This window comes from Phyllostomus hastatus, unplaced genomic scaffold, assembly GCF_019186645.2.
Source record: "Phyllostomus hastatus isolate PE091 unplaced genomic scaffold, TTU_PhHast_1.1 phas_scaffold_1674, whole genome shotgun sequence".
In the NCBI taxonomy this organism is placed as follows: Eukaryota; Metazoa; Chordata; class Mammalia; order Chiroptera; family Phyllostomidae; genus Phyllostomus; species Phyllostomus hastatus.
The window spans coordinates 14,872,967-16,026,399 of record NW_025334011.1 but is presented as its reverse complement, the minus strand read 5'-3'; the positions used below and the strand labels follow the sequence as shown (position 1 = coordinate 16,026,399).

Genomic DNA, 1,153,433 nt, shown 5'->3' with positions numbered 1-1,153,433 from the left:
TATTAGACTAAGAATTAAGAATATATTAGCCCTACAAGAAATACCTTTCTAAGTTATAAACAAGATTAATTTTAAAGTGATTTATTTTTCTTTCCCTGTATAATATTTTTCTGGGAGCAATTTTATTTGCTTTGAAAACTATCACCACTGGGTATCTTAGAAATCTCTTGATTGCTTGTTCATCTGTTTACAGCCCACCAGTCCCCCTGCCTGGCCCCTTATATATTCACAATAGAAGATCAAATTTCTTTTAAACAGGATGGAGAATACCCATAAAACAGAGCAAATAGCATAAGAAACAAGGCATTCATCCATTCTATATCGATTTGTTGTTTTGTTTACATATGCAATGACTTTATTCCTTAATGCATTTTATGTGGTTCATAAAACCACATAAATTACAACAGGATTAAATAACAACTGAAGGAACAGAAGCCCAGGGAAAACATGGGTGACAACATCAGAAAACTGGGGGAAGATTTAATGCAATGAAACGCTTACAACATGATCTTGTGTCCTTGCTGGAGGTTGCCTCAGATAGTGTCCAGGCTCCAGAGGGCCCTGGCACTTGTCACAAGGTGCCTGGGATCTCTAAGATATTAAAAGTCTTGAGTTCTTCACCTGGGCAGCTTTCCTGTGTCCTTGCCTGTGAGATAGTTCTTCCATGGGGCATCATAAAGAGAACAGTGTGTGAGAACAGGCAGTGGATGAGTAGTGCATACATCCCTCAGTGAGGGCCAATATTAATAACCAAGGCCTAACTGAAAAAAAGAAAAAATAAATAAAACAGGTACAGATGAACATGGTTCAAATCAAAACTTTCTCAGGGTCTGACTCCATCTAACTGTTTTACTGAGAATATCCAGAGCAACATTTCTGAGTCTGGGGGGAAGTATGGACTCCTATAAGAATAATGGCAAATATAAATTAGGCCCCTAATACTGCCAGGCATTGTTTGAAGTGCTTCACTCAGATAACCTGAAATTATTTTGATTGCTCTGCACAACAACCCCAGGAATAAATGCTGTTATTGCCCCCTGAGGCAGATTTGGAGGCCCTGAAAGGTAAGTCACTTGCCCAAGGTCACACAATGGTAGGATGAGGTATACCTCTGGCAGTCGGAGATTGGCCTGCTCTTAACACTGTGCAGAACTACCATGTTCTGTATCTTGAATAACATGATTAACCCCATCAGGTTGTCTCTCTAGAAAAATGCACACATGGACATAAACACAAAAATTTGCATTTGTCTTTACAGTGTTCATATACTCCCTAGGTTTCTTCCAATTAGATTAAAAGCCACTGCTTGTGAAGATTGAATGATCATATGATATTCAGAATATACTGGGCAATATTTCTCTCACCAGGACATTGTGAGATTAAAGAGCAGGGAGCTGAGAGCCCTGGATAATAGCATCATTTGGGGTGTAGACATGGGGGCAGATAAAGGACAGGTTCATAAGCTTTTAGGATCAGGTAAGATGTGCATAAGGCAAGAGTCCTTTCATGAAAACTGAGGCTACTGAGTAGGTGGTCATTCTCTCTGCACAAGCAGAGAAGTGGGCTAGGCAATACCTGTGGAAAATGTCTGGGTGTTTGCCACATCATATGTATGAATGAGTATTTGAGACCCCACGGTATTTTGCCTAAATAATCATTTTAGCCAGGAAATATAGTTCCAGTGGCACAAGGTAGCCAAATGAAAATTTCAATAAAGCAGTTGCAGTGTATATTCCTTTTAAGTGGTTGATTTTCTGGCAACCTCCCTATATGAAATCTCTGCATATTGTGCCCTCAGAAATCCGATTTTGACCTCATCTGTTAAATAGAATTAATACATATGAGCAATTAAAGGTTGGGGGACACCTGACAATGATGATGGTTTTGATTTTGGAAGAGTTGATCTAATGCTGTCTTTTCTGCAATTTCCAAGTGTCTATTCTCAAATATCTACTGAAGCCATGTCTCCCAACAATAAGAACAGAGGAGAACCTTAACCCTTTTTCCTATCAGTGATATTGAACTTAACCAAAAGTAGTGTGAAATTATTGGGCTATCACCTCAAAAGAGGTGGTGGGAAACACATCACAAGAATCTAACATGTTAGAAGACTGAGCAGGCACCTGACTCTGACCCTTGATGTGGTTTGTGAAGCAGATTATGAGTGAGCATTAGTAATCATGAAGCAATATTGAGCTCATAGAATTTCCTTAAAAGAATAATGCTGGTTATAGCTCACAATATGACATACACTCTTCTAACACCTTTGCCTGGCTAATTTAATTTATTCTGCACACTGCATGAAGTAGGTACTATTATTATTATCCCTGTTTCACATATTTAGTAACTGAACCTCTTGTGGAGAAGCATTTTTCCAGTCAGATTTCTCTATAAGGTAATCAGGGTACTTTTCCATGTGGAAAAGCTGGACTACAGTTGACTCCCTGACCTAAGGAGGCAAATTATCAGAAGGAAAGTCATAAAGTTTAGAAGTGATATCCAGTAAAACCATGGGCTTATAATTTGGAGCAACAAATAGTAACCATCACATAAAAAAAATGAGACAGACTACAAATGTGTTAGTAGTGCTGTAGTGCACTGCCCAAACCCCCTTCAAGGCCTAAGGTAGGCATGAGTCCACCCCCAGGCACTGGCCTCCTTTGCCAAGGTTATTCCACTTCACAAGGGCAGGCAACATCCTATGACTGGTCCACACTGGGTGCAAGGGCTGTGCCCACATGTCTCAATCTGGGACACCTCTGAGAGGTCACCCAGTTCCAACTGAGGCCTCTTTTGAAACTGAATAGCAATTCAGTTTCTTCTTCTGCCATATCCTGTTGTCCTCATGACCATGGTGTTGCTCCCAAGAGCACTCTTCAATAAATGTCAGGCAGACACATTTTGATCTCAGAATCCATTTCTTGGGAAGCTTGACCTATGACATATGTCTTTGTTTATAATATTTCTTCAATTTTAAGTCAATGAAAGATTGCTCCCTCATTTCACATAGGATGCCTATTAAATTATTTTAAATGTGTAGATCTATTTTTCTTGTATCCCACTGCTTGATGGAAGAAATACATCTTCAGTAGCATCTTGATGAAACTACCATAAGAATGCTATGATTTTACTTGACGAATTTGTATATATATACACATATATAAGGGCAAAGACACTGGTGCAAATTCATACAAATATATCTGCATTTACATAAAATCATTACATATTTCTTCATGAAATAATGGTATAAATACAAACAATAATATAGCCATAAATAAAAAAATTTACATACATAAAATCATTATATGTAACTCCATTGACATACAGACATAAATAGAAATAAAAATACAGACATACAGACAAAAACAGCCAGGGACAGAGATATGGCTTTTTATTGTTGGACCGTGTTTTCAGCCCAACACTTCTTTTCTTCACTGCTGGTACTTCACATTTATCAAGAGGACAGGTGGACTATGTCCTTCAAATATGGCTCAAATCAGTGTCTGGGATACTTGATACTCCAGGTAAGGTTATAGTTCTGTGCTGCAGATATAATGCAAAATCCTGTGGGGCAGTGAATATATCTCTCTTTCTGAGCCCCTTGTGAATTGGCTTGCTTTCTGTAGAAGTGAACATGATAGGGAGCTGGGTGAGAGGTACCTGTGGACATTCTGAATTTCTCTTTGTGTCATTGCAGGGCAGGGAAGCTACTCACTTAGGTGCTTTGCATTTGTTAACATGACACACAACCAGGGTTTTTTTTTTTTTGCCCATATGAATAAATGTTGAAGTTTTCCTTGGGTATGATATGTTTTTGTTTTTTAAACAGACTATGTTCACAGGCAATATGAACAAGAGCCTTGTCCTGGTACTTCTGTCAGTCTGCATTGTGCTCTGAGGTACTTTTCCAGTGCAGTGCTGGAGGTGTGCCCTTGCCAGTCTTTCATGCACCAATGGTAGATGTTCACAAGATAGCTGGCTAAATGGAAGTGTGTAGTCTGAGCAACAGATCACACTACATCATTCCTATTAATCCTCTAGTAAACTAACCCACTTCTTATGTATTGGATGAAACCTCAATTTGAACCCACAGACCAGGGCCCTGGAAGAGGACACTATAAGGCAAATACTATTAGTTAAGATCTGCTAATCAGATCAGATGGAATTCTCATCTGGGTAATTCTCCAGACTTTAAACCCAGAGATGCCTGAGAGTTGATTGAGGGATGTGTGTGTGTGAGAGAGAGAGAGAAAGAAAAGTGAGGGGGTATGGAATGGGAAAGGTGTGCTGAATAAAATGTCATTGATGAGTTATGTGACAATATTCCCACAGGTAAAAAGGATGCATACTTAAGTGCAAATTAAAAGTTATATATAAACAAGTCCAAATTAAAAAAAAAAGAAATGAATGATAAAATGTGAATGATTTTTCTTACACTAAATTGGCTAATAGCATAAAAGTAGAGACTCAGATGGTAATTTTTCATTTCTTAAGGTCCTGCCCTAATTACTAAAACTGTATTTACCATGGCGATAACCTTCTATTTTTATATTTATCAGCCTTCCTAAACATACCATTCTGCATTCTTATGAATCGTGCTGTGAAAAAAATTCTCAAAACACACTTCTGGGTGGGTTTTTTAAAAAATTGGTATTCACATTTTATATTCTGTTACTTTCCTCTATCATCTCTTCTAAGAATAATGATTTTTTTTTTGCTAGCCTAGTTGAATCTTCCTTCTTAGGTTTAAACCAACTGTCTTTACTCTTTTGAATGAGTTTAATTTTCACTGCTACATTTTATTTTTGCCAACTCTTTGAAGATTGCAATCAACTCCTTTTTGGTCTTCAATGTACATTTTCAAGTTATTGATTCACTTGCTGTGTGGTACATAAATGAAGCTTACAAGTGCAATTTCTTTGGTTCCTAAGGTGTTTTTTTTTTTCTTTCAGCAGTTCTCTGATGCCCCAGCAATTCTGACTCTACATTCACAATATCTTGGCTCATTAGCTGCTAAGATTTGTTTGTGCACAGTAAACTATATTTCCTTGCTCTAATGAAGTACACAAAATTTAACTGCTATCTCCTCAACAGCCCACCCTTTCTAAAAAGGGCAGAACATATGTTTCTTGAGACCAGAGAACTAAGCCCTGAGAACTTAATGAATTCTAAGGTACTGTCTACCCAGGACTGCTGCATCAGTGGGAAATTCAATAATTCACTTCAGCTGGGTCAGTTTCTCCTGTATGCACAGAACCTTTCTGGCTTTTTGTATGAACACTTTCACTCTCCTGCTTTGGTTGTGTTTTGTTGAGTGCACTGATACTCGGTGACATAGTCAACCGTGCTTTCAAACCCCATTTTGCATTTTCCAAAATGGAATATTCATTCATAGCCAGAATGAAGAGCTCAAAATATTATTATTGAAAATAGAAATTGGATCTAGATGCCGCCCCTAAGTGAAGTTTCTTAAATTAAAGATGTGACACTATATGGAGTGTTGGGGGATGACTCCTGAGCTGTAGTATGGGGTGAGGGAATTTGGGATGATTGCAGGTAAAGTTTGGGAGTCAGAATTTCACCTGGATGTGTAGTTTTTCAAATAGTCAGGTAAAGAGGTTGACTTTGATTTTCAAGTAAATGGGTGCCAGTTAAAGGCAATGTGATCATATTTGTGTTTAGAAAGAGGACAAATATGACTGATTGAGTTGATATGAAACAGCTTTCTGACCTTTCACTTCAATATACAAATTTCAATAAAATATAAAAATGTAAATACCTAGGCCAAGCTCAAAATAAAAAAATGGAAATCCTCAACTCAGAAATGAAGAGGAACTCAAAGCTAGATTAGTGAGCAGGATCTGAAACTTAAATGGACCATGAGAGGAAGCAATAAAGATGTAGGCCTGAACACCTGGGCAATGGAAGTCTTAAGTCCCAAGGAGTGAGGTGTTCAGGCCATAATCACAGATCTAAGCTCTGTATGCACCAAACCAGGAGTCAGAAAGGGCTACCTAGGCCATTTTAAATGGACTAAAAAACTGTATTAGCTCAGAGAATTGTTGATAGAGATTGCCATACATCTGGAGCCACAGGGAAACATATCACCAAAGATTAGAACTTCAGGCTATTGCTATTGCAGATGTAAACACTTTTGATATGGCAGGAATCCCAATATTGGGTTATTATTGGGTTATTTCCCAATATTGGAAAATTAACATGAAAACTATCCTGGAGCAGGAGAAATTAGACCTGTGGCAGAGCCATCTGCAACCATCATATTGGTATTTTTTTCCAACAGAACTCTAATGGAAAACAACCCCCAATGAAAATGAGCTCACTCAAAAAGCACAAACCATATGAGTATCAATGTGCTTCAGAGAGGATTAGAAGACCCAACAAAGGGTAGAATGTAGGTTTCAAGAACTAGAAATGATTGAAAAACCAGAAACATCAACATGAATGTATTAAGAATGTTCAAAGAACTAAAGGAAATCAGAAAACCATAGGGCAAATATAGCACTGTATAAAAGTAGGTGTGAAGTAGGTGTGTGTATTTGAAAATAACCAATTAACTTTCTAAAATTAGAACTGTAGACATTTAAGTTTTTTTTTTAAAGTATATGGTCTTAATAGTATACCAGACACATACAAAAAAGTGGTGAATTGGAATATTAACTTAAGGAAATCATGGAGAATTTAGTGCAGAAATTTAGAGATGGGAAATAGAGAAAAGAAGAGAAAAGTAGACCACACTGAGAAAAGTCAATACATGTCTAATCCAGGTTCCAAGAGGAGAGAAAATAATGAGACAGAAGCAATATTCAAAGTGATGATAGTGCAGATATTTGAGAATTAAAGTGAAGGAGCACACTGGGTCCTGATATGATCAGTAGAAAATAAAAGTATAAACCCACATAAGATACATAACTATGAAAATGCAGAATATCAACAACATAAAATTGTATAAGCTTCTAGAGAGAAAAGTAGCTAAAAAAGAAGAGTAGTTAGAATAACAGTATACTTTGTATCTGCAAAAAAACGTCACAAGATGACAAAATAATATCTTTATGCAGAGGAAAAAATAATTGTCAGTCTAGAATAGTATATCCAGAAAAATTATTATTTAATAGTGAAGATAAAATAAAGATAATTTCTGATACAAGGACTAAGAGCATTTACTACTATGACTTCACATTTGAAAAATGTCCCTCAGAGAGTAAGAATCCAGAAAACAATAGTGAATGAAGAATTTTGTAAATAGGCATGTAAGTTAAATAATATTCAAAACATCTAATTATGGAGATTTAACACAAAAGGTGGACATTAACTTAGACAGTAATAACATAAGATATGGGTGAGGGGCAGAGAATCAAGTCCTTGTGTTACTTAGGAAATTAGATACACCAATCAAATCTAGGCTTACTAAAATTAGGATTACATTTGAACACTTGTAGGCTAAGTATTGAATATTATAAGACCATAAATAGAATATATAAGATTGGGAAACAAAAGATTATAACAGAAAAATAGGAAGAAATAAAGAAAACTTGATTCAACAAAAGAAAGGTAAGGAGGGAAAAGAAAGCAAAGACAAAACAACATAAATTCAAAACAAAATAAAATGGCACAATAAGAATAAATGCGTAAGCAATCATAATAACTACTTTGAACATACCTTGAAAAAAACAAAGGTTCTCATAGATAAGCTATAAATTTGTCAAAATTTAAAGGATTGCTAAATTGAAGTTCAAATTATGTAAACTAACTGTGAATATTATATAATTTCAACAATTTAAAATACTTTAAAAAATAATATAGACCATACAATGACTGCTGGGAAGATAGCAGAGTATAAGTTCCACGAGTCCGTCGCTCTACCTAGATAAAAATGGCACTGACAGGATCTGCCCAATATAACTATTTTGGAACTTAGGATTCTATTGAAGGCTTAGATGGTAAATCGAGGTGAATTTTGGTCAATTTCCATTATTAGCATAGTAACAGCTACCCATTCTCCAACCCTACCTCATGGCAGGCAGCTGAGCACCTGATCCAGGAGCAACTTGCCCACAGCTTGTAGGAGCCAGGATGGGTGGAAAGGACATTGTCTTTCAAATTACAGGGATCTGATCATTGGTTGCTGCTCTTATCTCAAAGGTGCAGACAGAGAGGCAGGCAGCCATTGCTATTGCACCTTCTCCTTTTATTGCACTTTATCCTACTTCTTTAGTTGAAGTGACTTCCAGGGAATTTAAAGGAGCAGGGTCCTTTTATTTCCCTTTCTTTATATTTCTCTTTTCCCCTTTTGGGAGCCAGAAATTGAAGAATAGAACACTCAAAAGCAACTGTATACACAGGGGAACTTATAAAGTCACTGTATTTGCCCAGGGAAATGCAGAGGCTCAGGCCAGACCTGAGAAGACATTAAATCTTAACTCAGTCTAATACTTAACAGTGAGTCAACCTACAACAACCAACCAAACAAAAACAATAAATAAAAGCAATAGAAATCAGCAAACCTGGAAGAATGGGGAGAATTTGCCCTTCATTGATGAACTTATTTCTAGAGTTACTACATTAGAGTTAACTGTCCAGTTTTCAACAACAACAAAAAGACACTAGGCATATAAAGAAATGGGAAAGTGTGTCCTATTCAGAAAAATAAATAAATAAATCATTGGAAACATACTGAAAAAGACCTGATGGAATATCTAGTAGACAAAATACAGCAAAACTGTCATAAAGATGCTCAAAGAACTAAAGGAAGATGTGGAAAAAACCAAGATGACAATGTATGAACAAAATAGAAATATCAATAAACAAATGGAACACCTAAAAAGAAACTAAAAAGAAATTCTGGAGTTGAAAATACAGTTACAAAATTGAAATTTCACTAGAGGAATTCAAAGGCAGGTAAGAGCAGACAGAAGACAAAATCAGCAACTTGAAGATAAGACCATGGAAATTGTCTGAAGAATAGGAAGAAAACAAGATTAAAGAATAGGAAGAAAACAAGATTGAAGAAAAGTAAACAGAGGCCAAGGGACCTACAGAACATCATCGAGGAGGGCCAGCATACACAATGTGGGAATACCAGAAAGACAAGAGAGAGAGATAAAGAGGCAGAGAGAATATTCAAGAAAATAATGGTTGAAAACTTCCCAAATTTGATGAAATACAGAACAGAAACAGTCAAGAAGCTCAACAATCTCCAAATAAGATGAATTCAAAGAGACTTGCACTGAGACACATTACAATCAAACCTTCAAAAGACAAAGACAAAGAGAGAATCTTGAGAGCAGCATCAGAGAAATGACTCATCACATACAAGGGATTCTCAATAAGATTGTGAGCAGAAACTTTGGAGGCCAACGACAGAGGGCTATTATATTCAAAAGTGCTCAGAAGGAAAAAACAAAAATGGTTGACCAAGAATTCTTTATCTAGCAAAACTGTCCTTCAAAAGTGAAGGAAAAATGAAGACATTCACAGATAAACAAAAACTGAGTTCATTATCACTAGACCTACCCTGCAAGATATGCTAAAGAAGTATAGCTGATTGAAATGATAGGACACTAGAAAATAACTAGAATGCCAGTTACAGTGAAAAGACACTAGACAATGTCTTGAAGCCATATGAATAAAGGTCTCATTATAGGTAAATGAATGGGCAATTATAAAAGCTAATATTCTTGTAATAGTAGTTTTGTAACTGCATTTTTTGTTTTCTACATGATTTAATAGAAGAAAACACTATAAAAATGATAGATAAAAATTAAAAATTTCTGGTTAATCTTACCATTAAGAGAATAAAAAGGCTAGCAATCACATGGGAGATGTCTGTAAGGCACGTATTTCTTAAATATCTACTATTTGGAATCTATAACTCCTATAAATTGATATAAAAAGGAAAAACAACCCTGTAGGTGCTGGGCAAATAACTAGAACAGGCATTTCACCCAAGAAGGTCAAAATATCCCATAAGTATAGAAAAATTGTTCAACATGATTTATCAGGGAAATAAAAGTAAAAGTATATGATATACTCACCATAATGGCTTTTATGAAGGGGAGGGTCAGTACCAAACATTGGTGATGATGATGAGCAACCAGAACTTTCATTTACTACTGGTAGGAGTGTAAGGGCAGGAACTCTTTGGAGGTATCTGCTGAAGCTGAACATGCAAAAACCAAATGACACACCAGTTCCATTCTAGGTATATGCTCAACAGAAATATATACATGTGTGTTAAAATACCTGTATAAGAAGAGTTACAGAAGAATTATTCACTATAGTTTAAGCTAGAAACAACCTGAAGTTTAACATGTAGTACATACATAAAATAGGATACTATACAGCAATGAAAAATACCTACCAACTGCTGCATGCAACAACATGGATGAAACCCATAGATATAATGTTAAATGAAAGAAGTCAGTACAAAAGAGAACATGTATACATTTATTTTATCTATTGACTGATTTGTTGGTTGAATAGCATTCATAGAACATTCAAAAACAGGCAAAATTAATCTAAGATGATAATGGTCAAAACAGTAATAATGGCAGATAATGACTGGGAGTGGAAAGGTGCATAGGATGTTTCTAAAGTTCTAGCAGTGTTCTTATATCTTAATCTGGGGGGCGGAGATTACATAGGAGTGTTCAGTTTGTAAATATTCATCAAGACATACATTTAAGATATGCACTATTTATTTTGCTTGTCATACTGTTACAGAACAGACCAAGGGGGGCCTGGGACGATATACTATTATTTAAAAGGCCCCCAGGGCCGTCATGTCCGCCACCCGAGGAGACATCTCTCAATGCCAGAGATTCGTGAAAAGGAAAGGAAATGTTTATTTAATGCTATACGAACTTAAAGTAGTGACCTAATGTCTTTATCAAAAATCCCAAAGTCCCTTAAAACACCCACAAACACAGTCACAGTCCTTCCTTCCTTCCCCCTTTGCCCAGTCCAGAGTACCATATCTTAGGAAAGGAAATAGAAGTCCATGGCTCAGACAGTCCTCTGGTTCTTCCCAGTTAGTCCTCCATCTCGACTGGGAGACCTCCCTGGGTTCCCGGCACCCTCAGCTGAGTCACCGGGATCTCTGCTAAAACCACGTGGTAGTTCCCCTTCTAAAGCTGTGGGGGTCCCCACTCTGTCCAGGCCTCGTGGTTCTCCCTCTCAGGGCTGCGGGAAGGGGAGAGTCCCCACTCTGCCAAAGCCACGTGGTTCTCTCTCCTAAAGCAGCATGGTTCTCCTCCTCAGGGCTGTGCATGGTTCTCTCTGGGATGCAGGAGTCTCCACTCCGTCAAAGCCACGTGGTTCTCTCCCAATGGCCGCCAAGTCTGGGTTTTAAATCCCCGCGGCCAATCTTCCTCTGCAGCCTCATTTCCGACTCCTCCCACACTCGGCTTCACATGCCGGAACTCGTATCCTTCCAGCTTTACTGGGCTGCCATCTTGAGTCTGGGCAGGTGTGGCCCCATGTCCTGGAGCCAATCTTCTCCGAGCTCCCACGCAGGTGCTGTAGCTTGGGGGATCTGCCCCAGTCACGTGTTGGTGGGGAAGTTACTTCCATTCCCCTGGCTCAGAGATGATCACAGCTATTTAACATATCTAAGCGACCAGCCAAAGGCTATAGATATGTTAAATGACCATGCCAGAGGGTAGCTGCAAGACTGTCGCTATGCAAAACAGCTCTCAATGGTCCTGCTCCATTTGTCCCTTCCCCCAACCCACACCCTGGGTGGGGGGTATGGAGACATCTTAAAATCTCCTGGACACCTTAAGTTCTGGACCCCATTTCAAATGTCCATTTGGGGTCCCCCGTCTTGGCTGCACCCTGTAACAATACCTCAATGATAAGGTTAGCAAAGGAACAAATATAAAATACACACAGCAATATTATATAGTGTTTATAAATATGTAGTATATATACAAGGTCTGTCCGGAAGGCATCCAGTCATGTAATAGGAAAAAGAGACATTTATTGAAAAGATACAAGATACAAGGAACATTGTACACAGGTTTCCTTCAAATTAGGCATCAGTCCCCTTCAAATTAGGCATCTTGAAACCTCACACAATTCTCCCAATCACCATCAGCTGCTCTGTTGTATTTTCCTGAACTTCATAGATGGTCTGAAATCTCTTCTCTTTCAAAGGTCACTCTCCATTGGTTTTTAAAAAATAATTTTCATTACTTTTTAGTTACATTTATTTTTTTGCTTTGTTTCATTACAGTCCTTTTTTTAAATGCATACATACCTTGTCCTATCCTTTTCTCTCTCTTTTTCTGTTATCAATCTTTAGAGAAGGTCTTCATGTATATAATGGTTTGAGCCTATTTTTCTCACTTACAATTTTATAGTGAATATTTTCCCATATTATTCAAAATATCTGGAAAAGATCACATAAAGTGGCTATAAATTCATGATATAATTTATGTAACATAATATATTTAATCATTTATTCTTGCACATTTATAAATTGCCTTTCTTATTGTGGTATTACCATTAAGGGTTAGTGAACATGCATATAAACATCTTGGTTGAAATAGCAAATTCTTTTCTTAGAATAGTTAAGAGACAGCCTTACTGGGTCAAAGGACATTAGCATCTCTCTAGACTGAATGCATATTGCTTTCCAGAAATTTGTGCCAACTAATGCTGTCCTAGTCAGTGTCTGTTTCATTGTATCTTTGTTGGTATTATTTTTAAAAACCAGGTAGTCACTGTTGGACACTTCTCCCCTTTGGAGCCCCCCTTCCTTTATTTATTTAAACCTGAGAAGTGGCTGCCAATTCTAATATGAGCAGTTCCTCTGGGAAGCCCTATATTCCGCCAAAGCTTTCACAGGATTACTGTGACTTCTCATTGACTTTGCACTTCATTTAAAATAGTGTAAAAACAATTACCAGGTCATTAGCAAGCACTTTTTGAAGGAGTTTCAAAAAAATCTCTCATTGAGATGGCTTGTGAGCTGGTGGTGGTTTATTTTAGAGAGAAAGATAGACAGGAATAGTTAACAGAAATGAATAATTTAAAGGCAAGTATTGAGTTTTGGGAAGTATGCGTGGACTGACCGTCTCACTAGATTTATGTGATCTCCTTCAGGGCAGGGCCTCCAGCTGACTGGCATAATGAGAGGCACTTAACAGCATGATCCCGGGCAGGCAGATCAATATTAGAACCCAGGCACTACCATTTTCTGGCTGTGTGACCTTAGGTTGACCTTAACTGTACATGAAACACTAAGCATAGCTAAGCACATACTAGATTCTCAATAAATGTTAGCTGTTTTCCATTGCTCTTCATTTTTGTGTCCCCAAAAGGACAGCATAGACTGGGGATAGCTGATAAAAGGGACTCAGTGCAATTATCGTGAGTAAATGACAGCTCTGAAAAACCTAGAAAGAGTGTATATGGAAGAACCCTCCCAATTTTCCACATTATAAGCTGCTCATAATCCTCCATTTCAAAACTGAGCCATCCCATGTTTGAAACTTTCCTAAGCTATTATCCACTTACGCTTCCTTGGTGAGATTTTACTCTGAAATAAACCATTATTTTACCCTGTCATGTTTCTATTCTTATGGGGAATGCATTGTGCTTTAGTTGTGCTATTTTAAATCATTTAGCAGATAACAAAAAAAAATCACTTAGAGTCTGATTTAATCAAGAGGCACAGGATGAAGTGTGAAAACCCAGTGTTGTTCTGACCGCTGGCTTTATTGAAAGCTGCAAAAAGGTATAAATTAAGTGACCTTTCCAGGTCAGGATTTTATGGCTCTGATAAATTCCCCAGGTTTAGCAGTTGTCAGTAAAAAATAGTTGAGTGAGAATATGAAGATCCCATCTCCCCAGCTACAGCTTTTTCATGAGTAGATGAGATAATAGATTTGAGAGTGCCTCCAGAAAAGTAAAGTTTTATAAATCTAAAACATTACTAATTACTATGTGGAAGCTAGAAGCACAGCAAAAATATGAAGGAATTAAAACTGAGGCAAATATTTTTTTATTCTTTATAAGGTTTTAAAGCCAGAGTGATTGTTAAAGCTTTTGTGGTCTTAATCTCTCACTTTTATGTATATAAAAAAGGAGTAAAGTGACTATTGCAACCACATTTTCAAAACCAAAGTCCCATTACTCTCTATAAAAATAATGGATTATAAAAATTAATAATTTAAAATGTTCATAAAACACTTACTTTTCTTCACAATATAAGAAAATAGCAACTTACATTCATGTAGTACTCTTATAATGAGTTTGAGTGCATTTTAAATGTTGTTGTTGTAAGGTAAATTTAAAAATTCAAAATGAGAAATTTCAATTATGAAGGCTTCATTAGAATTGATCATTTTAGTGCTTTGAAATTATTTTTCCTGTATAAAAATGGGACATTTTAATTTTCACTCTCCACACTTAACTATAAGTTAGCCAAACAGCCTCTTCTTTTGAATTGCTTGCAAGGTGGGTGTGATCTAGCCTGGAGATTGATTTATGTTGAAATTAATAAAGGTTAATGAAGTCTTTTAGGAACCTCCTTTTTTCTGTGGAGTCTCATACATAAAGTTAAGCTAAGTCCCTTAAGCAAAACTTTAAGACATGTATTTCTTGGTAGCCAGTATTTGTATTACCTAGAGCTGTAAAAGTCTTGTATATAAGATATTGAGTGGCATTTTGAATATATAAAAACAAACACTAAGTTGCAATTTTTTGCATATATTAACTTTGATTCTTAAGATGGGCAGCTTCCCACACTCACTTGTGGATGACAGTGTATTTAAGACACATGGACAAAACCAAAGGGGCATATGGTCAAGGGTGGGAAGTGAGGATGGCTGGGATGGGGGAGGGTGGTGGGGAGGAGATGGAGACAACTGTACTTGAACAACAACAACAACAAAAAATAGAATTGTAAACTTGAAATCTATACAATTTTATTAACCAATGTCACCTCAATAAATTTAATATCATTAAAAAAGATGCAATTCTCCTTTGTTCAACTCTACTTGGAAGGGCTGAAGAGTGAGGAAGAAATCTAGACCACTTTAGAGAGTTTTGGAAAATACTTATTATAGCATTATAAATAACTTGAAGAGCAAGTGGACAAACTTTTGTACTTTTTAAAAAATATATGTTATTGATTATGCTATTACAGTTGTCCCATTTTCCCCCCTTTATTCCCCTCCACCCTGCACACCCCCTCCTACCCACATTCTCCCCCTTTAGTTCATGTCCATAGGTCATATATATGAGTTCTTTGGCTTCTACATTTCCCATACTATTCTTAACCTCCCCCTGTCTATTTTCTATCTACCATTTAAGCTATTTATTCTCTGTACCTTTCCCCCTCTCTCCCCTCTCATTCCCCTGTTGATAACCCTCCATGTGATCTCCATTTCTGTCATTCTGTTCCTGTTCTAGTGGTTTGCTTAGTTTGCTTTTGTTTTTGTTTTAGGTGTAGTTGTTATTAACTGTGAGTTTACTGTCACTTTACTGTTCATTTTTTATCTTCTTTTTCTTAGATAAATCCCTTTTCACATAATAAGGGCTTGGTGATGATGAACTCCTTTAACTTGACCTTATCTGTAAAGCACTTTATCTGCCCTTCCATTCTAAATTAAAACTTTGCTGGATAGAGTAATCTTGGCTGTAGGTCCTTGCCTTTCATGACTTGGAATACTTCTTTCCAGCCCCTTCTTGCCTGTAAGATCTCTTTTGAGAAATCAGCTGACAGTCTTATGAGAACTCCTTTGTAGTTAATTGTCTTCTTTTTCTTGCTGCTTCTAAAATTCTTTCCTTATTTTTAACCTTGGGTAATGTAATTATGATGTGCCTTGGTATGTTCCTCCTTGGGTCCAACTTCTTTGGGACTCTCTGAGCTTCCTGGACTTCCTGGAAGTCCTTTGCCAGATTGGGGAAGTTCTCCTTTATTATTTGTTGAAATAAGTTTTCAATGTGTTGTTCTTCCTCTTGTCCTTCTAGCACCCCTATAATTTGGATGTTGGAACATTTAAAAATGTCCTGGAGGCTCCTAAGCCTCTCCTCATTTTTTTTTCTTAAATTCTTGTTTCTTCATTCTGTTCTGTTTGAATGTTTCTTTCTTCCTTCTGGTCCACACCATTGATCTGAGTCCCAGTTTCCTTCTCATCACTATTGGTTCCCTGTACGTTTTCCTCTACTTCACTTAGCATAGCCTTCATTTTTTCATCTAATTTGCAAACAAATTCAACCAATTCTGTGAGCATCCTGATTACCAGTGTTTTGAACTGGGTGTCTGATAGGTTGGCTATCTCTTTGTCACTTAGTTGTATTTTTTCTGGAGTTTTAATCTGTTCTTTCTTTTGGGCCTTTTTTTTTTTCTCAGCACACCTGTTATGCAGTAAGGGGCAGAGCCTTAGGTGTTCACCAGGGTGAGGCAACCCAAGTTGCTATGTTGTGACACTGTATGTTGGGGAATGGTCTGAGAGGAAATAATGGTGCTTGCTTCACTCTCTGCCAGTGTTCAGTCACTTCCTCCTCTACCCACAATCAAATTGGGCCCTTCTGGTGCTGATTCCTAGGTGGGTGGGTTTGTGTATGTTCTAGGACCCTGTGGGTCTCTCCAACAAATTCTCCTGTGAGGCTGGCAGTTTCTCCTACTGCCACCTCAACCCCCAGAGATGTTTTCAATCAGTGGTTTGAGGCTTTATTTCCCCTCCCTGGGGCCCTGGGTTGAGTGGTCTGTTTTGTTCCCCAGCTGTTCCTCCCTGTTTATCTTCACAGAATGTGGGACTGCCCGCTTCACCAGTCACCACCTCGCTGGGTCCGCCAGCTGCAGCCTTGCCTACCCCACTCCACAATCCACCCCCTCATTGGGTCCCCCAGCCCCCACCTTGCCGCAAGTCCTCTCTGCCAGGCTGCCCATCTCCACCCCTCCTACCAGTCTGGATAAATATGTCTTCTTTAACTCCTTGGTTGTTGGACTTCCATACAGTTCGATTTTCTGTAAGTTCTGGTTATTTTTTTGTTTTTAAATTGTTGTCCTTCTTTTGGTTGTGCAAGGAGGCACAGTGTGTCTACCTATGCCTCCATCTTGGCTGGAAGTCAGCTTTTGTACTGTTTATCAGTAAATGTAGACACCTACTCAGGTGTGAGCACTGCAAATCGTCCATTGGGCACTATGCTTTAGGCAATAGAGCTGGGCACACACAGATTCTGGAAAAAGAAGCAAAGGCAAAGAGAGAGAAATGGGGAAGAGATGACTTGGGTCTTCTCAGGCTACAGCATATATCACTATCCTTGCTACTTTGAACTTGAAATGACAATGAACTCTGCAGAATATGCATTGCAGAGGTAGGTACTCAACATCAGATAATCCTGCAGAGTTGGGGAGCAAGACGATTCTTTTCTCCTTGCAAAAAGACAAAGTACTAGTTCTTCTAAAAGCAGTATTCTAAGACTATGACATAACACTCATCTTAAATGATTTGAAATAATTTTAATTGGTACTTACCTGGGAGTCTATATCAGTTTTCATTTTACCAACTCTCAAAATGGCATAGTGAATTGCCACTCTTCAGCAGCTGTGAAAGTATGATAAGACAGGATGATGTATACAAAAACAATTTCTTCTTCAGAAGAATTCATCCAGAAGAATCGTCAAATTACTTTTAAATGGCTGTAGTTCTTACTGAAACAATGTGAGAGAAGTGTAAAGCTTCACTTTCATTATGTGACCTTGCTATTTGGTTGTCCTATCATAGGATGATGGAATGTGTTGGAGCTGAGACATGCTTTAGAGACAGTCTTCTCTAAAGCACTCACTTTTGCTTTTTAAATGAATTAATGGAGGTCTAAAGAGGTTAGGCAACTTAAGGGATATAAAGTAAGTTAGAGGATAAAACAAGCCTTCCAGAATCCAGAGGATCATAAGAAGACTGAAGGATGCTCAAAATTTCTTTAGTATTGAAGGACAAGGGAGATAGGAGCAATGGAGAGGACAAAATAGGTGGCTAAGAGCAGTATCTCATGATATTGTTTAAAACTTTGAAATACTACTAGTCTCAATTTAATATTTTAGAAGAGATTTGGGATAATGATGTAGGTTTTCTATATAAAGTATAAGGGCCAGGCTCTCATTCTGAACAGCTAACTGGTAAGGGCTTAAAATAGATGAATTAGGTCCAAGGTGAAAAATATTTTGCATTAATTTAAAACCTAAAATTTGAGTTAATTCATATTTTCTTGACTCACTCTTGGTAGTCTCTCCAGAAGGAGGAACAGGAAGGGAGAATCAGCAATCTGACACTCTGGGTACAGAGATCAAAACACAGGCCATTCTGTGACAGAGGCAGAAAACCAAACGTCTGTCTGCTCCATAGGATCTTACTCCTTAACTTGTCTGATGGTCACACAGACAAACTGAATCAGCTGGGAAGAATGAAGGGCCTCGGTTGCCTTGGCGATGATTTGGCCTTTGGCAGGGTTTAAGGGCAGGAAAGAGGCAGATGAATTGGGTGGAAGGAGCTGCTGGCTAGACTCTTGAACAAATCACTCACTATTATAAGCTCTCTTGACAAATGTCATGACCTGGTGACTAGTTTCTTGACATATGAGGAATTTTCTAATAGCCCTGGGATTATTTTGCTACTATTAGTATCAATAAGGTAAAAATGTGAGCTTATAATAATTGCATTCTAATAAAATATTCCTTATATACTGAATGTGTTTAAAACAATTGTCATTATGGGGGTTCATATTATTTTATGCATATAAAGCCATAATATCCACTTTAATACCTGGATTATTTGTATAATATTAAAGCATTCTTTGAATTTATTGAGGAAGGGATTGTTGAGCAGCAATTCTGTGGCAAAGGAGAAAACATTTATTTTCCTTTTCTGGTTTAGTAACACAATTTAAATTTTAGCAGGGCACATGGCCACCATGATAAAAGACTACATCATCCAGGGTACTTTGCAGCAAGGCAGGGCCACATGACTAAGTCCTAGTTAAGGGGAGGTTAGCAGAATTGTTGCTTGAGACCTCCAAGAGGTCTTCTAAAAGAGAGTGGTGTGGCCTTTCTCTGCCCCTTGTCCTTACTGGCTGAATTCAGAGGGAATGGATGGAGCACTAGAGCCAGCTTGAACCCAAATGTAATAGGGAGCAGACGGGATATTGGCCCATACCAGCTTTGGATCCTCTGGTGCTAGACTTCTTTAAGTGACAGAAAAATTAATGTCATTCTCATTTAAGTCACTATGTCTTGGCAATCCCTGGGTATATTCAGCCAACTATAATTCTAAACCAGCAATTTGCAACCAGTATGCTACAGTGATTTTTAAAACATGCAATATCTGACTATTTAATCAGGGACACTGACTTCTTTTCCCTTAGATTGTCAAATAAAAAAATGACAACAGCCAACACAACAATAGCCATCCAGAGTGAATAAATCAAAATTTACCTCTTTTTTTTTGGTCAGATTGGCAAAAAATGTAATATATTTTTTTGGTGTGCTGCAGAATTTTAGTAATTAGTTTATTTGTGCCATGAGATGAAAAAGGTGTAAAATCGCTATTCTAAACAATACACACCTAAAATATTTAGCCCATAGAGAAAAGCCATCAAGCAAAAAGCTTTGCCAATAGACACACAAAAAATATGTCATTGTACATGGTAATTTGCCTTTCTGGTTTAAAGTTTTCTGTCACCCTATTGAGCGATTGAACCAGATTTCGCCTTACAGGGTATAAGGGCAGCCTTGGGAGAAATGTTAGAGCCTGGGTTTCATGCCACTTGAGTCACTTATTGGCACTATGCACTTGAATAAGCCATTATGGCCTTGCTTTTTCCCTCTGTGAAATAAAAATTCTGGGCTAAGTGGTCTTGAAAATTCTCCAAGCTTTGCAAGCTAGAAATTGATAAACTACTCATTTCATTTTAAAACCATTGAAACTGATTCTGGCTGTAATATGTGCAAATACAGGGTCCAGCAGAAATAACGCCTGCTTGAGTATGGTTGGTAGGGTAATAATATGGGTGTCATAATTTAAAGTTTTAATTTGCACATTTCACCTAAAATGTCCTATGGTGTGCTTATATGTTATATTCATATGTGTTACAGAGTTACATGCTTATGATTTTCTAATAAAAGGTTTTGTAATAAAAAGGGGCATTATTTGTGTCAGGCCTATATATGTTAACAATACTTAGGGAGTGCCTGGTATATGTAGATGACCATCCAACTTTTCACTGTATGGGATGGGATATATATCTGTTGAGAGGAGGATGACCACAAAGTTTATTTTTAAGTAATTCACATTCTAATCATGTAGAAAAACTAGGGAAACATCAAGTCATAAGAATTTGAATGACCTATGTCTTCTCACTCCTGGTTCAATGATACCTCTTCTATCCCATGCTTCTTCTCTCACAGGATCCCACACATTGACAGGGGTCTACTAGCTATGAAGTTTGTAGTTCTTATTAAATTCCCCCCAAAATATTTAATGCCATGAAATACAGTTCCACTCTATTATTACCCATCTAAACCTAATCAGCTTGCCATGATACTAGGCATTTAAACACTTTCTAGTAACATCAGATGTACTTCATCTCACTTATAAAGCCACATGTCACTTATAAAGCTACATAAAGAAGGGCAAAATATTCTGTTATCAACTGAAAGCACATGTGTCACAAGAGTTGGTGGGACAACTAAATCAGAACAATTTTTCTGGAGGAGGTGAGTTAACTAAAAATTCTATGGAGGTGACAAATGGAAGTTGTCAGAGAGGTGAGGAATTTGTTTTTTTTTATTTTTTTATTTTAATCATTGTTCAAATACAGTTTTCTCCTTTTTACTCCCAATTCAGTCCCCCCTCCCACCCTCCACACGTCCCTTCCATTACCACCCTCCCCTTAGTTTATGACCATGTGTCCTTTAACTTTGTTCCTGTGAACCCTTCCCACTGACCCCTTAAATTCCCTCTTCTCTCCCTTCCAGTCACCATCAGCCTGTCCTCTATTTCAGTGTCTTTGGTTATATTTTGCTTGTTTCTTTGTTTTGTTATTTAGGTTCCTGTTAAAGGTGAGATCATATGGTATTTGTCTTTCACTGCCTGGCTTGTTTCGCTTAGCATAATGCTTTCCAGCTCTATCCAAGCTGTTGCAAAGGGTAGGAGCTCCTTCTTTCTTTCTGCTGCATAGAATTCCATTGTGTAAATGTACCATAGTTTTTTGATCCATTCATTTACTGATAGGCATCTTGGTTGCTTCCAGCATCTAGCTATTGTAAATTGTGCTGCTATGAACATTGGGATGCATAGGTTCTTTTGAATTGGTGTTTTAGTATTCTTAGGATAGAGTCCCAGCAGTGGAATTGCAGGGTCAAAAGGCAGATCCATTTTTAGTTTTCTGAGGAAGTTCCATACTGCTTTCCATAGTGGTTGTACCAGTCTGCAGTCCCACCAGCAGTGCACTAGGGTTCCCTTTTCTCCACAACCTCTCCAACACTTGTTGTTTGTTGCTTTGTTTATGTTGGCCATTCTGTCTGGTGTGAAGTGGTATCTCATTGTGGTTTTAATTTGCATCTGTCTGATAGCTAGCGATATTGAACATCGTTTCATGTGTCTTTGGATTTTCTGTATGTCCTCCTTGGAGAAGTGTCTGTTCAAGTCCTTTGCCCACTTTTTAATTGGATTCCTTGTCTTAGAGTGCAGTCTTGTAAGTTCTTTATATATTTTTGAGATTAAACCCTTGTCTGAGGTGTCATTGGCAAATATGTTTTCCCATACAGTTGGTTCTCTTTTAATTTTGATACTGTTTTCTTTAGCTGTGCAGAAGCTTTTAATTTTGATGAGGTCCCATTTGTTTATTCTTTCCTTTATGTCCCTTGCTCTAGGGGACACGTCAGTAAAAAAGTTTCTTCGTGAAATATCTGAGATTTTCCTACCTATGTTCTCCTCTAGGACTTTAATGGTATCACGTTTTATATTTAAGTCTTTTATCCACCTTGAATTTATTTTTGTATATGGTGTAAGGTGGTGCTCAAGTTTCATTTTTTTGCACGTGGCTGTCCAGTTCTCCCAACACCATTGGTTGAAGAGGCTATTTTTATTCCATTTTATGTTGCTGCCTCCTTTGTCAAATATTAATTGACCATAGAGACTTGGGCTTATTTCTGGGCTCTCTGTTCTGCTCCATTGGTCTATGTGCCTGTTTTTATGCCAGTACCAGGCTGTTTTGATTACAGTGGCCTTGTAGTATAGTTTAGTGTCAGGTATTGTGATCCCTCCTACTTTACTCTTCTTTCTCAAAATTGCAGCAGCTATTCGGGGTCGTTTATAATTCCATATAAATTTTTGAAGTGTTTGTTCTATGTCTGTGAAATATGCCATTGGTACTTTAATAGGAATTGCATTGAATGTGTAAATTGCTTTGGGTAGTATGGACATTTTGATGATATTAATTCTTCCAATCCATGAACACGGTATATGTTTCCATTTGTTTGTGTCTTCCTTGATTTCTTTCCTCAGTGTTGTGTAGTTTTCTGAATACAGGTCTTTTACCTCTTTGGTTAGGTTTATTCCTAGATATTTTATTTTTTCTTTTTGCTATTTCAAATGGGATTTTTTCCTTGATCTCTGCTTCTGCTGTTTCATTGTTGGTATACAGAAATGCCTTTGATTTCTGGATATTGACTTTGTATCCCACTGTTTTGCCAAATTCATTTATTAGGTCAAGCAGTTTCTTGGTAGAGGCTATAGGATTTTCTATGTATACTACCATGTCATCTGCAAACAGTGACAGTTTTGTTTCCTCCTTTCCAATTTGAATGCCTTTTATTTCTTTTTCCTGTCTGATTGCTGTGGCTAAAACTTCCAGTACTATATTGAATAGAAGTGGTGAAAGTGGACAGCCTTGTCTTGTTCCTGATCTTAGTGGAAAAGATTTTAATTTTTGGCCATTGAGTATGATGTTGGCTGAACGTCTCTCATATATGGCCTTTATTATGTTGAGGAATGCTCCCTCTATTCCCACTTTGCTGAGTGTTTTTATCATGAATGGGTGCTGTACCTTATCAAATGCTTTTTCTGCATCAATTGATGTGATCATGTGGTTTTTGTCTTTGCTTTTGTTTATGTGATGTATTACATTTACTGACTTGCGAATATTGAACCGTCCTTGCATCCCTGGAATGAATCCCACTTGGTCATGGTGTATGATCTTTTTAATGTATTGTTGGATGTGGTTTGCCAGTATTTTGTTGAGAATTTTAGCGTCAATGTTCATCAGTGATATTGGCCTGAAGTTTTCTTTCTTTGTTGTGTCTGTATCTGGTTTTGGAATTAGGATGATGTTGGCCTCATAAAAAGAGTTTGGGAGTCTCCCATCTTTTTGGATTTTTTTTTTAAGATTTTATTTATTTATTTTTTAGGGAGGAAAGGGAGGGGGGAGAGAGAGAGAGAGAGAGAAACATCAATGTGCAGTTGCTGGGGGTTATGGCCTGCAACCCAGGAATGTACCCTAGCTGGGAATCGAACCTGGGACACTTTGGTTCCCAGCCCACACTCAATCCACTGAGCTACGCCAGCCAGGGCTGAATTTTTTGGAATAGTCTGTGAAGAATAGGGGTTAGCTCTTCCTTAAATGCTTTGTAGAATTCTCCTGTGAAACCATCTGGTCCCAGGCTTTGTGCGTTGGGAGTTTTTTGATTACTGCTTCAATTTCTTTAGTTGTTATTGGTCTGTTCAGACTTTCTGCTTCTTTTTCATTGAGTTTTGGAAGATTATATTTGTCTAGAAAGTTGTCCATTTCATCTAGGTTTTCAAATTTCTTGGCATACAGCTCTTTGTAGTAATTTCTTACAATCCTTTGTATTTTTGTGGTATCCGTTGTAATCTCTCCTCTTTCATTTCAGATTGTGTTTATTTGGGTCTTCTCTCTTTTCTTCTTGATGAGTCTGCTTAAAGGCTTGTCTATTTTGTTTATCTTTTCAAAGAAACAGCTCTTGGATTCATTGATCCTTAGAATTGTGCTTTTAGTCTCTATGTCATTTAATTCTGCTCTGATCTTGGTTATTTCCTTCCTTCTGCTTGCTCTGGGCTGCCTTTGTGTTGTTCCTCGAGTTCTTGTAGACATAGGGTTAGGTTGTTTGTTTGGAATGTTTCTAACCTTTTTAGATGGGCCTGTATCGCTATGAACTTCCCTCTCAGGACTGCCTTGGCTGTGTCCCATAAGTTTTGGGTTGTTGTGAGTTCATTTTCATTTGTTTCCAGAAACCTTTTGATTTCTTCCCTAATATCATTCTTGACCCATTCATTGTTTAATAGCATGCTATTTAATCTCCATGATTTTGAGTGTTTTGGGTTTTTTCCCTTGGGGTTGGTTTCTAGCTTCAGTCCCTTGTGGTCTGAGAAAGTGCTTGGTATGATTTCAATTTTCTTGAAATTGTTGAGGCTTGTTTTGTGTCCTATCATGTGGTCTGTCTTTGAAAATGTTCCGTGTACATTTGAAAAGACTATGTATTTAGCTTCTTTGGGATGGAGGGCTCTGTATATATCAGTAAAGTCCATTTCATCAAGGGTATTGTTCAATGCCACAATATCTTTGTTGATATTTTGTTTAGAAGATCTGTCCATTTTTGATAGTGGGGTGTTAAAATCTCCCACTATAATTGTGTTGCTGTCCATATCTTTCTTGAAGTGCTCTGAGATTTTCTTTATGTATTTCGGTGCTCCTATGTTGGGTGCATATATATTTACAATATTTATGTCTTGTTGATGGATTCTTCCCTTGAGTATTATGAAGTGACCTTCTGGGTCTCTCTTTATGGCCCTTTTTTGGAAGTCTATTTTGTCTGATATGAGTATTGCTACCAGGCTTTTTTTTCCTGTCCATTTGCTTGGAAGATTTGTTTCCAGCCCTTCGCTTTCAGCCTGTGTAGGTCTTTTATCCTGAGGTGGGTCTCTTGTAGACAGCCGATATGTGGGTCATTTTTTCTTATCCAATCAGCTATTCTATGTCTTTTGATTGGAGCATTTAATCCATTTACGTTTAAGGTTATTATTGATAGGTACTTATTCATTGTCTTTTATGTACGCGTGTTCCTCTCTCTCTCTCTCTCTTTTCCCTCCCTTCCTTAAAGCAGTCCTTTTAGAATCTCTTGCAGAGCTGGTTTGGTCGAGGTGTATTCTTTTAGACTTCTTTTGTCTGGGAAGCTTCTTATTTGGCCTTCTATCTTGATCGAGAGCCTTGCTGGATATAGTAGCCTTGGTTGCAGACCTCTGGTTCTCATTACCTGGAGTATTTCTTGCCATTCTCTTCTGGCTTGAAGTGTTTCCATTGAGAAGTCAGCTATTAGCCTTATTAGGGCTCCCTTGTATGTTACTTCCTTTTTCTCTCTTGCTGCCTTTAAGATTCTCTCTTTGTCTTGAAATTTTGTCATTTTAATTATGATGTGCCTTGGGGTGGGTCTCTTTGGGTTCCTCTTGATTGGGACTCTCTGTGTTTCCTGGATTTGTGTGACTTTTTTCTCTCATCAAATTAGGGAAGTTCTCCTTCATTACTTGTTCAACTAGGTTTTCGATCCCTTGCTCTTCTTCTTCTCCTTCTGGTATCCCTATTATACGGATATTATTACATTTCATATTGTCTTGCATTTCTCTTAATCCCTCTTCATTCTTTCTGAGCCTCTTTTCCTTTTCTTGCTCTTTCTGGATGCTGTTTTCTACTTTGTCCTCCAGCTCACTAATCCGATCTTCTGCTTCATCAATCCTGCTTTTCATTTCTTCTACTGTGTTCTTCAGTTCAGAAATTGTATTCTTCATTTCCTCTTGACCTTTGTTGAGAGTTTCTATTTCCTTTTTCATGTTCACATAGTTTGCAGTGAGATTGATGTAGTTTCCCTCTAATTTCTGAAAGCTCATTGTGAGTTCATTGAACTTCCTGGTAATCATTGTTTTGAAATCACTGTCTGATAGTTGAGTTGCCTCTATTTCATTTAGCATTTTTCCTGAGGCTTCCTCGTTTCCCTTCAATTGGGGGTTGTTTCTTTGTTTTCTCATTGTTCGTGGGTTTCTTCTTTGTTCTTCTTGTTTGTTAATTTGATCTGTTCTGATTCCCTGTAATTATGGTGTGAACTTCTGTGGTAGAATATTTGTGAGATTCAGTGGTGCAGTCTCCTTCATGTGTCCTGGTGTTCACAGCTTCCCCCTACTCTTTTTTGTGATCAGTTGGAGGAGTAAGGCAAAATGGTTTAAAACAGCAAGACAGTATACTATGATATTTACTTTAGCAGCCAGTAGAGAAGAGATGGATTGTCCTTTGGCTCCTTATAGTGTGAACTGTGACCCTCCACCCCACTATCCACGTTTTAGAAAGGATGGAAAGAAGGTAAGACTCTTATTGGGGACGAGAGGATTGTTAGTTGGATCTAGAAAGCTGTGAGGCTGTGGGAGGTCAGATTCTAAGGTAGGTTGGACTAAAGATTAGTATATAGGAGTAGTGAGTAAAAGAATAGAGATAACCCCCACAATAGTATAGTTCAGAAAATTGCAAAGTGGGCTGAGATCAGGTAGGGGGTATTGAGAAGCATTTACAATTGTATAGACTAGGTCTTACTAGCAGTAATAGTAAAGTGACAGTCTTGTGGCAGAATAGATGAGGTCTAGATAACAAGAATAAAGAGTATAGAACCTTGAGAGGTGTATTAATGGAACACAGATGAAGGATAGTAACTTATCAACACCTTGTGACTGAGATACCAGGGGGAACCTATCAAATGACAGTATAACCAGCCAAGCAAAGAAGATTATACAGAAAGAAAAATAATACCAAAATATTATTAAAATAAAAAATGTCATAAAAGTGAGAAAAAGATAATACAAATTTACAGTAACTTGCAAGATTAACAAAAAAAAGGAAAGAAAAGCAGAAGATGTGGTGCAGGAGAGATAAATTTGGAGTGGAAAGAATAATATTAGGTTGAATGGAAGAGAAACATAAGGGATTGCGAGATAAAAATAATAAGAATTGAAAAATAAAAAGTCACATAAAACACAAGATAAAATCAATCAACCAACAACAGCCAGAGAAACCAAACAAAACCAAAAAACAAACAAACAAAAAACCAAAAAAACCTCTTGTTGGTTTCTAACTGGCCAGACTAGTTTTTCTGATCTTGCTGGCTTTAGCTGGCTGAGGGACCTTTGAAATGCTTCTCTCTCTCCCAGATAGATCTCAGCAAGTCTGTCAGGTACCCTGGGCGCTCCCGAACACACTGGCTCTCTGGATCTCACTTCCACGTTCTTCCGGATTCCGGGGTCCTGCAGGGTTCCAGCTCTATTATCTCAGGAGGCACCCACGACGTTTTGGGATTCACTGCGCCCTCCCTGGGGATCGTAGAAGGGCGTGCCCCTCCCCCAAACTTTTGGGATTCGGGGTCTAGGATCACCCTAAGTGCCTTGCCTCGACCCTTCCGGTTTTAAAGCACGCAAGAGTCAGTCTTCCCGACGGTGCACGAGCCAAGCTGTTTCCAGCTCCGTGTTCCCTGCTGAACTGCACTCCGACATGGTGTTGGTGCCTTTCTCAGCTCCCCTGGTCGGGCTGGCTGGAAATTTCTGAGCCACTACTGTAGGAACGCACCCAGCACCACGTCCCTCCTGGGATCACAGCGTGTAATTCGGGAATTTGTTTTAAAGGGTATTTGCAAAGGGACCAAGGTGACAATAACCAAACAGAATGTGGCAGATGATGGCCAGGTTGGCTTAAGTGGAGTACCGAGTGGAGCTGTGGGGAGTGGAACCTGAGAAGGTTCATGCCATTCTTTTTGTGCCCTGAGTCTGTTTAGCATTAAATACTCCTTTTAAGCCCAGTGTTTGCGTATGTAAGGAGCTCATGCAGAATAGAGAGAGATAAGAATATGACTCTGGTGGAAGTACTTTTAAAGATACAGAGCAAGGAAGGACAAAATCATTGCTGCAAGAATGCATCCCCTTTGTACAAAAGCTATTCCATTTGCATATTTAGGTTTCATGCTTCACTTGTGTGCTTATGTGGTGTATGAGATAAAGTTTCAGAAGAAACTTAGAATTACTTGACTTTTGAAACTTAAGTCAGCTGTGACTTTCCACTAATAAAGTATCTTTATGGGCTTAATTTTCTTGCAACAGGGTGTGTGTGTGCGTGTGTGTGTGTGTGTGATATTTAATGGGAAGAGAATAAGTAGACAGCTGATTTGTTGCAATGAGTGCATTTAAGTGAGTGTATCATTGCTGAAATTATTACAGATATCTGAAGTGGAAAAACGTCACTGTGTTTAATGTCAGCTCCAGTCTCTTGCTTTTACAGCACAAACCTGCCCGACAGAGTCATGACAGTCCCCAGGCATTGGTTTGGACACTCATGGAAGTAAAGCACATAGCCACATGTTCAGGTAACACACTACGAACTGCCTACAGCAAATTGGATCCACAAAATAAAAAGGAACGTATGCATTCACACTACAAATCAATGTCAGCACTGGTTTGTTTTTTCTATCGGAGTCATGGAAACAGTTTTCCCTCCCAAGTCTTCTTCCAAGCTTCTCTGAAGTCTTCTTCATGCTGGGCAAATACAAATCACTGTATATCATGTTACTGGACATGAATCTTTTGCTTCTCCTGGGAATGATGAAGCTGATACTGTAGCCAAGGTATGTGGCTAGAAACTGTACCTGCCAGCCCCTCAGGAAGGGGAGTAGCTCAATGGCTACACCTACCTCTTATTGCTGGACAAAAGACCATGAGGTCCACCATCAAAACCTGGGGAAAGTTTGGGTCTGGGAATCCTCTTCCCTCTCCCACCCCACACAGATGTGCAACATAGTTGCCAAGAGTGACCAGCCACAGGACTGCTACCCCTGCCGGTGCTTTCCCAGTGGTGGCAGTGGTGAAGGCAGCAGAGGTGCTGCACCAGAAAGCTCTGTTCAGAGCGAGCTGATCAGAAGAGGCAGGGTAAAAGATAGAAAATTGTACTGCAACAACAATTAAAATAAAATTTAAAAAATAAAGGAAGAAAGAAAGAAAGAAAGAAAAAGAAGAAGACCTTCTTCTGTGGGGACCCCTGCGGGTGAGTAGTGTGCACTGCAGTGCCTGAGGGCCAAAGCCTTGCTGAGCTTTGAGGTGGCATTCCAGAAGGCTGGGCTGTGCTGGAGCTGTTAGAGCTGGCTGCACAACCTGAAAGGCTGCAAGAAAGCAGGCTGGAGCTGGCACCCGGAAAGCACACTGATGGGGAGAGGGCTAGAGAGCCACAGTAGAGGTGGTGGGCTCCACACAGTGCAGGTGAGCGTGGTGCAGGTGAGTATGGCCCTGTCAGTGCGACCCAGGAGAAGGTGGTGGCCAGAGCTGCAGGAGAGGCACAGTGGCACAGGCAGACTGCTGCGGGGGCCTGAATGCACTGGCGGAAGAGGCAGTACAGCCACCGAAGGAGCTAGAGCCTGCAGCAAACTCGGACCTCCTAGTGCCTACACACCAGAGTCGTTGCAGGTCTAAATTATCTGTTCAAAACCCCGGGGTTTAACCAGAAAGGCCTGTCCAGTGTGTCTAGAGGACTATTTGGCTGTGCCACTAACATTGGGCCAGTTCTGGGGTGGGAGGCCAAGCTGCCAGGAGCCCGACCATCCATCTGCCGGTGATGGGCCACTCCACGATCCCCCTTAGGGGCACTTGCTCCACACTGTTCTGCACTGAATCCTGTCGAATTCTGCCGACTACAGCAATTGTGTTGTGACATTCAAGGCCTGATAGGTTCAGTGTTCGGGAAGATGGAAAAATATTCATGGAGCCTTGGGGATGCTTGGCATGCCTTTATTCAAAGGTGGGCAATCCACACATGCTACAAGCTATGTGTCTCCCTGCATGTCTCTGCATGGCACATTGCATGTCACCTGTCTCCTTGTGTGGCACATGTAGTGCCCCAGCATGGAGTCCCTACCTCAAGTACTAGAAGCAAACAAAGCTGGCTTCAAGCCAGAAAATTATATAACATAGCATGATTCCGCACATGCGAGCCCACTTCATGTTATGGGAACAGTTTATCAAACTCAGTCTCAAGGCTATGAAAATACTTCTTATCAGGCCCATTCAAGGTTTGGGAACCCTACTTCCCTTAGTGACCCAGACACCTGGGTGAGGAAGCTGGGTGAGGACTGCCTCCATTTCCCCTATGCATATCCATCTCTTTGGCTAGTAACAAAGCCTGACTAAAGTTATTTTCCATGTTTCTGGCAATTTCCGCTTTTAACTCCTCAACTGCTTTTAACTCCTAAAATTTCTGGGAGCCCTGAACTCAAGGCTCTAGAGTTTGTGCTACCTAGAAGAAAGAGATGAAATTTGCCTCATTATTCCTAGATCCTATTGCAGTAGCAGGAAGAAGCATTTAAATTCATATTTTAATAGATTATTTTGCCATTTCATATTATAGGAATTCATGGCAGGTAGGAAGAAAGGTGGGATTTTTTTTGATGAGTGGAAAATTGTCAGAATTTCTTGTTTTTATTGATGTTTCATTTCATAAGGTAGAAGAAGTTTCTTAAGATCAACTTCTTAAGGTCAATGTGACTGATAAATTGAGTCAATGAGCAGAATCAACTGTCTGTTTCTGCTTCCATTTATACATTTGGGTTAATTATTCTTCTATTCTGGTAGTGTGGTGGAGGATAGTATGTCCTTTGAATGCTCGAAGAAGCAAAATGTTTTGCTTAAGTCTCTTAGAGGGATGAGAAGTACTTAGAAAAAAAGGAGTTTTCTTCCTGGAGAGTTGTATGAGAATGGGAACGAACCAAGTGTTGACAGTAATGATGTGTGCTTTTAGAATGAGCTCCTCTAGATTCCTGTTTATCCTTTCATCTGAAAACATAACAATGACTGAAAATCAATTAGCACATGCACCACATATCCCAAACAGCCTAAAGTAAAGATGAGGGAGACTTTTTTAAATTAGGAACCACTAACCCATGAACCTCTTCTCCCAAAAGTAAGCTGGGTTAAATACTACATACATACATTGCATGAATCGTCTATTGTTGCTGCCACAAATTTAGCAGCTTAAAATATCCATTTGTTATCTCACAGTTATGTGTATCGGATGTGCTGGTACAGCGTACCTCAGCTGGGTCTTCCCCTTAGGGTCTCACAAGGGCAAAACTAAGGTGTTGACTGAGCTGCTTTTCTTCCTGCTTTCAAGCACATTCTGATGGTTGGTAGAATCAAATTCCTCGTGGTTGTAGGACTAGGGCTTTGTTTTCTTCCTGGCAGTCAGCTAGAGGCCACCTTGCCTCCTAGAGGCTCTCTCTAGTCCTCAAACATGGCCGTCTCCATTATGTGACTCTTTCCATCTCAGAGCCAACAAAAGCTTTGGCCCCTTCTCACATTTAGAATCCCCTTGACTTGCCCTTTTGCAGTGCCTCTTCTATCTCTAGCTAGAGAAACTTTTCCACTTTTAAGGGCTTATGTAAGTGGATTATGCCACCCTTCCCCCAGATAATTCAGGATAATCTCCTTCTCTTAAAGTTTGTAATCTTAATCAACCCTGCAAAGTCCCATTACCACATAATTTAGCATATTCATAGGGTCCAAAGGTTAGGGTAAGGATATATTTGGGTTTTTAGTCTATCTACCAAAATGTCCATTTGTATAGAAAAATAAAATATGCAACTGATTTTGGTTTTTAACTTAGGATCAATGCAACTGACCCTAAGTTAAAAACCAAAATATATATAAAACTATTCAATAACAGTAACAATAAACTTAAAATTTTATTTCAGTCACAGGTAAAGGCAAGTTGGGATGGGCTTGCCAGAGTAGAGGCAACACATAATCTAGAGGGGAGAATTTACTTTAAAAAAGGGAATGGGGGAAAAGGAGAGAGCTTCATAGATGGAGGATGGCAGAGCCATGGAAATATAGCCAAAACACAGGTTTGGCTGCCTGCTGCAACAAAAGCCAAACTCAGGTGCTGGTGCAAAAGAAAGAGGTTTATTCAGGTGCCTGAGAGAATGGCAAACTCCCATCTCAAAGACCATGTTCCCTTCCTGCTCAAGCCCACAGTTCTTATAGAGATAGGGAGAGGAGGGCTTTATTTCTATCCAATTACCTTGCTATTTTTTGTTTGCTCAGGCCCTGTCCATTCACTTTTCTGGCCCTTGGCCTGCTCATTTTAAGAACCTCCCCCTTTGCCATCTTGGCCAATGGGAGAGACTCTCTGGTGCTCCCTGACTGAGATATCAAGGTTATTGGTGAAAGGGTGCTGCAGGACTGGCTGTTGGGTAGCTTGGAGTTGTCATAATCCTCAGTCTGCCACCCAGTGCTAGACATGGCTCCCACACATCTGGTGCCCGCACAGCTGGGGGAAGTGGTTGGAGTCTTCCAGGAACCCCTAGATCCCTGCATTCCCATTTCCTCTGCACAGCTCCCAAGCAGCCTGCTCCTCTAAAGTGGCCAGCCTGCAGGGCTCACTTCACTGCCCATGCTCTGTCTGTGGTAACAGAAAAAGAAGAGAAAAAGGGAGGGAGAAAGAGTGGGAAGGAAAAGATGGAACTAAAAAGAAAGATAGAGAGATGATAGAGGATGGACAATATATAAAGGTTAAGAAAATATATAACTCAGTTTGTGAGAAAGGGCCTAGGTCAGGGTCTGCTGTATTGGACTCACCCAGCACCTGAGCTCTCATCCCACAGTGGTTTCTGCTCTAGTGTTGCCCACTTCCTATCCCAAGCAGTCTGGGCATGGGCAATACCTGCCAGAATCATGGAAAATGAGGTGGTCCGCATTGCCAAGAAAATGGACAAGATGGTGCAGAAGAAGAATGCAATTGGAGCATTGAATTTGCTGAGGGGCTTAAGAATATTCCCATGACCCTGGAATTATTACAAATCTCTGGATGTGTTTTGGAAGCCCCCTGTAGAGTTAGGGCCATAATCATTCAGGAGAGCCTGGCTGCTCCTCCCAGCCTTCAATGTGTCATTGCTACTGACAAAGAATTTCACTACAGTTTCAAAGCTCTTCAAGATTTTCTTAAGGCTTTGGTTCAGTTTCGAAGCCCAGAAAGTGCTCCCACAATTACCACATGTTTCAGTTTGGACAGCACTGCTATTTTGGAGTTGTCAAAATGCTTCCAGGAGGCACTTTGATTTAGTTTGCAGTACAAGGTCCTTCAGAGATGTCAGAATGCTACAAAAGACTGCAGGTACTTTAAAGTCTACACACGGTGAAAATGATCAGTGCCTTCTGATGAAGATGGAGGCATAGGGAAACACAGATTGCCTACTTGCACAACCACATCAAAATAAAAACTAAAATATAGAACAACAATTCCTCAGAACTGTCTGAAATTGAGCTGAATTGATGTCCAACAACTATGGAATTAAAGAAACCACATCCATCTAAACTTGTAAGAAGGGTGGAGACATAGAACGAGCTGGTCACACATCCACATTGGGTGGATAAAAATTTGAGAGAGATATCTTGAGCTGGGAAGAATCTCAGCCTCATACCAGAACCCCCAGCCCAGGGTTCTGGTGTCAAGAAGATAAATCTCCACAACTTTTGGTTTCAAAAAACAGCAGAGATTGAGTTAGTAAAAGAAAGTTCTGGTGTCCCAAGGGGTTCCTCTTAAAGAACCCACAGACAGACTTACCCAGACTCACTCCCTGTGAGCTCCAGCACTGGAGTAGCAGCTTGAAAGGCATCACTGGCATACAGGGAGAAAGTAAAGTGTCTGACATTGAGGCAAGAGCTGGGGGACAGCTTTCTCCCAGACAGAAAAGTGGACAGAAGCCATTATCCTGTTTCTGAACCCTGCCTCAACAGAGCCACAGAGCCAGCAGGCTGGTGCCATATCTGAGTTTCCACCAACCAGGATAACACTGTTTGCCCCACGATGGAGATTCCTGAGACTTAGTCCCACCCAATCTACTTTTCCATATGAATGGCTGGTCTTGGCTCATGGTTCACAACTTCCTAAATCCTCTCAAACAAGCAACAGCCAGCCTCAGTGAGCCACCAGTCCCTGTACCTCTTAATAAGTGGCCCCAACCTAGCACTAGCAGCAACCAGCCTAGATTCACAGCTTGGCTTTGCCTAGGAAATCTCCAAGCCCAGCACAAGTAGCATCCAATTCAGATGGCTTTGTAGCTCCAGCAGGGTGGCCTGAGGCAACACATAGGTGAGGGCTGACCTTGGCCTGTACCACCTGGGATACCCCAGGGCCAATGCACCCAGTGGACCACTATAGTCCATGTAGGAGTACCACGACCCTGCCCCTGCACAGGTGATCCTCCACAGACGGTGGAGGTTGGTGGTCAGTGGTCAGAGCCAGTCTTTGCAGCTGACGCTCTGGGAAAATCCCTCTGATTGATCTGCCAGCAGCAACCAAGGTTCAACTGCAAGAGAAGGGTATCCTCAGCCCAAATGAAGGGCACATCTCGATTACCCAGCTTGGGTCATAGGAGAGGCTGTGCCACTGGACCCTTCAGGATGCCTACTACATTAGGCCATACTACCAAGACACAGAGTCAAAGTAGCTCTACTTAATACATAGAAACAAACACAAGGAGGCTGCCAAAACAAAAGGACAGAGAAACATGGCCCAAATGAAAGAACAGATCAAAACCCCAGAAAAAGAGCTAAACAAAATGGAGATAAGCTATCTACCAGATGCAGAGTTCAAAACACTGGTTATAAGGACACTCAAGGAGTTTAGTGAGAACCTCAAAAGCATAAAAAAAGACCCAGTCAGAAATGAAGGACTCACTAATTGAAATAAAGAACAATTTACAGGGAAACAATGGTAAAGTGGATGAAACCAAGAATCAGATCAATGATTTGGAATATAAGGAAGCATAAAACAACCTATCAGAACAGCAAGAAAAAAAGGATCCAAAAGAACAAGAATAGAGTAAGCAGCCTGTGGGACAACGTTAAACATTCCAACATTTGCATGACAGGGGTGCCAGAAGGAGAAAGAGAAAGAGAAAGAAATGGGAAATCTATTTGAAAAAAATGGTGAAAGCAAACTTCCCTAATTTGGTGAAAGAAATAGACATGCAAGTCCAAGAATCACAGAGGGTCCCAAACAAGATGGATGCAAAGAAGCCCACTCCAAGACACATCATAATTAACATGCCAAAGGTTAAAGATAAAGAGAGAATCTTAAAAGCAGCAGGAGAATAGCAGTTAGTTACCTACAGGGGAGTTCCCAGAAGACAGTCAGCTGACTTCCCAAAAGAAACTTTGCAGGCTAGAAGAGACTGGCAATATTCAGCCATGAAAAGCTGGGACCTACTTACAGACAAGATTGCTCTACCCAGCAAACATATCATTTAGTATCGAAAGGCAGATACAGAGCTTCCCAGACAAGAAAAAAGCTAAAGGAGTTCACCATTATTATATGAAATGTTAAAAGGGCTTATTTAAGAAAAATAAGATCAGAACTAGAACAATAAAATGGCAATACATACATATCTATCAACAATTAAATCTAAGCAACAAACTAAGCAAACAAGAACAGAGGCAGAACCATGGGTACAGAGAGCGTTTTGATGGTTGCCAGATGGGAGGGGTGTGGGGGAGAATGGGTGAACAGGTGAGGGGACTAAGAAGTACAAATAGGTAGTTACAGAACAGCCATGGAGATGCAAAGTACAGTATAGGAAATGGAGTGGCCAAAGAACCTATGCATAAGCCAGGGACATGAACAATGATGTGGGGATTGCCTAAGGGAGTAGGGGACGCTGGCTGGAGGAGGGCAAAGGGGAAGAAATTGGGGCAACTGTAATAGCATAATCAATAAAATATCATTCAAAAGTGAAAATAAAAAGAATTAAAATGTTAAAATTTTAAAAAAGTAAGTCTAGTTACCATCTCTTACCTACAAGATTAATACACAATTATTTACTGTATTCCCATGTTGTACATTATATCTTCATGACATATTTATTTTGTAACTGGAAGTGTGTACCTCTGAATTTCATTCTCCCAGTTTGCTCCCTAATGCCCTTCCCTTCTGGGAACCTCCAATATGATCTCTATATCTGAGCCTGGGTTTGTGTTATTTTTTTTAGATTCCACATATAAGTAAAATCATGTAGTATTTGTTTTTCTCTGTCTGACTTATTTCACTTAGCTTAATGCTCTCATGGGCTGTCTCTGTTGTCACAAATGAAAAGCTTTTATTGTTACTTATAACAATAAATTACTGAGTAATTTATATATATATATCCATTTATATATAAATATATAGGTGTCTATACACATATATATGTATATATACACATATATAAATGTATACACATACACACATCTAGTTTTCTTCCATAATTTGGCTATGGTAAATAATACTGCAATAATGCTGCAATGAACATAAGGGTGCATATATCTTTTTCAATTAGTGTTTTTATTCTCTTTGGATAAATACTCAGAAGTAGAGTTGCTAGATTACCTGGTAGTTCTATGTTTAATTTTTTGATGCATCTCCATACAGTTTTCCATATGGTTGCACCAATTTACATTCCCATCAACAGCGCACAAGTGTTCCCTTTTCCCCACACTCTCACCAACACTTGTTTCTTCTCTTTTTGATAATTGCTATTCTGACAGGTACAAGGTGATACCTCAGTGGTTTTGGTTTGTATTTCCCTGATAATTAGTGATGTTGAGCATGTTTTTATGTACCTACTGGTCATCTTATGCATTATTTTTAAAAAGTTTACTCAGATCCTCTATTTATTTTTTATTTAAACTTTGTTGTATTTTTTCCATTACCATCTAGTCCATTGATATCACCTTCCTCCCCAGCAATCACCACACTTTTATCCATGTCCAAGAGTCCTTATTCCTCTTTGCTCAATCCCCCTACTCCATAACCACTTCCCCCTCCACCCCACTAGCTGCGACCTTTTCTCCATCCATGAGTCAATCTGTGTTTTCCTTGTTAGTTCACTTTGTTCAATAGATTACACATATGAGTGAAATCATATGATATTTGTTTCTCTGACTGGATTATTTCACTTTCATTTAACATAATATTCTCCAAGTCCATCCATACTGTTGCAAAATGTAAAATTTTCTTCTTTTTTATGGCCGAGCAGAATTCCATTGTGTAAATGTCCTATGGTTGTTTTATCCACTCATCTATTGATGGACGCTTGGGCTGCTTCTGTATCTTGGTAACTGTAAACAATGCTACAATAAACACAGGGGTACTTTTGTTCTTTTGAATTAGTATTTTAGGTTCCTTCAGATACATTTCCAGAAGTGGGATAGCTGGGTCAAAAGGCAGATCCATTTTTAATTTTCTGAGATATCTCAGAAACCATACTGCTTTCCACAGTGGCTGCATCAGTCTGCATTCACACCAATAATGCACTAGGGTTCCCTTTTCTCCACATCCTCACCAGCACTTGTTGCTTGTTGATTTATAGATGACAGCCATTCTGACAGGTGTGAGATGGTATCTCATTGTGGTTTTTATTTGCATTTCTCTGATGATTAGTGACATTGAGCATCGTTTCATGTGTATATTGGCCATCTGTCTATCCTCTTTGGAGAAATGTCTATTCAAGTCCTTTACCCATTTTTAATTGGGTTGTTTGTTTTTTGGTGTTGAGTTTTGTAATTACTTTATGAATTTTGGATAGTAACCCATAACCAGAATGTATCAGGGAATATCTTCTCCCATTCTGTGGATTGTCTTTGTATTTTATGGATGATTTCCTTTGCTATGCAAAAACTTTTTAGTTTGATGTAGTCTCATTTGTTTATTTTTTCTTTTGTTTCCCTTGCCTGGGGAGATACATCCAATAAAAAGTTTCTACAAGCAATGTCCAAAATATTGCTGCCTGTGTTTTCTTCAAGGATTTTTATGGTTTCAGGTCTAACATTTAAGTCTTTGTTCCATTTTGAATTTATTCTTGTGTGTGGTATAACAATGCCTAGTTTTATTTTTCTGAACATATGTGTCTAATTTTCCTAACACTGTTTATTGAATAAACTATCTTTAGTCCATTGTATGTGCTTGCTCCCTCTGTTGAATATTAATTGACTATAAAGGTGTGGGTTTATATCTGGGCTCTATATTTTGTTTTGTTGATCCATGTGTGTGTTTTTATGCCAGTACTAGGCTGTTTTGATTACTATGGACTTATAGTATAATTTGATATTAGTAATGTGATTCCTCCAATTTTGTTTTCCTTTCTCAAGATCTCTGTTGCTATGCAGGGCCTTTTGTGGTTCTATATGACTTTCTAAAATATTTGTTCTAGTTCTGTGAAATATGTCACTGGAATCTTGATGGGAATTTTGCTGAATCTATAGACTGCTTTGTGTAGCATGGACATTTTAATGATGTTAATTCTTCCTATCCATGAACACAGTATGTCATTCCACTCATTTGTATATTCTTCAATTTCTTTCTTCAGCATCTTAAACTTTTCTAAGAACATGTCTTTGACATCCCTGGTTAGATTCATTTCTAGGTATTTTATTCTTTTTGAAGCAATTGTGAATGGGATTGTTTTCTTATTACCCTTTCCGTTAGTTCATTATTGCCATATAATAAATATAAAAATGCAGCTGATTTCTGGATATTAATTTTGTATCCTGCTACTTTGCTGAATTCATTTATCAGTTCTAGTAGTTTCTTGGTGGAATTTTTGGGTTTCTCTATGTACAGTATCATGTCATCTGCAAATAAAATGTTTTACTTTCTCCTTCCAATTTGTATGCCTTTTATTTCTTCTTCTTGTCTGATAGCTGTGGCTAGGCCCTATAGTAGTATGTTGAACAAGAGAAGTGGAAACAGACATCCCTGTCTTGTTCCCAATCATAATGGGAACACTTGTAGTTTTGCCCACTGAGTGTGATGCTGGCAGTGGATTTGTCATAGATGGCCTTATTATGTTTAGGTATGTTCCCTCTAATACTACTTTGCTGAGAATTTCATCACAAATGGGTGCTGGATTTTATCAAATGCCTTTTCTGCATCTATTGATATGATCATGTGGTTTTTATCCTTCATTTTGCTTATGTGGTGAATCACATTTATTGATTTGCAAATGTTGTACCAACTTTGCATTCCCAAAATAAATCCCATTTGATCATGGTGTATGATCTTTTTGATGCATTGCTGTATTTGGTGTGCTAATATTTTGTTGAGGATTTTAGCATCTATGTTCATCAGTGATATTGGCCTATAATTTTTTTTCTTTGTAGTATCTGTATTTGGTTTCAGAATTAGGGTAATGCTGGTTTCATAAAATGAGCTTAGGAGCCTTCCCTCCTCTCAAATTTTATGAAATAGTTTGAGAAGGAGAGCTGTTACTTCTCCAAATTTCTGGTTAATTCACCTGTGAAGGCATCTGGTCTGAGCTTTGTGATTACTACTTCAATTTCATTAAGTGTAATCTGCTGTTCAGCTTCTCTATTACTGATTTATTGTTGAAAGTTTGTATGTTTGTAGGAATTTATCCATTTCATCCGAGTTGTCCAGTTTCTTGGCATATAATTGTTCATAATGTTTTCTTAAAATCCTTCGTATTTCTTTGGTGACAGTTGTTATTTTTCCTCTTTCATTTCTGATTTTATTTCTTTGGCTCTTCTCTCTTTTTTTCTTGATGAGTCTGGTTAAAGTTTGTCAACCTTTTTTATTTTTTCAGAGAAACAGCTCTTGGATTGATTAATCTTTTGTGTCATTTTTTAAGAATCTATTTTGTTTATTTCTGCTCTGATCTTTATTATTTCCTTCCCTCTACTCACTTTGGGCTTTGTTTGTTGTTCCTTTTCAAGTTCCTTTAAATGTGAGGTTAAATTGTTTATTTGAGCTTTTTCTTGGTTTTTTTTTTTTTTTTTTTGAAATAGGCCTGTAATGCTATGAATTTTCCTCTTAGGATTGCTTTCCCAGTGTCCCACAGATTTTGGGTTATTGTGTTCTCATTTTCATTTGTTTCATTGTATCTTTTGGTTTCTTCCTAGATCTCATCATTCACACTCTCTCTGTTTAATAATATGTTATTTAGCTTCCATGTCTTTGTGTGTTTTTCAGTGTTCTTGTGACTGATTTCTAGTTTCATAGAGAAGATGATTGATATTATTTCAATCCTCTTAAACTTATTGAGACTTGTTTTGTGTCCTAACATGTGGTCTAGCCTAGAAAATATTCCATGTGCACTTGAAAGGTGTATATATTCTTCTGCTTCGGGGTGAAATGCTCTGAAAATATCAATTAAATCCATTTAATCTAGTGTACCACTTAAGGACACTGTCTTTATGTTGATTTTCTGCCTGGAAGATATGTCCATTGAAGTCAATGGTGTGTTAAATCCCCAACTATGACTGCATTTCTGTCAATCTCTCCCTTTATTTACATCAAGATTTACTTTACATATTTAGATGCTCCTACATAGGGTACATAAATGTTTACTAGGGTTATATCCTCTTGTTGCATTGTTCCCTTTATTATTATGTAATGTTCTTCTTTGTCTCTTACTATAGCTTTGGTTTTGAGGTTTATTTTGTCAGCTATAAGTCCTGCTACCACAGATTTTTTTTTTCTTTTCCATTTTCAGGAAATATTTTTTTCCAACTCTTTACCTTTAGTATGCATCTTTCAAACTGAGTTGGGTCTCTTGGAGGCAGTATATATATGGGTCTTGTTTTCTTATCCATTCAGCTACATTTTGTCTTTTGAGTAGAGCATTTAAGCCATTAACATTTAAGGTGATTATTGATAGATACATATGTAGTGCCATTTTATTGTTAAACAGTTTTCCTCTTTTTTTAATTTTATTTTTATTTTCTTCTTCTCCTTAAAGCAAGCCCTTTAATATTTGTTGCAGTACTGGTTTGGTGTTAGCAAACTCCTTTAGCTTTTTCTTGTATGGAAAGCACCTATTTCTCCTTTGACTTTAAATGATAGCCTTGCTGGATAAAGTAATCTTGTTTGAAGGTCCTTGCTTTTCATCACCTTGAATATTTCACACCACTTCCTTCTGGCATGAAATATTTCTGTTGTGTAATCAGATGCCAGTCTAATTAGTGCTCCCTTATAGGTTACTACCTCCTTTTCTCTTGTGGTTTTTAGGATTCTATCTAAAAGCCTTGTCTTTAAGCCTTGCCATTTTAAATATGATGTGTCTGGGTGTATGCCTCTTTGGGTCCAACTTGTTTGGGACTCGCTGAGCTTCCTTGACTTGTGTGACATTTTCTTTCACCAGATTAGAGAAGTTTTTGGTCATTATTTCTTTAAATAGGTTCTTGATCCATTGCTTGCTCTCTTGTCCTGATATTCCCATGATATGGATGTTGTTATGGTTCATGTTGCCAAAAATGTTTCTTAAGGTCTCCTCATTTTTTAAAATTCTTTTTTCTTTTTGCTGTTCTGCCTGGGTATTTTTTTCTACCTTGTCTTCCAAAATACTTATTTGAGTCTCTGCTTCATCTAACCTTCTGTTTATTCCTTTCAGTGTATTATTTATTTCAGGTATTGCATTTTTTAATTTCTGATTCATCCTTTCTTATGTTTTCTATGTCTTTTTTTCATGCTGTTGAGTATCCTTATAATTATGACTCTAAACTCTTTATTTGATAAATTCCTTGTCTCCATTTCATCTAGTTCTTCTGGAGAATTCTCTCATTCTTTCATTTGAGGTCTATTTCTTTGTCTTCCTTTTTTGACTGCTTCTTTGTATTTTGTGTTTTAGCTGCTAAACTAATCAGGCAACAAACTGAGCAGTTTTAATCTAATCAATACATAATCAGCAGTCAGCCTTAAGCACCACAAGGTGGGGCAGATTAATTCTTGCAGACAGGGCTATTGCTTTCCAGAAGGCTGATGCCATTTAGGAGAGGAGTACTCTGCCTAAGAGAAATGGCTCTGCAGTATGGGGAATGATTCAGCACAAGGATCCTGATAGCTATTCTTCAATTCTCTACCCCCAGCCACCAACCCTAGAGTCTCCTCAAGCACCTCTAGTCTTCTCTGCTCTCCTTCTGCCAGAGCCCAGGGTAAGTGACTGCACATGGAATTTTGTGTTGGCCTTTTAGAGGCTCTCTGCCTTTTGCCCTGGTAGGCAGAAACCCTGATGTTTTTCACAGCTGAATATCATCTGGGTTCCTTTCTTGTTCTGTTGCTGTATGCTGGGGAGCCCAGCCTTGGGTTTAGACCCTACATTTCTCAGGTAGAAACCCCCAACTGCTGAAATATTCCTCTGGAACTTCAGCTGCCTCCCGTGGGAGTCCTGCTAGCCCTCTCATGCCACCTCTGCCCTCTGTACCAGTCTTGTTGTAATGAAGTTGTCTCTTCTGTCTGTCCTTGGTTATAAGGCTTCCCTCCAACTAGTGTTCAGTTGGTCATTAAGGATTATTTCTCTACAATTTAGTTATAATTCCAGATTGGTCCTGGGAGGAGGTTAGTGTAGCTTCCACTTAATCCTCCACCATCTTGGATCTACTCCTCTGACTAGTTATAATCAGATTTATTTTGTTATTGCATTATATGAGTTCTTTACATATTTTGGATATTAACTCCTTATTGAATATGTATTGTAAATATTTTATTTTATTCAGTAGGTAGCCTTTTCATTTTGTTAATGTTTTTCTTTGCTGTATAGAAACTTTTCAGTTTGATGTAGTACCATTTGCTTAATTTTGCATTTGTTGCTCTTGCCTTTGAAATGAGATCCAAAAAAAAAACAGTGTTAAGACTGATGTCAAAGAGCGATTTTCTTTTATTCCACAAAACATACAACACAAAAGATTTTTGCTACTCTTGAGAAGAGTGACTAACACTGAGCTCTTTGCTGTAAAACCTTTCAAGTAGGAACATTTGCTATTGAAATGACAAATGTAATATAAATAATAAAATTCCATTGCCTTTGGCCTTGTTATAAAATTTAAAATTTCTACTATTTTAATACCTTATTTAAATCATATAAAACTTTTCTAAATTAAGTGCTATTATTGCTCTAATTTCATACATAAAACATAGAGGACTTATCTAAACATTTAATAAAAATATTTTTATTATTGCTTTAGCAAAGGATCATATAAAACATTTAAACTTTTTTTAGTAGACCATGAGGGTATTAATGAAAAAATTTGAAATATAGCAAAACAATATAAAACAATAATAAATCTGAAGAAAACAAGTATTTTATCACAAAATTAGGGTTCAGGTTAGACTGGATAATGAGGATGAAGTTAACATACTAGCATACTAACCATCCAAAAGGTAAGGAAATGGTAATGAATAATTTTTTAACTTTGCCTGTGTACCCAAAACTGTGCTAGGGATTTCACATTAATCTCATTTAATTTGTTTCAATACCATCCCCCAGGCATCAGAAAGGTATCAGAAAGGATGAGCAACTTGTCTAATGTCAGCTGCTAAGAAACAAAGCCAGTTTGGTCTGCCTGCCTAACTTCAAAGTTTGATTTTTTTTTTAAACCACCCTGCCATTTCACTAGGCCTAGGCAATGCACTCAATTTTAATCTTTGGCAAATTGGATATTTCTTTTATTCATTATTTCCTCAAGATATTTTAATCCAGAATAACAAACATATTATCTAGGACTAAACTGTAGTACATGAAAACCAATTTTATTTAAACCAATATTGAAACTATCTCATAATCAAATAACTAGTCTTGCTGAAATAAGGCAATAGCTGTATATGTTGTCTATTAACCAAAAGCAACCTGCAAAACAGCCTTATTAAAGCCAGTTAGTTTTCTATTGGTCACCTGCTCTTTTATTCATCTCCATCATTTTATACATGTATTCATCAATATAGATTAATCAGCAAGCAAACATGAAGACCACTTCTGAGAATGTAAAACCATTTAAAGTAGACCCAAATGATAAGGAAAATCTGAAAATTTGATGTGAAAAACAAAAAATACTAGAAAGCATATTTTGATTTAATATCTAAGAGATAATGAGTTTTCATTTTTCTCCCTCCAAAAAGCATAAAATTACATTTTAAACTATGTGCTACACAATGATATATTGAGAGGAGAAAGGAAATTTAGGGAAAAAAAACACAGCCATTATCTAATACCAATAACAGAATTTACAGACTGTGAACACCAAAGAACAAGAGAAGAATTTAGGAATTAGAAACTTGGTTAAGGGATCTGAGTCAGTCCTTGATAAATTTCATGTATTTTGTAGAATTCTGAGGCCAACACATGGAGATGTTCTGATAACATGTTAAAAGCTGCCAACTAATGGTAATCAGTTAATGTACATTACAAATAGAACCTATTAAGGAAGGATTACTATATAATATGTGATCCAAATAAAGACATTTATGAGCATTAAAGGGGTGCTACTATTAAATGTGCCACAACAATGAGTGTAACTTAAAACTGTCTTATGAAGACTAGAAAGTATAGTCACTCCAATAGATGCCCTAAATTCCCAAAGACCTTCAATTAACCTTCACTTTAAAGTTTACTGAACTTTGTTTACATGTCTTCTTACATTTATTTCCTCCTTTACATATCTTTATATATTTTCAGTTTTAGAGTATAATTAACAAATAAAAATTGTATATTTTTAAGATGTAAAACATGGTTTGATGTAATTATACATTGTGAAATTATAATCAAGTTAATAAACAATAATAAGATGAGAACACCTAAGTTCTACTCTCTTAGGAAGTTCAATGACATCTTATGACAATACAGAATTACTAACCATAATCATCATGCTGTATGTACATTAAATCCCAAGAACTTACTCATCTTATAACTACATGTTTGTACACTTTAACCAGTCTCTCCCCATTTTCTCCATGACCAGCAATTGGTAACCATCATTCTACTCTCTGTTTCTTTGAGTTTGAATTATTTTAGAGTGCACATATAAGTGAGATCATACAGTTTTGTGTCTTTCTTTCTGGCTTGTTTCACTTAGCATAATGTCCTTATAAATGGCAGAATTTCCTTCTTTTATATGGTTGAATAATATCCCAGTGTGTGTCTGTGCGTATGTATCACATTTTCTTTATCTATTCTATTATCAATAGATACATAGGTTGTTTCCTTGGCTATTGAGAATAACGCTGCAATGGACAAAGGAGTATAGAGAGCTCTAGATAATTTTTAGAGATACTGATTTTATTTCTTTTGGATAATTATATATATTCTTTTTTAAAGATATTTTATTGATTATGCTATTACAGTTGCCCCAATTTCTTCCCCTTTGCCCCCCTCCAGCCAGCGTCCCCTACTCCCTTAGGCAATCCCCACATCATTGTTCATGTCCCTGGCTTATGCATAGGTTCTTTGGCCACTCCATTTCCTATACTGTACTTTGCATCTCCATGGCTGTTCTGTAACTACCTATTTGTACTTCTTAGTCCCCTCACCTGTTCACCCATTCTCCCCCACACCCCTCCCATCTGGCAACCATCAAAACACTCTCTGTACCCATGGTTCTGCCTCTGTTCTTGTTTGCTTAGTTTGTTGCTTAGATTTAATTGTTGATAGATATGTATGTATTGCCATTTTATTGTTCTAGTTCTGATCTTATTTTTCTTAAATAAGCCCTTTTAACATTTCATATAATAATGGTGAACTCCTTTAGCTTTTTCTTGTCTGGGAAGCTCTGTATCTGCCTTTCGATACTAAATGATATGTTTGCTGGGTAGAGCAATCTTGTCTGTAAGTAGGTCCCAGCTTTTCATGGCTGAATATTGCCAGTCTCTTCTAGCCTGCAAAGTTTCTTTTGGGAAGTCAGCTGACTGTCTTCTGGGAACTCCCCTGTAGGTAACTAACTGCTATTCTCCTGCTGCTTTTAAGATTCTCTCTTTATCTTTAACCTTTGGCATGTTAATTATGATGTGTCTTGGAGTGGGCTTCTTTGCATCCATCTTGTTTGGGACCCTCTGTGATTCTTGGACTTGCATGTCTATTTCTTTCACCAAATTAGGGAAGTTTGCTTTCACCATTTTTTTCAAATAGATTTCCCATTTCTTTCTCTTTCTCTTTCTCCTTCTGGCACCCCTGTCATGCAAATGTTGGAATGTTTAACGTTGTCCCACAGGCTGCTTACTCTATTCTTGTTCTTTTGGATCCTTTTTTTCTTGCTGTTCTGATAGGTTGTTTTATGCTTCCTTATATTCCAAATCATTGATCTGATTCTTGGTTTCATCCACTTTACCATTGTTTCCCTGTAAATTGTTCTTTATTTCAATTAGTGAGTCCTTCATTTCTGACTGGGTCTTTTTTATGCTTTTGAGGTTCTCACTAAACTCCTTGAGTGTCCTTATAACCAGTGTTTTGAACTCTGCATCTGGTAGATAGCTTATCTCCATTTTGTTTAGCTCTTTTTCTGGGGTTTTGATCTGTTCTTTCATTTGGGCCATGTTTCTCTGTCCTTTTGTTTTGGCAGCCTCCTTGTGTTTGTTTCTATGTATTAAGTAGAGCTACTTTGACTCTGTGTCTTGGTAGTATGGCCTAATGTAGTAGGCATCCTGAAGGGTCCAGTGGCACAGCCTCTCCTATGACCCAAGCTGGGTAATCGAGATGTGCCCTTCATTTGGGCTGAGGATACCCTTCTCTTGCAGTTGAACCTTGGTTGCTGCTGGCAGATCAATCAGAGGGATTTTCCCAGAGCGTCAGCTGCAAAGACTGGCTCTGACCACTGACCACCAACCTCCACCGTCTGTGGAGGATCACCTGTGCAGGGGGCAGGGTCGTGGTACTCCTACATGGACTATAGTGGTCCACTGGGTGCATTGGCCCTGGGGTATCCCAGGTGGTACAGGCCAAGGTCAGCCCTCACCTATGTGTTGCCTCAGGCCACCCTGCTGGAGCTACAAAGCCATCTGAATTGGATGCTACTTGTGCTGGGCTTGGAGATTTCCTAGGCAAAGCCAAGCTGTGAATCTAGGCTGGTTGCTGCTAGTGCTAGGTTGGGGCCACTTATTAAGAGGTACAGGGACTGGTGGCTCACTGAGGCTGGCTGTTGCTTGTTTGAGAGGATTTAGGAAGTTGTGAACCATGAGCCAAGACCAGCCATTCATATGGAAAAGCAGCTTGGGTGGGTCCGTAGTAAATTGGTTGGGGCAGAATCTTTGGGGATCTCCAAGGCAGGTCAAACAGTCTTATCCAGGTTGATGGAATCTCTGATATGGCATCAGCTTACTAGCTCTGTGGGAAGAGGATTTAAAAAAGGGATAATGGCCTCTGCTTGCCTTGATGGCCTCTCTTCTCTATATGCCACTCGTGTGTTTCAAGCTGCTGTAGCAATGCTGGAGCTCAAAGGAATGAGTCTTAGTAGGTAAATATGTGTGTGAGTTCTTTTAGATGAACTGCTTGGGCTCCAGAAATTTCTTTCACCAACTCAATCCCTGCTGGTTTTTCCAGGCAGAAGTTGTGGAGGCTTATCTTCCTTGCACTGGAACCCTGGGCTGGGGCCCTGGTATGGCGCTGGGACTGCTCACTCCTGAGATATCCCTCCAAAATTGTTATGCAGCACACATGTGTGAGGGACAAGCCCATTTCATGTTTGCAGACCTCTTACCAGTCTGGATGGATGTGGTTTCTTTAATTCTGTAGTTGACAGACTTCAATTCAACTCGATTTCTGATGGTTCTGGGTGATGGTTATTTTATATTTTAGTTGTAGTTATGATGTGGTTGTGCAAAGAGGTGAGCCATATCTGCCTATACCATCATCTTGACCTGAAGTCCTAGACTTATTGTGGTTTTTATTTTGCAATGTATACAAATGTCAAAGCACTATGTTGTATATATGAAACTAATATAATACTGTATGTTAATTATACTTCAATTTAAAAAGAGGAAAATCACTTTGATTGATGATTTGGCTCACAGTCCTCCTGTGGTTCCTTCATTACCTCATTTATAACTCCTTCAGAAATGCCCTTGTTCATGGTGTTGACAACAGACAGGCTTTGCTCCAGTGTATTTGCTGTCCCCCGGGTTTCTTCCATGCCAGGTACATAAAGAGCTCCCTTTGGTTCACACCTGCTGTTCTTTGTTGTTGGGTCTATTGTCATTTTAAAGCTTTTCTTGGACTCTTTATATGCTCAAATGGCAAACTTTCTATTTTTCAAACATTCCTACTCAGAATCTTGAGTTATGCTCTGGTCTAGTTCCTTGAAATGTTTTTTTGGCCCAACTCATTTGTGGTTATTGAGCACTGAGGGGTGATATTTAAGTCCCCTACATAGTATTTTCATTCATTGAATTCTACAAACTTTTACTGCTCTCCTCCTATTTAGAAAAACTCAGTCTTCCTCTTGTGTTCCTCCTTCACTCTCACATGGCTCCCACCCTCACAGTGCTTTGGGTGCCATACATAAGTCCAAGTTGTCACATATGCTTTTGGTCAATCAGCTATAGATCCCTGGTTCCAACAACCCCCCTCCTGGAGTTCCATTAACTTGCTAGAGTGGCTCACAGAACTCAGAAAAATAGTGTACTTACTAGATTACTGTCTTATTATGAAGAGATATAACTCAGGAACAGCCACATGGAAGAGATACATAGGGCAAAGTATGGGGTAAGGGGGCAAAGCTTTCATGTCCTCTTATAGTGAGTGACTCTCTTAACACTTTCACATGTTCACCAACACAAAAACTCCTTTAACTCTGTTCTTAAGGATTTTTATGGGGAATTCATTACAGTCATGATTGATTAAATTGTTGGCCATTGGCAACTGATTCAAGCTCCATCTACTTTCCCTTCCCCGGTGGTTGGAGAAATAGAACTTAAAGTTCCAATCCTTTACTCACATAGTTGGGCCCCCCGGTAGTCAGTCCCCAGCCTTCTATTATTTGGGGGCTTTCCAAACTTCACCTCATTAACATAAGACCTCTTTATCACTCTCACCACTTAGGAAATTATAAGGGTGTTAGGAGCTCTGTGGCAGGAATGGGATGGTAACCAAATATATATTTCTTACTATAAATCATAATATCGTTATTCCTAAGTATACATTCCTGTTATGGGCACTATAGGGAAATAAAAGGTGAATGTGATTTGGTACATGACTTCAAGCAGCTTAGGAATTGGGTTAGAGATGAGAAGAGGGGATCAGGAAGTGGATTTGGGAAAGCGAGGCAATATAACTAGTTTAGGAAAGGTACAAGTAATGTACTCAGTGAGCCTGGAGCAGTGATGCTCAAACCTGGCTACACAGAAGAATCTCCTGGAGGGGGGCAGTGGTAAAAATCTTAGTGCACATGCTCAATCTCAGACAAATTGAGGAGCATTAGAGATGGAGGCCAAGGCATTTCAGTGTGCAGACACAGCTGAGAACCACTGGCTCTTTGGCAAGGTAATCTGGAAGTCTTAGATATATTTGTTTCCATTGATTGCATGCACCTGTTTTCTTGCTCTGTATTGGATTTTGATGACTACCAACTTCACTCTTGGTAGGGCCTTGTTGAGTTAGTATACACTCAAAAAACATTTGTTTGTTGATAGATGAATGCCCACATTTTTACTGCTGCCCTTTATTGAGAATCTACTATGTTTGGGGCACTAGTGGGAAGAGAGCAGCAAGTACAGTTGTGTCTCTGTCGGGATGCTATTGCCAACACTGTGCTTTCCCCTCTATCAGAACCATCAGGGAGTTTGTGAACCAAGTAGATTCCTAGATCCCCCCTTATTACTGAGTGCCTGGGGTTAAGTCCAAGGATCTTCTCTGTTTACAAGCTTCCCAAATGGTTCCCAAGCACATGAACTCCTGAAAGCACTGAGTAATAGCACGTGAAAAACCAGGATGAGAGGAGAGAACTGTGTGAGGAGTGCTGTGGGTACCACCACAGAAAGGCTGCCTTTGGGGGAACCAGGAGGATGCTGGGAGAAAATGGCCTCTGAGTGGGGTCTTCAACAATGACTATTTGCTCACATGGAAGGATTGGAAGGGAGAACATTTCAGGCAAAAAGAAGACTGTCAAGTCATAGATAGAGAAACGAACATGGTAAATTGAGGAAGCCAACTGTGAGGGGCCTTTTGTAATTTTAAGTTAATTAGCCTTTATTAATTTCTTAAATATTCTAAGCACTGTGCACAAGGAGGGTGGTAAATTGCTCAAGGAAAAAATTGTTTCCGGGCCTAGCCTTGAGCTCTTGTTTGATTCACTGAGCAATGCCCTATCAGTGCCAAGCTCTGGAAGTCTCCCCCAAACCCAAGGCATTCTTGATCCAAGGTGTCATAAAGCCACACCTGGTGCACCACTGTCTCTGCAGCAAAGGCACAGACTTCTGGCTCGTATAGTTAGGATCACCTCCCTGATGCAGCCCTGACAGCTGAGTCAGGACTCCCCATCTCCAAACCTCTGGAGGCCCTAGAAGGAGACAGAGTCTGTTCTGGGAAGGTGGCCATGAGGGTTGGAGGGTAACATGCTCATGGAAGTGACAGCTGGTGATGCTCTGAATTTGGTTGTTTGGTTTTATAACACTATTAATGCTGCGCTATACCCATTAAGACTAAAATAGGTACACCTGGAATTCTAACCACTGTTTATAACCTTTTGTCTAAAGGAAAGAGTAAACTATGTTCCAAAACCAAAATTTTTTTGAGTAAAACTAGCTATTTATTAATTACTTATTATGCGTCAGGCCTCAAATGCTCTGAGCTGGACATTTACTTCTTATTAGTCTCACCAGCCCTCTGGAATGTGAGGTATTATTTCATCTGTTCTACAGATTGTGCAGCTTGTAAGTGACAGAAGTGGGATGTGAAGCCAGGTGCATATAGCTATTAGAAACTGAGTTTGTCACAACCATGCCAGGCTACTTTTGGAATGTAGCCTTTTAGTAAATTGGTGACTTTCTCTGCCTTCTTATTTTATGTACATATCTCATAGTATCTTGCAGGCTTTGCTGAGTAGTTAAAAATAAATAAAATGCCCCAGAATAAGTAGGAAGAAAAATACTGCCCTCTTTCTTTTATCTTTCTCAGTGCTCATTGCTGTATACAGAATCCTTTCTCCTTAGTTCTTCTGCCTAAGAATGCCAGATGAAGGAGTAAGATGAAGGAGATGAAACTGTAAGGCTATTGAATTTGGCAGGAATTGCAGCTAAGGTTGCATATCAGATTATTCTGCTCCAAGGAGTGTTTTTAGATACGGCAGCTATAGGATGATTCTGGTTCTGTAAAACAAAATTTAGAAGGTGAGGATGAATTCAATTGAATTATGAAAATAAGTGCTATTAATAACTAAGTATACCCCTTGATTATCTATTTTTCCCTGATACCTAGATAACTGCTTGGGCTTTGAATCTTAGTCTACACCTGGCCATTTAACTGTGCTAAGTACCCAAAGGGCAGGGTAAGCTGTCAGCTCTCTCAGTTCTGTTTGCTGGTATCATGTCAGTAGAAACACAGAAACCTCTTTGGTGAGAACTTGTAGTTGAAATATGCAAAAGGGGAAAATTTCAGAAACAAAATTCCTTTACTGTGACCTAGAGTTTCAGTGATATTTAATTATTATATATCTGCTCCCTTCATTTAGAAGTTTAATTATTTGTACGTCTACAGTTTTCTGGTCAATGTCTTGACATTTAACCCGACTGTTTTATATTTATTCATTGGATAGTCTAAGCACATTCTCTTTCTAAACTATTACTATTTATTTTATATGATTCAATTTTATCATATTATTTATTTATTTTTATTGTTGTTCTATTACAATTGCCCCAATTTTCCCCCATTGCTGAGTGCCTTCCATGTACCAACTATTGCATTTGTAATCTTGTATATATAGTAACTTCAGGTACCAGAGTTAACAAAGTATTGCATAGCTGGTAGGCATTTCAAAATATTTGTAGTGAAGATATGAATATACATGACCTCTTAGTAAAAAGAAATTAATTGAGCTTATGCTGTGAAACTAAATAAATCAGTGGGAAGAAAAATGGTAGCTTTACTAGCGGAAGTAATTAGACCAAAGGCTTTTTCTCCATTGTACTAAATTGCTGCTGTTTGTTTCTGAATGGCTGATAATGTTTAAATCTCTGAGCTCCCAGATATTTACTACTTTGCCAACAACATTTTCTCTCTCCAAGTGTTACTAGAAAACTAATCAGATGCAGAGATCGATTTCATGACAGAATGATTCACTAGTTGCAATCTTCTGTAAAACCTCCCTTCTTTAGGCTTAAGGTAAATTATCACTTCATGGGTCTTTGCAGAAAAGCAATTCTCTTTGCTCCTTAAAAAGAAGAGTTCTCTGCACTCAAATCTGTTTGGAGGTGAAATGTTCCACCTGTGCAACCCTGTGCTAAGGTATAAACACTTCAATGACAGCCAAGTCTAAGAGAGTAGCCCCATCAGTTAATTATATGGCCATTTAAAATAGCATGTAATCAAAATGATACAACCTTGGTGGAAGGTGACCTTGTCCAGGGCTGTCTGAGAAGAATTCAGTTGTAGAAATTAGCGTACTTGCCAGTGACCCTGTGATAAAGGGTCCAGGACTTTCCTTTTAGGAGACTTCACTCTGCCTGAACTGCCCACCTGGACCCCAAGTACCAGTCTTCTGATGGACAACATGGAGTTCTCCCCTCATGGGCATGTGTAATATGAGGGGTATATCCAACTTACTCTTATATACATATACAATTACATATATATGTATACACTTAGTGACCAGAGAAAATACTACACAGACATGAAAATGGCAGATTTCATGTCAAGGCTAGAAGTCCTCTCCAATGCCTACAGGTGTTGAGTATGGCATGGAGCTCATGGTGAGGGAAAGGCATGGGGTGGGCAAGAGACCCAGAGCCCAGAGCTGAGCTGGCTCCCATTTCTAGAGTTTTACTCCAAACAGCTGGGGACCCTCCTGATTTCTGCATGTCACCACTACTGCCACCCTGTCTCCATAGCTGCTCTGTCATATCCTTGCTTGTGCACTTCAAACATTATTATTATAAATGTAATATATGTATTGATAATAAAATTTAAATAGTACAGAAATAATAATATAGAAAATAAATATCTCCTCCCCCAATTGCATCTTCGATCTCCTTCCTTTACTCTTTTTAGTTCTTCTTGTGGTTCCCTCCATTGTCACCCCAGGGAATGTGCTAGATGCCTTCACCTCTTGATACATCAACTTCAAACAGTATATTGACTCCCTGCTATGAAAAAATAGGAATTTAGCATATTTGTAGTATTTCTTCCACTCCTAAAAAGTTTTAGTTTTAATTATCCATTTACTAATTGATTTTATAACTCTAAATAATATACTTACATCCCTTTCTTAATAATCAACCTTAAGTACTATATTTAGATTCTTCAATATGTCTTTATGATGGGAATAATTATTAATACCTATTTTATAAGGCTGTTATGAAGAATAAATTGGAGAATGCATTTAAAGTGTTTAGCAAGAGCCTGGTGCTAAGTGAATTCTCAATAAATTTGGCCAGTATTCTGTGAGGGTACTCCCTACCCTTCAACTCCTTACTACCCTCCCTAAACATCTGCCTCAGTCAGCTGGAGTGTGACTTTTACATGATCAATGTTGATGTCATTTACATTCCCAACTGTTGTTTTTCTTGTTGGCATGAAAACAACTGCCTGACTTTGCCTCATTATGAGGGTCTTCCAGATCATGAATAGCACTGTTTGTTACATTTGAAGACATTCTTTTTGGGAACTTGCCTCCACATTCTAATTTGGACTATTTTCTAGATCTGCTGCATAGTCATCACCCTAGTTATCTAAATATAATAATAAGGGAAGGCCTCATTGAAAAAGTAATATTTGAGCAAAGACCTGAAATAGGAAGGGAGAATTGTAGGCAGAGGAAACAAGTAAAAAGACCTTGAAGCAGGAGCCCCTTTGCAAGGGCGCCAGTGGAGTGAGCAATCAGGGTGGAAGCAATGGAGATAAGGAGAAGTATTTTGAATATAAAACTAAATGGATTAGATATAGAATAAAATTGACATAGAGGAAACAAGGACAACTCCAATAATTATCTTCTAAGCAATTGGGAGGATGCGTTGTTGTTTACTAAGGCAAAGACTGGGGGGAAGATCAGATTTGGGCTCTAAGAGGTAAAGGAAGATGTAGCGGGAAAAGGAAGAGAGCAACAGTTCATTTTTGGAAATATTTATTTAGAATGCCTACAAGATATCCAAGTGGATGTGACATGGAAAGTTGGATCATGCTCAGGAATTTGGTACAGATGTGTAATCCGGAAGTTTGAACATGTGGTAGTTGGGCCATGCATGAGTGCAATCATGGAGAGAAAGAATATAACCAGAGAAGAGAATAAATAGGGCTGAGGGTTCAAGCTCTGGATGAGGCACACATTGCAAGGTGGGGAGAAATGAACAGGAGCCAGTAGGAAGCAAAGAGGAGGTCAGCAAAGTATGAGAAGTTAGGAAGGAGTGGTTTTTGAGAAGCTAAATGAAGAAACCATTACAATAGGAGAAGGTAAATGAACTGCAAAGAGCATTCAAAAAAGAGAGGAGGAGTGATGAAACATCAAGTGGTAATAATGGGAAAAGAATAAAAGGGATGAAAACTGACTGCTGGATTTAGTATAATGGAACTCATTGGTAAACTTCATGAAAGCCAAGTGATTTTTTTAATAGCTTCTCTAAAGAGAGACAGGGGACCAACCCCAATCCTTAGGGCATTTTTATTCCCAGAGATGATGAATATTCTACCACCTTCTAGCATCTGCATTAGCACTCAGCAGGTCTGTGCTTAGCCATTGATGTTTCTGCTCTGCTCCTACTCCAGGGTGATATTTATTTCTTTAAAAGCCTGGCTATGTTGTTTTTGCTCTTTTTCTATTTGATCACATTGGCATGCGTTTAGGGAAGTGGCAGTGCAAGAAAATATGAATCTACTATACCACTTTGACTAAAATTTCTTTTCCCTAAAGCTTCAACTTATTTACTAAGTGTGTGTGTGTTTTGCTGGCCTTACCTAATTCACCATTGAGGTTGTGATTTTAGGGATCACTTTCTCAAATGGAGATCCTTTTCCTTCTTCATACCATGTACAACTCGGTTGGTAAAGTTAGTGTCTCATCATACCACACTGTCTCTACCACTCATTTTTCCTTCATTTTGTTCACCTCATTTGATATACAATACTCTGTTCCTCCTAGTTCTTGTCCCTTATCAAACTCCTGGTAACTCCCTCTTATGGGCTGAATTGTGTGGCCATCCCCGAATTCATATGTTAAAGTCCTAATTCCCGGTACCTTAGAATGTGACAGTATTTGCAAATAGGGCTTTTAAAGAGGTAATTAAGGTTAACTGAGGTCATTTAGGTGGATCCTAATTTAATATGACTGGTGTCCTTATAAGAAAAGGAAATTAGGACACAGACATACAGAGGGAAGATCCTGTGAAGACAGGGAGAAGACAGCTACCTACAAACCAAGGAGAGATCTCAGAAGAAACCTGCCTTGCCAGCTCCTAGATCTTGAAATTCTAGACTACAAAATTGTGATAAAATAATGTTCTATTTTATAAGCCAACAGTGCATGACATTTTAAAGCAGCCCTAGCAGACTACTATACCCCACCATTCACAGAAGATCTGGCACTTGGCTTACAAAAGTTCTTTCTACTCAATGTTCTGCCTTCCTTCTGGTTTACTTCAGTGTTGGTGGAAATGGTTCACTCAATAGTGTGGTAGTTTAATTATATCTGAGGTCCTTTTCTACTCTACTCAAGCCAAGCCCTCCCAAAGCCATTCTTTGGTTTTCACTCAGAGCTGTTTCACTATTGAAATGACACGTATTAACCTTTCCAGAAATTTCACTGAAATACTGTTTTCCTTCCTTTTTTCTTTTTTAATTATATTTTATTGATTATGCTACTACAGTTGTCCCAATTTTCCCCCCTTTGCTGCTTACCAATCAGCAGCAACTTCTCCCTCAGGCAAACCCCACACCATTGTTCATGTCCATGTGTCATTAGTATAAGACTGTGGCCACTCCATTTCTTACCCTATACTTTATATCCCCATGGATATACTGTAGCTACCTATTCATACTTCTTAATCACCTCACCTCTGTACCCATTCTCCTACACCCCCACCTCATCTGGCAACCATCCAAATGCTGCCTGTATCCATGATTCTGTCTCTGTTCTTCTTTGCTTAGTTTGTTTCTTAGATTCAATTGTTGATAGATACATATTTATTGCCATTGTATTGTTCATAGTTTTGATCTTTTTCTTAAATAAGTCCCTTTAACATTCCATATTATAATGGTTTGGTGATGATGAACTCCTTTAGATTTTTCCTGTCTGGGAAGCTCTTTATCTTCCCTTTGATTTGAAATGATATCATGGCCATAGGTCCCTGCTTTTCATGATTTTGAGTATTTCTAGCCAATCCCTTCCAGCTTGCAAAGTTTCTTTTGAGACATAGGCTGACAGTCTTATGGGAACTCCCCTGTAGGTAACTAACTGCTTTTTTTCTTGCTGAGAAAAGACTTTCTCTTTAACTTTTAGCATTTTAATTATGCATCTTGGAGTGAGCCTTTTTGTGTCCATCTTGTTTGGGACTCTCTGTGCTTCCTGGACTTACATGTGCACTTCCTTCACCAAATTAGGGACATTTTCTTTCATTACTTTTTCAAGAAGGTTTCCAATTTCTTGCTCTTTTTCTTCATCTTCTGGCACCCCTATGATGCAAATGTTGGTTGACTTGAAGTTGTCCCAGAGGCTGCTTACACTAACCTCGATTTTTTTTCAGATGCTATTTTTTCTTGTTGTTTTGATTGATGATTGCTTTTTGCTTTCTTATTCCAAATAATTGATTTGATTCTCAGCTTTATCCACTCTACTGTTGTTTCCCTGTAAATTGTTCTTTATTTCAATCAGTGAATCCTTCATTTCTGACTGGATCCTTTTTATGCTTTTAAGGTCCTCACTAAATTCTTTGAACATCCTTATAACCAGTGTTTTGAACTCTGCATCTGATGGATTGCTTATCTTCCTTCTGCATAGTTCTTTTTCTGGAGTTTTGATCTGCTCTTTCATTTAGGCCATGTTCCTTTTTCTCCTCTTTTTGGCAGCCTCCCCACATTTGTTTCTATGTATCAGGTATAGCTGCTATGACTCCCTGTCTTGGAAGCATGGAATAATGCAGTGGGTGTCTTATAGGGTCCAGTGGCACAGCCTCCCCTATCACCCAAGCTGTCTACTTGAGTTGTGCCCTTCTTGTGGGCTGAGCACACCCTCCTCTTGTAGTTGAGCCTTCATTGCTGTTGGCAAGTCAATGGGAGAGATTTACCCATGCCAGTCAGCTGCAAGGACTGGCTATGACCACTGACCACCAACTTCCACCCTCTGTGGAGAATCAGCTGTGCATGCACAGGGTAGTAGTGCTCCTACATGGTCTGTAGCTTTCCACTGGGTGCCGAGACTCTGGATTTTCCTGGGTGGTTCATGTCAAGGGAACACCTGACATGTGTTCTGCCTGGGGCCACCCTGTATGAGCTATAAAGCAATCTGAGATGGCTGCTACTTGTGCTGGGCTTGGAGATTCCCAGGAAAAGCCAACCTATGAATCTAAGAAGACTGCTGCTAGTGCAAGGTTGGGACCACTTAGCCAGAGTTACAGGGGCTAGGGGCTGAGGACAGCTGTAACTTATTTGAAAGCATTTAGGAAGTTGCGAAGCATGAGCCAAGACCAGCCATTTATGTGAAAAAGTCTCTGTTAACAGCTTGGGTGAGCCTATATGTTAAGTGGGATGGAGTCTGAGGGAATCTCCATGGCAGGGCAAATGCAAGCCAGGTTGAAGGAGTCTCAGATATGGCTTCTGCCTGTTGGCTCTGTGAAGGAGGGTTCAGAAAAGGGACAACAGCCTCTGCCCACCTTTCTGTCTTGGAGAAAGCTGTCCCCCAGGTCTCATTTAGTGCCAGACACTTCAGTTCCTCCCTGTATGCCACTGGTGCCTTTCAAGCTGCTACTTTGGTGCTGAAGCTCAGAAGGAGTAAATCTGAGTAAGTCTGTGTGTGGATTCTTTAAGAGGAAATGCCTGGGACTCTAGAAGTTTCTTCCACTAGCTTAGCCCCCACTGGTTTTTGCATCCAGAAGTTATGGGGAATTTTCTTCCTAGCACTGGAACCCTGGGCTAAGGGGCTGGGCTGGTGTTGGGCTGGGACTCCTTGTTCCTGAGATATCCCTCCTGAATTTTTATCTACCACACGTGGATGTGGGAGCAGCCTGTTCTGCATCTGTGCCCCTTACTAACAGTGTGGATGGATGTGGTTTCTTTAATTCCATAGTTATCAGTCTTCCATTCAACTCAGTTTATGATGGGTCTGAGTGATGGTTGTTCAAGAATTTAGTTGTAATTTTGATGTGGTTGTGAACTATGTTTACCTATGCTGCCATCTTGACTGGAAGTCTTGAATATTTTCAATATACCAGTTCTTCAGCCACTTTAGCATAAATGTTATAATCTTCTAGACTGTCTCCCTGTTTTTCAGACACCTATTTTGTGACTTGTTTATCTGCTTGCACTTAAAATTTCCCCCTCACATAAAATATTGGCCTGGATTATTTTATACAGATCCTTTTCTAATTTCCCAAGTCTGGTGGTCATTGATACATATTTGACTGTGCTGCATTGTAAAAGGATCTTCTCTCCCATCATGCATTAGTGTGAAGAGGAATTTATGCTTTGATAATCTGATGCAGCCTATAGATCATTCCTTTCCAGAAACAGTTCAGGAAAAACTTTCTTTTCCGCATTTGTATGGTTGCCACAGACTCTTCCTTCTCCTCCTCTTACAATAGATTTTTTTTATCCCAGGTATGCTGCCTCATCACAAATCTGTATTTCTCACCTCAAACAGTTTTGAAAATGAATGTGTCTAGGTATGGAAAAGAAAGGTAGTCTTTAATTTGGTAGAAGTGGGTAGGAAGGAGGTTCTCCCTGCTGCACAACATAGCCTCTGCATGTTGCTTTCCTCATTTTGATCAGAGAATGTTCCCAAACCTGAGGCAGGCCTGCTCCATAGAGAGTAGTGGAAATCGCCTCATATCCTCATCTTGTGTTGTGTCAATGCTTGGTTAGTATATCTGGTATTTTATTGACAGCATTCCCTATTGCCACTACTATTGTAATTATGTGTTTCTTTCAGTGTAGTTGTATTTCAATGAGAATATAGAAAAGGGTATATAGGAAACCACTAGCTATTCTTTTTTTAAGTATATTTTATTGATTAGGCTATTACAGTTTTCCCATTTCTTTCCCCCCATTATCCACCTCCACCCAGTACTCCCATTCCCTCCAGCATTCCTCCCCACCCTTTTAGTTCATGTCCATGGGTCATACATATAAGTTCTTTGGCTTCTCCATTTCCCATACTATTCTTAATCTCCCCCAGTCTATTTGTACCTACCATTTATACTTCTTTAAAAAAATTTTTTAAATACAGTTTATTGATTATGCTATTACAGTTGTCACATTTTCCCCTTTCACTCCCCTCCACCCTTCACACCCACTCTCATCCACATTTCACCCCTTTAGTTCATGTCCATGTGTCATACTTATAAGTTCTTTGGCTTCTACTTTTCCCATACTATTCTTACCCTCCCCCTGTCTATTTTCTACCTACCATCTATACTACTTATTCTCTGTACCTTTTCCCCTCTCTCCCCCTCCAATTCTACTGTTGATAACCCTCCATGTGATCTCCATTTCTGTGGTTCTGTTCCTGTTCTAGTCATTTGCTTAGTTTGTTTTTCTTTTTGTTTTAGGTGTGGTTGTTAATAATTGTGAGTTTGCTGTCATTTTACTGTACATGTTTTTTATCTTCTTTTTCTTAGATAAGTCCCTTTAGTATTTCATATAATAGGGCCTTGGTGATGACGAACTCCTTTAACTTGACCTTATCTGAGAAGCACTTTATCTGCCCTTCCATTCTAAATGAAAGCTTTGCTGGATAGAGCAATCTGGAATGTAGGTCCTTGCCTTTCATGACTTGGAATACTTCTTTCCAGCCCCTTCTTGCCTGTAAGGTCTCTCTTGAGAAATCAGCTGACAGTCTGTAGGTAACTGTCTCCTTATCTCTTGCTGCTTCTAGGATTCTCTCCTTCATTTTAACCTTGGGTAATGTAATTATCACCTGTCTTGGTGTGTTTCTCCTTGGGTCCAACTTCTTTGGGACTCTCTGAGCTTCCTGGACTTCCTAGAAGTCTATTTCCTTTGCCAGATTGGAAAAGTTCTCCTCCATTATTTGTTCAAATAACTTTTCCACTTGCTGCTCTTCCTCTTCTCCTTCTGGTACCCCTAATATTTGGATGTTGGAATGTTTAAAGATGTCCTGGAGGTTCCTAAGCCTCTCCTCATTTTTTCTGAATTCTTGTTTCTTCCTTCTTTTCTGTTTGGTTGTTTCTTTCTTCCTTCTGATCCACTCCATTGATCTGAGTCCCAGTTTCCTTCCCATTATTTCACTTAGCATAGCCTTTATTTTTTCATCTAATTTTTCATTTATTTTTTCATCAAATTCAACCAATTCTGTCAGCATCCTGATCACCAGTGCTTTGAACTGTGCATCTGATAGGTTGGCTATCTCTTTGTCACTTAGTTGTGTTGTTTCTGGAGCTTTGATCTGCTCTTTCATTTGGGTCATTTTTTTTTTTTTTGTCTTGATGTACCTGTTATGCAGTAAGGGGCAGAGCCTTAGGTCTTCATCTGGGAGGGGCAACCCAACCTCTGGGTTGTGACACAGTATGTGGGGGAAGGGTCTGAGAGGGAACAATGGTGGTTGCTCTGCTCTCTGCTGGATTCCAGTCCCTTCTGCCACTTCCCCCAAGCAAACTGGGCCTTTCTGGTACTGATTCCTGGGTGGGTGGCTTGTGTATGTTCTAGGACGCTGTGGGTCTCTCCAAAAAACTCTCCTGTGAGACTGGGAGTATCTGAGCACCTCAACCCCCACAGGTGTTTTCAATCGGAGTTTTGAGGCTTTATTTCCCTGAGCTGGACCCCTGGGTTGCACAATCTGTTTTGCTGCCCAGTTTCACCTTGTTTATCTGCACGCAAATGCAGGACCACCTGATCTGCTAGCCGCCTTGTGCACCGCACCCCTCCCCACAATCCAAAGCCTCACTGGGTCCACCAGCTGCCGCTTTGCCTCAAGTCCTCTCCACCCAGCTGCCCCACTCTGCCCCTCCTACCAGTCTGGATGAATATGTCTACTTCAACTCCTTGGTTGTCGGACTTCCATACAGTTCAATTTTCTGTCAGTGCTGGTTGTTTTTTTGTTTTTAAATTTTTGTTGTCCTTATTTTGGTGGTGCGAGGAGGCACAGTGTGTCTACCTAAGCCTCCATCTTGGCTGGGAGTCCCATTTATACTTCTTATTCCCTGTACCTTTACCCCATTCTCCTCTGTCCTCCTCCCTGCAGATAACCCTCCATATGATCTCCATTTCTGTGATTTTGTCCCTGTTCTAGTTGTTTGCTTAGTTTGTTTTTTGTTTTTTTAGGCTCTGTTTTGATAGGTGTGAGTTTATTGTCATTTTACTGTTAATAGTTTTGATCTTCTTCTTTTTCTTAGATAAGTTCCTTTAACATTTCATATAATAAGGGCATGGTAATGATGAACTCCTTTAACTTTACTTTATCTGGAAAACACTTTGTCTGCCCTTCCATTCTAAATAATAGCTTTGCTGGATAAAATAATATTAGATGTCGGTCCTTGCTTTTCATGACTCTGAATACTTCTTTCCAGCCCCTTTTTGCCTGCAAGGTTTCTTTTGAGAAATCAGCTGATAATCTTATGGGAATTCCTTTGTAGGTAATTTTCTTCTCTTGCTGCTTTTAAGATTCTCTCCTTATCTTTAATCTTGGGTAATTTAATTATGATGTGTCTTGGTGTGTTCCTCTTTGGGTCCTACCTGTTTGGGCTCTCTGAGTTTCTTGGACTTCCTGGAAGTCTATTTCCTTTGCTAGATTGGGGAAGTTATCTTACATTATTTTTTCAAATAAGTTTTGAATTTCTTGATCTTCCTGTTCTCTTTCTGGTACCCCTATGATTCAGATGTTGGAATGTTTAAAGTTGTTTGAGAGGTTTCTAAGCCTTTCCTCATTTTTTTGAGTTCTTGTTTCTTTATTCTGTTCAGTTGGATGTTTATTTCTTCCTTTTGTTCCAAATTGTTGATTTGAGTCCCCATTTGCTTCCATTCACTGTTGGTTTCCTATACATTTTTCTTTATTTCACTTTGTATAGCCTTCACTTCTTCCTTTATTTTGTATCCATAATCAATCATTTCTGTGAGCATCCTGATTACCAGTGTTTAGAACTCTGCATCTGATAGGTTATCTATTTCCTTATCACTCAGGTCTTTTTCTGGAGTTTTGATCTGTTCTTTCATTTGGGCCCTACTTCTTTGTCTTAGCACATGTGTTATATTGTAAGGGGTGGAATCTTAGGTACTTGCCAGGGTGGGACAACCCACTTCACTACATTGTGGTGCTATATTTGGGGGAATGGTCACAGAGGGAACAATGCTGTTTGCTCAGCTCTTGCCTCACTTCCCACAGTGAATTTTACCCTTTGAGTTACTGCTCTGGTGGTAATTCCCAGGTGGGTGGACTTGTATACATTCTAGGACCCTATGGACCCCTCCAATGGACTGTCCTGTGAGACTCTTTCTGCCACTGTTGCAACCCCCACAGATTTTTACAGCCAGAGGTTTTGAGGCTTTATTTACCTGGGGTTTGGAACCCTGGGTTGCACCATGTGTCTCACTCCCCAGTTGTTCCTCCCAGTTTATCCCCACACAAATATGAGACCCCCCTGACTGCCATCTGCTGCCTCACTCGCCAGGTCTGCCAACCATAACCTTGCATCCTCCCTACCCCAGCTGCCCATCTCCATCCCTCCCATTAGTCTGGATGAATGTTTCTTCTTCAACTCCTTGGTTGTTGGACTTCCATACAGTTTCATTTTCTGACAGTTCTGGTTGTTTTTTGTTATTAAATTGGTTGTTATATTTCTTTTGGTTGTTTGAGGAAGCAAAGCATATCTACCTAAGCCTCCATCTTGGCTGGAAGTCCCATTAACTATTCTTTATCTTAATATAGAAGTCTGTGTTTTTCTTAGAAGTTACAGAATGTGGTTTTAAAAATGATAGGGTTAATAGAAGGAAAAATATAGAATGAAGAATTAATGGTCTTTTTACATTGCCTTCAAATATATCATGTAAAAAAACCTTAAACATAATTGAACTTTTATGGATGAAAGTTTTTCACCTATTTAGTACATTTTAGATTTTTTAGTTGATGAAAGTAAATTCCTTGTAAATTATAGTCCATTATCCCTAATTCTTAAGTATTTATAGGTCAGTTTCAATCATTAAGGAAATTCATGGAAATGGACATAATAGATATGATCATTAAACAGATAACATAAAATATTGGTTTCCTAGAATTCAATAGAACTGATAATAACCCTCTTCATATTTGTCTACTGGTAGCTGCATTTTTATGATACTTCATTTCAAGAGGAAGTATGGCATATTTGTTAAGAGCATGTGTCTTGGCATCAACTATCTGAATTCAACTTTCAGATTCACTAATTACTAGCTACAGGTATTTAGGCAATTTCACTTAACTTGTCTGTATTTCCATTTCCTCGTGTACAATGCAGCAATAACAATGGTATAGTCTACATAAAGTCAATATAAAGATTAAATAGGTACATAGGTGTAGAATTTGACATATGGTAAATACTATGTATGTGACTTTGATTAGTAGTTCTTTATGATCAACCTAGGACTGGTGATTCCTACTGTAAAAGTGATGTTTTTGATAAGGTTGTGCAGAAACCTGAATGTTGAGAAGGAACCTGCAATATGAAGACTAGAGAAAAGGCATGCAAAAAAAAAAAAAAAAGAAACATCAACTATAACAACAACTGTAAATGTCCTGAGATAGGAATGAATTTTCCATGTTCAAGGCAAACAAGACCTGTGGAATTGTATTGTAGGGTGGCAGTAGAGTGGGTCACTGTCTTTAATGTATGTCAGTGCTCTTTATTTAGTGCATCAAAATGGTTAATGCATGCTGCAAAGTACCCAACTTATTCATGCCAAATCTACTATATATAACAGCAATTTTCAACTAGTAAGCTGCAAGAATTTTTAAAACGTGCAGGATCTGACTATCTAGTCAGGGGCACTGACCTCTTTTCCTTTAGGTGGTCAAATTTAAAAAAATGACAATAGCCAACACAACAATAGCCATCCAGTGTGAATGAATAAATATATACCTATATTTTTTGGTCTGCCACAGAATTTTAGTCATTAGTTTATCTGTGCCATAATATGGAAAATGTTGAAAATTACTGGTCTTGGCCAATGCTGAAGATGCAGCTCATCTTTCGAGCCCAAAAACCTGGATCTCTCAGACCTCCATGTGGCCTCTTAAATGTCAAAGACAATTCCCTTGAGTCACAGCCAAGCTTTCTCCATCACAATCTTTGTTTTTGGAGTATTTTCCAAAGCAAAAGGTAGAAGGTAAGAAGCTGAGGGAGGCCTCCACTACAAGGACATTTTGTGTGAAACTCTTTATAGTTATCTGTGAAATGGATTAAGCTGTCTAGTGTTATCAGTGCAAATGTCTCAGGTTTACCAGTGAAAGAGACATAATTTGGGATTTGAGAAATTTTGATTTCTGATTTTATTGCTATGTAAATCTTTTATCACATGTGATAAAACTATCCTGTAAGCATCTATACACCTTTTATGTTTTTTTATTAAAACTCCTAAATCTTGGTTAAGCAAAACAGTGATATCCCAAGTAAAAGTAATTTTGTAGAACAACTCAAAACCTTTCAACTCTCTCCCCCCAAATAGAGTCAACAAACTAGAGAAGTTACTTCTTTCTAAATTTTGTCTCTTTTTTAACTTCCAGATCTAATAGATGATTTTCATCCCAGAACACTCCCAACTGTGATTACTTAAAATCAGTTGATATCCTTCCCTGCCTTTCTGTCTGATTGTGTCCCCAAGTTTCCAGAAGCATGCCCCACTTCTTAGCCCTTCTTAAGGTTTTACCCTTGAGGAAGATGTCTTCCATTGGCCCCTCCAGAACCGCTCCATCTTTCCTCACTCCCTTTCTACCTTGGGAGGCTTACCTATCAACCAGAGTCCTTGCCATTTGACTTCCAAGTGGATTTGACCAATGGGGATACCCAAGAAATATTAGAAAGAGAAGACTGAAGTCAGGTTCCTGTTGATTGTCTTCAGTGTCACGTGATAGTTGACCTTTTTCTCTAGGAAAAACCTGGTGGTCTTTTTTCATGAGCTTGTCAGATTTCCTAAAGAAGGCTCAGCTAATCTCTTCCTAATCATATAAGCCTGGCTACAACATATATCAAGGAAGAGGGCTTGAAGTTCTCAACTTTCCATAAATAAACTTATTTATTCAGTGAGGTACTCTATCCCCAATTGTGCCTGCAGTCCTCCAGTCAAGAGATCTTGTTTCACCCTCTGTGGAGTATAACCTTACATTGTATGTTGGTATGGAGAAGTGGAGCAGCTAAGTAACTATAAGATATGAAAAGGAATAAATGAAGATTTAACTGCTTTTTAAATATTTTCCACTCATCCTTCTATATTTCACAACCCACTTTATCCTCACTTTCAGAGAACAGTGTCTCAATTTCTTGAGACTTCTGGTAGGATCTGGCATGTTCTTTGTGTTGCTCCTTTGCTTTTCCTACCAGTTTAGTCCAGCTTTCTAGAGTCTCCAATGGTTTTGATCTTCTGTTGCTTTCTCTCTGTTAGTTTATGCCTTTTAAAAATTATTTTACTTTTGTTTTAGTAGAGTTTTGGAAGACAGTGAGATAAAAACCTATTTTCAATCAACTATTTTTAACTGGTGGTCTCTTACTCTTTTTCAGCATACTAAAGATACATCTCCCTTATACCACTAAAATACCCCTTGCTAAGTGCCTAATCACTTGTGCTATCATATCCAAAATGCAGGTCTCCTTCTTATTTTACTTGATATTTTAGCAGAATTTTATTATGTTGATTATTCTTTGAAAGAGTCTATATTATGATTTCTAAGATAGCACACTCTCCTGGTTTTTTCCATCACTTAAGTCCCCTCCTTATCAATATCCTCTGCAACATAAGGTCAGGTCTAGGCCCCCTTATCATCTCATTCTATACCATTTCTATAAATATCCTTATCCATGCTTCTGCCTTTGGTTTCAACCAATTTTCTCATAGTTTCCAATTTATTTCTCCAGCTATATATCACTTCTGAACCCCAAATGCCTACCTAGCATCTCCATTTGAGTGTCTCAAAGGAAACTCAAAATCAATATATCTAACACCAAGCTCTGAAATTTCTTGCAACATACAAAATACAAACATCATCTGACCTCAGATCATAGTTCCCTTCTAGCAATTCATATTTCAGTGAATACACCATTATTCTGCAGCTTGACAAGTCAGGGAGTCATCCTTAACACCACTCTGTTCCTCACCCTGCACATCTAATACATCTCAACTTTATCTTGCTTTTACTTCCCACATATATACTGAGTTCCTACTTTGAAGGCTTGTTGTCCGCCCTGGAGAATTGCATGGTTCTATAGCAGACTTCCTGTGAACAAGAAATATACCTTTGTGTATACCTAGCAATGAGATTTTGAAATTGTTAGAGGTCACAGAATTATTTAACTTATCCTTTTGTTATCCTCTTATCATCTTTCTCCCTTTCAATTGTTAGCTTGAGTAGTGGAGACATTGTATGTATTTTTTGTGTTCCCAGAACCTGATATAATCCTAGTACATAGAAAGTGCTCATAAGTAAGTATGTTGGGTGAATGAATGAATAAATAAAAAAGACAACATAAAAGTTAATGTTGTTTTCAATACAGTTCCTCAAATGGCTTGACATAAATGTATAAAGGAGTTATTTTTTTGCTATAGTTTATATCATTTTATCAATGGGAGCCTTAAAATATATAAATCTTCAATTGAGAAATAACAATTAGTGTGAGAAATGAACTAGAAGCTGGCATTTAGTTGTATTTTCTGGAAACCAGTTATCATTTACACATGCAATCATCATTCATCCAAATTCTGATGTATAGGGAGCTAGTTCTTGTGAAAAATTATTTGCTCACCCTGTCCTTACAGCAAGAAACCTGGATCTGTGTTAAAATAAGGGGAAATGAGACAGGTGCTCTAAAAGGGCCTGGAGTCACACTGGGTGAATAGAGTGTTATTCCACGAATCCCTCTATCTGACCTAGAGTCACACTTGGTGAATAGAGTGTTACTTCAACAATCCCTCCATCTGAAAGTTCATATCAGGATAGCATTCTAAATACAGCTGAGCTTCACACTTCACTAACTGCTTAACAGTGCTCTCACTGGGTTTTGTTATCTTCTAGCTCTATGGCGAGCTCCTGTCTCATTCCCTATATTGATCAGGACTTTCTGTTCAAACCTACTCTCAGCTGTGATGGTCTAAGGTCTTTCAATTTGACAGTCTCTTGGTTGACCTACATTTTCTCAGGGGTCCTCTGCCAATTTCCAGGTGCTTATAAACATTTATACATACACAGACACATTGTAATCTTGGCTTGCTTTCTAATCTGAACAGCCTATAAATCCATCCTTCAGAGACTGCTGTGAATTTTTTATTGTGTACTCAAACCAGGAGACTATTTTTAAACCCAGTTTACAAATTGGACTTTGTAAAATGAGGTGGACCAAAATCTAGCATTTACCACAAGTACATGCCTGAAAGTCCACCCCATTAAAGAGTTTTTAATTAAAAAGAACAACCCACAGGTGCCTCATTGTTCTAGTGTACAGGATCATTTGACAGCTTTGGGAGGAAACAGAAGAGTTTGCTCCATGGTTAATGTCCTCTAGACAAAATTAACCCTAGCAAAGAGCTGGGCTGGCTATTAGAGGCTAAGGTAATTTTGTTTGAAGTGCCACCAGCTCCTCACTTTCATTTCATTAAGTCTTCTAGAATGGCAAAGAAAAGAATAATTATGGCCTCAATTCTTTTATTTCCTCTCTACTCCACTTTAATACAAATTTAAAGAATGCCAGCTGACAGTACCATTGTTGGGGGAAAGCCAGACGCAGATGTGTAAATAGGGAAAGGGTAATTTTTCTCTTCACTGCTACACAATGAGCTTCGTGAAGGAAGGAACAAAGATTAACACACCTTCATTGGCCCTGAGCCTGGTAGAGTATATCAAATGCAATAGCCTTTAGATCAGTGTTTGTCAAATGAAATTCACATAAGATTCTACAATGCTTTAATTAATAAATTATGATCTCAGAAGGAGAAAGTCTTGATGCTTTATTAACTTATGGTGGATTTCAGTGGTCAATAAATTTTATTCCTCAGGCTACAAGAATTTCCTTCATCACCTTTACTGAATGTGTTGTCCAATAAAGTTGGTGTGTTTACATTTATTAGAGGAAAAAGGACAGGACTGAATAGGAGGCCAGAGATAGAAAGGAGTGGCAATCAAATCGTTAATTAAAGAAACCATTTGTCAGAAGCAAAGCTCTGTCATTAACAGTGGTGATTTTTAGCTGTAATTAAAACAGTTTTGTAGTTATATTCATGCCTATGTGCCCTACAGTAGAGCACACAGGCATGAATGTAACTCAAGGCAAAGTCTTCAAGGCTTTGTATCAGAATCACCTAGGGAATGACAGTGGTTGGTCAAAGGCATTTAATCACAAGCTCCAGGCCTGGGACCCAGGAATTTGTATTTCATAGTAAGTTGTTTGTGTGTTTCTGATGCACAGATAGTTAGGAAACCATGCTGTCTCACCTTCTCCTGTAGGGAAGTCATGGGGAGTGTTCTCCAGAATTTCCATCAGTTGTTGAATGAATTAGAAAATGTAGTATAGACTTCCAGTCAAGATGGCAGCATAGTAAACATGGCTCACCTCCTTGCACAATCACATCAAAATTATAACTAAACTATAGAACAACTATCATTCAGAACAGTCAGAAATCAAACTGAATGGAAGTCCTGCAACTATGGAATTAAAGAAGAAAACAACAACAGAATTAAAGAAGAAACCACATTGAGATTGGTTGGAGGGGTGGAGATGCAGAATAGCTATTCCCATACCCACATGTGGTAGATAAAAATTGTGAGGGATATCTTAGGAACAAGGGGTTCCAGCCCCTCATTAGGGCCCAGAGCCCATGATTCCAATGCCAAGAAGATAAGTCCCCATACTTCTGGCTGTAAAAACCAGTGTGGATTAAAGCTGTCTGAGGCCTCCAGCTGCTGGAGTCTCAGGTGGCTCCTCTTAAAGAGCCCACACACAAACTTACTCAGACTTACTCCCTCTGAGCTTCAGCACAGGGGCAGCAGATTGAAAGACATCAGAAACATTTGGGGAGGAACAGAATTGTCCATCATCAGGGTGATAGCTGGGGGGCAGGCAGCTTTCTCCCAGACAGAAGTGCTAGTAGAGTCCACTGTTTCTTTTCTGAGCCCTTCCTGCTAAGTTTCTCCAGATCTGGCACAGCAGCAGTCAGCCTTGGCTCACAGCTTGGCCTCACCTGTGAACCTCCAAGCCCAGCACAAGGAGTAGCCATCTGCAGATCACTTTGTAGCTTATACTGTATGGCCCCAAACAGAACATGCTCAGTGGCTAAACTTGGATGTGCCAACAACAATCAAGGCTAAACTACAACAGGAGGGTGTATATTGCCTTCACATGGGCACACCTTGAGTGTCCAGCTTGGGTAATAGTGGAGGCTGTGCCACTGGTCTCTGTAGGATACCTACTACATTAGGCCACTCTACCAAGCCTAGGAGATGTAGTAGCTCTACCTAATACATAGAAACAAATACAGAAGCTGCCGGAATGAGGAGACAAAGAAACATGGGCCACATAAAAGAACACAACAAAACTCAAAAAGAAAGAACTAAACAAAATGGAAATGAATCTACTAGATGCAGAGTTCAAAACACTGGTTATAAAGATGCTCAAGGAAATTAGTGAGGACCTCAATATAAAAAATTATAGTCAGGGACGAAGTATACATTAATATAAATTTAAAAACCATGTAAAAGGAATTAACAGCAGAGTGAATGAAGCTGAGAATCAAATTAGTGATTTGGAATATAAGAAATCAAACAATCAGAACATAAGAACCAAAAAAATTTTTTTTTAAATGAGTATAATGTAAGGAGCCTCTGGAACAACTTCAAGTGTACCAACACTCACATCATGGGGGTGCTGTGAGGAAAAGAGAGAGAACAAGAAATTGGAAACCTATTTGATAAAATAATGACAAAAAACTTCCCTAACTTGGTGAAGGAAATAAACATACAAATGCAGGAAGCACAGAGAGTTCCAAACAAGATGAAGCCAAAGAGACCCACTCTAAGACACACTATAAAAATGCCAAAAGTTAAAGACAAAGAATCTTAGAAGCAGCAAGGGAGTGTCACAGGTTCGAGTCCCAGTCAGGGCACATGCCTAGGTTGTAGGCCACCGCCCCCAGGACCGTACATTGATGTTTCTCTCTCTCTCTCTTTCTCCCTCCCTTCCCTCTCTAAAAAATAAACAAATAAACTCTTTAAAAAAGCATCAAGGGACAAGCTGTTAGTTACCTAGATAGGAGCTCACATTAAACTGTCAGTTGATTTCTCAAAAGAAACTTTGCAGGCTAGAAGGGATTTGCAAGAAATAATCAAAGTGATGAAAAGGGTCCTACAACCAAGATTATTCTACACAGCAAGGCTATCATTTAGAATCCAAGGAATGATAAAGAGCTTCCCACATAAGAAAAAACTGAAGGAGTTCATCACCACCAAACCAGTATTATATGAAATGTTAAAAGGTCTTCTTTAAGAAGAAGATAAAAAATATGAATAATAAAATGGCAATAAATACATATCAATCAACAATTGATTCTAAAAAGTGAAATAAACAAGCAGAACAGAAACAGAATCATAGATACAGAGAACTTTTTGATGGTTATTTGACCATCAAATGCCATAGATACAGAGAACACCAGATGGAAGGGGTGTCTGAGAGATGGACAAAAAAAGTGAAGGGATTAAGAAATATAGATTGGTAGTTACAGAATTGTCATGGGGATATACAATACAGCATAGGGAATAGAGTAGCCAAAGAACATATATGTATGACCCATGGACATGGACAATGGTGTAACGATTACCTCAGGGAGTTGGGGTGGGGGACTAGGTAGAGGGGGCAAAGGAGGAAAAATTGGAATAACTGTAATACCATAAACAATAAAACATAAAAAGTGTGGTGTATGTATATGCACAATGGAATATTATTCAGCTATAAAAAGAAGGAAATCTTGACATTTGCAACAATATGGATGGATCTTGAGGACTATTATGCTACATGAAATAAATAAGTCAGGGAAAGACAAATACCATATAATCTTACTTATATGTGGAGTCTTTTAAAAAGTCATGGGGATTTAAAGTATAAAGTGGTACTATAGTTAATACTGTATTGTATATTTGAAAGTTGCTAAGAGAGAGTAGATCATAACATTCTCATCACAAGAAAAGATATTGTGACTGTGAGGAGAGGGGTGTTAACTGGACTCACTGTGGTGATTATTTTGCAATATGAAATTTTTTTCAGAGTCATAGGTGGAAAAACAATGGTCCAGCCTTCCACTAACCACATGCCTTGAGGAATTCTTTGCTCTGGTACCTCAGGGATAACCACTGCCTGCAACTGTCAGCTGTGGCTATATTGATATGTGGGCTTCTTCAACATACAAGCAGCTGTTCGTCAATATTTTATATTTAAATCTGAACTTCATTACTTTTAGCCATGGCATATTACTAAGTTTTCAATTCAAAAAACAAGTGCAGTGTGTTCTTCAGAAAAGGTTATATGCTTTCAGCAGAATTTCTAAATATACAAATTTACATTTTTGAGATTAGCCTCATAAAAGCATTGCTGTATTTAGACTGAAGTGTTGAAAATGGCTTTCCTGTGATATTTTTGGCAGCCACTATAAAAACAATTACTTGGGGTCACAGACGTGTAAGCCTTTTGCTTCTGATTTAGAATATCACTTAGACTTTCAAAGGCATGGACACCCACTGTCATGTGTTCATGTTCCTGATGGCATTTGCAGCCTTGTGCTAAATGTCACTTGTCTAGGTTAGGAGGGTGAGGGTGAGCACAAGGCTGATGCACACAGTGGCCCTGCCTTTCCCACGTGCTCACTTCCATGCCCCCGCCTTTGCTATGGGGAACAGCTAATAACTGGGCCTCACTCCCCACCCCCACCCTGGGCAGGGCCATCCTGTCTTCTTGCTCTCTTCTCCCTGACTTGCTCTTCCTTGATGCAGCTGAGGTAAATGCATAGTTTTTCTTATCTTGGCAGTAAACTCTAACTGACCTTAATAGTCAAATCTTTAAAAATTACATCTCTGGTTTCCTAGGTGATAATTTAATATCATTGCTTCTTGTTTCCAACCTACTGGGAAACTATTCCATTTCACTTTGGTCTTCTTTTTAGTGTGATTTCCATTATATAATCCCCATCAAAACTGACTGGATTTGCTTGCCACCTGTAAAACATATAATGTTTAATGACCTTAATATTACACATAGCAACAAAATGTCTATATGCAGGACCAGTCCTGTTTAAAATAGTTTAAATGAATAAAGTTTTGGAGTTAAGAATTGTTTTTTAGGCACTTCTTCTGTTGCTTTATTTATAAGTACCTTAAGCATCTAGTCTTTTTAAACTATGCAAATACATTATTACTTAGTAATAAAATAAAGAAGGGAATTATTATAGCACTTGTAATGCAGACTGTAACCATCTTTATGATTTGCTTTCAGCTTGCTATGGGTAAAAATAAAGGTCAAAAAACAGTAATTTTCTAGAAAATTATTTTATGTCTTTTTTTTTCTGGGAAAGGGTTTATATTCCTGTGTTATTCAAAGGACCTGAATCTTCAGAGTTCTTGGAAAGGGCTATGGACTGAATGCTTGAGTTTCCCCAGATTCATTTATTGAAACCTAGTGCCACTGTGATGGTATTTGGAAGGGGGGGTGGCATTTGGGAAGTGTTATGTCATGAGAGTGGAGTCTTCATGAATGAGGTTAGTGCTCTTATAAAAGAGACCCCAGAGAGCTCCCTACCTCTTCTTCCATGTGAGGACAGAGAGAGCAGATGGCTAACTATGAACCAGGAAGTTGGCCTTCACCAGACTGAATTGCCAGTGCCTTTGATCTTAGACTTCAGGCTTCCAGAACTGTGAGAAATAAGTGTTTATTGTGTAGGCCACCCAGTCTATGGTATTTTTGTTATAGCAGCATGCACAGATTGACAGTGGAATAAATATATTTTGTGTAATAACAAAGGCATGAAACCTGCATGAAGAAAGGCAAATGTAGTGAAATTTCAAATTAATTTGGATTAATTGACAAAATTAACAGACACAGGAGGGGTTGTGTTAGTCATTTTATGAACTCTGAACTGTGAGGATGGCAGAATGGACTCCAAAAATGTCCATGCTTGAATCCCTGGAAACTGAAAATATGTCACACTACCTGGCAAAGAGAACTTTGCAGAAGTAATTAAGATTACAGATCTTAAAACAGAGAGATTATCCTGGATTATAATGAGTCCAATCTAATCACAAGAACCTCTAAAGACAAAGAACTTCCTCCAACTGGAGTCAAAGAACTGTGGCATAAGGGGAAGTCAGAGGGTAGATGCAGCCTCTGTGGTGAGAATGCTCATGGCCAAAGGATCTGAGAGAGAGGTGCCCAACTGACAGTCAGCAAGGAAACAGGGACCCCAGCTCTACAGCCACATGGAAATGAAATCTTCTAAAACAGGAATAATGTTGGAAGTGGATTCTTCCACCACACACAAGCCAACAACTTAATTTTGACCTTAGGGGATTCATAGCTGAGAAACCAATAGAGTCACCAAAATTTCTGATGTACAGAACCATATGAAGCAAACTGTGCTGGTTACAGCTACTACTTTTGTGGTAATCAATGATGACAGCAATAGAAAACAATAAAAGTAGGTAGCCTGGCACCCAGCTTGAGAGTTTGGCTCTAACTGACCAATACTGTAAGGATCAAATCTTTTTACTACTTGTGAATAAGACTAAGCCTACTTAGACTGCAGGTTTGAAACTGGGCACCAGCTGTATGTAGGTATATTCAGAGTACCCTCCACACTAAGTGCTTCCCAAATTGTTGGGTAGCATGTTACACCTAATTTTCCTTCACCTTCTTTCTTTTGTCCTTATAGCTGGATTTTTTTTTGCCTATGTGGCAGGTAATAAAGAAAAATATTAATGAAAATAAACATATTTAGGTGAACTTTGTATAGATTATAAATAGGGCTATTGTGCATTTATTGTTAAATATTTAAGTAAAGAATTGCGGGTCAAAATTGGGAATAGGGAAGAAATAGAAGAGAAATAGAAATGAAAAGTTGTTCATATTGACACATATGGGCATCAGAGATGATTCACAAATGTCCATGATTCATGTTGACCAAACACATTCTCTCCCTGACCAACTATATAGCTTTATTTCCGGTTTTGTCACAACAGGCCTCTCAGGAGTTCCATCTCCTTCTGTATTATAGTTTAAAATGTAGAGAAATTTTGTGATTATTTGTATTGTATCCAAACAGTTTTGAATAGAAATTGAAGTTAGTAGACAAGAAGTTCAGGTTATAAAGGTACATTGATAAGTTATTAGGGAAAAATCCTCTCTAATTAATCCTACTTGTACATATAGACATCACAGCTCCTCCAGGGCACCTTTGGGTGCTCCAGTGTCCCATTTGTGGTAAATGCATTAGATTTGTGGTTCTCAATCTAGATATACTTTATAAACGTTTGAGGAGCTTTGTGACCCTATCAGTGCACAGACCCCATGTTCAAGTTTCTGAATTAATTGCTTGGGCCAGAGGTATTTATTAAAGCTCACTTAGTGACTATAAAGTGAAATCAGAATTGAAAACCAATGGCTTAGCCAGAAACTAAGGCATTAAACAGTACAGGGGTAACTTAGATGAGTTTTCCATGACTCCTAAATACAAGTGATAGAAAACCTCATTTTTAAAAAATCACATCTGAATTTTCTATTTTATTCATAAAATTCTCTGGAAGCTATTGGAGTAAGGCAGTGCATAAGTCATATATAAATAAAGTTAATGGGCAAAACCCAGTTTTACTAGAGAGATTTCTGTCTGTGTGTGCACATGTGTGTGTATAAGAGAGAGAGAGAGAGAGAGAGGGAATATAATATATTTTGAACTCCCCAGAGACCTGGTTATCTCTACATGACTTTCTGTTTCAACCTTCTGTCACTCCATATTTTCAGATAAAGTATTACTCATTCCTTTCTTACATTTTTCTTCTTGAAAATTCCTGTCTACTTCCAAAACAATCTCACTCTGACCTCTTCACTTGTACAAAGTGTTTCCTGGTTGACCTCAACCCATTATTTTATGAAGCTTGGGTGCTCTGTTTTTGCACTACATTAGTTTGTGCTCCCTTGAATATTGTGTGTGTGCACATTATATATGCACAATTAAATTATGGTTTTCTTGGGATGAGGCACACAGTCTCCCAGCTTATTCCTTTAACAAATTTTCATTGAGCTCCTACAATGTATCAACAACTGTTCTAATTTGTACAGATGTTATAAGGGAAAAAAAAGAAAGTCCCTCTTCTCATGGAGCTTGTATTTGGTGTTGGAAGGTAATCACTGAACAAGTAAATAGATAGGGATGGTAATAAATGCTATGAAGAAAAATAAAACAAAAAGAGCAATAGAAAATGATGGGGTAGAAGAAATGCTGTTTAGAGTAAGTTGATCAGAGAAGGTGTCCAACAAGGGAACATGACAGAACTGTCTCCTGCCCTTGGCTGTTGTTACATTCCTTGAAAAATGGTCAGTGTTTACATATGCTCTGCTCTTAAGCCATTGAACTGAGACTCTAAGGAGGATAAAGTTGCCTCCCAACTGCAGATCCAATGTCTATTTTCACTACAGGGTGGGGCAAAAATAGGTTTATAGTTGTGAGTACCACAAAACAGAGAGTTTATTCTTGTATTATTATTTATTAATTATTGTATTATTTTTCCATATGAACAACTGTAAACCTACTTTTGCCCCACTTTGTATTTATCCTTCCAGATTCTTGGCAACACTTAACAATGCCTTTGACCATGGCTTTCATTTTGAAATTCTCTTTATCTGTTCATAATAAATTCCAGCAAATGTTTGCTCTGTGGCCCTGAGCAAATTGGTTAATATCTCCATTTATCAGATTCTGCATCTGTAAAATGGAGAAAGTCATCACAGCTGCATAGGTTGTTGTGAGAGTCATCAGTGATAAATACTCAATAAATATTAGCTATTGTTATAGCCCAAACCCAATTCCTTACATTACATACCCTTCTCCCACACCTGCTTGCTCCTATGGTAGTAACATCACTATTTAATACAGAAACTTTATAGTCATCCTTGGTATTGAAATAATATTTTAGATTTTACCTTCAAGATCCTCCTTTTTTATAGAAATGAGATCCACTCATTTCTACAGCCACCACATCTTCCCTCTGGGTGTGCCAGGCATACACACACACACAACTTTGTCACTCTGCTTTGAGCTACTCTATCAACCTCCAAACTACTCTTTATAAACTTTCCTTGGATCTTTCAATAGTCTCTAGTAATCTTACTGCCTCTCTCTCATAACCACACACACACCCGTTTTCTTTTAATTAACTGTTTGCTCTGCCAGCATATAACATTTTCACATATGGTCTCTTTGAATATTCTCACAAACCTTGTGAAGTAGGTATTATTACCCCATTTTCTGGTTAAGACACTGGAACTCAGAGGAATTAAATCTTGCATAAAAGACCACACTCCAGTAAGTGGTAGAGCTGAGATGTAAACACATATCTGCCTGATGTGAAAGCCCAAACTCCTAAACACTATGCTTCTACAGTCCCCTGGAATGAGTTTATATTGACAGTTTCACCTCAAATCATTTTTATTTGTGTGCTTCAAACCTTTGATGACCCTACATTGAGTACAGGGTGAGGATATGCCTTTCAGCCTGGTGTGAAAGGTCTTTCATTATCTGGTTCCAATTGACTTTTAAAATTTAGTTGATTTATGTCTTTATTTTCATGCACATTTAATTTTTATATACTTTCAGTTTTATTGTGATACAAAAAAAATTTGTATCATTCTATTTCTGTTTCACTCTAGCCCCACCCCCCTTTTCTTCTCTTTCCCAACACACACACACACACACACACACACACACACACACTCACACACTCAGGTATTTTAGCTTGGTGCAAATTCTTCCTTAATTTTCTCCATGTTCATACTAACTCTACAAATATAAATACACATGCATAGGATTTATGTTTGTCTGTAGCTATGGAAACACCATATACATATATTAATTAGGGTTATCCAGAGAAAAAGAATCAGTAAGATGTATAGACTCACATAAAGAAAGGGTTAGTTTAAGGAATTGGCTCACATGATTGTAGGCACTGGCAAGTCTGAAATTTTCGGGCAGGGCAGCAGGCTGGAGACAGAATTCCTTTTTCCTTTGAGGACTTCAGTCTTCTCTGTTTAAGGCCTAAAATTAATTGAAGGAGCCCCACCCACAGTATGGAGGGCCATCTGCTTTACTCAATGTGTATTTAAATGTTAATGACATCTAAAAAATACCTTCACAGCAACACCTAGGCTGTGTTTGCCAAATATCTGAGCATCATAGCCTAGACAAACTGACACACAAAATTTAACCATCACAATACTTTTCTGTAAAACTAGCTTTTTCTCACAAACAAGGCATCACGGATACTATTCCATGTCAATATCTACAGATCTAGCTCATTTTTTAAATAGCTGCATAACATTTCCTATTTTGCATATTTTACATATTTTTAACAATGTGACAAACCATAATTATTTAGCCATTTGTCAACTAATGGATATCCGGTTATTTTCAGAGATTTCTTGGGGAGGGGTTCACTACAAATAGTGTTCCACATTGCAATTTTTTTACTAGATATTATTGGATTACTTTTTAAACTGTAGTATCCACATTTCCACCAGCAGCAAGTGAGAGAAATTTTTCCTTTGTCCTGGCTAGCACTGGGATTTAGTGTCCTTTGTCCTTTGTAATTCATGTCAATCTTTTGGATAAAATATGGAATCTTATTGTACCTTTAACTTGTATTTTCTGGATTATCAGTGAAGTTGAGCATCTTTTCATTAATTTATTAACCATTTTGACTCTCTTTTATGAATTTTATTCTCAGAATTTAATCATGCTCATTCCTTGCTCATTTTTGTATTGTAGGTTTTTTCCTGAATAATTTATATATTATAAACCTAATGTTAAATATGTCATGTGATTTGCAAATAATTTTTACAGTCTGTCATTTGTCTTTTGATATTGTAAAGTCATTTATTATGCCCAATCTTCTTAAATTTATTTTTATATTCAAAATTACTTTTTGTTTTATAGCTTTGGATATTTCTATGTTACAGAAGAACTCTAAATTTCATTTTTGTTTTTAATTTTAAACATATTTTTAATTAATCTAGAATTTATTTTTGTATTCAGTGTTTGATGAGGTCCAAATTTGTTTTCCTCAAAATGGTTACTCAATGATGCCAGCAAAATTTATCGAACTTATTAAATTTGAATTTAGAGGAAAAGGGACTAAATAAGCATCCTTCCCTAAGTTAAAATATCATTATTGTCACGTATCAGTTTCCCATGGATACTTGGATTTTTTCTGAATTCTTGATCAATCTGTTGTTTCTTTGTTGGTTTGATCAAAAAAACTTTAAAATAAATTTTACAGTTTGTAAGGCAAATCCACTGCCTCCTCAATCTCAAACATAATGTGCTCTATTCCTCACTCTCATTTCATAATAAATACTCTTAGAGACTTATTCTTCCATGAAAACATCAAATTACTTTACCTACTTTCAAAAATTATGTAAAATAACCCACCATACCAAACCAAACTTGCAGCCCTCTGGGACTCTACTTATAATTGCATTATATTATATCTTATTTCAGGGAGAAACACCACTGTCTTCCTGAATTAAATCTTTCCATCTCAATAAAAATTACATATTTGCTGAACCAATATTATAATAGTTACTTCATGTTGAGCAAGTTTGAAGAAAAACTCCCCTATTGGGTCTGAATGATTTTATTCCATTGATTAAAAAGCACTAAAATAAAAGTAGGTGAAAGTTTAGCAAAATAAAAATTTATATTTTAGCAAAGTCCTCTCTTTGCTAAAGACCTAGAATGTCTTGTTGTTATGCCCACCCTTTATTACTCCAAAGGGCAAGAAATCCCCTACCTAATGGGCACATAGGCTAATTTCTTCAGGGGCTGCCACTGCACTCTGCCTGGCCGACCCCACAAGCATCCTACAGAGGCTTAAAAGGGAGGGAGCTACAGAGGTTCTCTGATGCCTATCCTCCTCATCTATCTGTTCACCTGAGTCTCCTGGCCTGACCACACCATCTTCAGGCCTGTGTGTTGTGTAGACCATAGGCCCTCCTGAGGCAGCAGAGGCAACCTGTGCAAGCTTGGTGCTACAGAGCTCTTGTGCTTGGTGCAATCACAGTATACCCTTCCACAAGTTTCCTTATTTCCCTTTGGTTTGGGCCTATTTGTTTCTGTGTTTTTTACCCTTTTTTAACCACCTCCCCAAATACCTCCAGACTACATGGTTTTCTTTGTCACTGAGAAAGAAGCCCAGATGGATAGCTGCTCAGTTAAGCCAGTCTTGGCATGAAGGATTCAAAGACAGACCAGTAAATTGGCTTGAGCAAAGCCTGTGCAAAGATTGCCCTGACCCAAGGGCATAGTGACACTCAGTCCACTGCTCAAATATGCCTGGGCTCTGGGAAGAACAGGCAAGTGTATTTGCCTAAATTTCTGTCCTTATCTTTATATCTCTTTGTATGGGGATTTAATAAAAAAAATCGTCCATCTGTCACCAAACCATGACTCTCTTGGCAGTCTGCCTGTGTCAAGCTGCAGTGGTTAGTTCCTTGTTTCTACTGAAGGTTGACATTTTCCAGCATCTGCAGCCTAGACATTGAGCAAATAAATGGCTGTCGATTCACTCAGAAGGAAGATCCTTCATCTCTCTTGTGACCTACAGCTAGGACACAGGGCAGGGCCTGAGCTGTCTATCCTTATTAATGAAGTCACCCAGCTCTCAGGCCTGCTAAACAGCGAGAATGTTTGCAAAAAAGCACTCTGTTGAATGTGGTAGCTAATAAAAAGTTAGCCCTTGATATCGCTAGTTGGGGCTATACTTTCCGGGCATATTTTTGAGTAATATTTGAAAAACTATCTTCCCTTTAGAAAAGCTTGAATGCCTTTTATAAAAATAGACCTGTCCTAATGTCAATTTCTGCCTGAATAAAATTGAATGAATATTAAACATTGCTGCAGGCCATCTTGTCATTGGAATTAAAATTCTCTGTTATAATAAATAATTCCATAAAAACACAGATTATGTCTAAGCAATGCTGAGCTCAAATATTTTGTAAATGTATTTTAGTTCAGGGTACATATATTTGCAGCTTAATGTGTGAACATGAAATGCAGTTTTTAGCATATGTAGCGCATATTTTGAAATAGCAGTATAGCCGCCCACCTAGTAAAAGGTGGCCCAGTGGCTAAATGGGGAATAGACGATTCTTCCTTGTGGGAGGGTGGTAGATATCTTGGAGGCAAAGTGAGTCACATTCAGCACTACAAAGCTGTTATTCACTTGAATAACATGTCAGGCTTCTGCTGAGGGAAATGTGATGTGTTGTATAGAGCAGTGGACTCAAATCAGCAGACTTGGTTTCAAGTAGGTGGTAACTTTGCTACTTGCTAGCTCTGTGACCTCAAGCTATTTATTTTAAGTTTTCTGAGTACCAATTTTACAACTACTAAAGGGAAGTATCAGGCTAGGCAGGAGTTCTAAACCATGTTATTTTACACATTGGTGTGTCTCAATTGCTTCTGAGGTAAATAATTTATTGCTACTAGAAATAAAGTCCTGACATTTGCAAACAATTTGTGGTTGTGGCATAAGTAAGTTTAGCCCTGCAATGTCATTCTCACCAATTCTCCTTGTGGAGTGGCTTCTTGGGAGGGAGAGAAGAGTGTGAGTTGTAGCTGCCACAGTAGTGAGACAAGCACCACTGCCACCAAGAACTTACAAATGAGCCATTTTATTTTTCACATGCCTAAAAATGTTTTCATGGAAACTACGTCCAAAATGTTTGGATATTTGCCTTCCTTCCTTCCTTACAAATATTTCTTGTCAGTATTTTGTATCTTGGCACAGCATGAAGAAAGTGATATCTCTTAAATGTGGTTGCCCTTGTGAACTGCTGGGCTGGAGTTTCTCTTTAATTCCTTCCAGTTAACTATCCTCCGTGCAGTAACAAATGAGGACTTTGACTTGTCCAGAGTGGGGTGGCTGAGGAACAGATGCTAACTATATCCAGAGATGAAACTTTATCTGAAGGTGGAAGCAGCTCTAGAATGTTTTTGCTGCTCTCCTGATACTGTTTTTGCTACAGGCTGCTGAATCATAGAGACTGACTTCCTGATGTTTGAGTACTTTGACTTTCAAATTTCATATGTTTATATTCTAGATATTCTTTGCCCTAAGTCTTCTTAATGTGGCACCAGCCATAATGAGTCTTATCCCTAATCCACCCCTGGCCCACCTGCTCCCCCCAAACACACATACTTTAAGAAATACCAGTAAATGCATACAGCAACACCAGGAGTGGCACTAACATCCAGGGGAGTGAGGACTCAACCTACCTCTGGCCAGGACTTACTTACTGCTTACCCTGTGCCAGGCAGGGGATTAAGTTTTATGTACATTATTTCATTAATTTGTATAATTGTATGAGGTAGGTGATATTAATATCCATATTTATAGGTGAGAATGCTCAGGCGTAGAGAAATTAAGTAATTGACCCAAGAGGTAGCAACTTGCTAAGATTTGCACCCAGGCAGTCTAGTTCCAAAATCGATGGTCATGACCACTCTCCTATACTGTGTCATCAGTACTCTAAATTAACTGACCTTCTGCAGCCACTTTCTGATTGTCTGTTAAGCCTGAGAGCTTACTAAGTCTCCCTAACCACCAGGGGACTAGCTCTAGAGTTGGTCTGGCTTATCGGAGGCAGTTCCATGACCTACAGCCTCCTTCCCAATCTCTCAGGTGACCCTGTACAAAATAGAAGTTCTGTCCTCTTTGATGCTCATTCAAGCTCTTTGATGGAATTTGGATTTTGCTCTTAATTTTACCACTGAAGAGCCTTCAGCACATTTCAAATGCCCTGTTTTGAATACAGACTCTATCATGTATCCTCAGTCATGGCTATTATTAACCCAAACATCTCCTACTTCTATCCTTATATACCCAAATTGATCAATTACAAGTTCACCATGCCTTCCTAAGTATGGGGCATTTGGATGACATATCAGTCACCACTCCTTCAACAGAGAGGTCTTTTTAAGCTTCTGTCCCTAACTTCAGAATGTTGGGAGGATTCAATGACTACTATGAAAATTCAGTGGCAACCAATAACCATTGGTTATTTGGGTGTTGCCAGCAGTAGCAACACCCACTTGTCATTTGAAATTTCCCATTCAAAATAACATGCATTGAGGATCTCCAATATGTCAGGCACTGTGCTAGGCCCTAGGGATCAATGACAATTTGTCTTAAATTTGTCCACAAACACTTGCAGACTCTTTTGTGCGAGAAAAAAATGCCTTCTTCTCCACTGTTATTCAGCTTTCCTGAGAAGGTCAAATGACCTCTTTGTTTCAGGATCTTTATATGATTCTGTGTTCCCAGTTGGGAAATTTAATTCAGGAGGGATACTGCCAGTATTTGTGGTCAGAAATTGTAGGAGCAGCAGGGTGAGACCATGTGGCCTGGAAAGTATAAGAGGAGCAGAGGAAAGTGATCCTTGGTACCTTCCAAAGGCAAGGGCTTGAAAAGGAGGAGAGCATGACACTAGGTCAAGTACATTTTCAAGCATTTAGGAAATGTAGAAAGAGAAAGAAGTTTAAATACAACTGGTAAGTCTCACTCTCAGCTTGTAGGAGAAAAAGTTTGCTCTCGGGGAATTAGAGGGCAAAAGCTGCAGGGACTGACTGCGCTGCCTGCTTCGTGCCTCCATAGGGCACATCCCCCCCACCCCCTGCAGCCAAAGACAGCATTGCACTAGCCTAGCCAAGACTGCAGAATTTCATTTACTGCTAAAATATCTCCAGTGACTAGTGTTCACATTAAGGGAAACAATTAGTAAGTTAATTATTTGGTTTTTTCCTTCCTTTTCTAATTTCAAAACTGCTTTGTCTTGATCGGTGGCCTAAGCACTTTAATGTGCTCACCAAGCTTGCTTCCAGGGTTCTCCACCACAAGGTTAGCAAAACTATAGCCTTTCATATGGTAATTGTCTTTCTCTGATTGACACTGCTCTTAGCACAGATCATGCTATCAAAAAAGGTAAGATTCCTTCTTTTTTACATAAAATCAACTAACCAAAAATAGGAACAGATTTAGAGAACAGATTGATAGCTGTCTGAGGGGAGAGGAGATGCTCAGTTGAGTGAAAAAAGTGAGGGGATTAAGCAAAACACAAACAAATAAACAAACAAACAAAACTTCTTAAGACACAGGCAACAGTATGGTGATTACCAGAAGGAAAGGGGAATGTGGGGAGAAAAAAAATATATATATAGCATTTCAGAAAACACAGCTAAGTAAAGAGTTTGATTTCTAATGACAATACTCAGTGAAGCTCTTTACACATATATTAACATACAATTAATTTTTAGCCTAGAGACAGGCATACAGAGATATTTCCAGTTGCCCCTCCCAGAGTTTATCATTAACATTCAGGTCATATTTTCAACCTTTCAGAATGAAACCAACCCAGATTAAGCAAGTAAATAGCCTAAAATGAAGTACCAGTAAGTGACGAAAGTTTGTTACAAAGCCTATGCATTTTACTCAACTAGAAATGTAAGCCTCTCACTGGAAGCTTAAGTGAAATTTCTAACACTTCTATGCGATGTGGTCACATGTAAGGCAGAGGGCCCTGTGGCAATCTTCTCCATAGCAGGCCATAGACCAAAGGACTTAATAAACCCCAGCTGCATTACTGCATCTTGTTTGAGTCTTCATGGTAATTTCATATAGGTGTTTATAGCTGCAGGCAAAAATTTGTGTTTTTTTTGTATGATCTGATGTGTGAAATTCTATTTATTACTTTTAACATTTCTAGGACACTTCCCCTAGGCCCTCAGTCAATGGTTCCCATCATGGGCATCATTCTTTCCATAGCTAAAATTAATGAATATTCCTGAGTGAGACAAATCTGTAATTGACATGTTTATATTAACAATGTGCAAGCCTTGCTATCTTGAGAAGTTAATATACTTTTGCTTAAAGTAATTACAGTCTCCCTAGGAGTATTTGGATAGGTTACAGTGAGCCATATATCTTTTGCCTTGTCAGATATACACAATTGTCTTTAAAAATTAGGAAGCTAATGCTATTTGACAGCTTTTAATAAATGTTCACTATCAAAGACTTTATCATTAGATATAGATTGACAGTTGATTATAAAATAGGCTTTTTAAAAACCTCTCTTCTTATGTGGCTAGCATCTGTTTTGTGACATAGCAAATAAACACTGGTATAAGAAGATTCATATTGTGATGTCTATGTTCCTGCTGGAGGGGTTCAGACACACAGCGAAATCTTGATTTGCAGCCACATAAAGGCATTGGTTTGCCACTGTTTCTTGTCAGACTCCTACAGAGGCACCGTGGGAGCCAGATTGTCCAGGGCACGTGGTTCAGCTGCTTCTAGAGCAAGTGCAGACAAGTTAATGGTAACACAGATATGTATTGTCACAGTAAAGAGGCACAAGTGCCCTCTGCTTTTTTCCTGGCAGGAAGACGCTCAAACAAGACTGACTTGGGAGACAGCTTGGCTCTGAGCAGTGTGAGACATTAAGTCAGATCGCAGCAAGAATTCCAGATGTCATTTATATTGAAATAACATACTCTTCACATACAGCACTTTTGGGAGGAGACATACTTATATGCCAAAATGTTTTATCTATATCATCAGACCAGTGGATAGCTTCACAAAATGGTGTTTAATTGCTGGTTGGGTCAGCTCTTCCGTCTTGCTTAAAGTGATCACATTATTTTTCTCTTGATGTTATATAATTTCATTTCCAGAAGATAAAAAGATCTAAGCATTCATTCCACAAATATTTATGTTCATGTTCTAGGTTGTGTTTCAGATGCTGAGCCCTCTTGAGCTGCATTCTAAGGAAGAGGGAGAATTAATAATCAATTGAGTAAAAGATGTGGTGTGTCAGATTGTGGTGAATGAAATGGAGTGAAATAAAGCAGGGAACAGGGGTAGGGCATGCAGTGTGAGGAAAGAGTGCTATTTTAAATAGTGTGGTCAGGGAAGTTCTTCCTAAGTAGATGATATCTGGGCAATTAATCAAAGAAAGTAGGGAGCAAGCTACGTGCATGTCTAGGGAAAAGTGGTAGAGTTTTGGAGCAGGATGGTAGTGACAAAGATGGTGAGAAGTGACAAGGTCTCCAATTATTGCGGAAGTAGAAATGATAGGATTTTGACTTCTGGCCAAGATGGAGGCATAAGTAGACATGCTATGCCTTCTCACACAACCAAAATAAGAACAACAAAAATTTAGAAACAAAACAACAACCAGTACTGAATTGTATGAAAGTCTGACAACCAGGGAGTTAAAGTAGACACGTTCATCCAGACTGGTAGGAGGGGTGGAGCTGACAGCCGAGTGGAGAGGGGTTGTGGCAAAAAACAAAAACAAAAACAAACCCCGAGGCTGGTGGACCCTGGGTGTGTAGAGCAGGAGCTGGTGGACCCAGGCATGCAGGCGGCAGTGGGCAGACCCAGCAAGGCAGTGGATTGTGGAGGGGCACGGCATGCAGGGCGGCTGGCTGACCAGGCAGTCCCACATTTGTGTACAGATAAACCAGGTGATACTGGGGAGTGAGACAGACCACTCAACCCAGGGTCCCAGCGCCAGGAAATAAAGCCTCAAAACACTGATTGAAAACACCTGCAGAGGTTGAGGCAGCAGTGTGAGAAACTCCCAGCCTCACAGGAGAGTTCATTGGAGAGATGCACAGGGTCTGAGAATGTACACAAACCCACCCACATGGGAATCAACACCAGAAGGACCCAGTTTGCTTGAGGGAAGTGACAGAAGGGACTGAAATCTGGCAGAGAGCAGAGCAAACGCCATTGTTCCCTCTCAGACCCCTGCCCCACATACAGCACCACAACACAGCAATGTGGGTTGCCCCGCGCCGGTGAATGCCTAAAGATCTGCCCCTTACTACATAACAGGCACACTGAGGAAAAAAACAATGGCCCAAATGAAAGAGAAGGTCAAAGCTCCAGAAATAATACAACTAAGCGACGAAGAGATAGCCAACCTATCAGATGCACAGTTCAAAACACTGGTGATCAGGATGCTCACAGAATTGGTTGAATTTGGTCACAAATTAGATGAAAACATGAAGGCTATGCTAAGTGAAATAAAGGAAAATATACAGGGAACCAATAATGATGGGATGGAAACGGACTCAAATCAATGGAATGGATCAGAAGGAAGAAAGAAACAACCAAACAGAAAAGAAGGAAGAAACAAGTATTCAAAAAAATGAGGAGAGGCTTAGGAACCTCCAGACCATTTTTAAATGTTCCCATATCCGAATATTAGGGGTACCAGAGGAGAAGAGGAAGAACAGCAAGTGGAAAAGTTATTTGAACAAATAATGAAGGAGAACTTTTCCAATCTGGCAAAGGAAATAGACTTCTAGGAAGTCCAGGAAGCTCAGAGAGTCCCAAAGAAGTTGGACCCAAGGAGGAACACACCAAGACAGATGATAATTACATTACCCAAGGTTAAAATGAAGGAGAGAATCCTAGAAGCAGCAAGAGATAAGGAGACAGTTACCTACAGACTGTCAGCTGATTTCTCAAGAGAGACCTTACAGGCAAGAAGGGGCTGGAAAGAAGTATTCCAAGTCATGAAAGGCAAGGACCTACATTCCAGATTGCTCTATCCAGCAAAGCTTTCATTTAGAATGGAAGGGCAGGTAAAGTGCTTCTCAGATAAGGTCAAGTTAAAGGAGTTCATCATCACCAAGGCCCTATTATATGAAATACTAAAGGGACTTATCTAAGAAAAAGAAGATAAAAAACATGTACAGTAAAATGACAGCAAACTCACAATTATTAACAACCACACCTAAAACAAAAAGAAAAACAAACTAAGCAAATGACTAGAACAGGAACAGAACCACAGAAATGGAGATCACATGGAGGGTTATCAACAGTAGAATTGGAAGGGGAGAGAGGGGAAAAGGTACAGAGAATAAGTAGTATAGATGGTAGGTAGAAAATAGACAGGGGGAGGGTAAGAATAGTATGGGAAAGGTAGAAGCCAAAGAACTTATAAGTATGACACATGGACAGGAACAAAGCGGGGGAAATGAGCGGGGGAGGGGATGTGCAGGATGGAGGGAAGTGAACGGGGGAAATGGGACAACTGTAATAGCATAATCAATAAAATATACTTAAGAAAAAAGAAATGACAGGATTGTGGCTTGAGCATCTAAAATATGGAATTGTCTTTTACTGTCATGGAGAGAACAACAGAAGCAAGTTTGGACAGGGTAGGCTTAGGTGTTCTGTTTTAGATCTGTGAAGTCTAAAATGATATTAGACATCCAAGCACAGAAGTCAAGTGGGCAGTTGGATATTCCAGTGTGGAGTTCAGGGGCAAGATCTGTGATGAAAATATGGATTTGACAGCATCAGCTCTTAGATGGCATTCAAGGCTATGAGGCTGGATGAAACCATAAATGACAGTGATTTTCAACCAGTGTCCACCCCAACCCTTAGAAATTCTCTTATTGGTCTGTGGTAGGTCCCTGGCATAGGCATTTTCTAAAGCCTCCCCAGATGTTTGTTAAATGTGTTAGGTACATTTGACTTAGGGAGTAAGTGTGGTTAGAGACAAGAAGGCTATTTAGGGTTGAGGGCATGCTAACATTTAGAGGCCAAGGAGATGAAGAAGAAACAGCAAAGACAAGGGCTGCTGTGAGGCAGGAGGAAAATAAAGGGAGTGAGGGATTCTGGAAGCCAAATGAACACTGCATTAAGGAGGAGAGAGTGATCAAATGTATCATTCTGTGAACAAGTCAAATTAATGAAGACTGAGAACTGACCATTGGCTTTAGCAACATGAGTTCATTGATGGCTTTCACAAGAGCTATGTAAATGGCTTAGTGAGGCAACAGCTTGACTGGAATAGATTCAAGAGAGATTAGAGGGGAGAGATTGGAGTGAGTCCTTTAAACACAACTCTTTCAACAAATTTCTTTATAAAAGGGAGCAGAGAGGTGGGGAGGTAGTGTTACAGAACAAACAAGGGGGGCCTGGGACAATATACTATTATTTTTAAAAAAGCTCCCAGGTCCATCATGTCTGCGCCAGAGGAAAGACATCTCTCAATGCCAGAGATTCGTGAAAAGGAAAGGAAATGTTTATTTAATGCTATACAAACTTAAAGTAGTGACCTAATGTCTTTATCAAAAATCCCAAAGTCCCTTAAAACACCCACAAACAGACACAGTCCTTCCTTCCTTCCCCCTTTGCCCAGTCCAGAGTACCATATCTCAGGAAAGGAAATAGAAGTCCATGGCTCAGGCAGTCCTCTGGTTATTCCCAGTTAGTACTTGATCTTGACTGGGAGACCTCCCTGGGTTCCCAGTACCCTCAGCTGAATCACCGGGATCTCTGCTAAAACCAGGTGGTGGTTCCCCCTTCTAAAGCTGCGGGGGTCCCCACTCTGGCAAAGGCACGTGGTCCTCTCTCCCCGGGCCACGGGAGTCCCCACTCTGCCAGAGCCTCGTGGTTCTCCCTCTCAGGGCTGCGGGAGTCTCCACTCTGTCAAGGCCGCGTGGTTTTCTCCCTCAGGTCTGCAGGAGTCTTCACTCTGCTAAAGCTGTGTGGTTCTCTCTCCAATGGCTGCTGCATCTTGGTTTAAATCCCCCGCGCCAATCTTCCTCTGCAGTCCCATTTCCGACTCCTCCCACATGCCGGCCTCACATGCCAGAACTCATACCCTTCCACCTTTACTGGACTGCCATCAAGAGTCTGGGCAAGTGTGGCCCCAAGTCCTGGAGCCAATGGTCTCCAAGCTCCCACACAGGCTGTGTAACTCAGGGGACCTGCCCCCCAGTCCCACCTTGGTGGGGTAGTTACTTCCATTCCCCTGGCTCAGAGCCTGGCCACAGCTATTTCACATATCTAAGCGACCAGCCAAAGGCTATAGATATGTTAAATGACCACACCCGAGGTTAGCTACAAGGCTATTGCTATGCAAAACAGCTCTCAAAGGCCCTGCTCCATTTGTCCCTTTCCCCAACCCACACCCTGGTGGGGGGTGGGGTGAAGACATCCCAAAATCTCCAAGACACCTTGAGTTCTGGACCCCATTTTAAATGCCCATTGGGGATCCCCCCTCTTGGCTGCACCCTGTAACAGTAGCTGGAGGGAAAGCTGAGAGTAAGAGGGTTTTATTGTTTTAAGATGGGAAAAATATAGCATACTTGCATGCTCTTAAAAATGATCCAGTGGAGAGGGGGAAATGATGAGGTAGGAGAAAGGAGGGATTGGTGGAACAATCCCCTTGGGTAGGGAAGAGGGGGTGTATATACAATGAAGTTAACTCTCGATGGGGCATGGTCACTTGCTCTGTGGTAACAAGAGGGAAGATTTGAGGCCATGGGCCATTTGCAGCTAGATGAATGCTTCTCAAAGCAGGTGCTGAAGGATGTTCTCTTCTGATTGCTTTTGTTTTTTTAGGGCAATAGGAAGCTAAGTCTTCAGATGGGGAGAGGATGGGATGGAGGGGTAAAGGCTTGAGGAAAGAGCAAAGTATGAAATACACATTAGGAAAATGAGTAAGTGAATGGACAAGGGAAATGTAGGTGTGATAAGCAGTCCAAGGACAACAGTTTTGGTTTGAGACCAGCAGCCTGTTTGTGTTTATGTTTCCCAGCTACATTCAGATGCTGGCCTGGTGCATTGGACCTGGGTTTGACCAGGTGGAGTCTTGGCAATGGTGTGATTTCAACAACAAACCCTACAACATATGCTAGTTGGGAGAAAGTGAGGACATGAGAAAGGTGAAGCATAGTGAAAAAGTGGTAGTATTTATGGATTGGAGGTCTGTATAAGGTCAAAAATTGCTGAAGCCATAGTTCTTGTAGTTCATTATGATATGAAACTGTCTATTTTGATGAAAGATAAGCATATTTATCACTGAAGCTGATTTGACTTTGAATCTTCTTAATTAAGTTTTCAACCATTAAAATTAGTTAAGTTATGCAAAAAGGACCACAGCTTTGAACATTAGTATGCATTCTTTCACTTACAATTATGAAATGAATATATTAGTGTATAATCTAAAAACAATTAGTGATGGCTAGAATACATCTTAGTAGTCTGTCTCTTGTAAAGTTATAAATTGCCAAAGACAGAATTAAACTATCCTGAGCACTTTTAAAATATTTATGCTTCTTTGTAACCCCAGTGGTTTAGGAAAATGATGACAAACAACATAATGTATCTCTTTGCTTATTTTGTAAATCACTTTAATTTTGCTAAATTGCTGAAAAGGGATTTACTGTGGTTAGAAACACTTTTCAAAAATCTAACTGATAAAATTGTGTTATATAAGACTGATGCCCAAGCTATATAATGTTTGAACCTGATAATATTTTGTCCATTACACTTCACAGTTTTTATGGGTGAATGGAGATTTAGCCACCTCAAACATAACCTACTGATTTTCCCTTCCATTACTGGAGAAGGCAGCTTGATGACTTGCTCTGTGCCCCACTTCCCTGACTGAATGAGGAGGACTGATTTCCTCTAGCACTAGGACCCAGTGCGATGGTCTTATGTATAGCTGCCCTCCTTGGACACAACCTGGTGGCCATGTCAATTTCCACCAATTCTATTGATTGTCCTGGCTTACATTCTGGGCCTGAGCTCCAGCCTGCATGCCCACCTTCCAAGATGTGATCTAATCATGTCACAAGTGTGTGAGACCACATGCACTTCTGTTGTTTGCCTCTTTCTTTAGGATAAAATATGGTTCCAATTCTGCAAATGGAGCACCTTTTTCTGGTCTCAAATGTGTTATAACTTTCACCACCATCAAGGGTAGACTAAAATTTTGAATAAATTTAAAAACAATCAAAACATGTACAAAAATCTCCATAATGTTGAGGTTTATTGATTGCTGGTTAGGATGAGATGACTCAATGTTTGCTTCTATTTCTCAGTTTGGGAATTTTGTGACCACAGTCTTCTCCTACACTGAGTCTCTTGGTCCATACCAGTAGCACATGTTTAAGATCAAGGTGAAAGTATTCACTATCTTTCTCAAGGGTTTCAAGTCTAGGTCCATTCTCTTGCCTTCAAAAGAGATTAAGCTGGAGCCTAAGTGAGACTACTAAGGTGACTCTGGATTCAACTATACATCCAGTGCTTAGTTAACTCTATTTGAACTTCTACCATGAACTACTATGCTTACTTGTAGGTTTTTGACAAAAGTAGTATATCATCTGCATATAGTATATAATGCTAGATAGGTTGGATGTCTGAAGTTTTTCTATTTGAATAATGGTGAAGGAAAACTATAGCTAGTCCTTAATTTTCATGTATAATGTGTTCCTGAGGATGTGAAAAATCAAATGTGGGAAAACTGAAAAATAGATAATGTTACAAAGAACTTCTATTTCTATAGAGATCTTAATAATTAAATTCCTAATTACATTTTACCTGTAATTTTCAATGACACAGCTTTAATATTCAAGATATATTCTTTAATTTTGTTCTTCATAATTAAACAGACATCTTCTGAGTTCTAATAAGTGTTTAGCTGAGGCTAGAGATTTGCTCTTTCTGTTAATCTATGTCCCTACCAATAATATAAGAACCTTCTTTTTTCTGTTTTTTCTTTATTCCTATGAGATAATCTGGACAACATGTATTATCATACTCACATTCTCACGTGAACCTCACTATACAGATGAAAATGGCAACACCCTGAATATGAGACACTGTACAGCAGACATTTCTGCTACACAATGATTTGGGAGGTTTATTCATTCACTCAGTATCAAAGTATGGTGGTTTAGGGGATCACAGTTACATAATCAATGGTTTCATGTAAACCAGATATATCCCTGCCCAGGATGGACAACTTACACATTTCCTAAAGCAGACTGTGTGAATAAGGGAGAAAAAAGCATTGAAGGGGAGCTGGGACACTGCAGCTGATGGGGGTTAGAAGAACAGGGTATGAGGTGTTCAGATTCATCTAGAGTGGTGGTTGAGAAATATGACCCTGTATTCCCTCACATTTGAATAACATTTTGTTGTTTTCCTTGGTATAGTATCTGGGAACAATTTGTAACCATCATTTTGATTCACATTTACCTATTGATTGATTGACTCATGATTGGGAAATAAATTGTCACAACCATTTAAAAGAAACAAAGCCTGAACTTAATTCTATATTCACTACTTAAGGCAGCAAATGGCCTTTTGGGGAGTTACTCCCAGCAATAATTCTTACATTAAGTATGTATTAAGTACTGGAATGTCCCCTACTTCACTTTGGGTCTAATCATGTTTATAAACTCCCCTCTTTTCAGGCATTACATACACAGGAAGATATTTCTGTGATTCCTCATGAAAATGAGTTAAAGTATGAAAAAATTTGACGTCATAATTAAAAAATTAATTTGAAAATAATTCCAAAAACTTGGGAAAAGATGAGACAGAACACCGGTTAGCTGTGGAGGTGAAGAGTTTACACTTTTAGAATGTACTTCACCAGGAGTGCCATGTGACACTTTTACCTAGAATATTTGCATTATAGTTAGTAATATCTGAGCTCATGCTCCAGTTTTTAAAAAACAACTCAAAGGATCAAAGGCAGGGGCAGATGTATTTCTTGAGTTATTATGGTCACTTTGAGAACCAACCAAATAACACTATGATTTACTGAATTGCATTTCCTTAAACTGAGCAAAGTTGTCATAGACCATTGGCCTGAACCAAAAAAGAATTGAGTTCTGGATTCAATCAATGTCCTAAGGCAAATAACCTAAAGGAAGGTCCTGAGACTAGATGATATTTCAGGTTCTAGCTTTCAAAAAAAAGTGGGATGCATGTGAGCTATTTGTATCACTTGCTGTAAAAAATTTAAAAAAAAACTTTGCATTAGTTGTATACAAAAGAAAATGTCAGTATGCTTTTCTTACCCATTTTTTATTATCCTGAAGCATGAAAGTGTACCCTGTGGATGCCCAGATGTTTGACCACTGGAAATATGTGGACAACAAGAAAGGCCATCAGTCTAATGACTGCCTACATGTCCATTCTCAGAGCAGCAAGTGGGAAAACCACTGTCTTAGTCCACATCATCCTTGTCTTTTAAACCAATTTAGTCTGGTAATACACTGTTATTTCAATTATCACAAGAGCAAAATTATTTTTCTAGGTAGGGAGGGCTCTCTCTCCCTGGTAGCTGGACTGTTATCCAGGGAAGAATAAAATTCAACCACTATAATACATAATCTCTTGCTTTTCCAGTTGCCGCTGTAATTTTCCTGTTACAGGCACTGATATGTGGTAGAATTAGAAGAATTATTCTAGAAGATTTGCCCTTTGTTGCAGGCTCAGGTTTGTTCCAAGTAACTTGCATACTAGCATCCTTGAGATGTTCTTGGGAATAGTAGAATGTCTGGCACCTGCTGATTTCCTCAGGTTACTAATGACTGCAGGTCTTGGCAGTTACTCATCAACTCTAGCACTCAGTCCTGAACTCATTTCTTGGAAATTTAACTTAAAACAGAATTGTTTGGGGTGGGCCACCCTGCCTTCTTTCCTTCTCTCTGTCTTATTGCACCACACTCTTCTCTCCTGGTTGTTTAAATTACTATTTTCTAGAGAGGGGTATTTCTACCTCCTCCAGCCAAAGACTGGGTATTCTTTGAGTTTTGTAGTTCACAGCGCAGTGTTTTAAAGCACCTAAGGTCAAAAGTCTAGATGGGGATGATGGTGGAAAGTAGATTTGAAGATGAGGGACTTTACCATGGGGGAGTCTCAGATGGAAGCAACATAAGGAGCAAATTGGAATGACAAAAGCAGCTGTCACCAGCTTGTTTATAAACTTGACAACCTCCATAAGTTCAGGAAACGTGTCTTGTTCAGTTTTGTATCTTCAGCACAGAGCCCTGCATTTGACACTTAGGAGATAGTTGATACACATTTGTTGTACTGAACAGAACATGGCCAAACCAGGGATGGTGGTGAACTATCAACTGAGTACAATTGATGATGAAACACTGGGAGAAGGAAGAAAGTAGACTTCTCACCCTTCTTTTATCCCCAAACATCTCTCTGCTGTATCCCTGTTTGAATCTGTGTGCTTGCATAACCCATTTGCACAGTGAGCTCTAAGTTGAACTGTATTTCATATCATTGAAATATTAACAATTGTTGTACCTATGTTTAGTGGGCTTGCATATGCAAAAGTGCTTAGACCAAATAGTTATTTCCCATGATCATTAGCAAATGCAAAGTCTTGCCTGCTATTTAAAATATGACTTGTATTTCCCATTCCTCTGGGGATATGAAAGTGTTGGTGCTGAGCGTGGCTGCAGGGCCTGCAGCTGCTAAAAGATAAATCATTTTCCTGATGTTGGCTTCTGTTTATCATCTGCCTAGACTTTACAGAGTCAAAACAAGAAAAGGAGAAAAAGCTAGCACTGTAGTGAGCTTTCTTGATTTCTAGCAGACATGAGCACCAACTATCACTATTGCTAACTTTGTGGATGTCAACATGGGTATCTTAGATCTGAAAACACATTTCTTTGAATATCTGGTGTCTTATATTTATTCAGAAGGATTGTCATCAATGTACATGTATGCCTGACCTTACCAGTCAGTGGCTATTTCATCAAACTCCTTTCTGAAAGGCAAAAGGTCTGTATTAAGCACTCTCAGAAAAGGTGATTGCAGAAGTGTACATATTGGTCAGAGGCCAGCATGCTCTTTGGAATTAGGGATCAGACAAGGAACCTGCAGGGTGTTGGTAAACTTACTTATTTTTAACATGCTCACTAGGGTGCAGCAGTGAGAAGCTATGTGTGTTCTCTGTGGTTGCAGCTATCAACCACTGAAAGCCGAATGACTGACTTAAATCAAGGACAGCTGAACAACTGGGAGAGACACAAAGTCTCATTTTACACATCTGCATTATCTGAGACTGGGTAGTTATGATCTTTATTATAATTTAAAATATTTCTTTTTTCTAAAAGTGTGATTTGATAACAGATTGGTCATTATTAAGGTACTACAAGCTAGGGACCCTTTTATTTATTTATTTATTTTAATTTTTAAAGGAATGTACAGCTACAGTTTGAAATTTTGGACTAAAATTCCTCAACTTCTGTACAAGTAACATGTTCACATGTCAATAATATCAATAATATAAGGGATATGAGTCCCTTTCTAATTTCATATTTACCATTAAAATATTTCTGGCTGTTTGATAAAAAGATTAACAGCCAGGAATCCCAAATTTTAGATTGCATTGCCATGTTCTAGCTTTCTTACATTGAATATATTATTTAATCCTTCTGAGCCTCCATTTACTCAATTGTAAAATAAATGGATAATGGTGTTTTACACCATTGTTTGATGATCATATCCCTAAATTATGTCAAACTATTTCTTAAAAATGTAAGGCATTATATATAGATGTTTGTGTTTAAGAAGATATGGATGCTGAAAGTGTATTATGTAACTGCGGGAGGCTGGTGTTTGCTTTTAATCTCTAAATCACATTTCTTTGAATTTTTTCCACTACTGATGTTCTTATAAGAGAGTTTTTTAAAAAGTAAAGAAAGAAGGAAATATAGCTATAGGCAACCATTAGGATAAGCTGGAATCTGTGTCTAAAGAATGTCTTTTCACATCTCTCTATCCTGCAGGTTCAATATCTATAGTCACATAAGAAAAACAGAATTATATCTGCAATACAAACTAGTCCCGAAATTTGCTTATACGACTATAATCAGACTATAAAAGTAATCTTTTTAAGTAATCTCTTTTATATCACATTTTAATCTTTTCTTTTAAATAAAAATCTACCTTGTTGGGCTTCTGTGATGATTCAGATGTGATTGCCCTGTAAGAACCTGAAATTTAGAAACCAACTAAGAAATTTTACCAAAGACTTGAATTGTATTGGCTTTTGGAAAATATGAAATAAATGTTATACAGTTGCTGGCCAATCTTTAGCAGAATTTTACATTTGCATTTAAGTTGGAAATTGTTTTTGTGTAGCTTTCCAAACATTTCCTACCAGTCTCACATAGGATGTCCAAATCATATTCAAGCAGCAGCTTTCTAAACTATTTGTTACTTTTTAAAAAAGATCTCATTTATTCATTTTTAGAGAGAAGAGGAAGGGAGGGAGAGAAATATCAATGAGAGAGAGAAACATAGTTTGGTTGCCTCTCATACACGCCCAAACTGGGGACTGAACCTGCATCCCAGGAATGTGGCCTGACAGAGAATCAAACCCATGAACTTTTGCTTCTCAGCTACCATAGTCAGGACTACACTGGTCAGGTCTATTTGTCACTTGTTTGACTAGGTTTCCACCTTAATGATTTTGAAACATTTTCTCCTCCTCTAATTTTTGAAAGAGTTTGTGTCACATTGATATTAATTTTCCTTAAATGTTTGATGGAATCCACCAGTGAAATCATCTGGGCATATACTTTTTTGTTGGAAACTTTTTCATTATAGATTCAAATTCCCTAATAGATATAAACATATGCAGATTTTCTATTTCTTCTTGAAGTAATTTTTTTTGGCAGGTTATGTCTTTCCAGGAGTTTATCCATTTTATCAACATTATTAAGTAGAGAGATAATTTTTTAATTGTTTTTATGGATTTTGCTATTACAGTTGTCCCAATTTTTCCCCCTTTCTTTCTCTCCAACCAGTAACCCCCACTCTGTTGGGCCATCTCCACACCATTTTTCATGTCCATGTCCGTGCATATAAGTTCTTTGGCTACTCCATTTCCTATACTATACTTTATATCCCCATGGCTATTCTGTAACTACCCATTTGTACTTCTTAATCCCTTCATCTCTTCAACCATTTCCCCACACCTCATCCCCATCTGGCAACCATCAAAATGTTTTCTGTATCCATCATTCTGTCTCTGTTCTTCTTATTTGTTTAGTTTGTTTCTCAGATTTAATTATTGATAGATATGTATTTATTGCCATTTTTTGTTCATAGTTCTAATCTTTTTCTTAAACAGATCCCTTTAACATTTCATATAATAATGATTTGGTGATGATGAACTCCTTTAGTTTTTTCTTGTCTGGGGAGTAATTTATCTGCCCTTTGATTCTAAATTATATCTTTGCTGGGTAAAGCAACCTTGGTTGTAGGTCTCTGCTTTTCATGACTTTGAATATTTTTTGCCAGTCCCTTCTGACCTGCAAGTTTATTTTGAGAAGTCAGCTGAAGTCTTATGGGGATGCCCCTGTAGATAACTAATTGCTTTTCTATTGATGCATTTAAGATTCTCTCTCTTTTTTTAAATTTTATTTTAATCATTGTTCAAGTACAGTTTTCTGTCCTTTACTCCCTTCCCAGCCCTCTCCCCCTCCTCACCTCCCTCCCATTTCCACCGCCCCTAATTTTTGTCCATGTGTCCTTTGTATTTGTTCCTGTAAACCCTTCCCCTTTTCCCCTGAAATTCCCTCCCCTCTCCCCTCTGGTCACTGCTAGCCTATTCTCTATTTCAGTGTCTTAGGCTATATTTCACTTGTTTGTTTGTTTTGTTGTTTAGGTTCCTGTTAAAGGTGAGATCATATGGTATTTGTCTTTCACCACCTGGCTTTATCTTCATTTTAATAATGATGTGCCTTGGAGTGCGCCTCTTTGCGTCCATCTTGTTTGGGACTCTCTGTGCCTCCTGGACTTGCATGTCTATTTTTTTCACCAAATTAGGGAAGTTTTCCTTCATTATTTTAATACATAGAAACAAACACAAGGAAGGTGCCAAAATGAAGAGACAAAGAAACATGGCCCAAATGAAAATATAGATCAAAACTCCAGAAAAAGAACTACGCAAAAATGAGACAAGCAATTTATCAGGTACAGTTCAAAGCACTGCTTATAAGGATGTTCAAGGAACTTAATGAGGACCTCAACAGCATAAAAAGATCTAGTCAGAAATAAAGGATTCACTAACTGAAATAAAGAACAATTTACAGGGAAACAACAGTAGAGTGAAAAAGCTGAGAATCAAATCAGTGATTTGGAACATAAGGAAACAAGAAACAACCAATCAGAACAGCAAGAAGGAAAAAGAATCCAAAAAACCAAGGACCGGGTAAGCAGCCTGTGGGACAACTTTAAGCTTTCCAGCATTCACATCATAGGGGGACCAGAAGGAGAAGAAAAAGAACAAGAAGTTGGAATAAATTCTTAATAATATTTTCTTATTTTCCCCTTTATAATCCGTAGGTCTTACTGTGATAGTCCCACTATATTCTGCTATCATTAATTTGTTTTCTCATTTTTTAATTAGTCTTGGTAGTTTATCGTTTTTATTAATCTTTTCAAAGATGAAATGTTTGTTTAGTATTTTCTTTTTTATTATTCTTGTTTAGTATTTTCTATGTTTTCTTCACATTAATCTCTGCTCTTTATTTTTTCTTTCTATTGACTTTGCATTAATTTGATCTTCCTTTTCTAAATTCTTTTCTGTTGTTGTTGAGTTTATTGTGGTGACATTGATTAATGAAACCACACAAGTTCAAGCATACAACTCAAGACCTTTTATAAATTCTTAAGGTGGACACTTAGATAGTAGATTTTAAGTCTTCCTTTTTTCAAAGTAGTCATTTAAAGTCATAAATTTTTCTCTTTTGCATATTTTTATGTGTTGTGTTTCATTATTCTTTATTTTGAAATGTTTTCTAGTTTGCCTTTGATTCCTTTAATCCTAGATTATTTAAAAGTATATTGTTTAATTTTTAAACATTTGGAATTTTTTAGATGTATTGTTACTGATTTTTAATTTAATTCTGTTATAATTAGAAGAAATATTTTGTCTCTTTTGAAACTCCTTGTTTTATTTTAAAATTCAGCACATGGCCTTTTTTGATGAGTAGTTCATGTGCTATTAAAATAGATACACTTAGCATAATGCTCTCCAGTTCCATCCACCCTGTTGCAAAGGGTAGGAGCTCCTTCCTTCTTTGGAGTATTCCAACATGTAATGTACGATATTTTTTTGATACATTCATTTACTGATAGACACTTAGGTTGCTTCCAGCACTTGGCTATTGTAAATTGTACTGCTATGAACACTGGGGTGCATAGGTTCTTTTGGATTGGTGTTTCAGGGTTCTTAGGGTATAATCCCAGCAGTGGAATTTCCGGGTCAAAAGGCAGTTCCATTTTCAGTTTTCTGAGGAAACTCCATACTGTTTTCCACAATGGCTGCATGAGTCTGCATTCCCACAAACAGTTCACTAGGGTTCCCTTTTCTCCACATCCTCTCTAACACTTGTTGTTTGTTGATTTATGATGGTCATTCTAACCGATATGAAGTGGTATCTCATTGTGGTTTTAATTTGCATCTCTCTGATGGCTAGTGATGCTAAATATCTTTTCATATGTCTCTGGGCCTTCTGCATGTCCTCTTTGGAGAAGTGTCTGTTCAGGTCTTTTGCCTATTTTTTAAATTGGGTTGTTTGTTTTACTGGAGTGGAGTCATGTGAGTTCTTTATGTATTTTGGAGATCAAACCCTTGTCTGAGGTATCACTGGTAGATAAACCAGGTGGTAAAAGATAAATACCATACGATTTTACCTATAAGTAGAACCTAATCAACAAAATAAACAAGCAAGTAAGATATAAGCAGAGACATTGAAATTAAAGACAAATTGACAGTATCAGAGGGGACGTGGGAGGGGATAATGGAGCAAAAAAAGGGAAAGGGTTTTCAGGAAAATCTATAAAGGACACATGGACAAAAACAAAGGGGGGTAGGATCAAGGGTGGGAAGTGGGGATAACTGGGGTTGGAGGACTGGTGGGGAGAAAATGGAGACAATTGTACTTGAACAACAATAAATTAAAAAAAAAACAGATACAGCTCTAGCTGGCATGGCTCAGTTGGTTGTACATTGTCCCACAAAACCAAAGGTCACGGGTTCAATTCCTGGTCAGGGCACATGCCTGTGTTGCAGACTTGGTCCCCATGGTGTGTGTGCAAGAGGCAACTGATTGATGTTTGTCTCTCATATTGATGTTTCTCTCCCTCTCTTCCTCCTTTCCTATCTTGCTAAAAAAATAAATAAATAAAATATTTTAAAAATCAATAAAAAACAGATATGTATTATGCATTTCTTGGATAAAATGATCTGTGTATGTCAATTAGGCAAAGTTACTGGATCACATTTTTGGATCTTCTTTACCCTTAAATGATTTTTCACCTACTCTATCTATTTACTGACAGCAATATAAAAAGACTCCAAATATGATGTCTATTTCTATCTTTAATTCTGTTAATTTTAGCTTCATGTATTTTGAAATTCTGCTATCAGTGCACATGAATTTAGGATTGCTAGGTATTCCTGATGAATTGTTTCTTTCACCATTATGCATTCTCTCTCTTTTATTCAACTAATAATTCTTTTGCCTTGAAGACTGGTAGTAAAGCTTGGTAGTAATATGGCCTCTTTAACTTTTTTTTATGTTTACTTTTCACATAGAAATCTTTTCAAACACTTTCACTTTCAACACACTTGCATATTATATTAAAATGTATCTTCTAATTTAAAGCACATTGTCTAGTTGGATCTTTTATATACAGTTTGGTAATCTCAGCTGTTTAATTGCATTGTTCAATCCATTTACACTTAATGTACCAGTTCATATTATTTCTAATATATATCATGCCATTTTTTCCCATTTTCTTTCTGTTTTTGCTTTCTCTGTTATTGCTTTACTATCTTCTTTTGGGTTCATTGAAAAAGTTTTAAATTTCCATTTTTTAAAGCTATTTTTGTTTTATTATTTTTAGTGGTTGCTCTAGGACACATAATACTCATCTTTAATTTATCCATGTTCCTTTAGCTTTATTGTTGTACCTCTTCACATTCTCTTCCCACTTACCTCTTTCTACTCACACTTCATGCTTTTCACTTCATAAATTTAATTATCTTACATTAGTATAAATAATGTAACTATCCATGTAACTATCCATTTCAGTACTTTAGGCTTTTGTTTTCATTTCTTTTATTTCTATATAAATTATTAACCTCATCTTACAATGATATTATTATTACTTTAAATAAGAAGTTGTCTTTTAAAGAAATTACAAGAAAAGTAGTCCTTTATATTCCTCTGGGATAGAAATGAATTTCCATCATTTTCTACCAGTTCTCAGTTACATCTAGTATCATTTTTCCCAGGCTTAAAGTAAATCCTTAAGCCTGCTGGTAATACATTCTCATAACTTTCATTTATCTTAAAATATATATATTTATCTTAAAATGTACCCTGTTTTTGAAGCATATTTTTATTTTATATAGAATTCTGAGTTGACAATTTTACTTTTCTTTCAAAACTTTAAAGATGTTTTTCAATTGTTTTCTGGCCTTTATTTTTTCTGTTGAGTTTCCATAGTTTGTATCATGGTTCTCATATACATCTTTTTCTCTGGCTGTTTGCATGATTTTCTCTTACTCTTTCTTTTTGAATTTTAGTAATGATGTACCTAAGTGTGATTTTCTTGTATTTATCCTGCTTGGGGGACATACTGGCTTTCTGGATCTGTTAGTAATTTTAAATTGAATTTGGGAATTTTTGGCTACTATTTCTTCAAATATTGATTTACCATTTATCACTCTCTCCCATCTGTGATTCCAATGACACAGATATTGAGCTATTTGATACTATCCCTGAAACGCTGTTTTTTTTATTTTATTTTAATCTTTTTATGCTCTGTTCTTCCAATTGGGTAATTTCTCCTGGTTTCTTTTTAAGTTCATAAACCCATTTCTTATTTTATCTCCAATATGCTATGAATTTTTTATCTAGTAAACTTTTCATTTGGTCATTGTACTCCTAGAACGTCTCTTTATATATAATTTTCATTTTTCTTCTGCTTTTCTCCTCAGTTGACTTATTATGACCATCTTTTTATGTTCCTGAATGTATTTATAAAAATGATCATAAAGTCTTTGTTAATTCCAACATATCGGTGGCCTCAGGGTTTGTTCTGTTTGTATTGGTTATTTTTTCTCTTGACAATAGGAACCATTTTCAGTAAAGTCTGACTGATATTGGAAGTTGTAGATGATATGGGTAGAAACTGGATTCTATTTACTTTCTCTAAAATATATTGATTTTTGGTTTTGTATGAAGTTCAATTTCTGAATGATCTTGTTGAACTTGTGTTGAACTTTCTTACACTTTGTTAGATTGGGTCTGTGGTAAGCCCAAGGCATCTCCTAAGCTCTTCAAGTTGACAAATCTCCAAACTCTTGACTTCCCTGTGGATCGCGATGAACTGCGGTTTCGGAGATTATAAAGACAGGCATAGTGGAAACCTTACTTTAAGTTATGATTTTTTTTTCCTAAGACATAGCCCTTTTGGTATTTCAGTAGTGTCAGTATTTTATACTGGGATATTATTGAGGTCTCTCTTATCTGATTGAGCCAACTCCAAAATCTACCAGCACTACTTGATCTCAGTATCTCTGTTGGTTCTCAACCTGGTAGCAGCAGCCCTCTGGTAAGCTTTGAGTATTGTTCTGTGACTGCTCAGGGCAACCTTGAATAATGGCTTGTAGGGAACACACATTTAGACTTCTAAGTCCATTTTCCCATTCTCTTCCATCTCTCCACCTTCTAGGACACAGCCATTCCGGTTTCAATAGCTGCAACAATGTTAAATTCTGATCTTTGCCTCCTCAGATCAACAGAACTGCGATGCTTTGCTGGGCTTCCAACACCTTGTGTGAGGAAATTGCCTTCAGGCAGAACTCCAAGATTTTTATGGGGCTCACCTCATGGGTTTCTCTTTTCTCAGAGATTGCATTCTTGTACATCCTCTTATCCATGGCCTAGAAGTTATTGCCTCATATATTTTGGCTAGTTGTTTATGAAAGAATACATGGCTTTGTTGAGGTTAAAAGTTGAGTCCCTAAATTCTTTCTATAAATGTATTTTATCTGTTTTTTCCCTTCCCTTCTGGGTGTTAACTTTCTCTTATTACTTTTCCAGTTACATTTCTCTCTCCAAACTATTTATTTTTATACTTATTAATTGAAAAAATTAGTTTCCTTTTGAATTCTTATTTGTTTGATTTTAAGAATGAAAATCACAGGATGTTTGGAAATTAAATAGTATTTATTTCAACAAATCATTAATCAAAATATACAAAATACCTATTATTAAGTATTTAAATGTCTGTTCCATTTGAAAATTCTTTTAAATATTGCTTATGAGATAGTAATATAAAGAGATTTCTTTTATGAGAATATAAGTAACACTTAAACAAATAGCACTTTTTACAAGATTTTCCTTTAGTGTGTTTTTTTCTAACTAATGGAAATGAAATTATGGTAAGCTGGGAAGGTTGTTTCTAATACCCAGTGGCATGCTTCAGAAGCTTTGTTGAGAGTTTGTTTGTTTGTTTGTTTGTTTGTGGTCCATCTGGTCTAGCTGAGTAGACTCATCTTTCATAATATGCTTGGTGTCTGCTGGCCTTAAGACTTGGAGTCTTTTGACCCAGCAATTCCACTGCCGAGACTATATCCTAAGAACCCTGAAACACCAATCCAGAAGAACCTATGCACCCCAATGTTCATAGCAGCACAATTTACAGTAGCCAAGTGTTGGAAGCAACCTAGGTGCTCATCAGTAAATGAATGGATCAAAAAACTGTAGTACATTTACACAATGGAATTCTGTGCAGCAGAAAGAAAGAAGGAGCTCCTACCCTTTTCCACAGCATGGATGCAACTGGAAAGCATTATGCTAAGTGAAATAAGCCAGGCAGTGAAAGACAAATACCATATGATCTCACCTTTAACAGGAACCTAAACAACAAAACAAACAAGCAAAATATTGAATACCTAAGGCACTGAAATGGAGAACAGGCTGACAGTGACCATTATACTAAGTGAAATAAGCCAGGCGGTGAAAGATGAATACCATATGATCTCACCTTTAACAGGAACCTAAACAACAGAACAAACAAACAAGCAAAATATTGATACCTAAGGCACTGAAATGGAGAACAGGCAGTGACCAGAGGGAGAGGGGAGGGAATTGCAGGGGAATTTCAGGAGAAAAGGGGAAGGGTTTACAGGAACAAATACAAAGGACACATGGACAAAAATGGGGGGGGTGGAAATGGGAGGGAGGTGGAGAGGGAAGGGTGGGTGGGCTGGGAAGGGAGTAAAGGACTGAAAACTGTACTTGAACAACAATTAAAATAAAATTTTTTTAAATAATAATAAAATAATTAATAAAAAAAAGACTTGGAGTCTGCTGACAAACCTTGGCCTCTCAATAACAGCAATCAACCTTTGAATTAAGAGTTTTTGATGGCATGAATTAAGCATTAGTTTTCATTTTCTTCAGGAAAGAGAAATCTCATGGACAACTGGCATAGTGTACCTCATTTATTGTGTTGTGTCTTTTAATAATGATGGCTTACTTTTAAATTTTATTCAAGGTTCACCAATTTGAGATAATCACTTTGTTCTGTGCTATTAAAAAAAAGATACCTCAAGTAAGAATTTTGATGGAATTAGGAAAAAATAAACCCACAACTTAAGATAAGAAATTACATCATTTAGAAACCATGATCTGGTAGTAATAGGAATAGAGTCCCTATTTCTCCTAGCTAATTTATGGAATAGAAAACATGGCATTGGAGTTTTTTTGTGAAGTTGAAGAATAGCTCAAAGCAAATGGCAAATATGTATTTCCTTACTCTATTTATAGGATCATTTTTGTCCAATTTATTTTTTGCTGCTTTTGTTAATTTTATAATCATCATTGACACCATTAAATTTATATTAGATGCATCTTTAGGATTTTTTTCAACAAGTAAAAAAAATTACTTCTGAATAAGTTTGTCATGCTTTTATTGACACTTACACTACATGCACTGTAAGTTCTTTTTGTATATTTTATCCTCTTTCTTCCCTCACCATCAACTCACCCCCAAAAGTCATCACCTGAATATAATGCCTTAGCTTCAGGCTGTGGATCAAAATCTTGCTGGTGGCCAGTACAGCATGTTTCACTCTTTGGTAAATTCTATCTGATTCCATTTTGGCCTCTTGATACCTTTGACCCATTTTACAGTTGGATACCTGATGATGAGGACTTGTGAAGAATAATTTTAAAAATCAAACTCCTGTTTTACTGCTGTAGTAGCTTTGGGGGGAGTAGGATCCCAAAGATTGAATTAACTTTTAGGGAAGCCTTGAGTGGCCAAACCTGAGTGACACTTGCCTTCTCTGCAAACACACCTTTAAACTTGAGATGCTTTTTATGACCAGTTATAAAGTCTTGAGTTTTTCTGAGATGTGGATTTTTTTTTACAAAGTTGAATCAAGTGAAAGTAGAGTTTGTACATTAAAGCTTTGATTGAGGGTCAGTGGCGATTCATAAATTCCACAGATTAGAAACTCTAAATGGGTGCTCGGGAATTTTGCTGGTTTAAGTTGTTAGTTGGTCTCTCTTCATTTTGATAAAAACAGTTGTGGTCAGTTTAATGCTATTAAGAGGCATTCCTACATTTCTTTAACAACACTTTTTTGGGAAATAAATGGTGGGTTTTTTGAAGGTTTAAGAGTATGAACCAGCATAGGCATTCATGAAATTATACTTGTTTATCAGAGTCTATTTTAATCACTTTATCAGTAGAAATAAAGATCTGATGCAAGTAATGTTACTCTCTATTAACAGATACCATAGATTGAAAATGACCTAGTCAGTGCATCAATTCAGGCATATGATCTGGGGGTTCTCAACTTTCTTTATTCTTATTTAACTTCTGAATCAAAATAAAATTATTTTGCTCTTTCATCTGCAACAGAGGCCCTAGTTGTCCTATGTGACTAAAATTGTCTAAATGGCACCTCTTGGTTTGATCTTTCTCTTTGTTCATCCACTGCCCTTTCTGCTCTTAGCTCCTATCTGAACTATACACAGGCTTTGCTACTGCTCACTGACATAAGAGGAATGGACTTAGGACTTCAGGAGATGAGTTTCTTTGATGGTGCCCAGGGCTGAGCATAGGAGCTGCAAACACTCATAGATTAGACTAGCTATGGAACCAGGGTGCACAAGTGGATCACAGTCCTTTCTACTTTGAAGATGCTTTTCTTTAGGCCCCTGGGAGCTGTGTGAAACTGAGGGAAATGAAAGCTAACTGGCAGGTTGGAACCCTTCCACTGTCTCTAAACTTTGCTGAACTCTGAATGATAACAGGGCAGAAATTCTTAGTTTTATTGACATATAGATTTATTGACAAATCACTGTTCCATGTAAAATAAAAAGGGTTATTCTTTTGTTAAATATAAAAAACCTCTTAAAAATTTAATGGCATATTATCAAATTCAATTTTTAAAAGTAATCTGACATGAGATTACTTTTTATTTAATAGTAAACAATTTTTAAACAATTTTTTAGAAAGTTCTCTTATGGATCCCCTATTGCCCTTCTTTTGCAAATAAAGTTATTTTCTGGGTTAGACTAATGGAGTGTAGAGAGAAATGGCCAGAGCATCTATGATATGGCTGTTTCCTCTGGTGCCAGAGTTTAGCTGTTGCTAAGGGAGTATAAGAAAACAGTAGCTACTGATATTCTATTGATAGGCTGCACATAAATTCTGACTCTAACCAGGCAATTGGGTGCCTCATTGCCACCCAATGACTTTCTAACCTGAAACTCAGTTCCATGTATTTATCATGTGGATCTCAATTCTGTCATTCATACCACAACATTTTGGCTTAAAAACAAAGTTTATATATTTGTAAGATGTTATATATTATGCAAGTATAACCATCAAACTGTGTCTAACATCCAATTTAAGGGTTAGAATATGATTATCATCACTGAAGGCATTTATATCATGCATCACCTTACTTTTTATTTAATGCTTTAACATAAATGTTTGTATCTCTAAGAATTGTATGGTAAATCTGCAGGTGTTTGAATTTCACAGAAATCAAATTATACCCTGTATATTTTTTTGCAATTTTCTTTTTAATTTTAAGTGTTTAATGGTGGTAAAATGCACTTAACATAAAATTTACCATCTTAGTTCTTCTCAAGGGTTCAAATTAGTATTAAGCATATTTATATTATTATGTAATCAATCTCAAAACTTTTTCATCACTCAAAACTGAAATCCTGCACCAATTAAGTAACTCCTCATTTTCTTCTCCCTCTAGTTCCTACCAACCACCATTCTACTTTCTGTCTCTATGAATTTGACTATGTTATAGACCTCATATAAATGGAATGATACATTATTGGTCTCTTTGTGGCTGACTATTTCACTGAGGATAATATCATCAAGGTTCATTTATGCTATAGCATGTGTTTAAATTTCTTTCCTGTCCTGGCTGGCTTAGCTCAGTGGATTGAGCGCAGGCTATGAACCAAAGTGTCACAGGTTCGATTCCCAGTCAGGGCACATGCCTAGGGTGCAGGTCATGACCCCCAGCAACCCCACATTGATGTTTCTCTCTCTCTCTTTCTCCCTCCCTTCCTTCTCTAAAAATAAAAATAAAATAAAATCTTTAAAACAAATTTCTTTCCTGTATAAGGCTTAATGCAAGTTTCTTTTTTTATGATATTTTTTATCTTTATTGTATATTTTCCATTACCATTTAGTCCCTTATACTCCCCTCCCCCAGCAATTACCACAGTGTTGTCCATGACCATGAGTCCTTTTTTTTGCTCAATCCTTCTATCCCCTAACTCACCCCCTCCCCACTAGCTGTATTCTGCTCTCTATCTATGACTCTGTCCCCATTTTCCTTGTTAGTTCAGTTTATTCATTAGATTCCACATATAGGTGAAATCTATGGTATTTGTCTTTCTCTCACTGGCTTAGGTCACTTAGCATAATCTTTCTTTTGACCCACTAAAACACTAAATCATACATATAGCTAAGGTTGATTAATTTTCACTGCTATATGTATTTCCTTCTAAAACTATTCCATAACTTATTTGTCCCTTCAGTTTTATCTGGACTTCAAGTTTTTTTCCAGGATTGGTTTGCTTGCTTACTTTGTAACCCACTCCCCTGGAACAATCTTGCTTGTGGCACCTTGCTCATATTATGTATACGTGTGCAAGGGTTTTTCTAGAGTATAAACCTAGGGGAGTACTGAGTGATAGAGTATATGCAAGGCCAACTTAATGTCCAAAAATGCTTAAACCAATTTACATTTTTGTATGAGAGTTGCTTCATATCAATGCCAGTGCTTGATTTTGCAGAATTTTTAATATCTGCCAATCTAGTGAGTGTGAAATGATATCTCATTGTGCTCTTATTTTGCATTTCCTTGATTGCTAATGAAGTTGGAGCATCTTTTTGTATGTCTGATTTGAATCTTTAAATCTATTTTTGGACTAACAGAAGAAATACAAGTCAAGGGAGAAAAAGAGAAAGTGTTCTACGTCCAAATGTGAACTCGGTAACTATATAACTCCATAATTGATAATGACTCTGGCAGCTCTTGCTCCCATTGGAATAGTTTAAATGTAGAAAAGAAGCCCTGCCCTTGAATCCCCTGTTAAATGACTTTTATCCATACAGTGCTGCCCACAACCTTTGAATAAAAAGAATCACACAGTATAGTAGCTGGGCCTTGAGAAAGCTCAGAGGACCACACACAATAAATACACACATGTACACACACATAAAAATACCACACACAATAAAACAAAAGTTTCATAAAACAATACTTTCATTTACTAGGTAAAATATTGTTTGATATTTTTACTCTTATTCTAGCCTCCCACCCACCCTCCCTTCCTTCTTTCCTTTTTTCCTTTCATTCTGATTTGCACCAACCAAATGGATTTCACAATCCACAAATATGGTGGTTCTCACCAGGGGCAATACTGTTTCCAGGAACTATTTGAAATATTTGTGAGATGTTTCCTGGCATTTATTGGTTAAGAACCAGAGATGTAATAGTCCCAAATAATGAGGAATTATTCCTCATATCACAAAACTTTCAATATTGCTAGAGGTCATCATTGGATATTCATGTAGGTTTAAAATAAAACTATACCTAAGAAAGAACTTCTTTTCACCAAGTACATATTGATGTTTTAATATACAATATGCACTCTGTTATAAAACTTGTAGTGATCTGTCTTATAAAGTAGTGGTATATTTGTAACAGACTTCACATCTAGTAGTCACTGCATTGCCAAGCATGTAGTATTAGTATATGACCTGCCATCTGAAACAGATGTCAGGAAGGGGTTTCTTATTAAGTTGCTGCTGAGAAAGTTCCTAGGTGGGGTTGGGCCTGTAGAGTGGGCCCGAGGGTCTGAGCAGAGTGAGTAGGTGGAGCTTGTCTGTGCAGACCTTCCCATTTGGCTTTCTGTGTGTCCTCTGGAACATTCTGCCCCCCAACCAGAGTTTAGAGATCGAGTTCAATCATCAAATGCCCTTCCTTGACTTTCTTTGGGTCCTGAGAAAGCTTCAGTTACTTGTTTATAGTCATACAGCTAAGGGGGTGCTGGAGGGAGAACCCAGGACTTCAGATACTCAAGGGCAGTCCTTCAAATGCACCAGGTGACTTCTGAAAGGGCCCTTACAGAGGCTTTGCCATGGACTTCTGAAAGCAAATAAAGGTAGGGACGGGGGCATAGCTGGCACACGGGAGCTAGAAAGAGCCCTTCTTTAATGAAAAGGGGGAGGAGCTAATGACAATCTCATTAATCAGACCGTAGAATCATTATCATCCCCCAACAATTTTGCAACATTGAACAACAAATGTGAACCATTTCTCCAAAATTCAAAAACTGAGATGCAGTGACAGGGAAGTGCAAGCAAACATACACACATGCTCACATACACACTGAACACACAATCTTATTTCCTGATCTCTTCACAACTCACTACTTTCTTAGATTAACCAGATGTGAAATAAAGTGGATTTAAACAACAAAGGAGAAGTTATTTTTGTAGATGTTTGAGCTTTTTAGCTGTTATGTGTGATTTCAGTTTTTTATTTGGGGTAAAACTATTATTAGGGTGACTATCTTGATTTGTGCATAGTAGTGCAAGTACCAAAAACATTTCATAAGTTCCTCCTCAATTTGCAATTTCTAATAGAATTGTGTCAAGGAAAGTAGTTCTGGGAAGACTGCTTAAATAAATTGATTATCTCCAGGACTCAGCCTCCAACATGCATTTACTTTCACGATTGCTGTGAGGTAATGAGCCTGGGCATAGGAGAGCAGTCTGTAGATGATGACAAGAAAAACTACACTTCTTATTACTGGAGTCCAACAGGTGTGTGGATATTAACAGAGGAGAAAAGTTGTGCTTAAGGGCTGATGTAAAATTCCCTTATCTTGGCTCAGTGTCTTTGTAATAATGATCATGTAGACCAGTGCCACCATGACTGAATTCCCTTTCATTTTATGAATGCCTTATTTGAGAACATGTGTAGTTTAATGGCCTAAATTCTATTATAGGGAGAATAGTTATGAGAAAAAGACTTTAATGATTCAAATATTTATACACTGAGGTACTGAGACCACAAATGGACGTGAAACTGTCCGAGGCAGCTTAAAGCCCTTTCTAGATGTCTATATATAAATAATTGATATGAAAACTGCATAGCTTTCTTTCATGCATGTTAAAGCAAATGACCTAAGGACCTTCACTGGGCTACTGCTTTGCTTGAGTTATTTAATGAATAGGCTGCATCTATATTCCTTTCTCCTTCTTTTATTTTCTCTTTGCCTCTTTTCTCCTTTTTTCTTTTCTTTCTTCAACAAATAATTATTGAGGGATAACTATGTGTCTGTCTCTCTTTTGGGCTATGGAGAAAAAGCCATGAGCAAGGCATAATTCTCTTCTCATGAAGTTAATATTTGAGAGGGAAGGGAAAACATGGCAATAAATATGTGGAGATCATTTTGAGGAGTGATGAGTACTGTGTAGGAGTGTAGGAATGATGAGTACTGTGTAGGAGTGTAGGAGTGATGAGGAGGGATGGGGCTTGGCAGTGCTGCCTCATAGGGCAGTCAGGGAGTCTCTGAGGAAATGTGAGTTAATGACTATGAGAAGAACTTGAGGGAATAGAATTTCAGGAACAAAGAAGAACTTAAAAAAAATAGAAAGCAGGGGGCACATTTAGTTCAGAGAGCCTGTGTGGTGGAAGCAAAATCTAAAGTGGTAGTGACATGAGCAGTATGAGAAGGTGGGCAGAAACTTCATCACCTTAGGTTTTTCTGCTGCTGAGGAATTCGGATTTTAGAACCTATTGGTGTATTGTCTTGTATCAAAATGTCCCCACAATTTGCATTTCATCTTCTCAACTACACTTCCTCTAATTTCAAGGCCAGTACTTTCCCTTCAGAACTGGTGCCCTTACTGCCTTGGTGGTGGTGGCACTGCTTTCTCCTCACTTTCCTCCTACCTGTCTCACTGCTCTGTGTCTGCTCTTTCCTGGATTCCCTTCTCAACTTACCCCTTAGGTGTTGCTGTGCCCAGGTATGATCCTCAATTATCTCCTTTCTCTCAACACCCTCTCTGACCTCTTTTGAACCATGGTTCTTATTACCACTAGTTCTCCAACCCAGCCCTGACTGAACTCATGGGCCAGCTGGACATCTACTGGGAAATGTCTTGAGTGACCCTTGTACTCTGTTCCTGTTCCATGTTCAACCCCAAACCTACATCTTCCTCCCAAGGCTCTGAGACTCAGATACGGCAGTTTGTAGTTTACTGTCACCAACCCAACTTTTTCCCCAAAGGCACTTCACTGAAGAACCTGATCCATGAAACTCTGGTCACCCACCATATGCTACCAGCACACGAAGATGGGCAGAACCCCCTGGACTCATAGGTGAGACTGAGAAAGTAAAATATGAGTATGATGAAGTTCAGGCCAACCAATAAGCACTCAGAGGAAATAATGGGGAATTAAGAATGTGTTTAAAAATTATAAAGGGCCAATCCAATTATTTTAAAAAAGGAAGTTGAGCAAAGGTATAACTTGGGAGAAGAGAGAAGGGATAGAAAATGGAAGTTATGCAGGGAAAAAAACCCTGAAGAAACAGTGGACAAACTAGTTCAGAACCTTAAGTGAAAGTGCCTTCTGAAGAAACAGAGAAAAGTGAGAATGCTAGATGGAAAGAAAAGAGTAGGCAGATTCCCAGAAAAGCCTCAACACAGTCTTGACTACTAGACCCCCGGTAATAGGTCCAGCTGTCCCCTACTGGCCACTGCAGACATTACACCCTTTGGGGAAAGGAGTGTGATCTCCCTTTAAGAACAATTGAAAAAATGAAATACCCTGAGGAAGAAAATTAAATCCTTGGTAAAGAATCCTGAGGTGACAAGTGTCTGAAGCTGTTTGTTGCAGTAGGACATTATCTTAATCTCTGACCACACGTGTATGTAGCCAAAAGCCCAAGGGTGGGTCATTGGTGGGATGTCTCACCAGCCCTGAGCAGTATAATGGGTGCTGGCCAAGAGAGAACTCAACTCCCTGGTCCAGTCCTTCTTAGAAGGATGCTCAAACCTGATGGGTCCACTGGCCTGGAGTTATAGATGGAGGACGTCAAGACTTTTTCAAGGATCTACTGCTCTGTACTAGTCAGGATTAGAGTCATATACATAATAAAGAAAAAATTATTTGTAGTACTTGTTAAAATGGTAAAGAAGACTTTATTCAAGGGGGACTCCTACAATGGGCTTTTATATAGTGGAAAGAGATCAGACTCAACTCCAAATACAGTAAGGAAAAGTAGGCATTTATGACCAAAGAGCAAGTTTGGGGATTAGTAGATGGACAATTGCTTGTCATAAGTAAGCTGAAATTTCAGGGGTATAAATGACCACCTCAGGTCCCCAACACAATTTAGACTCAAGAAACACTTAAAGAATACCTACAGTGTGCAAGGCACTCTCACATACTTCCACATGTTATTTCATTTTATCCATATAAGCATCCTTCAACACAGGTATCAGTATCCCAATTCCCAATGTAAGAATATTGAAAGTAGAAATACCTGGCCAAGGTCCCATCTCTGACAAGTGATAAACCAGATTAAAGTCATCTGGCCCCAAGTTCAGGGTATTTCTATGGCTCTGTAACTCTACAAATTTCTAGGGCTGACTTTATTATCTACCTGCCTCTGGGCCCTTTATCACTCTGAAATGCTAAGAAGATACCCCAAACAACCTCAGTTCTCTACACATGTCTGTGGGTATTTAGAATTAGAACTGTTTTTAATCATTTGCAGCTTTATAACTCTGTCATTGAGATGCAAATGATTCACCCTTTTCATTTTACCATCACGCATAAGAACAGATGCTATAAGAAGCAAAGATTTTTTAATGTATTTGTGGTAGTGGTGTGTGTGTGTGCATTCAGGGATTTTGTTTCTCTGAGTAACCATTCTCTTCCCTTACCCAACCCCAAAATTAAAAATAAATAAATAATAGGTGTGAAAAGAAAATTTTATTTATGATGGGCATGGCAAAACTGGGCTGCCCTTACCCAGTGTCTCAGCAAGACATTTGATGGAGCTGGTCTTCTCTTCCATGGTGAGGTGAATATCTAGACTTGATATTAATTATTAGGCCATTAAGATAGGTGAGGCTGTGCAATGCCTTCAGCTGACTTCTATGTAGAGCAGATCTTTGACATTGGTGAGCAACCGGAATGAGACTGCCTGGTCAATGACCACTAGGCTCTCTGCAGTTATGAGTTAAGTTGGGAGAGCATTTACTGCTTCAGTAATGCCCAATAAAAGGCAGGATGGGCACAGATAGAACCCTCTACTCTGCCTCTGCATCATCATCCTGAGATGCAGCCACTTAGCTGCCACAAGGAGGTGTGGTTTCTTGATACACTTACTCCCTTATTTATCTGCTCATTGAGGCTGCAGATTTTATTAACAAAGAACAAAGCCCCCTTTCCAGTTTTGAGGTGAGCTTTAAGTACAGATACCCTTGAGGGAGGTAGCATTGATTACAGTAACAGGGAGATAAATGGTTCCCAGTGAGTTAGGCCTCAGGTTCTGACAGTTTGAGGTAGCCTATTAGAGAAGGTCTGGCAGCACCAGAAAGAACCATTGGGAGGCTATGAGATAAAATTTAAGATAGTGCATAGTAAAGTAAGTTGTTTGCCTTTCAATATGATTGGAGGAATGTAATACATGTTCCACTGGAAAGAACTGGAGCAGGCATTAGGCACTGGAAGCAACAGGAGATTGGGGATGCCAGCCATTCAGGTGCCACTTCATCATCCTCTGTAATCACACAAACACAATCTCAGCCTGTGATGGCCAGTCTGAGAATGCCACTTTCTCCCCTGAGTTGTCTGTATAGCATCCAACACAGTATGGCCAACAGGAGAAAACCAAAGCAATGTGATTTTCATTCACTTATCCTTAGGAACGAAGGTCATTCCTCATAACTGTCTTCTCAAGACAGCCTGTATGTCACAATGACATGTTACAGCCAGTCTGAGTCTTAATGGAGACCTTTTTACTGAGAAGAACTTCACTGAAGGCTCTGCATTAGCCTCTTTTACCGCAGGGCAGATAAAGGAGCTGTCAACCTGAATCACATCCAGAGAACAGACATCCTATTGAGTACATGAGTTTATTTTGGCAACGAAGACTAGGAAAGCTCTGTTGTACTGTTTTTTTTGTTTATTTGTTTGCTTGCTTTAACCTGATGCTTTTCTATTCCTAACAACAGAAAAGGAGACTTTCCCCTGCTTCAGTATTATCTCTGCCCCCACAACTTGCCTTATGAACTTGCATGGGGGTCTAGAGGTGCTTTTTGAATGGAAGTGAGGAGGATGAAGAGAGTGGGAAGATGTATTTTAATTAGAGGAACAGGGTCTGGAATGGAAAGTAATTGGTTGGGAAATATCCTGAGGCCATTGGAAAGTCCAGGGTTGGTGGAGCATGAGACAGGCTTCCAGGAAAATTCTGGCTTCCAAAATAGTGTTGGCACTTTTGCTTAGTATATACTCTGAGAGAGAGAAAATCAGCCAGGCTCTTCAAATAGATGAATAAAAATGTTATTTCTCCTACCTCTTTTCAAATTCTGTCTTTGCATATTAGGAAAGGAGAGAGGCAAATAGAGAAGCATCTTTGGGGGCTAGGATTAGTAGGAACGGCTTCCCATGCCTTTGACCTACTGTCCTCACACATGAAGGCAGAGCTGGTCCATCTGTGTGCACCCATTCAGCCCCTTAACCAACATTCATGTGAACCTCCTCAGAGCCAGACACTACTTAGGTGCTGGAGATGTGGCAGTTAACACAGACATACTACCTACACACTGTAGGGTTGGGACATAGCACTATCGTTACCAGGAATGCCAAGTGATAAGAGAGGACCCAACCTAGGTTGACAGATCAGGTAAGACTACCCTAGAAAGAGGATACTTGGCCAAGTTTGAAGGATGTGTAGGCCTTGACCAGGCTTCCAGGTAGGGAGCACCCTTCTAGATTGAAGAAAACTCCTTAAAGGGGGAATGAGACTTAAAAAGGGGGCTCGCATGAGGGTGTGCCAGGGAAACATCTAAGACCAGTCACCATTGTACACACTTCCATCTTTTCCTCTGTTTTGGTACCAAGTCCTGATGTCAGCTCATACTCAGATGCCACAGTAAGTTATCTTCCTTTACCCTTTGGTCACCCCAGCCCAGGCTTGGGGACTGTGGGAACACCTGTGATACCCTCTGTGCTTAGGTCCATTCCAGAAAAGGAGGAAATAATTGCCAGGTGTGCTGCCTGTTTGGTTATGTGTGACAGGTGGTATGGCCATAGACACATTCTGCCTATTTCTTAATTGAAGAATTAAGTAATATATCTTAGAGAGAATGTCTTGAATGAGAAGAAAAGAAATTACAGGTCAGACCAGAAATAATCAACACTGAAGGGAAAGTAGGAGAAGGAGAATTTCACAAAAGAAGGGAAGCAGAGAAGAAGGGAAGAGAGGAGAGGGAGGGAAGGAAGGAGGAAGCAAAGGAAATAGCTGGAAGACAGGATGGAAAGCAGGAAATGCAACTGCATAGAAACCAGGGGAAATGTTCAATGATGCTGGGCAGTCACATAGCTAAGAAAAGAGAGGCCATGACAGGATTTAGAAACAGGTAAGTCATCAACAGCTTGGGCAAAGTCCACCTGAGTGGTGCTCCTGTGCTTATATATGGGGGACAAAGGGAAGGGAGGGTGGTAATTGAAGGAAGTCATGTGAGGCTTTTTATTGTTTATTTTTAGTTTTGTGGAGACACGGATGTGTTAACTTCTTATGAAGAACAGCAAAAGAGGAGGTAAGGGGAAAACTGGTGAATTTAAAATAAGGTTCAGAGTTGAGTCAACCAGCATGCCAAGCTGGTTTCTTCATTTGGGTCAATGTGTCCTGGTCATGTAAGATGTCAACTCTAAATGAAGCTGGGTGAGGTATATGTGGGAAAGATGCACTATTTTTGCAACTTTCCTGAAAATATAATAATTTTTCTGAAACAAAAGATTTCTTTTAAAATGAGTTATTGGGGAAAATGCCTGTAGAGATGGAGTGAAAGACTAAGAACAGAGAAAGGAAAAAACTGGTCAGAAAGCAAGGCCAATGAATGACCAGACCTAGGAGGGCAAACTGGGCAAAGAAGAAGCACATTTGAAGATTTGACAGTGGGAAGGTTGAGGCTGTTTCCTATGTGGCATCTGCTTTCTCTGTCAGACAGAAGGTACTATTATTAACTAATTTGAGGGAAAGGGGAAATGGAATGTTTGGGGAGTGGAGATTCCTTTAAAAGCCCGGTGTATACTGGGACAGATGAATGCCTGGGGCAATGTAGAAGAATGTCAGTCCCCTGGAGGGGTTCTAGGCACTTTACTCTGTGCCTTTACCAATATTTACACTGTCAATGAGGAATGTCCAGCCTCTGGTTTCATGTACCATGGTCCAGGTTACTATCATCAGATTGTCCACTTACTCCATCCTAATGAAAAAATTCATCTAAAAGTGAACTTAACTCATGTCCAGTGAGGGTGAGTGAAATTTCAGTTGTCTAGATTCGTAGTAACTAACAGACTGTGTCTATTAAACCTCATTTAAGCTATGGGTTTGAGGGAATTTTAGTTGTTTGTTTATATTTTGCCTTCTTCTTTGGCTCTGAGCAGTTCTGATCCAACCATGCTCAGAGGGTCCCTCCTCTGAATGCCCAACATCCCACCAGGCAACGCTTGCCACTCCTTCACCGAGCACTGACACCTCTTTACATAAGTTTTGATTAGAGGTAGCCTCATCTCCTATTGCAGTCCCTTACTTGTTTATTTAATGCTTTTGAGCTAAAACAAAATGAATACATTATACTTTTCAAATGCTTAATATAAAAATACTTCCTATTATTACTGGAAATGGTAACTAGGGGGCTTCTTACCTATATAGCTTAGAACCATATTCTGATACCCAGGTAAGCTGAAATTTGAAATTGTCAGCTTAACATTTTTCTGTTTTTCTTCTTATAGGGTAGAATATATACATACTATTTGGGCCCCAAATTTTAATGGATCTAGTGGAGGAAAAAATCAGATAAAGACAGCATTGCACAGAGACCCTAAATTGATTCAATATGCAAAATGGAAGACTTACTGATTTACAGTTTCCAAAATTACTGTTTCACACCATAAAGGAACCACTGTGATTTCAGTCCAATCCATAGTAAGAGCAGTGGAGCTTACAGGACAGGGGAACACTCAGATCCTTATTCCTCACTATGAAATCTTTAGAGTGCTTGTACTGTGAATGCAGATGCTCCTCAACTTGTAATGGGGTTACATCATAACAAACCCATCTTAAGTTGAAAATATTGTAAGTGGAAAATGCATTTGATGTGCTTAAAGTACCAGACATCATAGCTTAGCCTAGCCTACCTTAAAGGTGCTCAGAACACCTACATTAGCCTACAGTTGGGCAATTATCTTGTTTCATCTCGAGAGTAATTACCGTTCTCTTTTCATGAGGATCAAGAGACACAGAAGGGCATTTTGTAGACATGTTGGGATGGAAAACACAGACACAGTATCCCAAATAAGTGGGCACTACAGTACACTAAAACTATCAGTTGTTCACCCTCGTGATCACATGCATGACTGGGAGCTGTGGCTTACTGCTGCTGCCCAGCTTCAGGAGAGCACTGCTACCTCAGGAAAAGATCAAAAATCAAATTCAAAGTATGAGTGCCTATCACTCATAAAGTCAATGTATTGTAAGTCGGGGGCCTTCTGTACTTGGCAGCAAGCCTACAATCTAGTCAAAAGAGGGCAGGTGAGGTAAGACATGGAGATTGCAGACAGCTGTGGAGCAACGGCCAGGAACAGGTGTGTTTGAAAGCCATGGAGGATTAACTAACAGATCAGAGGTCTGACACGAGGGACTCTGGCTATATGAATGGAAAGTGACTGAGTTTTAGCTGGGAGATATTAATTCCCAGAGCTTGTCTGTCGCAGGCAATATGAAAAGTTAACACAAAAGAAGCAGCAAGAGAGTTCTGAGGAGGCAGCACAGGGCTCTCTCCAACTGTCCAAACAGCTGTCGTGACAAGTCATTTCTGGTTCCTGGTCCCACAGCTCATCCCAAGTAGGATTAGCAACAGAGGGTGAGGAAATAGGTCCCATTGTCTAAAACCAGAAAGGGCCTGTGTCTCCATCTTACCTCTGTGTCTGATCACTTGATTACTCTGTTTAAGTTCTTGATATGTTTTATGTATAACTGTACAGATGCATGTGTATATAGAATGAACTAGACCAGTTTCAGGTTAAATGTGTTTAGATCGGATTCACTTTTTTTTTTCAATTAAGAGGCAACACATTTTTCATTCCACAATTCTTAGAGGAAAAAAACCCAGGAGGCTAATGAAAAATTGGTTCATCCCATCTATGTGAAAAGTAAATGGAAAAACAAGTAATGGCAAATGGATCTTGTCATAACAATGCAGCATAACTGACCTTCCACCAGTCCTTTTTGGAAACTGTTTTAAGCCATGATAATCTTTCCATGAGGTCTGCTCCAGTGGCTGGTCACAGATGAGACCCCTTGGCAATGTCACCATCCCACCATTGCTTCAGCAGGATGGTTCTTATGAGCCCTGGCTTCATCGCAGATCTGCTGCCGCTGTCAGGCTGCCACCAAATCCTGCTCAGGACAAAAGCAGCTAAGTCCAGGGTGCTCTCAGAATTGGATGGAGCATGCATAATTTTGCATCTCACATATAGTGGTAATTTTGTAATCTGTAAGAATTTAAAGAACAATGTACAGTCTGTGGCAACAATCGCACCTCCTACCACCCTCCCCCACCACACACAAAAAATAGTCCTCAGAGAGCACACTTCCTGAGAACAAATATCAGTACAGTGTATTTTGTACCATTGAGACTACTATGGAATCAGCACTGGGTGTCCCTGAGCCTGACTAGAAGCCAGCCATACAGGTCTTCAATGTGCGTGTGGTAGATGAAAGCAGATCTCTGAGGAGTAAGGTGGTGGGGCCAGGTGGCATCAGTAACTGATGCAAATGACTTATTGTCATTCTGTGATATTGAAAGAAATAGAAATGATCCCCCCACTCCCACTCCTCTACTCTGTTTATTGTCATTGGTTTGGGACTATCTGGGTAAAGGTTTATCTAGTTGAATGGTAATCCCAGATTCCCTAACCAGGAAGGTGCCAAATGTTAGCAATGTATGTTTGAAGCTAGAATCAAAATAAATTTGAAAACTTATTCACTTACCTTGGTCACAGCCCTACTTCTCCAAGTCCCTAATAATTATGACTATGGATATACAGGTTCACTCACTCTTTAAGCAAAGATTTATTCATACTTACTAAGTGCTCAACCACTGTCCTAGACTCTGGAAACAAGTGAATCCAAGAAACCAGATAACTACCTCACAGAATGTGGTCTTAAAGTGATTAAACATCAAATTTGTAAGAACCTATGAGGACATTAAAACTAACTCCCTGTTAACCTAAGATTTTTGTCCCAAACCCCCAAAGAGAACTGACCTGAATCTAGAGAAGTCTCTGCGAGAAGGCTGGGAAAACCAGATATTCCCCCCCACCTGCCTCTTTTCCTCTTGACCACCTAGTTCCTTTGTGGTTTCTCCAGAGCAGAGTGCTCCATAGAGCTCACAGACTTCTAGAAGCAAGGAGGTTTATGGGACACACCCAGAATGGCAGGACTTCCACAAAAGACACATCCAAGGGTCAGTTGTCCAAGAGAAGACTCTAAGTTGGGTGACCTTAAAGAGGCCTTTCCATGTGGACATGAAGGTCATGGAGCCTGTGCCCCACACCCAGCAACTGTAGGACAGGAAAGTCCTCAGATTTGACTCTGCTTCATGTCAGTACTTCCCACCAATGAGGGGACTGTCAACCATTTTATGCCCCAATGCACTATGGGAGGAGTCGGGTGAAGGGAAGAGGGCCTAGGTAACCTTTTCCAGGATTTCATATGGGGCCAACCTTGTGGATGCAAGTCCAGAGGTAACAATTGGACACTGTCTCTTTCAGTCTCTAGTCATCCTGTTCTAGCCTATCCTCTCCTTTGGGAAGGTCTGTGACTGGCTGGATTGATTAAAGTACATTCCATTTCTAGTCTGATAAAACTCTATTTTAAAGGTGATGTGAGCTATTTTTGTGGCCACAGATTCAGTGATTTCTCTGAGATCTTTCCGGTCAATACTTACTGTGGGTAATCAGACCACATTAGACTTGGTCTCAGAATGATTAAATGTCAAGTTTGCTAGAACCTTTGAGGGCTTTAAGACCCTCTTCCATTCCCAAATTTGTCACCTAAATCTCCTCTGCCACATTCTGAGAGGTTGTTATCTGGCTTCTTTTTGAACATAGTGACAGGAATTTTTCTACCCCAAGTTGGCCGAGTCATCTCACAGCTCTAATAGTTTTCCTGTTATTTGAACCCAGTTTCACTTTATATTAAACTTGTTTCCATTTTAAATACAAAGCATTACTTTTTTCTTTATATAATACCATTTCAACAACTGGCACATTTGTCTCTGGTAAAGTGCATGTGGTGGGGTTTCTATGCTCAACCAAAATGAATAATGTCCCTAAGGGACTGGGTCAGAAAGACAGAACACTCCTTTTCTGCAGCTGGAGTGTAAAGCAAACAACTGCAGGCTCCTTATAGCCCTATTTTCTGATCCAGTGAGCAGATTCTGTCAGGAAGAGCATTTTAGTTTTTCCTGGCTCCATGTACTTGAAAGATTTAGTTTGAGATTCAAGCACATTGTTGTCTTTTCCTTCTTGCATGGTTGACATGGTATTACATATCTACTCTTACATAGATATTTCATTTACAGTGAAAAATATCTCTTAAACTTTGCTAGTGGAATCAGAATCCAATTACCAGAAGACTCAGACCAACCTTATTTAAAATACGTGATGCTTTTAGATGAGTGCTGAGCACATTCTTTGCACATCCAGTGATTTTCTTCCGGGAGGGTGCTCAGGGATGAGCAGATTCTTCTTTGCAGAGAAGGGAGAGTCTTGAAGAGAAGGGACAATGTTGCAGTGAAGTGCTCATTGCCTATTCCAGATAGATGCCAGTGTATTTGGTTCATAGCACAACTTATTACTAGCAAAACTTTGTTATTTAACAGGTTGTTACTGTGTGTATCAAGAGATGAAAACATCAGTTCAATGGACATTAAAGTCTCTAAGAAAGTTATTTTTAATATTATTTATTTATTTCTAGAGAGAGAGAAAGGGAGGGAGAAAGGGAAAGAAACATCATTGCTTCTCGTGCACCTCCAACTGGGGACCTGGCCCACAGTGCAGGCATGTGCCCTGACTGGGAACTGAACTGGTGACCCTTTGGTTTGTAGGCTGGCACTCAATCCACTGAGAGACACCTGCCAGGGCTAAGAGAGTTATTTTAAGAAAGAGAATATTGCTGAGGAATATGCTGATACGGGATAAAGTAAAGGGGAACTTTGCCAGAACTAAGGCTGCAAAAAAGATGTATTTCTTAATCCAGTCTGTAATAACAAACATCATAAACTGGGTGATTTATAAAAAGGAGATTTACCATTCATAGTGTTGTTTTAAGCCTAAGTGTGTGGTAATTTGTTACAGCAGCAATAGGAAACCAATACACGTATCTTTATGTACTTTCAAAAATAATTAGAGGAAAACTGAAAATCTTGAACACTGATCAAAGGAAACTATAATTACCAAATGACCAAAGAACAAATGGAAAATTCTAATCATAAAGTGTACAAGTGGATTTTGAAGCTTCTGCATAAGAAGAAAATGTAAGATTAATATCTGTATATTATAAGATTTGTAGATTATACAAATTTTGTGACAAAATGAGAACAGTAGTAAATCAAAGCATCTTAGAAGGAAAGTGACTCTTAAATATCATTGTATCCATTCTCCCATATCATGATAAAGGAATTTGGACATGGAGAACTTCAGAAAATAGTTCAAAGACACACACAAGGCCATAGCAAGCTGGGACCACACCTTTGCTTCCTGACTCCAAATCCCTTCCTTTTTCTCCTTTTTTTTTAAGCCAATGGGCATGAATATTTATTGATGTACCAATTAAAACATTAAAAATTTTAAAATATTTTATTTATTTAGCTTTAGAGAGAGGGCAGGGAGGGGAAAAGAGAGCAAGAGAAACATTGATGAGCAAGAGAAATATCGATCATTTGCCTGTTGCACATCCCCTGGCCTGCAACCAGTGACCTGACCTGCAACCCAGGCATGTGCCCTGACTGAGAATAGAACTGGTAACCTTTCAGTTTGTGGGATGATGAGCCACACTAGTCACAGTTTTATCCTATTTATTTTAACTGTCTGGAAATTTTTACTTTAACAATAAAGTATTTTTTCTCACCTGACTTTTCGTAGCAAGTCGCAGAAAGGGGTGTGTTTGTATGAGTGCAGCCAAATGTTATCTGTAAGTTAAGGTTCTCCTCCTGTTCTCCTTAATATTACCTAATAATTATTTAAAGTATAACATGGAAATAATATGAAAATTAGTGTTACATAAAACTTTCAGTAAATTAGAAATAAAATTTTGAAGCATCAAAATTGAATTTTATTTTACTGTAAAAGCAGGATGGTATCACAGAGTGAGATGCTCATAAGTGATCCACAGTATGTGAGTTTATGAAAATAAAACCTTAAGGAAGATAAAATGGTTAAGGATTAGGCTTTGGGGCAAATATATTTGATATGGGATTTATAAACCATTTGTCCTGTCCCAGAATAAATGCTTCTGAATATTTTCTGCTTTGCAACCCCTGAATGTAATCTGGGTTTGATGTCATGAATTCTGTAGCACAAATACATGTATAAACGGATAGATTATTCTGACCTCCCAAGACTGTCAGTTTGTTTTTCAGGCTCAGTTGCGAAAACTATGTGACAACCAACCAAATGTCACATTGAACATAAGGTTGAGAACTCACATATAAGAATAACTATAATGATAATGACCAAATAAATGGTTTTTAAAAAGTTAACCATGTACCTTCTTCCTAAGCCAAGCATGGAGGACCAGTGAGATGCAGCAACTAAACCACAGTAAACCAGCCAACATGAGTTCCTGATAAGTGTCTTGCCCTCTGTTTGAAAGCATAACGTAAAAGACAAAATGGTTAAACAATTTACCTCTGTAGACTTAGCCAGCTTTTACATGGTCATCAAGCAATTCAGTGCCTTGTTGAGACACTGCTTTTGTATTTCATACAAGCCACATCTAGAAGTACTTGCTGAGTAGTGACATGGGGTCACCTGAGAGTACGTTAGGCTTGGGAGGGCCATGATCCAGACCTACGTGGTTCCCAGTTCTTTATTTTTGGACAAATAACAGGTTCTAGTTGAAAACATTGCTTTTAACACCAGCCACCTGAGAAGGGAGCTTCCCAAAAATTGCAGTGTTGAACTTTTAGTTTTTAGTATGGTGATAGATCTTTCTCTTTATAAATGACCACCAATTTAATAGTCAGTTTCTTCATTATTTATTTATGTAAGCATATGGAGTCATGACTTAATAAGTAGCTATCTTTAATTTGTATAGAATTTATTAAGGTAACATAGGTTAATAAAATTATATAGGTTTCAGGTGTACAATTCTATAATGCATCACCTGTACATTATATTGTGTGTTCAGCACCATAAGCCAGTCTCCTTTTATCCCTTCTTTACCCTCTTCTACCACCCCCTATCCCCCATTTCCTTTGGGTAATTAGCATGTTGTTGTCCATGTGTGTGTGTTTCTTTGCTTAATTCTTTCACGTTTTTTCACACAGCCCTCCTGACAGTTGTCAATCTGTTCTTTATATCAATGAGTTTGTTTCTATTTTGTTTATTAGGTGTTTTGATCATTAGATTCAACATATAAGTGAAATCATATGGTACTTGCCTTTCTCTGATTGGCTTAATTCACACAGCATAATACTTTCCAGGTCCATCTATGCTGTCACAAAAGATACTTTTTTACAGCGGAGTATTATTTCATTACATAAATGTACCATAGCTTTTTTAGCCACTCATCTACTGATGGCCATTTGGGTGCCTTCAAAGCATGGCTATTATAAATGACACTGTCATGAACATAGGGGTGCATATATTCTTTTGAATTACTGTTTTGAGTTTCCTCAGACAAATTCCTAGAAGTACAATCACTGGATCATAAGGCAGTTCCATTTTTTAATTTTTTGAGGTAACTCCATACTGTTTTCCACAGTGGCTGCACCAGTCTGCATTCCTGCCAACAGGGTATCAGGATTCCCTTCTCTCCACATCCTCATCAACAGTTGTTGTTTGTTGATTTATTGATGATAGCCCTTCGGACAGGTGTGAGATGATACCTCATTGTGGTTTTAATTTGCTTTTGTCTGATGATTAATGATGTTGAATATTTTTTCATGTGTCTATTGACTATGTGTCCTCTTTGGAGAAGTATCTATTCAGGTACTTTGCCCATTTTCAATTGGTTTATATATTTATTTCTGGTGTTGAGCTGTATAAGTTTATTTATATAGTTTGGGAATTAATCCCTTATCAGATGTATCATTGGCAAATATGTTCTCGCATTCAGTAGGTTGTCTTTTCATTTGGTGATGGTTTCCTTTGCTGTGCAAAAACTTTTTAGTTTGATGTACTACCATTTGTTTATTTTTTCTTTTGTTTCCCCCGCTATGAAAGATGTCCAAGATTTTACTGCCTATGTTTTCTTCTAGGATTTATATGGTTTCAAATCTAACATTTAAGTTTTTGATCCACTAGAGTTGATTCTTGCATATGGTGTAAGAAGGTGGTTTAGTTTCATTTTTTTTGCATATAGCTATCCAATTTTCCCAACATCATTTATTGAATAGCTTATCTTTACCCCTTTGTATGTTTTTGCCTCATTTGTCAAATATTAATTGACCATAAAGGTGTGGGTTCATTTCTAGGCTCTCTGTTCTGCTCCATTAATCTATATGTCTATTTTTATGCCAGTACAATGTTGTTTTGATTACTATGATCTTGTAGTATAGTTTGATATCAGATAGTATGATTCCTCCAGCTTTGTTCTTTATCTTCTCAAGATTTCTGTGGCTATTTCAGGTCTTTTGTGGTTCCATATAAAGTTTTGAAATATTTATTCCAGTTCTGTGCAATACACCATTGGTATCTTTATAGGAATTTTATTTAGCTCTGTGAAATATGCTATTGATACCTTGATAGGAATTGCATTGAATCTATTTGCTTTGGATAGTATGGATATTTTAATGTTGTTAATTCTTCCTATCCATGAACATGTTATATGCTCCCACTTATTTGTATCTTATTCATTGTTTTTTCTTCAGTGTCTTATAAGTTTTGGAGTACATGTCTTTTACATCATTGGTTAAATTTATTTCTGGGTATTCTAAATGCAATCATAAATGGGATTGTTTTCTTAGTTTCCTTTTCTGATAATTCATTGTTTGCATATAAAAATGCAAATGATTTTAGATATTTATTTTGTATCCTGTTATTTTACTGAGTTCATGTTTCAGTTCTAGGAGTTTTTTAGTGGATTTATTAGAGTTCTCTGTGTACAGTACCATGTCTTCTGCAAATAATGACAGCATTACTACTTCTTTTCTAATTTGGATGCCTTTTTTTTTCTTGTCTGAATGCTGTGGCTAAAACATCCAGTACTATGTTCAATAAGAGTGGTGAAAGTGGATATCCCTGTCTTAGTTCTGATATTAAGGGGAACACTTGTAGTTTTTTTCCATTGAGTATGATGTTGGTGGTGGGTTTGTCATTTATGACCTTTATTGCATTGAGGTATGGTCCTTACATTCCCACTTTGTTGATCATTTTTATCATAAATGGGTTCTAGATTTTATAAAATGTTTTTTCTACATCTATTGATATGACTATGTGCTTTTATCTATCACTTTTTTATGCACTATATCACATTTATTGATTTGCAGAAATTGTACCAACCTTGTATTCCTGGTATAAATCCCACTGAATCATAGTATGTGACATTTTAATGTATTGATGGATCTGGTTTACTAATATTTTGTTGAGGATTTAGCATCTATGTTTATCAGGGATATCTACCTATAATTTTTTTCTTTGTAGTGTCTTTTTCTGGTTTTGAAATTAGGATAATCCTAGCCTTATAAAATGAGCTTGGGAGTCTTCCTTCCTCTTGAATTTTTCTGGAATAGTTGGAGGATAGTGTTTGTTCTTTAAATATTTGGTGAAGATCACTTGTGAAGCCATCCAATCCAGGACCTTTGTTTGTTGGGAGTTATTTGATTAACACTTTAATTTTATTAGTTTTGTCTACTCAGATGTTCAGATCCTTCCTGATTGAGTTTTGGAAGATTGTATGTTTCTAGGAATCTATCCATTTTGTCCAGATTGTCCAATATGTTGGCATATAGTTGTTTTTAATATTTTCTTACAATCCTTTGTATTTCTTTGATGTCAGTTGTCACTTCTCCTCTTTCGTTTATGATTTTATTTATTTGGATCCTCTCTCTTTTTTCCTTGGTGGCTGTGGTTAAAGGTTTGTCAATCTTTTTTTATCTTTTCAAAGAACCAGTTCTTGGTTTCATTGATCTTTTGTATTGCCTTTTTAGACTCTATTTCATTTATTTCTGCTCTGATATTTATTATTCCCATTCTTCTACTCACTTTAGATTTTGTTTCTTGCTTTTTTTTCAAGTTCCTTTAGGTTTAAAATTTGATTGTCTATTTGAGGGTGTTTTTGTTTGTTTGTTTCTTGAAAGAAATCTCTATGAATGTTTCTCTTAGGGCTGCTTTCTCTGTATCCCATAGATTTTGGATTATGTTCTCATTTTCATTGGTTTCAAGGCACTTTTTAACTTTTCCCTTGATTTCATTGTTAACCCATTCATTGTTTAATAACATATTATTTAGCCTTCATGTCTTTGTGTGTTTTTCAGGTTTCTTGTGTGATCCATATCTAATTACATACCATTGTGATCAGAGAAAATGCTTGATCTCAGCTGTTTAAAAATTTATTAAGACTTGTTTTGTGGCCTAACATGTGTTCTATCCTAGAAAATGTTCCATGTGTAGTTGAAAAGAATGCATGTTCTGATTCTTTGGGGTGAAATGTTCTGAAGATATCAATTAAATTGATCTTATCTAATATGTCATTTAAGGTGCTGTCTCCTTGTTGATTTTCTGCCTGGGAAACCTATCCATTGATGCCAATGAGTGTTAAAACACCCTACTCTGACTGTATTATTGTTGATCTCTCCCTTTATGTCCATCAAGATTTGCTTTATATATTTAGCTGCTCCTATGTTGGGTTCATTAATGTTTGCAAGGGTTATATATCCTTGTTGGGTTGCTCCCTTTACCATTATGTAGTGTCCTTTGTCTCTTACTATAGCATTTATTTTAAAGTCTATTTTGTAAGTTATAAGTGTTGCTACTCCAGCTATTTTTTTATTTCTGTTTGTATAAACTATCTTTTTCTGTGCCTTTTAGTCTGTGTGTATCTTTTGTTCTGAGGTGGTTCCCTTGCATATAGTATATATATGGGTCTTACTTTCTTATTCACTTAGCTACCCTATGTCTTTTGGTTGTACCATTTAAGCCATTTACATTGAAAGTATTGTTGATAGAAATTAATTTATTGCCATTTTATTCTTTCAACTATGTTCTTCTTTTTTCCCCTCTTCCTAAAGCAAGGCTTTTAACATTTTTTTGCAGTACTGGTTTGGGATTAAAATACTCCTTTAGCTTTGTCTTGTCTGGGAAGCTCTTTACTTTTTCTTCCATTTTAAATGATAGCCTTGCTGAGTAAAGTAGCCTTGATTATAGATTATTGGTTTTTATCACCTTGAATATTTCATGCCAGTCTTTCTGGCCTGAAATGTTTCTATTGAGAAATCAAATGATGGTCTAATTGGAGCTCCCTTGTAGATAACTACCTGCTTTTCTTTTGTGGCTTTTTAGGATTCTCTCCTTGTCTTTAAGTTTTGCCATTTTAATAATGACATTTTTGGTATGGGCCTCTTTGGGTCCATCTTGTTTGGGACTCTCCAAGGTTCCTGGACTTGTGTGTCTTTTTCCTTCAACAGGTTAGGAATGTTTTCAAGCAATATTTCTTTAAATATATTCTCAAGCCATTGCTCTTTTTCTTATCCATCTGCCACCCCTATGATGCAGACATTGTTATGCTTCATGTTGTCCCATAAGACCCTTAAATTATCCTCATTTTTTAAATTCCTTTTCCTTTTTTTTTTTAGCTGCCCTGATTGGGTGTTTTCTGGTACCTTGTCTTTTAATTCATTGATTCATTTCTCTGTTTCATCTAACCTAGTGTTTATTCCTTTTAATGTATTCTTTATTCCAGATACTATATTATTCATTTGTAACTATTTCTTTTTCATGCTTTCTATATACCCTTTTATGTTTGTTATCTTTTTGTTGAAGTTCTAAGTTTTTTGAGCATCCTTATAATCATTTTTTAACTAGTAAATTGCTTGCCTTCATTTCATTTATTCTTTTTCTAGAGATTTTTCCTGTTCTTTCATTTTGAGAATGTTTCTTTGTCTCCCCACTTTTGCTGCCTCTTCTGTTTCAATGTGTTTGTAGATCTGCTATGACTTCTGTACTTGGTAAGGTGGCCTTATGTAGTAGGTGTTCTGTGTGTCTTAGAGGCATAATCTCCTTGATCACCCAAGCTGGGTGCTCCAGGAGTATCCCTTATGTGGTTTATGTGTGCCCCACCATTGCAATTGAGTCTTGATTTCTACTGATCTGTTTGGGCAGGAGTGGACCTTCAGGTTGGTTGACTGGAAGGACTGACCTGTACCTCAGTGTACAAACTGCTGTGCAGTTGCTCACCACACAAAGGGGAGTTACCTCAGCAATGTCTAGCACCTGCAGAGATCTCCCTTTGAATATGCCACTTGTAAAGCTAGTTGGATCCTGCTCTGATGTTATCTGAAGCTGGACACTTGGTGTGTTGGTTCTGGGCCTTCTTGGATGGATTCTGGTGCAGACCAATGTCAGACACTGTCTGGGTCTAGCTCCGAGAAACCTGTTTGGAGCTACAAAGTGATCCACCATTTGTGTCTGCTTCTGCTTGGCCTGGGTGTGTGAGGGAAAGACCAAGCTGTGCACCAAGGCCAGCTTTTACCAGCACTGGGCTCTAGGTCAGGTCAGCAAAAGGTCTAATTCTGTCTGAATGCACCTGTTGGCTGCCTATTAGGCTCAGTCACTGAAAAAGCCTCTGCCAGTACTTCAGTTGCATTAGGTAAGTTCTCAGTAAGTCACCAGGTAGGGACAAGTGCTGTTTACCATAATGATACAGGTACAAATTTGGTGCCACTGACGGCTATGAGGCTACGCTGAAAATGTCCCAGGGAATACCAAGTCTAGCTGCCACCTAGTGGATGCTCACACACATTTGTGGTGGGGCAGGGTATCAAGGAGTCAGGGTGAGGCCAGCAGAGTTGATCAGGCTCAAGCAGATCAAGATTTGGCTGTGTGAAGGCAGAGCTCTGTACTGCTTAGGCGTGCAAGGGAAAATGGCCCCCATCCTTATGTCCTTGTGCCACACAGCCCAGTCTATCCAGGATTTTACCAAGCACCTGAGCTCAGTGGGGGAGCCACCTAGAGGGAGAGCACCTAGCCAGTTGATCTCCCATGAGGGGGAGGTGCCAGTCAGGCTTGGGGGAAGATGTGGGGAGTGACTTTTGCACCAAAGCCACACAACTGAGTCACTGGCATCCCCTGAGTCTGCCCTGACCTCTATACAGTTACCCAGGCAGCTGACTCCTCAGCAGGGCACAAGCTCCATTGGGTGGGGCTACAGAGAATCCAAAGAACAGGGTTTTGCTTTCTCCCAAACTGATACCACATGGAGGGGAGTGCTCCACCCAAGAAAGACAGCATCTACAGTGTGGGAGTATAATGCAACACAGAGATCTTGGCATGTATATCTTCAGCTCTCCCCCCGACAAATCCCTATCTCTCCTCATGTGACTCTAGTCTGCTGTGCCCTCCCTCCACGGGAGTCCAGGGTAAGTGGCTGTGAATAAGATTTTGTGCACTGTCCCTTTAAGAGCATACCTGTGTCTCTAGCAGACTCCTATCTCTTCCTGTTGGATAGAATCCCCACTGATTTTCACAGCCAGATGTTATATGGGTGCCCCCTCATGACTCTGGTGCTCTGAATTGGGGAACCTAGCTTGGGGTTAAGACCCCATGCTCCTTATGAGGAACCTTTTCAATTGAGATATACCTCTGGTATCTCAGCCACCACCCATGGTACCAGGGCCAGCTGTTTTCACATCTGCACCTTTCCTACCAGTCTTGATGTGGATTCTCGGTAGATCCTTGATTATAAGACTTCTATTCATGCCTGACTGATATGGGTCAGTGGATTGAGCACCAGACTGCACAACAAAGGGTCACCAGTTCAGTTCCAGTCAGGGCACATGCCTGGGTTGTGGGCCAGGTCTCCTGTAGTGGGCTTGTGAGAGACAACCACACATTGATGTTTCTCTCCCTTTGTTTCTCCCTCTCTTTCCCTCTATCTTAAAACAAATAAATCAATTTTTTAAAAAAAGACTTCTATTCAACTAGTCTTCAGTTGTTCATTAAAGTTGATTGCTCTATATTTTAGTTGCAAATCTAGTTTCATCCTAGGAGGAAGTAAGTGTAACATCCAGCTACTCTGCTGCCCTCTTGGATCTCCTGTAGTAAGTCATTATTGAATTCCTCCTACATGCTAATTTACTATTCTAGGCCATGGGGTTAAAGTATTCAATAAGGCATAAGAAGGTCCTTGTTCTCATAAAACTTAGAGCCTTTGGATGTGGGAACAGTCATCAACAACAATGAATTATGTGTACACACACTTAAGTGGTGCTTGCTATCTGTCATGCTTCCAATAGCCTGATGAGGTGGATACTGTCATTATGTGCATTTCATGATAAGGAAATTGAAGTCTTGATCTTCAGGGATCCCACAAGTAGTGAGGAGTTTGGATGCAAGTGCTGTGGCTCCAGAGTCTGTCTTTTACACCTTCACATGGAAAATTAAAGCCATCACTGCTGAGTGGCCTCTTTAAACTGAGTGGTCTCAACAGGCCTATCTCTCTGAGGACATGATCAAAAGCTGAGGTCTGAAAAACAAGAAGTCAACTGCACAAAGACTACAACAAAGAACAACATGTTCAAAGGCTCTAAGACACAAATAAGCTTGGCATGATAGAGCATCAAAAAGACCAATGTGGCTAGCAAGTCAGAGGGAAAAAGTACAAGATGAGGTGCTTATGAGGAGGTCAAATCAGGTAGGGCTTCATAAGCCAATAAAAGGAATGTAGACATTTGTTATTTTTTTAATAATGCTATGCCAAAAAATAAATTTCAAAACTTGCATTTACTGTTGATTATTCATACATATTTTTTCATAGTAACTACCATAAAATCTGCACCAATAAGAAGAAAAAAATGTGGGCACATTGCAATAAGGGATTTTAAAATCAACTTTTGGATCTTTGAAAATGAATACAAAAAATGTCTGGCTTCTGTAACATCTATGTCATCTTACACAGTTATTATCTAAATATTCAAACTGGAAAGTGATTGGAATTCTTAGCAAATGGTGGTAGTGCTTCAACAAGAGCTGTGTCCACAGTTGTTCTATATTACACACTTTTCTACTTACAATTCTATAGCAGACATTTTCTCACATCTGAATGTTTTCAAAATTGATTTGCATTTTACAATGAAGTTGTACATGTGTATACTATCAAAATAATTGGCAGCATTTTTCAGAAGATGTAATTGCTGCATCTCACTGGGGAAGGGCACTATGAAAATTGAGTTATTTACAATTCCAGCAGAACCCAGAGTCATTGGAATGGATTGTTCCACTGTATCTGTGACTTCTTGGAAAAGAGTTAGATGTTTAAGGACATGCTGCCTTTTTATTCATTACAATCTAGCTCTGTCTGAGCTAGAGTTAACATAGTTCCCAAAAGTTAACATAGTGTAAAGATGGTGTTCCTAAGGTTAAGGCCTGGATTCCATGCCTTCAACTATCACTCAGCCTTGTGTGTTTCACAGCCATAGGTGGACACTTCATATTGACCCTGTTCTTCCTTAAATGTGTCCCTTGCTTTTGTATCCCAATGGATCCAAAATTATATGGAACTTTTAGTTCAAATGCCTCATTACTTTTTTCAAAATTAAAAGATCCATAACACATCTGAAGTCTGATGGAAGTATTATTGTCATATAAAATGTAGCAGCAGAATACTAGATTAAGTGCTTTTATATACTTTTCTACAGTCCCTATTTCTAGGCCATGATCTAACTGACCCTGACTGCCTCTCTCAGATATTAATTATAACAACAACTAACATTTATAGAGTGTTTCATGAGAGTCAAGCACCATGTTAAGTTCTTTACTTGGATGCCTTGAGTATTCCTACAACATGCTGGATGGTATTAGAATTTCCATTTTATAGATGAACAAACTGAGTCTCAGAGGAAAGGAGTAACTTGCCCTCAGTCACATAACCACACAATGGCAAACTAGGATTCAAATCTAGACAATTCTAGGTTTGTCCCCCACTCACCTCTGCTCTTGTCTTTCATCCTGTACCTTGAAATACAGATGCCAAGAGAAAGAAGATTCACTATGTCAAGGCTACTCCATTTAATTCTTACCTAGACCACCAAGTAGACTGTAAACTTCTTGAGACAGAAATTGTGTTTTGTAGTTCTTCTGTGCCCTTCCTAGTCCCTGGGAAAAATCTCACAATAATTACAATGTTTTGCATGTGTGATGCACTCCTGTGTATAATGTACATCCATGCTTTTGACCCAAACATTCAGGAAAAAATCTTTCATTTTAATTTTTTAATTCAATTATTTATTTATATTTGGATATTTTTGTATTATAAAGGAATTTTAGCATTTACTTTTTAACATATTATAGTACAAGAAATTTTATGTAACAAATTACCAAACACAAGATCAGATACAAGGTATTTCAGGCACTACCCATGTATAATAAGCATCCATATTTTTCCCTCAAAAATTTGGGCAAAAAAATGCCCATTATACAAAGCAAAATATGGTATTGGTGGGTGGATTATTCCTCTTCAAGTGCAAGAAGCCTTATCAGATTTTCCTGAAAGTGACAACTCACCTACAACAAATCATTACCACTTTTCCTTCCCATTGGTGGTGTTAGATGTATCTTCCAATATTTTATTTGAATATAGGTCATATCTGTAATTTCTTAGAATTGTTGTGTATTTGTTGGCATCCTGGCAGGAAACACGATGATTCATTCAACTGAGCGATCAGGAATTTTGTAAAGGTGAAATGTTATGGTATTTGTCCCTCACCACCTGGCTTATTTCACTTAGCATGATGCTCTCCAGTTCCATTCATGCTGTCACAAAGGGTAGGGGCTCCTTCTTTCTCTCTACTGCATAGTATTTCATTGTGTAAATGTACCATAGTTTTTTGATCCATTCATTTACTGATGGGAATGCTGGCAAAGGTGTGGGCAAGATTTCAGGAACACAGAAAAGGATCGTGCAGTCCTCCAGGGCTAATGGCTTCAGGAAACTCTCATCACCTCTTTGCCTGAAATGCAAGGGAAGTCTAGTTATTGGACACCAGAGAGAGTAGAATGGAGAAGACCAGCTGGCAAAAGCTGTAGCTGTTGGTTGAAGAAAACTGCATCAGCCCAGCAGAGAGGAACAAGAGAATAAAGACCTTGGTTTCTCCCTTCTCCCACCTTCCTCTCTTGCCACGTCTGCCTCCTATTAGCTGAAGATAACTGCAAGCCAAGGTTCAAGGAAGCCCTTACTGAAGTCCTGGAGTCAGTCTCCTGGTCACAGATAAAGTGCTGAAGGGTGACAGTACATTTGGTGGAGGCAAGCAGACAATGTTCCCCCCACCTTATGAGAAAAGCCAAGTGTGTAACCTATAAAATTCAGCTGAAGTGATGACAATATAGCTCTCACTACTCCATGTAATAGTCATTCATTAAACAACTAGTGGTTTATGTTCTCACAGGTGCTAAGCAAAGTGGATAAATTCAGCCAGATTCATCTGGTCTTTGAAGTGCAACTTGAAGAATCTTGGAAACATTAGGTCTTCCAAGACACTTGAGCAATATAAGACATCATCAACTCAGGGATCTAACACAACTTTGAAGAATTTTATACTTGGGAGGTATGGAATTACTATAAAATTTTACACCCAGAGAACTCTCTCAGATACCATTGAATCCTATCCTTATGGGGAATTTTCTTTATGAATTTTACATAGTAATATTTTAACATCTTTACCCCATACCATTAATATAACATTTATTTTTACACTAAAATACATGAGTTCTGAAGTCATTAGGCATTATCTTTCTTCAAAGTAGCAAAATAAAAGGTAATAACTGGTGGTCTGGTTTGTGGATTATAAAAGAACCTGTTCTACACTGAAATGAGTCTCTTTAATGTGTATTGACTTAAATTAATACTTGTGATAAAAATGGAGCAAAAATAAATTTTATAAGTTGCCTGGAAGAATTAATGAATATTAAAGCAAAATTAGGACTGTTTGTAAATAATACCCTTGTTTTTTGGTTATTACTTTGATGGGTGGATTGAATTTCATAAGAACCTACTAGAAACAATTAGTCAATTTACTAGAACTACAGGCAGTATATATAATGTAAGTGCTGTAGAGGCATTGTATTAGCATTTCAAAACTGTTTATGATTGCTATTATTTTGCCTGTTTCACTTCTTGTGTAATAAAATCAGCATATTTTTTGCTGAATACCATGAAACAGGGGTCTTTGGCACATATTCCATGTTTACATTTTCCCTGTAAGCTATTTAATGACAGTCTGAAGGAAAAGCTGATGATAGAAGCTGATAGAATCTCAAACTAAAGGATATTATTTGAAAAGCCTCAAAGGGCAACGCTGTCTTTGCTTGAAGGCTGAATTAGTTTGTGAGAAGAATGTTTTGCTTTGAACTAGGGCTTCTGGGAGGCAGGTCATGCTCTTAGCTTGGTGACCAACCCTTGTGCCTTAAAGCAAGTCTCTCGCCTCACTGAGCCTTCATTTCTTCAGTTGTGAAATCATTATACTGACTTTTCATGGCCACCAAGTCACTTTCTAGCTTGAAAATTTCATAATTTTCTGCTAACCAAAATATAAAGTGCTGTTAGAGTATATTTTGTAAGTTCTCTATATAGTACATATTCAAAACAAATACACATTAATTTATCCAGCTTCCAAAGTTAAGTTTTCCATGAATATTGATCAAAGTGTGGAATCAATGACTTTAAAAATCTATTCTCATTCTTTCTCATTCTTCTCAGTCCCTCCATATCTTGTTGGGGCTTCCCTTTCACTGAACCCAACTGGAAGCCAGAGGTCACAGGAGTCCATGGATATAGCCCATATATGTTGGGAGCTAAGAGAATGGTAGAGAAGGGTGGAGTGTAGGTTGAGGGTCAAGGGAAGATAATTTGGCACACCACTGTGTTGGTAAATTTATGTCCTCCAAAAAGATATCTTTACATCCTAACCCTGTTATCTGTGAATGTGACTTCATTTGGAATAAGGTCTTTGCAGATGTGATCGAGTTAAAATGAGGCCATATAGAAAGAAGCAAAGTGGGCCCTAAGTTTAATGAACAGAGTCTTCTTAAGGAAAAGCAGAGGGAAATTTGGACATGGAGGATACACATAGGGAAGAAGAAGGCAATAGAACAATAGAAACAGAGGTTAGAGTGATGTGGCTGCAAACCAGGGAATAAGGGTTGTCAGCAAACATCAGAACCTAAGGAGAGCCAAGGAGGGATCCTTTCTAAAACCCTTCAAAGAGAGTGCAGCCCTACTGCTACCTAAATTTCATATTTCTAAGCTCCAGAAAAATAATTTCTGCTGTTTAAGCAACCCAGTTAGTGGTAATTTGTTATGGCAGCCCTCAGAAACAAACACACATAAAACAGCCAAGTTATACTGTACCAGTTATAACCCAGCTACAGTTAAATTCCCCCTCCATTTGATTTTTGGGTTGTTGTTAAATGATCATAGCCCCAAAGTTGGGTTATATATAATGTCATCATAGGGATAGGAATGTTTGGAAGTGAAGGGGGGAGAGTTACCTACTAAGACTAAAAAGTGGTTTTCTGAGACTTTGGGCTAGATAACACTATGCTCACCCAAATAAATGCTCCCCTTACATGACTACTCTGTGGCATATGACCAATCAGCCTTCTCCTGGTTTCCCTGGGACTCATTCCTAGAACCTGTCCTCTCAACTCCCTGTGACTGACCTGGCTTGTACTTACCCTCTTTCAGGTTCCACCAGCTTCACCATATGCACTGAGCAGTGCTGCCTCAGTTCTCACTGCAATCTGTGGCTCTCCAGCCCCACTAGCTAAGGTTTTAAATGCTGCTTTCCAAAAAAAAAAGGCCAGGTTATAAAAAATTGCTGATAGAAAGGTCCATGAACCAGCCCATTAATCCCTTCTTTGCTCCCCTGCTTCCCTACTGCACCTTGCTTAATTTGCCATCATCTTTAATAAGTAGGAACTTCTGCTTCAGGGCAAATTGAAGGAATTGGTCTTAGGTTTGCTCCCCCCCCACCCCGAAACAACTAATAAAACTGGAGAAAATATAAGAAACAATGTTTTCAGATATTGAGCGGCAGGCAGTGATTCCTGAGAGAGTGGAAACAAATGAGAGGAGCCATATCATTGCCTCTCTTTATTTCCTAGAGTGAGTTTCCAGACTCCAGTACAGGGAAAGGAAACTAGACAAAGCCCAGGAGCCCAGAGAAATCCTTGAATTGAGAATATAGAGTTGGGAGTTCAGGACAGTCAAGGTGGATAGTATTTACAGGACAAGGTACTGGAGAGGAAAGAGCTTGGTCGAGGTGAGGAGAGAGAGGGAGAGCCCAATATGACCAAATAACTTCACTTTAAGTATTTAACCAAGAAAAATAAAGTACATGTCCATAGGAAACACTTCGTAATAGCTGTATTCATAATATCCTCAAATAATGTAATTTTCACCAATAGGAGAATGAGTAGACAAATTGTGATATGTTCAAACAATGGAACATAACTCATCAAAAAAAATAAATGAAATATTGATACCTGCAACCACTTGGGTGAATTTCAAGACCATTAAGCAAAAGAAGCTGGACACAAAAGACTCATTAGTACATCAATCCATTAACAAGAGGTTCAAAAAGAGACAAAACTACCTTGAAATGTAGAAATTAGAACAGTAGTTGCCTAGGGAATGAGGTGAGCGAGGGACATACAGAATTCTGATAAAAATATTCTATGTTCCAATTAAAGAGTTGGCCATGGGAGTATATATGTTTATCAAACCACAACAAATTTTACATTTAGTAACTTTGCAATATAAATTTATCAAAAATATTCCACATATCAGGGTACTCCAAGAGGCTATAAAATTCTTTTGTTATGCAGGAGAGATTTTTGAAAGCAAATATTTCTTAATTTAAAATAAATGGGGGATTTGCTGGAACTGGGAAATGATTCTACTGTGTATTTAGTTTCTAATACTAGCAATAGTTATTATTTCAAGGGTCCACCTCTGTAGAATTCTGCACATAGGAAATGAGAGGGCTATTAACAAGAAAGAAGTCAAATGTCATCTGAAAGCTAGTCATAACGATTTTCATGTCTTGGGTAATTGGGAAGCCTGGATTTTATACCGCGAGACTATTTGACTATGGAACCTAATCTAGTGGTTAGTAAACCTTTTATATAAACCACACAGAGTTTTGGTTATACCCATTTTATGAAACATAGTTATCCCTTCTTCTGGTCAGCTTCCTATCCTTCTCCACAGTTTCTGCCTAAAGAAAATGTACCCAGGCTCTGTGCCTCCAATGTATGTTCTGTTAAAAAGGAAAAAACCCAGCAATTTGGTATATAGAAGAAAAGTTCATGACTAAAATCTCATTAAGGCTTTCTGATTTCTTTCAGAGACTAAGATTGTGTGTTTTTAAAATTACGCATGTATTTATTTTAAATTCACATATTAGCCATACACACAGCAACTGTTGTGTTTAAATTCATCTGCCTGTAATAAGCACAAATTTTCAAGCACATAAAATTGATTTCTTCATCTTTCAGAGAAATTAAAAAACAGTAATGTAGAACAGCACTGTGTAGAAATGATTACTAGTAAGTGTTTTTTTTCATATTTCTTTTCCTTTTTTTACTATTCTAATACCTGCAGGAAAACATCATCATATAACTGTATATATAGACTTTTGAGAGCCCTGAAGAACCCAATGGGCAAAAAATTTGGATAATATTCTAGTTTGAAAATGTGATGGTAGGAAGACCTTTGGAATGACCACTCTATTTATTCCTAGTATAATTCCAATATATACTCATTCTATATAAATGAATATGCACATAATGAATATACACATGTACACATAAATGAAACATTTATGACTGGAAATAATGTCATTAAATAAAAATATTTCAAAAGAGCCTTTGTTTAGCTAGCTAAAATCAAGATTATGATTTTGAAGCAATGAATATTAATCTCATTAACTAATTCTCCATTTCCATGACTTCTAATCAGAGTAATCACATTATGTACAGTCCTTAAATGAATATTTCAAGTTTTTCCTTTGGCCAAGCCTATAAATTTCAACTCATACCACAGCTTTTTACCTAATTACCCAAAGCAGTAAGAATAGCATGTTTGTATTTCATAATCCTTCCTTCCTTTCCTCGTCCCTTTTTTTCAACAAGAGATGGTGACAACAGTCAAGTTAAAATTGTAAAATTACCATTAAATCCCTCCATTCCTTCAATATATTTTTACTGAGTACTTTCTTATGTGGTGCCCACCATTATTGGTAAGGGTGTACAGTAAGAAACTAAGTAGGCAAAATTCCTGCCTCCATGGAGCTTATACTCTAGTGCAAGGATACAGACAACAAACAAGATAAGAACATATATGACACCATAGGTGGTGATAATAACAGGGAAATTTAAGAAGAAGCATCTAGGTAAGAAGAAGTATACCTGATCCAATTTTGAATAATTGAGAAATTACTGCATTTCCATCACCTCCCAGCCCTGATAGAGAAGAGAATCTTTTTCTTTAAATCATAAATCCTTCCAGCACTGATCATTTACTCAGTTACCTTTCACCAATTGCAACACGAGTGCAGACTTTCCAGCATGTTTGTGACCTAATCTAATAATTTCTATGTTCTTATGTATTTCTTATACACAAAATTATATTGTATGTTGTCAATTTGTTTGACATTAATGATGTTGGTTGGATTGTTTGTTGCTGGTACCAATGGAAACTCACAGAGATATGGACAGTTAGTCTGTCAGTAGATAAGGGCATAGAGTCCAAAGAAAACTGTCTTGATTCAGACTTTACCTCTCACTGGCTGTGTGACCCCAGGAAAGATCCTGAATTTCTCTGTACTTCCATGTCTTCAGCTATAGAATGAAAATGATAATAGTACTTACCCAGTAGGGATGTCGTGTTAATGCATATATAAAGTATTTTGAACAGTGCCTAATTGTTTATTAAATAAAATGATACAAAGAATGACACTCTTTCAAATGTAGGTAGAGTTGAAGGTTATGTTCATCACTACACCCGAGGTTGCAGGTAAATGCTACTACTTTGTTTAATATCCTAGGGTGATAATGGATTTAGTGCCATTTCCTGTAAGATTTAAAGAGACAATAGATGCTGTGTCTCCTAGTTATGCTGGTTTTGAATAGAAAACTGAATCTTTATATAGCAAAAAGATTTTATTTGTTATTTACTCTTTATTATAGTTTACTTCCATTAGAAGGTATACTCCATGAGGGCAGGATTTTGTTTTTATTTTGTTTTTGTTATTTGTAGATCTAGCCCAAGTGCCTAGAACCTAGAACAGTGTTAGGCATATGATATGCATTCAATATATTGGAAGGAAGGAAGGGAGGGAGGAAGGGAGGAAGGGAGAAAGGAAGGAGGGAAGGAAGGAAGGAAGGAAGGAAGGAAGGAAGGAAGGAAGGAAGGAAGGAAGGAAGGAAGGAAGGAGGGAAGGAAGGAAGGGAGGGAGGGAGGGAGAAAGGAAGAAAGAAAATAAATAGAAGTCTGAGGATCCAAGTTTAATTCTGGCTTACTCACCAATGGTATTAAGGCTTTATTACATACCTATCTGTAAAATTTACTCATTTTTGGATTTTTTTTGAGTTGTCAATCTGTATAATGTAATCTTCTAGACTGTGATCTCTTTGGTAGCAAAGATATAAAATGGCCATAAATAATGCAAGATAGATAGAGCTAAGGGTTCTGAAATGGAAAAAGAAGATAGAGTAGTAAAGTGGAAGAAGACTCCATATTGGCCTTTTATCTTTTAGGGATAGTTGGGCTATTTCTTATGATCCTCCCATGAAATCTGTTTTAAATAATTCTTTTGAAAATTAAGTAACTCATCAAGTTCACAAACACCATGAAACCCTGACATAAAACTCATGGGGATTCTAGTAAATTATGATGATACCCTCATATGCAAAATCAAATGAGCAGTAAGAGAGTTGTTTTCTAGGGGACTCCAATGAGTTTTTTTTTTTTACCTTCTAAACAGCTTTTATTGAGATTTAATTCACACATAATACAATTTACCCCTTTAAAGTATACAATTCAACGGATTTAAATATATTTGCTGATTATGTGCTGCCATCACTGCAATCAATATTAGAAAATTTTCATCATCCCCAAAGAACCCTATTAACAGTCACTTCTTATTTCTCCTCCACCCCCAGCCCAAGGCAATTACTAATCTACTTTTGATCTCTACATTTTCCCCTTCTGGATAGTTCATTGAAATGGAATCAAACACTACATGGCCCTTTGTGACTAGTTTCCATCACTCAGAATAATGTTCCTAAGGTTAGTTCATATTGTAGCATGTATCAGTGATTTATTATTTTTTCTTTTTAATGATTTTTTAATTACATTTGATATACAAAATTATATTAGTTTCAGATGTCCAACCCCATCCATGGTTAGACATTATATAACTTATGAAGTGATCACCCAATAAATCTAGTACCCATCTGATACCATATATAATAGTTATTACAATACAGCATTGGGCAAAAGTAAGTTTACAGTTCTGAGTATGTAAAACACAGAGCTTATTCTTGTATTATCAATTATTTATTTACTATTGTATTATTTATTTATATTATTTGCCTTATTATTATTGCCATTATTTCTTATTCTTACTTATAAATATCTTTTAGGTAATGATGGCTGATAATTTAACCTACTTATGCCCACCCCTGTATTATTGACTGTATTCCCTATGCTGTACTTTATATTCCCATGACTATTCTGTAGCTACCAATTTGTATTTCATCCTTTCACATTTTTTACCCATTCCTCCAAGATCCCTCCCATCTGGAAATTATCAAAATATTTTCTATACCTATGAGTTTGTTTTATTCAACTTGTTCATTTCTTTTGTTTTTTACATTCCATATATAAGTGAAATCATATGGCATTTGCCTTTTTTTGTCTGTCTTATTTCACTTAGCACAATACCCTCTAGATCCATTCATATTGTTGCAGATGACAAAATTTCATTTTTTGTGGCTGAATCATATTCAATTATACATGTGCACCACTTCTTTTTTATCCATTCATCTATCGATGAACACTAAATTGCTTTCATATCTTGACTATTGTAAATGTTGCAATGAATATATAAATGCATATATCTTTTTTATTTATCATTTGGGTTTCTTTGGATAAATATCCAGAAGTGAAATTGCTGGGTTCTTCTTTGTCTCTTACTATATGCTTTGATTTAAAGTTTAACGTGTAATATAAGTATCATACCACAACTTTTCTTTTTGTTTCATTTGCAGGAAATATCTTTTTCCATCCCTTTACTTTCAGTGTATGTGTGTGTCTTTCATTCTGAAGTGAGTCTCTTTTAGACAGGATTTATACAGGTCTTGTTTTGTTATCCATTCAACCACCATGTCTTTTTACTGGAGTGTTTAATCCATTTGCATTTAAAGTAATTGTTTATAGATATGTACTCATTGCCACTTTATTATTCATATTTTTTTTATCTTCTTTTCTTCCTCTTCTTAAAGAAGATCCTTTAACGTGTCTTGTAATACTGGCATGGAGGTGGTGAACTCCTTTAGCTATTTTCTGAGAAGCACTTCACTTGTCTTAAATGATAGCTTTTCTGGGTAGAGTAATCTTGGTCATAGGTCCTTGCTTTTCACCACTTTGAATATTTAGTGCCAATCCCTTCTGGCTTGAAAAGTTTCTGTTGAGAAATCAGCTGACAGTCTTATAGGAGCTCCCTTGTAGGTAACTAACCATTTGTCTCTTGCTAATTTTAAGATTCTCTCTTTGTCTTTAACTTTTGGTATTTTAATTATGATGTGTCTTGGTGGGGGCCTCTTTGGGTTCACCTTGTTGGGATTTTCTGCACTTCTCGGACCTGTATATACATTTTCTTCACCAGGTTAGAAAAGTTTTCAGTCATTATTTTTTCAAATAGGTTTTCAATTCCTTGCTCTCTCTCCCCTCCTTCCAGCATCCCCATGATGTGATTGTTGGTACACTTGAAGTTGTCTCAGAGGCTTCTTATACTCTCCTCATTCTTATGGATTCTTTTTTGCTATTCTGATTATGTGTTTTATGCTTCCTTATGTTCCAAATTGATGGTTTGATCCTCTGCTTAATCTACTCTGCTTTTGATTTGCTATAATGTATTCTTCATTTTAGTCAATGTATTCTTTATTTCTGACTGTTTCTTTTTAATGTTTTCTACCTCTACCTTTGTTTCCTATCTTTTTGTTCAAGTTCTCACTAAATTTATCCCTGAACTTTATTTAGCATACTTACAACCAGTATTTTTAATTCTGTATCTGGTGAATTATTTGTCTCCATTTTATTTCATTCTTTTTCTGGAGTTTTGTTCTGTTCTTTCATTTAGGACAAGTCTCTTTGTTTCCTCATGTTGGCTGTGTCCCTGTTTCTATGTATTAGGTAGAGCTGCTATATCTCCTGGTCTTGGTAGAGTATCCTTATGTAGTAGATGTCCTGTGGGGCCCAGTGGCACAATCCTCCTGGTCACCTGGGTTAGGTGCTTCACATGTGCCTTTCTTGTGTAGAGTGTGTGCACCCACCTATTGTAGTTGAGACTTCATTGCTATGGGCATGTCAATGGGAGGGATTTACTCCACAGAAAATTGACTACAAGGACTGGCACTGGCCACAGGGGAGGATCTTCTGTGCAGGGGCCAAATGAATGGAACAGAACTCTTTTTAGTGGGGCTCTGATGTCTGATAGTCTTCCCCTTGAGTGTGTTGATAGTGAACATGGTTGGGTGGTGTTTCCTCAAGGTCTGAAGCTTTCCAGGAATGCAGATCAAAGTCAGCTGCTACCTGTGCTTTCTCCAGGGCCACCATCATGAGATACATAGCAATCTTCACATGGCTTCTACTTGTGCTGGGCTTCGAGATTCCTGAGAGAGGTCAAGCTGCAAATAAAGTACAGCTCCTGCCTTTCCCAGGCCTGAAACCACTTAGCAAGAGGTACAGGGCATGCCAAAGTCAGATTCTGCTTATTTTAGAGATTTTAGAAACTCTTAAATATGGGTCAAGACAGGCCATTTGTATGGAAGAACCACAGTCTAGGTGTACCCACAAGTTGGGTTGGGCCAGGCCAGGTCTCAGGCAATCACCAGGGCAGGGGGAATGTGTTAGCCAGGTTGGCAGAGACTTAGCTGGCATTCACCTGCCAGCTCTGGAGGTAGGAAGGAATGGGGCTCAGCAAAGGAACAATGGCCTCTGTCAGCACTTCTCTCTGAGAGATTATTGCTTCTTCTTCAGTCCTTGCTTTGAAGCCAAACTATTTAGTTCCTTCTTATATGTTCCTGTGCCTTTCCAAATGCTGTCTAGATCTCAGAGTGAGTCTAAGTCTGTGCATTTGCCCTTTAAAAGGATCACCTGGGGCTCCAGAAGCCCTCTGTTTCACTCAGCCACAATCGTCACTGGTTTTTACAGCCAGAAGTTATAGGGACTTTTCTTCCTGGCACTGGAACCTTGCACTGTGGGGCCTGGTGTGGGGTGGGACCCCCCACTGCTCATTGGGGATCTCCACAGACAAGATATCCTTCCTTACTTTTAACTGCCACACCTGGGTGTGGGACCAGCCTGTTTGGACTCTCTGCCCCTTTTACCAGTCTTCACATGGCTTCTTCTATATATCCTTGTACAGAAGTTATAGAAGTTATGCAGAAGTTATAGAACTTCTGTCTGATGAGATTTTGTAAGTCTGATTATTTTTTGTTGATTCATCTATATTTATACTTCCAGTGGTTTTTACTTCTCAGAGTTATTTATGCTATTTAATATTTAGATATTTACAAGATAGGTGGCACATGCATAGTGAGAACTTATTTCTCTGTCAATGATTACTTATATTTGTACAAAAAAACATTGCAAATGCATTACATTCAGATACCCAAAATAAATTCAGCTATAGATTTCATTTACCAGAAAAGTCCACATCAACATTTCTTTTTTAACCTTTTTAGATTTAATCTTTACAATATTGAAAGAAAGGCTGTCATTTTTTAAAAAGTAACTCTAGTGAGCATATAATACAAGTATACTCTGAATGAAATATTTTACATGAAATAGTTGAAAAGTGTTCAATTTTGTACATATAAAGTAACTGAGAAAAATCAAAATGAAAAAATTATAACTTCATAATTAAAATTACCTAGGTTGCTAAACTTTAGTTGAATTGTGAACTGAATAGAGTTGGAGAACACAATGACCTTGAATCAGAATTATAAGAGTTAACATTTACTGAACACCTTTTATACATCAGGCATTCTTCTAAGGCTTTTACATACTTTAATTCATTTGATCTTTATAAAAAACCATAGGAGTTTGATAATTTAATTATTTCAATCATATAAAGTAATAAATCAAATGAGAGGCATTAAAGGAATTGTACTCTTCTAGGTCTATTAAGTGGCATAGCAAAAATTTGAACCAAAACCCCTCCCTCTTTAATTCTACAACCCTAAATGACCCTATGCCAAGTGCATTGACCACCAAGCAAATAGTGGCTATATAGAAGAGGCAATGATCGAGCCTCTGTCTATAAAGTTTGGGACTTTTCCCCCATAAGATTACCAGGACTTTTTTGGTAACCTCTATATTGAAGTGCAATGAAAATTCTAAGAATGCTTTACAAGAAGACAGCAGCTATGATACAATTCAAATGCTGAATGTTCAAGTATTTCAACATTTTTTTCTTATACATTTTGAAAGTGTTAACTTTATATTGCATCAGTTCTGATCCATTGAGGTTTTAAAGAAATAAATGACAAGACTCAATCACAGACAGGAGAATGTGAGGAAAGAATCATTTATTAAGTACATAATCAGCAGGCCTGTGCTAGGGCCTTTACTGGCGTTTTCTCAGATTACATACAAAGTAATTCATTTATTCATTAATTCATTTACTGGGGATAGTAACAGAAGTGAATTTTGGTTTGGAATATTGTAGATGAAAATAGGGTAAGGGTAGAGACTGGTGAGGCTGAGGTAGTGCCCAGAGATATAGAAGGAGATGGAGATAGAGATGACTTTTGGTTGGGGATGGGGATGGGATGAGTTTAGAGACAGTTAATCACCATCTGACCTACTGTACATTGTACTTATTGGTTCATTGTCTTTTTATACTTACTAGAATATAAGATTCAAGAGGGCTTCAATTATTTTTTGTTGCTTTTTTTTACTGCTGTATTTCCTACAGTCTAAAATGAAGTCTAACATGCAGTATGCATAAATACTTACTAAATGAATGATTTCATAAGTATTCTTTTTGCTGTGCCAATCACTTCACTAGTGTTGGGTTGTCCATGATAAAAGAAATTTCTCTTGCTCTTAAAAAACTTGCAGTTGAGGGATGAACACATAAACAGGATATTACCACTGATGTGACCAGTACTAACTACTGTGAAGACAGGAATTCAAGAAGCACCTGTGTGATCCATTAAACCTGATCCTATCCTAGAGGAGCAGAATAGTGTTCTTAGAAGAGGCAAAAGCACCTAGGCTGAGGCCTAAGGCAACATAGGAATCACCAGAAAAGTTGGGAAGAAAGATGTTTTAGAGGGAATAAAAAAGGTAAAGGCTAACAAGTAAGAGGAAGCATGACAGTTTCAGGGAAATCTAAAGTTGCTCTTAATGTTCTTGTTTTAGTTTTGGAAAAAACTGAAGGTAGAAAAGTATAATAATCGGTCCAAGGTCACAAGGAATTAAGATTCCAACTCAGTTCTGTCTGCATTCAAATGGCACAGCTCTTCCAATGTGCCCTAGGTATATGACCGTACAGATTAGTGTCTCCTCGTGTATGAAATGCCCTCCTCCTGTTTATGTGGCTATAACTTTCCAAATGAAAAACATTGTCCTCATTTCTTAATATTTAATGTATTCCTCAGAAAAGTCTAAACAAACCTTTTTGGTCTTTTTCATGTGATGTAGACTGAGACCAAGCTAAACAACATATAAGAGGTTGCATTCACATTCTTAGGACACCAGACAGTCATTTTGTAGATTATATGTTTAATCAATGTAGATTACATTTAATCAATGCAGCTTAAAAAGCTGAAGAATTCACATGCCATCTAAAAAAAGCTGATTTTCTCCTAGGAAATAACTTGTACATAGGGGTTATCATCTCTGTGCCAAGAGAATAATTGCTGAACAATTGTTCCAAATTCTGTAATAAGCAGAGACTAAATGATGGAAGATTGGGCTTGTGTCCAGCCAATACCATCTGTGCCTGCAGCACTCATTTTACATTACCTGTTAGCCAGCTTTGCCTTCTTCTGAAGACTTCATTTCTCCTTGCCCATAGAGCCACACATTATTTGAGTTGGAAATGTTTCTGTCCTTTTATTTTACATTTCTACTATAATCATCACCACCCATGTGCCCTGGACCATTCTGCCTCCCTTCATCTTTGTGAGCTCAACAGGTGTCTCACAAAGGTAGGAACATAGTGAACTTCAAGTCTGTAAAAGGCAGCTTATTGTGATCTGTTCGTGAAACCATGTGGGGCTCTGATAATGTCCACTGCTGAGAGAAATTGCCTCTAAGAGCTACAAATGACAGTTCTAAATACCTGGAGTCACCTGGTGACCCAAGACTTCTTCTATCTTGGCAGTATTAATAAGACTCTTTAGCATTCATCTTGGCCATTTTCTCCTATCTAAGAACAAGGTACTAAGATTTGGAAAATGTGAGTCTCAGCTTTAGCTCCTCCATTTACAATTTATTCATTTTCTGCCTTAGTTTCCTAATCTGTGAAATGGTCATAGTAACAATGGATTTGTCCTACTTTATAGTGTCATCATGAGGAACTAATGAGATAATGTGAACAAAACTTGTAAACCAGAGACATTCTGCAAATGTAAGCTGTTAATATTACTATTATCATCCAGACACGGAGATATAATTGGGTGGTTTCATTTCAACTCTCCTACTATGACCAGCCATCATTTCAAGCAGAAGACTTGACTCAATGATGTAGAAACATACTGCTGAGTGTCACTAACACCACCAAATCACTTGGACTGCCTTCATTTACAAAAGTGAAGAAAGGCAAAAACACAAATTTCAGGGACTTCAAATGAGTGGGTCTATTAATGTTACTTCTTGTCTACTTTCTGAGAGAAGACAGTTGAGATGTTCTATAGTTCTTTTCAATGATGTCTCTAAATATTATTAAAAGACTAACTTTAGGACTGAGTTCTTAGCAAACATGTTTAAGAGTTTGGTTTCTAGAGCCTTCCCAATGTTCCAACAGTGTTTAGTTAGGATTGTACTTAGTTATGTTACAGGAACAAATTAATCTTGAGAACTCAGTGATTTAACATACTGTAAGTTTATCATATATGTGAAATCTGATGTAGATTAATAACAGTTCTCCTTTATCCAGTGTCTCAGAAATTCAAGCTCCTTCCAACTTGAGACATTGCTATCTCAAATGTGACTTCCAAATTGGCCAAGGCAAGGGGAAAGTTAATAAGAAATTGAACTCCTACTCTTCACAACAGTATGGAAGGAACTAGAGAGTATTATGCCAAGTGAAATAAGCCAGGTGATGAAAGACAAATACCATATGATCTCACCTATAAGTGGAACCTACTCACCAAAACAAAGAAGTGAGTAAAATAGAACCAGAGACATAGAAATAAAGAACAAACTGACAGTAACCCTAGGGGAAAGGGGAGGGGGATAACAGGAGAAAGGAGGGGAAAGGTCAAGTCAAGGAACATGTATAAAGGACCCATGGACAAAGATAATGGGGGGAGGGGTTAATTGAATGTGGGAGGTGGGGTGGGGGTGGGTAAGGCAGGGGAGAGTAATGGGTGAAAATGGGGACAACTGTAATTGAACAATAAAAATCATTAAAAAATTGACACATCATCATTTAAATGCCTTGGAATCCATGTGTCACCATCATTTCCATCCATACTTCAGTAGCTTTGCCTAAACTTCCAGAGTCTGGTGAGTATAGTCCCCTCGTGTTGCCAGGAAGAAGGGAAGAACCAATTAGGAGAAGCATTAGGGGTCTTGATGGTACCCAGCTCCAAATGAGTTTGGACGAGTTAGGTTTTCTTATGTATAACCTAACTGAAATAATAATAGTTTCTACCTCATGTGGCTATTGTGCAGATCAAACAAGGTAACGTACATAAAACACTTAATATACCCGGCACAGAGTAAGTATATAATAAATGTTAGGTATTATTATCATTGTTATTGATTAAGTGAATGACCTAATAGTCAATTGTATTTGTAGTGATGAAAACACTTCATAGTGGAACTCTGAATTTCTTAGTGGAGAGCCTTCAGCACAAGAATCACTTCATTTCCAGGAGACTTTGACTTTTCTTTAAACAACTGTTAAAATATTACGAGTCTTATAATATCTAGATGAAACTCTTCCCTTGCTATGAAACCAATACTCTCTTATTTAGGCCAGTTTTATCCAAAGGCCAGATGAAAAGGCATTTGTGTGATAATGTCAGCTGTTTGAAGTGTTTGTCCTGTTCTATAACCATCGAACAGGAACATGATGTGATTTTTTTTTTAGGAGGCTGTTTTATTTTGTATTTAAAATCATCTGGAGCTTTCTTTCTCTAATAAGTCAGTTACCACAAAGATTAAAGCAGGTTAACCAAGTAGGCAGGATAATTTTTATGAGTTTTGGCCACTGGTTCAAGAACCTCAATGAAAAGAGAGGGAGGTTGGGGACCCATGCCCTCGATAATGTGCAGCAGGTTTTTCAGAAACCCCAAAATGGGGCTACTCACCTTGATCTTCCAGTTACACACAGTTTTTGTTTAGATGCTTCCAAAACCCTCACTGTTTGATCCTCAACAGGTGAAAGTAGCCACTTCTGTGGATATGTAAAGGTAGTTGCTGAAGCAGTTGGAGTAGCAGCTTTGTATTAGGGAAGATGGCGGCGAGGTAGGAAGGACCAGATTCCACTTACCCCTACACACAGGAGAAAAACCTAGCCGATCTATGGAGGAGGAACAGAGCAAACAGCCAACAGTACCCTGGCATATATGAAAATAGACCAAAAATTGTAGTAAACATTGAAAAACCAGACTGTAAGGGGAGTGCTTCAGAACAATTCGGTCCCAAGGACCAGCACAGGGACCAAGGTGGCTGCAGCCCTAGGCCCGACGCCCACCGGGTCTGCCACAGGTTTCTGGGGAGAGAGCCAGGTCAACTGATCCCTCCCCAGCCAAACAAGTTTCAAGCAGCACTGGGAGAGACCTGGTTGCTTGAAGTCACAGAGAGGGGAATAAGGACTAAATGGCAAACACACAGGGGCTGTGAGCACCCACAGAGTCTGTGGACGCTGGTTGGGCAGAGTTGAAAGTTGCATGGTGGTAGGCCCTGACCCCAATAGTCCCTCGTCTGGCTGGAGAATTGGGCTGGATGAGAGGCCAAGCCACAGTACAGAGTGGCAGGCTTGAGTAGGAGGAATTTATCAAAAATAAAAAGTGAAAAGAGACACTGTTTTGGGAATTCTCCTGCAACAATCTCTCTGGCCTCCTCCCCACTGAGCCGGGCAGTGATCCTGTAGTAGTGTGGGAATCCCTGTGCATCCCCATAGCACTGGGAAGGATGCACTACCAAACCTGAGGAGCTGGAGGTGGCCTGGCTGAGCACATGCACCCACAACCCGGGGAGAGTGTGCTCTGCAGTAGGCCTGGATTCCACACCCAAGGCCCTGTGGAGAGGTGCCAGGCTAGCCCTAGGAAGAGTGCCTGTGAGGCTGCCTGAGTGAGGATCAGGAAGGGAGAAAAGCCCCTCAGCCTGCTGCAGCCAGCAAGACCAGAAAAAGCAGTGTGGCAAGTTTGAAACAAGCAAGAGGCTTTTTTTTTTAAGTAATTTTTATTTTTTAATTTTTATTATTTTTTATCTCTCAATTCCATTTTCCTCTCTCTCCTTCTTTCTTGTTTTATTCCTTCTTCTTTTCTTTCCAATTTTTATCTCTTCTTCCTTCCTTCTTCTGCTTCTTTTTTTTTTTTGAATACCCACAAGTGAGACAAAAAAAACCTGGAACTGTGAAAAGACGAGAGTTGGACCCAAAGAGGGGGAATCCCAACAGCTGAGACAGTGAGACAAATCTCACTTTGCTATTACAGAGAACCTACAAGTTCTTGCATATTTGTATTGTTATTATTTTTTCATTATTCTTACATCTTTTATTATAATAGTATTTTTGTATTCCTCTTCTTTCTGTTTAGTCTTCCTTTCTTGGCTGGTTATATTGTATCATGTGACAGGTTTCCCCTGTTCTCTCTTTTATAGTGCATTGCTAATTTACTGTCCTTCACTTCACTTATGTTCCATTAGCACACTACTCAAGGTCCTATATTCCCTATTCTTGTTATCCAGATCACGTAGATTCTGCCATATGATTATTGCTCTAATATTATTTTAAATAATAGCTGTTCCATACAATTGTAAATACTACACAACACTTTTCCCAGATCTTAGCCCACTGCATGGTTTCCTGAACTCTATTACTGTAGTGGTTAACTCTATTCTCTCACACACTACACCTATTTACTATCCTTTACTCTCACCTTACCTCAGATTCTGACCTCCCACAACCTCACTGCCTTATAGATCCAACTTACAACCTTTCCCTCCCCAATGAGAGTCTTATCTTTTTTCCATCCTTTCTAAAAAGTGGCTAGCTGGGTGGAATATCATGGTTAACACTATACTTAGCCAAAAGATCTCCTATCTCTTCTCTACTGACTGCTACTGTAAATATCATAGAATACTCTCTTGCTGCCTTAAACCATTTTGCCTTCCACATCCAACTGATCACAAAAAAGAGTAAGTGGAAGCTGTGAACACCAGGATACCCGCTGGAAGAGGAAACCCAACAACAAAGGAACCACCAACAGATAACAACAGAAGAAGGTGAAGGAGGGAGTGGAAGCCACACTAAACTCAACCCAAGATCTATCTGGAAATACAACTAAATAGTGGAGAAATTACTCAGAACAAACAACTGAATATGAGCAAGAGAGAACCCTAAAAACCTTCTACACAAGAAGAACCAGCTTCAACACAACCTGCCCTCACGAGCAAAACAAAAAATACAAGAGGTGGTGGACAGAGTAACCCTCATTTAACCAGCTGGTGGGAAGGACCCACTAAAGAAAGACCCAACAACAACCAAAACCCAAAGACAAGCACAAAGCCAACTTAATGATAGCCCAAGACCAGTGAGCTTGGGAGATCAAGGAGACTGCACCACTGAATCTCACAGGAATTCCACCACAGAAGTTTACACCATAAACCCAGGGAGCCAGAACAGATCAATTTAAGAAGCTGAGGCTAACAAAAAGAGTCTCACGAACAATGGGAAGACAAAGAAACAATCCCCAAATGAAAGGAAAGGAGGAAGCCTCAGAAAGAATGCTAAATGAAATAGAGGCAACTCAACTATCAGATATTGAGTTCAAAGCAATGGTTATCAGGAAGCTCAATGAGCTCACAGTGAATTACCAGAAACTGCAGGGAAACTACAATGAATTCACTGAAAACTATATCAACATGAAAAAGGAAATAGAAACTCTCAACAAGGGCCAAGAGGAAATGAAGAACACAATTTCTGAACTGGAGAACACAGTTGAAGGAATCAAAAGCAGGATTAATGAAGCAAAACATTGGATCAGTGAGCTGGAGGACAAAGTAGAAAAAAACACCCAGAAAGAGCAAGAAAAGGAAAAGAGGCCCAGAAAGAATGAAGAGGGGTTAAGAGAAATGTAAGACAATATGAAACATAATAGTATCTGTATAATAGGGATACCAGAAGGAGAAGAAGAAGAACAAGGGCTAGAAAACTTATTTGAAAAAGTAATGATGGAAAACTTCCCCAATTTGATGAGAGAAAAAGTCACACAAATCCAGGAAACACAGAGAGTCCCAATCAAGAGGAACCCAAAGAGGCCTACTTCAAGACACATCATAATTAAAATGGCAAAATTCCAAGACAAAAAGAGAATCTTAAAGGCAGCAAGGGAGAAACAAGAAGCAACATACAAGGGAGCCCCAATAAGGTTAGAGGCTGACTTCTCAATGGAAACCCTCCAAGCCAAAAGAGAATGGCAAGAAATATTCCAAGTAATGAGAACCAGAGGCCTGCAACCAAGGCTACTTTACCCAGCAAGGCTTTCAATCAAGATAGAAGGTCAAATAAGGAGCTTCCCAGACAAAAGAATTCTAAAAGATATACCTCCATCAAACCAGCTCTGCAAGAGATGCTAAAGAGACTGCTTTAAGGAAAGGAAGGAAAACAGAGAGAGTGAGAAGAACACAGGTATGAAAATGGCAATGAATAAGCACCTATCAATAGTAATCTTAAATGTAAATGGATTAAATGCTCCAATCAAAAGATGTAGAATAGCTGAATGGATAAGAAAGCATGACGCACACATATGCTGCCTACAAACGACCCACCTTGGGACAAAAGACCTACACAGACTAACAGTGAAAGGCTGGAAACAAATTTTCCAAGCAAACAAACAGGGAAAAAAGCCAGGGTAGCAATATTCATATGTCGTAATCACTGGCCGGCAGTGACCACGGAATGCTGTAGACGGCTCATCAACACGCGAGAAAAATATACACAGAGACAATCAAGTCCTGTGGGGAAGTAGAAACAAAATGGCCACTCTCTCTGGTGGGGAGACCGTGCCATCCCCACGCCAGAGAGCCTTTTTGTTGGTTTCATTTGCATAAGAAATTCTAGGAAGTAAGGATCAAACAATAGGTAACAAGGAAGTCTGAGGGCCTATTTTGAGTCAGGGTCGAAGAGCTGCAAAAAACTTTAAGGAACAAATTTGCTTCTTCCCTGGATGCTTATCATTCAACTGAGAGCATTCTAAACAGAGCAGGTTTCACAGGATTTTACACATTCTTTCTTAGGCCTGATCACCCGGGGAACCCACCCTTTCAGCAAAGGGCAGCATCACCCTGTCATTGTTTCAGGCTTAGGTGGAGCAAGGGAACTAAGGCAACTGAGAGATAAGGAGATTTCCTTCCAGATGATGAGGACTCAGGCTATGTCAAAGCCAAGGGGCGAGGGTCCATCACCCGCTTTTGCTGTAGCCCCCAAAGTCCTTTCTTAGGGGCCTCCCATGTGATCGTGCCTGTCTTAGATTGTTCCCCTTTGGGGAATCTTACCTGTCACTGGCTAACTGGCCAAGCATTGGGGGCCAGGCAGGGTGGAGTGAAAGGAGCAGGAGCGGTGCTCCTGCCAGGGAGATAAGCTTTTGTTTCCTTGGTGGCTTATGGTCCAAGTTCATTCCCTCAGCCTTAGCCTAGGCGGGGGTTACAGCTTCTAATACCAGGCAGGGCAGTTCCCAACACTCCTATCAGACAAAACAGACTTGAAACAAAAGGCCATAAAGAGAGACCCAGAAGGACACTTCATAACACTCAAGGGAAGAATCCACCAAGAACACATAACATTGTAAATATATATGTACCCAACACAGAAGCACCCAAATACATAAAGAAAATCTTAGAGAACTTCAAGGAAGATAAGGAGAGCAACACAATTATAGTAGGGGATTTTAACATCCCACTGTCAAAAATGGACAGATCTTCCAAACAAAATATCAACAAAGATATTGTAGCATTGAACAATGCCCTAGAGGAAATGGATTTAACTGATATATAGAGAGCCCTTTATCCCAAAGAAGCTAAATACACATTCTTTTCAAATGCACATGGGGCATTTTCAAAGATAGACCACATGATAGGACACAAAACAAGCCTCAACAAATTCAAGAAAATTGAAATCATACCCAGCATTTTCTCTGACCACAAGGGACTAAAACTAGAAACCAACCCCAAGGAAAAAACTCAAAACACTCAAAATCATGGAGATTGAATAGCATGCTATTAAACAATGAATGGGTCGAGAATGAAATTAAGGAAGAAATCAAAAAGTTTCTGGAAACAAATGAAAATGAACACACAACAACCCAAAACTTATGGGACACAGCAAAGGCAGCCCTGAGAGGGAAGTTCATAGAGATACTTGCCTACCTAAAAAAGATAGAAACATTTAAAACAACCTAACCCTATGCCTACAAGAACTTGAGAAACAACAACAAAGACAGCCCAGAGCAAGTAGAAGGAAGGAAGTAACCAAGATCAGAGCAGAATTAAATGACATAGAAACTAAAAACACAATTCTAAGGATCAATGGACCCAGGAGCTGGTTCTTTGAAAAGATAAACAAAACCAACAAGCCTTTAAGCAGGGTCAGCAGGGAAAAAAGAGAGAGGACCCAAATAAACACAGTCAGAAATGAAAGAGGAGAGATTATGTCTGATACCACAGAAATACAAAGGATTATAAGAAGTTACTATGAAGAACTACATGCCAAGAAATTTGAAAACCTAGGTGAAATGGACAAATTTCTAGAAAAATATAATCTTCCAAAACTCACTGAAAAAGAAGCAGAAAGCCTGAACAGACCAATAACAGCAGATGAAACTGAAACAGTAATCAAAAAACTCCCGACACACAAAAGCCCTGGACCAGATGGCTTCACAGGAGAATTCTACAAAGCATTTAAGGAAGAGCTAACCCCTATCCTTCAAACACTATTCCAAAAATTCCAAAATGATGGAAGACTTCCAAACTCCTTTGATAAGACCAGCATCATCCTAATCCCAAAATGAGATAAAGACACAACAAAGAAAGAAAACTTCAGGCCAATATCGCTGATGAACATTGACACTAAAATCCTCAACGAAATATTGGCAAACCACATCCAACAATACATTAAAAAGATCATACACCACGACCAAGTGGGATTCATCCCAGGGATGCAAGGATGCTTCAATATTTGCAAATCAGTAAATGTAATACATCACATAAAAGCAAAGACAAAAACTACATGATCATATCAACACATGCAGAAAAAGCATCTGATAACGTACAGCACCCATTTATGATAAAAAAAACACTCAGCAAAGTGGGAATAGACAGAGCATTCCACAACGTAATAAATGCCGTATATGAGAGACTTACAGCCAACATCATACTCAATGGCCAAAAACTAAAATCTTTTCCACTGAGATCAGGAACAAGACAAGGTTGTCCACTTTCACCACTTCTATTCAATATAGTATTGGAAGTTTTAGCCACAGCAATCAAACAAGAAAAGGAAATAAAAAAGCATCCAAATCAGAAAGGAGAAAACAAAACTGTCACTGTTTGCAGATGACATGAGAGTGTACATAGAAAATCCTATAGATTCCATCAAAAAACTGCTCAACCTAATAAGTGAATTTGACCAAACAGTGGTTACAAAGTCCATTTTTGTATACCAACAATGAAACAGCAGGAGCAGAAATCAAGAAAAAATCCTATTTGATATAGCAAAAAGAAAAATAAAGTACCTAAATACTTTATTTAGCTTAGAATAAACCTAACCAAGGAGGTAAAAGACCTCTGTACTCAGGAAACTACACAACACTGAAGAAAGAAACCAAGGAAGACACAAACAAATGGAAACATATACCATGTTCATGGATCGTAAGAATTAACATCATCAAAATGTCCATACTACCCAAAGCAATTTACAGATTCAATGCAATACCTATTAAAGTACCAATGGCATATTTCACACACATAGAACAAATACTTCACAAATTTGTATGGGACCATAAATGACCCGGAATAGCTGCTGCAATTTTGAGAAAGAAGAGCAAAGTAGGAGGGATCACAATACCTGATACCAAACTGTATTACAAAGGCACTGTAATCAAAACAGCCTGGTACTGGCATAAAAACAGGCACATGAACCAACAGAACAGAACAAAGAGCCCAGAAATAAACCCAAGTTAATATTTGACAAAGAGGGCAGCAACATAAAATGGAGTAAAAATAGCCTCTTGAATAAATGGTGTTAGGAGAACTGGACAGCTACATGCAAAAAAAAAAAAGGAAACTCGACTACCAACTTACACCATAAACAAAAATAAATTCAAGGTGGATAAAAGATTTAAATATAAGCCATGGCACCATTAAAGTCCTAGAGGAGAACATAGGCAGGAAAATCTCAGATATTTCACACAGCAACTGATAATCTCCTAGAGCAAGGGACATAAAGGAAAGAATAAACAAATGGGATTTCATCAAAATAAAGAGCTTTTGCACAGCTAAAGAAAACAGGATTAAAATAAAAAGAACCAACTGTATGGGAAAACATATATGCCAATGATACCTCAGACAAGGGTTTAATCTCCAAAATATATAAAGAACTTACATGACTCTACTCTAAGAAGACAAGCAACCCAATTAAAAAATGGGCAAAGGACTTGAACAGACACTTCTCCAAGGAGGACATACAGAGGATCCAGAGACACATGAAAAGATGTTCAATATCACTAGCTATCAGAGAGATGCAAATTAAAACCACAATGAGATACCACTTCACACCAGTCAGAATGGCTGTCATAAACAAATCAACACAAAACAGGTGTTGGAGAGGTTGTGGAGAAAAGGGGACCCTAGTGCACTGTTGGTAGGATTGCAGACTGGTACAACCACTATGGAAAACAGTATGGAATTTTCTAAGAAAACTGAAAATGAATCTGTCTTTTGACCCAGTAATTCCACTGCTAGGATTATATCCTAAGAACCCTGAAACACCAGTCCAAAAGAACCTATGCACCCCAATGTTCATAGCAGCACAATTTACAATAGCCAAGTGCTAGAAGCAACCTAGGTGCCCATTAGTAAATGAATGGACCAAAAAACTATGGTACATTTACAAATGGAATTCTATGCAGCAGAAAGAAAGGAGGAGCTCCTACCCTTTGCCACAGCATGGATGGAGCTGGAAAGCATTATGCTAAGTGAAATAAGCCAGGCAGTGAAAGACAAATACCATATGATCTCACCTTTAGCAGGAACCTAAACAACAAAACAAAGAAACAAGCAAAATATAACCAAAGACACTGAAATAGAAAACAGTCTGACAGTGACTAGAGGGGAGAGGGGAGGGAATTTCAGGGGAAAGGGGGAAGGGTATACAGGAACAAGTATAAAGGACACATGGACAAAAACTAGGGGGGGTGGAAATGAGAGGGAGGTGGGGGATGGCTGGGGGGGTGGGCTGGGATGGGAGTAAAAGACAGAAAACTGTACTTGAACAACAATTAAAATAAAATTTAAAAAATAGATTATCACACAAAAAGTGAAGAAAACACTAAGGATGACAAAAAAAACACAAAAATGAACATATACTGATTATGTGCTTTGTGCTTAGCATTTCACATGTCATTTTATTTAATCATCTCAGCAAGTGTAATGATTAAATATATATTAATCCGCTTATGTATATTAACTCATTTAATCTACACAACTACCTGACTGAGGTAAAAGTTATTATCCTATTATCCCTATTTTACAGAAAACAAAATTGAAACACTGAGTCATTAAGCAACTTGCCCAACATTACATAGCTAGTGAATAGCAGAATGGGAGTTCAAACCCAAGAACTGTGGTTCTTGAGTCCTATTTGTCCTCCGCTCAAGGTGATAATGTTATAAAGTGCAGTGCCTGCCTATAGTAGGGCTTCAATTAATACACATCATTGTCATTAACACTTTTCCACTCTACATTACTGGCATGTATTAAGACACCCCTTTGGGGTGTCTTCTCTCCAGAAGGAGCAATCTAGCCTGGGGACCACTGACCATTGGCCTATGAATGACTCTTCACTCCATTTATCTATTGGAAGTTTCCTCTCCCACCCTTTCTGTGGTCTTGGATTCCATCCTTCAATAGAACAGGCATTTGCCATTTCACTGATCTTTAAGGAAATCACATTTGGGATAGGACTGTTTAGGGTGCATTAGTCTGTAGTATGTAAGTTGTGCGCCCCATGGGAGGGCTGCGGGTGATAAAATTAAGGAGATTAAGGAGTCAAATCATGGCATGTGAGAAGACCATTCATGCAATCAAAAGTTAGCTAGATAGTACAATTACATAGAAATTTTATCATATATTTGGATTTTGCTAATGAAGAGCTTCCTATAATCCTCTTAAATTGATTAGCCATTGTTTTTGTTGTTAGCCCAAATTGTTAAGAATGGGTTCCCATTTCTTTTCCGTTCATCTTATCACAGAAATCTTAAGAGATGAAGAGAAGTGTTATTTTCAGATGAGCAGTTAAATGGATAGGAACAATAAGAGAAGATGTGAAAGGCCTAAAAATCTTTGGATTAGACCTGGCATCAATGGCTCTGGAGGAAACACTGAAAGAGGGAAGTACTTGCTAGCTGAACCAGAAAGATGATTAACTATATTCACTACAGAGAGCAGTCAGAGTCATATGAAAATGTTCTCCAAACCTCCAGGCAAAAGCAAAGACTCAGTGAAGACAAATAACTCTCTGAGTCATTTTGTTAGGTGAATCCATAAGGGATCTATAACTTATGAATACTTGCAATGGCTCTATTTTAATCCTCTTTCTAACACCAATTTAAAAAGGAGAAGTCCAGGTTAAGTGAGAAAGTGGCCTTATAGGATACCTATATGCTCTTATATCTTGTGACAGATTCTTACCCCAAATTTAAGACCTAAAACATATGCAACACACACACACACACACACACACACACACACACACACACACACTTGTTTCAGCAGTATTGTATATCATATGAACTGCTGGGTATTTGGTAACTTAAGGGAACACTACAGTAGTTCAATTTAATACACATCCTGGAGACATATTATATTTGAGGCAGTAGGCTAATTACCTCAGTACATTAAAAAAGATATGTGCAGTAGTCATCCTGATGAGCCTACTAACCCCCATCTAATCAGTTACCAAATCCTGTGAACTCTGCTGTGAGGACTGCCCTTCCTCTTCACTGCCTTTCATTGCCACCATTGGCCCAGGTCTGCATCACCACCCCAGCCTCTCACAGGCCCCCGCCAGGCCTCTTCCCTCCCTTTAGACAGCAGTCTGCCTTTTAAAATGTTAAGCTCATCATGTCACTTTCCCACTGAGAATTCTTCTGTGGTACCCAGCTGCTCTCAGCATGACCAGGTTTGCCTCATACCTTCCAGAGCCCTGCATCCCCACACTCCCTACTAGCTGCACTGTTCTTGTCACTCCTCTGCCATTTCCTCAAATGAGCCCTGCTCCTTCCTTCCCCTTCCTGTCCCTTCCTGCCACGTGGCCTTCACACATTTGCTTCTATGTCACTGTCCCTGGCTTCACCTGGCTAGTGCCTGTGCTCCTTTTGACCACTCTGTACTTTTTTCATGTCTCTACCACTGCAGTTGATTTACATACTTAGTTGTATAACTAAGTCACAAGTCCTACAAAAACAAACTCACAGTCCTCCACAGGGAGGTGGTCAATTGCTGTATCCTCAGTTTCTAGCACAATGCCCCACACAGAGAGATGCTAAATACTTGTTGAATGAATGCATGAAATAGTGCACCACATTCAGAGAGAAAAAGAATATTTGCAACTAGCTTAACATAAAGGAAAAGGAAAGAAATACTGTGGGGCACAAATAAGAAGGCCATTTATTCCCTGTTATATGGGTAGAAGGATTGAGCGAAAAGAAAAAAGGACTCATGGACAGGCACAACAGTGTGGTGATTGCTGGGGGAAGCAGGTATAAGGGGACTAAATGTTAATAGAAAAAAACACAATAAAGATTTTTAAAAAATAAATAAATAAACCAATGCTTCCAAAACTTAAAAAAATATAGACTTTTAAGAATAAGAAGAATTAAGATATGCAAAAAAAAAAATAAAAAGGAAAGTCCTTTCCTTCAAAGATAAGTACTTGGCCAAAAGCAGGCAAGCAACTGACACTTTTGAGGAATGGTGAAAAGTCTATTAGAGCAAACACAAGGGGACTTTGGTGGGTGTAGTGGCAGGTGGCCAGAAAGGGAGGACTGGAAGGCAGCCTTGAATGTCACACCAGTAAGTTGGGGCATCCTTGTCAGAGACAACAGCATAGCCCCAAATGATTTTAGCAATGATGAGAATAATCTAGTACAAAAAAAATAGAAAGAAAGAAAAAAAGAAAGAAAGCTGGAGGAACTAGGCTAATGGTGAGGGGACTGAAAACAGAAAACAGAGTCAAGGGACAGTGCAAAAACCAAGGTTTCCTTTCCCATTGAAATCAAATACAAGTTTAATATAAGTTGTTGAGTACAACTGTAACTTTTTCTTTGTGAATGATTCATTCATATGAAACAACTCTTTCTACCTTTTGAGAGAAATGAAACAGAGAGACAGAGAAAGATTTTTTGGTTGATTGTTTCAGTGGCAAGAGAGATGAATTTAAGCTGACTAATTTCAGCAACAGGGGAATTTATTGGCTGTTGTGCCACAAAAAAGGCCAGTTTACTGCTGGAGGCTCTCTTCTTGTCATCTTTCATCTCTGTGTTACTCTGGGTATTAATTTTACTTTCTCAGGCAAGCAGTTCCCAGACTTTTTCTTACTGTGGTTGTCACCACACTTCCTTTAATGCTATTCAAAAATTCCTAAAGAAGGTCTCTCAGTGACCTAGCTGGGTTGCACATACCTTTCTGGGGCCTAGAAGAGGTGTTCTGTGCTAGCTGCCCTCTAGAACCATAAACCTGGTATTGTGTGAGGGGGTGGATCTCTACATGAAGAGGGCTTCTGTTACGGAAAGAAGGAAAAGGTCTGGGGAGATAAAACAAGAGAATACACACACACACACACACACACACACACACACATAAAATGATATACCATAACATATATATAAAACAAGAGATGCTATATATATGATATATATTGTATATCATATATAACTATATATAAGATATATATCTTATCTTCACCTTTTATATAAAATGTGTATATATATGTATCAACATACAGCATCTACAGTGCTATTGTCACATATTTGGGGACTGTAGATCAGCACAGCTATTTATATATCTCTTCCTGCCATTCATTCACTTGTCTTATAATAATTCAAAATATCTTTTCCAATATACCTTGCTTGCAATTTGGAGAAAACAAGAAGTCATATTTTTTCCTCTTATGAATCTACAGTTTGCTTAACTAAAAGATTATGTTCTTTTTAAAATAAAATTGGAGAGCACTCTTTTTATTCCAGAAATAAAAGAATATTTGTGTAGAAAAGGGAATAGTTGAAAAGATTGTTCTTTTTTTAATATAATTGGAGAGCACTCTTTTTATTCCAGAAATAAAAGAATATTTGTGTAGAAATGGGAATAGCTGAGCACAATATTTTTGCATCTTCTGATTCTACCTTGTTTCAGAGTTTAATAATATCCTAGATAGGCAAGGGGAAATAAATAAATGGAACTAATATTTCACTTAAGAAATTTAAACAAAGCAAAGCAAATAACCATTGCATTTCTGAGAGTCTAACCCTCATCTGGTTTGACACACCCTAATGAGTCCATTAAGTCTACGGCTCAAAATAATCCATTGAAAAACACAAATGAATATGAGCTAAATGCTTAATAGTTTATGATATATTTCCTGTAATCATTCTTACATTATTTATTTTATAATAGTGAAATAGGATTTGACAGCTGTGTAGCTGAGCAACTATATGTAAGGGCATGTCATTTAAAGCATTTTGTATTTAAAAGAGACATCTTGATATTCTTAGGAAATCAAAGCCACTAACATTATAATGCATTAAGAATGTTCAAATTCTATTTTTATGGATTTTAAATGATAAGATTTTTACAAAGCCTCTAGGGTATACTAGAATTTGCATTGGAAGCCATTCTATGGAATTCCATAAAAGTAGGGATTATCATGGGCCAGTGAGGAATTTTGTAGAATTCCATAAATGTGCAATTTCTATAAAATAGCATATTAATACACTTTATTTATCTTTGTGTCTTTCCCATCTTCTGCTTTTTATGTTACTTTCTTACAGTTACATTTATATTACTTTCTTACAGTTATATTCAGATACAAATCTATACATTCATTATATTTCATATGACTTTTTGAGGGCCATGTTATCTAAAAATAATACTTGAAATGGCACTGAGAAACAGTTGTGATGCCATCAGCCAACAGTGTCATGGCTTGAGAGCAGGTTGAAATGGAGGCTTTCAAACATTTCTAAATAAGAAGATTATACAGCAACAAATTTCATGATAGCTTCTATAATTAAAAAAAAATTATTTGGCAAGTTTTGCATTCATAGTTGTCTCTGGTTCCTTCTGTGTGTACTGAAGATTTGCTGATAAAAACACACTTTTTCATGTGTTATTATATGTATAAAATATCATAAAATAACCACTGTGCCTATTACTTTTTAATGTGACAACAAATTAAACAGATCTAATTAAGTGTAGAAAAACTGTACTTTCTGACAGCAGCTGAGCTAAGATGGTGTTGAGTTTACTCAGGCTGCTATAACAATGTATCACTAATGGGGTGGCTTAAATAACAAATTATTGTCTCACAGTTCTGGAGGCTAGAAGTGCAAAATCATGGTGTCATCAGTTGGATCCTTCTGAGAGCTGTGACTGAAGGACCTCTTCCAGGCCCCTCTCCTTGGCTTTCAGTAGGGGCCCTAGGAGAGGGCCCTCTTCTCCTTGTGTCTCTTCATATTGTCTTCCCTCTACATCACTCACGTTGGATTAGATCCCACTCTAATGACCTCATTTTAACTTGATTATCTCTGTAAAGACCTTAACTCCATGACGACAGTGCCCATCCAGGAAAAGGCCTGTGCACATGTCCTCTGGGAAAGTGTGGCCACATATCCTGAGGGCCGCATTGATATGTTTCATACCCACCTGTGTGTGGTCTCATCGGCACATGTCCTACAAGGCCTCCTGCTCCTAGATCAGTCAATGGTAGTAGAGTAGAGGTTAGTTTAGTGCTTGAGAATAGAGGACCTTGTGCTTTGGGTGCCTTTCCCTGTTTCCAGCTAGTTTCCACCTAAGGGTCTGGCTCTATAGCTGTGTGTGAAAGAGGCTGAGAACCCACTGAGGTGTAAGTAGCTAGAACTCTGCTACATACAGGCATAATAACATCAGTAATTTACAGGATTGCCATCTTAAATGCTTAGAGGTCTTTGGGGACAGAGAAAGTGGAGGGATGCAAAGATGATAGAAGTAATTGGGCTTTTAAAATAACCAACACATAAGCATCTTCAGCACAGTGTAGGTGAGAATACAGCTTTCTCAGGTGACTGGAGTTACATAGGGTGTGGTTTTCTAGCATGTGAGGCTGAGAATACATGGAAAGAAAACACCCTGCTTTGTGCTCAAAGGGTCTCTGCAGAATTTTCCATCCTGTTGCCCTAATATTCTTAAAAGATGCTCATTCAATTTCAGCAAGGGAGGGTAACAGTATCCCTGTAATTGACATTGATTTAATATGGCTTGTTCTTGACCTGCCATGGTGATTTCAGGGCCATTGCTGCTAGGACATTGCCTATCTGCAGTGCAGAGCTGGCTTCCCGGGAGTATGGTCCAAGCAGTCTCATAGAGCTGGGAAGGCCTGCTCCTAGCTTAATGCCATGCAATTTCCATCTGGAGAGTCTTACTTCCTGAACAGGGCCCCACATTTTCTTCCAAGCACACACACCATCACCTCCAGCTTTGATGAACTCACGGGGGATGTTCTTTCAAACTTTTAAAGAAAACATAGTTTGGATGCTCTATGAACTTTTCTATGGCATAAAAAAGAAAGAAACTTCCAAATTCTCCTTGCAGGGCCAAGAACTAAAAAATGTTGATGACAGCAAACACACACAAAAAATCTGCAGATCACTCATGTTTATATATATGAATGCAAAAATATGAACTTTAAGCTCACCAAATGCAAGTCAGCAGTACAAAAATAAATTGCCACAAACAATGAGATTAATCCCAGGATTGCAAGGATAGTTCAACTTTGTAAATCTAAACAAACAAAACTTGGTTTTGTCTTTACCATATACATACAAATTTTTACTCAATGTAAAGGGTATATGAGTATTTGGGATAGTATGACTCAAATATATGCTACATAGCTCCAGAGAGCTACTCCAAGGACAGGGCAGTTGTTTTAAAAAATAGTTGTGAAAACAAATAATATTTTCAAAATTATGCCTCACATCAATCCAAAGGCATAAGAGCAAAGGTTACTTCTCACAGGGCAACTATCTCTTGTACTACAGAGTGAGAAACAGCAGAGATTTCTTTGTATAATAATGGTTGAGGATTTTCTAGAACACTGAAGAAGTCAGTTAGACATGCATATTCTAATATTATGCTTAAAACAGAATGCAGTGACATTTTCTTTTGAAGACAGAAATAATTCAGAAATCCCAGAGTCACTCTACTTGTATTTAACACAGTTTCCAAAAAGTTAGCCAAGGTAATAGATGGAAAAGCTTATATTATGTATTATATATATATATAATTAATTATATATATCTATATAGTATAATTTATACATATCTATATATTACATATTATATATAAATAACATATTAAGAAAAGAATGATTTTTAATTATTAACAGATTATAGGGTAAGTGGAGGCAGTCTGACTCCCTCATCCAGGTGTCTGGGTAACTAAGGGAAGCAGTGTTCCCATGGCCTTGGAGGGGCCTCATAACCAGTGAGACTGGGTCTGATAAACTGTTCCCATAACATGAAGTGGGGTTGTATGCAAAGAATTATGTTATGTCATGTAAAGCTCTGGCAGTTTTCCAGCTTTGTTCCCCTCTAGTACTTAAACAGGTAGGGACTCCCTGCTGGGGTAGATGATGAAAGGCACACTCAAGAGGACAGGTGCCACAATGAGTGCCACACTGGGGAGCAAGGTCCATGACCTGTGCCACACAGAGACATTCAGACAGACACGCAGCTTGCAGCGTGCATGGCTTGCTTACCTGTGAATAAAGGCCTGTCGGGCATCCCAGTGGCTCTGTGAATATTTTTCCATCAGCGTGAACACCATGTATCTGACTGGCCTTGAAGGGTCACAACACACAGATATAGAGTATATTAATGTAAGACTGTATTACACAAAAGAATCAAAGGAAAAACAGTAACATCAATTAGTAATTCCAAAAGAACTACTGGTTATAAATTTAACCTATAAAACACAAATATGCATGCATGTTTTCTCAAACACAAACCAATCATGAGAGGATAAATATAATGGAGAAAAAGAGATCTCACTCATAACAACAGCAAAAACATACACAAGAGCAAACTTTAAAAAAAATATACAGGATCTTCATGAAGGAAAACTTAAAAAATATATTGATGGACAAATAAGAATATTTGAATACACAAAATACACAACTTGTCCTTAGGGCAAGTCATTTTTTTAAATAACAATTTTTCTTTAATTCTAATACTAATGAGATATTTTTCTAGGACCTTAAGAAATAAATCTGGAGAAATAAACAAGTGATCTTAGCCAGGCTACTTCTGGAAAAGAAGAACAATGAGAGTGGTTATCAAATGGTGAGATATTCAGAAACTGAAGGAAATAAAATAATTTAGTATTGAAAACAAAATAGAAGATTATTGGCATAGAATAGAGAGTCTATAAATAGACCTACATTTATGAAATATTGCTCATGCTTAAAGTGGGATTTGTAATAAATGAATAAAATTAAATAGGTCTTAATCATTTAAAAAATAAAGCTAAATCTCCATCCTGTTTGTTATTTCAGAGCAAACTCCACATGTATCAAAGTTTTAAATGTAAGAAGGAAAATCACAAAATATCAAAAGAAAGCTTAGGTTTGTTTATTTCTAATCTTGAAGTGTGAGAACCCTTTTTAAGATGATACTAAACACAACATCATAATGGAAAAGATTTTAAAAAATGAAAACAAAGTTTTAGAAAATTACATGACAAATAATAGTTAAGAAAGGAACACAAAAGGAGACATTTACAACCTATATATCAAAGAAAACATGAATTTTTAAAAATTTCCATAAATAAATATAGAAACAAGTTCAAAGAAAAAATACAGATGGTCAATAAGTAAATGGAATGATGCTTAGAATTCTTCATAACCAAAAAAATTTATTTTAAACAAAAATATATAGATTTCACTAATTAGAATTCTAGGTAGTATTGGCAAACATGGGGAAATAAACATTCTCCTCCACTGCTGGTATGTAAATTGGTACAACTTTTGGGGACAATTTGGCACCATAGTTTCCCTTTGAAGAAGTTATCAAAGGATATTCTTATGAAAAGAAACTCACAAAACAATACCAATGTATGTATAAATATGTATAAACATGATTATGCGCACATATATTGCAACATCAAATTCAAGCATTCTGTGTCCATCATCAGTAAAATAGCTAAATATTGGACAGTGCATCTATAGGCACTACCAGTGAGCTGTTTAACAGTAAATGAAGTTGGTAGGTAATGCTTAATATGGAGGTTCTCTATAGGCAGGGCTAATTTCCTTTCTTTTTTGGCTCATGTACACTTGCCCAGATAATTTGACTTCTGGAAAGCAAATACTACCTTCTTCTTTTTTGTTTTATTTCACAACTTTTTTGTTAGATAGAATGTAAATATCATGCAATTCACTAATTTAAAGTGTACAGTTCATTGATTTTTAGTATATTCACAGAGTTGTGCATCCATCACCCCATCAATTTTTGTCCTCTTCAAAAGAAACTATAACCATTAGCAGTTATTCTTTACTACCAAACAACCTCCCAGCCTCAGACAACCACTGATCTACTTTCCATCACTATCGATTTGCCTATTCTGGACATTTCATGTAAATGGAGTTAGGCAATATAGGATCCTTTATGACTGATTTCTTTCATTTAGTGTTGTGCTTTCAAAATTCATCCATCTTGTAGTGTGCATCAATACTTTTCATTGCCAAATAATATTCCATTATATGAATATATCAAATTCTATTTACTTATTTATCCTTTCATGGATATCCAGATTGTTTCCACTCTTTTGTTCTTATGAATAATGGTATTATTAGTATCTGTGTACAAGTTTTCCTATGGTTGTATCTTTTCATTTCTCTTGGGTACCTACCCAAGAGCAGAATTTCAGGGTGGCATAGAAGCAATATGTATATACAGCATTTTGAGGAACTGCCAAATTGTTTTCCAAAGTGCCTGCACCATTTTATATTCTCATCAGAATGCATGGGTGCTCTACTTACTCTATATCCTCTCTAATGCTTATTGTCTATTCTTTATTATAGCCATCTTAATGTGTATGAAGTGATATCTTATTGTGGCTTGAACTGAATTTCCATTGCTAATTTTTCAACTAAATCATTAATTTTTTGTTACTGAGTTGTATGGGTTTTTAATATATTCTGGACATGAGTCCTTTATCAAATATTTGATTTTCAAATAATTACTCCTATTCTGTGGGTTATCTTTTCATTTTCTTAATGGAATCATTTACAGCACGAAAGTTTTAATTTTGTTGAACTCCAATTTGTCATTTTTGGTCACTTGTGCTTTGTTGTTTTATCAAAGAAGATTTAATTCATGGTCACAAAGATTTACTCCTATATTTCTATCTTAGAGTTTTGTAGCTTTTGCTGTTATATTTAGATCTATGATCCACTTTTAAATCAATTCCTACCTACGGTGTAAAAAAAGTTCAAATTACCTGGCTGGCGTAGCTCAGTGGATTGAGCACGGGCTGGGAACCAAAGTGTCCCAGGTTCGATTCCCAGCCAGGGTACATTCCTGGGTTGCAGGCCAGAACCCCCAGCAACCGCACATTAATGTTTCTCTCTCTCTCTCTCTCTCTCTCTCTCTCCCCCCCTCCCTTCCCTCCCTAAAAATAAATAAATAAAATCTTAAAAAACTGATGGCTTTAGGAGTAGGTTTAAAAAAAAAGTTCAAATTAATTTTTTGCATGTGAATATCCAGTTAATCTAACACCATTTGTTGAAAACACTGTTCTTTCCCCAATTGAATTGTCTTGCCAGCATCACCTTCTGAATATTGTAAAATCACTGTTGATTGATGGTTGATGAGTCTTTATGACTTTCTGTTAGACAAAAATTTCATTCCTTGTGAGAGAATTCACATTACATTTCATGAGAAAATTACCACATAACTCTTTGTTACACTCCAGCTTTCACACACATTTGTCAGTATTAAGAGTGTTGGAATTGAAAAGGCTCAATTTGAAAAACATGTGTCTTTGATTTTTCTCTATCCATTATAAAATTGTGATACCATTTTGTCAGCTGATGTTGATGATTTAACAGTTTTTTTACATCCTTATTATTTATGACACAGGAATTAAGGATAGGAGAAAAACAGGTCTTAGAGAGGAAAAACAAATTATTGAAGAATTTTATCCTTATTATTATAATCATACCTATCATCTATTGAACATTACTCTGAACACTATATATTATCTGATTTAATCCTTAAAGCAATCTATTTTACAGATTAGGAAACTAAGATGAGAAAGATTAATATCCCCACAGTCATGCTATTTATAAATAGTAGAACTGGGGTTAAAAGCTAGATCTACCCAAATCTAAAGTTGTAAGACAGCCCACTGCCCATTCCTAAATAGTTCTCAGCCTCACAGAGGGTTCACCGTGAAATTCTATAAAATGGCATCATGTGTTTGGAGAACAAATATATGTATATGTACAGATTAAAAACAATTATTTTGCTCACATCAAGGAAGACCAGGTAGCAAATTCATTACTTGCCGAATATACTTCAAACCAGTACACTGCTTCCTCATGCAAAGATTCTTCCTTATCACTGTTGTCAGAGGTAATAAATGATGAGAAGCTGTGACTCATGTTGCAAATCTGTTTGCTTCCATCAAGTCTTAGGTTTCACACCAATCTCAGTCAACAATTTTTTCCTATGGGACCAACTTTGATCAAGAAAGAAAGTGTGGTTTGGAAACACTCTCATTTTACCTATGGAAGGAAATGCAGCAACATTCCCATTGGTACTGCATGTTCAACTCTCTGGAACAATACTAGAATCAGATGTTAATCAAAGAGCCTCCAAATACATAATCAGTTTTTTTTAAGTTGAAAATGAAAAAGGATGTGACAAATATAGAAGGCAATTTGGGTAAATTTATTGGCCAAAAGAAAGAAGCATTTGCATTGACTGTGTGTATACCTCATATTTAAAAACAAAGATTTAAAGGCTTAGTGCTTAGCTGTAAGGCATCTCATTACTCAGCATATGGCATAATGAAGGTTTTATTTGAGGTAGAAGAGTAAAAGCATGTGTTTTGAAAAGTTTGGTTTGAAGTCTACATTCAACAATTCCTAAAATGCTAACCTTGGAGAAATTATGAAACCCCAGATTTCAGTTTCTTTGTCTATAGGAAGAGGATGCTATTAACTGTTAAATAGATAGTCTGATCAGGGACATGGCTTTGTACTTATTTATACCAAGGATAAAATCCTATTGGGTAAATAGCTATCCTCTCTGAACCTCAGTGTTTTCTTTAACAAATGGAGTTATTAATACAAGTTTGTGAAGATTAAGATAACATGTATAATGCACATGGAATTGAACTTGGCTGCATGCTAACCAATACATGCACTATTTTTTGTTTATTATTATTACAACTATGACTACTCTTCCCACTACACAAAACACCTAGTACAATGCCTATCATGAAGCAGGGAGTCAGTATATATTACTTTTTACCCCACTTTATAGTTTGAAAGAATGTTCATAATTTTAAATATTATCCTTCCCTCCTATGGACAGGCATTTCCTCTTTGTCCATTATGTAAATGTAGAAGACTTATGGTTCATGAGTTGTGGGTGTAGCTGTGTCATTTCTTTCTTTTTAACAGTTAAACTCAGAGTTCTAGTTTATTTCATCCAAGTACATTGCAGAAAGCATGCCTGTCCTGCATCAGTGATTCACAGAGCTGCTCCATTAAGAAGTAAAGAAGCTGAGGCAATGTCCTGCCAGTGCCCTTTCTCCTACATGGAAAATATGTAATTCCAAATAAGAATCTCCATGGAAGCCACTGACCCCAAAGATAGAGACCATTTTTAACAAAGAAGTTGGCTCCTAAAACTTTCTTTGCCAGCTGATTTTACTGCACCCTCACTCCTCTTGTCTGGCTTCCCACACTCTTTTCGAACTGGAAGTGAAATCCAGACTCAAAGAAATGCCTGGCTGGCAAACAGGCAGGACACATTTTATAAAAAGTAAGTGTCTGAAATTAAGATTTCAACCTGCTGTCCCCACATCAGCTTCTCTCAGCTTTTACTTTCTACCCTGAAATGAAGTTGGAAATACAGAAAGTTCTTTTGAAAATAAGAGGTAAAAAATGAAGCACTTCCTTGCTTCTGAAGAAAAACTCTGACCAGTGCTTCTTAATGTTCTTATATGAGTCAAAAGGAACTCACAAAGGGGAATGCAAATCATTTACAGAGCCTTGCTAGTGCAAACTCCCCACACAACCACTGGACAACATGCCTCCATACTTTATCACAGTTCTGGAGAAAGGGATTTTTGTTCCTCTTGTTTCCCTTCACTTTTGGAAATGTCAAAATGGATTTCTGTGATGAATTATCTAGAAACAGATGATTCTATGTGGTTCTTAGAATCCCATGCCCCATTCCCTGTTTGACCCATTGCACCCATTTTCTAGAAAACTTATCAGGGTTAACCACGCAGTTTCTAGAAACTCACATGTGATGTAGGGACCACTTCCACCTGCAGTTTCACTTTTGACTCATTATCTGCAGATCCAGAATGAATGCAGAGACTCCCTGCTCAGTGTCAGAACTAATGAGATCAACCAATTAAATTCATTCATTTTTAGATGAAGAACTGGGTAGAGTCTTGGGGAAATAAAGCAATTAATCCACAGTCATACAAGCAGCTTGTGGCAACACTGGGACTAGAAATGATGATCTTTCTTCATCATTCCAGACTGGCCCTCCTCCTGCCACTAAGCAGTGGGAATTTACTGAGTAGCAGCTTGCCTGGGCATATTCTTCCTCTACAAGATTATAAATGGTCTATTCTCAAATGAACTGCAACTGTTCAATTGTTAGTGACAATTTAGGCATATTAAAATATGATAATTTGTGCCCAAAGGCACAACTATTTCTAGGAAGACGACACATACATCTATGCCAAAATTCTCCCTCTTGACTCAGACTCACATCATATTTTGTATACAAGATAATATTCCTCAACACTCAATCAGTGTGAATTCTATGAGTATCTTGTATATGCTGACGACTCTTCTAGGTCATGTAGATATTGGAGGAAAATATTATTGATACAGATTCAGAAGACTGAAGATGCCTGTGGAGGAACTTCGAAAAGGAGTCCAAAGGCTATGGTGCCCAAAGACATGCTGGATCCTGCAGTGTCTATGGCTGCCAGTGGGCAAGTTGGGAGCAGGACAGTCCCAACGCGGATGATGTTCTATCCCACTGACCAGATCAGGGGAAACTCAGGATGTTTCAAGATGAAATGTGCTTTACTTTGTTTAAATCAAGACTCTGTGTGTGGGTTTAATTTGTGCAAAAGGAGTCCAGGGGCAAAGTCATTTGTGATCAGAGAGCTAACCCCACAAGACACCACCTTCTTTGTCAGCAGAATAATAGCTAAAAGATAAGGATGATTATGACTTTTAGTCTGTGAGCTTTCCTGCTGATGGAAATCTTTTTCATGTGTATTTTATGTCTAAATGGAATGATGAGTAACCTCAAAAAAACATTGCCTCTAGAATTAGGCCCTTCTTGGTTCTATAGAATGATTCATGACCCAATGCTTAAAAAGAATTTTTATTTAATTGTAAAATGAAGAGCATACTTTGAAATGATTCAAAGTTTGTCAAAGTTCTTTTCTTAAATGAAGTGTTGTCTTCCAATCCTAGTTTTTAGAATGTTATGAATTTATATAAATTTGAATTTTATAAAGCACTTTGAATCCCCTGCTTAGAGAGGAAGGGAAGGCAGGTATCATTATCTTTACATTATAGATGAAGAAATTAAGCTTCAGAGAGGTTAGGTGACTTGTCCAAAGTAATACAGATAATAAGTGGCAGAGTTACATAAAAGAAGAATCCAATGGTTTCATTCAGTGCTTTTTCTGTCACATTCTAATGGCCTAGTGTTAGAAGGAAAAGGAAAATAAGTAAAATAGAGGCAAGGGTTAGGACTGATGGATACTTACTAAGGTTACCCAGCTTCTTTAAAAGTGAAACAGTTAGAAATGACAATCTACTCTATTTTTATATGTTTTAAAGCTCTCGCCAGTGTTATATAAAATGAAAAATTAATGAACATCTGTAAACAATTTCATAGCCCAGCTCTCTGGAGCCACAATTTAAAGTTAGTTATTTTCTATATTAATAGCTGCTCCCAAAGATGTTTTCTTTTAAATTAATGCAGACACCAGGTAATTTGGAAGAGACCAAATAGACCAGGAGGAGCAACTCGACTTGTTCACTCAGCAGCCCTCTAATTTGAAAAGAGCACTTTGGGAGCAGTTACTACCATTGAGACCTTGTCTGCCATCATTAGATGCACACAAGCTAATCCTTAGGAATAACATCCCCTATTTCTTAACCTTCAGAAAAATGTGTGGGCTCCTAGTAAATGTAGAATAGAATTCCATTATCACAATACTCCCACTGAGTTTCTATTCCACTGCTCATTTTTCAAACATTTTCCTTAAACATGACTGCTTACTACGCAACTGATAAGAGAGTAGAATGACACATTCTGCTCACCAAATAGCAATGATCATCAACATGGTGATTTCAGATGAAGAATGGATATGTCCTAAGTCTGAGAGCCAAGCTTAATATTCAGAGATTCTACAAATTCTCAAGTCATGTCTTTATTCTGGAAGAGCTGAGGCTGCAACCTGCCCTCCTTTAACTTTTAGCCTGACCTCCATCAAGGAAAGAGAGCCTCCTAAATGTTCCCAGGTTTATTGCTCCCCTCCTCTTCTGATGCAAGACATAATTATTTCTTTGAGCAGGAAACACAGGAAATGTGTGGGTATCATTTATGATACTGGTTTGAAGTTATTCTGATGAATTAACCTAAATTAAAATGGAATTCCTTAAGTGAAGCATTTCATGTTGAATTCAGGTCAGGCCTACCTCCTTCCCATACATCTGCAAGTCTGCATTTGAAACACAACATTATGGAGACTCAATGGTCTAGCTGTAGAACTAATAGGCTCCAAACATTACCAGAAATAAATGTACCACATGTACATTTACATACATAATGTACACATGTTATTTTACACACATTAGTTATATACTAATACACACATAATATCCATGTGTTATTTTACACACATCAGTTAAATACTAATATACAATATTCAGTTTAACACATACATAAAAAATGCAAACTAAAAGATGAGATAGCTATAAATAGGTATTGTGTTTTTCCTGTACTTTAATGAGTAATATTACATCCTTCTTTAACCAAAGTTTTAAAGTTCTCTTATGAGGCCACTGGACTACCATCATGTTCTAGCCATCATTTTCTCTCTAATGGCCCTGTGCAATATGGTAGGGAATTTCAATGCACTTTGTTTGAGTTTTTACATACTTGTTTTTTTTATAAAATAGTTTATTGATTATGCTATTACAGTTGTCCCATTGCCCCCCCTTTAGTCCCCTCCAACCTACACACCCTCTCCTACCCACATTCCCCCCTTTAGTTCATGTCTATAGGTCATACATATAAGTTCTTTGGCTTCTACCTTTCCCATACTATTCTTTCCCTCCCCCTGTCTATTTTCTACCTACCATTTATGATACTTATTCTCTGTACCTTTTACCCCTCTCTCCCCCTCCCACCCCTTCACTGATAACCCTCCATGTAATCTCCATTTCTCTGATTCTGTTCCTGTTCTAGTTGTTTGCTTAGTTTGCATTTTTTTAGGTTCATTTGTTAATAGCTGTGAGTTTGTTTTCACTTTACTGTTCATATTTTTTTATCTGCTTTTTCTTAGATAAGTCCCTTTTACATTTCATAAAATAAGGGCTTGGTGATGATGAACTCCTTTAACTTGACCTTGTCTAGGAAGCACTTTTTCTGCCCTTCCATTCTAAATGATAGCTTCGCTGGATAGAGCAATCTTGGATGTAGGTCCTTGCCCTTCATGACTTGGAAGACTTCTTTCCAGCCCCTTCTTGCCTGAAAGGCTTCTTTTAAGAAATCAGCTGACAGTCTTATGGGTACTCCTTTGTAGGTAACTGTTTCCTTTTCTCTTGTTGCTTTTAAGATCTCTTCTTATCTTTAATCTTGGCTAATGTCATTATGATGTGCCTTGGTGTGTTCCTCCTGGGATCCAGCTTCTTTGGGATTCTCTTAGCTTCCTTGACTTCCTGGAAGTCTATTTCCATTGCCATATTGGGCAAGTTGTCCTTCATTATTCATTCAAATAAGTTTTCAATTTCTTGCTCTTCCTCTTATCCTTCTAGCACCCCTATAATTTGGATGTTGGAACATTTAAAGATGTCCTGGAGGTTCCTAAGCCTCTCCTCATTTTTTTCAAATTCTTGTTTCTTCATTCTGTTCTGGTTGAATGTTTCTTTCTTCCTTCTGGTCCACACCATTGATTTGAGTCCCAGTTTCCTTCACTGTTGGTTCCCTGTACATTTTCCTTTATTTCACTTAGTATAGCCTTCATTTTTTTCATCTAATTTGCAGCCAAATTCAACCAATTTTGTGAGCATCCTGATTACCAATGTTTTGAACAGTGCATCTGATAGGTTGGCTATTCCTTCATCGCTTAGTTGTATTTTTTCTGGAGCTTTGATTTGTTCTTTCATTTGGGCCATTTTTTTTCTCAGCATGCCTGTGACATAGTAAGGAGCAGAGCTTTAGGTGTTCACTAGGGTGGGGCAACCCACATTGCTGCATTGTGATGCTGTATGTGGGGGAGCGGTCTGAGAGGAAACAATGGTTCTTGCTTTGCTCTCTGCTGGTTTTCAGTCACTTCCCCAGCTACCCACAATCAAATTGGGCCCTTCTGGTGCTGATTCCCAGGTGGGTGGGCTTGTGTATGTTCTAGGACCCTGTGGGTCTCTCCAATGAACTCTCCTGTGAGGCTGGGAGTTTCTCCCGCTGCTGCTTCAACCCAAACAGGTGTTTACAGTCAGAGGTTTCGAGGCTTTATTTCCCTGCACTGGAACCCTGGGTTGCATGGTCTGTCTTGCTCCCCTGTTGTTTCTCCCGGTTTATCTGCACAAGAATGTGGGACTGCCCACTGACCAGCCACTGCCTGGCTAGGTCCACCAGCCACTGCCTGAACCTCTCTGCCCTGATGCCCATCTCTGCCCCTCCTATCAGTCTGGATGAATGTTTCTTCTTTAACTCTTTGGTTGTCAGACTTCCATACAGTTTAATTTTTCTGTCAGTTCTGGTTATTTTTTGTTTTTAAATTTGTTGTTGTCCTTCTTTTGGTTGTGTGAGGAGGCACAGTGTGTCTACCTGTGCCTCCATCTTGGCTCGAAGTTTACATCCCAATTCCTACATGCCTGTTACTTGGCTAGCAAAGTGAGCAAGGCACATGGATGGTGACAGAGCCTCATGTTTTCAAATACCTGGAGCATCAGACAAAGAGCCGTGGGATGGAGACCCACCTGTATCTTGTCTTCAAACATATGTTTCAAAATAATGACTGTCAGTCTTGATTAAATTGCACTTTGAAACAGAAAATAGAAGAGAAGACAAAATAGTATACTTCCCAACATTCCTTAGATTTATGAACTTGAGATTTTAGTAGGATCTGAGAAGTAATTTTATGGGGGTTTTCACTGAGTCCTAGAGAGGTGACATAACATGCCCAAGTCAACATAGCCAGTCCCAGTGAGTGAGCGGCAGATCTGCTGCTCAAATCCTTCTGTGCTCATTCTCACTCTAGTATAATTTATAATTTAAGGTGGAGAAGAGATGGATTCCTGAGGCACAGACAACCCCACATTTTATGTTCCCTTAACTTCTTCTCTTCTTGTCTTTCTTCAAGGAAAACATTGTAATAAAATTTTATATGTGGACTCTTTTTATGATTGAAAATACTTTCTTATTTTATTGTAAAGATACAGAAAAGCACACAAGACACATTTTTTGGTTTGTTTTTTCCAAGAGGGAGTTAGGATCAGTCTTGCCTGTCTCTCAGCAAATTAGGTGTGCTTGCCTTTCTCTGCTCTGCTTCTCTCCCCACTCTTTTTTCCCAACTGATTTTTTAATCTAGAAGCTAGCTCACAGGATCACTCTCAAACTCCTCCCTCCTGGCCTATCTATCATGGCTATGGATGGGCTACTGCAAAGTTTTTGAACTGGGATATTTCTTTGCTGATTTTAGCTCATTTTCTATTTTTTTAAGTTGTTATTTTTACCCCTTGTCTCTTTGCTTTGCTTTCTGGAAGATTTCTTTAACTTTACCTTTCACCTTGGCTATAAGTTTTTAAAATGTTAGCTACTTTATTTTTCAAGAATTACTTCACATTTACTAATTGTTTCTCTTTTATAGCATCCTGTCTTTATTTTATGACTACAATATTTTCTCTTTTTGTCTCATATTAAGAGCAAATATATTTCAAGTTTTCCTCTATTCTTTGTAGTTTGTCATTTTCCACTGTGACCTTTCTTCTTGGTGTTCATCTTGGTCTCTTTCTTTCAGGCAAGAGGCTTGCTCAGTGTCTGATACCTTGGTTGTGGGTTGTATTTGAGACAGGGGCACTGAAAAAGGCTTAACTGGGAGTTTATGGAGAGACGACTAACTGTGCTGACTGGTGAGCATCACTGTCAGGTGATCAGGGGACTGATCAAACAAATAACAAATGGCATTATCTGTAGACTGTCTCTCTGAGGCCTTTCTGATTCCTCAGAAGGGAATCACCTAATTTAACTGACTGCCAACATTCTAGAAGCAGGTCTAGGTAAGGAGTCTGAGAATTCTATCATTTGACATGTGGAGTTTTACTTTATCCTATTTTGAGTCATTCTCTCCATGGCAATCCTTCACTCCACCTGGGACTTTGAGTCCTGAGTTCATCCAGGGAGAATACCTCACATTTTCTGTGGGCAGGGTGTGTTTGGTGGTGGTGGTGGGGACGGGGGTTGTAGATAGAGAAACAATAAGATAACTATCTTGTAAGGTATCAGAGAAGTCCTCTACTCTTTCAACCACCCCCCTGCTTTGGTCTTGTCCCCTCTTCTGTACCATTCCCCTTTCCTGATAACTGGTGTTTCCAAGAGTGTCCCCGTCATGGGTTCTGCAGGGTTGAATTGTCTGGCTGCTTATTGGCAGGTCCCTTGGTGGGCACTTGAATCATAATTCTCAATCTGTCACCACTTCTCCTTCCCTTTCCCCTCCTTAATATTTGTTAAAACTTCCCATTCATTACTCTTTCCTCCCATTTTCCATGCCCATATGGTTAATGCTTTTTTAGGTTTTAAGAAAGAAAGGAGATAAATGGATGTACTTAATTTTCTATTTTCAGTCTAATATCAATAAGCTTCATTTGGCTTCTCAATGTGAGCCACTATCTCCATAAAGTACCTTCAGTTATATGGTCAGTTGTTCATAGTTTAGTAAAATTTTTTAAATAAAACTATATTTAAGCCAAAGTATAAAGAAATTTTTATGTGCTAGTAAACCTTTTAAAAGACATTTCTTGCTCCAATAGCAATGATTTAAAACTGGTGAAGAAACATTTCAAAAACTTATGGGACACAGTGAAGGCAGTCCTGAGAGGGAAGTTCATAGTGATACAGGCCTACCTAAAGAAAGATAGAAACATTTCAAACAAACAACCTAACACTACACCTACAAGAACTGGAGGAACAACAACAAAGATAGCCCAGAGGAAGTAGAAGGAAGGAAATAACCAGGATCAGAGAAACATTAAACAAGATGGAGACTAAAAGAACAATTCTAAAAATCAATAAATCCAGGGGCTTGTTCTTTGAAAAGATAAACAAAACCAACAAGCTTTTAAGCAGGCTCATCAAGAAAAAAGAGAGAGGACCCAAGTAAAGACAATCAGAAATGAGAGGAGAGATTATGTCTGATATCACAGAACTACAAAGGATTGTAAGAAGTTACTATGAAGAACTACATGCCAAGAAATTGAAAACCTAGGTGAAATGGACAATTTTCTAGAAAAATATAATCTCCCAAAACTGAGTGAAAAAGAAGCAGAAAGCCTGAACATACCAATAACAGCTGATGAAATTGAAATAATAATAAAAAAAACACCTAACACACAAAAGCCCTGGACCAGATGGTTTCACAGGAAAATTCTACAAATCATTTAGGGAAGAGCTAACCTCTATCCTTCACAGACTATTCCAAAAACTCCTAGACAAAAGAAGCCTCCTAAACCATTTTTATGAAGCCAGCATCACCCTAATCCCAAAACCAGATAAAGATATAACAAAGAAAGACACTTCGGACCAATATCACTGATGAACATAGACACTAAAATCTTCAAGAAAATGTTGGCAAACCACATCCAGCAATACCTCAAAAAAGTCATATACCATGATCAAGTGGGATTCATCCCAAGGATGCAAGGATGGCCTAATATTCACAAATCAATAAACGTAATACATCACTTAAACAAAAGAAAAGACAAAAATCACATGATCATATCAATAGATATGCAAAAGCATTTAATAAAGTACAGAACCCATTTATGATAAAAACACTCAGCAAAGTGAGCATAGAGGGAGCATTCCTCAACATGATAAAGGCCATATATGAGAGACCTACAGCCAACATCATACTCAATGGCCAAAAACTAAAAGCTTTTTCACTAAGATCAGGAACAAGACAAGGATGTCAGCTTTCACCACTCCTATTCATCATAGTATTGTAAGTCCTAGCAACAACAATCAAACAAGAAAAAGAAATAAAAAGCATCCAAATTGGAAAGGAGGAAAGAAAACTGTCATTGTTTGCAGATGACATGAGAGTGTACATAGAAAATCCTATAGATTCCACCAAAAAACTGCACAACCTAATAAGTGAATTTGACCAAACAGTGGGATACAAAGTCCATATCCAGAAATCAAAGGCATTTTTGTATACCAACAATGAAACAGCATGAGCAGAAATCAAGAAAAAATCCCATTTGATATAGCAAAAAGAAAAATAAAGTACCTAGGAATAAACCTAACCAAGAAGGTAAAAGACCTATACTCAGAAAACTACACAACACTGAGGAAAGAAACCAAGGGAGACACAAACAAATGGAAACATATACCATGTTCATGGATCATAAGAATTAACATCATCAAAATATCCATACTGCCCAAAGCAATAAATAGATGCAATGAAATTTCTATTAAAGTACCAATGACATATTTCACAGACAGAACAAACATTTCAGAAATTTATATGGAACCATTAACAATCCCAAATAGCTGCAGCAATATTGAGAAAGAAGAACAAAGTAGGAGGGATCACAATACCTGATATCAAACTGTATAAAAAGGCCACTGTAATCAAAACAGCCTGGCACTGGCATAAGAACACACACATAGACCAATGGAACAGAATAGAGAGCCCAGAAATAAACCCATGTCTCTATGGTCAATTAATATTCAACAAAGGGAGCAGAAGCATAAAATGGAGTAAAAATAGCCTCTTCAACAAATAGTGTTGGGAGACCTGGACTCTACATGCAAAAAAAATGAAACTCAATCACCAACTTACACCAACACACAAAAATAAATTTAAGGTGGATGAGAGACTTAAATATAAGTTGTGACACCATAAAAGTCCTAGAGGAAAACACAGGCAGGAAAATCTCAGGTATTCCACCCAGCACTATTTTCACCAATATGTCCCCTAGAGGAAGGGACATAAAGGAAAGAATAAACAAATGGGACTTCATCAAAATAAAAAGCTTCTACATGGCTAAAGGAAACAGCTTTAAAATGAAAATAGAACCAACTACGCGGGAAAACCTATTTTCCAATGATACCTCAGACAAGGGTTTGATCTCCAAAATATATAAAGAACTCACATGACTCCACCCTAAAAAGACAAGCAACCCAATTAAAAAAAGAACAAAGAGCTTGGACAGACACTTATCCAAAAAAGACATACAGAGAGTCCAGAGACATATGAAAAGATGCTCAGCATCACTAGCCATCAGATAGATGTAAATTAAAACCACAATGAGGTACGACTTCACATCGTTTAGAATGGACATCATAAACAAATCAACAAAAAACAAGTGCTGGTGAGGTTGTGCTGAAAAGGAAACCCTAGTACACTCTTGGTGGGAATGTAGACTGGTGCAGCCACTATGGAAAACAGTATGGAATTTCCTCAAAAAATTAAAAATGGAACTGCCTTTTGACCCAGCAATTCCACTCCTGGGATTATACCCTAAGAACCCTGAAACACTAATCCAAAAGAACCTATGCTCCCCAATGTTCATAGCAGTGCAATTTACAATAGCCAAATGCTGGGAGCAATCTAGGTGCCCATCAGTAAATGAATGGATCAGAAAACTATGGTATATTTACACAATGGAATGCTACACAGGAGAAAGAAAGAAGGAGCTTCTACCCTTTGCTACGGCATGGATGGAACTGGAGAGCATTATGCTAAGTGAAATAAGCCAGGCAGTGAAAGACAAATATCATAAGATCTCACTCTTAAGTGGAACCTAATCAACAAAACAAACAAGCAAACAAAATGTAACCAGAGACATTGAAATTAAGAACAATCTGACAGTAACCAGAAAGGAGGTGGGAGAGGATAATAGGAAGGGTTGGAGGGTTTTCAGGAACAACTTTAAAGGACACATGGACAAAACCAAGGAGGGGATGGAATCAGGGGAGAGAGGCAGGGATGGCTGGGGTGGGGGACAGTGGTGGGGGGTAAATGTAGACAAGTGTACTTGAACAACAATAAAATAATTTTAAAAAATAAGTAAATAAACTCAAAAAAAGCAACAATACCTTGAAAATACAAACTAACTGTACTTGTTGGAATATGTATTTACCTCCCTAAAAATAAGTATATTCTGTGACAATATAATGGTCATAAATCTCAGTCAATAGATAGATAGATAGATAGATAGATAGATAGATGTCAGATAGATAGATAGATAGATAGATAGATGATAGATAGATAGATTACCTGAAAAACCCTTAGCAGCAGTGGAAATAACCAGTGAGTCCTGAGATCTAAATATATAGTCTCAAGAGTTCAAAATCAAATGTGACTTGTCCTTGAAGGTTTACATTTTATCTTTAAAAATAGTGGTAAGTTGTATCTTATTTTATATTAGTCTTCTTTTTCTTCATAACAAGCAACCTCAACGACCTCAGGACTTACGATAGTATTTTTTTTTCTCGCTCTTGGCTCTGTGGGCTGTCACTGTGTGGACCTGGCTGAGATAGGCCAGCTTTGACCAAAGCTGTCTCTTGGGTTCAGGCCTGATCCACAGGACTTCTCATTGTTCTTGCACCAGCAATGCCCCAGGGCATGTTCTACTTATGGCAGATAGAGGAGTGCAAGAGGCCATGCCTGATAAGGCAAGTATCACCTCTGGTGTCCTTCTGATGGCGAAGAAATGTCACACAGCTGGGCCCAAAGTCAGTAGGGCAAGATATATATTTTGTTTGCTCTACTATATTGCAAAGTCACATGCCAAAGGAAATAAAAAAGTGAGACAAGTAATCCACTTAATCACAGCTTTCCCTCTTGACCACAATTATTTACCCCCACACATAAAATATATTCACCCCCATGCTAAGGCTCCCCAAAGCCTTATCTAATCCCAATATCAGGCTAAAAGTCCTGAATCTTATGAACTTATGACATCAGTTCCAGATGGCACTCCTCTTGGTTTGGAGACTCATAAATTAAAAAGACAAGTTATCTGTTCATCCCTTATGCTCATACACATGCAACTACATACATAACATACAATGGTAGAAGAGGAAAAGGTTAATGCAACAACATTTAGCAGATCAAGAATGCAAGGCACGTAACAGTCACTAACCCACTGTAATTCTGAAATCCTACTGAGAAAGTGTTACCATGTCATAGATAAGGAAGTGGATCCAGCTCTGTGTCCTCAGAGCAGCTTTCAATACATTGTTCTCCATTGCTCTTGGCTCCCTCCCCACCTGCCAGGAGTTCCTTCCTTTTTGATCATCATTCATAGCCACATCTGAAGAGGGGAGTGATGACATGTCCTACCTGGTTGCTGAGTAACTTTCTCTGCCTGATCCCGGCTTATAGACTGTTGGTTGCCCTTTGGTCTTTCTATATCCTGTCAAAGGCTTTTAATTAAGCCTGGCAGTAGTTCTGCCAATATAATTATGCCAAAAGCTATGCACATGTTCAATGTATTTGACTCCAGTTACTTCCATGTTTTTGGGCATTGATCTCTTCATAGACTTAATTATAAGTCCTTTGAGTTTAATAGGTTTCTGAGGAACCATACCCTTAATCTATGTAGAAGCACTTTTCCAGTTAAAACCTTGTATAGGAGACATTTTAATCATTTAAGGTGCCTTTTAAAATGTATGATTACCAAAGTCTTGGGTTCACATTTGCCTTGAGACTGTACTTTAATGGGAGTGCCCAAGATCAGGTCTTTTCCTGAGGCAGAGTCTCAAAGGCTTATCTTCAATTTGTTTTAAAAGAGTTTCATTTCCCAACCCTACACATCTCAAAATTTCTGGGCTCTATTCTGTTTACAAACTGGGCTTTTCTGAGTTCATGTCACCCTTATAGTACCTTACTAAAGGAACCAGCTAATTCTTCAATATTTTGCCTCAAAATTTTCTCACCCAACACAAGTTATTATAAATATTTCTGTGCTCTGAGTTACTAGAGGACAGTCTTACTGGTTTAACAATTATAAGCATACCTCATTTTACTGTGCTATGCTTTATAGTTCTTCATAGATACTACCTTTTTTATTTAATCTTTCTTTTTTAATTACTTTATTGTTGTGCTTTGTTGCATTTTTTATTACCATTTAGTCCCCATGTACCTCCCTCCCCACAGCAATTCCCACACTGTTGTCCATGTCCATGAGTCCTTTTTCCTTTTTTGCATTTTTGCAATAAATTGAAGTCTTGTGTCAACACAACATGAAGCAAGTCTATTGATGGGTGCCATTTTTTTTCAATAGCACTTGCTGACTTTGTGTGTCACATTTTGGTAATCCTTGCAATATTTCAAACATTACTATTATTGTTATTATAATGATGTTTGTTATGTTGATAGGTGATCAGCAATCTTTGATGTCACTGTTGTAACTGTTTGGGGGTACCACAGAGCACAACCATAAAAGATGGTGAACTTAATCAATAAATGTTGTATGTGTTCAGACTGCTCCACTAACCAGCCATTCCCTTGTCTCCCTCTCCTATGAGACACAATATTGGAATTAGGCCAATTAATAATCCTACAATGTCCTCTAAGTATTTGAGCGAAAGGAAGAGTTGCATATCTCTCACTTTAAATCAAAAGCTAGAACTAATTAAGCTTGGTGAGGAAGGCATGTCAAAAGTGAGATAAACCAAAAGGCAGGCTTTTGATCCAATTAACCAAGTTGTGATTGCAAAGGAAAAGTTCTTGAAGGAAATTAAAAATGCTACTCCAGTGAACACACAAATGATAAGAAAATGAAACAGCCTTATTGCTGATATAGAAAAAGTTTCAGTGGTCTGGATAGAAGAACAAACCAGCTATGACATTCCCCTAAAACAAAGCCTAATCCAGAACAAGGTTCTAATTATCTTAAATTCTTTAAAGCTAGCAGAGGTTGGTCCCTGAGGTTTAAGGAAAGAAGTCATTTCCATAAGTGAAGCAGCAAGTGCTGTTATAGAAGCTGCAGCAACTTATCCAGAAGATCTAGCTAGGATCATTAATGAAGGTGACTACACTATACAACGGATTTTCAATATAGATAAAACAGCCTTACATTGCAACAAGATGGCATCTAGAAATTTCAAAGCCAGAAAGAAGTGAATGCCTGACTTCAAAGCTTTAAAGGACAGGCTGACTCTCTTTAACAGGCTAATACAGTTTGAGTCAATACTCATGTAATCAGTCGAAGCCAATGCTTATTTATCATTCCAAAATCTGAGTGCACTTAAGAATTATGCTAAATCTACTCTGCCTATGCTCTGTAAATGGAACAACAAAGTCTGGATGACAGCACATCTGTTTCTGTTTATCACATGGTTTACTGAATATTTCAGGTCCATTGTTGAAACCTACTACTCAGAAGAAAGGATTTCTGTCAAAAGATTACTGCTTATTGAGAATGCACTTGGTTACCCAAGAACTCTGATGGAGATGTACAATGAGATTAATGTTGTTTTCATGCCTGTTAACATCCATTCTCCATCTAATGGATCAAGGAATAGTTTTTACTTTTAAGTCTTACTATATAAGAAATAACATTTTGTAAGGCTATCGCTGTCATAGATAATGATTCCTCTGACAGATCTGGGCAAATTATATTGAAAATCTTCTGGAAAGAATTCCTCATTCTAGATTCCATTGACATTCGAAATTCATGGGAAGGGGTCAAAAATATCAACATTAACAGGACTATGGAAGAAGTTTATTCCCAACTTCATGGATGACTTTGAGGGCTTCAAGATTCAGGGGGGAAAGTAACTGCAGATGTGATAGTAACAGCAAGAGAATTAAAATTAGAAGTGGAACCTGAAAATTTGACTGAATTGCTACAATCTCATTTTGAAACTTTAATGGAGAAGTTGCCTCTTATTAATGAGCAAAGAAAAGTGGTTTCTTGAGATAGACTCTACTCCTGGTGAAGAAGCTGTGAAGATTGTTGAAATGACAACTAATGATTTAGAATACATAAACTTAGTTATTAAATCAGTGGCAGGGTTTGAGAGGATTGACTCCAATTTTGAAAGAAGTTCTGCTGTGGGTAAAGTGCCATCAAATAGCATTGCATACTACAGAGAAAATTGTTTGTGAAAGGAAGAGTCAATTGCTGCATCAAACATCACTATTGTCTTATTTTAAGAAATTGCCAGTCACCCCAACTTTCAGCAACCACCACCCTGATGTCAGCAGCCTTCAACATTGAGATAAGACCCTATAAAGCAAAAAGATTAAGACTTGCTGACATTCACATGAAGGTTAGCCTTTTTATTTTTTAGCAATAAAGCGTTTTTAAATTAAGGTATGCATTAATACATTTTTAGATGTAATGTAATTTCACAGTTAATAGACTACAATATAGTGTAAAATAACTTTTATATATACTAGGGAACAAAAAATGTGTGTGACTTGCTTTATTGCAATATTTGCTTTATTGTGGTAGTCTGGAGCTGAACCACAGTATCTCTGAGGTATGTCTGTATATAACATAGTGCACAATTCACAACTTTCTATTTTTCTATAATAATTTGGTTACTGCCTGTCAGCTGATCTCATAGCCCATACTGCATATATTGCTATTACTAGTACCTTACTTCTAGGTATCAATTCCTGTATTAGTCAGTGTTTGCCACATAACAACCAAAATCAAAGTCTTAAAGGGTGAAAGAGCAAGTATGTAACTTTGTTTGTTTATTTGTGGTACTTTGGATTTGCTTGTCGTGGCTCCAGGCTTTAACCTGGGTTCAGGTCTGATACACATGTCTCTCCATTCTCTTTGGACCAGTGACTGACTACCTGAAGCATGTTCTCATGGAGGATTAAAGATGGTGATCAGAAAAGTATGATGATTCATAGAGCCTCAGGTCAGAAGGAGGTTACTGTCAGTTCTTCCCCCATTCTCTTGTCTCAAATCAATACCTGGTCTACTACTCTGCAAGTAACATAGCAGAAAGAAAGGGGAAAATGAGACAATCCAATTTACAGTGCATTTTATGATGTATATTTGTTTTAATGTAATTATTTAAATATTGGTATCCTGAAAACTTCAAGTACAATCAATATTCCAGAATTATTCCGTGGATTTGAACACGCTTGAAACTTTACCAAGTGCTCCTCAGGAGTACATATTGTCCAATTTGGAAAGGAAAGTTTCATAAAACTGTGCCTCCAGCATTGGTAGGCATAATCATCTTGCAGATCACTTCTAATACAGATTTTATGATTCTGTGACAAAAGATGAGGGAATACCAAAAACTTTATTCAGTTCACAAGTTTGCCTTAATTTGATCTGAATCAAATATGTCACTTCTGAGATATGGCCTAATATGTTTGTTCCCTATCTTCCAACCACAAAATTTTTAGGACTGAGAATAAATGAAAGAGGAAACCTTTCTTTAAAAACATATACAGAGTGTTCCCTACATGTACTGCAAAAAACAAACAAACAACAAATACAAGGATACAATGTTCTTTTACTTATTAATTCAACAAATATCTTTTATGAATATATCATATGTAAGATGATGATGCTCATGTCTAAGGATATGATTACACAGTGGCTCACAAAGTGTGGTCTAGGCACTCTGAGTAATCCTGAGAAATTTTAGGGTGGCCTTCAAGGACCAAACTACTTTCATAATAATACTGAAAAGTTATTTGCATATTTCACTCTTGTTCTTAATATCTACTCTTTAAAAACTTTTTTTATCTTCACCCAAAGACATTTTTTCATTGTTTTCAAAGACAGAGAGGGAGGGAGAAAGAGAAACATCGATGCAAGAGAGAAACATAGGTGAGTTGCCTACTATACACACCGGTCTGGGGATCACACACACCCAGACCAAGAATAATATGTGCCTGGCCTGGGGATTGTACATGCCTAGACTGAGGATCAAACCCTGCAACCCTTTGGTTATGGAATGACACTTCAACAAATTGAGCCACCTGGGCCAGGGCCATAATATCTTCTCTTTTTTTAATTAAATACATTTCATTGATTGTGCTATTACAGTTGTCCATTACTTTTCCCCTTTGTCCTCTTCTGCCCAGTACTTCCTTCAGCATTTCTCCTTTTAGTTCATGTCCATATGGGTTGTACATATGAGTTCTTTGGCTTTTCCATTTCCCATACCACTCCCAACACACTGTTGCCTATTCTGTACCCACTAACTATGCTTCTTATTCCCAGTACCTTTTCCCCCATTCTCCCACAGCCCCCTACCCACTGACAACACTCCATGTGATCTTTATCTCTATGACTCTGCTCCTGTTCCAGTTGCTTGTCCCGTTTGTTTTTGTTTTTTTTTTTAGATTTCCTTGTTGATAGTTGTGTGTTTGTTGTCATGTTACTGTTTATAGTTTTGATCTTTTTTCTTTTTCTTAGATAAGTCCCTTTGGCATTTTATATAGTAAGGGCTTGGCGATGATGAACTCCTTGAGCACTACCTTGTCTGGGAAGTGCTATATCTGTCCTTCAATCCTAAAGGATAGCTTTGCTGGATAGAGTAATCGTGAATGTAAGTCTTTGCTTTTCATTTATTTGAATACTTCTTTCCAGCCCCTTCTTGCCTGCAAAGTTTCTTTTGAGAAATTATCTGATAGTCTTATGGGAACTCCTTTGTAAGTAACTCTCTCCTTTTCTCCTTCTGCTTTTAAGATTTTCTCTTTATCTTTAACCTTTGGCATTTTAATCCTGGTGTGTCTTGGTGTGGCCCTTTGGGTCCAAATTGTTTGGGACTCTCTGAGATTCCTGGATTTGTTTGTCTATTTCCTTTGCCAGATTGGGGAAGTTTTCTTTCATTATTATTCCAAATAATTTTCAATTACTTGTTCTTCCTCTTCTCCTCCTAGCACCCCAATGATTTGGATGTTGGTACAATTAAAGTTGTCCCAGAATTTCCTAAGCCTCTTCTCATTTTTTTTTAAGTCTTGTTTCTTCCTTCTTTTCTGGTTGAATGTTTATTCTTCCTTTTATTCCAAATCATTGATTTGAATCCTGGCTTCCTTCCCTGTATTATTGGTTCCCTGTGTATTTTTCTATATTTCACTTTGTGTAGTTTTTACTTCTTCCTTTATTTGGTGGCTACACTCAAATCATTTCTCTAAGCAACCTGATCACCAGTGCCTCAAACTCTGCACCTGATGGTTGGCTATCTCCATGTCACTTTGTTGTTTGTCTTGACTTTTAATCCATACCTTCATTTGGGTCTTATTTCCCTGTCTCTTTATTTTGGCAGCCTTTCTATGTTTCTATGTATTAGGTAGAGCTACTTAGATTCCCATGCTTGGCACACCTGTTGTGTTGTAAGGGGCAGAGCCTTAGGTATTCACCAGGTGGGGCAGTCCACTTCCCTGCTTTGTGGTGCTGTATATGGAGGGGGTTCAGAGAAGGAACAATGCCACTTGTTTGGCTCTTGCCCCATTTCCAATCACTTCCCCCTCTTTCTATTAGTGTCTGCCACCCTTCTGGTTGCTGCCCTGGTGCTAATTCCCAGAGTGGGTGGGTTTACAGACATTCTAGGACTTTGTAGTCCCTTTATATGGACTCTCCTGAGAGACCAGCAGTTTATTCCACTGTGCCCACCCCCACTGGTTTACAGCCAGATGGTATAAGGCTTTATTCTCCCATTGCTGGAACCCCGGGTTGTATGGTCTGGCTTGCAGCTGAGATCCATCACTCCCCAGTTGGTCCAGTTTGTATCCACTGCATGTTAATATGGTGCTACCCATCTCACAGGCCACCACTGCAGCTGCCTCTTTGCCACCATCTGCCACTGCCTCATAGCACCACACCGTGTCCTCTCTGTCTCTCCTACTCTTCTGGATGAATATTTCTTCTTTAAATCCTTGGTTGTCAGATTCCACACAGTTCAATTTTCTGGCAGTTCTGGTTGTTTTTTGTTTTTAGATTGGCTGTTAACCTTCTTATGGCTATCCTTTTTGTTATGGTTGTGTGAGGAGACAAAGTGAGTCTACCTGCACCTCCATCTTGACCAGAAGTCTGCCCGATATCTTCTCCTATTAGAAGATAGGGAAACTGACACCCTCACAGTAACCTGAGTTGCTGCCCCCACCCCACCCCCGACCCCACCACACCAGGAAGGAAGAAGAGGCTGGAGTGGAACTCTCTTCCTGCCAAGATGTCTATTGGTGTGCTGATTAAGATCCTACATGAAGCTGAAGGTCACATTGTGACATGTGAGACAAACACCAGTGGGGTGTATCATGGGAAGCTAACTGAAGCAGAAGACAACATGAACTGCCAGATGTCCAACATCACAGTCACATACAGAGATGGCCAAGTAGCACAGCTGGAGAAGGTATATATCCATTGGAGCAAGATCCACTTTCTGATTTTGCCTGACATGCTGAAACACTCACCAATGTTAAAGAGCATGAAGAATAAAAACCAAGGCTCAGGGGCTGGTCAGGGAAAACCTGCCATTTTGAAGGCCCAAGTGGCTGCAACAGGAAGAAGAGAAGCAAAGATACATTTATCTGTTGAACAGAACTTTTTCCTCATTTTTTTCTTTCAAGTTATCTAAATGGAGTAGAGTATGTTCTTATGTGTATGTCCCAGGTGTTCTTTTTTTTATCCTCACCCAAGGATTTTTTTTCATTGCTTTTAGAAAGAAGAGGGAAAAGGCAGAAAGAGAGGGAGAGAAACACTTATATGAGAGAGAAACATCAACTAGTTGCCTTTTGTGCATGCCATGATCGAACCTGCAGCACTTCAGTGTGCAAGAGGATGCCCAACCAAAGTACACAGGCCAGGGCTGTCATAAGTTTTCTTTTGACATATTTTTCTTTAGCTCAATGGAAATATCAAACTAAATAAATATGGTTGTTATTTATTTCCTTTTGAGAAAATAAAAAAAAAGAGAATCTATATTTCATTATGCTGGACAATAAAAAGATTTCTAAAAATGTAAAACAATGTCACTCTTCACACAAATTTTTAGTTCTGTTTTGGAAAAATGCAGTTGTTTTTTCATAAGAATGATCATATTTCTGTTAATATGTAATGTGTAATATGTAATGTAATATTTAAATGTATTATTTTTATTTTTAAATGAATTAATAAATTAACACCATCAAATGTTCACAATTTTAATTTCTCTATGGTAAATATGGATAAGTATAACCCAGAGAAACAAGAGCTCTTATTGGTATCCTCTAGAAATATTAAGAATATAAAGGATCCTGAGACCAAAAGGTTTGTGAGCTGCTGTGAGAATAAATGAAAGCAGCATGGATCCTTCCCTTTCGGAGCTTGTACGAATTAACTGTAGGGTCCCCAGCAACACTCCCTTCTATGCATTACTCACTATCATGAGGGCTGGGAGCCTTAGAACTCATTTCCTAGAATCCTTTGCCTGGCGGGTTTCAGATTAGATTCTGCCAATGAGATGCATTCTCACAAGATTCGGAAAATAGGCAGAAGCCAAATTGTTACTCCATGGGCAAGTGTCTGGGCTTCAGCTGATGTGAGATTTTTCTAGCAGCTTTAGATATTGCTATAGATACTAGTTTGGGTGATTTCTGCAGCTATGATTATCACCAATAACATTCTGTGGTTCCAGAAAGTTCCTCAATTTCTTAAAGCTAGTGGCAAAGTTTCATTTTTCTCCTACCCTTTCAATATTTTTGTAACCATTGAATTCCCTTATTTATATCCCTTTCTGCTGGGAATACCTGGAGAGATATTGTTTTCCTGACCAGCTTACTTTGTAGTTGGAGAGTCAAACAAAAACCAAATGAACATATAAATTACAAAATGTACATGGACAATGACAAGTACCCCAAAAGAAATAAAAATTAGTGTTGTAATACAGACTAAAAATAGAGAATTTAGGTTTTACTTTAGGTTAAAAAAGTGTACATATGAGCACTATATAATTTGTTCACTTATATTGATGAATTGTATCTGTTTTTATATTTTTTAAGAAAGCATGCATTGGTTTTTTTATTTCAATGCATGAGGAAATAAAAGTCACAAAATTATATCAGAAAAAGTGACATTGACTTTAAGAAGTTAAAACTAGTATTTTTTGCCACAATAATTTGTGAATGTGTTATAAAATTTTACAGACTATTACTATATGGAAATGTTATACACAGAAATTCTTGGGAACATAGTTTAGAATCTTGTTATATAATTGCTTAATATAAACACTTTGACTTGATGTGAATAATGAAAAGCAAAATTTCCAATAAATTTTATTTTAATTTCCTAAATAATTTCTACTTCATTAACTCTTCTGGAAATATCAGTATAATCTGTTATAGGCAACACAACTTCTAGTGATTGGAGAAGAAACCTCAGATTACAGCCACAAAATATATAGTACCTCAGCTTTGCAGAAATAAATGAGCAGTGTTCATCATCAGTAATTATTTGATTTAAATATTGTGCCAAATTTATAAGGGAGACATAAATGTTGCAATCATAGTCATCAGATAAAATGGAGGCCCTGTGTGTGTGTGTGTGTACAGTTGAACTATGCATTGCTCACTATCACAAAGGCTGGAAGCCTGAGAACTCATTTCCTACAATCCTTTGCCTAGGTGGTTTCAGATTTCCTTGAAACTTAAGCTGTCTTCCTGGGTGTACTAGACAAAAGGATGTGGCATGAAGGCACACAAATTTGTCATTAGAAACAGCCTTAGAAGTCAAATATCCAAATCAGTTCATTTTCCAGGTTTCAAACACTGATAGGGCTAGAGGCTTGTCCAAGGGCACCCCCAGAATGTAGCTACTGCCTCGTCTCTCAAGTAGTTAGTGGAGCCCAAGACCCACTGGCCATAGAGAATTTCCAGAGCTCAGCTTTCTAGGATTTGTACTCTGAAAACAATAGACCTTTAAAATTTTTTCTGAATCTGAAATTTACTATAATGTTGTCAATAGTTTTGAATAACTGCATATTCTTCCCTAGAGATTATTGCAAGTCCCTTGCTTCTCCGCCTCACTTCTCAAGAGAAAACTTTTAGAGACTTTTGGAGGAAACTGTGTTTAAAGAAATTGAAGATAAATCAACTTGTAGGTGTATTTCTTACATTTTAAATTAGGGATTGTTATTCAGGAAGCCTCTGTGCTGTACTAGGAAGACACTTGGAGTAGGATCTACCTTCAGATAACTACCACTTAACAAATAACACCCTACCTCTTTGTCTTACAGACCTGGGAAGAGAGCACTAATGTTCAGGGTAATCTAGTTCTGTTGGACACATGAGTACCTGCCAGTTACTTGACTTTGTTGAGCCTCAGTTCCTAATCAGCAAAAAAAAGGGGTAGTCACACCTAATTGCTAGGACTGTAGAAGGGGTAAATCGATAACTGACTGGTAAATGCTCCTGTCAGTGCCAGGTACAAGCTGGGACTATGTCTCAGTTGATTCTATGTCACCCTTCTCATTATGCCACATGTAATGAATTTTAGAAAAAATAGGAGTTGGACATATTGCAAAAGTATCTTTATTGGCACTAATTCATTGGTTATAAGCAATAGAAAGGAGAGACCAGAACTGTTTAACTAAATGTGTTATCTCCTAATCTCAAATGGGAATCATGGCACATATTTGCCAACTAAGCAGGTGCTACAAAAAGCATCATACAAGTCAAGGGATTGAATTTTCATCTTTTTATTTGGGAATTCTGCTTAAATTTTTCTCTTTTCTACTTTTTTTCATTAAAGCCTTAAGAAATCATTTTATTTCTTTCCAGTAATTATCAATATTAATGAATTAATAGCCTGTTTAAAAAAGGAAGTGACCTCATTTATTTAGAGTCAATCGAAAGAATCCGTATTCTTTTTCTTCTTCAGTTATGGGTACTTCTCCTTTCTTCTAATGATGAGTCATATCTGAGGGTGCTGATATACAAAGATTATCAAAATATATTCAAGAAAAGTGTGCACCTTATTTTTTTGGAGTTCCCCCCACCAAAAAAGGAGGCCCATCTGTTCAAAGCACCACTAGTTTTGTAAAAGCTAAGTTACTGTAGGAGAAATGACAGAGCCATGATCAAATGAAAGCTAAGGACCTGTATTCTACTTATTTTTAAATTGGTGCTCTAACTCATTTTACAAGAGGTCCTGATGAACAGATAAAATAACTGCCTTCTTTACCTGGTAGCAATAGGTGTTAATGGGCATTAAACTGATGAATGGGGTGAAAGCCAGAGAAGAAAGAAAGAGTGATAGAGAAAGGAAGAGGATTATAGACAATCTAATATTCCAAATCCCTTCTTTTATAAATGAAGAAATTGAAGGCAAATGAAATAAAGTCACCACACAATAGAGAACCTACCACCCTTGAAAAATCAAGAGTTTTGATTTGTCTGCACATTAAAAGCAAAGAGGAAAAGGGAATCCTTACTCCCTCCTTAAATTGGGTTTAGAACCAGAGTTGTTAAGTCATTCTGTCTCTGTTGATTAGGCTATTGAACTACTAAGGTTGTTTCCTAATTTCTACTAAACATTGTGCTTTGAAAACCCAGTCTGTATCTTTACAGGAAAGTAAAGGTCAAGATCTGCAACCAGCAATAGCCTGAACAGCTTTAGAGCCACAGACAGCTCTTTTGTGTTGGGAAACTATCTTTCTGCAATCTTGTTTACAACGACTTTTGTTAGTTCTCTCATCTGTTGTCTGTTTACTAAGCACTCAAGATATGCATGGGCTTAGTGCTTACAGGCAATATAAAAGTAGAAGGCAAGGTCCTGAAGGAGTTTACAATGTAATTAGGAAATAGATGGGTGGAGAAGTGAAGTGACAGATCTTGTACCCTGCGTATGAGGAGTCAGTGCTGAGGTTCAGGCAAGGGGGTGGCTTCTGTCCACTGTCCTGGACTTAAGCTGAACCAGATGGGGAGCTGCATTCTGGAGAAGGGAGAGCATATGCACACACTTTAAATTAATAATATACAGTATATATGTCAGGATCAGAAAGATAATCTGTTGGGGGAAGCAAGGATTCATGGTGAGGAATAGTTTAAAAAGTATATTTTATGGAGACTTGAATACCAGGATGAAGCCCTTTCTATTTATCTCTTTGAATACAAGAATCCTATTCGCTACAATCCTATGAATAAATAACCTATTTATGGTGGACATTAGAGAAGGTAAATTGCCTTGTGATCCAAGAATATAATGACATGAAACCAAGTAGCCTCATTTCTAAAAAAACACATCTTTTTATGAGCCACTTCTCTGATAAAATTATTTTCCTGAATCTGAAATAGTATAAAAGAATACACTCCCTAGATGGAGGCATAGATACACACACTGTGCCTCCTCCCACTACCAAGATAGGGACAACAATTTAGAAACAGAATAACAACCAGAAATGACAGAAAATTGAACTGTGTGGAAGTCAAACAAACAAGGAGTTAAAATAGACACGTTCATCCAGACCAGTAGGAGGGGCGGAGTCAGGCAGCCAGGTGGAGAGGCAACGAGGCACAAAAAGCGGTGGCTCTGGGTACAAAAAGCATCATGGCATGTGAGACTGCAGCGGCCGGACCCTGGGTGCGCAGGTGGCAGCTAGCAGACCCCAGGTGCAGGGTGGCAACTGGCAGACTCAGCAAGGTTGGAGTGTGAATCAAGGCACTGCGCACGACCCAGGGTCCCAGTGCCAGATAGAGCTTCGGGGCACTAATTGAAAACACCTGTGGGGGTTGAGGTGCCAGGAGAGGCTCCCAGCCTCAAAGAGAGTTCACTGGAGAGACCCACAGCATCCTAGAACATGCACAAACCTACCCACATGGGAATCAGCACCAGAAGGGTCCAGATTGCTTGGGGGAAGAGGCGGAAGGGACTGAAGTCCAACAGAGTGGAGCAAGCACCATTGTTCCCTCTCAGACCCCACACCCACATACAGTGTCATAACCCAGAGACTGTGTTTCCCCACTCTGGTGAACACCTAAGGCTCCACCCCTCATACACAACAGGCACAGCAAGACAAAAAAAAAATGGCCCAAATAGAAGAAAAGATCAAAGCTCCACAACAAATACAACTAAGCAACCAAGAGATAACCACCCTATCAGATGCATAATTCAAAGCACTGGGGATCAGGATGCTCACAAAATTGGTTGAATTTGGTCGCAAATTAGATGAAAAAATGAAGGCAAAACTGAGTGAAATGAAGGAAAATTCAAAGGGACCCAAGAAGGACAAGAGGAAGAGCAAGAAATTGAAAACTTATTTGAACAAATAATGAAGGAAAACTTCCCTAATCTGGCAAAGGAAATAGACTGCCAGGAAGTCCAGGAAGCTCAGAGAGAACCAAAGAAGTTGGACCCAAGAAGGAGCACACCAAGGCATATCATAATTACATTAGTCAAGGTAAAAATGAAGGAGAGAATCCTAGAAGCAGCAAGAAATAAAGAGACAGTAACCTACAATGGAATACCCATAAGACTGTCAGCTGATTTCTCAAAAGAGACCTTACAGGCAAGAAGGGGCTGGAAAGAAGTATTCCAAGTCATGAAAGGTAAGGACCTACATCCAAGATTGCTCTATCCAGCAAAGCTTTCATTTAGAATGGAAGGGCAGATAAAGTGCTTCTCAGATAAGGTCAAGTTCAAGGAGTTCATCATCACCAAGCCCTTATTTTATGAAATGTTAAAGGGACCTATCTAAGAAAAAGAAAATAAAAAACATGTATAGTACAATAATAGCAAACTTACTATTATTAACAACCACCCCTAAAACAAAAACCAAAAGAAACTAAGCAAACAACTAGAACAGGAACAGAACCACAGAAATGGAGATCACATGGAGGGTTAGCAACAGGGGAGTGGGAGGAGGAGAGAAGAGGAAAAGGTACAGAGAATAAGTAGCATAGATGGTAGATAGAAAATAGACAGGGGGAGGGCAAGAATAGTATGAGAGGTGTAGAAGCTAAAGAACTTATGACACATGGAGATGAATTAAAGGAGGGGAATGTAGGTGGGAGAGGTTGTGCAGAGTGGGGAAGCATGAAGGGGCGTAATGGGACAACTGTAATAGCATAATCAATAAAATATATTTAAAAAAAATACACTCCAAACCACAACATTGAAACAAATGTAGTTTGGCTTTCTAAGTATTTACTGTTATTTCATTGACAAAATTGTCTTGGCAAATACACATTCAGAAGTGTACACGAAAAATGAAAGAAACTAAAAATGTAATGGATATGACAGAACCACAGGGAAATAGACAGGAAACTTGAGTGCCTAATAAACATGTCAGTATTCTGTGTGACTGAAGTAGAAGGAGGTGCCTATTTCTTAGTGACCTCTTAAAGTCCCAGGTGAGACCTGAGAGAAAGGAAGGTGATGCAGGCTGATGAAGGGAGAGCAAGTAAAAGAAATAAATTTGAATATGTTCATGGCCTAGTTGAAGTTGAGAACCCACTGGGATAAGGGATGGTCCACATGAGATATGTTTATTTGGCAGATAACAAAGGTCAGGGAATCAAGTTCCATCATTGTTCTTGGAGTCCCTCATGCTGGGATAAGAAGGAGCATGGCCCAACCAATGGTTGAAGGAGCCTTTGGTGTCAGAATATGAGTTATCATGACACCCTATCGTTCCCTATTGTTCACTGTCAAGCTGGGCATCCCTATTGCCTCCTATGAATGGACCAGAAGAGTCTGTTTGGGGGTTGTGGCAGGGTCATATTCTGCCGAGCCTGAAATTCCTGAGGTGGCACATGGAGCTCAGGGACAGGGAGTGAGGGGATGAAGAGAGGACAAACCCACTTAAGCAGCCAAATTAAACTGAATCAGCACTGCAGGGCAACAGGATCAGTGATGTCAGCTTAACTTCACTGGGTTTATATGTCATTTGAGAACCACCTGTGATCAATTTTCCCTGAGGACATAAGCACTCTGATAGCTTCATTTTCATCTCACCTATGTAAGCTGATGAACTAGCAAGCCTCAGGAATCCCTTTATGGCTTTCTCTCCTTAATCATCTTGGGCTACTTTCTCAGCACTCTAGTCATAGTTAGAAATAGGCAGCACCTTCAGGAACTCCAAGAGTTCAAGGGTTTGCCTGTCTAAGACAGCCTTTTTAATTTTTACTTTTAATTTTTAATTTTTTTGGCTTTTTTGGAATTTTTTATACTTTTAAAGATTGTATTAATTTATTTCTAGAGAGAGGGGAAGGGAGGGAGAAAGAGAGAGAGAGAAAGACCAATGAATGGTTGCCTCACACACAACCCCCACTGGGGACCTGGCCCACAACCCAGGCATGTGCCCTATCTGGGAATCAAACTGGCCACCCCTGGTTCACAGGCCAGTGCTCAATCCACTGAGCCACATCAGCCAGGGCAATATTTTTTATTTTTAAATAAAGAACAAACTGACAGTGACCAGAGGGGAGGAGGGAGCAGATAACAGGGGAAAGAAGGGGAAGGGTCAAGTTGAGGAATTTGTATAAAGAACCCATGGACAAAGAACAACAGTGGGGGGTGGGGATTGATTGTCAGGGGGAGGGGAGGGCAATGCAGAGTAATGGGGGGGAAATGGGGACAACTATAATTGAACAATAAAAATCATTTTTAATTACATTTGATGTACAATATTATAATAGTTTCAGATGTACAAACCTGTGATGAGACATTTACATAACTTAGGAAGTGACCACTTCAGTAAATCTAGTACCCATGTGACACCACACACACTTGTTATATTATTGAATATATCCCTTATGCTGTATACTTCACATCACCATGACTATTCTGTAACTACTAGTTTGTACTTCTAAAGTCCTTTACCTTTTGCATCTAGCCCCCCAAACTGCCTCCCATCATGTTGCACGTGGGTCACCGGCCAGCAGTGACCATGGAACACTGTGGATGGCTCGACGATAAACACGCGAGAAATAACAACACATGCACAGAGACAGACTAGTTTCTGTGGGGAAGTAGGGACAGAATGGCCACCCCCCCTAGTGGGGAGCGCGCTGATTTACCGTCCATACCTGCTTTTATTAGGCTCATTTTGCATAATAATTCAGGTAAAGTACAGTACTCATTAGGGGAAGTAAGGAATTATAGAAAACAAAGAACTCTGCCGGTCTATTGAGTTGGGGGTCAAAGAGCTGTAAGACTGAGGAACAAAAATAACTTCCTCCTAAGACCCTTCTCATTCAACTGAGAGCATTCTAAACAAAGGAGGTTTCACAGTAATTTACATGTTCTTTCTTAGGCCTGATCACCCAGGGAATCCGCACTTCTCAGTACCGAGCTGCACCACCCTGTCATTGTTTCAGGCTTAGGTGGAGCAAGGGAACTAGGTAACCAAGAGATAAGGAGATTTTCTCCCAGACGCTGAGAACTCAGGCTATGTCAAAGCCGAGGAGCGAGGGTCCATCACCCCCCTTTGCTGCAGCCCCCCCCCCAAGTCCTTCTTTTGGGGGGCCTCCCAAAAGTGATCGTGCCTGGCTTAGGTCGTTCCCCCCGTGGGGAATCTTACCCGTCTTTGGCTAACCGACCAAGCTTTTGGGGGTTCAGTTATGAATAAAGCAGTAGAAGCAGCATTCCTGCCAGGGAGACAAGCTTTTATCTCCTTGCTGGCTCACGGTTCCAAGGGCGTTCCCTTAGCCTTAGCTAGGCGGGGGTTTCAGCCTCTGATACCAGTCAGGGCGGTTCCCAACACCATCGGGCAATTATCAAAATGTTCTCTGTATCTATGAGTCTTTTCCATCTACTTGTTTGTTCATTTTGTTTTTTCAGATTCCACATATAAATGAAATTATATGGCATTTATCTTCCTCTGTCTGACTTATTTCACTTAACACAATACCTTCTAGCTTCATCCATGTTGTAGATAGCAAGATTTCATTCTTTTTTACAGCATATTTTATTGATTATGCTATTACAGTTGTCCCATTTGTTTCTCCCCTTTGTTCCCCTTCATCCTGCACCCCCCTCCCACTAGCATTCCCTGCCCCTTAGTTCATGTCTATGGATCTTACATGTAAGTTCTTTGGCTACTCCATTTCCTATACTATTCTTACCTTCCCTGTCTATTTTGTAACTAGCACTTATGCTACTTATTCCCTGTACCTTTTCCCCATTCTCCTCCCTCTGCCTCCCCACTGATAACCCTCCATATGATGTCTGTTTCTGTGAATCTGTTCCTGTTCTAGTTGTTTACTTAGTTCACTTTTGTTTTTGTTTTTTTTAGATTCCCTCGTTGATAGTTTTGAGTTTGTTGTCATTTTACTGTTCATAGTTTTTGATCTTCTTCTTTTTCTTAGTTAAATTCCTTTAACATTTCATATAATAAGGACTTGGTGATGATGAACTCCTTTAACTTGACCTTATCTGGGAAGCACTTTATCTGCCCTTCCATTCTAAATGATAGCTTTGCTGGATAAAGTAATCTTGGATGTAGGTCCTTGCTTGTCATCACTTCAAATACTTCCTTCCAACCCCCTCTTGCCTGTAAGGTTTCTTTTGAGAAATCAGCTGATAGTCTAATGGGAACTCCTTTGTAGGTAATTCTCTTCTTTTCTCTTGCTGCTTTTAAGATTCTCTCCTTATCTTTAATGTTGGGTGACTTCATTATGATGTGCCTTGGTGTGTTCCTCCTTGGGTCCAATTTCTTTGGGACTCCTTGGGCATCCTGGACTTCCTGGAAGTCTATTTCTTTTCCATATTGGGGAAGTTTTCCTTCATGATTTGTTCAAATAAGTTTTCAGTTTCTTACTCTTCCTTTTCTCTGTCTGGAACCCCTATGATTCAGATGTTGGAGCACTTAAAGTTGTCCCAAAGGTTCCTAAGCCTCTCCTCATTTTTTTTTTTTGAATTTCTATTTCTTCTTTCTGTTCCAGTTGGATGTTTATTTCTTCCTTTTGTTCCAAATTGTTGATTGGAGTTTCTGTTTCCTTTCCTTCACTATTGGTTCCCTCTATATATTGCTTTATTTCACTTTGTGTGGCCTTCATTTCTTCATTTTGTGACCAATCTCAATCAATTCTGTGAGCACCCTGATTACCAGTGTTTTGAACTATGCTTCAGATACATTTTCTATCTCCTCATTGCTTAGCTCTTTTTCTGGAGTTTTGATATGTTCTTTTATTTGGGCCATATTTCTTTGTCTTGGTGCACCTGTTATGTTGTAAGGGAGTGGAGCCTTAGGAACTCACCAAGATGGGGCAATCCTCTTTGATGCATTGTGGCGCTCTCTGTTGGGGGGGTGTCAGAGAGGGAAGAATGCCACTCACTTGCTCCATGCTAGCCCCACTTTCCAACGAACTCTCCTATGAGATTGGGAGTTTCTCCTGCCTTTGCAACTCCCACAGTATTTTACAGTTAGAGGTTTTGAATCTTCAGTTTCCCAGCCAGCCAGCCACTCTTCACCCACCCACACAGTCCACCACCTTGCCTGCCTGCCCAGCTTCCCATCTCCGCCCCTCCTAACATCCTGGGTGAATGTTTCTTTAACTCCTTGATTGTCAGAGTTCCATGCAGTTTGATATTCTTGCAGTTCTGGTAATTTATTGTTTTTAATTGTTTTGTTATCCTTCTTTTGGTTGTGCAAGGAAGTGAAGCATTTCTTCCTATGCCTCCATCTGGGCTGGCCCTCCAGATTAGGGGAATTTCAGTCATTATTTCTTCAAATAGGTTCTTGATCCCTTGCTGGCACTCTTCTCCTTCTGGTATTCCCATGATATGGATGTGTTACATTTCATATTGTCCAAAATGTTTCTTAAGTTCTCCTCATTTTTTAAAAAATTCTTTTTTATTTTTATTTTTCTGCCTGAGTGTATTTTCTTCCTTGTTTTCCAAATCACTGATTCAATTCTCTGCTTCATATAACCTACTGTTTATTCCTTTCAGTATATTATTTATTTCAGACATTGCATTCTTTATTTATAACTTGTCATTTTTATGGTTTCTATGTCTTTTTTCATACTGTTGAGTATCCTTATAATCATTACTCTAAACTCTATATGATAAATTGCTTGCCTCCTCTTCATCTAGCTCTTCTTCTGGAGAATTCTCTTGTTCTTTCATTTGTGATCTGTTTCTTTGTCTTCTCATTTTGGCTGCTTCTTTGAATTTGTTTCTGCATATTTGGTAGATATACAAAGATTCTTGTGTAGGCTTTTGTCAGATGCTGCTTGTGACTGGACCTGGTCAACAGAGCTCTCAGTGATCCACAGCATGTAGCTCCCTCTGCTGGGCCTGTTTGTGTGCAGGGAGAACCTGGCTGTGCACCAGCATCATTATTTATCAGCACAGGGCCTAGGGAAGGTCAGCTGAAGTCCACTAGAGCTCCCAGAGATCTCCTTTAGTTGTGAAAGTAATCCATGATATAGCCTCAAGCTGTAATCAGCCCTCTGGCTTAAGTGCCCCAGTGTGGGGCAGAGTGATTCCTGGGGGTGGGTCCATTGCTTCCCCTCAGGCTGATGCCATTCAGAGAGGAGTGTTCTGCCTGAGAAAGTGGCTCCTGCACTATGAGAAATGACTCAGCACAGGGATCCTGGCTGCTGTTCCTTTAGTTCTCTCCCCAAAGCTACCAACCCCAGACTATCCTCAAATGTGTCTAGTCCACTCTGCCCTCCCTCTGCTGGAGCCCAGGGTAAGTGGCTGCAAATAAAATTTTGTGCATTGGCCCTTTAAGAGGCTCTCTGAGTCTCCAGCCTTCCCTCCCTGACAAATAGAAACCTCACTGTTTTTCACAGCTGAATGTTATCTGGGTTCCTTTCTGCCTCTGGTGCTGTAGGTTGGAGAGCCCAACTCAGAGGGTTTAGACCCCAAACTTCTAGTTGGAACCAACTCCTCCCCAACCCCCCAGCTGCTGAAATATCCCCCCAGAACTTGGGCTACTGCCCATGGAATCCCAGCCATGCTTCTCTTGCCTCCTCCATACTCCCTTCCAGTCTCATTGTAGTGACATGGTTTCTTCTGTCTATGGTTATAAGGCTTCTCTCCAGCTAGTGTTCAGTTGGTTATTCAGGATCATTTCTCTACAATTCAGTTGTAATTCTAGATTGGTCCTGGGAGGAAGTTAGTACAGCTTCTACTTACTCTTCCACCATCTTGGATTTCCATATCATTCATTTCTGACTGGTCCTTTTTTATGTTTTTTATCTCCATTTTTATGTTTCCTATCTTTTTGTTGAAGTTCTCACTGAGATCATTTACTATCCTTATACTCTGTGTTTTCAACTCTGCATCTGGTTAATTGCTTGTCTCCATTTTATTTAGTTATTTTTCTAGAGTTTTGCTCTGTTTTTTTCCTTGGGACATGTTTGTCTCCTCATTTCAGCTGAGTCCTTGTGACTTTTTTTTTTTTATTTATTAGGTAAAGCTGCTACATCTCCCATGCTTGGTAGTGTCCTTATGTAAAACGTATCTTTCAGGACTCAATGACACAGACTCTCTCGTCACCTGAGCTAAGTGCTCCAAGTGTTTCCCTCTTTGTGTGGTCTGTATGCACCTTCCAGTTGTAGCTGAGCCTTTGTTGCTATTGGTACATCAGTGGGTGGGATTTACCCCCAGGCCAGTTGGCTATAAGACTGGCCACAACCACTGTGGAAGATATGCTGTGCAAGGGCTAACCCCATGGAGCAGAACTCACTTAAGTGGGGCTCAGGTACCTGCTGAGCCTGCCTTTAAGCTGGTTACTTATAAAGGTGGTTGGGTGGTACTTCAGCATGATCTGAAGCTGGCTACCTAGGGCACTGTCTCTAAGGCCTTTTGGAAGGTACAGGCCAAGGTCAACAGCCACCTGTGCCTTGCCCAAAGCCACCTGGCATGAGTTACAAAGTGATCTGCTTATGGCTACTACTCATGCTGGGCTTGGCTGGACGTGCTGAGAAGATGCCAGGCAATGAACCAAGGTCACTGCCTCTATTGCTGGGTCTGTGGCCACTTAGCAAAAGATACAGAGCATGCAGAAGCTGCTTGCTTGAGAGATTTTAAAAGGCAGAAGTATGACAGCTTTTATCCTTTTTTTTAAAGAAATGCTGGATAGGGGTGGTTCTTCTAAGTACTTGGATCTCAGCCCCATCCCCATAGGCATTCAGCACAACAAAGAAATGGTCCTGAGTTTCAAATCCCTCCTGCTTCATCCATCCAGTGGATGGGGGCACACACCAAGTTTTAACAACTGTTCCAGTTCATGAGTAGTTTTGGGGAATCCCTAGAGGGAAAGTGAGGACTGGCAGTGACAAAACCAGTTCTCTTTGGGCTAACCTAGTAATGACTATGCTGTATCCCTAACCAATCCTGGCCTAGAAAAAGCCTCCTGTTTAAAAGTCTTTCCTGGCACCTAAGCCACAGATTCATGACTACTAAAGCTAAACATGGCCTTAATGATCTTTTAGCTGCCATATCATATCTGGGTTAGGGGTGTGGGTATGTGGAAGTGTGAGGGATGGGGAGTAGGTATGGCTGATAATAGATAACAGACTTTATGCTGATTTTAGGACTCAGAACAATCTCACTGCTAATCACCATTTCACATCTGGACTGTCAGGGTTGCTGGGTTCTCAACTGGAATCCTAAAATTCCCCTATTTAGCAGTTTGCCTTTCTCCCAGGACAGGGACAATATATGAAAGTTGAGGAGGAGCTTGAGATTAAGTTTATAAGTCTAAACTGAAGAGCCTTTTGAAGGTGTTGCTATGGAAACCAAAGATCTTTCTGAGTTTCACTCAAAGACTGATAAAAGTTTCTGAGCATAGTTGAACATGACACCACCTGGGGGCAGTATGACTGTGTCCATTACTCATCATTTCAGTCTTCACCAAAGTCAGATCCAAACCACGCAACATTTTCTCTCCTTGTGCAGGAGCTTCATGGAAGCATTTAAATTTTAAAGTTCTAAGAATGTTCCCAAATCATGAAAGCATCATTAAAAGTAGGTTAGAGTTTGTCCCTTATAACCAAAACCAAATTCAGTTTTATTGGGAATATGTGGCCATTTTTCACTGGTTTCACCATCTGAAATAAGAAAACATTATTTTAAATTATATAATTCCCTTACTCTGAGCTGTCAAACAAAACACTTGCTTTTCATTTGTCTTGTAAAGCTTTGCCTCCAATCCATGTTATTAAAATTTAAAAGTATACAAAAGTGGCCTGGTATACCAGAGACAGATTCACTTTCAGATTATTATTTGTGTTCATCTCTGGCTGTGTGTCAAGCAGTACCCTGGGAATGAGGTGGCTCCTACCCTCAGGGAGCTTACAGTCACTTAAGGGTCAGATAAAATAACAGAAGAGCCAGTACCCTGGCACTCTTCAGCTTTTAGTGAAAAACTAGTTAATTTACAAAATGGAAAGAAGAAACACGATAAACTCATTTCTGAAACCATCACAGTTTAGGGAACCTAATATCTTCATAATCTCAGATTATGGGGTAATACCTTTGTAGTAAATTCTCTACTTTATCAAATCCATTATAGTCAATTATGGCACATGTGTGAGTGTGTGTGCATGTTTATGTATGTATTTAACAAAATTGGGCTAAATGGCTTCTTAATTCTTAAAAGAGCATTTTTCCCTTTTCCTAAAATTTTCAATAGTTCCTAAGTAAGGTTTTCTCAGGGAAATTTTGCAAATATATGATACACAGGAGTAGGTACAGGTTGAAATGGCAATCCAGGAACTTCCTCATAAAAGTATTGAGAAGTTTGGAAGAACATGGAGTTTCAGATTGAAACAAATACAATAAGGACTATGTTATTAACAAGGTGCTGCCTTCTTGCCTGATGTGCCTAACCTCTAATTAGTTAAAAAGCAAAAGTGAGCCTTGATTTTTTTGGCAAGGTAAAATGTAAGGTTGAATGTGCTCAGCACAGAATAGAGAATTATAAATTCTGACTCCTGGTCCCAGGTCTATTACTGACTTTGGAAAAGTCTTCTAACCTTTTGTTTCTTATTTCTCTGGAGTAAACTGGAAGTAATAACATGGCCCATCTCATCGGAGGCTGTGATGAATGTTACAAATGATGGGAATCTTTTTTTATTGCAATGCAAGGTTCATGCGAACCCCTAGCAAAGGGGCATGTGTCCTATTTCACAGAGGAGACCTCTGCCTCCCTCTTTAATCCATGTTCATCCCCTGAATATGTTCAGAAGCTCCCAGAATGTCACCTCGCCCTCTTTACCTCTGTGTGAAGCAGATTAGGTCATATCAAAGACTTGAAAGTGCCTTATCTTATGTTTGTCAGGAGCAAGAACTAATAAAGTCAAATGATTGCAGTTGTGTTTGCTCCCCTTCTTGCCTCAGGGTGACAGGGAAGGTTTTGGGTTTGAGGGGCATAGGGGAAAGTGGCTGTACTATGTAGGAGGTAGACAGTGTACAAGAGAACAAGAACATTGATTGGAGCAGACCTCTTGAGGTGGGTTTCTCCTCACTAAACAGTAACATAAAAACAGGAACCCACTTTCTTTTTCACTGTATACCCTACAATTGGCACAGTTCCTGACACAAAGTAGCCCTACAATGAATGTTTGTGGATGGAATGGTAGAGAAATAAATCAACTGAAATTGTTAATAGTCACACTAACATGCTTAGAAGCTGTTAATGTTAACACGCTTAACATTTTCCATAAAGATCTAAATAATAATCATTAAATAATTGGAAAAAAATCTAGTCAATTACATCTCAATTTGCACATAAAATTAAAATTTAATACACTCAAAAACAAAATTTTAAATTTCATCTTTGTTGTTCTGGAAGTTTTTTTAGCAGTCAAATTTTTCTATATGCCTGCACATCCAAAGTACAAAAGGATGAAGAGAGACACCTGTTTACCCACTTATATTGTGGAGTTTCCAACCAAATCTAAATAGTTCACAGGGGAAAGTGTAATTTCAGTCAGATGGATTTTATTCTTGTTTACTCCAAAACATCCAAAGCATTTTAAAATGTAAAGGTATAAAGAGTAGATACAGAAGCTTTCAAAACCTGCTGTTATTTCTTAGAATCCCTGTATAACTTGAGAATTGAAAATAGCATCGTTGAGTGGCCTAAGCTTTTTCAATTTAGAGATGAATCCCAAGTCTGAACTACAGGTGATTTGCCCTGGGGTTTCAGTGGTTTGTTCTTCCAATGCTCTGTTAGGAAGAAGCAGCCACATATCAGGACTCTCTCTACCAACTTACAGAAAGTTCCATCATGAAAGGAAAAAGAACTTGGTAATATTTAGGGAGAAGAGTTATATTGTCTCAGATCACCCTTCTGTCCCCAAAAACCTATTGTCAAAGGGAAAATAGATTATTGCTTGAAAGAAAATGTAGGTTTGAAGTAATTTTCAAAAGAAATCACTTGCCTTTTTTTAATGACTTGGATCCATATTCAATAAAAAAACTTTGCTAATCATTTTTCCTAATTACTTTGGCTGGCTCCTATTTGATAAAAAAAATATATATTACGAAAACTGCAGTGAAGTGTAAGTTGTTCTCCCATGTAATTAGTTTGTTCCAGGAGCTCATTTTTATTACAAAAATAATTTGTGGTAGGTAGTTATAAGGGAGAGGCTCAAGCTGGATAATATTTGCTATATGAAATCTTCTCTACCATGACAATTCATTTTATTTCTCAGCAGTCCAACATATCTTTTACATCTAACCCCAGATATATGGAGTTCACGGTGTGAACTGAAAGCATTGCCATGGTATCCTGGAGGGCTTCAGGCATCAGTGGCCATGGGTTTTCTTCCAGAGAACCTGTTTCTGGGACCCTATTTCTCTTTCCTGCCTCTCTTCCCCTAGTGGGCGATGACATGGGCAATCGAGGGACTGGTGAGGATGGAAGGAGGGGAAGCCTTGCCTATACCTGGAGTGACCAACCTTTTCTGACACTGGCTGGTTTGGTTCATGATTCCCTGAAGGCACGAAGAAGGAGGGGAGAGGGTGGTGCTTTCATTTTATTTTAGAACCAATCTCTGGCTGGTGCTCTGGACCCTGTCCATACCAACCCAACCCAGGAACTTTCAACTCTTTCAGTTTTATCCTCTATTTAGCTCTTTCTCCTTTGCCTTCAAACATGAGGAAGCTCATTTGTATTTTAAAAAGAAGACTAAAGCTTACCAATGTCTTCAAACAAATGTCCTTTCACTGGTGCTCTTCTTCCTTTGTGATCCACTTCCTAACTTTCATGTATAACACTTTGTAGTCTGGCCCTATCCTGAAACACCTTTATTTTTAAAATGTTAATTCAATAACATCAGACCTCAATACAGAAAAGAACCCCAAGAGATGACCTGATGTTAATCCATAACTCCAAGCATCAGTGGCCACACATTTTTTCCCAGAGAACCTATTTCCATGACTCCATTCCTCTTTCTTACATCTCTCTTCCTCTCAGTGCCAATCTGATGACATAGCAGACAGGTGGAAGGAGAGCCAAGTGATGCCCTTGAGGTAATCCCTCATTGTTGTATATTTTTAATTTTTTATTCTTACCCAAGTATTTTTTTTAATTGCTTTTTACAGAGAGAGGAACATCAAAGCAAGAGAGAAGCATCAATTGGTTGCCTCCTGAACATACCTGTACTCAGGATCGGATGCGCCTGGACCATGGGTCTTACATATCTATCTGGCCAGCGCAAAACCACACAACCCAGGCATGTGCCCTGACTTGGAATGGAATGCACAATCTTTCAGTTATGGGACAATGCTCCAACCACCTGAGCCACACCAGCCAGGGCTGAATTCCCCAATTTTTAGACAAGGCACTGAGGTCAATAGAGGAGACCATGCCTGAGAATAAACCTTGCCAAGTTTTCTCATACTCTTCAGTCTTTCAACTATATATGATATATTTGAAAAGCCAGTAGGATTCCATGACCTTATGTTCTCAATATAATTCTGAACAATATGGAAGAATTGGTTAGGAAGCTGGATTGTTATAAAAGATCTCAATGATTCTGTAGATCAACAAAAAAACTATCATAAGTAAAGGGTCTTCACATTATACTGAAAATCCTTTTATTCTATAAATAAAAACACAAACATGGTTCTAATAGAAAACAGTTACTATTTAAAAACAATTTGGGAGTTCAAGATTTAATGTTTCACTGGGTTTTTTAATTTAGACTCTGGAAATATGTCCAAGAGAAAAAAGGAGACATTGACTAAGTTATAGTGTAACAGGCAATATAGTTAGGTGTGTATTCAAATATGTAAAATTGAATCTCTCTCAGTTGGGTTGTTTTATATTCACATTTCTGAGAATGAGTCTATCACTAAAATTGCCATACATATTTTCTTTTTTTCCCATTTTTCTTCCGGCCACTAATATTAAACAATGTTACAAATCAATGCATTGCATGTTAAAATAAGGATACAGATAAAGTGGGTCACATGGTTGAATGTGTATCTGGTAGTATTTGCTTTGTTTAGTCAGTTGATTTGAACAGTAAGATTCAAATGAGAAAAATGAAGGCTGTGCATTTGCTCTGGGGAGAGTTCCCAACTGCAACAAACAGACGCTGACCTGGGCTCAGACACTGTGGCCCCACAGAGTTTGAACAGCTAAGGCCAGGTGGGCTCTGACAATGAAAAAACTGGAGCAATGACCAGGGTAAGGCCACTGACATCCCTTGCCACCCCTACTATGTCAACTGTCCTGTTGTCTTTGAGTCTTTCCCTTGGGTTTTAGAGAGGAGCCCAAGTCACTTGCCTGGACCCTAGCTTCCAGGACTGCTGAAAAGTGATGGGTGGAAGTAGAGGAAAAGAACTGAAGAAGGTCTGACGCTTTCAGCTCCTTTAGATTGGAGGACAAGTGGACAGGTTTTTTCAACAAACCTGTACACTAGAATTTCCCGTCAAGGGGCAGGGGTCTTGAATTTTGAACAGCAACTCCCACCACTCCCCTTCCCCATATTCAATATAGATGGAAAATATATTAGAAGACTCTGGCTAATAAAAATTCCATGTGCACTCTGCTGATTAATTAAGATTGCCCTGGTGCTCATAATACTGTTGTAAAGCATGGTTAATATATTGCAATAATTTCTAGCATTGTGTACCTTTTTAATCCAACTCAGTAAAAAGCACACTTTTATACAGCTGGCTTCAGGCGTTGAGGAATCCAACATATGTGTTGTAGGGTATGATGTCACTTCTTGAGCTTCAGATATCACCCTTGCTTCAAATTAAATGAGCAATAAGTAGCAAAGACTTTAAATGCTTTATTTAATAGGAACTAAATTAACAAAAAGCCCTGATTTTTAGATTCTTCATATAGTATTTCTTTAACTCTGAATGTCATCAAATATTTCACATTTTAGGAGAAATTGCATCTTACATTCTTGCATCCTGTCTAGTTGCACAGCTGGTTTGGATTCCTCAAATGAGAAAATTTGACTGGTAGCTAGGGGGCCAGAAGGTGGAATGCTGTTGTAAAAAGGGACGAGTTTCCACAATTGCTTTTCTCAAAAAAATATGTGCTGGTATGGGATTACTATTTGATCATTAATGTCACCTTTTTTTTAAAGATTTTATTTATTTCTTTTTAGAGCAAGGGGAAGGGAGAGAGAAAGAGAGGGTGAGAAACATTGATGTGAGAGAAACATTGGTCGGTTGCCTTCCACACATGCTCTGACCAGGGACCAAACCTGAAACCCAGTAATATGCCCTGACCAGGAGTCAAACCGGCAGCCTTTTGCTTTGTGAGAAGATGCCCAACCAACTGAGACACACTGCTCAGGGCTAATATGTCACTCTTAATTATAGGATGTTTTCCATATTTCTGCTCCTGGTGATAATTTGCAATAGTCAAACAATAAAATTTCATTCATTCAGACTTGGTAGTATTCATATCCTTATTATCTCAAAGTCTTTACATTTTGAAGTAATTTGGAGTTCAGGTGGTTTGAAGTCAACATTTACTAAGTAAACTCCCTTTTTTAGAATCTCACACTGGGCTGCAATTTCACAGTATTTCAAGGGACTTTTTACTTTATCTGAAGACAAGATTTTTAGGTTAACATCAAGTACTTAAAGGTACTCATTTACTTTTTAACTGTTAAGGTGTTCATTTATTTTTTAACTCAGTTAAAACTCCCACTTGCCCATTTTTCATGTAAAAGTAATAAAACTAAAATTATATCTATTTGAAAATATAGTATAATACACTTTTTAATTTCCTAACCTAATTTGTCTGAATTCACTGGATTTGACCCTAGAGAACTTTTCTACAAAGCTATCCAAGCAATTTATTATTATTATTATTATTATTATTATTATTTCCCAACATAACCCATTGACCAACAAGTATTTCATGATGTACTTTCCTTACCTGTTGCAATATCTGCTCTTTTCACACACAATTTGCCTTATTTCCCATACAAAACATTTTCATATTGCCCTTCTTTTGTCTCACATTTGGGGATATAAGTAGAAAAGGGAAAGAAGAGAGTGAAATATCAGCCATTGGGGCAAAGATTTTTGGGAAGAGGAGCAGAGAAGACAAATACAGATGTTTGGAACAAGGATGGAATTGGGCCAATCCTGCAGGAAGACAGGACCATGAACCTCAGAATGAGAGGTGATTGGGAGGCTGATATGGTGTCATGAGAAGTCAGAATGATGAGATTCAAAGAAAAGAGGGAGATGGTGGGAACAGCTTGGGACTTTTTGTTCCAAACAGTAAATTTATTCACACAGAATTGTTAACTATTACATATACAGAAACAGAAAGCCATTGGCATAATGGGCTATGGAGGGAGGCTGACATGGATTTAGGAGTCAGGCTCTGCCACTTATAATGTGATTTTTGGACAACTTACTTAATGTCGGTGAGCTTCAGCATGCTTATCTGTAAAATGAGGCTAATAGTGCCTCCCTCATAGGGTTGTCCTAATGTGTGGGGAGTAGTGCTTGGCATCCAATACAAGTTATTTAGTGCCTTTATTATTAACAAAGCAATCAAATAACTGTGCTGAAAATATTACATTTAGTAAAATAATCACTCCTTGGTGTGGTTGGTGATTTATGTAAGCAGAAAGGTTCCAAACTTTGAAGTTAGGCTGTGTTTAAATCCTGTGTTCACTGCTTGCTAGAAATGTAATTTTTAATCTTGAGACTCTTTTCTTGTGAGTTATGGGGCATTGATTTTACCTTTCTCAGAGAGTGGTTAGGATTCAAAGTGATATTAATGAGCTTAGTAGAGTGCTTTATGAAAACGCCATGTAGTTGATATATATAGTTATTTTCAATTTTCAGAATTTCATAATGTTTTTGTCATTCAATAGCTAGCCTAACTTAGTGTGGTGACTGGAAGAAAAGTTGCCACAGTATTAAACAAAGAAAGAACCCAGAGTAAGTAAAAACGTACATTATATCACTGTGAAGTTGTAGTGGAATCAGCAATAGAATCTGGGAAACAGATTAGCATAGCTGGGGGGACAAGTCTCCCCAGCATTCAAAACTAATTGAACTCAGCACAAGAATAATTTATATTATATAGCTATAACCAATATTTTAAACACAACTATTTAACATGACTATTTGAGTCAAGATTCAATAATATGTTTGTGATATATTTTAATTGTGACACAATTCAAATTTTAGTAATATGGATATTTAAAGTCAACACTCAGTTTGTGACACATTTTAATTGTATTTTATGTCTTTTTTTCATAGTTTCATCCATGATTTTTTTCCTACAGATATGTGTTTCTCTGGATCTTAAGAAGTGTTGTTATAAACAAAAACTTCCACTTGAGGAAATGTTCTAAAGGGATTTACTATTCCTTGTGTGCCCAGTTCACCAATATGCATCAACTAAACTCACCATAGCTTCTGGCAGTGAACAAATGTGCTGATTATAGGGGAAGATAGCAATGTCAAGTTTAATATTCTGGAGCTTCTTCATGATCTTGGAATCTTCCTCCACAGAAGTAGTGCCTTTTGGTCTCATCCATAATGTCAAAATTTTTATGTTGGGTGACTCATGTTCTTGAGTTGCCCAGCCTCTCCCACACATCTTCAATCTCATGCTTATTTCCCATTTGTTATGGCTAATAGAATCCAGGCATCTCTCCAAATGATACAGCAATCACAGCTGACTGGTCACTCTTGACCAAGGGAGCAGAGTGGAGAACTGGAGATGGTTCAGTCTCTCATTCAGCTTCTCTGCTTCTCAGTTGACTTCTCTTGATTTTCTTTAGTCACCCAACTACATAAGCTTGTTCTTATTTTCATGAGGAATCTAGTTTAATGTGTTTACTTTCCTTTGTAGTATGCAAATAATATTTTGTGGATAACTAGAAGTTAAAATGTCTAACTTTGGGCATCTTGTACAAAGGTGCATGTGTGATCACAAGGCTACACACACATTCTGGGCTACACATCATATATATACTTTTCTACTCTTTGTTATTTCTGTGGTTTTTTTCAATCATCATGAATTTTTAATTACTCAGTTAACAGTTACTTGGTGGAAACAGTGACATTATTATATGCTTTTTTTTTTCAGATGGAGAGACTGAGGTCCTGAATTTATACTGATTGTGTTCTGCTCTATGTGTCCTAGAGACAGAGGGGGAGCCTCAGTCCAGAGCTCCTCATTATCACCCCAACGACTGTACTGCTTATCTGTGAGTGCCCTTCTTCACATTTTCCTTTTTAGATGATATTTATCTTTTATTAAATCATAAAATGAACATTTGTCATCTTGACAGTGAATGAAATATGAGCTACAGGCTTGTCTATACAACTTGGCTTCTGTTAACTCCCTCCCTGAGCCCAGGGGAACACAATGTCCAAGTTCCCCCACTGTCTACTTGTGCTAGTGTGCAGCTCTTTTATTTATTTATTTATTGCTTTTCCTTCTTTGAGCTTGCAGGCAGTACCATTAACATATGTGTTTCTACTCAGTCAGTGCTTTGTAGTTTCTTATATGCCTTTCTTTGTGTTCAGCCTCTGGCTTAAAACCATTGTAATGATTAAAGAGTAAGAGAATGCTCAAAAACACAAACTTTTAGAAAACAATGTGTAGACCTGTGTAGGTATCTGATGCTGTGTCTATGGAATGAATAGATTGAATCAAAATGAGAGTCCCTTTTAGGCTTACCAATAATATGAATTTGATTAAAGTCAGAATCCTCAAAAAATAGCAAGATAAATTTGTCAGTTTCCTTGAGGTCCTTTGCTTTGCCCAAATCATCTATGTAGGTAGACCTGCATGTCTTGAATGATGAGATGATAAAATTGTCTCCTGGCTTTGGCTATATTCATTTGGCCCAAATTCTGATCATAAATCCTTCAGTTTGATATTTTACACAGATAAAAATCATTTCCATTTTGAATTTTCTCCCATTACAGAGGTCCTCATACAGCCCTCAAATTCTGACACCACGCAGTAAAAATTTGGTATTTGATCCATAGGAAGGTAGGAAAAGAGAATAGTTAGATCCTGTTCCAGTACAGTCTTTATTCAACTTGGATTTTGCTTTAATGAGCAATGTAAATCAACATTCAGGCCCACTGCAGATCACCTAAGGACATCATGATCCAAAACTCACTAACAAAAACTCATCAAACTTAGTTTCAACAACTTTAGAATAGGGAACTCATGGCTTCTGTGTTTTCACCAGCTGTGTCACAGGAAGTTCCATGAGTAAGGCAGGAGTCAGACTTGCAAAATAGCTTCTGAACTCAAGGAACCTAAGAGTGTGTTTCCTGTCTTTGACTGTAACAATGTTGGTAGAACACCATCTGATGAAAGAGGGCATGTGGATGCGAGATTTTGTGCAGCTTGAGAGCTGGTTAGTAGGTCCTGTTTACTCTCAGCCAGAAGCTGAACTGGCCTCAGAAAGGGAGTTCAGAAGTCCCCTTAGCTCCTGGTGATTTACTCTGATTTCCCTCTGTAGGCATATGGAGTTGATTTTCTACTGTCTCTATAAATACTGTTGTGTCTGTCTCTCTGCCAAACCAGCTACCTTTCTCACCCCAGGGAGAAGCAAGAGATCAGACATTCCTACACTGTGGCCCCATTAGACACTATAAGGGGAGGGAGCAAGTTTGGCAGTCAAAATGATATGTGTATTTGAATCTTGAAAGAGCCGGGCTAAACTGGAGTCAGTGGGCTCCCATAAATAACCTGTGTTCCTCTTTGTGTGGTTTGGACTGGAATGTCTTTCTCTTTAGAGTTGTACAAGCAAGCAGAGATCAAAGAGTCAAGTGTTTATGGATGTGTACTTCATTACAAGGTCATTGTGTTCAGTGGGAGGACTTTGGCAAAAGCACTAATAATTTCCCCCATTACAATTTTGTTGCATGGATTGGAGTTGGAGGGCATTGAAAGAATTTGCAACTACTTTAAATAACTTTTTAAACAGTAGGGATGAAAATTGACTTTCAACAGAGGGTTAAAACATAACTGGCATTTTTTTTAGGGAATGGAATGTGGTAGGAGGAAAGCGGAAGTAAAGAAATTGGTTATCACATGGAATGTGGTTCAAGAAGAATAATAGAAGGCAGAACAGTATCCTGTGAAATTGATTTACCCTTGGGTAAGCATTATGTGGAGCCTTTGATAAACAGAGCAGAACATATACAGGATTTTTTTTTTAAAACCCAAACTAGATAATATATTTGAAAAACAGGTTTTGAAGGAGTTTCCTAGAATGTAAGGGATAAATGTGTTTCAAATTACAGCACTGGTGAAGTTAACAATCCCAGGATTACGGATAATCACAATGATACAAAATAATAACAACTATTTATTCAGTGTCTACTGTGTGCCATGCAGTGTATGTGATATATTTTAATCCTCCCAACTAAGCCCAAGGAGGTGTTGTCATCTCCATTTACACAAAGGATATCAGGACTCCAAAAGGTTGAAGTGCTTTGCTCAAGGTCACACAGTCATTAGGTGGTAAACCTAGGATTTGAATTGAGCCCTAGAATGAAATGGAATGGCTACCACTTAGCCTATAGTTAGTGTTTCTGGTTCCTCACTCCTCCTCTGACCTCTGTGGCAGGAGTCATTGGAGCTCTTTTGCCTTCTGAGCTGGGGAGCTTTACTCTCAAAGAGCAACCTCAATCTGAGATGGCCCCCATGGAGGTCAAATAAACCATCTATCTTCAAGTCTCACCTTTTTGCATTCCCATTTCCTCACCTAAACCACCCCCCACCCTTCACCCCCATCTTCTAGAACTGTTACTGATCACACAGGCCTTCCATTGGGAGTGTTCTATAGAATGTGTGATGAAGAAAGCACTTCAAGGAAATATTTTGTAAGGTCTATTGCCCTTTTCAGGGGCAATAAAGGACCATTGTTGGGCTTCTAGTTTAATTTGTATACAATGTGTAAAACATTTTCTTTGAAAGAAAATCAGGACCCTGAGTGAGTCTGTTTGTGTGGGTATGCTGTTGGTGTCTTATCCATAGGCAGTCGAACTTACCACTGACACCTCATACATTATATGGCATAGGTACAGTTTTGACCTGGTGTTTTCTACATGAGTGCTAGGGACCATATATCTAGTAAAAGAACTACTGTCACCTGCTGAATCAGTTACAGTGATATCTGAGGAAACATTTCTCCAAATGTATTATTGTAATGGGAATCATGTTCTAGATTCCCATACTTCATGTTACTTTAGTTTTAATAAAAGCTGAACTATATGGATATTTTTTAAAAATATTGATTGATTTTTAGAGAAATACAGGAAGGGGGAGAGAGAGGGAGAGTGAGCTGAGAGAGACAGAGAGAGAAAAGTATCAAGCAGTTGTTCCACTTATTTATGCATTCATTTGTTTATTCTTGTATGTGCTCAGACTAGGTATTGAACATGCAACCTTGGCATATTGGGGTGATGCTCTAACCAATTGACCTACCTAGCCAGGGCTGAACTATATGAATCTTAAAAAAAAAAGTCATGTGGTATAATGTAAAGAACTCAATGCTTAAAGTCAATATAAAGTCTCAATGGCTATGCAATTCCCAGAAGCTCTGTCCTTGTCACAGATGAAACCTGTGTTACAAGGATGCCCTAAAATAAAATAATCCAGATGACTGGAAGCTACATTCCTTTACAAATGTTACCTTCTTTCTCTTATTTCAAGGTTGTTAGCTTTTGTTCAACTCATCTCTTTATGCCATCTTTTAAAAAAGTAGTTTTAAATGGTCAGAAATAGAAGCAAATAATCAATCAATTCTCTTTTATTGATGTAATTGTGAAGCAATTGAAAGCGTCATCCAAAATCCTGTGGCTCTTCCCTCCTCCAATTTGTCTTGAAAGATTTCACACATTCAGTGTAAAAAAAATGTGAGTCAGCCTTCTCCAATCCTGACTTTAGGAGTTGCAGAAATCATCTGCCAGGCAGCACATATGTTCTTATTTCTATGAGAGGAAGAAAACACATTTGTTGAAAAGAAATGGAAACTTTAAAACCAGTTGAGTTGTAATAAAGACACTTTGCATTTTGCTAACTTCTTTGCCCCTCTAGTGCCTGACTGTTTTTCTGTCCCTGGTCATGAGGCATCTGTCATCCTAAACACTCCCTCCCTGGGATGTGGGATCCTGCTGTCGATGGAGGGGATCCCACAAGGGAAGTTCAGAATGACCAGAAGATAAGCTTATGATGCAGAAATAATAAATCAGCACTTCTTTAATGCAAGGCACTAAAAGACTGTAAATCCACTTTTTTATTAAGATCTTGTAACAATTCAGTGTAATAATAAACTTCTTTAATAAATTCCAGTCCACTTAGCCTTAGCAGGCTAAGACACTTGGCCAAGGTCACACAGCTAGTGAGCCAGGCAGAGATACATAATAAAACCTTTCCATGTAGCATTACATGTGTAACCTTGGCACCGAGGAACAGGGACCCAGGGCTACCAGCTGCAGTTGTGGACAACACACCAACTTGGTTGGAGTGCGTGCATCAGGCCAGGCAAGGGTAAATGACGTCAAGTGCTTTTCAGTATGGCTGTGGGGTATGTTGGACTTCAGAGAAAAAGGGATTTCTTCAAAGGTTGCCCTCATTTGCAGCCACTGTGAGCCTGCACCCTCTTTAGTAAGCAGGAACCTTACTCTCTCTCCCAAGCATCTGTCACATTTCGCAGGCACGGGTCAAGCAATTAAAAGCCACAAGGGCACTCACTGCTAGAAGGCATCCTTGAGAGGATAAGCTACAATATGGACCCGGACAGAACACTAGGTTTCCTGCCAGCCACATGCAAAAGTCTATGCAGCGAGAGGCATACTGTAAAAACACTCACAAACCCATCCCCATGGCACAAACCACCAGCAGCTGACCTGTGATCCTGAATTCCCCAAGCTGTGCATCATGTCACTACAATGGAACTCCAGCCAGTGCTTCTGGGGGAATATTCAACATTACCTAACAGGGGCTTTTTCTACCAATTTAAAAGGACAAATTGATAAATTGCAGCTAGAATTACATTAGCAGCTGCAGGACATTCAACACTTGACTAAGCAAGAGGTTTTTCAAACCCTCTGTGACAATCTTGGCTGGCTAAACCAAAAAAATTGGTTTGATGGACTTAACCTGAGAGTGTGGGTCTTTGGAGATGCTGATTTCTTACTGATTCTAATAATGCTTTGTGTACTTCAATGCACTTGCAAATTATTTTCCCAGGGTCGTATAAAAGACCAGCAAGTAGCAAGCTTTGTGGGATCCACCACTATAGCGGTCTTAACTAAAAATAAGGGGGGTGCGGGTATAGGGAACCAATCTGCATGGTAATGGCGAATGTAGCCCAGTCCTGATTCAGAAAGCTGGCAGGAGCAAGGTGGCACACAGGAGACAGGCCCACAGATAGGCTTTCCCATGGAGAACCAGGCCTGCATTGTACCTAGGCTATTTTGAGGCTTGCTTTTGCTAAAACCCCCTCACCCTGAATTGAGACAGCAAATGTTTATTGCATATCTTTAAAGTAACTTCCTAAAGTCTGTGCTAAACCTCCCAAGGATGGAGTGTAACCAGTTCAACTACTTTTTCTCTTGCATTTGCAACATCCTTTTCTTTGAAGTAATCAGCAACATCCTTTCCTTTGTTATCTGTAAAAGGTAACCACCTACAATGAACCTGTGTATAGACCATCCTCGATGAAATGTGCCCAGAAAAGTGATAAAAGCCTGACCAGGCAAGGGTCGGGGCACTCTCTCACTCAGAGAGTAGCCACGCTGTCTCTTTTTCTCCACAGGACTTCTGCAGTCCATGTGAATTTGTTTGTCGCAGCCATAACACACAGATCCCGCTGGTCAGAATCTGCATCATAACTTTACGCAGATGCTGGAAGATACTTTCTCCTTGGCACTTGTTTCAACAAACATACACATGAGCCCCCAACATCTTAAAGGGGCAGACTCCTGATTTCCTTTGTTTTAGCATTGCAAAAAAACAGATTCAAGTAAGTTTCTCTTGCAGCAAAAGAAACCAGCTACAGGAATGAGAAAACTCTCAACTTAATGCTGTACTTAAGAAATTTTAAACTCACTTCATGATGCTTTGCTCTTCCTCATCTCTCACTGAAGCAATTTCCTTCTTCAGTAATTGGTATTTGGTGGTTCTTGTGAACTGCCGGTCAGTGAGTTTTTATTCATTAAATGGAGTGAGTACACACTGATGTGATGGAAGAATCATGGCAGCTCCACACAAAACAAAGACTTTTCCAAACCAGCATTTCTCTCATAACATCTGGCAGATGTTTCATGTGGGTTTTCTTTACCCAAGTTCCAATGGCATATTTTATGTTTAGAAAGAATTGAGAGTGACATTTCATTTGACTAAAAAAAAAAGTCAAGAAAAAAGAAAGAACTATTTCTACATTTAACAAAAACCCAAAGTCATCTTTAAAAATACTTTGAAAGTTTATTTCCATTTTTCAATCTAAAGCAAACAGACCTAAGGTGTTTCTGCAGACAGGTGGTGCCAGTTGCAATTCTGCTGGGAGTCCTTGACACAAAGATCCTGTTGACTTTCTGAGACTATTTCTAGATTCATCATCACAAAGGACTGTGAAACATGGTTTTAAACTCCCATTGAAATGGATCACAATGTAAATCCTAAAGAGAAAACCAGGCCTGGTAAACACAAGATCTTGGCTCCCAGTCAAACCTCACCATTTGAAACCCCAGCTCATACCTTTAGGAGAAGTCCCCACCCTCCACACAGCAATCCACTCCATGGCTTCCTTGATTCTCCTACAATTCAGCCAATAAGCAAAAGCTCAGTGAGTGTCATTTTGCAGGATGAAGAGAGAGCAGCAAGAAAGGAATTCCTCAGTCACAGAAAACCGAGGTGTTTGATAGTAAGATAGGAGTCTCTGTCTTCAGGATTACTGTGGAAAATTCACCCTTGTGCCTTTGAATTAAGGATTTCCAAAAGTCAATACTGAACTCTGTGTTTAGTGCCTGGAGTCATGCAGGCCTGGGAATTCTTTTAAACATCAAAATTTCCAGGTGAATGTAATGCCCATTATGATGAACTGAACTTAGAAGCACTTGAACAGACAAGAAAATTTAAGGCTTTTAAACATGGTTTTAATAAAACTTTATACTTTGGCTGGATGAGCTGTCATTGATTTCCATATGCCTCAGTCAGTAAAAAAAGTGTCTTTTAAAACTGGAACTTTTTTTTTTTTTGGTCATTGAAAGCATTCTAATCCATAAAATTGTTATGACTGAGATATAGTCAACCTTCATTATTCAGATTCTGTATTTGCTGATTCACCTACTCACTATGATTTATTTGTAATCCCTACAGACAAACACAGAGTAGAGAAAAATTTGAATCATCCAAAATGCACACACTGTCCCCACTGAGGTCCAATAAGGTGACACTTTGCTTCCTTGTTTCTGCTCATACTGCAAATGAATCCTTTTCACAGTGTATTTAGTGCCATGTTTTTCACACCCTCGTGCTGTGTGTTGAGGACTTCACTGTTTAAAATGACCCCCAAGCAATATGTCCCCTAGAGCAAGGGACATAAAGGAAATAATAAACAAATGGGATCTCATCAAAATAAAAAGCTTCTACATGGCTAAAGAAAACAGCATTAAAATGAAAAGAGAACAAATTGTATGGGAAAACATATTTGCCAATGACACTTCAGACAAGGTTTTGATTTCCAAAATATATAAAGAACTCACATGATTCTACTCTAGGAAGACAAACAACACAATTTAAAAAATGGGCAAAGGATCTGAACAAACATTTCTCCAAAGAGGACATAGTAAGGGTCCAGAGACATATAAAAAGAAACTCAGCATCATTAGCTATCAGATAGATGCAAATTAAAACCACAGTGAGGTACCACTTCAAACCAGTCAGAATGGCCATCATAAACAAATCAACAAACAAGTGCTTGGGAGGATGTGGAGAAAAGAAAACCCTAGTGCACTGTTGGTGGGAATGCAGACTGGTGAAGCCACTGTGGAAAACAGTATGGAATTTCCTCAGAAAACTAAAAATGGAATTGCCTTTTGATCTGGCAATTCCACTGCTGGGATTATACCCTAAGAACCCTGAAACACTAATCCAAAAGAACCTATGCACCCCAATATTCATAGAAGCACAATTTACAATAGCCAAATGCTGTAAGCAACCTAAGTGCCCATCAGTAAATGAATGGATCAAAAAACTGTGGTACATTTACATGATGGAATACTACGCAGCAGAAAGAAGGAAGGAGCTCCTGCCCTTTGCAACAGCATGGATGGAAATGGAGAGCATTATGCTAAATGAAATAAGCCAGGCAGTGAAAGACAAATACCATATGATCTCACTCATAAGTGGAATCTAATCAGCAAAACAAACAAGCAAGCAAAATATAACCAGAAACATTGAAATTAAGAACAATCTGACAGTAACTAAAGTGGAGGTGGGAGGGTGGAATGGAGGGGAGAGGGTGAAGGGTTTGCAGGAACAATTATAAAGGACACATGGATAAAACCAAGAGGGGGAGGGTGGGATCAGGGGTGGATGATGGGGATGGCTGGGGTGGGGGTGAGTTGGGGGGAATGGAGTCAACTGTGCTTAAACAACAGTTTAAAAAAATAATAAAATAAAAATAAAAATAAATAAATAAAATGACCCCCAAGCAAAGTGCAAAAGTTCTTCTCTCCAGTGATCTCGAGCACAAGGTTACAATGTGCCTTACAGAAAAAAAATACATGTTAGATGAGCTTCATTCAGGTGTGACTTACAATGCTGTTGGCCATGAGTTCCATGTCAGTAAATCAACAATATACATACTAAATAAGATGTCCTTAAACAGAAACATACCTACAACAAGGTCACGTATTGATCAGTTGATGAAATGTGACCAGAGGCCCTCGTGAACTGTAACCCATATTTTCCCCTAGTGTTACAGAAAAGCGACTCAGACAGCATCGGAGTTTGCGAAGTGGAGTTTTATTCACACAGGCAGACCCAGAGGAGATTGTCTCCAAATTCTGGGCTCCAAGCTCAGGCTGGGGCTGCTTATATTCTTGTTAAAAAGGCAGAAGGAGGAGGGGGAAGGAGAGCAGCTGCTGAAAGTGGGCATACAGAAGTAGAAAGCAGGGGTTAGCGTCCGACCTTGAGATAATTGCTTATCTGGGAATGCCTGCTGTCTGAGAATGGCTGCTGTTCAGCTATGTCCTGTCACAGTTCCCCCTTTTGATGCTATTTACCCCTTTACATCACCATATACTTGGCTATACGGCTGAGGTGCTGGGTAAGGTTGCAATTGCTGATACTGGTGTTGGTACTGCTGGAGAGCTAACACTTTGGCAGCTGCCCTACGAGTCACCGTGGCCTCCAGGCGTTGGACCAAGGTCTGGAGAATGCAGGGTCCCATATGCTTGACACCTCCAGGTCTGGTATCTTATGGTCCTGGATATCACTCCAGTCCGATACACCTTCCCTCCCCAAACGCAACCCGATGGCACATCAGTGGAGGAACTGAAAGCTGACCCTGGGAGATAGTAAGAGACCACTCTACCACTAAGCATAATCCTATGCCCGGGGGTATTACATTTGCAGGCTGGGGCTGAGACAGGGGCCACATTTGTCAAGTGAAGCATACAATAAACCCAAATGCAGAGACCAAACAGAGATAAACTATTCCTAGGGTGATCTGCTCCACAGGATTCCATTCCGCAGGGGCCACAGTCACTAGTCCAATTCCCAATACTCCTGCGAAGGTGCCAATCAAAGTCAGGTAGGTACACTGCAGAACAATGGTCCATTCCTTGGTGTCTTCTTTACTGGCTGATGTCCTCTGGAGCCTCAGCATGGGTAGCCTGGGTGCAGGCCTAGTCCTCGGGTCCTCAGGATCTGCTGCTGCTTTGGCCCGGCTGCAGTGGATCCAAGGGGTGATTCCTGCAACCTAAGCAATGCTAGCAGCAGCAAGTCCATCCAGGGCAGTCCAGTTTCCTGGTAAAATTTAGCTAAGGTTTCTTTGAGAATCCAGTTCATCTGCTCTTCCTTCCCAGAACTCTGGAGTCGATAGGCAGTGTGTAGTTTCCACGTGATGTTCAGAAGTTTGGCTGTTTCTTGTACTATTTGTGAGACAAAGGCCGGCCTGTTATCACTTCCAATGGTCAGAGGCAATCTGTATCTCGGGATGACCTCTCTCAGGAGGGCTCAGGTGACTTCCCGGCTTTTCTCTCTCTTGGTGGGGAAAGCCTCAACCCATCCAGAAAAGGTATACACGATCACCAGGAGGTATTGAAACACTCAGCTACGCCTGACTTCAGTAAAGTCTATTTGCAGGTCTTCAAAGGGTTGTTTACCTGTATGCTGTATCCCCGGCCTCATCTCTGGGTGCCCGGCGGTGTTGTTCCAAGCACATGTTAGGCATTGTGCTGAGGTGGAAGCACAAAGTGCTGCCAGGTTGGGGAAATAGAAATACCTCTTCAGCAGATTTTCTAGGGAGGTCTTGCCCATGTGAGTGAGGGCATGGCACTGCCTTACAAGATTGCTTGCTTGCCCTTGAGGTATATATATTCTCCCTTCTGTCAGTCACCACTATTCCGCAGTCATCCACTACTGCATACCCAGCGACTCTCCTGCCCTCAACCATATAGCTGCTCTCATCCATGTAGTAGGTGATATCAGGTCGGGCCAGGGGCTGGTCCCAGAGGTCTGGCCGGCTGGCATGGACCTCTTCAGTTACCTCGAGACAGTCATGGTCTGGCTCTCTAAGTTCTGCCGGTAAGCAGGTAGCTGGATTGACTCGTTTCATGGTCTTAACATGCACCCTCGGGTTTCCTTGGAGGATGCCCTGGTACTAAGTCAGTCTAGGCTTCGACAGCCACTTATGCCCCTGCCTGGCAAGGAGGCTGTTCCCCAAGTGTGGTACGTGAAGACAGATTTCTTGACCTAGAGTTAACATGTCTGCCTCTTGCAAGAGGGTCATGGCAGCAGCAACTGCCCTCAGACAAGGCGGCCAGCTGGTGGCAACATGGTCCAACTGCTTAGACAGATAAGCCACTGGGTATTGTCATGGTCCAACAGGCTGGGTCAGGACCCAAGGGCTACCTTGTCTCTCTCATGGGTGTACAGATCAAAAGGCCACCCCGGATCTGGCCGTCTAAGAGCAGGAATATCACCGAGGCGCCCCTTAATATCTTGGAAGGCTATCTCTTCATTTTCTCCCAATTCTAGGGACTTAGTGTCCCCTAAAATGATATACACCCTTGAAGGGTCCATTTCAGATATACACCCACTTTAAATTTTTTAAAGGACAATGGACGAAGGTCTCATTTTCTTGTAGCTACTTCCAGCTGGACATGGATGTTGTCCTACCTACCCGTGGGTCAGGGGTGCCCTGAAGGAGGGGGAGTGCGTGCAGCACGGAAGGAGTCCTTCCTGTAAGGGGAAGGACCTTGCAGAATCCTGGTCAGTTGGCTGTCACCAGGAAGTCTCAGGCTTGGTGTCCAAAAGCTGGCATTACTGGACCATTGGCATCCTGGTCATATTCTGGAGATGACAGATTTGGAAAGAGTTGGAGGGCACAATTAAATCATAACTATTAAATGACAAAGGCAGGAACTTAAGTAAAGAATGGCTTATCTGGAGGAAGGTGTACAAGGCATGTTACACCTATCCAAAACTCTTGTGGTCCATTATACTTAACTCGGGCTGAGGGGAATATATTAGGATTTCCCTCCTTTCAATATCTGAATCCTTCCTGTCCATGCCATCAAGACAGAAAAGGGAAAATCAGTTCTAAAGTGAAGCCCACAGATCGCCCGAACTATTCACCAACCCAACCACTTAGTTCAGCCAAACCACTGAGTTTCAGGGGGCGATGATGAAAAATGGGCTCCTTAAGTGGGACCTATGTTGCAACCAATCACTCAGGTAATGAAGTCATAGGCATATGTCCTATAAAAACAGAAGAACACACAGGTTTAATTCACACAATAATCCCCAAACCAGTCTCTGTGCCTGTGAGACTGTCTTTTGGGAAGACGTTCAGTTGCAAGGTCTTTCCTGAATAACATTTAGCAATGGCAATTTGACAGGTCATCCATACCTTTACAAATGTAAATTGTACATCTTTGGTGATATTACAAACCCAGTTTCAACTTTCAAATGAAAACAAACTTTCAAGATATTTAGCTGCGCCATTCTGATGTCCAATACTGAGCATTTCTATGCCTTACACATTCCATCACTAACGCCACATAATTTCTTCCTAAAACTTTCACTTTTCCACTTATTTTTACAGTTTCCCACAGACCTTCTTCATTTACATATCTTATACTTTCTCATTTACTTTCCTACAGAGTGTGAAGTTTCAACCTTCCCTGGAATCCTCAATTTCCTTTTCAGAGCAAATACAGAGCAAAATCCAAAACACAGAGTACCAGAACAATACACAGGTAGGGGCATTCTCTTGCACCAATGCGTCCATTGGTGCCTCGAAGAGACATGCTCCTTAAGGCCCGGTCTCTTGGCAGAGACATGCTGCTTTGCCTCTGGCTGAAATACTCATCAGCCCCAAATGACCATTCCTGGGTCCCAAGTGGCAAAGGCATTCTCCCCAACTGGTTACAGGCGACCTTTCTTAGATCTTACAGGTGACCTTAAACAGGTCTTCAAGTACAGAGGGTTTCTGATCAGAAACAACACCAATGGCAGAGACATGCTCCCTGCATGATGAATTCTCCCCATCGGTGCTGACAGACAAGGGAAGGGACTCACGTGTCACCCACCTGGCCTCTCCTCTCGCGAGAAACTTGGGTCTGTCTTGGCTAAGGCTGCCCAAGTAGAATTCGGGCTAAACTCCCAGCCGTTATGCCGTAGGACAGACCGAGGAACCACAGGTTAAGGCTCACTCATGCTCTGTAGGCTTCTTCCAGTGGAGCAACAGACACAGTCATTCACACAAGCACACAGAGCTTATCACATTCCCACCCACCCGAACAGTGGGAACCCTGCCTGGGCCTTCCCGCCTGAGGGGTGATCAGTCCCTCCTTCCACCACAAGGGTGGGCCTGGTCCCTGGGGCACTTACCAGATAGGCACCTTCCCAGATTTCACCAGTTCGCACCCCGCCAGTCCGGGTCAAAGAGGGGTCCAAGGGCCAAGCCTCCGGAGCCCAGGATGTTCAGGACCCGAAATCACCGGGGGCGCACGCCTCCTTATCACTGCCAGGCCCCACCAGCTGCCCCAAGGCTGCCTTCACCAGAGGCAACAGCTGCTCGCGTGAGTCGTTTCCCAGTCAGGGAGCCAAAATGTTACAGAAAAGCGACTCAGACAGTGTCGGAGTTTGCGAAGTGGAGTTTTATTCACGCATGCGGACCTAGAGGAGATGTCTCCAAATTCTGGGCTCTGAGCTCAGGCTGGGGCTTCTTATATTCTTGCTACAAAGGCAGAAGGAGGAGGGAGAAAGAGTGCATCTTCTGAAAGCGGGCATACAGAAGCAGAAAGCAGGGGTTAGCGTCCAACCTTGAGATAACTGCTTATCTGGGAATGCCTGTTGTCTGAGAATGGCTGCTGTTCAGCTATGTCCTGTCACACTAGGAGCAGTGGTTCGATATCTGCTAATTCGGTGTTCTCATGGATGTTACAGGCCATAAGTACTGCAGATAACAAGAACTGGCTGCATTTGATTGAAAGCTCTGTTCCACCTGCTTACTCAAGTGGCTCTGTTGTGTGCAAACAGTCTTCACTTAGCATCTCAAACGTCACCGCAAAATGTCCTGCTGTGCTTGACACCAGGTTTCAGGCAAGTCAGGAGTTACGTAGATAAGTTGAAAATCCAATGACTCTAACACATGAGGCAAAGAAAGAGAAGCTGGTACTGGAATGCAAGGAGAAAAGGGAAACTTAGCCATAGGTCATAAACAGAGGTGGCCATATGGGGAAGGAAGTGGAGGTGGATGAAGAAGCTGAAGAAGACATCTGAAAATAGAGGATAAGATAAATGTGTTCATAGTGAAACTGAGAGACAGTACCTAAAACAATGCTCTTAACCATGGCATGTGGGGATGTGTCATTGTCTGAGAGTATTCAACATACTCCTCCTACTGAAGTATAGAACAGGAAAACTAATGTGCATAAAATGTCATCCGTTATATTTTCTTGAGAAGTAGTGGGTGAGATGTCAACACATTCTGCAGAACTTAATGACATGGTTTTTATACAAAGTGAGCTTTGTTTTTTTTCTTGCCCTGTGTAAGGTTGTGACTCTTTGTTTCAAGGCTACCCAAAAAGACAATTTTGATTTTGGATAAATATCATCTGCAGAACTGTTTCACTTAAGCCAGGGACACTCACATGCACTTAAATTAATGGAATTTAATAACCTATTTAATACACTATGGCAGAAGAGACCTTTTTACTAGATAACTTAAAAAAAACTATGTTCTCATATTCATACAAAAGCTAATTTGTTTTATCGGCAGAAAATAGAGTTTACAGTTTGAAATAAACAAATCATTGCTTTAAACAGTGTAGGAGAAAGTGCACTACTTCAAAAATAATTGTTTGTTTATAGGCATTTGCTTGTTGGAAACAAAAGGCGAAATGAGAGCTCCTCTATCATTAGTCTGTTATACAAAGAAATGAGAAAGTATGTACAGGGACCCACAGTAGAGAGAATTTCCCATAATTCCATCTGGACATGATAAATTGTACCATTTTGCCACTTAATGGTATATTAGATCAATACAGCATCTGACTCATGAGCTTCATTTAGAAATCTCATGTCAAATGGAAAAACACTTTTTTTTGTATTTTCAGGAAAGATTCTTAAAACTTTAGGAAGAATCAGTGCAGTTGAAATATGGCCACGTTATGTCCTCACACGTGAAAAATAAACTATTTTTTCCTAAGAATTTGCAAAGCACTTTGGGCACTAAGAATTTCTTTAAGCGGTATTAAAATCACATTGTACTGCTGCTAATGCATAACAGTCACACCCAGCTTTTATTGTTTTGAAAATTAAACAAAATAAGACACAAAATCCATACAACAGAAATTAATGCAAACTTCTAAATAAGTATTAGCTATTATAATAGTATTGTTTCAGTAATTTTTGACCCTAAAATAGTATGCAATGATCAAAGTTATCTTAAACCAAGGGTCATTTTCTTTTGACTCTCATACAAAAAACATTGTCACTCATGAAACCTCTTAGAACCAAGAATGTAAAAGATAAGAAATGATGAAGCACAAAGAAATTTTGAAGATTGCAAACACCCTTTCTTGAATCCTCCAGAGATTCCCTATAAGGGACTATGCAGTGATTTTGCTAGTCTGCATTATTTGTTTCGTTGTTCAGGGTAATTAAAACTCACTGCTATAACAAGCAACCTTGAAATCTCAGCAGCCTAAATTAATAAAGAATTATTTATTGCTCATTTCATATTTATACTAAGAGTCAGGTGGTTCCTCTGGGGGTTCTGCTGTAAATAGTTTCATCTGGTAGCTTCCCCACTCTCAGTGGAAGGGAGAGAGTTTGTATGACTGTTTGGGATGTTTATGGCCAGGCCTAGAAATAGCAACATAACTTTCATTCATATTCTTCAGACCAGAACCTAATCCTAAGGCTACAATGTAAGTTGAAGGTGTTTGGGGGAAGTGTTGCCTTCCTGTTTACAAGTGGAAAAGAACCAGAATATGGTTTTTTTGACTCATCAGGGATAACAAAGGTTTAAACTTCCCAGTAGGCTCAGTTTATTCTTAGTGTGTCATTAAATGGAATTAGCAATGGATTATAAGAGAAAAAAAACATCATTTGACACCATAATTTATGTACCTCAGCATGCATGGTTGATATTGGCCTTAAATACAGTTGAAGTTTCAATCTGTCAAGAAGTTTCCCAGATCAGCTCAGCATACCCTCTAGTGTTGTGGAAAATCCACCCACACGCAGAGAGATAATGAAGCACAAACTTTATTACCCGGGGGCCCAGAGGGGGTGGTTAACATCCAAATCCTCTGAGCACCGATCCTCACTCTCCCGGGGGTTTAAATAGTCCCGGGCTTCCTACCTACGTGGCGAAGCAAGGTTACAGAAGCCAAATGCGGAAGTTAGGTCCAGCTACCTTATATGGGAGACAAAGAGAAAACTCAGGAGGAATTTGCAGAAGCTACAGAGCACAGGAGCTTGTCATGGGAGTCTGTGTATGACCTTGAGTAACTGGCCGTTGCTTTGGTTATGACTTGTCAGCTTCTACAGTCCTGTGTGAAATTTTGCAAGTGTTACAGTTACAGAGCATAAGAAACTTTTGGAGTTTTCTTTTCCTCCTACACTAGTGATCCTCTCATCTATGTTGTTATTGTGACATTTAGCAAATATTTCTTTGATGTCTTTATTCTATTTATTGCACCCATTATTTTTCTATTAGACTCTAAGTGGCTTACATATACTAGTGTATAGTATAGTATAGTATAATAATATAGTATAGTATAGCGTAGTCTAGTATTATATACCATCATGTCGTGTAGTAGTCAAGGACACAGGCTCTGCTGTCAGACAGCAAGGGTTTGAATCCTTTACTTACTTATTCACCCCTTTTTACCCTAGTTTCTTCATTAAAAATAAGCATAGTTAACTAAAGTATATAGTTCATATATTTGTTATGAGAATTGCACATGATAAAATGTATAAAAGCACTGAGAGTAATAAACATTTAAAACACATGTAGTAAGTCCTTGGGAAGTAAATGTAATTACTAATGCAATGAAAAACTATGAATTTATATTCTTAAAACCTCTATTGCAGCTAGCATATAAGCCTGCCCACAGTAGGTTACAATAAATGTTCACAAAACCTATTTTGATTGATGAACTACAGTGTGTACTACTTCCAGGTAAGTATTCTTCTCTAATATATTTATTCACAGTTCCACATATGCCAGGCATGCAGAGGGGCCTGGCACCCACTGCTAGGCCATGTAGCATTCCACACTTGGACATGTGGTAGGCCCAAGGCTCCACCTGAGCTGGAGCAGGCAGAGCGGCAGCCTTGGTGGGACCTGCAGCTAATAGGGCCACACCATAGAAGTAGGCGTGGGTGGCTGGTAAGCATCTGCCATCAAGGCCTCCATTACAGGGGATGGGCATGGGGCTTGCAGCTGAGCCACATGGCCTCCCAGACCTGCCAACCTGGGCCTTCTCCCCTTCTGCTTTCCCAGCCCAGTGCCACCTGAGCTTCAGGTCAGGCAGGCTCTGGAAGAGCTCCCAGACCACATGGAAAGCACTCCATGGAGAGCAGAGAGAAAGAACTCCTACATTTCTGATAGCATGGGTGAAAATGGAGAATATTATGCTAAGTGAAAAAGCCAAGCAGTAAAAGACAAATATCATATGATCTCACCTATAAGAGGAACCTAATGAACAAAACAAATGAACGAGCAAAATAGAACCAGAGACATGGAAACAAGGAATAGAATGACAGCGACTATAGGGAAGGAGGGAGGGAAATAAGGGTGGAAAGGAAGAGAAGGGACTAGTCAAAGAACGTGTATGAATGACCCATGGACATGGACAACAGAGGGGATTGACTGTGGGAGCCAGTGGTGAGCTGGGCAGAGGAGAGCAAAGGAGGAAAAATTTGGACAACTGTAATAGAACAGCAATAAAATATTTAATTAAAAATAAAAATAAAAGTGAGACTATAAAAGTAAAAAAAAGAAATTTAATAAATAGATCTTAGAAATGAGAAAATTTCAAAGAATGATAAAAAATTGATGGAACTAATAATCAATTATAGCAAGGTTGTAGGATACAATATATTGGTATTAAATTATATTATTATTAATCAGTTATATAAATTAATATTAACTCTATACAACATATATTAATTACATTTAAATTGGTTAATAACCAATTATTAAATTAATTTTGATATGGATATTGATAATAAAATATATCTTGCTGTCTATTAATTTCTTGGATTTAATGTTGATTTTATATTGACTAATTAAATTTATATTTATAAATTAATTAACATAAAAAGTTGATTGTTTTCTTTTATACCAGCAATAAACAATTGAAATTTGTAATTAAGAACACAGCACCATTTATATTAACACAAAAAAAATAAAACAATTCATGTATAAATATAACAAAATATATACAGAATCTATATGACTAATAAATGTAAACTCTGATGAAAGAAATCAATGATCTAATAAATGAAGAGAGATTTTATATTCATTGGTAGGAAGATTTATATTATTAAGATTTCAGTTTTTCTTAATTTTATCTATAGATCTAAACACCTGCATTCAAAATATACAAAGAACTCCTGAAACTCAACAATAAGAAAATGAACAACCTAATTTAAAAATTATCAAAATATCTGGGCATACACACTTCACCAGAGATGATATATACAAAACAAATAAGCATATGAAATTATTTTCAACATCATTTGTCATTGGGCATTTGCAAATTAAAACAATAATAAAATACTATTACACAACTAATAGAATGGGTAAAGCTCAGAACACCAATGACAACAAATACTGGTAAGGACACGGAGCAGCAGGGACTCTCTTTTGTTGCTGGAAAATAAAATGGTACATCCACTTTTGAAGACAGTTTGGCAATTCCTTACAAAGTGAAACATGGACTTACTATATGGTCCAGCAACCAAACTTGTAGTTATTTACCCAAATAAGTTAAAAACTTAGGTCTGCATAAAGTCCTGCACACAAATATTTATAGCAGCTTTTTTCATGATTGTCAAAAACTGAAGGGAACCAAGATGTCATTCAACAGAGGTGTGGAGCAACAAATTGTGATACATACCTACAACAGAATATTATTCAGTGATAAAAGAGAAATGATCTATCAAGCTATAGAAAGACTTGGAGGAAACATAAATACATCTTCCTAAGTGAAGTAAGAAATTTTGAACAGGCTGCATACTGTATGATCTCCTATAAAAGACAAAACTATGGACAATAAGATCAGTAGCTGTAAGGTGAAAGAAGGAAAAGGGGAGGAGAATATGGATGAATAGGTAAACAACAGGGATAATTAGGGTAGGGAAATTACTCCGTAAGGCACTATAAAAGTGACAAAAGACTCTATGATTGACAAACTGCACAGCACAAATTGTGAGCCTCACTGTAAACTATGGACTTTAGTTAGCCATAATGTATCAGTATTGGTTGATAATTTTTAAAGTACCACATTAATGAAAGATGTTGATAATAGAGAAAATTATGTGCAGGAGGATGAAGAAATATGGGAAATCTGTACTTTCTGTGTACTTTTACCATAAACCAAAAACTGATCCAAAAAACAAAGTCTGTTAAAATGTTTTAAAATATTCAATAAAAATTCAGGATTTGAAAGTAAAATAATGAAAATTAAAAATCTTCTGGATGGTCTCAACTGCTGGTTTGAGATGGTAGAAAAAATAATCAGTGAACTTGAAAATAGACCAATAGAAATTATTCAATCTGAACAACTAAGAGAAAAAATATCTAAGAAAAATTAACAAAACCTCAAAGACCTGTTTAACAACATCAAACATACCGACATTACATAGTGCAAGTGCCAAAAAGAAAAGAAAAAGTGGAACAGGCATAAAATTAATGGTCCAATACTTCCCCGATTTTTTGAAAACTATAATATTAATGTACAAAATCCAAGAAGTTCAATGAACCCTAAGTAGAATAAAGTGAGAAATAGAGATCCATAACTAGACAAATCATAGTTACTGTATTGGAAAGACAAAGATCAAGAAAAAACCTTGAGAGAAAAAACACACATCAAGTTTAGGTGAATGACAAAATAAATAATATGTAACATCTCATCAGAGATAATTGAGATCAGAATCTGGTATAATGGAATTCTAAATATTTAAAGAAAAAATGTATCAACCAAGAATTCTATGTCCAGCAAAACTTCAGGAAAACTTAGGAAAGTAAAGACATTTTCAGATGGCCAAAGACAGAAAATTCGTTGCTCACAGATCTGCCTTACAAAAAATAATGAAAAAAAGTAATATGATAATAAATAACCCAGGCAATAATTTAAATTCAAAGGAAGAAACAAAGAGATTACAAATATTAAATACAGTGTTCCCTTGGTACTTGTTATTAATTCATTCTGGAACTCATGACAAGTGCCAAAACTGATGAATACCAAATAAGAAGCATTTTCTCTTGTGGGGCAGATTTGTGACTCATACCAGTTCTAGCCAGTACAAGTTCTGAGCAAGTGTCAAGTGCTGAAACATTTTTTTCTTGTCAAAATGTAATGAGTACAGGGCTTGACAAGTTCTGAAGCTGGTGAGCACCAAGGTATGACTGTATGTAGGTAAATGTAAACACTGCTAAAATGCTTTTGTTTTTTCTCTTAATTTTTATAAAAATCATAAAATTGTATAAATCAATAACTTAGCACTGTATTGGTGGGCTCATAACACCTGTGCATGCAATATATATAACATAATAGCACAAAGTGGGGTGAGGGATAAAATTATATTGAAGTAATATAATTTTGCTAGAATTTAATTCATATTAACCTTAAGATCATGATAAATTAAGATGAATATTATAGCCCAAACAGCAGACCCTGAGAAATAACTCAAAAATAAAGTTTAAAAATAATATAGTAATTGATAGTAATTCACTAATATTTCTTTTTTCTTTTTTTTAAAGATTTTATTTATTTATTTTTATAGAGGGAAGGGAGGGAGATAGAGAGAGAGAAATATCAATGTGTGGTTGCTGGGGGTCATGGTCTGAAACCCAGGCATGTACCCTGACTGGGAATTGAACCTGAGACACTTTGGCTCGCAGCCCGTGCTCAATCCACTGAGCTACACCAGCCAGGGCTCACTAATATTTCTTAAACACAAAAGGCAGTAAAGGAGGAAAATAGGAAGAAAAAGATATAAAATATTTAGAAAGCAAATAGTGTCAAGAATAAACTTGTTTTAAGAAATATTTTAAATGTGAATAAGCTAATCACTCAAATCACTGGCTATAAAAAGTAAGGATTCAACTATATGCTGATTACAAGTGAGTCAACTTAGATTCTAAGAAATACATATATTGAAATTAAAAGAATGGAAAAAATTATACCATGCAACACTAACTATAAAAGAACTGAAATGACTGTAGTATTATAAGACAAAGCAGACTTTAAGACAAAAAAAGTACTACTGGAGAAAAAGTTATTTCATAATGTTAAATTAGTTGATCAGGAAGGTATAATAATTATAAATGTATATGTATCTATCACCAAAACCTCAAAAACATGGAGCAAAAATTGGAAGATTAATAGGGAAAATAGACAATACCATAATTATAGTGGCAAATTTCAAAAACAAATATAATGGCAGATTTCATAGAGAAAAGACATTATCCAAAAAAGAACACCACCAGTTTGTCTGATATGTCAATTACAATGGGAGCCATATACAATGGAATAATATCTTTAAAGATTTGAAGATAAATAACTGTCATGCTAGAATTTTATACCCAGCAAAGTATTTTTCAAGAATATGAGTAAAAGGAAGACATTTTTTCTAAATAATGAAAATCTGAAAGCATATTCTACCAATAGAACCTCAGTAAAGGAATGCATTTAACATACATTTGAATGACAATTTGAGATTTAAATATTAAGATTTGCTTTTTTTACTATGTGTGGTATACTTGAGTAATTTTTTAAAATATTTTATTTATTTATTTTTAGAGAGGGAAGGGAGGGAGATAGAGAGAGAGAGAAAAACATCAATGTGCAGTTGCTGGGGGGTATGGCCTGCAACCCAGACATGTACCCTGGCTGGGAATCGAACCTGGGACACTTTGGTTCCCAGCCCACGCTCAATCCACTGAGCTACATCAGCCAGGATACTTGAGTAATTTTTAAAGTCACTTATATTGTCATGGAACAACAACAAACAAAATATAGAACTTGAATATAATATCCCTTTCAAAAAAACAATCAATATAGGCTATCTATAGCCTATAGATATAGATTATAATATATCTAACAAATATAGATATAGATTGTAATATATCTAACAAATACACATGATTTATAGGCTGTTATAAAACATGATTAAAAGTCTTTATTTAAGTCTTTTTAAGTATATTTTCTTGATTATGCTATTACAGTTTTCCCAGTTTTCTCCCTTTATCCCTCCTCCTCCCTGCATCCCCCAATCCTCAAGCATCCCCCAACCTCAGTTCATGTCCATGGGTTGTACATATAAGTTCTTTGAGTTCTCTGTTTCCTGTACCATTTTTGACCTTTCCCCATCTATTTAATGCCTACCAGTTATGCTTCTTCTTCCCTGCAACTTTTCCCCCCATTCCTGCCCTCCACCTCCCACTGAAAACCTTCCATGTGATATCCATTTCTCGGATTCTGTTCCTGTTCTAGTTGTTCACTTATTTTTTGTTTTTGTTGTTTTTCTTTCTTTTATTTTTTTAGGTTCATTTGTTGATAGTTGTGAGTTCGTTGTCATTTTACTGGTCATAGTTTTTTATCTTCTTTTTCTCAGGTAAGTCCCTTAACATTTCATATAATAAAGGCTTGGTGATGATAAACTCCTTTAACTTGACCTTATCTGGGAAGCACTTTGTCTGCCCTTCCATTGTAAATGATAGCTTTGCTGGATAGAGTATACTTGGATGTAGGTCCTTGCCTTTCATGACTTGGAATACTTTCCAGCCCCTTCTTGCCTGTAAAGTTTCTTTTGAGAAATCAGCTAATAGTCTTATGGTCACTCCTTTGTAGGTAACTCTTTCTTTTCCTCCTGCTGCTTTTAAGATTCTTTTTGTCTTTAATCTTGGGTAACTTAATGATGCTGTGCCTTGGTGTGTTCCTCCTTAGGTCCAACTTCTTTGGGACTCTCTGGGCTTCCTGGACTTCCTGAAAGACTATTTTCTTCACTAGATTGGGGAAGTTTTCCTTTATTATTTTTTCAAATAAGTTTTTAATTTCCTGCTGTTGTTCTTCTCCTTCTGGCACCCCCTTATAATTCAGATATTGGAACATTTCAGGTTATCCAAGAGGTTTGTAAGACTCTCTTTGCTTTTTTGAATTCTTGTTTCTTCATTCTGTTCCAGTTGGATATTTATTTCTTCCTTTTGTTTCAAATCATTGATTTGAGTCCTGGTTCCTTCCTGTCGCTGTAGGTTCCCTAGATATTTTGCTTTATTTCATTTTGGGTATCTTTCATTTGTTCTTTCATTTTTTGACCAAGCTCAATCAGTTCTGTGAGCATTTTGATTACCAGAGTTTTAAATTCTCCATCAGATAAGTTGGCTATATTCCCATCATTTAGCTCTCTTTCTGAGGTTTTGTTCTGTTCTTTCATTTTGGCCCTATTTCCTTGTTCAGGGCCCCTGTTAAGTTGTACGGCAGCAGGGCCTTAGGTATTCACCAGGTAGGGCAACCCTCCTTGCTGCACTACTGGTGCTGCCTGTGGGGTCTGGGAGGCACAGAGGGAACAATGCGGCTTGCCTGCTCAGCTCTATCACACTTTTCAATGAATTCTTATGTGAGAATGGGGAGTTTCTCCCACCTCAGCATCTGCTGTAGTCCACAGCCACCTCTGAATCTCAGTTTCCCCTTAAGTCAACCCCTCCCCTGCAGGCTGCTGCCTCACCACAGCCTGCCCCGACCCCATGGTCTGCCACCTCACCTCAATTTCTCTCCGTCCACAGCCTTACAGATCTGGTTGTTCTGTTTGACTGTTTCTTTAATTCTGTGGTTGTCAGAGTTCCATGTAGTTTGATTTTCTGGCACTTCTAGTTGTTTATTGATTTTAGATTAGTTGTTATCCTCCTTTTGGTTGTGCAAGGAAGCAAAGGGTTTCTACCTAAGCCTCCATCTTGGCTGGAACTACTGTCTCTTTAAGTCTTAAATAAACATGGGAACCAATTTAAACAAACAATGGTAAAACTATTAACAAACTGACAATTTTAGTGAGAATGATGTTTAACTTGAAAGTTTTTTAAAAAAATTTAGAGAATTAAATCTTGAATCCCATTAGCATATAAGTGAAGAGATGATTCAAATAACATTTCCTGGGATCCTGTAATTATTCTGAAGAAAGGGGAAAAAAGAAACAAGAAAAAATCAAACTAAATTAAAAGAACAAAGTATGAGAATAGAAATAAATGAAAATATATCAGTAATTCTAATCCTTGTAAATGAAGTGTTAATGAAATCACTGCATTAAGAGCTGAAAGGAGAAAAACTATGGTTATGTCAAAAGATACAAAAAGAAAGATAAAAGTTCATAATAAATTCATCTATCATTCATGGTTAAAACTAAATAACTAGAAATTAAGGAGATGTATTTAACCAAAAAAAAACCCCAGAATCTACAAAAAATATACAAAATGCTACAACCACATTAAAATATTAAAATAATTATTTTTATAATCATGAACAAGACCCAAATATTCATTATCACCATTTCCTTTCAGCATTGTACTAAGGAGCTTTGTCATCACAATAGAGAAAGGAACAAAAATGCCATTATTTGCCAATTATCTATCTAGAAAATACAAATGAATTCATATATTATTAGAGTTAATAAGGCAGTTAGCTTTAAGATTTCTTTTTATTGAAGCCTTTTATCAGCTTAAAGAAGTTGCATTTTATGCTTACTTTACTGCAAGTTCTTATTATAAATAACTGTTGACTTTGGTCAAATGTTTTTTTCTGGTTCTACTGGCATGATCATACGTTTTTTACTTAATTTAGTCAGTTAAAATGGTATATTACCTCAATTGCTACATTCAAATTGGGAAAAATGTTCTTAGAGACTTTTGTACATATATATTCATGATAAATTTTGATCTATAGTTTTTTTTTCTGACAATGTCATCTGACTTTGGTATGACCGTAATTCGGCCTCAAGGAATGAGTTAGGAAAAATTCCCTTGCTTCTATTGTCTGGAAAAGTATGGATAGAATTTGTGTTACATTTTTCTTAAATGTTTTTTAGAATTCAGCAATGAAGCCATCTCAGGCTGGAGTTTTTATCCTGGTAAGGTTTTTAATCACCAATCTGATTTCTTTTATAAATACTTCTTTTATAAGCAGTATTGCCTATATTTTCTTGAGTGAGCTCTGATAGTTTATACCATTAAAGCAATTTATATACTTCATCTAGGTTGTTGATTTATTTAATATACAGTTATTCATGACAGTTACATTTGTAGTGATGCTCTCCCTTTCATTCTGATATTGGGAATCTGTAATTTTTTTCTTGATTAGGCTGACTACAGTCTCATGGATTTTATTGATCTTTTCATAAAATTAGGTTTTGTTTGCATGGAATTTTAGCATGGCTTTTTTTGCTATTTATTCCACTGATTTTGGTTTCTATTACTCCTCTTCACATACTCTTTAGATATAATTTTTTCAAGGTGGAAGCTTGATTGTTAAAGTTTGAGATCTTTCTTATTTTCTGGCCAAAAATACCTGTAATATAAGCCTATATAATATCATATAATTCTGTAACTTTCCCTTTAGGTGTATTTTAGCAACATAACTCAGATTTTTATATGTCTCATTTTCATCTTCATTCAGTTCAAAATATTTTATAATTTTGTCATTATTTCTTCATTAACTCATGGGCTATTTAGACATTTGTTGTTTAATTTTCAAATATTTGAAGATTTTTTAAATATATTTCTGCTATTAATTTTTAATTTAATTATGTTATAATTAAAGAAAAACTCCATGTATTTATAGATTTCTGTGCAGCACCCTTTTGTGCTATTTTGCTATAAAATGTGTGCTTTTGCTTTCTGAACTCTGTCTCTTCAACTTAGAAAAGAGATGGCTGGCCTGTGTCTGGGTGTTCCTTCACTTTACTGTGATCTGGACATTCTCCCTGACAGTTACCTGGGATGTTCAGGCTCACCTCATTTGTTTTTACTCCCTCAGTAATCACTTCTCTATCCTGTGTATTTTACAGTGTTGAAAAACATTCTCATATATTTTGTTTTCCTAGTTGTTTGGAGAGAATAGGTAAATCTGGTCCCTTTTAGTACATCATTGCGAGAAGAAAACCAATAAGCACTTAAAGTCTATTGTGTTTTTTCAAAAAAAAATAACAAACAGAGAATGTAACTCTAAAATGACACTTTTTACAGAAGCAGATTCAAAATAAGGTAACTAGGAATACATTTAACAAAAGATGTGCAATTTGTAGATTATAAAACGTGATGGAAGTGATTCGGTTAGTACCCAAATGGAGAGAAATATCATGTTAGTGGGTAGGGAGACTCACCAGAGTAAATTTATTTGTGAACATTTTTTTCCAGCTTTACTGGAATATAATTGACATATAACATTGTGTAAGTTTAAGGTGTGCAACATGTGTATTTGTTACACTTACATATTGCACAGTTACCATCACCACAGCATTTCCTTTGCTGTGCAGAGGCTTTTTGGTTTGATGTAATGTGACTTGAATATTCTTTCTATTGTTGCCTTTGCTTTTGGTGTCAAATTCAAGACGCATGTTAATGAACTTACCCCATCTTTTAGGAGTTTTATGGCTGTAGGTCAACATTTAAATCTTTAATCCACTTTGAATTAATTCCTATGTATATTGTAAAAAAAAGTTCAGCGTCATTTGCTTGCATGTGACTACTCAGTTTTCCCAGCACCATTTATTGAAAAGACTACATTTTTTTCCTTTCATTATATATTCTTGGCTGCTTTGTCATGGATTAATTGGCCATATGTGCATGCGTTTATCTCAGGGCTCTCTGATCTGTCCCACTGAGCTGTGTCTTTTTTTATGCCTATAGTGTACTGTTTTGATTACTGTAGTTTGGTAATATAGTTTGAAATCAGGAAGTATGAGGTTTTCAGCTTTATCCTTATTTCTCAAGGTTACCTTGGCTATATGGGGTCATTTGTGGTTCCATGCAAACTTTAAGATTACTTATTCTATTTATGCGAAAAATACCATTGGAGTTTTGATAGATATTGCATTGAATCTTTAGGTTGGGGAAGTATGGGCATCTTAACAATATTAATTATTCTAATCAGCACAGAATATCTTTCCATTTTTTCAGTCTTTTTCATTTTTTCATTAATATCATGTAGTTGTCAGTATATAGATATTTCACCTCCTCAGTTAAATTTATTTCTAATTATTTTATTCTTTTTGATGCTATTGTAAATGAGAAATTTGTCCTAATTTCTCATTCTGGTAATTTGTTGTTAGTGTATATAAATGCAACAGATTTCTGTGTATTGATTTTGTGTCTTGCAGCTTTACTAAATTCATTTATTAGTTTAAACAGTTTTTGGTAGAACCTTTAGAGTTTCCTATACCTAACCTATCACCTGAAATAGAGAGTTTTACTTTTTCCTTTTCAATGTGGATGACCTTTATTTGTTTTCTTGCCCAATTTCTTTGGCTAGGACTGCCAGTACTATGTCGAATAAAAATGGAGAAAGTGAACATCCTTCTCTTATTTCTGCTCTTTGAGGAAATCCTTTCTGATTTTCATTGTTGAGTATGATGTTAGTTGAAGGCTGGTCATATATGGCCTTTATTTTGTTGGGATATTTTTTCTCTATACCCAGTTTGTTGACAATTTTTATCATCAAAATATGTTGAATTTTGTCACATTTTTTCTGAATCTATTGAGATGACCATAAGATTTTTTCCTTAGTTTTATTAATGTGATATATCACCATAGTTGATTTGCAGATGTTGAACCCTGAAATAAATCCCACTTGATCGTGGTGCATGATCCTTGTCTTGTACTACTGAATTCTCTTTACTGTAGTTTTCTTTTCCTGTATTGTTCTTATCTAGCTTTGTTATCAGGGTAACACTGGCCTCATAAAATGATTTGGGATTATTCCCTACTCTTTTGTTGTTTGGAAGAGTTTGAGAAGAATGGGTGTTAATTCTTTAAATGTTTAATAGAATTCACCATTAAAGCCATCGTGTACTAGACTTTTCTTTGAATCAATGAAAAATTTAATAGTTTTCATTTTGCATGGAATTTAGTAAAATGTATATAAATTTTGCATGTAAGTACAAAGGATTAAGAATATCTAAGACAGTCCTTAAGAAGACCTATTGCCAAACCAGATATCAGGATTTATAACAAGAATCATTCACACAATCTCTGTGGATAGATTGGATTTCTAATCCTTCCTAGATAGCTACAGTTTATTTTCTTTGTATTAGTTTCTTAATCTATATAGTGACAGTGGCCACTTCAAAGGGTAATAATGAGAAATAAATGAGTTACCATATAGTTAAGTACTTGGAACAGTACCTGCCATATCATAAATGTCAAAATATATTAGTTATTTTATTACTATTTAGCTCTAATTATTAAGACAGCACAGCACAAAAATAAACAAATAGATAAACAAACATATTGAAGAACCCAGAAAAGACTCACACAAAGTGGAAATGAATAAATAACAAACCTGATATTTCAGATCCACAGGAATGGTTGGTTTATGGTGTGATATAATTGAATATCCTTGTAGAAAAAATTAAAAAGGGATCCTTTCCTCACACTAAAACAAACCAAAGGTTCTTCAATTGCAAAATGTAATATACTATTCAGTGTAATATATTCATGTTATAGACCACTATACAAAGTGAAAACTAATGAATTACATTAAGTCAAGTATATACATACATGAATCTCAAAAAACATAATGCTGATCCCACAAGTAAATTACAAAAGACCAAATACTATTTGAGGTCATTCATATAAAATAAAAAAGTAAAACAATACATATATTGTTTAGAGATATGTAAGCATTTATAAAACTATGAAGAAAAACAAGAGAATCATTAAAACTAAATCCAGGGAAGCTGTCACATCAAAGTCCAAGGGGTATGCGGCTAACTGGGAGCACTTATAAGACTTCAGATTCTTCAAAGTTAATGTCTTATCTCTAAAGCTTGGCAAATGGGTACATGTGTGTCCTTTGTGGGTTTTTTATCTTTACACTTTAGTATGTATCCTTTTTACATTTTCTGTATTTCAAAATCTTAAAAAAATGATCTGAGGAGTACTTTAAAATCTAAATATCATTTGTGGCATATCATTAGTTTTCCACTCCTATAAATGCTACATTTCATATTTTAAAATTTGATACTGTGAAATACACTCCTTGCTTTAACCTATTCTAAGTTATAAATATTCCATGAAGAGCTTTTCCAAAATACAGGCTTTCCATGGGCTGGAATTAGGGGTCTCCCATGGACATAATAAGAGATATCAAGGAAGAAGCAGTAAGTGAAGTGAACTGAGGCTGTGAAATGAAGTTAACATGTAATGGAAAATAAACTTGTATTTCATAGTTTTCTTACCTGTGCATAAGTGGGTACATTTTTTGTCTATGAATTATTTTTTTAGGGAAGAAAAGAATCATCTGAATAATCCCATCTTGAGTTGGAGATGCAAAACAAGGCAAACAAGACATCTATAGAGCCTCATCTGGTTTTGTAAATTAGAAGCATCTACAAAAGGGGAAACACTAAACCTCTCTTTAAGATACATGCTGCTCTGTTTCTCTACATGAATATCAACTTTTCCTGGTTTGAGAACACGAGCCTGCAGAGATATGAGGGTTATAGACTATTCTCATACAGCATGGCATCAATCTTCCTTTCATTTACTCTACAGAGTATTCACGAACTGGTGTGAGCTTCTTTTGCTTAATAAAAACAAATGCAGGATGCTCAATGGATCTTTTATTTTTCATTTAGAAAAAATGCAACACTGGTACAGGAACTTCTATAACATAATTCAGGGTAAATTTTGGAAAGTCAGAGTGAGTGAATTTGCTCCTAAGGATTCTAAAGCCATGGGGGAATTCCTTCTTCCCTTTGAGGAGTGTGTGCTATGCCTTTCAAGGAAAAGGGAAATAAAAAGCCAGAGCCAGAGAAGCAAAGAGACAGGAGCAAGTTCTGAAAAGGTGCTTTCTGGGTCCATTTGAGCCTAGCTCATCACTATTAGAACAGTAGTTTGCATTTACATCTGTTAAAGTGGGGGAAAGACAATGGAATTAAGTTCCCTTACAAGGGCTTTGCATAATCTGTTTGCACTGTGGTTATGTGACCACTGTAAGGGGCCTTGTTGGATAAACTCGGCAACCATGGTGAACCTCAAGGAGAAACCATATCCCTCCTCTGGCCACGGAGTGACTTTGGCCATCTCATTAAATCTTCCTTGTAAAAACAGGATTTTCAGCTAGGCATGACTCTGGCTACAGAAAGTAGGCAAGAAGGAGAAGGCGGACCATTGTCTAGCCCTTGTTTCACAAGGAGAAATTAAACTACCAACTGTAGACAAATATGAATTTGAATAATTTTTGAGATAAAATTTATTGATATACAATAGAAACACCATTTTGACCATTTTTAAGTGCACAGTTCAGTGGCATTAAGGACATTTACACTGTTGTGCAACCATCACCACCATTCATCTCCAGAACTTTCTCATCTTCAACTGAAACTTTGTTCCCATTAAACACTATTCTCCATTCTGCTTTCCCCACACCCCTGGTAACCACTGTTCTACTTTCTTTCTCTATGTGTTTGACTACTCTGAGCTATAAGTGGAATCATGCAATATTTGTGTATTTATGACTGGCTTATTTCACTAAGCATAACATATTCAAGTTCATTCGTGTTAAAACTATGTCAGAATTTCATTCCTTGTTAAGACTACATAATATTCCATTGTATGTGTATACTGCAGTTTGTTTATCCATTCATCTGTCAATGAACACTTGGGCTGCTTCTACCTTTTTGCTACTGTGAATAATACTGCTATAAACATGAGTGTACAAATACCTTTTCGTGTCCCAGCTTTGATTTATTTTGGCTATATATTCAGAAATAGAATTGCTGGATCATATGGCAATTCCATATTTAATTCTTTGAGGAAATACCAAGACCACTCTTCACTGTCCACAATGGTTGCACCATTTTACATTCCCATAAAGAGTACACAAGGGTTTAGATTTCTCCACATCCTTACCAACATGGGCTATTTTCTAATTTGGTTTGGGTTTTTTATTTTTATTTTTTGTAATATCCATCCCAGTTGCTGTGAAGGTTTTGATTTCATTTCCCTAATGAGTGACCTTGAGCATATGCTCACATGCTTATTGGCCTTGAATAATTTTTAAAGCTGTGTAATTTCATATTCAAAGAAAAAAACTGTTTCTTAATTTCACATTTCACTACTTCTATTTTTGGTGGCTGGTTTCTTTATTACTTTTATGTAAAATTTACTGTGGTTTGAATAAATAGAAAAGAAAAATGTAATGTGTAAACACATTTAAAAAACATTTATGTTGTCTTTTTGATGTATCACATCTTTCAAATATTTAATGAATGCACTTTCACTCATCCTTCATCAAAAGTTAATCGAACATTTAGAATTTTCCCAGTTTATCATACTATTAGTTTTATTTAATTTTGCTCATTCACATCATGATTTCTCCTACTACCTATCACCATTAAATCAGAGTATTTTCAAGCCTCTGGGAAACCAGAAAGGAATTCTATAGATATCTCAGAAAAGCAGCAGGTGTCTGTTGGCTAAATGTCATCCCATATTTCCACAAGTGCTTGGAAGTTCTGAAATAACCTCTTCTTAGTTTTTCCTTTTTTAAGATTTGGCTTTTGCTAACCTGGAAAATTCAATTATGTTAGATGTGTTATAATACTAAGAACTTGAGCAAGATAATTTGAAATTATACAAATGAAGGCCCATCAATTTTTTAAGTTACAGCAGAAGAATTAATAAGTTCATCCACAGTACGGATAATCAGCATGGTGTTGCTTGTCTCCTTCAAAGTATTCATTGGTTTTGTGTTTTCTTCCTCTGTGGAACTATGTAGTTCTAATCAGGATTCATGAAATGGAGGGAAGAAAAATTCCCATTACCTTTGTCTCATTTGCATTTTAGAGTAAGTAGAATGTACTGCCCATTATAATTACAAGTATTTAAAACTTGTTGGATAAATCTATGTAAACTATTGTTACTAATAAGTCATAAGAATACCTTGTATGTGGCCCAATGTTTTCAAGTTGCTTTACTTTAAATTATGTATCACTTCAATAATATCACCAAAGTCCAGCCTAATAAGAAATAGCTTATCTTTACTTCAGAATTCTACTCTTAAATATAAAATTTTAACTCACACTTAGAGCCAATATAATTCTTAAAATGGCACATGGAAAACCGTCTGTGACTAAAAAATCTCAGCCTCCGTCACAACCTGGCTGTCTGACACATTTTTGTACAACTTTTTCAAACTGTTTCTAAATCTACTGTTGGTTCAGATAAGTCATTCTGTCTTCCATGTATGGGAGTGGTTTGCTATAAAAACCAAGAAAGTTCTTCTTGGCACTGACAATTTTATAACATACCAAAGCATGTCCTAAATAATTTTAAGATTCTTTTACAATATAGAAGTGCAGATGGGTGACATCATGGTGTAAAGCAGCTTTTATTCAACTCATAAAAAACCCCTCTTAAAGGATTCTTAGAAATTAGAGTTGTTAAATCAGGAAATCTCTCTGTAGCATTTAAAGTTTAACAAGGAAATTGAGGAATCTGATTACAAGCTTTTGTCTTGAATCTATAAAAAGTGAAATATTTTACAAGTTGACAATATAGATTTAGTTATCCTAGGACTCAAACCATGCCTCATTTCAAGGCAACTTGTATAACTTAACCATTGGTAAAAAAAAAAAAAAAAAATGGAAAAGCCCGAGATAATCCAGCTAAGCCGAAGAGGTTGTTACTCCTGTCCTTGCTAAGTTGTATAATTAACTTAGAACCAATATTGGCTGTTCATGGAGAGAGACCATCATGAGACTTACTTCAAGTCTCTGAACATGATGGAAGGTCCAAATAGAAGAGTGAAGTAATTTGAGAGACTGTTTCATACAGATCTGGAGCCAGAATGCAAAGTGTGCTCATAGAGACTCAGAGTGAGGCAAGGAGTCAGAATGAAGTTGTCATTCACACATAATGGTTAATTGGCAGCTATATAACAGGAATCAACAAACTACATTTGTGTTCATCCACCTGCTTTTGTAAACAAAGTGTTATTGGAACACAGCTCTGCCTAATCATTTGTGTTTTGTCTGTGGTTGCCTTCACACTGTGATGGCAGAGTTGAATGGTTGCAACAGGAATCATACAATTCTCAAAGCTGAAAATATGTACTGTCTGGTCCCTTACAGAAAATGTTTGCTGATCGTTGCTATAGAAGATTCTACGAGGATAACAAAGCAGTCTTTAGGCAGGAAAATTGGTAACTTATAACCCTAAAAAGTATTAACTTCTATGCATGTGTTATTTTACAATTGTCAGAGTGTTTTCACTTTCATCATCTCACTTGGTCAATGCCACAACCTTGTGACATAAACAGAGAAGATATTGTGGCACCTCTTACCAGGTGATTTGGTCCTGGGAGGTGAAGTGACTGCTATGTGAATCACAGTATTCCATTCTAGCAATGTGGGTAGAGTGAGCTGGGAAGTCAGACAAATCTTACCAAGTTGTTTTGCTTGACATCTGGTCAGAAAATGAGGTCAGGAAGCAGGGATGGGAAAGGTCGAGACAGCTGGGAGATGCTGATGCTCAGGCACCTAGACTCCTCACCCTCTAACTCTCTCTCACTGACCTCCTCCATGGGTTGATTGGTTCCACATCAGAAGCTGCTAGCTCACACAGTCTAGACTGCTGCTCACCCACCTTCCCATCACCATGGGATGCTGTGCTTCCAGATTGGAGTTGCTTGATTCCTGTGATGCTAACCTCAGTAACACATCTCATGTTGGGACTCCTGCAGCTACAGAGCTGTGGTGCCTTTTGGGACCTGGCACATGGCATCTAAGAAAGCAGAGGTACTTTTCCCACACCACCACTGTGACTAAACAGTCACTTTATGTTCATACTCAGAGTGCAGTGTGGTTTTCAGTCAGACTTTGATTTTAAGAGCAGAGGGAAGACACTGGGGCCAGATTGACTGAGTTCAAGTTCCAGCTTCAGTACTTATAATCTGCAAGACCTTGGGTGAATTTCTAACCTCTGAATGTGAAAATTTATTCATCTGTAAATTCATCTGTAAACCCAATTCTTAGGGTTATTGTAAGGTGTAAATGTTTTATAATAGAAGAGGATTGCATATGTAAAAAGTGCACAATAAGGGTTAACAATTGCTGTTAATGATCATTACTGTCTCAAGGAGAGCTTGGGCCCTGCACCAGCCTGTATCATTTCCATCTTTCTTATCTTGGGGTACTTGCAGCCTTTCCGTCCTTGTGAATTGTCATCTATAATTGGACATGAATCGTTATCTACATTTTCTCACTCACCCAGGGGACATTCAGGTTGGGATAACCCTGTCCCTGTCTGCAACACTAAGGTGCTGCTACACTGGAAAGACACCAATCATTCCAGTTTCTGAGGGCAGGGTGGCTGCCTGGGAATGTGGCTGTGGCCAATTCAAATCTCCAGATCATGGAGAGAGAGAAAAAAAACTAGAATTAGTTTTAGTGCATAGAATTCTCATCATGCAGGGTTTTTCTTATGGACCATGAAGAAATAAGGGAGAATATTCCTATTAGGTGATCTTACTTTTTATGTCAAAACAAGAGAAAGCATGTTTGAAGCCTAAAGGAGGGGTTTAGGTTAACTACAAGGAAGAAGCTAGTAAGCATGGAGATTTTAGGTCAGCTTATGCTTTCAGGATTTGGAAAACAGAATTCTCTGAGGGGTGCGAGGAAGCTCTGCTTTAAGTTTTGCTGAACCGGGAGAGCACAGGAGATGCTTTCCAAAGAGCCAGACCCTAGGTCTGGATTGAAGAACCAGTTAAGGGTGGGTGCCCGCTGATGTTAAATCCTGATGGGAAAGAGGAAGCTGCAGATTCTCTCATAGACTATAAGAGAGCCCAGGTGAAGGCCAGCCAAACACATGGTTGCAGTAGGCTTTGTCCTTGAACCAGCCTCAGGGAGCAATGCCCCAGCAGCCTCTTCTTAACTAGGGTGACCAATGATCTTCCCTGGGCCAGGGCTGCTCAGGCTGTTACAAAAGCAGAATTGAAGAGCTATAGCACAGGATCAGAAGCCAGGAGGAAGGTTCATGGGAAGAGCTAACTGATTTACCCAAGCCTCATAGTCCAAACACTACAGTGTTTTCTGTTTCTGTTTTATGTCAGCAGAATGCAGATTACCAGGAAAGTGTGGGAGCTAGAGGTATCCAGACAGGAAGCTAAGTGGAGATGTATGGGGGAGGGGTCAGGGAGGAACAATAACACAAAACAGTGAATAATTCCATAGTGATAACACTAAAGGTGGTTCAGCAATAGGTTCTAAATCCAAAAAAAATCATGGCTGGGTTTGGAATGGACAGGGTAAATACAAGGAATTTTAGAGTAAGAAGAAAACTTCTAGCCCTGCCCTTACTGAATGGGCTACTGAAAGGACGATCGGGCCAGCTCCAGAGGTACTGACCTGAGCCTGTGAGATTCAGTGAGAAAACTAGTGTGCCCCAACAGAGGTCATCTCCAGCACATGTTGGAGTCTTGTTACAAAGAGTCTTAAGGAAAAAGCCAGTGTCAAAGTCCAGAGTGCTGAATCCCACTGTGATTAGGTCATTGTGGGGAGACGCAACCAAGAAAGGAAGCAAGCAGAGACAAAACCCAAGAATTCAAAGTAAACCTGAGTCTAATGGTACAGCTGAGGAATATCATAACCTGGAAGTGCTAGGCTCTGGAGTAGGTGGGAAAAGTGCTTGTTGGTCACAGGAAAGAAATTGTGTACTGTAGATTAAGGCAGCTTTCTTGGAATAAGCATATAGATATGTACTGTTTTCCAGATGAAGCTAGGGTTTGTTCTGCACAGGCTGACCTTTGCCCTGAGGCAACTCACAATTCCAACAAGATCTTTGTAATCAATTGACAGTTTCTTAGTCTTTGGAATCAAACTAATGATAAAATGTCATAATCTCTACAAACTCTCTTTTTTCCTTTTTTGCTTGGCGCTAGGAAGCTCAGAGCCAAATTTGTTATCTGCCTTTAGTATGGAAATACATTTGCATATTCTGGCTTTTCTTGGTCTCTATTATTATTCAGTTCTTCTTCTAACTTCATACTAAATTCATTCTAGTATGTGTTTTGTTAGCCAACTCAGATCCTTTCTTAGAAAGGAGAAAAAAAACAAAAAATTAGAACCTGTCTTCTTTATTTCCATCTTTCATTTTTGTAAGGATTTTATTGGGCTGATTAGGGGTTACATTGCCAAGCAAATGCTTCTGTGTCAACTTTCTATTTTTGTCCTGGATTAAAATAAAATATACCCGTTGTTGACCTAGTGGCCTGAGAGCTTGATAGACCCTGTGAGACAAAGTATCCCAGGAAACATCCACTGAGTGGAGAGGAAAAATGTTGAACCGTATGTTCTTCAACATGTTTTAGAGTATTGACCTTATGGATGAACCAACACTTTTTACATGGACACATGAGTTTTGGTGAAGACATGTGAAACCCATTTCCTGAGTGACAGAAAATATATGTGTCCTAAGTATTACAGCTGAAACCAAGCATGTTTACTGAAACTCCAAGCAGGTGACAAATGAGATGAGTTTGGTGTTCTCAGAAAGGTTACCTAGAACCCCCATAAGGGAATCACCACACAGGCCGCTCACAGCAGATGGTCTCTACAAAATGGAAGGGGGAAAAAGGAGTGAGCAGCCCTGCTGGTGGCCTGCCTCATTTAGGTGTAGCAGTCCCCAGAAGTGTGACCAAGGAAAGTCCAACCAGGCAGCAACTAGCATGAGCACCGGGAAGGGAGATGACCTGGAGTGGCTCCCAAAGCCCACTGAACATCACAATCAATCATCTGATAATCACTTTTGCAAATTGCTGGGAGCCCCCGCTGGGCTGTTCCCCAACATTTGAATCCACTGGGTCTGAATTGAAGAAGCTTCAGGAATGTTCATTCTTAGAGGTTCTCAAAGGGGTTCTAGAGTCTCTCAGGTTTGGAAATCACCATAGCTTAGAGGCAGTTGCCCTCAAACCACCCGCCCCCACCAGCAGTCCAGGCATCTGCATCATAATGACACTTCTGGGTGGAAGGAGCATTAAAGTAAGGTGAGAATGAATGAATCCCAACTGGGGGGTGGCTTCCTGTGTAAGGAATAATGGTGGAGGAAGAGCTGTGTAAGGACATGTGGCGGAGGCGGGGGGGCGGTGTTGCCACTGTGCATTAAGGTAGTGAAGAAAGGACAGACAGACAATATGTGGATCCTGGAAGAACCACTGCACAGAGCCAGGTGCCACTCAGCACCAGTTCTGCCCTCTGTAATAAATGGGAATTCTAGAGGCTTCTTTTGCTCCTATGTAGGAAAAGTGAAATGTATGTTTCTTTTTATCTCTTCTATAGGTCCTTGTCTATAGTAGGATTAACTGAATGAAATCTTTGAACACCATGTTTTGGTCACACAAAGTACCAAATTCTGTGTTGAGGGAAGTCGTATACATGGCTAGTACACACTATTTTGAGGAACATTAAAAATCACATGTCTTCTCTCTGTTGTGGCAGATAGCTTAGTGTGGGGGGCTTCCATGGGTTGAAAACCTCGGAAGAATATAGTTTAACCCTTGTGATTTTATGTGCCTACTTGGCTAGGTTATGATGCTCAGGTGTTTGGTCAAATGCTATTCTAGATGTCACTATGAAGTTATTTTTAGATGTGAGAAATATTCAAATCAATACACTTTAAGTGAAGCAGATTATCCTCCATAATGTGAGTGGCCTCATCAAATCAGCTGAAAGCCTTAAGAGAAAAATACTGAGAAACATTAGTTCTGAAGAAACATCAATTCTGCCTCCAGAATGCAACAAAAATTCTGCCTGAATTTCCAGCCTGCAGATTTGGGACTTAAGACTGAAACACCAACTCTCCCCGGAACTTCTAGCCTGCCAGCCTGTTCTACAGAATTCCAGCTTGCCAAACCCTGTGATCATATGAGCCAATTCTTTAAAATCTCTCTCTCATCCATATATTATATGTGTGTATGTGTGTGTTTGGTGGGGTGGTTCTCCTGAGAAACAAACCAATAAGAGAGATAGATAGACAGCTGGACAGACATAAACAGGATGTATGTTGTATACATATATGCATTTGTATATACATATACATAAATATATGTGCATGTGTTTATATATCTAAAGTGTAAGTATATATCTATATATGTATATCTAATGCTCTCTCTATATGTATAATATATATTATATACATGTATACATAAATACACACATGCGCACATAATACCCAATCCCTACCTCTGGAAGTGGCCTGTTGCATAGTCATTTTCTTTTCCTCTTCTTTCTAAAATGGATCTAATTATGCTGGACTCTGCCAGAGAATGAAAACACACAATGATGAGCCATAATTCCTTTCCTCCAAAATGCTTGCATCCACATCATACAGGAAAGCTACTTGTTTCTAATGATGTTAGGATGCAGCCACACTTCTTTCCTGGCCCTGATCCTTCCAGTTGGTTTCCAGACAAAAGTCTATTGCCATGTACCTCAGACCCTCAACAACCATGTGATTTGCATACCCCAGGGTCCAACATATGTCATTGTTGGTTATTGTTCTGAGACATGAATTTAAAATGTAAGCCTGGCCTTTGAAGTGGTCATTTTGATGGTGAGTAAACTTTTATGACAGACGGTTTCTACCTCCCAACACAACTCTAATGCTCTCCATTTGGCTGTCTGTGACGTGGTCAAAGTTAGTTTCTTTATGAAATCTATTCTTGAAAAGAAAGCCAGCTGCTAGTGCTAATGAATAAAATGAAGAAATTCAAAGAGGCCAAAGAAAGTAATGTTTCTCAGAACTAAAAGATCATTTGGATAGGCCCTGGACAGGTGGCTCAGTTGGCTGGAGTGTCAGCCTGTATATAAAAAGTTTGTGGGTTTGATCCCCAGTCAGAGCACATATCTGGGTTGTGGGTTCAATCCCAGTTGGGATTTGTATGGGGGGGACCCAATCAATGTATCTCTTGCTCTCTCTATCTCTAAAATCAATAAACATTTTTTTAAAAAGAGAATTTGGATAAATTAAAATATGGACTTCCCTATTTGGACAAAAGTATTGAGAGTAAAGGAGTCACTTAAATTTGGTTGCTAGGCTTTACAGTATTTAATGGGATGCATCTATGATAGGGCAATATTTGCAAAAGTAGTGGCTATGACACATGCAGGGGACATTCCTCATAATATCAAGGGTCTGCTCTCACATTGCGTTCTCCCAGATCCAAAGTCAGAAATGTGATGTTATCATGGTTTCTCTGGTCTTGGTTAGGCTTTGATTATGTAACTCTGATATTTCATAAGACTACTAGACCTTTTGGAAATAATTAAAACTGCATTTTTGGAAGGACAGTGTAACAAAATTCAGTCATTGAATGCTACAATATGCCAGACGTTTGTCACTTTAGGTGAAACACTGTACCGATTTTACTGATTAAAAAAGACTGGCTCAGGGCTGGGTCCACATTTAGGATTTAGAGGTAAAGTCAGGTCCAATTCACTCCAAAATTTATACTCTTTCCAGTGCTAAGTAGCTGCAAGCTTATTAGCTATAAATGGGGAATAGTATGGTGTTTACACTTGGAGTGGAGTTGTATGACTTCATAGGCTCAGAACCATTTTATAGTTCATAGAGAGCTTGTGTAAACTCTCTCTAAGGGAACATGCAATAATTGCAATTGGCAACAGTGTACCCCAAGTCTTAAAACTCACTGAAATGGGAAACCCGGAGGAAAACGATTGTCCTTCGTGGGAAAGAGGCTGTGTGCTCCTGGTGTGGGATATGTGCTTAATGGGTGGAAGGATTGTTTTTAGCCTAGAAAAATATGGCCTCCTGAACACGCTTATTTTTGCATCACGACTATTGTTCTTTCAGAAATGGAATGCAAGTATTCATGTTCTCATTAGAATAAAATCTAAGCTTTCTAAAAGGTAAAATAATCTGTCTCTTCCTCAGAGCCCCTCCTCTCACATACATACACACTCACACACACACACATCCCACACCACATCACATGAACACACAACTCTTCTTATCAGTTAGTAGGTACCCCGGGGCTGGCCATACAGGTATGGAAATTACATTCTTCTCTGTTCCTTCTTTTCCACGGTACCATGTGTGTTCTCTAGGCAGCAGGAGAAGTAATTACATAGATGGGCATTTGTTACACAGTCAACTCTTGGAATATAATAGAAGAATGTGCTAAGGCGAGGAAATATTTGCTTGAACTAATGCCTGGAAACTGAGCGTGATATGCACTTCACAGTAATATAAACCCCACCATCTGGCTTATTTTCCTATATTGTACATGAGTGGGTGGGGTAATATTTACATTCTTTTTCCCCCTCTAGACTGTCCATTGTCATCTAGTCTGTGCTTGCTAGCAAGTAAGTTCCCTGTTTATTTTAGTGTGTGTGTGTTATCTGTATTTTACATTTTCTATTCCAAAATCTGCTGTTCATTCGAGTTGGAGCATTTACCATTACAAAACTGTCACCAGCATCTTCGAAACACATTTACATTCCACAGGTCTAGTAAATGGGCTATGTGGCTGCACGATGCCTTTTAAAAGAAACCCGAGTGCAGCCCAGCACTTTCGGTCCAGCTGCGCTTTATACTGGAATGGTGGCAGTTGAAAAGTGAAGCTCAAAAGATTTTTAGAATCTGCTGCCCCAGCAGGTAACATTCTGGGTTCGTTTAGTTGTTGTGTTTTCTGCTGTTTAAAATGTCCAAACCTTCTCGCTTGGCTAGACCTTTCTTTGCTAATGCAGCTTCTAAGCTGCCATCATCTAGGAGGAACGATTTGAACAGCAAACAGAAAAAAACCAGTTTAGATGAGAAGATTTTGAGAACTGGAAGCGAAGGAAATTTTGTCAAACAGCAGCAGGTGCAAACAGCAGCCACTCCTGCCCAGAGGAAGGCTTCCACAAACAAAGGTAACATTTTACACCAGCCTCTTTTGTCAGCCTGTGCTTAGAAACTTCTTTCTTAATAATGTTGACAGGTAACTCTCAAATGAATGATACTTCTTGTGGTTTCGAATACTTATCTGTGTGTGTGAGTGTAACATTTTCTAAAATTCTAGAGCATGTTGCTAAAATAGCCAGTAATTAGGAGGTAATAGAACTTTCTTGTATTAATTAAGGAATGAACTTTCTCCTATTAATAAATAGGAGAAAAACTGACTGTTTGCACATCTCTTTGAGAACAGCAGGTTTTACCCTTGGTTCCATTTCATGGTCTTGCAAAATCTGATCGTATATTCACATAAAGTTTCTTTTTATTGCTTATCTATGTGACAAGAAACAAAATTTGTTCATTCAATTTTTTCGTTCAATTTTTTACAGTCTCTTTTAAAAATAAATTTGTATCTGAAATGATAATCTGACAGTATGGTTCCTTGCCAACCATGACAAAAATCTCTGCTGACATTGTTACCTGGGGCATTTAAATGAATTTTTCTCGGGTGGATATCAGAGTGTTTCACTTAATAAGAATACTGTTGAATATTTGACCAGGAACTGACAAATTAGTAACCAAATAAAGCTATCTATTATTTTTGTGTATATAATCACAGAAGGCAATGATGTCATATCTTAAAATGTAATAATTTCCTCCATTAGACCCAGAACCAATATTAAATCACTAAGCAACATTCATAATTATTATTTTAATGCATTTTGAGCTCTCCACCAAAAAATATATTATTTGGTGCTGTGATTTTATACTAAAATTAAAAATTGTTGTAATACTCATTGTTATAACTGGAAGTTTTTATTTTATAGAAAAAAAATAAGTTAACTTTACAGTTTTAATCCTGACATCTTCTTCATTAAAAACAATTACAAATGAATATGCAGTAATACATTTTGGTGCTATGTACAATTTCAAACGTGCAAATCTGTCTGGAAGTTTTTATTATTTTCCCTTAACTTACCATTGTTTTATTTGCTATCATCAATCAAATGTTTGTACATAAACTATTTTGTTGACCAAAATAATTTTTAAAAGACATATACAATGAACACTGAAGAACTTTGTAAGTGTTGATGAAAATTGCTTACTGAGCTGAATTTTGTCTGCTTAAAAGGAAAGATCTCTGATGTTATAATATGTCTAAAAAAATAAGGGTCTAAAAGATTCTTCTAAAAATGTGTCTACTATCTCAACCACAACAAAGTCTAAACATTTATATGGAGTATTTATATGTGTCTGTGTAAGGTGTGCTGAGAGGAAATTTTTAAACAGACAATCTAAACATAAATTCCTATTCAAAGATAATTTGAAATACTGCCCTTCTTTTGACAACCTGTAGGAACATCTTTGAATAAATTTAATGGGTGAAAATAGGTTTTCTTTGATGACAGATTTGATTTGGGAGTTTATTAAAAGTCATTTGAAACCTGGAGTGATTATCAACATGCAAGGTAAATATAGATAATGCACTTTTTTTTGTAAAGAGAAAAAAAAACACGGACAGGTGAAAAAAATTATAAAGCGATGTGTCCTTAGTATCTCCCTGAGAGGTTTCTGGCTGTTCAAAAGTGAACATTTCATTGCAACAGTTTTGAAATTGGCAGCAAGACTGAACATTGTGAAAGATAACACTGGTCAGAATGTACATTTGTTTTTATTTGTAATCAGAATTCTTTTTTCAGAACCATACATGAGTCATATAGTACCAATAGTAATTTTTAATTTTGGAGAACAGGATTAAGATCCTATTTATAGAATAGCCATGTAGTATTAGGATTTTACTTAATAAGGTTTTCTTAAAATAAAAAAATCTAAATAATGGTCATGGTATCTCAGATTTGTATTGGGCTGGTGTTGTGTTCTCAACCACATTAAGATGTTGGTGTTAGTTTTTTAGAATGTTTATTCCATTTGGTACACAAGATTTAGTTTATTTATGTAGGTTCTCACATATATGTTTTTCCCCTTTGCATAATTTGTTTAGTAATGTTTAGTAATATTCTGATATATTTAAAACTTTTTGTTTGTCTCTCATTTAGTTTACTTTTTAAATTAGTGAAGTGACATTTCTCTTCACCTGTTTCCCATGTCCCACTTTCCACCTCTTAAATCTTCTGTACTTTTGTTTTCATATTTAAAAGGTTGATAACAATTTTTTTGTTGTTATCACAATTGTCTTTATGGTTTGTCCATAGACTAATTCTAACAATTGAAAATCAGTAAAGTGTGTAACTAATAAGACCTCGTAAATATTTTCATTGTTAAGTCAAAAAGTTGCTATTATCATTTTCCCTTAAAGTATTTAGTTTTTCCCTCTCCTTGGCATTTCTAATCCTCCCAAGGACAGGAGAGATGCAGTCATATTCATAGAACCCCCTTTTCCTCCAGACTCATGTCTGTATTCCTCGTCCTTCTGCCCTACCCTTTTCTGATTGATTTTTAGAACACCTGGACAGGTGTCTCTTGGCTTATTTCTTTATTTTGCTGAAGCACATTCCCAAGAAACTTCCTAAGAAGAGCTAAATGGGAGGTAAACATTCTGGGTTTTTAACATGTCAAAGAGTACATTTACTTTTTTCCACATTTCAATGATAGTTGGGACAGGCATATTTTAGACTGAAAATAATTGTTTCCTCATAATACTTAAGTCCTTTCTCCATTACTTTTTGGGATCCAGACATGTTGATGAGAAATCCCACATCATTCACATGTTCACACATTCCTTTGTAGGTGATTTTTTGTCTCTCTTGACGCTTTAGGGATATTCTCTTTATCCTTGATGTTCTGAAATTTCACTGAAGTATTTGAAAGTGTGGATTTTTTCCTATTCTTTTTATTGGATACAGATGAGTCCTTTTAATTTGAAGAATAATAAACTTCGGCTCTGTGAATTCTTTTTTATTAATTCTTTGATCATTTCTTCCTTTCTGTTTGCTCCAGTGGTCTCTTTATGGACCTTCTATGAGTTGGCTGTTGAATCTGCTGCACTTACTTTCTGACACTTTCTTCCTTGTATTTTTAGTTCCGTCATTTTCTGTTATTCAGATTTTCTTGACCTTATCTTCCACCTCTTCTGTCTAATTGTGATCATAATCATATTTTTAATTTCCAGGAAGCTTTCTAATTCTGATTATTTTGAGACCTAAATATATTATGTTATTTTCTGTACATAAGCAGTAGATCTGTGTGCTTTGTGTATCATAAAGTTATCTTTGTCCATCCCAGTTTGACAGTACCATACATGCCCATTTAGTGAGGCTAGTAACCACATCACTGTGATGTTAGTGTGCTTTTCATTCTAAGCCAATGGCCTAGAACAGAAGGGCCTGGCCACTAATGGACTTCAGGACAACAGGACAGTAATATCTGTTACCCATGGAGAACTTTATTCCTCATGAAAACCCACCAAATGAAAGAACGTTGGAGTGTGTGTTAATATGTGCCAACAATTTCATTCAGGATGAGTCAAAATCTAAAACTGTTTCATTTCTTCCTGAGTTTTTTATATTCTCCTGAATTCAGTTTAGGTATATTTTCCCCAAATTGTTTTATCCTCATTTTATTCATTCATTCATTCATTCATTCACTTGGTATCTTAAGTGCTCTAAATAAAGAAAAGCATTTTTCTAGAAGTGGACATGAACACTGACCACTCCCTTAGTTTGAAAATAGAGTTTCCATACCCTGTATATTTGTGATGATGATGATATCTAAGCTCTATTGAGCTCTCTCTTCTGAGACAATATATGATGTCATATAATCCTTACAACAATCCTATGACATAGTACTACTACTTCCCCTATTTTGCAAATGAGGAAACTGAGACAGAGTTCCAGTCATTTTTCCAAAATCATGTGCACAGAAAAAGAAGTGCCAGAATTTTAATTCTGGCAGTTTTGATACCTGAACTGACACATTTCACCACTGTTAAAGCACCTGAAAACACAATCTGTTCATCAAAACAATTAATAAAACTAATCAAAACCTGTGATTGGGTAGTTTGGTCCCTGAATAAAACTGTCTAGTGACATTCTGTAATTCTGAATATGCTGTTCTGGTTTCACCCTATTTATTTGTTGCCCAGAGTTGGCATTTCTTACACAAATCAAAGAAAAAAGGAAGAGAACAAATTTAAGAATTAATCCATTTATTACAATACTATAAATGTTCTCCTAATACTGAGAAATGAAAGGATATGTTGAATATGGGACCTTGCAATCCCATTGTGTGCGCTGATGATTGTACAGTTGAGTGGGCACACGCACACACAAATACTCTGCATACAATTTAAGAAAGGCTCTTCCATCACACATGACCTGGTGGTACAAGTATAAGCCTTAGGCCAAAAATCACTCAAGTCCAATTCTTTCCTAACACAGGCTGGCCTTGAGCAAGGCAATTATCCTTCCTGACTGAGTTTTGTCAACCATTAAAGAATAATAATATGTGCTTTATGGGGAGAAGTAGTAGTAAGGATTAATGACTTAGTTACTGCATGTCCAGTGCTTCAAAGGCACATGGGCCCTGTGAATACTCTGAGTCTTGTGCGATGAGGTTTCTATTTACTTTCAGTTGCTGTGGAAGGTAAAAACTTATTTTTTTACAGATCTCATGCATGTACCTAACCAGGAAAACACCTATGCTATTCTATGTACAAAGAATAACCTCACATGTATCTTATTTACCATAGTGAATATTGATTAAGATTTTCTATGGATACCTGCTGCCCAATATTATCCACCTCTATAAGTCAAAAATATTAGTAACAGGGGCACAAAAAGTATGTTTTCTCTCTACTAGTGTGCAAATTCATTCTGGATACTACTGATGACTGCATTGACATTAGGATCTTGCACATTAAACTCTTACACAGTGAAGTAGCCTGAAAGGTAATTGTGGGTATAGATAGATAGTGTCTCTAAAAGTTGTACTTAATGTACTGCTTTTTCCTGTAACAAGCTGATAATATCAGTAAACAGTTATCACCCCCTGGTAAGGCCTGCACTTTGTTTAGTATATTCCAGAAGCAACAATGGGTTTGTACTCATCATTGTATGTTCCTTTATCTGACTGTTTTTGTGATGGATAACATTAATGTTTTAGTATTGCTAAGGTCAGGGGCACAGCATTTCTTCAACAGAACAATAGTAATTTGTGCCTACAGCTACAAAGTTCATAGTTTTGGCTTAATATTGATATTAGTTAGTTCAGAGTCATGCATCACACATCTGTATAGGCCAATAAGTCTCTCTCCATCCTAGTTCTGAAACTTACATAGCTTACCCTGGATGTTGTTTTACAAATGAAAACTAAACATATTTAATGCTGCTTACCACTAGTTAATGGCTATTTTTTCCAATCAGGTATAGTATGAGCTCTGACTATGTGAATATTAAAAATTAACACTTACTTCTAGAATTCTCCTTATTTTCCTTTATTAATCTTATCTATATTTGTCTTTATCTAGTAATAGATGAAAAATAAGAAATACAAGTAACATGTATTTCCATATTTCATTTTCTTACCTGATTCCGTTAAAATTTAGCATTTCAAAAAATGAGTATGAGAACACCACTAAAAATTAATTTGGGTTTTTTAAAACTAATCTGTGTATTTTCAGTTACATTGACATCTACTTAGGCTAAAGACGTCAGTGACTCATAGATCTGATAAAAAGAAAAATTAAATACATTTGCATTAGAGACGCATGGGCCACTGAGGATAAAGAGAATTGCACTCTCAGAATTTTAGAGTGGGATTAAAACTTAAAGGTCATCTAATTTATCCCTTTTAACACAATGGAAAGTCTAGGGTTACTTTTTTTTAATATATTTTATTGATTATGCTATTACAGTTGTCCTATTTTCCCCCCTTCACTCCCCTCCACCCTGTATACCCTCTGCCACCCATATCCCCCCCCTTTAGTCATGTCCATGTGTCATATTTATAAGTTCTTTAGCTTCTACATTTCCCATACTATTCTTACCCTCCCCTATCTATTTTCAACCTACATTCTATGCTACCTATTCCCTGTACCTTTTCCCCCTCTCTCCTCCTCCCACTCCCCTGTTGCTAACCCTCCATGTGACCTCCATTTCTGTGGGTCTGTTCCTGTTCTAGTTGTTTGCTTAGTTTCTTTTGGTTTTGCTTTCGGTGTGGTTGTTAATAATTGTGAGTTTGCTGTCCTTTTACTATACATGTTTTTCTTTATCTTCTTGTCTTAGATAAGTCCCTTTAACATTTCATAAAATAAGGGCTTGGTAATGATGAACTCCTTTAACTTGACCTTATCTGAGAAGCACTTTATCTGCCCTTCCATTCTAAATGAAAGCTTTGCTGGATAGAGTAATCTGGGACATAGGTCCTTGTCTCTCATGACTTGGAATACTTCTGTCCAGCCCCTTCTTGCCTGTAAGGTCTCTTTTGAGAAATCAGCTGACAGTCTGATGGGAACTCCTTTGTAGGTTACTGTCTCTTTATTTCTTGCTGCTTCTAGGATTCTCTCCTTCATTTTTACCTTAGCTAATGTAATTATGATGTGCCTTGGTGTGTTTCTTCTTGGGTCCAACTTCTTTGGGGCTCTCTGAGCTTCCTGGAATTCCTGGAAGTCCATTTCCTTTGCCAGAATGGGGAAGTTCTCCTTTATTATTTGTTCAAATACGTGTTCAATCTGTTGCTTTTCCTCTTCCCCTTCTGGTACCCCTATAATTCGGATGTTGGAATGTTTAAAGATGTCTTGGAGGTTCCTAAGTTTCTCCTCATTTTTTTGAATTCTTATTTCTCCATTCTTTCCTGTTTGGTTGTTTTTTTCTTCCTTCTGGTCCACTCTGTTGTTTTGAGTCCCAGTTTCCTTTTCGTCACTATTGGTTCTCTGTGCATCTTCCTTCATCTCTTTTATGGTAACCTGCATTTTTCATCTAATTTGCGCCCAAAATCAACCAATTCTGTGAGCTTTCTGATCACCACTGTTTTGAACTGTGCATCTGATAGATTGGCTATCTCTTGGTCACTCAAAAGTCCTGGGGCATTGATCTGTTCTTCTGTTTGAGATATGCCTCTCTCTCCTTTTTTTTTTTTTTTTTGGTCTGGTCACTCCTGTTATGGCGAGGGGTGGAGCCTTAGGTGTTCACCAGGGCTGGGCACCCCAGTCGCTAGATTGTGATGTTGTATGTGGTGGTGGGGGGGAGGGAACAATGGTGGTAGCTCCATTCTCCTGGGACCTCAGTCCCTTCTCTGGGATCCTGGGTTGCGCGCTCTGCCCTGGTCCACAATTGCAGCCTCACTGGGTCCGCCAGCTGCCGCTTGCTCACTCAGGGTCCACCCACTGAGATCTTGCGCGCCCCAGATGCCTTATGCACTCCCTCCCGGTTGCCTTATGCGCCCAGTTCTCCCTGTTCTCCACGCGCCACAACCCACGCCCGGCTGCTCCTCTCCGCCCCTCCTACCAGTCTGGATGAACGGGTCTACTTCAACTTCCTGGCTGTCCGACTTTCATTCAGATAAATTCTCTATCAGTTCTGGGTGTTATTCTACCTCTAAATTGTTGTTGTTCTAATCTTGGTTGTGCGTGGAGGTACGGTGCGTCCACCTATGCCTCCATCTTGCCAGAAGTCCTAGGGTTACTTTTTTTGATCAAGACTAAAGGTGCATTGGCCCGAACCAATGTCTTCTAACTCAATGCTCTTTTCCTTTTATATATATTACTCAGAAAGGCAAAAACTGCTAGATTTTTAGGTTTCCCTTCAAATGTCCACTTCCTTGATGTGGACTCCTCTTGATCTCCGGTGTGTAATGTCTCTTGTACTAGGCTACCTACACTCCTAGTTCTCTGTTATTACTTGCTTACTGAAGTACAAGATGACTGGGCAGGGAGTAGTGTTCTCAATGCTCTCAGTGGTTGTGCTGATTCTTTATTGAATTTTATCTATGTAACTAAGCTATAACCAGGGCTCATTTAATACTAAAAAGTTGTGAGCAGTATCTCTTATTATGTATATAATACGCTGATTTGCTTTTGTTTGCTTATCTTTAATGGACCTGATAAAGAAATATATTTCTTAGGTTGATAAAGTTAGAAAACCATAAAATAATTTTCTGTTTCTCCTTTTACTAGAGTTGAAAATTAAAATAACAAACTCTATTTTTACAAATATTTTCCAAAATCTGCATTACTTGATACCTTCTAAAATTTAGATCTGTGTCCCAGTAATATTTTTCCTTCATAAGGACCTTAAAAGAGTGTATACAATCACAAATGAGAAATTTTGCCAACCTCAATAGAATATTTTACCACTTAAACTACTTTTTCACTTTCATTCCCTGAACTCAGATTTTTACTTTGTTGTATTTATTGCTTCCAACTTTAAGTTTTCAAGTCTAATGCACTGCCTTATTTTCAAAATACATCTATTCTATTGGATTTCTTTATGTGATCAGAATCTGGTAATTTGAAAAATAATCAGAATTAGCATAGGTGAAAAAGTGTGTGATTAAATGGTTATTTGGGGATATAGTTATAAAAATTCTCCCAAGCAAATAAATCATCTCAGTACATCCTTATATGATGTATATGTTCTTAAGAATAGTTTCATTAATCTTGGCCATTTAGGAGCAAACTATCATGAGCCTCTACCTGTCTGTCTGCCTACTAATCTCTTCTACAATCACTTAATACTTGAATCGTGGCCAGAAATGGGTAGGATGTGTGTCTGGGAATTTGAAAATCTAGACAGAATAAACCTTCTCCTTAGTAATGCTGCTGTACCAGGTTAACTATTACAGTTTCCTGAGTTAATGATCTCTAGGATCTTAAGTAAAAACATCCACCCATGTAGTTTTCTCCCCTTTGTGCAACAGGGAAATTCAAATGGGTCAGGTCAATTTTGTTTCACATGTTTCCAAAATGTACAATTACATTACCAAAATTAACTAGAGAAAAATCATTTCTTATTTTACAAGAAACATCAATGAAATATATTTGTCAAAGTTACAGATTTTTGGTTATAGTTTATATTTCTTGGTAATTCATCTTTAGAAATATCAGACTTTAAAAAAACTCATTATTTAAACACATTTATTCAGACAACAGAATATCATGCTTATATCTGACAGTTTATCATACACATCATGAATATGTAGAATATGCTGGTATATTGTAGGTTATATACTCATTATTTTGAAATTAATAAACTTAAGAATGTTTATTTCACTATATGTTAGATGTACATTAGATTGACATTTTTTGAGCTAGTGTTTTAGTACTTGATCCTGGTGTTCATGTTGTTTTCTGCAAATACCATTGTTAGAGTGCCTTTATTTGCCAGTGCTGCCCCACCCCACCAAAAAAAATACCCTCATTGACCATCTACTGTGTGTCTGGCATTGTGCTAAATACTAGAAGAATTTAAAAATACATAAAACATGGTTATTGCCCTTGAGGAGGATCATATAATAACTGTGATATCCAGATTATCTGGATAACTAAATAGGATTTTCTGAACTATTTGTGTACAAAATTGTATGAGTGCACAGAAGAAGCAGAAGGCACTATTTGTAATGGGCTTTTACCAGGGAGGGGACAAGAAGCACGATAAAAAACTGTGTTGCATTTTAAAAATGCAAAGTAGAACAGTATTGGTTGAGTAAAAGAAAACTGGTGAGGAAGAGGTGGAGGGAGGGAGAGGGATATTTGAAATAATGTGAAAAGAGAAAAGGATATTTATTTTTTCCTTTCTTCAATGAACAGTTATTGGGCTTTTACTATGTGTTAAGTGTTGGTCTAGACTCTAACCAAGTTGAAGGCCATGATAAATGAAGGCTGTCATTCTGTAGGGTTTACTTTATAATGTGGGTTCTATGACAAAAATTAAACAAGGCAATGTGATAAAGAATAATGGGAAGCAACACAGGAGCAGGTTCTGATAAATAAGAGTCCAAACTTCTATTTTTGATATTAATGTGGTTTAAGAAGCAATGCTAAATAGGAAGTTAAAGACCTGGATGCAGAAATCAGACTATTTGTATGGGCAGGGACTTCACATACAAATAAATGTAGGTAAATGCTATTTAAAACCATAGGACTGAGTGACATCCCCTAGGGAGGTAGAAGGATGAGAAGTATACAAAAGGGATCATGGCCTATATCTGAGGACCCTAGGCTTCTCCAACATTCAGGGGTGAAAGCAGGAGCAAAAGTAGAACTAAAATCTTAAGACTCCTGGACACCAACTTGAAACTTTCTTTTTAAACTCCAGGCCAAAGCATTTAAAACATTCCCTCCCAACAGAAACAAATGCATTTATGCCACATCTGTGGTGGCAAATACTCCAAGCATGAATTTATTTTGCAATGTTTTATACTTAAAATGAGGCAGGTCTTATAATCTAGTTCACAATACATTGTTCATTTAACATAACATTATTTTTAAATGAATTACCATTATAATTAAGATTTTTTTATCATGTTTATTTTTTAGAATAACAATGAAAATGATTTTTATTTTTAACTTTATTTTTTATTTAGATGCATTTTATTCATTTTTTGACTGCCATGTATATATTTTTTCTATCATGTTTAATTTATAGCTTCAGGTATCCACAACATCTGGTCACTGGGAGTATCCCTACTCCACTTTAAGAAGAAAGACTCAGCAAAGGGAGGCCATTAAACATCCTTACATACTTATTTGTAATGTATTATTTGTATCACATAATTATTTGTATGGTTTGTTAGTATTTGTATGGCTATCCTTCATATATCCCTAAGAGTACATTTTTTGTTTTTTAATTATGAACTTCCTTCTCAAAAAGTGAGGACTAATTTGCAACTTCAGTTTCTAGCACAACATAATATAAAATTTCATGATGAAATTTCTATTTACATTGTTAGAGATTTATGAAGATGTGTCATAAATATGTAAAGATAATATATTAAGAAAATATCAGATTTCTTTATTTTATGTATTTTATTAAAGTTATTTCACAAGAATTTTTTAAAAGCTGTTAACTAGAAGAATCAACAAATAATAATTGAAAAAATCCCTAAGAATAATATACATATATTATGCACATCTCATTTTTTAATATATTTTATTGTTTATGCTATTACAGTTGTCCCATTACCCCCCTTCAAGCTTCCCTACCCTGCACACCCTCTCCCACCCACATTCCCCACCTTTAGTTCATGTCCATGTGTCATAAGTTCTTTAGCTTCTACACTTCCCATACTATTCTTGCCTTCCTCCTGTCTATTTTCTACCTACCATCTATGCTACTTATTCCCTGTACCTTTTCCTCCTCTCTCCTCCTCCCAATCTCCTGTTGCTACCCTCCATGTGATCTCCATTTCTGTGGGTCTGTTCCTGTTCTAGTTGTTTGCTTAGTTTCTTTTTGTTTTTGTTTTACGTGTGGTTGTTAATGTGAGTTTGCTGTCCTTTTACTATACATGGTTTTTTATCTTCTTTTTCTTAGATAAGTCCCTTTAACATTTCATAAAATAAGGGCTTGGTAATGATGAACTCCTTTAACTTGACCTTATCTGAGAAGCACTTTATCTGCCCTTCCATTCTAAATGATAGCTTTGCTGGATAGAGCAATCTGGGATGTAGGTCCTTGTCTCTCATGACTTGGAATACTTCTGTCCAGCCCCTTCTTGCCTGTAAGGTCTCTTTTGAGAAATCAGCTGACAGTCTGATGGGAACTCCTTTGTAGGTTACTGTCTCCTTATCTCTTGCTGCTTCTAGGATTCTCTCCTTCATTTTTACCTTAGCTAATGTAATTATGATGTGCCTTGGTGTGTTTCTTCTTGGGTCCAGCTTCTTTGGGGCTCTCTGAGCTTCCTGGAATTCCTGGAAGTCCATTTCCTTTGCCAGAATGGGGAAGTTCTCCTTTATTATTTGTTCAAATAAGTTTTCCACTTGTTGCTCTTCCTCTTCTCCTTCTGGTACCCCAACAATTCGGATGTTGGAATGTTTAAAGATGTTCTGGAGGTTCCTAAGCTTCTCCTCATTTTTTTGAGTTCTTATTTCTCCATTCTTTTCTGTATGGTTGTTTTTTTCTTCCTTCTGGTCCACTCTATTGTTTTGAGTTTCAGTTTCCTTCCCATCACTATTGGTTCCCTATGCATTTTCTTTCATTTCTCTTATCATAGCCAGCATTTGTTCATCTAATTTGCAACCAAAATCAACCAATTCTGTGAGCGTCTTGATCACCAGTGCTTTGATCTGTGCTTCAGATTGGTTGGCTATCTCTGGGTCGCTTAAAAATACTGGCTCTGGGGCTTTCACATCTGTCTGAGCTATTTTCTTTTTTCCCCCTTTGGTCTGGTTGTGCCTGTTATGTATGAGGGTCATAGTCTTAGGTGTTCACCAGGGCAGGGCACCCCAGTCGCTGGGTTATAACATTGTATGTGGGGGCAGGCTCTGAGAGGGAACAATGGCACCTCCTTGGCTCTCTGTTGAACCTCAGTCCCTTTCGCTGCTTCCCCCAAGCAAACTGGGCCCCTCTGGTGCCAATTCCCATGTGGGTGGGCTTTTGCACCCCGTGGGACTTTTCAACGACCTCTCCTGTGAGGCTGGAAGTCTCTCTGTGCCTCAGTCCCCACAGGTGTTTTCAATCAATGTCCTGAGGCTCTATTTCCCAGCGCTGTGATCCTGGGTTGTGCACACTGCCTTGCTTCACAATTCCCACCTCGCTGGGTATGCCGTTTGCCACCCCTCAGCCGGCGTCTGCCAGCTGCCACTTGCACGCTCAGGGTCCACCCACTGAGATCTTGCGCATCCCGGATGCCTTACATGCCTGGTCCCAACACTCTCTGTTCTCTGCGCCATGACCTGAGCCCACCTGCCCAACTCTGCCCCTCCTACCAGTCTGGATGAATAGGTCTATTTTAACTTCTTTGTTGTCCGACTTCCATACAGTTCAATTTTCTGTCAGTTCTGGTTGTTATTCTGTTTCTATATTGTTGTCCCTATCTTCATTGTGCAAGGAGGCAGTGTGTCTACCTATGCCTCCATCTTGTTCGGAAGTCCCATATATTATGTACACCTCTTTACCTAAAAGATGTTCAGAGAATGTCCTCTCAGGAGAGTAAAGTTAAAAACACTGGATTTTTAAAAAAGTATATATATAAATATATATAAATTGTATATAAATATATATATATTTACATAATGCCTGGTTGATCTGCCAGGAAAGTAAAGGAATAATTCTTCAGAAGCACAGATTTTTCAGAATCAAATTCTGAAGAATTCAAATCATATATATGATCTGAATTCAGATTCAAATCGTATATATATGTATATATAATTATATATAAATAAATATTATATATATTATATATATAGTGTGTGTGTATTTTTTATATATATATATATATATATATATATATATATATATATATATATATATATATATATATATATATATATAATACCTGGGTGATCTGCCAGGAAAGTGAAGGAATAATTCTTCAGAAGGAAGGAAGGAAGGAAAGAGGAAGGAAGGAAGGGAGGGAGGGAGGAAGAAAAAGAGGAAGAAAGGGCTTCAATGCAAAGGAATAAGTGAAAGCTGGAGCCTTCACTTGCTGTAGTGATCTCTGCCAATCTCTTGTGGCCTAGAGAATTTTAATATACATAGTCAGTAAAGAAGAAGGAAATCCTGAGAGCCAAGAAGGATGGTAGTCATTTACAGCCTTCTGCATACAGCCAGGGTGACATCACCAGTGGATGAACAAGAAAAGATACCTGCAGAAGGACACCATGGAGAAAGCTCTTAACCTCACCTCAATGTAGAGAAGAATAAAATAAAAGAATATTCTAAGGATGTCTAACTTCATATTTGCACTCAGGTGTTCTTAGGGCCTATGGTAATATTATTGTGGATGAGGGAAAAAAAAACCACTCCCCACACCACCCCCCAATACACAGAAGCTTAAAATTTTATTTAATGATCCCAACTTGATAATGTCCCCAGCTGCCTGGTGGCAGATAAAAATCCTCTTAGAAAGAATGTATTTTATATCAGGTCTATTAAGAATCCCTACAGATAAAAGTCCAAAAACATAAGCTCACAGTAAAAATTTGCTAGGTACATAAGGAAACAAGTGACCATGAACAAGAGTCAGGAAGGAAAACTAATTCTACAGAATGAAATCTGCATAAATTACCAATTTTGGACTTATTAGATATGGGATATAAAATAAATGCATTATGTGTATTTAAAGACCAGATTCTAACAATATTGAATAAAAGATAATATTTAAACAATAGATTTTCTAGACATAAAAAACATAACTGAAGGTAAAAATTCAATGGTCTTGCCAAATGGTAGACTTGATACAATGAAGAGGGAACTGGTAAACTGGAAGGTAGGCTTGAAATTCCTAATACATCACTAAGAGAAAGAGTGATGGGAAATACAAAAAAAGGGTTAAAAGATATAAATGATTTGGAGGAGGGTATAGGGAAGATAAATGGTGATAAAAGGAGACTTGACTTGGGGTGGTAAACACACACTACAGTGTACAGGTAATGTGTAGTGGAATTTTGCACCTGCAACCTATATAATTTTGTAAAGCAATGTCATCTGAATAAATTTAATAAAAAGAAAAAAGATATAAACAATAGAGTGAGAAGGTCCAGTGTAAATCCAATTGAATGTCCAGGAAGAGACCATACAGAGACTAAGAGAAAGGAATTATTTGAAAAGATAATGAATGGTTGAAGAGTGGATAAAATGACATTAATATCAGAAGTCAGAAAATCCAAAAATTCTAAGAAGAATACATTAAAAAAATGAACAACCCACATCTAGACATTTAATAATAAGAAGAAGCTCTTTAATTTTTATCCAATGTGGAATGTTACAATCAAACTGTAATTAATTGACTGGTATACAACAGTCCATCAATTTTAATAAAATGTGTACTGTGTAGACATGTCTATGGACAGTACATTAATATATAAATCAGTTACTAGTTTTTGTTATAATTGGGCAAATTACATTTGAGAAATATGCATTTTATAGCACATCTTGTTTCTTGAATCACCAGAAATACAATAGTTAAAACTTTCAATATAAAGCTTAATGTTTATACCTTGTTTTCCTATTGGACAGAGAGGGGAACATTGGTGCTAATTTGTTCAATTTTTGCTGAAAGTGTTTTCAACTCACTGCCCTTGCATATTATCAGTGGAAAGAACGGTTGATAAAAGGAGAAGTCTATTTATAGAACAATATGCAAATGTATTAGAACATAGAATTCTAGAAGATATTGTTTTATATTCAGAGCATGTATTTATATTACTGAAAGCATGTCTCTATGGAATTAACTAGTATTCAGGTTGCTTAGATGACATCATGGTCTTATTAATAGTTTTAAGGATATTTCTATAATCATCATTTCTTAACTATTCAAGGAAGTAGATAATATACCTACTAAATAAATCATGATATCTCTTAATATAACTAATGAGTTCAATTAAAGGGAACGTTGTGTTATCGACTAGAGATTTAGTACTTCCCTTAATAGACAAACCCTAATTACTGAAAATAATATAAAGCTTACTTCTTTTCCAGTTACCCATCTAAATAGCTAGGAATTCTAAGAACTGTATAGATAATAATGTAATGTTCTTCTCTATGAATGAATCAGAAGTGGACAAAATATTAAAATTTTTGTTTGTAAAACCTTCACTGGGGGGTGGGAATGGTGTCAGAAGTACCTCAGTGCTCACTGGTTCATTTATACATTTAAAACTTTATTCAACTAAATGTAATGCACTTAACATGGGTTGTCATAAAGCTAACTTTTCCCTTTCCAGTTGTACTCAGGTATCTCAGTATTTCCCCAAATCTAAGCCTTAATTGCTCAGTGAAATCAGCAAAAAAAGAAAAAAAAGAGAGAAGAGGATTAGTATTTTTAAATCTTTCTTATAACTTAATATTTTATTAAATAGACACCATGCATAATGATTTCTGACTCTGAAGCACGTATTTTGAAAGTCACATTTTTGCTTCATCGATCTTTTAAAGCCAAATGACAAGTAGAAGATGAAGTACAGTCTGGTGTGGACTTACACAAGATGAAAAGTGTATTTACACTGTGCTGAACACTTAACTAAATGCCATTGGTCACCAGATGACAACAAACATGAACTGTGATGCAGCAGTGACCCTGAAAATGCATTATTGTCTGTCATCGTCGGAAAGTAGGTGCAAAAATATGGTGAGTTTTAAGGAAGGAATGAGGAGTTATGGCACCAAGAGACCTAGAGAAGAGAGATGAGAAAAATATATTTGCAAAATGACAAAAATAATAGAATATTATTTTGCTTATTACTTCACCATCTTTTAACTCAGCATACAGAATCCTTAATTAAGAAATACTTCCTCAGCAGTATTTTTTAATAAATTTTACTGAAAAACAAAAAGGGAAAATGTTTATTGTGCTTCAATAATAAAAACCCAATTCCAGAGAAGGATATCTTGAGAAGCACTAATTTAGGGCAGACAGTCTAAATGGAAGATGGGTCAAGTAATCAGGAAAGAAGAAATAAACATTTTTTTCTCAAATGTATAAGATAAACATAAATGATAATGATAATTTTTCATGCTTCTATTCAGATGTTTAAACTTTGGTTCTCAAGAACATGTTTCTTTTGTAGGGACTGTTGAGAGGCAGTGTGTGCTGCCTAACAGATCTGGTCAAAGAGCCTCATGGGTCATTCATAGGTCAAATGCAAGGGTCATTGCTGAGCAGCCACCACCACAGAAGTCTAAATTGTGCTTAGAACATGGATAATCCAGCAAGACTTTGAGGAATGTTGAAAGAATGATGTGAATGATGTGATCAAATTTATGCAACCAGGGTATCTTTGGAAGCAGTTTGAAGGATTGGGGATGGAGATTAAGAATACAGGCAGAGAGGAAATAAACCTAGCAAAGAACCCTGTCAGAAAGAAAACTCAGTTCTGGAACTGCCTCAGCAGGCTTAGGCAAGCAAAATCAAGCTCTCTCACTTCATAAACTTTCAACCCAGGCCTGAATTACTGAAGGAGTTGTGAAGCTAAAGAAGAGAAGTATGAAGGAACCATAGTTGATGTGTTTACACAGTGGGATGAAGGAGTTGAAAGAGAGGAAGGGATTTAAACATTTCTGCCTGGGGCAACCAAGTGGGTAATGAGCCATTCACAGAGCCAGGGACTGGAAGGTGCCTAACAGCTATGTGGAGGAAGGTGCTAGAAACCGTCAGGGGCCTATGGAGCTTGAGGCATCTGAGGAGCACCCAAATAGCTGGCTGCATGGAGCTGAAATGAAAGGGTTTTGGGCTACACATACAAATTTGGAAGTTACCAGTTTGTTTGAGCTTTGGATCTGGATAAAACTGCCCAGAAAACATGTCACAAAGGCTGAGGACGAGAGACTGGGGATTTCAGATGGTTGCACTCAGCTGCACTTTGGAGGAGGCAGTGATAACCCAGAACAAGTTTACGATATAGAAGACAGCTCGAGGACTGGGAGGAGTGCAGGATGAAGAAGACTATTCCAATATGAGTGTGTCATGAGAGGTTTGGACTCCTCTGTACTTCCCAAGGAGAGCTAGGGCCAACTAGGGAAAGTTAATGGAAGGGCTTTGAGCTTAATGTAAAAGAGACCAAATAAATAACTGGAGGGCTACAACAAGCAGACAGTCTGCCCCATGAAGCAGTGAGCTTCCCGTCACTCAGCCAAAGGGGGGACGAGGAGGAGCAGAATTTCTGCCTTCGGCATAAAATAGAATTACACAGGTTTTCCTGCTTTTTTCCACTGGAAGATTCTGGGATAAATTGACATACAGTAAAATTTCAGTAAAACAGAAAATAGGTGGACAGTCCCAGTAAAGAAGTGTTTTGAGTTTGTTTCTGAAAAATAAGTTTAAAAATGCTTTTGGTATTGCAGACATTTTCATTTTCTGTCTGTATTTACTTCTGTGGCCCCATTCCTCTCCAATTTTCTCCTCTCTCTTCATATGGTTCTCCATAAGAACCTATCAGTAATAATCTCAGTGTGTGACATGAAAAATGTCAAAGAAACTGAATAAAAATGGAAGAGCTAGGAGAAGCAGGTCATATGACATTTCTTTGAGGCATGTAATGTCTTCCTTTTTTTCTTTTCTTCTTTTTTCATGTTGTCTGGAATTCTCATCCCATCTCCTCCAGTGTCTGTTAGTACAGTGCCCTGCACCTTCCTGTCTTCTATCTCAGAGGTGTCTGTCCTTCATGTGGGTCCTAGGAAGCTGAGAAAGTCCTTCTGTCCCTCCTAATCTCAATCTCTCTCTCTTTCTCTCTCTCTCTCCCCACCCTCTTCTCTCCCTCCCTACCTCCCTCACACACACATACACACATACCCCTTCCTCACATGCTCAGGCCTCAGCACTCTCTGCCCCTTCCCTGTTGGTGTTCAAAATGCCACCACTGGATATCTTTTAGGATTTTTGCTCCTGGTAAAAAGACATGCTATTGTTACCGAGCACAGGTCTGGCTATCTGCCACAATGAAAGTCAAGCTCATGAGACAGATGCTGGTGAGAAGGAAAGAGGTTTGTTTAAGGGTCAGCCACCTGAGAAGATGAGAGACTATCTTCCCAAAGCCTATCTCCCCACATCTCAATATAGGCAGAGTTTTTTATAAGGAGATAGAGGGAAAACAGAACAAAGAGATCAAGGGGAGAGGGTTGAGAGTTCTCTACTGCGGGTACTATGAGTAGAGCGGCACAGTTCATTCTATAAGGCCCTTGAAACAGGTCAAGTGATAGTCTGGTGTGTATCTTCCTGTTTTTTCTTTGAAGGTCAGCATATCTCCTGGAGCTGGGATGCTTGAAAGTCAGAGTTTATATGTTGTGAAGTTAGTTCTCAAGATTGTTATACAAACATACCATCTATCTACAAACTACATATTAGTCAAAGTCAGCACTCAGAGAAACAATGTCAAAATAATTGTGGGGTGAGTTACAACATTTTTAGAACTTATTTTGAGTTTTTCCTTTCTAGTTTTTCCTCCTTTACTTAATTGTCACAGTGGTGATTTGTTTCAGTAGTGATATATTATTACATATTTTGAACAATGTAGGTCATCAATTTGTTTATTTTATGTTCATGTTATTGTCTCCATTATGGCTTCCCTAATGACTGGCAAATGTTCATTCTATCCCCAAATCTAAAAGCATTGCACTCATTCTTATTATTGTGCTTATTAACTAACTTTTTGTTTTAATTATGAGAGTTATTACTAAAGATGACCTAGCCTCTCAGAGAAACCTGGGAATTCTTCTGTTAATCCAGACAACTGGAGACATATTCCATGGGGAACCACTTGTAAGAAGGGGACCTTGAGGGGCATGACTGACATTTAGAGGGGCCTATCCACATATTGGTTTCATCATGACCTAAGTCAGAGACTGGTAGCCAGCTCACAATATCCCTCAGTCACAGCCAAACAAGTATGTCTGTCCTGTGAATTATACCAGGCTAATGGGGTGACTTACGGTTGAGCTAATCTACAAATTGATATTGAACAATAGGCCATGTTTAATACTAAACACATCTACTTCATGGAGAACTTATATTAAGCAGAGTAAAGATATCGGGGTTGCCCCATTATTTGGCAATTCGGCTGTGGACATCAGTAGACACCTTTGCATTTTGGCCCTGATGAAAAGGCATCAACCCTGGGGATTTGTTGCCTAGACCTCTACCCAGAGGCCAACCAGCTCATCCTTTTGTTTCTGGAATTTAGGGTCTAAGAAACTCAGGATAGTGGCTAGTAAATCCTTTCTTTTACTCTCTTTAGAAACAGAAAGACTCCCTGCTGCTGCCTCTTGGTCATTGTAGGAGTCACATTCACTTCCTTATGCAGAGAATAGCTCTTTTAATCTCCACAGCAACCACAGTTTATGATAAGGAAACTGAAGCTTAGAAAAGTGAAGTGCCTTGGAAGAGATGGGAGAATGAGTGAAAGTGGTGAAAAGAATTAAGAAGTTAACTACCAGTTATAAAAATAGTCAAGTGGATGTAAAGTTCAGCACAAGGAATATAATCAATAGTATTATAATAACTACGTATGGTGTCAGATGGGTACTAGACTTATCAGGGCGACACTTTGTAAGGTATATAAATGTGCAATCACTATGTTGTATACCTGAAACTAATATAAATTTGTATGGCAACTGCAATTAGAAAATAAATTAAATTTAAAAGAAGGGACGTGAAATGACTTATCTAGGGGGTCTCAAAATTAGAGAGTTGCAACCTGAACTCAGGGTCCTATATCTCCAGCATCCATGCTCTCTTCCGTCACAACCAAAAGCATAAAGTAAAGGCCTGTTCTCTTTACTGTGCAAATACTAGGAGGGAAAATGGCAAGGAGACTGAATTTTTGAGTTCAGAAATTTTAAAAATTTCTTAATAAGCTAAAACTACTTTTTAAGAACCCATAGTAAAAATACTATTTAGAGGAGATTCAGTTGTAAAGAACAATGATAGTTACAGGAGTTATTTAGGGAGGAATTTGGCCCAAGGATTTGAACTGGGCCTTGGGTTTGGGGACCAGCCACTGTCATAGAGGGGAAGCTCAGGTGGAGCAGTACTCTGGGGAGCCTGAGATGTCTGGGTGCCTGGAGAAAGATGGCTGATGAGGGCAGAAGTTGTTCTTACTCAGCAGCTTTCACTTAAACAGCAACTTTCTAGGATTTCTTCCTAGCAAAGGCCAAATCCATGTGCTTTAGACTGCACTATTTTTCTCTCAAGGGAGAATTTTCACCCCGAACATTCACAGCAGTGCTGATGTGTGGGCAAGTACTTGGGCTCTAATCTTATTGTTTCCTCCAACTAACTAAGTGACCATTCACCTCTCTCACCTTTCACCTGGGTTTTCTCTTGTAAAATTCAGGGGCCATGGGATATCATTGTTGTCTATGTTTCCTTCCACCACTTTCTTATTCAATGAGATAGAGATCAACACCATGTCACTTTGCATTCCTCTTGCACATGGAACACACTAGAGAATTATGTTAACCCCCTTCGCTCCTCTTTTGATGCATCACCTCATGAAAGGATTATTTACCAAGTGTCCATAATGTACAAGGATTGTGGGAAAATACAACTATGAAAGATATGTGATTAAAGAAAACAAACACTGAAATGTAGAGAAGAGATATTCTGTGATGCATAACTGTGAGGTTAAGAGTACAGGTATAGTTTCGGGACAACGAGAGAGCCCTAGCCACCTACACCCCCAGGCAGGGCCATGTGAAGCTATTGTGAGGCCACGAGGCAGCTCTGAGCACCAGAATTGGGTTTGGGTACTTTCTATCCACAAAATTAAGCTCATCTTTATAGAATTTATGTTCTAATTACAGTTGTCATATGATTTTTTTCTCTGTATGACTAATAACAATCTCCATTTCCCTTAGAAAATAAATGAATTACTAGCATTTACCCTTTTGTAGCATTATATTATCATTTAAAGGAAGATAGCCTATGTAAATACAAATAAGATATCTGATTATTCCCATTTCTTTGATATACTGATAGATGCTCCCCACAAAAGAACTATGTTTGATCCTAGGTGAGAAATTACCCGTTCCATGAGAGAATATTTTTTGTGCCCAAATTGATCTTTTGCAAAGGGAAGTGTCACCCTCATATTGGTCATAGATAAATTTTGAGATGATGGCACAGCCCACATCTGCATCCTTGTCACACACAGACATGGCCCCCTGTAACAGTATTTGTGTCCCTGATGCCAGGCTGTAAATGACACAACTGAAATCAAATACTGATGTGACTTATAATTTCTTCTGAAAATTTAGAATCGAATCTTAGAGATGATAGGAAGTTTCTGGTGGTTTTTAATCTAGAACATCCTGGCACATCCAAGTTTGGCCCAGTGCATAGAATCAGAAAGACAGTTTATAGAGAGAGAAATAAAGAGACATGCAGAGAAGGACCGATGAGACAGACAGAGACAGATGAGACTGTTGAGACCAGACTCTCATGTGGTTTCTGTGCTTCCATTTGTCTCAAATGCCAATACCCCCACATCCTGTAAATCTTTCTTTTTGTTTAAGCTAGTGTCAATGGGTTTCTGTTAGTACAACCAAAGGATCCCTCATTAAATATCCTGATTTCCAAGGCCTTTTTCTTTTCTTATTTTTCTTTAAAGCTTCTTGTAGGTGTATCAGATCTCATGAAATTTTAACAGAGTGAGAGATGAAGAGGTTTATTCTGTTGGTAAAGGCTGCTGACTATGTGGACTTTTCTAAACTTGGATGATTCTGTAAGCTGTTTGGTTGTTTATCCAATGCTCCCCAGTCAATGTTTGTCCTTGGTTTTATTTGTGAGGATAGAGGAAGAAGAAGGGACACTCTGTCCTTGGCATGACTAGTATTGCTCGGTGGCACATCTGTTTTCCTAAGTCATTAATGGGTCCTTACGGAAGTCAATCCTTCCTCAAGCATTAGGTCAGCGCTCCTGATTAGAATCAGCATCAACCACCCATGAAACTAGAAGCTTCCTCTGTGATTTATTGTTACAATAAAACCTCACTAATTACCCATAATTAGGATGAAAAGCCCATCTCAGTTTTAAGATTCTAAAATAAGCAACATTTAATTTCTTCCAAGTTTGCATAGTAATTTAAATTAGGTTAACCAAATACATTTGAAGTAATACATAAATAAAAATTATTTCTAGATGGCACATCAACTTAATATATTCATTTTGGGTATGTAAATCATCTTTTAGGAACAGCTTGTCCTTTCAGGAAGGCAATTTAAGTATTCTACTACCCTCTGATAGTATTAATAGTTTAGTAAGTGCTTTTTCCCATTGAAAACACAATGATTTACTTAATCCTAACACTTGTCAAAATTATTTTTAAACAAGTAGGGTCTGAATTGCAGAGATTATTATATTTTTGGATCACCATAATAATGATTAAGGGAACAAACAGTATGAGTTAGAGTGTCACAAAATCCTATTTTGAAGCTTTCTACATCTTTCCCAAGGGTTGACATTGCAGTTGAAATGAAATTGATTTATTTAAGGGCCTAGTGGAATGGTTGTGTTGCAGATGTGCTGAAAATCACTTCTCCTACATGTTTGATAATGCCGTAATCTTTACACCATAGTCTCAATTTACAAAGAGACAAGGGCACATGCAAATGAGCCTGTGATGGGATGTTTGGTGTCCCATATCATTTCTCCTGATGTTTCTTTGTTGTTTATGGGGTCTAAAGAAAATGAGCTGGGAAGCCAGAACTGATGGTATAAGTAGAAATATCTTAAGGGACTTCACTAATCTCAGGCTTTCAGGAATCTCTCTTTAGGACACCTGATGTGAGCTGCGCTGGGTTCTCAGGCACAGAGTTTTCATTTGTTCTCCATGTGGGAAGTGGATAAAAGTAGGAAGAGAGCTGAACACAGCATCTGCATTGGCCCTGGGACAGTGACTACTGAGTGGTCTGAGAGCCTGACTGACACTGGCCCTTTATCTCCTGGTGAAGCATGCTCTCACCTGGTTTCTCTCCCTTCCTATTGCATTAGATGCTTTCAGCTTTCTGCCTTGCTTCTAGCCTGTGCCCCTGAAATCATCTACTCAGTCTAGAAGGACAGAGCATGCCTGAAAACTAAGGCAGGTTTTCAAAACCTGTTTGAAACTGCCTATACTCTGGGTTCCTTTCCATAGAAGCAGGAGCTGTATAGCCTTGCCCAGCTGAGCCCAGAAGCTCATCTTTAATTCACAGGGTCAGGTCTGCTTGAGGCATACTCTTGGCAGATCTCCGAGCCAGTTAAAATGGGACTAAATATAGCATTGGCGTTGCCAGGACTATAAAGGAAGAGAAAGAGAAGCTTTCTGTTGTTGACTGCTTTGAGCTTTGTCCCCACTCATAGTTCAGCTCCCAGTAAGCAGTGATGGGCAGGCTACAGGTACCATCACCCAGGGCAATATCTTGTGCTTGGCCAGGGCAGCAGCCTTTGTCCCAACTCTTTTGGGCTTCAACATTTTTTAGTGTGTTTGTCATTTGTTTAGCACTGTTGCTTCCTTTTCACAAATTTTCATTTTATATAAAAGTAAAGGCTTGTAAAATATCAAAATCAAGTTTTCCTGAAGAAGTAGGACCTAGTGTTATGGGCGTAGCCTTTCTTCCAGTGCCACTCCACTATTGTTGCTTCTGACGCATGGGCAGTCTGCATGCCTCCTGTTCACAATGGGCACATGGCCCAGAAGACCTTGCTGGGCACCACCCTGCCTGATTTCTAATCCAGGCCCCACTGTTCCCTCTGTGTAACTCAGGCAAACTACTTCCTCTATCTAGGCCTTGATTTTATGAAAAGTATAATTAAATAAAATAAGAGGAAGTGCTTAATAATTGCTAGTTAGCTTCATGACATAAGGTTTGGGATAATATACAGACCTGTATATCTCCTGGGAGAGAATTAGTCTCCATTTTCTTATCTAACACTTCTTTGCAACAGAAAGATAACACTTAACATTTTGAAGTACTTGGATAAACATCTCTCAATATTTTGTCCATCAAATGTTAATTAAATTATGCTTGCTTAATAGGTAAGCTGACAGTAAATTTAAAGCCAAATGTAAATCTAAAATTATGACATTAAGAAGTTGCAACTAGCAAGATATGGGTGAGGGGGAGGGAGAAGTTGAGGCTGTGCCTCCCCGTTTTTCTGCCTTGTGTAGTGGGTGGGTGACGGTACTGATCACTTAGATAGAGATTACAAGGGAAGGGTGTGCCAAACAGGTTGATGATCCATCTATCTGAGGACCTATTGCATTTCAGGTGTCCATGGAACATCTAAAGGAATGAATATCCAGAAGCTGGACATCAGAAGGGAAACCCAAGAACTGACATAGTGCTGTAGTTAACAGTTGCTGAGTTCTTTGTGCTTCCTGTCTCCATGTATCTGCATGGTCCTTCTCCATGTATCTGCATGGTCCCCTCCATGTATCTGCATGGTCCCCTCCATGTATCTACATAGTCCCCTCTCCATCTTCCTCAGGTCTCTGCCCAAAATGTCATCTTTGCAAAGAAATTCTCCTGGCCACCCAATTTTAAGTGGCAATTGCCTCCTACCCAAACATTTTTTGTCCACCTTCTCTGCACCTTCTGCACCATATTTTTTTCCATAATATATAGCATATCTAACCTACCATATATTTTATTTATTTTGCTTATGAGAGTCTATCCATTAGAAGTTAAGTTCCATGGGGGCAGGGATTTTTGTCTGTTTTGCTTACTTCTGTATCCCTACAAATTAGAACAGGCAGTGCTTACATATAAGTACCTAATAAATAGTTGTTTAGTGAGAAGATGAGCCCTTGTTGGGTACCCAACACTAAGTGCTTTTCCTGTGTTATCTCAGTTAATCTGGATGAGGGAAATAAATGTAGGTGACATACAAGCTCCATCATTAGTAATGCAAGCCATTAAAATGAATGAGAGCTGCAGGGAGAGTGTTTAATGAAAAAAGAGAAAAGGACCCAGAACAGAGAAATAAAGAACATCATCCTTTTAGACAGGCAAATGTGGAAATGGACCACACGTAGGAACCCAAAAAAAGCCACTCAGAAGACAGGTGGAAAACCAAGCTGCTGTAGTGTTGTCAGGCTAACTAGGAAACATATCAAGAGGGAGAAAATGCTCAAAGGTGTTGGATGCTGCAGAGAGGCCAGCTTAGATCAGAAGCAGAAAGTGACTAAGGGAGATGAACCAGTAGAACCTGACCACCGTCACCTCTGCACCTGACTCATTTCTGACTATCCTCCTACAAAAATGGTTAGATTTGTTTGTATTACTACCTCCTCTGGCAAAGTATATTGCAAGGATTAAATGACAGGGTTAACTTTTCAGCAAAATGTAGGTGCTGTATATAGCTCAGTGGTTCCCAGACTTTGGAATGTCAAAAACTGGTAACATCTGAGAAAAAACATAGGTCATCACTGAAATATTAGACTGCCTTGCCAGCCATCTAGTCATTCCTCTTCATTCATATAGAGAAATTTGACAACTGAGAATGAATAAACTCAGAATCATTTAGCAGACATGAGACCCATAAAATAAGATTTTTAATTTTGGCTTGGCTCCTGGTCCTCAGTGCATGCTAGAAATCCTTTTGGAAAAGGCATGACTTTCAGTCCTTTGCCACCAACAACTTGCCCCATTGTAGGCACTATTATGTGCCCTGCTGCCTCATTTGCCATAACTCACATCTGTGAAAATCTGGACTGAATCAGATACAACAACAGGGATATCCACTGGTGCCAAGGAGTAGCCTGAGAAGTCTTTAGCACCTTTGACCCATAATCTGAATCAGCCTCCACACTCCATGTTGCAGGTAAACATACAGTTATATAATCTCAATTTAACATCGTAAATCCCCTGGCCACTCTCACTGCCCAGCCCCCACACACACCTGACACTGGTCAGGTGAGATTCTATGTGATACGCTGTCTGTTGTTGGGTGCTAATAAAGTTAGGCTTTAAAAAGAGGAGATTACTAAAAACAGGGTGGAAGTAGCTTTAAATAGAAGCCTCAACAAAGGAGGCTTTTTTCTAAGGCCAGCTCTGCCTTCAGGGATTGGGCAAATTAAGGATGCTTCTTGTGCTTCTGTCAGTACTGCAAACTAGCATAACCTCCCACATTTTTGGAGAGAATGGTTCCTTATCCATTATCAGATTGACATTAGCCAGGATATTTTAATATCAACAAAGGTAAGTTAATGATTATTAGCCTAATTATTTTGTATATCCCCATAGGAAGTTTCCATGCATACAAGATTTTAAATAAGGAATTTGTCCCGATTGATTTTGTTGTTGTTCTTTTTCTTTCAAGAATCCTAAGTTTTATAAAGGATGCAATCTAAGTGAACTTGGAATAAAGCTGTAGTTTGATATTTTCTGGCTAATGTTGAATAAATGTCATAATTTTGTGATTTAATGGGAAGCATGTTTTTTTTATGTAGTAGATATGCCAAACATTAATGAAGAGAAGAAGAGAATGATTGAGAAGCACCATCTTAAGCTCTAAAACATTGACATTGGCATTGAAAATAGAAGTTTCTAATTACCAGGAAAAGGAGGGAGATAGTCCCAGACATGAGAATAGATATGAGATCCTTGCTCCCAATTTTCTGTGAGAGATTCACGAGGTGACCTTGACCCAGCAGTTCAAAAAACTCATGCCAGTGACATCTTCATGTGTTTAGCAGGGACTGTAATACACCTTTGCGAGAGTGGCAGTGAGGTTTCCAGCTGGTGCTGAGGTGTTGTAACTGTCCTGTGATGACATGGCCTTAGGTCATCCCCATCACCCCACTGTCTTCAAAGGCTCTCAGTGGAGGCCTTCATCTAATTCGGAGATTCATACATGATATTTGTTATTCAAACTCAGCAAATCTATCAATCTTTAAATGAAAACCACTTTATAGGAAAAGGTTTAATACTAACTATGACTTAGAGTGGTGAAAAAGTCAGTCTGATTTAGTTAGAAGTATGAATCATAGAAGAATTTTGAGAAATGTAGTGTTATTACTTTGACAGATTTATAATAACTAAGATCAGGTTAAATCCTGGCCTAATGGCAATTCTTTAAGAAACTACTTAGACAAAGCTCTAAGAATGGTTTGTTTTTGACGTATCATCTTTGTGTGTTTTCAAAGGTACTTCTAAATGAGGCTTCTTGAAAACTACTGTCTTATATAATTTAAACATTCTTCTACAACCATGTTTATCTTCTTCGTTTACTAAGCATTTACTTAGTTAAACTTTACATATGTTTAATGTTAAACTTTACATATGTAAAATGTTAAGTTTTACATATGTTTCAAACAATTCTCAAACTCTTAACTGAAAAGGTCCAAATAGATAAAGTTTTATTATTGTGATTACCTTTTATCCCTGGTTTTACTTACTCACACAGTGGGTGGTAAATATAATAAATGTTTTAACTAATTAATTAGTAAGTGAATGAATGGCAAAAGGCCGTAAATTCAGCCCTCATACCCTCACTTGAGTCCATGAACAGAAACAGAATCCCTAATTAATACCACCTACAAAAGCCATCTGTACAATCCAGGCTACTATCTTAATCCATTCAGCCTGCTATAACAAAGTGCCATAGACTAGGTAACCTACAAATAGCAGACCTTTATTCCTCTGGAGCCTGGAAGTCTGAGATCAGACTTCTGCCAGCATGATTGGGTTCTGGTGAGGGCTCTCTTCTGGGTTGTAGATGCCACCCTTTCGATATGTCTCACGTGGTAGAAAGAACTGAGAGCTCTCTAAGGTCTTTTCAGTAAGTGTGCTAATCCCATTCATGAAGGCATGACTCTCATGACCTATGTACCTCCCAAAGCCCCACCTGCTGATATGATCACACTGGGTGTTAGGATTTCCGCATATGAACGGGGTGGGGTGTGGGGGGTGGGACACAAACATTCAGTTCACAACAGCCATGAAGGAAAGCATATTACTGCTATGTGACATGGGTGGGGTCTATTCCATCATGGCAGTCTTCCTACTCAGGGTGACAGATCTCAGCACCCTTTACATTTACATGTTTAGGAGTTAGGAGGAGTTGGGGGTGTATTTGTTTCCTGCCTGCACAGGAGTTAGAGTACATTGTAAGTAATTTTATGTCATTTCAGAGCTGTGTCAGGCTCTATGGCTTCCCATGATGCCGTTTTCCCTGGTAAACGGACCAGGGCATCTGATGGTTTCTCAAGCCAAGTAAATGGACCACCCACTATTGGCAGTCACACAAATGTCCTTTCACACAAATGGGCTCACTGGTCCATTCCCATTCGACATTTCTCAGTGACCCTACAAACTTATTGCATGGGATAAACTCCAAGAATTACATTGAGAATGAATTTAATGAATTTTCCCTGGAGAAGAGGCTTTTGGCTTTGGGAAGTCAGAGATGCCAGTAGACATGTGTCTCTCTGCCAGCCAGGCTCAAGGAATTATCTCCAAACCTGTGTTCTTCAAGGAGCTGTGTTTTACTGCATCTTGACCACTCTGCCTCTGCTTCCTCCATCAGGGAGACCTGCCCATTCACTGAGGTTCAGAAGATGTAGACATTTTCTTAAACATGTCTTTTCTAGACCTTCCAAATAGAGCTAATCTTCCCTTACCTGTGAACATGTGCTCCTCATGACACCAATCCCATTGGATTCTAGTGTCTGCTTTCAGGTCTCTCCCAAAGAGCACCTGTGACAGGGGATAGACAGTTGATGCTAAGGATTCTAGAAGGAATTTCTCTAAAGTGTAAGCAAATTCATTTCTAGTGCAGCAGTCCTTCAACATTGAGGCTGAGAAAATCAAAGCAATAACCAAAAGTCATTAAGACACTAGTCAACTGTGTGGATTATTTTCAAATTCACAGCCCAGGATCCATCTGCAGAATTCTTCCTTGATTATATTAGACTTGTGGCTGTCTCCAAGCCTTTTCCAAAAATAAGAAATTATGTTTCCTGACTTGAAACCCCTTGCCTTTTCAGGTACATTAAGATGAGATTACCATAGCAAGTTCTTTTGTATAGAACTATTCCACAAAACATTTATTGGTTCCTATGAGTTTTTAAGATATTAAATCTGATTTCCAAACCCTGACTGTGTTATTATCAGTACTGGCTCACAGGTTGCTCTGCTGCAGAGCAGAAAGAGGCTGTATGGAATCTGAATGATTGGCTGGTGTCATTTCAGATATTCCCTGAAGGTCTTAAAACCGGAACTTCCTCAAGAACATGCCCAGCAACTTACATCATCATGATTTTGGCTAATATAAATGCTATTTTTCTTACTGTGTCATTATTGTTCCAACTGTTTTCTTCTTAAGGTTAGAAATAGGTGAGGAAAAAATATAGCCTGTTTTACTCATTAATGAGTCAGAGAAAAAGTCATCACTACTTCTAATTATCAGGGGTCAATGTCAGGGTCTCTTACAAGGAAATACATTCATATCAAGGAAGCTATCTAATATGCCAAACTGTACAAAGGCAGGGAAACCTTCATGACCATGTACATACCTAAGTCCTTTGACCTGAAGCTCTTGGTAATCTGGTGGAGTTTTTTGTGACATTGAGACCAAACTTTGAATATAATAAGAGTGTTTTTGTAGAAAATGAGGCAAAACATACCTCTGGGGATAAATATTAACAATCTGCTGAACTTGTAGCTTTGCTTCTTTTCAATAACACATGCTTCCTCACTGCTGGACAAGCAAAGGGGACTGACTGTCTCCTCCAAAAACATCATTTGGCTCTTAGAGAACAGCATGATCTTGGCGTAGTCATGAGACAGTCAAGTTGGGGTCAAGGGTTTATGCAGGTGAGTAGTGTGAAAGGTCTGAATTTATCTCCTCTTATCACCAGTGAGGTCATTTTAAGGTCAGATTAGGGCTTTGAAGGGCTCACAGTTTCCTGACCTCTTAGTAGAACACAGGGGGCACCTCCTTCTAATCAAAAGCCAGTCCCTCCCACCCTCTCGGATATCTTACTATCCCTTTCCTCTCCCACACCTGTCTCTTTCTCTTATCTAACCTCCCCCTGTCTGCTTTCTCCTTTCCACCATCATTAAACTTGCTCAAGTCTTTTTTATCTTTGCCTCCCTTCCTTAGCCTCATGGCTACCTCCACCACAGCCCTATTTACTATCTCCATGTCAGCCAAAATTCCCTAAAGCATTGCTCTACACTTATTATATATCAACCTTCTCACTTCTCTTTTACTTCTTAACTTTCTACCATCCCATTTTGACCTTACTACCTAACCAAAACTACAAAATTATTAAGATATTCATGATTATAAAGTTAAACAAGTCCTTGCCATATAGCCAATAATCTCATTCCCAAGAGACATGAATGCTTTCCTCACTGCCGATCACTACATCACAATCCCTTTGAATCCATATATTATTTCCTCCTTTTCCACTGACTTCCATGGTACTACACTGGTCCAAACCACCACCGTCTATTATCTATGCTACACTGCCCTTTGGTCACTCAGCAGCCTCTTCAAACCTTCTCCACTATGCAGCAAAGGTGATCTTTTAAAAACAAATAAATCATTGCATTCCTCTGCTTCAAACCTGCCTGTGGTTTCCCACTGCTTTTATAATAAAGCCCAAATTCCTCAGCACGTCCTACCAGGCTCTGCATGGTCTGGCCCTGTGACCTTCAGCTTTTCTCCCCCACAACCCTTCGCCTCGTGCTTCCCTGTATCTCTCTGCATCCAGGTGCACCAGCTTTCTTTCCTTCCACAGATGTATCAGGCTCTTTCCCACTTAGGCCATTTGCGTGTGCTGTATCTTCAACTTCACCTGTATTTCACCAACTAACCATTATTCACTCTTCAGGCCTCAGCTTGAATGTCTCTTCTGGGGAAACCTCTCATTACTCCAGACACTAGCTTTGCTTCCCTCATTCTGTGATTTTATAGTTTCTCTTTCTGAGCATTTATCTTTCATATGAACGCCCTTCTTCGAAAGGCAAACAGGAAATGGGTCTGATTTTTCACTGCTGTCTCCCTAAAGCTAAGAATGATGTAGGACCCACTGCAGGTACCCAATGAATATCTGTTGGAAAGAAATAAAAATTAAAAAGGTTAATAATGCACAGCCCAACACATAGCATATAGGTAATGGTGAGCCATTGAAAGCATCAGTTCATGCAAAGACATGGGGGAAATGAGGGAAATGGTATCACTTTGGAAGTCATGTGCAGGGGAGGGTGGGAAAAGCTAAAACATGAGATTATAATGTAATATAATAGATGAGGCATGGAGTAATAAGGGTCAGGAATAGAATGGTGCCAATAGAAATTGAGAGAAAAAATTATAGGATTTGATAACTACTTGCATTTGGAAATGAGTAACAAACATGAAGATTCAGAAATCAGGGTCTGGTGATTTTTGAAGGAATAGGAAATTAAGAAATGAAAGCTGGCTTTTAGAGGAAGCCAATGATGTCAGGTCAATAAATTGTCATCAGGACTGTAAAGACTACAAAGAAGAATTCCAAGTCGCCTGAAAAGCAGAAGTCATATTTCAAAGACTGTCTGCATACCTTTTCCAAATCAGGACCGTCTGCCAGGGAAGCTGAAGTGAAATTGTTTATGCAGATAATTTTCTCAGCAGGTAGTCTCTGTTTCTTCAGGGGGAATGGAGTGAGGCCAGACTGCATATCATATGCAGTCAGGGCCACGGCACCATTGGGGAAGTACCTGCATTTTTCCAGGGACACTGCCTGGGACTGTGAGCAGATTTCCAAATTCCAGGGCACCATATCTACCCTCCTGCTGGCATTCCCTTGGGCTGCCACTGATCTTTGGCAGAGGTGACCTGGAAGGAAGGGGAATTAGCCCCAGACAATAATGCAGTGATGTGTGTGTGGGTTATGACCTAGTAGATTCTGCTTTTCTGAGGCAAGGGGGGAAGCACTATCAGTAAGGCACATGGGATCCTATGGAAACAGAAGCTGAGAGGGCTCAGGGGCATGCGGGACTGGAGGAAACATTCCAAGGACCTGTAGCCATCAAGGGGTGAGATCTCACCAGTGTCAGGGGATGGCACTGTTTGCCTAACTTAAACTAAGAGGAAATATAAAGAGTGATTTTAGACTTCAAAGCATAAAGGAAGATGATTGCCTGAAATGTGGAACTGAAATTTGCAAAAACCCTAAGAGGGAAGAAACCAGTACCGTTCAATGATAAAAACCAGCTGAGGCTCTGGATGGATTGCTCTGGGTCTCTACAGAGACCAGAGGCCCAAGTTAAGAGCCCAAAGCACTCTAGTGGAGCAAGATCCATGCCAAGGAACTTTCTCTGAGCTCTGGGGGGAGATGCAGAGTGGGTTTAAGTTGGACTCCATAGGGTCAGTCTTTGTTCAGGTTCCAGACCATTTGTCTAACAGAGAGCAGCTTGTAATTCTCATCTGTGTGTGTATGTATGTGAGAGAGAGAGAGAGAGACAGAGAGAGACAGAGAGACAGAGATAGAGAGAGAGAGACACACAGACACACGGAGAAAGAAGACCTCAGCTGGAATTCATCCAGGTTCACCTTGGCAGAAGTTCAAGACCACAGTGCACCCACATTAGTCCAACATAGTTGAAAAAACAACAGCAAGACAAACATTAAGGCTCCGCCTCTAATCCTGCCCCTGCATCCCACCCTTACTTAGGCAAACCCGTTTCCCAGCTCTCAGGAGGAAAAAGGGAAGGCCCTTTTGTTATACACTGCAAAAGTCACAGATCTGAGCCTCTGTTTGACTAACGTGTGCCTTAATTGCCTGCTACTAACATCCTACCTGGTCAGAGGGTTACTGTAGCTGCTAATACTCTCTTAGATGTGTGTGTTGTTAGATTTTTTTCCTCCTCTCCTGTCCTTACTCTAGCAATCGACCTGCAAGATCTTTGTGCTTTATTTCAGTGGTCTTCAAATTTTTTAGGGTTTTTTTTGTCATGACTCCACCACAAAACAGACATATGGGGCTGCTATTATGGTAGTTATGTTAGTAACAAGCCTGCAGTTGTTACTCTACTTGGCTGGTAACTTTGGAGGACAGCAGGGTGCACATCTGTTTCAGGACTAAGAATAAAAGGCTTCTCTACAGATGGTAGCCTTTTGGGTGTATGTTCTAAAGGTCCCCAGAGAAAACCTTCTGAAACTCATGGTGCTAACTGGGGAGGCAGGATGGTGAACTCATAATGTGGAGAGGATTAATTTCCCCCAATACGTTCCACACTTTGGCCAGAAAATTACCCACAAAAAGACTGGCAACAAAATAAACATGGCTGAATGTTGTCAAACTACAGTATATTCATTCTCAAGTCTATCTACTGATCCTCAACTTTTATAGTAAATAGGATAACATTTTCCCTCAGTGACTTACATAATGCTAGCACTTAATACATAAAGTGAATATTGCTTTTAGCAAAACTGTCATTAAGTTTGTGTTCTGGCCTGGTTTAGAGAGGTATATTAAAGGCAAGAAATATCATTAACTTTTCTCTCTTTGAACTATTTTAAAAGGATATCAATTCTTATAATAAAAAATATATCTCCCATACACTGCAATTATGTTATCAAGATCTAAATTATCCTAGATATTTTCCTTCTCCATTTTTTCCATTTAGTGTCAGTTTTAGGAAAATTGCTTTCTGACATTTTCCTCACAAAATAGACTAGGAAAAGAAAATTTGGCTACACATCCCTGTTATTAGTTATTCTAAGGAAACACATGCAAAGACAACGTCTAAGGGACCCAGGGTGAATGTTTTCTATCAGGAACTTTCTAACCATTTGGTTGGGTATTTTAGCCCTGCTAACAAGCATTCTTTAAGCTTTTATAGTTTTTCTTTTTCTCAAAAACAATATGTTCCACATGTTACTATTGCTCAAAAGAACTAAAACAACAAACTTTTATTTGTCCTATCAAACCACAGTAATAGTCAAGGTCAAAATACAGTCACTGCTTGAAGAAAATAGCACCCCTGTGTTAATAGCAGATATGCTGCAGAAACCCAGGGATGGGACCACTGAGGAGGAGACAGTCAGCAGTGTACACATGATAAGAGCACAAGTCTCACATTTTTTCCCCTAATGGTTATCAGTGGGGTTTTCTGATATGTTTATAAATTACTCACAAAATTCTTCAGCAAATTCAAATATGGATAAAAGGTTTTGTTAAAATTATTTTGAAGTGTTTAAATATCATTTCTGTGCATGCTTAGGAACCCACCCAGTACATTCATTCTTGTGGAGACATGTCAGCACCAGAGGATACTTAATGTCAGAATATGAATGTGATTTTTTTTAATGTTTGCAATTTTCATTTTTTCATGTTTTGTTGGCACATTATTGTTACAATGCTTGGGAGCTGATTATAACTTAAATTGAAGGCTATAGTCATCAAGGTATTCTGAAACAATTCAGTGATTCAAATATACCCATGCAAATATTAGTTTGAGCCACATGAAATTGCTATCATTAAAGTCATTTTGCCTATAAAAATGACAATTTCATAATGTGTAGCCTAGTATTTTTCACTTGGAAATTGGTCATATTGTACTTTGAATTATGTTTTGTTTTTTCCTTTTGTACCTTTAGATTTTGCCACAACAGTTTATCTTGTATATTGAATTCTTTGTGTAAAATATGCGCCATTCAGGGAGTGAGGATGGAAAGTGACTATTAATGGGTATGGATTTCCTCTTGGGGTGATAAAATGGTCTGGAATTAGATAGTGGAGATGGTTGCATAGGTTTATGTATACAATATGTAAAAATACCAAATTGTATAGTTTAAGAGGGTCAGTCCTATGGTATATGGGTTGTAGTTCCACAAAAATGATTTAAAGGTATGCAGACTGGGAAGGAAGAAATAAAACTGTCTTTGTTTGCAGATGACATGATCATCTATCTGGAAAATCCAAAAGAACTAATAAAAATATCATGTAACTAATATGTAAATATAGCAAGGATGCAAAATACAAGGTAAATATACAAAAATCCATTGCTTTCGTGTGTACCAGCAATGAACAATTGGAATACTTAGGTAAAATTAAGTACTCGGGTAAAAATCTAACAATATACACAAAATCTGTATGAGGAAAACTTTAAACTCTGGTGAAAGACATCAAAGAAGATAAACAAATGCAGAAATACCTCTGTTTATGAATAGAAAGACTCAATATTGTTAAGATGTCAGCTCTTCACAACTTGATCTATAGATTCAAGGAAATCCCAATCAAAACCCCAGCAAGTTATTTTATGTATATCAACACACTGATTCCAAAGTTTATATGGAGAGGCAAAAGATTTAGAAGAGCCAACACCTTATTGGAGAAGAACAAAGTTGGATGATTGACCCTGTCTGACTTCAAGACTTTCTATAAAACTGCAATAATCAAGACAGTGTGGTGTTGGCAAAATAACAGATAAATAGATCAATGGGACAGAATAAAGAGCCCAGAAAGGGATGCATATAATTATGGTCAATTGTTCTTTGACACAAGAGCAGAGACAATGCAATGAAGAAACAGATGGCACTGGATCAGCTGGATATTCACATGCAAAAAAAAATCATCTAGACACAGACCTTACACCCTTCACAAAAAAATGACTCAAAATGGATCATAGACATAAATATAAGATGTGAAACAGTGAACTACTGAAGATAGCATAGAAGAAAATCTATGGCACTGTGTTTGGTGATGACTTTTTTAATACACCATCAATGGCATGATCCGTGAAGAAATAATGTTGTAAGTTGGACTTCATTAAATTAAAAACTTCTGTTCTCTGAGATACTGCCAGAAGAATGGAAAGATAAGCAACAGAAAATATTTGCAAAAGATACAGCTGTTAAAGGGTTGTTACCCAAAATATACAAAGAACTCTTCAAGTTCAACAATAACAAAAAACAGTTAAAAATGGGATGAAGATTTGGACACCTCACCAAAGAAGATATACAAATGGTAAATAGGCATGTAGAAAGATGCCCCTTATCAACTGTCATGAGGAAACTGCAAATTACACCAATGAGATCCCACTGTATACCAATATTATAATGGAAAAGAGCCCAAAACACTGACAGCACCAAAAGCTGGCCATTGTGTAGAACAACAGGAACTCTCAACCACTGCTGGTAGAAATGGAAAATGGCACCGCCACTTTGGAAGACAGTTTGGTAAACATACCATACCATACAGCAGTTGCACTCCTTGGTGTCTTCCCAAGTAAGCTATAAAGTTTGTCCACACAAAAACCTGCACATGGATGTTTGTAACAGCTTGATTCATAATAAGAAAAACTTAGAAGTAAACAAGATGTCCTTCATAGGTAAATGGATAAACAGTGGTAGAATCCATACAATGAAATATACTTCAACGCTAAAATGAAATAAGCTATCAAATGGTAAAAAGATATAGAGGAAACTTAAATTTTACTAAGTGAAAGAAACCATTATGAAAAGGCTACATCCTGTATTCCTGTATAATTGCAATCATATGACCTCTAGGAAAAGCAGAACTATCAAGACAATAAAGACATCAGTGATTTCCAAGGGTTTCGGGGAAGGAATGAATAAGCCGAACACAGAGGAATTTTAGGGCAGTGCCTCTATTCTTTATGATACTATACTGGTAGGTAATCATACATTTATCCAAATGCATAGAATGTACAACACAAGAGTAAACCCTAATGTAAACTATGGACTTGGTATGATAATGATGTGTCAGTGTAGATTCATCAATTGCAACTAATGTGATAGAGTTACCACTCTATCAGAGTGTCACCACTCTGATGCCAGTGGTGACAGTGGGGGAGGCCAAGCATGTCAGAAGGGGAGGGCTGGGTGGGGGAGGGCAGGGGTGTATGGAAATTCCCTGAACTTTCTGCTCAATTTTGCCATGAACCTCATTGCTCTGAAAAATAAAATGTACTGTAACCACATAGAAAAATGGTAAATTTGTTTATTTTCTTAATTGGTAAAGCAACATTTTGTTTAGGATACTGTGTATTTCAGTTTGCCCACTGCAGAATCTTGCCTGGAATAATCAGAGGTTTCCCCTAAAGACATATTCCTGTATGTTTCAATTTTTGAAATATTTTTCCACTTGGAATTTTATGAAGACACCAAAGAAAGTGTTGAAAATGCCTAACACTCCCCATCATAGGTGGTTTGAATCACATTACTCCATGACACAGTCGGTGGTAGAATAATTTGCTCAGGCAAAGGCAGGTGTGCAGGTTCATCTAGGAGAGAGTTCAGAACACCCTGCAGGCATCCCATGTCATGGTTGGGTAGAGGGAAGTAAGGGAGATGCTTTAGGAATAAGCAGCCACGAAAGTTCCAAAAGGCTGCAGGTTTCAGATTTGACCTCTCACCCTAAGGCAGGCTATTCTACCTACCAGGTGTAAGCAACTGGGTAACCTTCTGTTTATAACAGAAGGAAATCACACATCTTCAGAAAAATACTAACCTCTGTTGAGGCAGAGATGGAAATGCTGGGATTACCTCACAGCCAAAGGTATTCAGGTGGCAAAAACAGGTAAGGATGCCTAATAGTCATGGTATTAACTAGCTTTCAAAGACTGAAGGGTTCTTAAGTCTAAAAAGACACAGTCAGCTGCATGGTTAATAAGTGCTGGAGGGGGAAAAATGTGGTACTTTTAGTTTTAAAAGATGCTAGCAAAACACATCTTAGAATTTGCTGCTCAGAAAGTCTAGCTTGAATCCATTGTGAAATAGTTGAAGAAATATTAATAGAAAAGAAAGCTTTAAGCCAACTAAAGGTGAGAAAAATGAGTAGAAACCATGTTTCACTAACTCAATTGCCTTTTTATGGAATGATAAAATTAATGGACAAAGAAAATGCGATAGATGTAATATATCTGAATTCTCAAGAATCAGTTATTGTTAGGTCACTGCAGTTTACCTAGTAAATCAATCCAAACTTGCCAAAAGTCTAAATATCCCCCCAAATTACAAAGTAGATGGGAATCTAGGCAACATCTAATGATGAATCATGGAGGAGACTTGAGGAAAAGCAAAATACTCTCAAAACTGAACTCCACTTTGTCACTCTGCATTAATGATCTGAGAAGTGGGATCGACATCGTGAGTAACAACAAAACAAACAAAATGCTACTGTGGATGTTTAAATTATTTAATGCCACAAATGGAAAGAAACTTACCAACTCTTTTGTCTATCTTCCCAGTTGCCATTTCCTTTTCCATTGTTATAACTACCTCGTTTTATGTAGTTAGTTGAGTTTATTAACTTTTCTGTTGAATTGTGGTCTTGTTTTTTTTTTAAGATTTTATTTATTTATTTTTAGAGAGGGAAGGGAAGGAGAAAGACAGAGAGAGAGAAACACCAATGTGTGGTTGCTGGGGGCCGTGGCCTACAACCCAGACATGTGCCCTGACTGAGAATCGAACCTGTGATGCTTTGGTTCACAGCCCGTGCTCAATCCACTGAGCTACGCCAGCCAGGGCTGAATTGTGGTCTTGTTTTTAAACATACTTAAGTTTGCTGGATACATTGCTGAACAGTGTTTACACTGATCCACAGTGTTATGGTTTCTGTATGGCTCCTACTTCCATTGTTAACACTCTTGGTGGAGTAATTGTGATGAAGAAAACCAGTAGAAAGGCAAATAGATGGAAAGTGGGGGAGGGGTGGAGAGAAAGCTAAGGGGATCTAAAATCAACCAAACCCCAGAAGGACATTCAGCAGGAAATAATGTTGAAAGGAGAGAAAAAAGCTTAAAAGTTAAAGGAATAATAATGACCAAAATGATTGATCCAGGAATAAAGCAAGTACTTAGGTTAGAACAAATCAAGTTTTAGTTTTCTTAAAGTGCATATTCAAAATGAGGTAACTTGAAAGTCAACATTCAAAATCTATCTCACATATTTTTTGACATGACATATTTTAGTAATTTTTTCCTTTATGAATTCTTATGACTTAAATATTCAGATTTTTGTAGCTACAATGGACATTGCATTAGTATCTTTAGTGACACATTAATGTTTGCCAAGAATGATTGTTTACACCAGTAGTTATTTTTGATGTTGACTGCTTGGTGCAAAATGCAATTCTTACATTTTATGGGAATATAAACTTTATTGCTGTCTCATTACCATGCAGAAGCCAAATATGAACAAAAAAAATAGCATTCTATATTAACCTTCCAAAGATTGGTTATGAGTGACCCAAGTGATTATATTATAGTTCAATTAGTGGAATAAGAAAGAATACACAGCGTCAGTGCTGCCTGATAAATGTAATTCTCTCATGGCAAGATATGTACAGTGAAAGATGACGTAAGAGTTCTGATGGAATGGCTTTTTGTCTAGTTCCTAATGCAGTCTTCTCTTCTATGCCCATAAAAAAGATATCTCCGTCCTAAGGCTATATTTTGTTGTAGAATTTTGGGTGTTCATTTTGGGGGGGGGAAATACTAACTTCTTCAGCTTTAAGGAATTAGATCTCACTGAACTAGAAAAATAGTATCTAAAGTAGCTTATGTTTTAAATTGTGAAATGTAAAAAGTCATCATATTACATGAGTGAAGCAACATTAATTTCAACAATTTGCCTGACATTTTTCTCCTCTGCATGAACACTTGTCCTTTGCTGGTGGTACTGCAGAACTTTTCGTGGCAGAACAAAATCAAAGGTGCACATTCGTGCAGAAAAAAGATTATAGATGAAAAAAAGTTTTACATGAGGAGGTTGGCATTTTTGATGGTTTGTTTTGGGTAACTTATCGACATTTCCCTGTAAATTTAATATTTCCTGGCAACAAATGCATTGAAAGAAAGATGTCACTTGATATGCAAGCAAGATACACAGAGGCACTGTGAGCGGTAGGATGTGTTTGAAGGTGTAACAAACTTCAAGATCTTTCATATTCTTCCACGATGGTATGGTTAGTCACCTTTAAGTCCTTCTAACCTCACATTTCTGTAGCTGGTTGGCTCAGCTTCTGGGAACAGACAGCTTTGAGGCCAGGATGTTTGACTTCTGTGTAGACCAAATCACCTTAATTTGTATGAAATGCTCAAATCTGTACCCTCGTGTCATGCGTGGAATAGTGTCTACACCAGAACTTCAGAATGTGACCTTGTTTGGAAATAAGATATTTGCAGATATAATTAGGATAAGGTCATGGTGGCTTAGGGTTGGACCTAAATCCAATGACCCTGTCCTTAGAAGAAGAGTAGAAGAAAAGGAAAAAACACAGAGACACACAGAGGAGAAGACTATGCAAAGACCAGCGAGGCAGAGATTAAAGAATGCCTAAGAAAGCCAAGCTTTGCCAGTGCCCACCAGAAGCTAGGAGAGAAGCACAGGACGGATTCTCTCTCAGAACTTCCAGAGGAAACCAGCCCTGCCACGCCTTGATCTGGGACTTCTGGCCTCCAGAACTCTGAGAGAATAAATTCCTATTGTTTTAAGCCACCCAGTTTATAATAATTTGTGCCAGCCACAGACAAACAATACACCAATACAACAGCTTGCTCACATTTTACCTGTCACATGGATATCCAAGTGAGAAGATAGACAGGTTATGCTCGCAGGTCCAACAGATTAGTAAGGAAAAGAATGCATCTTCACAATTAAAGTTTGTAACTGTGGTGCCCAAGTCCATCCCTGCTAAACAGCAGCTCAGGCTCCCCACTCAAAAAGAACATGTCCAGGACATGAAATCTCAAAATGCTGCTAAATTCCACCACCTCAACAGGGCAAAGTCTGATGATGAAACAGTTAAAAAAGCTCTTTAAGAAGGCAGCTTCTTCATCCAATTGTGCCCTTGATTAGGAATGAGTATTATAGAAGATAACAGCATCCAATGTATTTTAAACCTAAAGGGAATTTTGCTTACAAAATCATTAGTGCCCTGGTCAGTGTGGCTCAGTTGTTCGAGTGTTATCCCATATACTGAAAGGTCACAGTTTTGATTCCCAGTGAGGACACATACCCAGGTTGCTAGTTCGATCCCCGGTCAGGGTGCTTAGTGAAGGCAACCAATACCTCTCTCTCTCTGTCTCTCTCTCTCTTTTTCCCTCTCTTTCTTTCTCCATCTCTGTCCCTAAAATGCAATGAAAATAAAAATGTCCTCAGGTGAGAATGAAAAAAATATCATTAGAGACCTGGAGGGTCAGGTCAAGGCTGGGCCTCCCAAAACGGCTCCAGACACAACAACCATGAGCAGAGCTGGTTTCCCTCTGTCATGACCAGGAAGATGAGGACCAGGGAGCCACTAGACCAGCTGTCGAGTCCTGGGTTGTAACACTTGAGGCAATATCCAGAGAATTGGAAGCTATTGCCACAGCTGCTGACTCAAGGAACACTTGTCCTTGCTCCCCCCAGAGTGGAGGGTCTGACCCCAGAACACAGGGCCAGCTATGTACTTTGAGCTGCCCAGTGAAAAATGGAAATGTTGACATCCAAAATGGAGTGAAAAATTAAAATGCCCCTTGTTCAAAATTATTAATAATCAGGACAACAACAATAACATCCACAAGTGTAGGGCCCTTCTGGTCTCAGGGCCCTGTGTGACTGCTTTGGTCACAGCCTGTGAAGCCAGCCCTAGCTGTGGGCTGAGGAGCCATGCTGGCCTGCTCACCTGCACCTTCAAAATGGATGTGTCCTGTGCTACAGCTCTTCCCCACTTGCAGCAGGACCGAATTCAAGTTTGTGAGAGTGTGTAAGACTAGCAGAACCCTGTGCAAGGGTGTCCTTTTCAGCTACCTAGGCTCTACCTTGAAGGAAGCTCTCTAGAAGGAGTTGCAGAAGATGCTGAGTGAGCCAATCTACTGTATCCACCTCCGTGTTCAAACTCCAGAGGCACAGATAGCTGTCAGCAGAGTAGTGTGTTCTCTTCTCACTCTGTGGTTTTAGGACCCATCCTGCTCAGTCACGGCTTTTTGTTCACAACACCTGCTGTGCAGCTGACAAAATAACATGTGTTCCTTCTTTCGTGTGAGGCATGTGCTGGCTGCTGGGTGCTGGGGGTACAAGTGGTGGCTAAGAAGATGAGGCCTCTGATCTCTAGAGTTTCCCTCAAATGGGTGGAAATGAAAAATTAACATGTGAAATGGAAAATTAACATGGGGACAACTAAAAGAGGTGATTTCAGACCACTGTTTCTGAGGCAGATTTGCTGTACTTCCAAATACATCTCACAACCATTCTCTTCCCTTGAACACCAATGGCACGATTTTTTCCCAGCCAACACTCTCCTCTCAACTGATCTGCTTTTCACTTTTACCTCCCTCCAATCCATTCTGAGAAATAAGGATAGGGAAATCCTTTAGAAACACAAACCAGGTCACAGACATTCCCCTGCTAAACTTGCCTTGCCCTTGAAAAACTGACCCTCCTCATCGTTCCTACAAGGCCACACACCATCTGGTCTGTGACCGTCTCTAACTTTCCCCACTTGCCCACTAGGCCGCACCAGTGTCCTTTCTGCTTTTTGGGACATACTAAGTTCCTTCCTACCTCTGTGTTTGAGCTCATAGCTTTCCTAGCTCACTATATATAGCCCATCTCTTCACAGCTTCCAGGATTGGGCTAAAGTGTCACCTTCTCAGAAAGGTTCTCTCTGACTACCCTATGTAGGACGGAATCCCCACCCAGTTACTCTTTAGCATATTACTTGGCTTATTTCTCCCCAAACACATATCCCAGTCTGAAATTAGCCTGTTTATATGTTTCTAGGCTTCCTTTTTCTGGGCAGGGGCCAAAGCTACCTTGCTTGTCGGATTCAGTCCTATGCCCCAGGCTTAGTACAGTGCTTGGCACTTAGTTAGCAATATTTGGAAATGTTCTGACTTACTGTTGCATTGATGAGTGAAAAAATTGCTACATTTTGGGGCCTGGAAAGTTGAGTCAGCATTCATCGTTCAATAAAAGAGCAATTAAACTTAAAAGCCAAATAGTACTTGGGATGGCTGTGGAGTTTGGAAAAATCAAAGCTGAGAATTCAAAGTTATGGACAGTAATCCAATCATGCAGGTCAGCTCTTCTGGGAAAAAATTCGCTGGCTTTGCGGTGAAAAGGCCAGGCCAAACACTGCCCAGTAGAATAGATGATCTCACACTTGTTTATGGATTGTTTGAGGACTGTTCTCTTCCTATTTACATGGTGCAAGTTCTTTCAGTGAAATCACTTATCAATGAGAACAGAGACTGTGTCTTTCTCCAGTGGCCCCCAGGAGCACCAAAGTGGCTCCCTTCTCTGATCCAAGGTCTCTAAGATGGAAGACACTAATTGCTGGGCAGTATAGCTACGGTGCTTCAGGTCTTTCTTTCAGACTCAACTCCCATGGTCTCCCTACAGCAGCAGCAGGTCAGGCAGCTGTCTGGATTCCTAGGCACCAAGGAGTTTCCTGGATTCAGGACCTTCAGTTTTAAAACTGGGAAAGTCCTGGGAAAATTGGGAGAACTTAGTACTCTTCCACCAGAAAGAAAGTGTCCACCTCATTATTTTTCTCAAAGGAGGGCCAAGAAGCCCTCCTACCACATGGGGGAGGACATTTGAGTGATCAACATTTCCCTAAATACTTTTAAGATGATACTCCTGACTGCACAATTCAGAAAAATCAAGCCTAAGCATGTGTGGTTATCTAGTGACCTTCTACCATACAGAAGGTGGGTCTGCATGCTTTATATGTAAGGGGCTAGATAGTAATTATTTTGGGCTTTGGGGGCCACAGAGTCTCTGTCATAACTACTTAGCTTTGCCATTATAATATGAAAGCAGCCATAGACAACATATAAACAAATGGATGTGGCTGTGTTCCAATAAATCTTTATTTACAAATACTGGCTAGGGGCCTGATTTGGTCCATGGATCATAGTTGTGGACCTCTGATGTAGACCATCCATTCAGAAAATTTTGAAAAAAAATTTATTAAGCCCACAAAAGTTTTCTTTGTCTCCACCACAGAGCGGCAGTCACTCCACATACAACATACACATCTCCCACATACCCATCTTTACCTCCTTTAATCATTCATGCTGGTGCTCAGTGGGGCCTATGAAAACATTTGCCTCACAAAATAAATTTTTGCATGGAGACATTGACATGGAAAGAAAGACCACATAGCAGTTATTTCTAGAGGGATGCTTAACATCAGTTTGTAATAAAAAGTTGAATATGGAGTTGGAGCAAATTATTAGGATAACTGAGATTAATACATGGTTAATGCTTTGTTAGTGGAATTGCTAGATTCATAGGGGACACATACCCATATGGGCAGCAGTGACTTGACTGTTGATGGTGGGGAAGGAAGTAACCCTGTCATCTGCAGGACTTTCAAAGACAGGCTTTGAGATATCAGTTGTTTCTGTTTCTGTTGTTCAAACTAGAGAGTATTAATCCGTGGGGTCAGGGGGTGGGCCTCTGTAGCTGTGAGTAGCTTACATGGAATGCTGTTTTCCTCATATGTGCAATTTAATATTCCTTCACCAACTAGTGTCTTTATAACGTATTTTGAAATGTTCTGTCCTCTGAAGTGCATTGTCAAGTGGGGAAGGGCTGGATGGAGAAAGAACACCCTAGTAACATTTTAAGTTAATTTTACGGAATGTGCTTATGAAGTGCACACCTGGAGACCATATATCAGATAGGAAGTCGAGAGGCGAAGGTGAAGAGGCAGGAAGGAAACAAATGTGGTAAGAAACCTGTATTTCAGCAGAATGTCGTTATGGACACTTATCTGCTGCTGGAGGTAACATGTGATTGAAACAAGGACTGACAAATAAGGCACTGACATACTGTTGACCTGCTTCCTAGGAGTGGCCACTGTTGCTGGGTTGTTGCGGAATAACAGCGTTCTCTGCCGAGCAACAGCAGTGCCTGTGGGCTCATTGCTGAGCAGATAGTGCTGAGTCTAGGAAACAGAGCGCCTTCACAAGTAAATTCCACACCCCCTCGAATTTGTGCCTCAGTAGGGAAGCCTCAGCAGGAAATCCTCCATATGTTTTCCTTTACTACAAGGAACTTCAGAGAGTGAGTTCATTTCTCTCCAAACATCCTCGCATTGCTGTAAAAAGCACTGGCTGGATGATGAGAAATGTCACCCGGACGCCTGCACATGGAGCTGGGGGAGCAGTTACACTTCTGAACTAGAGAGGAGTTTTGGAGCGATTTTATTTTTCCTTTGTTGCTTACATTCTGAACTTCATGGAACTTTTTTTAAAGGATAGACTTTTCCCTTTTTACTACTTTCCAGTAGAGCTGTGATATTTGGGGAAACACATATAAGAAGGAAGATTTCTTAAAGATTTGTCCTGTGCAAAATTGGAGTACACCCTGAAGACCAAAGGAGGATAGCTCAGATCAGGGGCTTTGCTCTTAAAGAAAAAAACCAAATTTGAAATTCAGGATTACTTTAAAAATATCACTGCAAGTAAGTACTGTGTTTGTTGTCCTTTTTTCTTCCTTCTTAATTGCCTAATAATCATATTTTTGCATATTGTAATCTTAATGAATTTATCAGTTGGATTCTAAATATAAGTGCAATGATTTGCAAATACATAAATTAATTAGAAAATGAGGTATTGAGTGTCCTGCTCTTAACACTATTTAGCAGGTAGCAGGTAATATTTATAGTAATGTCTATGTTTTTATGCCAAGAGTCATGTAATTTCATTAATGTTTCCAATGAATATCTTCTGCTTCATTTCCTCCAGTAATATAAAATGTATTTTAGATTGAAAAATGAGTAAGTAAAAATTTATTCTGAAAGGAACATCGTTGCCCTAGCAAGCAAATCAACTTTTGTCACCGTCTCTGTAGTACTGAGATAAATTTGCTGAAGAATCTGTAAATCTAGGGGAAAATTCACTAAAACTGTGACTCTCATAAACCCCTTTTGAAAATGCTGTGAAATCATGTCGCAAATGTGCAAAAAAAAAAAAACGTACTCTATTGCAAAAGGTCACTGAAACATTAAAATATTTCAGCCTCTGTTCCCTTTTGTTGATTACACTATTAAATGGAGCTCCAGCTGTGCACGTGTTGGCACCTGCTCAGGACTCCGGGAATCAGGGCTGTCAGGCTGCTCTAGCGGGACGTGGTTGGACAGTGTGCAAGTAATCAGGGGAGCAACTAAATGTGCCCAAAATATCCTACTCCTTCCTGGACTCCTAATTCCCACCCCCATCCTTCAGCCCTCCTTCCCTCCTTATGTGGTAGCTGTGAATCATGACTTTGTTACAGGACAGGTTGTGCTTCCTTTCTCAGAAATCGTTTAGGGGAAGAGCTGGCTGCTTTCAGAGTGTTGTCTGGTTGCCATTCAGACAAGAATGAATACAGGAGTGGTCTGTGCTTCCCCGCTTCCCCCAGTTTACCACTGCAACCATCATCCAGGCCACAGCTCTCTGTAAACCAGCTGGTCTGAAATGATGCATTCCATGGAAAGGTAACAGTGAAAGCCTCTTCCGCAAATGGAGAGTGTTGCATTTTTCCCCTCCAACGTGTCCCCTGCACCGCCCCCCATCATTACATACTGTCTTCCTTGTCCTCAAAGAAACGTGACTCCTCTGCCTCATTGGTTGCCAAAGCCAGTGCTCCCAGAACTGTGCTCGTTACTGTTAAAGATCTCTATCTGCCAGACCATATGGTATTTTCATTTAGGAGAGTATATGATTTCAGCCCTATAGGTGTTTTTTAAAAATTTTCCCCCTACATGTTGTGTGGTAGCTAGATGTAGTCCAAGGGCAAAGTCCTGTTGTGAAAACCTTCTGGAAATGTGAGCAGTGATAGTGTAATCTTGGGGGGCCTGAGAGGGAGGGGTGATTTAGTAACAGAAAGGGAGCCTAATGAGTCTGGTCTTCACCATCCAAGATGGTTATTGCTTTCAGAAGAATTACTTGCTTTCTGATTTAGATGTGCTTAAAGGTCAGTGCTTCTTTCTATGGGGCATGGCAGCTCTCCTTACGCATACTGGCTACCTACCCACCAGCTAAGGCAGCTCTGGTGCTCAACTCCACTTGTCGTGCTCCTCTGTCATCAGCTAAGAGAATGTTCAGTAGATGTTGCCTTCTTTAAGTGGCCTATTATCTACCTGATACATGAGAGTGAGCCTAATAGACATCTGAAGTTATCCTGAGTTTTGGATTATCCTATCCAACTTTTTAACATTATATGACAGCGTATGAGGAAACTGAAGCCAGTGTAGTGACATGGCTCACAAATTAGCTGAACTAGAATGAGAATTCTGGACTCTAGCCTCCATATCTGGTGCCTTTTTTGTTTACTTTTTAGTTCTATGTCTAAAAATTGGATTCTTGAATGATTAAAAAATAATAAAGATATGCCCCCATGAGTATACCAATTGCATTGCTCTTTTGCTTTTCACGTATTTGAATATAAAATATCTCAAATGTACAAAAATAAACTAATAGTTATCTGCAAACTCCCCACCAAAATTAAATGTTATTTTGCCATCTTCAGTTCAGATAACTTATAAAATAAAATGAAACGCATAAATTAAATCAAAGCATCACTTCCTTTCTTTCCCCTTCCTTCCCTCTCAAGATAATTATCTAAGTTTGCTATATAATATTCTCATGTATATTTTAGTAATTTTACTATGTGTGGGGGTGGGTGGGTAATAAGATCCAGACATGAAATATCTATATGTGGTTATATCTATGTGTGGTTATACTATTGTTTTGTGTTTAAAATTTAAAGATATACAACATTGCCCATATAATTTAATAACTTCTTTTAATTTGACATTGTTTTAGGCATGTGCCCACACTGATACATAGGTGTCTAGTCCGTTTACTATCACCGCAGGACAGTACACACAGTATACATGATCCAAGGCTGTTTGTCCATTTTCCTACTGAGGAAATGTGGGTGGTCCCTGCAGTTTTTGCTATTTATGATGGTGCTGCAGTGATCCTTGAGCATATCCCCAAAAATTGTGCAAGAATTTCCCAAAGGGAGTCACCCAGAAGTTGAATTGTTGAGTCATAGGAAAGCACATGTTCACTTTACTAGATGTTACTAAACTGCTCTCCAAACTGTATTGGTTAATTCAACTACCAACAATGTTGAGCATATGGAGTTTGAAACTCCAGCTGCAGAAAAGAATCACCTAGGGAGCTTTCTAAAATTACCAAGGCCTCTGTTCCACCCCAGACCAATTAAATAGAAATCTCTGGGGAGGCAACCCAAGACTGGTATTTGTTTAAAGTTCCCCAGGCGATTCTAGTGTTCAGGGAGGGCTAAGAGTCAGTGATTTAGCATTTCTGTTTCCCCATGTCTTTTTCAGTACTGGGTATGATCAAACATTCTGCTTTGCTAATCTGATGGGTGTAAGGACTTTCTAATTATTAGTGAAGCTAATATATTTGTGTAATACTATTAAGCATTCCAACTGAAAATTATGTGTATATATTTTACCCATTTTTCTCTTTAATTCTTTTTTATTGTTGATTTATAGGCACTTTTTAAATATTCTGGATAGTAACCATTGGGGGCATATGATTTGCAAATATCTTAGTCAATAACTTAGTTTTTAAGTTGTTTATACCTTTTATCATATGGAAATTTAATTTTTTAAAATACAGTTAAACCTGTCAGTATCTCCCTTTATGGTTTGTACATTCAGAAATCTTACATATTTTCCCACAAAATTTAATAGAACTATTTTTGATCTTTTCTTTGAAAAATTTTACAGCTACTTTTTCTAATGAGATCATTAATCAATTTAGAGTTTAGATTTCTGTATGGTGTGATGTAATGATCAAATTGTATCCTTTAATATATAAATAAGCAATTGTCCCAATGCCATCTATTAACTAGTCTCTCTTTTCTCAGAGACATTTAATGCTGTTGAGCCTCCATGTCTTTATAATTAGATATAGTTTAATTATTATAGTTTTATAATAAATGAACCCATTTTTGCTATTTTTCCACAAATGTATCTTGCTTATTCTTGAATATTTACTGTACTATATGAATGTATATGCATCATCATCTCAGGTTACATAAAAACCAATGTTGGGATTTTAGTTACAACAGCACTGAATTTATAGATCATTTGGGGGATGATGTCTACATCTAAATATCAACTTCCCTCATTCATGGACATAATGCAACTCTCCATTTATTTAAGCTTCCTGTCATGTCTTTCAATATATTTTATAATTTTTCCTGAAAAAATCTTCTGGTTTCTTTTTTAGATTCATTGCTTGGTACCTTGTAATTATTGTTGAAGTGGTTGATTTTTATTGTAAATTTTATTCTTTTTCTAAAATATTCTAATTATTGCCTGTTAATTCATAAAGAAAATAGATTTTTGTTTAATTCTTGTTTCTTACCATGTTAAACTCATTATTTGTAAAAGTTAGTAGGTTATTTAGATTTTCTAAATAAGCATTCATATATGCAAATAATGACAATTGTGTTTGTTCATTTGTAATATATCAATATTTTAATTGATTTGGTTGAGTATAAAGTAAATATTCAATTTATTTATATTTAAATATTTATTTCTTTTCCTTCACTTGCTATTATGGTTAGGACCTCTTATGCAATGTTGAACAGAAACATTGACAGCAGACATTTTGTCCCAAATGTTATGTTAAATGCCTTTGACTTACTACCATTAAGTATTACATTTTCTCAGATTTTTAGGGGATGATATCTTTAATCAGGACGAGAAAGTTTCCTTTTATTCCTTGTTTGATCAAAGGTTTTATCAAGAAAGTATTTTGAATTTTATAAGTATTTTCTGCCTCTTTGGGGATGAATTTTTGTTTTTCCCCTCTTTTTATGCATTAACTAGTGAATTTATGTTTTCTAAAATTAAATCATTCTATTCTGGGGTAACTCATATTTGGTCATAATTTTTAAAATATTCACTCAAAATTTTGTTTGCTAATATTTTACTTAGAATGTTTATATTAAATGAAACTCACCTATATTTTTTCTTGCTCATTTTATATCAGGCTTATCTTTTTATGAGTTAAAAAAAGATTGTCATCGTATTATATTCTATGGAAAAGTTTATATAAGATTAAATTAGATTATTAGAATTTTATTTCAAAAGATGATAGAACTTATCTGAAAGAATTCTAGCAGTGTATGTATGTAACTACTGATTTAGTGATTACCTTAACTAATGATTCAGTTTCTCTCATTATTGTTTGTCGTTTTCTCTTCCTTCTTGAGTAATTTGAGTTATATTTAAAGTGAATTGACCATTTTAGCTAGATTTTTTAATGTATTGACATAAAATTGTTTCTGATACTCTCTTTTTAAAAATCCCTGCCTTACCTGTAGTTATGCCCCCTTATCCATACTAATGTAAGTAGACATGTTTGCTTACCCTTTCTCCCTTTTTAAATCTGTCTCTCAAGACTTTTATTTATATATATTTTTTTTTAACTAAGAAACAATTTTGGGCTTTCTAGGACATCTCTGTTAATAATGGGCAAATACCTTCAACAGCCAAACAATAAGTTAGTTGAGTATATTATTGCAGATTGGCAGATATTTTCTCTCATTCCTTTAAAAATACTTTATTGATTTCTGTTACTTATCTTTGCTTTTTAAAAGTCTACTGTTGTCTAATTGTTGCCTTTGGAAAATAATTTGTCTTTTCTCTCTGGTTGCTCTTTTTTTTTAAGATTTTATTTATTTATGTTTTAGAGAGGGAAAGGAGGGAGAAAGAGAGAGAGAGAGAAACATCAATGTGCAGTTGCTGGGGGTCATGGCCTGCAACCCAGGCATGTACCCTGACTGGGAATCACAAAGCTGTGACACTTTGGTTCGCAGCCCGCGCTCAATCCACTGAGCTATGCCAGCCAGGCTATTGGTTGCACTTAATATCCATTTTGTCTCTGTTGTTTTTCAGTTTCACTAAAATGTATCTCACTGTGGATTTGTCTTTTATTTACTTTGATTTCTTCTTAACTCATGGCAATCATATGTTCAATCAATTCTGGGACATATACAAGCATATACCTGAATATTGATGCTTCATACTTCTATTTTCTTTCTGAAATTTATTAGACTTGTCGAACTTTTTGTTCCTTTTATATTTTGTCTTTTAAATTATATTTATCCCTTTATCTCACTGTGCTGCATTCTGAGTTTTTAAATCCGTTTTTCATACCATTGATTATGTCTTCAATGATGTCTAAACAGCTGTTTCACCTATCTATTGGTTTTTTTATTCTTGCTAATGTTCCCATTTCTAAATGGTCTACCTACCTATTATTTTAATACTTCTTTTCATACAGTTTACATTCCCTTTAGTCTTAGTCATTTAAAACTGATATTAAATAGTCTGTTTTCTTCATTTATCCAAAGTTCACAGGATTCAGAGCCTCCTATATGTCGTATCTGGTGATATGAATCTTCTGGTGGATTGTTTCTTCATATGATTTATAATTTAGGATTATGAGTTTCTCATTAGTAGAGAATACTGTATAAAAATATGTAGCCAGAATGGATATAGCCAGCCCTTCAGAGACATTTTGCATTTGTTTTTGCTTAGTGTCCTAGGATAAATTCTTAGGCTAATTTTTGGATACAGATGTTCCTGGACTACACATAAACCTGAGTATGAATTCTGAATGTATACTATCTTTTCCCTTCACTAGAGACAGATAGGCTTCATTATTGTGTCCATGTGCTGGAACATTGTCAACTTGTTGCTTCTCCACATAGGAATTTAAATTTTAATCCTGAGCTCCTAGGTTAATGAGACCCATAAACTCCCTTAATGCAAATTATAATCTGTTTGAACCATTACCAAATTGTTTTTTAAATGCCCCTGTCTTAGACCTGGTTCTCGCTCTCTCTCTCTCACTCTTTCTCTTGCACACACAAGTGCCTGTGTGTGCACATTTTCACCCTTTTGTTGCAAGCTCAGTATTGCAGTTGAAAAAATAATGGTTTATTTCAAAGCATTTGTAGTGGGGAACTTTTCAGGTTTTCTTTTCCTTAATTTTTTTTTATTTTTTACAATACAGTTGTCACACAATATTATATTGTTTCAGGTATACAACATAGTGATTAGACATTTATATAACTTATGAAGCAATCACCTTGTTAAATCTATTATGCAACTAACATTATATACAGGTATTACAGTATTATTGACCCTGTTCTGTATGCTGTACTTTACATCCTCATGACCAACTTGTAACTACCAATTTGTATTTCTTTTACTTTAGTTTATTGTTTTTCAATTGGAGTTGACATACAATATTATATTAGTTTCGGGTACAATCCAACAATTTGACATTATATAATTTCTAAGTGATCACCTCAAAAAATCTAGTGACCATCTGACACCATATATAGTTATTATAATATTATTGACTATGTTCCAATTCCTGGTGACTATTCTGGAACTACCAATTTCTACTAACTAATCCCTTCATGTTTTCACTCATCACCCCAAGCCTGCTCTCACTGAGTAACCATCCAAATGTTCTCTCTATCTATGAGTCTGCTTCTGTTCTGCTTGTTCACTTTTGTTTTTTTACATTCCACATATAAGTGATATCATATGGCATTTGCCTTCCTCTGTCTGATTTATTTCACTCAGCACAAAACCCTCTAAGTCCATCCATATTGTGACAGATGGCAAGATTTCATTGTTTTTTATGGTTGAGTCATATTCCATTGTATGTAGTACCACTTCTTTATTCATCCTTCTATTGAGTAACACTTAGGTTGCTTCCATATCTTGGCTATTATAAATAATGCTGCAATAAACATGTGGATATATATGCCTTTTGACTTAGTATTTTGGGTTTCTTTAGATAAACACTGAGAAGTGGAATTTCTGGGTCCTTCATTGTCTCTTGTTATATATCCTTTGTTTTAAAGTCTATTTTGTCAGGAATAATTATTGCTTCCCCATTTTTTTATTGTTGATGTTCCATTTTCATGAAATATCTTTTTCCATCCCTTTTCTTTAACTCTGTGTCTTTCAATCTGAAGTGGGCCTCTTTTAGACCACATATATAAAGGTCTTGTTTTATTAACCATTCAGAATCTGTATGTCTTTTGATTGGAGTATTTAATACATTTGCATTTACAGTAATTGTTGATAGATATATATTTATTGCCACTTTATTATTCATATTTTTATCTTATTTCCCCTTCTTCTTCTTCTTAAAGAATACTCTTTAACATTTTTTATAATGCTGGCCTGGTGGTGATGAACTCCTAGGTTTTTCTTGTCTGAAAAGCTCTATATCTGTCCTTTTATTCTAAATAATAGCTTTGTTGGGTAGAGTAATCTTGGTTGTAGGTCCTTACTTTTTACCACTTTAAATATTTCTTGCCAGTCCTTTCTGGCCTGCAGTTTCTGTTGAGAAATCAATCAGCTGACAGTCTATGTGAGCTCCCTTGTGGATAACTAACTGCTTTTCTCTTACTTCTTTTAAGATTCCTTCTTTGTATTTAACCTTTGACATTTTAATGATGATGCACCATCCTGTGGGCCTCTTTGGGTTCATCTTGTTTAGGACTCCTTGCACTTCCTGGACTTATAGGTCTATTTCCTTCACCAGGTTAGGGAACTTTTCTGTCCTTATTTTTTCACATAGTTTCTAATTTCTTACTCTCTCTCTTCCCCTTCCAGCATCACTGTTTTGCAAATGGTAGTACCCTTGAAGTTTTCCTTTATACTATCATTGAAGAGGCTCCTTATACTATCCTCATTTTTTGGATTTTTTTTTTTATTTTTGCTATTTTGATTGTGTGTTTTTTGCTTTCTTATCTTCCAAACTGCTGATTTCAACTACTCCACTGTTGATTCCCTGTAATGTATTCCTTGTTTCTGATTGCTTCTTTTTTATGTTTTCTATCTCTTTGGTGAAATTCTCACTGAGATCATTGAGCAATCATTATAACCAGTGTTTTGAACTCTGCATCTGGCAGATTGCTTGTCTCCATTTGGTTTAGTTGGTTTTCTGGAGTTTTGTTATGTTCCTTCATTTGTTTCCTCAATTTGCTGCCTCCCTGTGTTTCTTTCTATGTATTAAGTAAAACTGCTACATCTCCTGAACTTGGTAGAGCTGTCTTTTGTAGCAGATGTTGTATAGGGTTTAATGAAACAGCCTCCTTGAACACTGGAGCTGGGTACTACAGGTGTGCCCTCCCACCTGTGAGCTGTGTGCACCCTCCTGTTGTTGTTGAGCCTTGATTGCTGTCAGAACATCAATAGGAGGGATTTTCCCCCAGGCCTATCTTCTGCAAATACTGTCTATGAACACAGTGGAGGATCAGCTGTATAGGGCTGACCCCACAGCACTGTACTTATTTCAGCATGGTTTTGTTGCACATTACATTTACCCCTTGAGTGTGTCTTTTGTGAAGGTGGTTGGGTGGTAAATTTCCCAACCAAGAACCACCCAAGTGCAGTTCAAGGTCAGCTGACACCTGTGCCTTGCCTGGGGCTACCAGGCATGAGATCCAAAGTGATATGCAGGTGGTTGTTACTTTTGCTGGGCTGGAGGTACCCAGGACAGGCCAAGCTGTGAATCAAAGCCATCTTCTTCTAGTGCTTGGCCTGGGGCCACTTTAATAAGAGGTATAGAGCATGCAAAAGCCAGATGCTGCTTAATTGAGAGATTTTAGGAGAGCAGTAACCATGAGTGAAGATAGTCTGTTTGAATGAAAAAGACACTGGAAGTGGCTTGGGTGGGCTCACAAATTGGGTGGGGCAAAGTCTCAGGAAATCTCCAGGGTTGGGCAAACACTATTAGCCAGGTTGACGGAGACTCAGATATGGTGCACACCTGTCAGCTCTATGGGGGCAGTGCTCAGCAAACGAACAATGACCTCTGCAAAAAATTCTGTCTGGGAGAAAGCTGCCTTTCCAGCTCTCCTTCAGATGCCGGACAATTCATTTCCTCCGGTATATTCCTAGTGCTTCAGCACTGGATCTCAGAGTAAGTGAGTCCTAGTAAATACATGCATGGACCCTTTAAGAGGAATGCCTAGGACTCCAGTAGCCTTCTGTCTCATTCAGCCACAATCCCCACTGGTTTTTACAGCCAGGAGTTTTGGGGACTTCTCCTGGCACTGGAACCCTGGGCTGGGGGGCTTAGTATGAGGATCAGACTCCTCATTCCTCTGGGAGGTCCTCTACAGCAGAGATATTTCTCCGGGTTTTTATCCTCTATATGTGGGTGTGGGTCCTGCCATTACCTATCTTCACCCCTCCTACCTGGCACAGTGAGGCTTCTTGGTTATATCCTTAGTTACAGGACTTTTGTTCAGCTAGATTTCAGGTGGTCCTGAATGATGGTTGTTCTGTAGTAAATTTGATATGGTTGTGGAGTATTCAAGAACTGCATTTACCTATATCACCTTCTTGACCAAAACTACCTACCAAAAAATTGGAACAAGACATCTGAGTGTTGGCTCTTTGAAATTTAAAAAAGAAGTGTAAGAATTTCACACATCATATTCTCCATGCAAGATTTTCTTGCTAGCTTCTGTAGAAATGTTAATGTTGAAAAAGCTGCTTGTAAATTATTAAACTAATGTAACCCCAAATGTTTTGCTATATAACTGCTGAGGAATTTCATTCCTTTGAACTTCCACAATAAACTGGACCACAGCCCGATGTGTTGAGAATAACAGGGTGGAGCTAGGCTAGGACTATGCCCTACTTTGAGAAAATTCCAGGGAGTGTACTGTAGAGGAGCAAATATTTCTGAAATAGTGCAATCATCTTTTGATTTTTCTTACTGAGAGACCAAGAGAACAACATTTTAGTAAAAAATCTAAGCCCTTTCTAGCTCTAGAATTATCTGATTTTTCTATTACCTTAACACATTTCCTTGACAAATCATGTAGCCTATGTATAATTTTGTGTCCAAATCCCAGGTATAAAAGTTGCTCAGCCTTCTCAAGATGCTCTCCAGTTCTCTCTGTCATAGTACCCCAGCAAGGCCACAGATATAAAGTAGATTGTATTCATCTCTTTTGTTGTTAATATTTCTTGATATAATTTTTCCACCTAATTTTTATGCCATGTCAAAATAATGTGTTGATTAAAGAGAATGTTAATTATTGAACACTTTCTAAACATGACATATTTCAAAATATATACTGTTGGAAGTTTTCATTACTTCCACTGAACATGCTATAATTTTGAGATATTTTGCCTCAAAATTCTCTTTGGAAGCAACAAATTAGTAATAAGTCAAGAATACAACACAGTTGAAATAAAAGCAAAAGATTCATTAAAAAAGTAGAGCAAATATTCTTTCAACACTTGATACCTAGTTTCTGAAACCTCCACACATTATTTTAGATAAAATATATAAAACAAATTATTACAAAAATAAAGCAACCCATCTCTTAGCTGAATTTCATTCTGTTTGGTTTGAGATGGAGTCAGTTGTCAGCTGCATGATCAGAGCACAGACGCTGAGTTGTTTTATTTTCTTAATTAAGAATTATCATTTCAAACCTTGTCAGTGGTTTACAATGGCAATAATCCCTACCAGAACAGTTGTTCTTCTAGATCCTAAGTGGGTTGCCAGATCATTAACCTTGAATTGACCCCTCATGGTCACAAGAGAGATATACAAGGGTCAATAATCATTTCTAGAAAATTATCATATGTAGGCCTAGATTATGCAACTTGCCTTTAAAAACAATTGTAATGTGTTTGTCATTTAAAATGGCCAAGGTCAGTAAGGGTAATGAAAATGTTTAAATCCTTATCAGTCAGAATGGAAAAGGATTGGCTCGAAAAGTGCTGACCTCAAAATTTTTGTGCTGCTTTTGTTGGTCCTATCTGCTGATGCACATGATCTACTGATGTGTGGCTTGGCATGCCATAGAGACTTATTCATCCATGATATACTCAAAAGGGGCTTCCGGGCCTCTACATCACTGTGGCACATTCCTCTAGGCCTCTACAAAGCTTTTAATTGGCGTCTGTGACTAATGAGCATGAAGTCCCAGGAGAAATGGAGCACAGTCTTCCATCACCCATTAGGACAAGCTGCAAGCTCCAAGCTTATCAAATGTAAACCAGGAGAAGCTGGAGCCAAAAGCTTGAGATAAAATAGGCCCTAATAATTTCATAAATGGCAATAATAAATCTCAGCCAAATTACACTGTAAGTTTAGCATAATTACCAAAGCTATCATAGCCAAGAACCTTAGCTGCCCTTCTATGAAAGGTAACAGATCTCTTTTCAGGACAATCCAGATTAACCCTATTTTACCTAAAGTTTAGCCTAAGGACATTTCTCCAAGTAAACTTAGTTTTCCCCTCTTTGTGTAGGCAAGCAATCTCATTCTGCCTGAGGTCATGTGAGATGAAATGCTGATGAGAAATGTACTGAGCTGATGAGAAATGTATGGCAAACTCTGATGCTAATGGTTCTGCCTTAGGATTTCTGATATTTTTATTTTTTAATTTAAAATTTCAATTATGTGCCTTGCTGTAGTGCAATAGAGGAGTAAGTTGATTAGAGAAGAAGCAGAACAAAGAATTCAGTGTTGGGAACCGCCTTGACTGGTATCAGAAGGTGAAACCCCCACCTAGCTAAGGCTAAGGGAACGTCCTTGGAACTGTAAGCCAGCAAGGAGACAAAAGCTTATCTTCCTGGCAGGAATGCTGCTTCTGCTGCTTTATTCATAACTGAACCCCCAAAAGCTTGGTCGGTTAGCCAAAGACGGGTAAGATTCCCCACAGGGGGAATGACCTAAGCCAGGCACGATCACTTTTGGGAGGCCCCCCCAAAAGAAGGACTTGGGGGGCTGCAGCAAAAGGGGGTGATGGACCCCCGCTCCTCGGCTTTGACATAGCCTGAGTTCTCAGCATCTGGGAGAAAATCTCCTTATCTCTTGGTTACCTAGTTCCCTTGCTCCACCTAAGCCTGAAACAATGACAGGGTGGTGCAGCTCGGTACTGAGAAGTGCGGATTTCCCGGGGTGATCAGGCCTAAGAAAGAATATGTAAATTACTGTGAAACCTTCTTTGTTTAGAATGCTCTCAGTTGAATGAGAAGGGTCTTAGGAGGAAGTTATTTTGTTCCTCAGTCTTACAGCTCTTTGACCCCCCAACTCAATAGACCGGCAGAGTTCTTTGTTTTCTATAGTTCCTTACTTCCCCTAATGAGTACTGTACTTTACCTGAATTATTATGCAGCATGAGCCCAATAAAAGCAGGTATGGACGGTAAATCAGCGCGCTCCCCACTAGGGGGGGTGGCCATTTCTGTCCCTACTTCCCCACAGAAACTAGTTTGTCTCTGTGCATGTGTCGTTTTTTCTCGCGTGTTTATCGTCAAGCCATCCACAGCGTTCCGTGGTCACTGCTGGCCGGTGACCCACGCGCAACAATTCAGTTGTTACGCATTTATTATATTTGGTCAAGAATGTCAGATATATAAGGCCAGTAAAAATCAGTAAGAAGTGGTTGAACTTTTCTTAGCTTAAATAAATTGAAAAATATGCTGCATCTTTTTTACAGTGTGCTCTATACTCAGATGCATCATTTTCATATTATATCTGTTTTGTTTGTTGCCAACAAGATCATAAATGCAAACACGGGCACTGAAATCAAGTAGCAGTTATACTTTGAGCTTATTGGTTGTATTTCTTAGATTAGCATCTGAGAAAAACACAATTTAAAAACTGTAAAATAAATCAGTAAGTTTCAGGGGTGAGGGGAAGAGGTCATGCTTCTTCACTAAATCTCAGCATTGATGTTTGAAAGACACTTGGAGGTCTCATTTGGTAATTGGTATTACAGACTTTATACTTCTAAGTAGCACAAGTGACTATAGAAGATATTTAATAAAATATTATAAATGTTTTTAAAGTATATACTCATTAATTTTAAAGTCTGAAACTGTTATATTCTTTCCCAAGTCCTATTGTTAGTCTTGATTTTAAATAACTATCTCTCTACCATAGAACTCTACTATTTCTTGTCCTATAGATCTGTATCTTTTCACTTCTATTTATCTATCTCATTTACTTTATAACTTCCTTTCACCCATCCCTAGAAACTTGGCTAGAACTTTATTTCATCCTGTCCAGTTTGTCCATTCACTCTCCAGTTTTGCCTTGAGCTCATTGTTGCTCTTAATCAGGTCCAGATTCATAATCACAGGTCTCCTGAATCTCAGCCCATATACCCCATCCCACATTATCTCTAACTGCTGCCTTCCTCCTTTCCAATAAGACATGTAACCTTAGCATAGACAACTATTTTAGAAACTTCTTGATCATTCTCTCCTACCATCTCTCAAACAAAAATGTTTCTGCCTTCAGTGTGCAAGTTATAACTCAGCCTTTCAATGGAAACTTCCTTGATTGGGACTCCTGGGTTATTTGAAGTGTTACTGACCTCAAAGACAAGAAATAACTTAAACAGCCCTTATTTCCTATATATAAACATGTGTAATTGGCAAAGCTATTTCATGATTTTGCTGGATACAAGATTATAGGGTACTTTAATAAGGCAGTTACCAGGTATCATACCCTGTAGCATCTTGCATGTATTCATGAGCTTTTAATTTGCATAATCAACATTACAGCAGTTGGTGGTGGTCCAGCTCCCTAAATTAACTTCTAGAAAAGATATACCTAGAATGTAGAGTTGACAAAGTAACATGGAGTTCCTACATTATACTCTAAGAATTGGACATTATAAAGAAGCACTTAAAACAGATAAATCATCCAGTTGCTCATAAAAATCAAAACAAAGTCCACTGGAATTACCGTTTTTATGTCCATAGTAAGTTCTCAATAAATATTAAATATACTGTCATTGGAATGTGTCAATTGCATATCATTAATCACCATCATCCACTTTTCCAACAATTTTTCTATAAAACCTCAAGAATGCCAAAGGCCATTATAAAATCAGTGCAGCAATTGGTGGTTACAACTCTTTAAACTGAAGTTCTTTAATCTAGGGGTGCAAGTTTCCATCTTCCTTTAGTATCCCCGAAAGACAAAAAGTGATTTTTCAAGGATGATATAACAATGATAATGGTTCTTCCTCATAGAGAAATAAGAATACATATCTTTAGATTACTACATGAATAGTTAAAACATAAAGTTATTATAGTTGAGTATTATTGAATATTGAAACAGATAATAGTGGAAAATATGCAATCACCTTCCTTATATTTTATTTAAAATAGGATAACACACTGAGATCTGAGATAGATTTGGAGACTAATTTAAACTCTACAGACCTTGAATTTTACACTTGTCAGTAAGAGTTACCTTGTTCTTTGATTACATGGTGTTTCTTTTCAGGTATTTTTAATTTTGGAACACTGAAGCAAAGATATTGAAATTTAACTTTGGAGTTTAATACATATCTTTTGCCAGAGACATTTTACTGATCCTATGTTATTTAAAGGCCAAGTGGAACTGTTATGGTGAAAATCTGAAAAGAATGTCAGAACTAACACAGTATGGAGATCACATTTTCACAGAAATAATGATTCCAAGTCTTGTAATTTAATTTGCATGGTTGAATAAACTTGTCTTTCTTCTACTCCAAAAACACAGCCTATCACATCCTGATCTACAGCCCTTAGGAAAAGAGGCCAAGCATTTCATAATTATGCACACTCCATACCTTCATACCCAATAATAATTTTTTAATTAGAAATATGAATTATGAGCCTATAAGCCTGCATTTCTGAGAAAATGATGAGGGAAGGAAAGAACTGTTCCATATATTTCTTTTAACTAAAAATAAAATCACTTAACCTAAAAAGAGAAATCGGTCATTTTTCAGATGGGGGTATGTGAACTGTCACAGAAAGGAATATATCGTGTTACCTGGAACTTGAGGAAATACACGTTGGGCACTTTCTCAGGGGAGTTGGGAAAATTCATTCTAGGAGAGTTTCCTTAGCTTGCTTCTGTGAGTATGTAGAGCCCTCTGTGTTAATGGACATAGTTCCATAAAAACAGTCCCCACATCTCAGTGGCTTATCAATATAAAGGTGTTTATTATTCAAAACATTGTTCAATGACATGAGGATGAGGACAACATGAGGGCTCTGCTCTAAGCTGTCACTAATGGACCCAGGCTACTTACAATCTATGGCTTTGCTATTTCTAGGACTCTCACCTTCTCTGCATTCAGGCCACCAATGGGAACATATATCACAGAGGGCTTCACAGGAGGTATTCTGGGGCCAGACCTCAAAGTGATATGTGTTGCTTCTGCCCTCTGCCCTTTGGCCAGAACTCAATTATACATCCTCATGCAGCAAAGGAGACTGAGAAGTGAAACCTAGGTGGCTACTAAGGGGAAAAGAAATAGGATTTGATGAACACAGAGCTATTTCTGTCACATCTTACATAGTTTTGAATTGGGGTTAATTAAGAGGGTCTGTGAAAAAGCCCCCTGTAAGTCCCGAAAGCTAGTAGCTGTAAGAAAATATGGGATCAAGTGTGCCCATTCCAGGCAGCTGTAGCTGCTTGTTGTCTATTAGGAAGAGTGCTCAATTTTAGATGCTCTGAGGGGTATAAGATGAGTTAGATACTGTCTTTGCTCTCAGGCAGTAAATAGTCTCCTAAAGGAGTAGGCTGTTTGTATAACCAGCTATGTTCTAGCTTGTGAAACAGGATGTTAAATTGCAAGTTTCTGCTGAGACTTCTAGTTTTAATAGGAAATTTCAAAGTAAGATACCAGATCAAAGTGTAGATTTTCAAAGGCAAATCAAGAAAGGGCTCTATAATCTAAATTTTTCTTAGCTCCAGAAAATATATAAAAGGTCCCTTAAAGTGAAAGTTGAGAGATTTCATGAGGAGAATTCTATTTTTCTAATTAACTTTATTCTCTACCCATATGCTGTATTCTCCACCCATATCCCAATCTGCTACCCACCTATGTTCTAGTAACTGACTTCAACAGGACCATTTTGAGAACTTGACACTTACTCTCAGAGGCTGGGAGAGGCAACACAGAGGCTAATTTCTCCCTCCAATCTGAGAAACCTGGTATAACTAACTAGCTATCCTGATGGCAGGAGCAAAGGAAAGCTGTTGCTGACTTGAAATCGGCCTGACTTACAAATTTGTTTGATAAAAGGATGGGGGGTGGCAGGGTGTAGCATTCTAAATTCTGTTCAATATAGCCATCTGGAGGGGCCATGAGACCCCAGCAGAGAAAAGCTGGAGGTGGAGCACCAAGTCCCCAAGTCTGAGGAAGAAGCCATCAGCTGCAATAGAGCCAACCACCAGAGTCAGCCAGTCAGTGTGGGAAAACCCTCTGAAGTGGTCTTAGAAAGAGTCAACTTGAAATATTGGCCACACTCCCTTATGATTCTATTATCAAAAAGATCTTTTCTGTCCCTCTTATCAGTCTTTCTTACTTCAGCCATGGAGATGGAAGTTGGTCAAAGAAATCAGTTAGTGAAGATGGGAATGAGGAAGCCAGAGGAAGCCAGACAGTTTCTGTTGAAGGCAGCAACATGCCCACAGGCAGCTCAGCTGGGAGATGGTAAAGCTCTGCCTGGTGGTTCAAGTGTGGATGGGTACTGCACTAGGCATTCTAAGTTCTGAATTAAGACTGTGTTTTGTAACCTACAGCACAGAATGTTTTCTGAACTAGGAGTAATCAGAGAAATCATGATATTGCCAGAGTTTTCATCAGGGGCAGGCATAAAGGCACAGTAACAAGCTAAAACAATGTTTTTCTTTTTTATGCCTAGAGCTGACATAGCTGATCTGTTCAATGTGCCATTTATATCTAAATTCTAGTGAAGGCCCCCAGGAGAAGTACAAATAATGTGCTCTGGGAGATCTAGCTGTGTGAAGTGTGCCTAAGGAAAGGCAGTGAGGAGAAGGCAACAGACCTTAAAGGGGCAGGAGATGGGCAGGAAAGGTGACTGATGGAGCTTTGTTAAAGGCATTTCTAGCAGAGCAACCAACATAAAAAAGCAAGGAGTGTGTCAGTGTAGATTCATCCTTAGTAAAAAATGGCGAGTGATGCTGATAATGGGGAGGTTGTGCACGTGTGGGGATGAGAGGTAATAAGAAATCTCTGTACCTCCCTCTCCATTTTTGTGGTAAAGCTAAAACTTCTCTTAAAAAGTATCTTCAAAATAAAAAGTCAAGGAGACAGAAAAACAGCAGATGCATATAGAGTAGCAATTAGTTCCATTTGGCTGAAGCTAAGCATGGGGCAATAATGGAAAATGAGATAGAAAGTGTTGGCTTCCAGCTTGGGTAAAAGATTTCAGGCATGCTTGAAACCTTAGCAGGGAGTCCTCAGAAAAGGTAAGAAATCAAGGACAAAGCCGTGACCAGGGCAAAAGGAGAACCTTGTAGTTGGGCTGACCTACACGGGAGATATACAAATGTCTACCTTCCATTGTCTGCCTCACAGTGCCCAGTGAGGTATGGGACACTAGTTTTTATTCAGATAAATCAGATTGATTTCTGAGGGAGGGGTGGGGTGTAATGTGGTAAGTGTGGTGTGAAAACAAGGAACTGTAGGCAGTGGGGATGATAAATTCAGTAAGCTGTACTAGAAAGTAGTCATTTAATCTTGGAGTAGGTTTTTGGGGAGTCAAATCTGCATAGATAAGAAAAGCTTCTTTCCAGACAGACAGCTCCAAAACACCAGTTCTATGGTCGCTGACAAGTAATTGAACTTCTCTAAGCCTTTGCTTCCTCATTTGCAATATGGTAATAATAATGCATGATAATAAAATCCACATCCAGCACATTGCCTAGCACAGATCTGGTGACCAGGAAAAGCCTACTCCCCTCTCTTTTCTTCAAGGGGAGAAGGAGCTTGGAGATTGCTGATAAGTGGGCTGCAATGCAGGTTATGGTCTTCATCTCAGCAAGGGAACTAGAGAAAAAATCCAGAACTTACTGCAGATGCTTTGTTTCATGGACCAGCTATCAGTGGGAGTTGGGGGAGGCTTTAGGTCAGGGGACGTTAGAGTCCCTCAAAACTGAGCTTAGGGCAACACCCCCACCCCCCATAGCATTTCTGAGTCTGCTGGCCTTGGTGGGGACTGGCTCAGGGAGGTGGGTGGGGGGAGGGGATGGGAGGCTTAGTTTGCAGATCACAAGTTCTCAATATTTTAAGGTAGTCTGAAAAGCAGAAGAAAACTGGAAAGAGAAAAGGAGATGTGCAAGCCAGGGAGTTTAAAAGTTATTCTGATGCAATCACAGGCTTTTAAGAAGGGCAGAGATGGAAGAAGGGGGATACCTGAGACCTCACATATCCATGCAGCTGTGGAGATGGCAAGGGGAGCAGGTGGGGCAGCCCAGAGAGTGAAGACAGCATGGGCCCTGGCCAGGAGGCATAAGGGAATGGTAAGAATCAGGACACATGGGCTCTAGTCATAGTTCTGCTGCTCAGCTTCCTGAGCCTTGGTTTTTCCATCCATCAAATGGGCTTACAATGACACTTCACTTATCCATAGGCTGTGATCAGAAATGTCACTTACCCAAAATTCAGCCAAAACAGAAAAGTAAATGGAAGTGGACTTTGGACAGTCCGTGTTGACATTGTTACAAACTTCATGTTGACAGCATGAGACAGCACTCTGCTCCAGTTTATTCATCAAGGACTTTATGTTTAATTTGGGCATGATTTTAAAATATGTTTAGCCTTCTAGTTACTCTTTCCAGAGAACTTAAAATATAAATAAAGAGGGAACTTCAGAATATGAGATGTGAATAAGACCAAGCAAGGGTAGAGAGCCCACCATAAAGAGAGGTAAAAGAAAGCAAAGGAATTGTTTTTGAAAGAGTAATATGGATCCATTCAGTGTAGTGAGAAAAAATGTTTACACCTTCATATGCTCTGGGGCCTATCTGTATTTGTGCTATAGTTTCTGAACTCTGCAAACATCATTGAGCAATTGAAGCTTGCAAAGATAATTCTGAGTCATCAAGAAATGGATAAATTACATCCTGAAGCTTCTATTGTATAAAAGACAGGGGAGGGGACTGAAATACGTTTTTTAAGTTCTATTTAAAATTTTACAATTTAAAAATGTGAGCCTCTTAAGGGGCAAGTCTTTATTATATGAAGTCATTTATCCAATAATTTGTCTTTTGTAGGTCACGTATTCTTATACAACCACAGTATGATTATAAACATACAGCATGCTTTTATTAAAAAAAGAAACAGATATACTAGAACATAGTCAAATGAATATTCATCTTGAAGGCTAAACATTGAAACTGATCATTCTACTTTACTGAAAATATTTTTGTGACTTGTATTTATTGTCTCTACTGCCTTTTAAAAATTTTTAAAGATTTTATTTATTTATTTTCAGAAAGATGTGAAGGGAGGAAGAAACAGAGGGAGTGAAACATTGATGTCTGAGAGATACATCAATCAGTTGTCTCTCGCATTCCCCCAACTGGGGGCCCAGCCTACCAGGCACGTGCCCTGACCAGGATTCAAACTGGCAACCTTTTGGTTCGCAGGATGGCACTCAGTCCACTGAGCCACACCAGCCATGGCTCTACAGCCTTTTTTAATGGGTTTATAATAATATAAAACAAGAGCCTTTTTAAAAATGTAATCCTCACCCAAGGATATGTTTATTCATTTGAGAGATAGATATCTATGTGAAGAGCAACATCGATCCATTGCCCTCAGTACACATCCTAACTGGGGTGTGTAACTGGGGATTGAACCAGAAACCAAGGATGTGCCCTGACCAGGAAACTAACGGGCAACCTTTCAGTGTGCGGGAAAATGCTGCAGCCAACTGAGCTGCTTGGCCATGAAAACAGCAGTCTTCTTACTTTAGAATCTAAAGTTATTATTTACAAAGAAAATCACCACCAATGACCATGTATTTTGAGCTTGATTTTCTAGAAACCCTTAGCTGAGCCTTTTACTTATTTCATACAAAAGGAGACACTGGCTGGCCCTTGAAACTAAGTCAGAGTGATACTGAATTACCCATATTATTTATTTTTTGGTGCTTACAAAATCATTAGGCCTACCCTAAAGGTAGAAATGTTGCCACTATTGAGATATTTTTTTAAGATTTCATTTATTTATTTTTAGAGAGGGGAAGGGAGGGAAAAAGAAAGGCAGAGAAATGTCAATGTGTGGTTACCTCTCACATGGCCTCCACTAAGGACCTGGCCTGCAACCCAGGCATGTGCCCTAGACCAGGAATCGAACCAGCAACCCTCTGGTTCACAGGCCGACACTCATTCTACTGAGCCACACCAGCCAGGGTAAGAAGATGATTTTTTTTAATGTGCCATAAACTCTGGTGCAGGGTCCCAGGTGAAGTGTAAATAGTGGTTTGAGCAATGAAAACACGATTAAAATAAGGTAACTCCTTTGAAGGGGACAGCATTCATTTAATAAGTAATCCTGACATATTTGTTTTTAAAATGCACCACATGGAATCATATTTGATAGAGCATTGACATTAATCCCTTTACAAAAGTAAAAATATCACTGTCATCATCATTCTATTGGAGGCTACCTTGGAGCCATAAGATTGCCAAGACTCAAGTTCACCCTCACTGCTGTGGGCAGGATTATAGTTCTCTGCCTGCTCCGCACAGCTAGGGGGGTTGATGACTGAATCTGGCTGAGACCCAATGACTTGGAGATGCCCAGGCTTGTAGCAAAGCATTCCTAGGCCCTCAGGAGGGCACTCTCCCAGTGGTGATTCAGAACAAGGAATGACACTTTGCAAAGAGCATGATCTTCTGCTCCACCTACACCTTCTTTGAAAGGCCAGACAACATTTGCACAAACCTGCTTTTCTCAAGATGTCTAGCACCACAAAGGTGAGCCAAGAGCCAAAACTTTCTGCCCAGACTTTGTTTTAAGTTGTTATAAACTTAGTTCATCTTCTAAGCATGTTATTTAAAACATAGAGCAAAATCATATTATTATATAAAGTATTATAAACCATTTATTACCCTACTGGGATGTGTCAAGCCTCAACCTGAAAACAGTAAAGACGGTATGTTGTATTTGGAAGGTCAGCATCAAAAATATTCTATTCATCCTAATGACTATGAAGAGTTAAAACTTAATGATCTGGTTATTCCCTTATTAAACTGATGCCAGGACATCTCATTAAAAACATTCCTTTTCTATTCCTGGTCATAAAAAGCAAAGGTTTAAGTAGACATGTCAGTTCATATTTGGCAGTTCTTTCAAATGTACAAATGAATTCTGTTGGAATTGTTTTAATCACTAAGAACACTTGTTTTGCTTTAAATAACATAATTTCAAGTAGAAAATTAATATAGTCTTATTATAAATTTGAAAACTGCAAAACTATAGAAAAAATTTAATAAAAATTCCAAAGATAAGCACTATTAAAAATTGGACACTACAAAAGACACTGTTGAGAGAATGAAAAGGCAAAATACAAAGGGAAAAACATTTTTTCTTTTATGTACATTTTTAAATTATGTAAATCACATAATTTACAGAAGACTCATATCCAGAATTAATAAAGAACACTTAACATTCAACAGTAAGACACCAAACAACCTGGTGAAAAAACAAAACAAAACAGGTAAATGATATGAATAAATACTTTACCATAAAGCATGTATGGATGGCAAACAAGCATCTATAGATGATAACAACGTATTTAATGACATCAGTCTGTGTAGAAATTCAAATTAAACCATGATAAGAGACCACTATATGCCTATTAGAATGGGTAAAATTTAAAAGTCTGACAATACCAAGTGTTGATGAGAAGGCAGAGCAAGTGAGACTCATATCCTGCTGGTAGAAAGACAAAATGGTACAGCCACTCATTTTGGAAAACAGCTTGGTAGTTTCTTATAAATTTAAACATACGCTCATAATATGGTTCAGCAATCCCACTTCTAGGCATTTACCCTAGAGAAATAAAAACTTGTGTTCACACAAAAAACACTTCACAAATATTTACAGAAGCTTAATTTATAATCTCCAAAAACTGGTAACAGCCCAGATGTTCTTCAGAGGGTGAGTGATTAAACAAACTGTAATGCACACAGGGAATGGTCCTCAGCAATAAAATGAAATGGAGTTTTGATACATGCAACAACTTGAGTAAATCATAAAATAATTATGTTCATTGAAATAAGCCAAACAAGCCCTGGCTGGCGTAGCTCAGTGGATTGAGCTCGGGCTGTGAACCGAAGTGTCACAGGTTCGGTTCCCAGACAGGGTACATGCCTGGGTTGCAGGCCATGACCCCCAGCAATCTCACATTGATGTTTCTTTCTCTCTTTCTCCCTTCCTTCCCTCTAAAAAAATAAATAAATAAAATCTTAAAAAAAAAGAAATAAGCCAAACAAAAAAGTTTACCTAATATATGATTCCAATTATATGACATTCTCAAAAAGATAAAAGTACAGTGACAAAACATCAGTGGTTCAGGGTCAGCGGATAGTGTGACCACAACCAGGTAGCAAGAGGGAAGTTTGATGGGTGATAAAACTTTTAGATATCCTGGTTGTAGCAGCAGTTACATCAAACTACACGTTTGAATTCATAGAACACACCCACTTAATCAAAGGTCCATTTTAGTGTATATTAATTAAAAATAAAATAAATAGCCCTGGCCAGGTGGTTCATTTGGCTAGAGCATTATCTTATACACCAAAAAGTTGCAGTTTGATCCCTGGTCAGGGCACATACCTATGTTGTGGGTTCCATTCCCTGACAAGGCACATATCTGGGTTTGATTCCCCTATCTGGGTGCATATGAGAGGCAACTGATTGATGTTTCTCTCTTATTTTGATGTCTCTTTCTTTTTCTTTCTCTCCCTTCCTCTCTTTCTAAAATCAATAAACATATCCTCTGGTGAGGATTAAAGTAAGAATAAAAATAAAATAATAGCATGAGTATGTGTATGTATAAGGATTTTTATGAGAAAAGCTAATGTTGCTATTAAATTATGACAGCATAAATAATTTTTAAAGTGGTTCCAGAATTGTAGTTGTCTTCATTATGCTACAGCAAGTTTGAAAGCAACAGCCACATTTTTGCAGGAAATAAAAATTGTCCTTTTCTCCCCTTGCCAATTTAGAAATCTTTATTTTGTAGTATTCAGAAAATCACAGAATTTGTCTAGCCATCCTAGATACTAATCTTTTTCATGGAGTGACTGAGAGTGCCAGCATGTAAAATTTGAAAATAAGTACTTGATTAAGAAATTGAGTTCTTATTGGTCTCCTGAGGATTCCTTCAGTAACAAAATGATCCAGTACATAAACAGGTGGAATGTTTGCTTTCCTGGGATTATAAGTGGTCAGAGGTCAGAGCACAGAGGAGTTAAAAGACAGCTGTGGGAGAGAGGAAGGAGAATTTCTGGATCAAAAAGCATCCCATTCAAAGTAGGGACTCCCATTGTGTTGAAGAATAAGCCTGCCTGCTTGGTGCAGAATTGCATAGCAGGAAGTTTTTTGGAGGGAGAAAGGATTAGTGAACCAAAATGTTAAATTGAAATAAGTGGGTGTTCTACCCTGGCTATCTACTCAAGCCCCTCAGTATTCAGTGAGAAAGCCACATTTTCTCTGCTAAAGTGTGTTCCAGCTTGAAAACCTGGTTTAGGAGAAGTGTGTGGCTTCCTCTGAGTTGTGGCTCCAGCACAGGACACGTCTGTGACCTGTGTTTAGGCTCCAGGGGTCTTTGTGACTTTGTGGCAGCCACTCTGAGGAATGAGAAGTGAGAGATTTCTTTGAGGGAATATTGAATCTTTAGGTAGGCAATTTTGGCAAATTTTAAAACTTTGAATATCTTGATGATAAATAAACTTTAGATGTATGGTGGACAAGAACAAAAATGTGCCCTGATTAGCATGGCTCAGTGGATCAAGCACCAGACTGAGAACCAAAGGGTCACTGGTTTGAATCCCAGTCAGGGCACATGCCCGGGTTGTGGGCCAAGTCCCCAGTAGGGGTTGAAATGAGAAGCAACCACACATTGACATTTCTTTCTCTCTCTTTCTCCCTCCCTTCTCTTCTCTCTAAAAATAAATAAATAAATAAATAAACAAATAAATAAATAAATAAAATCTTTAAAAAAAAAAGAATGAAAATGCCTCCTTTTCCAGAACAAATGAATAAACAAAAGGGGGGGGTGCGGTTTTAGTGTTGCTTTTGCCATAACATTTAAATATCTGTGTTGGTTGGGTAAAGAGTTTATTAGCACTTTTCTTAACCCTCAGATGATTTGATTGGAAAGGGTCAGATCATGACTCTGGAGTATGTCCACAGACTTCTGAGTCCGGTCACTGAAGTTTTTAATCAGGCCCTCCATCCTGTCCTGTTATTTCTTCCTTCATCAATTCTGACAGTGTTGACCCAGTAGTGGAACTTGGGACTAGGGTCTTATGGCCCTCAACAAGTAGGAAGGGGTATGGCAGAGGTTTGTTTCATGGCACAGAGTGGCAGGGTGGGAAGAGTTTCCTTGCAGTTGTTTAGCTCCCAGGTACCTGTGGGGATTCCAACAACAGTGGAACCAGTGGGGCATCAGTAGCTCTTGCTGAGCTTGCATGCTTTAGCAATTAGCTCCTGCCTTCCTGTGTGTATTTCAGGATGGGATGGACATCCCAGAAAGTAAGAGCTTATGAACTGTTTTGTTGTTTGTGATTCATATTAATGGAGAAAATTTCATATTGGAAAGGACAATTCTGTAGGAAAGCTAAATGATAGAGAAGAAGATTGGATGCCGGTGATTTTGAAAAGTTCAGGAAGTGAGAACCTGAGAGAAGCTGCATGAGTTGAGGGAGGAGAAGCAATCTGTGTTCAACTTTTTAAATTTTCAATCATAAAAGAATAAATAACTCAATCTTAAAATGTGCAAAGAGCCTAAACAGACATTACTCCAAGAAAGATATACAAATGGCCAACATATGTATTAAAATGTGTTCAATATCACTAATCATCAGGAAAATGCAAATTTAAACCACAGTGAGATCACCGCCAGGCCTATTAGGATGACTAGTATCAAAAACAAACAAAAAAACACCAAAACTTTAACAAGGCTGGTGAAAGTGTGAAGAAAATGGAACTCTGATACACTTTTAGGGAATCTAATTGGTGCAGCCCATCTGGAAAACAGTTCCTCAAAAAATTAAAAATAGAAGTACTCAAATCCTCCCCCAACCACATCAAAATTTTAACTAAACTGCAGAAAAACCATCATTGAGAACTGCCTGAGAAATCTTGCTGAACAAGAAGTCCTACAACTAGTGATATAAAGAAGAAGCCACATGGAAGCTGGTAGGAGGAGTGGAGATTCAGAAGGAGCTGGTCACATACCCAGCTGTAGCAGAAAAAAATCAAGAGGGATATCTCAACTACAGAGATCTCCTATGAGCAGTGAGGGGTCCAAGCCCCACACCAGGCCCCCCAGCCCAGGATTCAGTGCCAGGAAGAGAAGTTCCTCAAACTTATGGCTATAAAAACCAGCAGGGATTGTGGCTGAGTGAGACAGAGGGCTTCTAGAGACCCAGGCATTCCTCTTAAAGGGACCATACATAGACTTACTACAACTTACCCACTCTGAGCTCCAGCCCTGGGGCAGTAGCTTAAAAAGTGCCAGGGACATTTGGGAGGAACTCAGTTGTCTGGCATCCAGACAACAGCTGGAGAGACAGCTTTCTCTTAAACAGACGTGCTGGCAGAGGTCCTTGTTCCTTTGCTGAGCACTCTCCTCACAGAGCTAACAGACAGACACCATATCTGAGTCTCTATCAATATGGCTAACAATGTTCACCCCTGTCTGGAGATTCCCTGACACCCAGCCTCACCCAACTTGTGAGCCTAACCAACTCATTTCCAGTGACTTTTCCATCCAAATAGCCTGTCTTGGCTCAAGCTGAAAACTTTCCTAAAATCTCTCAAAGGTTAACAAACCACAAATAAGCAGTATCTTCCTTTGGCATGCCCTGTACCTCTTATAAAGTGGGCTTAGACTTGGCACTGCCTGCAGCCAGCCTCGGTTTGTAGCTTGGCCTTTCCCAGGCACCTCCAAGCTCAGCACAAGTAGCAGCCATCTGAAGATTGCTTTGTATCTCATGCTCAGTGGCCCTGGGCAGGGAATAGGCAGTAACTGACCTTGGCCTGCACTTCCTAAGAGGCCCAAGCCAGCACACCCTGTGGACACTTTCAGACTGTGTGGAAGCAACAATCAACAACTTCCAAAATCAACACACTGAAGAGGTAGACTCAAAAGCACCAGAACCCCCCTGACACAAGTCTTTCTCTATGGGATCAGCCTCTGCACAGCAGATACTCTGCTGTAGTCACTGACAGTGCTTGCTGCTGAATGGCCTGAGAGTAAATCCCTTCCATTAACAGCAATCAAGACTTAACTACAACAGGAGGGTGCACACAGTCTACCTGGGGGAGTGCCTGGAGCACCCAGCTCAGGTAACCAGGGAGGCTGTACCGCTGGGCCCTATAGGACACTTACAACCTAAGGCCACTCTCCCAAGACTGGGAGATGTAGCAGATATATCTAATATATTGAAATAAACACAGGGAGGCAACCAAAATGAGGAGACAAAGAAACATGGCTCAAGTGAAAGAACACAACAAAGCTTTAGAAAATGAACTAAACAAAATGGAGACAAACAATCTACGAGATGCAGAGTTCAAAACATTGGTTATGAGGATGCTTAACAAACTTAGGGAAAATGGAGGGGAACTTAATGAGAACTTCAACAAGGATATAGGAAAGATAAAAATAGAGATAGAAAACATAAAAAAGAAGCTATCAGAAATGAAGAATACATTACAGGGAATCAACAGTGAAGCAGATGAAGCAGAAGATCAAATTAGCAATTTGGAAGATAAGGAAGTAGGAAACACAACCAGAACAGCAAAAAGAAATAAGTGAATCCCCCCAAATGAGGGTATTATAAGGAGCCTCTGGGACAACTTCACATATACCAATATTAATGGTGATGTCAGAAAGAGGAGAAAGAGAGCAAGAAATTGAAAACTTATGTTGAAAAAATAATGACAGAAAACTTTCCTAATGTGTTAAAGAAAACCCCAAAGAGGCCCATAACAAGACACATCATCATAAAAATGTCAAAGTTTAAAAATGAAGAAAGATCCTAAAAGTAGCAAGGAAAAGCAATTAGTTACCTGCAAAGGAACTCCCATGAGACTATCAGCTGATTTCTCAACAGAAACTTTGTAGGCCAGAAGGGATTGGCAAGAAGTATTCAAAACAATGAAAAGCAAGGACCTACAACAAAGATTACTCTACCCAAAAAAGCTATTATTTAGAATAAAAGACAGATAATGAGATTCCCAGACAAAAAAAACCTAAAGGAGTTCATCATCACCAAACCAGTATTACAAGATGGACTTTAAGAGGAAGAAGGGGGACATATTTAAAAATGTGAATAATAAAATGACAATAAATACATATCTATCAATTATCATAAATACAAATGGATTAAATGCTCCAATCAAAACTTATGAAGCCTGAATGGATAACAAAACAAGCCCTTTACATATGTGGTCTAAGAGAGGCTCACTTCAGATTGGAAGACACACAAAGACTGAAAATAAAAATATTTAATGAGAATGGAAACAAACAGGGAAAGCTAGGGTAGCAGTACTTATACCCGACAAAATAGACTTTAAAACAAAGAACATACAAGAGACACAGAAAGACCCAGCAAATCTACTTGTTGCTATTTATCTGAAAAAAACACAAAACACTAAATCAAAAAGATACATACATCTATATGTTTATTGCAGCATTATTTACAATAGCTAAAATCTGGAAGCAACTCGTGTCCATCAATAGATGAGTGCATAAAGAAGTGGTGTGTGTATGCAATATGACACAGGCATAAAAAAGAATGAAATCTTGCCATCTGCAACAACATGGATGAACCTAAAAGATACTGTGCTGAGTGAAATAAGTCAGGCAGAGGAAGACGAATGCTGTATGATTTCACTTATACATGGAAGTCAAAAACAACATAAGTGAACAAGCAGAACAGAAACAGACTCAGAGATACAGAGAACATTTGGATGGTTGCTCAGTGAAAGTGGGCTTAGGGTGATGAGCAAAAAGGTGAAGGGATTGAAAAAGTAGAAATTGGTAGTTCCAGAATAGTCACAGGAATGTAAAGTATAACATGAGGAATATAGTCAATAACATAAATATGTATGGTGTCAGATGGGTACTACATATATTAGAGTGGTCACTTAATAAGTTATATAATCCTTAGTCACTGGGTTGTACACCTGAAACTAGTATAATATTGTACGTAATTTGTAATTGAAAAATAAAAATTTATTTAGAGCAAATTATATCAATTAATTAACCAATAAATATAAAAGAACTATTATATGATCCAGAATTCCAATTCTAGGTGTTTATCCAAAGGAACTAATCAGGGTCTTGAAGAGATGTCTGCACTCCCATGCCCACTGCAGCATTATTCACAATAACCAAGACATGGAAACAAGTCATCAACTAATGAATAAATAAAGATAATGTGATATATACATACATATGAATATTAATCATTCTTAAAAAATAAGGGAATTCTGCCATTTGTGACAACATGGATTGACATGAAGAATGTTGTGTTGAGACACAATACTGCATGATCTCACTTATATATGGAATCTAAAATAAGCAAACTCACAGAAACAAAGAATAATGGTGATTACCAAAGGCTGGGGTGTGGAGGATACCGGCCAGCAGTATCCATCTCAGCTGTGGATGTTCGTCAACACACGAGGAAAACATACACAGAGACAACCAGGTCCTATGGGGGAATAGGAACAGCAGGGCCACTCCTCACGTGGGGAGCACCTTGGCCACCCTCTCTCCTGGAGGGTGCCATGGCCACTCCTCACGTGGGAGCATGCCACTTGACCATCCTCCCTGGTGGGGAGAGCACACGGTTCCCCCTCCGGAGAGGCTTTTTACTGGTTTCGTTTGAATAAGAATTCAGGTAAAAGCTCATTACTCATTGCTAGGAAGTAAGGATCAAACAATAGATAACAAGGAAGTCTGAGGGCCTATTTTGAGTCAGGGTCAAAGAGCTGTAAAACTTTGAGGAACAAACTTACTTCTTCCTTGGACCCTTATCATTCAACTGAGAGCATTCTAAACAAAGCAGGTTTCACAGGATTTTACATATTCTTTCTTAGGCCTGATCACCCAGGGAACCCGCCCTTTTCAGCACAGAGCTGCACCACCCAGTCATTGTTTCAGGCTTAAGTGGAGCAAGGGAAGTAAGGCAACCAAGGGATAAGGAGATTTTCTCCCAGAGGATGACTCAGGCTATATAACAGCCGAGGAGCGAGGGTCCATAACCCTCTTTTGCTGTAGCCCCCAAAAGTCCTTTCTTGGGGGCCTCCCACATGATTGTGCCTGTCTTAGGTCATTCCCCCCTTGGGGAATCTTATCCATCATTGGCTAACCAACCAAGCTTTGGGGTTCAGTTATGAATGAAGCAGCAGAAGCAGCGCTCCTGCCAGGAAGATAAGCTTTTGTCTTTTTGCTGGCTTACAGTCCAAGGCCACTCCCTCAGCCTTAGCCTTGGTAGGGTTACAGCTTCTGATATCAGGCAGGGCAGTTCCCAACACTGGGGGTAGCAGAGGAATGAGGAGATGAGAGCCAAAGGATATATATTATGGTTCTTCAGAGAACAGAACCAACAGGATCTATAGGGAGATATATAAGAGGAGACTTATTGTAAACATTGGCTCATGTGACTATGGTAGCCAAGAAGTCTTACAACCTGCCATCTGCAAGCTGAAGAATGGGAAAACTGTTGGTGTAATTCAGTTTGAGTCTGAAGGCTTGAGAACCAGAAACGCTCATGTCCAAGGACAGGAGAAGGTGGATGTCCCAGCTCAAGCAAACAGAATACATTTGCCCTTCCTCAACCCTTTTGTTCTATTCAATTCCTCAACAGGTTAAATGATATGTACTCATACTGGTGAGGGCAATTGTCTTTACTCGGTCTACTAATCCCAGAAATAACGTTTAAACAGTTCTTGGGGCATCCCTTAGTTCAGTGAAACTGACATATAAAATTAACCATCACAGGGTACAAAGTTTTAGTTATGCAAGATAAATTTAAGTTCTGGGGATCTATACAGCATAGTGTCTATAGCTAATAATACTGTATTCTACACTGTACTTAAAATTTACTAAAAGGGTAAATCTTCTGTTAAGTTTTCTTACTACATACATCAATAATAATAATAATAGCAATTATAAAAAAGAGAGTAGGAGAAGATGTGGGGAGATAATGGATATATTTATAGCCTTGATAGTGAGGATAATTTTATTGAAGTATATTTATCCCCAAACTCAGTGAGTTGTATACATTAAATATGTACAGGTTTTTTACATATCAATAATACCTCAATAAAATGGTTTATTGAGTTTGAATTGACAGTGACCAGGAGCAAAAGTTTGATCCAGATATTAAGAAACAAGTTTTGATTTGGTTCTTAGTATCTGATAGATCTAGTATCCATCTGACACCATACATATTTATTATAATGTTATTGACTATATTCCTCATGTTGTACTCTACATTCCTGTGACTATTCTGGAACTACCAGTTTCTACTTCTTAATCCCTTCACCTTTTTGCTCATCACCCCAAGCCTGCTCTCACCCGGCAGCCATCAAAATGTTCTGTGTCGAAGATGACAATGATTGGCTTGGGGGGAGAAAAGACACAATTTATTGACTATATTGAAATTAAATTTTGGACATATAGAAGAGTCCTGCATTTCTTATGACTGGGATCAGTGTACCTGCAAACAGAGGGCATTCTCGCCCAGGACCAGGAAGACCCTGCTTGAGTGCATGGGCTCCCTGTTCTATGAAGGCAACACTGTCTACCGGGAATGAAACATGAGCCATGTATGTAATTTTAAATGTTCTAGCAGCCACATTAAAAAGTACAAAGAACTGGTGAAATTAATTTTAATAATATACTTTATTTAACCTAATATATCCACACTACTAGCTTAGCATGTGATCGCTATTTTTAAATGTTAAGGAAAAATGTTTTTTAAAATGTTACTAAGTTTTTTTGCCCTTTTCTTTTCAAAATCTAGTAGGTATTTTGTACTTCAAGCACAGTTCTATTCAGACATTAAATGATCATCAGAAATACTTGGTCTATATTTAGATTTCATAAAATTTACAAGTGAAAATGTAGATTTACATACTCAAGTTTTTCCAAACATACCTAAAAGTTTTCTAGTACGTGAATGGAATATCAGTTTTCAAATTTAAGTTTATCAGTTGAGGGATCCAGACTAGGTGATCTCTTTCTAGTCTAGTTGTCTGTGGATCTATTTTTTGCTGAATTACATGATTCAAGATTCTTTGTCATGGGCTTTATATAGGTAAGATAGTGTGAAGGCATTGTTCTCATGTGGATAAGGTTTCCCTTTGTCTAGAACACAGGTGGCAAACACAAGGGCCCACGGGCTGAATCCAGCCCTCCACCTTGTTTTATTAGCCCAGCACCTTGTTTCTACCCGGTGGCAGTGCTGAGCTCTCACTTAACTGTTAAGGAGTAGTTACATTTATATGGTCTTAAAATTACATTCAGCTCTTTAAAAGCAACCATGAGGCTGATGTGGCCCCCCCATGAAAATGAGTTTGATACCCCTGGTCTAGAAAGATGAGGACAGCAACAGATGGGACATACAGAAGAGAAGGAGAAAGAATGAAGACTCTGTCGAGGAGATGATAAGACCTACTGTTAGAAAGATAAAAAAGAAAAATAGTTCTACCACCATCTTGCATTCCTATAAACTGGCAGTGACCATGGGTCAGAGTAATTTTGGGCCATGAAGCTGCCAACCAGAGCTGGGTCCCTGTCAGGATTTTATTCCCTCAACGTTGCTCCCAAAGTGAAAGCCACAACTGCCCGTACCCCTGCAGGAGTGCCTCCACATCCTTAGGACTTTGAGTTTACCATATTACCAAATGGTTAGTGACTGCTTCCCTGGAAAACTATGCCCCTGCATCAAGAATTGGTTTGCTCATTTAAGTAGGCAGTAGGTACAAGAATTCTAACAATGTAGGAAGCTGTCATTTGCTTCATCTTGCATTGAGTTGGACTGTAAAACAAGTATTATCTTTCAAGATAACTCATGGATTGTAGTGGTTGGTGCTAAATTGGCTTCAACAAGGGAAAACATGGCCAACACTGTGGAATACCTACGGGATGATGTCGATACACTCCATGTAGAATGGAGTTCTTGCTCAGTGTCACCACAGCACCTGAATTTCATCATTGGGAGGTAGCTGCCCTTCAGTCTCAGCTCAGGATTGACAAAGCTAAGGCTTTTCAGAATCCACAGGCCCATATCATTGAAATTTTTCATGCTGCAGCTTACTGAAATGCCTTTTATTGTCCAGACTATAGGACTGGAAAGGTGACAGCAGATGAGTTACACCACTGTGTTCAGAACCACTTTAAAATTGCAAGAATGGCTTTGATTGGACTTGGTATCAATCATCCTTTTCTGAAGCAAGTTGCTGAATAGTTTCTGAACACGAGGGCTGGGCTTAGTTTATCTGGTGCAAAGGGCAGATACGGTGAAGGTGAAATTTGAGAACAGAATGGAGACAGTCCCATCCATGCTGCTTTTGTAGCAGAAATTGTGCCACAAAAAGTGCAGAAGCAAATGCATTTAGTGTTCTCCAGCATGTCTGAGGTGCTGGGTCACATGTTAAGAGGGGCAGCAATGCCACCAGCCCTCTGTACCAAGCTGTTACCAAGGGGATTCACCATCCATTTGACATTCCCACTTTTTTTAAATTTTTATTTTATTTTAATCATTGTTCAAGTACAGTTTTCTCCCTTTTACTCCCATTCCAGCCCACCCACTCAACCCACCCCACTTCCCTCCCATTACCACCCTCCCCCCAGTTTTTGTCCATGTGCCCTTTAAATTTGTTCTTGTAAACCCTTCCTATTCTCCCCTGAAATTCCCTCTTCTCTCCCCTCTGGTCACTGTCAGCCTGCCCTCTATTTCAGAACCTAAACAACAAAACAAAGAAACAAGCAAAATATAACCAAAGACATTCCTACTTTTAATGCCAGTTACTCAGACTCTGGACTTTGGGATTTATACTATCGCACAGGTTGCAGCCTCTCAAGATGTTATCAAGGCTGCCTACAACCAAATAAAAACAGTTACTCAAGGACACCTTTCCAATACAGATGTCCAAGCTTCCAAGAACAAGCTGAGAGCAGGGTACTTAATGTCAGTGGAATCTTCTAAGTGTTTCCTGGATGAAGTCAGGTCTCGGGCCCTTATTGCTGGTTCATACATGCCACCATCCACAGTCCTTCAGCAGATTGACTCCGTAGCTGACACTGATGTCATAAATGCTGCAAAGAAGTTTGTTTCCAGCAAGCAGTTGACGGCAGCAAGTGGAAATTTGGGGCACACACCTTTTGTTGATGAGTTGTAATACCGAAACAGGTTGCAAGGAAAAGCTGGATGTTTTCTCAACCCAGAGCAGCCAACACATGAAAGTCACAAGTCTAATATGTTACATTTGTCTTTTTTTTTTCAATGAGGTGAAATATTTTAGACTATAAATGCAGGAAATTGTTCCCAGCCAACCTAAACTCAATAAAACATTCTAAGTGTTAAAAAAAAAAAAAAACCTACTGAAGACAAAAGGACAGAGCAGCTGTCAATCTTGAATACCTGAGAGTTTGTAGAGAAGAAAGCAGTATGACCTCTCATGGTATCATGTAATCAAGAGCTGTTTCTGCAAAACACAGTTTTCTTGTGAGTTTAATATTTTAAAAAAAGACTGAAAAAACATCCGAGTACTGTTCCTGATTCTAAAAAATGGATACATATATAGAAAGAGATAAAAGAATTTATTACTAATGTCAAAGACCAGAACTACAATAATTTCAGTTCAGGGGAAAGACATTAATCTAAAACATGCCAAAACCATTTTCTTACACTATTAAGAAGCAGAGAGAAAAAATAGCAAGGAGCAATTTACTGGTTGTCTCAGGTAGATTCCTTAGGGTTGGGAAGAGCTGAGACATGCAGTTTCCTTTTACTGGAGAAAGTTCAAAGTTAAATAGAGAAATAAGGAGGGAAGTATCTCCGTAGCTGTAGAGAAACACTTCATGGAACAGGAGAGCCATGCAAGATGGACTGTAGCGACCCTCTGGATACCACAGCCGTAGTGACCAGGTTAGCTTGTCACCCCTTACCAGCAGATGTCCATTTCTCCCCAGGCTGTGGTCCACCCTTTTGGGGACTCAGTGACCTTCTGTTTCTGCTTCTACTTATTGTACTGCTATAGTTCACTAACTACCCCTCCCTTTGTGTCCTGTATTCAGCCTTACTGAGACCCAAGCTTTAGATTGGTTCATCCAGTCACTATTGAGATGGTGCATGAAGACATATCTGGCATCCTTTTTGGCTACTAGCAAGCCTTTGGATCAGGAGCTGACTGCTGATAAAAACAGCTCTGGCTAGGATCTCAGGATCGTGTTTTGCAGCGCTCCAATCTGTCATGTAGAACTCTTGGCTTCATTGGACATGAGTTCTGGGCATGGCAGATATTCAACGGATCATAACATCTCAGCTGACTTAAGGTCAAGTCTGTAATCTAACTCTGTAACAATTAATGCATGTTAGCTATCTGCATCATTAGACTAGATCCAAATCAACATAATCTGCATAGAAAAGTGAGACAGCAAAGGCTCCAGCAATAAATAACTAGAATTAATCAAAAAAAGTTTTATTAAATTTTTTTATTTTTATTTATACATATATTCAAATCTTTAAGCACTTTTTAATATTCAATGAGGGACTAAATTTTCAAAGTTGGCATCTTATTTTGTCAATCATCTAGGACTCATCAGTAATTCAGAAGCTTTTAATTGATTGATGTTAGAATACTGAGCAAATGAATATTTAAATAGCATCTTTTGAGAAGCAAAAGGCAAAGGGAGATAAAGGAGATGATACTAAGCAAAAGTTAATGTAGAGTGAGCCCTGCTGAGAGCAAAAGAATGCACATTTTAAAACATGTTTGTGAGTCTTACATCTGGCACTTTTATGGTTGTTTGCAAAGATGAGAGGGGCAACTGTTACTGACTAAATTTTGTGATTCGTGTAAATTCACAAAGAGAAAGCAGTGTAACATGTGACTGACCTTTTAAAGTAAGAAACTAAGCAATCCTGGTGTGTGGACCAGCAGCACAAAGCAGGATGTGTAATCAGTATCTTTACTGAATAGATAGGAAGGAGATGATGCATTATTGAAAGATGTCTTTTTATAGGTCTAACTTGCAATGGCAGGATTTGGAGTACAATGGCAGATCAAATATCTTTAGGACCATTTCCTACAGTCCTGGTATTTTTAGATGTTTTGTGCTTACTTCTTCCTTAGGTCCTCCTGGCCTGCCTTTCAGTGTCCTGGAAGTTACTGGGTATATCTTCTTTTCTCTGTTTAACCCCACCCCTCTCCTTCCTCACTCACATCCTTTATAATTTATATATCCTGCTTCTTCATGAGTTTTCCAATCCTAGACAAAGAGCTATTTATGATTCCCAAATGGTCACAATGGTTCAATAAACAGGGAACTTATCTGAGTGAATAATTATCATCTTGTCTGGGTGTTCATACAGATCAAAGAATGCTTTAGAACTTGATCTCATATGAAATTGAACATTTAAGAGGCTCTATTTTGGAACTGCACAGAGAGAGGAATGTAAGCTAAGTCACCCCCAACGTGAACCAGCTCATGTTCCAGAAATCTACACCTACAGTCTGCATCTATTTTATCTCTGACACCAGCAGTTGCCTAAATAGGTCCTGAATTGTTAGAAAATTGGGATAACAGTTTTAAACAATTTGGTCAAGGATAACTCTGTTATGTTCTTTATTGTCTACTTCACTATGACTTCAAGGCCTTGCTCAAGAACATATCCAGGTATTTATTATCTGAAATTAACCAGGGACTTACACAAGCGTATAGTTAAGCACTGTACACACCCATGTACACAAGACTCCTTCCTACAAGAGCTATTCTTGCAATTAGTTGTTATTTAAAAATGACATAAACAAGACTTCAAGAAAGGCAAAGCCAGAAAATGAGTGTTCACGGGATACTGGTATATAAATTTATTTATTTATTTATTTATTTATTTATCTCTCTCTCTCTTCCTTTCTTTATTTTTGCCTTCGTAGGAATTTTAGCACTTACCAAATGAAAAAACACAAATATCTACATGTAGTAAGAATCAACCATTATGTTTTGCATTTGTAACATTTGGTCAGGAAAGACACAATGATGAGGTCACACAAATGTTCCCCCTCTCCATAATTTTTTTAGCAACTCTCAAAGAATTAAGTGGTTTGAAGAAAATTCAGAAGCTACTCATTCTCATTTATGGACTACATTTCTATGAGAATCCAGACACTACCACAGAAATGCCAATTTGATCTGTAGAGGAACTAAGTCCTTAATTGGGCACAGTATAAGCATTATCAAGCATTTCTTAATTCCCCAGTTGAAATAACAAACAAGGAGGACACCAATGCTCCAACCTTTGTCTGCTAAATCTGGTGGAAGGACATTGGCCAGTATGACCCATCTTTCCACTTCCCAAAAAGCACCCCATCCCATCTCTCATAGATGAAGGGAGAAAGAAGTCACAAAACAAATAGCACAAAAGAGAGTTGCCTGGAAAATACTTGGTGCTTCTGTTGGAATTTGAGAGTTGCTCTGTCTCTTCAACATCACACATTGCAGCCTGCAAATTTGAGTGTGCTAAAGAATCACTTAGGGAGCCCCTTTAAAAAATGTCCCTGAAGATTCTGATTCCAATTTGAAAGATTTGGTGAGGCACCAAGGTCTGTGGTTTTAATTATCCTTTCTCTGTAATTCTGGAATGGTGTGAATAATAGCTTCTGCTGGTTGATAAATATGGAACACCTTGTTCTTTTTCACCTGTGTTTTCATTGTGGAGATCACACAAGCACCCTTGTTTCCTTTTGCCACTTTACAAATTGAATATTTTTATTTCTGTAATTCAGTGGGGATGAAGGAATGAAGGGCGGCTTGTCTTTATTTCTCTAAATACACTTTGTTTTGCAGGAAAAGAAAGACTCTTCAAAGTGATCTACACTGTCAATTCTCTAGAGAGAATTCTCTTAGAGAGCTATTAGAGAACTATTCCTAACCTCGAAAGCACTACTTTGGGAATTCTTGGAAGCGTCCAGTTAATATATCTGAACTTTGAGGAGTAAGTTGTCCAAATATGTGCTATTGTCTAAACAGTAGTAAAATAAATGGTCATAATGTCAGAGAAGAATGTTCACCAAAATCAATTATCATTAGACATTTAAAAAAAATTTCTACTCTGCGCCTATTCGTTTTTCGATTATATATTTGAGAAAATGCAAAACAAGTATTAAACTTAGTATATGTATTACCAAAATGCTGATTTTTAAAATATAAGGTTAAAATGTGTTTTAAATATAAATAGTTGCTTTTGAGCATATAAGCCCAAAAGAACTAGGGATAGTCTTCTCCAGTTTCCTAAAAATAAGTTGCCTTTGAATAAAAACCATATATGGAGTACTTATTCCCTAAAAGATAATTTTTTTCTTTTTTGGTTTTAAATTGCTAAAACTATTTTGCATTCTTAACTACAGCATTCATTACTATGAATAGGTTTAAATTTTTTCTTGCACATATTTGAACTGAGTTTTCTCAAACACTTAAGTAGTATTATGAAGAATTGCTACTTCTGATGCTAATATTTTACATGTAAATAGAGATAAGTTTCTAAAGCTAAAGAGAAAAAAACTAAAGTTAAATTTAATGTCTTTCCCATTTATTTCTTTTTAAGTGCATGGAGAAAAGATACGTACTACTTTTTAACTGAATGTTTCCATTGCTATGAAACATTCATTCTGACCTCAGACCTTATTTTTTTGTGTGTGTCTTAAAATAATATGGAAACTGCAGTGAGTTTTTATTTTTGTTGACAACAGATAAACTCACTCTGTGCTAAAGTGAGAATCTTGGGGTTTTGTACACATCCTGCTTCCTGCCTGGATTACGTTTCCTCATGCAAGCAGAATTGAACTCTCCCAGGTTTTATAGACACGTGGGCTGAATGATTTGATAGAATAGACAATTTTAAAAGGGTCATCAACAAATTTTTCCTCCTCAAGAGCAACAGTTTTTTTTCATGTAAGAAAATAGAGGCAGCTTATTTATGAACAGATATTAGATTTTGTGTATGTGAGTTTGAAACATCTAGAGATAAGGGAAAAAAAGCAGGGACAGATTTTTCTTTTACATAGAAATGAAAGATATTCTGTGTTTTTCTAAAACATTCATAAACTCCTTTTAGAAGGCAGTAAGATCTTGTTCATTATGTGTCCCTATTTAAGCAAAGAGCCAACTTTGAGAATGCATTTAAGAGAATGATCAAGTCTTGCTTTCATATCTCCCAGGAGCTGGTCTGATTCTAGTTCCAGCAGGGACTGTGGGCCAGACCAGAAAAGATGTTCAGGGACAGAAGGACTGGCTTAGAAGCAATCCTGGAGGTTCCACTGATTTTCAGGTCTATTCTCCCTCCACCTCTTCAACTACTCTTCCATTCAGTTGTCTGGATAGAGTTCAGATATAAGAGCCCTCACTTGCCAGGAGCAGCAATCAACATAAATTGACCTCAGGGTGGCACAGGATAGGGTAATGATAAACAATTAATTACGCAATGAAATGACTAGGGATAGTTCAGCATCAGGTATGGCTGTGCTCATGGAAGCTGTCATCCAGAATCTCTTCCCCTCCCTCCATCTCTTTGTGCCTTCTGGTGGCTTTATTCTCAATAACTGAATAATCTGATAGACCAACAATCTAAAAAGGGCATGAAGTTCTCAGTAATTGAGATCAGAGACTGTTATCACTCCCAGGAAACACAGAGGCATCAGGACTGGCCTGGGTGGCAGTCTTGCACATTATGGGTTCCAGTTCACACTTGAGATAGAAAAGCCTGTTATTGAAAGAGGCTAGGAATAAGAAGAACTAAAGAGTGAGGCTTGGAAGACTGGAAAAGCTGAGACCAGACCTCCAGGTCCTAAGGATTGAGGCCAAGGGTCAGAGGCCAGGTATGCTTGGAACTAAGCTGTAAAGAACTAACACGGGAGGGAGGCACACTTGGGGCTGGACCTAGTTCAGCCTAGAAAGAACAGAAATGTCCTAGTTCTTATAGCTATTGTTTGCTTACTTTGGTTGTGGGGAATTGGCAGAGGTTACTAAAGACGGACATCACATACTTTACAATTTCACACTAGTCTGGGCTACTCAGACTGAATTTTACATATTTTACCTCATTTAATAAAAATCTAATGTTAAGGATAAAGAGACAGAAGCTTTTTAAGAGACGAAGAAAGTTGCCCAAGGTTACTTGCCCCAGGCAGGGCTAGCATCTGTCCAGCGGAGGGATTTTCCTGGAGTTCTTTCACTGAATATCTGGTATACTCAACATGACCAGCATTCTTCAAGGTTCTACAATAGAAACTGGAAGAAGTATGCCCCACCAATCCAATGCCTCATGATACCTGTCTAACAGAGGAATGGTGCTTAGGGAGTGATGCCATCTGGGTGAGAGTACTTCATGAGGACTTAAAGGCTCTCTGCAGAGAGAAGGCTCTCTTACCTCAGGAAGAATATGTCTGCTTTCCTTCATGCTTGAATTCCTCCTAAATTTTGTACAGTGTAACACTGAGGGTTCTATGCTAGATGAACTGCTACCTTTTTGTGTCCACTTACCAGAGAATTATAGCCTGTGTTACACAGACCCAAGGGAAGGATTTAATCCGATGTCCTCACTTTATAGGTTAGGAAACTAAGGGCTAGAGATGATGGATGGATTATTAGAGGCCATACATAGGTTAGTGGCAAAGCTAAGACTTAATTATAATTCCAAATCCTGTCTTCTTTCCATACTAACCCCAACCATTTAAGTTTCATGTTTAAATGTCCAAATAGAAGTCCCTTACTGTTAGTCAAAGTAGTCAAGCTTGTGTGATTAGGTTAGGTCTAACATTTTAGCTTAGAATAGTTTTCTTTCCTTTTAGTCTTCCTCCCTCCCTCCCTGTTTCTTCTTAGCTTCCACCATCTCTGGAATGCTTTGGTTCTTGGATATGGACAATAGAACTGTCTGAGCTTCTCAGTCTCTCTCTCAGCATTTAGTGTATTATGCAATGAGTGTATGATTTTCTTCTGATGTGATTTTTTTGTATTTTAAACTCTTGTTTGTTGAGTGTATATTTGTTGTAAATGCCCAGATTGCAAATGGAAGCAAAATATTATAAAAGTAAAATATTATTATTGCAGTAAATATCCACAGATAGAGTACAAACGCCCATTCCCACCTTCATTTCCTTTCCTTCTCATTTACTGGGTAAGTACTTAACCTTCTAAAACCTTTCCATGTGAATCAGTATGTAAAATATTTGCTGCATGTGTCCAAACTGAAAGTTAATGAATTACAAAAATTCTTATTTTGTGAAATGGCATTTTCTATCTCTCTATGCACGAAGTAAATAATGACTTTGAGTGTAGTGATAGTCTTTACAAAGGAGAGATTATGTTACTTCTGTGAAACTTCCAAATCCCCCTCACATCCAGCAAATCTCCTTTTGGACTAAATAAGGCAGAACATATTATGCCTTTTTCATCTATTGTCCAACACTTAAATAAACTTTACTGCCTTGTACTTCCTATTTCCTTAAAAAAAGTAAAAGTTCTCTTGGTAAAGAAAGATTGTATGATTTGTTTCAAACACAATGCCAAATCTTTTAGTAAGAAGGGAAGACTCTAAGATTGCAATTTTTTTTTCTCATTAAAAACAGTCTGTTCCTAGAAATTGTGGAATGCTGGCAAGATTTTTCAATAATGAATAAAGAAGTCTCATATGACTAGTATAGAAAAAAAAGAGAAAGAAATTCACTCATTCTGGAGTTAAAAATAAACCTGAGAACAGTTTTGTTTGAAAAAAATAAATCCTTGAAGGTCTACAAGTCTGACTTTAAATGGTGCCTGCTGGGTGCAAGTCTACTCTTCTTGGGTTTAGGGCCTTTTGTCACATTGATGAGCGGTTGGTTACCCTTAAGTCAGTTGGGTCTTCACAGGTCCCTTTATCCTTTCTCGCATAAAGTCTGGCTGTGGGGGTGTCTGGTTCACTCTGGGGTTGATTGACTACAGCTGGCCTTGGAAGCAAATGTCCCTTCATATAACATGAAGAATTGCAAATTCCAATACCCCAGGATTCCCTAACAGCTGAAACAGCAGCCAGGAAAGAGTTAGTTTATGCTTTTGAGGGTAAGAATACCACTTGCGGTTATGTCTGTCTGGAATCTTATTCTGCGTTTTCTAGAGACATTTAACTTTAAACACTGGAAGTAATACAAATATATACTGTGGTTACATGGTACTATACTTCCTTCAGAAGAAGCTTGGGTTTTACACATTTTTATTTTTTATTTTACTTTGGTTTTAGGAATAAAGTAACATAAATAAACATGCACATAATTTATAGAGATGGGAAGACTGAGCCAGTAAATAATTGCCCTATTATAATCTAATCAAGATTGGGAGTTGAGTGAATTCCACTGATCTGTACATTGTTCTTGAACTTCTGTCCTCCCTTTGCTAGATCACTGCCTTTTCACTGAATGCTTTAATATCTGATTACAGTCATGGAAGGACTGGGGCTTTGGAACTAGCTGATTATGTTTCAGTCCTGGCCTAGTGATGTCTTAGTTGTATGATATAGAGCTCCCTACTCAAAGCCTTAGTTTGTTCATTATTTTTTTTAAAAAGGATAATTACTATTCTCCTGGCTTATTGGGGACATTAAATGGGTAATATAAAAACAGTTAGTGCTCTGTGATGCCACTTACATGAGGCACCTAGAGGAGTCAAATTCACAGAGACAGAAAATAGAATGGTGGCTTCCAGGGGCTGAGAGGAACGAGAATGGGGAGCTATTGTTTAATGGGGTACAGAGCTCAAGTTTTGCAAGATGAAAAGGGTTCTGCATATGGATGGTAGGTTGCAAAACAATGTGAATGTATTTGATTCCACTGAATGTATTTAAAAATGGTTAAGATGGTAAATTTCATGTTACATGTATTTTCCACAATTAAAAAATGAAAGCACTTTGTACATTGCCAGACAACTTTTGTTAACCTGCCACTTCTGTCTTCTTTCTTAGTCTTTCTTTTTTGCTGTGGACAAATGACTGACAGCCACTAAAGATCTGATCAGGGGATATCTGGAATTGGGACTACTTGGGTAAATACACATAAGAGGTGAGGTTAGATCTACTGCTCAGAAGCACAGAATCACAGATAGTCAGGGATGACATGAGTTCAAAGGATATCTGAGTCTCACATTTCCATGTTAAACACATGAAAACTGAGATCTAAAAAAATGGGTTTTGGCCTAAAATGACACAGCAAATTAGTGGCAGAGCTGGAACCAAAACTCAAGATTACAAACTCCTAGTTTTCATCCCCCAAAATCTTGGAACTGCACACATCTCTGGGCCTCATTTGGGCCACTCTGACCTCAAATGGGGCTAAAGGTTTACTGTACCCTGATTAGACAACTTCAGAGACTAGAATAGAAAACACTCCCTTTCACAGACAGTTTTACCTAGTTTTATTGAGGTAAATGAATTATAGTAATTGCACAGATTTAAATTGCACTATTTGAGGACATACAGAATATTCAACTCTTCATTCAGTTAAACCCATCAACCTTTTCTTGGTGATTTGTTCTTCCACTTTGAAGTTGAAAAAGTCTTTCTCTACCAGAGTTTATTAATCATTTATTTTATCTTCTAAAAGATAAATCATACGATTTGATAAGCCTTGGCATATGTGTGTGTATATGAAACCATCACCACTATCAAGATAATGACACATCCATCACCTGCCAAAGTTTCCTTGTTCCCATTTTTAATGTCACTCTAAATCCTACCTTATTACCAGGCAACCACTGATCTGTGTCCTGTCACTATAAATTAGCTGGCATTTTATAGCATAAATGGAATCATATACACTCCATTTTTGCCTCCTTCTTTTACCCAGCATGATTATTTTGAGATTCATCTATGCTATTGCATTTTTCAATAGTTCATTCCTTTTTATAGGAATAATAGTAGTAGTCTGTTGTTTGGATATGATAGAATCTGTTTATTCATTTAGCTGTTGACAGATATTTGGATTGTCTTCAGTTTGGGGCTACTAGAAATAAAACTGATATGGACATTCATGTAAAGTCTTTGTATGGACTTGTGATTTCTGTATTGACCATGAATTTCTGATGTATTGACACCTGGGTAATCCTGGAGAGGTTGCCCTTCCTCTCATGTGCATCTTTCATATGCAAACTAGCCAATTCAGAGCCTATCCCTGCTACACCTTCCCCTCCCACCCCCACCCACCCCCAACCACCTTTTTTATGAGCTCCTACCCTCTGGACCACTGTTCATCTGACCTAATCAACCCAGGGCCAAGTATTAGGCAACTAGGAGCTGCACCTACACCCTGGAGCCTGCTAGTCATTCAAATCCTAATTCTGCTTAGCCTGTTTACCATGACGTATCCATTCCTTCTTGCAAAAAAACACAGGAAAGTCTCTTGCCCACATTTTTCCCTCACTTCCTCTGCCTCTTGATCAATGTTTCATGGCATTCCAGAACTCCTGTTTTGAGGGAACAGTGAGGAAAACTTCCTTCCTGGCACTCATTTCTATGTCTGTAAGTTTAACTGCACCTGAATAAAAATATTCCAGGTACATTTTAAAATACTTTCATTGCTCTTGAGTAAATCTTAGTTGTGGATGGCTGAATCACATGGTAGATATATGGTAAAGTTTTGAAGAAACTACTAAACTGTTGTCCAAAGTGCACCACTTTACATTCTCAACAGCAGGTATGAGGGTTTAGTAGCTCCACTTTCTCACCAACACTTTTGTAAGATCAGTCTTTTTAATTTTAGCCATTCTAAGAGCTATGTAATACTTTGTGGTTTTAATTGCTTACTCTTAGTAAAAATTAATGTTGAATATTTTTGTGGTAATTTGCTATCCTTATATCTTTAGAGATGTAGCTGATCAAATCTGTGTTCACTTTTTTATTGGAATGTTTGTTTTCTTATAGTTCAGTTTTGAGAGATCTCTTTAGATGCAAATCCTTTATCAGATATATGGTTTGTAAAGATTTTCTCTAGTCTCTGGTTTGTCTTCTTTTTAACAAAATCCTAACCTGGGAATATGTTTATTGATTTGAGAAAGAGAAAGAGAAACACCGATGTGAAAGAGAAACATCAATCGGTTGCCTCACATACAATCGGTGTCCCGACTGAAGATTGCACTCAAAAACCAGGTATGTGCCCTGACTAGATATGGAACCCACAGCCTTTTGGTGTATGGGACCATGCTCCAAGCAAGTGAGCAACCCAGCCAGAGTTGGCTTGTCTTCTTGTTCTCCTAACAGTATCTTTTGATGAACAGAAATTTAAATGTTGATGAAGTCTATTTTGTCAATTGGTTCTTTTATGGATCTCATTTATAGTGTCATATCTAAGAAATCTGCATGACTTAAGGTCACAAAGATATTTCTTCTCTGTTTTCTATCAGTTTTGTGGTTTTAGGTTTCACATGTAGGTCTATGATATATATGTATGGTAGGACTTTTTTTTTAATCTGGTGCAAAATACCAATTGAAGTTTTTTTGTTGCTTTTTCATATGGATATACATTTTTTCAGCATCATTTGTTAAAAAGACTATTCTTTCTCATAGAACTGCATTTGTACCTTTTTCAAAAATCAGTTGACTATATAAGTGTAAGTCTAGTTCTGGATTCTATATTCTGTTCCATTGACCTATTTGTCCATCTTTCTGTTAATTCCACACTCTCTTGATTGCTATAGTTTTATAATAGCTGCAGAAACCAGACAGTGTTAGACTTACAATTTTGTTCTTGTTCAAAGTTGTGTCAGCCATTCTAGGTCTTCTCCATTTAAAATACATTTAGAATCATTTTGTCAATGTCTACAAAACAAAAAGAAAAAACCTTTTGAGATGTTGACCAGAATACACCAATTTGGGAAAACTGACATCTTAACAATATTAAATCTTCTAACCCACAAACATGGTATATATTTCTCATTCACATAGTTCTTCTTTAACTTATTCTAAGCAATGTTTTATAGTTTTCAGTGTACATATGTTGCACATATTTGTGAAATTCATCCCTGAGTATTTCAGTTTTTTGATGCTATGCAAATAGTGTGCTTTTCTTAATTTTAATTTCCAATTGGAAAAAGTCTGTTAGGTCAAATTTGACTGCTCTATTTCAATAGAGAATGGTAAAACAATGGTTTCCCTCTTCTGTTTTGGAACCTATCTCTTTCAAGAAGTTTTTACAATTGAATTTTCCTCTTGGCCATTCAAAGTAAATGTGAAGAGCCTAACAATGAGGCTGAAAATGTAACCATCTCATGCAAAGGAGCTAACTGTGTTGTCCTCTTTAATAAAACCAGCTCATCAAACTGAGTATGTTAGATTTCTAGGGTTTGTAAGAATTCTGTGAAGAGTATGTAATGGGGATGAATTACTTTTGCCATAATAACTTTAACTTTTCCACTTCCGACTTTATTATAACTAACTTTGAAATACTAGCCTGGTAATCCTCAAAGTCTTTGAATTTATCAGCATTAATTATAAGGCCCCCACAAGTCTATAAATTCTTATTTGAAAATCCAGCTATTCTATTTATAATTCCTGGGAGCACTTAACTTTCAGTTCCTCACCAGTAAACTTTTCAAAAAGGCAACAACCTCACCTCTGACATCAAGTCCTTAAAAGGAGTGAATGAGCAGCTCTGTCTTTTCAAAGAAATAACTGTCTTCAGCGGGTGTCTCGTGGTCTAAATCTGGTTGGATCTCTTCACCTTCTCTTCCGTAGAACTCTTATTCTCTCAGAGCTCCGAGGAAACCCCTTTAGCATAAAATATTAAAAACAGAAAGCAAGTAAACACTCCTAAAAGTATTTGCATTTCAAAATCCTATGACTCTAATGCAGAGACATTTATTGTAATGATGGGTTTTAAGTATGTGGGAGTAAAGAACTAAGAATGGCAAGAAAGTTTTTCAATATCCCCTCAGATCTTATTGTTAGTTGTACCTTTTGGGAGCTCTGGTCTAACCTTCACCTCTGACTATATGAAGGCTGAGCTCTAACTCCTGAAAGACATTACTAATGCACAAAGACTTTTCTGTCCCTATATCCCCAACCATGTAACAGTAGACTATGGTTTTCTTCTCTTCCTGCCTCTGACCATTTGTCACAGGAAAGTTGAGAAGGTAGCCCATGCTATGCATGCAGTTACCCTAAAGAAAGTTCCCATCTAGGTTGAATTGGTATTATCACCGTTATCATTATCCAGCTCCTCCCTGACCATGCCAGCATCTCAGTAACTGGCATTATTTGGTGACATTTTTTAAGTACCCACTGTTTAAAGTCTCAAATGTTCTTCAATTCAGGAGTTATTGTGGGGAACCAGGTAAGACTCCCACAGAATAAAGGGGAGCATAGACCCTAATGCAACTCTATTCATATGTGAGGAATATTAGTGAGAAGGAAATAAGTAAGAAATCATACTAACTAGAAGCATCACTTTAGGAAAGTTTTGTAAATCTAGTGAGCTCACACTGAACTCTGAGAGTGGAAAGAGACATAGTTTATCAGAAAAACAAGGGTGGGTTAACTCAAGTTATTTTAAGACATAAAGCATATCAGCATAAGTATACCCCATGTCCTAAATTTCAAATATTTTTGAAGTGTCTACATGCCTGGAACTAGTTAAGAAAATATGAAATTTGAGTTCTCTGACAGCTTCAAAAACTTTTCACAAAAACAAGGGCAGGGAAAGAGTAGCCCCTAGAAACTTCCAGTTCTCCAAAAGCATGAAAATAGCAGCAAAAGATTTTGCATATTTAACAGAAGTCTGCCTAAAGGTATGCTTTGTATTCACTTTCCTCCTGTACATCAAACTACTGCCATGCCTTTGTTCCAGGTTTTCCTGCAGAAGTTGCCACAAGTTGTCCTTGAGGAGGTGTTGTTGGAATTTGGCAGAGCCACACTCTTACCTCTTTATGCTGTTGGCAAAGACTGAGCCTAGGCAGGGCCTTGAGCAGAGCAAGTGTCTATCTGTCATTCTCCGGTGTGAGGAGGGACAAGATTTGTCACTGTGTTATACAGCCTATCATGTGGTACTAAGCGTGGTTTAGAAGAATCAAAGCCCTATACTTGTATCGGTTATCTATAGCTATACAAAAGACTGCCTTACAAAATATTACCCTAAATAATAATTATTATCTCACAGTTTTTCTGTACTGAATCTGGGAGCAGTTTAGTGGGGCAGTTCAGGCTCATAATTTCTTATGAGGTTGTAGTCAAGCTGTCAGCTGAGACTATAGTCATATGAGGCTGGAGGACCTGCTTCCAAGCTCATGCATGGGCTTGTTGGCAAGACTCAGTTTCTTGCTAGCTGTGGGTTGAGCATCTCAGTTCCTCACCATTTAGGCCTTTCCATAAGCTGCATGAACATCCTCATACTATGGCAGCTGATTTTCCCCACAGTAAGTGATCCAAGAAAGAGAGACCAAGATGGCAGCCACAATCTTTTATAAATTAATCATAGAAGTCATACTGTCACTTCTGCTATATTCAGTTGGTCCTATCGATCAGGGGTATCAAACTTATTTTCACCAGGGGCCACATCAGCCTCATGGTTACCTTCAAAGGACCGAATACAATTTCAACTCCTTAACTGTTAAGGAGTATATACATCTATATAGTCCTAAAATTATTTTGGCCCTTTGAAGGCAACCACAAAGCTGATGTGGCCCTCAGTGAAAATGTGTTTGACACCACTGCTATAGACCAACCCTGGTATAATGTAGAAGGTTATAACACAAGAGTATGACTATCAGGAGGTGGGGATCATTGGGGGCCATCTTGGAGGCTGCATCCCACAACACCTGTGATCTAACTATACTGAGAACACAGCTGGCCCTGGTCTTTGATATAATGTATGTCAGGAAACATGTCTTAGATTAGAGATCCTGCAATAACTTGCACGACTAATGGACTGGCAGTAAAGATGTTTGGATTCAAGTTCAACTTCACAGTTATAAATGCTATGTTGTTTTGGAATTATGCTTAACCTTTTTGGCTATCTGTTATCTCATGTATAAAATTAGAGGGTCATCATTAATGGTCTCAAAGATATCTTTCAGCTCTAACATTCCATATCACTAAGACATACACCTTTTTGGGCATGAATGATATGGAAGCAATTTTGTTTAACAAAATGGACAATTCCAGTGAGATTTCTCTTATTTCAAAGTAATAAACCAAGTAGAGAAATGGTACCCTTAAGCTTTCTTGGAAACCATTTTTTTCCTGTCATTATCCATACTTAATTCTATTAAGTAAGCCTCACAATAATGCATTTTTATTTGTATAATGCTTTAAGATGTAACACACATTTTAATATTTGTGAGAATGCATTCATAAACCCCACTAAGAAGGTACTGTGGATATGAAGCCTTGAAGCTCTGTTCTTCCCTTGCCTGGTGGGTGATGTTTCTAAGGGAGGCAGTGTGGCCAAAGCCACAATTCTAATAAGGATACTCCCTGGTACGTGACCCAGATGAATTAATGAAAGTGCTTCATCATTGCTACAATTTCTAAGTCTAAGGAGACAGCTGTAGAGCCTAACATGTACAGGTTGGACCAGCAGCAGACTAACAGTGGAATGCACAGTAGAGCTCTTTATCTCCTGTACTATCCTGGAACAAGCAGAGGACAGAGAGAAACATCTTGGGGCATTTAACCTTGGGATGAGAATGGGAAAACAGCCCATTCACTTACTTCTCTGAGATTCCCTGAATATGCTGAACAGGCTCCCACTTCAGGGTCTGCCCATTAGCCCTGTCTGGGAATCAGTTAGTCCAGTTCAATGATCTCCTTTACAGATAATCCTTTTTCAGCCACCAATCTTAAGTGGCGACCTTTCCCCTGCAATCATTCTATGCTGCATTTTACTGTCTCAGAGCACTTAGCACTATCTAAAATCACCTTACTAGCAGCCTCTGTAAAGTGTTTCCTTACAATAGAATGTAACCTGTCTGAGAGCGGTAACCTTTCTGTTCTGTTTGCTGTCATATCTCCAGTGCCTACAGCAGTTTCCCAGGGAGAGTGGACACTCAGGAAATATCTGCTAAATGAGCCCTGGCTGGTGTGGCTCAGTGGGTTGAGTGCCGGCCTAAGAACAAAAGGGCCGCTGGTTCAATTCCCAGTCTAGGACACATGCCTGGGTTGTGGGCCAGGTCCCCAGTAGGGGGTGCGCAAGAGGCAACCACACGTTGATGTTTCTCTTCCTCTCTTTCTCCCTCCCTTCCCCTCTCTAAAAATAAATAAAATAAAATAAAATAACAATAACAATAATGTTCTGTGGCCAAAAAAAGAAATATCTGTCAAATGAATGAATGAATTGGTCAGTCTCTAGAGGCTTCTGGTTTGATGGAGGTAAGTTTCAAGAGATAGTTAGATAGCAGTATAAACAATATGAACAGGGTCTTTTTCCTATTCCCTTCTCATTGGCAACTAAGGACTGAATCTGAGAATACAAAGGCTTTGGATATCCCACAGGGCTTTGAGGGGGACAGGCCCCGCTACCAGAACCAACAGTGCCCTAGGAAGTGGAGAAGAGAAGAGGGCTGTTTCCTGAAGTAACCAGGACCACTCCATGAATGAAGTGTTTGTTATAAAAGGAATCACCTCCCTGGGGGCAGGAAGGGTGCTGTCTCCTTCCTGAAGCCAAGGGAAGGTTGCCTTGAAGAGAAAACTACTTGCAAGAGGAGAAGACTGACACCTCTCTTGTGGGCTAGACATCTGTTTAGGTTGCAGGCCAGCCAGTCAGCTCCTGTACCTTGTTGACTTGAGGAAAGGAAGCAGAAGAAAGGTGACAGAGCAAAGCCATGAAAATAACTGGCCGTGAGGCCAATGGTGCTTATGGTGGGTGAGATAGCAAGGATGGGTGACATTTTTACCTGGGCTAGGGGTAGGCTGGACCATATTGAGAGTTCTCTGTTAGCAAACAAGGACTCTCAAGTTTCTAAGAGGATGCATCTACAAAAGGGAGGTAGGATTGCTGCTGTTAGTGGGAGCTATGGAGTGGGAGAGGTTAGAGGCCTTATCTCCTACTCCAGACTTTGTAGACTCTACAAAGCCAGCCAGAAACTTGAGTCAGACACCCAAGGTCCACATTTGGATCCTGTCACATAGTAGATACCAAGAACTTATCAGTATTAGCTCAAGAAGCAAAGAAAACTACCCAGAGAGGATTTTCCCAATTCCTTCTCACTGCCCCAGATCCACTGAGGAGCCAGATTTGGGGATTTTAACCAGAGCCAGACCATGCCATTTCCCCTTCAGTGTCCCTACAGCCATGGCCCAGCGTTTGCCAAGGATGGAAGGAGATGAGATTTAAATTGCATGCAAGATTGGAGTTTTAAGCTGGCCTTGACTTTTTATTAAGGAAAAGTGACCAGAAGTCTGCAGGCTCTAGCTGAGATGTCACAAAGGGGCAGGAAAAAGGTATTTGGCATGGTTGAAAGCTGGCTGGAGGACAGAAACTAGGAAATAGAAATGAATTAAACCATTCTGTGTTTTCAACACTGAGTTCAGGTATCCAGTCACCTAGCTACAGCAGGGAAAGGCAGGTCAGTGGACTTCAGTGAGTGAGTTTCTCAGGCAAGCATTTGCTTTTTCTTTGGGTGAGCTGTTACTGGTTTCTGTCCGAAGATAAGGTGACAAGATGGTTTATGAAATCCATGATTCAAGACACACCCTTAGTAATGCAAACTCAGTTGCCCTTCTTTCTTCCCTGTACTCTCTGTCTAGGAGAGGACAAAAAGCTAATTTTGGGAAAATCAGTTTCCTGTAGCTTCGAAGGATGTTTTTAGACCTTTGGGCGAATCTTTTTTTTTTAATTCAAAGATACTTTTTACTAAAGCTAAGTGGCTGGACTGAGAGCAAACCACCACCCTCATTCCCTCCTTTCTTGATGAATAAATTACCAGGAAAGCCTGTGAGACTTGTCCCTGGGAGGACTGACTGAACCCCATGCAGAAGAACCCATTTGGTTGTTGGTAGCCAGAGAAGAAAGCTTTTTTGTAATGGACCCATAGCTGAGTAAGTTAAAAGTTCAGTGGATAGCTTTCGATTTTACCTACTCTATTTTTAAAAGGAAAATGCATTTCTTGAAGGGTAAACAAACAAACAAACAGAAAACACATTTAGTTTGAAGGGGAAAAAGATATCTAATGACAGTAAACTGGTAAAACTCAGCTTTGCTCAGACCTCTCTAATCTGTGTTTTATGATGGCTCTGCTCCCAAGAACCCCTTTCATCCTCCTGATAAGAAGCACCGAGTAACAGAGTAACACCTACCGGAGATATTAGAATGGTATGTGTGTATGAGTGTGCACATGTGTTACTTTAGATGTAACAAAAATGTGAAGTAAACAATACTCAGTATGCGTTATTTTCAGAATTATGTGGAATTCAAAAACCTCATTATGGCATTTGTAAAGTCATTTGTTGTTTAACAGCCGAACTCCAGGTGTCTTTTTCTTTCCTGCAGTTCTGTACCATCTACCCAAAACCTAGTCTGAGATAGAAGGCCTCTTGCCCGTCTCTGGCAGTCACAGGCTGGTCGTCCTATCACTTCCCACAGCCTGAGGCTATTTCCATCTTTGCCCAGTACTAACAACTGTGAAGAATCATTGGCTTTCATTATGTGATTATAACCATCGATGAATCCCTTTCCTCACTGAGCCTACTCCCCTCCCTCACACAAAACCAGTATTTTCTAGTCATCATTTATAGCAGTGATCTTTAAGGTATGCCGCGAAAATATTAAAAACATGCAATACCTGACTATGTAGTCAGGAGCATTGACCTCTTTTCCCTTAAATTATCAAATAAAATAATGACAACAACCAACTCAACAACAGCTGTCCAGTCTGAGTGAATCAAAAATAGATCTATATTTTTGGTCAAATTGGCAAAAAACATAATATATATTTTGGTGAATTGTAGTAATCCATTTACATGTGCCAAGAGATGAGAAAGGCTGACAATCACTGCTTTAGAGAAAGTACAGGAATTAGGTTCTCTCTCCATTGTGAGTTGCCCTCTTTTGGTGGAGGACGCCGGGGTACCATGCTGGGAAGGCATCTGAGCTGGTTGTGGTCTGGACTCAGCAGGAAGGGAAAATACAATGGATGGCAAAAGAGTGGGAGTTGAGACATATTTACAAAGCCTCTGTCTTCCCAGATCTAGGCACTCTCTCTTCCCTTAAAGACTGACCTTTGTTCATGGATGAAATGCTACAATCCTAATTTTGGCAGATTCTTCACTCTAAGACTGCTACTAAAATTAGACCATTGGGGTGTCTAGGGGTCTGTGACACAGGGACTAAAAATTATAAGATTTGAATTATTAGTAATAATAATAATGATGGCCATCAATAATTGGATTTCAACTAGATGCTAGGTAATATGTAGATGTAGGAAAGGGCATATAATTTCCAATCCTTAAAAACTACTTATAAGGAGGGAATTATTTTTTCAGATGAGGAAACTGAGGCTTGAAGAAACTTGCCCAAAGACACATGAGAGGAAACTGACAAGCTGGGACTTGATCCTGAGTTTGTCTGACAAGAGCATGGCCTCCTTCCAAAGGAAACTTTTAAGCACAAGCTGAAATACTGCAGGCCATTTCCTCTGTGCTATGGAGTCCTTTTCAGAGAGGTGGGGATGGGGAGCATTCTCTCCCTATATGGGGTTCCTGCATTTTCTTTTTTAAGAAAAACCTGGCAGACTGAATAGCTGATTAGCAAAGAATGAGACTGTTTTCTGTATGATAAAGTGAGGCTGGAAGAAAGAGCAGACTCACCCATATATCAGAGGATTTCCTGCTGTTCCCCCACAGCAGCCGAAAGGGCTGCCCCTATTCAGTGCATTCACTGAATCCAGTCTGGGCTTTCCCAGGCCACTGTCTGACATTATCAGTGTTCACGTGTCAGCCTCAAAGACACCCTGCATTCCACAGCACCGGCCTCTCAGTTCCCAGAGACATTGTTTTTCTTCTTTCAAGCAGAGGAAAACCTCACAGTCTGAAGAGGCCATTTGTCATCTGGATCATCATGGAGCTGCTCTGAAGCTCTATGTTCTGAAGGTGTGTTCAAGTTCACTGTGCCTAGATGTGCCTGCCAAGCACACAGTACAGGGGCTGCAAGGGCTCATTCAGAGGCATAATTCACAGATTCCCACCACAAGTGGGGCCTGGCAAACCAGGCAGGAAGGTCAGCTGCCCACATGAGCTCAGTCAACTCTTCAGAAGGATGAGATAAAGCAACAGTTCCAAAACTCTTCCACACTTCAAATTTTTGTGCTATGTCTATCTTCATTTATTTATCTTTAAATTGCCAACGGCATTGAAACTCAAAACTCTGGGCAAGAAAGTCTTCAGTAAATATGCTATTACTTTTCATCACACTTCACATAACATTTACAAGACGGTAATGTTCATCCCGTGCAGGCCCTTCCTGGCCATGTTCTACCTCTCTGGGATTTATCCTCCCTGCTCCTCTCTCTTCTAGAGACTTCCTTGGTGCTTTGTATATTTATTAAACATGCTGTACCTGCGTGTTTGCTGACTCTTTTACCTGGAACCTTTTCCCTCTTAGTATCCACACGGCTTATTTAGGAACCTAGAATGTTAACAGTCTCATCAGAGACCCAGTCCAAAAGGCTAGCTCCATGAGCATAGGGAATTTATTGTGTTCCTTATTGTATCCCAATGACTGTAGTTATTCAGTAAATCCAGAAAGTCATGATGAATGAATAAATTAATACTGATCAGAAAAAGATGGTAGTATTCGATCAACCAGCAAGTCAGCCAGATTTCATTGACTATTAACCTGTTCTGGGTTCACTGAGCTAAGGATCAGCATCCTAAATTGCCAGGACTCTGCCAGGTAGGACGGTGCTTCTCTGAAAGGGAATGAGTTTCTCATCATTTCAGTCACCAGCTTGTTCTGATGGCAGCCCATATGTGGCACTTCTGGCCCTGAGCAATTTATGAGACATTAAGTACCCAACACTTATAAAAAGTAAAAATCTAAAATCACCACAAAACTAGTTTGGAAGATAATTTACTAATACTCAAAAGCTTTAAGGGATTTTTTTCCAGAAACAGGCTATGTTTAATAGCAACAGTTGACTATATTATGCCAGTCCATTTCTCTGCCAGCCATGGAAAATGTACAGATTTTGTCCTTGAATAGAGACTATTGCGGCTGATTATTTATGCATATCCATCCTTTATAGGAAACCCAAGTTAAATGATATCTTCCATTGCCAGTCTGTTTCTGTCCTAAATACAGCAACATCGAGAAGATTTTATTTCATGTTCAATATTTTTTGCAGAATTTGCTGCTCTTTGCCTGGTAGCAAGTTGAAACTTCAGAACAGGGAAATAGAGTTACTACTGAAAGCAGGAGAGGAAGGTGGGAGTCTCCAAGGGACTGGCCTTTGTGTTAGATGAATGAGTCTTTTTCAGGTATCTCTGTTCTTTGGTGTTTAGAGGAAATAGCAACACTCTTCTATCTATCCCCAAGTCCATTGTGTGAACTTTGCCTCATTTGGGGGCTCCATTATTTTCCTGGCTGTGGAGTGGAGAGTCAGCGGGGTTTGCAGAAATGCACTGTCTGGAGCCATTCCCAGGGGAGGCTCTTCTTTGGCGATCTTCCTCATAGTACAGTCTGGGGAGGAGCACTCAGTCAATAAGTCCAAGTTCATGACAGAGAAGGACAAAGGCAGCAGTGAATGGATCTAATGGTCAAAAGACCCTCAACACTTTAGACTATTTGTTCATATCTCTACCACCTCCGATGCCCAGGTAACAGAAGATTAAAGTTGGCACCATTCATTTCTATTTTGAATTGACTGGAGCTGTGTAATATAAAAAATGTCCTATAAACTTGAGGAAAAATCTGCGTGGATTGAAAGTTAGTATGGTGCATAGCTGCAAGATATCCTCCCTGGAACTGCATTGTGAGTAAAGAGGTTTCATGTCCTGTGGGTGCTCCAGGTCTAATATCCTCTCAAAGAAGATTCCAGATGGAACCTGACTTGTTCAGGGTACTGTTCTGCTCAATAATGATTCACGGAAAAGCAAAAGTTCCAGCGTAATTTTTAAGCACTTTTTTTAAGCCTTACCAACCCATGCAGGATAGTTAAAAGCTAAGATTGACAGAATTCATCTGCCAAGAACAAACAAGGTGTCAAGCACTACATTCATTCACAGACTTCTCTTCATTCAATCAGAACTACCCTTGGCCACATTAGGAACTGTTCAAATGTGAATGCTGACAGTGGAAAGTTTTGTCACTGGCATCATCGCCATCATTTATAAAACCAAAGTATACATTCCTGACAAGAAAAACCACAATAAATATTTTCATTTAAAAGATCTCCTGAACAGAGAATATAGCATAGCTGGAAGGGACTTCAGTAGACTAGAGATTTATAAGGGTCTCATGAAATGTGTTTTAAATATATAATCTTATAAACATGTTAATGTAAAGCTTTCAAACTATTTAAAACAAAATATTGTTTCCCTTTAATAATAATGAAAATCAATATCACAATCCAAAGTAGAGCAAACAGCTAGGAGATACTGAAACCTTCCTGTAAGGCAGGACCTATGGAAAGCAGTTTACATGCATTGTTTTTATTTAATCCTCACAACATCCTCTGAAGTTTAGTGCTATTATCCCCATTTTACCAAAGAGGAAACTGAGGCTTAGAGGGGAAATGACTTGACAAGTGTCAAATAGTTGGTATGCAATGAAACCAGAAATTAAACCCTAAACTGTTGGCTACTACATGAGTGTGCAATTCACACAGGGTAGTATATGAAAAAAAAAAATTGAATACAGTTGAAATTCTAGATTTGAATTGAGATAGAAGCTGTTTGAATAGGAGATAAGAGTTTGCTGTAACTTGCCCTGAAATTGTGAAAAAGGAGAAAAGTGTTCAAGGAAAACCTGTCAAATAATTTGGTATTCCTAGAGGAGCCACCACCATGCCAAGAGGAAGAGGCAGGATAAGTAGCCTGCTCCAGGATTCTGAAAGAAGACAGACAGCTCAGTTAAAACTTCAAGGACAGTCTGTGTGGTTTTTAAGAGCCCAAACCCTGAAACCAAACTCTCTGGGTTCAGGTTCTGTGACCTTGGGAAAAGTAATAAGCCTCTCTGTGCCTCTGTTTTCTCATCTGTAGAACTGAGACAATAGCAGCACCCATTTCATTGAGCTGTTGTGAGAACTAAATGAGTCAGCAATTGTCCAGTGGTTAGAGCATGCTAGTCACATAGAAAGTACTTTATAAGTGTTGGCTATTACTAGTCTCCACATAGTAACCCCTTGTTTAAGACTCAACAGTAAACCAAAGAGTCAGTGCTCTTCATGATTCCCTGTTTGTCCACAAGTTCTAACTCTGGCTCTCCATGCTTCTATGTCTAAAGGTACTTAATTACTCACTTCCATTTTCTCCCTTTGACATGATCCTTTAGTCCTGTTTTCATATTTCTGGCTCATTCTTAAATGAGATGTGGACTTTTCCTTTGTTCTGCACCAAAAGAGTAAGTTTCAATGGAGATAATTCATAGAAGTACTGTATAATAACTCAAAAGTTATCATATTTTACTGTGTATAATGCACACTTTTGCACAAATTTTTTAGGGAAAAATAAGGATGAACATTGTACATGGATAGTACTAATTCCATACTATATAAAGGATGTTAATTCTTTAATTTATGCTTATGCATTACTAGTATAACTATACAAAACAATAATCATATCCATATGCAAAATAATACCCCAGAATACAATAATCAGTTTTGTTTCTATATATAGAAATAAATAAATAATTGAATTTAAAAATTAAAATGAAAGATTTTTTTCCTGAAAGTTTGGGCCAAAACCATGGGTGTGCATTATGCATGGCAAAGCACAGTATATAATTTACAAAGTACCACCCTGATATATCTAGAACCTATCTGATACCATAGTTATAATATTATTGGCTATGCTGTACTTTACACCCTCATGATTATTCTGCAACTACCAATTTGTACATTTTAATCCCTTCACCTTTTTCACCCATCTCCCCAACCACCCTCCCATCTGGCAACCATCAAAATGTTCTCTGTATCTATGAGTCTGTTTCTGTTTTGCTTGTTCATTTGTTTTGTTTTTTAGATTCCACGTACAATTGAAATCATATGCATTTATCTTTCTCTGACTTATTTCACACAGCACAATACCCTTCAGGTCCATTATGTTGTTGAAGATGGCAAAATTTCACTCTTTTTTATGGCAGAATTATATTCCATTGTCTACACACACTACCTCTTTATCCATTCCATTATTTATTGACACTTAGATTGCTTCCATATCTTGGCTACAGTAAATAATGTTGCAGTGAACACATGGGTGATATAAGTGTATTTATTGCCATTTTATTATTCATATTTTTTTCCTTAAAGAAGACTCTCTAACATTTCTTGTAATACTGGTTTGGTGGTGAGGAATTCCTTTAGCTTTTTCTTGTCTGGGAAGGTCTTTATCTGTAATTCAATTCTAAATGATAGCTTTGCTGATTAGAGTAATCTTGGTTGTATGTCCTTGCTTTTCATCACTTTGAATATTTCTTTTCAGTCCCTTCTTGTCTGCAAAGTTTCTGTTGAGAAATTACCTGACAATTAAGAGAGTTGCCTGGTAGGTAACTAACTGCTTTTTTTTTCTTGCTGCTTTTAAGAGTCTTTCTTTGTCTTTAACTTTTGGCATTTTTGTGAGGATGTGTTTTGATGTGGGTCTTTTTGGATTCAGCTTGTTTGGAACTCTCTGTGTTTCTTGGATTTGTGTGTCTATTTCCTTCACCGGGTTAGGGAAGTTTTCAGTCATTAATTTTTCAAATAGGTTTTCAATTTCTTGCTTTCTCTCTTCTCCTTCTGCCCGCACCCCCCCCCCCCCGCCATGATTCAAATGTTGGTGTGCTTGTTGTTGTCCCAGAGGCTCCTTGTAGTATTCTCATTTATTTTTATTCTTTTTTTCTTTTTGCTGTTCTGATTGGGTGTTTTCTGCTTTCTTATCTTCCAAAATGCTGACTTACTCTCCACTTCATCTACTCTATTATTGATTCCCTATAATGTATTCTTCATTTCCATTAGTGTAGTTTTCATTTCTGACTGGTTCTTTTTTATGTTTTCTATCTCTTTGTTGAAATTCTCACTGAGATCATTGAGCATCCTTATAACCCATGTGTTGAACTCTGCATCTGGTGGATTGCTTGTCTCCAATTTGTTTAGTTCTTTTTCTGGAGTTTTGTTCTGTTCTTTCATTTGGGGCATGTCTCTTTGTCTCCTCATTTTGGCTGCCTTCTTGTGTTTGTTTCTATGTATTAGGTAGAGCTGCTATATCTCCCAGTCTTGGCAGAGTGGCCTTAGGTTGCACTTGTCCTGTAGGACCCAGTGCAGAAGACCTCCCTGTTCATCTGAGTGAACGCTCCTTGTGCACCCTGCCACAGGTGGACTGTGTGCACCCTCCTATTGTAGTTGAACCTTGATTTTTTCCAGTGGGAGGGGTTTACCCCCAGGCTACTTGGCTACAAGGACTGCTAGTGACCACAATAGAGTATCTGCTATGCAGGGACAGACCTCCCTGAACAGGACTCACTTAAGCAGAACTCTGGTGCCCCCTGAACCTGCCCTTTCAGTGTGCCAATCATGGAAGTGATTGGATGGTGCTCCACCATGGTATGAAGCTCCCCACCAAGTGCACTAGCTCTGGGGCCTTGTAGAAGGTGCAGACCAAACTTAGCTGCTGTCTGTGCCTTGCCCAGGGCCATCTAGCATGAGCTACAAAGCAATCTGAAGATGGCTGCTACTTGTGCTGGACTTGGAGGTGCCCTGGAATAGCCAAGCTGTGAACCAAAACTTGCTGTAGCTAGTGCTGAGCATGGGGCCATTTAGCAAAAGGTACAGGTTACCCAGAAGCCAGATACTGCTTGTGTGTGGTTTGTGAAACTTCGAGAGATTTTAGAAAAGTCTGCAGCATGAGCCCAAACAGACTGTTTGCATGGAAAAGCCACTGGAATTGTCTTGCGTGGACCCACAAGTTGGGTAGGATGGGGTCTCAGGTAAATACTAGAGCCAGGGAACAGTGTTAGCAAGGTTAATGGAGTATCAGATGTGGTGCTCACCTGCCGGCTTTGTCAGGGGAAGGCTCAGCAATGGAACAATGGCCTCTGCCAGCAATTCTGTCTGGGAGAAAACTTCCCTTCCAAGCCCTCGTCCTGAAGCCCAACAATTCACCTTATCCACATACGTCCCTGGCACCTTTTGAGCTGCTGCCCCCATGCTAGAGCTCAGAGCAAGTGAGTCCTAATAGGTCCATTCATGGGCCCTTTTTTTCAATCCTCACCTGAGGATAAGTTTATTGATTTTAAAGAGAGAGGAAGGAAGAAAGAGAGGGAAACATTGATATGAGAGAGAAACATCAATTGGTACATCAATATGTACCATATGCACCCCTTCCAGGGGTTCAACCTGCAACCTAGGTATGTGACCTGACCAGGAATCAAACCCCGCAACCTTTTAGTGTATGGGACAACACTCCAACTCACTGAGCCACCTGGCCAGCACCATGCACAGACCCTTCAAAAGAAGTGCCTGGGTCTTCAGCAGCCCTCTATCTCACTCAGCCACAATCTCTACTGGTTTTCACAACCAGAAGTTTTGGGGACTCCTCTTCCTGGCACTGGAGCTGTGAACTGGAGAGCCTGGTGTGGGTTTGGGACCCATTGCTCCTCAAGGGACACCCCTGTAGCCAAGATAGCCATCTTGATTTTTAACTGCCACACGTGGGTGTGGGACCAGCCCAATCTGTGTCTCCACTTCTACTAGTCTTGTGTGGCTTCTTCTTTACACATTTAGTTATAGGAATTCTGTTCTGCTACATTTCAGGCAGCTTCAAATGATGGTTGTTCTGTATCTTAGTTGTAATTTTGATGTGATTGTGGGAGGTTCTGAGTACTGTGTTTACCCATGCTATCATCTTGACTGGAAGGCCTCCATTTCCTTCTTAAGGAAACCACATTCTCCTAAGAAGAGGGTGTTCTTGCTCTTGGCCCACAAGGAAATAATTTACATGAGAACATATTGTTTCCACATTGTACATCTGGGGTCCCAGCTCTGCTGAAATATTAAGGTTACATAATCAGACCACTGACTATCATAGTCTGAAATATCTGCATTCAGGCACTACTTTAGTGCATTTTTGTCTTTTTTCTGCTTACATTTCACTGAGTAAAATGCCCATTGTCTGCTCTCTAGGTTAAATTAAAGTCTCCAATCTAAGGATCTGTAAACTTCTTATAATTTTAATTGATTAATTTTAAAGCTTAGGTTACAATTTCAGGGAATTTTTTAAAAAGACTTTATTTATTTGTATTTAGAGAAAAAGGAAGGGAGGGAGAAAGAGAAGGAGAAAAACATCAATGTGTAGTTGCCTCTCACACGCCCCCTACTGAGGACCTGGCCTGCAGCCCAGGCATGAGCCCTAGACTGGGAATCGAATCAGCAACGCTTTGGTTCACAGGCTGGCACTCAATCCAAAGTCACACCAGCCAGGAAGGGCAGGGAATCTTGTTTAAAAGTACAAACAAATATGTACCCATTCACAGGCACACATACATGTGTGGAAGGAGTAATTTAGGGACAGAATGTTGATGATATGATATAACATTTAAAATAGTCACTATAAACTTCTTTTGAGGGAGACTGATTAACAGAGTTTCTAATAGTTAACACAGGAGCAGAAGGAAATGATGACTTTGACAAGCAGAAAGCAGTGGAAGTGGAAGGTGTCATATTTGGGATATACCTTTAAGGTAGAATGAAAATAGCTTACTGTGTAAATTGGATATGGGATATTAGGTGGAAGTGATTTTTGTGGAATATTATTCAACCATAAGCAGAAGGAAATCCTACCATTTGGATTTCCTTCTGTTTATGATTGAATACTATAGATGGACCTTCAGGACATTATGCTAAGTGAAATAAATCAGAAACAGAAAGACAAGTACTATATGAGCTCACTTATTTGTGGAATATAAAACAATCTGAACTCATATGAATAGAGAGGTGATGGGGCGATGAGGGGAAATGGGGAGATGTTGGTCAAAGGGTACAAACCTTTAGTTCTAATAATTTCTTGGAGATCTAATGTACAGCTTGGTGACCAGAATTAGCAACACTGTGTCATGTACCTGAAAGTTATGAAGAGAGATCTTAAATGTTCTCACCACCACCACAAAAAAAGAAGAAGAAGAAGCTAATCTTTGAGGTGATGTATGTGTTAACTAATCTTATTATGGTAATAATTTCATAATATATACATATATCAAACTGTCACATTAATACTTTAAACTTACACAATGCTATATGTCAATTGTATCTCAATAAAGTTTGAAAAGTGTTTTTAAAATAGTAATTTGGGGCCTGGACAGCCTTATGAATAGGGGGTTCTAGGTACTGTGGTAGGGTCACTAGAGGAAGATCAGGTTGGGAAAAGGTGGGGCTGGGAGTGGTAAATTATGAATTTGGGGGGGGCATGTTAAGTTTGAGAAGCCCATTAGATACCCAAGTGGAAATGTCTAGGAGACAGATGTACAAGTTTGAGACTCAGAGGAGAGATAGAGGATCAAGCAAAGGAGACTTAAAGGGGGCTACCAGTGAGGAGAGAGAGGAGAAGGAGAGGTGGTGTTCCAGAAACCAAGTGCAGAAAGTGTTTCAGAAGGAAGGAGGTGATCAGTTCTCTCAAATGCTCTGAAAGCCCAAGTGAGACCAGGACTGAGAGGTGACTGTTGGCCTTCTCAAGGTGAGGTTGGTCATGCTGACCTTGGTGAGAAGGTTTGCTGGGGATGTGGTACAGAGATGAAAGCCCAAGGAAGTGTAAAGAGACCTATGGGGGGTCTTAGTCGAAGGGTCTGAGTGTGAATCAGAATTAGGAATACACGCAGTCTTGGTGTCTTTCTGAATTTCTAATCATCTTTAATAAAGGTATAGTTCTTTGACATCTTATAGAGGAAATACTTTTGAAGTCATTAGAGCACACAAAATATATGTTTTTAAAATGTCAGGAATGAACACTATTGCTGAAGTTTTAGAAGTGGAGAGTTATATGAGTGATGAGTATTCTATTACCTCAAGTCACTAAATGCTTAACCATTGGGATATCAGGTGGTGGAGACAGCCTTTAAAAGGGTACTCTCCCACTTATGCGCCATCCTCCCTCCACCTCCCCATCCCTGCCTGGTTAGGGCCTGGCTGGCTCCCCTTATACAGGAAGGAACTGGATTTTACACTCCTCAGAGGTGTTGGGGTGGAAGTGGCAGCTGCCCAGTTACATGGTACTAGAGGACAGAAGGAAAGCATATTCAAGGTGAATGGTGGAAGTAAGGATTAGGAACTGAAGAGTGAAATCAAAAGGGGATCCATAAGCCAGGGGGAAAGTGGGTGAGAAAAGAAAAGAAGTGGTGCAAAGAGATTCCTGAGATGGGAAGCAGATGTACAAAGAAGGGTTTTTATGAGCTCAAGACAGCTGGGCCTGTTTATAGGGACCCCAAGAAGATGATCACCTATGGTACAGTAGTCCCCCAATTCTGAGGGGTATACATTCCAAGATCCCCAGTAGATTCCTGAAACTGCAGATACTACCCAACCCTAAATATACTGTTTTCTTCCTATTTATACAAATCTTTTCACTTAACAAAAAGCCTTCACTGCTTCACTTTGGCATATCCAAATTGACAACATCACTACTCTTGTGTTTTGGAGCCATTATTCAGGAAATAAAGGTTCCTTGAACACAAACATTGTGATACCGGACAGTTGATCTTATCACCAAGACGAATACTGAGTATCTAGTGGGCAGGAAGTACCTGCAGGGGTGGACAAAGGAATGATTGACATCCCTGGAATAATGGAGGGGGACAGCCCAAGATTTCATCACACTACTCAGGATGACATGCAATTTAAAACTTATGAATTGTTTATTTCTGGAATTTTCTATTTAATATTTTTGGAGTGCAGTTGACCATAGGTAACAAACTGTAGAAAGCAAAACCATGGATAAGGGGCAACTGTTATAATAGTCTTGGGAGGTAAGACTTACACATGCCTTATAGGAGCATCTCATAGGATGAGATTTGTGCTATTTGGAACTGTTATGAGTGTATTAAGTGCCCAGAAAGGATATGTTGAAAACATAACCAGATCCATGCCTGTGAATGTGACCCTATTTGGAAATAGGGCCTTTGTAGGTTAATATGTAGTCATACTGGAATACAGTGGGCCCTAATCCACTATGACTGGTGTCCTTATAATAAAAGTACAATTCAGACACAGACAAACACAGGGAAGATGGCCATGGGAAGGTGAGGCAGAGATTGGCATTAATGTGCCACGTTCCAGGACAGGCATGGTACGATCAGAAGCTGGAAGAGCCAAGAAAGAATCCTCACTGAGAGGGTATGGTGGGATCCTGACCCTGGCAACAACCTGACTTCAGACTTCTAGCTTCCAAAACTGTGAAGAACTAAATTTACCTTTTAAGCCACCCAGTTTGTGTCACTTTGTAGGGACAGACCTAGAAAACCAGTACAGGAACTATAGACATTGTGATATAGGTAAATCTGTATAATAAAGGCATTCTACTATTTTGACAAATGTCTAAAGGATGACTTTAAAAAAAAATTCAACACAAAAAAATTGCACAAAATTCAAATCAATGCCTATATTTATTTTTTCCCAAGTAATTAGGCAGATTTAAGGTGGTGGCGAAGGCTAGCTTCACTTGATTTCCAGTGAATAGTGTTGATGAGTCAGGACCATTTACATCGTTCAGAAAACAATTTGTAAAAAGCAAAGTCTGAGCGTCATGTTTACTGAAGTGATGCCATATGTTGGTTGATTAACAAGTTGTCAGAATATTAGAAGTTCTCGGATGATTGCAAAAAGGAGCATCTGTTTGCTGAAGCTTTTATCTGATGTGTGTACAGATATCATCAGGTTTGGCACTCTTCCCAAATATCAGATATAAATTCCTTCAGTATTTAGCCTTTGGAGAGTAACACTGGTGTACTGGTGGGGTTTGAGATGTTTATTCTCAGGAAAGCAAACAAAGTGAGGCCAAAGAGAGGCAATATACACATAAGAGTACTATGTGTCAATCAGAGTCTCTTTTTACCATTATACCTACATAACCTACTACCTAATGTTTACTTAAATGTCACTTGCATGGTAATTTAAGGAAAAAAAAGATTGGATCTCCTTGGAAGCTCTTTATTGTTTTACTTATTTATAGGCTTTATTATCACTTTAATACCACTTTGATTTATTCATCAGTTTACTTATTAAAAAATTCTTTGTACTTACAAAGTGACTTACAGATTGCATTCTCCCAAGCTATAAAAATAGCAAGAAATTGTATTCCCATTTTACAGGTGAAGAATCTGCCATTCAGTGGAAATAAATCCACCTGTCTTGAAAGTGGTAGAACCAGGATACGAGGCTGGGCCTTTGAGCTCCATCTCTGCATTAGCTGCAAATTCTATACATAGAGGTTCAGGAACTGGCTGTGGGTGCTGTGACAGGCTCTACTCAGGGTGACATTCAGAGTTTCCCTTTGTACCTTTTCATAACCCCCTATGATTCAGTCAGCCGCTACATATTAGATTATGCTGTTCTACTTGCAGCAAGCAGATTCTGTTGGGAAGGAAAAGCTTTTCTCTACTCTCTTAGGTTTCATGTGTGTGGGGAGGTGGGCTGTGAATTTAGCTGGCAAAGAAAAACACATTAACAGGAGAAAAAGAGGGCAGATTTTATTAATATTTTATATGAACAAAAGTTCTCAGAAAAAAGTAAAACTCAAAGAAGTAATTAGACTCAGGAGTGTATATCCCATTTAACAAAGACTTTCCTTTGTTTGGGCTTCAAGGGACAAATAAATCGTGGGAAAATAAATAGGAAATATGTAGATGAGGAAAACTAATGAAAGATAAGGGTTATTTTAGCAAGGTGAGTGTATGCATACTTATTTGGTGCTGACTCTCTCTCTAGGGATAGAGTTGCTCTCCTGTTCCTGGTACACTGGGGACACCTTCACAAAGGGAAAAATGTGGGCCCTGCTCTTAGGTAGAAAGGAGGAAAGCAGACAGTTCTCTTGTGTCTGCCATTTCTTAATTGCTTGCAGTTGAAAATGATCCTTATGCCAAAGTGGCATATTCTGGAGGGGCATATCTTCATCCCCCTTGATTCCTTTCCACCACTGATCAAAGCCAACATGAAATAAGTAAGGTGGGAAAAAGAACCTCTTCTTATATCAGCTGAGTTCAAAGTTAGACTTATATTTCAGTTGTTCCATTTTCTTTGAAATTGCTCAGCACTCATGGTCTTAGAACAAGTGCTTCTGTGACATGACGTGCATGTCGCCTTTTTCTTTAACCTTGATTTTTTTGTCCTATATTTTTATAACACACATGAAGGCTACATTATGGAGAAGTCTTTTAGTGCTTCAGGAAAATGGGGCATCTTATGAAAAAGAAAGTATTTTCATTTTCACAAAGTTTAACCTTTTATTTAAACCTCAAGTCAGGTGTAACTTTGAGGAATTTGTTCCTGTCATACCTTTGTGTACTTACTGTAGGGGAAGAAAACAAACTTACTTTACCCTCTTGCATTCAGTGACAAGGGCTTGTAAATTAAACTGACAGAGGATTAGCAAAAGAAAAGCTTTATTTCACATGCATACAAGGAAGCTCACATTAAAAAATTGAAAACTCCTAAAAGTGCTTAGGCCTGGAAGCTTATATATTATTTTATCACAAGGTGATAAATTGTGGAGAGGTGACAAGATAAAGGAAAAGAGGAGTGGGCTTCTAGTGGGAATTAATTGTAGAAAGGTAAATGTATGGGAGAGGAAAATAAGGATTTCGCAAAGTTTGTAATACAGACTCAAGTCAGTGATGTATCCAGTGCCATCTCCCCTTCCTGGTATAAAAGAGGAATGGGGGATACTCTCACCAATAAACATTTATGCCCTGCTATTAGTCAGAAAGGGGGAGGGCAGAGAGCTTCTCCTATTTCCTTCAGCTCAAATAATCCATATGCGCAAGTGGCATGTTTTGAGGAGGCATATTCTGGTCCCCTTCATTAACTTCAAGGATCTCTACAGCCAGGGCCTTCCCTATATTTCCAATCATCTCCCCAACCACTAAATTTCTGAGCCTTCTTTTCAGCAATGTGCTTTTGTGCTGTACCTCCCTTCCACTGAATTCATGCTCCTACTTGCATATCTGTCTACAATACTATTTCCCCTACTCTTCTTTCCAACATGACCTATTTATTCTTCAGCATAAGTGCACACTCAGTTTCCTGTTTTAATGTCTCCTCACACTGCCAGCCACAGCAAGTGGCTTCTTCTTCTAACTACTGTGGGCTATCCTTGTTGAGGAATTAATTAGACAATCTATCATTTAGTCCTTCAGATTTTCAATGGTGATTTGAACAGTTACATAAATCTTCTATTGTTATTTAAGTTCCCACATTTTGCCCTTTTTTGTCTCTTTAACCTCAGTTCTGCTTGTCTCACTTGCTCTGTGTGACCTGGAGTAATGCCTTCTAAAATGTGAGCCAAGGACAATCTGCATGAAAATCCCCCAGAGTTCTTGTTGACAAGGTAGATTCCTGAGACTGATCATGGTTCTGCTAAACTGCCTTCCCAGGTGACTCTTCTGCAGAGTGAAGTTCATGAATCATTGACTTAGCACATGCCATTCAGTAATTTATTCATTCAACAACTCTGTGAACACCAGTCAGGTTCTAGGTGCCAGGGATACTGCAGTGGTTGAGGCAGACATGGTCCCTGTTATCCTGGAATTTCTAATCTGGTTTTTGAAAATGACAATGAACAAGGATGTAATAGTATGATGTGGCTTATAAAGGAAACATATAAAGAGCTGTAGGAACATTTAAGAGGGGGACCTCACCTGACAGGGCAGGTGTGAGGGAATACTTCCTCGATGATGGTAAGTTGGGACCTGAAGGAAAAGTAGGACTTGGTAACGGGAGAGAGGGAGAGGAGGACAGGCAGAAGGAATCACAAGTGTAAAGTGCTGAGGTGGGTAAGAGCATTACCTCTTCTTTGGAGGCACAGGGAGCATGACTTGAGCACTCAGGCAGAAGAAAGTGATAAGAAAGAGCTGAGAGTTAGCATGTGGTCAGATCATTCACATCCAGGAGGCCAACCTAATGAGTTTGGAACTTATCCTAAGGAGAGCTGGAAGCCATCAAACTGGCGTGGCATGATCAGTTATGTCTCCCAGGTCATTTCACTTGTAGAATGGAGCAAGAGTATACCTGGAGAGACTGATTGGGAAGCTTTTGCAATTGTCCAGGAGAGAGCAAATGGTGGTTTTGTCTAGGATGGTGGTGGTAGGATGGATTCAAATGGTACTTAGGAGATAAATTAGATGGGAGGAAGTCATTAATTAAATATTGGGGTGAAAGCGAGGTGTCAAGGCTGTCTTTTATTTTTTATATTGATAATAGTTGCTACAGCCAAGTAACACTGAGAAAGGTCTGAGCTGAGAGGACAAAATTACAAGTTCAGTTCCAGGTACACAGATTTGAAGTCCCTATGAAACATTCAGGTGGAACCTGTCACGTATTTTTCATATTTCCCATGGAAGAGGTAGAATTTAAGTGGGCTTGGAGAGAATTGTGGAATTTAGATGAGTACCAACAGAGATCCAGTTAGAAGACCACAAATATGTTTATCTATCACTCACTGTGTTTTCTTTTTGTCTTTTTACTTGATATTTGGTGATCAGCTGATTTCAGAGTTCTTATCTTTAAAAGTGATTTTTTTTTTCTCCAAGGAGATTATAATGGCTTTGGCTGTTTGTTTTAATTTTGTTTTGTTTATGAAGTGGGTTGGGTCAAGAGTACTCTGTGGGTATTTGTTCCTTTGGCTGAGGGTGGGCAGGCTTACTGGAGGTATGTGTGTTCTTTAAAATTAATTTGTAAAGACAACTTGTATTCTTCTTAATGTCACATATTAACAAGTTATGGATGAGCTCAGTTATACTGAAAGGTGAAGAGAACTTCCATGAAGAGAACAAATAAAACAAGAACTATGTCATTGTGTACCGACGTTGTAGTGTTTCTAGTGAAAATTCATGTCCAATGAGACTTTAGGAGACTCTTCACAAGTATGCGTTGGTCTTTGACAAACATGCACTCTAGTAATGCAGTGGTTCACATTTGATATGACCGTTCAAATACAGCCTAATTTCCAGGAAAGAGCAGGTAATGGAGAGCTGTGGATTTGCCTCTGCCCTCTCTTCCTCTGACTTTTCCTCCCCTTTTTCTGTTCATCATCTGCTTCGAATTCATCTTCACAAAAGAGAGTAATGAAGAAAAAAGCAGTGGGGCTAAATTATTCTGTGTCTTAAAAATAATTACCCCCAAAGCATTATTCTTTCAGTTTTAAAATTACATGAAAGGCTTTATGACTAAGCACGGATGATAGGTTGTAAAAATAGGCCATTGGGCTGGTCCTACATTCCAATAAGAGAAACCTGTCCACAGATTCCTGAGTAATGCTTAACTCGCTTCTACTTGGTTATTCTTAGCAGCAGGGAGCTCCCTCTCTATTCTAGGAATCAACCAATTTTGTTCCTAAAACCAATTAGACAGAATACTTTTTCAATAATGAATCAAAATGAGATAAGCCCACTCACTGACACTGGTTCTGCACCTCAGAGCAACAAATAAATGTATTCTGCACTCCTTTCATATATGCCAAGACAATTGTCGTGTCTCCTCAAACCTTCTCCTCTGCAAACTAAATATCTCCAGTTATCTCAAGTACATTTTCATAGGGCAGAGTTTCTACATTCTTTGCCATCTTTATAAAAATGTGTCTTCTTTAGGCCCTCTCAAGTGGCAGACACCTACTGCTTAGTGACACCCACACTGACCAGCGCCACATACAGCATGACTGCTGCCTCTTAGCTGTTCTTGGGCTCATGATTAATGACCCTTTAGTTTTCTTTTTTTTTTCAATTTTATTTTAATTGTTGTTGCAGTACAATTTTCTATCTTTTACTCCCACCCCAACCCACCCACCCAGCCCTCCCCTCCTCCCTCCCATTTCCACCTGCCCCTAGTTTTTATCCATGTGTCCTTTCTACTCATTCCTGTAAACTCTTCCCCCTTTCCCCTGAAATTCCCCTGAAATTCCCTCTCCTCTCTTCTCTGAACTCTGTCAGTCTGTTCTTTATTTCAGTGTCTTTGGTTATATTTTGCTTGTTTCTTTGTTTTGTTGTTTAGGTTCCTGTTAAAGGTAAAATCAAATGGTATTTGTCTTTCACTGCCTGGCTTATTTCGTTTAGCATAATGCTTTCCAGTTACATCTATGCTATTGCAAAGGGTAGGAGCTCCTTCTTTCTTTCTGCTGCATAAAATTCCATTGTGTAAATGTACCATGGTTTTTTGATCCATTCATTTACTGATGGGCACCTAGGTTGCTTCCAGCACTTGGCTATTGTGAATTGTGCTGCTATGAACATTGGAGGCATAGGTCCTTTTGGATTGGTGTTTTGGGGTTCTTAGGATATAATCCTAGCAGTGGAATTGCTGGGTCAAAAGGCAGATCCATTTTTAGTTTTCTGAGAAAATTCCATACTGTTTTCCATAGTGGTTGTGCCAGTCTGCAATCCCACCAACAGTGCATTAGGGTCCCCTTTTGTCCACAACCTCTCCAACACTTGTTGTTTGGTGCTTTGTTTATGATGGCCATTCTGACTGGTGTGAAGTGGTATCTCATTGTGGTTTGAATTTGCATCTCTCTGATAGCTAGCGATATTGAGCATCTTTTCATGTGTCTCTGGATCCTCTGTATGTCCTCCTTGGAGAAGTGTCTGTTCAAGTCCTTTGCCCATTTTATAATTGGGTTGCTTGTCTTCTTAGAGTGGAGTCATGTAAGTTCTTTATATATTTTGGAGATTAAACCCTTGTCTGAGGTGTCATTGGCAAATATGTTTTCCCATACAGTTGATTCTCTTTTTATTTTAATACTGTTTTCTTTAGCCATGCAGAAGCTTTTCATTTTGATGAGGTCCCATTTGTTTATTCTTTCCTTTATGTCCCTTGCTCTGGGGGGACGTATCAGTAAAAATGTTGCTATGTGAAATACCTGAGATTTTCCTGCCTATGTTCTCCTCTAGGACTTTAATGGTGACATGGCTTATATTTAAGTCTTTTATCCACTTTGAATTTATTTTGTGTATGGTGTAAGTTGGTGCTCAAGTTTCATTTTTTTGCACGTAACCATCCAGTTTTCCCAACACCATTTGCTGAAGAGACTGTTTTTACTCCATTTTATGTTGCTGCCCCCTTTGTCAAATATTAATTGACCATGGAGACTTGGGTTTATTTCTGGGCTCTCTGTTCTGTTCCATTGGTCCATGTGCCTGTTTTTATGCCAGTACCAGGCTGTTTTGATTACAGTGGCCTTGTAGTATAGTTTAGTGTCAGGTATTGTGATCCCTCCTACTTTACTCTTCTTTCTCAAGATTGCAGCAGCTATTCAGGGTCATTTATGGTTCCATATAAATTTTTGAAGTGTTTGTTCTATGTCTGTGAAATATGCCATTGGTACTTCAATAGGCATTGCATTGAATGTGTAAATTGCTTTAGGCAGTATGGACATTTTGATGATGTTAATTTTCCAGTCCGTGGACATGGTATATGTTTCCATTTGTTTGTGTCTTCCTTAATTTCTTTCTTCAGTGTTGTGTAGTTTTCTGTATACAGGTCTTTTACTTCCTTTGTTAGATTGATTCCTAGATATTTTATTTTTCTTTTTGCTATATCAAATGGGATTTTTTCCCCTGATTTCTGTTTCTGCTGTTTCATTGTTGGTATACAAAAATGCCTTTGATTTCTGAATATTGACTTTGTATCCCGCAGTTTTGCCAAATTCGTTTATTAGGTCAAGCAGTTTTTTAGCAGAATCTATAGTATTTTCTAGGTACACTATCATGTCATCTGCAACCAATGACAGTTTTGTTTCCTCCTTTCTGATTTGGATGCCTTTTATTTCCTTTTCTTGTCTGATCGTTGTGGCTAAAACTTCCAGTACTATATTGAATAAAAGTGGTGAAAGTGGACAACTTTGTCTTGTTCCTGATCTCAGTGGGAAAGATTGTAGTTTTTGCCCATTGAGTACGATGTTGGCTGTAGGTCTCTCATATATGTCCTTTATTATGTTGAGGAATGCTCCCTCTATTCCCACTTTGCTGAGTGTTTTTATCAAAAATGGGTGCTGTACCTTATCAAATGCTTTTTCCACATCTATTGATATGATCATGTGATTTTTGTCTTTGCTTTTGTTTATGTGATGTATTACATTTACTGATTTGTGAATGTGGTACCATCCTTGCATGCCTGGGATGAATCCCACTTGGTCATGGTGTATGATCTTTCTAATGTATTGTTGGGTGCGGTTTGCCAGTATTTTGTTGAGGATTTTAGTGTCAATGTTCATCAGCAATATTGGCCTGAAGTTTTCTTTCTTTGTTGTGCCTTTATCTGGTTTGGGGATTAGGATGATGCTGGCTTCATAAAAAGAGTTTGGGAGTCTTCCATCATTCTGGATTTTTTGGAATAGTCTGTGAAGGATAGGGATTAGCTCTTCCTTAAATGCTTTGTAGAATTTTCCAGTGAAATCATCCGGTCCAGGGCTTTTGTGTGTTGGGAGTTTTTTTATTACTGCTTCAATTTCTTTTGCTGTTGTTGATTTGTTCAGGCTTTCTGCTTCTTTTTCATTGAGTTTTGGAAGATTTTATTTTTCTAGAAATTTGTCCATTTCACCTAGGTTTTCAAATTTTTTGGCATACAGTTCTTCATAGTAATTTCTTACAATCCTTTGTATTTCTGTGGTGTCACTTGTAATCTGTCCTCTTTCATTTCTGATTATGTTTATTTGGATCCTTTTTCTTTTTTTCTTGATGAGCCTGCTTAAAGGCTTGTAATGACCCTTTAGTTTTAAACAGAGGACAACAAGTGGAAACTGAGGGATGCATGGAATGTGTGTTGTTTTTGGAGCTCTGAGACATTCCAAGGCAGGTAAAATGACCGTGTTTGGTTTATAAAAGAGTGGATTTTTGTTGAGGGACTTGAAATGTGCTGAATCCCAGGGGAATTACTAGGTAATAAGTGGGAGGGGTTTTGAATCTCATTAGAGTAAAATGGGAAGATATTTCCCTTTTTCACTCTTTATGTGGCAGTTGTACCTTAATCTGCTTTCAGGAACAGCTGTTGCAGCAGATGTTCTTTTTAGAATTTTTTTTTGTTTTTGTTTTTTAGTATACCTAGCAAATTCTTTTCATGAAGAGATGTTTATGAAAGCCCAGACCTTTTTTCTAATGCAAATAAACTTCCATTTGTATGGAACCTTCCAACTGTCACCCACACTGACAAAGCACCTTCTGAGGGTACAGTCCTGTACCCCAGTGTATGGAGGGTTTTGCATGAGGTTGAGGCCCTTTCATCACCTCACCACACTCAGTGCACTGGCAGCTGGCTAAGACAGGCTTCCAGGTACCGGGGAGGTCACTGTTCAAAACACTGGGACTACTCTTTCCCTTCAGCATGCCAGTGAAGATTCTGGTATTGCCATGGGCCACCACCTAGCCTGGTGTTCCTGGTATTGTAAGAATGAGCTGTTTCCAAAGTCTTTCTTCTGTCTAGATGTCTTTTGCCAGAAGAAGGCAAAAGTGGATGAGTTCCCACTCTATGGCCACATGGTGTCAGATGAATATGAACAGCTCTCTTTGGAAGCCCTGGAGACTGCCCATATTTGTGCCAACAAGTACACGGTGAAAAGCTGTGGCAAAGAGAGCTTTCACATCTGAGTGTGGCTCTACCTCTTCCATGTCATCTGCATCAACAAAATGTTGTCCTGTGCTGGGGCTGACAGGCTCCAGATAGGTATGCAGGCTGCCTTTGGAAAGCCCCAGAGCACAGTGGCCAGGGTCCATATTAGCCAAGTCATTATGTCTATCCTCACCAAGCTGCAGAACAAGGAGCATGTGACTGAAGCCCTATGCATGGCCAAGTTCAAGTTCCCTGACCACCAGAAGAGCCACATCTCTAAGAAGCAGGGCTTTACTAAGTTTAATGGGGATGAATGTGAAGACATGGTGGCTGAAAAGCAGCTCATTCCAGATGGCTGTGGGGTCAAATACATCTCTAATCATGGTCCCCTGTTAAAATGGCAGGCTCTGCTCTCGTAAGTCTCTGCTTCCACCTTAACACCCACCAATAAATCCTACTTCCTGTCAAAAAAAAAAAAAAAGACTGGGACTAAAGGAAACAGGAATGTTAGCCCCATAACTGGGGGTATTAGATTCAAAACCAGGAGGAGCATATGATTGCTCATTCTCTTGTTAATCCTCACTACTAGGTTTTGAGACCTAGTCCCATAGATGGTCATTAAAACAAAAAGGAAATCACAGACATGCTAGTGAATCCTGCTGTTGTCTGGTGAAGGGGCAGAGTATATTATTTCAGAAAATATTTTTTCTCTCATTACATACAGTGTATAGTATAGATATGTGTTACATTTATAAAATAGAGAACTCTGTACATAACCAGAGAAAAGACACAATGCTGAAATAATATTTTTCATATCGCTGACCTAAAAGCATAACCTAAAGTGAAAAAGGAGACCTCAAATAGAAACTCCTCTTCCAGTTTCTGCTCTCCATTTATCTATGACCTAAAAGGAGAATTTTTTTGCTAAAGAGTAAACTCTTGGGATCACCGTTTACCCAACTGTCACTGTTGTAAAAAGTCTTCCCACCTTCACTGTGTACCCTGGAAAACCACAGGTAATGTTCCAATGTTTGAGTAACAGTCATGCTCCAAGAAGATGCATCATGTGTTAATGCTATAGTGTAAGGGATTCCAGTTGAACTCAGGTACAAGTGCGTATACTGGCACACAACTCAGTTCCACAGTGTGGTTGGGAAAAGCTTAATCCTCTAAGACATTCTCTTTAGCATGCTCCTTGCAAATCCTGTCCCTTAGTTGTAACTGAGTTACTTTATTATCCATCATTTATTTTAATAAGTAACCTGTGCATAGTAACCTAATGATTAAAAACATCAGAGGTTTAATTTGTACTTCTATTACCTGATTTACCAGCTTTAAGGAATGCTTTCTGACCCTCCATCTGGAAAACTAGAAAATCAACATGTGTACTCTAACTTCAATTCTCTCTTCCCTTCCACTTTCCAATATGTGTGAGCAATATTGTCATTTGTTGTCTTAGTTTTACTATTAAATGGGTTCTGTCCTCAAGGCAGCACTTTCACTCTAGCTTTTCAAATCATCTCTTGGGTGACTGGGGTGTTTCTTCTAATATTTCTTCAAAAGGTTTCACAGAAAGTATTTTCCTGTGTTCTTAAAACTGGAAATCCTTTGCTTTTATACATGAATGACAGTGTTGTGTGTAAAATTCTAGAGTCACACTTGACATCTTGAAAGTCTTTGTACTATTACCTGCTGCTTTTCAAAGTTGGCTTTTTTTTTCTTATAATTTGGTCCACACCCATTTTTTCTTAGTCTATATTTCAATCTGTAGATTTAAATCTTTTTACTTCAGAACGCTGAAGTAAAAAGTTCAGAAATACCTCTTGAATTATGTTTGGGTATATTTGTACCTTTTTCTCTTACTTGGTCTTTTCCAGAGATATGTATTACTTAGAAAGTCGGGTTGCCTTTGTTTCCTCAACCACAAGTCTTTATCTAATCACTTTTCACTTGTTTTCCCCCAGTTAATTTTACTCAGTTTCCTCAAGTCTACACTCTGACTGAGATTGAGCTTCCAGCATCATCTCTCCTCCTTTTGTTCTCTTCCAACATTGCTTCATTTCTTTATTTCTGTGCCTTTGACACTTTCCTCACAGCCCTCCTCTGCCAACCCAGCCAGGGTCTTTAGGATCTGTCATACACAATTTCTGAGAACCTGATCCCATCTTTCACTCAATTTTTCCTAACCCAAGCTTCCTTCCTTGTCACAACATTATGGGTTCACTGAGCCCCTTTCTGTCATTCTTTTCTTTTTCATATTTGCTCACAGAACTTAGTGCTGACTGAGCCAGCCAGAATTAAGGCCCCTGCAAGTTTCTTCCTCTCCTCTTATTTCCAAGCCATCTATTTCCCTTCTCAGTTTGGAAGGTCCAGCTTTTAGAAAATATCCCTGTCTGTATGTGTCTGTCTCCTTCACTAATTAATATGTTTTGTACTTTTTAATTGTTTTCACCTAGTTATGAAGGAACCCGTATTAGCAGAGAAAAGAGCACAAGTACCTGTGGGGATTCAAGTGTGGGACCTGAGGTGGTTGACTTCACGCATGCAATTGCAATTTCTCTGAAGCCCAGCATTTTATCTTAAATATAAGGCAATATTTTTATTCAACTTCATAATGTCTGTTTGTTTTAAATATTTAAAGTGCTTTAAATTACTCACCTATTAAATTACTTAATCCCCCCATCTCCAATCTTTGAGTAAAATTGAAGCCTCAAAGCACTAAGCCATAATCATAATGAGGTTTCAAGTACTTTCTCACAGGCCACTGGGGATCCTCATGACTATGAATAACTCACATGTTAAGAGGGGCCCTTCATTTGCATCTCTGAATCTCTGGCCTGTAGCATAGTAGCAGCTGCATATTTGGCAGTCAGTAATTGTTTGTGAAATTTACTGGAATTGAACTTGCAAGATTTCTTTGCTGCATTCAATAGACTGCTATCTATTTCAACTTATTTTTGGGCATTCTAACTAAAATGCAGTTGTTTTTTTATACTGAAAGATAGAGGTGAGGCCTTAAAGAATCAACAGTAATGTGTGTTTATACTGTGGTGTCAAGAGTCAGCTACTGAAACAGGTGTTTTCTGGTCATCCCTTCCAGCCTCAAGGAGACCAGACACTTGTCTTGAACTCCAAGAAGGGAGTATAGCAGACTGGGAGCATAGGCTCTGCAATCAAACTGCCTGATTGCAAACCTTGGGATCACCCCTGGCATTTGTGAGTCTGCAGGCTTGTTATTTGAGCTGCAAAGTCCTCATTTTTCTCACCTGTAATATGGGGGTGATAATTATACCTACCTCAGAGGGTTGTGAAGAAGAATAAATGATGCCGCCTATGAAAATGTTCAACATAAGTCTTGAAACTAAGTATGCACTTGTTAAATGACAGCTGTCCTTACTACTAAATGGTAAAATGAAAGGGTACAGCAATCACAGGATGAGCCAAAATTGTTCATTTCAAAATACTTTGAAAATATGACCCAGACACTAGTGAGCAGCTCCAGGTAATAATGCATTGCCTTGGTGTAAAATGTCATAATTCCCATAATGAATATAATCATTAAAAGTCTTTTCCCATGCCCACTCCCCACACACACCATGCACATAGACTCTTGCCCAGAGGTAGTAAAACAGTTAGTGGAGGACAGTTTTGCCTATAGGTCGTGTACTGCAGCCATTGTTCATCCTTACTTCTAAAGCCTGAACACCTGCATAGCTTGGTGTACATGGGTACTGAACTACCTCCTCAAGGTAGAAAGATAAGCAGCATTGGATTCACACTGAGCTTTACAAGTTAGCTCTAGGGCTTCCCCAAAGCAGGATTGCCCCAACTCACAAACATAAGGAGCCCAGAAATTTCTCCTGCTCACAGATTCCCCCTATTTCCTCATATGTCCTGGGAAAGCCCAGTGCTATCTAGGATTTCCAGAATTAGAACGAGCCATTGAGGACGTCATGTGTAAGTGCAGTCAGGCTGCTGACTAGTTATTTTCTTAACGTCTTTCATCATTTGGCATCTGCTACAGGAAACACCAGCCAGAACTCCGCAGTTAGCAACCATATGGATAGAATCTATAAGAAAATAATGTATAATCCATATCAGCTAACTGCTCTGAAGAGCTGATTTCATGGAGATAGAAGGATAACAGGGTTGTAGGTTTGTTATGCTGTCCTCTGGAGAGTTATCAGGCAACCTTGCACCACACAGTCTATTTTTTAATGGCACTGTTTCATTCTGTTAAATGTGAGTTAAAGACCCTCATTTTCACCTGATTGTTTTGGTCAAGGATAAGAAACATTTAATGGGAAGAAAAGTTCTTCATGAGGAGAAATAGTTATGGTTTTGAAATTACTTCAGAAGAAATTCAGATCAGGATTGAAGACCAAGGCACTGAAATAATCACTGTGACCTTACCTTCCAAAACCATCCCCACAGGGTTAAGTCCTTCACATGCCCCTGCTCATGCTCATGCTTTTAAGAGAAGCACATTTGAGACAGATGACATGGGGCTGTGCTAGGGTCCTCCAACCAGTGCTAAAGGTCACACCCAGCTGGGGACTAAAGTGATCCTTAGTGGATTAAAGAAAAGCATAGGGTCCAATGAGTTCTGTGTTTGTGACCACAATTAGCATTAACAATGACTGGGGCAGTGCTTACAGCAAGACCTTGGGAAGCTTATATTAACAATGGCTAAAAAGCTCTGGATTCACAGTAGCCAAGACCAGGAGACAACCAAAGTGTCCAATGGATGATTGGATAAGGAAGATGTGGTACATATATACAATGGAATACTACTCAGCCATAAGAAAAGATGAAATACTGCCATTTGTGACAACATGGATGGACCTTGAGAATATTATGCTAAGTGAAATAAGTCAGTCAGAAAAAAGTTAAAAACATATTATTTCACTCATACGTGGGTTATAAAACTGAAACTCATAGACATAGATAATGGTATAGTGGTTACCAGAGGGGAGGGAGTAGGGGGCAGTAAAGGGTAAAAGGGGCCTAATGTATGGTGATGGGAGATGATTTAACTTTGGGTGGTGGTCACACAATGCAATGTACAGATCCTGTATCAGAAATGTACCTGTGAAACCTACATAATTTTATTAACCAATGTTATCTGAATAAATTTAATGAAAGATAATTAATTAAAAAAATTTAAATCCCAAAAAGTAAAAATAAAAACTTTCTCAGGAAACTTTTTACTTGTCTCAGACAAATCTTGCAGCTCTGGCTTTAAAGTAATCCTGTGAACTTATCTGGAGAGAATTTTTGCTGTGAAGCAGTAGATGTCTAATAACACATTTGATGCCAGTGTCCAATTTAAATAGCTCCTTGGCAGTGTTGCTTCATGATCCAAATGTGGAGTCCTGTGTACACAGTAGTGAGGCTTGCCATCTGTCCCACTGAGTTATAAATACAGCATTAGAGATTTCATCTTTTCCGTGGTCAGGTCACATAACACTTGTCTTCCCTTAACTATAGGGGAGAGCTCGCTAAATTGTTGCTACTATACCTGAACAAAAAAGATGGCTTCAATTGTCTCTCCTTGAGGAAATATGTGAACTGCAGAGGCACTCATCCAGATAGCTCTATCTATGTCAACAGTAGATGGGAGAAAGTGTTCAATTCTTAACAGTGGAGGTATTACAGCAGGTCTCAGCTCTCAACAAGGGCATTTGTCCTGTCTTGGTGTTTTCTCCCCTTCAGTGTTTTCTTAATCAAAGGAATAGTCACATTCATGTACTTTGGTTTGTTGAATTAAAGAGAATTTAAAAATAAGTTGGTTAGGAAAAATGAGAGGATTATACCCTACACACATAATCCTAGCAGAAGCAGCATAGACTGGAGGTGTTTTCTGGGCTCTACAGTCTGACTGCAAGTTTGAATTTCAGCTCCTCCCTTTCCTGTGTGACCCTTTCCAGTTAATGAATGTCTTGTTTCTTCTTTTGCAAAATAATAACAATAACAACAATAATAATAGCATCACCTTCTCCCTAAGGCTGTAAAGAATTTAAACAATGACTAACACACACCAGGGGGTGCTTTCTGGTTTCAGAATGTCCCATATATAATACTACTTTTCCTACAAAAACTTACCCAAATTCCAAGCAAATTAATAGGTAAACAAAAAAGTAAGAAAGAAAGAGACTAGCACCAACTTACACCATACACAAAATAAATTCAAAGTGGATAAAAGACTTAAATATAAGCCATGTCACCATTAAAGTCCTAGAGGAGAACATAGGCAGGAAAATCTCAGGTATTTCACATAGCAACATTTTTACTGATACGTCCCCCAGAGCAAGGGACATAAAGGAAAGAATAAACAAATGGGACCTCATCAAAATGAAAAGCTTCTGCATGGCTAAAGAAAACAGTATTAAAATAAAAAGAGAATCAATTGTATGGGAAAACATATTTGCCAATGACACCTCAGACAAGGGTTTAATCTCCAAAATATATAAAGAACTTACATGACTCCACTCTAAGAAGACAAGCAACCCAATTATAAAATGGGCAAAGGACTTGAACAGACACTTCTCCAAGGAGGACATACAGAGGATCCAGAGACACATGAAAAGATGCTCAATATCGCTAGCTATCAGAGAGATGCAAATTCAAACCACAATGAGATACCACTTCACACCAGTCAGAATGGCCATCATAAACAAAGCACCAAACAACAAGTGTTGGAGAGGTTGTGGACAAAAGGGGACCCTAATGCACTGTTGGTGGGATTGCAGACTGGTACAACCACTATGGAAAACAGTATGGAATTTTCTCAGAAAACTAAAAATGGATCTGCCTTTTGACCCAGCAATCCTGCTAGGATTATATCCTAAGAACCCCAAAACACCAATCCAAAAGGACCTATGCCCCCAATGTTCATAGCAGCACAATTCACAATAGCCAAGTGCTGGAAGCAACCTAGGTGCCCATCAGTAAATGAATGGATCAAAAAACCATGGTACATTTACACAATGGAATTTTATGCAGCAGAAAGAAAGAAGGAGCTCCTACCCTTTGCAATAGCATAGATGTAACTGGAAAGCATTATGCTAAGCGAAATAAGCCAGGCAGTGAAAGACAAATACCATATGATCTCACCTTTAACAGGAACCTATGCAGCAAAGCAAATAAACAAGCGAAATATAACCAAAGACACTGAAATAGAGAACAGGCTGACAGTGACCAGCAAAGAGAGGGGAGGGAATTTCAGGGGAAAAGGGGGAGGGTTTACAAGAACCAGTATAAGGTCACATGGACAAAAGCTAGGGGAGGTGGAAATGGGAAGGAGGTGTGGGGGGGGTGAGCTTGGGAGTAAAAGACAGAAAACTGTACTTGAACAACAATTAAAATAAAATAAAATTTAAAAAAAAAAGAGAAAAAAGACAATTGTAATGTACTCTTCATAAACTGAAGAAATTATGTCAATAAAACTATTTGCCTGGTAAAAAACAAAGAAAGAAAGACTAAAATAAAGCCCTGGCTGGTGTAGCTCAGTGGATTGAGCACGGGCTGCAAACTTGTGTCGCAGGTTCGATTCCCAATCAGGGTACATGCCTGGGTTGCAGGCCATGACCCCCAGCAACCACACATTGATGTTTCTCTCTCTCTCTCTCTCTCTCTCTCCCTCCCTTCCCTCTCTAAAAATAAATAAATAAAATCTTTAAAAATATATACATATATAAAAAAAGAAAGACTAAAATAGTAGCCTGTTTACTAATAAAGCCAATGATAAAATACAGCTTAGGGCCAGGGCAACAGTGGGGTGCAATGCAGAATTAAGCTTTCTTACCAGTTCCAGATACCTATGGACCGCTGCAGGCCTCCCTCCCAACATGGGATCCCAGGAAGACAGAGATAGAGACAGAGACAAAGACAGAGACAGAGAGTTTAAATTTCACTGGGCATACCCTGTTCCTCCATTGGAAGGGTAAGGGATGGGACAGACGGATGGGGAAAACTCATCCTTGGAAAATCAAAGGAAGAAGTGCCTCTCTGCTAACGTGATTGCTCCTTGTGAGCAATTATAATTAAACTGTGGACACTTCATGCTTAGCCCACATCATTATGTAGTTGACCTAGGGCCAACAAATGCTTCTGAAGGAGGGAGTGCTATATATTTGCTATTTGTTTTCATTAAAAGTCATTTCCAAGGAGACTATGCTAACTTGCCAACCCTTATATGACATTTACCTACCTATCCTGGCCTTTATTTTTACTCTGCTCAACTCCCAAACCAGAGGTCCGTAGAGCTCACTTGGACCTTCACACAGGAAAGCTGTATTGATTTTATGCACCTGTTCTTTCTCTCCAGCTGTCTATCCCTCCATGCTCCTCAGCACCCTCTGCATTGTGGGCTTCACACCATTTCCCCAGACTTGGCGACATTCCCCGCAGCTTGTGGAGGGGTGTATCTCAGGGAGACCAGGGAGACAGGGGTAAGTGGGGATTGACCCACGGGCCTTTCTGGATCACAGCCTCTCCACTCTTTACAAAAGAGTGCCTCTACCCCAAAATGGGTGAATTTGCTATTTAATTCAATTCAACAATTAACAAAAACTGGAAGTCAAGGACAATGGGATGGGTCCCCTCCCCCACCTCTTCCTGCTGTGTCACCATGGGTGGGCTAAGTTCCTCTGTGCAAGGCAACCCTTCCCTGGGTATCTCTCTCCACACTGGGTAAGTCCCCTCCTCTTGCTCCTTCAGGCCTCAGGAAGGTAAGAATCCCATTCCTACTGCAGCTTCCATTTCGACATGTTCTGAAGCACACCCACTCTTTGGGAACACTGAGGTCCCTTTATTAAACTCCCTTCTATTACTCGTTCACTGTGCCATCCCTTCTTACCCTGCCTGAACAACATTAGGCAGCTGGCCCAGGAATATTGTCCTTGTTTAAACTGCAGCTCCAGTTGTCCTTGGGTGGTGGCTCTGAGTGTGTGAGCTGCCCAGTCCAAGGCCCTGAGCACACAGGCATTTATGCAGGAGGCAGCCATGAACCCACCCCATCCTGAAGGCCCTGCAGGTATCCACTGTAGGAGTGGGGGAGTTGAGGGTTTTATTATAGGGCACCCACCTGCAGAAAAACCAATAAAAATATAAGGGGAGGTGGGGTCAGAGAACAGTAGAGCCAATAAAGTGATGCATGAAATGCTGCCAGGAAGGTAGGAACAATGAAAAATCTGATGATATCAAATCATCAAAGGACTATTCTCTTTTGTGGAGTAGGTGAAGAAGGAGGTAAGGGAGGAGAGGGAGACAAAGATAAAAGTGGACCAGAAAGGGAACAATGGGATTTTTTTTTTTACAAAGAACTATAGCTTTGCCAACTCTACTATTTTAAAAATATGTATCTGTGTTGTATTTCTGCTAGGAGCTGATCTCTGTGCTAAACATGGAGGACATTAAGATGAGAAATAAAGTGGATCTAGTCCCTGCCTTCCAAGGGCTGGAAACCTAGTGCAGTGGTTACCAACCTTGTCTTCACTCCCATATACAAGCACCTGTATAATGACCCCTCCTCCCAGGTGATCCAATCTGTCCCTCCCTCTGGCCCTCACTGAGAATTGTCCATCCCATCCAACCTACACACTTAACCTGGAATGCTAGGCCAGTGTGAATAATGTTGCACCACACAGGTAAAGGTGGTCTCGGAGGCACTGCAGAGGAAGCAGGAGATAACACTGAAGCCGGATCTCGAGTCAGGAGTGTGATACAGGTGTAGAAGTACGTAGAGGAAGAGTGTTCCAGATGGAGAGGTAGTCTAAGCCAAAGCAGCGAAGTGACCAGCACCTGGTACATCCTGCAAGAGCAAGTGTCCTCATGCCCCAGGCAGGGAGGGTTGCCTGATTTAGTGAATAAAATAACAAATTTTCCCCCGAATTAGGGAAGACATATTTAAAAAATTCCTCATTTTGCATCTGAAACTTGAATTTTCCCCGGCTCTGCTGCTTGCTGCGGGGGGCCTCTGGGCATAGCTTGGCTGACCGGAGGAGCATGACCACCCTCACAGCTGCTGGGCAATTACACAGGAGGCAGCTCAACCCAAAGGCAGCACACAGTCCTGGCTGGTCGTTCGTGGGAAATTCCTCCTGAATGTTTTCTGTTTTGGTGTTAAAAGGATTATGATAAAGTCATCATTTGCTAAAAAGGAAAGTATTACCAAAAGTGGTTATTTCAAATTGCTCGGGGCTGAAACTGTCCTGCCATACCAAGACTGGGGACTATTAGTACATAAGTATCTCATCACAGAGTGTACTCCTAAAACTAATATGATGTTGTAAGTCAACTGTAATTTAACTAATTAATTAACTTTTAAAAAATGCTGAGGATGCTGCATAGGAAGCATGGACGTTTCCACCCTGCAAAGGGCCACGCGGACATCCATAATCAGGCTTTTGACTCTCTTGCCCTCTAGTGGCCAAATGCCTGAACAAGGGTTTGAGTTCCCTCTGGTTAGTGCCCCATCGCCATGGAATCCTGCATTGCTCTAACTCCGCAGGAAGTGACATAACTAAGAAAAAGTGGGAAGTGCAGGTGCAGACAGATCATAAGCCCAACACCAGCCTGACAGGTGCTGCGATCCAAGGAAGAAGTGTAGAATGCTGTGCTGCTCTCCTGTAGCCTCTTGCTTCTTCCCCCGTGAGGCTTGTCAGACTCTGGGGATTGAATCTATGCAAGGTTGACTTTCCGTTCACTCATTATTCAACAAACATTTCCGGAGTGTCCAGTGTGGGACAGGCACTGTGCTTAGCACTGGACATAATACCTGACATATTTCATTATGATTTGGAGTTAAACCAAAAAATTTGCACAGAATTCTAGAGATTGAACCCAAGGTGAATTGAATACACCTCTAGGCACAGAAATTTTAGAATTGTAAAACGGTCTACCTGAATAACACATTTTTACCTGAACTCTAATTTTTCTGCCACATCTTTTCTTTATAACTTACACATATCATGTCTTTTTGATAAGTGGTCATTAGACTTCCTGACAATTATTTTGAATCTGGCATACAGCAATCAATCAAATTGCACACAATACAAAACTAATACTATATGATGTGCCCGGAGCCAGTCCTAAATTTGTGAAAAAAGAGAGTCTCAGCAGAATATTGACTTTTTTCACCCTTTTCCTGGAACATGTGATACTGAGTTACTGGCATTGAGAGGATGTACCAGCAGCATTTTTATTAGAGCAATGAGGGTATTTGGAAATAGCTGGGTCTATTTGTGGTGGTACTAACTAAACTAAATCAGTATAAAAGCCTAGGTGGGACATGATGCATCACTTGAGTTTGTCCAGCTGTACAGAGTCATCTTCCTACCTTCTGTTACCCCTCACTCAATTCATCTGTCCACCATGCCAATATACTTCCTAATTTTTCCCTAACTCAGTGTAGTTTTTTTTAACCCACTACCTCCTTAGTTCAGATTCTGACACCTTTGCTCCTAAACTATTGTAATAGACAATTTAGTGAAGCCCCTTTTCCTGCTTCTGGAAAATCCATTCTAAACATGGATTTATCTAAAACACAAATCTATCATGTCACAGCTGCTTTTATCCTGTGCCTGGCTCCACAGTGCTTACAGGATAAAGGTCAAGCTTTGTGTGCATTGAATGCCTGAGACTGCCACCTGTCCAGCTATGTCCACCATCACTCCCATCATTCTTCCCAACATGTCCTGCTAGGGTTTTGCAGGCACTCTGAATTCATTTGTGGACCTGTTCGTTGAATATCTAAACATCTAAATCTGCTTTTATGCTGCATTGCATATGAGTTTTCTCCTTTATAAAACCAGTAGCGCTGAGGTAACTAAATCTCATTCTAAACATGTTATGAATCTGTATCAACTGTGTTGTAAGAGTCCCATTATCAGTGAGTAGTATATTTATCAGATTCCAGAGGCTTCCTGCCCTTTCATCTTCTACCCTCCAGCTGTTCAGAGCTCTCTAGCTTATTCTCTTTGTGTGCCCAGGATTGTGTTCATTGGATTTTGACATCAGCATAGAGATGAAATGCTTTGGTTACAAAGATCTGTTATTTTCTTTCTTTTTTGGAAAGATTACTAATGGGGTGAGGGTGGGGCAGGATTCCCAGTCTTTCTAACTGGAGGCACAAGATCTTCCCCAGCAGATGCTTCCTACAGTGTCTAAGTTTCTATGTATCCTAATTTTCCAACCAGCCTTGCAAACCTAATACCACTGGGCATGGCTCATCCAAATCTATTCTTAATATTTTTATTATGTTTAGATTACTTAGGTCACTGCATTGCATTTTTGTTCATAGCACTGCAAACATTGAAGAAAAGTGCCCAAATAAACACCCTGTGAAGTAGAGAAGTGATAGCTACCCATACCACAGTAGAGAAGGTATAGAAGTGAACTGAACCCTGGCTGGCGTAACTCAGTGGATTGAGCGCGGGCTGCGAACCAAAGTGTCTCAGGTTCGATTCCCAGTCAGGGTACATGCCTGGGTTGCAGGCCATGACCCCCAGCAACCGCACATTGATGTTTCTCTCTCTCTATCTCCTTCCCTTCCCTCTCTAAAAATAAATAAGTAAAATTTTTTTTTTAAAAAAGAAGTGAACTGAAGAATTCTAGGGGATTTTGCTGATCTGCCCAGCAATGTCACTTTCTACCAAACCCAACAACTTTAGTCACATGTCTGAGTTGCTCAGGGATCATGACTCATATGGGGATAATAAAGGTTTGTTCATCATATTGTAACCAAGATTGATAGAATTGTCTATTGCATTCTATTTATTCACTTACCACACTTATATGGCACTTCCAATGTTCCAGGCACTGTTCTTTTATCCTCACAACAACCCTATAAGATAGAGACTGTTATTGTTTCTAGTTTATAAGTAAGCACCACTTTTGCACAGCAGGCAAGTGGTGGAGCAGAGACTCAAGCTGGAACTCAGAGAGTGTGCTCCCTCCATGCTGACTTGTTTGTAGAAATAGTAGCAGCTCAAGGTGGCTACAGCCATGTGGTTCCCCTTAGAGCTCAGGGTGTGCTCCACTCAGCCTCTGTGTAGAGGTGAGGCCTCAAAACCCACAAGTCTGAAGCCTTGTGTATAAATTCAGCATTCACCCTGATGGGAGAACACCAAGAAAAAAGCAGAGCTAACTCTCTACTCCCTTCCACTAGGACAGTTGGGGCAGCAAATGGAAGAGCTGTTTAGGGAGGGAAGGGGCCCCGGCATGTGTTGTCTGGCCTCACTAATATGAACCTGTGTTATCTGGGAAATGCTGTGATAGAAGAACTGGAATATCAAGTTATAATCGAGAGGGGTCTTAGTGTTTACATAGCCTAAAATCTTCGTTTTACAGATGAGAAACCCTGGGGTTGGGAGAGGTTAAAAAACCACTGGTCCCAGATCACACAGCTCAAAGTGCGCATGAGGCTGCATCTGCGTAAACTGAGAACTTGAATAAAGCAGCACACTGTAGACTACTGGCTTTCTGCCTTCGTTTGGTTATCTTGGATTTCTTGTTCACTAGGTCACATTTGTTATTGTCTTGTTTATTGAGTAAACAGAGGTGCTGATGTGATTGACCATCTACATAATTTCTGTAGAATAATGACTCAAACTTGTATGTAATTGGGTGAGCATTAACTTGGGAGAACATTTAAACCAGGACAGCTTGCAAACCCTTTGCTCTCATGAGTGAATATGGAGAAGTTGGAAGGGGTAACAGAGGGGCCGTTTTCCCTGACTCTGGTGGTTTATCACAGAGTCAGGGAAATTGCTTGTTGCTCATCTCCCTCACCCCACCTCCCTATCTCCATTCCATTCAGCCTCCATTGTGCCAACAGAAGCACTTTTCCAGAGCACAGATTTAGCCCATTCACTTCTTGTTGCTTACTCAATCCAATTTAAACTCATTTGAAATACAGGAATCCCCAAAATTGGCCCTTATTTATTTTATCGGTTTTCTGCCAATCCTCATCCCTACCATTTTAAAAAATGTCTTTATTTTTTGCCATTATTTCCTCCCTTCCCCCACCCCACTCACTCCCCAGCACATATTACACTCATGCTCTCTCTGGCACTGGCTATTGTACTTGGGGTTCTCTGGGTTGAAATGCTCTTTCCCCTGTGAGTCACCTGCTGAAACTTGATTCATTTTTTGAGACCATGTGTCCCCTTCTCTCCCAAGCCTTTCCTGTTCTTGGCAAATGTGGCTGCTCCTTCTTCTCTGTTCTTTGTTTGTATCTCTATCAGAACCCTTCTTTTTCTAAGTGAACATATATCTTCTTAGTCCATGGTTTAATCCCACCATGTCAAAAAAAACCCAAAAAACAAAAAAACAAAACCGTTTACTCAGCATCTTGACATGTGAAGGGCTGTGGTAGGAGCAGGGGATTCAGAGATGACTAAAGCTATTCTTACTCTTTTGAGAGCTCATAATTTGAGAGAGGCTCACATATAAGCGAATAAATACTGTGCAGTGTGACAAATGTTTACAAATCTATGTTTATCTTACAAATTTCAGCACTCATAGCATCCACCAATGACAAATTAGTGCTCACTGATATTCTGAGCAAATGAAGGTGAGCATGAATGAGGGACAGATGGATTAGTCATCTTTTGCTTAAAACTGTACTCCACACTGCAGCATCTTCTGAGGCAATTGTAAGAGTTATATAAACAAAACATTTTACTTTAAAAAATAGTTTTGTATTTACTATATTATATATAAGAAAAACATGTAATTATTTATCAAACCCATGCTTTTTAAAATAGATATGAAGTCAATACTAGTACACTAATATAGTGTATCAATTTGATGACAGAAAACAAATCCTGAAGTTTGAGATAGCTGACCTGAACAAGGTAATTGTTTCATTAGCCTTAGGTTTTCCCCTTTTCCTGAATCTGGTCTACATAAATTCACCTTTAGAAATTTTGGAACCTCTTGAAATAAATTGTTTTATGGTAATAATTTGTAACCAAGGGAAATCGTTAACTACTTAAATCTTTAAAAAGACAAGACAAAGAACACTGTGTATGTTTTGATGAGAAACCAAAACGTACTTACTATATGTTTCATTTCAGAAGTGATTCTGTAAACTCTCTACTTGAACATCCTGATGTTCACAGGCTGTGACCTGTTTGGGTGACAAGGAATAGACCTACCTATGGGTTGGGTTGTTATTTATATGAGGAAGTGAGAAGAACAGGAAATGGCTTTCCCAGGCCTTCTGAGCAGTTGGACATGGCTCTTTGACATTTAGGGTGCAGCAGTCGGGACAAGAGGGTGACAGCAACTCTGGGAAGCCAGCAGGGGTCTGTGCTCGTGCCTCATTCCGCTGTTGCCTGCCTGCCTGCCTGATTCTTGCTCTGTCTGCTGCTGCTCTCTGCCTCTTTGCTTCATGGCTTTTTGCTTCCTAATGTCTCTGTTTGTGGGTCTCAGCTGTCACCCACCATAATGCCTGTATTTGGGGTGACCAACTGAACACAATTTTCCCAGCACTTTCTTGGTTTTAGCACCAAAATTTCTGCATTCTGGGTACACCCAAAGCCCTGGACAAAGGGGACTGACAATAGTCAACCCTAGCTGGACCTTTTTTCCACACATTTCATATTCAAATTCTGTCAGAAATAAGAGGAAAGATCTGATTGGGTCTCTTAGCCCCTCTCAGCACCTGTGCTCTCCCACCTCCAAGCCTATCCCTGCAGACCTGACCAAGCTCGGGGTTGGGGTGGCACAGAGAAAAAAAATCTTCTCCATCATTTTCCTCAGAAGAGGCTTGTGCTCAGGGCAAGTCTGGCAATACTATCCATTCCTTTCTGGTCTGAGATGTCAGTTTGTACACCAGTTTGACATTTGCCAAGGTCCTGGGGTTCTTACGCACATTGGGTGGGGGTGTATGTGGAATGGGTAATGTATGCATATAGTGGAGCAGGTAGGAAGTACTCGCCATGTCATTGTTTTGAGTCCAGTCCTGTGTTATGCAGGTTAGACTCCTAATACTGTGTTAGGGACACCCTGGCCCAGCCTCTCATTAAATTGTATCCCATTCAACCTCATCCAGTCAAGAAACTGTCACATTTGCAAAAGGGAGTATTTAAAGAGAAACAGCATAACCTGGGAAATGATGAATTTTAAGATCTAGTCGCAGGTTGGGACAAACACAAAATTCCCCATGGCTAAAATTCAGAGAAGCTGAGCCATAGAAGAGTTGGTTAATGTGGGGTGGGGGGTGGGGGGGACCTTCTTCTACCTCCCTAATTTCAGTACACTATCCTCCAGCTTGGCTCCAGAAATCAGATCCTTCATTAGTAAAACTGCTTTCCCCATCTGCAAGGAATAGAATCCCCCCCCCACCCCTTTAAATTCTGTGAACTGGGATGGGGAGAGAAAAATGGACTCACTGTAAAAATACTTAAGTGCAGAAGCACATGATTGGTTTTCAAGAACTGACTATAAAACTAAAGGGTGAGCGGGTGTGATGAGGAAGCTGGAGAGCAGAGATTCCAGGAGCAGGCTGCAGTCGCGCTCCGCGCCTTGGGAGCCCGGATGCTTTTGGAATCAACCCTCGAAGCCCCTCTCTCCCGCGCTCGCGCCCAAGAATCCTCTGAGTGCAAGGAGCTCCGCAGCCTAGGAATCCCCTCCTCGTATATTCAGAAGCCCCCTATACCCAAGGAACCCCGCGTCCCCACGGCGCTCAGGGTCAGGGTCTGGAATGACAAGGCGCGCCCAGCACCTTCTCCCAGTCGCAGCGCATACCTACCAGCCTCCAGAGGGTGATAGGGAAAGCAATGCTCTTGAACTGACCCTTCCATTCTCTGTTGTCTGTGTCTCTCTTAAAAATAAAGTTTGTGACTATTACTCACTAAGGCTAAAAACTGACAAAAAAGTGAAAAACAAACAAACAAAAATCTAGATACGTTATTGAACTAAGTCTATTTTAGAGTTTATTTGGCAGAGAAGTATATAGAGGCCGTCAGTGCAGCTTCAAATGAGATTCCCCTGCCCTGGTGGGGAAGGTGAGGAACTCTGAGTTCTAGAGGTGGGGGCAGAGGAGAGCAAAGGGAGGGAAACAATAAGGAAAAACTCCCCTTCTTTCAGGACCCCAGGAGGCATGACACAGACCTCTTTTTCTTCTGGATCCCCATCACCTCCAGGGCCCAGCTCTCAGAGCCAGGAAACCGCACCCCTGTGTTGCACCCACCACCACCGCCACCACACCCAGCGTGTGTGGCCAAGCTTGCACACCAGCTCACTTCAAAGGCTCTTTCCTTCACCTGACTGTGTGCAGGCTCCGCTCCGTGTGCATGGCTGATCCTAGCCTCATCTCCTCAGGGAGACCCACCCATCTGGGATGCTCATGGGATTAGGGGACCAGCACGCAGGCCAGCACACACCAGGTCTCATGAACAGAGAAGGCCCTGCTGCCTGGTGCCAAACAGCTTGTCCAGCCGAGCCCCCAAATAGTACCAGGCCCCAGGCTATGGCTGAGAAGGGAGTGAGTTAGGAAAATAGGTATACCTTTCTCTTTACCTTCCCTGACTTTGTTCTCCACTTCAGCATAGTAAAAAGAAATTAGAATAATTGAGGGGTCCCCAAGGGCAGTTGTGAGAGGAGAAGATAAAAGATCTTAAGTAGTCAACAAGTGTAACTGAGAGAAGGCCAATTAGGAGATGGGAGAGTTGGGAGTGTGATTTGAATGAACTCTCCAAGCCTCACTTTGCTCATCTGCAAAATGGGCGAAGGCAATCCGGAGATGTGAACCACATGATCCCAGTTTAATGGCTCTGTGATTTGTTTCCGTGGCTCTTGCCTCCTCCACAGCTTACTGCAGCCTTGAGGGTGGGCATGTGGAGAAGGGCCAGGGCAGAATAAAAGGGCCTGGAAATTCCTTTCCAGTGAGGCCTCATCAAAGACTGTTTTCAAAGGGTTCAGAACGGTACCGCTGGGTGAGGAGGGAACAAGCAGGGTGTTTGTACCTGTGGAAGTTCTCACATTCTCATGGCTCCCACCCTGGGCCTTGGAGACCTCTGTAACAGGTCATGGTTTGGCTCACTCTGGGATATACAAGTTGCGATTTTTGCTTAAAAACTGCCACCTGGAATCCAGACTTGGTCTGTGGTGACCAGTAGCAAAGCTGAGCATGGGTTTCTCCACGATGCACATGTGGCAGCCCCAGCTATGGTGCTCTACAGACAGGGTCTTTGCTCTCCATCCTCTTCCGACTTAAAAGAGATGAAAAGAAACCACGATAAAAATGAACATCAATGGATTCTCTTGAAAAGAAAGCAAATATGCTTAAAGTATTAACACATTGGCTCTAAGTGCAGTTCATATTTATAACCCCATGAGGAATTTGTATGGGGTGTGGGAGGAAAGTTCCAAGACATCAGAATAGGGAGACATGAGTGGTGGGGTCTCGGGGCCACCTCACTTCTCCTGGAAGCAGCTGGGATTTTAAGGTCAGCAAGTAAGAGCGGGAAGTTGGGTTACCTTCTGAAGAGAAAGCTTGAGAGAAAAATGGTGGCCTAGTTCCCTCCTGGTCACACAGGAAGGAAAATTCTCTTATGATGGATGAATCATACAAAATGTCATACAGTGGAATTTGTTTCCTGATGTGAAATTGTTGGTGAGGCTTCTCATACAGCTCAAAGGAGGTTCACACCTTTAATCCAGGCTTAAATTTCTCCTGTGAGGTCTGTGTCGGGAAACTCAGACAGCTAGTGCTGCCCTGCTCATTGCACACTGGGAAACCTGAGGAGCACTAGGGCTTATCTTGGACTACACAGAGGTGGCCATCTGTGCTGGTCTGCCAGGAACAGCAATGGTTTCTGCATCTTGTCTTACTGTAATTATTAATAGTGTCTCCCTTCTCTGTCACCAGTCCTTTGGTTTACATTTAAGTTTAAGGTCGCCCTAGCCAGCTGACACACTGCTGGCAAAACTAGGACTGAGGACCCTACATTTCATTCACCAGATTATCCATTTAAGCAAATATTGTCAAGTCCTTAATTTCTGAATTACAGGGGGACATACAGCAGTGTGTCCTTAGAAAGGAGACCTGTAACACATCAAACATGAGACCCCTGGTTGAAAGATTTTTGTTTTGTTTGTTTTTTACTTTATTTTGTTTTGTTTTCCTTTCATGGTTATCAGTGCCTTTGAAAATCACATTCTATGTTGTCAGCAAGCATTAGTTATTTCTCTTGTGTCCTGATGTCAAATCATTTTAAGCTATCTTGTCCTTGGGACTTAGAATTTTTAAAAAATTGAAATGTAGGGTAATTCCACATATGCTTGGTTCTTGCAATGATTTCTCTCTTTAAAAATTTACATGAAGGAGGTTGATATGCTTTTCACAGCCCTGTAATTAAATTGACCTGCTGAGACATCGTACGTAATAGTTTATGACTCTTATGATTAATGTCCATCATGACAGATGCCCCTTTAAGTTGTATTATGAAAACCAACAGTGACCTAGCCCTGTAAGAGTTTAGGTCTGCCTGCAAAATTGCCATTTTCACTAACAGCAGTCTTTTATCCCATCTCTTGTCTTTCCATTTAAATGACACTTTTTTTGTGTGTTACTTCATTTTGAGTTGTGAATTACCAACATATGGAGCCATTAACCAAGAAATAGTCTTGCACCTTCCTTGGTTAACAGAAATGGAGTTGAAAATTTAGCCTCTGGTATCATTATTGCAGCTCTCTAGATAACTGGAGGAAAATCAAATTTCAACTTCTTCCCGCTTCCCTTCTGCCTTTCACAGCAAATTTCAAAGGATAGCAGTAGGCAGATTGGTTTGTAATGGCAATTTTTAAACCCAGAAATTACATTAAACAGAAAACCATGGTACTTCAAATAGTATTTCTTCCAGAAACATCTCCACAGTAACAGCAATGACAACAATAGTATTTTCCACGAAAGTCTGAGTTACTGAGCTTATGTAGATTGCAGAACTCAGTTGCTGTTTTCCAGAGACCCTTCTCAAAGAAAGTGACACTCACAGCGAAAAGTTTTGAGTAAGGTCTGTGTGCTTTGGGGAGAGATGTATGCTATCAATGTGAGAACAGTATCGCCACAGGGGTTTCTCAAACTGTTTCAGTTCCAGTTCTCAAGGAGGACAAAGGGCTAGTAACGAGTCCAAAAGAAGCTTTCCCCTATAGAATGGCCAGGAAGTTGAACTATTCAAGAGAACACGTTGTGCTGTAATACATGTCTATATTTCATGGTCTTTGACGATTTATGACAATTAGCTTCACTGGAATGCCTTTCTGCCTTGTGCATTCCACATAGAGTTTTGCTTGAGGAATATCTATGAAGGCCACAGGCTGCTTTGCCTGTGGGGGAGGGGAGGGTCCCAGCAGTTTGACCACGTGGTCTGCTGAAGGGGTGCCTTGGGCCGCCAGGAAACTAACTGAATTTCGGAACTAGTGAGAGAGCTTCCCCATTTTGACCAACTGGGGATCAACTGGGGATCAACAGGACCCTGAAGGGCTGTTCTCACACTTTCCAAACAGCTTCAGGAAAGCATAATCCACATTTTAAAATGGATTATTTTTTCTGCCTGGATTGAGATAGGAAGTTCCACCCCTCCTTGGGGCAGGGCAGGCTGCTATCTGTTGTAGGTACATTCTGGTCTCTTTTATCCTGGTTTTTCTTTTTCTCTGTACTGTGTCAAGTGACAGGTAGGAGCTGCTGGGAGGGGCTATTCACACACTGAAACAAGCCCAAGGCTCAAGGACATCTGGTTTAGACTGACACCCTGGGGTTGCAATCTCTCTCTTTCTCTCTTCTTCCTCAGCACCCTCCAACCCCCATCCTTTCTGACAATACTTTGAAGACAAATACACAACGGTTCTACAAGGTCAGGCTAATGTGGGCTTGGGAACTCGACACAGATCCCTGCTTCATGAACATTTTACACCTGAGGAGATAGAAAGGTTAAACAAAACAAGATTCATCTGGCATTCCCCTGTGGGCCACTAGTACAGAAACTGTGTAAGATTAGTTCCTCCTAAAAGCAAGATTACCAGCTAGTTCAGTTGCAAAAGCATGGAAGCCTTGAGTTATCTCCATTATTAACCCAACTGCGCACATTCTTGCTGCCAGGCATGGCTTTAGCTTTCTGGAAGATTCACATCTCGGATTTCAAGGAGGATCCTGTTAGGAGTTGAGGGTCCTCCCCTTCCTGATGTGAGTTTAGCTCACTCTGTGGCATGCCCACTTTTCTTTTGGTCTGTATCCTTTGTCCTTTAGGGGCTTCCACATCTTTTTGTCCTAAATGGCCAAAACATGTCCCCCACACTGCCAAACACACAGGTGACTCAAGGTCAGAATCGGGAGGATAGGCCAGCCATTGTTCTGCACAAATTTTTGATCTAAATGAATCTAAAACCTTGCCCAGTTAGCCTGTAAATAGGGTCAAGGTATGGTCAGCAGGCTAACGATTGTCCTTTCCCCCCTCAAAAGCAGGGGCCCCTACAGATGAGAACAGCACACTTTCCCTACTAGTGGTTGGTTGTGTTACTTTCAGATAGCTGGAACAGCAGAGCTGATGTCGCTTAGATGATTTTCCCATCCTTTTTTGTGAACCTTGTGCCTATTTTCACTTTCCGGGAAATTTGCCAGTTTTTCAAGGACTCGGTAAAGAATATAGTAAATACTTGTAGGTAGTTTAGGAAAAAGAGTAAATTGGACATACCTCTCTGCCCATAGCATTTTCGTTGCCTTTCAGATATCTTAAAGTAATTAACTTGAGAGATTCAGAAGGTTGGTTTTACCAATTTACTTTTCTGATCCGTGGTGTGTGTGTGTGTGTGTGTGCAGGGGAAAGGAGAGGAGTCAAAGTGTAGGCAAATAAGTAGACTTTCCAAAGCCTAGTTTAAGTGATTGAAATGGATTGTGTCAAAAGTAAACAACCTCTGTGTATGTTAATCAGGCTCCAAGCAGTGCCAGAAAGTGTTTACTTAACATTCAGCATATACTCTTTCTAAATTTTTAAAATGGGATTTCACTGAAATTTGGCACTTCAGCAGTTGGCTGTTTATGAATACGTGTATCAACTTGTTTGGGAGGCTGATTCCGTGTCTGAGATTAAAGAGACCAGAAGGTTCTTGCGGGTGATCTTGTGTGTAATGTTTCCCACCCGCTGGCTGCGAAGTCTCAGCAGTTTGCAGCGGTGGAGATAGGCAGTCTGGGTCCCGGGGAGGAAGGCCCATCACCTGTTGGGGCGTCGGGAGCGCGCGGCGCGGGGCCGACCCTTGCGCGGCAGGGGCGGCGGCGGCCGGGAGCACAACCCCAATCCTCTGGGACCGGCCGGGTGGGCGGGAGGACGGACGCGGGACGCAGGCACTGGAGGATCTGCGCTGGAACGCACTTTTCTCCGGCCAGAGAGACTTTGCAAGGGAGTGGAGAATAGTTTGGGGTGTGGTTTCGCACCATTTCCTCCTCCCCACCCGCGGACCCCTTCTAAGAGCTTTCCGAGAGCTTTCAGAACTACGCTGGGAAGTTTAAAGAGCATAGAGGAGCTTGTGCTGTAGGCAGGGACAATGGAAGAAAATGAAAGCCAGAAATGTGAGCCGTGCCTTCCTTACTCTGCAGACAGCAGACACATGCGGGGTAAGTAACAGACTCATTCAAAGATGGAGTTACAGTTACGCGTGCCCCTCGCCGCTTGCTGTGTTTTATAACTGGAGATGGGGCGCAGGCAAAGAAAAGGCGTATTTCTTGTGATGGTGCGTTTTCAAAACTGAGTGGAGAGCTGTGACTTCTTGGGTTTGACTCTGGCAGGATTTTCTGAAGCAAAGGAGTGGCGTGGTGATGTCCTATTTGTAGCACAGTAAGCAGTCAGTAGCTGATGTATCTCTTGGCAATGACAAATACATCGCTAAAAGCAGCTTTTCATACGCATTACTCCAGCCGCGGGAGAAAGCAGTTGCTTCTTTGAAGCTCTGTCTGGGGCGGCAGCATTTCCATTCATTGGTTGGGGGAATCCAGGAGGCAAATGCCTCGTGGATGCAAGTTTTGTATTTTCAAGTTAAATCACGGAGTTGGGAGATGTTTCATTTTCCAGATCAGAACAGTAGGGGTGCAGTGTATATCTCGATGATAGATGGAACTCTGAATCTTCTGTGTGTTTTAATTCAAAAGTTGAGAGTTGTGAGACAATTTTGGTGAATTTTCCCTGGGCAGTTTCCCTTTAATTGTTTTTATAATAGACTTGTCTTTTCCGTAGGGAATTTCCAGAAGCTTGTGTTATTCCAAAGAAATTTCACCGAGAAACTGGGTACAGAAAGGATTTATGTGCTCTCCAGTGTCTGACGTGTCTGATGCCAGAGCCTATCCGATGGCATCCTACAGGCAGCACGTTCATAACAGCCCCGTGCCCCAGGTTGATCCAGGGCCCAGTTAGTAACTAAAGGACTTGCTTTGGGGGCAATAGTGCTGTGCGTAGGAGTAGGGATTATGCACAGGGGAAAAGGTGTGTGTGTGCTTTTTTTTTTAAGACTAAAGGGAAATAACAAATGACTCATCCACACTGAAAATGCAAAAGTAAGCCAGACAGAAGAAAATGCAATTACAAGGGATAGACACCCCCTCCCCCAACTGAAATGCAGGGAACTTTTAGGTTTAGTTTAGTACACCCTGGAGAGTCAGAGACTTAACATCTATCAGTGTAGGCGTTCTGTTTGCACTTCCAAAGCAGAGCATTCTCCTTGAAGGCGCCTGGTCGGTGGGGTCCAGCAGGAGATAAGGCTCCCTCCTCTCCCTCTGCCCCCCCCCCACCCCCTTATGTGATAGGACAGAATCCTAAGGCAGGAAATTCAGCCTCTGGACCTTTGCTGAGATAAATGACTTGGAATCTAGATGGGCAATTATAATAGGACCAATTTAAGAAATAACTTTCAAACAAACACAGCAATTCAAAGATGCTTCCAAGACTGGAGATGGTCACAATGAGAGAGTATAATCATTTTATTCATTATTCATTTGTTCAATGAATATCAAACACCTGTTATGTGGTAGTCACTGTTTTAGTTGCTGGGTTCCAGCCGGGAACAGACTAGCCTTCATTGAATTTGTATTCTAAGGGCTAAATTTGGGCGGATGGGGGCAGTAGAGACAGATAATGAGCAAATAAGTAAAAGATATAGCATGCTGGATGGCAGGGTCGCTAGGTTTTGCAAATAAAAATGTAGGATGTCAAGTTAAATTTGAATTTCAGATAAACAACGAATGATTTTTTTTAGTATTAAGTATATTCCATAATATTTTGGACATACATTAAAATGCTTCATTATTTATCTAAAATTCAGGTTTAGTTGGGCATCCTGTATTTTATGTAGCAACCCTGTAATTCTGTGGGGGAAAATTAGGCAGGGAATAGGGAGTGCATGGGTGGGTAGGGGGTGGTGAAACTACAGGTAAGATTATTAAGGAAAACCTCATTGGTGTAATATTGGAACAGACATCCGAAAAAGATGAGGGAGGGAACGGCAAGGACATGTTCAAAGAACGAACAGCAAGAATGTGGGAAACAGATGGGAGGAAAAGAGGTTAGGAGGTAATCCCAGGCCAGACCACATAGGGACTGTGACAGTGTGGTGAGGACCTGGGTTTTTATTTTAAGGGAGGTGGGCAGCTGCTGGCAGGTCTGACTTGTCCTGGAAAGTGTAATACTGAGTGCTGTACAGAGAATAACCCAAGTGGGAGTGGGGAGGGGCAGGCAGGGAGGCCAGTTAGGAGGCTTCTGCAGTAAAACAGGCAAGAAATTGCACTAGGTTGGACCAGCAGGTAGTAGAGCAGAAGGTGGTGATAAGAAAACAGTCTCAACATGTGTTGAAGGTTAGGCCAAAAGAATTTGCTGAGGGGTTGGATGTGGGACATAAGAGAAACAGAGAAGTCGAAGATGACTTCAAAAATGTTTGTCAGCACAGCTGCATGGAGGAAGTTGCCATTTTCTTGAATGGGTCAGCGTTTGAGGGGTGTAGATGAGAAGGTGTTTATGGCTGGGAAGTGGGTGATGTGCAGAAAATCTTTTGGATCTCTTAGGAATGACAAGGTTATCAGGCATCCAAGTGGAGATGTTGATTACAATTTGGGTATTTGTGACTGGAACAGAGAGAGGACTGGGGACTCTGAGAGACACGCTAGGATGGGGTGCACGTGCAGAAGGAAACATCCAGATGTCCTCTGCCACACTCCAGCAGTCAGAGGTCAGGGAGATGGGAAGGGGTGGCTGGGGAGGTGCTGAAAGGGGGATAAGAATTCAGGTTAGATCTTTAAGATCCTGTTGAGTTCTGGATCACAATGGTGTTGAAAAGGAGTATGGCTTCATCTTTAGTTATTTGTTCAGCACAAGGACCATACACTGAGGCCCACATCATCCGTCCATCCACTGTTGTCACTGTGATGTCCATTCTATTTTTTATGTGTATGTTTCACCAATTACAACATGATATTGCATGTATTCATCTTTGCATTCTCAAAACCTAACAGAACATCAGACAAGCTGAAGGCACTGGATAAATACTTGTTGAAGAAAGGCTAATCATACCACCCTAGGGCTTTGAGTTAATCAATTACAGCAGTAGATAAGGACCTCTTGGGTGATCATGTAACTTATTGTCCAAACTGAGACGCTTTTGTGAGTGAAAGGGAACACTATAAATAATTTCTCTGGGACAACAGTTGTAACCCAGATCTGTTTTGACAAACTGGGGCATATGGTTGCTTCAAGAACAGTTTTTAATCAATGGGATTTCCATGACTGAATAGGCAGGCTACTATGTAAATAATAGGGTGTAAGTGTACTGCCAAGTGCATTATATAGAGCAGGCACTCAATAATTATTGGTTAAATTCGAATCTAACTATATCATGTTCCCTTTGAAGGCTATGGGCCCCTCAGGGTGGTCCTTCGGTGTTCCTTGGGATGCATATATCTGCCCACCAGCAGCCTGGATGTGTCTGCTTTTGCTCTACCTTTTAAGGTCTTAAAACCCTATACAGATGAAGTGCTGCCAGCTACCTGCTTGCCTCCCCCACCTCCTGATCTCTCTAGCATTTTCAAACACTTAGTGTTACCCTGACTGGTATAGCTTAGTGGGTTGGATGTTGTCCTGCAAACCAAAATGTCACAGGTTCGATTCCAGGTCAGGGGATGTGTCAGGGTTGTGGGCCAGGCCTCCTGTTGGGGATGTGCAAAAGGCAACCAACTGATGTTTCGCTCCCTCTCTTTCTTTCTGCCTCCCTTCCTCTCTCTCTAAAAATAAATAAATTAAGATCTTTAAAAAAACCTGGTAAAACATTTTTTAAAAAAAGATACTTAGTATACACAATGGTGGTAATCATTTTATAGTGTGTAAGTGTAGCAAATTATTAATACATTGTGCACCTTCAACTTGGATGATATTATATCAATTATATCTCACGCTGGACAAAAAAATAGCATTGGCAGCCCCACAGAGTGCAAGCCTGCGAAGTCCAGGTAGTCAGTCAGGTTTTTGCTCAGACATCTCCTGTAAAATTTCCCCCTCACTCTCTGATCCTCATCCTATTTTAGTCTTCATAGCACTTATCATGACATGACATTTCTAGTACATATTATTTGTTTGTTATCTGCCTCCTTAATTATAATGTGGACTCCATTATGAGGGAAGGGAATTAGGGCTATCTTGGTCACCACTTCACTACATTTCCTAATTCCTTTCAGTGTACACAGCAGGCATTCACATATTTTTGTGAATGAATGAATGAATTAATCAACTAACAAACACTTGAGACAAAATGTTTTTCTGAGCGAGGAAGGAAGGGACTCTACCTATTTTGCCTAAAATCTATACGAGATATGCTCTTCTTTATTTACTTTTTTTCATTCCAAAGACAGAGGAAATGGGGCGGGGGAGAAAGAGAGAGAGGCAGACCCTGATATGTCGATATGAGAGAAACAGTGATGTATGGATGTGAGATTGGTTGCCTCCCATACATGCTCCCCCACCCTGACTGGGACCAAATCCACAGCCTAGGCATGTGCCCTGACTGAGGAATCAAACCTGCAACCTTTAGGTTTATAGGATGACACTCCAACCAACTGAGCCACACTGTCCAGGGCCACACTTACATCATTTTTAAAGGTTTTTTAGAGGAATGTAATGGCCTGGTTTTAGCTGTACCTTTTCTGCCCATTTGTGTATGGTGATCTGTATGATTTTAACACAGGATCTGGAAAACTGGTGAATCTTGTAGACCCCGAACAGAATATGTGATATATATTAGTCAGATAGACTGATTGCTAAAATAGCAATCTTTGTGGTTTAGCATAATCAAAGTTAATTTCTCAAACACAGTAGAATATAGCTGTTCCTGACCAGGTGGGTCTCCTGGATGGCCCACCTTCAGGCTGACTCTGGGACCCAGCCACCTTCTGTCTAGTCATGACGTCCTTTCCCAAGGCCTAGGAGACTCCCCCTGGAGCTTTTGCAGTCACCTGCCCCAAGAGGAGAAAGAAAGGGCACGGAAAATTATTCAGGAGGTCCAGGGGCCAGATCTAAAGGTGGCCCACAGCACTCTGCCTGCATTGCATTGACTGGAATTTGTACAAGGCCCCAGATGGGTGAGGGGCACAGCAGCGCATGGTCTTCCAGTGTGTGCGGTGGGAGGACATTATGTTGAATACACAGACAGACAGAACACCGCTGCTGCCACGATGGGCCCAGAAAAATTGTCCAACTGACAAAACAGCAACTCCCCATGATGTTCCTGCACACAATTTAAAAAGCTACGTCTTAGAGGCAGCTAACCCGAAGCCACTATAAAGAAGCGAGGGACTCCTTTTTCCCTAAGAGGCTGTGGCCTACCTAATCTTGACCAGGGAATAACATCTCAGGGAAGCCTTCAGTCCTGTCACTGGCTCTCAGAAAGAGAACAGGAGTGTGACACCTGACTGACACAAGGTCCCAGTTCCTTGTTGCAGGCCAGCTGACACAGACAAAGCAGCTTGAGTTGTGGCCAGGAAGCCTGCCTTGGCAGCTCCTGAGGTCACCTGCCCGCTGGCCAGCTAGCTGTGTAGATGACCCATATCCCCTAATCCTGTCTGTTTAGTACCCACCTCATTCCCTACTTTCTCCTTTTGCCTTTCAGAATGTGTACATCCCAGCCAGAAAGCCCGTTGCATCTCAGAACAGTGTCTCTTCTAGCACTTCTGCCTTCCTTGTCCCAACTTCTGCTCCAGGCAGTGTTGAGGGAACTATTTTCTGCCAAAGCTCCTGTTTTGCTGTTTGTCTGGCTTGAATGGAGCTACTAGGAGGAGTTGCTCCGGGTTGTGCAGAGGCTGGGAGGGGCAGGAAGGGGAAACTGGAAGCCTTGTCTTCATACTACGGCCTCCTTATTTGTTTGACATGGATTCCCAGAATAGCAAACAAGTAGACACTCCCATATTTAAATGTTAGCACCAAAGCATTCTGGACAAGAAACAGGACTGTATTTCTGTTTTGATGGCTGGGATCTTCTATTCATGTGGATAATGAAGAATTGGCAGGACGCAGATCTCTGACTCCATGGCTGTGGAATTGTGATGAAACAACCTCCGCCTGCTCCCTTGCTTGTTTGTTTCTATCCCTGTTTAGTTTTCTCTTCAGTTAAGAGACCACATTCTCCCCAAGTGACTGGAATGGTAGAGTGGTCACTTCTCCCTCAGGCATGGGATTGGCAGCTGGTGTGCTGTTGCTGTGGGTGCTGGTGACGGTGAAGCAGGCCCTGGTGGTGGGGTGGAGGCCGATGGGGCCGACAGAGCTGAAGCCAAGTGCGAGGCAGGAAGGTGGGACCAGAGGAAGGAGTGGACTCCGAGGGCTAAGGGCCGTTAGACACAGACCGTGCCTTTAGACATTGGTGCATTAACCACTGATGCCACTTGCTGCTTTCCTCCAAATGGCATTGAACCTTGTTAAGCAAATGGAGACGTTTTAAGAGGAATCCACAAGAAGGAGGAAAAATGGAAAAGCACTGGAAGGTTGATGTAACTGTCCCAGTGCAAAGTGTTTGGAAAGATTGGGGTTTTAGAGAGTCAGTAATTTGGGGCTGCTCAGAGGTGAATGCTGACAAAAGATTGACTGACTCAACCCCCATCCCCACCCCTACCCCCTGCACTCCTTTCTCAATTTACTTCAAAGGGGAAAATGGGAAACTCTTCAGTCTCCAAGGGGCTACTGTTCTGGCCGTCTGGCTCTCTTCCGAGGGGCCTTGGATGAAACAGAACAATAGTTCTTGTGAGTCTATGTGACAAAGAAAGTCAGAAAAGGACCTTTTCAGCTCCTGTTGGTATTTGAGGGGCTAGTGTTTATCCAGATGGGTATATGTGGATGTTTGTGTATTATGCCCATGTAAAGAAATCACCTTTCTAGAGATTCAGCCCTGTGCATTAACTTAGCTATCCTGGATAATTTTTAAATATATTATTTTAATGAAGTTAAAAAGTAACCTTAAAACTCCCTTTAAAAGTTAACAGTGTTATGCCCTGGTGGTGGCGCAGTTGATTGGAGCATCATCCCATATGCCAAAGTTGTGGGTTCAATCCCTGGTCAGGCACATACAAGAATCAACCAATGAATGATTAAATAAGTGGAATATCAAATTGATTTCTTTCTTTCTCTCTCTGTCTCTCACCCTCTTTCTCTCAAATCAATAAATATTTTTTAAAAAAAGTTAATAGTGTTAGGCCAGACATACAACTTTTAGCTAATACAAAACTCATGTTCACATGCACACTCAAAGGATGAAGCTAAATCTCTTCAGATTGTACACGTTTACCAGCCTGAGATATGGCATTTTCTGCATCTAGCTTTATTCCATAGTTTCTATTTCTTCTGCATTTTAAAGAAGAGATAACAAAAAAGGTAGCCATCATGTGAATCCATGTAATAAGATGGTAAGCAAAATCAATAAAATTACAGTTTATGTCCCAATATCTTTTTAACCAATAGTTCTATCATCATCTTCTTTTTCTAAATCTACTGCTGAGACTATTGAAAAGTAGAAGAATGAACTCTTCTGGCTGGTTTTTCCCTCCCTTTTCTCATCAAGTGTCTGATGGAGATGCAGTAATTAGCAATGTAATGAGAAGTGAAGGGTAAACAAGAAGAATTATTCCCAGAATGTGCATTTAGGGGTGGAAGACTGGAACAGGAAAAGCAGCCTGAGATTAAAATATTCTCTGTGCCTAACAAACCTCAAGTTCTATACACAGATGTTTCTAAGCAATGGTGGAGGAAACTGTCGGCGGTGTTGCCTTCTGCAGAACTAGTGCATACCTAAGTTCTGGGCACCTGTTGCTTTACGTCACTGGTGTGAAGGTTTGGCTCCCTGTTTATCTGAGACTCAAATCTAGAACTCTCAAGTATTGCATCTCTTTTCTACACATAACTTTTAAAGATAAATAATAGCAAATAAGCTCTCATTGGAAACTTACTTTAAAAAATATTGTAGAGTAGCTTTAAAGCCTTTAGAGCTAGAAGGCTGTTTGCATACCTAATGCTAGTCCAACATCCTCCTTTTATTCATTAAGAGAGTGAGGCTGAGAGAGGCTAACTTGTTCGTTCTAAGACTAGGGTTAAAGGCAGGCAGGACTCCTGAGACCCAGCCACATGCTTTTTCTAGGGGGTTCAGTGGACAAGGACATTTTTTCTGTCTGTCCCTGTATTACTGTTTAAGAACTGCTCCCTGTGACAGAACCTGAAGTGCTTCTGAATGCTCATTACTTTCTCTTCCTATTCTGGTTTTAAAAGGAGTAACTCCCTTTTCTTAGTTAACTGGAATATTCCACACTGACACCCTAGTCACTGAGAATGAATGGAGAGGCCCTGTTCATGTCCTGCCCTCCAAACACTGCCATTGCCAACCTCCATGCTAAGTAGAAATCAGCTTGTCCCAGGCCAGGGCAAAGATAGGGTGTCTAGGTCAAGGCCTTCAAAATGACCTTTTCATTGTGTGATTCAGATGAAGTCCACTTCAGGAAAAGTGTGTCTAACTAAGCCTTTACGTTCCTTCAATTATTACCTATAATAATATTCTTATTTTTTAAAGATTTTATTTATTTTTTTTTAGAGAGGGGGAGGGAGGGAGAAAGAAGAGGAAAGAAACATCACTGTGTGGTTGCCTTTCATACATGCACTACTGGGGGCCTGGCCTGCATCCCAGGCATGTGCCCTAGACTGGGAATCAAACCAGCAACTCTTTGGTTTGTAGGCCGGTGCTCAATCCACTGAGCCTCACCAGCCAAGGCCCTATAATAATATTCTTATGCTTGCTTGGTTTGTGCTAATAGGGGGAAATTGAACTTGCAAGTGGTTCACATGTCAATTATTATAATAGGTACTTTTGATCTTGGAGATGAAACAAATATTTCAGAAACCGCCTTTAGATATAAAAATATAAAAATTAGCCTTTTTTAAAAAGTCAGTCTTTAAAAAGATAAAAATCTAAATATAAAAATCCTGTTATCCATGTGATGGAATTAAAAATAAAGAAATAATCAGAATCACTGAAGTTCTTTTCTCCAATTACAGATGAAGTAAGGGGTAACTCAATTGCTTACAAACTCATCTGACCAAGTTTCTCATTTTGAATAACCTCAAGGGAAAAGTCAGAAATAGCACAGTTTTTGCTTCAGCATCTTCATTTCTAAAGGGCAATTTTTCATATTTCTTCATTGTTTACTTTTTTCCTTCTTGACACACACACACACACACACACACACACACACAAAATCTGCTAAGTTATATTCATACATCAACAGCTGCCACAACCCTTTCAGTATTCTGTAAATGAGATTTCTAGTGTGAAATCATTAATTGTGAACCATATTCATATATATATATATATATTTTTTTTTTTGCCTTCCAGAACAAGGAAAAAGCAATTTGCATGTAACGTCTTTAGAAGATGCAGAATGTCGCAGAACCAAGGAACGCCTTTCTAATGGGAACAGTCGAGTTTCAGTTTCCAAGGCTTCCCGAAATATCCCAAGGAGACACACCCTAGGTGGGCCTCGAAGTTCCAAAGAAATACTGGGAATGCAAACATCCGAGATGGACAGGAAGAGAGAAGCTTTCCTGGAACATCTAAAGCAGAAATACCCTCACCATGCCACAGCAATCATGGGCCACCAGGAGAGGCTGAGAGACCAGGTACGAATGTGCTGCTGTTTCACTCTGCGGAGCTCATTCTTTAATGAACATGAGGGAAAGCAAAGTGAGCTTCAGTTTAAAAGGGAAAAAAATAGTTGAGTGGACCGTGCCCACCAATGAGTTGTTCCAAATCTCTAGAAGAGAGACCCAGAGAGTGGGCAGTTCCCCCAAAAGAGAGTCGTCATGGTCAACCACAAATACATCTGAAGTGGAGGCAATGAAGGGGTGTTATTTGACTGAGCAAAGCATAGTACTAATGACCGTGCACCTTGTTAGCACTCAGTGCTTAGCACAATAAATGAATGAATATATAAATATCTGTTCAGGATAAAACAGAATGGAGAGGGATAAGCCTGTGATAAACTCCTTTTCCTTAAGAAGCTGATGTTAGGGTTTTGTTTCTGCTCAGCTTTTTTTTTTTGTAATCATAGATATTTCCCTTTCACATGCTTGCTTTCTACTGTCTTCACCGACCTGTTTCTCAGGTTATCTTGACAGCCAGAGAGTATCACCCAGCTGTGGCTTGGGATGTTTTTGTTTCTTGGCTGTGTGATTACTTTTTAGCCGATAGGAGATGGGAGACCTCCCCGTCCACCTCACAGACATGTTATCAGATTGAACTTTCCAGATGGGGAACATAGCAAAGGAAGCAGAGCACTTAGTGATTTGGGTGGTCGGGGAGGAGGGCAGGCTTTTATTGATTTGGACACTCCAGGTAGAGAGACCAAGTGCAGTGTTTTAAGTCTGCTATCTTGCCAGTTAGTTACAAAAGTGATGTCTAACTAACACAGATTTTGAATATACATGGAAGTGGAGATTAGCATCAGCCTGAATAATTGAAACCTATGCTTTACCCTTCATATCATTTTTTCCCGTAATTTAACCTTCTATGAAATCTTTATCAGAGGGCCTAAAACTGTGACATGTGCTTTATGGGGTGTGTTTGCTGTTTGTTCACATTGCCAAAGGCAATATAGACCTAGAGTAGAGTAAAGAAACAGAATCCTGCTTGATGTAGAGTTGTGGAAATTAATTATGTGGGAATTAAGGAAAGGAAGGCCAGCTTTTCATTTCCAGCATACTGGTACACCTTGCAGCTATTGTGGGTTGGGTTCCAGGCCACTGCAATAAATCGAGCCATAATCTTTTTGCTGGGAGGAGGTCTTGTCTTTCAATTTGTAAACAACGCATCTATGAAGTGCAGAGTGAAGCACAGTAAAATGAGGTATGCCTGTATATAGAAACTATGCCTATTTTCTATTTTTAATTGTATTTATTCACTTCTTAACTTTTCCCAGTTGTATTGAGATCTATCTGACATATAACAAAAATACCCCTGTTTTCTATTGATAATAGTCATGACCCATTTAAGTAATGGAATTAATATCTCTCTCTGTGTCATTTTTTGTGAGATACCCTATTTTATACAGAGAACTTCAGATTGAGGAAACTCAAACTCAGAGCAGTTGTAATTACATGAGTGAGGAAGGAAAATATCTTTTTAAAGTTAACATGTATTAATTTGCCTGTGAAATATAGGAATTAGTCTGTCAAAAATGGTGTATTTTCCATGTCAAAAATATTTCAGTTATTGTTGTTACCATTGTTATTTGTGATGTCACGATTATTGCTACTACTATGGTGGTGGTGGTTTCACTGAGGACAATTACATGGCAGCCCTGGCTGGTGCAACTCAGTGGATTGAGTGCCAGCCTGAGAACCCAGGGGTTGCCAGTTCGATTCCTGGGTAGGGCACATGCCTGGGTTTGCTAGCCAGATGCTTAGCAGGGGGTGTAAGAGAGGCGACCACACGTTGATGTTTCTCTCCCTCACTTTCTCCCTCCCTTGCCCTCTCTCTAAAAAGAAATAAAATCTTAAAAAACAACAACAACAATTACATGAGGAGCCTAAATGTAACTGGAAGGTTGTAAAGGGTGCATGGCATCAGATGACAGGGAATAATGAATCTAGGTTGGAGGTCTGGAGCTCTGATCTCTTTGTCACATGCATTTCTGTCTTAGGTGTAGTCCAGCCAGGGCTGGTCAGCTGTTACTTTGCTGGTAATTCAGGATGAATTTTTGTGGTTTCCAAGATGCCCATCCAAAAGTGGAAAGATTTTGATGCATAGATCTGTGTATACATTTGTTACTCCACTGTTTTGCTGCAAATGAACCCTAACAGCATTGTAAGATAAGCTCAGGCAATGGTGTATGATGGTCCTATGAACAGCACTTTATCTAATGCCTTTTTCTTTCTCTTTCTCCTACCACTCATTTCCTCTTTCCTCTTCTCAGTGACACCCTTTGTTTCTCCCTGACCTTCTGACAATGGATTATTCCAGGCTTCCTTTGCAGGAAGATACATGACCAGCCGTAGGAAGGAATTGAAATAGCACAAGTCTAATCCATTTCTCCAGATTCAGAATATCAGGTACTCATCTGGTGGCCACTTTCCTGGCTGCTTCCCAGAGAGGTGGCTTTATTGAGAAGAGTGCCACTGAGGGAGTTTGAGAATAAGACCTGGAAAATGCTGTATCTAGCACCTTACACAAAATATTTTTTTTAATTTTTACTGAATTTATTGGGGTGACACTGGTTAATAAAATTATGCAGGTTTTAAGTGTACAATTCTGTAATACATCATCGGTATACTGTATTGTGTGTTCACCACCCAAAGTCAAGTCTCCTTCCATCACCATTTATCCCCCATCCTCCTTTCGCACCGGTAATCATCATGCTGTTGTCTGTGTCCATGAGTTGTTTTTTGTTTGTTTGTTTGTTTGTTTGCTATTTTTTGCTTAATCCCTTCACCTTTTTCATACATTACACAAAATATTTTGATACAAAGGGAATCTAGGTTCTGATTCTTTGGTATTAGGCATAAGGAAAATTAGAACATATCTTATATTTCAAAATTTGAATTTAAGCACTGGAAGATTCGTGGTTGAAGACTTATATTTGAATCTTTGAAATTCAGTCAGTCACAATTTTCTAAGGTCTAAATTATTGAAAAGCAAACACGTTTCCTTAACTCCTTTCCACTGTCTTCAAAAAATGCAGATGACCACTACTGCAGCATAGTGCTTATCTGCATAACAGTAGCTGCCAGTCATTCCTGACTCCCCCAGCATTCTGGGGTGGGGCTGTCAAACTGTGATATGTATTCCCTGGCTGCTCTGGCTTTGGCTCTGGAGTCAGGCAGGACTGAGTTGGAATCCAGCCACCATTCATGTGCTAATTGTGTGATTTGGAGCTAACAACTTAATCTTCTCGAAGTTCCCTCATTTGTCAAAAGATAGTAATAACTATACCACAGAGTCCTGAGAAAGAAAGTGATGGATCCTCTTGCTGTTACAATGGCAGCTCTTAGTATTACAGCATTCTGGTGTTTAGTCTCTGGTGTAACAGTCTTGGAGTCTCTATTTTTAAATTGGTATTTAAAGTCATTTTATTTTTTCATTAACAGAAATTTGAGTTACCCAAAGATTATTTTTCCCACTGACAGAACAAAATTTATTCTATTTTTGAAATTTATTTGTATTTTTCCTTCATGAAAAGCTAAAAATTTGGACTTGTTTGACTTATTCATTCTACATATATTTATTTGGCACTTACAATGATAAAGCCATTGTGAGGGATATAGTGAGGCATGACTCCTGCCTTCATATCAGTAAAAGAGATAAGACGTTCAGGTGCCCAGATTAGTCTTTCAAGACGCAGCCTAAATGTCACACCTTGCTTACTGTTTATAACATCTTGTGGTGCTGTACTGTCACATATAGTTATGCCTTTATTGTACATTTCTTTATGACTTTTTCTTCCATCTAGAATGTGCTTTTGGAGGACATAAACCTTGTCTTAATCACCTGTATAAACTCAGCATTTAAAGGGGCACACAACCTAAACTGGGCATGATAGTTTTTGTTGCAGGAATGCATGAGCCAATACTTTTAATACAATTAGAATGTGATAGGTGCCATTTGAGTGGTACAGATAGAGAGGAAAGCCAGAATTTCCAGTCTGTGGTCTTTCCATTTGTTGTTGACCTTGGTGTTTTTGCTCCATCTGCCTTTAATTTTTCTAAAGTTTTGGTCACAGATTATGTAGATCACATGGGTCAAGTAATAGCAACATTTCATGGTTATTACTCTAAAGAGATAAATCTTATTCAATGGCAGAGCCCTTGAGGTAACCATAGAAAATAGATTCCTGCATATATTTTACATTGAAAGTTACTTTTCTGAAATAGCTCTAAGTTCAGAAAGGTCTTGTAGTTCAGCAGTCTCTCACAGGCATGGTCACTGTGTAACTACAGTTTGGAAATGCCCTTCCTTCATGTCTTCACTAATAAAGAAATAGGTGTCCATCTGGCCTCTCACCTACACTAATAAGTTTCTCACTCCTAGACTCAGAAATCCTCCTGAAAATAATTTTTCTATCTTTATTCCCAGTTACCCACAAAATTTCTGTTTAACTTAACTAGGTCTATAGTACCTGGTTTGTAGTTACGATTAGTTTGTGTGTATTTCTGTATCTAATGTAGTCAAGTATTAAGTATAATGTGGCTCTAGGAAGAAAGAGGAATACATTTTAACTTAAAAGTCTGATATGTTTTTTTATCCAATACAAAAAGTAGGAGAGATATTAAGGAGAGTTTTCCTTTCACATGAATATCTTGGAGGCCTACAGTAAGGAGAGACAACCAGGAACAATAAGACTCTCTGAAGTGCTGTCACTGACTCCAGAAGTCCTTGTCCAGTTCCTTTCCTCAGGCCTCTTTAATACCCCCTCATCAGCCAGCCTCTCTTTTGTGTTTGTATGGAAATAGCACTGGAGCTACTTTCTCTGTGCTTGGTTAATTTGGCACCACTCACCATTGTCTACTATAGTCCATGGTATCTATGCGGAGGTGTAACTATGCTACTGATTGTGAAAATGAAAATAAGGAAAATATCTATTAGTTGTTTTGGTCATAAACATCCCAAGTTCTAGTTTATTTTACTCTTTTTTTAAATTTTATTTTAATCATTGTTCAAATACAGTTTTCTCCTTTTTACTCCCAATCCAGCCCCCCCTCCCACCCCTCCCCACTTCCCTCCCATTACCACCCTCCCCTTAGTTTATGACCTTGCGTCCTTTAAGTTTGTTCCTGTGAACCCTTCCCACCGTCCCCTTAAATTCCCTCTACTCTCTTCTGTGGGCACTGTCAGCCTGACCTCTGTTTCAGTGTCTTTGGTTATATTTTGCTTATTCTACTCTTTTAAACTACCTCTAAAGAACTTTATTAATTGGTGAAGAGTTGTTCTATGGAATTTGGGACTGGAAGCTTTGGTAAGACTCAACATTATCCATTCCTTTGACTGACATCTTCTTTTCAGGAGGTGTATACCTGGTTTTGTCAGAATCAGGGAAAATGACATAGTTAAAAATCAGAACAAGAGAAGTCTTAACTTCATTTGAATCAGAGGACCAGGTCTTAAGAAGCAAACACTACTTCACGTTGGTAGGATACAGGCATTTTTACTACTGTTCCACCAAAACTCACTGAAAACAATTAGGAGTATTAATGTAACAGGGTGCAGCCAAGAGTGGGGGCCCCAAATAGGGATTTGGAATGGGATCCAGAACTCAAGGTGTCCAGGAAATATTAGAACAATATATAGGATGTCCTGCCCTCTCCCCCCTACAGGTTTGAGTTGGGGGAAGGGACACGTGGAGCAGGGCCATTGAGAGCTGTTTTGCATAGCAACAGCTTTGCAGCTACCCTCTGGCATGGTTATTTAACATATCTATAACCTTTAACTGGTTTCATAGATATGTTAAATAGCTGTGGCCATGCTTTGACCCAGGGGGATGGAAGTGACTTCCACCCAAGATGTAACTGGGAGGCAACTCCCTCTGGCTATGGTGCCTGCATGAGAACTTGGAGATGATTGGCTCTATGCCATAGGGCCACATCTGCCCAGACTCACTATGGCAGCCCAGTAAAGCTGGAAGGATATGGGAATGCTGGCAAATGTAACCGATTGTAGGAGGAGTCGGAAATGGGGCTGCAGAGGAAGATTGACGTGGGAAGAACCACTCAACTTCGGCCAGAGTGAGGACCATGTGGCTTTGGGGTACTCCCTTTTGCCACGTGGCTTAGGAAGCAGGAAAGACTTTGCCTGGAAGAAAAGGAGTGAAAGGACTCTTGCTGGTGGGCCATGAGAAGGTACCACATGGCTCTGGATTAACTGGCAATCTTGGCGGCAACACAGCTGATGGTGCCGGGAGCCTGAATCATGGACTTCTGCTTCTTTTCCTGAGATACGATACCCCAGATTAGGGCAGAGGGTGAAGGAAGGACTGTGTGCATCTGTGGGTATTCTAAAAGACTTTAATATTTTAATGAAGACATTGGGTCACTACTTTAAGTCTATAGCTTTAAATAAACACTCCCTTTCCTTTTCACAAATCTCTGCCATTGAGAGATGTCTTTCCTCTGGCAGTGGGCACAGCAAACCTAGTTGGGGGTCTTTTCAGTAATAGTATGTGGTACCCCACCTTGGCTCTGTTCTGTAACATTACTAGTTGAAATACAAGGGGGAAAAAAACTGCATCTTGAGTAAAACAAGGAAATGGTCAGGACCCATGGAATGGCTTTGGGAGACTAGGGAGTGTCTTAACAGAGATCCCCTTATACACAGAATGTATAAAGAAAAGTAGAGTTAATGCTGGGGTGGGTGGAGGTGGAGAAGAGTATGGGGAGATAAATGGTGATGGTCAAAGACTTGATTTGGGTTGGTAAACACACGATACAGTGTACAGATGATGTATTGTAGAACTGTCACCTGAAGCTGTATAATTTTGTTAACCAGTTTCACCCTGATAAAAGCAAATTAAAAAAAAATTAAGAAGAGTTAAAGGAGGAAAGTATGCTACCAACAATATTGTGATCTTGACCTCATCTTCAATAGACAGAGCTTTATGGATAAAGAGCAAGATTAATAAAAGAGAGGAGGGAGTGTTACCAGATAACAACGCATCCAGCCACAGAAAGCCTGTGAATTAAAAGCTTTACCGTGAGCCTCAAAAACATCAAGGACAAAACAAGTAACATATTTTTGTGGTAAGGGTATTTGACATCAGAAACCAGAAATGAGGGTACAGGCTGACTTGGCTAACTCTTCCCTTTTACATGCTAGTTTCCAGTGGCTATCCATTCAAATATGAGTTATAATAAAAGAGGAACCAATAGGCAACATGAGCCTTAAAACTGACATATTAAACAGGATAGTCTTGATTATGCTGCATAATAAATAAACCCTGTGGGTGCTGGTGGTTTCTTGTGTGTGTGCATGTATGTTATGATACAAAACCACTTTATTTTAAAACAAATTTTAAATTATATTTATCAATTATGCTATTACATAATTGATAAATATAATTTATGCTATTACAGTTGTCCCAGTTTTACCCCCTTTGCCCCCTTCAACCCAGCACCCTGCAGTCCCTCAGGCAATTTCCACACCATTGTTCATGTCCATGGGTCATGTGTATAAGTTCTTTGGCTACTCCGTTTCCTATACTGTACTTTACATCCCCATGGCTGTTCTGTAACTACCAATTTGTACTTCTTAATCCCCTCACCTTTTCACCCTTATCCCCATATCCCCCTCCAATCCAGCAATCTTTTTCTTAAGTAAGTCCCTTTAACATTTCATATAGTAATGGTTTCATGATGATGAACTACTTTAGGTTTTGCTTGTCTGGGAAGTTCTTTATCTGCCTTCGATTCTAAATGATATGTTTGCTGGGTTGAGCACTCTTGGCTGTAGGTCTTTGCTTCTAGTCTGCAAAGTTTCTTTTGAGAAACCAGCTGACAGTCTTATGGAAACTCCCCTAACTGCTTCTCTCTTTCTGCTTGTAAGATTCTCTCTTTATCTTTAACCTTTGGCATTTAAATTATGATGTGTCTTGGAGTGGGCCTCTTTGCATCCATCCTCTTTGGGACTCTGTGCTTCCTGGACTTACATGCCTATTTCCTTCACCAAATTAGGGAAGTTTTCTTTCATTATTTTTTCAAGTAGGTTTCCAACTTCTTGCTCTTTTTCTTCTCCTTCTGCCACCCTTATCATCCAAATGTTTTAGTCCTTGAAGTTGTCGCAGAGGCAGCTTTCACTGTCCTCATTTTTTTTTTTTTGATTCTTTCTTCTTGTCCTGACTGGTTTTTTTTGTTTTTATTATTTGATTCTTGGCTTCACCCACTCTACAGTCATTTCCCTGTAAATTGTTTTTTTTATTTCAATTAGTTTATCCTTTGTTTCTGACTGGATCTTTTTTATGCTATTGAAGTCCTTGCTAAGTTCCTTGAGCATCCTCATAACCAGTGTTTGGAACTCTGCATCTGATAGATTGCTTATCTCCATTTTGTTTAGTTCTGTTTTTAGAGTTTTGATCTGTTCCTTCATTTGGACCATGTTCTTTGTCTCCTCATTTTGGCAGACTACCTGTGTTCGTTTCTATGTATTAGGTAGAACTGCTTTGACTCCATGTCTTGGTAGTATGGCCGAATGCAATAGGTGTCCTGTAGAGTCCAGTGGCACAGCCTCCCCTACCACCTAAGCTGGGTACGTGAGGTGCATCCTTTGTGTGGGATGAGTACTACCCCTTCCTGTAGTTGAGCCTTGATCACTATTGGCAGGTCAATGGTAGGGATTTGCCCAGGCCAGTCAGCTGTAAGGACTGGCTATGATCACTGACCATCAACCTCTGCTCTCTGTGAGGGATCAGCTGTGCAGAGGCATGGTTGTGTTCTGACATGGTCTATAGCTGTCCACTGGGTGCACAGGCTCTGGGTCTTCCCTGGTGGTGCAGGCCATGGTCAGCTCCCACCTGGGTTCTGCCCAGGTCCACCCTGGACGAGCTATAAAGCAGTCTGCAGATGGCTGCCACTTGTGCTGGGCTTAGAGGTTCCCAGACAAAGCCAAGCTGTGAACCTAGGCTGGCTGCTGCTAGTGCTGGGCCTGGGGCCACCTAGCAAGAGGTACTAGGGCTGGGGCTCACTGGGGCTGGCTGTTGCTTGTTTGAGAGGATTTGGGAAGACATGAAGCTTAAGCCAAGACCAGCCATTCATATGGAAAAGGCACTGTTAATAGCTTGGGCAGACCTGTAAGTTGGGTGGGCTGGAATATCCAGATTTCCAGGGCAGGGCAAACAGTATTAGCCAGGTTGATAGAGTCTCAGATATGGCACCAGCCTGCCAGCTCTGTGGCTCTGTGGGGAGGCTTCAGAAGAGGGACAATGGCTTTTGCCTTTCTTTATGTCTCAGAGACAGCCGTCCCCCAGCTCTGCCATTGATGGCTTCAGTTCCTCCCCATATGCTACTGGTGCCTTTCAAGCTGCTACCCCAATGCTGGAGCTCAGAGGGATTGAGTCTGAGTAAGTCTGTGTGTGGTTTCTAGAAAAGTAACTGCTTGGGACTCCCGAAGTTTCTTCCACCAACTCAATCCCTGATGGTTTTTGCAGCCAAAAGTTATGGAGACTTATCTTCCTGGCACCGCAACCCTGAGCTGGGGGTCCTGGTGTGAGGTTGTTACTCCTTGCTCCCGAGATATTCCTCCTGAATTTTTATCCACCACCTGGATGTGGGTCCAGCCCACTCTGCATCTCTGCCCCTCCTACCAGTCTGAATTCATGTAGTTTCTTTAATTCCACAGTTGTCAAACCTCCATTCAACTTGATTTCTGACACTTCTGAGTGATGGTTGTTCTATAGTTTAACTGTAATTTGTATGTGGTTGTTTGAGGAGGCAAGCTGTGTTTACTTACGCCTCCATCTTAACTGGAAGTCCCTACAAAAACATTTTAGAGGAACTGTACTTGCAATGACTTAGTGATTCAGGCTACTTTCATTTTGTAATGATGCCATCTTAACACATGGATTACAAGTCACATGGCAGAGAGGGAGCAAGAGCGATAATGGGTTGTATACAAGCTCTTGAATGTGTTAGCCCAGAAGTAGCATATGTCACTCTCCTTCATTGAAGCTCTTGGTTCTAGCACTTGGTGGGATGTTTGGTTTATCCAGATTTTAGCTGTGCAATCTGCTGTAAGAAAGCAATCCCCCATTTACTTGTATTAACTTTTCCAAATATAATTAAAATAACATTGACTTTGTTGTACCCATCTGTACAATAGTATCAATTGCATTTATATGTAACATTTCATATGTAATATATTAACAAATTTATATCCTTATGCAGTGGCATCTTTGTGATTCTTTTTTGATGAATTTAATTGTATCATTGCACAACTATCACACTGGATTACTCCTCGCATTGTAGATTTTAGGATATCGATTCATACCTCGGGGAATAGATGGTAGTCCCTTCAATGTGTATGAAAAATTCCAAATTAATCAGGTTTTTGTCTATCACAATAGTCTTAACCCTGATATATATTTGAAATTCACAAATATTCACCTACATTTATGGGTATATGTATCCAGGAAGCCTGGAAGCTGAGGCTAATAGAACTAAAGACCCACTAGGAGCATAGACCATTGAGTGAGTGGAGGACTTCGCCATGTGAAGAAGGTCTGGGGGAAAGGCTAGTGTTGTAGAAGGGGTAGGCTTGAAGAAATTGTATGTGTTTTGTAAATAAATACATACATAAATGAAAAGTCTATAAACTATGTTAAAGGAAAGAGACTTAGCTAAGAATTTTCTCTTTAGATTTATTAATTTGTTCTAATCCAAAGGGGAAAATGATGGGAGAATTGTCATATTTAGTAGTAGAAACCATTTAGCTGTTTGAAGTGATGACGAAATATGCTTGTACAGATCAGAATTTTTTTTTCTAAACCTGAAGGGAAAATGAAACATCTTGGCAATTAAGAACTCTAATGCAGTATACGCAGAACAAATTACAATAGGAAGAGGGAAGAAATACCTTACACAGACTGCCATGAACATGGAGAATGTTAGATAGATATTTAGCATTTCTTTAGCACTATTTTCTCAGCTACTATTTATAGTGGTGAAAAAGAGGAAAAAACTGCAAGGAGAACCTATTGTTGGCATCATCTAAAATTGTGGCACTGTTGCTCTTTACATTTGTTATTCCATCTTCCCAACAGCTCTCTCGAGTAGGCACTATTAGTAACTGTCCTTAACAAAATGAGGAACTGAGCACAGAGAACTTAAGTCTTGTTGAAGGTGACATGGCAAGGAAGTGGCAACACCAGGATTTAAATCCTGTTATCTGGTTGAGGGGACCTCACTCTCAACCTACAGAGTAAACCATTTCTCTAATGAGTGACAGAATCAAAAGACATTCTGAAATGCTGAGGAAACAGAGAAGGACGAGAATGGGGGACCAGTGTGCCCAGGGTGAGTAAGTATAAAATTTACTGGTGACCTAGAATGGCTGAAGAGTCAGCCTCCTAATTACATTGGCCCTTAATAATTCGGGGAAGAAAAGGAATTAGGCACTAAAGAAGCAGTGGCATAAATAGTGGTAAGTCTCTGAGAAGGTGAAAAATTGAGAAAATGTTATTCTTGCCAGAGCAACACTTCTAAGTAGAAGGACTATGGTGGCCTAATAAAATTGCAAGTTGTATTTAGAAACTTTATATAAGCGTATATGTGAGTGCTTAATGAACTACTAGACACCTGTGAATAAAGAATATGATAAAATTGAAAGAACCAATATTAAAAAACGTCTGATTCTCAGAAATACAAATAACCTTGGCTATGTCTAAGGGCAATCAGAAAGCCATCAGAAACAATAGGCATCTAAATTTGGGTATGATGAGAAACAATAGTAAAAATATAAGCAGAAGGAGCAATCTAATGCTTAACAGATGTTGCTACTCAAAAGACCAGATGAGGGAGCTAGCTTGGAATTGTTTCCCAGAGGACTGATATTTTGAAATGCAACTTAAAAGATGTTAGAAGTATATTTTAGGAGATTTGAAATATTACATAATAGGATATATTGTGCTAGGGACTCAGCAATCAATAAGACTAAATTCAAGGGGTTGCAATTTTACTTGCAAAATTAACTTCAAGTTGACATTAATCATACAAGACATAGAAAAAGAGAAAAATCCTAAATGGGGATCATTCATAACACATGGCTTTTGATCCATGTTTAATTGGATGCCACCAACCGCTGTGTCAGCTTTAATTTTAATTAGTGTTGTAGAAGAGCAAGAGAACTCATTTTGAGAACGGTACTATATTAAGAAGAACACTACAAAAAAATAAAAATCAAAATAAAATTTTCCTGGAAAACCTGCTTAGGAATTCCTGAGAGTATGTGGGAAACTCCAGGGGAGTCAGGAACCTAAAGCTATGCAGAGGCAGGTGACACTTGGGAAGCAGTAATCAGCAAAACCTAGAGTAAATTGTCACCAAATGAGACAGAAATTTTGATATTGAGGAATTCCAAAAAGACCAGTGTGATTCAGTCCAACACATTGATATAGAACTCATGATGAAAATGTCTCAATTGCCTTTCCTCTCCTCACTCATCAAGTTCACTTCTTTGTTACTATTCATTCTTCCTCCTGCAGGTGTTTTCTTGGAACCACTTAACCACTTAATTTAATTAAGTGGTTATTTGTTGGGGATCTACACTATGAGCTCCTTGAGCACTGGGCAAAGCACAAAATAACCCACCCCGCCAAGGATACCTGTCTTTGGTGGGAAGAGTAGTAACTTTGGGGTTCAGTTTATATATGCTAGGACACTTAGCAGTGTGATTATAAGCAAGTCAGTCCATTTCTCTGCAGCTTTTTATTAACCATAGAAATGAGACAGGCAATACTGTAGTGCTGAGGATTAGATGCAATGTCTCCACTGTAACAGATCTTGAATGCATGCTAAAAATCTTCTCATTAAGGGGAAGGCATTCGAATTGGGAAGTCAGAATCAGTACCTTTTAGGGCAGCATGAGACAGTGTGCATTCTAGATTGCAATGATCTAGACCAGAATTTTGTAAAAGTATGTTCTGCAGAATCCTAAATACCAAGACTGTTAGTAGCTGTTCAGAGAGTAGGGAGAAGGTTTCTAATTTGGGAACATTCTTGGTTAACCCAAGTTAAATGACTATGTTGCAGGACTGGTCAGATCTTTCTCTTATATGTGGAATCTAATGAACAAACTGCACTATCAAACGAAAAAGAGGCAGACTCATAGATAGAGAGCAGGCTGACAGCTGGGGATTGGGGGTGGGGTAGTGGGGTGGAGGGATTGAGCAAAAAAAAAAAAAGAGAGAGAATGCACGGATGCAGACAACAGTGTGGTGATTGTTGAGGGGAAGGTGGTGGGTAGAGGTGACAGATGGTATGGGGGGATAAATGATAATGGAAACAGTACAATAAAAATGTAAAATTTAAAAATAAATAAGTTTAAAATAATTTTATTATTTAAAGAACTAACAATAATACATTTAAAATAATAACTAAAAGGTGTTGCAAATCTCAGGGAGAGATTTGGGAGTAGGTGGATAAGGAATGACATATGCAGTGTTTTCCTAACGTATTCCAAAACAATATTGTTTGCGGGGGCTCTTGTGTCATGGGACACATCAGGAAATGGTGGTATGATGTGTATTTTAAAGCTTCCTGGGGTTCAGGGCAGAGGGAGAGCAGGAAGGGAAATTTCACACAGATCAGAATTTGGATGGAGTCTCTTGGAAAGATAGGAGACTTGTCCTAATTATCTGTTTCCTCAGCTGCCTGGTACATAGTAGATATTCAACAAATATCTGTGACAAAGCCATTGACAGATTATGATTTAAATGAATAGAATGAAGGCCTGGAGGCTTTCAGTTGGAGAAGGGAGGACATCAGAGACAACAATGAGACAAAAATGGAGGTGGTTCCCTCATGAATGAACAGAAGGCTGGTCCGGGAGAAGCAGAGTGACCTTTGGAGAAGTGGGAAGTCAGTGGATTCAAGCAGAGGGAAACCAGGATGTGCTGGATCTTGAAAGTCAAGCAGAAAGCTTGGACTGACAAACACAGGGCACTTTTGTAGCCTTGAGTATGAAAGTGGAATAAAGCAAAGTTTAAAGGTTAGCTTTTCAGTGCTAGGTAGGCGGTTCTCTGTGAAAAGCCAGGGTACTGGCCTGGGAGCAGTTTCAGTGCCCATGATGCGGGGGCCAGGCCCAGGGGCTGGAGGAAAGGGACTCAGCCAGAATTGAAGGAGGACACATCAGATTTTCGGATGAAAAATGGGAATAACTTGGTGAGTGGATATAGAAGGATGAAAATCTGAAGAGCTGCAGCAGGGGCAGCTGAAAAGGCGAGAACACCTGACCAGGCACCCCAGGATCTGGGTTCTGATTCTCACTCTGCTCCTACCTGTGCTAGAACCTTAAGCAAATCATTAAACTCTGTGTCGTGTGTTCACTATGTGTGGAACTGCCAAAGGACTAGAGGCTACCACTGAAGTAACATTAGTCAACACTACAAGAGGAATGGGTGCAAAAGGACACCGCAGTGTTACCTCACAGGATCTGCTGATGGGGATGGAATTTGAGGGAACAGATGTGGTCTGGAGCTCAGTGGATTTTTTAGGAACATTCTGCAGTGTCTTCCTTTTGAAATGCTCTTAGATTTGTCCTCTCGCGGCCCCACTTCAGTACCCATTTCATTTTGCATTCCTATCTCAGCATCTTTTTCTTATCAAGCCTGCCCTTCTTTCTTCTCCTCCCCTAATCTGAGGGTTTTCAGGGTGTATGCTGCAAACCCCACACAGATGGGAAGGTAAATTGTAAACAGTGTAATGCAGTGGGGCTACCAGATGGAGCTTTGAACCGAAGCATTGATTTTGACAAAGTGCAGAGTGAGGTGCTGCTAGCACACTGCAGTAAGAGGCTTCACGTAGTGTCATACTTGCACCGATAAGTATTTCCAGGTTAATGGAATGTGCAGGGACTTTGTTTCATGAGTACTTACTGAGGTTCCATTTAGGGCAGTCAACAGTTCTACTCCAACAGCACCGAAATTCGGAAGGAACAGGTGGGTGATGTGGTACTACAGACAGTGGTTGTACATGAGACATGAATGGGTCGTATGTGCTGTAATTACTGAAAACTGTTTTTATATTTTGGGTTCTCAGTCTTCCCTCTGTCCCTCCTTTCCACTTTCTTTGTTCTTCTTTCTTTCCTTTCGGTTTTTAAACGTTTCAACTGGACCAGAACATTCTCCCATACAAAAGTGTGAGAACCATTTCCATGTGTCTTTCCGCCTACTTCATGCAACATCTGTTTTACTTCTAGTTAAGTACCAAGAAGTTTAGTGCCCATATAAGCTTCCAGAGAGCACATGTCTTTTCTGCATTCCCTAGTGTTTATCTGTTTTATTAATATTTTCAGAGAATCAGTTTATAGTTATCCTTTTCAGATTATTATTTGCTTTTATCATAACTAATTGTCTTTTCCTAGTGTTTAAAGTTGTCACTGTCTTTTATATTTTTAAATGAGTAGTATGTGTATTTATTTTTAGTATTTATTGTTTACTAATAAAGGCATTTAAGGGCATATAATTCCTGACACCAACTTGCAACCTGTCCTTCAGTTTTGTATGAAATATTTCCTGTTTCTTTGCTTTAAAGAAAGTTGAAATTTTCCTGCTTTGATTTTTTTCTTGGATTTGAGGGATGCCCAGGAATATTTCATTTCAAAGTATTTGAGATTAACATTACTTATTTATAATTTTATTGGATGTGATCAGAGAGTGAAGCCTGTATAATTTGTTAGTTTTCAGTTGTTTTATGGATTGACTTAAAATTTTTTCTTACGACTTGTCAAATACACAATCAATGTTTGTAAGTTTTCCATAAATATTCATAAAAATTATCTAATGTATATTATACATATCAGGTTTGTTGTTTGTGTCATTCATTTCTTCTCAGTTCTTATTTGTTTTGGCACTGTTTGGTTCTAAACAAAGTGTAATAAAATCTATCATTTTAAATGTATTTTTATCATGTTCTTGCATTTCTAAGAATTTTTGCTTTATGGTTTGTTAGTTGCTTTTTTCTTTGTTGCAAATTTATGATGCTCAGCTCTTCATAAATTATGTTTTTTAAAAATTATCAAATGACCTCTTTATTTTGTTTAATGTTTGTGCACTTTTTAAAATACTAGCATTATTACTCTTGCTTTACTTTTGATTGCATTTGTCTGATATATCTTACCCATCTATATTCAACTTTTCTTTATTTATAATGAGTATGTTTATTAGAAACTACATATAATTTGGTTTTGTTTCTTTAGCCCAGTCAATTAGTCTTTGCTTTTTAATGGTAGAATTCAGTCCACTGATATCTGTTATAATAACTGATGAACTTGATTATATTCCTTTATTTTAATTTGACAGCAAATATGTCTATTCTTCTTTATTAAACATAGTCATGCTCAGGAAGTACTAAACAATTACTTGAGTTTCAGTCTTGACGAGCTGTATTTGGAAAGACAGTAGGCACTCCAAGTGAAAATGACTGCTAGAAAATTGGAAGTAGAAGACTAGAACTTAGGCCAGAAAACAAGACTGGACAGTTGCAAATAGGCATCATCGGCACTATTAGTCAGGGTTCCCCAGAGATACAGAACCAGTAGGTTAGACAGAGAGCGAGAGTGAGAATGGAAGAGAGAGATGGATTTAGTTTCAGGAATTGGCTCACATAATTGTAGGGAATGGCAAATCTGAAATCTGCAAAGCAGGCTTTCAACCAGGAAGTTCAGGGAAGAGTTGCTGTTGCAGCCTTGAGTCCAAGATCTGCAGTATTGAGGCATAATTTTTTCTTCAGGATCTCTAAGTTTTTGCTTGTAATGCCTTCATCTACCTGAACAAGACTTAACCACACTCTGGAAGGTAATCAGCTTGATTCGCTATTAATCACATCTAAAAAATACCTTCACAACACTGTCCAAACTGGTGTTTACCAAGCATCTGGGCAACATAGCCTAGCCAAGTTGACACATAAAATCAACCATTACCTCAGCACCATAGAAAAAGGTGACTAAATATAAATGGATTATTTCTAAAGGGAACAACAACTACAAACAGAAACAGGGCCTAAGTTCAAGGACTTAACATTAGGCAATTAATTACCATATTTGGTTTTGATTACTTCACTCAGAAATCCCTATTCTTTTGATGATAAAGTGTGTTCTTGACATACAAAATGTATAATTATTTTTTCTTTTTAGTGTTTGTCAGTTTTTCTTTAGACCAGAACTTCAGATATGCAGACATTTCTTGAGTGTCTGCTGTTTCATTTGTCTTCTCTGCTTCTGTGGTATGTTTGTCCTGGGGTTATGACTTATAATATGTTAATCATACCCTGTGTAGTCCTTACAGGCCTCCATACAATTTAAAGCTAAACACATACCCCTGTTCTACTGTTACTGTGCTGATAGAGTATCCCAGTCTGGACTATTCCAGACCCTGTCCCATCTGTTGACTTGGTATATCTGGGAGGATCTGCAGAAGTCTCTGTTTACTCTTTGTGATCTAATATGTACTTTCAGGTTAGTTTACCAATTAAATCCTTCTAGCATGGCTTAGTTTAGTTAAGATTTTAGTATCTCCAATGGCAAGCAATTTTATTAAACTAGCAATCACAGTGCCTAGTGGTTAAGCAAATGTGTTTTGAGTTTAAATCTTGGGTCTGCCTGGGTTCAAATTCAGACTCCAACACTTAGTAGCCATGTTGAATTATTCAAATTACCTAACCTCTCTGAGGCTCACCTTCTCCCTCTGTGATGTGGGGGATATTAAATGCTCTTGCATGATACTATAGTTGTGAGGCTTAAATGAAATGAGGATTGGTTATTTTAATTATAAAAATATTGCCCTGACCGGTGTGTCTCAGTTGATTGGGCATCATCCTACAAAGCAAAAGGTCACCATTCAGCTCCCAGTCAGGGCACGTGCCTAGGTTGTGGGTTCAGTCCCTGGTCCAGTCCCTGGTCAGGGTGTGTGTGAGAGGCAACCCTGATTGATGTTTCTCTCCTGCATAGGTATTTCTATATTTCTATAGAAATATACCTATATTTCTCTCCCTTTCTTTCTCCCTCCCTTCACTTCTCTCTAAAAATAAAAAAATAAAATTTAAAAAATAAAATTTTTTCTACCCAAAGAAGTATTTCTTTTCTACATGCAACTTCTAACTCATGTTTTTTTAAGAAACAAAAATTCAGGCCACGAATGCTTAACTACAACCTCTTTTGCCAATTATTTGTATTCTTCTATTTTCATGGACTTTTTCAGTGAGCAGTTTTCTATGTCTCTTATAAAATGGGTTTGATGAAACAAATTCAAGAGAATCTTACTATCCAAGTCAACAGAGATACCTCTGATGTTGCTAATTTAGAAATAAATTACTCCATCTGCATACATTTAGAAATAAAATACTCCATCTACATGCATTTATTGTGCTTTGACTTAGTGTGGTGTTTAGTTGCTGTCAGGCAAATCACAGTGTTATTGAAGCTTAGTCCTACTTGATAATTTCCTTAGAGACTTTTGAGAAAATCATTATTGGACTGGTCACCTCTAAGCAAGTTTTGACATTTCTTCCCAGCCCCCATTTGTGTTGTTCTTGCTGAGATTGTTGTCGCCCAAAACTTTCCCCACTCTAAATATTTCAAGATCCTCATATCACCATAATGATGTCATTGCTGGTTACAAATCTTATATAAGTCTTTACCTCTGCCTGCTGGCCTGCCAAAGAATGGGTTAATCAGGTTGCTGTCTCCTCTGAGTTATTTCTGTGACTACTTCCATTTGCCTGACATTCAGATTCTGACTCTTCTCATACTTTTTCCCAACTTGAATTCAGTAAGTAAAAGCTGAGATATTAGAATTTCCTAAATATCTCAAGGGGAAGATTCAGCAAAATTGATAACCACTCTGACTGCTAAGTCAACTTTAGCAGGCTCCTCTCTCTAATGGAACTTGGAGGAGTAACTGCAATTGAGTTGTGCTCCACCCCATTTTTGGGTTTCACTGAATAAAGCCTAGATTTGGTTATATCTTGTTTGTGTTTGTTTCACATTGTGTTTATGCCCCACTAGGTAAAGTACAAGCGTGGGCTTCATCTGGTTGTATTTTCACCTTGCAGAGGCGGTAATTGAATCTCTAACAATGGTCTTGCTTCTCAGGAGTGTTTCAGCTTGTGCTGCTATATTAAACCAGGTTAGTTCTTGGGTTCCCTTGGAAGGTAATGTCCTATCTGTTGATGGTGAACTATGGCAATGCAAAATTTCAACAACAGTCAGAGGAGGGGATCTGAAGCATTTAGAATTCCTTTTATGGAAAGAGCCATTCTGAGTTTTTACCTAGGATCCCTCTCCCTGCCCACACCTGGGCAGGCTCAGCAAAGAGTGGAGGCTTGTCTTTGCTGTCTGACCTTTGAGGACAGATGTTGCCAAGACTATTGCAGTTTACAGCAGATCTGTGGCAAGTTAAAGCAGCTTCCAAACACTGCAGTGTTGTGACAGATTCTGCTGGAGGCTGCCTAGCTCATTCCCACTGAAGAAACTTCCTGCTAGCTACAGCTTTTGACAGCCATTTGATAACATAATTATAAACTTTCATGGGTTTGGAGCAAGTCCCATTCAAACCTTTTGGTACCCCCAGGTCAGCAGTCTTGAACTTGGGAGTGTCTGCAGTAAATTTCGAGGTGAGAGGAAGAGGGCTGAGCCCAGTGTCACCAAGATGGGTTGGGCACAAATTTGGCAGAAATTTGTCCAAAGTTTTGTTAAAGGGATTCTATAACACTTGGGTAGTTAAAAGTGGATGGGTGGGTGGATGAAGAATTGAAAGTCTTAGAGCCTATTGACCATTCCCAAGAAAAGCCAAGAACACTGATTTTGATGTTGTTCTGGTAATTTATACAAGCTAGGACAAACATGCCAAAGATGTATGACAGGAAAGAGTTAAAAAATTCTCAACATGTTCTCCTACTATCTCTGCATGCCAGAGGCCAAGGGAAAATGTACCCGCACAAACACACACACATTTCAGCAAGGAACCTGTTTTGCAAGTTTTGCTGGTAAAAAAGTAGGAAGGGGTTGCTTGAGAGCAGAGTGGAAAGCCTTAGAAGTATTGATTGAAGGTTTTTCAAAACCTACATTTTCAACGTAACTTTATCCTTCAGAGAGAGGCACATGTGCCACTGTAGGTTTTTCTTCAACTGATTAAGTGCATTGTTAGACAGGGAGGGGCAGATTAACGAATGCCTATAATTTTGATCATTGTTTTCTACAAAACAGCTCAGGCTTTGAAAATGAAGCCATCATTCTTGGCTAAGTTTTTGCCAACAGCACAAATTATACTGTGCAGAGATCCAAAGCCCCTAAAAAGGTTTCATTAATGAACAATTTCAGATGATTGTTTAAGTCTTTGCCTGACAGGTACTGTTGGCACAGAGACAGGTGGGGTTAGGGTTTCCATGGAGATTTATGATGTCATGCTTGAAAGAGCATGTCAAGACAGCCAATTTAGCAAGTAGCTACTCAAAAAGTCCTATAGGCTAGAAGTAGGTTTTATGCAAATGACAGGAGTTTCACTGGGAAAAACAGCAAAAGAAAACAGTAGAGAGACATGGAGAGGGGTTTACCTGACAGCTCCGAAGGATGACCCTGGAATCCATTAGAGACGAAACTTCCAGAAGAAAAATTAGATTTTGTACTTTAACTGTCGCCTCACCTGTGGAGCTCTGAGTACAGGTAAATATGTGCTTTTTCTTCTGAGTTATTGCCAGAAATTGTTTGGAACATTGAGGTCTGTTTCTCTGCATTGTTCTCTTGGCAGGAAGAACCGAATCAATAAGCACAGCTTTCCCACACGGAATGTTCGTGCTCTGGGGCTGTGTTTTTCAGAGCTTTTTTATTGAATGAACTGAGATTTTTGAATAGAGCTGAAAAACAAGTGGCACATTATGCATTATGCTGATTATGCCCTGTGAATAATGCTATAAAAATGCCATAGATAAAGGTTAGAAGGATGATCTGGGACTTGAGATACATTATTTGTTTGTAGATTATTCCCAGGTTGTTTTTTTTTAAACTCTTAGAACAGACCTGAGTTGGGAGTACATGTATTTCTTATTTTCGAGTCTTAAAATGCTAAAGATAAACTCCATGGAACATTACAAAAACAGGCAGGTTTATTGCTGCTGCACTTTCTTGGTGTGTGTGTCTGTATACTTCTCTCAGAAAGGCATTTCACAATACCAGAAAAATATCCTGTTTGAGATATCAGAAGTTTTGGACTTGAGGAAAGCAGTACTTTGTATATTCTAAGAAGACAGATAAAGGTTCCTGGGCTGGGGGATTGATGATGGTTGTTTTTAAAGCCTTGCTTCAGAAAGGAAACCTTGCTTTGGTGGTGGCATGGATTTTCTGTTTGCATCAGTTACTAGTAAGACTGAGTAAACAGTCTTGCCAGTGATATGGATGTGATAAAAATCACTAAAGGTAGCTGTATACCCACAAAGTTGACATAGAGGGGTTAGTATGGGGACACAAGGCTGTGATGTGAGTAGCTAGGCCTACCAAGTTTAAAAAGAAATGAAAAGCATGTTTGCTTTTTTCACACACTGCGTAAGGTTAAAGCACAGAATTAAGAGGCATTTAAAGATACCTATGAAATGGGAATTGGGGCTTTTGAAAAGCAAAACTGTTTAGGAGCAAATGGGCAAGCATTAAAATATTTTTAAAACTTCCTAATATGTAAGAATTCAAACCTCCTGAAATTTGTGTCAGATAATGTGGATTAATTTATACTCTTATTAGATTATTGTGTTACCGTAGTGATTGCAGGGCAGTTGAGTGATGAAAGAGCAGCCCCCCTCACGGGGGAATGCCTGGGTTCCGATTCTGGGCTTCCCCCCTAACTACTTGTATAACTTTGGGAAAGTAAATGAATGTCTTCAAGCCTCAGTTTTCTCCTCCATAAAATAGGGGCGATGATAGTGGTATTGTGAGGATGAAATGACAAAATCTTTGTGGCAGAGGTCTCTGCATTCAGGCTCCACACACATTAGCAATTGCTTTTATTTGCTACTCATGTGGCAGTGGACTGTACGGAGTGTTTTCACATCCTTTATCTTATCATTGCAACACCCCGGTAAGATTAGCAGAATCTTTTTTTTTTTAAATCCTTACCACAGGATATGTTTATTGCTTTTAAAGAAAAGGGAAGTAGGGGGAGGGTGGGAGGGAGAGAGAGAAAAAGAGGGAGAGAGAGAGAAACATTGATGTGGGTATGAGAGAGAAACATGGATCTTGTACATACCCTGACTGGGAATGGAACCCACAACCTTTTGATGAACAGGACGATGCACCAACCAACTGAGCCACCTGGCCAGGGCTAGCAAAATCTTTTTGTTCCCCCTGTACTGATGAAGAAACTGTGACTCAGAGAGATACTGAAATATATAACACAATGTACTGCCATTCTATATTTTGTGCTATTTTTTTCTCATTTTAGGGGAATAGAATAAAATCAATGTGTTACTGCAATAATTCCCAACAGGAGTGATTATTTCTATAAATTAATTAAAATAAAAAATATTAAGTGTGTCGAAGGAGCTGGGATACTCCTGGTTTTACATAAATTATGTGTGAGACTTTCTCTAGGTAGGCTGTGGAAGTGGGATTAATTTACTTTTTTACGGCACCTATTGATAGGACCTTGAGTTACTTCACACTCTTACAATTTTAACTCTTACCTGCCCCTGATGCTTCTTGGTCCTACAAGAAGAGTCAGGTATGTCTATTACAGGTATCCTGACTGGGAAACTGAGTCACCAAGGGCTGTGGGAATCACAGGAAGCAAGAGGTTGAACACACTGTCTTCTTTTATAGTCTAGGTGTTGGCACCTCTCCCCCTTGTCTACATTCCAGGCCAAAAACAGCCCATAATTATGTTCTACATCCATTGTATGTAAGAGACAAATATGTTTTTCATTGTGTTATTTTTAGCAGCAGTGTTTCTAGCCAGAGAAAAGCACTCTATTCATTCCAGAATTTTCCTGATGACTTCTTCAATTTTTCCAAATTTTCCACCTCAGACTGTTCAGAATTGTTCACATTCTACACCCCTGGAGGAAGTTTCTTAGCAGGAGTATTAGATAGGCTCATCGAGTGGGATTCTTAAGGTGTTCTGATCTCTGAGCTGCTGGGGCTGAACTCATTCTGTCCCAGATACTGTAAAATTAATTAACTGTGGTGATAAGAATGGCGTCAGGCTGCACTGGGGACTGCAGTTCCCGGCACTGGTTTGGGGCACGGGAAAACACTCTGGTTATCTCAAGTGCAAAATCAATGTATCTAAAAGCAAATATTTATTTGATTCAAAGTGTCTATTCCAAATATGAACCACAAGGCAGCACGTTAATAGTAGAAAATAGTCATGGAATCAAACAACCATAGGGTGCCAAAATTCCAAATAGGTTTAGAATCACTAATAAATATTCTTACACATTTTTTTTTTACCCACAGACCCTGTTTTAGAAGTCCATTAGAACTTTTTATTACACTTAATTGTTGTATTGGTAAGAGATTATCTGTTGATTAATAAGTGGTGATTGCATTTAGAAGTCTGTTTTGTGTCTAGCAGGTTTTAGTGAAGGTCTGTGGAGTCAAAAGCTCAGGGTGCACCGTGATTCGAGGGCCAGATTGTCTGGATTCAAGGCCTGCCCCCATTCTTACTAGTACAGCTTTTCCACTGAAGAATATATGTAGGTTTAATCATATCCCTAATACAGTGTAGCATCAAATTTAAAAAGCCTCTGTAACAGAATTAGTGATCTCTAAAAATTATATTTTTCTTTTTTAAAAACTTTAGAATTTCTATGGAAACTATTTCTTCAGAAAGAAAGGCACTAAAATCTCCCAGCTCAGGAGCTGGGATTAGCACTTCCTCCTGGGCAGACAGTGCAGGGTTCCTCTGGGTGGGAGGGAAGCACTTTCAGAAACTTGTTCACAACTCAGGGCCCTGTCATTGCTATTCATCTATTTAACATGATCGAAATACTCCTGTTTGGAAACTGATGGGGAGTACTTTGCAAAAATCTAGTTTTAAAACAAAAGTCATCCTGGAAAATGGTGTCATCCCAGACCATGTTGCTTTCAGATGTATGGCCTCAGAAGGGATGGGTGGTGCTTTCCTTCTTCAGCAATCAAGCTTCACATCACCTTTTATTCCCCCAGCCTTTTCTTAAGCAGGTAAAACCATAATTTAGTGCAAGCTAAAATTCCTCAGGCCGCCTGGGTTGGGGATTTTTTATTATGAACTGTGAAGTGCAATGACCTGACTCTGCTTATGCATTTGGCCATTTCATATTTCAGGGTGGAACTTCCTCAGATGTTGTTCCAGTATTGGTTACTTTTTTGTAAACTCCCCAGCCTTTGGTTTTAACTTGTAACCATTGAAGAGAGAAAATGTGGGGAGGGAGAATTTTGGGGGGAGGCACAATATCAAGGTAGGCAGGATTCTGAGGTTACTAAATCTATTTCTTATAAAACCAAAATGTCAAATTCTCCTTAATCCATGGTTACAGTTGTGACATCTGCGCAACTTGAGGCATTAGGACCACTGGGCTGTGGTGGAAAGCATGAAATTCAGGACAGCGTTGGTTAGGAAGGGACCTGGGAGGGACAAGGATGGAAGTAGGGATAAGCTTTATCCTAATGACAGGAACTCTCCTGCTTGTGCATCTGCATCAGAAAACAGACTTAACAGGCATCAGAAAGAATTTTGAACAGCTTATTTGAATGAATGACAAGTGCAAAAATAAAATATTGCACAGTGGTAGAAACTCTTCTCTAGAGATCTCACAGCAAGGCATGTACAGCAGACTTTGTGTGATGGCGAGAGTTCAGTCAGTGCACAGGAAAGGCAGCTGGTAGCTTCGGGGGCCTTAGGTCCTCAATGGTGGTTTCATTTCCCACTCTTCATGTCATTGCATGGTCCTCTTCCACTCCTGTCCACCTGCTCGTGATTAAGCAACAGAAATGATCATGGAATTTCCCACAAACGGTTTTTCTTGGTTAGTAAATGCAGATGATCACGTCATCCCCCACAGACCCGATGGTGGGGCTGTCCTCGGAGCTGTGTGCCCAGCCCTCCTGGTGCCCTGCTCTGCTCTGATCATGCAAGGAGGGTGCAAAGACCCCATCTTGGAGATGTTGTTACAGGCCCATCGTTGGCACTGTAAACTATTCAAGTAGCACTTTCCTTGGGCTTACTAGACTTGCTGTTCAGAAGCAAAGTAGGCTGCTGCCTCACCCATGTTTTGGAATGGTCAAGGAAACAGATTCAGATGACCCATTGGTCATTTTCAGTCTTTGACACTAAGAATGTTTGTAAATACCCCTGAGAATGTCACCTGGGTGTCAACTCATGTTTATAGCAATTAGTACATGTGTGCTGTTCCAGCGGAAAAAAATTTTTTTGATCATCTGTTTGAATTTCACTGAAGGAAGGGTTGCATGAGCTCCCTTCATCTTTAACTTTATTCGAATCTTTTTTCAGTTTTAAGACTGCAGAAGAAATCAACTCCAGTGAATTGCCTCATTAAAGATAATTTTCTGTCTCTCCTTTGTGGAGCTTGTATGCCTGTGTGTGTGTGTGTGTGTGTGTGTATGTGTGTGCGTGTGTGACTATGTTTTTGGTGGCAAGAACAGCACAAACTCTGACTTAAAACTATTCTTTCAGAGCAGTTGTAGTAGTGGCTCCACAATACATTAATTCGACCCCTTTTGATTGCTGTGCCAGTTGCTTCATTTTTTTCCCCTTCTGTTACGAACACAACTGTGATGACCTGTGTAATGGTGCATGTACCAGCAAGTCTGGAGGACAGATTCTTAGGTGGCGAGTTACTAGTCTGTTACTACTCATTTACTAGGATTACTAGTGTTGAAAGGTATTGCCCAATTCTCAATACCATTTGTTGCAGTTATTACAATATGTGAAACAGACCCCATGTGTAGGTAGGGATACATAACCAAGTAATATTAAATAAGCAATACAATTTACAGAGCAGTATAGATAGTATAATACCTTTTATTTAAAATAAAAAGGCTGAATCCTATTTGTATGAAAAAACATATCTTTTTTCTTTGTCCTCATCTATACACTAAAAATTTCTAGAATGATGCCTAATAAATTAAAGGATTAGTGAGCTAGTGAGGACAAAAGCTTTTATTTTTAATTTCTGGACTTCTCTACTACTTATATTTTTATCATATGTATATATTAATGTAAAAGTCTAAAACTAGTTACAACAAAACAGTTGCCCTGGATGGGATGTATGTTCTTCCAAGGGAAGCCAGCAGTTTCCAGGTAGGCTGTGGAAGTGACTTTCTTCATCTCACACACCAATCCAGAAGCATGTTTGTGCTTTGACATAGTTGTTCCTTGAGAAAGAAAGGGACCCTCTTTTTATCCATCCTTACTGGAGCAGTCACTTCTGATGGCATTAGTAGTCTCATTGCCAGCCACAGAATCTTCCCTAATCAAGTTCATTCCAACCAGGATTCCACTTTTCTAAATAAATGCTGTTTGGGGTTCTGAGTACCAGGTGTGTTTTGATTAAATATATTTAAGCTACCTGAAGTTTTCAACAAAAACAGTAAATTCACCTTCCCTGTTGGGTATCTTTTTACTCATTGTATAAAACATTCACTTAAAAGTCAAGTTTATAACTAAACTTAATCTTTTGTCAAGTTATGGGGATCAATTTTAGATAAAGAGAACTTAGGTTTTCATATTAACACTGTACTGATATACTATGATTCAGTTTCTTAAATGAAAAAGAAATGTTTTAATATACAGAATATTTCCATTTGAAAAAAACTTTTTTTAAACAGCAAGACAGGTCAGAAATAGATTCATGGGATGCCTTTTGAAAGAAAAGAAACAACACTTCTTATACTCTAGGATCACTGAAGAAAGCTTCAGACATTATTTAAACTCCAATTTCTTTTTAATCCAGATGCACAGAGTGCATTAAAACTACAAGTGTAGTAGATTTGATATACATTTCTTTTGCACAAATCAGTACATATTTTTATTGTAATTAGACTTTCCTTCCTTTCTCCTTTTCAACAGCTACTTTTGAAACTTCACGTTTTCCCACATACATGCTTTTTCTACTTTATAAAGTATCTCAGTTCTGCAGTTAATTGCAAATACTTGCAAAAGGAAACAAATATAAAAAAAGTTTCTGAATATGGTATTTTTGAATAAACATATGCTTGATATTAGTTTGTAAACCTAAAAAATAATGAGGGATAACTGTGCTTAGAGGAAAAAGGGAAGCGTAGGTGCTATGATGTGCACAAGGAAAGCTGTAATTCAAGCAGCCTCATTTGAGAGAATATAATGACCATCGTTTCAGGTCACTTTAAGTCTAGTTGAACTTTCTCGATATCATTAGAAAAATAGACCAAGCTTCTTATGGCATAAGGTAAATATAATATTTCCCCCTCAAATATTTATATATCACTAGCTTTTTAAGACATATACATCCAAATCTCAAATGGCTTACAGGGAAGTTTTTTTTATTGTATTGTATGTGCCAACAATACAATAAAAAAATTTCCCTGTATGCTTTCAAACCACTGTGAATAAGTACTAGATTGCCCACAAGTATTATTACTTACTATATGCCTAAAACTTTCACACAACTTTTCTTGTATAGTCCTCTAATAAAACCATACAAACAATATGTATAAATAAGGAAACTGTTGATTCTCTGGGCAACAGGGGGATTTGAACCAAGCAGTTCTGACACAAGCCAGGGGCATTTTGATGGGATCCCTGGGGTCTTCACTTTGAGAACTTGTTCATTTTCTGAAAGTGGATTTCCAAAAAGTTTTATCACTCAGGGATTGATTTCCTTCTTGCCTCTGTAGCCTCCTGCTTTTACAATGCCTACTGTTTTCGCCATTTCAGTGTTACCCCAAAGGGTTGACGTGGAGAAACAGAGGAGGCTGAACAGGGATAGGTTTTGCTGCTTGTTTGCAGTACCTCTGAAGTCAAGCCTGGAGCTGGCTTGTCAGGAATGTGCTTATTAAGCAACCTTCTTCCTGGCATGAGAGGAGGAAAGCTACATGCCTCAACCAAATTTCTTCCTCCAAAAACCTGCACTCCACAAGCAGACCTCTGGAATTCACCCCAGAGAAGCAATGCTTGGTGATTCCTAGATCTTGGTACACAAAATGATGTTGCTCACACGTTTTGCATAATAACCCTCAATGCACTCACTCCTGTTGCCAGTATTTGTTGCCGGCATTTTTATGCGTGATTGTGAAAGTTCTCACTGGAACTGAAGGGACAGATTGGGCAACGTTCATCAGTAAATTCCTTGTACCAGAAAAGTATAGGTCAGAGGTCCCAGGCCTGGGGCCAGGTTCTCCAGAAAGGCCTGCACAATGACTTCTACAAATTTTGGTAGGCCACCACAACTTGGTAGAATTAGAGTATTACATAAAAATCAAAATTTTTACATTGTAAGGAGAGAAATCAGATGATCAGAAAACACTGGCCTCAAATTCCTTTGTTGAAACCCATTAGAGCAGCTGCCCCATTAAGATGGGCCTACAGGTTCTCAGGTTCACCACAGCCCCCTAGTCTCTATCTCACACCCATCTCTCTTACCTGCTGACTCCTATCACAGCCAGCCCTACCATCTTTTGTAGACCTGGTCCTGTGAAGTGCTGGTGTGAGGTGGGAGGAATCTGGCCTTTGTTGTTGGGCAGAGGTAATTTCAGGAATTCATTCAACCACTTACTCTTTGTGTGGTTTTGGGCAAGTCATTTGATCTAAGGAAGCACCCATTTCTGCAGCCAGGTGATTTGCAGATGGGAGACAGAGTGTGACTAGTACCTGGCCCAGTACCTGGCCCCATACCTGGCATGAAGCAGATGCTTGAAACATGGAAGCAACTACAGTTGACCCTTGAACAAACAACACAGGGTTAAGGGGCACTGACCCTTGTGCAGTTAAAAATCCATGTGTAACTTTTGACTCCCCCAAAACTTAACTACTAATAGCCTACTGTTGACTGGCTATTACACAAATTTAACACATTTTGTATGTTATATGTATTATATGTATTCTTGCAATAAAGTAAGCTAGAGGAAAGATACATTATTAAGGAAACCATAAGGAAGAGAAAATACATTTACAGTATTTATTGAAAAAACTTTCATAGAAGTGGACACATGCTGTTCAAACCGTGCTGTTCAAGGGTCAACTGTGCAATGGAAATATCTCACAAAACATTTTGTGAGAAGGCCTCGGTGTCTACCAGTGAGGTTCTTAAATATTCATCGAGCATTCTAGGTGGTAGGGACCTTGCAGCTGCTACAGAAAACATCCTAGCTTTATGGCGAATGACACTAAAGCCAGGGGAGTTCACTAATCCAAGATTACTCACTTGCTTTGGGGCAAACAGGTCTAGGGTCAGTGGTTTTCAAACAACCCACGAAAAGGCCTCAGAGTGTAGTCAGAGAATTAAGTAGGTGAAAGTGCATCTTGAATTATTAAAATTAAGAATAAGGTAATTTTGATTAGTATGGAGGTGGTACAGCTACGTATGATCATTGAATTTAGAAAGAACAAACTAGCATTCATTTGTTCATACAATAAATCATTCTGCACAGATTGAATTTCTAGTTTAGACAGGCCCAGCACTTGGCAATGGGAAGACAGTACTGGGCAAGAATGACAAGGCCATTGCCTCCAGAGAACTTAGCATCTAATGCGGGAGGCAGAGGAGAAAACAGATATTCAGATGACTTCAGATTGAGATAAGTGCCATGAAGGCAATAAAGAGGATGACGTGAAGATGAGCCAGTCCCCTGCTACACAGCCAGGAGAGGCACAGAAGTGCAGGACCCCAAGACAGGGAGGAGCTTGTCTGTTTAAGGTCTCAGTCGATCTAGGAGAGGTGGCTGGGGACTTAGTAGACCACCATAACAAATTTGGATTTTTTCTTAGTGTAGTGCAAAGGATTTTAGGCAGAAGAGTGATAGAATGTTTGTAGCTTTTGTTCAAACACTGATTTTATGGAAGCCCTTTTTGGATGGGGGTGGGAGGTTACTTTTAACTAAGCTGGTCTCCCCTCCCTCCATCTCTGTGACTGTCCCCAAAGGGCCCTTTGGCACTCCTAGGCCTTGCGTAGCACCCCGTGAAGACCCCAAATGGAGGAAGTTTATAGAATCCTGAGGATCTGTGAGTTGCTCACACAGGGTCTCATGTCTGGTGTACAGAAATACAATCCTGTGTTCTTGTTATTAACCCAAAGGCTGAATGCTGGTATTTCTGTTCTTATTTCTTTATTTTTTTTCCTAATTCTCAACACTTTCATTGGGTCTCATGTATTCAGAGTGCCCACTCTTAGGTCACTAAAATATTTACTGTCAACCACAATAAAAGGTATAAATTGATGCAGTAGTATTTGAAATGGGATACATGTGTCAGCATGCCTGAATTGGGGGTTTCTCAATGACATTATGTGACATCTAACCTTTGCCTTTTCATCTGCTGTCAACTGCAAAAAGAAATCATTAGTTCATATTTCAATCCAACTCACTTTTTTTTCATTTTGTGGAATTTGATTTGAGGTATGATATTACCAACTGTCAAACCCACCAGCTCCCACACAGAGTCCATTGGCTGCTCCTGGCTCAGGCCAGGTCCTCAGGTCATACCCCACTGAGATTTGCTTAACACCGCAGAGTAGATCAGGCAAGTCCCACTGGCACCTTTAATACTGGATATTGTTCACCTTGGGCTTGTTTGTAAAAACTATGGAAAATTATGGTCAGCAGGAAAGGCCAGTAGGTTTCAGCCTACTCACTCACATTACAGCTGAGGAAACTCAGCCTCAGAGGACTGATGGGACTTGTGTCAGCCGCATAGGTATGCGGAGGGCCAGAGTGAGTCTGGGGTCCAGGTTTCTAACCCCAAGTGACCCTTGCACCCCAGCACGTGTTCTTTGGAGATGGTTCTGAGACTGGGCAGGTGGGTTAAGTGGCACAGGTCATGCCGTCAGGAAATGGGGGTAGGTCCTCCAGGGTGGCTTTCAAGCATTTGGATGTCATAGCCTCTTTCTTCATTCAGTTGTTCTAGAAGTTCCAGCCTAGAGGGTTTTGAGACAGATAATGGCCACAGATGAAACATACCATGACTGCACTGCCTTTCAGGATGAAGCAGTTTTACTAAACACTAGTGTTGAGATTCTTGGCAATTTGGCCTTTGCCTCATGATGGTAGAAACTTAGTAAATACGCTTTGATATGAAAAAAGTAAAGACCTGTCTCTTAAATACGAAACTGCATGTGAATATGAACTGCTCAAATGTGTGCTGATGAACTTTAGTTGGCCCCATCCCACTCCGGGAGACTCTAATTTTTTTTCATGTGTGGTGTGTGGGCCGAGCCCCTTTGGCTGAGTGAGAAATATGGAAAAGAGGCACATTCTTGCCCTCCTTTTTGGTATCCACATCTGGGTTTACCGAAACCCCACCCCAGCTGCATTTGCATAGCAATGAAAAACCGGTATTTTCTATCATGAGTCACACTTCATACCCTGGGCCCCTGTCTGACAGGGGTGTGCCAGGCCAGCTTGGGGAAACATGGGCGCAGCTAAGGGTGAGCTGAGCGTGGAGGAGGCAGGGCCTGCAGCCTCTGGGCCAGGCAGGTGACCGCTAACGTCCGCCTATGGATTTGGACATGGAGCCTGCGTGTCCTCCTGAAGATCGTCCAAGAAAGGGAGGCAGCTTCCTGAGTTTCTGCTGTCAGGGGCCCTGCACTGCAGCAAACGGGAGTGAGGTACAAAAGGGGGGCAATCAGAGGGTCGCCGCCCCTGCCCCGGGTCTCTCCTCTGCTGTGTAATGCCTCCCTGACTTCCTGGGCAGCTCACCTGGCCTGAGCTGCTGCTGCCCATTGACTGACTGCCAAGTGAGAGCAGGAGAGGGCCCTGGGTCACATGGTTTCTTTTAAGTAAATTCAGCTTCGGTGCAGAGGATGATGGCCCACAGCAGTTAAACCTTGTTAATGATAATTAAATTGTTTTTCTTTACTCTGAAAAATCTCTTCATTTTCTGTACAAAGGCAGGAACCATTTTTCTTTGATTATTCAGAAGGTATCCGGGTAAGGTGTAAAATTCAACATACCTTGTTGGACTGTGGATTAAGCAGTTTGTGGGATTCTGATTTGCAAATGCTACACAGATTAGAAATCTAAGTGCTTCCAGTTAAGAACTTTGTTAGAAACAAACAAACAAACAAACAAAAAACGGCTGTTTGTTCCTCTTCTGTCTTTCCCTTTGGTTCTGCCATAGTGCTTTGGGTAGGAGTCTCTTAAAACACGCATGACTGCTTCTGAACTAGTCTGGATGAACTTTTCAAAGCATGGAGGATGTTTGGCATGTTCCATCTTGTTCCCGACTTAATCCCTACCCACAGACATTGCCGATATGCCTCAGGAGCCCATGCAGTGCGGGCAGCAGAAACCTTAGCTCTACTTCCCAGTACCTGAGAAGTAGACCAGCTTTATTTCCATGAGGAAAACATTTTCAGACACTGGAGGCTGAGGTTCATAAAAAGTAAAAAGAAAAGCTTCAAAAACGAGAAGTCCTAACATGGACTCATTTGATGAGTTTTGTGTCTGGTCTGTCATTTCATGTGCCTGTCTTCCCACTGCCAGAATTAAGATGTTCTGAAAAGGAATCTTAGGAAATGTTATCACAGTTACCAAGTTTGATGTAGGAACAGAAAGTGGGGGAAAGTGAATTTTCTAGAAGGAACTGAACCAATGGTGCTTTACAAAGGCCCAACTTTTAAATTTTAATAGAAATGATTGACAATATGAGGATTTGGATTGTGTGTCTGCTTTGTTGTGTGTGTGAGCATTGGAACATTTTGTTTCTTTCTCCTGTTGCTCTCAGTCATGGAGGCTGGCCTGGTGAGCCTCCTTCAGACATTTTTGGGCTAAGGCGATACTGAGCTGTCTGCACAAGGGCTAGGGGTTGAAGTATAAGATGCTGTGTCAGTAGAAAATAACTACAGGTCATAGGTAGGAGAAAACAGATGCTAGTCATTTATATAGAGAAGAAGAGAAAGGCCCAGGGATCAAGGATTGTAAAGTTTGGGCTGGACAAAGCAAAGGGGTTTGGGTATTCATAACTGTATTTAATCAAGATGGTCAGGAAAAATGTTAGCCCTGGCTGGCGTAATTCAGTGGATTGAGCGCGGGCTGCAAACCAAGACATCGCAAGTTTGATTCCCAGTCGGGGCACATGCCTGGGTTGCGGGCCAGGCCCCCACTGGGAGCCGCATGAGAGGCAACCACACATTGATGTTTCTTTCTCTTTTTACCTCCATTCCCCTGTCTAAAGATAAATAAATAAAATCTTTGGGAAAAAAAAAGATGGTCAGGAAAAATGTTTTTCAGAGATGGTATGAATGGACTGTGGTAACGAAATCCACAGTTGTGGTATTGGTGGCATGATAGCAAGGACAGAGCAATGACTTCTACGTGGAGACTCGTTCAGCCAAAATAGAGGATGTGAGAGTATTCTGTTTTGGAGAGGCTCCTTCAGTTTCTATTTGTCTAATAGCTTTTTAAAACTTGGGTCTATAAAGAAATGAAAAGGAAGCTATTGTTTATTAGAGAAGTGGCTGGCAAGAAGCAACAAGCATGTTCTGAAGGGAGGATGGAGCTGCACAGGTGGGAGGGGCCTTGGAACCACACTCCGAATTCCCCTGAGCCGATCGGAGCAGGTTCACACAGATCCCCCAGATGTGAGAGTGTAGCCCAGGTAGGGCACAGGACCTTCTCCTTTCTCATTTTCTTCCTCTCTCATCAAACCTGAATCAAACTGGGCCTCTGATTCTGTTACAAAGTCCCAAGACCCGTGTCTCACTGAGTTCCCACCTAGTTAAGTCTTCGTCTTACTCTGAGAATCAAAACTCACTCAGATCAAAATCTGACTTAGAGAATCAAAGAACATAGGAGCTGAAATATATATCCAGTCAAACCCCCCTCTCCCCTGAAATGAAGATGAGGTCAGTGAGGCTGAAAAGCTTGGGTGACTTACTCAACGTTCCAGAGAATAGCCAACCCCCACCCATCTCTAGTTTATGACCTTTCTTGAGGAATAGCAGATAACTTAGGAATCTCAGGTAGCTTGGGCTCCTACCCTGATGTCCCTGCCCTTTCCCAGTATCTGATTTCTGCTATGCCTTGACCTGGTTCAGGCCCTGCTTCCTGACTCCTCTTCCTGCTTTTGCTTCAGGGGGCCACACAAGGTAGCACACAGCAGCTGAGTGACGGTCCCTCTGAGGAAGCATGTTTCCCAGTGCTTGTGCATCACTCTGTGAAAAACTGGTGGTGATAGCCCTGGCTGGTGTAGCTCAATGGATTGAGCGCGGGCTGTGAATCAAAGTGTCACAGGTTCGATTCCCAGTCAGGGTACATACCTGGGTTGCAGGCCATGACCCCTAGCAACCGCACATTGATGTTTCTCTCTCTGTTTTATCTCCCTCCCTTCCCTCTCTAAAAATAAATAAAATTAAAACAACAATAACAACAAAACAACAAAAAACTGGTGGTGATATAGTAGTCCTCCTCTTACCTGCCGGTTTGCTTTCTGTGGTTTCAGTTACTCCACAGTCAACCAAGGTCCAGAAATATTAGATGAAAAATAAATAATTCATGTATTTGAAACTGCGTGCTGTTCTGAGTCTATACTGCCCAGGCCTGAATCGTCCCTGGGTTCCAGCATGTCCAACTGCAGACGATCCACACTTGTTAGTCACTTAATAGCTGTCTCGGTTATCAGATCAACTGCTGAGGTATCATGGCACTTGTGTTCAAGGAACCCTTATTTTACTTAATAATGGCCCCCAAACCATTCACATAACTTACTGCATTATTGTTTTAATTGTTTTATTTTATTATTGTTATTAATGTCTTACTGTGCCTAATTTATAAATTGAACTTTATCATAAGTATGTATGTATAGGAAAAAAAACATAAGCATATGTAAGATTTAGTACTAGCCATGATTTCAGGCACCCATTAATGGCTTTGGACTGTATTAGCCCACAGATAAGGGGGTGCTCCAGGACTCTATGAGAAGTGTTATTAGCCACACAAATTTCTCATTGGGGAAAGAAGAGTGTTGTAGATAAAAGGGAAAATATTATACTTGATTATTTAGTGTGTTCTCCAAACCCCAAGTGTAGAAATATATACACATATACATATACACATACACACAGTAGAGCAGGATATTGAAACTTCTCACTGGCTTTGAAATCTGGGGCTGCCCTGGCTGAGGTGCTCTATCCAGTAGGTTTGAACATCGTCCCAATACACCAAGGTGATGGGTTCTATCCTCAGTTAGAGTACATACATACAAGAAGCAACCAATGAATGCATAAATAAGTGGAACAAATTGATGTTTCTTTCTCTCTCTCTCTCCCCACCCCCTTTCTCTTCCTCTCTCTCCCTTTCTTTCTCTAAAATTAGTAAATAAAATTATTTTATTTTTTTAAAGAATATATTTTCAATATTGTGCTATTTTATTTATTTATTTTTAGATTTTATTTATTTATTTTTAGAGAGGGAAGCAGGGGAGAAAGAGAGAGAGAGAGAGAAACATCAATGTGTGGTTGCTGGGGGCCATGGCCTGCAACCCAGGCATGTGCCCTGACTGGGAATCGAACCTGCAACACTTTGGTTCGCAGCCCGCGCTCAATCCACTGAGCTATGCCAGCCAGGGCAAAAATATTTTTAAAAAGAAAGAAAACCTGAGGCTAATAGTTGTGCTCTGTGAAAGGTGAATATGAAAAAGCAAATTTCTGAAAGGTCCAAGTTGAGAATGGGGGCCTGTGACTTTGGGTACAGTCTGTCAAAGTTGAGGATTAGGAGGACTAATATGAGGGGTACAAATACTGCTCAGAAGCAATTCCTGTCACCCAGAGCCTTACAATTTAATGAGCCTGTAGCTGCCTATCAGCCCTGTGTCATCATGAAGGTGATAGCTTTTCCGCCAGGCTATTTTTCTCTAAAGCCCAGGGCTCAGGGGCAGCTCTTCCCAGATGAACCACTGTCTGATTCTAGCAGATGCACATGGGGGGAAGCTAAGCTGCTGCTTCCCTGTTCAACTGTGATGAGGTTCTAACTAAAGTCAGAAATCAAGGGGATGTGTTTGCAGGGGAATCTGGTGATTTTTAAAAATAGAGTGGTCTGCCTTTGTGTTTGTATTGGGGAACATTTCTTTCAATAGGAAAATAAGGGTGAAGTTTTTTACAAATTAAATGTTGGCAGTTTTTCATAGTCTTTCCTCACTGAAAGCTTGGAATTACCCTAATAGGAAATTTGTTAAAATACTTGGCACTGAAAATGGGCCCTATGTGGGGGTCCTTTCTGGAAAGTCCTGGAGTCTGACACTGTACTCTGTGTTTCCCCACCTTCTCCCTCTGGGAGCCCTGGAAGGTGGCAGACTCACAGGGGAGCCTAGTGATGGGCCCATTACTGGGTTCCCACCTCCAGTCACCTGCAGAGGGGTCACTTCCAGGCTGATACTGACTATATTCTTTCTCAGCGTTTCCCACTCCCCTTGACCCTTCTTTCCCAAAAGGAGAAAGAGGAGGGTGTGAGAGGAAAAACAAATGAACTCCCACTGCCTTCACTGCCCTGCAGGCCCAGCTCCCTACACACACAGACACACAGACACATAGACACACAGACACACAGACCACAGTGAGGTTGAGATTCTTTGTCCAGTGAAACCGGATTCTGAAAGGCCAAACCATTCTGGCTATGTTTTGGCTCAGTTGCTCAAAAGAGCTCAGGTGTCTGAATTAGAAATTTTCCTGTGGTTGTAAAATTTGGTACTGCAGATCTGTCCCTTGTGGGAAACTAGGGGCCTTCTCTGGGTTTGTTTTTCTCATCCTGTAAAGAAACAGAGAGGTTTAGGCCTCATTGCGAGGGCCCATGTAGGAAGGAAAGATCACTTAAATCAAAGTATTCTCATTGTACAGTCATAACTGGATTTCTCGTGTGTGTGGCTCCAGGTAGAGAGATAAAGTAGAAGAGAGATCTCTGCAGAATTTAGGACCATCATGCCAAAACAAGTGGTCATGCTTCAGGCTCATTTCCACACATGTTCCTTAGAGAGGCTCCCTAAAACTGGCTAGGGAATCTCTGAGAAGAGACACCATGGAAAACAAAATGGAGTAGTCATTAGTCCCTGTTGTATTCACTCACATCACAATCAACTTTTAAATTGTGAAGTTGTTATACTTTGAAAGGCACAAGCCTGTTTAAAAAGATAATTTTGATATAAAATTAGTCTACTAATTGCTTTATCTAGACTACAACCTTTTCTCTAGACTTGACAGAAATTTTTGTATACTGGAATGTTATATTATTTATCTTGCCTCACCTGTTCTGTGAATGGATGTGACTTTTTACACTTAATTTAATTTAACTTTTTTACCTAATCTACAGGACTGTCATGAGGAAAGGTGAAGTAATAATCGAGTCATAGAATTGGAGGTGGAGGGTCAAATGCCTTTTCGTAGAAGAGACCTAGTTACAGAGCTATAGGAAGTGTGTAATGTTAGTTCTAGGTAGTGGTTCTCAATACCACCACAACATGTACCAATGCCTCTTTGCTATTGTACATGTCCCTAAATGACTGTTGCTATATAAGTTTATCTTTTAAGTTGATTGTATGGAATTCCTTTCCAGAAGGGCATTTAATCTGCAGCATAGTTCTACAGAAGTGCATTTAATCTGCAGTTTAGCCAACCTACTGAGCTGTGATTTTTCTGATTTTTTAAAAAATAAGAAATGGGTCTTGAATTCTAATTCTGTACATGGGCCCTAGTGAACACTTCTCTCACTAGGTATGTGGTACAGTATGTGAGGGGACCTCTTCCCCTGTGCTGTGAGTAGAGAAGCTGTGTTATTAGTGAGGGACTTCCTGAGGTGTATAACAGGGTTGAGAAGAAGAAACCTCTGTGGTGATTGTCTGGGGAGGTGGGGGGACAGGGAGATGGGGAGGGATTATCAAGGAGCAGGGTTGGGGGGGTGACTCTGTCTTTGAAGAGGGGTGGGTGAGGTTGAAGAGAGCGGGTGGGGTTGCTGTGCGTCAGGTCGGGTACTTTGCCAGGACCCTGCAGACAGATTTGGGGCAGTTGGTGACTGGAAAGAGCTGTGGGACCTGTTGCCATGTGTATTGTCCAGGAGGGACATTTGCTTGAGTTGAGCCATGGGAAAAATCTAAATTTAGAGACCTGAGCTCTTTCCAGCAACTGAGCCAAGAAATAGTAGACAGAATGATTTGGCCTTTGAAAATTCAGTTTTTGACATACAAAAAGATCCAGTTTCACAGAAGAAAGAACCTGCTCAACTCTGTGAGTATATGGAAAAGAAAGTTGACATAAAAGAATCATTTTAATGTATTGGATCTATATTTCAATGTTTTATCCAATTTTAGTTATCTCAGAGGATTAGGAGGGAAAGGGGGCAGACAAACGGTAACAGAATGGAAAGGTGAAAAGAACTGGGGATGTTATTGAGAAGTGGGCTGACAGTGATGTATTTGTTGTCTGATAGTTTAAGAAGGATTGCTCTGAAGAGGATTCGGATATCATTTCACATGTCCATAGTGAGCCCCACAAGGAGAAAAAGGCTTTTAAGGCAAAAATATTGCTGGATCAAGTTGTGAGAGTTGATGTAATAAAACATTGGCTTATGTTACCAACTGAATAGGTATGTTGTTGGCATTTTAGAGGCTGGATGATTATCTGTTTTAAATATTTGTGGGAGTCCCAATTTAAGGGGCTAGGGAAAGTGGGAGTTCCTCCTTATTAAAGTACTGTTGAGTAAACTTGGTATGGTGGATGAAGGCCAAGGTCTACTCACACATAACATGCACTCAGTGGGAAAGCTCTTCTGTCTGTGTCTTGGCACCTCCTTACGCTGAAGTCATTCGCTCCTGTCTTCCTGCTTGTCTGTCCTGACATACATGATACGTGAGCGTGTGCATGCATTCCAGGGTTCACCCAAAGCCTGGCATGCTCAGTCACCCTGCCTTCCTCTTTCCCCCTCTCCTCCCTTTCTTTCTATATATAAATACACAAGAAGATTAGCATCTATTTATAAGATTTCCAGTTGTACTTTAATAACAATTCACTGCAACTCCTGTTTGCTTGTGGTCAGGAGAGAGATGTCTCTATGAAGGAGCTTAGAATGGAAAATATGTAAATGATGGCCAATTTGAGGGAAAGAGAGGTCTTGAAAATAAAGGCTCAAGTCATTTCATTGTGCTTAGCTGTTGCAGGAAATGCTTGCCCCCTTCCTGATTTCAGCCCACTGCAGGGGCATGTGAATGGTGTCTCTAATGTCTTACTTACAGAAGGGACCCTGGGTTCTTGAAGGCCAAAACTCACTTTCGCCTTCTGCCACTTCTGCTCTCACTGACTGACTCATCCTGATTCTCAAAAGGCATCCTGATTCTCAAAAGGCATTTTCAATACCAAGTAAAGATAAATGAGCTATTTGTCTCCCATGTGTGTTTTGAAGACTGGCCACTAAGCATTGAGTGTTTTGTTCTGTTTTGTTTTGTTTTGTTTTGTTGTGTTTTGTTTTGAGGAGCAGCTTCTTTCTGAGGCCTGCATTGTTACTGACTGGCCTTACCCACCTGAGTGCAGTTATGTTTATATTTCTGGTTGTGGGGAGCCTCTAACATTTTTATTAGGAAAATATTTTTTTGGTCCATTAAACAATAAGTTTGGGAGTATTTAAACTTTTCTAAGGAATTACAGATTTAGTGCTAGATACACACTCTATCAATTATACACTTCAAATCCAGGTAACAAGCACTGGGTGATTTTTCTTTCTCTGCTCTGAAGAGAGTGGACTGGGTAGAACATGTATAATAAAGGTCAAAATTGTGTGAGTGCTTGAAAGTCAGCCTTTCCCTGTTTTTGTTTTATCTCTGAGACATGCAGGGGGACAGGAAAAAGATGCCCTTTCTAAGACTCTACTAGTTAAACACATGCCCAAATGGTAATTTGAGAAGAGGGTGGGCAAGATGAAACAAAAGCAGACAGCTTCAGATATTATCAGGTTGACACAGTTGTGGAAGGAGATGAAAGGTGAAGTCTGTGATAAGGTGTTGAACTAGTAATACCAGATTTAGAATTTAAAAAAAGAAGAAGAAGAAGACAAGGAAAGCACACACACAAAGGGAGTTGCACAGAACATTCCAGGAAATCATTGAACTGTAGGTGATAACATGCTTCCTTCTTTTCCTTTAAAGATTTGTTTCAGAGAATAGCTAGGGTAAGAGCTTGCATTATAAAACAATATGAGGAATTTGTAAGGAACAAGGAAAGGAACTATCTGACATGGCATTTATTATCACCAAAGGTGTGTTGGTCTTGATAATGCAGATGTTGGCCATGGCCTTTATAATTTATCTGGACTTGAAGACTGTACCTTCAAAAGTAATGCTTAAATTGGCCTTATACATGGTTTCAGGTCCACCAACAATTCATTCAAGTCAGATAACAATCATCTTGATAATGCCACGATGTATGTGTGTGGTCCTTTAGGAAATATGAAGAATCCTTTTGTAACTCATAACTTTGGGATCATCATCCTCGTATTAGTGCATACTCCTTCATCCCACAATATATATAACACTTGCTGTTCCACACTCAGCCTTCCTCTTTAGCTTTCTTTGTTAAGCTCCGGTTTTTATCCCAAAACAAGGTCTGAACAAACATTCTTCTTTCCTGAAGCAGCTGTGAGCTGAAAGAATGTAAGGTGAAGAGACTCCCCACCCCCCCTCAGGCATAGGTGTCTGTTTCCCATCTCAATGCCTTTATCTCTTTTATCTTCATTTAAAAGTTTTTCTTTCCCTTTCTTTTCTTTCTGCCTCTATTCACTGAATAAAGAGATTGTGCATCTCTATTGTTCTGGACATTGTTCCGGGCAATCTGGTATACCACAGACCACACCGGGACCACAGTGAGCAACACAGGCAAAGTTTCCCTTTTCTTAGGGGGGAATAAAATATTACATAATTACAAGGATAGTGAGTGTTAAGAGAAGATAAGAAGTGTTTTTAGTGGGGGAACTAACCTAGTCTGTGGGTAGGCTCTGAAGTCAGGGAAGTCTAAATAAGTAAAGCCAGATTGGAAATCAAAGAATTCTAGGATTTATCTTTAGAGGAAGGGAAAGAGAAAGCAATACAATTCCAAAGGGAAAAGGGCAAAAGATGCTTTGTCTTATACAGAACCTTGGAGGCCACATTATATTCAACTCCAAGGCTGTGGATTTGTGAAGACTGATCATGTTTTAAATTGGTTGTCCAAATGCTTCATCTATTCTCTTTCTCTTGACCATTGTGCCACTCATCAGCTAACTGCCCCTGTGACTGGATGACAGGAATCAAAAACGTCTGCGGGTGTGCCATTGTGACCATGTGACTAGCTGTAATGGGAGGTGAAAAGTTCAATGAGACTGAGTTATTTACAATTTTATATTGGTCCCATTCTCCATGAATAAAATAAAATAAATTCTCATTAAGCAGCCACTAAGAGCCAGGAATTCACGTATCTGATGGGAACATCATGATTAATAGAGACCTATTATGTTCTCAAGAATCTGTAGTCTAGCAGCAGAGACTCGTATACACAGAAATGGTGGAATAAATCTTCTGCAGGGAATATGAGCGAGGCGTTATAGGAACCCAAAAGAGGAAGGAGTTTGTCCCGTGTGAGGGAATCTGGAAGGACTTCAGAAAGAAGGAGATGTCTGAATTGATTTTACAACAATGATATACTGTTAATATAGCTAAATATGTTTTTTTAAGAGTCAAATTATTTTTGTAGTTAATGCTTAATGTGAGTAATAATGTGTTAAAAAGGGGTAAAAGCACCAATTGAAGCAAACCTGTTTTCTTTTCATCTAGGCATCATACTTGCTATTGTTGGTCTAGAAACAACATTCTGCTCACACTGCTGCATGGTTTGCCTAACATTACACAGTTAATGGAGGCTTGAAATTTGGGTGTGGGGTGAATTTTCATAAATCAAATCTCATTTACCATAACCTTATATTTAATTAAGGAGATGGTATGCTTTCTGAATGCCTATAATTGGCAGTGGTAGCTCACCCCTTAACTGTTTTTGCCCTAAACCCACCTTCTCCAGCAGTGAGTTAATCATCAGTGAACTTAGACTAACAGGAAGTTATTAGGGGTGATGCTACTTAAAAACAAACAAACAAAGATACTGTCGGTGAACAGGGAAGGATTCCAGGAAAGATCATTGCTCCCTAGTTCATTTGTATAAAAAGGTCAGATTTATTATACTGGATTTTCATAAAACTGGGAGAACTAACAGTTCCCCACATATAATATGTCCATAACCTGTTATAGTTGAAATTACTCTTGATATGTAAAACTGCACTATACTTTACCCCTGCCAATTAATTGACTTGCTAACCTCCTGCCAAGATTTGTTGCTTTTAAAAAAGATTGCTTTTCCCTGGCTGGTGTGGCTCAGTGGATTGAGTGCTGGTCTGCAAACCAAAATGTCACTGGTTTGATTCCTGGTCAGGGTACATGCCTGGGTTGCAGGCTGGGTTCCCTAGTTGGGGGTGTATGAGAGGCAACTGATTAGTGTATTTCTCACACATTGGTATTTCTGTCTTTTTCTTCCTTCCTCTCTCAAAAAAGTAAATAAAATCTTTTAGAAAAAAAAATGATTGCTTTAAACATTCCTCAAAAGGCATGTATAAAATTACACTTTGGCAGAAACATGAAGGCTAATATTTGGGTCTGAGTACTCAAATGAGTGCAAAATGAAGGCAAAATGAGAGGGGCTGTTTTTATCTGAGAGAAATACTGCTTTGGGACAGGAGACCTTTGGCCTTTGTTCTGTGCAACCCATGACCATAGAATAGGCTTGGTTATCTTAAGAAGTTCTGTCTTAGGTTCAAACAATGCACACATTTTTTAAAGATTTTATTTACTTATTTATTTTAGAGAGAGGGGAAGTTGTGGGGGTGGGTAGAGGAAGAGAGAGAAACATTGATTGGTTGCCTCTTGTATGCACCCTGACCGGGGAAACCCAAAACCCAGCCCTGACCACAAATCAAACCAGTGACCTTTTACTTTGTGGATGACACCCAACTAACTGAGCCATACTGGTCAGAACAACCAATGCAGATATTTATTAAGGGGTACTTTTAGAAGTAGCAAAGTGCCAAACCATTCTCCCTGAATGCACCCCCTCCCGCTACACACACTTATAGATTGCATCTCCATACTATCTAAAATACTAAATAAATCTCAATTCTGTGTTTCTAAGAGAACATAAAGATTAAAAGACCATGAGAATGCCCTTAATCTCTTCCCTCCCTCACATCACCTACTGTAAGCCCATAACTAAAGCCTGTATGAGCACAGTTAGGGAAAAGTCTCTCCCACCACAGAAGAGAGCGGTGGGTAATAGAAATGGAATGGAACTCAAGTCAGATTGCTGAGTTCTGGATTTCGCTATACCCAACTCACTAGGCCTGTCTGTTTCCCTAACAGAGGTATTGGCAATGGACAATTCTTAATACATACATTCATTCTTTTGATTTCCAAAAGAGAACAATTTTCATCGTCTTTCCTAATATAGCTTTTAAGTTTTAAGCGATTATATTGGATGAATGAGCAAGATTGCTTTTGACACAGAATAAATTTGGTCACTGAACACTATCTCTTTTAGGTCTGGGACACTTGCATGAATTCTGACCTGTGCTCACCCACTAACCAGGTTCTGATGACACTCTTCTCCTTGTTACAAGTGGGCTGTTAGATAAAAATACTTAGAAGCTATCTGTCCATCGTCATAAAGACAATTTATGTGTACACACTCCATTGAAACAGTCTATTGCATGAGGAATGGCATCTTTTGTTATTTTCAACTTTTTTCCAGTTAGCGAACTTGAAAAATAAAGATGATGAATTAAGCTACTGCATTGTGAAGTGTAGCTTTGACTTCTTTCTTTTGATAATATTCAAGAGTAATTGTGGCATGTGCTCCTTGCCCCAATTTCCATTTTAAAGGAATATTTCTTTGAACTACAAAATACAACATATAGTTCTCTGTTCTGCTGAGGGGAAATGGGTGAAATTGCCAGATTTCTATGAGAATCATAGGGTTTTCAAATCATTGTGGGGAAAATTATTGAGGTTCAGTGTCATTGGGAAAAGCATATTCTTAAATTTGCCTGTAATTTTTTTAAGTTGGTACTTTGGTGCTACTTTCAGAGCACTTTTACATCTTTGTTTTCTAATTTGGCATGAAAATTATTTTTTTAAATGACATTTAATTTTAGGATTATTTTTTATTTTGATTGCCATAAAGTATATTTTGAAGAGAAAAATGACACATTTTGGGGTAAGAAACTCAATTACATTGAGTATTATAATCACTTCCCTTGTCATGAACTTTAGTGGCTATAGATATTGGGAAAATCTCACAATATAAATAACATGCTGAATCTTGATTAATATTCCAGATTATGTACTAATTTTAGTTCTAACAATAATCATTTTATTAGTTAGTATTTGCTTTTTACTAAGGGAATAGAAAATAGGGATAATGAAATTGTGCACATACAGTCATTTTAACAAATTTTTCCCTGTGCGTAGCTCATTCTGTTATGGGTATACAATCTCTTCATAATCTCTTCACATAAAAATTGTTTCATTCAAAAATATAACCTGACATCATGCAAGATAAAATAGCACTCATTGTCAGGTTTGTGTAGAACTTAACCATCATTTTAGACTGGACACAAGAAGCACAGAGGGACCAAGGCCCTTCAGGACATTCACAGAAGAGAGAAATGTTGTGGGGTGGGCTCTGGAATGGAGAGGCAACCTGGCGTTTCTCTATCCTCAACCCAGGAATGACATTGGAAGGTACCCCAGGCTTCCTTCTCCCTTCTTTCCACATGACCAGGGCCCCCATTCCTGTAACAGATGGCACTGTGTTTAGGCAGTAAAATTAGATAAGGGAGAACAACCAGGAAAATCACTACTCACTGAGGGATAGCAATGATGCTCACCACAGATCCAGGTTAAAGGGAGGAGCCGCAAACCAGGAGGCAGGACTCCTATTTCTAATTTGATGTGTGACCTTAGTCACTTAAATTTTTTAGCCTCAGTAATTTTACCTATTGAAAAAAAAATGTTCCAATTACATAGACGGTGAAATGATGTCTGAGTTTTCTTCTCCACCTCTAAAATTCCTCTAGTGAGTGAGTGACACATTGATAAGAGTAAGAATTCCCCAAGCCACACTTTAGGGAGGGAACCCCACCTTCGTCAACCACCCCATCATTGTTGAGTATAGAATAATACCGTGGGTGACAGTCTAATTCTGGTCAAAGTGAATGTGCACCCACACAGCCTGGCCACGGTCCAGCCAGACGGAGATAGCTGTTACAATGGTAACAGATTTATTCAATAATTGTCTTTGATTTTTATTTTACTTATTTTTTTCATAGTAACCATTAACAGCCATCCTGGAATTTCAGCTGAGATCTGTTTCCACATACTCTTCACTGATCTCTGTGAAATAAATTATATTGAAGGGTTTTCCTCTTGTGAATTATTTGCCTGGAGGAAAAATTCTTAACTTTTTCTTCTAAATGCATGTAAGAATAAAGTCTTCTTTGAAAACATTAATGAAAAGAGCAAACATGGGAATAGCTTTCACCCCGACTCTTTCCCTGGTGTCCAGGCTGTGAGAATGGAGTCTCTGACCGCCGGAGGAATGCCAGGGGACTCCCACTGTGTCAAGGGTGTGCCCTTCTGCCTCTTAGACAGCTGGTCTGTTGATTATTCATGGAGATCAGGCTTTGGGAAAAGAAAATATTAAAAATTAGTTCATTTATTTTATTTTTACTGTTGACACTATTACAGATGTCAAAACTAATTCATTTTCTATGAGTTCTTTTAGCTACACTAAATATATAAGCAAGAAAAGCTGGCATTTTCTATGTGAGATGTGTCTTTATTTCGTCCAACTCAGGGGAGAGAGAGAATTAATTATGTTTAGAGACTGATAAAGCTCTCCATGGTTACTATCAAGAGATCAAACTCTTATTAACTTTGGCAAGTGTGAACAGGGAAGAACACTTGAAAAATAATGATCAAATTAAGTATTACTCTTTCCTTCATTCTCCTTTCTCTAGAGACATTTTAGAGAGTTCATACTAGGCATGAATAGTCTTCTTTGAAGCAAAATATACCCTTGCAACTTTCATTTCATAGTTTTTAAGTTCTTTCTTTCGAGTACTTGAGGCCAATGACATAGCAGAACCTCTCACATCTAGTTCACTATCCCAACCCCTTCAACTCCTATATATTTATGACATTTTTCTGTAGTTTGAAAATGGACAGTTCTTCTTATTTGCTGTAGTGATGTTCTATAAAGTTCTTGCAAACACTGAATTAGCACTGAATTTTTTGGTGAAAAATTTTCACCTAAATTTCCTAGGTAAAATACAGGGTTAAGTTCCCGTGAGCTTCTGGTCGCATTTTGGTCAACCAGTCAACACAAAGCCTTAATTTCTGTGTGTTTCTGGTTAAAAACACCTTATGTAATATATGGTGTTGATTCATTACCATTGAACCCATAGCCAACAGCTATAACTCATGCCTGAAGGAAATTTATCTAAGACAATTATTTTGTCCACAAAGCACATCACAGCCTTCTTGTGCTCAGGAACACTGGACAGTGCCTCAGCACACTTGGGGGCCATTTTAAACAGTGTAATCATCCCCACAAAAAAAAAGGCAAAAAAAGCGCAAAAAATATATGTGCCACTAAATAGCCTACAAAAAGTACACCTTTTAACAGTATGAGAGCTGAAACGAGAAGGCAGAGAGCATCACCTTGCTGGACTTAGCTGAGTTCATGCTCATCAGCAACTCAAAGTGTTGGCTGCTCTGCATATCAGCAAATAACTGTAAAGTGCTGGGAGTATTAACTTGGGTGTCACAAGTAAATTTTAGCAGGTAGGTAAGTTTGCAAATGCAAAGTTTGTGAATAACAAAGATTGATTGTAAAATACAATAGCTTCTAATGTTTTTTGTTCCCCATTGGCATAATGGCTTTTGTTTAAGATACAGGTGACAGTAATGCTACTGGCTTTGCTGACTTTTAGCATCAGTGTAATTTGGTTCTTAATAGGATTTTCAAAAGTAGAGTCCACTCACCATTTTGATGTGGCACAACAGACTGTGCCGCAGGGGTCCTGGCTGTTACTTCTATCTTCTTGGCTTCTTTTACATTTTTATCTAATGTATCCTTTCAGACTCAGCCCTCTGGTGACTTTGGCAGTGTTGTCATGAACTTTGGAGGGGAGGCAAGCTGCTCCCAGTCCTGACCATTTCTTTCTGCCAAGTCCTGCTCAGATTATGGAGAAGTTGAATTTAATTCATAAATTCAACAGCTTGAGTACTGTAGATCTTGCTATTATTTGGTGAAACTACGATTGAATTGGGCTGCATGGTCATTGGAATCAGGTATTCATAGTGTTTTACATGTTACTATTCTTATAGCAGTACAAATGGAGTTAGGGGCTGTTTGCATATCATCTGTCTTATTGATGTTGTTGAACAAAACACAGACACATAAAGGGAATTATGTGGCATTGCAGCTTTGATGTACTTAGAAAAAGGAATGTCTTCAGAAATGTAAAAGGCAAAACAACTTACATTTTGTCTAGTTATGCCTGGTTTGAAAGCATCCCTTACAATTCCCAAGATAGCTATTAAAACCTGTGGAAATCTGGGTTTGAATTTTTCAAAAACTTTTCAACCAATTCAAATGTTTTGTCCTCTTACAGTCCCATCCCTAGTTTTGTAGATTGGGAATACTTGCTATGTTCAAACCGTATCTTAACTCTTATGTGATTAAAAGCTGGAGACTTTTCAAATGCAGGCTATGTCAGCTCTAAGCCCGGATTTGTTAGTTCCAGAGGAGTGGCTTTTTCTGGATGGCTGAGTTTACTTCCAAGAATGCAGATGTTTCTGCGGTAGATGCTGGAGTGGCTTCCACATGCAGTGGAGCCTCAGGGCCATGGCAGGTTTCCTTTCTAAAGGGAAGCCTCACAGAAGGGCAGGGAGAAGTTACTGGGTGGCCTTCTGATGGGAAGACACTGCCTACTTGCTGTCTAGGTTTTCCTGTGATACCTCCTGACTCATACTCTCCTGAGACAGACAAGGGCCACAGGACAGCAGCTCGTGATTCCAGCTACCAGATAGGCCTTGAGTTCAGTGTTCCCTGTACAGAGCAGTTCGTGCTGGCCTTTCTTCCTAATGCTTCTGGACAGCAGCCGTGTGATCTGCCCCTTTGTCCTGGGGATTCATGGTCTTGGCAGCTTGAGGAAGCTGTCATGGGGGAGGGGCTTTAAAGCATGGTGACACTATCTCTTAGGCTCTGTGTGACCACAGTGAAGAGAAGCAGGCTCTGAGGAGCCACTGTGGGAAGGTCTTTTTAGGCACCATGGAGAAGAGCATTCAAGCGCAGCAGGGGTGGAAAGGGTCGGGCCAACCACTGGCTTCTGGAAAGTCTTCATTTTTGAAAGACTGTTGGGTGGAAGATGGATTAGAATTACTCTGGGAGGTCTGATGCATAGAACTCTGGTCATTGTGCAGGGGCCACAGGGAGAGGCTGTGTTGCTGTGAGATAAACAGAAATTTTGAAGCTACACAGACCTCCTTTCCAATTCACTTATGTGATGTGTGACTTAGAGAAAGCTGTTTAATCCCACTGACCTTCATCTGTAGAATGTCCAAAAATAATACAGAGTTGGCAGAGTTGTGTGGGTAAGAGATCATGTATTTAAAGCATCAGGCAGGGTACAGCCATGCAGAGGGCATTAGGTAAGTGGTAGCTCCCTTATGCTGAGCCATATTCACCATTCAGTGAGCACTAACTCAGGTCTGGGTGTTATGTTACGCACTGGAGAGACAAAAGGAATAAAGGAGATAGCAAGCAAAAAGGTAGTTAAAATAAGACCATGAGAAGTTCCATGATAAAAGAAGCTGGTGACATGAGAATGCACTGAAGGGGCTCCTAACTCATACTGTGGGGCTAGGAAAGTTCCATGAGGAAGAAGAATCTACACTGGGCTGTGAAAGATAAGTTAGCCAGGCAATCTGAGGGAGGGCCGGCCTTCTAGACACACAGGAACACATGCAGAGGTCTGGAGGGAAAAGAGAGCAGGGATCCTCAGTGCAGCTGAGCAGAGGTCAAGGCCCCTGGCTCAGGTATAATGGGATGTGTCAGGCATCAGGGTGTGGTCAGAAGTGGGTAGAGAAAGGATGAGCAGAGCCAGGAGGCCATGCCAAAGAGCCTAGATTTTATGTTTAAGGGCAGTAGAGAGTCATTGAAGGGTTGTAGGCACACATTTGCTTTTAGAAAGGCTATTGGCCTCAGGGTGAAGGTGGGTTGGGAATCTAGGATGCAGGGAGCGGTGAGGGGGGTGGGTGTGGTGAGGGGTTGCAGGACAACAGACAGGGTCATGTGGTGTTAGGTAGTTGCAGTGGGCAGTGATATGTGAGTGCAGGTTGATCCAGGGTAGTAGTGGTGGCAGGAAGGATGGAGAGAAGCAGGTAGATTTAATGTATCTCTGAGAATATAGGATTTGAGCTGTCCTAACTCTGCCTCACTTCCCTCTCTCACTTTGCAAACAAAATAGAACAAAAAGAGTTCTATTCTGCAGGTAAATACAGTTGTTCCTCATTGTTAATGGTCCTTTCACTCACATGGCGGACAATTTAATTATAAATTTATACCTCTGTTGCTCTCCACGTTTGCAGGTAGGGTGCAAGAATAAAACTTAGCACTTAAAGTACTTGCATTTATGTTCACCTGTCTGTTTTGTGAAGACTTCCTGTATGATTATCAGCGAGGATAAATCCTCTGTGTGCACAAGAAAGGAGACTTCTTAGCATTCACTGGTGTCCAGTTTAACAACATCTTAAAAAAAGTCTGTGCTGCAGTCCCTGAGCCGGGAACGGCTGCACAGAAACCATCCAGAATGCACACTGGGAAAACTGTGTTCTGTCTCTGAGAAACTTAGTTGTATCTTATTATCTCTAAATTGCATTTCTATTTGAGACATTTTATTTAAAGTAGTTTCTGCAGAGGAAATTGGCAGAGTTAATGATCTAGATCTTTGGAAAGCTAAGAATATAAAGTGGATGCCGTGTCCAGCACTTTAAATTCTTTGCTAGGTAACTCAGACTAGAAGGGCCTGCCCTCACCCTGAGCCAGAGCCCCTTACGGGGCTTCAAGTTACAAGTTCATGTCGCCATAACATGTTGGGATTTCACATATTTCTGATTTACAAGTGTGCAGGTTATATACTTAGAGATTAATGGACAGGTCAGAGATGAGGTGGTGTTACATTCTTCATTTATGTTTGAAGTTCTGGTAACTAGGGAAGCAAAAAAATTAAATTTATTGAGGTAGCATTGGTTAATAATATTATACAAGTTTCAGGTATACAACATTAAAATTTGTTATCTCTATAGTCTATTGCATGCTCACTACCTTTCCAAACTCTTCTTGAGTCTTAGGCAGCTTCGATCTCTTTCCATGGAGTTCAAGTTGTTTCAGGCAGCTTCTTGGCCTTTTCTCGGAAATTTTGTATCCATACATCATAGGTGGGGGCAATTTCCTAGTTAGTCTGTTTGGGCAGAATACTGAAATGCTGTGGTTTTTCCCAAAGCCATTGGTCATCTTGTACAACATCTGCCTATCATGTGGACTCAATGGTTTGCATTTTTGACTCTCCTCATACTCTGCATATCTAAAGTGTACCCGATCACGATATGTCCTTTCTATTCCTACCCAGACTATGCATTTCAGAAGGGATTATTCTAAATCCCAAGATTCAGTTTTGTTAGGGTGGACATCCCTAGGTTTTGTGGAGTGGCATTAGTGCTAATTCTTAAGTTTTTCTTTATTCTAGATTAAACAGTTAGAAAAAATATTTAAAAAATACTCCCTCATAGGCTCACTTCCAAGGGGTAATCTTTGTTCACATTTTTATTTATTATTTTAAGTATTTTATCAGTGCACATTTTTAGACAAAAATAGGATATTTTGGAACACTCCAATCTTTTAAAATTGTCAACATCTTGAGTATGTTCTCAAGTCATCAGATTAAGGAATATAAATTTTCAACTTCACTCAGATCTCTTAAACTAAAAATTTACCCTACTTTAGTTTTCTGATTTCTTTGCTGCAGCTCAGCAAACCCCAGCCTTAGAGACTGTCTTCAAGTAATCAATGTAAAATCACCTTTCCATAATACCTTTAGAAATGACTATAATTCTTTTGTCTTACTCATGCCAGGGATGTCAGATTAATATGCGATGGGCAACTAGAGCCCATTATTTATTTCATTCAATTGTAGAAAATCCAAGCTGGATATGTAGCATGTCAAAACTGTCACCATTGGCATCAGAAGCATTAATTAGTTATGAATTTACAGAGTGTCCCCTGACCAATGGAAAACTATACTGTACAATCCCTGCTTTCAAGGATTTACCACCAGAAGTGAATGAACTGGTTTTAGTCTCTCATATATATATATATATGGCTTTGGCATAACAGGAGCCAGGATTGCCCCTGGTTCCATCACACACAGGGGTGGCTGGCTAATGTAAACCACCAATGCTACCTCAAACCATGAGGTATGTTCATCTAGAAAAGTAGATTAGAGTCTACTAAGTCCAACAGCTGGATACTTTTTGTAGACGAATGGGGTGTGACCACCAGCATGCTTTACAATGTGTGCAGATAGAAATTTTCCTCCATTGTGTGGCCAGCTCTCAGAAGCTGAAAATTGTTGACTATGAGGAACTCAGGCAGCTGAATCTGCTGCAGGTGAGCTCAGATTAATGGGGATGATTAGGCATAAGACAGGGTAGAAGTAGGGGCTTGTGCCTTCTCCTCTGATCCCTTAGATCTGAGTCTTGTATCTATACCCTTCTCCCCCCAAAAAGATTTGCAGGGTCCATCATATGCTTTGTTAGAGCCAAGAGCATAGAGCATCCTTGATTTCAAAGTCCTTTATTAGCTCAGTCATAATTGTTTTTAATACATCACCATGAAATCTATAATATTACTCAAGTAGAGGTATTACCACTGAACCAGGGGCTATTACTGATTAATGAGTATGTGCAAAATTTATCTAGAAAATGAAGTCTCCATGAAAAAGAATGATTTTTGCAAATAAGCATATGAGATATTATAAACCAAAGTTATTAATTCTGCATATTAAATATAAGTGGCTATTAAAATATTTTACTATAATTAAAAAGAACAACTAAATTAGAGCCTATCGTTAAGAACTCAGAATTAGTGCAAAAACTTATAAAACTACAATATAGTAAATCCAAAATAGAAAATTTCCCCAATTAACTCTTGTTAATAAAGCCTTTGCTTCTTTTTGCAGCACTGTAGCAGTGGGGGGGGATACATGTTATTACGGTAAAAAAGTAAAAATAAAATTGCTAGTGGACAGAAAAAACAGAGGTATTGAGAGGGTTGCAGCTCTGCTGTTTCAAGGTAGTTCTCTGCCAAGTTTAATGTTTGACTTTTTAAAAACTCATTTGAAAATTCATGATATAGAAGGCTCAGTGAAGAGTCATCTTGTTGAAGAAATGACTTCCTGAAATAGAATGAATACATGAGCCCTCACCATTTTAATATGATGGAGCGCTTTGGTTCATGAGGGTAGGTTTGCAGATGGGGGGTATTCTTCCCCTGTGCTCAGGGGAAGATCTTTGCCCATTTTCCAGAGAGAAATGTTGAAGTCTTTCAGATGAAACAATATGAAATTGACATTTAAATACATCAAAAACAGCTCAATAACTGCAGTTTCTTGTGGTTCATGCTAATGAATTCTAATAATGTAATAGTAATAACAATAATGGGTTGCTTGTTTTCTTATTGTCAAGTTTTAAGAATTCTCTGTATAATTTTACTTATATTTCACAACCAAAATATTGCACACATTTTTAAAAAGATTTTATTTATTTATTTTTAGAGAGGGAGGGGAGGGAGAAAGAGAGAGAGAGAGAAACATCAATGTGTGGTTGCTGGGGGTCATGGCCTGCAACCCAGGCATGTGCCCTGACTGGGAATGGAACCTGCTACACTTATTGTACACATTTTAAGAGACCTTAACTTCTTCATTTTGCAGAATTCCTTATTAATTGAGAATAAGGTTTACCCTCCCTCCATTAATACAGGTTAGAAGATTTATTCATTTAGTTTCAACAAGTATGTGTGTGTGTGTGTGTGTGTGTATTTGTACACATCAAATGGGCCAAAGACCCTACTTTTAGATTCAGGAATGAAGAGTCAATGGAAGGTATTAGTATCAATTTCATTTGATGGTAAATGAGGCAAAAGTTACAAGGATATTATCCCCATAATATCCACTTCACCCTGCCTTGCTTTGTGTGGCTCAGTGGATTGAGCACCAGCCTGTAAACCAAAGGGTCACCGGTTTGATTCCCAATCAGGGTACATGCCTGGGTTCCAGGCCAGGTCCCCAGTAGGAGGTGTGTGAGAGGCAACCACACATTGATGTTTCTTTCCCTTGCTTTCTCTTTCCCTTCCCCTCACTCTGAAAATAAATAAATAAAAAAAAAATATATATATCCACTTCACCCTTTGTTGATTCTGGCTACTTGGCACTAATTGAAAGGGCCACCTAGTCAGCCCAGTTATTTCACTTTAAGTCATAAGTAGGGGAATTATAATCATATTTGATTTAATCAAATATTGCAGACTCCCCCATCCATGCCTGTGGAGCAGGATTATGGCATCTTGCCCCTTACCTTCCAGAAACTTTTCTCACGTGTTTCCAATTAGGTTGCTGAGGTCAGTGAGAATTTTTGTGAGTGAAAATGACCACATTTTTATTTCAGAAGACTTAAGCTAAGATTACAATGACGGAAATAATCCCAGACAGTAGATGCAATTAAACACATTTTTAAGGGGAAGATTGTTTGTATTTTTATCCCCCCACCCACCCACAGCTCATTATAAAAATACTATATTCCTTCATGCCTATAGTCTGAACTTTATAACTTCATTCTGTGAATGTGGAAATGAATTTTATAAAAATTCAAGAATAGTTTAATAGTGTTCTTTTTGCCTGTTAGTAGAAATGGTTTGACATATGTAAAGAAAATAGTTGCTTGGCTCATAATTTAACTGAGCTGGATATCTGACCTCTGATATTTAGAAAATCCCATACTGCCCTTTCTGTCACCAGTAATTGCTCTGAATTGTGCATGTTGAGAATTAATGAAATAAAACCATGATTTGATTCTTTAAACTGGTTAGAATTTTAATGTATATCTCAATAATATGGGAGTTGTTTTGTTTTGTTTTGTTTTAAGTTCACTCTGGCATTTGGTAGCCACCAGAGAAGCACATGGGTTTGTTTGGAAGGACATTTTAGGTGAATGCTAATAGCCTGGAGAAGAACTGAGTTGGCAGAATATAATCCTGCCAGTTGAAATTCAGCCAGCCTTTGAAATTTATTCTCATCTGAAAAGTACTACAGGACTTTTTAATAACAGTAGCCATGATTTGCGGGGAGCACTCCCTAATATTCCTCTAATTATTCATTTGCCAAGATGACTTATTTACTTGAAAGCTAATTGTGATCAAGGTTGAAGGACATGTTATGATTTCTTTCTGTGTATTATTTTGATTTAAAAATGTCCAAGTATATTACTGAGTATTTTCCTATTTCACAGGTTAGTAAACTGAGAGACATGATTTTGATGGGTTTAAGCTCTTGAAGCTAAGCTTCCATGAAACTTTATCTCCTATTTCCTGCAGTTCTTACAAGGCAGCTGCACTGTAGAGCATTTTCTCTGAGTCCTACTTCTGTTTGTAAATCCTACTTCTGTTTGCCATTCCTTCAACAAATGTATTAGACAGCAACCACCTGCCAGGCAATGCAAGTGCAAGTGTGGACTGTGCTCAGCCCATGCCCTCAAGTCTAGTGGGGGATATGGCACAGGACTGCTTGTTCCATAGGATGTAGGTACTACCCAGGGGACAGAACATGCAGTGGGACCTTAGACTTGGGACCCCTAAGCCTGGAGGGAGCAAGGAGACGAGAAGTGTTCTGGACCGGGGAAGGCTGTCCGGAGGAGTTGACCCTGAAGCTGATTCTTGAAGAATGTGTCAGAGCTTGCCAGAAATAAGAGTCAGGTGGAGGCAGGGAGATTGTGGTGCATCTAAGAAGTGGTCTGTAAATAGTCTAATGAGCCCGCAGCACAGCATGTGGATGTGGGGGTGGGTGGAGCCCAGGCACGCTGGGAAGAGAGGGAGCTGGGGCAGATCACTGAAGTAGCTGGCATTGGCTGGGTTAAGAAGTCTGGACTTCATCTTGTGGACAATGGGAAGCAACTGAAAGATCATAATTAAGGAAGTGGCATGATTACAAGTCCAACAAGAAAGGTTCAAGCTGTATTTTTTTAAAAAAGCTGCTTCTAGATGTCCTTCATGCTTATATAGCTGTTGCATATGAGAGCCCTACTGTATGACGAGGCATGCCCATGCACTGTTTGTCTGTACTCCTTATCCCTTTAGCTCTATTGCTTTTCTCTGCCTCATCCCATTCCAAGTCCATAAACATGACTAAGTCCAATATTAGAAATAAAGTAGTAATACTAAGGCATTAGGGATGTTGCCATCACTGTTGTATTCAGCAACCAAGAAGAGGTCATTCAAACTTGGAAAGAGCCATTTCAGTTGAGGGACAGGAGCAGTGGATCAGGAACTGATTGGGAGGCCAGGAAGGTTGAGGCAGCAGAGTGTATGTAATATAAAGGCTCTTTCTGGAAGCCTCACTATGAAAAGCAAGAGTTAACCACAAAGGACTGTAAGAAGTATATGGGTCCCCTAAGGAAGCCTGAGAGGAGGAAATCTGAAGGCTTAGAGTGAGTTGGTGGGTGGATTTGTTTTCCATAGGGGAAAGAGTAGGAGGAGGGATGGAAAGGTCTTTTCTGCTGTTGGAGAAGGAAAACTGGAGGTTGGGACTGAATGTTGATGAGATTGTCTGTGGCAGTGTAGGAGGTTGGAGAAGGCTTGTGGCATGCCTTTGATTTTTTTCTTTTTTCTTTTTTTTAAGATTTTATTTATTTATTTTTAGAGAGGGAAGGGAAGGAGAGAGAGAGAGAGAGAGAGAGAGAGAGAGAGAGAGAGAGAGAGAGGGAGGGGGAGAGAAACATCCATGTGCGGTTGTTGGGGGTCATGGCCTGCAACCCAGGCATGTACCCTAACTGGGAATCGAACCTGCAACACTGATTTTCTTCAATGAAGATCTCTACTGGTAATGGTAGAAGGGGCTGGTGAGGGAGGCAGGAGCCTGACAGAAAAGACAAGGTTGGAGGGAGTATTTGTGTGGGAAGGAGAGGGGAATGTTGACAAGGATTATCACTAAGGCACTGGGAGGGCCCGGCGAGGTTGGATACCACAAGTGGGTAATGGCCCCAAGCAGCAAAGCTGGGAGTTTTACCCAGCAGTGCACAGAGAAGGTCCGTGATACTGGGACTGGCTGGATGTTGAGGTTTGGTTGTGTGTGTGTGGGAGAGGAGAAGTGGCTAAAAGAGTGGAAGGTTTTGAGGGAAGTGTGGGAAGCGATGGATAATGCTATCCAGTCTGTTTAGGATTAGATAGGTAACAGTGAGGGGACTGAAAGAAGACAAGCTGGAGTCAGAGCAGGGGATTGTGAGAACAGAAAGGCTATGGTCAGAAGGAGGATAAATAGAACTGTAGTTGAAGATTTGAAGGTTTCAGACACAGAGCAGCAGTTGTAAGCAATACTAAGCTCCGGGGGATGTCTGTTAATGTGAGTGGAGTGCCAGCAAGGACCCTTTAAAGAAAGTAAGAATGCCACACAACCTGGAGACAGAGGTGTGAAAAGCCTTTCACACCTTGTCCTGAGGGCACTGAAGCGCACAGGATGTTGACAGAAGTCAGAGTGAAAAGAGAGAGTGGGAGTGGGGCTTGGAAACCGTCAATGAACAATGGAGTTATTATCCGATGGGAGTAAAGCTTAATATCACTGGAATGTGCTCTTCTGTAGAAGAAAGCTTCTTACTTGCATTAAAATATTAAATGTAACTCTTAAAATCTGATTTTAATCACAATTTCTCACAGTGGATCTGAGAGTTTTGGAAAAGATTAAAAGTGCCCAAAACTAGGAATCTGTTGGAATTTTGAAAATATCCTGAAAACTATGCCTGTAAATATTCCCTGTCATTCATCTTTCAGGTGGTTTTATAGCTTCCAAAGACAGATAGTTCTTTCTCCTTTGCTGCGTTTCCCCTTACTACAGTAATACAACAGGAAGAAGGCTTCAACAGAGCATAACATGAACAGATATCACTCTTAAGACCTTTTATTTTGGGAGGATTAAAATGTATCTAGTAGGGATAGCAAGTTGTTCTCTTTTTAAATCTTGTTTTCTATCCGTCACCTATGTGGGTTGCTCTGTTTTATATCAGATTTTATAGACCCCCCCCCCAATATTTACTGTAATGTTTGTTGGGATAGAAAACACAGCCCCTGAGCTTGTCTTGTGGACAAGAAGAGCCAAGCTACCTTTCTGGCCATGTACCCATGGCCAGTCCCAGAACCTGAACCCCCATGAGCAATTCCCACTGGTTTTGGTCTTAGAAAACTTGGACCAATCCTTCCACCACTTCTCTCCTTCTTCCATAGTGGGTGGGGGCACTTCTAAGGCAGTCTGTGGGGACAGAGACTCATGTTCCTGTTCACTCATGAGCTCCTATCAGAAGTATGTTTTTGGTCAGGCTGCACCATTTATTTCTATGTAATACAATGAAGTTGGCAAACAGTATTACAGTATTAACCATTTCATCATTCTTGTCTACCCCGATTTGAAAAAGAATCTTACTAAGGATTATGTTTTCCTTGCAGATTATTTTCAAATCAACAGCTATTATGTAAATATGAGGAATCCCAAAAGTCTGAGATTTTGAAGGCTTGAGGTTCATCTTAAAACCACATGTTAAAAGTTCTCATATATATAACAGGACTTTAGCGAACACAAGGTCATATGTTGTCCCCTATCTCTGTAACATGTATAGAAAGCGTCTGTCCTGAAATCAGATGAAACAGTATTGAAGGACTTGTATTCACTTGCTTAAAAATTGAGTAACACTCGTAACATTTTGTCTGGGTCTCCAACAGCTGCTTGGACGAGTTCTCTGGCTCTTTTCTGATCAGGAAAGGCTCACTGGACAATTAATGGAGATACAAATAAGAAAATAAAACAGTGAAAACAAGCCAAAGTTGTTGGAGATTATTATGACAGTACAACAAAGGGATCCCCCAAATTAAGTTGGTATAGTTTGGAGTTAGAATTAACTTGTCACAACAATTTGCCCTGGAAGTTGTTTAACTGGTGGGAAACTCCAGAAGATGGGTCTGGAACTGAACTGGACCAATTAGGACCAATAATCTGGATCTCAAGTGTCACTCATTTTATTCTTCAAGCCACAAACTCAGCTCATCCAAATACCCATTACTGTGTCCTGGCAGCTCATGTTAGTCATACAGACTTTCCTGAAGACCCCAGTGGTTCCAGCTGTAAAGGTAGCCCACTTGACTCATTCACCAGAAGTGAAAGGGGTTTATTCTGTATAACTGTAAACAGATTAGGGAGAAGGGTGGGGAGGCAGTGGGGGTTCTTACATTATACTACACTTAAATGTATCCTGTTAACTTCTTAAAATCCTGGCAGAATTTGCCACAGACTGTTTATGGTACATTTTTGATATCTATTGGAATGTAATTTGTACCTAATGTGCTGAGTCCAAAAATGGACAACCCATTGCACTGTCCTGTTTTCTTGGTAAGAAAGACTGTCAGGTTGTGGTTGAGGGGACCATTTCAGGAGCTCAAAGTCTGAGTCGAGTTCAACAGTTAGGATACCGCAGCCTGTGTGTGAGACAGCCTTGTACAGTCATTCCTGGGAGTTCTTGCTGTGGGTAGAGAGGGGTACAGACACTTCCTTTGATTAAAAAAAAAAGGTGGTCTAAAATACTCTTATTTAATACATTTTTTTCTTTTTAATCCTCACCCAAGGATATGTTTATTGATTTTAGAGACAAGAAGGGAACTAGAGAAACACAGATGTAAGAGAGAAGCATCAATCCCTGGCCTCGCCTGTGCATCCAGACTGGGGATCGAACCCACAGCCCTTTGGTGCATGGCACAACGCTCTGACTGAGTCACCCAGCCAGGGCAGACATTTAGGACTTTTGTTGCACTATCCTGTGAACCAGAAATCTGCCTTCTGCTTGCTATGTGCTGCACTTCCAAATGCACCTAAATGTATGGAAGGAAGCCTTGGTTAAGGATAATAACTAAATGAGCGCTCTCTTGCCTTTGCTGCCCCTGAACTCACTGCTTTCCTCCACCCTTTCTCTTTCCCTTCTCCCACTCATCAGAGGAAAGTACCTGGCATTTTGCATCTTTAATTCTATACCCAGGAAGCAACACATATGCTCAGGGACTTTTTCTCTCACGTGTACCCAGGCATGTTGGGCTTGGCAGCCGTCAGGATTAGGGGAGTTCTGTGTAAAAGCTTCTTTGTTGATCTCTGCTCTGAGCACACACTATGGGTTTTAGTGGTCCAGGGTGTCTTGTGTGTGGGCTTCAACCTTTGAAGCCCCTATTGTCTGTTCTTCAGGTCGACCACACCATCAATGGTGTGTTTGATTAGTAGCCTCTCTTTACTGGCAACTCACTTTCCAGAGCTGATATGGGGTTTCTCAGTCCTGAGCACCCAGTAATGAAACCTGGGACACAGAAACCCATGCAGGGTCTGTGTTGTTTCTCACAGCTGCCCTTGTTATAGTATCCCTTCGTCAAGGTGGGGCGGGGGAGTGGTCACCTTGGCACCCCACCTTTGTCATCGTGGTTCAGTCAGTGTTCTCCTATGTGATGTCCATGTCACTCTTTCCCTCCACTAGGTTCCTTCAGTTCAATTCTTAATTAATTGCATACTCAGATATGTACTTCTTCTAGTAATCAGCCACCTGAAGCCTCCAATTTTTTCTGTCATTGAGATGGAGACTGAACAACTGGCATGGCACATGTCCCATCCACTGAAGGGCGTGCCATTTGCTGTTTATCGTGCTGTTCCATTAGGCACGTTAATGGCTGCTAACACGCACTCACACCCAGGAGAATGTGGACTACTGAATGTGTAGTTCAAAAACAGAAGTGTATTTGGTTCACCTGTTTCCTTGACAGAACATGGCTCTGCTGCTCCGTTTTCTTATCAACAAACTGCTTCAGAGTGAAATTATTCCTTAGAAGAATTTTCACTTAATTAGGATTTAGAAAGGAACACCGCAACTCTAAGATCTGTTTGGTCCGCTACCATACTTCAGGGGCTCCTGTGGTCTCCTGCAGAGATGGGAAAAATCAGTGGTTTGAAACCTGAAGATCCAAAAGTGAAGCATCATTTGAACATTGTCCATGTTACGAAGATATTAAATCATGTGGACCCTGCTTGTTAACATGGGAATTAGGGATTTAAAATTATATTTCCCACCTAGCAACACCTTACATTCTCCCATTCTGTAAGCTAGTGTTTTAGAAGTAGCCTTTCTAACTCTCTTTCAAAGCCAGATGCTTTTTTTCTGGAAATGCATCTCTTCCTGGGGTGACCTAAACCAACACAGACCGAGACACTGGAGTAAGAGGAAATGTAGTTAATGACGAAGACCACCTCTACTGAGGATGAAAATGACTGATTTAGCTGGGACGTTTTTCAGTGATAGCACACTTAAATCTTAAGTCTGAAAAAATCACATTTCCTCATTATTTCCTATATAACCAAGGAATGAGTCTTCCGAGACCATCATCATATAACTTTTAATTAATGTATCAGTTTTCTCCAAACCCTTAAAAAGAAATGCTTATAATTTTGCTTGTCTAATCAGGAGACAGTAGATCATTATTCAAAGTAAAACCCGATGTAGGAAATTTAGGGTAAAAATGGCTCAGAATTTCTTTTTCTTATCAAAGATTTATGGCTGTCTCTATTTTAGGCCTTCTTCATCCCTCTCTGGGACTGTTTCAGCAGCCGTTCATTGGTCTGTCAGCCTACTTCTCTTCCTGTGACCCTTGTTTTTGTCACTCCTGATGCTCTGCAGATAGCTGTCACAAGCCCCATTCTTGATGTCCTGACTGCATGTCCCGGGTGCTCCCCAGGCTTCTCTCAGCTCGATTCACAACTTCATCTTCCATCATTTTACTCACACCTCCTACAGTCATTACCTCCAAATAGGACTTCTCTTTCTTCACCTGAGCATATCCTCCTGTTTAATTCTGTCCTTTTGTTGACACTGGTCCCTCTCACAGGATGTGTTCTCCCAACTCTCCCCTGCTCCCTTACCCCGCCATGGCTACTGCCCAATCCTAAGGAACTAGCCTACTGCCACCTTCTTCATCATGTCTTACCAGACACCCAACCACCCTGAGCCAATGTCATTCTTTGACCTTGAACAGCACCTTATCTGTTGTATCTCTTAAAGCATGGAGCTCTTTTATTTATTTGGAAGGTATATCTCCTCATCAAAACTGTAAAGTAATTTTAAAGCAGTGTTCATATTTAACTCAATTATTTGATTCCATAAAGAGCTTTGTTACTCCAAATATGGTCTGCTTGTCATGGGAGGGGGAACGGGCCCAGAGCAGGTCTGCTTCAGGCTGGACACAGCACAAGTCCAGATGATTTGAAGAGTATGTTTATTAAAGCTGGAAACAGCGAAACAAAGAAAAGGCCTAGGGTAGAAGAAGCATCAGGAGCAAGCCTTGGTGGTGCTCTGCATTGGCTCCCGAGAAACATTCTAGGAAATGATCCAAGGCAGGACTCTTTTAGCTCACTGAAAATTCAGAAGGAAAGGGGCCTTGGAGACAGGTTTGGGGGGTGGGGTAAGCCCAGGATGAGGTGCTGCTGCCTGCTGCTCCCTTGCTTACAAGTCTTGTGAGGACCCTTAGGACTTAGGGTGAAAAGGTAAAAGATACACACCTGGAGAAGAAAGGTGTAAGTGTGCTCCAGAAAGAACCCACTCTAGGTCTTTGTCTTGAGGGTTCTTATCTGTTTCCTAAAGGCAGGAATTTTAGGGGAGGATCTCGATAGAATATTTGTCAGCTAATAAGGAGACTTACTCCCCTAATTTCATCTGTCCTTGGGTGTGTGATTGGCATAGATGGCACTAACTGGATTCCTCTTACCTATTTCCCTGAGTAGGATGATCTAAGCTATTTCCGCTCTGGTTGGGGAGGAGAAATATAAACCACCTATTCTTAAGTGTCCTTGGGTAGGGAAGATAGGATTTTGCATTTTACTAGTTTTCCTATTCTACTCGTCCTGGTTTATGAGCCTGTCTCATGCTGACCAACAGTATCAACACCACCTGGGAACTAGTTAGAAATCCAGAATCTTAGTCCCCATCTCAAATCTGGTGAATCAGGAATGACATTTTAACAAGGCCCCATAGGTGGTTGCAATATACATGAAAATTTAAGATGCTCTGTTATATTACATCACACAGAACCTCATGTGAGCAGGTACCCCATGGATATCTGTTGAATGACTAATGAATGAATAACACTGGAAGTTGATGTAACTGAGCAAATCAGGGCTTGGCTACGTGGTACCTTGACACATGACCCAACAATTAGTGTTGAAGGAAACAGGTTTTTATTAACAGAGTTCCAACCTCAGGGCGGTTGAGAGTACTCCTGCTCAGAGCCCTGCTCTTCCACAAGACCCTGCACTTCCCTTGCTTCCTAAAAGGCTACAAGCTAAAAATATGCCCAAAAGTTCCCCATATCCTTATCTGCTCTTAAACCAGCTGTGCAAACAGGTCTCCACCCTCTCTGGAATGTGCACTTATGGGTTTCAGAGGCACCATCCTCGCAGCAGCTCTCTCCTTCAGGATCTGGGGGTACATTGTCCTCATCCTCCATGTAATGGTTCAGGGAAACATGTGCAGTCTTACACTGGATCATCGTGGAATCTAGGAAGGCACACATCCCACGAGAGTGGCTTCTCTGTATGTCCTTCAGAGAAGCCGATGCCTGCACCTCAGCACTCCTGTTCACAATTCAGCTCCTAGCCTCTCCCACAAATCCATGCTTGGTTAAGCAGGTCCCCACACAGCTCCATCAGCTCTACCACTGTCTTTTCCTTCTTACTCCAGACTTCACTGCATGCTCTTACTCCAAACCCAGTAGCTTCCCCCTTATATACCAGGCCTCATGGTCAACTCCCATCTACACCCTTTCAGAACACGTGGCTTCCTTCCTCCTTTTCAGCCTGCGCTCATTTTAAATGCTTGCAGAACTTCCTATGTGACCTCCTATCTGGCCCTTCCTATGATGTGCCATTTTTGCCAGTTCCCCCATATCTTTTACCCTCTTTCAGCTGCCATCTTTAGTCAGGCCAAGAGTTCCCAGAGACTCAGGGGCATTCAAGGTGAGCATCTGCCCTCTGCCTCTCACACAGGCACTACATATGCTACCTCTACCTGCGCCCCCTCCCTCGCCCCCGCACTATGTCAAGAGTCACTGTCCTTTCTTAAGCTCACTAGCCTTTAGCCCTGGGTGGCAGGTACCTTTAGTAAAGGCATGGCTAGTAACTTGCCATTGTTCTGCAAAATATTTTTCTTTCTTTTTAAAATTTTAATTGTTGTTCAAGTACAGTTTTCTGTCTTTTACTGTTATGAAAAATATTTTAAAGCCGATTACCCACTTCCCCTACCCCAACCAAGGGTTGTGGGGTTTTTCTCCCATTTTCAGGGAACCCTTGCTCTGTACTCTGCATTACATTGAGATTGTTCTCATTGACTTATGGGAAAATTTTCTTGTAATCAGACATAAAAAATGTGACCCACCATCCATCACTTTTCTGTGACCATTTACAGTTTAAATAATGAAGTCCCATTTCTCCCTTTAAAATCTGATTTGTTACTTTCAGGTCACCTTTGGTAGTTTCTTTCTTTCTTTCTTGTAATGCCCCCACAGGGCAGTATTGGCCTTGGGTGAATAACTATAGAGAGAAAGCTTGCTAATTGGGTCTAAATATAGGTTATGTGCAAAAACAATTTCCAGCTTCTGAAAATAAGCACTTGTAAGGTATGTATCATTTTGTCACCTTAGCAGTTATGTTCTTCAGGGCCAAGTGAATGGCAACCAAAGGTTAGGAGGATGTTCTCTGTCACTGTGTCACAGTTCACACATTCTTGCTAATAGACAGAAGGGGATGACAGTATACTAGGATTTTTAAAGCACTAAAGATTTGCTATTAAGGTACTCTTAGCTTTCTGGAAATAAAAGGAAAGTGGGGAGAAATATGTAAAGTAAGGAGGAATATCACCTACAGATTATAGCAGACCAAATACCATCTACCCTGGCACATTGTGGAAACTTGTGTGGCTATATTTGCTTAACTGGGGGGTGACATTTTCATGGGCCAAGAATAGGGATGCTTGATGTCCTACAGTGTGTAGGATTGTCTCACATGAGGCCATGACGTGAGAATATCTGACCAGACATTTTGGGGGTGGAAAAGTGTCTATATTACTAGAATATTGTGTGTGTGTGTGTGTGTGTGTGTATGCACACAAACACATGCATACAAAGAGCATTTTAAATACGTGAATTTTCTAGGAATGCAGTTACCATATTAATTGAGAGGATGTTGGTCTTTGTTTTGTTTATAACTTTACTATATAGTTATTTCAGAAAAATAACATCACCCTTTCTCTCAGTCTGCCTGTGTAGCTATTGAATTTACAAGGAATCTACTTAGAAGTACCAAGCTCCTGCCTTCGATGTCTTCTTTTGGAGCTGTATCCGAGATTTACATATTGAAATGCATCTTATTTGTTATGAATTTCTTTTTATTTTTCCTTTACGAAATAGGGCATTATATTGATTTTTTAAAAAATGTATGTGACTAGACAAGTTTTTTATTAATTACATCTCAGGCTATAAAAAGAGGTGTTAGATTTGATAGGTTTGAGAGTCTCTCTGGCACAGACAGCCTCATTAGTTCTGTCTAAGACAGAGAGTAACAGCCAAGGCCCAGGCTCAGAGTATATGAATAGGAACCGTCACATCCCACATGAGAGAAGCTGAGAGGGAATGAGGTGTGGGGCTGCCAGGGAGAGGATGAATGTACTGGGCGGGAGGGGCAGAGCTTGAGCTCAGAGGTTAACCCAGCATCATGCTGTCCTCTGCCAATTACTAGTGGGTGGGCTTGGTCACCCTCCTGAGCTGACTTCTGGGGATCCTTGCAGGGTCAGAGTGAATATTAGCAATAGCAATCTTGAAATACTTGTCATAGCTGTGATGTGCAGAAATGTTACAATTTATAAATAATGTATGATAACCTACTATCATGTGACTGAAAATGAATAATGAAGCTATACTGGTACACTGGCTTCCAGAGAAATTGACCAAGTTTTCTACTAATACTCAGGAACAAACTGGGTCGAGGATCCAAGATCTAGGTTCTTTAGGTGATTATCACACTAACACCCAGCTGCAGGTAAAACTCCTGACTTGAAACTCTGCCTCTAAAATCTCCCGGAGTCCACACTCTTGCCTGGGTGGGACTCTTCCATCAAATTACACCCAACATTGTACAAGCACCACAAGCCCTCAAGCAAACCTGTGACTTTCCCCTGGCAAATTAAGTGTCTTAGGCATATGTTATTTTTTTAACAGTCTCTGCAATTTTATGAAGGAAAAAAAGCATGAGAGAAAACATTTACACTAGTGCTGTCTCCTCTCCTTCAATCATACCACATCCCCCTGGGCACTAGACCTTAGTCCAGCAGCTGTGGGAGCTTTCTCCGTGGATCACCGTCAGCTCCTTAGGAGACTTAACTGTAATGACGTCTCCCCCCATTCCAACTCCCCTCCCCAACCAAGCCATTTGTTTTCCCTGTCTTTGTGTCTCCAGCAGCTACACAAGATTTGAAGCCAGCAACTACTTTTCTTACATGTTCTCCACTAGTTTGTTTAACTTCAAATGCAAGAAGTGTGAACTTTAAAGTATTTCACATCTTTTTAAGAACGGTTTCACTTTAACCGAGGGGAGCGTCACCAACCCTGTACTCCAATTCTGATGCTAAAGATATGCAAATAAGGGTGCTCAGCTGCCCTTTCACAGTTTCCCAGGGACAAATTGGGGGTGGGGTAGATTCTTGGAGAATCTTTGTAAGACAATGTGAGTTACTATCTTGCATTAAAACTTTTTTAAATGATAAAGAAATGTATCATTGCTTTGTAGTGCTAAGAGTCACTGCTTAATCAGTTTACTGGTGGGAGAATTATTGCAGATTTCTTTTGAAAGTTAAGTGCCGGTCAGGTCATTTACCAAGTAACCATGTGGCCAACTGAGTCTATTCTGACCTTTTTGACCCTTCCCTTTCTTCTCTTCTCTATCTCTTAAGTCACTTGTCACAACATGTTCTAAGAGGTTCGTTCTGCCCTTGTCTTTGGCAAGATTGTCTTTATTTTTTTAAGATTTTATTTATTTATTTTTAGAGAGGGAAGGGAGGGAGGGAGATAGAGAGAAACATCAATGTGTGGTTGCTGGGGGTCATGGCCTGCAACCCAGGCATGTACCCTGACTGGGAATCGAACCTGCGACACTGCAAGATTGTCTTTAATTAAATGTGGTATAAATATATCCCTCTCCTGTCCTATTATAAAGGCTTCTCTCTTAGCATTTCATGAGTGGTTCCCTAAGCTGTTGTGTGCATTGGAGGGGCATCATCTTTCTTAATGCTGCCACTAAGCTTTGGCATCTAGGTCAGATCCAGTGCATTTAGGTGGGTAATGCCCCCTGCTCTGACATTTCTGTCTGGTCTTTGTGTGTTAGAGTTGGAGCCAGGTCACTATTTCTGTATCAATGACATTTCCATAAGGCACTCATTAATGAAGTGTTAAGAACACCAAAAAAAAAAAAGCCTTAAAAGTGACTAAAACCTTTCCCAAAGCATTTAATATTAAGGGTGTTAACCTTTCACATCTCTTTTTAACTATGAGTTGATTATGAAGCATATTGAGTGACTCCAAACCAAGGTAGTCTGTATCTGGAAAACTGAAATTTAGTTGCAGGCTGCACCGTATCACCACAGTCCCACATCTGGCTTAGCCCTCAGTGCTGCAAGCACCTTCTACCATTTTCCAAATAGTGCTAGCCCTTCCTCCCCACCTTGCCCAAAGCTCAGTCCTCTCCACCTGCAGAAAATCTGGCCAGGTTCATAGTCATCCCAGCTGGAAGTGATTTGCCATTTTCTGAATTCCAAGAGAACTTTTGCTTGCGGTGAGCAGGGGGAGGCAATGAAAGTTTTACATTTAGTCTTTTAAATTCATTTTTATCTTTCTCAGTAAAATACAAGATAGACTTCTAGGAGGCAGACGGTGACTAGTTGAGCTTTCACTCTGCAGTGTGCCCAATATTGTGACTGCCTGTCACCGTCACTGCATAGTTTGTTCCAAATAAATCAGATAGATATCACTTCTGCACTAGCTATATGCAGAGTTTCCTTTTTAAAACAGAGCCCTATGAAAGAGTAGCTCATTGTATAAAAGAAACTTTCAGAAAAAGGCAGAGGATTCTTTTTAACAGGAAGCGTTCCCAAGCAAATGAGTGATCTTTGATCTGGAGTTACAGTTATTCTGTACATATCTCTCTTCTCTCTCATTCTTTCATTGATTCAGCATATATTTAATAAAGGCATTTATGTACCACTGTCTAGATGTGGGCAGTCATGAATGCTACAACATGCCTGCTCTTGTAGCACTGACATTTCTGAAAAGAGGCAGTTGGTGAACAAATATAAGAAATAGCATATGGTATAAGGACTATGAAGAAAAATTAGACAGGATAAAAGACATGGAGGGATGTGGGGTGCAGTTGATAGAGAATCGCTATTCAGATGAAAGGACAATCTGAGCAGAGAGCAGAAAAGTGAGGGAGGGAGGCAACTGTGTGGATGGATATCCAGCTGCAGGAAGAGCCTGCGGAGGAGAGGAGCCAGCAAAGGCCTGGAGGTGTGACTTCCCCTGGGGTGTCTGAGGGTCAGGGTGCTGGGAAGCAGTGTGGCTGGAGTGTACTGAGGACTAGAGTGGGGGTGGGTCTGGAGTCACAGCTGGACAAGGTCAGGTAGTAGACCAGGGTAAAAACTTGAGGTTTTACTTTGAGTAAAAAGGGAAGTCATTGGAGGGTCTTCAACTCTTACACTTTTTATTAAAGAATGGCTCGGGCTGCTGTGTAGAGTGGTCTGCAGTGGGGTAGGTCAAGCCTGGAAGCAGGAAGACCTGTAAGGAGGCTCTTGAATGGCCTAGTGACTGTCAACAGGGGCCTTGCCCAGTGTGGTGGCCTGAGGGGTGAGAAGTAGTCATATCCTGTATCAGAGTTGATAGGGTTTACTGCTTCTGAGCATGGAGACTTGTGAGAGAAAGACAAGAGTTGAGAATGATGATAAAGTTGTGGACTCAGCAGATGGAAGATTCACGTTGTTGTTGTCTGAGATGGGAAGGTCTGAGGGAGGATCAAGTGTGGGAGACAAACTCCAACTGGGCTTTGGATGTGAGACATTTGAAGTGCCTGTTGGGTATCCAAGGCTATTGGCTGTGAGCTTCCCTCCTGAACTGTGAGTCCTTGGATTCAAGGTCATGTCATGGTCTTTGTATTTTCCAATTAATTCGAAGAAGTTCTTGCTCACAGGACACCCAAGACTTGTGATCTAGTTAATGGGTTTAGATCTGCACATGTGGGGGCTTTCTGAATGTCACCTGCAATCTCACTTGCACATTTTCTCTATATTTTTTCTTCATCACAATCTGTAAAAGCAGAGAAAAAACAATTGGAAAAAAACTGCTATATGAAACTTGCTGAAAATGGGTAGAACCACAAATGATGCTGACAGGAGATTTAGAAGTGCACAATAGCGAGTACTCAGACCAAATATAAGTAAATTAGCATAAATCATCCTTCTCTGATTTCTATGCTGATTTTATCCAAGTTGGCTGACTCAACAGTTGCTTCTGTGACTACAGCTGTGTGATTCCTTCACATTTTCATTTTGTATGGGAAAAGTGTTCCAGTTTGTCATTGCTTCATCATGTGCGATATTATATTAGGAGTTTTTTTTTTTTTGTCCTGACCATATGGTGAAGAAAAGTCTTACAACTGACCCTTATTCTTTTGAACCAACAACTTCATCTGGTTTCACTTGGGGATTTGTTTTAGATCCACTTGACATTTTATTATTTTTCTTTTGGGTCTTCCAGGCACTCTTCTTAGAGGTTTGGAAGTGTTTCTCTCAGGAAACTTCCTTATACCTGGTTGAGCCTTGTGGGATGGTCGGGGTTCCAGGTGTAGGAAGACCTCACTTGGAGAGGGAAGAACAAGTGAGCAGGTGCCCACTTTGGCGTGACCGCAACATGGGCTTTATGGAGAGTGTGAAAAGAACTGAGGCAGAAAGGGCAGGTGACAGGAAGGGAATAAAGGTCATTATGGGCTATGCTAAGTAGCATAGAAAATGAGGAGTGTCAGAAGTTTAGAGTCAGAAGTACTATGACTGCCATAAGAAGAACCAGTGGGAGGTGAGGGAGACAGGTCAGCAGCTTCTTGGTGATGAAGGCAAAAGATAATGAAGGTCTTATACATTTCTTAGAATAGTAATTAGCACACATCTAGTGCTATATAAGTGCTCATAAAATAAAATTAAATGAATGAAAGCAGAAACATTTTTAATGGAGAGGAAAACACCAAATTAGAGAGACATTTTACATGTAGAGTTACAACATCCACTTGGATGAGCACTGATGTCATTCCAGGATTTGGAGCAGGTGGAGTAGGTGGAGGCTGAGTAGGGCCACAGTTCTGTCTGGACACATCCACTTTGTGGAGCCCATGGAGCATTCATTAGGCAGCTGGAAATACAGCTCTGTGGCTCAGCTGAGACATTAGCCCAGAAGAACTCATTTGGAATGTGGTTAGAAGTCTTCAACATCTGATAATCAGAAGGAAAGAGGTCACCCAAGAAAGGAATAAAGCAAGGGGAGGAAATGGCCAAAGATGGAGTCCTGGGAAAACCGTACTTGTGGGATCAAGTCTCTGTGGTAACAGGGCCCTACCACTGATGCTGGAACTAAAAAGGAGGAGCAAGTTATCGACAAATATTGGTTGATTTAATCTTTTATTAAGATCTTCTGGCTAATCGACTGGTAAATGTCCCAGGAAAATATTACATTATTATTGTTTTATTTTTAAAAAGACTATAAACTATTTGATCCCCCTTCAGGCAGTGCCAAATGGTGCCAATGAAAACATCTTAACAAGGTACCTTTTCTACCATGAAGAGGTACCCTAACCAGCTTTGAAGTTCAGTCATCACAGAGGATAACTGTATGTTGGCTTCCCCTGTAAGGCACCAGCAATTTTAACATTGGGCATTGCTGTTCTATTCTTAATGTTGTACAACACTCAGTGGTACTGGAGACTTTAGGAATCTTAAGGAGTTGAAGTAGAGCATCATTTCAGCCCAAACCTAGATGTCACAGTAAAAAAATCAAACAGCCTTGTCTTGGCTTAGTTGGTTGGGGCATCATCGTCCAATGCACCAAAAGGTTATGGATTTGATTCTCGGTCAAAGCACATACTTAGGATGCAGGTTCAATCCCCAGTTGAGGCATGTACAGGAGGCAACTAACTGATCAATATTTCTCTCTCCCACCTTTCCTTTCTCTCTCTAAAACCAGTAAAGATATCCTCAATGAGGATTAGAGAAAAAAAGTCAAACAGCCTCTTACCAGCAAATGCATTCCTGAAAGATATCAAGGAATAATCAATTCCCACATTGGTGAATTCACTCCAACACTCTCAGGTCCTTAGCATGGTATTTAGAACAGCTACTTTGGCCATTCGGTGTGTCTTAGTGACTTCCAGGAAGCTGTCAGCCTTTAGAAGGAGTGATTCTCTGAAGCCATGGATCTCATAAGGAAAGGCTGGATGCAAATCACATCCACACGTGGGAAACAGTGCTTTCAGCAGCAGCATCTTCCAGGTGACAAAAATAACTCTGCTGTAGTCAGTAGTCCTGAAGCGAGGCATCCTCTTTCACTTCCTGTTCTCTGTTGATATCCTGCAAAGGAACATTTTGTCTTCCACAGTTTGGAATGTGATGTGTCTGGTCTCCCTTCTTTAACTGGCTGATATCTGCTTCTCGTCCTGTCTAGTATTGTGAAGGTCCTCACCTCCTGAACACTTTCATTTTATGTTCCTCAAATCTGTTGTTCACTCAGACAACAAGTGTTTGACAATGACCTGCCAAGCACTAGCCTGCACATTTGTTCGTACTTTTCTTTCTGTCATTTCCCCACTTTTTAGGCCTAAACTGTTAATTGCGAGGCAACAGCTCTCATGTCAGAGATTCTCTTAAAAGGCTTACTTTATTTTATTCTCCCATCACTGAAGGTTTTTTCAGGTCCTACATTCTGATAATAGATCTATTTTATGCCAAATATCAAATCAGCTTTTAGATTTTGAACATCTTCACAAGTCTCCTTTTTGAAATCTTTATTGACTAGTGGATATAATTTCTTCTTTTCCAGTAGCTCCCGGCTGAGTTCCTTCTCAAGCGCTCTTACGTTAATAAGCCTACACCTGTGAGCACAGAGGGGTGGATGGTGGGTGTTGTTAATCATTGAGAGATGTGGCTGCGTTGGTGTTCCCTCCTTTGTCAAACTTCCCATTGTCGGACCTGGCAAAGAGCTTAAGCTCTGTTGAGTCCTCGCTGGTGTACACTGCTTGACCACAGTCATTCCTTCCCGTGGTGACAGAATGGAGCACATCTCCTGCAGCACACTGGAGCAGGCAGGCTTCCTCACTCACTGGAGAGAAGAACCTCCCATGTACCTGCTAAAATAACTGCTTAGGGGTTTGTCTTTGAGGCAAACAAAGGAATGCAAGTCTCTGCATGGGTTATAGGATCAATACCTAAGTCAGAGAAAGTTCTTGATTTCGGCAGCCATATTTAACTGACCAATTACATGTAAAATTTTAAAAGAAAAATATAGCCTGAGATAATTGGATACAATAAACCAATCAATTTATCAGTTATTATATATAAAACTTGTTGTTTGGGGACACTTTATTGCTCAGCAGTGTGAAGGCTTCCCTTTTGAACTCTCTTGGTTCTTCTTCCCCATATCATTTCCTCAGCCTTGTCTCTTCTTAGCCTCATGTGCTAACTGATAGCACATGTGTTTCACAACAGAACCTGGAAAAGGAATGTGTATGGGTCGCGTATGGAAATACCTTTCCAAATTCCATACACCATTAGATAATACACTGGCTAGACCGTCAGCAGTCACCCTCGAAAAGGGGAATTTGGATTGGAAAGGAATCAAAGGGATTGTGGAGCTCATATAATTGACTGCAGTTAAGCAATAATAGGGTGGTCTGGAAAACTGGACAAAGGCCAAGTTCAAAATCACAAGCAATCCCCCCTACCCTTTTAGAATGAGGTGAGTTCTTCTGAATGGAGAACAGAGCAAGTCATCAACTATTGTAGGTTTAATCCAGACATGGCTCTGAAAGGGACAAAGATATTGAATCCAGCCAGAAAAGCCTACATTGATCCATCATAACCATCTACACAATTACCTCTTTATCTTCCCTTTCTTCTCTCTTAGAAACAGGGTTCTCAAATAAATTTTGTTGTATCTGGTAGATATCAGTCAATGTCTGTGACTCCTTCATTTCCTTTGTCCCTGTCATTATGTCTAGCATAACATATTTGTTGAATGAATGAATGTTGGATGCCTGAGTGAATAGCAATAGTGTCAAAAAAGGGAAAATGTTAGGGAGTGGAGGAAAGTATGAAAACAACAAATTCTAGTTTTAAGGGTAAGGAGTGTGCCTTCAATGCCATAGGGGAAGTGATATGATTTGAGTGTGAAGCTACCAACCTCTGTATTTCATAGGACAGACAACCATGACAGATTACACACACACACACACACACTTCTGTGATCTGGCAAATGTTGCACACTATATCACATTGTAGAATCCACAGTGTACCTTTGCATGTGGAAGTCTCTGGAAAGACTTGCAATGAAGGTAACCTGGTTAAGCTTTATTAAGCTTTATAAGTATTTCACTCATCTTTTCTCTCAGTATAGTTGACCATGAAACCTGGATTATATCTGTTTACATCCATAACCCACTGTTCACATTTTGGCCAAGGCTAGCAAAAATTTACAAAACTATCATAAACTTGAGTCCTGCTGACCTGAGTGTGATTCCTGGTTTACCACTCACTGTGTAATTCTGAATCAAATTAAATGAGCCCTGGTTTCCTCATCTGTAAGATAAAGATAATGTCAATTTCTCAAAATATGAGAAATGGATCAGGTAATGCAGGTAACCCATTCACTGTGCACCCAGCAAATAGCCAGGGGTAGATCCCCCCTGGCTATTTTTCACGCTGATGAACTGCATTTCTCTCTACCACACTGGTACACCCAAATACAGCCTATTGTCCTTAACCTCTATGGCCAGTGGTAGACAATTGTCATTTATGCTTGTTTATGTGAATAATTATAGCAGGTCCTCCAATAATGTCTTTTTTTAAAAAAAAGATTTTATTTATTTGTTTTCAGAGAGAGGGGAAGGGGGGAGAAAGAGACAGAGAGAAATATCAATGTGTAGTTGCCTCTCGTTCGCCCCCAAATGGGGACCTGACCCACAGCCCAGGCATGTGCCCTGTCAGGGAATTGAACTAGCAACCTTTTGGTTTGCAGGCTGGTGCTAAATCCCCTGAGCCACACCAGCCAGGGCCAATAGTGTCTTTTCATTCAATGTTGATATGTTAAAATATTGGTAAGATGTCATAGGAACTTAACTCTTGTTTATATCACATAGCCTATGGTTTTATTACAGTCATTTACCTTAAAGTCACAGAACCTATCCATGATGTTACCATAGTCTTTTTTTATTATCATTATTGTTTCCCCAAAGGAAAGCTATGGCAAAGGGCTCATAGTTATTTTGCACTTGGTGGTGCTATTGCCTCCAAAGTTCTAGCAACATTATTTCCCTATTTTTCTCCTTGACTCCCTTATATTCTTCTAAATTGGATATTAAAAAGAAAAAGTCTGTCTGGAAATGTCTTTTATTAACCTACCAAGTAAATGGCTGTCTCAAACTGTACATAATAAGAAAAACAGCCATGAACATTTACTTTGCTTTTACCATGTACCCACACTGCTCTAAACTCATTAGGTGTAAAAAACTCAATTAATTCTCACAACAACTCAGTGAGTGCCCACTGTTATCTGCGTTTTGCAGATGAGGAAACTGAAGCTTTAAGAGTAACTTGCCTAAGCTGATGAACAATGGTGACAACTCTGGAGTGACAAGAGCTCATGCAGATTAGCACTTAAAAGGATGAATTGAAGATGAACTTTGAGGTTTTTGTTTTCTTGCCAAGTCTAGGTGAAAACGTTTCATTTTTCAGGAAATTATACACACACACACACACACACACACACGCACGCATCAATTATATATATTTGATATTATATCAAATATATCAATTATATATTATATAGCAATGATAATATATCAATTATATATATATATAATTTATATATATATATAAAAATTTATTATAGGGAATTGACTCACACAATAATGGAGGCTGAGAAGTCCCCAAATCTTCAGGCAGCATGCTGGAGACTCAGAACCAATGGTGTAAATTGCAGTTTGAAAGCTGGCGGGCTTGAGACCCAGGAAGAACCAATGTTTCAGTTTAAGTCCTAAGGCAAGAAAAACTGATGCCCCAGCTCAAGCAGGTTGGCAGAAAGGGTTCCCTCTTACCTCTGCGTGGGAGAGTCAGCCTTTTTGTTCTATGCAGGCCCTCAATTGATTGGATGAGGCCCACCCACAGTAGAGAGGGCAATCTGCTTTACTCAGTCCACCAGTTCAAATGATAATCTCACCCAGAAAACACGCTTACAGACACAGCCAGAACACTGATGAAGTGTCTGGGTGCCTTGTGGCTTAGTCATACTGACACAAATGAACCATCATATATCCTAAAGTTTTGCATCACAAAGTACGCATCTTTCTCTCTAGTGTCTATAGTTTTAAGCAAGAGCAGCAGAGTCCAGTGGGGTCCTACTGAATTCAGGGACCTCATTCCCAAAGTCTCCCCCAAAATTCAGCCTTTTCATGAGGTAGAACATATATAATTGTATATTGGCCAGTATTGAAAAGTCAGTTGTTTAAAGTCTGAGCAATTAGTTATAAAGTTTGAGCAGGGGCCTCCTTGAAAGAAAACTGCTGTTTTCCCAATGCCAGCAATCATAACCAGTGATCCGGATTCTCTGGGGTGATCTATAGTGACCCCAAATTGAGATCTTTGTGCTCTGCATGCAACCCCAGGAGCACATATATGTTAGGTGATAGCCTGTGTCCTGCGACAACTCAGAGAGTGGGTAATACTGGTTTATATTTGGAGAGATGAGAAAGTAACCCCCCCCTTTTTTTTTTTTGCCAGCTACTCTACTGTTCTCTAAACCTCTTGAGGACAATGAGAGCTGAACTGGTCTCTGAGCATCAGACCTCACCCTGCATGCTGGAGTCAAATAGTAAATATTGGCCGAAGGACTCAGCAGATGTTTGTGATCTACTGTGCTATGTTTGCTGGGGAAACAGTGATAACATGGGGAAAGACCCAAGGAGTGATATGGAGCTGCTCTCTGAGTGAATCAAACATGCTGAACACGTTACCTTTCTTAGTTCACGGTTTCAGCTCTGTGTAGCTATTTCCACCTTACTACCTATAACTGATACCATACTGGGTGGTCCTGCAGTGATGGCCTTTAAGTTTCAGTCAGGGTTCCTTGTATATCGTGAGAGATACCTAGAGTCTAGAGTCAGGGTGTTACAAATTATTTGGGGGCTTCTTTTTGTCATCTGGGGAAAGAAAGTTCTTCCAGAAAAAAAGGTCTCCCTTTCACTCTCTGAATGTGAAAAAGAAATGCAGTTGGGATGGGTAAGGTCTCATTTTAGGCTAGAAAAGAGAAGGAGAGACTTGATATGTAACACCAAGCTTTGTTCAGCAGTGGAGACAGGAGGAATTGAGCAGGAACACAGCTGAGTTTTGAAGACTCATTGACCCTATGGCCCACCAATAAGAGGTTCTCGGCCCTGCACATTGGACTCTCCTTCTAGTGAAATTTGATTTTCCAGCCTGGGCCAGTGGGTTGGATTCTCTGGCTGCATAGGGTGACAGGAGGCAGAGCAGATGATATCAACACCACAGGTTATTTGTGGAACCTTGGCCTTCTCCTCAAGACAATGCTTTTCCTCCAAAGGAGGGAGCACTTGCTGACGGCCAACAGGCGTGCCCGCTCTCTGAGCCTTTCAGTGCAGGGGCGAGGAGAGGAGTCCTGCTGATGGGGGTAGTCTGAAAGTCGTTCCAGGGAAAATGGATATAAATAGAAATGCCTGGAAGGCTGAATGTGTTTTCTGCTGTGGGAGGGTTCAAGTGGGACCCTAAATCATAGATTTTCTGAAAATAGTACTTCAGACCACACTAGGTTTGGAAACTGGAGGGAGATACACACTTCCATTGAACAACATATGAAAGGAAATCTATAATGACCAGTGATCTCCTCCAACGAACCTCTTGATGAACATCAACAGGGCAGTGGGACCTATTTTGCAGTTTTCTTGTTTTTAGGGAATGGGGAAGGATAGCCTTATAAATGTTTCTCTGAAGACGGTGACAGAGCCCCGGTTGTCATTGTTGGCAGAGCTAACAATGAAGTTGTAGTTCTGTTTGTTGACAGGCAGGCACTGACATAAACACAGGATAAAATGCTCTCACTGGCAGGCTTGAGAAGAGTAGCTGTGTGATTAAATGTTCTTATTTCCAAGTGAGCAGAGTGGCTGTTTTCAGAGGAGCCCTTTATATTAAGAGGACAGCCCATCAATAGTCTAATTAAGAGGAAAGGGGGGGGGTGGCTGTGAAAGTACAAGTGGGTTGTGCTGTTAAAGCTGTTTGGGTTTAGAGCTAAATGGAGCTTTTCAGTATGAAGTGGATATGAAACTGTCGCTTGTTTCATGTCAGATGCCCTCCTACAGAGGGGGCTGGTTTTAGATAATGATTGTTTTGCTTCATCAGGATACCACCTAGAGACATGCTTGTTTTGACTATTTTGAGATTGCTGAAAGTTGGTGAAACAGCCTTGTCAGAGAGGATTCTTTGGATAGGTGTTTTCCCATCCAGTGACAATGCACAGCTTAGAATTGCTGATGGGCTAAAGGTGATAGGTCGTGACATTAGAGCCAAGTGTCGATTTTTAGAACTGCTGGTCATGGTTTTGGTGTGTGTCCTTGGGAAGGAGGGAGCCAACCTTCTTCACTTCTGACAGAAAACTAATCCTCTTCAAGAGAGGTTCAAAGACACCCATTATTTCATCCTTTCATTAAAAAAAATAAATTCTTATTGCCTTGACAACCCTGATGCAATTCCTACCATAGTTCTACATGCATATTATAAAATAAAGAGAACCAATTGCATGACTTCACAGAGGACTAGCCGCACTAGTCTGTGGTCACATTTCAATCTAAAATGTAAGCATCTTGATAACATGAAGACTCAGGTGGGGTTGACTAAAGACCATTTGGCAGAGGAATAATCCCGCGGCTCAGCCAAGTTGTATAATCTGTCCTGGGTAGCACTTAAGCAGGTGCTTTGAGCACAGATATGTGCCTGTGTGTGGTATGAAGGCCCATCCTTCAGTTCCAGTTAGGTCCCTTGGTTGTTGATGGAGGTTCAGATGTGATATTTGATGATCTCTACTACCACTGTGCACCTCCCATGGGACTCAGCCATGCCCAGAAGCATTGATGAACAGCTGAGCAGAGAGGCGAGTGGTGGGGGCAGTAGAACAGGGGGTGGTATACGGGAAGCTTAACAAGAGGGGAAGGTGGTGCGAAGCAACCAGGAGCACCTCAGGTACTGATGTTAAAGATAACTGCAGAAAGTCAATGCTATTACCCTGAAAGAAAGAGGATGAAATTTGAGGCCCAGAATGAATTTTTTTTTCCAAAGGTGAAAACTAGCCCAAGAGTTTCACAGAATATCAAGACAAATAGGAATTTTTCTCTGTCTCTGACATATCTTCTCCTTCCTACTTATAGGAGATAGAAACTCAGGACTAACTGTGGGAGTGATTCTGAGTGTTGGAGACTATTTGAAAGGAAGGATGTGGAGCTTTGTCTAATCATGAAAACAGCACTTTTCTGTTTTCAAAGGGCAGACTCACTCCTGTGCCCATGAGGCCTCTTGGCACAGGGGATCAGCCAGGTCTGCCACCGGGCTCTGAGCCTGAGAAATGACTGCAATTTCATCTGATGACAGAGTAGGAGCTAAATATTTTAAAAATGTGAACAAGTGAAGTGGCATCAGCATATACTTCCCATGTTTTGTTATTTATGATGGTGTTAACTTTTGATCCTTTAAACAGTATGTGGAAGGAAGTTTATCTTGATAATATCTAAAAGTAGGAGGACAAAAACTTGTCAAAAGAGATCTGATATAAATAAGATTATTTTAAAAAATAGCTCAGCCAAAAATTCTTTCTTTGAACACTTTAGGTAGTCCTTTCTACCCAAAGGACAAGTGCTGAGCTAAAAACTCTTTATTATTTTTTTCCTTTTTTAAAAAAATTGTTCAAGTGCAGTTGTGTCCATTTTCCCGCCACCACTTTCTTCTGCCCCACCAACCCCCACTTCCCACCCTCAATCCTTCCCACCTTTGGCTTTGTCTATGGGTCCTTTATACATATTCCTTGACAACCCTTCCCTTTCTTAAACTCTTTCTTGAAACACTTTAGTAGCCCTTTCTACCCAGTCCAGAGCACCTCCAGCTGGTGCTTTTAATAAGTTCAGTGTACATCCTGATGATGTAGGAGATGCCCAGTTTCTTTCCCCTACTTCACGTGCTGTTACTTCCATAGGTACTTCTCAACCTGGGCTCTTCCTCGGTTGCTGGGTTACTGTGGTTTGAGTCCTATCAGAGTGAGCTCAGCTGCCAACAGCAGCTATTCTGTAGTGTTATGTGGAGAGTAGGACAACTAATTACCCTGTTCCAGTTTGCCAGTACAGAGGGGGTTCCTGGGACATGGGACTTTCAGTTTTTAAATGGGAAAGTCCCGGGCAAACCAGATGAATTGTCACCCTGTATGGAATAATGGATTTGACCATGAACTTCAGCATTACATTTCAAAATATTAAGCGATTGACATTCTCAGTGTTCCTGAACCTACTGGACAATGCAGAGTGCAATTGTTCCCAGAGTACCCTGTTTACATACCTAGCCAACTTCTATATCTCCTCTTAATATTCTCCTTCAAGAAAGGAACTCCAAAGCAACTCTGGAAGGTGTCTCATTGGCTTTGGCGACTCTGTCTTCTTGCAGACTGGTACAGAGAATGAGCTTGGGTGCCAGAATACCGCACCCTCCCCTGCCCCCCAGCCTCCTACCCCTCCTTCAGCCAAAGTGTCACCACTTTCATCTCTCAGGAGAAAAACGTCACAGCTCAAAAATTTAAAAGCAATATATTTCCAAGCCAGTGACTAGATGCCTGTATGTCTCTTCAGGCTCTAGCATTCTGAGGTCTTCCAGGAAGTGTTCCTCACTTTCCTAAGGCTTTTGAATAGAATGAATTAAAGAAAACTGCCTGTTCAATGGGTTCTGTGATAGTGTGAGATACTCACTGTGTGGTCCTTTTATTTTTAGTAATAGTGTTGGAAAAATCAGGTTATGTTTATTCTAAGTGTCTCAGGGGGCTTGTACAATTGTGTAGTCTAGAAAACTGGAATTATAAATTATTATAAATGACTACCGGGTGGAGAAATTCATATAACCAAAAAGACTTCAATGTATAAGTCAGCCTATAGGTTTTCCACTTGTTCATTGCCCAAAAATGTATACGTTGGCTGAAGAGAATAAACTGAGAAAGCACTTTCACAGAGATGTATAAATACACTGAACTGTGCTGTACTTTTGTCAAATGTGTTTTTATATCACATTTCTTGCTTGTCCAAAAAGCCCCAATTTTGAGTTTGTTTCTTTTTTGCTGCCTTCATTATAAGCCTCACAGGTTGGACCTGTTTTTCAGTTAGATAAATACTTCCTAGATTTTAGTATTAACCAAACTTTTAAAGACTTTCTGTGAGCTGTCAATTACTTTTCACCATTGATGTTAGTTTTCAGGAGAAGACTGAATTTTTCCCCAGGGCTGTGGACATCGCTGGGTATGTTGAGAGCTGCTAGGGTTCCTCCTGGAGTTTGAGGCCCCATTTGGCTACTTTTGTGGCAAATCAACTGCCCTCTGTGAATAACTAGCTCCACTCTTTGAGAGAAAAATGACATTGATATTGTAGAAGTACAGTTCTATAAAATATAATTATGTGTGGTAGAACATCTTTATTCAATAGAGCAGATATAGCCAACAAAAACTGGAAGAATACAGGACATAACATCTGGTGGTTTTCAGCTTTAATTATGAGAAATAAGTGAGAAAGAAAGTTTGCAAAGTCTTTTGCACAGTGGTTGTTGGCTATCTTTTACTCTAAGGTTCAAGTGCTCTCGGGAAAATAGATAAAATGAATGTTTTTGTTATTTCCCCCTCACATTTTCTCCTTTCAGTTTTTACTTTATAAGGTCGAATGTTACATTTGCCTTTTAAGCCACCCACAGACTCAGCTATTTGGGTGAGGCTGGATTCTGTACTCACTGGGACAGAGGCTGGCTCAAGTTTACTCTTAAGGGATGGCTTTGCTATATTAAGATTCATTTTAATGAAATCTCGGCCTACAAAATCTTTCATTATAGGCAGTGTTTTAAAATTTCTTCCATGGCCAGGTGGCTCAGCTGGTTGGAGTGTCATCTCGTAAACCAAAGGTTTCTGGTTCAATTCCCGGTCAGAGCACATACCCAGGTGCAGGTTCTATCCATGGTTCCATGGTTGCTTTCACACCAATGTTTCTCTCTCTCTCTCTCTCTCTCTCTCTCTCTCTCTCTCTCTCTCTCTCTCTCTCTCCCTCTCTCTCTCACTCTCCCCCTCCCCCTTACTCTCTTCCTAAAATCTATAAAGATATCCTTGAATAAAGATTTAAAAAATTTTTTTAGCCCTGGCTGGCATAGCTCAGTGGATTGAGCTCGAGCTGCGAACCAAAGCATCACAGGTTGGATTCCCAGTCAGGACACATGTCTGAGGTGCAGGCCACAGCCCCCAGCAACCGCACATTGATGTTTTTCTTTCTCTCTCCTTCTCCCTCCCTTCCCTCTCTGAAAATAAATAAATAAAATCTTAAAAAAGAATAAATATTAAAAAAAGAAAAAGAAATAATTTTTAAAAAGATTTTATTTACTTATTTTTAGAGAGAGGAGAAGGCAGGGAGAAAGAGAGGGAGAGAAACAGCATTGCGAGGTTGCCTCTCATGTGGCCCCCACTGGGGACCTGGCCCACAACCCAGGCATGTGCCCTGACTGGGAATCAAACCAACAACCCTTTGTTTCACAGCCTGCGCTCAATCCACTGAGCTACACCAGCCAGGGCAAGATTTAAAAATTTTTTAAAAAATAAACTGTTTTTTTTTCTAAATCAGAGAATTTTCCTTATAAAAACATCTTTGTCACCAGGCTGAGTACTTTCCCTATCCTATCTTGACTTCTTTTTCTAAATGTGAAGACATGAAAGATGTTAAAAAATAAACATTTTTCCCCTGAAAAATTATAAACCCATAATTTGATTTTATTTTTACAATAAAATATGACAGGTAAAAATCATTGTGTTATGCTTCAAGGGAGTGCCGTGAGGAGGGTGGATGGGAAAGAGGGGGTGGTGAGGATTAAAAAATACATACCTGGAAGTCAGCTTGACAATAGGTTTGGCAGAGGAAATAAGAAATTAAATTTTGGAATGTTGGAGATAAGGTAACTGGGAATTCTCTTTGGAATGCATATGTCTGTTGACAAGCATTGAGAGTATGCACGTCTGGAATTTGGGAATACTATCTAGGCCACTTCCATGATGGGAAGGGCCTGAGACTAGCACAGGTTAGTCCAGCGGGTGGAAGTTTTGGAGTGAGCCTTTAGCTCAGCACTTGGACTAGACCCCAGCCAGTGGTCTTCAAAGCCCTGGGGCCTCAATTGATAGTGGGTAGCCCTGCTTTAATTCAGAGCCAGTTCCCAACCAGCTTTAAAACCATGAGTCTTTGCCAAAACACTTTAAGTATCTGGGCATTTTTTGAAATTAATTTGCCTGCAAGAAGATCCATATATCCAGCTTTGTTAGCTGTACATTCAGGTAAGATGTTTCTGTGATATAACTAAGGCCCATATTTTGATACAGCAAGGTGACAAAATGAAAAGGTAGAGTAATTAAGTATATAAAACTCCAGATTTTTTGCAATTACTATCATCTTGTAACTGGTTATTCCGTTAGGTAAAAGTAGGATTCCGAGAACCATGTGACTGGAATCTGTGGGCTTATAATATGATATGAAACACTATTTGGTGTTCATTTTTATTTTGAGGAAAAATAAAGGTCAAGAAAGCATTCTATTCCAAGTCTCCAAGAAGGTTATGTTTTTAATCCTGCACCACAGAAAATGCAAAGAAATTTGTAATCACACTTCATGCATGGAGCTCTGCAAAGGAAAAATAAATTGGTACCCATCTACTAAAAACCGTAAATCAGACATAGAATGCTAATCACAGATAAAAATTGCATGCTCCGTGCTGATTGCTCTCTCTGTAGTCTGTTGTGGACAATTAAGAATGTAGATCTTAGGCTGGCTGTAGTGTTTTTGAAGAGTGACTCCAAAGCCTAAAGTTAATTTTTAAATTCTCCTAATCCTGATTTATACTTTTTTGTTCCTTTTTGGTTAAAGTATTATCTTCAGGAGACTTGTATTAAACTGTAAGTTACTGCCTCAGGGCAGCTTTCCTAGCACCACAGCACCAAAGCATTTCTCAGCACAGCCAGAGCTACCTAATGAGAAAATACAACCATTTTTATTGTGTATGAAGAAAATGACCTTCTGGGGCAGTCATTGATTGATTTAATGGGGTGGAGAGGTTCCTAGGGGCTCAGCATTAGTTATTTACCTTCTCTCATTCTCATCGGAGTCACCTAGGCTCATCTTAAAAGCCACAGAGGAAATGGTACAGCTGCTACGAGAAAACAATGTGACAATTGCTCAAAAGATTAAAAATAGAATTATCATATGACCCAGCAATTCCCCTTCTCAGCATATACCAAAAAGAATTGAAAACGGACTCCAACAGATATTTGTACACCCATGTTCATGGCAGCATCATTCATGATAGCCAAGAGGTGCAAGCTATCCACTGGTCTGTCAGTGGAAGAATAGATACACTACTATGGTATGTTCATGCAGTGGAATAGTATTCAACCTTAAAAAAAAAGGAGATTCTGTCATTTGCTACAACAAGGATGAACTTTGAGTACAATATGCAGAGTGTAATAAGCCAGTTACAAAAGGACAAATACTATAGGATTCCACTTATCTGAGGTACCTAGAGTAGCCAAATTCATAGACACAGAAAATAGAATGGGGGCTACCAGGAGCTGGGGATAAGGAGAGTAATTATTTAATGGGTATAGAATTTCAGTTTGGCAACATGCAAAGAGTTCTGGGGATGCATAGTGGTGATAGTTGCACAACAGTGTGAATGTACTTAATGCTACTAATCTGTACACTTCAAAATGGTTAAGATAGTAATTTTATATGCTGTTTATTTTACTTCAATTAAAAAAACCCCAAATGACAGAGGAGTGCTGCACCATAGACATTCAGTTCCAGTTAGTGTGCAGCAGGGCCAGGCTGCAGCAACTAGTGTAGTCTAGCCACCAGGGGTGATCTCTGGAGAGACTGGACCCAAGTAGGGCAGCCACACACCGCCAAGTGGCAAGAGGGGAGAGCTGAGCACCAGGAAATAGTGAGAATGGCAGGTGGGCCACCTGCAGCAGGGAAGAAGACCCTGACCACTGCCTTAGCCAAGGAATTGTTCCAATGAGGGTGATTTCAGGTATTGTGAATCATTTGTGCATGTGGGCCAGAAGGGTGTTTGAATCACATCTGGGCTACTGTCCTTCTAAGCAAATAGAAGGAGTGATGTCTGTCATGGAGACAAGATGGAGAATAGGCACAATTTTGGTCTTGGGCCTCACCTTGCTGGTTGCTCAAGACAATCTTGAAGATAGTGGACACACATCTACTTTCTGCTTAGGGTGAAGTAGAGATAGGAAGGAAGCTCAGAATGAACACACCATACTACTTTTTATCCCAGTGATTTGTGAGTGAATGCAACAGCGGTTTTAGATGCTTAAGAAAGAGACTTGGTGATGTGGTTTGCAAGTGATTCTTTTTTTATTTGTGAGAAATGCTTCAACCCTCTTTTTTTCCCATGAGCCTGGACTTCTCCTGGCCCAGAAGCACCTTATTGTACATTAGATTAATGAAGTGACCTATGTTTCAATTCAGTTTATACACATGCACAAAGGGTTCTATGCGTTCTCCAGTGGCTCACCAAAGCAGACAAGCCTAGCTCAGTTGAGTAAATCCTTCCCTGCCATGGGAAATTCCTGACAATGCTGCATGTCTCCTTCACCAGAGAATTCTATGGAATCAATAATAGCTAGCCCCAGTGTCTCTACCCACGCTCTTTATTGAATACAATTCATTTTGAGTGACCTTTACTTTTCAGTAATAGTTCTTTATTTGTGGAGTGCAGATTGCAAACAATTTAATCAGCCCCCTGGCTTTTGGCTATTAGTGTGTCATCTGCTTTATAATGCCACTGTACAAACCAGCTGTGCTAGAAAGGAAAAAACGATTGACGGACTAAATCTTTTCCTCTGGAAGAAAAATTTGTGGAGCATTAAGATTGTCAAATGACAATGTCTTTCTTTGGTTGTGTGTGTCTGTGTGTTTGACTGAAGTGTCATATTTCTTCCTTAGTACCTGAGAGTGATTCTTGTTAATGTTAGAATTATGAGCAAAAAAATTTGTAACAACCAAAGAAGGAATAGTGTGCTGGTTGGGTAGCTCAGTTGTGATCAGAACATCTTCCCCATACACCAAGTTTTCGGGTTCAATCCCTGGTGAGGGCACATACAAGAATCAACCAATGAATGCATAAATTAGTGGAACAACACACTGGTGTTTCTCTCTTTAAAAAGAAATAAATAAAAATTTAAAAAACTAAAAGGAATAATAATTTTAATAAAATGTAAATTTCATTAAAAATAATAAAATGTTACAAAGTTAAGCATTAGATCTTAGGCTCAGGATCCACTATAAATATGAAGAAAATGTGGATAGAGGTTTGAGAGCAGGGTGGGAATATTAGTAAGAATTCTTGGATTTTTCTTCCCAAGTCATGGCTCATTAGTTGTTTACTTTGTAGTCATGCTTCCTCACTAATCTTTATTCCATGTCTTGGACCCTACTTTTTAAAAAGGTGATGTGACTTGTTTGTCAGGTCTCACAAACTTGTACTGCTATTGTGCTAATTTCTTGGATAGATACCAAAGGCTTTCATGTGTTCGTGATAACGCTTACACTTGTTTTTATTCAGAGATTGCTTGAAAGAGATTGCTTTCTGTGTTGACCATGAGCTTGACCATACTGGCTGGGCAGAACTTGTGTTGGAGAAAGTGACTGTCAAGGTGCTGGTCTATGGCTACCTTCTCAATATGAAATAGTGCTAGGGATTCTCATTTCCATTTTACCAAAGAGCAATGCCAAAGCCACCTAACAATAAGCAATAAATTTACATTGCAGCTCTGACTTGCTTTCATGTTTCAACACTTTCTCATTAGAGGTGTGTGGGGCAAAGGCAGTGTTTTGTATGTTGCATTTTCTTTTTCCTTTCAGGTTTGGATCTTAGCTTTTTGATTTCAAGGAGAAGAGCTCTGGCAAGCTATGGCAGGCTGGCTATCTCTGCTGACAGCAGTTCCTGAAGTTATGGATAAGTTGGGAATATTTAGGGGGAACATACGGAAGCAAGATGAGAACAAAGGGTGTGTGATTCCTGGGTGGGCACCTAAGAATGACAGCAGGAAGGTCATCTTGGTCTCAGCACTTCAGGCTACAGGTGAGGTCCCAGAAAGAACACAGGTCCCCCAACCAAAGCTTCATATACTTAATGACAACTCAGTCTCTAGTCCCCTGATCAGCTGACTTTAACACCACAGTTTGGATGGATTATTTTTTTAAAATTTTATTTATTTTTATTATATTTTATTGATTATGCTATCACAGCTGTCCTGACTTCTCCCCTTTTGCCCCCCTCTTCCTAGCACCCCTCATTCCCTCAGGCAATCCCCACCATTGTTCATGTCCATGGCTCATGTGTATAAGTTCTTTGGCTTCTCCATTCCTATACTGTGCTTTACATCCCCTTGTCTATTCTATAACTACTTATTTGTTCTTATTCCCCTCACCTCTTCACCCATTCCTCCACAGCCCCTTTCCATCTGGAAACCATCACAATGCTCTCCGTATCCATGAATTTGTCTCTGCTCTTCTTGTTTGCTTAGTTTGTTTTTCAGTTCAACTGTTAATAGATACGTATTTTTGCCATTTTATTCTTCATAGTTTTGATCTTCTTTTTCTTAAGTAAGTCTCTTAAACATTTCATATAATAATGGTTTGGTGATGATGAGCTCCTTTAGATTTTTCTTGTCTGGGAAGCTCTTAATCTGCTCTTCGATTCTAGATGATATCTTTGCTGAGTAGAGCAATCTGGGCTGTAGGTCCCTGCTTTTCATGCCTTTGAATATTTCTCACCAATCCCTTTTAGCCTGCAAAGTTTCTTTTGAAGAAACAGTTGACAGTCTTATGGGAACTCCCCTAACTGCTTCTCTCTTGCTGCTTTTAAGATTCTCTGTCTTTAACCTTTGGCATTTAAATTATGATGTGTCTTGGAGTGGACCTCTTTCCATCCATCGTGACTGGAACTCTCTGTGCTTCCTGGCCTGCATGTCTATTTCCTTCTGCAAATTATGGAAGTTTTCTTTCATTATTTTTTCAAATAGATTTCCAATTTTTTACTCTCTCTCTTCTCCTTCTTGCACACATATGATGTGAATGTTGGACCTCTTGAAGTTGTCTGAGTGGCTGTTCATACTATCCTTATTTTGGGGGGATTCCTTTTTCTTTAGGTTGATCCGATTGTTTTTTTTTTCTCCCTTATGTTCCAAATTATTGATTTGATTCTTGGCTTCATCCACTCTACTGTTGTTTCCCTGTAAATGGTTCTGTATTTTGAATAGGGTATCCTTAATTTCTGACTGAATCTGTTTCATGCTGTTTAGGTTCTCACTAAGTTCCTTGAACATCCTTATAACCAGTGTCTTGAGCTCTGCATCAGATAGATTGCTTATCTCTGTTTCATTTAGCTCTTTTTCTGGAGTTTTGATCTGTCCTTTCATTTGGGTATGTTTCTTTGTCTCCTCCATTTTGGTAGATTCCCTGCATTTGTTTCTACATATAAGGTAGATCTGCTTTGACTCCATGTCTAGGTAATGTGGCTTAATGTAGTAGGTGTCTTGTAGGGTCCAGTGGCACAGCCTCCCCTATCACCCAAGCTGGGTACTCAAGGTGCATTCTTCATGGAGGCTGAGTACACCTTCCTCTTGTAGTTGTGCCTTGGTTGCTGATATAGATCAATGGGAGGGATTTATTGAGGCCAGTCAGCTGCAAGGATTGGTTTTGATCCCTTACCACCAACCTCTACCCTCTGTGGAGGATCAGCTGTGCAGGGACAGGTTGGTGATGTTCCAACATGGTCTGTAGTTTTCCACTGGGTGTGCTGGTCCTGGGGTTTCCCAGGTGGTACAGGCCAAGGTCAACCCCCACTTGTGTTCTGCCAGGGGCCACCCTCCTGAGCTATAAAGCAATCTCAGTTGCTACTTGTCCTGGGCTTGGAGATTCCCAGGCGAAGCCAAGCTATGAATCTAGGGTGGCTGCTGCTAGTTCCTCACTGAGGCCAGCTGTTACTTGTTTAAAAGGATTTAGGAAGTTGTGCAGTGTGAGCCCAGACCAACCATTCTTATGGAAAAGCAGTTTTGATGGGTCAGTAAATTGGGTGGGGCAGAGCCTCTGGGGATCTCCAAGACAGATCAAACAGTGTTAGCCAGGTTGATAGAGTCTCAGATATGGCACCAGTTTGCCAGCTCTATGGATCTGTGTAGGGAAGGTTTAGAAAAGGTACAATGGCCTCTGCCTGCCTCAATGCCAGGTACTTCAGTTTCTTTCTGTATGCTAGTGGTGCCTTTCAAGGTGTTCCCTTGGTGGTGAGCTCAGAATGAGTCTTAGTAGGTGAGTCTGTGTGTGGATTCTTTCAGAGGAACTGCTTGGGGCTCCAGCAGTTTTTTGACCTGAATGAATCCCCACTCTTTTGTTTTGTTTTTTTGGCACCCAGAAGTTGTGAGGACTTATCTTTCTGGCACTGGAACCCTGAATTGGGAGTCTGGTGTGGGGCTGGGACTTCTCACTCCCAAGATGTCCCTCCCAAATTTTTGTCCTCCACACATGAGTGTGGAACCAGCCCATTCCACATCTCTGCCCTTCTTACCAGTCTAGACGAATGTGGTTTCTTTAATTCCGTAACTTTCAGATTTCCATTCAACTTGATTTCTGACAGTTCTGAATGATGGTTGTTCTATATTTTAGTTGTAATTTTGATGTGGTTGGGCAAAGAGGTGAGCCATGTTTGCCTACCCTGCCATCTTGACTGGAAGTCCCTAGATGGATTCTCTTATACTTCTCAGACAAGCAGTCAGTTGATTCTATAATTCACCAGTTTGTTTTGTCTGGCTATAAGATTGGAGAAAATTATACTCTTGATGCAGAGTGAGGAAAACAAAGTAGTAGGTAATGGGGTGAAAGTTTTGCTTGGTGTATGGTTATACATGGCCATGTATGTACACACTGGCAGAATGATGAAGAGAAGAAAATGAAGAAATGCACCAATTTTTCAGTTTGCCTCCTAAATTCAATTTCAATATTTTGTTAGTCTTTCTACCTTGTACCAGGGTTTTCTTCTATGAGTTTACGTTACTTGGAGTAGATTCTGTAGGGCTAAATTCGCGATCTAGTTCCCCAAACCCAGGGCTCATGAAATTATTTGAGCTTAGAAGTGGGCAAGTATGCACTGGTTAAGTCACTTGCCCACTCTGGTTGCATGCTGATTTACAATAATGACTTTCAGTGACAGGTAGATTGCTTATCTCTCTCTGACACACTCTTTTGGATAATTCATTGGAACATTGTTTGAGAAAACTCTAGAAATATAAGTGGGTAAATAACAGATATTATTTGTATAAGGCCATTAAGCATAGTTGTGTAGGTTTTTTTTCTTCCAGCAACTTTAGCTGCTTATTGCAAATGGTTGGTTAGGTTGAACCTGTATTGATTGCCAGGCTGGTGTAATGGCAAAAGAGAAGGACAAAGCTGACGAAAATATTTGCAAGGAATTAATCGTAAAGTTGGACACAGAATCTTCGTTGGGTTTAGAGGACAGTGAGCACATGAGGTGAAAGGTGGGTAGAGAATGAAGGATAAGATCCATCAAGGGTGAAGGAATCATTGGAAAGGGGGATGCTGGGTAAATGTTTTTGACTAGTTTCATCCATATGCCTTTCAAATGACTGTGTGCATTGATTAGACTATGCCCTATGTAGCCAACTGTCCTGACAGCACATAGGGGTGGGGCAGAGAAGGACAGATGTCTGTCTATATAGACAATAACCAAGCTCCAGTATCAGGGAAAAACTTGGGAGTATGGTGTTTTGTTTTGTTTTGTTTTTAAGGAGACATCACAGGTGCTTTATTATTTTTTAAATTTTTTAATTTGTTTTTAGACAGAAGGGACAAGATGGAGAGAGAGAAGGAGAGAAGCATCAATGTATGGTTGTGTCTCATGTGCCCCACTATGGGGACCTGGCCTGCAACCCAGGCATGTGCCCTGACTGGGAATCGAACCAGCGACCCTTTAGTTTGCAGGCTGGCACTCAATCCTCTGAGCCATAGCAGCCATGTCGGGAGTATGGTTTTATTTAATAGACTTTGTTAGAATTTGAAAGATTATATAAGTTTTTATTTTATTGTTGTTGTCTATCAGCCTTTATTAAGTTCAGGGTTAATATAATTTTTTAAAAGCTCAGTTGTTTTTTAATAGATTTAAAACAAAATCTGTCCCTTTTTAAAGTTTCATTTTTTACTGAATAAAAATAAAACACAAGCACAGGTAAGATTAATATTTTGTCTTCTGGAAAAAAATTTTTTAAAAAGTACATCACAACCATTATAGAAAACTCAGAAAGTTCAGAAAGCATTTTTAAAAATCTTGGTATATTTTAAAATAGTTTCTATTTCTTAATGCCCTGTCATTTTATTTTTTAATGGCTGTGACATACTTGTTATAATTTTTAAATATATAAAATTGTCATTGTTATTATACATTATAATCTTTTCATGTTTAAGATATTATTAATAACTTAGCCAGGAGCCCCAGCACGAGACTACTTTAAGCGGTCAATGTGTTAATGAAGGGGCCCTGACCTGTGCCCTTGACTTTGTTGAGGTCAGTGTCTCCATCTCACCGAGTTCCAGAACTGCCTGGGAGAAAGTATGATTGTGGGGGCTTTCGGTACCTGGGGAAGTCAGAGAACCTTACTTTTTAACCAGTTTTTATTTCTTTATCTTTTTCAAGTTCTTTCATCATTGCAGATACATCTAAATGTGTCGATGCCGTTAGATGCTTTATGTTGTACAGTTTCCTACAGGCTCTCATTATACTCATCACACGTCCTAGGATCATGTACTTCACCAGGATCTCACAGTTAACGTCTTATAGAAGAAAACTTTTTAAAAAAATATATTTTATTGATTATGCTACTACAGTTGTCCCATTTACCCCCTTCATTCCCCTCCACCCTGCACACCCTCTCCCACCCACATTCCCCACTTTTAGTTTGTATCTATGTGTCATAAGTTCTTTACTTCTACATTTCCAATACTATTCTTGCCTTTTCCCTGTCTATTATCTACCTACCATCTATGCTACTTATTCTCCATACCTTTCCCTCTCTCTCCTCCTCCCACTCGCCTGTTGCTAACCCTCCATGTGATCTCCATTTCTGTGATTCTGTTCCTGTTCTAGTTGTTTGCTTAGTTTGTTTTCATTTTTGTTTTAGCTGTGGTTGTTAATAATTGTGAGTTTGCTGTCATTTTACTATACATGTTTTTTATCTTCTTTTTCTTAGATAAGTCCCTTTAACATTTCATATAATAAGGGCTTGGTGATGATGAACTCCTTTAACTTGACCTTATCTGAAAAGCACTTTATCTGCCCTTCCATTCTAAATGAAAGTTTTGCTGTATAGAGCAATCTGGGATGTAGGTCCTTGCCTTTCATGACTTGGAATACTTCTTTCCAGACCCTTCTTGCCTGTAAGGTCTCTTTTGAGAAATCAGCTGACAGTCTGATGGGAACTCCTTTGTAGGTTACTATCTCCTTATCTCATGCTGCTTCTAGGATTCTCTCCTTCATTTTTACCTTGGCTAATGCAATTATGATGTGCCTTGGTGTGTTTCTTCTTGGGTCCAACTTCTTTGGGACTCTCTGAGCTTCCTGGACTTCCTGGAAGTCCATTTCCTTTGCCAGAATGGGGAAGTTCTCCTTTATTATTTGTTCAAATAACTTTTCCACTTGTTGTTCTTCCTCTTCCCCTTCTGGTACCCCTATAACTTGGATGTTGGAGCATTTAAAGATGTCCTGGAGGTTCCTAAGCCTCTCTTCATTTTTTTTTTTGAATTCTTGTTTCTTCCTTCTTTTCTGTTTGGTTGTTTCTTTCTTCCTTCTGGTCCACTCCATTGATTTGAGTCCCAGTTTTCTTCCCATCACTATTGGTTCTCTGTGCATTTTCCTTCATTTCACTTAGCGTAGCCTTCATTTTTTCATCTAATTTGGGACCAAATTCAACCAATTCTGTGAGCATCCTGATCACCAGTGCTTTGAACTGTGCATCTGATAAGTTGGCTATCTCTTCATCACTCAGTTGTATTTGCTGTGGAGCTTAGCTCTGTTCTTCTGTTTGGGCCTTTTTTTTTTTTTTTTGGTCTTGTCACACCTGTTATGTATGAGGGTCAGAGCCTTAGGTGTTCACCAGGGTGGGACAACCCAGTGGCTGGGTTGGGATACTCTATGTGGGGGCAGGGTCTGAGAGGGAAAAATGGCACTTGCTCCACTCTCTGTTGGATTTCAGTCCCTTCCGCCATTTCCCTGAAGCAAACTGGGCCTTTCTGGTGCTGATTCCCATGTGGGTGGACTTGTGCACATTCTAGGACCCTATGAGCCTCTCCAACAAACTCTCCCATAAGGCTAGGAGTCTCTCCCTGTGCCTCAACTCCCACAGGTGTCCCCAGTCAGTGCCTTGAGGCTTTATTTCCCGGTGCTGAGACCCTGGGTTGCGCGGTCTGTCTTGCTCCCCAGCCTCACCTGGATTATCTGTGCGTGAATGTGGGACTACCTGGTCAGCCAGCTGCCTTGCACACCATGCCTTGTTTCATAATCGCCGCCTTACTGGGTCTGCCTGTTGCCACTCTGCACCCGGGGTCTGCCAGCCACTGCCTGTGTGCCCAGGGTCTGCCCACTTCCATCTTATGCACCTAGTGCCACCGCTTTTTGTGCCTCAACCCCTCTCTGCCCCACTTACTGGTCTGGATGAATGTGTCTATTTTAACTCCTTGGTTCTTGGACTTCCATACAGTTCAATTTTCTGTCAGTTTTGGTTGTTATTTTGTTTTTAAATTGTTGTTGTCCTTATTTTGGTTGTTCAAGGAGGCACAGTGTGTCTACCTATGCCTCCATCTTGGCCGGAAGTCCTTTTTAGGAGGAAACTTTATATCACAAAAAGTGTCCTTGCTCCTTCAGCCTCTCACCTTATAACAATTAAAGAGAGTGCTATTATTAAATTTTGATGACCAAATACTTTGGTCTAGCTCATAAAATACAAATGTTTGTGGTAGCCTAGTCTCAGAAAATGTACAAAAACTCTTTATAACCCAGGAGGTGTAGTTATATAGTTCATTTTTTCCCAGTGTGTTCTAATTTCTCAAATGTAAAGGTAGGAAGATCATGGTTACCAAAAAGAAATAGATATAAACAGTGCTGTATTATTTATTGTCATGCTTCTTGATTTGTCAGTCATGTATTATCACAGACCAAAGTGAATTTTCCTACTCTTATGCTTTTGCATTTTCTCAACATGCCTATCCATTAAAAGGTTTGAAATATTCTTATTTTCCAATGAGTAGTGGAAAACTAAATTGCTTTTGGACCCTTTAATAATTAGGTAAATTAATATTGCCCCTCAAAACTCATACATAGGAAAGATACAGATGACGTAGACTAGTGTTTTGATGGTAACTAGGAAGGAAATTGATATAAAACATCTGATGGTTTGTAAATTATGTTTCATAATTTAAGCAGCAGAGGAAGGTGGTTAATTCTTCTCTTTGTTGGAAATGTTTTGTGCTTACCTCTTTTAATTTTCCTTTCATTGGATTATAATTGCTTCTTGGTATTTTGAAAAGACAGCATATAGTTTTTGGTTTTGATCTGTTTTTTTATTTTTTTAAAGGATGAAAAGGCAGGCTCATCACATTTTACTGGAATGCATGCAAGTTAGTTGTAGTCTTTTAAATTGGATATTGCTTCTCTTTTGGTGAGAACTAGCCTGGGAATTGTCAGCATTTTAGAAAACCATTTCCTGGGTGCTCTCTTCACTGCCATGGTACAAAGTCAGATGCAAATGTTTCAGAAGTGTTAGTTCAGTAAACGAGCTTCACTGAGGTGCCCAGACCAGTCTCGGCATGTTTAACAATCTCTCCCCAGCTGTGGTTACCTGTGTGACTAAGTGTTTTCACTATTTTGTTAGTTGATATAAACTCCCCTTTCTGTGTAAATTTAAGGAATTGCTCATTGAGTCCTATGTTTTACCTATGTGCTCTCAAATACCCTTCGAAATATGTAATATTTTTATTCTTTTTTTACTGATGAGGAAGTAGAGTCACAGAGGGTTTATATGACTTGCCCAGGATCACAGCTAACAGATGGCAGAGCCAGGATTCAAACTCTATTTCTATCAAGTGTAATTGTAAATCTGTATGTTGTTAATTCCTTCATTCCCTGGATTCTGGGACCTGATGTTATTCATCTGCTGCATATCATCATAGTGCACCCTGTTCTGAAGGCTAAACGCTAATGTCATCTCTGTGTGCGACCTTGAGATTCCCTGACTGGGACCTGGACTGGGCCAGTGGGCAGTGAAACCGCTCTAACAGATATGCCAATGTATTTATTTCTTATTTAGTAGGGAAAAATTAATAATTAAAATGTTATGTTTTAATCATTAGTAGATTGCCACAAGGGACTTAAAACAGTTTTGGAGCTCCACCATTAACAAAGAAATTATAACAGCAAGAGGCTGTGCAAGTGCATTAAGGGAGTACTGTTTTATGGATTTGCCTAAAATACAAAAATTAAGGGATAATGGGGGCAAAGACATTTCTCTCCCAGACTTAGAACCTGTTGGACTTGTCTAATGTATAACTTACCTAAGAATTTTAAAATGTGTCATGTTTAAGGACAGGTAGGGTTTTGCCCTGGCCAGGTGGCACAGTTGGTTGGAGCATCATCCTGTTTCAGGTTGGATTCCCAGTGAGGGCACATATCTTGGTTGTTGTGAGTTCAATCTCCAGTTGGGGGATGTGTGGAAAGCAACCTATTGATGTCTCTCTCTCTAATCAGTAAACATATTGTTGGGTGAAGATTAAAAAAAAAAAAAGCCATGATCGATGTAGCTCAGTTGATCGGGTGTCACCCTGAAAAGCAAAAGGTCAATGGTTCAGTTGCCAGTCGGGACACATGCCTGGATTGCAGGTTTTGTCCCCAGCCACAGAGCACGCATGAGGCCACCAGTGGATGTTTCTCTCTCACATTGATGTTTCTCTCTCTTCTCTTCCTTTCTCAGTTATAAATAAATAGATAAGTAAGTAAGTAAGTAAGTAGGGACTTGAAAAGTAAGACTATGTTACCATTTGCACAATTCTTTTTGTGATTTTAAGAGGACATAAAAGGACATCACACAGAAAGCTTGCAATTTCAGAAACAAAACTTTAGAAAAAGCAGAGGGAATCTTTTCAAGGAATTTTGACACAGACCTCTCATTTAAGAGGCGCCATGGACAGGGTTTCTGAACATCTGACCAAGTTGAAGACCTGGATGGTGCCAGGGATCTTCTTGTCCTCTTCTGCCTTATAACCCAAATAAACCTATAGAGAAACAGCAGGGTCATTTTGGAGGAGAAAGCAGAAAAATCAATGAAGATGGCTGCCCTATTTTAAAATAACTATTCCAAATGCAGATATTAGATTGGCATCTAATTGTGAAAGATGCTAATATTTCTTAGAATCTTCACTGGCTAAAATTCATCATTAATAAAGTTGAATTTGTGAAAGTGAATTTCAGGTATTTTTAAGTGAAAACTATCACTACAGCAATTGACTGGAAAAAGACATGAGAATCCAGTGGTACTAACTATGGCTTTAATGAAATTCAGTTAAAGGAAACAATGAGAGTCCATTCTAAGGTAGGGAAAGTAGGAGGAAACCCAAGGGGATGAACAAAGAACTGCATGAATAGCTGAGACCCAAACTAGAATCCTACAACAAAGTCAGGGCTGGCAGAGGGCCAAGGAAGAATCCAAAGACAAAGCAGCAGAGTCAGGTCAGGGAAACTCAAAGCAGGAAATGAGAAGCAACTTTCAAAACACATCAAGGGAAATATTCTTCAAATACAGCAGACGCAACAGGACAGGAAAATGTCATTCCTTTGTTTAGTAGAAGAGGGAGTTGGTTTTAAATGACAGCAGTAGGTCAAGTTGCCTAATTTTTTTTTCCAAAAAGCAAAACTTCTTGTTTTAAGAGTTTAGTAGTATTGACTGGGAGTAGGAGATGGAAACAACATTATTACAAGGCTGGAGAAAGGCTGTTTCAGTCGACTGCGTATATGAACATCTGTGGGCACCAATGGATACTGAAATACAGCTGACCGTGAACAACACAGATTTGAATTGTGTGCATCCACTTACGTGTGGAGTTTTTTCAATAACTACTGTACATGTGTTTTCTCTTCCTTATGATTTTCTTAATAACATTTTCTTTGGCTTGCTTTATTATAAAATACAGTATATGATACACATAACATACAAAATACAATATAGGTAAGTATATTAAAAGCACAGCCTTAAGTCTAATTTGATGTAGGCACCTTCCCCCTATCATTGCTTGTATAATTTTATTTACCCAAATTCCAGCAAAACAAAAACAAAAAAGTTACAGTTTCATATGAGTATATTAGATATTACTTCTTATTGAATGTAGATTTGCTGAAGGCAATTGTGTACTTGCTCAAAACAATTGCAAAAATGTAGACAAATGACTAAATATAACTTTATCTTTATTTTGTTTGGGCAGGAAAAAATGAGTGTAAAAATATTACTGTTTTTATATATGGTGCCTAATGTACATGAATAATATGCATCTGTGTCCTTTTCCTGTTTGGACTCCATTCAAATCAGGTATGCTATAGTTATAATGTTAGCCACAAAATATCAAAATGTAGTTTTGACTAATATGGTAGTTTGTTTTAGTTGTAATGTAAATTTATACATTTAGACAGAAACTGAGGTGAAAACTTGTTATCAATTTTACTAAAATATCAGCATGTGTGTGTGCACATGTGTATACAGGGTGGGAAAAAGTAGGTTTATAGTTGTGATACAAATAAATAATACAATAATTAATAAAGGATAGTACAAGAATAAACTTTGTGTTTCGTGTACTCAAACTGTAAACTTACTTTTGCCCACCACTGTGTTCTTCTATCCTCTACCTTTCTGCCTTTTATATCGCCTTCTACTATGTTGTTTTCAACCATGCCTCCTACAAATGGCCACAGTTATTCTGACCTAAACCCCTCCCTCTTCTTCATCCCCACCGTTTTCCATGTTTCCTGCACATCTCACAGGTTATAGACACTTTGAATAAGCGGTGGATCTAGCACTGTTCCCTTTAGAACATTTCTTGCTGTGACCCACTTTACCCACCCCACTGTGCACATTAATTTCTAATTGAATATACTTTCACTGTGCTCCAACATGAGGTAACCCCTCAAAAAATTGCATAGTGGAAAAAAAATTACTTCTTTGAGGCCCTATAGGTGTGACCAGTGCAAAAACATTGTCAGCTTTCCTGAAGTCAAACTAGCTCACTTCTTCCACTTTCCTTCAGTCTCTGAGCTGCTCTGTGTCACAGAGACTGTGTTAGTCTGACAGAACTTGCTCTTTCCAGCCACAGGGGTGAACCTGCCTCCTTTCAGCCTGAAAGCTGTTTTCAAGTCCATTTTATGATAGTATCTGCCACTTCTTCCCCACACTCTTCCCATTGCCTTTCAAGTCATGAAAACTTTCAGATTTGTCATTTCAAGGTCATTCTTCCTCCATGTTACACAGAAATGGCATGTTGCCCTGTTTCTAGCTCTGTATTCCCTCAACAAGTGATGTTCTGTGAGCTATCATTCTAAACAACTGCAGTTGACCCCTGAACAACATGAGTGTTAGAGGTACTGATCTTGCATAGTCGAAAATCCCTGTATAAGATATAACCCTTGACTCCTCGAAAACTTAACTACTAATAGCCTACTGTTGACTGAGAAAGCCTTACCAATAAAAGTCAAGTAACAGATACAGGGTGGGGCAAATGTAGGTATAGTTGTAAGTACACAAACACAGATTTTTTTCTATTATTATTAATTGTTGTATTATTTTCCATATGAACAACTTGAAACCTACTTTTGCCCCACCCTGTACTTACATTTTTGTATGTAAGGATTATGATCATAGTTTGAATTCACGCTCAGAAGACATATATCTTGAGTTTATTTGATCATGGTCCTTTCTGGACCAACTACCCTCTGAAGAGAGTTAAGAGAAGGCCTCAAGGGTATGAAGTTCAAAATCAACAGGCCATTCTACAAGGTCAAGTAATGAAGTACCGTGTATTAAGTTCAGGTCTTAGCCTTAGGTAACCAAGAATCTAGTCTTAGCTTTACAAATAACAGAGTGACTGGAAACATTGAACAGAGTCGTAAGGGTGGTGAATAGGTTGGGGCAAATAAGGCTCCCAGGCAAAACAAAAGTTGAATTCAGTGTGGAAAATTCCACACTGTGGAATAACTTACCACACTTATTCAGTGTGATAAGTTATTAATGTTAAGTGTCTGAATGACTCCCAGAAGCACATCTGTCTTTCTTTTTATGACAAACTAAGAGGGTAAATACCTGCATAAAGGATTTGGGGCAGATGGGAAAGGAAGTAGTATGACCCTTATTGAGTACTGAGATAAGGTACTGAAGAAGGTTGTGTGCTGCTTCCTCAGAGATCTTCAAAATTACGAGCAGTTATGTTTTGGGGAGGAGTTAACTCCATACATTTATTAAATGTTTGGGGTCAGACTTGAAGCAGACAATGAAGGAGATGTGCCTTCTGATCTTTTTTAACTGTTCATCCAAATTTGTTTTAAAGGACTTGGTCTTTTGTAAAAAATAATTTTTTTTTATTGACATTTTCCTCTTTTCACTATAATTGTATGCTTAGCTCTCTTCTCATTACCATGTAATTCCTCTATGGTGGTGTTTTTAAGTTTTTATTACATTTGCTTACTTAGTCTCCTTGGTGCCTCTCAGCTCTGTAAATGGACCATGTCCATCTTGTTCACTATTTCAACTTCAGTTCTAACACACAGTTGTGATATTTGTAGAATGAATGGTGATGTTGAAATAACTATGACATAGAAGTTTGAAGGCTTTGAAAGTTGGCATATTTAGAATGATTTTTTTGGAGCTTGGAATATCATTAAATTGTATATTCCTGTCTTGGGATTGGGGCAATTAATGTCCCACTACTGGAATTGTGTGTCATTTGAATCTAAGATCTTCCTTTCTAATCATCTGCTCTTAAAATGCAAATTGAATCCACCTGAAAACTTGTGCATGAGTGTTTATAGCAACATCTTTCATAACTACCAAAAAGTGGAAATAACTTCAATGTCCTACAGTTAATGAATGGGTAATCAAAATGTGGTATATCCATATAATGGAATAATATTTGGCAATAACAATGAATGGGGGCCCTGGCTAATGTGGCTTAGTGGATTGAGCACCAGTCTGAGAACCAAAAGGGTTGCTGGTTCAATTCTCAGTCAGGGCACATGCCTGGGTTGCAGGCCAGGTCCCCAGTAGCTGGTACACAAGGGGCAACCACACACTGATGTTTCTTTCCCTCTCTTTTTCCCTCCCTTCCTCTCTGTCTAAAAATAAATAAATAAAATCTTTAGAAAAAAAAGGAGTGGGGTACTGACATATGGTACAATATGGATATATTTTGAAAACATTATGCTAAGTAAAAAAGGTTAGTCACAGAGGACCACATAGTATATGATTCCATTTATATGAAATGTCCAAAATAGGCAAATCTGTAGATCTAGACAATAGACTGGTGGTTGCTTAGGGCTGAGGAAGTCAGGGGAAGATGGGAAGTGACTGTTAATGGGCACAGGGTTTCATTATAGGATGATAAAATTGACTGTCAGGACAGTTGTGCAACCCATGAAAATACTAAAAACCATCACTGTGCAACCCTGTGAAAATACTAAAAACCATCTCACTGCACACTTCAGATGGATGCTTTCGTGCGGGCACCTGGCTCCATGCTGAGAGGCCTCCAGTGAGAAAACGAGCAGGAAGAACATGGAGCTCAGACAGCACAAAATTCAAAATGTTTTCCACTGTCTAGTGTTGCCTTTGGCTAACTGTATTTAAGAATCATACAGATGATTCAAACTTGCAAGCACCTTTTCTACAAAACCAGTACTGGAGACTATTGCTTTTTTCTCCTAGACTGTGTGCAGACCTCCTAATCCTGAGCTTAGTGTGAACGATCCGCAGTGTGGGTTTCCACGTCTGTTTCACTCTTTACAACGCAGGCATGAGGACCACGATCCTGTCCTCTGTAGTTCTGTGTCTGTGATGATTTACCCAGGACCTGGCTTGTGCTAAGCAACCACAGGTGTTTGCTGTGCTATCTGTATTTAAATATAGAGGCCTAGGGAAATTTTGCTTTAAGAAATGGTACACCAGACTCTGTTACGACCTTCACAAAGTTACTTGCTTAGAAAAAATGCATTTAAAAATTTTTTTCAAATTATTCAAAACCACAATGACATAACACCTCATACTCATTATGATGGCTGTTGGAAAAAAAAGGAGGGAGGGAGGGAGGAGAGGTATTCTCATGACTTTTCATATCAATTCATTTGATTTAGTAATTTTAAAATATATTTATACATAATGTATTTTTGAAAGATACTACTATGATTTATGAGATATTTCTTAATAGAAACCAAAGACCTCCTGATAATGATGGAATACAATTATGATGCTTGAAAGGAATCTGGAAAATTGATACTGTGTACACATTATTTCTTTCATGACCTACAGCTTAGCATCTTGGGTGGGACGGCCCATGTACACTTCTTTGTGAGTGCATGGCACATAGCAGTTTGTTAATCTGCAGACTTAGTGTTTTTGTATTTGCCTTTTTGATAGGCTTTTTTGCCAGTTTCAGCAATAGGTGGCACATTATGATCTCACAAAATATTTTCTAAATTTAACTAAAGTGCATTTATATTCTAGAAGGCAACCAGCAAATGTCCTGTCCTGCATAACAGTCTCAGTGTCCTACCAGCCTCTCTCAATTCCCCTTGAGTCCTTTTGTCACCAGAAGTCAGGAGTAGTCCGTCCCATTGTGTGTACTTCTCTGTCCAGGCTTCCTTCAAGGTACCTGCCCATGTTGTTCTAGTCTTTTGAAGTACAGGGCCTTTGTGTGTACCTTCCAGAATACTCAACAGTCCATTTTGGGGGATGTGGACGTTAAGCAACCTCCCCAGCCCAAGTACCCAGTCCTGGAAGGTCACACCTCTGTGGCTCTGAAACAAATTACACCAACATGCCCTTCCTTTCAAAGGACTATAGAATATGGACATGCTGGAACAAGCTCATGAAATTATTCATGCTTTTGAGCTGGGCTGAATCTAATCCTTCAAGAGAGGCAGCTGTCAAGTTTTTGAGATGTTGAGCATATTTTGTAATTTTGACCTTGATGTTCAAGATATTTTCTCTCTGTCTAACCTAAAACTTGTTTGAAATGAGTTTTCTTTTCACATAATATAAATTTATATGTTCTTTCCTGATTCTAGAGGTAATACATATATTTTGAAAAGTGTCCATTTAAAGCAGTTTAAGTTCATTTCTTTTGTTCTTGTGGCTATGAAATTTAGACAGAATACAGATGGCTCTTAAGAAAGTAATGTCATCTTAACAGACTCATGTTGAATCTGTCTTATAGAAGGACATATATACAAATATAAACTAATGTTACTAGAATAAATTCCATTTGCATAGAGAAGGAACACTTTCAATCCAAGTGACTCACATTTAGATCCAGGTTAATTCCTGAAACAGCCTTCTTATTCATTTTTTTATTTTTTTTCGAAAGGGGGGAAGGGAGGGAGAAAAAGTGGGAGGGAATTGATGTGAGAGAGAAACCTCAATTGGTTGCCTTTTGTATGCACCCAACCGGGAACCAAACCCATAACCTAGGCTTGTGCCTTGATCGGTAATTGAAATGGCAACCCTTTGCTTTGTGGGACAATGCCCAACCAACTGAGCCAGCTTTTCTAGGCAGGTTTTTGAAGCTGCTTTTCTTATCTATAAAACTGAAGATGCCGTATTTTTCTTAGTGTTATTATCAGGTTTATGCCTGAACCAGCATTTTTAAGCTGGTTTTCAAAGCTTGGTTTTCTTATCTATAAAATTGAAGACACTATATTTTCTTAAGTGTTAATATGTGGGTTGAATAAAATACTGCATGTGAAAGATCCTGATAGGTATCTGGTATACATAGTAGCTTCTTAATAATCATCTCCCCCATTCCTTCTTCTCTATCTCGACTTAACCTCTTTTTCCTCTTTCTTATGCTTCTCTTTATTAGCGCAGGAAATATATTTCTATGTTGTAATCATAGCAATTCAGTTACTGAATGTCTTTTTTCCTCCTTTTGGGCATGGTCACCCAGTGCGACCATTCAAATAAATTCTCATTTATAATTCATTAGTTGTTACCTAATTTAAATCTAAAGAAAATTAGCCTTCACAATGGAGGGAAATCTCATCGCATCTCTTGTAAAGGATTTGCTTTCTTAGTGACAAAGTAACATGTTTGGGGCTTGGCCTCAACTGCACATGGATTTACTGAATTATTGGATTAAGAAGCTAGTAACCTCTTACTAGCTTTGCCTCATCACCTTGATGAGATGATAGTCAGGAATTTTGGTACTATTTGTTTAATAACTACTGTGGGCCAGGAACTAGGGCAGATGCTTTACCTATGTTTTTCACATTCACTCTTCACAGCTCTCCAACGGGTATTATTATCACTATTTTATAGGAGAGGAAATGGACGCCCACAGATTTGGTTTAACTCACTTGAGAGTTAAGTGAGTTAAACCAAAAGCACTAAGATTATGGACCAATGGTGCACCCGGGCCTGTCGGTGACTTTCATTATTTTCCACATTTTAATTGCACCTAGGGATCATGGTTATAGGGAGACATCTTTCAATGTATGGAACTTTAGTATCCCACCAAAGCAAATTCTCTCACACAATTGATTCTCTCATTTCCTCTGACTTTGTCTTCTTTCCTACTCTCCTTGCTTGCCACAAAAACTCGTTCATTGTTTGGAAAGTGTTAATAAATATAACTAATTCCAAGGACTCATAGTGTCATAAAGTAACTCTAAGTAACTGCAGAAAGTAACCCTACTGCAGATTGTGCAGTTGTATATAGAAGGAAAGGAGGATCTCATCAGGACTTGACCTCCAGGCCATTTGGGATGGATGAGAAGAAAGGCCGCCTGGTTTGGCCTGGAGAAGTGCAGTGTAGACCCAACACAGCCACAGTTGCTGTCCTCTGTTAATCAGCACTACTACAGAGTTTTCCCAGCCCTCGCCTCCTCCCTCCCATCCCTATAGTGCCAATCCCAGGGCTGAGATCAGGCAAGCCTCCCCTGGCCCAAGCAGACTGATTCATTGTGAAGTTTACTCCTGGGAGCATTCTTTGGCCTTAAACTGTCACTGAGAGAACTAGACAGACCCCTTCTGTAGCTGAGTACCTCACATTTAGAGAACTACTGCTTTCCTCTGAGATATCAACCTCACAAGGAATCATAGAATTCACTTGCAAATTATTTTCAAGTAAGAAGTACCTCAGCAGCCCTGGCCAGTGTAGCTCAGTTGTTTGGGCATCATCCTGCAAAGTGAAAGGTTGCTGGTTCGAATCCCAGTCAGGGCATATGCCTGGGTTGCAGGTTTGGTCCCCGGCCATGTATGTGCAAGAGGCAACCAATTGGTTTCTCACTCGTATCAATATTTCTCTACCTCTCTTTCTCCATCCCTTTCCTTCACTCTAAAAACAAACAAACAAACAAATAAATAAATAAATATTTTTGAATAAAGAAATACCTCAGCATCCAATCCAGCTTTCTAGTGGTATGTGTATGCACATACGTGTGTGTGTGTAGGTAAAGATATGACATATTATGTGAAGACAGTTCTGCAAATCCTTTTCTCTGATTGTTTTGCTCTTTCTTTCCCTGTGGATACTGTGTTATGCTCAACAAGCTGCCAAGTCCATGTGGGTTAGGGTTGCTTGTTATCCTACTACTCTTATTAAAATAATCAACCATCACAGTGCAAAAGGAAAACTGAGAAATGCATTCTTCCTGGGCTAAAGTGAGACCTAGCACTCCAGCTTGCAAATGGACTCTTAAAAATTTCTTTCTAGAAGCATCCTGCAGTTAAATGTCGTAGGATACTTTTTATCATTACTTCTGCCTGTACACAAAATATTACACCTCTGGTTGGCATGGCAATCAGGACACCAGCCAAAAGATTGTCATGCTGAGATGATTCTTTCTCCTTCATTCCTAAGAGAACTCACAAAGATGTTTGTTAATCATTACCAAGAGTTCAGTTTTCTTTTGCTTTCCTTTTCAGTGGAGACTTGATATTTGTTTTATTGCTTCCATTTCTATATAAGTATTGTATCTCCCCTATTGGAACCCAACACTCCTGGGAAGACTATGTGCAATTGAGTCAGGAAAACAAAGTGTATTTCCTTTTATACTCTATGTCATATCCTTTAATATTTTCTCATGAACTGAAGTTGGAGTTTAGATTTCTTCAATATGATTTTTAGAGAAAAATTCACAAAACTGGTATTCAGGAGATCTAGGATTTCCCACTGGCTCTGCCACTCACTAACTGATGACCTTAGACAAGGCACTGAATTTTGTCTAGTTCCAATCTCTTAAATGTGGGGGTTGAACCTGATGGTCCCAGAGGTTTCTTTAGCATCAACATTCTAGGATTTTGAAAATAAGGTAGCTGTATAGAGTAGGAATATCCTTATTGGTTCCTACAAGATAGTCCTTTATAATTAGTGTTGTTTAAAAGGAGAGCTGATCCACACATTTTGGACAACTAGTTAAAATTAAGGAAGCAGAGTGGTCCATTCTCACTAGTATGAAATCAGGTTCATGGTATAGCACTGTAGTCTTTCAGAAAGTCAGTGTCTTTTTGAGAAGCACCATCCACTGTAGACATTAGAGTAGCCAGTGAACGCTGTGTACAAATGTGTGCAAGGCCGTGATCACAGAGAGCAACAGCCACAAACATTGGGAATATAGCTATACATTCAGATTGGAAAAAAACAGTTGAGAAACAATGATTGTCATTAAACCTAAGCATTTTAGTTAGAAAGATGACCACCTACCCTATGTACTTGACCAATTTCATAGAAAACTATGACAAGAGAAAAAAATGGCAGCCAACAGCAAGAAGAGGACTAATTTTTTAAATTAAAATTTGAATATAATATCTCATTATGGTTTTAATTTGCATCTCTCTGATGGCGAGTAATGCTGACATAAAGGACACACGGGCAGAGCCAAAGGGGAGTGGGATCGAGGGTGGAAGGTGGGGATGGCCGGGGTGGGGGAAAGTGGTGAGAGGAAAATGGAGAAACTGCACTTGAACAACAATAAAAAAAAAAGAATTAAAAAATAAAATAACATAGAATAGAAAAAACTTAAATATCATCCATGAACATGGTAAAATCTTTGAATCATACAGTAACCATGCATACACCCAGAAAATTAAAAGCTTTTACCTCCAGTTGTCTATCCTTCTTGCTAAAAGTAACCATTGTTAAGAGTTTCTTGTTAGAGCCTTTCCGAAAAACGGCATATGCATATCTTAGTAGGTATGGCATAACTTCTATTTATATTTACATAAATCTTCATAATGTATAATTGTTCTATACCTTGCTTCTTCCTTACGGTTCATCTTCAAGAAAACCCACATCAGTTCATAAAGATACAACTTACTGTTTAATGACTAAGTTGTTTACAACTAAGTTGTTTACCACTGTATAGTTTATCAATATCAAATGAGTGTGTTTTACAAATTAAATGATCACTTGTTTCCACCTTTATCAACCTGCAAAACCTATGTTTCATTGTTTTTTCTTAGAAAGGCCAAGCTGCATTAAACATGCTGTTCCTATATCTGGGGGATTTTTTCCCCCAGTTATTCAACAGGGTAAATTTCTGAAGGAATTGATTCTTCAAAATGTTTATAAATTTTACTAGAAAGGTTGTTGCAACATATAAGAATGCTGCTTTTTTCTATTGTTGTTACAATACCAACAATGTGATACCCTGGGTATCACATTTTTCAAAATTTTGCAAATTGAGCCCTGGCTGAGTAGCTCAGTTGGTTGGAGCATCGTCCTGTACACCAAAAGGTTGTGGGCTCAGTCCCTTGTCAGGGCACAGACTGACCTAGGCTGTAGGTTGAATTCCTGGTCAGGCACCAATCGATGTTTCTCTCTCTCCCTTCCTCTACTTCTAAAATCAATAATAGAAAATAACCTCTGGGAAGGAGTAAAAAACTGTTTTTTAATTTGCAAATCTAAAAATGAAAAAACTATTTTGAATTTTTTTAAATCATAATATTGTATATTTTTCCCTTCAATTAGTTGATTTTTTTTTACTGTATTAGGTTCCAGTTTATGTTTTTGCCCACTTTTTAAATTACATTTTATTGATTATACTATTAGAGTTGTCCTGATTTTTTTCCCCCTTTCCCCCCTCCACCCAGTACTCCCTACTCACTTGGGTAATCTCCCCACCATTGTTCATGCCCACAGGTCATGCATGTAAGTTCTTTGGCTACTCCATTTCCTATACTGTACTTTATATCCTCATGGCTATTCTATAACTACCTGTTTATACTTAATCCCCTCACCTCTTCACCCATTCCTCCACAGTCCCCTTTCATCTGGCAACCATCAAAATGCTCTCTGTATCCATGATTCTGTCTCTGTTCTTGTTTGCTTAGTTTGTTTTGAGGTTCAGTTGATAGATATGTATTTTTGCCCTTTTACTGTTCATATTTTGATTTTCTTTTTCTTAGATAAATTCCTTTAACATTTCATATAATAATGGTTTGGTGATGATGAAGTGCTTTAGTTTTTTCTTGTATGGGAAGCTCTTAATCTGCCCTTCGATTCTAAATGATAGCTTTGCTGAGTAGAGCAATCTTGGCTTTGGATCCCTGTGTTTCATGACTTTGAATATTTCTTGCCAATCTGTTGGAGCCTGCAAAGTTTCTTTTGAGGAAATCTGACAGTCTTATGGGAACTTCCCTGTGGGCACATAACTTTTCTCTTGCTGCCTTTAAGACACTCTTTATATTTAATCTTTGGTATTTTAATTATGATATGTCTTGGAGTGGGCCTCTTTGCATCCATCTTGTTTGACACTCTCTGTGCTTTCTGGACTTGCATGTCTATTTCCTTCAAGTTAGGGAAGGTTTCTTTCATTATTTTTTCAAATAGATTTCCAATTTCTTACTTGCTCTCTTTTCCTTCTGACACCTGTATGATGAGAATGTTGGACCTCTTGAAGTTGTCCAACAAAAATGAGTATACTTTTGGATTCTTTTTTCTTTTTATTGTTCCAGTTGGGTGTTTTTTTTATTTTCCAAATCATTGTTTTGATTCTCAGCTTCGTCCACTCTACTGTTGTTTCCCTGTAAATTGTTTATTTCAATTAGTGTATCCTTCATTTCTGACTGAATCTTTATATGCTGTTGAGCTCCTCACTGAGTTCCTTGAGCATCCTTATAACCAGTGTTTTGAACTCTACATTTGAAAGATTGCTTATCTCCATTTTGTCTAGCTCTTTTTCTGGAGTTTTGATCTGTTTTTCCATTTGGGTCATCTTTCTTTGTCTCCTGATTTTGGCAGCCTCCCTGTGTTTGTTTTTATGTGTTAGGCAGAACTGCTATGATTCCCTTGTCTTGGTAATGTGGCCTAATGTAGTAGGTGTCCTGTAGGGTCCAGTGGCACGGCACCCCCCATCACTCAAGCTTGGTACTGGAGGTGCACCCCTTGCATTGACTGAGTACACTCTCCTTTTGTAGTTGTGCCTTGGTTGCTGATGTAGATCAATGGGAGGGATTTACCCAGGCCAGTCAGCTGCAAGAATTGGCTGTGACCACAGACCATCAACCTCCATCCTCCATGGAGATTTAGCTGTGCAGGGGTAGGGTGGTGGTGCCCCAGTGTGGTTTGTAGCTATCTACTGGGTGTGCAGGCTCTGGGTTTTCCCAGGTGGTGCAGGCCAAGGTCAGCCCCCACCTGTGTTATGCCGAGGGCTACCCTGACTGAGCTATAGAGCTATCTGAGATGGTTGCTACTTGTGCTGGGCTTAGAGATCCCCAGGTGAAGCCAAGCTGTAAATTTAGACTGGCTGCTGCTAATGCCTGTTCTGGGACTCATTGAGGCCAGCTGTTGCTTGAGAGGATTTAGGAAGTTGTTCCACATAGCCAAGGCCAGTCATTCATATGGAAAAGAAGCTTGGGTGGGCCTGTAAATTGGGTGGGGCAGAGTCTCTTCCGATCTCCAAGGCGGGTCAAACAGTGTTAGATAGGTTGATAGAGCCTCAGACAGAGCACCAGCCTGCTGGCTCTGTGGTTCTGGTTGGGGAGAGTTTAGGGTTTAGAAAAGGGTCAATGGCTTCTGCTCACTTTGATGCCAGACACTTCGCTTTCTCCCTGTATGCCACTGATACTTTTCAAGCTGTTACCCTGATACTGGAGCTCAGAGAGAGTGAGTCTTAGTAGGTGAGTCTATGTGTGGGTTCTTTAAAGGAAGTGCTTGGGACTGCAGAAGTTTCTTCCACTAACTAAATCCCTGCTAATTTTTGTAGCCAGAAGTTGTGGGGACTTAGCTTCCTGGCACTGGAACCCGGGGCTTGGGGGCCTGGTGTGAGGCTGGGACTCCTCTCTTCCGAGATCTTTCCTGAATTTTTATCCACCAGTGTGGATGTGGGACCACCCATTCTGCATCTCCAACCCCTTACCAGTCTGGATTGACGTGGTTTCTTTAATTCCGTAGTTGTCAGACTTCCATTCAACTCAATATCTGACAGTTCCGAGTGATGGTGGTTGTTCTGTATTTTTGTTGTAATTTTGATGTGGTTGTGTGAAGAGACAAGCTGCATCTGCCTACATTGACCAGAAGTTCTTGCCCATTTTAGATTAAATGACTACTATTTTTTATACTGATTTGCAGAACTTTGTCATAAATTAAGGAATTAACTTTTTCTCACACTTGTAACAAATATTTTTCCAGAATGTTGTCAAGATTTTTTTCACTAGAAATTTTAATTTTTCATGTAATCAAATTTAGAATCTTTCATATTTCTGCCTTTAAAGTCATGTTTTTAGGAAAGTCTTCTCCATTCAAATATTACAAATTAAAAATTTGTGTTTTATTCTAGTACTTTTACAGTTTAACTCTATCAGATTGTGATATCTGATCCAACTGAAGTTTATTTTGAAGTTTAGTTTAACAGGGATCCAGCTTCATTTCTTCTTCCAAGTGGCTAGTCAATGGTGCCACTACCACTGAATGAATACTCTTTCTCCACCAACTGGAGTCCAAATTTCTGCTTGTTTGAGTTTATTTCTGAACTCTGTTTGGTTCTATTGAACTGTCCTTTTCCCTCTGACTCCAATATGTTTTAGTTACTGTATTTTTAGATATGAGTCAAGCAAGGAGAACATTAGCCATTGTTCTGCTCAGTTCATAGGCTTACTATTTTGAGGCCATTTAATGAAGGGACCTCTGTTTTCAATTTTTCTCTCACTGTCAGAAATAATGTTCCTGTTGATACTGTATCTTCTAAAAAGAATTAACCTTTTCCATGGCTGGAGTGGCTCTGTTGGTTGGAGCATCATTCTATAGATGAAAGGTCACAGGTTTGATTCCTGGTCGGGGCCCATATCCAGGTTGTGGATTCTATTCCCATTTGGGGCATATACAAGAAGGCAACCAATTGATGTTTCTCTCTCACACTGATGTTTCTCTCTCTCTCTCTCTCTGTTTCCCTCCTTCCTTCCTTCCCTCCCTCTCTCTAAAAACAATGAAATAATCTTTGGATGAGCAATAAAAGAAGTAAAAGAAATAAAAAGAATTAAATTTTGCCATTATACTAAGCTTTAAAGATTAAATATATGCCAAATTAAAATTGAATGTGATGGTTTTTAAATAGCTTCCAAGATATATGTTAAAAAGTTTTTCTGGAAATCTCACTTCTGTGACAATGTTCCATAAATAAGACATTAAAGGCATCCCTTGGAGATATAGCGGGTTTGGTTCCAGACTGCCACAGTAAAGCAAATCTCGCAAATAGGCAAATCATGTGAATTTTTTGTCTCCAGTGAATAAAAAAGAAATGTTTATACTATACTGTATTAAGTGTGTGTCTAAAAACTATACATACCTTAATTTAAAAATGCTTTATTGCTAAAATTGTGAACCATCACCTGAGCCTTTAGTAAGCCATAATTTTGCTGGTGAAGAATTTTGCCTCTCTGTTGATGACTGCTGACTGATCAGTGTGGTGGTTGCTGAAGGTTGAGGTGGCAATTTTTTTTTCACATTTTTTAAAATTGTTGTTCAAGTACAGTTGTCTCCATTTCCCCCCAACCACTCCCCTGAACCCCAGCCATCCCCACCTCCCACCCTTGATCCTACCCACCTTTGGCTTTGTCTGTGTGTCCTTTATACATGTTTCTGACAACTCTTCCTCATTTTCCCATTACCTCTTCCACCTTCCCCTCTGGTTACTGTCATTTGTTCTTCATTTCAGTGTCCCTGGTTATATTTTGCTTGCTTTTTTCTTTTGTTGATTAGGTTCCACTTATAGGTGAGATCATATGGTGTGTATCCTTCACTGCCTGGCTTATTTCACTTAGCATAAGATAAAATTCAAGTTTGCTACGTCAAATGACTCTTTTGTGCAGGAGTGATTACTCTGTAGCATGCGATACAGTTTGATAGCATTTTACCCACAGAACATCTTTCAAAATGGGAATCATTCTTCTCAAAGCTTGCATCTACTTTATCGACTAAGTATATGTAATATTCTTAATCCTTTGTTGTTATTTCAACAATCTTTACAGCATCTTCAATAGAAGTAAATAGTATCTCAAAAAATTCACCTCTTTTGCTCATCCATAAAAAACAACTCCTCATCCATTTAAGTTTTATTATGAAATTACAGCAATTCATTCACACCTTCAGGCCCCATTTCTAAATCTAGATTGTGAGATGCCCTGTTCCTCGGAGCTCTCCCAGACACCTCAGATGAGAATGAGTCATCCCAGACACAATCTATTCATTGTTCCAGTGGGAAAGAGGGTGGAGATTCCCTTTAGTGGAGAATGCCCCCAGCCCTTCTCCAAAATGGCTTTTACTGGGATCAGTGTGTGCAAGAGTATACAGTATGCACACAAAGCTCATCAATTAAAGCCTAAAGGCCATAGTTACAGAAAACAGATATTATCTATAGATAACAATTGAGGAAACACAGAGATCTGCCTCAGGTCAGGATCTATTAGATATGTTGACCTATAAGGTCATTAAGGCACAGTTCGTGAGATTAGGAGTTCACTCCCTTATGCTTTGAATTTAAACATCTGGTTTATATCAACAGGGTTATACAAAGCAAAGCAAGCTTCAAAGGATACAATGTATTCTTCAGGCCTCATTTCCTGTGGGAACCCTTGGTGTTAATATCAGGTCATGCCTACCGCCTGCATTCCAGGTGTTCTGGTTGAGACTTACAGGCCTTGCTTGTGTGGGGTTATAGTTTGCAATACCACACAAAGTGGTCCCCCACACTAGATCTCTTACTGTTTCTGCCACATGTGCAGTTACATTCTCCCCTGAAGTCTTGAACCCTCAAAGTCATCCTTGAGGATTAAGAATCAACTTCTTCCAAACTCCTGTGAATGTTGATATTTTGACCTCTTCCCATGAATCTCAAATGTTTTTCGTGGCATCTAAAATTGTGAATCCTTTTCAAAAGGTTTCCAATTTACTTTGCCCAGATCTTCCAGAGAAATCACTGTCTATGGCAGCTATAGCCTTACAAAATGTATTTCTTAAGTAATAAGACTTAAAAGTCAAAATTACTCCTTGACCCATAGGTTACAGAATGGATGTTGTGTTAATAGGCATGAAAACAACATTAATCTCATTGTATATCTCTATCAGAGCTCTAGGGTAGCCAGGTTCATTCTCAATGAGCAGCAATCTTTTGAAAGGAATCTTTTTTTTCTGAGCAGTAGGTCTCAACAATGGGCTTAAAATATTCAGTAAACCAAGTGGTAATTATATGTGCTGTCATCCAGGCTTTGTCGGGCCATTTATTGAGCACAGGTGGAGTGAATTTAGCATAATTCTTAAGGGCCCTGGGATTTTTAGTGCAGTAGTGGGGTTTAGTGGGATTTTTAGTGAACATTGATTTTAACTTAAAGTCACCAGCTGCATTAGCCCCTAACAAGAGAGTCAGCCTGTTTTTTAAAGCTTGGAAGCCAGACATTGACTTCTCCTCTCTAGCTATGACATTCCTAGATGCCATCTTGTTGCAGTGTAAGGCTGCTTCATCTGGACAGAAAAATCTGTTGTTTAGTGTAGCCACCTTCATTAATTATCTTAGCTAGATCTTTTGAATTGCTACAGCTTCTACATTAGCACTTGATGCTTCGTCACCTCGAATTTTTATGTTATAAAGATGGCTTCTTTCCTTAAACCTCAGGAACCAACTTCTGCTAGCTAAATTCTCTTCTGCAACTTCCTTATCTCTTTTAGCCTTTATAGAATTGAAGATAGTTAGGCCCTTGTTCTGGATTAGGCTTTGGCTTAGGGGAGTATTATAACTGGTTCGCTCTTCTATCCAGGCCACTAAAATTTTGTCCATATCAGCAATAAGGCTGTTTCACTTTCTTATCATTTATGTCTTCACTTTTAATCTAATTCAAAAACTTTTTCTTTGCATTTACAACCTGACTAACTGCTTGGCACAAGAGGCCTAGCTTTTGGGCTATCTCAGCTTTCCACATGCCTTCCTCACTAAGCTTAATCATTTCTAGTATTTGATTTAAAATGAGAGATGTGCAACTCTTCCTTTCACTTGAACACTTAGAGGACACTGTAGAATTATCAATTGACCTAATTTTAATATCATTGTACCTCAGGAATAGGGAGGCCTAGGAAAGGGAGAGAGATGGGAATGGCTAATTGATGGAACAGTCTGAACACACACATTTATCGAGTAAGTTTGTTGTCTTAATATGGGTGTGGTTCATGGCACCCCAAAACAATTACAATAGTAACATCAAAGATCACTAATCATAGATCACCATAATGAATATAATAATAATGGAAAAGTTTGAAATATTGTGAGAATTACCCAAATATGACACAGAAACACAAAGTTAACAAATGCTGTTTGAAAAATGGCACCAATAGACTTGCTTGACAGAGCATTGGCACAAACCTTAAATTTGTAAAAAAAAAAAAAAAAAACCCAGAATCTGCAAAGTATAATAAAATGAGATATGCTTATTCTGTGTGCACACACACACACACATTTGTAGGAGATCAGCCAGAAAAGTATTAATATTTCTTGAGTTGCATCTTTTACTATGTGGCACATCAAATAGAGTTATGGGTTGCCCAGATCTGATTGATTTCATATAAAGGCCTTTGCTTTGGCAGCAGTTGGGACCTATTTGCTCTCTGAGGTAAATCTTCTTCCAGAGCAGGAAATTGAGGTTTTGGGGTAGATTCCAAGAGTCAGTTTTGATCTTAACTGTAGGGAATGTAAGAGCCTAATGCCTTCCTTTAGTTAATAATATGAATAGTAAAGGGTCTTTTTCAGTCATGCTAATTAAGTGTTTTCTAAACAAGGAAATAATTTTACACAGATCTGTGCTTAAATATGGTCAAGGAAAAGTCCCTGCTTTAAAATTTCCTTATTTGTACATGTTACAGTTAAAGGATAAACCTTACTATTTATGTGGAGAGAGAATAAACGACATTTCTTCCTATCTCTCTTCCATATATTTAATGTAGAATTGTGTTTTTGGATTGTATTTTGAGTTAAAACAGACTGTGTGCATTCAGTGAATTACTACAGTTAGTAAGAGAATCAGCTCTGCAGACTGTTCCAGAGAACTGCATATCAACTGTCTAGGCAGTTGATCATCTTAACCTGAATGAGTAGTTTGATTGTTTCTTTTCAACTGAAAAAACATACATGCTTGTTAGTCCCAGACCCCCAGTCAGAGAAGCAATGTGGGTGTGTGCTAAAGATATGCATAATCTATTGTCTTATCTTCAAATATGAAAAAACTCTTTGCAGTTCAACTAACTTGACACCAAGCATAGTGATTTCATGAAAACTGTGCCTTTCAATACAGAAGAAGGGACTGTGTAAAGCTTTAACACATGGCACTTGAGGGACAGTTGTAGTGGTTGGTTTGAGTTCTCCTCAGTATCCAGCACTGAGCTTCCCATGTGATGTGAATACTGCACTATTTGTCTATGCAGACCACTCGCCCCAGATGAGAAGGGTAGCATAAACCAGCTGCAGTCTGCCTCAGGAAGCCTGTCCAAAGGGCATTCATATTCAGTCCGCTTTTGAGGTGAGGGCATGGTTAAATACCTCAAGGAATCAAAAGATTGGGAAAACACCAAAAAGACCATTAGATGAAATGAAATATTGCTGAAATCTTTATTCAAACTTGATTGAGAACAGAGCTGTTCCCCTCTGGAGAGAGCCATTAAAATAAGAATTAGTTTTGACTATGTACACAAGCAAGAAATTGTCCCCACATCACAAATGATATATTAAGAATAATTTGTCACTTGAGCTCTCCTTCTATATTTACATACTTTGTAGAAAACCGAGGCTAGAAGTTCTTTCTTGTTCACTTATTTTTTAAAAAAGGTTTTATTTATTTATTTTTAGACAGAGGGGAAGGGAGGGAGAGAGAGGGAGAGAAACATCAATCAGTTGCCTCTTGTTAGCACCCCACCCAAGAAACAAACCTGCAGCCCAGGTATGTACCCAGAAAGGGGATTCAACCACCAACCTTTTGCTTCACGGGATGACGCATAACTGAGTCACACTGGTCAGGGCTCAATTTTTTTTTTTCATTGTATTTATTTATTTTGATTGTCAACAGTATTTTTTTTTAATTTTTAATTGTGGTAAAATGCACATAACAACATTTAACCATCTTAACTATTTTTCAGTGCACAGTTCTGTAGGAACTACCTTATTATTTCACTTGGCATAATGTCTTCAAGTTCATCCAGGCTGTAGCATGCATCAGAATTTCCTTTCTTTTTAAGGTTGAATAGTATTTCATAGTGTGTGTATGCCGTAGTTTGTTCTTCCACTTACCTGTCAATGGACATTTGGATTTTGTTCACTTTTAATCAATAAAATATACACACACACTACCACTGTCCATGTGAATATGTCTCAACAAAGTGGAATATGAAGATACTTCCTGATTCATCTTTTACTGTTGTCAGTCACCATGAGTCATCTTCGTGAGTCTTGACACACAGCTTAGTAGTCCAGATGTTGCCTTAAAAATAAATTACAGCAATTGATCACTAGTCTTGAGACCTTAAATCTTTCCTACTTCAAGTACAGGTAGCTACAAGATTCATGAAAGAAGCCAAAGGGCAAAGGTGGCAGTCACTTGGTGAAAGATGTTTGCTTTCTTGAACTGATTTCCCTCTACCCAGCATCCAGAAAGGTGTGTTTTTCATGGATATGTTCCTACCTGTAAGCTTGAGGTGTGTGTTTATTTCTTCAAAGACTTAGTATGTGATCTCTCACCAGACCCTCTGAAAGCCTCCACGAGATCAACACTAGGAGGTCTGGAAAATGGGCCTGAGGGAGCCATTTAGAATATTTCACATCCTCTTGCCCTGGAGTACCTCCCTTACTCAACACTTTCCTCATGTTTCTTGGAGGAAGAAAGAAATGGAAACTTGTTGCATTTATTTTCCCCATGCGTGCAGATCCGACCACATTTGGCACTGGGTGAGTGGGAGATTGATGGTTGGGGTGATGCTGTGACACAAGCCGTATGGCTTTATATCATGATTTTTGTGTTTCAAATATTTTGTTTTCATAGCTGGGGATTTCTCTATTGGCAGGAGGGGAGGGAGAATGAAAAAAAAAACATGGAATAGGATAAAAGAGAGAGTACTGATTTAAAAAAAAGTGCACAGTAAAAAAAGTGACATAAAAAGGCAAATTGTGTCAGTTTTGTGAAGAAATGCTTTGAGTTTTGAAGTGAATAAACAAGATAGTATCTCTATGCATATGCCACTTGAGTATCATTTCTTGCCTTAAGAAAATTGCACTATAACTGAGATATAGTGACCCATTGAATTTATAGTATGATTATTATTCTCAGTCCTGAGAGGATTATCAATAAATTTACTTCCAAAATAGCAGTTACTCTAATTCATTCCAATATTCACATAATAGAGTCAACTTATTTTATAGCTGTACATTAAATGATAAAAATTTAATTGAAAATTAACTATAAATGTAAGCAAAAGCATTGGTGAATCCTAATATTTAACCTGTTAAGAAGTGAAAAATACAGTTCCATTAAAGTTTGTTTGACTTATATTCATCTCTTTTGGAACATACCTGCTGTGTAACCTGATGTACACAAATAGCTGGAAATGTGTGAGTGCATGCCCATTTCTACTGTCAGTGGATACAGTGGCTTTAGAATAGTGTATTAGCACAGCGCAGCAAAAGAATGCAATTATTGGTATATTCATGTGTACTCACAGTAGATATTCCTTTTCCTTTTTGCTCTGTATTTATGGTATAAGAGATCTTTTAAAAATTACTGCATATTTTTATAAAGGTCATTAATGTTTTAAATTAGAAATTAGTGAGACCTTGGGGGAAAAGAAGAAATATTGTCTACATATCAGGAAAGCCACATCTTGTGCATCCCATAAGATCTTGTAGATAATGGACACCAGAAAAAATCTAAGTGTAGATCTCAAGAATAAGCAGGTTAAATTCTCATACCGGTTCCCTGAGCAATCGGTTCAGTGAAAAGCAATGACTTTGGGGAGAAATATGGGGTCCCAGCAAGGGTGGATGTTGCTCTGGGGAAGTTAAATACTAATCTGATGATGTAGACCTATGCATGCAAAATAAGCTGGGATCTAACATTTTTATAGGAGGTTATTTTGATTATCAATGGATGCACGTTAATGTAGTGATTCTATGAAGAATACATAGCCTTGATCATTTGAAAGAAAGAAAAAATGACTGCCAGAACCAGCCAGTGTGTACTACAGAGAACAACTCCCCTTGCCTGGTGATCCACTAATCTGTGTGTATTCTAGCAAGATTTTTGAAGAGAGGTTGGAGAATGAGAAAAAGGAAAATGTTTGTTGAGCATGAGCTATGTGCCAGGCACAGACGTTATCTTACTTACTCCTCACTGAAACTGGGGACAGTCTACATGGCGGTATTGCCATCTTACAGACAAGAAGGCTGAGGCTCAGTCCGGCTAAGTAATTCAGTAGACTGCATATCTAGGACAGGCTGATTTCAAGCCTGTGCCCCCTGCTCCTGGCCAGCTTGTTCTACCACACACACTTATATGGCACCTCCTTCATAAAATCTTACATATGACCTTGGGTAACATATAACCTCTCTTACCTTCTCTGCTTTGGGTGGTAAAATTGTGAATGCTGGGATGTGCCTGCCAGTATCTGAAAGCCATTAAGGAAAATGAGTCACCTGCTGGATGTATTGAACTTCTTCATATAATGAGAGCTGCATTGAGAAATAAAGTACCAAATGATTTTTCTTCTTAAAAAAAAAATTGAATCTCTCTCCTGAGTGGAGATTGTTGGCAAGTTGATATGCAATCATGGTCAGCAGAAAAGGAATTTAAGCAATAATGAAAAGCGTGTGTACTCAGAATGCCTTTAGTCCCAGAGCTGAAGAGCAGGCCTTTGGGTAATGGTGCTAAAAAGAGATAGATTTGGGGTGTAAAAAAATTCTGGTGCTGGAAGAAAACACAGGTAACAGAAAGTGAGGAGATTACAGACAGGCACGATAGGGCGTTACTCTTTAACCATGGGGAAGATGGTACAAATTGCTTTTGTTCCACCCTCTATGTGTGTGTGTGTGTGTGTGTATATGTTTTATATATATATATATTATAGAGAAAGGGAAGAAAATATTTTTGAGGTAACTCATCACCTTTTGGCTGTGGGCCCTGAAGCCTCAGAAATTGAAAGTAATTTTATATGCTGCAGATGCTTCCTGGTTATAAAACTGTAACCTGACTCCCAAATAATGATGACATCAATGCTGAAGGATAATATTCTTTCATACCATGTAATTCCAGTAGGCCATGGGGTAGTCTTTGTGAAAGTAGGGGGAGGGAAAGCAGCCTGATTTGTATCGTGAACTAACCAAAGGAAGGTTATTTAGTGTCACTTCTCTTGCATGGAAAGATGTTTTTTATTGTGTTTTAGTTCTGAGATAATTTTAGATAAACCTATCTTGCCTGTTTGTATTTTTTAAATGTCTTTTATGTTGATTACATGTTTTTGAGGTGTTTTCCTGATCAGTTCGGGTTCCCCAAGCCATAACATATCAATGATAAAGAAAAACTGCCCTTCACAGAAGAATAATGGAAACTCTGTGTCCATTATTTAATTTTTGACATCTCTAGAGGGACATAGTAAAATCTTTTTACCCATTACATACCCATTAGTAGTGGACCTTGAAATAGGATATGCACTTCCTCTGTATCGTGCTAGTGAGTCTCAGCTTGATTCTTGTTAGCATGAAGTTAAGTCATAGAACCCTAAAAACTTCATAAAACAGATCGTGCCCAAATCCTGTCCACCTGCATTCATTGGAGCTAGCTGACACGGGCCAGGCATTTCCAATGTTATTCTTTAAAAGTGACTATCTGGATTTTAAATAGATTTTTGGAATCCGACTATTCAAAACCTTCTATTTGGCGTCCTTTCTTGCCCTGTGGGGTCTTTCTTTTCTTCTCTGCCCTGGGCTTCATCCTTTTCTAGAGTTGCAGCCAGTCTCTATGGCCATGCCCTTCACAGCACAATCCTAGGTCAGCCTTCATTCATGTCTTCATTCGGTCATCAACTGTGTGGGTGGGTGTAGCTGTGCCTCTCCTTGGCTGGCAGGAAAGGGACACTACGAGTCTCAATCACAGTCTGAACCTGTTGCCCACTGTAAAATGGAGAAGTTTGTCTTGTAGGAAAGGGGGAGCTGGAGAGCCAGTGGGAATACAGGACTTTCCCCCACCTCATGTCTAGGCAGAACTCATGAAAAACAATGAAGTAAAGAATAGTTGCCTTTGTGACAGTTATATCTGGACCCCCTTTACTACATCTGATCAAAATCTATTCTCAAGAAAGGCTATTAAACTTATTGACATTAAATCTAATGACTTGGTAAGGCTACTGTTATATCTCTCCTAGTGCTGTCTGCACTTTTAATTATGGTGTCCAGAGACCCTGCTTGGTGCACCAAGTAGCTATGGATTTGCAGGGTTCAGTTGGCAGATTGGTGAGGCATTCCTGGAACAAAGATGGCTTCGTAGCTCCCATGAAATCATTCTCTACTCCCCACCACCCATCCATAATAAGCTACTACCCTGCCTGTCACAGGTCTGATCCAGTCCTTGTGGTTGACAGACAGAGCAAGAGTCTACCCATCCTGGTGGTTGGTAACACAATGGGGAAGGACTGTGTTCTCCTGACTGGGGGTATAATAGCTCAGGGCCAGCAATGGGCCTTCTGAGCACCCTCAGGATGGGCTACTTTGCCCAGCTGGGCTGCTTTTCTTCATCCTTCGTTATCGTGGGCTGCCCATTAGTGTGACCACTCTGGATGCCTGATGGAAGCCTGCCTTCCCCTGTTGCTGCACTGTCTGCTGCCCTGCAGTGGGAAAGAGACCAGCAGACAAACCCACAACACAGCTAAATTGGATTATACTTTCACCTAAAGTCTTCTCAGCCAACCTAAGAACTGCCTTATGAATGGAAAGGAGGGATGACTCCCCTTTTAATGTTGTAAAGAGATTCAGACCTTAGAAAGTCTACTTTCTCCCAGTGTTCCACATGGAAAAATCATGGGCCACGTAACAGTCTTTCATTCTTGCATTGCCATAAAATTAATTGCAAGGTATGTGTGTATAATGTGTATGTGCTTTACGTGTACACTTAAAACAAAACTAAACAGTTTTAACCTTCTCATGAAGAGGTGCTGATCTGACCATTATAGATTATGGTGCCCAGAACACCACCATTCCACTGAACATATATTCTTTTTTTTTAATGCCAACCAATGAAATGCCCTGTTTCAGTCGTTCTCTGCTCTGGGTTGTAAAACTTTTCAGTTACACATCAAAGTCAGCCCTCTATTGAGAAGGTCAGTGCCAAATTAGGAGTAGATGGAGAGTCAAGGTTATACTTGCTTGGCAACCTGGCCTTGAAAGAGTGAGTTACTGTTACCAGAGGCAAACGAACTGTTGTCATCCTGTAGTTGATGATATGCAAGTAGATTTATTAGCATTATACAGGAAGTAGAAGGTCATCATGAAACTTGGTAAATTATGAGAGGGGCCAGGGAGTCAAGAAGAGGGAGATTCCATATTAGACATTCTTGACTAAGAATTGAAATATGATGGCGCAAATAGTTTGAAAATTATGATTAATCTTCTCAACTTTGTCCTAAGTCTTCATGTCTGGGGATGCAAATCAAAGGAGGGAGTGAGGCTTTGCAGGGATTTGGGGTGGGGGATGGTGGTGGAGCCTGTCCATTTTCTTGTGGGTTCTCTCAGGAGTGCTGGAGGATGAATGGTGCTGAGATCTCCCCGAGAGCCCCATAAGGACCCCATATGCCTTCACTTTAGCCTCACACCTACAGCAGCCTCCTGTGTCTCCTGGGCAGAGCGAGAGAAGTATTTCATGCAGGAGATTCTCAGATCAATGAGGAGCACCCATCTCAATCATTTGGCTTCTCTCTATCCCTGACTGCAGGTCCACCTACCCCTTACTCCACCCCACAGCTGCTGACCCAGACCTCCTTTTGAGGAGGGAAAATAAAGGCATTTCATGCCCTGGCATTACCACTCCAGTATGGAACCTGCCTGATGTTCTAAAAAGAACAGGAGATGAGGCAACGCAGGCAGATGGTACAGACAGAAGTACCTGTGAAATAATAGTATCACTGCAACTCCCATTTGGTAAAAACCAACCAACCAAACAAACAAAAAAATCCTTTTTCAATAATAATATATTTTGTTTGTGAGAAAAATTTCTGTTTTTCTTTCTCTCTAAAGCATATTGCTCATTAGATTTGTGCCACTGGATATTTTCAATTTATTTCTGCATTTTGATGGAAGGAGTGGCAAGGAAGTTCTCCATTAAGTTTTTGTTCCCTTCTCTGGGAAGGGAAGCTGGTAATCTTCTTAAACGTGCTTTTGAAAGCCTTTCAATGGCACCACCCAGAACCCTGATGATCTTTTGTGAACTGTAGTTGCCCCGCAGCTCTGAAAGTTCCCGTATTTAAGATGATAAACAGGAGCCATAAAGGGGACTGCTAATTTTGCTAAGGGGCTGTTTTCTCTCTCCCATCTCACTCTCAGCTTCTCAGTGTAGGGCCAGAGGCAGTTTGTGTTCTCACAGACTGCTTTCAGCTTTCTGCTCCTGCTATTGCCAGACAATTAGCAAAGTCTGTTTAGAGCTGAATTGTTCTATGCATTCTATTTTAATTCATTGTAATTAGAGGGACACATGTTAAACTTCTCCAAGAACTACTAGAATCTAAATTTCTGATTCCAAAATATTGTAATCTTTACCTGTTTTATGAACAAAAGAGTAGACTGGATGTTAAAAATGATAACTAATAGTGTTCACTCATCTAGGAGAATGTATGAACTCTGCAACAGTAACTTGGAAGTCATGCTACAGAGCTATTGCTTCTTTTTTTTATCCCTTCAGAGATTATTTTCTTTAATTGCAATGCTAAAAACACTAATTTGTAATCAGAGCCCCAGTTATGTTGTGTTTATTAGACTGACAATGTTTGAACATTGCAGACTTGCCATTGAGATGGCCCATGTTTTCCTTGTCTGTTGAAATAATATCCGTCAGTCTTTGAGTTTAAGAAAGGGCATCACTCTCTTACTTGATTGCTATTAGCAGTGCAATGGGATTGTCAAAGATAGTGTTTGTATAAGAAGGCATTTTTTCTCCAATAAAGTTTATCAGCTTTCACAATAATTGTAGGCCCCCAATACTATGGCTATTTCTGGAGATGAGTAGCTGGGAAGTGAGGCCGGGGCCCAACCTTGAGCTGTCTTATTCTCCTCCCTATTAAAATTATTATCTTTAGTCACGGCTCAAGTGTAAAAGGCTGCTTCTTAAAGTAAGACCCGGTCAGATCATGGAGAGGCAAGTGTTAACTGGCGCCTGCCATTCTACCAGGAAGCATAATTCCCTTGTAGCAGCTTACCAATAGGCAGCTATTGGAGTGAGGATGGACTATGTTACAAAGCCTTTGTAATAATGAGGGAGAAATATAAACCTGGGTTTTGGGAGCTCTTTTTTTTTTTTGAGGGGTTTTGAGTATTTTTGTTTAACTTGAATTTAATGTTCCAGGGAAGGAGGGTTTTGGTGGAAATTGAAGAGAAACTCTACCCAACATAAATTCCATATCAGATGGAGACTTTTCTCCTTTCAAGAAGGTGTGAGAGCAGCCAAGGATCACTAAAGCAAAGGGGAATCTGGGTGACAGGTTGAAATGCTCTCCACAGAGCGCTGAATGGTGGCTGGAGGGGAGTCCACAGGTTGGCTGGGGAGGCTGATGTGAGTGGTGGTAAGCTCATCCGCTGGCTCCCAGAGTAGGCACAGCTGCCTGGAGCACATATCTGAACACCTCAGACCCAACAAGGGTAAACCTTCAAATCAAGCCAAGGCTCCCCCAAACCAATGCCTCCTTCCAGCCTTCCATTCATGCTAGACGTTACCATCTGAGCACTGGAGAGATTACTGCTTTCCTGGTGCTTACATATTGGGGGGTTAGAAGGAGACAAAAGACAAGCAAGTAAGTAAAAGATCTAGTGTGTCAGTTCATACTAAGTGCTATGCAAGAATAGTTAAGAATTCTCAAGGAACTGGTTATCTGATGTCCACAGGCTGCGCCTGGTTGGAGCAGTCCTTAGATTTTCTGTCACCCTTGTGGAGGTTAACTCTTCCTTCCTACATGCTGCGTAAAACACTGGGCAGGGACATTTACAAGTCAGCTCACTTGCATTTCCCTCTTTGTGAAGCGAGAATGTGGAGGCTCAGGAAAGAACTCTGAGATCTCTTTGTGAGACATCAGTCATCTTATAAATGCTTATGTAACTAGATAGCCAGTGCATTTGTTTATCTTAATGCCACCTTTTATTTGCATGGATCTAACATTTTTGAATCTGTTGTAGATCTATAGCATAATTTTATTCTCATACTCCATGAGGTAGGAAGGGTGGATATTGAAACATAGTACTGAAGATAAATGACCAGGGTTAATAATTAGAGTATTTAACAGTGGTGAGGGTTGCCCATGGTAGTGACCCAGTGGGCATGAACAGTAGTGAGGTTTTAGGGAGAACTGACTGAATGTCCACCTTGCATATGGCAGGTTTACTTGCTTATTTTGCAATCTATTTTTGCAGACATTAGTAGAGTGATAGAAATAATTGTATAATCCTGCCACCTTACTACTTTGAAAGCCAGCACTCTGTTGTATGCATAAGTAGATGAAGTATATTTGCTTAAAAAAAAAAATCAGACTCCTTACCTCCATTTGACTCGTGAGAACATAAGAACAGGGAGGTTTAGACACTTCACTTGGCCACATACTGGCACAAGATCTGTGGCAGTCCGAATATTTATTGGGCTTTTATTAAGCAGTAAACTGTGTTATATAATATGCATAGCATATCACTGGGTTTAGCATTTTTCATAAGTCATATCATTTCATACAACAAACTGTAATGTAAACAACATTATTACTATATTTATTATCTTATTACTGAGGAAGCTACATATGAAACATGACCAAGGCAGCATTTCCAAGGTCACATGTGTGCTCACGATCTCACAGATGTGTTGAGATCGGGGCTCAGGCCCAATTCTGTTTCTTTCCAGAAGTTACACCTCTCAACCACCATCCTAAATTCACTGTATTGTTATTTAGGGTTCCTAGGGAATTAGAACTTATTCAGATTCCTGCCCTGAGCTCTTTGCTAAATGTTGTAGTCTTTTTTGTTTGTTTATTACCCCAGAGAGTCCCTCAGACTTGATGCTAGATTTTAAGATTATTATTATATCATTTACAAAGTCTCACAAAGATACCTAATGTTATTCCATCTGTAGTATTTTGAACTCTTTTAGAAATGAAATTATATTACAACTGGGTTTCTCAGTGGAGAACCTTCTTTTTACCCCTAATAAGCTGAAATTGCTTTGGTCCTCCACTTACTGATAAAATTGTGTGCCTTTAGGATAGTTGTAATTCTAAGACTATTTTCCCAATATTTGCATTTGTTGTGTTTTTTAGTTTTGCATCACACGGGCTACTAAATTTTGTTTCTTTGATGGCAATCTTATTAAATCTATTAGACTTGCAAAAATCAGTGCTCTTCCTTCTATCATTGGCGTTACCTACACATTTTCACAGACTGGTTCCATACAGCCAAGTGGGTGTATACAAGGGACCCCATGAGGCATTTTAGAGAAGATTGACTCAGAGCAATCAATGTGGAGTGTGCCCTATTTCCTAAATTTGGTATTTCAGCCGCTTCCTTCCATCATGCTAGATTGTACAGGGTGAGGCAAAAGGAAGTTTACGGTTACTTATACGGTAAATAATACAATAATTGATAAATAATAATAATACAAGAATAAACTGAGGTTTCTATACTACAACTGTAAACCTAATTTTGCCACATGCTGTATTAAGGTGTTTGCTGAATTCAAGGCGCCCCCTGGTGGTGCAACTAATATATAATCAAAGTGACAAAAAAATAACTGCAAAATTACAAGTATAAAGAGGCTCTGAATCTAGAGATGATTTTCTTATTCCCATTTGTAAGGCTTTCAAGTGGATAAAATCTTGTTCTCCCTTTTAAATTAATCTGTACCTATTTATATAATATCCTGGTAAAACAAGCTTAAATAATTTGATACCAAACCCCAGATGACTTTTCAAAATTATTTTTTATGACAAAAGTAATACATATATATTCTAGGAATGTTAGAAAGAACATATAAAAAATAAAAGAATCATTTATAATCTCATGGCCCATGTGGATTAACATTTTCATTCATATCTTTCTATTTTTTCTATACATATAGACAGAAAACTTATACATGTCGTTTTATCTAGCATGATTTTTTCTACTTAATTATAAGTGTGAATTTTATTCTGCACTGTTAGAGTTGGCTCCTTCATTGTTAGTGGTTATTTACTTTGATCGGCTCCATTGTGTACATCCTTGTTGATTATTGTATTTTCTTAAAGTTAATTGCTAGAAATAGAATGGCTGAATCAAAAGGGTATGCAAGCTCTGGCTGGCGTAGCTCAGTGGATTGAGCGCAGGCTGCGAACCAAAGCATCACAGGTTCGATTCCCAGTCAGGGCACATACCTGGGTTGCAGGCCACGGCCCCCAGCACCTGCACATTGGTGTTTCTCTCTCTTTCTTTCTCCCTTCCTCCCCTCTCTAAAAAAATAAATAAATAAAGTCTTTTTTAAAAAGGGGGTATGCAGAATTTTAAGACATTTGATATTTATTAAAGTAAAGCATCTTTCCGAGAATGCAATTTTTTAAAAGCTTTTGGCTCATAATACTTACATTCCTAGTCTGAGCCAGGAATTGTACGTTGTGTTTTACATGCCTTACTCTCATTTAATCCTCACAACAATCTTGTGAAGTAAATACTATTATTGTCCCCACTTTACAGGGAAGGAAAATCAGGCTTAAAAAATTAAATAGCAGTTATGGGACTTTGAAAGCAGGGGGATAGTAGGTTTTATAAAATTTGATAAAAATAGCACTTTTTATTCCTTGAATCTTTTTTTTTAAGTTTTATTTTAACCATTGTTCAAGTACAGTTTTCTCCCATTTATTCCCATTCCAGCCCACCCACCCAACCCTCCCCACTTCCCTCCCATTACCACCCTCCCCCTAGCTTTTGTCCATGTGTCCTTTAAATTTGTTCCTGTAAACCCTTCCCATTCTCCCCTGAAATTCCCTCTTCTCTCCCCTCTGGTCACTGTCAGACTGTCCCCTATTTCAGTGTCTTTTGTTATATTTTGCTTGTTTCTTTGTTTTGTTGTTTAGGTTCCTGTTAAAGGTGAGATCATATGGTATTTGTCTTTCACTGCCTGGCTTGTTTCGCTTAGCATAATGCTTTCCAGCTCCATCCATGCTGTTACAAAGGGTAGGAGCTCCTTCTTTCTTTCTGCTGCATAGAATTCCATTGTGTAAATATACCAGAGTTTTTTGATCCATTCATTTACTGATGGGCATCTAGGTTGCTTCCAGCACCTAGCTATTGTAAATTGTGCTGCTATGAGCATCGGGATGCAAAGGTTCTTTTGGATTGGTGTTTTAGTGCTCTTAGGATATAGACCCAGCAGAGGAACTGCAGGGTCAAAAGGCAGATCCATTTTTAGTTTTCTGAGGAAGTTACATACTGCTTTCCACAGTGGTTGTACCAGTCTGCAGTCCCACCAACAGTGCACTAAGGTCCCCTTTTCTCCACAACCTCTCCAACACTTGTTGTTTGTTGCTTTGTTTATGATGGCCATTCTGATTGGTGTGAAGTGGTATCTCACTGCGGTTTTAATTTGCATCTCTCTGATAGCTTATTCCTTGAATCTTGATCTAAGTGCAAATTAATGCTAACAATTCTTTGGTAAAATATGGAACAAAGAAGTTGACAGTGTCATCCAATGGTCACTGGCACTAATTCAGATGCCAACGGGAATCCTCAATTTGGGGTGCAATGAAGAAGGACACTATATTTAGTGCAAACAGTTCAACTGCAATATAACAACATGGATCGGAAAACAGTGCTGCCATGGAACAGCTCAATAGTGCTACAGCACAACTGTGAATTTTCATGACAACAATGGTGCTCCCATGTGGTCTTTCTAGCCGGAAAGACAGTCTTCAGTCTTGGATGGAATGTGCTACAGGACACAGCAAAGTTGGTTTATATAGACAGAAGTCCCGTCCCTGGTCTCTGATTGGCCAGAGTAGGGCCTCCCTGATTGGTCAGAGCTCCAATTGGATGGGGAAAGCCTCGGTCCATTGGTAGGTCTAGGACTCCAGGAACTCGTTTATAAGGGCCAGCTCAGATGACAGAAACATAGTGCAGGCAGGCAGTTCAGCGAAAGAGGCTTCTCTGTGAAATGCAGTTTGTGTAAGAGGCCCCTCTGCAGAAATGGCTGCTGAGCTTTGTTCATTTGTTTGCTTTTGAGTCCAGTTAGCTACCAGAAGCCTTTCCTATTGTCTTTTTTTGTTGTTGTTCACAACAGTAATAGAAGAGGAAAAGGAAATAAATTTGGGAACATGAATAAAAATCTAATCTGCTCTGTCAATTAGATTTCATGTCACAAGAAGAAATGCTGGACAACTCAATGATTATTGTGTAATTACAAAGTTTAGGGGACTCCTAACACAGACATGATTTCACTACATCTTGTGATTCTTTTCATGAATGTATTTTCGTTAGCCACAATTAGTCTTAAACCTTGTGAAATTGCTTCCAAGTAGTCACAAGTTGACTAGAAGTAAAAATGGTATCAGAAAATCTTCAATTTGTGAACAAAATGGAAATTTTTGCTGAGTTCTTTAAATTTTAGCCATCTCCACCATTCCTTAAAGTTTATCTCTTATTGTTGCTTACCTGGAGACCTACATTTCACTTTTCTCATCTAGTGATACTTTTTTGTATATTATGTAATTATCTTTATTATACAAAACTCAGAAATAGATGTGGCAAAAGAAAAAATAGATATTGCTCATCACTTACTGTTATAAGTACTATTTGTTCATCTTTGTTTCTCTCTGCTACGTCTGTGCATTAGGTATTTGCCCCCTATTTTCTATTTCTGACCAGTTCTTTTCAGGCTCATCAGCATTGCCTTTATTCTTAGAAAAGATACTTGTGAACCCCTTTTGCTTCCTGCCTCATTAAGCCTTTCAAAGAAATCTCAAGTAACCTTCAGTATAACCACAGCTTCTGTAGTTTCTCTTTGCCATTTTCCTCTTATGATACTCATTGGATTTATTAGGAGTTTTTGAAATAGTCAAAGTGTCTTGTTTAATATTTACGTCATTATTATTTTTGATGCTCCAGCTGTTTCCTTGAGGTGGTGAGTCTTGCATTTTTCCTTGATCTTGATGTAAGCTCATTATATTGATAAAGTATTTGGTTGTCATTATAATTCTCTCAAGCGGCTCAAAGATGCTCAGCTCCTTTCCCACCCACTCTTAATTTTTTCAGGAACAATTTTCTATTTTATAGTCAGATTCATAAATCAGGCTTTTAAGTTCTACACACTTGATTTAACAAGAGTATGTGAGTGGCCTAAGAAAATCCAGTTTTCCTTCTCTGTTATCTTACTCTAGAGCTCAAAACCCATAGGGCTCAAAACATTTTCCATGCAGATGAAGGCTGCTGAGAAGTGGAAAGGTTTTCTGGGAGTTTAATTTTGTAATCCTGAGAGAATTTATCTGTCATTATAGAGGCTAACATTCCAGTGGCCTCAGGTTCCATTGCATCTTCTGAGAAGGAACTCCTACCTCTCTCCAGCCCTCCTGGGCCCTTCCTGCTCTGCATCTGGGAGACTGTTTCTGCTTCTGTTTCCTTGGCCTCAGTCAGTGCACACAAGAAAAGACACAACTGATAGAGTTGGGATTTGCTCCAGGGTTTGAAATCTTTGACCACTTGTGTGTTTCTCTGGCCTCTACTTTCTCGAATCTCAGAGGATTCTGGCCTACTCTGCTTTAGTGACTGTCCTTGTCCCCTTAGTCCAAGTACTCTACTTCTTGCAGCTTCCTCTGCTGCACGTTGCATGCAGAGAGGTTGGGGTCTCATTGTCAGTAGGGTGGGTCCCATCTTCCTACTCCTGTTTGAATCTCTGTGCTGGGCTGTGGCTCTCCTGGGTCCTCTGCCCTCAACCATTTTATTACCCATCTCCTTGTGATGGAAACCCCATGATATTTCTGTACCTTTTTATCCCTTTTCTGTCCATAGCAGTTCTTCAAATCTATCATCCTGTTTTAATCTTGCACTTTTATTTATCATGTACCTATACAGGGCTTTTATTGTACTGGGGTACAGGGCTATTATTTGTATTGTACTGTGGAATATTTCTTTTATAGTTGATGCAGCCTGTAAACTTCGGGGCAGGAGAACCAGAGGGCTCTATAGCAACTTTCACCTTTCTAGTGAGAATATATTCACCTTGAAAAGAGGTTTTCTTTCTTTCTTTTTTTTCTAACCTCATCTGAGGCATTCTCATTGATTTCAGAGAGAAGGGAAGAGAGGGAAGGGGAGAGACAGACAGATAGATAGACAGAGAAGGGGAAACATCAATGTGACAAAGAAATATTGTGGTTGCCTCTCTCACACGCCCAGACCAGGGATCAACCCTAAAACCTAGGTATATGCCCTGACCCAGAATTGAACCCACAGTCTTTCAGTGTATGGAGTGACACTCCAGCCAACTGAGCCACACCAGCCAGGGAGAAAAGAACTTTCCTGAGGTCAGTCTAGCTAATAGTTCTTCTAATGGTGCCACTTTCCTTTTGCCTTAAAAGTCCCTCTGAGTTCTTTTTCTCTTTTAACCTGTAAGTGCATTCTGGGTAGACTATTTTAGAACAGTTCTTGTCCAGAGACCTGTCTTTGGGCTTTTTGTCTTTTGGAGATAGCTATTTTTGTTCAGATGTTGTTTTTTTCTCATGGATATTTGTGCTTAATAGATGTAAGACTAGGCTCTAAATAATATAAAGCTATTCAGAAATATACACACATTATGTATGTACATGTATATATTAGTAGTATGGATCGTGGAAATTACATACCATATGTTGTGGTATATAATGTGAACTTTTTTATCCAGATTTTTGAGGGAAAAATAAGGGTGCATATTACATATGGATAGTACTAATTCCATACCTATATAATGTTGTTAATTCTTTTATTTCTGCTTATGCGTTAAAAGTATAACTCTAGGAAACAGTAATGATATCTGTATGCAAAATAATACCCTGGAATATGATCATTGGTTTTGTTTCTAAATATAAATAAATAAATAGAATTTAAAAATTTAAATGAAAGTTTTTTTTTCCCTGAAAGTTGGGGCCAAAAACATGGGTGTGCACTATACATGGGAGTACATTATACACAGCAAAATATGGTAATTCAGTTCAGATGGTATTTAAAGGCTCCGCATTTGTTGGTTATCCTTACAGATACCAGCACACCTCATTTTATTGTGCTGTGCTGTATTGTGCTTCACCCATACTGTGTTTTATGCAAATTGAGGGTTTGTGACAACCCTGTGTTGTTTAGTATTTCCACATTAGTGTTAGTACTTTTACCAAAACTTTCTAATTAAGGTATTGCATTTTTTTAGACATATTGTTATTGCATACAATATTGTTTAAACATAACTTTTATATGCACTGAGAAACAAAAAAAATTTGTGTGACTTACTTTATTGCAATATTTGCTTTATCGTGTTGGTCTGGAACCAAACCTGCACTGTCTTTGAGGGCTGCCTGTGTGTATGCATAAGCCGTAATAGATGAAGTGAGCTGCCAAGCCGTGACACGTCCTTGGCTGATTTTTTCTCTCTCTTTTTAATTGTGGGAAGATATACATGACATAAAATTTAGCGTTTTCACAATCTTTACGTGTACACAGTTCGTTAGTATTTGTGCGACCAATCTCTAGAACTCTTTTCCTTTCACTAAATTGGAACCCTGCACACATTATAGAGCAACTCCCTGTTCCCCTGTACTCCCAGCTCCTGGCAACCATCACGCTACATTCTATCACTGTGAACTGACTCACATAAGTGGGCTCGTACACTGTCTGGGCTTTTCTGGTCTTTTTTGACTGCTTATTTTAACCCATTATATGAGTATACCACATTGGTTTATCTTCTCATCTGTTGAGTTGCTTCCACCTTTTGGCTGTTAGGAGTAATGTTCCTATGTATGTCAATGCACAAATATCTCTTTAAGACCTATTTTCATTTCTCATTGGCTGATTTTGGATGCAAGAGTAAGTTATTTTTCTTGCTTGAGGATTATAGAAATTTTCATTTGTTTTAAACACAAAAATATTTTTCAACCATGTTTCTTAAAATGAATAAAGTTGCCAGAATTAGTCTGTGTATGAACAAGAATTGAAGTATTTAAATACCGGCACAGTAAACACGGTAAACTGGCGGCACATTCTAAAATCACCCTGAAGGTTCAGATGTCAGAATGTATTCCCTGAGTTCTAATTCTGATCTCTGTTCCTATAAGTATTCACAGTGGGTCTAATCATGAAATCAAGTCTTGTAATCCTGCATGGCAAAGCACAGACACAGACCATGGCATTTGCAGACCTGTCTTTGTAGAACAGCCCAATGGCTATTGTCCCAGTGGCCAGTGCCAATCAAGCTGGCAGGTGGGGCTCACCACCAGACTGTATTAGGCCTGGTATTTCGTTCTGACTCTGGTATTCCCCTGCAGCCTTGGGACAGCCTCAGGACAATAGGCCAATCATGTAACATGTTCTCACATGACAAGCTGGATTTAGATGGGTTTGTGGCAGGATATGTTAGGGAAAACTCATTGTCAGTCAGGGCTTCAGCATTTCTAATGCATAGAGATGCAACTGTCACTATTCCTTTTTTTTTTTGGAGAGAAGTCAACTGTGCTACATTTTCATCAGGAACAAATAGATGGTCCGTTTAGTCAATCTGTTCTTTTTCTCTTCATGTTTTCACCCTCTCTCTTTTCTCTCTCTCTCTCTCTCTTTTTTCTCTTTCTCCTGATACACAGGCTTTGCAGTGCATGCTGATCTCTCTACAGGCAGAACTTGACATTCAAAGGTACTTGATGAAAATTGAATCATCTCAGCGAGTTAGTACTCTATCTTTTCTTTTTTTCTGCATTGAGTTGCACCTCACCTCCTGCCTTTTTACCCAACTGCATGTGGCATTCTAATCAGTGTCAGCCACTAAACAGAGTGCCTGTACTTTGCCTGGTCTGCCCGAGCCCAGATTTAAACCTCTCAAAGCCAAAATGCTTGCATTCTGAAACGTGAATTTTGTTTTTAATGTGACAGTTATTATTAAAACGAACACTAATTGCATGCTTGCTTTGAAATATTTTGTTTATTTTCCACAAGTTGAGTTGTGGAATCAGCAGTAATGCCACAGCAAGTCACAGATCTGGGCACAATTGTCTGACAAGTGGGGCTCTCTAACAGGGGGCCCCGTCCTTGCCAGCTTACTCGAGGCAGCGCAGTTGTGGGAGTGAAGCAGAAACCAGCATCATTCTAACTATCTTGGAGCTCCTATGGCTCTTCCTTTGCCCAGTTCCAGTACATTCAATTCCGGGTTGAGTTCATGTTATTGACACCCATTTTAATAATACACAATTTAATAATACACTGTGTCTGACAGGAACAGACACATTTACATAGAACTTACTATGCACCAAGCTCTGTTCTAAGTGCTTTGCAAGCATCAATTTCTCACAGCAACCGCAGAGCATAGGTGTGCTATGGTCCCTATTTCACACTGAGGAAACTGAGGCATGCAGAAATTAAAGTAACTTACCTATGTCCACAGAGCTGGTAAATAGCAGAATTTGGATTTGACTCCAGCCACTCTAGGCCCATATTTTTTCAACATCTTATTTCCTCAAAATCTTCAATGTTCTCTATTTCATCATAGGTCAGTTTAAAAGGTTAAAACTGAAATGCAGTAGGAAGATTTTTCAGTAATTAGAGACCTGGCTTGGTATTGGATACCTATGCCCACTGACCCTTTGGCACATGGCCACCCATTTTTGGTCCCCCAAATGTAGGCTGTTTCTTTATTGTCTCCCAACCAGACGCAGAGCGGAACCGTTTGGTCTGCACTGTGAGGTTCCAGCTAGAGGGCTTGCGTACAATGGTGACCTCCTTCCTACTCAGTCTTCAGTGACCATACTGACCTCTTTGCGTTCCCTCTCTTGCTAATCAGTCTCTGATATTTTTAGGGTTCAGGGTAGTAAGCTCAAATTAGAAAGCCCCTGCTCAAACACACAGACATAGAAGTAAAAGCTGAACTGGAAAAAATACAGAGACTCAGTCATATACTACCCTGTCTGAGTTCTGGAGGGTCTGTCAGCTTACTTTCCCCCTACTATTCCCACATTTCCATAATTCATGCAAAATAGAAGCATCTTTATGATGGCCTTGCACACACGTTGTGCACTGAGCAAAAAAAAAACAGAAGAAAAGAACATGGGGCACTCTCCTTCCTGTACAACCAGGTACACTGCCATCCACCCTTCCTTCTGCTGTCGGAGCAGGGATTTGACATCATGACGTGGGATTTTCCATCGTCAGAAATACACAGTTTGGGGTCCCTCTTATTATTTTCTTATGCTTAAAACAAATGAATCTCAATGCTGACTTTGTTATTTTTTGACAATAATTTTGACAGCAAAATAATGAGATACTGGAGAATGCTTTCAAGGTTTTTTTAAAGCATTTACATACAAGTTATAATTATTACATATTATTTTGTTAACACCTAGTATTTTTATTTTATATTTATTGTGAGAGTATTTTAACTTACTTTCACATAAACATTTATCAAATCACTCTTGTGTTTCCATGATATAAGTAGAACAAAATGATGGAGTTGCTTTCTAATACTGGAGTATGATTTAGACTTGGGGAAGGAGTGGATAAAAATTAAGGGTGGAAGCTGGAAGGGGTTCTTCTTCCCCTCTGGTAAAGGAGTAACTAACTCTCAGAGCCTCCGCACATGTCAAATTCTCTATTTTGAAATTGGAAGTATCCATTTACCAGCTTCATATGACCAAGAAAAAGGCAAGGTAGACACAGTGAGAGATTGGTTGGTATCCTCTCCTCTCACACAGGACCCCACAAGCCATGGGACCCCCACTTCAAGGATAGTAGGGAACAGAGCCATCTAGAAACACCCTGCAGAGAGGGGCATGCCATAAAGGGATGTAAATGTCAATTTTTGGTTAGCAGATCTCTGTGTACTTTTTCAGTTGCCTCTCACCACAAGTATTTAAGTAAATATTCTGATTCGTTTACAAAAGTGAGAACTAACATTCAAAATTAAGCTTTTATGTGGGGCTGCACAGCCAGTGCATGTCAGGATTGGAGTCTGCATTTTGTAAGAATAGTGTGACCAGAAAAGTCCTCTCCTTCTAAATCTTGTCCTCCTTTCCTTCTCTCGAAACCCTGGTATTCTTTCCTCTAGCAGGGCTAGAGGGAAAAGAGCCCTTAGCCTGATGAGCTAGTCAGAACTTTCACAAGGTGATTTTTTTCATTGTAAAATTATTCTGGTGAGATTGGGAGGGCAGTTGGTGGTGGGGTGTGTGTTTGGAAACACGAGTTGGAAACAAATAACAAACTCTATTCCCAAGATATCTGGGAGGGTCTGGCCACCAGCACCCTAAGGCTTGGTGGCGTCGGGCACTAAGTATTCCCTCTGACCAGCTAGCTCCCTGTGGCCTTCTTCTTTTGGGGGATAGTGAGGACATCCTCAGATCTCCCGCAACAGGCTGGGGGAGGTAGCCTCTGTTATCAGAGAAAACCTCTTTGGTTTCACAACAAGGCAGTTAAAATCTTGGAGCACCACCCCTGGGCCTGGGGCCCCACTTGCTCTCTCCAGCAAGAACTGAAGCCAGGGCTGCAGGGATGAGCTTAATAATGGCTTTTGTCAGGAGGCCTTCAAAGGTGCATATTTTGCACTACTTGGTATGTTGGTTGTATTTGACTTGAAATTTCAAAGCCTGCAAGCAGGTCCCTTCCCTTTCATCACTATAATAACAGCAATCCTCACACAGACACCTTTTATCCCGAAGGCTTTTAAGTACATTCCTGGCTCTCTGAATGGCAAAGGCATCTGCTGCTTTGCTTAGGCCTCTCCAATGAGCACTGTGGGAGCCAAAGCCTGGGAAACTGTTCCTTTGTTGACAATGCACACCTTCTTGTTTCAAAAATAAACACAGAGACTGATTGAGTCAAGGCAGCTGGCCACTAAGAGGCATCCACCCGAAGGTGGATAAACTAACAATCAAGAAGCCATGGAGACAAATTTGTGGATATAGTGAACTGGGATTGACTTGAACATTAAATTTAGTTTCAGCCTTTCCAATATACATGATATTTTATTCACTTCTCATTATAGGACAAAGTAATACTCATTATTCCTTTGTGACACAAAATTATTTTCCTGTTTCATATTCTAAAAGAAACATGGTTTGCTCATGCCTTCATGAAAGGGACATTGATGTAATGACATAACAGGTCAATAAGAAAATAGCAGTATTCTTCATCTGGTCTTTCATTTGTTCTTTCAGAAGGAAAACACTAAATAATGATTTCAAGGGAAGGGATTAGCCAAAGAACATATATGCATAACCCATGGACACAGACAACAGTGTGGTGATGGCCAGAGGGAAGGAGGATGGGGGTTAGATGCAGTTGGGCAGAGGGGGTGAAATGGGGACATCTGCAATTTCACAAATAATAAAAATAAAGAAATAAGAATTAAACAATAATAATAATAATTGCAGGAACACGTATCTAAAAGGGATGGGGGGCTGAGATTCGTACTTGGAACTTGCTGATGGTGTGTGTAACTTTCTAACTTGATGCAAGGGTGCTAAATAGAGATGTGGTGAGCTAGGCCTTCTTTTTCTTCTTTAAATAGCCTTTATCTTATGATGGCTTCAGAGGAAAGTCAGAGAGCAGCCAAATTCGTGGTGGTATTTCAGAAGCAAGTCTATGTCGTGTTACAGATAGGACACCGAGTGGGCGGGCAAGTAGCAGGTTGATGTCTGATCCTGGAAGTGGAAGAGGCTGCCTGCCTGCAGTCCTGGTGAGGAGCCCGCAGGCTTTAGCTGCGCCTCCAGGCACAGCAAACCTCTTAAAGGGAAAATAAGGAGAAGCAAATCATCTACACATTATGAAGGGATTGAAAATTTGGAAATATTCAAGGGATTATAAAAAAATTGTTAAAATCCCAAATTTACTTGGATCAAATTTTAAGGGCCTAGCTGAAATGGTGTCAGAACTATGGATGTGAGGTGCTATTTTTTAAAAATGTGCTGTTGTCATGTCCAAAATTTATCTGATGGCTTTTGGCTCTTCTCTCTTAATTTTTGAAATTGGAAGTCCATACAATTTTGGGTTCCTGTAAAATTTTGTATGGCATGGAAATGAAACTGTGCCTCTGTGCCCATGTTTTCCCCATAAATTTGTGTCCTCATTTCAGGGGCTTTCCATAAGGAGAAGTCCTTTTATTGGAACCTAGTCATCCAGAGTGCACAGGAGACAGGAATGGCATGAGTATCTTCAGGTCACCACAGACAAGAATCCTCCTGGATTCTCAATGTTTTGTGAAAAAGTCTTCCCTTCCCTCGATCCACTCTTTTAAAATATCAACCCTACTCAGTAATTCTCCGCCTTACTAAATTAAAGCAATATATTCTCAGTTTGGAGAAATAAATAAAAAGCATATTACTCAAAATGTTGTCACAAGAAGAAAACTACTGCTAATATTTGGTGTTATTTCCCTTTCTTGTTGTTTAGAAGAAAATCCTTCAAAACGCCTTGATTGTGACTGCATAGTGTGACTGCATTGTAATTTGTTAACCAACCTTCTATGTTGTTTCCACATTTATTTATTCTGGTAAAGATATAATATGTACAGGTTTTCTCTCTGACATTTTAGTACAGGAAATACCACTTTTCTTAATTTTTGCAAATATAATCAAACTGGTTTGTTTTCAGCAATTATTGAAAAATGTATTCATGTCACTTTGAGTCATAAAGAACCAGGGAGCAAGCACATCTGGTCCAATAAAGCTGGGCAAGGGCTCTGAATCTCCTGGGACTCACAGCAAAGGGCTTCCCATGCAGCCTCTCTGCAGGTGGCCTTGTGGGGCTCCCTGACGTGGCTTCCTAAGCTCAGGTACCCCATTTCAGCCACTCTAAGCATGCCACACACCCTTCCTCCCAGTTGGGACTACTCCTTGTAAATGGAATCCAGCTCTCCAAAAGTTGAAGAATACCATCACCGTCAACCCCAGCACCACCAAAGCTAGCATTCTTTTCCTGCCCATCTAGCAGCTCCCTCCTCTCCCATTCTAGAAGGCAACTCCAGGCCTGTTTTCCAAATGCCGTTACTTTCTGGGCCCAGTCTGAGGACAGGGTCTTCAGGGTGGCCTCTGTAGCACAGAAACACTGTTAACAGCCCTTGCCCCTGGGAAGACCTTAGAACACAAAGACTTGGCAGTTTTCCCAGGACCTTGGGGAGAGGAGTAGATAGTCCATAATTTTTTTTTTTTTGTCTGTTGCTGACAACTACAAGGACAAGATAAATTAAGAATATCTCAGAAGATTAATCTGACACACAAATAACATAAAAGAGTATCTGTGCACTGTGCCGCCACTTTAAACAATGAGCAAACATCCTTTTTTGCTCAGAGGTGTCCTTGTCATTTGTTCTTTGGCATGTGTAGGAGGAGGCTTTGCCCAGTGACAGTGGGTGGGCAGAGGGGTCCTGCTTGGCTCCCTTGGCTCAGTCCAGTGTGTGCCTTGCTACATGGATGCCTGTGGCCGGCTCTAGACAGGAAGGCAGTGGGCAGGGACTACTATAGTTTTGATCTGATAATGAAGTAATAGACACGGTGAAGGAAATGTGGAAACAAAAGACATGCTTGTACTTTGCTCAACTGCTGAATCGTCTGATTTTACTCCAGACCAAACATCTTTCTGTTTTCACAGGTGAAAATCATGAAAAATGTCTGGGTACCCTTTTAGTGGAAGGAGGGAGGAAAGGGTTGAAATATTACCCTTGGAGAAACAGGGTTTAAACTGAGTTTATCAAGGATAATTCATCAAAATAAATCTTAGAGAAAAGGCTTCCCCTTTGTCCAAGCTGGGGAATGGAAATAGGAATGTTCAGAGCTAAATTTAAGATAGATGAGATGTCTCTGAGAACCTCGAGACACACACTTGGAAGCTGGCGTTAAGATGGGGTTTGTACAGATATGTCCTGTCATTGTCAGGCCCAGAAGTTCCCCGTCAACCTGGCATGTGTCCATGGACTGACCTCAGGAAGTACCCAGATATACCCTAAACACTCAATTGTGTGTGTTTATCATAATAGCAGGACCCTTGCAGGGGTGTCCAACCTGCGGCCTGTGGGCCACATGCATCCCAGGATGGCTATGAATGCGGCCCAACACAAAATTATACATTTACTCAAAACATTATGAGACTTTTTTGGGATTGTGTATTGCAATGTATTTAATGTGTGCTCCAACACAACTCTTCTTCCAATGTGGCCCAGAGACACCAAAAGGTTGGACACCCCTGCTTAGTTCTTTCACCAAGTCTTCTCTTAAAAACAAAAGCTGGTTTCTTCTCCTCTAAATCTCTAGAGCCAGGTCCATTCCAAAGTTTTATAATTGTGCTTCAACTATAGTTCCCTCTTACGTTTGTATTGCAGCTCTCACATCCACCTGTCATGTTCTGGAACTCAGTCTGTTCCCCACATGGGCCATCAGCCTAAGACTGGCACTGTAGAGATACTGGCTTGGGTTGTGTTTTTCTGGCCATCAGCCACAGAAGTTGTGGGAAGTAGCCAAAAAGCCATGTGAAGACCCAGGCCCGCTGCTTCAGAAGCACACCTGGCTCTGGGTCCCAGGACTTAGCTGAGAATGGAGGTGGCTGGCCTGAAGGCAGAGGCCCTCAGCTGATTCTGCCACCTGGGATGGATACACATGTAAGGAGGGTGAACAAGAGGCAGGATGGAGGCCAGGTATGATTATGGAAGCTATTTGTCTTTCTTCCCATCCCCAGACCTAAACCCAGCAAAGACCTTAGACTTTGGAAACAAGGAGAGGCAAAGAATAGAGGAAAGTGACTACTTTGTGTTTCTAGAAAGGACACTGTAAGCAATTTTAGAAACTCAAACCTGCCATAGTGACAACTTGTTCATTCTCCCGAGGCTAGAAGCTTGTGGGGAAAACTAAAGTCTGAGATGATTAGTGTTTGTTAACATGTAATACTGTGCTCCTTGAATCTTTTATAAGAGAACCTAACTACTAGAAACTTCTTAACCAAATTCAGAATTTTAGCTAGGTTTGGTTTGAAAGCTCCACAAGCGCAAGAAATGGGGTGAAAGTGCCTGAATGCCGTGATTAAAATAACCATGTGAGTAAATAAGTGTTAGGATATTGAGCTATTCTGAATACATTTCCATATGGGAGGATTCATTGTATTTACTAATACTCTAAGGCAAATTGGGCATTAATTAGGATGAACTCAAACTTTAAGTAAAGCGATGTTGAGTTTTCTTCTCATAATATAAGGTAATCAGAAGTGAAGCAGGCTAACCAGAAATCCCAGTGTTCCCACAGTTAACATATCACATTAAATCTATGTTTGTAGGTTTCATTTTTTGGACCTCACCATTTCAATTTCAAGTTTAAAGGGTCTGGAAAATGGAAATGAAAAAAAGCATCATCAGTGCTTCTAGCTCTTTCTTTTCTCTTTGGTTTTAGTCTCCAAATACAACACTGCAAATAAGAACAAAGTTGATCACCTAGTGTAGCACAATGCTCATGGTGAACAATTCAGCAAATATTAGTTCACAATGATAAAAATGCAAGGATGGCAGCCCGTTCAAACGTAATGCTGTGCAACTGTGTTGCATGCACCTGAAGCAAATGCAGCAACTAGATCCTAGTGCTAGCTCCCTGCATATTTCTGTAGAGCAAGACCTAGAAGGTAAACAATTTGAAGAAAATCTCAATAAACTGAAGTTTTCTGGGTGATATGATTTCTTCTTCTTTGTGTGGTATGTATCTTCGAGTTAGGAAATTTTAGTTCTGAAAGGGCTAAGTTCCAACCAATTCAACTTGTCTTAACAGATAAGAACATGACTTTGTAAATTATATGTTGCTCAGTTTGTAGAAACTGAAACTAGAGTCAGCATCTTCAAGACTCCTGGTAAATGACCCTGGTTAAATGTCAGCTCTGGAATTCTGAAGATTTGATCCCAGTTCCCACACTTGCTAGAATTTCAGGTTTAAACTGTTTTCTCAATGAAGTTGCAGTGAGGGTTAAATGAGATTACCACATGACAATCACCTAGCACAGTGCAGTAGGTACTCGATTTGCTAGTTCCTTTCTCTTTCTTCACCCCTTCTTTAGCAGAGAATATTCTTAGAGAGTCTGCACATGCTGTGGATGAAGCAGAGTAGAAGACTGCCTGAAGCCTGTTACCCAGTGTCTCTTGGTTATAGAAAAGCAGTCTTTGTATAAGAAAAGACTAGAAAGGATGAGTGAGGTTCAGGTGAATTAGTTACACAGACCATGCCTTTCTGCATGACCCTAACTAACTTCCCATTTTGGTTTGTAGGTTTAGGGTTGCCTGATGATTTAGGAAAAACTCTGGAAGACTGTAATGAAAACAGAGGAAGATTGGCTGGTGGCATGGGTCCCTATGAAGCACAGGGGAAATCCAGCCTTACAGACCCTTAAGTCCTTCTCAGGTGGCTCAGAGAGCATTTCCCCCATCCGCTGCTTCACACATCTTCCCCACTTAGGGGCAGATCTTCACTCAACAGCTTAGGGTAAAGCTGCAAATGCTGTAAATGGTGCATGACCAAGAAAAGGTTCCACCTGAGCCAAAATGGCAACAATAATTCCCAACAGGATTTTTCTATTAGGCCAGATCTGAAATTATGTGAAGCTCCTATCTTCCCTTTTGTGGTGTCACCTATGATGTGAATGTTGGACCTCTTAAGTTGTCCCAGAGCTCCTTGTCTGGATGTAGAGCTCCTTGCCCCTATTAAGGGGTAGTTACATTTATACAGTACTAAAATTGCTTTCGGCCCTGTGAAGGCAACCACAAGGCTGATGTGGCCCCCGGTGAAAATGAGTTTGACACTCCTGCTTTAAGGGGAACTGCTTGTGGCTCCAGCAATTTCTTCCACAGACTCAATCCCCACTAGTTTTTGCAGCCAGAAGTTATGAGGACTAATTTTCCTGGCACTGGAACCCAGAGCTGGGGGGCCTGGTGTGGAACAGGGACTCCTTGCTCCTAAGATATTCCTCCCAATTTTTATCCACCACATATGGATATATGATCAGACCATTCTACATCTCCCCCTCCTAACAGTTTGGATAGATGCGGTTCTTTAATTCCATAATTGTCAGACTTCCATTCAGCTTGACTTCTGACAGTTTTGAATGATGGTGGTTCTATATTTTAGTTGTTATTTTGATATGGTTATGCAAGGAGGTGATCTGTATTTACCTATGCTGCCATCTTGACCAAAAGTCTCCCTATATATTTTTTAAGCAAGTTCAATCTTTGAAATACAAAGCAATGGGAATTGTTGCTCCAGAGAGTTTAGCTTTCCCCACGGTTATTACTAATGTTATAAATGTGTGACCATCAAAGCAGCCTGGGCAGGGGAGCTGTTAGAATTGGTCTCTGTCAGTGATGGTCAGTTTGCAAGGCACAGAGTCATCCTAAACTAGTTTAAGAACAAAAATTAAAATTGATTGGAAGGAATTGTAAGGGCCTCAGTGTACTAGAATTAGGAACTATGACCCCTGGGGGCCCAGATAGCTCCTCTTTTTATCTTTTAGGCTTTCCCACTGGGGATGCAGGCCTCTGTCATCTCCATTTTCCTACACGGATCTGCTTCATCTGTTCTCTGTGCTTTCTTTCTCTGTTTCACATTTCCTGCCCATTTCAGCTGCAACTGACCTCACATTTCACGTTCTCAATAGACACTAACAGCTCCGCTGTCCCAGGCCTGCATTTCCTGGGGGAGAAGAAAATTATTGGTCTATCTAAAAGTAGGTGACCATTGCTCAGTCCAATCATCTGAGATGGGGCTGGGAGTGCTGACCATACACTTTATTGCTCAAACCAGTGTATGTTTGAGACTGAAAGGAGGTTACTAATAATAATTACATTAGAACAACAGGTACAAGGCAGAACTGTCCCAGAGAAGCTGCAAAGTATGTTGACTCTAGATGTGGAACACCGGGCTTCAGGGGCTTATTCATGTGGGTAGGGACGGATTCCTAGGAGAAGGGGAACATTGTTTGGGGGCAGGAACCCTTTGGAAAATGGCTAAGTGTCAAGTCAGCTAATAAGAGTGGAGCTTTTTTATGTATTCAGTATTATTGGGAAGGTTGCAGGAGCAATAATCTTGCCATAAGGTTGCCTGTGGAAAGAGACAACTTGGTACTCAACTGCTATTGGATGACATGTATCTGTTAGCTTAGTTGAGGGAGCAGAGAAAGACATCAGGCTCCCATTCCTCAGAGTGTGCACAGTAGGGAAAAACTTAATTGTCCTGCCTTCTCCTCTTGTATGCCTGCTGAGTGCAGGAAGACCTGAGAACACGAGCAGGTGACCTTGCTCAGCACACCCCTTAGCACTTCCTCACCCATGTTCTTCCTCCTCTCCCAGCCGACCCTTTAATGTCAGCACTTGCCCCCCAAAAGCCCTTCTACACTCACAGTGACCTCCTCTTAGCTCTTCTTGTCCAGATGTTAAGTGCATATTGTCTTTAGCTCCAAACTATACCTTAAAAGCATTCTGAGCTCAAGAACCATATATGACACTTCTAAGCCCTGGAGCCTAGCCCTGTGCTGAGCACTGGATCCCTGTTCCAAATGCTTTTTACTTGTCTCTTCAAAAATTATAGGGTATTTGACACTGGTGTCAGCAATTCCCATTGTCTTTTCTTTGCACTAAGTGATGTCTCTGAGCAGCAGCGAGCGAGCTGGCATCAGGGGGGAGGGTACTGTGTGAGGAGATTGCTAATATGCAATAATAGTTTGCATGACAAACTGTTGTTTGTCATGAGAAAGTGAATGACATTAAAACAAGGGGAGGGGTTTGTTGGAACTGAGTTGCTGTGGACAGGAAGCTAAAAATGAAGATTTGGCCCTTACATCTTTTTTTTATACATACTACTACCATGATGACCCTGAACAAGAAAAGAAAATTTAATTTTGATTTTCTTCAAGGATTATTGCCCTTTGTATTGGAAAATGACAACTCATTAAATGTATCATGTCTGCCGTAGGCTGCAAAGATCACTAGACAACAGAGGTTCTAAAATGAAACCATGTTGCTTCAAGTAATATTATTTCTTAGCTATTTTGTGAAACTGAATGTCTCTTTTTTTTTTAAGTCAGGGTTGAGGACATCTGAGCTTGATATTCTGAACATAGTAAGCAGGTTCATTGTTCAACATACTTCATTGAAGACCATGTGAATTTATGCAAATTTTGGTGAGCTGCACAGTGATGTAGGGTTGGTTTTTCTAGTCAAACAATACTCTTAAACAGTGCCAAAGCCAGATCTTAATCTCCATAACCAAAGCAAATTTTATAAGAAACAAATCTGGGAATAAACCACTTTGGAGGCTTGTGCAGAAAAATTAACCCAGAGACACAATTTAACTGTCAGTGGGTATTCTTTTATGGCTCTATTATTGGCACATGATCTGAGCTGAGCATTTCCTACAGAACACCCAGGTTGTCCACTTCCTCGAAGCCACATCCTGCACTGAAGGGGGTGTGGGGTGCTGTGTGCTGACCTCATTCCTGTCTCCCCCATGGAAAGGCCCTGAGAGGTGTAGCAAGGTGCGGCATCCTACCAAGAGGAGTGTCCCTGTACTTTTAGGAAGAAAAACGGGAAAGAAGCTGACCATCGCACCCTCAGAGGGTTCCCCTAGAGTGTCAGGCACATTTGGGCATCCCTGAAAGAGCTCTGTAGCTGGAGCTTGAGACAGTTCTGGCTACATAATTATCAGTGTACCTTCTTGCTAAAACCATTACAATTTCGAGACAGCCACAGCTATTTGTGAAACCAACCAGGAAGCCCTTTCAAGGACAGGGTCCTGTGTGATCGCCCAGGCTGCTCACCCACAAAGCGAGGCCTGCCTTGACAGTTAAGTGCCTCGGTACCTAACTTCAAAATGCACTGACATCCTTAGGAAGACAAAGAAAATTAAGGAATGCAAACAAACCAAAAATTGGCCACCTGGGACATTAGCAATATGTATATACAAATCATATATCCTACCACTGGCCCATCAGTACCTTTGGCATCTTATGAAATAAAAACTCACCTACCTGATTAACTCAGATCAGTTTGCCTCCCAGAAGGCACAAGTCAGGGCAGGTGGTGGGAGAGAAAAGCTGAGATAATACATTAATTCAGCTGAACACCCCCCAGTTTCACTGACTCCCTTTCTCTGACTATCTACATGTATAATCTGCAGCCTCTACACAATAAGAATGATCTTCTAAAAGGAGTATCTGATCCTGGCCCCCTGGCCCCTTTTCTTGCCTAAATGATATTCTAGTACCTTAGAGCCAAGTTGAGAATTCTTACCTTGACTCCAGGCCTGTATGTCCTTTATGGTCTCTGACAGACTCCAGCCCCACCAAGCCTCCAGTGCTTGCCACTTCTTTCAGCCTCAGGCATTTTGCATGTATTGTTCCCTCCACCTGGAATGACTTTCCTGCTTTTCATTCCTCCCCTGCAGTTTCCCCTTTCCTTCCAACTTCCCTCTTTCTTGAAATCACAGTTTACATTTCTTCCCAACCCTCTACCCATAGGCACCACCCCCCCCCAACAGTCTGGGCTGTTGCACTTTTAATCTGTGGCAATGTCTGTCACCTGACTGGACTGTAAGCACCATCGGGGTGGAGTCATGTCTGTTCTGTGCATCCTTCTGTCCCCAGACCTAGCACAGTGCCTGGAGCATGGTGGATACTCAACAGATGTCTGTAGAAAGTATGAACGGGTGTACCACACAGTTTATAGTTTACACTTAATGATATGATGTGTTGTGTTATTTGTTGTCCTTCACTAATTTCATCGATTAGTTTTAAAATTCTGACATCAGACCCCATTTCTGTTTTTTTACATCTTCCACAGTGTTCAATCAGTAATACATAGTCAAAGAATGTCATTAACTACTAGCTTGTAAGATTGTAGATTTTACACGTCCTACTTCCTGCCATTACAGTATAGATATCTAAAAGAAAAATTCAATTATATATGTGTATAAGTTGTTATACAACTTCATGCTGATTGTCAAGGTAATAACCAAATAGACATCATCTTATTTTTAGGATGTGTGCCTCAAAAGAAAGTTCAACTGTGATATAAATATCTCCCTTGCAATCTTAGGTTATTGATTTTGGAAATATTCTTGATATAAGACTTTAAAGGACAGATAGTGTTCAGTATATTCTGGCGTACATTCATTATCCATTTAGGTATATAGTCATGTGCCTCTTAATGATGGGATATGTCCTGAGAAATGCATCATTAGGCAATTTTATCATTGCGAGAACATTATAGAGTATACAAACCTAGATAGTGTAGCCCAGTATACATCTAGGCTGTGTATAATCTTATAGAACCACCATTGTGTATGCAGTCAATCAGTGACCAAAATGCTGTTATAGGGCTCATGGTTGTGTATAAATGTGCACAATTCCATGTATTATAACAACTGTCAGAATTTGTTTGGCACAAGGAATTGATATGCCATCATTATTTCCTATAATGTGGCTTGTCCTCAATGTCTTGTACAAATGCCTTTGTAAGGTAGATGTTCAGAGATAAAAATCTTAATGGATTGCTCAGGGGCAATATGGTTGGGATTTTTTTTTTTCCCCAGTAACTTTTACACCTAGAACTTTGACCCACTGGGTCTTTAATTCTATCCAGTCTTTCTGATAGACTTCTTCCCCTTGCTATATTGTTTTTGTAAATTGGTAGACCTTGATGGCATTGAAAATATTTTTAGCATACTTAATAATAGTTTATTTTTCCACTTTCTTTCAAATGCCTTTTGCAGACAAGAAGCCCCAAACTGTCTCACAGTCCTCAACCTCCCAGTTTGGGTGAGCCGGTCGAGCATTTATCAGAGACATCGGGTGATTCCTTGGAAGCCATGTCTGAGGGAGAAGCTCCAAGTCCTTTTTCCAGAGGCAGCCGGACTCGAGCGAGCCTTCCAGTGGTGAGAACGACCAACCAGACGAAAGAAAGATCTCTGGGTGAGCCTCAAAAAGCAATTTCTAATGTTCCTTTATTATTGCACGTGTCTGTTTTTATACTTCTGAGCACATACCCCTGCCACTGAATGTTCATTTGATCTTAATTTGTAAAAACACAAGTCCTAAGAACCTTCACTGATTGGATATCAAACATGAAGACTTGCCTACTGGGGAGCAGTAGGTCTAAGAGTCTTTGGGACTGGGCCCACTCAGACCTCGCTGGGGTTAGCCCCTGAGCCAAAATGTCCACAGTATTTGCCTGTGGACATAGGGTTCCTGGTATAGGGAATAGCAGGGGACAGATCAAAATGAGTGTTGTTTCTCAGGAGCCCCCTTCCCCATCTCAGAAGCCTGGCCAGTTGGGGTATGAACCCTGCGACTTCTGGCAGTCCAGGGGAGGCTATGCATAGCTCCAGGAAGAAGAGGTGCAATGTGGCCAAAACACCAGTGAATGTTAGTGAAAGCTGTAAACTTGGGCCATTCACCCCTGCGGCACATGAAAGGATAGAGGGGCTTGGCACACATTTGGCATAGCATTTTCTTTCAATAAGCTTTTAAGAAAAAGAGGAGGTTTCTCTCTTTCTGCCTTACCACTTATCTTCATATTGGATATTCACTTTCTATCTTGCTCTGCTATTTTTTTCTGGCCCTTGAACAAAATGTACAGGTTATGGGGACTTCGTCCTCTTTGACAATTGTGCTGGTTGCTTAACCTGCTGTTTCAAGGTTCCCACTTGGTACCTGCATTTGCAGACAGATGGGGTCAGGAACTAGGTCAGCTTGAAAATGCTTCAGGATTTGGCCCCATGCACAAGACTGCTAAATTCTGCCTTGTAAAGCCTAGCAAATGCTTTGCTTGAAGAAGAAAAGAGATGAAAGATGTGAGGATGTATCCTGAATTCGATCTTCACTTACAGATGATGAGACTGGGTTCAGGCATTGTCCTAGCTATCCTAAAAAACAAAAACAGTCTCTATTATTGTTTGCATTATCAATATTAATTTTTGATATTAAATTTCTATGCTTCATTTTAGCTTAGAATCCAAGTTCCTCATTTCAGAAATGAGAGAAAAAAGCCACAGAAAATCTGTTTTTTGTTTCTGTTTTTTGTTTTGTTTCATTTTTTCCATTTTTGGAGGCGACAAAGTTAATTGGATGGCAGAAGCAGTTAGTCTAGGCCTTCAGCTCCTATTGGCTCATTTACAAATGAAGGCAAGGGGCACAAAAGGGTGGGATGCACCAAAGGAGCCCATGGGCCTGGGCAGTGTCAGGAGGACACTGGCTTCCACACCAGCACCGCTCGGGCTTTGCAGCTGGATTATGGAGCCTCATGCTTTCTTAAACCCACTCATGCTTGAAGCAAGAGCACCAGGAGACAGTTTAGGAGTGGAATTTCTCCATTGTGCTTTGCAGGAAGTGAGTGAGATTCAATTCTCTGTAAAGATAGTCTGTGTTTTGCAAAATAAAATGAAGATAAGAATAAATGCCTCTGTGCCTTCCCACATACCTGCAGGACACTGAGCCCATTGGATAATGGACCCTTTGTCTTGCAGGCAGGAAGTTCCTCGAATCCAAGCCAAACACAGTTGGCAGTACAGGTAGATACTGGCAGCTTTGGGAAGCAAGCCTCAGGGCGAGAGGCTGCAGGAGCCTATGGAAGCCTTGCCCTAGGAATTACTGAGGGTGGCTGGTGTTTTCTCTTGATGTGGCAGCCCTCCTGCAAAATGCTGAGTTTTACTCTGAGCACTCTTTGCTATAAAGTTTCTGCTGATGCAGAGTCACAGCTGATTAAAAAGTGCATCCGGGATGTTTAATCTCCCAGCTTTATGAGGGGCTTTTGGCCTGGGATTTTTACAACTCCTGGATAAAAACAAAGGAACACAGTGAGAAGAGAGGAATGAGAAGCTTGCCCGAACAAGGGGAGCTGTGGTTCCAGAAAATAAATTGGCATTGGGCCAGTGGGATTGGCGCTGCCCTTGATTACCTCTTGGTGGCCTGTGTGGGAATATCCTCCCAGCCGCACCTGACCTTGTGGAGTACTTCAGTTGAACCTGGATGGGAAATAAACAGGAAAGTGAGTCAGAGAGAGACTAAACACGGTCTCCCTGCCAGGGCCTTGTTCACCTTTATGTTCAGGAAAACTCCTGTGTGCCTGGCTTTATTTAACACTCAAGCCAAGGCTCCCCTGAGAGCCGGGAGCCAAGAGCAACAGGTGTCTCCCAGCCCTTGGTGCCTCCAGGCCTCAGGGGATGCAGATTTGATACTGAGCTGGAACCTCCTGCAAAACCACTGTTGCTGCCATTTGGACATCTGCGTATCTTTTAGTATCTATTATCTCCCCCAAAGCCCTGTTGATCCTGTCCTTATTTAAAATTTCATAGTTTGTTCATCATGGATTTTTGCTTTATTTTTGATTTTTTTTCAAATCACATGTAAGTTACTATTGATCTTGATTACTGAGTATTTTTAGGCCCCTTAAATTTTATGTCCTTGGGGAGTGCCTCACTCTCCTCACTCCAGTGGCTGCCCCAAGTGTCACTCCAGGAAGACACATACCACTGCGATGGCTTCAAAGCCACTGAGCCGGAAGGAGACCGGTCAAACCCAGTTCCGGGGCTACTCTTTTGCACATGTGCAGTGTGTCACTGAGACTTCCCTCAGCTCAGGCAGTGCAGTGGGGAGACCTGGGTACCCTGAGGGTGCAGCCCGGACTAGACAGATCCTCATTCCACTACCGCTCCCTGGAGGGGATAAAACTCACCCTCACTTCAGGCAGCCTGTGCCTGCAGATAAACCTGCTAACTTAATCATTTTCCCACTTGACAGATTCCTCCTTGCTGTTACCTGAGCATATTTAGGGGATGGGAGGAACGCAGGGAGGTTGGGTACGTTTCACAGAGGCTTTAAAAAGACATGAGGATAGAGGAGGGAGAGCCACCGTGTTTAGGACAGAGAACTTAGCCATCACTGTTGTGTGTTAGAAGATTCTCCCTCGGATGCCTTCCTGCAGGCTGGATGTGAGCTCTTCTCATTTGAAAGAGGGTACTGGGACTGCAGGCAGGACCAAATGACAGCTCAGCACACAGGTCCTGTCTGATGCTGAGGGCAAGCTAGTCATTCTTGGAGCTTCACCAGGCAGAAAAGTAAAGAAAGCAAGGTGCTCAGTAGCTCTGATTTATAGCATGACCAGGTTCCAGTGATTTACACCTCAAAACCTTTACTTCTGCAGAGTGCTGGGTTCCCTGCCCGAGCCACCCATCATGGCCCAAACAAAATTCTTCTCAGTGGCATTTATACCATTTCCCCTGCCCTCTCTCTTCAGTGAAAATGGAGAAGATGAGGAGAAAGGAAGTCTACAGAAGAAAGTAAAAACCGCTTTGCAGTAGAGTTTGGTTTTTGAAATAATTTCTATGAAAAACTACCCCGCTGATGATATTAGGTCTGGGTCTCAATGATGGGGTCGTTCATTGCCTTTTAATCATCACTGTCTTATAAATGCCTGTCTGGAATGTGACCGTGGGCAGGGGCTGGTGTCTGGCCGCGCTGCAGTCAGCCTCGGGTAGGGTGGGGATGGGGGGAGTAGCCGCACGATGTTCCCACCCTTCTGTGTGCGCTCAGGAATTTGAAAATAAAACTCCTGTGAAAACAAGAAGAGCAGCAGCACTTCCTTCTCACTGTAGCCAGATGCCTGTGTTGACTGTATTCTGAATGGTTAGCTTGTCTTTTCATCTTCTTAAAGGGATCTGTTTTGGAGGTGGTCCATTTTGTCAGTTTTTCCTTTTATAGATTACACTTTTACGGTTATGTCTAAGAACTCTTCTCAAAGGTAAAGGTCCTAAATAATATCTGTAAGTTTTATATTTATGTATTGTGCATTTAGATCCATGATTTATTTTGGGTGGATTTTTGTATAAGGTGTGACAATTAGAAAAGAGACCTTCCCTTGCCAGCCCGCAGCCAGACATATTGTCATTTCTGTCATGAGTTGCTTTTTAAACACTCGGACTCAACAAGTAAGAATGGCTTCCAATGGCTCAGGAAGATTTTAGACTAATTAAGGGAGAACTTTTTCCATGCATGTGACTTGTTGAGTATCTACATGGCTGTTCTTTTATTCCAATGTGGCAACAGTGATGGTGACCATTCCCTGGGCAAGGGAGGGATTTAAGGAACAGAAAGTTCATGGTCGCCAGAATTTAAGAGCAGGTAGAGGGCTAGAGTAAGGGATTGAGGGATCTCCATCTTCCAAGTTGAAAGCCAAGAAGAGTCATGAGCAAAGACTGTAAGACTCAGATTATTTGAGTGTGAACCTTATATTTTGGATAGTTAAAATAGAAATAAATTTTAGACAAATGAAAAGTGGTATCACTCTCTAGAGTAAGTGGAACATTTATGAAATTTGTTTTTTCTATGCTAGTAGCGATTGAAATGTAATGTAAAAGCAAGAATTTACAAGAGTGAGTTTCATAGCAGGTCAATAGGTTTGGGGCACATTCCTGGTCTTTTTGGGGTGCTATCAAAGAAAGGTCTGAGTATTATCTCTATTATGGGAACTAAGTGTATGGGGTAGGTGGACGGCAACTGGCTGGCGTGGTCCACTCCAGCCTCCTACTGGTTTGCCTTTCTTTACTTTGGAGGAAGAAAACAGACTCATTCTGGAATATCAAATGTGCTGGGTTCCAGAAGTAGGAATCAAGGCATTTTTGGAGGCGTTTGGGTTTTCTTCAGCATCATTTGCTAAAGTCCCAGGGCATAGTCACCAGCTTGACAGTGTTGAGAGTCAGGGTGCAAGGCATCCCTTTTTCTAGTACTGAGGGCAGAGGTGTGGCCTGGCTTTCCAGTACCTGTTGGCAGCTTCCTGCCGAAGGCGGTGTGGCTTTGGAGTACAGTTGTCCAAGTTGGTGGGAAGCTTCTTTTGTCAGATAGGTTCTACAGTATCCCAGTTCCATAGTTTAAATCAACCTAATGATTCTGAAAACCACATAATAAGTCTATATTTGCTTAAACTAACTTAGTTCTCTGCAACTGAACCCTGACTGATACAAGGGGTCTGATGTGCTGATTTGTAGAAATTATAGTACTGCCTATTCTGGGTATTTCAGAAAATATGACAAGTACCAGCAGGTTCAGATAAACAACTTCTAGAGACTTGGCAGTGAACTGTAGAGTGAAGTGGAGGTGTGGTTTTCAAATTGTGTCCCTCAGAACTCTAGAGTACTGTGGAATTTTCTCTGCTATAAATATTGTAGTTTAATATTTCATTGAAAAAAATGAGCTATGCTAAATTACTAGCATACATACATAGTAAAAACATTAAATAGACCAGGGGTTTGGGAGAAGAAGGAAAGAAGAGGGAAAGAAGGGAGGGAGGGAGGAAAGGAAAAAAAGGGAAGGAAAGGAAAAAGGGAAGGGAAGGGAAGGGAAGGGAAGGGAAGGGAAGGGAAGGGAAGGGAAGGGAAGGGAAGGGAAGGGAAGGGAAGGGAAGGGAAGGGAGGAAGTTCTGAAGAAATTTTCTTTTACAATAGGAAATATTTAGGATTTTTATTTGGCTAAATTAGCTAAGTCAAAAAGCTTACCTCTTAGCTCTCTTGCACTTGTCATAATGAATATCTTGAAAGGTAGATTTTATAAAAGAAAACAAATGGATTTGGGACTGGGAACTAACCACCAAAAGGAATATTTCAGGAAATTTTTTGGTATAGTGAGACAGTTGTTGTGATCAAAGTAATCACCCCTAGTTTTCCCTTAGGAGTTTGAATTTTCATATATGAGGCTGTCTGAGAGAAGGGAGTAGTTATTCAAGTTTACTCACTTCACTCTCAATTCACCCATAAAAAAGAATGTTCTTGTAAAAGATTATGTAGACTCATGATGTGTTTGTGCTTATCTTAAAAAATAAATTTAGTCAGATATCTTTAGCAGTCTCTTGCTGTTAAAATTCTGGGTTGAAACTCTGGAATGATTTCTCAGACTTTGTAGAAATTGTTTAGTTAATAAGGTACCTGAGAAGGTCAATGGCCTTTACCAGTATCTCTAGGATTACTTTGTAGATGGAATGCAGGTATGAAAAATATCAACACAGGTGAACAGGAGATTTGATTTTTTCCAAGGGTTGGAGCTCTCCCGAAGTCACGATTATTTTCGGGTCTGTAGGTGGGCATGATGAGGAGTCTTGGAGGAGACTTGGGACCTGCTGTTTCTCTTTCTTTCTTTACACCAGGGGATCCCTAAACCTGGACTACAGGTTACCTTTTTGTAAAGTTAACATAAAAACATTTCAATAATGCAGGGGGAGATAAGAGGTTAAGTAGCCGGTTATGGAGTTATGGGGTTTAATTTCCTCAGCCATTTCAGAAGGGTAATCTACCAATAAGCCAGTGTGAAATATTTCTTTCTGTCACTGTTACAGCTGTGATAGCCCATCTTAACCCAGGCACCTAGGAAACTTCTTTTGCTTTTTTTTTTCTGATGTAAAAATTACTCATTCAAAAAAAGAACGGTCCATCAAATTTCATAAGACAACATGAGAGAATGTAAGGCAAGTTTTATCTGTTATTTACACCTCTCTATGTCCAAAATAGTTCTGATTTGGCTTATTCAAAAACAATAAAGGTATATAAGAACCATTAAAACAAGAATTAATGTAATAGCAGTTGGGCACAATATGTGTGCCAGAGAAATTAAGATAAGGATAATTGTAATTGCAGCCAAGACAAAAAACAAACAACAAAAAAAAAGGAGATAAAAGCAGAAATGTAATGAATCAGGTAGATTTCATTATTTAAGAAGAGATTTATCCTGGCTTATTAGAAAAAAATGTGTTAAAGAATTATAATCCAAGAACTCCTGTAGCTTAATATTGACATTGCATTATGTAATCAACAGTTACATTTACTAGTTGTTTTATGAAAAGTTTTTTCATATAGCTACATCTTTATATAAAATGTCAATATCTAAGGGCGTGGTATGAAGCCATGTCTTCTGAACTCTAGATTTCTGGTGAGCTAATCTGAGACATGGAAAAAGTTGATATAATCCTGATAATTCATCTGGCCCACAGCTGATTGGCCGTGGGGTATTCTTGGTCTTAGCAAGTGGTAACTTCAGGTGGAGAGGAACATTTAAGGGGCAGGTCATTGTTGACGGCTTTGAACAGCAAGAAGGAGTTAGAGAAGGAATCTCTCCCGTGATGACAAAATTCCAGATTTTTTATATTTTCTAATAATGCCAGCTGTTACTCTATACTCTCTCTGGGAATGAGATGGAAGTGCCTGGATTCAGTGGTGTGCTCTCTCATGCTCTGCTATGGTTTTTCGGAACTAGAGACATTAACAAAATGTGCCTGAACTACTCCCAGGGAAGAGATTTAGTTTGTCAGTCTCTTGTTTTTCTTTGCTATAAAAACTCTACCTAAAATCTTTTGAGTAAGTCTTGCTTTTTTTTTGGTGGGGGCGGGGGGGGGGGCTGTGGTAAATGCAAGGTTCATTGCATCCTTCAAAGTTTTTTCCCAAGTTAATTTGTCCTTTAAAAACTGACTTTAAAATATAATCCTTTAGGTTCATCTAATTCTAAGAGCTCCCAGACATTTTTTTTTGGGGGGGTAGAAGCTATAAAGAATATCCAAAAAACAGTAAGAATAATAATAAGATACAAGTCAGCTTTAGAGTAGAACTGTCTTTGGTGCTGTCCTCCTTGCACTGACCTGCTGAGGGCTGCCTGTTGACATGGAAACTGAGATGTTTGGCAATTTCTTATATGTTGGGAGAAAAAACACATTCTGCATTATTAGAGGGTAGTTGTATGTCTTCTGAGGCGAAGGAGTTGGTGAAGGGTCCAGGTCCCTTCCCCATCAGATTTCCCACGTTAGCTCTGTGATATAGGATTACAATGAAGCCGCCTTGGGGTCTGGAGATAAGGTCCTGTCTGGCCCAGCAGGCGACTCACTGTCCCTCCAAAAGCTGGTTTTGAGCAGGACAGCAGGTGAGTCCCCGAGGTACCACCATGATGGGGGTGCCTCAGTTCTTGTCAGTGTGAGCTGCTCCTTTACAGGCTTTCATTGGCTGAATTGCATCCCCCTGAATTCATAAGTTGAAGTCTTCACCCACCCCAGTACCTCCGAATGTGACTGTATATAGAGATAGGGCCTTTAAATAGGTAATGAAATCAAGATAAAGTTTGTGGGGTAGGTCCTTATCCAAAATAACTGGTGTTCTTATGAGAAGAGGAGGTTAGGACACAGACACACACAGAGGGACAAGAAAAAAAGCCTCAGAAGGACCAACCCTGCTGATACCTTGATCTCAAATTTCTAGCCTCCAGCACTGTGAGGAAATGAACTTCTTGAGTTTAAGCCACCCTTTCCGTGGTGCTCTGTTATGGCAGCCTGAGCAGACTAATCCAGGGCGCAAGACACTCTTCTCCCTTTTCCTCCTTTTCTCATTTGAGGGCACAGTCAGGCTTATGGCAGTGTCCCAAACTCAGAAAGTATTTCAAGGCTGCAAAATTAGTGCCATCAGGCTTTCTGTTTATTTTAATTTGGTTTTATCCCAGCCTCTTCAACCTTCACACAGTGTGTCAAACTGGTTTCTTAGCATTGCAAGGGGACACGTAAACCCCCTGGAACAGATTCAGCTTCCATGACTACCTTTTGGTTTGGCATCTCCCAAGCCGCATCCTCCAGTGGAGCAAATGAAAGCGGCAGGGCACCTAACTGATGTAACTGTTTCCCATCAAGGGGAGCTCCAACTTCCCCATGCTGCATTTGGGTCCTCCAAGGCTTGGTAATGGCATTCAAAGTGATAGTCCCGCCACCTTTTCACTTCCAGAATTTTTCCAAGGGGTTAATTGGCTTTCTGACATCTCTGGCTAAGTATCTTCCAGTAATATAAATCTAAGCCTGATAAAAACAAATCCTTCATCCCCCCACCCCCACCCAACACATACAAAAGTTTTGCCTACTTCTCAATGTTTTCCCCACTCATATATATATGCATTTATTAAGAATCTGTTGAATTTCTGGCCCTGTTAACAGTGCCTTGGTGAGTTATTTTAAAAATATATGAAATCTGGTTCTTGTATTTAAAGAATTTTCAGTATAACTAAAGGCACATGGTAACCATGTAAGGATTTTAAAACACACATAAATCAAAGACTACAAAGAAGTCGTGCTAAACCCAGACTTGCTGGCTTTCTGGCTGTTCCAGGCGGCTCCCCCTCAGGAGCTATGCCCATGCAGTTCTCTCTGCCTGGATTCATCCCCCATTCCCACCCCCCACGTCTGCACGACCCCCCTCCTCATGTCGTTCAGACCTCTGTTCAGATGGGGCTCCTCAGAGAGCCCTCCTGTGAGTAAGATAGTATCCACCCTGCGTTACTCTGCTGCATTTTTTCTCATGACACTTACATTCAGGAATGTGGTTCTCAGGCTTTGTCCAGCTCTACTTCTTAAGCTCTGGTTCAGCAGATATGGGGTGGGACCCCAGAATTTTGTGTCTCTAACAAGTTCCCAGGTGATGCTGGTGCTGGTCTGGGGATCACTGATTTAGGGTAGTATTATTCCTAGGAAAGATTTAAAGTGTTATTACAATGCAGCACCACATGAGGGCATTTTAACCAGCTTCCAATGGGGGATGGAAAGTAGTCCTACTTTGGCAGAAAAGTAAGGAGAGCTCAAGTGTCTGGCTTAGTCATGTCCTTGAACTAGAGTGTTTAATCCCAGTACACGTGACTAGCAGGACCCCTGCTCACCTCAGTCTGTCTTGCCTTTGTTCTTACTTTTGATCCCTGTTTGATCTCTGAAGTACTTTTTCTTTTTTGGGGAATTTTTTTTAATGATTAATTTTTAGAGAAAGGAAGGAGAAGAGACAGAGAGAAACACTGACTTTTTATCTACTTATTTATATGGACTCATTTGTTGATTCATTATGTGCCCTGACTTGGGATCAAACCCACAGCCTTGGGTATCACAGGTGACACTCCAACCAACAGAGCTACCTGGCCAAGGCAGGGATCTCTGAACTACTTTTATCTGCCACCTCATCCCTCAGCTTAACACAGAGGCATAGGCAGACTCAACAATAAAAAAGTGGCTGACCTTTCTATGTGACTTCCCACCTCTCTATACCACATACCAATTTCCAGAATTCAGGGACTTCTCCCACCAAACTCCTGTCCTCATCTGCCCCAGGGAATTCTACCCCGTCATGGTCAATTAACACCCAGATGTTGCTATTCCTTCTCGTGTTGACAAGGCAGAGGCAAATAGACCAGGACAGTGCAGCTGAAGATTTCCTGGGGAAAAAAGTTCCCTTGGGACAACATGCTTTGTACTTTGATTTAGTAATTGGTTTTGTATGAGTCTCAGGTTATGTACTTTCCTGTGCTCCCATTTACCTTTATAAAGGCCAAGTAATGCCCTGACTGATGTGGCTCAGTGGATTGAGCACTGACCTGCTAACTGAAAGGTCACCGATTGGATTCCCCGTCAAGGCACATGCCAGAGTTGTAGGCCAGGTCCCCAGTTGGGGGCTGGCGAGAGGCAACCAATCGAGGTATCTCTTGTACATCGTTGTTGCCCTCCCTTTCTTTCTCCCTCTCTTCCTCTCTTTCTAAAAGTAAATAAATGAAATCTTAAAAAAAGAGCCAAGTAACATAGGAACCTTTTTGAGAGTAAAAGAGTTCAATTTAACAAATATATGTTAAATATCTACAATATACATGGTGCTATATCAGGTGGGAAGAAAGAAAATCATTATTTTAACAAATACTTACTGAGTTCCTACTAAAATAGTCTTGGGTACAATGAAAAAAAAAAGTCACAACCTTCTGATCTCCTGGAGCTTTTATTCCACTGTGGTGTCATATGATAAATAAAATATATAATAGATGGTATAAGTGCAGTGGAGAAAAATTGAATAGGGAAAGGGTGGGTACAGGGATAAAGGTAGGAGAAGTGTCTCATTTTTAAAATAATGGACAGCAGCACTGAGAAAGTGGCATTTGAGCCACGACCTGGGACATGTGAAGACAGAAGCCGCACAGATAGCTGGGAGACTTCCAGGCAGGGGAACAGCCAGTGCAAAGGCTCTGAGCAAAAGCATACCTTGCACATTCAGGGAGCAGCAAGGAGACCACTGTGATTGGAGTTGCACAGTAGCAGAGGAATAAGGACTGAGATCGGAGAGAATGACGTAGGGCTGTTCCAACAGCAGAGACTTGGGCTATGCGGGCCACATCGGAATGGGAATGGCTATTTGGCACAGTTAAGAGCGGTGGCATCGCTTCAGGTATGAGGAATATATGATGGCTGCTGGATTTGGCACAAACCAAAAAGCATGGACAGAAGCCGTGAGGCCAGTAAGGAGTCTTATGATAATCTAGGGAGGCGAGGATGTTAGCAGTGGATGCAGACAGAAGAATTTGGATTCTGTAGGTGTCATGAAATTAGAGTGAGATTGGCCCCTGCCATCCAGGAGTTGTGTTCTGATGGAGGAGGTATATATATACATATAAGAAAACATAAATGCTGTCGTAGTAGCTAACGTTTACTAAGCACTCACTTTATGACAGAATGTACATAACACACTGAGCAGCAAAGGCAGGATTCGAACCCTGGCAGTCTGTCTCCAGAGTCCACGTGCTAAATTGCTATACTGTACTGAACAGAGAAAGAAAAAAATTCCAGTTTGGAAAAGTTGGAATGTTTTAATGAAAAGTAGCATTTGAATTGGGTTTTGAGGGATGAAGAGCAGTCTGATAGTTCAAAAGGAGGGAAGATTTTTTATGAAGGCAGAACCAGGATAATTCTAGAAGCTGATCTGGAACCTCAGTGGTGTACTTCTCTCTACAGTACTTACCCACCCATGTCCCAGGCCATCCATATACCTGTAGTTACATACCCTCTCCCTCGCCCCCCACCAAAAAGGGTACTGAGTGTAACAGAAGCAGCTGGTATAGTGATTAGAGTCACCTCATTTGGACTCCCTTACTTACCTGCTGGGTGACTTTGGGCAAGTTAATTAGTCTGTGATTTCCCTCCATAAATACCTACTACCTCCAATTGAGATCACATCGGTACTGTTCTTAATATGGTACCTGGTATATAGTAAGTAATCCATCAATTAACTGATGTTCACAAGGATGGCCTGAGTTATAAATTAAAATGACAATAATATTTTGTTTTCAAAGATAAGACATGAATTTCATTTAGAAATATTACATCAAAATGTTAAATACAAAACATTTCCCATTTGAGATTTATTAGCTTCTAACTTACTCTATTTACCTATGGAATTAATTCAAACATATCACCTCAATTTCCCCTAATTCAAAATAAATACCCCATCACTGACCTTTCACATTATTATAATTTTTTGCTGAGTTTATAGTTAATTTTACAGTAATTACATTTTAGGCTGGCTGATTTTTTATAGTCTTTACTTTCATCAGTTACATGCCTTTAAATCATATTTTAGGCTAAATTGTTTCTGGAAATTTCCCTGTAAGTTAACTGGCCCCATCCATGGTATCTCCTCTCTATTTGACTATTAAACTTTGTCTCTAAATTTTAGCATCCTCCCCACCTTCCACTGTATTTGTAGATCTATGTCTTTCAATTCCTCTAATCGTCAGCCCTAAGAGTACGATGACCCAGGCAACCCACATTGTAGAGAGCTGGTGTTAAGCTGAATGTGGATAATGCTTCAGAAATAACCCAGGGAATACAGAAATTATGCTTTGAAGGTGGAATGATGGGCAGGTTTCTAGCGATATGTCAGGTTGAAGAAGCTTAGAGTGCCAACAGTCTCCTCCTTATTACAAACACGTAGAAACACAGGACAAAATATAATAACAAAAAATAAATACATGGCCGAGTTTGGAAGAAAGGAAAGGGACTATCCAGAAGGCTATAACAATGGAAACAACAGTGAACATGTATATTTTAGAAGTGAGTATTGGTCCCAGGCCTTTGGGCTAGGACTAATATTTACATAGCAAGAGAAAAAGGAACAGAAAGACGGACTAATAGCTCCCTGCAAATATGGCCTGGTCATTTAATAAAATGGGATAGGAACAGGGGAAGACCTTACTCACAGCCAAGGGAAGTGGCAAATAACTTGTCCTTCTTACCCAGGCATTGGATGGAAAAGAAAGTCATCTGCAAGAAACCATAAGCCATGCACAGGGATGGAGTCTGAACTTACAATACCTGCATTTGGGGAAGATCTCCAAGTATATCAGTCAGCATAGGTGGGTAATGCTGCAGGAACAAACAACCCCCAAATCTCAGTGGCACTTACCACAACCAATCTGTTTCTTATTCAAATTGCATGTCCAGTGCAGGTTGGCAGGTGTGTCTACTGTCATAGCCACTCAGGAACCCATGATGATAGCTTCATTCAACACATCATTAGAGCTGGATAAAGGGAGTGTGACAAATTCTCCTCTGGCTCTTAAAACAAGCAGAGATATTTCAGTTAAAAGAAGTCACAAGGCCATGCTCTACTTTAAATGGGACAAGGAAGTGTAAGCCAACAATATGCTTAGAGAAAAACTAGAATATTTGAGGACTAATACTAGTAACAACCATAGCAAGCCCTTACATTTACATAGAACTGATCAAGATCACTGGTGCTTCTGGAACAGGTTATTCATCTGAGGAGGGAGGTCATCAATGAGAATACGAATCTTAGGAAATCGCACAGTCCGCAGAGAAATTTTTAAAAAACATGAAAGGGCAATTCAGAGACAGGATAAAATGACCAATACCACCTGTGTCTAATAGGAATTCCAGAACACAAGACTAAAAATAGCTGGAGAAAGACAATAACAGAAGATAAAACTGATGAGACCTTTTCTAGAACTGAAGACAGACCTGAGCTTCAAGACTGAAATAGCACAAAATCCCAAGCAAAATTTAAAAATAACATCCACACCTAGGCCCACCATGGAGAAGCTTTAAAACATGAAATATCAAAGAAAAATCTTAAAAGCAGCCAGAGAGAAAGGACAGGTTATCTATAAAGAAAAGAAAGTTTTGATGGTAGCATACTTTTATAAGCAAAGAAGTCAGAAAACAATGGAATATCTTAAAAATTCTGGGGGGAATCACTTTCAAGTAATGCTTCTTAAACCAGCAAAATTACTAGTTAAAAGTTAGGGCCAAAAGAAGACATTTTCAGAGAAACAAGATTAAGAGTATTGAACATTCACAGACTCCAGCTGGAAGAACTAGTAGAATATGCATTTCACACAAAGTCCTCAGCAAAATATTAGCAAATGAAGTTTAATACTGTATGAAAAGAATAATAATGTATTATAACTAAGTGATTTATCTCACATATGCAAGGCTAGTTCAATATTTGAAATTTCAGTCAATGTAATCTATCATATCAACCTGCTCAAGAAAAAAAAAACATGATTATATTGATTGACACATAAAAAGCATTTGGAAAAATCCAGTACCCATTTACAATTAAGAAAAAAACTCTTAGCAAACTAGGAATAGAGTGGAACTGTCTCACCTCATAAAGAGCATCTATGCAAAATCTATAGCCAGCATTACACTTAATGGTGAGAGCTTGAATGCTTACCCTGTAAGACTGGGAACAAAGCAGGAACATCTAATCTCACATCTCTTATTCAAAATAATTTTGAAAGTTCTAGTCAGTATAGTAGACAAGAAAGGGAAAACAAAAATCATGCCATTTGGGAAGAAAGAAAGAAAATTATCTCTGTTTTCTGATGACCTTATCTACAGTGAAAATCCCAAAGACAATACCAAAAAGTAAAAAATAAAATAAAAGGAACCCCTCCTTCATAGAAATAGTGAGTTCAGCAAAGTCACAGGATATAAAATCAACACACAAAATCAATGCCATGTCTATATTCTAACAGTGAACAACTAGAAGCCCATATACATATATATATATATATACATATATATATACATATGTGTGTGTACATATATATATATTTGTCTCCCCAAGGAACATGAAATACTTAAGTATAAATCTAATGGAACATGTGTAGGATCTGTGTGCTGAAAATTACAATATGCTGATAAAACAAATCAAGACCTACTAGGTTAGGTGACTCAACAAAGTAAAAATGTTACTTCTCTCTAAATTGATCTATAAGTTTAAAATAATACCTTTCAAAATCATAGCAAGTATTTTTAATAAACATTAGCAAGCTTATTCTAAAATTTATGTAAAAGGCAAAGGAGCTAGAACATCCAAAAATATTTACAAAGAAGAATAAAATGGGAGGAATCAATATACCTGATTTCAAGACCTACTGTAGAGCTATAGTAATCAATATGGTGGAGTATGGGCAGAAGGATAGCCACACAGAGCAATGAACAGGATAGAGACTCCAGAAATACATCCACACAATTATGCCCAACAGATTTTTGACAAAATTCCAAAGCAGTTCAATGGAAGAGAGAGAGCTTTTTCAACAAATGATGCTTCAAAGGCAAAAAACCCAGAACTTTAACCTGTCTTATACTCTATTACAAAATTAACCCAAAATAGATTAGCAACTTAAAGGAAAAATAAAAAACTATACAACTTTTCAGAAAAAAATAGAAGATTTTTTTAAGGACTTGGAGCTTTGTGAAGAGCTCTTACACATGACACCAAAAGGATGATCCATAGAAGGAGAAATGGTAAAATGGGCCCCTCTCCAACAGACCCTACTAAGAGCATGAAAGAAAAGTCATAGTCTGGGAGAAAATTATTTGTAGTCACATAACCAACAAAGGACTAGTATATAGAATAGATATATAACTCTCAGAACTCAATAGTGAAACATCAAACAGTCTATTTAGCAAATGGACAAATTACAGTATGAGACATTTCACTAAAGTGGATGTACAGACAGTAAATAAGCAAATGAAAATGTGTTCATTATTAGCCTTTTGGAAAATGCAGATTTAAGTCACAATCAGATATCACTACACACATCAGGATGGTTAAAATAAAAATAATTTTAATGCCAATTCTGGCAAAGATGCAGAGAAAATGGGTCACTCATACATTGCTCATTGGAGTGTAAAATGGTGCATCCACTCTGGAAAATAGTTTTATAATTTCTTTTAAAACTGAAAAATGGACCTTATAACTTACCAGTTACACTCTGTTATTTGTCTCAGGAAAGCAAAAACTTCTATTCACCCAGACCCTTGCTCATGAAAGTTCATAGCTGCTCTGTTTTATGTTAGCCAAAAGCTGGAAATTCTCCAAATACCCTTCAGTGCATAAACACTTAAACAAAATGTGGTCCGTCCATACCCTGGAATACCACAGCAAAAAAAAAAGGGACAAATTATTAATGTTATACAACAGCTTAGATGTACCTGAAGGGATCATGCAGAGTGAACAAAAAGCACCTGCCTCTAAAGGTGCTATTCCATTTATATAAAACATTATTAAAATAAAATTAAAGAAATGGACAACAGATTAGAAATTAATAAAGGTGAGGGAGGGTATTGATTCCAAAGGGACAGCATGAAGGAGCCTTGTTATGATGGCACAATAATATATTGTGTGATTGGGTAGTAGTTACACAGCATTAAATTTCATAGAAGTACACACACATACTCACCAGTGCATGTATAGATCTGAGTAGGCTCTGTGGGTCGTGCAAATTTCAGTGACCTGGCTTTGTTATTATGCAAGATGTCAGCATTGATGGAAGCAGGGGGTAGGGTGCATAGAACCTCCCTGTAGATTTCTTTGCAACTTTCTGGGAATCTATAATTATTTCAAAATAAAAAGTTAAATATATATTTTACTAAGAAGTATGATAAACCTAGGAGGGAAGAGCGAAGTGTGTGAAGTGATGGTGATAAAATAAATGTTTCTCAGAAAATCTAAATAAGCATCCATCATTATGAATCACTTAAGGGAGTTAAAAACAAGATGAAATAAAAATAACAGGTAGTTACAATATAAGACTGAAGAGGATGATCAGAGTTTTAAAAACATTCATTCTAAAATTCACTCATTGTCTGGGAGGGGGATAGAAAACCATGTGTTTGAAATATATTTAAGATAAAAAGGTACAATTGCATCTAAATCAACCAGTATTACTTTAATTCATATTAAAATCATATACGGAGCATCTGCTCTGTGTTTGGAAACATGCTGACATCACAAATTCCTATCATAATCCTGAAAGAAGGTGGTTTTGTCTGCTTTTTGTTGATGAAGAAACAGAGGCCAAATAGGGTTGAGTAACATAAATGGTCATAGCAGCAAATGGTGAGCTAGGATTTGAACCTAGAATGCCCTGACACCCAAACCTGTGGCTTTTTAACTCCAGAATGCCCTCCCGGGCAAAATTAATATTTAAATAAATTAATTTTCTAAGTGTAATGCCTGCAGTGTTTTGAAGATGAAATATTTTTTCCTTTCTGGAAATGAGATATGAATCATCAACAAGCTATGGCTAAAATAAAAAGCTTTCATATCTACCCTTTGTGTTTTATTTCGCTGGCCAAACAAGAGCCAAACTTAGTGCCATACAGAAAGCTTTTGTAGCCTCTCTTTCTGTATCAGCTGTAAACCATCAATGTGAAGCTGTTTTTCATGGGAGCTCAGCATTCAACTAGGTGTGTTACCTGGAAGATGAAAAGCATCAATTAACATTCAGATTTCATGTTCATTCAGTAAAACAATGAGCATAGAAATAAAATTTTGTGTCATCCTGTGTGGAGGAGAAAAAGGAGGTGATATTTTAAATATGAATGAAAAAGCACAAGTCTCTTGAACTATTTATTGGTTAATTTTCCATTTGTAAATGTTTCTTCTGATTCTAAAATGATCTCAAAACCCAGGTATGTTAAGATACCTTTTCCCACACACGTATTCACAGAGCATGCAGGGGAACGCACACACATTGGCAATGGGTCTGTAGGAAAGAGGTGTTAGGGTTCAGTCACTCATGTGTGTTAACAGTTTGGAATAAAAGAAACCTGAGGATTGGTGTCTAGTCTAGCAGACTTTTATCTCCTTTTAGCCTGGAACAAATGACTACAGCTCTCCATGTTATGGGATTGAAAGAAGCAGTATCTTTATCTTGCAGCAGAAGCTTCTATTTACTAGCTCATAAAAGATTTTATGCCTCATCTGTTGTACTTAGGGTGAGTATAGCAATTGTACTAGAAAAATTTGAAATGCGTTGTCTCCTGAAGTTAGAATTATAATCAGGTGTATTGTTGAACAATCCAAGTTTCCTTAATGTGTACAGATTTCCACATTGGCAGGAAGTATTGAAGTAGACCCAAATAGAGCATTAGGCAAAATGTAGCCTCAAACTCTACAGTCGTATGTATTTGCCCAACTGTTTCCCAATAATTTCATCTAATGAAACAACAAAAGCACCTGTCGGGCTGAGCGCAGAGCCTTCTATCAAAACATCAGGAACACTCTGATCCAGCACGACATCCCAGCTGTCATGGGATAACTTGGAGACCCTGGGGAAATTTCTTCTTCTTCTTAGGCCTCAATTTCCTCATCCATTAAATCCTGACCCATTTCCCAGGAGATCTGAGAGGAAGACTGGCACTAGAGGAATGGCGATGAAAAGCAGGCTATTGTCAGAAATTGTTTTTTTTTAAACATTTATTTTTTATGTTTTTCATCACCATTAATTCCCCTTATACCCTCTTCCACCTCCACCCACTGCCCCTACTCCCCCCAATCACCTCACTCTTGTTCATGTTCACGAGTTCTTTCTTTTTTTTCCTGTTTTGCTCAATTTCTTCACCCCACCACACCTCTCCAGCCCCATCCCTTGAACTGTCAGCCTGCTCTCTATCTTATAAGTCTCTCTCTGTTTTGCTTGTTAGTTCAATTTGGTCATTAGATTCCACATGTGAGTGAAATCATATGGTACTTGTCTTTCTCTAATTGGCTTATTTTTTTAAATATTTTTAAAATTTTTCAGTTATAGTTGATGTACAATATTATATTAGTTTCAGGTATACAACATAGTGATTAGACATTTATATAACTTATGAATTGATACCTTGATAAATCTAGTACCCATTTGACAGCATACAGAGTTATTACCATATCATGGACTACATTCCCTATGCTCTACTTTACATTCCCGTGACTGTTCTGAACTACCAATTTGTACTTCTTAATCCTTTCACCTTGTCACTAATCCCCTCCCATCTGGTAACTGTCAAAATGTTCTTTGTATCTATGAATCTGTTTCTGTTCTACTTGTTTGTTTATTTTATGTTATTAGATTCCAAAGTAAGTAAAATCATGGTGTTTATCTTTCCCTGTCTGACTTATTTCACTCAGCACAGTACCCTTTAGGTCCGTTGCTGCAGAGGGCAAGATTTCATTCTATTTTTATGGCTGAGTCATATTCCATTGTATATATGCACCATTTCTTTATCCATTTATCTATTCATGGACACTTAGGTTGCTTCCATATCTTGACTATTTAAAAAACACTGCAATGAACTTACATCTTTTCAATTTAGTGTTTTGTGTTTCCTTAGATAAATACCCACAAGTGAAATTGTTGGGTAATTCTTTGTCTCCTGTGATAGCCTTTGTTATAGTCTGTTTTGTCTGGTTTAAGTATTGCTACCATAGATTTTTTTGTTTCCAATTTCATGAAATACATTTCTCTGTTTCTTTACTTTCAGTCTTTATGTGTCAATCTGAAGTGAGTTTCTTGTAGACAGCATACAGGGATGGGCAAAGTAGGTTTATAGTTTGTTTGTTTGTTTAGATTTTATTTATTTATTTTTAGGGAGGGAAGAGAGAGAGAGAGAGAGAGAGAGAGAGAGAGAGAGACATCAATGTGCAGTTGCTAGGGGTCATGGCCTGCAACCCAGGCATGTACCCTGGCTGGGAATCGAACCTGGGACACTTTGGTTCCCAGCCCGTGCTCAATCCACTGAGCTACGCCAGTCAGGGTGGTTTATAGTTTTAATACAAATATATAATACAATAATAATAAATAACAATACAAGAATAAACTGTTTTGAATATTCACAACTGTAAGCCTACTTTTGCCAGCATCTATATGTAAGGATTCTGTTTTTTTATCTATTCAGCCACCGTATGCCTTTTGATTGAAGCATTTAATCCTGTTTGCATTTAAAGTTATTGTTGTTAGAGATGTATTTGTTTCTATTTTATTTATATTTTTTATCCTTTGTTTTTCATCTTAAAGAAGATCCTTTAACTTTTCTTGTAATACCAGTTTGGTGATGATAAACTCTTTTAGCCTTTTCTTGTCTGAGAAGCTCTTTGTCCTTTAATTCTAAATGTTAGCTTTGCTTGGTAGAGTAATCTTGGTTATAGATCCTTGCTTTTCATCACTTTGAATATTTCTTGCCAATCCCTCTGGCCTGCAAATTTTCTGTTGAGAAATCAGCTGACGGTCTATGGGAACTCCTTTGTAGGTAACCAACTACTTTTGTCTGGCTGCTTTTAAGATTCTCTTTGTCTTTAACCTTTGGCATTTTTAGTATAATGCATCTTGGTGTGAGCCTCTGTGGGTTCATCTTGTTTGCCACTCTTTGTACTTCCTGGACTTGTATGTCTATTTCCTTTACAAGGTTAGGAAATTTTTCTGTCATTATTTTTTCAGAAAGGCTTTCAGTTTCTTGCTCTCTCTCTCTCTCTTCCTTCTCACACCCCCATGATGCAAATGTTGGTACACTTGAAGTTGTCCCAGAAGCTCCTTAAAGTATTCTCTTTATTTTTTGTAATGTATTTTTCATTTCTGATTGGTTCTTTTTTATGTTTTTTTACTGATGTGTGATTTATGTTTACTATCTCCATTTTTATGTTTCTTATCTCTGTGTTGAAGTTTTCACAAAGTTCATCTGCTCTTCCCTAAGTTCATGCAGTATCTTTAAAATCAGTGTTTTGAATTCTTCATCTAATAGATTGCTTGTCTTCATTTTGTTTAGTTCTTTTTTTAGAATATTGTTCTGTTCTTTCATTTGGGACATGTTTCTTTGTCTCCTCATTTTGGCTGCCTCCTTGTGCTTTTTTCCTTTGTATTATGTAGGGCTGTTACATCTCTCTTGGTAGCATGGCTTTATGTGGTAAGTGTCCTGTAGAGCCCAGTGGTACAGCTCCCTGGTCACCAGAACTGGGCACTTTAGGTGTGCCCCACCATGTGGGCTGTGTGCACCCTCCTGTTGTAGTTGAGCCTTGATTTCTCTTGGCACATTAAGGGAAGGGACTTATCCCCACACCAATCTGCCACAAGAACTGGCCACCACAACCATGGAGGATCAGCTGTTCAAGGGACCAATCCCAGGGAACAGGACTCGCTTCAGCAGGACTCAGGTGCCCTCTGAGTCTGGCTGTTGAGTGTGTCCTCATGGAGGTGCTTTGTCACCATCTGAAGCTGTTCACCAGGTACACTGGCTCTGGAACCTCCCAAGAGGTGCAAGCCAAGGTTAGCCTCCACCTGTGCCCTGGCTGGGGCCACCCAGCACAAGCTACAGAATGATCTGCAGATGGCTACTACTTGTGCCAGGTTTGGCAGTGCCTGATAGAGGCCAAACTGCAAACTGAGAATGGCTGCCACTAGTGCCAGGCCTGGGGCCACTTAGTGAGAGGCACAGGGTACACAGAGGCCAGCTGCTGCTCTTTTGAGAGATATTAGGAAAGTTTAAAGCATGAACCAAGATGGGACATTTGTATAGGAAAGCCCCTTAAAATGGCTTGAGTGGGCCCACAAGTTGGGTAGAGTGGGGTCTGAGGGAATCACCAGAACAGGGCAAATACTATTAGCCAGGTTGATGGAGATTCAGATATAGCACCTGCCTGCTGGTTCTACAGGGTGGGGGAGGGCTCACAAAGGAACAATGGCCTGTGTCAACACTGCTACCTGGGAGAAAGATGCTCCTCCAGCTGTTACTTCAATGTCAGACTACTGAGTTCTCCCCCTTATATCCCTGGGGCCCCAGTGCAGGAGCTCAGGTGGGTGAGCTTGAGTAAGTCCATGTATGGGTCCTTTAAGAGAAATGCTTAGGATTCCAGTAGCCCTTGGACCCTACCCAAAATCTCTGCTGGTTTTCATAGGCAAAATTTATGGGGACTGCTGTTCCTGGCACTGGAACCCTGGGCTGGGGGACCTAGTATGGGGCTGGGACTCCTCGCTTCTCATGGGGAACCCACAGAGTCTAGATATCCCTCCCAAGTTTTAACTGCCACAATGGGAGTGGAACCCACTGTTCTGTGTCTCTACCCCTCCTACCTGTCTCTATGTGGAGTCTTCTTTATATCCTTAGTTACAGGACTCTGTTCAGGTAGAGTGGTTCTTAATGATGATTGTTCTGTAGTTTAGTTGTATTTTTTTTTTCAGAGAGCAGAAAGGTGGGAGGAAGAGAGGGGAGAAACATCGATCAGTTGCCTTCTATACATGCCCCAAGCAGGGACTGAACCTACAACCCAGGCATGTGCCCTTTCGCCTTGCAGGATGATGCCCAACCAACTGAGGCACAACAACAGTCAGGGCTGTAGTTAGGTGCAATTTTGATTTGCTTGTAGGAGGATGCAAGTACTACATTTAGCTTTGCTACTGTCATGACTGAAGCTCCCAGAAATTCTTAGTGACAACAAAATAGGGGACCACTAATTCATTTTGTACCCTTAATAGTAAGAAGACAGCTACTCTTTTAACAGGGAAAACCATAAGGAAAGTTCCAGAAGGAAAGGATTCACCAACAAACAGGCAATCGTGGCCATAATGCTCTGAATTATTCACACCCAGCCCTATTTTGGGGTTGGTGTTTTGGCAGAGAGTACAAGATGGTACAAGCCCATCTGCCATCAGGCCTCAGCTCCTGTTGCGCTCTCCTCACCCCTCTGCTCTAGCTACTGGTATCTTGGTAGTTCCCTTAACAGCGTAGTTTATTGCTTCTCAGAACCTTTATGCTTTCTGTTTCCTTTGCCTGACAATTTCTCTTCCTAGACATCTATGAGAAGAGTGGCTTTTCCTTCATTCAGTCTTTATTTAAATGTCATTTTACCTGAAATGGACTTCTCTGGACATACTTTCTGAATAGCTTTTTCTTTCCTGTTAGGCTTACTCTAACCTGCTTAATTTCCATACAGTAGACTAATTATTACCTGACATAGTATATGCTCATTTGTTTACTGGCATGTCTCTGTCTCTCCCCAATTAGCATAAAAGGTCCATGAGAACAGGTATCTTGTTTTATTCATTGCTGTTTTACAAGCTCTCAGTTTGTTGCCTACATGTAGTAGACAATCAATAAATATGTGTTAAGTCAGTTAATGAACTGAAATAGATGACATAATGGTTTATAATTGCCAAAGCACTTCTATATATACTAACTTATTAAATCCCACAAAGTAGATTTCATGGCGGGGGGCAAATTTCTTGTGCTCACACCTATAAAGAATGAATCACATCCCTTCCAAGTTTCTATAGTGGCAGAAAACAGATCATTATCTTTATTTTGGTGATAATTTTATGGATATATGCTTATACTAGAACTCATCAAATTTATGCAATTTTAAAGTATAGAATTTATTTGTGCATTTTAAATGTGTTGAATTTATTGTTCGTTATTTTATCACAATAGAGCTGTTTTGAAAAAAAAAGTTAACTTAGACAAGATCACACAACATTTTCTGGCAGTTTGACTAGAGCCCACCTCCACACCATCCTGTTGTATTCTCTCAGATCCCTGCACTGCCCACCCAGGTGATGGGCGAGGCTTGGGTATTGAACAGTAACCACCCCCGATTTACAATAACACTTATGTACGTGTTCTTCTGTGTTGAAAAGGGGACTTTGATTTTACCATTTGGAGGTGTTCTGTAGCATTTACACAAGGTTCCATTCCTTAAATTAAGTGAAAGTCAAATAGCCAAAAGGAATTCAAAGTATTTGAGGAATAGAGGGTTTATAGAAGTTTTAGATGAACAAATTGAGAGAATTCAATGATTTGACTGAGGTAATCTAGAACAGCAGCTTTGGCACAGGAATTAGAAATTGGATAACCCTGAATTTTGTTTTTCAGCATAAAAGTCACATCTCTCTTCCTCTTACTCTTTTTGCAAGGTATTGAAAATATCTGTTTCTCGAGTTCTTTGTGCACGAGTTCTTTTTCTCTCCTTGTGAATGAGGCATTCTAAGTGTCTTCTGGTACATACAGGACTCACAATTATGTTCTTTTTTTTTAATTTACCATGTAAGAGAGGAACCACGTATTGAAAACAGTATCAATAAGACTGAAGTCAGTAAAAATATCAACAAGATGCGCATGTCAGATTTTAAGTTAAGGCTGAAATTCCACCTACTGAGGTAAAATGGGCCACACTTTAATTAATAAATCTGGTCCTGTCAAAGTAACTGCTCTCATTGATCAGTATATTTCCATTCAAACAGACACATTTTAATTTTTGTCCTGCTGTGTGCAACTGCATACTAACTTAATGCTCAATGATAAAGACAGACAAGTTATAACAAATATGCAAGTATTTTGTAACACAAGGAAATCATACTGTTTTTGAGGTCCTTAACATTATTTGTTTTTGTGTTGTGAATTATTACAGAATCTTTACCTTTTAACTTTAAATTTATTGGTTTATCCACCGTATCTCACTTATGTTCCCAAGACCCTTGGTCAAATAATTTATAATTGTGATAAAGTTCATTTGGATATAACCACCAAAGGTTGTGTTTGGTGAATTCTTTCACAACAGTAATAATTTCTTTTGGCTTGTCTGAGAAAGTATGTGTGTGCATATATGCATATGTACACACACATATACACATACATGCACATACATACATATGCCTATCAAAATTATGTGCGTATATGCACACAACCATAGGATTTTCTTAGATTGGGACACCATTTTCCATTATATTTGTAAGCATCACTAAATGATCTAAGACAAGCATATTCTGGGAGAGAGAAAAGAAATAATGGAAAGTTAAAACTCCACTGTGATTTTTTAAAAATTTGTATCACACTTTACATTTAAACAGGCCCTAGTTTGTTTCCTTGAGCCTAGCTGTGAACATTAAAATTTTTAGTTTTTCTTTGGATTTTGGAAACTAGATATTATCAGTAGGAAGTTGCTAATGAAAATTGATGCTTTTGCTTCTGGCCAAGCATATCACAAAGATCATGAGTGTAACCCCACTTTGTGTACAAAACATGCCTTACAAAGAAATTGTTGCCGAGGGCGGGTTGGTAATATCTGCATAGGAACGAGTTCCTGCTGGATTGCCAGATAGCACTGTGACTGAAGGTTGTTTGTATCTGAAAAATTCTAAAAGAAAGATCCTGTGCAATTTTATGTTTGTTATAATTTTCCACTATGATTGTAACAATACCATAAAATACTTGGTTAAAAAAAAGAAATCTGAATCTCATAAAAACATTTTTGTTATTACTGATGGCATTTAAGCACTGTGACTTGCCTGTCAATCTTCAGCAATCATTTGGGACTGTTCATTTGAGACTGGATTATTCAATGCTTTCGCTAAAGCTCCCAGATTTTATGAAATCTCCTTCCATCTACTGTCACATTAGGACACAATAACTTGAAAAACAGCTCGTAGGCAGTGTCCAGCTCATCTCCTATAGTTTCTCTTGACCCTATCCATTCAGAACTTCAGCCCTACCATTCCATAGAAACAGCTCTGGTCAAGGTCACCAGTGACCTCCACATGTTAATCAGCCCTTATTGCACTTGATCTGCCAACACTTGACTCACCAGGCCACTTCCTGTCCTTAAGATACCTATTTCTCTTGGCTTCTTGGACACCTCTGTCTCTCAGTTCTCTTCCTACTGCCCTAACAGCTCCTTCTTGATCACCTTTCTTGGTTCCTTCTCATCTTATCACCCATAAACATTGGCCTCAGCCCCCAGACCTCATCTGTTCTTAAGCCTAGGTGATCTGCTCTGGTCCCATGGCACCAAATATCACCCATATGATTGTATTATTGTGGGCAGTGATAACAAAATACCAGAGACTTGGTAGCTTAAACAACAGAAATTTAATTCCTTATAGTTCTGTAGGCTGGATCCAAGATCACAGTGTCAGCATGCTCACCCTCTGGTGATGCCTCTCTTTCTGGCTTGCAGAAGGCCAACTTCTCACTGTGTCCTCACATGACTTTTCCTTGCTGTATGTGAAGGAGGGAAGGAAGGAAGGAAGGTAGGAAGGAAGGAAGGAAGCTCGCTCTCTGGTGTGTCTTTTTATAAGGGTAATAATCTCATCGTGAGGCTCTACCCTCAAATCCTCATCTAGATCTGGTCACCTCCCAAAGGCCGCACCTCCAAATACCATCACATTGGGAGTTAGGGCTTCAACACATGAATTTGGATGGACACAAACACTGAGTCTATAATAATGATGATGACTCCTCTGGCTGAAATCGCTCCCCTGAAGTCCAGATTAATGACTTAGATTACCTACTTGATATCTCAGCCTTAACAGGTTAAAAAATGTACTTGTAATCCCCCCACCCCAAAATCTATTCCTCTCAGAGTCTTTCCATTGTCAGTCAATTGCAACCCCATCCTGCCAATTGCTAATACCAAAACCTTACCATTCCCCTTGACTCCTGTTGATCTCATTTTATATCCCATCTGTCAGGAAATCTTATTCACTCTACTTTCAAAATGTATCCAGAAATCTAACCACTTCTCATCATCTCCAGCACCCTGCCCAGATCCAACCTCCCATAATCTGTCTTCTGGACTATTGCCTTAGTTTTCTATGGTCTTCCAATTTTAATCCTTGTCTCCATGGTCAGTTCTTAGCAAAGCAACCCTGGTAAATAGATCTCATCTGTAACCTCTCTGCTCATCATTCTTTGTTGCCTTCCCAGTTCCTTTTGAGTACAAGAAACTACACAATGTGACTGCTTGCTAACTTTCTAATCTCATTGTACCCCATTTACCACCTCATTCATTTTCCTCCAACACACTAGCCCTTTGCTGTTTCGGGAACATGACAGGCATGCTCCTGCCTCAAGAAGACCTGCCACTGCCTTTCCCTGGGTTGTCCTCACCCAAATGTCTTTGAGCCTTGCTCCTACACTTCTTTCAAATATCTTGTCAGCAGGATGTCAAACACTGCAAATAAAGTAGCAATCCACCCATTTCCACCCCATGCTGTTCCCCGCACACCCTGCTTTATTTTGCTTCCTATTATTTGGCACACTCTTACACTTTCTTGTCTGTGAGTTTATTGTCTATTGTACATCAATAGAAGCAAAGATATCTGAGCTTCCCTTTGTATCCCCAGCCTTCAGAAGATTGTGTGGCACACTCAGGTATCAAATATTTCTAGGATGCATGAAATTCATCTTTGTTGTTCTCATTCTGTGTAAGTGAATGCCATTTTGCTGCTCTGTAAATCTAAAACAGCCCTGAGTTTTGTCAATATTTCTCTTTTCCTACAGCTTTCATTTAAGGATCAAAATAAGGGTTCAATCTGCTTTGCTGCTAGTTGTTTTAACTTGCATAAGTACACCGTGTAGGTTGAATTACTTGTCCGGTTGAAAAGGAACATACTCTATTTTCTCCCTTCTATTGTGATTGTTATAAAGCATAATGTTTATCTATCAGTTGCACTGATATTGTCGTAGATAAAGCCAAGGGAATGCAGAGATGCTTCTAAGTCATAGTAATTTGGGTTGGGTCTTGTTTCTCAGGTGTCTACCAGCCTGGGGTAGCTGCCCAATTTGTTCAATGAGTGAGATGATGGGAACACCCAAGGCAGCAACTTTTCTCCATTTATCACTTAGCTAGTAAAGAGGATAGATACCACAGTGCTTATTGCTTCTTTCCTGGTGCTTTCAGTAGGATTTTTTTAAAAGATTTTATTTATTTATTTTTAGAGAGGGAAGGGAGGGAGGGAGATAGAGAGAGAGAAACATCAATGTGCGGTTGCTGGGGGCTGTGGCCTGTAACCCAGGCATGTGCCCTGACTGGGAATAGAACCTGCGACTCTTTGGTTCGCAGCCCCCGCTCAATCCACTGAGCTACACCAGCCAGGTCAGTAGGATTTTTAACACTTGTCATTTTGATCTTAAGGCATTTAGATGGGCCCGTTAGCTATGAAAGTATTGTGAATCTGGATGCTGGAGTTGTCTTTTGTAGGCTGTGATAGAGGAGACCTGGGTGTGTGAATCTGAACAAGGCCACTTTGTCATTGTGGTGCCTCCCCACCCACCACTCCCAGAGCTGCTTTAGCCACCCTCAGACACTTGTTCTTCATTGGGATCCTGCAGTTGAGAATAGAAGCTACTCGTAAATGGCAGCACTGAAACTTCAAAGGAACATGGGGAGGAAGCAGTAGCCAGATGTGATATCTCTTAAATGCCACTTCAGAAAGTACAGAGGGGAACAGAAGGTAAAGATCCAACGAAAAGTCATTCTAGATCTTTTGAGGCCAGATTAGAAAGTTCAGTTTGTCAAGTCTAGTCCTGGAGATTGGGTTGCGGAACTAGTGCCCCAGATCCAGCCAGAGTCCCTGCGTGCTGGAGCTGGACAGTTGGGGGAGAAACTGTGAGCCTGACTGCTCACTCCTCTCCTGCACCTGCAGTTCCACTGGCAGCAACCCTCTCCTTTTGCACTTGTTCTTAAAGCAAGAAATGACATACAAGGATATGCTTTACAAAAATTAGATAAGCCTCACAGAACTTTGTTAAAGTCCCTCTTCCCCACCAGGACAGGTGCCACCAAATGATCCAGATCATTCTCAACCACCGTTTTCTCTTCTGTCCCGTTCACATAGAACTGTGGTCCTGAGCATCCATCTCAGAGAACTGGGGCACTTTGTTCTGCCATCTCTCCAGAACTTCCTAGACAATAGCTGTCTTGGGGACCCCTTTATTCTTCTGGCCAGGACTGTAAAAAGGACATTCCTGTTCTCTCCACAGGGGCAGGGTGTGGAGAGTGGCAAAGGCAGGAGCACAGAAAAGGCTTCCAGAAGATCCACACCCTCTGGCCTACGCCCAAGGACTCAGAGAAGAGATACTAGAGCAGCAGGGAGGATACAGGGAGGGGCAGTAGGTGGGAAGCCAGGGTCCGGCCTCAGAACGGACTGACCCTGCCGCCTGTTCTGTCACCACCATAGGCTGGGGTCAGGATGGGTTTGCCCGGGAGTGTCCACTTGGCAGCTGTGGCTGGCCATGGTGGAGGAAACTTTTATAACAGACCCAAGAAAAGCTCTACTGAAAGCTCCAAGGAATCAGATAGTGAACAAATAACAATAATTAGCACATACTAGTAACAGGGAAATTTTAAAGTTTAAATTAATACCAAAAGCAGCTCACCAGTATATAAAATGTAGAGACACTAAAAGCTGCTCGGCATGACTCAGTCTTTCCCACGAACAGAAAACCAAACCAAAAATAAAGTAACCAAATCCCTGAAGAAGTAGAGGACACTCAGGTACCCGCCTCCATTAGGACAACTCAAAAATAGACATAAAATCACTTGTTGATAGAGTGGACATTGCACTAACTTGAATACAAGAAGCGAAGAAGGTTCTATTTCTGGCTCTGAGGCCTGTGTTGGGAGACGCTCCTCATCTTTCTGCATCTCACACAAGCTCGCCTGAGGCAAGAGCACGGAGGCCCATCTACTGTCTGTCTAAATATTTTTAAAGCTATAAATCAAGCTGACACACTGTTAGATAAAATATGTTCTGTCCTCATCCTTGACAAATACACCTTTATAAAATGACCTAGAAAGCCAGGTTTGATTTCAGAGTTCTCAGAACTTCTCACAGAGTTCTGTGCTGGATGATGAGATGAAGAAGGGCCCCCCTCTTCATTCTACTTCCTGCTCCCTTCATGTTGCACACACAAGTGATTGCCCACCCACAGGGGCGGGTCCCTGCCTCCCACAGGCCCTGCAAGCAGCCGTGCCTTGACCACCCTCCTTACTCGGTGTGCGTGCACCAGTTGCCGGTGGCAGGGGGCTCTAAAGTGTATGCCTGAGGCAGGGGCTCTGGAGCACACTCCTCCAAAGCCCCGCACTTCCATCAAGTCAAATCATAGACCTTAAGAGAAACTGATCATTCTTATGAATGTTGCATTGGATGGATTAGGGAACTTTATGTTTTTGGGTCACATAGGAGAGACAGCAAATCTATTTTTTAAAGGCCAGTGAGATATGAATTCCTTGAACAGCCCACACCCTCTTTCTCACCATTCTCTGGAAAAAGTTCTGAGCCTCCCCCTCAGACACCTAGGAAGAAGCTAACAAAAAGCAGTCCAGAAGAGGAACAGCTTCTGGCCAGCACATGCCTCCCCCCTGCCCCACCCCCGGGGCACGTTCCCCTCCATGGGCTTCTCCTTTGGGGACGAGAAAAGCAAAGAGTAAAATTTGAGTGTTCCTGAAATATCCCTCAGTGGCTGCCTATGGCCAGAGTATCACCCTTCAACTGAAGCACACCTTTTCAGGCCCCAGGATATGAGTGGGTGAAACTCTAGACCAGTTGTTCGCAGACTGGTGGTCAGTTTTTCCCCCAAAATATTTTCTAGAGGTGCTAGAGAGTGCATGAGTTTCATGAGAGTTACAGATTGACAGAGACTAGAATTGCTGGGGGTGGGAGCCCCTGTGGAAGGCATGGTACGGAGGCAGGAGGCCAGGTGTGGCCCCAGGAATGAGGGCGAGAAAGGACAAGATGTGGGAAGAGGCACCAGTGGGCAAGGCTCTTGGGAGCCAAGCATCTCACGTTTACGACCTTTGAAACACGAGCCTGAAAAAGTAGAGGTTCTGTCGTATGAAATGGAATACCGCAGATATGGGCCTACTGACACTTAGTTACAATGTTGATCATCAAGGATGGCTTTTGTTTTTTTTGTTGTTGGCACAACTTATCGTATAAAAATACAAAGAAGCATGTATGTCCCCATTTACCCTCAAGGTTTCCTCTGGAAATTTTGGTTATCCTGAGGTTTGTTTACCAGAGGAGAAAAGAAGTCCGTCCTATGGACACCTCCCGATGTCTTTTTCTCCCAGCTTGGGACCATACAGGTTATACCTTTTCAAATAGACTAATTTCTATATAATAATAGAAAATAAAAGAAATTCTGAACAATAAAATTCATAACACTGTATTTGGTGTTTTTTAAAATCACCATGTAATTATATAAAAACTAACATTTCATACTGAAAACTTTTCTAAAGATATATTCATTCATCCATAATAATTACTGGTTATTATTATGCAAAATACTAATAATTTAGCAGAGAAGAAAATAAATTTCAGATTAACTCCGATGATTTCTCACTAATGTCTATAATCTCTGAGCCTAGATCTGCTAATCAGTGTGATTGAAAAGAATGCAGGATATATAATCTCCTAGTGGGGGTGGTTATAGACTTTCTTTGATTTATAGCCAATTTCTGATTCTTTGAAAATATGCATTGGAAACTGTAAAAGTTGCAACTCTTCATATCTGTAAAAGGCCAGTTAATTTTTTTCCTGGAACTTTAATCATTGTACTTTTATACTTTTGTTCTTATCTTTAAGAAAAGCTCTTTTCTTTTGTTGCCTTTTCTCTTTGCTTGGCATTACAGAATTTCTACACCCACTCTTTTATCAAAAGCCAAGGAAAAACTTCCAAATTCCTGTAACTACATCCAGGTTTAAGCTCCTGGGTCAGAGCTGGGTGCTCTGGGGAAGTGATGCTATAGAGACAGCATTATTTTGGCTTTTTTTTAATGGCTTATTCTTTACTTATTTGAATGAAAAAAGTACAGACAACATAATGATATAATAGATATTACCAAAATTAAACAAATATTCTCATCTGTTAAACACCTGAGAGGGAGCACAGCACAAAGGGGAAGACTGTTAGCTGTGCATGTCACACAAATTACTTCTCTTTGCCTCAGTGTTCCGCATCTGTAAAAATGGGGATAATTAAAGTGATGACCTCATAATGAAGATGATGTGAGTTAATGTTTGGAAAGGGTTTAGATCCATGCCTGGCACGTAGCAAGTGCTATGTAAGTTGTCAAATTTTGAAGAGAAAAGTATGTTTCTATAAGTGATTTGGGCCTCTTACATTTTTAGATAAAGAAAATGTTATAAAACCCCATCTCCTTTCCATCCCCTGCTCTTTCTTTCCTAGAGCTAACCACATGCTGCAGTTGGAGGTCATGCAAATGTTGGTGCTTCTAATATATGTACTATATTCATAAAGAATATATATTGCTGTTTTCTGTGTTATAAAACTTACATAAATAGGATCATACTGCATATGTCCTTTTCTAACTTTCTGTATTCACTGAACTTTAGTGTTTGAGGTTTACCTGTGTTGATGGATATGGTTCTACTCCATTCATTAGAACCGCTGTTTACTATTCCATTATATGAATAAGCCACTGAGAACAAATCAATGAGAAATGGAGCTCAAACAGCATCCCGGGACAAGTGCCCACACATGAAATTTTTATCTGTGATGGATAATACAAAAGAAGTAGCTAGGTTCTGGGATGCACACCTGCAGCTTTACCAAGTGTCCCAAAGTGACTGTGCAAATGTACACTCCTGCCGGCAATGAGTAACAGACTCCATTTTTCTAAGACCACAGCAATACTTGAGGTTATTAGATTTACTGACTTGCCTACCTGGTATCTATGAAATAATATGTCATTGCTTCCATTTTTATTCCTATAATTACTATGAAGTTGGACATTCTAATGTTTATTGGCTGCTTAGATTTCTTCCTCTATGAGTTGCCTATTTATAGCCATTTTTGATTATTCATTATTGTCCATTTTCTATTTTCTTATTGGTTCATAAAGGGTCCTTTATTTTTTTGAATACTGATCTTTGATAGAACATGTGAGCTGTAAGTATCCTCTCTCAGATTGTAGTTTGTCTTCTTTGTTTGCAATGTCTTTTGCAGTACAAGGGAATCATTTTAATGTAGTATAATTAAGCAGTGTTTTTCTCTATGGTTTATGATTTTTGTTTCTTTTAAAAGTCTTTCCCTATATCAATATGCTAGGAAACAATATCATGTTTTGTTTTGTTATGTTCTTAAAGCTTCATTGGTCTTTAGGCCACCAGGAATTTATTTTACTTATGGTGTAAGGAAAGGATATATTTTTTTTTACTTTTCTTTATGGAGGATGAATTTTTCCTGGCATTATTTATTGAGTGAACAGTCATTTCTCCAAGGATTTGTACCACCACTTCTGTCAGCTTGATTAAAAAACAAATGTGTTTTTCCCCCCCAGGCTCTCTATTCTGTTCCATAGTCTGTTTGTTCTATCCCTTTGCCAAACCCACACTGTTTTAATAGAGTTGGTATTTGGTAAAACAAGTACTCTCTTTACCATTGTTTTTCAAAATTGCCATTTGTTGTTACAAGAAGTATGCTTTTATTAAACTGTATTTTCTCATTTTTTTCTAGTGTTTCAGGTTGCTGTTGATTCTATATATTGATTTTATATCATCCAGTCACATTGAATCCTTATTAGTTCTAATAGCGTGTCTGCTGGTTTCCTTGGGTTCTCTATTATATCATTAGAGACTACTCTTTTGATTATTGCTTCTAATTCATATGCCTTTTATTTATTTTTCTTGTATTAACTGTGCTAGCTAGGATTTCAGATGCAGGGATGGCAAAAATTCTGAGTTTAAGGAGAATGCTTCTAATGTTACATCATTTCACATTACACTTTTTTGAGAGTTGTGTTGGATTCATTTTATCAAGTTAAGAAAAGTTCTCTTTAGTTCTTATATGATTTTTTAAATCATGAGTGTGTTTTTCTTAACATTTTTGACACTATCAAGATTACTGTATAGTTTCTTTTATTATTGGAGAATGCACTGGTACTAGACTTTCTCAGTGTAAACCATCCTTGCATTTTTGAGATAAATTCATGATGTATTTTCATACATTGCTAGGCTTGCTTTACTAATACTTTATTTAGGGGTTTGCATTTAAATTTGAAGTCTTTTCTAATTCTACTTTTCTAGTATTCAGCTTTATGATGAGTTCATATTATAATGCTTAATTAAACCAACAGTTCACCTTAAGTGTAAGAGAGAATTCAATTACAATGGTAGTATATACACAATAAGCTATAGTGCTTCTCACAGCATTTTCTTATAATATATTCTCCCTTCATAGTTGAGTAACCTTTAAGACTAAATAAATTATTGACTCGGTTGTTGTTGCTTCAAGTTCTGTAGTGACTTTGTGTTATAGATTCTTTAGAGACAAGTTTCTAGCAATCCATGTCAAAGGGCAGCGGGAGCCATTGGGATGAACAGAAGAACAGCACCAGAAATCAGCATCTTTAACGTTCATGTTTTCAAAGATCATCAACAGATTTTTCATTTTTTAAGGAAAATGCCTTTGGATGTTCACTTCAATGGTATTACCATTTCATTTAGTGAAACCAAGGTTCAGGCCCCTATAAATAGATAATTAACTTTCATACTGAATTTTATGTTTCTAACTTTGTATTCTGAGTTTTAAAGAGGCCCCTCAAAACCAAATAAGCTTTAGGCCCCACAAAGCCTGGATTTATCACTGCCATTAAAGTGATTGATTAATTTTTTTAATCTAGTTTCTTTTTGTTTTATAACATACTTTGTCACATAACAAAATGTACATTGTTACCTTATTGCCATATTCTTTTAGGATTCCTTTTAATAAGAATGTAGTATTCCAATGAATAGGTTTATGAAATAAATTGATTTATAAAATGAACCCCCTAATAATGAACACTCCCCATATTATTCTCCTAAATGATGCTTTAAGCATCCTAGTAAGTACATCTTAGTGCATAATTGTATAGAAGTAGAATTACTGGCTCAAAGCATATGTATATTTTGGGAGCTTTTGACACATATTAACAAATAGCCCTTTGGAGAAATGGTGTTAATTTATTCTCCCTACAGTGGTATATGAGATATCTCATTTCCCAACCCTTGTCAGCACTGAGTATTTTATTGTAAAAACATTTGACAATTTCATAGATGTAAAAAGCTATGCTATTTTAATTTCTATGCTTTTCTTATTAAATTGAAAACATTCGTTTCCATCAGGAAGGGTTATAAGAGCTCTTTATTTTTAAGGCATTAGGCATTTGCCATAGTTGTAATACAGATATTGATTTGCATAATTTTCATTGGATTTGGAGAAACTGAGGAGTTTAGTTCATTTGGAAATTGTAGAAGGTGTCTCAGAAGGCAAGCACACATTGATTAACATGACTGCGTTAAGGGGAGATTTGACTTCATGTCTACGAAAAGATATTTGAACATCTACTATGTACCCAGTACTCTACTGTATATTACCATCTGATGAATACAACTAATAATAATGAAGAATTAAAAGCCATGTTTGCAGTTTCAGTAAAACACAATGTAAGTACATATGTAAGAAAAATTAATTTCTCAAATCTTAAGGAAAAGGTGATAGTGGAGTGAGTTGGGAAAGATTACTTGGAGGAGGTAATGTGGGTGCCAAGCAGAAGTGGTGGGAAGGCCACCCAAGCAACTGAATTATGTTTGCAGAAAAACAAGAGGTCTGAAACCACTACAGTGATCTAGGAATGAGGGTGGAACAGGAGGTTGAGATGTGTATGAATCCATTCAGGCCACAATAGCAAGTTACCATAGACTGGATGTCTTAAGCAACAATGTGTTTCTCAGTTCCTGAGGCTGGAATGTTCAACATCAAGGTGCCAGCAGATCTGGTGCCTAGGAGAACATTGTTTGCCAATAGCTCTCTTCCTTTGGTTGTATCCCAGGTGCAAAGAGAGAAAGAAAATCCTCTGTCTCTTCCTATGGGGATTCAAAGTTTTGGGTTTTTTTTTTTAAGATTTTATTTATTTTGTTTTTAGCCAGAGGGAAAGGGAGGAAGAGAGGCAGATGAACATTAATGTGTGGTTGCTTCCAACACTCCCCCTACTGGGTAACCTGGCCCAGAACCCAGGCATGTGCCCTCACTGGGAATCAAACTGGCTACCCTTTGGTTCACAGACCAGCACTCAATCCACTGAGCCACATCAGCCAGGGCTGGGGTTTCAAGTTTTATTGTGAATTTTGGAGAAACAAAAACATTCAGTCCACAACAAGGTCACACTGTGAAAATTTTGCATGTCATATTAAAATAAAGAATATTTCAGAAGATGTCCCACATTCTGGAACTGTTCTAAAATTCAAAGGATTATGAGTATATGTGATATAAGGGTCTCCTGTGAGGTGCACTTTGATTTTTGTAAAACTGTGACCAAGAGTTCTGGGTAAAAAGTGCATGTTGCCTTTGTAGAGACATTAGGGTGGGAGCACCCTTGAGCGTTCAGGCTTCTCAGAAGGGCTCCAAGTGTCGTGAGGTTTATTTTAACTCTATTGCCTTCAGAGCTCTGCCTTCCCCACTTCTCCCAGCATGTGCATTGTTTCTAACTGTGTGTCGGCATTGACTTCAGTTGACTTAAAGACAGGAATGTTTGTTCCAAGCTGCCCCCATCATGTCTCAACATTTTCAAGCAGATGGTCAGGCTAAGTGTGAGGACAACTAAGTTCATCCAGACAGGAAGGCTAGAGGAAATGGATGTCACTAAATTCAGACATTTATTTAGGCTGTATGCTTCAAGAGAGAGATCATGGTCCTAAGCTAAACATAAAAAGGCCTCTCAGAGTGAGAGACACACAAGTGTTTACTTGACATCGATAAGAATAGCTATTCTGGAATCATTCATCTAGGCAAAAACTCAAATAATGTTCCTGTTAAGAGGCAAAGGTAATGGATCAATAAAAGAAAGGCATTTCTATTGGTGTAGATAACACATGATGTTAAGTCTAAACAGTTTTTAAAATTTTTTCAATTCAATAGTTATCAGTCCAATAGTCATAATAACTGCTTTCTTATCTTTGTAAGTAGCTCTTGGACAAGATGTCACCCAGGTCCAATCCAATGGTTATTTTGCTCTGGTTTTTTTGGGGGGGTTTTGTTTTGTTTTTTTGTTTTTTTTAAGTTACTGATTTTGAGAGAGAGAGAGAGAGAGAGAGAGAGAGAGAGAGAGAATTTTGTATCCCACTTACTTATGTATTCATTGATTGATTCTTGTATGTATCCTGACTGGGATCAAGTCCACAACCTTGGCATATCAGGACAAAGCTCTAACCAATTGAGCTATCTGGCCAGGGCCATATTTTGTCTCATTTTAACATCTCAAGATTTGAGGTGTAAGACTGCAGGGCAGTTCCTCTGGCGTGGCAGCTCCAGCACCATTTTAAAGTGGCTCCATTTATTTTGTTGTTGACGATTGGTTCTGCAGATGGATGGAACTAGATATATAAATTAGCTAAGCCATTTAGTGGCTGTAACTTTAGGTACAATCTATGAAATGGGGCCATAACACTGACCTGGCAAGAGACACTGGGCTGATTAAATGAAATACGTGATGTTCTCACCTAACGTCGTTCATAGGTTCTGCACCTTGAAGTGGAATGACAAATAAGGAAACCAGTTTTACCGTAGGCTAGTTGATATAAACAAGAGTTAAGTTCCATGGGCATCTCATCAATATTACAGCTTAACAGTGTTTTTGAAGACCTGCTATACATGCATGTTGTTTCTGACACATAGCAGACATCCTATAAATGCATTTTCCTGTCCTCGTTCCTTCAGAAAGAAAGAGTTTATAATCCAAAGCACTTCAGACTTCCTCTTTGAGTCTGGAGCAGGCAGCATGAACTCAGAGCGGAGGAAGTATGCCAGAGTGCGCTGACTCTCATCACTGTGCCAATAAAACGCCATCGTGTATTAAGAGAATTCCTTCTGAGTTTAAGCATTTCTAAATACCTTTCCTGAATTGAGAAACCAAACTGAATCAAGTGTGAAAAGTCTATTCTCTGTTTATAAAGGCATCTTTCCCATCTTTTCCGGATTTTCATGATCTGTAACTGGACTTGTGTACCCAGCTGGCAGCTACACCAGCCAAACCCTGAGGTCACCTTAGTTTAGGCCCATTTTTTTTTTTCACTCAGAGCCTACAGATTCTATTTAAAGTGCATACATGTACAGAATGCAGATGTGGGAATGAAAACCAGGCTCTTTGGGGAGTGAGGCCATGATATTTGACTGCAGTGAGGCCATAAGTGACCATCAGCAGGGGCCTCACCCAGACATGGTTGGAGCCCAGACCTCAAGAGTGGGTTTGGCCTTTGGATATGGCATTAGCAACCACACGGGCAGTTACCACATCTCCCCTTTGGGGCAAAATCATTGCACAATCTGTGACCAGACAGGCTTGAAAGTTTTTTTCTGCACTCAGAACATGTAACAGAATGGATATGCTGGAGAACTAACTTCATGAAGAAGCTAAGGATCAAAACTGTGTTGGGCAGAGAGGGGAAGTTGGGTCGCTTATGCTGAATACAAAAGGACACTTCAGAATGTCGTTCTACTGTGTATACAAAGCAGGAAGGAGGTCATTAGGCTATTTACATCGGGCATCGAAAGCTCTTATAGTTCAGTCCTGGCTGGTGTGGCTCAGTGGATTGAGTGCCAGCCTGTGAACTAGCAGGTCACTGGTCAACTCCTAGTCAGAGCACATGCCTGGGTTATAGGCCAGGTCCCCAGTTGGGGGCGTGTGAGAGACAACAGATACCTCTCACACATCAGTGTTTCTCTCCCTCTCTTCCTCCCTCCCTTCCCCTCTCTCCAAAAATAAATAAATAAAATAAGAAAGAAGGGAAGGGGAGGGGAGGGGAGGGGAGGGAAGGGACAGCTAGCTCTTATAATTCAACTACACCCCAAATGAACATTCCTTTTGGATGGCTAATAAATCATTCATCCATCCATTCATTTATTCATTCAACATTTATTGAGAACCTATTACACTACATAACATGTCATATAACAGGTGCTCAGGATACCATGGTGAACAACAACATAAAACATTTTTAAATATCCCTGACTTTGTGAACCTTACATTTAGAGGAAGAGACTGATGATAACAATAACACTAATTAAAATATAAATGATACAGTTGACCCTTGAACAACATGCTTTGAATTGTGTAGATCCACTTAGACACAGATTTTTTTCAATAAATTCTATAAATGTACTTTCTTTTCCTTATGACTTTCTCAATAACATTTTCTTTTCTCTAGCTTACTTTATGCTAAGGATACAGTATATAATAGGTATAATGCACAAACTGTGTTAATCTACTATTTATACAAGGTGAGACAAAAGTAGGCTTGCACTTGTTCATATGGAAAATAATACAATGATTAATAAATAACAATACAAGAATAAACTGTGTTTCACGTAGGCACAACTGTAAACCCACTTTCACTCCACCTTGTATTATCAGTAAGGCTTCTGGTCAGCGTAGGCTATCAGCAGTTACATTGTGTGGGATTCAGAAGTTATGCTTAGATTTCCAACTGTGCAGGGGCCCACCCCTAACCCCTGCATTGTTCACGAGTCAACTGTGTAGTGAAAAATGCTAAGAATGGAGGTGAAGCAGGGGTGGGAGTGTGAAATGTTAAGGGAAATGGGTGCTTAAGTGGTGAACATGGTGGTCCTGAAAGGCCTTGCTGAGAAGCTGCCTTTAATGAGTACCTGACCAATGGTTTGGAGTGGATATGAACCTAATCAAAAGCATTTTCTCTCAGATTGTCAAGGCTGTTCCACATGGTTTTTTCCGCTTCTGGGTTGCTGTTGAGAAAGCTAATGCCTTTCTGAACCCTGATCCTTCTGTGATTTTCTCCCCACCCTCTGGGCTGGTAGGAACCTCTGTTTCCTCTGCCACCTGGAATTTCTCAGTGACAGGCATGTGTCTGTTGAGCATTTCATGAATATTTTCAATGTCCTTCAGTTTGGGGAAGGAGGGATTCTTATAATGCTTTTTTATAAAACTTCTGTTTTTCCTGATCTCTTTTTATCCAAATCCTCATTATTAGCTGTTGGGATTCTCTGAAGTAATTCTCTGTTTTTCTTATTGGTTTTCATCCTTTTTTCATCCTTTAGTGTTTTTACTCCATTTACTCAAATTTTATCAACTTTTTGTTTTTCACTGAATTTTTAATTTCTGCTCTCATGTTTCATTTCTTCTGAGTTTCTGTTTTCTGTTTATATCAGTCTTTTCTTCCATATTAGAGGCTTTTATGAACTGTCTGTTAATCCTTGGTAGTCTGCTACTGTATGAGTGATGCATGGGTGTACTAGGAGGAAGTTTTTATATATGGGCCAAGATGCTTAACAATGGGGTGACCACACAGAATCTGAACAGTAGCACTCAGAATTCTGTGGGTCTCTTGTCATGGGCCAGTCTCCTTTTCTAGAGGGGTTCCACTAGCTTCCTGACTGAGATGTCACCCCTGTGCCAGCATTCTGTCAGAGGGCACCTCACCCACCCTCTCCTGTGTCCAGTGAATCTGGTATGTTGGTTCAGCCTCTTCAGTCTTCTGTGGATATGGGGAGTCACTTGGCTAAGTGGGATAGAAAGGGAGATGTGGGCAGATTTCTGTGCCATTAAAAAATAATAGTTCAATCAGGGCTCATGCTTTCCACTCACTCTGCATTCCTGCCTTCAACAGATCTGGCGCCTTATTTCCTGAGCTTCCCTGGGCCTGCACGTTTAATGTGGAGCTGTCTCCTGGAGGACCTAGGTGTCAGCTTACTCTTTTCTGCTCTGGTTTCCTCTCTCTTTCCCTTAATTCCTTGATGTATACTTTTTTATTCCTCGTTGTCATTTTAATGGAATTTCAGGAGCAGGCAGAGATAAATTTACTCCACAAACTGCCATATTTAACCAGAAGTCATTTTTTATTCTCTTCTTAGTCTCTTTTGCCAAAGATTCCTTTAGTGGTAGTAGTCCCTCCTCAGTAGCGTCTCACAAGAAAAAGGATTCAAATTAAATGTCGGGACCTTCAATGCTCTGGTTCAGTTATCTCTCTCTGAATAACAATGACCCTGACCGTAGTTCCTTAAAACAACCACAGTTATTTATTTGCTTGTGATTCTGCATCTTGAGCAGGACTTCAAGGGGGCATCTTGTTTCTGTTTCATGTGATGTCAGCTGGGTAGGCTCACCTGGGGCCACAGGTACCCTACCAAGAAGGCTCACCCTCATGACCGGCCAGTCTTTCTGGAAGTTGAATGGGTGTTTAGTGGGTCCATCAGTCTGGGCTTCCGTTCTTCACCATGTGACCTCCTCATGTTGCTGGGCTGGTCTCCACAGAAGCTTGATTCTGTTGGGGAGAATCCGTGATCACACTCACCAATAGGACAAGGTTTAGCATGCAAGCACTTCTAGCTTCCACTCTATATCTCACTTGCTAATGTCCCATTGGCCAAAGCAAGCCATGTGGCAAAGCTCAGACTCGATCTGGGGAGCACATAAATGACTACTGGGGGTCATGGTTCATTGGGATCCACATCCCTTCTGGAACTCTGGAATTCTACCATCTTGCGCTTGTTTTTCTTTGTGTAACTGTCTTGTTCCAGTTTCTTTCTGAGACATTGGTGTACCAGATGCTTTTCTTATAGATAGTTTCATATGCTGTAAACATTCAATAAATATGTGTTAGACCACAGAAAATGCCACTTAAAATGTTTCTGAATGGACTATAAAGACTTACACTATTTATCTTTCACATGTCTGTAGTGAATGTGCTTTTAGTTAGTGAAAGACATGGGGAAAAAATCACTCTACATGATTAAATTCCTAAATGTACTTTTCAAGGGAATTAGTATTGACTTTGCTTTAGGCTACCAGAGGTTAGCTTTTTGTTCTTTTGGTTTCAAAGAAGTTGAAAATTAGCTTTTTAAAAACCTGCTTAGACTCCAAAGAATAAAAATAGGTACTTTTGAGATAACCTGAAAATGCATTTCTTGAAAATTCCAAACATGTATTTCTTGTTACATGCTCTCAAGCTTGCCCAGAACATTCCGGCATGTGGTCAGACAGAATGGCTTAGCTGTGCTGTGAGTCTTGGTCTGTGACTGATCCCTGCATTCATTTTGCATGCAGGGGTTCTCTATCTGCAGTATGGAGATGAAACCAAGCAGCTCAGGATGCCGAATGAAATCACAAGTGCAGACACGATCCGGGCTCTCTTCGTAAGTGCCTTTCCACAGCAGCTCACCATGAAAATGCTGGAGTCGCCCAGTGTCGCCATTTATATCAAAGATGAAAGCAGAAATGTGTATTATGAATTAAATGATGTAAGGTAAGCAGGTACACTGTGTGTGTGTGTGTGTGTGTGTGTGTGTGTGTGTCCACTATACTGCATTTAGCATTGCTATGAGTTGTGTCGAGTCCTAAAGTCTTCATGTCCCAGGGAAGAAAGCATTGCTCTTACCCTGTCAGGCTTATCTCACCCAAATGTGAATTCACTAACTGCTTTTCTATGATTTACTTACAAGGTGTGGTTTACAAAGTCAAGAAAGATGAGGGCAGACTTCTCCCACATAGATCTTTACATGTTACATTGGAAGAGAACTTAGGAAGGGACCCAATCCAGTGGTTATTTAAGAGTTAGGGAAATTAAGACCCAGGTAGAGAGACTTGATCGAGATCATGGGTTGAAGGCACTACTTATGACTGGAACTTTCCCAACGTCTTCTCAAGTGCCCTGTCCCTCAGGGACAGAGCCTGTAGACATCTAAGGTAATGACCGCACTGAGTCATTCTTTACAGGAGCAAGTTGGAATACCAGCGGCGCACTCCGTCACTGTCCACAGGAAAAGAGGCTGAGAAGTATTCTCTCTTTCTATTTGTTTGTTAATAGTCAGCCTTTACCAAAGGATCTGACTTTCTAGGTGGGCTTTCTCCAGCACCCCCCAGTAGAATGTTCTCTAAAGTGAGGCAAAATGGACTCCTGCTACTGCAGGTGGCCCGGAAGTAAAAGCATCCTTCTCCACTGTAGTGGTGTTGTGTATAGAGTAGGAGGGACCCATCTGATCTGTCTCAGCCAAGCAGCCTGAGATACAGGATTTAAATCAGCACCAATGAGCAGGTGCTAATATAGCCCCTAAACATTTTAGAAATTAAAAAGTTATTTAGTGACTAATCCAGCCTTTTCATTTTATGGTACCAGACACTCAGATCCATAAAAAATAATGGGCTTGTTTAGAATCATACAGACAGTTCACTACCACACCTGACTACAAACCTGACTGTCCACATTCTTGGTCAAGAATTTTTTATTCCCTCAGTATGCTCCCTCCTCAGCTCACCTAGGCCACAACTTGGCTTTCTGGGTCCTTGCCCTGTGGGAATAGCAGGCTGGCCTGTCTCTTCATTATGGAATTAGGGGAAACCACTTTTAAAAATATGCCTTTATTGCATAATAAATGAAAACTGATAAATATCTCACAATGATCACAAAAGACACATTACGGCATGTGCCAAGGTGGATGAGTAATGCAGGGCTTTCAAAGCTTGACACGTGCCCTAAGGTAGAGGGTGCTGCAGCTGTCGCACAACCTTCCTGCTTTTTAAAAATGTGTTTAAATATTCATGGATATCAGAAACTGTATGTTTGTTTCTTGAATAAATTATTAATCATATTGTCACCAAAAAAGGGAATGAGGATTTACAAAACATAAACTTAAACACAAAGTAATCATGTGATGTTTAAAGAGCATGTTTGCAGTACTAGAATCCCATGTAGAGTTTTTACATGGATAGAGCATTTTACAACAATCATCTTGAATCTCCACATTTTGCAGTTAAAGGAATTGAGGGATACAGTAATGATACATAAGCATGAAACTCTAGGCAAAGCCACTTTTGCTTACGGAGCTCAAGGCTGATGAAGTCATTATGAACAATTGGACCCCACTGCCTGAGCAAGGAATTTTACATTTCCATGCCGCACAATATTCTAGGGCCTTTCCCAAGCCTCAGGGTATTACTAATACCTCCTCTATGCATCTGAGGGAGTGTCATTAGATAGTCAGAAAGACAAATGGGAGGGAAAACAAAGAGGAAAAGGTCCCCAAGACTTTCAAATTAAGATAATCTTTTTTCAAGCAAATTTGATTGATAAACTAGACCATAGCAGTGCTTGAGAGAAGTGGTCTCTTTCAACATTGATAGTTTTCAGTTAATATGTTTATGTTTGCAAAAAAAGATGATCTTGTTGATCCTTGTAGTATTGATAGCCTGATTTTTAAAAAATCACGTTTAAAATGTTTAATTGGGAAGGCATTGATTTATAAATTTGTCTAGAATTTTATTTTTTAGTGTTTTAACTTACTTATAATAATGGATCTAAAAATTTAAGTGGAGAAAATGTTTGTACTTGGTAGTGAATATAATGTTTATATTTGATAATCTCATGTATGTCCCTTCCAAAGAATTACTCTATTTCTTTTATGCACAAAATGCCTCAACTATATCTTATTTGAATGGCCAAGTAAATTTTCACCATCACCATTATATAGAACCTTCCTCCCCACCCCTAAAATGTATCATGTGGATTTTAACTGAAGACAATGGCTTTAATCTAAACTCAGAGACAAATTTTATTTTACATCCTTCAGTATTTTTGAAGTGAGAGTAAAACTTGTTAAATGTTTGGCTATTTCATCATTGTGTTGGGTTCTCCATGTTTTCCTTAGGGAAATGCTACGGAGAGCTCAGGTTGAAATGCTGTGTTGTAAATGTTGCCATGGTAAATGCAATCTGAGCCTATACCGTTGGTTCATCTTGGATAAACATGTTTCTAAATTAATCCCAAACCAACTTCATGTATTTTAAATACCTTTAGAATCACACCAAGTTTTTTTTTGTGGCTCAAATATGGTCTTCAGTCTCTTCACATCACTGCTATAACTTTTCCCCAAAGCCACAGGGTGAGTTCCTTTAGTGAATCCCCACATTCTTACTTCTGTGAACCACCCCCTTCATAGTAACCTACCTAGCCCTTCTCATAACAAGGACTGCACACTTCCCCCTAAGCTGACTTCTAATGAGCTACTTGAAACCTGGAGCAATCGTGCAAGCTAGGGCTAGTCATTGCTTCAAAGCAATTACTGACGGATATTTAAAGGAGGGAAGCAAGTCTAGTCCAAGAATTCTCAGAAACATAACCCAGTAATCCCAGAGATTGCAATCAGCCCTCAAAACGTGTGGCTGCACCTGGAGGAAAGGAATGTGTCTTCCTGCACATGTTTCCCTGAGCTCACTGCTCTGGCATTAGAAGGAATCACAGTGCAGACGAGGCTGAAAGTGCCTTGGGTGGCCCTTCTGCTGATGAAATCTGAATATGGAGGGAATTCGGACTTCGTAGACACTCATATGCTCTTAAATAATTTTAAGGTAGGAATTGAAAAAGATGTGGGACTTCTGTTCTTTGCTGCAGTATGATTGATTTCCCAGCTTTAAATGCTGGGTTCAGAAGGAGAGACAGAGTGGTAGAAGGATTTATCTGCTGTTATTTCTTCTAAATATGCTGCATATCCATGAAGTCAACTTGTATGTAGAAAAGTATTTTTAAAATCCACTGTGGAAGAAAAAAAACACATTGTAAAGAAACTAGTTTTGATCTTTGGGATCCTTTTATTTTTTTTTCCTGGACTGCAAATAGATGTTCTTTCTCTTGCTAAAACTGCTTGAAGGGAGAAAAGCATTTTTCATTTGTGTGTGCTTATGAGATAAGCAGAAAACCAGGTGTTTGGGTAAAGTAAGCAATTAAATATTTAAATATTAACCAACTCTTTTTGAACATATTGTAGATGCTGGAGCTTTATTGTTTCTTAAAGTGTTACCTTTCCTTGCTCACAGTCTTGAAAGAAAGTTCATGCCACCTGATATCTATGGGTGGAGAACTACACAGAAAAAAATTATACTTTCCAGAGGAACCAAAAAAAAGGGAGAGGAAAGTTCAGGTCACTTTTCTTATCCTTATTTATTTTTGCCTATTGTATGGTAAAAGAACTTTTATCTGGTTGCTTGTGGACAGACAACAGCTGGATTGTCTGCTGCTGCTTTTCCCTGATTCTTATGGGAGGACAAAGGAAATGTCTGAAGTTGGGCTCCTTTTGTCTATCATAGTTAATGATGTTTCTGGTTCCAGGAACATTCAGGACAGATCGCTCCTCAAAGTGTACAACAAGGATCCTGCACATGCGTTCAATCACATGCCCAAAACTGTGAACGGAGACATGAGGGTAAGTGTTCCTGTTCTATTTTTAATTTTTTTTGGTGAGTCAAACCATCTCTTCTTCTGTGTGCTCCTGATGTAGTCACATCCCACCACCAGGTTTTGGTTATTCTCCCCAGTCATCTCATCTGATGACTCATTTGTTTCTTGGTAGAGAAAGACTTTTCTGGTCAAATACAACAAAGGAATTGAAATTGGGCCTCACACATCCTCATTCACCCCTAAGCATGGAGTTTAGTTATGTCCTCATTCCAAGGAGATACAGAAAAATCTTTCCATAAAAGGGTTCTTGGTCCATATCACGTTAACTTACTCAGAGAATCTCTTGCTATGTTTTTCCCCAATTCAAAACTATCATACAAACAACAATGAAAAAACCATAAATAATTGCATGTAAAATCTATTAATCTTCTTATATCAGCTATTCCAAGTCCTAGCACTCTAATTAAATTATCCGCCTTCTCATTCAGGACCGTTTACTATTGTACTGTATTAAATATCAAATCATATCTGAACCATGTTTTGGACATAATATAGTACAAAAATCCGCATGATTTGGGAGCTAAAATTCTCTTGACTTAGAACATCTCAGATTATCCAGACACTGAAAGCACACAGAGATGTATTGGAGAAAAAAGAGCAGAAAAACTGAAAAGGCAGATTTTAAAACCACATTAATGCAGGTCCACTAGAAAGGGATTGTGTTTCTAACAATAGCACTACATCCCCGTGCAGGAAAAATGGGAGAAAAAAGAAACATTAACCTCTCCAATCGTACATTCTCCCTCCTCCCCACCCCCACACTCAAATTTAGGAAATGCTGTGCTATTTTATGTCATCTTTCTTGAGGATTAGCACTTGGCTGGATGCTGGAGTTTAACTAGAATAAGTAAGTAAATTGGTTTTATTGGCAAAGAAATGCAAGTGCTGCCTGGCCTGGAGTTGGAGTAGAGAGCCCGAGATGAAGCCACCTTCACTGCCCAGCAGCGTGTGTTAGCTTTCTATTGCTGCTGTAGGAATTAGCACGCGTTTAGTGGCTTAAAACGACACAGATGTTATAGTTCCATAGGCCTGACATCCAATATGGATGGATGGAAATCAAGGGGTCATCAGCAGGATGCTGGCTTTCCTTTCTGGGAGCTGTGGGGAGTATTTCAATTTTTTCTCAGCTTTTAGGGGTTGTGTGCAGTCCTCAGCTTGCAGCCCTCTTCCTCCTTTGTCAAACCCAGCCAAATGGCCTCTCTCTGGCTTTGCTACCATCGTCACATCTCCAACCCTTCCTCTTCCACTGTTAAGGACAACTACCTGGTACTCCCGGACAATCGCCCTATTTTAAAGTCAGCTGATTAGCAACCTTAATCCCCCTCCCCCCTGTAGTCACAGGTTCCAGGGTTTAGGATGTAGACATCGTTGTTCTGTTTACCACACAGGGTATGTGAGTTTAGGACCAAGAGGCCAAGAGGTCCAACAGAAAGTGCTGGAAGAATTTCTCTGTAATTCTGGCCTGGAATATGAGTGCTGACATTGTGGGATCAGAGTCTACACTTCTGGAGGAAAAGGCCTCTTATGACTCAGCCTCTGCTTTTTTTATGTCAGAAATGATGTGTGATTTGAAGTGAAGGCTGTGTGGCCACTTCATACAATCTAGGATTTTGAGATTTATTTATAGCCAGTTACACTCAAAATGTAAACCAGCACCATGTGAAGACAGGTCAGGTCATGCTAATCAGGAAGCATGGACTGAATATTACAGAATCCTTTGCTTTTGCCTTTGATTACTTCGTTATTCTCTTTCTTGGTGATGTTCTTAAGAATCTTTGCTCCCTTGGAAGTCTTTGTGTTTGATAAGCCTAGCCTTTGAACTGGAGTTTCATGGTGCTCAGAATCTGTTTTTGTTATGTAGAGCCCACACAGGGGTTCCACAATTGCCTCTGAAAACCTTGTTTATGGCTGGGGAAGACACACCTGTTTTAACTCTTAAGCAGATGTCATACCTACATATGGGGCCAGCGGTGACCACGGAGAGAATGAAATATTAACCATATGAACCAAGCCTATTAGAATTCAGAACTTTTGCTGTGGGTTTCAGTGAAGTTGTTGTGTTTTTACTTTTAGACGAGACCCTAGCAGTCACTTTCTGAGTTGCTCACAGCCTACTTTATACAGCAATTTTTTTGTGGGAGAAAATCAGTGGTTGTCCCCAGGTGAGGAGACAGCAAATGTTCACCATCCAACCCACTGAAGAGCTTTTTGGTGTCACAGAAGACAACTTAGAAATGAGAGCTAGAGCACAGTTTAAAAACCAAGTAGATGTGATGGTGTCTGCAGTTTGTAACTTGGCCTCATCACAGATTCCAAAAATTAAAAGATGGAATTCCTTCAGCCTCACCTTTTGGCTCTAGTGATTGGAATTCTCTCTCCTTCCTGATGAACATGGCTGCCTTTCTATTAAAGGAAAAGACGCTTTGTCTGGAGTGCAGCTGCATAGCCCCATTGCTTGTGGTGAAGAACAGAAATAGAGAACAGAGCAAGGATGAATTATTGTAGACTAAACTGAGCTGCACGGTGGGTTGAAGGGACTCCATCCTCCCGTGTGTCTGCAATGTGCCCGTGGCTGTGGAGGAATGTGGTTACTGCTCACATGCATTGGTTATGCAGCCCTGTGTCTGATGTCATTGACCTTCCCTCACCGGCCTCCAGAGGCTGCCTGAGACAGACTTCCAGCCACCCATTCATTACCAGTACATACATGTATCATGAAAAACATTGGTGGCACCATGCAGAGACGCAATAAGAACAATGCCAGAAGTGTGCAGTGGCCTCTGAAACTTTCCTTACACAATGCATTGAATGTCTTGCCTGTGAAACAAAAGGTGTTAGGACTCTGGATCTAATATAGTCACTTCTCCAGAGCAGAGCTATGATGGTAGCGGTGTTACCCAAGAATCACATTAGGCTAACATATTAACTCTGAGGGTGTGAGCACTCATGGAATATATGCTTGGTGAGAAAAACAGGTCTAGTTTTTCTTTAGCATCTAACTGAGCATTTTCGAGGTTAGTCTATTTAATGAGGCTTGTGGTTCTCTGCTGGAACTGAGCATACCGGTGTCCTTGTTTTTCCCATCGTCTGGCTTCTGCTTTGTTATATTAGATAGTAGCTTTGATCATTCAGTTCCCATGGTACTGTACTCACCATGCGAAACAGGCCCTTTTGCCAAAAAATTATGTGTGTACTCACAGGTCTGCAGTTCACAAATGTATTATACCACTCACAGATGAGCCATGCCATTCCTTGGCTCTCCAAAGGTACCACCAGTGACTTCCTGTCCCCCAAAACCAGTGGCTTTTCACAGTTTTCAGGCTTTTTCACCTTCTCATGAACTTTGAGATTACTTCCCAACATTCTCTACTCCCATCATTCACTTCTTTCCCTCTTGCATGTCTTTAGTTGTTACTTGTATGTAGAGAGTTTCCAGATTTACATTTAGAAAACAATCCCCAGAATTGGCCCTGCATCTTAAATTACTGGTAATAGCCTATTCAGCTGCTGCCTCCCAGACCTCTTCTATTTGAGCTCTGCCTTTGGCACCGATGGATAGTCTCCCTAGAAACTTTGGCTTCCGTTACACTGCCATTTCTACATTCCTGCCTACATTCAAACACACCTCAGCATCTTTCATTCATTCACTAACTTTTCTTTTTCCTCTTGCCCTCTATTGTCTTCATTGTGTTCAGGCAGATTTCTTCACTAGTTCGTGTATATGTGTATTTTTAATTTGCTCACTTTTATCTGCTCCTTTTTATTTGTGATTTTTATATTTCTACTGGTTAGCCACTATGTCAATGTGGATGATCCCTGAAACTATATCTCTAGCTCTGCCATTTCTTAAGAGTTCAAGATGCAGATGTTCAACTTCCAACTGGTTATCTCTACATGGATAGTCTTCCAATATTTCTAGCGTATCCTGTGGAAGAAAAAAAATCCTAATCTGTTTTTTCTTCCAAGCCATCTTCCTCCTGTTTTTCTATTTTGTGAGTGTTGGTGTGTGTGTACACAGGTGTGTGTGTTTTGAGGGGTAGGGAAAGAGATTTAAAAAGTTGAGTTATCTATGAGCTTTCAGTTGCCTAGCTCCTGTTTCTCAGCGCACCCCGCCAGTCAGCAGGGCCACCCTGCTGTGCAAAGCCTCTTACATTGACCCTCTGCCTGTGCCTGCACTGCCACTCTTACAGCAGCTGACTTTTTTGAGCATTTACTAATCACTTTTTCTGGGTAAATTCATTTAATCTTCAAGACAACATTTTGAGGCAGGTATTGGTATGAACCCTCATATTTTTAACTTAGGAAACAGTTGCTTAGGTATGTTAAGAAATGTGCTTAAGGCCACACAGCTAGAGCATGGCAGGGCTGAGGTTTGAACCTGGGCAGCTGGGCTCCAGATTCTAGGCTGTTAGTAACACTGCTGTACTACTATACTTAACAGTGTTCATTATTTTTCTAGTCAGTTATGCAACAGCCTTTAACCAGTCTCCCTAACTCTTCATAGTCCAGTCTAACAACTGCTTCCCAAGTCATCTCCCTAAGCCCAGCTTCCTGTTCTGCAGAGACTAGCACCAACGGTCAGTATCATCCCCACCCCCAAAACCCAGCAAAGCTGCCTCGCAGTTCTTACTCCAAGTGTATAATGATCTCCCCCACCTCACTTATCTGCCTTTCAAATCCCACCCATCTAACTTACTACGGGACAATTGCCCAATTACATCAACAAATTGCTGGCATCAATAAACTACTGTATTCCTTGGTCTCTTCTGTGTTGTGACAGCCAACTTCCATGTGCATATCAGGTTTGAATCCTGATTGAAACAAACCAACTGGAAAAGACATGTTTGAAAGTGTTTGGGAAATTTGAACATGTGTTGGGAATCAGATGATGTTAAGGGTTCACTGTTAATTTTGTTGGGTATAATGATGGCTTGGTGGCTGTGTTTTTAAAAATGAGGCATACTGAAGTATTTACAGGTCAAATGGCACAATTAATTGAATTTGCCTTAAAATATTCCAGCGAGCAAACCAAAAGAATGAAAATACTGAAACAAAATTGTCAAATGTCAAAGCTAAATGATGGTAGTCTGTTATGTTATTTTTTCTACTTTTTATGGTTGAAATTTCCATAATAATGCCCTGGCTGTTGTGGCTTAGTGGATTGAGTGCTGGCCTTTGAACCAAAGGGTTGCTGGTTCAATTCCCTATTGAGGCACATACTTGGGTTGCAGGTTAGGGCCCCAGTAAGGGCTGTGTGAGAGGCAATCGCATGTTCATGTTTCTCTCCCTCTCTTTCTCCCTCCCTCCCCCTCTCTCTAAAAGTAAATAAATAAAATCTTTTTTTAAAGAAAATTTCCATAATAAAATGTAAAAAAGTAAATGTGCTTTTAGAAGCCAAATCAAGGAATGCAGTTTCCCTAATGGTCTGCCCGAAATAGTCTTTCTTTTTGGGGGGCATTTTGCACATTCTTTTGGTGTTATAATCATTCAAATGCATGTTCATCTCACTTCTAAGACTGTAAGTTCTCCAAAGGCACAAACATTCTCATGTTCGTCTTTGTATCCCTCCCAAAGCCAGTTGCAGTGTCTTACACATGGTGAGTGTAAACACTTGTTAAACACAGCGCATTGAGTGCTGTAATGATAGCGCTACAAATGCTGTATTATTCATTTTCTGTCATTAATGAGAAGCCACTGTAAAAATATCTCCCTGTTCTCATCACCAGAAATAGTCGTGCTTCTCCTGGTTTATTTTTGTCATGTGGACACTCTGAATCTTGTAAGTGATCATTTTCCCTCTTTGTATTGCTACTCCAAAGCTTAGAATTAAATTTGGGGCCCACCCACAGCAAGCACACAGGCATTCTGCAGTGTGTATTTTGTGTGTTGGCTTTGTTCCTGGCTTCTCTTTTTAATTTTCCTCCTCATGTTCTTTTTGTCATATGTTCCACTTTGCCTTTTTTTTTGGCAAAATTGTAATAATTTATATAAACTCTATTAAATTTTTGTGGAATCAGTCAAGATACAAGTAATATTCCATACCATTGTTTTTCTGGATTTAAGATAATAGACTTTTTTGTGTCTCTATGGTAGGCAGTGTGTTAAATACTTTACGTATTATTTAAATTGGGCAACAACCCCGCAAGTGGGTATTCTGACTCCATTTTACAGATGCTACAGCTGAGGCAATGACATCTCTTCCAGGCCCCCACAACTGGTAAATGTCAGATGTTGGATCAGAGCCCGTTCTCTCTGACTCTTTGGATTCAGTTCACAGTCTTTTTTCTTGATATTTTCATACAAGTTTTGCAAATTTTGATGTGATGCTCCTCATAAGATTTTAAAACACATAAAATATCCTTTTAAAATATTTTTTTCACTTCATAATTCTATTGTGGCATCTTTTTATATTTGACTTTGTTTCATTCTGTTCTCTTCTGGCAAGGTTAAAAAGATATCCCACAAAAAAAAAAGAGGTGGGGGAGAAACTCAAAGAAAAAGACAAGAAGCTTGTGCTCACTTTGCAACATAATATAGCTTTTTTTTTTTCCATGTATAGGGTAGGTAGTGTTCTAGTTGAGAAGTGTTTGGGACATGGGGAGGGCAGGAGTGAATAAAATAATCCTATAGAAATGGAAGAAAAAAGAATCCCAAAGAAATGGAAGTTTCAGAAAACTCTCATTCATTCAAGGCCCTCCTTGACTCAACCCAGTATTATGTGAGTGAAGGCACATTATGTCCCACGATGGCAGTAGTATTAACAACTAACATTCACGATATGCTTACTCTGGACCAGGTGCCATGCCGAGCATTTTGAAAACTGAGCATTTTGCCCATTTGATTTTTAAAATAACGCCTATGTGAAAGGAACTCTTATTATCCCCCTGTTTCAGATATGGAAGTTGAGGACCAGGGAGGTTAAGGAACTTGCTCATAGTCACACAGCTTTTGTCAGAGTGGGGCTGGATTCAGAGCTAGGCAAGTCAGCTCCAGAACTGACCTTCTTAATCATGCAAGTGGTCACTACTGTCCTTCTCCACATTCCCGTCTTCATCATCAGTGTCTATGAGTCAGCCATTTTTGAAGACCTAACTCAAAAAAGCCACTGTCATCATCTATCCTCCTCTTACTCCACTTTCCTCCAAACCTCAGTCACCACTGTTTCTTCTCTGACTTCCACATAACTTCAGGTGTCTACACAGTCTCATAGCACACTCCCCTTTTCCTGCCTACCCTGTAGTTATCGATGTACACGTCTTAAATTCTTTCCTAAGCTCTACACTTCCCAGGGGAAAGCCCTCGTGTTTCCCTTGGACCATGCACTGCCTTCAGAAAATTCTCACTAAGTGTCTGGATGAAAAGGGAGCTCACTTCAGCACTTTCCTTTCACAAATTTCCGGTTAATGCCTTCTCTACCAAGATCAGTACAATAATTTATAAATGGAAATGTCTGAGGTTTACAACATATTTGCTAGTTTACCCCAGAAGTAGTTCCTGACCAAAATGAGAAATAAGAATGGCTGTCTAGCCTAACAAAATTTCCTATCAATATAATTTTATAGCAGTGAGTAGCCCTAAAGTTCAAGATGAGAATAACAGATTTGTTAGATTAAATTAAGTGATTGTCAGACGTGCACACATATCTGCATTTTATTTCCAGGAGTTAAGTTCCCCTGTAGTAGAAAGGAAACAAATCTCCAGATAGCAAATTAAAAAGGACAGATCTTGTTTCACTGTATTTATAACTCAGTAGGGCAAATCTTGCTTCTAGATTGAATTGGCAGGGCAGTCAGTATTTTAAATACCTCCAAACTTATAAATTAGGAGTGATTATTTTAGAACAGTTAATCTGACTCCTTTATTGTAAAGTTTCACTGCTTCACTCACCCAACCACCATGCATTGTTGAACCACCTCACTGGTTCAGGCTTTTGTGAAAGATTCTGAAGATATATAGTTGACCCTTGAACAACATGGTTTTGAACTGTGTGTGTCCACTTAAATGCAGAATTTTTTTCATTTATAGTGCAGCACTAATAATGTATTTTTTCTTCTTGCTGACTTTTTAAAATTTTTTTAATTAAATTTATTAGAGTGGCATTGGTTAATAAAATGATATAGGGTTCAAGTGTATAATTATATAATACATCACTGTATACTGCATGTGTTTACCACCCAAAGTCAAAACTCTTTCCAGCACCATGTATTTGACCTGCCTTACCTTTTGCTACCTCCCCCACCCACCTTCCTTTCCCTTTGTCTCTCTTGTTCATTCATTTGTTTTAGTTTTATGTCCCACATGTAAGTGAAATTGTATGGTTCTTGACATTTTCAATCTGACTTATTTCACTTAGCATGATATTCTCAAGATCCATTCATGTTGTCACAAATGGTAGTATTTCACCTTTTCTCATGGCTGAGTAGCATTCTATTGTACAAAAGAGCCAAAAGCATTCAATGGAGAAAAGAAAGCCTCTTTAATAAGTGGTGCTAGGAAAATTGGAAAGCTACAGGCAAAGGAATCAAACTAGTCCCTTAGTTTATGGTGCTATTTGTCACCATATACAAAAATTAACTCAAAATGGATCAAAGACCTAAATAAAAGATTTGAAACAATAAACTTCATAGAAGAAAACATAGGTACCAAACTTGTGGACCTTAGTCTCAGAGAACACTTTTTGAATTTGACCTCAAAGGCAAGGGCACTAAAAGCAAAAATAAATGAGTGGGACTATATCAAATTTGTACCTTTCTTAATAACATTTTGTTCTCTACCTTTATTGTAAGAATATAGTATATGATACCTATAACATACATAATATGTGTTAACAACATTTATATTATCAATAAGGCTTCTAGTCAATAGTAGGCTATTAGTAGTGAAGTTTTGGGGGAGTCAAAAGTTATTTTGACTGTGCAAAGTCAGAGCCATTAACTCCTGCTTTGTTCAGGAGTCAACTATAATAGTCACCAAGTATGGTAACTGGCCTCACAAATCTTACATTCCAATAGAGGATTAGAAAGTCAATAATCAATAATGATACAGACATCTATAATATTCACATCAGTTCCAGGCTATGTGAAATCCTTGCTTTCATTCTGTTATAGGCTTGATTTAACACTACAGAACTCACTTATGCATGATGGGTGTGATTATGTCCCTTTTATGCTGTGTCTTTCTGACAGAGAAAAAGATGTTTTTATTAGAATGGTAACGAATTACTCTTACCGAGATAACTACCTAGGAAAACACATTTAGATGTGGTGGTGATCCAGGACAAGGTAGATATTTCTCCCTTGCTGCTCTAGTCATACTTGATTTTTAAGAAGCAAGAAGGGGTAATATATGCACATCTGATAGGCAGCTTCCAAGTGATACAAATCTCATCTTTCCTGCTGTGTGGCTGCTTGCTTTTCCTTGCACTTATTTTCCCTTTTTGCCATTGAGAGGTTATGACAATATGAGCCATATTGTATTTATAAACATCACGTGTTTCCTTGATATGGCTTGCAGTTTCTGCCAGACAGAACACATGGAAGAAACATTTCTCGTTAGCTCAGCATTGGTTTTAGTTATGCTGGTTTCCGGGACAGGAAAAATGCCTTCCTACTCAGATTTAACTTTCATAGAGTAGAAACAAAACCTCTGAACGTCCGTGAAATAGTTTTAACAAGGGTGGATACTGCTCCTTTAAACCACATATTTTGACTAAAAGCTTCCTTCTGGAAGAAAAAAAAAAAAGCCCTCAAGCCTTGCATTCAGTCACCATAAAGACAAACAGAGCTGGAAGCTTTTGAGAGATGGGTGGTTTCAAGGTCTCTGAAAGTCTAGGAAGTTTCTTCTAGAAGAGAAATGTTTGTGGAAGATGTAAGGTAAGAACTGTGCCTTTATAACAAAATATAAATTTTCAATTTTTTTTTTGTCATGCTGTGGCACATTTACTTGAATTGAGTCAGGTTTGCTGTATTGAAGTTGATTCAATAAGGAATTAAAATTTTAGGTTTTTATTTCAATTGTTCAGAAGCACACTTCTTTGTTATTGGCATTAGTCTTTTTTTAAAATCCATTTAAATTTCATTGGGCTGTCTTCAGTCTATAAATCTTATGATCTATTTTCTGTTTAACTTTATAATGTAGAAAAGGATTTAAATTGTCAACATTATTTGTTAGTACAGATCTCATTGATTTCTGTGTTTTGTGACAGTTTTCAGTGTTTTCACAAAGATGCTCACTTGCATTTAGTTTCAGGGGCAAACGCAGACAATGTGAAGGTGTGGTGTAGATGTGGGGGCGTTAGTGTGTGTCCTTTAACATTTAAGGGAGAATTTCTCTTCTTTTCTTACTAAACATACTTTAAATTCTAAAATAAAAATAGACTGGTTGTTATTCAGGCTATCATTTTAAGCTGTAAGATAACATTGAAAGACTTCTACAGTTTTACATAACATATATCTCTTTTCTACCAGGTTTAATGATTGCCTGAAAAAGTCTTTGGCAGAAATTGCATGTATTTGAGAATAACTATTCTGTCTTACTCATGTACTAGTTCAGTCACAATATTTTGTATTTATTTCTTTTAAAATAATTTAATAAAAACAATGTTGTACCAAATCAATGTTTCCTTTTAAAGGTACATGTGTTCATGGATCTGCTTACTCATAACTGTGAATTTCTTTATCTCAATTTATAGATGAGTTAATATACATGATAAGTTGTTTTCCAATGTGGTCTAAATAATATATATTCTTTCATTTAGTCATCATAATAACCCTATTGCATAGGTACTGTCATACCCATCTTAAGACTGGGAAACCAAGGCTGAGAGATTATTTACAAGATCACACACTAGTAAGTAGCAAAGTTGTCATTCAAACCCAGGCTGACTGTCTCTACAATCATTGTTTCAAGGTCCTACAATGCACAACCTTACCAGGAGCTAAGAGCTCTAAGTCTGGAGTCAGATTGAGATAAATCATCTTGAAAGCAATAATTATCAATAAATAAATAATGCTTATTTGTCTTCAAGATAAATTATTTTGTACAATTTTGGATTTTTTAGATCTGTAGCATCCAAAACCTACTATCAGACTGGTTGTTATTCAGGGATCTAATTACAACTTACCCATGGTGAAATGAAAGCAGTGAACATCAGATAGTGTGGGGACAGCAAAAAGCCCTATAGATAAAGGACTCTTTCTTCCTTAGCACCTTCTTTGCTTCATGTGCTATGATACTCATGAAATCTTGTCATGGGACAGGGCAGGGCTTGATTTGCAAGTAAGAAAGTGCCTTTGAGTGGGGACTGCCTACATGTGCCTGCCTGCTGTCCTTTCAGGCTTGTAAAAGGCAGGCAGGAAGAATGCTAAAGAACACTGAAGGTGGAGGGTTCTGGAGTCAGGACAGCTAGCCAAGCCATCTCAGAAGCAGGGGCTGTTGCTTTCCTCGCCCCCTCCTGAAGACTGAGACATCCACTTAGCCGCAAAAATCTCCCGGTGATTTGTGATGCAAAGTAATGACTGCCAACAGCATCCAGAGAGGATGAGGCTGCTGGTCACAGTGCTGCACTTGGGCTTCTGAATCAAAGCAACTTTCTTGCAACCCCATTTCTGCATAAGATCTGGGGCCGGCGAAACAACCAACAATTGAAAGTTGACTGGAACAGGACCTTCCTCCTCCTTCGGCAGCTACTGGGGTGAACTCCTAAAAGCTCTGTGCCTTGCTAGAAAGTCCAGGAAAGGTTTATGCCATGCCCTCAGCTTTTTGATATCCAAACCACATCCCTTTTCTTGGCTCTTACAAATATAAATGTCAGCAGAAACTGCCTTTGCCTGGGATCACATATCCTGGTATTTTCAGGTTGTACCCCTTGCTGCCTACCTGCGCTTTCTCCCTAGGGTTTTGTTGTAGTCTCCTCTGTGAGTCCCCCTCAGGGCAACTTGAACTGGAGGAGTTTGTTTCCAACGATATCAGCACAGGCTCCCTCAGGCTCAAGATCCTGCCCTGCAGAGGGCTTCTGGGTAACCATTCTTTTCCTCATGCTGCTTCTAATGTTCCTCTGGTGAGCATGTGTCACTTTTATGTACATTTGGGTGAAAACATGCATTCATTTTTTGCAGAGGAAAAAAGCATTTTTAAGACACATGTTGCCTCATGGTAAGCCCTGCCCTTTCCCATGGGGTTGGTGATCCCTTTGCTGGCACGTGAATTGCACAAGTGACTCCGTCCACTCCTGAGGGTCTGGAGCTGGCTCCTGTAGATTTGTGACTAGGAAATGTACCTGACCAATGTCATTGATGTTCCCTCAAGAAACAGGCCTGGCTTATTTGGAACCAGGTTTTTAGAGGTGGAAAGGTCTTGTGCATCATCTCTTATAACCCTTCCCCCTGTCAATAGCAACTCAAGAGGCCTCACATGATTGGTGTGACTTCGTTAAGACCACAAAATAAGCAAATGCCAAATACAGGGCTGGGGCCCAGGCCCACTGGCCCTTCACACCAGCCCTTTGTCCATTTCCAGAGCTCCCCTGTTTTTCTTCTCACTGTTTCGAGGTTTGTTTCTTGATTATTTAGGCAAACGTTGTGCATGCGAGTTCTCAGCCATCCACTGTTGTAGTTGAGTGTAGCGTAGCCAGGGTTCACGTACCGTCCAATGGCAGCACAACACTGTTGTGTGGCCAGAGCTCACTAATTAGAAATGCATGGGTTTGGACCAAAAATAAATGGATTGGGTTTTGTTTTTTTTATACTTTATTTTTTATTTACAAAAACTTTTTATTGTTGACACTATTACAGATGTCCCCCATTTGAACTAAACAGATTTATATTATTCAATATTTTATTAAAGGAGAATAAGCCATCAAGTCAACTGAAAAACAGCAGCTGCTTCAAATTATGAGATACTTTGAGTAAAACAATATTGGCTTAAAAGAGTTATATGGTGTTATAGTGTTATTTTCAAAAGTCAGCCTCTTTGCTAAGGCAAATGAGTCCTACAATAACTCTATCTGAAACTTTAATGTTTTTCTATTCAAACTACATTCAAAACTGTTTTTCACTTGCAGTCAGTGATTTTAATTGGCAATATAGAAACAGGTTTTTAAATTTTTTATAATTAGATAATGTTTTAATGAGTATTAGAAAGATAAGTAGTACCAAGAACTTGAAAGTTAATGAACATTATTGCTTTATCACAACTAAGTAAAAAAGTCCATTTAAAATTGACTTAAAGAAAAGCATAATAGTACATTTAGTATGGCAGAAATGGTGGCAGTATCATGTTACTGAGTGAAGGGTAGAAACCAAGGCTTATGATAAAGCCCAACTAGGGGGTGTTCATGGAGGGGGCAGAGAAAAACATCATTAGAGATCATAAATGGTTGGAAAAATGAACCATTTTTAAATGATAGCATCAAATCGAATTCTTGTTTAAGAGTTCTCAAGACCTTTGGCATCTCATTATTTGGCACAAAAGAGGAGCTGTTTGCTCAATCATTTTTTGTGCAGATTTATTTACATAAGGCCTCTCCTGGTGGAAGGTGTGAATACGCAGCATGTCATTTAAGCCAGGGGACTGTTCTTATTGTTCAGGAAGCACTAACACACTCCATATTTCTGGAGTACAGGAAATGTGTTTCACTCGGTTGATTGACTCAAGTACTTGATTTCTTTCTTTTTATTTTCTTCTTTTCCTGTGAAATCAACGGTCATGCTTACCCTTGTTCTGATTTAACTCTTCGAACCTATCTATCTCTTTTCATTTTCTCTTGACATAGTAGGAAGAGCTGCCAGAGGAAAACCCAAACAACAATAAGAAATCATAACAATGTCAACGATAAGGTGACTCGGAAATACCAGACCCAATCTACAGGGCTTAAACTCCAGCGCGTGGTTTTTTCTGAAACATGCCTCTGAAGGGTGAGGCATCCCAGTCAGGCTCTGAGGGCTTTGTCTAAGATGAGTGTCTAGTGCTGTTGTTTTGGGGTTGTTTTTTTTTTCCTCACGTCCAAGGAGGAAGGCAACTGAATAGAACATTCTGTAGGTGGTTGACCCCTTATTGAAGGGACTGAGGGAACATTCTAGATGCATATCCACAAAGTGGATGCCATTTTTGCTTGCTTTAAAAGCAAATCTAAAAATATATTTCCAAGCAGCTGTGTCACTGCAAAACAAAACAAAACAAAACAAATCTGCTCCACTGCAGCGCAAATTACTCACTAGATGTCTCCAGGGTTCAGATCTTAATGCTTCAAAAATTTGCTGCAGATTTTACTGTATATATTTAGACCAAGGAGCCTATTAGCTTGAGATCTGGGAGAACCTCTGTATTCTCATGAAAATGAGAAACGTGCCACTATTGGCAACCTAAGGCTGTAATTATGTTAATCTGACCATTTTAAGACTGAAATATGTTTTTCTAAAATGTGTCTGTATTTTTATTATTTGTAACAATGATCTGAAGAAATTTAGTGAAATGCTAATAAGTTTCTATTCAGTATTTCTTTGTGACTAGAGTATAACAATGAGTCAGATGTGGTATTTTGATATTTTTAATTTTGACAGAGAATTTTGATCTACAGAATTGTACTCATATACATAATACATGTTAATACAAAAACTACCAACATATTTTTATATTTCATAGTAGATACAGTGAATAAATATGCAAAGCTGTCTTAGCATATATGTTCAATAACAAAACATTTCTACATTTCCATTAAATCACTATACTACATACCCATACCCCCCAAAAAACCCAAAAATATTTTTTAGCTATATTACAGGTAAATGTTTTTCTACCAAGAGCTAAAGCACACAGATCAATGGTTTTGATACAAATATGAGACAGGACCAGAATGAACAATATAGTTGTAATTCTGAGGGCATTCAAAAACTTGTGTTTAGCTAATTGGTTTGGTTTCTCCTCACCAACCAAAAATTTTTAATATTTGTTTATTTTTCTTCACCTGAGGATGTGATTATTGATACTAGAAAGAAAGGGAGGGAGGGAGTGGGGGAGAGAGAGAGAGAGAGAACGCGAGCGAGCCCACAACTTTTTGGTGTATGGGATGATGCTTCAACCAAGTGAGCCACCTGACCAGAGCCGATCAAAAGATCAAAACTTTTATCCACGGGTAAATGATGACACAGATTCTCTTTTTGTTCCTGAAGAGAGGCTCTTCTGGATGATACGCTGGGAGAGGAAGGAAATGTGGATAATTATTTATCTCATAATTTTTATAAATAATTGATATTTGAACGTACTTATCATACCAGTATAAAGTGAACAAGGAGTCTTTTATCTAACCTGATTTAGGTTCACTATGGTCAATTCATTTGGGAATGAGGATGAGTAAAAGCACCTTCCTGAATGTGAGTCTATGACATATAATTGGACTTTTTTCTCAAGAATGATACTTTGGAATATAATACAGTGTGCTGTTCTTACATAGGCTATATTCAGAATCTTCATTCTTTCATGAGCTCTTATATCTCAAAAAAATAATGTGTCGTTCTCTTCATCCTCCTGTGAGTATAAATTAAAGTGGATATTGTCCATTCTGTTTGTTTTGCTCTCACTCAAAGTTCATTGAGTGAGCCCATAAATGTTTGGTGGTGATTTTAATAACATGTCAATCACACTTTTCCGCATATAAAGTCATATAAGAATAATTTAGCTTATGTGATATCCACAGCACCAGGAGAGTAAGTATAGAAGATATCCCTAAACCAACTTAGCGCCTGAACCAGAGCCTCAGAAAAGTTCAGTGGCAGGACCACAGTCACGGCCAGGAGAGCACAGCCAGGAGATCCTCAGCAGGAGAACCCACGCCTTTCGTTCGTCATCTGGTGCTTATCCCACCACACCCTACTGCCTTCCTTGGGCACAAGGTGGGGAGGTGTACTGATGGAAGAGGATGATCAAACCCTTTTTAAAAATTGGAAACTACTTTGTAGACTTCAGTACATTGAAGGAGAACTTGAGAGCTGAGAGTCATTGGCATCAAGCCATTGTCTCCCTGCCCTAATTTTAAGAAAGTTCTTTTGTCTGTTTATTGACCGCATATATCCTGTCCCCTCTGGGCGAAATTTTGCCCCAATCTTGCTTGTCAAAGAGGGGGAGAAAAGTAAAAGAAAGGATAATATAAAGAAGAAAGAAGGCTGGAGGTTGGGTCGGACAGTGGAGGAAGATGAACTACTTTGGAGTCAGCCTGGAGCTTGTTTCTCTTTGCAGGGATTTGAAAGTTGTTGCTGCTGATCACGAACTTTCAGAGGTGCTTCACAGGTTCCAAGCATTTTCTTCTCATGCGTCACCTCTTGTGTGACAGAGGATTCTTTCCTGTCAGGGGCAGTGTTTGGGGGGAGAGACTAGACATTGGCTGCCCCTGTGCTGAATGTGGGCATTTTGTCACATGGAGTGAGACTTATTTACATAGAGTCACTGAACCAGTAGCTCTCTCTTTTCTCATGAGCTCCTCCACTTCAGGAATGCTCAATCTCCTGGCAGTTTGTCATTAGGATGCAGGGAAGCAGATCTTGTCTCTGAGGAGGAGGCTCCTGGCAGTATGGAACCTGTGTGGAAACAGTGATTGGCTGATGGACACAGCATGGGAAGGCAGGGCTGGTGAGAAGCTTGCCAACCAGGCCTCAGGGTATGCATGACTCCCAAACTGGCTGTTTTTGAGGTTGTTATGTATCCAAATAAGGAGAAGCAGTGCTTTTGCTGACCAGCTCAGATTTCTGAGCTGAGACTTGTCCACTGTCTGGCTGGCTGGCTGGCTGGCTGGCTGGCTGACTGGCTGAATGACTTGATATTTGAACTGATAACACAAAGGTATTTCTTTGAAATGGAGCATTCTTGTGAGGCTTATGGGTAGTTTAGAAGGCAGTTTCTCCAAAATTTGTAGATAACAGTAATATGGTCTGCTCTACTTCCCTTGTACCTCCTGCAGCATTCAATATGAATGACTCTGGTCAGATATTTCTAGACGTGATTTTAGACAGAAATTATATTGGTCTTATTATTGCCCTCCTTTGAAGAGTGCTCAAGGAAGGTCAGGACTCTATTCTAACTTCTTAACACTAGAGTGCAAGAGTGTTCTGGCCTTCATAGATCCCTGCCCTGTCCCTTGACTTTGGGTAAGACATTTGAAGCCTTTGCACCCCAGTTTCTTCATCTGTAAAATGTGGATTATAATATTTACCTGGTGGGAACGAGCTAGGAATTAAATGAGGAAATTCTGGAAAGCACTTGGCAAACAGGAAGTATCAAAAAATATGAGTTTCCTTTCCCTCTTTCCATCTTCTTTTAGCAAGTTTTGTTGCAAATATTTACAGATAAAGAAATTCTAGGTAATTATGATTGCCATCCAAAGTTTAGTAAGGTCAGCTTTCTAAAGTAGGATTTACTAAGCCCACAGTTGAATACAGATTTTGATGTGAGCTTCTCCCTTCCCTCTAATCCTTAGAAAAGTGATTCTCAAAGTGGGGTCCCAGGACCATCAGGTCAGTACCACCTGGGGACTTATATAGAAGTACAGATTCCTGGGCCCCACCCAGACCTGCTAAATCAGACACTGGAGGTAGAGCCCATTGCTCTGTGTTTAAGCAAGCCCTCCAGGTGATTCTGATGTATGCTCAAGTTAGAGAACCATTGCCCCAGAGTAGCTTAGTGATTGGGTCAGAGGTCAACCCGTTGCCCCAGGATGCTTGGCACTTCCCCACCTCTTGTCTCTGACAGAGCCTTACTCCCTGCCTTGAATGCCTAAGAGAGGAAACTCTTTGTTACCTATTAAAAGTCTCCTCATTATGTATGGACTCACTTAAATCTCACCTCTTCAGAAAAGTGTTTCTCAACTCTTCTGGCCAAAAGAATATTACTCTGCTATAGATTCCAAGAGTTTGACTATGGCACTCATTTGATAATTTCCAAAGTATTCTTGCTTTGTCTTATTTTGAATATTCATGTATATGCCTCATTTTTTTTTACTAGAATGTTAGTTTGTCAAAAGTTGGAATTATGTCCTATAGATCATTTTTTTTTGTCATCAGCCTAACTTTGGGCTTTGCATGTACAGTGGGTACTCGATAAATGTTTTGTGACCCCACAGAATGTTATGGTTGGAATGGGCCTCAGAGACAGTCTAGATCAGACTTCTTCTTTATAGTTAAAAACCTGATGTTGACCAGAGTGCAGGTTCCATGATTCCCTGTTTAGTGTTTGTCCCACTGCATGATGCTGCATTGACTGTGGACAGACACCCTGAGTGGCGGCAGCGGGGCCATTCATCTGATCCAGACTAGCAGGTATGCTTCTGCTCTCTGCCACAGTCTCCACCAAAACTCAAGGAAAACAAATGGATTTTCAAAGGTGTATTCATTTAATTTATAAACATGAAACCCTTTAAATTTTTTTATAACTAATGAGAACTGGGAAAGTTCATGATCCTATATAGTTATAAAACAAATGACATCTATTCCCAGTCTTACACAACTCTTCCCAGTTCACTAATTCAATATATCTGGGATACTCATGGAACTTCTTTTGGCTTCAAAACTTGCTGTAAAGAGGAAAGTAAGTGGCTCTTCTGAACCCAGGAAGAGTTGGCACAAGGACTGTTTTGATCCGGATTTCCATCATTGTTTTTTCATGTTTATTTTGAAGGAAAATGGAACTGGGTGGATTTGTTGAATTATTGTCCTTCACTGATATTCTCTGGGGCTCTTCCCTCACACAACCCTTCCTTTTCTTGACACATTGGCTAATATTGTTCAGCCAAGGATCAAAATAATGGCACAACTGAAAAACCTTTCATCAGAAGCCATCCATAAAATTCCATTTAAAATGGGTTTTGCCGATAGAGCTTACTATGTGTTGCGCGTGTGTTCTATTACTTGGTATTAGAACCACCACATATCCTAATGCAACTGATATAAAAACAGAGCAGAATGCAGGCTATGGGATGATTGCAATAGAAGGGCCACTATTTTAACCCAGGTTAACAGAGATGTTGTTTGAAAGGCTCTGAGTAGAGAAGGAGGAGATGTGCAGAAAAGACAAGGAGCCAACCCAAAGGGGTTAAACCTACTGGGGATGCTTGGTGTTAAGAAGCTGAGGCTGCTGAAAGCATGAGAAAGGGTTTGATGAGAGGACCCAAGGGAAGTCTTGAGATCTGAGTGGCTGCATTGTGAGAGGACAGTGACAGGCCACGAATAAAGGACCATTTGTTTTTCAGCTTGGCATCTACCATTCATCAATGTTTACTACCATATTTTGCAACAGTCTCTGAAGAAATATCTATTTTTAAGCAGTAGCTGTAGATCATAAAATTCTATATAGATTATCATCAATTTATTGTTTAAGTTTAGATACTTTGAGGATGTATCATCAACCTACTATATATTTTTTAAGTCTTACATTGTGATGATTATCCTAAAGCTAAATAATTTTATATCAACTTTTTAATTTTGACTTTTTAAATTATATTTTATTGCTTATACTATTACAGTTGTCCTAATTTTTCTGCCTTTTCCACTGTCCACCCAGCCCTTCTCCACTCCCTCATGCAATACCCACACTGATGTCCACGTCCACGGGTCACGCATGTATGTTCTTTGGCTACTCTATTCCCTGTGCTGTACTTTACATCCCCATGACTGTTCTGTGACTACCAATATGTACTTCTTAATTCCTTCACCTTTTTGCCCATTCCCCTGACCCCCTTACATCTGGCAACCACCAAAATGTTCTCTGTATCTATGATTCTGTTTCTGTTCTGCTTGTTTGTTTATTTAGTTTTTTAGATTCAGTTGTTGATAGACATGTATTTATTGCCATTTTATTGTTCATATTTTTGATCTTCTTTTTCTTACATAAGTCTCTTTGACATTTCATATACTACTGGTTTGGTGAGGACAAACTCTAGCTTTTTCTTGTTTGGGAAGCTCTTTATCTGTCCTTCAATTCTAAATGATAGCTTTGCTGGGTAGAGTCATCTTGGTTATAGGTCCTTTCTTTTCATGACTTTGAATATTTCTTTCCAATCCTTTCTAGCCTGCAAAGTTTCTTTTGAGAAATCAGCTGACAGTCTTATGGGGATTCCCTTGAAGGTAACTAACTGCTTTTCTCTTGGTGCTTTAAGATTTTCTCCTTGTCTTTAACTTTTGGCATACTAATTATAATGTGTCTTGGTGCAGGCCTCTTTGCATCCATCTTGTTTGGGACTTTCTGTATATTTCCTAGACTTGTATGCTTATTTCCTTCACCAAGTTAGGGAAGTTTTCTGTCATTATTTTTTCAAATAAGTTTCCAGTTTCTTGCTGTTTCTCTTCTCCTTCTGGCACCCCCATGATGCAAATGTTGGTATGCTTAAAGTTGTCCCAGAGGCTTCTTACACTATCCTCATTTTTTTATTCTTTTTTTTCTCCTTGCTGTTATGTTTACATTTTTTTTTTTTTTGCTTCCTTATATTCCAAATTACTGATTTGATTCTTGGCTTCAATTCTCACTTAGTTCATTGAGTATCATAACCCATGATTTGAACTCTGTACCTAGTAAATTTCTTGTCTTCATTTTGTTTAGTTCTTTTTTTGAGTTTTGTTCTGTTCTTTCATTTGGGCCTTGTTTCATTGTCTCCTCATTTTAGCAGCCTTCCTATGTTTGTATCTTTGTATTAGATAGAGCTGCTACATCTCCCAGACTTGGTAGAGTGACCTCATATAGGAAGTGTCTTGTAGGGTCCAGTGGCACAGCCCTCCCCTATTATCCAAGCTGGGTATTCAAGATGCACCCACCATGTGGGCTATGTACACCTTCCTGTTGTAGTTGAGATTTTATTGCTGTTGGCATGTCCATGGAAAGCCACTGAATGTATTCTGTCCAGGGTCACACAGCATAAGCTACAAAGTGATCTGCAGATGGCTGCTACTTGTGCTAGACTCAGAGGTGACTATGCAAGGTCAAGCTGTGAACCAAGGTGGGATGCTGCTAGTACTGGGCCTGAGGCAACTTAGAGAGAGGTATTGGGCTCACTGAAGCCAGATACTGCTTATTTGAGAGAGTTTAGGAAAATCTGAAGCAAGGGCCAAGACAAGTCATTTGCATGGAAAAGCCACTGGAAACAGCTTGAATGGGTCTGAAAGTTGGGTGGGGCAGGACCTCAGGAAATCACCAAAGTCGGGGAAACAGTGTGAGCCAGGTTGATGGAGTCTTAGGTATGGCACCTACCTGCTGGCTCTGTGGCTGTGGTCAGGAGAGGGCTCATAAAAGGAAGTGACCTCTGCCAGCACTTTTGTTCCTCCAGCTCTTGCCCTGATGCCAGCCAATTCATTTCTTCCTAATATGTCCCTGTTGCCTTTCAATCTGCTGCTTCTGTGCTAGAGCTCAGAGGGAGTGAGTCTGAGTAAGTCTGTGTATGGGCTCTTTAAGAGTAACTGCCTGAGATTCCAGCAGTTTTTGTCTCAGACAGACTCAATCCCCACTGGTTTTTACAACCAGAAGTTATGGGGACTGGTCCTCCTGGCACTAGAAGCCTGGGCTGGAGGGGGCTTTGAGTTGGGCTGGGACCCTTCATTCCTGAGATACCCCTCCTGATTTTTATCCATTACACATGGGTGTGGAACCAGCCTGTTCCACATCTCTGACCCTTCCCCTCCTCCCAGTCTCAGGGTGTTTTCTTCTTTAATTCCGTAGTTGTAGGACTTCCATTCAGTTTGATTTCTGATGATTCTGAATGATGGTTGTTCTATAGTTTAGTTGTAATTATGATGTGGTTGTGCAAGGAGGCAGACCATGTTTACCTACACCATCATCTTGACTGGCAGTTTCAACTTTTTTCACTTAAAACATAATCAACTTGATCACTTTCCCTAGTGGCAGGTAAGAAGGACATTGGGCACAGTTACAGAGGTGAAATGCCTCTGCAGTGATTCAGCATCTCTGAGAGGTGTGGTCCCAGGAACGTCACCCAGTATCAGGACTGTGGTCATAATGATAACAGGTGTTAACAGATAAAGCCCAGATATTTTATCCCACAAGTAATTTGGTGTCTGAGACTAATGAAAACATCTATGTGTGTATATACATACATATATCGCTAGTGATGAAATATTTATATAGTGACAATTAATTACTAATACACAATATAAGTATATGTAAGTATAATATATAAGCATATGTATATTAGTTAAATAGAATGTATAATTAATAATATAATGTAGCAAGATGATAAAGCCTACTAGTAAGTCAAGAGAGTCCCTAGGTAATTAGATCCTAAGCTCGCTGTGTCCCAGTTATTCTTTCCTTTGCCATGAAAACCTCAGCCTGTGAGTGAAGTGAATAAAGTCCTTCTCCCACAGAGTTCACCATGCTGCACACAGAAGGTCCAAACTCAGATAAACCCTCAGTGATCCCAGCAGGGAGGGCTTGGGGACACCATTCCTCTCAGAGCAGCTCCCACTGTGCTGGAGGACACATGATCTCACACTTAAACACAAAAGGAGCAGTGGCACTGTGGCCTGGCTGGAGATGGCCATTCTCATTGCTTCACTCCTTAGTAGTGATGGGATGTTAAGCAAGGTTCTCACCTTCTTACATGTCCATTTCTTACACATTTAGATGGGGGTAGTAAACCTAACTTTTGCATTTCTGAGACCCATGAAATGAAATCACAATTGAAAGTGCTATACAAGCTACAAACTGCTGGATGTTATCATTTGTGTGTATTTGTGTGTGTGTGGTGGGGGGGGCAAATAAATTCTTTGTATTGTAGAATAAGAAATGTTATAAATAAATAAGCAATATGTTATATATTGCAGAATGTATGTTGACAAGTTAAGTAGGAGTTTAGAGAACTGCCATAAAAAGAAAAATACAGCCTAAGGCACTGAAAGTTATGTTGGAGTGAAAGAGATGAATTGCTACTAAGAACAAATCTTTAACACCAAAACGGATTACTATTTAAAAGAACAGTGTCCATCTGGAAAATGGGTGATGTGCAGAGATGGAGATAACTAATGAGAAAGCTATTTGCACCATCTGTTGCAAGTGGTGCAAAGAAGATATCATTTTACAAACTGCAACTATTTTAGGTACAAAAGGAGGTTGTCCTTGGCCTGGAAAATGCAGGAGTATCCCAACAGAAGATTGTGTATCAGCACAAGAACAATTTTCTTTTGTCTGTCCTACAGCTCAACAAAGTGACCAGTTGTGGAAGTTAAATGATTTATTTAACACTACTTCTTTACTATGTTCCAGACAGATCTTTAATCACAATTGGACAAAATACTAGTAAGTCAGATCTGGTACTGGAAGGCCCAGCAGAGTTCCCCATGTCAAAATATTTGTGCAAATAATGATTACCTTAAATATAGCCATAAGCTAACCACTGACGGGACCATCTCTTTCCCGAGAATTAAATAATTTTGGCAACAGTCTGTTTCATGTCTGGGAAACTTTCCATTTATGATCATATGAAATATTAATAGATTCACTAAGACCTTATGAATGGCCATCTTTCCAATTTTAATGGTGTAAGCAATATGAACTTAAAAATTTTTTAACATTGTGATCACTTCCCATCACAATATCATTTTCATGTTGATAAGCACACTTTAGATTTTCCTTAAGCATATGTAATTTTGTTGAAGCTAATAAAGAAATGAATAATAAGAAGAGGGAAATAGGAATAAATTCCTCAAGACTCTTAACCTTACCAGAGAATAAAAGGTATTTCCTGTTGAGGTAATGCTGAATTTTATGGCATGACCTTGCTTAATAGTAACTCAAAAGACATACATTGCTTCCAGTTTGCTAAAGGGCCAGTCAGTGAGTGAAAGGAAGAGGGAGAATGAAGAGTGTAGGGCTCTATACCCAGCTGGGAAGAGCAGGTTCACAGAGCCTGCAGCATCCAAGGATGGCTGTACTGAGGAAGGTCTGGTGAGGTTAGGAAGCCAGAGCATAGGGTGTTAGTGGTTGGGTGTGGTGACCTAGCCCAAAGGACCCCTTCTCTGGAGAGCAGCCGCCACTCAGCTGGAACCAAGGCTTCCATGGCACAGGGTAGCATTTAGGAAATCAGCTTACCCATTCCTCAGGCAGCACTTAGGATATTGACCTCTTCTCTTTCTGTTGGGTGAGCTGCACGATTCTTACTAGAGGGCATTGAACTCATCCTGATTCACCACAGAATTGGGCAAGCCTTCAAACTCTGACAGTGAATTACTACTCTGGTAATGATGGAGCCGCATTTACTCTGTAGACGGTACCCGGGATCATTTTGAAAGTAAGAGGAAACTATTCTGAATCTAACAGGAAGGAAGAGAGGGAGAGGTGAACCAGATCTTCTCTCACCTTGCACCTTCCGCTTACCTGGTATCAGGGTCAACAGAAGCCACCTCTCTCTAAAATAGCTGACATGAGGAAAATGTTGAGTGTGGCATGAGGCACTTAGCCAAACAGCAGTTAGCCAAGAGCTTCTGTCTCCCGGGGAAGGGGACATGACCCAGACACTTTACATTTGTTCCCTCTAACAAGCAGCCCTACGCAGAAAAACAGTGGGTAAATCAGTACAAGAGCCTGATGGTTAGGATGTCTTAATGCCAAAACCAGGGTCTTTAGGGCTATGACAGGGGTGGAATCACAGCCTAATCAGACATGGGAGAGCAGTCCCTGCCTTCGCCTTCCTGGAAGGCTCACGTTGGACTGAAGAAACAAAACCTGCCAAATGTACACCAGATGCATCTGGGGCTGATGGTGTGTGCTTTGCATACTCTGGTAAGAAATAACAAACTCCAGCTGATTAGATTAAAAATCAAAACAAGGGTTTTCATATTCCTTCTTCTCTTGTCTGACCTCTAACAACCGCTTCATCCAAATATTGTTTCTAATGAGACATCTTAGGAGGGTGGCGATGTCATGTGCTCTGTTTTCTCCCTCCCTTAATAACCACAAAGCGTCTCGATGGCAGTAAACAGTTTTTTGAGAAAACCTGCAATGCTGACTGAAATTGAACATGAGAAACGTCATGGAATGCTTTTGGTCAGCAAGAACAACCTCTAAAAGCCTTAACTGTTTGAAAAATGTGCAGGCTGCCCAGAGCGTGGTCACGGGGTGTGGCCTGAGGCCGGGGAGGCTTCCAGCCCAGCATTGGGTGACTTTTTTGCTGGACTGCCACTCAGATATAGCTTTCCCTTCCACTCAGGCCCTAAGGACTCAGGAAGCACGGCTGACTGACAGAGCCTACCTGTGGGCTAAAGAAATGCCTTTCTCCCTCGTCTTTTGTTAGCAGTGTGTTCATACCTGTCATCTGCAGAGCACTGCACAAGCCCCTTCTTGTTGGGAACACACTCGTCCCTGTGCCTGTTCACCTGGAAGAGAACGGCTGCCTTGACAGCGGCTGCCCACAGGAGTCTCTGAAGACTGCCCTGGCCTTCTCCCCCATCTTGTAGAGGGCGGGTCAGAAAGGTTCTGGTTTCCTTTCTCAAATTTCCTCTGTGCTTAAGCGTTGTCCACCACTGTCTATCTTCTCCTCTCCTTTCAGGTATGTTTTCCAGAATGATTGCAGTGGCGTGCCTGGCACCGTGTAAGACTGATTAATGGCTGCTACCCAAAGTTCAGCTTGGTATAACCAGTCTGGTTAATGAGTAGACGGACAGCCTCCTCCCTCATGTTTTCCCTCCGGTGTTATAAACCAAGGGAATTGGCTCACATTTCCTTCCGCAGCCAATCCAGAGGCTTCCCAAGTCTGGCAGCAGACCAGGCGTGGGGTGCTGGTAGCACCCTCTCTCCACAGAGTACTGACCTGTGAGTTGGTCCTGAGGGTAATTAACATGTTGGGTTTTCTGATGGTTTCCGTTGTTGGTGGCTGGTTGTTTGCTGGCTTTAATGATCCTGTTTGCCTTAGTTAAATCTATTTTGTAATGTTTCCTTCATTGTTAACCCGTTTACCTAGGTCTCTCAGAGTTTGTTCATTGGTGTGTGTTTTCCATGTAAGCAATTGTTAAAGGACTGAGTCACCCGTGCAGTAGCCCGTGGTTGGATGTGGGCTGAGGTTATTTAGTGACTAATTTCCAAGGGGAGGAGAAATTGGCTTATCACAGGGAGGACGGCGTTTTATCCATGCCTGTGGCGGCTTCTTTCAGAAGACTGAGCAGAACAAGATGGTCTTTACTGGTTATGAACACTCAAGCTGGGGGACATTCCTTTGTGATTTCTTCTCTGAAAACTCTAAAACATTCAAGTGTGGAACTAAGGATTTAGATGAAGCAGCAAACAAAGGAACCGTGTAATTGGGAGCTGAGCCAGTGTGATTTCTCACGGCGTTAGTTATACAGGTGATCTCCTTAAGAGAAAGTAAGTGGCTTTAATTCTTTGTGGGTGGGAGTCTCATTAGAATCCTCTTCAGTTTTGTCCAGTTACTTCATTGTGTAGTCTGACTGAGTGGGATGTTTATAAATTCTAGACTTGAAAGGGTGGGGTTTGAAATAAAATAAAATGTACATAATATTCCCTTTATGCAAACAATATATGTATTTTAAATACTCCACAAAAGGCATGATTACATGAGACTGTTTCCCAGAATGATTTGAGATAAACATTTTTTATACTAGATTTTTTTCCAGAAACAATTTTAAGATGTTTCCCCCCTCTTATCCTACATTCAAGAAACCTCTCAATGAGCAATAGTTGCTTTAACTTGCAATGTTTGGGGGAAATAAAATATCGATAGATATATGTTAGGATTTCTAACTCAAACTTTGGGCAATTCATTTGAAACTGCCCCAGATTTCTTCCGGTCTTAGGAAGTTCAGGCCAAAAAGCATATTGAGCTGTGAGCTGTGGTCGGGGACAGCAGCCTCAGCTGGGGCCGTGGTGCTGGGCTCTGGAAGAAACTGTGCTGTTTACAAGAACTGGAAGGGTTCAACCCAGAGGCAGCAGTGGTTTGGGCAGTAATGGAAAGGGGGAGATTCTGTGCCCAACACAGCAGATGAACAATGGAGAACCACCTTGTCCATACATTGCCAGTGTATCTGGTGCACAGAAAGGAACGTTTTCTTTGGGCCATTGTATAGGCAAAGGAATACCTGTGATGTGTTCTGGTAAGGTGTTAAAAGAACCTTTACTTTTGTGTTAGGTCATCTCTTTTCTGATGTAAAATGAAATTCTTTAGAGCTCATGGAAAGATGTTACTGTTAAAATTTTGTGCACCAAAAGGGCCAATGATATAACATATTCGGATATGTTTAACGTAGTAAAAGAAGTGAGATGATAGAGTAGTCTGGTGGCATCAGAGAGATTGGTGGGAAAATAAGGGATTCAAGTATATTAAGGTGCATAGCAACTGTGTGGATATTTGTGAGTGTTGCTTATTTATTTTACCTTTAAAGTTGAATATAATTTTCTCGTAAAAGGACTGACTTTGAATACTAGTGCAGGAAAAACCCAGTATGTATTTAATGCCATTTTTTTACTCATTTGCAAAAAGAAAACAAAAACAAAAACAAAAACAAAAAAAAACAGTTAAAAAACAAAAGGAAACTGTCAGGGTGCCTGATTCTAGGAAGACACCTCCATTGAAAGAACACTAACATAAAAGGCTGGGGGTTTTTAAAACTGTGAATTGTAGCAGGGGTCCCCAACCCCTGGCCGAGGACCCGATCCTGTCCCTGGCCTGTTAGGACCCTGCCTGGAGGGAAGCTGGTTGAGCTCTGCCTCCTGACACACTCACCCCTGCCCCGCCCCACCTGAGCTCTGCCTTCTGTCCTCTCCCTCCCCCTCCCCCATGGAAAGACTGGTCCCTGGTGCCAAAAAGTTGGGGGCTACTGAATTATAGAATCAGACCATGAGTATTTCCTGGAATATATGAAATCCACTTTTTCTTAGAACAATAGTCTTCATGGGAGATCGCACTGAAGACTTCAAAAGGATTCTCTCTTCTCATCTCCCTATCCATACCTTCAGCCTCACCATGAGAGTGAGTTACCTTTGGTGGATCCGTATCCTTTAGTTATCCAATCTTAAGGGTTCATTCTAGTTGTAAGTTTAAAACATTTCCCACTACATAATGGGAACATAATGTCATTCTCTCCCTGGGCTCTCTGTAGAGCCAAGGATGAAATTATCAGGGTTCTTTTTAGACCTCAGTCTTGGAAAGTCAGTCATAACTTGGCAAACCAATGTAAGAATTCTGCCAAAGGCTTCCAACCTCTAAGTCACTTGTGCTGATGGAGACATTCAACTTTAGATTACCTACCTGTTCTGCCATAGCTAAATGCTTGTATTCACCTGAGCTGTGGTTAACGCAGGTGAACAGTGATTCTTCCAGTGGCCCTGTTGGATGATGGCAAGATTATTTTGAAGTGGACAAGGCAGGGTGATAAACAGCATTACCATCAGGTACATGTTACTGATTGTGGCTAGGATCCATCCTCATTGGCTGAGTTCCCATTCTGGTTAGTTGGTACCCATGTGATTCTGGCTACTGAATGTTAAATAATTTGACTAATCACCCACACTTCCAATACAAATGCACTGCATATTAGAATCACTGTTAATTGTTACATCTCTTTCTGAACTCATCCACACATGACATCAAGAAAGTCTAATGATTTTTTGTTTGTATTATTTTAAAAGTTAGTTATATAATATACCTCCTAACCATATTTTTCACTTCACCAAACATGTTTTTAAAATATAGGCCCTGGCTGGCGTAGCTCAGTAAATTGAGCACGGGCTGTGAACCAAAGTGTCGCAGGTTCGAATCCCAGCCAGGGTACATGCCTGGGTTGCAGGCCATGACCCCCAGCAACCGCACACTGATGTTTCTTTCTCTTTTTTTCTCCCCCCCTTCCCTCTCTAAAAATAAGTAAATAAAATCTTAAAAAAAAACCTATACAGAAAAAAAAAAACAAAATAAAACACCTATGCAAGCATCCTTTTGTTTTAAATTTATTCAACTTTTCATGAAATAAAATTAAGTTTATATTTTTCTTTTATTAATATTCTTTTTCCTTCTAGATAATTCTATACTCCTCAGAGTCTCCATGTCTCTTTTTACTCTCTTACCAAAAAATGGGGGGGTGTATATTTGATGTTTATTAATTGGAGTCAGGATCTCCCAAATCAAGATATAATCTGAAGCCAGATCAGGAGGGAAAGGAACAGGGAGGGAGTAGTGACTAACCCAGTTCAGATTATTCATTTTAAATTGATTCTGGACAGTTGAAATCCCCTTTAATTTTTGGAATTAAGAATAATGGTAATAGTAACTACCATTTGCTGCACCTAATGCACCTTGAACACTCTGTTACACTTTACACCCCATGGCATGTTTGAATTGATGTGACAGACTTATCCTTACATTTGTTTGGGTTCGTTACTGTGTTGTATGGTCTGATTGCATGGGGAATTTGGCCGGAAACGCCCTGCTGGCTGAGCCAGTCTCCCTTGTATTTGATGATCTGGGAAGGCCTGCTCTGCTCACCATTGAGCCAGACCTTCTTTTTTCCAGTTTGTTTAAAGACTTTATATCAACAGCTGTTGTAGCTTATTAGTCATCAAAATCACCAGTAGATGTGTTATTGTTTCTAGGATGTAAAGCAGCTTCAGTTTCTGAGCTACTGTCATCAGACTCAGCCCAGAAGTCTTTAGACTTTAAGTTGGTAGTTATTTCTTTTTATTGAGCCCTGCCGGCCTGCCTTGTGGCAGATAGAGTAGGAAAGGTATTTACAAACGATCCATGTTGCTCTGCTGCAAAATTTCTGTCACATGGCTGCTCCAACTATTCTGGAACACGAGTTGGGAGCATTATCACAGAGTGATAACATCACACTTTGGGAGTGCCCTTGAGAAACTGAGTCATGACGTGTCAAGTGAGTGAGCTGAGAGAGGACTGGGTTGGCCTTTGGAACAGATACACCTGGAGCCCAAGCCTTACTCTCAGCCTCTGTTTGGATCCACGAGGGCTGGAAAACTGGGAGAGAGTCCCCAGGATGAGGACAGCTTGAGGGTATCCCCACATGCAGTTTAGAGGGGCAACCGATTAGCCTGTGGTGAGAGGACTGTGTGTGTGTTGGGAGGTAGAGGGAGTGGAAATAAAGTTGTAATTGCAAGTGAGGAGCCTGTGTACTTTGGGGTTCCCAGAAACAGTGGCTCCCCACCAACACCAATAGGGCTAAGGAGCCCATCCAATGGTGCTCAGATAAGGCAGCCTGGAAGGGTTCCTTGTAGTTGTTATGTACATATTTGCATCTTGATTGCATTTTTTATTGGTCATTCCTATTATGAAATCCTCCATTTTGTGTAAAACTCCTGGGTCAGGGCTTCTGCACTCCTGGATCTTTTCTAGAGACAAAACAAGGAAGTGTGGGAGTCCCACCATTCTTCCCAGCATTCTCATCTAAGAGATGTATGCAAGAGCACCCTCTTAAGGGTGAGAACTGGGGGCTCATTAGAGCTGTATGCTAGAGTAACGCCTGGTTCTCAGCAAGTGCTTGGTAAATACTGTTTACCAACCGAATGGATTTGTAAGATAAGAAATCAGTATGTATTCAGGGCATTCAGCCCTGCTTCATGTCCAACCTTCTTTGGTTGCCTCTGCATTTTCTTCTTTCCCATCACCCACACTATGGGTCTCTCAGCTGCTCATCTTTGTTCTCATCCATTTGAGCCCTCCTTGTCTGTCACATCTCCCAGGGGACTGGAGGGGAATGTGGGCTCCTGTGGCAGCACAGATAAACTTAATGGGTGGTCTCGGTAGGAGCCAAGGCTGTTAGTCCCTTCCCTTATATCCATTTGGAAAATCTCAGTGAGCATCACCCTCCTGGACTTTGACCAAAACAAAAGTATCAAACATTCATATCCTGAATTAATTTGTGTTTTTTTTTATTCTGCCCCTTCTAAATAGCAGTGTAATTGCAAATCAGTTTTTCCTTTCCTCACTAACTATTCCCTTTTTACTGAAACATAATTGACATATAACATTGTACTAGTTTCACATGGACATAGTGATTCTACCTATGTGAATATTGAGAAAGGATTACCACAGTAAGTCTAGTTAACATCCATTACCTCATATAGCTACAATCTTTCTTGTATTAAGAACTTTTAAAATCACTCCTTAGCAACTTGCAAATATACAATATAGTATTATTAACTACAGTCACCATGCTGTACATTACACCACCATGACTTAATTATTATTTAATTTGTTATTATAACTGCAAGTTTATATCTTTCAACCACCTGTTTATATCTTTTGACCACCTTCATCCACCCCTCACCTCCTGCCTGTGGCAACCACCAATTTGATGTCTGTAATTATGATTCTTGAGTCATTGATTTTAGTCATTGTTTCTTCTAAAGGAGAGCTAATGGAAGACCCTGTGGGAGTCCCCACTCTCCTAAACTGATGGTAATGACACAGCCCAGAAGTCACTGCTGCCTGAGCAAGAAGTACTGGGCTTACGATGGCCAACCCAAGCAGGCTTCTTGTCATCACATGGCCGCCCCACAGAATGTACTGTTGGAATTCTTTCTCCCCTCCATTCCTGAGATTCCCTTCCCTCTTCATTCCCTTGCCTCCTGTTGCACTCTTACCTCCTGGTATTTCCTCCCGGTATTTTCTCCCAGCCTCTCAGAGCCTGGTTTCTCATAGGCTCAGTTCAAGTAAGGAGATGGCGAATCAGTGAAACTTCCCTTCAGGTCTTCCCCATGCATGTCTTTTCCTCTCCGGCCATGTCCCTAGATTGTACCAACTTGGAAAGATGGGAAAGATACTTACTAACTATTTTCCAGGGTCAATACTAGAAAATATGCCCAGAACAAGTTTTCAAAAACATAATTTTAGCACTTTTGATACACATTTATTGTCTCTAAGAAGCTGTGACCTCAAAATTGAAACCACTGCACTATTTTTTTTCCACAACATCAAGTTCTATATCAGGTGCATTTGGTTCTTGTGGCTACAGTAACAAATCACCACAAATCTAGTGGCTTAAAACACCACAAATGCATTATCTTACAGTTGTGGAGATCAGAAGTCCAGAATGGGCTTCACAGGCCAATATCAATGTGTTGACAGTGCCACGCTTCTTCTGGAGGCTCCAGGGGAGAATCCGTTCCCTTGCCCTTTCCAGCTTCCAGACGCTGCCTGCATTCTTTGGCACACAGCCCCTCCTCCATCTTCAAAGTCAGTGGTGTAGTATCTTCTAGTGTTTCTCTGACCCTGTATCTGTCATCACATGTCCCTCTGCTTCCCTGTCAGATGTAAGGACCCTTATAATTGCAATAAGCCCATCAGGATAATCCAGGATAATCTCCCCACCTCAACATTTTTAAAGGGGGCCATCTGCAAAGTCCCTATGCCGTGTAAGGGAACATAATTACAGGATCCAGGGATTAGGGTATGGACATCTTACAAAGGCCATTATTCAGCCTACTGCATCAGGGAAGCCACACTGTCACATGGAGTCTTCTGTAAAAACGTGAATATCAAAGGAGATTTTCTAATTTCTTATTTTCAGATGCAGAGAGAAATTGTTTATGCAAGAGGAGATGGCCCTGGTGCCTCTCGACCTGGATCCACAGCTCATCTACCCCACGCCATTCCAAATTCTCCGCCTTCCACTCCTGTCCCCCATTCCATGCCGCCCTCCCCATCCAGAATTCCTTATGGGGGCACCCGCCCCATGCTTGTTCCTGGCAATGCTACCATCCCCAGGGACAGACTCTCCAGTCTGCCAGTCTCCAGATCCATCTCACCTAGCCCAAGCGCCATTTTGGAAAGAAGAGATGTAAAGCCAGATGAAGACATGAGTGGCAAGAACATTGCGATGTACCGAAATGAGGGTTTCTATGCTGATCCTTACTTGTATCACGAGGGACGGATGAGCATAGCCTCTTCCCATGGCGGGCACCCACTGGATGTCCCTGATCACATCATTGCATATCACCGCACAGCAATCCGGTCAGCGAGTGCTTACTGCAACCCTTCTTTGCAAGCAGAAATGCATATGGAGCAGTCATTGTACAGGCAGAAATCTAGGAAGTATCCAGATAGCCACTTGCCTACGCTGGGCCCCAAAACACCCCCTGCCTCTCCTCACCGGGTCAGTGACATGAGAATGGACATGCACGCTCATCATAACGCCCACGGGCCCCCTCACACCATGCAGCCAGACCGGGTCTCGCCCAGCCGCCAGGCCTACAAAAAGGAGGCAGGCACCTTGGTGTATATTGAAAAGCCACGGACTCCAGGACTATCCGGAATTGTGGACCTTGGCCCTCCTCTAGTGGAGAAGCAAATGTTTGCTTACAGCACTGCTACGATACCCAAAGACAGAGAGACCAGGTAAGGGGGTGAGGGTGGCCGAGGGTGGTATGTGTCTGGGTGTTGCTGAGCACTGCTCTTCAGAGGTCAAACCAAGAGAACAGACATCAGCTGGGCCCCAGCCTTGTGCAGTGTGCCTTGTGGATGCTGCTGAGGGCACAGCTTGGGTCAAGTGAGGCAGCCCCTGGCTGTGAGGGCAGACACACTGAGAGTGGTCAGTACGAGCCTCCTGAGTGAGGGTCAAACAGCGTCACCATTACCTACACCTGAATAATTTGGAAGGAAATTGTGATTAGCAGAAACCATTCAGAAAAATAAATCAAGAGCTTATAATAATTGATCTGCCACAGAAGACAAGGAGTGAGTGGTTCAAGGTATAGCTGTTTGAAAGGCCGATTTGTGTTTTTCCTTGTGGTAAAATTTTTTTCTCATCTGGTTTTGGGAAATGGAAAGAATGTGTTACTGACTGTCATCTAGGGTGATAAATCATGAATTTGTATAAAAATAGAATGGTTTGGATTTAATACTCATTCCAGAGTAAATACTGAGATCAGCAAAATTATGTAGTGAATGATGTACTCTAGGCATTTTAATTTCTTTTTTTGTTTTTTAAGATTTTCTTTATTTGTTTTTAGAGAGGAAAGGAAGTGGGGAGAAAGGGAGAGAAATATCAGTGTGTGGTTGCCTCTCACATGCTCCCTACTGGGGACCTGGCCCACAACCCAGGCATGTGCCCTCACTGGGAATCGAACCAGCGACCCTTTGGTTCATAGGCCACCACTCAGTCCACTGACCCACACCAGCCAGGGCTTAATTTCTTTTTTAATATATATATTGTTATAATTTGCCAGTCCAGAACCCTCCTACTACATCTTAAAAACTCTCCAAAGTTCATATAGTAATAGAAAAGCTAATTTTTACAGAGGGAATTTCACTTGCCTGAATTGGTTAAAGAAAACCAACATAATAATTATAATCACAATAAAACTAGTCAAAAAAATTGAGTCCAAAAAAGGTTGAGCCTTTTACCAGTGGTCATATATAAATTCATAAATATGAAAATAAGATCTAGATATTTAATTATTCAGTACCTTATAAGAATGGGTCTTACTTGCTCTTCACTAAAAATGGCAATATCACTTACTGCTATTACATAACCTTATAAAAAGAATGCCAAAATTGTGAATGGAATATGAATTGTCTATCTTACTTTTTCACACCCAAATCAGAAAGCCCTGTCCTAATTAGCATAATTGTATCACTCGAAGGCTGCCTCTCCTTATCTGTTCAGTCACAGCAGACAGATTCCTGCAGGATGGAAAGAGAATGAATGTGAAAGTTTGGGCATCATTAACACACTAACAGTTTTAATCCTCTCTCACAACTGGGAAAAAAAAAAAGCAATGGTGACTGGCTTAATTATGTAGGACTAAGAAAAATTCAGGATTGGAAAACTATTTATTCCCTCTTTTCCAAAGGCTTTAGGAAGTGAAATATTAAGAATCCAAGAAAGGGATACTTCTTGTGACCATGGACAACCGAGGGTGTGGGGTGAATACTGAGGCTTATGGGAACAGACCAATGTCACAGCTGGGGGAAATCTACCAAGATGTGCCTGAGTCTCAGAAGCTTCTGCCCTGTGCTTCAAAGAAAGGGCTACGCATCCTCTGCAGTGGGCTGTAAGGGACTGGTCAGGAAAAATGGGTCACTTAGAGAATAGGTCTTAAGAGTCCTAAGAATTTAGTACAAGAAACAATCAAAATTACTTATTTCCAGGATATAACGTGAAGGCCAGAATTCATCCTCCTCACCATCACCACACACCCCCATGCTGGCTCACCTCGTAGGTTGAAGAGCACTGAGAGCTTGGTTCCACTGTGGATCATATTAAGCTATTTCCATGCTGCTGGGCTGTAGGCACATTTTGGTCAATGATGGTGTTTGACTTCTTCCCCAGCGCCTAGCTCAGTGTCAATGCATGCAGTTACCACATGTATATAACTTAATGAGCATCACTGAACCCATTTTTTTATAGGATTTGGTTATGGGAGGGAACAAAATAAGGAGCCCTCTGCTGATATGTGGAGTCTTCTCTGTATTGGATCGAAGTCTTGAAGAGTTTTAGCCTTAAGTAGCATCAGTATTCCTTCAGGGCCTCTGCTTCCTCTTTAGGTTTCTGTTTCACCAAAGCTCAGAAAAGTTCTGTGGATTTCTGTTAGAAACCCTTTTTAGAAACTCTAAATTATCTTATTTCTAGAATAACAAGTATTAGGAAAATTGACTGAAAAGAGTAATGTTCACCTAAAATATACTGTCATTATCACTACCATATTCTGACATATGATTATAATTATGAATATAAGTTTACATTTTTGCAATTTTTTTTCATTTCCTGAAATGTGAAATAACAGAGGAAGACTTTTATCTCACATCTCACCTAGGTGATTTCTCACCTGTTAATCAGCTTATCTCCAGAGGGTCAGGTTGGAGAGCTTGTATACCCATGAGCAGGCTAGATTCTTTCTCCTTACCCCTACACATATACATCCTCCTCGACATTGAGAGTTCCAATTATTGAAATGCCTAAACAACCTCATCGACTCAACCCAGGCACATGGATAAAGTGCATATAGAATGATTCTCTGGTAAAAAGAACTTGAGTCTGGAAACTTTGCTACCAGCACTGCTACCTATCACCCCATAGTTACCTAGCTAGTCATACTTCCTCTTCCACTACAGTTCTAAACTCTTTTAGAGATTTAATGACTGGACCAACGTGTAGTACTGCTAGGTACCACGTTTGTAAGTACTACTATTTTAAGAAGAAGAATTACTGAGAGCCTTTTATTGGGCCAAACACTATGTTAAGTTGTTTCTATACATCATGGGATATAATCAGTGTGACCCAGTGAGGTATGTGCTATCATCATCCCAATTTCACAAATGCAGACACTGAGCTCAGAGAGGTTAAGTGACTTGCCCAAGATCACAAAGCCATTAAGTGACATAGAATGTCCAGGTCCATCAAAGAGCCCACACGTTTTACTAGCGTGTAATATTCTGCCTGGTGAATAAGAACTATGAGCCCCACCTTGAGAAGAGAAGTGAATTCAGGAGTAAATTCTGAGCATTTCAACAAGAATTTTCCAAAAATCATGTCAGAAGTAGATGCTAAGTGACTGCTCCTAAAGCATATTTACATATTTATAATCATAAGCATGGTAGAACTTTCACAATTATGTTGCTAAATATATACACTGCCATTTAAAATATAACTGCCCCAGCTAATAAATTAGCACAATTATGCAGAAATAAGGAAAATATATAGAGAACACTCTTAGTAGATTTTATTTTCAAAAAATGAATGTGAGTACTATGTTGATGAAAACTTTAAAAAACAAGTACATAAAAAATCACTGAAGCACAAAATTATAGTTCATTGTTTCACCTATATAATGTTATTTCAGATATATTTAATCTGCGTAAGTATTTTTAAAGAGTCTTCAACCCCTAAGTGTTGAACTTCATGAGTATAGAGTTCTGGGAAGTGCCAAGCCAGTTTCTGTTGCAGCTTCATGATGTTTGAAAGCAAATAAATCTGAGAGTACTTTTTATACAAAACTCTAAAGTGCAATTTTCCATCTAAGATATTAAGCCACAAAAACACAGGAGGGAGACTGAGAGATCTGTCGCAATGCTTTCTTTCGGCCATGGTGGGATTCAGCTGCTGTTCAGAAGAGCGCTTCTATGAAATAGCCCAAATAACTGCAGGATGTTTGAAATCACAGAGAAAAGTCCTTTCTTTTCCATCTGTACTCAGGAAACTTCCAAAAACAGCTGGATTTTTGTTGTTGTTGCTGTTGTTGTTTTGTTTTTTGGATTTTTTTGAGGGCACATGATTTCATAAGAGCTCTATTAACTTGAAAATGAGTTCAAAGAAATTTCATCTTGATTCTTATATCTAGTCATGTGCCTTGATTTAATGAGTTTGGCATCTCTTTTCTTATAAAGATGCTGCCACAAAGTATTGAGTAATGAAAAATTATACATGGAAGATCTTCGAAAAAGGGTGTATCTAGGAGAACAGATATGCTAGCAGGGCTCTCCTCCCAGGACGGCCCTGGGCTCAGGGGTAGAGGAGTAGAGTACAGCTGCTTTGATTCCAGGGTAGCAAGTCTCATGTCTGAGCATCTGGAAAGAAAAAATGACCTTGAGGGATGAAGCGGCTTTGCTCAGATGACTTCCCTTCAGCTGGGACTCTGAGAAGAGTGTGGGTGCCTGTGACTCTTAGGGAATGACAGCAGAGAAGGTGTGTGACAGGTAACTTACCTTAGTATGCAATGCCCTGTCTTTCCTTGGTTATAAAATTATGTCATTAAATAGCATCATTATTTCTATTCCTGGCACATAAAACAGCCCTTAAGAACTGTAAAATTCTAAGATATTTATGTTTTGTTATTTTCTAGTTATGGCTTAGATCATATAATATGCAATATCTTTTGAAATAACACTCAGAATTCAAGGGTGCTTATTTCAAAGTGATTAATAGCTCTCCTTCCAAATGTATAACAGATTTCTCCTAGTGTAATATTTTTCAAAACACGGTACATTTAAACTAAGATTTTTTTTTTTTTTTTTTTTTTTTACTATTCTTCACCTTTGGTAGCTAAATTCAATAAACTAGTCAAGAGTTCACACAGGAGCAAGTTCTTGCCCTGTCTGGGCATGCTTATCTGGAAAAAGAGAAGCCATGTGAGATCCCACTATGACTTCTAGAATACCACTGATTTAAATAACCAGAATCTCTTGTCTTGAGCCAATTAGAAAGAAGGGAAAAGAAAAATTCTGTGTACAATAGGAAGCCTGCATGCTCACTGGTAGCTTGTGTCTGTTCTTAATCATTTTCTCATTTTATGAGGATTAAAGTTGCTGTGTTGGTAGCTTTGAGGGGTGGGATATATCCTTTGTTTAGCAGTTGCTGGAGTGAGAATCTAAATTCAGATTTATGTCATTTAAACATGTTCACAGTGACTGACAGATCTTTGAAGATTTTCTAAACAGTGCTTTATCCTGCTAGAGAGGTGAGTCTGAGTGATTCAAGTAGAATGATTGATTTTTTTTCCCTTTTCCTGCATGTATTGTCAGCAGTGAACCACATCAGAGATATCCTGAGTAGTTAGACTTGTTATCTTTCTAAAGCAAGGTTTTCTTAAGTTTGTTCACTGCTGATATTTTGGGCCTGATAATTTGGGAGTGGGGGTTCTCTTGTGTGTTACAGGATGTTTAGCACCATCTTCAGTCTCTACCCTACCAGATGCCAGTAGCAAACTAATCCCCCAACCAACCTTGCCGTAGTCATGACTATCAAAAATGTCTCCAGACACTGTCAAATATCCCCTGAGGCTTAAAATGTCCCTTGTTGAGAAGTACTGCTCTAAAGGAAATTTGGGCTTTTTTAACTTAATGTAGTGGAAAAATGAAAGAAGGCCTAACCTTAAGGAATGTAAATGGGAACATTCATAAAACACAGATCGTGACATTTTTACAATTCTGTTCTTACTTCTGGGTAAAGCAACTACATTATTGCCCTAACTTGCTATTACTACTTTCATTTCACTCAATCTGCTGGCAACCATTTATTGAGAGGCAGTAACAAGCAGTGTTTGTGAACATGGATTCTAAAGCCAGATTGCTTGGGTTCAAATCCCAGTCTAATACTTGCTAGTATTTGGGACCTAAAGCAGGGCAGGAGGTTATAGGAAATCGCAAAACTAAGGCAATGGAATCAGTTAGGCTTCAGGATCCAAATTAGAATGTTTAGTATCAAAGCTATGTTTAAATCCACTTCAGGAGAGTAGTAAAGGTTGTACATCTTGGATCCAGGAGCAAAGAGACAAGTCAGGATTAGGGCATCCTTTTAAAGGGGCACCTGGGCCACGTGACTGAGGATGAAGATGGCTAACCAGGTGCAGCTGAGATTATGAGGTTATCTGTCTTGATGCTGAATAGTGCCTGGCTGATTCTGCTCTTGTCTCAATTGCTTTCCATGTAGCTCTAGTTATAGATCAATAAATGTTTTTTGAGCTTCTCTTATGTGCTTCACTGTGTGCTGGATGCTTTGCAGGACACAAAGAAACATCTTGTGTGGTCCCACACACAAGGAAGACAAACTGTGAAGATTATCATAAGATATTAAAATTGTAATATAAATGTAAGCAATGCCACAGTTAAGAAGTGACGCTTCTGAACTCTGAATGCCCATTAAATAACTATTTTGCAGGAAAACCCACAAGAATAGGATTTCACTCATGGATGATGCTTAGGGATTCTCTTCTTGTGACTTTGGCAGTGACAATGTTTCCTAGTGACACATGGAAAAGGGGGGGGGGGGGCGTGCCAAGTCTCTAAGGGGAAAGAATGGCCCTCCCAGAGTCTGGAGCCTCATTCTGGAGGAATTCTGTTCCCAGCATCTTCAAGTCAGGCCACATTTTCTTTGAAAACAATGAGGAACAATGATAACTCTAATAATACATTGTAGGCTATAGAGGCTTCTGTGGACCAGCTGGAAATTCAATCACCATTTATTCTAAGTTCTAAACAATTAAAGTACAAGTAAACTTTTAATTATAAGCCTAATTTGGGGACTGCTTGTACGTAATTAATTCCAAACAAGTGGCACAGACAATAATTGCTATGAATTCAGACAAGGAAGCGCTTTCCTGAACCTATATTGGTCTGGGAGCCTTCATGAGAATGCCAAGATGAGCTAGATTGTAAGGGGTATTTAGAATGGAATGAAAAGGTACCTTTTGGGAAGTCAGACTGATCTTTATCCAAAATTTGCTGTATTTCTACCAGTATGATACCTAAAAAATGACATCTAAATATGATGTTCTGCCAGTATCAGAAGTCAAGTAAGGCTGCTAAATTGAATTATTACTTCAGTCACAGGAATATAAACTTCATAGTTAAGTAATATTTGCTAGTCATTTCTTAACTGCTGAGCTCAGGCAACAGCTATCTGATAAACATGATATTTAACTACCTGAAAATTTTGAAGATAACCCTCCTCTTACACAAGGAATATCCTATCATGAACACCAGTGGAATGACTGTCACAAGGTCTGTGTTACTTCAAACCAATTTCTCAAGAGAAAAGCCATCATCTGTTACTAATAGATGAAATTTAAATATGCCCTTGTATCTTCTTTGAATATTCATGAGCTGCTGTCAGTCAGTTGCCTTAGGTCTGAAACCAGAAGCTAAGCTTGAGGAACCTAAATACTGTGAGATTCAGATAAGCCCCTTTACTTGCTGACTGGAACTTCTTTCTTCGGAGAGTAGGTGAATACATGTTTAGGTGCAGCTTCTGCCTCCTCAAAAGACTCGGTGCAGACTCATTGTGGGTTCCACCCAGCCTGAAGATGGGGCCCCTCTAAGTTGTCCCACAGCCCAGTGGCTGGATCATCCTGGGCTGTCATGATGTCCAGGCGACATTTTAGCCTCTTTGATGACTAGTTGTCCTTCTGTCTGATGAAGTCCATGGAGGTTGCACTTGTTTTGACTTTCGGGCTTTACTTTTCATGAATGAAGTGATTCAAAAATATAGTCAGGTCTAAGCATGAATTTGAACGTCCAAAAGCTTCAGTCTTAAAAAGCCTGTATTGCCCGCACTTGTAGGACCAACTCGCATGGCCAGGAATACCTCCTCTCCCCTCTGTCTATCTTCAGAGCTGAAGGGACCTTAGAGAACACTGTCCCTCCTAATCGGTGACTTTATGGAAGGAGAAACAGGTGACTGCCCAAAGGTCCAATGACTGGAGCCACTAATCAAATGATGTTTTACTTTTATGCTGTCTCAATATTTTTTTGACTTTTTAATAAAGGCAGTATGTCCTTATACCTCCAACAAGCACAGGTATCTAAGAAGACAAAATTTAAAAACACACGACAGAAGCCAAGTATAGGAAATGTTTTCCTTCTTTTTCCTTAAGAGTCATTATCTTACTTCTTTTGAGTCCATGTTGACACTCGCAGATCCAAAGTGGGAGGAGTGGGAGCTTAGTTACAAGGCTCCCTTCGGACCCCTCAGGAGACTGTCTCTCCACAGCTTTTGACACCATCTCTTGTTGGAAGGTAAATTACAGGCCCGTCTGTGTTCAGGTTGCCAGAACCTGAACAGTTATTCATACTGGTTTGTACCTGTACAAAAAAAATGAGCTGTCACTTCCAGAGCATGAATATTAAAAATTACCCTGAGGGGAGAGAAAGAAAATGCAAAGTAAGTAATTTCAGCAAGCAGGGGTGTAGGCTTGCCCTGGGGGCTGAAGGTTCTCATCACCCAGGAAGTGGAGGGCCTCACCCCAGCTGGTGAGTCACTAGGCGGCCAGCTCAAAGCCCTGCGCAGAGCACTGGGCGTGCTTGTGTCTCTGCGAGTAAACTAGCCGTGTTTCCTTCGGGGAGCCCTTCCTCCCTAAGCCTCGGCGCCTTTTGCCATAACGGGGCAGTAACCATGACCTCTTAAGGGCTCCGTGCAGTTTAAATGTAAATGGGTATAAAATCCTTTTGTGAACTGGAAAGTTCTCTATAAATAAGAGTCTTAATTGACATAAAATTGTGATGCTGTAGTCCCTTGCCCAAAGGAGAAGTAATGTGTAGTCCATTGGATCTGAGAGACTGTGTCCTCACTCCTGACTTGGGACAGCATCTGGTCCCAGCCAGAACACAGCTGGCCAGAAAGTGAGTTGCGAAGTAGAGTAAAGGCTACCTGGAGCGCTCCCAGGAGCACTCGCTGTGCTGGGCAGGATGCTGTCAGAATGCCGGAAATCAGTGGTTGCACAGGTTGGGAGCACAGGCCTGGGCATGGCTCAGCTGACACACCTTTTTTCTTTTTTTCTGCTTCAGTCAAGATCACGAATTTAGAATGGGAAGAAAGCTATGGGGCCTAAATAAGTTCCCTCCAACTAGAAAATTCTGTGATTCTGGAAGTCTAAGTCTGGCAGGATTTCAGATGTGGTATTCTCTGGGTGCTGGACATTTGCGAAAGGGCGCCTCTATTCCACAAGGGGTGGGGACCTCAAATGCCCTGTTTCCTCTGCAGGCGAGGAGTTCATTCAGCCTTTTACACTCCCTGATATCAGTTGCACTCCACATACACGGGCTTCCCATGTTTGATATTGGGGCTTTCTGACCTCTGGGACTTTGCATTTGATTCTCTTTTTTTCCAGCTGTCTGGCTACCTGGGTGGCTTCTTGCCAAAGTCAGGGCTTCACATAAACGCCATCTGCTCAGGGAGGCCTTTCCCAACAAACCATTATACACACACATGCACACAGACACAAAATGGTATGATTAAATAAATAATATATATATATTTATATGTAAGTTATATTTTATATTTACATATCTACTCTACTTAGTTAGCTTATTATACCATTACCCTCACCCCTAAAATGTAAGTTCTGTGAGGGTAAGAAGCCCTTTATTTGATTCACAGCCATAGCCCCAGCATTCTCCCCTGTGCCTGACATACAGCCCACTCCAGAAAAATAATTGTTGAATGAATGAAGTTGAAGGGATGAAAGGAAGCCTTCCACACCCATGACATGTTGCAGGTTTTGAAGCAAGCGCTTGCATGTACATTTTCTGGCTTGTGCTTATTTTCCTCGTCTCTGTAGGATGACAGCCCTGTGGGACAGGGAAGGCAGTTCTTCCCTTAATCTGACAGTTGAGGAAACTGAGGCTCAGAGATATTAAGTGATTTGTGAGTGGAGATTTGTATCTTCCCCGGATGTCTATTGGTTGAGTCAAAATCAGCATATCCAGAAATGAATGCCTGTCTTCCCATCTCGTGTATGACAATGTTATCCATTGCTTAGGCCAAAAACCTTGCTGTGGTGTTGATTACTGTCTCTCACACTCCACATTTGGGCACCCAGACATAGTTCTACATCTGAAGATTCTCTGGCCCAGCCCTTGCTCTCTGTCTCACTCCACTGCTCTGGTCCGAGCCACTACCACTCTTACCTGATCTGCATCAATGGCCTCCTGTCTGGTCTCCCCACTCTGCCCATGTCCACCTCCGGAGTCAGAGCACAGATCTAGGTTAATTCCTAGTCCACTGTTTTTGCCTTCATTAAATTGTATTAGTCTAATGTTTCTGCTTTGCCTGGAACTCTCCTTACTTTGAACACTCTGCTCTACTCTCTTCACCTTCCTCTACTCTCTCTGACTAAGTCCTACCATTCTGTGTGGCTTCCTTCACATGTTTCCTCTCGGATGGAGTAGCTGTTCCCCATCTGACACCTCGGACTCTGCCATCCAGGACCACCTGACCACTGAGAATACATGCACCCTGCAGAGTCCAGCCACCTATGCCACTGAGCTGGGTCACATGAAGCCTCCTGGGTCACGAAGAAAGACTGGCAGCATTTACCCCCAAAGCTATCACACTCTCCAGCGTTTGTTTAGTTGACGTTGTTGGTAGTCAGAGGTCACCTGGCACTAGGGTAAATAGCTACAGTTGTAGTGTGTGAAGGGCTATTTATTGCAGGATTACCGTCACCCCACAATTTTCCTCCTCACCTCTCATTATCAACTCTCATCCTCTCAATGCCTCGGTAAATCTATGAAGATTAGAAATAGCTTTTCCCCAGATCCTCGTAAGCAGGGCTCCATTTTTGGCCTGTTTCTTTTTTAAGATTTTATTTATTCTTTAGAGAGATAGGAAGGAAAGGGGAAAGAAGGGGTGAGAAACATCTATCGGCTGCCTCTTACCCTCAATTGGTGGTCCAGGCATGTGCCCTGATCTGGAATCAAACCAGTGACCTTTCAGCTCACAGGCTAGAGCTCTACCCACTGAGCCACACCAGCCAGGGCTTGCTTATTTCTCTACAGTTGCCATCCAATGTGTATCTTCCTGGACCATAAGTAAAGTGCAGAGCATTCCAGGTGAACAAACAATTTGCTCTAGCTATTGTCTTCCTGACTTGGGGAAAACCTGGATCCCAGTTGAGAGTATTCCATGCTCTATCTCCTTGTAGTATCACCAGGAGGAATTGATGGGGGAAGAAGTAGACGGGCACAAAGGGGCTCTTTCCTCTCATTTGTTTCCATCCTCAGCCAGTCAGAAAGTGGAGTCAGCCAGCACAGGAGCAGCAAGGCTGAGGGAGAGGCTAGCCAGAGGATAGATAATCTAGTCAGGATGGTGAGAGAGTGTGTGCAGCCCTCCTGGGTGAGGGGCAGGATGGGTAACACGAATTTCCAGATGGTCTTGGTGGTTGATGAACGAGGTAAGGGTGCAGGTAAAGAGCTGGTTTGTGTGGAGAAGGGAACCAAAACAACTGAAGATTGCTACACTTAAAGAGGATTTTGGAGTTTCTGATGTGGACAGGAAAACTACACCAGGGAAGAATTTAAGGTCAGGATATGTCTGTGAAGAAGAGTTCAAGGATCCATAATGCCAAACTTTGGAAGAATTATCAGCACAGATGTTGAAGCTGCAAAGGATAATGAACTGGGGCATGACAGACAGGAGGCTGTCTTCCCAGGCTAAAGTTTTTCAAGGATGTGAGGGAATTTTTTAGATACTGGCAGGGAACTTGTACATGTCACATGCCATTGATTCAGCTCTGACTCCTGGCCACTCTATGAATGGGTGATGTCCATGGTGTCCTGTCCTCAACAACCCTGCTCAGCTCCTGTGGACACAGGCTTGTGGCTTGTTTTCATCTCACATTTGGTCTTTCTCCTGTCCTGCTGCCTTTCTATGCTTCTCAGCAGTCCTGTCCTCTTCAAAGAACCCTGCCTTCTCATGATGTATCCGAAGTAGACAGTTTCTGTTTTGTCATTTCTGCCTCCAGTGCTGTCAGGCTTAATTTGCTCTAGGACCCACTTGCTTGTCTTTTTAGTGGTCCTAGGCATCAGCAGAGTTCTCCTCCAATTCTGTATTTCAAATGAATCATTTTTTTTCCTGTCAGTCTTCTTCACTGTCCAACTTTTGCCTCTGTACACAGTAATTGGGAATAAGAGGGTGCAGATGATCTTAGCCTTGGTCTCTAGTGACACTAGGGAATTTACGGATGAGTAACTCAGAATTCAGAAGTGGGGGAGATGGTGAGAGGTGGGATGGACAATGGAATGATACGGCAACAGGGAACATAAAACATACACAATCTTTCTTCTCCATGAGCATTGGGCAGGCGGACAGCTGCCTCCAACCAAGGTCAGGGTTAGAAACAGTATTTCTTAATGACCCTCTGTCTACCCAGGCCTCATCCAAGGACTACCAATGCAAGACAAGTGCAAGAAATGGCTGTTATCTTTAGAGCAGCAGGGGTAGGAGGACAATATTAATGCACACAAAACATTGTAGCCCATTGCAGTCAGCACCAGCTCCCGTCAGTATCTCCTCAGTAAATCTGGATGTTTCAATGAGAAGTTACATGTGTTGGGAGTTTTGGGAATAAGGTCTTCAGTTGTCTAGTTCTTTCACCAGTAGGTTAAAGTGGGGCAGAAATAGAAAGTTTGCTGCTCAGAGTCCTATTTGAGGCTTTGCCTCTAGTTCACATCATTTGAATTCCAGTGTTCTGTTGAACTCATCTGAAAACAGGGTCTTTAATTTGGTTTTTCTCCCTCATACCGGAGAGTCAGGGCATGAGCAAACAACGGCATAGCCTCGCTTTAAGCCTGTTCACTATTCAGTTCTGGAAAATGCCTTTGGCACTGCCAAGACTCATGGGTTTTAGTTCACTTAGATTTCTCTCAGAAAAAAGAAAGTGACTTTGTGAAAGGAAGGTGCTGCCTAAGAATGATACTTGGTTCACTGCTGTGTTCACAGCAGCTTGCACCGTGCCTGACATGACTTCAGTGCCCAAAAACATTTGTGGATGACATGTTGACCATTCATCACTTTCTGGGGAGAGAGAGATGACAGGGATGAGCAGGGAGTGGGAAATCACACAATATTAATGATAGACCCCCTAGAAAGTACTCTCAGCCCTGCGGCCCTGGTTATCATCCTTGTTACTGACCATCCTGCACCACCGGGTTTCAAAGTTAGTGACTCCTTGGGAAGGTGAGTGCCCTAGCCCAGGGTCCTAATCCATCCTCAGCTGGGCTGGCTGGTTTCAGCTGGCTCCCCAGCACTTGTTTTGGATATTTAAAAGCATAGCTTAAGGGTTTCATTATAGGGGAATTACCAGTCTCAGACTTGTTACAGCCTTGACTTGTTTTTTAATAGCCATTAATTTACTCAGATAGGCAATGATAAGGACTTAATTCAGGCTTAATAAGGTCTCGGTCAGAACGAAGACAAGTCCAATGTTGAAGGTGAAAACTTGAGTCAAAAACGTTGTGTAAAAGGAGTTACTGCCAAGAATTATTCCCTCAAATGCAATTTTTTTCCTTTTCTACTCTGAAGACAGAGAGCGGACTGCACACAGTAGAGGTCTTGCTCGTCTTCTTCACAGACAGACGGGCTCGCAGGAAAGCCCACTGTAGCAGCAGGAATTTACACACTAGAATCAGCACTTCACCTGGACTTGGACTTGAATTTTTATCAATATTATGCTTGGGTCCTGAAAAGATTCATTCATCCAGGCTGACTTACGGCACTAAATGACTAGTTAACCATACATAGTAATCCCATAAATATGGTTTATGGAATGATAGAAAATGGTTTATGAAATCACTTTAAACTATCTTTTCAACAGTAATTATACCAGTCCTGTAATACCTTAAACCAAGTAATATTGGCAAGAATCAGTTTAAGCATCCTTAATATTCTGACGATTATTATACAAAATTGCCCCTGTAATAAAATGACAGGGTCGTATATAATTTCTCTTCTTCCACTGCATTTCACTTTTTTTCCTTTCACATTAAAATCTACTTCATGACATTTCATCATGGGCAAAGACTGCATAAGTTTCCAGTTGCTGTAATTTAGTTAAACCATAAAATTGTTTCCAGATTACCAACCATGAAATGGAAAGACAATCTTATTTATGAATTTATAAATCAGATAATCTCCCTCAAATGAATCCTGAAACCAGAAACACTTTGATGATTAAATAGGAAGGAAAAAGTTTTCTCATTCCCACATGTCAAAGCATTGTATTTTTGTGACGTGGTTTTGGCTGAGGCCACGGAACACACGTGTGCAATTGGTGAGCACACCACCTGGGCCTCGTGCAGGACCCACCGTTTCCTGGGCAATGGGAGAGAACTGCTCCCCCTTGACTGTCAAGCTCAAGTGTCCTGAACCCTTAAAAGGTTCTGAGAGATCAGGTCTACTTCCTGGTGGCCCAGCTTGTGACACAGCCTGGAGGAGGCCACCCAGGGAGCATTTACCTCCATCCTCACAGGTGCAAAAAGGAGAACTGAGGGTGTGGATACCTGGACTGAATATAGGTCCTTTCCCTCAAAGCATCCAGACTTTCATCCCTGGAAGTTCCACAGCTATGTCGGCATGATCACTGAGGAGTAAGAAGAGTGGGTTTGATCTGGGGATTGTCTTTCTCTGCACCTTAAAACCATTATCTGGGGAAGTGCATCAAAAGGCCAAGTACCCGCTGAGCCAAGGAAAATGCCACCCTATGGACACCCATGGGGAGATGACCCAGCCTGTGCTGTAACATTGTGCAAATTCTAACCCCCATTATGAATCTGTTGGAGAACAATGTCCTGAATCTGGAATAATCCAGGTGCTTTGTTTTGGTTTTTAATGCTACTGCTCTCCTTTCTTAGACAAGGTAATGAAAGCTGTTGGCCAGAGGGATCAGAAAGGATACCGATTTAGCCCTAATCTGGGCTGTGCCTAGAGCCAATGTTGGAATCCTTTCTGCCATTTCTCTTGCGTCAGAGTCTCACTTACTCTCTACAGTCATAGACTTACCTATTCTTACATTTCTCTCTAGTACTGCCACCTGTGTGTAGTTAGTTAGGTTGTCCCCATGCCTTCCTATCCCACACTCCAACTTCATGGAACCCATTAAGTTGCTTCCTTACCAAAGCTGTCTAGACCTTAAGAATGTCATGCTGCTTTTTGGAAGGAAGGAAGGGAGGAAGGGAGTACAGAAAGAAGGAAGGAAGAAAAGAGAGAGAAGGAAATCCTTGCATTTGCCCATCATTGGCTAAGAACAATAAACGAGTACATTTTGAGGTGGCCCTGAATGCACCTCGACTCGGAGGGCCATGAGTGTATTACTTCCTGCATTACCGTGGGAAGAACAGGGCACTGGACAACTTTCACTCTGTGCTCAGCTGGGCCCCATGGAACTCACTCCTTTCCAAGAGCCCATTTGTGTGAGTCTGTGCCTCCCACATGGCAGCAGCACAACCATCGCTATGGCATCTCAGTCATCCCTGAGATGCCATAACGATGGGTCCTAGGAACTCGGGGTATCCTTTGGGTATTTACTAACCTGCTTTCTTGAGTGGAGTTTCTTACTAATTTTTCTCTTTGGCACATGCACTGTGTTTCGTCAGAGAGGAGACCAGAGGCACAGGTGTGACAGCAAATGCTTTGCAGCCCAGGGGTTTGGCATTCATTGCTATACCTGGAAACACATGGAAAGTCACTACACGGAGGGGGCGAGCACTTCCGCTCTCACTGCTTGAGACTTCTCCTCCCCACACTATTGGAGAAAAGAAATCATACTACTCATACTTAAATTGTTTCTTTTTCCTTAGTTGGTGTATAGCCATTAACTATTTAGACTACATGACTTATGTCTAAGGAACTCAGTATTCTGACAGAACCATCCATTTTAAACTCAAGCGGTGGTCCCCAGCCCCTGGGCCACAGACTGGAACCAGGCTGTACAGCAGGAGGTGAGCAGCAGGCAAGCATTACTGACTGAGTTCTGCCTCCTGTCCCCTGTCCCCTGCCCCACATCCTCCCTGGCCCCCCATTTCCCCCCCATAATCCCCATCCGTGGAAAAATTGTCTTCCATGAAACCCGTCCTTAGTGCCAAAAAGGTTGGGGACCGCTGAACTAAAGAAAATGCATGGAATTCAGAAGTCAGAAGCTTGTAATTGTGAAACTAAGCTCAATGTTTCATATTCTAAAGGCAAAACACAAGGCCAAAAAGTTGTGCATGGACAAAATTACCCTTGAAAGTTTTCTCAATTGCCATGAAGTATAAAATACAGATACAGCATCTCTCAATAAGTTCAACTTAACTAGGTACTGTTTTCAAGGGAATATACAGACCGCCACGACTTCTTCCCATTGGGCACCAGATACAATAGTTTGCTTGTCCGTAAAGGCCACCCTGTATGAACTTGGTGTTTGTAGCACAGGAATTGCCATTGCTCACACTATGAGAGGTTGGCGGGACTGACCACAGTGAAGAGTGGGGGCCTTCTCTGTCACAGCTCATGTGGGACCCTGTCATGGGGTGCAATGACAGGCCAGGTGCCCACACTATTCAGGCTGCCCTCCCCTACCTCCCTTTATTGTTTCAAACTCCCCAATAAGTGTTACTGAATCTGCATGCTGCAACGCGTGTGATGTCCTCTGCCTCTAGCCAGCAGAGGAAGGTCACTTGTTGTGATGTTTGTATGTCCTGAAAATAACGGTAATGGCTCTGTGAAATTGCCCTTGTCTCAGACACAGAAACATGAGCCAAATGAATTGTGATGAAGCGTTAGAGAGCCCTGAACAGAGAGGTGCAGTACCTGCACAGTAAATAATTGGGAAGGTTTTCCATTCAGATCTTGAGATGACCGCATTGTTAGGGATATTTCTTTTTTTGCTCGATCCTGCAAAAGCCCCAGGTTAAAGTCGCTATGTCCTTAGATGGAGCACAGCTCACCTGCAAGTCAGACATTGATTTCAATCACATTTTTCCTTAGGCTCAGACGTTCGTTGGTGTTGCTCTCAGGTGATACAATAAATTTTCCCTCATACACACAAACACCCCCATCATTTACACCGAAACCAGTCATCAGATCCCCTAACTGAGGAGGACAGCTTAGACACCTCTGCCTCTGGGCCAAAGGTAGCCCAGGACGCCACTGGTACCAGAGGTGAAATTGTGAAAGCAGGGCAGAAAGGCTCAAAATTGCTGCACGCAAACACAATTATTTCTGAAGGAAACGCTTTTCAGTTTTCCGGAAGGCCTTTGCAGGCCTGTGCAGCATCTCTTCAGTGAGATCTTTGGGTTAATACTCAACTCAGATCATCGACTCTGGAGCTCAGCAGGGCTTTGCAGGTTCTTCACATTCCCTGCGCCAGGTCGGGGTGCACTCTGATGGCCTTCTACGTAGTACTTTTTATGAGCCTCACATGATCATCCACCTGGACAAACCTGTCCGAAGGTCAGTAGAGCTTTAACAAACAGTTCTCTTGTTTTACAGAGAGAGGATGCAAGCCATGGAGAAACAGATTGCCAGTTTAACTGGCCTTGTGCAGTCTGCGCTTTTTAAAGGGTCCCTCACAAGTAATAGCAAAGATGCATCTAGGTAAAAAGAAGAAAGCAAATCAATTAAAAATAATTCAATCTGTTTCTCTCTAATCATTAAGATAATTCATTCATTCAAATCTGTTTTCTTGTAATCATTTCAAGGCTGAAAATATTTACATCTCTCTCAATCATGGTTTGTTTGTTTGTTTGTTTTTTCTTCTGGTAATTCTTGGCCGAAGGTAACACTTTGGCCCAAGAAGGGTAAATGGGCTTCCCAGTGCATGTGGCTTCATGGACCACTGCGCAGTGCCTGCAGCCGCCATCCTCTCGTCTCCACATCCACCATCATCTGAAAGTCGTCAGGGCCCACCTGCTGCATTCCACTGGCAGTGTCAGATGCACACCTGGGAAGCCTTTACCGTCCCGGCCAATAGTGGTGCTGATGCCAAAATACCCTCATTGCTTGATACCATCACTACCTGCTGCTCATTGCTTAGAATAATGAATGGAGGGGGCAAAAAAAAAGGCATTTTAGAAACTATATAGCTAACTCTCTGTTTCTTTTATTCAGCGAGAAAATGATGAAAACTACAGCCAATAAGAGCCACACAGATAGTGCAGGTAAGTGTTCTTGGAGCTCTAGGAGGCCTGCTGCCTTCGATGACCTTGGCTTATTGCAGAAGTGTATAACCATCCCTTAAGTCATGGGCTTGGTGTGACTTCAGAGGTTTCCCAGATAATACCCTGTATCCTCACACTTTCCCTACTTAATGCGGAAATTCCAGATTCATGATCAATTCCAGAGGGCCTAAGCTCTTAAGTCTATTTTATTTTATTTTATTTTATTTTATTTTATTTTATTTTATTTTATTTTATTTTATTTTATTTTATTTTATTTTATTTTATTTTATTGATTTTGCTATTACAGTTGTCTCAGTTTTTCCTCCTTAGCCCCACTCTACCCAGTTGCCCTACTCCCTAAGGTAATGTACCCTTGTTCATGTCCACGGGTGATGCATGTAAGTTCTTTGGCAACTCCCTTTCCTATACTGTACTTTACATTCCCATGGCTATTCTGTAACCACCTATTTGTATTTCCTAATCCCTTCACCTCTCACCCATTCTCCCACACCCACTCCCCCATTTCTTTATCTTTAACCTTTGGCATTTAAATTATGATGTGTCTTGGGGTAGGCCTCTTTGTATCCATCTTGTTCAGGACTCTCTGTGCTTCCTGGACTTGCATGTAAATTTCCTTTACCAGATTTAGGAAGATTTCTTTCATTGTTTTTTTCAAACAGATTTCTAATTTCTTCCTCTTTCTCTTCTCCTTCTGGCACCCCTATGAGAAGAATGTTGGATTACTTAAAGTTGTCCCACAGGTTGCTTACACTATCCTCAGTTTTTTTTTTTTGGATTCTCTTTTCTTGTTATTCTGATTGGTTTTTTTTTGCTTCCTTACGTTACAAATTATTGATTTGATTCTTGGCTTCATCAACTCTACTGTTGTTTCCCTGTAAATTGTTCTTTATATCAATTAGTGTATCCTTTGTTTCTGACTGGATCTTTTTTATGCTATTAAGGATCCTCACAAAGTTCCTTGAGCAGCCTCATAACCAGTGTTTTGAACTCTGCATCTCATAGGTTGATTATCCCTATTTTGTTTAGTTCTTTTTCTGGAGTTTTGATCTGTTCTTTCATTTGTGCCATGTTTCTTTGTCTCTTCATTTTGGCAGCCTCCCTGTGATTGTTTCTATGTATTAGGTAGAACTGCTTTGACTCCCTGTCTTGGTAGTGTGGCCTAGTGTAATCAATGTCCTATAGGGTGCAATGGCTCAGCCTCCCCTATCACCCAAGCTAAGTACTGAGGTATGCCCTTCCTGTGGGCTAAGTATGCCCTCCTCTTGTCATTGAGCCTTGATTGCTGTTGGCAGACCAATGGGAGGGATTTACCCAGGCTGGTGAGATGCAAGGATTGTCTGTGACCACTAACCGACAAATTCCACCCTGGTGGAGAATCAGGGGCACAGTTGTGGTGCTCCTACATGGTCTGTAGCTGTCCACTTGGTGTGCTTCCCCTGAGGTTTCCTGGGTGGTGCAGGCCAAGATCAGTCCCCACCTGTGTTTTGCCTGGTGCCACCCTGCCTGAGTTATAAAACAATTTGAGATGTCTGCTACTCGTGCTGGGCTTGGAGATTTCCAGGTGAAGCCAAACTGTGAATCTAGACCGCAAATTCTGGGCCTGGGGCTCACTAAGACCAGCTGCTGCTTGTTTGAGAGGATTTAGGAAGTTATGAAGCATGAGCCAAGACCATTCATATGGAAAAGCAGTTTGGGCCCTGGCTGGTGTGGTTCAAGGGATTGACTGCTGGCCTGCTAACCAAAGGGTCATCAGTTGGATTCCCACTCTGGGGCACATGCCTGAGTTGTGGGCCAGGTCCCCAGCAGGGGGCACAGGAGGGGCAACCACACATTGATGTTTCTCTCCCCCTCTTTCTCCCTCCCTTCCCTTCTCTAAAAATAAATAAAATATTAAAAAAAAAAAAGAGAGAATGCAGCTTGGGTAGGCCTGTAAGTTGGGTGGGGCATAGTCTTCGGGAATCTCCAGGGCAAGTCAAACAGTGTTAGCCAGGTTAATGGAATCTTAGATACAATACCAGTCTGCCAGTTCTACGAGGGGAGGGCCCAGAACAGGGACAATAGCCTCTGCTCTCCTTGACGCCAGACACCTCAGCCTCCCTCTGCGGGCCACTGGTGCCCCTCAAGCCACCCTGTCACTGGAGCCCAGAGGGAGTGAGTCTGAGTAGGTGAGTCCATGTGTAGGTTCTTTAAAAAGAATTGCTTGGGGGTTCCAGAAGTTTATTCTACCAACTCAATCCCTGCTAGTTTTTGCAGCCAGAAGTTGTAGGGACTTATCTTCCTGGCACTAGAATCCTGGACTGGGGGGCCTGGTATGGGGCTGGGACTCCTTGCTCCCAAGATATCCCTCCTGAATTTTTATCTACCACACATGGATATGGGACCAGCCTGTTCCATGCCTGCACCCCTCTTACGAGTCTGGATGGATGTGGTTTCTTTAATTTTTTAGTTGTCAGACTTCCATTTAACTTGATTTCTGTTGGTTCCGAGCAATGGTTGTTCTATATTTTAGTTGTAATTTACTTGTGGTTGTGCAAAGAGTCAAGCTGTGTCTGCCTACACTACCATCTTGACTGGAAGTCGCCCTTCAGTCTTTGTTCATTTATTCCCTCTTCATTCACTTGTTCATTTATATGGCCATACATACAACAAATATATATGTGCCCGTTACTGGGCTAGGACAGTGGGCATGATTCAGACATGGCTGCCTGCCCAGAATTCCTAATCCTATGGGGAAAATGGAAATGGATATGAGACAAGTAATTATATGAGTGTTGAGTGTTAAGCAAAAGTGCAGGATGAATGTTTAACCAACAGGTCTAATGTAGACCAAGGACATTTCCCTGAGGAAGTGACACAAACTAAGGCCTGAAAGATAAATAGGACTTAGGTAAGTGAAGAAGGGAGGAAAGAGCCATGCAGGATGAGGGAGAAACATACACAGATGCATGGTGAGGAATTTAGGTTATATTCTAAGAGCACAGTGAAGTTATTGGAAGGCTCTACACTGAGGAGCAACCTCAGCCTGGCTGCTGTGCGGTCATGGATGAGAAGGGACATGAGCTAAGAGGGAACCACCCATGGCCCAGGCAGGAGAAGAAAGTATCCTTGGATTAGGGCCTGCTTTTTAAATGCCAACATTCCCCCTCAAAAGGCTCCAATTAAATTCCATGTGGGGTTCCCTAGTATCCAGGTATATAAGATGTACAGCTCATCCTGCAGGCCCAAGGAAGGCCTCTCTCAAGAGTATGAGGTCGCCCTCCTTCCCACTGGGTTAGAAATAGAAATCATTGCCAGGAAAATGTTCAGCTACTGAATTACACAGGAAGCATGTGGCAAGTTGGGTGAAACCCCTAATTTGGGGAAGCCACAGAGTGTTGTGCAGCTTGGTAGAATGGACAGGATTTGAGACTTCAGCTGAGACCTCTGTTACTCGTGGTGCCACATTGGCTAAGTACAGGCTATTCAGCTGGAAAGCCAGTAGAGCTGGGTTTCTAGCACCCCAGTCCTGGTGGGACTTGTTGGTTTACTTAGAAATTAATCAATGACTCTGGCTGCAGCCAGAAAATTATTTCACATAAATTGCTAAATTTGCCTTCAGAGCAAGTGTTTTGAAGATACCTATTCACTCACTTAGTTTTTGATCTATTATGAACTTAAGAAAAAAAGGAACCAATGGAAGTTATAAGAAGAGGGTAGAGTGGTGGTTACCAGGGGCTGAGGGTTGAGGTTTGTCAAAAAGTACAAACTTCCGGTTGGAAGACGAGTATGTTCTGGGAATCTAATGCACAGCATTGTGATTACAGATAAAATAATTTGTCAGAGAAAGACAAGTAAGATATTTCACTCATATGTGGAATCAAAAATAACATAAAGTACCAAAATAAAAACAGACTCATAGATGGAGCAGACTGGCAATTGTCAGAGGGGAGGGGCGTTGTGGGGCTGGCTGAAAAAGGTAAAGGGATTAAGCAAAAAACAAAACAAAACAAAACACAAACCAACAACTTATAGACACAGAAAACAGAATGGTGATTACCAGAGGAAAGGGGCAGTGAGAGGGGGGCAGGGAGAAGAGGTTAAAAGGGGAGGATAGACGGTGATGGAAGGAGACTTGACATGGAGTATGAACCCATAATACAATATAAAGATGATATAGAATTGTGCACCTAAGCCTATATAATTTTATTAACCAATGTCACACCAATACATTCAATAAAAAAGAAAAAGCAAAGTTGAACTATATACTTGAAGGTTGCCAAGAGAATAAATCTTGAGCGTTCTCACCACAAACATGCGGGATATGTTAGCTAACACCACGGTGGTAATCATATTGCACTATATAAGTGTGTCAAATCAGCATGCTGTATACTTTAGACAATAATATATGCTAGTTATATCCCAATAAAGTTGGGGGGAACAGAAGGAAACTACTAATCACTAAAACTTTCCAATCCTCTTGATTCTAGTCTAGAAATTATTAGTATCTGATATAATTGTGCTAATACATATGTGCATGCTATTTTGTAATTTCCCTTTTATTCCTTTCACTTTTGGTGACATCATCATCATCATCAAGAGAAGCATTTGGTGTTTCCAATGTGCCCAACACTCTTTTGGGTGCTTTCCATACGTGTTAACTCCTGGCACATCCTCATTTTCCCCACATTCCAAATGAGAAGACTGAACACACTTCCACACTTGTGACACATCCACATGGTCCACCCACCTGTCATTTCTTTCCATTGTCTTGTGATAAGGTGCCCCAGTCCCTTTAAAGATATGTAGGTTTTTTGTTTCTTTGTTTTGGAAAATTTTATAAGTGTCTTTCTTGGAGCATGGGGAAGGAGCAGGTGTAATTTTCTTGGGAAGTATTTCCCAAAGTGGAATCAATAAGTCCAAAGGGATGAACAGTTGCGTATCTCTAGCAACACGCTGCCAGTTTTCTCTTCTGAAAGGCTGAGCCAATTTGCAGTGCCACCAGCAACAGGTGAAGTGTTTGCTCCCTTGCGTCTCTGCTGAGTTTGGTCTTTCTCATTCTAATGTATCAGGGCTAGATGTGGTCCACAGGGCTTTTGTTGCTATAGCAGCCTTGTACAGTGCTCAGAATATGTTAATTCTTCTAGAATCCAAGGAAGTAAGCTGTAAGACAAGAGCTGTTATGCCTGTTCTATAGACAAGTACATGGAATTATATAGAAGTCAAGGAGCTCATTTGTCCAAGGGCAAATGAAAAGGGAAAACCCTGACTTCCTGTTAGTTTAGGAACATTTGATTCTATGACTATAAGAGAACAGAAGGACCCTCCCATTTCAAAGGCATACTATACAATGTTATATACTGGGTATTATATCATGTAACACACCTAGCCCTGTAAGGAAGATAGAGTGAGACCACCCTGCCTGTGGGTGGGGAGAGCAGATCCCAGGTCCTGTGAACCTAATCTGAAGGGGAACTTTTATCACCGAGGGTCCCACCCACCAGATCCAGCTCCATGCTTAGATTTCAGGGCACCTCCCTATGGATCTCAGCCGACTGCTGCCACCCCCAGCCTTCTGCATCTGCTGACACTCAGGTGAGGAAGGAAGCCTGGGATGAGGCTCCTCCTGCTCACTTGGCCCAGAGAAATAATCACAGCAGATTGCAGTGGCGGGGGTGGGGGTCCCCTCTGTGCTAGACACCAGGCTAATCAGTTTGCACATGTTAATTCCATTATCTCACACAATAACCCGTATACCTATTTTATAGATAAGGAAACTGAGAGGGAGAGAGATTAAGTTATTCAGCCAATGTCACACAACTAGAGAGTGGATGCTGAGAATAATTTCCATGTTTTTTTTATTTAAATAATTAAGTTTACAATAGTGCCCACTGGCTAAGAACAGACCTACAGAGACCTAAAGAGGTCTGGGGGAAGATGAGAAGTCCTCCGAAGCAACAGGACAGTTCTGGTATGTGGATCTGAAGAGAATTGTGTGCTAGAGACAAAGATGTGGGGGACCTTGGCACATGGTGCTGGTAGAAGTGACCTCCCTGGAAAGAATGCCCAGTGAGAGAAGAAACAGGCCAGGATTTTAAAAGTTGGCCAAGGAAGAAACTAGAAAAGAGATTGACCAAGTGGAGCTGCAGAGAGGTAAGAAGAGGAAGGACAGGAAAGTCCCAGCTGACTAAAAAGGAAAGAAGTGACTAAGAAAGCCCAGCATCACACCGAGGAGATGTCTGCTGGGTGGGCAATGGACCATTGTCCACTTTATAAAGAGCCATTACAATGAAAGGTAGAGGTAGAAACCAAATTTAGTGGATTAAGAGGTTATAGATGTAGACATTTTTAACAAATGAGTATAGATTTCATAAAGAAATTTGGTTGTGAAGGATATTTTTTAAACCAGCTACCAGCATTCAACTGTAACCACCAGCAGGTAGACTCGAGCCTCTCCTCCATGCAGGAGGTTGGGGAGGTGTCCTCGTGCCTTCAGAGGATAAATAGAAGGAGGGATCAAGTGATGACAAAGTACATTGACCCATACTAAAAGGAAAACTTCCTGTATATTGCGAGTCCCTCAGAATACTTGATCTTGAAGGTGCTGTTACTAGAACTGTTACTGGATATACTTTTACTGAAACCCTTCACCATTGGAGAATATTCTGTGGAACAATTACAAATATGACAAACCTTGCTTTTAGGAGGGTGATTTTGATTTGGGGACAGAAAGACTGCCAAAATCTGGTCAGAGCCATGGTGATGTTGATAGTACCTTGTTAGGCTCATGAAACAACAAAAATACTCATTGTTTGCTCTGCTGGGATTCCTTAGGAAATCCCTAAAATGCCTTCTGGTCTGTTCCCCTGCCTTCTTCAAGGGGACCAGGAGAGGGCTGGGCAACAGTTCCATCCAGGTGAGGGACTTGGTGTGCCATCAGCTCTCCATCCATGTTGCTGGGGCCACACATTGAGAGGACAGTTGTGAGGTGGCCCCTCACTCACTGATGCTCCACCTGTAGCTCAGGGCAGCAGCTCTGCTTGTTCTGGGAAAGGAGAGGTCCCCATGGGTGCTGAGCCAAGATAGGAAGACAGACCACCGCGCTGAAACCACTCCAACTGTAGGCAAAGCCATGACAGGGTTCTATGGTGGGAGGCCAGCCTGGCCCATTGCAGATCCTCCACTTTAACCTTTACAGGAAAGAGCATAACAGCTCTTTCAGAGGCTGTGTGTGTGTGTGTGTGTGTGTGTGTGTGTGTGTGCGCACGCATGCATGTGAGTGACTGAGGGAGATGAGAGATTAGAATACCACTCCGGTGGCCACTTGCATAGAAATGCATTGTGCAAAAATAAATAAATAATAAATAGCTTCCTTGTACTTTGCTCATCCTGTAAGTGCTACTTGGGACCACTTTTGAGGCATTTAAAAAAATTTATTGATTGATTTTAGAGAAAGGAAGGAAGAAAGAGAAAAGGAGAAAGAAACATTGATTTGTTGTTCGAATTGTTGATGTATTCATTGGTTGATTCTTGTTTGTGCCCTGACTGGGAATCAAACCTACAACCCTGGTGCATTGGGATGACGCTCCAACCAACTGAACTGCCTGGACAGGTCTGAGTTACTTTTAAAAGAAACTTAGTTAAATCAGGGCCTCCCCAAATGAACTTATAAGACTTGAGTTGGATTCAAGGAGACAAAGTTTATGGCAGCTAGAAACTATTTAGGAAGAGTTTCTTTCTGCTGCTTTGATTCCTCTCCTAACGGATTTTCATATCACATCTGATTTTCTCACTAAACAAGATGGGGGCAGAGGTCCTGCTCTTTAGGTTGGGAAAGCTGAAAAGATTCAGGAGAATACTGAATTCTTACTAGTTTTCCCTCAGTGATCAGCCAAACCTCTGCTCAGAACTAAGTGCATGTTCCTGGGGTTCCTGGGGTTCCCAGGTGCATATTGCCTGCAGGAAATACCTATGGACACACTTAGGTCCCAGAATTTTAAAATTATTTTTCTGTTATAAAATTATAGATATTCACTATGAAGATTTAAAAGTAGAAAAAGTAGTAATATAAAAAATATAAAACTCATGGAATACCAGCAGCTAGAGATACTGGTAATTCTTTCCTACGTATACATCTGATCTTTTCTCTTTGCAAACGTGCACATTTAAAGTTGTGTAGATAGACAGACAGACAGCTAGCTTCCTTAACCGTGCTTTAAATACTGCGCTGGTCTGCCTCCCTTTGGCAGTGAGGAACATGACTTTTACAGACTATATGCTATAACACTGCATGAAGTTTCCATAATTTCTTTAAACTTAATTCCGTATTTTGCCATTTGGAGGACCAACATAATTTTCTCCCAATGAAGGCAATGGACATTTTTAGAGTTACCAAGTCATCTGTTTGGGGATGGGACTTTGCTTAGACTTTCCTTTCTGGCTTTCTTAGGTTTTTTGCTGCTCTTTTCTCATAGGAACTCCCCATGTCTCTGGCGGGAAGACTCTTGGCACCCTGGAGTCCACAGGGCCGTTCAGCCAGCCCCTGCCCCCCAGCACCTCGGCTGTCCACCTGAGCCTGCTCGACATGAGGCGGAGTGTGGCAGAACTCAAGCTCCAGCTGCAGCAGATGCGACAGCTCCAGGTACAGACAGCATTCCTTGTAGTCAATGTCATCTGTCTTAGTTGCCCAAAGTCACTTTTCTCCTCTTCCCACATTCCCAGCCCCAGGTACCTTCCCAGGGTTCTTTCCACCATCCTTTCCTACAGGTGAACTGAAGACATGAACAGTAGAGCCATAAAGGCATGCTTTCCTCCTTCACACACACACAGTCTTAGTCTAGAGCCTTCCACTGCAACCACAGTCAATGTAAAACCACTTTTTCCAGCTCTGCTTGCTCTTTCTTACACATGAAAAGGCCATTAAAAGGTGTTTTTCTGAGGAGAGAGCTTAAAGCAAAGGAGCCCTGTGGAGCAACTGGAGCATTCAAACAGACAGTTAAGACTTCCTGCTTAATGTTTCGGCTCCTGGCTTCTCTGCAACGAGCAGGCACAATGGTGAGACAGTCAGCTAACTTTTTTTTGCAAGAAACTACGATATACTTAGAAATATAAGTGTAAGCCAGAAGATTAATCCACAAGGAAAAGAAGGCATCATGGATGATTTTGTTGATAAAAACATCTGCATTTTATCTAGATAGTATGTTCCATATTTTACTTACCCTTTTCCACTGTTGAGGAATATGTACACTATGTGGGAACCAAAAGGGAGAGAAAATGACCCTTCGTGTCATGAATCTTGGTGAGCAAGTCCCATAAATCTGACAAAGCAGAATTATGTACCTCCTGGTTGTGGGTACGGAGCAGCTGGGGTGGTTCCTCTCTTCCTCAGGTCATGTGTCTGCTCTGTGTGTCAGCCTCATGCCTCCTGCCCTCGGTAGGAGGTTGATCACCAAGGACGCAGAGCTGGCTCAGACTATACTCAGGCAGCTTCCTTGACTTTGAGAAGTTCATAGTTCAAATATTGGTAAAAGATGAAACCACCCAGGAGCCTGGAGCAGCCACACGGGTGTGGCATCAATAGTAGCCAATGGGGTGTCACCCCTGCAGCCAGAGAGGTCCAATAAAGAAAGGGCTTCAGAGGGCAGCCCCTCCTCCCTTCAGTTCACAGGTGCATGAGCCCTACATTTGTCACCATCTTCTTAAGCCAAGAAGAAGATTTCCACTCCCTCTGTACCTACCGGAAAATAAACAGAGAGCCAGGGACCTTGAGAGGAGGCCCTGTCAGAGATTGTAAGGTCCAGTGCACCCAACAACATGGCCCAGTGCTCAGATCTCCAAGGCTACACTGTCCCTCAGGCAACGTCCCACACACCTTGGATATCCCATGCAAATTCATTTAAATCCTTTCCTGAACCAGGTCACTTGTGACGTTCCCCATCCTTTGCATTAGCTTCTCCTTGCTTTGCAATTTTAAAGACTGCAGTGAAATGAAGTGTATGGATTAGGCTGAGGGTGTGCACCTGGTGACAAAGTCCAATGCCCACGGCATCCAGGCAGTAACTTAACAAGTGAAGCGGAGGAGGGACAATGGCAAGGTGGCCCCTTGAAAGGACAGTCACCACTCAACCCCAGGCCGCTCTTAACCTGAAAGAATGTCTAGGGACACTAGAGTTCATGTCCCTGGACATTTTAGCATTTCCAGAAAATCAGGAAATATACATTTTATGTGAAATATCTGTATTCATTTTTTTAAGATTTTATTTATTTATTTTTAGAGAGATGGAGAAGGGAGGAAGAAAGAGAGGGAGTGAAACATCAATGTGTGGTTGCCTCTAGCACACCCCATACTGGGGATATGGCCTGCAACCCAGACACGTGCCCTGACTGGGAATCAAACGGGCGATGCTTTGGTTCGCAGACCTGCGCTCAATCCACTGAGCTACACCACCCAGGGCCTGTATTCATTTTTTAATGTAAAATAATTAAAACCCAATTATTTAGTGCTCTGCAAGCCAAACAACACATGTGCAGGACCCAGAGGGTCTGTCCTCTCCCAGGTTCTTAACCTGGGGTTTATGGAGGGTAAGCCCCTTCTCACACTGCTCCTTCCATGTACTGCCACCTGCTGGCCATTTGGAAATTGTCACTCCTCAGTGGACCCTCACAAGAAAAACAATTCCTAGATCTATCATTTGTATGGTAGTGCCTACTGCTTTCAAAAGTGAACACTTGTACATTTGAGGGCAGGGCTGGAATTGCTGTAACATAAACATGGCTGAAATGTGGTGAGTTTGATACCCAGGTTGTGATGTGTGTGGCTATGATATCACACGATAGGTGTCTGGCATTGTTTGGTCCTCTGGCTGGCTGGGAGGAACCTCCCACAATTTGCCACTCCTTGCAACCCTTGAACTGTGGAGTCTCAGTTGCAGAATCATAGCTTCTCAAACAAAGCAGCTCCCCAGTCAAGGTCTGGGAATGCTGTCTTAACCACACAAGTTACTTTACTTCCCAGAACTGCCCCGCTCTTCTCTGGCTATGGGGGTGTGAGGAACAGTGAGCAGGCCTGTTCTGGAGCTTAGAAGTGTTTACAATTCTAAAGAGAAGTCACATGGAAAAGATAAGCAGCTTGTCTCCTAAGCCGGCTGCTGTGGCAGCCTCAGTCCTTGGATCCTAAGTCTCTGCCAGCTTTCCTTCCCTTCAAACCCCTGTCTTTTCCATCAGGGGAGTCTATTGAAGACAAAACGAGTTAGAATAATTAAGCCATCTCAGCACCAGTCCTCCTTCAGCGTATGTGTTATATACTCCAGAAATGAAGTACAACCCCAAAGTGATTATAAGTCCAATAATGGAGCTATCATTAGAGATATACAAAACTCTGTAGAATAGTCTCAAAAGAACAAAAATTGAATTAGAAATTCAAATGTTCTTTGAACTGTGTTATAAAATAGTGAGACTGAATGAAATCATTTGTGCTTGGCAGCCAGCTCCAGTAATTAGATAATTAAATCACTGGAAAATCCTAGACTGTAGAGCATTTCCTATTTGAGCATTTCATTTTCTGACTTGATGGATTATTCTTTAAAAAAGAAAAAGAAAGAAATTGACACAGACACAGTGGGGTGGGTAGATTTAAACGGGGCAAAAACAATGTCAAGGGAGGCAAAGGAGCCTAAACAGGTCAAGAAAACCATTGAAATTGTTTATATCATCGCTGCTGTCCAGGTTCGTATGAACTATCAGTATAAGAGAATGGCCTTAATCCCAGCTGCCATTAATATCACCTGAGGTCTTAAACAAAAATACTGATACTCAAGCACTATTGCCAGAGCCTGACTTCATGGGTATGGGCCAGGGCCAAGCACTGGTGATTTTAGAATGTGCCAGGGTGAGATTCCAGAATGTTCCAGGCACTGCTGAATCTAGAATATTCCACAATGAGAACGCTCTCCTGTATTATGACTGCTCAGCGCATTGTGATACCTCTTGGAAATGTTGAGATCTCAGTCAGCTATCACAGGGCAAAGCAGAAACAAATGGGGTTCCTGCCACCCTGAAAGTGTGAAAGACACACCCACTGACTTTAAAGTCCTCACTTGAGCAATGCCCCTCATTCCCAGTGGCTAGTCATATGTGTTTTCTATTGAGTTATAGTTGTTACAAGAGCTATATGGAACTTTATACTGCTATGTTCCCATTCTCAGGTCACAGTTGGGTCTGCCATTAGCTGGCAGTAATATTAAAGTGGACAGGTGAAGGTCTTGTACCTAACAAATGCTCCCTTCAAAAGATGATTACCTTTGTCTTATTACCTTTTCTGTTGATTTGGTAAAAAATGATGAACTACATCTTTCTCCCAAAATGCCACAGTACTTGGGTCTTACCAATTAATCCTGTATTCACAGAAGTGACTGAAGTTCTTCCCCTCTCTGTTGGCTGAGGGGAGAGATAAACTTTGGGAAGAGATGGAACAAGTTTGGTGGGGGCCAGATGAGACTTGGCTAAAGAAAGAATGGATACATCCTTCCTTCTCTAATTCCCACAGCTTTTTTTTTCTTGGTCCCTATTTCCTTATTCTGTTTCCTGATAAATAAAAAATAGGGTTATTCTGAACTTAGTGCCCCATTTTTATTTTTTTAAAGATTTTATTTATTCTTAGAGAGAGGGGAAGGAAGGGAGAAAGAGAGGGAGAGAGAAATCAATGAGCAAGAGAAACATCATTGATTGGTTGTGTCTCACACGCGGGTCACAATCCAGACGGGGAATCAAACCAGCAACCCTTTGCTTTGCAGCACAATATCCATCCAACTGAGGAACACTGGTTAGGGTTTAAGGTGTCTTTTTATGAGTGACTCACAGAAATGTGCAAGAGTATCACTTACCTTCTGACATCCAAAATAATGGTCATGGAAGTGTGTATCCCTCAGAAGAGCACACTAGAGGTCAGCCCACGCTGAGCAGACCCAGTAAATGAAGCTGGTACTCAATTTGACAGTTAGACTGCCCTACTTTGTGCTAAACCCTAGTCAAATCCTCACACAGAGGCCAGCTAAGATGGGGAGACTTCTCCCAGATAACATGGAGTTGTGACCAGGTATCCCCATTACCTTGTCCTGACAGCCTAGGAAACTATCCCAGGTGTCCAGGAGTCATTGTGGGGCCTGGCTGTCATCACAAAACTTCCTGATTTGTGGTAGCAGCACTGCTCAGTGTCACTGCTAGGCAGCAAAAGGAGTTCAATTATAATATTGTTCAGTTTAACCATGTGGTTGACAAGACCAATAGTCTTAAATTTTACCTAAGAAACCAAGATTGAGTATATGAGGTATACCATATATCTATATTGAGGTGGGTGGAATTAGGTTTAAGCAGTTTCCTACTTTCTTTTTCTTTTTTCTTTTTATTTTTTTTTATTACTGTTCAAGTACAGTTGTCTCCATTTTCACTCCACTGTGCTCCTACTTTCTCAATTGAGTTCATATGGATAGCTTATTTGGTCCAATTAAATTTTTAATGACCAAGCACATTATTTCTTCTGAAGTATTTTTATATAAATGTCAGGGCATGGCATTTACAATAAACATACTTTTTCAGAAATGAGGAGGTACTGAACTATACTTGCCTCCTTACTGTTGACGACTAGAAAACTGAAAAATAAATAAAAGTATGCAACAACTATTTTTAAATCTTGGGCAACAAGCAACATGATTGTGATCCTCAGGAGAATGGAAACAATGGATCTGTATCCACAATTCACTAAGGTTTCTGAAAGGGGTAACCCAAAAGTAACACTGGCACTCCTAGTTGAGGAGATACTATCTAAATGTAGAGAGCTGAACTTGTGGAGTACCAAACAAGAGGGAGCTCTGCGCAGAAAGAACTATGTAATTCTGTGGGTCTGCTATTGAATAATAAGCCAAGTGTGTGCAGTGTGAAAGACCACTAAGTGAGGCAAAAACAAAATGTCAGGCTGTAAATTAGGAAATTCCCAGAGCTCACAGAGGCCTGCAAGATGTTCACAGTTTGACAAACAGAAGTGAAGAGTCTTCATTGGTCACCTGGGATATTCATTAGAGAACAGAGAAGAGCCAGGCTTCAGTCTCAGGACTAAACTAGCCCTAGAGTTAGAAGTACCCTAGATTCCCCATAACAAAGATTAAAAACAAGCCTCTAAAGAACAAAAATGATCCACAAGTCATTGAAACAACAGCCAGAGAAAGCTCTCTGTAAAGTGAAATGAGATCCAGATCTGTGTACCCAGCAGCCGATAAAAAATTACTAGACATGTGATGATTCTGAAGAATGTCACCCATAACCTTAAGAAAAACCCATCCGTGGATATCTACCAGAAATGACAGGGATAATAAGATCAGCAACAAGGGCTTTGAAATTGCTATTATAATTTTTCTAAAGAGTTTAAAGGAAAACATGGACACAGCGAGACAAGAATGGATGATATAAAAAATATCTTGGTGGAGCTTTAAAAAACTGAAAAACACAATGTCTGCATAGACTTTGTAGAAAATTAATCACTGCTGAAACAAAACATCATTCAACATGATGACACAATAGAAACTGTCCAAACTGAAGTATAAAGAAAAAAAGACTGAGGAAAACAACCCAAAATTTAGCGATTTATGGAAAAATGTTAAGTGGTTAAGGGAAAAGAGAAAAACATTAGAAGTAATGGCTGAAATTTCTCCAAATCTGATGAACACTGTAAATCCACAGATCAACAAGCACAAATGCAACCACGCTAAAGTGCATTGGAATAAAATTACTAAAAACCAGGAGTAAATAGAACAATCTCCAAAGCAGCCAGAGGAGAGGAAAGAACACAAAAACGAGAATTATCACTGACTTCTCTTCAGAGATAAAAGTTAGGTCAGAAGACAATGGAATGACAAATTTAAAATATTGAAAGATAAAAACTCTTTCAGAAAGTAAAACACACTTCCCAGCTCATTTTTTGAACCTAGGATTACCCTTAGAGCAAAGCCAATCAATTATATTATAAGAAAAAAACACCCATTGACCAATATCTCTCAAGAAAATATGTTTAGCAAATTCTCAACAAAAAAGATATGTTATCCTTGGTTTTATCCTAGGAATGCAAGATTGTTTTAATATGAAAGAAAAATGAATCAATGTGTTTGATCTTATTAGCAGAATAACACAGGAAAATAATATTTCAATAAGTGCACAAAAGAAAACCAAGACAAAAATTCAATACCTATGATAAAAACCCTCAACACTCAAGGAGAAGGAAAAACACTATAGAAACTATAGTTAGTGGTAAAACACTAAGCACGTGTTTCCCCGTAAAATCGAGAACAAGGCCAGGGGAGGCTGCTGTCCCACTGCAAGCTGTGCTGAAGACCCTCGCACACACAATAAGGTCAGAAAAAGAAAGAAAAAGCATACAGATAGGAAAACAAAAGGTGTTAATTGGTCTTACAAATGACCTGATTGTATAAAATCAAATAGAATCTATTTCTATAATGCTACCAAAAATAAGCAAATTTCAGTAAAGTCACCAGAATCAAATCAATAAGTAAAAAATATAAAAAGTTTAGCACATACAATGTACAAAATCATGCAGTGGATCTATCCATACAATGAAATATCACTCTGCATTAAAAAGAAAAACTACTAAACCAACATGGCTGAATCTCAGAAACAACATACTTACTGAAAGAAGGCAGACTCAAACAATTACATATTGCATAATTCCATTTCTGTGACATTGTAGAACAGGAAGAACTAAATCTGCAGGGACAGAAGTTGTTTCTTGGGCTGGGGCTTCAGGGATTGATTGTAAAATCATAAAGGAATTTTTTAGGGTAATAAAAAATATTATCTCTTTTTAATGGTGATTACTTTGGTATATACATTTGTCAAAACTCACTGACTTGTGCACTTTAAATAGCTGTACAGAGGTTCCTCCACTTGGAATGGTTCGATTTAGAATGGTGTGCAAGCGATACAAATTCAGTAGAAACTGTACTTCAGATTTTGAATTTTGATCTTTTCCGAGCTAGCAATATGCAGCCCTGTCCTCTCTCTTGATGCCAGGCAGTGTCTAGTCAGCCACGTGATCATGAAGGTGAACTGATTCTCTGCAACAAAATCACTGCGTCCCCACCGTGGGCTAGTGTAAGCGTTCTAAGCAGCTTTAAGGTAAGCTAGGCTAAGCTACAATGTTCAATAGGCTAGGTGTATTAAATGCATTTTCAATTTATGATAATTCCAGTTTATGATGGGTTTATGGGGACCTCATCCTGTTGGTAAATTGAGGAGCATCTGTATTTTTTAATTTAATATTTTACTATTATTCTGTAACAGTTGTCCTAATTTTAACCCCTTTACCCTCCTCCACCCAGCCCCCACTCCACCAGTCATTCCCCACCCTATTGTCCATGTCCTTATGAGCATCTGTATTTTATTGTTTGCAAACATCTCTGCTAAGCCAAAATAAACATAATGACTGGAAGTGCTGATGACTAATTTATGTGAAGCATTTAGAGAGGGGTGCTGAGCCACATGCTGCCTTCAGCACCTTATCACACGCTGCTGGGATGAAGTCCTGGAGACAAAGGCGAGAACAAAAGGCAGGGCAGGGGTGGGGCAGAACTAGAGGAGAGTGGAAAGACCACCTGTGCACATTTGTTCCTTCATGATTAACTCAGTGTTGCCCTCGTGCCAGCCAGCGGTCAAGAAAATTCCATAAGCCCCTCTCTCTGGGAAGAATGGTTATGCAGCCTGAAACTCCAGTGGGGTCTCTCCTTCCCCTCCTTTTTGAGTGGAATAATGTGAATATGATCTGACCATGTTACTATTACCAGACAGGGGCCCGGCCCTGAGTGGGTCTGCCTAAGGCCAATCTGTAGTGTGTGTGTGGGTTCTCGACTTCGTGCAGGAAAGATTTCACAGCATGAGTCCAGGTGACAGTGAGGATCCATTTAGTAAAGCTGGGGCAGTGAAACAGGGAAGGGCTTAGCATCAAGCATAGGCTGGGATAACTAAGCTCACTGGGCAGACAGAGAAAAGGGGGCCTTGGGGACAGATTCAGGGGATTGGCCTGGGATGAGCTGCCAGCTGCTCATTGCCTTTGAGTTCAGGAGACTCGTGCCTGTGGGGAAAGAAGTTGGGGAGGAAGGAAAGGGAATGAATGGCACAGGCTGCTCTCCAGAGGGACAGTGCACACTGAGTCCTTTGTCTTGAGGCTTTTATCTCTTTTTTGCAGGTGGGAATCTTGGCAGAGGTCTCCAGGGAGGGTTTCAGTAGAATATTCATTGGTTCTCCAGGTGTGCCCTTTTAGGGTGGTGGTCTCCCCTGATTGGTCAGTGTCAGGGAAGGGGTCATTTAGTCTTTCTAGTTCATGCAGGCATCACGCACCTGGTTTTGCTGCTTTTCTGGGCCTGGAGCTGAAATACAACTGAGGCCTAGATGTTATCTCCAGGGAGGAAAGGCCAGGGGTGGAAAGGTTACCCTAGGGGTGAGGTCTTTGTTTTCCCAGTCTTGCCCCCTGCCAGGCACTAGGGGCCTTCTGCCCTGGTGACCAGCTGCACCTGGCTGTAAGTTGCCCAGCTATTGCATTCAGCTACCTGACTCAGTTTCCCTATTTCCCTTGCCAGGCAACAGCTTCTTACTATCCTGTCTCATTATCAGTTGAATAATTTGAATATTACATGCATTTGCATTCTTATACGTCTGCAGGCTTCTCAGAAACATCATTTTGAGAGTCATTCATAGAGCAAATATGTGCTGCGTACCTACTGTGTGCCAGAAACTGTGCTTGTGCCTTGGAACATAGCAGACATGCCCCCTGCCATGCTGCCGGTGCTCTCTACCTAGCAGATGGTGGTTGAGAGGTTACTGGGGTGAATTCAAAAGACCCAGTTCCCATCCTGATTCTGTCCTGCAGCTGCCCAAGCAACTCTGAATAAGTCATTTCACCTCCTTAGGCTTCACTTTATCCATCTTTCAAACTCCAGATTTAAGAATTTTAAATAGCCTTTCAGTAATTTCCAGCTTGACAGCCACTGCTACTATCTACTCAGTGCTAACTGGACCATAACTTTACTGGAGCTTGTCTGTGAGGTTTAGGCAAGAGGTGCAGAGGACTGCGCCACACAGCCCACGGCACAGTGACGTCAACTACCTATTCAAGCCCCCTTTGTTTAGACCACGTTGCTCAGCCTTGGTGGCACATCAAGAATCATCTGAGGAGTTTTAAAAAGTCTCATTTCTTAGGCTGCACCTCGGACCAGTTAAGTCAGGATCTCTTGGGAGTGGACCCAGGCATCAGCCACTTCTAGACACAGTTAATCATCTACTTATTTGCCCCTTACATACCCATTACCATTTATTCCCCAGACCCAAAGGACATAGCTCGGTGGGATTTGACACATGGCACTGAATTTGAGTATACCATTGGATAGTAGGTAGTGTTGTGTATTTCACGACCACTGCAGTCAGAGCTGAGCCCAGGGGACACCCTCTATTTCTGTCACTTAGGAAAGAGTTTTTAGATCTTTATTGCCTGTTATTACCGATATTGATGCTTAACACAATTTATGCATTCACTTAGTATTTATTGAATGCCTGATATGTGCCAGGCACTGGGTCCTGGAGACTCTATGGAGAACAGAAGTTAACCGGGTGGTGGGGATAGCATGTGCAAAGTCCCTGTGGCAGAAAGGAGCTTGGCCAATCAGAAATGAAATTATGTTCGTGTGACTGGAGCAGAGAGCTTGCCTCACTTGCAGTGTGAGGAGGCTGGCATGTTGGAAATGGCCTTCATGCCCTGTTCCTTGTGGGCAGAGCTGCAGGGAGCACAGGAGGAAGTCGCCCTCTGTGCATTGTCTCCAAATGTGGTGACTTTCAGCAATATACTGACTACTTTTAAGACCACAATAAAAAGAAGTATGAGAGCATGACCATGAGTCATAGAGGAGGTAACCCAAGAGTAGCACATTCTTATCTGGTTCCCTCCCAGAAAAAACACCAGCCCTGCCCCAGAGTTATGTTCCCTGGTAACAATAGCTGGTACATACTGAGAGCTAGGGTTGTGCCAGCCACTACTGTAGGCACCGTATTGCCTCACTGACTCTACATTACCAGCCTATGAAATATGAACTATTGCTACTTTTTTAAATAAATGGACACAGAGAGATTGATAACTTGGCCACAGTCATACTGCCACTAGGTGGTAAAACTAGAAGTTGAACCCAAGCAGCATCTCTCTGGGTAGCCAGTTGGTCAGGGTGCTGTGCTGATGGTGAACCTGGATGGGGGCTCTGCCGATGGCTCACGCTGGAATGCTTCTTCTTTATTCAGAGACACTCAAAGCCAGGAGGTTTCAAGCAGGTGGTGACATGGTCAGATGGCGTTTCCCTCAGTTTGCAGATAATGGACAGTTGACAAAGACACCATCACTCTGATGAGTCATAGAACAGTCCACAGGATCAGAAACAGGGGCAACAATAACAGCTAATTGAAATTTCAGGGGAACTTTAGGTATAAGATAATTACTACTTTTGAGTCTGATTAAATGGATTCAGTTAACATATATATATATATGCATGTCCTGCCCCAGGGAAACACTTAACAACATCTGGGAAATAGGACTCAAGTGTTTAACTAGATTTTTGTGAAGTCTGGATGCACCCTTGGACATCCTATACTCTCTGGGTTGAGAAACAAGAGTGCTCTAGAAAATATGTGGAAAATTGTATGGAAATTGTGGTCTTATGCATGCAAGCAGCCTGCTTATGATCTAGGGAAAGAAGTAAATTGCCAAGAGCCTTGCGTTCATCTGGAATCATTATCGTTGCCACCATTGACATCAACACTGCTTTAATGGTCTGTGATGACTAGGTATTTGGCACATGGACCCATATAAACAAGAGGCACACAGTTCTCTTTTAACTGATATCCTGAAATAGTCCATAGTCAGATCAACATTTGTTGACTACCTGTTCTGTACTAAGCAGTATCTCCTTTAATCCTCAGAATAGTCTTGCCAAGGGAAGGGAATCTTCATCCTTAGAGATAAGGAAACAGAGACCAAGATCATCCAAGTAACAGGCCCAGAATCTCAAGTATTGAGGGAGAGGGTTTAGGGTTTGATCCAAAATCTGCTTGGGTCCAAACCTGGTGCTCTTGGCCGGTCCCTATAAAAACATGTCATTGAGAGTTTATGCCCATTGTCCATGATGCATTGCCCAGAGTAAAGAAAGGATCCTAGTTTTTGCAGGCTCAGACATGAAAAGCAGGTTGTCAGTTGGCTGCTAAAATTCAGATGTTGGCCGAAGAGGTAATACTATATACAGCCTCTGGTCCTTGCCTTTTTCATTGAAATAAAGAAAGAATCAGCTGCGGGCTGATTATTTTAACCTGCCTCTGAAGACTGGCAGGCACTCACCACAGTGTCAGTAAGGCAGAACAAATTGAGCTTGATTTCCTTTGTTCAACAGCTGCAGAACCAGGAGCTGCTGAGGGCAATGATGAAGAAGGCTGAGCTGGAAATCAGTGGCAAAGTGATTGAAACAATGAAGAGACTAGAGGATCCAGTGCAACGTCAGCGTGTCCTGGTGGAGCAAGAGAGACAGAAATACCTGCACGAAGAGGAGAAGATCGTCAAGAAGTTGTGGTGAGTGCCAGTCACTTGTGTGTAGAGCTGTTTCACCAGAAAAGAAAACTTGTCTTTGCCAAGGGAGAGGTCCTTCCTAGATAGTGTTCTCTCCCTCTCCCTTCAAGGAGCACCTACTATGTGCAAGTTAGAGTTCTGCTGGGTCTGGGTGTCCCTGGGCACTTAGCAGCCCTCTGTCCAGGCCCAAGAAATTCAGCAATACTGAGGTAATTGAGCTGGCCTCTTTAAAAGTTGGAGCATCATACTGTTTTGCAGGGCTCAGCAACACAGACTTAAAAGGAGCAAATGGCAAAACCCAGTGACAAATGGGAAGTCTTCATTTAATCTCAAGGAATTAAAACTAATAGTCAAAATAAGACAGAGCTAAAATTATCTTCCTATTATACAACTGTAGTTAAATCACAAAAGAAGAATTTAAATGTAAAGTATGTCTGATCCAGAATGAAAGATGCTTCCTTTAATGTTCCCAGATTCTATGAGGTTCTTATTGAAAGCATCTATCAAGTCCCTCTGTTGAAATGAGCAGAGCTTTATTACTCCCCAGTCACTAGGGCAAGTGCATCTTTTATGTTAATGTATGTTTTGTTATGCAACAGAGATTTATCATAGGACTATTTCACCTTTTACTGTAATGAATAGTAACTTGCCAGTTCCTCCTAGTGTTGGTGATTCTCTTGTTGCTTGGAAAGCTTAAACCTTCCACAGGGATTGTAAGAGAGTAGCTTCTGAATTCTTTTCAGCTTCTAAATGCCCCAAGTCACCGAGTCTCCTGGTGGAAAACGCTGTGCTCCATCTCCTGTTTGATGGCAGGGCTGCCACCAACACATCCCAGATGCCAACCCAGAGGGTCTGGTGACAGTCAGCTTGTCCTGCTCAGTAGCAGTCTAGGGAAAAAAGAAATCAGTTTGGGTTCTTATTTTACAAAAATTTAAAACTGACCTTCGTTCATCAACATCTCAAAATATTTTATGTAGTTCTTGCATTTATAACCATTCACCATGAGGCAATAAGGCTATTATTTGTCTAAAATGTTTTTGTGATAACACAAATGTTTAAAAAGTAGATCTCAAGATTCTTCTTGAAGATGTCTTTTAAAATATATAGCCTTTTAAGCCCTGGCTGGCATAGCTCAGTGGATTGAGCTCGGGCTGTGAACCAAAGTGTCACAGGTTCGATTCCCAGTCAGGGTACATACCTGCAGGCCATGACCCCCAGCAACCCCACATTGATGTTTCTGTCTCTCTCTTTATCCCTCCCTTCCCTGTCTAAAAAATAAAATAAAAAATAAAATCTTTAAAATATATAGCCTTTTGATAATATTTTATACATTTTCCAATTAAATTATGAAAAAGTAAATTTCCTCATTTTAAAAATTGTATTTATTGGTTAGCTGAGATGACTCTTGCTTCTCAACTGAAAAAGGTGTCTTTGATCTCAATGTTATCCTGATACTAGTAGACCAGCCTGGGAATGAGATATGAGGGGGAGCAGGGCACGCATTTCATGAGGGGGCTGTACTGGTGGCTTTGCGGGATGGCCATACATGAATGAGTTGTGCACAGGGCACTTGAGAAACTTTAGTCTGGCAAAGCAGAACATAGGAGTATGCATATGGCACAAAACAGGTGGTGTACAGGTGCCAGTTTAACTATACAAAGGAGGGGTTGCCTCAAGCCCCAGGAACCAGGGAGACTTAACCTGAAATAAGTCACTCTTCATACGCCTCCAGGCCAAGCGCAGTACCATAGGCATAGTAGGGCCTCATACAGGCTTGCTAAACTGAACTGAAGTGGTGTTGAAGACAGGTGGGATTTCGTAGTGGAGACTAGACAGGAGGCCTCCCAGGTAGAGGATCCCTGCAAACCAACAAGTCTTGGGACCGGGAAGGCAGAGGATATCCTTGGAAAATTGGAGTAGTTCAACTTGGGGGAGAGTGGGTGCAAAATACCAATCATGTGTCGTATCTGGGTTGTGCTGTTTCTGTTTGCATGGTGCCTGCCCATCCCTGAGACCATACGCATGCCCAGCATGACTGCTTGATGCCTGTTTGTTCTGTGTGCCGAGATTAGAAGATCACATGACTGGATTTCTGGCTTTTCATGAAAGTTTCTGGGCCCAACCCAAGATTCAGAATTTCTCTGGATGGAGTTTAGGAATGTATATTTTGCAAAGATACAGGGGAGACTTTGAAGCACCTTCACACTTAAGAGTTACTGCCTGGCCTGATAAGGTCACTGACGCTTTTTTGATCAAAGAAGTAACAGATCAGAGCTGTATTTCAGACAGTAGAGCCCCTGGGCCACCACATGCAGGACAGAGGGAGGGAGAAAGAAATTGGCGTCTGAGAAATCATATCGGGACCGACTTTAACCTCCCAGACAAAAGCCATTAAGACCTGAGTCAAGCAGTAGAAACAAGAATGAGAAAATAAGTCAAATGCAAAAGGGACTGATTGGATGGATCAGGGTGGTGAGAAAGGACAGCTTACAAAAGACAGCTGGAAATTTCAACTCTGAACCATTAGGAAAATAATTGTATGCCCCCTTCCCCCTCTGTCTCCCTTGCCCACACTTCTCCTCCCCTTACAAATGCCTTACACATGCCCACCTCCTTACATACACACAGGAAAATACGTTCCCTTGGGGGCCATGTTAACATAAGTTGCTGGTGAGCCATTCAGATGGCAGAAAAACTAAATTTGGCTCTAAAACTATGGAGAGAAATTGGATCAAGATCATTTCTCTTTGGTGGGTTTCTACATGGAAATAATAATTGGGCTTCTTATAACAGTCAAATGAAATATACTTCAGCAAATTAATACTTCTTCTTAACCAAGGTAGAAGGAAAGGCAACTTCAACACAAGAATGGATTTACCTGTAAACCACAGCATGTGTGAACATCTGACATGCTTCTGACCGGGGTTTACATCTCAAAAATCATACTGATTACTATTTTAAAAAAGTATTTGCAGCGAGTGCAAATATTTTAACTCCATGGCCTCTTTTTATATTTTGGGTGAACAAATTTTATCTGACCGCTTCATCTATGATAGAGGTATATGAAGGGCGGCTCCATTTTGGTGTACGATAATATCAGTGCACACTCGAGTATGTCCCATGATCCCCAGAGGGAAAATTGTGACAGGGTTTCTCTGTGCAAGGTTATGAAACCCAAGAGTCATGTGGTGTAGCAGAGGTTAAAATAGAATTTTAGGCTGACTGACTTTAGGTCAGGTGACAGTTTCTTAGAGTATTAATTGCAACCTGGCAGGCTGGAGGATTGTTAATGGAACCATGATAACATTTGGGTCTTAGCTCTTCCATCAAAGTTTAAAAGGATTGGACAGTGCGTTTGGTCTGCACATTCAGATAATTCTGTTTGGTTATGAAATGGAAGAAACTTTCCACCCACATTTAGAACTCTTTTGAGAGCGGGCACATATTCCCTCTGCCTCAGGGATTTGGGAGCTGTAGGAACATTCCACTGGGTTCACATAACACTGGGTGTCTTTCCGCAGTTTGCAGATGTAGACAGTGAGAAGCTGGCTTTCCATTTTGGTCCTGAAGTTGCTTCATTTCATATCTGAAGGGATTATAGGCAATTTTGGTCCATTTTGCATAACGGAACGAAAGACATCAGCAAAAACTTCACCCCACTTCTTGGAGGTGGATGAATTTGTTGTTTGCCCCATGGTCCTTGTTGAACCCATGCGACACCCTGCTTGACTCCCTCTCACAGCTGTCACGCCTTCCGGAACTTGCCCACCTGGTAGGAAGGGTCTGGGCAGGCCATCATTTTGCAGATGTGGCCCACTCCTGACTCAGGACCCCAGGATTAGACTCTCTGGTCACTTACTGCCATCTAGTGGCTCTTGTCTCTCAAAGTTCTCTTCCTAATTCTTTCCTAGGAGTTTTTCCTTTGGAGTTATGGGCAAATTGAAATGATACAAATGTGTGTTTAGGGTGGGGTTATTAATGTGACCAAGTGACAGGATTGTTTGTTCTTAAGTGAAAGACCTTAATTCTTTAGGAGCTGGCAGAACCCTAAGGTGTGTGTGTGCGCGTGTGTGTATATGACTACCTGTGTGTGTGTGCATGTATATGTTTGTATAATTGGTTCTGTGGTCATTTCTTCTCTTTGTAGCTGGGGAAGGAAAGTCAATCCTTATTGATGGGACAGTCGGTATAAATCAGAGGTTTGATCAGAGCCAAGTTTGCCACCTTCTCCCAGGGACATTTAATAATGCCTGGAGACATTCTTGTTTATCACAAGGTGGAGAAAGAGCTACTGGCACCTAGTAGGGAGAAACCAGGGGTGCTGCTAAACATCTTCAGTGCACAGGATAGGCCCCGCTGCAGAGCGTTATCTGGTCCAAACGTCAAGTGCCAAATTTGAGGAGCCTGATCTGCGGCTCCTCATTTTGCTCTATGACAGCCTTCTCCCCCCCCCCCCCCCGTCATATCACGAAGTACACACATCCCTCCCTTAGCTGGCAGCAGTGCCACTAAAAATAACGAGTGGGTCCTTTGTCAAGGCCCTGGGCAAAGTCACTTGCACTCGCCTGACATCTCAGCACATCATTTTAAGCCAGAGTAGGCTACTCCTCTAAAAGGTGTCCCCACCACCTGCGTGGAAGGAGAGGTGGGCTGGATGGGACACAGTGCGCAGTGGGGGCCCCAGTGAGCCCTGTGCTGCTGTGCCTGCGCTTTCTGAGGCCCTTGGTGCTGATGCCCATCTGTGGTCTGCTTGCTTCCCCAGTGAGCTGGAAGACCTTGTTGAAGACTTGAAGAAGGACTCTGCATCGGCTGCCCGAGTGGTCACTCTAAAAGATGTGGAAGATGGGGCTTTCCTTCTGCGACAAGTGGGAGAAGCTGTAGCTTCCCTGAAAGGTGAGCTTCCTCCTTGGAGGGAGAAATCTTAAGAGCGTTTCCCATGGTTATTAAAAATCTGTCAAATGGTGAGGGCTTCATTCATTCATTCATTTACTCACGTATGCAAGTATTCATCAAACAACTACATGGGCCAGGCACTGCTTTGGACACAGGATCCACCACTGAACAAAACAGGCAAATGTCCCTGTCTTCTTAAAGCTTACATTGTTGTGAGTGCTATAAGATTTAGGATGAAATGATAATGACAGCTGTGTCTCATTGGGGTCTTCAATGCACCAGATTCATTAAAGATAACCCTAAGGGACCGTTGGCCTTATCCCAAATGTACAGACAGGAAGTGTGGCCCAGAGGAGCCCTGCCCTTGCCCACGGTCATTTTTAACCCATCTCTGCTTGGCATGCTTCTGCCACCTGAAGATGTGCAAAGGGCGCTGTGGCTGATGAACCCCGTGCGCTGTACCCTATCCAGTGTTGGGTGTGGGACGGGAGCTTGCTGTTCTGACTTTTTCCCTACAACTCAGCCCCTGCTCTTGGCCGCAGGAGAATTTCCTACCTTACAAAACAAGATGCGAGCCATTCTGCGCATAGAGGTGGAGGCAGTGCGGTTTCTGAAGGAGGAGCCGCACCGGCTGGACAGTCTCCTGCAGAGAGTGCGGAGCATGACCGACATCCTGACCATGCTGCGGAGGTGACTGGGCTTCCTGTGGGGCGTGGAGAGCTGGGGGTGGGTGGGGGCTGCTGGGAACGTTGGGGGTGCTGAGAACATGGGGGGTGCACAGTTTGGACTCCCAGGCTTCCTCCGTCTCCTGGGACCTGTCTCCATTTCTGTGATTTATCACATCTAATTTCCAGTGCCCTGAGGAGAAGCCACAGCTCCTTCCTACCTGGAATTTCTGTTGTACGCAGGACTTGAGGTCCTGATTCTTCAGCACAGGCTTGCTGCATTTGGCACATGCTAGCACTTAAAATTTACTAGTAAACATAGTAAATGTTTTTAAAAGATCATATGAAGGTTGTTCCTCTCAGTAACATTTTGAAGTTGAAGAATGGATCAAAATCTATTATTTGGCTTCAGTTCAAAGAAAATGAAGAGAAATAAGTAGAGCCTTTCTTAAGTTACCTACTGAAAGAGTATCTGAGAGATTGTTGATCCCACCTAGAAAAGAGGAAGAAATCCGCATCACTCTTACCTGCCCATAAAAGAGGGTCACAGTAGAAGAAAGACTGAAATAAAACAAATCACTGAATCATCCATGACTTTCACTGAAAAGAAAGTTCTTGAACTCTACCCACATAAAAAGTGATAACATATATGTGTGCAGGATTTGTGCAGCCAGAAGCACTTTATAAATGCCGTGTCATATGCCATTATTTATTGTGTCTTTGGGTGACAAATACAACTCTTTCTTCTCAGCCCAACCATAACAATAGCTTCTGTCTGTGAGCACTTTCTACGGATGAGACACTGAGCTAAGCCCTCTGCCACTGTCATCTCACTCAGTCCTAACTTAAAGCCCTAGGCAGGCATTGTCATCCTGTTGTATAGGGAGAACTGAGCTTTGAGGAAGTTCACTTCATGTCAGAAGTGAGGCCGGGGTATGAACTGGTGGTTTGACTCCAGAGATCAGAGTTAGTTCTGATCTCACAGCCAGGCAGTCAGTAATATTTGGACTTTCTACCTGTTCCAGCCCTGGTATTGAGTGTTGAGAATATGATAATAAAGAGGGTTCCTCTCTCACATGGGAAATAGACACAACTACCAAAATAAACTGTTTTCTAACAGTGGCAGTCCTTGAGTGTTCAGTTCTTTAACAGAACTGGGAAGCTGCAGAGACGTTACCCTTCAGCTCCTAGACCGGATTTGAGAGCAGGTCACAAACAGAAGTAACATATAAGACAGCTTCTTGGGAGAATTTTAACAGCTAAGTGTAATCATTTGATCAAATTTATAAAAGAAATATATTAAATGTGCAGTTGACTTTCAGATGAATTAATAGCCCAAGGAACAAGTGAGATTGTTTTGGTAACTGACCTCAGGAAAGAGCCTCTTTTGAGATGGAAACATATCATCACCTGCCGGAGTCCCAGGAGGCCACGGGGGTTCCGAACACCACAGTGGCCTCCTGCAGAGACCACACCTGACTAGGTACAGGAAGGAACTGTGCCTGAATTACATCTTCACATAGCTTCTCTCATTTTAAGTTGCCAGAGGGAACCTTTTCTTCCAGTAGGATAAAAATCTATTAGAGGAATTCTTCATTAAGCTCTTACCTAAGTGTGGTAACCCATCCACAAAGCCTAGAACAAACCACCCTTGTTCAGTGGAAATAGATAGCAGGCTGGCACATAACACTGCCCCATTCTAACACTGCCCCATTCTCCCTTCTCTTCTGTGAAAAACAATTAAAAGAAAGTTTTAGAGCCAGCACTGTGATGAAGCTCAGTGTTTGTCTTATCTCCAGGGAATGCAAGTTCTAAAAATAGATGTGATTAGTGTTTTGAATGTTGTAGGATTTTTTGTCCCGTAATGCTCAGTGGTCAGAATGACAAGCCCAGGTAAGTAGCTTTTAAAATGAAAATAAAAGAAATTCCAGCTGCCATCAGGCTGTCCATCAGCAGCCTTTATACTTTTAATTTTATATTGGTATCTCTTGTGTGTAATGTGCTGTACTTGGCACTGTGGAGACATTGTGAAGGAGACGGAATATGCGTGGCGCCCCAAGAATAGGCAAAGAAGATAAAGCAAGTGACAGTCACAGTTGAGAGCAACTTAGCAGCTCGGGAAGATGAAATGTTTTGACATGTGTTGAATTTGAGGTGCTGGAATGATAACCAAACATAGCTGCCCACTAGGCACTTAGAAGTGTGGAGACTTAGAAATGATCAAGAGATGGAGACAGAGGGGTGTCCCTGCCTAACTAGGATGGAGGGAGGGAGGGACGGGGGGACGGAAGGAAGGAAGGGAGGAGAGATTTGGAATCAGAAGTTGCCTTCATGAAGATGATTATTAAAAATGGAAGAGATGGCCATGGTAGACTGAGAGGGGAAGGAAGGAAGAGATCCTTAGGTGCCCTTGGGGACAGAAGGGACAGGGTAGGAAAAGTAAACAGCAAAAGAAATAGAGAAGTGAATAGCAGAAGAGAGTCATAGAATACAGTGTCTTTTTACAAATCAAAAAGAGAGCATTTGAATAAGAGGGGAATGAGAGACAGATTGAAAATTAAGGTCAGGTACCATGTTTCACATTGTCGTACATGTATGACTTTACATTGATCCTAACCACCACTGCTGAGGAAGGCATCGCCAACATTGCTGCCATCATCATTGTCATTTCAATCTATAGGAAAGTGTACCATTCCTGCCATTGTATCAGTAGAACATGGTAGAACTGATATTCAGATACAGGTCAATATGAGCCCAAAGGCCATGTCTTTCTCACTGCACCAGGGGTAGAGGTGGACAAGTAAAATAGCATCAAATGACCCCAAAGAACAAAGGAGGATAAGGACTAACTCAGCTGCTTGATTTGCTGTCACTGTTACCATTGCAGAAGCTTGGTCAAGGCCAGGTGAAGAAGCCAGATCACTCCAGGCTGAGCTACAGGAAGAGCGAATGGAAGGAATTAGAACATAAACTGCCCTCCCAAGATGTTTGGCAGTGAAAGGAACAGGCTGTGGGATGTTAGGAAGCTTTGGGAGTTAGAACTGAACATGTACAAGAAAGAGCTCTCCGGGAGAGACTGGGTGGAGGAGATGTTAGAATCACGTGATCACTTCATGCTACCATCCCCCCCGCCCCCCCTCCCCCGGCCCAGACAGTGATGGAATTGTGTCAGGGCATGCCAGTGCTAGTGGACAGAGCACAACAGGCCATCTCCTGAGAAAATGACTGAAAAAGCAGCTGCTGGAAATAACCAGGGGGTAAATCAGTGGCATTGGAAAGTCGCTATGGAAATCCTCAACCCTGAGCTGCTCCTCTGAGTTTTAGAATATTGTAATTTTGCAAGAAAATCTTGCCTGGCTTTGGGATGGCACTGCATTCAATACCATACTTCCATACAAAATGGAAGTTACCCATTGCAGTAGTTAATTCTGCTGTGCTTTCTCCTAGACACGTCACCGATGGGCTCTTGAGAGGCACAGATTCAGCGCAGGCTGCACAGTATGTCGCTATGGAAAAGGCCACCGCCGCGGAGGTCCTGAAGAGCCAGGAGGAGGCACCACAGGCCTCAGGCCAGCCCCCCCAGGGCACAGCAGTCCCTCGAGACGTGAAGGCCGATGTGGTACCCTTGACGGTCCACCGCGCACAGAGCTCTCCAGTGCTCATCCAGCCCTCCCAGCTCTCCTCTGCCTTGCTGACCCCTGCCCAGCACTCGCCTGGAGGGGCTGGTCCTCAGCCAACCAGCCCTCCAGCCATCACACAGGAAGTGAGCTCCACTCTGCAGTCAGCACAGGCAGCGCAATGCCCACAAGCACCCGTGAATGGTGCCGCCATGCAGAGCTTGTTCATTGAGGAAATCCACAGTGTCAGTGCCAAGAACAGGGCAGTGTCCATTGAGGTAGAGTCCTTTTTCCATCTTTTGTAACCTCATGAAGGAGGGTAACTCATGGTCCTTTCCCTCAAAGACTATACAGTTTGGCTATAGAGATAAGACATATATGTGTCAGAGTTATATTTTTATTTTAAAAATGTGCATGTATGTAATAACATATCAACGAAAGACAGATTTTTTAAAACTGTAAGTGGGTTTCAATGGCCAAGATAAGGGAAGGGTTATCAGATTGCAGAGAAGCATAAAATGCCTAACAAGGAGGAAGGTGAGGCAGTGGAATGATGGTAAGTGTTTAACAACCAGCTCTCTGGTGGGAAACGTCCTGATTGTGGCATTTGCCAATTTCTGTGATGTGAAGACTCCCACCGTCATTGATTTTGAATCGGAACACAGCATCATAGAACATTCAGTTGGGAAGACATGCAAATCAGCTCTCCTAATCCTGTGGGAGCTGGCCCAAGCATGCCCCTGGTGAATGCAGGCCTGGGGAGGGTTTGCCACTGATCTTCAAAAATAAGTAGAATCTGGGTAAGCAGAGAAGGCTGGGGAGGGCATTCTAGGGTAGAGGAATGCTGGAGCAAAGGCTGGAGCCGTGAGCAAACCTGTTTAACACAAATGAGAAAGAGCAGATAAGGCTGGCAAAACAGGCCAGAGCCTGACTTGGGAGAGCTTGAAAAGCAGCCTGAGGTGTCTAGAGTTGATTGTGTAGGTATCAGAGGAATGCTGCGGCCTGAACCAGTGATAAAAAGTGGTATCTTCAGAAAATTAATCTGGACACTATATACAGAACTGATTGAGGTGCTGGGTCTGGAATTAAGGGAGATAGGTGGGAAGTTATTACAGTAGTCTCAGAAGAAAAGGCAGAAGCAGTCAAAATGAATAGAGAAAGCCTTCGGATCACAAAATATCGAGGAAAAAATGCTATTTTTTAAAAATATTCTTTTAATCAAGAGCCGGCATTAGTGCTCAAGTAACACACTTTGCTTCCTTCATGCTCTCCTTCCTCTCACCCCATTTTTTTTCATCACTTATTATTGTATCTTAAGCAACCTGGCCCTAAGCATTCCTGCCTCTCCTGGTGCAAGGGATAACCTGGGTTTCAACAGGAAATGACCTCTTGTAACTGCTAAGGTCATGGTCATGGCAACTGCATCTCTGAACACTAGGTAGCTGCTCTCTGCTCCAAAGTCAGGGGCTATGCCCCTGATTCAAGTAGGCGCCTACAAAGTGCATTAGCTGATATAATGACCCATAGGGCATGCATATTGGGTGAAGTAGAGAACTGAAAACACATTTCCTCCTGAGAGTGAATGAATTTGTTACTTCAAACATCCCCATATTTAAAGTATGTCAGAGGGACAACTGTCATGGAACAAATATCTACTGGGAACCCACTGGACACAATTATCACTATTATGGGTGTATTTTAAGTTATGAGTTAGCTCTGACAATGACCAACCCACAGTAAGAGGCCTGGGCCTCTTTGCCAGCTATGCCACTGACAAATGGGGTGAGCACATTCACTCAATACACATCATGGGGCCCCACTGTGCACGAGGCCCTCATAGGCTCTGGAGTAGGCAGTGAGCAGAGGAGATGAAGTCGGTGCCCTCGAGAAACTTACCTGCTTGTAGGGAGAGACCGAACAAGTGTATGCCAGGTGGTGATAAATGATAGGAATGCAAACACAAAGGATGGTGATGGTGGGGACTGTGATTTATAGTGAATCTTGAGCAAGTCCTTCACCTTGGTGGGCCCAGTGCTCCCATGCATTGATTCAGTCAGTGACAACCTGGGACATTATGTCAACATTATGGGTCCCACTAACCCTGGTGCAAATTTCCACTCTGCCCTCCTGGAATGATCCATGTGCCATCTCAGAATTACAGTCAAATGTCCCTTAAGAGAAATATACAAATATTTAAGAATACATCTTATATATTCCCTATTGTAGAACTTGATGGAGCTCCCAGGTCATCTAAACGCCACCCCCCCCCCACCCTTGTTCTAAGGAAGAAAACGTGGCCCGTGGCCATATAGCAAGCCTTGGCCACAAGTGCACTAAGACAAAGGATTCTTTGCTCCTAGTGAGTGTTTTGGTGTTTGTTTGCTTGAACATCTCTGCAATGAAAACTCAAAAACTTGGTTATAGATAATTATCTTTTTTATTTACCGTTGGTAGAAATATGCAGTAAGTGCTCAGTCATCATTTCATGAGCGAACGTGAGTTTCTGAGCTTGCTTCTCTGTGAGTATCACCCGAGCTTACATGCAGCCCATTTTAGCTCTAGAAGATGGAGCAGAGAGCACAGCGGTCAGATTCGCCTGATGTGCAGTCTCCCCTGGCACGGAAGCCAGAGCATTGTTTTACCTACGCTTGAATTGTTACGCCTCCTCCCAAATTCTAAACAATTTCTAATTGTTTAGAAATCTCTAAACAATTAATTAGCTTTTCACTCTAGTGTTAAAAAATTTTCTTCACCTGCTGTTCCCCTTCAGAAAGCAGAGAAGAAGTGGGAAGAGAAAAGACAAAATCTGGAGCACTATAATGGGAAAGAGTTTGAGAAACTCCTAGAAGAAGCTCAGGCCAATATCATGAAGTCCATTCCAAACCTGGAGATGTCACCAGCCTCAGGCCCGCAGCTGAAGGGCGATGCTTCCACGGACAAGCTGGAACTTGCAGGTAAGACACTGACAGCCGTGTGCCTGGCTGCCCTCAGGTCAATGTGTGGCCCCCAACCTAAGCACATGTTGGTTAAACTCTCCCTTCTTCAGGATCTGATAAAATTGAAAAACTGGGAGAGCAATCCCTCAGGAGTCCCTAGAGCCTCACTACTATAACTATAGCAGGGAGACTGTTGTATGTTCGGATACTAGAACAATGCCCAATACGGAAAAATTCAGGTTTCCCAGCTTCTGCACTTCCTGTAAATTTATGGCACTTCACAGCACCAGCTGGGAAAATTCAAGGCCTGCATTAAAGCAAGAGCTTTTCATATGCTGCAGAAGGAAAATTCCAGCTTTTATGAGCTCCCAGGAGGATAGTAGATCATAAAATAAAATGGCATTTTAAAAAAATCAAAATTATTGTATATTTAACAAAATAAGTTATAGAAGTTAAGCATCAATATGTCAATAGTAATATAAAATAACTGTTTAAAAAGTGTAGCCTCCTAAATCTCCAATCACAAACCATGTGCCTTATTCTAATATTAAAATTTTTCCTAGCCAGTGTGGCTCAGTTGATTGGACACCGGCCTGCAAACTGAAAGGTCACCATTTTGATTCCCAGTGAGGGCACATACCTGAGTTGCAGGTTCGGTCCCCAGTTGAGGTGTGTACTGAAGGCAGCCAATCAATATTTCTCTCTCACACCTATGCTTCTCTCCCTCTCTCCCTCCTGTCCCCTCTCTAAAAAAAAAAATTACCATTTTTCATGTGTCGCCCAGTATATCTCAGAGTCATGTTCGATGAGGCCTTGTCCAACAACAAAAATTAATAAAATTGAAAAGGAATTGCCATCCTGAGTTGCATGTCAAGGGACATGAAGGTGGATACACTTTACAACCACAGTAAAACCAGTGTAACGCCCTCCAGGTTTTCGTTCTACAAAGCTTCTCTCCAGCTACAGTCACTGAAACTCTCCCCCTCAGTCTGGGCTGAGAGGTGTTTTTCACCTGCTGCACTAACTGCCAGCTTTGTGAGGCCTGTCTAGGCCCCTGGAGGGTCAGGCCCCAAGACCTGGGAGCAACGAGCCCTGGCGGGGGAGCTCCACTCTCACAACGACAGCTTTTCTCCCCGAGTTCCCTTGGAGAATTTCCAGTGGAGGAAATGACCTACCCCGATGCATGTCTGTCTTCCTTAGTGCAGCTCTCCCACTATTTATTTTGTCATAAAGTCTCCTTTGATATTTTAGAATTACAAATAAATTATAAACTTATAATGATAAATAAAGTATAATTGTCCTTTCCCCTGATTGTACAACAAAAAATAATGACTATATTTTATTAACCTCATTTGGAACTTTTATTCTTTCAGATTTCAGAAATTTGCATAAATTATATTTTAAATTACTTTCCAACACATTTTTACTTAGTTAAGATGTTCTTACTGTTGCGCTTTTCTTTTTTACCACATGGCCTGGTTTCTTATCCGAAAGAGTCCACTAAGGTCTGGGCCACCAAGAATGGGTTAGGGCATCACCATTATCTGTAAGCTTTGTTTCTACTATTTTTATTTATTCATCATGGATGTTATGGTTTTTATTTTTGTACACTAATGAGGTAAAATTCCAAGCTTGGGGTTTTTTTGTTTGTTTTTGTTTTTTTTTTAATATATATTTTTAAGATTTTATTTATTTATTTTTAGAGAGGGAAGGGAGGGAGAAAGAGAGAAACATCAATGTGCGGTTGCTGGGGGCCGTGGCCTGCAACCCAGGCATGTGCCCTGACTGGGAATCGAACCTGCGATGCTTTGCTTTGCAGCCCGCGCTCAATCCACTGAGCTACGCCAGCCAGGGCAGCTTGGGGTTTTAAAAGAGTATTTGTATTTCCTTTTGTGTGTGTTGTCTGACTACTTAAGTAATGGGGGGGATGGATAGCTCCCCCAAAATCAATGGAAAATGTGGGAGTTTGGCCTTAGTCAATGGTAAAGCAAAAGTTATTCACAAAGACACAGTTAAAGAACATCAAGGAAGACTTTATTCAAGACCGTTGCAAAGGAAGAGAGAGACTGAACTCAGCTCTGAATGCAGCCTGTGGAAGGTAGTGGGATTCCTGTGAAAGGCAGGCCAAGGACTTGGATATCAAGGGTGGGAAGTGAAGAACTGGTCAGATATCAAGAATGGGGATTCTTGCTAACCTGGATTCTTTGCTGAAACTCAAGTTCAGCACATTAAGGTCAAGGCCTAGCGGAGAAGAGGGCTCAGAGCAGCTTGAATGCATTAGTCAGACAGGGAGTCTGCCTTCATACCTGAGAGGAGAGAACTGGGCCGGTCAGCCTGTGCCAGTCCCTAGAAGGACCCAGAGTGGAGACGACCACCCTGAGCCCAGACTGCTGGCATGGACACCAGCCACATGACCCGAGGCTGCTGGAGTCCTGTAACCCAGCACCTCACGCGTGGGCAGGACCTGCCCACTACAAATTATCACTAGCATGCCGCTCTGATGACGTACCCAAGTTACCACATCTTTCAATGGGAACTCCTCAAGCATCTACTCTAAAGAACTCTGTCTCAGAAAAGACGAGTACTGCAGTCCCTCAGGAGAGCTGGGGAAAGCCAGGCTTTCAGGAGCTGTTGGCTAGAGTGTTTGTAAAGGGCTGAAGTGAGGAAGGCTGATCAAGGACAGGAATGAGGCTCTTTGAGTTTTGATTAAAAATTGCCATTTTCCAAGCAGTTCTCTGAGGAAAGCTGAGAAGATATCTGAATCTCCTACTCTATGATGTCGATCCTAATTTATAATTCTCTTTACTGTGTTTGCTGTCTCCTTTCCTTAGCAGCAAGCCTTTTCTGAGCCCATAACCGTGACCCCAAAAATCTACTTTTCCCCTGATTTTGTTCTCTGTTCCCATTGGCTTCCTGGTTTCCCTTCCCTTTCCTTGGCCCTGTTCCACTCTCACCCACTCCTGTCTGAGTCCTTCCGCCAGAGGCAGCCTACTAAACTAGGGGGGTGAAGGCTTTAGAGGCCATGCAGTGGGCTCTGGATTCGCCTCCATGTCTGATCTTTCATCTCTCCAAGTAACATCCAGCCTTTTTGTTTAATAATGACAGCTAATACTTGCATAGCATTTATAATAAGCCAGTAGGCACTGTTCTAAGTGCTTTATGTATATCAAATCACTTAATCCTCACAGCACCCCAGTGGAGAGGATATCATTATAACAGTCATTTAACGGATAAGGAAATCAAGGCAGAGAAAGGTTAAGTAACTTGTATAAAGTCTTTCTGGGATTTCAAGCCAGTTGGGCTGCGGGGGTTATACCATTAATTTTTGCAATATAGAGAGAATAGAGAAATTTTTAAGTCAGAATGTATTAAGTTTATAGAAATATAGTGGACTTTCTGGGCATCATCTTGAAAAGAGATTATTATGCAAAGACACACTTTTTTCCAGAAGACTCTCCAAATTCAGAACAGGACTTGGACAAGCTGGGGGGTAAGTCCCCACCACCTCCTCCCCCACCCCCGAGACGGAGCTACCTGCCAGGATCAGGGCTCACCACCACCAGGTCCGGCGATGTGGTCTACACCAGCAGGAAGGAGAACGCCACCACTAAGGTCAGATGGGCTAAGCCCTGGTAAACGGGTCTCTGGGTTTGGATGATCCTCTTGGACAAGGTCATCTCTATTCTCACTAGAACATAAAAAGGAGTGAGGCAGAGAAGAGAAGCAGAGAATCAAATAAACTAGACCCAGCACCACAAGTTTTATCCTTACTTGACTTTTAGCTGCAACTATGTGAAATACAAATCACAAGCTACTTCCCCAGTAGGTCATCGTAGGATTGAAAATAAGGATAGAGAGTGAAGCAAAATAAAAAAGACCACCTTAAAGATAACTGAGATTAGCTAACACAGTTGTGGAGTCCATACAGAAAGATGTTCAATGAGCTTTAGCTTGCACTGAACTTGGCCATTTTTGTCTTTTATGTTCAACATGAAATTCAAGTTTCAAGGAGAGAAAGTATGGGAGGTCCCTTCATAAAGGCACTGAATGTTGAGGAATTACAGTTGTATTATAATTCTTCAGTCCATTCACCAAAATGGTAGCTTGCATAAACAAAAGCAGAAACTCAGTGCAAGTGGGCAAAATAGCCCCTCAGCTGAAGCTGAAGAGCTAGGAAGCCAGTTTACTAGACAGTGAGGAAACATGACATCTTCTTGTGCTCTCTCCCTCTGTTTGTCATCACCTGGGGGGGTTAAGCCAGTATCTGTGGTTTGGATCCATAGGCTAGCAGTGAAGATGCTGGACCAAGCTCTCAGGCTAGAGCCACAAAATGCCCAGCAGAGGAGCCTGCCTCAGCCTGGACCTGCTCCTCAAAGGATGAGGAAGAAGAAGAAGAAGGAGACAAAATCATGGCAGAGCTCCAGGTACGTGGGTGAAGTGACTGGCCGTGGCTCCTTGCCCTTCCCATCAGAGATGCTGACTACATGTCCCGTAGATTCCTTAACTAGAAAAGGCTGGTGAAGAGCCCTGAGCCCCAAAATGTCTTCTGACCTTGACCTCCACTGGGCGCTCAAGGCACCTTTAGGATGTGTATAAGGAACGACCGTTTCACAAAAACAACTCAGGAAGTTTACACAAAAAAATCAATCGCAGGCTTTCCTGGCTCTGGCTGGTAGGATTTACTTTCCTTTCTTTCAGTCTTAATAGCCTCTCTTTCATTTCAAAAACAGTTAAAAGGAAATCAGAAACACCGGCCATCATCTTTTCTTGATAAGGACTGATGAAATCCCCCTGCAGGCGGGGTCCCGTCACGTGGCGTCAGTGTTTAGAACGACGGGTGCGGTCATGCAGCCTCCTTGCCTCCATACCAGGTTCCCAGTCCATTTCATCTTTTCAGATATTCTGAAAGGCTCAAATGTCTTATTTCCCATTTTCCTTGACTAGTTAAGACATTATTATCTATTTTTAGATTTTTTAACTAAAAGCACAGTCTACTCATAGGATTAAGAATGGGGACCCAAACTTGATCCCACTATCTAATCATGGATGTGAATCTGCCCTAGAAATATGTTTTAAGAACTGGACTCATCAAAGACATACGCACAATTCTTAGACCAAAGTCTGTTTCTACAGTGTTGCATTTTGGCCCGTGCTTATTACAGGATTATTGCTCTTCAGGTGAAAAGATTATTGCTCTACAGGACCACAGCTCTCTTAGGGCTCCAAAACATGTTACTGCTTCACCCATGTTCCCACACTTTTGTGCAGGCTCAAGGATCTGCATGCTTCATTTGTAACTGGGAGAACTTTGAAACCCTGTCATTTCCACTGCTGCCATCCTACTGTGCTTTCCATGGTAACCCCTGCTAAAGAGGAGCTGCTTGGATTTTCCAGGAAACACAGAGCAGCTGGTCAACGGTCACATGCACAAGCCTTTTGAACCTCTCTAAACCTCACAGACTGGACAGGGCTCCCCTCCACCAGTCAGACTATTTATAGGGTTCTTGCATGGCTGGAGAATTGCATTCATAGGAATCATAGATTTATAAAGTCAGCAACTCATGGGGCAGTTGAGAGCATGGAAGCATCCATCACTCATTTATCCAGAGAGGGCCCTCCGGCTGTTGACACTGGCATGTCAAGGCTACTTGTTGCTGGGGATTGGCATGTCCTAAGATGTGTATACAGATTCTGGGGCCATTCATTGTAGCATCTGTCCCTAAATTTAGGGTGTGAATCGATCATGGCCCAGTTTGGTTCAGTTGGCTGACAGAGCACTAGATCATTTTAAATCTGTGCAAGGTGAACAACTACTAATAAAGAAATAGAGACTTTTAGGCTTATGAATAATCCTCCTAAGAAAAGTGACTTATTTGTGCCAGCCACTTATAGCCCACCCTTGAGAACGTTGCCTTCCATTGAAGTCTGAGCATCTTTGATGCTTTTAGCTGCAACTTAAAAGTTTAACTGAGAACTTTACAAAAGCAAAGTATCTGGCTTCTTGCTTTATTATTGGTGGTTAGGTAATGGTGGTGAATGAAGTACTCTAACCCTAACTTAACTGAACCCCGTTGACCATCCTGCTAGAGTAGGGACCAAACCTGCTGCATCAGAAAGTTGGACAATGGTTCTAGTTCGACAGCCTTCGCCCTGCAATCCCCAGGCAGGACATGGAGCAGCTGAAGCCCCCTAATTATGCTCGCAGGACAGCATTCCTGCTCCATGCCAACAGGCATTATTAGAAACCACAGGCTCTGAAGTCCAGGGTCCCCCAGTGGTGAGTGGTCTTAATGAGTGGGGCCCCGGCATCTCCAGGGCCAGTGAGGAGGCTGGTGTGGTGGGAACAGGGACTCAGTCAGCAGAGCGTGGAAAGGCAGGCTGGGGAGAGTCCCAGGCACCAGCTCTGTTCTTATTTTATGACCAGTGCTGAAGTGTTCACTTGGAGAAGGCAAGGGTTCTTCTTTCTGCCTGGGGTTATTTCCAAATGGCAACATTTGACACTAAGGAAACATGAAAGAATTACTTGAGATGATTCATTTGAATAGGTGTTTTTTAATCCTGGTTGCACATTAGAATTACATAGAGAGTTTTTTTTAAAGTCCTACATCCCTAAGATTCTGACTTAATTATTCTTTGGGTGAGCCCTGGATAATAGTATTTTTTAAAACCAGGATATGTTAAAAACCTCTGATTTCAAGAAACTTGGGTTCTTAGTTTTTTGTCTCTCCTGCTCTCACTGTCATACTGTCACTGCCTTTCTGCCCTGTAGACACAGCCTGTGCTTTCTCTCTGCCTGAGACTGGCCTTCCTGACTCAGTGTCCACATGAGTCGGTGCAGGCTCCTGTAACTAGGACAGCTTTCAGAGACAAGTCTAGGGCTCTGGCAGCTCCGAGGCCACTCAGAGTGCTGAAGAGCATCACTTTATTCTAAATGAGCCTCCGAACACCTCAGAGCACAGACTACCTGTTACCATTTCAGACAATGAATTGATAAGGATAACTGTTAAAGTTTAAAGGTTTATAATATTGTGTGCCCTTTTTGTTTATAGTCTTAATTTTAAAAAATGAGTCTTGTTAAAAAATGAAGAAAGAAAAGATAGCTCCTTTTATGTATTCAAATTTTTATTCATTTATGTATCACTATTTTTAAAAGGTCAGAACAAGAAGCCCTATTAAATGCAAACTAAGTTCACCCTGGACAGAGGAAGAGAAGGAGCTCTTTTCAGGGGCTGTGCCCTCTTATCCTGATGCAGCCCAGAAATCAGGCCACCTTGGCCCCGGCTCCGCCCCCCTCCCCCCACCAGCTCTGCAGGCCTGAGGCCAAGAGGGGAGCAGGTTGTCAAGGCAATGCTCCCCTGACCCTGGTGTGACCTGCATGCAGGGACAAGCTGGGGTCTCCACACCTCTGCGCTGACTTCCTGCCTGTGCCCTCCTTCCTCCTCCCTACACTTGGAATCTTATTAACCTCAGTATTTTAATTCCTTAGGCATTCCAGAAGTGTTCCTTTATGGATGTAAATTCAAACAGTCATGCTGAGCCATCCAGGGCTGACAGTCACGTTAAAGACAGTAGGCCGGGGGCCACAGTCTCACCCAAGGAGAAGAAGGTAACGTGGCAATCACACGTTTGCCACGCGGTCGGACAGCCCTTCTTTCCTTGCTCTGACGCTAACACTGCTCCTGCGCTTGTTCTTCGGTGCCCTCTCTTTTTTCTCTCACCTTAAACAAACAAACAGACAGACAGACAGAAAAAACTAAAGGAGACACAGTTTTGGGTTTAGTTCAGAGATGACTGTCTGAGGTTTTCAGAGCAGACATGTTGTTCCTTGCGCACAAGGTACACTAGCATGTGCATAACTGAGCCATTATCTCCCCAAACTAAAGAATATATGTCTTTCAAAATTTTCTAGAATGACTCTTTGAGAGAAAGAAAAAGGAAGGAAGGAAGGAAGGAAGGAAGGAAGGAAGGAAGGAAGGAAGGAGGGAAGGAGGGAAGGAGGGAAGGAGGGAAGGAGGGAAGGACTTTTTCTATGTCTCCTGGACCAAAAACATCTACATGAAAAATAGATGAAAGCCTTAGATTCCAGGAAAAATACTCAGGGCAGAGCTGCATACCTGCTGCCACCACAGCTGGATCCTCATGGAAACATGCACATATGAATTTGTATACATTTTAAAATGCCAAACAGAATTTCCTTAAGTATTACAAATCTCAAAGTGCACCTTGCAAAAGAGTATGTTCAGTATAGTTTTAGTGCTAATACACTTTGTGGCATTCAAGTGGCCTCAAAACAGATATTCAGGCTCCAGGACAAAGTTCATTGTCATTACCAAAGTATTTTAGGCAAAGGACGTGAGCTTGAATGTTTAAACCTCAACATTAAGTTAGACCTAGAGCTTTCATGGTTTGGGGATATAGAGCCATCTGATTTGAATGAAACCTCTCTCAATTTCAGGATAGAAAGCTTATCATGACCATCTCAAGCCCTGACTTTTTTCACCAGAACTTATATTTATTTCAGAATTCAGAGGTTCTAGCTTCCCTTAAATAAAGTCAAACATATCTGCTAGCCCAATTGCTACTCCAAAAGGGTACCTCAGTCCATGTAGAAGTAAGTTCAGTGAGGGAGCCGAACACGATCTGCAGTCGTCCTAACACAGCCCTTCTAAAGATGCAGTCCCGGGGCTCCCGGCTCCCGGCTCCCGGCGGGAGGCTGTGTGGATGAGGCTGGCCTGCGCCTCCCTGGCTCACAGCCACCACAGAGCCCTGTGTGAAAGGTGGCTGCCACATGACTGACACGTGCAGCCCTTAACCAGGCGACATGAGATCCCTCTGTGCACTGTGGGAGATTATGATATTATTATCGATAAATATTTCTCATGAAGAAAATCCCCTATTAATAGAATCCATGAGATCACATTGGAAATATATGGCCTTTTCAGTCTCTGGAATTTCCTTCTGTGGCCTCATTAAAAGCAGATCACAGAAGGCCCCAGCAGGTTTGAATGGCATGGCATATTCGGGCCAACATGACCGTTGTCTAAAGCACTGGGATCTGGGAGCTTCTTGAAGATTCCTCTGGAGACAATAACTGTAGAATTTTGCTAATTGGCTAGAAAGTTGCACGAGATTTTTGCCCAGTGATTACAAATCCTTATCCCATCGATCTCTTTAACTTCATCGAAGGTCCATCAAATAATAATAAGCAGGTGTGTACTGAGTGCCCCAAACTGGGTTTAATCACAGGTGCTTATTCTGGATAATTATACTCAGTAGGCTGATCTACTTCCTAACATCAGTATCAGACTTGTTATGAGCATTATATACAACATGAGTATCAGACTTGTTTGCAAACTGTTGTCATTATTTAACCTCTTCCTCAGCTATTCATCTACTTTTCTATAACTCAAATGTTTTGTTAAAATGTTTCTCTTGTCTTCAGGAAGCATTAGCCTAGTACTTGACTTTTATGCACTTTCCCTATAATTGTGTCTCTTTTCTCTGATTTTGGTTTATTGCCTGTATGCATATTGAGCCTGCTTCACCAGTTGTCTGAACAATCCAAATCTCAGGACCCATAAATAGATATTAATGAAAATTAATTACCTTTCATGCAGTCTTGACTATCTAAGGTGTCATTGGTAGATTATTTGACAGTTGTGACCAAGTTATTCTGAATAAAGTTAATGCACTTGCTCTGATACATCCATTCTTTTCTCTAGCCCAGTGATAACAGTGGTAGGTCATGGGAAACCTACACCTGACATTTTTCTCTTAGTGACTTTCCATGGCAGTATTATTCCTGCTACTAGATCTGTTTTAAAATACATGTCTCCCATGGCGGCATTGCAAATGTCTAACGATGGGTATGACATGGGTCGTGAGCAGTTGGAGCAGATGCCAGGCCACCCTGTCCCCCAGGCTCACGGGCCAGCAGGACATCCACTGTGCTGGCATTGCCACTGGGTTACATGCCAGCTCCTTCCCTGCCTGGAGGGTTCATTTCCACTCAGGCCCTAACATGCTGACTCCATAGCTGGAGTGGAAACTTTAGGGCCAAACCTCACGTATTTTTCTTCTCAAAACTTTTTACTTTGTGTGTTAGTTGTTTGATCATCTGAATTTAAAATCCCACAGAAGATGCTGTGTTGTTCGACTGCAGCAGCTGACTCATTGCACTCATTTGGGGGCCTCATGGAGGTGAGGGGACATTAAACTGGCGATGCTGGCTAGCTAATGCACCTCCTATCTTCTGCCATCTTTTGTGTGATTAATGGTGGCTTTGTTGTTTGTGTGTTTTTCCTTAAATGTGTATGAACATTCTTTACATTTTTAACCAGGGCGGTAGGATTGCTCTGGGTTGACTCGGGCAGGGCCTGCGTTATTGTGCTTTGTTTTGGTCATTGCTGTGAACCAAACTGCCTTCTTGGGATTGTATCCCGTCCTGCTAAAACCACCTCTTGGGCTTCTGCAGCAAGAAGAAAGGACAGCAGTGCCCTGGACTAGCGGGGCTTGGCTAGTGTTAGTGGCATTGTGATGGCCCCCCAGCACTGACACAGCCCGGCGGGCGGGGGCAGGGGGCCGTGCCTCCCGGGGAGCACTCTCCACTGCTGGTCCTCCCGGCTCGGCTCTGATGTTCTGGATCTTGGTATAAGCCTCAGAAGTATGTCTTTGCTCTGAATCAGAGAATACAGAGAATAAAATCTGATGTTCTGGTCACCACATTTGCATCAAATATCTGTTTTCTAAATGTTTAGGTGGATATCTAGCAGCATTATGACACTGAATTTGGATTTGATCTTCTTGGTATGATTAGTTTGAAGGCTATTTTGACACTTTCCTTGGCAAGTGCAAGTGCAAACTGCGAGTACATTTCAATCTGTTATTTGAAAAAGACTGAAAAAAAAATGTTTTTTTGTCATCTCAAAGTACCACACCCAACCAATGCAGATGTCTTTGTAGGACACTTTTCATAAACAAAACTGATAAGACTGCAATAACTAGCTGGTAGGGACATGAAAAATCTCCTGGTCTAGTGTATCAGTTTATAAGCAAGAAAGCAGAGGCCCTGAGAAGTGGAGTGACGTGCCTCAAGCAGCACCGTTAAGGGGCAGACCTGGACTAGAATCAGAGCCTTCTGCCTGCTGATGTTTGGTGCTTTCTGCGGTGCCATACCATTCTGGTTTTAGCTTCTGCTTAGCTCACTCTCAGGTGTGAAAAGAGGACATGTTCATGCAAAATCACTCCCTTTGTTCTCTTAACTGCTCCCCCACCAAATTTGAAATTCTTGAAGTATTTTGCTAATCGAGATTTTCATCTTTCAATTGAGGTTTTCATGCAAACACAGGGCATTTTTGGAAGTTGGCGAACAAAACAGCCCAAGGTAAACAGAGCTATAGGCTTTGGACTGGTGTGTAACAAATGTGCTTGGCCCGCATGTTTTGGAAGTGTAATTGAAGGAACAATTTAGTTATAGTCCACTTTGGGGGGATGTGGTTTTGTGGAGTAACATGTCCTACACTATTCTACCAGAACTTGGAATTTTCCCATGAAGACATACAGAAATCTGAGGTTGAATATGAAAATGACCCCCAAATGGAATCCCGAAAGGTGAGTTCCCCAGATCTGTGTTCCAACTGATACCATGCAGATTAACGACCTTCCTTTGCAGATCCATTTCTGATTAATGTGTGTGGTTTCCTTCCTCCACCCTCCCTGTCAGCCTATCGCAGGAGTTCTTACACCTGGTGGCCATCCTATGTGGGAAGGAGGAATGGAGAATAGTATTTCTGATGCCTCAAGAACATCGGAATGTCAAACTGACATCTTAATGATGGAAAATCCCATATCCAATAAGAGTTTACTTAGAGACAGCAGAAACTATTCCCAGAAAAATGTGTCTAAGACCAGTTCTAGTTTCCCTGGCATTAGTTCACTAGAAGATGAAATAAGCAAAGGGCCTAAAATCTCAGGACTGCAGGACCCTACCTCTGACACTGAGAGTGAGAAGATGAATTACGTGAAGACAAAAGAGATGAGTCAACAAGATCAAGAAAACACAGAGAAGTGTCACCTGCTCTCTCCCACTAGATCAACTGAATTAGGTACTTGTGATACCAAAACTCAAGATCAACGGGTTCCTGTGACAGAGTGTGGCCAAGTTGTGCTGAGACACAAGGGAGCTTGGCATGCTAATGTGAAGTCTAATGAGGACAGAGAATCAACCCTAAGTGCTCCCAGTGAAGAAAGTGCACCCACAGACAACATTGCCTTCATGATCACCAGGACTGCGGTCCAGGTTCTTTCCAGTGGGGAGGTCCACGATATAGTAAGCAAAAAGGGAGAAGATGTGCAGACAGTGAATATTGATGCCAAAAAAGAGACGACTTCCCAACAAGAAGGGAATGAACACGAAGCGCCGGTTGTCTGCCTAGATAAGAAACCAGTCATCATCATTTTTGACGAACCCATGGATATCCGGTCTGCATATAAGAGACTTTCAACCATATTTGAGGAATGTGATGAGGAATTAGAGAAAATGATGACAGAGGAAAAGATAGAGGAGGAGGAAGAGGAAGAAAATGGAGATGCTTTGGTCCAGAATAACACCTCCCAAAAGTCTCACAAGGTTGTGTCAGGCAGCCCCGGATCAGGACTGAAGGCCGAGAGTCGACTGCGGCCACACCTCCTCTTAGAAGGCACCAAAGTATCGGGAGGACAGGAGATGAATGAGACCGATCTGCCTACGTGCAGCCAGGCAGATTCTCCAAGTTCAGACAGCAAGTGTGACGTGACATATGACCAATTTGAAAGCCCCAAGAAAAAGTTTAAGTTCAAATTCCCTAAAAAGCAGCTTGCTGCTCTCACTCAAGCCATTCGCACGGGAACCAAAACGGGGAAGAAGACTTTGCAGGTGGTCGTCTATGAAGAGGAGGAAGAGGATGGCACTTTGAAACAACACAAAGAAGCTAAGCGATTCGAAATTACTAGGTCTTCTCAACCTGAGGACTCTCCCCAAAATAGGCTCAAGAGACAAGAGCAGCCCAGTCTAGACAGCACATCTCCCATTTCAAGAACTGATGAGATTAGGAAAAATACCTACAGAACACTGGACAGCCTGGAGCAGACCATCAAACAGCTTGAAAATACGATCAGTGAAATGAGTCCAAAAGCCCTAGTTGATACCTCATGTTCTTCCAACAGAGATTCTGTTGCAAGCTCAACCCACATAGCCCGGGAGGCCTCTCCCCGATCCTTGCTAGTTCTGGAAGAAGCTCCCACTGCCCTAGAGCTCCCCTCATCAATACCTTCAGCTTCACGTAAGGTACCTTGGTCTGGCGGAAAATGAAAAGACCCAGCTGCTTTCTTAAATCTGCCATAATCACCATTAGCAAAAGGTGTCTTGTGATTTACTTGCTTCCTTTCAGGTGGCTCATTTTTTTGTCTGTTCACCTGGATACCTTTCTCTCACACTGTCTCCTTCACCTTCAAAACAACAATAACTAGGTGTCTAACAGCTAATTGATTGTTTGCCTCTGTTGCTGATTGGTGTTGGGTAAACGCAAGGATGCTGGGTCATCCATTTGCCATTGAAATGATTGCTGATACTCACATTAAAATCTGTTTGATTGGTAGTGGAGCAGTTTATTCTGTTTGATTCTCGGAATTAACCCCAGTGGTGTCTTCTGATGTCCATGTCCTAGATCTGTCCTGCATGGAGGGCTGTGGCTTCTCACGTTGAGCTTCTCTGCACATAGCGGGGCAGCCTCACCAATAATGCACTCACGTGCTGCTTCTCTTTCCCCTTTGCTGTTCTTCCCCACAGGCCTCCAGCGGGACCCCACAGACCAGCAGGATGCCAGTCCCCATGAGCTCCAAGAATAGACCTGGAAGCCTGGACAAACCTGGCAAGCAGACCAAACTGCAGGATCCCCGCCAGTATCGTCAGGTAGTTTTACCTTAAACCCAATTTTGGATGGACACTCTTACAGTTAAGAAGCAAGTCACTGACTTAGTTTATACCAAATATTGTGTTTTCTCTGTAAGCTATGGCTTATGTAGACTTCCTGGATCTGGGGGCATGAAGAAAGTCTAAAAATCTTTGTTGAACTTTTCACCACGCTTTTGCATGCTTGCAATAAAACATCTTTTGCTGTGTGACTCCAAAGTTTAACCATTAACACAAGCTGCCACACCAGTTGGCTTTTCTTTGGTGAATGTAGTGGTTCATCAGAAACCAAGCCAGACAGACCTGTTGGTGAACTGTCCTAGAAGTCACCCGTACTAACATATATGTCGACTGCACTGCATCAGAGGCACATTAACTCTCCGTCACCATGCCCCACCCCCACCCCAATAATAACCCAGACGCATGGCTGACCGAGCACCGGGAATGGTCTTCCTTTTCTCCTGTTCTGCACATCCTTTGCTCTGTACTTTGGGGGGTATCTACCAGGTCCAGTACAGCACAACGAGACTTAGTTCAGGCCTTGCACTGATGTGGTTTGTTTTGGTGTCTTTTATTTAATTATTCTCAGAAGGGCTGTGTTGCCAGACCCTGTGGAATGATCATGTTACCAGCTTTCTGACAAACTGTCTCCCACCATCTTTATTTGCAGGCTAATGGAAGTGCTAAGAAAGCTGGTGGGGACTGTAAGCCTACTTTCCCCTCCTTACCTGCTTCTAAGATTCCAGCCCTTTCTCCCAGCTCTGGGAAATGCAGTTCTCTGCCCTCTGCTAGTGGTGACAGCTCTAACTCCCCTAATCCAACTGCTTCTAAACCATCGGTTACTTCTAACCCTCTCAGCCCCCAAACAGGACGATCTGCTCCCTCTGCCTCCCTCATCCCCTCTGTCTCTAATGGCTCCTTGAAGTTTCAGAGCCCCACTCACACAGGTAAAGGTCACCATCTTTCATTCTCACTGCAGACTCCAAATGGCCGAGCAGCCCCTTCCTCCTGCTCCTCTTCCCCCCCCTCCCCCGCCTCCCCCACTTCACTGAATCAAGGTGCCAAGAGCATCAGGACCATCCACACTCCTAGCCTCACCAGCTACAAGGCACAGAATGGAAGTTCAAGCAAAGCCACCCCATCCACAGCAAAGGAAACCTCTTAAAGGCCAAATCCTATTAGGCACAAGTTGAAGTTGCATTTAAAAATTCAAAAAAAATTTTAATAGTCCTTAACAACTGTTTTCACCAGAGAATGTAACATATTGCTGTACTATTTGAGGCTTAATGCTAAGTATGTGCTAAATATTGGAGTAATAGATTTCAGTAAAGCTTGTTTTGTTTTTTACTTTGTTGCTGTTGTAATTCCACAGTGTTCACCGTCTATATTCAATACCTGTTAAATGAAGTGAGCATGTGTTACAGAAAGCAAGTGTGGCGAGAGCGAAGGGTGCGTGTGAGACAGGAGAAAGTGTATTCGGCATGTAAAACATGTATGATTCCAAAATTTTAGTATGTTTTATATAAAAATATTTTTCATTATGGAGACTAGAAATGAACAGAGAAATACACAAGTGTGACTATACAAATTGTAAAACAGATACTATAATATTTCCTTTTATTTTAGTGTTATTTAGCTTTATTACAGATTTCTATTTTTGTCAAAACTTCATGGTTCCTTTCAAGATCTTTTTTGCCAAAACATTTTGATACTATAGCATTGTACATTTGAAAGTAGTATGCTAGACAATAAGCCAATGAACTTCTGCGCCAGCCAACCCAGGGGCACATATAGAAAGCAATTTATCGAAACAATTGCACTGCCATGAAAATTATGCATAATAATTTGCCAACCCAAACAAGCTAGTTTTCTTTGCATTGCTTTCTATTTTTTTTTTAAAATCTATTGGGATTCTCTAGTTGTTTTCTTTGCAGTACGTCACCCCTTCCTTTGTTTTCTCAGACCTGGCGACTCACACCGTCTAACATTGTGGATTTTAAAGTGTACACTTCTGTACTGTTCTGTAAACTGATAAAATTTTGTAAATATATAAATAAACATAAAAATACTGTATGTGACAGCACAGAGAGTAGTTTTCCCACACCAAAGTTAGTTTTTATGCATGCTTTAAAAATATATATTGGGATGGGCAGAAATGGAACTATCCATACCTTTTTAAAGAGCAACAAGTTTGCACAGCTAGAGTGTTTTTGTAAATAACTGTATTTGTATAACACAGTCATGTAATATACAGAACTATAAGCAGAGACTTTGGAAAACTAAATAAAGGGCTGCATGCTTATTATTTTTTGTACCTTGTCACTGTAGCTACTTCCTAATCAAAAAACAAAACAGAATAATAGCCAACTTAAATGGTTTGGGCTTCGAGGGCATTGTAAACATGTAACCAGCCACAAACGGGTATTCTGAAAGCTCTACTCTGAAAATTCTGGGGCGGCTCATGATGAGTTCTCAGTGCAAGTGCGGTGCCTTCCAATGTAACCTGCTGACTCTCTTCTCTCCTCTCCGGCTCATCAAGGGTGTGGCTGGCAGAAAGCAAACCTGGGCACAGAGTTCACCCCTTCATTTCACAGGGGGGCTCTTCCTACCTTCTCTTTCCTGTTTGAATTCTAGTTGAAGTAAAGCAGAAATAAAATGTCTTTATCACTAGGATTTTTTGTGTGTGTTCTCAATTTTAAAAAGTACTATTTGGTCTAGAGGGAAATATGCTAACATTACACTTTTCCTTTTAAAAATAGAGATAAAAGTGAAAATAATACCAAGATTATGAATTGACTGCAAGAACAATCTCAGGAACCCACTTATTATTTTTTTGCCTCTGAAATATTGAACTTGGTGGTTTCATGTAAAGTGCAGATTTTCTTATTACTGTAGTGCCCAGTGCTCGTGTTTGCAACCTTCGGGCTTGCTGAGCTGGCAGGCCCTCGCCAGAAATATTTTATCCCGTCTCTACTCACAGTAGTAATCATAATCACACGTTTTAGGTAGTTCTCAGGAAAGTTATCTTATAACTTTAGGTATAAAAGGTACCCACATTTCAATCATGTCCCATGATGGACTCAACAGCTGCATTATGTTAAAGTAGACATAATAGCCAGCTAATTCATGCCAGTAAATTTGCTCCTGTTTATGGACAGCTGAGACTCCTTGGTAAAGAGTAGATTGTGGCTCACACTTTAGTGGAACTTCAGACTTCCCTGAGCTCTGGCAGGACATACAGGTGATGGTCAATTTCAACTCATGTAATGAAGGAAAGAATGGTTTCACCAGGTGAGGGAAACTCAACACGGCCCCTGCCAGAGACCCAGCAGCCTGCTGCCTGCTCCTCAAGAAGCTGGAGGGGAGACCATCATAACTGGAGGAACACAATCAGCTGCCGATGACAACACTTAACTAAAAGGCACTTCAGTTCCTTCAGCAGCTCAAGTGGGCAATATCAGATAGGATGAGTTGCTGGATTTTTAGATTTTGTTAAAACACTATTAGCAGCACTGGCTGGTATGGCTTAGTGCATTGAATGCTGGCCTGCGAACCAAAGGGTCAAAGGTCGCTTGTTTGATTCCCAGTCAGGGCACATGCCTGGGTTGCTGGCCAGGTCCCCAGTAGGGGGTGTGCGAGAGGCGACCACATTGATGTTTCTCTCCCTCTCTTCCTCCCTTCCCTTTTCTCTAAAATAAATAAATAAATAGGATCTTTTTAAAAATACTATTAACATACTCTCACTATATTATCATTTAAGCTCATCAGTCAACTAACCAGCTATTATATCTGAAAAAGACTCTTAAAAATAAACCATGAGGGCGTCTCGGATTCACTCAACAGTCTATAATCAGTTCTGCCTGCTGGTGGCATTACATTGAGCTTGTCTGGGTCTTCTCATCAGTTAGCGGAGAATAATGGAACCTACCTCAGGACTGCTGAGAGAATTAAAGGAGATAAACGCGAAATTTCTAAGACAGCCTGACACATACCAAACACTCAATAAAGGTCAGTTAGGATGGTTGTCGTCATCATCGCTGCTGCAGTAGTGATGGGACACTGTTCCTACCCTAAGAGGCTTCTGGTCTAGTGGGGAGGAGGTGGCACAAGCACAGGCGGGCAGGGTCGGACAAGGAAGATGGAGGTGGTGGCAGCTGTCCATCTTGCAGGTCCGATACAAAACGTTTAGTAGAGAAAAGCATTGAAGAGGCTGTTTTTCTCTTAATGCTGCTTATGACCAGAATTCTTTCCGAAGTAAAACAAAGACTTAGAGAGACCTGGGCAAAGCCAAGGCCCTGGAACCACAACTGCAGAAGCACGGTCATTTTGTGAGGTGTCGTTTTCAGGCTTGGGAGAAGGTGCACCCAAATCACCCCCACCCAGACCCCTGTGGTGGTGAGGGGTGGACCTGGCACCCACCTCTGAGCCAGTGTCAGGCGCAAAGACGCATGACGAAAAGCATGTACTCCAGTGGTTACTGAGAGCAGGTTTAGCCACTCTCCCAGCCCCCACCCAGATTCAGGACAAATCCAGGCCTCTCCCTGACAGCCTGCCTTGGGGTGGAACTAGCTTGCACCCTTGTCCAAGGCTCTGTTAATGCAAAAGCATTTGAAAGCAACCAGGAGCTTTTTTTGGAGACAGTAGAGGAATGAAGACTACTACTGAAGATTCAAAAGGTAATTTTGTACAAGTAACGAGGTGACCTGTCCAGGAAAATACGCCTTGGGCCACGGGTCACAGGCAGCCGTGCACACTCCGATCTCTTCTGAGGAGATAATGTCCAAAAGGAATAAAGACTATAAGAGCACTTTTGAGGAGAAATTCCCATACCCTGCCACGTACCCTGCCACGGGTCATGGCCACAGTCTGGCCAAGAGGTTCACCCTGTTGACCTGGAGGCAAGAGGGTCCCTGGAAGCCAGCTCCCACCACGCTCTGCAATGGCTCCCTCTAGTGGCACCAGTGCCTCCATACTGTTTCCGCACACGGCACATTTTTCATCCCCATCTGGCTTTCTTGAAAGGCTTTACCTATAACGATTCCTTATTAAACAAGAGAGTAAGTCCCCTTCTTACTGATGAAGGGCCAATCTTGCACCTTTACCAGTCCACACACCTCTGCAGGGGGTAGGAACACACATGATCCGAAATGCTGGCCTGTCTGGGGAAGGCAGTGTTAGATTAGATCTGTGATCACCTGAAACATGTCAGATCAGAAACATGAGACACCTGAGATTCCTTAGGTTCTCCAAGGAAGGCTAAGTTCGTTTTTGACATGTTCAGCCTCCTTTCTCGGGTCTTTCCCCCTTTCCGATCGTGTGCTCACTGGACTACACGCTCCAAGGCCTGAGTCTGGGGCCCCAGCGCTTCTTTCCTCTACATCCCTGGTCCCCTCTCAGCCAGAAAAGGGCTGTCCAGGCCCAGGCCCTGCTCTTCTTTTGCACAGTCCGTCCGCTTTCTGAACCACGAGAAGCGCTTCTTGCCCTGACATCAGCCCCAATAAACCAAGCCAAGAGGTTGTGTTTTACTGAGAAGAAAGAGTTCACTCACCTGGAAATGAAGTCAGGGAAGGAAACTTTCAGAAATAAATAGATCATTGTGTGGTGATCACAATCAACATTCTTTATTTCCACAAGTGAGGAGTCTTACAGTGGAGGGGACCTTGCCAGGTCTGACACACCTTACATGACCTGGACAAAGAATGTCCTTTCACTGTGTGGCCCCAGAGAAAGGGGCCATGACCTCCTTTTGCCCTTCTAAGATTCCTCAAAGGAGGTACTCCCGAGAGAAAGCAGGCATCCCTGCTCCGTGAGACCTGGCTGCTCACTGCCTTAGCTCTTTGCTCAAACCATTTGCCCCATCACTCCCTTCATTGCAGTCACCTCTACTCAGACAAGCCTGAGCCACAGGGATTCTGTGTGGCAGGATCAGGGCCCCTGCTGTGAGTGCCCTCTCCTTCATAGCACTGAGAGGAGTCTGAAGTATATAGTAAGCACCGGATTTACTATCTACAATGTACCCAAAGGGGCACATGCCATGAAGGACCATGCTTTCCTATGGAGACACATGTTGGTAGAGTGGAGGTGGGGGCTCACACTGTACCTACCACTCCTCGTCCAGAGCCAGAATATTAAGATTCCGTTAAGATTCTGGAGGGTTTCAGGAACAACTGTTCACTTGCTGCCACTTAGTGGTTATTTCTGGAACTTCTCTGGGAGACTTGGAAGGCCTGCTCTTCACTAAAAACCTCTTCACTTCCCTCATTTCCATTTTGCCACAGCTGCAACAATGCACAGCTGGCCCATATGCAGCATGCAGCAACATGCAGCTGCGACCCGGGATGCAAATGCGAGGCAGGTGGCATTTTCCTCTTCTTGAGACCTCCGTTTCAGAACGACTACCTCCCATCATTCCTATTTTGGGAGAAAGTGATGATAAACTAAGGCACTGGGAAAGTAATGTTCCCTTCCAAGCACTTTGGGGCTATAGGAAGATGGTGTTTAATCAAATGGCTACGCACCCAGTGGTGGAATTCCAAATATCAGAGGGCATAAGTGTGTGGTCTCAATGCTGATGTCCACACACACCCTCCCATTCATACGACATCCTAATCCCCAATGTGATTGTATTAGGAGGTGGGGCCTGAGCAGGTAATGTAGGTTAGCTGAGGTGACGAGGAGGCCCTCATGCTGGAACGAATGCCCTCAGGAGGAGACATACCTGAGAAGGTGGCATTTGCAAGCCCGAAGGGAGCTCTCACTAGAACCTGACCATGCCAGCACCCTGATCTCAGACTTCCAGACTCTGGAACTATGAGAAATAAATGCCTGTTGTTTAAGCCACCCAGTCCGTGGTATTGGTTACAGCAGCCCCAGCTGACTAAGATAAGAAGCAAGGTGGAATTCCCTGGGGAATAACTCCCATAGGCAGGAATTCTAGTCCGAGGAGGCAGCCCTCTGCACTGCCTACCGTACACTTTGTTCTGGTCCCCATGAATTTGCTATTGTTTCGTTTCTACTTGTGGAATTTCCTGAGGATGCATTGCCACCTCCTGCAGGGATGAAAGAGCTAGCAGTTACAAACACCTGGGTAAAGAAAGAAGCCACATGCCTTTGTCCTGTCCTTGTGCAATTGATATTCTGGATCCAACAATAAGTTTATATGTATCTCAGTTACATTTTCACCTGTTAGATTCAACAGATCACTCCAGGTGCACTTTGATAAAACCCAGCCCCTTTACCGGGGCCTACAGGGCTCTGCTGTGCGGCTCCTGCCAGCACCTCCAGCTGGACCTCTGATGACTCTGTGGCGCTTTTTGCCTGATGACTGGATGCAAAGACATTACCTCAGCTTGTGGGTAACCCTTATTGTCCCCCAAAGCTGTATTAGAACAGCGGGGGAGGCACATGTGTGAAATATATAATGAAGGGTCGAATGCTACCAAAGAAGGTGGAGATGTTCTGCCCAGGCACCTTTTTTAAGGGCTCTCAGCTGTCGGCACTGCGAGGAAGATCAGGACCACACAGAGCCTGAGGTGTTCTTTCTTCCAATGCACGACTTCCCTGCAGAGCTGACCTTCCATCTCCTGGCCACCAGTAAATGTCCACAGTTCTCAACCACAGGCCATTTTGCCTCCCTCCAGCAGACATTTAGGGATGTCTGGAGACATTTTTGGTTGTCATAACCAGGAGCAGTTGGCAAGTTCCTGGCACCTAGTGGGCAGAGGCAAGGGGTGCTGTATGTTGCACAGGAGGGGCCCCCATAGCTGAGAACGGCCCAGCCCGTGTGTCTGCAGTGCCACGAAGCCCTGATGGTTGTGCCACGTTTCATAAGCAAAGCCATTCCCTTTGAGGGGAGCCTCTACACCTGCAGCTGGCTGTGATGAAGGGTGACCTCCGGTGGCAGAGGAAAAAGTACCTCTCCTTCCCCTCATGCACCAGGCCACCTCCTCTCGTCCTCAAACTCCTGCTCTTTTTGTTCCCACGTTATAGCCTTTTCAAACTTTTGTCTTTTTGTGTTTATTTTAACATAAGTTCCCCTCTTACAAGTTGGGTTTTGAAGGGAGGGAGAGAGGCGGCCATGGAAATTCCCTCAGGTGTCACGGGCTCGAAGCCCTGTCCTCTCACAGCCACGCAGAATGGGAAGCGTGAGGCAAGCGCGTGTTCTCCAGCGTGACCAGCCATAAGAATCAGCTGGGGGCTCGAAGCATTCACAGGCCTGCGGTACCTGGGCCCAGTACCTGGGTATTGGAAAAGCTCACCAGGTAGGTAACTCTGGAGTTCAGTGAGGTAGGAATGGCTGAGGTAACCATGGCAGCTCTACCCTGAAGGTCCATCAGGAGGTTCCGCACCCCTCTGCCGGGCTCTCTGCAGCCTCCTGGGCCAAAAGGCAGGAGTGTGAACCAGAACCTCTGTGGCCTCCCTCACTGACTCAGGGGGTTGTGTCCTGCTCTTCTGGGTCGTGTATGGCTGGGGGGGCAGGGGGGTGCGGCCGGTTGACCTGCAAACATTCTCGTAGCGGCAGGGCACTAAACAACAAAAAAGTAACCTACTAGTTTGCCTGGAGCTGCAGTTAGGAGGGAGCCAGGGTGAGAGGAGGGAGGAATGAAGCAGATGTGCTCAGAGGCCAAAAAGTCTGGTTAGAGAAGCTGGGGAGCCTCGGGACAAAAAGGGGGGACATGAGTGCCTCTGCCTCCATTCCTGGCTGCTTTCCAGGCCCAGTGCCAGTTCTGAGACACCATCAGCTTTTTCTTGGGAGAGTGAAGGGGTTCTTGCTTCTGAGTAAAAAATGCTACATCACAGCAGGCTCTAAGGACCCGGACAAAGGGAGTCCTACCTGACACGTCCACTTTGAAAAAATCACACGTGTGACTACACGCATGATTTCCAGAGACCCTGTTTCCTGGAAAGTGAGGGTGTCATCTGGGGTAACCGGGAATCCTGAGATCTTTTACCCCTCCAAGAATGGCCCACATCAACCCGTGTCCTCAAAGAACTCAGAACCCAGCAGGAAAGTCAAGACAGCAAAGAGACACAAACCACTGAGGCAGAGGACAGGTGGGGCACAAGCCGGATGGCCCTCACTCACCAACAGGGAGAAGAAGCGAAGGTCCACTCCGAGAAGCGGGGCTGGGCCGGTGCCTTAGGGGAGGAGCAGAGCTGGTGTCTTGAAGTAGGTTGGAACCAAAATAAAAATGGCCTTGCATGCTAAGCAACAAAGTAATTTTCTTTGTAGGAAAAAGGAAAATGTTAGTAGATCTGAACCAGAAAAGTGACTCAATTTGTACTGTGTAAACCATTTGGGAAGAGGGTAGGGGAATGCAGAAAGAGAGGCTCTGAGCCGAGAAGGCTTAGGAGTGACGGGTTGCTGAGCCTGACGAGTGACTCCACCTGGTGCCTCTGTGGATGTGTGGGGCTGCGGGTTTCCACCAGGCCCAGAGTCTCATTTCTCTTGCTCTCATTCCACCTCTGCCTTCTGCAAAATTAAAAGATCCTGCTTGCCCATGGATGGCATTGAGAAGAGGTTCTCAAATTCCATCAACATGAAGCACTGTGTATGCAGCCACATACATTGTTGCCACATTATTCTGTTGCCATAGCAATACCAGGTACTTCTGGCAAGATGCTGGCACTGAGAAAAGCTGACAATATTTTTTGAAAACTTTTGTTTTTATAATTAGAGATCAAAGTTTTGAAAGGTTACCTTAATTGTCTCAAGTTCAGTCACTCCAGTGCCTGAAGGAGACAGACTACCAGTGAGAGAGACTTGACACTCTTAGTTCCCTCAAGACACCGCTATTCTGGGTGCAGCCTCAACATCTACCCATCCCTGGGCTCTAACTGTAGTCCTCTAGGTCAGGGCCAGAACCGTCCTGCCTTACTTGCTTCAAGGAGAGTATCACCAACTCTGGACCCCTGCAGTGGTGACAGCCAGGTTGATCTGGCAAGAAGAGCTCAGTTCCCTTAGATAAAGACGTGCATGGTATGCAGCCCAGCTGATGAGCAAGCTTGCACATATGAGAAGTCAGCCCAGGATGACCTAGAGCTCAGGCTGCCCCTCCCTCTCCCTCAGTTATAACCACTAGAGCATCAGGGAATGGAAATTGCTTTCTGCCACACTACCTTGCTGCTACGGAATTAGAAAAGACGAGACACTGCTTTGAGTTAGTGACCTAATCAGCTTACTTCTCCCAAAACCTTTCTGCACATTTTTTCAGTGCGAAGCAGGGCTGGAAAACGGCACCTGAAGGAAGGTGGCCATTATTCCAGGGACACAGGGGGAGGAAGGAGGGAGGGTGGCCGAGGGTAACAAACACACTGGGGCTGATGCAGTGACAGTGAGGGTGGCTCTAAAATCAGGAAGAACAGCAGTGATGTTAGTGATGGGAAGCACCAGATGCAGAGAGGTTGAATCAAGAAAAAATCCAGGCAACACCTGCAAAGCCACAGTGTGGTCAACGAGAAACTTCCAAGGGGACGGTCCAAGATGGTGGCAGAGGAGGTGAAAGTTACAGTCACCTCCTCCCAGGACCAAACCGGAGCTACAACTAAAATATAGAACAATCAACCTGAAAAACCAACTGAAGACCAGCCTAAGTCTTACAGTCAAGGGTTTACAGAAGAAGCCACATCGAGACTTGTAGGAAGAGCAGAGACACGAAAAGGGCTGCTCCGCTCCCATGGGCAGAGGCTGAGATTCTAGAGGGATATGTCAGCTGCAGAGGTTACCCCTAAGAAGCATGGGTTCTGAACTCCATGCCAGACTCCCCAGCCCAAAGCACCAGAGATAAGAAGATGCACCCACGTAACGGTTGTGAAAATCAGTAGGGATTGTCTGCCAGGGAGACACACAAGTCGGCCAGAGACACAGGCACCCTCTTAAAGAACCAATGAACAAAACCTCATTCAGACACTCAGCCTGGGCTCTGGCACAGAATGAACTAGATTTGTGTAAAGAGAAACTGGGGTTTGCTGGTGCTGGGGAGATAGCTGAAGGGACAGCTGCCAGTATCCCTTTGCTGAGTCCCTCTCTCACACCGCAGATACAATCTTTCTTGGGTGGGGCACTACCCTCCTTGTGGTATCATCCTGGGAGAAGGCACCAGCCCCATCCTCTGGACTCCCTCCTGTCACTGCACCCTGTGAAGCTCATTTCCTGCAGAGGCATCAGCTGCTTGGGTCAGAGCATAGAGCTCCCGGCAGAACTCAAGGCATGCCAATAACTGAGTTGCATGGCTTTGAGGTGGGGGTCATTCCCCCCACTTTCTTGTGAACTTGGAAAGTGCCTTCCCCTCACAGGAGATCCACTAGCCCCATTGTCCAGACTCCAGACAGCCTCATACTCCCAATTCCTGGTGGCTCTGCCCTGCCAAATGTGGGCTTTCCAGGAGGTCTGGGCAGAATCCTGGACAGACTGAGTTGTGTGGCTCTGGGGTGGGGGCCACTCCCCACTACTTCCCACAGGCCTGACCAGTGACTTCCTGTCATGGGAGATCCACTAGCACCACCCTCCCAGCTTGTGGTGGCCCTGCTCTGCTGAACTTCGGCTCTTGGCAGAATCTGAGACAGACTGAGTTGTGTGGCTTTGAGGCTGTGGCAATTCCCCCTACCTCCCTGTGAGCCTGGCCAGCACTTCCTCTCATGGGAGATCGGCTAGCCCCACGCTCCAAAACTTGGGAGTTCTATTCTGCTGAGCTTGACCTCTCCAGGACCCAGCAGAATCTGGGACAGACTGAGTAGTGTGGCTCTAGAAGGGGGACCTTTATTGCCTTGCACACCCAAACAGTGTAGAGCCTTCCTTTCACATGTCCAAATCTTGGTCTGATTGGGCCTGATAAAGTCTGATGGGCTCACCCTGATGACTCCCTGAGACTCCTCCACCACAAAGGTATGTGGGCACCCAGAGGGTGGCAGCTAGACTTACTATGTACTCTGAGACTTTTCCTGAGTGGCCTCAGACCCAGCACTAGCACTGAGTTTGAACCCACATCAGCCTGCTGCAGACCACTCTTCCCTACTTGGTGACTCACTGAGAACCTATCTCATGCAACTCGAGTACCAGTACAGGCTCTTTCAGTGACTGAGTCTTACAGGCAGTCAGCAGGCTAAGGCAAGCAGAGATGGATCTTGGGGTGCCTTGGGCTTTTTACTGACCAACTCACTACTGATGGAGGCAGGGCTTGGTGTGCAGCCTGGTCCTTCCCATACACACATCCAGGCCCAGCAGAGGCAGCCACAAACTGGATTGTTTTGTAGCTCCAAATAGGCTGCCCAGAACCAGTCACAGGAAGTAGCTAACATTGATGTGTACCAGAGTCTCCCAAGGAGCCCCAGAGCCAACACACCCAGTTGCCAGTTCAGATAACATCAGAGCAGGATCCAATTGACTTCACAAGCCCCATACCCAAAGAGAGATCTCAGTAGGCACCTGACTCTGCTGAGGCAAATTTTGCTTCTTGGGGTCAGCACCTGCACAGCAGCTCATACACTGTGGTTGGGGTCAGTCTTCACAATCAGCCAGCCTGAAGTTGACCCCACACACAAATGAGCCAATAGCAATCAAGACTCAGTTACAACAGGAGGACTTACATAACTCACACAATGTACATTCTTGAATCGCCCAACTCAGGTGATCAAGGAGATCATTTCACAGGGTCCCATATGACACCTATTACGTAAGACTTGAGACATAGCAGATGTACCAAATGCAAAGAAATAAACACAAAAAAGCAACCACAATGGGGAGACAAAGAAACATTCCCCAAATAAAAGAACAACAAATAATCTCCCCCCTGAAAAAAAAAAAGCTATATGAAATGGAGGCAAGCAATTTACCAGATATGGAGTTCAAAAAAACAATGGTTATAAGGATGCTCAAGGAATTAGTGAGAACTTCAACAGCATTAAAAAAGAACATAGAAACCATAAAAAGAATCAGACAGAAAATACACTAAAAAGAATAAACTGTAGGGAACTGAATAGGAGGTCTGAAAGATAAGGTAGCAGAAAACACCCAGTAAGAGCAGCAGAATGAAAAAAATAAAAAAATAGTTTAGCTCTGGCTGCTGTGTCGCTCAGTTGTTTGAAATTTGTCCTATGCACCAAAAGGCTGGGGGTTCGATTCCCAGTCAGGGCACATACCTGGTTGTGGGTTTAATCCCAGGGTGGAGCACAAATGGAAGGTAACCAACCTATGTTTCCCTCTCACATTATTCATGTCTCTCTTTCCCCCTCTCATTCTTTCACTCCCTCTAACTTCATCTCTCTCTCTAGAAACATATTTTTGAAAAATGAAAACAGTTTAAGGGACAATGTGAAGCATGACAACATATGCATTATAGGTACATAATGCATATAGGTACACAAGGAGGAGAGAGAGCAAGGGATCGAGAAACTAGCTGAAGCAATAATGAGGAAAAACTTCCCAAATCTAGCGAAGGAAAAAAGACACATGAGTCCAGGTAGCACACAGAGTCCCAAGCAAGATGAACCCAAAGACACATCATAATTAAAAAGGCAAAGGTTAAAGACAAAGAGAAAATCTTAAAAGCACAGGTAGTTAGGTACCTACAAGGGAGCTCCCATAAGACTGTCAGCTGATTTCTCAACAGAAACATTTCAGGCCAGAAGACATTGCCATGAAATATTTAAAGTCATGAAAAGCAAATATCTACAACCAAGACTGTCTACCCACAAGGCTATCATTTAAAATTGAAGGAGAAATGCCCTGGCTGGGTGGGTTAGTTGGTTTGAGCATCATCCTGTACACCAAATGGTTGCAGGTTTGATTAGGACACATACCTAGGTTGAGGGTTTAATTCCCAGTTGGGGCACAAATGGGAGGCAACTGATTAATGTTTCTCTCTCATCTCTCTCTCTCTCTTCCTTTCTCTCTAAAAATCAATAAACATATCCTATGGGGAAGATTAATAAAAATAAAATTAATGAAGTTGAAGGAGAAATATTTATTTTCTTTTTCAGGCCAAGAAAAAGTTTGGGAGTTCATTACCACCAAAACATTATTACAAGAAATGTTAAAGGGCCTGCTTTAAGAAGAAAACAGAAAAGAAAACAGAGAAACATAGTAAAAAGAAAAAATAAAATATATATGTACCTATCAACAATCCCTTTAAATGTAAATGACTTAAATGCTCTAATCAAAACATACAGGGTAGCTGAATGGATAAGAAAACAAAACCAATGTATATGCTGTCTATAAGAGACTCACCCACCTCAGAAAGAAAGATACACACAGACTGAAAGTAAAGGGATGAAAAAAGATATTTCATGCAAATGGAAATGAAAAAAAAACAGCTGGAGTAGCAAAACTTAAAACTTAAATCTGAAAAAATAGACATTAAAACAACGGATATAGTAAGAGACAAAGGATACTACATAATTATAAAGATAACAATCCAATAAGAGGCTATAACCCTAGTAAACAGCTATAAATCCAAAACATAGAAATCCATAAGCCTGTCAGCTGACTTCTCAAAAGAAACCTTGCAGGCAAGGGGCTGGAAAGAAGTATTCAAAGTCATGAAGGGCAAGGACCTACAATTCAAGATTACTCTATGCAGCAAAGCTATTATTTAGAATGGAAGGGCAGATAAAGTGCTTCTCAGATAAGGTCAAGTTAAAGCAGTTCATCATCACCAAGCCCTTATTATATGAAATGTTAATGGGACTTATCTAAGAAAAAGAAGATAAAAAATATAAATAGTAAATAACAACAAACTCACAACTATCAACAACCGAACCTAAAAAAACAAAAATAAAAACAAAAATGAACTAAGCAGACAATTAGAACAGGAACAGAATCACAGAAATAGAGATCAGATGGAGAGTTGCAGTGGGGAGGCGGTGGGGGAGAATCGGGGGAAAGGTACAGGGAATAAGAAGCATAAAGAGTAGATACAAAATAGACATTAGGGGGAGGCTAACAATGGTATGGGAAATGGAGAAGCCAAAGAACTTATATGTATAACTCATGGATATGCACTAAGATGGGAGAATGCTGGTGGAACTGGGGTACAGGGTGGAGGGGAATAAAGGGGAGAAAAATGGGACAACTGTAATAGAATAATCAATAAAATACATTAAAAATAAATAAAAATAAAACTTTTAAAAAAGAAGTATAAATTGGTAGTTATAGAACAGTCACAGGGATGTAAAGTATAGCATAGGGCATCAAGTAGCCAATGAAATATCAAGCATTATCCACGGACATCAGCAGTGGGGTGGTGCTCTGTGGAGGGGGCAATGAGGGAAAAATTGGGACAATATAATTGCATAAATAAAATATAATTTCAAAAAATAATTAAAAATACTTAGTATGAAATCTTGTTTGATATAGCACATATCATTTAGTGGAAAATGTACAACCTTAAATGCTTATATTACAATAGTGGAAAGACTGAAAATGAGTTAATCTCCTTAGCCTACGCATTCAATTTAAGAAATTAAAAAGAACATAATCCCCCAATAGGAAGAAAAAAAATTAAAGACATCACATTGAATTATAAAATTCACAGAGCATGTCATAGGACCTAGTTAGGAAGTGAAAATTCCCTATCGAGCTTTAAAAAGCACACATTAGTCAAAGCCAATGGACCAGAGCAGACCAATAGAACAGAAGAGTGAGCTCCACAGTCCTGCACATATATGGGAATGTGATACATGGCAGGTCTAGTGTTGCATATCAGTGGAAAAATGGGGCACTATTCAGTACATGGTATTGGGGCCACAGGATAAATATATATATGTGTATATATATATATATATATATATATATATATATATATATATATATATATATATAGAGAGAGAGAGAGAGAGAGAGAGAGAGAGAGAGAGAAAGAGTCACCTCATAACATCCACAAAAATTAATCCACATGGATCAAGATCCTTTACTTTCCAAAGTGTCCATTTGTGGACAATAAATTATATGGTGATGTGATTTCTATAATCGTGTAGATACTAACATATATGGCACTACTTTCTAGGCCTTAACATTAACCCATTTAATCCTCAAAATATGCTGTTATTATTAAGTGGCAGAACTCAGATTTGAAATTACTGTGTCTGCCCTCAGAATCCTTGCTACTAACCACTATATTATACTGTCCTTCATCCCTATTGCTTTGGTGGAGTATGATAGGCAATATTTTTGCTTAAATAAACAAGCATGATGGTCCTAAGGCATCCATTGTGTGTACTAACCTAACTTCCTTCCTATGAATCTTAAATGGTACTAGACATGTACCATCCAGCCTTAGGAGAATTTAGACAATAGCCGCTCAAATCACTTTCTGCATTCTGCAGTTCAGATAAGAAATCTTTGTTGAGAAATGTTGCTAAGATGATCTAGGGGCCAAAGAGTGATGAAGAAAAGCACTAATGAGTTGGAAAACCATTCCAATGTTGCCCATTAACTTCCTAAAAAAAATAAATAAATAAGCTTGTTGCCATAGTAGCAGCTGTCAGAAAAGAATCTTCAGCATCAAGGAGACAGTAAGAGCTAGTCAAGTTCTTGGCCTTGGCCCTGCCTCCTTCTGTCTGGTGCATTTAATAATGTATTGTAGAAAAAAAAACTGTCATTAGAATATAGCAATTTAAATACTTTTGGTAGGTCACAGGCCCCCAAAGATACACACATCCTAGTCCCCTAGTCCCTAGAACCTGTGAATATTTAAACAGCTCATTTTTGAACAGCTAGAACTGGTCAGAATTCTCTTCCTCATATGGATATAAAACCCACCTCCTTCTAATTTTTTGTCCACTCTTCTCTGTTAAGCAATTAGAATGCTTGAAGTGGAAAAGATAAGAAGATTTGGGGAAACAAATCTTATTTTTTGGGTAACTGTAGAAAAAGTGGCTGGCTTCAATTATCGTTGATTTCAGTAATTAAATTTAAAAAATCCACCATGAAACTAGGGACATCATTATAAGATTACCCAAATCTCTGTATTTATATGGTGCAGCCAAGAACTGAAGCAGAGTAATTTGGGAATGTGGGAAAATTTATCTGTCCCCTCAAATCTAACACTGACAAATCCATGGGAAATGCAGCACATAGCATATGAGCACCCTGGTGCTTGGCTCACTTCTTTTAGTAGGTTTACATAACCATCATCTTTGTTCTATTCTCAAAAAGGTTTCAAGGCTTTTTGTTTGTTTGTTTGTTTTCTGCATCTGTAAGAAAGCATATTTAGAAACCCACAATCAATTTAACAATTGATAAAACTCTATCACCATTTCCCAATGTTTTCCTTTTTTAACAGATTTATGATTGGAAAGTTTAGGCATATCTTAAAAAAAGTCTCAATCCTCTCCTTGGCTGGACAGAACTAAGATTTTTTTTGTATTTCTTTTTACTCTTCTAAGTTACCGTTTAGCTTGCATTCTAGCTTTCACAGCAAAGATGCTGGGAGGCCCATGCAGCAGATGTTTTTCCCCTGGTGCAACTCTGCCCTCAGCTTCCTTCCTGAGCATCCAGGTGGGCACCTGTGGTACAGCCAGCTCCCTGTTTTTTATCTGCACAACACAGGTTTCCAGTGCGTCTCTGCTGGGGTGGGGATCATTTCTTCACCTTGCAGTGAAGTGGCAAGTAGGGACATTTTTGTTGTCTTGCTTAAGAAAGCCTGGATCTGAAGTTTTACAGCCAAAACCCCAGCGATAACTATCCAGAGCAGGTGACGGGGAATGCTGTCATCCTACCTCACAACATTCACAAAATAAACCCCAGATTCACAAACACCTAGAAGTGAAAACACACATTAAATCTATTAGAAAACAAATACAGCTTATACCTGTGGCTATGAAAGTGTTTCTTAAGTGGAATTCAAAATGTACATATGAACACAGGTAACTCTGATTAAAAATTTAAAACCTATATAATTGAATACCTTGCACAAAGTTTAAAGACGACAGACTGAAAGAAGGTACGTGAAATTTACACATAGGCAAAAGATCTGTATCCAGATTATGTACAGATCTTTGAAAAAAAAAAGCAACAACAGAAATCAGTATTCTTGACTGATAATATAGGAAATATACAACAGTGAGATACCATCCCGCAGCCATGTTTTGTTGTATAAACCAAATTTAAGAATCCTAAACTATCGAGTATCCAAGAGAATGTACAGAAATGAGAACACTCACACACTGCTGAAGGAGTCTAAATTGATACAACTTTGGAAAGAAATCTGACAAAACCTAGTTAAGTTGAAAAGGGGTACACTTTTCAGTCCAGAGGCTGTAAGACACTGTGTGCATGGGAAGAGGTAAAAGAAACCACTTCCACACCATGACCATCCCTAAAACGGGGAAACAGAGCTACATGCATCAATACAGGTCTCAAAATGTAGGGAGTAAAAAAAAAGCAAGTTAGAACCTACCCTGTGATATGACTTATGTCAATTAAATATATGACACTATTAATTATGGCTATGTATATAGTAAAAGTAAATTGAGGGCTAGAAGAATATACTCATGATGTATGTGGGGAGGGAAGGAATGGGAGAAAAAAGGGGTTAACAGTAAAAACATCAGAAATATTTATTTTGATAAAATAGGTCTGATGTAAATATTACAATATGTTAATGGTTATTAATCTTGGGTGATGTAAACAGTGTCATGTCATCCTTCCATTTTTCAATTTTTACTTTTTTTAAGAGAAAAGTATGTTGCCATCTAGAGTTCTAGCATAATAGTCTACAGGAGAATCAGAATGGTGCAGTTGAAATTACCTTAGGACCATCTATGCTGACTTGTTACAGACGGGAAATCTGAGGCCCAGAGAAGTAAAGTAACTTACATAAAGTCACACAGCTGGTCAGTGGCCAGGTCACGGCTACAATGTGTTCTTTTGCATATTCTGTGCAGCATTCCAGGTAGATTTAAAGTAAGGCTTAAAAAATATGATCTTATGAAAAAAATCAAGAAGTAGGGATTTTAAACCTCTCATATAATGTCATCTATAAACTCCTTCAGTGGGCAGAAACTGCATCCAAGCAGGCACTTCATAAAGGTTTCAACTAATGAACCCAATACAAATGCTGGTCTCTTCTGAGTGAAGAGACAGTATGAGCTATTTTTAGAGTAAGATTGAACAATCCTTAAAACATTTTGATTAAAAAGTAGAAGTATCCCTGGCCAGGTGGCTCAGTTGGTTGGAGTGTCTTCCCATACACCAAAAGGCTGCAGGTTCAATACCCAGTCAGGGCATATACCCAGGTTACAAGTTTGATCCCCAGCAGTGGAACATACAGAAGGCAACCAGTCAATGTTTTCTCTCTTCCCTTCTGTCTCTCTCTCTAAAATCAATAAACATATTCTCAGGTAAGGATTAAAAAAAAGTAGAAATAAAACTGAGACTCTGTTTCTATGGGATAAGCTATTCTAACCATTACATTTTTACTGAAATGAGAACAGAATAACTTAAAGAGATGGGGCCATTTGAATGACCGTAAATCGCTGAATTCTGCATGTAATATCAGGTTACTTAAGAGGTACTACTTGCCTATCTGGGTGCTTTTAGAGAACCCACTGTTCCTAAGATTTATTAGAAAATACTTTAATATTTAAAGTATTAGTACATATTCCTTTATTGTTAGAATAAACATTACTTTCCTAAAAGCTCCAGTATGACAAGTATCAAAATCTGCAAATAGTAAAGAATGTCCTCATACCCTAAACATTTTTAAATGTCCGGACATTCTTGTAGGTGAAAAGCGTATTTATAATGATCTGAGTTTAGGGAACAACTCTTTCTAATGACAGTGGAATGGCTCATAGCAGATGAACACCCCTACTGAGAATACTTAGAAAAGCTAAATAAAATACATATAATCCATCAATAAACAAAGAAACAAACTGGAGAGCTGTCGAGGCAGCTAAGACAAGGGGCTCAAGTTAAAGCCAGGCATCGGGAAAGAGAGGTCTAAGAAGCAGGCTTTCATCACTCTTCCTGGGCTGGGGTGGGGTGGGGAGTAAATAAGTAAGAGAAGTGCAGGGGTGCAGGATGCCAAGTCAGCTGAGACTTGCAACAGATTCCCTGAAAACTCTGGTAAGAGGACACTCGGGCTTGTGCTTTTCCCTTTGATGCTGACAGAATGAAAGCAGGTCGGTCTGAAGGGGCTGAGATGACCGACAACAGTGTTCTGGACATGCTGCGGAGAAGGCGGCCTTCAGAAATACTCCAGACTGTCTGTTTAGATCTCTGGAAAGTTCCACTTTAGAAGAGGTTCTGAATGAGAGGACAGGCCCATCCTTACAAAGACGACAATCCTGCCTCTGCCAGCTCTGCCCCTGCCTGCAAATACAGTGTTTCCCAGATAGTCATCTTCAAAGTGGCAGTTAAGACTTACAGCTAATTCTCAACAGTTCCATAGTAACCAGAAGGAAATGAGTGACATCTTTAAAGTGCTGAAAGAAAATCCTAGCATTCTATATATAGGCAGTAAACATACCCTTTGGAAAAAAGAAAGCAAAATAAAGACATTTCCAAACAAATATAAGCTGAGTGAATTCATTAGCAGGACCACATTAAAAGACATAATGATTATGCGTTCTTTAGGAAGGAGAAAAAAAAGACTCCAGATATCAGAATGAAAAGCAGTAGAAATAACTGTTGGTAAATGCAGATGAATATTCAACTGTATAAAACAAAAATGCCTTACAAGTTATATGCATATCAACAATAATAAACAACATGTGGAAAGCAGTTAAGTATTCTAATTTAAATTAGATTCTATCAAGTGAAGGATGTCACTGAAAAAAAAAGAGGAATAAATAACATGCTATAGAAAGGGGAAACAGTATAATAAAAATATCTGATTAATCCAAGAGGCAAGAAAGAAGAGTAAAAAGTACATAAAACCTGTGGACCAAGTAGAAAAAACAAATATTAAGATGGCAGATGTTGATCCAAATATGACAGCAATTACAGGAGACACAGGTGGATCAGCCCTGGCCAGGTGGCCCAGTCGGTGGAATGCTGTCCCATACTCCAAAAGGGTTTGATCCCCCGATGGGGCACATACCTAGGTTGTGGGTCTAATTCCCAGTTGGGCCTGTATGAGAGGCAACTGATCAATGTTTCTCTCTCTCCCCCTCTCTCTTTCCCTTCCTTTCTCATTAAAAAGTAATCAATAAATATATCACTGGGTAAACATTTAAAAATGTAACTGGATTACATATTCTAAGTAGAAGACAAAGATTATCAGATTATATTAAAAAATCTATAGGCTGCTAAAAGAGATAACCTGAAAAACATAAACACAAAGTGTTACAAGTAAAAGGATGAACATTTATTATGCAAACACTAACCACGAGTAACTGATATACCTACATTAATATCATACAAAATAAGCTTTAAGGCAAGCAGCTATGCTAGAGATAAAAAAGGGCGTTCCATAATGGTCAAAGGGTCAACCAACCATGAAGATAAAATGATTGTAAATTTATGTCCACCTAAGAAACTAACTTCAAAATATGTAAGAAAAACATTAACAGAAGAGATGTATAAATCAACAGCTGTAACACAAGACTGTATCACCTCTCAGGAACTGAGCAGAGCCAGGTAAGAAATCTGTAAGGATACAGATCTGAAAAACATGCTCAGGAAGGCTGACTTAATCAATATAACAGAGCAGACAAAAATGACAGAGTATATATTGTCTTCAAATGGACCTGAGATGTTTATCAAGATTGACCACATGCTAGTTTATAATAAATGTCTCAATTTCAAACAACAGAATATTTTTAATAATCGTGTGGAATTATGCTAGAAATCGGTTTTTTAAAACAATAATTAGAAACAGAAAGCCTCAAATATTTGGAAAATAAACCATAGACATCTAAATAACTCACAGGTTAAACGAAAAATCACAATGGAAACTAGAAAACAAGAAAGGCTGAAAAATCAATGATCTAAGCAAATATAAATGATCAAAGGAAATAAAAATAAGAGCAGAAATGAATAAAATGTATTTGAGTCTTGAATCTAACTTCCCTTTTATATGTAAGTATTTTTCATGGTTTTAATAATATACTGACTTTTCCAGGAACACATCTACTACGTAAACTAAGAAAAAAGTGTACTTTATTTTCTTCATACCAAAAACCATACATCATTTAAGAAAAATCACATCACCAACAGCAAAACTATTTATGGCACATGAGGTTATTGTATTGTTAGTGACTCTATATATTGGTGCAAACATCTATTTCACATATTGAAATAATTATTATTTTATTATAACTTTCCTTTTATTTCTAGTATGAGAATTATATTCTATATTGTATATTGAAATCATATTCTATATTGTATATTGAAAATATATTGTATCATTCCATACATAATTATATAGATGTTATATTATCTATGAATTTCATTTCAAAATAATACAAAAGAAAGTACAGAGTATTTTTTATGGAAAGAGAATATTGGGTCTGACAGGGTTGAAAACCACTGGATTTGATGATTTTTAAGGCTTTCACAGTCTTAACACTCTAAGATTTTTAATTACCTATTATTTCTAACAAAAGCTTTGATATATTTTGCAAGTGGTGTACAGCAGGCACTACATCTGGAACAGTATCTCATTTAAGTCTAATAACCCTGAAAAACAGGTACTATTGTCATTGTTTCAAGGGAATAAATTTAGAAGTTAAATAATTTGTTTGAGTTTAAATATCTAGATAAAGTACAGAGTTGGTCTAACTCCCAAATTCATGTTGTTTTCACTCAGTTATCTCCAAGAAAAAGTCAACATATACTGTCCACAGCTGCCCTGCCGATCACCTGTGATTTCAGTTACCTGTAGTCAAATGAGACCTGAAAATACTAAGTAGAAAAGTCCAGAAATAATCAGTTTCAATTTGCTCACTGTTCAAGTAGTATGATAAAATTCCTCAGTTTCACTCCATTCTGTCTGAGACCTGAATACCCCTTGGTCCAGCATTTCACTCTACAGATTCTCCCTGTTCCCTTGGTCACTTGGTAGCCACAGGCCTGACCGCCCAATCAGCAGTCATGGTATCACAGTTTGTGCCCGCAGTGCTGTTTTACTTAATGATGGCCCCAAAGTGCTAGAGTAATGATGCTGCCAATTCAGGTATGCCAAAGAGAAGCCAAGAAGTGTTTCCTTTAAGTGAAAAGGTGAATGTTCTCACCTTAATAAGGAAAGTAAAAAATCATCTGCTGAGGTTGCTAAGATCTGTGGTAAGAACAAATCCTTTATCTGTGAAATTGTGAAGAAAAAGAAATTCATTCTAGTTTTGGTGTCGCATACCTCAAACTGCAAACGTTACTGCCACACTGTGATTTAATAAGTTAAAATGGAAAAGGCATTAAATTTGTGGGTGGAAGACATGAACCGAAAATGTGTTCAATTGATGGCGGTGTGTTGCACCAGAAAGCATTGAGCCTGTAGAAAGATTTCAGCAGGGATCCTGGGACAAATGACAGCAAGTCATTTACTGCAAGTAAAGGATGGTCCCAGAGATTCAGGAGTGGGTTTGAACTGACAGATATAAAGACTCCTGGAGAGACTGTCTGCCATTAAAGAAGCTGCTGCCACATTCCCAGCAGAGAAGTTGATTAGGGTTTGGTACTACCTGTTGGGGTTCTCGGAACATATCTTCCACAGATTAAGTGGAGACTGTTATGTTACTTTAGCTAGAAAATTATCTGTGTACAAAAGTGGGGTTAGGCCAATATAAGAGAGATTCCTGCCAACCACAGCAAAAAAGAGGAGACAGAGAGAAAATACTGAGAAGGTAATTTTTTAAAGTCAGGACCAATTAAGGTAGTTGTAAATGGATCACATTTAAAAATATATTAGAATAAGTTTCAAGCCATGCTGAGTTCACTAAAACAATTTTTTATTTCCAGTGTTTAATTGGGTATGCACACAGGCATGACATGGGTTTGGATTCATTAAGTCTTCATGCAGAATTATATTCTTCTCAATAAAGAAGCCAGTTCTATCCAGGTCACTATCTACACACCTATGTTACAACATTTATATCAAATCTGGTATCTGAAGAAAAGATACACATATAATATGTTCATTTAAGTTACGTATTGTACAGAAAGATTAAAAATTCAAGTCACACAAAACTCAAAAACTGTATTAAAAGTTTGAATATAAAACTCAGAGATCCACCTGGAATGACTAAAGAATAGAGGTTCTGTGTCCACCTGTGTTAAAACTGGTAAATGTAATGCAATTTGTTACCCATAAAACGCATTCATTTATTCAATGTAAGTTATCTAATTTTAACAATATGGCACCCTAAAAACCAAATGGATTTTTATGATGAGGCACTTCTGTTAGTGATGAAACCAAAAGAACAAATTTGCTGCACACTAATGCCAGCTATTTTCTTCAGTAATCTTGGGTATACACTATGTAGTAAGTTGCAACAAATACCTTACTCATTTGTATACAACTATCCAATATATTTTTAAATATATATATATGTTCTTCTGGCTGTAGTAATGCACTGTAAAGCTATTTCACAGTGCAAAATGACAAAACCAGCCCAAATGAGGGCTGCATAATAACAATTCTGGTACAAGAAAATATTTACAGAGTTACTGGAACGTGTAACAGTAGCCTTTTATTTGCTATAGTGGACATACCCCCAGTTTAAAGACAGGGATGAAGCTGTGCTTTAGTTCCTGGGGACTCAGACAGTTTATGAGGTTGGGCATTAGCTGCAGAACTAGCATTTTGGCTCATGTTCTGGAAGCTTCCTCCATTTATTTGGTCAGGTGACTGTGGTGGTATGGAAAGAAGGGGCCTATTAGTTGAAGCCAAGGTACTGGAAGAACTGTCTGCATCAGACTGAAAAGACATGGGTGTGTCCGTAATGGAAATTTCTAATGTGCCAGAACTCTCCTGTTGGGAGTCCCCTGCTTCTCCTCTGCTAAGGTCAGATGTACTGGTGCGTAAGCGCTCCCTTGCAAGCCAGTCCGAGATGGACAAGTCCTGGGCCGAGCATTTGGGCTTTAACCGAGTCACAGCCGAGAGTTCAGGCTCTCTCTCCCCACTCTGCTCCTGCGCTTTCCAAAAATTCAAAACACTGATTTCAGAAGCATCTCTGTGCCCTCCGAGAGTATGTCGACGTCTGATGTTTTTCCTTTTAGCAGTCTCAGCATTCGTTTTTTGATTTCCTACTCCAAACATGTCATCTGCTGGGACTCTGGGTCTCAGTTTTAACCGATCTGCTATTTTCATTTTCCAGGTGGGTTCCTGTTTTTCTGAGTCACTCCTGGTTGGGGCCAGTAAACTCCCTGTTGACTTCCCTTTCTTCATAACATCAAATACTTTGGTTATTGAAGTTGTTTCTTTCTCACTCTTGGCCTCTCCCAGATTCCCACTGTCTGACTTGAGCCTGGCAGATTTTTTCCGGGACAGCGTATCACATTCAATCAGCTTATGGGAACTGAAGAGCTGTCTTCGGCTATCCAAACTGGGTGTTAAACTTCCCTCAGTACAACTTACTTCGCTTCCTTCTGAATTTCTCCGGCTTGTCTTAGGCACTTCTTGCAGTTTTCCTCGAAAAAGCCTCTCAGAAGTCAAAGCGGTGGGGAAAATGGGGAAATCGTTCTCGCTGTCTGTCTCCACAGGCCGCCCCTCACTGATCAGTTCGCTTCTCTCATCGTCAGCCTCGTCTCCCTTACTTTCTGCCACGGACTGCACCTCAGGGCTGAGTCGGCTGGAGTCAAGGCTGGTCAAGTACGTAGTGGAGGATGTGGTTGAATAATCTGAGGTGATGGTGCTGATATTGGCCAAAAACTCAGCACGTTTAGTTTCTGGACTGGTGGACTTCTTAGTGGAAAACCTTGCCAGAGAAGCCTGAGAAGACGTGCTAAGCAAAGTGCCGGAGTCTGACCCTGTCTCTTCAAAGTGGGGGGACTTCTGTGTCACCAGGGACCTGGGGCTCTCTTTCAGTACAGTGAAGCGGCAGCTCAGAGTGGGTGACCTGTTGTGTTTTGAATTGTGTGGGGGTGAGGGTTCTTCGGAAGCCATACTATCTTTTTGCAGTGATGTCTTCTCATCTTTTGTTGCACTGCTGTCTTTCTTAGTATTATTTTCTTTGGAAATGATGATCCTCTGTTTTCTTCCTGATGTCTCACTCTCTTTTTTGGATTCTTCTTTAGTACTGTTGTGACACAGTTCTGCATTTTCTTTCTTAAAAAACACATTGTCCAGTTCATCTTCTGAGCTACTAGGTTGTGTTTTTTCTTTTGGCTTTTTCCTCTTGCGACTAGCGGCTGCGAAGATGGAAGATACAAGCAGTTCCCTGCTATACTGATCTTTTCCAGATCCCCAAGAACCCTGAAAAGCAATCAGAAATGAGATGATCGGCATGAGAACATTATCAAGTTCCTTTTCTGAAAGGGTTTTCCCCCAAATATTTCTTACTGAATTACCCTTACAAAGCTCTAGAAGCACTAATAAAATATAATTAGCTTTTTATTCCTCCTCTTAAGATATATTTATTCATCTACATATAATTTTAGATAAATTACTTTTTATTTAACTAGCCCCATTTCCTGCCTAGTAGTATTTACCGCCAAGTCATACAGATGTTATTTAACTGCCAAGTCTCGGCTCACAGGCGTCCATCTTTGAAAGGAGTATTTTGTGCCCAGTGTGATCCAGCTCTCCTGTGCTTGTTCATTTCCCTGTATCTACTGACTTTCCCTGCTTGGCAGTGCTCATTCTTCAGGTTCTTTCAGGTGTAGGAGTTAATATTTCGACATAGCTAAATACAGTATTATGAAATAGGTTACTAAAATCCCATGACTGACTTCAATTTTCTAACTATAGACAGCATATGGTTCAGATACTATATACGATCAGCTCATTAAGATAAGGGATTCTTTGGTCTTCCATTATTTCCGCAAGGCTGGACTTCAGGAACTTGTCTTGCCTTAGGCAAATCAGTTTGGTAATGTCTTCATTTATCTCAAGGTAATAACAAAATCAGAAAGTTCAAAGAAGGTAAGGTCGATGAAAGACTTTGAGTCTTTAACCAAAGAAACACTTTCATGCCTTGTTATTGGTAAAGTTGTGTTGCAAATTACTGGCTTTGTTAGCTACTTACAACAGGTTCTTGATGACAACTATTCAATTAATTTGTTCATAATGCCTATGTGCTAATTAAATGGTGGTGGTAGGGGTCAATAAACCCCTGTAGGGTCACCACACACCATTTAACACGAGCAGGCAGGCAGGAAGCATGCTGAGTAACAGAAAGTGCATTTCTCTACTGTCATAAAAATCTTAGACTTGCCAAAACCAATGTACTGAAGTCTTTGAAAAATAAAAATTTAGGCTGTCATATTAAGAATTAGCCAAAATGAAATCAAAGATTAACAGAACTTTGTTTTTGATAAATTATAAAGAATTTTGTAATTATCCTGTCCATTTCTAATGGTCATTGACATTTTAACACATTCTGCTACACAGGAGGGTATAGATAATGGCTTAGACAGAGCTCTGAATTAGGAGACCAGACTTTCTGCCTGCAGCTTGCTGTGTATGACACTGAGCAAGGGATTCACCTTTAAATATCTCAATTTCACTGTTCATTTAGGTAAGAAGAAGTAAGATTATGTTTTCATTGAGATTTACTAGGATTCCCTTTAAACTTCTATGACTGTATAACCATAAAGTATATGTTGAGGCAAATGACTATTTCACAATTGAGAAACTGTTACAAAGAATTATATCATTTGGATATCTATTATTTTACTGGCATGGTATCAACATCACCATAACTAAGATAAAGAGATGGCTATCACAATAGGTTAAGAAATAAGCATTTAATAACATGGAAGGTATGAATTTCTAAGAGCTCTGAAATCCAAAATCTTATATTCTGGCAGAAAAAAAAAAAAAAAGATGGGAAACTGCTCCAGATTAAAGAAATCTAAAGGGACATGACAACTACATGCAAGGAATTATCCTTGACTACATCCTGTATAAAGAGATAAAAAATAAACAAAGAACATTTTTGGGACAAGTGGGAAAATATTTAGGGGTAAGGTGTTATCATGTCTATTCAGTAACTCTAAAATTATTCAGAAATAAAATACAATCAATATTTACCAACTGATGAGTCTAGAGTAAAAGGTTTGGGTGCTATTACTCTAATAACATTTCTATAGATTTAAAATGATCCAAAATAAAAGGTTAAGGCAAAAAGATGGTGAAAATAACAATATAAGTGGAAGTGAATAATATGATTATAATACTTTGTAATATTTTCTGCAGGAATTATAATTGTATATAGCCCATTATGCTATTTAAACATAAGTAAAATTCACATCTCATTTCTGAATAGAAAAATGTTTTAAGAAATTTATTGACAATTCTAGCTGCTACTATCTCAGTTAAACAAAGTTTGAATTAATAAAATACTTTCTAGTCCTGGATGGTGTGGCTCAGTAGATTGAGCACCAGCCTGCAAACCAAAGGGTCACTGGTTCAATTCCCAGTCAGGGCACATTCCTGGGTTGCAGGCCAGGTCCCCAGTTGGGGGTGCACAAGAGGCAACCACACACTGATGTTTCTCTCCCTCTCTTTCTCCCTCCCTTCCCCTCTCTCTGGAAATAAATCTTAAAAAAAATTCTTTCTAAGAAGTATAAAATATCCCAAAAGCTACTTAAAAAACTGTGCAATTTGTTGCTATTGTCAGTGGAACATAAGTTGTGTTTAAAATATTGATCATACAAACAAAATTAGTGATTTTGCTAACATAAAATCTATAATTTCCATAAAATATATGACAACAAAAAATCTGTATTACTACGGATATATTTACAGATATAATGATATTTGGGATTTGAGTGGAGTGCAGATGAAATAAACTTGGCCATGAGTTAATCATGGAGAATGGATAATGGGGGAATAGGGACTCATTATACTATCCTACTTTCATATTTTTGAAACTTTTCATATTAAAGAATGAGGAAGTAAAGCCCACCTCTTTGAATTATGCTAAGCTATGCTGAGAGAAGTCCAACATTTCAACTCACAATCCAGTAGTCTTCTACAATATTCTATTCTTTGAATTAATTTTTCCCTTTATGAGATCTTGTTTGTCTGTGTCTTCAGACACAGACAGGGATGCATTTGTACACTATTCGTAACAATTAGCCAAAAAACAATTCCCCCCTAAAATATTTCACAATCATACAAAACAATTTACCTTAGATTTTGTTGAGTCACTAGTAGCTGAATCTGTGAGAAGTTAAATAAAACATGGTCAGTATTAGTCCATCTTTATGTCTTTCAACAAACAATGCAGAACTTATGGAAAAGACAGGCACAGAACAAAATGGGAAAGCAAAACTCAAACAAAACCATTGAACACAGTGGATAGTCAGAGCTCACAAAGATGCAAGCTGCACCACAGAAAGCCACCGCCATGAGAGAGTGCTGTGAATTGTAGGCAGAACCAGCTCAATGAGAGGATGGCAAAGGAGCCCTGTACTAACAAAAACAGAAATGCTAGTGCTCATTGAACTTTCTAGTATTAAATCTAGTAATAAAAAAGCTTGAAGACCTTTTTAAGAATTGTACTATGTACCACATCCTGTATCTGAAACTGATACACAATGTAGAACTTTTAAGATTCTTTGCTGCCCTAGCTACAAATTGAGACAATCATACTGGGTGTATTTATGTTGATTTTTGTCAGACTGTCAAACTCAAATTTTATAAGCACATACTATATGCATATGGATGCAAAAGAGGCATCAGGATAACCCTGTTTCAGGTCACTTTGGTTTTATATTAAACAATGCTGATCTTTGTGCTTGAGACCCCAGTTTCATATCTGGGCAGTCAGGGATCCTTTTGACTAGTTTGTTTAAATTGCTACCAGTTTTGTAATTATCTACTAACAAATGCTATTATGGAAATGAAAAAATGGAGACCATAATTTTACTGTCTGGCAAAAACTCAGATTATACAATTACAAAGAGGGTAGGAAGGGGCTAGCACTATCCCGAATCACACCAATTTTGAAATTTTACATTTTGACTTTAGGGAAACTGATTTTCGAAATTAATGAGCTGAGCCCCGTGCCACGCCCCTTTTAACACATGGCTAAATGCTGTATGACTTTAGGAACTGGTAGACCATACCATGCTATTTCTCCTCACGGTCTGCTTCAGAAATAACAAGAAACAGCAGAAAAACTTTTAAGAAAGTAGTATTGATCTGTTTACAAGAATCTTAAGAGAAAATTTACACCACAGATCAACGATGTTTTGCATTTACAAGAATCGGGGGTTTCTGCAGACAAGGCAGCTACAGTGTGGACAGCAGTCCTCCTTCTTCCTACAGTTCCAGCTGTCCATCAGGGACACCACAGAATCCACTAGCGACATTACCGTGTGATAGACTCCTCCCACTTCGCCTGTTCAACATCAGTATAGATTTGCCTGTGTCAGTAAGTGCTGAAAAACCCCTTTAGGACTAGAACAAGAACTAGAGACAAAGGGAGAACAATTGTGTAAAACAACATGCTAGGTTAGTGCAACAGTTTGGCAGGAGAAAAATTTCATCAAAAGAGCCTACGAGAACTAATACTTAACCAAACATTAGGGTGGCAGGAGAAAACAGAAGAAACTGTCAAATAGGTTGACTTTTACTATGACATCTATAGTGACAAATAATATACTGCATTTCTGAAAATGGTGCCCTTTAGCAGTTCAGTATTTTCCTTGCTGCTTTTAAACAGAACGCCAAGCCCAAGAATGAAAACTACTTATACAGTCTAGAAAGACCATACTTTCTGCCATCACAGCAACCACATATTCAGCAGCATATATCTGTTTTACCTTGTGATGACTATTACATGGAAACTGTGAATTAAAAAAAAAAAAGAACAAAACAGTGGTTCGCATGCTCATTTCCCTCATGTTTCCACTCTGACAAGCACTGTAACTCCATGCATTACAGTCATATAATGGCATTACAGTCGCTGGAAGAAAATTAAGACCAATCAGAAAAGGGAGATTAAGTTTCTTATTAGAAAAAAAAGAAGAAAAGGGAAAAAATCACAGTGAATTGTTACTTATGGTTGATTTGCTTTCATGTTACAAGAATTTAACTTTTAACCTAGAACTTGATACTGCCCAGGCAAGAGTTACCTGATACATCTCCAGGGGACACTCCTGTCCTTCCAATGTTGGTGAGTAAATGATCTATGTTGGGCACTGGCTGGGAGTCCACTGTGTTTTCCTCCTGCACTGTTGTCTATGGTTAATAAACAAAGATCTCTTCATCATTTCTTCAAAGATACTTTCTTTAAAATTCAAGCAACATTTAATAAAAAACCCATTACTGAGTGGAGTACATGGGCATAATTTTTTACCTTGTTTACACATAATTAACTATGCAATGAGCATCATACTTCTATTTTCTTTAGGTTGGAAACTGAGGAGCTAAGGACCTGATTCCAGGGTGCAAAGTGGGTAAGAGCATACAAAGCAGGAGGCTGACATTGTTGGAGTGTCAGGATCTGGTGTCCCAGTGAAAACAACAGAGTGCAAATGCAGTCAGACAATACTTACAAGAGGCTCTTCTGCACCTTCTTCTGTGAAAAACCAGTCATGCTAAAATTTAAAATAAAAAAGGTAAAAAGAGAAATTAAATAGATCTATATTTTGGAGCACAGAATACAGAAAAGGGTAATTATCTCAAAAAAACAAAAAAATTATAGCCAAATTCTACCCTATCTATCAGCTGCTCCTGGAGAAAAAACTCTCTGGGCGGGGTGAAGCAGGAACTTACGTGCTGGATGAGTGTCTCCACGATCTTGTACTGGTCCGGCATGTGAGTGACCATGTGCGTCATGTTGTCCTCAGATGTTCTCACAAGAGTTGGGCCAAAAACTATTGCTAGATTTCTTGGTTCCATCTGCAATAAAGGATGATACTGGGAAATATCACAATTTTTCTTAAGAAAATAAGTTTAAGAATTTCATGTTTGACATCTTATTTCTGACAGGTTCTTCTGGTGAAAAAGAATTCAAAGAAGAATGGTTGACTGATGTGTGTGTAAAATAGAAAAAAGCTTCCTAGTTATAATTTTCCTAAGTTAACCTCTACCTAACTTTTTTCCTGCTTTAATGACAATGCATAATGTACAATGCTTAACTGGCATTCCTTTCTTCTAAGAAGTCTTTGATAGAAAGCAATTGATGTGATTCAAAACTAGTATTACTGAAGCTAAGTCAACTAACAAAAATATTAGTATCAAAGGGAAAACACTTAGAAAAGAACATGGAAATCCTCTGCCCTCAAAAACTAAAGAGCAGAAAACTGTTGAAAGATACATAAAATTTTCCAAACCTGCCTCAATAGTATAGCTAAATCCCTAATATGTAAAACCAAATGTCTGGAAGTATTCCTTCTGAATCAATTTTTACTTTAACCAAATGTTCTGGAGTTCTTTGCCTATCACTGCACCAATCTGAATGCTCAGTATTACATGTTTGTATGTCCATTCCCACGCTATTTCTATTCCTTGTTTAATTATACAATTATCAAACATGTAGGGTTTTTGTTTTCCTTTGTTATATCTTATAGTATCTGCTGTAATACTCTGAACTTAGGATTTGATTCAAATGTTAAATAACTTTCACCAACCCTGAAAACATACCAAGGGGTTACAAATGACCAGAGAACTGAAAAGCCACACTGGAAAAAAAAATACTGTTTAAGGAACCACACTACTCTACCATTTTGTGAGAGGCATGCACACGCACACCTCTCAAATAGGGTACAAAGTACAAAGTGGATAACCCAGAGATCTTTTCCCATTCTGAAGCAATTATTACGTGTCTAACTTGTAACTGAAGTCAGTACTTCCACAGAAAGTTGGCTGAGTGGAAGAAAACACCACTGCGTGAAGAGTTTACTTGAGCTGGGCACACAAGGCATGTTTCCCACTTTCCCTCTAAAAGGTGTAGTCGCCTCAGCCTTCTGTCAAAAAACAAAAGTCCAGCATCTCAAAGGTCTTACGTAAAATTTTTACTAGATTCTTGTCTATGATTTCATTAAGTATTTAGACTAATAATAACATGCCTTTTAATTTTATATATACAGTAATATTTATGATGTGGGAATACAGTTTTAGCTGGTTTCCATATAAAACTAGTAATATATGTAGTTCACATTTTATGAATTCATTAATTACTTAAAACAAATTCTGTATTTTTTTAAAAGATGTTCCACAACACGTCATCAAATAAGTCTGGGGAATGAAATGCCTTATGTTCTCAGTGAAGATTCACAGTGTAAATATATTTAAGATTCTCAAAAATCTTCAGTAAAGAAATCAACTATATTTTGCTTAATCCAGTACTTTCTAAAATAATTAGACCATCCAGCACTCTTTTCCCATAGTTCTTACTAACATCCAGCAAAACTGACGAATGATGTACTATACCTTGGAAAATGCTGAAACAATCAGAAAATATTTCAACTATAATTATACTGAGTTTTTGGTTCCTATTCTATGAGCTTCTGAAAGCAATACAACCAGTTACTATAGGCTTTCTTTTCTCACCCTCTTTTATAGCCCTATCACTTGAGGAAGCTGTCTTAAAAGAAATGATAAGACTGCTTGTAATCTTCTTGATTTATAGGTAGTAGGGGCTGATACTGCTCTCGTAATCCAGCCTTACTACAACTGTGAGCAACTATCTTCCAGAACATGCAGAGCCACTAAACTAAATTGAATAAAAGCATTTTTCTCCACTTTAAGCAGATTATCATCCTTAGAAAAAGTAGTGACAGCAGTATTCCTGAGTTTGTGGTATTGTGTTTCTTTCTTTCTTTTCCAGAAATCGAAGTGCTGTGTTTAAGTATTTCGAGAAGTAATGTCTCAGAGTCAGAATCCTCTTTTGCCACCTCTAGTGACATAAAGGATTGAGGCAACAATCACCAAGGAGTGAGGAGAATGGTGAGATATTAAGACTATAATGCACCAACCACAATATGCGGACCTTGTTTAGATAATGATTTAAAGAAAAGTCTTTACAGTTGTTTGTTTAAATCAATATGCAAACAAGGTCCATGTATCAGTCTGGAGAAACCAAACATGAACTGAGTATTAGATGATATTAAGGATTAAAAAATTTGGATGTGTTTAATAAAGGTAATGTGATGGTGTTAAAAACAACACAAAAAGGTCTTATGTGCTTAAAACTAAACAAAACAATAAAAATGTCTGTATTATTTGGTACATTCTGACTGTTGTATCATGCAAATACTGTCTATTCAAAACACTGGTATACAACTGAAAAATAAAAGAAATGGAATGTCTGGCTTTTTCATTGTTCCTGCTAGACACTTGTAAATAGAAATGTCTTTTAAAAATGCTGATAACTGATATTTTGGGATCTTTTGCTTTTAGCAGTGATCTTTAGGGGTACTGATCAGCCAATATGCTATATTTTAGAGCTTTTATTGAATTATAACCCTGTATTTGATTAGTTAGCATAAAGCAATGAAGCATATCTTTTTACCTAAACCCACTGGAAGTATATCGCTTCAGTGTGCACTTTTTACATACCTTATTTTTTTCTGAATTTTCTGCCACTGTCTTCAGATGAGCCGAAAGAAACTTAAGTGTTTCATAATGATGTTCAGGCAAATCGTGTATCTGAAACATATTATTTTCATGATGAATTTAGATGCTGAATTTTAGGTATACCTTTAGAAATATAAAAATAATACCTACTAGTCTTTTTAATGTTTTCAGACGATCTAGAGGATCTTCTTTACGATTGGCTTCAATAAAGTCGGCATATTTATCTGACAACAACAATAAGAACAATAAAGCAAATCTTAAATTGCTTAGATGAGTTGTAATCTAGCTTTCCTTTAAGGTTCAATTTCATATCACAATTTAACAATTGTAGGGAAGACCCCAAATAACTTTTGACATATCAGTCTCTAAAACTGCTATAGTTTTTAATGATCATCTAACCCTTATCATCAAATACGATTATCTACGATGTGAGTCCCCTGAGTGTACTATTCTGTATTTATACACTTGGTACATTTTTCTCTTTGCCCCATACTGCAACATCTAGTAGAGTGTCTTATATAAGTCAAATATTTGCCTTGAGTAAAAATATATTTTTCTACTTATTGTATCTTATTAGGGTCTGAATACTTTTGAGTGAAAACAATAAAATATCTCTTTAGCTTGACTGCAAATGTGAATGAACAGGATAATATATATTTTACTGAGCCTAAACAATTTTTTACAAACTCTGTTTTCCATTAATATATACCAGGGAGAAAATATCTGAATGACAAAAATAGCACATAATTATGTTTTATATATAAATAAGAACTCAACATAATCTCTCATTTCCTTTGTCAAAAATATTTTTTTCCTCCTTCAATTTCATATTCTATGGCTTTCCAACAATGTAATTTTTAACTGTTTCCTCTGGTTTCTTTTGTGGGCATTAACTCACCATTTGTGAAGAGAGGTTCAGGGAGTTTTCTGAAGAAGGATTTTAGTAAGCTGCTTATCACATTCAAATCTCGCCATTTCTAGGTGGCAAAATAGAAATATAGTGGTTTTACAGCCAATATCACCAAAAGAAAAAACACAGATCAGTTATCCACACAGAAGTACACAACTTACATCATCTTGTGTATCGATGTCAGCCATTCCTTTGTTGAGCTCTTCTTGCATACTTGAGATGGCTGCATTATTCCCAGGAACTCTATAAATACCTGTATATTCAAGACCTCTTTCTTCAACTAATTTGCAACATATGTCAACTATTAATGGAATATACTGCAAAACAAGAAATAAACATTTTATTTAATACCGATTTTTATGTTTAGTTAGTAGATGTATACCTTAGCTAAAAGGCCATTTTCACCCAAAAGAAAATGCATAAATTACTGCATTTAGATAGAGAAAATAAAGCATATACATACTGCAGAATTTGGAACTGATAAAACCAGCAAGAGATACTTGAGACAGTGGGAAAAGGAAATAGGTCAAGACAGGAAAGGAAGGGTCCACAGGGAGATAACAGTCTAAACAGGAAACGAGAACAAGTGAAGAGTGTGTGAGAACAGTTCAGTTGAATAAAGAGGAATAAAGTAAAAAAAAAAAAAAGAAGGGAGTGACGGCTAACATCAATCAACTCATGATATGAATCCTAACATGGGTATTGTAAACACACACACACAAGTACACTTATTATACTTTCTTAATCAGGTCCTCGTTCTCATCCTTCTTTTATGATGCTAAAAGCAGAAACACACATGATTTGAAAATAAATTCTTACTGATCATTTCAGATACAATCCTAATGTCTGAATAATTATTCTATTTCAGAGTCAATACATTAGAAAAAAGCATTACAGATAAAATTACTCAACACACCCTTACATATCAGAAAAGCTTAGGGAAATTAAGATGAGCTATGAGAGGAGAAGAGGCTCAATAAATCAACAGGTACTCTGTTATCTGAATGGCTGTGTGCACAGGTCCTATTATGACTGCAAGTGAGTGAGTGACTTTAGGAAATCCTGCTTGCTGGTGTCTCCTACCCGATTTGTATGAGCTGGTGGGCAATCATCCAGTCTGACCCCGAACGTTCCAGTAGCAGCAGGCTTTTTTTCAAATGTCTTTCTCATAATACTTGGAATACCTTTTCTCCATGTGCCTTTGTCTTTTGGGGGACTGGTATCATCTTTTGATTGTTATTCAAAATAAAACAACATAAGAAGACAATGAAAACATGAGTATTTACATCATGACTTAAAAAACCCTTTATCAATATTTATGTAAATCAGTTCTCTACTGTAACTAACACATATTTATCAAAAATACTGTATTATCTTCTCTTGCTAATACAGCACTACTTTTAACTTTTCATATAATTTAGTAGTTATCAATTATTTGTCTTTACCTTTTTACAATTTGTACCATGATTTTCTTTAACACAGTCAAGAAAATAGAATCAATGTGACAACTTCATAGTGAGAGTTTTACAGAAAGAAGCACAATTAATCTCAAAATGACAGCGCCTGATCCTCTGCATTAATCAAATTTGCAGTGTAGATGTATGTGTTGTACTTTCCTTCACTTTGTCTTTGTCACGAGAACTGGCACTTCAGACTTCACCTTAAAGGGAAAGGTCCCAATGGCCTAGACCAGGCCCACAGGGGTCTTTGAGCTAGTGCATGCTGGGCTGAGGTTAGCAAAATTGGTACAGAAAAATATGTAGATACCTTTAAAATCCCAATTTTAAACTATTTCATTTGTTCAATTTATCTGAGAATGCCAACATCAGTACCTTTGCTGAGAAGCCTCCTCTCTGACTCTTCTTTTGGAGAATGTGGACTTTGAGTCTTTGGCTCTGATTTAGCACCAAGCAAAGTCTGCCTGATGCTGAGGCTCTGGCGAGGTGTTTTTGGCAACTGTTCTGCTTTGCTGCTGAAAGAAATGAATGTTTCTTAACAAATAAGTATTTTATATCCAAATTAACTTATGCACAGAGTGGAATTCTCACCTCATCAGACTGTTATATTCTTTTATTCTTCGACTAATTAGATCCCTGTTAGTAACACCAGTGTCCTACAGAATAAAAAGGTAAAATTAGATGGTCAACTCTAAAAATAGGAATCCCTAATTTTTTGAGGCTCTCTATTGCCCTACTTTGCGTATTCAGTGAAGACACTATAGTTACCCTCCATGGTGCCGCTGTGAACCCTCTCTTCAACATCACCTTACAGTCACCGTGTGACCAATGTTCCAAGTGCCACCCTCACTGAGAGAGTTTTCTGTTTATTTTCTGTACCACAGCAATACTTAGAATAGAACCAGTGAGTAGCCAAGTGTTCTAACTTATTAATCTGTCATTTTAAATTAATGACTGGGGAGCAGAAAGTCAGTTTTTTCTCTAATACAAAAAAAAATGACCAGCATTTCAAAACACTCATTTGGATTGAAGATGAAAAATACTGCCAAAATTGTTCATTGTTATAAGAGTAAGAGATTAAGGATCAATTAAGTGCTAGAAGTGACAGATTATCAGAAAAGCTCAAAAGCTTTCTTTTTTTAAAAAACCCCAACAAGTTAAATTTTATAATATGCTGTATGGAAAACTTAAGAGTTGACCCAAAAGTGATGATTTTTCTCTATTGATTTCAATTATACATTGGCATGTGTCCTCAAAATTTTTTTTTAGTTGTCTCATTTTGATTACAACCAACAATATAATTTACAAAATATACAGGCTTTGGAGTCAAACAATCTCAAATTCAAAATGACTCTTCTCACCTCCCAGGCGAGAGATCATATGGTTAAGACCTAGAGGATAAAATTTCCTGGTTTAAATCCTAGCCCTGACCTTATCAGCTATGTTGCCTTGGGGAAATTACATAACCTGTCTTTGCTACATGGCTTCCTTGTTTGTGAAATGGTGATGATGATGATAATAATAGGACATATTCATATGGCTGCTGAGATTAATTCATGTAAAAATGCTTAAAAGACTATCTGTCATACGGTATGTGCTCAGTGAATTACTACTTTCTTATCTATAAAACAAAAAAATACCTGTGTCTTAACTTTGGATGATGATGATGACGACAATGACTGACATTAAGTAAATGCTTATTATCTACCAGGCAGCAGGCGTTCTTCATAAGCACTATCTCATTAAGTCCTTAAAACAGCCCTCTATGTTTTACAGATGAAGTCATCTGAAGGAAGTTTGACAAGGACGCTCTACAAATGCTTAGCACGCAGCAGGTGCTTCTTAAACGTGGCTATTAAAGCTGAAGTCTATATCCAAGTCCTTATTCTCCCTGTTTCTTTGCAAAAATTCAGGTCTGATGCTTTCTTTGTAGTGGTGGCTGTAGAACAGAGGGTGTACTGATACAATCTGGTGTTAACTTTTAACCACAAACAAGGGAGCATGTAAACTATCAGAGAAAAAAAAGCACAGGCATAGGTAAGTTTTCATAATTTGAATTGGGTATAATGGAATGATTAAAATTAAGAAGATAAACTGCATAACCTTATTGTTACTATATGTGTTCCTAAGCACTAAAGAAAGAGAAAAGGAAGTTGCTCTTTCCTTTTTGTACTAACAATGGGCACAAAAAGTGAAAACAATGTATTAGAAAAACTGTGTCAATGACACAAAAAAGGTACTCAAATAAAAGCTAGACATGATCATTGCTGAATTTTTGGCTTAAAATTTCGTTATATCCACTTAAAAAACTACCTTTGCTGCCAAAATTCACACTATAAAAATATCTTGATGATTGTGAGCTAGAAAGTCTCTTAAGTCCCTAAACATCATTTCTTATTTAAAAAAAAAGGCTTATAATATGATTTCTGATCATTCAAATTTTCCTAAAACCAATTAATCTATTACAATAGGTGATATTATATTCCTAGCTGCATGATTCCACTAATGAAAACCACAATGTCATTATCTCTTTGCGTTTACATAGTAATTTGTTTTCATACGTATTGTCACTATAACTTAAGCCACATAACATTCCTGTCTGAGACATAAGAAGACAGATTTGGAATTATATGGCCATGAAGGTAATGACCAGAACTAGGATCCAATCTGATCTGTGGCTCCCTGCTTCTGAGACAGTATGCAGAGTACATAATCTATTTTTTTTAATTCTACAGGTGATATCCCAATAAGTAAAAATAATGTATCAGATACTTTCAGTCTTCTTAAAGAAAAAAAGAAATAAGAAAAATGTGAATGAACTTGTCTGATTTTATCAACATCGTTCAGAACCCACACCTCTTCATTTAGGTTGCTGCTCTCCTGGATGGTCTTGATCCAGGCTAACATATCGTCTCTGTCTTCAGCCTGAAAGAGGCATTCACAGTCTGGTGTGGTGAGCCGGAACACATTTTTCCTCTTGGTCTCACTGTAGGAGATGTCTATTAAGCAAGCGTTAACACTGATGGGTTGTTCTTCTTCAGATGTAGTCATCTGCTCTCGCTTATCTTTGTACACGTAAAGCGAATGGCCCCGAAGTACAACATACACCTGCTTCCACGGCCGGATGCTCCCACCAACTCGCTAGAAAACACGAAACAGGTCAGGCATACTTAATCCTTGGCTAAATTGCAGTGACAGGATAAACACATTAAGCAACACTGTTAAGCAGAAATATATATCAAATACAGCAGGTGCCTGATTTATTTCAAAACATACTTGTTAGGGAGGAAAGACAAAACTTGTGGGGTATAAACCAAGTTAGGCAATATATTCGTATCAAAATTAAGGATAGTGAAATCTCAACTTCAATTTGGTTAGGAAAATAAACAAGGAAATTAAGATAAAACAGGCATCACAAAATATATTTAAAATGCTAAAGGAATAGAAAAAAAGAAAAAAGTCAGCCAGAAAATTCTTTTGAATGAAAGTCAGGTTTAACACAAGTCACAGGTTATGAAAATAAGAAACACTGCTAAGGAGATCCCAAAACAGTATCTTTAATTAATGAATTAACAAAATTGATCAACTTCATATGATCAAGTAATAATAGTCACATCCAAAGTGAGTTTTCTTAAATTGTTAAACTCTTTGATTATTTAAAAAATACTGTTTGAAATAATTGAGAAAAATTAAATAAAAAATTTAAAATTATTAATATGAAGAAGTGCCACTCTAAAAGATTACTGTGATAATAACTAATAAATTTTAATGATTAAAGCAAAGTTTCGTCTTAAACATCTTGATTTCTCCTTTATATTACCAAAATATAAGACAATATATCCACAGATGATACACAGAATAAAAAACTAGAAAACTAAATGTGATTAGAATTTTTAAAAAATAATGTTCCCTTCATATGGAAAAAGGTGTTTATAAAAGATGTTTTCCATTCTTTATTCTGGATATGTTGACATTTTATTTTTTAAAAAGATTTTATTTATTTATTTTTAGAGAGAGGGGAAGGGAAGGAGAAAGAGAGGGAGAAAAATATCAATGTGTGGTTGCCTCTCCTGTCCCCCCTACAGGGGACCTGACCTGTAACCCAGGCATGTGCCCTGACTGGGAATCAAAGCACTTTGGCTCACAGCCTGCGCTCAATCCACTGAGCTACACCAGCTAGGCCCTTGGATATGTTGACACTTTATATACAGACTTCATGCTTCAGTTTTCAGTGTCTGTCTATCTTCCACTTGCAGGAACTAAGAAAATGCTATACCTTGCCCTTATCAGTGACCAGTGGCCGGTAATGGAGCCACCCCTCCTTCGTAGCATCACTGAAAACCTCTGAGGAAGAATCTTTCCTGGATCCAGAGTCTTCTGATGACTTTTGGCTGTCTGTGATCTAAAGAAAAGACCAAAAAGGGAAAAAAAAAAAAAAAAAAAAAGCACAATGTCAGCTTTCTTCTTTATAAATGTTTGCACAATGAAATTGCTTTGCTGAAAAAGTCTTTTATTTAGTGTTCCAAGTGAAGGGCTATTTTTGAAAAATCCTAACTATAAATTACATTAGAAAAATTTCTGGTCTTGTTAAAAAACGTAAATTGACCACCATCATTTTTAAGTCATCTGAAGGAATTTGTAATTATTAAAAAATTATAAAAATAATGTAATTTTCCTGCTCTCAAGAGGTCACATTTTAGTGCAAAAAGACAAAGAAGAATTTAAAAAGAAACAAGAAAATGATCAAGTTGTGAGTAGTGCCACCTGAAGAATGAAAAACACTGAGATGCAGTAACCAATGGCAGCAGTAGCTATAAATTAGTGGTGCTGAGGCCAGGGCCTCTCCAAAGAAAGAACATTTAAGTTTAAATCTGGAGAAGAAATTGTTGAAAGAGCCAATCATCAAAGGTCAGGGAAAGAAGAGTTCAGGAAGAATGTACAGTTAATGAATGTACATACCATATTTTGCCAAGTATAATGCACACTTTTTTGCCCAATTTTTTGAGAGAAAAATAAGGATACATATTATATATGGGTAGTACTAATTCTATGTCTGTATAAATGTTTTTAATTCTTTTATTTATGCTTTGTGTTAAAAGTGTAACTCTAGAAAACAATAATGCTATCTATATGGAAAATAATACCCTGGAATGCGATAATTGGTTTTGTTTCTAAGTATAAATAAATAATTGAATTAAACAATTAAAATGAAACACTTTTTCCCCCTGTAAGTTTGGGTCAAAAATGTGGGAGCACATTATATATGGGAGTGTATTATACATGGCAACATACAGTCTTTATCAATATCATTTTAAATGTTCACTATTCAATGTGAGTAGCAGAAATGGAAAATTCTCGATGGTTTAGGGTCTTTTAGGCCTTGGTAGGAAGTGTGGAGGAAGCAATCAGAAAATGAATCAGGATAGTGGCATTATGTAGCCAACACAAGTCACTGCTTGCTAAATGGAGAACGGATTCTGAAAAGACAGCCATGACAAAGGTGTTACTGGAAGAATCCAGGTGAGAAGCGATGACATCTTGGACTCAAGTAGCAGAAGTGAAGACATGGAGGAATATAAAGAATCAGGAGATAGTGGGGACAGGACTTGATACAGGAGAGGGTGAGAGGGAAAAAGGCTAAATCCTGAACTAAAGTGGACTTTAGGAAATGTGGATGTTGGTTTTTAATAGTATAATCTTCCAAGTAAAAGGAGTAGAGAAGGCAGAAAGTGTGAGTATAAATGAAGGTAGCTAATATTTGGGGGGAAGGTAAAATAAGGAAATTCCTGTCTAACAGCTTTTATTTTTCCAGTGAAGTATGGGAAAAGGGAGGATGAGAGAGGATGAGGGTAGCTTGTAGGAGGTAGGGCAGAAGGAAGGCATGAAATGATAATTTTGAGGCTAGAAAAACAAACATACAACAAAATACAAAAGGATTGCTGGGCAGTTCGATTTGGGGCCATAAACTGATAAAGTGAGAAAAACCAGCATAGTATGTGTACAGTATTATATAGGGTGTGGCCAAAGTAAATTTGCAGTTGTTTGTATGGAAAAAACAATAATAAATAATAATACAAGAATAAACTCTATTTTATATAAACTCACAACTGTAAACCTATCTTAGCCCCACCCTATAAAATGTTTAGAAATTAGAAAAGAATGCTTTATATATATATTTTCCAAATACATTTGAAACAATAAAAGATTATGACATTTATGAAATGTATCTAATAAATAAAAGAAATCATTCTCTGTGAAGAGCTAAGTAAACTAAGGTAAATAGAAACATTTATCATTTGCTGATATTTTTAAAATATTCAATACCGACCTTGATTCCCTTTAGACTTGATATGTGCTTAAAAGACCTGTTGGAAAAGAAATATGTAAGTATTTTCAATAGTGAAGAAAATACCTTAAAGATGTTAAGGACAGTTTTATAATACAGCTAACCTTTCATTAGTGAGCTGACATGTCATCCTTTCCATATTAAATGTCCACTATTCAACACAAGTGAGAAAAACAGCTAATTTTATAATTACTTAAACTTTTGATACAATGATGGAAGCTTTCTTAGTTGATTTGGTACATGAAAACTATTTCTGCATAAAGTGTGAGATTTTCTTATGCTTTTTTTTAGATGAAAGAAAAGCTACTCAGGCTAAACACTGAGCTTTCTATTATTAGTCAACCAGAGTTGCAAAAGGATTTCCACAGTGTTAATCATGGGTAAGTAGCTGCCATCAACAGTCAGACACAGAGAGAGCAGCATGTCTACACCCACTCAGCTTGTGGACACTCTGAGCCCTACACGTGGTGGGAGGAGTGCTGCCAGGGCTGGTCCCAGTGGCTACTCTGCCCATCCAGGCACATCATGGATGATTTCAGTAAGAGTAACTGTTGCCCCTACAAAGTCTTAGGGCTTCAGAAGACAGAGTCACACCAGTTATTCAAAATCATTAAACTTTAGGGAACAAAGTTGTTTTTTGTTGCTTTATTTATTTATTTTTAGAGAGGATTTTATTTATTTATCTTTAGAGAGAAGGAAAGGTAGGGGAGAGAAGAAGGGAGAGAAACACTGATGAACTGCCTGTGCACACATGCCTGGGTTGTGGGTTCGGTCCCAGAACCCACAACCTAGGCATGTACCTTGACTTGGATTTGAACCAGCGGCCCCTCACCTTGTGGAACTATTTATTTTTAAATGCCAAATTCATTTAAGGAACTTAGCATTTTAAGATGTAACTGAAGATGACACTGTCCTCTCCTCTCAGAAACCTGGAAACTGGGGACCCTCTTCCCCAAACTAACTACAAGGTAACCAGAAACAAATACATAAACTCAATTTCCACCAATTATCAGGAGGTATCTGCAGCCATGCACTACAAAAAATGAAGAAAGGTGGTTAAATGCAATGAAGTAAAAAATGAATACAGGAAGAGAGGAAGCCACTAGTAATACACCTCAAACAAAACTGCAGGGCACTGTTCTCTGAGAAATCCAATCAATCTTCCCTGGTTTGGAACAATGGGAGGGTGCTTTTCCTGGTGACAAGAGACTCATTTATTACCATTAATATCAGGGGAGGTAAGAACTAAGGGAGAAACACACAGTTCTGCCATCTTGCAAGAAGCAGTGTGTAGTAGGGTAAAGCAGACTCTGAAATGTGGCAATTACTGATATCTTTCAGTGAGGAAGAAATAAATGTTTAAAAAGCTCACAAATGAAATCCTGCATCATTAGAAAAATTCCTGCTAGCCTGGACCTCTGCAATGGCCACACCTCACACAAACTTCCCTCAAACTGCTGGTGAGCAAGCACACAATGCAAAAGACAGATTATGCATCGTACAAATCTACACTTAAAACATGTATATTCTTATTAACCAATGTTACCCCGATAAACTTAATTAAAAATTAAATCAAATTTAAAAATTGGCAGTATGGGAAGAAGTAATTTTATTGGACTATAAATAATCATCAAATAAAAACTTCACAGAATCTATGCAAAAATACTGTAATAAAAAGACAAACTGTTCTTTGACAGAAAGTTCAACATCATAAAAAAATTAATATTCCCTATAGTAATCCATAAATTAAGTATCACATCAATGAAAACATTCATGAGTTTAAGAACTACAAAATTAATTTGCAAGTTCAAATAGTATAATAAAAATAGCCAGGACAATTTGGAAATGACAAAGCAACTAGGGTGAATAGCCCCATACACTAAACATTGTAAAACCACTATAATTAACAGAATTTGGTATATAGGAATAAACAGATGAACTAATTGAACAGAATAGAGTCTAAAAATAAAACTAAACATATATAAAATTTAGCTTATAATAAAGATGAAATATCACTGGAAAGTATAACACTCAATAGATGCTTTTGGGACAACTGAGAGACACTGGAAAATATAAAGTTGGCTCTTTATTTCATTAATTAGAATAAAATAAATTTCAGGTGAGTCAAAGTTGTAAATATACAAAAAGGAAAAAGAGAAACATACAAATTTGAGAAGCAAACAATGAAGGATTTTTTATAATTCTGGAGGAAAGGCTTTTTCAGTATGACTCAAAAGCCAAATACCATTAAAAATATTTCTAAATTTGACTGCAAAAAATAAAATAAAATGTTTAATCTTTTTTTCATGGTTAAAAAAATTTAAGAAAACAAAATGGAAAATAATGAATTGGAAAAAGACTTGCAACACTTATCTCAACAAAGCAGGTAGTTTCTTTTATATAAAGAGCCCCCAGAAGTCAGTATGAAATACCAGTAGGAAACATGAAAAAGCAGTTTCCTACAGAAAAAGAAATAAATACCTCTTAAATATACATGAAATGGTGTTCAACCAATAATAAGAAAAATTTCAAATTAAAACTACAATATGATACCACTGGAGTCACAAAACCATCAAACGTTGACTAACGCGCCGTGCTGGTGGGGGGGGCAGCAGAGACTTTTGTACAGTGTTGGTGGGAATGTGATTTGGTATGATCTTTACGGTGAGCAACTGAGGAATAAATAACAGAAGTAAATTTCTGTTATTTAAGCCACCCGATCTATGGTATTTTTGTTACTGCAGCCCAAATGGACTGAAACAGCCACTGCTAGTTTATTTGGCACTTTGTGCAAATCAGAAAAAGGGACCCTCTTCCCCAGGGACATGTGGGCCCTCACTCAGAGAAGAAATTACCATTTGCTCCCTTGTATCCTTATCAAAATAAAACATATACATACCCCTTCCTGTAACAATCCTTTTCCAACTGTAATTTTCATATGCTAAATAATATACAGATATAGTCACTGAAGTATTGTTTGTGGTAGAATAAGATTTGGTCAATCCAATGTCTATTAATAGAATACAGAACACTGGTTGGAGGTACTATAGTAGAACTTTCAATGGAAAATTAAACAATCACAAAAAAGAATGAGTCAGGACTGTATACACTAAATTATCTCCAAGAACAGTGTGTACAGCACCTATGATTTGTTTATAAAAAGTAATTGGAATAGACACATGAGCATAGGTAAATTGTGTGTATGGTTATTATGCATAGTATAACTGGAAATTATACAAAAGAAAACAAAAACACAGTTATATGAAAAAGTAGAACTGGGTGGCTCGAGGTTTAGAGTGGGAAGTGATTATTTAATATACATATTTTTGTGTTTGTATACTACTGATTTTTAAGTATTCATTTAAAAATTCAATTAGAATATAGTAAGAACTTTGATTTTATTTGCATTTCTAAAGTCATAAAGTTAAAAAACAAAAGATATCATTAAATTTAATATTCGTATGTCAAAGCGATGCTGAACACCCACAAATAAATATTTAAAACAATATGCTTGAGACTTACAATTTTGCATCTTCTCTGTAATCATCTAGACCCTCATCATATGATTTTGATCTTTCTGTCTTTGAGTTGGGCTGGGCATCCAGGCTGGGAGGTCCAACAGATTCTGGAATCAAAATCCAACATTTAGACATCTGCAAATAGTTTTCAGATTCTTTTAACGGTGACAAGGTCACAGTGTGTCATAATATTCTAAATAGAAAATGGAGAATGAAAGATGGTTTACATAAGCACTCATTGAAACATACCCTGGTCATGGGAGAGCTGACGTCGAATTAAAGGAGCTGAAGTTGTAAGGCTGGGAGGGACTGTTGCTAGAGAGGGTGCTTGAGAGGTAGAGGCTGAGATGACAGCAGAAGCGGGAATATGCGCAAGATCATGATCAATGCTAGGGCTAGTTGGTTCATCTATTAGATAAAATAAAAATTGAAATGTTGAATGACCTAATTGTTATTAACAATAAAGAGTAATCATTTATCATTATTAGAAGAACCAGATAAAGATTTTAACACTTAACCACTGAAGTACCAATAAGTGGTATATTCGGCCTGTTAAAAAATCTACTTATACAGTTATTATTCCAGTAATTCCAAATAATTCTGAGTATATGGTATAAGAGATTAAATGAGTTTGCTTCTTTTGCTTCTTCTACCAATCAACCAAGACCTCACTAACTGATCATGAAGATACCAAAGTTTTTAGGTATTCAAAGCCTTAATCTACAAAAGCAGAGCAATCATACACTACCCTAAAATAATTATTTTCCAAATTTTAAATTCATTGCATATTATCATTTCAGGCAGCTAAGCAAGGTGATTGGCTGAGGCCTACCATATTTTGCTGTGTATAATGCATACTTTTTTGCCCAAATTTGTGAGGGGAAAATAGGACAATGCATTATACATAGGTAGTACTAATTCCATATCTACATAAATAAATGTTTTAATTATTTTATTTGTGCTTATGTGTTAAAAGTGTAACTCTAGAAAGCAATAAGGATCTTTGTATGCTCAAAAATAAATGTTAAAACTTCTTTATAATACCAAAAAAAAAGTATCTAAACATAAATAAATAATTGAATTAAAAAATTACAATGAAAGATTTTTTTCCCTGATAAAGTTTGGGCCAAAAACATGGGTGCACATTATACACAGGAGTGCATTATATGTAGCAAAATATGGTAACTTTCCAAGTACCAATTCCTAAAATCTTACCTTCCCCCACCCCCAGTCTCAAGTGTAGCTTCAATTTTTGTAGAAAAATAAGAAAGAACAGTGTATAGCTGCCAGAAGAAGTTGTACATTATCAAGGCCAGTGCTATAGATGGAATATTTGCACGCCCCCCCCACCCAATTTCTCATGTTGAAACCTAACACCTACTGTGATGGTATTTGGATTGGAGGTGGGCCTTCAGGAGGTGATCAGGTGAATAGGCTCCACCCTCAGGGATGAGATTAGTGATCTTTTAAAAGGGATCCCAGGAAGCTCCCTTGATTCTTCCACCATGGAAGAACATGCCTATGAACCTGGAAGTGGGCCCTCAACAGATATTGAACCTGCTGGCACCTTGATCTTAAATTTCCTAGCCTCCAGATCTGCGAGGAATACATTTCCATTATTAAGCCACCAAGTCTATGATATTTTCATTACAGCAGCCCAAATGGACTGAGAAAGCCACTGCTGGTTTATTTGGCACTTTAGTGCAAATCAAAAAAAGGACCCTCCTCCCCAGGGAGATGTAGGCCCTCACTCAGAGGAGAAATCACCATTTGCTCCCTTGAACGCTTACAAAAATCTAAATATTTTAGGTGCAATAAATTTTAACCTCAAAAGCCTGTCACAGGCAGAAATGTATATGTGAATGCACACACATGTGTGATAACAATAGTTAACACATGACTAGTGCTTACTAGGTACCAGCACCATTCTAAATACTTTACAAGTATTACTTCATTTAATTCTTATGAAATTCGATAAAGTACTATTTTACAGATTGTTCTATAAAAGTGCTATTTTTTAAAGATTTTATTTATTTATTTTTAGAGAGGGAAGGGAGAGAGAGAGAGAGAGAGAGAGAGAGATAGATAGATAGATAGAGATAGAGAGAGAGAGAGAGAGAGAGAGAGAAACATCAATGTGCGGTTGCTGGGGGCTGTGGCCTACAACCTAGCCATGTGCCCTGAATGGGAATCAAACCTGCGACACTTTGGTTCACAGCCCGAGCTCAATCCACTAAACTATGCCAGCCAGGGCTTAGAAGTGCTATTTAAAAAAACAAAACAAAACAAGATAAAGGGGCAACCTGTGTGAAGTTATCAAGCCCTAGGGATGACATCTGAACCCAGACAGTCTGATACCAGGGTTCCTGCTCTGTAAGTATAAATTAGATTTGTTTTCCAAATTGGTTAACAATAGTTTTGTACAAAATTCTTACTTTTGTAAATATTTCAGGAGTTTAAATTATATTGTAGGCCAAGAGAATGTATTTTAACAGGATGCAAGAACTACAACCCTTAAAATTAAATACCCCAACCCTTAGAAAATCATAATAAAACTCTTTAAAGAATATAATGATACAAACAGGGTTTTGAGTCCTTGACTGAAAAGGTCAAATATTTTACTTCTGACCAATCCTAAGAATCCTTTACCATCTTAATGATCAGCATTATAATCAAGATAATAATGACACAAAATTTAACACTTCCATTTCTTGGCTGAAGTCAGTAAATTCAGACTAAGACTATCTTAAGCTTATTTTCTGTTTTTACAATTTCCATTAAAAGCAGCTCTTTAAAATTTAGCAATAGAAAATATTTTGAAAATTTCCCTGTGAAACCATTTTCCTAAGTCCACGACACTCGGGGTACAATTATGCTTTTCCAAAAGGAAGGAGATAACTGAGACTTTTAATTCATCAAGGACAAAAGTTTAATTTTACTAAAGGTTGACTCATCTTTAAAAATATCACTAGTATTTAAATCACTGCAATTAACAAAGTTTATTTTTTCAATTGATACATATGTATAAAGTGAGTTTGGTCCATAGAACCTGCTGGTCCACAATTCTGATACGCATTCATGGGTACTGACATCAATGAGAAAATACTGTTTTCTTTAGGAATTATCTGACTTACACAGAATTAATTGTTTGAAGAGATTGTTTAAAAATATTCACTGGACTGGTTCAGATGAGGTCTACTGCATAAATCCACGTAGAGAAAATATTTAGAAAGGAATTTTAAAAAACCAAGATGATGCTCCTCTAAAACAATGCTTCTCAAAGCACAACCACCATCACTCTCGGGAACTATGTGGTTATAATGTGTGCCAGAGAATGTCTACAAGATGCTGCGGGAGAATCTCTCACGAGAATCAATTTTATACCTTGTAAAGTAATTTAAAACACGTTGAGGTTTATTTATATAAAATCAAATATCATGGAATGAAATTCAAATGTCGCATGGATTAAGCATTAAAGAAAATTTCTAAAGCAACTTTTTTTATACTCTGAACTTCCTGGGGTGTTCATTCATTCAGTGTCTTTTGAGTTACTACATTTTGGAGAAAATTTCTGAACCACATTGGATATGACAATCTCTGCTTCAAGTGCATGAGTACAAAAAGGACTGGAAGGATAGACACCCACCTGTTCTAGGCAGTAAGAGTTAACAGAGGAGGTGTAGGCAGAAGACTAGAACATTGCCTTACACACTCAATACTGTTTGCATTTTTTAAGAATAAATATACTTACTACTAGTTAAAGAGAAAAAAGAAAAACCTAAGTTTATTTTTAAAATACACACAATTATATTACCTAGCCATTACTTTATATTACCTTATAATTATGGATTCCACTAATAAACCCAATCTTTATTCCTATAAAAATATGAAAAACTTTGTTGTTTTAATCATTACCAATATGTGGATTAAGTTTTAATAAACTTAAATATTCTGTCAGATATAAATAGCTGACTATCTTTATCCTAGGATGTCACTTGCTACATTAAGATACCAAATAATGCATGCAAAACACATATTATGAACTATTAGGGCTGAACTTGCTATTATCAAGTGACATAATCATTCATGATAAAATTACATTATCAAAGAATTAAGTTAAGAAACATGAGGCCTTAACTTTGTTTACTTAAGTAAACAAATTCTTAAAAGGTGAAGGAGGATGTTGAAGCTGTTATATATTTTTGGAAAATAGTATTTTCCAAAGATAAAAGAATAACTAGTTCTCACAGATAATATATATATTCCATAATTCAATCTGGATTTATCCAAATGGAGACTACTATATGTTATTCTATTTAAATTAATTATTCATCTCTTAATAAGAAATTTCTACTATTGTTTAGTTTTTTACTATTTTATTGTTTATGCTAGTACAGTTGTCCCACTTTTCCCCCCTTCACGCCCTCCACCCAACCCACCCCGCCACCCCACTTCCACAGTCATCCCCACACCACTGTCCATGGGTCCTTCATGTATGTTCTTTGACTGTTACTTCTTATCAATTGATATTTTAGAACATCTGAAAGATTTCACAAATCAAGAAAAATGTAGATATGTACAAAATGAAGGAAGCCTATTGTGAAACTTTATATATAACTGTTGAGTTATTTTTCAAGCAACGAAGAATGAAAAAGAATGGAAGTCCTAAAATATAGAGAACTCTTATAAATAAGAACCACTAAAATCACAACAGAAAAAGAGAAAGCACATGCAAAGACAATTCATGGAAGAAATACAAACGCCTAATAAAAATGTGAGAAAAAACTTGTGAAAACCTGACTACTAATGAAATAACCAAATACAAAGTAAAATAGTGATAACATTCCTGTTTTAGATCTAATAAACTGGCAAATATTTTCACTTCATGATGTTCTTGTTATAATAATTCCTTTTTGTATTCTGCAAGATGACCACAGAGAACATGCATTGTTTAGCTGCCCATCTATCTCTGAGGTTCAGTGGAATTCACTCAAGTGGCTCACCTTCCTGAGAAGGGCATATGATCTAGGCCTGACCCATCACAGGGCGCTATCCCTCTGAGTCCCCAGTGACTAGCCCAGGAGTGGGAACACGATCTAGTCAGGACTAATTACAGTATCTTCATCTCAGATTTGATACACAGAAACTGAGAAAATTACGGTCTTTCTCTTCCCTTTCTCAGGAAGAACTGTAACAATTCATAAATTGTGAGCGGCCAGTGGCCATCTTTTTTTACCATGTGTAGAAAGAGTACCTGAGAATAAAGTAATCAAAACTGAGGGGGAAAAAACTGACAATCTTAATGTCAAGTCACTGAACATCCGTATCCAGGTCTACCCCAGAACTTCCTCATTGTGAGGTTTGGCATGAGCTAATTTGAAATAAGTTTCTACTGTCTGTAACCAAGAGAATTCTGACCAGAACAAAAGTAGAATGCAATGTGTTTCTAGCTCCCTTTCACAAATAAGCATCATGTACCCAATGTCCAATGCTGCAGGTTAGAACAGAGAGCAAAAAAAGGTCCCTTCTAAAATGAGCTGTGTTAGGTGGAATTTTTCTCACAGGTCACGTAATTACTCAAAAAGAACACAGCATCAATGTAGTTTGTACTTTATAATTACAGTTGAGGATAATTTTATACAACTCAGTGAAATTATCAGAATTTTTGGCATAGACTGCAGAATAGTAAGATCCTTTCACTTCTGCTAGAAAAAGGTGACGCTACCACTCCAAATCACAGTATAACCATTTAAGAAATGATAACAGTATAATATTCAATGACAGAGTAAACTACAAGTCACATGAAGGGGGATCAATTTGTTTAAGTTGGAAGAAATGGTAACTAATATGAAAGCAAATTCGTGTTTCTAAAATGCAAGAGAATGTGTATATGTGTTTTTTTACTAAAAATATGGATTGAATAAACTGTTTTTTTTTAAGTCCTATGAGAAGAGGACATTCACTGCAAATGATTTAAAAAGTCAATCTGTTTCTCAAACAAAACACATTTAAAAATCTTTGAGTTTTTTCCTTGTCCTTATGGAAAAAAAGAATAAATACAGCTAATGGACTTTCTGTCTTAAAAGAAATTCAGTGGCACTGGCACAACTATCCTTTGTTTTTACCTGCATTCTGATACATAAGGTGGGATTATCTTTTCAACAGGGAAACATAAACTCTTTCTTTACAAATGACAATTTATTAATCTTTGGAAATACCATTAATTTTCAATCTAATTTAAATTTAAACCCAATGAAATAAAGCTATCCTAAAAAAATGAACTCCCTAGGCAAATTTTACTCAATCCCATTAACACCAATTAGTGCATGTCAGGTAAGAAAAGTTTTGGGGTTGATAAAAATGGCATGCTCAAGAAACTCCATTTATATTAAATTAAAAGGGCATGGTTAGAAAGAATGCTTAAAAAATAAACCACTAATATATTAACAAGTGCTTCTAATCTTTGATCAAGTGATAGACCCCTGCAGACTTACTGAAACTTTTACACAAAATACAGAGTTATTGAAGCAGTAAATCCTGTTAACTTTTACATAAACTGGTGAGGGGGTGCCATCAGTCTAGTGCAAATATCCTCATTTTTTACAGTAATCGTTCAACTCATCTAATTGGAATTCAGGTTTTTAATTAAGACCAAGCATTTTTAATAGTCAGGTCAATAAACACACAGTTAAATTAATATTTGGCTTTTTGAAAGCCATTTACAGATTTGATTATCCTAACCAGGAAATTCAATGCTGTATCTTCCTACTAGATAGATGAGTTTTTAAAAGGTTAGGAAGGGAGGAGAATTTGGAATACTTGATTCATACGTACCATGACCATATGGCAGTTGGTACTGAAGTAAAGGGAGAGGAGTTGTAAGAGGAACTGCTATAATACTAGGAATGTGAAAGGCAGGTGATGAAATAAGAGCAAAAGCAGGAATGTGTGCAATGCCATGGTCAATTCTGGGCCTAGCAGCTCATCCAGAAGGTAGGATGCACCATATTATCACAGTAATTGCTCTAAATTTTAAAAGGTCAAGTGGAAGTATTACTTTTAGATCTGTTGCAGATGGTGGGTTACAATTACTTTGAATTTCTGCAGCCGCATAGATCAGAGTAGGTTTGCATCTAAGTGAGGGGGCACATGTGTATGAAAAATGATCTCACTTGCCAGCTGACAAATGCTGCAAGTAAGCATTTTGAGAAACTCAACATTTACTTAAAGAATTTTAATGTACCGATTTCATTAATATGCAAAATTACTAATTTTCACACATAAAATAAGGAAGCCACTGGAAATGGGGAAGACTGAGCGGGAAATTAAGAGGCTTGGATTCTATCTTGTTTCATTTAACGAAACCACTTAACTTTTCTCGGTATTAAGTTAATTACCTATAAGATAAAGAAGTGGGACTAGGATTATCAGAAGGGTTGATTCTAGCTCAAGAGGCGGACAATAATAAATCCATTAAAGGTGTAAAATTACCTGTTTATTTTATGTAATTATATAGAATCCTAGGTTTTTCCAAACAAGGGACTTGTTATGGGGCTTTCAAGGTTTGGATCTATTTAAAACACTGACAGATGGAGCTGACAGTGTAGTTACTATCAGATCTATTTTCAACATTAAAGAAATAGCTGAAAATCTAGAAAATCTACTTTAGGGAAATAATTGCATAGCTGTCATAAGTGCAAAGTTAAAAAAAGTATTTCCCTAAATAATTAAGCACAGTGATCTATCAGGTGTGCTACAGATAAACTTGAAATATTTTAGGATAAAAGCTAGTGTTACTATCAAAAGGAAGATAAATGAGCATCTAAAATCATTCTGTGGTGAACAACAGAGTTAACAACTGGAACAAATAAATGTATTTAGTGAGCAGATTCCAAATCTGAGCTAAATATGGTGAATATTAAATTTAGAATTATTCTTTAGGCTAAGATTTAAAAGAGTAAAAAGGCAAGATTTAAATGCAACACAGTTTTAGAACACTGTCAAAAGAATATGTGGTCTGGAAGTAGCAGGCAATCAGCTCTGTCCATTACTCGCTGGGAGACCTTAGACAGTAAACTCAACTTTCCTTATCCATAAAGTGGGTTATTTATTCCTGACCTGAAGTTCCCACCAGACTATCATTAGGATTGGTACATGAAATACTTAATAGGTTATAAAGTACTACAGAAGTTTTGGATTGCTTTTATTATATTAAAAATTACCTCACATCGCTCAAATAATATAAGCAAAAATCTCTAATAACTATGTCTGGTGTTAGTTGGGTACTAGACTTATCAGGGTGATAACTTCACTATACATAAACCTGACACTAATATAATATTGTATGTCAACTGTAATTGAAAAACAAAAAAATTATTTAAAGTAAAAAAATTAAAGATTAAGTAAAAAAAGAACCAATGGAGTTACATTTTTGGAAAAGCTGAATATGAAAAAGAGTATAAGATGATAGTGTACAATTTTCCTCATTACAGATTTGTTTTGCAAGAAAGAAGACTCAGTACGTACTTAGTATAAAAGACGGCCTGGAATGCTCAGTGTATCCTCCTACAATATCACTGTTGGCATTAAAGACTAGAGCTCACAAACTGAGAAACTGGGTGTAAGGTGACCCATTTCCTTTTGGATAAATTTCAGATAGCTAAGCTCACCTGAACAGACACTGTCATTTACAAGCTTTAAACCTTCTAAATTGGTTTAGAGTGGCAATGCCAATAAGGCTACACCAGCATAATTCAGTTTTACTTAGGCTAACACATGCACACACACACACTGGACAACTTAGGGATGAAAAGAACAAAGAGTATTAGAAATACGGCAAAAGAAGAGGGGAAAGTACATGTGAGATGAATTCTTTTCTTCATTTTTCTAAATCTTCATGACAGAAAAAATTGGATGTTAAAGGTGTAACAAAGCCCTGGCTGGCATAGCTCAGTGGATTGAGTGTGGACTGTGAACCAAAGCATTGCAGGTTCGATTCCCAGTCAGGGCACATGCCTGGGTTACTAGGTCAGGTCCCCAGTGGGGGCCACGTGAGAGGCAACCACACATTGATGTTTCTCTCTCTCTGTCTTTCTCCCTCCTTTCCCCTCTCTAAAAATAAAGAAATAAAATCTTAAAAAAAGAAAGAAAGAAAATTAAAAAAAAAAAAAGGGACAGGGAAGTTTTAAAAAAAAAACTCTTGCTTAAAAAAAAAGATGTAAAAATGTTGGAACATTTTTTTTCTGTAGACGTATCATTAACTCTTATTATAAATAATAAATAAATTGGCTCCATTATCTGATAGTTTGGGAATAAAGCCAAGCCACTTAATTATTATTATGCTTTGCATTAGTGTGTGATGTTTTCAAATGACAAAGTGATTATTAAAATAATAGAATATTGTATTCTGGAGGGTGACAATACAAAAGCAAACCTTAATTTATTTCTTTTTTCCTTTTAATTTAACTATTCCACAAAATAGTATAGAATATAGGGCAACATATCCCAAAGTGTGTTTCACGGTGTACTACAATGAGATATTCTACATGGAAGGATTCATGGTCAAACACTTCTGAGAAAAATTACATCCTACCTAGAAAATTCACAATATATAACACATTAATGATTGTGAAAGCCACTGTTAAGATGAACAAAATTTGTTTATTTAAACCCAGCATTTCTCAATTTATTTGATCACTGACTATTTTTTCCCCTTTAACTAAATGGAATTAGTGTTCCTGGAAAACACTTGGGGAAACTGCAAACAGTTTCTTTTATTCCACTTTAATGCTAGCAGTTATTGCACTTAAATATGTATTTTTTTTTTAGATATTGATTTTTTAGAGAGAGGGGAAGTGAAGGGAAGGAGAAAGAGAGAAAGAGAAACATCAATGTGCAGTTGCCTCTCATGCACCCCCTACCAGGGGCCTGGCCCACAACCCAGGCGTGTGCCCAGACTGGGAATCAAACCAGTGGCCCTTTGATTTGCAGACCCACGCTCAATCCACTGAGCTACACCAGCCAGGGCTAAATACGCATTTTAAAAAAATAACTAGATTGGAAAGATAAAACTTTAACGCTCAATAATAAAAGGACTTTAATACTTAATTTTGTAACTTTAATGAAAAGCTGAAAGTTCTTTTACTGGTTGGTTATTCACATATTTAACCACACCGTCACTAAAACAGACCAATAAATACAGGGGTAGGCAAAAGTAGGTTTACAGTTGCGAATACATGAAACAGTTTATACCTGTATTATTATTTATTAATTACTGTGTTATTTGTTATCATAAACCTACTTTTGCCCACCCTTGTATTTCTTTGGACTTCAAGTTTACAGTAAAATATTTTAGTAAATCGAAGAGTTAAAAGGTTCTCACAGTAAAAAGGCAAGTATATTATGTAAAAGAAAATATGCTTTTGATATTATACTCCAAAAATTAAATATTCAAACTAAATTCTTTTCCATACCTGTATTTCAAATAGCAGTTAATTTTATAAAAACTATGAAAATGCTATAAAAACCTAAGAGGCACTGGTATTCAACCTCAGGGCCTAGGAATTTTTAAGAATGCTTAAATCCATGGACGACATTCACATATACAAACAGTGAAATGAAATTTTTTTAATTTCAGTCCTTTATTCTACCCTATTCCACTGGTGCTGTGAAACTGGTGTACCATAGTAATCATGTGCTATACATTAAGGTTCTCGGAGGCACATAGGAAATAAATGAACTATACAAACATTTCTGTGCTGGGTGACTTTTAAAAGTCACGATTCATTAAACAAAAGATATTTAATAGTAACTATAAAGGAGACTCTAGTAAGTACCTAAAGTAAATCTGATCAGATCCAATCAGTGAGCATTTAAACATAATTTATTGATTAGGAAGGGATTGAGGAAGGCAGGGATAGAGTGACCAAGAGAGAAAGGGACAGAGAGAGAGGGAGGGAGGGAGGGAGGGGGAGAGAGACAGAGAAAAGGGGGAGAGAGAGAGAGAAACATCAATTTGTTGTCCCACTTATTTATGCATTCACTGGTTGATTCTTATATGTGCCCTGACTGGGGATCGAACCCATAACCTTGGCATATCGGGACAACTCTCTAACCAATTGAGCTACCTGGCCAGGGCTATTTTTGTTTTCAATGAATAAAAAAAATATTTATTTTAATAATTTCCCCATAAATCTATATGTATATAGAATTATATATATTTTATTTAATATTTTAACAAAAGTTCTCTCTTTATTAACATAACTGACTTTTTGATTTATTCCTGTACTTAGAAGTAGGAAGAAATATTAACAGCTATAACTAGCACATTTTTATTATTCCTATGTAATCTGATTATGTTATTTTTATTAAGTAGGAAGAAATTATGATGTCAAATTCCGGTAAGATCTCACAGACCTATGAAATATAGTCACAGGTTGTAGGGCTCTTTATGTTTTAAAAAATCAGAAAACAATCACTAGTTCTGCAAAACATCTAGATGATGTGTAAGGTTTGACCTACAGTAAAGCTCTATTATTCTCTGAGCTTGGCCTTAAGGGTACAGGTATGAATATGAGTACAATTGGGCTGGGATTCCCCACAACGTGTACAGCTTGAATATATCATATTTATTACAGATAAGTCATGTAGAATTTTTTTCAGGCTGATTCTGATAGTATCACTTGACAGTCTAGTAGTTCAAGAGGTTTAAAAAGTTTCTCTAGAAAAGAAAAACTAAATTGCTCAAAGAGAAGCACATTATACTGTCAAATTGTGGAGAACTCTTCATGAACTTATGGAGTAACAGTAACAGAATGGGTCTTGGACTCAAAGCAAGGCCCCTACATCACACAACTCCAGGGGGAGCTCTTCCCAATGCATTCTATATATATGGTGCTCTGTGATGTGGCTGAATCAGGGAAGCCTCTAGTTCCTGGCTCTACTGCTTATTAATTGTGACTTTTGGGAAGTTACTTGACCTCTTCATCAGTAAAATGTCCCACTTATTAAATGAAGATAATACTGAGGACATATGTGATAATCCTGTTAGCAGATTATGTTTTGGAGCTGCATAGTAATTATGGTGAGAACTTTGGCTGGGGGGAGGGGTTGCCATATATTTAACTATATCTCAAGTTTATCATTTAGCTATTATTTCACCAAATATTTATGGAATGCCTTCTATATGTCAGGCAATGTGCTACGCATTTAAGGACCGAGAACCGAACAAAAGATCTAAAATCCTGGTTCTCACATAGCTTGTGTTTTAGCTCAACAAAGAAACATGTAATAGAAAATACAAGCATGTAAAGTGGAAACAAGTGATGTGAAGTAGCTCAAGAGGATAGAGAATTCCCAGGTTCTGTGTTTGTGTGTGGGGTACCTATTTCAGAAGGCAGATCAGGAAAGGGTGCTTTTATGAGGTAACATCTGAGCCGAGGCCTATGTAGTGAGTGAGGACGAGTCAGGGTATAAACCCTGGAACTGGCAGAGCCAGGGCCCTAGAGCAGGACAAGCTTGGCACGTCCCAGGACGGCACAGCAGGCGTAGCTGAATGCACATACATGGAAGACAGGGCACAGGCCTGGAGGCTGATCATGGGATGCCTTACAGGCCCTCTAGGATATGAGATTCTCTTTTGGGTAACACTGGAAGTAAACAAAGGGTTCTGGTCTAAGGAGTGACATGATCTGATTTACGTTTTCAAAACATCACACTGGCTGCCCTGTGGAGAAGACACCTGGGTGGGGAGGGGTGAGAGCAGACTAAAGACATGTGGTTAGTGTTCTCGACTTGGGCACAAATCTATGCCAGAAGTTAATATGATAATGAAGAGCTTTTTTTTTTTCTTTCAGCTCAAGTTAAATTTACAAACAAGCTTTAGAAAGTAAAAAGCACTGTTTGTATGAAAGATTGATTACTGCCTGGTTTTCAATTCAGATAATTCACTAAGTAGGTACAATTTGGTTTGCTGAGTACCTTGGCCCAGAAAATGGGAATTTGTTTCATTGAAACAAAAACAAAAAAGGGGGACTGAATATATAGTCTAAAAATCAATAAAATAAAATAAAAGGAAAAGAAGAGTAAGAGCTTATGGTTCTGGTTTTAGCACAACTTGAGAAATTCAGAATGAATGTTTTAAAATCACAGTGCAAAATGTCTGGGCATGTCGAATTAGAAATAATACTTGCTAAAAATACGTGTTAAATATTGGACATACAGTCAATGACTCTAAATAAGCTCACCTATGAATGGGATGGAGGCCAGGGAGTCACCAGGTGGACTGGTGCTTGAGGCCTTCCTTTCCTCAATCCTTTTTATGTGGACCTCTCGCCGCGCGTCGTTGGGCAGCCAGCAGGTCGTGTCTGACCCCGTCTCCTGGTCATTTACTGCCAAGATGTAAGACTGATGCCTTAAAGGCTGCGGTGTTTGGCGACCAGATGGAGGCTTTTCTCTTAGGGTTACAGTTTCTTTATTATCTAAAGTATCTGATTGGTGAATTTCAGCTTCTTGTAAATTTAAGTCTTGATTCCTTTGAGTGTCAGATAATTCTACTTCTGCGGTGCCTGAGTTCTCACTCATCTGAGGGACAGGCTTAACAGAAGCTCCAGACAAACAGGGTTTTTTCCCAGTCTCCACTTGGTGATCCAGGGCACTTTCAGTTTTTAACCGTGTCTGCTGAGTCAACAGACTGTTTTGATGCAAGTGATTTACTGGTCTTTGGTCTTTGATAGAAACAAATGAGTTCTGGGTAAATGGTGGTTTTGTGACATGCATCGAAGGTGCTTTCAGAGAATTACTTCTGACTTTCACAAGAGGTGACTTGTCTTGTGAAATACCTTGAGGGAGTGACATTCCACAAGTAGTTTGAAAATTCCTGTTTGGCTGCAGTGTTTTCAGATCTGGTGGAATTTTTATAAATTGAGACACAGATCCCACTCCTTTGCTACTCATTCGCCTATTATCAGAACTAACAACACTCGGAGCCACAGTGAAACTGGAGCCTCGAAAAGATTTATGGATTTCTTGATGCCTAGATCTTTCATAAATACCCCGTCTATCATCCTGCTCAGTAAATCCACTCCACTTATAAGTCTGTTTTCGTTCTCCATTTGAATCTGGCATTTGACTTTCAGAAGCGACATTTTCTAAGGTTTCACCCTGTCCTTCAATATAATCCCATGAACGAGTTCTATGATTGCTAAAACTAACGGGTGGGGCTGTCAGTGCTCCTTGTGAGGCACTGCGTGGACAATATTTTGTTAACACGGAGTCCTCCAGCCTCTCCTGGGACACACTGCGTTGTCGGATCTGAGCAGACTGGGGCACTCGGTCGTGAGAGGTGCTGCGGCGTCGTACCTGCAAAGCTGTGCGGTTCGGTACCACCTGGTTATAATCTGTTGTACTCTGAGATGCTGCCCTTAAACTATCTAATCTTTCTTGAATTGTCCGACAACCCATGTGCAATCGTCTGTTATCAATATACTCCTTGTAAGTTTTATAGTTTTTCCAGTCAATGTGCTGATGGGAATTTGGAGAATAGTGATTAACAGATCCGGAAGGAGAATCCACAGCTTGAGATCTATTGCTTGAGACTCCTTCTGAATGTCCACTGTAATTGCTAGATTTCAGTAAAATTCCAGAAGGTTCCAATGATCTAGATCCTGGTGCCTGATGAATTAGATGGGCAGTAGGTATAGATGACAATGGCGATGTGGTTCTTGACACTGTTTTTAAAGAGGGCTGCTCATTGATGCCATGCCTTACTTCTTCAGTTCTGTGTGAAGGAACTGTATGGTTGTTTCTGTTAGTTAACAAATCTACAACCTTCTCAGAAGGTACAATGACAGTCCTCACACTCTCATTGCAAACACACACTGCTGTGTTTGACTTTGCAACGTCTGTTGGTGATGGAGGCACTTGTATTTCCATTCTATAAGCCCTGCTAGGTTGGGTAAGTACTGGAGTACTGGTTTGCTGTTTGCTGGATGATGAGTCTGGAGGAGACACTTCAACTGGCTGTGCCATGGCTGACGGGGCAGACGGCAGCCGGGGATAGCAAATTGGTGGTGGTTCGGGGATATTGCGGGCATTGCCACTGTAGGCTTCATTGCCTTTCAGGTAGGCATCTTGAGAATATGCCTATAGGGAAATGAGAGAATAGTGTCATTAAAAATTCATTACAAGAACAATAATTCCCATTCTGGCAACACATTATTTTATTTTACTGTGCCCTACCTCATTCCTGAATGACATTCACTAAAGCATGCATGCAAACGCAACAGAAGGGTGCTCCACAAATTTAGAAAAGGGCTAGTATCTCAGAAATCAAATAAATTGTAGGATGTGCAACAAATAAAAATTACAATTGCCTATTTTCTCAAAGGATCAGAAACACACCCAAAAATTTCCCCACCAATTAGATGTAGCCAGATTACTTCCAAAATTTTCCCCATTTAAGTTTTATCATTTTTCAGCAGTCGACAGGTTAAATGGCTGCCTAATACATCTCAGCAAAAGAAGATTCTGATCTTTTGCCAAAACAGAGGTGAAAATATTAAAAATCTTAACCAAACACATTTTTATTTTAAGCACTACTGCTATTATAAATGAAGTATCTTGTCAATTAATGATTACTGAGTCCCAGAAAAAAATTAATTTTGCTAGATCAGGTCTTTCAACAGCCATGCTAAATATTTTAATATTTAAAATGAGAGGAATAGGCATGTTTAAGAAAGTAAGCACATATAATAAAGACATACAAATATGAAAAAAAGGTAATTCATCTTTATATGATTATTTTTTTAATGTAAGCTAATGCAAAATTTTAATGTACAAATTTATTTGGTCTCTTTTACTTGTTATAAGGAGACATTTCTATTATTAACAAGCAGGCATGCAGCTCAAATTATTTTTTTTGTCAACCATTTGTGAAATTATCTAGCAGTATTTTTAAAACTTAAGAAAAACTGAAATTAAACAGAGTCTACAAAACAGAGCTAATCACTACAACTCAGGACTGTTCAGCATCTGAGACAGTTAGGTGTGGTGTCATATTACGTATCCTCCCCTAATCAAAACAGGCTGAATTCAAGGGTATCATCATATCTTGTCTTTGCATTAGCTCGCAAATATCAAGCGCATCCACAAACACAACATCACAGCAAAGTACTAAGGAAAAAGAAGCGTGAGATACTTAAAAAAAATACAGATGCAGATAAATACCATGTCTTAACACCAGTTATGCACAGGATACCAAAAAAACCCCCCACAAAACCCAACAAAAACTGAAGAAAACCATGTACTACAAACACACACATTCTGCAAGTTAGTAAGATTAACACTATGGAGAGATTTCTCTAATCACACTTAACAGTTTTAATTGGTTGGCTTATTACAAATCTCTACCAAACATGACTTAAAAAACAAGGAAATGGCTTCTATGCATTTCTTACCAGAGCTGTGACATCCTTTGTAAACTGTAGCTAGCAGAAAATAGGAAAACATAGTAGAAGCTGCTTACTGATAGAAAGACAGAATCATGTCATGTTGATGTTGGAAACAGCAAGCTAAAAATACATCTATACTGATTTCTCTGGAAGGTACCAAGAGAGGTAAAGGGCAGTGAAGCATAAAGAATAACTTCAGTATCCTTCTAAGCATCTTTTTCTCAGGCTTTTTTTCTGGTTCTCATTTGATTTGTCTACCATTCTTGAAAGGAAAATACATCTGGTGACATGCATGCTTAACAACTATTTTCTTCGATACACGCTGCTGTCTGACAGTGTGCTACAAAGCTTCCCTTCCACAGGAGCAACATTGATGTCTCTCATTTCCCCTGAGCTGCTTCCATCTCTGCTTCCAGATGACGAAACCAATGCGCTATTATGCATTTAAAATAGTACAACCTCCTCCTTCCCCTGTAAATCAGAGCATAACCACAAGCAGTCGGCTGACTGCAGCTGCCTTTACTATGATTTGGAAATAAAAGAATGACTGCTTTATTAAATAGGTTTCACTCAAAAACTAAGATTTTTCAACACTGCACCTTTCACCCTGCTTTATTATGAAAATAACTATTGAAGAGACAAAAAACATTATTGTCAGAGCAATCCTTTTTCAATTAATATTCTAAAACATAAACTTGATTGCAGTGAGAAATTACAGCTAAGTAGATAAAAGAAAATGTGCATGCCATGATATTTTTAATGCATGAATACAGTCAATCAAGATATACATTTTGGATATGTGCATTGACATAACAAAGCCATCTTTTAAATGCTGATTTTATTCACCCCAATACTTTTTCCATGAAAGAAAAACTGGCTGGACGAGTGAACTCTCTGATATAGCATTTTCCACAGCTTGTTTTTGCAATTTTATTAGCTATCACCTGAAAGGGGGTGGAGGGGAGTGTTCTCTGTAGTCAGTGATGTAGTGGAAGGTTGGTTGGTAAGTTTCTTGACTTCTCAAGACCTCTACTACATTAATGTACATTGTAAAACTCAAAGGAGAAATTACACATTTATTTGGCCATGGAACCCATTTTTTCTAGGGGTTTTCTCATGATTACAATTGCTGCTAGAAAATGCTGTTCTAGAACCAATTATTTAAAGATACCTCCTTTATTTAAATTTGGGGAGGAATATTCTCTTTTAATTAAAAATATATGACTGGAACTACCAAATATTAAAAATTATTTGACATACTTCAGACATCACTACGATTCCTATGTAGCAACCCTAAAGATGAAATACTCTGTATTCAGGGGTTCTCATTTCTAGGCACAATTATGACCAGGGGTCCTTAAAAATATCCACATGCACCATGAATTAACAGTGGCCTGAGTAAACAGAATGTCTTACACATACAGATTATTGTCTAATGTAAGTATATATAGTCACAATTAAAAAATATTAATTCATTCCAGAGCATTACTGAATTTCCTCACATATTTTCAGTTCATAAACACTAAAAAAGCTTGTTTATCTCTATCTATCTATCTATCTATCTATCTATCTATCTATCCATCCATCCATCCTAAGAACTCCTCATTCTCATAAAGGTTGGGAACCAATACCATTCAATTTCCATCCTGAGGAAATTAGCAGTGCCCTAAGGCCACTACAGATTAGAATGTGTTCCAACTAAGTCATGGACATACCTGGGAATAATTCTGGAACTTCTATGGCTATTCTGAGAGAGATGGTACAGACACAAATTGCCTTCAAATAAATTTAGGGAACTAAATTAGAAAGGCAATATGACTTTTAAGGAATCCTCTTCTCCCAGGATGCCTTTAATTGCTCCCCTAGAAAATAAACAATCTACTAAGGCATGCTTTAGACTCCTTCAAGGAGGAAAGTATTCATCAGGGCTTGGAAAAACACTGGGTGGATCATCTGGAGTGAATTACAATAGGCAACTCTTTGAGATGAACATGGAACACACCAATAAGGTTTTATACTCTGGGAACAGAATTGAAAACTCTTTAACTTGCTCATCGATGTGACTGTGGAACACTTTTGCTTGAGGGTCTCGTCAAAAAGTACCAAGTCTTTCATTGAGACACATGGTCTGACATATCAATGTTTTAATAAAAATGTATCATTTAATATTATAATCTGGAACTTTATTATATGTACAGTGCCTAACAGTAACTAAATAATCCTAAAATAATCTTTCAATTCAGTTTTATGGAGTTGCATCAAAATCACTATTACTATACCAGTGATACTTACACTGTCTAGTAAATGCTAAAAACAAACAATAAAAACCCTGCACAATACATAAGCTTGTGAGAATAAAACTCCTGCCTACCATTAACAAACTGACTCATTAATTTCATGCTATTAACTATAGTAAAAGAAAAAATAGCTACATGTCTGTCTGTTCAGTAAAATACATGCCAACTATGCGACAGCAGGAGGTGGAAGAAGGGGATGGTACAGACATTTTATACCTTTCTAAATTATATGAAATTTTTCCAACAACCAAGTACAATTCTTATATTATGAAAAAATAGATTTTTTAAAAAGAACAAAAGTAACTGCTACAAACTTGCCAAACATGAGTGAATCCCTCCAGATTTCCTACTCCTGTTTCTCTTATCTAGGCACAAACATCCTGATCCACACTTGACAAATGGGTATTTTATTATAAATAGAATATTCTACTGACTATAAAGCATATTAAATGATTACTTTGAAAGTAATTTGTCTTCAATTAAAGTTTATAGTCACTGTTATTTTGTACACTGTTATTTCAGGTGTACACCATCATGGCTAGACAATCATACACTTTACAAAGCGTTCCCCTGATATTTCCAGTACCTGCCAGGCACCTATACATAGTTCTAATGAATCTAAGGAAAAACTTGGGTTAAATCACACCTTTGAGTTTGTATCACATCTTTATGCAGTGGCAAAGACAGCACTGGACTACTCTCAGAGCAGAGATGTGTGTCAGAGTAACAGCTCTGAGCAACTAGCAGTGTGACTGAGGTAAGTCACCCTCACTCCTCATTGGTACCCAGGTTTAGAGGTCAGGCTTTAGTTTCTGACCTGTCGGGGTTCAAATCCTAGTGCTACCGCTTTCTGCTCTGTCACACTAGAAAAGGTGCTTCACCTTGCTGTGTTTATCCTGGGCCAGCACCAACGCCCTGGTCAAACATTAGACACACCCAAGCACCTCTACACCTATCAGGACCAATCAACTTTAATTTAATTTTGAACTCATTGAGCCAAATGCTTCACAAAATATCTTGAGGCAGCCACTGAAAAGAAGGCCCGGATTGAGTTCTTCTATCATCAGTCTATTCAAGAAAAGTATTTAATCAACCAGCATCACTGTTCAGGTGATTTGATGGGTGGTGGCTATTTTCTTCCCACATAGACATTTGAGAAGTTAACAAAACCATTTTTTGTTTTTGTTTTTCTCGAAAATAAAACAGCCCTGGCTGGTGTAGCTCAGTGGATTGAGCGCAGGCTGCAAACCAAAGCATCGCAGGTTCGATTCCCAGTCAAGGCACATGTCTGGGTTGCAGGCCACGGCCCCCAGCAACTGCACATTGACGTTTCTCTCTCTCTCTCTCTTTCTCCCTCCCTTCCCTCTCTAAAAATAAATAAATTTTAAAAATCTTAAAAAAAAAAAGAAAATAAAACAGAAAGTGCTTTTTATTTTGTAATAATACCTTACAAATATGAACCCAGATATCACAGTCTAACATAATATTATAAAATACTGTCAAAGTAAATAACATAAATGTAATAGTAATACTACTCCTATCATTAATCTAGAAAACATATGTTGGTTTAAAAAATGAGGTTGCTGAGTACATGAGTACTATGACCAGCACTAATTAATAACATACTGAATTATTCTTAATTTTACTTCATGGGTTTGAATATTCTATCATTGTTACCTGTAAATTAAGAAATTTATTATTATATACTTTTCCTTATGTGAGTAGGTTTTAAACAAAATTACATTTCCTCTGTTACCTCAGAGATGAGCGGAGCACCTCTAAAACAATGTGGTCCATAAACTGGATTAGGCAAAAAGTTTGTGTTTTTTTTCCCATAAGATGGCTCTAGTAGTGCTTAGTTGTCTTTAACTTCATTCGAAACAATTTTGTAAGATTGTATTGTGAAAGCTGTCATATCAGAGTACATTAACAAAACATTAAAATTGGTGAATTTTTGTGTAGCCTTTTAATATTGTAGAATAAAATAAGTAACATTTTCAGTGCATTATGCTTTATTGTTTCAAGAAAGGTAAAAATGCAACTCAAGTGCAAAAGAAGATTGTGCAGCGTATAAAGAAGGTGCTGTGACTGATGGAATGTGTCAAAAGTGGTTTGTGAAGTTTTGTGTTAGAGATTTCTCTCTGAACAATGCTCCATAGTAGGGTAAACCAGGTGTAGTTGATAGCGATCAAATTAAGACAATCAACATTATACTATGTGAGATCCAACATACTCAAAATACCCAAATCAATAAAATTATTGGTGAAAATGAAGAAAAAAAAGTTTTTTATTTTACAGGAAAAAAATATACAGACTTTTTGGCCAACGCAGTCACTTCAGAAACGCAATGGCATGGACACCCAACCTGTGGGTGCCCAAGCAAACACACATGACTTATGACAGGCATTCTTCCCTTGGGTAAATAATTTTTACATAGTTGTAAAATGTTAATGTTTACTTTTTATTTATAATGAAAATTCAACCTCACAGGGACAAATACATCTTTAAAAGCATATATTTTGGGTATCAGATTTAAGACCAACATAAATACTCTGAAGGCCCCTTACAGAACTTTTTAGCTCTAGAATCTGTTAGCAGTATTTGTATATGCAGTTTTTTAAAATCCCAGATTCTACTTGTGTTTTATTAATACCTTTAAGAAATGACACTTGTAGATATTCCACCTAAAAACGTTTATAAAGAAGTTGTCACATCTTAATGTCCTTTATGGAATAATGCAGTGTGCTTTAATCATATATATTCCTTTAATTTCTTAAAGAATTATAGTATATCCAAATGTGAATAAAGCCCGATTTTAAAGTGAAGTTTTCTTTTATCATTACAAGTATGAGCTTTTATGTCTTAAAATTCAAATAACATGTTTTAAAAATGAATTCTCTGTTACAATATGCCAGAACCCTTTACTGATGAACCTTGAAGATCTGTGTGCTCATGTCACTCTAGCGAACCAATTTTTTCCTTTGTTTGCAACACTTTGTATGTCACCTTTATTTTACATGTATTTATCTTAAGTGGAATATAACAAGACAGATTAATTAACCTAATTTTCCACTGATCACATCATTAGAAAATTACTCATTCCACTGCTGCTGCTCTTCATCAACCACACAGCAGGCCGTGACAGTGATTTGCGTCTGCTTCCTTCCTTGGGCATTTAGTACAATGCCAGCCATTCTGTGAAATGTGCACTGTTTGAGAAAAAGCACACCCAAACAGTGCCTTTACTTTGGCAAGGAACGCTATGTACTGAAGATGAGAAATAAGCTCTGTTTTGGAAGTGCATTCTGTTTTTGAGTCATCAGATTGCAAGAAGGCTTCAAGGTAAAGCTTTCCCTACTATCTATCATCCTAGTCCTCTGTTGTAGGGGAACATTAGAGGAAGTTCTCTACTTATTTCTAACCTTGTAACTCCCATTGACTGAGATGGTTATGTCTGCTACTCTCTCATTCTGCTGAATTATCAGGGTAGGCACTCCACCACTGGAGCCCTAGGGAAATTACCTTGGACAGGTGCACCTTCCTTACTAAGGCCCCCAATGCCACAGAACTGTGTACTTAAGAAGGGTAATCTACTCTCGGTAAAAAGTCATTCCTGAATAAAATCAACACACCATGAAAATACAAGGTTGAGCTCCATGGGTAACAGTTAATTATATTTAAACATCAGTGAATAAGTTGAATCATTAGGATCAGCTTTAGTGACATTTTGTTGTAAAAGTTTACAAGAAGATAGTTTAGCACTTTTGTTGAGCTAAGTTCAAACTAAGGCCTTACAAATAAAAAACATTGCTTAACCATTCCTATTTCCACCACAGAGATTGCAGAAGTTCCCTATTTTTCTTGAATAAGAAAAAAACCATTCACTAAAAAGAACTTAAAACAAAAAACCAACAACCCTTTAGTGCTCATTGCCATTTCCTAGATCTTAATTGTTAGCTTTTAGTTAAGCAGTTTTGCTCATGCTGTTTTATTCTACAGAACTGCAAAGTTAATTGAGGAAAAGAACTAGTTTCTTAAATGAAATTTAATATATTTTATCATCTTTTTACTTTCAGCAATATTTAAGCTTAATAAAGGAGGTAAACATTCCATTCCACTTATTTTCTTTCTAAAAATGAGGAAAATATTTTAGCCTTGACTACTGTGACTCACTTGGTTGGGCGTCCTTCAGCAAAGTGAAAGGCTACTGGTTTGATTCCTGATCAGGACACATGCCTGGGTTGTGGGTTCCGTCCCTTGTTTGGGGATGGGTGTTTCTCTCTTATATTTAAGCTTCTCTTCCTCTCTTCCCCCCTTTTCCCCCCTCTCTAAAACAAATAGATATGTAAAACATTTTTTAAATGAGAACAATATTTTAATCTAAATGCTAAAGTTTTCTTTTTTAAATAATATATTTTTATTGATTATGCTATTACAGTTGTCCCATTTACCCCCTTTTCTCCCCTCTGCCCTGCCCACCCCTCCCCCCACCCTAGTTCATGTCCATGGGTCCTACATGTAAGTTCTTTGGCTTCTCCATTTCCTATACTATTCTTACCTTCCCCCTGTCTATTTTCTACCTACCATCTATGCTACTTATTCTCTGTACCTCTTCCCCCTCTCTCCCCTTCCCACTCCCCTGCTGATAACCCTCCATGTGATCTCCATTTCTGTGATTCTGTTCCTGTTCTAGTTGTTTGCTTAGTTTTGTTTTTGTTTTAGGTATGGTTGTTAATTGTCAGGATGGGTGGGGTAGGACAAAATGGCACCTGAACTACAACCTGGAAAAGACGGCTGACGTCAAACCAGGGCGCGAAGAAAACCACCAATGATATGTTGCCGCTTTGTTTAGAGGGAACCAATCCCCAGCCCCCACATAAAGGTTCAACCAAAATAAAACCCCGCCATATTCCCTGTTTGCTTGCGACTTTCTCGGCCCCACCATGCGGACTGAAAAACCTCGCCCAGGCACGCAAACCCCAATAAAGCTCTGTACTGCTAATTTTGTGGCTGATTAGCATTTATTCCTTGGCAGAGCCTAAGAAAACCTTTCATTTGGTGCCAAAACCCCGGAGGAGTTGTTGTCTACTGAAGACCGCTCCTCTCCCGACTCCCCGAGGAGGCCTCGTGGCCACCCCACCAGTCCGAGCACTGAACCAGGGTAAGCGCCGCCATCCCTCAACTTCCTGGTCCTTGGACTCCAACTCCAGGTCCCTGTCCGCCGGAGAGGCTGCTCTCCTACCGAAAATCGTAGCGCTACGTCGGGGGTAGCCCTTCCAGGAGAAACTGTTCTCCCTCCAGGATTCAAGAATGGATGGAGACATCCCCTGGCCTTGAACTCCATTTCTGTCTGATTTGGTCGGTGACTTGAGTTGCGGGATGCCAATTCTTGGTCACCGATCTTCTGTCCTTGGGACCAGGAATGGGGAACAGGGGTCTAAGCCAGATCCTAAGTCACCTCTAGGGTGCCTTCTGAAAAATTTGCCAGCAATTGACCCTGGCCTCAAGCAAAAATGGCTGATTTTTCTGGCCGTTATATCAGCTCAATAACCGTGAAACCTGGCCTCCTGATGGTACTTTCGATTCTGTTACCCTTACTGACCTAGATAATTTTTGAAGACAGACTGGCAAACGGTCTGAGGTCCCCTACATTCAAGGCTTTTGGGCCCTGCACTCCCGCTCTGATCTGTGCGCTCAATGCTCCACAGCTCAGGTTCTCTTGGCCCAAGAAAACTCTGAACCCGCACGGCCTCCTAAGCTTACTGCCCCAGAACCTCCCTCCTCCTTTTCTGATTCTCCCAAAAATCCTGCTTCTCCTCCTTCTCCCCCTCCTTCTCAGCTCCCGCCAATGGCTACTCCAGCCCCGGCACTCCCCTCTTAACCAGATTCTCCCCCTCCCTCTGAAAACCTTTCTTCCCTGGTTAGCCCGCATACTCCCTCCCGCCTGAATCCACAGCCCCTAGACTCCCGTATTTGCCCCCTCCGAGAAGTAGCAGGAGCAAAAGGTGTCGTTCAGGTCCATGCCCCTTTTTCACTAACTGACCTCTCTTCAATTGAAAAATGCCTAGGCTTGTTCTCCGCTAACCCTACCAATTTTATCAGGAAGTTCCAGTACCTAATCCAGGCTTACAATCTCACATGGCACAACTTACATATTATTTTAACCTCTACTCTAACTCCAGACAAACTTGATTGTATTCAAACCGCCGCTAGAGATCATGCAGACCAAACCCACGCTACAAACCCTACTATGCCGGTAGGAGCCGAGGCTGTGCCAGAAGCCAACCTGGGTTGGAATAATCAGACGGGACAGGCAGGCAGATAGCGTGTAACCAAATGGTTGAGTGCCTGTTAGCAGGAATGCAACGGTCAGCTCAGAAAGCAGTTAACTATGACAAACTCAGAGAAATTACCCAAGGCCCAGAAGAAAACCCAGCCCTGTTCCTTAACCGTCTCACTGAGGCTATAGCTCTCCATACTCGTTTAGATCCTACATCCAGTGCAGGAGCCACTGTGCTGGCCACCCACTTTATCTCTCAGTCAGCCCCAGACATCTGGAAAAACTAAAAAAGGCAGAAAACGGTCCTCAAACCCCCATCCGAAATCTGGTAAACATGGCATTTAAAGTTTTTAACAACTGAGACAAAAATGCTGAGGCTGCTCACCAAGTGCGCCTGCAGCAGAAGGTAGCCCCGCAGACCCAGGCTATAGCAGCAGCCCTGACACTGGCCGGAAGACCCAGGACATCACAGCCCAGGGGCCAAGTCAAAGTCCAGGCCACCAAAAAAAACACCGCCAGGAGCCTGCTTCAACTGTGGTAAGGAAGGACACTGGGCCCGCCAATGTCCAAACCCTCGACCTCCCACCAAACTGTGCTCCAACTGCTGGCAGCTCAGCCATTGGAGAGATGCCTATGCCCTTAAAGGCTCGTTCCCGGCGCCTCCGCACGGGGGACCAGCCGGCCAAGGTGAGGACACCTCTCCGGCCTTAAAGCTCCTTGGCTTCATGGGCAACTGACACGGCCTGGACTCGAAGACCCTCATCACCCTCGCCAAGCCCAGGGTAATGCCACAGGTAGTGGGTAAGTCCATCTCATTCCTAGTGGACATGGGGGCTACCTATTCAGTCTTGACATCACATTCTGGTCCCCTACCCCTTCCCAGGTCTCGGTCATGGGGGTTGACGGAACTCCACCACACCCCCTTCGTACCTTTCCTTTAAACTGCAGCCTTGATAATGTCCCCTTCACACACTCCTTCTTGGTCATACCCCCCTGCCCCGTTCCACTCCTAGGAAGAAACATCTTGCAGCTCCTAGGGGCCTCCTTACAGATCACAGCGAGCCTAAACCCCTCCTCTCACCTTCTCCTTCCTCTGCTCAAAGACCCTACCCCGTTAACCCAACCTCCAATCTCACCCACCCTAGTCAACCCTCAGGTATGGGACACCTCCAAGCCTGTTGTGGCCTCTCATTACACCCCAATTACCATCATGCTGAAAAACCCCACCATCTTTCCTTCTGGACCCCAGTTCCCAATCTCTAAAACCCATCATAAAGGTCTCAAAACCTATCATCTCCCACCTTATGGGCAGGAACTTTTAATTCCGGCCAACTCCCCAAGAAACACCCCAATTTTTCCAGTTCGGAAACCATCAGGAGCATACAGGTTAGTCCAAGACCTAAGGCTCATTAATGAAGTAGTCCCTATCCACCCGGTGGCCCCAAACCCCTACACTCTCCTCTCCCACATGCCACCTACCACCACCCATTTTTCTGTTCTGGACCTCAAAAACGCCTTCTTTATTATTCCCCTCCACCAGGATTCATATTTTCTTTTTGCCTTTACCTGGACTGACCCTGACACCAACCTCTCACAACTGACATGGACAGTCCTTCCCCAAGGCTTTAGAGACAGCCCCCATCTCTTTGGGCAGGCTCTTGCCTGGGATCTTGCCGCCTGCAACTTAGGTTTAAGCACTGTCCTCCAGTCTGTAGATAACCTCCTCCTGTGCAGTCCCTCATTACAAGAGTCTCAACAACACACAGACCTTCTCCGTAACTTTTTAGCAGACAAAAGATATCGGGTTTCCCCCACCAAGGCTCAGATTTCCACACAAACCATCACCTACTGAGGTCTGTCCATAACCCCTACCACACAGTCTCACTGCAGACCGCATTCGCCCCCTCCATGAGTTCCAACCCCCCATTAATGGAAATCAGATTCCCTCCTCCTTGGGATTAGTGGGGTTCTTCAGACACTGGGTTCCCAGCTTTGACCTCTTGGCCAAGTCCCTGTACAACGCTGCAAAAGAAACTCCTATGAGACCCCTTACTTCTCCCAAGCTGGTAGAGAAAGCCTTCACCACGTTATGGGACACACTCCTGCAAACCCCCTCTCTAAGCCTTCCCAATCCCACCCATCCATTTCACCTTTTCACTGATGAACGCAAAGGCATAGCAATTGGTGTCCTGGCCCAACCTGTTGGCCCCTCCTACCGTCCAGTTGCTTACCTCTCCAAGCAGCTGAATCCAACCTTATGGGGGTGACAGCAATGTCTCCATGCTCTGGGTAGTGCCGCCGAGTTAGGCAAGGAGGCCCTCAAGCTGACTCTCTGCCAGCCAGTGGTCGTTTTCTCGCCCCACTGCCTTACTGATCTGCTTTCACATCAGGCTCTCTTATTACTAAGCCCTTCACACCTCCAAAAGCTGCACCTTCTGTTTATAGAAAGTACCGCTTTATCCCTTCGCCTCTCCCCTCGGCTCAAGCCGGTCACCCTCTTACCAGCGCCTACCATTGACCCTGAACCCACTCTTGTCCAGAAGTTCTTGACGTTCTCGGGCAGCCCCTAGACAGGGTGTCTGACATTCCACTCCCCAATGCTGACCTCACTCTGTTCATAGATGGCAGTTCTGTGGTGGGGGCCGACGGAAGGCGGAGGGCGGCCTACGCGGTGGTCACCCTTGCATCCACCCTAGAAGCACAACCGCTGCCTGAGGGCACTACCTCACAAAAAGCAGAACTCATTGCTCTCACCTGAGCTTTCTCTCTGGCAAAAAAACAAGCGAATAACCATCTACACAGACTCCAAATATGCCTTTCTCATTGTTCACAGTCACTCTACTCTCTGAAAGGAACGTGGGTTTCTCGCATCTAAAGGCTCTCCCATCATTAATGCATCTCTAATCTCTGAACTCCTCCAAGCCTTAAAATTACCTGCAGAAGCAGCTGTTGTTCACTGCAAGGGGCATCAAACCTCGGGAAACCCTGTCTCCCAGGGCAATGCCCGGGCTAATGCCGCAGCACGAAAACTGACCACTGGAGCTTCTCCCTCCCCCATACTCTTCTTGTCCACCCCAGTACCTCCTTCCTATACTCCTCAGGAATACTCTTCCCTGTATGCCCGGGGTGGCCGCATTGGCCCCGGAGGCTGGATCTTCCTCAACGGAAAAAATTGCCATTCCCCAGCAGCAGGCTGTTCCCCTCCTCTCAGAAATCCACCAGTCACTGCACATGGGCCCCAAGGCTCCATTCAAGTTCCTAGATCCCCTCTTCTCCTTCCCAAATCTTCTCCAGTCCATCAAGCAGGTGCATGCTAAACGCTCAGTCTGCTCTAAAACGTCAACCCAGGAAGGCCTTAAACCCTGGTTTCCAACTGACCAGATGAGAGGACATCTCCCTGGCCAGGACTGGCAAATCAACTTCACTCACATGCCTCTCCACAAAACATTCCGCTACCTTTTAACTTTTGTTGACACGTTTTCAGGTTGGACTGAGGCCCATCCCACGACAAGAAAAACAGCGGATACAGTAGCCGACTTGCTCCTCAACCGCATTATCCCATGATTTAGGCTGCCCTCCTCTATCCAGTCGGACAACGGCCCAGGCTTCAGCTCCCAAATCGTCCAGCAGGTCTTCACCTCCTTTGGCATCACCTGGAAGCTGCACATTCCTTATCATCCCCAGTCTCCCGCAGTCCCCATTCCCACTCCTCTCAAGGTCACAAACTCCCCCACATCTTTCCTCTTAAAGGACGTACCTCTTCTCTAAGATCCTGAACGCCAGCCACAGGAAAAAATTTGTGAAGCCTCCGGGGTTACCTTCAACCAGATGCTGCTTCAGGCCCAAACCCACTTGCCCCTCCCTGACGAACCAGAAACGGCCCACCTCTAACCCCTCCCCTCCATGCCCCCAGGACAGCAGGAAGTAGCCGGATCGAACACGGTGCCCTATTCCTATCAAAGAGGTAGGAATGTCAGGGTGGGCGGGAGTAGGACAAAATGGCGGCCCAACTACAACCTAGAAAAGACGGCTGATGTCAAACCAGGGCCCAAGGAGAACCACCAATGATATGTTGCCGCTTCGTTCGGAGGGAACCAATCCCCAGCCCCCACAAAGAGGGCCAACCAAAATAAAACCCCGCCATATTCCCTGTTTGCTCTCGACTTTCTTGGCCCCACCATGCTGACCCAAAAACCTCGCCTGGGTGCGCAAACCCCAATAAAGCTCTGTACTGCCTAATTTTGTGGCTGATTAGCATTTATTCCTCAGAGGAGCCTAAGAAAACCTTTCATTAATAACTATGAGTTTGTTGTCATTTTACTGTTCATTTTATCTTCTTTTTCTTAGATGAAGCCCTTTAACATTTTATATAATAAGGGCTTGGTGATGAGGAATTCCTTTAACTTGACTTTATCTGAGAAGCACTTTATCTGCCCTTCCATTCTAAATGAAAGCTTTCCTGGATAGAGCAATCTGGGATGTAGGTCCTTGCCTTTCATGACTTCAAATACTTCTTTCCAGTCCCTTCTTGCCTGAAAGGTCTCTTGAGAAATCAGCTGACAGTCTGATGGGTACTCCTTTGTAGGTAACTGTCTCCTTTTCTCTTGCTGCTTCTAGGATTCTCTCCTTATCTTTAATCTTGGGTAATGTAATTATGATGTGCCTTGGTGTGTTCCTCCTTGGGTCCAACTTCTTTGGGACTCTAAGCTTCCCAGACTTCCTGGAAGTCTATTTCCTTTGCCAGATTGGGAAAGTTCTCCCTCATTATTTGTTCAAATAAGTTTTCAATTTCTTGCTCTTTCTCTTCTGGTAACCCTATGATTCTGATGTTGGAATGTTTAAAAATGTCCTGGAGGTTCCTAAGCCTCTTCTCATTTTTTTTTTTAAATTCTTGTTTCTTCATTCTTTGCTGGTTGGATGTTTCTTTCTTCTTTCTGGTCCACACCATTGATTTGAGTCCCAGTTTCCTTCCCATCACTGTTGGATCCCTGTGCATTTTCCTTTATTTCACTCAGTGTAGCCTTCACGTTTCATCTAATTTGCGACTGAATTCAATCAATTCTGTGAGCATCCTGATCACCAGTGCTTTGAACTGTGCATCTGATAGGTTGGCTATCTCCTCATCACTTAGTTGTATTTTTTCTGGAGCTCTGATCCGTTCTTTCATTTGGGCCTTTTTTTTTTGTCTTGGCACACCTGAGCCATGAAAGGTTAAGTGCCTACGGCAGGTTCTGCTGAAAGGACTGATGCACCCGACTGACTCAGAACATGCAGGTAAAAATGCTGGAGTAACTCATCCCAGTGTAAAAAGTCTACCCACATCCACACAACCTCGGTTCCTTAGAAGACAGTACATTCTCCTAAAATTTTCAATAATAGTTTTATTTCCTTTCTAAGACCTTAATATCTTTCCCTTAAGTTGTAGATTCCATTAATTGTGAATATTGCTAATGGAATAAATTGGTACTGTTAAACAAAATTGCTTGCCAAGTTAATTATGAACAGTAATACTTATTGGAAAATTAAGATGGCTTTCACAAAATTCCTCACATTAGGGAAAAAAAAAAGATTCTAATTCCTGGGGATATGCATTTGTACCCTGAGGTTTGACTTCCTGTCAAATGACCACCTAGAAAGCAACACTGGGCTGAACTCTAGGGATCTCAACCCAAACGACAGCAGTCAGGAGAGTTCACTAGGGAATCAATAACACATTTTCATGTCACTTGATTGCAAAATATTGACAGTGGTCTCCCCCCTGCACTTTTGTTGTAAAATGTGGAGAATTCCAGACTGCTAATTGAACCAGAGAGTATGGGTTTTTTTTTCTAGAATTTTTAAAAATACAATATACCTCCTCTTTAAAATCTCTTTAAATTTTTTAAATTAATGCTCACAACTGAAAAACAACTCATATTTGAATAAATAAAACTTACCACTTGGAGAATGTCTTCATCTTTTGGCATAACACTAAGTTCCAATGTTGTATCACTGAAATTAAATATACAAAAACAGTATTTTAGGGAAGGTGGAATGTGTGAAAAAGTCATAAAAGGAAAAGTAGTTAACTCAGAAATATTTCTTAAATTGCTTAAGAGTTTAAGTTTTGGTTTTTCTAAATCTTTACTTTTCAAATGCAAACCATTAAAATGAAATGAAATAACTTTTACAGATATGCTAGTTATGTATGAAAGAGAGCACCCTACCATATGTTTGAGCTACTCATGATCAGTCAAGACTTATTTATTATTTAGAAACAATTTATTTAGAAACAAAGTATATTACTTGTATTAAATAGTCTTGGATCAACATTCATGGGTCCATAATTTGTTATTATTATTTTATGTCAAGTAACATAACAAATCACACCTTTTTAGCATATATTCTCATTATTTATCAAATTAAGAGTATATTAACATAAAAATAACCAAAGAGCCTGCAAATTTAACATTTCAAGCAATATTAATTGAGCATTCTCCTTTTGAAATATCCCTTTCAGCCTCAGAGGTGAAGGAAATCAGAGCTGACTATTACAACTTGTTTTTAAAATCTATATAGCATTTCAACTACTGTATTTGCTTCTCTGTGATTTCATTTTAGAACCTTTAGGAGAACACTCCAAGTCTCATTTCATTTTGGTACTATAAATTTCCTCTTTAAAATAACAGAGTTTTTCTACATTTGAAAAAGTTCAAAGGGGTAAATTATACTGAGTCCTGTGGCCTGGAATTGCATTTAGAGAAGACAAGAATAGTGGTGCTGTCCCCATTGATGCTTCAGTATCTAACCTAATAATATCAGATAGAATTTTCCCCAATATAATCAAGAGATTAAAAAAAACAATCAAATGAAAAACAAAAAAAGAAAATCTACTAATTTATTAGTGTCTCTTTTTGATAAGTCTGAACCATTATAGGAGGGTTCATAAATGCTAAGAGAACAGAAAACCAGTAAGAACCACAGGTTCAAATAAATGTAACTACTAAAATATGTAGGCATGTGTATGTCAATATTTAGAGTTGGTAGAAAATACATACTGATGTTTCGATAAATTCTTCTACAAGGATACATTTTTACATTAATACACTGCAGAATCTCAATGGCTTTGTGCTGCATTATCCATTTGCTACCAACTGCAGACAAAAGGAACACAGTTGTTTTTTTTTTAAAGAAAATAAGATAATGAAAAAACAGTTTTTCTCTATTTTTCAAATAGCTTTATTGGTTGAAAAATTAAGACTATCATTTCAAAGTGTTATTACTCTGAAAGATGAACTGTGCCAGTAACAAAAAATTAATTTAAGTGTTCAGGAAAACAAAGAATAAATTATATCACTAGGAAAATATTATTTTTAAAAAAGAGATGTTAACAAATATAGTAAAAGTCCTCAAATTATAGGTTGACAAAATATACTGGTATATTTACAATGATCTACATTATTTTAAAGAGAAATTTTGGGCGAATCTCCCCACTGCCTCTCCAGAGACTTTAAACGCTTCACTAATCCCCAAGTCTACTCCATACCTTAAAATCAATTGGTATCAATGTAAGTAACACCTAGAATTCAACATTACAGGATAGATTTAAGATCTGCTTTCTCTAAGGATGCCATTATATATTGAAACATTAAAAATACTCTGAGATAAATAAATCATGATCACATTATTTCACTGTAAAAATGACGTTGCATTAGGGCATTTGTGTAAACAACATAGCATGAGCTGCTTTAGACATGGGTAAAAGAGATTGATAAATATCTTTATAAAATAAAAAATTCATTTTAATTACAGAGAAGTTGGTATGGCTAATATAAACCAATATATAATCTAGAAATTACTATACGTGAATCTGAGAAGAACCTCCTACAATAGTGATGATCTAGAAACTAGACCCCAGATTTATGCCTACTCCTCACAGAAATTCAATATGGTAACCTTTGGTTTTCAATTTTTTATTTGTAATAATAAAAAAAAACCTTTCTAGGTGTGTGGTAAAAAAAAAAGAAAATAGGACTAAATTATCTTTGAGGTCCCATAGATAGTCACTCTATAAATATTTATTTACCTTTAAAGCTCATAAGTCTATCATTCTGTACAATGTAGGCAGACAAATGAATTGTAAGAGAATATCTTGCTATCTTGGTCAAAACAAATGAATACATCTGAGCCAAGACTATTATTCTATAAATTATTTAAAGACAACTTATCTTAGTAAGAAGTTTTAAGATCATTTATGAATACATTTAGTTATATATTTATTATAAACAAATTAGCACTTACCACTTCAAATAAAAGTGAGAAACTTACAAAAAAATCTAAAATGTGTGCCTCTTAAACTCTGGAGTTTTAATCACAAGTTTGACAAATCCTGCTGAAGCAAAGCTACCAGATGAGCTGACCTTGGAGTTTCTTCCTGGCCACTCCCACGTGCACCATGCACTTCAAGTCCCACATCTCCCCATCACACCAACTCCCCACAGGAGTGCAACACTGCATTAAATCTGCTCACTCTGCTGATTTAGACCCATCTGTAGCCAAAATTAATCATATTTCAAGAATCTTACCTGTTCTGAATTAAAGCAATTACTTGGGAATACGTCTTTCCAATAACACTTTCTCCATTGACTTTTATAATTCGGTCACCTTCAAAGAAGAGTAAAAAAAAAAAAAAAAAACCAAAAACATATATATATATATATGTATATCAAATGAGGAATTCCTAAAAAAAGTCACTTTTCAATACTTTTGATATATATCTTTTATTAACTAATTAATTTTTAAACAATTTTTAAAATTGTTTTTCATGAAATATATCTTGAGAAACATACTTTTTAATGAATTCTTACTCATTGTTTTTTAAAAACATCTTTTTAAAGTGTTTTTTATAATATCTTTTAAAAGCTGAACCTAAATTTTAATATATCCAGCTTCTTATGAAATACAGCCATGCTTTAAATAAGAGTTCCAGTCATTTATGAATTTGGACACCTCAGAAGGTATAATTACCAAGAGACCACAGCTCTACTGTACTATCTATGCCCCTAATAGCTATTTTCTGAGTTGTAGTTTTCCTGCTTGTCACCTGTGAGAGAAAAACATTATTCCACAGATTACGTAACTGATTGTTTTAGTATCTCAGTGTCCTCCAAATCCAGCCCAGCTGATTTCCTTGTAGTATTCTTTGAATCTATTTAGTTTATTGACTGGTGCTCTATTACAAACTTAAATATGGGTCTGCATAAGGTTTTGATGTTTATACATGTTAACTTGTTCTTCATTGTAATGGAGAAATGGACATTCGGATTACTCAGAAAAACTCAGGGGAGTACAAAGGAAAAGACTGGGACATAAAGGACAGGTGAAAAGAGGAAGAAAAAAAAATGTCCTTTGTGCTGATCACAGTATCTGTATTTCATGTTCTCCATCTTGTGATGCTTAGAATGTGACAGGTGATACATTCTAGGAAATGGGATCTCATATGTACACTGACATGCACATTTTATATATTAATGATATTAAAATTAGGCTTACTTTAAGTATGATAAAAAAGATAATTAAGGTAGGTAATAAAGGTAGGCAAGAGTGCCTCCTCATAAATCTTATCAATGATACTTGTTACTGATATTTGATAATATCTATAGCTAGAAAGATAGCATATTTATAGCTAAAAAGATAACATCTCATTCAAAAGGCACCAAAAGATAGTTTTTCACTAATACTTTACTAGTTTTTCACTAATAATTTAAATTATTCTATGTTTAAAAACACGAGAGAAGAGCAACTATCTTCAAGTGTGCATTCATCTAAATGAAATCTCTTAGTTTTTATTAAAAATCACAAATCAGAAAACATTTTCAGAACAAACCACTATCAAACTATATCCACTGATACCTACATGAGGCTAGGCTTGCACTGCAGTAGAGATTTAGGCTACTTTGTATGGAGCTAATTAATTAATTCAGATCAGATACTTTCAAAAGTTAGACACAGATCCAAGAAGATTATTTCAATTATGTCAGTATCTTCATCATTTTCCTATGCTATAATCCTTTGTCAAAATGAAATGTGTGCAAAAGAGGTTCTTTAAAGGGCCTCCAAGAGTCCATTGTGTAAGTGGTAACCAAAACGGCCCACAATTTATAATTCATATTATTTCTGTACAAACACATCCATTTGGGTACCAAGAAACATAACCAATTGAGGTCTCAAAAACAGTAATAACAGATGTGAAGAAAAAGAAAGAAACATACAAAAAGATAGCTAAGGAAAAATAAAAAAGCAAAATAGAAATTAAAAGGTATTGTTTAAAGAAGAGCATTAGCACCTGTGCACAATCCAGCTTCAAAAGCAGGTCCTCCTTCTCTAACCTGTTTAACAAATATGGTATCCATGGGTTCCAGGCGGTTTCTCTGTTTTCCTGTGGGAGACAAAAAAAGCCCAATGTATGGTTGTACTTGACAATCTTTTATTAAATACCAAAATGTAAAATGATATTTAATTGAAACAATTAAGCAAAGATTCTAAATGAAGCAGTAAATACATACCCTAAATCTGGGTGCTAAAATCATAATTTAGGGGTTTTCATTAATTCAAAAATTTATTTTGTTTCTTCCATAAGACAACAGTAGTAACAGTTTCCATTTACTAGGCACATTCTCTCATATGTACCCATATTCTGTATGTACCCAGTAAACATAAGTAATACACTAAGTACTATATATAGCTAAGAGCTGATTTCTATAGCAAGGAAGTATTACTATCACCAATGCATAAGAAAAGAAAACTGAGACTCAGGGAGATTAAATAAATTCTCCAAGGTCACATCCTTAGATTACACAAGCAGTATTCTACCACTTTTTTTTTTTTTAGTTTTATATCTATATTTATTTATTTTTTTTTAAATTTATTGATTATGCTATTACATTTGTCCCTTTTCCCCCCTTCCCTCCCCTCCACCCTGTACCCCCTCTCCCACCCACGTTCCCCCCCCTTTAGTTCACTTCCATGTGCAATTCTTATGAGTTCTTTAGCTTCTACCTTTCCCGTACTATTCTTGCCCTCCCCCTATCTATTTTCAACCTACATTCTATGCTACTTATTCTCTATACCTTTCCCCCCCTCCCCCTCCTCCCACACCCCCTGTTGCTAGCCCTCCATGTGCCCTCCATTTCTGTGGTTCTGTTCCTGTTCTAGTTGTTTACTTAGTTTCTTTTGGTTTTGCTTTAGGTGTAATTGTTAATAATTGTGAGTTTGCTGTCCTTTTACTATACATGTCTTTTTCTTTATCTTCTTTTCTTAGATAAGTCCCTTTAGCATTTCATAAAATAAAGGCTTGGTGATGATGAACTCCTTTAATTTGACCTTATCTGAAAAGCACTTTATCTTCCCTTCCATTCTAAATGACAGCTTTGCTGGATAGAGCAATCTGGGATGTAGGTCCTTGTCTTTCATGACTTGGAATATTTCTTTCCAGCCCCTTCTTGCCTGTAAGGTCTCTTTGGAGAAATCAGCTGACAGTCTGATGGGAACTCCTTTGTAGGTGACTGTCCCCTTATCTCTTGCTGCTTCTAGGATTCTCTCCTTCGTTTTTACCTTGGCTAATGTAATTATGATGTGCCTTGGTGTGTTTCTTCTTGGGTCCAACTTCTTTGGGGCTCTCTGAGCTTCTTGGATTTCTTGGAAGACTGTTTCCTTTGCCAGATTGGGGAAGTTCTCCTCTATTATTTGTTCAAATAACTTTTCCACTTGTTGCTCCTCCCCTTCTGGTACCCCCTATAATTCGAATGTTGGAACGTTTAAAGGTGTCCTGGATGTTCCCAAGGCTCTCCTCGATTTTTTTTAATTCTTATTTCATCATGCTTTCCTGCTTGGTTGATTCTATCTTCCTTCTGGTCCACTGTATTGTTTTGAGACTCAGATTCCTTCCTTTCTCTATTGGCTCTCCTCCGCGTATCTTCCTGCATCTCTTTTATGGTAACCTGCATCCTTTCATCTAAATTGCGCCCAAAATCAACCAATTCCGTGAGCTTTCTAATCACCAGCGTTTTGAACTGTGCATCTGATAGATTGGCTATTTCTTGGTCGCTCAAAAGGATGAGTCCTGGGGGACTGATCTGCTCTGTTGCACACATGTCTTATGTCTTTCCCTGTCTCTCTCTCTTTTTTTTTTTTTTTTCCGGACTGGTCGCTCTTGTTAAGGTGGGAGGCGGAGCCTTAGGTGTTCACCGGGGCTGGGCGCCCCAGTCGCTAGATTGTGACGTTATATGTGGGGGCGGGGGCGGGGGCGGGGGCGGGGCGGGGCGGGGGCGGGGGCGGGGGCGGGAGGGAATCAATGGCGGCAGTTCAATTCTCCTGGGCCCAGACCTTTCCCCGGGCTCCTGGGCTGCGAGCTCTGCCCTGGTCCACAATCGCTGCCCCACTGGGTCCGGCAGCCGCAGCTTGTGTACTCAGGGTCCACCGCTGCGTTCCTGCGCCCCGCTGTCGTGCCGATTCCGCGCCAAATTTCCCCCGACCTCCGTGCGCTGCCGGCCCGCGCCAGCCCCGCGCCCGCTCGGCTCGTTGTCTCCTACCAGTCTGGATGTACGGGTCTACTTCAACTTCTTGGCTGTCCGACTTCCATTCAGATGAATCCCCTGTCGGTTCTGGGTGTTATGCTGACTGTATTTTGTTGTTGTTCTAATCTTGGTTGTGCGAGGAGGTACGGTGCGTCCACCTATTCCTCCATCTTGCCGGAAGTCTCCTACCACTTTTTAATACTGCATTGTGCTAAGCTTTAAGCTATAATGATGAACAAGACATAGTACTTCCCCTTTAGGGATTCTGGTAGGAGAGAGACAAACAAAGAAGAGCACTATAGTACAAAAAGCATACAGTCCTGACAATGAGGAGCACATGATCACCCTGCAAGTCAAGTAATTCACAAATCCCTGTCTATAAAGCACCTGCAGTAACATTTACGGTGCTTGCTAAAAATCAGAGGGGTCCAATCAGAAATCTGCTGCATCAACAAGTTTTCCAGGTGAACCATACACCCACTAACACTTGAGGACAACTAACAGTTTCAGTAAAATAGAAGCCAGGAAAAGATTCACAGGTAAGAGGACATTTAAGCCAAATGACAAGTATCATGATAAGTACTCTGGGAGAACAAAAAGGTAGGCAGCGGTTCTCAAAGAGTAGTCCCCAGATGGACAGCATTGGTATCACCGGGGAATGAGGTAGAAATGCACATCTGTGAACTCCACCCCAGATCTACTGAAACAGAAACTCTAAGGTGTCTCCAATGCTCACTCCAGTTTGAGAACCCTAGAGCTGAACTTAAACAAGAATGTAACCGGTAACATGCGTGAAGTAATATAATACTCGTTAACAGCAGCACTAGGCAGAAAATGACTATATGTCAAATACAAAGGCTTTACAAGGACTGCGATATAAAACTGAATTTTCATCATGGTGTATCACAAAGGTGGCTCAAAAGAAGTTTCCCAGTAAAGGAATACTGATCAGTGGCTACCCTTACATATTTACCTATTTATACTGAAAAAAGTCCTCCTAACTACTGAACAGCTAACTCAACTACTAAAAAAGCAACAGGTTTAGTGAAAATTGCTTATTTTAAAAACCAGTAGACATAGATTCAAACCCTTGCCTTGTCACTTCATAGTCGAGTTGCAATTAACTTTTTTGCTTAAAGAAATCATTACTTTTTCTTCTATAAAATAAATAATTACTCTATGTTTTTATACTCCTCAAGGGTTTCTGTGAAGACTAAAAGAAAACAGGTAAAAGCACTCAGTATAGCAAATAACTGTGGTAATTTCTCAGTAGATGTATATTTCTGCTCTTCCTTGCATAGTGCTTAAATGAGGATGACTATCATGCTATTTTCATGTTCTCAAGAATTAAAATTTTGAATACTTATATGTCCAGATAACATGAAAACATTACGACTCCTTTTGTCCCTTCTGATGAGCTATGACAGATATGACAGACAGCTGTGATTGCTTTGTCCATAAGATTTTGGAGTAAAAAGACAACAAATATTAGTTAAATCCCTACTACACAGAAGAATGCCTAATTCTTAAAGTACTTAGGGACTAATTATATCTGCAACTTCAGTTTCAAGTGGTTTGCAGGGGAAATAAACCAAGATACCACACCCCCAGATGCACACATGGTTAAAGCAAACATAGCAACATGTAAATTGTTGAGTTAAGATGGATGGCATTTGTTTGCTGTACTTTGAAAATCATTTTTTGTTAAAAGCTGGGGGAATGTTCCTGTATGTGCCAGGCTTTACTTTCCTTCATAAGTTATCACTCGCTACCTAAAATTAGTTTTATATCCTTACACATTGGTTGTATGTCTCTCCCACTAAAATGAAGAGCGGGGACTTTGTCATGTTCCCTGATATCTGTGAGACCTACAACAATACCTGACACACAGCAGGCATTCAATAAGTAATTATTCAATTAATGAAAAAAATTTATTATCTAGTTTAAGTCTCACAAGTCTTCGAGATGGGCTTAGGATCCTAATATCACCATTGCACTAAGGAAAAAACAGAGACTAACTCTTTGTACTTGCAAAGAGACAGAGAAGGGATTTGAGCACAGGTTGGACTCCAAACATGGTGTTTCATGCAGCTTCAGAAGGAACTGAACTGCTTACTCATTTGTCAAGCTTTACTGAATACAAGTAGACAGTACACTTAACAATTAATTTGAAAGGATGCAAACACTGAATTCTGATCAAATTGGTAGTCAGGCTAGGTCCCTCTGTGGCCAACTTGCCATTTACCACAGCTGGCATAAGGAAAACTATCTATTTTCTCTTGGCTAGAGATATGAGGGTTTAATAAGTTTTGTTGTATCAAGTCATTGCTTTCAAGAAAAGAGTTATATAAGAAAAGAGAAGAAACATTTTTCTTATTAATGTCTTCTAGTCTACTGTATCCCAAAGGTGATAATACCAGACTTAGATTTAAAAATACAAAATGTCAATGACCATTAATGAATTCTATAATAAAAAGTTGACTGAGTAGCAATGTAATGACTTTTGAAAATTTTTGACAGAAAATTTCACTTACACAGAACAATTTGTATGTAGTCCAAAATAATTCGGTTCTAATTTCCATAAAGGAAATACTGATTTTGCAATGACTGCTTGTGTAAAAAATGACACTTTGCCATCGACAAATCTCTCAATATGCTATGCCTGAAAACATATGAATGGACTTAAAAAAGATATGGAATACACTAAAAAAAGAGGCCAATCCTATAGCAAGTCCTATTACACCTGCTGAGAGTTACACTTTTGATTCTTGCTTCCGGGCTTCCCTTTCTGGACTTTCTCCAAAATTCTGACTTGCTATTACTGCCCAGGTATTATTCAATTCCTCTGGACAATAGAAACATCTCCCACAGATATCTCTTAATTACAGGTAGGTTCACTAAGAAATACACTTCTCTTCAATTTCCATATTCTTTGACTCCAAGTCTTGAGTTAAAAACTTAGTTCCTGAACCTGAACAGTGTCTGTTTAATATTTGCTGCCTACAATTCTGCTAGAACTGGAAATCAATGATATCAAACTTATAGTATGTGTTATCCAATCTCTTATGTCTCTATTTTTGTAAGTCAACTTCTAGATATGCAAAACTAAAAGCCTGGTCCTGAATCCTGGCAATTCCCTAGGAAAAATGATTCCTCACGTCCCTGGATGATCATTTGGCAGAGTTCGATGGCTTTCCTGGCAATTCTTAGCATAAGCCTCTTTCAATTCTACATCTGCATTTTATAATTTCCCAATTTTTTGAAAACACATAGGACATGTTAAATACCTTATTCATGTGTCATTTCCTTGACCTTATCAAAAGAAAGGAAAATGCGTCCTTTTAGCACCCACATGTAACTAAATCTTTTTATATTTGAGAAAGGAAGTAAAAATCTTATATGGACAAAAATGGCTAAAATTATCAAATACAGAAAAATTCTCATTTTATGCTATTTAATGTAAAATTAGTAAAGACTTAAATAAGAAGACAAAAAGTATACATGAATTTACTTGAAGCTGAGTATTAGACTTTGAAATAAGAAAGCATGCACACACTTTTACATTATTATAAGTATAATCAGTTGGAGAAAAAATAACTTGAGTAACTGCCATCCAAACACTGGATGAAGACCTAGGTAGACATGATTTTTATTCTCCATATTGAGTATAATGGAGTAGGCCAGAGCGTGGTCATAGACCAAATTACATGGTTTAAAATCTCAGCTCTACCTCTTATTTTCCAAGTAGGATTTCCAGATTCTGCAGTTATTTGGTACATGCTTGTATTAAAAATTAGTTGTCTATCAGAAACTCAAATTTAATTGGGCCTCCTGTATTTTATCTGGTGACCCTATCACCAAGTGGTTTTAGACAAAGGATTTATTTATTCCTACCCAGTAAGGCTGCTGTATTAAAAGAGATAACCCATTAAAATGCTTACATAATGTCTCATACACTTACTACTATGCTAGTTGATGACAAACTTTCAGAAGGTTTGTATACAAATCAGGATGGTCAAGGTCAGAGTGCTCACCACACTGTAAGTGCTTGGTAAATACTGGCTCTAGGAGTATACGACCTTAACTGTCATATTATGGGCAAGTCTAGGAACACAGACCAAAGAAAAGGGACACTAAAGAAGGTGGAAAAGTGAGAAAGACTGTACTAAAAGATTTCCAGTAGCTGACAGGAACTACACATCTACCTCCCAAGGGACTAAAACCAGAGTGCTTCATCATTAGGCTGTGGGCTTTGTCAGTTAGAAAGATGATTTAAATCACTAATGGCCCTCCTCTTTGAAGAGTGCTAAAGTGAAAATAACCTGCAACATTTAAATTATTTCAAAATTAAAATACTAAGCATACAAAGCAAACAGATGAAAAGTGAATAGATTATTTTAAGAAATCACAAAACTTAAGCTATGCCAATTACAAAAAGGGCCCTGTAATGAGGATACATAGAATCCTAGATAAGCCTAGGTCAGGAATCCTAGAGTTCTGGGGACAAGAGAAATACATTTCTTAACAGATTGAAAAAATATATCCTTTACACAAAGAAATACTCACATTTTAGCCAAAAGTAAAGCAATAGAAAATAATGACTATCACTAAAATTTAGCTTTTTTTCCCCTTCTCTCTCAGAATTCTCAAACATGCTATTAATTTTTTTAATGGAACCACATTTTCTCTGCTTTTATTGTCAGTTATTTTTTAAAGTGTTCCATTTATTAAGTTCTTTGCTGCAGAAAAACAACTCTATCTACATATAAGAGAAGGAAGCTGAAATTAAACTATGCTTCACTGTGAGTGATAAATTAGCCTTGGAAAAGGTACACCCTCCGTAGAGGTGGAATGCTGAACAGGCACATCACATAATAGAATATTAGAGCTTCAGGCATTAATTATTTAAAGAAAATAAATTAAATAGCTTATTGAAATTAATACCTATTTTCAGACCAAAAATAATTGAAGCTGTAATGGAGATTAAAATAATATCAAAGTTGAGTCTCAACAATGACAAATGATCCTGACTTCTCTATGATGGATAATAGATTGCCACAGGGAATGGGGGGCATGTGAAAGAATTTATTGAGAAAAGTTAGGAATTAAGGATCCACTAAGGCAAAAAACTAACACAAGGAGTAACAAACACCAAATTCAGGCTTGTGATTACCTCTGGGGGAAAAGAATAGGGGAGAGTAGTATAAAGTATATATTTACAATCATTTATGTCTAGAGACAGGTAGGGAAGATGTGTATAAGATGCTTGGGGGAGAAATGCTGAAATGTTAAGATAACAAAGATAGATAGCAAGCATTTAGAACTTACATTTCCCCCCATATTTTCTGTTTGCCTTAAATATTTCATAACTATTTTTTTTATTGTTGAAAACAGGCTTCTAATTTTTATTCTAGGAGTTGGTTTGCTGACGGCACACAAAATGATCTTAAGAGTCTTAACAGACACATTGCCTAACATAAAACAATCTATGTATCAAATGACAAATATATCCTGATATGATAATTAAGTGGAATTCAATTTAATATGTGTCATATATTAGGTACTTTTTTCCTTTGGTGAAGGGCAGATGCTGTGAGAGGACACACACACACACACACACACACACACACGTGCGCGCGCGAGCGCGCGCACACACACACGCACGCACACAATCTGTCCAGAAAGTATCCAGCCACGTAATGTGAAAATAGAGGCATTTATTGAAGATACAAGATACAAGAAACATTGTACAACATTGTACGCGGGACAATGATGCCTCAGGTCCCTTCCAAGTAGGCATTTTGGGACTTCACATAGTTCTCCCAATTGTAATCAGCTACCCCACTGTATTTTCCTGAATTTCATTGACAGTCTGAAATCTCTTCCCTTTCAAAGATGATTTTAGTTTTGGGAAAAGCCAGAAGTTACAGGGTGCCAAATCTGAGCTGCTGGGGGGCTGAATCACCTGAGTGATTTGATGTTTTGCTAAAAAACTCTACACAAGATGTGATGCGTGAGCAGACATGTTGTCTTAATGAAGCTGCCCATTACCAGTTGCCCACAGCTGTGGCCTTTTGAATCATCCCAACAGTTTCCATGGAGGAATGTTCAAGCTTAACATAAAATTGGATGCAGATTTGTTGCTCTACTTGCTCAACCATTTTGAATGCAAAGGCCATACAGTACACATGCTCATGCAACAGCATCTATCACCCCCACTGACTAGTATAGTGAGGTCGTCGCTGCTCATGCATGCGCATTCTGGTCCACTCTCCTTGGGCATCTGATTACATCAATATCACACAAACCTTTCTCGTTTTATTAACAATGGCCGGACTTTTTTCTGGACAGACCTCATATATGCCAGCTTATTTCATCTAGGCACTCCCCAAAATTGCACTTAAGAGGCTCTCACTTCCAGGGTGATGGCTAGGACTTTAAATCTCCCAAGTCTCCAATCTGCAGCTCTAACAATTACCATGAGCTTCAGAACCAAAATTCCAATAATCTTTGTACACCTGCAGTACCACGTCACCTGTCAGGTCTCAATCACATTGTCTATTATAGGCAATCACATACCATCTCTCTACTCAATCTGACTTTCAAGTAATAACAAATAGGACAAAATAAAATAAGAAAATCTGTTTAAAAGCAGAACATGTTCTAACTTAATCATGATAAACTTTGTTTTGACCCTCACACATCTAATTTTTTGTGGAAAATGTCTAATACACAAAAGTAGAGAAAATAGCAGAATAAATCCTCAGGAACACAACTTAAGTAATTATGAAGGATCTGTCAATTTGTTTCATTTACACTACTCTTTATTTTCCTAAAAAAGTTCAAAGCAAATCCCAGATAGCATGTCTATTCATTCATAAATACTTTACATATTGAGCATACACCACTAACAAATAAGAATTTTACTTTTTTTTTTTTTTTTTTGGAAAGGCAAAAAAAAAATCCTCGATGGTTCTGTAGAGTATGTAATCTTCAGTTCAGGGTGGATAATATAAGTTTGACAACAAACTCACTCCTACTTTCAGCTTCCTAAATGCTCACCTAACATTAAGGAAAGGTGGTTAAGTCATGACATAGAGATGATCGTACCAACAGCTATGAAATAAATTTAGAAAGGTTTCACATGTAAAATCACAATAGTATATGTCCCTAAATTAAGTTCCCAACGAAATGTTCAGGCTACGTGTTCAAATTCAGTAAGTTCACATATGAAGGAGAGCATACCCTCCATCTCCAACACATAGAATAATGCCTGGCATATAGTAGATACTCAATAAATATCTACTGCTGGCTGGTTTGAATTACAGCCCTAGAAAACGCTAGCAGTAAAACTGCCCCAAACCAACTCAGAGATTTGTTTCAGGAACAAAGCCACTATTTTACAACTCATCTGTAAAATTTCCTTCAAGTAGTAAAAGGAAAATGCTGCCACTTAATAGTAATTTGAATATAATACCACTAGGTGTCAGACATGAATCAAAATTTTCTGGCATTATAAACTACTGGGCAACAAAGAATCTGGAAGGGTGTTATTCATTCAACAAATATTTATTGAGCTCTGACCATGCTGGCAGGTGCCAACTGTCCTACAATGAACAAAAGAGTCCTGGATCTGCCTTTTGGAGTACTTGAAGTGTTTCTCTCTAAAGTTTCAGGGAATTTCACAAACTGTATCATGCCTAGATTCATAGCCCTGTTATTTCTGTTGTGCTAGGTTTTAATTTCTCTGCAAACCCAGAAAAATCTGTCTTAGCACTCTAACCACCAGCAACTATCTTTCCATCTCCGACCTTATCGTGGCCCCACCACTTCACCCGTTAAACTTGCTCTTCAACTCTTCAAGACTTCCATTCCCTTTGGTCCCCCTATTCTCCAGCACTATCAGTTTCCCTACAGAAATCACTTTCTTTCTTACTAAGTTTATCCATGCACCAATATTTCAACAGAATTCCACAGCAACCTCAACTTCCTCTCCCCCTTGACCTTAAAAAACACTCAATGTGCCAATCTCCAACTGTGGAGAAGTCTAACCATATGCTGCCTGCTCTTGTCCTTGTTCCACTGCAGCTGAATAAAACTGTGTAACCCATTGATTTATAGTTTCCCAATTCAGCTATGTTCTTGACACTGCTCACTGAAGTCTCTTGCTTGCATTTTTTTTATTAGCCTCCCCAAGGCCATTTTTTTCACTGCTTTTAGAAAGAGGGAAAGGGAAAGAAAAGAAACATCGAAGCAAGAGAGAAGCATCAAAGACACCTGGATTTGGCACTGAATTTGCAACCTGGTATGTACCTTGATGAGGAATCGAACCTGCAACCCTTTGGCTACAGAACAATGATCCAACCAACTGAATCACACTGACCAGGGCTCTGGCTCACATTTTCATTTCCATTTCTTCAAGGTTGCCTCCTGGAACTTGCTATTCCATTCGGATTTCCTCCCACTATTTGGATAACCTTGTCTCTTTCTTAACTATCTCAATTGCTATATCCTCATTTTTTTTGTTTTAATTTTTGCTCATCCTTACCTCCTCTTGTCCTACCTGTCTCAGGTGATATTTTCCCTCCAGTATCGCGCAGTTAATGGCACCTCTATCTATCCACTCATTCCTGCCAGAAAAGCTCAGCGTAATCCTTCAGAAGTCACTCTTAACTGGCTACATATAATCCATTTCCAAGTTCTGCTTCCAAATCTGGGTATATATAACCTCTAATATCTCTGAGATCTGTTCTGGAATACTGCTTTTCTTTCTTCCTGATAAAATCTTATTCATCTTTCAAGAGCACAAAAAACCTCTCACCTGAAAACCCTTTCAGGTGGTTAGACAATTCCCTGTGCTGTGGTTCTGCAGCAACTGTACAATACATATCTCTATTTTTCCACTTACGTAATTATTTTATACTTTCATCCTTCACCAGAACAGGAGCTTCTTAGAGCCAGAGCCTGCATCATATCTGTTCATAAACTATGCATGCCAGGAACTGTTCTGGGTTTTAAAGAAAAAGGAATGAATCAAATAAACTTTCTGCTTTACATTCCAACCGAGACAGGCAAATGTTCAATAAGAAGTAAGTAGTGTAAGAGACAGTGATAAGTGCTACAGAGAATAATAAGCAGAGTGAGAAGGAAGGGAAAGTGAAAGGCAGAGCTGTAATATTACTTTTATGAAATGAGCAGGGAAGTCCTCCCTAACACATGACATTTGAACAACTCTCTAAAGGAAGTGAGATGAGAAGCCACATTGCTCCCTTCCCAGCAATTAGTTTAGTCAATTGCTCACAGCAGTGACTCAACAAATGTTTGCTGAGTGAATGAACAAACAACCGGAAGTATATTTCAAGACAATGTACTCTACAGTCATACTCAAATATTTCTATTCTGGTTTTACACCGGAGGCAAACAGTTATCAGTTAAACTTCGGAAGCGGAGACCATAAACTATTTATTACATTATATAAAAATTAACTTTTCATTACCTGGAAATATGAATCACATACTTTAAATGTAGTCCAGTCAGAGAGCAATCAGGAGAAAAAATGAAACTATGCAGCTAGTGGCGTGTGTTCAAGGTCTTAAGTTATGGAGCAGCTAGGAAAAGACAACTCACAATCACCTAATCACAGTCACCTCCGAACATTTCCTACAGAGAAGTTACTTCCAGAAGACAGTCTAGCCCAGTAATGCTCTGACCAGGTACTTTCCCTGATTTTTCATCTGTCTAGCCCTATCTGTTCAGTACCTCCACTTAGTTTTCTGAAATCCCAGACTGCATATTCCTTAATCCTTGAAGAGATTTGTTAAAATCGTATTATCTTCTTACTCTGACAAAGTAACTTTACTTAGTGTGGCTTTCAAAGTCTTAAATCTACTACAAAAAATTGGCTTTCTGACAAGGTCTACTTTAATCCAAACCGCCTTCATTTCAAGTTACTGTAAATATGGTTCCTGAGACTTTCAAAGAGGAATCAGAAAATTATTTTTTGCTTCCCATTTAATTTGACCACCTTACCGGTGTATTTTATAAAAATGATGCTCAAATTCCTACTGAAGTCCAGAAGTATCATGCTGTTGTTACTCTTGTCCAACTTAGCAGCTATGTGAAATAAGATTTCTAAATTTAAAAAGTGTCACTGACACTTTGTGTTAGAAGGTGACTGGTGGGAGAAAAATGAAAGAAAAGGAGAAAGGCAGCAGAGGTAGAAGTTTTTCCTCGACAGCAGAGGTGCAGATACTAACATGCAAACTTCTGCAGCTTTGGGAATAGTCATTTTGGAGCAGTACCAAGTCAAGGTGGCACCTCCCTTTATTTACTCACTCAACAAGTATTTGAGCTGTTACTGCATACCAGGGACATACTGGGCACTGAAAATTCAATAGTAAAAGCTTCCATCCTTAATGATCTTTGTCCTTGAAGTACTACACAAAAATATTTTTTTCATAAACATAATAAATAGTCTGAGTATGTAGGAAAATTGTACCTTACATATTGAAACAAACAATTTTGGACAAGAGATATAATCCCTCCCTTATGCTTCTGCTTTTCCCGTATCAGACTGGTGCTGCCACCACCACCTCCCAGAGATGGGTATTTCAGGAGGCAGAAAGTCTCTATTTGTTTACCACGTGGCGTGAGCAATTACTCGGGTGAACTGTCTCCAAAATATGAGTAGGGATTTTCCAGCAGAGAATTAGGAAAAGAGTTTATCTGCATCTTTCACTAATTGAAAAACATAAATCTACTTCATCTTATATAAAGGATCTTTTCAAATATGTGAAAACAGCTATCACTTTTCCCCCCAAGCAACACTTTTTCAAAAGAAAGCCTCAAGTTCTTTCAGTGTCTTCAAAAAATATGTTATCAGCCCTGTCTGTTGTACCTTGCTGGATTGAGCACAGGCTGTGAAACCAAACGGCTGCCAGTTCGATTCCCAGTTGTGGCACATGCCTGGGTTGCAGGCCATGACCCCCAGCAACCGCATATTGATGTTTCTCTCTCTCTTTCTCCCTCCCTTCCCTCTCTAAACATAAATAAATAAAATCTTTAAAAAAATAAATAAAAAGTAAATAAAATCTTTAAAAAAATACATATCATAGTTTCAAAATTTACATATAACCTTGTCATCATTGTCCTTCATATATGAGGCTCCCCAGTGTTTTAACCTTAATCAGAAGAAGACCCTACTGCCCACCTACACAATGGGGAGGAACAAAATAAGTGTACTGAAGTTAACTTGTCACTAGGAACATACAGAATCACTTATTATCTTTGTGTGTGTGTACGTGTATATAGTGTGTATATATACAACCTTATACAGTTTTACATTAGGAAACATTGCCCACAATAGCAAACTACAAATAGCTTGGTGGTTTTATTATAATTACATTCATAAGATTACTTAAAAGCATTTTAATAAGGCAAATTCATAAGCAGGTGCTCATCCAAGAAAATATCAATGTACAGGAGAATTGAGCTAGTATAAAGAAATGCTTAATTTATAATAGAACCACAGACAAATATACACAGGTATGCTTAGCTACCAAAAAATTATACCCCAAAATACTACTAATATCAATAATATAACATATGTCCAGGGTAGTGAATACGAGCTTCCATTTTAAGGGCTTCTCCAACCAGCAGGCAGAAGAAAAAGCCCAAAGCCTGCCCAGTTAGGACTTTATTAGGAGACTCTCCCCACACTTATGAGCAAGGTAAATGGAAATAAAGCTCCTGTCCTTGGTGGCTACCTTGGCACTATGCAAAATAGGAAAGGGAGGAGGGGAGAAAGGAAAGACCAATCTCTAAGACATGACTATAGGCCAAACTTTACGTGGATATGTAACCCAAATCAAGTAACAGCCTGGCTCTGGATAAAAGCAAATACCAATCAACTTCAAAATATTTCCAGTAGTAAGTTTTGAAGGTCAACAAACATCAAATAGTCAAATATACACAGCAAATAAAAACCCACTCTAAACTAGAACAGGCAAGAAAAACACCAAAAAAGAAACAAATTCACAAATTCTCCTGATAATGGAATTAGCAGACAGATTATAAAACAACTCTGTTTACCATCTTTGAAGAAATTTGAAAAATATCCTAAGAACAGTAAAGAGAAAACTGTAAGAAGTGATCAAGCTCATTTGGTGTAGTACTCTAGAGGAGTTATAAAAACAAAAATGTAAAACTCAAATAGCTAAGAAGAAAATTATCAAAATATACTGGAAGAAGTTATCTAAAATGTAGCCTCTAAAATAGAGAATTTAGGAACCATGGGGGATAGAGGAAAAAAAAAAACTAAAATAAGTTTGTGACCCTAGAAGAATTAAAGAGAGCACTGGGGTTACAAAGGGACAGAGAGGCTAGATGAAAATTTTCTAGAGCTGGTGACAGACACCCATCCACAGACACAAGAAGCTCAAATGAATCCCAAATAAGAAAAATGAAAATAAGTTCTCACCTAGACTCATCATTATTAAATAGCCCAAACCCAAAGACATAAAGAAAATCTTACCAGCAGATATTTTACAAGTTTGCCTTCAAAGAACCAATAAATCAAAATATGAATGCTTACTAACAAGAATAGAAGCCAAGAGAGTGAAATATTATCTTCTTCAATGTGCTGAAAGAAAATATCAATGTACAATTCTTGTAGCAGCAATAATATCTTTCAAAAATGAGGGCAAAAGAGACCTTTCAGAAAAAACAAAAGCTGAAAGCATTGCAACACAACATAAAGGTAACATGTAGGTAGGAGGGAGACAAGTACGGCTAATAACATGTCCTAAGACCCTTATATTGTTTCAGAAGAATAAAATATTAGTTAGTATTACACTTTAATAAGTTTACATATTATAATTTCTAGGAAAACCACTAAACGAATGGCTATATTTAATCTCAAAAAGAGAAAAAAGAACAGAAATATAAGAAGTTCAAAACAAAACAGAAGTAGAAATTTCAAAATAAATTAGGAGCTTAAACAATAAATAATTATATTAAATGTAAATATACAAAAATTTCCAAACCTAACTTTGAAATAAAAGAAAATATATGCAAGTCATAGATCTGATAATGGTTTAGTATCAAGAACACTTACGATTCAAAAACAAAAAGACAAACAATCTAGTTTTTAAAATGGGCAATGAACTTGAATAAACACTTCTGCAAAGAAAATATACAAATGGAGAACAAACACAGGAAAAGACAGTCAACCCCATTAGTTTTTAAGGAAATGGAGAGCAAAACCACAATGAGATATCACTTCATATTCACTACGTTCACTATAATACAAAAACAAAAACTAACAGTCATTGATGAGGATGTAAAGAAATCAGGACTCTCAAACATTGCTGGTGGGAATGTAAAATGATGCAGTTGTTGTGGAAAACAATTTGGCATTTCCTCAAAATGTTAAACATAGAGTTATCGCATAGTACAGCAATTCCATTCCTAGACATATACCCCAAAGATCTGAAAACAGAGACTCTTTAACTAATGCGTGTTTATACATGTTCACAGCAACACTAATCACAATAGAAAGGTGGGGAAAGCCCAAATGTCCATCTATAAATGAATGAATAAACAAATGTGGTATATACATGCAATGGAATTATTATTCATCCATAAAAAGAAAAAAGTACTGATACATGGCACATACAGAGAAACCTCAAAAACATTATAAAAGTGGAAAAAACCATACAAAGGAAGGTTATAGAACTGGGCAGGTAGCTCAGTTGGTTAGAGCATTGTACTAATACACGAAGGTTGCAGGTTTGATCCCTGGTCAGGGCACTTACAAGAACCAAGCAATAAATAAGTGGAACAAAAATCAATGTCTCTCTCTCTTTCCCCCTCTTTCTAAAATCTATTTTTAATTGACAAAAAAAAAAAAATAGGTTAGTAATGAATGATTCCATTTATATGAAATTATCCATAATAAGTCCCTATGGATAGAAAACAGATTGGTGGTTGCCAAGGACTTAGGAGAGAATACTGAACAACTGCTTAACAGGCATGGGTTTCCTTTCAGGGGGATGCAGTGTTTGGGAACCACACGGAGGTGGCAGATGCACAACACTGCACATAGGTCCTTTAATTCTGTACTAGCTGCCACTGAATTGTTCACTTTGAAATAGCAAATTTGATGTTATATGGATTCCACCAATGATAGAAATGTTAATGGAACTGATCCATAATGCTGAGTGTATTACCATATATGGATGCACCTCAATTTGGTTATCTATTCATTACATTGATGAATATTTAGGTTGAATCCCATGTTTATTTATATGAATAAAACAGCTATGAACATGCCTGTATAAATATTTTTTCCAGACAATGTTTCATTTATCTTTAGTAAATTCCTATGAGTGCCCTTATCATTTCATAAAACTAAGTGAAAAACAATACCAAAAAGTTAGGTATCAAAATTATAACTGACTCAAAAATGTAAATCAATTACAAATAATAAAGTAATAATGCTTTATCCTTAAGCTCAACAGACTAACACCAACAGGACATTGTTCAATTAAAAGATAAAGAAGAAACTTTAAGAACAAGTATTAAATGCTAATTACTACATTAACCAAATTGTATCTAGAAATTGAATTAAGGATTTTTTAGCACTCCTTCCCCTTCAAGGGGACACAGTCATCTTTCTTACAGGTTTTCAAGAGTGAATCATGTGAGAAGAAAGAACTCTCTGAGAAGCCATAGCAGAAATTGATAGAAAAGTCTAGAACCAGATTGCCTGAGTTCATAGTTCCACACTGCCATTTGCTAGTCATATAAAAACTGTGTGCTCCAGTTTCCTCCCCTAAGAATAGAAGTAATAATATCTGCCTCCTAACCCCAGAAAGTTGTTGAGAGGATTAAATACATCAGTTCATGGAAGTCTTAGTACACTGCCTGACACAGTGGTAGTAAACTGCCACCACGCTATCACCATCATTACCATCAACCACCAACATTGTTACCATCATCACTATCACCACCAACCACCACCACCACCTCCATCATCATCATCATTCCTACTTCTTCATCATCATCATCATCATCATCATCATCACCATCCCTACTTCCTAAAATATGTTCAAGACGACTTTAGACACCTATGGTTATTCTAAAACATACTAAAAATTCATAAAAATATGCCACTAATGAGAATATTTACCTAACTACCTGAGGAACACAAATAGTTTAAACTATCAATACAGTTAAAAATGGATCCTAAATGGCTCACTCAATAATCCTTTCCAAAGACATCAGAAGAGATCCATGGAGCTCAGTTAGTACTGCTGTATTTAGATGACAGATGATTCTGATACTGTACCACTACACCGTAGACTTAAACCTGCCCATAATAAAAATATCTTCTCACAACAAATTTTTATGTCCATATTTTAGTGCAATATTAATTTGAGGGAATAGATTTTTAACCTGTTAATGAAAACTAATGGCTTAAAATATACCCACTTTTCTCAGCTTAACAGAATTTACCTCTTTATTAAAATGAAGAACATCTGATTTCTAAACACAGTGGGTACTGTACATCTGGTATAAAATGATGAAGTAGGCCAATCAGATTTCTCTCTCAGGAATTTGTATGTATTATAATTACAGGGGAAGAAAAAAAAGATACAGTAAGGACTATACCTTATATAAAGTCAGCTCAGGAGAAAATCATGTATAATAAAAATAAACTGAAAGTCATTTCAATCATCCTACAAATAACAGAGTCTGAGTTTTTATAAGATCAAAAGCCAAGATTTTGTGTTGTTACTCTGTATTTAGTAGCTTCCTAGGTCCCAGTTCTAGTGTCTGTGGTTCCCTGGGTTTCCTTGACTTGACTTTGATTTTGGAAATGCCCTGTTGGTTTTGAGAATAAACAGATCTTTCCTGAAGTGGTCTGAGGGAGTTTCTAATTCCTGCCACTGAAAGAGATTTGGTTATTAAAAAACTCTAATAGGCTATGGAATTGTTTATTCAGAAAAAAATGCAATTAACAAAATATAAAGTTTTACTACTGAGAAAATTTATAGAATCCCCAGTTACTTTTTGTTTGTACTATTAAAATGCTTGAATATAAATTTTAAAGCCAAAGTAAAAATCCAATAGTTACTTAAGCAGCTAACAAATGACATAACATTTCAGAATAGCAATTTTCAACTTGTGTGCTACAAGAATTTTTAAAGCATGCAATACCTGGATATTTAGTCAGGGGCACTGACCTCTTTTCCCTTAGACTGTCAAAGAAACAAATGACAATAGCCAACACAACAACAGCCAGCCGGTGTAAATGAATCAATGTAACACTTTTTTTTTTTGGGGGGGGGGGTCAGGTCAGCAAAAAACATTATTTTTTGATGTGTTACAGAATTTTAGTAATGAATTTATGTATGCCATGAAATGAAAAAGGTTCAAAATCACTGTTTTAGAACACTGATATATCCCTATGAATAAACAGAGAAAATTTTTGCTCATGGAAGAATAAAAAATAATAGTAATTATAAACTTTCAATTATTTCTATTTTGATTATGAGTATTTGCTCCATACATTTAAGAACAACAGGTTGTCAACAAACAGCAATTATCCACAAGCAAATATTATCACCAAAAAATATTTTTCTACCCTACTGGCTTTTTTCTGTTGTAAATGTTATTTACATTACTGTGCAAAAAACTAACCAACAGAAATGAAAAAGAAATTTTTAAAAACAAGAAAGTTATATAGGATATAAGAAACAATGGAAAACTGGGTAAGGAGAAGAATCAGAAAATTAAGTGGCAGAGACTCCCCTCTATTGCCAAAAAGAAAGAATACCAAAACAAAACCTTTCCATTGTTTCACAGAATTCTGGCATTTTAAGAGGATCTCTGAAAAGTTTGAATGCACTCCTGGCAATTATTGTCTCTCCAGTGGTTCTTGGCTTTGACTTGGATCATCACACCGGAGGCTGGGATTCTATCTAATTAAAACAAGATTCACATAAAAGGATTTCGTAATCTCAGTATGTTTGAAAATTTATTTTAAAAGATGAGACTATTAAAAATAATAATGTGTTTCAATTAAAATAATAAATTACATGTAGCCTGTCTCTAAATAGGTTACATTCTGAAACCAGACCTGTTAAGAACTGTGCACAAGTGAGAAGTTTTTCTCACACAGAGTACGATCCAGTGGTTGGTCAGTTTGGTTAGCACAGTATATTACAGGTGCTATACTTTAGCTCAGCAGGGCTCTGTGCACAAGCTAGAGCAAAGCAGGGCATGCATTTATGGGTACTGTGTATTTTCACCTATTTTAAGTGTATAATGTTTCCATAATGCATAAATTGTGAAACTCCCATTTCAGTAAAGATACTGCTTTCAAGAAGAACCTTTCTATCATTCCATAAAGTTCCCAATGCCCCTTTGCTCTCAGTCCTCAGTACTCTGCTGGTCCTGGGCAATCACTAATCTGCTTTCTGTCACTGTAGATTAGTTTTGTCTCTTCTAGAATTTCTTCTGAATGGAATAATACAATATATACTTTTTGTGCCTTTCACTGGGCACAATATTTTTGAGATTCACTACATTGTATGTATAGGTACTAATAATACTATCTTCTTTTTTGCTGAGTAGTTTTCCCTTTTATGGATATACTACAAATTGTTCACCCATTCACCTGCTGATGAACCTTTGTAATACTGATATAAGACTTAAAACCTAGGAATAGTTATTTTAAGGGTTAAAATGAGAGAAAATAATTTCTTTCAGCACTATCGAAAGTAATCTGAAAGTGTAGGGCCAAGTAGGACCTTTCATAGTTGTCACTGTTGTGCAAGATGGGCCACTCCTGCGTCACCATCTGTCAGGCACCAGGGTTCAGGATGAAGTCCAAACGTTACTTGGCATGGGTTAGAAATATGCATTAGTGAGGAAAGGGAAAATTTACAAAACCAGGATCAGCAAGAGAAAAGAGGCCACAGGTTCTCTATCTTCCCATCATCCTAAAGAACACAGTGTGCTGATGCCTGGACAACCTCCTGGATACACAGCCTCCATGGTCTCATTCCTATCATGTGCGCATCTTCAGTGGGAGAAATATGCTTCTAATATATGTAGAAGGACATAGTTAGAAAACTTTACACAGATGATTATACTAGTATATTCTTGCTAAAAATGCATAAATTCAAACTAATGATGAGAAACTATCAGACAAACCCCAACAGAAGGGCATTTTACAAAATACTTGACCTGTACTCTTCAAAAGTATCAGAGACATGAAATACAGGAAGATGAGACACTGGAGTGACTAAGGGACATGACAAGTGAATGTGACACAGAATCCTGGGACAGAAAAAGGACACTAGTAGAAACACTGGTAAAATTCCAAATAAAGTCTGTAATTTAGGTAATAGTATCATACCGATGCTAATTTCTTAGCTTTGTTAAGTATACCATGATTATATAAGTGTTTAACATTAGGGGAAGTATATATGAAAATTCCTTTATACATATTGTGGCAACTTTTTTAAGTCTAAAATTACAAGTTTTTAAAATGGGTTTTTTAATTGCATCTAAATTATAACTTAAAAAGTTCATATAAAATTAAAACAAAAATAAATGTGAGTTAGAATACTAATTGAATAATAATAATGTCAGAATTACTTTCCTCAAAATCATGACATATTCCCCCCATAAACACTAACATGTAATTAACAATAAAATCATCACTTGTTCAAATTATGAGACAATGAATTCATAAAACTTTGAAATCTATAGTAAAAATACTTAATTTCTATGACTATCACTTCTAAGAATTGTTATATATTTTAACTCCAAAAACTGTATAATCTTATTTAGTATTAAAGGACAGAAACAAATGAATAGAAAAATACTCAGAGAAAAATTGAAACTTTTATAGCATACCTCCTCTGTTGCCATTTTCTTCATCCTATGAAATAAAAAACACATATCCATATATGAATACATATTTATAAACCCTTGCTATAAATTGTAGCAAGGCTCAATTAAATTCAAACTGCCCTCCCCCAAATGTGCCAATTACAATCTCACTAACAGTGCCTTTTGCCAGAATGATGGGTCTTCATAAAGAGAGACAGGAAGAGTATGGCTGAAACCAACTTAGAAGGAAGACATCAGGAGTTCAGTTTCTGACACTGAGTGTGGAGACACCCACAGTCAAGGTGTCAAAAGCAGGTAGCTGGACAGATGAATCGACAGCTGGGGAGAGAGAGGGCCAGGCTAGTCATCCCTTACTATACTATCCTTTCAAAAAATGTGCCTTTAGGGTCTATTACAGGACCCAGAACTATCTTTATATAAATTGAGTGGCTCTAAAATACTATTTATTTAGTTTCTTATATTCCATTTTGAGGTTTATCTATTTGTTACCAGGCTTCACTTATTGTTACCAGGCTGTCCTGCTGCTATTTACCCACTTCTACCTGGGAAATAAGAAAAGCAACTTCGAAAAACTAGTATACAAATACATTTATTCAAACATTTGTTGAGCCCCTTATATGAAAGCTACAACCTACTATAGAAAAAAAAAAGACATTTAGTAAAGGGCTGATAATTTATTATACAACTTTGACCTTTATTTTGGATGCTCAAATATACAGGGCGGGACAAAAATAGGTTTACATTTGTGAGTAGGCAAAACACAGTTTATTCTTGTGTTACTAGTCATTAATTATTGTATTATTTTCTACATGAATTAAACCTACTTTTGTCCCAGTTGCATATATTTTTTCTAGTTATAAGCTTTGTTCTGAGACTGGTAAGGTTGCTGGCTAAGTGACATAATTAAGACATTATTATATAAATTGCACATTTTCTGAAAGCTATACAATAAATTTTAAAAATCTCCTTTAAAATGAATGAACAAAATTTCATAATTAAAAAGGAAACAATTTCAATACATGTATTTTCCATGTAAAATGTATAAGACAGACCTATTTGCAAATATACCTCAGTTACATAATCTTGGCATTAACCCCTAAGGTTTACTGATTACTCTATACCAACTCCTGTACTAAGTGTTTTACACATATTATATCATTTAGACAACAAAAAAATCTGTGAGGAAGATACCATGATTGTCTGTCAGGTGACTGACCCAAGGTCATAGAGCCATCAAGGGGCAGACATGGGATGCAAACTCAGGCTCTTTTGACTCTGCTGTTAGCAATTATACTGTGTTACTAAAACTTCGAGAAGTGTTTTCCAATACCGAAGTAATAATAATAATGCATTGTTAACCTGTGTTTGGTAAAATTCTTATGAAATTATACTAACAATATGTTCATCATGACCAAAAGCTCTTCTTCAAAACAAAACAAAGTAAAAAGACAAAAACAGATTCAGTCTTAATATGGACTTAAAGGACGGGACTCCTAAATTAGCAAGTGCTCTCACAGGTGCCCTAATACATAAGGAATATTATGTTAGACATTGTAGGATAAACAGATTCTCAGAAAATCCAGTTCAGTAAATTTACAGACATTTCAGGAACCCCAAAATGGTAAATTTTAATCCCCAAAGTAGCAATTGTTCATAACTCTTAAAAACTATTCAGCACTTTAAAAAGGTTACCCTTTCAGACTTTTACTGGAAAGATATAATAAAGAGTGTGGTCTCCAGAAGCTATTTGACACTATGTTTTAAAAGACAGCCTTGGAGTCATAGAAATTTTGAGTTAGAAAGGGTTTTCTAATCTTCTCATTTAATTCCCTCAAATTAAAATGGATATGTAGAAGACAAAAGAAGTTAAGGGGCTTGGCCAAAGTCTCACAACTCTTACAAATATCATTCTTTCTTATACTGTTGTACAACAGCTAAGTATTAGGCATTCATGTTGGCAAGTTAAAATCCTACGTCCACGACTTACTCACTGCGTGACTCAAGCCAGTTTCCAGTTACGTTATATAGGGCTAATAACAAATGAGGTAACGCTCATAAAGAATGGTAAGGAACACAGAGCACACACTCAGGGTGTCAGCCGCCATTATAATTATCCCATGCTGCCCCTCACTAGCCCATGTTAGTATATATAGTGAAGCATGTAAGTGTAATTCAGTCTGGTAAGAAGCTATGTTTACAATTTCTGGTTTGCCATTATATTACATATTTTAAAGTCAGGTATTATTCTAATCCCAGTAACTTTTTATAACTGCCAGAATATTTTAATCAACAATTTCCTCTGTATTCCTCACCAGCCTTCTAGATAGTAGAAAAATGGCTACAGGATGGAAAAAGTAGAATGGTTCAGAATTAGAAATACTTAAAAAAAAAAGACTTGGAGTTAATAACCTTTCAGAGAAAATTAAAATTTCTGTTCTAGAAGGTAGAAAAATACTTAAAGGAATATAATAAAAATGAAAATATAACACCTCTAAGATAGAAAGAATAAGGGGACAATGAGAGGAAGACAAGAAAGAGATAGGAATAGCTTTGTTTTTGTTTTAAGTTACTTTAATTATTTCTCTTACCTTATATGAAAACTGAATTGCAGACTCTGGAGGATAAACAATAAAATGCCTTAATGTAAAACCAAAACCTTGAGATGTTCTTTTCAACATAACTGTTTTGGGACCTGGCCAGGAGAATGTTTCATCTTCAGATGGTGATACATTTTCACTTTGTTCTTTTCCATCCTTCCTTTTTGATACCTAAAATGAAAAGATACTGAAATGTTAACTACTAACACAATGTAATTCCTCACTTAGAAAAAGTTAAATATAAAAATATAATACCTGAGGGCGGATATGATCTTAATGGAGAAAGAGAACCATATTCTGGTGCAGGAACTATACATATTAGCACAAATTATGCAGAGTATCAAAAACCATTTGTTTTCTAGAAAGAGGTGCTATGAAAAGGTAATCAGAAGAAAGAATTCTTGGAAATTAGAAATTCAACAGCTAAAATTTAAATTCAATGGAGAAATGAAAGATAACACCAAGAAAATCATGTAGAGCACTAAGGACCAAGAAGCTATAAACAAAGAGACATGAAACTCTTACCAAGTAGGAGTACTAGAGCTATTGTTACCAGATAGTCCAACAGCAACTTAGGATATTAGCAAAGATAAGGTCTTCAGGTTCTAAGCACATATTTAGAATCCACACAGATTTCCTTCTACTACCTTGGCCTTACCATTCTTTGATCTCCTCTCCTCCAGTCTAGGCTTTTATCTGGTCATGACTGAAAACCATTCATAATCTCAAATCAAGGGTTCCACTCTTTATTCCCTCTCACACCCCAACCCCTACAATTCTTCAATCTGAGCTGACCCTACCACCCCATGTCCTCATTTCCCTCTTAAGTCAGCTTTAATTCATTCCTTTGCCATTCTCTAACTTCCTCAAAGTCATCCCTAGATCAATCAATGCCTACTCTGGGCCTACACCTATGGAGCTGAACAGGAGTGGAGAAAAAAACTAAGCTGTGTTCACTCCAAGTTCATGACCACTAACGTCAAGAGTCATTAGTGTTAACTGTCAATGATAAATCTTTCCAGCCTACTCAAACTCAATGACTAATTCATCCCTTCTCCCCCATTCTCACTTGTAGTTGATGACCCTGCTCTCTACTACACTGAAAAACCCACACAATAAGAGGACAACTTAATGGCCTGTGCATTTACCCATCTGCCTGCAGCTGTGCCCTTGTTCTCCTGTCTTCCCTCCCATTAGAATGGCTGAATTTTCCAGCCTTCGAAGACCCCACCACTTGTGCACTAGATGCCACTCCCTCTCACTAGTCAAAGACACAATTCCACCAAATCTCCACTCTTTTGTGTCATTTCTTCTTTAGTGTATCATCCCCATATATACATACAGCATATATACATTCTGTAAATTCTTTAATCTTAAAAAAATCCTCTTGACCATACAGTCCTCTCCCAGTTATATGTGTCTGCCTTTCTTTAGAACAACAGTTACTATCTCTAATTCCTTTTCTCCTATTTTCTCTTAAATTGCCTCAAATCAGGCTTTTGCCTCCACACTCCCTGAAACTGCTTTGTGGAGGTGACCTCCATCTAGCTAAAATGAATAGTCAATTCTCAGTTTTTATCTTTGATTTTAAGTTGGCACAAGGATCACTTCGTCCTTGAAAGACTTTCTCTACTTGACTTCCCACACTGGTTTTCCTCCTGATTCATGGCTCCTTCTTCTCAGTCTCCTTCACTACATCTTCATCTGCTAAATTTCTGATCTTGGATGTACCTAGGACTCAGGTGTCTGGCCTATGTTTTGGAGATTTCATACAGTCTCATGCACTACAGACCATCTATGAACAGATAACTCCTCAGCTGTTACCTCTAGTCCAGACATCTCCCCAAACTAACAGGCATGCCAAACTTAATATGTCTGCATTGATGCTAAGATTCTGCACTTCCCTAATGGCTAAGGATAAACATCTTTACATGTTCTCAGTTGTCACCTCATTATATAATTTTGAATCACAAAGAACATTAAAGATTTAATCAAGATACGTGAACCTTTCATGTAACACCTGAGGCAACTGAGGCCCAGATTAGTTAAAGTGATTTATTCAAGATTGACTAGTATCAGGGTAAGAATTAAAATCATGGTTTTATGAATCTGAAACTAGGATATTTCTCCTGTTTTCATCATCTATTCTGCAGGACTCTAATTTTAGCACTATAAAAAATTTCACATGTATTAAACTTATTTCTGGTACATTACTATGCCTTGGCCTCCCAGCTCCCCAAAACATTCAAGCCTTCCTTCTTCCTTTGAATCAGGTAACTCTCTTGGATCACAGTCCACACACCAAGTTTCTGAAATGAGCATACTGTGTCTTGCTCTACTAAGTTTTTCACAAAAATGGAGAAGATAGGCTGAATATAAACCAATTTCTTTTTCTGCTCCCTGCAAACTAAGATTAAGATTTTTGAATGCAACATGGCTTAGGTGTCTCAATTATTCTATCCTCCCCAGAGCATCACACTGAATCCTCTCCAGTCTCCTCACTTTTCCCTACAGGAGAGAAAGGAGGATAATACTTCTTTCTACATAGATAGAAAAGTTGAAAAGAAATATGCATATGTGCCTTCTTCACTCCTTCCACTTACCCACAGAGGCTTTTGACCTACTGGATTTCTAACCAGGACAAATGCAGGCACAAAGGGAAGGGGCACTGCCATGACAGATTTCTCTACTTGAGAAGACCCCTTAACACATAACTCTCTACACGTGTCTCACCTTCCCACCAGGAGCACCCATGCATGTACCGACAGCATCAGAGTGCAAGAAGCCATGAAGTGACTGGAGTAATAGCAGTGAAATTCCTGTGGACTAAGAACTGTCATTTGATTCCCTTAAAAATCTTCACAAAAAGTCACTTGGTTGAATAATAACTCAAGGTTAAGAGAAACCGAAATAAAGCATAAAAACTGACTCCATGATACCTAGATAAAACAACTAGACAAAGCAACCTAAAAGAGGAGTGAGACAACATATACGGGGGAAACACTAATCATGCAACAATAAAGGTAACAAAAACCTCACAGAAAGGAATACAAACTGGCATGAGGACCCTTCCAGGAATGTTCTAAAAGTAGATTGCAATGAAAGTCCACAACCGTGTAAATTTACTACAAACCAGTCAAACACACACTTATAGTGGGTGAATTTTATGGTATGTAAATTATACTCCAGTAAAGACATAAAAAAAAAAACTTCTCATAGATAATAAGTACAAAGTCTACATGTGAGCCAGAGGTGAAAGACAGGCTAAAGTAAACATGATTTAGGAAAAAATACCTGTATGCACAGTACATATATAGCCCCTAAGCTATCTTTTGTAATCATTTGTACTTTAAGTAGAATGGGCATAGACAGCTTCCTTCCTTCCAGGAATCATTCATAAGGGAGGGTAAGAAAGTATACTGTATTCAAACCGAAAGGTTCTACTATTGATTCCATCATATTCCTAAGATTATGAGCCCTACTCCTATGGATTCTTTGAAAATATTTTGTTATATAATAGCAGTAGTACCAGTCCCTTAAAGTAAGGTTTTCTTCCTTATTTTAGGGCCAGACTTTTTCATGGTGTTACAGTACCTTTTAAGATGTCATTTCATGAGAAAACACAACACAGACTTTGAATGTGTGGGCGCTTGGGTTTTTCTTTTCCTTTTATACAGTTGAATTGTTGAACTATCATAGTTATGACTATTAACTGGCTTGATGTTTTTTCTTCTATTACCTGGGAAGATGGCATGCATAGGGACGGGTGGAACAAGAGCATAGACCCTGGAGCCAAACTACCTGGACCTCGATCTTGCTTTTACCAGCTGTGGACCTTGGGCTAGTCCCCGAACACATCTGTGCCTCAGTCCCTCAACTTTACTATGAGGATGATAATTACAGTACCTACTTTATGTTTCCTGTAAAGATTAAATCAGTTAAAGTTTGTAAAATGTTTAGAATAGTACATTGCATATAGTAAGCACTACATAAAAATTAAATAAAAAAAAAACCCCAAACACCACAGGTCACCAATACATCAAGGCTTATTTTAAAAATAGATTATGATAACACTTTTCCTATCTCTGGAGAGCAGTGTATAAAATACAATTTTATCTGAGGAAAGATAAAATCTTACACATCCATAAAACTTTTTACTAGATTTCTAGGTATATCATTAATTCTAAGTGAGAAATAGGCTCATAGTGGTTGGGTAATTTCTCAAAAACAAACAAACAAATAAAAAACCCACAACTTATACATGATACAGCTAGCCTAATCTGTCTGTTCTATGCCACATATGGAAAGGAAATAATATGATTTTTAAACATTTATATAGTTTATCTTTAAACTACTTTCTCCATAGTCCTAATGCCACAGAGAATTACTCTTACAGCAAATTATTCCTCACATACTGAATTTTTTTAATGTGGCATTTCTCTGCAAAATATTTTAGCACAAGTAGAAATGTGACATTTTTAATAAAAAGGTTTGCTTGTTTGAAATAAAAGGCTCTTGAATATAGTTTTTATGTACCTGGCACTTCTCGACTTTTTCAGCTCCTGTTTATGGAGTCTGTCAAGATCTGGGTGCTTTTTTTGTTGCTGTTTGTTTCTTTTTGGCTACTCCAAGTTGGTAACAATTGGAACTACTTTGACGTTGAATATCTAGATACATTTTTCTAAGAATTAATTATGATTTTAGTGGATATTTCAATATTTAAAGCATGAAAGATGACCAAAGAAATTCTAACACTCTGATGACTTGAAGTTGAAAATCTAGAATATTTTAGTCCAAAACATTTCAAATTAAACACGAACTTAGTGTTTAAAAATATAACTGTAAGCCCTGGCCAGTGTGACTTGGTTCAAGCGTCCTCCCATAGACAAAAAAGGTCACAGGTTCAATTCCCAGGTCAGAGCACATAACCAGTTTGTGGGTTGGCTTCCTGATCAGGGCACCTACAAAAAGGCAGCCAAGGAATGTTTCTCTCTCACATAAATGCTTTCTCTCTCTGTCCCCCTTCTTCTCTCTCAAAAGGCAATGAAAAAATGTCCTCAAGTGAGGATTTAACAAATACAATACAATAAAGTAAAATAATAAAAATATTGGTATAACCCTTAACATTTATGTATATATATATTTTTATTTTTTAAAGATTTTATTTATTCATTTTTAGAAAGGGGAAGAAAAGGAGAAAGAGAGGGAAACATCAATGTGTGGTCACCTCTCAAGCGCCCCCTACTGGGGACCTGGCCCGCAACCCAGGCATGTGCTCTGACTGGTAATCAAATTGGTGACCTTCTGGTTTGCAGGCCAGCACTTAATCCACTGAGCCACACCAACCATGGCTTAAGTATATTATTTACTTGGATATTCATTTATAAAATCTTTCATCTAAGTTGACTGCTGATATGGGTCTTTTTGCTGCTGGTGTCTACTTTTTACATATTTTCTTGTAAAGAAGCTCTTTTACCAGGTAATATAATAGTTATTTTCAGAAGCTCCTTGTTTTTTCATACAAATAAAATCTGCTTACTATGAATCAGACAACAGATTGTATCTTTAAGTTAAAAACAATGATCTCCCTATCCTTTGGGCAGACAGGAGTCTCCAAATTAAGAGTCAAGCATACATTTCAGTTTTGTCTAGCTACCAATGAAATTATACAGTCCCCTGTGAGCAGACATGAGCAATACTGAGCACGTGTATAGGCTACAGCAGGTCAGACCCATGTCATAAGGTTGTACCCTTTTTTTAAAAAAAGCATTGTAACAATCTAGAAAAACAGAGATTCATCTCATTAAATACATGTGCAATAAATAACTTTCCCAAATCTAAGTAAGTTTTAGATTATCAATGACACCATAATGGAAACTGTTAATAGTTGACTCAATTTCATTAACCTAAACTATAGAGACTATATTATTTTTTGGATCTTTACAGTTAGAAGGAAACTTGGAGCTCATATAAAGCAACTTGATCATTCACCATTTTATAGAATAAAATACTGAGTCTCTGGAGAGGCTAAGTAACTTGCCAAAAGTTATACAACTATTGGTGACCAAAAATATTCATTAGGGTCCAAACTGATGTAGGGTAGACCAGAAAGAGAGGTCGGGGCAAATGGAAAAACAATTCATAAAAAATACTGAAATGCTTTTTTATATGTTCAAAACTATAGGCCTCTATATGCCAACTAAGGTGAAGGCACCCTGTGTCAGACATGAATTATTCACTTACTCACTAGTACTCAATAGATGTAGGCCATCACAGTATGATATTTCCAGGAGAGCAAGGGCGTCCTGATAATAGCTAATCTCTGTCCTATAAGAACCGGCACCCGAGTGAACAGGAAAAAGATGGGGGAACTTAAAGATAAAGCATAAAAGGCACTTAGAATTATGGAATCTTAGAAGATTCTTTTTCTTTCCCTTACCTGTCACTGAAAGATAGCTTAAACCAGATATTCAATGTATAAAATATCAAAAACACAGACTGCTGTTTGGGGAGAAAGGCAGGGGAGTATGTACAGAAACCTGCTCCATTCTGCCAGTTTCTCAGCAACTCAAACAGTCTGTTAAAGAGCTTAAAGGTCAGAGATCTAGTTCAACCAATTTATTTTACAAACACAGAAACTAAGGCCCAGAGAGACTTGCTGATGGTCTCATAGCTAATTAGTCACCCAGCTTGGACTAGAACCTACACTTTCAGTCTCCTGATCCTGGAACTTTTCCACTACACTACACCACTAACAGGCTGGCTTAGCAATTTGGGCATAACAGCTAATGGGTAATGAACCATTACTTTTCCTTTTATTTACATATATATGATATATATCATATAATGAATGATATATATATTAATATACATGAATGATATATATATGTTCATTAAAGACAAATCAGAAAACAAAGCTAAGTAAAAAGAAAATAATTTATCTACTATTCTCCCACTAGAGAAAATTGGTATCATTACTTTGGTGTGTGTATGTGTGTGTATATACATATATATATATATCCACCTAGACTTTTTCATGTGAAAACATAAGAGGCCTGTCCAGAAGGTATCCAGCACATAATATGAAAAATAGGGACATTTACTGAAGAACGTACAAGATACAAGAAATACTGTACATGGGACAATGACACTTCAGTCCCCTTCAAAGTAGGCACCTTGGGACCTCACACAGTTCTCTCAATTGCCATTAGCTGCCCTGTCGTATTTTCCTGAATCTCATCAAGAGTCTGAAATTTCTTCCCTTTCAAAGGTGATCTCAGTTTGAGAAAAGCCAGAAGTCACAGGGCACCAAATCTGGGTTGTAGGGGGCTGAGTCACCCAAGTGGTTTGATGTTTCACCAAAAAATCTCTGCACGAGACATGATACATGGCTTGATGAAGCTGCCAACAATCACCACTTGCTCCTGTGGCCTTCTGAATCATTCAAATGATTTCCGTGAAGGAATGTTCAAGTATAATGCAAAATTGGATACAGATTCGTTCTCTACTTGGTCAGTCATTTTGAATGCAACCACCACACAGCACACATACTCACTCAAGGGTGTCTACCATCCCCACTGACTAGTACAGTGAAGCTGTCATTGTTCATGCATGCGCATTTCAGTCCACTCGCCCTGGCTGCCAGGTTACACAGATGTTTGTTGTACAAACCATTCCCGTTATATTAACAATGTTTAGATTTTTTCCAGACAGACCTTATATACAAATACACAGTTTAGAAAAATGCTTTTCTAATACACTTATTTTTAATATATTAAGAGTGTCTTTGCATGTTAACATAATATTCAGCTACACATTAAAGACTGCATGGCATATTATCATATGAATAAATCATATTTTATTTATTCACTCCTATGTCATTTAGGGATGTATACTGTTCATTAAGCTTTTTTATACTACTGGCACTATTATTATTACAACCACCTTGTAGACCAATCTCTGAAAAACCATAACCAGTTCATTAGCATAAATTCCCAAGAATGGAGTTGTTGGTCAAATAGTTATTTTTTGTTTGTTTTTAGTTTTATACACAAAATTTCAGTTTCATCTATAAAATTGGTAACAAAGTCACAAATCCACTGACAGCATATGAGAGTGCTATAGCCATATACTAGTCAACATTAGGTAGCTTTTTCGTTTTTTTAAAGTCTCATTCGAGAACATGTTCACTGATTTTTAGGGGTGGGGGGAGAGAGAGATCAATATGAGAGAGAAATATTCATAGGTTGCCTCCCATACGCCTCCCAGCTGGGGAGTGAGCCCATGACCTAAGCATGTGCCCTGGCTGGGAATCAAACCAGTGACCTTTTGGTGTAGGGGATGATGGTCCAATCAAGTAAGCCACACTGACCAGAGCATGAGGAGTTATTTTTAAATGTTTACAATTATGCTAGGATGAAAAATGGTTCTTATTGTTTTAATTTGTGTTTCATTAGTGAGGCTAAATGTCTTTGCAATTCTTAAAGATCTATAATATAAATTATATAGAAAAGAACGTACAGATTGTCTCTAGCTAGTTCTTTTTTTCAAGACTTGTGTATTTATTTTTAGAGACAGGGTAGGGAGGAAGAAGCGAGAAAGTAAAGATGAGAAATATCAACATGAGAGGGAAACATTGATTGGTCACCTCTCACAAGGGACTAAACCCACAACCCTGGCAAGTGACCCAACCAGGAATTGAACCAACAACCTTTTGTTTTGCAGGACAATGCCCAAGCAACTGAGCCATACTGGTCAGAGCTCTCTAGCTCGTTTAAGATAGCATTACAAAAGAGCATGTTGTCACTGGAATTCAGAATACAGTTCTCACACAAAATTATAAATGAGGATTCACAGTAATATCTTAAATCAGTAACAGAAACCAAAGCAAAATCCCTGGGAACTACAAAGAAAATGGAAAATAATGAGGAATTCAGAGTTGACCACCTGGGGAAGCCACCCCAGATATGGGAGAACAGACAACAAGCTCCCTCGCCCTGCCCGAAGAAGGAGAGTCCAACTGTCTCAAATTCAGATTAGTCTGAGCCCCAGGATGTACCCTAAGTTCAGGTGGAGACATCAGAGCAGGTCCATGTCAAGCAAAGACAAATGACATGAAGGGAACTAATAACATCCACAGTCCCTAGGGGAAGACAGGGCTTGGAGATGGAGCAACTCAGCTGCAATCCAATTGCTAATGTGGTAATACATTGTCCACTTATGCCCTTTCAAATACACACTGTCTCCAGGCTGAACTCAGTTGTGTTTTATTTGCTCCCAAATCCCAGCTAAATAAAAAATTCCCAATGCAGGGGGTCCTTATTTTATAATATGTTCAAGAAAAGTTATGATTAAATATCAACAAGTATTTTATACACATTTTAAAGGCATTGTGATGCTTCCTATTTAAAGTAACCCTGGGATAAAGCCATTTGAAAAACAATAAATTACTTTAATTATGCCATAATTTATGCCTTATGAATACATGGCCTTTCCACATAATGTATTTCTGCTAACTACATTATAAACTGGATTATTTTAATAAATAATATTTTTACTTAGAGAAAGTGCTTTAATTTATTAAAACACAGAAATGATTCAAAATATATCAGAAAAGTAAAGCTATAACAATTAGAAACCTCTAAAATCATTCATGAGTGCAAACTGTTATGATTTTAACATAAGCACAAATACACCAGCTGTATATTATACAAGGAGGTTCTTAAAGTATTATAAAGTACATATAATACTCATAAAAACACAAATCCAACATACCATAAATTTTGCTAAAAATTTATAAGTTAGAAGTAAGAAACATTAATCGTTCAGATCAGACTGAACAGCCAAAGGGAATTAGATATTTTTTAAAAGGGCTTTTTACATTCCTTTACTCTTTTGCTTTGGTTTTAGTGAAAATGTTCACGGTCTCATGGCATGCCATGGGGAATTTCTTTAAACACTAGCTGGCTGGATCAACTCCCAAATAAATTTCCAGATTTTTGTTAATGATATTGTTGTTGTAGGAGTAAGTCAAATTTTCATTAAATAAATATAATTTCCATAGAAAGAAACAAGAGTTCCTCTTCTTATAACCTAGTCTTATTATTTTTTTAACTTGATTTCTCTATGCCCATTTTAGCATAGCTGTTCTATTCATTCTCTGGGTCTTCTATATTTAAAAATCTGTATATTCAAGTAGATGTCATCATTGCAGAAAATATTTAGTAAGTAGTCCTTAAGGACTTCTGAGTACTTTGGTATATAGCAATGATATATAGCAATGTACCACTAAAACTTCATTTTTTCTAAGCTCTCTATAAATATGCATGGTAATACCCTAGTCAGGATCTTAACATTAGGATTATAGCCTGAATTAAGTTCCTTTCATCTCCAGGCCCTAAAAAGCACCATTTTCCCTCATCCCTATGTATAGGCCATAATCACCAAATTCATAAAATATTGTGACTGACCACCATTATTTAGGGTAAGCTTAACATAAATTCCCGTTCCCTCCTGTACAGAAAGAGTTAACACAGAAGGCCTAAGACTGCTATCTTTAGAAAGATCTGCTTACAAGGTTGGTCCTTGGTTGGCATCTAGGAACTTGGATTTCTGGATGGTTCTCGCTAGTTCCTCCAAGTGGCTCAGTGTGTATAAACTGTTAATGTGGTTTATGCTGAACACCCGCTTTCCTTGTGGGAGTCTGGAATTTGGGTCCATGCTAGTCAGAAAGTGCTTTCATGATCAGCTCCCAATAAAAACATGTCCAATGAGCTTCACTGGTGGATATTACACATGCTGTCACAATTTGTTGGAGGAATTTGTTGCTAGAGGAATTAAGTGCATCCTGAAAGCTTGGGCGTGGTTTTTGTTTTGTTTTGTTTTTTAGTTTTGTCCCATACTCCTCTTCCCTTTACAGACTCTGCTTTGTATCCTTTGCTGTAATGAAGCATAGTTGTGAATACTACTACATGCTGAGTCCTATAAGTCCTGTCAGCAAATTGTTGAACCAGGGGATCGTTTGGGGGCTCTCCAACACAACTCCCAATTCTGAAATGGATTATATTCAATCACAACTGTAGGAAAACAAAAGAAGAAAGAGAACACTGATCCCTGCCTTGTGATATTCATGACTATGTACAATCTCCTCCACTGAGTGTGGGCTGGACCTGGCGATTTCTTTCTAATGAATGGAATTCGGCAAATGCGATGGGATGTCACTCTCAAGATTAGATAACAAAAGACTGTGATGTCTGTCTTGTCCACACTATGGCCCTTTTACCTTGCTCCTGCTTATGAAGTAAGCTGCCATGTAGTGAACTGCCTTCTGGAGAGGCCCCTGGGACAAGAAGTGAGGGCAGACAACAGCCAGCAAATCACTGAGGCCCTTGGCCCAGCTACCTGTGAGGAACAAATCCCACCAAAAACCACATCAGTGATCGGGGAAGCAGATCCTTCCCAGGCAAGTCCTGAGATGACTGAAGGAGGCTACAGGTGACCCCAGAGTGCAGCACTATGCGATGATCTGAACCAGAGGACCCAGTGAGGCCACACCTGGATTTTCTGACCTGCAGAAACTGTGAGATAACAAATGTTATTGTTTTATGTCACTACTATTCTGCAACAGATTACTAACATACTCTATCACCCAAACCAGCTAACAAGGCCAGACAACATATGAAACAATGGTTTCCAAACACTGGACATCACACAACAAAAGACAGTGGTCTTAAAAAACAAACAAATGAACAAACAAACAAACAGGTAGGCCATGCTGCCCTAGCCTACTAGACAGAGTTTCAAGACCATGGTGCAGAGAAGGGCACTCAGGCAGGGCCCTGTGGTCTCCCTGAAGTTCAATGAGGCAAAGGTGGCTAGAGTTCACAGGAAAGAGTAGGTAAGAGAACTAGAGAGAGGAAAGTAGCCCCGAGAGGGAGCTCTGGACATGTGCAGAGGGACCTCCCCATTCACCCGATAAGCCTGAGGGGAAAGAATCTCCAAAAGAATCATGGGACCAATCCCAGAAACTCACACAGGCCAGGAACAGCGCCTGTTTTCTGTTTTCTACCAATCAGAGTGGGGAAAACCTCCTAATCAGTGGAGGACCAGGTAAATCACTCTGAAGTCTACTGCCTCACTAGTGGGGTAAATTTAGCATTAGACTATAAGCTGCTCTGGTCTCATTCAATAAAGTGAGCCTCCATATTCTCCTAAACACAAGCCTAAACACAAGATGCCAAAGAGGAAGAAGAAGGAAGAAGGAAGGAGGAGGAGGAAAGGAATTATATTCAAAGGAAACGCAGGGCAACATACATACCAGTAAATGGAGAGTGCATCTGGGAATGATTCTGTGGGTGTTCGATGAGGGTAGAGAACAGAGCTGAGGGAACGTTAAGACGCAGCACTCACTTCACACAGGGTTTAACGGTGAGGCTAGGACTAAGACAGGAAAGGCTCAAACATACCACCAGGCTCTAGGAAGCCTGGAGAAAGTGAGATCCATATTACATGAAGTACAGATGCCAGACTCTGCTGGAAGAGACATATCTAAAAGCTAAGAGAACTGGACTTCCATTCAAGATGGTGGCATTGGTAAACATAGTTCACCTTCTTGCTCAACAACATCAAAATCAAAATCACAACTAAACTACAAAACAACCATTATTCAGAACTGCCAGAAGCAGCCGAATGGAAGTCCTACAACTATGGATTTAAAGAAGAAACCACACAGAGACCCGTAAGAGGGGCCAAAATGTGTAACAAGCTGGTCCCAAACCCATGTGTGGGAATAAAAATTGGGAGAAATATTTTGGGAGCAAGGGGTCTCAATGCCACACCAGCACCCACCCTCCCAGCCCAGGGTTCCAGTGCCAGGAAGATTAGTCTCCATAACTTCTGACTGTAAAAACCAGTGGGGACTGAGGTGGTGAAAGACACACTGATAGAGCCCCAGGCAGTTCCTCTTAAAGGGCCCGTACACAGACTTGCTCAGACTCATTCCCTCTGAGCTCTAGCACAGGGGCAGCAGACTGAAAGGCAGCAGAAACATATGAGGGGAACTGAAGGGTCCAAAATCAAGGCAAGACCTGGGGTGCAGCCTCCACCCCAATAAAAGTGCAGGAAGAGGCCACCATTCCTTTTCTGAGCCCTCTCCCAACAGAGTGGGCAGGCGGGTGCCATATCTGAGTCTCCATCAATCTGGCTCACACTGTTTGCTCACCCTGGTGATTACCTGAAGCTCTGCCCCACCCAAACTGTTTGCAGTGGCTTTTCTGTAAGAAATGCTTGAATTGGCTGATACTTCAGATTTTCCTACTCTCTCAGACAAGCAGCATCTGACCTCAGTGCACCCCATACCTAATGCTAAGTGGCCCCAGGCCTGGCCCTAACAGCAGTTGGCCTTGGTTCACAGCTGGGACTTGCTTACGCACCTCCAAGCCCAGCACAACAGCAGCCAACTGCAGATTGCTTTGTAGCTTATGCCAGGTGACCCCAAACAGAACAGAGGCAGTGGCTGTCCTTGGCTTGCATCTCCCGGGAGACTCTAGGGCCTACGCACCAGGTGGACAGTTATAGACCATGTCAAATCAACCACTACCATAACTGACACACTCAAGGGGTGGACTAAGCAGGCACCAGAGCCCTGCTGAAGTAAGTCCTACTCTGTGGAGTGGACTGCTACACAGCCAATCCTCCATGGTGTTCAGAGGTTGGTGGTCAGTGGTTACATCCAGGCCTTGCAGCAGATCCAGCCTGGGTAAATCCCTCCCACTGACCTGTCAACAGAAATCAAGGCTCAATTACAAGACAAGGGTGTATATAGCCACATGGTAGGCACACCTCGACTATCCAGCTTGGGTGATAGGGGAGGCTGTGCCACGGGACCATACAGGACAGTTACTACAATAGGCCACTCTTCTAAGCCTGGTAGTTGTAGCAGCTCTACCTAATGCATATAAACAAACACAGAGAGGCTGACAAAATGAGGACACAAAGAAACATGCCCCAAATGAAAGAAGAGAACACAACTCCAGAAAAAGAACTAAACAAAATGGAGACAAGCAATCTACTAGAAGCAGAGTTCAAAATACTGATTATAAGGATGCTCAGTGAACTTAGTGAGAACTTCAACAGCATAAAAAGGGACTTGGAAACCATAAGAAAGAACCAGTCAGAGACGACTGAACTGAACTGAAATGAAGAACAAGTTACACGGAATCAATAGTATAACAGATGAAGCTGAGAATCAAATCAGTGATTTAGAACATAAGAAAACAAAAACACCAAATCAGAACAACAAGGAAAAAAATGAGGCCCTGGTTGGTGTGGCTCAGTGGTTGAGTGCCAGCCTGTGAATCCAAGGGTTGCCAGTTCAATTTCCAGTCTAGGGCACATGTCTGGGTTGCAGACCATATCCCTAGCAGGAGGTGCGTGAGAGGCAACCACACATTGATGTTTCTCTCCCTCTTTTTCTCCCTCTTCTCTCTTTAAAAACAAATAAATAAAATCTTAAAAAAATTAGGATAGTGTAAGGAGCTTCTCAAGCATACCAACATTTTTATCATGGGCTTGCTGGAAGGAGAAGAGAAACAGCAAGAAATCGAAAACCTATTTGAAAAAATAATGACAGAAAACTTCCCTAATTTGGTGAAGGAAATAGACATACAAGTCCAGGATGCTCAGAGAGTCCCAAACAAGATGAACCCAAGTGGCCCACACCAAGACACATCATAATTAAAATGCCAAAGATTAAAGACAAAGAGAGAATCTTAAAAGCAGCAGGAAAAAAAGCAGCTGGTTACCTACAAGGGAGCTCCCGTAAGACTACCAGCTGTTTTCTCAGAAGAAATTCTATAGGCTAGAAGGCACTAGCAAGAAATGCTCAAAACGATGAAAAGCAAGGAACTACAACCAAGATTACTCTACTGAACATAGATATCACTTAGAATTATAGGACAGATAAAGAGCTTCCAAGATAAGAAAAAGTTAAAGGAGTTCATTGCCCCCAAACCAATATTATATGAAATGTTAAAGGGTGTTCTTTAAGAAGAGGAAGATAAAAAAATATGAACAATAAAATGGCAATAAGTACATACCTATCAAAAATTGAATGTAAAAAAAACAAAATAAATGAACAAGCAGAACAAAAACAGAATCATAGATACAGAGAACATTTTGACGGTGCCAGATGGGATGGAGTTGGGGAGGAGGGGATGGACAAAAAAGGAGAAGGGATTAAGAAGTACAAATTGGTTATTACAGAATAGTGATAGGGATGTAGAATACAGCATAGGGAATATAGTAGCCAAAGAATACATGTATGGCCCATGGACGTGGACAACAGTGGGTATGGCCTGATCTAGCGGGGGTATCTAGATGGAGGGGACCCAAGGGGGAAAAATTGGGACAACTATAATAGCACATACAATGAAAATAATTTCTAAAAGAATAATAAATAAAGGCTGAGAGAACTGAGCATGTTAGAATGCATCTAATATAACAGTCCAAAAACCCAACCTGCTCTGTTCCTCAGGGGGGCCGAGGATACTCCATTTACAGATGCAATACAGAGAGTCCTGATGCAGGTTGATCAGAGAAGCCTAGTGCTGTCTGTCCCCTTTAAGCCAGAACTGACAAGGCTGGCTTAGATTCAGCCATATCTGTAGACGCTGCTACAGATTCAGGCTTCTTGAGAAGCATGAGGATGTTAGCAGAGGCCAGCCAGCAGTATTAACATTCAGAGTCAAGGTAGAGAAATTTGAGTATCAAAATCAGAGTGGGTTCCAGGGTTCTTGGCCCAGAATCTATAGAGATATGGGCACTAAAACATGTTGTTCCTAGGGGCAGTGCATCGCTGGTGCTCAACTGTCCCTGGGAAAGGCAGGTGTAATGTCCCAGAACAGACATCTCATTAAGCCAAGGGAAACTGTCTAGACGGGGCAGCTGGAGCTGCCAGCTGCTGGGAGAGGGGTGGAATGGCCTTGCAAAGTGGATTTGGGCAAAGGGGCGAGAGAAGGGGTGGGGACAACAGGGGCAAATAAAGGGATGCCTTCCCACAAGAGGAAAAGAAAAAAGACCCTACTTTGGCTTTCCATTTCCTTACCTTTTGCCTAGCTGGCTCTTTCTGCCCACTTGCCTATCCCACCTTTTCTTCTCTCACTACTCCTTTTATCCCCTCTCGGTCCACATTTTCTCCAGCACTCCCTAAAAGGGCCACCAATTTAAAGTATGCTTTTTTCACATTTTGAATACAGCTTTATAATTCTAATTTTTGAAGCTGATCAGCTAAATGCTAAATTCTTCAACTAAGAGGCAAAATCATTTGAAAGCAAAATTTATACATTTTGGGGGGAAATTCTAAGCATTTTGTTGATAAAGCTAGTAAATTCTGTTGCTCTCACATTTGTTTATGTTTGAACATTCTTGGGAAAATTAGGTACTGCATACTTCAATGCACTTACTATAAAGATTGTATTAAATGATGTATTTTCACACTCATCCTCTAGAACAAAGTCAGTAGAAATCATATCCTACGTAAGTGATTTTTCTCATCAGTCAAATAAACATGGTATAACACAGGAGTTAAAATGTCATTCCTCAAGTACACTGTAGTATTTAAGACGCGGCCTGCTTTTCTTAGAAACACTTTTTATTAGAACTGCAGGAAAGATGAACTGGAAGTAACCTAGCCAGTTAATAGGTAAGAACACTTAAACCCAAAGAAGTCACAAAATTGTTCAGAATCACACTACCTAGCAGTGCCAGAACAGATGTGTATGCAAGGGCCTCTATGCTTAGTCAAGACTCTTTCCACAAAACCATCATACTTCTCAAGTAAATTGTTTTCCCCAAAGCTGGGGAGGAGGTGACATTCAAAAGCTACTATTTTAAATGCTCTTCTCCTAACAATAAGTCCAAGTATCAAGAAGTCAAAACAGATTGGGTTTGCCATTCCATTCATCTGCATATCCTTTATTCTGCTCTTTTGTGATCTGCCTCTTCAGATATTTCCATTTTGTCTTTCTTATTCATTTAACCCTGATTTCACCGATCAACCAGAGCCCCTAGGTAGAATATCAAGGTTAGTCACTGAGCCCTAAATTACAGATCCAGAGCAGTTTGGTGTTAATCGTCAATAAGAACTAGATAGTAAACTAAGTACTAGCCATTCAAATTAACCACTTTTCAGAAAAAAAGCAATTACACATTGTTAAAAGACATTAAAGATGCTACTTTTAAAACTATTTCAATGTGAGAATAAATTAATTCAGTCAAGTTGCAGAATACAAAATCAATATATAGAAGTCTGTTGTGTTTCTACACACTAAAAACAAACTATCATAAAGAGATTAAGAAAGTTACCCCAATTACAATTACATCAAAAAAGTAAAATATTTAGGAATAAATTTAACCAAGGAGGTGAAAGACTCACACACTGAAAACTACAGGACACTGATGAGAGAAACGAAAAAAGACACAAATAAATAGAGAGATATTCCATGTTCTTGGATGAGAAGACTTAGTATTACTAAAATGTCCATACCACTCAAAGCAATCTGCAAATTCAATGCAATCCTTATCAAAATTCCAATGCAATTTTTCACAGAAATAGAACAACAACTCTAAAATATGTATAGAACCACAAAAGATCCCCTAATAGCCAAAGCACTCTTGAGAAACAACAAAGCTGGAGGCATCAGGACCACTGATTTGAAATTATATTACAAAGCTATGCAGTAGTCAAAACAGTATGGTACTGGCATAAAAAGACTCACTGGAACAGAACAGAAAGCTCAGAAATAAACCCAAGAATATATGGCCAATAGAGTCACAACAAAGGAGCCAAGAGTATACAATGGGGAAAGAACAGTCTATTCAATAAATGGTGTTGGAAAAACTGGACAGCCACATGTAAAAGAATGAAACTGGATCACTATCGCATACCACACTCAAAATTAAATAGATTAAAGACTTGAATGTAAGACCTAAAACCACAAATCTCCTAGAAGAAAACATAGGCTGTAAGCTGCTTGACATCAATCTTGGTGATAGATTTTTGGATTTGACAACAAAAGCAAAGGCAACAAAATCATAAACAAACAAGTGGGACTACATCAAACTAAAAAGCATCTACACAGCAAAGGAAACCATCAATAAAATGAAAGGGCAACCCACTGAATGAGGAGAAAATATTTGCAAATCATGTATCACACAGAGTTAAAAATCCAAATTATATAAAGAACTTATACAAAGCAACAGCAAAAAATAACAACCCAAGTGAAAATGAACAGAGGATCTGAAGAGACATTTTTCTGAAAAGGACATACAGGTGATGAAAAGGCACATGAAAAAATGTTCAACATTAGTAATTACCAGGGAAATGCAAATCGAAATCACCATGAGCTGTCACCTCATGCCTGTTAAAATGGCTATTATGAAAAAGATGAGAGACAAACATCGGTGAGGATGTGGAGACAAGGGAACCTCTGTGCACTGTTGGTAGGAATGTAAATTGCTGCAGCCACTATGGAAGCAATAGAAGGTTCCTCAGAAAATTAAAAATAGAACTACCATATGATCCAGGCTTCCACTTCTGGGTATTTATCCAAAGAAAACAAAAAAATAACTGGAAAAGATATATGCACCCCTATGTTCACTGCAGCATTACTTATAATAGCCTAGATGTGGAAACAAGTGTCCATCAATACATGAATAAAGAAGAAGCAGTACACATATACAATAGAATATTATTGAAACATAAAAAAGAATGGAGGACTCCCAGCCAAGATGGAGGCACAGGCAGATACGGTTTGCTTCCTCACAAAACCAAAAGAAGGACAACCAATTTAGTAACAAAAACTAACCAGAACTGCCAAAAAATCCAATTGTATGGAAGTCTGACAACCAAGAAGCTAAAGAAACATTCATCCAGACTGCACCACAACACAGTGGAGCAGTCTGCCCCACCCAGCCGAATACCTAAGGCTCTACCCTTCACAAAGTAACAGGTGTGCCAAGACAAAGAAAAATGGCCCAAGTGAAATAACAGCTCAAAACCCCAGAAAAAGAACTACGGGACAAAGATAGATAACCTATCAGATGCAGAGTTCAAAACACTGGTAATCAGGATGCTCACAGAAATTATTGGGTATGGTGCAAAATAAAGGAAGAGGTGAAAGCGATACAAAGTGAAATAAAGAAAAATATACAGGGAACCAACAGTGAAGAGAAGGAAACCAGGAATCAAATCAACGGTTTGGAGGAGGAGGAAGAAATAAACAGTCAACCAGAACAGAATGAAGAAAAAAGGAATTAAAAAAAACTAAGGAGAGGTGTAGGAACCTCTGGGACAACTTTAAACGTTCCAACATCTGAATCATAAAGGTGCCAGAAGAAGAGGAAGAGCAAGAAACTGAAAGCTTATTTGGAAAAATAATGAAGAAAAACTTCCCCAATGTGGAGAAGGAAATAAGCATGCAAGTCCAGGAATCTCAGAGAGTCCCAAGTAAGTTGAACCCAAGGAGGCACACACCACGGCACATCATAATTACATTACCCGAGATTGAAGATAAGGAGAGAATCTTGAAAGCAGGAAGAGAAAAGCAGACAGTTACCTACAGAGGAGTGCCCATAAGACTAGCAGCTGACTTCTCAAAAGAAACCTTGAAGGCAAGAAGGGGCTGCAAAGAAGTATTCAAAGTCATGAAAGACAAGGACCTACACCCAAGAATACTCTATCCAGTAAAGCTATTATTTAGAATGGAAGGGCAGATAAAGTGCTTCCCAGATAAGGTCAAGTTAAAGGAGTTCATCACCACGAAGCCCTTACTGTATGAAATGTTAAAAGGATTTATCTAAGAAAAAGATAAAAATTATGAACAGTGAAATGACAACAAACCCACAACTATCAAAAACCGAACCTAAAAAGAACAAAGGAAGCAAACAACTAGAACAGGAACAGAATCACAGAAATGGAGATCACATGGAGGATTATCAGTGGGGAAGGGGAGGAGGAAGAGTAAGGGGAAAGGTACAGGAATAAGAAGCATAAATGGTAGGCATAAAATGGACAGGAGGAGGTTAAGAATCATATAGGGAATGGAGAAGCCAAAGAATTTATATGTACAACCCATGGACATGGGGAGGAAAAAAATAAGGGGAGAAAAAAATGGGACAACTGTAATAGCATAATCAATAGAATATAATTTAAAAAAAAAAAAAGAATGGAAACTTGCCATCTGCAACAACATGGATGGACTTAGAGGGCATTATGCAAAATGAAAAGTCAGACAGGGAAAAACAAATATTGTATGACCTCACTTATATGTAGTATCTAAAAGCAAACAAACAAACAAAAACACCCAATCTTACAGATGCAAAGAACAGACTGGTGGTTGCCAGAGGTGGGGTGGAGTGGGCAAGGTGGTTAAAAAGTACAAACTTCTAGTTGGAAAATAAGTCATGATGACTATAGTTAATAATACTGCACTGTGTATTTAAAAGTTGCTAAGAGTAAATGTTAAAAGTTCTCCTCAAAAGAAAAAAATCTGTAGCTATATATGCTGACGGATATTAACCACTTAATGTGGTGATCATCTGCAATATATGTAAATACCAAATCATTATGTTGTACACCTGAAATTAATATAACTTTGCATGTCAATTATACTTCAATAAAAAAAACTACAACATTAAACTCTGCTCACATAGGTTTAATGTTTAAAATTACATTGCTTATATAACTTGGTCACCAACTCACAATACAGTCATACATAATCAGCAATGCTAAAGGTTTCAATATCAACAAAGGAAAAGGTAAGAAAGTGACTCGTCAACTAACTTACATTACAAAAGGTACCTACAACTCACCAAGTTATTGCAAAACCTAATTCTCCCTCCTTCTGTTTACTTAGCCTGCTCTTCAACCTTGTATCTCTCATTCAATATTTTGTATCTACCATTCCAGACATTCCTATCTTTTTCCCCACTTTCCCTACTTCTTTTTCGGTCCATTTTCCTCTACTACTCCCTAAATTTGCCATTAATTGGAAATATATACATAGAAGTTTTATCATTTACTCTACATTCTTAATGCAGCTTAGAAGTACTAGTTTTAAAAGCTGAGGAATTGAATACTATATTATATCCTTCAGTATACTGTGGGTATTAAAGGCAAGGACTCTAGGGCTTGACTATCTGGGCTAGAAACCTACTCTGCAGCTTCTTAAATGTCTAGCCCCAGCCAAGTGACAGATTTTAATCTGTCCCCTTGGCAATAAATGAAAATGGGAAAATATCATTTCTATAGGGTTGTTAAAAGAATTAAAGAAGGTTCAATGTCTAAAGTGGCACACAGTAAGTATTCGCTTAATGTTACCTAAAAAATTATTTTTAGAGAGGGGAAGGGAGGGAAAAAGAGAGGGTGAGAAACATCAATGTGTAGGTTGCCTCTCACATACCCACCCTGGAGACCTGGCCCAACAATCCAGGCATGTGTCCTGACTCGGAATTGAACTGGCGACCCACTGGTTTGCAGGCCAGCGCTCAATCCACTGAGCCACACCAGGCAGGGCTAATGTTACCTATTTTTTTTTTCTCTCACTAAATACCGAACTAAAGCTCCTGTGACATTTTTCAGCGTTTCAGCAGCTTGGTGTTATGGGGCTAGTCATGAGGCAGAGGGGTAGATTTTTCCTCCTCTACCTAAAGCCACTAATTCCGACAGCTACATTTCTGAAGCTGTAAGTGAACAGTTCTCAAATACTACTGGTGGGATGCAGATGTGGCTATTTGGATTTCTCCTAACAATAATTAAAAGGCCCGTGTCCCTTCATTCTCAGCCTCCCTACGGCACCCCCATTTCACCTGCTAACTCTACCTGTGGAAAATGAGCCATCTGTGCATTCTGGCAACGTTAGCTATATCCCTGCATACGTAAGTGTTTCTGCTAATCCCAGGTGCACCTGGCCTACCACCAAGTTTCTGCTGTGCCACTTCCAGCATCTCCAAAGCTACACAGACAGTTGTCTCAGGGGTTAAGCCAAAAAAATCAAATCAACTTACACTATGGTGACTAGCAAGGCAAACCCTCAGGGTCTTTAACCTTTTAATACTCAGGTATTTTGGATTAACTGGTCTCTCATAAGAAAGAAAGAAGTATATAAAACTCTTTATAATATTTTATAAACATAATTATTTAAATAATTTAGTAAGTGATAACACTGTGGTACTGTGCATTTGCCTTAATTTTAAAAAATTTTAAAGTATGTGTATTGATACTACAGAAAAAGGAAGGGAGAGAGACAGAGACAAACATTGATGCGAGAGAGAAACATCAACTGGTTGCCTCCCATATGCGTGCTGACCAGGAATTGAACCCATGACCTAGGTATGTGCCCTGACCAGGAACCAAGTCCCCAACCTTTCGACCTATGGGACAACGCTCCAATCAGCTGAGCCATGCTGGCCAAGGAGCCTTAATTTTTAAAGGAAAGACAATGTAAATATTTAAAGAAAAATAAATAAAGCATCTCTCAAAAAAAACTTTATCTTTCCATCATTTAAGGCAGAGCTTTAATGGGCAGGAGAAACACCTAAGGAGCTTGTTAAAATGAAAATTCTGATTTTACAAGTCTGAGGTGGCACCTGAAAGTCTGCATTTCTTACAAGCTTCCAAGTCATGCAGATTCCCCTGGTCTCTGGACCACACTTAGAATGGCAAGAGTGTAAAATATTTTAAGCGTCAAAAGGCCTGTTCCCAGTTTCCTAGCTTATCAATTTAAACCTCCTTTTAAGGTGTCAGAAGCAGGGCCTGTTGTAACAGCTCTAAGGAACAAAGTAAGCCCTAGGCTACAACTGCTTCTTACCAATAAAGGAAGGAGCAGGGGAGCTTCAAGGGGGAAGCAATTTTAAAAAAAAGTTCTCTACAGCCTCTTTCTAGCTTTCATTTGGTTTCCCCGGTTAAGAGAGGACAAATTGCCGCCTGGGTCCTCCACATGGTTATCTACTAGTTTACCATTCAGCAAATGCAATCTAAGGTTCTTCCTGCTCTTCTTCCCTAAGATGGACTGGTACAGAATAACTATTTCTGTTAGTTAATAAAGTTTCCTATCGTTTTTACATATTCTTTCAAAGGAAAAAATGTATCTTCTTTGATGGTATAATTATTTTCCTTTCACAACATTTTACAACAAATTTGAAAACAACACTCCATTGAGAAGGGCTGTGTGAAGCATTTCACAAAGGGGAAACAGTAAGTGCAAAGGCCCTGGGATTGAAATGGCAAGGAGCCCAGTGTCATTCGGGAAGAACAAGTAGGGCAAACATAAGAGTATGTGGAAACAGGGGCAAGGCCATGGAGACGATGGAGGAAGAGAAACAACTCACATAAGGCTTCCTGGCTTTTATGCTCAGTGACACAGACAACCTGTGGTGGGCTTGAGTACAGCAACATGTTCCAGTGTTTAACAGGATCAGGCTGGCTACATGGCTAAAAACAGACTATACGCTGCATACAAATACATACAAAGAATGATAACACCCCAGGATCTCCCATGACTGGTCCTCCCAGTACTCCCTCTGAATTTTCTATATATGTAGCTGTGCAATATCAACTGTCACTGGATTTGAGGGAAAACCCAAGCACTAGATTACAGGATATATCCCATACACGAAAACCTAATGTCCATTTTTTCATATCTGACTCCACTATCACCATTTCAGTTCTAAATGATGATTAGAACTTGAAATTTATCCTACACCAAGGTGGAAAAGAGAGAGCATCAAAGGGTTCTCTATTCTTGATGGTTCTGTGATGTTACAATGTACAGGATCTGGCACAAATAATGCCCTTTTTATTACAAAACCATAAGCATGAAATTCTGTAACTTAACAATATCATAATCATGCACACCGTATGATATTTTAGGTGAAATGTTCAAATTAAAACTATAAATGATTGCACCCACATTATTACCCTACCAACCACACTCAAGCAGGCGTTACTTCTGCTGGTATATACATTATACATCGGACCCTGTATGTACATTATTACAATCTGTAAAATTTAAAACTTCACTCATTTCTCACAAAACCTAAAAATGTTCTCCTCTCAAAGAGTCTTTTAACTACTGTAAAAGTGTATTTTGTAAAAGTCATGCTTTAAAAATATTACCACTCTGACCCAGTAATTTCATTTCTGAGATTATATCCTATGAAAATAATCCTAAAAAGTAAAACAGTTTTAATCACAGAGATCTTCACCATATTTTATTTATAATAAAAAGAACTCAAAGCAATTTAAATGTTCAACAGATAAATGATTAAATATTTTTAATATAAATAAAATATAATAACATTGTCTCTATCTCCTTTATAGTTAGAATATTAAGCAACCATTAAAAATGATGTCACAGCATAGCAAAATGTGCACAATATAACTTGTAAAATACATACATATCCACACAGGAAAAAAACACTGTGCGCAGGGGTAAAAACTGGCGATATATGTATCAAAATAGTAACAGGGTTTGTATTTGAATAATTGAACTGGGTAAATCAATTCTAAATTACATTTTCTAATTTTTACAAATGACTATGCATTTTATTTACAATAAAAAATAAATTAATTAAAGGAACGTTTTTACTCTCACCTTTTTAGTTCCAAAATAAGTCTCATTTAACAATATAGTCAATAATAGTGTAGTAGCTATGTATGGTGCCAGCTGGGCACTGGAAATATCAGGGGAAACACTTTGTAAAGTATGTGATTGTCTAACCACTATGCTGTACACCTGAAACTAATATAAAATAATACTGAATATAAACTGTAGTTGAAAATAATTTAATTAAAAAAAGAGCTTGAAAAAACAGCTTAAATTAGTACTAAAAATGATCATGGGGAGAAAAAAATCTCATGTAGAAATATGTATCCAATTATCAATCTAGAATATGTTAATCATAATAGTGAGCACATAGTAAGAACTTGTCATGCAAGGCACTATGTTAAATGCTGTATCCAAGTTATCTCATTTGATCTTCACAAAAATCCATGACGTAGGTATTACTGGGGATAAAAAAGCAGAGGTGAGTGAGTACTGCCAGACTCATCACCGATCCAGGGACAGCACTGGGCTCGAAGCCAGCTCTTAGGCACTAAGATCTTCACTCTTGACTACAACACTATGCTCCCGCCCTACAACAGTGTAGAAATGTTTAAGAAACAAAACTTTGGTCAGAATTCTCAAGCAGTATGCCAAAACAGTGCCCACTGAGGTCTTTGCCAGCTGTGGCACTCTCCTGTTTCCCATCACAGCACTACTTTGTCTGTCTTCAGTCGGCCTCCCTCGCTCCTTATCCAGCCTTTTCATTTACTCCTCTATTTCCTCTCATACTTCTTGCCTACCTATTTATACCATAAACTTCCCAAAGACATCCATCAGCATCCTTGGGTGCTGCTTAGCTTCAACAGTAAAACTCAAATAAAACCAACTCCTACCCGAAGTCTTTCTACAAATCAGAAGCTACACACTGGAAGCCTTGAGCCACATCTGTACAGTCTTTTTAAAAACCTGAATTAGTCATCAGTATTTAAACGTTATGGTGAATTTATGTAAAAAATGCAAAATTTTAGTTTCTCCAGAAAACTAAATGATATGACAGCAGTAGGTCCAAGATAGCATAAATATTCTGAAGCTGAATCCCAGTTAGCTACAATCCCCACCAGCCCCTGCTGTCTTATATCTGATTCCTCACATCTCCTCACTCTTGTACAGAAACTGTCTAGCCCCAAAAGTACCTGGTTTATGACCTCCACCAAATACTTTTAGAGATGGCATAAAAGCCACAGGCCATTTTCACTTAATCTAAGTTCTGCACAATCTTCTGAGAGATGCTAGCAACAAAATGACCAATTGTTGGATCTAAACCACAGGTAAAGTAGTAATAGCAGTCCTGCAAAACCCTAGGCCAACATGTCCACAAGGACTTTCTATAGCTGGCCCACTGGATCAACACATCTCTAAATTCTACTGCAACCCAAATCTTCCTCTGGGATTAGCCAGAATGAAGAAGTCTTCATAAGGTCCAGGAACTCAAATTAGAACATTTTCTGATGATGAGGCTAACTAATAAGTTTAGTAATAGTTGCAATCTAGTTACTAAACACTATATTTTTTGTTTCACCTTTAGCAGGCTCCCAAGATTATGAATTTTACATGCTAAGATAACTGCCATATCTCTCTTATTCTCTAAGCAGCCATTTGAAATCCATATTTTTACGGTAATGTAAATCCATTAGGGAGAGAACTAGAAAGTGCATTGAGAGATCAATCTTATGCTAGAAGAAATATGACTAAATGACCTCCATCTCTGATTTCTCTGATACATTAGTCTATTGTGCCCAACCTAAACTATGAAAGTATCTTTACACCATTCTAGGAGAGGGAATAGGACATAAAGGAATGTACCAGAGACTCAAAAGTACCATATGTAACTAAGTTTATGTTTCATAAACATCTGTCCATTCATTGGCTATAGGAGAACTGCAAACAAATGGCAGTATATGTGTGGGGGGGATTGGTACATTTATAATTTACTGCTTTCAATATTTTAAATTTAGTTTTTCTTCTAAATTTCAAACAATACTAAAGAACTTTTTTAAATAAGATGAATACCCAGTGATGAATAACCCTACAAGTAAGTAATTCATAATTTGTAAAGATCCACTGATAACTGAAACAAAAAGCTACTATGCAGGTTTCTTTCTATTCTAAAGAGAAGCCATTATGCTAAACATCTACAGTATTACTTAAGACCTACAAAAGCAGTCTACACCTGATAATAACCATGCTGACTGATGGTTACAGGAAAAAATAAAGTTTTTGCTCCTTAGGGAAGAAAACTCAAAAACAAAAAACAACTATCATGAAAAATAGACCCAGCAAATTTTCTCCATTGCAAAATAACTACTTTCTCAAAAGAGTGTCTAGTAGCAGAATAAGCCCAAAAAAGAACTTCCATTTAATCCTATGATGAAAGAAATCAAGAACCAAATTTTATTGAAAGTGAAAAACTAGCTGAAAAGTAACTCATTGCAAAATCTTGCCTACCTTCTTATAAACACAGCAAATGTCTCCAAAAACATTCAACATTGACCTTATCTTACAATTTTATTGCTTTCATTTTTGTTAGTTTTACTTCCCCTCCCCCACCACATAAAGCTTACAAAGTCCCATCAATGCAGTTTAAGAGTTAATTCTTTTAAAGAAATTCAGATCATCAGGGTTGAGCTATGTCATGGTACACAAGTATTTTAATTAAAAATCTTTTTTTATTGTTACAGGAAGACAGTGACTTCATATCCAGCATTTTCACTGACTTTTTTTCTCTATATATTATAGCAGTTTTGAATTAAGAAGCAAAATATATGTGTATATATATATATATTTATCAAACAAACCTGCCCGCTCCATGCACAATACAGATTGCACAGTAAACTCCAGTTGTGGTTGATCATGCAGTCTAAAATCCTGAACTGGGCCATGCCTGCTACAGCGCAGTCTGCGTGTCCTCTGTGACTCAGCTTTTGTCAGCACCAGGGCGCTGTTACGAGAGCTCCGCGAGCTCGAGAGCTCCGCAGTGATGTTATCCACAAATAGGATCTTCCCCTCCCTTTCCTTCTCAGCAGCAAACGCTGACTGGCAGGACTACATCATCTTCCTAAACACTTGTACATTCAAATTACTGAATCACAAAGGAAAGACTGCATAAAAGTCTTATTCCATATTTATTATTATTTAATTTTTTAAAAGATGATGGCTGTTACCATCCTTCTGGGTATCACAGGCTAGCATTTATTTATTCAACGAAAACACAACTTGGGAAGGCAGTATAATAATCAATCATGGCTGGGGGAGGGGGATAATAAGGGTAATGGGAAAAATATAATAAAGATTATATATTTAAAATAAATAAATAAATAAATAAATAAATAAATAAAGGAATGAATGAATTGTGACGACTGTTCCACAACAAACCAGCTTTGAACGCAAGGCCACAGAAGCATCTCCAACCGATACATGCACTGTACTCAGTCCAAAGGGCACCTCCTTTCTCAGTCTTTCAGTACATCTCACACTATCAGCTCCTTAACCATCTCTCACCCTGGGTACCATATTAGCATTCTCCTTGTTCTCTTCCTACTTCTCGAACCATCCCTTTTTTTTGAAAGAGGCAATGCAGCAAAGTAAGAAAGCCCAGACCTTAGTAAGATAGACTCCACTTCCTCACCTGCTGTCTTCCAGATGTCTGACAGGGAACCAAGGGCTTAGCTGCTCATTCATTTGTAAAGAAACACCTGCCCTCATGGTTTGGTTTGGTTTTTGTATAAAATAACATCTATAACATGCTTAAAGCAGTGCCTAACAGATGCCTAATAAATCCAGGTTGTTAGTATTCTTAAGATGGGCTTTCCTCCCTACTAAATTAGAATTCTACCTCTCGTTTCTTATTCTATTCTTTGATAATATCCTCCAGACCCACAGTTTTAATTAGCAATTACTTCCAAACCTCTTTTCTACCCCACCCTTTCTCCCAAGTTCCAAATTCACATGTCTAGACTCTTGCTAAACACATAAACCTAGATACCTTATACATACTACATGTCCAAACTGAACTCTTTATCATCCCTCTCACAACCTGCACCAGCTCTGCAAACCCTCATCTGCATAAGGGCAGCACAATTCATCCCCCTGGTCAAACAGAAGACACCAGAGATCCTAGACATCCTCTTCTTTACCTCACATCTAATTACCAGGCCCTGTTACTTCAACTAAAATGTACACTGAACCAGTCTTTTCTATTGCTGTCACTGCCTAAAGTGATGGGGGTCTCCCAATCAACCTTCTTCTGGACCACCACAAGGGCCTCCAGTTGATCTCCCAAACGTCCTGTCCCACTCCTTTCTGGAACCTTGCCTCCACCGGACTACGAAAAGAATCTCTGAGGTCACAAGCTAATGATGGTCACTCTGCCTAAATCCCTTCCTGGCTCCTTTTTGCCTCCAGCAAAGATTTCCAAAGTATGTTCCTTCTTGTTCTACAGAACACAGAATATGAATTAGTTAAATGAGAAAAGTCTCCAATGGCAAAATAAATTTGCAAAGTTAAATGAAAAAAAAAAAAGCTGCAAGGTCAGATTCAAATGCCTCAAAATCTGAAAAGTGAAGCTCCTGGAAGCTTGTTTCTAACTAGTCCTTCAAATCTTTAGCTGGTTTGTCTTCCTCTTTCTGTCCTTAATTGGTGCTGTTCTCTGAGGTTCCACCAGTGACCCTCTTATTCTCATCTCCTTCAATGAGTTCATCTATTCCCAAAACTATAATTTTGGGAATTATAGGTAGATGTAGGCTTAACTGACTGCTGCCTGACTCGCCAGACAAACATGCTCAGTTCCCGGAGTGTGAACACTGGCTGATCCAATGGCAGGCAAACTCTATGCTTGGGAAGATGCTCTCTAGCCACTTACATCTGCTGCCACCAAATGAGACACTTGACATACTGTATTTTGCCGTGTATAATGCTCACTTCCCCCCCCCCCCAAATTTTTGAGGGAAAAATAAGGATGCGCATTATACATGAGTAGTACTAATTCTGTATATATGTAAATTTTTTTCTTTTATTTATGCTTATGCATTAAAAATGTAACTCTAGAAAGCAATAATAATCTCCATATGCAAAATAATACCCTGGAATATGATAATCGGTTTGTTTCTAAATATAAAAAATAAAAAATCGAATTAAGAAATTAAAACGAAAATTTTTTTCCTGAAAGTTTGGGCCAAACACGTGGGTGTGCATTATACATGGGGGTGCACTATACATGGCAAAATATGGCAGTCTGTTTATTTTCCCACAAACCCCTCTATGTCAGTTTGATTTGTTATTGTTATTATGTAACTTAGATGATATTGAAACCGATGAAATGTGAGTAAAAATGAGTTATTTCTATGAAAATTTGAATGTTCTGAAAAGACTCACTTTATGAAAAACAGCTCACTTCCATACTTTCCCCGTCCTTGGTCTTGTGGTCTTATACTTTTTTTTCCCATGAGATACTAAAAATTCTCTCTAGTTGCAGCCATTAGACATATTCAGAAACTCAGGTTGTCCCCTCCTCCAGAATATTCTTCTCTTCTTTTTATCTAGCTAACTCTTACCTGACTAAGCTAAATACAATCTTCCCAGAAGTTTGTGTTTCCCTGATGCCTACATTACAGGAGCTCTGCTTGCTTCTCAGAGCTCCCTGCTCTTCTCCTAAAATAATATTCATTGCACTTTATTATAATCCAACTGCTCACTTGCTTGCACTCCCCATTACCCATGTATATCCATGGAGCAGAGACCAGGCATGCCTGTACCTTTTCACTGCTGTATTCCCAGTGTCAGGCACTATAAATATTTGTTAAATGAGTTAGTAAATGTGGAAGAACAAGTCTAAGTATGATAGGAATCATTGGCACTAGAAGAATCAAACTTGAATCATGTAAGATAACATAACTTATTTGAGGGGCCAAGGGGTCATTATTACCAGTTGTGAGCAAACACAAATTGCTTCCTTACCAAAATGATCTCACTGAGCTGGTAGGGCACATGGAATTCTAGCAGAATCCCTGCATACCTACACTGATACTATCTATTCTACCCCAGCCTGAGACTCTGAACAACTCTGAAAGAGAGGAGGGAAGGGTTTCAGGCATCTTATATTCCAAAGTTCCCATGTGATCTGATCTGATAGACCTTTCTTAGTAGTTCAGAACCACTAAACAAAAGTTCATACCAAAGGGGAAATACAGGACTTGGAGAGTAAAGGCACAACGGTGATCAAGCTTTTATAAATCAATCCTACACACATTGTGTAATTTAATATTAATATTGTTGCAATACTTATTTCCTAGTTTAGATTATTGTACTTTGGTTATTTAACAGATGTTTACATTAGGGAAATATGGATGAAGGATACAAGGTATCTCTGTAGTATAATAATATCTTTGTACTATTTTGCAACTTCTCTGAGTCTAAAGTTATTTCAAAATAAAAAGTTAGTATGAAAAAGACCATCAACAATTACGACTTAATAGCGATGACACCTCTAACATCCAGATGTGTCCTGAAATATCCCTCACCACTAAAAGAATATAGGGCTTGAAAAAATGGCTGATTCCAGGTCTTGGGCAGGAAATATACACAAAAGATAAATTAGAAAACCATACTGGACAAGAAGCTACCAAAAACATTTGGGCTTATGTCTAGAAGACTTCTGAGAAAACTTGAAGAGGCTACCACTTGTCAAAAATGGGACAACTGGAGCTCCAATAAGAACTGAACCATGTGACTTACGTTTACACCTACCAGTTAATACGGATAGATAGATGATAGACAGGCAGACACACATAACATACACACAGGTCACCTTTTGAACTGATTCAGTTCTATAAATAAAGGTAAAAGTAGGACAAAAAATCATGAAGTTGTAAGATTACTAAATTTCCCCTCATTATACACAATTTATACTTGAAAAACATTGAACAATACATATCTATATTTCTATATGGACACTTCTGAAATTCAAACAGGTCTGACATCAAAATATGTTTTGTAACTCATTGACAGCAAAGCCAGACCTGCCCTGAGCTAACCTGAAGCTCTTTCCAAGTCTGTTTATTCTCCATAGTATAAATATTCATACACTTATAGCAGAAATTACTCTAATAGCTGGGTGCTATCACAGAACCTGCATCATCTTACATGTCTAAATATGAAAACTTTTGAATTCTGAAAAACCCAAGCACTTTGGAAAATGAATTATAGATATGCACAAACATTAGAGATAAGGGTACCTGGATAGCAGGAATCCAGAAGAAAAGAAAGAATGAAGGGGAAAGACCACAGGAGGCAAGGCCATCGCCCATCACCCACGGGACTGGGAACATGTTTTCTCCCTAGGGTCACTAAGGTCAGAGGAAGCGTTACAAGCAGGTAAAATCTGAGTCAGACTTCGAAGGAAGTGTGGGATTTACATAAATAAGAAGCCTTGGGAAAGGCATTTCCAGCAAAAATGGACATGAGCAAACATGAAAACACTTTAGACTTCATGTATATTCAGGGGACAAAGGATATGCCATTTGCTTTGAGTGAATGTTTTTATGTTGGACAGTTAAGACATTACATGCAAGAAGTACATGTACTTTAAATCTTTTTACAGTTGCTCAGCTTTAAATGAGCCACAGTCTTTCTCCAGAAAAACCTATAAAATATGATCTATCTACTATTCTAGAAAAATAATAAGTGGGACCTTAAGACACCTATAGAAGATTATCTTCCAAAAGATAAAGTTAGTCTTAAAGACCAACTCTGAGACAATAAACATAGCAAATGGCTTTTGCTCACTAATGTAACACTTGAAGTAACTGAAGATTTAGGTCATTTGTGTACCACAAGCTGACACTTCAAAGACGTCAAGAAATCAAGTTTCCTAGTTTGCCAAAAGACAATGCAGGGTTGATAAAATTTTCCAGCTGTCTATTAATCTGCCATTGAACTGTTTACCACTTAGGTAATGGAACACAAACAATTTCAATCTATGTGAAAGAGGTAAATCTAGATCAAAGTCAAGATTTTTCACCCTGAAGTTTTTTTCTTCTTTCTAGTAAAGCTATTACAATCGTAAGGTAACACTCAATCCATTAAATCACCGTATTCCTCTTCTGGCTACACATAGCCTCAACTAAGCTCTCTGTACCTAAGTTTCCACATCTTTAAAATGAATATAATAAAAATGCATAACACATGGGGTTGGTGTGAGGATAATATGAGGTAAAGTACTTAATAAGGGTTTAATGTTCTCCCTAAAAACCCTAAATAATTATCTTAAATCGACTTTATATCACTGTATATTTCCAGAAAATACATTACAGCCTAGCACTTACAAATAGTATATTACAAGTAAGTAAATATTAAGGCTAGTAAATGTCAGCAGCATTAATACCTGAAGTGCAATGAGAATGAAGAATATTAAAAGGCTGTGACACTCAAAACCAGGCATATACTGCGTGCCAGAAATCAAAGGACTACTAACTTTTTTTGATTTATGTATTTCCAAGCCAAAAAAAAAGGGTACCAACTATACGTTCTTTAACAACCATAACACCTCTGCAAAGGCAAAGAAAATCTTATATGGAAACTGATTAATAGAATAATAAGTATTTATTGGAATATGGCTTTTCTTCCTTAATTTAGTGGGTTTCCTTCTTAATCATGTTCACTCTCTGCCTGGGCTGTACTGTTCTCCTTCCTGAAACTCAGACTTTGAGATTCCCCTCAGAGGTTGCCTGTCTTCTTATTATTGAGTTGTAATGGTTCTTTATATATTCTGGAAGCAAGTCCCTGATCAGATACATGTTTTGCAAATATTTTTCCCCCATCTGTGGCTTGACTTTTTGTCTTCTTAATGGTGTTTTACAAAGATTTTATTAAGTCTAATTTATCATGGGTTTTTCTTTTTCCAGTTAGCTTTTTTGTGTGTCCTGTCTCAGAAATGTTGGTGTGCTCCAGAGCCACACATATTTTGTCTTTGGCTACAAGTTTTATTGTCTTAGCTTTTACATTTACTTCAGTGTTCTGTCTGGGGCTAACTTTTCTGGGTGGTGTAAGGTAAAGAGGGGGAGGTTCCCCTTTGTCCATAGAGATATTTACTTCTTCCAGCAGCACCACCTGAATTCACCCTCTGAATTCAAATGTTCATACTCTCCATTCTCTTTCATAGTTCTGTGTATCTATCACTATACCTAATCTATACCTTCTTGATTTTGTGGCATTTGGCAAACAATTACAAAATAGCAGTATGAGTCCTCCAAATTTTGTTCTTTTTCAAAATTGTTTTGATTGCTCTACATCCTTTTGCCTTTCCACATAAACTTTAGAATCAGCTCGTCTATTTTTAACAAAAAATTTTAAAACCCTGCTGGAATTTTAATTGGGATTGAATTGGATTTACATAGCAATTTGTGGCTAAGTCATAATCTTAAATAATAGTGAGTTTTCCAATCCATAAAGATAGTATCTCTCTCTATTTAGGCCGTCTTTAAAATATTAAAACAATAATACTATTATTTTTATTCCATTTTCTCATTGTTTGTTCACAGTATATAGAAAATATTAATTTCTTTATAGTAATTTTATATCTTTGTATCCTTGTATCCTGTGACCTTATTAGTTCTGGTAATTTTATTGGTAGCTCCCTTACAACTTCTTAACTTACTTTCTTTCTTCTTAAAGATTTTATTTATTTATTTGTAGAAAGGGGAAGGGAGGGCAAAAGAGAGGGGGAGAAACATTAATGTGTGGTTGCCTCTCACACACTCCTACTGGGGACCTGGCCTACAACCCTAGACTGGGAATTGAACCAGTGACCCTTTGTTTCACAGGCTGGCACTCAATCCACTGAGCAACACCAACCAGAGTTTGTTTGGTTTTTTTTTTTAATCCACACCAGAGGACATTTTTCATTGTTCTTAGGCAGAGAGAGAAGGGAGAGAGAAAGAGACATCAACATGAGAGAGAAGCCTCAGTTGGATGCCTCCTGTATACACCCAGACCAGGGAAATCATTCGTGGACCTGGACCAGAGATCAAACCTGCAGGCTAGGTATGTGCCCTGACCAGGAATTAAACCTGCAACCTTTTGGCAATGGGATGACGCTCCAACCAACTGGGCCACCCTGGCCAGGGCAATTCCTTACCACTTTCTATGTGCACAATCATGTCTACAAGAGACCAGTTTTGTCTTCTGTTCTTCTGTCCCTTTTCCCTTCCTTCATTTCTTTTTCTTGACTTATTGCACTAAAGAGGGTCTTCCAGTTTGAAGTTCAACAGAAGTGTGGACAGCAAGACATCCTTGTCCTGTCTCTGATCTCAGCAGTAAAAAAGTATTCAATATTTCAATATTGATAGCCTTAAGGAGCCCCTTTATCAAGTAAGTTTCCTTATATTCCCAGTTTTCTAAGAGTTTTTATGATGCATGAGTGTTAAAATTTGTCAAGTGCTTTTTTCTGTATCTACTACGATAATTGTATGAATTCTGTTAATAAGTTAGACTATTAATATGCTAAAATGATAAACTAACCTCTCATTCCTGGGATAACTCCTACTTAATCATGATATATTGTCCTTTGTATATATTGCTAGATTTGATTTGCTAACAATTTGTTAAGGATTTTTTTACATATACAACCATGAGAGTTATTGGTCTGAATTCCTTTTTTTATAATGTTCTCAGCCTGCTGTTGCCAGGTTTATGTCAGCCTTGTAAAAAAAAGGAAGGGAAGTGTATCCTCCCTCTCTATTTTTTGAGTTTGCACAGAATTGGTATGATTTCTTCCATAAATGTGTGGCAGAAAATATCAATGCCACCATCTGGATCTAGAGTTTTCTTTGTCAGGAGGTTTTTAATTCCAAACTCAATTTCTTTAACATTTATGGCACTAGTGAGAATTTTTAAAAAATTTCTTCTTGTGGCAATTTTTGTAATTTGTATCTCTTACAGTGTGGTACTATGAATCATAATAAATATATATATATTTGGTCCTATCCCCATTTCTGGCACAAAACTCCTAAAACCCTTGGAATTTCCTAAGTGATAAGAGCATCAAAGGTGTCTTTTGTTATATTAATAAGGTGAATTTTTGGCTGCACCAAAGGATGGTTACCACCAGATAATTAGATGGTTGGAACTTTTATTCCCAACCCCCTGACCTCCTGGGAGAGGAGAGGGACTGGAGGTTGAATCAAATTTCATCAATCATGCCTATGTAACGAAGCCTCCATAAAAACCCAAAAGGGTGAAGTTCATAGAGTTTCTGGGTTGGGGAACACGCAGAGATGCGGTAAGAGTAGTGCTCCTGGAAAGGGCATGGCAGCTCCAATCCTTTTGCCCATAGCTTGCCCTATGTATCTCTCCCATCTGGCTGTTCCTGAGTTATATCCTTTTATAACAAATCGGTGATCTAGTAAGTAATATGTTCCTCTTGACTTCTGAGAGCCACCCTAGTAATTTAATTGACTACAAGGGGGTTATTGGAAATTCCCACCTATAGCCTGTTAAGTCAGAAGCACAGGTGACTAGCTATCTAGACTTGCCATTGGCGGCTGAAGTGGAGGTGGGCAGTCTCAATGGACTAAGACTTTACCTGTGGAATCTGACGCCACGATGCTCTGGGGAGAGAGTGTCAGAAAGCTGAATTGCAGGGCACTCAACTGGTGTTGGAGAACTGTTTGGTGCGGGACCCCACACACTCACAAGTCTAATTGGTATCAGAATCCTTACACAGAATTTGCCCATTTCACCTAAGTTGTCATATTCACTGGCATAAAGTTGTTCAGAATATTTCTTTTTTATCTTTTTAAATGTCTGTAGGCTCTGAGTGATGCCCCCTTTTTTATTCCTGATATTGGCACTGTATCATCTTCTTAATCTCACAGTCTGCTCTCTTAAATTCAAAATCCTTTTCAGAAACTAACATAAGATTCCTATCTAGTATACTGTCAATTTAAAGCCAACTAGAAAAGACACTATGCTGTATACATAAAACTAACATAATATTGAATATCAGCTGTAATTTAAAAGTTAAAAATAATTTTTTAAAAAAGAGGTCAATTTAAGATGACAGTAGGTAAACACAGCTCACCTTGCACAACCACATCAAAATCACTATTTAACTACAAAACAACCATCATTCAGAACTGTTAGAAATCAAGCTAAATATAAGTCCTACAACTACAGAATTAAAGAAGAAACTGATAGGGGAACTCAAGAATTAAAGATTTTGGCTGTAATAATTGATAGGCTTAAGTGATCAATGCATGTGGAAAGCTGTTATCCCAAGAACTAGAATGGTCAGCCTACGTGATTCCAGGAGCTTGACAAGATTTCAACTTTTGTGACCCAGGTGGTCTGCAAGCCATCCATCAGATGGTACCTAAGCAGCTGTGTTCCAGGAAGGGAAAACAGATCAAGATGGAGATAAAGAACTATTTATCCACAGATAAAGAAATACAAGGAAAATCTCCAAGCTATACTGCAACTCATATCTGATTAACCTTCTTTCCAAACCCCTGACCCACCCTTTTCTTCTCCTTATAAAAAGGTTGGCTTGACATGAGCTGTTAAGATGGTTTTTGAGAGTACATAACCATCTTCTCAGATCACCAGCATCTAAATAAAGTACCCATAAAGATTCAATCCTTGTCTCTACTTACTGCCTCTGGTAGTGACAGGCAGCACAAATGCTGACTTTTCCAAATTCAAAACCACATAGAAACAGGTAGCAGAGGTGTAGACACAGAAGGTGCTGGTCCCATATCCACAGGTGGTAGATATTAATGGGTCCCAGCCCTATACCTGGCCCCCCAGCCCAGAGTACCAGGGCCAGGAAAAGAAGTGCCCATTACCTCTGGCTGTAAAAACCAACAGGGTTTTAGGCTGCGGAAGACAGAAACTACTGTAGTCCCAGCCACTTAAAGGGCCCGCACTCAGACTTTGACTCAGACTCACTCCCTCTGAGCTCTACTTCAGGGACAGCAGAGTAAAAGGTATCGAGGACTTATGGGGAGGAACCAAACTGCCCAGCATCAGGGCAAGAGCTGGGGGCAGCTTTCTCACAAGCAAAAGTGCTGGCACAGTCCACTATTCCTTTGCTGAGCCTTCAGCCAACAGAGCCCAAGAGCTAGCAGGGGGAACCATATCTGAGATTCCATCAACCTAACTCACAAGGTTTGTCCCACCTTGGTGATTCCCTGAGGCTTTGCCCCACCCAAATTTAGGGCCTACCCAAGCTGTTCCAGTGGCTTTTCTGTAAGAATGGATTGCCTTCACTCCTGCTTCAGATTTTACTAAATCTTCTCAAGCAACGAGCACTTGTCTACAGTGAGCTCCATAACTCCCCCTAAGTGGCCCCAGGTCTTGGTTCACAGCTGGGCCTCACCAGGACACTTCCAAGCCCAGCACAAGTAGCAGCAATATGCAGATCACTTTGTAGCTTATGCTGGGTGACCCTGGACAGAACACAGGTGGTAGATGACCTTGGCACTGCCAACAGCAATCAAGGCTCAACTACAACAGGAGGGTGTACACAGCCCACATGGTGATGCACCCTGCATACTCAGCTTGGGTGACAAGGGAGGCTGTGCCACTGGATCCTATAGGACACCTAGTACATTAGGCTGCTCTATCAGCCTGGGAGATGTAGCAGCTCGATCTAATACATAGAAACAAACATAAGGAAACTACCAAAATGAGAAGAAAAGAAACATGCCCCAAATGAAAGAACAGAACAAAACTCCAGAAAAAGAACTAAACAAAATGGAGACAAGCAATCTACCGGATGCTGAGTTCCAAACATCGGTTGTAAGGATGCTCAATGAACTTAGTGAGGACCCCAACAGCATAAAAAAGATCCAGTTAGAAATGAAGGATACATGAACTGAAAAAATAATTTACAGGAAATCAACAGTAGAGTGGATGAATCAAATCAGCTATTTGAAATATAAGGAAAAAAACCTACCCAATCAGAAAAGCAAGAAGAAAAAAGAATCCAAAAAAAAATGAGGATAATGTAAAGAGTTGCTGGGACAACTTCAAGCACAACACCATCTGCATCATGGGAGTGCTGGAAGGAGAAGAGAGACAGCAAGAAATTGAAAACCTACATGAAAAAATGACAACAAAACTTCTAACTTGGTGAAGGAAATAGACGTAAAAGTCCAGGAAGCACAGAGTGTCCCAAACAAGGTTAATCCAAAGCAGCCCACACCAAGAAACATAATTAAAATTCCAAAGATTAAAGACAAAGTTAGAATCTTAAAAGAAGCAACAGAAAAGCAGTTACCTACACAGGAGCTCCCATAATAAGATTGTCAGCTCTCAAAAGAAACTCTGCAGGCCAGAAGGGATTGGCAAGAAACAGTCCAAGTGATGAAAAGCAAGAACCTACAACCAAGATTACTCTCTCCAGCAACACTATCATTTAGAATGGAAGGGCAGATAAAGAGCGTCCCAGACAAGAATAAGCAAAAAGAGTTCATCATCACCAAACCATTATTAATAAGAAATGTTAAAGGGTCTTTTTTAAAACAAAGATAAAAAATATGGACAATAAAATGACAACAAATACCTATCTATCAACAACTGATTCTAAAAAACAAAATAAACACGCAAAACAGAAACAGAATTATAGACAGAGAAAATTTTGATGGTTGCCAGATAGGTGGGGTGTTTGATGGGGTAGGCAAAAAAAGTTAAGGGATTAAAAGCACAAATTGGTTGTTACAGAATAATCATGGGGATGTAAAGCACAACATAGGGAATATAGTAGGCCAACAAGATATATGCATGACCCATGGACATGAACAATGATAATGGGGACTGACTGAGAGAGTGTAGGGGGGCTGTGGGTAGTGGGAGGCAAAAGAGGAAATGGGACAACTGTTATAGCATAAATAAAACATTTATTGATTATGCCACTATAGTTGTCCCATTTTTTCCCTCCCCTTTATCACCCTCCACCCTGGACACCCCCTCCATCCAGCATTTCCCCACCTTACTTCATGTCCATGGGTTGTACATATAAATTCTTTGGCTTCTCCATTCCCTATATGATTCTTAACCTCCCCCTGTCCATTTTATACCTATCATTTATGCTTCTTATTCCTGTACCTTTCCCCCCATTCTTCCCCCTCCCCTTCTCCACTGATAACCCTCCATGTGATCTCCATTTCTGTGATTCTGTTCCTGTTCTAGTTGTTTGCTTAGTTTGTTTTCATTTTTCTTTTTTCTTAGGTTTGATTGTTGACAGTTGTGAGTTTGTTGTCATTTTACTGTTCATTGTTTTGATTATCTTCTTTTTCTTAGATAAGTCTCTTTAACATTTCATATAATAAAGGCTTGTGATGATGAGCTCCTTTCACTTGACCTTATCTGGAAAGTACTTTACCTGTTCTTCCATTGTAAATGATAATTTTGCTGGATAGAGTAATCCTGGATACAGGTCCTTGCCTTTCATGACTTTGAATACATTTTACCAGCCCCTTATGCCTGTAAGGTTTATTTTGAGAAATCTGCTGAGAGTCTTAGGGGAACTCCTTTGCAGGTACCTGTCTGCTTTTCTCTTGCAGCTTTTAAGATTCTCTCCTTATCTTCAATCTTGGGTAATGTAATTATGATGGCGTGGTGTGTGCTTCCTTGGGTCCAACATCTTTGGAACTCTCTGAGCTTCCTGGACTTCCTGGCAGTCTATTTGCTTTGCCAGTTAGGGAAGTTCTCCTTCATTATGTTTTTCCAAATAAGTTTTCAATTTCTTGCTCTGCCTCTTCTTCTGGCATCCCTGTGATTTGGATATTGGAACGTTTAAAGTTGTCCCAGAGGTTCCGACGTCTCTCATTTTTTTTAATTCTTTTTTCTTCATTCTGTTCTGGTTGAATGCTTATTTCTTCTTTCTGCTCCAAACGGTTCATGAGTTCTGGGTTCCTTCCCTTCACTGTTGGTTCCCTGTAGATTTTGCTTTATTTCACTTTGCATAGCCTTTACTTTTTCCTCTATTTTGCAACCATAGTCAACCATTTCCATGAGCACCACGATTACCAGTGTTTTAAACTCTGCATTTGATAAGTTGGCTATCTCATCATTGCTTAGTTCTATTTTTGGAGCTCTGACCTGTTCTTTCATTTGGGCCATATTTCTTTGTCTCAGCCTTCTGTTATGTAGTAAGGGGCAGAACCTTAGTTATTCACCAGGGCAGGGCAACCCACATCACTGCATCGTGGCGTTGTTTGTGAGGGAGGGGTCTAAGAGGGAACAATGCCCCTTGCTCAGCTCTTGGCTGGCTTTCAGTCACTTCCCCTGTTACCCACAGGTAAATTGGGCCCTTCTGGTGCTGATTTCCTGGTGGGTGCGTTTATGTACATTCTAGGATCCTGTGGGTCTCTCCAACGAACTCTCCTGTGAGGCTGGGAGTTTCTCCTGCTGCCTGCTGCAACTCCCCACAGATTTTTAAATCCAGAAGTTTTGAGGCTTTATTTCCCTGCACTGGAACCCTGGGCTGCATGGTCTATCTTATTGCCCATTTGTTCCCCCTGGCTTATCAGCATACAAACATGGGACCACACCATCCCTCCTGCAGCCACCTTGCTGCCAAGTCCTCTCCACCTGGCTGCCCATTTCTGCACCTCCTACCAATCTGAATGAACATTTCTTCTTTAACTCCTTTTTTGTTGGACTCTCATGCAGTTTGATTTTCTGGCAGTTCTGTTTATTTTGTTTTTAAATTTGTTGTCCTTCTTTTGGTTGTGTGAGGATGCAAAGTGTATCTACCTATGTCTCCATCATGGCCGGAAGTCCATAAAATGTATATATTTTTAAAGTAATGTCAAGCTTTAAAAAATAAAATTTGTAAATTTTATCGTGTAAAAATTTTATTTCAATAAAGCTAATTAAAAAAATAAAAAAGATAAAGGAAAAGATACTTTTTCCAGTCAAAAAGATGCCAAACTTTCACCACTTTCACCATAGTTGAGAGATATCCAGTACTATTCACTTTCTATGCCATGTGATTTTGGGTATCCTTATCCTTCCTGAATATATATGTATAGTTTAGGGATTTAAATATCTGCCTCCCTTTTTCCTAGCAATCCCACTTGATCCAAACACCATGTTTCAGTAACTTGTTTGAAAGTAAAAGTTAGATAATAGATTATGGTGGTCAAATAAAAAGACAGCCAACAGTGGCAACAGCATCCAAGCATTAAACAGGGAAAAATTATTCTTTTCCAAGTTCTTCTAAACTGAAGAGAATTTGCATTACCCGTTGTCTAAAGAGATGTATTTCTAGTGGCTATAAACTTACATATCTATTAATATCTTCAGCTAAGAGTTCTTGCATGGCTCATACCACCCCAAGGAAGACTCTAGTGGAACCTGGTCTCTCCCACTGAGTCTATAGTATAATAGTAACTGTTCCTACTAGTATGATTTTTAATAAAAAATAAAAGCAGCTAAAAAGCAGTCTAACTTAAAAATGGGCAAAGGACCTGAACAGATATTTCTATGAGAAGTGCTTAACCTTCATCAATCATGAATGAAATTGCAAACAAAAGCCACAATGAGATATGATCTCACCCTCTTAGAATGGCTGTTGTTAAAAAACAAAAAATAGCAAGTGCTAGTGAAGATGTGGAGAAAAGGGAACCTTAGGCACACTGTTGGTGGGAACATAAATTTGTACAGCCAGCAGTATATGAATGTTGCCGCAAAATCCAAAAATAGAACTAACATATGAATCAGCAATCCCACTTCTGCATATTTATACAAAGGGATTGAAATCAGGACCTTGAAGAGAATATTATTCAGTCCTAAAAAAAGGAAATCATGCCATTTGCAACTACACAGATGGACCTGGAGGGCAATGTGCTAAGTGAAATAAGGCAGACACAGAAAGGCAAAATACTGTATGATCTCACTTATATGTGTACTCTCTAACAGTCAAACTCATAGAAACAGAGAGCACACTGCAGGAACTGGAGAGGTGATGGTCAAAGGGCACAAAGTTTTAGGTATGCAAGATACATAAGTTCTGGAGATCTATACAGTGCAGGGCCTACAACCAACAATACCATGTTTTATACTTAAAATTTGCTACGGTGGTAGACTTCATATTGTGTTCCTACCACAAAATAATAATAGTAACAACAACAATAATAAAGGAGGGAGGAGGCAACTTTGGGAGGTGATGGATACATTTATGGCCCTGATTGTGGGGTGGTTTCATGGGTGTTATGCACAATCTCACAGAGCTGTACAGTTAAATATGTTTAGCTGTTCACATTTAAATCATACCCCAAAAAAGGGATTTTAAAAAGAAATGAAGTCATCTAAAATAGTCAGAACTCTGAAATATTTGGGCATCTGAGAACTATTCTAAATGTAGGACCTTTCAAGAAGCTACCCCTGGACCTCTGTTTAAACAGCTTCATTTCAAAGTCAACTAGAGAAACTAAGATTTCCTATTAACTCTCAGTGGCATAATTACTGGGGTCCAAACTAAACATCACTTCCTAAAAGAAAAGCAATACATCCCCTTATATGCAATCACATTCAAGGACATCAGTTTTCTCAAAGCCTTCTCTTAATCCTTCACATTCAAATCATTCTCTTTTGAGATGCCTATCAACCTTGATTATGCTTTCTTCATTTGTCCACTGGTCTCACTCTGCCAGATTCTCTTTGTTAGTGGCTTCGCTCCTTCTCCAACATCACTCTCACTGACGTCAAGAAATCCTGTTTCTACTGCAGAACTGGCAGTTGGACTCTGTAATTAGTTTACATTGTATGTGCATTGTATTAGCCAATGCATCGTACAATCAGTGTGTCTGAAAGACAAGACTGATTCAATGGACAGACAGAATAACTGCTGGTGTTAAAGAAGAAAGGGTGTGCACAGTGAATTATTTTGTTAATGATGTGTTTATTATTAATGTTAGAATGATTTCTGAAAGCATTCACAATGTATACCTAGGTAAAGAACACTGCATTTTTTTCTTTTCGTTGTAAGTTTTCTTATTCTTGATAGTTAATATGAACAAATAAATGCAAGATGTACCAGAGAAATTATTTTTTCTCTGTACATAAAATCAATTTGATAAACGGCAATAGGTCAATCTCCATTCCCTTATGGGTAGAGAATGGTATCTAAAATGCATTATTAAATGAAAAGAAAATACATTGAAAAGAGTTTCCTAAAAAGCATTACAATTAAGATCTAATTTAAACTGGGTGCCCAGAACAATTCCCTCCTCTTATATATAAAGTATATTTCCAGAAGCCAATATGGAGAAACCAGAAGAGAAAGCAAGATCTCGATCATGTTAATACAAGTTCTTTTACATACAGAATCTTTATTTACTACAAAATACTGGGGATTAAGATGTCTAGATATCTCAAGTTTTTAAAAAACGATGTCAATTAATCCCCAAAATCAAGGTAGCTAAGACATACCCAGAAGAAATGTAATCATTCTAATCTACCGATATTTAATGATAGTCACCATGTTTTAAATAAGGAGAAAATCAAAATGTTCTTAAGAATATAAAGATTAATGCAGTAAACAAAAGATAAGTTAAGAAACTATGTCCTCATTAGGTTAAAAGGAAAAAGAAGGTGTGGGGTTATAAGCAACACAGTGTACATCTCATTACTCATAACCATGCCAGATGTCTCTTCCGAAAAGAGATAGACAATAAGGGGAAAAGGCAGTAAGTAATCAATTCTGAATCAAAAACATGCCCAATATCATACAGAAAACTCAACAGCAGCTAGCCTGACTATGGAAAAGTAAACTCAACTTGTTGTTTTTATATAACTGTTTGTTCTGGTCTATCTAAAAACTTTCCCAATAGATGAATATTCAGAAATATCAAATTTGGGTTCTAAATCTATTCTCTAATTCACAATCTACACAGTGAAATAACTCACATATTAATAGACAATTAGAAAAAAGCAGATTTATAAAAAATAATTTCTATCACATTAAGTTTCTTCATCCTATAGTAAAATATGTCCATTTGTCTTTCAGATTATCTTACAGGCACAAAGGCCATCTTCCAGATTTTATTGTGAAATACACTAGTTGCACAATACTCACTTTTTTAGAAAATACGACAACTAAAAAAAAAACTATTTTGGTAGAAGCAATCCAAAATTGAGATTATGCCTGAAGACATCTTCCTACTTCAACCAACAGAATATATATATAGAAGGCTCATGATATCTAAACATATTTAATTCCTTATGGTCAATTAAAATTAAATACTTGGACAATCTTTAAGTCCAATAACCTTTTGTTCTACTAATCTAATCACATCAACCAAAAAGAAAAATAAGTGCCTACCATATGGTCTTTCTGTAACAGAAAATAGCTGCTTTCAATAACAGCATCTGCGCATCTCCATCAACACTAGCAGGACCCATACTTCAATCAACATTTCATTAAATATAATAAGATGACAAATCTCTTCAGAAAGTGAAGAACAAAAGAAACAGAACATCACTTGTGTACTAGAGATTATTTGACCTGGTCACAACTAAAGCAATGAAGGATCAGAGATTATGTAATCAAGGAACGAGGACTTCATAACATGTTTACCTTGGAAGAAATGAATGCTATGGATCATAAACAATGTATGAAGAAATTTTGTTTAAGACCTGGGTACTCATTTTCTTGATGGACCTTATCGAGTGATAGGTCCCACTCCACATATTCAAATCCAGGCTTCTGCTAAAATGCCATTTAAAGACACTTGCTGCTGGCACTGCTGCTATTCTTTTTTTATTTTTAAGATTTATTTATTCTTAGAGGTAGGGGAAGCAAGGAAGAGAGAGAGAGGAACATCAATCAGTTGCCTCTAGCACACCCCCAACTGGGGACCTGGCCCAAAACCCAGGCATGTGCCCTGATCAGGAATCTAACCTGTGACCTTTCATTTTGCAGAAAAATGCCCAACTCACGGAGCCATGCTGTTCAGAGCTGGCATTGCTGTTACTCTTAACTCCAACAGGCTTTATTTTTAATCCTAATTTGCAGTATAAAGCTTCTGACATGCTATGGTATTCTGACAGATTCAGGAGCATGAATGAAAACACATTTAAAATTAAATGATAGTGTTATATTGTACTATAACTAGACCAGAAAAATCCTAGGCCTCCAATTAGGAAAACATAAGCTTTTAAAACAATTTTTAAATGTTGGTTTTAGTAGTAATGTATCCTTTTCAAAAAGTATTTAACCATTTTTTAAGCAAGGTAGGTTTTCTAGAAACCAGATTTTCACCAGACTGAAAAAAATTACCTACTTTTAAAATCTGTAAATGGTGTCTTTTTACCGTAGTTTTGGAATTAAACAAAAAAGAGAAAATACAGAAGTAATAATCCCCAAATTCTCATCATCCAAAATTAACAACTGTCAACATTTTGTCATAGTCAATGTTGTGATCATTTTTAGCTCATAATGAAATGTTTGATATTAAAACATCAAAAATATAATAAGGAGCATTCCTTTACTAGCCATTCATTCATGTTAAGAAAAAAAAATTATGTCAATACAGACATAGTTTCTTTCTACAGTTTCTCCACCAGTCTAATTCCCTATCCACTAGTCTGTTAATTACTATTATCTCATCTCTTGATACAAATTATTTCATACATTTGTAATACAGGCTGCCTTGGTTACTGTTACTTGGTTACCAGCTTCCCAAAGGTAAAAAAGATGCAAAAAAAAAAAAGGGCACCAAAACTGTTAACAGCAGTGCTACTAGAAATACAGGTCTAAGAAAGAACATATAGTTCACACTCTACATATTTTTATATAAATTAAGTACTCACATATTACATACTCAGTAACATTTTACAGTGTTTCTTTGTCCCCATTTCATTCATTCACTGGAAAAAAAAAATAACTGAGGACCTATAATGTACTAAGTACTCTTCTAGGCATAAGAAGTATTAATACATTATGGACACAAACTACACTTCACACTTATGTTCTAGACACATTATCTGTCCAAATAAATAAGCAAAATGAGGATAAGCACATCAGATGGAGATTACATGACTCTGACAAAAATAAAGCAAGGAGAGGGCCGGTCTTGTCACAGGAGCAGGGGAGACGTATTCAATAAACAGAATGGCCAGTAAAGGCTTCAAACTCAGGAGGTGTTCTCTAAGCAAAATCAGAAGCAGACAAGGAAGCCAGCTGTGAGGACACCTTGGGGTGGGGGATGTTGCAAGCAGAGGGTACAGCAAGTGGGAATGCTCTGGGGAATGGCATGTGCTGTGTGTGTGTGCCCAAGAGCCAGAGTCCAGAAAGGCCAGTACAGAGTGAGGAGGGTGAGGGTAACAGAAGGTAAGGTCAGGGAGGGGGGAGGGGGGACCATATAGGGCTTTGCTGGGCAGTCAGACCTTTGGCTTTTATCCTGGGGCAAATGACAAGCCATTAGAGGAATCTGAGCAAAGAAGTGACATGATCCGTTTTATAAAAGGTCCACTCTGATTACTGTGTGAGGAACAGACTCTAGGCTGGCAGGCACTGAGGCTGAGAAACGAGTCACCCAGATTTCCATGTTATGCCTGAGAAAAATAAGAGATCAAAGATCACTCCCAGATGCCTGGCCTGGAAGGGTAAGATTACTATTGGGTAAGATGAGGACTGTAGAAGGAGCAAACTGGGAAGGCGACCTGAGAGAATGGATGTAGAGAAGCAGGAATTTGGTTTTGGATATGTCTCCTTAATATCCAAGAAGACTTTGATTGGTCAGGTCAGTTGGATACAGAAACCTAAATTCAAGGGATAGGTCAGGATAGAAATGCACATACATACTCATACATACAAATATATGTATATTTATGTACATATATGAATTAGTAGTTCACACTTGATATTTAAAATCATGACACTAGGTATAGCAAGAAGAAAAGAGTGTCAAACTGAACCCTGATGTATATGAAGATTTAACAGGTCAGGAAGCTGAAGAAACTTTGAAGAGACTAAGAAGGAGGAAACAATGAGGTAAGAAGGTAACAATGAGGTAAGAGGGTAAACAAGACACTATAGTGTACTGAAATCTAAGTGAATATTTCATAGAAATTAAGGCCTTTCCTATATATCCATTCATTCATTCAACAAATATTTATTGAACATCTACTATGTACTAACTGCTGTAGAAACAAACATGGTTCCTATTCTTATGGAGCCTGCAATCCAGAATACGGATAATAAACTTTTAAGTGCTATTCCTAACAAAGTACAGGGTGCTTTGAGATAATGCACTAGGGGCAACTAATCCAACCTTGGAAGGTCAGGGAAGGCTTTTCCTGGGGAAGTAATGTTGAAGAAAAGACAAAAATGATGAGTAAAAATCAGCCTGGGAGGAGTGGAGGCAGAGGAGGGGAAACTGAAGGAAGGGTGAAGGAAAGCAGCATTTATAAGGACCTCTTACAAGGACCTGAAGTGAAGAGACACGAATGTCCCCAGGGAAACTGAAAGCAGCTTTGTGTAGGACATTCAGAAAGAGGAAACAAATGAGACAGGACATGGGCAGGCCAGACTGTCACTGTCCTTTAAGACTTCTCAGGAGTTTGAACTTTATTCCCAAGGCAATGGGGAACCAGAAAATTGTTTTATGCAGGGTAATGCAAAAATCAGCTTTCTGCTGCAGGAGGAGTAGTCTGTGGCACGGACAGAGCGATGGAAGACAAGCCTGGCCCGGGGTCTATCATGGAGATACAGCTGATCTGAACTCGGGTGGCGACAGTGGGATTTGGAATGTGCCCTCAATAGGACTTTGGATAGGAGGAAGGAGTGAGATGAGCCAGGGATGATAACCTAGTTTTTGACCTGGACAAATAAGGAGATAATGGTGCTACTCACTAAATAGAAGAAACACAGGTTGATAGTAGGGGAACAGTTTATTGAGTTTGAAATGCCTGTGAGCTATCCAAAACAAAACAAAACAAAACAAGTACACAACAATTGGGTATATAGGTCTAGAAACAAACCATAAAATCTGAAATAGAGTTGTAAATTTGGAATCACTGGCATAGAAATTAAAGCCATGGGAGAGTGTTAAATAAAACCCAGGAAATGAGAAAAGAGAACAGATTAACTGGGAGGGCCTGGCTCTGTTTAAAACCAACATGAAGAGGGCAGCAGAGGAAGAAGAACCCTAAAAGAAAGAAAAAAAAGAGTAAGGGGGTGAGGTATTGAGGGGGTAAGCAGGGAACAAGGGAATCTGGGATAAGAGCAAAGTGTATAGTGTGTATTCCAGAAAGAAAAACAAAAATATGGATTTTCATATGAATTCATGCATAGAAAGTGCCTTATTATTTACATTATTCCAAAATCAACCAACAAATGTTTTTCGCCAGCTATAATACATTCTAGTCACAGGATGATCTTAGCCCAGGTGAAAAAGCAAAGCATAAATTAATAAGCATTAGTAAATAAGTTTATTTTAATAACAGACAATAGAAGTGCTAAACACTTGACAACACTATGGACTACATATAAAAAGCAAAATGAATGTTATAAATGGGAAAAATGATGTGGTCTAAAAAACTGAAAGCCAAAGTTTTCAACTTTAACTAAAAAAAAAAAAAAAAAAAGAAAAAGCAAGTGAACCTCAAAGGACAAATACTATATGATATGAAAGGGTGAGAGAGTATCAGAGGACTCAGAGTCCACACAAAGTCACTATGAGCCAAGTCACTCAAGGCTAGGTGTCAGAATATTTTATAGATCAAACTGTATACACACGCCCCGCCAAAAACACTCACCTGACTCAGATTAAGCAAAACCAATTTTGAAAAATACATCTTTCACTGTGCAAAGTATATAATTTTGTGTTAACATCATGTGTCATCCTCACTTTATAATGCCAATCTAGATGTATTCTACTGGACTGTCACAGTTCTTTATTACATAAGAAGATTGCTATCTGTTTTTTAACCTTCCAGTATATTCTCGGGGAGGAGTGCCTACATTTATTCACATATGAACAGAATTAGATTCTGATTCTTAAAATGAACAAGAAACTTTTGATCATTTTTCAACAAAGCAACAAATCTTATTCATAAAAGGTGGAGTTAGCTAATTAGATAAGCCATGAAACAGCGAATCCTATTAACTCACTATATAGATTTCTTCTGTTCTACAAAGTTAAGTTTTTTGGCTGATTAACATTAATACATATGTTCACCTCTTGGTTAAGTAAAAACACAAATTTATTATTCAAATACACATTTAGAACCTAGCTATTGTTTTTTTTCAAAGTTTTTAAATAATGAGAGTACTACTCTAAAATGTAATACTTCTGATAAAATTAAGCACCAAAATTAAACATGGTGTTCAAAGACTTTAGTATTTATCAACCCAAAGTTGATACTCAAAGCATTCAGGAGCAACTCATCTACCTATTCATTAAAAGACCAATAATACCTTAGTTTAATACAAACTCAGGTATGTATATAGTCTTTAAATGAGCAAAATACAGACAATACAGTGTTTTCTTGGTTCCCAGACTAAAAATAATACGGCCATGCCAGCAGCAAGGGCCAAGTGAAAACAAATTTCACAGCCCTTCAAAAATACATAACTGTCATTGTTAATAAAAGCCAAGTTTGCAACTGGAAACACTGCCTTGTAAGCCAAGAACAAGACGTGTCTATTATAAATTCTCAGTTTCAGGACACCCTTTAAGTGGCCAAAAAAAAAAAAAAAAAAAAAAAATCAAGTAACACTGTTCTTGCAAATATAATGCAAATGAATGCTAATTAAAGTATTCAGAAGACAATGACAAATAAGGCTTTAAGACCACAGTACATATTATTATGTAACTATAATACACATTAAGCAATCACCAAGTTGTAGGTAGGTCTTCCAAAAGGAGTGATTATGGTTTACCATGATCAGAGGTTGTGGTGTTATACTTAATCATGTTTTTTACCTGCAAGCAGGTGTTTACAGGTGTCAAGGAGTAAAACACTGATTCTACTTGTAAACCTATAGTTCTGTTTAATAAATTATACTGTACCTACCTATTTTCTGCTTAAACTTTCTAATCTAATATGAAGTAAACTGCATGATGCAATATTCTCTGCATGCCTTACAAAAATTTAACTTGATTCATTTTTATTAAAATGTCAAAACTCACACACTTAGAATTAGACCTTGTTTCAACAACCACAAAGTTACACAAAATGAATGTGATTGAAAGCTCATTTGGAAATACTGCTGCTATCTAAAGTAACCTTCAACCTTTGAGTAAAAATACAAGCATCTTGCCTGGCTGGTGTAGCTCAGTGGATTGAGCGCGGGCTTCAAACCAAAGGGTCACCAGTTCGATTCCCAGTCAGGGCACATGCCTAGGTTGCAGGCCAGGTCCCCGGTGGGGGCCACGTGAGAGGCAACCACAGATTGATGTTTCTCTCTCTCTTTCTCCCTCCCTTCCCCTCTCTCTAAAAATAAATAAAAATAAAATCTTAAAAAAATAAATAAAGTTTATAAGAATAACAATACTCAATATATTTAGAAAGTAGATTACTGAAACTATTGATAACAAACTAAACACAATATAGTCATTACAGAAAAAAAAAATCCAAACATAAGGGAAAAAGATAATGAGAGGCAACAGGGCATATGGGTATCATAAATCAATGGGATCTTCTATGATTTCTATCCTGTCTGCTTAAACAATTTCAGGAAGCCTGGCATAAAATCTGGGCCCTTCCAAAGATGCTGGTCTGAAGGCAATGCAAGCCACCTGACACCCCAGAGCAGCTCACAGGTTTTCTGATCAGTGAAGGGAAGGGCCAAATAAAGAACAGTAAAGGGAGGAGATTTTTCAGGTAGGTGGAATTACAACTCTTTAAAGTCGTTTTCCAAGGCTGTGCCTAAACTGGCCAAGAGGAAACACTTATTTTTCTACCCAAAACAGAGATCCACACCAACAGCAGCCAGGATACCCATTGGTATCAAAGAGAGATGAAGGTTCAGGTGCAAAAAACACACCAACTGCCACCATCTCAGAGAATAAACCTTGGATACACACATACATAATTCACAAAGCCACCCCCTAACCAGCCCCACTCCAAAAATACTGGAGGATGGGGATCCATGGAAAACAGACTTTTGGCATTCCCAGACAACTGACATGGGAGAATTCCCCACTCAGAGGTGACTAAGATGGTGACATTTCAAAGTGAGGAAAACATTCCTGCAAAGGAATCACTGGCAGTTCTTGGAAATAAAAATGAATGAGGCTTCCACCTTGCTAGTGGTCAGGCAGGGGTGCTCCCACCAATCAGCTCAAAGTCCCCAAAGCCTCTTCTTTCGTCCAGTGACAAGTACCCTGCTCCCAGAGAGGACACCCTCATGAAAACAGGCCACTGGGGGCCTGGAATGCTGCCTCTGCACTTACCTCACAGGCGGGGGGCCCGTGGGCCTTGAGTGTGTCACCATCTCCCTCAGGCAGACCAGTCCGACGTGTGGCCATCATTTCATTTCAAATCACAAAGAAGGGACCAACCCTTTGGAGCCCACATTGGGGGAGGAATGCCACCACACAGCAAAAAAAAAAAAAAGAAAAAAAAAGCGGGGGGAAGGAATAATTCCACACTAGGCTCCGAGGAGGGACAGGGCTGGTGCAACAACGTGCCAGGGAAGGAATGTTTTTATGGAGCCCCTGAAGGATGTCCTGATGATTTCTTCGGACTTCAACTGACTGCACCGTCTCCGTCCATTTCTAGAGACTTCAAAAACAAAGACAGGCTTCTTGGCGGCTAGTGAAGCCAAATGCAGAAAACAGTCCCGTTCCTCCCGAGTCCAACTGGAATCTGAGCAGGTCGTGAAGGCACGAGCGTCAGTTCCCAACGAGATCGCTCCTGGAACGGGGAAAAGTTAAAGGGCGTGAACTTTCTCCAGACGCTGACCTTAGCCTTGCCCACAGGTCTACCCCAAGTGCCTATTTCCAACACCTGGAAAGATAATTCGATCCATGCTGATGAACCTCACAAATGAAAGCTGAAATAAGCTTCCCGTATTAAAAATAAAATAAAATAGAATAAAGAGAAAAATGTGTAAGTCGGGAGAAAGAAGAAATATCATAATTGCATGGTGGTTGCGACAAAGACGCCTGGCTGTTGAGCAGCCTTCAACAAAAACCATTCCCTTTTCAAGTGCATTTAATTAATGTATTTTCTGTGCAGAAGTGAAGGAGTAAAAGGTTCTTCCGCATCACCCAGATAGGTACACTTAAAGGAAGTTTTCTTTCCCCAAGACTAAAATGGGATAATACTTTACAAAAACCCTCCTCGCTCCCCTCCCACCCACTCCAAAACAAAAACAAAAAACCAGCCTCGGACGCAGCCAGCGCCCGCAGGGTGCCTCGAGGCGCCCGCAGCCAGCCCCCGCGCCCGGCCGGGAGTCCCCGAGGAGGCGGCTGTTTTCCTTGGCCCGCGGCAAAGCTGGGTGGGGACGACGCGGGGCCGGGCGGGACTCCGGCGCAGCTCACTCTCCCGGGCATGATTCCGTAGCTACCTAAACGAAGCTGCAACTCAAGCAACTTTTATGTAGTTGCTGCTCCCCAAACTACCACTCGACATTATCTTTCCCTTTCCCTGTGGCCACCTAGGGGGAAAAAATCGGAAAAAGAAAACCACCACCCACCTACCACGATTTCCTCCGCCCCTTCCAGAGGCGGGTCGGTGATCTCGATCTGAGGCAAAGGGCGGCCCAAATATGTACTTTGAAAAAGGTGTGGGGAAGCCGGTGGGGAAAAGACAAAAAGCTAGGGGCTCAGCCTTCCCGCCCGCTGGGCTCGGCGGCGAACAGGAGCGGGGACGCGGGCCGGGCGCCGGGCCCCGCCGGGACGCGCTAGGCCGCAGGCTCGGTTAATATTCATGAGCAACCGGGAGGCGCCCCTCCTCCACGGCCATCGGCCGGACCCCGGCACCCGCCGCCGGCCTTTGTGCCCTTCCCTCCTCCCTCCGGCTCTCCCTCGCTCCGCACACGCGGGTGCGGCCCCTCCGCCCCCACCGGGCGCCTGCCGTGGGCTTCCCTCCGGCCACGCGCCAGGGCCGGCCGGGCGGGTTGGTCCGAGGTGGCGCGAAGGGAAGGAACCCGCGGCGAGCAGGACTCTTCGCCCGCAAGTTCTGCACCCTCTCGGCTAAGGCGGAAAACCAACAGAAACGCACCGGAGGAAGCGGGCTAGTGGATCCTCAAGGGACTACCAGGCTCCAGGACAGCGCGCCCAGCAAGCCTAGCGCGAGCTGGTCCCAGCCGGACGACGACCTGGCGCTGCCCGCCGCTGCGCTCCGAGGCCGCCGCCCCCGGCCGGCCGCTCCCAAACACCGCCGCGACCTGTCCCGGCCGGCCCCGGGCTCTCGGCCGCCGCGGGAGGGCGTGGGGCGGGGCGGCGGCCGCCGGACTCTCCCCTCGCCTCGCGGGGCCGGGCCGGGGCCGCGCTGGAGCGCCCGCGATCGCCAAGTGACAGAAGTGCCTTGCTCCGAGGCCGCGCCAAGCTGTTTCCCGGGGGCGGATTTCTCGCTTCTTCCTCCCTGGATCCACCTCCTCCCACTCCACCTCCTTCCCCTCCCCTCCCCAGGGGAGGCTCTGGGACTGAATATTTTCTGTCTTGAATAATACGGTCCCGGGAACCAACGCTGGAGAAGGAGGATTAGCCTGGGGGGCGAGGGGGGGAGTTGCTCGCCAACCCCTTCCCAATGTATCTCGAGACCTACAAGTCCTCACTGCCCAACCCCCGGTACTACCCTACGTCCGGACACAAACAAAACCTTCCCCGCCTTCTCTGATCTCCCGAACGCTGAGCGGGAGCGGCCAGGAACAGATCTTTCTACTGGGAAGAGACTCCGTGCTCAGCGTCAGAGCCGGAGAGTGGGTGCAGGTATATAGCTAGATGTGCAGAAGTGAGGTATCACAGGTCCCAGACTGAGGGGGACATGTCTTGGTGATTTTTTGCCACTTTTTCGCAGCGGGAGGGGAAAGAGGCTGCCAGACGCTGAGGGGCTTTAAGATAAGGGAGTGTCTTTTCAAACCCAAAGGCAAAATAGCTTCTGGAAACAGGGGAAGAGGGTAGCAGCGAAGCGTTATTCATTCAATTTTTTCCCCCTTTTCAAATCTCCAGAGCAGCAGAACGAATTCAGCGCTGCAGGCGGAACGGAGGAAAGGTGGCTGCGCTGTTCCACACTACAAGTCACAGTGTCTCCGGGCTCTAAGCACCACTGCGACCCGTCCGCAATCCAATTCCCGGGCCTCGCCACCGACCCCTGGCGGCTTGCCCCGCCCCGCCGGGCCTCAGAATATCTCCCGCTGCAAACAGCCCAATCGGGAGACGCGTCGGGACAGCAGGAGCCAGTCAGGAGCTGCTGACTCAGGCTTCCCTCCACCCTTTGTCCCGCCCCCCAAAAGGAAAAGCCACCGCCCCTCTATCTCCCCTTCCCACCCTGCCTCCGAAGGGGCATCTTTGCAGCTCCCATCATCAACCCGCGCGGAAGAGGCAGCGTTTGTCACCTCGTTGCTTTCATCCTCGCCCTTTCCCATGCACACCCCTCCTCCGTTTCCCATTCCTCCTGCTGATGCTGTTGAGGGTCATTTTAATCCGCACTCAGGCGGGGGTACTGCCATCTATTGTGTCTGATCCGCCGCCACCACCACCATCCTGAGGGAGAAAAGAGGAACAAAACCAAAAAGCTATGGAGTCTGTTTACGTTTTCTTCTCACCAGACTATCCCGAGAGGATTTAGAGACACCTTCCCACTCCACTCCCATCCTTTCCACCCCTCACCCTGCCCGCTGCCTCAGGTCCTGTTTCTTGATGATGGGCGGGGGGCGGGGAGGAACAAACAAACAAAAACTAAAAACACCCCGGAACCTGAATACCTGTTCCTTAGTTTTTAGTCCTTCCCGAGAGTGGAATGTGCCAAATATTTAGAATATACAACTAAACCCTCAGCCTCAACTAGAGGAAACTCTTTGACTAGATCATTTTTATATGATCGAACATGCATGTTCTTGACAACCCCTGATGAAACTAAGTCAGCCAATAACAAAGACAAAAAATAGAATAAACTAGAGGGAATGACAGTCAGTTGGTAATTTACTGAACAGCCCACTGGGTTATAGCAGTATCCAGTTCTAGATACTGTCGAGTAAATCAACAAGAAATGAAGAGATATGCAGGTTTCAAGTAGCAGACCTCTAGTGGGCTTACTGAATATGCCTGAACTTATAGAACATGTCTAGAAGGGAAAACAATTTTAAGCACAAAACAGCTTCTTACAAATGCCAATGAGCATGTGTAGCATAAACTAAATAACCTAACAGTCAAGGACATTTAGGGTTAAGATTTTTATAAGTGTTGATTTTAAAAAGGGTTTTCAGCTTGGTAAAGGAGAGTAAATATAAATTTCATGACATGAAAAGGAGGTAAAACACATTTTAGGAATTGTGAAAAATTAGCATAACATAGACATTTCTACAAAAGGTAGGTGATATAGATTTCAGTCTAGCTCATTATTTTCCATATGACTTAGGGCAAATTATAATATGTATATATACTAGAGCTACCAAATAATAATAGTAACTACCACCCATATAGCACTGTCTTTGAGCTAGGTATTCCTTGAAAAGCTTATACACAACTCAGTGAGATAGGTGTGCAGAGCCAGGATTCAAGCTCAGGGAGTCTGTTTCAGAGTTCATGGTTTCTTCACAGCTGTACTACCTCTAACATGGTTTTTAATAACAACAGTTAATACTTAGTTTAATATATGCTAATTATTGTGTTTTGTGAATACTAATTTAATCCTACTCCTGGGATCAGTGTGACTATGATGTTACAGTATTTGGGAATGTTTTTAAGAACCATTATTATAAGTTACTAGCATGTGTAATTTCCCTGAGTTAGGATAGGTATTGTTAAGACAAAAGGTCTCAAGATTGGGGTTCTTCATACTAAATGTTAAAATGTAGCACAATATTTTGCAGAGGCAGCTGAAACCAGATGAGCTTGACCCAACTCAACAAGATAAGTTTAGCCAACTGCAAAGAAGAAATCAACATGTAATTAACCATATAGTATATTAAACAATGACTAAGCCTCCCTTTGGGGAGACAGAGCTTTAGATATGAATTCCCAGTCTCCTTTACTTGCTGCAAGTAAATAAAACTACCTAACAACCACCTCTTGTTCTTGAATAGAACACCCAAGTGAGGAACCCTTTGAGCTCAGTAATAGTATGATTACGATGTTCTAAAATTTGGGAATGCTTTTAAAAACCTTTAGAATAATTTGCTATCCTACGAATCTTATATATATTAAGGGATCTGAATAGAGAAAGACAAAAGCACAGTATTAAGATTTCAGAAACCTGGGTCCTAGCTCTCTACTAGGACCTCAGAGTATGTCTTCCTTGCTGGCCTCCTGAGAGCACCAAATGAGATAATACAGGTAAAGGAGCTTTAGAAAGGTAAAAAGCATTATTTTGATGAAAATATTATTTTGAAGCAGGAATTTGTCTTGTTCCCCAACAGGAATGCTACTCTTTATAACATCTTATTGATATTTATTAGGAACATATAAACCCAGTTAAAAATTAGGTCTATTCCTTTTTGAAGGTATGAGTAATAATAATGTTTTGATAACTGTGAGTTCTCATTTAGATGAATTCTGAATTGACTAAAGTGGACACCCTCTAGGCTTCTGGGAAGTGGCATCCATCAGCCAGTCACTCTCCAGTCCGAAGGCTAATGGTGTACTAGGTCAGGGCACAAATCCTTAGAGTCGTCTTGAGCTGCCCATCTTGGGCATTTCACTCATTAACACCTCCACCAAAGGGAGGGCAAGGGAAAGGAAAAAGAGCCAAACTTACACATCATGTGGCTACTTGACTGCTCCAGCGAGAAACTTGGTGAAACAATAGGTTTGGAGATGATTACAACTAAAAAGAGATTTGAAATTAACTGTGGGTTTAACAATTAATATCTTGATAGTTTTCTTTATCCCAAATATCATGGATAAGCTAGAGCTAACAGTGATTCTTGCTTTGTTTACTTTGGAATTCTACTGATTTTTCTCTTTTGAGCATAGTTAATATATATGTGGCCTTCCAATCATCTTACAACTTAGAGTTCCCCTTGAAAGAGCCTCAAAAGTTACTGCAGCTATATTGATAACAACTGTAAGAAAACCTTATACACTCTAATTCTTGCAATATAGGCAAGAAATTTTTAAAGTCGGGAATTATACCCTCAAAATGTAAGTTTTAACTTTGTCGTGACTCAATAATATTGTTTTGGTGAATCCTTATCAAGGAAAAATGTCAAAGCCAGAAATAGAACCAAAATGTCCTAGACCCTGGTCTAATGTCATTCTGTGATAATCTATGGATGATTTCTACTCTGAATATAGAAGCTGGCAATTCTAAGAGGTATAAGTGTTTGCCAGAGAATTCTACAAATGAAATGTGTAACATGGGATGAAGCATTTGCAAAACTATGTGTCTGAGGCAGTTAGACCAATGGCCTTCAGAGGAGTGAGCATTTTTTGGTTTTAGTAAAATAGTGTAAACTTTATTTATTATTTATATAATACCAAAAAAACATTATCTACTAATACTTCTTTGGGAAGAAAGGCTTTCTTGTTTAACTGAGTAGCTACAGAAAACTCACCTCTTTAGTAAAGCATTTAACTACTGTAATCAAGAGAAGGGATTGATTTTCCACAATAGAAAATTTCTAAAATTTTTCTTCCTTCATCATCTTTTTAATTAATTATGTAAATGATTTACTAATTTAGTGCTCTGCATTTGCTAGATTTACAACTTATTATTTCTGTCCATATAATTACTATCTATCTTTAATTATTCATTTCTAATCTAGAGATAGTGACACTACTTAATTCAATATATACAGTCCCCAGCAAAGTGCCACACACAACAGATATTCTTAAATACTTTCTCTGCCCTCAGCTCATTGTGGTCTTTTCCTTCTCTGGACTAGAATTCTGCTTTGGTGCTTCTTTTTGGGGTTGGTTTTTTTTTTTTTTTTGCTATTAATTAGTTACAGGATCATAAACAATCATTTTATTTTTAATAGAATATTATGTATTTTCCTATCTAGAATATAAACTTCTCTAGGACAGATTCCTAAGGCTTTTACTTCTTTTCAGGCCCCCATAATAACCATCATAGCTTTTCCATGTAGAAATAACTATAAAATTATGCAAGAAACTAATGATGTGTCACTATGATTGGTAAATATTTATACTCAAGAAATTCCTGGCTGATCAACAACTCTCCAGGTTGCAGGAAGATATGCACACATATCTGTGTGCACATTCCCGAAGTGGACCGTATCAATTTTAAGAGGTGTCCACAAAGAGAACACGTGGTATGGGTGTCACCTTCCAAAAATGCCACCTTTTATCTCTTTACCTAACTTCACCTCTAGTGGCTGAGATGTTTTATAGCAACAGTACCATGCCAAAAATTAATATTACTTGCATTTGGAAAGTAATTACAGAAGTTCAGCCCATGGTTTATCCATAATTATGTATTAAACATTTTCTTCTGAAATAAAATTATTTTTAGCACGAACACCTCCATAATTAAAATTGAGTGGTATGGTAGTCACTTTTCATCTGCATCATTAAGAGTTTGTTTCTACAATTTAAGAAAAGATAAGAATAAAAATGTTTTACAATTTTTTATCCTAAGAATCATGACTTTTGTTTATAAGCATGCCAATTTTCCTTAAAAATATAAAATGTTTCCACCCACCCTATTACATACAACTTGGAACATCCTGTGAAAACACTGTATAATCTGGATGGAAACCCGTATTACAACTGGAGAACTGAAATGCGTTTTTATCATCTTGGAATAGAATGCTAAATTCCAATCATTCTAACTAGGAACAATGTTAGCAATTGATTTTTGATATTATAGGCCTAATCAGAGCAACCAAATATTTTTAATCATAATGAAGAAAATATACTAGCTTTCTCTTTTATCTTTATAGTACAGAAGTAGAAGAGATGTCTAATGACCTCTCAGTTCTCTGAGTTATGGAAGCTCTGGGTACACGTTAATACTCTCTAGCATTGTAGATTCCGTTCCTCTCTTCCTATAATTGCTTGTATTCTCTACTAATCCCAAGTCAACTCATCAAGGGTTCTTTCTTCAGATAGGAAAGGACTGCAGAAAAATATGTGGCAATTCACATCTGGGCTTAAGTAGGATAGTTGTAAACTTGCATAACATTTTCCTCAAATACCTTTTCAATTATAGTTTAATTTTTAAAAATTACAACATAAAAAAGTAAAAATAGACATTGAAACAATGAAATGGCCTAATTTCATACCACAATTTATGAACCCATTCTCTTGCTCTCTTCCAGCCTCCTGTTGTGGCTCCTCATTGGCTAGCTTCAACAGGAGGCCCAAGGCACTCAAAGATGACATATTCACTCTGTTTTTCTATTAATAGGGAATCAGGATCACAAATGAACAGGAAGAAAACTTTAAGTATTTTAAATATTTAAGTATTTTAATATAAAATATTAAAATATTTATCATTGTAATATTTATTATAATATATAATATAAATATTATAATTATTGTTACAAATATTTACTATTCAAATATTTTAAATATTTAAATGTTTTAATATAAAATATTTTAAATAATTATTTTAAGTAATTTAATATTTTAAATTGGGGGGGAGGGAGATGAAATAAGAGCATGTTCTAAAGAGAAAGAAAGAAAGTATTATAGAAGAAACTAACCCCAGTAAACAGAAGAATAGAGAGAAAAGTGAAATGACAAAAGAATGAATAAGATATAAAAGTAGTTGGAAGAGTTAAGGAAAGATATTGAGAGGGGAAAAATCACACCATTGCAGAAATAATAAACAAATTAGAAATAAGAAAGAATGAGAAAAAATAACTGGCAGAAAATAGAAAATAACTAGTAGGATGGATGACAGGCTTTTTAAAAGCGCATCAAATACAAATAAAAATGACAAAGTAATTAGACAAGAGATGAAATATAAGGAGGACAAATAGAAATCAAATTTACAGAAACTGATGTTTCTAACAAAGAGTTTAGAACTGATGAAACTAAAAATAATTCAAAGATATAAGGTGGAAGACTACTAAATGTCTCCTCTACATCCATTCTTTCCTCTTCCATAAGGATAGCATTTTTAGCTGGAACATGGTTAACAAGTTGGACTTCATTTTTCAGTCTACCTTCTAACTAGGTGTGGCCATATGACTAAATTCTAGACAATAAAATGTGGGCAGAAATGAGGGTTTGCCCCTCTGGAGGATTACCTTTAAAAGAATTAAAACTTGTACTTTCCTAGTCCTTTTCCTCTCCCTGCTTCCCAGTGGGTGGACATAAGCATTGCTACATTTTAACAAAGAAAAATATAGAATGTCCAGTTCAATTTGGATTTCCCATAAACAAAATTTTAGTGTATTTCAATTATTGCATGAGACACATTTATACTAAAAGAGTATTCATTATTTATCTGAAATTCCAATTGAACTGGATGTCCTATACTTTGCCTGGGAACCCTTCTGGAAATAGTGAGAAGTGGAGCATCCACCTATGACTCAGAGATGGAAGCTGTACAAGATGTCAAACACACTATAGCAGGCCTGAATTGCCTACTTCTGGCTTGTCTCCTGAAAAAAACATAACTTTCTATATTGCCACTTCTATATACAGTGTGGGACAAAGTAGGTTTACAGTTACTCATATGGAAAAAGACATGCAGATTATGATTATTACAATAGTTTTATTAACCCTGTGTTTCCTGTAATCACAAATGTAAACCTACTTTTGTCCACCTTGTATTAGAATCATGGTATTTTCAAGATCATTTTGTACAGGAGCTCAGCCTTTGTCTTAACTGACATGTGTAAACTTTTTACAATTCCAAAGATTAAAAGGACTAACCATGTTTCAGGAAGTCATTAAAAGAGAATAATTACTTAGGGGAAGTTATTAAACTTTGGGTATAAAGAATGGAATTCTACAAACAAATCAAAGTGAATCACCTAAAGCAGGGCTTGGCAAACTGTGGCACACAGACTGAATCCAGTCCGCTGCCTATTTTTGTAAACAAAGTTTTATGGGAAGGTAGTCACCCTCAATTGTTTACATGTCTATGGCTGCCTTGGCACTGTAATAGCAGAGATAAGTGATTGCAACAGAGACCATGTGGCCTGCAAAGCCTAAAATGTTTTCTATCTGGACCTTTGCAGGAAAAGGTTGCTGACTTCCAACCCAAAGGAGAAATGTTACTGGCCTCAGAACTCTACTCAGTGTTAATTGATGTGAGAAGAAACTTGAAGGAAAAAAGAAAGTGACTTAAAGATCACACACAATCATGTAGTGAACCACATTTAAAAGCAGCAGAAAGACACTCAGTTATGTAAAGATTTGGGAAATATATCACCTTTCATCAAAATAATTATATATGATGATGTAATTGACTAAAGGATGAGTCAAGTTAAATATAAAAGGCTGCAAGTGAAACCAAAACAACAATTATTATTATGGTAATATAAAATGTATGTGTTATAAATCTTGAAAGAAAAGTACTACTATGAAATGTAATAGTACTATAATATACCAGAACAAAAACAAGGATACAAAAAAAATTAAGAGGTAGAAGGGGAAAGACAGATGGAAAAAGTAGTTATAGAGAGTTCTGGAAATAATACTGTTATTATTTAAGGCAGAATGGTTGAGTAAAATAATTAGTAATAAAATGAAAAGACAAGCCACAGACTGGCAGAAGGCATATGCCACTGATACAGCCCACCAAAGAGTTACATTGAGAGTATGTAAAGAGCCCCTATAAATGAATAAATAAAGTGGAAAAGATAAATAGGCATTATACAAAAGAGAAAACACATGTGGCCACAATCCATAACAAAAAATGTTTAATATCACTGAAAATTGGGATAATGCAAATTAATATGATAATGAGACCAATTCAAACCCATCAGACTGAGTCAAAAATGAGTCTGATAACATCAAGTGTTGAAGTGTTGAAATGTTGAAGTGATTAAAATAGCAGCTCTTACACTCTGCAGGTGGAAAATAATAAATTCATAAAACCAGTAAGTGGAAACTCTAGTTGCTCAGGCACCAAACCATGGATTGTCTTCAAAAATCTGAAATGACTATTATCTTCATCTTGATACTCAATGAAGTTCTCAAACTTAAGATGCCCTAATCTACTTTTTCCGCATTAAGCAGTAAATCTGTTCATCCTGCAGCTCGACACCAAAATCTTCAAGGGAGACTTGACTACTCTTTTTCTCACACCACACACGCAATTCATCAGTAAACCCTGCCAGCTCTAATATCAAATTATAGCCTCAAGAAAACTGGGGAAAAAATTATATCCATAATCTGTTCACCTCCACAGCTATCACTCAAAGCTAGGCCAAGTCATCTGTCACCTGGATTATGATGCCAGTCTAATCGCTCTTCTATCTTCTGCCCTTGCCTTGACTAGTATCCACTCTCAACACCAGACCCAAGGTCACCCTTTTAAGACCTAAGTCAGATCATGTCACCGCATGGCTTCCCAGATATAGATAAAAGAGGTCCTATTCCATTTGAAGCTTGCTCTCTCTAACCAAAGAACCAGAAAAGGGACAACCTAGTAAAAACTGGAGCTTTGACACAATAAATGCTCCAGTAAAATACCACAGAAAATATATATTATGCAAACATTAATAAAAAAAGAAAGTAAGAGTTTCTATATTAATATCAGCTAAAGTAGCCTTCAGAGCAAAAAAATTTACCAGAGACAGAAAAAGACATTAAATGATGACAAACAGAGCAGTCCATCAAAGAAGACCTAGCAATCCTAAATGCATATGTACCGAACAACAGTGCTGCAAAATATGTGAAGCAGAAAATGGAAAGAAATGAAAGGAGAAACGGATAAATCCACAATTTTTGTTAGAGACATTGCTATAGCCTCACAACTGCTAGAACAACTATATGAAAAATTAAATAAAATCTTGTTGGTGGGGGAGGTTTGAATGTGGGACAGCGGGTGGGCAGGGCAGTGGAGAGCAATGGGGGAAAATGGGGACAACTATAATTGAAGAACAATAAATGATTTTAAGTAAAATAAAATATTGTTGTTCCATACAATGCAATAATATCTTGCAGCTGCTTAAAAATATATAGTTATATGCATTTATACATAGATACATCTCTATCAGTCAAGATAGGCAAGATTTATGCTATGGTAACAAATGATTCCTACATCTCAAAGGCTTCTTTCTTGTTCACTTCACGTAGCCATCATGAATCAGTTCTACATCATTTTCTCTACATCCTCTTAACTCTAGAATTCAGTCTGATGAAACATCTTCTGACTAAGTTTTTTGACCTCATGGAAGAAGAAAAAGAGAGACATGATGAAAGTTTAAGCTGGCTTTCAAAGCTTTTGCTTGGATATGATATATATTTCTGCTCACACCTTAGGAAGGAGCGCCAAATATAGATGAACCCAATATCATCTATCATAATGTTCATAATATATTATAAGCAAGTAAAAACAAACAAAACACATTACAGTTTTGGGAAGACTATTCACTATGAATATTGATTTTTAAAATAAGGTGAGGAGGATTAAAAGACAACACAGCTGCTATGTTGTGTTTTTATTTTTTTAAAGTTACAGGATTTTGCAAAGAATATGTATTAATTTTAAATTAAAATAATATTTGATTTAAAAAGTGAAAAAGGAGGAAATCTGATCTTAATCTCTTCTGCTTTAATTGAAATACATGCATTTTCCCTTTGTCATGAATAAACAAAGAAAATATGTGTGATCTTCACAGAAAAATGCTTGGAAGCATTTACTAAATAAATTTGTAGTTTTTAAAAACTAATCTTGCTTAAATCAAACATGCATTTGGTTAAGTGGGAGATTCTACATATTGCACCAAATTCTAAGAAAATTCAAATCTAGTCATTAAAGAAAATACCCATACATTGAACATATATGTACTACATTGCAGAATTTAATTCACCAGAACTGAAAACAGGAAAAGAACAATGGTATTTCTTAACAGATCTTTTGGACTTTGCTTTGTGTGGATAAAGGGAATATAGGGGTGATGGTGGGCACAGAGCTGTCAGATCTTCTGGCCATTATACAGTACTTGGTTCTGCCATCAGGCAAGAGGGCCAGTCCCAGAGATCATTTTCAGTTGGGAGGCTGTGTAAAATAGGGCAGGGGGTGGGAGGAGAGATAAATCAGTAGGAAAAACAGGATGGAGATGAGGTTGGACATGCTGGGAGAGAAGAGATATTTTGTAGCATATTTCCATCAAAGTGAAGTATTGGGGGTGAAGGAGGATTGTCTAAACAAGATAAGTATGTTCTTCTGTGTGATGGATTGTGCAAGACTCCATACTGCCCCATGAAGCAAGCCTATTGTGAAGAGTTCATGCACTCTTCACAGAGATAAGGGTCCTCCTTATTTCCATGTAATGTCCATATGGCAAGCCCTTGGTATTCCCAAGAGATAGCTTAATAGGTTAACCAATACCCAAATTCTCAGGTGTTGCTGGAGGAACATGCTGAGATAACCTCTAGGGGCTCACCATGGGTGGAGATGAAGATAAGATAACACATTTTCTACAGGTCTCCTCCAAAGACAATTAGAATGGACCAAAGGCTTGTATACAGTAAAGGAGAACATCATTTCAAAACCCAGACAGTTAGTTGTTCTTTTAGCCAAGGGGTGGAGGGGCCTCATTTCCTGTGTACAGGTAGCCCCCTTGGCATGGCCCAGAGGAAGAAAGTGAGAAGAAAAGCACTGAAACATCGCTGTGTTGTAATGCAGAATGTGCTCTCTACTGTGAGTGGAGCAGTGGTACAGATTTTGCTGCTTCTAGGAAACCATTTCTTTTCCCTAATGTGGATGCAGACTATTGTCTGTCTCTGAGGATTGTTTGTTCTTGGGAGAAGAATGTGTGAATGTGTGTGAGGGGGCATAAGTGGGTGTATTCTGTAGGAGTGTTTGAGCATGTTTCCACAGTTACTCACACAGAGGGCTAGTAATGAGGACTTTCACCTCACTTTGATACAAACATCTCAAAGGCTAGGCACCTTGAAGTGCTAAACCAACTCTGGACAATTCTACCTGTCAGAGCTCACCTGAATAATTCTGTGGAGGCCTCTAACTGGCCTCTTACTGTGAGGTATTATCTAAAGTGAGAGCTGACAAACTAGGACCATTGGGTCAAATCTGGTCCACTGCCTGCTTTTGTAAATAAAGTTTTATTGGAACAAACACAGCCATGACCATTATCGACATATTGTCTATGGCTGCTTTCATAGCTGCAAACTTGAATAGTTGTGACAGAGACCAAATAGCCCATAAAGCCTAACATATTTACCATCTGGCCTTTTTCCTAAAAAGTTTGTTGACCCCTGGTGTAAAGTCAGCACTTCCAAAGAAAAATTGCATATAAACAACGTTACCCTTGAAAATCCTTTAGGAAATAAAGATGATATGTTGTCATCTAATAAGCCCCTTCCAGTGTTTCCTCCAGTGATAGAGGACAGCATTGTTTCTTAAACTGAATGCCTGATGAAGTGGTTGGCATATATTTAGGAACCATATTGTATGAAAAATGCATGTATCTAACAGCAAAATTATCCTTAGCACAGGGAAGTTAGAAGCTTGGGGAAATGAAAACTCAGGTGCCCCATCTCATTTTCACTTTTGGTCCAAAGCTCTTTAAAAAGAAGGTAGGTGGCATCATGTGCAGCATCAAATAGTCATTGCTTGCTATTTTTTTAAGGAGGAGTAGTATATAGTTGAATTTGAGTAAGTTAAATGGAGGCATGCTGCCACTTTACTTTGGGAAATGTACTGGGGGAATTTGGATGCTATGGATTGCCCTGGTTGGCAGGGGGTGGGGGAATGATTTCAAAAGGATGGAAAGATATTTCCAGCACTCTAAAGAATTAGAGAAAGGCCTTTCTGCAGAGAGAGAGGTAGGAAGGTAGAGGCTGAAACAGGAAAGATAGGCGAGGGCCCTGTCTGAATGTGCCAGGAGAAAGGCACTGTGAGAAACGTTTAATATCTTTTCCTTTTGCCTTAGATTTAAAACAGCCATATTTTACCTCTCGTTTAAAGTTTCTTTGCCTCCATTGTCTTTCTTTCCACTTAGTTGCAAACCTTCAGTAAATCTCATGTACTCAGATTGGGGTAGAGTGAAGAACCAAAGGATGGGGCAATAAATGACTTTTGGGCTTCCCCTAATCCCCTCTGCCCAACACGACTATAGCAAGTTTTATTAAGGAAGGTTGGTGGCACCAAGGTTTTCAGCAGCAACCAGCTGTAGTTTGAACAGAAGCTTAACACAAAAGCTGAAAGACTTGAAAGGGAACAGAGGACAGTACAAACATAGCTACATGGTTTCATGATTTGGGGACAAACATGAGATAAACTTGTCTTTTTCCCCAAATAGACTATAGAAATGTGACTGACTCTTGAAGACAATAGAGAATATGAGTGTGTGTGTGTGTGTGTGTGTGTGTGTGTGTGTGTGTGTGTGTTGTTAAGGGGAGGGGAAAGTAGGTTTTTACGTATCTATTTACAGCAAAAGTTAACTGTTCTTTTCACATTCACCAACATGTGCTTTCCCACTTGGAGGCTGCTTTTAACCAGAAGACAAAGGTGTTATGTAATGCACTGATCCATGACAAGTAGAATAGTGCAAAAAAGTGAATTGAGATGTAGATGCTTGGTTTTCTAGCCTTGAAGCACATCTTATTTCAATTTGTGCTTCAGCCAGATTACAACTTCCTACATGTTTGCTCATGAATGCCGAATCTGCAAAATCTAATTAACTAATATTTTTACTTGTAAAATTAAGGACATTTTATTATTTTATTTTTTAATTTATTGAGGAATAACTGACAAATAAATATAACTGTTTATATTTAAAATGCAGAATGCAATGACTTGATGTATATCATGGAATGATTACCAACATCAAGAAAACTGAGTTACTGATTTAAAATTGAGCTGCCTAATTACTGAAGAGGGAACCTAGAACCTTGGCGCAAAGTTTGATATGGAATTCCAATTATATTTCTGCAAAATGCAGGTTCATCAGACTAAGAGTTCAGTTGATTTTTTTTTTAAGAATAAGGAAGGAAAAGAGAAAGAGAAACATCAACTTGTTGTCCCACTTATCTAAGCATCCATTAGTTGATTCTTATATGTGCCCCAGCTGGGCATGGAGCTCACAACCTTAGTGTGTCAAGAGGATGTTCTGACTAACTGAGCTACCTGGCCAGGGCAGGAATTGAGTTGATTTAGAAGTGCAAATTAAATAGCACCTGGATTTGATCAGATGTATAATGCTTTGTGCTGCTCAACAGGGACTGCACATTTGAAACTTTTGTGGGATTTAAAAACTCCTGAGGTTTAGGTCACACTGTAAACTGATCAATTCAGCTTTGGGGGCGGGGGGGCTAGGCATGATTATTTTTCAAAGCTTCTCAGGTGGTCCCCTCCTGTAGTGAAGACTGAGACCCAATCGCTGCTCTAAGAATCAAGGAGAGGAAAAAGGGACAATTACATCACAGAAAGCTTCAGAAAGGTGACACTTCAAAAAGTATGGAAGGCATGCCCTGGCCAGGTTCCTCAGTTGGTTGGAGTGTCATCCCATGTTCCCAAAGGTTGCAGGTTTGATCCCTGGTCAGGGCACATATCTAGGTTGTGAGTTCAATCCCGGATCAGGGCACAGAGGGGAGGCAAACAAGTGATGTTTCTCATATTGTTGTTTCTTTTTCTCTCTCTCTCTGCCTGTCTTTCTTTCTCTCTAAAAAAATGGTGAACATAAACTCAGGTGAAGATTTTTTAAAAACAAAATGTGCGGAGATCCTTATCTTTCTGTTTTAGAGGAGAAAGCATTTTAAGAGTTCTGATTTAGTCCAGAAATGTGAGCTGTTCTATTGAGACCATTAAAGCACCTGTGGTCGATGTTGCCATGAAATCATTTCAACAATCTGGCAATGCAACAGAAAGTTATTCTGGTTTTGAATAAAGTAAAAAATGAGTTGAGGCAGCAATTAAAACTTGTCAAAACGGCTTTGACTTTCTGAGTGCTACAGAAGGATATCTGTCCTTTCCAAAGGGATTTTTTCTTCTTCTTCCTAGTTCCATAGAAAATATTTCTAAATCTAAGATTTAATTTAATTGTGTCTATTATAGTAAAAAATAAAATAAATGATTATTTCAAAGGCTTTAATAAAAACATAAAGTTCCATTCTTATTCTCATGGACAGAAATGTATAAATCTAATTAATGGACATTTGAAGTAAATATTGAAGCACGATTAAAACTGTTTTGAAACAACTTAAAAATATGTGAAAGACTTGACTGGTACAAGACCAAGTTGGAAGCAGTAAGCATTATCCAGGTAGGTAAGGTGAAGAGGAAAATGGTCTCTATAACATGCTCTTACCATCACTTAGTGGGTCAAGTATTTTAAGGTAATCATCATAGTATCAACTCTTTAGTCCTAACACTATTTTATTTGTTTCATTAATTACATTGTGTCTTTTAATTGGCTTTTCATTTGCTTTCGTGAGTTTGATTTTCTTAACCTCTTCATTTGAAGAACCTCTTTAACCCCTGGCACCACCCCACTTCACCCTACCCACACCACCCCCTCAGCCATAAAGGGTGCTAGAGTGGTAAATCTGAACAGTCTTTTTGTTGTCCTTGAGCCTAAATATGGTTTTCTAGATTTAGAAACATTATCTGTTTCTTAACTAAACTTTCTATTTTGGAAAAACTGTAGATTCACACACAATTTTAAGAAATGATGCAGAGAGATGCTGCATTACCTCTCCCAGTTTCTCCCAGTGGTAACATCGTGTGCAACCAGGACATTAACATTGGTACAAACACATCAGGAGCACTTCCATCACATCAGGAACCCCCGGTTTAGTGACCTTTACTTTTCTCCCACTCCCAACCCCTTCTTAATTCATGGCTTTAATTTTTATATTTTTGTCCCTTCAAGAATGTTACATAAATGAAATTGTACAGCCCGTAACCTTCTGTGAACACCTTTTCTACTTGGCCTAATTCCCTGGAGATGTTGTGTGTATCATTGGTTTGTTCTTTTTTATTGCCGAGTAGTATTCCATGTTATGAATAAACCACATTTTGTTTTATTATGCACCCAATGAAGGATATCTGGGTTATTTCCAGTTCAGGGCTTTTGCATATAAAGCTGCTATAAAAGCATTTGTGCACAGGTTTTTGTGTGAAAATAAGTTTTTATTTCTCTGAAATAAATACCCAGAAGTGTGATGTTGTGTCATATGGTAGTTACATGTTTTTTTTTAAGAAACTGCCAAAGTGTTTTCCAGAATGACACTACCACTTTCCATTCCCTGCAGCAATGTAGGATTGACTGTGATCTAGTTTCTCTGCATCCTTGCCAGCATTTGGCGTTATTGTTATTTTTTATTGTAGCCACTGTGATAAGTGTGTAGTAATCACTCATTGTGGTTTAAATTTGCATTTCCCTAATGTCATTGATATGGAACATCTTTACCCATACTCTTATGTTTGTATATAATGTCCAGTGTCTTAGTTGTATCTAGCAGCAGCAGGAAAAAAAGTACCACGTGTGTCCTATGGTAGGTCAAAATAGAGTAACAATTAAGATGTCAAGTTCTGCTCTCACATGGCTAATGTACAAATTCTGGCTTTGCAAACTTGGGCAGTCTCTCTTTCCTTAGTTTTCCAACCCATAAAATGGGTAACACTTACCTTATTTTGAGGCATCAATTATTTTTAGTTATTATATAGAATTCATATGCATTTTATAAAATTGATTATAAGGTTTCACCAAATTTTAATAGTTACATCACTCTCTTCTGGTACTTTATAATACAGAAAAACTATTTTGATGCCAACCTTATTTTTTTTTTAAGTAACCTTTTCTGGGTGTGTCTGTACTGCTTGGAAGATTTTTATTTTTCCTTATAATTCCCAGCTGTCATCGCTCCATGTTCATGCTTGATAAATATTTGATAAGCTCTTTCTGTCTGAAGCTGCAAGTGCTTCTGCAATTCATGGGTAAATCTGGTCCAGATTCTCTGAATTTCTAAGCGTATGTTAGACACACTTTCTTTACTAATATTAAATTCCTTTTATCATTTCAGGAGTTAAGGAGAGAGGACTACACAGAAGCAAGAGCATTTTGAACCTGATTATTCTATTCAAATCCAAGATATAGACAAAGTTTACTAGTTTTAACTTCTCTGCTAAAGTTCATAGTAATATATTTTAAGTATTTAAAAATTTGTATTTTTTAAAGTATAAAATATACCTTTTTATTGTTGACACTGTTACAGGTGTCCCTCATTTTCTCTTGCTTTTCCCCCTCCACCCAGCCCTAACCCCACCCCTGGTCTTCACCACATTGTTGTCTGTGTCCACGTAAACATGGAAGCAGTTCTTTTGTGAGTGACAGAAAAGGGACAATCAAATTATTGGCAACATAATAACACTTTTGTAGCACTTTCTAATCATTGTCTAATCCTTAAAAAGGATATTACAAATTATATATGAAGCGTTTTCATGTATTTTAATATTTATTTTACAACAAAGAGAACACAAGATTCTAAAATGGGTATGATTAAATGCATAAAACTATCCCCATAGAGAACAGACATTTGGCTAAATGGCTATACCTACGGGATTGGTTAAATAACTTATGGTATATCTATAAAATAGATTATTATATGGTTGTTAAAGTGAATTAAATAAACATGTGTATACTGATGTGCAAAGTAGTAGTATATGCAGAATTATTTCATATGAGAAAGTTAGATTATATATGTATGTTTATATCATTTATATATCCAAAAATATTCATGGAAAGACACCTAAATTGAATTAGATGATTAATGCATAAGGGTCAGAAATATCAAGGAGTCACAAATGTGATTTTGTGACTGAGTATTTACCTCCATTGCTCATAGTCCATTTCCTCAACTGTGTAATAAAGAAATTATAGCCACCCCCTTAGTTTATTGTATTAATGTGTGTGTTGGGGGAGGGCTTATAATATATATAGAATTACTTTGTGCACTGTAAATCCTATATATATTTTAGATGTTTTGTTTGCTATCATCATTATCATTTTCTGCCTTCTGTGATAGTCTGCATTCAACATCTTTTTGTGACAAAGATTCAACCACATATTTTATTCTGTCATTTCCAGAAGCAACAGGACAGTATTACGCTTAATTTCTCTACCAGATTGAAGGATCACAATCTCTTTGGCAGGGAGGGAGTTACTGTCAGGAAAATCTTGGGTCTGGGACAAACCATTAAAAAGTTACGTAAGCCTTTGTCAGCTTCGAGTCGTTCTGCAGGTGCTTTGCTGTGTTGACACAGCTCATGTTGGCCTGTTTTATTTATTGCTCTTTCATTTGGAGGGAATCATAGGGAACACAGGACTCAGACCTCAGATGAAACCTTTATCTATTTAGCTATTGAAGTCCTTGGGGAAGAAGGAAGAAATCAGTAAGAGATGTGTGAATGAATTTAAAAAAAAACACCTTTAAAACACACTAAGAAAGAGTAATGAAGGAGCCAAATTAGGAAGACTTGTGCCAGAGAGACACTGGAGCTCCTGGAAATGTGGAGGAAAAAGTGAAAGGTAATTCGATTAATTTCAACAGAATAGATAATTGTTAATCTCCAGATAAGGAAAACACCCTGTTTGCCCTTACATGGCTTATAGCTGAATAGAGAAAGTAGAGGAAATGAACAACCCTAATGTAAAGCAAACCGTAATAAAGAGGCTGTAGCTGGCATGACATCCCCCATTGTAGTTACATTGCATTAACAGGTCTTAATCCTCAAATTTTATATTTTCTTAGAAACTCATATTAGAATCTTATTCTCAAGTATAGAACCTAATGAGTTCAACGAACAAACTTTCAGAGAGTAATATGTAGTTGTCCAAGAAGAAATAAAGGTTTTAGAAACTACAAGTAGCTTCTATCCAAATGCCTGTCCTTGTGCCTGTTGACGGCCACTGGAAAAGCTGAGCATATAGGAAATAGTCCTCTTTCTAATATGAAAGGCATATTTATGTCCCATGGAATGAGAAGTATGTGTGGTATGAGAACAGGACCCAAGGTCATTGCAGGGCTCACAGTTGTAGTGCATATTTCCTGAATTATGCTCCTCCAAATGGATCATTGCTTGTTGGTTATTCACATCTATGATTTCTATTGGATTAATCCTAGGGTGTTGAGTTATTCTTGTAATTTTAATCATTCATCCCTTTCTTTAGCATCCTCTATACTTACATTGTGGAGTTTTATTTCAGTCTCGAGGTCCACTCCATTTCATTTCCAATGTTTCAGTAACATTTGTTGCATAGTTTCTCAGTTTTTACACAGGGGTTCTTAAAATTTTAACTTTTTGATGAAGTAAAGGCTCAGAAATATGTACAACTTTTAAAAACACATGTATTTTAAGTCTGTATAAAGATGATGTGTATTTAATGTTCTGCAGAGTAGAAATTTGAAACCTACTTTAAAAAAATTAAATAAGTACACAGAAACACAATGACCCTTATAAACTGTCAGTCATAACCTATCACCTAACAAAGTTAATACTTATCTAATTTTTAAAGCAAGATTTACATAGAATACAATACAGAGATCTGAAGCATACATTTTGATAAATTTTGATAAACATGTATACACATGAAACCACTACCCCAATCAAGACAACAAGAAATTCATATCTCCATCCAGTTAATCCTCAGCATCCATGGACAACCACTCTCCTGACTCCTGTCTTCATAGATTAGGTATGTCTGTTTTTTAACTTTATGTATGGAAGAGTCTTTTTCCATCAATATACTGTTTTTGAGATTGATCAATATTGTATATAATTCCTTTTTTATTGCTGAGTAAGTATTACATTGTATGGCATACACCACAATTTGATGATCTCTTCAACTGTTGATGGATATTTAGGTTGTTTCTAGCTTTTGGTTATTATAAGTATACATTCACAACTAATCCAAGTCCACTTTCAGACAACAATGTGCTACTTACTTCACAGGTAGTGTGAATACCTTATAGTAGCAAAATAACCTTAATTTCTCCTCCTATCCTTTGTATCATTGCTGTCATTCATTTCATTTATTTATAAGCATGCATATGTATATATAGACACATATGGAAAAGATATGCATAAGCATACATAATTGAAGTATTGCTATTTTCAAGAAACTGTTATCTGCTAGATCAATTAAGAATTAAGAAAAATAAAATTTTATTTGCCTTCACTTATTCCTTTTTTGATGTTTTTCCTTTCTTTATGTAGACTTGAATTTCTTACCTATAGTGTTTTCCTTCTCTCTGAAGAACGTCTAACATTTCTTTCAAGGCAGGTCTATTGGCAACAAGTCTCTCAATTTTTCTTTGTCTGAAAGTCTTCATTTCCCCTTCACTTTTGAAGGATAATTTCACAGGGTCCAGAATTATAAGTGGGTGGGTTTTTTTCCCTCTTAACACTTTAGTTATTTTACTCCACTCTCTTCTCACTTGCATGCTTTCTGTGAGAAGTTAAATGTAATTCTTGTTTCTGTTCTATATGTAAAGCTTTTTTCCTCTAGCTTCTTTCAGGATTCCTACTTTATCTTTGATTTTCTGTAATTTGAAAATATGTCTAGATGTAGGTTTTTGGCATATATAGTCCTTCCCATACACTCAGTCCCTGCATCTGTAGTTTGATATCTGACATTGATTTGGGGAAATTGTCAGTCATTGTTTCAAATATTTCTTCTGCTCATTTCTCCTTTTCTTCCCCTGGTGTTCCCACTACAGATATTATACCTTTTAAAGTTCCCACAGTTCTTAGATACTCTGTTCTGTTTTTTTTTTCTTCTCTTTGTTTTCTTTGCTTTTCAGTTTTGGAAGTTTCTATTGATATATCCTCAAACATAGAGATTCTTTCTTCAGCTGTGTGCAGTCTACAAATACGCCCATCAAAGGCAGTCTTCACTTCTGTTACAGTGTTTTTGATCTCTGGCATTTCTTTTTTGTTCTTCTTTAAGATTTCCATCTCTCTGTTTATACTGCTCATCTGTTCTTGCATGTCATCCCTTTTATTCATTAGAGTCCTTAGCATATTCACCATAATTGTTTTATATTCCTGATCTGATAATTCCAACATTCCTGGCATGTCTGGTTTTCATATTTGCTTTGTTGTTTCTTTAAATTGTTTTGTTTTTTGCCTTTCGGTGCGCTCTATAATTTTTTCTTGGTAATTGGACATGTACTGGGTAAAAGGAACTGCTATAAATAGGCCTTTAGAAATGTGGTTGTAAGTAAGGTGTTCTATAGACTTATAATTAGGTCTCAGTCTTTAGTCAGCGTATGAACTTTGTACTGTGAACTTCCTGATGTTTCTCAGTTGTTTTTTTTTAATCCCTCTGTAAGTGGGACTGGGTGGCTAAGAGTAGGGTGGAGTTGGAGTTAGTGTTTTCCTTGTCAGTTAGGCTCTGACAATAATACCCCAGCAGGTTAGACTCTGATTTACTGGTTTTGCCGAGGGCAAGTATTGCCCGGGACAGAGTACTAAGAACCATTTCAAAATGGTTCCTTTCCCTTCCTCTGTGGAAAGCACAAAGGGGTTTTTCTTCAGCATTCACTGTGGACACCAGGTTAGAATCCTGGAAGTCAATCTCACAATATTACGTCCTGCTCCAGGAGACCTTTACTCTCAGAGTAGCCCACATTGAGCTTCCAGCAACTTGTCAATCACAGTTCAGGTTCTCTACCATGGCACTGGTTCCCACAGTGGTTTCCACTCCTGAGCCTGCTCTGACCAGCTGCCACTCCCTGTATTCGTCTGCCTGTCTCTACAATCTTGGGACAGTGGTTTGTTTTGTGTGTACACCCACTCTCCTATGAGTCTAAAAGAGTTGTTGATTTTTCAGTCTGTTCAACTTTTTACTTGTTAGGATAATTTAGCAACTCCAAAGCTCCTTCCATGTGGAACTGGAAACCGAAATTCTGGCTATTATTAATAAAGCCAAACATAATTGTACAAGTCTTTTGTAGCCATGTTTAATTTCTTTGGGATAAATCCTTAGAAGAATTGCTAAATCAGCATAGGTATATGTTTAGCTTTACTTAAAACGTACATTTTTCCAAGTGGTTGTATCTAGTTATAGTCCTATGAGAGTTCCTATAGCTTCACACTTTTGTCAATATTTTATATTGTCAGTTTTAAATTTTAATCATTCTATGTATGTGAAATGGCATCTCATTATTGTTTTAATTTGCATTTCCCTGGTGACACATAATGCTGGGCATCTTTGCATATATTTATTTGCCATTACTAGAGGTATTCCTTATGAAGTGTCTACTTAAGACTTTTGCCATTTAAAAAAGAGGGTTGCTTATCTTCAATATTGACTTGTAGTTCATTTACATGTATTTTCTGGGTAAAAGTAATTTGTTTTACATATACATTGTTATGTGTACAATAATATATACATGTGTATGTATTTGTTGTATACAATATATACATGTATATATATTTGTTAAATATATTGGATTGGTCAAAAAGTTCATTTGTTTTTTATTTGTACGATGACTTTAGTAGTGCTTAGTTGTCTTTAACGTCATTGAAAATGATTTTGTTAGATTGTATGGTGACAGCTGTCATATCAGCATGCACTTAAAAAAGTTATCAAAATTGGTGATTTTTGTGCAGCCATTTTAATATTGAAGAAAGAAGAAAATATTCAACATTTTCTGTGTATTATTCTTTTACTATTTCAACAAAGGTAAAAATGTAACTGAAATGCAAAAAAAAAATATTTGTGCAGTGTATGGAGAAGGTTCTGTGGCTGTTTGAATGTGTCAAAAGTGGTTTGCAAAGTTTCTGGGTACTATTGACATTTTGGTCAAATAATTCTTTGTTGTGCGATTGTCTTATGCATTGGAAGATGTTTAGCAGCTCCCCTGGCCTCTACCCACAAGAAGCCAATAGTGGGAGGTAGTTGACACTCAAAATATCCAAACTAATAAAGTTATTGGTGAACATAAAACATGTGTCTTTTATTTTACAGAAATAACTAAATGGATTTTTTTGGCCAACCCAATATATAGAATATAAATATATGTATTTATATTTATAAATTTGTATTTATAAATATATATTTATATGTATTTATATAAATAAATATATATAATTTTACCCAGTCTGTGACTTCTCTTTACATTTTCTAAATTCTAAAATCTGAATTCTGTCTTTTGATAAATGTAGATTTTAATTTTTATGAAGTCCAGTTATTCTCCTATGTGTTTTTCTGGAAACTTTCAGTTCTAGCTTTGTGTTTAGCTTCACAATCTAGCTCAAATTAATTTTTTGTATGTGGCTTGACATAGTTGTCAAGGACTATTTTTTTCTACTTGCTCAGATATTCCAGGGCAATTTGTTAAAAAGACTGTCTTTTCCTCATTAAATTATATTGAAAGTTTTATGAAAATTAATTTGTTCTGTATGTGTGGCTCTCTTTCTAGACTTTCTTCTGTTTTCTAGATTCTATTGATTTTCTACATAAACTGTTGTGTCATCTGTGAATAGTGTTAGTTGTTTTTTTTTTTTTTGCCAGTCTGGATGCCTTTTTTCCCCCATGTACCAATTATAACTTTAGTATAGTGCTGAGTGGAAGTGCAGACATCCTTATCATGTTCCTGATTTTACAGAGAATGGATTTTTTTTTAATGTCTTTTTCTGTGTCTATTGAAATGATCACATAGTTTTCAGATTGTTAATACAGTGAATGACATTGATTTTTTTAATGTTAAGCCAATTTTGCATTTCTGGAATGAATCTCACTTGACCATAATGCTCCTAATATGTTGGAATTTAATTTGATAAAATTTTCTTGGGAATTTTTGCATCTAAATTCAAGAGGAAAACCTCTGCTAGTGTTCTCTGACTATACTCTTGCATTTGTCTATTTCTCCTTGTACGTGTATCAACTTTTGCCTGTTTTTACTTGAGTATTTTGTCCATAAACTCTTTTCTTGTGCTAAGGGTTTATTGATTTTGGTGGGTCTGTGGGTTTATAATTTTCATAACATGTGGAAAATTTGGGGACATTATTTCTTCAAAATTTTTTTCTGCTCTCTCATCTCCTTTGGCAAATTTTTAAAAAAGATTTTATTTTTATTTATTTTTAGAGAGGGAAGGGAGGGAGAAAGAGAGAGAGAGAGAAACATCAATGTGCGGTTGCTGGGGGTCATGGCCTGCAACCCAGGCAGGTACCCTGGCTGGGAATCGAACCTGCAACACTTTGGTTCACAGCCCATGTTCAATCCACTGAGCTACGCCAGCCTGGGCTCCTTTGGCAACTTTAATTACACATATATTAGATCACTTGAAGTTGTCCCATAGTTCACTGATGCTCTTTTAATTTAAAACAATTCTTTTCTTCTACTTCTTGACCCAGCAATCCCACTTCTAGGAATATATCCCAAGAATCCCAAAACACCAATTCAAAAGAATATATGAGGCCTGTCCAGAGAGTATCCAGCCATGTAATATGAAAAACAGAGACACTGAAGATGATACAAGTATAAGAAAAATTGTACATAAGACAACAACTACTCAGTATCCTTGGGACTTCACACAGTTCTCCCAATCACTATCATCTGCCCCATCATATTTTCCTAAATTTCATCAGTAGTCTGAAATCTCTTCCCTTTCGAAGGTGACTTCAGTTTTGGGAAAAGCCAGAAGTTGCAGGGCACCAAATCTGGGCTGCAGGGGGCTGAGTCACCAGGGTGATTTGATGTTTTGCCAAAGAACTCTACATGAGACGTGATGCGTGAGCAAGCACATTGGTGAGATGAACCTGCCAGTCACCAGTTACCCATATCTGCAGCCTTCTGAATCATCTGAATCATTTCTGTGGAGGAATGTGAAAGGTTGAGTAAAAATCTGATGCGGATACATTGCTTTATGCTCAATCATTTTGAATGTGACAGCCACACAGTACACATACTCACTCAATGGTATCTACCAACCCCACTGACTAGTACAGTAAAGTCATTATTATTCATGCATGTTCATTCCAGTCCACTCTCCTTGGCTGCCAGGTTACACTGATGTCATGAAAGCTATTCTTGTCATATTAACAATGGCTGGACTTTTTCAGGGCAGTTCTTGTTGTATGCACCCCTATGTTCATAGCAGCATTATTTAAAATATCCTGGATTTGAAAATAGCCCAAGTACCCATCAATAGCTGAGTGGATAAAAAAGGTGTGGTACATGTATACAATGGGATACTATGTAGCAGTGAAGGAATTCTTAACTTTTGCAACAGTATGGATGGTACTGGAGACTGTTATGCTAAGTGAAATAAGCCAGGCAGTAAAAGACAATACCTTATTATCTCACTTATAATTGGAATCTAAGGATTCCAATTATAAACTTATGAGCAAAACAGAATCCAAAGCACAGAAACAAGTTGCTGACTGGTAGCTATAAGAGGGGAGCAGAAGGGTGGGACTGGTTGAAAAGATATGAAGGGATTAGACAAAGAGCATGTATGCTCTTTGGACATGTATGCCCTGTGGACATGAATAATGGTGTGGGGATTGTCTGTGGGAAGGCGAGGCTTGGGGGAGGGGGCAAAGGGAGAAAATTGGGTATTTACTGCACTGGGTCATCATATATACATATTTTCTATGTTATTAAATATAAATATTTCCATGTTAAAAATTCGTTTCTCTTTGTATTTTATTTTGTATAGTTTCTATTACTATGTCTTAAAATGTCCTAATCTTTTCTTCTTCGATTTTTAATCTGCTGTTAGGCTTTCGAGAATTGTTTCATCTCATATATAGTATTTTTAGCTGTAAAAGTTCAATTTGAGTCCTTTAAAATAACTTCAGCAACTTCTAATATTGCTCTTTATACTGACAGGATCCAAGACAAGTGTTTTTATAAGTTTCCTAGTGAAATAAACAATAATGAGATGAATAAAAATAAAATATAGACCTAAGAACAAATACATTTTTCTGAGGAATGTTATAACGAATAAGATACAGCTTGGTATTAGGAGACAATGTTAAGGATGAAATTGGGATAAAGACCCAGTCCTGATGTTTCATATCTGAGTTGTCTCAAGAAAGCCGCTTGAACTTTCTGAGACTTGGTTTCATCACCTACAAAGTGAGGGTAATAATGCCACCCTTTTGCTCTAATGGATTATTCTAAAAATCAAATCAAGTGACTCAAGTTATCTTGAAGTTTGTTAGTTATCTAATGGTCAAAGCCAATGGCTTTTCTTGTCTTAGTGCTATTCAGCTTTTCTATGTATTCAGTTAAGTAAACCCAAGCTCTTTCCTTTCATAATATAACACTCTACTAGTTCCACACCCAATTCCTGAAAACTTTTATCTATATTCTTTGTTGAATTCCTTTCTCCTGACACCTATGAAGTTACTTCTCCACAATTGTCTCTTTGATCTCCTCCTCCTTCTCTTCTACAACTTCTACTTCTCCTTCTCCTCCTTCTCCCTTCTCTTCTTCCCTCTCCTCTTCCTCCCTCTCCTTCTTCTCTCTTCCTCATCCCCCCAATCTTGTTGTTCCCTAGAACTAAGTATTTTCTTCCCCTTAGTTGGATAACTCTGAGTCCATGTTCCTAATTCACAGCTTGATGTTTCCAATTGCCTCATCAATAGATCCATTAGAAAACTCACAGGTAATTGACACTCATGATTGAGAGTTACCTCCCCAAACCAGCTCTTCTTATTAAATTGCTATTTCTATGACTGGCACAATTTTTCTCCTAATCCCCCATTATTAAACATCAAGCATATAACTTATTTTTCTATTCCTTCTTATCCCTGATTTCCATATTTTATTGGTTTTCCCTCTACAGAAAAATGTGTATGCATTTCTTTTCAATTCCTATGCCCCTACCATAGCTCAGGCTCATGTCTACTCCTGTCTCATCTAATACAGTATCCTTCACTTCACTCTCCTCATGCCATGCTCATCTCCCTCTAATTCATTTACTACACGTTGCTATGAAAATCTTAAAGCACAACTCTGCATGTAGCACACGCCTAAAGCAAATACTTTTAAAGACACCCAATTAAATCCAGACTTTTTATTCTGATTCCATTTGTTAATTGATTCAGTAGATACTTATGATTAAATGCTAGAACTACAAGAGTGAGCAAAATAGGCATGACTGCTGCCCTCAAGTAATTTCAGTCTTACATGAAAGACAAACATTACATGAATAGGTTGAGCAGAATTGTGAGCACTATTGAAGATAACTAAATTTCATATCAAAAGATTTAACCTGGTCTAGAGGATCAGAGAAAGCTCTTCTACAGAAGTTTTTTTTGTTTATATGTTACATATGGAGATACTTTAGTTCTTTCAAATCCCCTACTCAAAGCAAACATTTCATTCAAGCTGATGCTACTTAGAATCTTTCATTATGCCTTTTTCTGTGCCTTGTTCAGATTGTAGCTTTCACTTATTTTCTACATGTCTTTCAAATCCCATGTCCCCCATATTAGTAGCTGTTGTCAGTAACTTAGAAGGGTTAAGGCTCAGAATCTTCGTTTGCCATCATAGAGTGTTGTATGTTGAAATCACATAGATTAGTAAAGAGTATTAGGAGATTTCTCTACCTATTAGAGCATCAGACAGTAAGACATATGTCAAGTTTTCCCCTTTGATTCTGTAAATAAACTAAATATGCTTCATATTTCTTTAGATTTAAACTTGATTACAGATTCATATATGTATTCATCCAATTAGTGACTGTTACTATCTTGAAGTCATACAAAGATATTTAAATACCAGTAACATTTTATGAGTACACTATAGCTCTGTAAGTCCCAGAACAGTATTCCTATTTTCCTTAAAATCAAGTACTAATCCCAAAAAGCACAGGTGTGTGGCAAGGGGTTGAAGAAAAGGCTCAGAGGATAGTGACTTACTAATTTACATTTTTTTTTTTACCTAAGAGAGAAGAAAGACATTGGAGATAATTAAGCTGATAGGTTTGGTTCCTGTCTTAAATAAGTAGCTAATATAAGGCAATAATATGTGTTGTCATTTCCCAAAACTTGTAAAACAAATAAACGGACAAACAAATAGGAAAATAACTGTTCCACCTGTAGAATCTAGTGTTGGAATCTGGTAAGTAGAATATTAAGTCCATTGATTTCTGTGATGCACATTTATACACAGGGGGAACTGACTCTATCATAATCAATGGTCATTAAAATGCTTTCTGTTACATGAAAGGGGTTGGTTCATTTAGTTTGGAGAAGAGTCACAATTATTGTCCTAAAAGGCTGATGTCTAGTCCTCACAAAAGGAGGGTAGTCACTTTGAGGGAGAAAGAGCTCTCTATTCAGCTAATAAAGGTGAGAACATGTTTGGAAATATATGCGTAGCCGTCTAACTACTGACTCAGGGTATAATCCTAACACCAAAGTTTTGGGTAGGTTGATCCTTGTTTTAGAGTCTCTGTTCAGTGGATTTATCAACCCCTTTAACTAGGATTAAAATTTACTGTATAAATTGGTACAATTTTTCGTAAGAAAGTAAGAACAATTTTAAGAGCATTCTCATGGATATTCACTTTTCCCTTGCCAAAAAGTAATGAGACAAGCCTACAGGCTTGGTTCCATTTTGGTCAAATTGCAAATATGTGACATTTGAAGAGTCTTGGGCTGTTTTACTTTTCACACCCATTTAATCACAGTTTGGTGACTGGGGTTTGATGGAATAAAGGAGTTCTGTAGATTCAGTGCAGTTCTGTTTCTGGAATTTTGTAGCAACTATGGTTTCAGAAGAGAATGGAAAAAATAAACACTCTTAGCAACTCAGAGGCCAGCTGCCTTAAAACTGGCTTGGACATTCTGGGCTCACCATGACTTTTTCAATTTATTTTTTTTGTTCTAAATTGTAAACAGACTTGTGTGGATTCTTCTTTTGTATATTTATATTTGGGGAAGGAGAAGGTTGGAGTATTCCTTTTTTTCCTACATTTATATAACCTTTAGAAATTTAAAATAATAAGGCTGAGATTTTATATTTATTAAAAACTGAGAGAAAATACTGGAAAGAAATGTAATTGATGAGTATTGGCACTATTTTTGTCCACTTCTAGTGAAACTGGATAACAGTATTCTTTTCCTAAATAACATTCTGTGGTCTAGAGTTTCAAAGACCTTAGGAAAATATTAATTTAGACTTAGAGACCTCTAGTGTGTGATGGCTACAGTACTGACTTGCATTATAGAAAATTCATGAGAAGTGTGGTATAAAAGCTTAACTAGTAGAGGTTAATTGAATGACCCAAGTGTATGTAGTCCATACCTGAGAGGTTATGCATTCACTGAGTCCACCTTCCTTAGGTCTAAGCAAAGCTTTTAAAGTTGACTTTCCTTTACTGTGGTGCATCTAATAATTTTATACCTTCTATGATGCTTACCCAAAGATGTGTATCTTCTATACATATATCATGATGGGGCACCACCATGGTATAGTGGAAAGTGTTCTGCCTGGGAAACCTAATCCAGGCTACACTAATGCCTGAGTTCTATGACCTTCAGTATGGCATTTAAACACATCCCTATACACTGTTTTGGACAAATGGTAAAAATGAAGGGTGTAGTGAAAATTTAGGGGGTTATCCACCAAAATATCTTCTGTTGTTTGCATAAAGTACTCTGAGGTATTTTAGGGGAGAGGGGATCTCTTTGTTAATCCATAGTATACTGTAGCAGATACTGGCCAGCAGTATCCATCTCTGCTGTGGATGCTCGTGGAAACATGAGAAAAACATACACAGGGACAACCAGGTCCTGTGGGGAAATAGGAAAGGAACGGCCACTGTCTCTAGTGGAGAGCATGCTGTTTTCATTCCTAAACAGATTTTTATTAAAAATACTGACTTAGTTTGTGGATTCACCATCTGGCAGAAAAGATCAAAAGAAGTAGGTGACTTTCAAAGGTGCAGACAGAACCCCTGCTGTGATTCTAGGCAGAGATTGGAGTTTTAACATTTGAAAAGACTAACAGGGCTCAAAGGGTTAGTTTTGGTTTCCTATCTGTGCCTTCAAATTCTAATCTAATAACATCCTCCAACAAACAGATCTCACGGGATCTTGCATATTCTATGTCCCAGGCCTGATTATCCCGGTGGTCTGCCATCTCTGGTTTGGGCTGCACTGCCCCTATTATTTCTGCAGGCCTGAGTCAACAGAGGAGACAAAGGCAGCCAGGAGATTTGGATTTCTCACATCTAAGACAAGGACTCAGGCTTTGGGCAAAGCCGAGGGGGCAGGGGTTGATGTCCATCACCCCTTCATTTCCACAGTCCCGAGTCTTTTCCCAGAAGCCTCCTCATAATCATGCCTGTCTTAGGCGATTCCCTCCGTGGGAAGTCTTACCCGTCATTGGCTAACTGATCAAGCATAGGAGGTTTAGGCACAGAACAAGCAGCGTTCATGCCAGGGAAATAAGTTTTGTCTCCTTAGTGGCTCCTGGTCACTCAGCCTAAGTCACAGGGGGTTACAGCTTCCTGAGACCAGGCAGGGTGGTCCCCAACAGTATACTAGTCATGAAATTACAGTCATTACAGTGGGATTGACCTAGGCATAGGCTCGATTGGCTTAAACCATACAGGACATCGTATATTTCTGGCTATAATGATTACTCTCAGATAAACATCATCAGATTTGAGTCAGTGAGACATAGCTAGATATATGATGAGGTTTCTGAGAATTTAGTTGCCTTACTTTTCCAAACTACCTCTAAGGATAATTCTTCCTCTGGATTGGGTGAGAAGGTCTGGAACTGCTAGAGCCATTATCACCATGAATAGAGCTGGCCTGAAGACAAAGCATTGCAAAGAGAGAAAGAAGTGAGAGGAGGGGAGATATGAGAGATAAACAGATAACAGGAGCAGGAGCCCATATGGCTTTAAGAACCTCTGGTCAGGGCCTGGATTATCCAGTAATATGAGCCAATAAATGTCCTACTCTTTTATTTTTTGGTTAAAAAATAAGTCTTGGCCAGGTTTTCCCCTATTTGGAACCAAAAGCATTCTAATTGCTACAAAGGGATTGAATAAGAACATAGTCACTAGAGCCACAGTGTCCAACAGAAATTTCTATGATGATGAACATGTTCTAAAAATGTGCTCCTGAATATGGTAGCCACATGTGTCCATTGAGATGTGTCCATTGAGATGTGTCTGGTGACTGAGGGAATAAGTTTTTAATCTAATTAATTAAATTTAAATTTAAACAGTAACATATGGCTCATGATTACTATATTGGACAACACATCACTGGATGGTCTTTAAGATCCCTAAGAGTTATGATATTGTATGATTTTATGAATGTACTTAGTACATGTAACACCCATGAATGGATCCAAATGTTACCTAAACTAAAGTCTGTTTCCAATACACATAAGACATCTCATTTCCAGTAAAAATGGATATATCAGGTTTATATTTTGAGTAAAAGCTGCTATGGCAGTTAGTTTATGAGCAGATGATAAACAGATCAATATTCATTACTTCTTTCCACATTAGTCATTTTATAGTGGGTGGACTTGGGGAAGTTACATAAAAATCTCTAGTCATATTTTGAGGATTAAGTGAGATAATGCATGTAAAGGACTCAGCATAGAATCTTGCCCACAGTCAATTTTCAATGAATGGCTGTTGTGCCTGTTGACACTACTGTTGCTGAAGAGTGACACAAATGACCAAATGTTGCCACCCCTTAGTATCTGGAAGTGCTTGTATCTGACTGAGTAGAGCAGTGAAAAATCACTGAAATATGGACATCCTGAAACTGAAAGATACTTAGAGAGCAAGTAATTTAATAAGATAGAGTTGCAGAGAGTTAAACTAAGTCTTGGTCATCCAAATGACCAGAAACTTAGTATAAAAGAGAAATTAAAGCTAACATCAACTGGCTCAAAATTCAGGGCCCTGTTTAATCTCCTATACTGTATTTCATTTTGCTTCACCTTTTCCTAAATTTTTCAAACTGCCTGCCATTCTCTATTCAATTTAGCAAATAAGTTAAATACTGGCAACATACAGAAAATCCCACTTGCTCTCTAAGCAGTTTTACAATAAGATAATCTTCTCAAGACCATTTTACCTTATGGTTTGACTCCAGTCTTACTCTTCAAGAAGTGATGGAAATGTTTGCATTCAGTGTCACTAAATGTCTAGAGCATAGCTGTTTAAGAGATTTCAGCAATTCAAACATTGTTTTGATCTCTTTCTCTATTTCCTTTTTTTTTTTCTTAGCAGGGGAAAGATATTTTTCTTGAGCTTATAATACTGTATTTTTATGGTCAAAAGCAGAATCCTTGTTGGGTCACAGATTTTCCTCTCTTGTTCATGGACTGCCATTTTACCACTTTCAAAACACAGTGAACAACCCCTAAAAACAAAATCTCTGCTCATTCAGCACTGAGTTAGCTCACCTCTAGGTCAAGGTGGCAGGACACAGTCCACCTACCATTGATCACTAAATAAATACATGCTATTTGTTCCACATCTCCAAATATAAGAGTTTCAAAGTCATTCAAATCCTGGTCTCCATGGCACTGTAGGGATGGAATGGTGAAGTATAAGTTTATCAGCCACACTACTTCATCTAAAATATTATTAGATTGCGGTCAATACTCTTATTATATTGTGGTCAATACTTTATGGTTGGAAAATCAGAATCAAAAGGTGAGGCACCATTTGCATTAATTTTGCATTATGTTGCTTCAACATAGATCTATATGTTTTATGCTAATGTATGATATTAAGTATGGATATTTTGAAAGAAATATCTAGTTTAAAAAGACCTTTTGGTCTTACCAGCCCTCTCAGACCATATTGGAACTTCTAGGGGCTCACCTTAACTACCTGAAGAGGGAGAAGAGATTCCTATACTTCCATACTCTTTTTTGAAAGAAAACACATACCAGCAGACCATAGTTTCCATGACTTTAAGAAGGAAAAGAACTATTTCTTCCTTTCTCATATGAAAGCACTTTCTCTGTATGAGTATGTGCCTTTTTGATGCCACAGAATTGATTACCACAAACATTATTATATGGTGCTTAGATTTCTAAGATGAAGATTTCTAAGATGATCTACACACACACACACACACACACACACACATATACTATATATATATATATAGCCATATAACCATATATATATGTGTGTGTATATATATGTATATATATATAACTACTTTAGAGGTTAAATTTGCTTTGCATCGCTAAGGTTGGACCTAATCATGGATTTCAAACTTATTTCTGAGAAATGTCAATCTAGCTCCTAAAACTAGACTTTAGAACACAGCCCACATGCAAGTTGGGGTCTTCCTATATTTCAATCAGGTTTAAAGTCTGAATTATATTAATTCAAGCATTTTATAATTCAGTTTTCAGCAACAATGCAAAATAAAATATAATAACAAATGTTTTATGAAAAATCTTCAAAATATAAAGCACTAATCCAAATGGAAGGCTACCAGATGTATGCAGGAAGACATTCTAATACTGGTAGCCAAAAAAGTGTCTTATTGGAAAAATAAATGTTATGGTTGATGTATACATACAAAAGATGCAATAGGTCAATGTTAATCATATCATCCATTGCATTTTTTCACTTTGAAAGCACTGAGAGATCCAGTAGTGAGTCATAACTGTTACTCCCAAGCTAGATCAATTTTGAAGGAGACCTATTCCTTAGACTAGCTGATAAATGTCATTTGTAATGGGAAACATTTGCTTGCTGGCTAGGTTAGTGCATTTAGGTAGACAGTAATGAGTTGCAGCTGCAGGGTGGAGATACTCTAAAAAGAAGTATATTTTTTCTTGCCAAATATAATGAAAAAAGTATGCCTTCCAACTGCCCCATTATTGATATTCATTCAAGAAAGATTCTTGCAATGTGAGTCTTTCACAGAAAAAAAAACCCACTGGAAATTCAAAAGAGAGGATTATTACAGCTCAATAAATAGTATGGAGACATAAGAAAAATAACCAAGATTTATCACTACAGAAGCAACGACACAAATTCAAACAAAAAATAAATATGGGTTAAAGTACAGGAAAATCCATGTTTGGTAAACCACATATTAAGATGGGCTAGTGAATGTTTTAGTTACAAATAAATCCCAAATCTCAGGTATTCAAGACAATAAAGGTTTATTTTTCACATGCTATTTGCCTGGCATGGGTATCTGCAAGAAGGTTTTGCCCATCCTTGTCACTAGCAATTTCCCCATCAATGTGGGAAGGGGAGGCAGCACTATGTATGGTATCTGGCACTGTCAGATAAATGCCTCCACATAGAAATGACACATAGCACTTTCAGTTTCTTTTCATTGACCAAAACACGTCACATGGCCATGACTAACTTCAATAGTGTGAAGTGCAATTCTACTCTATGTCTGCCTGGAAAAAGGCAAATCAGAATGTGTATTTGTGAACAACTTTAGTGACTATAGCATCATTTTTTACATATTTGACATGTAAGAAAAGCTACTTATAGACCAAGGACCATGATATGTAAAGAGAGTCCATGGGAACTATTAATACCAACAACTAGAATGTGTTTGTTGACTTTAAAAGAATAACTTCTACATTTACAGCTAATCAATACATTGACATTAGAATCTAGAAAATGTATCACTTAGGTTGAACAGAAGGCTACAAGTAGTCATGAGAAATGGTCCAAACATAAACATCAGGCAACACTTTCCTGGTCTATCAATATATTCTCTGTATGCTTACTTGGTAAGTCAAAGAAATTTTCTAATTAGTTTTATTAGGAAGTATTATCTTTGTCAGTAGACTCAACCTTTTATTTTTATTTTTTTAATCCAGAGGAAACTTCCATCCCCATCGGATCTCCCAAGTAAAATCTCATGCAGCAACATGGCAGTGGATAACAGAAAAGTGGGGGTGAGCTAACTGACCTGAGTTTGGAGGCTCAGAGGCCCCACAGTGGTCCCGGGTCATTTCAGAAAGACTGAAATACCCTACGTTGCAGCTTCAAGAACACTTCTCAAAGGAAGGGAATTGTCTAATTGTCCAAAAATGGGAGTCTTCATTAAAAAGTCAAGAATTATAAGGGTGGTAGTGGGGTTTTCAGTTCATTTCTAAGTTAATCTACTTAATATGTTTTAAAGAATATTTATTCTCTAATTTAATTATGTGATTCATGTGACAATATTATTTCCACCTGTCCATGATTGTGTTACACAGAATATGTGTGTGTATGTATGTCTGACCAAGACAAAAGTTTCACAAGATATAATTTGCCTTTCCTGCATGCAATAAACTCCGACATGTTTTATTCTATTCCACATTAGTTTTTAAAAATGCTGATTTCAACCCACTAAGTTGTTCCATGACCCACTAAGGATTATCACCACAGCTTGAAAAACATTAACCCGGGGGAAGTTTCTAGTTGGGATGCCATCAGGATTTAGTCTGTTGAACATATTTCTTCTGGTCATTTGAATTAGGACATTGCTTGAACACTGATCATGCTTGCAGATGATATCGGATTGGATGATGTCGCTAATATAGCCTCAATAGGCTGCAACAGTGCGTCCAAGAAAGCAAGTTAAAGTGTAAAAGAGCTAAATATATAACCCTACACTTGACTCAGAAATGTGTAAACAACATTTATCAAGTAGGTAGGAAAAATACTTTAATAATTTCTTTTATTCTTGTGGAAGGAGATGTGGCTTAGAAGTCAAACATATAGAAAATATTCCTATAACTACAACTCTAGTCATCAGTGTTAAGTGATTGCCAAAATAACCAGAAGAACCTGAGTTGAAGAACAATCAGATGAAGACTCTCTGGGAGCCTTCTCTGATACCAGAGTTTACCTGAAGCTTTGCGTTTAGTTCTCAGGACCACAGTTTAATCAGAGGGGCAATGGCAAATGAAAATAAACTTAATAAGCACAGTTGGGTAGAATCACACCACCTGAAGGACAGTTGAAGGATCTAAGCATGTAGAGCCTGAGAATATGAGACTAAAGGACTGGGAGTCTGAAAGTATCAGAGAGTGAAATGAAATCCCATAAAAGAAAGATTATTCTTGCTTCCTCTTTTCCCAGAAGGTACACCCATTCATTTGCTCCTTCCTTCAATCATTTGTGGAGCACACACCGCTGTTTATAAGCCAGGTTACAGAGGTACAAGAGTAAAGCAATTCTGTCTGCTCCAACATATAGTCTAGGGGAGATAAAGGTCAATTTCCAGCTTTCTGAAACCTGCATTTATGTCTCTCACGGCAGCACTGTTTCCTTGGGCTGGTGTTGTGCTGCCTCCTGTGTGGAACTGTTTCATAGCCCAGACTCATGGTCCGTACATTGTACCTGACCATAACACCATCCAGCAAAAGTCTTTCCAAAGCACCCAATTACCTTTAGAATAAAATACAAAATCTAATGGACTCACAAGTCTTGTCTTTAAAATCTCTGTATATTTTCATTAATATCTCCTGCTATTCCCCCAATATATACCTCATAGTCCAGCCTTTCTGAGCTCAGTTCAGTCCCCCAATGTACCCCACTTCCTCACTACCTGCACAGTGCAGTGTATCCCTCCTCCCTATCAGACCCTGGCTGTCTTCTGTTTGTTCACCATGACAACTTAGTCTCCACATTCACTGAGAAGCCTCCATGACTCCCATTGACTGTGTTCCATGACCCTTCCTGGGGCTCTCATGGCTCTCAGTGCCTCTTTGTAACTTATCTCAGTGAATGGTCACTCATCTATAAACTCCCTGAAAACTGTTCCTTCTCACTGCCTCAGCATCAGGCACAGTGCGTGGCACAGAGCTGGTCCTTATTAAATGCCTATTAAACATACCAGTGAATGAGTGGTACAGAATACTCTAGTAGTTCGGGTTGCATTAACAGATAAGTATTTATAGAGATTAACTATTCATTGACTTTCAACTTTTAAAAATGAATCTAAATTAATAAAATGTGATAGAGATCCTTAGAAACTCCACCTCTAAGCTTCAGACCACTGTTGACTGAGGCAGTAGTCAATAGTGGAGTGAATCAGTGGAGTAACAAGGAAGTGCTCCACCAAACTTGCTTCCCTGGGACGTAAGAGGAGAAGATGAATTACTGAGAGTCATCATCAGAAGTCCATTTGCCGCTTTGTAAGTTGTCTCACATCGCAGGGGGCACCCAGCATTTCTCCGCTGCATGAAGGCTGGCACCGGCCAGTCCGTGTGTCAGAGCAATAAAACAATCTCGCACGAAGGGCAGCACGTTGTCCCTGGGCCGTGCCAGCCCAAGGAAACAGTGCTGCTTTTGAAAGACACAAAGAACCACTGTCCTTGCCTTTTTTTTTTTTTCTGCTTCAAAAACTGTTAAGAGACCAAAACTCACTGTGGAGATAACAAAGACTCCTCGCAGATTGAGCAGAAGGTGGCAGTCATTTTACCTGTAGAATTCAAGCCAAAACCAGCCCACAGGACACAGCCCACAAGATCAAGGCAGTCAAGATTCTTTTTTACCTGGGCTGTAATTTGAAAAAAATTAACTCTGTCAAAAACAGAATATACCGTTTTTCTCAGCATCTGTCTGTTCTGGACTGCCTTGTCTTCATGGACAGGGTGAATCAGCTCCAATATGCCAGGATGTTGTCTTGGTAATGTTCACCCCATATGCTAATATCTGCAGGATGCTTCCATTATATTCACTTGATAGAAAAGCCTTAGGGATTATTTTAGCACAGACCGAGTGACCACCCTTAAGGATGGTCCTGCAATAAATGGGAGGTCGGACTGCTGATCACTGAGATGCCTTCCTGGCTCTGTAATTAGGAGTCTGGGAGAGGGAACATATAATTCACTAAAATCTGTGGGTGCCTGGTGCTCATATTAATACCCAAATGGCTCAAATTGGATAGTGCTGCCATGGATTCACATGTAAAGAGCAAGAGTTCTTAGAAGAGAGAGGACTAGAAAAGTTTAGGCATAGGGTTGGTGTTAAGAAGAAAATTGACTTAACGAATCTACACTGGGCACTTCTGTTACTGGCAGGGGCTGGAGATACAGAGATGAAACTCAGGTTGCCTTTCAACAAGTAGAGGGCATTACAATAACATGGACCTAGTGCCACTCAGGTAGCAGAGCGAGGAGTGTCTGGAGGCAACAGAAAAGAAGTCTTCTTCAATGAAGTGACAGGTGAGCTTAAGCTTGAGAATGACTAACAGCTACATCAGGTTGGGAGTTGTACATCGGAAGATGTTCCAGGTAGGAGGGACAGCTCAGGCAAAGCAATAAAACCTGAGAGAGCACACAGTCGTGGTGAGCTGCAGGTAGTTTCTTGGCCTGGCTGGCGCACAAAATACACGTAAAGAGATGACAGGAGATGTGTTGGAGAAACAGGTGGAGGCCAGACAATGAAGACCTTTCTGCCATGCATAACAGGAGAAAATGTACAGCAGTAATGAGAAAATAAGGGTCTCAGAGCCACGGAGAATAAGTGTTGCTTACTGGCAAGAACCTGTGGAGGGGACGAGACTGCAGAGAGGGAAAGAGACCAGAGGCACTGGACTTTTGAGCCTAATCAAAGATTCTCTCATCCCAAGCATGGCAGGAGAATGAGTGAAAGGCCACGTGGGCCAAGGCAATAGACATCTGAAATGCAGACAAGAATCCCTTACTCCTCACCCTCAACTACTTCCTGGTGCTGTATAAGGCCTTGCAACTCTGTCTGGGGATGTGGGTGAGAAAGCTTTAAGACGACCTGAAGTTAAATTTCTGGTAACCCAGAGCGTCAGGGCTCAGAGAATATATAATTTTTAAAAATTTATGTGTATATGTGATATTTCTTTTATGTCAGAATTTGTGGATTGAGATTCATCGCTCCTACATATATTATCTCATTTTAACTTATATATGAGGTATTATTGCCCTTATTTTAAAGTAATTAAAAATGGAGGCTACATAAAGAATAAACATGTACAAAGAAATATTCTCATTCAAGCACCTCATTTTACTTCTGAGGGAACAGAGATTTAGGAAAAACTAAATAGGTGATCAAGTTCAAAGTCCAAGCTGGGAGGAAAGGCTGGTTATACAGACTAGCATTTATATGAAAAAAATTAACATTATTGCTTTTGCTCCCTCCTTTGTAAGGCAGGTATTTTTGGAAAGCAAATTTCCTGGAGATTTTCTACTTCTGAAACATTAATTATAGCCTAAGACCATGAGACATGTTGTAGAGCACGAGGCCCCAGGGTCTCACAGGGCTAATGTTTTCTGAAATTCCTCCCATCCCAAGTTTTCATGACAGCACATACTAGGGAAGAAGAGAGGGAAACTTCTGGAAGGGACTGCTGCTGTTGAGAGAGGGAACTGACCAGCATCCAGCCCATTGAACAAAGCTAGCAAGCAGCATCAGTCAGCTGCCAGAGTAAACTGAGCCAACGAGGCATCTCCGCTACAGGCACAGGTTCCAACCCTGTTGTCAACCGTTCTTGGTTTAAGAAAGAAACTACAATTTCTAAGAGCCTACTGTGCACCAGAAACTCTTGTGTTATCTGACTTAATTGTAGAAAGAACACTATGAGAAAGGTATTTCCACTTAAGAGGAGATGAAACTGAAGATCAAAGAAGTTAGGGATTTTGCCAAAGTCAGAACACTAGAAATGGAAAGAACTGAGATTCAAAACCAGGGCTTCCTATCTGCAAATCCACTTGCTTTTGTTTTTGTTCCCCACCCCCACCCCTCATTCATTTCTACACCACCCCCCTCACTTGTTTTTCCATTTGTAAAAGGGAACTAGAAAGGGAACACTAAAACATTCCTCACCTTTATGAAAATTGAGTAAACCAATGTGAAATATTTTGAGAGAGAAAGGCGTGAAATATATGTAAAGGCTTCTTGTAGTAAAAGGGAACTCGAAATTGGGTTTTGCATGACCTATTAACATTCGTTTAAGTCCCCACACTTAGTGCAACATACGAAACCATTTTGATTCCATTCTTAGCACAGGAGAGACTGGGAGAAGGGAAAACACGCTGTACTTTTCCCAGTGACTGTTTTGGGGGGGAAAAAATCCTTGGTGAGCTAATCTTGAACGTGAGGCACTGTTCCTTTGTTGTTCAGCTGCTGCCTTCGAATCCTGTGTTTGTGTTACGGACAATTGCCACGGAAGTGTTTCATTTCATTTATTTATTATTCATATCCCCCCAACTTCCAAAGATAAATGCAAGGCATGGAAGTGAAGCTTTTTTCATTCTCATACACGAGGTTCATATCTCAACCACGTTGTTTTGCTGATACGTCAGTTTAAAAATTACGAGGCAAATACAACCCCAGTCGACAGGGTTAGGCCACAGCAGTTACTCTAAAATTCAAATATTTGGATTTGACGCAGAGGTCTAAGGCCAAGGACATGCTGAACTGCGATTGAAGAGCTGAAACATGAAAATCCCAATCGCATTCTCTGCTCTCTTGACTCTGTTACAGGGATGCCCTGCCGATTCAATCTCTTTAATCTGCCCTGCCTTTTCCAGCACCTCAATTATTCTGAAACCACGCACCGCCGCCGGCAGCGGTGACGGTGACGACCCCGCCCCTGAGCGCAGTGAGCGGCTGGGACCACAGATCCCCGCCGACTCTTTGTTCTGCGGGCAGAAGATTCTCTCGGTGGCCAGCTGAAGGCCTTTTCTTTGTGTGGTGATTGACAGACATGAATTAAATATCACCCCACTGGGCTCTCTGATTGGTGAATGACAATGGATTACAAGAATGTCTTGGGAAAATGGCGTTTCAGGATACGGGGACACGACCAGAAAGGAGGGTTTTCCCCGTCTAATTCTGAACTTGACTATAGCAGAGATCATCAGTCTGGGCTCTGTTTTGTTTGTTTGTTTGGTTGTTTGTTTTAGCTTGAGATGTAGTAAGGAAGTATCCTAGAATGGCTTAAGCGAAGAGGATGAAACCAAAGTAAAAAATTGGGGGAGAGAAAAGGATTGCTTTCTTTAAAAATCTGATACTACTGGAGATGAGCTTGAAGGATGGATTCTATTCTAAAATGTGCCTGGCATTGTCCCTGAGGCATTTTTTTTCTTTCTCCATTTATCAGAGTGGCAATTAATGTTCTGTAGGGCAAAGAATCCACCCTATTCCCAGCATACCATGCACAGCCTTGGGCATAAACAGCTCTGCACACACAATCTTCCTGTTTTGAACAAGGAGAAAGGGTGTAATGAAAAAAGTAAGGAGAAATGGAAGAGCAAAACAGGCATCCAGATTTCTAGGGGACAGAATGAATGCTGCTAACTAGACAAGGAAGAAGGAAATGGGGAGCAAAACGAATGAAACAAACTTGTCATCTAGTCTAAGAGCTGGTGAAGGGTTTAGATGAGTGTTGATTTCAAAAAAGGTGGTTAGGCTCGCCCAGTAGATGACTCCCTAAAATGGAAAGGGGTGATTGGAATGACAGCTGGGAACAGCATTATTCTCTTAGCTTACAATTTGTGAATAATTTTTTCTGATGCTCTAACATATATTCCACTGGAAAGCAGGCTGGGTTCTCAGGTTTGCTAGGCAGGTTTGCTATCACTAGCACTGTTGGAAGAGAGCAAGCAGTAGGGAGGAAACTTTGTCTGACTTTCAATAAATATTGAAGTCATTTTGTCATTAATTTGGGCACAAAGATTCTTTCTACAAAATGAGAGGAAGTGGGGAGTATTTAGTGGTTGGCCAGACGTCGAGCAGTTATAAAGGTGACAACCACAAAGAGTTTGTTTGGCCTGGGAGCTCTTCCTAGGTCTGGCAAGGTAGTGTCAGTTTTAGATCAGAAAATCAAGATCAGGATCATAACCCTCAACTAGGAATATTCATTGGCCCCATCCAGGTGAGCAGATAAAAACTGGATAGGACTATCCAAGGATCAGGAAAGCAGTCAAGGACAAAGCTGGAATGGAGGGTAACAGATTGTAACAGATTAAGAAGCATCCTGGGCACAGGGATCAGGAAATCAGGGGAAAGCTGGGAGAACAGTTCAAAATCCCAGCCAGAAAATTTGGGAAACAGGTAGAGTCCATAGCACCAGGAACGAGCTGGAGTCAAAGAGTTGGCTCAGCTGGGATGCTGTGATGTTCCCTGAGGAAGCAAAAGTGAATCTTGGCATGGCTCTGCTGAGTAGGCATGTGGCCATATGGCTCCAGTGGGGTGTGCTGGCAGTGGTGGTGGAGGGAGAAGCACCAGGCAGACATTTAGGAATGCAAACTGAAGGAGCTAACCACCTACATTCTCTGACTGCTGGAAATGGCATTCTTCTTGGGGATTAAAGGTTGTGGGCTTTCACGTTCATATAAATTATAATCAAAGCAGCATCCTTATTTAGAGACTGCCCAATTTGAGTGAGCCACTTGTGACAGTGCTAAATAGATGCCTGAGTGTTGAGCTATTAATGCAGCGATGCCAGCTCTGGGAAGCCTTCCTGCACTGGAGAAGTCCTACTCTGGGAGGAAATGCGAGTAATAACAAATATGCTTTTTTAATAGATCGACAGCTTGCTGAGTTGTGGCAGGGTACATCCCCACCCCCTCCCACCATATTTTCTTCCTATGCACACTGCGTTGCTAGGAAGATTTATTAGCTCTGTGTTTCTTCAGCTCCTTCATGACTCTAAATAGTTCAGTCCTAGTGTCCTGGATATGATATTACTGAACAGAATGGGATTATTTAGTAGTTAAATAGAATGGGCACTGATGGAGTGTATTATTTCTGGGGCTGCCATAACAACATACCACAGACTGGAAGGCTTAAGCAACAGAAATTTACTTTTTCATAATTCTGGAGGCCAGAAGTCTATGATTCAAGTGTCAGCAGGGTTAGCTTCTCCTGAGGTCTTTCTCTTTGGCTGTAAATGGCTTTCTTCTCTCTGTGTCTTCACATGGTCTTTCCCCTGTGTGTGTCTCTGTCCTAATCTCTTCTTTTAAGGACACTGGACTTATTGGATCAGGGCACACACTAATAACCTCATTTGACCTTAATTATTTCTTTAAAGGCCCTATCTTTAAATATATTCTAAGGTACTGAGGGTTAGGACTTCAACATATAAATTGGGAGGAGAGCACTATTCAACCCATAAAATGCCACCAGTGGCCCCCCTGTACACCTAGGAGATACAATTGCTTTGGTGTCTGTAAGAATGCAGTAAAACAGCCTCCACATAAAAACAGTATCTATGACCTATAACCAGTGAATTTTCATTTAAATCAATCACAGACCCATTTATTATAACCCTATTATTTTCACATACCTTATAACTATATCAATATCGAATATTTATTGAATGAATGAATAACTCTTCTTTCTTAAAAAGACTGGCTGTTTCTTGTAAGGATTTGACAGGTTAGAGGCAAGCAAGGTCTTAGGTTACTCTGCTAATTGCCTCCTATTGAATGAGTTGTGGGCAGTCTCTAGTGGATATTAAAACATCATAAATAATTGAAATTAAACAACCCTTGTCAAAATAAATTAATAGAGTGCTCTTTATGACACAGTCACTTCAGTTTCTTTAAGTCTGTTGGCTTGTTCGCTGACTTGAAAACTCCAACAGCAGATGCTGTGGCTGCTGGCTGTGAGGTCCTCTTCAGGGAATGGAGCAAGAAATGCCGGCAAAGAGCCTCCTGCAAAATGAGTTCTCTGAAGAATGTCAGATTGGCAAGGAGGGGAATGGGGACCCTTCACTTTAGGCACGATCTAAACTAGAGCCAAACAAGCTCATGGTTAATTCATGGACCTGCTCTGTGCAGGTTTATGGGCAGATGAGCTTCTAAGTGGCATGTCTTTCCCCAGAAGATTCTAGCATAAATTTGTTGGCTGTCACCCCTGAAGACAAGTCCCTCCTGTGGGTACATAGTTTTCCCTTGGCTAACATTTTGTCACAACCACAGTAGCTCTATGTCAGGAGTATTTTCCTCAGGGAACATGAGACAGCCCTATGTCAGGAGTATCTCTACATCAACACAATACTTAGAAGGAAGGGCAAGGTTGAATCAGAGCCAGGAAAAGAGGTGAAGAATTGACTTATGCAATATGTAAGGGCTAAGGACAGACTGATTCTTTCATTATCATTATTATTGTGGTAAAATATACACAGCACAAAACTTATCATTTTAAGCATTTTTAACTGTATAGTTCAGTAACATCAAGTATGTTCTCATTGCTGTGCAAGCGTCACCACCATCACTCTCCTGAACTCATTTTACCTTGCAGATCTGAAACTCTGTGGCCATAGAACACTGTAGTCTCATTCTCCCTTTTTTCCATCACCTGGAACCCACATTCTACTTTCTGGTTCAATAAAGTAAACTAGTTTACCTACTTCATGTAAGTGGGATTAAGCAGTATTTGTCCTTTCATAACTTGCTTATTTCATATAGCATAATGTCTTCAAGTACCATGATTCATTCATGTACCATGTGTCAGAATTTCCTTCGTTTTTAAGGCTGAAAAATATTCCATTGTATGTGTGGACCACATTTTGTTTATTAAATCATTCATCAATGGGCCCTTGGATTGCTTTCACCTTTTGGCTATTGTAAATAATGCTGCAATGAACATGGATGTACAAGTTATCTATTCCAGTTCCTTCTCTCAATATTTTGGGGCAATTACACAGAAGTGGGATAGTTGGATGGACTGGTTCTTTCTTTTCCCTTAAATATTTTATTTATTTAATTTTAGAGAGGGAGAAGAAAGGGGGAAATATAGAGAGAGAAACATTAACCAGTTGCCTCTAATAAGCACCCTGACTGGGGACCCAGGCATGTGCCCTCACTGGGAATCGAACCCACAGTCTTTTGCTTTGTGGAACAATGCCCACAAAACTGAGCCACACTAGTCAGGGCTGGATGGGCTGATTCTTTTTTAAAATACAATGTTACTTTTCAAATTTATTTTTAAAATTGAAAAGAAAAGAAATAAAATTGAAAAGAAAAAAAATATTCTTAAGGGTAGGTCTCTCATGCCATTTTCAGGCCCAGGAGGGAACAATAAGAAAAAATAGGGACAAACACTGAGCATTGAAACTGAGGAGGAATAGGGAGAGACAGCTGGGCAAACAGTATCTAAGTTAAGACACCTGAGCAGTAGGAACTCTATCCCAGACTCCTGAAATACCGTTTATCAGGAAGAATTTCTGATTTTAGATTATGTATCTTCTTTGGATTCTATAACTCTACATCTGTACTATTCTATCACCTTATACCACTTCCTATGCTGGAGGTTACTTATACATAACTTAAGTTTTCTACTAATTTTGAACTTCCTGAGGGCAGCTACTATGCTGCATTCATCTTTGAAGGTAGAGCAGCACCTAGTACAGTCTCTGGAGCACAGCTTACGGTTCATAAATATTTACTAGATAGATGAAACTAACAATAAAAATTAGAGAAACAGACCTACTTACTCATTTCCTGGAGTTCCTTAAGGAAAGTACCACAATCATGTCAGCTTAGATGTTATTATTAGTAGCTGAGTAACCACAGGAAGTAATAATACCATTGTGGGAAAATAGGCCACATCTGAAACATCATGAGCAATTCCAGGCCTGTCCTAAGTAGTTTCTATCATAGGTGCTGGGAATAATCTAGAAAGGGCTCAGGGGACAGGTAAGCAGAAAAATAAAGACTCTGGAAGCTGTCAAATGAGAGACAATTGAATGAGTTCACTATTTAGCTGGGAGACAAGAAGACTAAAGAAAGAGATGTAATAAGAGTTTGCAAATATTTGAAAGGCTTCTTATAGATAAGGAAGCTCTACAGGGAGATCCAGGTTTAAGAACAAGGAGACAAAATCAATATGAAAGAAATTTTAATTTATTATTATTATTTTAACAATCACCATATTTTATGGTATTTTTTCCATTACAATTTATCCCATCTTGCAATGCAGGAGGTCAAGCCAGGGGATCTCGATTGTTCATTCTGATAAGCCAAAAAATCCACAAGGAGGACTGGATGGAACAGACACTGCCTTTATTACTCACATTACAGGAAGCACCAACAGTGGGGGGTTGGCAAGCAGGACTGCACCCCCATGTGTCCGAGACTTGTTTTAAGGGGTCCCAGGCAAAGGAGACATGTGTCCTACGTGACCTAAACTACATTACCTCAGTGTAAAGAAAAGGTCAAGAAGCAGTCACAGGACAGGAAGCCACGCCCAAAAGGTGATAAGGAAGAAGTTACCATCCATTTCCCAGACAATACACATTCCTTCTGGCCAGGGATCCCCTGGCCAACCCCTCAATGTGGGTGGTGGGAGAGCCCTGTATTGACCCCACAACCCTGTACCCTCTTCCACCTCCCCCAACCCCCTTTCACCTCACAACCACCACACTGTTGTTCATGTCCATGAGTTCTTTCTCTTGCTCTATTCCACTCCCTACCCACCAACCCCCAGAGCTGTCAGCCTGCTCTGGGGGTTGAGAACTTTTATATTTGAGCTTCCCAAACAATGAAATAGATTGCTGGAAAAGGTAGTGAGTTCCCAACACAAGAGATGGTTAGAAATGTTTTAGAAAAGGAAATATAGACCAGAGCCTCTAGATTCTTGTTTTGATCATCATAGATTTAATTTCCAAGCCTCTGATAGCTTCCTTTAAAAAAAAGGTCCTGATTTTTTGATTGGAGGATTTCCAGTCAAGATGAAGGCATAGGTAAATGTGGCTTGTGTCCTCACACAACCATAGCAAAATTACAACTAAAATATGAACAACCGTCACTCAGAACCATCACTCAGAATGAGCTGTATGGAAGTTTGACAACTAAGGAATTAAAGAAACTGCATTCATCGAGATGGGTAGAAGGGAAGGAGGGGTGGAGACATGGAGATATGGAAGCAGCTGGTCCCAAACCCACATGTGGTAGATATAAAACAGAGGGATAACTTGGGAGCCAGGGAACCCAGGTCCACACCAGACCACCCAGCCCAGGATTACAGTGCCAGGAAGATGAGTTCCCATAACTCCTGGCTGTAAAAACCAGTGGGGTTTGGGTCAGCAGAAGAAACTGTGAAGTTCTCTGCCCCTCCTCTTAAAGGGCCTTGCACCACACATGGACGTACTGAGACTCACTATCACTGTGCTCCAGCACCGGGACAGCTGCTTGAAGGGCACGAGTAGCATATATGGAGGAACTGAAGTGTCTGGCATCAGGGCATAAGCTGGGGGACAGCTTCTTCCCATACAGAACTGCAAACAGTGGTCCTTGTGCCTTTGCTAAGCCCTCTCCCACACAGAAACACAGAGCGGTGGCACCATATCTGAATCTCCATCAACCTGGCTCACATGGTAAGCTCTGCCCTAATGATTGCCTAAGGGTCCACCCCAGACAACTTACAGGCCTACCCAAGCAACCCTCACAAGCAACCCTCCTGCCCTGGTAACAGTGACTTTTTCACATAAAGAGCTGAGCTAGGTGCAGGCTTCAGACCTTCCCAAATCCACTCAAGCAAGCAACAGCTGAGCCCAGCTCCCTGTACCTCTCACTGAGTGGCTCCAGGCCTGGCACTAGCAGCAGCCATCTGCAGATCACTTTATAGATTATTCCAAGGGTCCCTAGACAGAACACAGGTGGAGGCTGACCTTGGCCTTCACCACCCGGGAAACCCCAGAGCCTGCAGACCCATTGGATAGTTACAGACAAAGTTAGAATACCACCCAACTACCTCCACACTCTACAGAGGGAGGTGGTTGCTGGCCAGGGGTCACAGGCAATCCTACCTAGACTGGGTAAATCTCTCCCATTGACCTGCTGAGAGCAATCAAGACTCATCTACAAGAGAAAGGAGTACTCAACCCACATGGAGGGAGCACATCGAGTACACAGTTTGGGAGACAGAGGAGGCTGTGCTATAGGACCATACAGGACACTTACTACATTAGGCCAAGCTACCAAGACACAGAGTCAAAGCAGCTCTACCTAATACATAGAAACAAACACAGGGAGGCTGACGATATGGGTAGACAAAGAAATATGGCCCAAATGAAAGAACAGAACACAAGTTCAGAAAAAGAACTAAACAAAATGGAGATAAGCAATCTATCAGATGCAGGGTTCAAAACACTGGTTATAAGGATACTCAAGGAAATCAGTAGGCACTTCAACAGCATAAAAAGACTCAGGTAGGAATGAATGATATACTAACTGAAATAAAGAACAATTTACAGGGAATCAACAGAAGAGTGTATGAAGCCAAGAATCAAATCAATGATTTGGAACATAAGGAATAAAAAAATATCCAATAAGTATAGAAAGAAGAAAAAAGAATCCAAAAAATCAAGAATAGTGTAAGGAGCCTGTAGGACAACTTCAAACTTTCCAACATTTGCATCATAGGGGTGCCAAAGGAGAAGAAAAAGAGCAAGAAAGGGAAACCTGTTTGAAAAAATAATAAAAGAAAACTCCCCTAATTTGGTGAAGGAAATAGACAAGCCCTGGAAGCACAGAGAGTCCCAAACAAGGGATGTAAAGAGGACCACACCAAGACACATCGTAATTAAAATGCCAAAGGCCAAAGATAAAGAAATAATCTAAAAGGATCAAGAGAAAAGCAGATAATCACCTACAAAGGAGTTCTCATAAGACTTCCCGCTGATTTCTCAAAAGAAACTTTGCAGGCTAGAAGGGATTGGTAAGAAGTATTCAAAATAATGAAAAGCAAGGACCTACAACCTAGATTCCTCTATCCAGCAAAGCTGTCATTTAGAATCAGACAGCAGATAAAGTGCTTCCCAGACAAAGTAAAGTAAAGGAGTTTATCATCATCGCATCATTATTATATGAAATATTAAAGGGACTTATTGAAGAAAAAAAAAGATCAGAACTGTGAATACTAATCCTGGCTGATGTGGCTCAGTGGATTAAGTGCTGGCCTGTGAACCAAAAGGTCACTGGTTCGAGTCACTGGCCCATGCCTGGATTGCAGGCCAGGTACCCAGTAAGGGGAGCATGAGAGGCAACCACACATTGATGTTTCTCTCCATCTTTTCCTCCCTCCCTCCCTCTCTCTCTCTCAAATAAATAAATTAAATCTTTTTAAAACACTGTGAATATTAAAATGGCAATAAATACATAACTATCAACAATTGAACCTAAAAAAGAAACTAAGCAAACAACCAGAACAGAAACAGAATCATAGATATGGAAGTCATTGGAACGGTAGCCAGTGGGGAGGGGGGCATGGGATATAGGTAAAAAAAGTGACAGGCTTAAGAAGTGACAGGCTTAAGAAGTAGTTAAAGAATAGGCAGGGGAATGTTAAGAACAAGTATAGAAAATAGAGTTGCTAAAGAACTTATACACGTGACCCATGGACATGAACAAAGGAGGGGAGATTTCCAGAGGAAGTGAGGGGTGCTGGGTGGAGGGGAGACAAATGCAGGAAATTGAGACAACTGTCAATAAAATAACTATTTTTAAAAAAAAGTTGTGTTCAGTTTCAGGGATACAATATCTTCTCTTATTTTTCTGAGGACACTACCCTTCTGTCCTTGGGGTGGAAAGGGAACATTGACTCTTAGGAATATTAGTTTTTCTCAAATGATTGACCATTCTTAACTGTGAGCTCATTGCTGTAGCTGGAATTTCCTGGTAGCTTGTCTGGGAATGCTTTCTCTGCTTCCTGGCATTCTCAAAAGGGAGTGGTGGACCTACCTACTGTCAGGTGGGGTGTGTCAGTAGTTAGTCATCTGGGAAAAGGGATTTCCCATTAGTTCTGGATGCTTCCAAAACTCACATCCATTGCTCTGGCTTGTAGGCAGACATCTCTACTTGACATGGAGGGGTAAGAGCTTGTCCACTCTGACATCCAGAACCAGTCACCCATAGGTTTGCCTCTAGGCTCCCCTCTTGTTCCTTGTAACTGCCACCTCCCAGCTTGGGATTGAAGGCTTGGGAACATTCCAGAATGATTTCTTCTTTCTACAACAGTCTTTTGATTTTTGAAAAACATCTTCCTCTACTTTCCCAATCCTGTCTGCCTTCTCTTATTTAGGAATTTTTTCTTATTTTTGATCCAGCAAGAATATCTCATTTTGGTTTCCAGTCATATTGTGGGTTTATGACTTTAAACATGTCATCTTTTTCTGTCATTTTTAGGCATCTGTGCTCAGCTAACCATCTTAATTCAATCTCCTGCCCCTTCCAATTCTTAATGTTTTAATTTTATAAATACAAGAGGAAAAGTAAACAGAAAACACACAGGCATACAAAAAGAACTCACTTAAGATTGTTTTCTGCCTGGCTCTCTTTCTTTCAAACTTGGGCCTGGCATAATGGCTCCCATAAGTAAGATGGTGAGAAGAAGGGTCATCTGCCATCAATGAGGTGGTGACTAGAGATATTCACAAATGCGTCCCTAGAGTGGGTTTCAACAAGCATGCCCTTTGGCCACTCAAAGAGGTCCAGAAATTTGCCATGAAGGAGATGGAAGCCCCAGATGTACATTCTGACACCAGGCTCAACAAAGCTGTCTGGGCCAAGGAACAGGAATGTCCCATATTATTATCATGTGTGGTTGTCCAGAAAACAATGAGGATAATTCAACAAATGAGCTCTATACATGTGTCACCTTTGTACCTGTCTCCACTTTTAAAAATCTATAAGCAATTAATGTTAGTGAAAACTGCTGATTGTCAAATAAAGTTATGAAACTGCTAAAAATTGTGTTTTTCCTCACAATGAATGAATAAACAAAATCAAAACAGACTCATAGACGCAGAGAGCGAACTGGTGTTTGCCAGAAGAGAGTGAGATTGGGGGACTGAGTGTAAGAGGCAAAGGGATTAAGAAGTACAAATTGGTTGTTACAGAATGGTAATGGGGATATAAAGTACAGCATAGGGAATGTGGCCAATAATATTGTAATAGCTGTGTATGGTGCCAGATGGGTACTGGAAATATTGTGGGGAACACTTTTTAAAGTATATAATCGTTTAACTACCATGCTACACCTATACAAAATAATACTGAAGGTAAATTGTAATTGAAAAAAATCTATAAAACAAGAAAAAATTGTTTTTCCTAATTATTATAGTACTAGAACAGAGATGAAATCTAAGATTATTCAAAATAATATCAATCACCATAATACCAAACACTGCAAACATTTTGGAAATACATGAAATTTATGGGAAATATACATGTACACATATAACTGACTACAAATAAATATGCATATATTCATATATAAAATATGCTACCTTTATATACATATATTACTATATAGAATGAAAATAAACTCTTCAAATTACCTTAACTATTTCTTGAATTCCCTTGTAAAGTGCTCTGTGGTTATTTCAGTAATTAAACCAAGTACAAACTTCTGGTTACCGTTTCTTTGAGCATTTTGGTTTTTCTCATTTTTATGCATTTTGTCTTATAAATGTTACACTTTCACTGGCTCACCCCAAGAGACTTGCTTCTCCAGCATTGTTTTCTTCACCATGTACAGCAGTCCCTGAGGCGTAGCAAATATGAACATGGCCTTTGCCATCTGACATGCCGGGAATGGCATGTGTGCTCTGCCTTTTAAGGTCAGTTAATCTTGGTTTTTATTAAAGTAACTCATGAACATAGTTTTAGAAATCTAATAGTAATTCACATTCTTCTTTATTTATATCATAACTTTTTAGTAAACCAACATTTAGAGCTTACATTATTATGATTATGTAATTTTTTTGGCTGAGTTAAGTAAAATAGCATGATTATATTCTCTTTCTTATTTGATTTTTAAAAATATTTCTAAAGTTATTTATATTGAAAAACACTTCAATAGTTATTGACTTTAAAATTTTCTCTTAACTTATACAATCATTAATTCTAAATACTCTAATAGCTCTGTAATATGCCTCACAATTCTATTTTCCATCCAATCAGGCAGATTATTATTATTTTTTTTCCCAAGAGACCTTTTCCCTGCAGCCTTCTCTCCTCATGTTCCTTCCAACCTAGGCGTCCTGTACAGATGGCATTCTGTGTTGAATCTTCTGGTCTCTATAATTTCTGTTGCTTTGTTTTCTTCCTTATTTTTCTAAAGAACACCATTCAGCATTTTTCTGATAAAGAACACATGAACAACAATGAGTCATAAAGATCATACACACAATCAGTTGGGAATAGATTCAATGCAACTCCTAACAAGATTCCAACGATGTATTTCACAAACTAGAACAAACATTACAAAATCTTCTATGGAACCATAGAAGGTCCCATATAGCAACAGAAATCCTGAGAAAGAAGAACAAAGTTGGAGGAATCACGCTATCTGATATCAAACTATACTGTAAGGCCATAGTAATCAAAATAGCATGGTACTGGTATAAAAACAGACACATATGACAATGGAACAGAATAGAGACCCAGAAATAACCCCAAATTAATATTTGACAGAGGAAGCAAGCACAGGCAATGGGCTAGGTAGTTTATTCAATAAATGGTATTAGGAAAACTGGGCAGATACATGTATAAAAATGAAACTAGACAACCTTCTTACACCACACACAAAAAGAAATTCACCATGGATTAAAGACTTAAATATTAGACACCAAACCATAACCATTGCAGAAGAAAACAGGCAGCAAAATTTTGGACATAACTCAGCAATATTTTATTGGATATATCTCCCCAGGCAAGGGAAACAATAAACAAATATGATGACAGCAAACTAAAAAGTTTTTACACAGCAAAGGAAAACATCAAAAAGAATAAAAAAAAAAGCAACCCACAGAATGGGAGAACATACTCGCCAATACATGTGATAAGGGGTTAATATCCAAAATTTATAAAAAACTTACAAAACTCAATACACAAGCACACACAAATAAACTCAATTTAAAAAATGGGCAAAGGACCTGAATAAATACTCCTCCAAAAAGGACATGTAGATGGCCAATAGACATGAAAAGATGCTCAATGTCACTAGCCATCAGAGAAAAGCAAATTAAAACCACAATGAGATATCATCTCATACCTGTCAGAATGACCATCATCAACAAATCAATAGACAAGTGCTGACAAGGATGTGGAGAAAGGGGAACATTTTTATCCTTTTGGTGGAAATGCAGATTGGTGCAGCCACTGTGGAAAGGAGTATGGAGACACCTCAAAAAATTAAAAAAGGACCTGCCTTTTGCCCTAGCAATCCCACTTCTGGGAATAAATCCAAAGGAAACCCAAAAGCTAATTCAAAAGAACACAAGCACCCCTATGTTCATTGCAACATTATTTATACTTACCAAGGTATGGAAGCAGTCCAAGAGTCCATCAGTAGATGAGGAAATAAAACAACTATGAGGCATTTATACAATGGAATACTACTCAGCAAAAGTATGGATAGAGCTGAAGAACATTATGCTAAGTGAAGTAAGCCAGTCAGAGAAAGGCTAATACCATATGATTTCATTCATATGTGGAATCTAATGAAAAAAAAAACTGAACTAACAAGCAAAATAGAGACAGACTCATAGACAGCAGGATGACAGCTATTGGGAGGGGAGGTTAGCGGGTGGAGGGACCGAGCAAAAAAGGAAAATGAATTCATGGACATGGACAACAGTGTGGTGATGGTGGGGAGAGGGATGAGGTATAAGAGGACTAAATGGTAATGAAAATAATACAATAAAATTAATTTTATAAAAAAGGAAAAAAGGGCACACAAAGGATAAAACATTTTAGCATTTATACTCTCATATATCTAACAAGATATTTTATTTTATTGTGGGACCCCCCCCCCCAAACTGAATTATCTTCTGGAGATCGGGCCTCTTGTAGTATAGGCTTTCCCCTGCTAGGTCAGTGTTCTAGGAACCCATCTATATCAGTGCACCATCTAGCGTTGTTGTGAGAGGCTGCATTTGACTTCGGTAAATTTTTTTTAAATGATGGGTAATTTACGAGTGAGTGCACCTACCCACACCATGCTGAGTGTTCAGCAGTTTTTGACTAAAAACAGCATGACCTCTGTGCCCCATCCTCCCTATTCACCCCATCTCACCAGAGCGACTTTTTTTGTTTCCCCAGTGAAAATAGTCCTCAAAGAGAACAATTTTGCTGATGTGGAAGAGTTGAAACAAACAAAAAATGGCAGAAGCACTAAAAGGCATCAAAGTTGATGAGTTCAAAAACTGTTTTGAGAAGTGGAAAAAACGTCTTGATAGTTGTATCAAATGGAGAGTACTTTGAAGGTGACTAAAGTTTAAACCTGTAAGAATAAATGCACAATTTTTTATAAATAAATTTATTTTTTTATTTTTCCCTTGTATTTATACTTGGTTAATATTTTGGCTGGATAGAAAACTTTTATGTCAGAAAATAATTCCTCAGATTTTTGAAGGCAGTGATCCATTGACTTATAGCTTCTATTATCGTTATGAGAAGTTCAATGCCATTGTGATTCTTGATACTTCTTAAGTGAGCTATTTTTTATATTTTTCCTTTGAAATTTTTAGGATCTCCTCTATATTTTTGATGTCCCCATGATATTTATGGTGTGGGACCTTTGTGGTAGGTGTCCAACATGCACTTTTTGTTCTGGAGACTCAGATTGAAAATAATTTATTTCCTCTGTTTGTGTGTGTGTAGGGAGGAAGGCAGTTTGCTTGGTTGTACAAGGAAAATGAGAGAAACTGCACTGTGCGTGCAATCCTTCATCCACAGTTTTAGTTTCATGCCTCACATAACCTTCTGTATTTATTGCTGATTCAAAACCCAGCCACCTCTCTTTGTTGTCTCCCTTGGAAGCATTTAAATGGCTGGGTTCTCCATTCTGCATATTGTCTTATCTATTCATTTTTTTAAAATCTAAGAAGATGTTAACATATCATCGACTTGGTCTTTTGGACTTTCAATTTTTTAAAAATTCCTGACATTTTATCATATTTATTATGCTTGTGTTAAACCCACAATATTTAATCAGAAGTCTAAAGAGCTTTTAGAGTGAGCTTTTGAAGCCAGAAATGCTGTAGTTTGGTTTCAAAGGAGTTACTGGGGAAATGTTTCAGAACAGGACAAAGAATAGGAACATAATGTTTCTCTTTTCTTTAGTAAACTTAACTCCTTGCCTCCTGCAAGCAAATGATGTAGGTGATATCAATTAACTCTAGCCTTTCCTTCTTGCCTCAAGTCTTATCTGTTGTTGACTTTATCAACCCTTCTCTGGTTGCTAACAGCAAGAAGGATCTATTGTTTTACATCACTGGGCTGGCCAATAAATATGGGTGAGGAGTCACTGTGAGTGCTCTGCAAGTCAGACCTAAATATAGAGATTGTGAAGAGTAGTTAGTCCTAGGGACCAGCTGTTATTTACTTCATCTTAAGGATACCTAACTCTGAATTCTTTAAAAAAAAAAACAACAAAAACTTTCAGCAAAGGCAAGAAGAAAGTTAACATGCTGACACTGTGATACCACCACAGCTATTATATTTTTGATGATGCATTTGATATTTGTCCTATAATGGATGTCCTTCTAATTCAGAGTACTATATCTTTCCTAGAGTTTCTAAGAATCCAGGCTATAGCCCTATTGCCTAGGTTTGAATCCTGGCTCCATCACTTATTAACCTTGTGACTTTGGGGAGAATACTTAATCTCTCAAGCTACAGTTCCTCATCTGTGAATTGGGCATACAATGGTAACTAGCTCATAGGGTAATTGTGAGACTAAAGTTAACATAATATCTCATGCATTTTAAATACAAGGGTTTGCTATGTTTATTGTTGTTATTTCAAATGACAGTATGCTGGGATTGCTAATGTGGTTTTAAAGAAAATCATTAGAGACCTGGCCAGGTGGCTCAGTTGGTTGGAGCATTGTCCTGTACACCAAAAGGTTGCAGGTTCAATCCCTTCCAGTCAGGGCACATACCTAAGATGTGGGTTTGATCCCCAGTCAGAACAAATATGGGAGGCAACCAATGGATATTTCTCTTTCACATCAATGTTTCTCTCTCTCCACCCACCGTTTCTCTCTCTTTAAAATCAATAAGCATCTCCTCAGGTGAGGATTTAAATTTTTTAAAAAGAAAATCTCACTAAGCATTAAGGGAAACACAAAACCCAATGATCTGCAGTCAGAGCCATTGATCAAATACAAGATGTACAGCTAATTCCTTAGCAACCAAGCCTCAAATGACATACAAGAGACTCCTTTTTGAAGACCCACCATACCATGTTCCTCTTTTATATCACTGGTTGTCAATGTTTCCAAGGCAAAAGTTCAAGTTTGCCTAATAAAGCAAGTACTCCACATGTGAATAGAATGGGTCAAGGGAACTCCTTATGCGCCCACATGATATCCCTAGATTTCCTTTTCCCTTCTCTTCAGGAAATTGCCTTTCTTATCTGATTTTTTTCTATAAATGGACACAGTATACTTGGAAGACCATGACTAACTGTGGATTCGGATGTGAAGCTGCCGTGAAAGGTGAGATACTTTGCTCTGGCTTATCTGCAGCCTTGAGCCCTTGCCTGATGTTGAGGGAAGGTGAAAGGCTGGCAGGGAGAGGGTGCTGCACACAGGAGCCAAAGGTCAGCACGTGCGAAAAGACCTAAAGATGCCCTAACCTTGAATTCTCTCCCTAAGGAGAATTGTGTTGTGCTGAAAAGAGCCCAGGATCCAGAGTCTGTCAGATCCAAATTCTACTCCTAACCCCTGATTCAACTTCTCAAAGCTTTAGGACCTTTGGTTTCTTCATTGGTAAAATGAGAATTTCTCAGTGCTGATACTGGGAATGAATCATATATGTCCCAGACATCAAGCTGTGTGCTCCTCCCACACTGAACATGGTGAACCAAGTTGGAGACTGCTTCCTGGGGATACTTCACTTCCTTAAACCATAAATATATGTCTCAGCCTCCTTCCATATTCTAGCCAGAAACCATTTGTAAACCTATTTTGTCACAGAGAAGCATGATAGTATGATTAATAAAAGACTTTTAAGAATAAAAATAAGAACATTAGCATAGGATTGTGTGGAGAAGTGGAATGGATTTAGTTCAAGAAGAAAAATAAAAGCTATCATTTCTAAATGTCAAATAAATTTTCATGTATATTTTTATTTATATATATTAAAAGGGAGAGAGAGAAACATTGATTTGTTGTTCCACTTATTTATTCATTCATTGGATGCTTCTTGCATGTGCCCTGACTGGAGATTGAACCTGAAAGGCATGTTAGGACAATGCTCTAAGCAACTGAACTACCTGGCCAGGGCTCATATATTTTTTAAGTAGATGAAAATGAGTGTCAAATTGTCCAAATACTTAGGTTCCATCAGATACATTTTAAACTAATGTGTACTTTTGGTTTAATATATTAACATTTACAATCTGCTGAAAATTATATCCTTGACAACTACTTAAACATATATTGAAAAAATTTTAAAGTATATTTTATTGATTATGCTATTATAGTTGTCCCACTTTTTTCCCCTTTATTCCCCTCTGCCTTGCACCCACCCTCCCACCAGCATCCCTCTTCCTTAGTTCATGTCCATGGGTCATACGTATAAGTTCTTTTGATTCTCCATTTTGTATACTATTCTTAACCTCCCCCTGTCTATTTTCTACCTACCATGTATGCTTCTTATTCCCTGTACCTTTTCCCCTTTCTCCTCCCTCTACCTCCCCACTGATAACCCTCCATGTGAGCTCTGTTTCTGTGATTCTGTTCCTGTTCTAGTTGTTTGCTTAGTTTGTTTTTGTTTTTCTTTTAGGTTCAGTTGTTGATAGCTGTGAGTTTGTTGTCATTTTACTGTTCATAGTTTTGATCATCTTCTTTTTCTTAGATAAGTCCCTTTAACATTTCATATAATAAGGGCTTGGTAATGATGAACTGCTTTAACTTGACCTTCTCTGGGAAGCCCTTTATCTGCCTTTCCATTCTAAATGAAAGCTTTGCTGGTTAGAGTAATCTTGGATGTAGGTCCTCGCCTTTTGTGACTCGAAATACTTCTTTCCAGTCCCTTCTTGCCTGCAAGGCTTCGTTTGAGAAATCAGCTGCTAGTCTTATGGGAACTCCTTTGTAGGTAACTATCTCCTTTTCACTAGCTGCTTTCAAGATTCTCTCCTTATTTTTAATCTTGGGTAATGTAATTATGATGTGCCTTGGTGTGTGCTTCCTTGGGTCCAACTTCTCTGGGACTCTCTGAGCTTCCTGGACTTCCTGGAAATCTATTTGCTTTGTCAGATTGGGGAAGTCCTCCTTCATTATTTTTTCAAATATGTTTCCAATTTCTTGCTCTTCCTCGTCTCCTTCTGGCATCCCTGGGTTTCAGATGTTGGAATGTTTAAGTTGTCCGGGAAGTTCCTAAGCCTCTCCTCATATTTTTGAAATCTTGTTTCTTCATTCTGTTCTAGTTGGATGTTTATTTCTTCCTTCTGCTCCAAACTGTTTTGATTCCTGGTTTCCTTTTCTTCACTGTTGGCTCCCTGTACATTTTTCTTTATTTCACTTTGCATAGCCTTCATTTTTTCCCTCTATTTTGCAACCATACTCAACCATTTCTGTGAGCATCCTGAATTCCAGTGTTTTGAACTGTGCATCTGATAAGTTAGCTATCTCTTCATTGCTTAGTTCTATTTTTGGAGCTTCGATCTGTTCTTTCATTTGAGCCATATATCTTTGTTTCAGCACACCTGTTACATGGTAAGGGGCAGGGCCTTAGATATTTGCCAGGGCAGGGCAACCCACATTGCTGCATTGTGGTACTGTATGTGCAGGGAGAGTCAGAGAGGGAACAATGCTGCTTGCTTGGCTCTCAGCTGGCTTTCAGTCACTTCCCTGCTAACCACTAGCAAATTGGGCCCTTCTGGTGCCTATTCCTAGCTGAGTGGTCTTGTTTACATTCTAGGACCCTGTAGGTCTCTCCAACAAACTCTCCTGTGAGGCTGGAAGTTTCTCCCACCACCTCAACCTCTACAGGTTTTTTCAGTCGGAAGTTTTGAGGCTTCAGTTTCCTGCACTGGAATCCTTGGTTGTGCAGTTTGTCTCTCTCCCCAGTTGTCCCTCCCTGTTTATCTACATGCAAATGTTGGTCCACCTGGTCCACTAGCTGTGGTCTCACTTGCCCAGTTCTCCAGGTGCTGTCTTGTTGCATGTTCTCTCCACCCAGGCTGCCCATCTCTACCCTCTTACCAGTCTGAATGAATGTTTCTTCTTTATAGTCCAAACTATATGGACTTCCACATAGTTTGATTCTGGCAATTCTGTTTTTTTTTTTAACTTTGTTGTCCTTCTTTTGGTTGTATGAGGAGACAAAGTGTCAGAAAGTTTTTGATGTTATCTTTAAAACAGATGAGAAAGTGCATAGCTTTTCAAAATTCTATTTGGCAGGGCTGAGAGGCTGTGAGCAAGAATATTTGAGGACTTTCAATTTAGAGTGTTTGGAAAATATATTCTGAGCAATGGATTTCTATGAATTTTATTTCATCGATTTTTTCATTGAAATGTTTTATGTTTATTTAAAATTTACTTTTTCATTGTAAACCCTTAAAAACAATTATTAAATTAGACAGGTACATTAATTTGGTTCACCCTTCATACTTGCTGAACTTACTGCTATATAGACACTTGCTCAAAGCAAGTATACCTCATATTACCATGATCACTAGATGAAGTAACACTCATTATAGGAAACCACATTAACATGTTTATTTTAAAGTCTAATCTGTTCTCATTCTGTGCTGTCCCTTTCAACTTTTTAATAAACTATGAAACAAAGAAAGAGAAAGAAAGAAGAAAAGAAAGAAAGAAAGAAAGAAAGAAAGAAAGAAAGAAAGAAAGGAGAAAGGAAGGAAGGAAGGAAAGAAGGTAGGAAGGAAGAAGGAGGCAAAACTGGAGATTACTTGGTAAGGAGGATGAGTGAGAAAGGAACATAGTTAGTGAGTAATCCTTAGTCTTCTTTGTGAAGTTATTTTTATGGCCACCCCAAGTCTCAAATATCAGTAGGGAGGGAAGAGTTGAAAATAAATCAGTATCTTCATTATTAAGATAACCCTTTCCTGATCAGAAAAAACAAATAGTTGTCTGAGGAAAAACTGGTTTATGGGAATGAGCTTTCTATAAACATCTTTATGCACTTTTCTGTTGGTTATAAGAGAGACAGCATTCAGTGGTTGGAAATGAAGAGTAACTTCTGCCAGCTGCATTTGTTGTTGGCAGAGGGACAAGGATTTCTTTTAGCAAAGGAATTGCAGAGTATTGGGGTCCCTGGGATCAGTGGTCAGTTAAAGCAATCAGATATTTAATAAGAGTATGTCTATGAACACAAAAATAAAAACAAAGTTTAATGATCAGAGCAAATTATAAACCAGTTTCTGAGTCTCTAAGGCTGTCAGTCAAGAAGATTTTAAAAAGGCTCAGCTTTTTGTGTGGGAATGAAGACAGGCAGTGACATTCTGATAGTTTCTCCTGGTCTGCAGTTTGAATGTCTCTGGTGATGTCATCACATTCTCAGGTAAATTCTGCATGGTTTACACAGCATCAGTCACTGAGATTATTTAAGCCTGAGTTGTTGTGGCAATTTTTCTGAAGTTTATGTAATGTAATTTCAGAAAAAAAAAGTTTTACTTCTTAATAGTTCCAAGTCAAAGGATGGGAGAAAAATGAAACAGTTCAGAGAATAATAGTCAAATATTTAAAAAAACTAGAAATATTCAGGATCCAGTTAAATTTATAGGTGAAAAATAAAAACTTAAGACAACTTTATTAGAATCCAATATCCACAAATTTACTGAAATGTAATTTCACTAAAAACTATAATTCACACCCTGGCTAGTATAGCTCAGTGGATTGAGTGAGGGCCTGCAAGCCAAAGGGTCACTGGTTCAATTTCCAGTCAGGGCACATGCCTGGGCTGTGGGCCAGGTCTCTAGTAAGGGAGCATGAGAGGCAACCACACATTGATATTTTATTGCCTCTCTTTCTCCTTCCTTCCCCCTCTCTCTAACAAAACAAAACAAAACAAAACAAAACAAAAACTATAGTTCACTAATTTCTCCCTAAAATCACCCTCTTTTTTAAAAGAAAGTCAAAGAAGTCTTTTTTTTTTTTTGAAAAGGAAGTCAAATTGAGACTATTTTACTGCATAAGCCTAGTTTCAATAAATTTGGCCTGATTATTTTCATAAACACAACAAGAATACTAATTGATCATGCAGGGTCTTTTAAACTCATTTTGATGGAATTTCATAGGAAATCTCCAGATTTAACTTTAATTAGCCTCTAAGGCTAAGAAGTCAAACCACATAGTTGCCATATGACTTTGCCTTCAATACCTATATATTTCAGTGAATTCCTCAGGTTCTTCAAGTCTTCCTGAATATGCTGAGGCTCTTTTGTCATCTCCCAGGGAAGAAACCTCCATTTCTTACCTGGAAAGACTGTTGCTTAACATGTAATCCAGGTACCAGGCTGTTTTTACAAGGGGATTTGATCAACCTCTAAAGTGAGTCTTAATTCTTTAAAGCTTTCTGGTGACACCCAGAGTTTGTGCATGTCTTTCAAACATGATATTCCAGTCAAAGTCTTGTCAATAAAACCAGTTACCAATTGTGTCCTGTTATTAAAAAAACAGATTGTTATTGAATTTATACAAACAAACATATTTCCATGAAAAGAATACTCATTAAGAGTTTTCAAATTGTGAAGGGATCAAGTAAGGAGAAAAATATGTATCATTACTGTTTACAAAGGTATAATTTACCAAATTGCTCTAAGAACAACATGTTTTATTATATCTGGAGAAAAAAAACACAATTGGAAAGATCAGCAATACTTCAAATAAGAAGTCATAAAATTATAATCATCCTCAGTTCACTCAGTCCCATATAATCAATTCCTGTTTATCCTGATCATTTGTCAGCATTTTATGAATCCAATTATTTCTTAGAGTTCTATAAACCTTCATCCAGTTTAAAGATTTAATATTAAAATTTATTTTCAGAAACCTGTATTTTAGAATAAATTAGTCCTCTCCATGTTTCTTTATGAAGATATTTACAAAAGCATTGGAGTAAAACAGTGACTGTCTGTTAATGACAAAATTTAACATGACACATGGTTATACATCTGATTATAATGCAATTGACTAATAAATTTGCTTTTCTGTAACAGTATATTAAGATAACAATTAGAACTACAAATGAAAATATATCAGAACTTTGTAGATTTGGAGATTTTTATATAATCTCTAGAACATTCATTTTAGTAATAACATTATTATTTATTTGACAAATCTCATATAATTTTAGCATATCAAATTGGCCTAATTTATTTAAAAAATTTTTTTAATAAAAAGAGAACAAGTCTTTGAGGTATTCCAGGGGCTCATTGGAATAACCCAAAGCCATTTTCAGGTTAAGAAAAAGTCTCTTACAATTTGAATCCTGGGAAGTTTGCCAAACATATTGACCAAAAAGATCATATATCATTATGAAACAATATTAAATTATCTATTTACCCAAAGTGACAATAAAAGGCATTAAACATAAATACAGGTTAGCAAAACTTTAATTCTTAGGATTGAAAAATTGTTTTCTTAAGTAATGAATGAACTCATTGAGACAACACAAAAATCTTAATAGAACATAAAAACTTTGTTTTCTATGCAAAAATTTTTTTTAATAATACCTGGAGCAAAATAATAATACAAAAAAGACACTTTGGCCCCTTGACTGAAAAAGAACCAAATTCTGATTCTGTATTAGCTTATTTTTGATATTTATATTTATTTACTCAATCACATTTATTCCAATCTTATTCAGATTAACCATATATAAAATTTCCTCTCAATATTTCTTTCAAAAACCTTTCACAACTTTCCACTGCCCTTTAACTTTGCCTCTTCCAAATTTATTCAGGAATAACCAATGTTAATAAAAACTATTATTTTAATTCTTTAAAAGTGTACCATATATCTTCTAATACCAAAACCATAGTTTTTATCCATCTCAATAAGAATTCTAAACTCTTAGAAATTTTAATTTCTAGTAACAACTAAAAAGTAAACAATCAGCATTCTTTAAATTTGCAAATTTATAAATACATGTTATAATCTTTAGAAGCATCAGCTCTTTCATTGGCAAATATATTCATGACTTCTTAAGGCACATATATTTTTAAGAAAGTACAACCCATCTTAATTATGAGATTCAAATTTATCTTTTAGTTTCTCTGTAATAACAAGCTGAAAATAAGTAAACTTAGAATAACCCAACAATTAATGTTACAGTATAGAATGTTGTTTTGAGATATCTAGATATTCAATAGTTTTTATCATTTAACTTAACTTATTAAAGCTGTAAAATTTCAAGTTACCAAAAGAATTTGGGAAACTATATTTAAGCACATGTATCATATAACATAATTATTACTGAAAAGTTATATCAAAAACCTTTTATTTTAGTTATATTTATTCATTAATTCTTAACAATTCTATGCAATTTCAAATTATTACCCAATCAATCAATTTTCTTCACAAATTTTGTAACAGAGATAACAGAAACTTATTTCTGTTAACACAGGTAAAACAAAACATAGCATATTTGATATTAGTAAGTCTTAAAAGACATGTCTATTTAATGAAATCAAACCTAAACTAGCTTTAATACAAATATTTTCCCAGATCATATGATCTTAAAAAGCATTTGTGTTAGTTTCTATTTCCTAATTTATATAAGTATTTAATATTTAAGCCAATTAAATAGTATAAACTAGTAATATCATCTGGACAGAAAACATCATACTATGCATATATAAACAGACAAACAGATATTGCAAACAGATAAAAATAAACAATTACTAATATTTGTAGAGTAGTTACAAGATTTTTTATTTGCCCTTGACAACTTTTTCAAAATTACTACTGGACTTTAAAAAATGAAGTTCCAATTTTGTCAAATTTCTTATAAGTTATTAAATCCTTTAAAACTTGTTCAAATATACTAATTCTTATAAACTTGTATCTCAATAAACATAATTTTTTTCATTTTGTTGAGAAATCTCTAACTTTCCCTTCTGCCTTTTTCCCCTTTAAATTTCTTGTTAATTAACCCAACTAGCATCTGTAAAACCCAAAAAACTAACTAGCAAATGTAAAAGTTTTAAGACATGTTATATTTTGGTATATCTGTTATTTTCTTTTTCATCTAAAGTGCTGGGCAATTGTATTTTCAATGTCCTAATTTGTTAAAATATCTGCAAATGTCTGAAGGTAAATAGGAAAGGGTCTGAGTAGACTTTGATTTTTGTTCTAATTTCTGTGCTTCCATCTTATTAAGGGTGTCTTAATGGCTAGTTATTATATCAATGTGAGAGCTCTCTGAAATTTTTTAATTTAAAAATTTTTCCAATTGAGAACATCCATCGTCCACTCAGAGACAGTAGGATTTTAACAGCAAGCCAAATCAATAAGCATTTTATGTACTAACTAGGGAAGCAAAATGCTTTCATAAAGAGCATAAAGCAAAGGATATAACCCTCACAGTCTATTCCCAGAGACAGTCTGAGAAAGATGGGGAGCCCTGTGTTTCAACAGCTGTTCCTAAACACAGGGAATCATGTGCTTTTCCCTCTTTGAAGAGAATAGGGTTTAAGATCCCTTAAACTTGGATCCACAGACTATGAGGCTGCCCGTCAGATGTATATACATCATCCAGGAGGCAGAGAGAGCAGCTCTGGAAGGAATGGGATCAATATAAGGGTACTCAAACTAAGTGTTTACCAGAAGCACATTTGCCCAAGAAACAAGTTTCATAAATATTTTCTCTTGCCAACTTAAGTTTAGAAGAGAGAAAAGAACTCACCATTTCCAAATTCTACCAAACCCTGCAGACAAATGACTAGAGATGTTGACAGGATAAAATGCTTGCCACCTCTACAAGCTGTGGGCAGACGTCCATGATCTCTCAACTGCAGCAGTCCAAGATGTTAGTTGTGTTTCAGCCAGTGCATTCTGTCAAGGCTCATCACAAGGTTGGGGGTAAAAACATATTAATACATTTTCCCCCCATATTCTAAGTTCTTTTGGCTGCGTTACTCATCAAATTAACCAAAACAGATTAACAGAAGTTTTAATATATGCATATTGGGAATTCACATAAGCATGAAAATTCCAAAGACAATGAGGTAACATTGGGTGTATAAGACATTTTGGGCTATCATCAATAAATCAACAAACAAGTGCTGGTGAGGATGTGGAGAAAAGGGAACACTTGTGCACTGTTGGTGAGAATGCTGACTGCTACGCCATTGTGGAAAGCAGTATGGTGTTTCCTCAAAAAATTAAAAATGCAACTGCCTTATGACTCAGTGATTCTGTTGCTGGAGGAAATAGGATTCTTCCACATTATTGCAGGAAATGCATTTCAAGGACACACAGATAGGAAGATTTGAGGTGTTGTGGTAAGATTTATTGTGCAAAAACAAAAGACTGCCTTCAGTACACCATGCCCGATGTCTCATCCATTACCAGGTGGCTCAGCTCTGTATTGCTGTAGAAGAAGTACTGCCTCTGGGGCTACAGGCCCACACTTGTCCCCACTAAATCAGGACCCAGGGCACTGTGCCATACCCACTGCATCTGAGGCCTCAGTAGTCTAGCTTAGTCTCTGTTCTTGTCCAGCCCATGGCCAGCACTGTGCCGTGGTCGGCCTGGCTGCTATTGAGAGAGGAAGCATGCATGGGTACTGTCAAGACAAGCCTTTGTTAAGCTTTGATTATATTTCCATGGGCTAGGGAGAGAGCAGGCTTTCTTTCAAACTATCCAATTTCTTTCCTGGATCTTTCTGGGGCTACACTGGTGCCTTCCCTTATCCAGTCCTTTTCCTGGATCTTCTGGGGTTTCATACCTTTATCCTATCTGAGCCTTTTCCCAGGCTAGACTCCTCCTCCTTATGGTCACCATTTTGGCTCCTACTGTACATTCTCCTAGTTTTGCCTTGTCATCTGGCTTCTATTGTGCATGCCTCAGCAGAGGAATTTCCCCCTTGTTGTTTATCCATCCTCTCAGTAAGCTGGATGAAAGGACTAGGGTGATTGGAAAGCCAGTCCTTTCTCCTTACCTGAAGGGATGGAGGGACATTAATTCCCTTGGTGAGGCAATGTGGCTATCTCCTGGGGTCTCTGGGAAGCTGTTATTTCCTAGTTAATCAGGCTTAATGTCTGGTGTCATTTGCTCTCTTCCTTTGTGATAACTCACCACCTACCGTAACAAGTCCACTTCTGGGAATATATCTGAAGAAACATGAAATGCTAAATCAAAAGAATACATGCACCTACACATTCATTGCAGTGTTATTTACAATAGCCAAGGTTTGAAAGTAGTACAAGTGCCCATCAGTAGAGGAGTGGATAAAAAAGCTGTGGTACACTTACACAATGGGATACTATTCAGTTGTTATATATATTTAAAAAAAAAATTTTACATTTTGTAACAGTATGGATGGACTTGGAGAGTATCATGCTAAGTGAAATAAGCCAGTCAGACAAAGAAAAATACCATATGATTTCACTTATATGTATAATTTAATGAATAAAATAAATTGATAGACAAAATAGAAACAGATTCATAGATACAGAGAACAGACTGACAGCTGTTAGAGTGGAGGGGATTTGGGGGTTGGGAGAAAAAGGTGAAGGGATGAAGCAAAGGAAAAAAACCTTATGCACACAGACAACAGTGTGGTGATTAGCAGAGGGGAAGAGGGATGGAGAAAGTAGAAGAGGATAGAGGGAGAAATGGTGATGGAAGGAGACTTTGGGTGGTGAACACACAAAACAACATACAGATGATGTATTATGGAATTGTACACTTGAAACCAATATAACTTTATTAACCAATGTCATCCAAATAAATTCTATAAAAATTAAAAAAATAAAAATAAAAAATTAAGTAAAACTACAAAAAAGAAAGGTGCAGAATGGTATGTTTTTACTAATGTTATATATGACACATTTGAAACAATTCAAAAAAAACTGGTAACAGTGGTTGCCTTCTGAAAGAAAACTGGACAAAAAAAGACATTTTGGACAAAGGAGAAAGAAGGGGGGATGGTATATTTGATTTCAGAAGTGAGAAGAGGCGATTTACAGGTCGTTGAGGAGGAGAAAAACATATATGCCAGGCAAATCCATGCCAGGTGACTCAGACATGATGAGACACAAGAGTAGGAAACAGTTCTGCCCGAAGCCCTCTTGTTTACCATACCCTGAAGCAGGTTGCTCTGCCCGAATCTCCCGGGCAGGCAAGGAAGGAGGGTCAAAGTTTCTTTCTGAGTCTTGTTTCTTAATAAACAGCTTTAAATCACTATCCCCAAAAGCAGCTTCGGGTGGCAAAACTTTGGTTCCCTTCAAGTTTTCACACCAAAACTGCTGCACAGAAACTAAGCATAAGCCCCAGAGGGCTCCAGACTCTTTAAAAAAAGTTAAGAGCAAGTTAAATTTGTTTTTTCTTATCCTGGTAATAAACACCAGTTCTATTTAACAGTGAAAATGGAACATTTAGCCAGCAAGAAATTTAACTTACATCCAGGAATTTGTATTTATATGTCATGTTCTAAATGACATCTACTTCAAAATTTATTGACCAACGTTGATAAATTGTGCTTGTTAGATATTTATCCTGGTAACTTCATACAGTTTTATATTTCTATGTAAATACATATCCATACACATGTACATTTTATGGGAAATGTTTAACTTATGACAGCTCCTTGTGCTAAATGTTCTGTCCAGTAGTCCTAGGAAAACCCCAGATGGCTGGTTCATTTTACACAACCAAGTCTTCAAACATCATGGTTTATCAACTAAAATTGTAGGCACTGTGCCTAAGAAGAAATGATCACTTTCTAGGGCTGCCCTTGCCAACCCAAGCCTCAAGGTGAGGGCAAAATGCTGTCACTTCTAAACATTCAGAGGTAGTTGGTGAACGTTCTGAGACCTGAAATAAATGTCCATCTCTCAACCCACTCCCTTGGTCTTCCTTGACACTCATTTCTAGCCGGGAAGCCAATATTTCTCATCCTGATTATTTAAATGTGTCCTCTGGTAGGTGGGCTAAAGGAAACCTGAGAGAATCACACAGTTTCATGGACTCACATCACAAGTTAAGTCTATCAGAGAGTTAAATGGCCAGGGTGGGCACCCCTGAACTTTGTTGACAGTGGGGACACAGAGCTTTGCAGTTACTAGACTCTGTTGCCTTAGGGAAAAGTCATCTCCTGCAAGGGGCTTCACTGTTTCCTACTCTGGGTAAGAGAGTTGTGAATGGAGATTCCATGTGGAGACTGGAAATCACTAACCCACACGCCCCAGAGGTACGCACAGCAAAGTGAATCTCTATTTGCTTGTTTTTCTTGGCCAAGTGGGAGGAGGAATGTTGGAGAGGTTTAGGACATTTCCAAAGCAAAGTAGGGCCCTGAGTTGGTATGTTGCTCACAATCCTTTTCTGAGTGATGCTGCTGCAGACAAACTGGCTTGGGCACCAGTGTTCACAGCTGCATGAAGGATGTTGCAGGGACATAATGGCTGCTGTGTGTGCTGGAGTACAAACAGTCCCACACTGGCTGGGGCCTGGGAAACAATGGGGTGACAAACAGCTTCAGTACAATGCATTCATTTCCTGTAAAAACACTGGGCTAAACAAGGCCCAGGAGGCAGGTTCCACCTGACCAAGAGACACTCCACATCATGCCGTCATTTAGAGGTCTGCTTTTTGTTCAGAATAAAAGACACACATAAAAAGAAGAGAGATGGCAAGTGTTTGTTTTTTTTCCCCTTCCCTTACAGAGCAAGATATAATTAAAACTATTTTTTGTTATGCCTGAATAAAATAGGGTGGTAAAAATACTAGAGAGGTGTTAGAAGCTATTTCAATTTTAAGTCTTTCTGACATTAAATGCTCATGATTCACTATCACTGCTAAAAATACTACTGTGCTGCACCCTGGGCTTCTCTGCTTCCTAGCAAGCCAGCTGGCTCTAACGTGACCTCACCTCTCTGCCCTGTGTGAGCTTCTATCCTCTTGCAAGGAGAAGCCCTTTTGAGAGTTGGTTTAATATAGCGTGATGATAATGATAATGATAATGGTAATGATGAGAGCTAACATCTACTGACCACTTACTATGCAGCAGGCCCAGTTCTAATTGCTTGAACCCTCTTGAGAATGTTGTAAAGTGGGTACCATCATTAGTCCCATTTTACAGATGAGGAGGCTGCGGCAGAGTTTATGCAATTTACCCAAGCTCATGACATGCTCAGAGCCTCCCATGAATCCACTTTGCTGGGTGGCATTCTACCTGTACAGGTAACTGCCTCACCCCATATCTGTGATGAAATGGCATTACTAGATCTTGCATGAGAGAAGCATATTTTGAGTACTCATGGAGAGGGCTCCCAAGATGGTGAGTGTTTTGAGGAGATACAAAAGAGAAAGAGGAAAAAAGCTTATGTTGGTTTTTGTAGGGGATCCAGTGTTCTTCTGTGTGAGTCTGAGAAGAGAAAGTATTTGGAGCCGCAGCCCCAACAAGACAGTTTACTTCCATGGTTGACAGTTAATTAGACACCAAGAAATTCTCCATGAATCTTCCCAGAAAACCAGGCCCTGCCCACAGAGTATTCCTGATTGTTCAGGTTGCAGGGAACATCACCAAACAGAAATATATATATATATATATATATATATATATATATATATATATGTGTGTATATATATATATATATATATATATACAGAACAGAAATATATATATATACATACAGAAATACAAACAGAAATATATATATATATATATATATATATATATATATATTCTCTTTCCCTCGTTCCCTCCCTTCCCTCTCTCTCTCTCTCTCTCTCTATATATATATATAGAGAGAGAGAGAGAGAACTTTAGAACCAAAAGAGATCTTATTTATTTATTTATTTATTTATCTATTTAGATCCTCACCTGAAGACACGGTTAATGATTTTAGAGAGAGGGGAAGGGAGGGAACGAGGGAAAGAGAAACATCGATGTGAGAGACATCAATTGGTTGCCTCTTGCCCATGCCCTGACTAAGGTCTGAACCTGCAACCCAGGCATGTGCCCTGACCAAGAATCAAACCTGTAACCTTTCAGTTTATGGGACGATGCTCCAACCAACTGAGCTACCCCTGCCAGGGCTGAAAGAGACTTTAGAGATCATTCAGCCACCTCTTTACTTTATTATTGAGAGGCTGAGTGTCAGGGTGGTGTAGTGCCTTGGCTAATACCACTCAGGTGACTCGAGACAGAGTCAAGAGGAAAACTGAGGTCTCCTCTCTCTGCCTGTATAAAAGAACTCACCCAGTTAAAACCATTTGTTAAGAACTTACTGAAAACTGAAAGCGGTACTAATGAATGTCTTGGCAGGGATGTGACAGGAAAGAAATAGAAGAGATGATTCTTCTCCTCTAAAAGCTTACAGTTTCCCTGGGGATACACAGGATTACGTAAATTCAAGCTCCAGTGGACTAACATGGCCGCTCACCTCATGGATCCAGCACACACAGAAGAACAGAGAGACATGTCCAAGGGCTAATCAGGGAAGGGTGGGAGTAACCCTTCTCAGAAGGGTTTCTGAAAGTGTGCCCTGTTCTACACTGACGTAGATGAGAGGGATGTGAATGGGTAGAGAGAAAGTAAAATGCATTCTGTGGGAACACATACCACTTGTGCTAAAGGACAAAGGGGCAATGAGTGAGAGTCATGAATACAGGCAGAAAACTGGTGTGTCTGACTGGTCAGGACAGTATGTATCAACAAGTAATGAGAAATGATGTCATGGAGAGAGACCAACCTTAAAAACATTCCTGTCATACCTTGAGGCAGCTGGCTGTCTGACATTTGAGAATCTGAAGAGTCTGCCCTGATTTGACAGCTAAGGAACAAAACCAGTTGTAGGCAAAACAATGGGATTACCAGCATTGTTTCCCAGCACAAACTAACAACAATTCAGTGATCATAATGCTGTTACCAAGCTACATAAAAATCAGTCAGTGTTGGTGATGGGCTTCTTACCATGTTCTTGCTGGGCTCCGGGGGAACCGTGAGCAAGACAGACTCAGAGCATGTGTTTTAGAGTGGTGTTCTGTCCTGACCAGCTTCAGGAGAAAAATCAGCACTCTGTGTGTCAAACATAAGGAGGCCTAGAAATTCTCAGAAGCAGTAAATAATCAGTATGTTTTATAGATGTTTCAACCGGTGAAGGAAGCCACTGGGGACCTGCTGCCCTGTCCCTGACTCGAGAGAGAAACAGGCCTCCATGTGTTACTCTATGTGCTCTGCTGGGACTCAGGCAGCCTTCCTATGCCTGACCCCACTTCTAGGTGGGCTCTCCCTGCAGAGATGCAAGGTCATTCTTTGGTTATGGGACTGTTCTTATTGTGGAAATTCCTGGCTACCACTTTGTAAGACCACATCAGGGGCAGACTTCAGCTGGACCTCACCTGGAAAAGTCAGGCCAAGGGCTCCTGAGCCGAGGGAGGAACCCCTGAGAGGACAGCCTTGGTTAATCTTCCTCATCTGCCTTCTCCTTTGGATCAGTCAGGGACCAGGCATTTCCCTTAAGCTGTAAACTAGAACCAACAGGAAGGAGTGAGGTAGTTGGCGGGTAGGGGTGGTGTGTGTGTGTCGGGGGAGAGAGGTTGAACAAGGACAGGGTTTGGAGTTTCACAAGGAAAATGTCTTTACTGAAGGACTGGACAGACTCCATCCTGTTGAGAGGGGGCTGGTGATGGGATAAGGGGGTGTGTCTAGATTACAATAGGCTAGACCAGCACATCATTTTATTTTGAATAAACCAGTTCAATTAAATAAATATTTCTTTGGTACTTAGCATATGTTTGAACCATTTGCTATAAGTCTTATTGTTTTTCTTCTCCAAAACTGCATTCCTTACCATTATCAGATACTTGAAGTATAGAAACTGATATGTTTAGAAATTGGTATATGCATTTATTTAGTCCTTTTATTCCTTATTGTTTTTCTTTAGTTTTTCATTAACCTTGTTTTCTCCCGTGGAAAGCCAAGAAGCTTAAGTCAAAGGGCCAGCTCTGTGGTCTGCTGTGTGTCCACCAGCAAGGACACATGGAGGGAACAGTCAGGATATGGTGAGAGTGAGGGTGTTGAAGGCAGTGGAGCAGCTGAGCTTCTTTCCTTCTTCCTCCTCAATCTCCATGGCAGTTTTCAGATTCACAATTTGGAGGGTATGTTAATCTGGGTATTCCCAGTTCTGAAAACCAAAGCTTCCTAGGATCTGCATGGAGAATTCCGTATGGAGAACTCTTGGTCCTAAAGGGATTATGGGCAAGAGTGGAGGGAAAAGGGAAAAAGGGACTTTATCAGAGTAATGGCTTCGCCTCCAAAGGAAGAAAGCATTGTCAGGGCAGTTCAATTAGTCCCAGCTTAGAAGGAGCTGAAGACAGCAAGGAGGACTTGGACCATCCATCCCAGGTACCCTGCCCCCAAATCTCTGTACCAAGAACTGGTTGGCTGAATATCAGGCTAGGAGGGATCTAGTTACCACATGACACGTTGTTTCCTGGAAAGGTTTCGGACTAGAATCAGAAGGCTCAGGACAAGTGGGAGAGGCGTGCAGTGGGAGTCAGAGCTAGTCAGTGGAAGATGAAGCAGTTTTGGCCCTGCTGTTTATCAGCTGTCTGGCTTTGGTAAATAATTCAACTTTTCTGAGCCTCAGTTTACTCATCTAGATAATGGGGAAAATGCAGAGCAGGCTCTGGAGGTAGATCAATTTAAATTTTTATCACTTTCTAGCAGTTTGACCCTGAGAAACTACTTTCAACCTTCCTAAGGCTGTTTCTTCTTATGTAAAATGGGGAAGAATAATTTTTATCTATATCAAAGAGTTTAAGTATTAAATATGATAATGCAAGTTAAGTAAGTGTTTGAGATAGTGTCTAGCACATGGTGTTCAATAACTATTAGCAATTATAATAGTATGTGTGGGAGGATTAGAGAAATGCATGCAAAACACTTAACATCCTTTCTGACACATAGTGGGTGGTTAATAAATATTAGATACCATGCGATTTTGAGCAACTGAAAAATAAATATTTGTTGAATAAACACCCAAAGGAAAAATGTGTCTTTTCATCTTTGACTCTCTGGTACTTAGCACTGGTATACATGGTTTGGCGCAAATAACACCCCTTTTTTAGTATAAACTCTTTTATTACAAAATCATAGACATGTAATTCTGTAACATAACAATATCCCACCCAAGCACACCATATGATATCTTAAGTGAAATGTTCAAATTAAAACTATAAATTATTATACCCATATTATTATCCTGCCAACCACACTCAAGCAGGCCTAATTTCTGCCAGACCCTATATAGTAAGTGTATTAGTTTCACATGGCTGATACAACAAATTACCACTGATTTAGTGACTTACAACACAAATTTATTACATTACAGTTTTGGAACCAGAAGTCCAAAACAGCTTTTGCTAGGCTAAAATCAAGCTGCATTCCTTTTAGTGGAGAATCCGCTTCCTTGCCTTTTCCAGTCCCAAGAGGCCTCCTGAATTTCCCAGATGGTTCCCTCTTTTCCATCTTCAGAGCCAGCAGTGGAACACCTTCAAGTTCCTCACACTCTGATCCCCTACTTCTGCCACTGTATCTCCTTTTCTGAGCCTGACTTCCTGCTTTTCCCAGGTAAGGACTTTCGTGATTACATTGAGTTTACTTGGACAATCCAGGATAATCTCCCCACCTCCAAGCCTTAGTGTAATCACAGCTGCAATGTCCCTTTTACCACGTATGGCATGGATATCTCTGGGGGACCATTGATCTGTTGCCTGCACGTCAGCATTTACTTCTAGGGCTTCTGCTCACCGTGTGACCTTGCCCAATCTGTCTCATGTTGAACAACTATGTCCTGGACCTTCTATAACTTCCAGGATGTTTGTTATTTCCAAATGCTAGCAGTTTTGTGGCCTTGATTGAGGTAGGCATCTCAGCCATCTCTTTTAACCAAATGATTATAGCATCTTGATGTTTACTATTGTCAATAAATCTACCTGTCCTTTATTAACTAATATTAATCATAGCTACTCTATGATAGGACTGATTGTCTGTCCTGGCCTTCTGTATGAGCAATGGAAGGCCAAGAGAGGATCCCCTGGGGCCCTGAATTATAGCTCTATGTCATACATGTCAGAACTTCTTGCATTCAGAGTTTTGGCCTCAGTATTCACTTCTTTGCCTCTGACTAGAAGAGTGGAACCTGTTAAGTCTTAATTGTTGAAGTTATAGCTTAGAATCATGCTGAGATCAAACTTCTCTCTGTTCCCCTCACTGTTGGCACACTTCCTTGAAGGCTGCTGTCAAGAGACTGTTCGCAAACTCATGGTCCTAAACTAGCGGAGACCCAGCCCCTCTCTGGAGGTTTCTCCCCAGTGTGGAAACAATTTGCCAAGTCATTTTGGCTTTCTGATTAAAAATTGGAACTTCTTTTAAAAGTTTTAACTATAGTTAGTTCAAAGGTGGTTGCCAAAATAATTTGTACTTTAAAAAAAGCCGTTTGTTCAAGTTAGAACAGCACCACAATTATTTTAACCATAGTTTTGACTAGTATAATTTCAACAACTAAGATTTTTAGACCCTTGTAACAAAATTAAGGTTCAGGCAAACGTTACTTGACCATAGAAATATTCACTAATTATTTTAAATGTGCTGTAGATGCAAGGATTGAGAGGGAGCTGAAGGGAATGCTCAGAATTGAAGTACAAGAAAAATGTCAGCAATAAGCATTTACATATAACCATGTATTTGTATATTATATATAACTGTGTTGACTAATACCAAGTGCTAAGAATTTTACATATATTATCTCATTTAATCATCACAATAATACTGGGGGGGTAAATATTTTCTGAATTTAACTGAGAAGTTAAGCTGTTTGTGCATGGTTCACAGTTAGTACGTGGGAAATCTGGACTCAAACACAGGCCTGCATGTCTCCAAAGCCTGTGCTTTTAACTCCCATTCTAGCATTTTACTCTGAGAGATGGAGGAATAGAGTTATTTCAGCTCCCCCATTTTAAGTGTGAGTTCCAGAGAGGTTAAATGATGTGTCACTAACATAGACAGTGAACAGTGATTAAAACTGTAGAGTAATTTCTAGTAAATCTGTTACCATTATATGAAGGAAACTTCTTTTTCTATTAGCTTTTAGACTTTAGGAAGAAAACTCACACTCTAAGGAAGCTCTGGGTTGCTGGGGCTGGGAAGAAAATGCCTTGATTTGAGTAAGACAGGCTGGAATGAGGTAGATGGGAGATTGTCCTAGAGCTGAAAGGATGACCTGCCCCCTATTAGTCACAACTGTCAAGCATAGCATTGAGCAGCAGTGGACTGTGGAGGCAGGGCACAAAGCCAGGCACAGGCTGGGAATACTAAGAAGCCAAAAGGCCTGTCCTGTGGGGTGAGCTCAGGTCTAGAAGGAAGGTGAGCAGACAGAGTCTCTACAGGCCAAGTCCAGGTGGCCAGAAAACAGCTGATCAGCCAGGACTGACCTCAGCCCCTGAGGCACCAGCACCCAGCAGGACCAGTCTGGAGGCTGTCTGCATGTTGCTCCTGTCTGGGGGCCTGCACATGCCCGCCCCAGGGTCGAGCTGGGTCATAGTTGTCAGTGCTCAAGGCCAGGTTAGACTTCTGTGAGCAAGCTTGGACCAGCCCCTCCAAATGTATGTTGGGAAGTATCAGACTTGAAGGGTAGCTGGTTTCTTTATTCCCAGCGACTCAAAAATCTATGCTACTTAAAAAATAGATTTTATCTATCTATTTATAGAGCGAGGGGAAGGGAGAGAGAAAGAAAAAGAAAGAAACATTGATGTGAAAAAGAAACATTGATCAGTTGCCTCTCATACGTGCCCCGACTGGGGACCCAACACGCAACCAGGCACATGCCCTGACTGGAAATCAAACCGGCAACCTTTTGCTTTGCAGAACGGCACCCAAACAACTGAGCCACACTGGTCAGGGCGAGTCTGTGTAATTTTTAAAAACATGTCTCATTATATATATCTAGCATTGAGTTGGTGGTCAAGATCATTGTTTGGTTTAAGTATGGAAAGTCATTCTCAAGATAGTCGCTTAAAAGACCAATATCTAAGATATTAAAGGGTTATATTAAATAGACATGTATTTTTAAGGGACAATGCCTAGTTTATACTAAATAATAAATATTTGTTACGTGAATGAGTGAAACTGCATAATATTTGGAACTCTACTGGGAGGCCTACTCGAATCCCCCCCAAACTAGGAACTAATTCATAGGTAAAATACTCAGTATATTTGGAAAGTGGAGAAACCATCACCCTTCCTGCAAAAATGAAATTTAGACTTATAAAAGACCCTGGTTGAGGGCAGCAAGTGGAGGGAGCATAGAACACTTTGATGAAGGTCACTTTCAGCTTTCCTGCCTCTTAGCTGCTTACAGACTGCAGTGCAGAAACAGATTTATTCTGCTGCCTGACGTCTGTGTGTACCAGCAGTAGGTTAGGAAATGGATTAAATGTCAGATTATTAAATGTTGCATGTGGGAGTATCCGAAATCGAGATTTTACTCATTTTGACTGTGCTTAAACACCCACACAACACAAACAGCTCCCAGTGCACTGCCTGGGCACGAGAGAAACCCAGAGCCACTGGGAGAATCCTGGAAGATGCTCTGGTGTCTGTACAGCATACCATTCCCTTCTTTCCAAGTGCCTTACTCTTTATCTAAAAACTAATCACCCATCGCATTTCATGAGAATTTACATTTCTCTAGGTGAGTGAGGGTGGGAGCTATGGCAAGTCTCCAAACCTTTTAAAGAAATACAGTGCAGAATTCCTTCCAAATTTCAATTCTAAAAATCCTTCTGCCTGAAATCTGAGCATTTCTAAAACCCAATCGGGTTTTGACAGGAAAAATTAGGTAACAACTTTGAAGCAAGAAAAGAAGAAATAGAGACATCTGTTATTTTTAAGGCACTCAAAGACAGCGGAAGATTTTGATTCCTCTCTCCCTACAATGGGAAATTTTAAAGTAAAATCAACTTAATCAGCTTTTGGGATTAAAAATCTTTCTGAGGAAACAATAACCTTTTGATTTCTTAATGATTGTGATAAAAACAGATACCATGAAATTTACCATCTTACCCATTTTTAAGTGTACAGTTCAGTGGCATTAAATACATCAAGTGCAACTGTCAATACCACCATCTGCAGAACTCATTTAATGTCTCAAAACAGAAACTCTGTACCCATTACATAATCCCCTTTCACCCTTCTTCCAGCTTCTGGCATCCACCACTCTACTTTGTTTCTATGATTTTGCTTCTCCAGATACCTGATATAAATGGAATCACACAACATTTGCTTTTCCATGACTGGTCTGTTTCCCTGAGCTCAGTGTTCTCAAGACTGATCTGTGTTGTGGCACATGACAGAATTTCCTTCTTTTTTTAAGGCTAAATAACATTACTTCATTGTATGTATACAACACGTTTTGCTGACCTATCATTCATCAGTGGGCAATTTGGTTGTTTCCACCTCTTCACTATTGTGGATAGTGCTGCAATGAACGTGGGTGTGCAGGGAAACAGCAATTTCTTAACCTGAGGTAGGTACTATGTTGCCCAGAGAATGAGTGGGTTTAAGGACTCAGTGAGGGTGGAAATGGGGAGTGGAGCTACTGGTGAACTTTTGAAACATTGCTAACATTTGAAACTATGCCAAGACCTCAAACTACTTTGCTATATCTCAAAGTTTCTCTTCAAAACAAAAATTTTAAACCGAGTTTTTTGTTCTTGGGCTTGAGAACCATATTTATTCTTTAATGAAATATTCAGAAATAAAAATTGAAAGAGAAAGTAGAAATGTTATATTTATTAAAACCCTGCAAACCACCAAATATTCAAGTGAACCATCCATTTATTTAGAATTTAGAATAGTTTCATGCAAAGAAAAGTATTAAATAGCCTTTTTTGAACAGCATCTTCTCTATAATCAATATTAATCTATATTGGATGTCAACATCTTTTTTTCAAAAAGTCATTTGATACTCTTAAGTATCTGGAGTCAATTATTATCTTGTTGTCTGCCCAGTTTGATCACAGTGCATTTTTAAACTCCCGAAATACTTCTTTCCCTCAGCAGAATGCAAATGCAAACAGATGGAGGGTAAATAACTGGGGCTAATGTGTTTTTTTCTGTTGAAGAAACAATAGTAGAAAAATTTAAAAGAATCTTATTTAAGTGAATGTAATTCCTGTTGCAGAGAACAGGACTATTTCCTCCATTCCCATTTCCAAGATAAAAAAAAAAGACTACACTAAAGCAGAAATATTTTAAAACCCAGGGACATATTTCAAGAACCTTCAGTAGTGTGAATATCATGCATAGTTTATCTTTGTCTGAAGGACTGAGTTAGAAAGGATGTGAAAAACATCTGCGTAGGAAAAAATAGTATCTAGAGATACATTTTGCAACATCTGATCCTTATCTTTTTTTAATGCTTATCAAAAAGACTAAAAAGATCTCATAATAAAAATTCCCTAAAAGAAATGCTACTCTGCATGTGAATTGTACACGACTGATATTTTTACTGTCTTCTAATTAATTCACAATTATTTCTAGTTTTCCCTTTTCAAGGTTGGACCAACTCAGAAGATATTAATAAAAGAGATTTAGAAACCAATCATTATAAAGTTTATTATGTGAAATTAGACCAAATTCTAGTACATGACTGATGGTAACTACACCTATTTAGGAAAAAAATTAAGATGCCTGCTTTGGACTACATGAAGAGAGCAACTCAGAGAGAAATGGAAGTCTGCCAACTGCAGAAACATGTTGTCCAGAAAAATCACTGATTGTAAAGAACATCCTCTCTCCTTATATAAGCTACCAGATGTTGTTGAACTGAATTTAAAATAGGGGGAAAAAAAGCTGATGAGTCATAGGGTGCAACCACAATTAAGCAAAGTTTAGCAGCTCTCTTAATTAAATGATGTTGTGGTATGTGTAATAAACAGTGTTAAAAATGAGAAAATGTAGATTCTTTACTGAATGGAAACTTAAATATATGTGTTTAAAATACTATTTAAGTCATAATGATGTTGAAAATGATGCCATTTGAATGGTACTGAAATACACAGTGTGAATATAAAATTGCATTTGGAAAAACTATATGGAGGTTCCTAAAATAAAATGAAATAGGACTGCCATATGACCCAGCAATTTAACTCTGGGTATTTAAAGAAAATGAAAACATTAATTAAAAAAGGTATCTGCCCCCCCCATGTTCATTGCCACATTATTTACAAAAGCCAAGAGAGGAAAACAACCTAAGCGGCCATTGATGGATGAATGGATAAAAAAATGATGTGGTAGATATATACAATGGAGTATTACTCAGCCATAAACAGTGTAATCTTACCATTTGTGACAAGAGAGTATTATGCTAAGTGAAATAAGTCAGACAGAGAAAGGTGAATGCTGTATGATTTCATTTACATGTGGAATCTAAAAAACAAAACAAAATAAAATGGATGAGAACATCTTGGTTGTTGCCTGAGGGAAGGAAGGTTCAGGAGGGTGAAATGGGTAAAGGGGGTCCAGAGGTACAAACTACCAGTCATAAAATGAACATGTCCTGAGGACGTGATGAGCAGCATGGTGACTATAGATAACAATACTGCATTGCATATTTGAAAGCTGCTAAAGAGAGTAAATCTTTCAAGTTCTCATTGCAAGAAAAAGTAAATTTGTAACTTGGTATGGTGACAGATGGTAACTATACCTATTGAGATCTATACAAATGCTTAATCACATATATTGTTCACCTGTAACTAGTAAATGTTATATCTCAACTATACCCCCCAAAAACCCCCAAAACACCCTACTAGGGCCAATCAATTTAAACATATCTTCTGAGACATTTGGATTTTGATAATCCTTGAGATTGTTTATCAAGTGTGTAGTGACATAGACAAATTCATCAGCATGTATATTTTAAACATGAGAGAAAAATGTCTTTTACTGGCTCATTTAGAGAATCTTAATAGCTTGATATAGTTGAAAGGACTTTGAGAGGTTTGGACCATCACTTCTATGACCCTCCATCCACTTCTCTCTGCACGCCAAAAGCACATTTTGGAGAAATCTTTTTTTCACATCCAAGTTTAGTATTATAGTAGTACCAGATAAGACAAGGAATTGAGAAAATGTCCTCTGTATATCAAAATAATTCTAGGTGCCACATTAAGCCATCCCTTCTCTTTCATTCCAGTGCAAATCAGGAACCCTTGGATTTGATTTCCAAGAGTGGGGGTCCAGCCCTTCACCTCCTAAACATAGGAATCAAGCCCTACAGCTGAAACCTCTATCTTAGTACTAGATTTCTCTCTAAGCTCCTTATTCTGTCTTTAGACACCTAATGTCACTTATCTTTTTTGCAATTTTCTGCTCTCTCCTTATCTTCTACATTGCTTTTTAAAACTTGTCATTCCCAGAACTAGTGCTGGTACTCCAGAAAGAGTATTGGTTGCTAGGTCAACAGGACAAAATAGTTTTGCTAGCACCATGTCACACAATTAACAAATACTGTATATGTATTTATCAAGTGCCTATTATGTACCATCGTGCAGGCATTGGTGACAAAGATGAAATGACACATTTCCTGCTCTATCTTTTATGCAGCTGTCTCCAGAGCTGGATGTTCATATCTCAGGATGGAGACACATGACTCATGAGGATGGACAAAAAATATTACAACTTCCATTAATGGTTCTTAAATCTAAAAGTAAGAAACTAAGTCTTACTGGCATTTAACATATGGATGGCCATGGGAGCCCTCACTTAGCCCACATGTCTGATGTCATGTGTCAGGTACAATATTTAAAAGAGCTGGAGCCTCTAATGTTGAAGGGTTGACAATACAATGCACATGTCACATATAATATGTTTCAGATTAGATGGATTTGGGATTGTATTACCTAATTACCTAATTTTATTTTCTTTAACAGCTTGAAATATAATTGATAGGCAATAAACTGCTTATATTTAAAGTATATAATTTGATGAGTTTTAGCTTATGGGTATGTCTGTGAAACCATCGCCAAAATCAAGATAATTCAACACTAACAAAATTTCCTCCTGCCCCTTTCTAGCCCTCTCCTCCCACACCTTCCTGCTTTCGTTCTCCCATCCCCATCCCCGAGCAACCACTGATCTATGTTCTGTCACTGTACACCAGTCTACAGCTCCTAAGGTGTTATATAACTAGAATCACACAGTATGTTCCCTTTTACCTGTTTTTTTAAATTCAACATAATTATTTTATTACTCGCCTATGTTTTTAACATGTATCAGTACTTTATTTTTTTATTGCTAATGGTATTCTATTAAATGGATATACCACAGTTTCTTATCTGTTCACCTATTGATGGGCATTTGTGATGCTCCCAGTTATGGCTCTTACCAATAAAGCTGCTATGAACATCTGTGTGCCTCCCCTTTTCCCAAGTACATGCTTTGTTATGTCCATGATGAGTTTCTTTTGAATACAGCTCTAAGCATTTGTGCCATCACTCGGTAGCTATGTAGTATAAGTCATTTTTTCAGGCCATTGATGAATATTCTTTACCTGGCAGAAACGAAAGCCCTGGTAAAATAAAGGTAAGACAATTTTACATCAATGTCTTTTTGTAGTCAGCCAACTCTGTCACTCAACATTAGATTAGATAAATCAGAATGAGCAGTTTTCATTCTAAAGCCTTGTTGGTTGATATTCAGTAATCTCTTGTTTTAAAAATGTTTATTAATTGGTTTGATTACTGCTTTCAAGTATAAGATTTTATATATATCCAAGACAATATATCCAGATTTTATATATATATAGAGTTCAGTTCACATAGTTTTACTTATTGTGTTTTAAGGTGCTTTCACCCTGGTTGAGTTTCTTGACAAAATTATTATGTAATTTCTTCTAATAAAAGTAGGAGTACTTTCAAAATTTCCTTATGAAGTTACATTTATGGAACACTTGGCAAGCAAAAGCTAACTATATTTTTAATGTTTCAAACTTAACCATCTTAATAGAAATAAAGTGTGCAAACATCTATTTCTATCTTTATAATCAAGGTGTGCTATTATCTGGTGTTCTGTATATCGTCTCACATTTTCCCTTGTGGCAAGGTAGTATTTTGTAGTTTTTAAGAAGCTATATAAGCAGGCATGTTTTCAATGATGCATTGTGACCACTGAATAATCAACTCCTTCACTAATCTGATTAGTAGAAAAATATGCAGGGCACATAACCTTTCTGTGGCAGATTTCATCTTCAGTTTTCTGAAGATGGCCACAGCAGTGTGTATCTCATTCTACCTGATCTCCTTCTGGTGTGATGCTGCTATTCTCCTATTGAGTAGTGATCCCTCCCCTTGAACTCAGACAAACCTTTGTAACTGCCTTGACTAACGAAGTGGTGGGAGTGAGCTTGGCATATAAAAGGCAATATGTCGATCCGCTTCTCTCTGTCTCTGTCTCTCTCTGCATTTGCTTTTGAAACCCAGCCACCATGTTGTGAGGAAGCCCAAACAAGGAGAGAACACACATAAAAATCCCAACCGACAGCCTCATCTGAGATTCCAGCTAACGGCCCATATCAACCACTAGACAAGCCTCCAGAGCAAATCCTTGTAGGACTTTCTGTGATCATGGCAATTTCCTGTTTGTGCTGTCTTAATGTGATAACTTACCACACATAAGTCTGAGGGAGTAAATTTCAAATTTTATTGAATGTTAGATAATTTAAATTTAAAAACTACATCTGGCTAATGGCTGCCACATTGGATAGTTTATCTTCCCAGCCTTTGAGTCTTCCAGCTGAAGCAACATCATGGAGCAGAAACAGACCATTCCTACTGTGCCCTCCCTGTATTCCCAGCTCTTGTAAACCATGAGAGATAATAAATAAATATGGTTGGTTTAAGTCTCTCAGTTTTAGGGTTAGTGTGACACAGCAATCCATAACAAATACACACTTTCTATGGTTTATTCCCCATGATTGTTTTTATGTTCTCTACAGCAAATAAAAGTACACAGATATCTTCCATGTTTTAGAAGCCCTCTGGCAATGGTTACATGTGTCTTCTTTTTACAACCAGTTTTTAAATGAGTCGTCTACAGTTACAGTCTTTACTCACAACTTCTTCATTAGTCAACACCCACTAGGCTCTGGAAACAAATGAGGTCACAGTGACATTAGTTTAAGCTTGTTTCTCCCACTTGGAAAATGCAGGACTTCAGTACCCCACCCTGCATTTATGTTCTCCCCTACTTATTTCTGAGTGAAGCCCACTTTGGCACAAAAAATCACCCTCCTCCTGGCTGACAAATTACAAAAAACAAAAACCAATCAAACAAACAAAACAAAACATCTCTTTTTTTGAGTGGATTAGACAAAGATACCCCTTTTAGAAAAAGGAACTTCTTCTGAAGGGCTGATGCAGTCCTCAGCCAGGGTTCATGGCTTCACAAGTAGAGCGCGGGCAGGGTGTCAGCACCTTGGTGCTTCCCTCAGTCAGGTGTCCTTGTGCAGGGTGCCAGCAGCATAGGCAGTACAACTGTATGCAGTAGCTGTGCTTCTGGGATGCTCAGAAACTTCTCACTTACATCCATTAACTTTCCTCTCATGGGCGGTTCTGGTCTCCTTGTGGATGCCACTGGCCCATGAAACCTTTGGAGGGTGGTATCTTGTGAAATATCCTGGATGTTGACACCTTTTGCAGCCCAGAGTGCCCCCCCCCCAAAAAAAAACTGCAGAATCCTTGGAATCCTGAAATGAAGCTGTTTTCCCATTCCTTCCTGCACCAGAGCTGTGCCATGATCCTCAATGAAACATAGAGAATGAACTGTCTGCCCCAATGTGTGGCACAGAGGCTACCATGAAAACAGCTCTCTCAGCTGGCATCCTTGTGTATTTCTTTTCATAGGGTTCAGCATCAATAAGAGGATCGGGGCCCAGAAACAGTGTGTCACTCTCTATGTACACACTCTTTCCTTTCTGCACAACTCCTAGCATCAATGTGTAAACTTCCCTCTCACTATCCCCTTCCCCTTCATGAAATTAGCCTGCCTTCAGCCCTCAAACATCATCTGGGGAATGCCAAAGTAACTTTATGATAGCAAAGTAAGTAAAACCCCCAAATGCTATTTTTGTTCAAATTTACCAGACATCTGGGTGCAGAATGTGCTTTAGGGCTTCAATGTCCTATAACACACTACCTCTATTGCACAAGTGAGAAAATATTTGCATGACACCAGAGGTGGGATAGGTCACCTTCTCTCTCCCTTGTGCTCTGAAGGGCTGTTTTCATTCTCAGAAGGCCTGAAACTTGGCAAACATGTTATATCTGAAGACATGCAAAAGTTAGACAGGTTACATCAGGATTTGACTACAGTAGACCCTTGAACATCGCTGGGGTTAGGAGCAGCAGCCCCCTTACAGTTGAAAATCCATGTATAACTTTTGACTCCCCTAAAACTTAACTATTAATAGCTTTCTATTGGCCAAATGCTTTACTGACAACATAAACAGCTGATGAACACATATTTTGTGTGTTATACAGTGAGTTCTGACCAGAAGGTATCCAGCCATGTACTATGAAAAACAGAGACAATTATTGAAGAAATACAAGATACAAGGAATATTGTTACATAGGACAATGACGCCTCAGTTCCTTTCAAAGTAGGCACCTTGGGACCTCACACACTCCCAATTGCCATCAGCAGCCCCATTGTATTATCATGAATCCTATTAGACAGCCTGAAATCTCTTCCCTTTCAAAGATGATTTTAGTTTTGGTAAAAGCCAGAAGTTGCAGGGTGCCAAATCTGGGCTGTAGTGGGGCTGAATCACCTGAGTGATTTGATCTTTCATCAAAGAACTCTGCACGAGACGTGATGCATGAGTGGGTGCGTTGTTGTGATGAAGCTGCCAATTACCAGTTGCCTATAGCTGCAGCCTTTTGAATCATCTGAATAGTTTCCATGGAAGGTTGTTCAAGCTTAATACAAAATTGGTTGCAGATTTGTTGCTCCACTCACTCAGTCATTTCGAGTGCGACGGCCACATAGTACACATGTTCACTCAAGGGCATCTACCACCCCTACTAACTGGTATAGTGAAGTCATCATTACTCACGCATGCACATTCCAGTCCACTTTCCTTGGCTGCCAGGTTACAATGTCAAGCAAACTGTTCTGGTTATATCAACAATGGTTGGACTTTTTCTGGACAGACCTCATATTATTTATTGTATTCTTACAATAAAGTGAGCTAGAGAAAACATTATTAAGAAAATCATAAGGTCCATCTGATAATTTTTTCAAATTGTCAAAACTCTCCAAAAAAGTTTTCTAATATACTTATTTAAAAAAAATATTTAGATGAGTGGACCTGAACAGTTCTAACCTTACTGTTCAGGAGTTAACTGTATTTGCAGTTCACATTGGGGGTAGCTACATGGTTCAATATGTGATACAGTATTGTCCAGAAAGAAAGGTCCAATTTACAATGAGGGGCTTTGACATATTTGGAAAACTCCAAAGTAGTACTAATTTTGTTACGGTACGACTATAGTAAAAGTATTATGAATTCTAGTAACTAAATCCAAATTTTTTCAATAAAACATACCACACAATCTTTTCCCCTCTACTTATCAGTTTTGGAACACAAACTTAATGAATTCAGTGGTTATTAATTAGGTAATAAGCTTTTATATTTTTGGTGTAGGTCGAATAAACTCAGTGGTATTAAATAGACTAGATTTTGCAAGAGAAGAGGAAATGCTCTTTTTCCCAAGATGACATTCTTGGATATCACTTTCAAAATATTATCTGATAGAAAAGTATTGCAAGAATCTAAATTTCTTGTTTATTTAATGATTTTTTCTTTTTCAGCATTAACTAGTGCAAGTTCTCAAAATCTTGTGTAGTTTCTTTTTTAATTTGAATAAATATAAAGCCCTCAGAAATGATACTGATGGTTACTAAAATTCAAAAATTTAAAGAAAATATTTCAATAAATCATACTTCATGGATAATTTTAAATTTAAAATTAAATGTGTCTGGATTATTTTAGTATATAAATGTGACATAGTAAAAATTATTATTATGTTTAGAACATTAATTTTTATAGATCAAGAAATAGGCCAGTTAGACTTATCAGTTCATAATTTTGATCCTGGTTGTTCCATGCAACAAAGCTAGAAGGAATTCCCGTTGCTGGTTTCCCCCTGAGGATATCTGGGTGTGGTTTATTTTCTTCTTTGGCTAGAACAAAAATATGCAGGAAAATCTTCTTCGAGGACTAAAATTCCTTGTTCTACAAACAAACTTAAGGAGAAAAAAAAGCAGCAGATCAAAACTAGCTTAATCATTTGCTTATACTGGTGCATACATTGGATTTTTTCCAGGTTAACAAAAATAAAGCCATGGGGAAGATATATGCAGTAGTATATTTAAGCTACCAGCTCACACACATTTTAATGGCTGAAAGTATATAAAAATATGAAGGCGGAAGAAAAACAGTAAGCAGTTATGAAACATAACATGGTTTCTTAGTCTTTATTAGTTTAAAGGAAGCTAGAACCTGATAATAATATGCCACATACAGTTCAGAACCAAACAAAGGCTGCTGAGTTATTTATTTTCCATTTGCTCCTTTTAGGAAGTGAGAAAAAACAGCTCTATTGACATTCAGGTTTATTTTCAATTAAAACCCCCATAAATTATAAAACATCTCATAACACAGGGGAAAAGGAAAGAATATTAATCAGAAAAAACTTCCTTGAGTATGTTTTTTTTTTTTATAGTGCTTTGAACTGTGTGATCAGTCTTATAAGGCCACTCAAAATAATAATTCAACCTCTGTGTTTCTGTCTAGGATAACACATAATAATGGTTTTCCTTCGGTGCAAATAAGAGGAAAAATTTATTCCTACATAGTTTTCAGCAGTGAAAGCACTTGCCCCTCCCCCAAACCCTGCCATTTGCTCATGTCCCACATGAATAAAAAGATGCCACTTAGAAACCAGGGCTTTGCTGCCATTGTATTTTTCTTAATTAGAATTCAGAATATTAAGCACAGTTGAGTACATCCATGCATCCATGACATACCGTTATCGCAAACCGGAAGCTTCAATCAAGAACACTAAGCAAGGCTCATTTCATAACATCATTAACATTCATTGTATGCTGTGGTTCAGAAAGGCTTTGTCAAAGCAGATAATAATAGCCTGTCAGAAAAGCGCAAACAAAAATTTATATTAAATTGTCCTTGCTCTCCTTATTCAGCCTGGGAATCTAGTTGCATTTCCAGTGTGTGGGATCAGCACTTAACTTAAAAGTTTCCAGTTTCTTAAGACTGTAAAATATTACTTGAGTATATTTAAAAAAAAACAGTTCAGTGAGAAGTATTTGAGTAACCAGGTGGGGATAAAGTATTCAAGCACAATGACTGTGTCAAAACAAAAGGTGTTGCAGGAGTTTGAAGGGAGATAGAACTCGTGAGTCACAGGCGGAGTGTTTAATTTGGAACCAGTCAAATAAAAACATTGTTTTCCTTTTCTTAACCACTTTTGATATTCTTTATGTTATAATCTCAGAAAAGAAAGCTCTCTCACTAAAACATTTTTTTCCTTTTCTGCTGAGTGAAAACGCCTAGGGAGACAAACTCTATGCGATGGCTTCCTGAGTGTAGTTCTAAATCTGATGTTATCTGGAGATTGGAGGGTGAGAATTGACTTCTTTACACTCGATATTTTTCTTTGCCTTTCTCATTGATCACGCATATATGCTGAAACAATAAAGAATTTAATAATGCATCAGTTTCTTAACAAAGTATGAGGTGCAGAAAATGTTATACAATAATAACGGACTATCACCTTGTAATTTGTTACTGTTGCTTTAAATATATGTGTATATTTATGTGTGTATATGTGTGCATGTGGAAAATCTAAAAAGAGACTCACTTAAATTCTTGATAAAAATTTCTAAATTGTTTCAGTTTTGAGCCTTTTTCTGAATTTGGCTCCCCAGGTCTGTAACAGCCAGGAATTCTGAGGGAACAGTATGCTTAGCTGGGACAGAGATAGAAGTCTACTGGTAAAGTTACAATCGCCAGGGTGGATGGAGAAATAGCCATAATAAAAATAATATTGACTCTTATTTGACCTTTTTTGGGTATCAAAAATGTGTCATGAATATTTTGATTGTAAGCAACAGAAACGGAGTCAGGCTAGCATAAGCAAAATAGGGGATTTGTTGGTGAGATACTGGGGTAGCTCACAGAAGCAAAGAAAGGGCCGGGCAATGATGGAGCTGGAAGGCAGAAACAGGGGTAGCCCCAGACCTCAGCCCATTGATTACCCCTTGGTCTCTGTAAATTTGGCTTAAGTTTCTAATTCTTAAGAGAGAGAGAGACTAGTTGGTACATTTTGGATAAGATGTCTACTTCTAGATCATTCAGTAATGGACAGGGTCACACAGCTGGGGGGGCCCAGGTCTATATGTTGGTTAGCACATTATCCTGATATGCCAAGGTTGTGGGTTTGATTTCTGGTCAGGGCACATGCAAGAAGCAAGCAATGAATACATAAATAAGTGGAACAACAAATCAATGTCTCTCTGTCTTTCCTCCCCACCCCAAATTGGGAAAAGTTATGAGCTAGCTGCATGTCAGTCTAATTGGACCTGCTCGATTTCAGGCACTGACACAAAACTGTTCACAGAATATTGACTATTACTGTGGGTGGGTGGATATAGTCAATGGCTTGGAGAAAATATTAATAGTTCTGTTTTTAGTTTTCTTATTTCTTTAGTATAAAATAGAGATAACCAAAAAGAAAAAAAAAACAAAAAAGTACACAAAATAAATAAATTAGAGATAATCACAATCGCTTCTATCACCCTAATTCCTAACTTGCAGGGTAGTAGGGGGGGATGAATTGAGTTCATGTGTACAAAATACCCAGAATATTCCTGACATGGAAGCTACTCAATAAATGGCAGCCATCATTACTCCTATTTCACTAGTTTGTTAAATGATGGGTCTGTCAAGTTCTTGTGAATGGGGAGGAGGTAGGGATTTATGTGCAAGACTTACATTGAGATCTCTGAAGTATTCATTGTAATCTAAAGCATAACCCACCACAAATAAGTCTGGAATCTCAAATCCAGCATCTGAGCAAAGAGAATGAGAAAAAAAAAGAATTAAAATTTAGATGACATAAGTATAAAGCCACCATATGTTATTGGTGACACTTCAATGTTAAGGACTTTTCATTTAGGCAGAAGCAATGAGAAAAGTGACGAGCAATGCATAGGATGAACCCAGCAGGAACCTGGACTAGAGTGAGCACTCAGGGAGACAAAGCAAATGGCATACGATGAAGAAGGACTGTACTCCTGGTATCCAGAGGGGAGAAAGGGCACAGGCAGCCCAGTGGAGAGTTGGAAGTGTGTCTGAGTTAGTTATGTAGCCCTGTTGTTCCAAAGGTAGAACGACAAAGGAAACACAAAGTGCTGCTTTCCTTTTAACAGCACAAAATTCAGTTCACACAGAAGGTGTGACAATACTACACTACATGCATAGGTGTGCAGGCTGTTGCAACTGAGAGTCTATCTTCTCATTGTACTCAGTGTCCTTGATGGGATAAAGGGCTTGGAAGCAAAACTTGGAAGGCAATATGAAAGGAAATGGGATGGTTGAGCTTAAGGAAGAGAATGCATGGAGTACACAGTGCAGTACACATGGAGTACACATTAGCTCTTTACCTCTATGAAGGACAGAAGGAGAGGAAATGGATTTAAATGCAGTAGCAGGTACTTAGGTTAAGCAAAAGGAAAATTTATGGACAGGAAGATGATTTTCATTGAAAACAATCCTTAAGACACAGACCACAGCTCTCCTTTTTGAAGGTCTTGAAACAGAATAAATGTGTTTACGGTCAAATAATTTTGAAACTCCTTCTAGTTATTTGGAATCTATGTTTGTTTATCACAGTATTGCAGATGAAGATGTACTTGCTTACTGTTATGAAACTGTACTTCAGTGCAGCCAGTGGAGAGTTACAGTGGCACAGCACAGAGAGAGTTACCTCCATGGTACTGCCCAACACCATTTTGATCCCTATGACCAAAGATGCTTTCACAGGCAGAAACCAACTGGTTTGTGCACACTGGATATGCTAGCAGGGAGAAACTTATTTTCTGGGGGATGCCATTATGTGCCACTGTTAGGAAGCTCACTTGATCCTACAAACTGTAGGTTCTTAAAAAAAATAATTAGGGCAGATGGATGATCGGAAGAAAGGATGTCATTGAGCATAGAGGAAAGAGTCAATTAGGAGAAAGGAACAAAAAGTACAAAGCCTCAGAAATCCGTGAAGAAGGAAGAAACAAAGATTCTGAGCTAGGTAAAAGGATATTAGTAAACCCCAAGAAACCTGGCTGTAACAATAAGAATAACTTCAGAGTGAGCAATGCAAACTCTAGAATAGGCATGGCAACTCAGCCCAGGAGGAGAGGGTTGGGAAAGCCAAACCTGTAGAGCTGTCACAGAATTACAGGAGTACTTGGAGGAGAAGGACGGGAACCAGAGGGACCTATCTCCAGCTGATAAATGGGCACAATTCCCACTCTTCTGTTTGCAATTGCAGATGTGCAAGCACAAGAGCAGTGATCGAAACCAGACTGTCTGGTTTAATACTGACTCGAAACCTAAAGCTATATGAACTTGGCAAGCTGTTTAACTTGGTTATGTTCAAGTTCCTTGTCTGCAAAGTGGGCATAACAATAGCACCTACTTTAAATGTGTTCATCTCTATGTAGCTCTTAGAACAGTGTTGGGGTACATCATAACCTCTTACTATTATTTACTGTTATTTGCTGTTATTACTTTATTAATGTTAGTACAAGTGACACAAAAATTTGTAATTAACTGGATGTCTGAAGTGAATGTCTTATAGTTTCAGTTAAAACTTTTCTATACAGTGTCTTACATTATTTCCTTAGATTTCTGTTTACTAGTCTTGTCTAACTTTAACTACATTCAGATTATATTTTCCGAGCTAGTAACTGGATAGAAACACACTATTTGTGTCTATCTGCCCAGAACTGACATTGTCTAGATTTAATACATCCTGCATAGGAATGAAACTTGTTTTTTAGAAGAGAGTCACTGGCTAAACATCACTGGCACATTACCCATCCATAGAGCATGTTTTTCTTGCTATAATGTTTGTTCAGCTTGCTAATTAGAACTGTAGCCAAATTATCCGAGAAGCTTTAGAGCAAATGTAAGTTATAAAATTCAAGCTGAAGTCTGCTTATGCAAGTGAAAAAAAATCACTTCCAGTGTTAGAATAATAAATAATCAAGCTGCTTGTTTATCCTTCTGCCCTAGATGAGAAGTCTTCCAGAACACATGCTTGAAGACAAGTATAAAGATAGTATCTATAGATATTTGCTCTGTGAATCCCCTGTTATTGTTTTGTTTCTGTGAAGTTATATTTTATTTTATTTTTTAGTTGTTTAATTGAATTATAGTTGACATACAATATTATATTAGTTTCAGGCATACAACATAGTGGTTTGATGTTTTCGTACATTACAAAATGAATAAAATAAGTCTAGTTACTATTTGTCATGATACGAAGTTATTATAATACGGACTATCTTCGCTATGCTGTGCATTTAATTCTTTGTGTTACTGAACTTTAGTTTAGAGGTGGTGGTGAGATTTCCCCTTTTGTGTGCTAAAATCCAGGCTCAGTGAAGGTCAGCATTGTGCATGGTTTGGTGACAGTTCCTGGATATGGAATGAGAATACCTCTAACCCATTACAATACCTCTCCACGTGTGGTTGCTGGGGACAGCGGTGAAAACGGGAGTCCCCTGCGTCTGAGTCAGTCTGGAGAGGTCAAGTCTCCCTCCACCACCTGAAACCTATTATTTGAGGTTTTTGGAGTTAAGGTACTAGGGAAAACCTACAAATCAAAATATTCATGCACACGACTGAGTGCCTGTGAAAGATGGAAATCAGAAAATTTAAGCCCCTGTCGTAAAGAGTTCTAGCTTCACCGGCAAGGCTGAGGAGACCAGGGGGAATTCGTGAGTCTGTCAAACCTATTCAGCTTCCACTTCACGCAGGATGCCGTCAAATAGGAATTTCTTAAACATGAACCACCACCACCAATCAACCCATTAACAAACAAAAACAAAAACCACTTACAGTCAGGTCTAAAGCCATCACTTCTAGGTGTTCTCTTCACCAACAAACTACCATTAAAAAAAAAGTTTTAGTGATCCAAATAAAATCTCTGTGAATTGCAAATTGAATTAAACATTATTAAAATATGTATTTAAAATATGTATTTTTCTCCTCAAGCATATGGGGCATCATCATAGGCCCCCCCACCTCATGTTTCTGCTACTGTGTACCAACTCAGTGATTCTGCATGAAAGCAAGGAAGCAGGCACTGGTACCAGGGCCCCGCCAGCTGCTCCTGGAAACAGCTAGCACATATAGAGGAGCTCAGCCATAGCAAAGCACATCCTCTTCCCTTTCCTCTTTCAGGCCAGCAGTCAAATGGGCTATGTGTATAGTGTGGCCAAACCATAACACCCTGGAGCAAAAGGTCACTGGTTTGGAACAGACTGCACTCTCTGAAAACAGCATCCTGTGTTAGCATCACTCCTGGACTGGTTTGGAAAGACAGAAACAATGATCATGTGTATCCTACTTACCTGGCCACCTTAACCATATTGGGTTTGTATTTCTCTATGTTGCTGAGTAGTGCTTTCATGGTCCTCCCTGTTCCAACAACATCCTTTGCAAAGAGAACAAATTCAACCAAATACATTTGGGCAGCATAATAGATTTTTCATTCAGACAGATAATTATATTTCTTATTAATAATGCATCGTGATTAGAATTGCAATCAACTTGGAATCAAAGCAGGAGACAGAATTAGTTCTATTTTTTAGACAGGTGCTTCCTTTTGGAAGCTGGGTTTAGGAAAATATATTGGTGAGTATTTCCTTGAGTCCTTGAGCTGGGTTGAAGGGCTAAATTCAGCCTTTGGAGAGCATGTGGGGCTCCTCATTGAGTACATTTGGACTTGCTCACACGCATTCAAGGACTACATTTGGCCCTGAGGTTATGTAACAATACAGGACGCATAAATTTTCATGGACATGGGATGTACATCTGAATACACTGAATGGATAAACACCTCCCCCCTTGCCCTCCCCACTCAATTGGGGATTCTATGGCTGGGAAGTGAGATGTGTCTGGACAGCAGCTGGTGACAGCCCTTGAATTCTGAGGGTGCAAGCCTGCAGTGAGCTGAGCCTCATCTCTGCTGATGAGCTGCTACGCAATTAGAGTAGAATGGGCAGCAGAAATTTATTGTCCTCAGGACAGAAATCAGCTGTCAGGGGTTGATTATCAAAACAAGAGGTCTGAATTTAGCCAGAGTTGGGCAATTCATTTGGTTAGAGGGTCTACTTCATGGATTATGTCTGAGCCAGAACTGCAGATACATATGGCACACAGGCAATTGTGTAACAAAGGCGTGAAAACAGCTCCCCTGAATTTGTGCCAGCTGATAAGGCAGGTGTGCTCTTGAAGGAAACATGGACATTTGCTGTGTGAGTCCACTGCTGCCACGGGGCCTGTTTTTTCTTTCTCTTTCTCCCTCCCTCCATCCTTTCCTTTCTTCTCTCTTTCTTTCTCCCTTCCTTCCTTTCTCCCTCTCTTCCTTCCTTTTTAAACAGAACCAATTAAATCAATTCATAGCTTTCCTTTGGACTGCCATTTTTTAAATTGATTATGATTTGGATGCTGAAGGCAAAATTGCTTAAAGTCATTAGAGTTCATTAGAAAGAACATTGAATTAAGGGTGAAGTGAGTTCTAACCTCGGCTTAACTATTAAATACATTTGGCTCTGTGGGTTAGTTTTCTCTTCTGTAAAAATGTCTGATTCACAAATAGGGATAATAACCAATTTGGACATGTGTGAAATTAAATATTTAAAAGCTTTTTCGTTTAGTTTTTTCAAGTCAGTGATCCTAGCTGGCTCCTGGTCAATAAATTTGGAGAGCTGTGTGCACAGAGAAAATTCAGTAAATCCTTGGCTTATTAGATAAAAAGTTCTTTATTTTACAACTCATCGTTCATCCTTTTGACGTCCAAATATGGATTAAAAAGTTTACCTCAACAATGGCTTACCTCAACAATGAGGACATTCTGAAAAACAAAACAGAACAAAACAATACAAAAAACACCAGTTATTTAGAATCGAATGCAAATCTGGCTCACAAGTTAAACACACATTTTGCTTACAGTTGAAATTTTGCGATTTATTTATTTGGTCCCCCCACCATCCATCTAACCCAAATAAATGCTTAGCGGTAATCTATGTGTTCCAGACTCATTTTAACAGACTCTGGAATTACTTGGTGCTTCAATATTTATTAATATCTATATTCAGGTTAAGAGCAGGCTTATTTTCAACCCAGTTGCCTGTCTGAAGAGCTATCCATACTCATTCCACCTTCATAATTCTGGCAAGTGCCCCACCCAGCATTCTCTGGGGTACAAAGCTTACTTTGCATTTTCAAGGAAAACAAAGCCAACATGAACTGCATTGCTAGTGGAGAGCGTATTCTGTAGAGGTGTTATGTATTCAGATGGGACAGCCCTATTCCTGCGGAGCCATCAACATCAGTGGGGATTCTGTACTTTCAAATTCTCAACCCTGAAGAAGGGGGGTGGGATAGATAGGTGCCTAGTTTATATTTTCAGAGACATGGTTAGATTCCTTGCCCTGTGCTCTTAAGATATTATTCACTGCCTTCTCTCCTAAGAACACTGGTTATGCTTCACGTAAATTTCTTGTTTGATACCTGTCTTCCTCACTAGAGTATAAAGTCCACAAGGGTGAGAGTCATGTTTAAGTTGCTTATTACTGTATTCTCAGTCGTGGACATAAATACCTGTGTATAGGTAGTAAGTAATTATTTGCTGAATTAAGGAATAATAACTAATTATACTTATTAACAAGTTAAAATCAACCAATTAAATGGATTAGTAGTTACATGTCAATACTGTCTCACCAAATTAAAATATGACTGTGTTAATATGCCATTCCAATTAACTTAATGGTGTGGATATTCCCTCAGTGTAATGGTTTCTTTCTCTAGATGACTTTTCATTTACCCCAAGGATTCATATAATAGTTTAAAAAATTGGATCAAGCCTTACACCTTAGGTATCTTACTTATAGCTAATGCAAAAGAGATTTAAGTGAGAAAAATGTTAACCAACCAATAAAAACTGTTAAATTTGCACCATATGACTTTATGTGTCAAAAGCATTTTGAGGTGAAATTCTCTCTGGAAATGTTTTTCTCTCAGGTATATGGTATTTGTTCATTAAATCTGTTTTTAAAACTCTTAATTTTACCATTAAAATGTAAGATAATTTTGTCGATGTTTAAAGTAGGACATGTTCCGAGTATGCTCTCTGCCCTGAAAATCACACTGCCAGAGGAGTCCCCTTGGCATTCTAAGCACATTCTCTCTGTCTTAACCACCAATACATAACAGTTATTTAAGATGCACAGTTTTAGTTTAATCGAGACTTACCAACTGTGTCTATTAACCAACCAGAATACTTGAAGAATACTTGGTTAATTTAATTTCCTAGTTCACAGTCTCTTTTTGTTTTAATTTGATAGTGAATAACCTTTCTAAACTCTGTTAGTTTGCATTCTTGCCTAATTAAGTAAAGTGGACTGAATGTGATTAAATCTGTTTTTTGGAAGTTCAGAACATTGCAAAACAAAAGTCATCTTTGAAAAGATTAGTTTCAACCATAAGATATAGTGGTGGCTGGAAAGTGAGCTTGGATGTGTCCTAATCCAGAGATATATTGTCAAAATAACTTAAACGCATTTTAAAATTCAGATAATACATACACGTGCTCAAAACCAAATAGGAAAGTCTGTTTTTTAATGTTGATGGGTCCCTGTTTAAAATACTTTAAATGCTTATGTACTTTAAAGTACATTAAAGTTATCATGATAGCCTTTATTATGCATAGCTAAATATTATCATATTTAATGAAAATGGCAATTTCTTAATATCATATAAACCTTAGTACATATTTAAATTTCCCAGTTGTCACAAAAATAGACTTTGTTGCTTGTTTGTCAATCTAAGACCATGCATTGGATTTTTAAGTCTCTTTTAATTTAGAATACTCTCTTTTTCTGTACTTCTATTTCTCACTTTAATAATTTTAGACATCACCTATTTACTATATTATATAATAGATGAGAATTTAGTTCTCTCACACTAACTCACTTCCTTTCCCCAATCCCCCAATGCAAGTTACCTTGTTATGACCATTTTCCTTTAAAAAAAAAATTTAAATGCTTACCTGAAGACATATTTTCATTGCTTTTTGTTTTTTAATTTTTAAAAGATTTTATTTATTTATTTTTAGAGAGAGGAGCGGGGGGGCGGGGGGAAGAAAGGGACAGAAGCATTGGTGTGTGAGCAGTTGCCTTTCATATGCTCCCAACTGGGGACCCAACTTGCAACCAAGGCCTGTGCCCTGACAGAATCAAACTGTTGACTTTTGCGTTTGCAGGCTGGCACTCAACCCACTGAGCCATGCCAGTCAGGGCTTTCATTGCTTTTTAGAGAGAGAGGAAGGGAGACAGAGAAGCTGGACCTGGGATCATATGCACCTATACTGGGGATCTGCAACTTAGGTATGTGCCCTGACTGGGAATCAAACCCTCAACCTTTCGGTTATGGGATGATACTCCAGCCAACTAACTGAGCCACACCAGCCAGGGCATGACTCTTTTTGTGCTGCTAACATTTTTCCCAATAAAGAGTCAAGCAGTGTACTATAATTATATCTCCTTTTAGACCTCGTTTATACTTTTCTTAGAATTCTTAATTGTTTTTTCTATCATCTTCCAGTGTTTTATGCTGAAACAATTCTCTATTTTTTTTTTAAGCAAGCTTTTCTTTCTTGGAAGGATTATTATGAGGAAACATTGGTTAGTTATGGTTTAACTATATTTCTTGGAGGATTTTGGAGGATTAAGGGATGGGTTGATGATATCTGTAACAATACAAAGCTCCCTCTCTTATATACCATATTGTACAGTATTAAAAAGTAAAATTATTTGGTGGGTTCATAAATGAAGGGCAGGCAATGCTGATTCAGGCAGACAGACTGCATTTGAAAAGGAACTATGGAAATATCTTGAGTCATTTAATGAGACATAGAGCAGTCATTACATATATACTTATTTTCCCTTATAGATCATCATACTATGTTTTCAAATTCTTTCATTAGTAATATATGCCACACTATCTGGATTTTTCAGTGGCCCACATGTTATGTGAAAGCTCACCTGTAACCAAAGCAATGCCTTTCGCCCCTTTGGAAGCTTGACTCTGTCATTTGAAACAAGAATAGCCCCAGAGGAAAGGGAAAGCAGCTACTCCAAATTGGAAGCATTTTCACAAGTGTCTTAAAGAACTAATCTCTTTACATTTTCATGCACCACGATTAACACCAAAAGACAAGGAACAAAGACTAACTCATCTTTAAACAATCGATATATAACATGGAGACAGGTATACACTACTTGCTCAGGAAATGCCTGTGGGACAAATCAACAATTTTGAGCCAACTTTTTCACTTTCTCTAGTTCATTATGATACATTTGATTCATTTTTTCCTTAATGATGTACAACTTCTCCTTAATTGAGCTATACTCAATGTCTACTGCTCTTAATTTGGCTCTCAGAAATCTCCTAAAATTCTTTCTCTCTTTTTTTTTTGAGTGGGCAGCCTTGGAAATATCTTCAGAACACATTGTGCCTCTTGAACGCTTGCAATCTGATAACTGTGATCACTGAATCTGAGATGTTCGCCAGCTTCTGTCTTAGTCATCTCACTACACCTAGCTCATTTCCTCCCAGAAAGCCGGTAAAATCTGCAGCTTGGGGGCCACTGGCAAAATTCTACGAGGAATCTCTGAAGTGTGTTCTTTCTGTGCTATTGCACATCCTAATTGAATCTTATCACATCAAGCTTACTAAAGAAAAAGAAGGAGAAGGAAAGAATTACATAAATCTAAATAGTTTTCTTAAATAAGTTATTCCTTCTTTTACTCTTTCAAACTGCAAAATGATTAGTGTACCACAGTCTAATTCTCAGCAGTGCAGTTTTTTTGGCTGTGGTCACACCAAGCAGAGGGATGGCAGTAGGGTGAGGAGCTAATTGTGGATGTGGAGCATGAGTAGGAGTGCAAATATAAACCCCATGGAGCAAGGAATGTAGTATAGCATTTCATTTTATGTAATAATTCACAAAATTGCCAGAATCACCAGTTGTTGGGCATTTCCATTATTTTTCTCAGCCTAGTCAGATGCAATAAGAAGGAATGATTTCAAGAGTAAAGGCAGCCAAGTAGGAAATTTTGGCAAGTTCCAATGTTTCATTCTGGCATTTCATTAGAAACTTATTTGGGGGCAGAGGGGCATGTCTCCCGAATCTTGCACATCTGTGTTTTCTTGTTGCCAGGTTTGAGCTTGTTCCCATGCATTTGGTTTTATTTCATCCTTTCCGAGATTTCACTTGAACATGAATAAAATCTTCTTGCTTTACACAAATTTTATGAAGTGCCAGGATTAAATCAACTTTGAAAAAAATCAGCCAGGAGCATGGTGCAGAGACAGTTTAAACTCACTGAGCAAAATGCTTTTAACATTGTGAACGAAGAGGCCATTTAACTTCATCACTGAGGGCTCCCTTTATTCAACAGCCATGACCTATTTAGAACCATGACTAAGCCAGCCTCCCTTGTGAGCTTGTCTCTCCTTGCTTCCAAAAAAAGGAAAGAAAGAAAGAAAGAAAGAAAGAAAGAAAGAAAGAAAGAAAGAAAGAAAGAAAGAAAGAAAGAAAAGAAAGAAAAGGCAGGATGGAAGAAAGAAAGGTGTGTGCATGGGGGCTGTCTAGGCTATCCCTCTTCTAAATCTTTTACCTGACATGCCTTTAAGAGGGTTTAAGAGTTACATAGGGAAGTTTGGGGCTTATAATACCTCTAACTCATAGCATAGAAAATTATACAGGTAAGCTATTTTCCCATGTTTCTAAAAGTTCTCTCATAAACAAATTTGAAAACTTCCTGCCTTCATTTAATCATTTAACTCTGTGCTCCTTGGAGGACACTACTCCTTTGCTCATGTAGGTCAATTACACACCAAGGTTTGCTCCACACACATCCCTCCTGGCTGGCCTCTCTACTTGCAGTTTCTCTCCCTTCCTTCTGTCAGTTCTACCCTCCTGCCAGGTTCATTTCCCCAAAACACAGCTTCATGATGTCACCTCTGCTCAACAATTTTTGTGGCTCCTCTTTGCTTTTCTGAGCAAGTCAAATGAATTTCTCTTTGTTGAAAAATTCAGTATATTTTACAGACCAAATGCAATTCACACGTTCAGCGTTTAAAATCATTATTTTTCTATTTCTGACTAATTTCCTTTTAGTCATGTGGTCCTCTGGCTCTGTTATCTCTCCCTTCATTCCATGGTGTTCTTCTTCCCTCTTCTGCGTTATTCCCAGACCTTCTGGCCCCAAGGGAAACCTCATCCTCTTCTCACTAAGGCAATGACAGCCCCAAGGAATCATTCCATCTTTGGATTTCTTTAAGGTCAAGAAAAGAGTATTGTGTAGAGAGTGTGTGCTCATTTTAGACAGAGAGTCAGAGAAGGCAGTCCTTTAGGCTGAGACCTGAAGGCTAGGAAGAGAGTGGGTTCCAGGTGGAAACCACAGTTTGTCCAAGGTCTTGGCAGAAAGGTGCTTAGCCAGTGTGGTTATAGCACTGTGAGGAGGTTGGATGGCATTTCAGTGGCATTTGATGATGTTGGAAAGGCGATGAGGCCAGATCACACAGGTTTTGCAAGCAGCTGTAAGGAGTTTGGATTATAATGTTGAGCACTGGTTATGGGGCTGACAGGTAAAATACAGAACACAGTTACGTTTGAATTTCAAATGAATAACTATTAGCTTTTTATTTTAGGTATGTTCCAAATACTGCATGGGACATACTTACACTAAAAATGTTTTCACACTTTATTTGAAAATCAAATTTAACTTGGTATTCTGTTTTTTTATTGTTTTTGCCAAGTCCGATAACCCTGACTGAGAGGCTGCTGAGAGGTTTTTGGTAGGCAAGTGATGTGATCCAATTTGTATTTTAAGAAGATCCCCCTGACTGCTTTGAGGAAAATGGTCTGAAGGGTGGCAGAAGTTAAATAAAGGCTAGAGTTCAGGGAGATGAGTCAGTCTAACATAGCAACCCAGAGGAGGGATGGCGGTGGCCTCACCCTAGAATACCAGTGCTTCTAAAACCCTCAAGTCCATAGGAATCCTCTAAGGATCTTGCTAAAATGAACTTAATTCAGAAGATCTGGGGAGGGATTTGAGATACTACATTTCTATTAAGCTTCTAGATGGCATTGGCCTTGTTAGTTCCTAGATCAAAGGTTGGCAAACTGTGACCCACTGACCAAATCTGGCCTGCTGTAAATAAAATTGTATTGAAATATGGCCACTTGTGTCCATGTTATCTATGGCTGCTTTCATGCTATGATGGCAGAGTTGAGCAGTTGTCACAGACACCATATGCCCCACAAAACCTAAAAGACTTACTATCTGGTCCTTTACTGAAAAGTTTGCTGACTCCTTTGAGTACCAAAGGTCTAGACTGGGGAGATAACCAAGGAGATGAAGAGAAGTAGGCAGATTCAAGATATAGCTGAAGGCACAGAGTGCGGTCTACACTGGCATATTCAGCATTCCCCTCTGATGTGAGCCTAGGCACCGTGAACTGCAGGAGCTTTAATCTTAAGCTGTTGTGACAGTTGAGAACCTGGCTAATCAATGTTGGTTCATCTTGGAAATATTAACCCAGTGTGTTCTAAGCCCAAGAGATCTTACTTGGCACATGTTGAAACATATATAGAAAGGCATCTCTGTACACATGGAGAGTGTAAAGATATCACAGAACAGTACCTGGTAACCTAAAAGAATCATTTGTCATGCTAACAAAAGTTAAAGCTGACTCCTGTCATTCTCACTGCTGGCTGGTTTTCCATCTCTCCTATCTAAACTTCCATGATCTCTTATGGAACTTCCATGATCTTCCATGATCTCTTTCTTATGGTAGTGGTGAAGGGTCTTTGTAGTAGTTATAGAAGGGGATACTGAGGCACAGTGCTGTCAGCCCTTCTGCTCACTCTCCTCCCAGTAAGAAAGTACCCTTTCCTTGACCTCCTTTCTACCTCTTAGAGGAAGGGACTATCCACTGCTCACCTAAGAGGGTAATCATTCTAAAAGGAAACAGATGATTTTAGAAGGAGGAACAGAAGGACCACCTCTTTATGTGCAGTTTTTTTCATGGAGGCATTCATTTGGGATTCTCAGAGTTGCTGTTCTGACAGGCCCATGGTAAAAGCACAAGGTATATTCCTCTTGTGTAATAAGCCTGTAAAAGGCAACGTCACACAACAAAGTACTAAAATGTCTTCTCATGTTAGTTGTTCAGTAGACTTATTGTGGTGATCATAATATATATACAAATATTGAATCATTATGTTGTACCTCTGCAACTAATATAATGGTATATGTCAATTGTATCTCAATTTTAAGAATGTGCATTAACTTAGAATACAGTTGCTGTTCATAAACCTAATAACCTGAGCTTTGACTTCAGATCTTGGGAGAAAAAAGTACAGTCATAATATTAGTTTGGTATGATGATTTAAGTTACGTTTGCCTCATCTTTTCCTAAATAAAGGCAGTACTTCTTATTCAACTAACATTTGCATATAAAAACATAAAACTGATGTAGCATAATATTGAGCTGTGTTCAGTATCACTTGCCAACTTTTGGCCTTCAGGAATACTGATGATATATTTCCACAGTGTTACAGGCTGCAACATACCTTTATTTTTGATTTGTAGTTCTCCATTTCACAAAAATGTAATGTTTAAGTTGGGTGATATGATATCATACATGTCAATTAAACATATTGCTACAGACATACACATACATGCACTGATACATGATAGAGATTCTGAACTATGTGTAGATTTTTGAATATTGATAAAATGATACATTTCATAGAGATAAAATAAAGGTAAGTTAAAAGATAAAAAAATAAAATGACATCATTTAAAGACCACTTCAAGGGTTTTAAGAATTATGACTTTATGGAAATTGCTTGGAGTATTCTAGTTTTCTAGGATGTTATTCTATGCACTGAAGTAGTAACATCAAATGGTGGCCTAGTAATACATTAACAAGTTAATTTCAATTTCTATGGAACATAATTTACTGCTAGATAGTAATTTAACACTTGGATGCCACTATGCAGCCTTCAGAGTTTGGGGAAGTAAGCTGTTTTATAGAGAGAGTCCTTGTGGCATTGGAGTGTCCCTTGTGTTATTATTCATCTTTTTATTAAACGTGACTGGTGCTCCTATTCACAATCCAGGTGTTGCACAACAATAACAACCACAAATATGAGAGATTAAGCTTTTGTAACAGACTGGGCCATTTTATTTAGAAAGCTGAAGCTGTTCCGAGACAGTGAATACAGGATATGTCAGTAGAGCTGAACAAAAACAAATTCTGCATTGCTTTCATTTACAGCAAAACTTTAGTTTCAGGTCACATTGCCACAAAGAGTGCCTGCTTTATGAAACAGCTCCTCCTGATGTATACATGTATGTCAGAATTCAAACACTTTTTTTACTTGATTACTAAGTATTGGTGAGTTTTGGAATTCCATATTAAAATTGAAGGTGTTTCCCTTATCATCTAATGGGTTAGATCATTTTAATAGGGGAAAAAAGGCAAATGGCTGAAAAATGGGTTGTCATAAAAAATCTTTTTTATTCTCTGCCCAAATTTTATACATTTCACCAAACCTGTTTATTAAATGTTTTACTGAAGTGCCTGGGTTCTTAGGCATGGATGAGAGACATAAAACAGACAAGTAAAAGGAAAAGGAGGAAAACGTCCTTTTCAGGAGGTACCTGAAAGGGTGAGTAGAAAACAAAGAGCAAGGAGAGCCAAGGGGGTTTGTAATACGAGGTTGTCTGAAGTGAGATTGGAAGGAAGCTCACAGATGAGAGATACGGTCTGCATCATGTCCAGGAAGCATTATAAAAGGAGTGTTTTATAAAGGAGAAATCGTTCAAAGAGTTCACACATCCATCTGCATGAATTAGCAAACCCTGGAGAGTGTCTGAAATGTATTGCAAGTGCTGACCTGACATGAAGGTCACTGATCTCCCCATAACATCAGACATCAGTGTGAACTGAACAGAGTTACATTTACAAACCTTTCCAGCCAGCGATGAAAGATCATAGCCTCCAATGATCTGCATCTCGCCCATGGACTGGTCATTCTGAAAAAAGAGAAGCCAATATTTTACTGTATAGGAAAGCCCATAGAACACATTTTTCCATCCACCCAGCTAGTGGCTAGATTGCGCCTTACAAACAGTAGTATAGCACAAATAGCTAGTGCAGGTTCGTGGTTGCCTATGGTTACCAATAGCCACTTGCTGCTGCTGTGCTTGAGACAAATCATTCTAATGGTTGAGAGAGAGACCATGGAGAGAGGGGATGGAAGGAGTGGGAGAGGACACACAAACCTAATTTTGGAACAAAAATCTGGAAGGTGCCACAGACTCTCCTGAGGCTGATGGAATTGGAGATGACAGTCATAACCCCAGAATTTCCTGGGGTGGAGGGGGCCATGGGAGCCCCAGGAGTGGGCCAAGCATTTGCCAACTGTGCCAACATGTCACGGTCGTAGCTCTGCAGTGGGGAACAATTAGATTGTGGTTCCCAAAGCAATTAGAGGCCTCCTCCACTCCCTACTAGTGTGGGTCCTTTCCCTCAGCTGATGTCGAGGGCAATTCTAACAGGCCATGGATCAAGAACTACCACACTGAGACCTTCAGACATGATGACAAAGCCACAGGAACCTACTGCAGTCCCAGGAAAATGAGACCCAGAGCCCTCTGTAGATGACTTTTCACTCAAATCCCATAAGAGATTATGAGCATTTGCTTTCGCAGTGTTTATGTGTGGTACATCATCCTGTCCTCATTAAACTCATGCATGCACAATAACCAAATATGGATTGTTACTTAGTGAATATCAAATAGAATAACATGGGGGAAAAACAGGAAACAGAAAACAAGTTGTTTTCTAGCCTCATTATGGAGACACATTCAAGGAACTGAAGCAGATATCCTACAGACAATCGGCTCTGTGACCAAGCAAAACTGCTGTAATGTTGCAACCTTCTGATGCAAACAATAACCGAAGGGAGCAGATGATGATGTAGGCACAAAGTGTACACGTTCCAAAGTGTGGAACGAAGGCCCCGCCTCTTTCTGGGGGGAGTTCATTCCATATGGATCAGATGAGACTAGGCCTTAACCATGCAAACCAGTATGCCTGAAGATATATCCAACCCTGAACTTTCCACCTACAGAAGCCAATTCGTTTCCTTAGGAATGTTCTTGGGTTGGTTTGAATCAGATTTTGTCACTTGAAAGTGAGTGCTGATCTAGACATGGACTTACTTTGTCATAGAATTGGTCTTCTGGGAAGGGAAGAAATAGCCAAACAACCAATATATAACAGTGTTACCAATGAAACAGGTTTTTGTCTTTTTATTTCTTTGATCAGGAGAAAAAATAAATGATCTTAAAATGTTTTCATTTCTGCTTGGTGAAGCATTCACTCCTTACTGCAAGGAAGTGGAGAGAGTGCTTGAAAGTGGCCCACTAAGTTGGATAACATCAATAATTTTCATCTTATGAGAACAGGTCACAAAAGGAGAAAATCAAAGAATACCTAGAATTCCCAGATCTTTTCTGTTTTTGTACAGGTGTATATAAGCATATATCCACAAGCAGTCATGTCAATAGGTCAAGAACTTGTCAAATATGTCAAAGGAGAAAGTTTTCTAGAGGTGTGCTGAGATATAGGAGTTGATATAGGAATTACGAATTATCATAGTAGTTAACATAAGGAAAATTTTTGCATATTAGGTTCAAATATGTTCTTAATAGCAGGAGGAAAAATAAGATTTCAGTGCCTCCAGAGGAATGAGTTATGCAGAACTGGATACAACCATTAAACCACAAAGTTTATTATAACAAATTAGATTTGTACTTTGCCAGATCACAGTATATTTCACAATACTTCCATCATCATCTCTATTCTATTGATTCAAAACAAAAAGCACCCAATACATCAGAAAGCTAAATAATGTGCTCTAAGTTACACAGTAGTGTATTGCCAAGCAAGTCTTATTTCAGAAGGTTTTACTTAGTCCAAGTTTATAACATGTTCTTAATATTAGATTTGTCCTTAATTCTTCTGTACCTTATATCTTCCAAGTATGTATATAGTCAATTGTCCTCATAACATTTATTGAATCATTTACTTTTTCCCTACTGGTTTGTACTGTCATTAGTTTTGATTTGATAATATTTTATTTGGGACTGTTCATCTTATTTTCATAACATTGGCCTACAGTTTTAAAGCAAAGTGGTATTGGCCTCATATTATGAGTAGAGTGGTTATTTATATATATTTCTGTTTTTTAAATTTTATTTTTTAATTATAGTCAACATTCAATATTATTCTGTATTAACTTACAAAGTGATCCCCCTGATTCAGGTACCTGCCTGGCACCACACTTAGTTATTACAATATTATTGACCTCAGTCTCTATGCTGAGCTTCATATCCCTGTGATTATTTTGTAACTGCCAATCTGTACTATTCATCCCTTCTATTTTTTCATCCTATGTGCAAACTCCCTTCCACTCTGGTAACTATCAGCCTGTCCTCTGAATCTATGAGTATGTTTCTATAGTGTTTGCTTGTTTTGTTCTTTAGGTTTCACATACAAATAAAATCATGTGGTATTTGTCTTTCTCTGTCTGACTTATTTCACTTAGCATAATACTCTCTAGGTCTATCCATTGTGTCATAAAAGCTAAGATTTCATTATTCTTATGGCTAGGTAATATTGCATTGTATATATGTACCACTACATTTTTATCCACGTGTCTAATGGGCACTAGGGTTGCTTCCGTATCACAGCTATTGCAAATAATGCTGCAATGAACATAGGAGTGCATATTTCCTTTTGGATTAGTGTTTTGATTTTTTTTTGGACATATACCCAGAAGTGGAACTGATGGGTCATAAGGCAGTTCCATTTTTAATTTTTTGAGGACCCTCCATACTGTTTTCCATACTGGCTGCACCAATCTGCATTCCCCCTAACAGTGCGCGAGTGTTTCCCTTTCTCCACATTCTTGCCAGCACTTGCTGTTTATTGATTTATTGATGATGGTCATTCTGACAGGTGTGAGGTGGTATCTTCTTGTGGTTTTAATTTGCATTTCTCTGGTGATTAGTGACACTGAGCATCTTTTCATATATCTACTGGCCATCTTTATGTCCTCTTTGGAGGTGAGTATTTAGGTCCTCTGTCTGTGTTTATTTGGATTGTTAGGGGTTTTCTTTTGGTGTTGAGTTGTATGAGTCTTCTATAAATTTTGGATATTAACGCCTTATCAGATGTATCATTGGTAAATATTTTCTGACAACCATTAAGTAGGCTGTCTTTTCATTTTGTTGATGGTTTTCTTCGCTGTACAAAAACTTTTTAGTTTGATGTAGTCATATTTGTTTATTTTTCTTTTGTTTTCTTTGCCTGAGATATATCAGAAAAAATACTGCTGAGAGAAATGTAAGAGAGTTTACTGGCTATGTTTTCTTCTAAAACTTTTATGATTTCAAGCCTTATATTTAAGTCTTTAATTCACTTTGAGTTTATTCTTGTGCACGGCATAAGAAACTAGTTTCAATTTTTTCACATATCCATCTAATTTTGCCAACACCACTTGTTGAATAAACTTTCTTTACTCTATTGCATGTTCTTTGCCTCCTTTGTCATATATCAGTTGACCATATAGACATGGGTTTATTTCTGAGCTCTCTATTCTTACCCAAATAGACCTCTTCTGAATAGATAAGAATACTGTGGCTAAAACTTCCAGTACTATGTTGAATAAGAGTTGTGAAAGTGGACATCCTTGTCTTGTTTCTGATCTTAAGGAAACCACTTACAGCTTTTCTCTATTGAGTATGATGTTAGCTGTAGGTTTGCTATATATGGCCTTTATTATGTTGAGGTATGTTCCCTCTATTCCACCATCGCTGAGAGTTTTTTAAACCATAAATGGGGGCTGGATTTTGTCAAATGCTTTTTCTGCATCTATTAAAATGATCATTTGATTTTTATCCTTCATTTTGTTTATGTGGTATACCATGTTAATTGAATGCAGGTATTGAATCAAACTTGCATCCCAGGAACAAATCCTAGTTGATCACAGTGTATGATCTTATTGATGTACTGCTGGATTCATTTGCTAATATTTTGTTGAGGATTTTTACATCTATGTTCATAAGGAATATTGGCCTATAATTTTCTTTTTGTGTAATGTCTTTGTCGGATTTTGGAATCATGATAATGGACTTATAAATGAATTTGGGAGCCTTTCTTCCTCTTGAATTTTTTTGGAATAGTTTGAGAATAGGTGTTAATTCTTCTTTGAATGTTTGGGAAAATTCACCTGTGAAGCCATCCATTCCAGGACTTTTTTTTGTTGGGAGTTATTTGATTACTGAATGAATTTTCTTGGTTGTGATTGGTCTGTTCACATTTTCTCTTTCTTCTTGATTCGATCTTGGAAGGTTGTATGTTTCTAGGAATTTATCTTATTGGCATATAATTGTTCATATAAGTATTTTCTTATAATCCTTTGTATTTCTTTGGTGTCATTCATCACTTCTCTTTCATTTTTGATTATATTTATTTAGGTCCTCTCTCTTTTTTTCTAGATGAGTCTGATTAAAGGTTTGTCTGTTGGTTTGTCCCTTTATCATTATGTATCATTATGTATCATTTATCTTTTTAAAGTACTAGCTCTTGGTTTCATTGATCTCTTGTATTGTTTTTTTAGACTCTTTATTTCTAGTCTGATTTCATTATTGTTTTCTTTCTTCTACTCACTTTGGGCTTTATTTGCTGTTCTTTTTCTAGTTCCTTCACGTGTAAGGTTAGATTGTTTAGTTGAGATTTTTCCTCTTCTTGAGGCAGGCCTATATTACTATAAATTTCCCTCTTAGGACTGCTTTTGTTGTGTCTCATACATTTTGGGTTGTTCTGTTTTCATTTTCACTCAAGGTGTTTCATTTGTCTCAAGGTATGTTTTGATTTCTTCCTTAATCTCATTGTTAACCCATTCATTGTTTTGTAAGATGTTATTTAGCATCCATATGTTTCTGTGTTTTCTTTTTTTTTCCTGTAACTGATTTCCAGTTTCATACCATTGTGATCAGAGAAGGTGCTTGATATGATTTCAATCTCCTTAAATTTGTTGAGACTTGTTTTGTGGCTTAACGTGTGATCTATCATGGAGAATGTTCCATGTGCACTAGAAAAGAATGTATATTCTGCTACTTTGGGGTGAAATGCTAAAAAAATTAATTAAATCCATCTAGTGCAATGTGTCATTTAAGGCTGCTGCTTCATTGTTGGTTTTCCATCTGGAAAATCTATACAGTGACATCAATGTGAGTGTTAAATCCCCTACTATGACTATATTACTGTCCACCTCTCCCTTTATGTCCATCAATATTTCCTTACTATATTTAGGTTCACCTATATTGGATACAGAAATGTTTACAAAGGTTATATTCTCTTCTTGGATTAATCCCTTTATCATTATGTAATGTCCTTCCTTGTCTCTATGTAATGTCCTTCCTTGTCTCTTTTTACAGCTTTGTTTTAGTCTATTTTATCTGATATAAGTATTGTTACCCCAGCTCTCTCTTTTTTTTGGTTTCAATTTGCATGAAATATCATTTTCTATTCCTTTAGGTCTTTCAATCTGAGGTGGGTTTCTTGTAGACAGCATATATATGGGTTTTGTTTTCTTATCCATTCAGCTACCCTACATCTTTTGATTACAGCATTTAATCTATTTACATTTAAAGTGATAATCAATAGGTATGTCTTTATTGCAATATTATTCATACACACTCATATATTCCATTTCTTCTTCTTAAAAACATCCCTTTATCATTTCTTATAATACTGCTTTAGTGATGATGAACTCCTTTAGCCTTTTCTTGTCTGGGAAGCTCTTTACATCTCCTTCAATTTTAAATGATAGTTTTACTGAGTAGAACAGCTTTGGTTGTAGGCCCTTGTCTTTCATCACTTTGAATATTTCATGCTATTCCCTTCTGGCTGAAGAGATGTGTTGAGGAAACAGCTGACAGTTTTATGAGAGCTCCCTTGTAGGAAACCAACTGCCTTTCTCTTGCTTCTTTTAAGATTCTTTTTTTTAAACCACTACCATTTTAATTATGATGTGTCTGGGTGTAGGACTCTTTGGGTTCATCTTGTTTGGGGTTCTCTGTGTTTCCTAGACTTGTGTGTCTTTTTCCTTCACCAGGTTAGAAAAGTTTTCCATCATTATGTCTTCAAATAGGTTCTGAATCGCTTGGTCTCTCTCTTCTCCTTCTTGTACTCTTATGAACGTTGTTATATTTGATGTTGTCCTAAAGGTTCCTTAAATTATCCTCATCTTGTTTTTTAAAATTCTTCTTTCTTTTTGCTCTTCCAGTTGGGTGTTTTCTACTAGCAAATTGTTGATTTGAGCCTCTATTTTATCTAATCTGCTGTTGATTTCTTCTAGTGTATTCCTCATTGCAATTATTGTATTCTTCATTTCTGACTAGTTCTCTTTTTATTATTTCTATGTCTTTTGTTCTGCTTTTGAAGTTCTCACTAAGTTTCTTGAACATCCTTATAATCATTGTTTTGAACTCTGTATTAGATAGATTGCATGCCTCCATTTTATTCAGTTCTTTTTCTGGCGATTTCCCCTGTTCTTTCATTGGAGGCATGTTTCTTTGTTTCCTCAATTTTGGCTGCCTCTCTGTTTGTTTCTGTGTATAAGGTAGATCTGTAATGTCTCCCAGTCTGGGTAGGGTGGCCTTATGTAGCAGGTGTCCTGTGGGGCACAGTCATGCATTTCCCTGATCATGTTGGTTGAGTTCTCCAGAAGTGTTCCTTGTGTGGTTTATATGATCCCTTCTATTGTAGTTGAGTCTTGACTGCTGTTGTCACATCTTTGAGTGGGGTTGACCCTCAGGATGGCTGGCTGTGAGGATTGGCCACAACAGTATATGAGCTACTGTGCAGGAGCTGACCCCACAAAATGGAATTTTCCCCAGCAGGATCTAGTGCCTACCAAGACCTCTCTTTCAGTGTGCTGCTTGTGGAGCTAATTGGGTGGTACTCTGTTGTAGTCTCAAGCAATCTTCTAGTTGTGTTTGTTCTGGGGTCTGTTGGGGGTCTCCCAGCTAGGTAAATGTCAGACCCTGCCAGTTACCAGCTCTGGGCTACCTGTTACAGACTACAAAGTGATTCATGACTTATAGTTGCCTCTGCTGGACCTGGGTGCATGTGAAAGGGGTCAAGCTGTGAATTGAGGCCATCAGCCACCCCTACTGGTCCTGGGGCAGGTGAGCAAAAGGCTCAAGGCACCCAATACCTGTTGCCACCTACTGGTTAGGCTCAACCACTGTAGGAGCCTTGGGCTATATGTGAGTTGCATGTGGCTACTTCTCAAAGAGTCACCAGGTAGGGGCAAGTGGTGTTTACCAGGTTAATACTGTTTCAAACTCAGCACCTGTGCTGGGTTTGAGACCACTTAGTAAAAGTCTCAGGGTATACCAAGGCCAGCTACCACCTACCTGGACCATTGTGATACAGGCAGAGCCAGGGAGTCATCAGGGTAAAGCTGGTAGAGTTCACCAGGCTAAAGCAGATTAAGATTTGGCTGTATGGACTGAAGGCTTAACACAAGAAAGGCGACCTGTGGGAAGATGGCCCTTGCCCTGAAGCCAGACAACTCAGTTTCTTCCTGCAGCTCTGGCACTCCAGAACTTGACCAGAATTCCTGGAAACTTTTTTAAGGAGGAATGCAACATGGGCCCAGGCCAGTAGCCACCACTGACAGAGCCTCTCGCAGTGTGTGAGCAGGTTAGGGAGTCATCAGGAAGGAGCTAGTGTAGTTCACCAGGCTAATGTCATGTGTGGGAAGGACTCCACACAAAAATGGGTGAACCCTGGAGGCAGAATGAGAAGATGGCCCCCATCTTCAGCCATGTTCAAGCTGGTTAGCGTAGGGCTTCAGGGCAAAGCCAGTGTCAGACTACGACCTGTTGGGAGAGTGCTTACCCCAGGAAAGATGGTGTCCATGTGCCATGTAGTAGGAGGGACCGATACATTAACATTGGAAGGCTGTCCTTTTAGCCTTTGCCCTGAAGTCACGCAACTCAATCTCTCTTTGTATGACTCTGGCACCCACCTGAGCTTGCTGTTCCTCTGCTGGAGCCCAGGATGAGTGTCTGTGAGTGAGTTGTGTGGTGCCCATTGAAGAGGACACCTGGGTTTCTAGCAGCCTTCTATCTCCTGAGGCAAACAAAACCCCTACTGATTTCCACAGTCTGCTGTTATGTGGGTTCCTTTTCTTGTCACTGGTGCTCTGGGCTGGGAAGCCAGTATGGGGCTGAGAGCCCTCATTCCTCCAGGAGGAACTTTGCAGCTGAGATATCCCTCCAGACTCTCAACCACTGCATGTGTATGTGTGCATGGTCTATCCATTCTCATATCCACCTCTCCCACAAGTCTCAGTGTGACTTCTTCTTTATAACCTTAGCTATAGGACTTCTGTTCAGCTAGTGTTCAGCTGGTTCTTTAGGTTGATTTTTCTGTAATTTAGATGTAATTTTGATGTGGTCATGGGAGGGGGAGAGTGCAACTTCTATCTACTCCACCACCTTGTATCTTCCTCTTTATTTTTTCTCCTATAGTTTAAAACAGTTTGCATATGACTGGATTTATCTGTTGTGCTACATAAGGTTCAGTAAAGCTCAGGATAAATATTATTTAATTTCCAATTAATAGATGAGAAATTTGAGGCAATGAAAGTTTAAGTTACTTGCCCAAAGAGATGTAGCTAGTAAGTGAAGAAATCCAGTTCAATCCTAGAATTGCCTGCCTTCATGTTATTCTGGTGAAACCCTGCACCCTCAATATTCCTAGAAGAAAGAAGCACATTGTACATCTTTGAGGGTAACACAGAGAAAAAGTGGGTCCTGGTTGTATTAATGAAGTAAATACATGAGTTTAAATGACTGGGAGAAACCAATATTTTGGTAGAAGTATTGATAGAAGTGGTATGGATTTATTTAAGTAGTAAAGGAAACCTCTGTCATTGAGTCTAGGCATCCTTGCAAGAAATATTTTGAAACTATATGAGCTTAGGTGAACTGATTTCCAGGTACAAAAAAAAAAAAAAAAAAGAAGCACATCAAATAACCCAGCAGATGTGGTGATGCCTCATGCAGGGAATTTGGACTGCTTAGACAATGTTTAGAGAGAACGTAATGGAGGAAGAATAAATATCCTGAATTCCTGTCCTTTTGAGGAACTGGAAGGGGAAAAGTTAAGAAAACAAACAAAAGAACCACTCTCTCAGCTATTCATTTCCAGAGTCAGAGCTTACTTGCTTTAAGATCTATACATGCCAGAGCTTTCTCAATATTCTCATACTCCACAGATGCCTTAATTTTGCTTCCTGCTCACACCTTTTCAGCCTAATCCTTCCTCTCCGCTATTCTCCTGTGCCTAATAAGGTCATCTAGATTATATAAAATGGATAGGAATGCAAAACAATACCACACCAGTTCATTATAAGAAGTTGTAATGATCAAACTAATTAAAATGTTGCAAACTGCTAAAAAAATTTCTTTTAACCTGGCTGGCATACCTCAGTGGATTGAGCGCGGGCTACGAACCAAAGTGTCACAGGTTCAATTCCTAGTCAGGGTACATGCCTGGGTTGCAGGCCATGACCCCCAGCAACTGCACATTGATGTCTCTCTCTCTCTCTCTCTCTCTCTCTCTCTCTCTCCCTCTCCCCCTCCCTTCTCTCTCTAAAAATAAATAAATAAAATCTTAAAAAATATTCTTTTACTCTAATACTTGATACCAAATCAAAAAGGACAGGTGAATTGATTCCAGTATCCTATTTCAAACAGTGGTTGACATAGGATATGACTCTTAACTGAGCCCCTTAGTCTTTCAAGCTGCTGAGGCTAGAGTGGAGGGCACAGCACACCAGAGCTGGTGTGGCGTTTGTGCTTCCACCAGACCAGCTCTACTTGTTTCTGTTATATTGATTGGATTGAAAGGAAGATGGTAGGGACAAAATAAGTTTGAAAACTATCATGTCTTCTTCATTTGAAATTGACTCACTTTCTTTTGGGTTTCTTGTTCACTTAATTATCCATTTGCTTCTGAGATTGTTTATGTTTACAAACTCATTCTAACACCCTGTGTGGGGTGAGTTATGAGGAAGAATATCATTGATATGAAGTACAGAGGCAGCTGGTGTCCCCTGCACTCTGGTACTTGGGTTCCAGTCACAGCCCCACCTTCTAATAGTTGTAGGACACTGAGCAAGTCACTTCACTGACCAGTGCTTCAGTTTCCTTATCTATAAAAGGAGTATATTAGTAGTTTCAATTTATAGGATTATTAGGAGGACTAAAAGAATATGTGTTATGCACTTAGAAAAGTGCCTGGCACGTAATAATAAACAGAACATAAAGTAGGCCCTGTGTTCTCACCATCTACCTCTAGTCTTGTAAAGCTTGCACATCTACCTCAGTTTTCTAACATGAGCTTGTGATATACCCTTTGCTCAGCTAACTCAGTACATTACTAATATGTGCACGCCATGTACTCTGGGGTTGGGTTTACTGAGGCTGTGGCTAAGAAGGACGCGTGTAATGCCATTGCCACTCTGTATTGTGGTGAGAGCCTTGGTTAAAAACAACCTTGTTTGTGTATTTCTGGGGGATTCTCCAGTTCCCATGCTGTGGTATCTAAAGCTTTAAAGTGGACCATTTGGTGGGTATACTATGTACAATTCCACTTTGTTGTTTCCATCCTTTTCCTCAACAGACAGAAGTCACCTGAACATCATGCTCTGACCTACTTTTGAACCTATCATCTCTTATCAGATCCTGTTCGTTATTCCATGGAGCCATTTATAGTCAGTTAAGCAAGGAGTTAACCTTGAAACTGCTCTATGAGATGGTGGCATGTGACTGGTGGCAGAACGTGAGAATTAATGGCTGGAATGCTGGTATTCTTCCAGGCCTGGCTGCATATTTACTTTGCAGATCATAAGATACCCCAGTTCCTTCCTATAAATCCACCATTTTAGCTTATGCTCATTTAAAATAGGTTTATACTACCTGTACACAAAATAATCTTGACTATAATATCATGTTAATTTCCAGGAAAAGTTAATATTTGAGAATTTTGGTAAATATTATTAATGAAAAATTAATCATGTCACATTGTACCAGTGCCAGTTCCAGCACACAACACACTGCTGTACCCTCTATGTCTTAGCTCACGTAGCTCCTGCCACACCTCTCTGTCTTTCTTCACAAGGATAATTCTTACTCTTTCTTCAAGACTCATTTCAGGCATCATCAAGCTTTCCTGGAGTCCCCAGGACTTCATCTGCATCCCAGTAACACTCTATGCATATCTGCATGTTAATAGAAAATGTCCAACTAGAATGTTCTGTGTATGTAGCAATTGCTAATGGAATGAAAAGCCCTTCGGCATAGGAGCCTTATTTTCATCCTAACTACAGTCCCAGGGGCTGGCACATTGGGGCATCCAGTGTTTGCAGAGATGTTAGATGTCAAGCACCTGAGTACACATGTTAGTTATATTTTTAATACTCAGAACTTAGTTTTTCCTGCTTTAAGTTCTTTTCTTGCTACCAGCTGCCCTGAAGCCTGAAGTAGCTTTATGCCCAGTGGTAGACAAAGGACAAACAAAAATTATACACATACAAAAAATATCTGAAACCCAAATGAGAGGGACATAAATGAAGCTGACTTGAGTAACTCAGCAGATGGGAAGATTTACAAAAAACAAAACTGACCTTCCTCTGTTATGTCTGAGTGATTCCCACCCAAACTACATTTTTTTCTCATGATTTTTATTTTATTATCTTAGTTCCTAAATAGACTCCTCTACATTTTAAAACACTTGGGTGCAAGAATCCACAAGAATTCTGAACACTAAAATATAAAAATTTGCAATAAGATATTTTAATACCAAGAATTCATTTCATGATTAGTAAAGGATACATTTTAAATTCAAACTAGCATTTTAACCAGAAAAAAATATATGTTAGCATATACAGTTTAGCTCATTTGAAAGTACACATACATTTTGCATTTCCCCAATTTGCTGTGTCTAATTTTGCAAACATGATGTGACTTTATTCAAAGACAACATGGCTTTCTGTTTATTGACAGTAATTTATTATTCTGTTGTGATTAGTATTCTGTTCCGCCCACTCTCCCAAAGCAGTGTTGGTTAGCTAAGCGTAATCCCCACCCAACAGAGAAAGGCACTTTTCTTATGAGAAATAAAGTGATGTGGGTCAGAATAAGGGACCACAATCATATAAAGAAGCTACAGGCTAGTAGGAATAACGCAGGATAATCAAAAAAGGGGCAGCATGGAGGAGAAAGAATAAAATAGTCCTTTACTTCATTTAGACCCCAGTAAAGAGGAAACTCAGTTTAAAAACAGATTCAGTGACTTTGCTTTACATGAACTCTGTTTGCAACCTCAAAGCAGGATATCCTTCTGTTTTGAGCAGACAAATCCATTGGTATGGACTTGTTTTGGTTTAAATTATGTTTTTAAATTATGGATGAGAAGGATAAACAAGCTGGGCCTCTTAACACATATGAATGGCCCCACAAGACTTCAGTACAGTCTTTGTTTTAAAATGTGTACCAACACCACCATAAATCAGGGGTGACTTTTTCTTGAAAGACCATTGTTTTCCACATTTCCCCCCTAAAAAACCTGGAAAAGATTTTTAACTCTCAAAAAAATAATCAAATAAAAAGTGTTGCTCAACAGTAATGATATCTTAAATCAGTTCTACTGAACCTTTTTAAAGGTTGTCAGGGGACGGGACGGTGAACAGGATGGGCCACTGGAGGGGCCCACACTGGGGAAACCTCACATACTGCATTTTGGCACTAGACTGCATCTGTCTTCATTCCCAACCAATGGTGCTCTGGGTCTAAAAAGTTCTGTTATCTTGTGTCACTTTTCAGCTCAAAATATTTTGGGAGGTGGCCATGCTCTCAAAATAAAGTCCAATTTTGTCATCACAATGGGCAGGACCACCCTGACAGCCAGGCCTGAGTGGCCCTGAACATCACAGATACTGAAACACAAAGACATCTGCTATTTTCTTTTTGGTCTTACAAGGAGGTTTTCTGGAAGTTCCTGTAAGAGTGTGAGTTAATGAGAATTCTACAACAAGCACATGTATGCTGAACTGGGCCTTGTCCCTTGCCCCCACCCATCTTTCATGGCTAAGTTTTTGGTGGGGAGGAGGTGGTGGAGAAAGGTACAGAGCTACTTTGGGATACCAAAGAGTGGCTGATATTTTTCAAGTTGGCCACCCTAAATTGGCCAAGCAGGTGAATAAGAGACAAGGCTCCCCAGATAACTCTTGTGTTCCCTCCTATCTCTCAGTTCAGAAGGTAGAGTTTGAGTTGGAAGGAGGTATCTGACTTGGAAAGCTATGCCCGGAGAAGAACTTAGCTGCCCTAGACCCCTGAAGAGCTTAACCAGGTCAGTCCCGTGCATGGTTCAGGCAGGCTCAGTCCCCCAGGAGCTGGTTCTGGGCCCAACATAGGCCCTGTCCTGCCCAGCAGACACATGGCTATGCTCAGGCTTGCAGGGCTGAGCACAGCTCCTTCAGTCTCCTGCTCAGGGGATCTGGATAGAAAAATGAGCTGTCCAGGGACAAAGCTATAAAGTTTTCAAGTTAAATATTTAAAGTATAAAGTTAGCTATTTAGTCATATGGTTGTAGATCTGCATTTGTGAGATCCTTAAATATTAGGGGCAAGCCTGCCTTTGAGAACCATTTATTGAAAACTTACTAAGCTCCAGGTATGATGCTAAATGAGCATATAACTTGCAGGAATCCTAACAAAACTCTATGAGGTATGATCTAGCAGTCATGCTCTTTGGCATTTCTCCAAGGAACTGAAACCTTATGTCCATAAAAAAACCTTACACATGGCTATTTATAGCAGTTTCATTCATAATTGCCAAAACTTGGAAGAAATTAAGATGGCCTTTAGTAGGGGAATGGATAAATAAACTGTGATACATCCAGACAATGGAATATTACTCTGTTAAAAAGAAATGAGCTATCAGGCATGACAGGACTTGGAAGAACCTAAATGCATACTACTAAGTAAAAGAAGTCAATCTGAAAAGGCTGCATACTATATGATCCCAAGTATATGACATTCTGGAAAAGGCAAAACTGTGGAGACAGTAAAAAGATCAGTGGTTGCCCAGGGTTGGGGGAGGAAAGGATGAATAAGTGGGGCACGGATGATTTTTAGGTCAGTGAAAGTACTTCATGAAACTGCAGTGATGGATACATGTCATTATACCTTTGTCCAAACTCATGGAATGTACATGAAGAGTGACCCCTAATATAAACTTTGGACTTTGGGTGGGCATGAGATGTCAAGTAAGTTCATCAGTTGTAACATGTACCACTTTGGGGCAGAATTTGATGGTGGGGGAGGCAGTGGGTGTGTGGGGACAATTTTGCTGTGAGCTCTCTAAAAAATAAAGCCCATTAAAAAATCCTATGAGGTAACAGGTACTGTTATCACTTCAGTTTAAGTAACTTTGCTCAAGGCCCCACAGTTGGAAAGTGATGGAGCTGAAGGTTGAGCAGAGATTAACCCTGTGTCTTGCTCCCAAGCCTCCACCTACCCATACATTCCACAGCTTCTCTCTTGAGTCTGATCAGAATCTATCTATGTGACTTGCTACTATATTTTCTTTTCCCTAGTGCTTCATAATGTGCACTTGAATCACCTCTGCAGACTATGGTCCTGTGTGGGGCATGGCCTGAGAACCTGCATTTCTAACAAGCTCCCAGGTGATGGTGATGGAGCAGGTCCCATAGACCACACTCAGTCACCAGGGTCTAAGTTCCACCCAAGCCGATATGCTGGCTGAGTCCAGGGTACACCCTACTTTTTATCACCTTTGTGTCTTATAATGCTTCTTTTACCCAGAATGCTTTTCTGCTAAATCTCTGCCTCTCAGAATCATAATCTTCTTGACACATACAAATAAAGGTTGACTTTTATGATAAATCGTCACCTGATGCTCACCCCCTCTGCCACTGTTAGCTGGAACTGATTTTTTTCTCTGCCAATGCGCTTCCTTTGTGTTTAGCACCAGCTCATGCAGCTCCTGTTTATTCCTTGTTAAACTGGCTATTCCTCACTCATTCCCTCTGAATCTTGTGCAATTTTGAAATCCACCTGAGGATGGGGACTTTGTCATGCATTTTATAGGACCCCCATCACTGAGCTGGGCCTTTCGTGCAGAAAGGAACATGGTGTATTAAGAAAAGGGGCTGCCTTGACCCTTCTTTAAGCTCCCTGATAATGGTCCCGTTTCTGTAAAATGGGGACAATAACAACTACCTGTTAGAACTGTTGTGAGGTTTAAATTAAATGTCATTTATAAAATGCTTCCCCCACAGTAGGCCCCTGATAAATATTTGCTGAATTCAATTTTCCTCTTTTATTATTCATATAAGGGAAGGGGGAGGACATGCCAGAAAATTAATGACAGAGCCAGGCATAGCACCAGGTGTCTTAACTTTTAAGCAAATAATTTTTCCACTCTATCTATGCTTGGTTATGTAACTCCTAGTTATTGATGTAACTAAAACGGATCAGTATTTACAGAAGAAACCTAAAATACTATTTCTTGGTTCACATTTTCTATGCAAATCGCTGACTAAAATTCAAATAAGGCTTAGAAATAATAGGCAATGATGTAGCTTTACATCTTGGCAAACCAAAGTTACAACATAATATATTTGTTATACATCTATAATGGTATGCCTATGCAACTCAAAACAACCAAATGTGAAAATAGGTAATAGTTTTCAGATTAAACTTGATCACACAAGAAAAAAAGAAATGATTATGATCAGCCATTATAATTGCCTTAACCGATTACTCACTGAGAGATCTTGGCAGACTGGCCTGATTTGTCATTGACTTCCTCGGAAAATGGAGCTAGGACTGACCGCCTTACTTGCTTTTCAGAGTTCATGTGAAGAGCAAACATACTGCCAATGTTGGCAAATACTATGAAACAAAGCAAACTTTTTATGTACAAAAATTATTAGCAATATCTTTAGGCATAACACAGAGCTAGGAGGAAAGGCAATTTATGTGAAATAAAACTGAAAGTAGAAGACTTGAGGAAGGCCAAAAGTCAAATGTTTCATGTACTATTATTATTTTTTAGATTTAGTCTTTGCTCAACCTTCTCTAGATATCTAGTGAAACATGAGTAATATGTAAGGAGGTCACAGAGTAGAATGCTTCCAGAGCCACCTTATATATTTTAGAATAAGAAAAGATGGTTTATGTGATGTAGGCATGTTGATTGGCAGTGCAGGCTTGCAGATTCCTTCAGTATTAAGTCATGTCTTCAAAACTGGGTGGGGCTCTGAGTTATTAAATTTTCCCTGTTCTTCTGGAGGCCAGGGCTTGGAAGTAGCTGAAGGCTACATGTGAATGGAGTTGGGTGGTCTCAGAAAAGTTCTGTGTAAACAGCATTGCTCATCTAAAAGTAACACAAAATACTGCACATCTGTCTGTCTGTATTATACAAACAGAAACTGGACTCCATTAATGTGCCTGAGGAATAAATTATTCCCCAATAAATGTTTTTATAATCACAGTGAAAGGAAGGCCCAGAACACCAGACTCTGCTGTACCAATGTGTTGGTGGAAGCCTGGAGGTGGAGTGGGAGATGGAAGCCATCCACAGATGTGTCTGACTTAGAGTGGTTGCACCTTCTTAAATATGGGAGATGTAGGGTTCTATGTAAAAGGCTACTGTGCTGTACCTTATTCTTGATTGCCAATGAGGAATGAAAGCCCACCCATGGAGGGTGCCTTTCACTCTCAGTTCTTGGTGAGTGATCGAAGAAAAACTCCTCAATGAGACATTCAATTGAGGCTCCAAATCTGACGATCTCTAGGCTCAGAATGTCAGAATGTTCACAAAACGTGGCCTAAAGGGGCCAGCAACTATGGAACACGGCATGTGAGCGGTCTGTTTCTTGCATCTAGATACTGCTAATGCATAAAATACCTAACTTTCCTTCTCTTTGCCTCTGTCAAATATTTGTTGTCATTGACTGATGAGCATAAGGACCTTTATTTTGTAAGGGGACGGGAATAGGTAAGAGATGAAGTTTGAGTCAGAGGTGGCAGGAAAGAGAAGATGCAGGGTCATACGAACACTGTTCCTTGTCTGATTCATTTGACAACATTGAGCCCTAATATTAGAAGATTGAACTGCTTTCATTAGAGCCTGGAAGATTCTGGGAGGGGTGAAAGGTCTAAAGCAAAAATTGGCCAAAGACTTAAATAAACATCTCTCTATAAAAGACATATGAATAGTGAGCAATCATGCTAATCATTAGGGAAATATGAATTAACACCACACTGAAATACCTCTATTTCTTTGAATGGCTAAACTTAATAATCATACTGAGTGTCAGCAAGGATGTAGAGAACCTGGAACTCTACATCCCCTGGAACTTTATATCCCTGGTGGAGATATAAAAAAAGTCACTTTAGGGAACGGTTTCCTAGAAAGTTAAATACACATCTACTGTAAAGTCAAGCCATTCATGCCTAGTTTTTACCCAAGATAAAAGAAAGCATATGCCCTTATGGAGACCTGTTATGATTATTCATAGAAGCTTTATTTGTAATAGCCCCTGAACTGGAAACTACCCACAGGTCCATCATAGGTGCAGGTGGGCTCAGAGCGGGGCTGAACTGGAAAACGAAAAAGCCTCACACTCTTCCTGATTGGCTGTGTTCAAAAAGTATTTCACACCAGATTTCAGTATTTGTAAGTTTTTTTCATAAAGCTCAGTTTTTAAAAAATTAATAAACATATTTGATTATGTTCAATAATTTACACTTTACTGTATCCACAAGTTCTCAGAACTTGCTCCAAATCCTCAAGTCCATTTCCACCATAGAGACCAACAAGTCAAACTTCTTTCAGGTGGTCCTTTTAAATTCATCCAAGTCACTCAAGTTTTGATTGTCACTTCTTATGTAAACCTTCCAGCCTGCTTCTCTTTACTCATCACCATCTGTTTCTTCTGAATGTTCACCCCTGATTCTCATCTGCTCAGACTAGCTATGCACTATTATTTTTCCTCTCACAGTCAAAATAGATTTACTTCTCCCATTTAACTTATGATAAATGCTACTGGGACCAAAAAGGTGATGCAGCCATGATTCTCTGCCCACGTTCCTTTCAAGCACAATGTACTTTAGAACTGAAATTCAGTAACAAATCTTGGGTACGATAAACACACTGGTTCACAGGCATGAAGAGACAGAGGTATCTCAGGAGGCAAGTGGCAATGAAGGCAATATCCTTCACTAGAAAACTGACATTTCAGATTCTATTACAGCATTAGTTATCTCTGGAGCATTAAAGACCTAAAAACATATTTTGCGACCACTGGCAGACATGGCTACATATTCAGGATACAGTAATGATTCTCAAACCTGCCAAACAGAATATTTGATGTTTATAACTCTGTTTGTTATTTGGCTGAGAGGGTTGAGAAGAAGGAGTTTCCAAATTCTCTTAAAACCCCTGGGTTAATAGATAATAAAACCCACCCAAACCCTGATCATCTACCATTTGTCTTTGTCATGCACATCTGATGAACAGAAAAAAGAAGCACTTTCTATACTATATGATGTTAATATTTGAGAAAGTAGCTCACTTAAAATTCAAATGCAACTTTCAAATATGTGATACAGTATTGTTATTAACTATAGTCACTATGCTGTACATTACATCATGCTAAGACAGTAGATCTTAAGTTCTCATAATAAGAAGAAAAACATTTGTAACTATGTGAGGTGATAGATGTTAACTAGACCTACTGTGGTGATCATAAAAAAATTCAAATGACATTCAGAAGGAAACTAAGGTAAAAAAGGTTCATGGGCCCATCTTTTAATAATTAGGTAACCATATATACTAAGAAGGGTTTTGAAAACACTGGTTCTTCTCATTTTCTTATAACTAGGAGAATATGTTTCATTAACTTAAAATATCAATATTAATAGCCAACCTTTGTTTTGATAGATATTGTGTTGGGTTGTACATACTTACTTTCTAGATGAAAAAAAATGGAATCAATTAAATAGGTGGCCCAAGCTCACTCAGAAATTGGCAGGGCCAGAATGGGAAGCCAGGCCTGCTCATAGCAAACCCCTTTCTCGACCATTATGTTGAACTTCATGAAAAAGATACAAATTAATAGTAATCAATTTGGCAGTGGTAGTGGAAGTGGTGCTTAAAAAGGAAGGCCTGCGTGCCCCTGCATTATCATGTCTATTGGAAACATGATGGGGTCATGACAAAGGAAGTGCAGAAACAGCCTATCTCCTGATAATGTTACTGTGGCCCTGAAAGGAAGCATTAAAATAAGGCAGCTCTGCTGGTTGGTGGAACTGCTGCTGCTTAAGCTGTGAGTCATGCTCTTGGGCCTCTGGCTCTGTAGACAATGATCAGCTGATCTTTACCCAGAGACTGGAGAGAAGGCAAAGTGGGCTTTGCTTTGTCATGGTCATGTCTAATCATGGGAGTGTAGTGGTTTCTTTTTCAACTTTACATAGCTTGGGGTTGTATGAAAGCACCATGATCCAATGTAGGCTTATAGATGAGGCAAAGTGATGGGCACCCAGGCTCCCACTCTGCCTTACCCAGAGGAGTTCTGCTTTTGAGGTTTTATGGAAAATATCACTTAAAATATTTGAAAACCACAAGCCTACTGGGAGATAGCACAGCACAGTGGTTAAGATCATAGCTTTGGAGCTTGACAAAATGGGTTCAAATCTAGGCTCAACCATCCCTGAACTATGTGCCTCACAGCAAATTAGTCCATCCTTTTGAACCTCACATATATTTTCTGGCTCAGAATTGGCACCAGGAAATGTCAGTTATTAACACTGCTGTCTGGTCCCATTAGTGGGTGAGGAACTAGAAGAGAATCAGGTTAAAATCCAGAAAGAGAAGGGAGATATCTACTAGTTTATGAAAGAAAGAACTGGGAGCCTGGCTCTGCAGACAGGTCTGAAGTAAAGAGAAGGGTGTACCTGTATTATGTCTTCTTATTATAAAACTGGATGCTGCCACAGAGAAAATTCAATCCCTCTCCTGTTATAAGCATGCAAACGGAGGTCTAGGGAAGCTGTGACTTGTCCCGAGGTTAAATGAAACCATTTTATTTCCATATCCACATAAGCTTTTGCTTCTTTTTGGAAACTTCTAAGCTTTCTGATTCAAATAAATAATTATTTTCTATATACACGGTGTGTGGGGGGAGGTGGGTGGGAATGAGGTTGATACAAGCTTAGGGAAAAGGTATAGGAATGGAATACAGGTGAAAGAAAACCTTAAAATCTAAGAGAGTTGGAGTTGAGGCTGGCAAAAAAATATATATGATTAAAAATAAAAATCAATATGCCTCAATACAATCTTTTTAACTTATTACATCAACAACAATGATGTATTAATATAGACACTACTGTATTAAAAAAATTTGCATGTCATAATTTGCAGACCACTGAAAACTAGGTCAACACATACTTAATCTAAAAGTAAGATGAAAATATTCCCTCCCCTTCTTTCTGTTACTACACTGACCCGGTGAAAAATCTGAAGCATCGGCGAACTCTGTGGGCACAACACACTCACACCATGTGTGCACAGAGGGCTTTGGTCCTAGACGACAGAAGTCAGTAGTATATGCTCTGAAGGTTGCTCCTGCAAGCCTTTAATTACGGGACGTGGCCTGTTTTCACTTGGAGCCTCTTGAAGAGAACCCCAGAGTTCACTAAATTCAAAATCTGACAATGTAATGCTAGTTTTAGTCTGTGCTAATGGAAGGGGAGAAAAAGATGAGAGCAAATGTACCCTATTTGGAACCACTACAGAGGAAAGACAGAAAGTGTGTCATTCAGTCTGTCGTGAGGAGCACTGGGCGGTCAAGCATTGCAAATGCTTTGCAAAAAGATGACGTGGAAGAATCCTGAAAAGCGCCTCTGTGAAGTTCAAGGTCATTCCAACTCCATACCAAAAGACAAATGACTGTGAGTGCATTAAAAAAAAATGGACAGCAATCTGAGTCAAAAGAAAGTCTCCCTAGAGTCGGTTTTCTAGGCCAGTTAAAGGCTTTTTCCCATCTCCTCAGTCACTAAGTCTAAACTTAACGAAACCAAACAAAATAAAGCGAAAATACTCCTTCTGCCTCTTATCATCTCTTAGGATGTTTACTTGATGACTTATCATCCCCTCTTCCCAGAATGAAGAAGGTTGTTGGCATTTGGGATCAAAATGAGGCAACATGATGTTTTGACAAAACCCTCCGAAGGCAGGAAACTGTGAGCTCTTTGATAGAGTAAGTGAGTCAGCGTCGAGGCTGGTGCGGTGATGAAGAGGCCATGAGCATGACACTGTAAATCGTGATGGCTGTCCAGGCTTCTTCATAAGAATGACCTGTTTTTTTTTTTCCAGATGTGCAAACTAAAAAAAAAAAGCAATGAGGTAGCACTTTTTGCCTGTAAAATTGAGAAACATGTGAAAGAAACTGAATGAGCATATCCTGAGGTGGTGACAATGAGGAAAAAAAACACATTTTGCGAGCTGTTGTGGGACATACACATTAAATACAAATGTGACCTGGAAATCTGGTAATAATACATCAAAAGCTTTCAAACTACCTACAGTTTTAGGAGCAAGTGTAATGAAATAGAGACATGAACATCATTTTATGAATAAGGATGTTTATCATGACATTGCTTATGATGCAGGAAGACTTTAAGCAATTTAACTGTCCAATAATAGAGGATTATTTAACAAACCTGTAAATATATGCACATAACAGGATGTTTACCAACCACTTAAAGTGATATTGTACTCTTTTTTTTCATTTTTAATTGTATTTTTTTGGATTGTTTTTATATTTTTTTCCTATTACCATTTAGTCCCCTTATACCTTCCTTCCTCCTGCAATCACCATACTGTTGTCCTTTCGATGTATTCAATTCAGGACTTTCTCAAGGGCAAGTGATAGGAATCTCATCTGAGTGAATTTAAACAGAGAGGTGATTTATGGAAAGGAAGAGTGGAACAACCAAGCTTAGGCAGGTAGGACACAGGGCAGTTTGAGGGCCAGTGAGACAGAGGGACCCAGATGGCCTCAAGACTCTCTATCTTTTGTCTCTGCTTCTACTTCACCTATAGGCTCACATCCCAATGATCTCATCACCCAAGAGGAAAAAAGGAATTGTCTCTGAAAACTCCAGTGTGAAAACCTCCAAAGAAGACTTGATTGGTCTGGTTTGGATCACACGTGTACCTCTTGGACCAATGACTGGAGCCAGGTATACCTGAAGTCTAAGGTTAATCTGCCTTTTATCAGATACCTACCCTTAGATCAACTGCTGTGATGGAAGGGACAGGGTGGACCCCCTGTGAGAGGAGTGGAGTGGATAGAGGAGGGGAGGGGACAGACTAGCACAGTCAGGGCTTCTGGGGCTGGCACCAGGGAAGCCACTTCAGTTGGTCTCCCACAGTTTCAGTTTATAATGTTATTTATCAGTGCTTTCTTTCCACAAAAGTTGGACCTAGTAGTCTTCTTATGAGGTCAAAGAGTAGTTTTGTCTTACTTTATTTCAAGAAAAGGGACTCCTTTGTGACTCTGAAGTTGGGAAGTCCTCTGGAGTACAGGGCACTGGGCAGGGGTCACACTGTTGGAACTATGCGTGACTATCCCAGCCACACTGTGTGAGTGGGACCAGGCAGGTGAGCTGCTACCATTGACAAAAGACTTCACAGTCTCCATGAAACTTAGTGGGTAAAAATTGGTTATACAAAACAACAATTTATCCATTATGTAGAAACCCAGCAGAGCATTTCTAAAACATACCGATTTCTAGCTAACCAAAAAGTGAACTCTATGATGCTATCATTAGAGATGCCATATTTGAACCATATATTTTACATAGAGAGAAAGAGAGAGAAATACAACATGAATCTTTAAAAACCTCAGGTTTCAAGATAATAGAGACAGATGACTATGTCAAATGATAGTAATTTAAAATATGTTACCACAACAATGAAATGCTGTAATTTGGTCAGATAGTGGCCAGCAATGTTGCAGAAAGCATTTTGAATTAAACAATAATGTTGCCTTCATGGATTTTCTTTATTACATAGACATGGACAGCATGGATTGCCATCTACTAGAGATTCTTACTGCCCATTGACAGGCAAAATGCCACAGCTTACCTAATGCACTTTAGGTAAGGGTGATGCAACCTAATCACCCTTTTGAAAACCACACCATTTATTTTACATAATTTTTCACATTACTAAGTTGAGAGAATTTAAATATTTGCCTCTTCAGAGTTTCATTCCAATATAAATTCTTGTGACAACCTAAACCAATACTGAGGAGATGTAAGAAACAGAACATAGTGGTGGTGGTGACCCAGATCCCCCTCAAGATCTGGGTGTGTAGTTCACACACCATTTCATGCCTGGTGGAAGCCCCAAAACCAGCAACTCTGAATCATGGCTTTGCAACTGACTTTTTACATAACCTTAATAACTTCGTATTTTTGCAACTAAATTTCCCCCAACATCTTCTGCAGCTCCAGAGGAGCTGGCCCTTTTACTCTGGTAAATTAACAGAAAACCAACACTTCAGACCCTTCTAGAATCCTGAGAGGAGACAGAGAGTGAAGAAAAATATGCTTTTTAGGATATATATCTCTTTATTCTTTTAAATATTCTCATCAAATCCATTCATTGGATTAAAAAAAATCAATTGTTTCTCCTACAAATCAAATCAGCAAATCTATGTAACATTGTTTGCAAGCCTAGTGAGTCTGGATTTTAGTTGCTAAATTTTGTACATGTTTATCTTTAGCATTAAAGAACCAATAACTAGGATGAGTGCTTTTTATAATGACTTGGGATAAACATTTTATGTAAATAAAGTCTATGCATAAAGACCATTTTTAAAAAGGAAGAAACTTGCTTTTTGTGCATGTCCCTAAAAAAGAAAATTATTTCATGGCCACCTGTCACTAATGGGTGCTGGATATTTCTAGTCTCAAGGTTGAACCTCAAATTATCAAAGCGCAAAGAAGTTATAACCTGGAAATGACATTTTAACGTTGGAAAGGTGTCCAGTCTTCTAAAATGCTTCAGAATCCTATGCCTCAGCCATCATCACACAATTTATAGAAAATTCTATATTGGTTCCTTTATGCATGTGTAATTGATCAGAATGTCACAGTTAAAATCCCTCCATTTGTCACCTCAATAAATTTAACTTAATAAAAAATAAAATAAAATCTCTCAATTGTCCGGCTCTTGTTTCTCAAATGGCCGAGGAGGGTAACGTGTAGACTGTCAGAAAAAAGGAACCCGCAACTGTTTGGGGAAAAAAAACTAAGTGGGTGTTTCTTTTTTGGCATAATGTCAGTGATTAGAAGAGTAAGGGAAGCTGTGTGAGACCATGTCCATGTGTAACTGTAAGATAAAAACAGAAGTTATAGATGGAGAGTTGCTTTTAAGAGAAATGAGTGCCATGGCCTAGCCTCACTGATGCACACTAAAATATGTTGTTTAAAAGGCTGAAATAGAACATTTCTAATCTTTCCCATATTGTTGCTCTAGTCACACCTATAATGTCTAATGGCTGTATCAAATCACTCTGCATTTGCAGTGAATTTCTTTTCCTGAACATCTATAAACATCCCACTGCCCCAACAGAGATGGTCTAGAGGTGTCTGTCCACAAGGGCAAAAATAGGCTTCCCCCCCAGGAATATCAATGCAATTTTGATATCATTTACACATGGAGTGAGTGGTGGTTGGTAGGCTAGTGGTCAACTGAATTGGAGTTGCTTTTGGCAGTGAAGAAACTGCCACAGCAAAGGATGATGAAAAAAGAAAGTGATGGCTTAGAGTAACAGAGGGATTACTCATGGCAGCTGCCCATTTTGCTGGATAGTAGAACAACATGATTGCCCCAACACTGTTTTTCTTAAGGTTTAAATTGCTGTTTTACAAAGCAACAGTTCACATTTCCACTTAGGCATTAATCTCTGCCTGTTTTGTTTGATCAGCCAACTGACAGAGCTGTGGACCCAGGCCAAAGGGCTCACCTTTGCAAGGCCCCAGTTTATTTTTATCTGCTCTGTGGCCACAGGCTGCACCCTTCACTACAGCCAGTCACTGTGAAAAGTGTCTCTTGTTGGAATCTTGGAGCTGGAGTGAATTCTAGCAATTGTCCAGTTCTGTCCTTTCACAGATGAGAGATCCAGTCAGCTTGTGTCCAAGACCTTGTAATTCAAGAGGTCAGTCACATCAGAACCAGGACTAGAATCTAGAACACATAAATCTAATCCTGTACAAACTACCTCTCTTAGGAAAGGAGACTCTTCCTAGAAGTCTCAGGGGAAGTTGACTTTCACATTTTTCTTCATACTTTGGACCAGAGAGAGTGACACTGGAACTTAGACAGCTTTCTCCTGTCACCACACAGTGACACCAGCAGGATATCCTACAATTAAACTCAACTCTGACACTAGCTTTCTGGAGACAGCATCAGATTCCACAGGTTCAGGGCTCAGTTTCACAAGGTTGTTTTTACTTCAGATGCCAATAGAAAGTTTAGGTTTTGCTTCTGCTAAAAATCAGAGGTTTCCACTACCTTCTCTACAGATTTGATTAATTTGCCAGAGCAGCACACAGAACTCAGGAAACCAGCTTCCTCACTAGATCACTGGTTTCTCACAAAGGATATTGAAGGATATGAATCAACAGCCAGACAAAGTGTTACATAGTGCAAGGTCCTGAACACAGGAACGTGGAGTTTTGGGCCAAGCTGGGTGGCACATGGATGCACTCGGGTTCACTGATCTGGAAGCTCTGAAAACCTGTCCTTTGGGGTTTTATGGTGGGTTTTTATGGAAAGCTCACTGGTAGTGATCATTATCTCATGTGATTTTGATGATAATTCCTCAAAGTAAGAGTTATTAAATCCACTTTACAAAATATTTCCACAAAACTTCAAGCTAAGCCTGTTGTATTCGAGCCTTCCCCTCCATCTTCACCTTAGTTCAAGGCCCTCATCATGTCTTGCCTGGATTATTACAACAGACTCCTAACTGGAGTCTATCTATCCTAGGTATGGAGCCTCCCTATCCCTAGTCTCTTCTGCCTATAATGGTCTACCGCCCTCAGTATGACTTTCCATGGCACAGCTGACTATATCAATTTCCTGCTTACAATCCTTTCATGGTTTCCCATCCTCCAGAACCAGAGTGTCAGGGCAAATTCCTCAGAGGCAGACCAGGCTCATCTCTGCAGATCTGCTTCCTACCATATCCCATGCACATGGTGATCCATCCATCCATCCCAAATCAGGTTTCCTCCTGTTCCTTACAGTTGTAAATGCTGCTTTCCAGCCCCAAGCTCTCCATTGTCTCTTGTATCCATGGAGAGCCTTACTCCATGTTCATGGCTCAGCTGAGGAAGTCTCCCCGAACCCCTTTCTGCTCCCACGCTTTGTATATATGCCTCATTACAGTGCTGATTGCATTGTGACTGACAGGTCCTATTGAACATCAAGAGAGGCCTGGGCCACCCATTTATGAGAATCCTGATATATTAAATATGAAGAAATATAAGAATATTGAAATGTGTTATAATTTAAATGCTTACCTAACACACACACACATATGCTCCTAGACAAAATCGATTTGTATAAATGAACATGTCTTACCATGTAGAACAAAGGAAATTATATCTCCCTTGGTAAGTGGACAGAATATAGGCCATACAGAGGAAACACTAAGGGTTGTCTTTTCTTGTTTGATATCCTTGGCATTTCTACTAATAAACCAATGAATTGGAACAATTTTATTTATCAAGGAAGTAAAAGTGAAATTGCTACAAGATCTCATTTCACGGGAGCAAGAGTGGCTACAAAATTCATAGGTAAGAAATTTTCCTTAGTGATCCTGAGAGCTACCAGCAGCTTGCTTCCACTTGAGTATCACAGGTTCTAGCTCTGAAAGGCATGGGGCCAAAGCAGAGGAGACATGGACAAGATGTCAGGAGGTCTTGGCTCTCTCCCTGGCTTTACTGCTCATTTATCTTTCCTTAAATGGATTTCTTTGGAATTTAAGCATATAGTTAGTTATGTTATAGTTATATCCATTTAGAATATAAAGCAGCTTATGTCTTACTTTCTTGAACAGAAATGTCACATGAACACATTGCAGAAAATAGGGTAGTGTAGATAAGTATAAAAATGGAAAATTACCCAGGAAATGGAGACTGAGAGAGAGAAAGTTGTATGAGTTAGAATTTCCACAGGATAAAAGCATTTGACTTGAATCCTTTCAGGGCAAATTCTTCAAAGAATTATTTTTATGAATATAGTAACATGGTCATTTTTGGAATTATTACCTCATTTCATCTGAGTTCTGAAAATTCTGGGCAGCTTCACCAACACCACTGCAGAAGTTAAATCCTTTCAAATATAATACCTAACAATTAAAAATAAATCTTTGGAGTGATTGTCTTCTTTCTGTCATCTTTCATTTTAAAACTACAACCAAATGTATTTCAAAGTAAAGTATTCTAACCCAGCATAAATAGAGGACACAGAACAAAAGGTTATTTCATTTTGGAACCAGGCAATAAAATGTCATAACCTTTGCCCTAAGAGTTTGATTTTCAGTAAAATTTCTTTATAGGGTTTTCTAGCAACCAAGTGTTTTGAACGCTAAATGTGGGAAAATTTTACTTGAGGGCAACCCTGCTTTCTAGGATTTGATCCAAGACATTGAAAGTGAATGATGAATAGAGCCTTTTAGAATGAAGTCTCATTGACTTGCAATGAAATCTCCTGAGGCCCAGGGCTTCATGGAGGGCTGTGCCCCCACCACTGTGGTGCAGAGCATCCTCAGTACATTTTTATCGAATTGCATTTGATTGAACGTGCCTTCTACTATGTACTGAATAAAGAGTTGGAAGACCACCACGGTGTGTTTCAAGGCAATCTTTTTAATGTCTAAACAATGTTTCTTTACATATTTTAATGATTTTCACAATCTCAGGCAGGAAGAAATATGCCATCAAGTGAAAAGCATCTGGTTTTCCCCCTCAGGACTGCTGGTAGAGCCAGGGCTTGCCATGGCTGAGAAGGGGTTGAGTGCTAGAACACCTGTGCTGCTGTGCCCCTCACTGGATCTGTTTCCACTCTGGCCCTGGTAACCCATGTGGAGTGTGGAGGCAGGATGAGCATTTGCAGAGATCTCTCTTCCTAATAGTCCCTTCCATTCCAGCTACTTTGAGAAAAATAGAAGGTCTCTGGATGGGTGCATTTGTAGGCGAGAGGACCCCTGCTTTATACATAAAGTCCCATCCTGGGGTGATCAACCTTACACAGGGCCTCTAACCTTCCTGAGCCTCAGTCACCTCATATTTTAAGTGGAGATAAGACTATATACCTTAGAGATTCGAATGCAGTATTGTGGGGCCTTTAATAAGTAACTGGGCTGCAAGCTGTCTTTTTATTATAAAAATATCCATTACCCACTATCTCACTGTTCAGCATTCATTTGTTGGCACATCTGTTTCCTTAGTCAGCTACAGTCCCCTTAAGGAAGAGGATTGAGTATGGCTTATGTTTTCCTGAATTCACAGGATCTAGTGGAATCATTGATATGCCCACTATCTGCAAGTATCAATTGAATGGATAGATTATAAAATATTACATATATTTCTTCTTAATATTTATACTTTCTATAGAAAAAAATATCGCTTTTTTCTAATAGTGAAAGACTAATAGGCTATACCTAACACCAAATATAAATTTCAAATGTTCTTATTCTGTATTTTACCTTCTACATGAAAAATGCCATCTGTTTCACCTTGCCTCCTGCTAGAAGCCCATGAGGCCCTTAACACTTCAGTGAAATTAGGTTGGGACCTAGATTAGCAGTTGTATGTTTCCTAATGCCCAAGGCCAGACCTTATCAATATTGTTGGGTTTCCATGTAGATATATTCCAATAAAATGCATAAATTTGCTCAGTGAGCTGAACAATGGTAGAGGTTGGAGATTCAGCACAACTCACATGTATTTTAAGGACCAGGGGAATAAGTCAGCTTTGGCTGAGGAAAGAACATAAAGCCAGAAAACCTAAGATTTAATTCTGATTTTACTAGTTACAAGCAAGGTAACCACGAGCAAGTCATTGACAACTCAAAATTTTTATATCATTCTGTGTATAATGGGGATAGTGATACCTATTTCAATAGGCTGTGGAAGATTAAGATAATGTATGTAAAAAAACAATGTATGATCACAGTAAATACCATAATCAATGTTTGTCTGGTATGAAATAAATAAGAAACCAGAATTTCTGGTTGTTGGTATAAGAGCAAGCATTTTTCTCCCCTCAGGAATATATCATCTTATATACATCCAGCTTTAATAAAAATTGGTACTCAATGATACAAATTTATAAAATAGAAAAAAAAATGAAATAAGTGGGATTGCATTACTTTACAAAATGAATCACCATTGGATTCCATTAAATAAAAACTGAACTCAAAGCAATTAAAATTAAATATGATTTACAAAATGACCTATTAGATCTGACTTTTCAGATTTTAAAAATCACTAAGTAAAGAACTATGGTCTCTAATTTATAACTGAAAAGACATGCCTGGAGGGGTTATTTTTCCCCCAAGATTTTTTATGCACAGTATAGCTGTGCATTTATTTACCAAATCCCAACCAATTAAAATGTGCTAACATCAAAAAAGGCAGTAATGTTTATTTGGTTATTTATTTATTTAATATTTTATGTATTTATTTTTGGAGAGAGGGAAAGGGAGGCAGGAAGACAGGGAGAGGAACATCGATCAATATGTGTCCTGCCCAGGGACAAGATGTGTGGCCCAGGCATGCGGCTTAACTGGGAATTGAACCAGTGACCCTTTGCTTTGTGGTAGAATGCCCAATCAACTGAGCCACACCAGTAAAGACAAAAAAAAAGGCAGTAATATTTAGCACTGCTTTTCAAAAAATCAGCTCCTTTGAGGTTTAACTTATATATACATATTTTGAGCAGATAATTCAGTGAGTTTTGACAAACATACACAGTCATGTCTCTGTCTCTAAAATCAAGATATAGAATTTACCCTCCCTTCCCTTCCAACTGCAGCTTCTAGCAAACATTGATCTGTTTTGTTATGATAGTTTTGTTTTTTCTTTAATTTCATTTACATGAAATTATATAGTCTGTAGATTTTCTAAGTCTGGCTCTTACTTAGCATAATGCATTTGAGATTCGTCCATGTTGTTGTATTATTCCTTGCATGTAATTCATCCCTTTTTATTGCTGTGTAATATTCTACTCATGGATGTATGTATCCCAGTTTGGTTATCCCATCATAGACATTTGGATTGTTTCTAGTGTGAGTTATTAAGAATAAAGTTTCTATGAACATTTGCATATAAGTCTTTATGTAAAAAATGTTTTCATTTCACTTTTATAAATACCTACGAGTAGGACTGTTGGATCACCTAGTATATATTTAACTTTATAAGAAACTGCCAAAAAGTTTTGCAAAGTGGCTGGATATTTTACATTCCCACCAGCAGTATATGAGGATTCCAATTTCTCAACATCATCTCCAACACTTGTCACTATCTGACTTTTTGATCATAGGCATTCTAACGGTGTAAAAAGGTATCCCACTGTGGCTTTGATTTGCATTTCCTGCTGACTAATGATTCTGGGAGTCTTCCTATGTTCTCATTTGCCCCCCCCCCACACACACACACACGCACACACACTAAAACCTATATATAATATATATTCATATATATGTATATATATATTGGAATGCCTATTTAAATCTTTTGCCTTTTAAAAAACTGTTTATTTGTCCTCATTACTGGGTTGTAAGGGTTCTTTATATGTGAATATAAGATCTTTGGCAGATAAATTTTACAAACATTTTCTTTTAATTGGTGCTTGAGTCCCAAAGCTTAGGAGTCCTCCTTGAAAACTCTTATTCTGTTTCCATTTACATTCACTACCCCTGATTCTACCTTAAAATGTACCCAGAACCTGTCACTCCTCACCACCTCCACAGCTGCCATACAGCTGCATTGTCTCTCGCCTGGATTACTCAGTAACCTCTAAACTAGTCTCCTTGAGCCTGCCCTATCCCCTTCATTCTGTTCTGGACATAGATTCCCGAGTGATCCTCTTCAACTATAAATCAGATCATATCACTTTGCTACATGGAATTCTTGAAAGCCTTCCTTTTACTAAATCAAAAACTTCAGAGTTATAATAAGAACAGAGAAAATGCCACTTATATTTTTTGAACCCAGATTTGAGTTCAAAATATTCAGTATAATGAAATATTTTCACTAAATCAAAAATAAAGCATTTCAATATGGCATCTAGAAGTTCTAATACCATTTGCTCTTGAAATTTCAGACACTTTATGGAGAAAACACTAACTTTTCTAGAGCTACACAGCTTCCAAGGCAGAGTCACCTAGTAAACTGAGCTGAAAAAGGTTAACAATATAATTGGTATCATTTTAATACATTTAAAGTTAGGTTAGCAAAGAGATGGGAGTATAATGCTGTCAGGAAATAATTGCAAGCAATCTTATTGCTCCTTTTAGCTTGACCCTTTAAGTAACTTCATGTGTATTTGTTAGGTTTATGAGATGATTCATCCATTACATAGTTTTTAGTTGTAATAAGAACTTTATGTCTGTTGGGTGGTATCACTGACATGCTTCTTCCTGTGTTTCCAAATACTTAAACATATTTCAGGCCCAAACCGACAATTCCTCATGCTCAGAGAATTTGTTAAGTAAAATTCTGGTACAATCTTCACAATAAAGAGAGGTTATAATTAAGACAGGCTAATTCATCCTAGAGTGTTTAGGAACTGTCATTTCTGGCAGAAATGACCTTAAGTGATTTTCAATGCCCCTATTAGGATGTAATTTCATTCAGATTATAGTTAGATGCTAACAAGGGGAAGACTACTAGGGCAATGATTTTAAAGCAATTTTACAATCTATTTACCTCCAACATAAGAAGTAGAATGCATGTAAGCAAAGGTCAGGAAACACACATCCAATGTGCACAAACCAATGCACAAACCAATCTTTCCTTGAGTCGAATGTGAAGAAAAGTGTTTCCCTGGTTATTTTTAAATAGAAGCAGGAGATTGTTTTTTAAATTTGGGAACTAAAAAAAATTTCTTTTCCCTCTGGGGAAATTACTTGACTTCTGGGAATGCCCATTTTGTTGAATCATTTTTTTTATGTTGATAAATCAAATGACCATGGACTATAATAGAAAACTAATACTGCCCTATGAATCTCTTGGCTGAAGTTCTTCAAGCCTTCAAGTTTCATAGTAAGGTCTGCTAGAAAAAATAAATCACAGACCCAGGACTCAAATTCATACATTTAAGTAAGAAAATGAAGTTAATAGTAGCTACAAGTAAACATTGTTTTAGGACAGAGAACCCATTTGCTCAATTTCCAAATATTTTATTCAAGTGTGAAGAATGTGACTATTTCCACTAGAAATATTCCAATTTGGTCTGAGTTACTGTGAAAATAAAAAGAAAGTCATGATGTGCTTTCACAAAATTATGTCTTAGGCATTTGCTATTTGCTTTCCAGTTCGTGAACCAGTGAGAGCAAGACCAACACCCTTGTGCACGTAGTGTTCTAAAGTAAGAATACATAAGGTTTAGACTGAAAACATAGGATGAAGGTGAGCTTAGGGACATTAGTGCCTCATGCAGATGTATTTCTTGGCAGGCAGCATTCTTAGGCAGCAAGGTGTTCTCTTCTCTGCCCTCAGCATCCCAAGGGTGTGGTATTATCTTAACCTTACACATGCTATGATCTGGTTTAAATAGCAGAGTTTATGAGAAGTCATTGAAATTTGTTTTGGAATATATCGAGAAAATATGGCCGTGAGCCCTGCTCTGCTTCTTACAAGGTCGAGGCCATAATAAATGCCTTTCAAAGAATTTTGTTAAAACTGCAAACACAGCCAGCCCCTTCTCCAACAAAGTTCATATCAACAAATACTTCATCTTTGCCACATTACAGTGAGCGGCCTTTACCTCAGGCCTAATACGGATCTAATAATATTGATAATAGTAATAGTTGAATTTATTGACCATCTGTTTGTATGATTCTATACTAGTGGCTTTCCATATGCCAATTCATTCCTCATCAAATCTCATGAGATAAGCATGACTAACTGGTCTTATCTTACAGAGGAGAATATTAAGATCCAAAATGGTTCATTAACTTTGTATAAAAATTAGAATATAATATTGGAATTTGCATATGATACATTTGCATTCAAATTTGTGCTTATGGCTTCATATTCTTTTTTTCTTTTTTATGCTTGCCTTTTCAAAGACTTCTGACATTTGGACAGGGAAATGGGTCATAGATCTTCCTCTATCATGCTTCCAAATAAATACGAGCTGTAAAGAGCATACCTATTCAACTTAGATGGTAAAACCAGAGCTTCTCATTTTCCTTTGAATGACACTTTCCCACATTTGGCTTCCATACATCCACAGGCAATGTTAGAATTGCACACACCTCCCGGGCAAGGAGTCATTTTCAATGTTGCACTCTACTTCCTGTGACTGGTTATCTAGATTAGCTGCTTTTGCTGACAGATCATCATTTGCTGACAATGTCCTTCCCTCTTTGTTCCTGAAGACACCTGGACCCTTGTTAAGGTCACTACCAAATTGGACCTTGCTAAATCTGGTGGTCAGTTTTTCAGTATTCCTGTTTATCTATCAGCTGCTTCCCTAAACTGCTCCTTTTGAGGATCCTTTGCTAGTTTCTTCTTGTCCTCCTGCTTTTTAAATATTGGGATGTTCTAGGGCTCAGTCCTTAGATTGCTTCTCCTTTTATTCTCACTCCCCAGGTGACCAGGTCCTGTAACATGGCTTTAAGTCCCTACTATATATTGACCACTTTCAAATAACAGTAAGTCCTGACTTAACAATCTTGATAGGTTCTTGGAAACTGCAACTTTAAGCAGAACTATGTATACCAGTTTTACCACAAGCTAATTGATATAAAGAAGAGTTAAGTTCCCATGGCATATTTTTGGTCACAAAAATATTACTAAATTTCTAAATAAAGACACCAAGTACTTCTAATACTAAATGCTGAAATTAATGTGAGCTCTGCATATATTTAAGAAAAATTAATAAAAACAAGTAAGCTGATTATTTTCCAATCCTCTTATTCCAGTTCAGGTCATGGGTGGCCTGAGTCTATCCCAGCAGCTAAGGGCTCACAGTGGGACCCCCCCCCAACCCTGGACAGGGCACCTTTCATCACAGGGCCACACATGTACACCCACACTCACATAGCCTAGGAAAATTTAGACATGACACTTCACCTAACTGCACATCTTTGGGATGTAGGAGGAAACCAAGAACCCACAGAAAACCCACACAGATATGGGGAGAACTTGGAAACCACACAGTGGCCTGAGAAATAGATTATTTTTCTCTTATCAACATCATAATAAAACAACATCTTTCAAGGACCTGCTATAATATCTTCATCTGTAACATAGTCCCTGAACTCCAGATTGGTATATGCAACTGACTGCTTATCTTGGATGTTCAAGAGGAAACATAGTGCAAAAACAAACATAAAGTGTTTTTTTAGTATGTGTTATTGATTATTATATCTGTCCCAGTTCTTCCTCTTTTGCCCCCCTCTGCCAGGTACCATCCTTCCCTCCAGCAATACCCTCACTTTGTTCATGTCCATGGGTCATGTCCATAAGTTCTTTGGCTTCCATTTCCTCTACTTTTTTTTAACCTTCTTTTGCCTATTTTGTACCTACCATTTATATTTCTTATTCCCTGCACCTTTTCCCTCATTCTCCTCCTTCCCCCTCCCAGCTGATAACCCTTCAAATGATCTCCATGCCTATGATCTGTTCCTGTCCTGGTTGTTTGCTTAGTTTGTTTTTGTTTTGTTTTAGATTCAGTTGTTGATAGCTGTGAATTTGTTGCTTTTTTAATGTTCAGAGTTTTTATCTTTTTTTTTTCTTAAATAAGTGTCTTACAGGGGTGTCCAACCTTTTGGCATCTCTGTACCACACTGGATGAATTGTCTTGGACCACACATTAAATACATTGTGACATGTAATCACACACACACACACACACACAAAATTTCAATGTTTTAAGTAAATTTACGATTTTGTGTTGGGCCACATCCATAGTCATCCTTGGCTACATGTGGCCTATGGGCCACAGGTTGGAAACCCCTGCTGACAATTCATGTACTAATGGCTTGGTGATGATGAACTCCTTTAGCTTTACCTTGTCTGGGAAGCCCTTTATCTGCCCTTCCATTCTAAATCATAGTTTTGCTGGATAGAGTAATCTAGGTTGTAGGTCCTTGCTTTTCATCACTTTGAATATTTCTTGCCAGTCCTTCCTTGTCTGCAAAGTTTCTTTTGAGAAATCAGCTGACAGTCTTATGGTAACTCCTTTGTAGGTAACTATTTGCTTTTCTATTGCTGCTTTTAGATTCTCTCTTTATCTTTAAACTTTGGCATTTTAATTATGATATATCTTCATGTGGTGCTCTTTGGGTCCAACTTGTTTGGGATTCTCTGTGCTTCCTGGGTTTCTGTGTCTATGTCCTTTGCCAAAATAGGGAAGTTTTCTTTCATTATTTTTCCAAATAAGTTTTCAATTACTTGCTCTTCCTCTACTCCTTCTGGCATCCCTATGATTCAGATGTTGGCACGTTTGGAGATGTCTGAGAGTCTTATACTATCCTTGTTTTTTTGAATTTTTGTTTCTTCTTTCTGTTCTGGTTGAAATGTTTACTTCTTCCTAATGTCCTAAATCATTGATTTGAATCCCAGCTTCCTTTCCCTCATGGTTGGTTCCCTGTAGATTTTTCTTTATTTCACTTAGTGTAACCTTCATTTCTTCCTTTATGTTGTTGCCATACTCAATGAGTTCTTTGAGAATCCTGATCACCAATGTTTTGAACTCTGCATCTGATAGGTTGGCTATCTCCATTTTGTTTAGTTCTTTTTCTGGGGTTTCATTCTGTTGTTTCATTTATCTCCTCAATTTGGCAGCCTCCCTGTGTTTGTTTCTGTGTATTAGGTAGAGCTGCTTTGACTCCCTGTAAAAGGCACCTGTTAATTATGTGGGGCAGAGCCTTAGGTAATCACCCGGGTTGGGGCAACCCGCTTCACCAGTTTGTGGGTCTGTGCTGGGGGAGGATTTGGAGAAGGGACTGTGTCACTGACTGGCTTCTGGAGGTTTGCCCTGCACTCACCCCATTTCCAGGCACTTCACCCACTTCCTGTATGCAACTGGCACCCTTCCAGTTGTTTCCATGGTGCTGAGTTCCAGAGTGGGTGGATTTACATATGTTTTAAGACTGTGTGGGCCCTTTAAGTGAAGTTTTCTGAAAATACAGAGGTTTCTTCTGCTGCCCCAACCCCCACTGGTTTTTATGGCCAGAAGTTATGGGGATTTATCTTCCCAGCACTGGAACCATGGGTTGTGAGGTCTGGCTCAGGGCTGGAATCACTTACTCCCAAGGTATCCCTCCTGATTTTTATCCATCACACATTAATGTGGGACCACCCAGTTCTGCCACTGCCACCACTGTTGCTGCTGGCTCTCCTCACTGCACAGCCTCTCTTCTGCTCTCCACCCTTTACCTGTATCACCATCTCTCCTACTCATCTGGATGAATGTGGCTTCTTTAAATCCTTGGTTGTTGGATTTCCATACAGTTCAATTTTCTGACACTTCTGAATGCTATTTGTTTTGAGATTTAGTTGTAATTCCTTTTTGTGGTTGCACAAGGAGGCAAAGCATGTCTACCTATACTTCCATCTTGACCAGAAGTCCAAAGTTTCTTATAAAAAATATCCACATTTGTTTCCCCTTCCAAACCTCCTTTTTTTTTTTTTACACTTTCTTATATTTTAGTAAATGGCACCTCAGTTCTTACTTTTCCTCAGGCCCAAAGCCTTAGTCATTCTTGACAAGCAACAGAAAATCCACCAGCCAATCTAGCTAATGGTTCTGGTTTTGCTGTAAGATACATACAGAATACAAATACTTCTTATTACCTGTTCAGTAACCACCCTGGTTCAAGCTATTATGGCAATGACCCTACAAATATCCTTCCTTCAACCTTTACCCCATTCATTCCATTCTCAACACAATAGACAGACTTGTTCTTTAAAACATTCATAAGACTATGTCACCTCTTCAGAGCAAAAGGCAAAGTCCACACTTTGCCTGTCAGATTTAACATGGTTCTATTCCTCATTACTTCTCTGACATCATCTGCTGTTAATCTCCCCTCGCTACTCTTCTCTGGCTTTTCTTCAGATATACCAAGCACATTCTCACCTAACAGCCACTGCAGTTGCTATTTCTTCTGCCTAGAACTCGCTTCCCTTGTCTACATGGTGTGCAATCCTGTTAATTTCAAGTCTCTGCTTTAAATGACTCCTAGTTAGAGACTACGTTCCCTGACCACTGCACCCACAACACCTTTTAACCCATTTTATCTTTCTGATTCAACTTTATTATTCTTTATAATATTTTTCACTATTTGACACATTTCATATTTCTTGTTTTTGTTTTATTTTTAATTTCCTGTCTGTTTTACCTAAAATGTGAGCTTCAGAATGGCAAGAAATTTATTTTGTTTACTCATGTCTCACTAGCACCTACATCAGGACCTGATCCATAGTAAAATTCTTTGTTGAATGACTGAACTATGGCTATTTTGTGCTCATAGAACCTCCAATATCATCATCTCCTACTTCCTGACAAGGCTTCATGTCTCCTTGACCTAAGCTTTGGACCTTTCCTTATGATCTAACTGCTATATGTTCCTCTTTTCCCATTACCCTATAGCTCAAAGTAAGTTCCTGAGCTCAGTGGTGCCACGGAAGACCAGGCTCTACCCCTATCTTCTTCACCATCCTCAGTTACCTAAGGATTACCTAAGCCATTTACTTGTTTTAGTGATGTCTCAAGACTGCCACAGTTCCAGGGGTCATTTTATGACAAAACAACATCTTGATGCAACAAGAGCGATTTCCTCACAGGGTCTGTTTGTTTTTCATTAGGGAAACAAACCAATCCCTCTGGGAAGACAGTGCAGTGGGCTTCCCTTTACTGTGTTGAATGCCCAGTTCATACATGCAAAGGAGGCTGGAAAAGTAAGTTGTTGACATCAGTAATCTCAGTACTGGGAAGCAGAGAAATTATGGTCAGGTGCAGAGATGACTATTAAAGGAGCAAGCAAGAACATCGGATGCAGTGCACATATTTTTGACTTCCAAGAAATGTTATTCTCCTCTTACTCATCTGTTTCTGTTACAGAGTCTTGCTGTGGCTTTAGAGATACAATATCTTATTTGTCTCTTATGTTTAATATTGTTAAACAACATATTTTGAAGTTTTCTTCTTCTCCCTCCTTTATCTTTTTTTTTCTTAGAGTTCCCTTTATGTGGTTTTTGTTTTTATTTTGTTCTGTTTTGTGTGGTCTTTCTCATCCATGTTAGAGACTGTTCTTCTTGGTTGTTTTTTCCTATTTAAAAGACACCAGAATAGCTGATTGGAAAGAGTTATGTGTCCATTAAGGCCAGAGAATGATAACAGATGTATTTACTAGAGGGTTCCCTGAGGAGTCATGTCCCTTTCAGTGGGGAACTCTCAAAAGGCAAAAAATAAATAAAGGCAAATAAATGCAGAGGTCTTTTTTTAAGAACCATCCAGTTTCTTCAAAGAATATTCACTCTCAGACCTCATAGGTAGGAGTGGCAGTGGTCATAGGCCTGGGTTGCTAAGGTAGGAGATGATATTCCCAAGATCTTATATAGAAAGTTGAGCTGAGTTCTCCCAGGTCTCTGCTTTACTTGGTGTCCACATTTTTATACCTCTTTGGTTCAATGTTTCTGAAAAATAAATCTTCAATTTCCTGCAAGAGTAGAAGGGGGAGATGAGGGCTAGTTGGGAGGGGAGGAAAACAGTTACTTAACTTCAAACAATGGAGGTGAGGTTGGATGACCAGAAGTCCAAATGGTCTGTATAGGCATCAGCCCACTATCTGATGCACCTGACTTTTCCAGAGCAATGAATCTCTCAAGAACCTGCTTAACTTGCTCTTTGGTGTCCCTGTGCTGCAGGCACTTGAATCTTGCTCATCTCCATGCCATTAGGCCCATTATCTTATAAACTGTTATCTCTCTCCTCCCCCTTTCTGTGTGTGTGTGTGTAATTTAAATGTCATTTTAGTGGAGAATGCAAATCACATATATGTCATCGATCTGACATTCTTACAGATATTCTAGAATTTTAAAGCTTATATAAATTGAAAACTGTCAGGGATCCTACTGATCTTGAAAGCTGACTTCATCATTTCACAAAAAAAGAAAGCAAAGGCCAGAAAACGGAGTGCCTGTCCAAGTGAACTGTAGTCCTAATGGGGTCCTTCTGGGAGGCATTGTGGAGACATTGTCAGGTCTTCATGCTGTTGAGTCAGGCTGCCTAGTATTGCATCTCAGCTCTAGTCTCAACTTGTTCTGTTATCTTGGAACAGTTTTTTAAACTCTTTGTGGCTCACTTTTCTCATAGGTAAAATGGGGATAATAATAGTTACCTAACTCATCAGGTTGTGGTTGGCATTAATATTTGCAAAGCACTTAATAAAGCACTTTCACACAGTAGTCAATGAATGGATATTATTATATTAGATGAACCAATCAATCATATTATATTATATGAATAGATACAACTTAGCTTTTAAAAAACCTGTGCGTGGTTCTATTGTAATAGAAAAAGATCTTCACCATTTCCATTCTTTCCAAGTTTATTCCCCAAAAAGGGGGAGGAGAATTAAAAGGTCCACAAAGAGCAATCATCATTCAACTTGAAAGAAAGATCAAAGCCTTGGCCGGCGTAGCTCAGTGGATTGAGCACAGGCTGCGAACCAAAGTGTCGCAGGTTCGATTCCCAGCCAGGGCACATGCCTGGGTTGCAGGCCATAACCCCCAGCAACTGCACATTGATGTTTCTCTCTCTCTCTCTGTCTCCCTCCCTTCCCTCTCTAGAAATAAATAAATAAAATATTTTTTTTTAAAAGAAAGATCAAGGGTCAAATCAGATGGTACCATCCTACTTTTCTACTGTGCAGGTTAAGAAATCTAATGTTTTCTCAGTGTGGAAGAGGACAGATTTCACACTGACATGGTGCCCAAACAAGTTATAAAATCCTGGATTTTGTCTTTTATTTATACTTTTCTTTTGGTTCTCTTTTTTTTTCCTCATGCTCAGTCTTAGCTTCTTCTTCCTCATGTTTTTTGATCAACTGTTCCTCTTCCTTCTGTTTGAGAATTCTGATGACTAATGACCATCTTTCCAATTCTCTTTAATTAGTGTGGCATTTTCCACTTTTTCAGCAGAGAATTTGCTCACATCCATGGTTTTTTGAGGACTCATAGCTAAAACAAATGCTGACTTCAGCGTCATTTCTCCTTCTTTATAGTCTTGTTTGAACATTGACATGGCTGTTGCATCATTATTTCCAGTGTATGGGCTTTCCATCCCCATAATTTCAGCCAGGCTGACTTTGATAGAGCTGAAAGCCATAATACTTATCCCAGCCAATGGAGAGCAGTGAGACACCAAAGGGACATTTTCCTTCCAACCATATATAAGTTCATTTGATACCATACAGTGCTGTAACCAACCAGTCACAAGGAATTGGCTCCTGACACTGTGATAAATACCTTTGAGCAATGGGCCTCTCAGTACATCAGTCAGAACATTAGCATCAGAAGTTATGCTGCCCACACTGCAAGCCATGTCCTCAGTGAGTTCATACATTTTTTGGAAAAAAAGGACTTCATCAAGAAGCTTGTGGATATTTTGTCATTCTGCTACAAGCAAAACACCATCGTTTGCTAAATTCCTAAACAGGTGCCTGCATGCCCAATTGCCTCTATGGCATATTCAGTCTGATACAAACAAACTCCTGGAGAAAATATAATGGCCCTGGAGTCATATCTCTGAGATGTGTTTTCTGAACTTTATAGTTCCAGAGAAAAGAGCCTGGAATTATGGTCTACACAAAGGGCTTTACTCCACAGGAGGAAACCACCCTGTATAAAGAGATCTGAATTTAAGAATTAGTACAAATAATTTTAGGGATATTTATTCTAGTATATGTATTTTGCATGTAGGTAATAGCTTAATAATGCTGACAGAAAAATCATTATCTTTGGAAAAAGCCCACATTAATCCATTTAACATGTGTTTAAATTTACCCAACAAAAGAAAATGACTGAATATACCTAATGATTTTCCAATGAAAATATGCTCATTCATCTTCTAAAATTACTAACAATTCTAATCCTTACAAGAACACTATCTAAAATCATCTAAGGTTTTATCCCTGTTTGCTGGTCCAAACTGATCTGCATTAAAAGTGAGTGGATTTTACTTTAAATAAAGATAGAAAGCTAGGATGTGTTTCTTCATAATTCAGTATTTCCCTTCCTATAATTCAACAACAGTTAAAAGTAATTTAAGGAATTAAACAACAGAGGCATAACTAGCATCTTCCTGAGTGACTTGGGCTCAGAAAGCAGTGGAATAAGGGAAAAAACCTAGTTACATGTTAAGAAATTATCTTAATAGGAGGAAGAGAGGTAACAGAATACATTTGCACTTCTTAGATCTCTTAAACACAGACCATGGTGAACTTCAGAAGTGTTCCCATACCAGAATTATAGTTGGAGCAGCTTTGAGTGTCCCTTCCAGTTAGTGCCTTTCCTAATTTGAAAAAGGTCTTCAACAAAAACAACATGCAGAGGTCAGTAGGACACCGAAGTCCATGTCAGTACTTTCAGCAGGGGCTTAGGAGAGAGGAAAAAGTAATTTTGGGTTTCTGCATGTCACATCCCTACCAGCACTTCTCACTACTGTATTAGATGGACATTTTTAGCAAAGGGATTGCTGATTCATCAGGCTCCAGGTCTACCGTGACTGGCCAGCCTTTCCCTGAGGCATTTCTGCCCAGTCATTTCTCTGGTGGCATGAGCTATGGGGCCCTTGATGTATTATTGTGCCCTTTTTCTCACCAAGAGTCATTCTGTTGTCATGGTATTATTCTCTATTTTTTCAATGTCTGTTTGGATTCCATTTCTGTTGCTGAAAAGAAAATAATGCTAGGTAAATAAAAAAAGAAAGATTTTCAAAACTTCCTCTAACTGAATGCCAACTTCACAAAAAAGAAAATTAAATAATTCTTGTCCTTGAAAGCTATGAGTCTCAAGTATTTTAATATAAATTGACATTACCTAAATTGATAACAATATTATATTTAATAATGAAAATGCACACCATAAAATAACTCTTTATATAATCTAAAATGAGAATAAAAACATTAACTTCAAACTGTATTACAGCACAATGACCACCATAAAAAACTTTTAAAGTGATTAATTTTCCATAAATACTTGCCTGAGTCATTTTACTATTTCCAACTATTTTTTTCCCTCTAAATCCAAATAATTTCCTGGTAACTCTCTTAGCATAAAAAGCCCATGTGTTTCATAAAATACATATGGAATATGTAATTTTATAGACTTTTATGGCCTTGATGCTACATTTTATATTCTATGTCAGCTGCAAAATGTTGATTAAAGATAGCCTAACAAGGCTATATAAAGTAAGGGCAAGGATTTTTGCTGCTTGCAATTATTTTTATGCCAAAATTATAAATTATATAATTAATATATAACTGTACTGATATAGAACCAATTATATAATTAATATATTAATATATAACTAATATACAAACATAGTTAATAAAATATCATTGTATCCTTGTTGGGAAAGGACTGGTACAAACAAATGAAAATTATTAACAGCATTCTTACTATATTGGTGCAGCATGTTTAAGTTCTAGGGATCCAGAGTATGCATGGGAAAGCTAAATGGGGCAATGCAGGGACAGGAGCTATAATTAGAACCCTGATGCATTTGATGGGATCGGTACTCCTCTGTGCACACTGACTGGTGGGCTAGGTCCTGCCTAGTTCCCAGGTTCTGCAGCCTTCTCTCCTAGTAGCAAAGTCACTTGGCCCGGGCCCCCACCTCATCTACTAGCTCAACCTCAGCAAATCTCTAGAAACAAACCCAAAGTTAGACGAATTGGAACTCTGGAACTGTTGGCAGGCAAGAGAGCCTAATACCCCATGACTCAGTATTTGCCTCTCCTGTTGGCTTTGGCACTCTGCCTTGTTCTCAAGATCCAGAGGCCTTCATGTGTGCTGGGTTTTTGCCTTGTCCTGTCTTTAAGGCCCAAGTGCCTTCCTGGAAATGCATCCAGCATTCCTAGAAAATTGGGAGGCTCCCTTCTCCTACTTGTCTACCTCCTAGGCATTGAGACCCGTTTTCTCACCCATAGCTTCAACAGGCAGCCATGGTGTTGAGGATAAACGCCCTAGTTTGGGAGTCTGACCAACTTCCACTTTCTAGTCATGTGTTCCAGGGGCTCCAACTAACCTCTCTGGCCTCCATGTCCTCACCTATGAAAAGGGGTATTAGTAGCACCAACTTCATAGGGGTCTTGTGAGGGTGTAATGAGTTAATACTTATAATGCACTTAGAACAATAGTTGGCCATAATATAAAAGTACTCAGTGAATATTAGATTTTACTAATAGTCAAACCAATAGTAAAACACAAGCTTGCTGATACTACCAGCCTAGTTTTTGTAGCTCTTAAGGCTGTCATCTTTCATCCCATCTCTTAACTGCCTGTTACACTTGCCACACTGGACTTCAACTTGAACTGGTAGCAGAGAATATTCCCAATATACCCCACTCCAGGCTGGGTCATGTTCCTTAGCCCAGATTCAACCCCAGCCTGTGGCAGTCACTGAGTTAAGCACAGCTCTATCTTCAGAGTGGTTTCTGATAATTTGGTTGCCTCAATAATTTAATAATTATTTCTGCATTGTTCTCTTACTTGGCCTTTCAGAGTTTTCTTTTCATAAGGAAAGATAAACCCTTTAATAAGTATATTTATAGACAACTGAATTTGAGTACAAAGAATGTATATGAAACCCTGGCCAGTGTGGCTCAGTTGGTTAGGTTATTCTCTGGTAACTGAAATGTTACAGGTTCGACCCAGTCATGTACCTAGGTTGTGAGTTCTGATCTCCAGTCCAGGCACCTGTGGGAGGCAACCAATTGATATTTGTCTCTCACATCAATATTTCTTTCTTACTCTCTCCCCCACTTTCCTCTCTCCCTTAAAAGTAATGAAAAAATGTTCTTGGGTGAGGATTAAAAAAGAAGAGTGTGTAATAATAAAATGCATAGATATTTACAAAATAAAAATGGTAATAAAGAATGATAACTAAAAATGTTGCTATAAACCCTACCATTCACCTTATTATACAAACAGGCTTTGTATATGATTATCTAACTGCAATGCTGTACACCTGAAACTAATACAAAATCATAGTAAGTGTAAACTGCAATTGAAAAATAAAATTGAAAAAATAAATAAAAATAGGCTATGGTTTTACTTAAAAAAAACCTTTTATTTAATTGAATTAAAAATCTCAAAGTAAAATAACTTTCTCAGAGGAATCTAGGAAAAGCTAAATGATTTCTTTTAAGCTAAAATAGAGATTTGCCTCATGCCAATTTTTTTTTTACCCATTCATGCTGAAAGCTAGTAGTAAATATATCTTAAGGACTAAAGGTCAGAGACAAAACAGGTAATGTCAACACACTTTGCTTCAGGACACATATGGCCATGACGGATGAGCCTCTCTTTCCAGAGGTTGCATAGAAATTATGTTCTGGTTTTCATAAATGATCTTGATTAATTTTAAGAATTTATGTGGGTTGATTCAAACCACCCAGGCCTCTCTCTGACTTATTCTTTAGTATCTATCTCTCCCTTTGAAGTTTGCAAAAGTGTTACGAGGAAGTTAAAAGTTTTTAGAAACTAAGTGGAAAAAATCTGCAGCCTCAAAGGAATACCTACCATTTGCAAAAGAGCAACTGGGATAATATTACAGAACTCAAGATTTAGGAATAGCCAAGTTCAAAGACAATCTTTACTGTTGTATTTCAGCTATTTGAACACTCACAAATGATGTTGCAAAAGAAGAGAAAAGGGGGGAACTACCAGTTCATCAGTTTCAAGTGGTACATTTTTTCACATTTTAACGTACCCCAAATCAGTATGCATCTTATAATCCATATCAGGTTATGGTTTAATTTATAGCAGTTTTTCTTTTTTAATGGTATATAAAATAATGGTGCACTTTAAAATCTATTATGTCTTAGATTTAATGAAATAAGGAAAGTTTTATCATTTCTTTTGTCTCTTATCTTCTCTTTCTTATTCCTTTAGTTTTCCTCCCTTTCTACTTAAAAATATATATACACACAGGTGGGATTATGCCCTAAGAATCCTGAAAAACCAATTCAAAAGAACCTATGCACCCCAATGTTCATAGCAGTGTTATTTACAGTAGCCAAATGTTCGAAACAGCTTAAGTACCCATCAATAAATCAGTGGATCCAAAAACTGTGGTACATTTACACAATGGAATACTACGCAGCAGAAAGAAAGAAGGAGCTCCTACCCTTCACAACATCATGGATGGAACTGGAGAGCATTATGCTAAGTGAAATAAGCCAGGCAGTGAAAGACAAATACCATATGATCTCACCTATAAGTGGAACCTAATCAACACACAAACAATTAAGCAAAATATAACCAGAGACATGGAAATAAAGAACAAACTGACGGTCACCAGAGGTGAAGGGGAGGGGGATAATGGGAGAAAGAATGGAAACGGTCATCAAGGAACATGTATAAAGGACCCATGGAAAAAGACAATGAATGTGGGAAGTGGCAGTGGGTAGGGCAGGAGAGAGTAATGGGGAGAAAATGGGGACAACCGTAACTGATCAACAATAAAAAAATTAAAAACAAAAAATAAATAAACATAAATAAACACATACACACGAATTACATGTAGAGAGAGACATATATAAATTATAAATAATTACACACAAATATATACCTGTCTTGGACCCATTCAGCACCCCCAAAGAACAGGGTACCTCTCATTTCCACCCATCTATCTCCAAAGATGAGGAGTCCTTCTCCTCATTCTAGGCTCAAGATGGGACTCTGAAAAAAGTGAACTTCCTGTCTCTAAAAGAAAAGGGATCATTCATCTCAAGGCCCTCTGTTACATGAAAGAAGTTCAGCGAGAGGCCTCTAGTAGAGTAAAGTGAAAACTACTCACTACAGCTAAGGATGCTCGGTCTAGCTTATCTGTCCTCACTAGCACGAATCATCAAGCATTGGCATAGACCCTTAGTTCTGAACTGTGGGGATGAGAGAGAAAAAAACATATATTTTAGCTTTTCTCTTCCCTCAAGGGATTAGGTTTGTAGCCAACCCTTAGCTCTCATGAGCTTCTTTAATGGAGATGCCAGCTTCCCCAGGGGCCCTCATCCCTGGCATGGCAAATCTCAGTCTTACTGCAGCCACATTTTGGATTGTATTTTATCTCCAGAAAGCGTTCTCTTGGTGCTGCCAACACACAGGAAGTATCAATTAATACAAAGCAGTGCATGTTCCAACAGCATGAGGGAGGGATCTAGGGCAACGACAGCTGCTTAAAATAAAACTTTTCTTCAGTTTTTAAAGCCTCAAAGTTTGATGAAGATTTTATTTTGCTCAGAGCAAAACTGGTGGAAAGCAAAGAAATGTAAGCACTGCATCCTGACTTATAATTTATCCTCACACTGGCTTGTATGTAATAAACCTTTAATTGAGGGTGATGTTTAAGAGGGAATACAGCGGGGGGAGTTAGCAAAAAATACATCTCCATACAAAAATTTGTCATGAGGATAGCTGAGAAGTCATGTGCTGGCACCTACTCTCTACCAACTTCTGAAATCCTCGTAGTTCTCTATTCCCAAACCCCTTAGCATAGATATTCCAAAAGGCCTCCCATCCCTTCCCCAAAAGAGCTTTCTCAAAACACCCTAAATTGGGTAGCCAGGGACAGCTGAATTACACCTGTTTCTCTTTGATTCAGGTTTCTAGACCTTGGGAGTTGGTAGGAAGCTTGGCTCTCAAGGCTCCTGTGCGCTTCTGCTGGGTTTGGCTTCCCAAGAGCAGCAGCTTGAAGTGAACCCAGAGAGGCAGCAAGTGTCACCAAGGTTCATATCTTTGGAAGACCCCCATGGTGTAGGGGGAAAAATGAAAAGAAAGTTCTAGTCTCCCATAACTTACAGGAAAACCAAGTGTCAATATTATTTATTTTCTTGGAAGGTAATTCTCCATAGTTTACTAATATAACATATAAAATATCTCAGAAAAATGAGCAGTTATTTATTTAGAGATATTGCCATTCTTCCAGAAATTATGGGAGCTGGCTTAACCAGGTTCAATAAGTATCAAAATTAAGTTCAGGAAAACATAATCCTGATTCATTTGGTGAAAATTTCCTCCTTCAGCCTAATACATCCCAACATATCAACAGATCTCTACAGAGACAGCATGTTTTAATGGTCTCAGTCTTGGGTTCTGGAGTTGAACTTGGATATTAGATCCTCCATTTACAAGCCTTTTGACTTTGGACATGTTACTTAACATTTCAGGTTTCAGTTTCTTCATCTGTAGAATGGGTATAACAAGGCTACCTAATTGTTTCTTATTTTCTGTCTAATATTGAAAAATCAATCAAGTTTTAAGTTTGCCTGATTACTTTCCATCCTCTACCTACTTGGAGGTTAAACATAACATACACAATATTTCTATTCTTCCATTGGTTACCCTTAAACTTTTAAAGGTATGCCTATGTTAAAGTTCAGAAGTCATCAATATCTCTATGCTTCTCTTAAAGAGTGAAAGGACAGTAGAATGTTTTTACTGTGATCATTTACAACTGAGTGGAACTGGTATTTTAATTCTGTCTTCTTTGTTTTACCACCAAAATGCATCATAATCAGTATTATTGTTTCATCAATTATTATTTTAAACAATCAAAACTTTTTTGATTTACCTATGTGCTTGTTAATTTCTTTGCATCACATTCATTCTCTGGGGTTCAATTTTATTCTTACTAAAATATACCCCTCGGGAGGTGCATTTAGCCAGCATCTGCTATCAGAGAACTCTTTCAGAATGAGACTACTGATGTCTTTCGCTGGCACTCACACTTTAGTTAACAGTTACTTTCTCTCAGTATGTTGACAATACTACACCCTGCCTTCTGATTTCCATTATTGCCTTTGATAAGACTGCTGTTTGGATAGTGGTAACACCTATAGAGGCAATTTTTCTTTTCTCCTTGTTTGTCTTTACAATCTATTATTTGACTCTTTTTTTTTTTCAGTTCGACTGTTGGGTCTAGGTGTGGTCTCACTATACTTCCTGAATCTGAATATTCATCAACTCTAGAATATGATTAGGCCTTAGCTTTTAAAAAGATTACTCAATTCTCTATAGTCTTTCCTTATTAGAATGCCTATTGACACATTTTGGGTCTTTTCATTTAATCTTTCATATCTTCTATCTTCTGTCTCTTATATCCATGCTGCTTTCTGAATAGTTTTTCTCAGATTTATCTCCCAGTTCAAAATTCACATCCCTAATAACATTCAATCTTCTGCATATCCTGTTGCTTGAGTTGTTGTTGCATATCTTATCCATTCAGTTATTACCTTTTTCATTGCTAGACATTCATTACTTCTAAAAATTCTTTTTAAAAAGATTTTATTTACCATGTTTTGCTGTGTATAATACACACCCATGTTTTGTACTAATTCCTATATATAATACATGTCCTTATTTTTCCCTCAAAAATTTGGGCAAAAAAGTGTGCATTATACACAACAAAATATGGTATTTATTTTAGAGAGAGGGGAAGGGAGAGAGCGAGACAGGGAGAGAAACATTGATGTGAGACAGAAACACTGACTGGCTGCCTATCATACATGCCCTTATCAGGGACCAAACCCTCAACCCAGGTAGGTGTGTGCCCTGACCAGGAATCAAATCTGCAACCTTTTGCCTCATGAGGAAACACCCAACCAACTGAGCCATACTGGTCAGGGCTCTAAAAGTCCTTTTATCTCTTCTTCTCATGTTATCTTACCTTTTCTTTAAATACTGACATTTATATCCTTAGCCATATTAGGTAGAACTATTTTACATTCTCATTAAGACAGTTTGTTTATCTATTTCTGCTATTTATTTTAGGTAGCTGATCTTGCCCATGTGGATTGCTTTCACTCATCCTTTTTGCTTTGGGTATGTGAGTTCAAGTTAAGTGAAGCTTATCTGTAGGAATCCTGCTGAGGTTGTGCTCTCTCTCTGGGCAGGTTCACAACTTGCTTCTACCAGGCACCCGGGGTGGGGGTTATTTCAGTCTGAGATCAATTTTAATAGTAAATACTCTGGTGGGGGTTTCCCAAGCTGTGCAGGTAAAGTAAATTAAAAATCTCAAATTCACATGTGGTACAGAATCATGTTTAAAAATTCCCAAGGGTGACAGTTTACTTTTCCACTACAGCCCATGTGAAGAAGGACAAGCCAGTTTCTTTGCACATCTCATTACTAATGGGTGAATTTTTTCCCCAAGGGCATACATCTCTGAAGGCATGGGCTTTACATAAGGGTCTCATCGAACTTCCTACTTCATGTGGGTCCAAGGCTCTATCACCTGCCTCTGCATGGGTGTGAAAACCAGATTACTGAGGCTAACACTCCTCTCCAACCCTATTCCTGGGAAGCAAAAGTGCACACTTACATTTTGATTCTCAGATACTTCATTTCCACCTCTAAGGTACCCTTTACCTTGTTGTGAACTCCAGCAAGCATTGAAAAGGCCTTTAAATTATACATCACATAGCATTTTTGTAGCAAGAGGTTTTCAAATGGTCTGTTCCATAAAATTGCCACAATCAAATTTTCTTTTTGATCTGTTAATCCACATGAATGTATTACTGTAGGAAAATAATTTTTTTTCAAGTGGGTAATGTAGTGCTAACACAAATAGGTATTCATGAGATGCAATGCATCCTTGGACTAGAGCTGCTGAAAAATTAGGTCCCATAGCTAAATACATCCTGGTGAGAAAAAATGGCATTTGATTATTTTTTAAATAAACATGAAATACTTTAAAAAATTTGTTGATCTTATAAGACAAGTTCCAAACTGTAGCCACTTATGTGCCTATGAGATGTCATACATGTAATTAGTTCTCTCTCACCTACAACTTGCAGATTTTCTCAATTAAGGTCACCATTTTGTAAAGACAAATTATTACATAATGAGAATAATAATTGTATGCAGGTACTTAAAATTTCTCTGACATGTATTTTGGTGGAAAATATAACCAACTCCTTTATCAATGTTAACAAACATATTGACATGAAAATTCTGCTGGAAATGTTGACATGGTACAAAGGGCACAGGCTTGAGAGGCTGGTGAGTTTGGGCTCTGACGCCATTTCTCCTGTTTATTGCTGTGTCACACTAGGTGAGCCAGTTATCTTTTCTGAGCCTCCTTTTCTTCATCAATAAAAGAAGAGATGAGAGATATGTTGGCAGGATTTGTAGTCCAGATTAAATGAGATAATAAATTCATCTAGCAAATGCTGAATAAACATTAGTAGAAAGACAGAAGGAAACAGAAAAAGAGGAAGGGGAAGAAAATCTTGAAATATTAAGGAATTCAGGTTGCCAGTGCTTCTCATTTTCATTAAAGAATAGGAGAAAGTTGCCCCCCCCCGCCCCCCGCCTCTGAAGTGAACTAGCCCAATGCTAATTTCTAAATACTCTTTGTCTAGATTGCTATCATTTATGTAAATTTATTTCCTGTCTTATGGGAAGTTAACAAAAAGACAAGTCACATTGCCTAAGGCCCCGAGATGTTTGGAGCCGTCCATCCCTCAGGAAGGTCCCTTAGTAAACAGTGAAGGGCATTGAACAATGAGACTCTCCTGGGGCAAGAGCTCCTAATGCTATGGCTGCAATGAGAGAAACTGTGCCTCTAAGTAAACTGAACTTTATCTCCCCCCCTCCTCAAAAAAGAAATTTAGAAAGAACCACAGAGCAGAAGGGTAGGAGAGAGTAAAACTACCCATTGTTTTTTAATAGAATCCATAACAGTACACAGCCTCCTGATCTCCCTCCAGAAATTTCTAAAGGAAGAAAAAGAAAACTTTAGTGGCCATTGTTCCTGATGAGATGTTTTGGAGATGTCTGCTCCCTATGAATAGGTTTGAAGGTATGCAGGAGCACCAATCAGCCTCAGAGGAAAATGACCTAGTCTTGCTCCCCTTATTTGGTGATGTTTATTAGTTTTTTTTTTAATAGGCCTCTGCCCTCAGGAATGTTGAAATTGCTCAAGTATGTTAAAGAAGGTCAGCTCAAGCCTAACCAAATAGAGCAATTAATTCATCTCTGGATAAGGACAGTTTATGTTCTATGAGAAAAAAACTGTTCCCTTCTTACCCTAGACTATGCTTATGATTTTTCCATCATTTCTATGGATATTTAATTAGCAGAAAAGTTTTCTCCAGAGAACAGCCAGGTAGGCTTTTGTGTCAAGTGATTTCTTAGGAAATGATCTGTGTCACTCTGGTGATAGACATTTTGTTAGGAGGGAAGAGAAAGACACCACATCATTCCTGCATCCTACAAGATGCAAGTGTGGGATGAAAGCTAAAATACACAGTCTGTAGAATGGATGCAGCTGGGGAAGATTTTAAGTCTAGCATTGTTTTTCTCCATCAGAACCCTGGGTGAGGGTCCCCATATCCATATCCCCAGGAAAAATATGTTGATTTGAAAATATCAGTCTAGATGCAGCAATACTGATCACAATGTTACTGGAGTTTTAGAAATGCAAATGTTTGTTCTGAACTAGTATCACATAAACATAAGTGAAGAGCAGTATTAAGTGTTAATAAGTGTTAATGACTGTTAATAAATGTTGGAATGTGTGCCTTTAAATTAAAACATTGACAAAATAGGATGTTTAAAGAAATAGACAGTGAGAGATAATAGCAGTATTGTTTAATCTGACATGGATTACAATGCTGTTAGTTTCAGCACTGATCATATTGTATAGGAAATACTAGCCAGTACAGTAAGGCAATAAAAAGAAATTAAAACTATATAAATTGGAAAGGAAGAAGTAAAACCATCTCTATTCACAGAAGAAATTATTTTCTTTATAAAAAATCCAAAGGATTCTACAAAAACACTATTGGCACTAGTAAGAATTTTGAAAAGTCAGTTTTCAATATACAAAATCAACAGTATTTCTACAATATAGACTAGCAATAAACAATCAGAAATTAAAATTCAAAGAAGAACTTACCAAATATAATATGACCAAAAAATTTAAACATTTAAGTATAAGCCTAAGAAGTATGTCTAAGATCTGACTCTCGAAAACTAGAAAACAACTGATATTAATAAGCCCTAAATAAGTTAGAAAGTATACCTTGTCCATAGATTGGAAGACTAAATAGTGTTAAGGTTTTAATTCTCCCTAAATTGATCTGCAGAATCAAAGCAACAAAAATTCTAACAGGTTATTTTGTAGAAATTGACATTTAAAATGTATATGGAAAGGCAAGGAAGTAGAATAACTAAAACAGTTATGAAAACAAAGTTGGGAGAACACATACTACCTGATTCTCAGACCCATTACACAGCTATAATAATCTAAATAGTGGGATACTGATGAAAGCATAAGCACAGGCCTGAACAGAACTGGAGAGAATGTTCAGAAATAGACCCCCACACATAGTCAGTTGAATGTCAAATGATCCTAGAATAATTGGACATTCACTTGAAAAAAAAAGAGAACCTTGACCTCTACCATATGAACTAACACAATATGAACCACAGACTTAGTTTTAAATCTAAAAATATGAAACTTCTCAAAGAAAACAGAGAACATCTCTGTGGCTTTGAATTAAGCACAGGTTACATAGATACATTAAAAAAAGCATGATCCACAAAGGGAAAATTGATAACTGGAGTTTATAAAAGTTTTTAAAGCATTCTCTTTGAATTAAAAACACTGTTATAAAAATGAAAAAAACAACCCACCAGCTGGAAAATGTATTCAAAATACACTCAAATGTATATATATTCCTTTATCTAATAAAGTATTTGTGGCCAAAAATATATAAACAACTTTCAAAAGTCAGCAATAAGAAAATAAACCACCCAGTTTTAACAAGAAGTAAGGTATTTGAACAAACACTTCATCAAAGGAGCTTGATGAATAGCAAATAGGCAAATAAAATTATCCTCAATATTATCATTCAAGGGGGAAAAGCAAATTAAAACCAAAATGAGATACCATTATCCATTGGAATGAGTAAGATAAACAAAATAACCAAAAATAAAGAAAAAAAATGGCAATACTAAGTACTGCTGAAACTATGGAAGAGTTGGAAATCTTGTATACTGAGGTTGGGAACGCAAAATTATTCAACCTCAGGAAAAGAGTTTGGCAATTTCTTTATACACTCATCATATGACCAGCAATCTCAAGAGAATATAAGACATAAATACACACAAAAACCTGTGTGTGAATATTTATAGCAGCTTTATTCATACTGACCTTGACAAGGAAATAAACTAAATATCTTTTAGTTTATACTGTGGTATATCCATGTAATGAAATCCTACTTGACAATAAGAAGAAATGAACTGCTGGTACATGTAAGGACATGAATGAATCTCAAATGAATTGTGCTAAGATTCAGATTTACTAAGACTACATGGCATATGATTATATTATATGATATTCTGGAAAGAGCAAAACTCTAAGGATAGAAAATATATCAGTGGTTGCCAGGGCCTGGGAGTTAGGGGAGGAGTTGACCTCAAAGAACACAAGGGTATTTTTCTTGTGGTAAGAAACTGTTCTATATTTTGATTGTGGTGATTTACATGACCACATGCTATTGTCAAACCTCAGAACTATTAACTAAAAGAGATGAATTCTCCTGCATGTAAATTATACCTCAATAAAGCTGACTTTAATTTTAAAAAGATGTTTTAGAAACCTGTTTACTTGGAAAATATATTGAGGATCAGAGCCAAGTAAATGAGTTAAAAAAAAGCTTATAAGAAGGAAGCACAGCTACTTAATCCAGGATGAAAGGAACCTAAAGAAAAAAAAGGTTTTTAAAGAGACAGTGGTAATAATAAATTATGGTTAAGGTGTCTGCAAAAGACAGCTTCATCATGGCCTGAAAAATTAGAAATAATTTGCCAGCGGCTCTATAACTGAGAAAACTGAGTCACAGAGAGGGGTGGGCAAAATTCTAAAATGTCCCCACCCCATTCCTGTCCCCTGGTATACACACGCTCTATAATCTCCTCCATTGAATGTGGATGAGACTTGTAAATTCCAAGGGAATTTACTACCGTAATTAGGAGACTACTGAACTGACTCGGAGTTCATCAGAAGGGAGCTTATCCTGCCTAAGCTTGCCCTAACCAGGCTGGCCTTTGAAAGAGGGTCTCCTGCCATGCTGTGGACTGCCATGGGGGAGTCTCCAGGTAAAAACCCAGGGCAGCCTCTGGGAGCTGAGAGGTCTCCAGCCTAAAGTCAGCAGGGAAACAGAAACTGAATTCTGCCAAAAACCAGTGATCTTGGAAAAGGACTCCAAACCTCAGATGAGATCAAAGTCCAGGCTAACACCTTGATTTCAGCTTGGGAAGACTTTGAGACGAGAACCCATGCCCAGGCTTCTGACCTAGAGAAACTATAAGATCAATGAGTACTGGTTTAAGCCACTAGGTTCATGGTGGTTTTGTCGTGGGGCTGCAGAAAACCAATTCAAAGAGGGAATTAAAATGTGCAAGCCAGTTTAATCAGTGTGAATACTCTCATGGTTTTGACTCCAACAGCTCCTCACCTGATTGTGAGCCAGTGTAAATAACTTACATACATTGAATCAAAAAGCATCACAAAAGGTAACATCGTAGAAAGAAGAGGGAAAGGCTAAGGGATGATGTCTTTGGAGAATAATCTCCTTCAATTCAGTTCAGTGGTGGCCAAGAGAGCCAGGCACAGACTGCTGGAGGGGCCTTCCACTGCAGGTCCCTGGGCTTGTCTATCCCACATGCTGACTCATTGTCCCTACAGGCTTCCTTCCCTTCTCTACTTCAAGGCCATGACTGCAGAGGTCCCCAGGCCAACAGTAACAACCAGGGCAGAGACACCCTAGTGTTCACCAGACTTTCTTAACACTCATTCTTAACTCACTCACTTGTGAAGCTGGGCACCAGGAAATAACCACTCAACTTTACAACCACGAAAGAAAGCATGAATCATTCCTGAAGCATCTTTGCATATAGGTGAAAATAGCAGGAGCCCCACCCCCTCACCTCACAGAACACTACTTGAATGACAGGTTGTGGTATCTTGCAAATTAAAAAAAATTACAATTGTTACTTTCATTGTATTATTACTTCCTTTATTCCATAAAGTTGTTCATTCTAAAGGTCTTATAATGAAAATAGAACAAATAACTTACCTTGTAACTTTTTAGTCTGATGAAATCAACCTTCATAGAGACGAATCTATCTGAATTTCGACTGATGTTCTTCAGGTGTTCTACGAGATCAGCACAGAACTTGTACCCTCCTTTAAGCACACACAGGACCATGATGTCACAGCAGCCTATGTCTTTCATAATATCCTTAGCCAGCCGTTCAGTTCTGAAAGAAGGAATTAAAAAGATGTATTAAAGCATACCTACTGCTAAGTATTTTTGTTCCTTTTAACAAAACACATGATGTATGATACGTATTAGATTACACAAGGGAATGTGGAGAAGAGCTGGGGAGACAGAAGCCTACAGATAAAGAAGCATTGTTAAAGTTGGACAAAGAGGGAGTATTCAAAACATATTTTTGATAATCACATCATCAATAGCACAGCATTGCTCCTGTGTGTCGCAAAAATGATTAAGGTGTAATACATAAAGTCAAAGATCTTGGATGCTGTTATTTTATCACTACCACCAAGCCTGGTCATTAACCTTAATGCTGTGATGGCATATGCTGATAGTGTGCTTGTTTTATAGCAGAGAAAAAGGAAATGGAGGATGACTCATCCACCTTACAATGTTAGAGGAGAATGGAAGAAAAGTCAAGCCCTCAGTAACTATCAAGATAATAACATTTGCCTTTTATTTCACAAAAATAGCACATTATCCATGTAAAAGTTGCCCCAGAATACCATCCCAGCAGGCACAGTTTCCAGGGTTGCAAAGTGAACGATGCCTCCTAGAGTTACCCAATGATGAAACCTTGGGTTGGCACCCAGTACTCAATCTAGAACTGCCATTGTGTTTTGTTCTAGTTGTTTCATGTCTAGAAATCCATTGCCCATGTACCTGTTCAATATTAAACCTTGAGGGGGGCTAAGATGGCATCAAACTTACTTGAAATCTAATTAGATTTAGAGCAGCCATAACCAGTCTGTGTGGAGTCCCACATGACCAACAAGGGCAGGGAAATAGCTGGGCCCCAGCAGCTCTAGCCACAATGTTTTTTCTATCCCTTAAATAGTCACAAAACAAAAATCCTTTTCTATAAACACATCTTGGATGAAAGTAAATTCAGGCAGTGCTGGGGTCATGATTAAGTCATTTTTTAAAAGATTTTATTTATCGGGAGCTAAGATGGCGTCAGAGTAGGAAGGAGCAGATTCGGCTTCCCTCTGCTCAGGGGAGAAAATCCTGACCGATCTATGGAGTGGAGAAGCAAGCAACCAACATACTTCAGCATATGTGAAAATATGGGACCAAGGATTGTGGCAGAACCGAAAAACCGGACCCTAAGAAGAGTGCTGCAACAAGATAGGGTCCCAGGGACCAGCGTGTGGTCCGGGGGCTGCAACCCCAGGCCCAGGGCCCACTGCTGGGTTTGCCACAGAGTCCTTGGGAGAGAGCCGGGACAACTGCTTCCTCCCCAGCCAAACGAGGTCTGAGCGGCACTGGGAGGAATCTAGGTGCTAGCAAACACACAAGGGCTGTGAGCACCTTTGGAGGCTGTGGACACCGGAGAGGCTGGGTGGAGAAGCAGGCCCCGACCCTCACAGCCACTGGTCTGGCTGGAGAGTTCAGAGGCAGGAGAAGCCAGGCCACCGTGGGGAGCGGCAGGCTTGAACAGGAGGAATTTCTCAAGAGGAAGGAGTGAATAGACGGACACTGTTTAGGGAATTCTCCTAAATTGATCAGTCGCTCCAGCCTCCCTGCCACCCAGGTGTGGGTGCTCGGGCGCACGTGCAGACAGAGCATCCCCACACCCCAGTCCATAGCAGTAACCCTGGGGAAAGACCTGATTCCCACACCCAGGGCACAAGGCTGAGGAACCAGTGTGAGCTCCCCTGACTGAGGAAGAAAAGCCATACCAATCACCCCTCAGCCTGCCACAGCCAGCAAGAGCAGAAAAACTGGTTTGGCCACTTTGAAACCAAGAGACTTTTTAATATGATTCTATTTTTTTTAACAATTTTTAATTTTTAAATTTTTATTGTTTTTGATTCTCTTTTGATTTCTTTTTCCTCTCTTTCCTGATTTCTTGTTTTATTCCTTCCTCCTTCCTTTCCTCCAATTTTATCTCTTCTTCATCTGCCTTTTCTATTTTTACTTTTTAAAATTTTTTCTAAATACCTACAAGTGAGACACAATCCTGGATCTGTGAAAAGACCAAAGTTGAACCCAAAGAAGGGGCATCACAACAGCTGGGACAGTGAGATAAATTTCACTCTGCTATTACAGAGAACCTGCAAGTTATTGCATATTTGTATTATTATTATTTTTCCAGTATTCCTACATCTTTTTTAAATAGTATTTTTGTGTCCCTCTTCTTTTTGTGTAGTCTGCTTTGCTAGACTGGATATATTGTATGACCTGACAGCTTTCCCCTGATATCTCTTTCCATACTGTATTGCTAATCTACTGTCCTTTAACTCACCTGTGTCTCATTAGCACAATACTTGAGGTTCTGTACTCCCTATTCTTGTTACCTAGATCTCATAGATTATGTCATATGATTGTTGACATAATATTATTGTAAATAACTGCTATTCAATGCAATTGTAATTACTTCACACCCCCCCCCCACCCCCCCCCCCCCCCCCCCCCCCCCCCCGGCAGATCTTAGCCCATTTCAAAGTTTCCTGAACTCTATTACTGTAGTGGCTAACTCTATTCTCCCACACACTACACCTATTTACCATCCTTTACTCTCACCTTACCTCAGCATCTGACCTCCCACAACCTCCCTGCTTTATAGATCCAACTCACAATCCTTCCTTCCCCAACAAGAGTCTTATCTTCTTTCCAACCTTTCTAAAAATCAGCTAGCTGGGTGGAAGATCACGGTTAACACTATACATAGTCAAAGGATCTCCTATCTCTTCCCTACTTGCTACTACTGTAAATATCATAGAATTCTCTGTTGCTGTCTTAAACCATTTTGCCTTCCCCCTCCAAATGATGGCAAAAAAGAATAGGTGGAGGTGGTGAATACCCACTGGAAGAGGAAACCCAACAACAAAGGAACCACTAACAGATAACAACAGAAGAAGGTGAAGGAGGGAGTAGTAACCACACAAACCTCAATTCAGGACCTATCTGTAAATACAACTAAACAGTAGAGACAGTACCCAATACAAACAACTGAACAAGAGCAAGAGAGAATTCTTTAAACATTATACACACGGAAGAACCAGCTTCAACACAATCTGCCCTCACCAGCACAACAAAATACAGGAGGTGGTGGACAGAGTGACCCTCATTTAACCAGCTGGTGGGAAGGAACCACCAAAGAAAGACTCAACAACAATCAAAACCCAAAGGCAAACACAAAGCCAACTTAAATGACAGCCCAAGAGCAGTGAGCTTGGGAGATCAAGGAAACTGCACCACTGAAACTCACTGCTATTCTGCTAAAGAAGTTCACACCACAAACCCAGGGAGCCAGAACAGATCAATTTAAGAAGCTGAGGCTAACAAGAAGAGTCTCACAAACAATGGGAAGACAAAGAAACAATCCCCAAATGAAAGGAAAGGAGGAAGCCTCAGAAAGAATGCTAAATGAAATAGAGGCAATTCAACTATCAGATATTGAGTTCAAAGCAATGATTGTCAGGAAGCTCAATGAGCTCACAATGAGCTCACAACAAGCTACCAGAAACTACAGGGAAGCTACAATGAACTCACTGAAAACTACATCAGCATGAAAAAGGAAATAGAAACTCTCAACAAGGGCCAAGAGGAAATGAAGAATACAATTTCTGAACTGAAGAACACAGTAGAAGGAATGAAAAGCAGGATCGATGAAGCAGATCGGATCAGCAAGCTAGAGGACAAAGTAGAAGAAAACACCCAGAAAGAGCAAGAAAAGGAAAAAAGACTCAGAAAGAATGAAGAGGGATTAAGATAAATGCAAGACAATATGAAACATAATAATATCCATATAATAGGGATACCAGAAGGAGAAGAAGAAGAGCAAGGGATAGAAAACCTATTTGAAAAAGTAATGATGGAAAACTTCCCTAATTTGATGAGAGAAAAAGTCACACAAATCCAGGAAAAACAGACAGTCCCAATCAAGAGGAACCCAAAGAGGCCCACCTCAAGACACATCATAATTAAAATGCCAAAATTTCAAGACAAAGAGAGAATCTTAAAGGCAGCAAGGGAGAAACAGGAAGTAACATACAAGGGAGCCCCAATAAGGCTAACAGCTGACTTCTCAATGGAAACACTCCAAGCCAGAAGAGAATGGCAAGAAATAATCCAGGTAATGAGAACCAGAGGTCTGCAACCAAGGCTACTATATCCAGCAAGGCTCTCAATCAAGATAGAAGACCAAATAAGAAGCTTCCCAGACAAAAGAAGTCTAAAAGAATACACCTCCACTAAGGAAAAGAGAGAGTGAGAGAGGAACACACGTACATAAAAGGCAATGAATAAGTACCTATCAATAATAACCTTAAACATAAATGGATTAAATGCTCCAATCAAAAGACATAGAATAGCTGATTGGATAAGAAAACATGACCCATACATATGCTGCCTACAAGAGACCCACCTCAGGATAAAAGACCTGCACAGGCTGAAAATGAAGGGCTGCAAACAAATGGACAGGAAAAAAAAGCCGGGATAGCAATACTCATATCTGACAAAATAGACTTCCAAAAAAGGACCATAAAGAGAGATTCAGATGGTCATTTCTTAATACTCAAGGGAAGAATCCACCAAGAAGACATAAATATTGTAAATATAAATGCACCCAACATAGGAGCACCCAAATACATAAAGAAAATCTTAGAGGACTTCAAGAAAGATATTGACAGAAACACAATTATTGTGGGGGATTTTGGATCTCACTATCAAAAATGGACAGATCTTCCAAACAAAATATCAACAAAGATATTGTGGCATTGAACAATACCCTTGATGAAATGGGCTTTAATGATATATACAGAACTCTCCACACCAAAGAAGCTAAATACACATTCTTTTCAAATGTATATGGAACATTTTCAAAGATTGACCACATGATAGGACACAAAACAAGCCTCAACAATTTCAAAAAAATAGAAATCATACCAAGCATTTTCTTGGATCACAAGGGACTGAAGCTAGAAACAAACCCCAAGGAAAAAAACCCAAAACACTCAAAATCATGGTGATTAAATAGCATGCTATTAAACAATGAATGGGTCAAGAATGATATTAGGGAAGAAATCAAATGGTTTCTGGAAACAAATGAAAACAAACTCACAACAATCCAAAACTTATGGGACACAGCCAAGGCAGTCCTGAGACGGAAGTTCAGAGTGATACAGGCCCACCCCAAAATGTTAGAAACATTCCAAACAAACAACCTAACCCTACGTCTACAAGAACTCCAGGAACAACAACAAAGACAGCCCAGAGCAAGCAGAAGGAAGGAAATAACCAAGATCAGAGCAGAATTAAATGGCATAGAGACTAAAAGCACAATTCTAAGGATCAATGAATCCAAGAGCTGGTTCTTTGAAAAGATAAACAAAATCGACAAGCCTTTAAGCAGACTCATCAAGAAAAAAAGAGAGAAAACCCAAATAAACACAATCAGAAATGAAAGAGGAGAGATTATAACAGATAGCACAGAAATACAAAGGATTGTAAGAAATTACTATGAAGAACTGTATGCCAAGAAATTTGAAACCTAGATGAAATGGACAAATTTCTAGAAAAATATAATCTTCCAAAACTCAATGGAAAAGAAGCAGAAAGCCTGAACAAACCAATAACAGCAAAAGAAATTGAAGCAGTAATCAAAAAACTCCCAACACACAAAAGCCCTGGACCAGATAGTTTCACAGGACGATTCTACAAAGCATTTAAGGAAGAGCTAACCCCTATCCTTCACAGACTATTCCAAAAAATCCAAAAAGATGGAAGACTCCCAAACTCTTTTTATGAGGCCAACATCATCCTAATTCCAAAACCAGATAAAGACACACAACAAAGAGAGAAAACTCAGGCCAATATCGCTGATGAACATTGACGCTAAAATCCTCAACAAAATACTGGCAAACCACATACAACAGTACATTAAAAAGATATACACCATGACCAAGTGGGATTCATTCCAGGGATGCAAGGATGGTACAATACTCGCAAATCAGTAAATGTAATACATCACATAAACAAAAGCAAAGACAAAAACCACATGATCATATCAATAGATGCAGAAAAAGCATTTGATAAGGTACAGCACCCATTCATGATAAAAACACTCAGCAAAGTGGGAATAGAGGGAGCATTCCTCAACATAATAAAGGCCATATATGAGAGACCTACAGCCAACAACATACTCAATGGGAAAAAATTAAAATCTTTTCCACTAAGATCAGGAACAAGACAAAAATGTCCACTTTCACCACTTCTATTCAATATAGTACTGGAAGTTTTAGCCACCACAATGAGACAAGAAAAAGAAATAAAAGGCATCCAAATCGGAAAGGAGGAAACAAAACTGTCACTGTTTGCAGATGACATGATAGTGTACATAGAAAATCCTATAGACTCCACCAAAAAACTGCTTGACCTAATAAATGAATTTGGCAAAACAATGGTATACAAAGTCAATATCCAGAAATCAAAGGCATTTCTGTACACCAACAATGAAACAGCAGAAGCAGAAATCAAGAAAAAAAATCCCATTTGAAATAGCAAAAAGAAAAATAAAATACCTAGGAATAAACCTAACCAAAGAGGTAAAAGACCTGTATTCAGAAAACTACATAACACTGAGGAAAGAAATCAAGGAAGACTCAAACAAATGGAAACATATACTGTGTTCATGGATTGGAAGAATTAATATCATCAAAATGTCCATACTACCAAAAGCAATTTACACATTCAATGCAATACCTATTAAAATACCAATGGCTTATTTCACAGACATAGAACAAACACTTCAAAAATTTATATGGAACCATAAATGACCCCGAATAGCTGCTGCAATTTTGAGAAAGAAGAGTAAAGTAGGAGGGATCACAATACCTGACACTAAACTATACTATAAGGCCACTGTAATCAAAACAGTCTGGTACTGGCATAAAAACAGGCACATGGACCAATGGAACAGAACAGAGAGCCCAGAAATAAACTCAAGTCTCTATGGTCAATTAATATTTGACAAAGGAAGCAGCAACATAAAATGGAATAAAAATAGCCTCTTCAACAAATGGTGTTGGGAGAACTGCACAGCTATGTGCAAAAAAATGAAACTCGAGCACCAACTTATACCTTATACAAAAATAAATTCAAGGTGGATAAAAGACTTAAATATAAACTGTGACACCATTAAAGTCCTAGAAGAGAACGTAGGTAGGAAAATCTCAGATATTTCACGCAGAAACTTTTTTACTGACATGTCTCCTAGAGCAAGGGACATAATGGAAAGAATAAACAAATGGGACCTCATCAAAATAAAAAGCTTTTGCACAGCTAAAGAAAACAGTATCAAAATAAAAAGAGAACCAACTGTATGGGAAAACATATTTGCCAATGATACCTCAGACAAGGTTTTAATCTCAAAAATATATAAAGAACTGACATGACTCCACTCTAAGAAGACAAGTAACCCAATTAAAAAATGGGCAAAGGACTTGAACATACACTTCTCCAAGGAGGACATACAGAAGATCCAAAGACACATAAAACGATGTTCAATATCGCTAGCTATCAGAGAGATGCAAATTAAAACCACAATGAGATACCACTTGACACCAGTCAGAATGGCCATCATAAACAAAGCAACAAACAACAAGTGTTGGAGAGGTTGTGGGAGAAAAGGGGACCCTAGTGCACTGTTGGTGGGACTGCAGACTGGTACAACCACTAAGGAAAGCAGTATGGAACTTCCTCAGAAAACTAAAAATGGATCTGCCTTTTGACCCTGCAATTCCACTGCTGGGACTATATCCTAAGAACACTAAAACACCAATACAAAAGAACCTTTGCACCCCGATGTTCATAGCAGCACAATTTACAATAGCTAGGTGCTGGAAGCAACCTAGATGCCCATCAGTAAATGAATGGATCAAAAAACTATGGTACATTTACACAACGGAATTCTATGCAGCAGAAAGAAAGAAGGAGCTCCTACCCTTTGCAACAGCATGGATGGAGCTGGAAAGCATTATACTAAGAGAAACAAGCCAGGCAGTGAAAGACAAATACCATATGATCTCACCTTTAACAGGAACCTAAACAACAAAACAAAGAAACAAGCAAAATATAACCGAAGACACTGAAATAGGGGACAGACTGACAGTGACCAGAGGGGAGAGAAGAGGGAATTTCAGGGGGGAGTGGGAAGGGTTTACAGGAACAAATATAAAGGATACATGGACAAAAGCTAGGGGGAGGGTGGTAATGGGAGGGAAGTGGGGAGGGTTGGGTGGGTGAGCTGGAATGGGAGTAAAAGGGAGAAAACTGTACTTGAACAATGATTAAAATAAAATTAAAAAAAAATATTAAAGCTTGAACAGAGGCAGGATCTAAGGTATATACTTAAAAAAAAAATCCCACTGGCACCCCAAATAAATAGATTTAAAGTAAATGAAGAGAATGATCTAAACATATGTGTGTGTATATATATATATAACTCTATATTACATATAATCTATATATATAATTACATAATACATTTTTATACATTATATATTAGGTCTCTCTTTTGTTTTATTTTTGAAAAAATTTTAGGTCAATTAAAATATTTTTCAATTACAGCTGACACAAAATATTACATCAGTTTCAGGTGTACAACATAGTGATTACATGTTTATGTAATTTACAAGGCGATCACCCCCTAAGTCTAATACCCATCTGACACTATGTATTGTAATGCATAATTATTTCAATATCATTGACTACACTTCCAATGCTGTACTTTACATTCCTGTGACTGTTTTAATAACTGGCAATTTTTACTTCTTAATCCCTTCACCATTTTTACCCTATTATAAATGCTTTACATAATTGTGAGTATACACACGGTTTCAGGCTCATAATATGATCATCAAAAAATGTAGATCAGCATGCCAGATATTCTATGTAAAGGGACATTTATTTCCAGCATGATGGAGTGAGAAGGTCAACGCATCCTCTCCACAAACAGTAACTATAAAGCTGGACAACAGGATCAAGAAAACCCCAACAAACATCTCAGGACTCTGGAAATCAACCAAATGCGTACAACAACGTGAGAACCATTTGTACTTGAAAACATTGAACACTGGGTAGAAACAGAGCAAGGCTATGGATTCTTGCCCAAGAAAGCCCCCATTGTGCCCCTTAGCCTCCCCACCAACTCTATTGTTCAGCCAGGGAGTTCAGCCAGGGTGGGGCACTGCCAGAGAGAGTTCACCTGACTGGGAGCATTGTCAGCCGAAATGGCTATCTTGGCAGCATGTGAGCAGGGAGGGCCAGTAGCTCCCATTTTCCAGTATTTGCAGTGCTGTTTGAGCAACTAACTGGTTAGACCAGCCTGGGATTTGATAGGTAATTCCAGGAGGTTAGAGTCATAGGAGAGGGCTACACAATAAACTCTTTGCTTATCCCAAACTGACCAGGGCTATGTGTATGTCTAGCAGAGTCTAGAATGGGCCTAAGCTACCCACACACCTCTGGATGATGGAGCCTGTAAGCATGTGCAGAGGAGACACAGAAAGCCCAGTGGAATGCAAAAGCCAAGGAAGACTTGAAGAAGACTAGAAATTTGAATGTTTGCCAACCCCCATACACATTCATCAGCAGAGAGCCTTACTGGCTCAAGCTGTTAAAGTACAATTTCTAAGCAATCTTAGGCTGAAAACTAAGCTATTCAGTCACAGGGGTGAACCCAAGTAAGTGAGTCTTAAAAATAAAAACAAGGCCCTGGCTGGTGTGGCTCACTTGGTTGGAGTGTTGTCCCGTAAACTGAAGTGTTACAGGTTTGATTCCCATTCAGGGTACATGCCTAGGCTGTGGGTTCAGTCCTTGTTAGGGGTGTGTGCAAGAGACAGGTAAATCAATGTTTCTCTCTCACATCAATGTTTCTCTCCCTCTCCTTCTCCCTCCCTTCTCCTCTCTGTAAAATCAATAAGCATGTCCTTGGGTCAGGATAAAAACAAAAAAAAAGAAAAAGAAAAAGAAAAGAAAATGAGAATTACATTTAGATATTAAACTAAATGTAACAATAGTCATTTTAAATGTGAATGGTCTAAATACAGCAATTAAAAGGCAGAGGCTGTCAGAGTAGATAATAAAACAAATGTTTAATATATGTTGTCTACAAGAAACACATCTTAAATACAAAGAAAAAGATAGACTAAATGTAAAAAGATAAAGATATACCACACTAACACTAATCAAAAGGAAGCTACAGTTGCTATATTAATTTCAGACAAAGCAATCTTCACAGCAAGGAAATTAACAGGAATAAAGAGAAACATTATGTAATAATGAGGTCAATTCTCCAAGAAGACGTAACAATCCTAATAACAGAGTGTCAAAACACTCACAGAATTTCAAGGAGAAGTAGATGAATCTACTGTTGCATTTGGAGACTTCAAAACCCTGATCTCAGTAAGTAACTGAAAAATACCATACCAGCTGGATATAATTGACATTTATAGAATACTCTATCTAACATTCTTCTCAAAAGATGTCAATAAAAAATAAAGACAAGCCACAGAAAGAGATAAAGGATTTGCATCCAGAAAATATAAAGAACTCCTACAACTAACTCAATATGACAAACCACCCAACTTAAAAATGGGCAAAAGACTTAAATAGACATCTCTCCAAAGAAGACATAAATAACTAACATGCACACTAATCATTAGGAACATGCAAATTAAAACCATGAGATGCTCTTGTATATCCACTTGACTGGCTATAATCAGAAGGACTGACAATGCTAATGTTGGCAACTGTGTGGAGAAACAAGCAACCTCATACATTGCTTGTGCAATGTAAAATGGTAGAGCACTCTGGGAAACAATTGACAGTTTCTCACACTTACCATAAAACTCAGAATTCCACTCCAAGGAATACATCCAAGAGAAATGAAAAGACATATCCACACAAAGAATGTTCATAGAAGCATTATTCATAATAGCCAAAAACTAGAAAACCAAATGTCTATCAACTGGTGCATCAATCAATAATCAAATATTCTATAATTTAATTTATAAGAAATGTCCTAGAAAAGGTAAATTTATAGAGAAATAAATCAGAGTAGTGACTGTCTAATGTGAAGGTAGGAGCAAAGAGCAAACAAATTCTTTGAAATGATAGAAATATTATAAAATGATAGTAGTAATGCCTGCCCAACTTTAAAATTTTACTAAAAAAAATCATTACATCTTTTATCTACAGTAGGTAAATTCTGGTGTATGTAAATTGTATCATAATTAATTCATTTTAAAGGTGGGGATGGACAATCCTGGGCCCCACCCCAGACCTCTGAATCAGAGTTGCTGGACATAAAGCTTAAGAATATTCATTTTAACAAGTTCACTGAGTGATTCTCCTGTATAGGGATCGGGCTTCAGATAACCTTACCAGGCATCAATCATGTGCTAGATCAGGATGCAATTAATTTAAATAATAAAATTCAGGTGAGAAAAGTAGGAATTTGTTTAAGCCAGAGGGTTTCAAAACTGATGATGAGGGAAAACTCTTCTGAGAGGCATTAAGTGGTCAAGTGAGTAAGTATAATGATGCCCAGGGCACAGCAAAAATTGGTTTAATTGCTAAAATCAATCAGATTTCTTTCCTTTTTTTCCTAATTTCCATGTATTTAAATATGAATTGTCATTAGAAATATTAGCAATCTGGGAGGTGCAAAGTTTTCAAGTTTATTTGATCATTAAACATTTTTTGCCCTCTAACTACCAGAACTTTTATTCCATAGAAAGCCATCTTAGGCCACGAAAGATGCCAAACTGGACCTTATTTTAATAATATACTGTAGCTTGAGAGAAAACACACAACATTCGATTCTTATCCAGTGCAAGATTTTAGAATTTGAGTGGAAGAATGCCATTTCCTTTTGCTTACAGATAGAAATTGATAGAGGAATAATATCCTGGGAATAGTAATCACCTAATCTATTTCAACCTTTCTTCTGGCTGAGGACCTATTTCATAAAGTTAAATTTTAACTCAGAAGAACATAACAGATTAAAAAAGTAGGGGCAGACATTTATGTTTAAGGAAAAGGTAGGGTGGGAACCCAAAGCCCCTATTTGTTCCTACTCCCCAGGGACTTCCTCACCCCAATTTGGGGGTCTCTGAAGAATCTCTGATTCCTGGGAATGCACTGTGAAATTCATGAAGCTTGCTTTCCATATAAATGTGAAGGCTTAAGTATTTGACCTGTGTACAGAATTTAGAGATACATGGAAATGTAATTGTTTGGCCATTAAGACTATTTTCTGAAAGGGACATGACCTATAAATCCTGGCACTTGTGGTGGCTGAACTGTAGGGGGTTCTCTGAAAACCAGTGGCCAAGCAGGGGTGACTTAGGGGCTTAGAACAGGAGGGAGAATGTTGGCTTTAGGAAAACCAATCAGTTAGGAAGGAGTCAGAGGATATCTGTGTAGACAGATCAGAAAGAACTAGAAATAGTATGCCAGAAAGAGTTCTATGCAGATCTTTTTAAACTGTAAATATATCTATTCCTGAAACTTTATCCCTGGATGGAAAATAAAATTGTACACAGACTCGTCAATCTATGATACCTTACTTGCTCGAAAATAAATGCAAGTTGCAGGAAAAGCCATTGCTTTAGGGGTGTGTCCTATGAAGACAAAGGTCATCTCTTGACTCTCCCTGGTTAACTCAAGAGTTTAAAAAATATGAGACAAAGGTCCTTGTGTGAGAAGCATTTTCATCAGTTTGTCCAGCACATTGTTGTCTTGAGGCTTTATAGTGTTAATACTTTATGTGTATATGTATCCTTTTTACTGTCTCTTCTGAACCAATGTCCAGGTAAACAGTTCAGTTAGAACACAGATTCTTTTTCTTTCAAATTCTCTGTCCTAAAAAGTGCTATCCACCACTGCATGAAAGAGATCCAGGAATAGGGCCCTAAGGTATATTGCATGACTCATGCAAGACACAGCTGGCCAAAGGCAGGACAAAGCCCGACACAGGAAGTAATACTCACCTGTCCACAATGATGCCATGAGGTATGAGGACATATTCCAAATCTCCATAATAGTGCTGTGGGTATGTGAATAAATTCAAGTCATACCCTGGCCAATCATCCATTATCTGCAAATCAAAATATTTTGGTTATGGTATTTTTCATTGGTAATTTATTTTTAAAACATAAATATTAAAAAGCAGCATTTGAAAAACAGTAACACTGAAAAGAGAGTGGGTCCTATGATCAATATGGTATTAAATTATATTCTGCCAACCTATGAAAAGCTCAGTAGGACAACCTATGAAAAGCTCAGCAGGCTGTTTCATTCAGCCTGATAAAGGACCTAGTACTGGAACTGAACAGAGTATATACTCCATTCTGAACCCTTGGTATCAGACAGTAAAAATATATACTCAGTGTCTTATACCTAACCTGATAGTATTGTTTGAAAAACCATATATATATATATATATATATATATATATATATATAAAATCTATACTTAAATTATGTTACCATGAGTATGAGTTTACGTAACATTATATTTATAATTATATTAATACCTATACTATATCACATATTACTACATTATTATCTATACTATTACATTTCTAAGCATTGTATATGCCTCATGTGCCTGGAAAAGATTACCTATTGAAATTACATGTTTCCAGGGATTAGTGTAGCCCCACACTTCTATGTCATCTAGTCCTTCTACTCAAGACTTCTATAGGATGTGCTATGGTAGAAACTGAAGTTAGTCTTATTGGGAAACTGTTGCTCAAAAAAACCGGCCTATTCAGACACTGGGAAGACTGCTAGCAAGTCTTCCTCTTGTTTAGTAAGGGATGTACAAGTTTTCTGGTTAAAATGGTAAAGAGGTGAAAGAGAAAATGAAGGTGAGGGTGTTATTTTTACTTTTGGATCTTCAGGAAATGATGCAACATCATAGTTTTAATGCACTCAAACAATACCATGACTGCACTGCTAATTCTGGCTCTTTAATTACTCCTGCACTTCCACCAGACTCCTCTGTCGAGCTTTCAGCTTTACAGGACTTTCATAATGTAGACCTACCTTAATTTTCCAGCCCAATTCCCTAAACTACCTCCTTCCTGCCCTCAGATTAGTCTTCAGTCATCTTCCTTCCCAGCTCTGAGTCCTATTCATCTGTCTTGCATCTATACCCTCTCCCTCTCTTCCTCCTCTGCCTCTGTATGCCAAGATCAGCTCCCTCTGGGGAAGCTCAGGTCAGGCCCCACTTCTTTCTGGAGGCTTTGATGCCCACTCCTGTCCTCTGATCTTCTTTCTTGGACTCTTGGTGCCCCTCGTAGCCATCTGTTTTCCTAGAGGCTCCCATTCAGCCTCCTTGAGAAGATGACTGTGCCTTCCAGCCTCTGGCTCACTCAGTCTGGTTTGGTTTTTGTTTTAGAACCCACTTGAACTTCATTTAATCCTGGGACATTCTCATGCTTTCCCTCCTCCTCACTCAAGACTTGAAACCAGTTCTCTTTTGCTCAAGTTTTGGAAAGGCAACTTATGGTCCAGCCCCACCTGCTCCCATCCATGCTGGGCTCTGGAATGCCAGTCAAACCAAATTCGTAATGGCTCCCTCAAAATTATCCTTTTCTCTCTCAGGAAAGGACAACTCATTTTTCCAGTTGCTCAGATCAAAACCTGAGTTGTTATCGACTCCATTCTTTCATCTCCTTCATGCAACCCATTAACAAATCCTATTGTCAATTCCTTAAAAATGTAACCAGGACCACCCCTCAGCATCTCCATTGCTTCCCCTCTGTCTGTGCCAACCTTATGTCTCCTGGGACTATTGCCAGAGCTGCAAACTCACCTCCCTGCTTCCACCTTGATATGCATATCCCCACCCACATGGCAGCTGGAGTGCTCCTTCAAAAATGCGCATCAAACCCTGGCTGGGTGGCTCTGTTGGTTGGAACATCAACCCATGCACCAAAAAGTTGTGGATTCAATCCCCACTCAGGGTGTGTATGGCAGGCAACCAATTGACGTTTCCTTCTCACATCAATGTTTTTTTCTTTTTCTCTCTCCTGTACTCCCTCCCTCTCTTACTCTCTCCCTAGAAGCAATGAGGATTAAAACAAACAAACAAAAATGTACTTCATATTGTAGCAATCTTCTGCTCAGATTTTTTCAAGGGCTTCCCATTTCACTGAGTACAATCCAGAGTTCTCACTGTGCTTCCCTCTCTGACTTGTCCCCAAGCTCACTCTTCATCCCTCACTCTGCTTCAGCCACTGTCCTCCTTGCTGATCCTTACATGTGTCAAACATGCTTCTGCCTCAAGAGTATTGCACATACCTTTTTTTCCCTACTATACACTTCCCCCAGATATCCACATGACTTACCTTTTGCTTCCTTCAAATCTCCAGGCAGATGTCCCCTACACAGAGACATCAGCCCTGACCACTTATATAAAATAGCACCTACCTCCTCCCCACTCATCCTTATCTGTCTCTTGTCCAGCCTTACTTTCCTTCATAGCATGTATTCCCACTGGATATGACGTGTGTGTGTATGTGTTTTGTCTTATCTCCCCCCACTGGAATATTAGCTCCTTCTGGCAAAGACTTTGTCTTATTCATGGTTGAATCTCCAGTGCCCAGAACACTGACCTGGAATATGGTAGCTATTCAAAAATGTTAAATGAGTGTATGAATATCACAGTCTCCACCATGGATTACCCACTACCTGACCTCCAACCTCAATGCTTGCTTGTTTGCCTGTGATAAAGAACACCATTGTTCAAGGATCTGAAAATTCATACCTACCAGGGGCAGACTAATACCAAAAGGTGCATGTCATCTGCATATTTGAAGAGTATCACATTTGCTCTGCCTCCACCAGCAAACTGTCTGGGTGTAGCTGTTGACTTTGCACAGAGCAGCTCTGGCTTCCACCCTTGAGAACCCCTTGGACCTGCTGTAAGCATCAATAGCACAGTGCTGTTCAGAGCTGGAACCACCAGCTGTTCATGAACAGCTTCCAGAAGATCCACTGGGTCAAGGTAAAGACCAGACAGGGATTGTGACCAGCACCAGGGAGATCATCCAAGTGCACAACACTTTCTGACTCCTTTTCCAGATCACATACTAACCACTCTACTTCTGGGAGTCCTCCTATGTGGCACCATCATTAACTAATTGTCACCTGAACCCATTCCTCCCACCAGGCAAATCCTCTACTGCCCTCTGCTCTGGCTAAATCTCAGAGATGACGCACCACTCCATGTTCTAGAGCTCACCTCTGACACTCACAAGCTGTCATGTTAGGAAAATTGCTTACCCTCTCTGAGATTCAGTTTCCCCCTCCTTTAAATAAGACATACTCTCGTATAAAGCCTATGGACAGGGTAGTTGTGAGGATTAAAGCTTAGAACAGATAATGTACATAGAATTCTTAGTACTTTCTGATGTATGTGCTTAATAAATGATGCCAAAAAAAGAATGATAAGAAAATTACAAATTAAACCAACCTATAGATAAAAACTGTAATGGTAATCCATAGCTCAGAGGCAGATGGAGTAATAGTCAAGAGCATAGACTTATAGGTCCAGCACACCTGGAAGTGAGTTTACTAATTATAAGACCTTGGGCACTTCAACTTCTGAGTCCCAAAGTACTCATCTATAAAATGGCATCAATGTCTGCCTCATATGGTTACTGTGAGGAGGAAATGAGATAAATAATGGTATAAAGCTCTTATATCCATATATAGTGCATAGTACTTATGCAATAAATATTAACCATTTAGGTGTACTGAAACATCAATCATTTACTTACAAATGATACGTTTTAACAAATTCAAAGAAGTGCCTCAAATCTACTTGTTGAAGTCTCATTACTCTGGTTAAAGCTGTAAATGTAAAAGCAGAAGAAATTTATTCCTCTAAAGCTATTCTATAATCAAAACTGGTCTAATTTCCAACGAGTCTGGCAGAGAGAATTTTCCTCATTGAGATAAGAGACAACTAGAGATAAAGGAACTACTGGTTTACCTTTGTTTCCTTAATGTGGCATGCAAATTGAATTGTAAATTAGTCATAAACCTGAGGGAATGGAAACCACTGTGAACTGTAGATAATTATGTTATTAATCTGCTTTTTTAAAAAAAATCAAAACAAGAAGTCTTTAAATAGTTTCAGTATCACAGATAACATGCTCTAATTTTATTCAGAACAATGTTTTCTCTGTTCAAAGATGAAAAACACGGCCAAGCTGGAGAAGTGACAAACACATCAACTGAGCCATTTTATACAACATCAAATTCCGGAACTCATTCCAGTTCTCTTTTTTCTCATTTGAAGATATATTGAAAACCTTCTTTCTAAGTCATTAAAAAGTATACATATATACTTTTTAACATTTTTTATTTTTTTATTAGAGTATTTCTTGCATTATTTTTCAAGTGATTTCCACCAGGAGGAAAATAGTTTGGAAACATATAAAATGCAAATTTCTGCTCTTCTCTGCTGCTACAACCCTCACATTGGATCCCACTCTCTCCTTCAGGCAGCCACCATGGCTGCTGCCGATTTCAGGCTCAGAGCTACCTCTCCACCATCAAAGAGGAAGGGAGTCTAGGCCCTCAGCTCTGTTTCCAAGAATCCCACACCTGAACATCAGTACACTGAACTCTGAGTTTGCCCTGTCTGACTATATTCAACTTGAGGTTAATCTAATTATCCTGAAATCTATGGGAGAAAATGATGTAAATGCAGGAAACATTTCTATTATACATTGATTATTTCCAACCAAGGTGGGCCCTCTCACTGTCTCTCTGCATCTTCCACAAAATTACCTTCCTTTTGAGAGGTCTTCTTTTGACACAAATAGATTCGGTTATTTACACAGTTCCATCATTTGCTTTCTAGACTTTAACAATCTACCTCATTCCTTTTTAAGAGTATCTATTATTAAATAGTAGTTCTATTAGTTTCACCATTCTACTGATGGGATGGATGGCTTTTTTTTTTAACTAATCGCTTTTGTAAATGTTAAATGCAATGGCCACTTTTCCATCTTGATCCTACTAGCCTTTTATAGTCCCTGACACTCTTAATGACCTCTTTGCCTCTCACCCTCCAGGCACCTACCAGCCTTCCTGCTCTTTCCTGCTTTGCTCTCCGTTCTTGGTGTCTCTATCTCTCCTGGACACCCTGCCTCTTACATTTGGGACTTTCCAGGTTTCTACCTGTAATGGTAGTTTTTAATTTTTTTACATTTTCATTGGGTATCCCTATCCAGTCCCAAGAATCAGATATTTTTCTACTTGGTGATGATTTCCAAATATACTCACTCACTCTCCTAAAGTCCAGATAGGAACTTCAAATTGCCTACAATGCATCTTGACCTATAGGCCCTAGGGTCACTACAGACTTCATCTGTCCAGAAAGGAACTTATTTTTCCTTTTACATTTTCATCCCCCTTGGCCCAACCCCAAGTCCAGGCCAGAACATTCTCTCCATGGCAACTGGAGTGACTTTTAAAAAATATTATTTATTTTTTAATTGAATTTATTGGGGTGATATTGGTTAATAAAATTATATGTTTCAGGTGTACCTTTTTATAATACATCATCTGCATGTTGTGTAGTGTGTTCATCATCCCAAGTCAAATCTGCTTCCATGGAATGACATTTTAAAAGCATAAACTGGGTATAATAATTTCTTCTCAGGATGTAATGATTTCTTAGCACTTGGTATCTGCTGTCTTGAGTACTCTGCTTCAGAGCTTTCCCATGGCTACATCCTGCTTACTTCTCAGAAGGTGGCTCAAATGTCATGGAAAAGAGGCCATCTTGGCCGCCTGAGCAAAAGCAGTGCTCCCCAGCTCTCCTTCCATCACTATCTCTTTGTTCTCCTCTTCCCTTCTTATTGCACATATTACTATCTGACATTATCCCTTTATTTATTTGCTTTCATGCTGCCTGCCTATGTCCTTTCTCTAGAATGTAAACTCCATGAAGACTGGGCTTTGTCCTGTTCCCTGCTGTATCCCTAGAGCCTAAAACACTGCCCGGAGTCCTGCAGACCAGTCAATGTGTCTGTGTGGAATGAATACATAAATGAACTTCAATTCCTTTAAGAACAAAGGCCCGGCTGTTAAATTAAGAACTAAGCAAGACATTTTAACCTGAAGAGTTCTGTTTTAGCGTGAGGTGCTTCCTTTCCCAACCCACCTACTCATGCAGTATACTCATAATCACAGATTATCTGGGTGATCTCTGAAAAAATATTTTAATTTGTAATTTAATTAAATATTAATTATTTTAATTTGTAAATATTTTAATGTAGTAAATTGCCCCTCCACCATGCCACCCTCACCACTGTTTTACATGAAACCCGACACAGTAACAACCATCACCTTCTACAGAAATCATTTTCACTGGAGCCACCAGTGGACGCCTGTGGCCACAGAGCAAGACCTGATTTGATTCCAGGACATTCAAAGAAGGGTGCCCTCTGGTCGACTCCTGGAAAAATGATCAGGGATACTGACGCTCTGGTCTGAGAACCATCTTCCCACATCCTCCCCTCGGGTCACACTACAACATATTTTACATATATCCTCTCCAGATACTCAACGGACCTCTGGAGCTGTGTCCCTTTTGCAGAAGAGGAAACTGACACTCAGAGGCACTAGCTTGTCTGGAGCTTGGGCGGAGCCCCCATAGACAGGGTCCCAGCGCAGTTTCAAAGCTCAAACACCATCTGCTTGAGCTACTTTATTTCCTAGCTGTCCTCGAGAATCCTCAGTATTTTTTGGAAAACGAAATGAGAGGCCCATACCGGAGAGCTCAGTAGGAAGCACAAAGGGAAGGAAAGGCCCCCAAAGGTCGCCAGTTGAGGTCTTCACAGACCCAACCCTCTCCCACGGGTGACTCTTGGAGGCTGGCAGGAGTGGGGACCAGCATGACACAGGCTTAACGCTGGAGGAGTGGATTCCGGGACCCGAATGGGGTGATAGAGGGAGGACACTGAGAACATCAGGTGAAGGGATGTTAAGTGTTTGTTAGACTGAGCGCGGGGAGTGGGAAGAGGGAAGGGGGAGGTCGGGGTTTGAGGATGGAAGCGATCCCCGCCTGCAGGGAAGAACAAAGCAGTGGCCCGCCCTCACCCGAAAGCACTTCAGGCACCGAATCTAAGAGGAGTGTGCCAAGAAGGGAGGGGAGGGGAGGGCGAGGAGAGCGCACGACTCAGCCCCGAAATCAATGGGGATTTACCACTACGCCTCGCCCGTGGTCTGGCGCTTCCTCACTGCTCCCGGCCATGTTTCTCCCAGGAAAAGCGGGAAGGAAAGACAGGAGCAGGAAGAATCTTGAAACGGGGTGGGGTGGGGGATGGGGCTGGGGCTGGGGCAGGGGCTGAAGCCGCCCCGCCCCACCTCTGGCCGCAGGCTGAGAGGGGCGCGCGCCACGGACCCGCCGCCTGGCCGGGCTCCAGTGCCTGTGCCGCGGCGCCCACTCCCCGATCTCCTTTCCCGCGGTTGTCTGGGCTGGGCTGCTGGGTCCGGAATGCTGGCTTGGAGCGCGGGGAGCTGCGGCAGAACAGTTCCCGCTCCACCAGATCGCAGGCCCGGGACGCGTTCCTCGCCGGGGTAACGAGGCTGCCCGAGGCTCGATTTCTGCAGGAAGAGAAAGTGTCCCCTGGTCCCTGCCTCCCTGAACTGTCGTCCCAGCTTCAGGCTAACAATGTCCTTGCTAAATTTTACGGGCTCTTTATCTCAAGTAAATCCACGAAGGAGCCTGCGGTCTAGAAAGTAGGGCTGTGCACGATGTGTTTTCACATCCTCAAACCGTCATGCCGGGAGTTTGAAAGAGCCAGGAGCTGGCTTTTACCTTGGACGCTTAAGAATCCCGGCTTGGAAACAGCGCCTTTCCTTAACAGCACCCGGTGGGGGGAGGGGGGGAAAGAAAGGGAGAGATTTCTACGAAGTATCTGTTTTACCACTTTCTGTAAGAATATATGGTTAGATTTTGATTCTTTCAGGTTGCAGTTTTAGCAATCACTCTCCTCAGATTAGAAACCCTTTTATGAATCTTGTTAATTCAACCCTAATCCCAGCTTTCCCCGAACCGAATGTCCCACGTCTTTGTCCTCTCCTCAAGGGTCCTGCTTTCCTACTTTATATATGCATTCAATTCTCTAGTCTCTGTTATCCTGCCGCATCGTTTACGGCCCTGCTAATGGTTTGAAGCCCTGAGCCGAATGAGGCCTCTGACTCAGGTGTCTCTAAAAGGCGATTTTTTCATGTTTGGGTTCTGGCACAGGGCAAGGAAAGGAATGCTGATTTTGCCTGGTTTTAGCGCAAATTGTTATCAATCAGTTAATGTCTCTCTAGGTTGGAAAAATATCATGTCCTTCAGATTTGGTCCCTGGCAGTGCTCAGCACACCGTTTGGACTTAGTCCCCCCTAAATGCCAGGCAGTGGAAGGAGACTGCTCCGTGCATTGCTCAGATTTGGCACCAGGAGAGTCCACCGGATCCCATAAAACTGGGTGATATTCCTTCCTAGCTCACAAGTAAACATTTTCTCTAAGAATTGTCAGAAATTCTTGTTTGGGGTCATTTATGTAGTCTTAGTCCCACTTCTCTTTCCAAATGTAAAGGACCATCTTTTATTTTCATTACCAAAGATGAAGCCCAGGATCCATTTTTACAACCAATGTCAATGAAACTTTCAGGAGTGAAAAGTGCTGTCACTGTGCTGATGATGAAATTTTAGGGTTGCTAAGACTCTCTTAGGGAGCTGGCCACCACCTTACCAGGCACCTGCAGGCTTTAGTGGAGAAGCTGCTAGTGTGGTTCAGGAATCTGAACTGCTAAGACACCCAGGTGAGTGTGACTCAGGTATCCCACTTTACCATCTTATTTCCATCTTATTCCCAGAAAATCAGACTCACCCATAAGAGGCTGGTGTGGGTGACTGGGCCAGATTACCGGTATGAGACTTCAAAATAAGTTACAAATGTAGCTGCTATTGCAGGTCAAATAGCAACAACTGTGTGCCCCGTCCAGGCACCGTGGAAGATATAAGGGAAATAGTAAATCTTCAGTCCTTAGAAAGGTCATTAATTTAAATGTGAAACCTAATAGGTTCACATGGAAAAATACATAACTGCTTGGATGGCAACAGGGATCTTATGATGAGCAAACTGTTTTTTAAAATTAAATTCATTTTATTATTATCTTTTTATATGTTGATAACATTTGTGATTTAATTACACTTCTATACTTTGGACAGCATTACTGTAATAAGACATAATAATATCACAAATAATATTTGCAAGGGCCAATATCCAAGAATAACAACTCATCTGTTTAGGTTTTATTCTTAATTTTGCATTATGAGGTCTTAGACGAAAAATTATTTTTAGATCTCAAATTTCTGTTAGGTGTCTAGTGAAATAGCTTTGGACTAGGATTCCAATTTTTTCTAGTAACAATCCATATGACCTTAGCCAATGAGGCTAAGCCAATTGCATCAGTACAATACACCTCAATTTTCTCATCTGTAAGAGGGGGCAGTACATTTCTGCTCTACTGCATGTGATGTTGAGATAACAAGCAAGAGAATCCTTTCAAAAATGCTCTAAAACTAACTGTAAGATGTTATTAATTTGAGGTGCTGCGAAAATGTATGACCAAATGTTTGTAAAGTCTCTCCGTGTGAAAATGGCAGGGTAATTGTTTTTTCAAAATGGGTGCAGGGTGACCAATCAGGGACAGTTATAATCTGGGCTAGTATGAGAATGAATTCAGTAAAATGAGAAAGTTACTGAAATGATAGAATTTTTCCATAAAGATAGGTATTTTAGCTCAGCAATTTTCTGATATTCCTTTGAAGAAACTGTAAGAGTAAACTCATACATTTTTACAAAGTTAATAACCAGTAAATATACTCAAATTTTTTTCCCCTGTCATTCCCTTTATCCCCTTTTAGCTGTAGGTTCCCAGAATTTTAAATTCTGAAATTGTCTTGTGCCACTACCATGGTGAAAACACAAATATTTATATTTACACGATTATCCACTAGGCTGAAGACTTTTGTCCTGGAGGTATATACTAATCTTTTGACAGTCTGGTAATTCTTTGACTTCAGCAAATATTGAAGGCACAATTCAATTTATGCACTGAGTTGCTCAAAGCCAGTCTCCCAGTGACACTAGACTCAAAATACAAAAGGGCATTTCATTCTTTGAGTCCGAAAACATGAAAATAAATTTTTAAAAAACTCTCAGCCTGAAAACTGTGTTGAAATACATAAACATATGAAACTTAGTGACTCAGATGGTTAGTCACAGAGTCACTGGTTGGGCTGGATGAAATCCACTGTGGACAAAGGCCAGCCGTAATGATGATGATATTTTGCTTTTCCTTAGTACTGAACAAACCCTTTACAAATGTTACAAATACAAAAGAAAAAGTTGTGAGGTACTTTCTTCCAAATGTTCAGGATAAGTAAGAATCTTGCTACCTTTGAGGTATTTTTTTTCCCTCTACATAGATACAGAAGAAATCTAGTTGCAAATAACTGTAACACAAAGCAACTTAAGCAAAAGCCTCATTAGTATTCAATTAGCATAGTAAGCCCTCTTTCCCAGCCTCTTGTGTGAAGCAGATTGAATCCAATGTGTAGTTTTAGAGTAAAGAAAGTAATGGCTCCATAGTAGTTCTTACACATAAAGCCAGGAACTAAACTCAGAATTATATTTTGTATTATTACACTTTCATTAGTAATCAATCTTCCACTGCAGAGTAGATTTAATCCAAAAGATTGCAATAATGTCAGGCAAGAGTAATACCATCCACAGTTAAGTACTGGGCTGCTTCAGAAATATTCTCCCACAATCTTCCCCCATCTGACCGGAACAGGAATTGGGTAACTTCAGAGCAAAAGAATAATGTGTCCATGTGTTCCTCCAGATCTCAGAGTCCTGGCAGCCAACCTCAACTCTCTTGGCCACCATAAAGCAGTCATTGAAAGGACACAGCTGCAGGAACTAGCCACTAAGCACTAAATAAATCCACAGGGCTGGAGGCACAAGTCATGTACATGACCCTAACACAATACCTTGCGGTTATGAATGAGTGGATTAGCATCTAATGGTGCTGTGGCAGCTTATGCAAAATTAATTGGTGCTTCATCCAGTGCTGAGTTTCTAATGGAAAGATGTCCACTTAAAAAAAAAACCCACAAAAAAAACAAAACCCAAGGGACCTCCTTAGTCAACAAAGACCTTGGCTGGGTTGTGGGGGGAATAAGGACCAACTGGAATGGGAACTGAGCTGTTTGTTCTTGTGACTGTACCTAGATTCTCTTCAGATCAAAGCTGATATACAACATCCACTGGCAATAACCCAGGAATTGATCGAGTTATTGCCAGGCCCTCGGTTGTATTTTAGGGTTGAGGTTGGGGCAGTTGGGAGAGATGTTGGGGAAATGTGGCTTGAAGTCTGGAGCTGTCTCACATGGAGAAAGAGACTGAGAAGAAAAAAGAGACTCAACACTAATCTACCTGGAGCAATACTTCCCAAAGTGTGTGTTTTTTAGAGATTTTATTTATTTATTTTTAGAGAGGGAAGGGAGGGAGATAGAGAGAGAGAGAGAGAAACATCAATGTGCGGTTGCTGGGGGCCATGGCCTGCAACCCAGGCATGTGCCCTGACTGGGAATCGAACCTGCGATGCTTTGGTTCGCAGCCCGCGGTCAATCCACTGAGCTACTCCAGCCAGGGTTCCAAAGTATGTTTTGATTCACTTTCTTTATATTTGAAAAAGATGATGTTGTGTGATTTGTTAAGTTTGAGAAATGATGAAATAAATGAAGTTAAACACACATCTATGTTTGTAGGACTTCTGGAAGCCAATGCCAGTGTGCACTGCCAGTATTCAAGAAGACTGGCAGAGTACAGTGTTTCCCAAACATTTTTGATCATAGAAACCATTTTAGGAGGAGTTTATAAAGATTTTTAAAAATTACATTATTATGAAATATTTAAATTTATGCCTTAGTGTTATCTTAAAGTAGGAGATTTTAATGGTCTTAAAATATACTTGAGAGGACTAAATATTTTAAATATAACATTATTTTCAAAGTGTGAATTACTATTTTTTTCCTTTTCAAAAATATGCAGTAAGAATTTAATGGACATGGCTAAGGTCTTTTTCTACCTCTGAAAGGCCCTGGCTTTGCAATTTGTGCCATTCTTCAAGTTGACAGGAAACTTAGAAGACAAGGAACTTACTCTCACCCACCTCCATTTGTACTTTTTCCTTTTCCTCCAGGTATGAACAAAAGAACAGCCTTCTGGGTAGCAAGAAAGATGAAAGTCATCTCACTGTGTCTATTACATTTTGTCCCTCTCAATGATAGTGTGGTGGCTTTCAAAGGTAATTGTTTTTAGACATTGCCAGCATATATTGAGATAGAATATCCCCATGAACCAAGAAGCAAAGTTGGGATGTCATATGGCAAGCCATGCAAGGACGTGGGCACACTGGGCTCCTGGTTGTTTTAAGGAGCTCTCTGTCACATCTAGGTCAGTGGGAATCTGTGACAGCACCCGCATTAATAATCCTGTGATTTGTTCTTGAAGAAACTATGTTCTTTGTGTTTTCTGACTCAGTATCTCTCAACTACACTACCTCAGCTGTATCTATAGGATTCATGGCAAGTCAAGCCCAACTTATAGAGGAGCAAATTTTATAAATTTCAGCAATTCTGTTTATGCCTTTTATAAACAAAGGCATTTTATAAATGCTTTGTTCCAGTTTTATTGAGGTATAATTGACATAAAATTATATATATTTAAGGTATATAAAGTGATAATATAGCTATACATTGTGAAATAATTATCATATCCACATAAGTATCACATAGTTATGTTTGTGTGAGAGAGAACATTTGATATTTACTCTCCTAGCAAATTTTTTCTTTTTAAGTTTTTATTGAATTTATTGGGGTCACATTGTCTAATAAAATTATATAGATTGCAGGTGTGCAATTCCATAATATATTATCTGTACATTGTACTGTGTGTTTGCCACCCAAACTGAAGTCTCCTTCTGTCACCACTTATCCCCCCTTTACCTTATTCTACTTCTCCCAACCCCACTTCCTTCTGATAATCACCATAGTGTTGTCTATATCTATGAGGTGTTTTTGTTTTGTTTTTGTTTTTTTGCTTAATCCCTTCACCTTATACCCAACCATCCAGTCCTATTTCCCTCTGACAGCTGTCAGTCTGTTCTCTGTATCTATGAGTCAATTTCTGTTTGGTTTGTTTGCTTATTTTGTTCATTAGATTCCACAAATAATTGAAATCATATGGTTTTTGTCTTTTTCTAACTGACTCATTTCATTTAGCATAATACTGTCCAGGTTAATCCATGCTGTCATGAAAGGCAAGACTTCCTTCTTTTTTTACAGTGGAGTAGTATTCCATTGTGTACATGTACCACAGCTTTTTTTATCTGCTCATCTACTGATGGGCACTTGGGCTGCTTCCAAATCTTGGCTGTTGTAAATAACACTAAATGAACATAGGGGTGCATATATTCTTTCAAATTAGTGTTTAGGGTTTCTTTGGATATATTGCCCCAGTGGAATCACAGACTCATATGGCAGTTCCATTTTTAGTTTTTTTGAGGATTCTACAGCAGGTACACCAAACTGCATTCCCACCAATAGCACTTGAAAAGAATCTATATTCTGTTGCTTTGGGTTGAAATGCTCTGAAGATATCAATTATACCTGATCTGGTGTGTCATTTAAGCCCAGTGTTTCCTTGTTGATTTTCTGTCAGGATATCCATCCATTGATGTCAAAGTGGTGTTAAAGTTCCCTTGACTGTATTACTGTTGATCTCTCCTTTATATCCATCAAGATTTGCTTTATATATTTAGGTGCTCCTGTGTTGGATGCATACATGTTTACAAAGGTTCTACCCTCTTGTTGGATTGATCTCTATCATTATACAGTGTCCTTCTTTGTCTCTTATTATAGCTTTTATTTTAAAGTCTAATTTGTATGATATAAGTATTGCCAGCATGGATTTTTGGTATTTTCATTTGCATAAAATATCTTTTTCTATCCCTTTATTTTTAATCTATGTGTATCTTTCATCCTGAGGTAGGCCTCTTGTAGATAGCATATTTATGGGTCTATTACTTTGTTATTCATTCAGCTATTCTATGTGCTTAGATTGGAGCATTTAAGTCATTTACATTTAATGTAATTATTGATAGGTACTCATAATCCCATTTTATTCTTTATGTTCCCCTGTTTTTTCTTCTTCTTCTTAAAGAAGACCCTTTTAACATTTCTTGTAACACTGGTTTGTTGGTAATGAATTCCTTTAGCTTTTTCTTTTCTGGGAAACTCTTTATTTCTCCTTCAAATTTAAATAATAGCCTTGCTGGGTAAAGTAGTGTTGGTTGTAGATCCTTGCTTACACAATCTTATTAACTATAGTTACCATGGTATACGTAAGATCCAAGAACTTATTTGTTTTATAATTGAAAGTTTTTATCTTTTGACCAACATATCTGCCCAGCCCCAAGCCCTTGGATATCATTGTCTATTTTCTGCTTTTGTGAATTTGACTTTTTTAGATTCTACAGGTAAGTGAGAACATACAGTATTTGTCTTTCTGTTTCTGTCTTATTTCACTTAGCATACTATACTCCAGGTTCATGCATGTTGCATCGAATAGCAGGATTTCCTTTTTTATGGCTGAAATACCCACACACATATATATACACATATGTACATATCACATTTTTTATCCATTTATCTTTCAATGAACACAGGTTTTTTCCATATCTTGCCGTGTTTTGAATGAACACAGGAGTGTAGATATCTTTTGAGATACTGATTTTGTTTATCTTGGATATATACCAAGAAATGGGATGGCTGGATCGTGTGATACTTCCATTTTTAATATTTTGAGGAACCTCCATATTGTTTTCTGTAATGACTGTATCAGTTTATATTCCCACCAACAGTGTACAAGAATTTGATTTTTTTCACATCCTTGACATTTATCTCTCTCTCTCTTTTTTTATATCACTCATTCTAACATGTATGAGGTGGTATCTCATTGTGGTTTCAATTTGCATTTCCCTGATGATTAGTAATGTTGAGCATCTTTTCATACCTATTAGCCACTTATATGCCTTTTTTGGAAAAACATCTATTCAGGTCTTTTGCCCATTTTTTAATCAAGTCATTTGTTTTTTGCTATTGAGTTGTATGAGTTCCTTATATATTTCAGATATTAGACCCTTGCCCAATAATGGTTTGCAAATAATCTCCCTTATTCTATAGGTCACTTTTTCATTTTGTTTATTGTTTCTTTTGTTGTGCAGGGCTTTTTAATTTTATGTAGTCCCACTTGTGTGTGTTTTTTAAATTGGGAAATATAGAAAAAGAGAAGTAAAATATAAAGGCATCTTAAACATGTTTTGGTCATTTCCAATTTTCTGCTTCCAAAAAGTTAATCATACATAGTTATGACTAAATGCTTGTTCTATATTTCTATATCCTGCTTCTCTGCTTCATACTTTAAGTACAATAAGCTTATACCACAGGTGCTTTTTCAATGTTTAATAAACTCTAAATAAACATCACCTGAAATATAATGCCATTATTTATTTAATTACTCCCCAATGTATTTTATTACTTCCAAGTTTTGATTTTATAAATATGTATAAATAAATGTTTGTAATAAAACACTTATATGTATTTTAACAATTTCTGGAGGATAAATTCTCCAGAAGTGAAATTTCTAAGAGGGTATAAATATTTTAAGGCTCTTGATATATATGTATTGCTAAATTTAGCTTATAGTAATAATTTCTGTGCTCAATGAAAAATTATAGTCAACCTTATGAAATTTTTAACTGAACATGAATAAAATTTTATTGTAAAACACCTTGAGGTTTGAGGGAGAAGAGCACTAGTTAACATTTTTAAAGCTGAGTAATTAGAACTAATAAGGAAAGTCAGTTTGAATTTGTGATTAATTCTTAACTACAGACTACTTTAAACAATGTGCTTTTATTATTGTAGTCCATAAAGTAATCCCCAGACTAATGAAAAGTTTATGGTGCTCTATTTCAGGTTTTTGGCTCCAAGTCAGGCAGACTTAGCTTTAAACTCAGACTTCACCACCTACCATGTAACTTGGGGCAACTGTCTTATCTTCTTTGCTTTATTTTATGTATCTGTTTAGTGAAGATAATGTTAGTTCCTATTTCTTCGGGATAATCTGAGACTTAAATAAAATCATGTGCTCAGAGTACTGAGTACCTAAGGAGTGCCCAATACATTTTATCTGTTACTAAAATAGAATAATTTTAAATAGAATTTAGAATTTCTGAATTTATAATTCAGAATTCAGTTAGAATTTCTGAAGTAGTAAACAGATCAGCTGAATAGTTTTAAATAAATAAACCTAAAATCTACACAAGTTTCTTCATGTAAATAAGCTAATATTTTCCATGAAATTATATTTGTTGTGTTATAAACCTGTTCTCTATATTGTGTGTTTGTGTATGTGTTAAACAAAATTTAGAAGAAAAGCCCCTGTTAATATAAATAGTGATGGATTCTGAATTAGTAAACTTTTTAATTTATTGTTTTATTAAAAAATTTTACACTAGAAAGAAAAAATTAGCTTGACCTAATGATTTTAAAGTTTGGAAAATTAAGGAAAAAATAAAAGTTTACTTCAAAATTAATGAATATGCTTCAAATAAGCTTACCTCAAACATAAGTACATCAAAAATATCAATATTTACACTTTATACTTAAGGAACAAGTATAAATGGATCAAATTCTTTTAGAAAACACAACATTTTCTTTAAGTGTTTCTCTAAGCAGCAATAGGGAAAAGCCTTATACTGAAAAGTTGTCCCGCTATGCAGAAATGGGCATTGTATTGGGTATTTGGGTGAAGCAGTATTCTGTTTCCATGGGCCATTTAGGATGCTATTTGGTTACTGTGGTTAGTGGATTTTATTTTAATTTTTTTTTTTGCTTTAGCACTCACTGTACCTCAAATTCTCCACTATTTCGTAGCTCAGCAAAGCTATTGTGATCTTTTTGAACTTGAAGCTCAGGCCAACGTTGTCATTATATAACTTTGTCCTTTGGCTCGAGAAATAACCTTCAGGTTCTTACCAAACACAGAAATAGCAAACAATCCTAAAAGTCACAAAAGTGAGAAATTTTCAACACATCTTTAAATTAAGGTCATTCAAAGGAATAAAAGACCAGAGAAACCTAGTTTGTATGGTAAGGCCAAATGCTAACCAAGAAATCATTTCCCTTTGACTTTAGGACTGGTCTCATTGCCTTCTTATTCTCAAATTTCTCAGCATATTCAGCAGAGTCATTCGTAGAATATATACCCAGGTCAGCTTTTACAGAGCATAAGGTAATGAAAGATGAGTGATTCAGTCTTTTCTATGAGTCTGGGGATTTTGCCAAAGCTTCAGTGATATAGACAGACTGTCTTTGAAATTGTAAATGTCATACCTGGACTTTGTACTCATTACCTTTTCACCTTGATAGTCAAGTTATGTTACCTTTTACATTATGACTTTTTTGGTTACATGTGGCCTCTCTGCATTCTTTTTCAACATTTTTTTCTAGGTCTTAAAACTTGTTTGTGTTTCTAAGTTCTTGCTTTAGGCATATTTCCTGGGTTCAGTACAGTTGTCTAATCAACTGCATTAAATTTTTTTAAATAGATTTTAAATAAATAAAAACTTTAAAAGTGATAAATATTGAGATTGGTTACAAAAGTCATCATTTGGTAGTTATTAAAAAACCTGTTCTTTCACCCTGGCTGGCGTAGCTCAGTGGATTGAGCTCGGGCTGCAAACCAAAGTGTCACAGTTTCAATTCCCAGTCAGGGTACATGCCTGGGTTGCTGGCCATGATCCCCAGCAACTGCACATTGATATTTCTCTCTCTCTCTTTCTCCCTCCCTTCCCTCTCTAAAAAAATAAAATAAAATAAATTAAATCTTTAAAAAACAAAACAAAACAAAAAAAAACCCTGTTCTTTGTAATTCAGAAAAACTGAAACACAGGTTTCCAATGCTTTTTTTATTTTTAGAGAGATTGGACATTTAAAAAAGATTTTCCAAATTTTCCACATTTTCTTCTTCTTATAAAAGCATAATAAAAAGGAAAATTCTGCTCTTAAAGAAAACCATGAAAATGATATAAAATGACAGTCAAACAAAAATTTTCCAAAGTCAGTTTGCTTTGAATAATGAGCAAAATAGAGGAAGAAGATGGTGGATATAATAACCTAACAAACACCCCTTCTTCCCATTTCACTAAGCCCATTCTATGAACTTATGAAAATTAGTAGAGGATGTAGGGAAGATGTTCCCTCTCCATCTGTGAAAAATTCTAGGCAACACCACCTTGCTGAGATTGCCTAGGTTTGGGGGCCTAGATTTTGCCAATAGTGTTGCCCAAGCATGCAAGCTCTCATGCTTTCATGTGGCCTTAGACCAGCATTTTCCAGCCTCAGCTGTATCAACATTTGGGGCTGAATAATTGTTGCCAGGGCTGTTCTGTGGATGAAGGATGTTTATCAGCATCCATCACTTTTACCCTTTAAAAGCCAGTAGCACTCCCAGTTTTGGTCATCATAAATATCTGCAGAAAGTGCCAAATGTCTCCACAGGGGAGGGGGTTCAAAAGCACTTTCAGATAAGAACCGCCTTCCAAGAGTAACAGCTCTTATGCTGGCCTCAATTGCTTCCGACTCTTTTTTGAAGACGTAACAGAAACCATTCGTTCAACAACCAAAAGACAGTAAGTCTGTAGGTTCCTTGGCTGTGGACTGGTGTGAGAAAAGTTTGTGGAAGGGTTTTCTTTCTTTTATACTTTCTGTAATAGCAAAACATAACCAAATATATGAAAACATTGAATATGTTTCAAACAAAGAGAAATATAAATCAAAGTTCAGGTCAAAACCCAAACCAAAATTTGGTTTCTGCACTTTCTTTTCTTTCTTTCTTTTTTCTATTAAGAACTTATTAATTTATTTTTAGAGAAGGGAAGAGAAGGAGAAAGGGCGGGAGAGAAACATAAATGTGTGGTTGCCTCTTGTACTGGGGACCTGGCCCTCAACTCAGGCATGTGCCTTGACTGGGAATCAAACCAGCAACCCTTTGGTTCATAGATCTGTGCTCAATCCATTGAGCCACACCAGCTAGGGCTACACGTTCTTTTCAATATAGACCCAATGGATTGTTTTCCATTTTCTCCTAGTCCTTCAAATTAGGAATTTGCGTTTATAATATTAATATCCTCTAAGGTTTATTATTTCCATTTCATATAAAGAAATATGAGTCTCAGGGGAGGCTGAGCAAGGGCACTAAGCCTGCCCAAAGTAGTGCTATTTCAAATCTATCAGGCTTAGGGAAGGATTCAGAAGTGAGCATCCCTTCTTAGGCCTTTTAAATAGAGCTGCTCCTGTGAGGCTCAGGCAGCCACTGGGCAGATGAGCCGCCTGATAACATGGGCATACCTGGAAGCAGGAGTCACAGCACTGACATCTGTGCCCTGCCTCTGACACTTGATCTTGGGACTCAGGTCCCTGCCAATCAGTTCATCTGTGTGAAATGGGAACAACCAGGATTAATTGATGTGATTATTGTAATGGTTACATTACTATCACAATCCCTGTCACTCAAATTCTTGCATTTTTTCTCCTTTCCCTTCATTCCCCTCCGCTTGTGTCTGTCCTTGTGCATGCCCAGGCCCTCAGGGGTCGCAGTCCAGCGTACTTGCGCAGTCCAATTCTGAGGCCCAGCAGGGCAGAGCTGGCCAACACCTACCTGGGGTTTTGGAAAATTAAGTCCACGGGCTTCCTAAAATTAACTGAGAGCTCTGTCTCTCTTTCAATTTCTTACTACTTAAAATTCTTTCATTAAATGTCCAAGTGCTTATGTGTCTATGAATATAAAAAATTAGATTCTCTGTGAAAATAATTATCAAAGCCTGAGAGCTGGGGTAGGAGGAACCTTAGAGGTCCTCTAGTCCAGCGAGGAGTCCTAAGATATCCCTCCTGATATGTGGCTGAGAATCTTTCACTTATAGCTACTTGACCTTTGTAGGCACCCCATTTCTATTTTAAGAAATTCTAATTGTTGGAAAGTTCTGATATTGTCCTACTTGTACCTTTGGGTTTTCTTCTGGAACAATAGTGGTTGTGTTGCCTTTCTTGTTCACTACCCAGCTATCCACACATCTTGGGCTATACATTCGCTGCATTTTACAGCCACACCACCACCTGAAACCTTGTCTTCCTTCTTGCATTCAATGGGGGTTATGTAACTAGAAAGACTACAGAACCTTCAGATAAAAGGTTTACAATGAGTATGGCCATCAAAACTTCAGAATAAGAGCCCTAACGAGAAGAGAAAATGAGTTATATTTGGTTTCGTCTGCAGTATTTGCATGCTGACTTCATCGAGGATGCCCATAAGAATTCTTTCCCCAGAATACATTCAGATTCACAGTCTCCTCCAGAAGAGTAAGTGCTAAACACTCTCTCAAGGTGAGTATGAATTAGAAACTCCATGATATGCCCAGAAAATAATAGAAGAAACTTGAACATGATTCATGTAATTTTCATATGGGCATCTATGTCACCTTTGTCATTAGAGAAGAAAAATGAACTATGTGCAAAGGCCTTATTACTAAAGTGGCTAATAAAAAAGAAAGCCCATTATATGTGGTGTGTGCAATGTTACCATTAACTTTAAAAAACAGTGCAAACTCTCCTTTAAATGATAACACTCTCTGGTATCTACAGCTTCCATCCTTTCTCTCAGTGTCATGGACTTTTTCTGGACATGAGACACACTTTCCTCTGAGACACACTTTCCTCTGAGACACTTCCAGACATTAACTAAGCATCCTGTGCTGCCAGCCCCATTCCCTGGGTGCCTTTTCTATCATGCAATTGTACTCTGTTAGAATGGGCTGCCCCACACATACAGGCATTAAAGTGGATAAAATATAGTACAAGAAAAATATTAGAGATTAAGTGAAATCTTTGTGTGGGGTATGTCATTTACTGTTCAGGTGCCTAAGTGTATGCCTTTATTTTTTGGCAAAAATAAAAACACTCCTCACTCCCAGCACTTCAGTGCCAGTCATAAATGGTGAGATCTTGGACAGTTACCTAACCTCTCTGTGCCTCAGTTTTCCTGTTGCTAAAAGGGGATAATAATCATACTTCTATCTTAATGTTATTATGAAGATTGAATTCATTTAAGTTAAGCATGAAGAACAACATAGACCCCAGGACTGCTATATATGTTTGCTATTATTAGTATTATAGAGAAGAAAATGTGGCAATATATGTTTCTTATTTTATTGGTTATTCGTGGCTTTGAAAAGTCATATAATAATTTAAGTGAGTTTTTATTTTACCTAATTTAATAAGCAGATTTACTCTTTACACTGCTTTTGGTCTGCCCATCGTAACAAACAAAGAAGATTTTAGATTCTATGGGTACCAGGTTCAGTTTCTGTCTCTACAAATTCAGAGCTTCAGAGTCCTTTTTCTGAAGTGTGCGTGTGTATGGGGTGGGAGGGCTCACACATGCTGAAACAGTGGCAGAGATGGAACCAGCTGGTTTAGATTGTCCATTCTTCTGTCACTATTCTACATAACGAAACCGTGTGATTTCTTTCATTACGTGCAGCTGCTACCACCTGGTTTGCCTTAATGGATGCCAGACCCAGAAGTGATGAGAGCCTTTGGCACTTACAAATGAGAATATCCCTCCAAATGAACTGAATACTCATGGTGGATGTAGGACATGAAAAGTCCTGAATTCTATTTTTTCCTTTCGGTTAAGCCCCAGTATTTCTTATTAAATTACTATTTGCTTAATTCTGTATTTAGGTCTCTGAACAAAAATTTTACAAGAGACTTTTTAACAGTCTCACCATGATCCTGACCCTGTCTTATCCCCTTGAATAGTAGTGACACCTATATGTAAATATATGTGTGTATATACACATATGTTTCACCTGATATAAGGAAATGTAGTAAAGCAACTTGTAACTTATAGAATAATAACTTTTAAAAAGATTTTATTTATTTTTAGAGAGAAAGGAAGTGGGGGACAAAGAGAGGGAGAGAAACATTGATATTAGACAGAAATGTCAATGGGTTGCCTCTCACACTTGCCTGACCGGGGACCAAAACCCACATCCCAGGTGTTTTCTCTGACTGGGAATTGAACCAGCAACCCTTCACCTTGTAGCGTGACTCCCAACCAAATGAGGCACACTAGTAAGGGTAGAAAAATGATTTCAATAGCCCATAGACCAGCCTTCCAGTATTGCTGGCCATCAGCTATATCATCACTAAGACAAGGAAATAAGATGTTGGGCTGCTATTCCTTCTTCCTTCTCATCCTGGTATAGGGAGTGGGGTTTCTCAGGCCCAGGAGGAAAAAGAACTCTGTTTTCTTTTTCTCTGACAAGAATCCTTTCCCAGAACTAATGAACAAAGAAAATGAGGCATAAGCCCAGTCATTCTGAGGTGTTCCTGCCCATGAGGTCTGACATGGCTCTAAGTTGTCCTGCAGAGCCAACAAGGCAAACTAAGAAAACAGGAAAAGTTGCCCTGGATGGTGTAGTTCAGTGGATTGAGCATGGGCTTGTGAAGCAAAGGGTTGCTGGTTCAATCCCCAGTCAAGACATATGCCTGGGTTTCAGGCCAGGTCCCTAGTAAGGGGTGTGTGAAAGGCAACCACACATTAATGTTTCTCTCCCTTTCTCCCACCCTTCCCCTCTCTCTAAAAATAAATAAGTAAATTGCTTTTTAAGAAAATAGGAAAAGTTTCCAGGTTCTTTACCAATCTCCTCCAACATCTTTTATAATGTCTTCTATTCAATCTCCCTTAGTGGTGCTGTACCCAGATCTACTTTGAGTGGATGTCAGAAAAGTCTGCACACCCAACACTCTTTTAAGTCTCCTGTGCTGCCACTTCTCTTTTATGTGCCTCTGACTCCGTCATCAGGGTCTCTACTATCTATTTGGGAAATCTAATTCAGTATTACCTGATGTAGACTTGATAATGGAATTTCAGATACTATAGCATTTTGATGGTGGCAGGCAGGATGCTTGGGAACCCATAATATCACCTAGGAAGCCTGGATCCTGCTCAGGCTTCACCTCACACAGGGACTGCTGCTTTGGGGGCACAAAAGTTGAATCTGGTCTGATCACTCACTCTTCTCTCCCAACCCTTGAATTTCAACTTCTTTTTAAATAGCAAGATGTTTCCAATTTTTATGTAAGCCTATGCTGCCCTATTAGATATGAAGACTCATCATTTTAGCATCTCCAAGTCATATTTGCTGAGGATGGGCTTTATGTGCTTAAGATATGAACATGTTTTATAACTTCTCTTCTACATTTCTGTCACAGAACTACAGAATCCATAGGTCTTTTTCTAACAAACACTAAAGGTTGTAGTTAGGTGCATTTGAGCTTTAATAAAATTGTGTCATATAATTTTTAAAGGGAAACATTCATAGAGGCCAATGAATTTGAAGAAAAAGATGGAGAAAGCTTTTTATTTGCAAAAATACAAATAAGAATACTTTTTAAAATTGCAGTTTGTGCAGTATCAATAGTTACAAAACCCCTGGAATGGATGAATTTTATCATGTGGGATAACATTTTAGGCCATCATTGACATTTATCATTTCTTATCATTAACATTCTTAGATCATCCCCCAAGGAATTCTAAAAATTTTTCTAAGCAAATTTTGCATCATTCTAAAGTAGCATTTGTTAAGCTTGATTGTCTTAGGGAACAAAACCATCTTTTTATTATTATTTTGCATAGCAACATCCCAGACACAGAAAACATGATGATGATGCTGGGAAATAGAGAGTCTGGGAGAAATACAGCCACAGAGAGACAGGCCATGTGTTCCCAGAAGCCACTTGAGGACCGTGTTGCTGCTCTCCCATGACAACTGCAAAGGGCCAGGCTCACCCGTGGGCCTCATTTCCTGAAGGTCTTCCTTAGCAATTCTCACAAACAAAGTTTTATTTTATTCTGAAATCAGGTGAACAGAAAAAAAATGATGTTTATTGAAAAGGGAAAATCCTTTCAAGATGATGTGTACTCCCATAAGGACGGGTTGAATATTTTAGAAGTATAGTAAGTATACTCTCTTCTAAAACAGTTACCATAGAAACAAAACTTTCCCCCATTAGATGGAAGGGTAATCATGGTAGTAAATTTCCACACAAATATCTAAGCTACACAAATTAAACGTCAGTTGGGAGTCAAATCCAACAGACTGTGAATTTAATAGGCAGGTAGTAGAAGGGGAGAATAACAGCTATAATATAAGAGAAATGTTTGCACACCCAACAATCAAACTATAAATTTGCTTTAAATAATCTGTCAAAATGGGCACTTTGATGCCCACTGCTTTTTATTCTGCTCTAATTTCCTAGGGGAGCATCGCCCCAGCTCTCAGCTAAGCAATATTAGACAAGATTAAGACTGGTGCATAAGAACTTATTCTGAAAAAAAGCAGAAGTGTCATACCACTGCATAGGTGCATGGTAGGGTTCTGTGAGCGATGCCATATGTTGAGTGGGTCAGTAATCATGGAGGCTTCCAGAATGAGCTGGATTTGAGCCAGATTTTAAAAGATAAGTAACACAAAAGAAGCAGAGGGATGTTTTGGTAGAAGGCCTACTACCGTATTTCATCTCTCTTAAGATGTATGTTTTTCACATTTGAACAGCTCTGAAATGAGGCTGACTTAGATTTGATGGTGTCTCATAGTCACTATAAACGAGGTAGCAATTGTGATGTGAGGTCATACACATGCACACAAACTTGCTCGTGGTCACTTCAGCTGAGTTCTGCACATTGTTGCATCTACGTATGTTGAGTTTAATAGACATTTAAAATGTCTTACAAAAATTTGACTACCATTAATCCCTGAAATAAAAATTTTGTGTATATAGAAAATATGGAAACAGAGCAGAGTGGCCAGTTTGATATTATATTAGTTGAAGTAAGTGGTTGTCATTGGATGAAAGTCCAATATCATCAAAACTTGCAGAAGAGGAGTCAGTGACTGGGAATAAAATCTCAGACCTCTTGTGTCTAATGTATCACCCATACTGCTGACAGCAGAAGAAATGGTAAGATGGGAACATTGAAATTCTGCATAGAAAAGTCATAGAGATGAGTCTAGTTCTGAATATAAAGACATTTTAAGATTATCTTAACCTTCATCTCTTTATGTCACATAGGAATACATGAAAAAAATTTACACCTAAGTCAAAAAAATCTCTTTTAAGACATCTGAAATAAAAATTCTTAGTGATAACAAAGTACTGTGACAGTTTTCTCTTTCTTAGAGATATGTAAGATAATGAGATGTCCTATTATGATGGCTTCTTGGATTTATTGAGATATGGGTATGTGAGAAAGATGAGGTAAATATAATCTTAAGAATATAAAATATAAAAGCAGACGTTCAATATGAGACAAAAATCATCAGAAAAATATTGGTTAGCAAATAAAATAATTTTAGAATTAATTTCTCTTTAGCATTGGAAAAAAATCTGAAACATATGTATTCTGATATAACTATAAAAAGAATCTCAAAAAGAATCTAAAAATTTTGAATAGTTTAAAAATCTATTTTAAGAAAATTAGCCTCAATGTGTTTATTAACAGGATTATAATATCAATCTGCACACCTACTATAAATCCATTCCATTTTCATGAAAAATACCTGAGTTCTTAAAAAAACCACAAAGTTATGATGGGTTAATACCATATAATTACATAAAATATACTTAAACTTACAATACTAGAACCATAAGACTAACAAATGATAGAATAATGTATCTTTTATAAGTAAGATTATACTGTTAAGGCTCTTGGTTTATATTTTTCCTTTTTGAGAATTTGCCATATTATTTCATTTTAAAAAGCATAAGGGTCAATAGTCATCAACTTGTTTGGCTCATGCTGAAATAATTAGAAAATGTGAAAACTTCGAATGTTGGCGCATTCTTTATTTTGCTTTTTATGTTATAAAATATACTTATAAAAAACAGAGTCTTTTAGGCTTTATCACTGTATTTTAATTCCCCAAAGGGTGTGCAAAGGAATTTTTCAAAAAAAAGCTTTGGAACTTCAGGTCAAGATGGAGGCACAGGTAGATACACTTTGGCTCCTCACACAACCAAAAGGACAACAACAAATTAAAAAAATGACCAGAAATGCCAGAAAATTGAACTGTATGGAAGTTGGACAACCAAGGAGTTAAAGAAAAAGCATTCTTCCAGACTAGTCACAGGGGAGGAGAGAGGCAGCTGGGGTGGAGAGGATGCATGGCAAAGCAGCAGCTGGCAGACCAGGTGAAGTGGTGGCTGGAGGACTGGGTGGTCCCATATCTGTGGACTGATAAACTGGGAGGAGCAGCTAGGGAGTGAGACAGACTACATAACCCAGAGATCCAATGTGAAGAAATAAAGCCTCAGAACCTCTGAATGTAAAGCCTGTGGGGATTCAGGCAGCAGGAGAAACCTCCAGCCTCACAGGAGAGTTTCTTGGAGAGAGACCCACAGGGTCTTAGAATGCACAGAAACCCACCCACGTGGGGAATCAGCATCAGAAGGGCCCAGCTGGCTTGTAGGTAGCAGAGGGAGTGAGTGAAAGCCAGCCCAGAACTGAGCAAGTGGCATTGTTCCATCTAGGACCCCTCCCCCACATACAGCATCACAGTGCAACAGTGTGGGTTGCCCTCCCCTGGCGAATACCTAAGGCTCCACCCCTTACTATATAATAGGCCTGCTGAGACAAAAAAATATATATGGCCCAAATAAAAGAACAGATCAAAGCTCTCAAAATAAAACTAAGTGATGAAGAGATAGCCAACCTATCAGGTGCACAGTTCAAAACACTGGTAATCAGGATGCTCAAAGAAATGGTTGAGTATGGTCACAGAATAGAGGAAGAAGTGAAGGCTATGAAAAGTGAAATAAAGAAAAATGTACGGTGAATCAACAGTGACAGGAAGGAAGCCAGGAATCAAATCAATGGTTTGGAGCAGAAGGAAGAAATAAATATTCAACCAGAGCAGAATGAAGAAACAAGAATTCAAAAAAAGGAAGAGAGGCTTAGGAACCTCTGGAACAGCTTTAAACATTCCAAAATCTGAGTCATAGGGATACCAGAAGGAGAAGAGAAAGAGCAAGAAATTAAAAACTTATTTGAAAAAATAATTATGGAAAATTTCTCTAATTTGGCAAATGAAATAGAATTCCAGGAAGTCCAGGAAGCTCAGAGAGTCCCAAAGAAGTTGGACCCAAGAAGGAACACACCAAGGCACATCATTATTACAATACCCAAGATTAATGATAAGGAGAGAATCTTAAAAGCATCAAGAGAGAAGGAGAGAGTTACCTACAAAGGGGTTCCCATAGGACTATCAGCTGATTTCTCAAAAGAAACCTTGCAGGCAAGAAGAGGATGGAAAGAAATATTCAAAGTCATGAAAGGCAAGGACCTGCATCTGAGATTACTCTATCCAGCAAAACTATCATTTAGAATGGAAGGGCAAATAAAGTACTTCCCAGATAAGGTAACATGAAAGGAGTTCATCATCACCAAGCCTTTATGTGAAATGTTAAAGGGACTTCAACATTTTTATTTGCAAAATACAAATAAAGGGACTTATTTTCTTAGATAAAGGGACTTATCTAAGAAAAAGAAGAAGATCAAAACTATGAACAGTAAAATGACAACAAACTCACAACTATCAACAACCAAACCTAAAACAAAAACAAAAACAAAGCAAACAACTAGAACAGGAACAGAATCACAGAAATGGAGATCACATGGAGGATTATCAGTGGGGAGGGGGCCAGGGTAAAATGGGGGGAAAGGTATAGGGAATAAGAAGCATAATTGGTAGATACAAAATAGACAGGGGGAGGTTAAGAATAGTATGGGAAATGGAGAAGCGAAAGAACTTATATGTACAACCCATGGACATGAACTACGGGGGAGGGATGCTGGAGGAAGGGATGGTGCAGGGCAGAGGGAGATAAAGGGGAGAAAAAATGGGACAACCGTAATAGCATAATCAATAAAATATATTGGAAAAAAAACTTTTGGTGCATTACAAAAGAACTAATAGCAGTTTAATGGTATGGTAAAATGGGGATACAAATTCTAAGATAATGTTACAATTTGAGGTCTAACTCACCAATCTCACTGTGTTTATCACCCATACCCTATATGGCCTTTATGTTAGCACTGGTCATCATCTTACTACGTGGGTGGCAGCTGCCTGTCATCTCAATAATTCTAAAGAAAAGCCAGGGAATTTATTTTAAAATGTTTGTCCAGATGAAATCACATATGGCCTCCAGGGTGCTCTGGGCCTGCAGCCTAAGCCTGCTGGCTGTGTAGAACCATGGAGCTTATCCAGAAGAAAATTCAACTGTCTCCTAAAAGCCAAAAAAGATAAAAGAAACCTGCACTGGTCCAAAACAGCACAGCTCATGTGTGGGAATTGCACAAGATTATGGTTTGTCCTCTACATTGGCCTTGAAATGGCCAGGGAGGAGAAAGAAAAGTAGTTAGCTACTGAGTCCCTCAGTTTTGTTTTTTCGTGTTGCTTGCTTAGAAAAAACTTTGGACTGGATAGTTAACTTGGTCTTGGTTAACCCCATTGGTGATAGTGGGTCTTGAGCGCATAACAACAAACTCTGGTTCGTAGGTGTACTTAGGTGATACATTAGGTGCACTTCTGGGATAGAATCCTATGAAAGGTGAGACTTAAAAGAAAGGTTATTATTTTCTGGGCCTTGGAAAGACCCAATTCCTCTTAATAGTCATTGAATAGGGTGGCATGTAGATGAAAGAAAAAGTCTTTGGGCAGCCTGGAAAGCTGCGGACCCTTGTTATTCCATGGCAAAATAGTTGATAAAATTGTCACTTGTACTGTCACAAAAAAGAAATCACATACCTGTTGACACCCTTGGAAGGAACTTCTTGGGAAAAGAATATTGTGGTGAGTTGGCTGCTCTCTGTTGCTTTTAGCAAGATGCTATGACAAAGAAGCACTCGGGCAAAGGGTGTACAGTTTCCACAGAGAGATGGAAGTGAATAGAGTTATGTTAAGGGAGATTAAGGGAAGGGCAATAGTGCAAGAATGAGAAAAGATCACCAGAAGCAAAGATATTAGAGACTAGGGCTAAGGTCATCTGCACACTCTTAGTAGTAATTACTTTGTATAGATGCAAAAGTTGGACAGTGAAGAAGACTGATAGAAAAATATGATTCATTTTAAATATGGTGCTGGAGGAGAGCTTCATGGATATCCTGTACTGTCAGAAAGACAAGTGGGTTCTAGAACAAATTAAGTCTGCAATATCACTGGAGGCAAAAATGACAAAACTGAAACTGTCCTACTTCAGGCACATCCTAAGAAGGCAGAGTTCTTTGGAGAAGATAATAATGCTGGGGAGAAAAAAACAGAAGAGTGCAGGTAAAAAGAAAGACCAAATATGAGGTGAACTGACTCCATAAAAAAAGCCACAGGCATGTGTCCACAGGAGCCGAGTAGGGCTGTAGAGGACAGGACACTGTGGCTATCACTCATCCATAGAAACATTGCTCATTCAGAGCTGAGTCAATGGCACATAACATGAGGGATCTTCTCTGAATGTGGTCTGTGCTCTAAAGTTAATGAATGTATATCCTTCCAGTGTTGGAAAAAGACAATCAAGAAAAACAAAAACACAAGAAGCAGTAGACCCAATGCAGATGGCACCACCAGGAAGGTGGAAACAGATCTCAGATGGTTGCAATGAACCCAATCTGGAAAAGTCAACATGGTGTGGCCAAGGACAGGGCAAGGTCCTGTATCCATGGTCTCTCTCATCCAGAATGAACACATAGGCATAGTGAAAGTCAACAAAACTATTGCTTTCTTGATGGAATCCACAATATTGTTGGTATGTGGATGATACTGATGAGAAAGTAAAAAAGTTATTCCTTACATGAATGCTTATAATCTGTGATTCCTCTCTTGGCAAGAGTCTTCTGATCCTCATAGACTGTGACAGAAGAAAACCATGTATCTGTCATTATTTTTTAATTATATAGGCACATATACATGTTATATTATTCAAAAAGATACACAAGAAGCCAGTCACAATGCTTACTTCTGGCAAGGGGGGTTCAGTGGCTGTAGGAAGTGAGCATGAGGGAGACATACTGACCCCTACTCACCTTTGGGCATATTATGAATTTGAACCATGTTTGTACAAGGACCTTGGATGTAGGTCCTTGCCTTTCATGAGTTGGAATACTTCTTTCCAGCCCCTTCTTGCCTGCAAGTTTTCTTTTGAGAAATCAGCTGACAGTCTGATGGGAACTCCTTTGTAGGTTACTGTTTCCTTATCTCTTGCTGCTTCTAGGATTTTCTCCTCCATTTTTACCTTGGCTAATGTAATAATGATGTGCCTTGGTATGTTCCTCCTTGGGTCCAAGTTCTTTGGGTCTCTCTGAGCTTCCTGGACTTCCTGGAAGTCTATTTCTTTTGCCAGAATGGGGAAGTTTTCCTTTATTATTTGTTCAAATAACTTTTCCACTTGTTGCTCTTCCTGTTCTCCTTCTGGCACCCCTATAATTCAGATGCCTGCATGTTTAAAGATGTCCTGGAGGTTCCTAAGCCTCTTCTTATTTTTGAATTCTTGTTTCTTCATTCTTTTCTAATTGGGTGTTTATTTCTTCCTTCTGGTCCACACTGTTGATTTGAGTCCCAGTTTCCTTCTGATCACTATTGGTTCCCTGTACATTTTCCTTTATTTCACTTAGTGTAGCCTTCATTTTTTCATCTAATTTGCAACCAAATTCAACCAATTCTGTGAGTATCCTGATCACCAGTGTTTTGAACTGTGCATCTGATAGGTTGGCTATCTCTTCGTTGCTTAGTTGTATTTTTTCTGAAGCTTTGATCTGTTCTTTTGTTTGGGTCATCTTTTTTGTTTTGATGTGCCTGTTACGTAGTGAGGGGTGGAACCTTAGGTGTTCACCAGGGCAGGGCAACCCAGTCACTGGGTTGTGATGCTGTATGTGGGGCAGGTGTTGGAAAAGGAACAATGGTGCTTGCTCCACTCTCTGCTGGATTTCAGTCACTTCTGCTTCCCCTAAGCAAATTGGGCCCTTCTGGTGCTGATTCCAGTGTGGGTAGATTTGTGTACATTCTAGGACCCTGTGGGTCTCTCCAAAGAACTCTCCTGTGAGGCTGGGAGTTTCTCCCAGCACCTCAACTCCCACAGGTGTTTTCAATCGGTGTTTTGAGGCTTTATTTCCCCGAGCTGGGGCCCTGGGTTGTGTGGTCTGTCTAGCTCCCCAGTTTCGCCTGGTTTATCTATGTGCAGATGTGGGACTGCCCAGTCTGACAGCCGACTTGTGCACTGTGCCCCTACACAATCCGCCACCTCATGGGTCTGCCTGTTGCTGCCTTGCATACCCAGGGTCCGCCAACTGCTGCCTTTTGCTCCCTCAGCCCACCAGCCACTCCTTTTTTTTGCCTCGACCCCTCTCCACCCAGCTGCTGCCCAACTCCGCCCTTCCTACCGGTCTGGGTGAATGTGTCCACTTTAACTCCTTGGTTGTTGGACTTCCATACAGTTCAATTTTCTGTCAGTACTGGTTGTTTTTTGTTTCTAAACTGTTGTCGTCCTTATTTTGGTTATGCAAGGAGGCACAGTGTGTCTACCCATGACTCCATCTTGGCTGGAAGTCCTTTTCTGGAGCTTTTTCCCCATGTATATCTTTTGACCTAGTTATTTTTCTCCTGGGAATGATTTCCTACAGATATAACCAAATGTGTGAAGTGATGAATGTTCAGAGTTACTGTGGCATTGCTTTGAATAACAAATATTGAAAACAACTTAAATGAAGTAACTTAAATGCGCGTCAATAGGACACTGGTGAAATATATGAACAATTTAATACTGTGCATCCACAAAAAAAGAATGAACATTATGTTTTGATAAAAATGAGCTCCATGAGATTATTAACTGAGAAAGGCCAGTGTTATTGCATGCTGTCATTTGAGTTTTTAAAAAGTGAAATATATGTATATATAATTATGTATATTTTTGTGAGAACATATATATTCATTGCTTTTACAAAACATTTCTGAAAGCTACATAAAAATTTATAACATTGGCAGTCTCAGGAAAGGAGAACTTGGTGGAAGAGGTTTAGGGTGGGGTGGATACTTTTATTCCATAAGAATTCCACAGATATTTTTCACATCAGCAACATCATTTAGCTAAGTGTATATCCTTGTTCCATAGACAACACTCATTTGTGTGCCTAAATTAAGGCAGTCAAAAATATATATCACCATCCAATCTTATTTCCTATAGAAGTAGTATCCTTTACAATAAAAAGTCTGCATCTAAAAGTCATATCTGCATGTGCAGTTTAAAATTTATATGTATATGGCCTTTTCCCACCAATCCTGTGAAACATTATCTTCAGTTTTCAGGGATAATTAGCATTAACTTAGTCTATTGTTAATTTCAGTTCTTTCTCATCAAGCACATTATATGTGAAGAAAAAAATGCTGCCACCCCAGTCCTCATTCAGCAATGAATGAAACAATTTTTTTTATTATAAAGGTAAGATTTATTTTTTAATCAGAGATATTTTCAAAGAGCACAGAGGCTGGGCATGACCAGAGAAAATGTTCTTCTGTGACTAGAATCACTCTTTCCAGCTAAAAGATATCCCATTTCTTTTAAAAATTTTCTCCTCCTGTCCTTCTCTCCATCTTTCTTCTCTCCTGCTCTCCCTTCCTTTTTTCTTTCAGCACTAATTTCCTAAAGAGACCATCTATTTAAAATCCTTACAGTGAAGAGCACCCTGTGGTTAAAAACCTCAAATGACTATAATTAAGAAAGTTTTCATCTAAAAAGATCTGAAAACTAGTGATGGTTTTTACTCTACTTAACATTCTTTCCAGTATGTCAAATGGTGGGTTGGTCTGATGAGGGTTGGTACAAATCTTTGGCTCTAGATCCTCTACTCTAGCACTTATCTGCATTCTGATCAGTTAGAAGACCAAACTTTTGCTTGAACTAAGTTGAAAATAGTCATATAGTTTTATAGTGCTACATCATTAGAACTTAAAGGAGGGTTGAACAAAATCTAGGTCAGTTTTTTTTTTAACAGATGAAACTAAGGTTGAAGGACAGTAAGTGATTTCCCAAAAATCACATAACTTACTGTCAGAGTCAAATCCACTAATTTTTTTCACTATTGCACCTTTCGGCAGAAAGAAACAAACCCTCCAGGAAAGTGATTTTATTCTTTTGTCCCTTATCTATGATTGTCTATTTGTAGTAACCAGTGTTTATGAATAAATCACATTCTGCAGGTTACTAAGAACTTGAAAATGAAATTAAATTACTTGCTTAAGAGTTAATTATGATATTAATCAGCATTGGCCTCCTTAACTGCTGAAATTTTTTCTTGAGCTGTTGAAAAGCTTCTTTCACTTTGGTGGTCAAATTGTGTTCATGTGGGTTGTATTAATAGACACATTAAATCACATGCTAATGTTGTGACATTGGCCAGTGACAACAATGTATTGAGAAAGATAAAAAGAATTTCAACAGAAGAGTTTGGACTGGAAATAAAAACAGGAGCAGGGGAGTCAATGTAGAAGTTGATCTGTAGCCAGCTCAGAGCAGGGGAGAAGAAGGCTCAGCCAAAGTGTTGAGAAGTTCATTCCAATTGTCAAGGTTCTACCTTAGAGAAAAGGTACTCCTTTCTTGAATTTTCTTGGCTTCCTGGTTTTCTTCTGACCTCTCAGGGCACTCTTCCATCTACTTTCTCCTTCCTGCTCTCCCATCTGACTTCTAAATGAAAGATTTGGTGAGACCTCATTCATTGTCTTCTCACTCAATACAAGTCTCAAGGTGATCTCATTTACGCTGTTGAATTCCCACATTCATTGACCTACCCCAGATCTCTTTTCTGACTGAAATATTTATCACCCATAATCTATTATCTATCATCTATCATCTATCTATCTATCTATCATCTTCTATCATCATGTATCTATCTGATCTAAATTTCCAATTATATGCCACAACATTGACATACATACATGTCTAAAATTGTGTTCTTGCTCTTCATGGTAACCTTTTCCAATCTGCTCCTCCTTTAAGTTTCTCCAGGTCAGAAAATGGCACCTCCACTGCTGAGTTGCTCAAATTAGAAATTTGGTTGTCATCTTGAAACCTCTCCCTTCTTCTCTTTTCAATCTATCACCAAATTACATTTTTACTTCTTAAATATTTCATGAAGCCAACAGCTACTCTGTGTCTTAACTACCACAGCCTTGGTCTATGCCAATCACTTTTTTACCTGGAAGATTATGATAGTCTCCCCCATGCATTCATTCTTTCACTACAATCTATGTGACAAGTGAGCATTTAAAAATATCAGTTGCACCCTGCTTAAAACACCTCAATGACCCCTTGCTTCCCTCTTCAGCTTCAGCTTGTAGCTTTTCCCTTCTCTAAACCCAATCCAGCCCCAATGGCTGCCTTTCCCCTATGGATTGAGGGTTTCCAGCCTGAGATCCTTCAGATATTTTATTCTTTTTGCTTGGAATTCTTTTCCCTCCACAACCCTTATTTCCTCATCTCTCCCAACTTCTGCTAATTCTTTAGTATGTTTTTAAATATCAGATCTCATAAAGGCATCCTCAGAAAAGCATCTCCTTAACTATAAAATCTAATTAAATAATTCCTTGATCTTCTCCTATATAACTTTCTATTTTTTCTTTCAAATTACTAATTTCAATTTATAATTATAAATGAATTTGTGTGATTATTTCTGTCTTCCAACATAGCTATTTCACTTTTCTGTCCAGCAATCACAACAGTTCCTAGCAAGTAATAGACAGTATTTGTTGAATGACAATGAATGAGCTCTGTTAGCTGAACAAATTTTTACAAACTAAATTTCTTTTTTTTTTTGACTCTGTTCTAGCTAAGATACCCTTTTGGTCATTATTTGTCTTCCCACATAACTTGATAGCTTGACAACTAGGAGAGAATGCATTGATCATTCAGGTGAAAGATATTTCTTAGTTTCAAAACTGATGTTTACAGCACCTTTCATGATTAAACACACACACACACACACACACACAAAATTATGAATAGAAAGAAATTATCTCAACATAATAAAATCCATACATTAAAACCCCACAGCAAACATTATACTAAATGGTGAAAGACTGACAGCTCTTTCAGGAATGACAAGAATGCCTACTTTTATCACTTCTATTCAACATAGTACTGGAAATTCTAGCCAGATTAATTAGTTAAGAAAAATAAATAAAATGCATCCAAATGAGAAAGGAAAATGTAAAATTAGCTGCCTGCAAATTGTATAAACTTATATGTAGAAAACCCTTAAAGATTCCACACACACACACAAAGATATCTGTTAGAACTAATACATGAATTCAGCAAAGTAGCAGGATACAAAGTCAACGTACAAAAAGCAGTTGCAATTCTTGTGCACTAACAATGAACAATCTGAAAAGAAAAATCACAAAATAATTCTACTTAGAACAGCATCAAATATACTTAGAAATTAACTTAACCAAGGAGGTGAAAGATTTGTACAATGAAAACTGCAAAACATTGATGAAAAAATTAAAGATGACAAATATATCCCATGTTCATAGATTGGAAGAACCAAAAAGAAAAAGTAGCATCCTATTTTAGTGAAATACATATAGTAGTAAAGTTTTTTAAAGTTTGATGTCAGGAAGGAGGCTTTTCTTTTTAATGATGCATTTTATAAGTTGTTTCCTTGATTTTATGTTACCTTCTTAATAGTTCTTCCTCCAAATAGAAGCCTTCCAGCATAAATAACATTGTGGATATTGAAAATACGTATAGTGGGAAATAGCTGAAAATGACAGAGTTACCAGAGAATATATGTTGTTAAGTTTGTGGAGCTCTGAAAATACTTTAGTGTAGTAAAGAAGGCATATGCCACTATTTCTATTCAAAATACTCAACAGTTTTTAATGTTGTGTTCCTTGAATCATGGAGTATAGAAAAATGTGAATACTATGTACTGACTTTATTTTTCAGGGCTCAGAAATTAATGTTTATGTGAAACAAGTACATAATAATAATACACTCTAGAACTGTAACAGATAACATCATTGTTTAATTAGTGCATACATGGAAAACCTTAAATTGGTAAAAGAAAATTATCTTGTATAAGGAAAAAATCCAATTATTCTTTAAACATTGCTTAAGCACTCGGTGAAGACTATTTTTATTCTTTTCATAGTATTTTTTCCCTTGAAAGACTTAGTTTCATTTGTAGGTTTTCCATGTTTTTTCCTATATTAAAATTACATTATTATTTATTGGCAATATAAATAATTTTGTGCTTTTCTATAACACCAATGTCATGTTCCAGTTGCTTCATTTTTTCTTCCAGCTTCTGCTTGCGGGTTTTCTTTGGCATGGAATCAAAGACCGAGAGGGACTGGAACTCCTTATGCACCTCTTCCCAGTTCTTTTTCAGCCCCTGCAAATGGTAAAGAAAACTAAATACTAAAGTAAACTTTAAAAGGAAAGTAAATTATAAATAGTGAAGAAAACTGTACTAGTAAGAAAAATGTAAACAGGTTAAAAAATGGACAAAGAGGACTTTTAAAATGATATGTATTTATCAAGTACTTGGCCACAGTAACAACAAATGCTGTGCAAAGGTCAAACCCTGTCCTGATTGTGTGCTCAGTTCCCATTGGGAGTATTTATTTGCTCTGTTTTTAAGGTTATTGTACTTGCTTTTACCATCAAATATTCATATGCCGAGTTATGAGTAGTATGAAACTCAGCACACAACAAATGTTTTGGTAAAAACAATAACTTAGAATTGAGATGGTGAGGCAAAAAACATTTTTGAACAGAAAATTATTTCTTTTAAAAAATTTCTTCTTATTTTTTTATCTTCACCTGAGGACATGCTTATTGATTTGATAGAGAGGGGAAGGGAGGGAGAAAGAGACAGAGAGAAACATCAGTGTGAGAGAGAAACATCAATTGGTTGCCACTCATATGTGCCCTACCCAGGGACTGAAACCTCAGCCTAGGCGTGTGACCTGCCTGGGATCTGAACCCTCAAACTTTTGGTTTGCAGGATGATGTCCAACCAACTGAGCCACACCAGTCATGGCCAGAAAATTATTTCTTATGAAAATTAAAAAAATATTTTTTTAGGATTTTCTTTTCAAACCATCATCCCCATTCTTCAACAGAGAAATCACATCAAAAGACTTGATTCTGACTTGCATGGCCATATTTTCTTAGACCTGACTAAATGGAATTGTACAAAATGCCAAAATTCAGTTTCACAAGAGATTATCTTTTATATCTCTTTCAATATATTGGAATTCTTCCTCCATAGAGCCAAGGGATCTCTACTTCCCATTAATGTATTCTAGAAATGACTGAAATGTCATTAAACATAACACACATGCTAATTTAATAATGCAGTTAATTTTTTATATTCTCAGTAAGCAACAAATTCAACACTAGGGATCTCTTAGGAGAAATAAAAGTTATTTCTATCTCTGCACAGTTACAATTTCTTATCACAGTGCACTAAAAGCCCCACTGACAAAATGGTATTAAACCACTAATTGAATTCATGCAATGAAAGTTTGTAAATTAACACTTTCTTTTATTCACTATGGATACTCAAATCACTTTTTTTTACAAAGAAAATGTAAAACTGAAAGTACAATGAAAATATCACCATGGCAATATGGTCCTTGAAAATCATGGCTAAACATTTAGGTTTAGAAAAAGGTTAAAAGTGTCTTATATATGGTAATAATGCCTTCACAATAAAGCCTTATAGTAAAAATCTGATCTTGTAGAAACTTTCCAGGGACAATAAAATTTCAGTGACTTGTGCTATGCTTAAGTAAAAATAATTATAGGATATGGCATGTTATATAGAATAGGTTGGTTGAAAAAAAGAATAACAAATTTTGAACCCTTGAATGAGATTATATGGAGGCTTTGGGAAAGGAGAATGACAGAAGGAAAAGTGGACAGTTTAAGTTTTTAAGAGTGGGATGGTTTAACATAGTTCTTAATAGTAAACAAGATATATTCCTAAAAGAAATTCTCATAAAAATTCTATGATTCCATCATCCTTCATTGTTTAATAGGAAATATGTTTCCACAGTGCTCCACAGGGGTGCCTATTGCAAAAGAAAATGTATACACTTCAAATATCAAAGCTTTTTCATTTCTTGTTGGGTGATATATTTTTAAATTTTTATACTTTATTAATTTTTTAGTTGTGTCATATTTCCATATTACTTGTGGTCACAGCAGCTACATTTTTTCTCTGTATTTCTTTTTAAAACATAGTTTGCTTTATCTTCCAGTGTGTACAATGACGTTTGGATCAAAGTCAATAGCCAGGAATGGGAATTAAATGTAAGTAGTGTTTCATATTATATTAAAATAACCTCTTTGCTGTTTTTTAAGACTTTCGTTATCTTAACTGAAAAAATCTCTTATCCATTGGAGCAATAGTGATTTTCCCTTATTTTTATTTCTGAATTTTTCTCACTTCTATTTTTATGCTGAAACAAGATTGTTAATTTTGGAAAAACTTCAAATGAGGAGAAGCAGTCATAAAACAGTACCTTCATCCAGCTTCATGCTTCTTTTGTATCTGCCCCACCCCATCCATTCTTCACCCTCTTGTCCTTCACTGTGACTAGGAGTGAAGTGCGGTGGGTTGATTTTTGTGGACTACACTCCACCCCCCAGCACTTTTGTCCTCTGGCTTCTGCCTGAGTTCAGCCAAAGGCCCCACTGATGGGATAGAGAGGTTGGTACCTTCCTTTCCCTTCTCTCTTGATGTTACCTGATCCTAGTTCTGGTTTATCCATCTGTGGCAATGCCTGTCAGGTGGCTGGTCTTCTAGGATCCAGTTCTCACTGGGCTCTGGTATGACGGTTTCTTGCCCTACTCTTCAAGCTTCAGATAGCTGCGGCTTCCCACTGTCATTAGTCCTGGGTTCCTCAGTGTTCCTTGTTGGTTTCCTTAGCCCTGCTTCATATCTGCAAATAGTTCCTTCAAAACTCTCTTCAGAGTCCCAGCTGGGTGTGCCTACTATTTCCTGCTTCAGCCCTGACTGATAGAGCTTCCTCTGGTTACTTCCTATGGACATATATAATGCAGTGGAAAATACTGGCCAGGGAATCAGCTGATGTGGGTTTTAGTACCTCTTCAGCTAAGGACTGCATTTGTTTTGCTCACTATAGTGTCCTCCAGGCTGGGACTGTGCCTGGAATACAGTGATGTTTAATAAATGAATCCATGGATGAATGAACAAATGAGCCTCCTTAACATATTTGCATGTTATATTCTTATCTGAAAATGAGTTTGGAATCATTAGATCAGATGATCCCTTCCAAGTAGAAAGTACTGTTATTTTATAAAGAATGAGCAGAAGAATGTAGCCTGCTCAGAGATACACAACCATATTGTTTTAGAACTATAGGTAATGCTTAACCAGAAAGGGAAGCATGGTTCAGGGCTTCTCAGGAACATAACTAGTGGTCTTGTTAGCAGGGTGGCTCCACTACCACACTACCTGGCTAATAAGGCAATGGTGGAGGATCTGCTAGTGTCACATCAAAGGGCATGCAAAGAAACTCTGTAGTGTGTAGATTAGAAAGTAAGGGCAGTTTATCTATTATAGCAAAAAGGTATATGAGGGAAGAGCCTTTTCCTTCTGAGGGAAGCTCTTTTTCCTTATTTCTCAGCATCATTTAGATATAAAATTCTGGCTTTTACAAAAGCATGTACTTTCCAAAAATGGTAGAATCCAAATGAGAGAGTGAGAATAAGAATGGACCAAAGAGTAGGGCTCTTCCTAAAAATGATATGAAAGCCTCAAGTCAGTTCTGCCAGTCACCTGCCAGCATGTCATTCTTTCTTCTTTCCAGGATACCATTATTAAACACCTGTTTTTATTCTGGGCAGGGGGTTAGGCACTGGGGAAACTGCTGTCAACAAAGAGACACAGTACAGCCTCTGCCCTTGGGCCAGTCCTTGGATCCCGTCTTACTGTGTAGTTTAAGGCCCAGCTAATGACCTAACTATATCCTACAGTGGATACTTGTGCCTTGGAACCTTATAAAACTTAGGGTCTGTACAGACATGCAATTTAATTTAATCATCAATTAAATTACAACATTCCTACAGCAGAAATTTTCTTATGCCCTTCTTAATATCCTTGGGACTTAGCATGATACTTTATGTGAAACAGGCATTTAAAAAATGTTTATTGATGAATATTATAGCACTAATAAACATTAAGAATTTATAACATATAAATCAATTTTTCAACACAAATTAATATAGTAAGAAAACAAGATTTTCTGTTTTAAAAAGGTCACTAGAAATGGCTCTGTAGAAAGCTTTCAAAAATAACAAACACAACTTTTATTTCTATGAGATCATATGACAGTAAAAGAGTACAAGTGGGTACTTAATAAATACAATCCTGCTCATATCCCCAATATTTTAAATGCTTCAGATAAAATTTTGCACAACATTCAATGAAAATATTATCTTTAAGTTTATTTTATTAAAAATAAAGAAAATACATGTAAAATTGGACACCTGAATACTTTAAAACTTGAACATTGGCTTATAGGAAAGAAAAAACAATGTTGGTCTAGGGACAGTTTCAATTATTCTAGAGCTCCATCTAGTGAAAAATATCTATTTTATGGGTATTATTTCTTTTTAAATGCAAGGACATGAGAATGAAAATAAAAATGCCTTTTTTTTTGCTTTATTTATGCATGTTTGTTGAAGGAGAAGGTGGGCTTCCTTACAACACTACTTCAGGAAAACATAGAAGCTCACCAAACTGGAAATAAATAATAATCCCCACATTACAACTTGTGTTTTCCCCAAAGAGTCACCTTTGCTGCATGTAGTTGTCACCATAACCAAAAGAAAGTCATCAGGTTGCAGAGTCAAAGTGCTAGCTTTACTAATCATGGATGGCAGACCTTTCTTTCAGAGGTGTTCTAAAGAATTTCCTAGGGTTAGAAATTACAGAACACTTACCTCCAGCACCGCTTCCCTTTCTTCATCAGAGAGCCTTTTCATAGCTGCTTTCCTGAGGTTTTCCTGGATGTAGTTATCATATTCTTCCTGGGCATTTTTTATTTCCTCATTTCGCTTACATATATATTCAGGCGTGACACCATAATCCTTACAAGGATTTTTCAGGAAAAAAAAATCAATAACCTGAATGCACTCTAATACACATGTATATACCAACCATTAACTGGGAGAAAAAGAAATGGTACAGACTTAAAGTCTTTACTTAAAACACTTCAAAATGACAAAATTCAGTCAACTTTTTCCCCATTGGGAACCAGTTGACTCTGTTTTAAAACCACTTGAGCTGTTATTTGTGGCAGGTTGTTTTCCCCATTCTGAATCTTTCAAGTGCCTGCTCTTGGCTGATAACTCAGCCCTTATTTTACCTCTAAGAACTAGCTTTTCTTTACTTCTGCTTCAGCTTTTACTTTGAAATATCTTAAATATCTTGAGGTCTCTTTTGCAAGGTCTTGTTAAATAAAAGAAGACACATACTTCCAAGGCATTATAAAAACAAATTCTCAAAAGATAGAAAGCACATCTGCTTTAAGAGAACATTGACTTGGTACCCTAAGTGTTTGAGGAAATGCAAAAATGCTGCTTACAAGGACTGATGGTAAAGTGATCAGCTATGATTCTTTCAGTTTAGTGAATATATGCAGTAGATATCTGTGTTGAGACCCAGAACTACTCCTTATTTATTCTTCAAAAAGTTATTTGTACTTGGTGCTAGGTATATTAGTGAATAAGAAAGACAGTTTCTGTCCTTATGGAATGTGAGAGAAACTCAACCAAAATAGGGTATAAAATAATATATATATATATATATATTCCAAGGTAAAATAAAAGTCAGTGAGGAGAGAGAAAGTAATAGGAGCTATTTTAGATAAATAACAAGGTCAGGGAAGACCTCTCTCAGGAAGCAGCTGTTGAGAGAGGTGGTGGTCATCCAAAATATTCACAAGTATTCTGGTTCTTGAGCACTTGGTAGGAGAATACTATCCTTTTGCCCTTTAAGTAAGATGTAGCTATGTTACCTGATTTGCCCAATGTAAGTGGAAGTGACCTCTCTACCTTTTGGGTAGAAGCCTTAAGAATTAATGGATGACTTGCCATATTCTTTTTCTGTCCGGTATAGTGATGGGAGATGTTTTGGGTTGCCTGGGTCATAAAATGAGGACAGGAAGTAGAGCTTCCAACAGTTCTCAGTGGACATGTGGCACAAGCAAACAATAACAGTTGCTTTTAGTTACTGAAATGTGGGAGTTATTTGTTACCACAACATAATTTAACCCATCCTGCCTGAACAAGGGATAGAAATCCCAGCTGTGAATGTGTCCTGGGAAGCTACAAAGCACTCTATAAATAAACACTAAGAGCTCAGTATTCCAGTTAGTCAGTGCATTGGCAAACAGTCCAGTCCATCCTAGGAAACACTGAGGGCAACACCTCATTGCAGCTCAGTGCAATTACTGATGTTCGTCATAATGATTTAGTGTTATGACAAAAGATTAAATTATATTTGGCATACCCTGTTAAATAAAAAGAATAACATGATACATTTTAGGAAAAAGAACAATTTCACAAACGGGTAAAAGCTTCAGTGATCTGAAATATTTGCAGGTGTTGGATCATTGAAGGGTAATGCATACTATTGATATTAATAATTGCATATATTATATCTATTCTTTATTGAATTTTTATTAGGTGCCAGGTATTATACCAAGTGATTAATATATTTTACATCACTTAATTCTCACTCCAACCCTGTGATAAACCTAATAACTAAAGATCACAGAGTTAAGTAAATGGCAGAGTTAGAATTTGAAATGATGTCATTACTGTTGTTATATAACTCAGACAATCATTCATGCTTCAGTTTGTTTTCACAAATTGTTTCTCATGGCACAAATGGGCATATAATATTTTATTTGGAAATAAACATGAGGTTTACTCATTTTTAAAAAATGATATTGCCCTTAAAAAACTTACTACCTCACTGATCAATAATAGATTTTTTTTAAAAAAACTTAACTCTGACAAGCGGAAAGTTGAATAAAGTCTTTCATGAGCTCTGATTGCTTAGCCAGCAACAGCAAGGGGACAGTAATACTGTAGTGTTTGTACGACTTGATAGAGAAGCACAGGTACACATACTTAATATTTTCCTGTCTCTGTAATGTATTTTTAGTTCAATTTTCTGTTTAAGGCAGTAAGTACATTGAAGTGGACAGCTTAGGCAGAAGGCAACCAGAAGGAGGGGCAGACTGTGTGGCTATTGGCAGGCAGTATGACTATCAGATAAGAGTTTTACATGATGGTGGGTAAACAATAGACTGAAAATAGCTTTTAAGAGCCAGCAGAGTGAAATTTCTGCTCTTCTACACCTTATGGGATAAGGGATGTAAGCAGTCTCCAGGGGCCAGAGAAGGAGGAAGTATCCAGAGAAGCCTGAAAGAACTTAATCAGCAGGTGCTGCCAACTCCCAGACTTCTCCTAAAGTCTTCCCAAGGTGTTTCAGCCCACGGAATAAGCAGTGTTCTCTGACAACAGCCGTGAGGTTCCTGTTTTGATTTCTCACAGCAGATCACTGGACTACCTCAACGCAAGTCCCTCATACATCATTAATACAATTTTATTTCTTTTTTTCTTCCTTTCTAATTTTGCCACACCTTATTATTATGCATTATTGTTCTTTAAGGTTTTGTACTCATATTTCACTATATGTGTTTCAAGTACTTCTATGCTCTACAAGTATACAAAGTAAAATGTTTTTTTTATAAAATGTTTTCTGGTAAGTTTTAAAAATTTTAAAGATCTTTATATTTAAATAATGAAACCCAAGCTTCTATAATTTTCACCAATGAAATGATATGTTTATCTTATTAGTGCCTTTTCAAATACAAATGAAAACCCCAAAAGGAGTAGATTGTTGTTCAGTACTTTCAAGGCCTGCTCTACTTCAAACTAACAACTGAATATATTCAGGTTGAAATAACAATGTGAATTAGTTATACTACTCTGATAGAATGGATGGCTCTAAATTTATTTCTCTTATTGTGCTACCAAGACACTGAAACCTAGTGACTAAATCTTAGGATCTTCTAAAAGGTTATTCCTTCTAGATTTATAGTAACCACTGTGCTTTTAATGATTTATCCACCTCTCCTAAAATTAATATCTTTTAAAGAATGTTATAAGTATTAAATATATTTAAAATTTCAGTACATTCAATTTGCAACGAACACAAACTTCAGCAGAATAAGAATTGGCAATCTAGGTAATTAGTCTAGTGAGAACACTACTAATGATAATATAGACAATCATTATGAGCACTATATTTGAACTATTTGAATTTTAGTTCCAAAATTAATATATCACAACATTACCTTTTTATTGATGTACTTTGGAACTAGTCCAGAAGTTTCAAGATCATGCTTGTCTCCAGTTCTTTTGTCAACATAAATTGGCTTAGGCTTTTTAGCCACTCCCATAATGACATCTGCTGCATTTGAACTGACAAAATTTTTTTCACTCTGTACTCCCATGACTGGGTGATCAGTCCTCAATGGCACAGGAGGCTTTTTGGGCTCAGTCCGATCAAACTTTTTTTCTGTTAAGCACAGCATTTTCTTCTTAATATTAAACCATAAACATTGGTATCCACTGCTATCTATAACATCCAAATATTTTAGAATACTAGACTACTGAAGTTTTAATTAAAAATATAGTCAAATGTTTAAGGTAAAAATCAGTAATCATAAGTGCAAAAAATCAAGTGCAATATAATCCATCGAAGAACAGTACAAAAAATCTAAGGGAAGAAGATAAACACCCCAAATCATAGGCTTGATAACTGATATATTTTGACTAGCTATTGTGAAAATATTTTCTTACAAAGATTTCAATAATAAAAGTTTAACTTTCCCATTGAAAAAATTTTTTAAAAACTTAAAACTTTTTTGAGTACTGTTAATATTACTAACAATTGCTTCTTCAGAAGAAAGTTACTGTAAAACCACATGTAAATTTAAAAAACTTGATGTATAGAAAGTCCAAGAGCTTATGGATTTTTTTATTGAACTACTATTATTATAAGCCATAAAAATCATATAATAACTATGTATTCAACATGCAGCTTAACAAATAAAACATTACCAATATAAGTGAAGTTTCCAATATCACTCCACTCTGATTGTATCTTACTTCCTAAAAATACTGCTCTCCACAATTATTTTACTTCTCTATACAAAATTCTTTTCCTTAGCAGCAGGAGAAACGGTCCATTTTCATATAGTCTGTTTAACTTGAATATTCCAATTAATCTATTTTGATAGAGCCAAATTAAATGGTTTGTAAAAATATTAAAATGTAAAAAAATTACAATTTATTTCCAAGAGCTAAAGGCCACAACTGTCTTGAAAAACATTACTTGAATCTTAATCCCATCATATTAGGAAATTTGACTTTATTTCTGCATTGTTGGAGCTTTTTATGAGTTCATATAATTTTTATTATAAAAAATACAGAGTGGGGTAAAAGTAGGTTTACAGTTGTAATACAAATAAATAATACTATAATTAATAAATAACAATACAAGAATAAAGAGTTTTGCATACTCACAACTGTAAACCTACTTTTGCCCTGCCCTGTACATATTATTAAAAGTCTGTGGACTGGATTAACCTCTTGTTATGGGTTGAATTGTCTTCCTCCAATATTCATATGTTCAAGACCTAACCCTTACTATTTCAGAATGTGACTGTATTTGGACACAGGATCTTTAAAGAGGTACTTTAATTAAAATGAGGTCATTAGGGTGGGTCCTAATCCAAGACAAACACAGAAGGAAGACCATGTGAAGAGAGAGGAAAAAGACTGTCATCTACTAGGGAAGAGAGGCCTTAGAACAAACCAACCCTGACAACACCTTGATCTTGGATCTAGCCCTCAGAATTGTGACAAAGTAAATTTGTTTAAGGGACCCTGTCTGTGATACTTTGTTATAGGAGCCCCAGCAAACTAATACACCTCTGATATTAGTTCTATCTATATGCCCAGGAACATTATAAAGCAGTTTTGAATATTCATTTATTCATTAATTCATGCAATATATTTTCACTGAGCAATTACTATGTCTCAAATAATGCTCTAGGAACTGCATTTACAGCAGTGAAAAGAGACAAAGTTCCTGTGCTCATGGAGTTTACATTATAGTGGGGGGAAGAAAAAATAAAATCTAATATGTAGACTATAATGTATATGTTTAGTTGAACCATATGTGAAATTGTTTACTGTTTTTGACCTACAAAAATCATATCTTCTTCTTGTTTAAAGAATTACTGAGGTGTTATGAGCACTGTTAGAAACTGAATTATGGAGTTTCTTTTTTTTATTGTTCAATTACATTTGTCCCTATTTTCCCTCCATTACTCTTTCCTGCCCTATCCACTGTCACCTGCCACATTCAATCCTCCCCCCTCCACCATTGTGTTTGTCCATGGGTCCTTTATAAATGTTTGTTGATGACCCTTCACTTTCTTTCCCATTATCCCCCCTCCCCCCACCCCTCTGGTTAGTCAGTTTGTTCTTTATTCCATGTCTCTGATTCTATTTTGCTCATTTGTTTGTTTTGTTGATTAGGTTCCACTTATAGGTGAGATCATGTGGTATTTGTCTTTCACTATCTGGTTTATTTAACATAGCTTAATGCTCTCCAGTTCCATCCATGCTGTCATGAAGGGTAGGGCATGACAAGGGTAGGACAGGACATACCTTCTTTCTTTCTGCTGTGTAGTATTCCATTGTGTAAATGTACCACAGTTTTTGGATCCACTGATTTATTGATGGGTACTTAAGCTGTTTCGAGCATTTGGCTACCGTAAATAACACTGCTATGAACACTGGGGTGCATAGGTTCTTTTGAACTGATGTTTCAGTATTCTTAGGATTTAATTCTAGCAGTGGTATTGCTGGGTCAAAATGCAGTTCCATTTTTAGTTTTTTGAGGAAATTCCATACTGTTTTCCAAAGTGACTGCACCAGTCTGCATTCCCACCAACAGTGTACTAAGGTTCCCTTTTCTCCACACCCTTACCAGGACTTGTTGTTTATTGATTTGTTTATGGTGGCCATTCTGATTAGTGTGAAGTGGTTTCTCATTGTGGCTTTAATTTGTATCTCACTGATGGATAGTGATGCTGAGTATCTTTTCATATGTCTCTGGGCCCTCTGTATGCCCTCCTTGGAAAAGTGTCTGTTCAGGTCCTTTGCCCATTTTTTAATTGGATTGTTTGTTTTCTTGATGTGGAGTTGTGTGAGTTCTTTATATGTTTTGGAGCTCAAACCCTTGTCCTAGGTATCATTGGCAAATATATGTTCTCATATATTTGGTTCCCTTTTCATTATGCTGATGTTTCCTTTAGCCATACAGAAGCTTTTTAATTTGATGAAATCCCATTTGTTTATTCTTTATGTCCCTTGCTCTAGGGAAAAAAATTGGTGAAAATATTGCTGCATGGAACATCTGAAATTTTCCTGCTTATGTTCTCTTCTAGGACTTTTATGGTGTCATGACTTATACTTAAATCTTTTATCCATCTTGAGTTTCATTTTTTGCATGTAGGTGTCCAAATCTCCCAAAACCATTTGTTGAAGACACTATTTTTACTCGATTTTATGCTCCTGACCCCTTTGTTGAATATTAACTGACCATAGAGACATGGGTTTATTTCTGGGATCTCTATTCTGTTCCATTGATCTATGTGTTGTTCTTATGCCAGTACCAGACTGTTTCAGTTGCAGTGGCCTTCTAATATAGTTTGATAACAGGTATTATGATTCTTTCTACTTTGTTCTTCTTTCTAAAAATTGCTGAGGCTATTTGGGGTCATTTATGGTTCCATATAAATTTTTGAAATGTTTGTTCTATATCTGTGAAATATTTCATTGGTATTGTGATAGGGACTGCGTTGAATCTATAGATTACTTTGGGTAGTATGGACATTTTGATGATGTTATTTCTTCCAATCCATGGACATGGTATATGCTCCCATTTATTTGTGTCTTCCTTTATTTCTTTCTTCAGTGTTGTGTAGTTTTCTGAGTATAGGTCTTTTATTTCCTTGGTTAGGTTTATTCCTAGGTACTTTATTTTACATAGTTTATAGGAAATGGGATTCCCCCCCAATTTCTGATTCTGATATTTCATTGTTGGTGTATAAAAATGCCTTCAATGTCTAAATATTGACTTTGTATCCCATTGCTTTGCCAAATTCCCTTATTAGGTTGAGTAGTTTTTTGGTGGAATCTATAGGGTTTTCTATATACATTATCATGTCATCTGCAAACGACAGTTTTATTTCCTCCTTTCCAATTTGGATGACTTTTATTTCTTTTTCTTGTCTGATCACTGTGGCTAGAACTTCCAGGACTGTGTCAAATAAGAGTGGTGAAAGTGGACACTCTTGTCTTGTTCCTGATTTTAGTGAGAAAGCTTTTAGTTTTTGCCCATTGAGGATGTTGGCTGTAGGTTTCTTGTATATGGCCTTTACTATGTTGATATATGCTTCCTCTACTCTCACTTTGCTAAGTGTTTTTATCATAAATGGGTGCTGTACCTTACCAAATGCTTTTTCCACATCTATGGATATGATCATGTGATTTTTGTCTTTCGTATTGTTCATGTGATCTATTAATTTTATTGATTTGTGAATATTGTGTCATCCTTGCAACCCTGGGAAGAATCCCACTTGATCATGGTGTATGATCTTTTTAATGTAGTGCTGGATGAAGTTTGTCAATATTTTATTGAGTATTTTAGTGTCTATGTTCATCAGCAATATTGTCCTATAGTTTTCTTTCTTTGTTGTGTCTTTATCTGTTTTGGGGATTAGGATGATGCTGGCCTCATAAAAAGAGCTTGGAAGTCTTCCCTCTTCTTGGATTTTTTAGAATAGTTTGAGAAAGACATGGGTTAGTTCTTCCATAAGTGTTTTGTAAAATTCTTCTATGAAACTGTCCAGTACAGGGCTTTTGTGTGCCAGGAGTTTATTGTTTACTGCTTAAATTTCACTATTTGTTTTCAGTCTGTTCAGGCTTTCTGCCTCTTCTCAATTCAGTTTTGGAAGTTTATGTTTTTCTAGAAATTTTTCTGTTTCACCCAGGTTTTCAAATTTCTTGGCATGTAGTTGTTCATAGTAATTTCTTACAATCCTTTGTATATCTGTGGTGTCAGTTATAATCTCTCCTCTGTCATTTCTGATTTTGTTTATTTTGGTCCTCTCTCTTTTTTTCTTGATGAGTCTGATTAAAGACTTGTCCTCTTTATCTTTTCAAAGATTTATTTATCCTTTGAATTGTTCTGTTAGTCTCTATGTCATTATTTCTGTTCTGATCTTGGTTATTTCCTTCCTCCTACTTACCCTGGGCTTTATTTGTTGTTGTACCTCCAGTTCTTGTTTAGGCTGTTTACTTGAAATATTTCTATCTTTTGTATTTTGGGTGTATTACTATGAACTTCTGTCTTAGGGCTGCGTTCACTGTGTCCTATAAGTTTTGGACTGTTGTGTATTCATTTTCATTGGTTTCCAGAAACTTTTTGATATCTTTCTTGATCTCATTATTAACCCATCCATTGTTTAATAGCATGCTATTCAATTTCCATGAATTGAATTTGATTGTTTTTTTGTTTTTTTTTCCTTGAAGTTGGTTTCTATTTTCAAGCCCTTGTGATCTGAGAAAATAGTTGATATAATTTAAATTTTCTTGATTTTGTTGAGGATTGTTGTGTGCCCTATCATGTGGTCTATCTTTGAAAATACTCCATTTGCATTTGAAAAGAATGTGTATTTTGCTTCTTTGGAATGAAAGGTTCTATATATATCAGTTAAGTTCATTTGATCTGGGCATTGTTCAGTGCTGCAATATCCTTGTTGACCTTTTGTTTGAAAGATCTATTCATTGTTGACAGTGTGGTGTTAAAATCCCCTACTATAAGTGTGTCTGTCTATATCTTTCTTGAAGTCCTGCAAGATTTTCCTTATATATTTGGGTGCTCCTATGTTGGGTGCATATATGTTTACAATGTTTACATCTTCTTAATGGATTCTTCCCTTGAGTATTATGAAGTGTCTTTCTGGGTGTCTTTTTATGGCTTTTATTTGGAAGTCTATTTTGTCTGATATAAGTATTGCAACCCCAGCTTTTCTTCCCTGTCCATTTGTTTGGAATATCTTTTTCCAACCATTCACTTTCAGCTTGTGTAGGTCTTCTGTTTTGAGGTGGGTTTCTTGTAGGCAGCATATGTGTGGGTCATGTTTTCTATCCATTTAGCTACTCTATATCTTTTGATTGGAGCACTTAATCCATTTATATTTAAGTTTATTATTGATAGGTACTTATTCATTGCTATTTCTCCCCTTTGTACCTGTGTTCCTTTCTCTCTCTCACTCTTTTTCTTCATCTTCTTAAAGCAATCTCTTTAACATATCTTGCAAAGCTGGTTTGGAGGAGGTGTATTCTTTTAGTCTTCTTTTGTCTGGGAAACTCATTATTTCACCTTCCATTTTAATTGAGAGCCTTGCTGCATAGAGTAGTCTTGTTTGCAGGCTTTGCTTTTTATTACTTGTAATATTTCTTACCATTCCTTTCTGGCTTGTAGTGTTTCTGTTGAGAAGTAAGCTATTAGCCTTATTGGAGCTCCTTTGTATGATGCTATCTGTTTCTCTCTTGCTGCTTTTAAGATTCTGTCTTTCTCTTTAAATGTTGGCATTTTAATTACGATGTATCTTGGAGTATGTCTCTTTGGGTTCATCTTGATTGGGATCCTGTGTGTTTCCTGAACTTTCATGGATTTTCCCCTCTCCAGATTAGGGAAGTTTTCTGTTATTAGTTTTTCAAACAAGTTTTCTATCCCTTGCTCCTTTTCTTCTCCTGATGGTGTTCCTATGATTCAAATGTTCTTGAATTTCATGTTGTCCTGAAGTTCCCTTAAGCTATCCTCATACTTTTTGAGTCCTTTTTTTCATGCTGCTGCTTTATCTGGGTATTTCTTTCTACCTTGTCTTTCAGCTGAATAATTCAGTCCTCTGATTCATCCAGGCTTCTTGTGATTCCTTCTAGTGTATTTTTTATTTCAGATATTGTATTCTTCATTTCTTCCTGGTTATTATTTATAGTTTCTGTTTCCTTTTTCATGCTGTTGTAGTTACCACTCAGTTCTCTGTAGTTTTCACTGAGTTCCTTGACATCCTTATAACCATTCTTTTGAATTATATGTCTGATAGCTTGCTTGCCTCCATTTCATTTAGCTCTTTTACTGGGGATTCTTCTATTTGTTTTGATTGCAGGTTCTTTGTTTGTTTCCCCATTTTAGGTGACTCATATTATGGAGATTCTATATAGGTTGGAGCACAGAATAAAACCTTATTGTGGAACCCAAGTAGTTTTCTTCCACCACATACACCTAACCAAATAAGCTCTGCATGATTTGTTTGACTACAAAATAAGGGGTATCTGTTTTTTAGATATTCACATGGATAAATTTGAAAATGACTCCTATAAGAGAATCTATATCTTTATTAATGTATTGTGTAAGAAGTAAAACTGAATTCTCAGAAAATGAGGAAACTATTTATAAAGATTAATAATTCATTCTTGGGTGAGTAAGTAGAGTAAATTATAACTCATGGTTATTTGTGGTTGTCCAGCTGATGGTGCCTTAATCCTACCCCCACTTTTCCCTTATGTTATACTTATCTAAATATCATCTAGTCTCTCACCCCAGGAGTAGGGGTTGACTATGTGGTGAGGTGTGAAAAAGGGGGTGCTAACATTTCTTCACAAATTATTTGTTGGTAGTGATAATAAATCTGTGAGCCAAATGGTTTGGTTTTATCAGGCTATGTGAAAATGGAAAAGCCAACATACCCTTGTTGTCATGCAGATGTCTGTCCTATCAGCTGAGTTTAGAGAAATGTTCATGTATCTGTCAAGTTTTTTCAGTGTGTCTAGCAAATTACTGTCTCCAAAATTATGTTCAAAATGGCAGAATATTCAAAAAGAAATTGGCAGCAGCCTTGGGATATATTATCTTTAACTTTATCTCACTGAGTTTATCTCATGAAAAATTGAACCTCTTAATTATTCTTAAGGCCTATGAAATTTTATGTTTATTTACCTTATAATGTTTACAAGAGGATATATAGGATTCTTCCCTTTTTCTTTATTTTATACTTAGGATCTACATAGTTTGGTAGTTGTTTTATATAATATGCTTGACCCTAGAGAAGAATATATGAGGACCCAAGTAATATCATTGGCCCTAAGGCATTGAAAAAATCTAGTTCCATTTTAACATTTTCTTGTGTTCTCAAGTGGTTGTGGGTCACAAAACACCAAGACTCCACTTGAGGAACATACAAAATAAAATTTTAAATACACAAATTTAAGCATGAATGTATATTTTCAGGCTTGCTTGTCCATCTTTCCTGATAATGCCCTCTTATCTTTTGTTATGGCATATGGGTTATGAGAAAGGATTATGGGACATAACACATGGACATAAGGAGAAGTAGTTTCACTTTTATCGAAAGGTACACCCTAGCTGGGCTTGAGATGTTGTATTATTTGCTTGACACCAGAAGACATAAAAAGGTTAACTTTTGAAAAGAGATAGTCTCCTTTTCCTCTCATCTTTCTTGTCCTAAAGCAATAGTGAAGACATACCAAAGGTAGGAAGAAGCTGCCCTTTTCATTCACTCTCCATTTTTCTGATAGCATTCTTTCCTGATATCTATATACTCTATGACCATGATTAATTACACAAATTGTGAGACCCAGTACAAAATAAAAATGTGGTGCTCCTTCGTTAAAAATTATCAAAAATTTCAAGATGGCAAAAGCAGAACATTAAACCAAGCTTGGGATCCTTCTAAGCACAAGGCCCTGTGTGACTCCACATGTAACATGTCCAAGAACTGACTCTGTCTACCACTCGTTCATTAAGGCATCCAAATTGTTGTTTTAATGGTTTTAGAGGTCTTGGAGATCTAAACCCATATTCAAACTCACAGTCATTGCTTTAACAATTGATAATAATGCTTGTAGTTTTCATCTCTTGGGGAAGAGACTCTGCCCATTGGGGTTTAGAACTCTTCTTATAATTGTCAATGAAATCATATAGCTAATGACTAGGACTGAGGGGTATGTGGTGCTGGAGGTGGGGCTTTATTGGATGGCCTAAGAGGTAGTTCAAGGTGCTTGACTACCAAAAAGAAAGTCTATTTTGGGAGCAAATTAATATTCTCTTTTCTCTATGTCTATACATTCTTTTCTTCTACTTTATTTTAGCCTCTGAAATTATGTTTAATATGAGGTAGCATTGCTATTATCTGTGCATATTTGATATTTATAAACAATAAAATAATTTTAGTTAAATTACCTGTTAACATTATTAATATTAAAAAGAGTGATAAAACCTACTGGGTGGTAGAGTTTTTTCCTTTGAATGTTTCTTCAGGAAATCCTTTGGAGAAGGAACTTCAACTTTTGGTGGTCCCATAGTTTTCATTGCAGTTTTAGATTTTTGCATGTCCTCCTTTATAGCTGTCTTAAAAATTGATATATACCTAAAATTATAAAAAGTTGCAGCATTTATATTTCTAGTAAAGTTATTTAAAGTTTAAATTAAGATATACATTTCTAATTCATAAAACTCTAAATTCATTTGGAGACAGCCATAAAGCATAATTATCTGAGCCCTCCTCACATTTAGGCTCGATTGAGGATGTTTTGCCCTAAGAAAGAGGTGCCCAGGTAAAGATGTCCACAGTATTTCCTTATTATTCTTTCAATATCTGAAGCACCAATAGTGATTTCACCTATCTCTCTCTCTCTCCTCCTCCTCCACCCTCCTTTTTTCTAATCAGTCTGAGTAGGGGTTTATTGAGTTATAGGGCTCTCCTCAAAGAACCAGCTTTCAATTGATTTTCTCTGTTTACATATTCTCCATTTCAATTTCTGCACTAATCTTTACTATTTCTCCTCATTTTGGGTTTAGTTTGCTTTTCTTCTTTAAGTTTCTAAGGTGTAAGTTTAGATATCTGGCTTTAAATATTTATACTTCCCTATTAGAAGTATTTAAAGCTATAAAATTTTCTCTATGCATTGTTGATAACTGCATCCCACAAATTTTGATACACAATGCTTTCATTTTCATTAAGTTTAAAATACCTTTTTAATTTCCTTCTGGTAACTTTGTTGACTTAGGAGCTTATTTAGATGTTTTGTTTAGTCCCCGAATATTCTGGGATTTTTCAGCTGTCTTTTTGATTTCTAATTATTTTTCTATTGTGGTTAGAGAATACTCTTTGTATGATTTCAACCCTTTTAAATTTTTTGAAAATTTTTTATGGCAAAAAAGTATGGTCTGTCTTGGTAAATACCCTATATACACTTAAAAAGAAAGTGTACTTTTTAATGTTGGCTGGAGTGTTCCATAAATGACAATTAGGTCAAACTGGTCAGTAGTGGTTTTTTTGTTTGTTAATTTGTTTTGTCAGTAGTGTTTTTAAGTGCTCTATTGATTACTTAAATCTTTGGTTATATTTGTAGATTTGTCTGTTTCTTCTTTCAGTTTTATCAGTTTTTGCTGTATATATTTTTGACATTGTTAGTAGTACATAGTATTTAGGATTACCATATCTTTTTAAAAGCCTGACTACTTCATCATTATAAAATAATAACTTTTAAACCTATAAAAATTTTGTATTCTAAAATCTTCTCTGTCTGATATGAACATAACCACTCCAGCATTCCTTTGACTTTTGGTAACATAGTATTTTTTCATTGTTCAACCTTTTACTTATTTGTGTCTGTTTGAAAAGGTTGGGGTTTTTTTTTGAGATTAAAGAATTTTTATCCTTTATAAGAATCTCTTTTACTTGGCATGTGTAGACCATTAACATTGAATGTGATTTATTAAATGTACACATTTAAATTTTCCACCTTGCTCTTTATTTTCTATATACCCTATTGTTCATTCTTCCTGTTTTAAAATGCTGCCTTATTTTTGGTTTTGTTTGAATTTTTTAAATTTAAATTTGTGTTATTTCTAAGATTTACATGTTTAACTTATCAGCCTATATTCAAATAATATTATATCACTACACATATAAGAACCTTACAAAGAATACTTGCATTTGTTCCTTCCCCAATCTTTGTCCTAAAGTTGTAAGGTACCTTATTTCTATGTGTTATAAAACTCATAATCATTGTGATTATTTCCCCTTTAAAAAGCTAAGTAATCATATTTTAAATAAAATTTAAAAGAAAAATATTTGCACATATATTTCCCATTTTCATTATTTCAGTGTTTTCATTCTGTTATTTGTGTAAATCCAAGTTTCTAACTTACACTCTACCCTTTCTTGTACAGTAAGAATGTTTTAGCCCATAAGTATGCCTTCCTTCTTTGCACAAATATAGCAAAAAAAGGCAACTAGACCACAAAACAAATATCCACTAGAATTGTCAGAAAATCAAGCTGAGTGGAAGTCCAGCAACCAAAGATTTAAAGGCGGCACATTCATCCAGATGGGTAGGAGGGGTGGAGACATGGAGTGGCATGGAGAGGAAAAGAGACACAGAGAGGGCTGAAGATGTGGATTGGCATGTAGAGGCATGGAGATGGGAAAGAGTGGCCCCACATCCAAGCAAGGTGGATAAAAATCAGGAGGGATACCTAGGAACAACAGTAATAGCATAATCAATAAAATATATTTTTAAAAGTAAAATTAAAAAATAGCATCCCCCTAACTTCCCCCAAAAAGAACACTTTAACTTCTGACTTCTGTTGTTTCTGATGAAATATTACTATCATTATTTCTTCCTCTATATGTAGTGGGTTTTCATCCCCTTGGCTACATTTAAGCTTTGTTTGTTTATTTCTTTATTACTGGTTTTAAGAAATTTGATTGTAATGTCCTTTGCTATGGTGGTGTATTTCTTTTTTTACTTTATTTTATTTTAATTGTTGTTCAAGTAGTTTTCTGTCTTTTACTCCCATCCCGGCCCACCCACCCAGCCCTCTCCACATCCCTCCCATTTCCATGCCCCCTAGTTTTTGTCCATATGTCCTTTATACTTGTTCCTGTAAACCCTCCCCCTTTTCCCTGGAAATTCCCCTGAAATACCCTCCCCTCTTCCCTCTGGTCACTGTCAGCCTGTTCTCTATTTCAGTGTCTTTGGTTATATTTTGCTTGTTTCTTTGTTTTGTTGTTTAGGTTCCTGTTAAAGGTGAGATCATATGGTATTTGTCTTTTACCGCCTGGCTTATTTCACTTAACATAATGCTTTCCAGTTCCATCCATGGTGTCACAAAGGGTAGGAGCTCCTTCTTTTTCTGCTGCATAGAATTCCATTGTGTAAATGTACCATAGTTTTTTGATCCATTCATTTACTGATGGGCATCTAGGTTGCTTCCAGCACTTGGCTATTGTAAATTGTGCTGCTATGAACATTGGGGTGCATAGGTTCTTTTAGATTGGTGTTTCAGGGTTCTTAGGATATAATCCCAGCAGTGGAATTGCTGGGTCAAAGGCAGATCCAGTTTTAGTTTTCTGAGGAAATACCATACTGTTTTCCATAGTGGTTGTACCAGTCTGCAGTCCCACCAACAGTACACTAGGGTTCCCTTTTCTCCACAACCTCTCCAACACTTGTTTGTTGCTTTGTTTATGATGGCCATTCTGACTGGTGTGAAGTGGTATCTCACTGTGGTTTTGATTTGCGTCTCTCTGATAGCTAGCGATATTGAACATCATTTCATGTGTCTCTGGATCCTTTGTATGTCCTCCGTGGAGGAGTGTATGTTCAAGTCCTTTGCCCATTTTTTAATTGGGTTGCTTGTCTTCTTAGAGTGGAGTCATGTAAGTTATTTATATATTTTTGAGATTAAACCCATGTCTGAGGTATCATTGGCAAATATGTTTCCCCATATGGTTGGTTCTCTTTTTATTTTAATACTGTTTTCTTTAGCTATGCAGAAGCTTTTTATTAGGATGAGGTCCCATTTGTTTATTTTTTCCTTTATGTCCTTTGCTCTAGGGGACATATCAGTAAAAATGTTTCTGTGTGAAATATCTGAGTTTGTCCTGCCTATGCTCTCCTCTAGGACTTTAATGGTGTCACGGCTTATATTTGAATCTTTTATCCACCTTGAGTTTATTTTTGTGTATGGTGTAAATTGGTGCTTGAGTTTCATTTTTCTTTTCTTTTTTTTTTCATGTAGCTGTCCAGTTCTCCCAACACCATTTGTTGAAGAGGCTATTTTTACTCCATTTTATGTTGTTACCCCCTTTGTTGAATATTAATTGACCATAGAGACTTGGGCTTATTTCTGGGCTCTCTGTTCTGTTCCATTGGTCCATGTGTCTGTTTTTATGCCAGTACCAGGCTGTTTTGATTACAGTGACCTTGTAATACAGTTTGGTATCAGGTATTGTGATCCCTCCTACTTTATTCTTCTTTCTCAAAATATTAGCAGCTATTTGGGGTCATCTATGGTTCCATATAAATTTTTGAAGTGTTTGCTCTATGTCTGTAAAATATGCCATTGGTACTTTAATAGGTATTGCATTGAATCTGTAAATTGCTTTGGGTAGTATGAACATTTTGAGGACATTAATTCTCCAGTCCATGAACACGATATATCTTTCCATTTGTTTGTGTCTTCCTTGATTTCTTTCTTCAGTGTTGTGTAGTTTTCTGAATACTGTCTTTTACCTCTTTGTTTAGTTTTATTACTGGGTATTTTGTTTTTATTTTTGCTATATTGAATGGGATTTTTTAAAATTTCTGCTTCTGTTGTTTCATTGTTGATATACAAAAATGCTTTTGATTTTTGGATATTGACTTTGTATCCCGCTGTTTTGCCAAATTCATTTATTAGGTCGAGCAGTTTCTTAGCAGAGTCTATAGGGTTTTCTATGTACACTATCATGTCATCTTCAAACAATGCCAGTTTTGTTTCCTCCTTTCTGATTTGAATGCTTTGTATTTCCTTTTCTTGTCTGATCATGGTGACTAAAACTTCCAATACTATACTGAGTAGAAATGGTGAAAGTGGACAACCTTGTCTTGTTCCTGATTTTAGTGGAAAAGATTTTAGTTTTTTCCCATTGAGTATGATGTTGGCTGTAGGTCTCTTATATATGGCCTTTATTATGTTGAGGAATGCTCCTTCTATTCCCACTTTGCTGAGTGTTTTTTATCATAAATGGGTGCTGTACATTTCAAATGCTTTTTCTGCATCTATTGATATGATCGTGTGATTTTTGTCTTTGCTTTTGTTTATGTGATGTATTACATTTACTGATTTGTGAATATTGAAGCATCCTTGCTTCCTTGGGATGAATCCCACTTGGTCATGGTGTATGATCTTTTTAATGTATTGTTGGATGCAGTTTGCCAATATTTTGTTGAGGATTTTAATGTCTATGTTCATCAGCAATATTGGCCTGAAGTTTTCTTTCTTTGTTGTGTCTTTATCTAGTTTTGGGATTAGGATGATGCTGGCTTCATAAAAAGAGTTTGCGAGTCTTCCATCATTTTGGAGTAGTCTGTGAAGGATGGGCATTAGTTAACTCTTCCTTAAATGCTTTGTAGAATCCTCCTGTGAAACCATCTGGTCCAGGGCTTTTGTGTGTCGGGAGTTTTTTGATTACTGCTTCAATTTCATCTGCTGTTATTGGTCTGTTCAGGCTTTCTGATGCTTCTTCATTGAGTTTTGGAAGATTATATTGTTCTAGAAATTTGTCCATTTCATCTAGGTTTTCAAATTTCTTGGCATACAGTTCTTTGTAGTTATTTCTTACAATCCTTTGTATTTTTGTGGTAGCAGTTGTAATATCCCTTCTTTCATTTCTGACTGTGTTTATTTGGGTCCTCTCTCTTTTTTTTCTTGATGAGCCTGCTTAATGGCTTGTCAATTTTGTTTACCTTTTCAAAGAACCAGCTCCTGGATTCATTGACCCTTAGAATTGTTTCTTTAGTCTCTATGTTATTTAACTCTGCTCTGATCTTGGTTATTTTCTTCCTTCTACTTGCTCTGGACTGTCTTTGTTGTTGTTCCTCGAGTTCTTGCAGACGTAGGGTTAGGTTGTTTGAAATGTTTCTATCTTTTTTAGGTAGGTCTGTATCGCTATTAACTTCTCTCTCAGGACTGCCTTCGCTGTGTCCCGTAAGTTTTGGGTTATTGTGAGTTCACTTTTGTTTGTTTCCAGAAACTTTTTGATTTCTTCCCCAATTTCATTCTTGACCCATTCATTGTTTAATAGCATGCTATCCAATCTCCATGATTTTGAGTGTTTTGGGGTTTTTTTCCCTTGGAGTTGTTTTCTATTTCAGTCCCTTGTGGTCAGAGAAAATGCTTGGGATGATTTAAATTTTCTTGAATTTCTCGAGGCTTGTTTTGTGTCCTGTCATGTGGTCTATCTTTGAAAATGTTCCATGTGCATTTGAAAGGAATGTGTACTTAGCTTCTTTGGGATGAAGAGCTCTATATATATCAGTTAAGTCCATTTCATTTAGAGTATTGTTCAATGCCACAATATCTTTGGTGATATTGTATTTGGAAGATCTGTCCATTTTTGACAGTGGGCTGTTAAAATCCCCTACTATAATTGTGTTGCTGTCAATATCTTCCCTGAAATTCTCTAAGATTTTCTTCATGTATTTGGGTACGCCTATATTGGGTACATATATATTTACAATATTTATGTCTTCTTGGTGGATTCTTCCCTTGAGTATTATGAATTGACCTTCTGGGTCTCTCTTTATGGCCCTTTTTTGAAGTCTATTTTGTCTGATATGAGTATTGCTACCCTGGCTTTTTTTTCCCTGTCTGTTTGCCTGGAAAATTTGTTTCCAGCCCTTCACTTTCAGTCTGTGTAGGTCTTTTGTCCTGAGGTGGGTCTCTTGTAGGTAGCATATGTGGGAATCATGCTTTCTTATCCATTCAGTTATTCTATGTCTTTTGATTGGAGCATTTAATCCATTTACATTTAAGGTTATTATTGATAGGTACTTATTCATTGCCATTTTTGTACCTGTGTTCCCCCCCTTCCTTCCTTTCCTTAAAGTAGTCCCCTTAGCATGTCTTTCAGAGCTGGTTTGATGGAGGTGTATTCTTTTAGATTTCTTTTGTCTGGGAATCTCCTTATTTGACCTTCTATCTTTATTGAGAGCCTTGCTGGGTAAAGTAGCCTTGGTTGCAGGCTTCTGGTTCTCATTACTTGGAATATTTCTTGCCATTCTCTTCTGGCTTGGAGCATTTCCATTGAGAAGTCAGCTGCTAACCTTATCGGGACTCCCTTGCATATTCACCTCCTGTTTCTCCCTTGCTGCCTTCAAGATTCTCTCTTTGGTTTGAAATTTTGCCATTTTAATTATGATGTATCTTGAAGTGGGCTTCTTTGTATTCCTCTTGATTGGGACTCTCTGTGTTTCTTGGATTTGTGTGACTTTTTGTCTCATCAAATTAGGAAAATTTTCCATCATTACTTTTTCAAATAGGTTTTCTATCCCTTGCTCTTCTTCTTCTCCTTCTGGTATCCCTATTATATGGATATTATTATGTTTCATATTGTCTTGCATTTCTCTTAATCCCTCTTCATTTTTTCTGAGCCTCTTTTCCTTTTCTTGCTCTTTTTGAGTTTTTTCCTACTTTGTCCTCCAGCTCACTGATCCAATCTTCTGCTTCATCGATCCTGCTTTTGATTCCTTCTACTGTGTTCTTCAGTTCAGATACTGTATTCTTCCTCTTGTCCCTTGTTGATAGTTTCTATTTCCTTTTTCATGTTGATATAGTTTGCAGTGAGTTCATTGTAGTTTCCCTGTAGTTTCTGGTAATTCACTGTGAGTTCATTGAGCTTCCTCATAACCATTGCTTCAGACTCAGTATCTGATAGTTGAGTTGCCTCTATTTCATTTGGCATTCTTTGTGAGGCTTCCTCCTTTCCTTTCCCTTGGGGATTGTTTCTTTGTCTTCCCATTGTTTGCGAGACTCTTCTTGTTAGCCTCAGTTTCTTAAATTGATCTGTTCTGGCTCCCTGGGTTTATGGTGTGAACTTCTGTGGTAGAATACCTGTGAGATTCAGTGGTGCATCTCCTTGATCTTCTTATCTCACTGTCTTGGGCTGTAGTTTAAGTTGGCTCTTTGTTTGTCTTTGGGTTTTGATTGTTGTTGGGTCTTTCTTTTGTGTGTCCTTCCCTCCAGCTGGTTAACTGAGGAGGACAGAGTGACCACCACCTCTTGTATTTTGTTGTGCTGGTGAGAGCAGGTTGTGTTGAAGCTGGTTCTTCTGTGTATACTAGGTTTTGAGGATTCTCTCTTGCTGTTGTTCAGTTGTTTGTTCTGTGTAATTTCTCCACTATTTAGTTGTATTTCCAGATAGGTCTTGGGTTGAGTTTAGTGTGGCTTCCACTCCCTCCTTCACCTTCTTCTGTTGTTATCTGTTGGTGGTTCCTTTGTTGCTGGGTTTCCTCTTCCAGCAGATATCCTGGTATTCACAGCTTCCACCAACTCTTTTTTGTGATCAGTTGGAGGGGTAAGGGAAAATGGTTTAAGACAGTAAGAGAGTATTCTATGATATTTACAGTAGCAGCCAGTAGAGAAGAGATAGGAGATCCTTTGGCTATGTATAGTGTTAACAGTGATCTTCCAGCCAACTAGTCACTTTTTAGAAAGGATGGAAAGAAGATAAGACTCTTGTTGGGGAAGGAAGGATTGTGAGTTGGATCTAGAAAGCAGTGAAGTTGTGGGAGGTCAGAATCTGAGGTAAGGTGAGAGTAAAGGATAGTAAATATGTGTAGTGTGTAAGAGAATAGAGTTCAGGAAAACTTATAGTGAGCTAAGATCTGGGTGGGGTGTTGTGTAGTATTTACAACTATATGGAACAGCTATTATTTACAATAATATTAGGGCAACAATCATATGACAGAATCTATGGGATCTGGATAACAAGAATAGGGAGTATAGAACCTTGAGTAGTGTGCTAATAGAACATAAGTGAAGTGAAGGACAGTAAATTAGCAATACACTATGAATGAAAGAACAGGGGAAACCTGTCATATGATACAATATAACCAGCCAAGCAAAGAAGACTAAACAGAAAGAAGGGGAATACAAAAATATTATGAAAATAAAAGATGTAAGAATAATGAAAAAATAATACAAATATGCAATAACTTGCAGGTTCTCTGTAATAGCAAAGTGAAATTTGTCTCACTGTCTCGGCTGTTGGTATGCCCCCTCTTTGGGTCCAACTCTGGTCTTTTCACAGTTCCAGGTTTTTTTTGTCTCACATCTGGTTTTTCAATGTCCACTACAATTTTTGATCTCCTATTTTCATATATGCTGGGGTACTGTTGGCTGTTTGCTGTTCCTCTGTAGATCGGCTAGGTTTTTTTTCCATGTGTAGGGGCATTGGAATCTGCTCCCTCCTACCTCACTGCCATCTTCCTCGTCTCTGGTGGTGTATTTCTTCTTTTCCTTCTCTTCCTCCTTCTTCTTCATGTGATTCTTGGATTTATGAATTTAAGGATTTCATTAAATTTGTGAAAATTTTGGCCATTATTCAAATATTTCTTCTGTTTACCCATTTCTCTCCTCTCCTTGGATTCCAATTACCCTTTTGTTAGGCTGCCTTATGCTCTTTACTGCTCACTGATTCTGTTTTCCTTTTATGTTTTTCCTCTGTTTCATTTTATATTGTTCTATTACTATGCTTTCAAATTCAACAATATTTTCTTCTGTAATGTCTTGGATGCTCTTAATCATATCACTAGTCTATTTTTACTTTAGACATGCTATTCTTTATCTCTATAAATTAGATATAGGTCTCCCTGGTCAGGTGGCTCAGATGGTTAGAGAGAGCATCATCCTGTGTGTCAAAAGCTTGCAGGTTCCATTTCTGGCCAGGGCACATACCTAGGGTGTTGGTTCAATCCCTGGTCAGGGTGCCTAGGGAAGGCAACCAATCAGTGTTTCTCTTTCACATTGATGTTTCTCTTTCTCTCCCCACCCCCTTCCTCTCTCTCTAAAATCCATAATTAAAAAATCCTAGGGGATCCAGTTGGTGTTGGAGTAGGTGGAAGCTACACTAATGACTTACCAGGATAAAACTGGAATTACAACTAAATTATAGAAAAGTCATCCTGAATAACCAATTTAAGACTACCTGGAGAGAAGCCTTATAACCAAGGACTTACAGAAGAAACTACAGCACCACCTCAAGGTTGGCAGGAGGTATAGAGGTGCTAGAGAGCTGGCTGGGTTTCCATGGGTGGCAGCTGAATTTCCAGAGGGATATTTCAGCAATTAAGAGGGTTCCTCTGAGAAGTATGGGATTAAAGACACCAAGCCAGGCACCCCAGCCTGAAGTACCAGAACCAGGAAAGGTATCCACATAACATCTGGTTGTGAAAAGGAGCAGTGTGTTTTTCTACTCCAGGGAGAGATTGCTAGAGATGCAGCCACCTTCTTAAAAGACCAATGCACAAAATTTTGTTTGCAGGCACTTACCCAAGGTTCCACAAAAGTGAGGGCAGAGTAGACTAGAACCATGTGAGGAGAATCTGGGGTTGGTGGCTCTGGGGAGGGAGCTGAAGGAACAACCACCAGGATCCTTGTGCTCAGTCATTCCCCATACTTCAGATGCCATCTTTCTCAGGCAGACCATTCCCCTCCTTGTGGCAATAGCCTAGAAAAAGCAATAGCCCCATCCCCAGGAATGCCTTTCACCTCATCCTGTGGTGTCAAAGCCCTATGAAAGAGCATAGCTAAAGCCTCTTTGAATGACTAAGCCTAACAGACATGCTACAGGCAAAAGTGGATATTTGGGTGCTTTGAGACTTTAACTGACACTCCCAGGTCTGGTGCTGGTAAAGGCCAGCCTGGGTGTGCAGCTTGGTTCTTTTAGCATGTTCCCAGGCCTAGCAGAGGTAGTCACAAACTACGAATCACTGACAGATCCAAATAGGTTGCCTAGGGTTAGTCATAGGCAGCACTGGACATAGGTCTGAACCATTGTCTTTGCAGACATACTTAATACATAGAAACAAACAAAAAGAGGCAGCCAAATGGGAAGACAAAGAAACAGGTACCAAATGAAAGAACAAGAGAATTCTTCAGAAAAGCTAAATGAAATGAATGTAAGTGATTTATCAGATATAGAGTTCAAAGTAATGATTATAAGGATGCTCAACAGTATGAAAAAAACACACAGAAACCATAAAAAAGTACCAGTCAGAAATACAGTACAATATGTGAAATAAATAATACACTGGAAGGAATAAAGAATAGGTTAGATGAAGCAGAGGATTGAATCACTGATTTGGAAGACAAGGTAGAAAAAAAACTCACTGAATCAGAGCAGCAAATATAAAACATTTTTAAAATGCGGATAGTTTAAGGAACCTTTGGGACAACATGAAGTATAATAACATCCACATCATATGGATACCAGAAGAGGGGAGAGAACAAGGGATCAAGAATCTATTTGAAGAAACAATGACTGAAAACTTTCATAACATAGTAAAATAAAAAGACACACACGTTCAGGAATCACATAGAGTTCCAAACAAAGACCTGAAAAGGCTCACACCAAGACATCATTAAAATAGCAAAGCTTAAAGACAAGGAGAGAATTAAAGATGCAAGAGAAAAATAGGTAGTTAGCTACAAGGAAACTCCCATATGAATGTCATCTGATTTTTCAACAGAAAAATTTTAAGACAGAAAGGAATATCATAAAATATTCAAAGTGATGAAAAGCAAGGACCTACAACCAAGGCTATTTTGACCCAGCAAGGTTATCATTTAAAACTGAAGGAAAATTAAAGACCTACCCAGATATGAAAAAGCTAAAGAAGTTTGTTACCACCAAACCAGTATTGCAACAAATATTAAAGGGCTTGCTTGAAGAAAGAGAAGAAGAGTAGGGGAACAACAATAAAGGAAAAAGAGTTTAAAAATAAAATGGTAATAAATATATATCTATCAATAATCACTTTAAATGTAAATGCCTTAAACATACCAATCAAAAGATATAGAGTAGCAGAATATATAAGAAAATAAGGTGCTGTCTTCAAGAGACCCACCTCAGAATGAATGATACATACAGACTAAAAAAGTAAAGGGATGAAAAAAGACATTTCATGCAAATGGAAAGAAAAATAAAGTTGGGGTAGCAGTACTTGTACCAAAGAAAATAGACTATAAAATCAATGCTACAGTAAAAGACAAAGAAGGACACTACATAATGATAAAGAAAATAATCCAACAAGAGGATATAAACCTTGTAAACATGAATAAAACCAACATAGGAGCACCTGCATATTTAAAGCAAATCTTGATAGACATAAAGGGAGAGATCATCAGTAATGGAGTCATGGTAGTAGGGTATATTAACACACCATTCACATCAATGGACTGATTTTCTAGACCAAAAAATCAACAAAGAACAGCAGTCTTAATGACACACTAGATCACATGGATTTAATTGATATCTTCAGAGCATTTCACCCCAAAGCAGCAGAATATACATACCTTTCAAGCACACGTGGGGTATTTTCTAGATGGACCACATCTTAGGATATAAAAGAAGTCTCAAGAAATTTAAGAAGACTGAAATCATATCAAGCATCATTTCTGACCATAATACTATGAAACTAGAAATCAATCACAAGAAGAAAAATGAAAAAATACACAAAGATGTGGACAATCACTAAATAACATGTCAATAAACAACTAATGGATGAACAATGAAATCAAGAAATCAAAAGATACCTTAAAACAAATGAAAATGAGATAACAACTCAAAATCTGCAGACACAGGGTAAGTAGTCTTAAGAAGGAAATTCATAGCATTACAAGCCTATATGAATGAAAAGCTCAAATGAACGATCTAAATTTATACTGAAAAGAACTAGAAAAAGAACAACAAACAAAACCCAAAGTAGAAGAGAGGAAATAATATAGATCAGAGTAGAAAAAAATAAAACAGAGTGTAAAAAACAGTACAAAAGATCAGTGAGCCCCAAAGCTGATTATTTGGAAAGATAAATAAGATTGACAAACTAACCAGACTCATCAAGAAAATAAAAGTGAGGACCCAAATAAATAAAACCATAAATGAAAGAGAAGTAATGACTGACACTAAAGAAATACAAATGATTGTAAGAAAATATTATGAACAATTATATGTAAACAAATGGGACAACCTGGGTAAAAATGGATAAATTCCTGGAAACTTAAAATCTTCCAAAACTAAATCAGAAAGAATAAGAGATTCTTAGTAGATAAATTACTAGTGAAACTGAAGCAGTAATAAAAAAACTCCCAACAAAATAAAAATCCTGCACAAGAAGGCTACACAGGTGAATTTTACCAAAAATGCCAAGAATACCTCTCCTCAAACTATTCCAAAGAATTCAAGAAGTAGGAAGATGTGCAACCTATTTCATGAGCAGGCATTATCCTAATTCCAAAGCCAGATGAAGATTCTAAAAAGAGAGAAAATTATAGGCCAAATTTCTGATGAACATAGATGCTAAAATCCTCAACAAAATAATAGCAAACTGAATACAGCAAAACATCAAAAGTATCATACACCATGATCAAGTGGGATTTATTTTGGGAATGTATGGTTGGTATAATATTTGCAAATCAAGAAATGTGATATACTACATAAATATAATGAAGGATGAAAACCACATGATCATATCTATAGATGCAGAGAAAACATGTGATTAAATCTAGCACCCATCTATGATAAAAACTCTTAGCAAATTGAGAATAGAGGAACAGTCCTGGGTGGTGTGGCTCAGTAGATTGAGCACTGGCCTCTGAACCCAAGGGATGCCAGTTTGATTCCCAGTCAGAGCACATGTCTGGGTTGCAGGACAGGTCAGGTCCCCAGTGGGGGCTGTATGACAGGCAACCACAGATTGATGTTTCTCTTCCTCTCTTTCTTCCTCCCTTCCCCTCTGTCTAAAATAAATAAATTAAATCTAAAAAAAAGAATAGAGGTAACATAACTCAACATAATAAAGGCCATATATGACAAACCCACTGCCAGCATTATAGTCAATAGGCAAAAACTACAAACATTCCCCTTAAGATCAGAAACCAGACAAGGATGCCACTTCCACCTCTTTTATTCAACATAGTACTGGAAGTCCTAGCCACAGCAATCAAACAAGAAGAAATAAAAGACATCCAAATTGGAAAAGAAGATGTAAAACTGTCTTTATTTGCAGATGACACGACACTGTACAGAAAGAACCCCAAAGATTACATTAAGAAACTACCAGAACTGATAAGTGAATTCAGCAAACTACCAGGATACAAAATTAATATGCAGAAATCAGAGGCATTTATATATGCCAGGGAAATTAAGAATACAATCCTATTCACAATTGCTTCAAAAACAATAGAATATCTAGGAATTAATTTAACCAGGGGTGTAAAAGACCTGTACTTGGACAAGTATAAGATACTGAAGAAAGAAATTAAAGAAGATACATATAAGTGGAAGTACATACCATATTCATGGATAGGAAGAATTAACATCATTAAAATGTCAATACTACCCAAACCATTATGGATTCAATGCAATTCCTGCAAGGAATGCATATTCCTTGCATTCAAGGAATGACATATTTCATAGACATATTTCATAGAACTAAAACAAATATTTTATATGGAAGGAAGCACAAACAACCCTGAATAGCAACAGTGATCTTGAGAGAGAACAAAGGTGGAGAAATAATGCTACCCAATATCAAACTATACTACAAGGCTATAGAAATCAAAACACCCTTGGGTACTGGCATAAAAACAGACACATAGATCAATGGGACAGAATAGAGAGGCCAGAATTAAGCACATACCTTTACAGTCAATAAGAGGAGCCAAAAACATACAATGGGCTAAAGATAGTTTATTCAATAAACAGTGTTGGGAAAATTGGACAGATATGTGCAGAAAAATGAAACTAGACCACCTTTTTACACCACACACAAGAATAAATTCAAAATGGATCAAACACTTAAATGTTAGGCCCAAAACCATAAAAATCATAGAATAAAGCATAGGCAGTACAACCTCGGACATTGCTTATAGCAATATTGTTCTGATATATCTCCTCAGGTAAGGGAAACAAAAGAAAAAACAAATGAGACTGCATCAAACTAAAATGTTTTGGTACAGCAAAGGAAGCCATCAACAAAATGACAAGACAACCCACAGAATGGAAGAACATATTCACCAATACATCTGATAAGAGGTTAATATCCAAAATTTCGACCATCTTATACAACTCAACACCATAAAAACAAACAACTGAATTTAAAAAATGGGCAAATTACCTGAATAGACACTTCTACAAAGAGGACATACAAATGGCCAATAGAAATATGGTAATAAGATGTTCAATGTCACTAATTAACAGAGAATGGCAAATTAAAACCACAGTGGGATATCAACTCATACCTTTCTGAATGTCTATCATCACTAAATCAAAAAACAACAAGTGCTTGTGAGGATGTGGAGAAAGAGGAACCCTTTTGCACTGTTGCTGGGAATGCAAATTTGTGCAGCCACTGTGGAAAACTATAGAATTTCCTCAAAAAATTAAAAATGGCACTTCTGGTCAAGATGGCGATGTAGGCAGATATGGCTCACCTCTTCACACAACCACATCAAAATTACAAGTAAAATATAGAACAACCATCACTCAGAGCCATCAAAAACAGAGTTGAATGGAAGTCTGACAACTATGGAATTAAAGAAACTACATCCATCAAGACTGGTAGGAGGGGTGAAGACACAGTATGGGCTCACCCACTTTCAGTGGATAAAAATTTGGGAGAGATATCTTGGGACCGAGGAGTCCCAACCCCACACCAGGCCCCACAGCCCAGGGTTCCAGTGCCAGAAAAGTCCCCACAACTTCTGGCTGCAATACCAGCAGGGATTGAGTTTGTGGAATAAACTTCTGGAGACCCAAGCAGTTCCTCTTAAAGAACCCACACATGGACTCACCTACTCAGACTCATTTCTTCTGAGCTCTAGCAGTAAAGTAGCAGTTTGAAACACACCAGTGGCATAAAGGTGGAACTGAAGTGTCTGGTATCCAGGCAAGCAGAGGCCATTGTCCCTTTTCTGGACCCTCCCCCCCAAATCCCCCATCCCCCACACACAGAACCTAGAAGCTGGTACAATATTTGTGACTCCATCAGCCCAACTAACACTGTTTGACCCGTCTTGGAAGTCCCCAGAGACTCTACCCCACACAATTTATTGGCCCACCCAGGCTGCTTTTCCATATGAATGGTGGGTCTTGGCTTATTCTTCACAACTTCCTAAATCCTCTCAAATAAGCAACAGCTGGCCTCAGTGAGCCTCAGGCCTGGCACTAGCAGCAGCCAACCTAGATTCATAGCTAGGCTTCACCTGGGAATCTCTAACTCCAGCACAAGTAGCAGCCATCTCAGATTGCTTATAGCTAAGGCAGGGTTGTCCCAGACAAAACACAGGTGGGGGCTGACCTTGGCCTCCACCATCTGGGAAACCCCAGGGCCAGCGGCACTGAGCAGACAGCTACAGACCAAATTAGAGTACCACCACCCTGCCCCTGCACAGCTGATCCTCCATGGAGGGTACAGGTTGGTGGTAAGTAGTCACAGCCAATCCTCACAGCTGACTAGCCTGGGTAAATCCCTCCCATTAATCTGCCAACAATCAAAGCTTGAGGAGAAAAGGAGGGTGTAGTTGGCCCACATGAAGTGTGCACCACAAGTAACCAGCTTGGGTGATATGGGAGGCTGTGCCACTGCACCCTACAGGACACCTACTACATTAGCTCACACTACCAAGACACAGAATTAAAGCAGCTCTACTTAATACATAGAAACAAACACAAAACCATGAAAAACAGGGACCTACAGTCAAAATTGTTCTACCCAGCAAAGCTATCATTTAGAATCCAAGGTCAGAAAAAGAGCTTCTAAGACAAGAAAAAACTAAAGGAGTTCATCACACCAAACCATTACTATATGAAATGTTAAAGGGACTTAAGAAAAAGATCAAAACTATGAACAATAAAATGGCAAAAAAACACATATCAATCAACAATTTAAAAAAACAAAGCAAACAAGAACAGAGACAGAATCATGAATACAGAGAGTGTTTGGCCAGATGGGAGTTGGTTATAGGGGAATAGGTGATGACGTGAGGGGATTAATAAGTACAAATAGGTACTTACAGAATAGCTATGGGGATTAAAGTGCAGTATAGGAAATGGTGTAGCTAAAGAACTTATACAAATGAACCACGGGCAGGAACAATGGTGGAGAGATTACCTGAGGGGGTGCTGGGTGGGGGGTGGCAAATGGGGAAAAAATCAAGATAACTGTAATAGCATGATCAATAAAATATAATTAAAAAATTAAAAATGGAACGGCCTTATGACCTAGTGATTCCACTTCTGGGAATTTAAAGAAACAAACCCAAAACACTCATTTGAAAGAATATATGCACCCCTATATTCATTGCAGCATTATTTATAATCACCAAAATTTAGAAGCAAAATGTCCATTAGTAGATGACTGGATAAAACAGGTATTGTACATTTACACAACGGAATACTGTTCAGCTATAAAAAAGAAGACATTTTACCCTTTGCAACAGCATGGATGGATTTGGAGAACATTATGCTAAGTGAAATAAGCCAATCAAAGAAAGACAAATGCCATATGATTATACTCATATGTGGAATCTCAGAAAGAAATTGAACTGACAAGCAAAATAAAGACAGACTCATAGGTAGAGATCAGGCTGACAGCTCTGTGGGAGGGGAGGAATTTGAAGGTTGGAGAGACTGAGCAAAAAATAAAAAGAACTCATGGACAGAAACAGTGTGGTCATTGAGGGGTATAAAGGTGGTTGGCTGTGACCGAAGGTATGAGAGGGGATAAAGGTAATGGAAAATATAATAAAAAATAAATTATTTAAAAAATATCCTGCCCTGGCTGGTGTGGCTCAGTTGGAGGTCATGGGTTTGATTCTTGGTGAGAGTACATACCCAGGTTGTGGGTTCTATCCCCTGTTGTGATGCATATGAGAAGGCAACCATTGGAGTATCTCTCACATTGATGTTTCTTTCTCTCTCTCCCTTTACCCCTTCCTCTCACTCTAAAAGCAGCAAAAAACATCTTCGGGTGAGGGTGAGGATTACAATTTAAAAAAAAATTCATAAATAATATATGAGTTGCCTGGAAAAAGTCCAGCCAGTGTTAATATAATGAGAATGGTTTGTATGACATTGATGTAACCTGGCAGCCAAGGAAAGTACACTGGAATGCCCACGTGTGAACAATGATGAATTCACTCTACTAATCAGTGGGGCCTATAGATACCACTGAGTTAGCATGTGTACTGTGTAGCCATTCCATTCAAAACGACTGAATGAGTAGAGCAATGAAACTGCATCCAATTTTGCATTAAGCTTGAACATTCCCCCACAGAAACTATTCAGATGATTCAGAAGGCCACAGCTATGGGCAACTGGTGATTGGCAATTTCATCACAACAACCCGCCCACTCATGCATCATGCCTGGTGCAGTTTTTTGGCAATATATCAAATCACCCAGGTGACTCTGCCCCCCTATAGCCCAGATTTGGCGCCCTGTGACTTCTTGCTTTTCCCAAAACTAAAATCACCTTTGAAAAGAAAGAGATTTCAGATGATAAGATTCAGGAAAATATGACAGCAGCTGATGGTGATTGGGAGAACTGTGTGAGGTTCCAAGGTGTCTTTGAAGGGGACTGAGGTATCATTGTCCTGTGTACAAAGCTTCTTGTATATTCTTCAACAAATGTCTCTGTTTTTCATATTACATGGCTGAATACTTTCTTGAAAGACCTCATATATATCCTTGGGTGAGGATTAAAAAATAAAAAATTAAATTTGGGTCTTTTAAAAAAATTCTTCTATTTCCCTCTGTATTTTGCTCATTTTCCTCCTCAACTTTTTTGAATATATGAATATTTAAAGTGGTTTTCATATCCTTGTCTATTAATTCTCTCATTGATGTCAATTCTTTGTCTGTATTGACTGATTTTTCTCTCCATTATGTATTGTATTTCTGGGTCCAGAAGAGCTTTAGTCTAGTTCTAATTTGGTTCCACTATGGAAGCAATATACTTCTCAGTGCACTACTCAATGCCCTGTGTCTTAGGTGTTTCCACCCTCGCTGGTGGGAATATGAACTTTATTTGGCTCTGCTGCCTTCTGTTGCTTAATTCTCTGGCTTCAGTAGTTTCATCGCAGACATGTACTGTTAACCAAAGACTTTGGGGAAATCATCTTGCATCTCCCCCCACCCCTCAACCTATGTAGTTCTCACCTCTCCCTGTGATGTGTGCTATAAACTCTACATGCCTTGTCTTGACCCTCTTGAACTCTAAACTCTGTCTCTTTGATGCAAGAAAACTGCTAGGTTTTGTTTAAATTCCTCTTCTTTGGGCTTTGGCCTATAAATTACCTCTAGAGAGTATGTTGAGGCAATTGTAGGGCTTGTTTCCCTTATCTTAGGATGACTTCTCTGTGCTGCCTATTGCCCAGTGTCTGAAAACCATTGTTTTACATATATACTTTTCTGGTGTTTCAGTTGTTTAAGGTGAGAGGTTAAATTCCATCCTTGATTGGAAGCAGAAGTTCAGCTAAACCACTTTTAACAACTTGTATTTTCTTTGTACTTATGTGGATAAGTTTGTTTGAAGAAACAAAATTGTTTCTTGCTTTTAAGGGCCTTTCATCAATCTTGAACTCAGTGGCTAGGAATCAATAATGGTCCACATTGAACCAACTCATTAGATACCATCAGGAAATAAGATTCAATCCAAACCAACGCCTTAAAACTCCCTTGAAAGTTGGAATTGGTAGACACGATCTTTTGATTAATAAAAAATTTCTTTGGAATAAAAATGTGTATACTTTCACCACCTTTCAATTTGCAATCTTGTAATTCAATACATTAGTTTGTGTGAGCTCGAAGCTAACCCATCTGTTATAGAAAATAAGATATTCTATTCTATACAAATGATAATTTATTTTTCTAATTATAAAAAATAAAATATAAATGAAACTAATACAATGTTAATGATATCTTAATTTTAAAACATGAAAAGCTAGATTCTTTCTGCCTCCTCAATTCATTTCCCAGGATTAATTTAGTTTTCTGTATTTCTATTTATGTATGAACTATAACTTTATTTTTAAAACATAATATAATGTGTTATTTTTCCATCTACTAATATTTTCTTTCCAATAACTACATTTTATTCATTTCCTGGATGGCATGGCTTTATTATAAAGATCTAGGAAATGACTTCATTAGACAACTGGCCATACAGTCTCCTTTTAATTAGATATTAGCTACAGATTAATGATTTTAAAACTAAAATGGTCATCTTCAATAAACATACCATACTTGCATTTATTTTATTGCCAATAATCACCATATAGTAAGTCATATCAAGTTTCTAGATACACATTTTAAATCAATTTTCTTAAAGAGCACACAGAAAAATATTGACCCAAAGTTGCAACAGTTTGATAATGCTTAAGATTTTTTTCCCCTAATGGGTTAGATGGGTATCTGGTTAACTGCTAAAAAAAAAAAAATTCAGGCCAATAGTATTGCAGTGTTTATTGTGTACAACTTTGGGACCTAGACTATATTATAAAGTCCTCTAAATTATTTCTTGAAGAAAATTCTGTCTATGTACAGGATACACCTTTAGTCTACCTAAAGACATTGAAATGACAGTCTTCAATTCAGCTTCATGACTGCATTAAGTAATTCAATTTCCACAAATGGATGTCAATTCTACTCCTAGCTTGGCTGGTTGTCAAAGCTATGCTCTTCACTTGGCTGTCAACACATGTATGTGTCAATGAGTACAATTCTCATTGGTGCTCAATAGTTAGTGAAAGCTGTTGAGAGAAATAATATAGTAGAGTAGCAAGACAATATGTAGTTAACATATTCATTTAGATCCTTGCTGGACAATATAGTAGTTACCAGCCACATATGGATATTGAGCATTTGAAATGTGGCCATGCTATATGCTTAAGTCAGCATTTTGGGTACATGGGTTAAATAAAATACATCATTAAAAATAATTTTACATGTTTTTCTCAAACTTTTAAGTGTGGCTATTAGAAAATTAAAAATTACATATGTGGTTCACATTTTATTGGACAGTGCTGTCTAGAAATCAGAAAAATCAGTCCTTGAATTAAATAATATAGTCATAGAGGTACATACCCAAATCACATCATACAATGCCTATAAAGTGCTTTCATTAAGTTATGGCTTGGCATGAGGCCACTGGTCTATAATGAGAGCGGTATTACACCTATGGAACTTAGTGTACTTAATTGCAAAGTGTGGCTCAAATCTTTATTCATTGTATTAAACACCTTGTCTCTCTTCTCTATGATCTATGGAGGAAGTCTAGTTCTGGCTTCATACTGAGAATAGTTCTCAGATATTGCTTTGCTGCTGTCTTATGGGAAACATAAGACAATATGATGTCGAGTAAGTGATCTTTAGAGGATCATGGTGAGAATCTTTCTTCCTTTGTGGGTTACCCAGTTTCTAGTTTGGCTGAGTCAAATTTGTATCAGATTTTAAGCAAACATAATATACTTTAAAGCATACATTTCATGTACAAGAAAGTTCATGCTCATTTGTGGTATATTCTTACTTTTCTATCTTTGTTTTTATTTGCTTTGATATCCTTATTTTAAAAATCTTGTCACATTATAATGTGATAATGTATAAATACTAAACAGTATCTGATACATGCTAAATTATCTGAAGACTAAAATGCATATGCTATTGAAGAAAAAGGTACTCTTACGGTTTGTTTTAATTAGTTACTCAAGTTAAAAGGCAGTGTACAAACTGGCTAAAGTTATGTGCTTTAGTGTCAGACATATAATTCAGTCTTAGCTCTTGCTCATCTTAGCTGCCTCAGTGTTCTGGGCCTGAGTTTCCCTTACATAAAACTGAGCTAATACTACTCATCTCATAGGGTTCTTGAGAAAATTAAATAAAATAATGATTGTGTAAAACACAATCACATTGTATTCCTGGCACATTGTAAACACTAATACATTGAACATATTATCATTATTATTATTATCATTGGATACTCATCTTGCTTACATTAAAAAGAAGTTTGACCTTTTATTTTACTTGTATGTTAGCAGAAAAATCTTATTCTCTAAAAATGTTGCATCATGGTATATACATGATTATCACAAGAAACAGACGTAGACAGACATAATTTCCTGACTTGTAATAAACAGATTCCCATACCATGATGTGTATGTTCTGTGCTTAAGATATTGAACTTTGTTCTGGAATGGAATAATCTTCTAAAAAATGAACCTAACACAAAAGTTCACTTCATAAATTTATGAAATTATGAAATTTATTCATAAATTTCCCTGGCAATTAATTTTAAGAAATATTTTTGGCATATTTTCTCCTCAACATTTAAAGGTATATGTGAAATGCCAGAGAGATGTGTTAATATACCATGTTACATATAACCTATAGAAATCCAAATGAGAATAACCCACAATAAACAAACATTACGTCAGTAAATGCAGATGGAAGCTGCAGTTCTTCTTCCTGACAAATCCTACTTGTGAATGCCCTTACCTTTATCCACATATCTGAAGAAAAGAAAGTGCCTTTCCTCATTATCTCTTCCATTTCTAGTTTTCCAGACCTTCAATTTTTCTGCACTTTTTAGGTGAATATATTAATTATAGCACATCTTAAGTTGTATGTTTGCTTTTTCTGGTGATTTTAAAATCTATGTGAACTGTGAGGTTTATGTCTAGAATGAAAATATATAAGTATGAGAAGAGAACTTGGGTAAAAATAACTCAAGAGATGAAGAGAAGTGTTATTATTACGTAAATCTGTGGAGACTGGATAGCCAGATGAAAAAATCTGAATAATGACTTCTAGCACTAATCATAAAACTGTCCAAGGCCATATATTGCAACAATGGGAATTTTAGCATAAAATTTCATTATGCTAAAAACAAAGATGGAATATTCTTGACTTTGAATATAAGTCCATTTAAAAGTGCTACTACTTTTCCCAATTGAATTATTGGCTATAATTAGTCAGTAAAGTAGATAAGAACCTCAGGAAAAAATTACTATGTCAGATAAGATTTCATATCAAGATCTCAGATACATAATCAGACTTTAAACAGGAAAATGTTACAATCATTCAGAAAATGTATGTGTATGTATATATATTAAAATATACATAAATATATTTTAAAATGAAGGGTAGTCCAAGACAAATGAGAAGCTCTGAAAATGAAATTCTGACTACATGTCAAAATTACCTCAAAGAAAACCCTAAAGGCATAAAAGAGAAATGACTACTGAGTGCTTATGACATTAAATATTCCCATTTTCAAAAAGCATGCATCCAAAAACTCTACACAGATGAGCTGATGTCAATTTCAAAGAGCATTTAAAAATTTGTGGAGCAGCAATGATTGCATGAGCTATTTGGAATTTTAGGTCACTGAAATGAAGATCATTTTTTAAAATATAAGATAATTGGACTCATAAATCAGGAAAATACCTTAGACATAATAATACATATCTCGATGTTAGTAAAGCTTCTTATTAAATTCTTACTGATAAGGTAGAGAAATATGAACTGATTAATGGACGCTGTCCATTATTGCTGTCTACCTAGAAAAAAATATCTAGTAGCCTACTAAAGTGCAAAGTATTGTACTTGCCCTGTTTGATGATTGATAGAGATATAAAAGACGTTGGATTTACAAATGACACAAAGCTGGGAGTGATGGTTGAGAGTGTGTGAAAGATTAAAAATTCAAAACTCCACAGATTAATGATGAGTTTAGATAAAAAAGAATCAGCTACACAATTGTAGGGTGGGAGGGACCAGTCATAATTCATGTGGAAATTTCAATGTGAGACAATGGTAGAACATGACTGTCAAAATGCTAATGGATGTATCAATATAAGTATTGTGTATCAAGGAAAGTAGATCATCACTCTATGGCTATTCAGACCAAACATGGAATATTACCTTAAACAAAAGGGAAAGAGAGAATGATCAGAGATGTCAAGTTGCTGGACTTATCAATAGAAGGGTCACAAATTTGGCAAAGATCTTAGAAATTATGAGTAAATAAAATTTTGAAACTGATTCATTTCCCATTGACTTTAACACTTTTACATCTTAAGTCCCAGTTTTGGTCAAATGGAAAAGGTTGTCCTTCACCCTACTTTGGTTATATAATATCTATTTGGTAACAGACATCTGTCTCATTTAGTATCTACATCTCTCATTAGGGTTTTTGATAACATATGGTTTTATTGTTAATGAATGTTTTAATGTTATTTTTGTTCCCCAAGGGAACCAAACTCTGAGGTATAGGATATCACAGTAGAGCCAATTTTTGATTACTTAAAAAAAAATCCAACTCTTTATGAAAGCTGGACAATCACCTTGCCAGTCTTGTAAAGAGCTGCAGTGAGCTTTTTAAAAAAAATTTGATTTTGGAAAGGGGGAGAAGGAAATATCAATTTGTTGTTCCACTTATTTATACACTCATTGGTGATTCTTATATGTGCCTTGACTAGGGATTGAACTTGCAACCTTGGTGTATCAGGACAATGTTCTAATCAACTGAGCTATCCAGCCAGGGACTATAGTGAGCTTTCCTGAAGCTGGGTTTATAACTCAGTAATACAAGTAAGCCTTGTATCTTAATATATTTCTTATGACTAATTCTTACTATCAGTAAGGGGATTGAGTCAGGATAAGTTGTGTTAGTGTGGTAAGAATTGGTTAAATTTGTAATTATGCTCTGTTTTTATAAATTAGTAGTTGTGGGCTGACTCATTAACAGAAAGAGTTCTGTAACACCATATTCCTTCAAAGTAAACTAAGGAGTTTGTGTAGTCACTCCAATATTCCCCAAGGACAATACTGTACACATTATATGGGCTCAGTTAATGCTTGCCAAATGAAAAAGGCTGTTCCCATAAAACTTCTTGAAAAAATCACCTAGATGCATAGTAAACCTTTTTTAATTTACCAATGACAGAACACCTATCTAATAAAATATTTTACCATTCAAATTCAGTACTCTAGGGAAAAGACAATCTGCCAGTGGGTTACAGAGAGAAGCTTTATCTTGTACAATACACAGGAATTTTGGACCAAAAGTCCATTCAGTAAGAGTTACTTTGAACACTGCTCATAAATTCTGCAACTGTAGCATATCTTCTTTACATTCCCTTTTCCAATATCTACTAGATTTTGAGAAGTGAATGGAAAACAATGCAGCTACTGCTCTGATTAAAACTAAGATGCGCAGGCTTAAAAGGGAAGGATGCGCTCACCTACTGAAGATGTTATCCACACCAGGTAATTATCAGTAAAAACAACTGACCATTAGATATGAAAGGAGCCATAAAGACTTAGTTTTACAGATCAGAAAACAAACTAAAATTAATCCATAATCCCAAAACCAATTAGTTGCAGCCTCTGTTGTTTTTGTTCCCTAGCCTAATGCTTTTAATGTGGTTTTGACTTGAATCAGGAAAAGGCAAAAGGTGAGTAACAGCAAAGTCCTAGGAAAAATGAGCTTTTCTCCACTACTTACCTTCTTTTCTCCTTATTGACTTAAATAAGTCCTAAACCCCTACACAGGAAAGTAAATGAAGTGTATTTTATGATGATCTTTTTGAAATTTGGAGAATTTAAAAGGGCCTATCACCTATATAAACATTTTAAATCAATTACATATTTTTGGTTCTCTATCTATCCACTCTTCCTTCCATCTATTGGACCCATAAGAGACCTTAGAAACTATCTTGTCTGTTTTTGTTTGTTGCACTGAGCAAAAAACTGAGGCTCTGCCCAGGCAGGGTAGCTCAGTTGGTACAAGCGTCATCCAGATATGCCAAGGTTTCGGGTTCAATCCCTGGTGGAGGCACACACAAGAATCAATCAATGAATGCATCAATAAGTAGAACAATAAATTGATGTTTCTCTCTTTTTAAAAATATTAATGAATAATAAGTAGTAAAAATTGAGGCTCAGAAACAAACTAATTTATGTTTGACAATAATAGGGGAAAATGAGCACTAGCCCTTTAGGAACAAAGCAGTCAGAAATAAAACAACTCTTAAAACTAAATATCAAGTACCCCAACACAGGATAAAATTGTGATTTTTTTCTTTTCAACAATAAGAAATTTCACATATACCATATACCACATAAATTTCAAATGTTACATACCACATCATGTGCGAACAAATCAGATAAATTACAAAACAATTACATACCATATTACAGGAGACTAACATAAAATGGCCCTCTAACAGCACTGGATTGCCCCCTCTGAATTTCGAGATTCTAAATATCTAGATTTTGCAGACTTTTATTTAGGAAGTTATTATCCAAGGCTGCTTCATTAAGAAAAATCTATTTTTAATTTCTTTTTAAAAGTCATATGATGCTTTATTAATCCTGAAATAGAATAATCATTCCCCATTCTTTTTTCAAGTGATAATCCTGTATTACCTACATACCTAGGAGGCTGGGGAGGCTCCTTCCAGTCACTGGGTATGAGGTTATAAATGCTCTCAGAAGAGCATGTTGAATCCATGGCCACCAAATGACTCCTCAAAACTACTCAACTTTTTTCTCAAAATACCAATATCTCCGTCCCTTTCTTCACTGCTTCCCCTTTCCTTTCCTACTCTCTTGCCTTCTCAAGTAACAAAGGTTTCTCTTTTTCACGCAATTTCCCTTTGACCTCTTCTTAGCGGTCCTCTGTTGGGAAGATACCCTACTCCTCTTGGAGTTGCTTAGCGTTGTTGACCGTGAGCTTGCCTTGGAAACAGTTACTAGGCAACGAGGAAGTACCGCAAAGTACGTTTCCTATTTTCCGTCTCCGCAGCACCTTCTTTTGCCTGGAAAGCTCAACCTGGAGATCACTGTTTGTATGTGCCTCTGGAAGTAATGGAGTGAAAAAAGGCGTCCTGTTAACAATGTTGCCCTTTTCTGTCTCTATACTTGGAGAGAAAAAAGAACGCGAACGCAAACGCACGAGAAACGAAGCGGGCACAAAACGTCACAATAACGCTCTCCAGCGCGGGTCCAGATAACGGTGGGGCGGAGAAAGGGGAGGAGACCACGCTGACGCACGTTTAACGTAGAGAGCGGGAGGAGGAAGGGGAGGGATCCGGGGAGCAGGGAGGACTCGTAGGTGAAACGCCCAGCGAGAGTCACGTGCCACGCCCGGCTGCTCTGGGCGTGGGTGTAGAGCGCAGACGCGCAAGTCCGCACCGGCGCAGGCGCAGTCGCAGGGTCAGCAGAGCGGGTTTGGAGCAGGCCTAGTGAGCACCCGGGCCTCTGCGTGGGTCGGGTGTGGGGAGGGCCATAGGTGTGGGGTTCGATACCAAGGCGACACTGGCAGCTCCTGGGTACTCCCTGCCATTTCCTTTTCCTTATCCCCGTCTTCTCAGTGTGATTTTTTTTGGTGAGTTAATTGAGGAAAAATAAAGGGAGATTATAGTCACTAGTCCGTTCCCATCGCATGCCTTATCCCTTTGTACCTTCCCCTTTCCGCTCCCTTGTTGTCATCTCAGCTCATTTCTCTTCTGCTTCTGGCCTAGGCTGGCCTGAGCTCCCTGTGCGCCCACGTTCCGCCATCCACCTGTCGCGACCCGGCTTCTCCCATAGCTCCTGCACCTTAACAGTTCCTGCTTTCCGTCCGGTTTCCCTCTTGATCCGCCCCCTTCTCTTTAGGTCTTTCTCCACATTTGTGTGGGCTTTGTTTTTTTAAAACCAGTAACCTAAACCAGAGGAATCCTTTTAAATGGGCCCTTTAGTTTTTGCTCACGTGTGTGTGTCTTTGAAAATTTATCTTTAGGAGAGGCAGTTTTATTCCGTTCTCAATCCATTTGGTCTTACATAAACGTGTTTATACAAATATGACTCCCGAGAGAAACTTCAAAAGCTTCGACTTCCGAATTTCTAAAAAAACATTTTGGCAATGTAATTCAGGAAGAAAAGTAGATGGTTCTGCGCTGACCTTACAAGTGTCATTTCCAAAGACAATAAAAATGTTCGAAGATGGGACAGAACCCCAGTTTTGGTCGTCTCACTGCCAGTCTACTCAGTGGGGGGATTAAAAGCGTATGGTGTCTTAATTAACTTTTTAAGTTCCTACTTAAAAGGCTTTGTTGATTGTGTGGGTTTTTATCATTTGGGAATCCGTGAATTTCATTAGATAAGTGTTAATGTATTTTTTTTTAGGCAGTTGATGTTCATTTTTATCCCAGGCATTTAACAAATACTTTATTTCAGGCCGGTGACACCTTGGGAATGATTCCCCTGTTCTCCACATCAGATTTTTTATTTTTCAAAACATGTATGTATGTCGCTGTGACCTTTTTGTTTCCCCTTTGAGTATTTTTTTGTTTGGGGTTTTTTGGTCAGTGTATATATAGAGAAATTCTGTAGATAAGAATTTCTACAAATATGTATAAAAGAATTTCTACATACTGAGGTTTGAACTAAGGACTCAGAATGGTAATACTATTAGCTAAATGGATAGTCATTGCAAAAACTTAGAAATTTTCTAATTAGAAGGAACACTTCAAGACTGTTTATGTTAATCAGTTCATTTAGGAGCCAGTAGGGGCAAAGAAAAACGTTTCTTCAGTTAATAAGTGCTGACTGGCCTTAGTTTTAACTTCCTGGTGTTTCTTAATACAGTATTTTCGCTGATGTCATGTTTATTGTGGTTTTAAAATTACTGAACTGAATTTTATCTCACTATAAGATACTTGGTTTATAGTTATTATGGAAGTTGTTAAATCATTTGGAAAATAACTTTTCACTTAGATACTTGGTCTGTAATTCTGTTTATTTTTTGAAAGCATGTTAACAAAGTATTTCTAATTACTATAACTCCCTCAAAGTGGCAATACCATTCAAGGTATGTCCAGTAAGCCTATGGTTCATAGGTAAGCCTATGTCCAGTATGTCCACAGGATCCATAAGAGGTCATATAATTCCTCTGTAAAGGGCTAGTTAATAAATATTTAAGTTTTTGCAGGCCAGGTGGTTTCTGTTGCAACTACTGAATGGTACCATTGTAGCTCATCAAAGTTATGTTCCCTGAAACTTAGTTTAAATTTACAAATGAACGGTGGGCCAGATTTGGCCTGTGGGTTGTAGTTGATGCAGACCCCTGATATAAGTGGTTGTACATCCGAAGTAGGGTTGACTTTGTTGTTGTTGTTTTTTTGCTAAAGATTATTTTAATCTAGTTAGATGAATAAAATGGGTGTAGTTGTGAATATAAATGAGACAACTGGGAGGAAAATAAACCCTTTATAAAGACAGATATACTTTAAAATATTTTTCTAAGTTATAAATTGGAAAAGTGCTTTAAAAGTATTGAATTAAATATTCAAGAGCATTAAGGGGATAACTAACAGCACAAAGAAACAACAGGAAATGCCTAGTCAGCTTTGATACTAAGGTAAAGGCAACAGTGAATGGTGAACTTGTAAAAATATGCTTTTGATTGTAAGATCCCTATGATTACAACATGGCTTTGGAGTGTGTGGTCCTTTCACACTCTCCACCTCACAATTTCTATGGAAAGAGGAGCTTGTTTAGAGGATTTTTGCTGAGTAGTGAGAAGCAACAGAGCTTTACCTGCCCCTGCCCCCGCATTAGTTTATGTCATTAGTATAGTCTCATTTGTTCTTAATTACCTCTTGGAAAATAATGCTGTAAAAATGCAGTAATTTTTAAAAACCTCAGTATCTTTCCTCACAGTGGACTAGGTTTAGTCATTCTTGTGAGAAATTTAAATCGAAATTGCATTAATATAGGATGACAAACATAATCACAGCATAAATACCTCCAAAAGTTCATTGAACTATAGGTATTTCTCATCATGAATTAGTTTTTTGAAGTGTTGTGTCTTATTTTAAATGGGTGAAAAAAATGCTAAATCATTTTGACTAAGTAGGATTTTGACAATTTCCCAGAGGAATTGAAAACTAATTTTATAATGGAATCAAAAAATTATTGTGGACCATTTTGAAACTAAAAATTGGTAACAGGTTGAGTATGATTTTGGTTGATTATCATTCATCTAATGGTAAACTTAGGGAAACATCACTGTAAATAAATTGCTGAAAGTTAGCCTGTATTTCTGATTTAAAATGTAACTTCATTAGCATTCTTAAGAAATAATTTCAAAGCAGTTTGAAAAGTGAGTACTGTACTTTTCCCCTTGAATTTTTAATTGTTTTGATCAGTTTATCACAGTAAAATTGTGAAATTTTGTACCTTAATGTCACATAGTACTTGAATTAATATGTACATGTTTTTTGTCTTTTAAAGTTATTTCTGTGATCCTGACACATCACTGCCTTTTCATTTACATGCCTAAATGATGTCTCTTTTTATGTCTAAAACATTCATTAGAATTTGAGTAAAAGCCCCACTACAAGTGATCAGTAGTAAAACCTATCCAAAATTATTAATTTATAATGAAGTTGTGTAGTTCTTCCGTCCTCTGAGCAGTTAATAACTAAAATATTTTTGTGTAGAACTTGGTTGGCTCTCCAGAAAGTATTTGAGAACATTAATGATAAAAACTGAGTACTTTATGGGCAGAAGATTTGGTCTGTAAGTACTGTTTTTGTTTACTGACTCCTACATGATTGACTTTCATTTAAGTTGATATAATTTTGTCCTTTGGCTAAGGAAAAATTGCCTATTTGTGACCTTATACTGAAAAACATATTAACATATAAATAAATGAAAAACGTCTAATAACATAGGTTTGAATCATAAATAAAAATGATATTCAGTTCCTCACTTTCACAGCTTCCATATTTGTGAATTCTGGCTAAAATTTATTTATAACCCCCGTTAAATCATTAAAATTTTAAGTATCATGTGAGAAATTTTATATTTTAATTATTTGATTATATTGTCTTTTATATTGCTTGATGACAGAAATTTTTTCATTACTGTTTAGTAAAATTCTTTTTTACAATAAGACACATATGTTGAAAAAAGCAGTATCTTAATCTTTTAATAACAAACTTGGTGAAACAATTCATTATTTTTCTGCACTTTAAATATTTCAGATGGACATTTTAATAATATACTAGTCTATGTGTACAGTTTTATGGTACGGTATGCAGTTATGATTAACTTGAAAATTTTTCCATTGTAGACTTCACTTTTGCAAAGATTGACTTTGCCTCAGCTTCAGCAAACTCATCGTCTAAGATTGGTGGGTGTGTATCATATGTTTACAAGTCACTGGGAGTTAAGCATAGCACATACAACCTGGAAAGCCAAATAAGGAAATGTGTTTTTTCTCAGTTGTAGTTTAACTTGTAAGTTAAATTCAGTGTTAGCTTAAAATGGTTTAAATAGTTAATTACAGAACATAGTTGAAATAGAATTGATAATTGTAATAGTAAATGATTGAACATATTTAAATATACAATCTAACATTTAGTATAGCTTAGTTGCATTTTGGTTCTACCACAGAACATTTGAAAAGCTCCACTGTGTGGCAATAAAGTTACTGTAGTCAATTTAAATAAATTTGGCAGAAGTTATTAACTTGCATCTACATGTAACTAAAACTTTGACTTGTCTGATATACATTTGTGTTATATACATGTGACTAGAATTTTGACCTGTCTGGCATACATTTGTGTTAAAATGGTGAGTATATTTCCAAAAATAGGGATTTGACCCATTTGAGGAATTGCAGCTCTGCTTTGGATGCCAGAACAATTTTTTCCTTTTATCATTGGTAACATTTTTGAGGGGTTTTTTTTGCTATCACTTTGAAGTCTGGAATTTTAATTAAGTCTCTCCACTGATGATGATTATAGTACAGAGACCTAAGTGATGGTTCCATGCACATAAAGTTATATGTATGTAGCCTTTGACCTTGCTGCTGCTGATCACTTTTCCTTAACTATTTGCATGTTATACCTTTCATTTTAGCTTTTTGTTAAGGTCTTCAGTATGAAAAAAAAATAAGAATGATTCTTAACAGTATGCATAAAAAAGTCACATAAGAAAAAAATGTCATAACTTAGCCCTATACTTTGGAAAGTTATTTAAGCATAAGCAATTTTTCTTCTGGTTTCCTATTGTGAAGACTATAAGAAATTTATGAGTAACATGATAGACTACCAACATGTTCATGTAACTGGAGAGAAATTAAATATAAAGTGTATTAATCAGCATTTGTGAACTGCAAGTAAATAGCATTCCAACTCCAAGTAATCATATGGGTTATAAACCATAAAACAATTTTCATTATAGTAAAAGCAATGTTAATTTGATGTGGCATGTATTTTTAAAAAGTATCTTATACAGCATTTTTTGAATAAAGCTTCTTTTGCTTAATAGTTACAGATTATTAAAGTTCTGATTATTCAATGGCTTGAAATTTGAAATGATTTTTAAAAATATAATATGCATCATACGGGAATTTGGGTTCAAATACTTTTTAAATGTCTCGTAAATATAGAAGATTTTAAAATAGTTTATGTACTGTGGGCATGGTTATGTTATATTCATTCACTCCTGTCAGGATTTTAAGTCCTGAAATTAGTAACCAAATGTTTTTTTTGTTTGTTTTTATGTTTTGAAAAAGGCTAAGGCCAGTTTTTAGGTTGGCTTGAGCAGAAAAGTGAAAAGAGAATGCTCAACTTTAACCGATGTCAGCATCTGAAAAAAATAACTGAGAAATGTTTTTCTCTTATACATGTTAACATGGATAAACATCCACAGCTATTTCTTTCAAGAACCTTTGTGCTTGCAGAATTAAGGAAGTCATGGCACTCAACCCATTCGCTTGTTGGAGACAAAAATATTATCCTGATGGGACCGCCTGGAGCTGGGAAAACAACAGTAGGCAGAATAATAGGTCAGAAACTAGGTTGTTGTGTCATAGATATGGATGATGATATCCTTGAAAAAACCTGGAATATGAGTGTGTCTGAAAAATTGCAGGATGTTGGTAATGAACAATTTTTAGAAGAGGAAGGAAGAGCCGTGTTAAACTTCTCTGCATCTGGAAGTGTAATTTCCCTTACTGGGTCCAATCCAATGCATGATGCTAGCATGTGGCATTTGAAGAAAAATGGAATAATTGTATACTTGGATGTACCTCTAACAGATATAGTTAGCCGTCTAAAATTAATGAAAATAGATAGGATTGTAGGTCAGAATTCTGGGACATCTATGATAGAGTTACTTAAATTAAGAAGACAGTATTATAAGAAGTGGTATGATACCCGTGTTTTTTGTGAAAGTGGAGCTTCCCCAGAGAAGGTAGCTGACAAAGTGCTTAATGCAGTTAAAAGATATCAAGATGTGGACTCAGAAACATTCATTTCAACAAGACACATTTGGCCTAAAGACTGTGAACAAAAGATTTCAACAAAATTCTTTAGCGAAGTTGTGATTGAGGGGTTAGCTTCTGATGGTGGACTCTTTGTTCCTGAGAAAGAATTTCCAAAATTAAACTCTGGGGAATGGAAAAGCCTAGTAGGAGCAACCTATGTAGAAAGAGCACAAATACTATTAGAAAAGTGTATACATCCTGCTGACATACCTGCTGCCAGATTGGGAGAAATGATTGAAAAGGCTTACGGGGAAAACTTTACCTGCTCAAAAATTGCTCCTATCAGGCACCTTTCTGGCAACCAGTTCATCTTGGAGTTGTTTTATGGACCAACAGGATCATTTAAAGATTTATCTTTACAACTTATGCCTCATCTTTTTGCATACTGTATCCCACCAAGTTGTAATTATATGATACTTGTAGCAACTTCAGGAGACACAGGGAGTGCTGTCTTAAATGGTTTTAGTCATCTTAATGAGAATGACAAACAAAGAATAGCCGTGGCCACATTTTTTCCTGAGAACGGAGTAAGTGACTTTCAAAAAGCACAAATAATTGGTAGTCAGAAAGAAAATGGATGGGCAGTGGGTGTCAAGTCAGATTTTGATTTTTGCCAGACAGCTATAAAAAGAATTTTTAAAGATTCCAATTTTACTGGCTTTCTTACTGTGGAATATGGAACAATCTTAAGTTCAGCTAATTCCATAAACTGGGGCCGACTGCTTCCCCAAGTAGTTTATCATGCTTCTGCATATCTTGATCTTGTTAGCCAAGGATTTATTTCTTTTGGAAGCCCAGTGGATGTCTGTATTCCCACAGGAAATTTTGGTAACATTTTAGCTGCAGTGTATGCCAAAATGATGGGGATTCCTATTCGGAAATTCATTTGTGCCTCTAATCAGAACCACGTTTTGACTGATTTTATAAAAACAGGACATTATGATCTAAGGGGAAGAAAATTAGCACAAACCTTTTCACCAGCAATAGATATTCTCAAATCTTCAAACCTGGAACGACACTTACACTTGATGGCTAGTAAAGATGGACAGTTAATGACAAAATTATTTAATCAATTAGAAGAGCAGCATCACTTCCAGATAGAAAAGATTCTAGTTGAGAAACTTCAACAGGATTTTGTAGCTGATTGGTGCTCTGAGGGGGAATGCCTAGCAGCTATCCACTCCACCTACAATACTTCAGGGTATATTTTGGACCCACACACTGCTGTTGCAAAAGTGGTTGCAGACAGAATGCAAGACAAGACTTGTCCAGTGATGATCTCATCTACAGCCCATTACTCAAAGTTTGCACCTGCTATCATGCAAGCTTTAAAGATTCAAGACATCAACCAAACTTCATCAAGTCAGCTTTATTTATTGAGTTCGTACAATGCTTTACCTCCACCACATGAGACTATACTAGAGAGAACAAAACAGCAAGAGAAGATGGAGTACCAGGTCTGTGCAGCTGATGTGAATGTCCTGAAGAGTCATGTGGAAAAACTAATACAAAATCAGTTCACATAAAAGTTTTCTGAGTAAAATATTTTTTTCTGGTAATAAGCATGCAGTAATAAATCACAAAAGTTGATTTGGAGTACAATAGCATTTTTAATTTAAATATTTCTGTCTATATTGTTATCTTCTGGAAGTTCAATAGCCTAATCTCTACAACTGAACTTTGTACCTGCACATGCTCCTTGGATCATTAATCTGGAAGTGACAAAAGGGGGCATTGTGCATGGACCCTTGTGCTGTTGTGCTGTGTTTGGATATATCGGTTTCTACTTCCTAATCCCCACTTTTAGGTGGACTAAAATGTCTGATATTCAATTTAGCAATTGAAATATTTAAGCACAGTTGCTAACTACTATATCTGTAATCATTACTAGTTCTCTGTTGATGAGAAAGATAATTTACCACTCAAATGGCTAACTTGTCTGTATGAAGTAGTAAGCTCATCTATTAAAGTTGAGTCAGTGTTTTTAACTTTATTTAGAATTCATTTGGGTTCAAATAATTGTGTGTGTGTTACACCATCCAAATTACATAAGTACTCTGTCCTTCACTCCCATTTGGATGTTTATAGTTACAGTATGTAGTTTGAAGATCAGGATTCAGAAATAAAATTACCTATTTCAAGAGAAAAAATTTTCAAAATTCAGTGTATGTAAATTAATAGAAGTATATTTATAGGTAGCTGTTTCCCTGTATATTAATTGTCTCTCTTTACAATGAACAGTGTCTTTTTGACAACTAAAACCATACACAACTGATGCATATATTTAATTCTTTCTTTGTCATAACAATACATTTTAACAAGACATTTGTGAATTTACTGAATTTTTTTTCTGAATTAAAGATTGTCACTGAGCCCTGGCCAGGTAGCTCAGTTGGTTAGAGTGTTGTCCAGATACGCCAAGGTTGAGGTTTGATCCCTGCTCAGGGCACATACAGGTATCAACCAATGAATGCATAAATAAGTGGGTCAACAAATCAGTTCCCTCTCTCAATAAAAAAAAAAGAAGATTGTCATTGAAAGGACCTGTTAGTGTAATGGACTACTCTCAACCACAAGATGGCATTCCTGACATGATTTGTCATTGCTGATAATATTTTACTTCATTTTCCGGGAGAACTACCTCCATGAAAAAATTAAAAGTTACTTAGAAAATCAGTAGTTTAATGAACACAAATACTTTGTTTAAAATTTAAAAATGCAAACCAATTATGTATTAACCTTGGCTCTTTGTCTTCTAAAAAATAAGTTCTAAAACCAAAAATTGAAAACCAGGAGCACTTGTAAGAAAATAATAGAGGTTTCGAAGTTCACTCTTATTTTATCATTTGCTTTTAAGGATATTTGTTTCAGAAGATGACATTTAGAAAATACATCTAAATGTTCAATGTGTATATGAGAATACACTTTCTGAAAGAGGGAGGGACAGTTTCACAAAAGAAAGTTTCTGCCCTCGAGTACTGTAGCTATGGAGACAACACATAAAAATCAAATCATGTACAACACAGCTACTGCAAGACAGTCCATAAGTGAAACTGATAAAATCAAGTGTAATATTTTAGGAAAATATTACTATGGAATAGTTAGAAAGGTTTCTGTTTCAGAGGAAAGAATGTGAGGTGAGTCTTGAAGCATGGGAAAACTTTCTGAGAGGAAGAGGAAATATATTCTAGACAGAGACAAGGGAAATAGGTAAGGTAAAATGTCTGAGAAAGCACCTGCATTTATGTGTGGTCAGTTTGTTCTCTTAACACACTTCCACTTTTTCTCAAAACCAGTTCTGGTCCTTCCCTCTCAGCTAATAATAGTGCCTCATTCAAGAGGAGGAACAAGCCATCAGATAATGACATACCTTGGTTTCCCATCACCAAATGTAGTAAGTCTGCTGCACCTGTTTCTATCCTTTCCTATTGTACTTAGAAATTAGGTCAAATTCCTCTTCCTTTCAGAGGCAGACCTCTTCAGGAGTGCCTTGGACTCCGACCTTCAAAGTACTCAAGTAACTTATTTTATCAGTTGTCTCCTTTTCTGTTTCTTCAACTTCTCTCTAATGGAACCCTTTTTTTCTATGCCACTCGGATACTGTCTTCCTATCTGAAAAAGCATAAGAGCAAAACAACATCTAACTGTCCACATATTTTCTCCATATAATCTTCAAAAAGAGTTGTCTGCATACAGGTCTCTACTTTTTCCTCGTTATCTCCAGATTATATACAAAGTGTATGTTTAAGGATGAATAACAAATACACATGTGGTCATGGCCTCTCTTTTAAGAATAGAACATTATATATACTTTGATACCCACTGTGGCCCCTCTTCTATTACATTCTCTCTTCTCCCCTAGAGGTACCACTATCCTAGATTTTCTATTCATTATTGCCTTGTTTGTATTTATAGTTTTGCACTGCTTAGTTTGCCTCTTTTTGAATTTTATGTAAATGGAATCATTGTATGTATGCTTCCATCACCTTCTTTTGATGAAAAAACTTTAAAATCCATTCATGCAAATGAGTGAAGCCACAGTTCATTAATTTTTATTGCTATGTAATATTTTATTATGTGAGTAGGACAACCTATCAATTTATTAGTTAATGGATATTTTAGATTGTCTAATTTTTATCTGTTCTTGTATTCAATATATATATTTTATAAAATTTGTGTTGAAGCCTAATGAATATGGGCTTGCAAACATTTGTGATTCTAATGATATGTCAAAATAGATTGCGTATCTTGGCATTAAGATAAAAATTTATGGTTTATGAAATGAAAATTATCAATTTGCAGGATATGGTTATAATTTCTGGTTCTCACTATCTTTGACATTACTTTATAATGTGAATTTGTAAGATTTTTGAAGAAATTAGTTTTAATTACATATTAGTAGAAATTGTAAAATATGTTTCCATCAAAATAGAGTTTTGAAGGTAGTAACTTGCTTTGTGTGAGTTTTTAGATTTTAATAGCAATTCACTTTTAAAAATAATGATTTATGGAAAATACTGTTTTAATCCATTAAATCATTTATAAAGATTTTATAATTCAGACTACTTAATGTTTGTAGAAAGAAAAGCTATGAATCTCAACCCATAGAAACATAAATAACAGTTTTTGTCCCAAATCAAGGAACATGAATTAAATCTATGAAATAGTTATTTGTGTGGGCCCCATCTGTGTACTGCACAATCACAAAAATCATTAGTTTTATCTCTGAATCTTTGAAAACAAATATCCTCCTTCACAATCAAAGTTAGAATAAGCCCCGATTCAAAAAAAAAACAAAGCCAAGGAAGTTGCCGCCTTCCTGGGAAAGGAACCTGTCAAAGATGAAATCAGGCCCTAGCCAGGTAACTCAGTTGGTTGAACATTGTTTTCACATGCCAAGGCTGTGGGTTGATCCCTGATCCGGGCATCTACAAGAATCAACAACCAATGAATGCATAAATAAGTGGAATAACAAGTCAGTGTTTCCCCCTCTCCCTCTCCATTTTTCTCTTCCTCTAAAATGAAAAAAAAAAAAAAAGAAATCAAACTTCATACATTGACAGTATTTTGACTTGAAGCCTTCCACACAAAATTTGAGTTTGTTTCCTAGAGAATGGTGCATTGGTCATTTTAGCTATTTTTCTTTTCAAAGTTTCTGGTTTCTTAAGACTGTTTCTTCATCTAACTGGCAATTTCAATTGTCTTGAGATGTCACTGCACTGAAATGACTGCAGATGCAACACTTTTTCACTTATCATCATGGACTTCATTGAGATTTTTAGTGGCCTACAAAATGCAGAGTTGATAATGGCTGATTAAATTTCATTCATAAATATTAAGGGAATTTATATATAATTTTAAATTAACTCAAAATGAATTGTTTTAAATAAATTCTCATATTTGGGAATGAGCCCTAAATTTAGTCAATTTAATATCATCTAATAAATTTAATGGCATTTTTGTGTTTTTTTAAATAAACAATTGCTTTATTACTGTTACTATGAATTTAACTGCTCTGATATCTCATATTAGTGGAATCGTACAGTATGTCTTTTTATGACTGGCTTATTTCACTGGCACAATGTCCTCAAGTTTCCGTTCATGTCGTACTGCATTTTGTTGATCTCTTCACCCCTTGATAGTCATTTTGGTTGTCTCTACATTTTAGCTATTGTAGATAATGTTGCTACAAACTTGGATGTACAAATATCTCCTCAAGACCCTGCTTTCAGTTCTTCTGAATATATACCCAAAGGTGGAGATACAGGATCATATAATTTTTAAAATTTTGAGGAACTGCTATATTGTTTTTCATACTGGCATTCCAGTAACACCTCTGTGTGGGCTGTGTGTGCTAGTTTGTTATAGTTGAAACTTGATTGCTTATTTCTATGTATTAGAGTTGCTGCATCTCCTGGACTTGGTATAGTGGTCTTGTGTAGTAAGTGTCCTGTAGGGTCCAATGGCTCAACCTCCTCGGTTACCTGAATGGTTGCTCCAGTAACACCTCTGTGTGGGCTGTGTGCACTAGTTTGTTATAGTTGAGCCTTGACTGCAGTTGGTATCACTGGAAGGGATTGACCCCCAGGCCTACTGGCTGTGACTACAGCAAAGGAGCTGTTATGTAGAAGCCAATCTCTAGACCAGGACTTGCTTTAGTTGGGTATTGGTGTTCATCAAGTCTGCCTCTTGAGTGTGTCACTTGTGGAGATGATAAGAGTTGTAATCTGGTGTGGTCTGTAGCTGTCCACTGGGTGAACTGGCTCTTGGGCCTCCTGGGAGGTGCAAGGTCAGCCACTGCCTGTGCTCTGCCTGGGGCCATTGGTAGAAGTTATAGAGTGATCTGAAGACATTTGCTACTTGTGCTGGACTTGGAGGTCTCAGGAGAGGCCAAGGTGAGAACGAAGGCCAGCTGCATCTAGTGCCAGGCCTGGTGCCATTAACGAAAGGTATGGGGCATGCTAAGGCCAGATACTGCTTGTTTGCAATTTGTTAGTCTTTGAGAGATTATAGGGAAGACTGCAGCAGAATACAAGATAAGCAATTTGTATGAAAAAGCCACTGGAAATGGCTTGGGTAGGTCTGCAAGTTTGGTGGGGTGAACTTTGTAAGCCAGGTTGATGAATACTCATATATGGCACCTGCCTGCCAGCTCTGTGGGGGGAGGATCTCAGAAAAGAAACAATGACCTCTGCCAGCACTTCTGTCTAGCAGAAAACTGTCCCCCCAACTCTTGCCCTGATGCCAGATAAGTCAGCTCCTTCCCATATGATGGTCCTGGTGTCTTCCAGGCTGCTACCCCAGCACTGGAGTTCAGAGGGAGTGAATCCAAGTAAGTCTGTGTGGGCCCTTTAAGAAGAACTGCCTGGTACTCTAACAGCCTTTGTTTCATTCAGCCACAGTCCCTCCTGGTTTTTATAGTCAGAAGTTCTGGGACTTCTCTTCCTGGCTCTGGAACCCTGTGCTGGGGGACCTGGTTGGGACCCCTCACTCCTAAGGTAGTGCCTTTGTAGCTGAGATCTCTCTCTTGATTTTTAACAGCTACACATGGGTTTGAAACCATTGCATTCTGTATCTCCACCTCTTCTCCCAGTCTTGACATGGTTTCTCCTTAAAATCCCTAGTTGTAGGACTTCTAGTCAGCTAGATTTCATGCAGTTCTGAATGATGATTGTTCTGTAGTTGAGTTGTAAATTTGATGTGGATGTGGGAGGATTCGAGCACCATATTTACCTATGCTTCTATCTTGACTGGAAGTCCTATTGATACATTTCTTAAGTGTTTGGTGATCCTCCTCTCTCATCCATGTTTAATTCTCAAGTACTAAGAAGCTGATTAGAAAATATTTCCTTGATGAAATTTGTCAATTATTGGATGTCACACTAAGATGACCTGACTGAGTCATTGTAATGGATATTCTTAAACTCTGGCTACAGGGCCTTTTCTTTTGGCCTGGTTAGATTTCCTGAAAAGGAATCCTACAGGGAAGTATAAATAGGGTATAAAGAGAGAGGCTATGGGTTTTTGTTTTTGTTTTTCAAAATTCAGATTTTTCATTATGGAGCCTCTCCCTATTTTCCGTGTCATATTTCTGTCATCACCTGTATTGGTATGCCAGCATCTGACATCTCTCCCTAGAATAAATCAATAGTCTTAATCAGCAACCATTCTGCTACATGGTATGGGGGGACAGTTTGTAAGACCAAATTGCTTTTTATACACATTTTCAATGAATTATCTTGATTTTAGCTACATATTCCTCCCCTAAAACCTACCCCTAGTTTCAGAGATAAATGGTGTCTTCAACTCTTTAACTATTTGGGTGTCCTTATGTGCTAATCAACCAGTTTTGAGAATCCTAGAAATAAATATTTAGTGTTCTCTAATCTATTAAAGTAGTAAGTAGTCACACACTTGCTTTCTGTCTTCCAAACTATGCTGCTGCTGGTGGTCTTTTAGCCTGCTCTTTTGTCAGTTTTTGACTTTTTTTTTAGTGGTGCCAAGAAGCAACCCACTGATGTGACCTGGGTCTTGTTTCTGGTGCTAGCCTCTAGTTAATTCTCTGGCTTTTCTGGAGATTCTTTGGTCTCTTTTTTCTTTTAATAAATATATTTTAAGCTTAATTTCATTTAGATTGACTTCTATTATTTTCAGTTAACAACCCTGTCTAATACAATACTAAATGACAATTATAGGTAGAATTTGTAATATTGACATCAAGTGTTATAGAGTAGTTACTATCTCTAAATTATTCCATGAAATCTAATATTTTAGCAAAGAGAAAAATGTGATCAAATAGTTTTAGGAAATATTACATTCTATGTTTCCTTTTTATAGGTTTACAATATATATTAGCATATTAATACTGCTTTAAGGAAATTCATTCAACTTTGTTTAATCATATCTTCCCTAACTTGTTTGTTAATTAAAATAAAACTTAAAATACTTTGCTGGTTACACTTCAAAAATGTTGGAATGGGTAAATATAGACTGCGGAATGTGGAGAGGTTTATTGGGTCCAAAAATAGTGCCTCTACATAATTTTTTTTCTAATAATCAAGAAATAATTAAAGCCAACTATTTGAGAGTCAAATAAAAACTAGAAAATAATGAGTGTACAACACAAAATTTGTACATATGCAGCTACAGTAAACTTAGAAATGTAAGGCCTAAAATACATTTAATATGTGTATATATATGTATATTTATATGTCTGTATCTATCTATACTCATAGATACATATATATGAAAATAAATGAAAAATTAAAGAAGCTAGAAAAAGAACTAATAGCCCCCACCAAATTTTTAAAAATTGGGAAAAAATCAACAAACATTCATGACTGAATTATATACCTTCATCAATCAGGTTGGCTATGCATGTAAGAGGCAAAAATTAATGTATTCTATGAAAGTGGATTGGTCATAAAAAATTTCAGGAAAGAGTATTGTAATTTTATTATTATTTATAATTTTGTTATATGTTATTTAATCAGCAAAAGTCATAATAAACCTATGGATACACATAATTTTTTTTCAGAGAGCCATTTGCTACTACTGCATTGAATATGTGAGGTCTGTCCAGAAAAAATCAGCCATAGTTAACATAAGAACGGTTTGCGTGACATCGATGTAACCTGGCAGCCAAGAAGAGTGGACTGGAATGTGCATGCGTGAACAATGATGACTTCACTGTACTAGTTGGTGGAGGCAGTAGATGCAATTGAATGAACATGAGTACTGTGTGGCTGTCACATTAAAAATGACTGAGTAGAGCAATGAAACTGCATCAAATTTTGTGTTAAGCTTGAATATTCCTCCACAGAAATTATTCAGATGATTTAGAAGGCCACGGCTATGGGCAACTGGTGATTGGCAGCTTCATCATGACAAAATGTCTGCTCATGCATCAAGTCTAGTATAGACATTTTTGGCAAAACATCAAGTCACCCCATGACTCAGCCTTACGGTAGCCCAGATTTGGCACCCTGTGACTTCTTGCTTTTTCCAAAACTAAAATCACCTTTGAAAGGGAAGAGATTTCAGACCATTGATGAGATTCAGGAAAATATGACGGGATAGATGATGGTGACTGGGAGAATTATGTGAGGTCCCAAGGTGCCTACTTTGAAGGAACTGAGGCGTCATTTTCTGTGTACAATGTTTCTTGTATCTTCTTCAATAAATGTATCTATTTTTCATATTGCAGGACTGGATACCTTCTGGGCAGACCTCATATAGCAACGCTTGGTATTACCTTTCTAAAATTTGAAAAGTTTTGAATTCCAAAACATATTTACCTCATGGGTCGAGTGGCATGATTCAATATCACAGTTTCACATAATTTAAGATTATTTATATTTGTTTTGAATTTTACAAGGCTCAAGACAAGTTGCAGAAGTTTTCAGAAAATAATTTTACTTGCCCTTGATATTTTATCTTTTTTCTGAGCTTTCTCTCCAATCTGCTTGATTTTTAAATATAATTGGTTGATGTAATATTTAAACAACTGCCAAATCACCCTGGGTTGTTCTCAAAAAATACATCATTTCTTGTAAATACTACATCTGTGTAGGCCTCTTCTCTATTAAAGCAATGAATGTAATTCTAAAAGATCCTAATAACATTTTTTCATAGTGTTTTGTATATTTTCCAGAAAAATAGTCATCAGGTCAAAGGCCCCCCTGTTCCCCTTCAGTGTTGAAGCCTACCATGAAGAAATACAGAACATCTTTCTCTTGAGGAAAGTTGAGAATAACAATATTTTACTGGCAGCAGAAAGAAGGAAAATATTAGTTTAAATCAGGTCAAGACCATAAAATACTGGCCAAAAGTAGTACCAAAATGAAATGAAATTTTAGAGAGAAAATCAAAGCTAAAACATTCTTTGAAATATGTAGGCCATTCTTGTCAAAGAGGAAAATATATGTATAAGAGCTTTATAATTTTGAAAATAACATTTATATTATTTTATTTTCCCAAGATCTCAGAAGGGGTAATAGTGCCTTTACTAGAGTGAGAAGTCCAGATATAAAATTTTGTTCATGTACACATAGTTGATCAGATTTAGAGATCCTATCTCTTGCTAACCATACTTATAAACTAGAGTGTAAATTTATTGACTTACAGTAGTTCATATATTTTTCCAGTGTTTATAGATTTGGCCTTTTCCATCTAGGACTCTTTACCCAGCCCTTAATAAAAATATCTAACAAATGAGCAATTAGTTTTCTCCATAAACATGAACTCAAACCAAAGAGAGAAGGATAGTTTTAAAGGATATTTCACTCACAATTATCTGCACTTACTCCACCATAAAGAATGCCTCTTTAGCGAACAGTATATTCTTATCTCTTTGATTTGAGTCATCCTTCTCTAGGCAATGCTACATATACACTGGTAAATTTTGAACTTTGAGTGTAAGTTCATTATACTTCAGGGTCACACACTTTGGTCGAATGCATCCCTTTTTCAGATTTGTTACAAAAGAAAAAGATCATAGTCTTAGTCCTTGGGAAGTTTATTTGACTTATTACAAGTAATTTGGGAAGTCCTTGGGAAGTTTATTTGACTTATTACAAGTAATTTGACTTATTACAAGATCGTCTGATAAATAATTGGGACCATACAGAAACATAGTGCACCTTTGAGAAAGATAATTAGATACTTGATTCCCCTTCAAACTGATGTTCTTTAGTATTGTTCCATTGTTGGCGATGTGAGGGGAGAGACTAGAGTTTTACAAAGACCACTTCACCATAAGCACAGTGCAGGGAAGAACCGAGAAGGACCTTTATTGGCAAAAGATACCCTCTCTGTGATGCCCTAAGCAGTTCAGCTACTACTCTAAACTTGTGTACCCTAACTAGCAAAACAGAAACACAAAAGCTAACCAAACTCACCCTCTTTGGAAGGCAGTTTAAAAATCATTTATTGCTCTTCAAGCATGTTCTTGGCTCTTCTCAACTGATTCCTAGAAGCTTGTCAAAATAATCCTTCTAACCATGTGTAGTATTTGATAAACACATTTTTTTCTCTGCAACATTCCTAATAAGGTATATCTTCTTAAAGATTGCTATCCTGGACAGTTGCCTGCCTGGCTCTTCCCTAATCTACTTCAGACTATGATTATGTTGCAGAGCTGAAACAAATAGATGGGAGCCAAGAAGACAGACATAGAAATCAGGCTGAGGGATTAAAGAAGGCATTCTAGAGGAGATGATTGCATGTGAACCAAAGTTTAAAAGTCAAGTGACAATCACATAGGTAAGTTGGTTAGCAGAGGGAACAACATGGCATGGAGCATGGTATGTATTATTTGTTTTGCCTGGAAAAAAGTGTGTATGTTTGGGGCCATCAAGATGAAACTAGGAAATCAGGTAGGATCCCTGAGTTTAAACTTCTCTGACATTTATGAGCTATGAGGTGTCACTGATAGATTTTAAGTAGAATATCATAATCAACATTTTATTTTAGAAAGATCATCATGGCAAATGGATGGAAGTAAAAATATTAGACTCATGGACCCGAGACCTTCTAGGAGGCCACAACATGGACTGAAGGAATGGAGCCAGAAGAGTGTGCAGTCAACAAGAAATATTTAGAAAGTTGCTGTATAGGATTTGATGACAGATTAGATAAGAAGGGTGGGGAGAGGGATTCTGGTTTAGAAGCCTAATGGATGGTTTTCCCATTCACAGTGATCATGAATATAGAAGGACGCACAGATTTGGTGATGAGTAACATGGAGAGGAGATGGTGATTGTTTCAAAAAAGAGAAAGTGGCCCTGGCTGACGTAGCTCAGTGGATTGAGCGCGGGCTGTGAACCAAAGTGTCGCAGGTTCAATTCCCAGTCAGGGTACGTGCCTGGGTTGCAGGCCATGACCCCCAGCAACCGCACATTGATGTTTCTCTCTCTCTCTCTTTCTCCCTCCTTTCCCTCTCTAAAACATAAATAAATTTTAAAAAATAAAAATAAAAAAAGAGAAAGTGAAATGATTCAATTACTAGGGAAAGCATCTGGGGATTTGGAAAACTTTTTACCTCTAAACAAATTCATTTCTATTTCTTTCCTAATTTCCTGTCTTGCTCTTCTTTCCTCCTACCTTTCTTTATCATGTCCTCCAAAAATATTTTTTTATTTTAGTTGTTGTTCAAGTACAGTTTTCTGCCTTTTACCCCCATTCTAGCCCACCAAAAATAATGTCTTCAATCCTGCCCATCTCTTTGTAGCATTATCAAGTAGTAATCAGGATTTACTTCATTTCATTGGTCTCTGAGAAAACAATTTTCTTACTTATTTTAGCTTTAGTGTTTATATACTGTTTAAAAATCTTCTATAGTTAAGTGACTAAAATCCTGACTTTCTTAGAAACATTATAATTTTAAAAACTTGATTATAAATATCCTTATAAGTTCAAATCCTTTGATACCTGCATATGTATCAGGATTTAATTGTCTAAAGGATAAATTCTTAATTGATTTCTTGGTATACTTCAATGTGACAACTGGCAATAATATAGATCCCACAGTAAATTATTGAATTTTAAGCTTGTTGGGCAGCCTTCTTTATGTAATAGAACATTTTAACTTACAGTCACTTTCTAAGGTATAGAATATTATATGTTATTTTATTTGTTATTTTTATTTTTCAATGTGATTTATATTTATTTTTAATCATTTTTATTTTCTATTATAATTGACATACAATATTATATTAGTTGCAGGTGTAAAACCCAGTGATTAGACTTATATAACTAACTAAGTGGTCATCCCAATAAATCTCGTACCCATCTGACACCATACATAATTGTTATACTATTATTGACTATATTTCCTATGCTGTACTTTACATCCCTGTGACTATTCTGTAACAACCAATTTGTAGTTCTTAATACCTTCAATTTTTTTACCAATCCCCCCAACTCCTCCCATCTGACAAGTATCAAAATGTTCTCTGTATCTGAGTCTATTTCTGTTCTGCCTTTTCATTTATTTTGTTATTTAGATTCAATTCTTGATAGATATATATTTATTGCTATTTTATAGTCCATATTTTTAATCTTGTTTTTTCTTCTTCTTATTCTTAAAGAAGACCCCTCAAAATTTCATGTAATACTAGTCTGGTGGTGATGAATTTCTTTAGCTTTTCATTTCTGAGAAGCTCTTTATACAGGGTGGGTAAAAAATAGGTTTATAGTTGTTCATATGGAAAATAATATAATAAATAATAAATAATAATACAAGAATAAACTTTGTTTTGCATATTCACAACTGTAAACCTAATTTTGCCTCATCCTGTATGTGCTTCGACTCTAAATGATAGCTTTGCTGGGTAGAATAATCTTGGTTGTAGGTCCTTGCTTTATATCACTTTGAATATTTCTTGCCACTCCCTTCTGGCCCACAAAGTTTTTGTTGAGAAATCAGCAGATAGTCTTTTGGGATCTCTTGGAGATAACTAACTGCTTTTAAGATTCTCTCTTTGTCTTGAACTTTTACATTTTAATTATGATTTGTCTCAGTGTGGACCTCTTTGGGTTCATCTTGTTTTGGGCTCTGCACTTCCTGGACTTGTATGTCTATTTTCTTCACCTGGTTAGGGAAGCTTTCTGTTATTATTTCTTCAAGTAGGTTTTTGATATCTTGCTCTCTTTCTTCTCCTTCCAGGATTCCCATGATGCACTTATTGGTATGCTTGAAGTTGTCCCAGAAGCTCCTTATACTCTCCTCATTTTTTAGTATATTTTTTCTTTTTGCCATTCTGATTGGGTGTTTTCTGCTTCCTTATCTATCAAGTTGCTGATTTGATCCTCTGTGTTTTATCTATTCCACTGTTGATTCCCTGTAGTGTATTCTTCATTTCAGTTCACATATTCTTCATTTCTGACTGGTTCTTTTTTATGTTTTCTATCTCCAGTTTTATGCTTTCTATCTCTTTGCTGAAATCATTGAGGATCCTTATACAGCATTTTGAACTCTGCATCTGATATATTGCTTGTCTCCATTTTGTTTAGTTATTTTCTGGTGTTTTGTTCTGTTCTTCCATTTGGTACATGTTTCTTTGTCTCCACATTTTGGCAGCCGCCCCATATTAGGTTCTATGTATTCCTGTTATGCATAGTTCTGGAGAAGGAGATAAAAACATCTCCCAAAGCCAGGAGTCCTGCTAAGACACTCATGAAAGTCTCTTTCTGGGTATCTGCTCTGAGGACCCAATGGCGATAGTCAGAGTCCCTATCCTGACAGCACCATTTTAAAGTAGGTTCTAAATCCTGGAGTATGTGCCAATTGTATTGCCCAATTACACCTTAAGATTTCATAGGTCTGTCCAGCAGACAGATTCCCCGGGTGACCCCAGATCTAACTGCTCCCGTGGAAATGAACAGCAGTCAGTCAATATCCAGAATGAAATGTCGTAATTTGTACCCAGGCCAATTTTACCATATGATTCTCCACTTTTATCTGCTGAGCCTAGTGATGTCAAGGACAGAGCAGCTGTTAGAAGTATGTGAGTCATGAGCCAGCCCAGACTGCCAAGTTAGGGAGCAAATATTTAGGGGTCTCTGAGGGATTAGAAAAAATGTCTCATTCTAGCAAAGTATGTTTGTAGCTGGGCATTGCAATGGGGGAAGAATTTGTGTGGCAGTGTCTTTCAATTTTTTAAAAATTTCTTTTTAAGAGCATCAGCATCCACACTTGTATCCAGCCTTTTCTACATTCTGTGTTTACTGGGAGCCCAGCACACACCAGGCACTGAGTTCAGTGTTGATACACAAAACCAAGGAGGAGTAATTCTCCCACTTAAAGAGATGGGAGCCTCAGAGACAGAGAGAAAGACAAGTCAATGGAGAAGGACAGTTAGGAAAGGCCCTCTGCATACCACGCTCATTTTTAGGGACTTTTAAGCAGATATTAATTTGTTATTTTCTGCTCAATGCTGAATGAGAGTGAAACACTATATATCTCAGTTTGCCTCTACTTAAAATAATTCATCCAGAAAGTTGATCTAAATTTCTAAATTGAAATATATGTATCTATTTCACATTATATATATGTATGTGTGTGTATATATGTATGTATATTTGTTGTTTGTTTTTTCCCAGCCTCTGTCAGCGCTGTGGGCCTGAGAAGCATCAGTAACTAGCAAGTATAACCTGTTGTTATGGGCTGAGTTGTGTCCTCCAAAAAATGATATGTGGAAGCCTAACCCCTTGTGCCTCAGAATGTGGCCTTGTTTGGAAACACTCATTGCTGGTGTAATTAGTTAAGATTATATCATACTTGTGTAGGGTGGGTTAGGGTAGCTCATAATCCAATATGACTGGGGTCCATATAAGAAAGTGGCGGTATGAAGACAAGGGAAGCAATGGCAGGGACTGGGCTGCAAGCCAGGGTACCCAAGGATTGGGGCCAAACACCAGAATCTAGGAGGAGATGAGGAGAGATCTTCCCCCTACAGGTTTCAGAGGAAACATGGCTCTGGTGACACCCTTATTTTAAACTTCTAGCTTCCAGAATTGCAAGAGAATAAATTTTTGTTGTTGGAAGCCACACAGCTAGTGGCACTTTGTAATGGCTGGCCCAGGACACAAAGACCCCTGTGTGGGGACATGGTCCACTGATGACATATAGAGTATCTGGAATCAGGATGCCCATGTCCAAGTGTCTCCAGACTGACCACACCGCAGCTCTCTACCAATGTGCAAATGTCTTGGCCTCTCTGCACCTATTTGTCTTCTTTTGTGGCTGGCACTGGTAGTAACAGAATTAGGTAGCTCCCAGTAGTGTTTTGAGCATGCACATGTTTTGCAATAATAGCACTTGGCACAGAGTCCAACACATAGTGGCCAGTGGAATAATCTCTGTCCCCAGCCCCAGCCCTCTTTGACATTTTGATCATCCCCTGTTGTCCTTTCCCCCTGCATTACAAACATTGTCAGCAGTGGTGGCTACAGCAACCCTGCATTTTATGGGCAAGAACATATCAAAGTTTAGTCTAAGAGCAAGATAGTATTTTTTTTCTCCTTTAGTACAGAAAGCCATCCAAATTCTTTGCTTATCACTGTTTAGTGTAAGTCCAACCACTCAGTAACTGTGCTATTAGATAAGGCATGAGGTTGTGAAGCAACTGCTCCTGGGTGAGACTCAGCTGGGATTCAGTCTTAGCAAAGAATAAATCACCTGCTTTGTATATCTGAGTGATTTTTTTTAAATTTGTGAAAGTGGAGTTTTATTTTCTTTCCAAGTTTCCTACAAGAAATAACTGATGTTAGGATACAAGAGGTATCTAACCTGGGCCCAACCTACAGCAGGCACTCCTAGTGTTTTCTATTTGATGCATTAAAGAATAATACTTCATACTTTCAATACTTTTAAGCTTACCAATTCATATTGTACTGGCTCACTTAGTCCTGTGATGAGAGTGAGGTGAAGTCTATCCAGCTGACAGCGAGAAGAGGAGGTTTGGAGAGAAGAATGATAGGACTTGCTTCCCAGGGCTAGCCTCAGTGTGCAGAGGCCAAGTTCAGGGCTCCTCCTGCTGTGGCGCTCTTCTCTTTCAGGGAAGCATTCCATGTTTCTTGTTCTTTTTTATCTTTCAAGTGGTTCTGGAGAAGCTACATTAATTTGCTTGGTAATTGTATCCATTAATAGAAAACAGGCTGTCTGTCTTTAAAATAAGCTGCCCTTGGAGTGTTTATATGCTGTGGGTGAGTGTGTGTCTGAGTATGTACAGGAGCCTATACATGAGTGTGTGTATGTGTGTGTGTGTGTGTGTCATTTTAAAGTCAGGGGGTGATATTAGATGCTGATTATAATTAGTGGAGCTGACCTGTATTGTATGGGTGCATAACTTATCAAATTTAAACTCCATGATTCAGTAAAGATAAAATATATAATGTTAAAAATTGTAAAATTATTTATAAAGATTGCTATTTGCTAAGAGGGAGAAGAGATTTTGCAGTAAATTAGGGTTTACATGTCAGTTAGGAATGACCCAGTGTGTTTTATTTTTTTCTTAAGCATTGATTTAAAAGATGCATGTCAGAGTTACCTATCTCACAGCAAACTGTAGTTTGCCTCCCAGATACCAGTGTTTCTTTTTTGAATACATTTATGTTACTCAGATTGTTCTGTGTTTTGTTCTTTGATCCTCCCATAAGCTGATACAACTCTAAGGGTTCTGCTTCTAGTGCATACTGACTGCAGGATCCTTTATTAGCAGTCATTCCCACGGGCCATACAGTATAGATTATGCTTAATGTAACTCCTTTATTGCTTAAGCATTTACATGACTATTAGCATTTTAAAGTCAGGTTTTAAAATGCACAAGTTATAAATGCAGAAGAAAGAACAACGTACCAAATTTCACCAAACAAAGACCCCTGAAATTTTCCTAAGACTGTATGTAGATTTCAGTTCTGCCTTTCCTGTAAGTTGATCCAAACTTCTGGAAGAAAATGACTAACATTGTTTGTGTCTTTTTATGTATTTATTACTTAATATAATAAAGCTTATTTTCATTAACAATTAAAAAAGATAAGTACATGCATTAGTAATATAATTCATCAAAAAGAGATACAGATTATTTGAGAACTAAAAACTGTACTTAGAAGAAGAGGTGAGGATATTATGATACAGAAACAACATGCACTAATAACTAAATATTCACTTGAGAATTTTTCACAAAGTTTTACTTCTCAGATGCAATTTGCAGAGAATGTCACAGAATGTTAGGTGGAACCTAATAGGCAAATCTTTTATCCCGAGGTTGAATCTAATTTACCATGTGCTAACTAACATCTGCTGAAATAACTTTAGAGAAAGAAATCCCACCGAGGCAATACATACCGTTTTTGAACAGTCATGTTAGTGCTTCTATATATTGAACTGAATCCTGTCTGTAATTTCCAAACTTAATTTACTTCTCTTCCACATGACTGCCATTTACCTATTAGATGGTAATTCTCAAGGACCCCTTCCAGACATCTCTTCATGGAGCCACAAGTCCCTAGTTAGTTCCTGCATTTGCTCATTCATTTATTAAATATTTATTAAGTGTCCATTATATGCTAGGCACTGGGGACATTGAGGAAAAAGCATGATTTCTGCCCTCAAGGAGCTAATTTAAGTGGAGATAAACACATGAAAAGAAATTTAGTACCGAGTATGTACTTCCGTACTATTGGCCAGACTTTGTGAGATCCTAGAGCAGGGAAATGTTACCCTGGTCTGGGAGTATAGCACAGTGACCAGAGAAACTCCCTGAAAAAGGAGACACTTGGGACGAGTTTTGATTATCAAGTTGGAGTTAGCGAGGTGACTAATAATAAAAACAATGATTACATGTTCCATGTGTCAGGGACTGAGCTAAATCTCTTACAGATATAATCTTATTAATTCCTCATTATAGTGGAGAGTGATGTTTCCATCATGTTATAGATGAGAAAATGGGGGCTCAGAACTGCCTGATACAAGTTCACACAGTAAGTAGCAGAGCCCTACCTAGGAGAGTTTTCAGCCACGAAAACAGTGTATAAGGTCGTAGGAAGGGAAATAGCCAGACCTGTTGGAGTCATGCTGGTGGAACTGTGTACCTGGCCACAAAACCAGATGAGCAGAAGTGGCAGTAGCTGATGTACACAAGTGACCACAGCCAAGTGATGCAGAATTGCTAAATTAAGTATTTTGGATTTAACTCCATAGCTGTGAAAACTCTTGAAGAATCTTGCACAGGAGAGGCAAAACTTGACTATATTCATATGTACAGGCTTTAGTTTATTTTTTATTTTATTTGAAACTTGGTGTTGCCAATTTGCAGGACTTAAATATCACCAATGATAATTTTACCTCTAACATCCTTTATGCTAATGAACACATCTTTTGTGGTGGGTATTTCAATAATATTTGAAGTGGTAAGTAACCTCTTCTGAAGCATGGATCCCTAATGAGTGTATTTCAAATGCTAACTGCCCACCTTTGGAATGTCCATGCCTGAGTAAGACTTTTTAAAGGCCTCCTCACTACTCTCAGGATGTAGGTGATACCAAAACATTTTTAAGTAAATCAGCATAGATGTAATGTAAGCCCTAGAAAGAGCTTGCTAGTAAAAACAAGAGAGACAAGTGTCCCTTTGTGCATGTGTTTGAGGTAACTGTCACAAGGACAAGTAGACACGGTCTGAGTGATGTGGCCCCAGTCACTTCCTTTTCCTGAATGGGTATGCACATGATGAGTGAGGAATGTATGAGCTCTGTACCCCTTTGTCTGAAAGCCCTTGTGACACACTCCGATGCCACAAACAGGACCGTTATCGCTCATGCTTCTTCCATGGCTGGGCGGTGCTGGCGTAGAGAAGCCAAGGCGCAGACAGGCTGACACATCTGAGAAATGAGGGCACATCCGAAAGAAGTGCCTGACGGCATCGTGTTTCCGCATGGCTGGACTGTAGGCAGACTGTGTGTTCACCGTGCTCTGCTTGGGAAAGGGAGGAAAGGGAGCTTATTCTAGGCTACAGACAGGGCCCTGGCACACTGTGACCAGTGTAGCATCCAGCAAACTCGAGAACAAATATCGGAGACTTTCAGGGTATCAAAGATGTTACTTTATTGTCCAAGTTTAACCTGCGCAGGGGCAAACTCTCAAAGTGTCCAGCGACACAGTGCCCACAAGGAGCTGCAAACGAGAGCTGCGCCGAGCGCTTACAACTACGTTCTTATATAGGGGCAGGCAAGCAAGCGTTATACAGAAGCAGACGTGGCAGTTAGTAATTCGCTTACAAAGACCGCGCGTGGGAATTTCAAACCAAGCATTCTTTCATAAGGTGGGAAGGCGGGATGTTTGTTCATTAACCTAGTAATCTCCTGGCTCTAGCTAGCTAGTTTTCTATTTTCTCATTAAAAACTACAAAGCACTGCTTATCTAGCCTACCCAGGGAGAGCGTCTGCTAGACACAGGATGTTTGCTTTAACTGTACTTTGTCTCTTTTATCATTTCTTTTTAGCTACAATGTGGTTCTTGTCTATTAAGGTTAAATTTAGTTCTTAATTTCCTTGTTCCCAACACCAGCTGAGCAGGCAGGGATGTGAGTGTGCCTCTCTGGGCAAGGTCTGAACAAGATCTGGTCTGTATTCCTTGTAAGGGTAACATCCTACTTAACTCAACACAGCACTTCAGGGATGATATAGAACTGCATGGGACCCTTGGACTTACAGAATCCCATAGATGCTCCGGCCCCAATTCCCAGAGAATAAAATTCTTAAGAGCACATATGCCCAGGCTTATGTGATTTTGTATGTAATTTTGGGAGGGTCATGGACCTTTGCCTTTTCTAAAGTACTAGCATCTTTCAGTGCAGCCTAAAACAAAATTACCTTTAAGGACAAAAATATCACAATAAAGTAAATACATTTTCCATCACTTCATTTCATGTCAAGTTAGATTTTACCTAAAAATAAAAATTGTCCAGCCTCTGTGATTTTCAGCGGTGGCATAAACAGTCTTGCATTTCGTATTCCTGGTCATGTTTGGCCCAGGTTGGCTCTCACCTGGCAGTGATGCTGGGGATGGGAGATTGGCCTAAATTAAATCACAGCAGGCCAGAGGATGGAAGGAAGAGACAAGAGCTTAACCAGGTAAATTGCAGGTTGGAACCAACAAAAAGCTGCTAACATTCCTGAGTGCATACAGGAACTTTAAACCCTTTCCACACTGCCAAAACCCATTTCCAGCACGAGTCTACCTTGCCCCGTGAATTAACTCCTCAATCTGAAATTCAAGAGCAGGTGCTCTTAACTGCAAGCACTGATTTTCAGTCAAGCTGTTTCTAACATGAATTAACTTTTTGTATAAAAAGATCCAGGGAAATTAGAAGTTTTTTCACTGAAGAGTATTAATGATCTTCCTAAGCAACCGCCAGTAGGCTTATGCTGATGGCTTAGTCTTCATTCCAGCCACGTTGCCTTTGGGATTCTGCTATATGGTCCATAGGAGTAGAGATGACATCTTCTACATTTTTAGAATCCTCCACTTCATTTATTGTAAAGCTGAGCACTGAGTAGATACTTTATAAATTCTTATTGACACAGCACAGGCATGGTGGCTGAGGAAGTCTGCTACTCTGCTAATAGTATACCCTCTAGAAAACAACTGTGTTTGGAAGAGTGGATATAGTTTGGAAGGCCTCTGAGAATGGAAAACCTCTGAATTACAGACTTTGGACTCAAATCCTCTGCATGCATGCATCCACCTATTGAGCTGGAGCCATTTGTCTTTTGCAGAGTGTTCTGCTTCCTTCCACAATTGGCTTGTGGATACTTAGTAAGTCTGTCATTTACCCAACTAGGGGCTCCAAGGATGAGTGAGGGTCAGTCCAGGGACAGTCCCTCCCCTCAAGCAGTCCAAGTCTACTGGATATTGAGATTACACAAGAAAAACCGTGATGCAACATAGTAACTGCCTTACAGAGTGTGAATTGCCCAAAGGGCTTTCTGGTCACAAAGAAGAGCTGGGAAAGTTTCAAAGGAGAAAAAAAACATTTGAATTGAAACATAAGTAAGACCAAACTAACATAGTCTTGAGGGAAGAACATTAGAGGCAGAGGGAATGACATACCAAGGCACAGAGGGAGGAGAAGCAAATTACATATAGCTAAAGATTCATCTCCCATGTGGCTGGAGCATATGGTGAAGGGGAGCTGGCTCCAGGGAGAGAGGGCATGGCAGGAGGTGGGCTATACTGGGGTAGTCGTGGAGGGTGCAGGTGGAGAGGTGTTGGGGTGGGGTGGGGAGAGAGAGTGCTTCCTCTCCTTGTTTCACGCCATTTTCCTGCAGCCCAGGTGATTGGGCTCTCTTCTGCCATGATGTGAATCACTGCCTGGCTTCTCTGTCCAGGCCCGAGAGTGGTCTGATGGAGGGGAGTGTCATTGCTAACCTATTCCTTCATACATAGGGGTCAACAATGAGTAATGGATGAAGCCAGGCCTGCTGGGTGACTGGCTGCCAGAAAGCCAGCTCCAGAGGTGCCATTGATTCCTGACCTTGCTTGCAGACAAGGTTCTGCCTCAGGAAACAGTACAACACACTCAGAAGGGACACACCAAGAGGAAAAATAGAAGGAAAACAACTGCAAGGAGCTGACCCAAGACTTTCCAGACAGGGAGTGGCTGTGTTAAAGCCCTAGGTTTTCCTCAAATATTCCAGAACAGTCTATTAGATAAAACAGCCTTAATTACTTTTTCATGAAGGAACCTCAGTGGGAGTGTGAGAAAAGAGCAAAAAGTCTCATTTGCTCAAGAGGAGAGTGATTAGATTAGCAAGAATAGGCTCATTTGTAAGCAGGAAAGGAGTTTCTCAAAGTGGTGTCATTTTGAGGTTCCTTCAGTACAAGAACATGTAAAACGTGAGACCACTGAGCTGTTGGAAATGCAGAGATCCTGTCCTTGGAGCATGTAAAAGTGACTTAGAAACTGTGGTTAAGTGGTGGTAGTTATATTAACTAGTGGTAGTTGTTATTCCTCTGTGAAAACATCCCGGGGGAGGTGGTAGATCCTTTGGTATTTTGCCTTTTTGCAGGCTTTTATCAGCAAACATATACAGAGTGGTTACCATGTGACAGACACTGTTCTAGATACTGGGAGCATAGCAATGAATAACTAGTTTATAATCAGTGGGGTAAATTCATTTAATCATATCTTACACTAACTTTCTCACACTGCAGAGATAGGAGGGAAGGGAGAAAAGAGGTATTGGGAGTCAGAAGTCACTGGCTACCTGGATGTCATGAGGGCAAGACTGCAGGTAGGAGAGAGGAGAAAAGAGTTGTTGTAGAATCTGAAAGGAAACTTACTGATATTACCATTTTGTTTGAGTCTCACCTTAGCCAAATCCAGGACTTGGGAAAGGACTTAGCCTCTTGGGTCCTCCTAACCCAAAAGAAAGTTCACCCAAAGCTCGCAGACTACCTCTGTGAAACTGGAAATTCGGGAGAGAACATGAGACTCAGCCTGATGGGGAGGAGCAGGAGGAACAGATGCTAATTCTTGGAGAGAATTCTATCTTGCTCTCTGCTTTCCTCTTCTCCTTCTCCTTCCAGAGTTGAGCTAGGGAAAGCAGAAAGGGATACCACCAACAGGGAAAGGGCTGCAGGGAAGTGCAGGATGATGAACTCTAACATCCCTCTCAGTGTTGACCCTGGGATCAGGTTGATTTTCCTCACCTGAAACGTGTCTGGCAGCTGTCAACCACACAGCTGCAAACAAGGGCTGATCTCAGAGCTCCAGGCCTTCCTGCACATTCCAGCATCTGTGAGCTTCCTATGGCATGTGGTTGCCATGGAGCATGAAGACAGAGCAGGTGGCTGAGGTGGCTCCCCGGGTAATACTGACATTCTTGAGCTCAAAGATTTTACATCTGAGCAGCCAGCCAAATAAGGGACCTGAGAGACTTTCTTGTTTCATTGAAAAGAACATGAGAGTTTGATGTTATTATAAGACATCCTTTGCAACACTGTCTTCTCGATCAAATGGAGTGAGTTATCTACCATCAGTTCAAGTATAACCACCAGCCAAGCTTTACGACTTGAGTCCACAAAGTTTGGAAAAATTTCTTCTGAGAAGACAGCATCATATTTTTGGTGTGGTAAGTTCAAGGGAAGGAAGGCAATGGCTTTTTTAGTTCATTCCGTTCTTTCAAGTGTCATTTGTTTCATTACTCAACTGCACTTGTCGAGGATGAGGACTGTATTTCTGCTGATGGTCTCCTTTTAGAAATTGAACAGCCTGGATCAATTTCTGGTGGGAGGACGCAGGGTTCCTGGTGGAGTACATGTTGAGAATGGAGACCAGCATTCTTCACCTGTATCCAGCCCAGTTAAATTACCCAAAAGACTTGCAGCATCTGTTTGCACAGTATATTTTTAGACTCTGAGTCACCTGAGGTTCTCTTCTTGGCATCACATTCGATTAAACTCAACAGCTTCCTAGACCTTGGCTTCTCTGTGGACAGGCTGGTTGGCTTTGCAGGCTTCATAGGCACCCCGCCTTCAGAAAGCAAAGAGCCAGCAGATAAAAGGGTTGCATATATGAAACACCCACTTGCCTAGGATAACCAGATATTGATAACAGGGTTTTATCAGGTTCAGCCCTATAAAACTCATGCAAGGATCCCTGAGGCAAAATGGGGAAATAGGCCCAATTCATCCAGGCTTTTCTTCTGTCTCTCTCTGTCACATCCTTCCACTCTCACTAAAATACAGCTGCTTGCAGTCAGTGTCTGTTGACATTTATTTTGCCAAGTGGTCTGTACCAGGCACTGTTCTAGGCACTGGTCTAGGCACTGAAGATGCAGCTGTGAACAAAGTAGACAAAGCTCCTCTTTCATGGAGGGGTTGAAAGCTGCCATATCGGCTACATAAATCTTTATACTATGTAGAGATCTCCTGTACATAGAATAAACCTATACTGAGAAAATTGGGACAAAATGAATATCAGTGAAGTGTTCTCTTAAATAGAAAAATGTTACAACCTGAAGCATGGCCATGGGAGAGAAGTAGGCACTAAACTCAGAGACTTGGTTTGTCTGTGAGTCTCTGGTGGTTATTACCACCTCCACAGCCCCCACCTGACAGTCATAGCTTTCTCTCCTGTTGGCTGCCTTCTTTGTAATTAGGAGCTCTCTTACTTCTAGTCATGACAGGATTATGTCATAGGTGAGAGTCATAGGTGAGACCAACCCCTGGTCTCACCTTTGACATAATCACTGAATGACAGAAGAGGTAAGGGGGCTGGCAATAGCCTGCCAACAGATTCTCCCATCTCTAAATACCAACAGACTCTCCCATCTCTATTTTTTGTAAGTGGGGATATTTATTTTTTTAAAAGATTTTATTTATTTTTAGAGAAAGGATAAGGGAAGGAGAAAGAGAGGGAGAGAAATATCAATGTGTGGTTGTCTCTCGCATGCCCCCTACTTGGGACCAGGCCTGCAATTCAGACGTGTGCCCTGACTGGGAATCAAACCGGCGACCCCTTGATTCGCAGCTCATGCTCAATCCACTGAGCTACACCAGCCAGGGTTATATCATTCTTTATAGGAACTACTCCATAGTGATATCTGATGAAGTTCTAGCTTTTCAAGGCCCTATTCAAATCCCTAATTTTTCTCAGATATGACTTAATCTTTCCCCAGGCTCACATGATATGCTGCCAGTCCCTCTTTATAGCAATTCATACGACCGGCTCTACACTGGAACTGTTTCTGTGTATGACTTTTTCTTCTCACTGAACTGGGAACTCTTGGCATCTAACGCAGATCTGTTGTCATTTCTGTATAGTTTATGTCACCTAAGTGACACAGTGCTTCACAAATGTACTCCTCTTTGTGGAGCATAGGCTTTAATTCAGATAGATCTGGATTCAAATTCTGACTTGGTTTCTTACTAAGAAGGTAAACTCAGGGTAGCTGATTAACCACCCTGAGCCTCAGTTTCCTCATTTCTAAAATGGAGATAATATTTACCTTACAGGAGTCTAAAGGCACTGCCAGGAATATGGTGGTTACCCTATATGACTCCTATCATGATGATATGATGGTGATGATAATGATGATGATGATGTTGCTGCCATATGGTCACCAACTTCTGAGTATAAACAAAATAATACAATTGACACCAACAGAAAACAACTATTCCATAAGAATTTCTAGTCTTCCTCCACCTGACATGCTGCATTGCTTCAGTGGGATTTCTAATGAAAATGTAGAAGTTCGGTAGCACTGCAGGAATAGATGAACCATTGTGTTTTGAGATAGGTTCAATGAAAGTAAAAAGAAGAGCAGCTGCAAAAGTACATTACAAATCTTCACTGTGTGCTTATATCAGCCACTCAAAAAGAAATATTAATAAATCAAAAAGGCAGTTTTTGTGGATCATCAGTATTTTTGTAGAATCTTTCAACAAAGTTATTATTTCAACTTAGATTAAATTTAGAATCATCTTAATGCAAGTCACTGTTTTGCCAATTTCTTAGCTTCCTGCAGTTCATTTCTATGGAGAGAGATTCTACTACAGAGGGCAAGTTCAGCACATTTTGCGAGTGTAGACCTTGCTGAGAACATCAGGTTAAAGCTATTCCTAGACCCAGAATACAGGCCTTAGCTAAGAAGGGAAGTGATCATGGCAGTAAAGGCTAAGACCTAGGATCATTTTTTAAACTAAAGTACAGTTGACATACAATATTATGCTAGTTTCAGATATATAACATAGTGATGTGACATTTATATACCTTACTGTGTACTCACCTTGATAAGTCTAATAACCATCTGTCACCATACAAAGTTATTACAATATTTTTTACTGTATTCTCTCTGCTGTACATTACATGCTAGTGACATTTGTTTTATAGCTGGAAGTTTATACCTCTTATTTCCCTTTGTCCTCTTTGCCCCTCTGATAACTACCAGGTTGTTCTTCAGATCTGTGAATCTGTTTCTACTTTGCTTTGTTTGTTTGTTTCTTGTCTCATCTGACTTATTTTACTTAGCATAATACCCTCTAGGTAAGGACTTTTTAATTTATTTTAATTTATTTTTTTATGGTTATAACAGGCTCATTTCATTCATTTTTGAGAAAATGTCTGCAAAATACCCACAGCTGAATAACCACAGTTGGCATGTCAGTTGTTTCTTTTTAAAAATGGTTATTTCATGAAAAAAGGGTCTATGTGAATATATATGTCATTTTATCATACAAAATATTTAAATGCCAAAACTCTCAAAGATTGAGGTTTAACAAAATTAATAGCTCTTTACAACTTTCCTTTTAAGTGAAGTTGGCTCTTTAATTTTAAATAGTAACCATGTGGGGACTTTTTTATTTTGACATAACATCTAAGATAAACTATATTGTACTCCTTGTTCCTATTGAACTTTTGCACACAAATAAAAATCTATTTAAAATAAACATGAAAAGTGGCATTTAAATTGATAAGAAGTGACAAAAGGGCAAGAAGAAGGAAGGGCTATCATTGATTCTTGGGGATTTGAATGGGGGAGAATGGTGGTGACGTTGTAGGGTATTTTAACAGAAAAACCACTGGACTGGGACGTGAAAGATCCACAAGGGAGTTCTGGTCCCTTCACATGATAGGCAACAGATACTGAGATATTAACTCATGTCTCAGAACTTCTGTTTCTCATCTTTAGAATGGCAGTTAAAATAAAAATTATTTACCCACCAAAAAAATCACTTGCCCCACAGAGATGCTGGGGAATTAAGTAAGATAGGAAACAAAGCACCTTATAAATCAAAATGCACTCTTCAATTTAAAGTAATTGTTTTGAGCCCCATTGATTTTTTAAAAGTATGTAATAAGAGGAGTCAAGTAGATCAAAATACTGGCACTGGCCCCTGGCTGGCTCAGTGGAGCCAGTGGATTGAGCATGGGCTGCGAACCAAAGCATCGCAGGTTGGATTCCCAGTCAGGGCACATGCCTGGGTTGCAGGCCATAGCTCCCAGGAACTGTACGTTGATGTTTCTCTCTCTCTCTCTTTCTCCCTCACTTCCCTCTCTAAAAAATAAATAAATAAAATCTTTAAAAAATACTAACACTGGATAGTATTTCATGATGTAGTAGTATTTGGGGCAGTAATTTTGCTTGTATTTTTATTTACACTTTGCTACATTGCCAACCTTCCTAAAATGAACATGCATTGCATTTTCAGTCAGGGAAATTTATATTAAGTAGTTAAGATATGTGTGGCTTACAGATACAGACCATGTAGTGAAAACATAAAGAAATGCAGAGGGACAATATGTGCTAATGCCAGGGCAAGGTGACTGCTAGGAATAAGAAATGAGACAGAATAAAGAAGAATGCTTGGGGCACTAACTATATCATCAGTAAAGATTAATTTCTTAAGCCAAGTGGTGGGTACACAAGTATTTTTTAAAATTATGATGTATGCCTTTTTGTGTTTTAAATATTTCATTATAATTTTAAAAACAAAATATAAGTTCTGGGCACAAAGGTTGATATGCAAAGATGTTCCTTGCAAAATTATTACAGTAAAAATATTTTAAGTTAAGTGTCCAACAATAGAAAATTGGTTAAATAAATTATGGTGCAGTGAAAAAGCAAGATGATATTGTTAATATTACTATTTTTGTCCTATGAACTTTAAGTTACCTAGTTTCATGGAGCTAGCTGCTGAATCTAGCTATTGTGGGTGGAAGATGATAGAAAATTGATGTCTAATTCTAATTGTTATTCCTCTCATTTTATTTCTCTAGTACTTTATTAAGCCTATCATTGGTATAAATTTATTCACTGGGTGAATACTCCTCAGGATTTAAAAATGTTCCATCAGCATTGTACATTTTTCCATAACAGATAAGAATATTTATTTCTTGAACAAGAAGATATGAGGAAGGAAATATTTGAAAGGCCCAAATGAGGCCAGCTACCATCACAATCTATAGACATCAACCTTTAGTGCACTAGCCTCTTTGCTTTCCAGATGAGAAGACTTGACTTCAGTGGAATTTTTGTTTCCTTCTTCTTATCAAATTATTAAACCAAAGTAACAGTGTCTCACTTGTTCACTAGGCTCCATGATGGATATTATACAGAACTCACAAAGGGTTTGATATTTCTGTCCATCCCCTTTTACACAACTTACCCAAGAATTCTGAGGAATGTAGCTTTCAGATCAATGATAAAAGACAATGGTTTTCTGCTCTGTTCACAGGTGATTAAACTGTGATTTTACAGTTCAAAGTAAATTTTTTCCATTTTGAAAAATCAGAAATAATATTATTTTATATATGTGTATGAATATGCAACCAACTAGCAGGTGTCATAAGAGTGAGTAACAGAATGAATTCAGAGGACCACCAGGTTTAAGCAGAAGGGTGAGCTGGATTTGTCTTCAGCACCTGCTTCTGCCCTATTTGCTTCAACAGCTTGGGATCTTCCCCAAACTTTTAGGAAAGAACCCAACAGAGCTTTGTGGGAATATGAACATAGGTACTGCTTCTCCCAGGAGTATTTCCTTTTCAAATTTTATGTGAAATTGTTGAAATATTTATTCTCTACTAATAACTCAGAAGCAAAAGGAGGAGGTATATTTCAGAGATTCAAAGAACTATAAAGTCTTTAAATCATTTATCCTTTAGGCAAGACTTGCAACTATATTCAGTTTTATATTTTTGTGTATGTAGCCTTAGTATAATATTGTAGTGTAGAAACTTGTAAATTCAGTTTATAGGACTCCCAGCCAAGATGGAGATGTAGGTACATATACTTTGCCTCCTCTCAAAACCAAAAGAAGAACAACAAATTTAAAAACAAAAAACTGCCAGAAAATTGAACTGTATGGAAATCCAACAACCAAAGTGTTAAAGAAGAAACATTCATCCAGACTTGTAGGAGGGGCAGAGAGGATGCACAGCAAGGTGACAGACTGGGCCAATGAGGTGGTGGCTGGCAGACGAGGCAGTCTCACATTTGCATGCAGATAAATTGGGAGGACAAACTGAGGAGCAAGACAGACCATACAAACCAGGGTTCTGATGCAAGAAACTGAAGCCTCAAAACCTCTGGATGTAAAAACCTGTGGGGGTTGTGGCAGCAGGAGAAACACCCAGACTCACAGGAGAGTTCATTGGAGAGATAATCATGGCTCTAGAACATATACAAAGCCCACCCTTCCTGGAGTCAGCACCAGAAGGGCCCAATTTGCTTGTGGGTGGTGGAGGAAGTGACTGAAAGTTTGCAAGAACCAAGTGGCATTGTTCCCCCTCTGACCCCTCCTCCTACAGACATTGCCACAATGGCAGTGAAGTGGGTTGCCCTGACCTGGAGAATACCTAAGGCTCCACCCCTTGCTACATAACAGGTATGCCAAGACAAAGAAATATGGCCCAAATGAAAGAACAGATCAAGGCTTCAGAAAAAGAACTAAGTGACTAGGAGATAGCCAACCTATCAGAAGCAGAATACAGAACACTGGTAATCAGTATGCTCACAGAAATGATTGAGTATGGATGCAGAAAAAGAGGAAGAAGTGAAGGCTATGCAAAAAGAAATAAAGCAAAATATACAGGGAACCAACAGTGAAAGGAAGGAAACTTGGACTCTAATCAATGATTTGGAATAAAAGGAAGAAAAAATATTTGACCAGAACAGAAGAAACAAGAATTCAAAAAAATGAGGAGAGGCTTAGGAACCTCTGGGACAACTTTAAAAGTTCCAATGTCCAAACTATTGGAGTGCTAGGAGAAGAGGAAGAGCAAGACATAGAAAACTTATTTGAAAACATGATGGAGAACTTCCCTAGTCTGACAAAGGAAATAGACTTCCAGGAAATCCCAGAAGCTCAGAGAGTCCCAAAGGAGTTGGACCCAAGGAGGAACACACCAAGGCACATCATACTTAAATTATCCAAGATTAAAGATAAGGAGAGAATCTTCAAAGCGGCAAGTGAAAAGGAGACAGTTACCTACAAAGGAGTTCCCATAAGACTAGCAGCTGATTTCTCAAAAGAAATCTTGCAGGCAAGAAGAGGTTGGAAAGAAGTATTCAAAGTCATAAAAGGCAAGGACTTACATCCAAGATTGCTCTATCCAGCAAAGCTGTCATTTAGAATGGAAGGGCAGAAAAAGTGCTTCCCAGATAAGGTCAAGTTAAAGGAATTCATCACCAAGCCCTTATTATATGAAATGTTAAAGGGACTTAACTAAGAAAAAGAAGACCAAAACTATGAACAGTAAAATGACAACAAACTCACAACTATCAACAACTGAACCTAAAATAAAAACAACAACAAAAACTAAGTGAACAATTAGAACAGGAACAGAATCACAGAAACAGAGATCACATGGAGGGTTATCAACAGAAAGGGGGAGGAAGGAGAATGGGAGAAAAGGTACAGGGAATAAAAAGCATAAATTGTAGGTACAAAATAGAGAGGGGGAGGTTCAGAGTATTATGTGAAATGGAGAAACTGAAGAACTCATATGTATGACCCATGGACATGAACTAAATGGGGAGAATGCTAGTAGGTGGTGGGGTGCAGGGTGGAAGGGGATAAACAGGAGAATAAAATGAGACAACTATAATAGCATAATCAATAAGATATAATAAAAAATCAGTTTATAAGTAAAATGCTTAGCTCTCAAAGTCTGTTCCTTAGCTCTCAATGCTTAGCTCTCAAAGAGGATGTTTACAACTACATAAATCATCAGTAAAAGGTATTTATGCAATTTGAATTAAATTAGAAACGAGTTTATTATATCACAATTTACCACTTCTCTTAACAAGACAGCCCACTTTTATCATAGAATGCACTTCAATCATTGTGGTACTGAAGCACTGTGTTCACCCTTAGTTTACTTAATAATGGCCCCAAAGTGCAGAAGTAGTGATGTTCACAATTCAGATATGCCGAAGAGAAGCCATAAAGTGCTTCTTTTAAGTGAAAAGCTGAATACAAGTACAGTAAGATATTTTGAGAAAGACAGAGACAGTCTATATTCTAATAACTTTTTCATATTATTATAATTGTTCCATTTTATTATTTGTTATTGTTGTTAATTTCTTACTTTGCCTAATTTATGAATTAAACTTTATCATAGGTATGTATATATAGGAAAAAACATAGTACATATATGGTTCAGCACTATCTGTGGCGTCAGACACCTACTGGGGGTCTCGAATGTATCCCCGTGGATAAAGGAGGACTACTGTATCGTAACATGGTTCTCACAGTGACACAGTTCTTTCCAAGATACTCTTACTCTTTTCTGTTTCTATGACTTAACTAGTGAAAAAATGATCTACTGTTTTTTTTTAAGATTTTATTTATTTATTTTTTAGAGAGGGAAGGGAGGGAGAGAGAGAGAGAAACATCAATGTGCGGTTGCTGAGGGTCATGGCCTGCAACCCAGGCATGTACCCTGACTGGGAATCGAACCTGCGACACTTTGGTTCGCAGTCTGAGCTCAATCCACTGAGCTATGCCAGCCAGGGCTTGATCTACCATTTTTAAGAAAATAATCCTTGAGCATTTTAAAATTGAATTTATTGGAGTGACATAGGTTAATACAATTATATAGGGTTCAGGTATACAGTTCTACAATACATCATCAGTAGATTGAATTGTTCACCACCCCAAGTCAAGTCTCCTTTCATCATCACTTATCCCCCCTTAACCCGCTTCTACCTCCCCACAACTCCCCTTCCCTCTGGCAATCACCATACTGTTGTCTGTGCCCTTGAGTCTTTCTTTTTTTCTTTGCTTAATCCCTTCACTCTTCTCACCCAGCCCCCCAACCCCATCTCCTCTGACAGTTGTCAGTCTGTTCTCCATACCCATGGTTTATCTACACTTTGTTCGTTTATTTTGTTCATTAGAATCCACATATAAGTTAAATCATACGGTTCTTGTCTTTTTCTGACTGGCTTATTTCACTTGCTATAATACTCTCTGGGTCTATCCATTCTGTTGCAAAAGGGATTTCCCTAATCTTTTTTTGCAGAACCTCTTCGGAGTTGCTGTGGTGAAGCCACTTATATTAACAATATTATACTTTTCTCTGTGTTGCAGAAGTGTGGATAAGGAGGACACAGGGTGTTGATCTTGAAGAATGCTTCAGAAACTGTATGTAAGGGACCACAGAGATAAGAGGCAGAGACAAATTTTTAAAAAAAATGTGACCAGGAAAATATTCTGAGGGAAATAAAATCAATCAAAATAAGATCTAATTGACTCCATTAGGTATGCTTTGCTTGTGTACTATGTGTGCACGTCAGGGAAACCACCAGGGCCATCTGTTAAATGTTTATTTCCATTGTTACTTTTGAGGTGCCAAAAAGCCTGTAATGGGAAGAACAAGGAAAATAGCCTTTAAGACATTTGGAGAATGATCAGGGAAAGGAAAAGCCAGAAGCCAAATTCAGATTCAAGTTCTGTCTTCCTTTTTATAATGAGAAAGTTATAGAATAAGCAAGCCTACCTTTTCAAGGAATTATTTCCTAAATCTGTTTTTTTCTCATTATTAATAATACTCCTTATAGCAGAGGAAATGGAAATTGGAATGGAGACATTTTGTCATCCGTTGATACATTTTTGAAAGGACAAAGGAAATAGAGCAAAGATAGGAAACTAACCACTCTACTTGTTAAGCTCTTCTGGAATAAATTTTGAGAAGAAGGATGAAGTCTTCAGCCAAAAGAAAGTACAACTGCCTGCCTGTCTGTAAGATCTAATTATTCAGGCTCCCCCTGGCCACAATTAGTCTGGATAATCAAATACTGAGTGACCCAGAAAGACTGAAAAAACAATAAAGCATTTTCTGGTGGCCTCACATGCTCCTGAAGTTGAATCCTGCTAGCTGACATCCAAGAATAGCTTCATCATGGAAAAATTGAAGAAGAAAGTAATTAGCATCCCTGAACAAATTTTGAAAGTTTGCGTCTACAATAGATTAATTTATGAGAGGGAAAGTTGGGGTTTTCTGTCCCGTAAACTATAAGAATTTATAGAGACAATACCTAAACTGCCAGCAGCTCCAGAGTCAATTACCCTGAATCTTGTTGCCAAAAACTAATTTTATTTGGCAAAAAGTGAAGTGAGTCTCCTTCTGTGTCCCAAACCTCAAATTAGCCTGCAAATAACAAATTCTCATTCTGTCCACCTAAATAAAAAAATCCTCTACTTAAACACTGTGAATTTTTTGGAGACTAAAACTAATATATAGCACTCACTTTCAAGCATAGTAACCATTTAACAAAGCTCTTTGGGCACTTCAGTAAATAAACCCTCTGACTGGACTACAACAGAAAAGAATTTGGTAAAAAGTCAATTGCTTAAAGAAAATTATAGTGAGATTTCAATATTTTATGGAATAAATTATTTTAGGCTCATTCTGTGGAAAGGTCATGTTTTTGGTGAAGGTGAAGGATTATAATGCTTAACTCACATCCCAACAAGGCAGGGATTTTCATTCATATATTTTATCTCTAGCTATCTATTTTTTTTAATCCTCACCCAAAGATATGTTTAATTTTGTTTAATTTTGTTTTTATTTTAGAGAGGAAAGGAGAGAGAGAGAAACATCAAGGTGAGAGAAAAACATCTATTGGTTGCCTCCCACAGGTGCCCCATCAGGGATGGAACCCACAACCTAGGTATGTGCCCTGACTGGGAATCAAACCCACAACCTTTTTTGGTGCATGGGACAAAACTGCAATCAACTGAGCCATCTGGCCTTCCGTAGCATTTTGGAGTAAACTGCAGATATGATGCCTCTTTAAAAAATTCAGTGTGAATTTTTCTATTAACAATGACTTTTCCTATGTAATCATGGCACAATGATCAAATTCAGGATATTAACCTTGATATAACATTCTTATCTAGTCTGTAGACATTCAAATTTTGTCACTCAACCCATTAATGCTTTTTTTATCAGAAGAAAAATAATATCTGGCTTAGGACTCAATCTATGATCATAGGGTGCTTTCAGCTGTCACATCTTTATAGTGTCCTTAAACCTGGAACAGTTCCACAGGTTTTTGAATCTTTCATGATGGTGGCATTTTTTGAATAGTACAGGCCAATTACCTTCTAGACTGTCCCTCAAAAAGTGGGAAATCTCAGCAGGTAAATAAATACAGTGAAAAGAACCAAAAAGAAGATTTAGAATTAAAAAAATATAATAACTGGCATCAGAAAATCACTGGGTGAGTTCATAGGTAAAATGGAAGTGACAGAAGAAAATGTTAATAAACCTGACTATAGGATAAAAATGACCCAATGTGAGGAACAGAGAGAAAAAGAGAACAAACTGACAGTGACCAGAGGGGAGGGAGGAGGGGGATAACCTGGGAAAGAAGGGGAAGAGTCAAGTCAAAGAAAATGTATAAAGGACCCATGGACAAAAACAACAAGGGTTGGGGTGGGGATGATTGAATGTGGGAGGTGGGGGACTGGGTAGGGCAGGGGAGAGTAATGGGGGGAGATGGGGACAAATGTGAATGAACAATAAAAAATACCTTAAAATCTTTTAAAAACAACAACAACAACAACAAAACCCCAGAGCCTCAGGAACCTATGCAACATCATGAAAACATCTAGAATATATATAACTGGAGTCCTAGAAAGAGAAGATGGAGATGGAGACAGAACAAAAGTATGCATTTGAAGAAATGATGGCCAAAAACTTCCTGTATTTGGTGAAAACTATAAATTTACAGATTAAAGAACTTTAACAAACTTTAAACAGGATAAATTCAAAGAAAGCCTTGGCTAGACACACCGTAATTTGTTGGAGATAAATGACAGAGGGGGAAAAAAAAGAATCTTGGAAACAGCTAGAGAGAACAAAAAGACACATTACGTATAGGGAAACAATGATCTGAATCACTGTGATTTCTCACCAAAATCATGAAAACCAGAAAACAGTGGAGCAACT

General features: G+C 38.9%; 5 protein-coding genes and 3 pseudogenes across 37 annotated transcripts; 4 read left to right on the top strand and 4 right to left on the bottom strand.

Annotated features, from left to right (window-relative positions):
• Positions 1-214,201: 214,201 nt before the first annotated feature.
• Positions 214,202-700,679, top strand: KIAA1217 (KIAA1217 ortholog). 19 transcript variants are annotated; one of them, XM_045858214.1, is made up of 23 exons: positions 214,202-214,309; positions 406,922-407,205; positions 553,535-553,733; positions 595,763-595,961; positions 599,817-599,910; positions 632,459-633,285; positions 650,630-650,734; positions 651,248-651,297; positions 659,769-659,935; positions 671,775-671,950; positions 676,710-676,840; positions 677,383-677,530; positions 680,953-681,400; positions 683,893-684,076; positions 687,507-687,670; positions 688,342-688,482; positions 691,545-691,664; positions 694,196-694,258; positions 695,388-695,441; positions 695,591-695,668; positions 695,781-697,382; positions 697,884-698,006; positions 698,677-700,679. In XM_045858214.1, exons 2-23 carry the CDS (start codon positions 407,092-407,094, stop codon positions 699,169-699,171), a joined length of 5,682 nt encoding a protein of 1,893 aa, XP_045714170.1. In that variant the 5' UTR covers positions 214,202-214,309; positions 406,922-407,091; the 3' UTR covers positions 699,172-700,679. The 19 variants fall into 19 exon arrangements, 18 of the variants coding, with proteins under 18 accessions (XP_045714170.1, XP_045714179.1, XP_045714176.1 ...); XM_045858207.1 differs by lacking the exon at positions 214,202-214,309 and adding an exon at positions 397,281-397,643 and having other exon boundaries at positions 687,510-687,670; XR_006787887.1 differs by lacking the exon at positions 214,202-214,309 and adding an exon at positions 397,282-397,643 and having other exon boundaries at positions 695,781-697,377; positions 698,677-698,812.
• Positions 333,636-335,271, top strand: LOC123831342 (annotated as a pseudogene).
• Positions 374,824-375,441, top strand: LOC123831343 (annotated as a pseudogene).
• A 21,196-nt stretch (positions 700,680-721,875) lies between the features above and the next one.
• On the bottom strand, positions 721,876-858,245 carry ARHGAP21 (Rho GTPase activating protein 21). Of its 7 annotated transcripts, none has more exons than XM_045857686.1 (26): positions 857,812-858,245; positions 856,038-856,500; positions 803,963-804,142; positions 801,378-801,402; positions 780,218-780,310; positions 778,458-778,536; positions 775,830-775,884; positions 761,323-761,352; positions 758,113-760,009; positions 745,118-745,276; positions 744,873-744,975; positions 741,333-741,369; positions 739,281-739,406; positions 737,861-738,145; positions 735,596-735,660; positions 735,380-735,519; positions 734,631-734,773; positions 733,709-733,864; positions 733,536-733,614; positions 732,788-732,861; positions 732,620-732,709; positions 729,833-729,958; positions 729,613-729,654; positions 729,190-729,295; positions 727,239-727,270; positions 721,876-724,357 (listed from the first exon to the last, which is right to left on the bottom strand). In XM_045857686.1, exons 2-26 carry the CDS (start codon positions 856,113-856,115, stop codon positions 722,663-722,665), a joined length of 5,895 nt encoding a protein of 1,964 aa, XP_045713642.1. In that variant the 5' UTR covers positions 856,116-856,500; positions 857,812-858,245; the 3' UTR covers positions 721,876-722,662. The 7 variants fall into 7 exon arrangements, with proteins under 7 accessions (XP_045713642.1, XP_045713645.1, XP_045713643.1 ...); XM_045857689.1 differs by having other exon boundaries at positions 735,380-735,516; XM_045857687.1 differs by lacking the exon at positions 857,812-858,245 and adding an exon at positions 857,285-857,734.
• An 86,282-nt stretch (positions 858,246-944,527) lies between these two features.
• On the bottom strand, positions 944,528-1,037,785 carry PRTFDC1 (phosphoribosyl transferase domain containing 1). 4 transcript variants are annotated; one of them, XM_045857966.1, is made up of 9 exons: positions 1,037,715-1,037,785; positions 1,030,472-1,030,578; positions 1,017,270-1,017,453; positions 961,418-961,483; positions 952,204-952,221; positions 950,717-950,799; positions 950,202-950,248; positions 947,073-947,149; positions 944,528-945,764 (listed from the first exon to the last, which is right to left on the bottom strand). In XM_045857966.1, the coding sequence occupies exons 1-9, from the start codon at positions 1,037,760-1,037,762 to the stop codon at positions 945,717-945,719; spliced, it is 678 nt and encodes a 225-aa protein (XP_045713922.1). In that variant the 5' UTR covers positions 1,037,763-1,037,785; the 3' UTR covers positions 944,528-945,716. The 4 variants fall into 4 exon arrangements, 3 of the variants coding, with proteins under 3 accessions (XP_045713922.1, XP_045713925.1, XP_045713923.1); XR_006787872.1 differs by having other exon boundaries at positions 945,740-945,764; positions 950,202-950,289; XM_045857969.1 differs by lacking the exon at positions 947,073-947,149 and having other exon boundaries at positions 950,202-950,289.
• LOC123831034 lies at positions 1,001,925-1,006,923 on the bottom strand (annotated as a pseudogene).
• A 29,248-nt stretch (positions 1,037,786-1,067,033) lies between the features above and the next one.
• On the bottom strand, positions 1,067,034-1,110,852 carry ENKUR (enkurin, TRPC channel interacting protein). The gene is made up of 5 exons (XM_045858082.1): positions 1,110,581-1,110,852; positions 1,084,313-1,084,458; positions 1,075,219-1,075,442; positions 1,071,791-1,071,937; positions 1,067,034-1,067,204 (listed from the first exon to the last, which is right to left on the bottom strand). Exons 1-5 carry the CDS (start codon positions 1,110,655-1,110,657, stop codon positions 1,067,034-1,067,036), a joined length of 765 nt encoding a protein of 254 aa, XP_045714038.1. The 5' UTR covers positions 1,110,658-1,110,852.
• Positions 1,110,853-1,111,340: 488 nt separating this feature from the next.
• THNSL1 (threonine synthase like 1) lies at positions 1,111,341-1,119,792 on the top strand. Of its 6 annotated transcripts, none has more exons than XM_045858078.1 (5): positions 1,111,356-1,111,533; positions 1,112,364-1,112,427; positions 1,114,631-1,114,709; positions 1,115,266-1,115,329; positions 1,116,715-1,119,792. In XM_045858078.1, exon 5 carries the CDS (start codon positions 1,116,762-1,116,764, stop codon positions 1,118,991-1,118,993), a length of 2,232 nt encoding a protein of 743 aa, XP_045714034.1. In that variant the 5' UTR covers positions 1,111,356-1,111,533; positions 1,112,364-1,112,427; positions 1,114,631-1,114,709; positions 1,115,266-1,115,329; positions 1,116,715-1,116,761; the 3' UTR covers positions 1,118,994-1,119,792. The 6 variants fall into 6 exon arrangements, with proteins under 6 accessions (XP_045714036.1, XP_045714034.1, XP_045714033.1 ...); XM_045858079.1 differs by having other exon boundaries at positions 1,111,372-1,111,390; XM_045858080.1 differs by lacking the exon at positions 1,112,364-1,112,427 and having other exon boundaries at positions 1,111,341-1,111,390.
• Positions 1,119,793-1,153,433: the final 33,641 nt, after the last annotated feature.

Bases quoted from the DNA above. Each gene is read 5' to 3' on its own strand.
- PRTFDC1 (XM_045857966.1), bottom strand. From the start codon at position 1,037,762: ATGGCCGGGAGCAGTGAGGAAGCGCCAGACCACGGGCGAGGCGTAGTG. The intron at 1,030,579-1,037,714 runs GTAAATCCCCAT...TTTGATTTGCAG, and splicing joins ACCACGGGCGAGGCGTAGTG to ATAATGGATGATTGGCCAGG. The intron at 947,150-950,201 runs GTAAGTGGTTTT...CTCTTTGCTCAG, and splicing joins TGATGGCTTTAGACCTGACT to ATGCTGGATTTGAGATTCCA.
- ENKUR (XM_045858082.1), bottom strand. From the start codon at position 1,110,657: ATGGATTCAACATGCTCTTCTGAGAGCATTTATAACCTCATACCCAGT. The intron at 1,075,443-1,084,312 runs GTAGGTTTTATC...TGTGCTTAACAG, and splicing joins GGAAAAAACTCTACCACCCA to AAAAAAAGTTTGATCGGACT. The intron at 1,071,938-1,075,218 runs GTAATGTTGTGA...AATCCTTGTAAG, and splicing joins CAAAGTACATCAATAAAAAG to GATTATGGTGTCACGCCTGA.
- THNSL1 (XM_045858080.1), top strand. From the start codon at position 1,116,762: ATGCTCAACTTTAACCGATGTCAGCATCTGAAAAAAATAACTGAGAAA.
- ARHGAP21 (XM_045857686.1), bottom strand. From the start codon at position 856,115: ATGATGGCCACACGTCGGACTGGTCTGCCTGAGGGAGATGGTGACACA. The intron at 745,277-758,112 runs GTGAGCTTATTT...TTTATCTAATAG, and splicing joins GGCCTCCATCCCATTCATAG to ATGAACCAACTAGCCCTAGC. The intron at 729,296-729,612 runs GTAAGTATTGTC...TATTAACCATAG, and splicing joins AAGGTGCAGAAGAGCCTCTT to ACAACAGTGCAGGAGGAAAA.
- KIAA1217 (XM_045858206.1), top strand. From the start codon at position 397,574: ATGGAAGAAAATGAAAGCCAGAAATGTGAGCCGTGCCTTCCTTACTCT. The intron at 553,734-595,762 runs GTGAGCCTCAAA...TTTTGCATGCAG, and splicing joins GACGAAAGAAAGATCTCTGG to GGGTTCTCTATCTGCAGTAT. The intron at 695,669-695,780 runs GTGAGTTCCCCA...CCTCCCTGTCAG, and splicing joins CCCAAATGGAATCCCGAAAG to CCTATCGCAGGAGTTCTTAC.